At 46.5% G+C, this 1,055,551-nt stretch overlaps 7 protein-coding genes and 2 pseudogenes across 23 annotated transcripts in view; 4 read left to right on the top strand and 5 right to left on the bottom strand.

The window, feature by feature from the left end:
- Window positions 1–38,822, bottom strand: part of CDC42BPA (CDC42 binding protein kinase alpha) — a 203,235-nt gene extending 164,413 nt beyond the window's left edge. For 10 of the 11 annotated variants that reach the window (XM_080651309.1, XM_080651299.1, XM_080651303.1 and 7 more), the window contains exons 1-2: window positions 37,454–38,822; window positions 1,303–1,394 (exon numbers count right to left, since the gene is read on the bottom strand). In XM_080651309.1, the coding sequence (XP_080507435.1) occupies window positions 1,303–1,394; window positions 37,454–37,631 (270 nt within the window). In that variant the 5' untranslated portion in view covers window positions 37,632–38,822. The remainder of the gene's footprint in view (window positions 1–1,302; window positions 1,395–37,453) is intronic. The other variant, XM_080651302.1, reaches the window with a different exon arrangement.
- Window positions 21,705–22,147, top strand: LOC308238884 (large ribosomal subunit protein uL24-like; annotated as a pseudogene). The gene has a single exon. The product of its transcript is annotated as a large ribosomal subunit protein uL24-like (transcript).
- Window positions 38,823–51,218: 12,396 nt separating the features above from the next.
- Window positions 51,219–51,686, bottom strand: LOC308238793 (large ribosomal subunit protein uL24-like; annotated as a pseudogene). The gene has a single exon. The product of its transcript is annotated as a large ribosomal subunit protein uL24-like (transcript).
- Window positions 51,687–162,045: 110,359 nt separating this feature from the next.
- AHCTF1 (AT-hook containing transcription factor 1) lies at window positions 162,046–238,179 on the top strand. The gene is made up of 36 exons (XM_080651298.1): window positions 162,046–162,338; window positions 171,543–171,670; window positions 174,188–174,441; window positions 177,906–178,086; window positions 185,071–185,278; window positions 186,706–186,822; window positions 188,742–188,826; window positions 190,030–190,183; window positions 190,705–190,837; window positions 190,915–191,096; window positions 191,509–191,570; window positions 192,331–192,459; window positions 193,085–193,175; window positions 194,437–194,526; window positions 196,341–196,481; window positions 197,382–197,486; window positions 198,498–198,591; window positions 199,153–199,276; window positions 199,585–199,641; window positions 200,450–200,596; window positions 201,561–201,748; window positions 205,861–206,005; window positions 206,083–206,214; window positions 206,914–207,064; window positions 207,491–207,641; window positions 208,960–209,067; window positions 209,883–210,075; window positions 214,866–215,069; window positions 215,659–216,052; window positions 217,798–217,921; window positions 220,895–220,974; window positions 223,906–224,114; window positions 225,582–227,391; window positions 234,062–234,195; window positions 235,466–235,533; window positions 236,472–238,179. Exons 2-36 carry the CDS (start codon window positions 171,550–171,552, stop codon window positions 236,662–236,664), a joined length of 6,759 nt encoding a protein of 2,252 aa, XP_080507424.1. The 5' UTR covers window positions 162,046–162,338; window positions 171,543–171,549; the 3' UTR covers window positions 236,665–238,179.
- A 38,470-nt stretch (window positions 238,180–276,649) lies between these two features.
- On the bottom strand, window positions 276,650–296,994 carry SCCPDH (saccharopine dehydrogenase (putative)). The gene is made up of 12 exons (XM_080651201.1): window positions 296,646–296,994; window positions 294,902–295,014; window positions 292,613–292,693; window positions 289,552–289,681; window positions 286,920–286,969; window positions 283,900–284,030; window positions 282,669–282,786; window positions 281,798–281,917; window positions 281,651–281,707; window positions 279,944–280,055; window positions 278,208–278,289; window positions 276,650–277,287 (listed from the first exon to the last, which is right to left on the bottom strand). The coding sequence occupies exons 1-12, from the start codon at window positions 296,833–296,835 to the stop codon at window positions 277,182–277,184; spliced, it is 1,290 nt and encodes a 429-aa protein (XP_080507327.1). The 5' UTR covers window positions 296,836–296,994; the 3' UTR covers window positions 276,650–277,181.
- Window positions 296,995–336,422: 39,428 nt separating this feature from the next.
- On the bottom strand, window positions 336,423–417,068 carry CNST (consortin, connexin sorting protein). The gene is made up of 11 exons (XM_080651089.1): window positions 416,883–417,068; window positions 385,656–386,084; window positions 372,234–372,439; window positions 362,851–362,881; window positions 360,316–360,402; window positions 359,743–359,857; window positions 358,649–358,670; window positions 358,388–358,484; window positions 351,150–352,024; window positions 343,448–343,583; window positions 336,423–339,189 (listed from the first exon to the last, which is right to left on the bottom strand). Exons 2-11 carry the CDS (start codon window positions 386,032–386,034, stop codon window positions 338,984–338,986), a joined length of 2,154 nt encoding a protein of 717 aa, XP_080507215.1. The 5' UTR covers window positions 386,035–386,084; window positions 416,883–417,068; the 3' UTR covers window positions 336,423–338,983.
- A 124-nt stretch (window positions 417,069–417,192) lies between these two features.
- On the top strand, window positions 417,193–436,785 carry TFB2M (transcription factor B2, mitochondrial). 2 transcript variants are annotated; one of them, XM_080650845.1, is made up of 9 exons: window positions 417,193–417,680; window positions 418,362–418,450; window positions 423,988–424,138; window positions 424,739–424,887; window positions 427,518–427,607; window positions 430,614–430,676; window positions 432,996–433,159; window positions 435,924–435,998; window positions 436,743–436,785. In XM_080650845.1, the coding sequence occupies exons 1-9, from the start codon at window positions 417,374–417,376 to the stop codon at window positions 436,768–436,770; spliced, it is 1,116 nt and encodes a 371-aa protein (XP_080506971.1). In that variant the 5' UTR covers window positions 417,193–417,373; the 3' UTR covers window positions 436,771–436,785. The 2 variants fall into 2 exon arrangements, with proteins under 2 accessions (XP_080506971.1, XP_080506970.1); XM_080650844.1 differs by lacking the exon at window positions 436,743–436,785 and having other exon boundaries at window positions 435,924–436,557.
- Window positions 436,786–442,541: 5,756 nt separating this feature from the next.
- SMYD3 (SET and MYND domain containing 3) lies at window positions 442,542–974,369 on the top strand. Of its 3 annotated transcripts, XM_080651290.1 has the most exons (12): window positions 442,542–442,797; window positions 572,476–572,539; window positions 585,425–585,532; window positions 587,912–587,969; window positions 590,088–590,224; window positions 865,827–865,894; window positions 867,644–867,746; window positions 878,339–878,449; window positions 901,830–901,917; window positions 907,222–907,396; window positions 956,650–956,758; window positions 974,007–974,369. In XM_080651290.1, exons 1-12 carry the CDS (start codon window positions 442,634–442,636, stop codon window positions 974,106–974,108), a joined length of 1,287 nt encoding a protein of 428 aa, XP_080507416.1. In that variant the 5' UTR covers window positions 442,542–442,633; the 3' UTR covers window positions 974,109–974,369. The 3 variants fall into 3 exon arrangements, with proteins under 3 accessions (XP_080507416.1, XP_080507417.1, XP_080507418.1); XM_080651291.1 differs by lacking the exons at window positions 442,542–442,797; window positions 572,476–572,539; window positions 585,425–585,532; window positions 587,912–587,969; window positions 590,088–590,224 and adding an exon at window positions 700,910–700,944 and having other exon boundaries at window positions 974,007–974,368; XM_080651292.1 differs by lacking the exons at window positions 442,542–442,797; window positions 572,476–572,539; window positions 585,425–585,532; window positions 587,912–587,969; window positions 590,088–590,224 and adding an exon at window positions 701,189–701,207 and having other exon boundaries at window positions 974,007–974,368.
- A 22,760-nt stretch (window positions 974,370–997,129) lies between these two features.
- Window positions 997,130–1,055,551, bottom strand: part of KIF26B (kinesin family member 26B) — a 387,325-nt gene continuing 328,903 nt past the window's right edge. For both annotated transcript variants that reach the window (XM_080651288.1, XM_080651289.1), the window contains 7 exons: window positions 1,054,932–1,055,115; window positions 1,044,946–1,045,105; window positions 1,014,686–1,014,848; window positions 1,010,194–1,013,479; window positions 1,005,176–1,005,378; window positions 1,003,716–1,003,866; window positions 997,130–1,002,620 (listed from right to left, as the gene is read on the bottom strand). In XM_080651288.1, coding sequence (XP_080507414.1) covers window positions 1,002,472–1,002,620; window positions 1,003,716–1,003,866; window positions 1,005,176–1,005,378; window positions 1,010,194–1,013,479; window positions 1,014,686–1,014,848; window positions 1,044,946–1,045,105; window positions 1,054,932–1,055,115 — 4,296 coding nt within the window. In that variant the 3' untranslated portion in view covers window positions 997,130–1,002,471. The remainder of the gene's footprint in view (window positions 1,002,621–1,003,715; window positions 1,003,867–1,005,175; window positions 1,005,379–1,010,193; window positions 1,013,480–1,014,685; window positions 1,014,849–1,044,945; window positions 1,045,106–1,054,931; window positions 1,055,116–1,055,551) is intronic.

Genomic DNA, 1,055,551 nt, shown 5'->3' with positions numbered 1-1,055,551 from the left:
GATCCCCAGTGGGGGCGTGCAGGAGGCAGCCGATCCATGATTCTCTCTCATTGATGTTTCTATCTCTCTCTCCCTCTCCCTTCCTCTCTGAAATCAATAAAAATATATCTTAAAAAATTTTAAAGAGTAGTAGAGCCCTGGCCAGTGTGCTCAGTTGGTTGATCATCATCCCATGCACCAAAAAGTCACCAGTTCGATTTGCGATCAGAGCACATACCCAGGTTGTGGGTTTCATCCCAAGTCAGGGTGCATACAGGAGGCAACCAATCAGTGTTTCTCCCTCTCTCTTTCCTCCTTCTCCCTTCCTCTCTCTCTAAAATCAATTAAAAAAATATGTATTTTTAAAAGAGTAAGTAGAAACTGAAACACTGAGTCTAAAATTATCTATCTATCCTATATAATAAAAGGCTAATATGCAAATGGACCGAACAGCAGAACGACCGGTTTGCTATGACACGAACTGACCACCAGGGGGCAGATGCTCAATGCAGGAGCTTGTCACCTGGTGGTCAGTGTGCTCCCACAGGGGGAGTGCCGCTCAGCCAGAAGCCAGGCTCATGGCTGGCTAGCGCAGCAGCATGGTGGGAGCCTCTCCCACCTCTGCAACACTAAGCCATCAGTGAGACATCCCCTGAGGGCTCCCGGACTGCGAGAGGGTGCAGTCCGGGCTGAGGGACCCCCCCCACTGCCCCGAGTGCACAAATTTCGTGCACCGGGCCTCTAGTCTATATATAAAAGCCTATTATGCAAATTGTCCCCACTGGAATTCGACCAGGAGACTAATTGCTTGCTATGATATGCGCTGACCACCAGGGGGCAGTACAGAATAAAGAAAGGCCCCAGCGGCAGTTGGAAGGAAGGCCCTGGCCAGCAGCCGAGAGGCCCCAATCAGCCCTGATCGCCAGCCAGGCCTAGGGACCCTACCCTTGCACGAATTTCATGCACTGGGCCTCTAGCAAAAATATAAAGAGCCAAGAATAGAGGAGTAGAGGGAAGAAGTCAGAGTACATACACTACCAGATATCAAGACAAAGTAGAATAATTTAAGACAATGTCATATTGGCACAAGGGGATACAAACAGACCAGCGAAACAGAGTCCAGAAACATACCCAATCTCACAAAGACACACGAAGAATAGAAATATTTAGGGGAAAATTCCACGTGTAAGTATTTCACTCAAAACTTTAATAGATTTTCTGATTAATCGTATCACAACAGAGTAAAAAGTATTTCAGTTAAATTTTTTCATACTGTATAAAATAGCTTCCAAAACAATTAGCAGACCTGCTATAAATTCTTACCTCTCCAAAAGCTCCTCGACCAATCACCTTTAATATTTCAAAGTCTTCTCTATGTAATCGCATCTGTTTCACTTTAGAAGTAAATGGTTTAGCTGAAATAAAAAGCAACATCAATTACTTTCTTAATGAAATGTGATGTAAACTAATACAAATAATGGTATTTCTTACTTAAACAATAAGAATTCAAGTTATGATTAAGAATTAAGCCAAAATATTTAATAATTTCATCAAACTATATAGATAATAGATTTAATTTCCATGAGAAAATTATATATTTCCTTTATTTCTTATATATGAATTACATTTTGGTGAAGAAAATTATCTTTAAACACCAAATAACGTATGAAATAATGCAAAATAACAAATGAGGCCAGTTTATTCTCATGATAAACATTCTGTGTACTCTAACTCTCAATGCTAGATACGTATTTTAACACAAAGGTCCAAGAAGCAAAAGCAAATTTCATGTCACCAGAGAGAACTTCAGCAATTCCTACCAAATCAATTAATAATTACTTCACATTCATTTATCCTTCTAACATTCCTTTAGCAAGAATCCAAACTATATAAAGCATGGTGGCAATCACCGGAGTTTAAAACAAGTATAGTACCTTCCTTCAGAAGTTCTGTCTTCAGGAAAGACAGACAGTATGCTGCACGCATAGTAACAATGTGATTAAGTTTCTAATACAGGGGTCAGTGAAAGTGAAGCATCTATTATATTATGTGCATGTTAATACTTCACAGAAGTAACGTATGAACTGGAACATGAGGACTAAGTAAATTTTGCTACTTTGATTGGTTTGAAGGGTAGACATTGAATACTATGTGAGGAATTTAGACATTATTCTATTAATTATAGGGAATAAATTGACATTTGTTTTTGTTGTTAATCCTCACCCAAGGATATTTTTCCCATTGATTTTTAGAGAGAGTGGAAGGGAGAAGGAGAGACACAGAGAAACATCAATGTGAGAGACACACATCCACTGGCTGCGAGCCTACACCCGGTATGTGCCCTTGACCAGATGAAAGCGGGGACCCCTCAGTCTGTGGGCCAACCCTCCATCCCCTGAGCAAACCGGCTCGAGCAACCACAGCTATTTTAACCAACAAGAATGAATTTCAAAACATACCTGGAAGAGAAGTCACAGAAAATATAGTGATTTCATTACACATAGTTTAAAAACAAGCAAAAATAAACATATTGTATAGGAATACTGAGAAAACTATAAAGCAAATTTCATGGTGATGATTTATTCTTGAGGGAAAAGAGACACACAGGGTTTCCTAAGATCCTGTTAATTTCTTAAGCTGGATCAATGGTACAGGAATGTTAATTTTATTATCATCTTTTGAACTGAACGAAAAGTTTTATGCACTCTTTTATACATTTAAGTTCTCAAGGAAATTTTTTAAACTTGTATATGTGAATAGATCTATATTCAATTTAATGAAAATGGTTAGTTCAAAATTTTGCTTATTGGCCAGAATCTTTTTACAATTTACTTAATATTCTTTCAAATCTGAGAAACTATGGATATTCTTAACATTTTTATTAAACCTAACAATATAACTTTAATTTCAGTGATCAAGTTAGATAAAAACAACTGAACTGTGAACAACTATAGAAATATGAGAAACCATTACCAGTATTATTATTCACACACACAAAAAGTTCTTTGACGGCATGGTCCTAAGAAAAATCCTATATAATAAAAGGCTAATATGCAAACCGACCAAAGGGCAGAACCACCAGTCGCTATGACGCGCACTGACCACCAGAGGGCAGACGCTCAACGCAGGAGCTGCCCCTGGTGGTCAGTGTGCTCGCACAGGGGGAGTGGTGCTCAGCCAGAAGCCCGGAAGCCAGGCTCACGGCTGGCGAACGCAGCAGCGGTGGCAGGAGCCTCTCCCGTCTCTGCAGCAGTGCTAAGCAGAGAGCAGGCCTAAGCTGTCAGTCCGACATCCCCTGAGGGCTCCCGGGCTGAGGGAACCACTGAGTGCACGAATCTCGTGCACCAGGCTTCTAGTCTATAATAAAAGTGTAATATGCTAATTAGACTGGACAACTGAACAACCTTCCGGACGTTATTCCGGATGTCCTTCCAGACTAAGCCGTGGCGGCAGGGGCCAAAGCAGAGGCAGTTAGGGGCAATCAGGCAGGCAGCCAGAGGTAGTTAGGGGCGATCAGGCAGGTGGGCGAGTAGTTAGGGGTGATCAGGCAGGCAGGCAAGTGGTTAGGGGTGATCAGGCAGGCAGGCAGAAAGTTAGGGGCAATGATACAGGCGGGCAGAGTGGTTAGGGGTGATGAGGCAGGTAGGCGAGTGGTTAGGGAAGATGAGGCAGGCAGGCAGGTGAGCAGTTAGGAACCAGTGGTCCCGGATTGCGAGAGGGATGTCCAACTGCCAGTTTAGGCCTGAGCCCACAGGGATCCTGCAGGGATTGGGCCTAAACTGGCAGTTGAACATCCCCCGAGGGGTCCCGGATTGCAAGAGGGTGCAGGCTGGGCTGAGGGACCCCCCCACACACACACACACCCGTGCATGAATTTCATGCACCGGGCCTCTAGTAAATAATAAATGACTGGTTGATTATAGTTCCTTCAACCTACTACATGAAACAAGCAACTTGATCCTTCAAGTAAGATGATAATCTTATTATAACTACATAGTTCAAAACCATTTTCCATTCACATCTTTAAGAAGCACTGCTCAAGAGTTTTTCACTACTCTACTTGTCCTCGTGACCCTACCTCTGCTTCAAGAGGACATACCTGGTGCCTCTCACTCTTAGTTCTGATTGCAACTAATCTAATCTAACATCACAATAAACTCAGAGCTATCCACCACCTCCAACAAAGAATCTAAAACAGGCCAAAGGATGTAACTGAAGCAGATCTCATTAAGTGTCTCTATCAACTTAACTTGATCTTTGCCTCCCTTATCTTCAAGACAACCACAAAATGTGTCTGATTCCTTGGATTAGTTACTCATTATCTGCTCAAAGATTACTGAGATATTGAAATTAGCAGAAGTGAGCAGGCAAAAACCTTAAAACAACTATTACAGACTAGAGGTCCGTGCACCAGTGGGGTCCCTCGGCCTGCCCTGTGGGGATTGGGCCGAAATCAGCTCTCCAACATCCCTGGCAGGGTCCCGGATTGCAAGAGGGCGCAGACTAGGCTGAGGGACCCGGCCAGGCCGAGGGACCCCACCAGTGCATGATGAGGGCAGGGCCAGGGAGTGAGTGCAGGAGGGCTCCAGGGCATGTCCAGCCTGTCCCACCCAGCCTGATTGGCCAGACCCTAGCAGCAAGCTAACCAACCAGTCCGAGCATTTGCCCCCTGGTGGTCAGTGCACGTCATAGCGACTGGTTGAACTTAGCATATTAGGCTTTTATTATATAGGATTATATAGGATATGCTCAAAGAAAAAGCATCAATCAATAGTCTGTCTTTTTTAAAAAGAACCAAATGGAAATTATAGAATTGGATGTGCTTCAAAATAAAATGAAAATAATGAGAAAAGAGCCCATGAACTTGAAAATATATCCATAGAAATGAACAACCTAAAGTAAAAAGACCTTAAGAATGAACAGCCTCGCCCTAACCAGTTTGGCTCAGTGGATAGAGCATTGGCCTGTGGACTCAAGGGTCCCAGGTTCGATTCCGGTCAAGGGCATGTACCTTGGTTGTGGGCACATACCCAGTAGGGAGTGTGCAGGAGGCAGCTGATGGATGTTTCTCTCTCATCGATGTTTCTAACTCTCTAACCCTCTCCCTTCCTCTCTGTAAAAAATCAATAAAATATATTTAAAAAAAAAAAGAAGAAGAAGAATGGACAGCCTCAGGCAACTATGAGACAACATCCAATGGTAATTAGAATCTCAGAAGAGGAGGATAGAGAAAAACTGATTATACGTTACCTCCAGAAGTTCATTGGCAATATTTAACAAAAATGCTTCATACAAAGATACCTAAGTAAAAAGTCGGAGAATCCAAGATGGCGGCGTAGGTAAACACCTAAACTGCTGCCTCGCACAACAATTTCAAAATTACAACTAAAAGACAAAACGTCTATCACCCAGAACCATGGGAAAGCTGGCTGAGTGGAAGTTCTACAACTAGAAGGAAAGAGCAAACAGCATTGAGGGGTGCACAAGCGCTGAAAAGCTGAGATACAGAGGCGTGCGAATCGGGCTGGCGACGGGCGACTGGGAGCGCTGCTTTTTCAGCCCGAAGGGAGACAAGCTCCCGATTACTCCAAACTCCAGTTTCTGGGGAGACGCGGGGGACCCAAACTCCTACGGGGAGAAGCTGGACTGTCTGCCATCGGGTCGGAAAGTGAGGGTGGCTTGCTTGCAGGGCTGTGGGCAGGAATAATTGTTTACTGTGCTGGGGCCCCGGACACTGGGACGCGGGTCGGAGACGCAGAGCCGGCTTACTGGCAGCCATTGCAGTTTGCCATGCCCTAGCCTAGTGACGCCCTGAGACCCCGCCCCGCACAACCTACAAACCCACCCAAGCTCCAAGCAGCGGCTTTAGCATATGAATGGCCTGCCCTATCGCAGCTTAACATAGCAAACTTGCAGCCCGGGTCAGAGAGCTCCAAAACCTCCAAACCCCAAGCAAAGAGGAGAAAACTGTAGTTCTCGCTGTAGCTCCTGCTGGGTGGCCTCAGACAGTAGCTGACCTGCACCCCATTAGAGATCCAGAAGCCAGTGTACCTAGTGGTCAGTGTGAGACACCAGATTTCAACTCCTCACATCCATAAGTGACACATTCAAGAGGCAGACTCAGTGAGCACCAAAGCCCCACTGAAACAAGTCCTGCACCATAAGCGTGTCTCCAGCGCAGCAGTTCTTCCATTATAGACACAGCGGGTCCTCACAGCCAATTGGCCTGGAGGTCAATTCCTCCCAGTCTACCAACAGCAATCAAAGTTTAACTACACCAAGACTTTGCACTCAGCCCATAAAGAGGTGTACCAAAGGCGTCCACCTCAGGTGATTGGGGAGGCTGAGCTACTGGCCCCTATAGGTCACCTACCACACAAAGCCACTCCATCAACACAAGGAAGCAGCAAAATGCGGAGACAAAGAAACATGTCACAAAGGAGAGAAATGGAGGAAAGCAAACTATTGGACGACATAGAGTTCAGAACCACATTTATAAGGTTACTCAAGAATCTTCTAAAAACCGCTGAGGAACTTAATGAGACCTTTAAGGATCTTAATGAGAATGCCAAAAAAATGGAAAAGGACCAGTCAGAAATTAAGCATACACTGTCTGAAATAAAGAATATATAGAAGCTCAACTGTAGATCAATGTACCCCAAGAATCAAACCAAAGATCTGAAACATGAGGAAACAAAAAACACCCAACCAGAAAAACTAAAAGAAAAAAGAATCCAAAAATATGAACATAGTGTAAGGAGCCTCTGGGACAACTTTAAGCGTACCAACATCCGAATTTTTAGGGTGCCAGAAGAAGAGAGAGCGCAAAATATTGAAAACCTATTAGAAGAAATAATGACAGAAAACTTTCCCTACCTGGTGAAAGAAATAGACTTACTAGTCCAAGAAGCACACAGAACCCCATACAAGAGGAATCCAAAGAGAACCACACCAAGACACATCATAATTAAAATGCCAAGGGCAAAAGACAAAGAGAGGATCTTGAAAGCAGCAAGAGAAAAACGGTTAGTTACCTACAAGGGAGCACCCATACGACTGTCAGCTGATTTCTCGGCAGAAACTATGCAGGCCAGAAGGGAGTGGCAAGAAATATTCAAAGTGATGAACAGCAAGAACCTACAACCAAGATTACTCTACCCAGCAAAGCTATCATTCAGAGTTGAAGGTCAGATAAAGAGCTTCACAGACAAGAAAAAGCTAAAGGAGTTCATCACCACCAAACCAGGATTACATGAAATGCTGAAGGGTATTCTTTAAGAAGAGGAAGAAGAAGAAAAAGGTAAAGATAAAAATTATGAACAACAAAATGACATCAAATACATACCTACCAACAAGTGAATCTAAAAATCAAGTGAATAAAAAATCTGAAGAACAGAATGGACTGGTGAATATAATAGAATCAGGGATATAGAAAGGGAGTGGACTGACAATTCTCAGGGGGAAGGGGGTGTGAGGAGTGCGGGAAGAGATTGGACAAAAATCATACACCTATGGATGAAGACAGTGGCGGGGGGTAAGGGCATGGGGTGGGGTGGGGAATCAGGTGGAGGGGAGCTATGGGGGGGAAAAGAGGAACAACTGTAATAATCTGAACAATAAAGATTTATTAAAAAAGAAAAAAAAGAAAAAAGTCATGAATTCTATCCACCAAAAGGCCATGTCAGTCACTTGGTGTGACTGAAATAATTTTGGATGTATGAGACAAATTGCAGAAAATCTTTATACTCGTTACAATAACTGAAAAAGACTTAATGATCACTACACTACTGCCCCTGACAAAAATCAAAACCATATAAGGGACCAATTGGGTCTGTTGTCCTGCCAGGAACGGCTATATCTGAGGGCCTTTCACAGGTACTGTATACACCATCTAACGATAACATCACCTTGCCTTTCTTCAGTGCTGCACAGTTCAGTGTTCACTGTGGCACATATTTTCTGAGGTATCTGCCACCCCATTTCCCTACGTTTCTCTGAAAACCTCCCTCTGATTGGAGGTCAAGTGTAATTATGGGGCCTCACTTCACTAGCCAGAATAAAGTGAACTAGTGTAAAAAACTAACCAAAGCTGTGGAAAAAAAGACTGTAAAACTGAACTCAGAAGCGTTAGTCTCTGCAGTAAGTCACAATACCACTCTGACACAGCTGGCTCACCAATCCAGAAGTCATCATTTTATGTAAATTCTGACAACCGGTCCCAATTTCTCTCACTCTCACATTCACTACAGTATTATTATTCCTGTTTCAAAAAAAGAAAAGACCGGTTCAGAATGGTAAAATAAAGTGAAGATTACATTGCCAACAAGTGGCACAAATAGGATTTAAACTCTAATCTGTCAGGCTCCAAAGCCTTTCCAATATAGTAATATGCTGCCTGTTTCTCCCCAAAAGTTTTTTGGGGAAAATAAACTAAAAAACAGATACTAAACTTAACAGAATTAAATATAAAACAACTCTAAGTTTTAAAAAACGATCTCTTGAAACTTGAAAGAAGAAAGCAAGTTCCCATCTGAGCCCCTAGCACACTGCCTGGTTCACTACACACTATCAAATGAATGGCTAAGTGAATGAATGGATAAGGGAATGAATGGGTAAGTGAATGAATGATTCTAAAAATAAAAGAATTCTGAGTTCCAATATGAAAGGCCAGGAATACCTTGCAAGGTATACCCTTTTCCCTACTGAATGTAACCCAAGATCTAAACATGGAGTCTCCTTCCATCCACTCCGACTCCCACAACTACTGCCCAGATCCAGTAGGAACATAGACTTCTGGCTGCAAGCCACTGACGGCTTGAGAAAGGGCCTCGTTCGAGATTCCAACAGACAAAGAGTGTGGATGGAGGAGACACGGTGGGAGTCGGGAAGAAGCCTCCACGCATAGCGAGGCGGCAGAGAACAGGGAGCCCTGCAGCCAGAGGTGTAACCTCCCTCCATTCCCGCTTCTCTCCCCGCTTCCTCTCAAACGTCTCCAGGGGTGTGCCTCCTCCAGTTTTGTCCCCCTCAGCCTTTCCCCTGCAAGTCCTTCTACTATAGATGCTGACGCTCATCTTCAGGGGAGTAGCATGAGAATCAAGGACCATTGCTAAGGCAGGGAGAGTGGGGGGAGAAATATGAGGGAGCACTGACAAGAGTAATAACTAAAATCACGTTAAAACTTGCATTAGTCTTATCAGGTTCTGTTTATATGTTCAAATAAAATATATTGTGCACTTTTAAATTAGTATGTAATAAGGAATTATGAAATATACTGTGACTATACACTAAACACTTGTAATGTACAAAGAATAAAATTACAAGTGGTATGTTTCTGAGATTTATGTTGACAACATATACTTGAGCACGAGTATAAGATTGTCTTATTCACTTTTTTGTTGTTGTTGTTAAACCTCACCAGAGGATATTTTTCCATTGATTTTTAGAGTATAAAAGGGAGAGGGAAAGACAGAGAAACATCAATGTGAGAGAGACACATTGACTGGTTGCCTCCTGCATGCGCCCCGACGAGGGCCAGGGATCAAGCCTGCAACCAAGGTATGTGCCTGGGAACCTTCAGTCCAAGGGATGAAGCTCTATCCACTGAGCCAAACTAACTAGGACTTACTCACTTTTAAACACCTAAAATTGTATCTTTTGACAGAGTAGGTATTTTTATATTTTTAATAACTGAGTTATTATGGAAAAGTTTCAAAGCAGTCTATATGTATATATGGTTTTGGCAACTTCATAAGCAAAGGTAACAGAGCCACAAACACAGAACATATTAGATATATGATCTCTAAGTTACTATATATATCATTCTTTTTATCCATTCACTAATTAATGAACACTTGGGTTGTTTCTACTTTTTAGCTAACTATATATATGAAAACCTAAGCGACTGAACGACCAGTCGACCGATCGCTATGACGCACCCTGACCACCAGGGGGCAGATGCTCAAGGCAGGAGCTGCCCCTTGGTGGTCAGTGTGCCCCCACAGTGGGAGTGCCGCTCAGCTGACCGGCCCGTCCTGGCAGCCCACCAGCCCGGTGGCAGCCTCTCACTCCCTCAGTAGTCCTGCAGGTCCAATCTCCGGAGAACGGGCCAGGCACTGACGAACCAGCGCTGCCCGCACAATCCCGACAGCACTGCAGGCCTCCTGGAAGTCAGCCTTAGGCACCAAGGCCGCTTCCTCTCCCTAGATGCTCCACAAGGAAGAACCGATATAAAAGTGGCTGCCAGGTGGCTCCCAACAACCAGCGAGAACTTTAGCAGGACGGATCCAGATCCTGGACCGGCAAGGGTGTCTCACTGCCCACCTGGAGGGCTGATCGCGTCCTGGCCCCCTCAACCCTCCTCAGAATGGGTGCCAGACCCAAGTGCCACTATGGCGGTGCGAACCTCTCCCAATCAGGACTGACTGGGCACGAGCCCACAGCAGGCGCAGCAGGGCCGGGATGGGCGGGAGCGGCAGGCAGGAGCGGCTGGTGGTGTTGGACTGCTGGTTTTGGCCCAATCCCTGCAGGCCATGCCGAGGGACCTCACCCAGGCACGAATTCATGCACCAGGCCTCTAGTTGTTAATAAAGCTGCTATGAACATTCGTGTACAACAAGCATGTCAAACTTGCGGCTGGCAGGCCACGTGCCTCATTTATTTAAACAAGGTGTGTAAGTATCTGTTTGAGTCCTTCAATGGGCTGTTTTATAGTTAAACTAGAGGCCCGATGCATGAAATTTGTGCAAGGGGCTCGGCCCTCACAGCCCCGGCTGCCTCAGCCCTTGCAGCCCCTGCTTCATCCGGAAGGTCATCTGGAAGGTCGTCCAGACGGTCGTTCTGCTGTACTGTCTAATTAGCATATTAGCTCTTTATTACATAAGCTCAGAAAAAAATAACTGATATGAAATCTAGCATAAAGGCTCAGAATGTTAACGATATTTCTGTATTGTTCGAATGCGTTAAGTAAACGTGTTCAGATACAACACGTAAATTTTAACTCGTTGTACACCAGAAGCGTCTGTAGATGCAAGTGTTGGACCTTTCCCACACGCCACGCACGTCTATTAAAAACACGTTTCCCCTAAGTGGCAGCCTGACCAACTTAAACTCATTTTTTGTGAGAATTTTCAGCTGAAAATATTCAAGAACACCCCAATTGTGAGTAACATATTTATTTTTATAATATTCATTGCAAATTCATAATACCATGGGGATGGTTTCCGTTTTGGACGTGTGGCAGCTAACTGATTAAAAAAATAATTAATTCTAATACAGAGCAAGATTTGATGGTAAAATCATCATATAGCTAAAGAAACAACGCGTCCGGAAGGAAGACACTGAGCACATTTGTGAGTGAGAAACCCAGGTAGGAGTCTTCATGCACAAGAGACGGGGGTGCTGACAATTGAACAAATTGTCAATCCACGTGACATGTCACTCCTGTCAGGGACTATCAGAACTTTAAGTCCATTAGAGTAACTACCCTTACTCCAATGCCATTCTCCAATTCCAAACTTCCAATAAAATTTTTCCTGCAGGGAAAAATTTTAAAAAGCACTGGTGGGACTGACACAAATGACTCCAATGCTTAACAGATATATTCTTTATTGCAAATTGCTAAACTTACATTCTAGTTCATCTACCTTGTCTCTCATAAATGAAATTAATGACTATATTAGCATTCCCAATTTGATCAATTCTATAAGGTTGAGACTCATAAATTCACAAAGATAATGTCTTCATTAACTATTTAACACTACATTTAATTATTTACTGAGTACCTATCCAGTACCAGCCACTGTGCGAGAAATGGGAAACAGACTAGGTAGCTAACTAGTCAGTCTTCCCACAGCAACAATTTAATCTCATCACATACCTTCTTTCAAATATTTTGTTGTCACCACTATTAATACTACTACATAGGAATTTTTACATAATAGTTTTATGGAAAATAAACCTCAAAGAAAGAGAAAATACATATAGATACTACATAAATTTATTTCCACTCAGCAGCTGGTGAGAACACCATTATAAAATGGTATTTATAAACTATTCCACGTTTAAGATATTTAAAAAGTGAAAAAATAGTTCAGCCACTTAGTCTAGATATAATATTGGCTTGTGTTTTTTAAAGGAAGCACTTCTTCTCAATTAGATTTGGGGGAGGAAAAGAAAATTTAACAAAATGATTCTAAGGTCATCTGCAAGAATAAATGTAGAAGAATAGGCAAGGAAACATTTAAAATGAAATATAAAGTGTCTTGCCTTACAAGCTAGTAAATGTGTTTTAAAAGTATCAGTTCAGCCCTAGCCGGTTTGGCTCAGTGGCTAGAGCGTCAGCCTGAGGACTGAAGTGTCTCAGGTTTGATTCTGGTCAAGGGCACAGGCCTGGGTTGTGGGCTTGATTCCCAGTAGAAGGCGTGCAGGAGGCAGCCAATCAATGATTCTCACTCTCCCTCTCCCTTCCTCTCTAAAATCAATAAAAACATATATTTTTTAGAAGTATCAGTTCAAATATAGGTAGATTATCTAAAAAACAAATTATGTATACCATAAGTGTAATAGAATACAATATTTTTATGTTCTTGGGATGAGGAAAAACTTCCCTATCAGGATGCCAAAAGCAAAAGCCCAAAAGAAAAAGAACGATTTAACAAAATTTGAAAGTTATATTTTTTAAATACTGTATTAAAGTTTAAAATAAGAATAAGTTACAAACAGGGAAAATATTTGTAAACTATGATGGTCAAAGGGTTGCAATTCAAAAAGTTCTTGCAATGTATTAAGAAAAAAAGAGCACTATAATAGAAAGTGGAGCAGATGTGTAAATAATTTTATTTATTTTTATTTTTTTAATATATTTTATTGATTTTTACAGAGAGGAAGGGAGAGGGATAGAGAGTTAGAAACATCGATCAGCTGCCTCCTGCACACCCCCTCCTGGGGATGTGCCTGCAACCAAGGTACATGCCCTTGACCGGAATCGAATCTGGGACCCTTGAGTCCACAGGCCGACGCTCTATCCACTGAGCCAAACCGGGCCTCTAGTGTAGGATAAGTTTCTTAGCCTATCTAATTCTCAATTTCTTTAAGGAGACAAAACTATTTATTACCTCAAAGGTACTGGTAAGGTAAGTACTTAAAAAGATGAGATGAAAACTTCCTAAAGGCAAGACCTGGCTATAAGTTGATGGAGAAAAATGAGGAGTTCGACTTAAAATGAAAAGAACAACAAACACTGGAGGCTTCAGAAGAATGTCTTAGCTGGCTAAATGTTTGGGTGTGAGACAGACAGGTGGCACACAAACATCTGTCCGTGGTCCTGAACCTCCATTAATGCTTAGGGCATAGTTCACTCTAATTGTGGAACACTGAAAAGACAGTCACAGTTTCCAAGTTCTCAAGGAGATAAGCACAATGGAGAACCAGGAAAAGAGCATAAACGACCCAACGCTTTGGAAACCACATAGCCATAGGGAGATGACCAGTTGGGATGGGGGAACTTGCTTTGACAGGTTTCAAATATACACCTATACAAAAACAGGAGGCGGGGAAGGAAGAGAATAAGGAGGTGAAGGCAGAGGAAGAGAAGGAAAAGATTTCAGATGTGAATTTGTGACAAAAAGTGTTATAGAAAGCCTATGGAATTAGATACACTTGAGTTTGTAACAATTCTGCTTTTCTGATAAGAGTCATTAATATATAGTGATAAAAGTTCATAATATATGGTGCAGAAAGGCTATAAGGAGTTAGAGAGAGGAACCCAATGGCCAAGTATCTACTAAAATTCTCCTCCCCTCCAAAAAATAATAATAAATAAATGAAATTCCCCCCCTCCCCACACCTTACAATAGCTATGATCCAGAAGGAGATATCTGATCCAAGCTATCCCAAACAGATTCTCTCCCTCCCAATTAAAAGAAATAGAGACTAGGGACCACAAAAGAGGATTCTGAGGAGAAGCATAAACGACTTTACACTTTGATAACTTACATGTAGAAGTTGCAATCAGATAGCCTCCAAAGGAAGAGAAATAGAGTGTATGTCATCCAAACAAGTACAGAGGAAAATTGGTTCAGAAAAATACACTGAATTAACCCAAAAGATAGTGAAAACATATGGAAAAATAAATATTTTAAGAGGTAAAAAAAAAAAATGGACCCCAGATGGTTTGGCTCACTGGATAGAACATCAGCCTGCGGACTGAAGGGTCCTGGGTTTGATTCCAGCCAAGGGCACATGCCCGGGTTGCGGGCTTGATCCCCAGTGGGGGGCATACAGGAGGCACTCAATCAATGATTCTCTCTCATCATTGATGTTTCTATCTCTCTCTCCCTCTCCCTTCCTCTCTGAAATCAATAAAAAATATTTTTTAATGGTAGAAGTAAATCCAAGTAAATTACTATTTACAATAAATGTAAATAGCTGGCACACTACAGTTAAAATACAAAGATTTCACAATGAGAGGAGGAAAATCCAGTTACGTGCTTCTCCAAAAAAAAATCCAAACACAAAAATTTAGAAAGAATGAAAATAAAAAAAATGCAAAGATAAACCAGACAAATAAAATAAAGTTACATTTTTTATGTTAATAAGAGAAAAAGGAGGGAACTCTAAGGCAAAAATCCTCACTAGAAATAATGACTGTGATTACATAAAAGGAGCAATTCATCAGGAAAATATAGTAATTCTACACTCTATATACTTAATCTAGCCTCAAAGTATGTAAATGGCAAAAACTGATACTATTACATAGAAAAATTGGCAAATACCCCATCAAGATAGGTAACTTTAATACACATTCTGAGTAATTGATAGGTGAAGCAGATAAAAATCTGAACAATATAAATAACAAGCTTGGTCTAGTCACAGATACAACTGCAAAAGAAACATTAGAAATTAAAACACACCTGTAAACAATTTGCAGTTCAAAAATAAAATAGAAATAGGAAATTAGAAAGCATTTAAAAAAGAATGGTAGAATAAAAATAGAAAAAATCAACATTACAAAAAAATTGATTCTTTCACAAGACTGACACATCTCTAAAAACATCAAGAAAAGAGAAGACATAAATAAGCAGTATTAAAAAAATGTATGCAATAACTGATGATAAGAGATTAAACAGGATTATTTTGACAAATTTATGCCAATAAATTTTAAAATTAAGTGAGCAAATTCCTATAAAAACTCAACTTGTCAAATGAAACAAAGACTAATAGAAAACTTAAATAATCCTATATTTAATAAAAAATTGATATAAAAAAATGATATAGATTTGTTGTTGAATTCTTCAAACTTTCAAATATCTAAGGTAGAAATGATAACAGCATTATATGAGAGGATACTTTCCAACCTGTTTTATGAGGCCAGCATATACTTGATATCAAATCCTTCCACAGACAATATAAGAAAACTATAGGCTAATCTTCCTTGTACACACAATGCAAAAGATCATAATCAAATTCAGTAATATGTTACATTACAACTAACGTGGATTTAATCCAGGAGTGCAAGATGCATTCAACATTCAAACTTCATTGTTAATCACTAGATTAATGGAATAAAGATGCAAAATCATATGTTTATCTCAACAAATGCAAATAAATGATAAAATTCAATATTCACTTATAATAAAATAACAAAAAACTTAAAACCTCTTAGGAAACTAGGAATAGAGATATACTAGTAAAAACTGTTAAGTGGTTTTTAAATAACTGTTTAAAGAACTTCCTGTAGGTTAATATATTTTTACTAGAGGTCCAGTGCACGGATTCATGCACATTGAAATTAAGTAGAAGGTGGCCACCAGGGCGGGGCTGGGCGAGCTGGGCTGGACACGCCCTAGAGCCAATATCCCAAGGTACCTCCCCGGCTGGCCGCACCTGGGGCAGTGCCAGGGGTCCAAGGGCATCTGCAGAGTGAGCAGGGTCCCTCTGGCAGATGGGGTCTTTACGCCTGGCCTGCAGAGACTGGGCCAAAACTAGCAGTCCAACATCCCCCGAGGGGTCCTGGAGTGCAAGAGGGCACTCTGCAAAGTTGCTGTCGCTCGGCAGCTCTGCCCCCTGGTGGTCAGTGTGTGTCATAGCTACTGGTCAAACAGTTGGGCAGTCGCTTAGGCTTTTATATACATAGATTGAAGATTGATTTTTAGAGAGAGAGGGAGAGGGATAGAGAGATAGGAACATTGATGTGAGAGAAACATCATCGATAGTCTGCCTCCTGCACGCCTCTTCCCCCCGCCCGCCCCAACTGGGGATCGAGCCAGAAATCCAGGCATGTGTCCTGACCAGGAATTGAACCATGACCTCTTGATTCCTAGGTCGACATGCAACCATTGAACCAAGTTACCTTCTAAAGTCAATATTGCCAGGGACAAGATTCAACGCTGGGCCACTCAGATTGAGTCCACAACCCAGCCTTTTTCTACAAACACGCTAGCAGTGGTCATGAAATATTTTTGTTCATATACTGTCTCTACAAAGATTTCGGAAAAACAACGTACTCCCTTAAACAGTTTTAAATTATAACTCAAATATTTAAGTATAGGTTTAATAGTTGTAAATGATGTAATTTCCAACATATTTCATATTGCATATGTGCTTTAAATAGAACTCCATCAAAACCTGAAATTTATAAAAATTTATGGGAAATGTCCTCCATATAATCTAATGGCAAAGCCAGTCCTCACTGGCAAGCCACTAAGCAAAAATAAGACTTATTTTGTTAGAAAAAGTCTGACTTTAGGGGAGTGGGGTGGGGGGGTCAATGAGGGAAAAGGGAGGACATATGTAATACTTTCAAAAATAAAGAATTATTTTTTTTAAAAAGTCTGACTTTAATTTTTAATTCAAATGAATGTGTTATTACATAGCCCAGTATCAACTGTTTTGCTTCAGTTTTCAGAAAGATAGATGCTAGAGCTTTGCCACCAGTTTGTAAGCTAGTGAAATATAACACCTACTTCAATACTTTTTATAGAAGCTCTTTTTGTTTTGCCCTCCCCTGGGGAGATGCATTCTCAAATAGTCCCTTTTGTTTTGGGCTCAGGAGATTTTCACAGCCCAAAGCAATGCACCAGAGCAAGAAGTATGCCTTTACTTTATAAAGTGAGAGGTGGGCAACTGTGAAATGGGAGTGGAAAGTAAAGTTAACAGGTTTCAGAGTGTTCTCAAATAGTTGGTTTTCAGAAAAGAATACTTGGTGAAGTTGAGAATCTGGAATTTGATTCCCATAAAACGACATCTACCCTCACACCCCTGGGAAGTCTTCATGCACTGTACAGATAACTAAATTTGAAGACTGCTGCACTAGATTATCATAATCCTGAGCTTTAGCAGACATTTAAAAAAGTGAAATTGACAATTTATATTTTAACAAAAAATGTTTAATCTGATTCTAGTTAACTGACTCTCAGGCATAAATGAATGATACCTTAAAAATGGACTCCAGCCCTGACCGGTGTGGCTCAGTGGATAGAGCATCGGCCTGCGGACTGAAAGGTCCCAGGTTCGATTCCGGTCATGGGCATGTACCTTGGTTGCAGGCACATCCCCAGTGGGAGGTGTGCAGGAGGCAGCTGATCGATGTTTCTCTCTCATCTGTGTTTCTGACTCTCTATCCCTCTCCCTTCCTCTCTGTAAAAAATCAATAAAATGTATCTTTTTTTAAAAATGGACTCCATCCTGCCCTGGCTGGTGTTGCTCAGTTGGTTGCGGGTCCTCCCATGAACCAAAGGTTGCTGGTTTGAACCTGGTCACATGCCCTGCCCACCCCATCCTCACCCTCCTCATCCCCGTACAGGAGACAGCCATAGATGTTTCTCTTTCGCCCTCTCCCTGTCTCTCTAAAACAATCAATAAAAAATTTTTTAAATGGATTCCATTCTGGAAGCTTTTTCTTTTTCTTTTTTTTTTTCCCATTGATTTCCGAGAGGAAGGGAGAGGGAGAGAGAGATAGAAACATCAATGATGAAAGAGAATCATTGATTGGCTGCCTTCTGCACACCCCACTGGGGATCAAGCCCGCAACGGAGCATGTGTCCTTGACTGGAATCGAACGCAGGACCCTTCAGCCTGCAGGCCGACGCTCTATCCACTGAGCCAAACCAGCCAGGGCCTGGAAGCTGTTTGTAAACAGAGATCATCTGCATTATGTGAGGACGACTCTTGGCTGGGGATCACTGTCTTGGCCCTCCCTCACTCTAAGCTAAGGTTGCTGACAGTGCCTATCAGCACAGCAATTCGGGAGGTCAGAGCTGTCTCTCCGGGCCGGGCTGCCTCCGCGATTCCCCGGGACAGACTGGCTGCTATTGGCGGCCAAGGTTCCGTCAGTAGCTGTCCAGTGCCAGTTCCATAGTCCTGACACAGCGCCAGGCCTGCTGCTGCCCCTCACCACATCCTCCCAAATTCTAGTACTCTGTACCCCAAAACAAAATGGCCCCTGTGAGCATGGAGAATCCAGGCCAGACCAAACTAGGAAAACCAATCAGGTGCCCTATCAAAACCCCTTTAATGCTGCAGAAAAAAAAAAAAAAAAAAATTGTTTTTCAGAAATCCTTTTAATCCTTAAAACTCTTTTTCCGAATTGGCTGCTTTGGTTTTTACCCAGAACCAGGTGGAGGTCAGTAGGTTCAGAGCCCCAGCACCTCGGCCTCCCTTTTTTCCATACTCCCCATCCCAGACACGCCCGGGAACTCCAGGGACATCACAGAACACAGCTCTTAGGGTACCACCAGGCCAAGTAGCTCCCCACCCTTGGAGCAGAGGCAGTCCACCTGCCAACGGCCACCAGCCTCGTTCCAGCCCTTGTGATCTGGACAAGGCTCCTGTCCTGGACCCCAAAGCCAGCCAGCCCAGGCCCCCCAGAAGCAGCCCAGAGCTCACAGGCTTGTCCACCTCCAGCTGGTGAGCCTCCCGTGGCAGATGCCCGGTGCCTGTACGGAGCCAGGGCGAGTGAGACTCCAGGCCCTGCCCTGAGCACCAGGCAGCAACTGTCTGAGCACCCTCCACCTCCGCCCAGAGTCAGAGCTTTGGCTACCCAGCGTTCCAACTCCACATCTGAGAGTTTGACAACAAAGCCGGGGCAGATAAGAGGAATGGGACAGAGACGTCCAGAGACTCAGGAGACCTGAACTTGGCTCTCACCCTGCCAAAATAACCCTGGGCTAGGCACACCCTCACACAAAAAGAGGGGGGGAGGGGCCGGGAACTCACTGGCTCTGGGTAAAAGCCACTCAGCCTCCTAGACTGGGGGTGGTCTTGGGGATCCTGACACACTTAGCTCCTCTCGTTCAATTTCTACAATCTCAATACCTCCCAATGCTCTCAGCTGATTCCTTTGTCTTAAACATTATTGAAATCATAGAAGCAATTGGAAGTGAACTGCTTTATCTTCCCACCACAGAATCTACCAACTTAACCTGTATCTAAACCTTGTCCTCTGACTATAAAACCAACAAAACCAAGAAAATCAAGTGCCCTGCTCCAATGGAAGCCCAATCCCTGTCTGCACATTCCCTAAATTTCTCTCTCCTGTGGGATCATTTTATCAACCACCATTTCCCCTCACGCTTAAAAGCCGCATGTTCCCTCTAACTATCCCCAACTGCTTGGCCCCTCATCACTGAAACCCCTTCAAGAGCCACCCATGTGACTCCCACTTTACTTTCACTTGCTCCTCATCGGACTCCACTTGGACGCCTGCCTGCATGTGAGCCACATTCACGACATGTGACATTCCTTTCCTCTGAAACGTATTTTGCTCCCTGACAATCTTCTAATTTTCTTCCACATCACTGGCCACTCTCCATTTCTGGCTCCTCTTCCACTGCCCAAGCTCTAAATTTTGCATGCCTCAAGAGTCAATTCTTGGCCACTTTATCTTTCCTATTGACATATTTTCTTTAAGAAATCTCTAACCCATGGCTTTACCTATAAGCTGATGAATGAATCTAAAATTTATATCTCCAGTCCTACCCTTCCCAATAACTAATATACTGGCTACTGTCCCAAACTCAACATGGCCAAAACAGAATTCTTAATTCTCACCCCATCCATAGCCCTCCCCATCATATATGCTATCTCAGTGTGGCAGTACAAATGAGTAATTGCAACTAAGAGTGTGTGTTCTAAAATCAAATGATTTGAATCTTGACATCACCATTTATTAGCTACTAGAAGCCCATTGCATGAAATTCATGCACGGGCAGGGTCCCTAGACCTGCCTGGCGATCAGGGCCGGTCAGGTTCCCCACCTCCCGGCCTCCTCCTTCCCTCACCACCCGTGCACTCCACCCCCCCCCACGTCCTCCTTCCCTCGCTCCCTCAGTGCCCCGCCACTGCCGCTGGTCACCCACCATGTTCCAGCCCACCCCCTGGTCAGTGCACATCATAGCAAGCAATCGAACTCCTGTTCTCCCAGTCAAACTCGGAGGGGACACTTTGCTATTAGCCTTATATATATATATATATATATATACTAGTGGCCCGGTGCACAAAATTCATGCATGGGTGCGGGGGGGGGGGGGGGGAGTGTCCTTTAGCCCGACCTGCACCCTCTCCAATCTGTGATCCCTCTCGCAATCCGGGACCGCTGGCTCCTAACCACTCACCTGCCTGCCTGCCTGATCACCCCTAACCACTCTGCCCGCCAGCCTGCTCGCCCCCAACGGCCCCCCACTGCCTTCCCCTGCCGGCCTGATCACCCCCAACTGCCCTCCCCTGCTGGCCTGTTCGCCCCCAACTGACTTTCCCTGACAGCCTGATCACCCACAATTGCCCTCCCCTGCCAGCCATCATGTGGTGACCATCTTGTGGCAGCCATCTTGTCATGGCCATGTTATGGTGGCCATCTTGTGACAACCATGCGGCGGCCATCTTGTGACAACATCGCATGAGGGTGTTGTGCAATGCCACCTAGGCTTTTATTATATAGGATAGATGAGACTACAGACCTGTGCCTCAGTTTCCTCATCTGTGAAATAGGGATAATGCTCCCTTCTTTAGATGATGATTAAGTGAGACAATCCATGAAAACTGCTTCATGGTCCCTGACACACAGTAAATAATAAATATGAGCCCTAGCTGGTTTGGCTCAGTGGACAGAGTGTCGGCCTGCAGAATGAAAGGTTCCAGGTTCGATTCCAGTCAAGGGCACATGCCCAGGTTGCGGGCTCGATCCCCAGTAGGGGGCGTGCAGGAGGCAGCCAATCAATGATTCTCTCTCATCACTGATGTTTCTATCTCTTTCTCCCTCTCCTTTCCTCTATGAAATCAATTAAAAAATATTTTTAAAAAAGAAAAAATAATAATAATAATAAATACGAGCTGTTATTCATCTGGTTCCTCGGGCCAAAAACATGGACTTCATCCTGTGACCAACCAGTCTAAATTACCACTCCAAACACTGTCATATGCTTATTTTCCTTATAACTGTTACCAATATCTGAAATAATCCTACTTATTTACATGTTTATTTTCTGACTCTCCTAAATTATGAGGTAAGCTCCATGATAGCAGACACCCTGACTGTCTTATTCACTGTTGTATCTCCAGAAACTGGTACCTACCACAGAGAAAGTATGAAATAAATATTTGTTAAAATGAATTAATGAATATATTAACCAAACATTCTATCATAACAAAAGACTACAAATCTTAAGAGTACTTATTCTTTGATAGAAAACAGTTTCCAAGTCTTGTTTTAAAAACAAATACATATCGTAGGAGTACCAGTGGTCAAAATGAAGTTCAATCCCTTTGTGACTTCTGACCGGAGCAAGAACCGTAAAAGGCATTTCAGTGCACCTTCCCACATTCAAAGGAAGATTATGTCTTCTCTTTCCAAAGAGCTGAGACAGAAGTACAATGTTCGATCCATGCCCATCCGAAAGGATGATGAAGCTCAGGTTGTTCGAGGGCATTACAAAGGGCAGCAAGTGGGCAAAGTAGCCCCTGTTCACAGAAAGAGATAGGCCAGGTACACAGAACGAGTGCAACGGGAGAAAGCTAACGGTGCCACTGCTCATGCGGGCATTCACCCCAGCAAGGTGGTGATCACTGGACTAAAGCTGGACAGAGACCGCAAAGAGATCCTTGATTGTAAAGCCAAATCTCACCAAGTAGGAAAGGAAAATACAAGGAAAACACAATTGAGAAGATGCAGGAATAAAGTACTCTTATACACAACTTCCATTACAAACTTAAAATGGAAAAAAAAGAAACATATTCAGTGGCTCCCAATGCCTAAAGAATCAGATTCAAATTATGTAATAAGCCAACTGAACTGCTGCAACTCACCATTCCAACCATGTGTCCCACTATTCCCTCCCTCTGCTGCCTTTGAGCTTGCTGCCTCCACACTCTGCCTCCCACTGTTTCCTTCCATCTAAAATGCACAAAAAATGCTCATCTCAGGATCAGCTCAAATGTCTCCAGGATTAACTCTCGTCCATCCCTCACTCTCCCTGTCAATAGTAATCTCTCTCCTGGGCCTCTTTTCATACCCTTACAGTCTGCTTAATTTCTTGAGGGCAGGAACCACATGTTGTTCATCTTTATTGTTCCCACACTCCACTGTACACATAATTAATTCCTGCACCTCCATTATACACATATTTATCGTGCACACTAAATATTTATTAAATTGACTTTAAACAGACCTTCTCCTAACCACACCTCTGCAGATATCACTAACAAAAAAGTTACACTGGAATTTGCATTAGACATAGAATGAGAGGTGATCCTTGATGTGACATATAGACAATTAATAATCCAAAATAAGTGAATTGGTTGTCAAATGAATACCATAAACAAGTTTTATAGGCATTCAGAGAGGAATAAACCAACAAAAGATGGCATGGATGAGAAAAGCATTATTTTAATGACCATGTGCAATTTTAAAATTAAAATTTAATTAGTGACATCTATAATGCATCCTTTTCTCTCTTCCACACAATAATGCTGGCTCAGAATCCTTAAATCAAAACCACATGAGCCCTAGCTGGTTTGGCTCAGTGGCTAGAGCGACGGCTTGCAGACTGAAGGATCCCAGGTTCGATTCCAGTAAAGGGTACATAGCCAGGCTGCGGGCTCGATCCCCAGTAGGGGGCTTGCAGGAGGCAGCCGATCAATGATTCTCTCTCTCATCATTGATGTTTCTATCTCTCTCTCCCTCTCCCTTCCTCTCTGAAGTCAATCCTATATAATAAAACCCTAATATGCAAATAGAACAGTGGAACGACTGGTCGCTAGGATGCGTACTGACCACCAGGGGAAGACGCTCAACACAGGAGCTGCCCCCTGGTGGTCAGTGCGCTCCCACAGGGGTAGTGCTGCTCAGCCAGAAGCCGGGCTCACGGCTGGCGAGTGCAGTGGTGGGGGTGTCCGCCTGCCGGCTTAGGCCCACTCATGCACCAGACCTCTAATAAAAATATATTTTAAAAAAACAACAACACCCACATGAGAAGGTATTACTTAAAGGTGTTAGGGAAAAGAAAAGAACACCATAACACTTTACTACAGCACTAATAATTCCTAAAGAAAGGCTATAAATAAATTGTAGCCCTGACCAGTTTGGCTCAGTGGATAGAGCGTCGGCCTGTGGACTGAAGGGTTCCAGGTTCGATTCCGGTCAAGGGCATGTGCCTTGGTTGCGGGCACATCCCCAGTAGGGAGTGTGCAGGAGGTGGCTGATCGATGTTTCTCTCTCATCAATGTTTCCAATGCTCTATCCCTCTCCCTTCCTCTCTGCAAAAAATCAATAAAATATATATTTTTTTAAATAAAAATAAAAAATAAATTGTAAAACTCAATGCCAACTGTAGTGGAGACCATTTTTAATTTACCCAGAATCCATTCCCTCTTCTTAAAATCCTAACATTAAGTTATCTACTCTTTCCTTACACAGCTCATGTACCAATGCAATGACTGGTTCAGGAACAGACATGAGACCTAATGTGGACATTAAGACTGGAGAAGGGATGTTCTGAGTGCTTCCTTTCCTTCCTCCTCTTAAGAGGGCTGTCGGAAGCCACTTCCTCTCCCCGACCTGGACAAAGAATCCTGCTCTTCCCATGCCATCCTATAACCTTGGGGGTAGGGGGGCGGGGGGGCGGGATGGTGTTAAGAAAAGCCTCGACTACAGCAGCAGTGAGACTGAAAGAATCTGGATGTTTGACAACACTGTTGAGCCATCAAACCTATGAGTTTACCCTTCCTTTGCTCTTATAGGTTAGCTAGTAAAACTCTCATTATTTAAACCACTTTGCATTAGATTTTCAATGAGAGCCAAAAGTCTGCTATCAACCCTCCATTTTTATTATTAATCAACAACCTTTTCTTATTACCCACTATCATGTAAATTGTTTCTTTTTCCCCAACCATTGAAGTCAGAACTTATACCATCAGAAATTTGACCTGTTTCTGCCACAGAATCATAAATTCAAGAAATAAAATGCAAATGTTCACAAAATTCCTTTCAAGTTCATTTTAAAGAAAAGCTCAGTTAAAACTTAACAAAAAGGCCTGAGGTCTTAACAGACCTATTATAATAACTTTTAAAGTATCATTATTGAAAAGAAGAAATATAAAGTCTAAGATAATCTTTTACATTTCAGATAAAAACTGCATTTCACTAAATTCAGCGTGGGGCAAAAGTTGGTTTAAAGTTGTTCATATGGAAAATAATACAATAAGTAACAAGAATAAACTCTGTTCCATGTACTCACAACTGAAAACTTACTTTTACCCTACCCTGTATATATCTAAAGACACAAGCGTTTCCATACTTTTATCCTGAGAGATAACAGATGTCATAATTATTATGAAAAAGATCCTGTTCTAATTATTTCCAGAGAGAATGGAAATAAAACAAGTATTTTTGAAAATATTTTTATTAATAAACGTCATCAATAAAGTTCTTCGAATTAAAATCCTCTTTCTCACCCTGACCAGTTTGGCTCAGTGGATAGAGCGTCGGCCTGCGGACTGAAGGGTCCCGGGTTCGATTCCAGTCAAGGGCATGCACCTGGGTTGCGGGCACATCCCCAGTAGGAGGTGTGCTGGAGGCAGCTGATTGATGTTTCTCTCTTGTCGATGTTTCTAACTTTCTATCCCACTCCCTTCCTCTCTGTAAAAAATCAATAAAATATGTTTTTTTTAATCCTCTTTCTCTATTACTTAGAAGTAATACTAAAATTCAATAGGTTAATGTAAGATAATTTGGCCAGAATCTTATTACTTCCCACTGAATTCTAAAATCAAAACTCTGACTTTTTAAAAACTTCATTTGGGCCCAGCTGGTGTGGTTCAGTGGTTGAGCATCACACTTGAACCAGGAGGTCACCATTCAATTCCTGGTCAGGGCATATGCCCGGGTTTCAGGCTCGATCCCCAGTAAGGGTCATGCATGAGGCATTGATGTTTCTGTCTCTCTCTCCCTCTCCCTTCCTCTCTCTGAAATCAATAAAAACATATTTTTTTTAAAAAAAATTATTTGGGCCCCGACTGGCATAGCTCAGTGGTTGAACATTGAGCTATAAACCTGGAGATCACGGTTCAATTCCCAGTCAGGGTACATGGCCGGGTTGCTGGCTCCATACCCAGTGTGGGGAGTACAGGAGGCAGCCGATCAATGATTCTCATCACTGATGTCTGTCTCTCTCTCTCTCTCTCCCCCCCGCCCATCTCCAAAATCAATAAAAATATATTTTTAAAAGAAATATATAGAGAAAATATATATAGTATATGTGGAAATAAATATCTGTGTGTATGAGTTTAAGTGGGCAGATAGCTAGATAGGATAGGTGGTTCAATCCACTAATGGAGTTAGAAAAACAGCAGCACCAAACAGCAAGGAGTCCACAAAGAGCCTGGATCCTGGCTTCTCCATCATCCTCCCCTGAAAGGAACCAGGACGCCTTAGAGCAGCCGTGGGCAAACTACCGGCTATTCTATCCGGTTCTCTTGCTCTCCCCTCCACTCCTTTACTTTGAATTTATATTAGTTCACACAAACACTCCATCCATGCTTTTGTTCCGGCCCTCCGGTCCAGTTTAAGAACCCATTGTGGCCCTCGAGTCAAAAAGTTTGCCCACCCCTGCCTTAGAGAAATGGCCGATTCCAGGGCTGGAGAAGGGAAACGACAAGATAAGCTTAAACCATCGTCTTGTGCCAGAAAGCAAGGAGCCATGTCAAACCCAGAAGCCAACTTGAAAGGGCTCCTACTAGCCACATCTGGGTCAATTTGAGCCTCAAAATAAACAATGGCAGTAAAGGATTATACTCTATGAATAAACTAAGCAATCATGAACTCAAACTGATATATGAGTTTAATGAGAAACGGATATGTAAATAACTTCAAAGTTCTTCCTCACAAAATACTTATTAATTACCAAGGAGAAAAAAGTAACTTTACAGTAGAGAGGCCTGGCAGAGACCACCCGAATAAAATAAATAAAATGAACACTGGTATTTGCCAATTATACCTCAATGAGACTAGGGGGGAGTGAATAAGATGAATACTGATAGCATTTGGAGCAATATAAAATCATGCATTTGCTCAGGCCAGTGTGGCTCAGTTGGTTGAGCATCGTCCCATGCATCCGGGTATTGTTGCTTCAATTCCTGGTCAGGGCACATGACTAGTTTGGGGCTCAATCCCCAACTGGGGGCATGCAGGAGGCAGCCAATCAATGTTACCCTCTCACACAGATTCCTCACTCTCCCTCTCTCTCTCTCTCTCTCTCTCTGTCACCCCCTCTTCTCCCTTCCTCTCTCTCTAAAATCAATAATAAAAACGTCTTTTTAAAAAATCATGCAGCACTTGATAGGATGCAATGAGTGGAACACAGCATCACTTCTAGGAGATTCTTGCCAAAGATGTATTATCAGAAGGAAACAAGCCCTAAATGAGGGTTACTACAAATGCTGCAGAATAACTAGCTGCAATCTTCCAAAGTGTCAGCGTCATGCCCTGGGAGGTGTGGCTCAGTTGGTCGGAGCATCGTCCTGAACACCAAAAGGTGGTGGGTTCGATCCCCGGTAGGGGATCATGTTTCTCACATCAATATCGATGTCTCTCTCTCCCTAAAGTCAATAATAAAATCAATCAATAAATAAAAAGGTGTCAAAGTCATGAAAGTTGAGAAAAATCTGAACACCTAGTCCAGAATGATTGACACTATAAGGCATGCCATCCAAATGCAACATGTGACTCTGAAATGAATCCTTCTGAATCCTTTTGCTATAAAGATATTATCAGGACAACTGACAAACTTGAATGAGTTCTAAAGATTAGAAGATAGTAATACATCAGTATTAATTTCTTGATTTTAATAGTTGCATGTGGTTATCAAAAGAATGTAGGAAATACATTCAAACATATAGGGCATCAAGTTGGCACTTCACTGTTAAATGGTTCAGAGGGGAAAACATTGTACTGTACTTGCAATTTTTCTGTATGTTTTAGATTGTTTCAAAGCTTCTAAAAATTATTTCTTAAAAGTAAAGAAAAAGATTAGGGAAATAGATAAGGACCATATCATTAAAAATTCTGTATGCCATGCTATGGAGTTCAAATGTCATTCTGAAAGCTATCAGTAGTCGTCATAGGATATCAATCAGGACGCTGAAATAATCAAGGATCATGTTGTATGTTTTTGTTGTTGATCCTCACCGGAGGACTGCTTCCCCCCAATGATTTTTAGAGAGTAGAAGCGAGGGGGGTGGGAGAGAGAGAGAAATTGAAACATTGATGAGAAACATCATTCAGCTGCCACTGGGGACTGAGCCAGAAACCCAGGCATGTGCCCTGACCGGGAATCGAACCGTGACCTCTTGATGCATGGGTCAACACTCAACCACTGAGCCACACCAGCTCAGGTTGTATTTTTTAAAAGCCCTTCTCCTAAACAAAGTCCTGGATGTGTAGGATTCACAATATTTTCAGTTGAGGGGCACATGTAATAATGAGGCTGCAGATTACTTAGCACTGAGGGGGGAAGCATGATTAATAAGATCAGGAATGTAATCCATTTAGAAACATTTAATACAGACAAATCAATTGAGCCAGATGCACCAAGAGGTTGAATAAAAGCAGGATTGCCCAAGAGCTGCTGTACTTAATTGGGATTACCACAGGAGGACAAGCAAAAAAGCAAATATGATCACTTAATCACAACCTCAAGCAACGTAACACAGCAATGGACTCCGGAAAGAACAGGCAGCTTAGCATGCATCAGTCCGACGTGGGATGGCGCATTCCAAAGGTATGCAGCTAAAAGGCAGAAACAGAAATCACACTTCACCTGCAAATATTACTGTATGTTTAACCATAAAGGTGAGCAAAGTATTTGTAAGTATGGAACAGGGAAGAGCTTTATGATAACCATATCTATAGTTTAGCTTTATCACATACCTGAGCTTTTAGTCTCACTTAAAATGTTTCTTATTTATGATTTTTGGCCATAGTTGGCAATACAATCTCAAAATGGGACTTCAGCCATTGTGGGCTTTTCTTAATCTCTTTTCAAGCAAGTATTTTTTAAACCTTAGGACAGGAATCTAAGTAAATGCTTGATGGCTTTTAATAATATCTGAGTCGCCGAAACCGGTTTGGCTCAGTGGATAGAGCGTCGGCCTGCGGACTGAAGGGTCCCGGGTTCGATTCCGGTCAGGGGCATGTACCTTGGTTGCGGGCACATCCCCAGTGGGGGGTGTGCAGGAGGCAGCTGATCGATGTTTCTCTCTCATCGATGTTTCTAGCTCTCTATCCCTCTCCTTTCCTCTCTGTAAAATACCAATAAAATATATTTTAAAAAAATAATAATAATAATATCTGAGTCAAGTTGGGGCGCTGCACGCCCAGTAAATCAGATACTTAAGGATGGGATTCCTGTTGCAGCAGGACAACTACGCTGCTTTCACAAAGCCCTCATAAAATCTAATTAGCTGTGTTCCATCCACAGCCATGGCAGTCTCTCTCTCAAATTCTGTGCGAATTCTGTAGGAGAGGTAACTGCGTTAAAACGATCAAGCCCTCCCAAAGGGGGGGGGGGGGGGGGAATCACTAGGTGAGCAGGAGCATCTTTGCAAACCAGCTGTTCCTCTTTAAAAGGGTTCCAAAGTCAAATGACTTAGGCAAATTATAGGTAAAACAAAGTTAAAGAGCTTCTCTACTGCAGAACTTCAAAAACTTTTACCATGGTAACGTGCTTTGTAATATCCAGAGGGATGTGCAATGAACCCTATTTCCCGATCTTACTTATCCAGTGAACTCTTAATTTTCACAATATTCACTTTTATCTCTTGAAATATAGTTTAGGAAACACCAGTATACAATAATTATTTTCTTCATACTTACTGTCAAACCACACAACATGCATTTACGGATGCTGTATAATCTTTAGTCCATAAAGTCCAAAGTTACACACATCACTAAGTTTTCATTATTAATTTAAGTTTATCCTGAGTTGAGGTCCAGAAGGCTACCACTGAGTTGCATATTGGACTTACTTAAATCTAAAAATAAAACACAACTAGCCACTTCATAATATTTGCTGTTGGTGATAGAAAGAATGGGCATTGGCTTAATATTTACTGAAAAATAGTTCAGCTAAGAACAACAAAATGTTCCAATGCAAATATCTTATCCTAGAAGAAGGAATGAGACACTGTTTGCACAGTCACACAGGGAAAGCCATCGCCAATGCCAATAAAATATTATCAGAAAGATGTGAATATGTTTAATGCTAAAATGCAGTTCTTTATATCTTTGAATTAGTACATTTCAATTAAACTTTACCAAAAAAAAAATAGCATTTTAGTTCTTACTTTATCAAAGACTAGACAGAAACTTAAAAACCAGAATGGGCCGAAACCGGTTTGGCTCAGTGCATAGAGCGTCGGCCTGCGGACTCAAGGGTCCCGGGTTCGATTCCGGTCAAGGGCATGTACCTTGGTTGCGGGCACATCCCCAGTGGGAGGTGTGCAGGAGGCAGCTTATCGATGTTTCTCTCTCATCGATGTTTCTAGCTCTCTATCCCTCTCCCTTCCTCTCTGTAACAAATCAATAAAATATATTTAAAAAAAAAAAAAACAAAAAAAAAAAAACAAACCAGAATGGGAGGGAGAGGCTGACAAAATACAAGAATAAATCACCAGGAAAGAAAAAATACTAAACCAACTTTCAACCTTTTGGCAAAATAAGCTACTACTATTATGCCCATTTTTTACAAATGATAAGAGAGAGGTTAAATAACTTGCTTAAGCCGAAACCGGTTTGGTCGAGCCCACAACCCAGGCATGTGCCCATGACTGGGGGTCGAGCCCACAACCCAGGCATGTGCCCATGACTGGGATCGACCTGGGACCCTTCAGTCCTCAGGCTGACGCTCTATCCACTGAGCCAAACCAGCTAGGGCGGCCACATACATTTTTAAAAGATTGCTTTCATCACATAAGCAGCAGTACTTTTAGTGCAGTTAGACTGGGGTAAGAGAAATGGTGGTAATGGGGAAGAATTAATGAGAAAAATAAATGTGTATCAGAAGAGAGAAAAAAAGACTAACTTATCCCGCTATAAGGTATTTGTCTTTAAACAATCAAGCTGAATTACCTCTATTATTATTATCTGCCACCCTAATACCCAGAAGTTTATAGTGTCACAGAGTCCTACCTGTTCACATAGTGCTGAAGTAGCACCAATTATATATGGTTTTTCTCTTTAATAAAAGGATTGGATCTTCTGGTTCCTGTATACAACAAATAATAACTGCTGGCACTTAAAACCCATAGCTTCACAGATACAATGTTACAATAATAGCAAAGTTCCACATTAGTCCAAACGTCTGAAAATAACAGATTAGCTAAAAGTTGTAATCTCTTAGACCCGTGGTCGGCAAACAGCGGCTCGCGAGCCACATGCGGCTCTTTGGCCCCTTGAGTGTGGCTCTTCCACAAAATACCACGGCCTGGGCGAGTCTATTTTGAAGAAGTGGTGTTAGAAGAAGTTTTAAAAATTTGGCTCTCAAAAGAAATTTCAATTGTTGTACTGTTGATATTTGGCTCTGTTGACTAATGAGTTTGCTGACCACTGTCTTAGACAAAATAATACTGAACACTATAATGAATTCTAAAGTTGCATAAGTCCATGATCTCTTCTCCCAAATATCACAAAGTAATGAATAAAATTGTTTCAGATAAATAATAGTTTTGCAACATGTTACAATTATAGTAACTAAAGCTATAAAGTGAGAATTTCTGTACTTATTGTGAATGCCTATACTTGAAAAACAAGTTTAATTAGAGCAAGAGGAGGTCATAAACAGAAACTTCTCAGTAATTTCAAGGATTTCATAGGTTAACAGCACTGGTTCATTATTATATCTAATTTCACTCTACTATACGGGATGCTTTTCCTAAATGTAATTTTCACCAGCATCACTCTTGTGCTACCATGATGGTTTCTTTTTCAATTCACATGACTATCACACAGAAGACAATTAAAAGTCTACAACTGCCCATCCAGTGTAGCTCAGTGGTTGAGCACTGACCTATGAAGCAGGAGGTCACAGTTCGATTCTGGTCAGGCACATGCCTAGGCTGCAGGCTTGGTCCCTGGGAGGGGACGTGCAGGAGGCAGCTGATCAATGATTCTCTCTCATGGATGTTTCTATCTCTCTCCCCTCTCCCTTCCTCTCTGAAATCAATAAAAATATATTTTTAAAAAATAAAAGTAAAAGTCTACAACCACTAAGTAAAATATAACTTACTGAGATTTGGATTCTCTCTACAAACCACGCAGTATCCCAGTTGCCCTCAAGATTTTCTCTTAGAACCCTGATACAAAGAACAGCATGACCTCATACCGAAAGAACATTTCTCAAAGGGTGTTCCATGGAACACTTGCCATCTACCTTCCAGATACTCTGCAAAAAAAATGATTCCATAATCATATGAAATTATAATTCTAGGATAACCTGCAGTATTTTTAATGTTTACTTTTGTTTAAAACAGTTTTCCAAATTTATCTATGTAAACCTTTTCCTCCCCAACCACCTCCCTAAAGCACTTAATACCTCATGGACTTCCAGAACACATTTTGAAACTAAGGAGGGGTCTAGAGCAGCCGTGGGCAAACGACGGCCCGCGGGCCGGATCCGGCTGTTCTATCCGGTTCTCTTGCTCTCCCCTCCGCTCCTTTACTTTGAATTTATATTAGTTCACACAAACACTCCATCCATGCTTTTGTTCCGGCCCTCCGGTCCAGTTTAAGAACCCATTGTGGCCCTCGAGTCAAAAAGTTTGCCCACCCCTGGAGTGAAGAAGACTCGATTCCAAAATAGAAGCAAACAGTTCATAGGAGGAAGGATTAAGGGGTACATATTGAGACTGGGAAGTGGGGGAGCCAGGTCTTTCTGCCTCCTGTTACCATGAAAGCCCAAGAGGGGCTCCTTTATAGCAGCAGAGAAAGCAGCAGCAGAATGGGGCAGGGGCGTCAGACAACAGAGGGCCGTTAAGTGGGAAAAGAAGTGGACACAGCAGAGAAGAGTGTGGAGCACCGAGCTGGGAAGAGCAATCCTGAGCTCAAATCAGCATCGGAGGGAAGAAAAGGAAATCCCCCAGATCTGGAAAACAGTGACAACAAAAGACATAGAATTACCAAGTAGTTCCCACCTATTATCTACTCTAGCGTTCCGTGCAGTAACTAGAAGATAGAACCAAAAAATGGGCAACTTGTATAGACCTATAGAGACCTATGGTTATTCCTCACGGTCAAGCTTACAAAACTCTGACAATCAATGGAAGTCAACATGGAGAGCCCAAAGGCAGAAAAGGGAAATGACAAAGGAATAGGAAATGAACCATCAAATACAAAGGAGTGAAGTTAATTTCTCTCTCCATTCAGTTCTTCTAAATTAAAAATACCCAACCATTCCCAGGCAGACCAAAGTAGCAAGCCAAGAAACCAGCATATTCATGCTCATGTTCCTGTTCTCCCTCTCTTCCGCACTCCCTCTCTCTCTCCAGGTATCTTGTCCCTCCCTAACCTTCTTCTCTTCATTAATTCATCAGACTGTGCTTTTTAAAAAAAGGACCTATGTCTATCATCTCTTCGCTGTTAAACAATCAACATATTTTAGCTTCATCTACACTAACGAGTTTCAAACTCTTTGTATCCCAATCTACAGCAAGAAATACAAGAAAACACAAGAGTTTGTGCACAGCAATACTTATTCTTTCTACACGTGATATACTGGGTATTTTCTATTCTGGTCTATTTAATGTCTTAAATGTTGGTTGGACTTTCAAACGAATCAAAACCAAGAGGATGAAAAACAATGAGCTACATAGTCAATGTACTGTCAGTAAGTGTACCAACAGAGAAAATGTTTTGGAAGAAATTTTTTGACTGCCATAGGATAGTACAATAAAATATTAATTTGTACCAAGTTCAATTATTTTACCATAAAATAACTGGGGCTTACAATGTAATATTAATCAAGTCCTAGGAATTATGGGAAATTTCATAAAATTTACAACACATTATGCTATTTGTTTTTTGTTTTTACACTGCTATGCTAATGTATGCCTTGTAATTCCACATGAAATTCCTAAAATTCTCGAAGTGCTAATCGTGGCATCCCTGTTCTCACTCATAAAGCAATAGATCCTTAAAAACAGAAAAGAAATGGAAAAATAATAGCCACCACTTAAAGAACATGCTTCTACCATGTGCCAGCATTGTGTTAAATCAAATCACTGTACTTATTCACTATTCTTCTTAGACTAGACTATTAGGTGGCTAGTATAAAGGAAATAAATGCCCAACCTATATTTCTGAGACACTTATAAAGATCCTAATTGAGAATTTAAATAAAAATAATTTTAATTCTCTGTATTAAATGAACATGTTGACAATTTGTTATTATTAATAAACTCTACTCAGGAAAAGCTAATGATGAGTAACAGCTGAAGTGAAGGACAAAATACCCTCGAAAAGATTCAGATCCTTCTAATCAAGTCATCATCACCTCACTTAACTGACCCATGCATGAAAAAAATGTGAATAATCCTTAAGACTATGCTAGTGAAAGGAAAAGTTAAAACCACAGTACCTGCTGATGTACTCTAGTAACAAGTTTATCCATTGTTCAAATTAGTGTGTGTTTGTGTATCGCTGAACAAGCCGTAAAATTACTGTTATTTAAAGTTAATTTAAATGAAATGTTACCAAGTCCAAGATTCGGGAAGTATCAAAAACCAGTTATCCACATATAAATAGCTAGGATGTTTCTTTTGTACTGAGTAATACCATCTTACATCTATTTTTTAAGTAAATTAGTAAAGAATTACCTAAAACTCCAATTTCCCATTTCAAAGTAGAGGGTAGCCAATTCAATGAATAATAAATTTAGTTTTTACTAGGGAGTTATTTTTACTTCTACAACTCTACTGTAACTTATTCTAAAATTATACTACTGACATCAAAACTCTAATTTTATGAACATAGAAATCATAATTATTTCAACAACTTAAAAAACAAAGGAGACAAAACATAGTCTTTCAAGTCTTATTGGATATAAGTGGAAAATATATATTATTAGCTGGGAAAGTGACCTATGGCCTTACGGAAGTCTCATCCCCTTGCTCTATTGCTTATGGGCTTAATCCCCTCTTCCTCTCTGGAGCGCTACTTATTTTCTCCCTCCAGCCATCAGCACTCAGAGCAAGGAATGCTGCCAAGTATATACATATCTCACCCTGAATCGTCATTTTCTTATTGCCATGATACTGTGATGAACAAAACATTAACTGTACTAATATACATGTGAAATGGGCCATAATTAGAAATAAAGTGAAAATGATGGAAACAAAGCAAGGTGGAATCTTGGCTGACTCCTTTTTTAAAAGTAGCCTGTCATAAGCATAAAATAAGGAATATCTAGATGACACTTTGATTAATATAAATAGCCAAACAAAAATATACAGCATATATTACCAAGAATTTAACTATTACTGCTCTCCTGTTGCAAATATTAAATCTTTTAAAACTCAAACTAAAAACTGTATCACTTTAAGGCAAATCTAAATTGACAAATTTAACCCCAACAAATATTCTCTGTAAATTTCCATTATAGACCCCAAAAAAAGTTTAAAAAATTGAATTGAGGTCCAGTCACTAGCTAGAAACTTTCTTAATCTAATTGTTTTTATATAATGTTAGGCAATGAGAAAAAAAAATAGGACATTTCCCCAAAATGTAGTAATCAATTCATACATGGAGAACCACTGACCTATTTCAATACTTAAATTAATTGAAGGGACTGGCATTCTTAAATAACCTAAATTCTCAAATAACTTAAAGATAGTAAGTACTATACTTACGGCACATCTCAACAGCTTCTCCACTCTTACATTCTTTTTCTTACTCCTTCTCCTTCAAACTTCTGTGGTTGGTAATTCCCACTTTCAAGACCTCATACTCCCAACTTAAAAATGACTGAGACTTAACAGACACTACCTGACCCAAAGGTGCAAAAAGTCAGTCCTTAAAAATTCCAGTCTCTGGTTCTCCATCCCTGATAAACACAACAGACGTTTACCTAAAGACTGTACATTTTTGTTATGTCATATCAGATTTCCACAAAACATGAAGCATATTACTAAAACTGAATTTGTTTTAAATTGTGAAAAGCCCCTGGTTTTATATACTTTTAAAATATATTCATAAAAATAGAGTGTATTTGGCCAAATACTTATTTGACTTTTGGCTTGTTTCACTTAAATATGTATAACGAGTTTTTAAAATATATATATAAGAAACAAAGCCCAAGGAAACATATTTAATGGAAAACATACATGAATTATCCTAATAATATTGTACAGCAAAATATCTCAGAACATGAAACTACTATGTAAACTCTCAATACAAAAGGCAACGGAACATACGGTTTTCTCTTCTTGTCATAATTTTAAAATTGTAATTACTACTGGGACATAAAAAGAGTTCTGCCACTATTCTGAAGATGAGAAAGGATAGATAATAGCAATCGTAATCAGACTAGGATGAGTTCTTGAACCAAAATTCAAGAACTGAAACTCTAAAAGTACCAAAAACTTTTCTTTAAATCTCAAATAAAAACACTTTAAAATAGTTCTAAAATTTATAAAACATGGGATGTAACACTACATGTAATTAAATATTTTACTCTGCACATAAAAAACCGATACCAGTACCAGTACATACAAAACCAGTACCAAAGTCAAAATTGTCTCACTCTTAACAGAGAAGTCACTTGAAAGACGGTTTAGAATTCTTCCATTCCCAGTGAAAGTCTGGTATTCTGTTTTAAAAAACCATCCTATTCACTTACCTGTAAGCAATCTCAAATGAGTGATTTACCTGACAAGCTAACTTTTAATAAATTTCAAATTAAAAGACAAAACAAAATAATCACTCATTGACTTTTACTCCAGGAAAATAAAGCTTGCTTGGGAACAAAGACATTCTAGTAGCAAACTTTCCAACAAACTAGAATTACTGGTGTTACACAGGTAACACGGTACTACTTTGGCTGAGCCTTCAAGAGCCAGCGCTCCAACACAGGTGTGGGCGATGAGAACAGCTGGACGTGTGAATGGACTTGTATGTGACACTGGATACAGCCTCAAGGTCACCTGGGAGCGTCTGCTCTCGTCACTGACCTTTTGCACACAGTGGGTCTCCTAAATCACATCTGTACTCAGGAGCATGAAGACAAAACACTAACCATTTCAGATATGGATTAAATGTAGAGTAAATCAAACTCCCAGGAGGGAGCTGCTCCCACATTCTCTCCCGACTACTCCCACAAATTTCTAAACCTGTCTGTCACTTTATCTTACAAACACGGCAATTTATGGAAAGTCCATGTTTAGTTGTTCCTTTGCTTGTACTAAACGGGGATGAAATAAAACCTACTGATAACCACCTTCAAGTTCCTGTTGACGTCAGCTATTTTAATATCTCCTCCCATTTTCCAGAGCCATTTCCAAAGACTGGGAAGGAATGTTTCCACTAATACATACCTTTGCATTGAATGTGCTACACCACCGGGAGTCATCCAGTTCTGCCATCACAGAATTACTCAAAAGCTCTTACTGCTGACCTCAAAACATAGGCTCTTTCTCGAAAATTCCACATTAATTCGTGGCAACAACTGAGCAGCCTGGTTATACTCCTGGGAGAATATTCACCAAAAACTAGAAAAACTTCTGGAATGATTGGTGTCTATTCTCTTCTTGTATATATATTTAAATATTATTTATATATTGCATATTATGCATTATGGTAATATATGTTGTATATACTATGTTACATAATTTATACCGTATATTACATGTATGTTTATATACTCAGAGTAACTATAACCATTAAATGATAACGACAAGCTAAAGAGTTGTGGTTTGTTGTTGTTTTTAAATACAAACTTACCCCATTCTAGGTATTCAAGAATGTTCTTCTCTCTTCTCAGCGGAGAATTATTGCATTCGTCGTAAAGGCAGATGAGTATATCCAGTAAGGTTTCCACGCTGAAGCACTGCCCATTGGTCTGAGCCGGCCCATCCAAAATAAACTGCTCCAACTGCCGCAAACGCACTTCTCCAGACATGTTGGCTTCGGTTTCTGCTGGTTTTCCTTCGAATTGTTAACTTCTACTATGATTCTTTGAACCTAAATTTTAAAAGGTGTGGTTTTAAAAACAAACCACTTGTTATTCAAACAACTGTCGTGCAGTGCCGGTGCTGAATTAAACATCCAACACGCCGGTACCCTCACTTGACTGAAGCGTCTTCAATCTCGCACATATACATATATTTTGAGGGATAGTTACCATAAAATATATATTTGATACATTTTTAAAGAATACAATTAAGTCGTATATTTAAATAAAATAATAATTAAAAGTACAACGAACCAAAGAGTCCACACTTCTTTAAGGGGGGAAAAATAAACAGCTCTTCTCCTTCATTCAAAATTCAACTCGTGCAACATAATCCTGAAACGAATCCCGTTGCATCATTAATTAAGTCCGATGTGCATCAGCAATTCACTTCCCAGGAAGAAGGAAAACAGAAAAGGGAGGAAAAGGCCAGGACGTATGTAAGGGGGAGGGAAAACCAAAAATTCGGCTGCAAATCCTCGCAACCACCGCTTGGACGGTGCATCCGCGGCGATCTCTCCGGCGGCGGGAGGAGGGGGCGACCTGCAGCCGCCGCGGCCGAGCACGCCAAGCCTTGCCCGGAGGAGGCTTCCTTCCCCCGCGCTCCAGCTGGCTTAAGGCTTTGCACTGAGTCCCCTTCCCAGCGGATTCGGAGGAAACTTCATTTTTCTCCCGGCTTCTCCCAGGGGCCTGGCGGGCGGCGCGGCCGGGGCTGCGAACGCGGGCTGCGGGCGGCACTGGGCGCCGGGCCGGAACGGCGGCTACTCGGCCGCCCGAGCCCGCTCCATGGCGGTGGTCGCCGCTCGGCCGCTGGGCCGCGCCGGGCAGGGCGCCGATCTCCCCACACCCGCACCCGGCCGCCGCCGAGGCTCCCGACGCCCTGGAGAGGGGGTGCTTTTCGGGATTCAAAGGGCACGGACGGCGGCTGCTGCGGCGGCGGTGCGGGCGGCTCCGGCAGCCCCTTCTCCCCCCGGCTCACACCCCCGGGTGAAGGGCATCTTTCCGCGGCGAGGAGGGAGCGGCCGAGGCGCCGGGGGAGGGACTGGTGCGGTGGCGAGGAGAGCGGAGGCTGCCGCAACCCGGCTCGCGGCCACTCCCTTCCTCTCCCGCCCCCGCCCCCGCCTTCCCGGCCTCGCGCCCGCGCCCTGGGCTCCGCGAGGCTCCCGTCCCCGTCCCGGCCGCGCGCAGGATCCAATATGGCGGCCGCGCCCCCCGCGCGCACGCGCCCCGCCCACTCCGCCCCGCACGCCCCGCCCCCGCCCCCGCCGAGCCTGCGGGCCGAGCCGCGTCCGTCTGCGGCCGCGCCGAGCGGAGCCTAGGCCCTGGCAGGGCGCGGGCGGCCGTGCCGCCCTGGAGGAGGGTGGGGACCGTCTCGGCACCGCGGAATGCAGGGATGCGGGAGGACCGGGCGGCGGGAGGACCGGGCGAGCGGCGGAGGACCGGCGCGGGCTGGGAGCTGCGCCGCCGCCTCGCGCTCTCCCCGTCCCCGAGCTTCTCGTGTGGGTCGCGAAGCGAGGCTTCCTCCCGGTCCTCGGAGACCCCACCTGCCCGGCACGTTTGCTAAGGGGGCCCCGCGGCCTTAGGGTCCCGACAGGTCTGTACAAGAGGGTGCCGCTCGCCGCCCCTCCCCTGTTCGTCCCCGGCCCCCCAAATTCAGTTCTCGGGGTCGCCGAGCAACCATTTCCTGGGTGTCTAATTACAGCATTTCTTGTGTCAATTCCCAGGGCAAATACAATGACAGGCTTGTGCGGCCATCCAAGTCGTGAGTGTGTGAGCGCAGAGGACAGAATTCCCCGTGTCGATTCCCAAAGTTCCCCTACGTGGAGCACAGTGTTCCCCCTCCGGAGCTATCCAGCTGCCGCCTGCTGGTTCCCAGCCAGGGTGCCGCCTGCAGGGGTCCCGCTGCGGGAGTCGGGCGGCTCACCTCCAGGAGCAAGCCCGCACCCCGTTTGCGCGCGCACACACGCACGCACACACACGGTAACCCAATGGCACTGCAGAAACGGCAGCAAAGGCAGGTCATGTGTAGCTGCCGCCCTAGGCAGCTGAGGCCTCCCAGGTGGTTCCAGGCTGGGTCTGAGGCGAACACTCAGTTCTCTGGAAGGCCCATACTTAAATATACTTCTAAATGGGGTCACTGCGTTTCTGTCTTTTACTCTCAAAATTGTCATCTCCTTTCAAACCTTTCTGCAAAATACAGGGTTGTGGGCACGATCCCCAATAGGGGCCGTGCAGGAGACAGCCAATCAATGATTCTTTCTCATCATTGATGTTTCTATCTCTCTCTCCCTCTCCCTTCCTCTCTGAAATCAATAAAAATATATTTTAATTTATCTGCAAAATACAATTATTTTCTAGTCCTTTCCAACACCCATTGGGCAGTTATGTTTTCTATGTTAATGTCCACAATTGCATCGTTTTACATCTGAATAATATGAAAGCTGAGGAAAAATGAGCAATGAAAGTCTAGAAAGGAAGTCTAAAAATGAAGGCTAACAAATTATTCAAATTGCTATGATTCACAGAATAGTGTGAATCTTTTGCGAACGTTGGACAGCACTATTTCCAAAGTGCTCCTGACACATGATTGATAGACAAAGGTTTCTAGCCATGACATCTTTATCTGTGGGCTAATTGGAAAAGCAAAAGGGGAAAAAACGCAAAAATCCTAACACAGATAATCATTAATATTTTGGTGTTCATTATTCATCTTTTTTTATGCATTTTAACAAAATGATACATAATAACAGTTTTATAGCCTCCTGTTTTCACTTAGCAATATATTGTAAACATCTTCTCAAGTCAACAAATATTCTTCAATAACATGGTTTCTATAGTGAAGCCAAGACATTTTAACTTTCATTTGACCATGAGTTAGGGTAGCAAAGAAAGAAGCAATTTCTTTTGCTTTTACACCACAGAACTGGCTGTACGCTACCTACGTATCTAACTTGCAAGTAACTTTAGAAAAGAATTTAAAAGAGAAAACCTAAAACATGTTAGGTCTCCATAAATGGAAGTACAGTATGAGCTAACAATATATTTCTTAATAAAAGAAGCTACCAGTCCTTTCTCTGCCTATTCTGTTAGCACTTGGGTACCACCCACAGGCCAGAGTATTTATATTTGCATAATAACCTTTACCACGTTGTTTAGCGAGTACAGGGGAGAACATATTTATATTTAAAAGACAAAACACACACACAAAGAGAAGGAATTAGGCTGAACCCAATCAATTTTGCTTGAATAATTCAAGCCCAGAGACTTAATAATTAACTAGACACTAAACACATTGTGCGGGTGTTATTTTAAATGTTCCGGTTGAAGTGTGAACACGCTTGTTAATGAAACTGGTATGAAGCCAAAGGAAGGCGCAGCCCGGTCGCCCCACAGGGCTGTGTGGCAGGGTGTTCCTCGGGAAAAGAGCCTGGAGGAGGTTTTCTCTGGGAGACTCAGCGTGGGGACCTGGAGAGTAGATTATACCCCTGCAAACACAATTTGTTCGAAGCCATCAGAGAAACGGTTTATGAGGGTGCTGGGAGTTAGTCTGACCTTCCAGAAAAGAAAGGGCAGGAGAGGATGTAAAGATGCGAGAGCGGAAAGAATCGGGTTGGACAGGAGTCCTTAAGGTGAGTTCCAATGCAAGCTCTCTTCATCTAACCCCCCTCTTCTGACCTAATTAATAGCAGGAGGACGGGCCCATCAATTAGTACTTATAACAACCAGCTCCGTTCTTACCTTGGGGTGTCTTAGTCCAGATTAGCTACAGGCTCCGTGATGGAGAACAGGGCCAGAGGCAGGGTGAATGCACGCAGGGCTTCCTGTGCGGTACCAGCACAGTTTACCACTGCCCCTTTCAGCCCGCTAACGCGCCCCGAAGCTATGCATGCAGGGCTTGGTTCAGTGCCCTCTGAGGATGGAACACCAGCAAAGGCTTGTCCTCACTTCAAGTCTGGCTTCTGACATGAGTAATAGCAACTGCAAAGGTGTATTTATGGAGAAAGGAGGCTTTGTAATTAATAATGGCTTTCCTCACAGAACACTTACAGTGAGTGCATACTGTCCAGAGTACTTTAAACACGGTATTCTATTCAATTGTCATAACCATGTGAAATAGAAAAGTTATCGTCTCCATGTCATAGATGAGGAAACTGAGGTTTAGAAGGCTTAGAGACCTGCGAACGACCACAAAAATAGCAAGGGCCACACCACGCTGTCTCTCTCAGGCACCATGCGAGGTCTGAAAGGTCTCTGGAACCCCGTAAACCACCTCTCCCTCCTGGTGTGACTTGTTAATTCACATATTTGGGCTTTAGAAATTGCTATTGGGCAGAAGAGGAAACCCCATATATGAAGTATCAGGATCCAGCCAGAAAAACAGAAATACCTGTGTATTTAAATCAGCGGAACCCTAATTCTGGAAAACGGCTACACCGGTGATAGAGAAGCAGCGGGATCAAACAAGGGAGAGTGAGGTGGTCAGCAGCAGCCGCTGCCTCCAGCCCCTGACCAGGCTGGTGGGAGCTGGAGCCGCAGAGACACAAGGGCTACCAGGGAGCTGCCCCAGGCCTGCGAGGGGAGGAGAGTCCTCTGGCCTCCATTCTCCCCGCATTTGCCTGTAACACAGAGCGTGTGAGACCTGCATGCATTGTCCCCCAAGTTACACAGCCGAGCAGGCTATGGGGGAGGAGTGGCTGTCAAGGCAAACAGGCCAAGGATTGGCTACATATGATCAACCCAGTTTCCATTTCACTCAAAGGAGATAAATCAATAAAACAAATGTTTTCTCTCTGAACAACCATGCAGTGGATTTTGAAGTGGCAGGGTTTTAACATAGGGAGACTTTCACTCCTCCCTCTTCATATTTATTCTGCCTTTTGTTTTAACCCCTCCCAAAGGAAAAGAAACCATCCAAACAAGCCCTTTTCACCTAGGACACGTTTACTTAGGCAAACAGACAGGTTCATAGACTCATACGTGTCACCTGCTTATCAGTGGATCTTGCCCCACTTGTCCTGTCTTTAAACCTCTCATTTAAAATTCTCATTAAAGACCTAACCAGTTTGGCTCAGTGGATAGAGCATTGGCCTGTGGCCTGAAGGGTCCCAGGTTCAATTCCGGTCAAGGGCATGTACCTTGGTTGCGGGCACATCCCCAGTGCGGGGTGTGCAGGAGGCAGCTGATTGATGTTTCTCTCTCATCGATGTTTCTAACTCTCTCTCCCTCTCCCTTTCCTCTCTGTAAAAAAAAAAAAAAATTAATAAAATATTTAAAATAAATAAATAAAATTCTCATTAAAGCTCTACATACACAAGCTCTACTACATGTGAAATTTTAAAACACATGTTTGGGTCAAATATTATAATAGAGATATTGTTCTTTACTACTTCTAGTTAGTAAACTTGAACAATAAAAAGAAAAGTGTCATTCTGTTATACATTCCATCAGCGTTGAAACATTTGGCAAAAGACTCCTTGGCCGCGTGTGGTTAAGCCAATGTGTTCCTCTCAGCCCTGATGTGGGGCTGCAGGTGACCGAGGGGCTGGCGGCCAAGCTGAGAGGTAGAGAATCCAGTTACCACACTCTGGAAACCTCTCCGGCCAAGGTTACCGGAGACTTCCGCATGACCAAAGCCAGCCGGCACTGCTCAGTCCCCGTCCATTTGACCTTTAGCGGTATTTGAGAGCACCGATCAGCCCTCTTCACTGAAACACTTCTTCGCTTGGCTTCTGCACGCTCCCCATCGTCAGCTGCCTCACTGGCCACGCCTCTCAGGCTTCTTTGCGAGGCCCTCCTTTCTCATAGATCTCCAAAAACGGGAGTGCCCAGGGTTCAGACATTGAACCTCTTGTAGCTGATTTCAATTAGTCTTCAGGATTCAAATGCCACATATGATGACTTGGAAAACGTCACAAATTCTACAACACTCCGCTCATTGAGAAGCGGGTCTTTCTTCCCTCACCGGGAACATAGGCCGATCTTAGTGACTCACTGGTAACGGATAAAATGCAGCAAAAGTGACTGTTTAACTTCCCTGGCTAGGCTATTAAGGCCATGCAACCTCACCTGGTCCGCTGGAAAACTATCCCGAGAACCCTGCACCGCCATGTAAGAAGTTCAGTTGTTGTAAAAAGTCCAATGGTCTTAAGGCTGCCCTGCGAGGCGGGAGCCCCGGGCACACAAAGGAGCCACGTGTGGACAGTCAGCCTCCCTGAGCAGCACCCGCCGCACACAGATGACTGAAGATGCCTCCAGCCCCAGCTGGCAGGTCACCCGCCAAGAAGGCCTCCCAGCCGAGGCCCCAGCCGCATGGAGCAGACAAGCTCTCATCACAACACCTTTTCCAAATTTCTGGTGCACTGCATCCATGCACCTAATAAAACGATTGCATTAAGCTGCTAGATTTTGCAGAAGTAGTAGCTAGAATAATATATAAATGTTAACAACTTCCAAATTTATGTTATCTGAACCTTTCCCCCAAATTCCAGACTTATCTTTCTAACTGCCTACTTGGTTAAAGGCAATGTGTTCAAAATAGAAGTCTTTAGCCCAACCCTCCAAAACAAAAGAATCCATGAGCCTTGTCCAGAGTTCTCCATCCCAGTCACTGGCACCTTCATTTTCCTACCTCCTTGGCATTAACCCAAACTCGTCCCTTTCTCTATTAGCAAACACTGCCCACTCTATCTTAAAAGCAGGGGTAAAATTCAAACTAGTTAATAACTATAATGGCAGGGGTTCCAACCAATCAAAACCGATGTGACCACCCACTGCTGCCTTTACACTCCGGCTCAGAACCCTCCAATTGCTTCCCATATACTTGGAATAAAAAACAAAATCCTGCAATAGCCATAAACTGGTCCCTGACTACCTACCTTTCTGATTTCATCTCCTACCCACACTCTCCCCTGTGCCCTTTTTCAAACACTACACACTCCTGCTCAGTCTTTGCAATTTGCCATTCCTTCTGTCTGGAACATTCTGCCACCATATATTCACAGAGCACATCCCCCACCCCATTCAAGTCTCGGCATCAGAGAGTCACTTCATCAGAGAGGCATTTCCTGGACAAGCTATTATAAACGGCAGCCCTCCATCCTGCCATTCTCTGTCCATTTATCCTGCTTTTACATAGCATGGACTATATGGCTTTAGGTTTTTTGTTCCCTTGAATGTTTGTTTATTGCCTGAATCTCTCCACTGAAATGTAAGCTCCATGAAAGTAGAAATGCCGTAGTGTTCACACGGCGTTTATTAAGAGACCAGGCTCTACCTGCTCTGGGAATTTGTCTCCATCATGGACATTCCCTCAGAGAATTAGGAGCGGACACTGCCTCTCTCCCTAACCAAGTGGGGAACAAGGGGCTTTTTCCTGTTGAGCTGCCTAATAAGATCTTTGTTCCTAAGGAGACGGTAATGCTACCAGCTCTCCAGGAACTCAGTGATGACAGTTACATCAAGTGCCCCCAGAAGGTGGTCTCCAGAACCCTATTATCCTAACAGAACAACCCCACCAATTCCTAAAGCATAAAGTAACAAAGACATTTTTCTCCAAGGAAGGTGGATGGTTTGTCTGCCAAATTTAAACATATGAGAGAAGAAACTTCAGATAAATTATTTAGTTTGGGAAAATGGGGCATGATAGCAATGTCCTTTGCACTCAATGGCCATCAAGTAGCAGACAACAGCTAACATTAACTGAGCAAACTTTTAAGTCAAGCACCAAACTAAGTACTAAGAGGATTCACTGAATCTTCTTAACAACCCTGCAACGAGGAGGCTGGAATTATTTCCTGTCTTCTTCAGTTCAGCTGCTGGAGCCAATTACCACAGACGTACTTGGTGGCCTAAACAGCAAACATTTACTTCTCACCGTTATGAAGGTTGGGGAGGTCTAGATCAAGGTGCTGGCTGATCTGGTTCCTGGTCAGGGCTCCCTTCCTAGTTTGCAGATGGCCTTTCTTCTCATAGTGTCTTCACGTGGCAGAAAGCAGAGGGAGAGGAAGCAAGCCCTCTCATCTCTTCTCACAAGGGCACTAATCCCATTCGTGAGGGCTCCACCCTCACAATGCAATCACCTCCCACAGGTCCCACCTCCTAACACCATCACATTGGGATTTAGAAGTCCACCATATGAATTTTGGGAGGATACAAACACTTGGTTTGTAACATTGTCATGTAGAAAAACTGAGGAGTAGAGAGATCAAGTAACTTCACCAAGATTATGAAGCTGATATTCCAACCCAGGTGAGACGCCTTCTGAAGCCTGCGTGCTGAAATCCTTTGCTAACCTAGCTCATAGCAAACTAAAAGAAACTAATGTCAGTTAACTGGTTAATAATTAGATTGAGCCCTATTGTCTAACAAAAGAAGGGAAAACTAAAATGACTTCATTATAACCTTTAAGCATAGAAGACAGGAGTGTTGGTCAATTGTTTTCCAGATAAAGAGCAAAACCGGAGAGAACAGTTTTATTAAAATGGGATTTATTTCATGTAGACAAAAAGAGAAAGTCTTAATGAGCAGGTTGGTAAATCAGACACTAAGAGATATTGTGTAGTTTTAACCTCTTTAGATCTTAAAAATGAACATTTCAATTCAAGTTCAACAGCCATCTCTCCTGAATAGTTTGGAATCCACGTGCCAGAAGGTAAGGGGACCAGAACAGATGCACTCGCCAGGCGCCACTCAGCAATAAGAGTCAGTGCTTCCACACCAGTGCGGGGCAGTAATTAAACCACAGTCAGATGGCGGAGCCAGCGATTATGTTTGCGAACAGACTGTGACCTCTCGGTGACCCAGAGGATAGCAGCATCAGCACTGAGAGGCCAAATGAAATAAGGCACTGTCAGCAATGTTCCTTACTGTAAAAAAATATAACAATAATAATGGTAATAGAAAGTATCAAGACATAAATCCACAAGTAGGATGGTTTCTGGAGCACCCCAGGCATTCATGAGAATAAGGGAAATGAAAATTCAGAAAAACTAAATCTGAGCTATCAGAAGCGCTTTCCTCAAATAAGAAAGGCCCCAACATTATAAACTACAAGCAAAAAATCATGCAGAAGAAACCATATAAAGCTGTAAGTACTAGAACTCGGGACTCATTCCAACCACTTCTTCACATGATAGAATGGCACAGGTCAGGATAAAAAGCCAAAGAGTGATACTACAGAGTGATGTTAGAAGAGACAAATTAAGTACTTTTTCTTTTCTGTCACATTAGACATGCCTGTTCTTTGAATCCTTGTTTCTCCTAATGATAACATGGTTCCCTGTGTGAACAATTGGCCGCTAGTGGACTATTTTCACAGCAATGGCGCTGTTTTCTGAGAACCACCATGTCCTTTTGCTCCCCCCTGCCTTAGGAGAAGGGCATGACTATTTAATGACTAACCACAGGGCAAGGTACCAGGTATGACTGGAAAAGTACGTTCTCTTAAAAATGAATTGTGTAGGTGGTGATAAAACTACCACTTTGTCCTTACTAATACTTTGTACTGAAAGTGGGGTTAACCATCTCACAAAAGTATTAGCTGATCATTCACAAGTACTAGCAACCATCCCTAATTTTCAAACCATTACTAAGTTGTTTTCATTCATTCACGCAATAGTCATTAACCAAACCCACAGTCTATATCAGAAACAGCGTAAAAAGTATAAGTGGATGATGTTCGATTTTCATTGTATTAATCCCCAAAGATATACTTATGAATTGTAAGCAATACCATTGCAAGCAATATTGGTTGTGGGTTTTTAAAAAAATCTGTTTTATTGATTTTTTACAGAGAGGAGGGGAGAAGGATAGAGAGTCAGAAACATTGATGAGAGAGAAACATCAATCAGCCGCCTCCTGCACACCCCCTACTGGGGATGTGCCCGCAACCAAGGTACATGCCCTTGACCGGAATCGAACCTGGGACCTTTCAGTCCGCAGGCCGACGCTCTATCCACTGAGCCAAACCGGTCAGGGCGGTTGTGGGTTTTTTTGTTTTGTTTTTATAGTTTATTGATTTCAGAGAGGAAGGGAGAGGGAGATAGAAACATCAATGATGTGAGAGAATCATTGATTGGCTGCCTCCTGCACGCCCCTACCCCTGCATTGGGGATCGAGCCCACAACCCAGGCACGTGCCCTTGACCGGAATCGAACCTGATACTTTTCAGTCTGCAGGCCAATACTCTATCTACTGAGCCAAACCAGCTAGGGCAATATTGTTAATGTCCTTTGAATTGGAAGAGGAAGGTTGGCTGGTAGGAGGAGACAAAGCAGAGAAATTCCCCTGAAAAGCTGACTCAGAGTATGCCTTTTGGTACACTTTGGATTACTCACAGAACAGAGCAGACCGAGGGAATTTTTCCAAACAGGGAGAAACAAAAAGGCTCACTCTCAGTGCTGTGGGAGAAGCAAGCCAGGCCAGAAAAACCAGGCCCCTCTGGGAAGGGACAGAGATTCAGACAAGCAAATCCAAGCATGACTAAATGACACTGAGGAGGGCGACTCACACTCAAGTGGCCGATTCCACGAGGACAGGGGTGGGCGGAGCCACTGCTGGGAGGAGGCAGTGATGGGTGTCCCGTGGGTGCCAGGAGTATAGATGATGGTCCTTCTAGGTTCGGGTGGCACTGGTTCCCAAGAGATGTGGGAAGAGGAGGCAAAGGCAGGATCCGTGAGAGGCTCCAGCTCTCAGCCAGCAAAGGAGGAACTCGAGCTTCAGCAGGGAATTGGAACAGAAACCCAAATCAAGATGTGAAGCCTGACATCCAAGGGGAGCAGGTAGAATAGGGGTCAGGTAGAAGCTCTCCAAGGTGTCTGGAAGCTAAATGCTACTCTGGGCCCATGAGACCCAAGGTGTGGAAACAAGGGCCTAGTTCAAAATCTTGGTACCTAGTGGTCAGAGCTGTCAGGGTGCAAGGACGGCCAGGCTTGGCCTGCTCAGGGCCTCTATGGAGGGGAGTCTGAGGGTCATCGCAGCTGGCATCTGGTTAGGACTAAAACAGCCATGGACTGATGCCACTGCCTAAACCACCTCCCTCGCCACCCTACCTTGATGCCTAACACCTTCAACAGTTGGACCATTGCTTGGGTTAAGGTCAAGTTGGGGGCCATCTTTCACAGGCTGGATACAGTCTAAAGCTTGGCTTGACCCGGCCACTGGTGCATGGACACTTCGTGCTTTGAGCTCTGGAGCTAAAATGCAAATAATGCTTCTCCCTTAGTTGGCTGCTGTGGGATCCCGTTCAGAGGGAACCTCTGAAGGTTAAGTAATAAGCTGTGGTGCTATGAGCCATGGTTTAAAAGCAACTTAGAAGAGATGGCCAAGGTATAGCATCCTCAGCCCGAAGAACAACCAGGTGGGATAGGCCGAGGCGCCTGCTAACTGTCTCTCTCCACATTCTCATTCCGCTTACATACTGAGCACTCCCAGGCTCTGTGACATTAGAGAATACAGGCAACCCTCTCCCCAACTTCCTCTCACTATCAGCCTCTGTTTCTACCTCAGCCTCAGTCCAGTCTGTGCTAATGTATCTTTCCAGAGCCATTTCTGCTCATCTTCCTCCTCCTTGTCCTCTGCCTACCTTCCTTCCCCCCTTAGCATCCTTTCTCCTTTCTAGCCTTCTTCCATTTCTCTGTCCCCTTTTTTCTCCCTTACCTTTCTGCTGCCTCTTTCTCCTGAACTTCTCATAATAATAAGTGAGATTAAAGTATTTATTAGCGATAAAGTCTCAATTGCGGGTGGTGGTGGTGGTGAGGGTCCTTTCAAGGAAGCAAGCTCCTGTTGAGGGCATTACTTGAGACAAGTAACGGAGTTAGACTTGTTCACACGTTCATCTAGATCTAGATGAACTATCTCACCGAGAGGAGCCAGGGCTGAAGGAAGAGAGTGCCAGGTACGTACTTCTTTCTGACCATCGGTGACAGGTAGAAGGATGAAGTAAAGGTCTGTGCACGGGACACTCCATAAGGGCAGTGAGAATGGAAACATCAAAGCCAACTTTCAGTGGGGAGTCTGTCCTGATCATTCTTCTTGCGTCATTCTTTGATCCTCACAACACCCCTGTGACTTAGGCAGCGTTACTGTCCCTGATGAGGAAACAGGTGGAGAAAGGAAGTGACAGCTGGAACCGGGACCCAGTCTGTCGGATACCAAAGTCCATGGTGGCAGAACAAAGAGAACCCTGCCCAGCTTAACAGTTCTGTCTGCCAGAAGGAAGCCAGGTTGTAAAAGGGAGCCCCTGACGGTAAGATACTCTGAGGCCTCCTGGTCCCATTGGACGCTCTGATTCAACGTCACACTGGTGGTCCCTCGCAGTGTGCTGGCCGGACTGGGAGCTGAATAAGTAATTATGGAACGCATGAACAGGATTCAAAGCAGCAGCACTGGGGTTTCTGAACTGGAAAAATCATTATCTTACCCAATTCAGGAGCCACCTAGCCTGTGCGTAAACATTCCCAGGGACAGCCCTCCTACAAAATAAGAGTCACAGCTTGGCCACATGTTGACCCAGCAACCCATGAACGCACCCAGAGGCTTTACCATGTTTTCCCAATATTCCTGCTTTTGTAAAATTTCATCTGTCATTAAATCTTTAAAAATCACCAGAATGTCCCGTGAATATACTCACTGCTACTGAACTGCGCACTTCAAAATGGTTAAGAGAGTAAATTTTATTTTGTGGTTTTCATAATTAAATATGTTTTGAATATCAGAATATAAATATTTATATATGAAGTACACATATGTCATGAAATAGACATCATGAAATTTGGTGGGATGGACAAATCATTCATTTTATTTCAGAAAAAAAAAGTTGCTATCTAATGGGTGACTAAGCAAGTCTACCTGTCTAGAAGCCTGACTCACAGCTATTAGCCATGCTGGGGACCCTGTCAGTGTCCCTCTCTTACATCCATTCTTTCGTAAGTTTTAGTAACTCATATTCCTCTTCAGGCTTCTGTGTAAACATAAGTTTACATTTTTCACCACAGTTAATATCTTACCATTGATTCAGTGTGATCATTTGTGTTCTCACCTGATTATTTCTTTAATAATACTTTTATTGGGGGATATTTATGCCTTAGGTGATATATTTACTAAGCTATTCTCCTTATGGACAGTACTTTGTGGGTACCTTTAATCTACCCCATGTTCTCAGCTCTTTAGAAGGGATTTGTGATTAGCTTATACCAAGTCTCGAATGGACAAGGAATATTGTGCCTGTTTTGCTAATTATAAATCTCAAAGTCAAAAGCATAAGGAATTTACTTTATATCATCCCATTCTAGCAGCAAAAGTGGGACGGTATAAAGCCATGACCATGACTTAGAAGTCGATGCTCATGTTTCAGAATCTATCACTTCTATTCTACTCTCATTACATGACCTGTTGGCTTTCTTGAGTCTATACTCAACAGATATCTGATTAAATTGGGATATTGTAATGCTAATGTACAAAAGTTTTATTTATGGGAAAAGAACAACACACCTTTTTTTCCATTTTAAGTTTGTAATGGAAGTTGTGTATAAGATTACTTTATTCCTGCATCTTCTCAATTGTGTCTTCCTTGTATTTTCCCTCTTCCTTTCCTACTTGGTGAGATTTGGCTTTACAATCAAGGATCTCTTTGCGGTCTCTGTCCAGCTTTTGTCCAGTGATCACCACCTTGCTGGGGTGAATGCCCGCATGACCAGTGGCACCGTTAGCTTTCTCCCATTGCACTCATTCTGTGTACCTGGCATAGGTCTTCCTGTGAACCGGGGCTACTTTGCCCACTTGCTGCCCTTTGTAATGCCCTCGAACAACCTGAGCTTCATCATCCTTTCGGATGGGCATGGATCGAACATTGTACTTCTGTCTCAGCTCTTTGGAAAGAGAAGACATAATCTTCCTTTGAATGTGGGAAGGTGCACTGAAATGCCTTTTACAGTTCTTGCTCCAGTCAGAAGTCACAAAGGGACTGAACTTCATTTTGACGGCTGGCACTTCTATGGTGGCCGCAAAAGGGAAGAACAGAACAACACGTCTTTAAATGTGTTTCTCTGCATTTGAAACGACAGAGGAATAAAACTATCATAACGCAGTATCTGCAGGGGGTGAAACTGAAAATTCTCCTCAGGATCATTTCAGAGGCCCAGCTCAGGACCCACAGGCCTCTGCTTAGAGATCGCAGCGATAAGGATGCTGATGCTTTTCACGGTATCTTTATTGCTTGGTAAGTCTACTTTTATTGTGATAACAAATTATATAATGTACCAGTTAGCAATTGCTGTTGTTGTATAACAAACCACTTCAAAATCATGGCCCTGGCCAGCCTAGCTCAGTGGTTAGAGCGTTAGCCCGAGAACCGAAGGGTTCGATTCCAGTCAAAGGCACGTACCTGGATTGCAGCTCCCCGCCCTTAGGGGCCAATTGATGGAGCTCTCTCCCATCAATGTTTCTCTCTCTCTCTCTCTCTCTCTTCTTTCCCTCTTCCCTTACCCCTTTTCTCCCCTCTGTTCCACTCTCTCTAAAATCAATGGGAATAATATCATCCAGTGAGGATTAACAAAAATAACAATCGTAATAAATAAATAAAAATACATAATATCTAAAAAAAAATGTGGCTTAGCACAAACATTTCTATAGCGCACGATACCAGAACTAGCAGTTCAGGCTCCGCTTTGCAGTTCTGCTAGGGCCTTCGTGCGTCTGCGGCTACAGATCAGCTTTGTCCATCCTGGGTGGGCGTTCACACGTCCAGGGCCTCAGCTGGGACAACTGGGCTGACTCAGCTCTGGGCCACAGAGCCTCACGTGCTCCAGTAGGCTAGCCTGGACTCGTCCACATGGCAAAGGCAGGAGTCCCAGCAGGGCAGAAGCACACCAGGTCTCCTAAAGCCTACGGCTGGAATTGGCTCACCATCACTTCTGCCACATTATATTGGCCAAAGCGAAATCACCAGCCCAGCCTAGAGTCAGAGAGTGGGAAAGTGGCCTTCACTTCTGCAGGGAGGAAGACACATTATGGAGTGTAGAGCCCAGTCAGGGTGGCTCAGTGGTTGAGCGTCGACTTATGAGCCAGGAAGGAGGTCACAGTTCAATTCCTGGTCAGGGCACGTATCCTGGTTATGGGCTCTATCCCCAGTGTGGGGTGTGCAGGAGGCAGCCAATCAATGATTCTCTCTCATCATTGATGTTTCTGTCTCTCTCTCCCTCTCCCTTCCTTTCTGAAATCAACAAAAAAAATATTTTTAAAAAAGAGTGCAGAACAGGGAAATATGAACAATTGTGACCGTTTTTTGCCACCTATTCTATATAATAAAGAGGTAATATGCAAATTGACCCTCACACCATCACAAGATGGCAGCACACACAGCGGAGGCTGGGTTCCCATAACACAAGATGCTGCGCCCACAGCAGAGGTGGGGCTCCCGTAATGAGCTGTAATGAGCGATCAGCAGGGACGTGAAGCTGTGTGCTGCCAGGCCAGGGCGGGGGACCTGAGGCTGCGTCCCCTGCCCACCCAGCAAGGCTTGACGGGGGACCTCAGGCCGTGCCCCCCAGCAGAGGGGCTTGATGGGGGACCTGAGGCTGCGCCCCCCTCCCAGCGGGGCTTGACGGGGTTGGGCCACCTGGGTCTGGATCTTGCCCAACGGGGGTGGGGCCGGCCAGGTCTGGGTCTCGCGTGATTTCGAGGCGCACATGGGTGGGCGGGGACTTGACTCTGGGTCCCACAGCGTGCCCCAGACTCTGATAAAAGAAGGATTTTCATATACATTTTACTAATTTTCTTTCATCTCTGGCACTTCTATTATAGAGAAAAGGCAAATAGCAAATTAAAATATTTCCTCTAATTAATTCCCTTTTAATGTGCACGAATTCTGTGCACTGGACCACTAGCCATATATGAACATCGTGTTTAAGAGGCATGGGGTATGGTATTAAGGACATAAGCTATGATATTCAAAGTATCAAAAGTACAACCAGTACGGCACAGACACCACCCACCTAGATGAATGAATGATGGCTGAAATAGGCACATCAGTGTGTGCTGACAGAACTGAAGGCTGTGATGGTAACAATGATATCTGGCTAGAAAGCCAGGAATACCCTAATCCTATACTTATTCATGAGATTCAAAAGATAGAGCAAGGTACCTTATCACTGGTTGGTGCTCTGGTCCCAACTTCTAGCAAAGTCCTCAAGTTACATCTGAACAGCCTCAACCCTGAGTGGGCCCAAAGGCTTACTTCGTGTTTTCCACTGGAAGCCCGAACTTGAGTCTCCGATGTTTTCTTTTCTTTTTAAAATATATTTTATTGATTTTTTACAGGGAGGAAGGGAGAGGGATAGAGATTAGAAACATTGATGAGAGAGAAACATCGATCAGCCGCCTCCTGCACACTTCCTACTGGGGATGTGCCCGTAACCAAGGTACAACATACTCTTGACCGGAATCAAACCTGGGACCCTTCAGTCCGCAGGCCGATGCTCTATCCACTGAGCCAAATAGGTTAGGGCGAGTTTCCGATGCTTTCCCTCCTCTGCATGGGCAGGCCACATCCACCAGATGTGAGGCAACAGATCCGAAGGGACAGACAGAGTTGGTGGTGAGGGAAAGAAGCAGAGAGTGTTCCTGGACGCCAGCTGCCTCACCCTCCAGTGAGACGAGAGCCCTGGCTGAGCCTCTACTCAGGAAGGGGACTCGGGCTTTATCTCGCTCTCTAGCTTCCTAGAGGGAAGGGTCCACAGGGAGCCCACCCTTGTATCCCAAATGCTCTAGCTCAGCACCCTGATTCCATCCCCTGAAGTACAGAGTGCCCAACAAGTTCTCCTTAAACCTGAATGTACATCAAAGCCTGGCCTGTGGTGTAAACTTAAAGGGTGGGGTGAAGAGGACCAGAGCGAAGACTAGAAGCCCATTCTATGTACCAGTAAACGCTGAACAGAATGCTTTCACGCACAACTCTCTTAGCACATCCTGAACGTTCAGGGATCCCGGTGCACTTATGTGAACAGTCGAGTTTGCATAAAGTATCACTACACACTGTATTCCCAAGTATGGGTTGGGATTTTGTGGTTGCAAGCTCCAAAACCAACTCTAATTTAAGGACTTTGCTGGAAGCTTATGAGATAGCTGACAAAATCAAAGGAAAGACAGAACCACAGGGACAGCTGTAAAATCTAGGCAGTAAGAATTAATGGCCGCTTCTTCCAGGTGCCAATGACAGGATAAATCAGCTCCCATGTTTTTTTTGTATTATTGATTTCAGAGAGGAAGGGAGAGGGAGAGAGAGATAGAAACAGCAACGATGAGAGAGAATCATAGATTGGCTGCCTCCTGCATGCCACACACTGGGGATCGAGCTGGCAACCTGGGCATGCGCCCTGATCAGGAATCGAACCGTGACCTCCTGGTTCATAGGTCAACGCTCAACCACTGAGCCACGCCAACCAGGCAGCTCAAACATTTTTGATCCTTGTGTAAGACGATGCAAGAACCACATTTCAGGGAAACTGGCCAGCTCACCTGGTTTCATTGCATGCTCATCCATTGGACAGAGAAAAGCATGGCACCTAACCAAGGACTAATTTGGGGAGGGAGAACTAATTTCTCATATTTCGAAGGAATAGGAAAGGTTGCTGGGCCATCCAAAACAGTCCACTGTAGTACGGTAGGCACTGCATCACTAAAGCTCTAAGTGAAGACAAGCAGCCAGGATGAGGAGGGCTGAGGGTTGTAGAGGCCTGGGGAGTAAGGTTTGCATATCAAAGGTTTGCTGGCAGGCAAGTTATTTGTTATCTCTAGGAATTAGTTAACCCTGGAAGGGGCAGTTCCCCAGATGAAAATAGCCTCTCTCTCTCTCTCTCTCTCTCTCTCTCTCTCTCTCTCTCTCTCTCTCCAGCATACCCACACCTTTCCCCCTCTTCTTCCTTCAAGGTGTGTCCCTTTGCTCTCTCCCCTAAGCTCCAAGGGCCCTCTGGAACTTGTTTTCCGAGCCCACACAGCCCAGCTGGCTCACTTTTTCTACCTCTGTGATTTCCAAAAATAAACTTTGCTTGTTAAAAAAAAAAAAAAAAAAGATACAGAAAATAAAACACAGTTAATACAACTATATTCTTTGGGCAGACGTAAAGATAATAGATTTAAGTGCTATCAAGTGTGGAAAGAAGCCTACAGAGCCCCATTCCAATTTCCATTTTACTGACCATCCAATATGCTACAGGCACGGTCTGTTGACACTCCTTCAGCTTGTCCAGTCCCTTTCCTTTCCTCGAGCCTTGCTTGTCATTCTCAAACTCCAGGGTTTCTTGAAACAGTGTCTACACCCACAATCATTGCATTGCTCTGTTTCTAAATATATATCCAAGCACATTGTAATAATCTATGTTAAGATATACAAGACTCTTGGTTATAGTATAGATTTATGGATGTATGATCTTCCAAATTAATACCAACATATAATTAATTCCCAGTTGCTTAAAATGTTTAGTATGTGAAACTACTGCTTTTTTTTTCTACTTTGATGGTCCTCTGTCCCCACATTTGCTTCAATTTCTCTACTACAATCATATTCTTATTTATTTTCTCTCTGTGCATTCTTGGGATATTTCTGCTCAGTAGACATGTAATATCAAGCTTCACTATTTTATTAAATATATCAAACATCAGACTCTGGATGGTGAGCCAGAAGATGCCAAAGGATGTGTTTCCTTTGTCTGCTGTGGAGTATGCCAGCAGGCTCAACAGAGTGATAGACTGTGTTTTTATTATGAACTGAATATGTGAGAACTGATCCTTGCAAGGACTGGATTGTCCTGTAGCTTTATGCCATCATCAAGGGAAATTTAAGCATTTTTTATTTTATCCACAGATGAAGTGTATGTTTTCTTTGGCTTTTCTTCTATTGAGTTTGGTTAATCCCATTCAAACCAGCAAATTCTGACTTAATATATAGAGATTCTCCTTTGCACAAAATCTTTAATATCTTCTATTTACTGACACACAGTCTATCCCTCATTTTAATTGTGTTCACACAAACTGTGCTGATTCATAGCAAATGGAATCAACTTCCATTTGCGATTCGAGTTTTGTTTTTTGATTTTCAACAGCAGTCGAAGTGAGTTGGCTTTTGTGGTTATATAGATGTTTCCCAACACTTATGACCATTAAAGTTATTTCGTGTTCATGTTTATAGAAAAAGGAAATGGCTAATATTCACTCTCTACACTCTAATTCTACAGTATGCTCATATGATTAGAAGTCTCCCCCTAAATTTCAACTTTTTAAAATCTGATTTAAACCTGGAAAAATTACTTTCTCCTTTGATTTCCCTTTACCCACATGTAAAAGTTAATTAATGAAGCTACCACAGGGCACAGTGTGGAATTCACTGAGAAATTACAGCGACAGGCTGCTTTGGGGGAGGAGAGAAGGCCCGTGAGTAATGGGTTGAATCAGCCTTCCTTCTTACACTTCTCCCACGTGCCCACAATCCTGACACACTAAAAAGTCTTCTCTTTTTATGAAGTAGCCTTTCCCTGTGAAATCCAGTCATACGCTGCTCACTTCCTCGGTGTCTCTGTTTCCTAAATAAAGGCATGGAATGATTCAGCTCCTCAATGATTCGACTCCTCAGTAAACTGCGATGCGTTGAAAGGAAACTCTAAGTGAGTCACCATGCTCTCCACAACCATAAGGCTTGAGAATGTTATCTCTGAAAATAATGTCGAGAACATCCAGTCCAGTCTCTGCATTTCACAGACGAGAATGCTGAGCTTTTAGGAGCCTGAGGATTCTGAGCTTTTCCCAAAGTCTCACAAGGGCAGATCTATAGAGTATATATTTATTTGTACAATTTCCAAAACATGCAATATTGATATTTATTTCATTGTCATTCGTTTTTTTTACAGTGTCTTAACACTAATAGAGCATGGCTACTGGTACATTTTCGAAGTCTCAAAACACGACTAACATAACCTGTATTGTCTCATTTCTTTCTCAAAGGATTACTGCCGAGGCTTGTGCCTTTAAGAAAGATTTCTAAAAAAATGGTTACTCAGAGGTGACAGGTAATGTGTAACAATAGTACATTATAGGCGTCGCAGAACTGGTGTGTCTGCCCTCGCTCTGCCAGCTGCAGATGCGTGTGGGTGTGTTACTCAGAAACAGACAGTGTCCTGTGCTCCCAACGAACAGAGTCCTGGGAGGTGTTGCCACACAATGCAAATACTGCAATGCCCAGGAGAGCTATAACATTTTCATCATCACATTTGTTCAACGCAATTTGTTCTTTTTCAAAAATTAAAAGAGAAAAGAAAGGATTTCCCCCCCGCCCCCCCCCCCCCCCCACACACACACAATGTATTTCTAGTGGACTAACCACTAGACTTAGCTACTTGGCAATAGCCTCAGAACTGAAATCCTAGCGCTGGTAAAATTGATTGCCTCCCCAAGTTAAACTTTCAGTACATTATAAACCCTGGCTTTGGTTATACATGTATATAATTTATAGATTTGTTACATTGTGTTTAGGGAGCGAGGACATAATACAATGCTTTATTAGCAACCTGGACTAGGGGCTGAGTTCATGTTTACTGATTTACTACAGACTTCATAAACAATGCCATGGATGCTTCTCAGTCGGCGTGGAAATGCACTGCGGGCTTGCTTTGCGGAGCGGGCCTGACTTTGTGTCAGGAACACAGTTTCCTCTGCTCACCCCTTATTTGGAAGAACCAGATGGAGCGTTCCTTTGTTCTCCTGCTCCTACCTAGAATAAATTTAAAAGAATCATAAGCCCTGGCAAGTTTGCTCAGTGGTTAGAGTGTTGGCCTGCACACTGAAGGGTCATAGGTTCGATTCCCGGTCAAGGGCACATACCTGGGTTACAGGTTCGATCCGTGGGGCACGTGCAAGAGGCAACTAATCAATGTATCTCACCTCTCTCTCTCTCTCTCTCCCTCTTTCTCTCTCTCCTTTCCTCCCTCCCTCTTGCCCTTCCACTCTCTCTAAAAATCAATAGAAAAAATATCCTCGGGTGAGGATTAACAATAAAAATAAAATAAAAAAGAAACCTAACTATAAAGTCAGCTTTAGCATGGAAAGGAATATCCTAGTTCAGGAGGCTCAGGACAATGAGGTACCTCATAGGGTCAGAGGGATTGACCTGGACCTACCAGACCTGCGCTCCTGGGGCTGGGAGGAAGACTAGGCATGCCTCCTCCTTCATGCTCACCCTGGCCCCATCCATCACCCTCAGCCCGCATGCTGTTCACTTCCCTCTGGTTCTGCTTGATTTTACCCTCTCCTACTGCGCTAGGATTTCAGCTCTGCTCCGGGTGGAGAAGGTGGCCGCCCCCGCCCTCCCACTCACACATACACCTTCCTCTCCGTCACACCTGACCTCAGGGCACGGCTGTTCCACCCCAGGCTCCAAATCAACAAATCCCGGGGAAGATCTCCGAGGGCAGGACACGTTAACCGAAGAAAAGCATCGGGAAGTCTTGCTGGGCAGACAGATAAGGCCCTTGGTCGACCTCATACACTACTGTCAGCTTTACTTTGGGGAAAGGAAGTTTAGTCACCTTGACCAAGTCACCCAAGTGAAGCCAAAAAAAGTTATTGTATTTAAGTAATGACATCAAGGGTACTATTTAAGACTATACTACAGTCACTCATTTACTGAAGACCTTCCTAGAGAAATTTACTTTGGCTTTTAAGTCAACATATTTGGACTGAACTTCCCCCCCACATGAAAAAAAATAGAGGTTTATAAAAATAGCTTCATGAGCCTGCAGTAAAACGACGGAGAAAGAAATATAATTTTTCCTATTGCAGACAGACGGTTGAGATTTTTTGGCATTTATGTCATTCAGAAAAATGATTGTTAGGAACTTCCAACTTGGCAGGAATGTACTCCCAGTGGAGGAAGGGGGAAATCAAGCCAATCTAAAGTCATGAAGATTTAAAGAATGTATTTAAGAAGAAGCACTAAATTGAACATTTTATGGGTTTTTGCAAGAACGTTGACTGAAGGCTTCCTGATTCAAAAAACTGTAATTTAGGGATTTGACTTCAGCAAAATGATCATTTTTTCTTTTCATACACCTTCTACCTAACCCAGAAAAAATATACAGTGATGAAGCATATGTCATCAAAGCCTAAGGATTTTCATAGCAATATTCATTTGAACTTTTCAGCCATAAGTTGGTTCTTTCTGTTTTCCCTTTGGATGTTTTACAATATCATATCACATCACGGTTTGTGTTTTTAGGACATATAGCAAACATATTAAATGTGCTATAGAGCTGAATCAACATAAGAACCTTAGCTCTGGAATTTCCTGAGTCTTGAATGTCTAAATTCATAACACTGCTGTGTTACACCGTGTATGGACAGTGTTATAAAAACAAGCACCATCCTAGGTGTTGTCTTTTCAACGTTATGTTCCTTCCACCAATTGGGACATGGTGGCTCTCCAAGACAGCCTGGGAGAAGGGCTTACATCAGCCAAACTTGAGTCGAGTTGATGTGGCACCAAGTGAGTTCTGAGACTGAGGCTCGTATTAATATTTGAAGAGATCCTACATGAAGTAATTCTACATGCTGTTAGTTCTTCAAATCATTATTGCCTCTTCCCACAAACTTCTGTCAAACAATGAAGCAGGACAGAAGGCTGTTATAAAAGCAAAGAAACATTAGTGGCTCTTATGTAAAGGTCAAGTCTTGGTGAAACATGAACTCTCGATTTTTCCATGACCTTTCCCAATGCATATTAAATTTGAAGCTTGGTAGAACAGAGGGATTAGACTTGGTCTAGCCTTACTACAGTGCCATTGTAGTAGATAATTGGCAAAAATAAAATCAGAAGAGTCTCCTTCTTTTCTCCATTTGAACACCGCATAAGGCCACCAGCACCATTTTGCCATAAATAGAAACAGTCAATGCATATCCAGAGGGATGGCCCCAAAGCCACCTGATTCTACTCTCACGTGTTACTATCACCTGGAACTCCAACCACCAACATCCTGGAACCAGCTCTTGTTTTTGCAGGAGCTCACGCAAGCCCTGGGCTGGGTAGAATCTTGCTTTAGGTTGGTTCTCCTTGTGATCTGATGTGTGCCGGTTCTGTTCGTTAACTTTCTGCTCTATTCGGAAGTTCTGAGCAGGGAGGATTAGCACATGTGACGAGCATTTTGGCGATGAGTATGATCATAGTGATGGAGATGACTTCCTAATCATTCAAGAGTGTTTACCACGAGCCAGCCACCGTATGAGGCACAGTCTGTTTTGCTCCAGAGTCTATGTATGCAATGCAAATTACTTCATACACGGATAGTAAGTAGGGGGATATCAATATAATCAAGATCACTTTGATTCATGTGATTTCCCCCAACACGTCTGTATTTTGCAGCTCAGTGCACACTTACTACGTCACAGGTCAATGCACACTATTTAATAAGCTTAAAAGACCAAGCGATCGTGAAGTAACCCAGTCCTCGACATGGTGCCCGTTCACCCCCTCTCTTCCTCTTGGAAGTGCTCACTGGGAAGTTTTTCTGGTCGTGGTGCATTTTGCCCTCATCTCCTTCACTGGGCAGCATCCCCTTGACCCCTCCTTTCTTCCATCAAGCAGCCACCACCTTTTCCTAAAGGCAAGACTTACATTTACTAAATATTTCTTTTTATAGGAGACTGGTAGCCCTGTGCACCAATCCATGTGCCAGTAGCTCGCTGCCGCCCTCCTGTTGCTCTCTGCCTGCTGCCCCGCCCTCTTGTAGCTCCTTCTGCCTCCCTCTCCCCTTCCCCCCTCATAGCTTGCTGCTCTGGCCCCTCCTGTAACTCTCCGCCACCTGCTTGTAGTTCGCTGCCCCACCCTCCTGCAGATCCATGATCCGGTCGTTATGCGGTCGGTTGATCATTATGCCTCACAGCGTAATGGGTAATTAGTATATTCACCTTATTATATAGGATGTGTTTAACTGTGATAGTATTTTATTAGGAGGGTATTGGTATTGTCAGTGCTTTAGTTATAAGGTTGCATACGTTTTGAGCAACCTAACCCAACCCTGTTGTCACCATAAGCGCTCTCACTTTTAGCGTGCAAGTCTACACGAGGAGTCATTTCTGCACGGATTACAGAAACTCCTGTTCTTTACCCATTTGGCCTTAGTCAGTCTTGCCACTATTTTCTGGCAGAGGTATTAGCTGTTGAAAGGAGACCGAGGCTCAGAGAATGTAAGTAACTTGCCCCAAATCTCATGGTTCGTGAGAAGGCAAGATGACTTGGGGTCACTATGTATACACCATTTATTACCTGGCCTCATAGATGTCTATTCAAGTCCTCTTTCCAGGCTCACAGAGGACCAGAGTTGAAGGCACAGGCAGTAAACACAGGCCCCCGTGGCAGACCATGGGAGGTGAGGCGGTGTCTGCCCTGCCATTCTCCAGCCTGAAAGCGCTTCCTTTTCTTGTGGGCCACGTCCCAGAACATTTTTTTTTTTGTTCCAGAAAAAGGCTCCATAAAAATAAGTTAGATATGTGGGTCAGCTGGAGCAGCTACTGATAACATCACGAGAGGGCGGCTGTGGGGCTGTGCAGAGGGAAATGGAAGCCAGGCTGAGCGCCCTGGCCCTGGCTTCATCCAGTGATAGAGCACATTCCAGACGAAGAAAATAGGATGGGGACTCACATTAAAAAATAATCCCGGAAGAGATGTTCTGTCGTTCATTGCGTTCCTTTTAGAAATTGAATGTGACTTGAGGTGAGCACATTGTTCTTCTCACAGATGAAAAGAACGCATTTTTAGAAGAAATTGTCTTACTTAGCTTGATCCTATTTTTATTAAAATAAAATATATGCTCACAAAACCTCTGGATAATAAACATCAAAATAGGAACGGTATTAATCTCTGAGTAGTAGAGTTATGGGTGTGTTTTATTTTACTATTTTATATTTTACAAAATGTCTAAAATGAACAAGCTTAATTTTTCTAAAAAGAAGTGATAAAAGTTACTCTCTTTTGTTATTGTTGTTAATCATCACCCAAGAATATTTTTTCCATTGATTCATAACAGAGTGGAAGGGACGCGGAGAGACAGAGAGAGAGAGAGAGACAAACATTGATGTGAGAGAGACACATTGATTGGTTGCCTCCCACACGCGTCCAGACCGAGGCCAGGGATCAAGCCTGCAAATGAGGTACATGCCCTTGACCGGAATCAACCCCAAGACCCTTCAGTCCATGGGCTGGTGGCGCTCTAACCACTGAGCACCTGCTAGAGCAAAAGTTACTTTCGACAACAATTTTTAGGAGAACTTCGTAATTTTCTTCCCTAAACACAATTGATTTTGTATTGGGAAAAGGCACTGATAGTTTTTTTAATTAGATCAGTCTTTTCTATCACTCAGCTTTGCCACCTACTCATTGATTCCCCTCACCCACCCCACCCACCCCACCCACCCCACCCACCCCACCCACCCCACCCACCCCACTCCTGCATTTCAGCTTTTCAGGACTCGGCCGCTCCCTCCTTCCCATGCCTGCCGTCTCACCCACGCCTGCTGGCTGCAGCCCACCTGCACTGCTTCACTTTGAGCTGCTGTCTCCCCCACTGCCTCCCTCGGCACCCGCACCGCTGCTTCCCTGGCCCCCGCTCCCAGGGCTGCCTCCGGGCTCCTCCTCCATCCCACGATGCCCGTGTTCACACCCGCTTGTGCTCCCATCACGGTTTTATGCATCTTTTTTTTTTTTTTTTTGCATGTTTCTCCCAACAATAGCATTGGCTATTCGTCTCCTTCTAAGGAACCCATACCATTTGGGTTTCCTGCGGGTGCCAACAAGAAGACAGATTCCTTCTAGAAAATTATGCACAGAACAACAACAAGCCTCATGTCTAAGGTTTTTCTGCTGCCTCTCCTCTCGGTCCTTAGTTGTAGCAGCAATGTGGTCCTACCTGAGACCCAGGAGTCCCCGGGAACACGCAGAGCTTATTCCAGACTGCTCTCTCACAACCTCTTGCTTTTCCTCTGAATGTCTGTTCTGAGTGGATTACAACAATGTCAGGACCTAATAGATTGCTGTCAATGGCCAGGCCTCGCATCTGTGAGTCCATGTGGTGTTTATCTCCCATCCCTTGGCACGAGGGCGCCCAGAGTTCGCATCGACTCCTGCTTTCCGGATCAAAGGGAGCGTGATGCCATTGTTTCAGCCATCAGCCTGATGTTCTGCTTCCACAGATGATGCAAATGGTGGGCTATGGTGTCAGAGAAAGAAGAGTTAACGCAGCCTCGTGGCAAAGCAGGGACGGTGTGTATCCCGCGGCCTTGTAAATGCAAGCGGGAGTGTTCTTTTCTTTCCTGGTGGCCATAAGCAAGTTCACACTCAACACATCCTAGTTCCAGAGACGATGCTAATGCCCTCCAGCAAAGACGCGGCGCCTGGCACAACAGCTGCACCTGGTAGCCCCAGCCACCAGCCGCCTTGACCCACCTGGTTTTCACAAGGCCACAGGGGTGCTGGGGATGCCGTGGAGGTCGCTGCCCCTGCATGCCGGTGCCCATCTCCACGGCGCTCCTGGAGCTGCGTTATTGCTGCTCATTTACTCTCTTGGCTGGAGGAGGGGGTTTGAAGAACCTCCACTGGGCTCCTCCGACCTTAACAGCTCTTACTCCACAGACCAGGCACCCAGTGTCAGGGTTCAGCTTGCAGGTACGTACACTCATCCCCATTGGGCACGTGGGGACTGAGACAACAGCCCCAGGGGGTGTGCAGACTCACTGGACCCCCCTCAGATGGACTTGGGCAGGAATCCATTGATCACCTGGCCTCAGAGGTTTCTACTGTCACTGGGGGATGGCGGGTGTTTTGAGTCCCCTATATCCAGTCCCCCTGAAAGGCTGGTCTTCCCCTTTTCCCTCTATTTACTTCTTTAGCTCACGACCACAGGCCCTCTAGAGGAGGAATGGGGCCATGAGAACCGCACAGCCCTGTCGTGGCACTGCAGGGTCCGTTCTCCAGGGGACCTTGCCTGTCCTCCCATCGTGATGGCCTTTGGAGGTGAGAACCGCCTCCGACTTGGAAACTGGGTGAGAGGTCACCGTTTTCCGCTTCTGCAGTTGATACTCGCCTCGTGCTCACCAAGCTGCCGAGTTTCTCTGGTGACGTAAGTGAAGTAACATCTGAGTTAGCTGCCCATCTACCCTGCCTCCCTCGGATCACTGTGGACTATTTATTTGCCATAAATGGTCCAAAGTTTTGTCACAAAACTTTGCAAAAGGAGACATTCCATTTGAGAGCCTGACCCTGCTGCCCGTGTCTCTCACGTCCACGCTGCCCCTGCATGTGAAGTGCTACCACCTGGCTCTGCCTTCCAGAATGCTCTCACCCCCCCCCCCCCCCCCGACACCGGAGAGCCCCGTGCCAGGGCGGAACCTCCCAGGGGACTCTGCTCCTGGAGGATGACCAGCACTGGGCTTCTCCATGCTGGTGTCCCACCCTCAGCACGTGCTCATTGCTTCCCAGGAGGCCATGCTCCTTAGACCTCAAGGTCAGGAGTGGGTTCTCTGTGTCACATAAGCCCATTCTTATAGCATCATCTCCTCAGCCTCCTAACCGCCTGCAGTGCTCCGCAGGACAGTGCCAGCATCGCTGCCGCATTCGCTCAGTCATCATCCTGTTCCCTTCCCATGCAGCAACCCCAGCCCGTAGGACTGAGATGGCTGTCCTTGCCGGGAATGGAACTCTCATTTACAGGACATTGTCCTGTCGGTGAACTCTTACCCGGCCAGCCTCAGGTCCTGCCCTCCTCAGCCCAACCCCCTTAAGATCCGCCCCTCGAGAAGCCCTCCCATTTCCTGCGGGGTCATATGAGCCCCACGGAGGGAGTGAAGGGACATCACCCATGAGACAGCTGCCTCACGTGAGATCTCGGAGGGGCCTCGGGAGAGAAGAGGCTTCTTCCTCAGGGGGGTCTGGGGTTCAAGATGCTCTAGCCAGCCCTGGCCGGTGTGGTCGAGTGTGTCCCATGCAGAGAGAGGTCGCCGGTTCGATTTCCAGTCAGAGCACAGGCCCAGGTTGTGGGCTCGACCCCCAGGAAAGGCGTGCAGGAGGCAGCCGACCAACGATTCTCTTCATTGCTGTTTCTCTCTCTCTCCCTCCCTCTCCCTTCCTCTCTGAAATCAATACAAAAATACTTTAAAAAAGGGGTGCCCCAGAAGCCAAAGGGGAAAAAGTGCTTCAAGAAAGTGGGTGTCAGAGGAGAAACCAAGATGGCGGCATAGGTAAACACCTAAACTGCTGCCTCGCACAACAATTTCAAAACTACAACTAAAAGACAGAACGGACACCATCCAGAACCACAGGAAAGCTGGCTGAGTGAAATTTCTACAACTAGAAGGAAAGAGAAAAGCTCACAGAGAATTGGAGGTACGGCAAAGGGGCTTTGTGCGTGCAGAGAGGAAGGGCGGCTGAGAGCCTGGCTGACTTTCTCTGGCGGAAGGGGGAAGGAAGCCTCCGACCGCACTGAACCCCAGTTCTGACTGCACTGAACCCCAGTTCCGGGCAAACCCCTGGGGGACCCACGCTCTTACGGGGGGAGTCTGGACTCTCGGGCAGAGACTCGAGCTGGGAAAGGCAGAAGTCTGAAGGCGCACACGGGCCAGTGCGCACAAAGGCTGCGGAGGTTGCCACAGGCTTTCCCTAGTGGAAGGCAGTCAGAGGATCCTGACTGCACTGAGCCCCAGTTCTGACTGCACTGAACCCCAGTTCCAGGCGAGCCCCTGGGGACCCACGCTCTTATGGGGGGAGTCTGGACTCTCGGGCAGAGACTCGGGAGCCAGGGAAGGCGGAGGACTGAAAGTGCGCACGCGCGCGTGCCAGTGCGCACAAAGGCTGCGGAGGTTGCCACAGGCTTTCCCTAGTGGAAGGGAGTCAGAGGCTCCTGACGGCATTGAGCCCCAGTTCTGACTGCAGTGAACCCCAGTTCCAGGCGAGCCCCTGGGGACCCACGCTCTTGTGGGGGAAGTCTGGACTCTCAGGCGGAGACTCGAGCTGGGGAAGGCGGAGGACTGAAAGCGCACATGCGCGCAAGGGCAAGGCTGACAGGAAGCCAAGACTGAGACTCCACCCCATCCAAGCTGAGCACAGAGGCTATTGCAATTTGGCAAGTCTAATCCTATAAGGCTGTCTCCAGCACCGAACTTCTCCCAGCATAGACACAGCTGATCCTTACAGCCAACTGGCCCGGAGGTCAATTCTTCCCAGTGATACCAACAACAATAAAGACTTAATTACAACAAGGCTGTACACACAGTCCACAAAGGGGTGCACCAAGAGTGTCCACCTCAGGTTAACTGGGGAAGCAGACCCACTGGGCCATATTGGAAACCTAGCACAAATATCTACCTTACCAACTCAGGGAATCAGTGAAAATGCGGGGTCAAAGAATCAGATCACAAACGAAAGAAATGGAGGAAAACAAACGACTGGATATAGAATTCAAAACCACGGTTATAAGACTTTTTAAGAATATCCTAGAAAAGGCCGATAAATATAACGAGACCCTCGAAGATATGAAAAAGGACCAACTAGAAATTAAACATACACTGACTGAAATAAAAAATATTATACAGAGACCCAGAAACAGAATAGAGGAACACAAGAATCAAGTCAAAGAATTGAAATACAAAGAAGCAAAAAACACTCAACCGAAAAAGCAAAAAGCAAAAAAAAAAATCCAAAAAGTTGAAGATAATGTAAGAAGACTCTGGGACGACTTCAAGCGTACCAACATCAGAATTATGGGGGTGCCAGAAGAAGAGAGAGAGCAAGATACTGAAAACCTATTTGAAGAAATAATGACCGAAAACTTCCCCACCTGGTGAAAGAAATAGACTTACAAGTCCAGGAAGCCCACAGAACCCCAAACAAAAGGAGTCCAAAGAGGACCACACCAAGACACATCATAATTAAAATGCCAAGAGCAAAAGACAAAGAGAGAATATTAAAAGCAGCAAGAGAAAAACAGTTAGTTACCTACAAGGGAGCACCCATACGACTGTCAGCTGATTTCTCAACAGAAACTATGCAGGCCAGACGGGAGTGGCAAGAAATTTTCAATGTGATGAATAGCAATAACCTACAACCAAGATTACTCTACCCAGCAAAGCTATCATTCAGAATTGAAGGGCAGATAAAGAGCTTCACAGATAAGAAAAAGCTGAAGGAGTTCATCACCACCAAACCAGTATTATATGAAATGCTGAAAGGTATTCTTAAAGAAGAGGAAGAAGAAAAAAGTAAAGAGAAAAATTATGAACAACAAATACATATCTATCAACAAGCGAACCTAAAAATCAAGTGAATTAAAAACCTGAGGAACAGAATAATCTGGTGAATATAATAGAATCAGGGGCATAGAAAGGGAGTGGACTGATAATTCTCAGGGGGAAAGGGGTATGGGGGGTTCATGAAGAGAATGGACAAAAATCATACACCTATGGATGAGGACAGTGGGGGGGAGGTAAGGGCAGAAGGTGGGGTGGGAAAGGGGTGGAGGGGAGCTATGGGGGGAAAAAGGAGAAATAATTGTAATAATCTGAATAAAGATTTATTAAAAAAAAAAAAAAGAAAGTGGGTGTGATCATTGTGTCACGTGCTTCCGAGCGGGGAGGTGAGAGGGGCTTACCCCTTGGGCTTAGCCACCTGGGATCATGGCTCCACAATAAGCGCTATTTCAGCGGACGGCGGGAAGACAGCGCTACTGGAGTAGGTTCGGGAGAGGACGGAGCAGAGGAAGCAGACACAGACCATGCTCTCAGGGAGCTGTGCCATAGCACAGGGGTGAGCCAAACACCCAAGGGAAAGTAATGACCTTGAGATGAGGGGAACACTGTCACGTCCTGGAGCCGGGGGGAGAGGTGGGAACTGGAACTACAGGGAGAAGCTGGCTTGAGACAGGAACACAGACAGCCACCCAGAGCCACCCCAGAGCGAAAGCCGGTGTGGGGGTAGAAAGGCGGGAAGAGGGGGAGGGGAACACGGCTGTCCTCCTCAACCCAGAGCAAGGCGCCTGAAGGGGAGGCCAGGCTGCTGGCTGGGCGAGGGGAGGTGTGCGTGCAGCGTGGACTAGGGATGCGGAGCGGACTAAGCCTGCAGCTCTGGGCGCCTTGAGTTTAAATGAAGACCAGCAGCGAGGTTCGTGTTTTACTTCAGGCGCGTTCAGTTGTCCAAGCCAGGCAGGCAGTCGGGTACAAACAGGCGTTGGGGTTGGCGAGCAGATGGGACTGAGTCAAAGACCGTGTCAGAGTGAGCGAGTGGCCGGAGAGTCCGGAGTGTGGGCCAGGGATGCTCATTGAGTTCGGAGGGGAACAAGGACATCGGGGGAGAGGATGGTGGTCGGGGGACTGAGGCGCCGTGGGGCTGAAAGATGACTGGAATCCGGATGAATTCTAGAGAGAGCGCCGGGGAAATGGGAAGTGGTGGTCAGTCTTGAAAGTGAACGTTCTAGAGGGCTTGCAATTGTTAGTGCTAGTAAGTCTAGGCTGTGACAAGGGAGCGGGTGACGGAAGTAGTCAGAGGTCGCTGAAGGGAAGAACAACGCGGAGGGCGAGGCCGGGTGGCTGGGTGCTATGCGTGTGCACTGCAAGCACAGACGCCTGTGCTGGAGAGAGCGGCCGTGAACCAGGGCATCTTTCCCTGTTGCTGCTGTAACCAATTACCACAAACTTCGTGGCTTCAAACAAACCTCAAATCAGTCCTATTAGGCTGTCGGAAGGTGTCGGCAGGGCTGGTCATTTCTGGAGGCTCCAAGGCAGGACCCACCCCCTCGCCTTTCTCCCATCCTCGGAGGCGGCCTGCATCCCTTGGCTGTGGCTCCTTCCTCACAGTTGCATCCCTCCCACCTCTGTCTCTTTCTCATTCTGATCTGCCTGCCTCCCTCTCGTAAGGACCCATGGGTAATCTCATCTCAAGGTCTTTCACTCAACCCCATCTGCAGAGTCCCTTTGGGCACTTACACAGTTCACATGTTTGGGGGATGGGGACATAGACATCTTGGGCGGGGCCGTATCCCCCAGCATTCCACAGTAGCAATATACCGCCCCCCCCCCCCCCCGCCCCGTGAAGACTCCCAATTCTGGCCTTTCCACCCCACCCCAAGCTGCGCTGATAAATATCCCTTCGGGTCACCATTGTGCCTTCTAAGAACGTTCCTGCATTAGAGGATGTGCCTTCTTCATGTGAGTGTGGACTCTGAGGTCCTGGGTTACTCGCCGTTAACACAAACAGGATACAATGTCTTAAAGGTTCTCACCCCAGTTGCCAAGGTTTGCTTAGATGCCTGTCGCCCAGGTGGACTGTGGCTCACACCAGGGCAGGGACTGCTGGCCTCACGTCATCTCTGTGTCCTTGGTGCCAGCCAGGCCACTGGACATAATGTGTGCTCAGTGGACCTTTTAAAATGATGGACTCGGGGTGCACTTAGTAACAGAAGCAGCTTTTCTAAGTGACCATACACACAGAAAGAAATTGTCTTCATGGTCCCAACAACGCTGAATTAATATGCCCTTAAACATAGCCACATATTTTACTAATCTGCACGCTGATCCCTCGGATGTCTGGAACCAACTGCTGGGCTTCTGAATGTTATGTGTTTTTAAATATCCGCCAGCAAAGATCTTAATTTAGGGGCACTTGGACATAAAAGTTTGCGGACTTCTGCCAAGGCTGCAGGTTTTTTTTAGAAATTATTTAGGGAATTTAGATTGGGTCATATCTCCAGGGAAACTGGCTGAATTTAAAACGAACCTACCCTCTATCTCTTGTTCAATCACAATTAGAGGCTGATAAAAAACACACCAACAATCATACAAAAAACTGAATGTCTCAAAAGCAAGCTGGCAAAGTAACAAATAATATCATATACAAAAATCAACTATAGACACATTAAATTTATATGCTTATACTAACTATTACCTCAAAGAATCAGATGAAAACGGACTCCAATGAAGATTTTGATGCCTACAGTCAGATGACGGTGAATTAGCTCCTGGGACACGGAGTCCATTGCTAATCTTTGTCAATAGAATTATCAAAGCATGAGTCATGTGTTAACTAGACGAGCTGCTGTCGTCAGCGGTGCAGTCCTGCGGCTGGGGGTGCATCGTAAGTCTATCCCGAGAGCTGGTCAGCTACCCAACGGGAAAGTCCCAGAGGAGTTCTGTCCTCAGAATGGATCAGATGCTACCTTGACTCATGAATCCCAGTCCTTGACAAATTACTCTCCCTAATCAACAGGCGGGGTATTTCCCCTCAGAATGTAGACAGAGGTTTGTCCATCCCATTTTTCTCGTCACAAACTAGTACACTGGAGACTTCTTCAAAACTCCAAGCCTATTTCTTCTCAACAAACAACAGGGCCACGGTTTCTAAATTTCAATTTTATGTAATGAACAAATAAACTTCAGGCCTGGGAAAAGCCCCGAACACAGTGTTTCTGTTTTAGTTCGACAAGAAAACAATGCAAAACAACCTAAGGCTATTAGCAGCATTTATCAATCATTCATCAGTCTTAGACAGGAGCCATTCCAAGAGCAAATTGCGCTGTCCTAATATAGACACAAAGCACTCGTGTATCTATGGGGTACCATTCTACCATTAACATCAGAATGGCACCCTGGCCAGTGTAGCTCAGTGGATAGATAGAGCATGAGCCTGCAGACTGAAGGGTCCCAGGTTCAATTCCAGCCAACGGCACATACCCAGGTTGTGGGCTCCATCCCCAGTGTGGGGAGTGCAGGAGGCAGCTGATCAATGATTCTCTCCCATCATTGATGTTTCTATCTCTCTCTCCCTCTCCCTTCCTTTCTGAAGTCAATAAAGATATGTTAAATGGGTCCCTCCTGTGTGGTTCAGTGGCCGAGTCTTGACCTATGAAGCAGGAGGAGGTCACTGTTGGATTCTTGGTCAGGGCACATGCCTGGGTTTCAGGCTCGAGCCCCAATGTGAGGCAGGCAAAGGCAGCTGATCAATGACTCTCTCTCATCATTGAGGTTTCTGTCTCTCTCTTCCACTCCCTTCCTCTCTGAAATCAACAAAAATATATTTTTAAAAAATCAGAATGGGGCTCGGTATCTGCCTAGAGAGATACATGTGCACATGAGTGAGGGGCACGTACCAGTGTGTCCATTGGGGTGTGGTAGGCGACAGCTAGAGAAAGAGGTCAGATTCCTTCCGGGGAAGCAGTGACTGGGTGGGCATGAGGAGGTCCCGATGAGGAGGCTCCTGGGGTGCTTGGCAGCGTTCTCATTTTTGATCCTGAGGCCGATTCCACAAATGTGTTCACTTTTTGGAAATATATTGAACGGTGGTGATTTGTCCTCCCTTCTGCATGTATGTCGCACTTCCACAGGAATTTTTAAAAGGTGCAAAGACCCTTTCCCGGCCATGGCAGTTGATAGGTAGCGCGTCCCAGAGGACAGCGCACTGCCTTCTCCCAGGAGCCGTCCAGAAGCAGGCTCTCGGCCCCTCCCCAAGCCTCCTGAACCGGAATCTGGATTTTAGCAGGGTTCCCAGGTGACCTGATGCACACTGAAACTTGGGAATCCCTGACCTGCAGCATAAGCTCACCCAGAGGAAAGCACACTAGGAGAGTGTCAGGGGGTGTGGTGGGAGGAAGCCCGGGCCCTGTGGACGCCAGAAGAGGCAGCCCTCACCCCGACCAGCGCAGCTGCCCACGGAGCTCAAACTCTGTGGTCCTGGAAGCACCCACTTGTCAGAAATAGTGGCGAGAACCTCAGCTCTCCTACCTACCTACCTTATTTATAGCTTAGCATTTTCGTGAAGAGCCGTAATTGGCTGGAATCACGGCAAAAGAAGCCTGAGTTTCAGGCCAAGAAAGTGCTGTTGTGATGCTGCAGTCGTTTAAAAAGATAAATGGTCTCCCCGGCCAGGGACAAAGGAAAGTAGGGCAACTCGGGGAGCACCTGGGAGAGCAGTGCTTCGCAAATAATTAGTGGCTAATTTTAGCCCAGCAGCTTACCTATTTTTTTTCCATTATTCAGTAAAACTGAGTTCCAAAGTTGTAAAATTTGGCCCTGCGGACGAGACCCCGAAATAGCATTGAAGATCCCATGATGCCATCCCATGTACCAGACACAGAGCGGGGCCTGAGCACATCTCAAGTGGGAAGCAAGTGCCTCTTCCTTCTGCTTGTCATCCCTGTCACCCCATTATTGTACTCCTCGAGAATGTCTGCTCTTTTAAAAGTGGCATCGTAAAAAAATGAACTCCGGTGCCAATAATCCGACACACCATGGGGAGATGATGTCTTGCCCCTTAAATTTATCCTTGAGTCACAAAAACTGTTTTAACTTATTATTTTTAAATGTTTTTATTGATTTTTTTAGAGAGATAGGAAGGGAGAGGGATAGAAAGATAGAAACATCGATGAGAGAGAAACATTGATCAGCTGCCCCCTGCACAACCCCAATGGAGATCAAGCTCACCACCCGGGCATGTGCCCTGACGGGGAATGGAACCGGCGACCTGTTGGTTCATGGGTCGACGCTCAACCACGGAGCCACACAGGCTGGGCTAAACTGTTTTAACTATAAGACTCCATCGCTAACTCCTTTGCTTTGTGGTCCACTCGGACATGGAAGCACTTCTCCTCCTGGGTTTGTGACTCTTTAGTCTTATGGCCCCTTGAGTCTGTACTTCTGACTCCTAAGGATTTCTACATGCATCTGCCTCCGCTGAGAGGGAAAGCCCATTTTGTTTTTCATAGACACTTTTTCTGATTTTTCAAAGTCATGTTGCATTCCTATTCCTAATATTGAAGGTGATAGCACCCCCTCCCTGAAAATGGGGGCCCTCTTCAAATTTACCGACCACTTGTCTTCATGTAAATGACTGATAAAGAGCTAAGCCCCGAGGGTGTCCTTGAGTTGATAAGGAATCACTGATAAGCACTGTTTGGGAATTTTGATGGCATTACCAGTGTCTGGCTTAGAATGTCACGTGACACAGACTCAAAGGCTTTATTCACGTGGGCGGCTTCCCTGTGCCCCACCCTCCACCCTCCACCCTCCTCCCAGCACCGTACATCCTGCAGCTTCAGCACAGAAGGAAATAACATTGGGCCGCATAACCCTTCTACCAACCCAAGCCCTGGCATTAAAAATGTAAGGAAATAAGACCGTTTTCCCTGCGCCAGAGCCAAGGCCCCTGCAGCAAACCCGGTGTGGCTTCTGAGCAGCACGCAGTAAGGGGACCACAGAGCAGGCTGAGCGCTGGCTGCCCGGAAGCGCCAGGCATTCCCAGGAAAAGGGGCAGGAGTGGTGCTCAATCTGAGCTCCCCAGGGTCTAAGGACAACAGATCCGGAGGACAGGCGGCCGCCTGGTTAAATCCGACCTCCGCCCACAATGCCACTCAGCAGTCAGTTGCCTCTGAACAGGCTGCAGCAGGGAAGCTCCCGATTTTATATCTAAAACAGAAATGCAGACAATCATCCAGCAAAGACAAGCAGATACCCTGCAACAAGAAAACATACAGTCGGTCTGTGTTAAATTATGCGTTAGCCATGCACAGGCAGGCCCCCGAGAGGCTCCACAATTCCTCTAGCCTGCTTCCACTTGTCCCGATAATTTGCTTTTTGGATAAAGTCCCTGCCATTATCGGAGGGCTCCCTTCAGCATTAGCATCGAGCACTGGGACCACCTCCTTCTCAGCAAGTGAGCCTCCCTCCTCCATCTCTGGTTTTGACTTGACCAGAACGTATTCAGTTTGTTCCAGGGTCAAATATTTGCTCTTTGCCTATTGGGTGGCTTGTTAGTGTCAGAATCATGGTTTCAGCTGTAAGCAGCCTGATGGCAGAGACTGTGTGTGTGTGTGTGTGTGTGTGTGTGTAGAGTCTATTCTTTTTTTTTTTATTAAATAAATCTTTATTCAGATTATTACAATTATTTCTCCTTTTTCCCCCCATAGCTCCCCTCCACCCATTTCCCACCCCACCTTCTGCCCTTACCTCCCCCCCACTGTCCTCATCCATAGGTGTATGATTTTTGTCCATTCTCTTCATGAACCCCCCATACCCCTTTCCCCCTGAGAATTATCAGTCCACTCCCTTTCTATGCCCCTGATTCTATTATATTCACCAGATTATTCTGCTCCTCAGGTTTTTAATTCACTTGATTTTTAGGTTCGCTTGTTGATAGATATGTATTTGTTGTTCATAATTTTTCTCTTTACTTTTTTCTTCTTCCTCTTCTTTAAGAATACCTTTCAGCATTTCATATAATACTGGTTTGGTGGTGATGAACTCCTTCAGCTTTTTCTTATCTGTGAAGCTCTTTATCTGCCCTTCAATTTTGAATGATAGCTTTGCTGGGTAGAGTAATCTTGGTTGTAGGTTCTTGCTATTCATCACATTGAAAATTTCTTGCCACTCCCGTCTGGCCTGCATAGTTTCTGTTGAGAAGTCAGCTGACAGTCGTATGGGTGCTCCCTTGTAGGTAATTAACTGTTTTTCTCTTGCTGCTTTTAATATTCTCTCTTTGTCTTTTGCTCTTGGCATTTTAATTATGATGTGTCTTGGTGTGGTCCTCTTTGGATTCCTTTTGTTTGGGGTTCTGTGGGCTTCCTGGACTTGTAAGTCTATTTCTTTCACCAGGTGGGGGAAGTTTTCGGTCATTATTTCTTCAAATAGGTTTTCAGAATCTTGCTCTCTCTCTTCTTCTGGCACCCCCATAATTCTGATGTTGGTACGCTTGAAGTTGTCCCAGAGTCTTCTTACATTATCTTCAACTTTTTGGATTTTTTTTTTTTGCTTTTTGCTTTTTCTGTTGAGTGTTTTTTGCTTCTTTGTATTTCAATTCTTTGACTTGATTCTTGTGTTCCTCTATTCTGTTTCTGGGTCTCTGTATAATATTTTTTATTTCAGTCAGTGTATGTTTAATTTCTAGTTGGTCCTTTTTCATATCTTCGAGGGTCTCGTTATATTTATCGGCCTTTTCTAGGATATTCTTAAAAAGCCTTATAACCGTGGTTTTGAATTCTATATCCAGTCGTTTGTTTTCCTCCATTTCTTTCGTTTGTGATCTGATTCTTTGACCCCGCATTTTCACTGATTCCCTGAGTTGGTAAGGTAGATATTTGTGCTAGGTTTCCAATATGGCCCAGTGGGTCTGCTTCCCCAGTTAACCTGAGGTGGACACTCTTGGTGCACCCCTTTGTGGACTGTGTGTACAGCCTTGTTGTAATTAAGTCTTTATTGTTGTTGGTATCACTGGGAAGAATTGACCTCCGGGCCAGTTGGCTGTAAGGATCAGCTGTGTCTATGCTGGGAGAAGTTCGGTGCTGGAGACAGCCTTATAGGATTAGACTTGCCAAATTGCAATAGCCTCTGTGCTCAGCTTGGATGGGGTGGAGTCTCAGTCTTGGCTTCCTGTCAGCCTTGCCCTTGCGCGCATGTGCGCTTTCAGTCCTCCGCCTTCCCCAGCTCGAGTCTCCGCCTGAGAGTCCAGACTCCCCCCACAAGAGCGTGGGTCCCCAGGGGCTCGCCTGGAACTGGGGTTCACTGCAGTCAGAACTGGGGCTCAGTGCCTTCATGAGCCTCTGACTCCCTTCCACTAGGGAAAGCCTGTGGCAACCTCCGCAGCCTTTGTGCACACTGGCGCGCGCGCGCTTTCAGTCCTCCGCCTTCCCCGGCTCCCGAGTCTCCGCCCGAGAGTCCAGACTCCCCCCACAAGAGCGTGGGTCCCCAGGGGCTCGCCTGGAACCGGGGTTCACTGCAGTCAGAACTGGGGCTCAGTGCAGTCAGAATCCTCTGACTCCCTTCCACTAGGGAAAGCCTGTGGCAACCTCCGCAGCCTTTGTGCACACTGGCCCGCGTGCGCCTTCAGACTTCTGCCTTTCCCAGCTCGAGTCTCCGCCCGAGAGTCCAGACTCCCCCCACAAGAGCGTGGGTCCCCAGGGGCTTGCCAGGAACTGGGGTTCAGTGCAGTCAGAACTGGGGTTCAGTGAGGTCGGAGGCTTCCTTCCCCCTTCCGCCAGAGAAAGTCAGCCAGGCTCTCAGCCGCCCTTCCTCTCTGCGCGCACAAAGACCCTTTGCCGTACCTCCAATTCTCTGTGAGCTTTTCTCTTTCCTTCTAGTTGTAGAATTTTCACTCAGCCAGCTTTCCTGTGGTTCTGGATGGTGTCCGTTCTGTCTTTTAGTTGTAGTTTTGAAATTGTTGTGCGAGGCAGCAGTTTAGGTGTTTACCTATGCCGCCATCTTGGTTCTCGATTCTATTCTTTTTTTTAAATATATATTTTTAAATTGATTTCAGAGAGGAAGGAAGAGGGAGAGAGAGATAGAAACATCCACGATGAGAGAGAATCATGGATCGGCTGCCTCCTGCAAGTCCCCAACTGGGGATCGAGCCCACAATCCGGGCATGTGCCCCTGACGGGAATCGAACCCGGGACCTTTCAGTCCGCAGGCCGATGCTCTATCCACTGAGCCAAACCGGCTAGGGCTAGATTCCATTCTTAATACAAGCATTCCTCATCCTGTGGCAAAAGGAAACAGTTTGCCAAATTTCAGCAGGGAATTCAATCCCTAATAACTGCTGCTGGAGATTCAATCTCAGGCTCAGAATTTCCTCTTCCTTCAGTTCAGTGGATGGAAACTGCTCCGCTCACTGTGGCAGGTGATGAGGGGCCCGTGTCCCGCCCTGGCCCGAGGGCGGCAAGTGGGCATGACCAGTTGCAGCTGTGACAGTCCCACGGCACCAGCACAAGCCTTCTAGCCCAGTGCAGAGGTCCCAGCCCTTAACCCCTTACTTATCTTCCAATGACCTAGCAAGCGCCTGGGAACCAAGAGCTCCTGCTCCAGAAGGCTCCCCAACTCCCAGACCCTTGCCTCTCCCTTAGAACCTCCAACTGCTCCCCCAGACCTCAGCCCCAGCCTCAACCCCACTGGGCAAAGGGAGACCCCCAACGTGCTCCCTGCTCTGCCGGACCCCTTCTGTTTGACTCTGTGTCCTAACCTGTCTTCCCTTCACTCTACCTTCTCCAGAACTCATCGCGGCCAAATAGGACTCCTGACACAGAATCTCACTTCATAACCAACCTAGCTGGTATGTCTGGTTTTCAAATTGAGCACCACATGCAATATGGGATCTAAATCACTTTTCACACCCACAGCTAATAACTGGTTGCCTCCAGAGAGGGCTTTTTTTAGCACCACAACAGAACCACTAAATTCCCCTGTGCCTGATGATCTATTTAACCTTGCATAATTCATTCATTCACTCATTCATGTATCCAAGTATTTAATAATTTATTTTATTTTATTTTATTTTATTTTATTTTATTTTATTTTATTTTATTTTATTTTATTTTATTTTATTTTATTTAAAAAAAATATGGCCCTAACTGGTTTGGCTCAGTGGATAGAGCGTCGGCCTGTGGACTGAAAGGTCCCAGGTTCGATTCCGGTCAAGGGCATATATCTTGGTTGCGGGCACATCCCCAGTAGGGGGTGTGCAGGAGGCAGCTGATCGATGTTTCTCTCTCATTGATGTTTTTAACTCTCTATCCCTCTCCCTTCCTCTCTGTAAAAAATCAATAAAATATATTTTTTTAAATATGTTTTTATTGATTTGAGAGAGAGGTAGAAAGAGGGAGAGAGAGAGAGCAATGTCAATGATGAGACCGAACCATTGATCGGCTGCCTCCTGCACGACCCCCACTGGGGATGGAGCTGGCAACCTGGGAATGTTCCCTGACTAGGAATTGAACCCGTGACCTCCTAGTTCATGGGCCGATTCTCAACCACTGAGCCACACCAGCTGAGCTAATCACTTATTTAAAAAGCATTTGTTAAACATCTGCCATGTGCCAAGCAAGGAAGAGATAAACAATATAGTCCTGCTGTCCTCCAGAAGCTCATACCTGGTAGAGGACTCAGAGGAATAAAGATATTTACGGTTATAAAACAATAAGGAAAAAGCAGGAAGAGTGAAAAGCAAAGGGTATATGGGAGATCCGGAAAGTAATATCTTCCCCACCTTGGATGGGTTAGGAGGGACTTTGGACAAGGCTGGGGTAAGACCCAGCTTATTGCCTGCTGTGAGGCTAATCCAGAATTAAGGCAGAAATGAAACCAAATTACATTTCAGGAAATCAAAGTATAAGCCCATAAAGGTTCAGCCAACATAGGAAAAATGCATATTATGCCCGCGACCAGCTGCACCCAATCTCCAGTAGGCAGCTTCTTGCCGTGAGCACAGGAGATGGCATCAGGATGCTGGCTCGGGCAGCTGTCAGGCCCTTGGGGATGTTCTGAGGATTGCAGGCCCCTTTCCCTGCCCTGGGCTCATTAACTGTTTTCACAGCAGCTCTTCCAGCAGCCAATGGGCGGGCGTCTCAGCTGTTACCGGATGACCTCTTCAGCCAGAGAAGTTGAACACAGTCAGAGGGCAGGTTTGCATTTGTCGCTTCCGCAGAACTGCATCCAGAACCTTCCGCATCCAAACATGCCTTCAGGAGAAACATCAGCTCTCCATATGGATTCAAGCCACAGGGCTGATCCACTTAGGCCTGCTGCTTCCCACAAATAGAAACAGAAGGAAAAAACCAGCTTCGAGTCAAAATGAGATCAACTCATCTGACCCACAAAAAAAATCTAATTAATTTACAACAAGACAATTATGGCAATCCCCATGGAATCAGCCAGGCTGGGCTTTGAACTGGTCCTGGGCAAAACCTGGAGGCCACGCTGATTTTAAACAGTAGCATAAACATTGCAGGCTTAGTTGGAGTTGGGTTTTTTCAAATGCATAACATTTTCTTATGAAAAGTTCTTGCATTTTCCCAATTTTTTTTTTGTCATTGCCAAGCCCCCCCAAGGCAGGAAGGTGGCTTCATTTCCGTAGCCCCAGTGTGTAACGCCTAGAAAAAAGGAGAAATTTAGTAAATGCTGATGAATACATTTAAAATCCCAAATTTGGAGACAGGGTGAAGGGCTGGGGTGGAAATATCCAGTCTGGGTTGGCATGGGGCAGTGAGTCCTGTACCCCACGACTGGCTCCACCCCCTCCACCCAGAACGTAAGAGCAAGTGCTAACTCCTGTTCAGAAGGTCGGTATTTCCAGGCGTGTTAATTGGCTGGGCAGGGCCCCTGGTTCTCATTCTCCTGACCGTGTGCAGCTGTTTGCCGGCCCTTTGACATGTTTGTCCGCCCCGATGGAAAGCTCAGACGGAGTGGAAATGACGCCCATTTTAACGGCTGCATGGCACTCGAGTGGGTACTCAAAGCCGCTCTTCTGAATGGGGCCTTTGGGGACCCCAATGAGTGACACCTTCTGAATGGACTGAAACGCCAGAAACACAGCCTGTCTCCCTGGGAGAGACTGAATGACATCGCTGCTTTCAAAGCACAACACCATCCTGTAGAACACAGTCCTCATCACCTTAGAAGTCCTCCCTCCGGCCGCAGCCAGCTCCCACTTCCCCTAAGGGGGCGCGTCTGAGGTTGCAGCGGGAGAGGAGGTGGAAATGAGGAGCTAGGCTGAGGTGCCCTACATACATGTAAAAGGCCGGCATGTGTCTGCCCGCCACCTCCAGGAACACTCGCAGCAGTGATACTTGGGTGGGGCTTAAGGGCCAATGCACTCAGGCCTCTCCCTGATGTAACCAGCATCAGAAAAAGGTGGAATCAGAGCTGCGAGGGGCTTGAGAGAGCAATTAAACACCCAGGCTTCGACCTAGCTGGTTTGGCTCAGTAGAAAGAGCCTCAGCCAGAGGACAGAAGGGTCCCGGGTTCGATTCCAGACAAGGGCATGTACCTCCTTGGCCCCAGGCGAACCCCAGCCCCAGGTGATCCCCAAGGCAACCAACCAATCCATGTGTCTCTCTCACATGGATGTTTCTCTCTCTGTCTTTCCTCCTCCCTTACACTCTCTCTAAAAATCAGTAGGAAGCCCTAACTGGTTTGGCTCAGTGGATAGAGCGTCGGCCTGTGGACTCAAGGGTCCCAGGTTCCATTCCGGTCAAGGGCATGTACCTTGGTTGCGGGCACATCCCCAGTGGGGAGTGTGCAGGAGGCAGCTGATCGATGTATCTCTCTCATCGATGTTTCTGGCTCTCTATCCCTCTCCCTTCCTCTCTGTAAAAAATCAATAAAATATTTAAAAAAATAAAATAATAAAAAATAAAAATCAGTAGGAAGCCCTGGCCGGTTTGGTTCCGTGGATAAAGGGCCCTGGGTTTGATTCCCAGTCAAGGGCACACATATCAGTTGCAGGCTCCTCCCCGGCCCGTGCCTGGTCTGGTCCAGTGCAGGAGGTAACCAATCTATGTGTTTCTCTCACATCAATGTTTCTCTCTTGTCTTTCCCTCTCTCTTCCATTCTCTCTAAAAACCAATGGAAAAATATCCTCGGATGAGAATTAACAAAAACAAACAAAAACCTACACAGCTTCCTGGGCTCTGAGCCCAGAGACTCTGATCCATTGGGCCTGGGGTGGGGCCTGGAATTTATATATTTAACAAGAACCCAGGAGATGCTTGTCATCAGGAAAGTTCCAGACACACTGATTCTTATCTAACCACTGAATTTGATAGATAATGAGATTGAGGCTAGAAAGTTACAATGACTTGGACAGGGTTACGCAGGAGATTTGTGTTTAATCTAAGCAAAGCCACAAAGAGCCACTTCTTTTATTTCAGCCCCAAACGATGCTATATTGATCCTGTAATTAATCAGTCTCCTGGAAATGAAGCTTTTCCCTAAGCTGGTTGGCACTTTTGTCTTCAGGAAGCACGTGAAGCCGCGTTGCCACGTGTCATCTGGTGCGGTTGAGCCCACGTGTGTGGCCGCCTAAGCCAGAACACCTCCCGGGCAGCATCTTCCTCCGGCTGTGCATAATTACAGGCAATAAAAGCCAGCCCCACCGGTGCAGGGGGTTTGCAGGAAGAAAAGGGCAACATGAGATGAACATTAACAACAACAAAAAAGGTACTTTAACGTATTTCAATGTCTATGTTATAATTCTTTTTCTAAGTGAATTTTTTTAAAGTCGGAGAGGTTCTGTAACTTTCCATGGCATTTTTATTCCCTACAGCATTCTTAAAAACTTAAAAAGCCCAGCCTTAGGTTTGGCTCAATGGATAGAGCATCAGCCTGCAGACTGAAGGGTCCCAGGTTTGATTCCCGTCAAGGGCACATGTCCAGATTGCAGCCTCGATCCCCAGTAGGTGGCATGCAGGAGGCAGCCAAACAATGATTCTCTCTCATCATTGATGTTTCTATTTCTCCCTCTCCCTTCCTCTCTGAAATCAATAAAAATATATATTTAAAAACTTAAATTCTTTAAAAAGATTTTTAATTGATTTTTAGAGAAAGGAAGGGAGAGGAAGAGAGAAACATCGATCCACTGCCTCCTGTACCAGGATCGAACCCGAAACCCGCTCATGTGCCCTGACCCGGAATCTAACCAGCAACCCTTTGGTGCACAGGACAACCCCCCACCAACCGAGACACACCGACCAGGGCTTAGACCAGCCGTGGGCAAACTACGGTCCGCGGGCCGGATCCGGCTCTTGCTCTCCCCTCCGCTCCTTTACTTTGAATTTATATTAGTTCACACAAACACTCCATCCATGCTTTTGTTCCGGCCCTCTGGTCCAGTTTAAGAACCCATTGTGGTCCTCGAGTCAAAAAGTTTGCCCACCCCTGGCTTAGACACTTCTTAAAAGACAACTGCTTGTTTATTATTGAAGATTCTTACAACAAAAATTTCAAAACGGGACTTTAAAAAGACCCAAACTAGGCAAGGTTATAGAGACAGCAAATGTGCTCTGACTTCCCCACTCTGCTTCACCCTTGTTATCTCATGCTTGATCCCCGTGACCTTCTGGATCATACGTTGACGCTCAGCCGCTGGCCACACCGGCGGCTGCCTCACCCTTTTTAGACCACAGCAGCCAGGGCTCACCCCACTATAGCTAGTGCCCTCCTGCTCTCAGTGCCCGAACCTGACCGATTCCACACCCACTTTTATGCATGTTTTCAGCTTCCTGACTCTTACTTTCTCCCTCCGTTCTCTCCTTAGGGATGGCTCCAAGCCCTCCTTCATCACCTTTCCCTCCTGTCTCAGACGGTTCCTCCTCTGTCTCTTTCACCAGCTCTTCTTATCCACCCGCATCTTAACTGGGTCGCACACGTAGGCCCCTCTTGCTTTGACTTTATATACAAAGGTGGACAAACGTAGGTTTACCGTTGTTTGTATGGAAAAAATGTGCAGGTAATGATTAGTTCAATGGCTTTACCAACTCGAAAGAATAGCACATGCAACCATAAACCTACATTTGCCCACCCCTGCACTTTCCCTGGGTGATTCCTCTCCTTCGAGGCTTCCGTTTCCATCTGTAGGCTTAAGACTCCAGGTCTGTGTCTCAGGCCCAGAAATCTCTCTTGAGCTCCAGACACAGATTTCCAACCACCTGCACACTCTGCCCGGATGTCCTGCAGGCGCCTGAAGCATTGCACGTTCAACACGGAACATCTTGTGTCCTCCGGCCAAACCTGCTCTCCCACCTACACGCATCACTGTCCTTGAGAATTGTTTCTCCAGCCATTGTGCCTCTAGGGTTAAACTCCAGGGTCATCTTGGACTTCTTCTCCTTCCTCTCCCTCCTCCTCCTCCTCTTCTTCTTCTTCTTCCTCTTCTTCTTCTTCTTCTTCTCTCACTCTCTCTCTCCCCACCTCTCTCATTTGTTTAATATTTTTATTGATTTCAGAGAAGAAGGAAGAGGGAGACAGAGAGAAACATCAATGATGAGAGAGAATCATTGATCGGTTGTCTCCTGCATGCCCCACACTGGGGATTGAACCCACAACCTGGGCATGTGCTCTGATCAGGAATTGAACCATGACCTCCTGGTTCATAGGTCGATGCTCAACACCTGAGCCATGCCAGCCGGGCTTCCACTCTCTCTCTCATTGAATAAATCCACTCCACAATCCTGTTAATCCAGCTCAAAGCAATTCTTGAGAGCAAACGAGCCACCATGCCTTGTCATCTCAGAGGCAGGTCCCTGAACCATTTCCCTGCCCCCGCCTCGGCCTGCTCAGCTCCATCCTGCTCTGTGTGAAGAGTCACCTTCCCTCCGAGAAGCTGGCGGTCTCTCTTGTTTGGCTCCCCTTTGTCTGTAAGGTGACGCTGGGGTTTCTTAAAGTGGCATACAGCTTTGCTTATCGTTTGCCTACTCTCTCACCACTCCCAACCTATGCATCTCTTGCCAAATGAATTTGCTATTCCTCCAACACTCCAGGGCCTCCTGTGATTTTGTGTCTTCACATACCCTGTTCTCTGAGCCTGGAATCCCCTTGTCACCCCATGCTTCTTTCATTGTCTAGGAAACACCTACTTGTCCACCAGATCTCAGTTCAGGCATCATCCCCTCTGAAAGCCTTCTCTGAGACCTTGGCCAGGGAGCCTGTTCTGCCCCCGGGGGCCCTTTGCTTGAGTTTCAGGTTCTCGGAGTCCCTGTTGGAATTCTTCTCACAGTGAGTTAAGATGCTCAAGGCCAGTGCTGGCTTTTATCTGCTTTGACAGCTGCAGCCCATAGCTCACCGAGGCTGGTCGCAAGGTGGGGGGTGACAATAAACCAGGTATTTCTAATTAAAACACTTTTAGCAGCTCTGCCGACATCTACATCACATACCATATGATTCATTCACGTACAGTATATCATTTAATGGCTTTTAGTAAGTTCATGCGGTTGTGCAATCACCACCACAACCTAATTTTAGACATTTTTGTCACCTCAGAAATAAACCTCATACACTTTAGCTGGCCCCTCCCCAACTAAGACCCTCCTTTTAACACCCCCCCCAGCCCTAGGCAATAACTGATCCACCCCCCAGCCCTAGGCAATAACTGATCTACCCCCCCAGCCCTAGGCAATAACTGATCTACCCCCCCCCCCCCCCGAGCCCTAGGCAATAACTGATCTACCCCCCCAGCCCTAGGCAATAACTGATCTACCCCCCCAGCCCTAGGCAATAACTGATCTACCCCCCCCAGCCCTAGGCAATAACTGATCTACCCCCCCAGCCCTAGGCAATAACTGATCTACCCACCCCCCAGCCCTAGGCAATAACTGATCTACCCACCCCCCAGCCCTAGGCAATAACTGATCTACCCCCCAGCCCTAGGCAATAACTGATCTACCCCCCCAGCCCTAGGCAATAACTGATCTACCCCCCAGCCCTAGGCAATAACTGATCTACCCACCCCCCAGCCCTAGGCAATAACTGATCTACCCCCCTGCCCTAGGCAATAACTGATCTACCCCCCCGCCCAGCCCTAGGCAATAACTGATCTACCCACCCCCCAGCCCTAGGCAATAACTGATCTACCCCCCCAGCCCTAGGCAATAACTGATCTACCCCCCAGCCCTAGGCAATAACTGATCTACTTTCTATATAATGTGCCTATCTATCCTAGACATTTCCTATAAGTGGAATGATATATGGTCTTTAGTGACTGTTTCATTCACTTAGCATAATGTTTTCAAGACTCATCCATGTGTGTATCAATATTTCATTCCTTTTTTTTATGGCTGAATAATGTTCCATTGTATGGATATACCACATTTGTTTATTCAGTCACCAGCTGATGACCATTTGAGTTATTTCCACACTTCGGCTATTATGAAAAATGGTACTTTAAATATTCACATACAAGTTTTTGTGTGGGCCTGTGTTTTAATTTCTCTTGGGTGATTACCCTGGGGGTGGAATTGCTGGGTCATATAGTAACTATATGTTTAACCTTTGAAAGGAACTGCCAAAGTGTTTTTCAAAGTATCTGCACTATTTTACATTCCCACCAGCAATATATGAGTGTTCTAATTCCTTTACATCCTCACTGACAAGTGTTATTGTCCTTCTTTCTGCTTATAGCCATCTTCATGGTGTGAAGTGATATCTCACTGTGGTTTTGATTTGTATTTCTCTAATAACTAATCATTTTTAGCATCTTTTCCTGTGCTTGTTGGCCTTCGTATATCTTTTTGGGACAAGTGTCTATTCAAATCCTTTGCCCATTTTAAAACTGCATTATTTATCTTTTTATTGCTGGGTTGTAAGAGTTCTTTATGTTTTCTGAATATTTTTCTTATCAGACATATAATTTACAAAAATTTTCTCCCACTCTGTGGATTTTTTTTTCACTTTCTTGATGGTATTCTTTGAGGCACAAGGGTTTTTAATTTTTATGAAGTTTGATTTATATGTATTTTTCCTTTGTCACTGTGCTTCAGTATCATATTGAAAAATCCAAGGTCATGAAGATTTACCGCTACATTTTCTTCTAAGAGTTGTACATTGTTAGATCTTACGTTTAATTCCATGATCCATTTTCAGTTCATTTTTGTGAATGGTTTGAGGGAGGGTCCAACTTCATTCTTTTCCATGTGAATATCCAGTTGTCCCAGCACAATCTGTGAAGAAAGCGATTCCTTCTTCATTAAATTGTCTTGGTATTCTTGCAAAACCCATTGTCCATAAATGTAAGAGTTCATTTGTGGAATCTCTGTTGAGTTAAATGTCTATTCTTATGCCAATACTATTTTAAACTTTTTATCTTAATTATGGACTGAAGGATGTTGTTCCTGTTAATAATTAAATTGGAGGCAAAAAGATTTGAAGCTCAGGTCTCCCAAAATGACACGAAGGTCAAGTTCCTGAGAGAAATCTTGCCCTAGAAGGCAATGGGCTTCGCTGCTGAAAATCTACTCTGGACTCTTTCTGGCGATGGAGTCATGCACGGGTCACCATTCTTTGGAACTAGCTACAGCCTTGCTCAGCAGGCGTCCTCTCTGCAAACAGTCCCACCGAAACCTTCCATTCTTCTCTTGCTTCCAAACAAGCCCCACCCTGTCCCAATCGTACTCCCTCCCTTACCCTAAGATTCCTAGTGTGAGCTTCCCGGTACGTAGGTGTCGTTTATAGCAATGTGTAATTTATTTTTTCAATATATATTTATTGAGCAACTTGGGGAATACAGTAGTAAACAAAACAGAAAACCCCTTGCTCTCGAAGAACTTAAATTTTAAGGTGCAAATAAGAAAAAACACACACACAAGTGATAAATTCCAGATAATAATAAATGTTATGAAGAAATGAAGAGAGCCCTGGCCAGTGTGGCTCCATTGGTTGGGCATAATCCCACCCACCAAATGGTGGCTGGTTTGATTCCTGGTCAGGACACCTGCCCTGTTCCAGGCTCGATCCCCAGCGGGAGGTGTGCGGTGCAGGAGGCAGCCAATCGATGTCTCTCTCTCTCTCTCTCTCTCTCTCTCCTCCTTCTCTCTCCCTTCTTCTCTCTCTCTAAAGTCAATTTTTAAAAACTATTTTTATTGATTTCATTGATTTCAGAGAGGAAGGAAGAGGGAGAGAGAGATAGAAACATCAATGATAAGAGAGAATCATTGATGGGCTGCCTCCTGCATGTCTCCCACTGGGGATCGAGCCTGCAACCCGGGCATGTGTCCTTGACCAGAATTGAACCTGGGACCCTTCAGTCCGCAGGCCAATGCTCTATCCACTGAGCCAAACCGGCTAGGGCTAAAGTCAGTTTATAAAACACATTAAAAATAAAATGAAGAGAGATAACAGGATCACAAGTGCAAGAGGGTCCTATTGTCGATAGCCTGGTCCAGTGGAGCCTCCCTAGGAGGTAGCATCGAGCAGACTCCCCAGGGCTGAGGAGTGAGTCGTGGTCTGTGAGGGGAGTAATCCGGGCAGAGGTGACAGCAAGGACAAGGCTTCCAAAGAAGGTAAAGGGAACAGCAAGAAACAGCAGACTGACCAGGGAGAGAGGGACACAAGATTGCGATCAGAGAAGCAGCCGAAAGTGAGATGACGCAGGGCTTAGTAAACCAGGGTTAGGAGTTTAGATTTTATCTAAATGTGAGGGAAACCCTGGGATTGGTTTAAGCAAGGGGGTGATATAAAAAGATCACTTTCCTTGAAGAAAGGAGATGAATATCCGTGTGACCTTGAATTAGACGAAGATTACTTACATACAATATACAAAAGCTTGACACTTAAGAGAATATGTTGAAACACTGGACTTTGCCCTGGTCGGTGTGGCTCGGATGGTTGAGCATCGAGTCACAAGTTTGATTCCCAATCAAGGCACATACCCAGGTGCAGGCTCAATTCCCAGTAGGGCATGTGCAGGAGGCAGCCCATCGATGTTTCTCTCTCATTGGTATTTCAGTCTCTCTCCCTTCCTTTCTCTCTAAAATCAATAAAAACATATATTTAAAAAAAAGAAAAATTGGACTTCATAAAAATTAATGAAGTCTGTTCTGTGAGGAACACTGTTTAGAGAATGAAAAGACAGTTCCGCATGGAAGGAGCATGAAAAGTCGCCACTCCATCCGAACAACAAGTAGAAAGCTAAACACACTGAAAAATTAACCCCTCTTCTTAGATCCCTAAGGAAAGTAAGGTCACAGGGCAAACTGCTTCCCACAAAATTGGAGAGACCGACAGATGAATGCAGAGAATCACAACTTACTGGCCCAGGAACCCCTGAGCCAAACCTCCCTGGGAGCCAGTGCCAGATGGAGCAACCTGAACTGTCATGTGAACAAGTCTGAGAGATAAGAACTCCAGGAAGACCCAATCATAGGGAGGACCCCACATTTTTGTGAGCTTTGCCTCCAGGAGCTGAACCAGGTGCTCCGTGAATATCAGAGAAAAATCTCCTTGTGCTTCTGGCAGGGGAGGAAAAAGACATTTTGAAATAACACAGAGCAATCTGTTCTCCTTAACAAGGTCTAACTCAGGATCCTCCGCAGAAGTTGCAAGGAGAGCCTAAACTGCTGGGGTACTATCCCAGCCTACCTGACCACGGAGAAGGGAAATACCTAACTCCACCCCCTCTGGCCATCTTGTCTCTCCTAAGGGGGAGGGAGGGAAATGACAAGCCCTTGTGAAGTTCAAGAAGCACAACTTCACTAAAGGCCTAAGAACTAGCCCACCACCAGCGTGGCTCAGTGGTTGAGCATCGACCTGTGAACCAGGAGGTCACGGTTAGAGTCCCAGTCAGGGCACATGCCTGGGTTGCAGGCTCAAACCCCAGTGTGGGGCATGCAGGAGGCAGCCAATCAATGATTCTCTTTATCATTGGTGTTTCTCTCTCTCTCTCTCTCCCTTCCTCTCTGAAATAAATAAAAATATTTTTTAAAGAAACAAATAGCCCTAACCGGTTTGGTTCAGTGGATAGAGCATTGGCCTGCAAACTGACGGGTCCCAGGTTCGATTCCAGTCAAGGGCATGTACCTTGGTTACGGGCACATCCCAGTGGGGAGTGTGCAGGAGGCAGCTGATGGATGTTTCTCTCTCATCGATGTTTCTAACTCTCTCTCCCTCTCCCTTCCTCTCTGTAAAAAATCAATAAAATGTATTTTAAAAAATAGATCTATATTTTTAAAAGAACTTGAGTCAATAATTAATAACTTTCCAAAAACAGAAAGCACCAGGCCCAGATTGGTTCACTGGTGAATTCTACTAAACATTTAAGGAATAAATTATTCCAATTCCCTATAATCTCTTTCAGAAGAAAGAGACAGAGGGAATACCTACTAACTCATTCTGATGAGGCCAGCATTTCCCTAATACTAAAATCATTATAAAAACACTAGAAGCCTGAGAAGAAACCAAGATGGCGGCGTAGGTAAACACCTAAACTGCTGCCTCGCACAACCATTTCAAAAACTACAACTAAAAGACAAAATGACATCATCCAGAATCACAGGAAGGCTGGCTGAGTGGAAATTCTACAACGAGAAGGAAAGGGAAAAGCACACTGAGACTCAGGAGCTGCAGAAGGCAGAGGTACGGAGGTGCGCACAGAGGGCGGGCAACTGAGTATGCGGCTGGCTTTCTCAACCAGGAGGGAGACAGAAGCTCCCGACTGCACTGAACTCCAGTTCCGGGCGAGACTCTGGGGACCCAGACTCATTCGGGGAGAAACTGGACCGTCTGGCAGCAGGCAAAACTCAAGGGCGGCTTTCTCTCAGAGGTGCTTGCAGTGATTACCGCAGGACACTGAGACCCAGGGGCCTATTAGGGCAGGGCTGACGGGAAGCCATTGCTGCTTGCTCCGCCCTGAGACTCCGCCCCATCCAAGCTGAGTACAGAGGTTTTTGCAAGTCTTGTCTCATAAGGGTGTCTCCAGCACAGGAGTTCTCCCATAGTAGACACAGCTGATCCTCACAGCCAATTGGCCTGGAGGTCAATTCCTCCCAGTGATACCAAAAACAATCAAGGCTTAACTACAACAAGACTGTACACACAGCCTACAAAGGGGTGCACCAAGAGTGTCCACCTCAGGTAACTGGGGAGGCTGAGCCACTGGGCCCCATAGGACACCTAGCACACAAAGCCATTCTATCAACTCAGGGAAGCAGCCAAAATGCGGAGACAAAGAAACAGGTCACAAATGAAAGAAATGGAGGAAAACAAATGACTGGATATAGAATTCAAAACCACGGTTATAAGGTTTTTCAAGAATATCCTAGAAAAGACCAATAAATTTAGTGAGACCCTCGAGGATATGAAGAAGGACCAACTAGAAATTAAGCATACACTGACTGAAATAAAAAATAATATACAAAGATCCAACAGCAGACTAGAGGATTGAAAGAATCAAGTCAAAGATTTGAAATACAAAGAAGCAAAAAACACCCAACCGGAAAAGAAAAAAGAATCCAAAGATATGAAGATAGTGTAAGGAGCCTCTGGGCCAACCTCAAGCATACCAACATCCGAATTATGGGGGTGCCAGAAGAAGAGAGAGAGCAAGATATTGAAAACCTATTTGAAGAAATAATGATAGAAAACTTCCCCCACCTGGTGAAAGAAATAGACTTACAAGTCCAGGAAGCACACAGAACCCCAAACGAAAGGAATCCAAAGAGGACCACACCAAGACACATCATAATTAAAATGCCAAGGGCAAAAGACAAAGAGAGAATATTAAAAGCAACAAGAGAAAAACAGTTGGTTACCTACAAGGGAGCACCCATACGATTGTCAGCTGATTTCTCAACAGAAACTATGCAGGCCAGACGGGAGTGGCAAGAAATATTCAAAGTGATGAGTAGCAAGAACCTACAACCAAGATTATTCTACCCAGCAAAGCTATCATTCAGAATTGAAGGTCAGATAAAGAGCTTCACAGATAAGAAAAAGCTAAAGGAGTTCATCACCACCAAACCAGTATTATATGAAATGCTTAAAGGTATTCTTTAAGAAGAGGAATAAGAAGAAAAAAGTAAAGATAAAAATTATGAACAACAAATACATATCTATCAACAAGTGAATCTAAAAATCAAGTGAATAAAAAATCTGATGAACAGAAAAAACTGGTGAATATAATAGAATCAGGGGCATGGAAAGGGAGTGGACTGACAATTCTCGGGGGGAAAGGGGTGTGGGGGGTGTGGGAAGAGACTGGACAAAATCGTACACCTATGCATGAGGACAGTGTGGGGGGAGGTAAGGGCAGAGGGTGGGGTGGAAACTGGGTGAAGGGGAGCTATGGGGGAAAAAAAGAGGAACAATTGTAATAATCTGAACAATAAAGATTTATTTAAAAAAAACAAACTAGAGGCCCAGTGCACAAATTCGTGCAAGGGTGGGGTCCTCCCAGCCAATCAGGCTGGGTCTCCCTGGGGGAGGAGCCATGGGTGGTCCTGATGGGAGGGAGGGGTGGTCAGGGGTGGGGCCAGCTGGAGGGAGGGGCCTTGGGCGATTGGCCAGCCGGCCCCGCCTCCTGGTTGAACTCCCGGTCAAGGGGACAATTTGTATATTAGTCTTTTATTATAAAAGATTATAAGAAAACTACAGACAAATATCTCTCATGAACATAGATGTAAAAAATCCTTAACAAAATATTAGCAAATTAAATTTAACTATACATAAGAAAATTGGATACCACAAGTGAGATTTACCCAGGTGTGCAAGGCTGGTTCTACATTTGAAAATCAATTATGTAATCTATTATAGCAACAGGCTAAAGAGGAAAAATCACATAATCATATCAATAAATGCAGAAAAAGCATTTGACAAAATATAACACCCATTCATATAAAAACTCTCAGTAATAGCTAAGATTTGGAAACAGCCTAAGTGCCCGTCAGCAGATGAGTGGATTAAAAAACTGTGGTACATCTACACAATGGAATACAGTAAAAAAGGAGTTCTTACCATTTGCAACAGCATGGATGGAACTGGAGAACATTATGCTAAGTGAAATAAGCCAGTCAGAGAAAGATAAATATCACATGATCTCACTCATTTATGGAATATAATGAACAACATAAGCTGATGAACAAAAACAGATCCAGAGACAGAGAAACATTGATCAGACCATCAAACTTCAGAGGGAAGGTAGGGGAGGGTGGGGTTAAGGGGGAGAGATCAACCAAAGGACTTGTATGCATGCATATGGGCCTAACCAATGGACACAGACAACAGGGGGTAAGGGCATGAGTGGGGGTATAGGAGGGTAATGGGGGAATAAGGACACATATGTAACACCTTAATCAATAAAGAAATTTTTTTAAAAAATCTCAGTAAACTAGGAATAGAGGGGAACTTCCTCAACTTGATAAAAAAAAATCTACAAAAAAAACCCTACAGATAAAAAATACTTAACGGTGAGAAAGTCAAAGTTTTTCCATTAAGATCAGGAACGAGACAAGGATGTCATTATACATTTGTCCAAAATCATAGGATGTACAGCACCAAGAGTGAACCCTAAGGTAGACTATGGACTTTGGGTGACATGATGTCCATGTAGGTTCATTAATTGTAACAAATATTCCCCTCTGGTGCGGGATGTTGATATAGGGGAGCCTATGCATGTGTTAGGGCTGTGAGTATATGGGAAATCTCTGATTCTTCTGCTCAATTTTGCTATGAATCTAAAACTGCTTTAAAGATAGTTTTGCTTTGTTTTGTTTTAAAGGCAAGGCATAGATGGAGAGAAAATATTTTCAACTTACATATCCAACAGAAGACTTACACTCAGACTAGTAAAAAACCGTTCTAAATTCAACAGTTAGAAAACACACAATCCAAGTAGAAAACAGCAAAAGACTTGAACTCTTCACTAAAGAGGGTATATGGATATTTAACATCTGTGGCCATTAGGGAAAAGCAAATTAAAACCACAATAGATCTCATTACACACCTACTACAACACCAGCTAAAACTAAAAAATGTCAGTACAAATGCTAGCCAGATTGGGAAGAAACTGATCTCTCATACATTGCTGGTGAGAATGTAAAGTAGTACAACAGTAGTACAAATTGGAAAACAGTTTGGCAGATCCTTATGAAATTTAACATAGACTTACCCTACAACTCAGCCATGCCGCTGCTGAGTATTTACCCAAAGAGAAAGGAAAATCTGTAGTCACTCAAAAATACCTATTTGAATGTTTATAGCAGCTCTATTTATAATCACCCCAAACTGGAAACCACCTAAACGCCCTTTAGTGGGTGACTGGATCCACAGAAGGTGGTACATCCATCCATACCATGGAATATTACCAAGCAATAAAAAGAATGAACTCTCGCGCTAGCGGGTTTGGCTCAGTGGATAGAGCATCAGCCTGTGGACCAAAGAGTCCGGGTTTGATTCCTGTCAAGGGCACATACCTTGGTTGCAGGCTCCTCCCCAGCAACCAATCGATGTGTTTCTCTCACATCGATGTTTCTCTCTGTCTTTCCCTCTCTCTTCCATTCTCTCCAAAAAATTAATGGAAAAATATCCTCGGGTGAGGATTAACAAAAACAAACAAAAAATAAATAAAAATGATTAAATGTTTGGTGTTTTTGTTTTTTTTAAAGAATGAACTCTTGAAACACACTGCAACATGAATGAATCTCAAATAAACGATGGTAAGTGAAAGGACCAGAAAGGCTACCCTCTGTGAGATTTTGTTTATATAACATGCTGGAAAAGGCCAAACTACAGGGACAGAAAGTAGATCAGTTATTGCTAGGGGCTGGAGGTAGGAGGAAGGATTGACGACTAAGTAGTACAAGGGTATGTTTTAGGGCAATGGAGCTGTTCTATACCTTCATTGTGCTGGTGTTTACAGGACTATATCCATTTGTCAAAACTCACAGAAGGACCAACCAGGTGAATGATGATGCTGTTAACAGAAAAAGGAATGACTGGGGTCAGAACAAGTGTCGGGTCTGGAGTCAAGAGTGAAGTTTGAGAAGACTATTAGACACTCAAGTAGAAATGATATGTAAGACCTTGGAGTTCAGAAGAGAAGTCAGACATGGAAGTAGAATGTCCGATTCATCGGCACTAAGGTGGTATTTTTATATCATCACCACACCACCACCAAACACCCGATCAATGCACCTCTGTTGTTTCTACACTGGGCAGTGCAGGTACAGACTACCAAGTGCATATTTTTGTTAGTCCTGAAATAAATGGGGATGAGACAAAAGCTGTTTTCTCCATGGTTCTCAGTCTAAGTCTAGATGTATCTGGTCAAAGGCCTGTACACGGAACCTTGGTCCTTGGACCCACCTCGTTTGTGAGCATCAAGTTGCAGCTCAAAACTGGGCTAAGGCCTTGAAAATGTGAGCCCTGCTGCGAGCTACGAAAGAATGCCAGATTTGATTGGTCCCATAAAAGTGATTCATTGTATATATGCATGTGTGCATATGATTCATAAGTATTTCCTGCAAATTGAAAACATATTTTGGGCATATGGAAATTAGCAGAAATAAAAATGAACAATAGATAGTGAGGGGAATAACATACTAGACTTGTAGCTTGATGGAAGTAAAAAAAAAAAATTGCTTAAACAAATCCATCCTATGTGAATAAGAAGTTAAAAGGAAAAGTCAGATCTCATTTGCTCTCGGTTTGCCCTTTGGGAGTCAGAAGCCTTTTATTTTTTGTTTTGTCTTGGAATTGGGTCCCTTATGTAACACATGTCGGAATAGCTGGAAAAGATGTGAGTAACCATTGCCGGCTGAAATTCTTGTTCCACAAGGACAACGCCCTCTGGCTCCTTGTTTTCTTTTCATAATGTGGGCACCGTGCGCTAGTGGTCGGAGCCTGGGCAGGCAGGCAGCGCTAGGCTCTGCAGGACAGAGAATTCCAGGGTTGGGCCTTTAAGCTTTGCAACCATCATTCACTTACTAAGTCCTCTTGCCAAAGCCCCTTAAAGACTCACTGTGGTCTCACACAGGGTGTGGTCAGCAGGAATTTTGCCAGAAGCTAGACTCCTGCAGGAGCCCAATCTTGCTAAAGTGTAATTTGGGTGCTTCAGGAAGAGGGGGAGGGGAGCCCAAGTTCTTTCATAGACTTGGACACAACACCAGGGCCTTTGCCTTGGTTTCCTGATCCACCAAAGAAGGACTGCATTGTACACGTGCAAGAGCCTCCCTTCCAGGTGTGGTTTGGAACAAACATACAGCCAAATCCTAATCCTGGTGCCGCCAAAAGTGTTGCTTTGGGCATCTAACAACTTCTCAATTTCGCCGTAAACTCTCTACAGTGAAACTCATAAATGTCATTAGAAAGTTCCTTAGCTAGAAGACTCTATCAGGAAGGAGTATATTCAAAATGGATGACATACACTGAGTGGCAAGATTATTATGATCTCTGAACACATAATAATCTGGCCACTCAGTATATATCCTATATAATAAAAGGCTAATATGCAAATTGTCCCCTCAATCAGGAGTTCAACCAGCAAGCAGGCTGGCCAACTGCCCATGTCCCCTCCCCCCGGCCAGGCTGGCCAGACCCCACCCATGCATGAATTCATGCACCAGGCCTCTAATACACACACACACACACACACACACACACACACACACACACACACACTGAGTGGCCAGATTATTATGGGTTCAGAGATCATAATAATCTGGCCACTCAGTGTAGTTTTTGCCACATAGGTACTCAGTAAAAAGGTTTTGAATTGAGTTCCCTAGATGACTGGAAATATTCCTAAGGGGCATTTGCAAAGACATGATGGGAAATAAGAGAAATAATTTCTAAACGTCCTTTAGTTTGTAAGGTGCTAAGTAAATCTTAAGATATCAACATGCTCCCTCCCTTACGTCTCAGATACTGTCCTTTTTGCTCATACTAGATTCCTTTTCTCTACCTTCAATCAACCAATTGACTGATATTTATGGAACATTGCAATATAATTGGAACCATGATAGGTACCAGAAGATCTGGAATGCATGGTCCTTGCACTGAAGCAGTTCATAATCTGCTTAGGAAATACTAAGATTCAAAACAGCAGCAAACAACATAACATACCATCTACCAGTAAGTATTATCCTATATAATAAAACCCTAATATGCAAATATACTGAATGGTGGGATGACCAAGTCGCTGTGACACGCACTGGCCCCCAGGGGGCAGGTGCTCAATGCAGGAGCTGCCCCTGGGTGGTCAGTGCGCTCCCACAGGGGGAGTGCCGCTCAGCCAGAAACCGGGCTCACGGCTGGTGAGCATAGCAGCGGTGGCAAGAGCCTCTCCCGACTCTAAGGCAGTGCTAAGGAGCAGCGAGCCCAGCTTCTGGCTGAGCAACACTCAGCCAGAAGCCGGCTCATGGCTGGCGAGTGCAGTGGTGGCAGCGCTAAGGACCCCTCAGGGGATGTCTGACTGCCGGCTTAGGCCCACTCCATGGGGAGCAAGCCTAAGCCAGCAGTCGGACATCCCCTAAGGGGTCCCGGACTGCGAGAGGACGCAGGCCAGGCTGAGGGGACCCCCCACCCAGTGCACGAATGCCATGCACCGGGCCTCTAGTAACTTATTCTTCACAGACAGTTAGAATCTGAGGCAAGCCAGGTCAGTGGAGACTGGAGTGTTTAGGAAAAGCTTTATGTGTTTTATTTTTTCCTGGGAGGGGATGTGAGGAAGGAGGAAGGTCAAGTGTGGAAACCAGAAGCTTGGAGCCTGGAGGACAACAGTACCATTTCCCACTAAGCCAGCAATTGTATAATCAAGTTCAAAGGGGCAAGACAAGCAGATTTATAAAAACGGAGATAATCTAGAACTGTGTTGTTCAATATGGTAGCCACTAACTACACTTGGCTATATAAATTAATTAAAATTAAATAAAATTAAAAATTTAGATATTCAGTCTCACCACATTCAAATGCTCAATGGCCAGATGTGGCTAGTGGGCCATGTTGGGCAGTGCAGCTATGACACGTGCCCATCATTACAGAAAGTTGTCCTGGACAGTGCAGGTCTGGAACCACGGAAGCGTAAAGAAAGAGTCAGGAGAACCCAGCAGGAAAGAATTCTTAAGCCCACTGGTCTCTCTAGTCTTCCTGTGGCCTCCAGAGTCCAAAACCCAAAAGGGGTTTAATTAACTTGAAAAGTGCATTGGGCACCTAAGGCGAGGTGATAGGAAAGACACCAACGTGAATGCAGCAGATTCCAGTCCTCAGCGAACTTACCACCTGGAGTGGGGAATATGTACACAAATAGCCACAATACAAACTGAGTGATATGCACCCTAACAGGGGTGCGATTACAGCAGTTTAAACAAGGGACGATGGTTTCTATTGGAAGGTTTCAAGAATGCTTCTGAAATAAGGCATTATTGGAGCGGAACCTTGCAAGGACACTGGGGTTGTGGTAGAAAAATCCCTGAGAATGAACTGTGTGACCCGGGTAAGTCATATTCCAGGCCTCGCTTTCTTTATCAATTGAGTAAGAGAAGCCAAGGAGAAATCAATTTCCAGGAGGAGTGACCAATGCCAGCAAAGGCACAGCGATAGAAGGGTGTGCGCAGGGAATGGAACTGCTAATTAAAACTCTAGCACACTTCCTGCGGCTGTGAAGCTGGGGAGGTCCGGCGAGCGAGGCTGTCAGATCTCATTGTCCTCCCAGCGCTTCCCTGAAGGCCCTCAATAAAATGGATTGATCCTTGAAAACAACACCAAAAACTTCAAGTACAGCCGCAATACACCGAGTGGCCAGATTATTATGATCTCTGAATGCATAATTATCTGGCCACTCAGTGTATCTATAATAATAAAAGCATAATATGCTAATTAGACCGAACGTCCTTCCGGACGACTTCCCAGATGAAGCCACCAAGACGGGGCCGAGGCAGAGGCGGCAGAGGTCCGGGCCACCGCGGCGGCGGGGGCCAAGCCCCTTGCATGAATTTCGTGCATCGGGCCTCTAATACACACACACACACACACACATACACACACACACACTAGAGGCCTGGTGCATGAATTCGTGCATGGATGGGGTCCGGCCAGCCTGGCCAGGGGTGGCTGACAGGCCTGCCTGCTGGTTGAACTCCTAGTTGAGGGGACAATTTGCATATTAGCCTTTTATTATATAGGATATTCACTGAGTGGCCAGATTATTATGCATTCAGAGATCATAATAATCTGGCCACTCAGTGTAAACCTATTTTATAACTTGTTCCTGGACATTACATAATTTTTAGACAACCCCCAAAATTTTGTTTTCCAAAATGAAAGGCACCATCACAAAAACAAAAGCTAGGTTTTAGTAATCTTTCCCCACCCAGCTTATCGACATACACCATTGTGTGAGTGGAGGATGCACATACAATGTGTTGGTTGATGTGCTTAGGTATTGCAAAATGATTACTACCACAGCTGTAGCTAACACCTTCACGTCACATGATTACCTTTTTTTCTTTTTGCAGTGAGAACTCTTAAAATCTACTCTCTTAGCAACTGTCAAGTACACGATACAGTATTACTAGCTATAACCATGCTGACAATAGATCCCCAGAACCTATTCGTCTTATAACTGTAAGTTCATACCCATTCCCAACTCCCCAGCCCTGGTAATTACCATTCCACTCTCTGCTTCTGCTTCATGGCTGATATATATATATATGCACACACACACACACACACACACATATTTGGTATCTTTATCCATTCATCTGTTGACAGACACTTAGGTTGTTTCCACGTCCTAGTTATTGTGAATAATGCTACAATGAACATGGGGTGCAGATATTTCTTTGAGATCCTGTTTTCATTTCCTTTGGATACACATCCAGAAGTGGAAAGTACTGGATCATATGGTACTTCTATTTTTAAAAATATATATATTTATTGATTTTAGAGAGGAAGGAAGAGGGAGAGATAGAAACATCAATGATGAGAGAGAATCATTGATTGCCTGCCTCCTACATGCCCCCTATTGAGGATAGAGCCTGCAACCCCGGGCATGTGCCCTGACTAGGAATCGAACTGTGAACTCCTGGTTCATAGGTCAACGCTTAACCACTGAGCCACGCTGGTTGGGCATCATACTTCTACTTTTAATTATTTGAGAAAACTCCACAGTTTTCCATAGTGGCTGCACCCTTTACATTCCTACCAGCAGTCCACATTCTTTCCAACACAAGTTATCGCTCATCTTTCTAAGGATAGCCATTCTAACAGGCACGAAGTGATACCTCATTGTGGTTTTGATTTGCATTTCCCTGATGATTAGTGATGTCAAACAACATTTCATGTACCTATTGGCCATCTGTAGGTATTCTTTGGAAAAACATCTATTCCTTTCCTCTGCCCATTTAATATGATTTTTTTTGGGGGGGGGGGCTATTGAGTTATATGAGTTTTTCATAAATTTTGGATATCAAGCCCTTGTTAGATGTATAATTTGTAAATATTTTCTCCTATTCCATGAAATGCCTTTTCATTTTGTTGCTTGCTTCTTTTGCTCTGCAAAGCTTTTGAGTTTGATGTAGTCCCACTTGCTCACTTTTGCTTTCGATGCTTTTGCTGTCATACTAAAAGAAATCCTTGCCAAGACCAATGTTAAGGAGCTTTTTCCCTATACTTTCTTCTAGGAGTTTTATGGTTTCAGGTCTTATGTTTAAGTCTTTAGTCTATTTTGAGTTAATCTTTGTCCATGGGATAAGCTAGGGGTTTAATTTCATTCTTTTCATGTGGTTAACCAGTTTTCCAACACCATTCCCTGAAGAGACTATCCCTTCCCATTGAGTATCCTCGGCTCCCTTGTCAAAATATTAATTGATCACACATGCAAGGATTTATTTCTGGGCTTTCAATTGTGTCCCATTGATCTATGTACTGTTTTTATGCCAATGCCATACTGTTTTGATTACTATAGTTTTGTAGTGTCATTTGAAACCAGGAAGCATGATGCCCCTGCTTTGTTCTTTCTTAGGATTGCTTTGGCCATTCAGAGTCTTTTGTGGTTTCATTTAGTAAGGTCTTGATAGTTTAGATCAAATATGAGAAGTAAACCGGAAAGAATGGGAGCAGTTATGTTCGCATTTAAATATGGTTTTTAAGTAGAACTGGAGAATGACTGTGCTAGTTTGGTCTCCTTTGGCGAAAGTCTGTCATTTGTGGAAAATAGGAATGAGAGCCACACTTGGGAAACAATAAATAAAATTATAGGTCACTTCTGAAAGGGGAAGAAAGGCAAGCCAGCATCTTTCGTTGAGAAAGCACTATTGAACAGGCTGCTAACGCGTCAAGCTGACAAGAAAAGAGCAAAGCCAAGAACATAGGAGTTAAAATAAAATGTAGATCAGATGTGGGATGTGGAGTCTCTTGTGAAGAAGCAGACAGAAAATAGTGCGTAACTGGAATCCCAGCTCAGCAGGTTTGTCGATTTCTATCTCTAGAGTGAATATGAATATACAGAGAGAAATATTTCCGTTTCCAGCTGTACCAAAGCATCTATCAATAGTTCCATGATCACTTCTTGCATATACATATTTATACCCACCCAGAAAGTGTAGAGCAGGTGAAAACATGTGCTCTGTGTAGACAAATATATGAAAATATTTATTTCATGGTTAAAATGAAAAGTTCCTAGAAATTGTTTTTCTAACCCCAGGGCTCCCTACTAATGACACATTTCTCAGCCTGTTACTCTTCATCTAAAAACCTGAAAATAGGGTCCAATATAAGCCAAAGGAAGAGACATAGCTATTATAAACAGGGATATTATGTGATCATCCACCCATCCAAGTTTTAAAAATAGATTGAAGTGCTACTCTCTCCAAGGTTTATAGAACTTGCTATAAAAAAATAAATGTGAAAAAATAAATGTATCATAAATACATGGCTAAAATCCATGCCCATATTTGTGAGAGAGCCCTTCAATCCAGACTGTCACTTTTTCTACGCTGATCTATGGCCATAGATCTATTGTATGAAATTCAACAGCGGAGGTGAATTATTAGGTACAAAATTGAGTGAGTGGAACTAGCTTTGCTTGAAAAGCTCTATGATTCAATTGCATGTTCTTTTCTTCTTTTGTTTTATTTTTCTAAAACACGAACTCTAGAAGATAGAATTTAACATCTAGTCAAGATCAATTCAAAGAGAAAGACTAGCCCTAGCCAGTTTGACTCAGTGGACAGAGCCTGGGGACCAAGGGGCCTTGGTCAGGGCATGTGCAGGAGGCAACCAACAGATGTGTTTCACGTTGATGTTTCTCTCCGACTTTCCCTCTCTCTTCCACTCTTCCTAAAAAATCAATGGGAAAATATCCTTGGGGGAGGATTAAAAAACACACACACAAAACAAAACAAGAAAAACCAAAGTGAAAGACTGCTATAAGAACTCACATATCAAATGGTGCCTTCAACTTTTCCATTAAATTACTAATACATATTTTAAAGAAAATTATCCACGTAATCTAAGTTTTCAAATTGGTTGGTATAAAGTTATTCATAGCACTTTCAAATGGCGCAATGATGTGATTTTGTAAATCTGCTCTGTATTGTGGCTGTGTCCTCTACATGATTCCAAATATTGTTTATTTGTGCCTTTTTGTTTCTTTTTTTTTTTAAATTGGGAAACCAATGTAACAAACATAAGCTTTTTGAATGAAATCAGTAACTAAGACTCTGAAGCAATGTGCCTTTTAGTTTTTGTGTTTTTTAAAAAATATATTTTTATTGATTTCAGAGAAGAAAAGAGAGGGAGAGATAGAAACATAAATGATGAGAGAGAATCATTGATCGGCTGCCTCCTGCACACCCCACACTGGGGATGGAGCCTGCAACCTGGGCATGTACCCTAACCGGGAATTGAACCTGGTCCATAGGCTGATGCCGAACCACTGAGCAACACAGTCAGGCCACATTTTCTTTTAATCTCTTGTCTCTCCGTCCTGTTTCCTCAGTGAAATCCTTAATATCCTTTTCAATTCACTAATTTTTTCTTTTCTTTGTTTTAAAGTAAGTCTCAATAACTTTTATTTTATTTTTTTAATAGATTTTTATTGATTTCAGAGAGGAAGAGAAAGGGAGAAATAGGAACATTAATGATGAGAGAGAATCACTGATCAGCTGCCTCCTGCATGCCCCACACTGGGGATTGAACCCGAAACCCGGGTACATGCCCTTGACCAGAATCAAACCCGGGACCCTTCAGTCTGCAGGCCGACGCTCTATCCACTGATCCAAACCAGCTAAGGCAGTGGTCGGCAAACTGCGGCTCGCGAGCCACATGTGGCTCACGAGCTGCGGTTTGCCGCTCTGTTGACTGAGTTTGCCGACCACTGAGCTACGGCAACGACTCAATTTTTCATTTCCAATATTTCTGTTTATTCTTTTCAGTATCCATACCTTCTGATTTTATTTATGCTATGTTGACATTTTTTCCTCATAATGTCTTACTCTTTTTATTTTTTTTCATGGAAGCTATTCCTTTCTTTATCTCTTTGAGCATTCTGAACATAGTAGAGCTTTTCTTGTTCTCTTTTATTGTTGGCACTATTACAGATGTCCCCCATTTCCCCACGCTTTCCCCACCCCCCACCCCCCTACCCCCCACCCCCGGCCATCACCACTCTGTTTGTTGTCTGTGTCCATGGGCTCTGCATCTACTAGTACGTTATTTGGATAATCTCTTCACCTTCTTTCATCTAGTGCCCCGCCCTCCCTCCCCTCTGACCTCTGTCAATCTGTTCCATAAGCTAGTAGACCTTTTTTCCAAGATGGTTCCATAAAATTAATTTCAAGTCGACAGGAATAAACGTATGTTCTTATGTTTTTGTTTTGTTGGCTGTCTTTCCAGCGTTGGATTTTGGTTGAGGGACTCATTTTGAGAGTAGGCTTCCCTTCCCTCCGCTCTGTCTCTCTCTTCTTCCTGCTTCTCCCCGCCCCGTTTAGTGGTTTTGTGATGGCTTTCATCCTGCACTTGGCTTCCTGGGCCCACAGAGCGTCAGAGATCCAGCCACAGTGATAATGGGGACAACACAGATCCAGACACCAACCCAGGCAACGGACTGCTCCCTTTCCCAGTCCCAAGTTTATCTCCTCCACCTCCCTGAGTCCGCAGTTTGCTGAAGCTTCCCCAGGCGGGAATCGCATCTATTTCAGCCTCCTTTCGGGGGTAGGAGGAGCCTGCCTCTGCCTCTGGCTGCAAGCTGGGAGTCTGGCTTCAGTCTCCCATCTCGGCATGGAACGCTTTTATTTTTTATTTTCATTTTCCCTGGAAGAGTCAAGCTCCAGAGAATATCGCCTGGCTCCAGACCCAGAGCCCAGCAAGCCTGTGGCTTCCACTGAGCTCATAGCTTTGCATTTCTGTCCCAATTCTGGGCCACGAAGTGTTTACTTCGTTTTTAAGCTTGATAAATTTCACTTGTTATTGCTGTATAGAGTGAAGATGTGTCAAAGAACCAACTCTCAGAGCTGTGTGAACCAGGTTTGTATGCTAATTTCTTTAGTAAACTGAAGACTGCAATGCATTCAGTTAAATCTTTAGTTCACTTTTAGACAAGAACAGGAATTAGTCTGTGAATATTCGTCTCAACTAAAATAACATCAAAAGCATAGTTCTTTAAATTATTTTATACTAGGGGCCTGGTGCATGAAATTTGTGCACTGGGGAGGGGTCCCTCAGCCCAGCCTGCCCCTTCTCACATACTGGGAGCCCTCTGGGGATGTCCTACTGATGGCTTAGGCCCGCTCCCTAAGCTGCAGTCTGGCCTCCCTTTGCGGGAGGCGACCGGACTGATCAGGGGAAGGCGCCAGCCCCATCACCCCACTGCTGCAGCCACTGCCAGTCACCGCAGCCACCAAGGTATTTTCATCAACACAGACTCCAGTCCCTTTACCATGAAAAAATGACAACTTTCTTTAGGCATTTTCTTTTTTCTTTTTTTTTTTTTTAAATATATTTTATTGATTTTTTACAGAGAGGAAGGGAGAGGGATAGAGAGTTAGAAACATCGATGAGAGAGAAACATCGATCAGCTGCCTCCTGCACACCCCCTACTGGGGACGTGCCCGCAACCAAGGTACATGCCCTTGACCGGAATCGAACCTGGGACTGCTTTCAGTCTGCAGGCTGACGCTCTATCCACTGAGCCAAACCGGTTTCAGCTAGGCATTTTCAAGATGTGTCTTTCATAGGATATGATATTTCTTTTTTAATTTTTCTTTTTGTCCTCACCTGAGGATATGTTTCCATTGATTTTTTTCCCCTTCCCTCTGATCGCAGGCTTGGCCCCTCCCCCCCCCCCCCCCCCCCCGCCCCTCCGATCGCCAGCTGGGAGTGACCTGGGTGCCGAGGAGGTTCCGGGACCCAGGTATGTATGCAAATTAACCACCATCTTTGTTGGGTTAATTTGCATACTCACTCTGATTGGCTGTGGGCGTAGCGGAGGTACAGTCAATTTACATGTTTCTCTATTATTAGGTAAGATTAACACCTGATTACCTAATTATTAGCTTGATTACCAAATGACCTCATTCAGTTAACATGAGATTGAAAATTTCAAACGTGCTACTTCCCAGTTAATTTTGTAGTCTACATTTTCATAAAAATAGCCAGAATTTGTTTTTTAAATAAAAAGTCAAAATGAGGACATGTCATTTCTTAGTCCCTGAATTCTGGAATCTTCTAATGATTTTTTTTTTTTTTTTACCAAGTAAATAAACCCAGAAGTAAATGAAATGTGGTTTACTGCTTATGCTTCCTGGAATTTCTTGCCGCCAACTCAGAATTATAGCATCTTAGAGTTGGAAGAAATTATTCATATGACCACACTGAATATTTTTCCTGTTGGTCTGCATTAAATTGGGGAAGGTTAGTGACTAAAAGGCTAAGACTTTAGAGAGTCCTGTGGCAAAGGTAGAAGCCCACTTCAAAGGAAATTCAGATACTCAGCTGGTTTCTTTGAAGAGAATTCATTTTCATGAAAAATGTTCTAAAGACTTTCTGATGGAACCAGAGAGAGCAAAGAAGCCCATTTCCCCCTTCGTTTTATTACAAATGGAGTCACATTGCCAACGACATGCATGTTTAACAACCAGTGCTCCAGGAAAAGAAAAACCAATTTGTAGTGTTTGCCAACTTCCATGGTGTAAATACTCCCACTGTGGCTGATTTCACACTATTAATGTGTCAATCACTAAACATAGAATTGGGAGGAGATGCCCATAATAGGTTTTTTGGGTGGGTAAGAGCAAGCTTCAGCACACTGTTATGATAATGCCAAATCCAATAGATACTTTCCAGACTCAGCTTGGGCTCTCAGCAGCGTTCAGCACAGTTGCTCGCACCATTATTGACATTCTCTCTCTCTCTCTCTCTCTCTCTCTCTCTCTCTCTCTCTCTCTCTCTCTCTCTCTGCCTTCCCATCAGCCATGCCGTCCCCGCCCCCTCCTCTGCTCAGGCTCATGTAAGCCTCCCCGCCAGCTCCCCTCCTCTCTGCCGCTTCTGTGATGAGACACTGTCCGCTCTCCTGGAGCCTGTTGCTCGTTCTCTCTACATCCCCCCTGGGTGACCTCATCCAGGCCCTTAGCTTTCAATATCACAAAACACTGTCAACTCCCATAATTTTATCTCCAGCACAGACCTTCATGCTGGGCTCCAGGCTTGTATGTACAACTGCCTACTCAGATATCTCAGAGGCAACTCAAACGTAACTTGTCTAAAACCGAACTCTCCATCCTCCTCCTCCATCTTCCTTATCTGAATAAATGGAACTGCCATCTGTTCATTTGCTAAAGCCACAGACCCAGGAGTCATCTTGCAAACCCTCATCCCTTTGCTCATAAGAGACAACCCATTACCTAATACCGTCCTATTGATGCCACTTTCAAAATATTTCTCAGATCTGTCTTCATCTCTGCATCTCCAAGGCCCCATCATCTCTTGAACGGACCCCTGCACTTGAATCCTAAGCACATCCCATCCTCTTCTCTTGCCCCTTCCTCTTGTGCTCCCCACAGTGGCCCCAAGAGATCTTTCAAACACTCTTGAAACCCTCCGTTGGTTTCCCATTACATTTAAGAGAAAACAAAACATCCTCACATGGCCTGCATGATCAGATTTCGGTTTAATTCTCCAATCTCATTTTTTACCGCTTTCCTCCTCATTTACTATACTCTGGCCACACACGTTGTTTTAGGTTCTTCACACACACATTCTTTCTCGTTTCGGATCCTTGTAATCTTAAGCATCAATCTGCTTGTTTCATGTCCATCTTTCCCTGGTGCCAGGACCATGACCGTGCTCATTGAATAACCAAGGCCGAGCCCACACTAAGTGCTCAGTGAATATTTGTTGGAAGAAGTAATAAATAAATGAATGAATGAAGCATCAGATTTTTCAGATAAACCTTTTTAGGTTATACATTTTGGATGTGTATAAAGGGAAGATAGGAGTGGCTGTTGACATTAAAGCTTTTAGAATGCTGTGTCTGAATAGAAATGTTCATATTTCTTTTGGTGACTACACTCTTATAGCAGTATAAAGTTGGGATGACTTATCCTCAAAAGGAAGCTGAGAAAACCAAGGGAAAGGATGAACTTTCATTCTATTAAGGTGTTTAATATTAAGTTGTTAATAAGTAGGATTAAAATTCAAAACAAATGATCCAATACTACTACCACCAGGTAAATGTATTTTTATGCAGACAACTGTTAAAGGAGGAAGGAAGTTCAGCCTCGAGGTTAGCCCTGGAGTTAAGAGCTGATTCTGCCATTTAACTTGCTGTGTGAACTTGAGCAAATTTCTTTGCCTCATTTTCATCAACTGTAAAGCGGGGACACTAATATCAAGTACTTCTCAGGGTATTTGTGAGATGGCACTCTGAAAACACGTTCTCCCACTGAATTTACTCCACCCTTAATTTACTCAACTCCTTTGAGCCTCTCAGTGTTTTTATTTGTGAAACAGTGGGTTTGTACTTAACTTCTTTTAAGACTCTGCTGGTGCAAAGATCCTGATATATTGCCGAAACCGGTTTGGCTCAGTGGATAGAGCGTCAGCCTGCGGACTGAAGGGTTCCGGGTTCGATTCCGGTCAAGGGCATGTACCTTGGTTGCGGGCACATCCCCAGTGGGAGGTGTGCAGGAGGCAGCTGATCGATGTTTCTCTCTCATCGATGTTTCTAGCTCTCTATCCCTCTCCCTTCCTCTCTGTAAAATATCAATAAAATATATTTAAAAAAAAAAAAAAGATCCTGATATATATATCCCACCCCTACTCTCACTTGAATTGTGGATGAAGCCACTGCACTGTGAGGGCCCTGCATGGTACACCTGGGCAGAGACAGGCTGCATCTATTTATTTATTTATTTATTACTAGAGGCCTGGTGCACGGAATTTGTGCACGGGGCTGGGGGGTCTGTGTCCCTCAATCCAGCCTGCACCCTCTCCAATCTGGGACCCCTCAAGGGATGTCTGACTGCCTGTTTAGGCCCAAGATCAGGCCTAAATGGGCAGTCGGACATCCTCTTACAATCCAGGACTGCTGGCTACCAACCACTCACCGGCCTGCCTGCCTGATTGCCCCTAACTGCTTCTGCCTGCCAGCCTGATCACCTCCTAACAACTCCCCTGCCAGCCTGATCGATGCCTAACTGTCCTCCCCTGCAGGCCTGGTTGCCCCCAACTGCCCTTCCTTACTGGCCTGGAAACCCCTAACTGCCCTCCCCTGCCAGCCTGGTTGCCCCCAACTGCCCTCCCCTGCCAGCCCAATTGCCCCTAACTGCCCTCCCCTGCAGGCCTGGTCACCCCCAACTGCCCTCCCCTGCAGGCCTGATCACCCCCAACTGCCCTCCCTTGAAGGCCTGATTGCCCACAATTGTCCTCCCTTGCTGGCTATCTTGTGGTGGCCATTTGTGTGTTGGAATGATGATCAATTTGCATATTACTCTTTTATTGGATAGGATTATTTTATTAATCCTGACTGGAGGATATTTTCCCATTGATTTTAGAGAGAGTAGAAGGGACAGGGGCTGGGTGGGGGAGGAGAGAGAGAAACATTGATGTGAGAGAGCCACATCAATTGGTTGTCTTCTGCCTGTGTCCCAACCGGGGCGGGGCACCTGCAACCCAGGTACCTGCCCTTGACCTGAATCAAACCCGAGACCCTTCAGTTTGAAGGCAGATGCTCTAACCACTGAGCCACTGGCCAGGGCAAGACAGGCTGCATTTAGGCACTGTTCATAAGGAGACTCCCTGTCTGATCTTCCCAAGTTTTAGAATCAACTTTTTAACAAATGTTTTAAAAGTGCTTATGAATTCTTTTTAAGAGCAATACATGCTGGTAAATATGCTCCATTAGGCAGGGGTTTTATCCATCTCTTTTCTTTTTTATTTATTTTTTAAATGGACTTTATTTTATATATATATTGATTGATTGATTTTAGAGAGGAAGGGAGAGGGAGAGAGAGAGACATCAATGATGAGAGAGAATCATCGATCGGCTGCCTCCTGCATGCCCCCTACTGGGGATTGAGCCTGCAACCCAGGCATGTGCCCTTGACCAGAATTGAACCAGGGACCCTTCAGTCCACAGGCCAACGCTCTATTCACTGAGCCAAACCAGCCAGGGCTGGACTTTATTTTTTAGATCAGTTATAGGGCCTTAGCAAAACTGAGCAGAAAGTACAAAGATTTCCCATAAACCCCAGAGTCTACACATGCACAGTCTCCCCCATTATCAACATGCCCACCTCAGTGGAACATACATTACAGTTTATGAACCTACAATGACACCTCATTATCATTCAAAGTCCATAGTTTACATTAGAGTTTACTCTGAATGTTGAACGTTCTTTGGGTTTGACAAATGTGTAATGACACGTATCCACCACTATAGCATCACGTTGACTAATTTCACTGCCCTGGGCATCCTCTGCTCTGCCGAGTCACTCTCCCTCCCCGCAACCTCTGGCCACCGCTGACCGTTTTTCCTGTCTCCATAGTTATGCCTTTCCCAGAATGCCATGTAACGGGTACCGTAGGTAGCCTTTTCAGATTGGCTTCTTCCACTTAGTAATATGTAATTAATGCTCCTCCATGCCTTTCCATGGCTTGGTAGCTCATTTCCTTTTAGTGCTGAAGAATATGCCACTGTCCGGCTGTCCCACAGTTTATGCTGATTAATATTAAGTTATTAAATACTAGAGGCCCGGTGCATGAAAATTCATGCACTGGAGGGGGGGTCCCTCAGCCCAGCCTGCCCCCTCTCGCAGTCCGGGAGCCCTCAGGGATGGGAGGTGATCCAGTGATCAGAGGAAGGCGATGCCCCATCACACCTCTGCTGCTGCCACTGCCGGCAATGCAAGCCTTGGGCGGCCCTGGTTACCTGAGCCTCGGGCAGCCCTGGGCGGCTGGGGGGCTGAGGGGAATAGGAGACTCCGAAGGCAGGTGCGCAGGGTGGCTGGGCCTGCCTGGGGGCACGTCTGGCCTTGCCGCGTGTCTGCTGCCCCAGCAGCGCCAAGGGGACTGGGTGCCGCCATCTTGTGGCTGTGGGTGCTGCCATCTTTGAGGGCGGGGCATTCAATTAGCATATTCCCTCCTTATTGGCTGTGGGCACCGCCATCTTTGCGATGGTGTGAGGGTCAATTAGCATATTCCCTCTTTATTAGCTAGGATGATTAAAAGTCCTCCCTTCTAAAGGACATCTTGGTTGCTCCCAAGTTTCAACAGTTATGAGTAAAGGGGCTCTCAACCTCTGTGGGCAGGATTTTGTGTACCGTAAGTTTTCAGCTCCTTTGGGTAAATGCCAAGGAGTAGGATGGCTGGATCTTACGGTAAGAGATGCCGTAAGGAGCCGTCAAACTGCCTTGCAGGGTGGCTGTCCCACTTCACATTCTCAGCAGCCATGAATGGGAGTTGTCAGTGTTCTGGACTTGGCTATTCCAATAGGTGTGCAGTGGTGTGTCACTGATGCCTAATTTGCATTCCCTGAGGAAATACGATGCGAAGCACCTCTTCCTGTGCCTGTCTCCCACCTGCATCACTTCTTGGGCGAGGTGTCTGTTAAAATAATTGGCCCAGCCCTGGCTGGTTTGGCTCAGTGGATAGAGCGTCGGCCTGCAGACTGAAAGGTCCCAGGTTCAATTCCAGTCAAGGGCATGTACCTTGGTTGCGAGCACATCCCCAGTGGAGGGTGTGCAGGAGGCAGCTGATCGATGTTTCTCTCTCATCGATGTTTCTAGCTCTCTATCCCTCTCCCTTCCTCTCTGTAAAAAAATCAATAAAATATATTTAAAAAATAATAATAATAATTGGCCCATTTTTTAATCTAGTTGTTGTGTCCCCGGTTCTTTGTCATCTACTGATCCTTTTCTGTGTCCCATATCCCATGTCCTCCTCTATCAATAAACCTTCCTGGTATCAGGAAGCATTTTGCACTGACTTCAGAGAACCCTCAGCCTCTCGGCTCCATTGCTCCTGCAAGTCACTCTTCAGGATGCTCTCTGGGTCTAGCGATGCACATTCCCGATTTCCTCCTGAGTGGTTCTGTGTGTCACTGACACATAGGAGACCTGCTTACCTCCGGGGTCCAGTGAAAACAACCTCTGCATGTGCCCTTTTTAGGGGGTCAGCTTTTTCATTTGCAGCAGCTGCTGTGTAATATGTGGGTTACACACACTACCTATGTCTCTACTATGAGACTACTACCATGTGTCATTTATATATTACTAGAGGCCCAGTGCATGACATTGGTGAAGTGGGGGGTGGTCCCTCAGCCCGGTCTGTGCCCTCTCACAGTCCAGGACCCCTTGGGGGATGTCTGACTTCCGGCTTAGGCCCACTCCCCTAAGCCGGCAGGCGGACATCCTTAGCACTGCTGTGGAGGCGGGATAGGCTCCTGCCACTGCCACTGTGCTTGTCAGCCATGTGCCCAGCTTCTGGCTGAGTGGCGCACCCCCGTGGGAGCGCACTGACCACCAGGGGACAGCTCCTGCATTGAGCGTCTGCCCCCTGGTGGCCAGTGCACATCATAGCGACTGGCCATTCAGCCATTTGGTTGATTTGCATATTAGCCTTTTATTATATAGGATATGTCACATACTTAAGAACAAGGCCTAGGAAATAACAAGAGTCCATGATTTTTGTATAGTAGTGTTCCCATGATACAAAAATCATGGACCCTATTTTTCCCTGGACCTTGTTCTTAAGTATGTGACAATTGATATATGACATGAAACATAGTCCCTTTAAAAAATTTTCTATTTGTTGCTTGTTTAGCAAAACTTTTCATAGATGGGACTAGGTTGACTATTACCCTTGTTCTATCTGAATTACGCGTTATACATTAGAATAGGCGCTGGTAAAACTATTTTACATGGTAACTCTGCCCAGCAGGTGGTAAATATTCCAGCTCTGGTCACTGCACACTGCTGCCTCCCAGGCTGAAGTCTGGCCTTGCGGATCAGCATCACCGTGGGCATCAGTGTCTTAGAAAAACTTAGCTTCGTGGGCCAGGTTTACAGACAGGGGAGGACATGGAAATTCCAAGTTCCAACCCAGGATCCAACTTCCTGTGTGGCCTTCACACGTCATTTCACACTCACTCAGCCATTTCTTCCTTTCCACAGGAAACAGTGCCTATCAGCTTCCCCAGGGCCTGGTGAGAAAGGGGAGCGTGAACTGATAACATCAAGGTGCACTCAATAGTTCTGCCCTGTAGCAAGAAAAGAAAACAGGCCTGGCCCGGCTGGTGTTGCTCAGTGGTTGAGCGTCAGCCTATGAACCGGGAGGTCACAGTTTGATCCCCGGTCAGGGCACATGCCCGGTTACAGGCTCCATCCTTAGTGTAGAACGTGCCGGAGGCAGCCGATCAATGACTCTCTCATCATTGATGTTTCTATCTCCTTCTCCCCTTCCTTTTCCCTTCCTCTCTGAAATCAATAAAAATATATTTTTTAAAAAAGAGAGAGAGAAGGCAGGACTGGAAAACCTAGCACGTGTCTAGCCGAAACCAAAGACTTGTTGTTGTTGTAAAGAAAAGGGAACAATGTCTGATTTTAACATTCACACATTCCAACCACAGTCCTCCAAGCCTTTCTCCTGCAGCCAACTCTGCTGGTGGGAGCCAGGTCTAGAGGGAAGTTTCCAGAAAGCAGATTTTGGCAAAGTATGCCTTTAAACCTGCAAAGAATAAAGCTCAGGGTGTTGGTGTTTTTTTTAAAGAACATTTTCATTCCTTTTTGCCACAGAATTTCAAGCACTATGTTTATTTTTCCTTTTCAGGTTATAGTATGTGGGTTTTTCATAGTCAGATATGAGGAACGGACACATTTCTTTCCTTTCGTTTCTTTCTTTCTTTCATTACAAAATTCTTTCAACTTGTTGGTGGCCAAAGTCTAAGATTATATTTTAGAAAATTGATTTTCTTATATTATCACTAAATTATTTCTGAGAAAGAACGGAGTGCTAAAGTCCGTTTTCTGACTGCTTTGAGAAGAGGCTAATAGGTGCCAAGTAAAAAGAATGATTATTGTCCAGCCCGTGTGGCTCAGTGGTTGAGCGTCGACCTATGAACCAGGAGGTCATGATTTGATTCCCGGTGAAGGGCACATGCCTGGGTTGCGGGCTCAATACCCAGGAGAGGCATGCAGGAGGCAGACAATCAATGATTCTCTCGCATCATTGATGTTTCTGTCTCTCCCTCTCCCTTCCTCTCTGAAATCAATAAAATATATATATATATATTTTTTTTTTTTTTAAAAGAATGATTATTGATTTTAATTCTAGTCCTTGGATAAATGGCTTATGTGGCCCCGCGTCCTGGCACACAAAGAGGGCAGTGGGCCCTGGGTCTGTTTCGGATAGTTTTTTTTTTTTCTTTAAATATATTTTATTGCTTTTTTACAGAGAGGAAGGGAGAGGGATAGAGAGTTAGAAACATCAATGAGAGAGAAACATCGATCTGCTGCCTCCTGCACACCTCCTACTGGGGATGTGCCCGCAACCAAGGTACATGCCCTTGACCAGAATTGAACCTGGGACCCTTCAGTCCGCAGGCCGACGCTCTATCCACTGAGCCAAACCAGTTAGGGCGAGTTTCGGATAGTTTTTTAAACCAAAACCGACCACTGCAAGTGCACTGGTGTTGGAGGGATAGCCAAGACACTGCCCTCGCCCTCTCAGCGTGTCATTACAGAGAAAAAGAAGCCCGTACATTCCGATCTGATTTCCATTGACCTCTGCAAGCCTGTAAACTTTGCATGAGGGAAGGGGCTGATTCAGAGCCCCAGAATCCCGTTGGTACCACAGACGCTATTTAAAATGGATATTCCTTTGGGTGTCTCGGTATTATTTTTCTAGGGTCATGGAATGAACGGGGCTCTGCCTCAGGAGCACTCCCTGTCCTAGTGAACAAGAACGGGATGCCTGGTGGCCAACGTAGCTGGCTTGTGTTCTAAAGGTTAGGAGTTCAAATCTTGTGGGTTTGCGCTTGGGTTATAGTATGCACGTATCTTGGTTGGAGAAGCAATAACATTGCCAGATGGAATCTGGCCTACCCACAGCTAAGTTCTGGCTACAATTAATTTTAAAAAATACTTCCGATGGAATTCTTTACCTCATAGACCTGAACAAAGGGTCCACATTCCAGAAGGCATAAGGAGGCTTTATTTTCCAAGCTTCCTGCCCCCTACAGTGTGTATGTACTTGAATTCCACCACGTAGACTAGCGTTCATACTTGACACATTCTTTAAATTTTGATATACCTGTAGCCCCAGGCCTTCTTTCCTCTCTTCACTTTCTTTTCTCTTGATTTTTCAGGGAGATAATATTTCACAGATTTGAAGCATGCTCTTGCATGGATGACCCACTGCAAATAGATCCCATTGGAAGAAAATATAATCTGTATTAGGGCCTATGACTTTAGTGGTTTGACCTTTATAATAGCTTGTTTTTCTATAGCATTTTACTGTGTATAAAGCACTTCACATGTATGATCTCCTTTTAGCCATATAGCTATAGGTCAATGTAAATATTGTGCCCAATTTTCAGACAAAAAGAGAGAATGAGAGAGAGAGAGAGACCCAGAGGTGTTAAGAGAGTTACTCAAAAATCACTCAGCAACCAGTACTCCAGCCAGACCTTTACAGCTCTAAATATCTTCATCACTATAATATAATTATCTCCTATAGCAAAAAATTGCTATAGAGTCACATTTGTGTTCCAGATTTTGTTTCTGGCCCTACTTTATGGAGCTGTGTCTGTGATGCCACTGCCATCATGGAAAGAACATATATGTGAAGCTCATGGTAGATGCTGAACACTTAAAAGCACCACACCAGTTGAATTGTTTTACTTGAAGTATCTGCTACCCTCTTTCCTCCTATATACCCACAAATAAAGGGAAATAACCCTGCATGCCCTGTGCTCCAAGAATGTCTGAAATTAGAAATATCCCAGCATTGTGACCTGAAGTTGCCTCAACAGGAAGTTCTGTTTTTTAAATTATGACTCCTGTCACTTTCTTTCCAGTTACTCCTATTGCCAACCGGGCTTTGGACAAATAACTCCCAGAGAAGCTGTCTACGTACTCACTAGATGGGGGGAATAATGTACCTGACGAAGCATTGGGGGAAACAACCAAATACTGTCTGCCGTGTGCTTTGAGTGCCTAGAAAAAGAAAGATAAGATTTACACGAAAGGGTGTAATTATATCGAGTCAGCAGTGATATCATCGTCTATATTTTACGTGTGGCTGTTGCCTAAGACACTGCTGGTTATAATTTGGCTCTCATGTCTGATGCTTTAAGGACATGATGATGTCACCGCAAAAGAGCCTAAGTTGGGAAGGTAAGGGGTCCTCTTCTTTTAAAAATTCCTGTACGACCGAAATTTATTTTAAACTCTCTTCTCCAGCTGGTCCTGCAACTCAGGATGCCCGCAGGGTTCACAAAGCACTCCTATTTCTGTGTCAGTCCAGTGAGTCCTTCTCTAGAATGGGTCTGGTTATAGACACCACCTTTTCACACACCTGAGAAACAAGAAGTTCACGGTGTGTCTAAACTCATTTCCTGAGCCCAAGCGAGAGGTACACGTGTTACGCAGAGCACCTCGAGCCTCCCTGGTCTACATCAGTTTTGCCATATCCAGCTCTTCCTTGAGATCTTATGCTCACTGTTCGTTGTCCAGTCACCCAAGGACATATCCAAAGGTGAAATTACACTGCCCCTACTTCATCCTGGCAATTCCAATCTACTCTACCTACCACCTCTTCCCTCAGCCGCTGCAGTGAGAAGTAGAACCTCCCCTCCACTCTGATCCCTCAGTCTACCCTTTTGTAACCTTTTCCTTCAAAGATTCCCCTGGGAAAATGCGGGGGTGATGGAATGGGCATCATGAGGCTTAGCTCCACATTCCCAGGAATGGATGGACCTCCAATGTCAAGAGAGCCCTTGAGTTCTTATTCATGTCTTCAGTTTTCATGACCCATTAGACGTCCGTGCATGCTGACGAGTGAATCTTAAGTATATCAGTGAAACTCAGTTCCAGGTGGGGATTCAGTCCAGGTGACTGACTTCCTGCACGTAGCTACACTGTCTAAGGTGTAGCACGCCCTCACATTCCTAGAGATCTGCTCTCCCAGGATGCATTCCTAGGAATAGCAAAATAGTTAAATGTGCAAGAATGCATTCTACCCAACGAAATGTATGGGCTTGTGCCCAGCTGCTGTTGCTCAGTGATTGAGCATTGATGGACCCATGAACCAAGAGGTCACCAGTTCGATTCCCAGTCAGGGCACATGCCCTGGTTGTGGGCTCGATCCCCAGTAGGGGGCATGCAGAAGGCAGATGCTCCTATCTCTCTATCCCTCTCTCTAAAATGAATAAAAACATATTTTTTAAAAATGCATGAACTTGTTTGTTTTCTTGTTTGCACTTCTGAGGTATATTCCTGGTTCCTGTCAGAATGACGAGTCTGGTTATCTGAGCTTGGCAGCTGCTTCCCTATGGAAATATTGACAATCTCCAAAAGATCCAGTTAACAATGGAAGCTGTTCAAGTATCCTGACAATTTAGAAGCAAAAGAGAAGCAACTCACTATAAAAATTATAATAATATACTGTAGATATTACATAAAGTCAACTTCTTGAGGTTCTCAAATTACAGCCCACTTACTTTGAGGCCAACATATCCATATTAGTTCCAAAACAGAGGGACTTTTCTCATTTTTTAATCACTGATTTTCATTTTCACTCCTAAGACTCCGCACTCTCAGTGCCCACCCCACCAGGCTCTCCTGCACAGGCCAGCTGTGGGTCTGTGTCTGGCGTCGAAGAATCTGCCAGCAGCCATGGCAGCCCTGCCTCTCTCCTTGGACCTCGTCTTTTGGTCTCTGGACTCAACCCCTGACATTTGGACATTTGCAAGCAGAAAGCTATGCTCCCGAATAAGGAAGTCAATAAAAGACCCGTGTTTATACTTCCCACTCCTTCCCCATTCCCTGCACTTACAGGGCCTTTCTCTGAGGCAATACCAATCTATTTAATAGGTTTCCCTAAACTGTAAGTTCTTGAGAGAGAAAAAAACATCTTTCTAATGCTTTCTTATTCCTTCATTTTTCTGGGCCAGTGCCCTACAGACAACCCGTGGGGCTGACAGACACAGTAAGCCACAAACTAGCCGGGCAGGCAGATGGGATTCTATAGGTGCCTCCTAATTCCTCTGAAAAATGGCAATCCTGTTTTATTATTAGGGGGGTTCCGGTGAGGAGAGGTCAGTTATTCTGAGGAGCAGATATTCTACCACCGATCCAGAAGCCTGGTGGAAGCTCTCTCATCTCAGGAGCCCAGGTGGAAAGCACACCACGCTCTACGCAGCCCCGCGAGGGCGAGCTCACGTCTGCACTGGGCTGGCCCCTTTTGCCCCTGCCTCTCTGACACCCTCGCGCCCGCCAACAGAACACCGAAATGTTGTGCATCTTTGTTCTTCTAGCTTCTTACGCAGCCTTTAAACATCCTCTCCATTTGGGTGGAACCCCAGAGTAGAGGGAAGGCAGGACTCCACGTCCTACTTAGAAGCCAAAGAGGGTAGAGGGGTCCTACCGTTGCCCCGGCAACTAGGAAACGAGCGCATCCCCTTGGCCCAGCCTCTCAGAGGTCCCCTCCGGGACACGAGGTCTGAGACGAGGCAGGGGTCGTCTGCAGCGGCTGTGGTGGATCTGAGTGGCCAGCAGCGTGGGTGTCAGGGGTGGCAGAGCCAGCAGCCTATGACAGTGTCTAGCGGCAATGGCACCGGTGGCAGCATCCTCAGAAGACCATCCCTGTGGCTTCCTCCCTTGGTTTGTATTCATTTCCAACACCTGGTCTCTAGTCTTCCCCTGTGAGCTTCCAATACGTCCATCTCCACTCAAGCCGACTAGAAGAGATCTTTGTTGCTTACAACCAAGAATTCCGACTGGTATGCCAACCTTCCCTTTGTGGACACGTGGTCCAGGAACAGCCAGGCAGGTTTGATGGGGTCATTTAACTTCCCACAGGTTGACCCTCCCACCACGTGTGAAGTGCTTTCCTTTCTCTTAAATCTGAGGGAGCTGTGCACACTCCAAGGACAGACATGGAGGACCTAAGAAGACAAGTGCCATCGAACCCCCGGCAAATAGGAGAAATGGCCTGAAGTGGGAGGAGGCATCGGCCCTTTCTGCAGGGAGTTGGATATGTTCGCTTAAGAACCTATGAAGAGAACCTTGCATATCAATTCTTTTTTTAAAATAAAGTTTGTGGTGTGTTTTTTTTCCACCCCAAATGTAGAAATAATTCCTGTTCATTGTGGAAAATATGAGGGGAAACAAAAATAGAAAAAAGAAGAAAAATCATCTCTCATTCTACCAGCCACCGACAGCCACAACTGAAATTTTGGTGTGCCTGATAGTTTTCTATGAAAATGTTTTCATAGTATGATCATCCTAGTCTAATGCTTATTAAAATTCTGAAGAGAGCAGAAACATTTCTGTTACACTAGATCAAAATAGATAGATACAGAAATATATATAGATAGGTAGAGCTATATCCCTAGATGCTAAACATAGGATGGTGAACTCTTTTTCCTTTTCTAAAAAGAGCATTTCCTAAAATGCTTACCCCTTCATTTTACTTTTATTTTTATTATTATTACTAGAGGCCCAGTGCACTAAAATTTGTGCACTCTGGGGGGCCCCTCAGCCCGGCCTGCGCCCTCTCGCAGTCTGGGACCCCTTGGGGGAAGTCCACCTGCCGGCTTAGGCCTGCTCCCCAGGGGATAGCACCTAAACTGGCAGTCAGACATCCTTCTGGCAGCCTGGGAACACTCGGGGGATGTCCGACTGAGAGCTTAGGCCCACTCCCCACAGTTGGACATCCTTAGTGCTGCCGAGGAGGCAGGAGAGGCTTCCGCCACTGCTGCTGTGCTCCCAGCTGTCAGCCCGGCTTGTGGTTGAGCGAGCTACCCCTGTGGGAGTGCACTGACCACTAGGGGGCAGCTCCTGTATTGAACGTCTGCCCCCTGGTGGTCAGTGCGAATCATAGCGACTGATCGTTCCTGGTCATTCTGCCGTTAGGGTCAATTTGCATATTACCCTTTTATTATATAGGATTTTGTAGTTAATCTTCACCCAAGGATTTTTTTTCCATTGATTTTTTTTTTAGCAAGAGAATGGAAGGGCGAGACAGAGAGAGAGAGAGAAACATCAATGCGAGAGAAACACATTAACTGGTTGCCTCCTACAAGCACCCTGACTGGGGCTGGGCATCAAGCCTGCAACTGAGGTACATGCCCTTGACCGGAGTCGAACCCGGGACCCTTCAGTCCTCAGGCCGACACTCTAACCATTGAGCCAAACCTGTTAGGGCACCCCTTCATTTATTAACAGCTGCTAGAGATAGAATGAAAAAAGAGATTTTCTTGATCATATAAGGTTGGGAAATGCTGAGTTAAAGTTGAACACGTTTTGGGGTGTTTTTTTTTTCTTAACATTTTCAGAGCTTTTAACAGATTAGAGTGCAATGTGACTCTCAAAGAGAATAGCATTTTCCGAACGTATCTGACTACAGAGCTCCGCGGTGAACACATTCCCAGGACCCCGTTCTAAGGAGCGCTGACCCGAGAGTTAGAACGTCATAGTCTTCACGTTCACACTTCATTCTTGATGAATCCGTCCAGGATCAGTAGACGAAAGAAGAGAGTGTATTTCAGATCTACAAAAGCAAGATTTGGAGGAGAATGGGACCTTGCAAGTAATTTTTCCCTTGCTGATTCATTTATGTGCAAGAACGTGTTCGAGGGAGTGAAATGTGTACACAAACATCACAATGTGTACCTGGGAGAACTGAGAATGGAGCAAAGCTGGCGTCGAAGGGAGCAATCTGGTCTTGAGAAATGCTGCTGCATGAACGGCGTACCCACATTCAAGTGGAAAATCAAGTTCACCGACGAGGACACTGCATGCCCAGACGAGCGAGATTAACTTCATGTTACTCAGCATCACTGCAGTACTTCCCCTAACCAGGATAGTCCCAGATGACAGCAACAACAAAAAAGCCCTGGCTGGTTTGGCTCACTGGATAGAGCATCAGCCTGCAGACTCAAGGGTCCTGGGTTCGATTCCAGTCAAGGGCACATGCCCGGGAAGTGGGCTCGATCCCCAGTAGGGGGCGTGCAGGAGGCAGCCGACCAATGATTCTCTCTCAGCATTGATGTTGCTATCTGTCTCTCCCTCTCCCTTCCTCTCTGAAATCAATAAAAAAATATATTTTTTTAAAAAGAAAAGCAAACATAAAGGCCCTGTAGCTCTTAAAATAAAATTAATAAAGCCAACAAGGACAAAGGCGAAAATAGGAGAACACAGGAAGGGTAGTTTCAGACAATGAGAATGTCCTCAGTGGAACAGCACATGGTTGACACAAGAAATCCTGTTCTTTCTCCTCCGTGTCCCCAGCTAACCTGATGTCCGTTCAACTCCCAGTGGGATCAGCCACAGAAGTATAAGAACATGGCTCCTTACATTCAACCAACACGTCTGAATGTCCATTTGACGCCCCAGAAACTGCGAGGGACAGGAAGTGGAAAAGGACCTGACGTGGGGGACGTCGCCTGACACACACCTTACCCACCACCTCGGGGTTGGCGCTGCGAACTTGCTCTGTGCCAAGGCGCAACCACGAGGCTCCCGCAACCTCCCGAGCTTGGCTCTGTCCTTTTTGGAATAAACTACGTGTTTAGGAAAGTCTGGGAATTACCAGATTTCAAAAGTGCCCTCTTTCTGTGAAGGAGCCTAAAAGATTTTCTAGGGCAACTTCCTGTTTTTGCCTGAGACATTCATCCTGCGACAGTTTGCTGGGCTGTCCGGCTGACCCCATTGCTGAGCTGACAGCTCAGGCCCCAGGGCACCCTGCGGAGGGGAGCAGACTCCAAGAGAGTCAGAGTGGAGGGACCTTAGTGATGGTCTCCTCTCCCCCAGCCCCCTCTGTTTACAGACCCAAAACCGTGACGCCCAACACCCACCCCAAATCCGGAGAGGGAATGTGCTCTCCTCCCACTTCTATTTTTGTGTAGCTTTCCCAGGGCATCCGGCCAGAGCATCTACATCAGGCATGTAGAGGATTTATGAGGCCAAGCGAGCCTTTGGGTTTCTCCACAGACCTAAACAGGAAACCCACACAAGGAAATGCCCTTTCTGTTTGCAGGCCGAATTCCCAGGATGCTTTCACCAGAGGGCCCTGGCTGGAACAGAACCAAGGCCTGGCACAGCCAATGCCCTCAGATCCGGAGGTAGAGGTGCCCTCCCCGCCCTCGCCACCCACTCCCCAGTCCTGTGCTCAGTTACTGAGACTTGCTTCTCTCGGGCCGAATGCACGTTGCTCCTTTGGTCCAGAGGCTGACTAGGGGCTGGCCCAGAGACACCACTTCTCGAACCTCAGGTTGAGTTCAAGGCTTTGCTTCTTCCCACCTGTGTGACATCAATTATCCTGGGAAAGCTAGGCACTCCCCTCCCCCGACCCCCCTTCTGTCCTTTCTGTATTTTGCTTTCTTGGGGCTGGGAAAAAATCCATGCATCTCCCAGCCGAGGAGCAGCCAGATGCCACCGCCTCCTGGGAACCAGCCTTCCCCGTGGTGGAAGCCGCTGAGCTGACAGCTCTTCTCGCCTCTGCTCCTCATCAACACCCCCAGCTCTGCCAAATCCCTTCTCCCCAGTCACCAGCCCATCTGCCCTAGTGTCAAGCCATGCCGGCCCATGAGGGCATTTCAAAATCCTTCCAGCTCTCTGTGGAAGATTTGAAACTTCGGACACAGCCTGTGGCTCAGGGCCGGGCAGGAAGGAAGCGCGTTCTCAGCTCCCAGAGCAGAACAGCTTGCTGGTGACCCTGCTCCCCCTCCTCGAGGCGTCCCCTTGGGCCGACACCAAAAATAGACTCTGTCCTCCTCTGTTCGCCCCCTCCCCCGGGAAAGAAGACATGCTTCTAGAAAGCCACCAGCATCACCAGGGCCCGGCTCTTTAGGGAACTGCCAGATGCTGGGAAGAGGATAATGTGTCACTTCCTCCAACAAATAGCTGGACATCTGGGCTTTTCCTTTGGAGCCAGCTCTTCAGGAGAATGTGACGCGGTGACAGCGAAGGACAAATTGCTCTGGCATCCACGCTCACGAGGCCCGGGGCCTCGTCCAACACGGTGATTCCAGCACTTCAGTAGGGAAACATGCCTGTCCTCTGCAGCCACGCCGCCAGGGGACATGGCAGGTGCAAAGCGAGGCATTGGAGACAAGGTGAGGGCCCCAAGGGAGCAGCCCAAGGAGCCAAGGCCTGTTGGAGAGAGTGTGGCGTCACCATGGTGCTCACCCCCCTCACGCCAGCGGTCTCCTAGTGCATCCACACAGGGCACGGCCCCGGGAGCCTGCCCACCCCACTGAATCTGAACCCCTGGGTGCGGATGGAGCCCAGCACCCTCTTTTTTTTTAATTTTTTAATTTATTTCAGAGAGGAAGGGAGAGGGAGAGAAAGATAGAAACATCAATGATGAGAGAGAATCATGGATCAGCTGCTTCCTGCACGCCCCCACTGGGGACCGAGCCCGCCACCTGACCTGAATCAAACCTGAGACCCTTCAGTCTACAGGCCAATGCCCTATCCACTGAACCAAACCAGCTAGGGCCCCAGCACCCTCTTTGAGCCTTCCAGGTAGTTCTGATGAGCCCGCAAGTTTAAGAACCCCTGGCCCAGGTGAATGCACTAAGGGCTCTCAAAAGGCAGAAGAAGAAGAGGTGGCGGGGATGCTCACCTGAGGAAATGCTGTGAAGACCTTGCAGAAGGGGAGGAGGGGCGGGTCCTATGCGTGAAGCCACCTTGGCGAGAGAAATGTCCTAGAAATAGAAATAAAGTGACAGCAACTAAAATACAGATACAGCCTTAGCTCTTCACTCATACCACACTAACGGCAGCAAGTACAGAACATGACTTAATGACATCAGAGTATACATTCACAGAACATTTCTCTGTTAAACAGAATGTACACTGTGGGTTCAGTTATGTGAAATGTATGTGCCTATCAGCTGATATATAAGAACATGTTGGAAAATTATGCATCACGATGTTAATAGTGCTCATTCCTGGATTATGGGTCATTTTTCTTTTTTCCTTTATATTTTTCTACCCCCCCCCTCCCCATTCTTCCATGATAAATATAGATATATTTATAACCAAGATAATTTTTTCCCAATAAAGTGATAAGCTTTTTGGGTCAAAATAGTCATTGAAACACATTTGTAAGGCACTCTCCAAAAACTGATGTCACGCAGTAATTAGCAGCACCTGTTACGCTGGCTACCAGGGGCATGAAGAACAGGGTTTGCAGAGGGTTATAAAGAGATTGTGAAACTCATCGGCTCCAGCTCAAACCAGCCCAGCAGGGAGAGCTGCAGGAAAGGGAGCTGGAGCCCGCCCTGCCCTGAGGCCCCCGGCCCCCTCCCCGCGCTGGGGCCCCTCCCCTCAGGAGTCTGGGTGCCCGGCACGCTCAGCAGCCAGCGGACCACGCTGTCCCTCTGGAGGGCTTTGTCCAGAAGCCCCAGCGCCTCTTGGCTTTTACACCCCTGCTTCCTACAGGGAGAGGCCCACATGCAAAACAACAACACAGCAGACACAATGGAAGAGCCCTCACAGCCTCCGAAGGAAGAAAGGACAATGGAGGGTGATGTAAGGGCCACTGCACAGCCAGTGACTCAGCGCTTCTGCGCCATCAACACCAGCTGCAGCCGGTGGCGGCGGTGGTGGCAGCGCACAGACAGCCACACACACACACACACACACACACACGCACACGCACGCACACACACACATGCACACACGCACATGTGCTGTGCAAACATCCCACTGCCTGGAGAGTGGCAAGAATTCTGGCTCTTGGACTAACTATGCTGCAGACATGACACCGAAGCAAAGCTCTCTGTGGCTGTGAGCCTGGCAGGATGAGTGAGGCTGCCGCATATTCCTTCCGCTTCCCGGTCACATCTTCTATCCAGACTCTCCCCCTGAAGGTGCCGGACACGGATCCCTGGGGTCCAATTTCCCAAACGGAACCAGAGCCCACCTGCAAGCACAGCTATGTCGCACCCTGACTCTCTGGGAGGTCACACGATGCGATCTGGTCGGGTGGTACATTTCAGTGTTGGCTCCTCGGGGAGACTGGGCGGGGTGGGGGTGGGCAGGGGGAGGGCGGGGGGGTCATGGGAGAGGCTGGGAAGGTTTTGCACAGACTACACATGGGAGTGGAATCTGTCCCATGGAATTTTGACTCGGGCAATCACTCTGTCTGCAAATGCTCCGTCCTATGAAGAGATGCATTTTTAAATTCAGTCTTAACCACAATTTGAGTCCTTGAAGTAGCCCTGCCCCTGAGAACCCTGCAAGTCAGGCTGGTCCCACAGGCCACCGTCAACCACCAAATCCACACATCACACCAGCTCCACTCACGCGAAGTTACCCAAAAGCCACTTAATTTTTAAAAATGTTTCTTACTGATTTCAGAGAGGAAGGGACAGGGAGAGAGATATAAAAACATCATTGATGAGAGAGAATCACTGATCCGCGGCCTCCTGCACGCCCCCTACTGGGGATCGAGCCTGCAACCCCTGCATGTGCCCTGACCAAGAATCAAACAGTGACCTCCGGTTCATAGGTCGGTGCTCAACCACCGAGCCACACCGGCTGGGCTGGGTCTGTTATTTTTTGTTTCAGTCTCGTTTAGGCACCTGATGCCATCCTCCGTGGCTGCTCCCCAGCACAGATTCCCCCTCTATGATCCCTTCATCCCCACCTTCTCAGGCCAACCTCGCACAGATTCAGTGTCTCCTGGCCCGCTCTCTGTCACAAGGCCCTCCCTGCTTGGCCCCTGCTCCCTGTGGGAGGGCAGTTCTCTCCGGAAGGAGTCCCACTTCCTCTTTCTCCACCTACTCCCACTGCCGGGCTGCTGTGGCTTTCTCAGGTGTTCCCCCAGCGAGACTTCTTCTCTTGCAAGACTTGATGCAAAAGAGGACTGCCCTCCACCCCCAGCCCCCCCCCCTCTTATGGAGGGCAGGCCAACGATAACTTTCCTCACAAATTCCCCTCTGTTTCCTGATCGTCCCCTACCCCTTCCTGGGTGAGAGCTTTTAAGGGCTGTGAAAAACAACTTTCAGATATTTCCTTTGAAATTCTGCACATGGCCTGTGTTACAACACACATGCCTCAGATAAATATACAGTGAGCCCTCACTTAACGTTGATGGGTTCCGTGACTTTAAGAGAAACAACATATAAGGAAAACCAATTTCAGTTTGTAAGGCATCTCATCAACATTTTAGGAAAAGGACATGGACCGAACCAACTGCTGAGACAAAGACCGTAATTCCGGGGACCTGACTGTGCTGTACTGTCGAACCCAGCACCCATGGGGGCACACAGCGTTGTCATCTACAAAACGAAAATAACAATGTCTGCCCCTCTCACCACAGAAGCAGTGGTGGGATGTGGACAAGACGGGCTCGTGACTGCGTGGGAAAGCTGTGCGCATCGTTTCCCGACGCCCAAGTTCCGTGACATCCCATCAGGAGCTTGAAGTCAGCCCTGGTGAGAGTGTTTACACCATGGGAATGAACAGACGCCACCAGCCGGAGCCTTCTCTCCCTTCCCCACCCGAAGCTGGTTATCACACGTTTACCAGCATACCAACCGCCGCGTGCAATTGTAAATGCAATAAATCTTGCTGCTGTGTATTTTCTCCATCTGGAGCTTTCACTTCACGTAGAAATATTCCTGGGAGTGGCCAGCCAAGATGTGCCGAGGGAAGGACAATAGAGTTAGTTCTCAGGGCCTGAGGAAGCACCTGTTTTCTGGAGAAAGTACTTTACCAAAACATGGGGGAGAGGAGTGGCCTGGATTCCTCAGAGAGGGACACAGCGGGGAGGGCTGGCGTGGTCCCCGCAGGCGGCTTCCTCTTTGCAGGCCTAGACGGGTCTCAGCTCTTGCTGGTGCCCAGAAGCAAAGAACATGCACTGCAGCCCCACAAGCAGGGTGGCCTCCATGGCCCCATGGCTGGGCTCAATCCTCTGGCCTATGAAGGCAGCAGAACCTAGGCCAGTGAAGCCACTGCACAAGGAGGAAACAGGGGGGCTTCAGTGGCCACGGGGATGGGGGACACCTTCCTGGGAGCTGGCCAGACCAGGAGGACCAGGTCGCCTGCCCCCACCCTCACCCCCCTCCTCCCGCCCCAGGCATGCAGCAGTCTAGGTTATGGCTCATCTGGTTTGACATCTCAATGCAAGGATGGGTCAGACTCGGAGGACAAGGCTCAGGGTGTGAAGGGCCAGTTCCTGCCTGTGGCAATTAGGATATTCCCGGAGAGGGTAGGGGAACAGAGAGAGCCTGTAACCCATCAGCACAACAGCCCAAGGCAATGACCCCGTGTGTCCAGGCTCCTGGAGGAGCATTGAGGAGCTGGGGGCGGGGGGGGGGGGGGGGGGGAGGCGGGGACAGAGCCCCGCCCCTCCCTGCACAGGTGAACTGCGCCAGCACATCTCCGACCCCTGGGACCCACTTGAGAACACATCACCTTGACTCGTGAGGTAGGACAGCTTTTACAAGTCACTTCCACTCCGTTCTTCGTTTCTCCAGGTGTGTTTTCTTCGTGAACTCATTACCTTCCCTGAAATTAGGTCTAATTGGATTTGTTCTTTTTCTACTAGCCTGTATAGCCCCATTAACGTTCTAATACTGTTAGGGAGTCTTTCAATTATGTTAGAAATGAAGTCAGATTTGCAATTCTTAAAAATGTTCATTTAAATTTCCAGGCAAGTCCCCTTGACCTGGTTTCCTTTTGTCCTCTTGGGGCACAGAATCCCTGATGACACCCCCAGACTCACTGCGGACGGAAGGACACCCATGTCAAAGGGTGGGGGGCTCTGGAAACTGTGGAGGGACAGAACCCGAGAAGAGCCGTTTCTTTCCCAGGTCACAAATGACGTGGGGGAGAAGCTGCCAAACACGAGCCTTGCTTATTGTTTAAACTAGAGGCCCATTGCACAAAGAGATTCATGCAATAGGCCTTCCTTCCCTTGGCTTCCAGCACCGGTTTTCCTCCCGCACCCGGGACCCAAGCCTTTGCTCCGGCCACAGTCTGCCTTCTTCGTCTTCGCTGCCGCCAGAGTGCTGCTCCTGTAGATCCCTTTGCCCCCGAGCACCCCCTCCCCCTCTCACAGCAGGCATCCTGCCCCACCCAGCCACTCAGCACCTGGAACAGCTGGGTGCCCACCATCTTTGTCCTTCTAATTTGCATATTCCCTTCTGATTGGCTGGTGGGCGTAGCAGAGTGATGGTTAATTTGCATGTTTCTCTTTTATTAGTGTAGATGTCAACTTAGGAGAGTAAAGGCATGAGGAAGGGGGAATTAAATTCTCATTTAAAGAAATGCATTTGATTTGAATGTTGGGTAAACAGCCGCTCTATTAGAGAGTAGTGATAACATATATTTCAACATCCAAATTTAGAAAAGTGAAACTTAGTGAAGCCAAAAACTTATACGAAGGAGGCTCAGAACACCACCTCCAACCCCTCCCCCCCTTCCCCCTCCCCCCCCCCCCCCCCCCCCCCACCGCAAGCATTCCTAGGCTTAAATGGTAACTTTCCCGGTAAGGAATATACCTGTCAAGAAAGACTCCTTGTGGTTAATTGGGCCCCTATTCATAATCAGAGTCTAGGAGCTGCCGTCTACATGGGACTTCGCATGCACATTAAATTTCAGGAACAGGCCACAGACTGGGCTGCCCAGCCTCCTGCACTGTGCTCCTGTCCACTGAGTCAGCCCTTGTAAGAGAGCTCCTAGGATGGAAATCCGAGAAATAGGACTGAGATTTCCCCCATCCAATCAGAACTGCACAGCTATAGCCTCATTTGCATTGGACTGACCAATCACAGGGCTCCTTTCTGACTAATCCGGACAGTGCTCTTTGGACCAATCTGTGAGGACTTAGAGTTCTTATTTGCATAGAAATGAACCAATCAGGAACTGGGGGCAGGCATTCTTCTCTATAAGCCAGCTTCACCCCTGCCTCAAAGGTGCATACTTTTGGTTTTCTCCACAGGCTGTGTTTCCTTGACTTGCAAACTGTTTGCCTGAATAAAGTCTCTCCTTTTACTGCACCCAAATTGGCATAGGATTGGTGGCAGCCGCCTTTTGTGGGCAATAATGATGCCAGGTCTGGTGGTAACAGGGCTTCCTACAACCAAAAGCATTTGGTTTACAGCCTTGGCCCCCAGGCTGACTTCCATGAACTCTCACAGCAGAGATCCCAGGCTCAAAACTACCTTGTTGGGGCTGACAAGAACCGGATGGTTCTGCTAGACCAAGTTAAACCTTCTGGGCTTAAGTGGGTGAAGAAAGGCTGTGCCTCTGCCCCCATTTGTTATGTGTGTTACTATACCACCATCTAATGGCAAGGGGCATTAAAACATAAATGTAAGCTACTCCAGGGACCTCTGCCTACTCTTAACTTTTTTCCATAGCCAATAGTTACAATGTCTCTCTCTAGCCCTCCTGATAAGTCACCACGTGGTCCCATGGTTCAAAAACAATAGCCCCAGCTCTAAGTTCCTGGTAGAGAGGAAGTCATGAAGTCTAACTGGACTACCTGGAAGAAGAGTGTATCAGCATCAGGAAGGACAGAAGGATTTCTGAAAGACCCCAGAAGTGAGAGCGAAGAGAAACCATTATTTAAGATAGATGTTTAAACTTTCCTATAAATGAGAACTGAGTAACAACAGAAGGATTTGTAGAATACAGAGAAGAGGCTAAAAAATTTAAACCATAACCCTACGCAGAGACTATCCACTGTTCTAAAAATAAAGTCCCATGAAGAGAAAATGAAGGTTTTTGCTATATAAGAAAACAATAGCATATTACCAACCCTTTGATCTCTGTTCCTGCTAGTCGAGATTTTAGATTATTAAAATTTACTTGGGGATTTTCCTCCCCATGTTAAATGTTGGAAGTGAAGATTGTTTAAGGAAATTTACTGAGCAATGAAAATAGACTGCCCCTCCCTAATCCCCGCCCCCCCCCATGCTCTCCCCTTTCTCCAAACACACAGGACACACATATCAGGGATTTTTCCACTTCCTGAGCAGGTCCGCGTCACCAATAACTCAACTCTAATCACATCAGAAGACAGCCAGAACCCCAAGAATTCTGGGGGCACAGCTAGTTGGTCCACAGTGCATCCAGGTTTGCTGCAGATCCCCCAGAGAGGGGTCCTCCCTGGGGCTGGGTGGCTGGCACCAACAGATGACAACCAGATATCCAACCAGCTTGTGTGGGCCAAAGTGCCAGGGGAACCATAAGCAGGCTGGACCGTTAGAATCAGGATCCCCTGAAACATGGCTTCAAATACCGGTCATGTTGTGAAATTTTGAGAAACATCATTAGTAAACTTACAACCTAGAAATGCATATTGCAAGTTGATTCCGATGGGGGAAGAGGCAGGGGTCACCATGAGACCAGAGAAAACGCTTTCTGGGTTGAGACCCACGTGGATGCATCCCTTCCCAATCAGCGCCCCTTCCCAACTTTTGGAGCCCGGAGGAGCCCAGATGGTGTGCTGCTCAGTTAGAACCACACCTACAAGCACAGAACTGAACCTCTCTCCTCTCCTGACCTTTATGTCGCCCAGCACCCAGATCAGAGGAAACCAACGGCCACATCTTCCACCTTAGTCCTTCCCTAAGTGCTGTCAGCAAGTACTCTAAAGGGGAAGTTGCAAAGAACTTTAAAGAACTCAGTAGCATCAGCATCCCCGAAGGACTTGTGAGAAATGCACATTCTTGGGCCCCACCCCAATCCCACTGAATGGAAACTCCGGGGTGGGGACAGAAATCTGTGCTTCCACAACTTCTCGGTGGTTCTGACGCACACGTGAGCTTGAGGACCACTGTTGTAAGGGAACACCGAAGAACCACGAGGGACGCAGTTTGATGGCTAACAGATAGCACAGGGGGGGTGACCAAGTCCAACTAAAACCTGAAGCTCGGAATCATCACTTTGTGGTCCTTCCTACACCTGAGCTCCCTCAAGGCTCAGGTGATGTCATCTTGGTCCGGACCCCGGGCAGCGTCAGCAGGTCTGCCCACCTCCTCGGCCTGGTGATTCTCCCTGGGAAGGAACGGGAGCAAAGCTGCTGATCCACAATAGAGCCGTCCCTGGGGACACTGTAGCTCCCTGTTTTGTGTTTTAATCTTGAGGATCAGTGGTTCCCTTCCAGGTCCAGCAAGAATGGCTGGCAGGCAGCGGTTGTTAGGTGGGAACCACAGGCTGGGACATTGAGATCGCAGGCTCAGAGGAAGCGGCGAGGCCTGCTAGCAGGCTGCGGGCTGAGATAGCAGCAGAGCCACAGCAGAGCCACAGGAAAGAGCACACAAAGCATGTATTTCAGGGGCTTTCTTTTTCTGACCAATAGAAAGGTTGCAGAAAAGTCTAAATAATACTTGAACTAAAACCCATATTCCCACCACCTCAAATTAGTGACTAACACTGTGTCAAAATTAAGGCAGGTTTTTTTCAATGCTGTAAAAGAATTGCATATAGCAGTGAGCTAGGAGCGGGGGGAGAACAGAGGGAGCAGTTAGAACAAGGAGAAAAAAAGCTAAGTATTTCTGAAAGTTTTTTTTAACAAATAATATCCTCACTCTTTGATCGGAAAACAATTGTGACTCTGAGGCTTCCACGTAGCTGCTAACAACAACGTGTACGCTGGCCTCGCCGGAGGCTGCAGAGTTGGAATTTACAAATACTGAACGGCAGAAAACTAGCTGAGGAGGAAGCCAGCTCTTTTCCTTGGGAATAAACACGACATGCTTTTGGACACCCTCCCCCTGAAGCCAGCAGGACAGAAATCAGGCTAGCCCAAGAGGAGGCGGGCTAAAGATCGTGAAAACATAGGCTTTCCCGTCTCTGGCGATGGAATTGGAGCCGAAGGCCCTAGCAGAGAGCCGTCGCCAAGGGCACGCCCCTCCCTGGCTCACCCGGACTGAACCTGGTGTCACCCACAGAGCCAGGAGGTGTAAGAACAGGTGCTGAAGGAAGGTTCCTGGGCCACTGGTGCTTGTGCCCGGTTGGGGAGAGGATGGAAGCGTCAAGGTTGGAGGGCTGACCCTAGCTAGTTTGGCTCAGTGGATAGAGCGTCAGCCTGCGGACTGAAAGGTCCCGGGTTCGATTCCAGTCAAGGGCACATGCCTGGGTTGTGGGCTCAATCTCCAATCTGGGGTGTGCAGGAGGCAGCTGATCAATGATTCTCTCTCATCACTGATGTTTCTATCTCTCTCTCCCTCTCCCTTCCTCTCTGAAATCAATAAAAATATATTTACTAGGTAAGGTTGGAGGGCTTGTCACCAAAGAGGTCAACGTCGCGTGCTGCCGAGCTGGCCAGGGAGCAAGCAGGAGGGACCGTCCTCTTTGCTCCAGTCCAGCCAGTTCTGCAGCCCCTGGCAGGCCCTGTGGCACATGTAGAACCTCCACGATGGCATCGCCTGTGGCACCGAAGGCTGCCCTCTGGTCTTTGGAAGTTCCTTCCATCCGTGAAGGAAAAATACGAATTAAAATACTCACCCTCCCCTCGCACCCCACCTGAGGACCTCGTCCTTGCTTTAGTTTAGACAAACCATTGCCCCTGCAGGCGGGACAACGCTGGAGGGGGCAGGGGGTTCTTGTGGCTGCACAGGAGGACCAGAGCAGGGGACATCCAGACTTGGCATCCACTGGGCGCCTGTTGGTCAATTGAACGTCTTTGTTGGAGAATTTTATAAAGTTAATCATGCAGCCCAGCTGGCAGCCTCAGCTTACCTCCCTGCACCCCCACCTCCAGGTGCACAGGGCTGTCCCGCACCCAGAGAAATGCTACATGCCGTCACAGCTCAATGAGGACCAGGCTCACCCACTCCCCACCCACCACACACACACACACACACGCACACGCACACGCACACGCACACGCACACGCACACGCACACGTGGTGTTTCTTCCCACATCCTTCAGAACCTCATCAACGCCATGGAAGCCCGTCGGCTGCGGCCAGAGCCCACTGCCGAGGAAGGCTGCAGAAGCATCCGGGCTAATTAAAAACCAATGACAAGAAATGGGTTTTCCACCTGGTTTCCTGTGGGAAAATAGACCTGGGGGCGGGGAGAGCAGCACACAGAATACCTGTGCGTGGGGGGGTGCCTTGTGCATACTCAATTAGAAATGTATTCGTTCAGTCAATCAATTCTTTGACTCCTGCTCTGGGCAACGCTCTGTGCTAGATTCCGTTAACAAACACGGTGGGACCCAGTCCCTGACTGCCGGGAGCTCACAACCTACCAGTAGAGGAGAAAATCACACATAAAAACAGAAAATCGTATTATAAGCTCAATAATAAAGGCGCATTCATCTACTCGACAAAGATTTATTGTGCACAATGTGCCTGCTTCAAGTATGAGCAAATAATTTGAGAGCACCGAGGCCAAATGTGACCACCATTCCTCTTTCAGACACGGAGGATGTGCCCCGAGGCCCCGTCACACCTCTTTAAGGACAAGGTTTGTGTCTGCTTGTCCACCCAGCACAGCAGGTGCCGGCCCAGCAAACATCCCATAAACACTACTTTCTACGAATGGGTTTCCTGTCCTGTTACTCACCAGGCAATTTTGACCTAATCTTCCTCTGCCACTTATTCGTTGATTCTATGAGCACTTACTGAGCACCTACAGTATACTGGAACAGGACTACGAAAGCCAGGTGCTCTCTGGTTCTGCTGGGCGGCAGGGGAGACAAGGAAATCAGCACCATTCACCGGGGCAACAGTCTTTGACAAGCATGGGATCCCTGTGAAGGGTGTGCAGAGGAGGGGCCAGAGGGGAAGGGTCTGGGAAGGCTTTCTGGGGAGTGAAACCCAACCGAGTCTCATAGGAGCCTGCGTGGGACTAGAAGGAAGTTGTGTGTGTGTCAGAGGGACCTCCGATCAGGCAGAGGGGCAGCGTTGGAAAGGCCTGGAGGGCGATGCAGCGCGGATATGTGGGGACCTCCAAGCAGGTCCATCTCCTGAGCCGCACCCTTCCAAACCCTGGATCTTGTCAGAGTTGTTTTGGTTTCTAGCAAGTGTCCTTCAGCTAACGAAATTCTTGAGAGGAGGGTGTAGTAACTAGGGTGCCAATTTCTTTTGTAAAAAAAAATATTTTTATTGATTTCAAAGAGAGAGAAACATCAACGATGGGAGAGAATCATGGATCAGCTGCCTCCTGCACGCCTCCTACTGGGGATCGAGTTCGCAACCCGGGCATGTGCCCTGACCGGGAATTGAACCGGGACCTCCTGGTTCATAGGTCGATGCTCAACCACTGAGCCACGCCGGCCGGGCAAGGGTGCCAATTTCTTAAGTCAGAGTGATCTGGCTGGTGGGCCAGATGTTCATGTGGCAGCGAAACCTGGATACTCGCAAGGGGATGCTGACTGAGCATGAAATTAGAGCAAGCTGCAAAGCCGATGATCTTATCATCAATGATGACAGCCACCGTGTGTCTCCAGAGCACCCCCATCCCCTCCCTCTGCAGCTGGGCTTCCAGGACACGCTCCCCTCTTCCCTCCCCGCTCCCCCCCACTCCCCCTGGGGCCTGGTTCTACCCCCACTTCTCCCCTGAAGCCGCCTTCACCTGGGTCACCAACGCTCTCTTTGCTGCTGAATTCAGGATTCCTTTGAGACCTCCCACTCATGGTGGCTCTGCAGCCTCTGACCCCAACACCTTCTCTCCTCCCTCCACATCCACATCCCTCTCCTTCCTGTTGTCCTTCCTGTGCTTCCGGCTGCTGCTTCTCGGGCCCCTTCGCATCTTGCTTTTTCCTGCCAAGCCTGCAGTGATGGTTTCCCTCCTCATTCTCCCGCAGGTGGGGGGCACAGCTTCGGCTGCCGTCTATACGCATTGTCTAAAGATGCCCACATCGCTATCTGTGGCTCAAATGGCTTTTTAAAAAATTCTGATGAAATACACAAAACATAAGTGTACCATCATAACCACTCTTGGGTTCTTTTTTTTTTTTTTTTATCACAACAATGTCTTTTAAAGGAGACTTTTATTTTCTCTTTTTTTCAATTACAGTTTATATTCAATATTATTTTATTTTGTATTCCTGTCAGATGTACAGCATAATGGTTAGACAATCATGTACATTGCAAAGTATCACAACAATTTTCATTTTATTTTAAATACTATATATTTTATTGATTTTTAGAAAGAGAGGAAGGGAGAGGGAGAGAGAGATAGAAACATCAGTGAGAAAGGGATCACTGATCGGCTGCCTCCTGCACGGGGATGGAGCCTGCAACCGGGCCTGTGCCCTGACCAAGAATCAAACAGTGACCTCCTGGTTCATAGGTCAGTGCTCAACCACTGAGCCACATCGCCTGGGCTGGGTCTGTTCCTAGGTCGATGCTCAACTGCCGAGCCACTCCGGATGGTTCACAACCATATTTAGTGTACAGTTTAGTGACACTACATACATTCACATTGTTATGCAACCATCGCCACCGCCCATCTCCAGAACTCCTTTCATCTTGTAAAACTGACACATCTATTAGGCAGTAACTCCTCCCGCCCCCAGCCCCTGGCAGCCACCATTCTCCTTCCTGTCTCTGAGTCTAGGTACCTCCTATAAGTGGAATCATATAGTAATTGTCTTTTTTTTTTCATCTTAATTTTTTTTTTAATTTCTTTATTGATTACGGTGTTACATATGTGTCCTTATTCCCCCATTACCCCTCCTATCCCCCCTCATACCCTCACCCTCCTGTTGTCTGTGACCATTGGTTAGGCCCATATGCATGCATACAAGTCCTTTGGTTGATCTCTCCCCCTTACCTCCACCCTCCCCTACCTTCCCTCTGAGGTTTAATGGTCTGATCGATGTTTTTCTGACTCTGAATCTGTTTTTGTTCATCCGTTTATGTTGTTCATTATATTCCATAAATGAGTGAGATCATGTGATATTTATCTTTCTCTGACTGACTTATTTCACTTAGCATAATGCTCTCCGGTTCCATCCATGCTGTTGCAAAAGGAAAGAACTCCTTCTTTTTTACCACAGCGTAGTATTCCATTGTGTAGTTGTACCACCATTTTTTAATCCACTCATCTGCTGATGGGCACTTAGGCTGTTTCCAAATCTTAGCAATGGTGAATTGTGCTGCTATGAACATGGTGCATATGTCCTTTCTAATTGGTGTTTCTAGTTTCTTGGTATATATTCCTAGAAGTGGGATCACTGGGTCAAATGGGAGTTCCATTTTTAGTTTTTTGAGGAAACTCCATACTGTTCGCACAGCGGCTGCAGCAGTCTGCATCCCACCAGCAGTGCACAAGGGTTCCTTTTTCTCCCCATCCTCGCCAGCACTTGTCGTTTGTTGATTTGTTGATGATAGCCATTCTGACAGGTGTGAGGTGGTACCTCGTTGTCATTTTGATTTGTATCTCTCTGGTGATTAGTGACTTTGAGAATGTTTTCATATGCCTCTTGGCCTTCTTTCTGTCTTCTTTCAAAAAGTGTCTATTTAGGTCCGTTGCCCATTTTTTGATTGGGTTGTTTATCTTCCTTTTGTTAAGTTGCATGAGTTCCCTGTAAATGTTGGAGATTAAACCTTTATCAGTGATAACATTTGCAAATATGTTCTCCCATGCAGTGGGCTTTCTTGTTGTTTTATTGATGGTTTCTTTTGCTGTGAAAAAGCTTTTTATTTTGATGTAGTCCCATTTGTTTATTTTCTCTTTAGTTTCCATTGCCCTAGGAGCAGAATCAGTGAAGAAATTGCTTCGGCATATGTCTGAGATTTTTCTGCCTGTGGATTCCTCTAGTATTTTTATGGTTTCCAGTCTTATGTTTAAGTCCTTGATCCATTTTGAGTTTATTTTTGTGTATGGTGTAAATTGGTGGTCTAGTTTCATTTTTTTGCATCTATCTGCCCAATTTTCCCAGCACCATTTATTGAAGAGACTGTCTTGACTCTATTTTATGTTCATGCCTCCTTTGTGGAATATTAATTGAGCACAGTGGCTTGGGTGGATTTCTGGGAGTAATTGTCTTTTTGTTACTGACTTATATCACTTAACATCATGTCCTCAAGGTTCATCCATGATGTAGCATGTGCCAGAATTCCCTGCCTTTTGAAGGCTGAATTATATTCCACTGCATACACACAGCTCGTTTTCTTTATCCACTCACCCACCAGTGGGTGCTCGTATTGCTCCCACCGGTTGGCTGTTGTGGATAATGCTGCTATGAACATGGGCAGCTAACAAGACCCTGCTTTCCGTTCTTTGGACCCAGAAGTGGGATTGCTGGATTGCATTACAGTTGCATTTTTTTAATTTATTTTATTTTTATTTTTTTGTTATTCCTCACCTGAGGCTATTTTTCCATTGATTTTTAAAGAGTGGAAGGGAGGGGGAGAAACAGAGAGAAACATCGATGTGAGAGTGATATATCCATTGGTTGCCTCCCACATGCACCCCAACCGGGGTCAAGGGTCAAGCCTGCAACCGAGGTACATGCCCTTGACCAGAATCAACCCCAAGACCCTTGGTCTGCAGGGCGAGGCTCCATCCACTGAGTCAAACCAGCTAGGACTACCGTTCTATTTTTAATATTTGGAGGAACGGTCATACTGTTTGCCACAGTAGCTACATAATTTTATATTCCTACCAACAGTACATAAGGGTCCCAATTTCCTTACATCTTCGCCAACACTTGTTGTTTTCTATTTTGTTTTGTTTTAATTAGCCATCTTAATGGGTGTGAGATTCAGGTGGCTTTTATCAACTCTGGTCTTGCATAGCCAACTGCCTACTGGACTTCTTCGTCTGAATATCCCAGGGAACCTTGAACTCAACTTGCCCAAAAGGAATCTTTCCCCCCAAACCTGATGCCCCTGATGTTCCCTATCTTGGCAAACACCACCACCATCCCCAAGGACCAAAGCTGGAGACCTTGCATCTCGTCAATTCTGGTTTGATGATTCCCGCTCCTTCCCCTGTTTAAAACCCTCGGGGGCCTCCCCAGTGTTCTCAGAAGAAATCCCAAGTCCTGAGAGTGGCAAGTTCTAAGGCCTGGCCCTTTAAGATCTGGTTATGCTGGTAAAACCTTCTGGTTCAAGCCTCATGCCTTACTGCTTCCTGACTTTGTCATGTGAGCTCACACTGAGTGACTAATTATTCTTCATTATGCTCAAATGAGTTATAATGACAACTCCTCTCACCAGGAATTCTAGATCTGGTGCATCCTCCCCTCTCCAGCTTCCTCTCTTGCCCAACTTTGTCAAAGTGTCACCTTCTCTGGGTCCCTTCCCTCCCTGAACTGGGCTGGGTGCTCCTCCCATTGCTCCCATAGCTCCCCGGGCTGACTCCGCCGTCGCACTCACCACACTGCCCTCTCCCCCGACTGTGGGCACTTTTAGCCTCTGGATTGTAATCTATTCATCTTTGGATCCCTAGTGTCTAGCACTGAGTTTGGCACATATTCAGTGCCTGTCTGGGTGGTCAAGGGAGGCTTCTTGGAGGAGATGACCACCTGAGTCCTACTTAACGGCCAACAATTGGTCAGATGAAAACAGCTCGAGAACTACCTTAAGCAAGGGAGGCAACACACAGAGGTGTCGGTGTGTGGCACAGAGCGATGCACCAGAGAAGTTGCTCAAGGTTATTCAAGGTGGCCAGAGCACATGGCATCCAGGTGACCAGAGGCAAGCCTGGGGCACATTTGCCAACAGACTCAGAGGAGAGGCTGTTGGGCAGCTCCGTCCAAGGCACCGAAGTCTAGAACTATTCTATAAGACCAGTGATGGGTGACACACGAGCACTAGCGTTCAAAGTTAAAAACAGGGAGCAAATGATCGAGGATAGATAAATGTGTTATCCCCCCAGAGTATATATGTTAGAATTAAGTGACGGATGAGCCATTCGCGTGGAAATCCTCATCACATATTGTTGAGTTGAACTGATTAAAGCATTAAGATAAAATAATATTAATAATAATCAAATACATAATATACATTAACACATAATAAAATAATATCAATAAAGCTCTGAAATCAATCTGTGACCCTTCGGGGAATCGGTCAGAGGTTGAGGAGACGTGATGAGCTCAGGAGAGACTGAGGTCCTGAGACAGGGAACCACCAGTTCTGATTACGCTCTGAAGGTCGAGAAGTCGGGGGGAGGAAGGAGCAGGAACAGGAGGGTGGGGGACAAGAGAGAGGGGCTCAGAGTGGGCAGAGGAGAGTACTAATGGGGAGGGGGTGCTTGGGATTCGTCCTGCAGAGTAAAGCCTCGCACAGTGGTCTGTCGGTGACCAAAACTCTGAACAGTGGGAGGTGAAGCCTAGGACGTGCTGTCACATGTGGCCACGGGCCTTACACCGGCCACGGGCCTTACACCAACCACGGGCCTTACACCGGCCACGGGCCTTACACCGGCCACGGGCCTTACACCAACCACGGGCCTTACACTGGCCACGGACCTTACACCGGCCACAGACCTTACGCTAACCACAGACCTTACACCAACCACGGGCCTTACACCGGCCACCGGTCTTACACTGGCCACCGGCTTTACACCGGCCACCGGCCTTACACCGGCCACCGGCCTTACACCGGCCACGGGCCTTACACCGGGCTCTGGGCCTTACACCGGCCACGGGCCTTACACCGGCCACAGAGCCAGACCCCAGCATGGGGTGAGATGTTTCTGGATTCCAGCTTGTGCTCCTCCCGGCAATGTCTCCCCTAAATTGACCTTGAACGTACTGTGTCCCTCACTGGGTCTTTGTTCTTGTCATCTGCCTCCACCCCCTTTTGCACCCTGCCACTCAGCCTCCATCTTTCTCTTTTCTTACCCAAAGAGTTATAAAGGGGGTCCCCCCAAAATGTATACACACCTTAACAGCTGAGAGCTCCATTTTGAAAGTGAAATGTATTTTAATAAACACTGCCTTTATAATCATTCAAAGTGTGGGCATACATGTTGGGGTTCGGCCTGGATTGACTTGATAAATCCGTCCTTTCACTTACATCATCAGGGGCATTTTGGTCTGTTCCCACCAGCTTTCAGAACCGTCTGCCCCTCTCTGGTCCCGCTCATTCTGCCCCATTCCCTGGACCCACACCCACCCAGTCTGACTGTGGGGGAGACGGTCCCTGGCTTTCCCCGTCTCCCCGACATAACGGAGAAGGCCTCTGCTGACCTGAGTCTTTGCGCCCAGACTGGAGCCAGCGGAAGGGAGAAGAAATGTCCTGCCTGGCCCTGTCAGCGCCCTGAGAGCTCTGGGGAAGGCGGGCCATGGAGACAACAGAAGCTGTCACCGTGTCACCACCACAGCTGGAAACAGAGGCCACAGAATGACAGCCAGTGCAGGCGCTGGCCCCACATGAAAAGCTCCCTGGTTCAGCCACACCCTCCACGGGGGCAGCTCGGAAAGGCTGGGAGAGGACTCTTTCCTGGGAATTTGGAATGTGGAAAAACGCCACAGGGAGGCAAAATCCCAGGCTGCAGGAGAAACCAAGCTCAGGTCCCAGACACAGCGACGGGCCGGCTTTCCCATGCCGCCACCTCCTGGGGGCTTTGGGAACTGCAGGCCTTCCCCTCGTGGAGAGCTTATTCATGGGAGGCCGGAGACAACACCCCGTCCTTGAGGAGGTTATGGTTTAGGATGGAAGACGAACGTAATGGGTGATTTTCTGTAGATGCAAGAGAGAGAGAAGTGTGCAAGCCAGAACCCCGAAGTACTCCCCACCTTCCATGCATCACCAAGTTCTCCCAATTCCAACCCCAAAACACTCCTTAGATCTACCCACTTCTCTATTTCCACATTCTCGTCGCCTGATCCAAACCACCCTCTCGCCTGGCCCCTCCCTACATATGTTTTCTTTCCCTTAACTCAAAGCAGCCCGCTTAGAATCAGGTGGGGTTCAGACCAAGCTCCCCCACTCTACCTGTGCCCTCTCCCCTCACTCTCACGCCCTCACACAAATCTTCTTTCTTTTTCTTTGTTAATCCTCACCCGAGGATATTTTTTCTTTTTTTGTTGTTGAAAGTATTACATATGTTCCCCCTTTTCCCCCCATTGACCCTCTCCAGCCCGCCCCGTCCTCCCCCCTCCCCACCCCAGGCCCGCACCACCCTATTGTCTGTGTCCATGGGTTATACATTCAAGGTCTTTGGTTGATCACCTGCCACCCACCCACCCTCCCCCGCCTTCCCTCTGAGATTCCTCATTCTGTTCCATGCTTCTATGTCTCTGGGTCCACTCCACCCATCAGTTCATTGTTTCATTAGATTCCACATATGAGTGTGATCATGGGATACTTGTCTTTCTCGGACTGGCTATGTCACTTAGCATGATACCCTCCAGGTCCCTCCCTGCTGTCTCAAAGGGTAAGAGATTCTTCTTTTTTACTGCTGCATAGTATTCCACAATATACATGTACCACAGCTTTTTTTATCCACTCATCTGCTAATGGGCACTTGGGCTGTTTCCAGATCTTAGCTATTGTAAATTGTGCTGCTGTGAACATTCTTTCTGATTGGTGCTTCAGGTTTCTTAGGATATAGTCCTAGAAGTGGGGTCACTGGGTCAAATGGCAGATCCATATTTAATTTTTTGAGGAAACTCCATACTGTTTTCCACGGTGGCTGCACCACACAAATCTTTCAACCCTCATATGAGACAAGCTCTTTCTTGCCTTCAGAACTTTGCTTCTCTGCCCTTCTGTTGGGCATAGTCTCCCTGATCAGTGCCCTCAATCTAGCTAACCCCAGGCCCCTGCAGATGGCCACTCAGATGCCACTTCTTCAGGGAAGCCTTCCTGGACTGCAGGTCACAGGTCCTTCTGCTCTAAAATTGCTCATGCTTTTCCCTCATGGCAAACATCACAGTTTAATTGCTTATGTGTGCATCAGTTCATTAATGCCTCCTCCCCCCTGAGCCCATAAACTCAACATTGCATCACCAATGCCTAGCATGGTAACCGGCACAGAGTGAAGGCTGAATAAATGTTTGTGGGATGAATTGGAGGGGCCTGTGGACCCCTCATGTGGAAGAAGGGAACACGTTGGTTGTCAGTAAAACAGGGCCAGGGTCCCTGCCACTTGGTGAGATGCTTTGACCACAGTGGCATCTCCGCCTCAGTGGCATTGTTCCATCCTGGGTGCACAGACCCCGAGTGGGTCACTGGGACGGGGAGAGGAGGCTAATGGCCCAGGGGGCGAATGGAGCAGAGAACAGGGAAAGATAGTAGAGAGACACCATTAAAGTTAAGCCACTGGTCCGATGACCTCTAAAATCTTGAAGTGCTTGCTCCAGGATTTAGAGTGAATGATGTTGTGTATATACTGCAGGGAGAGAGGGAGAACATAGTCACCCACTTCCATTTCCTGGGGCTTTGGCTGGAGGTTATACCTGTCCTTGACCTCCAGAGGGCACCCAGGGTCAGTGGAACCCAATGGGAACGCTGCGGCGGTCAAAGCCACGGCTTCTGGAGAAGGCCTGCAGGGGAGGGGAGGAGCATGTCCCTGGTGGCTCCGCAGCACCCAGTGGATTGCTGGGCCACGTGGTTGGTAGAACACACAGCAACAGGGATGCGAGTAGTGGCCAATTGCTTTTTTAATTGCCCAGCAATAGGGAGGGGGTGGCCATGATGGGGGTTGGAATTTAAAGGGATTCGCGATAGGAAGGTAGAATATTATTCACTTGTTTAAAGAGCTTTTATTAGGTACCTCCATGCAGTGCAACCTTGCCATATGAATGGAACAGACAGATTACAGGCTGCTGCAGCTGGAGGTGGCTTCTAACACATAAAACTTCTAATGAAGTGTTATGCCTAATTAGAAGAATGACACGGGTCTAATTTCTTCTTTAAGGATAATGCCAAAGATGGCAATTTTAAGTTAAGTATATACTCTGACGTGTTTTACCCTATGGTTTTGAAGTAGATCATTTTCTTGGCCACAAACTGACCCTACTATGAGATTCAATCAGCGAACCAAGTCAGCGCCATCACATTCAAGATGAACATTTAGGAAATGATAAATGGAATAAAAACATTTGAGCTCAAAGATCTTCATGGATCTCTTTTCTTTTGTAATTACGTGCACTGTTCTTTGGAAGAGAGATCGCCTTCTTGAGCTGTTTGAGAACTGACCTGAATTAGTGGACAGGCATGAAGGAAAGAACTTGTCTTGCATGGCCAAGCAGATCTTGTATAGCCTTATCACTCTGAATGGAAATAAATTGTTCTCTGGGGCCTGTATATATGCATATGAGACATGGGGCATATTCTATGCTACTGCACAGTACAAACCTATCTTTTCAAATATGCAAAGCATTGGAGAAAGCAGCAGGCCACTGCAAAAAACTCTGGGTAGATAGATAGATCATCTTTTACAAATCAGCAGTCATAGCACCCTACATGGGTTTAGCAAAATTCGCTGGATCGCTGAGGAATGTTAGGGTGTCAATGTTGTTCAGTCTCTAACTATGTTAGTGTTTCAGATGAAACTGTGGTTCCCTTTTTACTGATATGTTTACAATTTCTTTGTCTGAACAGAGAAGAGGAAGTGCTACATATGATTACGCTTCCTTCAATGATGACACGACAAGATGGAAAAGAAAACAATTACACGCTTTTCATGCAACTTCTTGTAGAAAGACGTCTGGAAGGAAGGCGACGAGCTTTCAAAGCTGGGCTTTCGATGCAATCTGGGTGGTTTCAGAGGACAGTTGTGAACTATATGAACGGATATATCAACAGGGACCGACTTGAGTTGAAATTGCTTATTTCACGAGGACAACAACAATATCTAAGCATTGCTAGGAAAACTGATACCGTTGCCGTAGAGATAATGAATCAGAAACGCTGGGATGTTTTTTTCTGCCCAGGGAAGTGGTCCACCCTGCTGGACTTCAGCAGGTCCTTGAAGGGAGAACCAGCATCTTGCCTCCACCTGCCTTGGTTGTTGGCACAGAGATGTGTCCTGTTGCAGGCACAAAGGGCAACCTCGGTATTCCAAGTTCTAGATGCCTCTTCTGGCTTCTCTGCAGTGACCAGATGTTCATGTGAACATCTAAACGCTTCTTTCTGAAGAGGGGCTGTGTCTGATTAGCTGATGACCGGGGAGATTAACAATAATTTACAAAGCATTTCGATTCTTCTCCCCCGTGATTGACACTCAGTGTTCTAAATCAGTAACAAACAGGCTTCCCACCTCGGAGGACTTCGCCGTCCCGTCTCTTACTGTGGTTGCATAACAAATTACCCTTAAACATGGTGGCTCGAAGCACCATAATCCTACATTACATCATGTGCTATTGCCCGTGGTTTCTGTGGTCAAAACTGAGAACAGGCCCGGAGGGATGGCTGGGCCCTGACCCACAATGCCCGGGGCATCAGCTGCGAGACTCAAGGCCGGGGCGGGAGTCCTCTAAGGACCATCTCCTCGCTCGCTGCCATCGTCGTTGGGCTTGTGCCTGGCTGCGGCCAGACGCCACCAGGTGGGCAGGGTTTCCTGACAAGGTGGCAGCTGCGTGCCAAGGCCAAGGGTCCCGAGAGAGGGGGGGAAGAGGAAGCTTGTATCCTTTTGATGACGCGGCCCCAGAGTCACATATGTTGTGGCTTACTCCCACGCACCTCTGCCCAGAGGCCGAGGGAAGGATCCCTGCTCTGGGGGAGAAGTGTCCGTCTCATTGTCAGAAAAGCAGGAGGACGGGGTAAATATGTGGGTGCAGTCATCTTGGGGAAACACCACCCGCCACACTGTGCTTCTGAATGGCACTGGAGAGTCACCTCGTGGTTTGGATTTTCATATATTTTACTAGAAATATCATATCTGCTCATGTGGAAAATGTAGAAAAATATGAAAATAGTGCAATATAGTCCTACCACCCAAACTGACCACAGTTAAAGAGGATTAACATTTCCATGGAGTGTACAGCTATCACTAGTATATTCCCCTGTGGCTTCTTCCATTGCCTTTTCTCTCCAACTTTTCATGAAAAATCTGAAAGAGTAGTTCAAAGAACACCCAGTCGCTCTCCATGTAGATTCGGTTAATTGGGAGCTTCACATTCATTCATTCTTTTATATACATACATATTTTTTATTATTGATTTCAGGGAGGAAGGGAGAGGGAGGGAGAGAGAGAGAAACATCAATGATGAGAGAGAATCATGGATCAGCTGCCTCCCGCACAGCCCACACTGGGGATTGAGCCCGCAACCCAGGCATGTGCCCTGATCAGGAATCAAACCGTGACTTCCTGGTTCATAGGTAGACACTCAACCACTGAGCCACACCAGCTGGGTACTTTCATTCATTTCAACTGATATTTATTGGATACCTACTGTGTGCTGGACACTGTTCAGGAGACACAGTCGTGTTCTAGACAGGTGACAGAGAAGAGCAGGCTTTGGAAGTTGACTGTGCTGTGTAAATACAGGAGCAAGGACTGAAGCAAATCTTGAAAAAATACTCCTCTATACAACATAAAGTGGGTTTGGGTTAAAACAAAACCATTTCTGTTCTGCGTAAGTGGCAAACGCAAAGGAAGAAGTTAGCAGTGCTGAGCGAAATGACCATTTGGGAGTGTAGCGTATATGAAAACACTGTACGAAGAGGATCTTCTACTTCTAATTAAATAAAGTTATGTGTGTGCATTCTGTCACATAATGCGGGTTCAGGTCCAAACCACCACAATAAAGCAAGTTATAATCATTTTGGAGGGTCTTGCCTTCCATTTGTACAAAATGCAACGTCTGTGAAGCTCCATCAAAACAAATTATGCTGCCCTAGCCAGTTTGGCTCAGTGGAAAGAGCGTTGGCCTGTGGACTGAAGGGTCCCAGGTTCGATTCTGGTCAAGGGCACATGCCCGGGTTGCAGGCTCAATCCCCAGTGTGAGGTGTGCGGAAGGCAGCTGATCAATGATTCTCTCTCATCGTTGATGTTTCTATCTTTCTCTCCTTCTCCCTTCCTCTCGGAAATCAATAAAAATATATTTTAAACAAACAAAAAACAAGGTATGCTTGTGTTTGCTCATTGTGACTCTCGGTTACTATTTTTCTATCTTCCTAACTGAGCAAGAAGCCCATGTTAGGATACAGAGGTGGTGAGACTCGCAGAGCCTAGCGCCAGAGGGGCCTTAGGCCACCTCATCCAGTTCCATGTCACAGATGACCTCTTGTCGTCAGTGATCATCTCAGAGGCATGTTCATGAAACCTAAGGCTCTGGACACACGTGGTCCCACATGTAGAAGCCCAACTTTGAAACCCTGCACGTTAGATAAGAGGCTGGAACGCGTGTTATCCTCATGTCTATTCCTCACCGGGACGTTCTTGACTTGACTGCCTTGGCAGGCCTGCGAGGGCGGAAGCAGTGAGAAGGCCATTGTGTCGCGGACACTGTCAGCCTGGAGACCACTGTCAGGCGCGGGGAAGGTAGTGAGTCTCCTCCAGCAGCGTGGGCCGCACCGAGCGAGGCTAACACTCAGGTCAGGCTGGAGGCTTTCCCTGCACGGCTGACAGGCATCGCCGCTTCCGGCCTTGGCTTTGAGCTGCTGGGCAACGTGGTGGAGGAGTGTGGCCAACACTCGGGGATTTTATTCTCCCCGTTGAACCGTTCTGAGTGCTGTTGGCTCTCAGGGAAGGAGGACAAGCTCCTCCTGTTACTGTAGGGCTAGCCTGGCTGCAAGGGGCCTGTCCAGCTGCGGATAAATCGCAGTCATTTGCTCATTCACAGGCGAGGGTCCGTGTGCGCAGGGTCAGCTGTTCTAAGGAAGGCAAAACCGAGGAGGGCTTCGCGGTTTATGCTAGCACCGAATGGCCAGCCTCTCGGGACTTCTTAGGGTCTTAGCAGCGTCCCATGTGCTACACTTGCCCTGAGCTTTAGGTTTCTTTGTTTTTATTACTGAGGATGTTCTGTAGGTTTTCTTAAAATAAACAATTGGCATCGCCTGGCCAGTGTGGCTCAGTGGTTGAGCATCGAGCTGTGAACCAGGAGGTCATGGTTCGATTCCTGGTCAGGGCACACGCCCGGGTTGCAGGCTTGACCCCAGGGGTGGCATGCAGAAGGCAGCCGATCAATGGTCCTCTCTCATCATTGATGTTTCTATCTTTCTCTCCCTCTCCCTTCCTCTCTGAAATCAATAAAAAATATATTAAAAAACAACAGTAACGATCAGCATCTATGCACAAACTTACAATTTTGATGACCTAGAACATATCTATATATATAAAAGGCTAATATGCTAAGTGTCTGTCAGGATAATGATGTCACATAGCAACGCCCGGCTTCCTCTCCCTAGCGACTATCCCCCTTACAGTTTCTTCAGCCCAGGAACACAGGTGTAAACACTTTACACTGTAACCAAATGTCTGTGAAGCGTTTTCCCATGCCTCATCTCATTTGATCCTGACAGAAGTCCTGGAGTAGGTAGATAGGAGACTCGGTGGAATCATATTTTCTTTTCATTAGCCAGAAAATGGAGATTTAGAAAGCTTAGAAACTTGACCCGACTGAAAAGAAGTAAGAAATGGTGGACCTTGAAAATGACTTCAGGTTTTCTCACTGAGCAGAATATAGTTAAACACTGCTGCAGTTAAATATTTTACCCTTTGTTCTCCCTGCGTGATCTACAATAATAATCTGCTTCGTGTTGATATTTACTGCTGTGTTGCTGACAATTACCTGAAAGAGAAGTTGAGGTGCTTCACTGGGCTGGAAAAAGTTTAGCTAAATCAGAAAGCAGGTCTACTTAGCAAGTTTATTCTCTATAAAAGGCTAAATTGATTCACACATGCGCAATACATATAAAGCTCTCACTGGTGCCAATCGCAAGTATGTGTTTTGATCTGTCATTGTCGATTGTGAATTCGGTTGACACTTCTATTATAGAGAAAGGGCGAATAGCGATATTAAAATATTTCTTCTAATTAATTTCCTTTCAATGTGCACGAATTCGTGCCCTGGGCCGCTAGTCAATAAATAAAACTACAGCTAGCAATGTCACATTAATCCATTTAAAAATACCGGAATCTGCCATTGTCCTCTTATGCCGCTCTCCAAAGGAGGCTGGGATCTGAGCACATGATAAGGAAACGTTTAGTGCAGTCGAGTAAACCCAGTGTTGAACCCCAACTCCAGGAATGTGCTAGAACCCAGCTACTGAGAACCGTGGAGAATGGTGGTCGGGCACCCCCTTCTGAAGTGTGGCCCAGGCCTGGCAACATCCTTCCCCGGACTTTCTCCAGCATGGCTGAGAAGTAATAATTTCCAAAAAGAAGTTACAGAACGCTGTGGAAAGAAAAAGATGAATGAGACATAGAGAAGAAAAGAAACATAATATCACTTAGCCATTCATTCAGCAAATATTCATTGAGTATCTAGAATATGCCAGGGACTCAAACAGTAAACAAAACTTTAGAGAAAATGTGTTGCTTTTAATACCCTCTGACTGATCAAAAAGGCAAAACCGACTGGTGATGTACAGGGTGATGCAAAAGAAGATTTTTTAGAATCACCCTTATAATGTGCAGAGGCCCCAAGGGAAATTGTGTATAATTGTACCCGTGGTCCTAGTTCTCACGGAGCTTCCATTCTAGAGGTGAAGGTGGTACTTGGGACGCCAGACAGTAAACAGATAAACTAGGTTAGCCGATGCCAGGAATAAAATTGGCAGGGTGAGAGGATAGAGTGAGGGGGTGCACTTTAAGTGGGGTTGCCAAGGAAACCCCTCTGAGGAGGCCTGGCGACCTCCTTCCATCCCTTTCTAGTCCCCAGGGGCTGGCTCACCTTTGCAAGCACCTGGCTCACCAGCGCCCAGCAGTCCCCACAGGAAGGATCCTCTGTGTGGAACCAGTTTCCTGACAGCTCGGATCCTGTAGGTAAGGACCAGTGCTTCTCGGTGGCAGGCCTGAGAGCTGCCTCTCGGTTCTGTTTCTGACCTAGAAGGCCGTTGAGTTCCCAGGGCGGCTGAAACAAACAGCCACGAACGGTGCCTTAATGAACCAGAAACAGTTTCTCTCGTGCTGGAGGCTGGAAGTGTGAAATCAAGGTGTTGGCAGGACATGCTTCCTCCAAGGCCTCTAAGACGAGCATGTCAAACTCGCGCCGCGCATGCGGCCCACCGTGAATATTTTTGCGGCCCAGCCAATATAACGGTATGTAAGAAACGTTTTAATAAAAATTTCGTAACTTAATTTTTACAATATCCTGTTATCCATAACTAGAGGCCCGAGGGGTCCTTAGCACGGCCGTGGAGGCGGGAGAGGCTCCCACCACCGCTGCTGCGCTCCCAGCCGTGAGCCTGGCTTCCGGCTGAGCGGCGCTTCCCCTGTGGGAGCGCACTGACCACCAAGGGGCAGCTCCTGCATCGAGCGTCTGCCCCCTGGTGGTCAGTGCGCATCATAGCGACCGGTCATTCTGCATCAATTTGCATATTAGCTTTTTGTTATATAGGATTATTAACAACGAACTACAACGTTCGCTAATGACTGCTAACTATAGTCATGTTGCATTCCTTTTCCTTACACGCCTTACGCGCAGGCGCACCATTTCTCTCCACTAATACCAGCAGCGAATATTTTAGCGGCCGATGGCCACGTCATTAGTCTTGGACTGACTTGTTTGGTGTGTGCAACAGGAAATATTTCACTTTCAGAGAACAAGAAAAATAGGTTTATTTGCTTTACACTTATTAATTTGTGCAGTTATTCAGTGTCTGGTAAGTTAATGTTCAAGAAAAAATATTAGTTTTCATTAAAAGGTTCTATTATTTTGTTAATGATGACTCATTTAGTTCAGCCCTTTGTATTCAGCATGTCTCTATCGAAATAAACCTGCGTTCCTGTGAAAATGGAAGCTTTTGTGTTTTCCGGCCCATGTACACTTAGACCTTGCTTACTTGGCCGTCAGCCTTTGCGTTGGACATGCTTGCTCTGGGAGAAGATCCTTCCTTGCCTCACAGCTCCTGGTGCTCCTTGGCTGGCGGAAGCATAACTCCAGCCTCTGCCTCTGTCTTCACGTGGGTATCTCCCCTCTCTGTCTTTGTCTCTTTTCTTCTTACAAGGATGTCCGTCAGACTGAATTACGGGCCCAGCCCAGTACAGAATGAACATTTCATTACATCTGCAATGACCCTATTTCCATATAAGGTCGTGTTCTGAGGCACTGGGCTTACAACGTCAACATATTCTTTAGGGAGGACACAATCCAACCCATAACAGAGGCCAGGAGTCCAGCCAGTTGTTTCCAACACAAGTGACTGGGCTGGAGTGACTGACAGCATGACTGAAGGAGCCACGGCTGAGCGAGGCTGTCTGAGCGCCTCCGCGGAAGGCCCGCTGTATGATGACACCTTGACTGTGTGAAGAGCACAATATTCCTGCAATGGGAATTGCACCCACTCTGTAACAGGGGGAAGAGTAGGTCAAACTCTTGGTTTAGGACTAACTATATATGGTTTAGGACTAACTACATATGGTTTGGTAGTAAACAGGGGGATGTGGATTTGGGAAAACGAGGGTATCATCTTAAATGTGAAGCGGTCATAACAACTAGCACTTGCTAGGTGCCACGCACTGTGCTAGAGCATTTTACACACGTTAAGTCATTTAATCTTTGCAAAACCCTACAGGATAACACTATTATCTTTCTGTGTTTTGAGAGTGCAAACCGAGACGTGGAGCAGTTAAGTAACTTACCCAGAGCTACTCGACTGGGAAGGGACAGAGCCACTTGAGCAATACGATGTTGATAACCTTTGCACGTCCCTGCAACTTAGCTGTTTCTGTTTGGGAAGCATCACTTTTAAAGGACTGTGTGTAATCACAGAGGTAGCAGGTCTGGGTCTCTTGAGTAATTATTAACCCATTCAAGAATCCATCTTAGTTACAGATTCAAACAGTGTCCTTGATGATAAGCAAACGCCAATGTTGTTTTTCTCCTAAAAGATCACAAATAAGAAAATAGTGCAAAAGCAGGAAGTGGCTGGGGAGAGTGGTGAGTCACACTGTCCTCCGAATGCAAACAGCCTTTCCTGCAGTTAGTCAACAGCTCATTCACTCATTCGGCTTCTAGTGGCCGAAATGTGGTCTAGGACTTTGGTACAAAAAGATGTTTATTTTTCTGTAAAATGGGGGATACAGGCACTTAAACAATAAAACACGCCCTAACCTGTTTGGCTCAGTGGATAGAGCATCGGCCTGTGGACTGAAGGGTCCCAGGTTCAATTCCGGTCAAGGGCATGTACCTTGGTCGAGGGCACATCCCCAGTAGGGGGTGTGCAAGAGGCAGCTGATCAAGGTTTCTCTCTCATCAATGTTTTTAACTCTCTATCCCTCTCCCTTCCTCTCTGTAAAAAAATCAACAAAATATATATTTTTAAAAAAACACACAAAAAAACCCCAAAGGCCATTTCTCCTTGTGACATGATTTAAAGAAATATTACTTGAGCAATACATTCCAAAGCTGAATTGTTTAGATTGCCTATACATTGAACTGTTATGAAATGTACCTTTCTTGCATTTACATTAACAGACATATACACAATTGTTAGCATGTAATTGATGGTTGTATTATATAATCGAGTCATGATTAGTGTTTTCCATTTGTTTGCAATGTGGAAACGATATGAACAGTCACTCTGACCACAAACTCAATAGCAAGAAGGCAGGGGGAGGTGAGGGACCTTTGAGGAAGTGGGAAGGGTCAGTCACTTTGGGGAACATTCAGAATAAGAGCATGCAGATCAGGAAGGAAGGAAAGAATATGGTTCAAGAGAGAGAACTCTAATATGTGTTATGTGCTTTTTAAATTTTTTTTTCTTGATTTCAGAGAGTGGAAGGGAGAGGGAGAGAGAGGAACATCAATGATGAGAGAGAATCATGGATCAGCGGCCTCCTGCACGCCCCCCGCTGGGGATTGAGCCTGAGACTTGGGCATGTGCTCTGACTGGGAATTGAACCTTGACCTTCTGGTCCATGGATGGATGCTCAACCTCTGAGCCACACCTGCCAGGTAAGAGAGAGAGCCTCTAAGATACACTACTTCCTAATGAATGGATTGAGCCAGAGCTCAAATTTACTTGCTTCTCACAGAATTAATAAAAAAAAAAAAATACCATCAGATGGTATTCCTATTTTAATTTTTACCAGCAGGGGTTCTTCTCTTCATTACTCTCATCTTTACTTATTTCCTGGAGTTTTGGAGTTGCTGTTACCTTTAGAAACCTTTGCATTTGGTTACTGTTTCCCTGAATATTATGCTAATACTAGTAGCCCTGCCCACGAATCCATGCACCAGTAGCTCGCCAGTAGCTTGCTGCTGCCTTCCAGTAGCTCTCCGCCCTCCCCCTCCCCCCCCCTCATAGCCTGCTGCCCTGCCCACTCCTGTAGCTCTCCACTGCCCGCTTGTAGCTCGCTGCCCCACCCTCCTGCTGATCCATGATCCGGCCGTTACGTTGTCGGTCGTTACGCTTCATGGCATAACAACCATTTGCATATTACATCTTTATTATATAGGATTCTGAAAAGTGTCCTCAAAGCTGGTGAAAATGAAGAGAGAAAATGGATATTTTATTGAACACCGACTATTACGTTTGGTACTGTTGTATTTTACGTAGGGTATGCATTGTGGTTCTCAAAAACAACTCTATGAGGCCAGCACTATTATCCCAATTTACAGATGAGTAAACAGAGGCTCAGAGAGGCAAGGCTGGGAGCCTTCCGAGGGATTGAGTGGCAGGTATAACACCCTTGGCCGCTTGCCTCCTCTGTCTTCTGTGAGACTGTTGGTTTTATACTTGCTGGAAAAGTGTGCTGTTCGTGCTACATTGTGCAATTCAGACAGACAGCAACAATGAGAAATCACACCTGGAGAAGCACGGGCTTAGCAAGGTCAAGTAGGTTGCGTGTGGTCTCACAGGCAATGAGTGGTGGAGATGGGTTCCAGCCCAGGCCGGACTGCTGCACTTTCCCAATACCAAACTGTATAGGTACCCAGTATTTCTAACTGATAATAAAGGGAGAGTCCTGTTTATTTGTTTTTATTGACAGACTAGAGGCCCGTTGCATGAAGATTTGTGCAATAGGCCTTCCTTCCTCTGGCTGCCAGCACCGGTTTTCCTCCGGCCCGGGACCCAGGCCTTTGCTCTGGCCGCTGCCTTCTGTCTTCGCTCTGGCCAGAGCCTTTAGTCTTCTCTGCTCTGGCCAGAGTACCGCTCCTATAGCTCCCTCCACCCCCCGCCTCCCCCCATATAGCAGGTGTCCCGCCCTGCCTGGCCGCTCCAAGCCTGTGTATGCAAATTAACCTTCCATCTTTGTTGGGTTAATTTGCATACTCACTCCTGATTGTCTGGTGGGTGTCGCTGAGGTATGGTCAATTTGCATATTTCTCTTTTATTAGTGTAGATACCTCTTTCTCATTTTTTCTGTCTTGTTCCCCAAGTCCACGAATAGAAGAAAAAGTGAATTCATTCATAGATTCATTTTTTAAAAAGTGAAGACCTACTAGATGCTAGATACTTTGCTGAGCAGTTGTGGGAAAAAGATGACAAAGGCATTGTTTGTTTGTGTTTTTATATATTTTTACTGATTCCAGAGAGGAAGGGAGAGATGGTAACATCAATGATGAGAGATAATCATTGATTGGTTGCCCCCTGCACGCCCCCCACTGGGGATCAAGCCCACAACCTGGGCATGTGCCCTGACTGACATCAAACCTAGGACCCTGGAGTCTGTAGGGCAACGCTCCATCCACTGAGCCAAACCAGGTAGGGCCAGAGACATTGTTTTTGCCTTAACAAAGCTCACAATGTAGTCAGGGAGATAACATAAAAGGTCATCAGAATACAGTGCAGCAGATGCTGTAATGGAGCCTTGAGCCCTTCCCTATTGAAGAAGCAGGCTCCTCAGCCTGTGCACAGGGCAACATTGTTCATTTAAGGCCCTTGTCTGCAGTGCCTTCTATTAACTGCTGCCAGCACTGCAGGTGATAGCAGTGACTATGGCGTAAAAAATTTTTTTCTGGTTCATTAAGCTGTAAATGTTCTCTTTCACAGCTCAACTCTGTTTTGTTTCCTAATTACCCATGTTGCTGTTTTAAAGTGAGAAGGAGAATAGGTTTTATTTACTAGTACTTTGTTTATAGATGTGTCAAAAAGGGTAATTTGCTTTCTTCTAGTTGAAGAAAATGAGAGACAGGGACTTAAGAACCCTGGGGGCTGTTTATCTAGGTTTGCCAAAACAAAATATGACTTTGAGCAAAAATCTTATTGCAGCAAACTGATTAGGTCATTTCTAAGGGACCTCTAACTGTGACCATCTATGATTTAGACATGAAATTATATATTAGGTGATTTTTAACATTAAAAATCAATGACCAGCAATTTAAAAGAAAAATCTTAAAACAGTGATGAAAGATAGCCTGATATTTAAAAATATATTTTTATTGATTTCAGAGAGGGAAGGAGAGGGAGATAAGAACATCAATGATGAGAGAGAATCATTGATCAATAGCCTGATATTTATGAAGAACAATCCACCCAAAACAGTGGGGAAATATGTACCATACTCACACATATTGTTCTTATTTACGCAGTGCAAACAGCCGTCTGATGTTCAACAGCGTATTTGGCAAGGGCACATATTTGGTAGAAGTTTAAGTTTCCTCCATGCGTTCACACACATATTTGTCACAACAAACGAGGAACCTGAGGCTTGCAGAGTTTTGAGTCCTTGTCCATGGGTGCAGGGACAGCACGGGGTAGCTGCTGAGATCAGGACTCACCGCCACATCTTCTTCCAGTGAATTCAGTGTTACACTTCAAAGGATGCTGTCCAAAGTGAGGAATCTGCTTTGAACCACATGCTGGTGTGTGTGTGTGTGTGTGTGTGTGTGTGTGTGTGTGTGTGTGACTCTACGGCATGTGTTGAAGCTGGTTTAGGATGGATGTGGCTCGCTCAGGCTGTTCCTGACTGTGGCGAGGGTCTGGGGGGAGTTGAAGGCTGACTGGAGCTGGGAGCTACTGTTTCAGATCTGCTCTCCTCCAGGAGTTTGACCGTAGGCAGTGTGACGTGTGCCAGCAAAAATAGCAAAGGAAAGAAATTATTCTAATTACATAACATTAACAAAAGCACGTGGTCCTTAGGGACTCTGCCTGCAACTGTCACTGGCTTATTGCAATTTCTTCCCTGTAACAAATGGTTTTCAAATCAGCTGGAATTATACCCTAGTCTGCCAAATTGTTTCTAACACATCACTTTGTTCTTCAATGTTTCTGCAACACCACTCCATCTAAGTCTCATAGTGTCAGAGGGATTGCATTTTACTCTTTGAAGTCTTCATGATCTTCCAACGGAAAGAGTCTGGACCTTCTTTTCCAATCTTTGAACACTGTAACCCAAAAGACAATCAACCTTGCTCTGCTGTGCCCCTCCCCACCCTCCTTTTGGAGCTTGAGGTTTTCACTGTCCGCCTGCAGAGGAGATATCCGCCTTACTTGAACGGCGCTCAGCACGGCCAGGGGTGAACCTGAGGAGGGGCGGGGAAGGATTAAAGAAGACAGACAAGAGAATACAGCTGGGGCTAGGTGGGACACTGTTCTCGGATGGAGAGACAGTGCCACAGCCTGCAAGCCGAGTCTTTATTTTATAGTGAGATCCTAGGAGGCAAAGCAAGGGCGTGGTCAATGTTCTCGAGAGTTTTGAATCTCCTTAGTTACATGCACCTGAGAACTCTATCAAGCTTTGTTTTGGCAGCACTTGCCGCACCTCCTGCAGCCCACATCACTCAGCTGCCTGGGACCACAGGTTCGGACCATGAGGTCAAGCTTACAACCTTTGCCTTTGGCTATAATTGTGCTGGGAGGGCTTTGCCCTCCAAGCTGGGGCCTTCACGTGGCTTTGCCACGAGAGGACTGTGCCCTCTCATTAGTCCGAGGCTTGAGCCTGTCCAAACGCTGTAGCCACTCTCCACACTTACTTACTAAAGATTTAAGTGTCTATTTTCCAAAAACTGCTTCATCAATGAGGCAATGTATGTTTGTCTGATATAAGATTAAAAGATTGAATAACTGATTAGTGTGTTCAAAGACACACAAAAAAAGTGTTGTGGGAACACATGTAGCAAGGGTATGTTTTGTTATTCATTCTTTTGTTTTGTTTTGTTTTGTTTTGTTAATCTTCAACAGAGGCTATTTTTTCCATTGACTTTTAGAAAGAGTGGAAAGGAGGGAGGGGGAGAGAGAAAGACAGACACAGAGGGAAACATCGATGTGACTGGGAATCAAACCAGAGACCCTTCAGAGCACAGGCCAATGCTCTACCATTGAGCCACACTGGCCAGGGCTGTTATTCACAATTTTAACCAAAGCACTGTATCATATTTAATATCTTAAATTTGCAGAGTGTATTAAATGTTCAGGTCCATAATCTGTGACAAAGGTAGTTACCTAACTTTAAAATTAGACCCTTTAAAATAAGAGCATGTAGAATCATAAGAACAAAGAAATCTGAGAGATTATAGAGCTTTCATTCAAAACCACTCCAAACATAAAAGTGACAGGCCACCCTTAAAGGTGCCTTTTGTCCAACTGGTGGGAACTGACTCTCTGACCCAACCAATTGTGGTAAATAAATGTCTTGATCCAAACCAGAATGTGAAACTAGAATATTCTATGACTGGCTAGGACACTGAGTGTTATTGTAATTACCAGTAAGATATTGAAGAAAGAGTTGTAGCTTTCTTTGATTTTAAAGAAGTTTTTATTTAAAAAATCTCAAACAAAAAAGTAATTTTAATGTAACTTAAATGTGCAAGAGGCAGCTTATTGATATTTCTAACTCTCTATCCCTCTCCCTTCCTCTCTGTAAAAAAAAAAAAAAAAAAAAAAAATCAATAAAAAATATTTTTTAAAAAAATGCAGAATTTCAAGATCCATCTCATTAATGGTGTTCTTTGGGGTTAAGCAATAGTGAAATCATAACCAGGATAGTTTCAGTTAAAATACACAGATTTTTAAAGTAATTTTGGTGCCCTGGCTGGCACCAATGTGGCAAGGTTGCTGGTTCCATCTTCAACCAGGGCACCTACAAGAAGCAACCGATGAATGCATGAATAGGTGGGACAACAAATAGTTGTTTCTTTCTCTCTTCCTTTCTCTCTCTCTCTCTCTCTCTCTCTCTCTCTCTCTCTCTTAAACTCAATAAATAAAATATTTTTAAAAATTTAAAAATTAACTTTGGAAGAGGAAGATGTAAAAGAAAGGGACAGGTAGTAAGGAAAATGATTTTGAAGAAGAGAGCAACTGTGGTACTATGTTTACGACAAATATTACCTTCAGAGAAAGAAAGAAAAAATCTGTGGCTTTTGGGGGTACCATTCACAGAAAAACAATTTTCAATGAATAAAAACTATAATTTAATGACAGAAAAATATTTATATTACTTTTTTAAAAATATATAGAGGAAGAGAGAGGGAGAGAGAAACATCAATGATGAGAGAGAATCATTGATCGGCTGTCTCCCACAGGCTCCCCACCGGGGACCGAGCCCACAACCTGGGCATGTGCCCTGACTGGAATCGAACCCGGGACCCTTTAGACCAGAGGCCAATACTCTATCTACTGAGCCAAACTGGCCAGGGCTGTAACTATGGTGTTTTGATTGCATTGCTGAGGGACACAGATATTGGTCTTATCAAGTTTGTATCCCCAAGGCCTTGAATAATGAATAGCTAATTAAAACCATTTAATAAATATGTAATGAATGAACAAATAAATTAATAGGGAACAAAAACAAAGTAAACTATACTGAAAAGTACTCTCTACCTGAGAATTATTAGAATCTCAAGGATGTAATTTTGGTTTCATTCAAGTTCTGTATTGTTTTCTTCACTAAACAGAAATTATGTGGCCTGCTAACAAATAATTCACATCTAAACCCTAAACACCTACATTTAAACTTATTTTCAGAAGAATGCTCTAGGCTAGGGTATGCTGAATTTCATTTTGGACATTCCACTTAGGACATCCTACTTAACATCTTGCTTCAGTTTTCAGACATTTCTTGGTAAAAATTAATGCCACATCACCTCCATTTTTTTCTATTCAAATCCAATGAATCTACCTGAAGTTTATTAAAATCCATTCCAGAGACCAAAGAAAAAGTTAAGTTCAGAAACAGGCAAAAATCCCGTTTATAATCTTAACCATGCAGCGATATGGTTTTGACTAATAACTTGAAACGCTTTGAAAACTTAAAGTACCATGCAAACGTCACAGTTACTACAGATCATGCAGGCTCCATGGGGTTAAAATATATTCACAAGAAAAAATAAGCCTGAGAACCCATCTAATGAACGAGGCACAAACACTGTTCCTATGAGCGACCTGTTCCCTCCCTGGAACATCGGATTTAACGTTTCCATCTCTATCTCTCCACCTCTGAGGGCCAGCTTTCCTTACCTGGTTTCCTTGGAGGCAGAGAGTGTCGGGCAAGTGAGAGAGCAATATCCTTCCAACTCCAATCGCGAAAGGAAACATGTAATTACTACTCTGGAATCCAGTTTAACAAAGCTCTAAGGCAAGCATGCGTCTTGAGTAACTAAAGCTTCAAAATTTAAAAAATGCAGAATTTTACCCTAACCGGTTTGGCTCAGTGGATAGAGCGTCAGCCTTCGGACTGAAGGGCCCCAGGTTCGATTCAGGTCAAGGGCATGTACCTTGGTTGCGGGCACATCCCCAGTAGGGGGTGTGCAAGAGGCAGCTTATTGATATTTCTAACTCTCTATCCCTCTCCCTTCCTCTCTGTAAAAAAAAAAAAAAAAAAAAAAAAAATATCAATAAAAAATATTTTTTAAAAAAATGCAGAATTTCAAGATCCATCTCATTAATGGTGTTCTTTGGGGTTAAGCAATAGTGAAATCATAACCAGGATAGTTTCAGTTAAAATACACAGATTTTTAAAGTAATTTTGGTGCCCTGGCTGGCACCAATGTGGCAAGGTTGCTGGTTCCATCTTCAACCAGGGCACCTACAAGAAGCAACCGATGAATGCATGAATAGGTGGGACAACAAATAGTTGTTTCTTTCTCTCTTCCTTTCTCTCTCTCTCTCTCTCTCTCTCTCTCTCTTAAACTCAATAAATAAAATATTTTTAAAAATTTAAAAATTAACTTTGGAAGAGGAAGATGTAAAAGAAAGGGACAGGTAGTAAGGAAAATGATTTTGAAGAAGAGAGCAACTGTGGTACTATGTTTACGACAAATATTACCTTCAGAGAAAGAAAGAAAAAATCTGTGGCTTTTGGGGGTACCATTCACAGAAAAACAATTTTCAATGAATAAAAACTATAATTTAATGACAGAAAAATATTTATATTACTTTTTTAAAAAAACTATAGGTTTGATTTACTATTTATTTATTGGTTAATCCTTACCTGAGGATATTTTTTCCACTGATTTTCAGAGAGGAAGGGAGAGTGAGAGTGAGATAGAATCATCGATGATGAGAGAGAACCATTGATCCGCAGCCTCCTGCACGCCCCACACTGGGGATCGAGCCCGACACCTGGGCCTGTGCCCTGACTGGGAATGGAACCATGACTTCCTGGTTCACAGGTTGACGCTCAACCACTGAGCCACAGTGGCTAGGCTGTTTATTTTTTTAAATCAAAACAAATAAAATCCATCCCAAAATATTTTTGGCAAGTCATTTGACAAGCTGTTTATCCATCTATAAAGTGAGGTGTTTGGCCTAGACCAGGGGTGGGCAAACTTTTTGACTCTAGGGCCACAATGGGTTCTTAAACTGGACCGGAGGGCCGGAACAAAAGCATGGATGGAGTGTTTGTGTGAACTAATATAAATTCAAAGTAAACATCATTACATAAAAGGGTACGGTCTTTTTTTTTTTTATTTCAATAGTTTTATTCATTTCAAACATTTTAACAAGAAGAATGTAAACACTAATTATTATAATTTGAAACTTCAAAAAATGGAGGAATCATAGCACAATAACATACCTTCTATTGAAGATGGCAAAGGCAAAATAAAATTGCCTAACAAAGGAAAGGTACAAAAGCCTTTCAAATTAAACTTAAATATAATAAAACAATTTAAAACTAAAACAAATAGAAAAGAACAAAATGTGTAAACAGTAAATTAAACATTTTCTTTAGTGCCACTTCCAAATTATGCCCGGGACGTAGATGTAGATGGCAAGGTAGACTGGGTTGAAAGGTTTTTGGTCTTTAAAACATCAGCTTCAGTGGGAACAGTGTTGTTGGTCTCCTTTTTAGCTAATGCTCTGATACTGTGCTCTCCAGGGGCGTGTCTCCCTACATCACCACGATAACGTGTCTCCGCATTCCCAGGGTGATGTCGGGGGACGCGTCCGCGGGCATTACAAGGAGCCTCTGGAAGATTGAGAGGTTGTTCCTTCTACTGAATGGGCGGATTTATATCACTCAGAAGAAGGAGCTTCGGCTGTGTTTCCCGAGGTTGCCATGTTAACACTGCTGCTGGTGAAGGAGCGGAGGGGAGAGCGAGAGAACACTCCGCTCTTTCGGCTCCGCGGGCCGGATAGAACAGCTGACCCGGGCCGTAGTTTGCCCACAGCTGGCCTAGACTATCTCTAGAGTCCCTTTTAATCTAATATTGTACATTTTGATTTGAGTGATAAAATCAATAAATATATAGTCACCCGCTAAACAATGATTTTAGCCCTTATTCACATCCTGGCCACTGTGCCATCACTGGAAATGTAGTGGGGAACAAGAAAGATATGACTGTTCACTCACCAAGCTAATGCCAACTGGAGAAATCAAGGTTGGGCGCCGCTTGCCATAACCAGTCACCTACACAACAATGACGAAAATGCAGCCATTAGGACAGAGGCATTGCTTCTCTTAGAGACAGATAAGCTCCCTTTTGTTGTTGCTGTTAAAATATCAAGTCCCCCCCCCCCCAACCCCATTACTCTGCAAAACAAATGAGATCGAATTGAAACACTTCGATGAGGCTCTAAGTTTTCTGAAACCAGATGGCTATCCTCACTACCAGGATGCAGGATTGGTATTGAAATGCTGCCTCTAGAATAAACAACCCCGACAGAAGCCTGAGGGTCCACACTAGTCATTATCATTTTGTGGGCCTTTTACCAAAACCTAACCATCATACAGGTAGGCAGGGAATGAAGGCCTGCGCCGGGCACGTCCCTTTAATCTTTGCAACGGCTCTGCCAGGGAAGTAAGGAGTGGCGTCCTTTCGTTCTCAGCGAGAACACAGGCACAGAGAGTGAAGTAATTTGATGAAAGTCACGTTGCTAGAACATAATGAAAACCCACGTTTGTGTGGCTCCGGAAGACCATACCCTTGTCCGCCACAGCATTCCTCCAGAAAAGGAAAGCGCTGAAGCATGTTCACCAAAGGTCGTTCTGTGGAACAGCCATGAGGCAAGGTGCACAAGCCTAAATGGGGTCACACCACAGTCACGAGACTGGGAAATGCCACGCACGCTCAAGGCAGTGAAGTAGGACATAAAGGAGATGTTTAACTTTATTTAATCAGCTCTTCCCCAAACTCTTTTGACATCAAGCCCAGATGTCTTTTCCACTTAACATTATTAGCATCTCTTGAAATTAACGAAAATAATTTGGCATATGCTTAAATGACTGAAAAGGGGAGAGAGGGTTGAATGAGAGCTTCAAAGTGGAAATTCAGTTTACATAGCAATTAAAGCGAAAAACCAGCAGTTATGAGGAAAGCATTCTAAAAAGCGTAAGATGCAGCCTGTGCTCTCAGTGTAGCTGCGAGATGGGGGGTGGGGGGTGGATGCAGGGAGTCGGAGGCAAAAAGGGAAACAGACATAAAATAACAGCATATTATCAGTGTGAGTTCGTAGTGATGAATGTGGGCTGAAGTTGAAGGGAAGATATGGGAGAGAAGAGGCTTGGGCTGGATCCTGAGGCATATTAAGAGTTAGATCGGGGGAGAGGATGCTGGGAGACACCGAAAGGCAAAAACATGTTTGGAGGAGAATGAAGACACGATTTTCAGGAACTATGTAGGGAAATTAAATAGGAAAGGTAGGGTTGATCCAGATTACAGACAATCATACAGAAACCAATCCATTGGTAATGTTGAAAGGAATGATTAAAATCTGGAAGATAAAAAAATAAGTAAAATCTGGAAGATCATTTAGAAAGTCGATGAATCTGGATATTAAATATGATGAGACAGATTTTTGCATTTTACAACTGGCAGGTCCCTTAGAGCAAAGTTAACAAAACCTGTCCAATGAATCAGTAGATCCTCTAATCCAGTTACTTATGCACTACTGATCTGATAACTTTAGCCCAGAGAGGTCACTTAATTTTTCTAATGTCACACAGCTCACCAGCAACATACTTGAGAGTCTTTGGACTAACAAGAAGGACAGTGCTCATGGATGGAGCACACAATGGTGCAAAGAAAGAAAGTGCAGATTGGGGAGCAAGGCAAGGACATAAGTCAGCACATTTGACGGAGGGGTGGTCTCTGTTGAAGAGGTCCACTTAGAATCAAGGCAAACACCCCAAACCTCTTTCACCTCCTTCTCTGGTACAACTTAGTCCAGTACCTTTTGCAAACAAATATGGTACGTTTAGAGATTGCTGCCAATAAACAAAAATTTAGAAAAAAATAAATTACATTTCTAAAAGGCAGCCTTATTTTATTTTTTTAAGTATATGTATTTTTTTATTTCAGAGAGGAAGGGAGAGGGAGAGAGAAATAAAAACATCAATGAGAATCATTGATCGGCTGCTTCCTGCACGCCCCCTACTGGGGGGCAAAAAAGATTAGGCTTCGTGAGCACCTGCGGCCAAGAAAGCGCACTCGGATGTTCAGATATATATATAGGAGGGAGGAAAAAGCGTCCCCCCGTTAGTCTGGTGCTCATTTTTAGCACCGAAAGTAGGAGCAGAAAGAACGAAAAACACCGAGGGCAAACGGGGTGTCCAGGAGGTCAAAGATTATCTCTTGTCCGCCAGCAAGCGTGGCCGAACGATAATGCAGCGAAGCTCCCGCCACAGACGGCACCCCGCGGGACCTCAGATGAAGACTACCATTCCCGACTCTGCGCCGGGCCCGCGAGTCCAACCGCCCCAGCAATTTGGCGCGCAAGGCATTGTGGGAATCGTAGTCTTTCTTCCCCTCAGCTCATTAAAGGCGAGGCGATCGTATTTTATGTAAACGACGGCCTTTCCTGACGCTGCCGCTTCCCTTCCCTTGCTTTTCTTACCCCACCTTCTTTCACGCGGAGTTTAAAAATTCCCGCGGTGCCGGCGCGCGAGGCCGAACACTCGCGAGAACTCCGGTCCCCGCGCCGCGATCTCCTTCCCCTCTCCCCTCCCTCTCGGCCCTCCCCCTTCCCTCCCCTCCCGGGCGTGTGGGACTCGGTCTGCCTGCCCCGGGTAATGCGCAAAGCGGGGCTGGCGCTGTCGGAGCGGAGGAGGCAGAGTCGCGTGGGGGAGGACCCCGAACCGCGTCGGCGTTCCGGTCGCTGAGCACTCGGCGGCCCGCGCCGGGGCAGGCAGTGTCGGTGTGCGCTCCGAGGCGGTCAGAGGCCCGCGCGAGCGGCGGAGGTGTGCGCCTCCAGCCTGTGGCGACCGTGTCTCCCGGGAGATGCTGTGACGGACCGCGCGGGAGGAGCTCGCGCCTCGCCTCGCGCCCCACCGGACCTGCGGCCGCGGCGGCGGGGCCACCCGCCCTCAGGTAGGGAGGGGCGGGGAGGGAGGCTGTGGGCTCCCGTGGCGGAGGGCGGGTCTGCGCGGCCTGGGCCCGTGCGGCCGCCCGGCTTCTCCCGCCTCGCGGCGCCCGCGGGGCCCCCGCGTGCCGGGCCTAGGCCTGGCATTGACCCGCCCAATGAGCGGCCGCGACCCGGCTCGCGGGCCGGGCCGAGGGGGAACGTTGGCGGTTGCGGCGCGCACCGGGGCGGGTTATATAACCGAGGCATGGCGGCGCGGTGGCACATGGCGGCGGAGAAGCCCTTTGGGGTGTACTCGGCGTTGGCGTGGCTCACGGTCTCCGGGCTGTTCGGCTCCTCCCGAGCGCTCTCCCGTGCGGCTGAGAGCATGGCGGGCCTCCCCCGGGGACCGCCGCAGCGCGGTGTGAGCGGCTGTTACACGGACGCCTGCTGCTCGGGCTGCTCGGCGTGGCTCCGGTGAGTCCGGGCGGGGAGCGGGACTCGAGATTTAAAAGGCGCGGCGAATCGGCCCGGGAACGGGGACCAAGGTGCCCGCACCTCTCCCAGGGCCCGCTTGGTGTGCGTCCCACCTGCAGAGGAGAGCGCACACCTTGGGCAGGGTCACACGTACCTCAGTCGTCCCAGCTGGAAAGTCAGTTACTTCTGTTACTGGTTGTCGGTGGTTTTTGTGGGTTTTTTGGCGGGGGGCGGGTTAGGGGGAAAGCAAGTTAATTTGCTCTCAAAGCCAACGAAATTTATTCATACTAGGTAGCTGTTCTTTTTTTTCTTCTTAATAGTCATTTGGAGAACTATTTGGAAGAACCTGTGTCCTTTAGGATAAAATATGTCTCTATGTTATTCACAAATTATACTAAGGAGCCAGGAGATTTTAAGAACCTTCTTTGATGAACTTTCATTGGTTGGATCTGTGAGGAGGGAAGAATTAGGGTGCGTTTGAGGTTATTTTGGAGGCTTTAAACAGGAATGACAAGCCCAGCTCCAGTCAATGCTTGAGAGACGCTCTGAGTTGTGCTATAGTTTTTAATGCTAATTCTTTCCGGACTGTAGTTTTTAACGCGCATTTTTCAATAACCTAGTACCAAAGTGTCACCAATTCGCAAAACAGCTATGATTATTTTTCAAAAACTGTTTTTTAAAGGTTTTTATACAGCAATTTTGCAACAGACACATGAGGACTTAAAAGGAACTCAATATTGTTTCTTTCTCTCCTGACCATGAAGTCTAACTGCCCTTGAGGTAGATCATTGGTCTCTACAATAGGGCTGCTCTGTTTAGCCTCCGTATTCACGGATCTTAGGCTTCAGCTACTCCAGAATCATCCCCAGTCCTGGGCCCATTTTCTTAAAGATGCACTTTGATGTTCCTTTGCTCATGTCTTCAGCCTGGAGTGCATCTCTGCCTTTTTCAAGTTCTCAAATTTCAAATCCTTGTTAGTGTAAATGCCACCTTTTCTATGCCCTCTTTCACTTCCCTTCATCCCCCCTCTCCCTGGGATCTCACAGCACATACACCTCCATTGTAGCCTTGACGTGTGTCCGGTATTTTAATGGGTATGTATCTACTCTTAGCATGTAACTCCTTGAGGTCAGGAAGTAGGTGATCTTTTTGCCCCTGCATTCTTTTCCAATACAATGTGTTAAAAGTAGTTGGTGATTAATAATAAATGTTTGAGTTGTTTGAAAGATCAAATGCTGAAACGTTTTTGGGTTTACATTTAAGTCATAATTGTCTTTTTGAGTCAAAAAGAAACATATGTGTACCAAATGCTTTATAGACATGTTTGCTCAGTATATATTGCAGCATTGAACAACTAGTTTTATTTTTTGCAGTGGAATTCGGCTGCTTTTAATGGTGTGTATTTCACAGAGATGACATGGTATTCTGTATTACTATTTTTCCTAGTAATTTTTGCAAATTGTGTTTAGCTTAATACTGAAACAATGTAGTGTACTTAAAAATAAGTTGGACCCAATATTGGATTATTTATTTATTTTTATTGATTTCAGAGAGTAAGGAAGAGGGAAAGAGAGAAACATCAGTTATGAGAGAGAATCATCAATTGGCTGCCTCCTGCATGCCCCCCACTAGGGATGGAGTCTGCAACCCGGGCCCGGGCCCTGACTTGGAATTAAACCGTGGCCTCCTGATTCATAGGTTGATGCTCAACCACTGAGTCATGCCAGTCAGGCCCAATATTGAGTTTTTTAAGAGCAGTTTTAGGTTCACAGCAAAATTGAGTGGAAGGTACAGAGATTTCCACTCATGCATAGCTTTCCCCACCATCAGCATCCCCCACCAGTCAGAACAACTGGTGAACCTACATGGATGCATCATTATCATCCAAAGTCTGTGGTTTGCATTAGGTTGTACTCTTGGTGGTGTATGTTCTGTGGGCTTGGACAAATGTATAATGTCATGTATCCACCTTTACAGTATCAAAGTAGTTTCACTGCCCTAGCAATCCTGTGTTCTGCCTATTCATCCCTCCCTCCTGCTAACCCCTGGCAGCTACTGGTCATTTTACTGCTTGCACAGTTTTGCCTTTTTCGTAATGTCATATAGTTGGAATCATGCTCTATGTAGCCTTTTCAGATGGGCTTCTTTCACTTAGTAATATGCATTTAAATATCCTCCGTGTCTGTTCATGGCTTGGCAGCTTTTTGTTGTAAGCACTGAACAGTTATTGTATGGATTACACCACTCTTTATCCAGTCACTTACTGAAGGACGTGTGGGTTGTTTCCAGGTTTTAATAATTATGAGTGAAGCTGTTATATATACCCGTGTTCAGGTTATTGTGTAGACATGTTTTCAGTTCCTTTGGATAAGTACCAACGAGTGTGATTGTTGGATTATGTGTTAAGAATATGTTTAATTTTTTAAGAAACTGCCAAACTGTCTTCCACAGTGGAGGTACCATTTTGTATTCCCACTAGCAACGAATGAGAATTCCTATGGCTCCACATCTTCACAGCCTTTGCTGTTATCAGTTTTCGGTATTTTGGCCAAAATAATAGGTGAAATCAGGTATGTAGTGTTTTTTTACATTGACTTAAGAATTCCACTCAATATGTTTTCTAGTCTGGGCACCTGTTTTATACAAAAGAACATACACATATTAATTTCCTTCAATTTATAATCACTAAATCTAACCAGTACAGGAATAATACCCAGATCACCTAAGCTGTGGTGTTCTGAATATTCTTAGTTATACCCTAATTTCACTAACTGCCCAAGATTTTCTGGGATAAACTCACTGCCACTTGAATTAATTGGGTACTTTTGGAGATAAAGTTCAAAGAACTCTGAATGAGTCTTCTTTGGGGGATTACTGCCAGGGGTCCTCAGACTTTTTAAACAGGGGGCCAGTTCACTGTCCCTCAGACCGTTGGAGGGCCGGACTATAGTTAAAAAAAACACTATGAACAAATTCCTATGCGCACTGCGGGCCCGGGACGAGTTGGCTGCTAAAGCAGGACAGGCAGCGGCACCCGGCGGGCCGGATAAATGTCCTCGGCGGGCCGCAGTTTGAGGACCCCTGTTAGACATTAGTTAGCAATTAGCAATAGAGGCCGTGCTGATCCTTCTGGCACCACTGGGAGAGCACAAACTACAGGAGTGGAATCGTTATACTTGCTTGAGGCAAAGCAGTTCAGTTCTGTGTCTCACACGCAGATATGTGAGAAATACCCACTGCAGGTCTGGGGCAGCGGGCAGTGCTACCACGGGAAGTGCCTTCTTCTGAGGGTCCCTTTCAGCCTCAGAGACCAGGCTTTGACTTCCCACTTACAGAAATTTTATCACGAAGATCTTACACTCAACGTCTTAAGATGATGGTTTTCATGTGAGTGTTTTCTAAGTCCACTGTTAGCACCTTTAATTTATTTCAGGGCTTTATTCATTACTTTTAAGCTTCAACCTGCAGGTGTGCTTCTATTTCTACATATGCTAAAGACAGGCCATTGCCCAAGGCCTGAGGCTGCTCGCCAAGCTGGACCTGGACAGTAGCATCTGTGACTTCTTAATGTTTTAATTTGTGTTTCCCTCATGACATATGATGTGCAACATCTTTTCATGTGTTTATTTGCTGTCTATATGTCTTCTTTATTGAGGTGCCTGTTTAAGGTCTTTGGCCATTTTTAAATTGGTTGTTTCTTGCTGGGTTTTAAGAATATTGAGTGTGTGTGTGTGTGTGTGTGTGTTTTAAATAAATTGAAATTTATTGTTTTAACATGTTTATTCCTGTCCCTGCTAGTATCTTGCTATTCTAATTTACTACATATGTAGGACCTATTAGTTGCAAGTCGTTGTGACCCTCTGGAATTCACAGGAATAAGATACAATTTTTGCCTTTTTTTAAAAAAATATTTTTATTGATTTCAAAGAAGAAGGGAGAGGGAGAGAGAGATAGAAACATCAATGATGAGAGAGAATCACGGATTGGCCACCTCCTGCACGCCCCCTACTGGGGATCGAGCCTGCAACCTGGGCATATGCCCTTGATTAGAATCGAACCTGGGACCCTTCAGTTCACAGGCCAATGCTCTATCCATTGAGCCAAACCAGCTAGAGCTGATTTTTGCCTTTTAGAAAATCAGTATAGTGGAGAAGACAGGCAAGCACAAGGAATGAATTTTTAAAAATTATATTTAGCATTTCTAACACAAAGGTGAAAGGGGTGATCTTAGAGATGAAAGGGTGGATCTACCCAGACCTTATTGGGGAATCTAGTCTGTGAATGATGGGCTTTGATAGATGGAGGTGAAAGGAGAGACAGCAGAAATAAAAGAATGAAAGTGCTAGGCAGTGGCAAACTCATGAAGGAAGTTAGGTGGTTTGAGGAGACGATGCTGCAAAATAGTCTGGGACTTGCAGGTTGTGGAGAGCCTTGATTGCCTGTGGCTGAAGTGTTAACTGTAATATGCAATAGGGAGTCATTGAAGAGTTTGAGAAGGGGAGTGACATGATCCATGTGCTTTGTGAAGAAAACAAACAGTATTTACATGTGACAGCCAGCACAGCGTTGGGGCTGTGCCTAGCTAGGTCTTGAGGAGGAGTGGAAACTTTGTAAGTTACCTTTTAGAGGTTGCCAATGCTGGCATGTCATAAAAGCTTTTTCTTTTGGAAGTAATGTTGTTTCACTGTCATATTGCTTACATTGTTTTCAGTAAGTCTCCTGTCATTATCTTTGTTTCTTTGTGTGAGGTGCTACTTTTCTCCCTGTATTTTGGTGGAGTTTTTTCATGTTTCTTGTGCTTATGAGGTTTACTGACCTTTTTGGATTTGTGGGATTATAGTTGTCATCAAATTAGGGGAAAATTTGGCCATTTGTTTTTCAAATATTTCTGTCCTCTCCTTTTGGAGATCTCTCTTACAAATATTAGGGCACTTGAGGTTGTGCCATCGCTCTGTCCTTTCCCTCCTGGCCCCAGCCTTCTTTCTCTCTCTGCTTCATTTTAGACAGTTATTTACTGTGGGTGTTTACATTTACTACTACTTCCTATGTCTAATCTATTAATACCATTCGATGTATTTGTCATCTCTAGATATTTGATTTAGTTTTACATCTTCCAGATCTCTCATTAACATGCTCATCCTTCCTCTATCATCTTGGACTACTAAAGGCTAGAATAACTGATTTAATTTCCTCATCTACTCATTCTAACTTAAGTCATTTTTAGGTCTGTTTCTATTTCTGTTAGCTGTTTTTCCCTGCTTACTATGAGTCCTTTTCCTGCAGCTTTGCTTGCCTGACGATATATATATATATATATATATATATATATATATATTTAAATGTATCTATTGATTTCAGAGAGGAAGGGAGAGGGAGAGAGAGAGAGAGAAACATCAATGATGAGAGTGATTGGCTTCCTCCTGCACGCCCCCTACTGGGGATCGAGCCCACTAGGGCGCCTGATGATATTTTTAATAATTTTCTTGTTGTTGTTTAGTTGATTTTAGAGAGAGAGAGAGAAAAAGAGAGGGGGAGAGAGAGAAACATCAATTTATAGTTCCTCCACTTATTCATGCCTTCATTGGTTGATTGTATGTGCCCTGACTGAGAATGGAACCCGAAACCTTGGCATATCAGGACGATGCTCTAATCAACTAAGCTACCAGGCCAGGTGTCTGATGATTTTAGATTGGATTGCAAACATTGTAAATTTTGCTTTCTTAAGTACTGAATATTTTTGCATTCCTTTATATAGTCTTGAGCTTAGTTCCAAATAAGTTAGTTGGAAAGACTTTGATTCTTTTGAGGCTTGCTTTATTGAGCCTTTCTAGACAAGGGCTAATTTTTCTCCCTACTACTGAAGAAATCAATGCCTTTCTGAGTACTCTACTGTGTGCCCCATGTATTACGAGGTTTTTCCACTATGGAGCTATTTCTGGCCGTGTGTAAGCTCTAGGGGTTGTTTCTCCTTTAGTTTTACAGTGATTCACTCCTTGGCCTCTGGTAGTTTCCTTACATGCTTACGTTGATCACATGAAGACTCAGGGGAAACCACTGCAGAATTCTGGAGCTCTTTGTATGGCCAGTTGCACTGCAGTACTCTGCCTGGGAATTCTAGCTGCCTTTGGCTTCCTGGCATTCTCAACTCTCTCTTCTCAACTTAGCTTAACCCTTGGGCTCTCTTTGGGTTCCCCACTGTGCTCTGTGTCCTGGGCATTCTGTACACAGCCGGAGAGGTCATCTTGTTGGTTTTACTTCCCTAAGGGCCCACTATCCTGTGCTACCTTTTGTCCATTGTCTGAACTCCTTGTTTTCATATATTCTGCCCTGTTTTTTAAAGTGTGAGGGTATGTCTGGAGTGGAAATTACAATTTAAAAATACACTGTGACTCAGCCAGTACTTCCACGTTATAATCTTTGTTTTATATTAAAAACAATATAACAGTAACAGACAACACATCCAGCCTCAGAAAGAAAATGTTTTATTTTCAAATAATTGATCATTGTGCATTACTCATTCAGATGACCTTTGGAATCACCTTGTGAAAGTCTTAAAAATTATGTTGGGATGAGCCTGATTGAATTGCATTGATTATAAAACTTTTTTGCTGAATGCCCATGAACACACCACTGAATACATTTTGAGGAGAGCTACCACATGGAATTCTGAAGGTTTTAGCTCTGGATAAATGACTTTGGTTTTAAGTTTATTTTCTTTTGTTTTGTTTTATTTGTTAATCCTCACCCGAGGATATTTTTCCATTGATTTTTTAGAGAATGGAAGGGAGGGGAGAGACAGAGAGAGAGAAACATCAATGTGAGAGAGGCACATCGATTGGTTGCCTCCAGCATGCGCCCCGACCAGGGCTGGGGATCCAGCCTGCAACGGAGGTATGTGCCCTTCACCAGAGTCAAACCTGGGACCCTTCAGTCCGCAGGCCCATGCTCTGTCCACTGAGACAAACAGGCTAGGGCTGGTTTTAAGTTTAATAGGAAAATACATGAACTACCTTCAGTTTGCCATTACACTGGTTTTATCAAGGCTAGGGAAGGCCATCAGAGGAGGAAACGTGATATCAATTATGGTGGCCTTTCCTAAAGTTTTCCTCCGTACTAAGATACTTAGGAGAGAGGAATGTGATCAATTTGTGAAAAAATAATGCTTTCAGCAATTAAGGCTTGAGTCTAGGATCCTCCTATAAATATGAGATGTACTTGAAGCTAATGGCCACTATTTTCCATTTACTATATTGTAGTAATTATAACCTAATTAATTTATATTAAATTATACTTCAGGATCTGTTTTGGGTAATAAAAAGGCTTCCACTTTTTGTTGTTGTTAATCCTCACCTGAGGATATTTTTCCATTGATTTTTAGAGAGAGGGGAAGAGGGAGAGAGTGAGGGAAGTGAGAAAGAAACATTGATTGGTTAACTCCTCCTGCAGAGGCCCCAGTCAGAGATCAAACCGCAATCTGAGTATGTGCCCTGACGGAATCAAACCGGAAGCACGATGCTCCAACTGCGCCACCTGGCCAGGGCTCTTCTTAATTTTTAAAGTTTCTTCCTCACTAGCAAGCTAAATCTCTGGTTTCTTTAAGCATATTAAACATACTTGTTTTCTGATTATTTCACTATCTGAAGTCTTTGCAGACTTATTTTGCCAGCTGTTGATCATGATATCATTATTCTGTTTTGTTATTTTAACTGTGAGCCCCTTTTCGTTGGAATTTTGAGAACTCTGAAGATTCCAGAGAAAATTTGGTGGTTTTTGAACGTTGCTTGGAACGTTACCAACCTGAGAATACTTTATAAAAAATTCTTACAACGTAGCTTAAATTCTGGCCACTGATTTGTGTGAAGGGAAATTTTATGAGTAGAGACTTGTTGCCAAGGTCAAAACAGGCAACTTTATTGCTCCTTGTCCTGCACAATGGATGTTTCTCTGGCTAATCTTTATGCTGATGATATAGTGCTGTGGAGTGTGATGTAGAGTGGTGGGGTGGGGAGGCTCTCCTTAGCTTATTGGCTTTGGCTCTGTGGCCCAAAGCTTTATCTTCCCCCCGTCTGGATCTCAGAGTGCTGAAAACGACGTCAGGATCTCCAGGACGGGTCATCCTCAAAGCCCAAGCCAGCTTACTTGCCTTACAGAATGCCTACGGTCTCTTCCCTTTTGGCTTTGCCAACGCAGTAATCATTGAAAAAGATACTTTTATATTTTAACTATTATTTTTGATTGTTTACAGTGGAAGGATCATTCAGGGAATCTAGTCTTCTATATATATGGAAATGAAAGATAATTTTAGAATTTTTTCTATCTAGTTAAAGTTGTGCCAAACTCCGTTTCTTAAGTTACTGTGGATTTGGACATTTTTTTTCTTGGACTTTTCCCCCTTTTACCGTAGCAGTAATTTTTCTAAAATGAATATTACTATTTTTTTTTTTTATGTGTGAAGTATTCTTTGAGAGTCAGGCAATAAGATTAATTGCATTGAACCAGTTTTCAAAGAATCTAGGGACTCATATGTCCTTGGGACATATGGCTTAATGAAGCTTTACATATTCTGCTAAGTCTGTTGGGAAATATTTTCTTAGGAGAGAATACCTCAGATCCAGAAGCACATTAATATGTATTTTATAATCATACTTCGGTTAGGGTTTTTATTTTTGATGGTTTTTCTTTTCTTTTTCTCCTGGTTAGAGATAAGTGTATTGTGATAGAAATATCATGGAGATACCTTTTTTAAACATTTGCAGTGAAAGTATGCAAGACTTAACAGCACAAGTGACGAGCGGTCTTGTGCAGTTCCCAGAAGTGACTATTGAAGCCCTGGGAGAAGATGAAATCACATTAGAATCTGTACTTCGTGGAAAGTTTGCTGCAGGTAAAGTAATGTTGCTGAAAATTTACAAATTTGATGGATTTGTAAGATAAGTAATAAGTATCTATTGCAATTTCTTTAATATGGATGAGGAAAAAAAGCATATCCTGGTTAGAGTGGTCTTAAGTAAATATATAACATCTATGACTACATATATAGTAGTATCTACGTACTCTGGAACACATTTTCAGTGACTCTTGGGAGGGAGTAGAGCTTATTTTTCTTCATTAAAAATACCGTATATTTAATACCTTTTAGTATTGAGTATCTACATTTGGAAAGTAGAAATAATACACAGCTGGTTTTTCTTTATAATTAGTAAGTTTTTTTGGTGAGCTTGGATTAGAACCAACAGTCTTATGAATAAAGTAATTCTGAATTTTAGGGCCCTTTGTGAGACAAAATATTAGTTTTGTAATTCCATTAATCTGAACAAGATCTCAGTATATATGGTTTGGATTATATAATACAGAAAACCACACCAAAGAAGCCATTATATGATGAATTTCAGCTTAGTAAAAGACACTGCAGAATACTTTTTTAAAAAGATGTTTTTATTGATTTTAGAGACGGGAAGGGAGAGAGAGAAACATCTATTGGCTGCCTCCTGCCGGGAATCAAGCCCACAACCTGAGCATGTGCCCTGACCGGGAATGGAACTGGTGACTTTCAGTGCATGGGACAACGCTCAACCAGCTGAGCCACACTGGCCAGGGCTGCAGAAGGCTTTTCTGAAAGTGACTATCACAACCCTCCTTCCTAGGAGAAAGGAGCGAGACATTTGTATGGTCATTTAGATATGTACAGTGCTATTCTCTTGAACAGTATTTACTGTAACAACTTTTCATTGAGGTAAATACTAGGTTTTTCTAAGTAATCACTCCTCTGTGTAGCTGAGAATCAAATAGGTGAAGTAACCTGATCTAAGTTACTTAGATAGCAGGTGGCAAATATGAGCTTTGAACCCATGCCTTCTATGTCCCCACTGTGCCATACTACTTCCTTAAACTATTTAGCCTCCCCTCAGCTATAATCTAGTATATCCAACTATCTATCTACTTAGATGCATGAGACATCAGAAATTTAGTAATGCCCTAACCGGTTCGGCTCAGTGGATAGAGCGTCGGCCTGCGGACTCAAGGGTCCCAGGTTCGATTCCGGTCAAGGGCATGTACCTTGGTTGCAGGCACATCCCCAATAGGGGGTGTGCAGGAGGCAGCTGATCGATGTTTCTCTCTCATCGATGTTTCTAACTCTCTATCCCTCTCCCTTCCTCTGTATAAAAAATCAATAAAATAAATATATATTTTTAAAGTTTTATAAAAAAATATTTAGCAATAAAAGTTACCACCGTCAATCTAGCAGCTCAAGGGAAAATTCAGGGTCTGTTTTTTCTTCTTCTGTTTTTCTTACCTCCCATATCTTATTCATCAGCAAGCAGGTCCTTTTAGTTCTGCCTCTAAGATGAATCTTCAATCAACTTTTCCCTATTGATCACCAACCAAGCATAGGTATCATTTCCCCACTTCTTTATGCTTGCGCCTTATTGTCCATTCTCTGCTTAACAGCTAGAGTAACATTTTTTTAAATTTTATTTACTTTTAAATTTTTTATTGATTTCAGAGAGGAAGGGGAGGGGGAGGGGGAGAGAGATAGAAACATCAATGATGAGAATCATTGATCGACTGCCTCCTGCACAAGGTTCAATTCCCAGTCAGGACACATGCCTGGGTTACGGGCTTGATCAAGCATGTGTCCTGACTGGGAATTGAACCTTGACCTCCTGGTTCATTTCAATGCTCAACCACTGTGCCACGCCAGCCGGGCTGGAGTAACATTTAAAAACATAAATCAGGTTGTCACTGTCCTGCTTAATACCCTCTAGTTACTTTAAATTGCATGAAGATTAAAATTCATACACGACTAGTAAGGGGACAAGACGGGCTTCTGATAGATGCTTCCTTTTGTTATGCTATTTAGGTCTTGTCTTCTCAGTTAGATTTTGAATTCTTCTGGGATAGAGTCACATGTTGTATTTTAGAACACCTAGTTTAACTCTTAAGGTATAATGTAGTTAAAATAATGGGCTTTGGACTTAATTGGGATCTACTTCTGCTCTGGTATTTAGCTGTTCCTCTTTGGGCAAGTTATTTAACTATGAAAGTTTAGTTACCTTTTCTCTGTATTGAGGTTCAACAAGGAGTCAATGAAATAATGCATTTAATCACATAGCATGGTGCCTTTACTGGTACTAGAGGCCCAGTGCACGAAATTCATGCTTGGGTAGGGTTTCTAGGCCTGGCTGGCGATCAGGGCCAATCGGGGCCTTCCTTTGTTCCACACCACCTCCTGGTGGTCAGCGCACATCATGGCAAGCGATCGGTCTCCTGGTCGAACTCCCATGGGGTAATTTGCATATTAGGCTTTTATATATAGAGAGATTATGTATACAATTTTTTAGTTTTGTTGTGCACATACAATATTAAAATAAGCAACATTTTTGTTTTTTTTTTCTTCTAGCGAAAAATGGGCTTGCTTACTTGACTTGTGGCCCACAACTTGAGGTAGTGCACTCCATAACAGGAGAGCGGTTGTCTGCATATAGATTCAGTGGACTGAGTGACGAGTCACCTATAATCCTCGCTGTGAAAGAGTTCTCTTGGCAGAAGAGAAGTGGATTGTTGATTGGACTGGAAGATGCAGAAGGGAGTGTCCTCTGTCTCTACGACCTGGGCATATCACGAGTGGTTAAAGCAGTCGTTCTTCCTGGAAGGGTAGGTACTGTGTAAGACGTGTGGACATCTTGTTTCAGAACTGAGCCCCTGCTGATGACAGTGTCAATGGTGCGTGTACTCAGTGTACTTCCAATTGGTTTACTTTCATGGAAGTGTGCTATTTTTCATTTAAAAGTTCAAAATAAAAAAGTTTATAAAAATATTTATCACTTTGGCTTTTCCCCCCGTTTTGTTTGAGGCTACAGTTGGCCCTTGAACAATGCAGGGGTTAGACGCACTGATCCTTCCCGCCCCCTCGCACAGGTGAAAATCTGTGCATAACTTTTTTTTTTTTTTTTTTTTTTTTTTTATTGATTTTTTACAGAGAGGAAGGAAGAGGGATAGAGAGTTAGAAACATCGATGAGAGAAACATCGATCAGCTGCCTCTTGCACGCCCCCTGTTGGGGATGTGCCCGCAACCAGGGTACATGCCCTTGACCGGAATCGAACCTGGGACCCTTGAGTCCGCAGGCCGACGCTCTATCCACTGAGCCAAACCGGTTTTGGCTGTGCATAACTTTTGACTCCCCAAAACTTAATAGCCTACCGTTGACTAGAAGCCTTACTGATACAATTAACACATACTTTGTATATTATGTTTTATATACTGTATTCTTACAATAGTGTAAGCTAGAGAAAAAAAAAAGAAAATCAAAAGGAAGAGAAAATACATTTATAGTACTGAATATACTATGAAAAGAAATCCACGTGTAAGTGGATCTGTGTAGTTCAAACCTGTGTTGTTCAAGAATCAACTACATAGTCTTGGAGCAATATGGAAAACATGTCTTTGTTATTATTTAAGATTTGAGGAATGTATTTAAATAGTGGACTCATTTCTAATCACCATTTCTTAACTGTAGTCTATATATGCCCTCCACATGCCAGACATTTCACCAGGTAGTAATTATAGACGTACTTTGAATTTGGTTTGTTCAGGTTTCATACATGAAGAGAACCTGTATACACTTAACGAATGCACACACATCCACAAATATAAAGTTATGGAATAATAGAGTTCTTCCTATACCTGGCGTGGAAAAGTATATACTGAGATATACATAAAAATGTGTGTATGTATATAGTGGTAGAATAGAGTTTTTAAAGTTAAAAGGGAACTTAATGACAAAATAGTTGAGGAAACTGACCTTGTAGGCCAATGTGTGCAGGGTCTGCAGTAATTGATAGTGTTATATATGTACTTGCCAGTGGTGATAATTCTAAGGCAGAATTTCATTGAGTGCTTACTATAAATCAAGCTATTTGCTAGATTTTGAGGACAAATAGATGAATTGAACTTGGTTCATGCTATCTAAAATCTTGTAGTCTAATAGAAGGCTGATGATAAGATTACAGCATAAATATAGTAAGTATTTTCATAAATTCAACCATTTAGAGCATGGAGAACACCTGAATAATTTCTACTCAAAAAGGTTGGACATTTCAGGCAAAGGGACCAGAATGTAAAAAGTCATAGTATATGGTACATTTGGAAAAGAGACTTATTTAGAACTAGAAGCCCGGTGCATGAAATTCGTACACGGCTAGGGTACCTATGCCTGGCTGGTGATCAGGGCCGATTGGGGCCTTCCAGCTGCCAGCCAGGGCCTCCCTTCATTTCACGCCACCCCCGGTGGTCAGTGCACATCATAGCAAGCGATTGAACTCCTGGTCGAACTCCCAAGGGGCACTTTGCATATTAGCCTTTTATATATATAGATAGCTGCAGGGAGCGGGGAAGTAGGAAGCGGGAGCTAGTAATGGTGAAGATGGAGATGTGAATGACCTTGTTTGCAATTAGGGCTTCCTCCCAAAGTCTGTGGTGGAGTTATTTTAAGTTTAAAGCAGAACTCCAGTGTAAAAAGCTCTTTGGACTGGAATAGTTCAGGTAAATAATGGCTGATGAACTGAATCACGGAAATGACAGGAGAAACAGAGAGGGAGGGACAGCTTTAGTATACACTCAGAGGTAACATGGACAGGACTTGTTGATTATTTGGATACGAGTAATTGAGAAGGAACTTACCTAAGTTCCTGATACTCAGTTGGGTGGATGGCTGCTATCACCCCTTCTTCCCTCTCTCTAAAATCAATATATTAAAAACCCCAAAAGTTTAAAATTAAATAAGGTAGCATTACTGATTACTTATATAGCATTTATATGAGGAAAATAAGCTGTGACAGATTCCTCACCCCTCGCTGAGGAAATGGAAGAAAATACGCTTCCTGATATAGAAAAGGAAGATAGTCCATGAAATTACGGCTTTTAGAATTAGAAACACTACGGAATATTTTGTGTGCTAATGAAATATAGATAGAACCAGGCTTTTATCTCTGGTAAAAAATTGTAGACTTAACTTTGATTTTACATTAATGCATTATATCATTAACAAATTTTCTCTCTTTTTTCTAGTAATTTTAGTCAGTATTATAGTAGAAATCACCAAATACTTAACACTATGTCATATATCATGCCTAATTAATATTTGAATTAATAGGAAACAGAAGGAAAGCTAAGTAGAAAATAAAATATGGACTATTAGGTACAGATATTTAAGATTTAACTCATGAATGAAGGGGGGTATAATTCTGTAATGTAGCTACAGTATGATTTTAAGTAATTTCATTCCTTGTTAAATGCCAGTGATTCAGTCACTGCTAAAACTTTATGTGAAGTCCATTATAATACAGCCCTTTTATTTTTTTAAATATATTTTTATTGATTTCAGAGAGGAAGGGAGAGGGAAAGAAACATCAATGATGACTCATTGATCACCTGGCTCTTGAATGCCCCCTACTGGGGATCGTGCCTGTAACCTGGGCATGTGCCCTGACCAGGAACCTAACCGTGACCTCGCTTCATAGGTTGATGCTCTACTAGCCAGGCATAATATAACCCCTTTAAAGACCATTACACGTCATACTGTGTAAAGCCTTAAATAGGACTTTTTATTTTTTAAGAGTAAACAGTAAAATTTTCTGGAATGATTTATTTTTACTCTTAAGAAAAGAAGCTATATAATCATAGAGTAGCTGGTTAACAGCTTTAAAGTGAGAAAAATTTAGATTTGAATTTTCTATTTAATGAATGTGTGACTAGAATAATTCAACTGACCTTTCCAAGCATCTTTAAACAGGTAAAATTATATACAATATCAAAGGGTTATCCTGAACATTAAATGAACCAATTTGCACAATGTATGGCTTATATTAAATTCTCAATAAACATCAGTTATTTCAACTGCATGATTTTTTATATATTGAAATAATGGTATAATTACTATTATATTGAAAGATTTAATTATGTTATTCAGATTCACAAGTATCAGATGCAGATTTATGATTTTATGTTTGAAAATGTCTGTTATACCTAATAACCTGCCTTAACCTCAAAATTTATTATGTTTTAATTGCATTTTCTCACCTTGTATAAGAAAAGCAAGTCATGTATTCTCCTTTCTAGGTAATAGCTATTGAACCTATAATTAATCATGGAGGAGCCAGTGCAAGCACTCAGCATTTGCACCCAAGTTTGCGATGGCTTTTTGGGGTGGCAGCTGTGGCAACTAATGTTGGACAGATCCTTCTTATTGACCTATGTCTTGATGACTTAACATGCAGTCAGAATGAAGTGGAGGCATCAGGTAATTTCTTTGCTTAAAACCAAAAATTGAGCACCAGAATATTCTGATATAAGGGATTGGGTTTTTCCAAGTAAAAAAATTTTATATAGAGACTTCTTTATGTATCTTTGTTTCTTTCATTGTTTGGACCTATTGTTTTAATGTTTTGGGCACTGTTGATACCTTTTGCATGTTAGTCTATTTTGTTGATGAACTATTTATATACTAAAGTAGGTATTGAAAGAGAAGGTCCAGCCCATGTGGTTCAGTGATTGAGCGTTAATCTGTGAACCAGGATGTCATGGTTCGATTCCAAGGGCACATGCCCAGGTGTGGGCTCCATCCCCAGTGGCGGGTGTGGAGGAGGCAGCCAATCATTGAGTCTCTCTCATCATTGATGTTTCCATCTTTCCCTCTCCCTTCCTCTCTGAAATCAATAAAAATATATTTTTTTAAAAAGTGAAAGATAGGGATATTGATCTATTTATTTTCAGATATATACTGTAATAATACCAAGTAAATGCCAGACAAGGACTAAAGGTATAAAATGTTGAACTTTATCAAGATTTTATTTTTATCCAGGTAGGATCTAACAGTGTTTTGGCATGCTGTTTATGTTCCTGTGGTAAGACAAGACACAAATAATTCACTAGGAAATAACAGAGTGATTGAAAGTTATACCTTACATCCCAAAATAGAACTAATGCTACTCAAATAAAAATTAAAAAGTGAAGAGAGGCAGTTTTTTCTATTTAATATTAATGCTTATATTAATAAATTTACACTTTATCAATTGCTTTTAGGTTTTTGGCATATTTTTCATCTTTTAAATTTATGGGACTCCTAATTGGTTTATGTAGGGAGGGGAAGTAACTTAAAAACTTTTAATAATGTGTGGCCCTGCCCTCCCTGGTGTGTTCAGTGGTTAGAGCTTCGGCCTTCACACCAGAAGGTAGTAGGTTCAATTTCCAGTCAAGGGCACATACCTGAGTTCGATTTCTGGCCTTGGTTGGGGCATGTTCAGGAGGCAACCAATGTGTTTGTCTCACGTTGTTTCTCTTTCTCTATTTCTTTCTCCCCCTCCCTCCTTCCTTCTCCCTCTCTTTTCCTGCCTTCCTTCTACCATCTAGAAATCAGTGGAAAAATACTCTAGGTTGAGGATTAACAATAACAAAAATAACAGAAAAACAAACACCTGTGGCTCTGGCCAGGTGGCTCAATTGGTTAGAGTGCTGTCCTGTATGCTACACCAAAAGGTTGCTGGTTCAATTCCTGTCCTGGTCAGGGCACATACATAGATTGGGGTTCCATCCCTTGTCAGGGGTGCATACTGGAGGCAACCTATCAATGTTTCTCCCAAAAGGACCATTTGACCTTTGAGGACCTTGAATTTTATTTTATTTTTTATTGATTTCAGAGAGAGAGATAGAAACATTAGTGATCAAAGAGAATCATTGATTGGCTGCCTCCTGCATTCCCCCTATTGGGGATTGAGCCTGCAACCTGCACATGTGTCCTGACTAAGAATCAATTGTGCGTGACCTCCTGGTTCATAGGTCAACACGCAACCACTGAGCCACAACAGCTGGGCACCGTCTTGATTTTTAAAACATGCTGTAATATTGCAGATCTGTTCTTTTTTAAAAAATATATTTTTATTGATTTCAGAGAGGAAGGGAGAGGGAGAGAGATAGAAACTTGAATGATGAGAGGGAATCATTGATCGGCTGCCTCCTGCACGCCCCCTACTGGGCATATGCCCTCATCTGGAATTGAACCGGGACCCTTCAGTCCTCACTGTCTACTGAGCCAAACTGGCTAGGGCCACATCTGTTCTTTTATGGACCAGCTAAGAAATAGAAATAGAATAACTATTTTATCACTATTTTATCCCAGTTTATGAGCATAACTAATAAAAATTGTCAGTATGTAATAAAACTGCAAGTGGCAAAAATTTGACCAGAAATTGACTGAGGAACTTAACCATTTGAACTAAATTTAAATCTGTAAAATAAGTTTAAGTGAAAAGAATTGATTAGCAAAAAGAATAGTAAGTAAAAATGAGTTTGTAGAATATTAGAAATGGTTTAACTGTTCTTCATAGAAAATTGATAAAGGAATTAAATAGTCTTAAAGTTTTGTTCTGGAGTATGTTTTGTATATGATATAGCTGTAAGGCTAATTAAAATGCTTGTATCATAATTAAAACTTTAGATCAAAATAGAGTTAAAATACCTTTTTTAAAAAAATATTTGTTTATTAATTTCACTGAGGAAGGGAGAGAGAGAAAGAGATACATCATTGTTGCGAATCATTGGTTGGTTGCCTCCTACATGGTCCCCCACTGAGAATATAGCCAGCAACCCAGGCATATGCCCTGACTGGGAATTGAACCGTTACCTCCTGGTTCATAGGTCAACACTCAACCACTGAGCCACGCCTGGCTGGGCAGAGTTAAAACATCTTTTATTTCAGAAAGCAACAATCAGTAGTTGAATTTAGCACAAGGATAATTTTATAATTGAACTGCATTGTGATCAGAGGTCAGAAACATATCTCATTTATGAGAATTACTAAGCCATTGAATTTTTTAAAAATATTTTAATTGATTTTTTACAGAGGAAGGGAGAGGAATAGAGAGTTAGAAACATCAATGAGAGAGAAACATCGATCAGCTGCCTTCTGCACAACCCCTACTGGGGATGTGCCTGCAACCAAGGTACATGCCCTTAACCAGAATTGAACCTGGGACCTTTCAGTCTGCAGGCCGATGCTCTATCCACTGAGCCAAACCAGTTAGGGCAAGCCATTGAATTTTTTTTTCTTAATATATTTTTATTTTTATTTATTTTTTTAATCTTTATTGGTCAGATTATTACAGTTATTCCTCTTTTTCTCCCCCATAGTTCCCCTCCACCCGGTTCCCACCCCACCCCATTACCCCTCCCCCCCCATCCTCATCCATAGGTGTACGACTTTAGTCCAGTCTCTTCCCGCACCCCTCACACCCCTTTCCCCCCGAGAATTGTCAGTCCACTCCCTTTCTATGCCCCTGATTCTATTATATTCACCAGTTTATTCTGTTCATCAGATTTTTTATTCACTTGATTTTTAGATTCACTTGTTGATAGATATGTATTTGTTGTTCATAATTTTTATCTTTACCTTTTTCTTCTTCTTCCTCTTCTTAAAGAATACCTTTCAGCATTTCATATAATCCTGGTTTGGTGGTGATGAACTCCTTTAGCTTTTTCTTATCTGTGAAGCTCTTTATCTGCCCTTCAATTCTGAATGATAGCTTTGCTGGGTAGAGTAATCTTGGTTGTAGGTTATTGCTTTTCATCACTTTGAATATTTCTTGCCATGCCCGTCTGGCCTGCATAGTTTCTGTTGAGAAATCAGCTGACAGTCGTATGGGTGCTCCCTTGTAGGTAATCAACTGTTTTTCTCTTGCTGCTTTTAATATTCTCTCTTTGTCTTTTGCTCTTGGCATTTTAATTATGATGTGTCTTGGTGTGGTCCTCTTTGGATTCATTTTGTTTAAGGTTCTCTGTGCTTCCTGGACTTGTAAGTCTATTTCTTTCATTATTTCTTCAAATAGGTTTTCAGTATCTTGCTCGCTCTCTTCTTCTGGCACCCTGAAAATTCGGATGTTGGTACGCTTAAAGTTGTCCCAGAGGCTCCTTACACTATCTTCATATTTTAGGATTCTTTTTTCTTTTTGCTTTTCCAGCTGAGTGTTTTTTGCTTTTTTGTATTTCAAATCTTTGGCTTGATTCTTGCGATCCTCTAGTCTGCTGTTGGATCTCTGTATATTATTTTTTATTTCAGTCAGTTTATGCTTAATTTCTAGTTGGTCCTTTTTCATATCCTCGAGGGTCTCACTAAATTTATCGGCAGTTTCTAGAAAATTCTTGAAAAACCTTATAACCGTGGTTTTGAACTCTATATTCAGTCGTTTGCTTTTCTCCATTTCTTTCATTTGTGACCTCTTTCTTTGTCTCTGCATTTTGGTTGCTTCCCTGAGTTGATAAGAGTGGCCTTGTGTGCTAGGTGTCCTCTAGGGCCCAGTGGCTCAGCCTCCCCAGTTACCTGAGGTGGACACTCTTGGTGCACCCCTTTGTGGGCTGTGTGCACAGTCTTGTTGTAGTTAAGCCTTGATTGTTGTTGGTATCACTGGGAGGAATTGACCTCTAGGCCAGCTGTGAGGATCAGCTGTGTCTACGCTGGGAGAACTTCTGTGCTGGAGACACCCTTATGAGACAAGACTTGCTTCAGTGGGGCTTTGGTGCTCACTGAGTCTGCCCCCTGAGTGTGTCCCTTATGGATCTGAGCAGTTGTAATCTGGATGGTCCTACTCTGACCCCTGGGTACACTGACTCTTGGATCTCCAAGGAGGTGCTAATTTAGCCTCTGCCTGAGGCCACCTAGCAGGAGCTACAGAGAGATCTGCAGATTCCTCTTCTTTGTTTGGGTTTTGGAGGTGCCCAGATGAGGCCCAGCTGTGAAGCAAAGCAAGCTGCTGCGGGGCCTTGGGCCTTCTTCTGGATGTTCTGGGTCTCTCTGACCCAGCTGCAGTTTGTTAGGTAATTTTAGATTGCAAAGGGCCAGGGCATTCATATGCAAAAGCCTCTGCACTCAGCTTGGATGGGGCGGAGTCTCAGGGCAGAGCAGACAGCAGTGGCTTCCCATCAGCCCTACCCTAAGAGGCCCCTTTGTCTCAGTGTCTCTTAGTAATCGCTGCAAGCACCTCTGAGAGAAAGCCGCCCTCGAGTTTTGCCCGCTGCCAGACAGTCCAGTTTCTCCCTGAATGAGTCTGGGTCCCCAGAGTCTCGCCCAGAACTGGAGTTCAGAGCAGTCAGGAGCTTTTGTCTCCCTCCCAATTGAGAAAGACAGCCGTGCACTCAGTTGCTAGCCCTCTCTGCGTGCACGCCTCCGTACCTCTGCCTTCTGCGGCTCCTGTGAGTCTCAGTGTGCTTTTCTCTTCCTGTCTAGTTGTAGAATTTCCACTCAGCCAGCCTTCCTGTGGTTCTGGATGATGTCCGTTTTGTCTTTTACTTGTAGTTTTGAAATTGTTGTGTGAGGCAGCAGTTCAGGTGTTTACCTATGCCGCCATCGTGGTTTCGCTCCAAACCATTGAATTTTATAGCACACAAAAAATTGAGTTTTGGAGTTTAATGCAAAATTGATTTTTTTATTTAAAAATGTAGCTTATGGTTACAACTATTTAGACTTTATTGAAATACATATAAAGAAAATGAAGTTCCTAACATTTATCATACCATAAATACTGTTCTGCAATTCTTCCAAACCTAACAGCATTTCTTACATATTCTGTCACATCAGTACATGTAGAGTCTACCTTATTTTCTTGAATACTAGTGGCCCAGTGCACGAAATTCGTGCATGGGGGGGGGGGTGTCCCTCATCTTGGCCTGTACCCTCTCCAATCTGGGACCCCTCGGGGGATGTCCGACTGCTGGTTTAGGCAGGGATTGGGCCTAATCTGGCAGTCAGACATCCCTCTCACAATCTGGGACCGCTGGCTCATAACTGCTCACCTGCCTGCTCGCCCCCAACTGCCTCCCTCCGTCCCCTGCCAGCCTGATCGCCCCTAACCTGCCTCAGCCCTGCCACCATGGCTTTGTCTGGAAGGTCTCCAGGTCTAATTAGCATATTACCCTTTTATTAGTATAGATGTTTACAGTGTTTTATTATATGAAACATTATATTTTGGCAATATTTAATCACTATTCTCTGAAAAAATAATCAGAAACAGTAGGGATCCGGAGGGTAACTTCAAGAACAGTGGGATATGAATTTTTTTTTAATGTGGAACGCTTCACGAATTTGCGTGTCATTCTTGCTCAGGGTCATGCTAATCTCTGTGTCGTTCCAATTTTAGTATATGTGCTGCTGAAGTGAGCACAATGGAATATGATTTTATAACCCCTTCATAATAGCATTGAGGGAATTTGCCCTTGTATAATAGTTAGATCAATATACAGGCCTGAATATTTTTGTTTTGTTAAAGATTACCATCATCTTCAAGTAAGCAACAGAATATAAGAATTCACACATATCCATCTCCTAAATTCAAGTTAGTTTTCAAAATTTACTGTATGTGCATCCATTTTCTTTCACTCCCCTTTCTCTCATTTCCTCTGCATTAATTCAAAGCAAGTAATGGTTATGTTACTGCATAATCATGATGTCATTACCACTCATAACAACATATCAATTAACTCCTTGGTATAGTTTAGTGATTTTCACTGGTGTGCTGTAAGGATTTTTCAAACATGCACTACCTGACTAGTCACGGGCACTGACCTTTCTCCCCTTAGATTATCAAATAAAAAACAGCCAACAGGACAGTAGCCATCCAGTGTGAGTGGATCAAATTATGCCTTTTATTTCCAGATCACCAAAAAACATGTTTTTTGGTGTGCTGCAGAATTTTAGTGGTTAATTTATGTGTGCTATGAGATGAAAAAGGTTGAAATTGCTGGTATATAGTCGAATAATCAGATTCCTGTGATTGTCTCTAAAGCACCTTTTTGCATTTAGATTGAGTCAGGATACAGACAAGGTCCACACATTTCACTTGACATCTCTCATGTTTCCTTGACGGTAGAGCAGTCCTCTCTCTCTCCAGTCACTTGCTGAAGAAGTTGCGTGGTGTAATGCTCCACATTTGAAATTATCTGTTTGTTTCATGTGGTATCATTTACATTTTATATTTTCCGCAAATCTAAGCTCTCTCTGATTAGATTCAGACTTAACATTTGACAAGGCTGCATCATAAATGCTGGGTACTTCATACTGTATCCCATCCGGAGGCACATGGCCTCTTGTTTCACATTTAGTGACCAGGGGGGTCAGATGATGACCGCATGATCCTTCCTCTTCCTATTTACCCCAGTAGTCTTCAATTTCTGCTTGAATAATGGGTGACACATTTGTTTTACGCTGTTCATAGTTTGTTAATCTCACTTTTTTTTTTAGACCTTGAAGTTCTCGCTGGTATTCCAGCCGAAGTACCTCACATCAGAGAACGTGCAATTGGAGAAGGACGCCATCTGTGTTTCCAATTAGTAAGCCCATCAGGAACAGCAGTTTCAACTCTTAGTTACATAAACAGGACCAATCAGCTTGCTGTAGGGTTTTCTGATGGCTACCTAGCACTCTGGAATATGAAAAGCATGAAAAGAGAGTAAGGATAACTTTTCTCTGATTTGATTTTTGGCAGTTTCTTTCTTAGTATAACTTGTACCCTATTAATATGTGAAAATTAGCTTATGGGGAAAATAGTAGGACAAATTAATAATAGAGTGACTATGAATAATTTTTCATTGTATTAATTCATGACGATAAAGGAATGGCTTAGCACATGAATTTGGGTTGATTCGGTGTATATTTTAAAAGGCATTTCAAAAAAGGTGTTAAATTTGCTAATAAAGCATGACTCTAAAGATATTTATATCGTATGAATTCTTTCAGAAGTACTTTTCTTTATAACCATATGTATAAATATTTGTAAAGTAGTTGTTCCCAGTAGACAGAAAAGCAAAGACTTTTTAAAAATCTGTTCTAAAATGCTGTGTTTTAAAATTGCATGCTGTGAAAAACTTTGTCCAAATATAATTCCAGTACTCACTGATTCCAGTACTTTCTCTTTATGTTGATACTTTTATGATGTTAAAATTGCCGAGGAATTAACTAACCCTTTATTGAGGGAAGTACTCCTTTATTGAGGGGAGGTAGCAAACATAGTGGATCTGATGCTTAAATCCATGCAGCTGAAGAAATGGAGTGTTGTGGCAGTATTTCATCTCTCGAGAGAGTACCTCTTATTGGGGAGCAGTACATAGTGGCATATATTTATATGTACTGGGAGGACTAGTTGACCCATACATGTATTCTATGCTTTATTAATTTTAACCCTTCCCAGTTCTACCTGGGGTTGGATGCCATGCTCGTTGTCTTTTTTTTTTTTTCATGCTCATTGTCTTGATGTCTTGTACCCTGTGTATTTTTTGTTGTTAATCCTCACCTGAGGATATTTTTCCATTGATTTTTTTTTTTTTTTTTTTGAGTGAGTGGAAAGGAGAGGAGAGAGAGATAGACATCAATGTGAGAAAGACGCACTGATTGATTGCCTCCCGCACCTGACCCAATGGGCTGGGGATCAAACCTGTAACCCAGGTACATGCCCTTAATGGGGAATCAAACCTGCAACTCTTTGGTGCACAGATGGATCCTCTAAACCCTGAGCACAACACTGGCCAGGGCTACGCTGTGTACTTTTTTTTTTTTAAATATACATTTATTGATTTCAGAGAGAGAGAGAGAAACATCAATGATGAGAGAGAATCATTGATCGGCTGCCTCCTGCATGCCCACCACTAGGGATCGCCCACAACCTGGGCATGTGCCTCCAACCGGAATCAAACCTGGGACCCTTTGGTCTGCAGGCCGACGCTCTAACCACTGAGCCAAACCAGCCTGGGCTCCTGTGTACTTTTGAAGATGGTTGTATGAACAGTAGATGCTCTAACTCAAATTCTTACATCGAGGCACCTTCTTTAACATAGTTATAATTTAAAGTATGAAGTATACTAATTTTTGTGCCTCTTACAGATACTACACACAATTGGAAGGTGGAAGGGTTCCCGTATATGCTGTTACTTTTCAAGAACCTGAGAATGATCCTCGTAATTGCTGTTACTTGTGGGCTGTTCAGTCTACACAAGATAGGTCAGTGTGATACATGTGTTTTTAAAAATATTTGTCAAAAATGGAGCAGCAATTAATTTCTTTGGACAGCTTTTACTTTGTACTATGTTGTCTCTTTTTAGTGAAAGCAACATAATTCATGAATTAGTGATAGTTGAAATGATTAAAAAAGTTAAATGATTATTTCTACAAGTTTAAATAATTCTCATATATCATTGAGAAGAAATGGTGCTTGCTTGGTTGTTTCAATGTTATTTCAAAGTGTAAGCCAGTTCAGCTGAGCAGGCAACCTATTATTACTATAGGCAATTTTTATGGCTTTCTGTGTCCTCTCGTAAGACATCTTTTCTCTTCATAATCTCATTCCTTTTTCCTCATTGTTTTGTATGCCTCTCTCATTTTTATTTATCCCTACTGTTTTCTAGTCCTATTTGCCTTTTGCAGTATATTTTTAGGATTGACTTTTCCCTGTCATAAGCTCTAATGTTCTAAGTACAGCTATGGACAGATCTTTCTTTTCAATTTAATTTCTAACTGGTTCATTTCCAGTGCTAGAACAGTTATTCAGTACTGATTTTTAAATGTTTTTCTTAGGTATTTAGTTCTTTCTTTGATGATCTGTGAAATTAAAGTTTGTGGTATAAATGCCTTGATCTTGATAACTTACTGATTCCAGTACTTTCTCTTCCCAAGTTCTATTCTATCTTAGATTTTATGTACCTGCATTGTGGACCATTTGGGTTTTTGTTTTCGATGTCCCCACGTTTGAGGTTTTGTCTTAACCTTACACTGTAGTAATAAGGCAATGAATGAAAAAATGATTTGCCATTTTTGAAATTTGTCAATCCTGGAGAAAATACAGAGATATCTATTGAGATGCCCCTCATTTGGATCAAATTCATATTTCCATTCATCTGAGTGTAATGTGGGCGAACAGCATTGAGAAATGTGCCTTGTGAAGGCTTTGTGTGGTAAGGAATGAGAGGGCATTATGTTTATTTTGATCGTTGACAATATTACAGATGTCTCCCATTCCTCCCCCTTTGCCCCTCTCTACTCAGCCTCTGCCCCACAACAGGCCTTCCCACACTATTGTCTGTGTCCATGGGCTGTGCATATATGCATATATGTTCTTTGGTTCATCTCTTCCCGTCCTCTCCATACCCTTCCCCTCTGAGATATGTCATTCTGTTCCATGGACCCATGCCTCTGGACCTGTTTTGTTCATCAGTTTATTTTGTTCATTAAATTCCACATATAACCGAGAGCATGTATTTGTCTTTCTCTGACTGGCTTATTTCACTTAGCATAATACTCTCCAGGTCCATCCATGCTGTTACAAAGGGTAAGAGTTCCTTCTTTTGTATAGCCACATAATATTCCACTGTGTAAATGTATCGCAGCTTTTTTGTTCCACTCATCTACTAATGGGCACTTAGGCTGTTTCCAGATCTTAGCTATTGTAAATAATGCTGCTATGAACATAGAGGTGCAAATATTCTTTCTGATTGGTGTTTCAGAATTCATAGGATATGTTCCTAGAAGTGGGATCGTTGGGTCAAACGGCAGTTCCTTTCTTTTTTTTTTTTTTTAATATATTTTCATTGATTCAGAGAGGAAGGGAGATAGAGATAGAAACATCCACGATGAGAGAGAATCATTTATCAGCTACCTTCTGCATGCCCTCTACTGGGGATTAAGCCCGCAACCTGGGCATGTGCCCTGACCAGAACTCAGACTGTGATCTCCTGGTTCATAGGTTGACGTTCAACCACTAAGCCACACTGGCCAGGCACAGTGACCTTAGTTTTATCATATGCACTCAATATTGTATTCAAACTAACCTGATGTGGACAGTAAGAGATGCTTAGTGTAATTAATATGATTGTTAGTATTTCTTAGGAGAAACACTAAAGAAAAAGCTGATCTCTCTCTTTCAGTGAAGGGGATGTTCTGAGTTTGCATCTGCTTCAGCTGGCCTTTGGGGATAGAAAGTGTTTGGCATCAGGACAAATCTTATATGAGGTAAATGTAATGGTAATATGGCTTCTTATTACCATTTTGTTCACTGATCACGTATTTTAAGTCTTTCTTTTAAGACAATAAGATATTAAAAAGTTACTCTTATATGTGAGTTAATACTGTATTCACAATATAATGGGAGAAGTATTACATTAGGGATCAGGACACCAGCTGTTTTACCAAGGTAGCTCTCTTAGCACTCCAGGTATCACTTTGCTCTAAAAGGAGGGAATTGGACAGAACTAAAGCTTGTAGCCTAAATGGTACCCAGGAAAAATAATCCCACATTGATGCTCTTAACACAGGGGTGGGAAACCTTTTTCCTGCCCAGGGCCATTTGGATATTTATAACATCATTCGAGGGCCATACAAAATTATCAGCTTAAAAACTGGCCTGCTATATTTGGTCAAACATTTAATTAACTCATCCCTAAGGCCTTGGCAGAGCCAGACCAAATGATTTTGGGGGACTTACATGACGCCGGGCCAGACGTTTCCCACCCCTGCTCTAACATATCAAGCAGTAAACCATGGGGTGACTTTAAAACAGTCTTGTCACTGACAATTGTATAAGAGCATGAATGCATCTAGCCTTTCATATGACTTTTTGTGGCTGAATTCTTGAGGAAAGAGTGGGGTGCTGCTAATAGCCATATTTGGTCAACCCTCACATTCCATTCTCCAGAGCAGGCTTTCTAAACCTAGTGTTTGCAGGGATGGGGATGGGCCCCTGAATGATGTGTGGCATTCTACTGATTATGCATTTTGGGGGGAAAGTTTCACAGCTTTTTTCAGATTCTTAAAGGGATTGATGAGCAAAAACCTATTCTAGAGCAAGATTTTCATTGAGAATACAAGAGTAAGTTTGCTGGCCCAGAGTATGTGTATATATAATTTCAGTGGTTAGTCCAATTTACACTCCAACCAGTAGTACATGAAGGTTCTCATGTTTGATAACAGCTTCAAAAAATGTATTGGTAATTACTTTTGAGAGACTAAAATTAGCCTTTTATTTGATAAATATCTTTGTGCTATATAAAATTTTAGAGCTCCTTTCCATAATACTTTCTCTTCAGAGTTTAACTTTTTTTGGTTTGTTTGTTTTCTTTGTGAAAAATCTTTAAATTTAGAAAACATTTAATTTTAGAATGTCTTTTTGCTTAGAATCCTATTAAGATAAGGATTTTTGTACACTTTATTTTTCAGGGGTTGGAGTACTGTGAAGAAAGATATACACTGGACCTCACATGTGGCATGTTTCCTTTGAGGGGACAGACTAGTAATACCAAACTGTTGGGATGCCAGAGTATAGAGAAATTTCGATCTCATGGTGACAGAGAGGAAGGCATGAGTAGTGAAGGTTAGTTAAAAGTTCTCTTATATGACATGTGAATGCTTGACTTAAGATTTATCTTTTTTTTTTTTTAATCGATTTTAGAGAGAAAGTAATATCGATTTGTTGTTTGACTTATGCATTTACTAGATCAGTCCTTCTCAACCAAAATTCCTGTAAGAATTAAGCTCTAAGACCTAAAGGCATCCACTTTGGGTGTTGATATTCTCTGGTACCAGCTATGCACCATTCTTGGGAGATACTCATTCAGATCATTTTCTGTTTTCTACCTCTGATACCTCAAAGTTGCCAAGGTGATAACTGAAAATAAGTCAGAATATAACTTTCCTGATCAGTTTTTAATAAGGTGTTCTTAAAATATAAAAACAGTTAAGATAAAGGTGAGTAAATCTCTACTTATAAAATGCATGATAGAAGTATGTTTTGGCAAATTAAATCAAATACAGATTTATCAGAAAAATCTCAGTATTATTTGGGAGATTTTACTTTGAGTTATTCTGTTTTTTAAAATTATCTTTTCCTTTTAGCTCTGTCTCCTGACACTAGTGTTTCAGTCTTCACCTGGCAAGTGAATATATATGGACAAGGAAAGCCTTCTATATATTTGGGGATTTTTGACATAAATCGTTGGTATCATGCACAAATGCCAGATTCATTAAGGTATGCTTCTCTCTCTCTCTTGGTATTTGTATCTGTAGCAGTTCAGTGACTTAATAATTTGTAAAATTTTCTTTTAGATCAGGAGAATCTCTACATACTTGCTCTTATTTTGCATTGTGGTCACTGGATTCTGTTGTAAATATGGCTTCTCCACATTACATCTTGGATATATTAGTCCACGAGAGAAGTTTAAGTCGAGGACTTGCTCCTTCATACTCGCCTCCTGAGCAGTTTTTTAACCCAAGTTCCTATAACTTTGGTATGTATTTCCTTAACATTACCCTTTGAGAAAAATAACATGCAAGAGTATGTGTGTGTGTGTTTATGTTTAACATATGTGCATAGTATTATCTATTCATATATAATTGTCAGCTAATATATGGATAACTTAGAAAATAAATATACATGTATATGAGAAACGTAATACATAGTTTAAAGAAATCACAGTTTTGAATTTGCTAGAAAATATTAAATATTTCACGCTTACTGCATTTGTGATAGTTTGGTATCATTTTTGATAAAGTTTGGAAATACTTGGAAAAATATTTTAAAATTTATTGTGTATAATAATTTGATACTTTGGCTAGCAGTCTGTTAAGAGAAATTCTGTTGTATCAATGCCATCTCAAATATAATACTTAAGTGGTTTTTTAAAATCTTTTTTTTTTTAGATGCCACTTGTTTGTTAAACTCAGGAGTTGTTCATATAACTTGTACTGGCTTTCAGAAGGAGGTAGGTAACAGCTGACAATGTGGACAGTGTTTCTTACTGAACTCAAGTCAGATCATGGATTTAAACTTGATGGTAGATTCTGCTAGGTTAATGAGACGTATTGGGATGTTTTTAGCAGCTTTCTGTGGATGTTAGCTACTTGAATCCCAAGGAAAAGCTCAAAGAAGGTCATTGTCTTACCATGTCCCTTTTTATCCTTTCTGAATTCTCCTTTCTCCAGAAAGCTTTTGAATAAATAAAGTAATGCAAAGAGGTACCTAGCACAGTGGTACAGTGCCTAGCACAGAGCGGATGATGACTATCTGTTGAAAAATACTTTTCTAGGAAAACAACAAATGACAAACCTTTTAACTCATAATCACATAGATGTAGATGAATGCCATATTTATACTTCATTTCAGGTCTTTTGTATGTTAGACCAAGGGAATAAACTGCAGGGTATTGTGTGTGTGTTTGTGTTCATAAAGAGCTGTCATCGAGTCTATCAGCTTTAGAGAAGGTGATGGGTATCTTTCATAAAAACATATAAGCTGCAATATTATTTATAATTACAAAGCATTGATTTAGCTCAAGAACCTACAAAAACCCTTTTCCTTGAAAGAAGTACAAAAATGTAGTCTTCCACAATTTCCATTTCAGTGTTTTTAGTTTTATTCAAAATGTTAAGTCTGAAAGTGGGATAATGAGTTTATTACGTATTCTTAAATTTGGTTATTTGAATTGAGTATTAATTGATATATTATTGATCAATCTGTTTCAGACTTTGACCTTTTTAAAGAAATCAGGACCATTTATCAATGAAGTTATTTCTGATGGTTATAATCGATGTCTTATGGCTGGCCTTCTCTCACCAAGACTTATTGACATGCAGCCTTCCAGTTTAAGTCAGGTGAGATGATTTTTTTTTTTAATCCTCACCCGAGGATATGTTTTTATTGATTTTTGAGAGGAGAGAAACATCAATCATTGCCTCCTATATGTGCCCTACTGGGGTTCAAGCCTGCAACCCGGGCATGTGCCCTGACCAGGAATTAAATCATGACCTGGTCCATAGGTTGACACTCAACCACTGAGCCACACCGGCTGTTCTATAAATTGAATCTTAATAATACGGCATTTTGTGACTGGCTTCTTTAACTGAGCACAGTATTTTCAAGGTTCATCTATCCTGTAGCCTGTATCAGTACTTCATTCCATTTTATGGCTGGCTAATATTTCACTGTACTGCGTATACCTCATTTTTGAAATTATTTTCTTCAGGTGATGGACAGTTTTTGGCTATCAGGAATAACGTTGCTTCCTATAGAGTTCTTATGTAGTCACGTGTTTTCATTTCTCTTGCGTGTGTACGTAGGTGTGGAATTGCTGGGTCATATGGTAATTTTGATTGTGAGGAACTACCAGATTGTTTTCCAAAGTGGGCTTTATCATTTTATATTCCCACCAGCAGTGTGTGATCACATAGCCTTTCTTATCATTTAATTTCTTCCTACTTTTTTTAATGCATGGTGTAGGAAGAACAATTAAAAGCTGTATTGTCAGCAGCAATCCACACAAGTTCCCTGGGACTTTTGACTGGATATATCAGGAGGTGGATACTGGATGGTAAGATTATTATTTTTAATGGAAAATTACTTTTTTATTTTTAAAATTATCAACTCGCTTTTTGTGGGGGTGGTTAGTTAAACTTCATTTGGAGCTATTTGTAGATACACATATAGTTACACGATTATAAGACATAGTATAGAGAGAGCCTGTGTACTCTGCCCCCACCCGCCACTGCCACCCCAATGATAAAATCTGGCAAACCTCTACTACAACTTCAAATTAGGATCCCCCATGTTGCCCTTTTATAGCCACATCCCTAACCCCTGACAATCACTAATCCATTCTTTATAATTTTGTCATTTAAAAAATGCTCATAAATGGAATCATACAGTATGCAACCTTCTGGGATTGACTCTTTCTCACTCAGCAAATTCTTTGGAGACTTATCCAAGTTGTGTGTATCACTCTCACTCTTAAAACATTTGAGAATAAGTTGAAGACATGGTGCTTCTTTACCCACAAATAATTCAATATTATTTCCTTCTAAGAACAAGGACACTCACTTAAAAAAACCACTTTGCAACTATAAAAATCATGAAAATTAACATTGATAATATGCCATTATCTAATCTACAGACATTGGAATCTCAGTAATTGTCCCAATAAGATCCTTTGTAGCACTTTTGGGCAGGGGAAATCCAGAATTTGTATATATTTATTTAATTTTCATGTATTTTTATTTATTTTTTTATTTAAGAAATGCAGGTTTTGTGTGTGTGTGTGTGTGTTTTAATCCTCACCTGAGGACATGTTTTTTTAATTGACTATTTTTTTTTTTTTTTAAGAGAGGAGGGGGAGAGAGAGAAACATAGATGTGAAAGAGAACATCAGTCAGTTGCCTCCTGTACATGCCTGACTGGGAATCGAGCCCCAACCTTTTGATGTACAGGAGGACACTCCAACTACCTAAGCCACCAGCTAGGGCAATTTTCATGTCTTTTTAATCTCTAAAGTTGGTATAAGCCGTTCTCTTTCCAAAAATTGGTATTTTTAAAAAATATAACCCTGTTGTTTTGTAGATTGCTTTTCAGTTTGTGTTTATTGATCTTTCCTCATGATTAGATTCAGATTTTACAATTTCACATAACAGATGTACTGCACGCAGAAGGATACATGATACTAGTTTCTCTATTGTTGATACTTACCTTGCTCACTTGGTAAGGGCGGTTTTCTGTCAGGTTTCTCCACTAAAAAGTTACTCCTTTTTGTTTCTAATTAATAATCATACTTTATTTTTTCTTTTATATTTACAAATTAGAACAACCAAATTCTGCTGCTAATTTGCGCTTTGTTCTTGAATGGACATGGAATAAAGTGGTTCTCACAAAAGAGGAATTTGACAGACTATGTAAGTACTATACTGAAAAATTAATCATTTATTTTTTAAGTATGTAACAACAGTTTAATCATCTTGAAGTTATAAGTTCTTAAAGAAGGCCCAGAAGAAAACTTCCTTTTTAGTTTAGAGTGACAGTTATTTTTTGACAAAGATTTTGCAACAGATTTTTAAACTGGCAACATGTTATTATGTCCATATTGGCAAGTTTAAAAATTATATCTTGTGCATCTTTTGATCTTCAGAGTTTAATTTACAAAATTGCTTATGATTAAAGAGAATATGCGAGCTAACCTCAGAAGCTCCTCTACTTATTCCTTTTCTGTTTAAAGTATTTGTGAGCATAAAGAAACTAAATAGGGTAAAAGCTCATTATTTGTTTTCTAACAGATGTCATTATCAGGCATGCCAGGTCATTTTCCTTCTTGATAGTTGTACACTTTGAGTTTTTAGGTATCTGTGAATATTAAAAACCCATTATGCCCAATTAATGCAGAAATGATTGCTCTGTACGTGAAAGTAAAATTAAAGTTTATTTAGAAGTATATGTTTTTATTTCTATTACGATGAGTGAACAAGTGGATTTTTAAAAATTCTTAATAAAATTTTAAAATCAAAGTTGTACAGGAAGACATGGGGTTCTATTGTATTTTAGGGCATACTCATAAAACTATAAACATGGAGTAAAAAATTTTAAATATTTCAGTAATAATCTGATAATTCAGATTAAGGGTAAAAATATACTTTTTTTCAGGAGAAAATGTTTTCAGGATTGATAATGTAAGTTATGTAAAAAAAAAATTCAACTCAGTTTATAAAATTCTGTGTCTTTATTATTCTTGTAGCATCATGTGGTGTTTCAGGGTTGAACTTGGTAATAACTCAGCCATTTTTACTGCCTTGGGCTTCATTAATGGTTAATGAAGATTTACTTTTTTAGATAAAATAATAATTAAAATAAAAAATAAGTATACTAAATGTATTAGAGGTAAAGCAAGTATATTTTTTCCAAGTTTTTAAAATTGATTTTTAGAGCTGGGAGGGAGAGAGATTGATTTGTTGTTCCATTTATTTATGCATTCATTGGTTGATTCTTCTACATGCCTGGAATGGGGATCAAAACCAAAAATTTGGCATATTGCAACAATGCTTAACCAACAACAATTGAGCTACCCAGTCAGGGCGTAAAGCAAATAATTTGATTTAAGGAAGGAAGGTTTTAGAATTCAGATATTTGTTTTAAATGATATATCAAATATTACACATTTTATAGTAAAATGCGATTATATGTAAATGTTAATGCAATTAAATCTTATCTAAAGATGTAACAAATAGCAACTAAGACACTCCCCCCAAAGGATTTGTAAATTCAACCTTTAATTCAAAATGAAAGGACAACTGAGTCTGCAATGAATTATAACATGCCTGCAATTTTATTGTAATAAGTCTTTATCTGAGTCTTAATTTTAATGTCTAACTTTTGAAGACTAAAGGTGGAAGTTCTTAATAATTGCAAAACAATATGGTACATAACATTTCTGACATGAAAGATTTATTTGAAGGAGAATAATGAATATACTGATTTTTATTGAATCTGTAACCTTTTCCACATTCTGCTTACCTCATTTTACATTTTAAAAAAAGTTATTGTGTCTATCCCTTCTAGGTTTCTTGAGGGCGTTTGCCATTTCAAGCTCGTCTTTGTAAATCTCATAATGTATAGAATAATTCTGTGGTCAGTAGGAATTTGAGAAAGTTTTCAGTTGTGAGTTTAATTATTTCAGATTTATTGTGTCGAAACTGATTGTATATTTTATCCTTGAAAGGTACACCATTATTTGATGGTTCCTGTCGTTTCATTGATCCGCAGACTATACAGTCTATTCAACAATGCCATTTGCTTCTTAGCAATCTTAATACAGTCTTAAGCTGTTTTGCAACAGAGGCACAAGAGATCACAGAAAGAGGTATGCTGTTTATCTTATATAAATGAACGTTTTGTTATATTTTACTTACAGACTTCTTAAAAGAATAAATTTCCTGTCTTAGATGGATCATTGTGCAAAAAGGCCATTATTTCTCAAATGCTATTTGTTTTGTTTTTTATGAAAAGCTACATAATGCTATTATTAGGTGTATCATGAGCCCATGCTTAAATAAGTGTGGGAAATTTTGGATTTAAACCTAATGACTATTAAGGTATTATATTTACAGTAGAATTTCACATTTTTAAATTATTCATAAGTTTTATTCACAGAGGTCATTATAATGTTTTCTTTTTTGCCATTTAAACAAAACAGTCAGGTTTTTGGTGTGGGTTTTTTTTCCATTTTTTTTTAATAAAGTAGCTACTACTACTATTCCCATTTTTTTAAATATATTTTCTTGATTTTCCACAAAGAGGAAGGGAGAAGGATAGAGAGTTAGAAATATCAATGAGAGAGAAACATCAGTCAGCTGCCTTCTGCACACCTCCCACTGGGGATGTGCCCGCAACCAAGGTACATGCCCTTGACTGGAATCGAACCCGGGACCCTTCAGTCCGCAGGCCGACGCTCTATCCGCTGAGCCAAACCGGTCAGGGCAAAACAGTCAGTTTTATTTAAAGGCCTGATGTGAACCACCTATATTAATGATACTGTATAGTTTGTACCAGTGTATAAACTTGACTTCTGAAATTAGGTAAATGGAAGTGTAGCTGAGATAGAAGCATACCTAAAAGTCTACTTTAGTGAGTTATTTGTTCATGCTAATTTTTAACTTAGCGTTAAAAATTACCAAAGAATTCATTTTTAAATCTTCTGAGTGTCTTGATTTTTCATTTGTGGTTGAAGTTGAAACAACTGATGTTTAACTCTTCTTTACAGGTCGTATGAACCTAACCAATAAGTGTATGGTTTCGCAACTCATCTGTCAGTATGCACAAATGGTTCTTTGGTTCTCTCATTCTGGGCTTTTACCAGAGGGCATAGGTAAAATATTTACTTAATCTATAAATATTAATTGAAACATTCTGAAATCTTTATAATTTTGTGGTTGTGTCCTAATGTTTTGCATTTTCTTTCTTCTACCACCTCACTTATGTTTCTTTTATTCTTACCTTCTTTTCTTACATTCTTTCTGTTTATCTTCAGTACGTCACCCCATGCCTGATACACAGGTTTTCCATACATGTTTATTGGGTTAAAGAACATTTTGAAGGAAAGAATATTTGAAAGAATATGGCTTCTGAAAGTTGATTCAATATCATCAGCTATAATTTAGGTCCATAGAACTTAGCATCTTACAATCTAATTTGTCAGTCTTTTTTATTTTAAGGGTTCTTTTAATATGTTTATCAGCGAATATTTACCATCATTTAAATACCTCCTTTTATCTCAGGGGTGGGGAACCTTTTTCTGCCAAGGGCTATGTGGATATTTATAACATCATTCATGGGCCATACAAAATTATCAACTTAAAACTTAACCTGCTATATTTGGTCAAACATTTAATTAACTCATCCCTAATGCCCTGGCAGGGCCAGACCAAATGATTTCCCAGGTCTTATACAGCCTGCAGGCCGGACGTTCCCCGCCCCTGTTTTATCTAATGATTGATGCCAATATCAAGAATTAGAGAATTTGATTTTTGCTGTATTTGTTTAAAATACACTTCTAAAGCTTATTAACTTTTTGCATTTCCAGGATTCGCATTAGATTTTATTTAAGCTTGCTTCTCTCACTGTCCATGATTGCTGTTGATCTGTTCTTTCATAATTCTCTTAGCATCCTTGTTGTTACAGGTGTTTATGAGAGACTTGGTTTTCTCATTTGTGCATCTGTTAATAAAGGGATGGGTAGTATTACTGAAATTTAGGAAGCCTACAAATTAAACAACAATATAAAATTACAGTAAAATATCAATGTGAGTAATCTAAGTATTGTTGGGATATTTTGGAAATATTACTAGCTTTTTCTCCAACTCTTAAAAAAAAAATCTAGATGATGCTGTGCAGTTGTCAAGGTTATGCTACAACTACCCTGTAATTCAGAACTACTACACCAGTCGTCGGCAGAAGTGTGAGCTTTTATCAAGGTATAGTACATCCAGAACCTTCAAACAACATTTTAGAAATTTCTTCTGTAAGAAGTCAAAAAGCCTTCTGAAATAGAACAGAATTCACCATGTTATAAAATGATTAAATGGGTGGAATTCTCAGAATTTGTTACCAACATTACTATTTTCTTTGTAATGTTTGCCTTGACCTGATGGTCACACTTTTACTTGAGAAGTTGAGTATAGCTATTTATTATTTCCTAAAGAAAGCTATTTACCACCATTCACTATTAGAGGAGAGTCTATAATTTTAAACATGTGTTTTTTCTGAGAATTCTTATTCAGAAAAAAAACTGGAAGCTGCTACTCATCAAAAAAGCATTAAAATAGGTCACCAGTTATTTTACATTCTTTCCATTAACAGTTGCATTTCAGCACTTGGACGACTTTGTTTTTTTCCCCTTATTTCCTCTCCCCCCTCCCGCTTCCCAACTCTCTCCCTTTGATAAATGGGATCATTGCTTTTAAGAATTTAATGCTATTGTTTTGATAATAATTACCACTAATATTAAATAATCTTTAATGTTGCCCTTATTGCAGTGGGAAATGGAACTCTGATTACTTGATGATCGATGGAATGGTTTCTCAGTTAGGAGATCGAGTTGAGAAGTTGTGGAAACGAGATGAAGGAGGCACAGGAAAATATCCTCCTCCTAGTCTACATGTAGGTTTGCAATAACATGGTATCACTTAAGAGTTCCCAAAGTTGTGGGGAGGGAGGTATGCGTAACTGAGTTTCACACCTGGCACAGTCTGGGGAAAAACAAGGAGTGTGAATAAGTCTATAATAATAAAAGCGTAATATGCTAATTAGACCAGATGTCCTCCTGGGCGAGGGAAGCCCAGGTCTTGAGTGCCAGAGGGAAGCCGGTGCTGGCAGCGGGGGAAGGAAGGCCTACTCTTGCACGAATTTCGTGCATCGGGCCTCTAGTGGGTATATAAAATGCACTGAATTTTTTATCTCTTTTATAGGCACTACTTGACATATACTTACTAGACAACGTTACTGAAACAAGCAAACATTTTATTGTATCCTTTAAAATTTTTATTAAACCATTCATGTATTACTAAATTACAAAATTTCAGAATAGTAGGAACTAATACACAATCTAATCCAATCTCAATTTCACATTTGAATATTTTTAAAAGGAAGGTTTCTTAACCCAGGATCTGCGGGTTGGGTTCAGATGGTCTGTGGTTAACCTGAAATTATGCAAATTTGTTTTATGTTTATTTTTGTGGGGATAGGGTCCAGTGTTTTTATCAGATTCTCAAATGTGTTGTCTGAGATACTACCAAAGTTAAGAGCTGCAGTTCTAAAACATGACTGGCAAGTAGTCATTCTCAAATAGGTTAACTTATATACTGAATATGAATACATTTAAGGTAGCTTAATTATTACCTTAGACATTGTGTTGAGCCCTGTGGTTGTTGCAGTAAGGTTTTTGACCTAATGTCAGTTATTAATCCGAAAACGTGCAGTTCTATTCGTAGTTTATAAGACACTTGATGCATTTGCTTAAGCTGCCAAGTTTTGCTGGCTAACTGGAATTTGTTTATAACTTTGTTTCTTAAATACTCTAAGCTACTGACTTCATGAAGCAAGTATGCTTCAGTTCTTCCTTTCTGTGGTGGTACTTCCTGTTGAGAATGAAGGAAGTTGGTGTGTGATTACTTATACCCACATACAATAAAACTACTTCCCCTAGCTGGGTATTCATAATGGTTTTCTAAAAACTAAAGTCTTTCAAGAATCATTCCTGCTATATTCTGTTGCTACCTATTATAAATATAGGTAGAAGTTTTTGTTTGTTGTCCTTAACCCTCTTTTTAAAAGACCATTTATTTGCTGCTTGATATTATGTATTCATTTCCAAACAAAACAGATACTTCAATTGAATCATTTCCAACTGCCTTTGCCATTTCTTGGGACCAGGTTAAACTTATTCAAGGATTTTGGCTGATCGATCATAATGACTATGAGGTGAGTCTGTTAGTTCACTTAGAATTAAAGCTTTTGTAAACTATTAAAATAATAATTAAAATTTATATTAAAGATATGATTGAATCTATTTCTAGAGGTAATTTAAGAAGTCAGTTCAAATAATGCCTTCACTACCTTAGGCAGTAAGAATCCTGTCTAATAAAGAGGCCATTATGCTAATTGACCGTCACACCCTCACAAAATGACACCCACAGCCAATAAGAAGAGAATATGCTAATTGACCATCACACCCTCATAAAGAGGGCGGTACCCACAGCCACAAGATATTGGCTCCCAGTCTCCTCAGCCCCACCGGGGTGCCTGCCCCAGGAGTCCTCCAGTCCCCTCAGCCCCCAGCCACCCAGGGCTGCCCAGCCGCCCAAGGCCGCCCGAGGCTCAGGTAACCAGGGCCGGCCGAGGCTTGTGCTGCTGGCAGTGGCAGCAGCAGAGGTGTGATAGGGGCATTGCCTTCCCCTGATTGCCAGTTCGCCTCCTGTCCCTGAGGGCCCCTGGACTGTGAGAGGGGGCAGGCCGGGCTGAGGGACCACCCCCTCCAGTGCATGAATTTTCATGCACCGGGCCTCTAGTACAAAGATAAAACTCCAGGTTTCTCACTCCTTAGAGAAGGAAACAAATAGATAACAGTTACTAATAGTGCAGATAGAGTGATTGTTATGTTAGAAATATGTTTAGTAGAGCGGGGGGACCACAGAAGGCAGGATTTAGTATTGTATATGAAGTTGGTGATGGAAAAATTTTGTATAATTGTATAATGAGGTCTCAAAAGCATGAGGTTTTTGATAAGGCTTTTATTTAAAATAAAGTATACCGTAAGTTGACATTTACACTGGTTTTATCTTGATTTTTGTGGCTTTAGTATTGCCTGTCTTGTTAAAGGTGTGCTACTTTGTATAAATGCAAAGCATATATTTGTATTTACCAGTTTTCATGTCATTTTTTGCAGAATGGTTTGGATCTTCTGTTTCATCCAGCTACTGCAAAACCTTTCTCATGGCAGCATTCAAAGATTATTCAAGCCTTTATGAGTCAGGGTGAGCACAGACAAGCCCTCAGATATATTCAGACAATGAAGCCAACAGTGTCCAGTGATAGTGATATTATCCTTCACATCACTGTTTTGCTTTTTAATAGGTAAGTACATACTTTGAAAGTATAATCAAACTCTTGATCATATCTGTTAATATAATGATATTGTTGAAATATGTAGTAGCAATATATATATTGCTTTTATTGTATTACATAGTATTCTTACAGTTCTTCATCTTTCAACCTTAAGAAAAATGTAAAACATCTTTTATCTAGAATAACATAAATAAGAAGTACCTTGAATAAAAGAGGAAACCAAACTGAGGTTTAAAATTATTATATCTGTTGCTAATTGATAATATTGGTAGTCTCCTGCATGTCTAAGTATACTGAAAAGGAGCCAGAAGTACCGAGGAAGAATAAAATCATCTTGAGTTGATTACTGTGTGTGTGTGTGTGTGTGTGTGTGTGTTTTGAGAGAGAGGAAGTGGGAGAGAGAAACATCGCTTTGTTGTTCCATTTATGCATTCATTGGTTGATTCCTGCATGTGCCCTGACAGGGGATAGCACCCACAACCTTGGCATATGGGGACGATGCTCTAGTTAACTGCCCAGCCAGGGTAATAATTCTATTCTTTGAGGTATATCCCAGTGATGGTACTCCAGTATTTGGGTAATATTGGTGGTTGGGTATTGCAGTTCTTTGCATTTGATACTTGCCATTGCATTGTTATAGAAAGGAAGTCTTGAAGTATCTGTTTAAATAATTTAAGAAAGTTTCAGGTTTCACATCTTAATACTTTAACAAGACTTGAGCAGTTTGATATCTTTATATTCTTTTTTTCTTCTCTTGGCAGTGTTTTAATGTTCTCTCGTGTTTAATATATCAGCATGATACATTTATCGTATATATTAATGGTGACAGGTTAAATGGCATGGTTGAAAATATGATGGTCTGGTTATTGGGTTTTCTTATTAACTAAATTAGTTGGGGAAATTGCTTGAAACTGAAATTTCTTACCAAATTGTAACTTTATTTTATACAACTCATATTGTGTGTTTTGTTTCAATCTTTTTGGTTGGTCTGTTGTTTTTTGTTTTTTTCCCCCCAAGGACAATGCTTAGAAAGAGAGAGAGAGAAACATTGATGTGAGAGAGAAACATCAACTGGTTGCCTTTCATATGTGCCCCAATTGCAGCCCAGGTATGTGCCCGGCCGGAATCAGACCATCAACTTTTAAGTGCACGGGATGATGCTCAACCACTGAGTCACTCCAGCTAGGAGTTTGGTTATTTTTATGTGTTTATAAATTGGTCATTTCATTCACCCCCACGCATCATTTGTGAACCAAACAGCATGTTAGTGTCACCACTCGGAAAGTTAAGTTTTCTTTGTTCCATTTGGTTAAACAGAATGTATTTCTGAGGGGTGAGGGTTGAATCGGAAGAAAACTTCTGTAGTTTAATAATAGGTTGGCTAGACATGTAGAAACTTAATAGTGTCCTCAAAATAATGAATTAGGAAGTATTTGTGGAAATAATTTAAGTGAGCAAAAGTGTTTGACTAGGCCCTGGCTGGGTTGCTCAGTTGGTGTCATACCTATACGCCAGAGTTGTGGGTTCAATCCCCAGTCAGGGCGCATACAAGAAACAATCAATGAGTGCTCACTTTGGCAGCAAATATACTAAAATTGGAACGGCACAGAGAAGATTAGCATGGCTCCTGCACAAGGAAAAAAAAAAATCAATGAATGAACAAATAGATGTTTCTCTAAAAATCAATTTTTTTAAAGTTGTTTGGCTAGCTAACAAATTGTCTAGAGCAAATATAAGAAGCTAAAAGTGACAAATATTTAATAACGAGTAGCCTGGCTGGTATTACTCCGTCGTTGAGCATCAACCCATGAACCAAGAGGTCACTGGTTCGATTCCTGGTCAGGGCACATACCAGGGCTGCAGGCTTGGTTCCCCAGCAGCGGACGTGCAGGAGGCAGTCGATAGATGATGTTTCTCTCTCATCAAGGTTTCTTTATCTCCCTCTCCCTTCCCTCTCTCTAAAAATCAATAATATACACTGAGTAGCCAGATTATTATGATCTCTGAAAGCATAATAATCTGGCCACTCAGTGTATATCCTATATAATCCTATATAATAAAAGGCTAATATGCAAATTGTCCCCTCGACCAGGAGTTCAACCAGCAGGTAGGCCGGCCAACCGCCCATGTCCCCTCCCCTGGCCAGGCTGGCCAGACCCCACCCATGCACAAATTCATGCACCGGGCCTCATACACACATATATATATATATATATACACACACACATATATATACATACATACATATATATGTATATATATACACACACACATATATATACATACGTATATATATATACACATACATATATATGTGTGTGTGTGTGTGTATATATATACACACACATATACATACATACACACACACATGCACGCCAGATTATTATGCGTTCAGAGATCATAATAATCTGACCACTCAGTGCATATACATAACGTGTGTGTGTGTGTGTGTGTGTGTGTGTGTGTGTGTGTATTTAAAAATAAATGGGTAAAGAATTCTAACACTGGGTTGGCAAGCAGCATGTAAATTTTTCTCAGTTTCATGTAAACTTCTCACACTTTAGTGACTTTAAAGAGGTGGTACTTGATCACTAATTCTTACATCAAAGTGCAGATGTTGGAAAGTTAGAAAAAAACACCTTTGAAAGGCTGCTGGTTTTTCTCTTTTATTCCATTGTCCTTTGATTCAGTCATAGCATGTTTCTCTGAGTTGCTAAGATCCTCATTTTCTCTTTTTTAGCCATAGCAAACATTATATCATTTTAAAACTTATTTCTCTTAAGTGTGGTAAAGCTTCCATTATCCAGTATCTAGAAATCTAGCAAAATTGTGTCCTATACAGTAACATTCAGAAATAAAAACAAAGGACCACTCAAAATTTCCTCAGATTTATTTCATTATGAACATTAATTGCCTTAACTTGGTTCACATATTCTATATTTCTTATTTATGTCATTCATTTACTAGTCTTTATTTCAGTATTTATTATTTTTTTAATAAAAACTATGGCTAAATCTTTTTTTTTTAATATATTTTATTGATTTTTTACAGAGAGGAAGGAAGAGGGATAGAGAGTTAGAAACATCGATGAGAGAGAAAAATCGATCAGCTGCCTCTTGCACACCCCCTACTGGGGATGTGCCCGCAGCCAAGTTACGTGCCCTTGACCGGAATCGAACCTGGGACCTTTCAGTCCACAGGCTGACGCTCTATCCACTGAGCCAAACCGGTTTTGGCTATGGCTAAATCTTTTTAATTAAGATACCCACTACCGTAAAAATTACCTATTGACTTAGAATTCAAAATGATGTTGTGGGTTTTTAAGATAATCATTTCTTGATATTCCTATTTGCCATTTTTTATTTATCCCTCTTTTGCCTTGAAAGTTATCAGTCCCTCAAAAATTCTACATGCCAGATTGATCATTCTCAGTTTTGGTGTATATCTTTCAAGACATGTTATTATCTAATCTAATAAATATATAAACATTTGTTGGCTTTGTTTATTGATTAATTTAACATTGTAATCACTGCACTGTTTTAAGCTTTTTTTTTTCTTAACAGAGTGTAATGAGAAACACTGCTTCATTTAATGACCCTTTGCCCACAGCTCAGTGTCCCTCATGCTGTCTTAAATGTCTGATTTAGTCCAAGTCCTCTAGTCAGATCTTGCTACAGATCAGCCCAAATCTTATGTTACTATGCTAAACCCTTCAGCTCCCCATAAACACAATCTTCTTGTTTCCATCTTTGCTTATTTTCTTTTCTACTCTTCTTTCTCATGCAAACAGTCACTTCCTTAAGAGCCTGGCTTTTCTCTATCACATCATGCTAATTTTTCAGTTCTGTTTAGATCACATTAGTTTTTTATCCTCTTGACCTGTGTACTTACTTTGCTTTCCTATTACACTTATATAATGATACAGAACAGCATAAAATTGAGTCTTTAAAGATGCCTGTTGACATAAGCCACCTTTTTAATGCAGTGATTAGTATTCAGTAAAATTAAGTTACCTTCAATTACATGTGTGGAGTATCTTTGAGAATCTTTAGGTGGATTACTTGTTTTGAACACTTTAAATAGCTTTTCTAAAACGAAACTTCGATAAATACTGATTTCAGGTGCATGATTGAGGCCTGGAGTTTACTGCGACACCATTCTAGTAGATCGAATACAGAGGAGTTACTAGAGCACATGTATAAAGGCTGTCAGGAAATGGGCTTAATGGAGGATTTACTGAAGCTACCGTTTACAGACACTGAGCAGGTAATGACTTACCAGTAAAACCGTGTCAGAAATTCAGGATATGTTAGTAGCTTACACATTTATTATATTCTTCCTAGGAGTGTTTGGTGAGATTTTTGCAGTCCAGCACCAGTGTTCAGAATCACGAATTACTTTTAGTTCACCATTTACAGCGTGCCAATTATATCCCCGCTTTGAAGCTGAACCAAACTCTGAAGATTAATCTTACGGTATAGTTAAACTTGTTTTGTTATGGGGGATAAGGAAAGAAGAAAAACTGTGACTTTGTTATCTAAGAGTTTGTAGTATGGTAACCAACCACTGAGATTTATATAAATTTGAGTTTGGAGATTCCTCGTCTTACTTTCTATAGCAGAATTAGGAATAGGGTATTATTATTTACCCAATTCTCTTTTATATTCCATTTCTGTTTAATATCTGTGATCTTGCCAGACTAATCTTTTCACTTAGGGAGAAGGAGAGGATGAGTTAGAGGTTAGTAATAGAGATTATATAGTGCACAGAGCCTGGACTTCAGGAGTCAGACCAATTCTTAATTTTCATTGTGTGCTGGGAACATACTCTCTGTGCCTTGGGTTCCTCATATGTAAAATGATAATATCTCTTTGTGAGGGTGTACAGAGGTGTGTGTGAAGTAACAAGTACATGTTACTGATACAGGTAGAAACTTAGTAATTGATAACTGGTGTTCTTTAGTTGAGAAGAAATCAAGACTGGATAGGAGAGACTTTTGATGGGTAAGGTTTGATAAAGTAATTAGGTGTGTATATGAGGTCCCTTGGTTTGGAAGAAGGGAGGAGGAAGATACTCTTGGATATTTATTGTTATATTTTAAAAGGTAAATGTATAAACATAGCACCTAACATGTTTGAAGATTAAATTTTTACTAGTTATGATATGTTCAATAGAATGATCGTGATCCTCACTTGCGGGAGAGATCTGTGGCTCGAAATTCTATATTAGATCAATATGGAAAAGTTCTTCCGAGAGTCCATCGAAAATTAGCCATGGAACGAGCTAAACCTTACCGTGTGTCAACATTATCAGTTATTCGAAAAGGTAAAATTTCATTGAAAAATGTCATAAAGCATTGAGTTAGAGAAGATACTGAGTGATTGCCTTCTGCAACCATCTCTATCTTATATTTTGCTTTGAATCATCATAGTGGTGCCTTTTTATTATTGGTCATTCTATCCCAAGAAGTTTAAAGCTTTCTTGGACATTTTTATAACTTATTTAGTAATGTAGTAAAGGATGAAATAACTTTTTTATTTCCTTTGAAGGCTGTTGTCCAACTTTTAGAAAACATGTAACTTTCACCATCTTCTAAAAGCCCAAATAAATTTCTACATAGATGTTATTAAACCAAATGCAGTTTTAACCAAACTCTTGTGATCTGTTTTCTAGTCGCTCTTTTATATTAGTCTTCTATTAAAAGTCCTGGTGTTAGAGATTAAATTGAATTCTGCAATTTTCATTTTACAGTTTCTCGGCCCAAACCACTATCAGCAGTTCCAAAGCGAGCTGTAATAGGGACTGTGTTAACAAGATCTACTTTCATTCATAACGTGTTGTCTAAAGTTGGAGAGGTTTGGAAAAGTGATGAACCTAAAAATAGCACCTTAGCCTACAATAGGTATGTTTTTACTTTTTATAGTCATGTTACTTGTTAATCTTTCCTGGATATCAACAGCATTCATAAACAGTTAACCTTAGAGTTTATTATTGTATGTAAAAAGGAAAAACTCTTTCTATTGGTTACTTTGTTACAAGAAAAATGTATGTTCGTTGGTATCTATATGTATATACTTATTTGTCTATATATATATAAAAGCCTAAGTGTCCGACTGGTAGTTGTGATGCACACTGACCAACAGGGGGCAGACACTCAATGCAGGAGCTGCCATGACATGCACTGGCCATTTAAAAATAAACAGCACTGCGACCCTGGTGCCGACAAAATAACACTCGGCTTCCCCCTGTGGAACACAGCCCACCAAATCGCAGCCGTTGCTGCCAAGACCCCATGGCGCAAAATGCAGCCCACAGCCCAGCCCAGCCTGGAAATGGTCGCTGTGGGCACTCGGCAATGATGTCACATTGCAACGCCCAGCTTCCTCTCCCTAGCGACTCATTGGAGTTTCTTCAGGCCAGGAACAGGACTTGCTTTATAGTCAGGTGCAAACATTTTACACTTTAACCAAATGTTTGTGAAGCGTTTTCCAGTGCCTCATCTCATTTGATCCTCACAGAAGTCCTGGAATAGGTAGGTAGGAGACTTGGTAGAATCCTTTTTTCTTTTTTTTTTTTTCCATTAGCCGGAAAACGGAGATTTAGAAAGCTTAGAAACTTGACCCGACTGAAAAGAAGTAAGAAATGGTGGACCTTGAAAATGACTTCAGGTTTTCTCACTGAGCAGAATATAGTCAAAAACTGATGCAGTTCAATATTTTACCCTTTGTTCTCCCTGCATGATCTACAATGATAATCTGCTTCATGTTGATATTTACCACTGTGTTGCTGACAATTACCTGAAAGAGAAGTTGGGGTGCTTCACTGGGCTGGAAAAAGTTTAGCTACATCAGAGAGCAGGTCTAATTAAGCAAGTTTATTCTATATCTATAAAAGGCTAAGTTGGCTCGCACATGCGCAATACATAAAGCTCTCGCTGGTGCCAATCGCACATGTGTGTTTTGATCTGTCATTGTCGATCATGAATTTGGTTGACACTTCTATTATAGAGAAAGGGCGAATAGCGATATTAAAATATTTCTTCTAATTACTTTCCTTTCAATGTGCACGAATCCGTGCACTGGGACACTAGTTTGTAAATAAGTGTACAGAGTAAAAAACAAAAGCTGTGCGCTCTCATCTAATCCTACCTTCTTACAGCATTTTTAATTTAATGTTCCTTGTGATACATAATCAAAACTACATTTTTATTTTCTTTGTAGTCCTAGAATAGAAGGACCATCTCCTGTAGTGTGTTCTCTCCCAGATCCAGAGCTGCCTGGGGCATTTGTTGGAACACCTGTTTTAAAGGCATCACAAAAAGTTTCTAGGTAAGAATTTATTAAATCTTTTTTATTCCCCCTTTTGTTAATCCTCACCCAAAGATACTTTTCCATTGATTTTTAGAGAGAGTTGGGGGGGGGGGGGGGCGAGAGACAGAGATTGGTTGCTAAGTGTTATTTTATGTAATTTATATTTTGTGTATAACCTAAAATGCATTACTTATTTGGATCATGGTCAAAAAGTTGTTGAGGAAATCCTAAGACCTAATGCAATAATTAACATTTTCTTTAGAAAATTTAATTAAAAAACAGTTTTTTTATAGTGTTTTAGTATAACTCAAGCGCATTTTTTTCGTATAACTCTTGGTAGTATAAGAATTTGGCTTTTACTTAGGTAGGCGCTGGTGTCATTTGTTGCATGGGCCCTGCTTTTGAGAAGCAGTCATTCCTAAATAGACACCTAAAACAGAAATGTTAGCACAGTGCAAAGCATTTTATAAAATATCTATTTGGGCCCTGTCCATTGTGCCAATGGTTAGAGCATCGGCCTATGCACCATAGGGTCGTTGGTTCAATTCCCAGTCAAGAGCACATACCTTCATTGCAGGTTCTTTCCTCACCCCGGTTGGGGGTGTGTGGGACACAACCAATCGATGTTTCTCCCTCTCCCTCCATCCCTCCCTTCCACTCTCCAAAAAAACAATGGAAAAAATATCCTCGGGTGAGAATTAACAAAAAAATCTATTTGGGGTAGCTCAATGTAAAAGTGAGTAAATAGTTTACTAAATTCTGTCATTTCCTTAGTATAACTCAATAAACAATTTACCAGGGATTTTCTACTCATGTGTGTACTCTGATTACAGACTGCTGGATTTGGTTGTGCATCCTGTTCCCCAGCTTTCTCAGGGTTTTGGGTTTATTCAGCAAACCCCCACCAGATATCCTTTGTACCTAACACCTAGTTCATTGCCAGTAAGTTCACCAATAAAAGGATCACATCAAAATACCTCCAGGTCTTCAGAACTACATTTACTTGAAACTCCTGTTGTAGTTAAGGTGAGTATTACATACCTAGCATTCATAGTGAAGCTTGGAAGTTGTTATTTTTTAAGTAGCAGGGAGAAATAGCTATTTTGATATCTCTGGATAATGGATGATTTAAGCTTTTATTTCTCTCTTTTTCTTTTTGTGGGTATCTTTCCAAAATGCTTTCTGTATTTTTACATCTCCTTAATAGAATTTGGTGAACTTACCCTTTGTGTTTAAATGGCATTATACTCAAGGTTAACAGTTACTCTGTTGTCCTGAAAGGCTCTTTGTGATAGTTATAAATTGGCCTGTATTCTTTGAAAAATGCCTTCACATTCTTGGGTTTACTTTTTTAGTTTTTAAATTCTATTTCTTATTCCTTTTTGCTGTTATTCTATTAAATGCTTTTTAGTTCTTAGATTTATTAATTTTAATTCTCTGGCTCCTTCAATGCAACTATAAATGTTACTTTTCTCTACTAATAGATATCTGTCTTTAAATTGCCTCCACCCTCTCTGATAAATTACTAGCTGAGAAACCACAAAACTAAGCGCATGATGACTGATAACAGTGATCTTTTACCTTCATATTGTCAAAATGTTTTTACATATATTATCCCCTAGCTCAGCCTTGGGCAAACTACGGCCCGCGGGCCGGATCCGGCTGTTCATCCGGTTCTCTTGCTCTCCCCTCCGCTCCTTTACTTTGGATTTATATTAGTTCACACAAACACTCCATCCATGCTTTTGTTCCGGCCCTCCGGTCCAGTTTAAGAACCCATTGTGGCCCTCGAGTCAAAAAGTTTGCCCACCCCTGCCTAGCTCCTTGTCCAGTATTCTAGATCTAATCCTAGGATCTTTTTTCTTTTCCTTTCTTTCCCTTTTCTTTTCTTCTCTTTTCTCTTCTCTTCTCTTCTCTTCTCTTCTCTTCTCTTCTCTTCTCTTCTCTTCTCTTCTCTTCTCTTCTCTTCTCTTCTGTCCTCTTCTCTTCTCTTCTCTTCTCTCATCTCTTTTCTCTTCTATTGTTTCTTGGTATCTAGCATTTTTCTCTTCTCTTTTCTCTTCTATTGTTTCTTGGTATCTAGCATTTGTAATGAACCAAGGAATTTATTTTTCAAATTGAGTAAAAGATACTTCAGTAAATGCTTATCCGAAAATAAGTTGAAAAAGATTACTAAGACTGTTAAATTCCTGATATTTAATATCCAGTACAGTATTTCTAACATTTTCAAAAAAACAATCAAACTTTATATTGCCTGCAGCTAGGTTTAAATTAAATTAAATCAAGATAATTTTGTCCCTGCTGCCAAAAACAGTCTAGGGAAAAAAAATCAGTATAATCTTGTAAAAGATTTAATTATCTATGGGATAATTTGTTCACTAGTCCTTTAGAGAAGTTAACTGAAGGGATTATTTCTATTAAATATTTTCTATACTAATTATTTTTATTCATTATAATCTTCAGAATTTTTATAAATAATTAAGGTGCTGTTGGATTCTTTTTTTTTTTTGTATTGTTTTATTTTATTACCATATTTTTTCATTCCTAGGCCAACGCAGTCAAAAAACGTCTTGTAACACATATAATGCAACTGAGGCTTAGGAAGTTTTTCCCTATGGTTTCATTGTAAGAGGAAAATTATGCACTATTATCTTTATTTATTTATTTTTTTAATAAATCTTTATTGTTCAGATTATTACAGGTTTTCCTCTTCCCCCCCCCCCCAATAGCTCCCCTCTCCACCTGATTCCCCACCCCACCCCATGCCCTTACCCCGCCATAGGTGTAAGATTTTTGTCCAATCTCTTCCCGCACCCCTCACACTCCTAACCCCTGAGAATTGTCAGTCCACTCCCTTTCTATGTCCCTGATTCTATTATATTCACCAGTCCATTCTGTTCTTCAGATTTTTTATTCACTTGATTGTTAGATTCACTTGTTGGTAGGTATGTATTTGATGTCATTTTGTTGTTCATAATTTTTATCTTTACCTTTTTCTTCTTCTTCCTCTTCTTAAAGAATACCCTTCAGCATTTCATGTAATCCTGGTCTGGTGGTGATGAACTCCTTTAGCTTTTTCTTGTCTGTGAAGCTCTTTATCTGACCTTCAACTCTGAATGATAGCTTTGCTGGGTAGAGTAATCTTGGTTGTAGGTTCTTGCTGTTCATCACTTTGAATATTTCTTGCCACTCTCTTCTGGCCTGCATCGTTTCTGCCGAGAAATCAGCTGACAGTCGTATGGATACTCCCTTGTAGGTAACTAACTTTTTCTCTTGCTGCTTTCAAGATTCTCTCTTTGTCTTTTGCCCTTGGCATTTTAATTATGATGTGTCTTGGTGTGGTCCTCTTTGGATTCCTCTTGTATGGGGTTCTGTGCGCTTCCTGAACTTGTAAGTCTATTTCTTTCACCAGGTAGGGAAAGTTTTCTGTCATTATTTCTTCTAATAGGTTTTCAATATTTTGCTCTCTCTCTTCTTCTGGCACCCCAAAAATTCGGATGTTGGTACACTTAAAGTTGTCCCAGAGGCTCCTTACACTATCTTCATATTTTTGGATTCTTTTTTCTTTTTGTTTTTCTGGTTGAGTGTTTTTTGTTTCCTCATATTTCAGATCTTTGGTTTGATTCTTGGGGTCCTTTGATCTACAGTTGAGTTTCTGTATATTCTTTATTTTAGAAAGTGTATGCTTAATTTCTGACTGGTCCTTTTCCATTTTTTTGGCATTCTCATTAAGATCCTTTAAAGGTCTCACTAAGTTCCTCAGTGGTTTTTAGAAGATTCTTGAGTAACCTTATAAATGTGGTTCTGAACTCTATGTCGCCCAGTAGTTTGCTTTCCTCCATTTCATTCGTGACATGTTTCTTTGTCTACGCATTTTGGCTGCTTCCCTGTGTTGATGGAGTGGCTTTGTGTGGTAGGTGACCTATACGGGCCAGTAGCTCAGCCTCCCCAATCACCTGAGGTGGACGCTCTTGGTACACCCCTTTGTGGGCCGAGTGCAAAGTCTTGGTGTAGTTAAGCCTTGATTGCTGTTGGTACACTGGGAGGAATTGACCTCCAGGCCAATTGGCTGTGAGGACCCGCTGTGTCTATAATGAAGAACTGCTGCGCTGGAGACACTCTTATGGTGCAGGACTTGTTTCAGTGGGGCTTTGGTGCTCACTGAGTCTGCCTCTTGAATGTATGTCACTTATGGATGTGAGGAGTTGAAATCTGGTGTCTCACACTGACCACTAGGTATACTGGCTTCTGGATCTCCAATGGGGTGCAGGTCAGCTACTGTCTGAGGCCACCCAGCAGGAGCTACAGCGAGAACTACAGTTTTCTCCTCTTTGCTTGGGATTTGGAGGTTTTGGAGCTGTCTGACCCGGGCTGCAAGTTTGCTAGGTTAAGCTGCGATAGGGCAGGTCATTCATATGCTAAAGCTGCTGCTTAGAGCTTGGGTGGGTTTGTAGGTTGTGCGGGGCGGGGTCTAAGGGCGACACTAGGCTAGGGCGTGGCAAACAGCAATGGCTGCCTGTTAGCCGGCTCTGCATCTCCAACCGCGTCCCAGCGCAGTAAACAATTATTCCTGCGCGCAGCCCTGCAAGCAAACCACCCTCACTTTCCGACCCAATGGCAGACAGTCCAGCTTCTCCCTGTAGGAGTTTGGGTCCCCCGCGTCTCCCCAGAAACTGGAGTTCGGAGTAATCGGGAGCTTGTCTCCCTTCGGGTTGAAAAAAGCGCTCCCAGTCACCCGCCGCCAGCCCGATTCGCACGCCTCCATACCTCAGCTTTTCAGCGCTTGTGCACGTCTCAATGCTCTTTTCTCTTTCCTCCTAGTTGTAGAACTTCCACTCAGCCAGCTTTCCCGTGGTTCTAGGTGATAGACGTTTTGTCTTTTAGTTGTAGTTTTGAAATTGTTGTGCGAGGCAGCAGTTTAGGTGTTTACCTATGCCACCATCTTGGATCCTCCTCTCTGGATTCTTAAAGTCAATCTCATTAATTTAGATTAGATTGCTATAATTAAGCTAGGTTCTGTTCACTGACACTGTCTCTTTTATCTGAAGTTTTCTAAACAGCCTTGCCGGTTTGGCTCAGTGAATAGAGCATCAGACTGCAGACTAAAAGGTCCCCGGTTTGATTCCTGTCAAGGGCACCTACCCAGGTTTTGGGCTCGATCCCCAGAAGGGGGCGTACAGGAGGCAGCCAATCAATGATTAGCTCTCATCATTGATGTTTCTATCTCCCTCTCCATCTCTGAAATAAATAAAAATATATTTTAAAATATAAAGTGTTCTGCCAAAACCGGTTTGGCTCAGTGGATAGAGCGTCGGACTGCGGACTGAGGAGTCCCAGGTTCGATTCCGGTCAAGGGCATGTACCTTGGTTGCGGGCACATCCCCAGTGGGAGGTGTGCAGGAGGCAGCTGATCGATGTTTCTCTCTCATCGATGTTTCTAACTCTCTATCCCTCTTCCTTCCTCTCTGTAAAAAATCAATAAAATATATTTTAAAAATATATATATATAAAGTGTTCTAAGGAATAGTAAAATAATTTATCTTGTCTATGCACTTTATTTTAAGTTGACTTTATACTTGGAACAACCAAAGCCTTTAGAATGATTTTGGATGCACTTTTATGTTTTGTAGTCTTACATATAGAATGCTCTGAATAGAATTTTACATTTTGTTTCCAGTAATCTATAATAAAACTTCTTATTATGGGTTATTTGAGATGAGAATTTGGCACCATTGTGATTCAGTTGACCCTGTCTGTCCTTATGTATTGCCTGTTATAGACACTAATGGTCGCTTTCCATTCACTCTTTGTCACAGAAAGCTAAAACCTTGGCCATGTCAGTTACTTCCTCTGGATTTGCAGAGTTCACTCCTCAATCCATCCTAAGGTCTGGTCTTCGGTCAACACCTTTAGGGTCTCCCTCTCAGTCACCAGGAAGGTCTCTTACTCCTCCTTTACGACTTAAAGAAACTAGAATTTCATTCATGGAAGAAGGCATGACCAAAAAATGGACTTCTGGAGTAAGTTTGATAATATTTGGAACAAAAAGACAGTTCCCACAAGTAAAAAGTTAGATGTATCATACAATCTTGCAGATAGTCATGAAATCAGAAATATTAGTTCAGAAAGAAACTGGGATATTGCCTAAGCCAAACCCATCATTTACAGGCGGAAAAAATAGGGATTAAGAAGCATCAAGTAAATTGCCAACAAATAGCTATTTGGTGTCAGAAAGGGGACTAGAACCAAGACCTAATTTTTAGCCCATGTTCGTTTGTTTTTTAACCTGTATTGGTTTGCTTCTCTTACTAAGTTCCTAATTGATTGTCTATTTAGGAGGGTATATCTTCAGAGTTCCACTGTGGGTTGTTAATAGGAACCCAATTGATGATTATTGTCATCTTGCCTATTAAAGTCTTGGAAATAACTGATTTTTAATTAGAGAAACATTAACAATCATTAAACTTTAATCATGTATCTGAAGAGAATGGATTTAGAATACATGAATTTTGATTAAGATGGAAAGGGTGGGCAATGATTGGCATTAATAGCTTTGACTTGACTGATTTTTACTAGTAAAATTATTTTTTAAAACCTTTCACTTAACAGGCTGCAGATGATAGCAAAACAAAAGTTTTTGTTACCATACCTTTCTATAAATGTGGAATTCCAGGAGAAACAGAGTGGCTGAAGAACAAAGATAAGACATCTTTTTTCCTGAATAGCCCTGAAATGGGCCATCAAGAAATGGATGTGAGGTCAGAAAATACACCTTCCCAGAGTTTGGAGAAACTGGATGTGAGCAAAGAAAACAGCAATGTTTCCACCGAGTCACTGGAGTACCAAGATGCCCCGTCACCAGGAGAGTTTGAACATGTCACGGCTGCGAAGCCAGCCAGCGCTTCCACTGGACTAATGACTAATCCAGCTGAAAAGACTCAGAAGGACAACGAGAAAGATGTGTTTGAATCAGTAACTTCTCTAGACCTGGAGAAACCAACGGGTAAGAACTCATTTCCAAATATTCAAAATGGCTATTGATGTCCCTCATTTGTAATAGAATTTTTTCCACAATAAAAAAGCATTGGGGTTAAGTAATGACATGACACAATACAGCACATCTTATTCTTTCCACTTACAAGTAGGTATGAGGTGTGAGGGCAGAGGTACTTGTGTTCCTTTCAGCGGGGGGTGGGGGAGAGAACAGTAATGTTTAAGGAAGAAATGTTAACTCTCAGTCTGACTTAAGGCCTTATAGTTATGAGAAATAATACTAACTTTAGATGAGATTGCTATTAATAGTTTTTAACTTATCCAGCTGATCCAGAAAGCTGCTCTAGAACCAGGACACTCATTCTACTCTTCCTCCATCCGTACCTCCAAAATAATCACTGGACGATCAAAATAAATATACAACAGCCCGTGAACTTACTGTCTTTACTAGAGGCCCGATGCATGAAATTCGTGCAAGAGTAGGCCTTCCTTCCCCCAGCTGCCAGCACCTGCTTCCCTCTGGCACCTGGGACCCGGGCTTCCCTCGCACCGGCTTCGTCTGGAAGGGCGTCCGGTCTAACTAGCATATTACACTTTTATTATTATAGATATTCATCTATCAAAAAAAAAATTTAAGCCCCTAATGTATGTGCAACAAGTGTGTGTGTGCTAAGTGTTGTTGAGGTGAGTAGAGTGGACATAGGCGTCTGCTCGGGTGTAATTTAGAGCCTAGTGGGCTGTGAAAACCAACAAGCACTTGTAGTTTGATAGTGATATGCTAGGGGACCACCGGCAAAGGGGAAGAGTAGATTTAGTGGACAAGAAAACTGGTTTTCTTCTTGTTTCTGAACGCTGCACAGTTTTAACAAACTTCTTTAAAGGTAACTCCTAATTTTAAATCTGTAAAACCAGGTACTTTTATGAAAATCTGGGTCATAGTGATTTCTTTTGGGAAATATTTCCTGCCTTAGCTTAACTAAGGTTTCTGAGTCCAGTGAAGTTTGGGCTATGATGTTCTTTTTTTCCAGGATGTGTTTATTGATTTCAGAGAGAGGAAGTGGGAGAGAGATAGAAACATCAGTGATCAGAGGGAATCATTGATTGACTGCCTCCTGCATGCCTCCTATTGGGGATTGAGCCCACAACCCTGGCATGTGCCCTGATTGGGAATTGAACCGTTCATGGGTTGACGCTCAACCACTGTGCCACACTGGCCAGGCTGTGATATCTTTACTTTATAAACAAGCCTTTATTAGTTGCTCTCAGGATTTAGTACTGTTTTTTCATAAACAGCTTATGACTGGAAGTTCACATTACTCTTTTCATATACTGTATTCCACTAAAATAATTTGAAAGGTAAGTATTAAGTTAGTATCTTAGTTCAGTTACTTAACTAGGTTTGTGATCTGGGATAAGCAGTATAACTGTATGCTTGTTTTTTTTTCATCTTTAAAATGGGTATAATAGTACTGCTACTTTGAATACTGAGGATTTAATGAATTGCATCTAAAACACTTGTAGCAGTGGCTGTTAAGACAAAAGTGAGAAGTGGTAGATTAAAGTGGGTGAGGCAACTCTTGGGCTAGACGCAGAATTAGAAGGAACTGTTGTTGGCAGTCTAATGTCAAAGGAGCAAGCTACACATACAGCGAGCAGACCTGACAACTTGTTAAAAAGTATGAGTCCCAGACCATGAGTAATTGCTGAGCATTTAACACAGGTAATTGTAAATATTCTTAACTGTATGGTTTACAGGCACTTTAGAAGATGGAGAAACAAAGGATCTCTTAGTTGCAGAAGAAGCACTGTCAGTATTAAATCACTCAAGCCCTATTCAAGGGGTTGAAGCTTCTCTTTATGTACCATTAACCCATGAAAGGTAAGTGTTTAGGGAAAAATTTCACATATTAATGCTAAATGAAACTGAACCAGTAAAATAGTCTATGCATAGGTCAGCTCTTATTTACATTTTTGACATTTCCATATTTGGTAATGTTTTCTGTTATGAAAGTTCATTTGTACAATTGTGTTTTACTTAGTAGTTTCATGAAATCTTAGAACGAAACGAAACATTTCCTGAATATATAGAGTCATACCTGATGGGTTGAGGTAGAACTCATACTCTTTGGTGGTCCTATTGTTGAAGACCAAGAGTTTTCATTCCCAGTCCTGCATTCTTCCAGGCCCTTCCGTTTTCAGTGGTTTCCAGATGGTCAGGGGCACATTTCCCATGGCACCAAGGTGAGCAGAGGGAGATGGCGCAGAGGCAGTTTGGTTTCCTACCATTGGGTGGATACAAAACTCGAGCCAAGTTTTGTTTTTTAATGACATGAAGTGTTATGCTCCCACTTAGTTTCGTTTAGCACTTGCACATTTAGGAGATGTGCTAGATGATGTAGGGCAGTGCTGTTCAAGTGTGGTCTGATTGATGCCAATTTCCACACAGTTTATGGCCCACAACAAGATAAGCAATCAGTACAGCCTTCACCGGGTAGCTTAGTTGGTTGGAGCGTTGTCCCACGCACCAAAAGGTTGCGGGTTCGATCCTCCATTGGGGCATGTATGGGAGGCAACCGATCAATGTTTCTCTCTCTTTCTCTCTAAAATCAATAAACATACCATTTAGGTGAAGATTAATATACATATATATACATATATATATACATAATTTGCATATGCAGGCACAGAGTGAAGACTAAAGACAGCATAGAAGGAAGAGGGAGGGAAAGCGGGAAGTGGGGCGGCGGCAGGAGGGAAAGCGGGAAGTGGGGCTCCGGCAGTGGCGGAAGGGAAAGCGCTGGGTGGCTGCGGCGGGAGGGAAAGCGCTGGGTGGCGGCGGCGGCAGCAGGAGGGAAGCCCGCCTAGGCGGGCTCTGCTCCCTTCTCTGCTTCGCTCAGGCCGCAGGAAGCCCTATTGTAGGAATCTTCCTGCAACGGGCCTCTTGTATATTAGAGGCCCGGTGCATGAAAATCCATGCACTGGAGGGGGTTCCCTCAGCCCGGCCTGCCTCCTCTCACAGTCTGGGAGCCCTCAGGGGCGGGAGGTGATCTGGCAATCGGGAAGGCGATGCCCCATCACACCTCCGCTGCTGCCACTGCTGGCAGCACAAGCCTCGACCGACCCTGGGCGGCTGGGGGGCTGAGGGGACTGGGGGACTCGGGAGGCAGGCACGTGGCAAGGCTGAGGGGACTGGGCGCCTCCATCTTTGAGGGCATGGCAGTCAATTAGCACATTCCCTCCTTATTGGCTGTGGGCACTGCCATCTTTGCCACAGCATGAGGGTCAATTAGCATATTCCCTCTCTATTAGATAGGATATGTCAGTACACTTTCTTTGTTGAAAGTTAGCTGAACTAATCAGTGAATTGGTTCAGCTTATGACACAGCTCCTTATTTCATGGGAAGACTGGGCACATTGCACATCAGCACTAATAACAACAGTGACACCATTGCACAGGATTCCAAAAATGTTGCAGTTTCAATAACTAAGAAGTGTGAAGCCCTTGCCTAGTAGCTCATTTGGTAAGAGCCTCATATCGATACGCAAAGTTGCAGATTCGAGCTCCGGTCAGGGCATATACAAGAATCAACCAATGAATGCATGAATAAGTAGAATAACAAATAGATGTTTTCTCTCTCAAAATCAGTGTTATTGTTTTTTTTTTTAAGAAAATGGGGGGAAAGGATAGTAAAATTTACTAAGCTTAACCACATAAGACATAACTTACAACACTGTAAATGGCTTTGTAAGTCCTGAGAGTGGCTTCATAAAGCACTCACAGAGATCAGCATCATAACAGTGACCTCTCACACATTCAGCTCGGTCATGTGCTGCTTTTCTGAAAGGAGAAACCCTGATCTGCTGGGATCTTTGCCACGCCTTCATGCAAAAAGTGGGAGAAACCAATATGAAAGGATTATCCAGATTGTTTAATTAATTCAAGTATTTTTTAATTTAATGAAAACTAATATTTCTTGCAAATGGGTTTGATGGATAACAATCACAAAGCAAAGAGCATTCACATGATAAGAAACTTTAGTCTTAGCAGGGGTGAGGGCATGAGTGGGTGGGATGGGGGAAGTGGACACATACATAATACCTTAATAAAGAAAAAAAAAGTTTAAAAAAAAAGAAACTAGTCTTCAGTGAGCTAGGTGAATATTCTCCATCTTGGCAAGCTAGTTCCTTTTTAAACAAACTAGTTGTTGGTTCTTATTCTTACTATAAACATTGTGATTGAGGTAAGTTTACAAATGTAACTATAAGTAAATGTGTGATTTACTTTAATAATTGTGTCATTCCCCTTTTTAAAAATCAGCATGGTTTAATTGGGTTTGGGGGAAGGCCAGCTCGGAATAGGAAGGATCACTGTCAGCATATTTCCAAAACTTAATTTCATGAAGTGGATTAATTAATGCAGATACCATTAGTTTTCCATTCTGAGTTATTCTTTAATCTTAGCATTAAGATACTGAACCTCCTGCTGAGTGTAGAGGAAATATCCCATAATATTTGACAGATTTATTTGGAAAACGTGGCCACCAGTAATTAAAAATTGGTATAAGTGCAGCTTGTTCCGAGCAACATTTTAAAATCATTTTACTTGTAATTTAAGGCCATGTCGTTATTCCCAATAAAGTGAAATAATGGAAAGTGGAAGAAACAAATATAGCATTATTTGTTTCTAAAGTCACTGGTAAATTTTATAGAAGTTCAGAGTGAACTTATTAATTTCTCTGAACCTTGGTTTTTAATCAACAATATGACAAGTAGGAGAGGGAGTAGGATTTAAAGCATATTAGAGCAGATGGGATCTTCTCACAGTGTCAAATATTTATTTCTATTTCTAAAGGAAAATCCTCACCCCGAAGTCCAAGGTACCACTTTCAGACGAAGTATCAGTTGAAACCTGCACCTCTACAATTAGAGCAGGTAATGATAAATGTATTATTTTGACTTAGAATTATTTCAATTTGGTGTTTTGATAAAGAGTTCTATTCTTAGAACCAATTAATCTATTATCCAGATTTGTTTATCTCAGTTTTTTTTTATCTCTGGTGTGTATGGTGTCTGAAGGTGTATCAGCTATGAAAACAGTGGGTTGCTTGTAATGCACTCTATGATTCCCACAGTGGAAATCTTAGAATGCTTCTTGTGGACTATTTTCCTTCAATCCACACCCAGCCAGACTGCATACCTGCTTCTTAATCTTCTGGGACTCATGTCTACATAGGGCAACTTCCTTTTTCCTCAAGTTTTTTCCCATATGCATATTTCCCCCCACATGTTGAAAAAGGAAGGGGAGATAAATATGATAGCTAAAGAGTACAGAGGCTTGAACCAGATTGCTTGGGTTCATAACTCAGTTCTGCACTTACAGTGTGTAAGACTGGGCTATACATTGTCTGTCTGTCTGTAAAATATTAATAGCTTTAAATGTTAATGAAAGCTCAATAAATGGTAGCTGTTATAATTACCAATTATTTTTTAAAGCAAATTTTTTCCCCACTTAATATGTTTAAGACAATTTTCTTTGTCATTAGTTTAGATTAATCCTGTCTTTTTTAATGGTTATAATAGTATGTGGTAATATGGATGTTCTCTGGTATGCTTAACTAATTACTTATTGTTAAACATTTGAGCTGGTCACCGTTTTTGTTTTGTTGTTTCAGTTCTGCAATGAATATTCTTGTGTATATATATTTACACATTATATATCAGTGTTTGTGTTGGGTAGATTCCTAAACATGGATTTGCCAAGTCAAGGAGTAGGCACAGATTTTTAATATTTGGTTGTTTATGCTTTCAGACACTGATGATTAGAAGGTAGCATACAATGTATTTTCCCATTCCTCTTTGACAAACTGGTGAAAAACTTTTTTTCCCTTTTTTATAAGCAGTCTTTGTATATTAGTCCATTATCTGTGAAATGTGTAAAAATGCTTTTTCCTGGTTGGTTGTTTTTTTGTTTTTTTTGTTTTTTTTAATGTTGTTTATCCTTACCCAAGGATATTTTTCCATTGCTTTTCAGAGAGAGTGGGTGGAAGGGAGAGAGAGAAAAATCGATGTGAGAGAGACACATCAAATGGTTGCCTCCCACACCTGACCAAGGTGGGGAATGAACCTGCAACCCAGGCACATGCCCTTGACTGAGAATCGAACCCGAGACCCTTCAGTGCAAGGCTGGACAGATACCACTGAGCCACACCGGGCAGGGCCCTCGTTGGTCTTTTCTTTTTTTCTTTAAATATATTTTTACTGGCCTCAGAGAGAGAAAGGGAGAGGAGAGACAGACAGACACATCAATAATGAGAGAGAATCATCAATTGGCTGCCTCTTGCACACCCCCTTGTGGGGATCGAGCCTGCAGTCTGGGCATGTGCTCTGACTTGGAATAGACCCATGACCTCCTGGTTCATAAGTTGACACTCAACCACTGAGCCATGCTGGCCGGGCCCTAGTTGGTCTTTGATTTTTGCTAAACACTAAAGGATTTTTTATTTTTATTTTTGTTAATCCTCACCCAAGGATAGTTTTTTCCATTGCTTTTGAGAAAGAGTGGAAGGGATTGAGGGGAAAGAGAGAGACACATCGATTGGTTGCCTCCCTTACCTGCCCCAACTGGGGCCAGGGATCAAACCTGCAACCCAGGTACATGCCCTTGACCGGGAATTGAACCCAAGACCCTTCATTGCGTAGGGCAGCACTCTAACCACTGAGAAACACTGGCCAGGGCTACACTAACAGATTTTTTAATTTAGAATTTGGTATCATTCACAAACTCTAAATCCAAATATGGCTTGCATGCACTAATGACAAAATTTTGGCAAGGAGGAAGGTGAAAGAATAAGGAAGAATTTATTTTTAATGAGCTGCCCACCCCCAAGTTATTTTTTAAATGGTGAAGTATATTTGTGGCCATTTGGGTGCTTTCTGCTAAAAGAAAGATATCTATGTAGTCCTTTTCACACCTTGATTAAAGCCCAGATTTCATATCCCTCAATTAATTATATAATTGCTCAACAAGGATAGCTGGTTATCTAAACTGGTGAGTATAATTTTCAGATTAATTTAGTAAGAAACATCTGAGCTCCTCAAAGCATTTATCATATTGATGTTTTACAATAAGTACAAAAATTATATTCTAGGTGAGAAAAAAAATGTCATTTTTAAATGTAAAATTTATCTAATGTGTTTTATCCTGGTGAAAAACACATGTTTTTTTTTTTTAAATATATTTTAATTGATTTCAGAGAGGAAGGGAGAGGGAGAGATAGAAACATCAATGAAGAGAATCAATCATTGATCAGCTGCCTCCTGCACGCCCCACACTGGGGATCGAGCCTGCAACCTGGGCATATGCCCTGACCAGGAATTGAACGGTGACCTCCTAGCTCAGTGGTTGGCAAACTCATTAGTCAACCGAGCCAAATATCAACAGTACAACGATTGAAATTTCTTTTGAGAGCCGAAAACTGACTTCTGCGCATGGGCCACGATGTTTCAATTTTACTGTATGTGCCCGCCCGCACATGGTATTTTGTAGAAGAGCCACACTCAAGGGGCCAAAGAGCCGCATGTGGCTCGCGAGCCGCAGTTTGCCGACCACTGTCCTAATTCATAGGTCAACGCTCAACCACCGAGCCACACCAGCCAGGCCACACATGTATTGTTTAAATTGGATACTAAAGAAACAGGATTAACGTGTAAATCCTTGTATATCAGTTTTGGCAGTATAAAAGTTTTTCAAGGAAATATTCTCAAGTGCACGGTAGCCTTTTCCCTCTGTGTGCTTCCCAAATGGTGTATATGTTATTTTTTTCAGCTTAAAACATGGAAGGTGAACTCTTGTCTTTCTTTCAGCTATGGCCGATGTCCTTGGTGATGGTGGAAGCTCTGGGCTCGTTACCTCTGAAAGTCCTGTTATCTCTGAACATAGGCTTGACCGGGAAATTGCAGTGAATTCAGAAGAAGATCATGAAATAGAAGTTGATGCACTAAAAGAAAGTGTTGACTTACCAGAAGAAAAGCCTCCAATTTCTGACGATTCTCCTGATACTCAAGAAGTTCATGTAAAAAAATTTAATTTTTTAATTCTCTGTCGGTCTTTCTGTTTTGAGTTAGCTTTCAAGCCATAGTTCAAACCTAATGTATTCATTTATTTGGTTATATAAAAACCTCTTTATAAAGATACATGTTTCAAAATATTTTGTGGCCTATAAAAGAATACATCCTTTAAGAAATTATTTTTCTAAACCAAAACCAAAAGGCTGTGTTAAAAAAGTCACAATTTTAACAGTTTAATTTTTGCTTAGTTTCTGATTCAAATGAAAGTTTTTTTAGCCATAAGAAAGCACATACTGGCTACTCCAAAGACAAGTATGACATTGAAACTCTTCAGAGCATATATTTGAAAATAATTGAATGTAGTTAAATAGAATTTTTTCCCATGCATACTTATGGAAGAATTGATATATACACTCCAGGAAGAATTTTTTTTTTTCTTGGTACTTAATATGACCTTTGGTTTCTAAAAATTCCACCAATTCTCTCCTATTATTGACAGGAAACTTTTATATGATAATTAAATTTAAGAAGGGGAAAAGCAACTATTTTAATTAATTATAGAAATTTGGTTGTATAGTATTTGGAAAGTTTCTTAACTCACAAAATGTCGTGGTTGTCCATATTCACTATGAAATAGATGGACAAAGTCCCTATTCCTTTAGCTGGGAGGCTTAAAATCTTGTGGGTATGGTGTTAGTGGGAATCCTCATTTCTGCGTATTTCCAGTCTGTCATCTCATTGAATGTTTGGGGAGTGGGGAAATGTCATTGTCTAGGTGGGTGGTAATGTTCTACCTTCTTGGTCAGGAGATCTCTCTGTTACTTTCTACCTCCTCCTTTTTCTCCCCTTCCCTTACCAAAAGGTAAATGCAAGGACCATTCCTTCTTCCACCAAACCCTTGCAGGAGAGGTACTGAACTTGAAAGCCTTAGGAATTTCATGGTTTATGCAGCCCCAGCAAAGGGAAGAGGATTGAGTCTAGCCCAAGGGAGCTTATGTAGGTGAATTCTTCTTCAACCTTATGGGGATCATGCTGTTTAGAAAAGTGTGGATAGTTAGGTAATTTGGGAATTATCATTAAAACACAGTTTGGGGGTTATTTCTTTTTCTCCAATTAATTTTTTCTTGGGTGAGAATAGAGTTAAGTCCTTAATTCTTCTCACAATTGTTAGCATCATAATAATTTCAAGATTTTGTTAATTAAAACTGTCTTTTAGCCAGGGAAATGTGGGTGTCTACTTTAATTCCTTTCAGAACCTCAAAATCTTACTGTCTAGATATTTTGACTAAGAAAGTCTGATTGCTTAAGTGGGTATTTTATAACGTAAACCCATAAGTAGATGCCATTTCAAAGGTAGTTTATTTAAAATTCATACATCAAGGGTGAGGTGGTCATTTAAAAACATTGTTTTAAGTTAAAATAAATATATATATATAAATTCTTTAACCAGTCTCATCTTTAATTCATTTTAGGTAATTGAAAATGAAAAGCTTGAAGTTCAAGACTCAAGACAAGAGGCTAAGAATCTTTCATTTAATGAGTATCCCTCAGGAACTCTTAAGCTTCAATATAATTTTGAGACCATAGAGCAACAGTTCTGTGACTTGCCTGATAATAAAGACTCTGCTGAGTGCAGTGACATTGCTGAAGTAGATGGGGAACTTTTTGTGGCTCAGAGCAACTTCACCTTGATATTGGAAGGTGAAGAAGAAATTGAGACAGGTGATTCTGCAGCATCTAATGTGCTAGCTAAAGCAGCTAACACAGTAACTGATTCAAAGCATGTATACACTGGGGAAAATGATAATCATGGACATGTTGCAAATTTGCCATCTGTCATAACTAATGAACAGGAGTCCCAAAAGACAGAGGCGTTACCGTATGTGCCTGAACCAATTAAAGCAGCAGTAGCAGAAAATTTAATAGATGTAATTAAAGACACAAGAAGTAAAGAAATTACTTCAGATACGATGGAACAGTCCATTCATGAAAACATACCTTTAATAAGCCAAAAGGTAATGAGTTCCACCAAGTTAGTCAAATCTACATTTAAGACTGTTCAGGAAACAAGTATAGTGACAATGAATGTTAACCAAGTTAATGACATGATTCCATCCAGAACTCGAACAAGAAGACAACGGACCCAAAGCCTGGATGTTAAATCAGTGCAACAGGAAGAGTCAGCAGATGCTGCTACTCCTGAGATGCTAGGACTTCCAGTTAGAAAGAAAACTAGGAAAACAAAAGAAACGTCTGAGGCTTCTGAAAGTGCCTTTCTTAATGTCAAAGAAATATCTCAAACCCCGCAAATACCTCAAAATTCTAGTACTCCTAAGAGAGGAAGGAGAAAGAAAGACACAGAGAGTCTTAATTCTGTGGAACAAGAATTACAGGTTACTCCAGGTAGGGTATTAAGAAGTTCAAGATCATCTCAATTGTTGGAACCAGCAACCACAGAAACTTCTCTTAGAAAAGAAGTTAAGCTTTCATCTGTTACAAAAAAGACTCCTAAAAGAATGAAAAAATCTGTAGAAAATCAGGAAAGTGTTGAAATTTTAAATGATCTAAAAACCAATAAAGTAGCAAGTCCTAGCATAAGTAGCAAAAGATTGAGACCTACTAATTTAGAAACTTCTGAAAATACAGGACATGAACAAGATGGGAAATTCAGTGAACAGCAGCTGCCTGTTCAAGGTAGTAAAAGGGTTAAAAAGAGAGACATTAAGGCATCAGATGTTAGAGAAGACTCTAAACTTGATTCATCTCCTTTGACTCTTCAAGCAGTAGGTGATATACCCGCTACACCTAGGAAACGTGGTAGACCAAGAAAAATCAATCCATCGCTAGATGTAGGATCCGAGGCTGTTAAGGAAGAGAAAAGTCCTAAGAAGAGCAAAGTTCAAAAGAGATCTGCAAGAAACACCCCAGCTAAGAGTGAAAATATTGATGTTGGAAAACCAACTTTAGAAAAATCCGTTTTAGTGCCAAATGAGGAACTTGTTACAGTGATGAGTTCTAAGAAAAAGATTACAAAAAGGATTGAAAATCAAAGCCAAAAACGTTCATTACGCTCAATACCAGAAAAATACATAGATGAAGACATGGCACAGAAGGAACCCAAGGACCGAGAAGAAAAATTACTTGCCAAAACTCCTTTGACTCAGTTTTCCCGTAGCACAAGAACTAGATCTAGCAAGGCCATTTTACTGCCAGACTTTTCTGCACCAGAAAATGAGTCTTTATTTTCTCCTCCTGTGTCAAAGGTTTCAAGGAAAGATAAAGGTATGTTTATTTCTATTCAAAGCATAATTTTCATTTTATTCAGTCTTCAGCTTCAAATGTTTTAAGCATGATTTGAGTTGATATAGACTGTAATAGATTACTCTCTTTTGTTTTGTTTTGTTTTGTTTTGTTAATCCTCACCTGAGGATATTTTTCCATTGATTTTCAGGGAGAGTGGTAGAGAGGGGGAAAGATAGAAACATCACTGTGAGAGAAACATACCAATTGGTTGCCTCCAGCCCAGGCTGGGGAGGAGCCTGCAACCAAAGTACATGCCCTTGACCGGAACTGAACCTGGGACCCCCTTTGGTCCACAGGCTGACTCTCTATCCACTTAGCCAAACCAGCTAGGGTTGATTATTTCTTCTCAAGATGATTTGTGGTTACAGGGAATCTCCTCTCCCTCCAAAATAACAATTTTGATCTTTTAATACTAAAATTTAAAGGTTTTCTATTTTAAAGTTTATTTTCCAATTCAAGAATTTTCTGGTTCATCATGACCTTTTAAATCCTATAGTTCACTTGACTTGGGTTTAATTTTTTAGAACAAAATCATTTTTCTTTATTCTGCTCTTATAAGCTAAGTAACTTAATTTTAGTTTCTTGTTTTATTAAACTTTTTTAAACAGCTGCATGTATTTTTAAACATCAGCGAACACCCTATTATGGTTTCCTGATGCTGTGAGGAAGGCCAAGAGGAAGATAAGCCATTTAGAAATCTGCAAACTCATCTTCAGCATTCAGTATGCAAAAACCGCTTTAAATACTTGAATTTTTGAGATACGAGACTGCTAAAAAAATTGTATTTATGCACTCATTCGTTATATTTCTATAGCCCGAGTCCAGGAATTGGCCCTTTGCCATAGAATTGCTTATTAGTTCTAAAAATGATTTGTAGTTGTAGCGGGCCCCCCTCCCCAAATTTTTTTAATTTTTTATTTTGGTAGTACTATATATAATTTAGTTTCTTCATGGTATTATGAAAATGTGGTTATGCATATATTTTGCATGGAGGAGAATGAAAGGACAAAATGTGAGATTTTAGCTAACTTATCAAGGCCGCTATGTTCAAGTTAAAATGTGCACAAGGAGGCGCCCCGCGGGCCGCCGGGACCCACGCCTGACTTCCGCCCCAACCCCCCCCTCCTCCCCCCCATTCCCCTGCCTGTGTCCGCTCCGGGGCCACGGGGGGGCCGAGACCCGCACCTGACTCACAGAGTTCCGCCCCCCCCCCCCCGCCCCCCTGCCTCTGTCTCCATCTCCACTCCAGGCCTCACCTGCACGCGTAACCTCCTCTTGTCTGGTTGTGACCTGTTATGGCGTCCTGGCCTAATTTGCATATTACTTCTTTATATGTTAAGATTCTTTCAAACTTTCCTCGTGACTTAGAGAAGTGCAGCAAACAAAAATTACAAGTTATTTTGGTATAGTGTGGCAAATATATTAATAACTCTGGTCTTTTGTTATCTTTACATAGTCATCTTCTATCATTTTCTGTAATAAAAATAATACATGCCTGCCATAGGAAATTAGAATTTAAAAGTAGATACTCTAGCCATCTAAAGTACCACTAACCACTGCTCACATTTTCTTACATATACTTTCTGTCACTGGTGTGTGTGTGTGTATTTGTTGTTTCTTTTTAAAAGAAAAAAACCAACAAACTGTGGTTTATGTGTATGTTTTGTTCCTTTCCCACTTGTTAAATGAGCCTTTTCAGATACTCTTATTTTCTAAACCCTGAGTGAGCATGGTTTTTGTATTTTTGTTTTGTTTCATACACATTGATAGAGTCCATATGTGGCATTTCATCTCACTAATGTGCCACAGACTGCTTAACCATTCTCCTGTTAGGTGTTCTGAGTTTTCTGGTTTTCTACTAGTCCAGGCGCCTTTAGGACGAGATGATTCAATGACAGAGGAGGAATTTGGGGCTGGGATCTCCCATTCTGCCACTTACTAGCTAGGCAGAAAGTTACTGACCTTCTGAGTCTTGTTTCCTCGTCATTGCAGCGGAGCTGGGAACGCCTACCTTACAGGGCGCGGGTGAGGACTCAGACTTTAAGCAGTTACACCCTTGGGTGCAGTCAGGTTCCTCTCTTCTTGGACCTGAGAGGATAGTTTCTAGACTCTTAAGAACATCTCTCCCCTGTGCCTGTTTAAATTACATTTTTAAAGTTCCTTTAGGGAGGGATAGGAGGTTCACAGAAGAGTGAATACAGAAATATTAGGTGAGAAATTAATTTAGGTTACAGTTGAAAGCTGGAGGCTGGTACTCCAGTCAAAGAATTTTGTTTAGATGTGTTTTGTAGCTAAAACAGTGTGAAGCTTGACATTTCAATACATTTTCTCCAATTTTCATTACTCATCAGATACTTAAGAAGGATCTGTTATGTGCCTGAGGCTATACTAGGGTATACATTTATCAATTTGATTCTCACTAAAACCCATTTAAGTGTTTAGGAAATTGAAGTTCAGTAAGACTGAGCACCCATATCTCCCAGGTAGTAAGTAGTGGTGTCTTGGAGCCGACTCCTGGCTGGTGAGAGCCAATTGTTAAAATGTTCTGGAATTGCCTGGCTGGCGTAGCTTAGTGGTTGAGCGTCCTACCTATGAACCAAGAGGTTCAATTCCTGGTCAGGGCACATGCCCAGGGTCGGACTCGGTCCCCAGGAGGCAGCCAATCAGTGATTCTCTCTCATTGTTGATGTTTCTACCTCTCTCTCCCTTTCTTTTTTGAAATCAATAAAAATATATTTTACACACGACTGGCATGGCTCAGTGGTTGAGCATCAACCTATGAACCAGGAGGTCTCAGTTCAATTCCCGATCAGGGCACATGCCTAGGTTTCGGGCTCAATCCCCAAGAGTTGGGCGTTCAGGAGGCAGCTGGTCAATGATTCTCTCTCATCGTTGATGTTTCTGTCTCTTTCTCCCTCTCCCCTCCTCTCTCAAATTAATAAAAATATATTTTAAAAAAATAAAAGTATATTTTACAAATTATTTTTTTTCAAAGTTCTGGAATTATCTGAGCCAGCCTTGGTGGGAACATTTATACTACAGAAAGCAGAATTTGACATCTTTTTTTTTTTTTTGATAAATCTTTATTCAGATTATTACAATTGTTTCTCCTTTTTCCCCCCATAGCTCCCCTCCACCCGGTTCCCACCCCACCTTCTGCCCTTACCTCCCCCCCACTGTCCTCATCCATGGGTGTATGATTTTTGTCCAGTCTCTTCCTGAACCCTCCCATACCCCTTTCCCCCTGAGAATTATCAGTCCACTCCCTTTCTATGCCCCTGATTCTATTATATTCACCAGATTATTCTGTTCATCAGGTTTTTAATTCACTTGATTTTTAGGTTCACTTGATAGATATGTATTTGTTGTTCATAATTTTTCTCTTTACTTTTTTCTTCTTCCTCTTCTTTAAGAATACCTTTCAGCATTTCATATAATACTGGTTTGGTGGTGATGAACTCCTTTAGCTTTTTCTTATCTGTGAAGCTCTTTATCTGCCCTTCAATTCTGAATGATAGCTTTGCTGGGTAGAGTAATCTTGGTTGTAGGTTCTTGCTATTCATCACTTTGAAAATTTCTTGCCACTCCCGTCTGGCCTGCATAGTTTCTGTTGAGAAATCAGCTGACAGTCGTATGGGTGCTCCCTTGTAGGTAATTAACTGTTTTTCTCTTGCTGCTTTTAATATTTTCTCTTTGTATTTTGCTCTTGGCATTTTAATTATGATGTGTCTTGGTGTGGTCCTCTTTGGATTCCTTTTGTTTGGGGTTCTGTGCGCTTCCTGGACTTGTAAGTCTATTTCTTTCACCAGGTGGGGGAAGTTTTCTGTCATTATTTCTTCAAATAGGTTTTCAATATCTTGCTCTCTCTCTTCTTCTGGCACCCCCATAATTCTGATGTTGGTACGCTTGAAGTTGTTCCAGAGTCTTCTTACACTATCTTCAACTTTTTGGATTTTTTTTTTCTTTTTGCTTTTTTGGTTGAGTGTTTTTTGCTTCTTTGTATTTCAATTCTTTGACTTGATTCTTGTGTTCCTCTAGTCTGTTGTTGGGTCTCTGTATAATATTTTTTTATTTCAGTCAATGTATGTTTAATTTCTAGTTGGTCCTTTTTCATATCTTCGAGGGTCTCGTTATATTTATCGGCCTTTTCTAGGATATTCTTGAAAAGCCTTATAACCGTGGTTTTGAATTCTATATCCAGTCGTTTGTTTTCTTACATTTCTTTCGTTTGTGATCTGTTTCTTTGACACCGCATTTTCACTACTTCCCTGAGTTGGTAGGGTAGATTTGTGTGCTAGGTTTCCAATATGGCCCAGTGGTTCGGCCTCCCTAGTTAACCTGAGGTGGACACTCTTGGTTCATCCCTTTGTGGACTGTGTGTACAGCCTTGTTGTAGTTAAGTCTTGATTGTTGTTGGTATCACTGGGAGGAATTGACCTCCAGGCCAGTTGGCTGTAAGGATCAGCTGTGTCTACACTGGGAGAAGTTCGGTGCTGGAGACAGCCTTATAGGATTAGACTTGCCAAATTGCAATAGCCTTTGTGCTCAGCTTGGATGGGGTGGAGTCTCAGGGCGGAGCAGACAGTCTTGGCTTCCAGTCAGCCTTGCCCTTGCGCGTGTGCGCGCCTGCAGACCTCTGCCTTCCCCGGCTCCCGAGTCTCCGCCCGAGAGTCCAGATTCCCCCCACAAGAGCGTGGGTCCCCAGGGGCTCGCCTGGAACTGGGGTTCAGTGCAGTCAGAACTGGGGCTCAGTGCAGTCAGGAGCTTCTGGCTCCCTTCCACTAGGGAAAGCCTGTGGCAACCTCCGCAGCCTTTGTGCGCACTGGCATGCGCGCGCCTACAGACCTCTGCCTTCCCCGGCTCCCGAGTCTCTGCCCGAGAGTCCAGATTCCCCCCCGTAAGAGCGCGGGTCCCCAGGGGCTCACCTGGAACTGGGGTTCAGTGCAGTCAGAATTGGGGTTCAGTGCAGTCAGGAGCTTCGGACTCCCTTCTGCTAGGGAAAGCCTGTGGCAACCTCCGCAGCCTTTGTGCACACTGGCGCGCGCGCCCCCAGAACCCTGCCTGCCAGGGCTCCCCCGGGTCTCCCCCGGGTCTCTCGAGTCTCCGGGTGCCTTTCTCTCTACCTGACAGTCCAGACTCCCCCTGTATGAGCCTGGGTCCACGGGTTTCGCCCGGGACTGGGGTTCAGTGCAGTCAGAACTGGGGTTCAGTGCGGTCAGGGGCTTCCTTCCCCCTTCCGCCAGAGAAAGTCAGCCAGGCTCTCAGCCACCCTTCCCTCTGCGCGCACAAAGACCCTTTGCCGTACCTCCAATTCTCTGTGAGCTTTTCTCTTTCCTTCTAGTTGTAGAATTTTCACTCAGCCAGCTTTCCTGTGGTTCTGGATGGTGTCCATTCTGTCTTTTAGTTGTAGTTTTGAAATGGTTGTGCGAGGCAGCAGTTTAGGTGCTTACCTATGCCGCCATCTTGGTTTCTCCAGAATTTGACATCTTATAGAACTCTTGATTATCCCAGTAAGTAAAGTAACATTGAAGTATAATTTGATAATTTTATTTCAAAGATTTGTTAATTATATTCTTAATTATAACAAAAGCAAACATCTATAAAGCACTTACCATGTGCCACACATTGTTTTTTAATCTGCACAATAACTTTACAGAAACTGAGCACAGGAAAGTCTCAGTAACTTACCTTTGGCCCCACAGCTACTTAGTCCAAAAGCTGGGCTTTCATCTGTGGCGGACTGGTGAAGCAGCACCATGCCACTTGCACAGTTACATTGCTAGTTGCCATTACTATGGAAACCCTGTGGTTAAAAAACAAAGTCTGAGATTAAGTCTGATAGATGTTTTTAATTACATACTCTAAACCAGCTGTGGGCAAACTGCGGCCCGCGGGCCGGATCCGGCTGTTCTATCCGGTTCTCTTGCTCTCCCCTCCGCTCCTTTACTTTGAATTTATATTAGTTCACACAAACACTCCATCCATGCTTTTGTTCCGGCCCTCCGGTCCAGTTTAAGAACCCATTGTGGCCCTCGAGTCAAAAAGTTTGCCCACCCGTGCTCTAAACCAATTCTTAAATCATTTTTATTTATCCGTGGAATAGCTTCCTATTGGCTTTTTAAAATGTCTTCTCTCTGCTTGCCTTTTCCTTTTATGATGTGGACTTTTCTGTTGTTCCCCTTGTCTAGAACAATTAACTGAGAATGAGCTGGAAGGAAAGGTTTGCATTCTTCTTTGTAAATATTATAATTACTTTTGTAAATAAAAACCTTGTGTCTGGAACAGTAGGAATTAATGAAGCAAACTAGCCCAGGTTATATATATAAGAATGATGTTTTCCTCCTCGGAATGTCTGAGGAGCAGTAAAGATTGAAGCTAGTAGAATACTGTTTTGTATCTGCTTTACGGCCTATTTTCATATTATGTCATTTAGTTTGCAGCATTAACTATTCCTGAACACTTAATTACCCAAATGATGTTGGGATTTTTACTGTCATTTCTCTCGTGGGTACTAAGTTATGATACTAGTGTTTTTCTGTTTGTCGATGTTTATATCTTTCTAATGCCCATACTTCAAGTTTTTACAAAAAAAGTATATGTTTATATAAAGTGACATAGTTACAGTGTTGTTTTTTCTACCTTTCTTTAGCTATAAAAGTAGAAGCTCCTGAACAGCTGAAAGAATTAATCTCAGACTTATCTTCTCCATTTGTCCTCTCACCTCCTGCTCTGAGGACCAGGCGGAAGAACATGTCTAAGACACCCCAACTTGTGCAGGAACTGGTAAGAAATGCATGATTTTATCTGTATGCTTGTTTAAGCCTCCTTTTTTTTTTTTTTTCAAAGCAATGTTCCCAAATAAACTTTTTTTAAAAAAAGAGCATACATTTTTATTAACATCCCGAAATTGCCTGTGTACACTTTGAGACCCTACATTTAAGAAAGATTTGTGGTATATCAATGGCAGCTGCAGTTTGAATTACCAATTAGGGGAAAGGTTTTAAATTTTAGTATCTCGTCAGAATTATCTTGATGTGTTTATTTAAAAAGTCTAAGTCCCTGAACCCCTGGAATGTCACAGACCACACTTGGAGATAGTGTTTCAGAGTTGATTCCTCACCTAATTACACATAATCCTAAAACACGCATATTTCAGGGATTTGAGTATGAGACCCTTACATTTGCCTTCATAAGCATTTTTTAAATTTTCTGCCATTACCCAGCTACTGTGCAAGAACAGTGACTTTAACAGAAATAATTCAGGCAAATTCCTGAAGGAGCTCAGTTTAATTGAAGAGGCAAAAGCACAGTTACTGTATTATAGCATGATGAGCATCACTTCTGCCCACATACCCAGTAGACAGAAGGAAAGGAGACGAGCGTTCTTGGCAGAAAAAACAGCAGGTGCCCCAGGCACGAAGCATGACGGGCCTGGGGGCTCCGTTTGCACATTAGCCAGTGGCTGTGGGGGGTTTGTTCATGTGCATTTTAGAAAATACATTTTTATTGATTTCAGAGAGGACGGGAGAGAGACAGACACATCATTGATGAGGAGAATCATCAATGGGCTGCCTCTTGCATGCCCCACACTGGGGATCGAACCTGCAACTCGGGCATGTGCCCTGACTGGGAATCAAACCATGACCTTCTGCTTCATAGGTCCACACTCAACCACTGAGCCACGCCGGCTGGGCTAGCCCTGTGCATGGTTTAAGTTGTTTCTATGAAAAATTAATTCTGGTGAGGAAAAAATGGTCTCCAGTTCTTATGAGATGATGAGAGCCTGGGTTTGGGAACAAAAGGGCAGTGAACAGTGGAAACACTCAAAACATGAAACTGGGGAGGCAGATAATTGAATGTGTGAGGATGGAGGGATAAGAAGCATTCTTAGATGACAGTTTTCTACTAAAAAATGAGTTCATATGAGACTTGCTGAGTTTGAATTCATCAGCACTGTTTGACTATATTCCTTGATTTAGTAAAGAACTTTTTAAATTTAGATTCCAAATGTTTAACTACCAAAGATTTATCTTTTTAAAATTTCAACTCTTAGGAAGATGATGCTGTGGGACAGCGAAGAGTGAAAAGAGTGAGGACTGAAAAAACAAAACAAGCAAGCAGGTACGGCCTGTTCTATGCTCTGGTTTTCTGTTTTGTTTCTTAATATTGGATGTGAGAAGAGTCGGTTTAAAATGGGAAATCAAGCTCGTTAGAAAAGGGTCATTCTTAGGGTCATTTACAAGCATTGGCCCCTTGCAGTTGTTAGACTTCACGGTGGTTTTCTTTATAGTGTGAAAGCCACTCGTCCTTCTTAAAGCAGCAGTGTAATACCCAGTGAATCTTTGATTTTGCATAGGAGTGAGATGTTTTACATTTTCTTTAGTAAAAATAGATGGCTATTAGTAAAAAGTAAATAAACTTAAAAATCCTGTGATTATTTCACTAATAGCTATATAACTTTATCCCTGGGGAAATTAACTCCATTTCAGATATATTTGCTGCACGGTATTTTATTTATGCTGTGCTTTGACATCATTGAATTCTAGAAAAGTAAAGTAACCCATTTTACCTTACTTTAAAATGAATTTAATGAGTCTTTTGACTATAACTAGTAACAACACTACTTACACGTAAATTGGCTTTGTATGTATGTGGAAAACTACTTCATACTAATACGAAACTATATACATAATTGCTAATTGCTGCTGTTTGAGAATCGCTTTCTTCTACTTTCATGGGCCTGCTGGGCTTTATTCCATGGACTGACTACTGGGACTTGGTCAGTCTCTAGAACCCAGCAGTATTTATTAGGACATAGGCAACATTAAAGAACATTCCGTAGTGATGTTTTTGAATATTTAAATTAAAAGGGAAATTTCTGTCACGTGACACTTTAACTCTGCCTCTAATTAGCTTATATGACTTAAAGCTTCACTTCTCTTGTGAAATGAAAGCACTAGGAACAGGTAATCCTAAGGTTTCTTTTCATGTATTGAGAAGCCAGTTATAGTTTACATTATGATGTGTTTATTCTCACTTGAATTACATCTTTTTTTCAGAACCACAGAAAAAGAAAGCTGTTGGTCACCTCCTCCGGTAGAGATTAAGCTGATTTCTCCCTTGGCAACCCCAGCTGACAGAGTGAAAAGCAAGCCGAGGAGAACGAGAGAGGAAACGGGAAAAGCTCTTGGAAGGAGCAGGAAGAAACCATCTTCCTTCCCAAAGCAGATTGTCCGCAGAAAAATGCTGTGACTCTTCTCCAGTTCTATTGTACACCCGTTTGTAAAGTCACCAGAATTATGTGGGCTATTAAAAACCATCTAATTTGGAAGACAGTAATTTATATAAATTGTAAATTTTTGTAAACAGAATGTCTTCCATAAGTAAAATCACTCCATATGGAGTATGATTCTTTTAGTGGAGGCATTTTTTCCCCTATTTTATATTAAGACTTCAGACATTTATATAATATGTAAATATGGCTTATATTAGAATATTAAATAAAGTATACACTTCAGAGTAGTTTGTGTCGGTTAGATTTTTGAAAGGAATTTCTGTTTTAGTGATGATTTTATATGCTAGCAGGCATTGGGCCCATTGTCCTTCTCTACAGTTAAAAGTATGAGATCAATCTTAAAATGAGGACTGAACTGCTAAGTTTTTAAGTTGCTGTTTTATAATTTATGCACTTTTGCTTCTGTGATTAAGATTTCTAATAAAGTGTTTTCGGGGGGGTGTTTTGTGGTTGCTATGTTCAAGTTGAATTATGGGCATGTAATTTTGCCACTTTTTTGTAGTTTAACAAATTTTATGTATTCTACCTCAGATGAGTAACTTTCTAAGTAATGCATTTGGTTAAATGTAATGTTGGTATTTCTTGTTCAGCAGGCTTAAAGGCTTTTATCTTTAAAGTCTCTAAATTATTCGGAGACTAATTATCCAGGTTAGATTGACCGGTTCACTGCTCACTAGCAACTTCTTAAAAACTCGGAGAAGCCAGCGGGACGTGAGAGCTCCCGTGGGTGGTCACTGTACCTTGTGTGCACCTGATGCTGGTAGAACGAGGAGTCTGCAGAAACCTTCCTACTGCTTTGAAGGCGCTTGCTACTGAATCACAGAAACCTCTTCACATTCAGGTTTTTAAACGGGCAAATTCTCACAGGACCTCAGGCACAGACCATTGAGGGTGGGGAAAGTGTGTGAGTAGATGCGGAAAAAGGAAAACAACAACATTGTCCTCTGTAGTATGACTGTGCAATTACGTGGCGATACTTGGTGTAGGCTATAAAATTCATCAATAAATAAGTGTTGTGAATAATTTATAAGAGGTAATGGATAGTGTGTAATGAATGGACCATTAATAATTGATTGTCTAGAAGCACACTGCTTTTGTTGGCTAAACTTTTAATGTTAAGTGCAAGGAGTGTGCTTTCTATATTATTTTTCTACCAAATGGCAATACGAATAATGAGAGGATGATGCAGGCGCCTACACCAAGTCCTGACAGTGTGGGAGTCGTGGTGCGAGTGCGGCCTTTTAGTCACGTTAGTGATCGATGTTCCCTGGCCTTGTCGGAAATTTGACTATGACTTACATTTTATTTTTAAAATTTTAGTTATCAAACTTGTATTTAAGCTGCTTGTCATTTATGGAATATTAAACTTATTTAAATGAACTTGTTAAATGAGTAATTTAAAGATCTAAATAATTCAGTAAACACTTAATTTCATCCTTTGCACAAGTAGCACAATAAAAAAAATTGACGAGAAATGTACTGTCAAGTTAATAATTTTTAAAGCCAGTGCAGTTTGGTGAATATAGACATGTGGTGTCTATTGGTAATAAATGTACTTTTTACCCCCTCAACAGTAGACCATAAGCAAACAAATTGCCAAATCGGAATGAACTGTTTTATAAGTGCACTTACGGATAAATATATTTTTATAACTTTTTGCAAAAACACTGGTCATAAAACTGTGTTGCTACATTTTAGGATAAACTATGGATTAGACTCATTCTAAGACCTTATAGCAGTAGTTTGCCTTTGATTACCAATGCATCCGTTATTTAAAGTAATTCTGAACCGGCAGCCCATTTAGCAAGCTTGACAGTCTGCTGTGGGTGAATCACTGTCCTAGGGATGGGATTCGGGGAAACCCTCTGTTCCCACTAGCCGACAGCTTTGTCAGTGGTGCTGAGGTCGATCGTCTTGGCACCCAGAGGAAGGTCAGGTGGAATTGTGCCTCGACAGATCTTAATTTCCTAGAGCCAGAGCATGTGAGATGAGCACAGGGGAATAAGATTTGGGTGAGGGTTTGCTATATATCCACCCCCCCCCCCAGGTTTGACAGGAATGGGTCCTGAACGGGATACAATGTAATGACCTTACAGAGGTCTTTCCACTTGTACAACCTGCTGCTTTCCCCTCATCCAGAGGGCCATTACATGCCACATCTGCACAATCTCAGCTGGTACCAGTCCTGCCCTTGGCATTCATCAATGTCGCAGAAAATAACTCAGCAACCAGGCAGGTGTGTAAAAACGTCAAAGAATTGACTTGTGGTCCGTGAATTAAATGCTCCCCCCACCCCCCACCCCAAAAAAAAATGGTTTTACATCCTAACCAACACACTGAAAGTAGCTATTTCGGGGCTTATTTCTCATGGCTTTTAGTATTACTAGAGTAATGGCAAGTGTTAAACCAAAGGACAGTTACACATTTCCAGCCTTTAAGAGCCTCTTCAAGAAGATCGCACCTCGTTCAAGTCCACCGCCCAAGGGATTAGCGCATATTAGAACAGCAGCAAGGCGCAACGAGGAGGAACGAGGTGATTGGAGGGTAGATGGTTATCAATCACCCCTTGACAACTTCTGAGGCGACCTGGACTCTGCCCACTTCCTCCCTTCATACACAGTCTATCTTCATTGTGGGATCAGGAAACCAACTGTTTGAGACTTTGTTATAAGAGGCAATACATTCTCAGCTTTGGAAGTCAGAGGAACATGAATTCAAAACCTGACTTTTTCCCTTACCCACCTTGTAGCCTTGAGCAAGGTTTTAAGATCTCTGAACTTATGTTTCCTTAAGTGCAAAATGGATACTTAACTGTTGTTATAAAAATGAGATGAAATAGTGCATAAATCAGTGAGCACAGTGCTTGACAAGTACTCTTAATATCGGCTGTTTAAGGTGGTTTTTTTCATCGTATCTCTTAAAGGGTTTAAGATATAACTCGCATTTTATGCAAATCCCTCACCTAAAGTGTAATGTTTACTAGTATGTTCATGGACATATGTAACAACAGTACGTTGGAGGACATTTTATCGCCTCAAAAAAGGGGTGCCCTTTAGCTATCGTCCTTATTCCCCCAGCCCTAAGCAACCATTGGTCTGTCTCTATGCCAAGGTATTTTGGTGTTTTTTTTGATGCTGTTAGAATAGTTTTCTGGGTTTTCGTTTCCAATTGTTCATTTTGAATGTAATTACAGTTGGTTTTTGTATATCAATCTTGTATCCTGCAACCCCACTGAACTCATTTATTCTGATGGTGTGTAGGGGGTCCCCTGGGACTTTCCTTATTCAAGATGATATCTGCAAGTAGAGGTCATTTTACTTCCTTTTCTCTCTGCATGCCAAGTGCCCTGGCTAGACCTCCAATACAATATTGAATAGAAGTGTCAAGAGTAGGAATCTTTGCCCTTGGGGTCATATTCAGTCTTGACCATTAAGTATGATACTAGTTAAGAGTTTTTCTATAGATGGCCTTTATCAGATTAAGTTTCATCCGAGTGCTAATTTGTTGACTATCATGAAAAGTGTTGTATTTTGTCAAATGTGTTTTCTGCAACTGTTGAGATGAGAGGTGGCTTTTGGGTTTCAGTCTTGATACGATGTATTACATTCAATCATTTTAAGGATACCCAAGATTGGTTAGGTGTAGGGAGGTGTCAAAGAGACAACAGCCTCACATTTCCCAAGAGACTGGAACTTGCCACACAGCCACATGGGACAGCATCAAGGTCAGTGCAGGAATGAGGCTCAAAGAGCACGGCCCAGCATCTTCGTTTCTGTAGAAAGGAATGGGCAGGCACAGGCAGTTCGGAGCAATTTCAGGATTGGCTAGTTGGCGGAATTTCAGGGGCTCGAGGCTATGGGGGTGGTCTCTAGCTGTCAGGCACCTCCTGGGGTGATGTAGGGAGAGGAAATACTGGCTGGTGTGCTGGTGGGCGTTAGGTGTCTGGGACATGGATGCTGCTTTTGTTGGTTTGCATGAAAGGCAAGTGATTTTCTATCTAGGAATTCATTGGTCCTTGCGGGGCCGTCTGTCTAGGCTCGGGATGTCAAAAGATCATCAAATCAGAAAATAAAAAACATGATTAATACAGTCACTTTCGCACGTTAGGCCCAACTTGCATCTCTAGGGTCAGTCCCATTTGGTCATGGTTACAATTCTCTTTATATGTTGCTGGATTTCGTTTGTTAATTTGCTGAGTATTCCTGCATCCTTATTCATAGGAGAGATTGGTCTGTATTTTCTTATAATGTCTCTGTCTGGATTTGATATCAGGGTAATAGTACTGGCTTCATAAAAATAAGTTGGTTAGTGTTCCCTCTTCTATGTTTTTTGGTAGAGTTTATGAAGAATTAATTTTTTGGTAGAATTCAGTCAAGCCATCTAGGCTTTTCTTTATGAGCATTTTTTTATTTTAACTACTATTATTCAACTTCACTTTAGCTATACGTCTATTCAGATTGTCTATTTTTAAATCAGTTTCAGTAATTTGTGTTTTCTAGAATTTGTCATTTCACCTAAATTGATGTTACTCAGTGTCCACAGTATTCCTTTATCATCAGCCTTCCTTTCCTTCTTTCCTCGTGGTTTCCTCGACTTCTGTGACTGTCTTGTAGGGCTCCTGTCCACTCCTGATCACACCGAGCGGTTCAACTGCTGATGTGTGACCGAAGCTCTTTCTCAATGTCCTGGGAGCATAAAGCACCAATTAATCCAAGTTCTGGTTCCTTTGGGGGAATAGTTTTTGAGATCCACGTTTGACATTTTTTTTCTGACCCCAGTTAGGTTCCTCCCAGCTATCTTATTCCCTTGTCCCAGCCCCGGGCAAACTACAGGGCCTATAATTTAACCTGTGTCCTGAATCTCTTCCCAGTTACTTCCATCACAACCTCTCAGTGTGCTGCAACCAGAGCAGAGGGAACTGGGCGGACGCGACACCCCCTCTTCTCACCCCACTCTCCCCAGGGCTTAGCCTCAGCAGCAGGTGGATGAGGGCAGAAGAGAGACGCTGATGTCCCGCCCCTCCCAGGAAGAGCCCTCCAAGTAGGACGGGGAAAGGGAGCCCTGTGTCCTTGGCTCCCAAGGTCGAGCAGTCTCCACCTGCCCTGGCTGGCAGGGAGGGGAGGCAGGAAGGGCTGCTCCAGCGCCACAGGCTCTGCTTCCTGCGGAATTCTGATCGGCTTTGCCGAGTACTTGCTTCCTCGTGGGCTGTTTGCCTGGGTGATTTCCGGAGACGTAAGTGGTTGCTTTTGCATTAATTTCACCATTTTCACTGGGAGTGGGACAGTGGGAGCGCCGTACGCTGTAATGCTGGAAGAGGGCTTTGTGCTGCTGTAGTTACGGCTCTTGGTATAGCTGGGTGCCGGGCAGGCTGTTCTCAGAAAGTGACCAGAGAAAGCCTTTCAAGAATTCTGAGGGGCAGAAGAGCAACCGCCTGTCCTAACAGCCACCAGCATAACAGAATAAAGTGAGTGGGCGGTAAGTTCCTAGCTTAATTTCCTGCGAGGCATCAGGACTGGCAAAACAGCGTGGGAGACCAGCGCCACGGTGACTGGCTCTGAATTTGCGGTTTAACTGTAGAGAGAGAACACGGGGAGCACATGCGTGATTTCCATGCGTTCCAGGGCCACTACCACTCTCCACGGCCCCCGGATCCCAAACACAGGAAGGCTTTTCCCTTAGACCTGGCACGCTGGCCTCACAATGGCTTCCACGTGGATCCGGATGGTGTGTTGACTTCAGCTGACCCCAATAGCAGATTTGCAGGCCAGGTAAATTGCTTTAAAACACAATTTCAATGGAAGGGTGTGTTTTTTAAATGAAGCGTTAACAGTATAACTACACTAATTTTTGATGCAAGCATGCTACAATATACACTTCCATTTGAGAGTTTGGTTTTAAATTTATTCTTTTTTCGTGCTAAACACAAGGTCCAGGAGTGCAGCTATTGCCTAAAGGACTTTTGGGCACTCAGGCTGTTGATTTCCCAATGTAGTGACGTCAGTCAAGTCCATTCTATTTTGCCTCTCTGAGACAAAATAAGCAAAACTTTATGGTTCTACGCACGGTCCGCCTTACGGGCGCTCACACTCCCATACGGGCGACGGGCAAACAGGCCTTGGGTGCCACAGGTTCTCGGTCAGAGTGCGTACAGGGCGCGGCAGGTGAAGGAGCACGGCACTCATCACGCTCCTTGGACAAGTGGCTTTGTGGTTCCCGTCACATGAGAGAAACTTCAGCAATCGCTTCTTCACGATGTCTTGTCCTGCCTTACTCGTTCTGAGACATGACACTGAGGCTCTCTTCACGTCCCCTCAATCTCTTCTCTGTTCTTTTCTGCCTACTTGTCTTTCAAAACTCAGACCAAAGATTACAGCCTTTATTAAGCCATCCCTAAAACACCCTGTCACATAGTTCTGACTTCACAAACACCGGAAAGATCCGTGGGCCCTGGAATGCACCAAGACCCACCACCCCAGTGCAACCATAAGAAATGCCAAATAGAAGCATAACTAGCAAGTCAGCTGTGGGGAAATTGAATTATGAAATAATCCAAAACATGGCAGAATGGGGAGAGAGATGGACCATGAATAAATAGCAAGATGGTAGGTTTAATGCCAGACATATCAATTATTATAGCAGGTGTAAATAAACATGTCCAGTAAAAGGCAGAGGTTATCAGACGACAGGAAAAGCAGGATCTAACTATATCTGTACAGAAACACCATTTAACGATAAATAAATAGATCCCCATCATGGAAACACTGAGAAAACGACAGAAGCTAAATGTACATCACTCAAAGCAGACTTCAGAACCAGGAACCTTACCTAATAATAGACAAACATGCTAATTGACTGTACCTTCACGACACCCACAGCCAATCAGGAGTGAGTATGCAAATTAACCCAACAAAGATGGTGGTTAATTTGCATATGTGGCCGCCAAGCGCCGACACAGGCCTTCCTGGCCGCTCCGGGCCTCTGAGCAGCGTAGGAAGGTGGAAAGGTGGCCCCGGCCAGAGCGAAAGCAGTGCCGGCAGCCAGGGAAAGGAAGGCCCATTCTGGCACGAATCTTTGCGCATTGGGCTTCTAGTATTTCATAACAAAGTAATCTATTCATGGAGAAGACAGACCATCCTAAAAGGTGTGTATCCAAGAGCAGGACTTCAAACTACATGAAGCAGAAACTGATAGAAACGGAAGGAGAAATAGACCATCTACAATTGTGTTGACGATTTCATCGCTCCCGAGTAGTGGAGAGAACAAATAACAAAATAATCAGTACTATTATAGAAGACCAGACAGCAGCAGCAACCGGACAATGACATTCTAAAACACTTCTGTGGTTGGGTGGGGGCCGCAGTACTGCACATCCTTCTCAAGTGAGCCGGGCACTTTATGATAGCCTGTATCCCAGATCATAAACTAGGCTCAATAAACGTGAAGCCATACAAAGTATGTTCTCTGACCACAATGGAATGAAACTAGAGACCGTGATGGGCCTCCTGGGGCTATGAACTCAGGGGCCTGGACCACTAGAATGACAGGCAGCAAAGCCTATGACAGAGGCTAGGATTCCAGGACAGGCAGTGGCAGGAGAGCGTGTGGTAGTGGGTCCCATAGGGGTGATGACTACAGAGGAGGTGGGACAATTATGAAGACGGGCATGACAGGCATGATGAGCCATGGGCACTAGAGATGGTTACTCTGGGGACAATTATAGGTGTGGGACAGAGGTTCCCCCCAAAGACCCAAGTATATCTGACCTTTAAAGTTCAAAAAGACAGAAAGAAAGAGGAAGGAAGGAAGGAAGGAAGGAAGGAAGGAAGGAAGGAAGGGAGGGAGGGAGGGAGGGAGGGAGGGAGGGAGGGAGGGAGGAAGGGAGGAAGGAAGGAAGGAAAGAAAAGAGAGGAAGAGAGGGAAGGAGAGAGGAAAGGAGGGAGGGAGGGAGGGAGGGAGGGAGGAAGAGAGGAAGGAAGGAAGGAAGGTTTACAGAAATGTCATAGCATAAAATAATTATATTAGAGAAAAAGCTCAAATCAACATTGTAGGTTTCCACCTAAGAATTTAGAAAAAAGAAGAGCAAATTAAGCATAAAATGAGCAGAGATAGAAATATGAAAGATTAGAGCAGTAATTAATGTAAAACAGAAAAATAGAAAAATCAATGAACTCAAAAGTGGTTTGAAAAAAATGAACAAAATTGACAAATCTCTAGCCAAAATGATCAAGAAAAAAAGATTTAAAATACCAAGATGAGAAATGAAAGAGACATTGCAGCTCTTAAATTAAAAAGAAAATATTATGAACAAAATGCCAATAAATTCAACAATACAGATGAAATGGACACAAGCTACTTCAGTTCACACAGAAAGGGATACCCGGGTAGTTCTGTATCTATTAAAGCAGTTGAGTTTATAGTTATAAACTTCTCAAAAGAAAACGCTAGAACCAGGTAGATGCCTTTGCTATGAATTCTACCAAGAGAAGAAATAATGAGAATTCTACAAAAACAAAACAAACAACCTTGCATATGATAGAAGAAGGAACATTCGTTTTCTGAGGCCAGTATTATAGGAAAACCAGACAAAGATATTACAGAAACAATATACACCCATGTTCTTCATGAACATAAACACAGAATTAACTATATTTTAGCAAGTAGAATTCAACAATATTCTTTAATATATTTTATTGATTTTTTTACAGAGAGGAAGGGAGAGGGATAGAGAGTTAGAAACATCGATGGGAGAGAAACATCAATCAGCTGCCTCCTGCACACCTCCTACTGGGGATGTGCCCACAACCAAGGTACATGCCCTTGACTGGAATTGAACCTGGGACCCTTCAGTCTGCAGGCCGAGGCTCTATCCACTGAGCCAAAATGGTCAGGGCTCAACAATATTTTTAAAAGAACAGACTTTTCCTGGGTATGTGAAATTGGGTTACATTTGAATATCAATGTAATTCATTACAAAATAGAATACAGGAGGAAAAAACACATGATCAGGATCCATGTTAAAAAAAAAAATACATGACTGCCCTGGCTGATTTGGCTCAGTGGATAGAGCACCGGCCTGCGGACTGAAAGGTCCTGGGTTCGATTCCAGACAAGGGCACATGCCCGAGTTGTGGGCTTGTTTCCCAGTAGGGGGCGTGCAGGAGGCAGCTGATCAATGATTCTCATCATTGATGTTTCTCTTTCCCTCTCCCTTTCTCTCTGAAATCAATAAAAATATATTTTTAAAAAATACATGATCAGATGCAAAATAAGTATTTGACAAAACTCAACACCCAAACAAAACTCTCAGCATATTTGAAATAGGAGGGAGCTTTCTAGAAAAAGAACTTCCCTGAAATACATAGGTAACATCACATTGGATAGTAAAACACTGAATATTTCCCTTCAGATTGGGGATGAGGCAAGGAGGTACAGTCTCTCTGTAGGTCCTGGCCAGGGCAATAAGGAAATTAATAGGAAACAAATGGTGTGCAGACTGAAAAGAAAGAAGTAAATCTATTTGCATATGACATGATTGTCTATGTAAAAAAAAACAAAACAACAAACCCTAAGGAATTGACAAGACATGCAGAATAGCACTTGGCAAGATTCAACATGCATTTATAACAAAACTTTCAACAAGATGGGATTAGGAAAGTATCTCAACGTAATGAGAGCCATCCATCTACACTAATAAAAGAGAAACATGCAAATTAACCATCACTCCGCTACACACATAAGCCACACCCACCAGCCAATCAGGAGCAAGTATGCAAATTAACCCAACCAAGATGGTGGCCAGCCATGGAGCGGGCAGGAGGCTTGGGTTTCCCCAGCGATGAAGGAAGCCAAGTTTTCCACCTGCTCTGGCTGGCTCTGGCCTCCGCTTAAGGCTACAAAGTTTCAATTATAGAAGATAAATAAATCCCAGATACCAGGGCCTCTGCTTGGGTCGCTGGGGGGCGTGGCTGGCCTGCAAACCACCACAGGCTCCTTGCCCAGGCCCCCCCATGTCCTAAGGGAACCCCCACCATGATCCAGGACACCCTTCAGGGAAAACCAGCTGGCCCCCACCCATGCACCAGACCTCTATCCTATCTAATAAAAGAGTAATATGCAAATTGACTGTCACTCCAACACACAAGATGGCTGCCCCCATGTGGTCAAAGATCCTGCCCCCATGTGGACACAAGATGGCCACCACAAGATGGCCAGCAGGGGAGGGCAGTTGGGAGGGACCAGGCCTGCAAGGGAGGGCAGTTGGGGGCGATCAAGCCTGCAGGGGAAGGTAGTTAGGGTTGACCAAGCCGGCAGAGGAGGGAAGTTGGGGGCGACCGGGCCTGCAGGGAAGGACAGTTGGGGGGAACCCAGGCCTGCAGGGGAGAGCAGTTGGAGGGGACCAGACCTGCAGGGGAGGGCAGTTGAGGGGGACCAGGCCTGCAGGGGAGGGCAGTTAGGGGTGACCAGGCCTGCAGGGGAGGGCAGTTAGGGGCAGTCAGGCTGGCAGGGGAGCAGTTAAGAATCAATCAGGCTGGCAGGGGAGTGGTTAGGGGGTGATCAGGCTGGCAGGCAGAAGTGGCTAGGGGCAATCAGGAAGGCAGGCAGGTGAGCAGTTGGGAGCCAGCAGTCCTGGATTGTGAGAGGGATGTCCAACTGCAAGTTCAGGCCTAAACGGGATCGGGCCTAAATGGGCAGTCGGACATCCCTTGAGGGGTCCCAGATTGGAGAGGATGCAGGCTGGGCTGAGGGACACACACCCCCATGCACGAATTTCGTGCACCAGGCCTCTAGTATATAATAAACCCTCAGCTAGTATCATGGTCAATGGTGAAAAAAATGAAAGCTTTTCCTCTAAAATCATGAATGAGACAAGGATGTCCAATCTTATTCAACAGAGTAGTGGAAGTCTTAGCCAGAGCCATCTAGGCCAGAAAAAGAAATAAAAGGCATCTAAATTATAAAGGAAAAAGTAAAGCTGTAACTAATTATGGATGACATAATTTTATATATAGGAAATCCTAAAAACTCCACCAAAACCTATGAGAAATATTAAACATACGAAAACTGCAGAGTACAAAAGCAGTACACAAATATATGTCGTGATTCTATACACTAAGATGAAAAATTAAAACAATCCTCTTTACAACTGCAACAACAAAAAAGTACTCGGTTAAATTTAACCAAGGAAGTAAAAGACCTGAACACTGAAAACTAGAAGACTTTGTTGAAAGATACTAAAGAAGACACAGAGAAATGGAAAGATATGCAGTGCTCATGGCTTGAAGACTTAACGTTGTTGAAATACCCATGTTACCTAAAGCAACCTACAGATTCAATGCAATCCACGTCAAAATCTCAACTGCACTCTTCGCAGGGATAGAACAAAAGTCCTCAAATGTGTACGGGTCTACAAAGACGCTGGATAGCCAAAGCATCCTAAGGACTAAGCCAGAGGGATCCCATTCCCTGAATTCAAATTATACTACAAAGCGATAGTAACCAAAACAGGATGGTATGGGGAAAAACAAAACAAAACAAAACGAAAAAAACAGAAACGGAAACAGCAAAATGGAGAGCCCAGAAATGAACCGCACACATGGACCAGGAGCCACGCACGTGACACGGAGAAAGGAAGTCTCTTCACTCAGTGGCGCTGGGAAACCGGAGAGCCACGCGCGGAGGAGGACCAGACCTCAATCTTACACCAGACACAAAATTAAGAATGAATTAAAGACCTGAACACAGGACCTGAAACCATAAAAGACATAGAAGAAAATATAGGTGGCTAGCCTCCTTGACGTCATTCTTGGTGATGTTTTTATAGATTCAATGCCAATTCCAAGGGAAACAAAATAAAAAGTAAACAATGGGACTACATCAAACTAAAAAGCTTCTGTACTATCAACAAAGTGAAAAGGCAACCTACTGAATGGGAACAGATATTTGTAAATGATACATTCGATGGGGGGTTGATATCCAAAATATGTAAAGGATGCATACATCTCAATAACAAACAATTGATTACAAAATGGACAGAGGATGTGATAGACATTTTTCCAAAGAAGACATTCAGATGGCCAACAGGCACCTGCGAAGGCGTTTAACATGACTAATTATTAGGGGAATGCATATCAAAACCACAGTGAGATATCACCTCACACCTGTTAGAATGATTATCATTTAAAAAAAAACAAGAAGTGACAGTGTTGGAGAGGATGGGACAGTAATCAAGACATAGGCTATTAGCATAAAGATGGACACATGGATCAATGGAACAGAACAGCGCCCAGAAACAAACCCACACATTCATTTACAACAAAGAAGCCAAAAATATGCCATGGGGCCCTAACCGGTTTGGCTCAGTGGATAGAGCGTCGGCCTGTGGACTGAAGGGTCCCAGGTTCGATTCCGGTCAAGGGCATGTACCTTGGTTGCGGGCACATCCCTAGTGCGGGGTGTGCAGGAGGCAGCTGATCGATGTTTCTCTCTCATTGATGTTTCTAGCTTTCTATTCCTCTCCCTTCCTCTCTGTGAAAAATCAATAAAATATATTTTTAAAAAAAGAAAACTGATATATTAAAAAATATATATATGCCATGGGGATAGTCTTTTCGGTAAATGGTGCTGGGAAAACTGGACGGTCACGTGCAAAAGAATGAAACAGGACCCTACTGTACACCGCTCACAAAAATTACCTGGAAGTGGATTCAAGACTTGGACGTGATACTGAACCCATAGACCCCCGGAGAAGCAGAGGCAGGCAGCTCCTCAACATCGATCTTGACAACGTCACTTGGATTTGACACCAAAAGCAAAAGCAAACCAAGTGGGACAACATCACCTTAAAAACAACTCATGCACATAAAGGAAACTGTCAAGAAAATGAAGGGCAACATGGGGAATGGGAGGGAAATACTTGCAAATCATATCTCTGACAAAGGGTTAATATCCAAAAATATTTAAAAAACCCTCATGCAACTCAGCAGCAAAATATAAAGTTAAAAACTATCAGAGGAACTGTATAGACATTTCCCCCAAGGAAGCATACAAGCAGGAGTATGAAAAGGTGCTCACCATCACCCATAATCAGGAAAATGCAAGTCAAAACCACAGTGAGATGTCACCTCACACCTGTTAGAATGGCTGTCCTCAGAAAGACGAGAAACAAGTTTGGCCAAGATGTGAAGAAAAGGGAGCCCTTGTGCACTGTTGGTGGGAATGTACTTTGGTGCAGCCACTATGGAAAAGAGTATGAAGGTCCTCAAAAAGTTAAAAATAGAACTACCGTATGGTCCTACAATCCAACTTATGATGGCTGTTTATCCAGAAAATAAAATCACCATCTTGAAGAGATATCTGCGCTCCCTCTCATCCCGAGATAATGACCACCTATTTTTAAGATTTATCTTTATTGTTGAAAGTATTACAGATGTCCCCTTTTTTCACCCCATTGACCCTCCAACCTGCTCCCCACTCCCTAGACCTTCACCACACTACTGTCTGTGTCCAGACAACATGCACATGTGCATGTAAGGTCTTTGTCTGTTCCATGCTTCTATGTCTCTGGGTCTATTTTGTTCATCAGTTTATTTTGTTCATTAGATTCCACATATGAGTGAGACCATGTGATACTTGTCTTTCTCTGACTGGGTTATTTTGCTTAGCATGATACTCTCTAGGTCCCTCCATGCTGTCTCAAAGGGTAAGAGATTCTTCTTTTTTACTGCTGCAAAGATGATGACCATCTATTAAGACGCAGCAGAATTGGTGTTTCACGTACTATGGCGAGGCAAAGTGTTTCATATAGTTGATTATGGAATGGCAAGTAGGAAGAAATTAGCAGTGTAGTTCTAAGACTTCTTGGCTTATATTAATATAAGCCAAATATACAAATAGCTGATGTGCAAAAGATATTTAATGGAAAACTATACAGAAAAACTGTACAGCTAACACAATTTATAAATGATTCTATCCTATAAGATTTTAATAAAATTCTGTATTACTTAAAGTTTTAATCCATAGAAATTGTTCATAAAACATTTCCCCAAATCTACATATAGCATAAAGAAAAGACAGCAAACCTAGTGATTTTACTAAGCTTAGTAACCACTCCTTAGTTTTAGCTAGGTAGGTATCCTATCTAATAAAAGAGTAATATGCAAATTAACCATCACTCTGCGACAAAAATGGCAGCCCCATAGCCACAAGATGGCAGCGCCCAGTCCTCTAAGCCCCGCCAGAGTCCCGGCAGAGTAAGCGGCCTGGCAGAATGCTGCCCATAGGTCCTCCTGACCCTTTATAAAAAACAAAAACAAATTCACTCCCCATGGAGCGATCCAGTCCCAGCCCCAGCCTGGGGTCTCAGCCTGGGAGGGGCATGTGGCCCCACAGAGCGATCCCCTCTCGGCCTCAGCCTGGGGTCTCAGCCTGGGAGGGCCACGCGGCCCCACGGAGCGATCCCATCCCAGCCCCAGCCTGGGGTCTCAGCCTGGGAGGGGCACACAGCCCCATGGAGCGATCCCGTCCCAGCCCCGGCCTGGGGTCTCAGCCTGGGAGGGGCGCAGACCCATGGAGCGATCCAGTGCCAGCCCCAGCCTGGGGTCTCAGCCTGGGAGGGGCGCAGACCCATGGAGCGATCCAGTGCCAGCCCCAGCCTGGGGTCTCAGCCTGGGAGGGGCGCAGACCCATGGAGCGATCCAGTGCCAGCCCCAGCCTGGGGTCTCAGCCACTGAGTCACACCAGCCAGGCAGAAATGGAGGAATCTTAAATGTTTCTTTTTTTATATATATTTGATGGATGTTTTACAGAGAGGAAGGGAGAGGGATAGAGAGCTAGAAACATCTATGAGAGAGAAATATCAATCATCTGCCTCCTGCACACTCCCCACTGGGTATGTGCCCCCAACCAAGGTTCATGGCCTTGACCGGAATCGATCCTGGGACCCTTGAGTCTGCAGGCCGTCACTCCATCCACTGAGCCAAACCAGTTAGGGCTGTCCAATATGTTAAAGAAAAAACCCTATCTAATAAAAAGGGAATATGCATGGGAGGGCATTTGGAGGTGACTGGGCTGTCAGGGGAGGGCATTTGGGGATGATCAGGCCGGCAGGGGAGCAGTTAGGCATCAATCAGGCTGGCAGGGGAGTGGTTAGGGGGTGATCATGCTGGCAGGCAGAAGCGGTTAGGGGCAATCAGGCAGGCAGGCGAGCAGTTGGGAGCCAGCAGTCCTGGATTGTGAAGGGATGTCCGACTGCCTGTTTAGGCCTGGCAGTCAGACATCCCCCGAGGGGTCCCAGGTTGGAGAGGGTGCAGGTTGGGCTGAGGGACACACACCCCCGTGCACGAATTCCGTGCACCGGGCCTCTAGTCTGTTATAAAAAGACTTTGTCTTCCTGCTAAGAGTGTGGTTGTCATGTTGGAAAACCACCAGATTCCACATTTTAGGCCTGGAGTCTCCCTAACCCTTTAATAGTCTAGTGATTTTTATTCCTTTCTCACGTGAAATGAATGATGTAAGAAAACTGGTTATTGTCTATTGTCCCCATGTAAGTCATACTATCTTGGTATTTGCTTCTTCCCAGAAACAAGAATTACATAAATTACACAAAGGTCTATATTGTAACAAATGGAGCAAGTGATGCTCGCTGTTCTATTGACGAAGAAAGTAAAGAAGAATGTACTCTTGAAATAGCCTCCAGTCAGAGAATTCCTGCTGGGATTCCAGGTAATAAAAGAGTCAGACCACATCCTCCCTTTCAAGCAATCGTGGGCACCGGCATCTGTGTCCCTGGCCCCCCTTTTTAAAATGCATGTATGTGGTGGAGAAATGCTTTAGAACCAGTAGGTCTTAACAGAGGTCAGCAGCAGTGTAGGAATTTTGTGATGTTATTGTTCGGATTGAAGAATAAAGAGAGTCGGACTGGTGTGGCTCAGTGGTTGAGCATTGACCTATGAACCGGGAGGTCACGGCTCCATTCCCGGTCAGGACACATGCCTGGGTTGCAGGCCTGATCCACAGTAGGGGCCGAGCAGGAGGCAACTGACCAATGAATTCTCTCTCATCACTGATGTTTCTCTCTCTCTCCCCCTCTCCCTTCCTCTCTGAAATCAATAAAAATATATTTAACACAGAAAGAGAGCAAGTAGGAAACTCTTTGGCCGGTCTCTGTCCCTTGGCACCTGAAGTTTCGTAGACTTGCTGAACTTTAAAGAACAGCCCATGCTCAGGAGCGGCTGTAACCGTTGTTATCCGTGGGCACCAGCTAGCTGGAGGTCCCTGGTAGTCCCTGGTGCGTGTTTTCCAAATCGGCAAAAGCCTTCCCGGTTTCCAGCTTCCCTCCACTGGCTCTACGACAGCCTCGGAGCCGTATTTTTTTTTTTTTAAATATATTTTATTGATATTTCACAGAGAGGAAGGGAGAGGGATAGAGAGCCAGAAACATTGATGAGAGAGAAACATCGATCAGCTGCCTCCTGCACACCTCCCACTGAGGATGTGCCCGCAACCAAGGTACATGCCCTTGACCGGAATCGAACCCGGGACCCTTCAGTCCGCAGGCTGACGCTCTATCCACTGAGCCAAACCGGTTTCGGCTCGGAGCCGTATTTCAAGCAGGTTGTGTGCTGCTAGTTAAGGTGGAATCAGCCAAAGCGGAGCCGTGAGTGGGTGTCCCGGGCCCATGGGAAGCCCGCGCTGAGCCTGACCCTGCGGTCTTCCTCCAGAGGACGTGTCCCAGGCCTGGGCAGGGCGTCCTGGCAAAGCAACGCCACGCTCCTGGCCACGGCCAGACCGGCTCCGGGCAAAGCTCCTCCGGGATGGGGTTTGGGCAAACAAGGGCCTCGTTCCCACACGGCCAAGCACTCCTCCAAGCAGCCGGAAGCGGGGAGAAATCAGGACACCAGGTTGTGTCGTCCCAAGACGCCTCCTTTGAGGGACTTCCTGTTTTTTCATTTTGGAAATCCTCCCCCCGCCCCCCACATGGAAGCGATCAGCATCTCTATTTTAGGGTGAGGTTAACTTTTCATGCCCAGGTCCTCTGTGCATGATTACAAAGCGAGCCGCAGCTCAATACAACGCTGGATTTTCTGGTTCTGTGGAGACCAACCCAAGGACATGTCTGCAAAGGGCGTTTAGCGTGTCACAGAAGCAGGCGCTGCAGCGCTGGCTCTGACGGGATTCCTGCCGAGGTTCACGGACCGCCCGAGGAGGCGGGGTTCCTTCGCTCGCCCTTCTACCAAGGCTGGGGTGTTCTCATCTTGACCTATTGAGTTCTTATTCCCAAACACGTCATGTTGTTTTAGCTCTTAACTGTCCAGCACAGCTGCTTACCAGCTCTCGCATAGAAGGCCCAAGGTTGCATTTTGGATGCATTTGAAGGTTGGTGACATTTCCAAGATGCAGAGCGACCATTAGCATAATTAGCTATAAAACGTGGCAGTTAAATGTCAGCAAACACTTGTCAGCACAGTCTATGTTTCTGCTTCCTCTAAATGGCAAAATAAATTAAACCTGTTATGAAAATTCACAAATGCATTATCTTTTCGTCAAGTTCCCCTGATTTTAAAAGTAATGTGTCCAAGTTAGAGGACAGAAATTACTCATAATCTTATCAACTGGACTAACTACTACTAACATTTCAGTGCATTTCTAATTTTTTAATTTAATTGTTTCGAAGTGATACACATGTAGCTTAAAAACTCAAACGCCCAAGAGAAGGAAGGCCAGACGTGGAAACAACCCACACGTCCATCCGTCGGTAAAGGGATGCATCAGATGCGGCACATCCATACAATGGAATGTGACTCAGCGAGGAGAGGGACGTAACATCTGGTGCATGCCACAGCGCGGGGCCCTGGAAACATCGCGCTGAGTGGAAGAAGCCAGACACAGAATCCATTGGATTCCGTTTATATGAAATGGCCAAACAGGAGTCTATAGACACAGACGTAGATTCAGGATGGCCCGGGGGGGGGGGGCAGGGGAGGGGGGAGGTAGAGAACAGGGAGTGGTGGCAGTGAGTAGCTGTGGCACAGGGAGGGACAGGTGTCCTAATGTAGGCTGTGGTGATGGTTGCACAGCTCTGTGAACTCACTAAAGACCCTGGTTACACTCTCTAAATGGGTGCACTGGCCGAAACCGGTGTGGCTCAGTGGATAGAGCGTCGGCCTGCGGACTGAAAGGTCCCAGGTTCGATTCCGGTCAAGGGCATGTACCTTGGTTGCGGGCACATCCCCAGTAGGAGGTGTGCAAGAGGCAGCTGATCGATGTTTCTCTCTCATTGATGTTTCTAACTCTCTATCCTTCTTCCTTCCTCTCTGTAAAAAAATCAATCAATCAATAAATAAATAAATAAATGGGTGCACTGGATGGTGATGTGACTTACATTTCAATAAACCTGTTTTACAGTGGTACTAAAGGCTTATAACGGAAACCATCTGTCACCTGCTGCCCCATCCCTCTTCTCTGTCATTCCCCACAGGTTACCGCCTTCACCTTCTAGCTGTTTGCCCTCGTATCTACCTCCATACTTTAAAATGATGTTTGCTGGTCCTGGCCTGTCTGGCTCAGTGGATAGAGCGTCGGTCTGTGGACTGAAGGGTCCCAGGTTCAATTCTGGTCAAGGCACATGCCCAGGTTGCAGGCTCGATCCCCAGTAGGGGGCGTGCAGGAGGCAGCCAATCTATGATTCTCTCTCATATTGATGTTTCTATCTCCCTCTCCCTCTTCCTTCCTCTCTGAAATAAATAAAAAAATATTTTTTAAAAATGATGTTGGCTTTTTTTCTCTTAGAAAGCAGTTTTAGATATTAACTATCTTCCCATCACAAGAGAAGAGAATTTAACTCAGCACACTAACACCCCTCCCCACCACAATGCTCCCCCACCCCCACCCCATATCTCTGCTTCATTGTAAAATTTGGTTAAATCAACAGTGTTTAACATGTGGAATATCGCTCACTGCTGAACCAGTAATAATGCCCCCTTTCTACACAAGAAGAATAAGTAAAAGGCATCCAAATTGGAAAGGAAGAAGTAAAACTGTCCTTATTTGCAGATGACATGATACTATTTATAGAGAACCCTAAAGATATCCACCAAAAAACTACTAGAACTGATCAGTGAATTCTGTAAAGTAGCAGGACACAAAATAAATATCCAGAAATTGGTTGCATTTTATACACCAATAATGAACTGTCAGAAAGAGAAATAAAAAAGAAAAAAATCCCATTTATAATTGCATTAAAAAATACCTAGCAAGCCCTAGCTAGTTTGGCTCAATGGATAGAGCACCGGCCTGCGGACTGAAGGGTCTTGGGTTCGATTCCTATCAAGAGCACATGCCCGGGTTGCGGGCTTGAATCCCAGTAGGGTACATGCAGGAGGCAGCCAGTCAGTGATTCTCTCTCATCATTGATGTTTTTATCTTTCTCTCTCCCTCTCCCTTCCCCTCTGAAATCAATAAAAAATATATTTTAAAAATACCAGCAATAGATTTAATCAAGGAGGTAAAAGACCTGTACTTGGAAAATTATAAGACACTGAGGAAATAAATTGAAGAATATGTAAATAAGTGGAAGTATATACCATGCTCATGGAGAGGAAGAATTAAAATCATTGAAATGTCCATACTACCCAAAGCAGTTTATAGAGTCAGTGCAATCCCTATCAAAATACCAATGGTGTTCTTCACAGAACTAGAACAAATAACCCATTAATTTAGATGGGCCACAGAAGACCCTAAACTGCCCCAGCAATTCTGAGAATAAAGAACGAAGCTGGAGGGATCACGCTGCCTGATGTCAAACCACAATGTGAAGTTAGAGCAATCGAAACAGCACGCCGCTGGCTTAAAAACAAACACAGGAAAGCGGGACAGAATGGAGAGCTGAGAAATAACCCATCTATACGGTCAATGAACATGTGACAAAGGAGGCAAGAACACACAGTGGGATACAGTCTCTTCGATAAAGGGCGCTGGGAAAACTGGACAGATACACGCAGAAAATGAAATGGGACCACCTTCTTACACCATACACAAGAACAAACTCAGATGGACTAAAGACTTACTAGTAAGTGTAAGACTCAAAACCATAAAACTTCTCAAAGAAAACATAAGCAGTAAAATCTTGGACATTTCTTTTAGTGATTATTTCTTCTGATATATCTCCTCAGTCAAGGAAAACAAAAGAAAAAATAAACAAATGAGATTATAGCAAACTACAAAGGTTTTGCACAGCCAAGAAACCATCAACAAAATGAAAAGACAGCCTGGCCAGCGTGGCTCAGGGGTTGAGCATCGACCTATGAACCCAGAGGTCACGGTTCAATTCCTGGTCAGGGCACATGCCCGGGTTGTGGGCTCGGTTACCAGTGTGGGGCATGCAGGAGGCAGCCGATCAATAATTCTCTCTTCTCATTGATGTTTATCTCTCCCCACCCCCTTTTCTCTCTAAAATTAATAAAAATATATATTGAAAAAAGAATTTTCTCTATATCATTAAAATTATTTGAGAATCTCATATTGCATGTGAAATAGAGTTTTGCTAAAACTCAGTGTTAGCTTTTCCCTTTGTTGGGCATTTATATTGTTTCCATATCACTTTTCCCCCAAAGATGACAGTTTCAAAGAACCTTAATCTGCTTTCCACGCAGGTTCCACTCAGGATGCTGGGAACTGACAACGAGCAGATGACAGCGACACCAGATCGGAGGGCTCTGCAGCCTGACACCCAGGGACCCTCACCTTCCTGCAGAGAACTCCGAGCCCTCTAGTCTGACACCGGCCAGCTTCCTGCATGTCCCTGTCGCCACTCACCCTATGCTCAGCCGCAGAGCTGTCCCCCTTCCAGGCGCGCGCTTCCTCCATCCTTCCTCCCTCGGCCGGCAACAGCCTCCCTGCTCCCTCTGCCCGAGAGGCCACCAGACAGACACCCACCACACTCACCTGCTGCACAAATGGGGGAGAGGCACAGACCCTAAGGCTGCAGGGCGGGGGGGGGGGGGGGGGGGAGGAGGGGGGTGCTGGCGGCTGCAGCAGAGGCACAGATGGGGAGACCCTAAGGCTGCGGGGCGGGGAGTGCTGGCGGCTGCAGCAGAGGCACAGATGGGGAGACCCTAAGGCTGCAGGGTGGGAGGGGGGTGCTGGCGGCTGCAGCAGAGCCGCTAGGCTGGGCCTCTGGCGAGGTGTATGGGTTTGGTGAGGAGGGGGAGGTTGGGCCTACAAACAGGGGCGTTAGGCAGCAGGATTCCTAGGAACAAGTCTAGGACCATCTGAAGGTGCTGGCATTCACGGGAACAGGACTGCCCTGAGCAGCCAGGCCTGGGGGCATGGGGGCGAGGGGAGCGTTAGAAGACAGAGCTGAAGGTCGCCACATGCACGGGCCTTTGTCCAGAGGCAGTGGAGAATCAGTGGAGGATTTTCTATGGGAAAACGACCATCAGATTGGGGGGTTAGAAAAGCTGGGGTTTGGATTTCTCTGGCAGCAGGGAAGCTGGATACAGAGAGTGCCAACAAGAGGCAGGTTCAGAGGTGCTCACAGCAGCCTGGCGAGTGATGGAGGTGTTGTGAGCATCATCCATTTTGATCTCCAGGTACAGCCTGGAGGGTCCTGATGCCAGGAACTGCCCTGTCTCTGGGCCCCTACACTTCATTGCATCCAGATAAACCTTCTTATTTGTATTGATTTCAGAGAGGAAGGGAGAGGGAGAGAGAGAGAAACATCAGCAAGGAGAGGGAGTCATGGATCGGCTGCCTCCTGCACGCCCCACACTGGGGATCGAGCCCACAACCCAGGCCTGTGCCCTGACCGGGAATCCAACCGTGACCTCCTGCTTTATGGGTCAATGTGCAGCCACAGAGCACGCCGGCCAGCGTAACTGGTAACTGGTAACCGGTCTTTTTGTGTGAAACACCGTTAGGGAAAAGCGTGTCAACGTGTGAGCTGGGCTGACCTGGTGGCGCTGCTCCCTCCCAGGTGTGCGGGACAGAGGCCTCACCACACATCCACCTGGCGGACGTGGCAGGAAGCGAGAGCTGGGGTCCTCAGGGTCCGAGGGGACAGACCGAGAGAAGGGTCCGGGTGAACGTGAGTTTGACCAACTTGGGGAATGCCATCTGGTAAGAATCCAGCGGCCAGGCACTGATTTGTGCCATAAAAATGACCTCAGACGTAAAAAGCCGGTTAATCCTAAGGCTTGGACCACGACTCGCTGCCATCGTTGGCCGCCCTCGGTATATTGTATTTTAAACCAGCTCATTGCTCCCCAATAAAGTGAGACTAATACAACCACCGCCCACCCCAGGAGGCAGCTGGTGTCCCCTTCCCTGCACTCCCTGGAGGGAACCCGTCTCTGTCCCTCCGTCCCTCCCGTCTTCCTTTCATCCCTCCGTGTTTATCACATGTGAATATGAATACCATTATTTAGTAGCACTCATTTTTTAGCTTTACCAAAGGAATATAAATTATTATCTCCTGAATCTTGCTTTTTTTTTTTTAAATCCTCACCCGAGGATATTTTTTCCATTGATTATTAGGGAGAGTGGGAGAGAGAGGGAAAGACAGAGAGAAACATCGATGTGAGAGAAACACACCGATTGGTTGCCTCCTGCGTGCGCCTGACCAGGGCCCCGGCCGGGGAGGAGCCTGCAACCCAGGTACATGCCCTTGACCTGAATCAAACTCAGTGGAACCTGGATCGCTTCGTCCGCAGGCCAGCGCTCCATCTGCTGAGCCAAACCGGCTAGGGCTGGATCTTGCTTTTTGAAGTTAATGTATAAATTACATAAAGTGCACAAATGTTAAATGTTCAGCCTAACGAATGTATATGTGTTAATACCTATGTTATTACCACCATATCACGATATAGAGTATTTAACTCAACGAACAAGTGTGGGCAAGGATGTGGAGGAAAGAGAACCCTCGCGCACTGTTGTGGGAATGCAAATGGGTGCAGCCTCTATGGAAAACAGGATAAAGGTTCCTCAGAAAATTAAAATGGAACGGCTTTGTGACCTAGCAATTTCAGTTCCTGGTATTTAACCACAGAAACTGAAAACACTAATTCAAAAACACATGTGCACCCCTGTGTTCACTGCAGTGGCATTACAATAGCCAAGCTACGGAGGCAACCCAAGGGCCATCCGGAGACGAGTGGGTAAAAAAGCCGTGGTCCGTGTATACAACGGGATATTGCTCAGCCATAAAAACAACTGAACCGGGGGGGAGGGCCTGGGTGAGGGGGGATGGGAGGCAATGGGGGAATAAGGACACATATGTAACACCTTAATCAATAAAGAAATTTTTAAAAAAGAAGATCAGTGTAAGCCAATAATGATAAAAAAAATAACTAAATCATTTGGGACGGCATAGATGGACTTAGAGGGTATTTCATGTGAACTGAAATGGCAGACAGGGAAAGACAAATGCCATATGGTTTTACTTATATGTGGAATCTAAAGACAAATATAAATGAACAAACAGAACCGGAAGAGACTCACAGATAGAGAACAATTGATGCCTGCCAGAAGGAGGTGCATGGGGGGCTGGGTGAGAGGGTGAAGGATTGGGAAGTACAGTCACGGGGATGTAAGGTACGGCATAGGGAATAGAGTCAATCATCCTATATAATAAAAGGCTAATATGCAAATTGACCAAACGGCGGAACGACTGGTCGCTCTGACGTGCACGGACCACCAGGTGCCAGACTCCAACGCAGGAGCTGCCCCCTGGGGGTCAGTGCGCTCCCACGGGGGGGGGGCGGCTCAGCCAGAAGCCTGAGCCGGGCTCACGGCTGGCGAGTGCAGAGTGTGGCGGGAGCCTCTTCCGCTTTCGCGGCAGAGCTGAGGGGAGCGGCCCAAGCCGTCAGTCGGACACCCCCCAAGGGCCCCCGGACTGTGAGAGGGCGCAGGCCGGGCTGAGGGGCACCGGGCCTCTAGTAATAAATAAGAAACAAACATGGTGAGAGAGAATAAAAACCAGAAAAAATAAAACTTTCATTCTCTAGGAGGGAGAGATTGAACAAGTAGAGAGTCAGAGATAAAACGTTGCCTTCTTTGAATACATCTTATTTTGTAGATTTCATTTTAGAACCTGGTAAATATGTCAAATAGTTATAGAACAAGAAGAAAACGTAAAAGGACTTTTTATAAATAAAAGCCAAGTAAAAGAAAGGGGGAGGGGGACAAGATTTAGGACATTTTCAACATCCAGAAAGCTCCTTCATACCCGCTCCTAACTTTTACTCCAAAGACACTGACCTTCGTCACCAGATTGGCTCTGCCTAACTCAGTGGTTCTCAACCTTTCTAATGCCGTGACCCACAGGTTGAGAACCGCTAGCAGGGTCGCCTAAGACCGTCGGAAAACACAGATATTTACATTACGATTCATAACAGTAGCAAAATTACAGTTATGAAGTAGCAACGAAAATAATTTTATGGTTGGGGGTCACCACAACGTGAGGAGCTGTATTAAGGGGTCGCGGCATTAGGAAGGCTGAGAACCACTGGCCTAGCTGATGTGATGATTGTGGCGTACGTTTTGCATTTTTTGTGAAAGTTTATGAAAATTAGAGTCAGAAAGGCACCTACTACACACTCCTAAGTTCCCGGCCACCAGGAGCTGGTTTCGGTGTGTGAGGCACACATTCTCTTCCTTAGCTGTTCCTCACAGTTGACCAGTATCCCAGCGACATTAGCTGACTGTCCCTCCTTCCCCTGTGACCTGCTAGGCCACCGCGGCCAACAGCCAAAATTCAACACACGCGGGCCTGTTTCTTGGCTCCGATCAACTGGTCGAAGACCAGCTATAACAAATACTTTGTCCTCTGCCCAGATGATACACACCCTCCTCCGTAGTAGTAACTGTTGGTACGAAATTTAATTCCATTCTACTTTAACCCCAAACGACATTATTACCACTCTGCACAGTATTCATTTACATTTACCCCTCCCCCCGCCCCCGCCCCCGCCCCCGCCCCCGCCCCGTACCTTTTTGGAAGCTGTTCACTTCCTAAACCTCAGAGCTGCTCTCTAAGACCATTTCCTTCTGGCTAACTGAATGCTTTAGCATTTCCTTCCTGGTTTCCTGCCGACGGCAAAGTCCCGTTTTGTTTCTTTTTTTTTTTTTTTTTTTTAAATATATTTTATTGATTTTTTACAGAGAGGAAGGGAGAGGGATAGAGAGTTAGAAACATCGATGAGAGAGAAACATGGATCAGCTGCCTCCTGCACACTCCCCACCGGGTATGTGCCCGCAACCAAGGTACATGCCCTTGACCGGAATCGAACCTGGGACCCTTGAGTCCACAGGCCGACGCTCTATCCACTGAGCCAAACCGGTTAGGGCCCCGTTTTGTTTCTTGTCCGAATCTTCTGTGTTAGTTTCTCAGATTTCCTCCCTCTGTGGTTATTTCTCATACATGGCATGGCCTCCCTCCTCCCCGCCGTCCACGCCAGCCCGGCTTGCTGTGTCGCCCCTGGGCCGGGTGGGGGCTGAGGCCTGTGCTGCTCTTACTCTGGGTGTAGTCTACGGGGTCCTAGCTTCATGGGCTGTCTGACGGCAGGAAAAGGACCTCGCCCCGCTCCCACCCTGCCCACACACTGCCCCCTCTTCCCAGATCCTAACCCTTCTCTCGACCCACATTCACGACAGCCCACAGGCCCATCGGGGTGCTCCTCGGGGTTCAGGGCGTCTGTCCTCAGCTCTGGGCTTCCCTCTGCTCTGCTCTCGGGTTCACCTGGGGAGGGAGCCAGCGGCTGGGCCCCGGCTTCAGCGCCTTCTCAGAAGGTGTCCCCCGACCTGATGTGACTTAGTCATGCCTGGGGTCTGTGGGGTCAGGGAGGGAGGGGACCCCTCTGCTGACGCCCCGGAGGGGGTTCCTCCTGACACACGTTTCGTTTTGTTCGTTCACCTGTACCGCTGGGAGGGTCACAGATGTCCCTGACACGCGTTTCATTTTGTTCGTTCACCTGTACCGCTGGAAGGGTCACACATGTCCCTGACACGCGTTTCATTTTGTTCGTTCACCTGTACCGCTGGAAGGGTCACACATGTCCCTGACATGCGTTTCATTTTGTTCGTTCACCTGTACCGCTGGAAGGGTCACACATGTCCCTGACACGCGTTTCATTTTGTTCGTTCACCTGTACCGCTGGAAGGGTCACACATGTCCCTGACACGCGTTTCATTTTGTTCGTTCACCTGTACCGCTGGAAGGGTCACACATGTCCCTGACACGCGTTTCGTTTTGTTCGTTCACCTGTACCGCTGAAGGGTCACACATGTCCCTGGCACGCGTCCACGTGGTTCACGTTTCCTTTCCTTTCGGCGCTCTGGCCCAGGCGGCCTGGGGAGAAGGCCCTGCAGGTCCCCCACCGAGACTCGTGCTGACCCGGCCGCTGGGAGGGAACAGCAGGACCAGCTGGCAATGCCCTCCGGGCCCTTCCTTCGGCTGATGCTGCCTCTGTCGTTAGCAGCCTGACCCCCTCGCACCAGGGTCCAACACTTGCCTCCTCATAGCGCTTTCCTGCTTCCCCTGTCCCCCCACGCTCTCTCTGCCATGGTGCCCAGAATATGCAAATTGACCGTCATGCCATAACAAGATGGCTGCACCCACAGCGGAGGAGGGGATCCCGTAACTCAAGATGGCTGTGCCCACAGCGGAGGCTGAGTTCCCATAATGAGCCTTAACGAGCAATCAGCAGGGATCTGAGGCTGCGTGGTGCTGGGCTGGGGCAGGGGACCTCACGCCGCCCCCCCCCCTCCCCCCCACCGGTGGGACTTGACAGGGGACCTGAAGCCACACCCCCCACCCCGGCACCAGGCCGGGGGACCTGAGGCTGCACCCCCTGCCATGAAGGGCTTGACGGGGACCTCAAGGAGTGCCCCCTGCCCTGGCCCAGACCAGGGGACCTCAGGCTGTGCCCCCCACCCCGGTACCGGGCCAGGCAACCTGAGGCTGCACCCCCCACCCAGCGGGACTTGACAGGGGACCTCAGGCCATGCCCCCCACCCTGGTACCAGGCCAGGCAACCTGAGGCCGCGCCCCCCACCCAGCAGGGCTTGACGGGGGTGGGGCCGGTTGGGTCTGCATCTAGCCCAGGGGTGGGCGAACTTTTTGACTCGAGGGCCACAATGGGTTCTTAAACTGGACCGGAGGGCCGGAACAAAAGCATGGATGGAGTGTTTGTGTGAACTAATATAAATTCAAAGTAAAGGAGCGGAGGGGAGAGCAAGAGAACCGGATAGAACAGCCGGATCCGGCCCGTGGGCCGTAGTTTGCCCAAGGCTGATCTAGCCAAATGGAGGTGGGGCCGGCCTGGTCTCACACGATTTCGAGGCGCAAGTAGGTGGGCGGGGACTTGACCCTGGTTCCCATGGCGTGCCCCAGACTCTGACAGGAGGAAGATTTTCGTATACATTTTACTAATTTCCTTTCATCTCTGACACTTCTATTATAGAGAAAGGGCAAATAGCAATATTAAATTATTTCCTCTAATTAATCCCCTTTTAATGTGCACAAATTTCGTGCACTGGGCCACTAGTTTAAAATAACTGTGATGTGATGTGGAATCAGCCCTCATTTCATGGCCAGACTGGGAATTGACTGGATTGTTAGTTCACAGGAGAGAGTGGCCACCGGCCGTCTCAGCAAAGACTCCCACCTCTTATCACTGAATGTCGGCCCAGCGGGAGCAAGGGGCATGTGTCCAAATTAGGGTGCAGGGGGTTAGACTGGCAAGCCCTGCCTCCAGCCTGGCCGGGCCCCAGGCTGCTGTCTGGGTAGGAGCGAAGCACTCACTGCGGGACCCGTGACAGGCTTCCCTCCAAAACGCTCAGGAAGCAACCCCAACCCTGTCCTTGAATCTTGCCGAACTATTTTAAAATACACCATTTCAGAGTTTTTCTGGCTGTCAGTGCCTGTGGTCTCCATGGGACACTCCCCAGGAAGCGGGCTCACAGGTGGCCCGTCAGATGCCTTGTGAGTGGTGGACACAGACATGAGCCGACAGGGCAGCAGGCGTGTGCGAAGTCCCCGGAGAGAGGATGCTTCCGACCTGCACACGAGGCCGCGCCTTTCACAAACACGTGGGAGGTCAGGGGCCACCATCTCAGGAGGCAAATAAAAGAGAGGAGCTGCAGAGCCAACATCCCGCTCGAGGACCCCTAGCTCCACCCGAGTCTCAGCTTACTTATCTTCAAGCCTCATTTTTTCATTCCAGTAGAGATAACAACAGCATCCACTTGGAAAGACAGACAGCCCCTGGCTTACACCTTTTCAACTTAACGATGTGCATTGCTACTCACAGACCACAGAAACCATGCTGCGAGCGAGTTTGGGTCTCTCCTGGCTGCGGACACGCAGGCCACTCTCCCTCCGCAGCCGCGCAGTCGCGAGGGCGCAACCAGGCCGTGTCGCAGCATTGTCTGCATGTTGTGTGTTGTGTGTTGTGTTTTCACCTGCCCTCCCGTTTACCAAATGCCCGCCCGTGTCTCCTGCCTCCGGAGAGGAGAGGAGAGGAGGAGGAAGGGAAGGGCTCCCGAGATGAAACTCAGGAGAACCGTCCACTCCAGGCTCGGTCCGGGCCCTGAGCTCGGCAGGCCAGGCTGGGCTGCATGTGCCCGTGCCTGGAGGGCCGGTGCATTGAACACATTTCCGGCCAACAGCGTGTTTACCAGGTGTGACCCGTGCAGGTGGAGGAGCACCTGCCCTGCTGTGGGGATGGAGTGAGGTGCAGCCATGAACAAGCTGCAAAAGCTGCAGAGCTGAATGGTCACTCACAGGCGCCCTGCTCTGGGTCACGGCCTCCAGGTCACAGACTACAGTCCACCTGGGCCGTCACCCTCCCGCCGCTCACCCGCGTGACCCTGCCCACCTCTCGTTCATCAAAAAACTTGTTTCCTCATTTGAATTCTGGAACAATTAATCCAAAGTCAACAGCTAGACTTGAAGCCCTACACGTGGCTACGAGCAACTTTCATGGGTCTCTGTCACTTAAACGCTGGGCAGGTGTGCGGGGACTCGCGGCTGAGGGCAGTGGGGAGGGGTCCCAGCCCAGTTCAGGGTCATCAGGGCTGGCTCAGGTCCCAGCTCTGCCAGTTAGCACCCGGGTGGCCCTGGCCCCTCGCTTTTCTCCAAGCCTTCGTCTCCCCAGCTGCAAAGTCTGAACAACGCTGTAAATGACACAGAACCCTATGCATGCTGCTATGTAAGATCAGCAGTAACAGTGACACTTCCATGAAAACAAACTTCGAAAGGGTGTCCTTTACAGACAGCAGCCTAAGTCCAGCTGACATCTGCCACGAGGAGACGTTGTCAACATTGAAATGTGCTGAAAGGTGGGTTTATGAATGTTTATTACCCAGAGGGCACCAAGTTCTGAATCTGGCAGACGCTTCTAGTGCCCTTGATGGGCTGGCATTTGGGGAAGGGGTGCTAGGGGAGGCAGAGCGAGAAGAGGGGGAGGAAATACAAGAGGAGGTGGAATTGGGGGCTCGGGCCCTCGTGTGCCTGTCACCTGTCACTCCAGTTCGGGGCGGGGGGAGCCCTGGGCTCAGATCCACGGGAAGGTGCGGGATGCCAACTTCCTGCCAAACAGCGTGGCACCTGCCGTGCCGGGGCGGAAAGGCCCCCTGTGACCGGTGAGGGCAGAGGTGCCCGGGGCAGGGGGTGGGGAGCGTGGGTCCTGTCTGCACGGACAAGGCTAACGGGCTAAGACGGTCCGGAACCAAGTCGGGCCCGCGCCGCCTTCCCGTTCCCCGCGCCGCCTTCCCGTTCCCCGCGCCCGCCTTCCCGTTCCCCGCGCCCGCCTTCCCGTTCCCCGCGCCCGCCTCCCCGTTCCCCGCGCGGACGGAGACGCGCAGAAAGGCGAGTGGAAGCGAGTAAAAGCGGTGCGAGCCTCGGCATGGAAACGGCGTGGCCACGAGCCAGGCCACTCCCCGCGGGTCCCGGCTCCAGAGCGACTCCTGGGAGCGACAGTGCCGCGTCCCCAACACGGTCCGGCCCACGGGGCGCCCCGGCCCGTCCCCGGGCAGCCTCTGTGCCCGCACCCCGCATCCCGCCGCTGGGACTTCAGCCCCGACGGGGCACGGACCCCATTCCAGGCGGTGCCGCGGGGCCCAGGCTCCGCGCCCTCCATCTCCGCGCCGTCAGACACCGGGCAGGCGGGGCCTCCGCACAGCACCCACCCGTCGCCCGCCAGCGCCGACGCGGACCCCGAGACGCGCAGGATGCGCCCCTCCTCCCGAACCCCGCGCCTCACACGCCAACGCGCGCGAGAACACGGCACGGACTCCAGGCCTCCCCACAGGGCCTCCGCTTTTCTGAGGAAACGCCCCAGAACTTCGCAGAACTTACCGTGATTTTATCCTCACCGTCTGTGCAGTTGGTCCCTCCACCCCGGCCCAGCCGCACCGTCCCCACTGCGGTTTAAATGCCCCCACCCCCTCCAGCGGGTTTGCCGGGCCCCCACCAGCGGGCCCCCATCAGCTGGCCGGGCCCCCACCAGCGGGGCCCCACCAGCTGGCCCCCACCATCGGGCCCCCACCAGCTGGCCGGGACCCCACCAGCGGGCCCCCACCAGCGGGCCCCCACCAGCTGGCCCCCACCATCGGGCCCCCATCAGCTGGCCGGGACCCCACCAGCGGGCCCCCACCAGCGGGCCCCCACCAGCGGGCCCCCACCAGCTGGCCCCCACCAGCGGGCCCCCACCAGCGGGCCCCCACCAGCGGGCCCCCACCAGCTGGCGCAGGGCACGAGGCTTGGCCGCAGCTCCAGGTGGCCAGGGCCCAGGTCCAGGTGAGCTCCCCGCCGGCACCTGGGGCCCCGCCTCGCCTGTGGCCCGACACGCACGCTGCCTGCGCAGCTGCCGGCCAGGTGGATGGATGATTGGGGCGAGGGTTTCCCGTGAATGTGTGACCTGTGACCTGTGAGTTAATTATTCCCAGCAGCGTGAGGGGAGGGCAGGGCAGGGAGTCGAGGCCTTGCCGGGATGGGCAAGCGAGGCTGAGGACCAAGTCCAAGGTGGCTGAGGACCCGAGTTTGGGGAGAATTTGAGGAAAGTGAGTTAGTTGTCTTCTGGGACCACGTGGTGTGTCCCTGAGCCCTGCTCTCTGTCCTGGCGTTCGCTGCCAGTACCAGATCCTAAACGGGCTGTGATGAGAATTTCCGACATGGGTGGGGTGATACCCTCTCCCTCTATCAACACCCGCCCCCCATGACCTCTCCCCAAAGCCACGGGCTCGGGACAAATCCCACAGTCGTGGGCCAGACCTGGGCCGCTCCGAGTGGTGGGAGGGGACCGTCCGGCTTCCGAAAGGCTCACAGAGCCCAGGGTGAGCCTCTGGGGGTGGGAGTGTAGTGGGGGGAGGGGTGGCATCAGGAGGCCAGGTTAAGTTAGGGTCCAAGGATTCTAGGGGTGTGGGCACGACATGGGGTGCACGCAGCAGCCAGATGCACTATTAAAGCAACAGTCCCTGTTCAGGGTAGCTGGGTTTTCGACTCTGAGCTCTAAGGATCAGCAGGGGTCAGAGTGCAAGAACACAGGATTTCCTGTTCTGCGTGGACTGTAAAATGGGAGGAGCTTCTACTCTCATTACTCTTTTTTAAAAAAATAATTTTTTATTGATTTCAGAGAGGAAGAAAGAGAGAGAGAGAGGAACATCAATGATGAGAGAGAATCATTGACCGGCTGCCTCCTGCACACCCCCTACTGGGGACAGAGCCTGAAACCCAGGCATGTGCCCTGGCTGGGAATTGAATCCTGACCTCCTGGTTCATAGGTTCATGCTCAACCACTGAGCCACGCTGTATTTTTTATCAGAAGTTCAAGGTTCAGAAGCTGTCCTTGTGCCAGACGGTTTATTCCTGTTCTGTTGGACATCCATCAGTCCTGCATTAAAGAAGGGCGTGCTGCAGGTCACCAGCAGAGGGCAGTGCAGCAGCCATACTGCACCTGCTGGGCGCACCCCAGCTGGCTGGACCTGGGGGAAGAGATCCGGGGAGCAGGTCAAGTGGAGACTGGGAAGGATCACCCAGGCTGGGCACGAGAGGGGGGACACCTGGGGACGCCCGGAGCCTGAAGGACGTGGCAGAGGTCTAATCCAAGTGGAGGGGCCAGTGCCAGGGCAGCAGGGAGGGGAGAGAGTAGGAAACTGGCTACGGTACGCTTTGGAACAGCCCCGTCCAGGCCCTGACCCCTGACCCCTGACCCCTGACCTGCGGAGGTCTCACCCTGCCACCAGCGAAGCCCGGCCCACGCAGCTCTTCTCCGCTCGGTTGGCCTCATCAGTGGACCTGATGGGATGCGGGGTGGGTGGCTTGATGAAAAGCGGCAGGAAGGAGGTTGCTCTCGACCCTCCCTTCCTCCCCCAGGAGCGGCAGCTGGGGAGGCCCTCCCTCACCTCCTCAACGTGAACGAGGACCCGCAGCTCACGGGGTCCTCAGGTTCCCCATCCCGGCTGGTGCGCGCCCCGAGCCCAGCCTCCTGCACCCTCCCCCGCTGCTGCTTATTGTGGACAACTACAGAACAGAAACCCACCTGTGAACAGGTCTAGGTGTGCCGCTCAGTGGCAGCAAGTACGTTCGTGGCTGTGCAGCCACCCCCCTCCGTCGCCAGCACTTTCCCATCTTCCCGAACTGACCCCTGACCCCCCCGGTTTCCCACCCAGCCCCTGGGAGCCACCATTCTGCTCCCGGTCTCTATGAATTGGACTGTGCGTGGGACTGCGCAGCATTTGTCCTTTTCCGACTGGCTTACTTCACCGAGCATGATGTCCTCCAGGTCCAAGCATGTTGTAGCATGAGTCAGCATTGCCTGCCTTTCGCTGAGTGATATTCACGTGTGTGTGTGTGTGTGTGCACGCGCCATACTCTGTTATCCACTAACCCACCGGACATGGCACTGGAGTGAAAGTTAGCCTAGCTCCCCCCGCAGCCCTGTGAGCCCGAGTGCAGGTGGGAGGGGGGCTGGGTGGGGGGCCAGCCCCCAGGAGAGGGGGGCAGCGCTTTCAGCTCTGGGCAGGAAAGGGCCTCACAGCTCACCACCTTCCCCGTGGCCAGCACCTACCCGTGGCAGGGCCTTCCTCATGCCCACCACCTACCCGTGGCCAGAACTTTTCTGTGGCCAGCACCTACCCGTGGCCAGCACCTTCCCATGCCCAGCACCTTCCCCGTGGCCAGAACTTTTCTGTGGCCAGCACCTACCCATGGTCAGCACCTTCCCGTGGCCAGCACCTTCCCGTGGCCAGCACCTTCCCGTGGCCAGCACCTTCCCCGTGGCCAGCACCTTCCCGTGGCCAGCACCTTCCCCGTGGCCAGCACCTTCCCGTGGCCAGCACCTTCCCGTGGCCACCACCTTCCTGTGGCCAGCACCTTCCCCGTGGCCAGCACCTTCCCCGTGGCCAGCACCTTCCCCGTGGCCACCACCTTCCTGTGGCCACCACCTTCCCGTGGCCAGCACCTTCCCGTGGCCAGCACCTTCCCGTGGCCAGCACCTTCCCCGTGGCCACCACCTTCCCGTGGCCACCACCTTCCCGTGGCCACCACCTTCCCGTGGCCACCACCTTCCCGTGGCCACCACCTTCCCCGTGGCCAGCACCTTCCTGTGGCCAGCACCTTCCCCGTGGCCAGCACCTTCCCCGTGGCCAGCACCTTCCTGTGGCCAGCACCTTCCCCGTGACCAGGCTTCCTGCGTCTCCTGAGGCCCAGACTCGGCAGCTTCCTCCTCCAGAATCCCTAAGGTGGAACTTTTAAGAAGTCAGGATCTCACACACACACACACACACACACACACACACACACACACAGGCAGAAAGCACAATTGTCCCAAAGCTAGGGTGATGTCCAAGTGCCGTTCTGATTAAAACCCCGTTGGAGAGGACATGGCTCTCCCACACACCAGACCTGCTAACCTGAGGTCACGTCCTGAAGAAAGGCAAGTGAGTGATCCTCGCTCTCCTCAGGCGCGTGTGGTGCGGGTCGGCTGCTCCCGATGCCATTCCCCTGAAGGTCTGGGCAGATACTCAGGCCGGCCTCATCCAGCCTCGGAGAACTGACCACGCAGCCGGGGCTCTCAGGCGCTTTCCAGCATCAGCAGCCGCTCCACCCCTGCCGACCCCGCGGACAGGAGCCACAGCCTCTTGCTCTCCCCGGCTTCCCTCCTGCTGGGTTAGCTTTCTTCCTCAGCTCGGGTCTTGGGAGAGAAGGGGAGTCAGCTGCTAGACTCTGTATAATTCTTTTTTTTAATATACTTTATTGATTTCAGAGAGGAAGGGAGAGGGAGAGAGAAACATCAATCATGAGAGAGAATCATGGATCAGCTGCCCCTGCACACCCCACAATGGGGATCGAGCCCGCACCCGGACATGTGCCTTGACCAGGAATTGAACCATGACCTCCTGGTTCATAGGTCGATGCTCAACCCCTGTGCCACGCCGGTGGGGCAAGACTGTGATTCTTCCAGAACAGCCAATACGGATGTGGCCAGGAAAGAGCAATGGAAGGGCTGCAGGTGTCTCGCGGTCCCCTCTGGTCTCTGCTTCTGTGCTCGCAGCCCTGACCAGCGGGCCAGACACTGAGGGGGTCCCTCCCCAAGGACGCCCTCAGGACCCCGGTGGCCCCCCATGGAGCCCTGGGGCAGGTTCCATCAGCTCAGAGCTGCCTCCCACCTCTGTGGCTCCAAGGCTCCCTCTCCTCCTTTCAAGCTCACTGTGTCCTGGACTGCCCCCCGCCCGCCACCGCCCGCCCCAATTTCTAGCCAACAGAGAGAAGCCTACTGACAATGGCCCACAGACCCCAGCCCTCCTGAGCCAGAGCACATGGCCCTGGGAGTGGGGTCAGTCCTGACCGAGGGGCAGTGGGCACCTGTTCACCCCACAGCGCCAGCCTCCAGCTCCTGATTTCACCGGGGCGCCCTCATCTTTCTTTGCAGACCTCTTCCCAGAAGGACCCCTAGTCCAGCACACAGGCCTGATGGGAGTGGCTGAACGCCCGGCCCACAGGAGCCCTGGGCCCCAAGCAAACAGGGGCTGTGGATGGGCATGCATCTCAACATCCAGAACATTCCATGACAGCCAAGGAGTCCAGGAACATCCCAGAACAGTTAACAGGCTGGCCATTCATGGCACTCGGATGACCTGCGGGGCAGCTAACCTGACCCCCTGATACCCAGCGCCCAGTCTTATAACACAGAAAGTCTGGGTTTGCACAGTGAAGGCTCAGGCACAGAGCTAAACGTCCCGGGACACTGGGCTCCTTCCTGGTCACCTGGCCAGGCGTCTCTTCTGAAACACCCTTGTTCCATGAGGTGTTCCATGGAGGACTCAGCCATGACCCGGGCCTGCCTCCTGGCTCCTCACACCCAGCAGCGCTCAGTGGGATTGGTTCTGTTAACGTGAGAATGGCTTGGTTGTCTCCCGGCTCAGAGCGAGCCCATAGGCCCCTCTGCACCCCTCCTCCGCCTCCACCCACAGGCCTCGGGCCCCTCGGCAGCAGCTGGGATCTTCCTAAGTGCACAAGGTTACAAGAAACGACCTCAACGTCTACTAAAATCGTAATTTCATCGGCCACTTAGACGAACGCTTGTCTTTTAGAATCTCAGGTGAGCACGCCTCCTTCACAAATCTGGGTGGGAAAGTGACAGTCACCCCGCACGGCAAATGCAAGGTGGCTGTTAACGGGGTGCCCGTCACCACCGAGACGAAGCTGCAGCATTTGGTAACTTTCCTCCGGGCCACAGAGAGAGCGCGAGGGTGGGGCTGGGCAGGGCTGGGGCTTGACCCGTGTCCCTCTGTCACGGAAACATGGTAACACGACAAGGCCACGGCCACGCTGTGTAGCTGGGAGATCTGGGAGTAACTCGCTGTGTGCTCTTGGGAAGTCGCTTCACTTCCCTGGGTCTCGCCGATAAAACAGAGAGGGGTGAACTGAATGATCGCCACAACCCACCCCCCACCCTAACATTTTATGACGTTTTAGAGTTTGTAAAGCCTGCCCCGCAGACGCCGGGCTGTCCGTGTCCTCCCCACCAGTCCGCCGAGTCCCCAGTACGTGGGCTCCTCCAGCCCCTGCAGCCGGCCCCGGCCCAGTCCGCTCTCCACACTGGAGCAGAGAGCCTTTTAGACAAGCACATGGATGGGCCACTCCCTCCCGGAAGTCCTGGTCACAGCCCTCCGGCCCCTCGCTGGGCACCAGCTTCTCCTGGTCACACTCTGGGTCGCTCAGAACATCCCAAGCCCTGCTCTGCATCAGCCTTTCTGCCTCCCTGTGGAGAGCGGCTACACTGTTTGGACAGCTTCAAGCCTCGGACTGATGAGGGGGCACAGTCCTCTCCTGGCCACATGCAAGTCCCAGCTTGGAGGGCAGAGCGCACCCAGCACAATTACAGCCAAAAGCTATAGCTGTAACCTTGAACCTATGGTCTGAACACGTGGCCCCACATGTCTGAGTGATTGGGGGCTTGATAGAGCTCAGGTGCGTGTATTGAGTAGATTAGAACATTGTAAACATCTTGACCACGCCCTTACTTTGCCTCGTGGAATCTGGCTGTAAAATAAAGACACGGCTTGTGGTGCTGTCGCTAGCTCTCCATCAGAGAGGACAGTGTCCCACCCAGACCCAGCTTTCCTTCTCTTGTCTGTCTTTTCTCAATCCTTCACCGCCCCCTCGCAGGCTCACCGAACCTGGCTGAGCTGGCGTGGCACATAAGGCGCCCTGGGGCTGAGTATGCCATGGCCGTGACGGCTCGCCAAGCCTCCCCCAAACGCCCGAACCTTGAAGTCTTCCCTTAGGCCGCACATTTAGAAGAGACCGTCCCTAAGCCCCGTGTGACCAGGCCCCCTGCACACTCTGCAGGAGCACCGCCCTTCTCCTCCAGCCTCTTGCTGGGTGTCACATCGTCAGTCTGTACCAGGGGTGGGCAAACTTTTTGACTCGAGGGCCACAATGGGTTCTTAAACTGGACCGGAGGGCCGGAACAAAAGCATGGATGGAGTGTTTGTGTGAACTAATATAAATTCAAAGTAAAGGAGCAGAGGGGAGAGCAAGAGAACCCTCCACTCTTTCGGCTCTGCAGGCCGGATAGAACAGCCGAACGGGCCGGATCCGGCCCGCAGGCCGCTGGTCTATACAGTCCTGGACAGGCGGGGTTGGGTCTGTTTGGTCCCCACTGATTCCCAGTGCCTGATGGAGCGTCAGTGCTCCATGTGGAATAGAGGAAGAAATAAGTGAAAGCATGAACACAACAGCAAAGATGCCACCCTCCCCTCCTCCTTTATGAGTCTCTTCCCACAGCTGGGCTGGTTGCAGGGCCTTGGCCCTCCTGGAGCACCTGACCTCACCCCCTCTGAGGGTTATGTGAGGTCAGCATCCTCCCTCTGAGCTGACCCTCCCCGCCCTAGGACCGCAGCGTTTTGGGATCCAACAGCGCCTACCTCTACATCAGGTTTCCTTCAGAGCAAGGCGGCGAGGACGTGAGCCAGTTTGATTCTGACTTCTTCCAGCTGGAGAGAGCAGCTGCAGAGGGAGCGAATGTGGACAAGCTCGGCGAGCAGCGGGCCCGGCTTCTGGCATTTTCCATGGGCTGATCTGAAAGCAGCTGCAGTCGCTGTGTGCTATCCCGCTTTCCTTAAGAAAACCGTCTTTTATTGTGTCAAACAACGTTTAGAAAGTTATGATTTTTATACAAACATAGAGTGAGCACATGTCAAAGATATAATTCATTAAATTGTTTCTCTCATGAATGGGGGTAAGATGGCTCTGGGAGGAACGGGGGTGGGGGTGGGATGGGGTGTGGTATAGCACATGAAGGGGACGATGGAGATGAGGTTGTTGAGTCCGACAAATGGTATTGACTCACTGGGATAAAGTCACTGTGATTTGCCAATCTTCTACAAGTCAGCATCTAACAGCTGAGTCTGGGCCCCCATCCACAGTAAGTCGTAACTGCAAGGCTACACTCCCTGGGGAATCGAGACTCCTGGCTCAGGGCTCTGCTACGTCCTTGAAAGGACAGCCATCCTTTTGCCTTATTTCCCTGTTTTGGAGGATTTTTCTTGGCATCTCTCTCTGCATCAGAAAGCTTTTCTGCTGTGGCCATCCTTGGCTCTCTCAGGGGCACCTTTCCCAGCGCATCTTGGCCAGGAACTCAGCCTGTCCTCACGCTCAGACGCTCTGCCCTCCTTCCCCGAGCCTCTTGCCTGGTGTGGGAACACTTGTGGGTAATTCTTAACTTTAAAACAATTCTTGAAATGTACAGAAAAGTTTCCAAAGTAATGCACAGAACTCTTACACACACTTCCCTCAGAATTCCCACCTTAACATTTCACTGTATTTGCTGGTGGTAACTTCTGGTCATTTCTAGGGACGTCGTGTGTGTGGGTGGGGGGGCGTGGGTGGGGGTTTAAAGGTTAGAAGACGGGCTGTTGGGGAGCAGCGGGGGCCCAGGTGCAGACAGTGGCCCCTCTGGTGGTGGATTGTGTCAATGTTCACCCTCAGGCCACATGGACGGGCTGCCACAGCAGCTGCTGGGAGTCACACATGGCGGGCAAGTTCAGGAGCAAGCCAGGGCCGTGGGAGGGCTGAGGAGGGTTTTCTGAACCGGAACGCTGCCAGCCTGAAGTTTCCTACCAGCGGCTCTGCCCAGGGGCTGCTAGCTCAGTGAACTGGGCTATCAGAGGTGAACTGTGGAGTCAACACATTCGATCCATTTCCCCATTATTTAACCGATTTCTTCCACCATTTTTAAGCAAAGCTCTCCTCCTTCATTTTGATTTAAAATCACGTAGAAATGAGTCCACAGCAGGGTGAAGGTGAAGTGGGGTAGCTGAAGTGAACTGTTAGCATTCTGAGCTCTGGGATCAGACTGCCTCTGGTTCAATCCATCCTTATGAGCTGTGTAGTTTGAGGCAAATGACTTTACCTCTCTAAGCCTCTTTTCTTACATAGCACAGGAATAACAGCCCTTAGAATAGGCACACAAAGGCTAGTGATAAGCATTTGCCATTAATCTTTTCCTGGTAAAGTTTGAAACTTCAAATAAAGCCCTTTTGATAAATGTCTTGCTGTCAGACAGAGCCAGTGGCTATTCGTGCTGTTTTATATCCTTGCTCTTATTTCTGTCCTCACAGTCTCATCAGTTCACTCAGCAGTGTTAGTGCCTGCACTGAGGGTGCTCCGTACAGGGGTCTTGGGTGGCAGAGATTAAGACTGTTGGTGAGATCTGCCTGAAGCTAACCTGGAAGCAACCTTGTTTTTTTTTTTTAATGGATTCCAGAGAGAGGAAGGGGTTGGGGGAGGGAGAAATATTGATGTGGGAGAGAAACATCGATCTGTTGCTTCCCACACAGAAATCAAACCCGTCACCTTCTGGTGTATGGGACGACGCTCAACCAACGGAGCCACACCAGTCAGGCTCTCCAAGCAATCTTGATTCCACCAAGAACTCACCGAGGGGTCTCAGTGGAGGCCTGACAGGCACCCAGTGGTCTGGGAGAGGCTGTGAAGAACCCTCCCGATACAGCGCGCTTACCCTGTGCCTATAAAACACCTAACAGCTCATTTAACTCTCACCATCATCCCGGGTTCGGCCCTGACTTCCCCCCTCTGAGGCTTTAAAGGTTACACACCTGAGGCGTGTTCAGGCCGCTGAGTAAGCAGGGGCTTGACTTAGGGACTGCATTCCTAATCACGTGACCTGCTACCTTAACATGCAGGTCTGTCCGGAAGAGTTAGACCGATTTGCGTAAGAAACCAGGAAGAAGGAAACAGGTGACAACCCCAACTCTTGCTCTCTAAGATGGAAAGCTAGGGAATCAAATAGGATGACACTGAAACTCTCCCAGGGGTGGGGTCCAGGCTGGTGATGTCTGTTGAATACCAGGGCCCAGGGGCTTATGGGAAAGGGGGTACGTGGGAAGCTCGTTTCTACCACCAAATACCAAACACAAAACCACCATTCAATTGACAATCCTTTATTATGCAACTTGGGTAAGTCCAAAATCAATCTGTGTAGATGGGTGAAAACTAAGCTGAAATAACAAAAGTACAGTTTCACTAGGCAAAGGCCCACATGTGCGCAGAGAAACTCATTGGAAAGTAAGATCCACTCAATATCATGGCAAGGAAATCAGCAGTGAGGCCTTGACCAGCCTGGGTGCCTCATTAAGGGATCTGTCAGCAACACAGATAAAGACACCGCCCACCCTCTGATCTGCCAGCTCACTCATAAAAATTGACCATGAATTCTTCAATGAAAAAGTCAGTCAAATATTAGTTCTCTCTCATAAGCAATAAAATCACAAAATCAGCTAAGACTTGAAATTTAGGGTAAGCTAGTAGAATTCCTGCTTTTAATGTGTACATATTTTAGATTTGGTAATCTTTTCCACATAGAGCCAGACAGGCTTACAGAAGAATTTCAAATATCAAATAAAAAAGCTGTTAATTCATGCGCTTTATGACTTTGGAAAAATCTTCAATTGTTTAGACTTCAGAGCTGCTAATGACACTGAATTCAATGCCTCGTTTGTTGAGTCTGTCAATCAACTTTGTTCTGGAGAAAGCGGCTCCAGGTGTGAAGACCCCGCCCCTGGAAGACAAAAATGAGACAGACAATGCACAAAGCAGCCTCCAGCCCTTTCCTCTGCGGAGCTGAGCGGAGTGATTTGCTGAGGGCTAGCTATCAAATCCCTGCACAGCTCAGGAACACCTGTTCCGGTCTGGGCTCCGGGCTCCTGGGGGTTCATTCCTAAACCCAGCCAATGAGCAAGCAGCTGTTACTCAGGAGGAGGCTGGTGCCCAGCAGGGCGCTGATGCAGCGACCAGTGCCTGTCCCCCCACACTGTGCTCAGGGGCACACCCAGGGCCACCCACCGGGAACCGCCCGTTCACAGACAGCCCGCCCACCAGGAGGATAAATAAAGACCTGAGTGGAATAAATTTAGGTAATCAATGATTAATAAAGCATAAAGAGGACTGAAACCGAATGAAATAAGTTTCTTGAAATGTAATGGCCAAATGTAAATGCTAAATATATTCAAAGCGTATACAAGTATTTGAAAAAATTTAATTAGGTTTCACTTTATATAATTTTTCTGTTTATGACTTAACATAACAGGTTTCAGGTCAAACTTATTTACTTCTGAGCTGAGGGCCTATGTTCCTGTGAAGCTGGCCTACTTTTAGGTAGCAGCTAAGTGCTCCAGCAGACAGACCCCTTGATAATCATCTCGCCAGGACGCCAGGAATCAATCACGCTGGTGTCAGCGCGCCCAGGAACTGAAGCCGCCTTACACGGCTCTCAAACGTCTGTCTCCTCTCCATTACCTCTGCTTTTGTTTCCAGAAGCCCATAAGGAATTTTCCTCCTCACAGTTTTAATTTACCTCTATCTCTGTATCAAAGGAACTGTAAATACTCATGTGCAGACCCAATGCCTGAAATCAAATCAAAATAAGCTAAAACGTAACATGAAAAAGCGATCCTCAAATTAGAAGAAAACCATACTTACACGCTAGGAAGATTAGAGACATCATTTAGAAGGGTCATGGCTGCCTGGACCATGGCTATGGGGGTAGCTATATAGCCAGCCTCTGCAGAAAACAGTTGAACAAAGAAAAAGTTTTCATAAAATATGCATTCAAAACGCCCAAAAATCAAATAGTAGGTTTTAGATCTAACTCTAGGTATACAGAATTATCTCAATAAACACTGTTCACTTAATAACAAAAATAGTAATATTTATATAGTACTTAACGAAGTGTTAGGAACTGTATTAAGTGCTTTAAATTTACTAAACTCATTTAATTCTCCTTAGCAATAGTCCTAAGGATAGCACTATTTTTTAAAAAATATATTTTACTGATTTTTTACAGAGAGGAAGGGAGACGGATAGAGAGTCAAAAACATCGATGAGAGAGAAACATCAATCAGCTGCCTCCTGCACACTCGCTACTGGGTATGTGCCCGAAACCAAGGTACATGCCCTTGACTGGAATCGAACCTGGGACCCTTCAATCCGCAGGCCAACGCTCTATCCACTGAGCCAAGCTGGTTAGGGCAGGTTAGCACTATTTTTATCCCCATTTTACAAATGAGGAAACTGAGGCATAGACAGTTTAAGTGACTAGTCCAGGGGTGGGCAAACTTTTTGACTCGAGGGCCACAATGGGTTCTTAAACTGGACCGGAGGGCTGGAACAAAAGCATGGATGGAGTGTTTGTGTGAACTAATATAAATTCAAAGTAAAGGAGCGGAGGGGAGAGCAAGGGAACCCTCCACTCTTCCGGCTCCGCGGGCCGGATAGAACAGCCGAACGGGCCAAATCCGGCCCGAGGGCCGTAGTTTGCCCACAGCTGGACTAGTCCAAACTCACAAAGATAGGCAGTGGCTGAGCCAGAATTTCACTCAGGTAGCTCTTACCCACTACATTGCACTGCCTCTCGACAATAATCAAAGCCAATGATCCTAGGATTTCTTGTTTCTCTATTAACACACTACACTTCACTTAAAAAAGGACTCAATTTCTTAAAAAACAAACCCTGAGTAACTTTAAGAGAAGTCTCACTTCAAGAAGTCACTGTAAGCAGCTGGGGCATTAGTGTTTACACTCCTGTCAGATAATAAAAACACAGTCAACTTATCTTAGTAACCCAGATGGGAATTTGAAAAAAGGGCAAGATACAAAGCTGTCTTTCCATCTTGCTTGATTAAAACTGCAAAACGAACCTCTTGTAACCTATCAGGGATGACAGTAACTAAACTCACAATTACACTATAACTCCTAAGTGGAACTATCTGTATAGTTACCTAAAACTTACAGAAACAGTTCTAGAACTTTTTTGGATGACACTTACTTTTAACAATCTTACAAAAGTTTTTATCCTCCCCAGAAAAATGCACACGTAAGCAGCCATTTTATAAACAATATCAGGGTAATTACAAAGTCCAAAGAAGCCTTGGACCAAACAGATATCAACCAGCCCCTGCTCTTTTTAATATTAAAACCTGCCATACAGAATTACTGAATCATCCTGAAAAAGAAAAACAGAGGGGGAGATACACTAATAAAATTGGATTATACCAATAATTTTAATCCTTCTTTTGACAGAATCATTTATCAGTAATACTTAAATAATTTGTGCAAATATATTTCTAAAATAATTATGTTTTGAAAAGAATAGCATACCACCTTATATTTAACACAATGTAAAATTCCCCAGTATCCTTAAGTCATATGTGAAATACCTGGTCCTTTCACCTGAGTACAAACTCTGATATTGGGTTTGTTATTATCAGTAGAAAAGCCATGGCTGTATCCTTGACCAAAAAATGTCATTGTAAATGAGGCGGCATCAATCTGAGAAAAAGAAACCACACAAATGTTTATTTAAGAAACTAGAGGCCCGGTGCATGAAATTCGTGTGTGTGGGGGGGTCCCTCAGCCCAGCCTGCACCCTCTCCAATCTGGGACCCCTCGAGGGATGTCCGACTGCCTGTTTAGGCCTGATCCTGTCTCACAATCCAGGACTGCTGGCTGCCAACTGCTTGCCTGCCTGCCTGCCTTCCTGATTGCCCCTACCCGCTTCTGCCTGCCAGCCTGATCACCCCCTAACCACTCCCTTGCCAGCCTGATTGATGTCTAACTGCTCCCCTGCCAGCCTGTTTGCCCCCAACTTCCCTCCTCTGCTGGCCTGGTCACCCCTAACTGCCCTCCCCTGCAGGCTTGATCGCCCCCAACTGCCCTCCCTTGCAGGCCCGGTCCGTCCCAACTGCCCTCCCCTGCTGGCCTGATAGCCCACAACTGCCCTCCCTTGCAGGCCTGGTCCCTCCCAACTGCCCTCCCCTGCTGGCCATCTTGTGGTGGCCATCTTGTGTCCACATGGGGGCAGGATCTTTGACCACATGGGGACAGCCATCTTGTGTGTTGGAGTGATGGTCTATCTGCATATTACTCTTTTATTAGATAGGATAGAGGCCTGGTGCATGAGTGGCGACCAGCTGGATTGCCCTGAAGGGTGTCCCGGATCAGGGTGGGGTTCCCTTGGGGCGTGGGGCGGCCTGGGTGAGGAGCCTGTGGTGGTTTGCAGGCTGGCCACGTCCCCTGGTGATCCAAGCGGAGGCCCTGGTATGTGGGATTTATTTATCTTGTACAATTGAAACTTTGTAGCCTTAAGCAGAGGCCTGGGCTGGCCAGGGTGTGCGGAAAGCTTGGCTTCCTCCATCGCCGGGGAAACCCAAGCCTCCTTCCTGCTCTCTCCGTGGCTGCAGCAATCTTGGTTGGGTTAATTTGCATACTCACTCCTGATTGGCTGGTGGGCATGGCGGAGTGATAGTTAATTTGCATATTACTCTTTTATTAGATAGGATATGTAATTTTCCCCATAGCAAAATCTAACCTATTATTCTGCTTCATATGAGATATTTTCAATAGATAAAAATATCAATTTTCTATCTGTCAGAATATGCTGTTATCCTTTAAGCATGGAGCAAAAATTAATTCTTTGAAGATGAAGTTTTGAAGACTGGTGTGATGCTGGGGGGGGAGGTGACTAGGAACAAGGACAAGATAAAGATGAGTCTTATGTTGTGGCTTACAGGATAGCACCACTAAAATAGGCAGTTTTAGGGCAAATGCTGCAGGTACTTTTTAATTTAGGTTGATAGCATATGATCATCTGGTTTTAGGTATCTGTTTGAGGTGCGAAGATAAAAATAGCCAGCAAGTAATTTATTATTGTTCCATTTAGAGCTGTAATATTGGAGATAATACCCACTTCTAGAGGTGTTTGAGAAGATTAAGTAATCTAATTTATGTGAAGAATGTAAAGGGCATCTGTTGCATAGCAAGTGCTCCATCAGGTCTTAGTTGTTATTGTCACTGCATTGAGGAAAAGTTAAAAAACAAAGAAAAAAACATTATTGTAGAGACATGAACACAAAAGAAAGAGTTACCTGTTTTTGTGTTGGACCTTGTTTTGAAAAATAACCAAAGGAGAAGAGCCATGGAAACTAAAGGGGGGAAAACAACAGCCCTCAGTGAGATATTTTAAAACTCATGGAAAATACTTTGAGATCCAATTTCATGAACACATCACTTACTTTTACGAGAAGCTGCCTTCCAATGCCAAACTTCACAAAGAATAAAAAGAAAAGCCCTGCAAACATCAGCTTCATCACAGAGGCGATGCCTCCCACTGTGACGTAAGCAGCATACTGAACCTGGAGGAGAATGTGTCAGAGGTGACTCTCGTTAGAGGAATGTCAGCTCTTATAACTTGCTCTGACGTCGGAAATACTGAACAAGAGCGGTTTCCACTTTATGACTATGTTATGCTCTCAAAGCTTGTTCAGGAACCAGACATTGGGAGCATATTTTTAAAAGAAATCGTTGCGAATACTAATTAGCTTCCTCTCTTGAACACAAAGGACCACATGGTCCATATAGAAAGTTCAATCACATACGGAACTGAGCAATTAGACATGATAGAACATAGACTAAACTTATCACCTGTTCTATAAGAAAATACTCCGATCTTTTAACCTGAGATAGTGCCTCTTCAAGTCTCAGCAGATGGAGCCATTGCGTGCTTCCCTCAGAAAAAGGAGTAGGGTGATACTCAGAGGCAGCAAGGAGGGAAGAAGAGAACCCAGACATCTGCACAAGCACAGAAGAGGATTCCAGCTGCTGACTGTCGGGTTTACGAACCAGGATTTCCTGTGCTGACCTTGCTGCTGTTGTGTTCCATTAAAGTATTCAGCAGGCCAGATGTGAACTATGGGGGGAGGCTACTACCACCCCATAACATGCAAAATGCTCTACACTACTGACTCTCAACTTCCAGAAACGAAACACACATTCTCTAGCTATTTCTTTTTTGGCTTTATAAACATAAAAATCCTAATTAAACTGTAGGGAAACTATAACAAACATAGAATGCTCTTTATTAAAAAATAAATCATGTACACTTACAGGTAATTGCTCTAAATTTTCATGCAAGTAACGTTGAGTTCGCTTCACAACAGACACATCCGCTCCCAGGAAAGGAATGGAGTAACTGTTGAGCTCTCTGCAGTAAGAGACTGGCCACCTGCAAGACACACACATGCTGCATTTTCTCCAATGGCAGTGACCACAACTTTAGCTGGCACATTTCTGAATAAACGTTTTAACTTTTCTCGAGGCAGTAATAACAATGAAGATGGCAGAGCTGCTCTTAATTAGTATTTCAGCATTTGTCCTTTATTCTCTACACCTGCACCCAAACATGAGGCCAGCGAACAAGGAGTATTCTTCACACCGTGGGCACTTAATACGTGTAGTTTACCTATGTTTCACCCCATTAATCTCACAGGACAATGATAAAAAGAACACTCATTTCAACAGCCAAACTCTGAGGTTAGAGTTCTTACAAATAAATGCTATTCACATGTTGACTGATTAAGCTACATGAAATTATCACACTTTAAGTTGATAGTTTTACTGTACAAAATTAAATTGATGTTTAATTTTGATATCAATACTGAAAAGTCAAAACATTTTTTCCAAGGGTATAAATGTATTATTTTATTTATTTATTAATGAATATTTTTCCCATTGGTTTTTAGAGGCTGGAAGGGAAGGAGGAGGCAGGGGGAGAGAGAGGAACATTGATTGGTTGCCTCCTACATGCGCCCCCAGGGATTGAACCTGCAACACAGGTATTTACCCTTGACCAGGAATCAAACCTGCCATCCTTAGTCCAAGGGCTGACGCTCTAACCACTGCGAGGAACCCGGCCAGGGCCAAATGTGTTATTATATACTAGAGGCCCAGTGCATGAAATTCATGCACAGGTAGGGTCCCTCGCACCTGCCAGCTGCCGGCCAGGGATTCCCTTCCCCAGCTACCTGCTGCCGGCCAGAGCCTCCATCCATTCCGTGCTGCCCCGTGGTGGTCAGCGCACATCACAGCAAGCAACTGACCTCCCGGTTGGTCAAACTCCAGAGGGGACACTTTGCATATTAGGCTTTTATATATGTAGATGACGTACTTAAGCTTAGGGTAAGGTATTAATTATATTTTATTTATCTTTGAGAACAATTCTGGACTTACTACAAACTAGCCTCCAACCTTTTCTTAGTAGCATACTTTATTAATAGCCAGATCAACACAAAACAGTTAGACTAGATATACTAAAAAATAGATTTTTGAACTAATATACCTTCTTTTTAATTTTGCACCAACAATTGGGACAGGTTTCAGATTTGACTGATTTCGTAGGTTTTTCAATTGATTCTGATTTCCAAAACCATAAACTGCTGACTTCCAGGTACCATCATGAATGCACAACCCCTAATAAAATAATTAAAGAGTTAAAGAAACACGTCTTAAGAAATAATTATTAAAATGTAAAACCAAATAAGTTATAATTGGCACAAAGAACAGTTCACCTCTATTTATGCAAGGCATAATCCATTTGATAATTTTGAGATGAATTTCCATGACCCGCTAGGCAGCAATAACACTCATTATTTTGGTCACATTCAATATTTACATAAACAAATGCCCTTTCTTCTTCCCTTCTACCATTATTTATGCTCTTTTCAATAAGCCATTGTATTTCACTTCATAATTTTCACTCAACTGACCATATTCCTTCAAAATTAGCTTCTCTAATCCATATTCTTATGTTGATTCCTTAAAATTTCAACATATAACCTGGCCAATGTGGCTCAGTGGTTGAGTGTCGAACCAGGAGGTAATGGTTCAATTCCCAGTCAGGGCACATGCCCGGGTTGTGGGCTCCATCCCCAGTAGAGGGCATGCAGGAGGCAGCAGATCAATGATTTTTCTCTCATCATTGATGTTTCTATCTCTCTCTTCCTCTCCCTTCCTCTCTAAAATCAATAAAAAAAATTTTTTTTAATTATTAAAAACAGGAGAAATGAGTGGCAGAAAGGAGAGCACAGGTGAAGAAGTAATCCTGGGACTTACTGTCCCAGTGCTGAACCTTCTTTACCCTAACATCTAGGTGGGCCTTTTAATTCTCTATTATGTAAATATTCAGACTTAATTTATAATTTTGATTGTACATAACTGTATCATGTCCTGCCTTATATGTTGTTTAGAAACATTCAAAACCAACTTTGTAACAAGACTTTGAAAGAGGAATATCGGTAAGGCAGATGTGAAGATACTGTTGATTGCTAATAAGCAGAATAAGGGAGACAATAACACCATCAGAAGAGTCAGGTTTTTAATATCTTAGCTTTGATGACAATGAAAGGCAAAGAATCACAATACCAGATATCAAACTATACCACAAAGCCATTATAACCAAAACAGCCTGGTACTGCCACAAGAATAGGCATATAGGCCAATGGATCAGAATAGCGACCACAGAAATTGACTCACACCATTACCGTCAAATAATATTTGACAAAGGAGGCAAGAACATACAATGGAGGAAAGACAGCCTCTTCAACAAATGGTGTTGGGAAAACTGGACAGAAACATGCAAAAAGATGAAACTGGACCACCAACTTATACTATACACAAGAATAAACTCAAAATGGAAAAAAGACTTAAATGTAAGGCATGAAACCATAAAATCTTAAAAGAAAACATAGGCAGTAAAATCTCAGACATCTCATGTAGTAGAGTTTTTGCCAATATATCGCCTAGGGCAAAGGAAACTTAGAAGAAAATAAACAAATGAGACTACATCAAAATAAAATGCTTTTGCACAACAAGAGAAACCACCATCAAAACAAAAAGGGAACCCACTGTATGGGAGAACATATTTACCAACAATACAGCTGATAAGGGATTAACATAAAAAAAATATGAGGTACTCATACAACTCAACAAAAGGAAGACAAACAATCCAATTAAAAAATGGGCAGAAGACCTGAATAGACAAGTCTCCAAAGAGGACACACAAATGGCCAAGAGACATATGAAAAAAAGTCCAAAGTCACTAATCATCCGAGAAATGCAAATTAAAACCACAAAAAGAAACCACCTCACACCTGTCAGAATGGCTACTATCAACAACTCAACAGATGACATATGCTGGCGAGGATGTGGAGAAAAAGGAACCCTCGTACACTGCTGGGGGAACGCAGACTGGTGCAGCCATCATGGAAAACAGTATGAAATTTCCTCAAATAATTAAAAATGGAACTTCCATTTGAGCCAGCAATCCTGCTTCTGAGAATATATCCTAAAGCCCTAAAACACCAATCAGAAAGAACATATGCACCCCTATGTTCATAGCAGTGTTATTTACAATAGCTAAGATTTGGAAACAGCCCAAGTGCCCATCAGTATCCTCTACAATAAAAGGCTAATATGCAAATAGACCGAACTGTGGAACCGAACAGGTTGCTATGACGTGCACTGACCACCAGGGGGTATGCGCGGAACATAGCGGGTATTGACAACAGGCAGCAGAGCGTGGAACATGGCAGGCATCGGCCACAGCGGGATGGTGGAGCAGGTGAGCAGGGGCGCCAGACCAAGGTGGGGTGCTGGTCGTGGTCATTGGGGCAAGCATCTAGTGGTTATTGAAAATTCTTTGCTCCCGCGTGCCGCAGTCCCACCCAGCACTCGCACCCACTGTCGGTGCCAAGCGCTGGCCCCGATTGCTCGGTGCAGTCAGCGGGCCCATAGTCTATATATATAAAAGCCTGCAACCTTGGTGTATCTAACCAACTGAGCCACATGGTCAGGGCTGAATGAACAAATACTTAGGAAGCCTAACGTCAGACACCACTGGCCATAAAGTACTATCACAAACATGGTCTCTTCCCAGAAAGGCAACTATCTTATGTTCCCAAATAGACTGTAAATGTATTTATATCATACATTTCTTGTTTGGTCACGAAAGCACCTAACCCCAAGTTAGGCACATAACAAAACGCACCGACTCTGTACTAAGGAGGTAACTGTCTTGGCTGACAACATTTACTGTAGAACAACCATAGAAACTTCAGTTAGGATCATGGGAATTCATTCTAATATACCAAATTGTGCAGTTGTTTTAAAAATAAATTCTATTCTTAGGTCAAAGGAATTCTCAGCAATCTAGTATCTTTATTTTTTTTTTAAATTAAACACAGGGACTTTCATACACTAAAAAGTACAAATATATGTATAATTTAATTAATTTAAATATTTTCTTAAGAAGCATGTTTTTAGTATTAACTTAGAAAGCACTTGACAAACAGGAAAACTAACCTCAGGTCCTGAATTTATAGTCAGGAAACTTTCCACCGCAGTCAAAGTACCTACAAAGAGTAGGAAAATGGTCAACGTAAATCAAATAAAATCTATTTGCCAGGGCAGTAACAATGAACGATTCCTAGTCATTCAGGGACTGCTTTTACTAAGCCTACAGCTGATATAGTCAGAAAATCAATACTGGAAACAGTTTTATTATGTTTGTGTAAACAGAGTTAAAAGGCAGCTGAACCAGGTAAATTGTCAAAGAGTAGTTTAGCATAAACTCTATCTGCGTGTACTGACAAAGTATTTGTTAGTATTCAAACCGACGCTAAAAATCTCCCAATAAGGCAACAATTCAGCTCACTCATTCTGGAAGGTCAGCAGGACATAGTTCTGAAAAGTACTTCTATGGGAATTATTTGGTTTTCCAATATGACAGCTTTTAAGAATACTTATTAATAGTGACATACAATTAATGTACAGAAAACCTATCAAAATGGCCTTTGTGATGACTTGTAAAATATTGCAGTAAGACGTTTCAAATGGAATAAAAATATAATAAGTATAAAGTAAAAATAGAAAACCAAAACCAGGAAAAAGGGGAGAAATCAATTATATTAACCATGAGAACTAATATATAGGCATAGTGATCAAGTATTTAATTAATCTTTGAAATTCTCCAGAGCAGTAAGACAAGAGAAAAACATAGGGCTGTATCTCAAAATCTGATAAAAATATCAGTTTCATAAGAGACAGTGTTCCTAAGTTTAATTCCAAGAAAAAATTAAAACATGGTACTCAGAAAAGTTGACACTGGGAAAAATAATGAACCATGTCATCAACGATGATGCTACAGCAGGAGAGAACTATAGCCCCATAAATGTCAGTAGTCTGACCTCTGACAAGAACCAAGAACAGATCATTAAGGTGTATCACAATAGAGATGATTGGAAGGGCTGTTAGGAGAATGTAGCCTGAATATGTGGCTCTGTGATCTAACCCCTCTTAAGAAGGAACATGGACCACTAAAGCTGTATGCCATAAAATGTGGACCACCTGCATAAAAAATCAGCTAGGATAATTGTTAAAATTCTGACTCCTAGGTTTTAGTATCTGAAAAAAAGTTTTTAAACAGTTTAAAGTATTAGTTCTCCCTTAAAAAGAAAAGAAAAAGACCTATTTAAAGTAACAAAAACTTTTAAATATTTGGGAATAACTTCAATAAGATATATGTAGGATTATCATGAAGAAAACGTCTAAACTTTACAGACTTAAAGGACAACAGAGACATATCTGGTCTATGGATTGAAAGACTAAATATTTTAAAGATGCTCAATTCATGTTTTTCTTTTTATTGGGTATGATTCCAGTGTTGTATCATTAAGTATGATGTTGGCTATTGCTCTCTGACATTTATTAAGAAATTATTCTATTCTTCAATTTCTAAAACTGTAATCAGCACATGACATGAACTTTCAAATCAGTTATCAAGATGGATGTATAGCTTTCACCTCTGATATTCTGATGTTATAATTACATAACTTCCTAATAAATCTTTACCTTGATATATTCTTCTAAAACGTCACTCGATATTTATTAAAATTTTATTTAGCATTTTCTTTTTACAACCTCTTTCACAAGCAAGACTGACTTTAGCCTTCTTTCTTTTTTTTTAATGTGTGCTATCTTGGTTGGGCTTCAGTTTCAGAGTTAACTTTTAAATATAAACTGGAACACTTTCCATCTTTCTAAGCTCTAGAATAGTTTGTGTGGTACTGGAATTCTCTTTTTAGGTCATTTTCTAAATGAATACTTTCAAAATATGCATGATATTAGTAATTTCCATGTTTTACCAAACTCTTAATGATGTTTTCTATTCTTAAATTATTGCCTCCAGTTTATAAATGGGGTAAAAAAGATATCAAAAACTTTGTTCAATGCTTTCTAGCTTTGTTGGTTAAAAAATTAAAACCTTTGACTATAATACCTATATAAATCATAATTTAAAATGTGTTAATTCATAAACAAAGCAAATTTGAATTTATAATGGCTCCCAAATTTTTTTCCTAGAAATTTTACAGCTGTAACCATAAAGGAATTGAGACAACGGATACTTCTTCACTTTAGAACACTTACACTACTATCCGTATCTCAGAAAAACCAACAGTGTCAACAGCATCCTATCCAATGAAAGGCCAGGGACCAGAAGCACAACCACCGGAACGACCGCTCGAGCAGTCGCCATGAGGTGCGTTAACCACCTCTTGGTCCCTCCTTCCCCTCCTCCCACCCCCGCCGCCCAGAGAGCAGCAGCTCATGGCGGCGAGCAGACGGGGCAGGGCTACTCGTGGCTCCCTGTGGCAGCGAGCAGGCGGGGCAGGGCGGCTTGTGGCTCGCGGTGGCGGGCGGCGGGCGGGGCAGCGAGCAGCAGCAAGCAGAGGTGAGCTACACGTGCACGAAATCGTGTGCTGGGCCTCTAGTTTTATAATAAGCTTAGCTCTACTAAAAACAAAGCATGTGTTTTAACATTACCCATTTATAGATGTTTCTTTTCTCTATCAACCAGATTTTAATTCACCATTAATTGCAAACATGAAGGCTTTCTACTGTTAAATTCAACTATTGTGAATTGATTAATAATTACCATTAATTTTACTGCTGGTATATATTACTCCCATATCTGCTGGAATGGAGTCAAAGCCACTGCTTCCAATGATATAAACCCCTTTTTCTGCAGCTTTCTCATGATACTTCCAATACATTAGTTCCAGAAACTAAAAATTCAGGACAAAAGATCTGAGTCAGAGCTATATAGAAACATCTCAACCAGTATTAAGTGATTACCTTTAAAGACAAAAGAACTAACCTTTGAAAATGCTAACCAATATGGCTCTGTGGAGAAATATTAACTGTCAACACGTTTTTCATTTATTTAGCCAACATTTACCACATGTGCAGATGCTGATCTGATTACTGACACTATTACTTTTTCAGAATGACTTCTAAATGCAAAAGTAATACCTCTATAAAAATAACTATTAACACAGAAAAAATATAAAGAAAGCAAAAAAAGTTACACCAAATCAATTACCGAGATGAATGTCATTACAGATCTATATCTATGCATGCATACTTATAAAAAGAAAAATGGAGTGGCAGGAAAGGAGGGAATGTGAGAAGAAAACAATGTCTATTCAAACCCTTTGCCTATTTTTAAAAATTACTTGAACCCTGGCCGGTGTAGCTGAGTGGATAGAGCGTCGGCCTGCGGACTGAAAGGTCCCGGGTTTGATTCCAGTGAAGGGCACATGCCCAGGTTGCGGCTCGATCCCCAGCAGGGGGTGTGCAGGAGGCAGCCGATCCATGATTCTCTCCCATTGTTGATGTTTCTATCTCTCTCTTCCTCTCCCTTCTCTGAAATTGATAAAAATATATTTTAAAAATAAATAAAATAAAAATTACTTGTTTTTTTTAGAACAGTTTTAGATTTACAGAAACCTTCAGTAGTAGAGTTCCCAAGTACCACCCACCCAGTTTCTATCAGTACATCTTTTACATTATTTGTTACAATCAATAAAGCAAAATTGATACATTATCATTAGCCAAAGTCCACACTTTATTCAGATTCTTTAGCTTTTACCTAAAGTTGTTTTTCTGTTCCAGGACTCCAGCCAGGACAGTATTACATTTACTGTCATGCCCACTTAAGATCCTTTTGACTATGACAGACTCTCCTTGTTTTGTATGAACTGGACAGTTTTGAGGAGTATTGATCAGGTACTTTGTAGAATGCCCCTCTATTGGAATTTATTGCAAGTTTTCTCATGACGACGCTGGAGTTATAGGTTTTTGAAAGGAAGATCATGGGGGTATAGGGTGCCATGTCATGACACCATATCAAAAGTACATACTATCAACAGTTTATCACTGTTGATGTTGACTTTTAATACCTGGCTGAGAAAGTGTTTTTCAGGTTTTTCCATTGTAATGTTATTCACTTTTCCCCCTCCTTTCCATACTGTATTCTTTGGAAGGAAGTGACTATGAGAGGCCCACACTTAGGAGTAAGGAATTATAACCCCATAATCCCCCGAGGGCAGAGTAGCTACATAACTAATTTGGAATTTAAAAAAATGTACTGTTTTTATTGATTTCAGAGAGAGAGAAAGGGAGAGGGAGAGAGAAACATCAATGATGAGAATCATGGATCAGCTGCCTCCTGCACGCCCCCTACTGGAGATTGAGCCTGCAACCTGGCATGTGCCCCATCTAGGAATCGAACCATGACCTCCTGGTTCATATCGATGCTCAACCACTGAGCCACGCTATTTGGAATTCTGCACAAATTTGTCTCTTCTCATCCTTTTGCCCATTTTATTTTATTTTATTTATTTTTAAAATATATTTTATATTGATTTTTTACAAAGAGGAAGGGAGAGGGATAGAGAGTTAGAAACATCGATGAGAGAGAAACATCGACCAGCTGCCTCCTGCAACTCCCTACTGGGTACATGCCCTTGACTAGAATCGAACCTGTGACCCTTGAGTCCGCAGGCCGACGCTCTATCCACTGAGCCCAACCAGTTAGGGCCTTTTGCCCATTTTAATTGGTGTCTCTCAATTTGTATTATGACTTAAGAGTTCTTTATATATCTGGATCGTTATTAGGTTTTTATATTACTTTTATGGTAGCTTATAAGTTTTTCACCATTTTCTCTGCTCTGGAATATTTTTAAATAATATAGGAGTCCCAAATGGTTTGGCTCAGTGGATAGAGCGTCGGCCTGCAGACTGAAGGGTCCCAGGTTTGATTCCGGTCAAAGACACATGCCTGGGTTGCGGGCTTGATCCCCAGTAGGGGGCATGCAGGAGGCAGCCAATCAATGATTCTCTCTCATCACTGATGTTTCTATCTCTCCCTCTCCCTCTCTGAAATCAATAAAAACTATTTTAAAAAAAATAATAATATAGGAATTGGTTTTGTTTCGTTCATGTTTCCTACCTCTTCATGAATAAACTTTGGTAATTTATACTTTCCTGGTATTTTCCAATATACATTAACAATCAATAAACTCTAAGTAGGTACTATATCGGCACACTGATGGTAGCAACCAGTAGACTAGCGGTTACAGCTTTAAAGTAGCTTAGTGCTATGAACACATCGCTCCCTGCAGTCAGGCAAACCTCAATTCAAGTTCTAGTTTTTCTGCTTACTAGTTGCATGACTCTGAACAAGTTACTTAACCTTTTTAAGGTTCAATTTTCTCGTCTATAAAACAGGGAAAAGATGGTACTTACTTTCTAGGAATGGTGAAAGGTTACAGATGATGTTTATTTAGCACATTGTCTGGCATGTGGCCAGCATTCAATGAATATGAACATTTAAACTTTTTATGTTGAGGGGATTTTACTTTTTTTTCTGTAATGTTGTAAAGGTATCTGATTTTAAAAAGGGAATTTATAATGAAAGATACCAAATAAGATTCCAAGAATTACTCAGAGCACACTGTTTTAATTAATTCAGATTGTAGGGAAGGAAAAATGCCCAGCTTAGTGTACTCCTGGGAGTGCAATGGAGTACCCGCCCTAAACACCAAGGAGGAGTCACCCCTTCTAGAATGTCTGCAAAATGGCATTGAATATTTCCCACTTTCACAGAAAATTAGGCTATTAATTCTGGTGGGTTTTTTTCTCAGTTTACATACCTGAGGTTCTCCAGAGATGTCAATGCAGCTAGTTCCATTTTCAATACATGCTTTTACTACAGGTTCTCCATAAAATCGATACTGGGGGAATAGAGAAGACCAACAATTTACTCTTACTTAGGAAATGTAAATGAATGAAATACCATTCTGTTTGGAAGTACACTCTTGGTTATGAAGAAATCAAATATTAATAAAGTAGCCTAAAGATATGCAAAGGTGTAAGCAAGGGGCTCCCCAGGATACCTGAAGCACAGGGTAGTCAAGGGGAATGTAAGTGATGAGTCTAGAAACACTTGGGCCATATCAGGAAGGACCCTCGTTGCCATGCTATTGACACTGAACTTCATCTGTTCTGACAGCTTCCATTTTCATAGTAAGAATCAACAACAAACCTCCAAACTCATAGACACAGACAATACGGTGATTACCATTGGGAAAGGGAGGGTGGAGGAGGCAGAAGCGGGAAAAGGGGGGAATAAATGGTGACGGAAGGAGGCCTGACTTTAGGTGGTGAACACAATAAAATACAGATGATGTTTTATAGCATTGTACACTTAAAACACATGATTTTATTAAGCAATGTCACCCCAATAAATTCAACAAAATAGTTTTTAAAATCACCAGATAACAGTGAGGAAAAAGAGACAGGATGCTAAAAGTGTGAGGAAAAAGTTGTAAAACTGCTGCTTCGGCCCTAGCAGATTTGGCTCAATGGATAGAGCATCAGGCCCTCAGACTGAAGGGTCCTGGGTTCGATTCCAGTCGAGGGCACATACTTCAGGTGCAGGCTCAATCTCCAGCCTGCGGGAGGCAACCAATCGATGTTTCTCTCTCTGTCCCTCCCACTTTCTTCCACTCTCTCTAAGAATCAATGGGAAATACCCTTGGGTGTGGATTAACAAAAACCAAAACAAGAAACGGTGCTTCAAAGAGCAGGAGGAAGAATACCCGCCTAGGAATGGGGCAGAATCGCTGGAGGTGCTGAGGTGTAGGTCACATATTTCAAGGGACCTGTTGGCATGGAGATGCATTTTTCCCAGCCATGCTGGGTTACTCAGGTAAAGAGTAAGCAGAGATCCGGAATACCAGGACTGGGTTTTTTCCAGGGCACTGGGAGGAAAGGGCAAAGGCGCTGGCTGAAGGTGTATATAAGAGTAATTCAAGCAAAGGACCAGAGAACCTAAGATAGTTAAGAATGAGATAAATCTAAATAAACAACTTAGGTACATTTTTATGTGATAACAAAACTTCCTGCTTCCATTTTTTAAATTACCAACAATTTTCTAGATGCGTGGTGTTCCAGTGTTTTGTTAACTGTGATGGCTTCCTCAGATCAGCCAAGGTCACCAACACCCACCGTTCCACATGCCAAGTGCTTCTTTCACCTCCAGTTAGTGCAAGAGCAAAAGCTGGTGGTTCCTCTCTCAATACACTCTGAACTCGCCGCCTCTAACACTCCTACCCTGTGCTTGGCTTGCTCGGACGCCCTTCCCTCAAACACTCACAGGGTTTACTTCCTCACTTCCTGTCTCCAGGCCAATGTCAATTCCTCACAGAGCTCTTCCCTGACCATCCACAGACACTGATGTTTATTCTCCTTCAAAGCCTCTACCAACTACCTACTATTATAACCTTATTTTCCTGTCTCTCCCCCTGGACTGCAAGCTCTGTGAGAGATTCTGTTTGTTCACCATTATGTTGCAGGTACCTTGACTAATGCATTTACATTCAGGAGTAGGCAATAGCAGGTTTATAGTTGTGAGAACATTAAACATAGAGTTTACTCTTGCATTGTTAATTTGTAAACCTACTTTATTAGTTACCATAAACCTACTTTTGCCCACCCCTGTATAAAAAGCATTCAATAAATACTGAACAAATGAATGAGTCTTTTTCAATCTCTAGTTTTATACATTTTTTTTAACAAATATATTTGTATAGTAATGCAGAAAAATAATTTGTAATAAATAAGAAGTATATTAGGAGAACATGCTCCAACATTTTTTACTTAAAGGAGCATACAGTAAAGGGAGGAAAAAAAAGATTGCCAACTATAGCTGTAAATAATCAACAAACAAAACAACCCAGCACACATTCCTTGAGTGTGGATTCACAGAGGTCTGACCCGTCTTGGAGATTTTGGTCCTATCTGTTTGCTGACCACAAAAAGTGAAAACGCCCCATAAAGGGTGAAGGCCCTGCCCTCAGGATCCTCGGGAATAGAAAGCAGAAGCCTGTGCTGGAGGTGAATAGTTCTTTGTTCTAACCAAAGGAGGGCTGATTACTTACTGGTCCTACACAGTTGAGGACAATGGTTGCCTGTTTGGCCATTTCATCCAGTGAGGCCGGATTGGTGATATCACAAATTATTATCCCAACTTCAGATGGGAGTGTTGGTCTTCCTGAAATAAGAAATAAATCACTTTAAGTGAATCCCAAGCAGTATTAGATCTCCCAGATCTTCTTTTTATAGGAATCACTGACAGCAAAATCCTGAAAGCTAACTCTCAGTCAAACAAAAGATAAAGCTGTTTTTAGCCAGGTAATAAAAAAAAAAAAAAAAAAAAAAAGGAAAAGGCTATAGGAGCCCTAACCGGTTTGGCTCATTAGATAGAGCATTGGCCTGCGGACTGAAAGGTCCCAGGTTCGATTCCGGTCAGGGGCATTTATCTTGGTTGCGGGCACATCCCCAGTAGGAGGTGTGCAGGCGGCAGCTGATCGATGTTTCTAACTCTCTATCCCTCTCCATTCCTCTGTAAAAAATCAATAAAATATATTTTTTAAAAAAGGCTATGAGAAAAATGGAGTTAATGCTAACGGTGACTAAAAACATGACTAACCTTAAAAAAACAAATTTAACACAAGTAATGTGTAAATGACAATCTTGTGTAAAATGATAATTTTATGATCATCCATATACTGAATATTGTTCTGACATCCTCTCTGCTAATAATTTATTATAACAAAAATTTCTCAACAACTATTTTTTTTTATTATTGATTTCAGAGAGGAAGGGAGAAGGAGAGGGAGAGAAACATCAATGATGACGGTCCACACTCAACCACACCAGCCGGGCAGGTCCTCCATTGGGTAGAGGCAGCAGGAAGGGCTGTGGGCGAGTGGCAAGATGGTATCATCTGTCAGTGACCACAAACAACTCCATGCTACATTCCCACCACAACCAGGGCTCTGTGTGGGATGAGGAGGAAGTGAGATGGGGTGGCTCAGTGGTTGAGCATGGACCATGAACCAGGAGGTCAGGGTCCAGTTCCCAGTCGGGGCACGTGCCCGGTTTGTGGGCTGGGGGGAGGGGGGAGGGGCGGGGGACGGGCAGGAGGCAGCAGATGGATGTTTCTCTCCCTCTCCCTTCCTCTCTCTGAAGTCAGTAACACATACAAAAGCGGGATGAAAACTGAACAGAAGAATACAGCACACCGAGAACTCTAACAGGGGCTGAGTCTGCGGAAGGGGAGACAAGGGTGGAAGAAGCCTAATTGAAAGGCTCCCCCGAGTCCTAAATTAATGTCTCCCCGACCTGGGGCCTGTCGGGGCCTGGGGGCCCGTCGCTCTCTCCCCCGGCCCTCACAACAGGGCCTGGCAGGAGAGACCACGCAGGACCGGCGCGGGGTGGATGCCCGGAGCGCACACACGGTGGGCGGCGTGGAACAGTGAGCCTGCGGGAGGATCTTAGGAGCAAAATAAACAAACAAGAGCCACAACCACGTCACCAGCGGAACTCCGGCTTCCTCTCCCACCTCCGACCCCAGGCGAGGACACCCTTGAAGAAACCAAACCCCCGGGCCTCCCGCTCTAGGGTGGACCGGGCGGGAAAGAAAAAACTCAAGTTCTGACTCCTCCGCCAGGGGGGCTCCCAAACCGAAGGAACAATTCAAAATGTGGAAAGAAACGGGCTCCTTTTAACGAGGGGAGAACGAAGCCGCCGCTGGCGGGGCGGGAAGGACAACGCCCCTGCTGGCGGCGGGAGCCCCGGGCCGGGAGAAGGGGTCGCCGGCCGCGTCGCCCGCCCCTTTACCCAGTTTCTGGGCCGCCCTCTCCAGCACTCGCTGCAGCTTCTCCCGGGAGCGGCCCGCCACAGCCCAGGCCAAGCGGGAGCTCCCCTCCGGGTCCATCTGCTCCCGGGCCACCTCCTCGGTCACGAACTGGCCGGTGAAGCCAGAGGCACCGAACACCACCAGGTGGAAAGGCCTCTGCCTGGTCGCCATGACGAGCGCACAGCGAGCCGCGGCCCGAGGCGGGCTGAGTCCGCGGCGCCTGCGCCTCAGGCAGCGACGCGAGTCCCGCGCGCAGCAACCGCCTCCCCGGGCCACCGCCGCCGCCGCCGCCTCTGCTTGCACGCCGCGCTCCCGATGCCCCTCGCGCGCCGCCGCGCAGAGGCCCCGCCCCCGCCGCGCAGAGGCCCCGCCCCACCCACCCTTCCCCACCAATCCGCTTCCAGGACTGGCAGGAGCGGACAGCGGCCCTTCCTCCGTCGCGTCCCCTCGGTGGCCCCCGCTCTGCTCAGACCGCCGGGGGCTCGCACCCGAGGCGGCGGCTTTGGCAGCAGCCCGTTATGTTTGTTGCAAGAAGGGGTGCGCAAAGAAGAGTTTGTGCCCCCCAGCATCGACCTATGGGCCAGGCGGTCACGCTTCGATTCTGGTCGGAGCACATGCGGGTGTTGCGGGCTCCATCCCCAGCGTGGGGCCTGCAGGAGGCAGCGGATCATGGATTCTCTCTCATTGATGTTTCTCTCTTCCTCCCTCTCCCTTCCTCTCTGAAATCAATAAATACATATATCTTTTAAAAGAGTTGGAGAAAACCTGATGATTGGAGGGGGCTGCCCACACCAAGACACCGTTCTGGTTTCGAAGCACGTTGGACAAGTGATGTCTGGATGTGGGGTCTCCACGGAGCGTCTCAGCCCTGCCCAGGGCCTGACTGCGGCGGCGCAGGGCAGCAAGCCCCGTGGTCAGACCCTCGGAGACCCCTCTTCAAGGTTGGTGGGGAGATAATTCCCGGAAGTATCCTGCCATTTGAGCTGCAAAGTAAAATGAATGGTGGTTCAGGAAATCCTCAAAATGCACTCTGGGATCCATTAGGCGGACAGCAGGTGTGGGCATGACCTGCCCTGGGAAATGGTATGGCAGTTATGGCTAATGTGAGGGGAAGACGTAATGGGAAACGCACAAGGAAAGCAGCTGACACAAATCAGAAATTCCCTCCTGCTACAAAATTTTATTTATTTATTTATTTATTTATTTTTAAAAACTTTTTTTTAATATATTTTATTGATATTTTACAGAGAGGAAGGGAGAAGGATAGAGAGCTAGAAACATCGATGAGAGAGAAACATCGATCAGCTGCCTCCTGCACACCTCCCACTGGGGATGTGCCCGCAACCACAGTACATGCCCTTGACCGGAATCGAACCTGGGACCCTTGAGTCCGCAGGCCGACGCTCTATCCACTGAGCCAAACCGGTTTTGGCCTGCTACAAAATTTTAGAACACGCGGTCTTAGCACAATGAATGTTGCAAAATACTCAAACATGGGCCCATCTCCCCATACCCAGTCCTTTACCAATCTCTGTGCGTCATGCCTCAACGTGGTGGTTCTGGGGGATCTTCACAAGGTAGTTTCTGTAAAATAGAGGAAGCCAAAATCATATAGAGTCAGCTCAAGCAGTTTTAGTATAAAGGGGAAAAAGAGAAAAAGGGCAAAAGTTGGAAGAAGAAAGGACATCAAGAGAAATTTGTTTGTTTTTTGGTGCTTGTTTACTGATGCAAATTATCCAGGAGGGAGGGGGAAAGAGAGATAGAGAGAGGGAGAGAGAGAGAGAGAGAGAAATTGATGATTAGGGAGAAAAAGGGAAAGTGCTGGGGGATATCCTCCTATCTAATAGAAGAGTAATATGCAAATTAGCCATCACTCTGCTACACCCACAAGCCATGCCCACCAGCCACGCCCACCAGTTAATCAGGAGTGAGTATGCAAATTAACCCAGCCAAGATGGCTGCAGCGGGAGAGAGGAGGAGGGAGGCTTGGGTTTCCCCTGCGATGGAGGAAGCCAAGCTTTCTGCACACCCTGGCCATTCCAGGCCTGCACTCCAGGCTACAAAGTTTCAATTACAGAAGATAAATAAATCCCAACAAAAATGGCAGCAGCCACAGAGCTGGAGAGAGCAGGAGGCTAGGGTTGCCCCTGGCGATGGAGGAAGCCAAGCTTCTGAAGCCCTGGCCTGCCTTGGCCTCCGCTTAAGGCTACAAAGTTTCAATTATAGAAGATAAATAAATCCCAGATACCAGGGCCTCCCCTTGAGTCGCCGGGGGACGTGGCTGGCCTGAAAACCACCACAGGCCCCTCGCCCAGGCTGCCCCACGCCCCAAGGGAACCCCCACCCTGACCCGGGACACCCTTCAGGGCAATCCAGCTGGTCGCCACCCATGCACCAGGCCTCTATCCTATCTAATAAAAGAGTAATATGCAAATTGACCATCACTCCAACACACAAGATTGCTGCCCCCATGTGGTCAAAGATGGCTGCCCCCATGTGGACTCAAGATGGCCACCACAGGATGGCCAGCAGAGGAGGGCAGTTGGGAGGAACCGGGCTTGCAGGGGAGGGCAGTTAGGGGTGACCAGGCCTGCAGGGGAGGGCAGTTAGGGGTGACCAAGCCTGCAGGAGAGGGCAGTTAGGGGCAAACAGGCTGGCAGGGGAGCAGTTAGGCATCAATCAGGCTGGCAGGGAAGTGGTTAGGGGGTGATCAGGCTGGCAGGCAGAAGCGGTTAGGGGCAATCAGGATGGCAGGCAGGCGAGCAGTTGGGAGCCAGCAGTCCTGGATTATGAGAGGGATGTCCGACTGCCCGTTTAGGCCCGATCCCACCAGGGACATCCCTCAAGGGGTCCCAGATTGGAGAGGGTATAGGCTGGGCTGAGGGACACCACCCCACCCCCCGACCCCCGTGCACAAATTTCGTGCACCAGGCCTCTAGTCCTTAAATAAAAGACAGGGTAGGACAGTGCACACATGGATCCTGAACAGCGTGTCAATGATATTAGGGAGAAGTTAGAGCATTTGGGCATCAGTGCAGGGAGACGCATAGGTGTAGCCGTGAGAACTTGGGCAAGTTCTCTTCTGATTGTGTAACTTTCTGTAGTGCAGTAGAAAGCCACGCCTCTATGCCAGCGTGAGGCTTGAGGAAATAGAATCAAGAATGAAGGGGTCAGTTAGGAGGGTGGGAGGACTAATGATGGTCCAGGGAAAGACGTGCCCCCTCTCCTGAGATGAGCAATTATAGATTTAAAGCAAGACTGGCTGGCCATGGGTGTTTTCTCAGCCGTGCTCAGCTGTGAAGGTGTTCAGTAAGCAGAGAGTTGGAGTCAAACAAAATTATGGCCCAAGCCAAGCAATGTGATGAAGCAAGAAGTGATGTCTCAGGCTTCTGATCACAATCATGTGTTTGGGCTTGTCTTCTACTTAACAGAAATGGGATCTCTCTCTCTCTCTCTCTCTCTCTCTCTCTCTCTCTCTCCCTCTCTCTCTCTCTCCCTCTCTCTCTTTGCCACTTCCTTCCAGCTGTCTCTTCAAACAGTAGGTGCAGAGAAATTTTATTCTTGCTTAGTTGGGAACTTGGCAAACAACAAAATTTGCTCAGATTCAAAATAACCCTTAAACGGGCATATATTGATATCATGTGTTTGGAGAGAGAAATGTATATGCAAATAAAATAATTAAGGAGGTTAGAGCTCCAGCTCTTCACTTTGCTTATTAAGTTTCTACTTTGCCCTTAAGTCTATATCAGGGTTTCTCAATCTTGGCTCCATTGATACTTAGGGCCAGAAAATTGTTTGTTGGCCGGAGGCTGTCCTGAATTGGAGGATATTTGCCCAATAGATGCAAATAGCAGCGCCCTGCCCTCTTTTCCTCCCCCCCCCCCCGCCAACTAAAATTGTCCCCAGGTGTGGGAATGGGAGCAAAATCACCTCAGCTGAGAATCACTGTGACCGCCCAAGCCTGGCTAATGCTCAGCAAGACAGAGTGGTGAGGTGTTGGCAGACCCACACGTTTAGCATCTTCATTGTAAGCGTCCACACTCTGGTTTCAGCCCAGTGGGGAAGAGGGTCAGGCTCATGGGAGCTTCTCAGGCTGGCATATCTCTGAGCCAGAACGTGTTCCTGGCTGCATGACAACGCAGGCAAACCTTAGGCATGTTCAGAGTGGAGAAACCGGTGTGGGAAACCTAGGTCTCCCATAGTTTGGTGGTGTGGTGGTTAACTTTACATGTCAGCTGACTAGGCTATGGTATCCGGATTTGGCCAAACACACATGTTGAAGTTTCTGTGAAAAAAAAACACCAAACTTTTTTTTTGGTAAATCCAACATATTTTTAATTCTAGAAAAATCCCTAGATTTTTCTGTACCATTTTATTTTTTTTTAATATGCTTTTATTGATTTCAGAGAGGAAGGGAGAGGGAGAGAGAGATAGAAACATCAATGATGAGAGACAATCATTGATCGGCTGCCTCCTGCATGCCCCACACTGGGGATTGAGCCCACAACCAGGGCATGTGCACTTGACTGGAATCGAACCCAGAACCTTTCAATCCACAGGCCAATGCTCTATCCACTCAGCCAAACCGCCTAGGGCTGAAATTACTTTCTGGAAAATATTTAACCCAGCAGAGTTTAAGTAAAGCAAATTTCCCTCCATCATGTGGGTGAGCCTCATCTAATCTGTTGAAGGCCTTCGGAGAAAAGACCGAAGTCCTGGGGGAGGGGTTCTGCCTCCAGACTGCCTTTGGGCTCAAGACTGCAGCATCAACTCTTCCCTGGGTCTCCAGCCCCCTGGCCCGCCCTGCAGATTCTCTCTCTCTCTCTCTCTCTCTCTCTCTCTCTCTCTCTCTCTCTCTCTCTCTCTCCCCCCACCCCCATCCACAGACCCTATTGGTTCTGGTTCTCTGGAACCCTGACTAATAGAGTTGGTTTCACTCAAAAGGAGCATGTTTGAACCAAATCAATTACATTTCCTAGGAAGCAGCCTCTGGAAACCTGGGTACCCTCACGATGCCCAGCCACAGCGTCACTTAGGAGAGCTGTGCTGTCATCTGGGCACTGGCTTTCCCCTGGGGTGCTGGTCATGAATAGGAAAGATGAGCAAACAGAGTTCTGCAAAGATAGATGAGCAAATCAGCAAACAGGGAAGACTGGACCTGTCCTCATTAACAATCCTATACAGTAAGAGAGGAATATGCTAATTATCCATTATGCCGTGAGGCGTGACGACTGGACCACGGATCTGCAGGCGGCAGAGAGCTACAGGATGGGGCAGGGCAGCAAGCTATGGGGGGCGGGGGCAGGGGGAGCTACAGGAGGGCAGCAGCAACCTACTAGCTCATGGATTCATGCTCGGGGCTACTAGTCATCATATAAAACCATGATTAAAAATCTCAGGACAGTTTGCTTGCTGGTGCCGAAAAGCCTAATGATTCTCAATAGAAAATATCCGGATACCCGTTTAAAAAGTCTCCAGGTGGGCATGCATGGGGCTACTTAAGTGGACATACTTATAGACCATGATCCTCAAACTTCATCCTGTATCAGGACCCCCTGACGGTGTTGCTGAAACACAGATTGGGGGGCCCACCCCCAGAGTTTCTGTTTCGATGGGTTTGGGGTGGGGTTGGAGAGTCTGCATTTCTACCAAAGCCCCAGGCAATGCTGCCGTTCTGGTCCAAGACCACACTCTGAGAACCCACCGTCACAGGAGAGCGACTCCAGGGAAAAGCGAGAGGACAGGATGAACACTGTGCACTTGGTAGGTCTCTTTAGCACCCACTAGGACCCTCCTCTGACAGTGCCACAGTATTTCCATACAGAGGCCATTTATTGAGCATTTGCAAGCACCGAGCCAGGTGCTGGGTGCATTAAAAATGTCAACACAACCTTGCCTTCTTCCTGGCATGACTCCTAGTCACTTGACAAGGGACTCTAGGCTGTGTTAGTATCCCTATTGGGTGTACACCAGTGTCCCCGATCTGGCCGGCCCCTGTACACAATGCCAGCTCTCTGCCCTTCCCCTTCCTCCCCCATACTTTATTATTTAACTAGAGGCCCGTTGCATGAAGATTCGTGCAATAGGCCTTCCTTCCCCTGGCTGCTGGCACCCATTTTCCTCCGGCACCCGGGACCCAGGTCTTCGCTCTGGCTGGAGCCTTCAGTCTTCTCCACTCTGGCCGGAGTGCTGCTCCTGTAGCTCCCGCTGCGCCCCCCCAGCCCACCCCCTCAGAGCAGGCGTCCCGCCCTGCCTGGCCGCTTCAAGCCTGCGTATGCAAATTAACCCACCATATTTGTTGGGTTAATTTGCATACTCACTCCTGATTGTGGGTGTCATGGAGATACAGTCAATTTGCATATTTCTCTTTTATTAGTGTAGATTACACCAAAAGGCTTGCAGGTCCCCACCTCACAATGCGATTCCATGCCTGCGTGCTTATGCCCATATTCCTCCATCTGAGCAAAATGCCCTTTCTGTCTCTTCTTGCCTGAATAGATCTGACCTCAATACTTAACTAGGGCCCGGCCAGCATGTCTCAGTGGTTGAGCATTGACCCATGAACCAGGAGGTCACAGTTGGATGCCAGGTCGGGGCATATGCCCAGGTTGCTGGCTCAATCTCCCAGTGTGGGGTGTGTAGGAGGCAGCCGATCAATGATTCTCTTTCATCATTGATGTTTCTATCTCTCTCTCCCACTTCCTTCCTCTCTGAAATCAATAAAAATCTATTTTTTATAAAAGTATTGTGTACATACTGTATGCCAAAGCTCTGCTTTAAAATTTCAAAAGTATTTTAATATTTACTTTTTATATTTATTTACATAAAATTTTATATACTCATTTCATTTTTTTCAAAATGTATTGAGCACCTACTATATGCCAAGCACTGTATTAGGCACTGAGGGAGAACTGAACACAGCAGCCCCAGCTGGTGTGGCTCAGTGGATAGAGCGTCAGCCTGTGGACAGAAGGGTCCCAGGTTCAATTCCCTTCAAGGGCATATGCATGGGTTGTGGGCTGCATTCCCCAGTAAGGGATTTTTTTTTTTTAAATATATTTTATTGATATTTTACAGAGAGGAAGGGAGAGGGATAGAGAGCTAGAAACATCGATGAGAGAGAAACATCGATCAGCTGCCTCCTGCACACCTCCCACTGGGGATGTGCCCGCAACCAAGGTACATGCCCTTGACCGGAATCGAACCCGGGACCCTTCAGTCCGCAGGCCGACGCTCTATCCACTGAGCCAAACCGGTTTCGGCCCCCAGTAAGGGATTTGCAAAAGGCAGCCAATCAATGATTCTCTCCCATCATTAAAAGTTTCTATATCTCTCTTCCTCTCCCTTCCTCTCTGAAATCAATAAAAATATATTTAAAAAAAAAAAACTGAACACAACAGACAACAATCTGTGTCCTAGTGAAGTTTTGATTTAGGCAGAAATGGGGTTCGGGGGGAAAACAAAGTGGGCTGGGGACAGAGTGCCAGGATGCGGAGGGGCAAGGCTTATTCGTTAAATAGGGTGGTGCAAGGAGGGGCTCACGGACAGGGTGACATTTGAGCAGGAAGCTAAGAGAATGAAGCCAAGAGTGTGGGAGGCAAGGCTGCGATGGTGTCTGAGAAAAGCAAGGAGGCCGGTGTGGAGGGGGGAGGTGGCCTGGAGGAGAGGAAGAAATGAGGGCGGAGCGAGGTGGTGGGAGACCCTGAGCCTTTGGAGGGAGTGTTTGCCTGTGAAGAACAAACGATCAGCAAGCCTTCGGTGCACAGGCTCAACCAGCTACTGGGCCGCAGGAAGAACTGTTTTTTAACTAAATGTTTAGCAAGAGGGAAAAATCACATCACTGCAATATTTTTTGTATTATATTCTCCCCCCCCACCCCCCACCCCCGCCGCCCCAATGTTTATTTCTGGAAAATTTTAAACCTACTGAAAAACAGTAATGCAATGAACACCCATATACCTTCTTCAATAACAAATTATTACATTCTCTCACTTTTTCTCTCTAGCATATATATATATATATATATATATATATATATATATATAGTAGAGGCCTGGTGCACGACATTCATGCACGGGGGTGGGGGGTCCCTCAGCCCGGCCTGTGCCCTCTTGCAGTCCAGGACCCCTTGGGGGATGTCCACCTGCCGGCTTAGGCCCGATTCCCCTCTCACAGTCCAGGGCTCTCACAGTCCGGGACCCCTTGCTCCTTACCGCCTGCCTGAAGCGGAGGTGAGAGAGGCTCCTGCCACTGCCACTGCGCTCGCCAGCCGTGAGCCTGGCTTCTGGCTGAGTATCGCTCCCCTGTGGGAGTGCACTGACCACCAGAAGGAAGCTCCTGCATTGAGCGTCTGCCCCTGGTGGTCAGTGCACATCATAGCGGCCGGTCGTTGCAACGTTTGGTTGATTTGCATATTAGGGTTTTATTATATAGGATATTTGCTGACTCATTTGAAAGTTGCAGGCACAGCGACATTCACCCCAACTGTTCTAGCACTTATATATATATATTGAAATTTTATTAAAAATGTGACACTTGAAATAATTGATAATCCAATTAGGGAAATTTGAGCACTAAATATCTGGTGCAATTAAAGTGTTATTTTTCTTAGGTGTGACAATGGTATTGTGGTTAAATTTTTTTTTAAAATAAATCTTTATTGTTCAGATTATTACAGGTGTTCCTCTTTTTTTCCCCCATAGCTCCCCTCTACCTGATTCCCCACCCCACCCCATGCCCTTGGTGTGGCCACTGTCTTCATCCATAGGTGTAAGATTTTTGTCCAATCTCTTCCCACACCCCGCACACCCCCTCCACCCTGAGAATTGTCAGTCCACTCCCTTTCTATGTCCCTGATTCTATTATATTCCCCAGTCCATTCTGTTCTTCAGATTTTTTATTCACTTGATTGTTAGATTCACTTGTTGGTAGGTATGTATTTGATGTCATTTTGTTGTTCATAATTTTTATCTTTACCTTTTTCTTCTTCTTCCTCTTCTTAAAGAATACCCTTCAGCATTTCATGTAATCCTGGTTTGGTGGTGATGAACTCCTTTAGCTTTTTCTTGTCTGTGAAGCTCTTTATCTGACCTTCAACTCTGAATGATAGCTTTGCTGGGTAGAGTAATCTTGGTTGTAGGTTCTTGCTGTTCATCACTTTGAATATTTCTTGCCACTCCCTTCTGGCCTGCATAGTTTCTGCCGAGAAATCAGCTGACAGTCGTATGGGTGCTCCCTTGTAGGTAACTAACCGTTTTTCTCTTGCTGCTTTCAAGATCCTCTCTTTGTCTTTTGCCCTTGGCATTTTAATTATGATGTGTCTTGGTGTGGTCCTCTTTGGATTCCTCTTATATGGGGTTCTGTGTGCTTCCTGGACTTGTAAGTCTATTTCTTTCACCAGGTAGGGAAAGTTTTCTGTCATTATTTCTTCTAGTAGGTTTTCAATATTTTGCTCTCTCTCTTCTTCTGGCACCCCAAAAATTCGGATGTTGGTACGCTTAAAGTTGTCCCAGAGGCTCCTTACACTATCTTTATATTTTTGGATTTTTTCTTTTTGTTTTTCTGGTTGGGTGTTTTTTGTTTCCTCATATTTCAGATCTTTGGTTTGATTCTTGGGGTACGTTGATCTACAGTTGAGTTTCTGTATATTCTTTATTTCAGACAGTGTATGCTTAATTTCTGACTGGTCCTTTTCCATTTTTTTGGCATTCTCATTAAGGTCCTTGAAGGTCTCACTAAGCTCCTCGGAGGTCTCATCAAGTTTCTCGGCGGTTTTTAGAAGATTCTTGAGTAACCTTATAAATGTGGTTCTGAACTCTATGTCGTCCATTAGTTTGCTTTCCTCCATTTCTCTCCTTTGTGACATGTTTCTTTGTCTCCTCATTTTGCTGCTTCCTTGTGTTGATGGAGTGGCTTTGTGTGGTAGGTGACCTATAGGGGCCAGTAGCTCAGCCTCCCCAATCACCTGAGGTGGATGCCTTTGGTACACCCCTTTGTGGGCTGAGTGCAAAGTCTTGGTGTAGTTAAGCCTTGATTGCTGTTGGTACACTGGGAGGAATTGACCTCCAGGCCAATTGGCTGTGAGGACCCGCTGTGTCTATAATGGAAGAACTGCTGTGCTGGAGACACGCTTATGGTGCAGGACTTGTTTCAGTGGGGCTTTGGTGCTCACTGAGTCTGCCTCTTGAATGTGTCACTTATGGATGTGAGGAGTTGAAATCTGGTGTCTCACACTGACCACTAGGTACACTGGCTTCTGGATCTCCAATGGGGTGCAGGTCAGCTACTGTCTGAGGCCACCCAGCAGGAGCTACAGTGAGAACTTCAGTTTTCTCCTCTTTGCTTGGGGTTTGGAGGTTTTGGAGCTCTCTGACCCGGGCTGCAAGTTTGCTAGGTTAAGCTTCGATAGGGCAGGCCATTCATATGCTAAAGCTGCTGCTTGGAGCTTGGGTGGGTTTGTAGGTTGTGCGGGGTGGGGTCTCAGGGCGTGACCAGGCTAGGGCGTGGCAAACAGCGATGGCTGCCAGTAAGCCGGCTCTGCGTCTCCCACCGTGTCCCCGCTTCCCGCGCCCCAGCACAATAAACAATTGTTCCTGGGGGCAGCCCTGCAAGCAAGCCACCCTCACTTTCCGACCCCACGGCAGACAGTCCAGCTTCTCCCCGTAGGAGTTTGGGTCCCCCGTGTCTCCCCAGAAATGAGTTCGGAGTAATCGGGAGCTTGTCTCCCTTCGGGTTGAAAACAGCAGCGCTCCCAGTCGCCCGTCGCCAGCCCGATATGCACGTCTCTGTACCTCAGCTTTTCAGCGCTTGTGCACCCCTCAATGCTGTTTGCTCTTTCCTTCTAGTTGTAGAACTTCCACTCAGCCAGCTTTTCCGTGGTTCTGGGTGATAGACGTTTTGTCTTTTAGTTGTAGTTTTGAAATTGTTGTGCGAGGCAGCAGTTTAGGTGTTTACCTACGCCGCCATCTTGGATTTCTCTGTGGTTAAATTTTTAAAATTCTTATCTGTTAGAGATACGTAGTGAATTTTTACAGGTAAAATGATATGATGTCTGCAGGTGATACCGTTGTCATTAACCTGGTTATAAAGGACAGGAGCAAAGGGAAGCTGAATATTCAGGCATGTCAATGGGGCGGCCTCGCCGGGAAGCTAAAGCCTATTCCCCCCGATGGCCGGGGAAAGGACTGGACAGGGGGAGAGTAGGTGCATGCCCAGAAAACTGGGGTGACAAGCGGAGATGCTTGCTGTCAGTCAGTCAGACCCGGGAACAGGCCGCTGGCAGGACGGGCCTGGGCACCGCAGATGCGGGAAGGTTTGGCGTACTTACCTCCCGAACAAAGGAAATGGCTCTCCTGGCCCTTTGAGCTTCTCTTTTGCTCTTGGTTGACTCCTGGCTGGGGGCTCTCATGCTCCGGCTCCCCGGCATCCACCCCCACACACGATGGGCTAATGGGCTGCAACTAGCCTGAAGCTGAGCTGGAGCCGGCTGCAACGTGGACCGGAGCCTGGACAAGGCTCTGCGTTTATTTTTATTTTTATTTTTTAATGTATTTTATTGATTTTTTACAGAGAGGAAGGGAGAGGGATAGAGAGTTAGAAACATCGATGAGAAACACCAATCAGCTGCCTCCTGCACACCCCCTCCTGGGGATGTGTCCACAACCAAGGTACATGCCCTTGACCGGAATCGAACCTGGGACCCTTCAGTCTATCCGCTGAGCCAAACCGGTTAGGGCCGGCTCTGCCTTTAGCCCTACTGAAAGCCCAGTTGCACTTCTTCCAGGACTGGATTAAGGGGAGCGGGGCTTTGGAAACCCAGGCATGTAATTCCACACAAATAAAAACCACTCATCTTCCCAGGAGAGGCTCCGAAAATCCTTTTTCTCGAGATAGCGTCAGGACCCACCCCCAGCACTCTGTGGGGAAAGGGCTACCCAGGTTTCCCCATAACAGGATGACTTCAAAATAATCCAGGACACATATTGGCATCAAAAGCTAAACATCTTGCCCTGGCCGGTTTGGATCAGTGGATAGAGCGTCGGCCTGCGGACTGAAGGGCCCCAGGTTCAATTCCGGTCAAGGGCATGTACCTTGGTTGCGGGCACATCCCCAGTGGGGAGTGTGCAGGAGGCAGCTGATAGATGTTTCTCTCTCATCGATGTTTCTGGCTCTCTATCCCTCTCCCTTCCTCTCTGTAAAAAAATCAATAAAATACATTTAAAAAAAAAAAAGTTAAACATCTTTGCACCCCAACTCTAGTAGTTATTTCTCCTAATCTGGTTAATATGTTATGAAAATTAAAATATTCTCAAAATGAGTCAGGAGGCCCTAGTTGGTTTGGCTCAGTGGATAGAGCATCGGCCTGCGGACTGAAGGGCCCCAGGTTCAATCCCGGTCAAGGGCATGTACCTTGGTTGCGGGCACATCCCCAGTGGGGGGTGTGCAGGAGACAGCTGATGGATGTTTCTCTCTCATCGATGTTTCTAGCTCTCTATCCCTTTCCCTTCCTCTCTGTGAAAATATCAATAAAATATATATTAAAAATAAAATAAAATAAAATAAAATATTCTCAAAATGAGTCAGGAGGCCCTAGTTGGTTTGGCTCAGTGGATAGAGCATCAGCCTGTGGACTGAAGGGTCCCAGGTTTGATTCCGGCCAAGGGCACGTGCCTGGGATTGCCAGCTCGATCCCCAATGTGGGGCGTGCAGGAGGCAGCCAATCCATGATTCTCTCTCATCATTGATGTTTCTATCTCTCTCTCCCCTCTCCCTTCCTCTCTGAAATCAATAAACTGTATATTTTTTAAAAAATGAGTCAGGAGGATTAATATGTTACATAGTTAGCCACGTTGCCTCCTGCTGGTTACACCACCATGTGTGGCTGTCAGACACACTCCTCTGGTTTTGCCATCTGTTTCCTGCACGTGTGCGCCGCCCCTCCACGCAGGAGGTGACAGGCATCCTTGGGGAGCTGTGTCTGGGTTGCTGACGGTGACTCTCATTTCCGCCCTCCAAGAATGTAACAGACACACACGGAACCCCGCTCTGGTCTCCTCCAGCCCGGGTTTGCCACGGCCCCACGGGACATCCCTTCAGACTGTCTGCATCCATGTCTGAACATTCCAGGAAATGCTGGGTTTTGCTGACTTGTCTTCTCTCTCTCTCTCTCTCTCTCTCTCTCTCTCTCTCTCTCTCTCTCTCTCTCTCTCTCTCTCTCTCTCCGTCATTTGTGCACATACACAAATGCAAACTTCATTTCCAAAATAGTTTTCATTAACTTTTTCTACATTTTCTCTGAATCCAATAACATTGTTTTCTCCAAGATCTTTCCTAACCTTTTCATTAAGGAAAAACCCCACCATCACTGCAAACTGGGACATTTCAAATAACAAAGATCCACAATCGCAAATAAAGATTTGTGGCTCAGTGGTTGAGCATGGACCTATGAGCCAGGAGGTCACGATTCCATTCCCGGTCAGGGCACGTGCCCAGGTTGCAGGCTCCATCCCCAGTGGGGGGCGTGCAGGAGGCAGCCAGTCAATGATTCTCTCTCACCATTGATGTTTCTCTCCCTCTCCCTCTCTCTCTGAAATCAATAAAAATATAAAACAAAACAAAACAACAAATAAAGATGATACAACTTATCAAACGAAGTGATAAATACATTGGTAGGTAACATGTCCCATAATAAAGGCGGGATTCCTAAATTGATGACAATGACTTAGTTGCCACTTTTTTTAAATTTCTTTATTGATTAAGGTATCACATATTTGTCCTCATCCCCCCATTCCCATCCCAAACCCCTCCCCACGCATGCCCACCCACCCTGTTGTCCGTGACCACTGGTTAGGCTTATATGCATGCATACAAGTCCTTTGGTTGATCTTTCCCCCTTCCCCCCACCCTCCCCTACCTTCCCTCTGAGGTTTGACAGTCTGATCGATGCTTCCCTATCTCCGGGTCTGTTTTTGTTCATCAGTTTATGTTGTTCATTATTTCCCCTAGATGAGTGAGATCATGTGATACTAGAAATACACTTATAAGAACCGAAAATGAGACAAACAATAATGGTTATGCTGAAAGGCAAATGAATCAGTCTGTAGTGAGTTTCTTTCTGGGCTAACAGTTCTTTTGAGTCCCAATTTCAATGTCAAACAGTTCCTTATGTGTACATGTCAGCAATGATATTTCAGTTCTGGATGGTGGACAAATGGTGGTAATGCAGGTCTGACCCTCTCTGGTTTGGTCCTGGGCAACCTGCCGCGAAGCACAGCTGCTGACTGCTAGTATGGCAAGGCATCGTCAGCGTCTTCCATCTCTGGACTGTTTCTCTTCTGTCTTCATGGCTGGAGCAGTCCTGTCAATTCCTCTCTGTTGCAGGAATCCACATGGTCTTGGAGTTGTTTTCTGAAAATATACAAACATATTCTCGACCAAAAGTTAATAAAGGAATCTTTTCTATAAATTTGACTTGGGGTCCTTTTTCATTTTTTGCCCAAACGATTTTCCTTTGGCTTGTTTTGACACCATGTGTGTTTTTCATGGGTGTCTTGCTATTAGCATTACCAATGAAAGTTAATTTTCTAAAGTAAAAATTTTCTAGATGTAATTTACTTACAGGATATTTTTCCTTACATGATATTCTTCTACTATCCCCCCCTTTTTTATTTAAATATTAGGAGGCTTTTGGAAATTTTATAATGTAGTCTTGATAGCTTTTAAATTTTAATTTTTTGCACTAAAATATGACTGCTTTAGGTTCATTACATGTTATGCAATTTTACCATGAGATGAACTACCAATAAAAATTTTAGTTAACACTTTAGAAACAGCTTTTTGTCCAGTACCATTAATTTTTCTAGAATATTCGCTTACTTCACTTAGCCAATTTAAATTAGTCTGAGAACTTGACTACTATTTTACTGTCAAATTTAATACTCTAACAACAATCTTATTTTACCCTGTAAATATTAGTGGAAAGGATTATTTGCCTTCTTGAGTAGGCCCTGAGCGTTCCTGGTGCTAGGCTGGATTTAGATATCAAAAACCCACTTCCCTACACCATGGGTACAAGACAACTCAAACAAGTCGTGTTGCAGTGAGAGGGCAGCTGCTGTCGGCCAAGTCTCTCTCTGTTACCTGGGTCCCGATTTGAGCTGGGCATGGGAAGCGAAGCAGCCATGGGGGCAGGAGGCCTCCCTCAGAAGGGGTGAGGGTTCAGGCCCCTGCAAAGTTGGGGCGGTGAGGGTCTGTGCCCCACCTCTGTTGACTCCCAAGTTCTCTCCTGATGGCCCCTCTGCGACTGTGCCTATCTTAGGTTGTTCCTTCCCTGAGGAATCCCATCTCTGGGTAACCAGCCATCCTCTGGGGCCAAGCAGGGTGATGTGAGGTTCAGTTCTGTCTCCTTGGTAGCCTATGCCCCCGTGGCCTCCACGCCCAGCACCTGCCTTGGGATCCCCTCACCTGCAGGCGGGGCCCGGGCACTGATCACATATCTTGGGGAACCCAGGTTTCTTGTCCAGGGAGGGCCCAGCTCACCCCACTGGGCGAGAGACAGATCCATGGTACCAGCCACCACGAGGCTTCAACCTCAGCATGAACAGAAAGCACAGGCAACAGCTGTGGGCAATTGGATTGTGAGAAGAGGGTCCCTCTTGGCCAAAAGGGCAAGAGGGGCCAATATAGAATGCTCAGGTGCCTTCCCAGGGGGCCCTCTACACAGTGGAAGGGATTAAATCCTTTCATGTCCTTTTTAAATTGCTGCCAGACATTCAAAGAATTAGTTTGTAAGTTTGTTTGGGATAATTGTATAATATGCTGTTGTAATTCTAAAATATCAAGAGATGTGTTACCTTTGTTTCCAAGCACCAAAAAGATGATTTTTTATTGATTCCCAAGGGTGCGAGGTACTATTATAGGTAATGGGGGTAGCCACTTTTGTTTTATGAACAGAAAGCTCTTCAATAAAAAGGAAATATCTCACTGCAGCCCGTTTGGCTCAGTGGCTGGAGCATTGGCCTGCGGACTGAAGGGTCCCATGTTCGATTTTGGTCAAGGGCACATGCTCAGGTTCGGACTCCATCCCCAGTAGAGAATGTGCAAGAGGCAGCCAAGCAATGATTCCCTCTCATCATTGATGTTCCTATCTCCCTCTCCCTATCTCTGAAATCCATAAAAAAAATATATTTTTTAAAAAGGAAATATCTCCTTTAATGATCAAATGACCTTGTGGTATGGATACTCTGACCTCTGTTTACACACGTCTAAGCTTGCACACCGTCCCTTAGCGCTCTGAGTTTTATTTCCAGGCTTCAGTCTCTGTGGCTCCCGCCTTCTGGGAGAAATGGGCCTTGATTTCCCATGACTGCAGACCAGGGAGGGCCGCTAGGGGGCGCGCTTGGGTTCCTTTTGCTCAAGGCTGCCTGTTTGGTTTTTTAAAAAAATATATTTTATTGATATTTTTACAGAGAGGAAGGGAGAAGGATAGAGAGTGAGAAACATCAGTGAGAGAGAAACATCGATCAGCTGCCTCCTGCACACCCCCTAGTGACTAGGGCAGCCATGGGCAAACTACGGCCCGCGGAGCCGAAAGAGGGGAGTGTTCTCTTCCTCTCCCCTCGGCTCCTTTACTTTGAATTTATATTAGCTCACACAAACACTCCATCCATGCTTTTGTTCCGGTCCTCCCGTCCAGTTTAAGAACCCATTGTGGCCCTCGAGTCAAAAAGTTTGCCCACCCCTGGACTATGGCCTAGTTGGTATGTGCCTGCAACCAAGGTACATGCCCTTGACTGGAATCGAACCTGGGACCCTTGAGTCCACAGGCCGATGCTCTAGCCACTGAGCCAAACCGGTTAGGACAAGACTGCCTGTTTTGATTGGCGCGTGTGCCCCCAGGATGAAAGCACCCGGCTTCTCCTAATGACGCCTCCCACTGTTCTGGCTGTAAGACGTGGTGTCAGGCACACCGCAGCCTCAGGCACACTGCCTTGCAACCCCATGGGAGTCACTCAGGAGACACACCGGCTGTGTCTCCCTCCCTTCCCCCCGAGAGCATTCTCACACACATAAAAACCAGCACTTTTATTAGGTGTACCGGTTAATAATGCGGATTTTTTTCAATAGATGGAATTACACACATGTTGATATATATGCGGTTTGATATGTATGCTATTTTGTTGTATTGACAACAAGCTTCAAAACTTTATATGTCAAATTTTCTGAGGGTGTTAACATCATAGACATTTTTTTCATGCCAAAAAAAGAGCATTTGCAGGAAGTTTTAATTCATTACTTTATTTTGAAGAAAAGTGCTTGTGAATACTTCGGGAAGCTTATGGTGAACATGCTCCATTTCAAGATACTTGTGAATGCTGGTTTAAATGCTTTAAAAGTGATGATTTCTATGTGAAAGACAAAGAACGTCCAGGTCAACCAAAAAAGTTTGAAGAGCAACAATTACAAGCATTATTGCATGAAGAGGGGTGTCAAACTCAAAAACAATTTGCAGAAAGATTAAACGTTGCTCAGCAAACAATTTCCGATTGTTTACAAGCAATGGGAAAGATTTTAAAGGAAGGAAAATGGGTGCCACATCAACTGAACGAAAGACAAATGGAAAACCGAAAAGTTATCAGTAAAATGTTGCTTCAACGGCACGAAAGAAAGTCTTTTTTGCATCGAATTGTGACTGGCGATAAAAAGTGGATTTATTTTGAGAATCCCAAATGCACAAAATCATGGGTTGATCCAGGTCAACTATCAACATCGACTGCAAGGTCAAATCACTTCGGAAAGAAGACCATGTTCTGTGTTTGGTGGGATCAGGAAGGTGTGGTGTATTATGAGCTTCTAAAACCAGGTGAAACCGTTAATACTGATTGCTACCGACAATAAATAATCAATTTGAACCACACTTTGATCGTGAAATGACCAGAATGTGCCAGAAAACACGGCAAATTAATTTTGCTTCATGATGACGCACCATCACACACTTCAAAACCAGTTAAAGACACGTTAAAGATCTTGCCTGGGAAGTGTTAACCCACACGCTGTATTCACCAGACCTTGCTCCTTCAGATGACCACTTGTTCCGATCGATGGCACACGCACTTTCTGAGCAGCACTTCAAAACGTACGAAGAAATGGAAAATTGGGTCTCTGAATGGTTTGACTCAAAACAAGAAAAGTTCTTTTGGGACGGTATCCACAAATTACCTGAAAGATGGGGGAAATGTGTAGCTAGCGATGGACATTACTTTGAAGCACTTTTCTAATATATATATTTTATTGATTTTTTACAGAGATGAAAGGAGAGGGATAGAGAGTTAGAAACATTGATTAGCTGCCTCCTGCACACCCCTTACTGGGAATGTGCCCACAACCAAGGTACATGCCCTTGACCGAATCAAACCTGGGACCCTTCAATCCACAGGCTGACGCTCTACCCACTGAGCCAAACCTGTTAGGGCTTGAATAAAGCACTTTTGATGTTTCTCTTGAAATTATCGTGTTTTCTTTGATTATTAACTGGTCCACCTAGTAGACCAGCAGAAACATTTACTGGCGCAGGGTGGCCTGCCCTGTCCAAACTGCCCGGGGGGTGGAGTCTCCTAGCGCGTGAAACCCGGTAAAAGCGCTCACTAATACCTAGCAATCACTAGCATCACGGGAGAGGTTTGTCTTCTCGATGCCATGCCGGTGCCGAGGGTCAGGGCCAGCGGGAGTGCTGGCATGCAGGAGGCGTGGGCGTGACGCTGGGGGGTGTGGAGAGGAGAGAGGAGGGGAGAAGGGCTTTCCGGTGGCCCCCACGAGTGGCCTGAGCAGCGGGGAAGGCTACCTAAAGGGAACAGTAGAGAAATTTTTGCACCATGAGCCCGCCCAGAGGTGGGGGACCTTTCTTCTGCCAAGGGCCGTTTGGATCTTTATAACATCATTCGCGGACTATAATTCACTTAATATAAATGTACGTTGCTATGAAAAAAGCTCCTAGGTTTATTGAACTTTGAGTCCCCCCTGTGGTTGCCTTGGCAGGGCCAGCCCAATGATTTCTCGGGCCTTATACGGCCCGAGGGCCCCACGTTCCCCACCCCTGGTCTAACCCTTGAGTGTGTCCTTGGTCATGAGTGGGTAAGAATGAGTTCTAAGTGCCTGGCCAGGAGTACATGGGCTTAATAACAATAAGGGCCATTATCCTCGGTGGACACTTGTACCAGACCAGTGTCCCACAGACTGTCCGTCCGTCCAGCCCTGCTCCTCAGAATCAAGGCAGGGAAACATGTTATGGGCCAGATGTAGGCATGACACCATCAAGCACACGCTTACTGATTACTTAGAGACCCAAACACCCAAATTAGACTAAAACACCCATTTATTAATATGAAGTAAGTAAGGGTAAGACTAAAAATGAGGAGGAGAAATGCCAGCAAGACGGGGACACGGGTTGGGCACCACTTCTGCTCCCCACACAAGTACAGCTAGCAGCTGTGCCATTTTCCAAGACACCGTTGTGAAATCCCAGAACCCGGGAGTGAGGCGGAGGCCCCCTGGACCACAGAGCCCCAGAAGGACCCATTAGAAGGGAAAGGGGGGCAGCCACACTCTGACCACATCCCCCCTCCTCCCCCAGCCAGCACAGCGCAGACGGAGGGCCCCTCTGGGCCTACGGTTTCTCAAGTGGGGAAAGCAGAGCCCAAGGTGGACATCACTGCCCGGTGCTGTGGGCAGTTCCCTGGGCTCCCTCAGTCTCACTCATGGGGATCAGGGAGGCTCAGATGGAGCTGGAGAAGGAGGCGGGGCTTACAGTGTCTGCTCTCAAGGTGCCGGGTGCTGGGTGCCCCAGCAGACGTCCCAGCCAGCAGCCCTGCCCCCCTGCTGAGCCGCACCAGTGGCCCCTCTGGGCAGGGAGCTCGGTGGGAAGTTCTGCTTCATGTGAGGCCACACAGCTCTGGAGCTTGTTCCAGGGCCTCACTCAGGCAGGGAAGCAAACACACAGCCCCTCTTGTTACAGAAAACCGGAGAAGAACCAGCAATGCTTAGAGAGATGGAGTTACATTTACTATTATTATTACGTGCGGGCCCAGAGAAAAATGTCTCTAGAATTCTGGGCGAAGTCACACAGGAAGTTTCCTGTATTTATACCTTTTTACCCTCTTTATCTCCCAAATATGGGGTTTTCCGGTCCCCTTTGCAAGTTCTTAAAGAGCCCCTATGTGCTGGGGCTTTGAGACTTCGACCAAAGGCTTGGCCTGGTGCCAGCACTGATAACTTCGTCTGGGGAAGGTTTAATGGCCTCTCTGAAGTGGGAGTAGTCTTATTTTCCTTATTATTTAAGCAAGCAAGCATTTACAGAAGCCAAAATAGCAGGGTTAAAATTTCAAACAGCAGTTTTTATGTAAGATGGATGCTGCACTCTGACCCTCTGCAGAGTCCCCTCCCCTGTCTCGCCCTGGGGGAAGCAAGGCCACAGACACCCCGGAGCCACAGAGCACAGCCTAAGGCCCACCAGGCAGCATGCAAGCCAGCAGCCCTGACCAACTGCCCAGCACAACCTCTGGCCCCACTGAGCAGGGAGCCCAGACAGTGACCCTGCCTGACCTCTGAGCCCTGTCTCCAGCCCCACCCACCTGCGGGGTACAGGAGGAGCCCCCCACCCCCAGAGTCGGGCCAGCAGTCTTGCCCCACGTGGAGCCCATGGCCTGCCTGATTGAGAAGCCCCGCCTGCGCCCCGCCCAACTTTGGGGCGCAGCCTGTGACCCCAGGGAAACTGAACTGCAGTACAGCCAGCAGCGTCACCACGTGGGGGCAGAGTCTGAGGCCCCACCGTTCAGGAGCCCAGGAGCGACTGCAGAGCTTGGCCCACAGCCCAGCGGGGTGGAGTCCAAGCAGAGCCATGCTGCAGCTGACCAAGGGCGGGGCTCCACGTGACCCCAGAGCCCCAGTCAGGGAGCCCACCCCGTGTCCCCACCAGCGGCACCCCCAGCCTCAGGCACAGCCAGGGGCCCCCCAGCCTCAGGGGCCTTGTCCAACTAGAGACCTGCCTCCTCCTATTTCCCGAAGGAGATGAGGCAGGGGAGGGGCATCATTGGGTATGGGGCCATCACTGAGTGTCTGCATCACCTTTCCTCACCTCAGAGGACGCATGTGGGGGTGTCTGTCCTAATCAGCTGATGCAAACAGGTCCCCAGAGCTCCTCTGTTTCTCTAACGACAGTAAAATGTCCTGATTGTAGGGTTTCCACCCGGTTTTTCACAGGATTCTCAGCATTCCCTGTAGGCAGGGGTGAGGCTGGGCACCTTCATAAAGTAGACAAGACCCTGGCAGGGCTTTGCACAGCAGCACCCCACCCCGTCGCGCCAGGACAAGCACCCTGAGCCCAGCTGATGAAGTTCCATTTGGAACCACCAGGTGGCGCTGCTGAGAGGCTCCCCACCTTGCCTAAGTGCCCCGCACGCACATCCTACCGGCTGTCCATCAGTGTCCCGGCTTAATCATCGTTTTTCCCCGGCTCTTCAAACAAACATTTGCTGAGCGCGACCAGGAGCCAAGAAATGGAAACTGATGATAAGGTGTGATTGATAATATGCCCTGGCCACTCACAATGCGTTCCCAGGAGCTACCAGGCCCACAGGTGGAGCTGGAAGCGGGGAGGGAGGCGCTGGGGGGCCTTGGGGAGAGCGCAGGTGGGCATGCGGAGGGGCTTGCAGGGCAGGGCCGCTGAGCCACCGCACAGGGCGGGGCTGACGGCGACCAGAGTGGCCTGGGGGCCTGGCTCTCCTTAGGAGGCCAGTGGGTGCCTCTGTGTAGCCCCCACAACCTTCACCGAATGAGGGCTGCAGCCAGGACGCCGCTTCCTCTGATGCCTCACGCGCGTCTGCCCTCCTGTGGTGCAGCGAAAGGTGCCCAGGTCTGCTGGAAGGTGGGAAGGGAATGCTGAGATCAGCAGATGGACAGACCCGCCTTTATTTATTTATTTATTTATTTATTTTAATCCTCACCCGAGGGTATTTTCCCATTGATTTTTTATAGGGAGTGGAAGAGAGAGGGGAAGACAGAGAGAAATATCAATGTGAGAGAAACACATCCATTTATTGCCTCCTGCACGGGCCCCAACCAGGGCCCGGGTGAGGAGAAGCCTGCAACCGAGGTAAATGCCCTGGACTGGAATCGACCCCTGGGACCCTTCGGTCCACAGGCCAGCACTCTATCCACTGAGCCAAACTAGCTAGGGCTACTTTTAAAAAATATATTTTTATTGATTTCAGAGAGGAAGGAAGAGGGAGACAGAAACTTCAGTGATGAGAGAGAATCATTGATCAGCTGCCTCCTGCACGCCCCCTACTGGGGATCCAGCCTGCAACCCAGGCATGTGCCCAGACCAGAATCAAACCGTGACCTCCTGATTCCTAGGTCAATGCGCAACCACTGAGCCACACCGGCCAGGCCAGACCGGCCTTTAAATCCAGCTCAGCAGACTGCTTTTTGGACAAGTGACTTACTATCTCCGAATGCCCGTTTCCTCTTCTACAAGATGGTGAGGATGTTTGCTTCAACTTGGGAGGAGATCGTCTGCCAGGTTTGAGAGCCAGGAGACCTGGGCCCCAGTTCCGGCTCAGCCGGGAGACCTGGGCCCAAGTTCCGGCTCAGCCGGGAGACCTGGGCCCAAGTTCCGGCTCAGCCGGGAGACCTGGGCCCAAGTTCCGGCTCAGCCGGGAGACCTGGGCCCCAGTTCCGGCTCAGCCGGGAGACCTGGGCCCAAGTTCCGGCTCAGCCGGGAGACCTGGGCCCCAGTTCCGGCTCAGCCGGGAGACCTGGGCCCAAGTTCCGGCTCAGCCGGGAGACCTGGGCCCCAGTTCCGGCTCAGCCGGGAGACCTGGGCCCCAGTTCCGGCTCAGCCGGGAGACCTGGGCCCAAGTTCCGGCTCAGCCACTCACTCATTGTGTGTCCGCGGGAGTCAGGACTCTCCCTGAGCCAGAGTTTCCTTCTCTCGAACATGGGATATAAGACCTCCCTCCCAGGATGGACGAACACTTAACTAACACGACGTTTTACACCGTGGGCCCAGGACCCAGTGGGTGCTCGTTACTGTCAATGTAGCCAGCCCTCTGCCAGCAACGCAGCCTAAGAGCTCCCGCGTGCATGGCTCCCACGCGCTGTTTGTCGGCCTCGTCTCCACAACAACGTCCTAAGGTCCTGGGTCGTGTTGCCTAGCGCGGTGCCCAGCGCTCGGAAAGCACCGAATAAACAAATCTCCGGGCCAAGTAGCAGGGATTCTCAGACGCTGGCACGCTCATGGATCCGGCCAGTATCTGAGGAGCCACTATGTTCAGGCTTAGGAATTCTGGGACTTTTTTCAGAACTTGAACTTTCTCTGTAATGATGTCCTATCATAGGAGATGCTCCTGGGGTCACAGTGATGCTGTGGCTACTCCTGCTAACAACAACAGCAGCAGCAACAATAACAGTACCCTTGCCCTGGCCAGTGTGGCTCCATTGGTGGGAGGGTTGCAGGTTCGATTCCCAGTCAGGGCATATACCCAGGTTGGAGATTTGGTCCCGATCGGGGCACATACAGGAGGAAACCGAATGTTTCTCTTTCACATTGATGTTTCTCTCTCTCTCCCTCTCTCTCCCTCTCCTTCCCTCTCTCTCTCTAAAATCAATAAAAAGAAATAATAGTGAACCTTTAGTCAATGTCCCCTGAATACCAGCAGTGGGCTTTATATGTATGACCTTAGTTCATCGTCATAACAGCTTCAGGAGGTACTTTATTATTACTCCCATCCTACAGGTAAGGAAACAGGCTCAGAGAGGTTAAGCAACAAGCTGAGTGTCACACAGCTAATAAGAGAGAGAAATAGGATTTAACTCCAGGCCTCTCTGATACGCGGGCCCTTGCTCATGGCTCTTCTGCTGTCCTGCCTCCCAAGTAATTTGACATGCACGCAAGCACCTCCCGGAGTGCCTGACACATCATAGGCCCTCAGTACAGGTTGGCTGTCCCCCTTCAATCAAGAAGTGTCCATCGAGTCCGGGATGAAACAGGCCCTGTGGTGGACCGGGTGGTGTGAAGCCTCCCTCCCGCCCTTGGCGACACGCTCTCCTGTCGTCAGTTCCACGGAAAACCCTCAGCTCCGGGGCTTTCCAGCTGAGCATCTGACAAAGGCTTGTTTCGGGCATGAAGCGAGAAGGAGGACATCCAAGCGCGCAGAGCCTTGAGTGATGAGGCCATCATCGGGTGCAGCGTTCCCAGGGGGTCTCCTTCCCAGGGGAGCAGAGGGAAAAACAAGCCCACGGTAAAAGGGTCAGTCAAGGATTGCGGAGCTAAGCTTGGGTTTCCTGAGAGACAGATGCCCCTGTGTCCTCTGTCCCAACCCCGAGACCCACAGCCTGTGACCCAGATGCTGGTCTTAGGAATCTCTTCTTCCGGAAAAAAAAAGTGAGCCTGCCACAGAGCTTACTTATGAAGCACACACAGCGACTTCGAGCCACTGTCCTCAGGAATCTCTACAGCCCAACTTGTGTCACCGTGAGAAGGAACGCGTCTGGAGGGCGACCCCAAACTCAGGAGGGGGCAGGGGACCGCTCCCGTGCCTCTCGTCAATCCACCACCTTCTAGGGAAAACGGACGGTGGGAGAGACAGCAGTGAAAGGGAGCATTTCCTGTTAAAATCGGGGATGATCTGACCACAACATAACGGTAAATCGCCAAGTCCCCTGGTTTTGGTTTGGGATTAACCTAGCTGCGAGGGTCGTCATGGAAACCAGCAGAGGTGCCGCATCTTAGCTCCCAGCGTGGAGAACAGGGCTGGAAGGTTCTCTGACGTGAGCCTTTTATAAATAGGAACTGTTCTGAACCTGGGTGAGCAGGCACCAAGCCCTGCCTTTGCCTGGTTGGAAATGCTCCTGCTTCTCTTCTCGGCTGCACAGGGTCTAATGACGCATCCAGAACTGGTTCTGGAGAAGTCTAGAAAATGCTAGATTTGGGGTCTGCAGTTGCCAGAGACAGAAACCGAAGTCAACCGAGGTTGGATATGAACGAAAGGGAGGTGGGGCGGGGGTTATTCGTTACCTTATATGGGGGAAAGGACTAACGCTGTCCCGAAACATTCAAGGTGGCATTAGGGTCTGGTGGCGTGGCTCAGCGGTGGAGCTCAACCCATGAACCAGGAGGTCACGGTTCAGTTCCTGTCAGTGCCCATGCCCAAGTTGCGGGCTCAATCCCCCGTGTGGGGCGTGCAGGAGGCAGCTGATCCATGATTCTCTCATCATTGATGTTTCCATCTCCCTCTCCCTCTCCTTTCCTGTCTCAGAAATCAATAAAAACATATTAAAAAAAACATGCCAAGGTAGATATTTAAAAAAAAAAAAGATGGCATCAGGAGTCTCTCTGTTTTGTCACCTCTCATCTTGGTGACATCTGTGGACAGACCTCGCATTCTAAGCCCCCTCCTGGAGCAGCTGAGGGTGTGGGAGCCTGGTACTCCCAGCAGTCCCCAAGTCACCCTCCACCTTCTTTCCATTTCAGCTCCCGAGAGACGTTGCTTTAGGGTGAAAATTTCCCAGCTGAGTCTGACTGGCTCAGCCCGGGGTCACCTGCTCCTGGGCCACCTGCCTCCAGGGATGCGTGTGAGGAGGCCCCGCTGGAGTCCTCGGATGATGAGAAGCAGCAGCCCACAGACCATGCTCTCGGCTCATCAACGACTTCGCCAACTTTGCCCTCATGCCCGCTGTCATAGCTCAGTGGTCGATGCCGACCTATGAACCAGGAGGTCACAGTTCAATTCCTGGTCAGGGCACATGCCGGGGTTGTGGGCTCGATCTCCAGTGGGGCAAAAAAAACGGGCTGGGGCAAAAAAATATATATTTAAAAAAAATTTAGCCCTAGCTGGTTTGGCTCAGTGGATAGAGCATCAGCCCATGGGGGTCTCAGGTTCGATTCCGGTCAAGGGCACATGCCTGGGTTGCAGGCTCAATCCCTAGTGTGGGGCATGCAGGAGGCAGCCAATCAATGATTCTCTCATCATTGATGTTTCCATCTCCCTCTCCCTTCCTCTCTGAAATCAATAAAAATATATTTTTAAAAAATTGCTCTCAGGTCGCCAGGTATTATAAGGATCAATGAATTCTGTTGAAAGGGGGGCATATGGGTGACAGTAAATATGTGTTCCTTCTAGGAGGGCAGACTTGTACCCATCTGGGTCCAACCAGGAGAGAGCACAGTTACCTAAGGTGGAGGCTGTGTGTAACATAAAGAGTCCTTAACTGTAACGGGATTGGCTAGTAAGAAACAAAGAGAACTGGGAGGAATATGGAAATCGCAGAGGAAGGACCCACCACGCCCCATAGGAAGAGAGAGCCCCTAAGCAAGAGCCCTCACCCCTACCCGGCAGAGATCCAGACCTGTGCGGGGGTGACTCAATGAATACAGAGAGCCATGCCGTGGAAGTTTCTGGAAATTTGCCCTCTGAAATGTGGAGGAAACTCTTCACAGGGAGTTGTCTTGGTCACTAGAGGCACCTGCATGGAGTTTTATGTAACACTAGAGGCCCGGTGCACAACATTTGTGCACTGCGGGGGGGGGGTCCCCCCAGTCCGGCCTGTGCCCTTTAGCAGTCCAGGAGCCCTCAGGGGATGTCCGACTGATGGCTTAGGCCTGCTCCCCGGGGGGTGGGCCTAAGCAGCAGTCAGACATCCTTGCGCTGCCTCGGAGCTGGGAGAGGCTCCCGACACTCCCGCTGCGCTCGCCAGCTGTCAGCCGGCTTCTGGCTGAGCAGCGCTCCCCCTGTGGGAGCGCACTGACCACCAGGGGGCAGTGCCTGCATTAAGTGTCTGCCCCCTGGTGGTCAGTGCACGTCATAGCGACTGGTGGTTCCACCGTTCGGTCGATTTGCATATTACCCTTTTATTATATAGGATTCCAGGGCAGGGAGATGCTGCCTGCTGGTGCTGCAGGGCGCATGGCAGGAGCTGGGCTCCAGAGAAGCTGTGAGGGGTAGGAGCCTGGTACCAGGATGCCCCAGGCTGTAGGCACCTAGCAGCCAGCGGGCTGGAACCAGGAAGCAAATGTCCGTCTGGTGCCCTCTTTCTACAAAAGGTCAGTGCAGCCCCACAGCAAAGCTAGAGGCCCACATCCATTTTCACACAGTCGTTCAAATGGGGGAATCATTGGAGCTGAAGGCCAATAGACCCACAGGGGGCACAGTACCTAAGATCGAGACTCTGCTGGAGAAATATTTCGAGGTTTAGGTGTAGAAGCCATAAAGCCACCGAAGCTCTTGAGCATCTATCATGTGCTGTGTTTCGATTAGAATCAGATGGGAATGGAGCTCGGGAGGTCAATATGAGCAGCTGTGTGACGTGTACCCCGTGAAGACAGTTCTCAGTCACTTAGGACCACTGTGTGGGGCCTTCGCGTCCTCCCTCGTCGTTAAAGAAATGAAATGATCATCACTTCGTTGTTTAATTTTACACCTGCTGGCAAAAATGAATAAGACGATGAAACCCAGTCAGATATGGAACAGACATATGCAAACATTGCTGATGTCTTCAGCTTCCTGCCCAGGTTCAGTTGCTCAACCACTGAGCCCCACTGGCCGGGCCATAAAGTAAATCTTTTTTTTTTTTTTAAATATATTTTATTGATTTTTTTACAGAGAGGAAGGGAGAGGGATAGAGAATTGGAAACACTGGTCAGCTGCCTCCTACACACTCCCTACTGGGTATGTGTCCACAACCAAGGTACATGCCCTGGACCGGAATCGAACCCGGAACCCTTGAGTCCACAGGCCGACACTCTATCCACTGAGCCAAACCGGTTAGGACAAGTAAATCTTTATGAATGCAGCCGGAAGCATTACTTGCTTCTGATGACCATCCACTAAGCCACTTAATTCTTCACATAGGCAGCTATCTGCCTGGGCAGAGGTTCTGGGAGCCCTACCAGCGATAAGACTGATTTTCTTAGAATAAAAATGAAGTATTTTTCATCTGTGTAACCTGTACACGGTTCTCCCCTTGTCCTCGTCCAGCTCCCCCAAATGACACTCCATGTGCACGAGAATATTATTAGACAAAGCTGTGGCGCCTCTGAGTGGGGGCCTGCACTAGGGTGGCTTTGTAAAAGAAGAGATCTGTATTTCAGAGGGAAGTCGATCCCACTCGCTGAATGGGATTCAGAAGACTCAGAAGACTTTTCTTTTCCTGAAGTGTCAGGAGTCCTCTGAACACCCGAGTTAAAATGGCTTTGTTTCTACTTGTTTCCGTGATGCTCTAGAACCTGATGACTGGGGAGTGGCCAGCTGTGTGGAGGCCCTCCGTCACCCTGGCTTTATGGGAGCGAAGGGGATTGTTCCCATAGAAGTAGGATCGGAGCCAGACCAAACACTCCCAGCAGCACCGCGCCAAAGGGCTGGAGGAGGAAACAGGAATCTGGTGGTGGAGGCTGTGGCCCCGGGTGCGGACCATCCTGGGAGGCAAAGCCGGGGCAGCTGGGCCTTCTGATAAGTGTGCTGAAGCCACATCCGCAGGAGGGGGTGTGGGGGGTGGCTCCCACCTGCTTCTCATCTATTGGGCACTGTCTTCAAGACACACAGGGACCTTTAAAAACAAAACAACCCTATCAAACTTAAACCCTAAAGATTGCCTGCCTGGCCCGGCCCTGCCCTCTGCTCTCCTCCTCCTCTTGCTTCTAAACAATAGGTACCTAGTAACAAAGCCCTGGAGGCCATCTTTCCAAGAAGAGACTTACCATCCAGCGAAGATGAAATGAATCATGTAGGCGTGGATGACATCACTCTTTTTTTTTAAAAAAATATATTTTATTGATATTTTACAGAGAGGAAGGGAGAGGGATAGAGAGTTAGAAACATCGATGAGAGAGAAACATCGATCAGCTGCCTCCTGCACACCTCCCACTGGGGATGTGCCTGCAACCAAGGTATATGCCCTTGACCGGAATCGAACCCGGGACCCTTCAGTCCACAAGCCGACGCTCTACCCACTAAGCCAAACCGGTTTCGGCAATATCACTCTTTCTTATCTGCAGCCCTGATTGGTGGATAGGTGTGGGATTGGCAGGGGAATTGGGGTGTGTGTGCATGCAAACCTGATTGGTGGAGAAAAGAGGGCAGTCAGGCTCTGATTGGCAGTGAGTTCTTCTAGTGCAGTCCAGGCCCACCTCTGTGCCTCAATGTGAGAATTCTCATTGCCAGTTCCAAGCCTCTTCTCTCTGCTCTCCCTCCCTCCAGCATGGGGTCCACCTTGGAAGCTGTCTAGGGTGTCTCCACCCTGGAGGGGCACTGCCAGACTCTTGCCAGCCATGGGATCAGCCCTCATGGGTTCGTTAATGAAAGGAAGGCGGGGAGAAACCAAGATGGCGGCATAGGTAAACACCTAAACTGCTGCCTCACACAACAATTTCAAAACTAAAGCTAAAAGACAAAACGGATATCATCCAGAACCACAGGAAGGCTGACTGAGTGGAAATTCTACAACTAGAAGGAAAGAGAAAAGCATACTGAGACTCAGAGGAGCTGTAGAAGGCAGAGGTACGGAGGCGCGTGCGTGGAGTGGGCTGGCAACTGAGTGCACAGCTGGCTTTCTCAATCAGGAGGGAGACAAAAGCTCCCGACTGTACTGAACTCCAGTTCCGGGCAGGACTCTGGGGACCCAGACTCATTTGGGGAGAAACTGGACTGTCTGGCAGTGGGCGAAACTCGAGGGCGGCTTTCTCTCAGAGGTGCTTGCAGTGATTACCGTGGGACACTGAGACCCAGGGGCCTCTTAGGGCAGGGCTGATGGGAAGCCATTGCTGTCTGCTCCACCCTGAGACCCCGCCCCATCCAAGCTGAGCACAGAGGCTTTTGCAAGTACTGTCTCATAAGGGTGTCTCCAGCACAGAAGTTCTCCCAGCATAGACACAGCTGATCCTCACAGCCAGTTGGCCTGTAGGTCAATTCCTCCCAGTGATACCAACAACAATCAAGGCTTAATTACAACAAAGGGGTGCACCAAGAGTGTCCACCTCAGGTAACTGGGGAGGCTGAGCCACTGGGCCCTATAGGACACCTAGCACACAAAGCCACTCTGTCAACTCAGGGAAGCAGCCAAAATGCGCAGACAAAGAAACAGGTCACAAATGAAAGAAATGGAGGAAAGCAAATGACTGGATATAGAGTTCAAAACCACGGTTATAAGGCTTTTCAAGAATATCCTAGAAAAGGCCGAGAAATTTAGCGAGACCCTCGAGGATATGAAAAAGGACCAACTAGAAATTAAGCATACACTGACTGAAATAAAAAATATTATACAGAGATCTAACAGCAGTATAGAGGAATGCAAGAATCAAGTCAAAGATTTGAAATACAAAGAAGTAAAAAACACCCAACCGGAAAAGCAAAAAAGAAAAAAGAATCCAAAAATATGAAGATAGTGTAAGGAGCCTCTGGGACAACTTCAAGTGTACCAACATCAGAATTACGGGGGTGCCAGAAGAAGAGAGAGAGCAAGATACTGAAAACCTATTTGAAGAAATAATGACAGAAAACTTCCCCCACCTGGTGAAAGAAATAGACTTACACCTCCAGGAAGCACAGAGAATCCCAAACAAGAGGAACCCAAAGAGGACCACACCAAGACACATCATAATTAAAATGCCAAGAGCAAAAGACAAAGAGAGAATATTAAAAGCAGCAAGAGAAAAACAGTTACCTACAAGGGAGCACCCATACGACTGTCATCTGATTTCTCAACAGAAACTATGCAGGCCAGACGGGAGTGGCAAGAAATATTCAAAGTGATGAAGAGCAAGAACCTACAACCAAGATTACTCTACCCAGCAAAGCTATCATTCAGAATTGAAGGTCAGATAAAGAGCTTCACAGATAAGAAAAAGCTAAAGGAGTTCATCACCGCCAAACCAGTATTATATGAAATGCTGAAAGGTATCCTTTAAGAAGAGGAAGAAGAAGAAAAAGGTAAAGATAAAAATTATGAACAACAAATACATATCTATCAACAAGTGAATCTAAAAATCAAGTGAATGAAAAATCTGATGAACAGAATAAACTGGTGAATATAATAGAATCAGGGGCATAGAAAGGGAGTGGACTGATAATTCTCAGGGGGAAAGGGGTATAGAGGGTGCAGGAAGAGACTGGACAAAAGTCGTACACCTATGGATGAGGACAGTGGGGGGGGGTAAGGGCAGAGGGTGAGGTGGGAACCGGGTGGAGGGGAGCTATGGGGGGAAAAAAGAGGAACAATTGTAATAATCTGAACAATAAAGATTTATTTAAAAAGAAAAAAAGGAAGGAAGGAAGGAAGGTGGGCTCCGGACACCAGCCCTACCCTTTGCTCAAGGGTGAGGGCCCGTCCTTTGGTTCACCTGACTTTTGGGAAATGCAGCAGTAACTGTTCAAGACAGGCTCTGTCCCCTCTCTCGCCCCTGCTCCCAGCCCCGCCTCCATCCGGCCATGCACTTCCAATGGTCTTTGGCTCAGACTGATGTACGCAAAAAGCATCCTTCTTTGTAAGTATGGAGGCAAGAGCTGGAGGCTCAGAAAGGCACCCAGGCATTGCAGACTGGGGTTCTTTCTTATTGAGGCCTTCTGACTTGTCCTTATTGGGATAGGAAACGGTTCCATTTTTAGCAGAGTATTCCACAGAACTGAAGCATCCTCTCTCTCTATATAAAAGGCTAAGATGCAACGTGTCCCCTTGGGAGTTCGACTGGGAAAACAGGAGTTCGATCACTTGCTATGATGTGTGCTGACCACCAGTGGTGGCCTGGAGCATGGTGGGTGACTAGCAGTGGTGGCGGCGGGGTGCTGAGGGAGTGAGAGAAGGAGGCGGCGGGGAGGCAGGGAGGTGGGGAACCTGATTGGCCCTGGTCACTGGCCAGGCCTAGGGACCCTACCCGTGCACAGATTTCATGCACCGGGCCTCTAGTTGAAATACCACGGGGGAAAGGCAATCCCATTAGAAATGGGAGCTGAAGTGTTGAGGGAAGAGCCGGAAGGGTCTGCTTCCATGGCAAGCCCAGAGCGAAGGCAGTGGCTGCCTGCACACTCCGCTTTTGTAGCTAAGACACCACTCACACTGTGAGGTCACAGAAAGGCTGCGGGGAAGGTTCCCCAGGGAACGCCTCTGGGCCGCTGGGGAAGGGAAATGCGGGTGCCTCTCGCCTCCCACAGACCCTCCCCTCTCTCAGGCCTGAATTTTGTGCTTTTGTTTTTTCACCATTTCAATGTTTTCCGCTAGTATTTATTGTGACTTACATTATTGATCCCTGTAGTATTTATGCCTTGCTAGAGTGAGTAGCAACTAGCTAGATGGGAAAAGAACTTATATGCACACACTCATCAATATGCATGATCTAAGACTCTATGATGCTTTATTGCTTTTTCCTCTGACACATCCAGGATGCTCTGCAGCCGTGCGGGCAAACATGCCATTTCCCGTGTGCCGTGTCAGAGGGTGCGGTGGCCAGGGAGGCGGGGGCGGGATGTCCCGGGACACGCAGCTCCGTGTGCAGAAGGCGCCTGGCACCTGCCCACCCGCTATGGCCCGCCGCTCCGACCCGCCGCCTCCCGCCCTTGGCCAGTTTCTCACTCTGCGCAGACAGGAGGGGACCAGAGGGACTGGGCCACGCTAATGCGAATGCACTTCTGTTGACGATGAATCATTCTTAGCAGAAGATGCGGCTGCTGCGCTGAAGGTCAGACGGAGAAGGCGGAGCTCTCAGCAGAGCAGCTGGTCCCGGTGGAGAACAAAACGGCAGAGGGGAACGGTTGCTGGGGAGAAGCAGTGGCCGCGAAAGCCTTGCCCACGGACATACACCAACTGAAAAGCCATTTTGTATCACAAGAGGAGGAAATGAGTCATTCAGGGTCAGCGAGGTCCAGCCAGCAGGCTCACGCCTGGAGCAAGGCCTGGGTACAAGCAAGCCGGCCTCAGCGCTGACGGAGAAGCGGCATCGAGGCCCTAGCTCGAGCCGGTGCCCTTGGCTGGTGCCCTCTGACACCCGGGAGCAAAGCACACGTTCGTGCCCCTGGATCTTGAGTGCGATGGACACGCAGCACACGGGGAAGCGCAGAATTCGTTTTTTTGTTACATTCTAAGCTCTGATTACATCCTCACTTTGGTGAAAGATTAAAAACATTTTAAATTCTACAGACAGAGTTTTTATTTTATTTTTTTAAATTCCTCACCTGCCCGGCCAGTGTGGCTCCGTGGTTGAGCATCAATCTGTGAACCAGGAAATCACCAGTTCGATTCCCGGTCAGGGCACATGTCCGGGTTGTGGGCTCAATCCCCAGTGTGGGGTGTGCAGGAGGCAGCCAATCAATGATTCTCTCTCATCATTGATGTCTCTCTCTCTCTCTCTTCCTCTCTCTGAAATCAATAAAAATATATTTCAAAAATAAAAAAATTGGCCCTAACCGGTTTGGCTCAGTGGATAGAGTGTCGGCCTGCAGACTGAAGGGGTCCCAGGTTCGATTCTGGTCAAGGGCATGTAGTTGGTTGCGGGCACATCCCCAGTAGGAGGTGTGCAGGAGGCAGCTGATCGATGTTTCTCTCTCATCGATGTTTCTAACTCTCAATCCCTCTTCCTTCCTCTCTGTAAAAAAAATCAATAAGATATATTTTTTAAAAATAAAAATTAAAAAATCCTCACTGGAGGATATGTTTTCATTGATTGTAAGAGAGGGGGGGAGAGGGAGGAGGAGAGAAACACTGATGTGAGAAACATCAATCTGTTGCTTCCTGGGTCTGTGCCCTGACAGGAATAGAACCCGTGACACTGGCCAGGGTGAGACTCCGAGGGTTGAGTACACGGATGCCAACCATTCCGGCCGCAGGCTGCCCCTTTGCCGCCGCCCTGACCTCGAGCAGTGCTGATGCTGACAACCGGTTACAGACGCCAGGCAGTGTGGCTGCTTGGAAACGCAGAGGGGGCTGAACTGCTCCCCAGAGTTCCCGGAGTCTAACCCCTCAGCTTCTCCCCCCCCGCCCCCGATCCACACCCGCCCCGTCTCCAGGGGCTGTGCCACCCGACTGCCGATTTAGCAAGAAAAGTATAGGCTATCCAGTTACACGTGAACTTCAGATAAACAAGCTTTCTTTAGTATAAGTATGTCTCACGCAGTGACAGGGCCTGCTGTCATTTATCTGGGTCCCAGGCATCCTGTGTGTACACGGGGTCCGCCAGGGAACCCTACTGGATCCTCCCGAGCCCTGGCACAAGCACAGGCCGGCTCCTCACCGCTGCCCCAGCGCCTGGGGCTGGCAGGTGTGAGCCGTTGTTCCCTGGGTGAACAGTAGCAGTGGTCCGGGTCCAGGTCCAGGGTTGCAGGCACCAACAGAGCAGTCAGAGGGGCGGCGGCAGCCCCAGGGGGGAGAGCCTAACGCTGTTCCCAGCTTCTTGTTTAGAAGTGAAACCGTTCACAGCTCTGTTGATCTTGACCTTAAGGAAGTCACTGAACCCCCCGGTCCCAGCTTCATTTCTGACACAGCAAACTGGACATGTCTACACTGACCTAATAAGTCTGAAAGAACAGGATTCCAACGTTTTAAAAATATGTTTTTTTTTTTTTAAAAATTTTAAAGACAGAGGCAGGAAGAGAGAGAGAGAGAATATCAATCAATGAGAGAGCAACATTGATTGGCTACCTTCTGCACGCCCCCTCCTGGGCATGGAGCCCACAGCCTGGCGGGTGCCCTGACTGGGTATTGAAATGGTGATCTCTTGGTTCATGGGCCGACACCTAACCACTGAGCAACACCGGCCGGGCTCAGAAAACAGGCTTTTAAACAGCCAATGTCTACACGAGGTCTGCCGTGGAGCTGGTCCCTCCTGATGTGCAGGGACCAGGCCCGCCCCAAGTCACCTTGCACTGGGAACCGGGGGGCAGCCGCTTCCTCTGAAGGGGCGTTGGGCACAGTGGGCACGAGAGTCTATGGATCAGCTAGCATCTCCCCGCTTACCTCCACGTACAGCTTCAGAGAACTGCCACCCGGCCCGTCCAAGATGGCCGCGACCCACCAAACTGGCCTCCAAGCTGCCTTTTCTCAACGATGGCAAGCAGAGCGCGTTTGGGTAGTCAAAGCAGCAGCGGACTGTGACGTTCAAAGTTTCCTTAGAAATGACACAGGTGGGAAACGGAAGCCTCAGGAGAGAGCCGAGCGGCTGGCTCACGCTCTCATCATCGTCGGCTTCCCACTCCAGGGACCCCTCTCTTTGGCTCTGTGTGCCCCCAAACAGTCCTATATCGGAGTCTTCTCTCCAGGGTCCACCCAACTACTATTCCTGCCCCAATAATTTCATTTTTCCAATCAAGAAAAAATGAAATTGGAGGGGAAAAAAGCAAATTGTCTATATGTACAGTCACTTTTGGACCAAATTCCTACCCAGACCAGAAGCTTAGGCAAGGATTTTCTTCCTCTTTGTTTGGTTGGTTCAGATCTTCTCCACCCCCAGCCTGAACTTGGGAAACAAGAACCAGCCATTTATGGGCTGTCGTCATTCCAGGGAAAGATGTGGGCCGCCTCTGCTCCCGGCGCGCCATCTCTTTCCTGACCCTCCATCCAAGGCAATCAGGAAAAGCAATAAAACAAAACCTCACTTTTAATAAATGCGTTCCTGCCAGAGGGAGATCAGGTGGTCCTTCCGGAATACCTATAATTAGATTGGCTTTGGAATTTGGACCGCTGCATTGAGTGAAAAGAAAGGAAGAAAGAAAGAAAGGAAGGAAGGAAGAAAGAAAGAAAGAAAGAAAGAAAGAAAGAAAGAAAGAAAGAAAGAAAGAAAGAAAGAAAGAAAGAAAGGTTTTAAATCACCATTTCAACATTTCAGAAGGATCTGGAGGGATGAAAAAGCTGTGAACAGAATTAGAGCTGAAATCAAGGGTTTTGAACCAGGTTACGTTATGGCAACACCCTGTTCAGTAGCTAGATGAGCAGTTAGGTCCTGTACAAAGGAGGGTGGTAGTTGGAGGTCACCGGGCCATTTTTTCTAGCCCGATTAAGCAACAACAGTGAAAGGGAATAAGGTGTCCTGATACACATTAGGGACTCCCTGGCCCCTCACAACACCTTGAGATGCTATGAAGTTACAAGCTGAACTTACTTTTTAAAAGTAATGATTTTATTGAGGTATCGTTTATGTATACAACTGCATCTATATAAAGTGTACAACTCAATGCATTTTGAAAGATGTGTCTACCCATGAAATATGGCTGCATTCAAGATACATTTCTATCAATCCCAAAAGTTGCCCATGACCATCTTCCCACCATCGTTTGCTGCTCAGGGAACCACGGATCTGTTTCTGTCACTATGAATGGGTTTACATTTTCTAACATTTTTTATAAATGGAAACATACATTATGTACTCTTTTTTCCTGGTTTCTTTCACTCAGAATGATTGTTTTGAGATTTATTTATGTCACTTGTGTATCTATAGTTTGTTCTTTTCTAATGTTAAATAGGCTTCTATTGTGATAAGGAAGGGAGTGGGGTGTTTCCATTTTTTGGCTACGATGGATAAAGCGGGGTGTGGGATTGCTGGGTCACGCAGTAGGTGGGCACTGAAATTTATAAGAAACGGACAAGCTATTTTCCAAAGTGCTTGTCTCATTTCATAGTCTCACTAGTTGCCTATGATTATTTGGTCGTTCCACAGCCTCACCAACACTTGGGAGTGCCAGTTTTTTGTATGTATGTAGATGTATGTGGTAAAATATGTATAACATAAAAGTTGCCACTTTAACCATTTTTAAGTGTACAATTCAGTGGCATTAAGTACATTCACCACCATATTATATTTTCAAAACGTTGCGTATCTTCCTTGGAGATATGTATATTCAAGGACTCTGCACATTTTTACATTGGGTTGTTTTTCTTTTTATTGAATTCTAGAAGTTCTTTATATATTCTGGATATTAAAGCCTTACCAGATGTTTAATTTGAAAAACTTTCTCCCATTCTATTAGTTGTCTTTTCATTTTCCTGATAATTTCCTTTGACACACAATTTTTAAAAAAGTTTTGATGAACCCAATTTACTTATTTTTTTCTTTTGTTGCTTGTGTTTTTGGTGTCCTATCTAAGAATCCAGTGCCAAATGCATAGTCATGAAGATTTACCCTTACATTTTCTAAGAGTTTTATGGATTTACTATAGTTCATATTTAGGTCATCAATCCATTTTTAAATTATTTTTTTCATTAATCCTCACCTGAGGATATTTTTTTCCCATTGCTTCTTCAGAAGGAGTGGGAGGGATGGAGGGCGGGGGAGAGTTAGAGACAGAAACATCGATGTGAGAGAGACATCGACTGGTTGCCCCATGTGCTCCAACTGGGACTGGGGAGCAAATGAAAACCCAGGTACATAACATAGCCTTGACTGGGAATCTAACTCAGACCCTGTAGTGCACAGACCGATGCGCTAACCACTGAGCACACCAGCCAGGGCAGTCACTCATCCATTAAAAAAATATATATTTTTTATTGATTTCAGAGAGGAAGGGAGGAGAGATAGAAACATCAACGATGAGTGAGAATCATTGATTGGCTGCTCCCTGCATGCCCCCTACTGGGAACTGAACCCTGGCTTCCTGATTCATAGGTCGATGCTCAACCAGTAGGCCACACCAGCCAGGCTCATCCATCCATTTTGCATTACTTTTTGTATATGGTATGAGGCAGGGGTCCAATTTCATTCTTTTGCATATGGACCTGACATCCTCATCAAAAAACCAACCAAAGACATATGAGCTTAACTGTGGACTCTCAGTTCCATTCCATTGGTCTATATGCCTATCTTTATGTTAGTGTCCTACTGTTTTGATTACTGCAGCTTTGTAGGAAGATTTGAGATGGAGAAATGTAAGTCCTCCAAATATGGCTTTCTTTTTTCAAGACTTTTGGCTATTTGGGTCCCCTTGCAATGTCATATAAATTGGATAATCAGTTTTTTCATTTCTGCAGAAAGAAAAAAAAAGGGTGTTGGGATTTTGATAGGGACTGCTGGAATCTCTGTAGGTCTCCGAGGAGTAGTGACATTTTAACAATACAGGGTGAGACAAAAGTAGGTTTACAATTGTTCACATAGAAAATAAGACAATAACTAATGAAAAATATGAGAACAAAGTCTTGTGTTTTGAGTACTCATAACTGTAAACCTACTTTTGCCCCACCATGTATTGTCTTCCTATCCATCAGCACAGGACAGATTCCCATTCATTTAGATATTCTTTAATGTCTCTCAGCAATTTTTGTAGTTTTCAGTGTACAAGTCTTCTCCTTGGTTACATTTATTCTTTGAGATTCTGTTGTGAATGGAATTGCCTTAATTTCCTTCTCAGAATGTTAGTTGCTATTTAGAAACACAACTGATTTCTGTGTGTTGACCTTGTACCCTACAACCTTGCTGAATTCACTTATTAGCTTTGGGAGCTTTCCTGTAATTCTTTGGTATTATATATACAGATGGTCCTCGACTTACGATGGTTAGATTCAGTGTTTTTGACTTTATGATGGTGTGAAAGTGACACCCATTCAGGAGAAACTGTACTTCAGATTGTGAATTTGATCTTTTCTCGGGTTAGTGATATAGCCGATGATACTCCCTGCCGGTGCAGGGCAGTGGAGCCAGCCACAGCTCCGTCGGCCTCGGGTCCCCAGGGTGAACAGCTGATACCCGAGTGCAGCGCTTTTCAATCAGGAGCCAGTTTTTAACACACGCAATGCTTTACTCTTTAGCCAGGGTACTGACTCTTTTCCATTAGATTGTCAAACAAAAAAATGACAGCAGCCAGCAGGTGTTGATGAATAGCTGTCCAGGTGTGAATGCACTGCATTGGACCATAAATATATAGATCATTGAATAAGGGTTGAATCTTATTGGACACATTGTATAATAAGGCTGTGTCTGATTGGTTCATTCTTGGTACCAGAAATCCTTACATACAAGTAGAGGCACCAGATTTTTTAAAAAGTCACTTTGGAGCAAAAAGGGTAGGTAATTACTATTATTATATGTATTTTTGTAAATCAATAAAAATTATACCTTTTTGGTGTCAGATGTCAAGAAATGTATTTTTTGGTGTGCTTCAGAGTTTTAGTAATTACTGTGTGTGCCATGAGGTGAACAAGGTTGAAAACCGCTGCTTGAGTGCAGAGTCACATGCGTTTTCCACATTCGATCGGTTTCCTGCCATGTGACCCCGCCGGGAGTCAGGGCGTAGCCCTTCTCAGAGCCCAGGGAGATGCCCCTGGGTTCCCACACCTCTTCTCCCAGTGCCTGAAGTCAGGAGTGTCTACCTTTCACTAGAGTCCCTCAGGGAAGCTCTCCGCTCTGTGGCTAGAACAGGAGGCTCAATGATCATTGTCTTTGAAGTTGTTAAAACAGCAGACAGTACCAGACAGACCCAGGTCACTAGTTCCTTCTGAGGATGAGGCAACGTGACAGAATGGACCGCGTCCTGGACTTCGGAGTTACAAGACCTGGACTTGAGGAACGTGTGCTCACTGATCTGAGCATCAGACGAATGAATGTGAAAACTATCACGCTGCAGAAAGAAGGACACAAGGGTGGGTTAATAGCTAAAGGGCCTTTTCTGGCCCACGTTCTTCCTTTACCGCTCAGTTCCTACCCCTTTCCCACCCTGCTATGCCCACCCCATCCTCCCTCAAGGCCTCTCAGCATAATACACACATTCACAGCTTCAAGCAAACCTCCTGAAGACTCGGATTTTTAAATCTAAAGGAATGGATTATTTATTTATTTGAAAAGGAACGGATTCCTAGAGCAAATTCCAGCTACCATGCCAGGCAGACCGGGAGGTCCTTTGAGAGCAGAGAGCCCTCAGGTAGGGACCTACTTGACTTCCGGGAACAGACCGCTATCTCCTTGTGGGGCCAGACCAACTTCTGCAGTATTTTACTTTAAAGCAGTGTTTCTCAGCACCCCAGGATCCAAAGAAACGCTCTGAGACACTTTGTTGGTGAAGATTTTAAATTACAAGTTTGACCGGTTACCCTCCAATACAGTTCTTAAGGAAGAGTAGTTACAAGCAGTTGTCCGAACTTTCACATGGCAGAAAAAATCACATCAGAGTAAAGCTGGATGAATTTCTTACGTGTGCGAGAATTACCAGATGGAATTACTCAGATTCATGCAATACACGACGATTACATTTTAAGCGGCGCCCTACTTTTCCCGTTGCGATTTTCGTGCCTGTCTTAAGCCCAGACACCACCATACTCCTGAGCGCACCTCCCCCTCCCTGGGAAGCGCGAGGACACACCTGGTTCCTCTGAGACCCAGCTGGACCCCGAGGACCCAGGTGTCGCCTCAGTGGAGCCTTTGGAGTGGAGAAGTAGAGGCCCTGGCGGCCTCCAGGCAAAGGAGACCCCGGGGTACTCAGGACTGCCATAGCGACTCCAAGGGGAGAACAGCAGGAAGTTTTGATTTATCTTCACATAAAACCGTCAGAAATCAGACTCATCAGATTCTCATAACTAGGAACCAAGAGGGTGACACGGAAGAGGGTTGTCTATGACGGGGGTGCCCCTCGTGGCAGACCTGGTGAATGTCTTTTGTAGAACCATCTAAGATAGTACCGTTGACATTTACATATTTTACATACAGTTTGAATACAAATTCTTAAAATTTATAATAGAACATTAAAATAACCTTCTAATAAAATCAGCCTTAAGTATAAGGAATCTAAATTTCAGTATCTTGTATACTTCTAAATAAATATCTTTGATCTATAATCCTTGAAAATATTACAGTTTATGGTGACATGAGACAAGTCAAACAGTATTATGAGTGAAAATCTAACATCAATTTAAAAATAAACAAGCCTAAAAACATGAGAAATTGAATTTATAGGAAATCAAAATACTAAGTACACAGTAATCAAATATCTACATTGGGAAAACCGAATGCATGCTCAAAAACACACTTTCAACACATATAAAAAGCCCTTCAAAATTCACATAATCTAAATAAATAAGCAGAACATGAAGGGGTACTGTACCAGCCAGTAACAACTAGGAAGTGACTTCTCCCTTTTTCTTTCACGTGATTCTGACAGAAAAATATGAAGCAATGATCACTCGCTAAAAAACTATAATTCATGTTCTGTTTCTTTTAAAATGCTGTCTATGTTACAAAAAGCCACAGCAAGGCTTCGTAAATGATAGACCTTAGAAAAGGAAATTCCATGTGACTGACAGATTAAAACAAAATTCAGACATTTGCTTATTTAAGACATGATGGAATTTTTGCTTAATGACCCCATAAAAGGACTAAATCGAGCCTGTGACATGAATGTACATTCAAACCTCTGAATGCATGACCTGTTAACACTGAGTTATGTGGTATTTAATTTCATTTGCCAAAGTATTTTTTTTTTTTTAACGTAAGGCCAGAATGAAAACATCTAGAGCAGGAACTGGTATCTCATTATCTTTGTATTTTAGTTCTTAAGACTCAGAACATAATAGTGCTCAGTAAGTGTTTGCTGGATTGAGTCCCGCCTTCATCCTACTCCACGAGGCGTCGAATCCATGATGAAACTGCTTGCCGGCGACTCAGAGGGAGCTCTTTAATTTTACCTCCAGGTCTGTAATTAATTCCCGGCTGGTTAATCAAGTTAATTGTCGCAGATCTGTCACCGTTTCTCATTTCAGGGCCAAGATCTCGACAACTGCTCTGTCCCACAGTTAAGCCTGCTCTAAAGAGTTGTGCCTGCACATCTATAGTCCAGTTAGAAGAATAAAGGTCATTTTTGTTGTTGTGCGTTGGGTATTCGCTTATGATGAACTGAAACACATGCACGCACCCCTGCCAACAGGCACGTACACACAACCGCTTCACAAAGGAGAACAGAGTGTAAGTGACGCACAAACCCCCAGCACTGCAGGCGAACTGAAGACAGGACACGGAAGGTAACTCCTTTTGATCACACCCACAGTATTGCGTGATGGCTGGAAGCAAGGTCTTTGGACCAACTAGTGGGCCCTCCCCGTTTACCTCGGCTCCGGGCAGCCCGCTGCGGAGGAGGCCAGAGGAGGGCCTGGCACGCTCCCCGCAGGCATTCCTCGCACCCACTGCGCGGTCCACCTCTGCTTCCTGCGCGGACGGTTCTGAGGCCCCCCCACCACCCCATCGCCTTTTGACGCTGCTGTTGCTGCCGACCGCGGCTCCTCGCCGGGGGAAGCGGGCGCCGTTCCACAACTCCCCAAATAAAAGCCGTCGAGAAAGCTTCCCTCTGGTCCTCGCCGCCCAGCGCGTCCCGCTGGTGCGCTAGGAGAGGTAGACCCAGTGCTTCAGCTCCGCCATCCCCTGCAGCAACTTAGTGTAATAGAAGTCCACGTTGTGGGCGAAGTCCGTGCACACGGGGGACTCCAGGTCCCCAAAAGCGCAGTACAGCGCAGTCCCTCCAACACTGAGGAGAACCGTTGCTATGCACAGCAAGACCAGCAAAAGGCAGGAGCCACTTGCAGCCTCATCTGCAAACGGGAGAACAGAGGGAGGTTAAGTTGCACAAACGGGAAATCCGAGCGCCCACTGTCTTGACCGATGAAGATAACCAGGTGTTTCTAAGAGTCCTCTCGGGACAGACAGACGCATGGACGAAAGCCGGGGCACTTCCGCTCTGCAAGGACCTGCTGATTAGCTGCCATACAGGATACGCCCCTCAGCCCGGCAACGCTCCATTTAAAGGTTAACTCCTCTGCACAATGCCCATGATCACTTCCATAAAAAAAGAAGGAAAGAGAAAGGCAGTACCTCTTTGATGTGCTCACAGCATTACTTAGAACACAAATGATAACCTCACTGTGACAGTATCTTGGCGTTCACATTATGGGACCACCTTAAAGCAAAGTCAATCTGGTATTAAACAATAAAAAAAGACTTGGGGTGGGATCCCTCTCGCATCTTAATACTCAATGTCATTCTTAGTTATTGAAATAGTGAAGTTCTAGCTAATACAGTGATTTCCTTGTATTTTGCTTAATAACTCTGGCAGTTTAAAAAATAGATTTATTGCTTTCAGAGAGGGACAGGGAGAGAGAGAAAGAAACATCAATGATGAGAATCATTGATTGGTTGCCTCCTGCACGCTTCTACTGACGGAAATCAAACAGTGACCTCCTGGTTCCTGGGTCCACGCTCAACCAGAGCCACACAGACCACGCTGGCAGGTTTGATTTTAATGAAAATGCCCACATCAGTCTTTCTATATTGAGGAAATATAGGCCATCTTAATGATCGTTCATAATTAAAGGAAAATTTAAAAATATTTGGAAAGACTAAAAAGTTTTATAATCAGCATGATGGTGTATCATTGATGAGAGTATCATTGATCGACTGCCTTCTGTATGCCCCCTACTGGGAATCGAGCCCCCAACCGGGGCATGTGACCTTGACTGGAATAGAACCCGGGACCCTTCAGTCCACAGGTTGATGTTCTATCCACTGAGCCAAACCAGCTAGGGCCATATTGGGACACTTTTGAGAGTGAAAAAGAGTGTTAACTGAAGACAATGCTGGGACAACAGGTGTAGACCAGGCTGCCTCAGGCCAACGAGGCCCTCTCATTTAGCCCAGCCCATCACTTCCAGGAATTAGCCGACACAACACACTGTATCTCTACAGGCATGTTCACTCAACAAAGTTTGTTACAACAAAAAGTTGAGGAGAACTTAATCATTTCATTTACAATGGAACAGTTAAAGTGTGCAACATTCATGTAATGGAATACTATGCAATTGTATGAAGTAAGTTAATATATTCTTTCATAGGAAGATGTCCAAGATCGATAAATTAAGTGACAAAATAGTACATAATAGTACATACTTGTGTTAACAAAAAAGACGCAAAAATAAAAAGACATGTTTGTCAGTGGTATATTGTACGCACATATGCAGATGCATATACAGAATGTGTCTCAAAAGGATAAGAAACTTCAATCAATACTCGGGGGAAACCAATGAAAAAAGAACTTACATCCTTTTCATTACTGTCTGAGTTTTCTCATCATTAGCATATTACTTTGAGAGAACTTTATAGTCATATGTGAATATATATTCCTGTGAAAATTCAAACACCTAAGTTTAAGGGACCCTCCCTTTCTCTCTTACCAAATCACACCCTCCCAGCCCCCATCCCAGATGCAAACATTGGTGATTTTGGTGTGTATCCTTCCAGATCAAACACAGAGGGTTTCAGGATTTTTACATAAATATGATTATGTTATCATATTGTTCTGAGATTTACAAATTTATAGTTTAACTAGAGGCCTGGTGCCCGAAATTCGTGCATGGAGGGGGGGTGTCCCTCAGCCCAGCCTGCACGCTCTCCAATTTGGGACCCCTCTCACAATCCAGGACTGCTGGCTCCCAACCGCTCGCCTGCCTGCCTGCCTGATTGCCCCTAACTGCTTCTGCCTGCCAGCCTGATCACCCCCTAACCACTCCCCTGCCAGCCTGATCGATGCCTAACTGCTCCCTTGCCAGCCTGGTCACCCCTAACTGCTCCCCTGCTGGCCTGGTCACCCCTAACTGCCCTCCCATGATAACCTGGTCACCCCTAACTGCCTTCCCTTGCCAACCTGGTCGCCCCTAACTGCCCTCCCCTGCTGGCCTGGTCGCCCCTAAACTGCCCTCCCCTGCCGGCCTGGTCACCGCTAACTGCTCTTCCCAGCTGGCCTGGTCACCCCCAACTGCCCTCCCCTGCAGGCCTGGTCCCCTCCAAATGCCCTCCCCTGCAGGCCTGGGTACCCCCCAACTGCCCTCCCCTGCTGGCCATCTTGTGGTGGCCATCTTGTGTCCACACGGGGGCGGCACCTTGTGTGTTGGAGTGATGGTCAATTTGCATATTACCTCTTTATTAGATAGGATAGATTTTAATAGTTAAATAGATTTAATAGTTTATATGTATACTAGAGGCCTGGTGCATGAAATTCGTGCAAGGGTAGGGTCCCTAGGCCTGGCTGGCGATCAGGGCCAATCTGTGGGGTGACTGGCGGGATGATTGGGGCCCCCCACTTGCACCCGCCTTGCCTTGGCGCTGCCTGCTCGCTGCCCCCCCCCTCACCGGATACCTCCCTCTGCTCGCACCCACCTTGGCCTGGTGCTGCCCACTCACCGGCCCCGCCCCCCACAACTGCTGAGGGTCAGGGCCTGCGGGCTGGGGGCAGCTCCTGCGTTGAGCGTCTGCCCCCTGTTGGTCAGTGTGCGTCATAGTGACCGGTCGTTCTGCCGTTTGGTCGATATGCATATTAGGGTTTTATATAGATAGATATGCAAATACATTTTATACAAATACAGATCATATAGTCTTGTGTGTGTTTTGTCAGTTCAGTATTTTCACCATCTTCTTTTGGCATGAATCCCTACCATCACCTCATCTATGTTAATAATCTATGTATCTTTCCATATTTTTCTTCATATTCATGTAAACTAGGGGCCCGGTGCACAAATTTGTGCACGGGTGGGGTCCAGCCGGCCTGCCCCAATGGGGGGAGGGGCCGTGGGAAGTTGTTCTGGTCGTTCCATCGTTCCGGTCGCTTGGCTTTTATATGTATAGTTTACTTATAAACATGTATTTGTTTTATCTACACGTGTGGAAACTCTGTGTGGAGGCCCCCGTGGCTGCTGAGCACAGGCGAAGTGACCTAGTCTAAGATGAGAGGGCCATTAAGTGAAGCGGGACTGTCAGCTCTGAACCCAGGGTTCCTCTGGTGAGTGGGACCATTCAGGGCCTATTAGAGCACACAAGAATTACGCATTTTATCTGGAGAAGAAAGTGAGAGTTATAAGCAAGGTGCAGAGCTAAAACGAGGGGCGGGAACAGATTATTTCCAAGGCCTGATTGTATAAATCTAGAAACCTCCCTCACTTTATGCCATACTTAGCAAGTATAGGTACATGCTCACACTGTTATTTTATGAACAGAAGCATACACACAGGTTTTTGGCTCTATTCCCACTCACTCTTACCTGCCTTAGGGAAACCTAGCATCTTCATAGCGGCCCAGGAGGAAAGTCCAACAACAGCAACCGTGTTAAATTGCTACCCATAAGAGACACTTCCTTCTATGGAGTCAAGAAATCACTGAAGAGTCCTAACTGGTTTGGCTCAGTGCATAGAGCGTCGGCCTGCGGACTCAAAGGTCCCAGATTCGATTCCGGTCAAGGGCATGTACCTTGGTTGCGGGCACATACCCAGTACAGAGTGTGCAGGTGGCAGCTGAGCGATGTTTCTCTCTCATCGATGTTTCTAACTCTCTATCCCTCTCCCTTCCTCTCTGCAAAAAAATCAATAATATATATATATATATATATATATATATATATATATATATATGTAAAGAAATCACTGAAGAGAATAAACTTGTAATCCATAAATGTTTCCCACACATATGAAACAGAATTAACTGCTGCTGAAAAGAAGACAGAAGTAGCAGACTCACTAAAAAACCCAACAACACACTAAACAAGTTAATAGAAATGAGCTCTGAACACCGAGCACTGCCTGTGGGGTTGGAAGGCCAGGAGTTGAATTTTGCAACTTGTTCACTCATTTGAGCAAACACAATGCTTAGGAATCATTTAAGAACCGATGACAGTTCCGTTCTCCGCTTCTTTCTAGAAGATAAAACAATTGCGCCCACATATTCTGTTACCTTTCATCGTGCACCGCCTCATTCTCAGCAAACACTGGGAGTGAACCTGTGTCAGACACAGTGCTGAGCGGTACCCACCCTGGTCCAAGTTATCGTCTATTTCCTGGAACCTCACTCTCCGCTTGGACGGTTTCTGCTGCATCTGGGCAGGGTGGTCTCCTACAGCGTCATTCCTCTTCTTTAATATGGAGACCAGTCCTGCAGCAGGAACAACCTGCAGGGGTGACAGAACCACTTGTTAACTCAGGGTGGGAAATACCCATGGCATTTCTACATGTAACAGGAACCAGGCTAATCCAATTCAATGGGCATTTGAATTTCTATTATGGATTTAAAATCACAGTTAATCATCAAAATGGGACAGAATATGTTCAGTTCTACGCTGACGACGGCCAAGCCTGTCTGAATCGGCTTTTCTGAAGCTCCGAACTGGCTCAGGGCCAGGCAGCGGGCTGAGGCCAGGCCAGGCCCCTTAACCGGCTGGCCTCGCAGCTCCCTTTCCCTGCTAAGCACCCTGTAGAATGATCCTTGCTTAGTCATTAGTGCTGGGTTTTGCTTTGTAACAGAGGCTGGTAATCTACCACTGCGTTTTTCATTCATCGGTAATTTCAAAGAAATAAACACGTGAGACTCAAAATGTATTTGATACCCACTTTCCACATCACCACGAGTGCTGCCCTCAGTTCCTCGGGGAATGACGCATTTGCTAAGGAATGCTTGATGCTCAGAGTATCCCAAGGATTCTCTTCCAGATTCTCAGAGCCAGTTGCTCCGGGCTAGTTACTTGGTAGTGTGCACAGGCTGGCAAACCATGGCCGGTCGGCCAAAGGCCCTCTGCCTATTTGAATGTAATAATTCATTTGGGACACAGCCCATTCATCTACAGCTGCTTCTGGGCCACAATGGCAGAACTGAGCATTTGCAACAGACCCCAAAGTCTAAAATGTTTACTCTTTGACCCTTCAAAAAAAAGTATGCTTGTCTAGTAACTCTTCAGCACCCTCCCCCCCAGTCCCTTCCCCTGTTTCCTCTGGTTTGCACTTGGGATCCCTCTCTCCTGCCTCCCCCCACCCCTTACTTAGGAGCAAAGACAAAAACAAAAACCTGAGCCATTTAGGAGTGAAAAGGCTCTGAAGTACAGGGAGAAGGAGGAAGGGGCCTTGGTGGAGCCAGGCTGGGAAGCAGGAGGCCTTGTCCAGGTCCCCCAGCAGCAGGCTGGTCCACAGGTTAGCCTGCGAGCCGCCTGCCTGGACAGCTGTGGGTGATGGCATAGGTGGGCATTGTGGGCCTAACACTGCAGAGGTCAGCGGCTCACTGGCATCAGATCACTGTGAGCGAGGACTGCAAGCTTGTAACCTCATGTAGCTGATCAAAGGCATCAAATACTAACATGAGCTCCAGTTCCAGCCTGATAATGTGCTCTGCATAAATATTACAGATTCTATCAGTTCTTTTTATAACTCATGGCTTTTAGGGCCAAACAACTCAATATAGTCTTCTCCGGGGCTTTCCTGAACATGGGCCTATAGAATCCATTATCTCAAAAAAAAAAAAAAAATCGATGTTAGCAATTTATTCTTTTTATAGGAAACATGTATTTCAGATGATGTCTTTGTGAGAAAACGAAAGGACTTTGGTGACATTAACATGGTAAGTACAAATATATAAGGAGCAGCTTTTCCAATCTCGCCTTAGACAGCAACGTTCAAGAGCCCCTTCAAACAACACAGAAAAATGGTTTGACAAGCTCCCGCTGAGACGGAGAGGGAAATAAGTCCTAATGGCTTCCTTAAGAGCAAGAGAAGGAGAACTGAAATTAACTTAATGAGTGCATTACTACTACAGATGATATTTCTGCTTTTAGTAAATGTGAAAAGAATGAGGTTTTCAAAGACTATTTTCTCCATAAAATAAAGCCATACATTTACCAGCAGTGAATTCACATTCCACAGGCGTTTGCAAGTTGCTTTAATTTCTCAGAGTAAACAATCCCAGATGAGCCCCAGCATGGCATTATGCTAACTGGATACCTTTGTGATAGGAGCTTTGGGTCTGTAAATTCAAGCCATAAATCAAAAGACATTGGAAATATGAGTGGAGGAATGTCGAAAGAACGGGGAGAACTTTGGAAATCATCTGGAAAGACATAGAATGTGCTTCCAAGACAAACCAGCCAGTCCCAGAGCAGCAGCTGCTGGGTCCTGCTGGGCCTCATCTGGGGCGTCTGACTCTGAATGTCATGCCCAAGTGGCCCCACCTTATTTACTACGGGTGGCAATGAACTTTGGCAACATTTTTAAAGAGGGAAGAAGTCAAATATGAGAAATTACAGTTGGGTGGGATGGGCCAATATTTTGACACTCTCCCCCAGCAACCCTTAATTCTTGATTAAAAATCTAACACACCCTATTTTTTTTTATTTTTTAAATATACTTTTATTGATTACAGAGAGGAAGGGAGAGGGAGAGAGAGATAGAAACATCAATGAAGAGAGAGAACCATTGATTGGCTGCCTCCTGCACACCCCACACTGGAGATCAACCCCGCAAACTGGCATGTGCCCTGACTGGGAATCGAACTGTGTCCTTCTGGTTCATAGGTCGACGCTCAACCACTGAGCCACGCCGGCCGGGCACCTACATTTTCTTTCCCACCAAAGCCTGCTGTCTACAGTACAGTGTGTTCTTTCCCATTACTGCCTTCCCGTGTTGCTCAGGGATCTTCTCCAGGGTTCTCGCTGTGTCATTTCTAACTGCCCTCTGGCTATGGATGGAGAACAGGGAGGGTGCAGCCAAGCTTAGGCATCGGAGATGCTAGCCAAGGAGGAAACTCTTAGGAGACAGGTAGGGGTGGGCCTTTCTGTTCTGGCGAGAGTTTTAGGCCGAGGTCTTAGAACCTACGCCAAGGACAGAAATTCCTACCTACCACACCAAGGCAGTCAAACACAGAGTTTAAGACCTGACTTTGGTAGATTTTTCCTTAATTCTCTGGTAGCAGGGAAGTCAAAACAAGGTCTCAATATTAGTTTGGGGTCTCATTCAAAGGACTGCCACGCATTTCTGTAAGCAGGATGCAAGTTGATTTAGGCACATAGAAATGTGTCTCCTCCAAACTACTCTAAAAAAACCCCACAAACATTTCTATGCCCCCTTTTACCATAATGTTGATATAAAAGATTAAGAATTTTTAAATCTAAAAAAAAAAATAAACCTTTATAAACTAAATTTGGATTTCCACTTGAATCACCAAATTTCTTTGCTACCCAAACAAAATATACCAAGTCCTTCCTTCCATTATGAACTAAAAGCATGTGTAAGCTGTAATTAATGAAACTGTCACTGGTGGTACTTACTCTACGAATAAGTGCAGAATTCAACCACAACACATCCTTCTGGCCGTGTCCTTTACATTTGCTAATAAACAGCTCTTCTGCACTTCCCCTCAAACATCAATGATGATCTTAAATAGCATTTTTAAAAAAATAGATTTTATTGGTTTTTTACAGAGAGGAAGGGAGAGGGATAGAGAGTTAGAAACATCGATGAGAGAGAAACATCGATCAGCTGCCTCCTGCACACCCCCTACTGGGGATGTGCCCGCAACCAAGGTACATGCCCTTGACGGGAATCGAATCCGGGACCCTTCAGTCCGCAGGCCAATGCTCTATCCACTGAGCCACACCGGTTAGGGCTTAAATAGCATTTTAAGAATGAAATGGTTGTGAAAACAAAATTATCTCGCCTTTCTATGGGTACAGTAAATCCTATTGTGACAAAGTAAGCATTCAGAGGTCTTGGGGTTAGAACCGCCTCCTCACAAAATTGAAGAAAGTAGATGCCAAATAACATCCTTTTAATGAGCTAGGCTTTACTCAATCCAGCACCTCAAGGCTGGTAAATTTTGAACACGAACACGTTTGGCTTCTGACTAACTCGAGAATTAACATTCATAAGTCATATTAGCCCGTTACGAACAGCTCCGTGCCGGTCATCTCACTGCCGGAGCCATGTGAAGTTTACCACTATTATTCTGCACCGAAGGAACCCAGGATGCTCTCTGCCTGCTCCTTTAGATACGGGCTCTCGCCCTAGCCGGTTTGGCTCAGTGGATAGAGCGTCGGCCTGTGGACTGAAGGGTCCCAGTTTCGATTCCGGTCAAGGGCACATGACCAGGTTGCTGGCTCGATCCCCAGTGTGGAGTGTGCAGGAGGCAGTCAATCAATGATTCTCTCTCATCATTGATGTTTCTAACTCTCCCTCCCTCTCCCTTTCTCTGTAAAATCAATAAAAAAAATTAAAAAAAAAGATATGGGCTCTACAATAATATCTACAATTCAGTGAACATAAACTTTATGTAAAGACATTTACATAATGTGTCACACTGAACTCTAACTCAGCAGTAGCAGCCCCCTTGCAGGTGAAGAAGCCAAGCTTAGGGAGCCCAGAGGACAACCTTCAAACTTGTCGCAGCAGCTACTGGCAGAGTTTCAACCAAACTCAAGATTAAACCTCTTGCCATCTTCCTGATGTGAAAAAGGTCTTATCTTCAATGACTATTAGAACTTTGCTTATTCTGTCGGACTTATTGCTCAGCATGACACATACTCTCAAGATGCATCCATGTTGTCACAAATGGCAGTATTTCTTTTGTGACATAAAAGGCCAAGAGTCATATTATTTAGCTCATATGTGGGTTATACACAGAAAGCAACAAGGGAACAAACAGCACAAACACGAACTCATTGAAGGAGAAAACAGTATGGTGGTTACCAAAGGGGAAGAGGACTAGGCAGAGGTAGGAGGTGCTCAATAAATGGGCCAACGAGTAAATGAATACACAGGTAAGCAATTTACAGATAGACAGCCCCCACCTGTATTTATTTGGATAACGTGTGTCCTATAACAAGAAAAGGTTATAGCTGGACAGGACTTGAGGAGGAATGGTGCTGAAGCCACTCCCTCTTTTGAAGTTCAGAGGCATAGTTTGAGGAGAATAAACATTATGGACTTCAATGATCAGGGAATGAGGGCAGCAGTTGGCATTTACTGAGTATTGATCATGACCCAGGCACTGCACTTGGCCCTCTACATGCTGAAAAGGCAGGACCTAGATCCTGAGCGTTGGGAGGAAGTAAATGTAAGAAAGGAGTTCACCATCCCAAAACAGAGCAACACGGAAGGTAAAGGTCAGAGGTGACAGCACGCTAGGTGCACCTGGGAGGCTGCGAGGAGGCCCATCTGACGCCTGTCCGGCTGAGAACGAAGGAGCAGTAGAAGACGATGCTGGGAAGGCAGAGTGGTCCAGAGGACCACGTCCTGAATACCAAGCCGTGCAGTACAGCCTTTATCCTGCAGCCGGACCGTGTGGTGGGAAGGGACTGACAAGGCAAACAGTATTGTACAGCAGAGGTTTACACTGACAGTGTGTGTGCCACCGCGGCCCTCAGGGGCGCTGTTTCCCCTGCAGTGTTTTATGAAGCTGGATACCTCTAGACAAGGGTGGGAACCTTCTCCTTATCACTCTACCACTAAGTCGGTTCATTCGCTTCTTAAAAAATATATATATTTTATTGATTTTTTACAGAGAGGAAGGGAGAGGGAGAGAGAGAGTTAGAATCATCAATCAGCTGCCTCCTGCACACCCCCTACTGGGGATGTGCCCGCAACCAAGATATATGCCCTTGACCAGAATCGGACCTGGGACCTTTCAGTCCGCAGGCCGACGCTCTACCCACAGAGCCAACCGGTCAGGGCTCATTCACTTTTATTACCTGACTGGCCCCGGGGCATCAGTTGGAGACTCCAGGTCTATACCATGCTAACGTAAGACCATTTGGAGGGGGAGAAGATGACATGAGGTATGGGAAACTTCAGGCAGCTGCTGCCAAAGTCCAGGAAGCGGCAGGAAAGATGTAAAGGAACAGAAGATTTCGGGGAAGAAAAGGAGCTGGGTGCAGGAGAATGCCAACGCTGAGGAGCAGTCGCTAACCAGGACAGTTGGAGGGCGGGCTAAGAAAGAAAGGCCAAGAGGAGGCCATCTGGCACCAGGACAAGACAGGCAATCTGTGGGTTATACCTGGGGCTCTGTGGACACTGACCTAAGTCCCGGGTCAACTATCGCCCCTGAACCCTCCCTGTTATTGGAAGACCGACCGCCTTTCCTATTGCCAGGGGCCCGACTCCCTCCCTCGAAAGGGCCGTTCTGGGCAGCACAGCCAGGAGGACTGTTCCCAAGACCTTCCTTTGTCCGAGATCCATAGAACAGCCACCCACACGATCTCATAAAATCCACTGCTTAGTCCCAGCCCCCCACCTGCAGGGTATCTCATGGTGACTAGTCTTAATGTCACTTGACCTCCCTGACCCCAGAGATCTACACTCCACAGAAGTGACCCTATTTAGATGGCTTCCGTAAGACAAACTAACAGCAGCTTTGGGCTGTCATCTCTCTCCCCAAAAGAAAGTTTCAGGTTATGTCTTCCCCTACTTTGTGTTCTGTGAAACAGGGAGACTTGAGATATCTAAATAAATGTTGTCAATTTAGACGGGAGGTGGGGAACATATTTTGCCCTCTTTCAGATTAAAAGCTGTCTGTCCTAGGCGGTTTGCCTCCTCCCCCACTGCCCCCAGCACCTGCCCCCAGCACCTGCCCTCAGCACCTCCCCCCAATGCGCCCAGCACCTGCCCCTATTGCCCCCAGCACCTATCCCCACTGCCCCCAGCACCTCCCCCACTGCCCCCAGCACCTGCCCCACTGCCCCCAGCACCTGCCCCACTGCCCCCAGCACCTGCCCCACTGCCCCCAGCACCTGCCCTCAGCACCTCCCCCCAATGCGCCCAGCACCTGCCCCTATTGCCCCCAGCACCTATCCCCACTGCCCCCAGCACCTCCCCCACTGCCCCCAGCACCTGCCCCCACTGGCCCCAGCACCTCCCCCCAATGAGCCCAGCACTTGCCCCTATAGCCCCCAGCACTTGCCCCCACGGCCCCCAGCACCTCCCCTACTGCCCCCAGCACCTCCCCTACTGCCCCCAGCACCTCCCCTACTGCCCCCAGCACCTGCCCCCACGGCCCCCAGCACCTCCCCTACTGCCCACAGCACCTGCCACATGAAGAGCCTTCAGGAAGGATCTTTTCTTTTTCCTGAATTTTAAAATGGAAAAAGGAGAATGGCCATCTTGATCCTCATCCTCTCTTTCTTTCCTCTTTCTTTTTTTGGTTTCGATTAGACTCATTAATGATTAGAGAAAGCTTAAAACTTTCAATTATTTATAATAATTGTCTTTGTCAAGTACCAGTGTGGTTTGTGCAAATCTTGAACTTTAAATTAATACTGTGCGAACGAGAACACTCACAGCATCCAATTCAAGTCCACCCAGCACCTCCTAGTCTTACTGTATTTTAGACTGTGTCCTTCCTTCTGTTACACTGTTTCAGAGAATTAAAAAATGCATTAGTAAGAGGAAGGGACAGAGTGCATTCCATTTTACCCTCTAGATGGATGAGAAGAAAAATGAGGTTTCCTTACAAGGAAGTGACTCATCTCATCTTCACCGCCGCTCCTAGGCCTGCGGGATGAGCCTCTGGAACCCAACAGGGTGCTCCCGAGGCGCATACCCGGGGGCATCACTGTGAGCTCCGGAGCGGAAGCCAGGATGAAAACGAGTGAAACTCCTCAGAGTTAACAGCCCGCGTGTCTGAGACCAGGGGAGCTGTAAACGCGGGGCAACAGCGAGCACATTGTGCTGTAGAATTCCACTTGACGTTGGGAAGCGCTCACCTCCGCGATCTCGATCCTTTTCGCCAGGTCATCGGGAGACAGGCTGCCGTCGGAGGGCAGGTCGTCCTGGAGACTGTAGGAGGCCTCGTCGGGAGACAGGTCTGGGAGGTCCGGATCGTCCTCCTCCTCGCAGGAGAGAGAGTCCTCTGTGCCCCGGAGGCACCCCTCCAAAAGGCTGCTCAGGTAGTCCTCCGCCTCCTTGCTGACGCGGTGGTCCTGATCGCCCCGCCCCTCGGGGGCCATGCACCCCTCCGGAAGCCCTGCACTTAGGTCAGCCGCGTGGGCATTCTCGCCAGGGCCCCTGGCAGGGCGCTGGGGGGCAGCCCGCCCCCGCGGTGACCCCCCATCCCTGCCCGCGGGGTCGGGCTGCTGCGGCTCCTTCAGGTCCTGGGGCTCAGGTGGGTCTGTGGGCCACGCCTCGGAAGCATCTGCAAGCGGCAACTGGAGCTCCTTTCTGGGAGCGGGCGCGGAGTGAGCCTCCGAAGCAGGGGGTGTCTGCTCGGAGCCTGCTGACGCCGGTGGCTCTGTCACTGCCCCGCTGGAAGGGGACACCTCGGGGTCTTCAGCGGGGCCCTCGACCTGGGCCACAGCTCCGCGGGCCTCCGGGGGAGCCGGCTGCGGGCGGCTGCCATCCTCCCCGGCGCTCTGGGGAGAGAGTGGCCCTGGCGTGCCGGCGGCCTGGGAGGGCTGGGCGGGGAGCTCCGGGGCGGCGGCGCTGCCCAGCGGCTCCTCGGTGCGGTCCTGGCCCGCAGCTGCAGGAGGGCGCGGGGGAGCCGCCCGCCGGGCCGTCTGGCCGCAGCAGGGCCTGCTCCCCGGGGTCTCCTCCCTCTGCTGGCTCTCTCCACTTGGCTCCATGCCAGGACCAGTTCCACTCTCTGAAGATGAAGAAAAACAAGTTGTTTTAACATTCAAAGCACTTTGTACAGGAGGAAGAGAAAGGACATATGAATAACGCGCGACACAACAATACTGCAGCCCTCCGAATGGAGGTGTTTCCCTCCTCTGGCTCCCCTGACAGTTCCACACACTTCGGGGCAATTCAGTGTTCAAACGTTCACCGTACACGGCTTTGTCAATATTACGCGCACTGACCCGCACTGTGTACCATGAGGCCTTTTTCTTTCTCATTTCCACTGGACTTTCCTTGGGGTTGATAATTGACCCATTACTTCATTTAAAAAAATCGCTCCTTAGTGTCTCTCAGCTCTGACCCATGTACAACTATGGCTACAGGGAGTCTACGTTTCCAAACCTCCTGAGCCCTGACCTGGGCTGCGCTCCAGGAGTGCCACGCAGGTGCCGCCCTGACCCCCCCTGATAGAAACATCAATGAGAGAGAATCCAACCCCCTACCCCCCCACCCCCCCACCCCCCCCCAACCCCCGTCCTGGGATTCCCGGAGGCGCTATGCTGGAAACCTTAGTTTCTGGGTCCCAGGTCTCCTCTTCGTTTATTCTCTCCTGGGGAACATTTCCTAAGAAAAGGTTCTCACATCTGAAAGCCTTTATTCCTTTGCCCCTAAAACGTGGCTCAAGTTTCCTCGGTCAGACATCATTTGTCTCCCGACTCTGAAGGAAGGCACTGCTGTACTGTGTCTGCCTTCCAGAAGGAATGTCGTTTCTTAACCATTCTGAATACCAACCCTTTGACCTGCATTTTCTTCCTGGAAGATTTAGATACTTTTTCTTTTCATCTGATGTCCTGAAACTTCATAAAGTTTTTTGTTGTGTTGGGTACTTGGTGGGACTTTCTTTTTTAATTTTTATTTACACACACACACACACACACACACACACATATTGATTTCAGAGAAGAAGGGAGAGGAAGAGAGAGATAGAAACATCAATGAGAATCAAGGATCGGCTGCCTCCTGCACGCCCCCTAATGTGGATCGAGCTGTGCCCTTGACCGGAATCAAACCCGGGACCCTTTGGTCTGCAGGCTGATGCTCTAGCCACTGAGCCACACAGGCTAGGGCAGTGGTAGGACTTTCCATCGGAAACTCATGACCTCAATTCAGGGAAATGTCCTTGTATTATTTCTTTGATGGCGGTCCCTGCCCTTTCCATTCTCCCTTTGGAATGCCCGGAGTAGGATCTGGGCCCCATGGACTGATCACCTCAGCCTTTTCTGCCATACTCTTTGTTTTGGATCAGCTTTTTGGGACACTGCCTCAATTTCACCCTTTAATTCTTCTAATTAACTTTTTATATTGGCTATCATATTTCTAAATTTCTATAAATGTTTAATTCTCTGCATGTGTCTTTAAAAAACAAAAACAAAACAGCATCTTTCCCTAGCCAGTTTGGCTCAGTGGATAGAGCATCGGCCTGAAGGGTCCCAGGTCCCAGGTTTGTTTTCGGTCAAGGGCACATGCCCGGGATTGTGGGCTTGATACCCAGTGTGGGGCATGTAGGAGGCAGCCGACTGATGATTCTCTCTCATCATTGATGTTTCTTTCTCTCCCTCTCCCTTCCTCTCTGAAGTCAATAAAAATTAAGACAACAACAACAGAACAGCATCCTGTCCTGGCTGGTGTGGCTCAGTTGGTTGAGCATCTTCCGGTGCACCAAATGGTCACCAGTTGGATTCCAGGTCAGGGCACCTGCCCAGCTTGTGGGCTTGCTTCCCAGGAGGGGGCGGGCAGGAGGCAGCTGAGGGATGTTTCACTCTCTCTCCCTCTCCCTTTCTCTCTAAAATAAATAAAATATTTTAAAAAAAACATGTTCTTTTTGCTTTCATTTATACAATATTTCCTCTAATCTCTGTGATAATATTCATTTAAAAAAGAGTTTTTGTCTGTTCTCTGCATTTTGTTTCCTCTGAGTTTCTCTTGGCTTGTCTACCCGACCTTGAGGTTTTCTTAAACGAGACAACAAGCAGCCCCTGGTTCAAGGCAAGCCTTCCCCAGGAGTCGGCCTCAATGTGGGGCAAAGTGGGTGGGGCCATTCACTGGGAGGCCCTTAACGTGGTTTCTGGAGGTTTTACCTCCTAGACTGGTAGCTCATTTCCCAGAGAGGGAAAAAAGAGATTTGCTGCCACACGTTTAAATGCTAAACACAGAAAGTAGGCTAAAGGTCTCACCACTCCGTCTATAAGATTTTCATTCAATCCTCGTTTTCTACATAATAGCCCTTCCTTGAGCTGTGCCTGACCCTGCGCCCACAACTCCTCTCTGTCATGTTCTCCAACAAGTAACCCTGCAGCCTCTGCTTAGCCGAGGGAACACCAAGGTCTCGGTGCTCCTTGACTCGCCTTTCAGCCCAACCTCCTGTTTCCAGTCCAACCCTACGGCCTTGACTTCATTTTTTATGTATTTTTATTGATTTCAGAGAAGAAGGGAGAGGGATAGCGAGATAGAAACATCAATGATGAGAGAGAATCACTGACTGGCTGCCTCCTGCACATTCTCTACTGGGGATCGAGCCCACACCCCCGGCATGTGCCCTTGGCTGGAATAGAACCTGGGACCCTTCAGTCCGCAGGCCGCTGCTCTATCCACTGAGCCAGACTCTAGCGCCTTATATCCTTGACTTCAGCGGTACCCTCAGTGCTTCCAATCCCAACCTCCCCAGACAGGAACCAGCATTTTTGCTGCAGACACAGCTTTCTCTGGTGCTTAGCCAGTTGCCACCCATCCATCTACTTTCCAGCTTCCCAGTTTCCTGGATGTCTCATCTGCTGCTGGGTCCTGCCAGTTTGTCCTGAGGGTTTCTCTTTTAGGAATCCCTGTGTGATGCTTTAATGGTGTCCCAGGTAAAGTGGGGGGGATGTTTTATTCACATGTTTGACACAAAATATTTTCTGCAAGTATGTTATAAAACTTACCCTTGCTGATGCTTCTGTTAACACTGACATGCATTTCTGTTAATTGGCTCTTCTGAACCCACAAATCTAGTGAGCTCAGTTTGCTGCCCCCATTGCACTGACTTCACATTCACTAAAAACCAACCACAAACAAAAAGCCTACTCTGACGAATAAAATGGAGGAAGAGCTGAGTGCACAGCAGATACTTCCTCAACAATGATTTAAAGAGGTAGCTCTAAAATGAGAAGTCAGACTTAACCTAAGTTCCTGCACATGCTCTAGCGAAGTGCACATGCCTTTAAGTCAGTCTTTCACAGCCTATGCCCCCGTGTTCTCTTTAGGGACCCTTCCTCCAATATCTCAGGGTGTGGGACCTTTCTGAGGACCTCATTAGTTAACACTGTACAGGAACATCTGAGTGGTATCAGACTTGAAAAAAAGAGTTTTCACAGTAAATATTTTAGAGTAAAACACATACTTAAACTAAGTCTGAAATGTTGATAATAGTATAAATTACTATACCTTCTGCAGAAGTTAATTAAAAATTAAAAATGTACATACCAAGTCGTCAGGGGAAAGAAAGTTAAAACCACAGTGACATAATTTCATATCTGCTAACATGACTAAAATATAAAAGACTGACAACATTAAATGTCAGCAAGGACATGAAGCAGCTGAAATTCTCATATAATGCTTGTGGGGTACAAAATGGCGCAACCACTCTAAAACACTGGTTGGCAATTTCTTATAAAATTAAGCAGGTTCCTTCCCTATGACCCAGCCATTTCAGCCTCAATTATTTACCTAGAGAAAGAAAAGCATACATCCACAAAGTGACATCCTAGCAGTTTTATTCACAATATCCCCAAACTGGAAAGAACCCGAATGTCTATCCACAAGCGAGTGGATAAACAAGCCGTGGTGCAGCAGAAAAAGAGAAAAATGCTGCTCCGCACTGAAAAGGAATGAACTAGTGATACATACGATAACATGGGTGACTACCCAAACATACGCTGAGCACCCTATTTACATTCCATTCCAAAACAGGGAAACTCATCTGTGACAGAGCAGTACTGGCTGCCTGGCACCGGAGGTGGGAGGGACCGGCTATAGAGGGGACATGCATGTTCTTATCTTCCCTGGGGCAGTGGTCACATGAGCACATACATTTGTCAAAACTCATCAAATTACACACTTAAAACAGGTACATTTACAGCATGAAAACTGTATGTCAATAAAGTTGATAAAAAAAATGGGAAGGGAATGATAAATCTAAAATTCAGGATTTCACCCAACCCTCAGAGTTGACAATAATTTAGTCCTTATTTGGGTATTAGGTTCATAGGCCTTCACTTTGTTATCATTTTTTACAATGTAGGTAACATTGTTTCTACATATAAAATATTACTAAAAATCAATAAAAATACAAATTAATAAAAAGGATGGACCACAGGGCCAGAAAACTGTTTTGGCTTTGAGTTCTAATTAGTTCTGTTCCTGCATAAGTCACTTCACTTCGAGTCTCTTCAAATGATTCAGCAGGCCTTATATTGGTTGTTAAGAGGAACAGATGATATAAAATACATAAAAGTATTTTGAAAATATAAAATACTATGCAAATTACTTGAAGACTTTAATACGGGGAGATTAGCTAGAAAAGCGGCAGTGAGTGATACGCAGAGAACACTGAGAGAACTGGTATGGGGTAGTGACGGCATGTGGAGCAGGAAGAGAAGTATGAGAGAGTGAGAACATGCTGACTTCTCACTGTGGCCTGGTACTGGTTCTAAACGCTTCACCCTACGTTAGTCAACGTAAGAGGGGAGAGAAACTGGCTGTAGAAACAGCCTTTAACCAGACACAAAAAAACAGCAAGTCACCTATCACAGAAGAAGGAATGTAGACAGAAAGAAAAGGGAAAAGGAAAGTCTAGATTGTACGACATGTCTTTCATTGTTAGAAACGAGGAATATGAAGTAAAACAAGAATAATGTATTATATTCAAATCATTTAAAGCAGCATTTTCATATTTTTTTTCTCATATTCTTACATTTCTATGTATGTATTCACAGAATAACCAGACGAGACTAATTCTGGGAGACTTGACGTTTTTCTTTAAAAGACATTGTCTTAGCAGACCTGGCCAGATTTTTTGCCGTGGATTTAGTGCACGCCCTCCCCGAAGGATCTCACTGGTGAGAGTCTGTGGTAATCCAGGCACTGACTTGGCAGAGCGCGCTGCCCTTTAATGAGAAAGCAGAGGACCCAGGGCCTGGGAGTGAGTCAAAGGATCAAGCAAGTGCCTTCCACGTGGTGCCTGAGCTTCCCATCGGGAACAGCCCCACAGCTGAGGCCACGCTGTAAGGGCCCAGCTAGAGCTGGCCACGCAGCCAGTCCCCAGGGCCACCCTTAGCTTCTCAGCCTGAGGGCACTCTCCCAGTGTGCGCCACACGGAGACAGCCACGCCTGACCAGGTGGCCATGTTGCGACTTTCTCCCTCTTTGAGACTGAAGCTCATTTTACTCTGGTTTCCAATATAAAAATGACTGGAACCGAAGAGACAGAAGAACAGAATGCAGTAGGATTGACCTAAGGCACTATCTTTAATTTGCCTCATAAAAATAAAGGAGATAAATTAGGGGACAAAAAAGGACTTTATAAAAAGAAAAAGGAGAACTGAATTGCAAGCAGCATCATCATCATCTTATCTCTCAGGCAACTCAGTCCAAACACCTGATGCTGTTGTTTAATATCAGGGCTCAGGAATATAAATTAGTACTAAAAATCATACATCAGGAAAAATAAACACCCTAAAATGTATTCATTTATCTTTATTTTCTAACGTTTTTATAATTAACATACATTACTAATATAAAAAACAGTTTCTAAAAATCTTTAACTTTTGACATAGGACACAAAGGGACACAAAATATATCACAAATGCTTTTGAAATATATATGCAAATTTAAAGTACACCTTGTTAGTCAACATAAAAGGGAAGGGAATCAATGCTATGGATAAATTATCAATACTTTTAAATAGTTAGATATACAGAACAAATGGCTGGCTAAGTCCATGTAATAATTGTTGGTTTTTAAACAGAAAAGAATGTCTGAATACACCCAAACCAACTCTGTTTCAGAGCATTTTTGTACAATCTTGTCATACTGTGTTAGACACAGACAGCCATGTGCTGAAAAACATGGAAATAACTGTTTTTATAAGAACTTAGATTTTATAATTTCGACTACTAGATATCTAGAAAATAGACTTTCATAATACAAAAAAATCTCACTTTGCTATTTGTCTAGAAAAAGTATGTGCAAAAAAAAGTCAGCACAGCATCTCAGATGTGACAGCAATTCGGACGCAGCACCTGTAAAACAGTGTCAGGGGCGGCAGGTGTCGGTCCTCTCCCTTCAACACATACCCGGCGCCTGGGCTGCTGCTCCGCTTCCCTGGGGACCCGCAGACACCGCTGACTCCGCCAAGCTCTCCCTCCCCTGGGCCGTCTCCGCAGCTGCTGTCTACGGTGAAACAGGACGAGACAAAGACGCTGTTGGGGGAACTAGCGCAGTAACATGGAAAGGGGTAAGACACTTGAGGAAGGTTCATTTTCTACGAGAGTCATGCTATAGACGTATGACACAACATTTTCCCTGTAAATACTTCCAAAGAAACAATACCTTACCTTGTGTGTGGATGAAAGAGGGCTGTAGGGAAAAAAGAGAGAAAAGAAAGAGTTAAAAAAAATTACAGCGGTAATATGCTTCCAAACAAATGTCACTGAAATGCTGTAGAAAAGTTACAGCTCCTCAGGGTCCTGACATTAGCACGGAACATTCCCACTGCGGACAGCAGCGCTGGCTCCCAAATAAACTACAAATGCTGAGATGCAGAAAAAACAACAACTAGCTCCATGCGAAGGACAGGGAAAGTGTACTGAATATTTTGAAGCAAATCTCTTATTTGCCTTTAAAAATTCCATTATTTTGAAACTGTGAAGTTGAAAGGTAACATATTTAACAGGCTAAGAAATTAGGTTACAGTGCAAAATACCAAAATATTTGGTTTCAAAGGTTCAAAATGACCAACATAAGAAAACTGTCACCATGAGAGTTGAATAAGTTATCACTTCTGAATCTAGACTCATTCTGCACCAGTTTAATCATTACCATGCCCCTCAGCTTCCGAATTCTAAGTCTTGAAATACGAATTAAAAATATATTTAAGTGCTTTATTATTACTGTAATTTAGCTTTAAAGATCCAATTCTTCGATAAAAATCAAGCAATTAAAAATTATCTGGTAAATGTAATTTCCCTTCTGCATTATTTTGGTTAAATACTGTATTTGTTTCCATTATTAGACTACTCTTTAAAAAATATGTTTTTTACTATAATTTACAAATATTGGCCAACAGTCCTAATACACAATTTTTCCATCTGAATTGCCTAATCTCTTAACCAATCAGATATAAAAAGTAGAAGTTATATTTAAAAATTTCTAATTAAAAAAAAGGGGACACATGCAATACTTTCAATAATAATAAAAAAAATTTTTTAATTAAAAAGTACTTTGAACCTCTGTGAAGTTGACCTTTCACTGAGCTTGGTATAAGAAACAGATAAAAGCTGAAAAAGAAACCTAATCATTTTATTTTATCCAGTTGAAAACATTAACAAAACAAATAAAGAAATGGATCTTGTATTTCAAATATCAATGCTACAATGGCTCTTCAATATTCTAATCCAAGCTCACTCTAACCAAACACTGAAATACTTACTCTTGATGTGTTGCGCAAAATTTGGTAAGCCGTTCAAAATCTTCACCATTAAATCCCTTTTCTGAATTCCTTGGAGACGTGACTGCACGTGGCTGTACAGTTTTCCATTTTGTTTCTAAATTTAAAATATTTGTTAGTCACTGACTATTACAAATCATATCTAGGAGGGAAAATAGTTAATTGGCACACTTATAAAGATTAGCATGCAAAATTATCTTCTCAAATAACCCATAAGTCAATATAGTTAGAAACAGCTACGTGATTACTCTTCAGGGTAAGTAAATGTTATCTCAGAGACTGAATTAGCCAGCAGGGCATACAAAGGGATCAGAAGAAATGCAAGTAGTGGCGGGAGTTCTCTACGCAGCATCATCGATATGAAGAACAAAACACAAAGAGAGGTTTTCTCACAGTGACATTGCTTGTGGTGAAAATGGAACTTTCTTTGCAACAGTAACGTGAGAGTAGAAACATTTCTTTCCTGATTTACAAAGCCCAGTCAAATGTGTTAACTTTCTAGATAGCAACTTGTTAAATTGCTGATAATTCCACATTCTGTTAGTCTGTACTCACCCCATTGTTCTTGAATAGCAGAAAGATTTGCAAGCAATTGCTCATGATACAATCGTTCAAGCTGAATGAATTTCATTGCTTTCTCATCTGAATAGAAAACTTGAGGAAAATAGAAATCCAGGCTATTTACACTTAGCCACATAGTTGAAGACTAATGTCCTATATAAAGTGCGAAACTTGAAACTTACAAAAAAAATAAGAGGACTCTAAATATTTTTTAGTTTAAACATGTCTTAAGTTAGGTTTCTTGGTTTTGAAGTAGGTACATTTTAATGCAGCATATTATGCGATAGCTACTTGGGCTCCATTCTATCAGCAAACAGTAGAAACGAAAATTTCAATGCTCAGGAAAGCCTGTTTGCTAATCTCTCTCTAGCCGTCAATTAAGTGTAATTTAATTGGAAACGGGACTCCCACGGAATCCTGGAATCTGTGTTTCCCTCTTTCCTCTCCTTAAATTACTTTCTGTCAAGCACCTGCTACCCTCTCTCCTGTCAAGCTGTTTCTGATTTCACTCACCTTAATCCCTCACTTACTTCTCACTGAAAGCTCTTCTCTCATAAAACCTAAGGGTTACATGCCTAAGCGAGGACGGAGCCAAACACAGGACTCTTCCATAAAAATGTAACTAACCTGCCACAGTAATTTTCATAAGTATGTGAAACTCTGCAGATTTTCTTATAAACGCCTGCCATCTCCATTTGCATCACATATTTAGCATCATATGAGGTCGTGGTAGGCTGCCCAACTGTCTGCCTTCCTTTGGGCCATGTCCTAGATGCTGAGCCAGGAGGAAGGACGGGAACACTCACTGTCTAGCTTTTTGTCCTTCTCAAGATCACTCAGAGGTTTGCTTCTTATTTGTAGCCTTAAAAATATGCCAGGGGTCATAAACTAGGCCAGGGAGAAGCTGGGACATGTAACTCAGTTTTCCTCTGCCCATGACTTATGGATGTTTTTTACTTAACTGAACATAATCTGAAAAATTTGCTGAAATACAGATTCATGGGTCTGATCACCAGAAGTTCTGATTCTAAGGCCCATGAACTTGCATTTCTAAGAAACTCCCAGAGATGTTGATGCTGGTCAGCCCTGCACTACACCATACATTTCTTTAGTTAAAGAAAAAAAAAAAGTGTTGTGTTCTAGCTTCATTTCCACCACAGTTGGATTTTCTACAGACTTTGTGGTAAACTGTCACTGTCTGAAAGTGTTACCAGCTTGCTTGATAGAGTTCAGGGGGCAACTGCCTATCCCTCAATCTGCTCAGAGGTGTGGTGGAAGTCAGTAAGGTTAGGAGGAAAAAATCACACAAATGGGGAAAACAGATGTTTCTGATACAGCCTTTCCAGAGAGTACGTATTGGGCCATCCCTCATAAAGAAGAGTAGTTTTTAAAAAGGGAAATTGGAAGACTGAGGGAGAATCTTTCCCATATAAAATTTAACATACAATCTCACTTGACAACATTTATTGTTTATTATGAATGAAAAATGAAATCTTTACTTTGCAGATATATGTGTGACAGTTGTGAGATCTACTATGTGCAATATGCTTGCAGGCTCTATTATATCAATACTAGAGGCCTGGTGCACGAATTCGTGCATGGGTGGGGTCCGGCTGGCCCCGCCCCTGATCGGGGTGTTGGGGGACCATCGGGGGCTGGATCAGGCTGGTTGGCTGCCGCAGTGGGTGTCATAGCCATCAGTTGTTCCAGTCCTTCTGCCGTTCCGGTTGCTGGGCTTTTATATATATAGATTAGTTGACTTGTAACTCTGCTTAATTCAAAGGAAGAAAATCCAATGGATTTTTAAATTATATTTTTCAGCAATGTGCTGCCCCTCCTTCCCCTCCCCCGCCCCACCCCCCCAAACACACAAATATTTAGATTCTGGTAAAATTAGAGCTGCCTGGCCGGTGTGATTGAGCATCGGCCTATGAACCAGGAGGTCACGGTTCGATTCCCAATCAGGGCACATGCCCAGGTTGCAGGCTCGGTCCCCAGTGTGGGGCATGTAGGAGGTAGCTTATCAAAGATTCTCTCTCATCATTGATGTTTCTATCTCTCTCCCCCTCTCCCTCTCTGAAATCAATAAAAAATATACTTAAAAAAATTAGGGCTCATTTATTGAGTTAGTCCTAGAGAATTTTCAGGAGTGACAGAGTCCCTACATCTTGCTTTCTGAGGTGATTACATGGGTGCATGCAACTATTAAAACTTATTAAAAATAACATAGCTATACATTTTCTTGTATGTAAATCTCAAGTTTTAAAAATGTACAGTTTTTCTAATTACAGCGGTAAGGTTAGGGAGAGGTGGGGGAAATAAGAGATCAACTGAAGGACTTGTATGCATGCATATAAGAGTAAGCAACAGATGCAAAACATTGGGGGGTGAGGGCATGTATGGGAGTGGGGTGGGGGGGCAATGGTAAGATATGTACACATATAATACCTTAATAAAAATTTGAAAACAAAAAATGTACAGTTTTCTAAGAGTTTGATGAATTTCTTCCTGTAATTAAGAAAAGGATACAGTCCTCCTCCTGGAAATAGGACTCTGCTATCTGTTAAAAGTAAAAAACAAGACATTAAATTAATATTCGGATGAAATGATGAATTTGAAGAAATCAAGACCTTGAAACTGTGAAAGCCTTTAATAATATCAAACTAAGAAAACGACTTCAGTACACTGACCGGTTCAGAAGAAATCTGACTGCAGGCACAGGACACACTGCTGAAGTCACTTATCAAGCAAAGCAAACAGGACATTCTTTGGTCTTCATACAAACTCATTCTTCCTATCCTGTTTCCAGTCAAAGCAAACCTCACTGATTCATTAGAGTTTAGAAGCAAGAACTCTAAAGAATGAGGGAAATACTACAGAGGCTTAAAAAGATATGATGTGAGAATGATTTTGTTTACTGTCAATTAAAAAGTTGGCATATGTCACATCACAGGAGACCTCACAACCCCATTCCTCCCATTTCTATTTCACAAACCACCTCGGGGGCAGGACACCCACTTTTGGTTGCTCCGATCACAGAAAAGGCGGGCGGGCCCCGTGCTCAGAGCTGAGCAATGATGCCTGGAAGCCACTCAGTGCTGCCCAGTGTAAAGGGCACGGGATGGAGTGTCCGGAGCGTCAGGGTCTGGTCCCTGTGAGGCCCATCAGTTACCATATTAATCCTAAGGCGCCTTTAGGTTTAAACATTCTTTGGTTCTAAAAACTTGGATCTTTTATTTAGACCTTTACTTACAAACCAAACCATAAGACAGTATTTTGTGAGAAATACCTGCCTAAACTGTTGTCGCATTTGGAATGTTTCCTATAAGCACTGTACGCTTCTAGAACAATGTCTCCTTCAGCTCCGCACCTCCGTGCTCCAGGGAGCTGCCAGTGTATTTGTCAGACCTATACACCGACAGTGAAAAGGAGTGGTTTCTCCAAATCCCACCGTGGAAGCACCGTGCTTTTAAAGGAAAATATTTACCTAACTTAAAATGTATTCCATACACATAACACTTTCCCAGGAGCAAGAGAGAGTCACCTTTCTGTGACTATTCGGTTCAACCTGAAGTCTGATTCCACACTTATTTTCTACTCTTAGGACTTTACAAAGCAACCATGGATTTTCTAGATCCTGCATGTCTTTGATCAGCTCATTGTTCTAATAGTAAGCTATCACAGTGCTAGTATGAACCAAATCAAATTGTCAATATTCAACCATTTTTCCCCTACAAAATGAGAATTCCAGAGACTGCAACCAAACGTTTACTAATCGGCTGCAGAGTGTTGGGGAGAGCCCTGGTGGGCAGTGTTTGCTGATTTTTGTGATGTCAATCCTACCATCATGGTCGACTTCAAGCTGCCAACATGATGGATGCCACTGCATACAGTTCCCCTGAGCTGGCGTGTTAGCAGGTCCCACACATCCCTGCGTTACACCCAATAGAGATCAGTGACCACATATCATCCACAAACTCCCAGTGAAAAATCTATGGCATGGCACAGATTTCCCCGCCATACGTGACATGAGACATGGCTGCCCATCAGGAAGGACTGCTGTCCGCTCTTCAAAGCGACTCTCCTGGCCTTTGTGTGCTTGTGCATCACAGGCGTAGTTATGGATAAATGCTCTCGTTTAAGTAGTATTGATGGGCCCTAACTGGTTTGGCTCAGTGGATAGAGCGTCAGCCTGCGGACTCAAGGGTCCCAGGTTCGATTCCGGTCAAGGGCATGTACCTAGGTTGCAGGCACATCCCCAGTAGGAGATGTGCAGGAGGCAACTGATTGATATTGCTCTCTCATCAATGTTTCTAACTCTCTATCCCTCTCCCTTCCTCTCTGTAAAAAAAATCAATAAAATATATTTTTTAAAGAAAGGAGTATTGATGGAGCCCATACCCATTCTGACCCACATTTCCTGGCACTAGAGAAACACAAATTTCAGTTAGCTTTCAGGTTTCTGGTAGTTCCGATACCACAAAAGCAACCATGAAGACAGAATCATGAAAACCAATGCCTCTAAAGCAAGAGGCATTTCCGGGTGAAAGGACGGCTTGAAAAACAAGCACACAGGGTGCTCCCCTGTGAAAGCCCACCCTGCCACGCCGAGCAGGGCAAGAGAAGGTGTGACCTTTCCTGGAGGTCCCATGTGTCTAAACCTGGAAGAATGTGAGGATCGGAGGGGGACAACGTGACTGCACTGTCGTCCAGCTCTGTCATTACCAGCTGTGACCTGGGACGTGTCATTTCATGTCTCAAATATGACAATAATATCGACAACTCTATGAGCAGAGTTGCTGCAGGACTGCGAATGCGTAGTTAGCACAATGCCTAGCACATGCCAGCAAGTGCTTAGGGTGGTGTTTGAATGTGAGTCTGAACCTGGAGTGCAAGAGGCAGAGCATCACGTGAAGAGGGAAGCTGAAGGACACTTGGGGAGGGTAAACGTTTTAAGGTGTCCTGGTTCCAGGCCTCCACCTGCCAGGAACAAGGAGGGACCTGGGAAGGTGTACCTTTGGGGCACAGCCTCACAGAGGGGCTGCAAGGGTCCCAGGGAGGCACTTCCTGCCGAGTCCGATGCTTTTCAGTGAAAGCTCACTGGACAGAGACCACAGCACTGGGTGTCCTTCCTCTCCCTTCCAGGCTCAGACTTCAGCCGCCCAGTAAAGCTAACTTGCAGTCATGTTAACTGAGTCGGTGTATGAAACATTACTCACACCCAAGAACGAGAATTTTTAAATGAGTCTTTAAGAGTTCCCAGAGTTAAAAGTAATATCTAAAGTAACTGCAGTCATATTTCCAATGACCTTTAGGAATATGCCACATAATATAACTTTAAAAATAATCATCGTCCCCAAGTTAGCTCTCCCTCTTTAATCCCCAACTTATACTAATGGTACATACCGTTCCTCCAAACTGTACCTCCTAGCGTTGCCTCTGACTTCTCTCTCACGCCTTTTTGCTATCTGCACAAGCCCTAGTGATTCTTCCTTAGAAGATTTCAAAGTCATCCCTCTGTTTCCACTGTCACTACCTTAACGCAGAGGCTCTTCTCACCTTATGCTTAAATTACAAATGTTACCTCTTAGTTCTTATTTTTATCGAAATTATGACTGTACATGGTTCAAGGAGCCAATAGCTCTCGCAGGTGTGTTCAGAAAGCCCCACCCCCCTTCTTGCTCTATACTCCTTTCTTCCTTCAGGAGCAAGCATTTAGAGTTCTTTTACCTGTGTGTTTTTTTTTTTTAAACTTCTATGTCTCTAAACATTATGCTTAATTTGCTGTCTCATGATTTTTCAGTTTTAGTGGAAGGCGAATATTGACTCTTGATTCTCCTCTATCTCAATCCCACAAATACATAAACTTTTTTTCTCATACATATTCAGCAACCCATATTGTTATATTGTAGCAATGGATAGACAAATACTTAATGCTTACCTTATTATGGGCCAAACTATTATTATTTTTCCTTTCCTAAACACTTTTCCTGGAGCTACTTTTTATTTTTTATTTTATTTTTTTATTTTTATTTTTATTTTTTTTAAATAAATCTTTATTCAGATTATTACAATTATTTCTCCTTTTTCCCCCCATAGCTCCCCTCCACCCATTTCCCACCCCACCTTCTGCCCTTACCTCCCCCCCCACTGTCCTTACCCATAGGTGTATGATTTTTGTCCAGTCTCTTCATGAACCCCCCATACCCCTTTCCCCCTGAGAATTATCAGTCCACTCCCTTTCTATGCCCCTGATTCTATTATATTCACCAGATTATTCTGTCCCTCAGGTTTTTAATTCACTTGATTTTTAGGTTCACTTGTTGATAGATATGTATTTGTTGTTCATAATTTTTCTCTTTACTTTTTTCTTCTTCCTCTTCTTTAAGAATACCTTTCAGCATTTCATATAATACTGGTTTGGTGGTGATGAACTCCTTTAGCTTTTTCTTGTCTGTGAAACTCTTTATCTGCCCTTCAATTCTGAATGATAGCTTTGCTGGGTAGAGTAATCTTGGTTGTAGGTTCTTGCTATTCATCACATTGAAAATTTCTTGCCACTCCCGTCTGGCCTGCATAGTTTCTGTTGAAAAGTCAGCTGACAGTCGTATGGGTGCTCCCTTGTAGGTAACTAACTGTTTTTCTCTTGCTGCTTTTAATATTCTCTCTTTGTCTTTTGCTCTTGGCATTTTAATTATGATGTGTCTTGGTGTGGTCCTCTTTGGATTCCTTTTGTTTGGGGTTCTGTGGGCTTCCTGGACTTGTAAGTCTATTTCTTTCACCAGGTGGGGGAAGTTTTCGGTCATTATTTCTTCAAATAGGTTTTCAGTATCTTGCTCTCTCTCTTCTTCTGGCACCCCCATAATTCTGATGTTGGTACGCTTGAAGTTGTCCCAGAGTCTTCTTACATTATCTTCAACTTTTTGGATTTTTTTTTTTGCTTTTTGCTTTTTCGGTTGAGTGTTTTTTGCTTCTTTGTAATTCAATTCTTTGACTTGATTTTTGTGTTCCTCTTGTCTGTTTTTGGGTCTCTGTATAATATTTTTTATTTCAGTCAGTGTATGTTTAATTTCTAGTTGGTCCTTTTTCATATCCTTGAGGGTCTTGCTAAATTTCTCGGCCTTTTCTAGGATATTCTTGAAAAGCCTTATAACCGTGGTTTTGAATTCTATATCCAGTTGTTTGTTTTCCTCGATTTCTTTCGTTTGTGATCTGATTCTTTGACGCCGCATTTTCATTGCTTCCCTGAGTTGGTAAGGTAGATTTGTGTGCTAAGTTTCCAATATGGCCCAGTGGGTCTGCCTCCCCAGTTAACCTGAGGTGGACACTCTTGGTGCACCCCTTTGTGGACTGTGTGTACAGCCTTGTTGTAATTAAGTCTTGATTGTTGTTGGTATCACTGGGAAGAATTGACCTCCAGGCCAGTTGGCTGTAAGGATCAGCTGTGTCTATGCTGGGAGAAGTTCGGTGCTGGAGACAGCCTTATAGGATTAGACTTGCCAAATTGCAATAGCCTCTGTGCTCAGCTTGGATGGGGTGGAGTCTCAGTCTTGGCTTCCTGTCAGCCTTGCCCTTGCGCGCACGTGCGTGCCTTCAGACCTCTGCCTTCCCGTCTCCCGAGTCTCCGCCCGAGAGTCCAGACTCCCCCCGTAAGAGCGTGGGTCCCCAGGGGCTCGCCCAGAACTGGGGTTCAGTGCAGTCAGAACTGGGGTTCAGTGCGGTTGGGGGCTTCCTTCCCCCTTCCACCAGAGAAAGTCAGCCAGGCTTTCAGCTGCCCTTCCTCTCTGCGCGCACAAAGACCCTTTGCCGTACCTCCAATTCTCTGTGAGCTTTTCTCTTTCCTTCTAGTTGTAGAATTTTCACTCAGCCAGCTTTCCTGTGGTTCTGGATGGTGTCCGTTCTGTCTTTTAGTTGTAGTTTTGAAATTGTTGTGCGAGGCAGCAGTTTAGGTGTTTACCTATGCCGCCATCTTGGTTTCTCCCTCCCTGGAGCTACTTTTTAAAATACATATATATATTTTATTAATTTTTTACTGAGAGAAAGGGAGAGGGATAGAGAGTCAGAAACATCGATGAGAGAGAAACACCCATCAGCTGCCTCCTGCACACCCCCTACTGGGAATGTGCCTGCAACCAAGGTACATGCCCTTGACCGGAATCGAACCTGGAACCTTTGAGTCCGCAGGCCGATGCTCTATCCACTGAGCCAAACCGGTTATGGCTTCTGGAGCTACTTTTTTCTTTTCCTTTCCTTTTTTCTGGGCATAGTTTTCCATGTATTTCTCACATGAATAACTCCAAATACTCTACTAAGAGCCTAAATCTTCTCAGTATATTCAGACACATCAAGCATTCTGAAATAGGAAAATGGGATAAAAGTCTCTCTTCAGATTCTGCTGATCTGCTCCACACAGGACTGACTAATTACCCTCTCCTTGGTGGATAGCTGTCATCTTAGAGTCTCTGTTCACTGGAGATTCCCTCCACCTCTCTCCTGGGAAGGAGTGAATGAGGAGGAGAGTTGTAGGGATGAAGGTCGAAGAGGAACGAGCCTGATCCTGTAGGGTCGTGTGGGCCATGGTAAGAATTCGGGCTTCTTCTCTAAATGAGAAGCGAGGACTGGAGGGCTTAGAGCAGAGGGGTAACATGGTCTGACTTACATTTCACCTGGGTCACAGTGACTGCTGTACGAGGGGAAAAAACGAAACGGAAGAGTGGAAGCAGAGAGGTCTCCACGGGGAGGCGTGCACTGCAAGAATCCAGGTGAGATTCGACAGTGTCTTGTGCTGAGATGTAGCGATGAGGGAGGCAAGAGGAGCTCAGATTGTGGACATTTTTGAAGCAGATCTGCAGGACTTGCCGACCGGGTTTGGATGTGGGGAAAAGTGCTTCCATGGAAAATATGTGGGGGGAGAGGGCAACAATGTGGTAAAATGTCAACAACTGGTGAGTCCAGGCGAAAGGCACAGGGCGAGGCGCTGGGCAAGACTGAAATGAGTAACGTCACCTCGTCTCGCCCTGATTTGTGTCTCCCTTGGGAGGGAGGAGGACTTTCTGTCCTCTGGGGCTGCGGGCCGTCAGCTGCTTCTGCTGCCCTGATGGCTCAGCTGCTGCATCTTCAGCATGGCTTTGCTGATCCCAGCCGTCATTTCTAACAGCAATCTTGGAATTTGTGACAGCGAGAATAGAGTGATGCTTAATGTTTATTTGACTTTTACTGTGTTCCAAGCACTGTATTAAGTGCTTCTACATGCATTATCTCACTTGCTCTACAACTTCCCAGAAGAAACTAAAGCCACTTAGCATGTCAGAGGCAGAGCCAAAGCCCATCCTTCCAACGCGCACTGTACGCGCCCAGCTCTTTGCCAGGAGAGAAGAGGCTGAGACACTGAAGAAGCGTAACCTGCAGGGTTCAGCACTGGTATGATCCTGGGGAACGAGGGCACAGTTTTCCTTTGAGATATTAAAAACTAAATTATCTTCAGGTGTGATCATGATCATTACCATCTTCCTGTCGAAAATGTGATTTTCTACTAGATCTGCTTTCAGCTGTAGGATCGCCTGCCAATTGATAAGTGCATTTTTCTCTCCTTTAATGTAACAGCACCCCAGTGACATAAACTTCTTGAAAGGATCTGACTACATTTGTTATTTCCACCTACTCCAGATGCCCTTTCCCCTCTTTTTTATTGAAACTCTACAGAAGAGTTCAAAGAATAGGAAAATCAACAGCCATATACCTTTTACCTAGATTTGCTGATTGTTGACATTTTGCCAAATTTGCTTTCTCTCGTACGTATTTTTTTTCTAATGGAAAAATCTTGAGTAAGTTGCTGGCATTATTCAAGGCCATTCCTAAATATATCACTCCTAAACACTTGCACGTGTATTTCCCAAGAACTAGGACACTCTCTTCCCTAACCTACAATTATATTGTCAACCTCAAGAAATTAGATGTAATTAAACAATGTAACTTAATAAATAGCCCAGATTCAAATTTCACCCAAGTTGTTACAAAAACAGATGCAATGAATGGAATAAACCCATTCCAGCTCCAGAATGATAAGAAACTTGCTTTGTAAAGGAGCCTGCTTTCCCATTTGTAAACAGATGATGCTAATAGTTACCTCTATGGTTGTTTGGAGGATGAAGTGACAGTAAGTGTGACTACCCTTTGCAAAGTCTCTACTGTACCAATAGAAGGAAGGCTGAAGGCTGAGAAAGCTGCCTTGGTGTTGGCGCTGCTCAACTAGGGCAAGCTAGAAGGTTTCAAACATGATTTTATGGATTTTTAGAGAGGAAGGGAGAGTGATAGATAGAACATCAATGAGAGAGGAACATCATTGATCGGCTGCCTCCCGTATGCCCCCTACTGGAGACCGTGCCCACAATCCGACCTTGTGCCCTGATGGGGAATCGAACCTGTGACCTCAATTCCTGGGTTGACACTCAACCGCTGAGCCCCACTGGACAGGCAAGTTAGAAGGTTTTAGAGGTCAAAAAGCAGCACCCATTTTCTCACAGGCATTCAAGTCCACAAAGGAGGCAATATACATTTATAAGAATACTAGTGGCCCAGTGCATGAAATTCGTGCACACTGAAAGGGAAGAGACCCAGACCCGGCCGGCCCCACCCCTGTCAAGCCCCACTGGCAGGGGACACAGCATCACATCCCCGGCTGGCGCCGGGAGGGGACACAGTGTCAAGTCCCCACCCACCCGCGTGCGCCTCACCATGCACGCAGCCCCGCCCACCCCGCCTGCTGCGCATGCAGCCTCCTGCTGATTGGTCATTACAGAATGAGGGTGTCATGACCATTAGCATATTAGCTCTTTATTATATAGGATACATTTTCCTGCCTTGGGACAAAAGCTATTTTATATTTTACTTTTTAAAAATTAAAAAAATTACTACTCATTGCGAAAGTTAAAATGCAACAGAAGTAAATGAAGAAAAAGGCCAAGCTTTTTCCATTCCCCTATACCAGTTATTTTCATTTTAAGGGAAAATAAAACATAGCTCATAAATAGGTTTTGTTTTCTGAATTAGCTCTTGTGTAAGAAAGAAAGCTCCCTCATCGCTGTCCTAAAGGCCTCCCGATCTCCGGGCTCTCCATCTCCTACCTTACTCTCCTGGTCATCAGAAGAGTTATATTTAAAATTCAAATTTATCCTGGCACTCCCATAATTAAACACCCCCAGTCCCTAAAGCCTCAATGCCACCAGCTACCCATTTCATTTCCCATCTCTTTTCATGTTAATCTCCAGCGATATACCCCACTGTGACCTCTCTCCCTGTACCACCTCACTTTGTTCCCCCAGTAAGTGCCTACATCAGGCATGTCAAACTCGCAGCCCGCGGACCACACGCCTCGTTTATTTGGCCTGTGTTAGCCTTTGGGTTTGACATGCTTGGCATACATACCCTGCAAGTTCCTAATACCTACGGGACAAAATTCACCACGCACTTTAGGCTTGCTGAACCTTAAACATCTGTCTACTCCAACACTGAATTCAGACTCCCACAATTATTTACCCACAAGCGGCTTCTCCTCTCCCACAGGGGCTCTCTTAAGGCTACACCTGGTAGTAACCTTGTTTCCCCAGTCTCTGGCATTGCTTCCGGCACCTATCTGGTGCTCACTAAGTGCTCGCTACATGGACTCTAACTTGCAAACAGCTTCTTCCCTAAATAAAAGAAGCTAGCAGTTATCGGAACTATTGATTGAATATCCATGTCCATTGAGTGGCCACTGTTCAGTAATATTCAAATTTCCCACCACCCACGTGCCCAGGTCCCTTCTGGTGGGCTCACCAAGGACAGGTGGGGTGGAATCAACTACAGGGCTGGATTCAGGTCGTTACTAACATTGGCCCCAGAATTTTAGGGAGACGAAGGGTTTAGTGCAGTACCTGATGAAGGCAAAGGGGAAGTGCTCTCGAGTCCAACTGCTCCACTTCACCTCGGATCAGTGAGAACAGAGACTGCAAGGCTAGTGTCGGGGCTTCTGGTTGGTCGTCAGCGTTTCCTTCGGCTGACTCTTCCTCACCAACAGCACGTGTGGCTGCACTTAGCACGTCTTCTTGCATTAAAGGTGCGGCATCTCCTGAGCAAAGTCCTTGAAGAAGTAAATAAAGTACCTATGTTAGGGTAAGTAATTTTTAACTTTTAAAAAGTGAAATATAAAATAGCTTATGGTGAAACACCTTAAAACAATGATGCCTGCTAACGATACAATTTTCAAATAAAACTAAATACGTGAAAACCCTCAGAAAACACAGTTACTGGCCTGATTAAGATTGTGCTGACATTTGACTGCTTCTATCAGCACACACATCATTTTTGCAGAATTATAATCAAAAGTATAAATAAAAATAGATCTAAATAGAAGTATAAAGGTTTATGCAGGTTGAAACCTGACCAAAACTTGATTCTCCCAAAGAAAAAAATGGAATAACTGTGTGTAATTTGAAGTCCTAGCTGGCCCAAAATAAAACAGAACTGAACAGGAAGATAAATGTGTTTATCATATGAAATTGCTGGCTAAAGGGTTAAGCTTTCCTCTTCAAACTCTGGCCTGATAACTTTGGAACTACTTCTGGATCCCAGAAGAGCAGTAGCAATTCAGATGCCAGAGCTAATGGCCACAGAAACATTTTTCCTAGTAAAAAGAAGTTAAGTAATACAAACTTCTAAAAATAAAAACATCACCAATAAATTAAATGCTTGGCCCACAGCTCCTGAAATGATGCACAAAATTTTAAAAATTTAATCATTATACATTATAATGTCAACCTTCACTAAATTCCCAGTATCAGTTACAATTTTCATATTCAAACTGAGAAACTATCTGACTGTCCAGACCTTCAGCTGGTCTGCCTCATACAGGATCGTTCCCAGCAATTTAGTGTGTTCACCCCGACTGAGGATACAAGCCCCAGCCTTCTAGATTGTGTCCAGAACCCTGTCTTCTACTGCCTTCTATTTTTGTGTTGTTGTTAATCTTCACCGGAGGATATTTTTCCACTGATTTTTAGAGAGAGGAAGTGAGAGGGAGAGACACAGAGAGAGAGAAAAAAATGGATGTGAGAGAGACATATCGGTTGGTTGCCTCCCGCATGTGCCCCGACCAGGGCCAGGGATTGAGCCTGCAACCAAGATCCATGCCCTTGACCGGAATCGAACCTGGGAACCTTCAGTCCACAGGCCGAGGCTCTATCCACTGAGCCAAATCGGCTAGGGTTTCTACTGCTTTCTAAATAAACCCACGGTTGTGACCAGACCGATCAATTCTTCATCTCCCTAATAAAGCACTTAGAGCACTTAGAGATTCCATCAGTTGGAACATTTTCCTCTCATCCACGCCTACTTATGTTCTCCCCTAACAAAATCGATGCATTGCCCTATAACAGGAGTCTGAAGTAAACTGATTTCCTTCGGAGTCCTCTCTCTGGCCCTACATGACACTGGGCTGCATTACAGTAACCGGTGGACGGCCTCGTCTCCCTTGGGTCACTGCTCCGGCAGCACGGGATTAGTTATGTACCACATTATCCCCCTTGTATCCAGCAGTGGCTCGGCACCAAAATTCCAAACACAAAATTACCTGTAGTGATTTCTTATATTGTTGTAACTTCTCTTTTATAAATTTATGTCACTTGGCTTCTGGAAGTCCAGGTGCAGTGATGGCCTGCCATTTTGCAGGGACAGTATTCATGAAAACATGAGTGATTCTTCTGCTTGCTAATTTTTAAACCACAATGGTTGTTACAAGAAGCTTTCCACAGAAAACTACAAAGATGTTAAGAGAACTACTGTTTTATTTCCCTCTTCCCTTGCCATACAACTACGTCTAAAATATTTAATCTCACATAGACTGCAATAAGGCTAGCCTGCTATATTCTACACTTCTCTTAAGTTCTTCCCATAGTTATCAATACTACTTCATGTTTCTTCTTTGAAAAAATGTTGAAATTTTATAATACTCATATTTAGTAACATAGAGTTAAAGACTATTACTAAAGAAAGATAGGCTTTTCCAAGTTTTTAAAAAAGGAACAGTGAACAACATAAAGTGATGAACAAAAACAGATCCAGAGACAGAGAAACATCTATCAGAATGTCAAACTTCAGAAAAGGTAGGGAAGGGTGGGGGTAAGGGGGAGAGATCAACCAAAGGACTTATATGCATGCAAATAAGCCTAATCAATGGACATAGACAACGAGGGGGGGGTAAGGGCATGAATGGGGGGGTTGGGGAGGAATGGGGGAATAAGGACACATATGTAATACCATTATCAATAAAGAAATTAAAAAAAAAAGGAACAGAATTTATTAGTACTTTATCTAAAGGAGGTAAAAAAAGGGTTCTGAATAATGAAAATGAATGATCTCAGTTATTTAGACAGTATCCTATATAATAAAAGCCTAGGTGGCATCATGCCCTCACGTGACGCCCTCGCACAACGTCATCACAAGATGGCCACAACAAGATGGCCGCCATCATAAGGTGGCCGCCATCACAAGGTGGCCACCACAAAATTGCTGACAAGGGAGGGCAGTTGGGGGCAAACAGGCCAGCAGGGGAGGGCAGTTGTAGGTGATTAGCCCGGCAGGGGAGGGCAGTTGGGGGCAATTGGGCCGGCAGGGGAGGGCAGTTGGGGACCAGGCCGGCAGGGGAGGGCAGTTGGGGGCGAGATCAGGCCAGCAGGGGAGGGCAGTTGGTTGGAGGCTATCAGGGGAGGGCGAAATCAGGCCGGCAGGGGAGGGCATTTGGGGGCGATCAGGCTGTCAGGGGAGCAGTTAGGGTGTGATCAGGCTGGCAGGCAGAAACGATTAGGGGCAATAAGGCAGGCAGGTGAGTGGTTATGAGCCAGCAGTCCTGGATTATGAGAGGGATGTCCGACTGCCGGTTTAGGTCTGATCCCACAGGGCAGTCTGACATCCCCCAAGGAGTCCCAGATTGGATAGGGTTACAGGCTGGGCTGAGGGGCACCCCCTCTTGTGCACAAATTTTGTGCACCGGGCCTTTAGTCTCTCTATATAAAAGCCTAAATGTCCATCTGACTGTCCGACCGGTACCTATGATGTTCACTGACCACCAGGGGGCAGACGCTCAACACAGGAGCTGCCATGACGCGCATTGGCCATTTAAAAAGAAACATCACCGCAGACCTGGTGCTGACAAACCAATACTCGGCTTCCCTCAAGTGGGACACAGGCCCCACCACCACCCTGGAGCGACACCCCACCAAATCGTAGCCAACGCTGCCAAGACCCCATGACACAAAATGCGGCCCATGCCCAGCCCAGCCCGGAAACAGTCACTGTGGACGCCAGGTAATGACATCATGTTAGCAACGCTCGGCTTCCTCTCCCTAGTGACTTACCTCCTTGGAGTTTCTTCAGGCCAGGAACAGGACTTACTTTATAGCCAGGTGCAAAGATTTTACACTTTAACCAAATGTCTGTGAAGCATTTTCCCATGCCTCATCTCATTTGATCCTCACAGAAGTCCTGGAATAGGTAGATAGGAGACTTGGTGGAATCCTATTTTTTTTTTTTTTCATTAGCCATAAAACGAAGATTTAGAAAGCTTAGAAACTTGACCCGACTGAAAAGAAGTAAGAAATGGTGGACCTTGAAAATGACTTCAGGTTTTCTCACTGAGCAGAATATAGTCAAACACTGCTGCAGTTCAATATTTTACCCTTTGTTCTCCCTGCGTGATCTACAATAATAATCTGCTTCATGTTGATATTTACTGCTGTGTTGCAGACAATTACCTGAAAGAGAAGTTGGGGTGCTTCACTGGGCTGGAAAAAGTTTAGCTAAATCAGAAAGCAGGTCTAATTAAGCAAGTTTATTCTATATCTATAAAAGGCTAAGTTGATTCGTGCATGTGCGATACATATAAAGCTCTCGCTGGCGCCAATCGCACGTGTGTGTTTCGATCTGTTATTGTCAATCGTGAATTTGGTTGACGTTTCTATTATAGAGAAAGGGCAAATAGTGGTATTAAAATATTTCTTCTAATTACTTTCAATGTGCACAAATCTGTGCTCTGAACCCTAGTAGATTCATAATGGTCATGATTCCTGCTAAATCTATTTTGTCTGTAAGTTATTTTAATATTTACTGTTGCACATAAGTACAATTTATAAACAAGCAATGTATCAGTAAATGAAATTATGTAGTGCCCGGCTGGAGTGGCTCAATGGTTTGAACCAGGAGGTCACAGTTTGATTCCCGGTCAGGGCACATGCCTGGGTTGTGGGCTCCATCCCCAGTAGGGGGGTGTGCAGGAGGCAGCCGATCCATGATTCTCTCTCATCATTGATGTTTATATCTCTCTCTCCCTCTCCCTTCCTCTCTGAAATCAATAAAAATATAAAATTATGTACCAACAAAAGAAATTTTAAGAGGAATAACCGACAGAAATCTAAGGATTCCAAGAGCAACAGAGGCTAATGTGAACAATTAGAAAGAATATAAGACTTAAATCATTAAGTATAGGGAGGGGATGAAAAATATGAGCTAAGCTCAGATGGGTCATTCCAGATGGGTTAACAGGTCAGGGAAACTTGCAAGACTCAGACCACAGAAGAATTACCTATGAGGGCTTGACGATCATGAGCGTAAGAGATGACTTAAATAAAATCACCCTATCTCTTGAGATAACATTCCTTGCTGGTACAGAGCAGGGTAGATCAAACAGCACTGGAATTGGAGCGAGAGACTTCAGTCTGTCACTATTTTCTAAGTGACCTTGGAGTAGACCTTTTATTCTCTACTAGTGTCCCGGTGCACAGATTCACACACACTGAAAGGGAATTAATTAGAAGAAATATTTTAATATCGTTATTTACGTCTTGCTAATGAAAAGAAAATAGGATTCTACCGAGTCTCCTATCTACCTACTCCAGGACTTCTGTGAGGATCAAATGAGATGAGGCATGGGAAAGCTTCACAGACATTTGGTTAAAGTGTGAAATGTTTGCACCTGGCTATAAAGCAAGTCAGGTTCCTGGGCTGAAGAAACTCCAAGGATGCTAGTTGCTAGGGAGAGGAAGCTGGGTGTTGCTAAGTGATGTTATTAACAGCGCTCACAGTGACTGTTTCCGGGCTGGGCTGGGCTGGGGGCCACATTTTGCACCATGGGGTCTTGGCAGTGTTGGCTGCAATTTGGTGGGGTGTCGCTCTGGGGTGGTGGCGGGGCCTGTGTCCCACTTGGGGAAAGCCCAGTATTGGCTTGTCGGCACCAGGTCTGTGGTGCTGTTTATTTTTAAGTGGCCAGTGTGTATCACAGCAGCTCCTTGGTTGAGCATCTGCCCCCTGGTGGTCAGTGCACGTCATAGCTACTAGTCGGATGGTCAGACAGACACTTAGGCTTTTATATATATAAACAGTATAGTTTCCTATTCTTTAAGATAAAGGGATTGCCTAGATGTGCTCTCAGGTCCCTCCTAGATCTGAGCATCTCAAACACTCAAAATCTCCATAGTGATTCCGGTATTTAAGAAATGTAGACAGATGACCCCCATGGCCCCAACCTCCAGGAGAGTTCTGACAGTCTGGCTCCTGGCCTTACTCTGGGCCAGACCAAGCCCTGCAGCATCCAGGCCAGTGATCATGGCCCCATGCTCGAAGCTCACTCCAGCTCCAGGCTGAACCTCATGGACCAATTCATCAGGCCCATCCCAGTGGTCCCCAAAACCTAGTTGGCCATCAAGGACCCAGGATCCAGGCTCTCCCACACAGACCCAAGTCCCAATGTAGGATCAGGCACTGGGCCTGCCCCGACAGACCTAGGCGCCAGGCTGGCCACTGTGGACCAAAGCACCAAGCCTGCCCACCTACGGACCCAGGCACCAGACTTGCCACCAACGGCCCACCCGGAATCTCTGGGCAGGCTGACTGGTGAAAGGCTTTCCCTGCTGAAGCCATTCTGTAAACACTGCTTCTTTAAATGTACAGACACCAGTGCAAGGCCACAAATTAAGGCTGTGGAGAAGATTAAACATGATATTCCATAGAAAACAGGCATCACAGAGGCCGGTATACAGAAAGTGCCCAATTAATGCGCAGGAACTTCTGTTTTAAAACTCAGTAAGCTATAATCAACTTAGCTCTCTGTGTCCTTATCACTGAGTTTGAAACTCTTACCAATTTTTTATGATGATTTTTCAAAACACAACGTAAAAGTTAACCATTTCAATCATTTTGAAGTGTACAATTCAGTGACGTTAACTACACTCACGATGTTGTGCCGTCCTCACCACTATCCATTTCCAGGCTCTTTCTCACTCCAAACAGAAACTCTGTACCCACTGAGCACTCACTCCCATTCCTCTCCTCTTCCAGTGCGATGTTACGTTACTGCATTGACTCAGCAACTCCATTACATACACAGAACAGGTATATCTCTAGGTATACACACAAACAGATACACGTATGCCAATATTCACAGCAGCACTATTCACATTTAGCCAAAAGGTGGAAACAACCTGAATATCCATCAACAGATGACTGGGCATACAGAAGGTGGCATGTTCATACAATGGAATGCATGCTGCAACACGGATGGTCCTGAAGGCATTACGCTAAGTGAAAAAGCCAGTCACCAAAGGACGCGTCTCATATGCTTCCACTTACATGAAAGATCTAGAACAGGCACATTCACAGAGACGGAAAATAGAACAGAGGTTACTGGGTGCAAGGGGCAGAAGGATGGGGATTGCTTAATGCTGACAGAGTCTGTTTAGGGTGATAAAAATTCAGGAAATAGATGGTGGTGATGGTTATATAACATGTAATTAATACCACTGAACTGGACACTTAAACTGGCAAATTTATGTATATATTTTACTGAAATAAAAAACAGAACAAAATGCCTTTCTGTCTGTGATTTCAGGTTATGATTCCTTGAGCCATGGCATCCTGAATCCCTCAGTCTCTCTTCCTCGCTCATGCGGATGCACAGCTTGCCCATACTTTTGGAGGAGGGAGCAGAAATAAATGTTGATACATGGTTCATGCAGTTCCTCTGCGGCTTACTCCTCTGTCCCCCACATGTCACCACCTAAGCTCCTACTTAGTCTCATGAAAATAGAGGAGTGCTCACCATTTAAGTATCTGCAATCCGTGGCTAAATGCATTTAAGTGGTTAAAAGGAAATATTCCCTCCTTTCCCTGAACTAGTATTATGAGTGAGATAAATCTGAAAATTAGCCAACTTCCTTGGGACCTGACTTGGGGTCAAAGGGCATCTTATGTAATCATAATCACCACTGCTCCACGTGGCACCTGTGGCACGCTATCCTCCTGTGCCCTCGGGCGGTGGCCTCAGCCTTCAGCGCAGCAGCATAGGCCTGTGGTTGGAGCGCCGGCTGCAGGCAAACGGCCCTGTGACCTAAGGAAAGTGACCTGACTGCTCTCAACCTGGCTCCTCATAAATTAATGGCTGAGCATTAGGCTTTGTCATACACACGGCACGCCTGCCTGTAAGCCGGCCTTAGTATGAAGGACTCTGCCTCCAGCCTCACTGTCTTGAACTCAAAGACCATTATTCATTGTCTCCTCTCACATGAAAGGCTCACTTAGCTGGGACACACTAAGTCTGAGAATCCTATACTCAGTATTTAGATTGTGTAAATACACAGTGCATCTGAGAAAGTACTTCTAGAATATGCTCCAGGCTCTTTTCAATTCATATTAAAGGCACAATTAGTACATATTAATATTGCTGGGATTTAGACTCTAAATTTTATAAAATACTAGTGGCCCAGTGTACTAAATTTATGCAGTCGGGGCAGGGGGGTGTTCCCCAGCCTGGCCTGCACCCTGTCACAGTGCAGGAGCCCCGGGATCCATTGCCCCAAAGAGGTAGGCCCCGCCCACCCATCTGGGGCTCCTCGATGGATTGCCCCAAGAGGTTGGCTGAAGCGGGAGGAGGCCTGCGGACAGAGGGGCAGAGGGGCCTTTCCATGCGCCTGCGGACCCCCAGCACAGGCACCCGGAGGCCTCTCTGCCGCGGCCCCACCCCTGTCCCCGACGCTGCAAGTCCCCGCCCACCCGCACCTGCTGCACATGCAGCCTGCTGATCAGGTCTATGATACTCAAGTATCAAAGTTTCAAATGCAACTAATACATTGTTTCCCATTAGATGGTCACGAACAGCTTTGCTAATATCAAAATGGCTACATTTTTTCCCCCAGTTCATTCCAAGCACACTGAATTCATCAGCTATCACATGAAAAATATTCCTTGGTTCTCCAGCATAAATAAATAGAATTCTCAAATTTTATGTGACTTTATATAAATTTTATGATCTTCTTGTAAGTCTGAAAATATAAAAATTTGTTTCTCTAACAAATATAAAGGCACATATTTAAGGCCAGATAAAAGGTTCTATGGTCAAAGCAAGCTATATAAAAAGCAAATGTGTCTTGAAGATCCATGCCAGGAGGCATGATGAGGAAGGTACTGAACATATGTTTTTAGGAACACACATAGGGGAGAGAGGGGCAGGGATAGGTGAATCTAGAAAGAGAGTGTTACTAAGATCCCAGAAGAAACTTACTGACAAAAGCGGTGAGATGGATTTAGAGCAGGGGTGGGCAAACTTTTTGACTCGAGGGCCACAATGGGTTCTTAAACTGGACCGGAGGGCCAGAACAAAAGCATGGATGGAGTGTTTGTGTGAACTAATATAAATTCAAAGTAAAGGAGCGGAGGGGAGAGCAAGAGACCCCTCCGCTCTTTCGGCTCCGCGGGCCGGATAGAACAGCCGAACGGGCCGGATCCGGCCTGCGGGCCGTAGTTTGCCCACGGCTGGGTTAGAGTCAAATTAAACAAATGTCTGAATTTTGCTGAATGCTGCTCCTACTCATGCCCCTTAAAACTCCCCGGGTGACACAGACAAAGACAACTGCCAGTTAGGAGCACCTGTTTCACGCTGGGGACTGTTCAGATACTTCACATTCAGGATTGCTCTAAGGACAAGACAGGATCAGCCCTGCCGCAGATAAGGAAGGAGGCTCAGGGAACGGAGGTACTGCTTTTCTGGGGTCACATAGCAACAGGCAGAGCCAACATTCAAAACCAAAGTCTTTGTTCTCACGACACAGCCGGACTGCAGGACACAGACCATTCCCAAGAGTTGTTTTCCCAGCTCCCGGGCCTCTCTGTCACCCCCCAGCGGCCATGCTGTGAAGGCCTCCGGTGGAACCGGTCTGGGCACTGAAGGGTGGCCAAGTCCGTCTGGAGGGTCTTTCTCAATGTGCATCTGCTGCGTACTCTGGCTTCCTGCCAGATGCTGAACTGTTTTGTCAAATGTTTAGAAACTATGGTGACCGACTGAGTAAATAACTGAAGTTGTTATGGCAACCATCAGAAACTTAATCTAAACTTGTATCTCACCACTATTCAAAATTTATGCCCCAGTTGTTCACAGGGGAAAATGGGGAGTTTCTTTTTTGGGGGAATAAAATGTTCTAGAATTAGGTGGTTGTACACCTTTGTGAATGTACTGAAACCACTTTATAAAAAGGTGAATTTATGGCATGTGAATTACATCTAAGTAAAAACAACTCTGGCTATAATAAAAAGAGTCAGATATTACTAAGTCCTGGAGAAATGTGGAGGAACTATAACCCTCATATATTGCTGGCGAGAGCGTGAAATGGTGTAGCCACTTTAGGAAATAGTTTGACAGATCCTCAAAAAAGTTAAACAGTTACTTTATGATCCAGTAATTCCACTCCTATGCACATAAAACCCTTCAAAAGGAACACACATGTCCACACAAAAACCTGTATGCAAATGTTCACAGGAGCATTATTCATAACAGCTAAAAAGTAGAAACAGCCCGAATACCCAGCAGCTGACACACCGGTAAGGAAATGTGAGATACCCATGCAATGGAGGATTATCTGACCTCAGGAGGAACAAAGTACTGACACATGCTACAACATGGGTGAATCCCGAAGATATTGTGCCAAGTGAAAGAAGCCAGTCATAGAGGACCATCCATTGTATGGTTCCATTTATGTGAAATGTCCAGAACAGGCAAGTCTATGGAGAAAGAAAGTGTGTGAGTGGTTGCCTAGAGCTGGGACAGCTAGGGGGAACGGGAGAGCAACTCTAATAGGCATGGGGTTTCTGTGGGCAATGAAAATGTTCTAAAACTGACTGTGGTAATGGTTGCACAGCTATTGAATATGCTAAACGTCATGGACTTTTAGCATTTTAAGTGGGAATTGTATCTCAATAAGGCTGTTAAATATTTATAGGCTCATTTCCATTAATTGTTGGAATATTATTTAGCTAAAACGATGCCAGCGAAACTTGTTGTAACGCAGCCTGTAACCCTGCTTAGTTGACTAATCAAGGGGATTAAATTCTCTTAAGGAAAAAATAAGCCCGCGCCATAATGACAACTGGACTTAGATGAGGCCAAGTTCAAGGTCTTAGCAGGTTTATGGAAATGCTGCCTCCAAGAAATCGATAAATAATCATGTATCGTAATACTATTGCTCTATTTTTTTAACAGTACTAGCTTTGGGGTGCATAAAAAAGTACTATCAGTTAAGCTAGGTAAGGGAGCATAGGAGTGAATTTACCTGAATGTATGTTTTTAAAAAAGTACTGAAAGAGCACTTGCCGACAAGCAGCTTATTCCTGGTTTGGGACTGAAAGTCGAGTTTTAGATATCATTTTACATTTCAGACACTATTCTGTTATTAGGAAAATGCTCATCTGTAAAATCCTGAAACTGTGCTTGTTTGGGATGCTGACATTTCCCGGTGAAGAGGAGAGTGCAGAGCCCGCGCCCAGCATGAGTGTCTGCAGTGTTAGTTCCGCCAGAGGAGGCTTATGGAGAGGCAAGGCGGGAGGCACACGTAGGGGTCTTGGGCAGGACTCCAGCTAAAGCTGCGGGACCGGGACCGGGACCGGGACCGTGTGGTGGAGACGGGGAAGAACAGGCTACCGAGAGAGTCGTAGGGACAAACAGTCACGGAGACTGTGACTGGACACGGACTGAGAGGACGGGCTTCAGGGACCTCAAGGTAAAGAGGAAAGCGCCAGGTGGTCCCAACGCGTCCCATCTTAGGCCCCTTCTGAGTTAGAAAGGGATAATTCTACCCTCAGAAATACCTTTTCATTCAGTTTAAGATTCTTTTGCCCACCTAGACTTACCTTCTTTTAACAAAACTACAAATGAAAATGTACTCTCTACATGTAAAATCTCTACAGATATGCCAGAGGTAAATCACCAAACTTTAACCGAGTGTAGACATACTATTTCTATTCAGAAATCTACTCACTGCTCAGAAAGGCATTTTGTAGATACACGTATATGAACATCATCATTATACAAATGAGAAAACTGAAGTGCAGAATAACTAGGTCTCACCAAGTGACCCAGAACCAGAAGTAAGATCTGAATTTAGGTTTTACAACTCTTAATTCGGTTTCTTACACTCTTACACTCATTTATATTAGATACAAAAAATAGGCTTAAAATAATCTGTATAAAGACTATACCCAGGTTTTATAAACACATTATTTCAAGTGCATTAGGGGGTAGTAATTCTACACATATCTTCTCACTAGTAGTAAGTACTAAACAACTTCATACAATCCCACCTAGGAAAACTGGGATAAGGCCATGGGAGGGAGGGAGGAATACCGTAAAAGGAGCCATAATCATGACACTAGATCTCAGTTCTTAAAAATATCCCCAGATTGGATTAGAGAGGCACAGTCAAGCTTCCCTTGAATTATGAAGAATAAAACAATTTATACATAAATAGTACTGTATATATCATAGCTAATATAGGTCTTTTAAGAAAATGCTTTCCTACTGCTTGTAAAAATTATTTTAATTTGCTTTAAGTCTACTAAGGAAAAGCAAAGACAAAGGGATCAATTAACTGGAAAGTCAAATTATGAGCTGCATTAAAAAGTTATCAAGTTACCTTCTAGGATAAATACAGATTGATCTGTAGAAATTGGAAAATGTCATTTTTTACTCCAAATGAAAAACAGACTATGGACAGAGAGATGGCAAATCAGCCAAAGACGCAGAAGAGAGCAGCAGGTGAGAGGAGGCGTGCACTTCGCGCACCAGAGCCGGGCGCAGGAGTTGGGTGGCGCTGACCACGGGGTCCCAGTGTGGGATGCGCCGGATCCTCCGGCCGCACTGCCGATGGAAAATAGCCAGAAGCTGCCTTTTCCCAGGGCTGCCCTGCCATTCCAGCAAAACAGTCTGTACTTCCACCAAACCACATTCTCAGTACGTTATGCTCTGAATTACTTTGTAACCAAAGTGATTACAGATAATTAAAGCTTGATGTCTTATTCAACATTATATGTTAACTAGAGGCCCAGTGCACAAAATTCGTGCACAGGGGCAGGGGGAGGGGGTCCCTCAGCCCGGCCTCGCCAATATGAGACATCCCTCTCGCAATCCGGGACTGCTGGTTCCTAACTGCTCGCCTGCCTGCCTGCCTGCCTGATCGTCTCTAACTGCCTCTGCCTGCAGGCCTGATTGCCACTAACTGCCTCTGCTTACCAGCCTGGTCGCCCCCTAACTGCTCTCCCCTGCCAGCCTGATTGCCCCTAACCACCTCTGCCTCAGCCCCCACCATCGTGGCTTCATCCGGAAGATGTCCGGTCTAATTAGCATATTACCCTTTTACTAGTATAGATGTATAAATTCATCCACTGAGTGAGATGGGAAGATTTTATAAAGAGGGTAAGACTATACAAGCACATAAACTCACAGGTTAGAGATCAAAGCCATAGTGATGACAGAAGGAAATTTGTGAGGCTAATTTTAGTAATAAATGGTCAAATGGTCTAATTTATAAAGGAAGAGGACTCTATATTCAGGGCATCTCCTCCCGGCCCCCCAAATGTATACACACTTTAACATTTTTAGATCAATTGATGTTTCTTGCTTTTCAGATTTAACCCACTGGGATTAATTATTCCAAGTGTGTATACAGTTTTTGGGGATACCCTGTATTTAAAGGATCTAGTGTGAAACCATGTATAAAGAATGCCAATTTCAGCACATTTATTGTAGAACACACAGGGAGTAGCCATTAAGAAACGGTGAAATAAATGATGGTACACGCACACAGTGGGACGCTGCAGAGACACGGCATACGCCTGGCATACCGCGCGGCTGGATCTGTTTGTGCGCCGGTGGAACTAGCTCCGGACTCTACCGGGAGAAGGAAAACGAGATGCAGGACCGGTACACAGTGTGGGCGGGAAGAAGAGGTATTTCCAGGGAGCAGTATAAAGAGTAATTAAGGAAATACCTGGTGGTATCTTCCTTGCTGGGCCTGTCTTGGTTCTGGAGCTTCTCCTTCCGGGTATTTTTCTGTCCTTTCCCAGGGAGTCCTGTCCATCTTCGGGGCCTTCCCAAGCAGTGCTTCCTGAGGTCTCACTTGTGGCCGCCTCACAGCTGGGTGTGCAGCCCGCGTTGTTGTTGAGGCTGTCCTGCTCGGTCGCTGCCGGTTTGCCCATGGCACCGTCACTGCTGGTCAGGCGGTCCTGCCCACAGCCGTCAAGCTGGTTCTCATTTTCGTCTGATGCAGAAGGCAGGCGTGACCCTACACTTTCCACGCTGCCACCAGGATGACACCCATCTTGTGGTTCTATCTGAAGTTTACCTGCAGGCAGCTCACTGTCATCCATTAGAGCATCTTTTGTGGAGTCATGTAAGTTTCATCAAAGTCCTTCCATGTCTGCAATGACAAAAAGAGAAAAGCTACTTTATTTTCTAAATTCTGGATCTACCAGTGAGCCTCATTTTCCTCTTCTCTGGGGCTGCTTGACCGAAACAGGGAGGAGGAGGAAATGCCTGGCGCTCATTCCCGCCCCCTCGCAGCCCCACCCCAGCCCCCCTCGCCCTGTTCTCCTTTGGACACAGTGGTTCTCAACCCCGGCTGGTGTTTATTACAAATACACACGCGAGTCAAAGTCTATCGTAAATCTATCAAAGCAGAGTCTCTGTGGACCGAGCCCAGAGATGGTGTATTTTTAGTTCTCTAGGACAGTGGTCGGCAAACTCATTAGCCAATAGAGCCAAATATCAACAGTACAACGATTGAAATTTCTTTTGAGAGCCACATTTTTTAAACTTAAACTTCTTCTAACGCCACTTCTTCAAAATAGACTTGCCCAGGCCGTGGTATTTTGTGGACGAGCCACACTCAAGGGGTCAAAGAGCCTCATGTGGTTTGCGAGCCGCAGTTTGCCGACCACTGCTCTAGGACATTCTAACATGCATCATGTTGGAACCATTGCCTCTACAAAAGAAATTGCTGGTTGAATGAGGTGTCGACTAAAATCGACCTCTCATGCTTAACTGGACACGTAACTGGACAAGTGAAAGTTAGGAGTGTAAGTCTTGGTCTTGGCCAAACACCAGCAATATTGCAAATGAAAACATTTCTATCTATTTTAAAATAAATTGAAAAGGTATGTGGGGAAAAATTCAGGTAGCATATGTTTATACTATTCTCATTACAGCTTTCACATTCTGAAAATAAGCCTTAGAAAATACCTTACAACAGTTAGCAAACTCTTTTTGTACAATTAAGAGGAATAAAAAAGAGAGCACCATGATTAACTCTAGCCTATCTAGTTTAAATTATCTGTTCCAAGGATCCTGCTCACATTTTGAAGATCTACAAAATGGATTACAAGCCCCTGATCAGTCATGTTTTATCCACTCTTATCAAAAGTACATTACATTTTAAGGGAAATGGTGTCAACCAAATTCAATTTTATTTCATGCCAAATATAATTTTGGGTTTGAATAAAATATAATATTTCAGTAATTCTGGAAAAAACACACACACCACCCTTCAATAATAGAACTTGTTAAATTCTTCTAATTAATAAACAGAAATGCTTATTAGCTTTTAGACATGTAAAGTACAATTCTTTAAAAACATGTAAAGGAAGTATAAACTATATCATCAACTCTACCCTAATTGTATCATATGCTTTCAACTGGAATACTTTGATTCAGACATAAAAGTACTGCTTGGCAAACGTGAAAATATCCCAATCTGGCTGGTATCATCTTCCTCAAAACATATACTGCTTATCTTCAACTGATAGGTATGTGATGTAAAAAGTAAGATGATTTGACTAGAATAACTTAGTGTAGAACGAAAAGAAATTCTAAATAGTGGGGGTTACTGTTAAATAGTTATAGAGGCTTTGCTCAGGGTGATGGAAAGACCTGGAAACAGAGAATGGTGATGGCTGCATGACAGTATATAATGGATGACACTGACTTGTAGACTTAGAAATTGTTAAGCCCTAACCGGTTTGGCTCAGTGGATAGAGCGTCGACCTGCGGATTGAAGGGTCCCAGGTTCGATTCTGGTCAAGGGCATGTACCTTGGTTGCGGGCACATCCCCAGTAGGGGGTGTGCAGGAGGCAGCTGATGGATGTTTCTCTCTCATCAATGTTTCTAACTCTCTCTTCCTCTCCCTTCCTCTCTGTAAAAAATCAATAAAATATATTTTAAAAAATTGCTAAGATGGCATGTTTTATGTTATTTACATTTTATCACGATAAAAATAGTGACATTTATATGGCATGTAGGACAAATGTCAGACCTTAAAACTGGTAATAGCCTCGATTCTTTTCTAATTTAAATAAGCAAGCCGTATTCTACATGTATTTGCCGGGGAAAAGTATAAAGGTTTTACTTTTACCTGCAAGTGACACGAAGTCACAGGCTAAGGGGGACAGTGGGGAGCAGAAACCTGCCTGGAGAGCCCCAAATAGTAACCATCATGTCGTGTCGAGTCACTTCCGGGCGTTAGAAACTGTGCCGGGGACTTCACGTGCCTTCCTTCCAATCCTCCGAACATGCCCATTACATGGGCCGTATTCATTCTGGGTTTTAGATGAAGACTCTGCGGTTCAGAGAGGCTAAAACCCCTTGCTTAAGATGGTGTTCCTGGAGAGAAGTGGAACTGGATCTGAAACCAGGACTTCCTGGTTTGACCCTTGTGTGCTGCAGCGTGATGGCTGACAGCAGTGGCAAGTGGCAGACTGAGGCTCAAATTCTGGCTCTGCCATTAACAACTGTGTGACCTCAGCTACCTAGCACCTCCAAGCTTCGCTTTCCTCATTAAGAGAGGAGAATTTCAATACCTGCCCGGCAGTGTCGTCTTTGAGGCTTACACAACAGGGCAGGTAGAGCGCTTAGCAGGCTGCTTGGCCCACAGTGAATGCTGAGTGAAAGTTGGCCATCATTACGTCCACAGACTCTCCAGGTTGGCATTCAACACTGGCAGGTCACTCACGCAGGCCTGCAGCCTCTGCCTCACGGCGGGTTCAGAAACAGCGCTTTCGCGACCTCCCAGGAACGATTAGGTTCTTGATGACGGACTAAGGCTACCAGCACCATTTGAGAATGCTGGGAAGCACTGCTTTGTGATGGGGTATCTGATTTCCTTCCCGGAATGCTTACGCATCTGATCTGCACATCCTGTTTGAGAAGATTCAGTACCGAGAAATTAGTGATTAAGGTTCTCGGTGGGTTTAAGATTACAGAGCATATTCACAGCTTCGCTGAGTGCCATGTGCTAGGCCCTGAGTGAAACTCTGCAGACCAGTGCTTGTATTCAAGCCTCCCGGTTACTTAGCAGCCATCCTTTTACCCCCATTATGCTAATGCAGAGACAAGAATCGTGTCTTGTCAAGAGTCATCCAGCTAGCAAGTTTAGGCGTGGAACTTGAACAAGTTCTGATCCTGAGGCCATACTCTTGTCATTATGCCCTATGGACAATGGGGAGAAATTCTGTAACTGAAAGAGCATCTCACTCCAGCTGAGGTATACCCCAATGAAGAATCTCCACCCTACAGCAGAGTACACATGTCTAATGACCAAGAAGTTCAAGTTCCTGGAAGTCTTCTCTTTCCCTGGAAAGTGCTGGATCCACACAACACACCATTTCCTACCTGGCCTCCCTTCTCCTGTTGAGAACTATTTAAAACTATATACAGGGTGTCCCCCCCAAATGCATACACACTATGTCTGCAGATTCTATTACATTTTGAAAATGAAAAGTATTTCAATAAACACTGCCTTTATAATTATTCAAAGTGTGTACATTTTTGGGGGACACCCTGATATACTATTTAAGTAACTATTACCAGTAACGTAGGTGTTCCTTCCTTTGGGCCTGAAGACATTTTGCCTATTATTTTGTAATGACAATTAGTTTAATTCTCAAAAGGTAACTTTATAAACTACTTTTTAATACCGACTCTTATGGTCTTTCCATGGCATGAATGTCTTATAATTATTCTTACAAGACACCTACCAGTTCTTCAAGTTCTGGCTGAAAAGTCACTCCAATCCGCTTACTCTGACCTCTCCATTCTGAAAGGCCCATACATAACATACCCTCTAGAGCAGCGGTCGCCAACCGGTGGTTCGCAGACCACCAGGGGTCCGCGAGATCCGAAAGGTTGGCAACCGCTGCTCTATAGCAGTCTGTACCACCACGTAGAGTTCTTCCCAAATACTGCCCGACACTGTATATTTCTATTACGTGTCCTACTAGATGTAAGCATCTGGATACCACAGCCCAGCCACGGGCAATTTTTATTCCTCACAATGTCTAGTCTTGGGCCTTGTTCCTACAGATACATAAAGGAGTAAGGGAACCGATTTTCTACCATTTCTCTCTTGAAAAGGAAAAAGTCAGGACAGGGATTCCCGTCCACTTCCTCTGAGAGGGAAAGAGACCTACCATACAATATTTGGCTTCTGTCTACATTGCTGACACACTTCAATTGGAATATTTTAATTAAACAGTAGGATAACTTTCTTAATCACTATAGTCCTACTGCTTTTGGAAACAGTTATGTTATTTTTGTCTCTTCTTTTCCTCTTTTCCTCTCCCTCAACGCTAGACCAACACTATTTTTATCAGCCTTTAAAAAAATATATAAAATACTATGAAAACACATGGAAAATGAAAAAGACGATAAAGTCACAGTGTTGATGTTTTTGCACCTGTATCTCACCATAAGAAAGCACTCAGGCAAGGGGAGATCTCCAGGAGAAAGAGACCCAGCTGACACACAGGGTTTAAAAGACGCTAGCACTGCACGGGACCCGGAGTCAGGCACGGGTGAAGCAGCATTCAAGGTACTTCGCCGTGTCTACACTGCATGTCTGTTCTATGAGGATCTCTATGTCGATAACCAATCCTCAGGAAAGAAGCAGCAACACGCAGTCACCGCACTGATTCCGGCCCATTTTGCCTTTTGAAAGCACGGCAGTGAGCGCGGCTCACGCTTCCAGCTCCTGCGGCAGAATCGCATTCCAAATACGCCCACTGCATACCGTTGTTTGACATGTGGACTCTGTACCGCTGAGGAATGTCAGGCAAACATGCTGAAGTGAGGTCTATAAAAACTTGAAAAACCACAACACTTCAAAGAAGCTTTAGATAAACAACACAATGTGCAGAAAGAAATCTACATTTTGTTAGAAACATAACCTCAACCGCAAGTTGATTGGACTTCATTTTTGAGATATCTGGTGAGAGTACAAACATCAGGTGTTACTAAAATTTAAAAAGGTAGGAATAGTTAAATATATACCATTACTCAATTACTTTATTAAAATGCTTTAAGGAGATATGTGTGGCATGTTTCTGTAATTCATAGAAATTAGGCCTAAATACTATATTTTTACTTTTGAAAGAAGCCAAAGTTCTTACGCATTAAGATGGGACCCCAAGATTAAATTTGATAATTTCTAGTCAAAACAAATAAATTTAGAGGAAGACAGTAACCAGATCAATTAGGTATTCCACTAAACCTAAATTCAAAAATTAAAAAAATATATATTTTTGTTGATTGCAGAGAGGAAGGGAGAGGGGGAAAGAGATAGAAGCATCAATGATGAGAGAGAGTCATTGATCGACTGCCACATGCATGCCCCCCCACTGGGGATCAAGCCCGTGAACTGTGAGCCACACAGGTTGGGCAACCCTAAATTCAAATTTGGCTACTCACAGTCAACTCAGAATCGAGGAAGAAAGTCACCACACCCATATGTTATTTGGTTTATATTTATTAATATTGTTTACCATAGTGATTTCCCATCTTACTAACCAGACATGTTTGATACTACTCACATCTCATTGCTAGCTTTGTGATTAAAGTTTTCTTTAGACATATGTACCATGTGCATGAATATTCAATAATCAGTAGACCAGCAACCAAAAGTATGCCTCAGAGGAATGATTATCAAAAATTTTGCAACCACTAGTGAGAAATTCATTTTTCATGATCTCCTGCACACACACACACTGTGTGCAACGGATGGAAACAAAGGGATCTGGAAACATGACCACAGAAGCACTCTGACACACTCTCTATGCTACTCAATACTGTTTCATACTTTTAAAAAATGCTGATTAAAATCTACTCTGGTGATTGCATACCCTGGCTGACCACAGCACAGTGACAAGGCAGTTTCTAGGAATTAGCAGTATCTCCACCCGAGGACCACCATCTGAAGACCAGAGAAGTTTGCAATCATCTCCAAATTGTTTTCTGAAAATGATGCAGACCATAAGAAATTCAGACATAAACTTACTTAAAATGTTGCCCACATAATTTCAACAAAATAATTATTGCTAATTTAGATCATTCCTCTCACATTAAAATTTAGCTAAATTATTAACCTTTATTCAAGGTCTCTTACTTGATATCCTATCTAATAAAAGAGTGATACGCAAATTGACTGTCACTCCAACACACAAGATGGCCGCCACATGTGGACACAAGATGGACACCACAAGATGGCCGGCAGGGGAGGGCAGTTGGGAGGGACCAGGCCTGCAGGGGAGGACAGTTGGGAGGAACTAGGCCAGCAGGGGAGAGCAGTTAGGGGCAACCATGCCGGCAGGGGAGGGCAGTTAGGGGTGACCGGGCCGGCAGGGGAGGGCAGTTGGAGGAAACCAGGCCTGCAGGGGAGGGCAGTTGGGGGGAAACAGGCCAGCAGAGGAGGGAAGTTAGGGGTGGCCAGGCCTACAGGGGAGGGCAGTTGGGGGGGGGGGGGGACCAGGCCTGCAGGGGAGGGCAGTTGGGGGTTATCGGGCCAGCAGGGGAGGGCAGTTGGGTGTGACCAGGCCTTCAGGGGAGGGCAGTTGGGGGGGGGGGAACAGGCCTGCAGGGGAGGGCAGTTGGGGGCAACCAGGCCTGCAGGGGAGAGCAGTTAGGGATGACCTGGCTGGCAAGGGAGGGCAGTTAGGGGTGACTGGGCCAGCAGGGGAGGGCAGTTAGGGGCAATCGGGCCGGCAGGGGAGCAGTTAGGCCTCGAGTAAGCTGGCAGGGGAGTGGTTAGGGGGCAATCAGGCAGGCAGGCAGGTGAGCGGTTGGGAACCAGCAGTCCTGGATTGTGAGAGGGATGGCCGACTGCCCGTCTAGGCCCGATCCCACTAGGATCGAGCCTAAATGGGCAGTCGGCCATCCCTTGAGGGGTCCCAGATTGGAGAGGGTGCAAGCTGGGCTGAGGGACACACACACACACACACACACACACACACACACACACCCTTGCACGAATTTTGTGCACCGGGCCTTTAGTATTCTATGTCTATGCTATCCATTATGGTAGCCACTAACCATGTATGCTTCTGAGTACTTAAAATATGAACAGAAGAACTGAATTTTTACTTTTATTACACTTTAAATTTAAACACAGATATACACTCACATAAATAAAAACATGTATATTTGGAACAAATTTGGTATATAATTCTGCTCTTTCACCTATACATTTTAGGAAATCTAAGTACAGATCAAGCATTTCCAATAAAAAATGAATCCAAGGAAGGTCAATGGGGAAAAAAAGGAGACATATGTACTACTATTTGTAATAGTTTAAACAATAAAATAAAATAAAATAAAATGAATCCAAATTGAGATGTACTATATTTGTAAAATATACACATTTCGGATACTTACTATGAATACAAAGAATGTAAAATAGGTTATCTACAAATTTAAATATTGATTACATATTGAAACGATGTTGATCTATTTAAATACACCCTATCATTAAAATGAATTTCACTTTTTATACATATATTTTTTATTGATTTCAGAGAGTAAAGGAGGAGAGATAGAAACATCAATGATGAGAGAGAATCGATCGGCTGCCTCCTGCACGCCCCCCAGTGGAGACTGAGCCTGCAACCCAGGCATGTGCCCTTGACTGGAATCAAACCCAAGAGCCTTCATCCACAGCCTGCCGCTCTATCCACTGAACCAAACTGGCTGGGACTGAATTTCACTTTTTATTTATTTATTTAATCAACTTATAAGAGAAAGTTTATTTATAGAGTTACAGAAGTAGAAGAAGTGAGCCAGCTGGGCTGCGTGGGCTCAGGAAACAAGTCACAGAGGCAGAAGAAGGGCCCCTGGAGCTTAGCAGAGAGAAAAGCAAAGGTAAGGAGCTGGGGGTGGGGGTGGGAGTGGGGAAGAGGAAGAGGGGGAAAGGAAGGGTGGGGGCGTGCTCTCCAGAGGGAAAACGTGCGTAATTTCACCTTTTAAAAACGTTTAAAACATGGTTACTAGAAAACAAAATTCCCCATGAGGCTCACATTCCATTCCACTGGAAAATTCTGCTTCCCAGGACATTGCCTCGCCTGTGCCACCTGAGCCACAGTTGTGGCTTACAGTGATTCACTCCAGTCCGGTTCTCTCTTGCTAATGTAAGTTGTGCGGTAGGCATTTCCTGGCTACAGACATTAATGTTACTATAATTAAACAAGGTCAATACTGAAGGAAACAGCACTATATGCTTCAAGTTAAGTTTTTAAATACGTCTTCACATCCTATTTTCAGGATGGAAACGGCAGGATCATGCATTCCCATTTTCGGTACTTCTCCATACTCAAAATATTCCTGGCATTTCATGATACAGCATAGAAATTAGAATTAGAAAAACAGTCAGACACTGGTCTTTCTGTGATGGTGCAGTACAGAGGTAAACCAGATTGCTTTAATATTTCCTTATTAAGAATAAAAGTTTGGCCGAAACCGGTTTGGCTCAGTGGATAGAGCGTCGGCCTGCGGATTGAAGGGTTCCGGGTTCGATTCCGGTCAAGGGCATGTACCTTGGTTGCGGGCACATCCCCAGTAGGGGGTGTGCAGGAGGCAGCTGATCGATGTTTCTCTCTCATCGATGTTTCTAGCTCTCTATCCCTCTCCCTTCCTCTCTGTAAAATATCAATAAAATATATTAAAAAAAAAAAAAAGAATAAAAGTTTGGCCCTAACCGGTTTGGCTCAGTGGATAAAGCGTTGACCTGTGGACTGAAGGGTCCCAGGTTCGATTCCGGTCAAGGGCATGTACCTTGGTTGCGGGCACATCCCCAGTAGGGGGTGTGCAGGAGGCAGCTGATCGATGTTTCTCTCTCATCGATATTTCTAGCTCTCTATCCCTCTCCCTTCCTCTCTGTAAAAAATCAATAAAATATATTAAAAAAAAAGAATAAAAGTTTGGTAATAAGGAATTCATTCTTCATATAGAAAAAAGAAAGGTTATAGAAAAGTTATGCCATAAGACTAGAAAGAGGGTAGAAATGTGAAGAAATATATAACAAAACTACAGGAACATAAAAGGAAAAACAAAAATAAATAATTATAGTCAAATATTTATCTTCAAATATGAAAAAAATAACTGAGGCTATGTGACTCATCAGCGCCAAACAACCTTGGGGCAGACAGACTGAGAGAAAGAAGGCATAACTTGTTTCATGTTCCTCAGTCCTCCCTGTCAAAATGGGGCTCAGTCAAGACAGCTTACTCATCCACAGAGCCCGGAAATAAGAAGTCCATTGCACACATCGAAATGACGGTCAAAAGCCTCACCGTGGGGTCCACGCGGTGCAAGGACAGGCATCCCTCCTCGCCTCCCTCTCTCACACAGACATCCACCCATTTTATTTAACGATACAAACAGAAGCCAACCTTCAGAACAGTATGAGTCAAGGACATCCTCGGACCTGCAGAAAAGCCTTCTTAGCAGTGACTTCTAACTCTTTCCGCTCAGTCATTAGGTGGAAAGTTTGCCTACTTCAGGGTGACTGCATTCATGGTTTACAATGTTCCTAGAAACTGACTTCTGTGTAACTTGAAGATAAAGGATGGGCAAATCATAACACATGAAATTACCAGTTAGCCTTTCCTTTAGTCTCACAGAGGTAATACTACACACAAAAGTGTAATCACACATACGTTGTGTTTATTTGGTTTTAAATGCTTCTTTGTAATAAAACCCATTACACCCATACTTAGAAGCCACCAGCAGAATCCAAGAACTTGAAAATATTTTTTTTTGCTTCAGCCCAAAACCCACCCCTTTTAAAACAAAAATTATGTTTCCTGCTACATATCTGCTACTTCATGGAAACTGTCTTACTAATTTTTAAACTTTGAGCACTTTGCTACACAACTAGTGATATAAAGCAATCTATCTATACTTTAATAATTAAATATACACATAAAACTATACATTGTGTTTTGAAATAATTTTTGCTAACATAATGACAAGAGAAACCTAAGTTTATTAGACAGTTATTGAATACTTACTATTTATATATAAAATTTAATCTTTACACAGGTCATACAAAGTAGTTCTATAATTTTATCCACATTACAGGGAAGGAACAGAAAGATTAAATAAATAGGCCAAGGTCACAGAGCTAGTACATAGCAGAGTCAGAATACAAATTCAAAGAACCTCTCTCTTGAGCCTAGATCAGGGGTGGGCAAACTTTTTAACTCGAGGGCCACAATGGGTTCTTAAACTGGACCGGAGGGCCGGAACAAAAGCATGGATGGAGTATTTGTGTGAACTAATATAAATTCAAAGTCAAGGAGCGGAGGGGAGAGCAAGAGAACCAGATAGAACAGCCGAATCCTGCCCGTGGGCCGTAGTTTGCCCAAGGCTGGCCTAGATCCTAAACCACTATAATCATTTTTATAATAATTTAAAAAAATCAACTATTCTTAGATGTATATTTTGTAAACACCAAATTGCTAGCTTTAAGGAGACAGCAACACAATTTCTAGTATTCTGAAATGTTTTCCGGATACACAGAATTTAGAAAATATGTTGAGACAAAAATACAATAAAACCCACCAATAAGACTACTTATTTGCTGTACTCCTTACCTATGAAGAACTAATTTTTTAGGTTTATACATTAATCCACATACCCTCCCTATTAGAAATCATCATTGGATATTGAACATGGCCCCTTGTCCACAAATAATAATTGCTAGCAGGCCGATCACAGGTATTTGCAGAACAGACATCACAGCTAAAGCAGGGGAAAGACAGTGCAAGTCTCCAAACCTTGACAGTGTGCCCTAAAGCGCAGAGTGACTGATCCCATGAATCCCCACTGCATGTGTATTTGTTCATAAATTATAGGCACACCTACTGTACTAATACAGGTGCATATTCGTTTACACGTGTAGAAATGAATATGAAAGGCAGGATGAAAGAGTTCTACTTCTGGCAAGGGCAGACTAGCTCATTCCAGACAAACCCCCCTGAGGGTAACGACTAGAAAAGCTGGAAGAAAGCTTCAATGTGGAGGTCAGACAGGCTGAGTAGAGCTTTCTCTTACAGAGCGGCGGGAAAGTGATTCGGCGCCTGCTGAGCAAGGGAAGCCTCAGCTTTCAAGTGGGACCTGAAAGGCCTCCCCCCCCTCCCCGCAAGGCCAGGTGAGCCTGGAACAGACCAGCCCTCCAGGACTAATCCAGGCGGATCATCTCCCGCTCCGGCTGAATTAAGGCGATCTGCACTAACGTGGTTGCCTGCTGGCAACATAAACTCTCTCTGGAAGAAGTTATCCAGTGGCTCAAATCATCTCAGTGTACAAGATAACCAGGCATACAGGGGATCGAGTGTGACAAAAATCTGGGAGGGAAAGTAGTTAACAGGAAGAGAGGCACAGGAGATCCATATATTGGAAAGCTTTAAAGTAACTATTATTAAAATGTTCAAGGGCGTAAATGAATCTGAGAGAAAATTTCTGAAGAGAACTAAATTGATAATATAGTAGCAAAAGCAAATAGTTTATTTTGCTTTTTCATCTAATCACTAGATGTGTCTTAAAAAACTCAAATGGATATTCTAGATCTAAAAATACAATAATTGAAAATATCCCAGATATGGAACTCAAGGGTAACATTTATTAATTTCCTCAAGATTTTAGAACAACAAAGAAATGAGTGTAAGATAATTTTTGAAATCATTCAAAACACTAATAACTCTTTAATCAATTTAAGAAAACTTGATTTGAATGAGTTGCAAAAAGAGAAACTTGCCTAAACGCTCTTCTATTTTTTAAATCCAGTAACTGATATACACTGGGCCTGGCTAAGCACACTTCACTGTCATGAACAAATCTTCACCTGCAAGATCCGCTTCTTGTCTTACACTGACGTATGTTTTCCCTGTGGTAGTGTTAGAACAAATACTAGCCTGAATGAGACCTTACAACCCTAAACGTTATAACTGACTTAATGCCCATGTAAGATAACAATCCAGTGCTGCCTTTCACACAGCGCACACCTATGTCTGTGCTGCCATCAACAGTCTTGGGTAACTTAAGAGCTGATACATTACTAAGGGCGCAGCTGTTTACACCTTGTTTGTTTGTTTATTCCAAACATCTTAGATGTTTAATAAATAAGTGCTATCCTTTTGTCCCCATGGTTTATGCACAGTTACTAAGGAAAAAAAAAAAGAACATTGAATTCATCAATAGCAATGGACAACATGAATTACATTCAAAATAACTGAGAAAAAATATTTCCCTGCATTTAACTTCTAACAAATGAATCAACATGGTGCTATATTTTGCAGGGAGAGACAGCAAGACTAAAAGAGGTTGGCCATGGCTGCAATGAAACTACAGCTCCAAACCATGGGTCGGTGGGAATCATGCAATGTACCAGTAGGGATGCCCTGAACGGTTTTTTTTGTTTTTGTTTTTGTTTTTAATTTTTATTGCGTTTTTTACAGAGAGGAAGAGAGAGGGATAGAGAGTTAGAAACATCAATGAGAGAGAAACATCGATCAGCTGCCTCTTGCACACCCCCTACTGGGGATGTGCCTGCAACCAAGGTACATGCCCTTGACCGGAATCGAACCTGGGACCCTTCAATCCGCAGGTCGACGCTCTATCCACTGAGCCAAACCGGTTAGGGCCCCTGAAAGGTTTTTAATTAGTGACGTGATCAGGGTTACACATTAGAAAGAGCACTTGTGTTGACCTTTAGCAATATGAGGTTTCTCTCTTTTCCAGGAGGAGACGGAGGATGCCAAGAGGAGAGGGAAGGGCAGTCGGGAGGGAGAAGTTGAGGATGAGAGGGGAGAAAGCACTAAACAAATGATGGTGCAAAGACTGAGGAGGTGGGACGGCATCCAAGACACAGGCAGAGGGACAAGCCTTAACCAAGAGAAGGGATGTGCTTTGCGTTGTGACGAAAGGACTGGGGGGAAGGTCACTGAATTGGGGTGAAGTTGGAGGCATTTCCATTTCATGATATGCCTTTCAGGGAAGCAGGGAGCAGGGTACCTGCTGAAGGCTGGCGGGTTACGAGAAGGAGTGGCCTGGGAAGCACAGAGAAGGTTCAGCCAGTGGAATATGGGAGGCTGCTGCTGAGGGCCCCCTGAAATGAGCTCCACTCTGAATCCATAGTCTGACTCTACTTGGTTACCTACACTGCCTTCCAGTTATCCCACGGTGCACCCCGTCCCCAGTAGCAGCGAAAAGGAGGCCCTTGTACTCTTCTCCATGAGTACAAAGCATCAACAGAAATGCTGAAATCTTCTCACCACAACGGAAAGAGATTTCTTCAGTCGATCTCACTACCAATTTTCACTTATTTGTTCTCCTGCTCTTTATTCTACACCGCTCTGACATTCTTCTTACTCCCGGCTTTATGTGGGCAACTGAATGCCGTCTGTAAAATCCTTGCCTCTCGTTTATTTCATTTAAGGAAAATGAATTCTTAAAATCCTGATCTATGTTGTAACTGTCCTCAAATGTATACCAGAATTTTATTTAAAAAGTGATAGCACTGCATTTTAAATATCTGTATTTTAAATTTATTTCAGAGAGGAAGGGAGAGGGAGAGATAGAAACAGCAATGATGAGAGAGAATCATGGATCAGCTGCCTCCTGCATGCCCCCTACTGTGGGGATTGAGCCCACAACCCGGGCATGTGCCCTGACCAGGCATGGAACTGTGACCTCCTGGTTCATAGGTTGATGCTCAACCACTGAGCAGTAACGGTCGGGCAGCACTGCATTTTAAATCAGAAAACTTGTGTTCTCTTATTATCTCACTTCCTAGGACCTAAGTTCCTGCTAGGATTCCTCCCTAACATTAACATTCGATGATTCTTGGTATTTGTTCCCAAGTTCTCTGTTGTCTTTCACTAAAATAAAACAAATTTATCACTTCCTAGTCCCGTGTTATGTGAGCTGCAACACTTGTTATCTGTTTAAAAAGCATAGCTCCAGGCAAACTCATGCTTTTTCTCCTGCCACCTCTCCCTGTCCACCTTCCCTCATCGTGAAAAACAAAGACATAAGGTTGCCCTGTGAATGGGAACAGGATGCTCCTGCCCCACATCCAGAATACTGCTTTTGACTATTTACACAGTACAGGTGCTAACGCTTTGTTTCCCCCAGGGCTCTGTGAAATCAAAAGCACACATTTGGCCAACATCAAAGGGTGTTTGAGGAGAGGAAACAAAGCAAATAAATCTCCATGTGGAGCCTGAACTCTGACCTCAGAATTCCGTCTGAGCTAACCAGTCAATCACAGCTGTCTACTCTGAATAAGATAGACTTACTGCATAAGGGGGGGGGGGGGAGGGGGAGACAGATGAGACAACCTGTCCTGAGGAGTCCATCCTCTAATAGGAAATGGCGAAAGACCCTGTCCTACCTTCCTTCTCCCCAAAAACACTTTCAACAGAGAAAAGTGTGATTTGAGATTTCAAAAGAAAATACCTTTTATTTATAGGGAGGGTGTGATGTGTACATACTTAAGAATATTCAATTCTATTACAGAAAACAGTAGAAACGAATAAAGAGGAGCGATGAAACTGAGAACAGACTCAAACAGCTTGACATCTATACTAATAAAAGCTTTGGGGGTGATCAGGCCAGCAGGGGAGGGTAGTTGGGGGTGATCAGGCCGGCAGAGGAGCAGTTAGGTGTCACTCAGGCCGGCAAGGGAGCAGTTAGGGGGCAACAGGCAGGCAGGTGAGCAGTTAGGAGCCAGCGGTCCCGGATTGTGAGAGGGATGTCCGACTGCAGGTTTAGGCCCGATCCCTGTGGGGCGGCTCCAGGGCGAGTGAGATTTCCTCCCGCACCTCCTCTGTGTCACAGGGATCAGGCCTAAACCTGCAGTTGGACATCCCCCGAGGGGTCCCAGATTGGAGAGGGCTGGGCTGGGCTGAGGGACAACCTCCCCAGTGCACGAATTTCATGCACCGGGCCTCTAGTGTTAGCTATAACAGAGGATACAGGTGCTAACCATAGGTGGGGAGGAATGAAGGGACCCAAGATCACCAACTATTTGTTACCATATATGAGAAACCAAATATTCATTAAGGTATTTCTTTTGATATATTTTTACTAGTGGCCGGTGCACGAAATTCGTGCACGTTAAAAGGGGATTAATTAGAGGAAATAATTTAATATTGCTATTTGCCCTTTCTCTATAATAGAAGTGTCAGAGATGAAAGAAAATTAGTAAAATGTATATGAAAACCTACCTCCTGTCAGAGTCTGGGGCGCACCACGGGACCCAGAGTCAAGTCCCCGCCCACCCACATGCACCTCAAAATTGCGTGAGACCCAGACCCGGCCGCCCCCCCGCCTCATTGGGATAGATCCAGACCTGGCTAGTCCCACCCTTGTCAAGCCCTGCCAGGCAGGGAACGAAGCCTCAGGTCCCCTGGCCCTGTGCCTGGAATGGGGGCGTGGCCTGAGGTCCCCCAGCCCAGACCAGGGTTGGGGGGGAGTGCCTTGAGGTTCCCCGTCAAGCCCAACCAGGTGTGGGACATGGCCTGAGATTCCCTGTCAAGCCCTGCTAGGTGGGGGGCATGGCCTGAGGTCCCCCGTCAAGCCCTGCCAGGCGGGAGGGGGCGCAGCCTCAGGTCCCCCGGCCCAGCACCGGGAGGGGGAAACAGCCTCAGGTCCCTTGTCAAGCCCCATCAACAGGGGGGTGCAGCCTCAGGTCCCCCCTGGGCGGGGGGCATAGCCTGAGTTCCCCCGACCTGGTGCTGGGGTGCAGGGCATGGCCTGATGTCCCCTGTCAAGCCCCACCTGGTGGGGGCATGGCCTGAGGTCCTCAGGCCTGGCGCTGGGGCCAGGGGAGCAGCCTGAGGTCCCCTAGCCCAGCACCAGGACGGGAAGCGCACTTTGAGGTCCCCCATCAAGCCCCGCTGGGTGGAGGGTGTGGCCTGAGGTCCCCTGTGAAGCCCTACCGGTTGGGGGGCGCGGCCTGAGGTCCCCTAGCCCAGCACCAGGACGGGAAGTGCACCTTGAGGTCCCCTGTCAAGCTCGGTGAAGGCGGCCTGAGATCCCGTCAAGCCCTGCTGGGTGGGGGGCATGGCCTGAGGTCCCCTGTCAAGCCCCCTGGGGGCAGGGGAGGGCATAGCCTCAGGTCCCTACTGATTGCTTGTTAAGGCTCCTTATGGGAACTTGGCCTCAGCTGTGGGTGCAGCCATCTTTGTGACGGAGTGATGGTTAATTAGCATGTTTCCTCTTTATTAGATAGGATTGATTTCAGAGAGAAAGAGAGAGGGAGAGAGAGAAACATCAATGATGAAAGAGAATCACTGATTGGCTGCCTCCGGGATGCCCCCTACTGGGAATGGAGCCTGCCATACGGGCATGTGCTGAAGGGTCCCAGACTGACCCCGGGACCCTCCAGTCTTCAGGCCGACGCTCTATCCACCGAGCCAAACTGGCTAGTACGTCATGAAGGTATTGATATTCATGAGTTATTAAGTCAGCCACTCACTGATGTTGCCCATTCTAGAGCTATCCACCCTTTCCCAGGAAACAGGGATGAAACGGATAGCTGCTCATCACACCAGCTGGGGGGACGACTGTGCCAGTCAGGGGAGCCTGTCCCTGCATTTCTCACATAAGCAGCGAGGGCCGGCTCCAGGCACCTTCAGTCTGCTGAGCTGCCTTGTTCATCCTCAACTCTGTCCACACTGTCACCTGGGAGGGCTGACACAGCACAGAGAGGACAGGATGCGGGAGCATCATGTAACCCAGCCCTTGAGTGGTGTGGTCCTTCCCTCTTCTTGCACTTTCAAGAGAAGAAACAAACATGAGCAAAATAACAGGGTGAGCAAACACAGGGTGTGTTTTCAGAACAGCAAGTGGCTGGACTTTGGAAAGAAAGTGCTGTTGGAAAGTAGTGAGTGGAGAGATTGACAGCTTGTGGAATTCAACCCAGTGACCCTCACATGACCTGCTGTGGAGGACCAACGTTTTTCTTCCCCTGGACGTGAATCTTTTACTAGAAAAAAAGGAGAGGAGGGCAAAGGCATATAAAACACACACCCGATTTTTTGAATTATTATATTCAAATAAATGTCATGGGAGTTTCTGAACACCCTCAATTCTGTGATTTCGGTTTGTTACCTGCAGACGGGTAAGCTATCTGGTGGCCTGTCACTGGACCGAAGACAGTGATCTGAGCAGCACTGGTCTAGACTGGGATGGGACTGAGAAGCCACTGAGGGCTTCTGAATAAGGGGCCAGGTTATCAGAACTGTGCTCTCCGCAGTAACCCTTGGTGATGCACATGATGGGCCAGAGAGGGAGCAGCAGGCTCAGAAGAGATGAGAGATGGGATCCTGACTCAGGTGACAGTGGTGGGAATAGAAACGAGAAAGACTCTGGAGGGAGAATGAACAATCTGGACGACTGCCTCGATGTGGAAGGTAAGAGACTTTGACCCATGGGGCCTGGGAGTCAGCAGTGTGCTGAGGAGAGAACACGGCGGGGCGGGGGGGGGGGGGGGGGGCAGGGGAGGAGGGAGGAACCATTCTAGTTCCATGGTACCTTCTTCCCAGTCAGCTTCCCTAGCTGCCTATCCCATCACCTCCGGATGCTTTCCTCCAGTTGTCAGTAGTTGGTGAGAGAGAGATCAGAGGAGGAGGAGGAAAGGAAATTGCAAGGCTTTATTCTCTGGCCTGAGAAGTGTCTCCAAGTTCGAGGCAATAGCTAACACAGAATCTGCACGGAATCATTTCAAAGACGTAAGTGTTAGACTGAAATAAGCACTGCAGTTTCCAGAGTATCCGGTGGACACGGTCCCACTGGGCCCATTTATTGCTCTAGTCCCGTAGTCGGCAAACTGCGGCTTGCGAGCCACATGCGGCTCTTTGGCCCCTTGAGTGTGGCTCTTCCACAAAATACCACGGCCTGGGCGAGTCTATTTTGAAGAAGTGGCATTAGAAGAAGTTTAAGTTTAAAAAATTTGGCTCTCAAAAGAAATTTCAATCGATGTCCTGTTGATATTTGGCTCTGTTGGCTAACGAGTTTGCCGACCACTCTCCAGCGTTTCCCACAAGTACTTCAGGCGCGCACATCACTTGTCCCGTAGAATCCAAGCGCCTGAGCCAGAGTGGCCTTGCTTCTTTTGCAACCCTCTCCACACAGAGCGCTGGGCACACACCAGCACTTCTAAGTGCTTGTTCCATCAAACCAAAGGCTCTTTTCCACGACCTTTTGTCTGAGGAAATCTATTTAGAAAAAATGGTTACATGACTTAAGATGACATTTAAAATGCACTTAACAACAAAAACCCACAAGTTTTATCTGGTAGGAAACAGAAATAGAGCGGAAACGCCAAAGCAGAGAGTATTTTTGTCACTGAAAGATTAAATATAACCAGTCAACAAATTCCAAAAAAAGAAGCATGAGTTAGTAAAACAGACCCAGAGAAGAGTCGGTGGGCTCAGAGAACTGGAACAAGGGGGTAAAGGAGGACAGGGAAGAGGCCATCAGGGGTAACGTGGGTGTACTGAGGCTGGGATGAAAACCGTCTAATGAGCACAACAGGATTTTGTCGTCTTGTTTACATGTTTATTTCAGAACAATTATCAATTTTGATGATGTTTTAACCACATAAACATTTGCACCTGAAGGATTGCCTTAGTGCATGTTCTTTTACTAAAAGAAAGATGATCTAGTACCTTTATTTCTGAAGATTTATGCTGAATAAGAAGTATTCTTTAAAAAATATTTTTTTTTATTGATTCTTTTAGAGAGAAGAAGGGAGAGGGAGAAGGAGGAGAAGGAGAAAGAGAGAGAGAGAGTGAGAGAAAGAGAGAGAGAGAGAAACATCAATGTGAGAGAGAAATAGCGATCAGCTGCTTCTTGCATGCTCCCAACCGGGCCTCCAGCCCACAACCTGGGCATATGCCCCGACTGGAAATCCAACTGGCAGCCCTCCGTGTACGGGAGGCCGCCCAGACACCTGGGCCGCGCTGGTCGGGACGGAAAAGAAAAGGGAAGCCCTCTATGCACAAAGATGAGCACGGAGGCATTCCTTCAAAGGCTTATTTTATCCTTGGGACTGCTCTGCTTATTCTGCATACGTTATCTCAGTTAACTCCAGTAACTCCTAAGAAGTATCACTCCCCCCTTTTATAAATGAGAAACCTAAATAGTTTGTCCAAGTCACGGTGGCAGTGAGTGAAAAACTGGTAACAATTCAAATGCTCAATAACAGGGTAATGATAAGTAAGTTAGTTCGTGTGTCAAATGTCACAAAACCACAAAATATGTACATTGTGAATCTATAATAAAAGGAGGGAAGCAGACTCTACAATCAATTATAAATATGGTCTCAACTCTGTTCACACACACTCTGAAGAGCCTGAAAGTAAATACCCAACACCGTTCATCATTTTTGCTCTTGGATGATGGGAGTACAAGGGATTTTCTCTTTTGCACTTTTCTGTATTTTGCATATTTAAACATCATATGTTTCTACTCAAATAACTTTTTAAAAAGCATTTAATCAGGGACACAGAGAGTTTCCTTAAAAATCACTAGGAATGCTAAGAGTTAATGTAAATATTAATATTATTTACCTTTTTAAAAAAGAAAATAGCCGAAACCGGTTTGGCTCAGTGGATAGAGCGTCAGCCTGTGGACTGAAGGGTCCCAGGTTTGATTCCGGTCAAGGGCATGTACCTTGGTTGCGGGCACATCCCCAGTGGGGCATGTGCAGGAGGCAGCTGATCGATGTTTCTCTCTCATCAATGTTTCTAACTCTCTATCCCTCTCCCTTCCTCTCTGTAAAAACTCAATAAAATATAAGAAAAAAAAAATAAAAAAGAAAATAATTCAAATAAATAGGTTACAAAGGTTTAGCAAATTAAAACCAAAACACACCATTTACTAAGTGCCTTCTGTGTGCCAAACACTGTGGCAGGCAATCATTCTGACATGTATTATTTCATGCAATAGATGTGTAGGGTTTTTTCTTTTAGAGAGTGTGTTTATCCATCATTTCAGTGGATATCCATTGCCTTAGAACCCTAACTATTTTATTTTTTTCATTATCATTTTTTATTTATTTTTACTGAATTTATTGGGGTGACATTGGCTAATAACATTATAAAGGTTTTAGGTGTACAATTCTGTAACATATCATCTGTATATTATATTGTGTGTTCACCACCCCCGTGATCCTAATTATTTTAGAACATCAAAGAGTCACCTGCTATCTCTGCCAATAACCTACTGCCGCTATATTCAACCGGTGAGCGACGAGGATTTTTAACACACGCACTACCTGACTATTTAGTCAGGGCACTGACCTCTTTCCTCCGAGACTGTCAAATGAAAACATGACCAACAGCCAACACAACAACAGTTGTCCGACGTAAATACATCAAAATCATATCTACTTTTTTTGTCAGATCGGCCAAAATTTTTGGTGTGCCGCAGAATTTTAGTAATTAGTTTATGTGCCATGCGATGACAAAGTCTGAAAATGGCTGACCTCCAGAAATAGAAATTCCTATAAAGCCACTTCTCCAGGGCACAAAGCCTCCCTAGGGCGGAACTAACTCCAAATCCTAGAAACGAACCCGTCGGAAGTGTTTCACAACCTTTCCCTACATGATTACCAAATCCTAAATCAAAAAGGTCAGAGGAAGAAATAAAATTCTACATGACAGACTGAGTTAACTATAAATTATACTGAGAGACGTTTTCCATGCATATTTCCTTTCCTTTAAAAAAATAGAACAAAACTACATAAAGCCATTTGTGACATTAAGAGATAAAATTATCCTATCTAATAAAAGAGTAATATGCAAATTAACCATCACTCCACTATACCCACAAGCCACGCCCACCAGCCAATCAAGAGCAAATATGCAAATAAACCCAACCAAGATGGCTACGGCCACAGAGAGCAGGAGGGAGGCTTGGGTTTCCCCGGCAATGGAGGAAGCCAAGCTTTCCACATGCCCTTGCCGGCCTAGGCCTCCACTCAAGGCTACAAAGTTTCAATGACAGAAGATACATAAATTAAAACAGAAATGGCGGCAGCCACGGAGCTGGAAAGAGCAGGAGGCTAGGGTTGCCCCCAGTGATGGAGGAAGTCAAGCTTTCCGCACACCCTGGCCGGCCCAGGCCTTGCTTAAGGCTACAAAGTTTCAATTATAGAAGATACATAAATCCCAACAGAAATGGCTGCTGCCTTGGAGCAAGCAGAAGGCTTGGCTCCGCTCCAGGCTACAAAGTTTCAATTGTAGAAGATAAATAAACCCAAGATACCAGGGCCTCCACTTGAGTCACCAGGCAGCATGGCCGACCTGCAAACCACCACAGGCCCCTCACCCAGGCCGCACCACGCCCCAAGGGAACCCCCACCCTGATCCGGAACACCCTTCAGGGCAAACCAGCTGGCCCCCACCCATGCACCAGGCCTCTATCCTATCTAATAAAAGAGTAATATGCAGATTGACCATCACTCCAACACACAAGATGGCTGCCCCCATGTGGTTAAAGATCCTGCCCCCATGTGGACACAAGATGGCCGCCACAAGATGGCCAGCAGGGGAGGGCAGTTGGGAGGGACCAGGCCTGCAAGGGAGGGCAGTTTTGGGCGATCAGGCCAGCAGGGGACGGCAGTTGGGAGGGACCAGGCCTGCAAGGGAAGGTAGTTGGGGGTGATCAAGCCTGCAGGGGAGGGCAGTTAGGGGTGACCAAGCTGGCAGAGGAGGGAAGTTGGGGGCGACCAGGCCTGCAGGGAAAAGCAGTTGGGAGGGACCCAGTCCTGCAGGGGAGAGCAGTCGGGGGGGACCAGGCCTGTAGGGGAGGGCAGTTAGGGGTGACCAGGCCTGCAGGGGAGGGCAGTTAGGGGCAAATAGGCTGGCAGGGGAGCAGTTAGGCATCAATCAGGCTGGCAGGGGAGTGGTTAGGGGATGATCAGGCTGGCAGGCAGAAGCAGTTAGGGGCAATCAGGAAGGCAGGCAGGCGAGCAGTTGGGAGCCAGTAGTCCTGGATTGTGAGAGGGATGTCCGACTGCCCGTTTAGGCCCGATCCCACCAGGATCGGGCTTAAAGGGGCAGTCGGACATCCCTCGAGGGGTCCCAGATTGGAGAGGGTGCAGGCTGGGCTGAGGGACACCCCCTCCCCTGTGCATGAATTTTGTGCACCAGGCCTCTAGTGTATACATATTTGGGGCCTGGCCAGTGTGGCTCAGTGATTGAGCATCGACCCATGAACCAGGAAGTCAAGGTTCGATTCCCATCATGGCACATGCCCAGGTTGCGGGCTCAGTTCCCCGTGTGGGGTATGATGCGGGAGGTAGCGGATTCATGATTCTCATCATTGATGTTTCTATCTCTCCCTTTCCCTTCCTCTCTGAAATAAAAATATAGTTAAAAAATATATATTTGGGACTTGTATTTTTCATCAAATGTTTTGATGAAAGGGCTCATTCCCCCTGCATTTCCCACAGTATTAGCCATGCTGATCACTTCTGGGCTCAACTATTAACCAGGAAGCTGACAGAAACTAATGCTAGGTTCAGAGTCACTCACAAACCACCATTATTTCAAAATTTTTGCTAAAATGTATATGGATGTTGTAATATGTACATACATATGTGCATTGTAATGTACAGATTTATATGAATTATCAGTAAATTAAAATTAACTTATGAATTCAACCAGAATAAAGAACATAATAATCCATATGGCATTAAACAATGTTTACACTATTTTTAAGTTATAAAAATTTAACCCAGGAGTTAACTTACTCTCTATTCTTCCTTTGAACAAGGAGTAAAAACAATTAATTCTATCATTTCAGAAGTTATGAAATTTCAAAAAGAGTTTTGGTGATGTTTACTTTTAATTAAGGCTCTCATCCCCTCCCTTAGCCCTTTTAATCCATCCTGCATATCAGAGGCAGATTACTCTCCAGAAAACACTACCTTTGTGTTTTACATAATAAAAGTAGTGACTTGATATATTTGTGGAATGAGTATTTCCTGTTGCAAAGATCTGTAATGACTTCTTACAGTCTTGTTGATTTAGCTAGTGTCACCACAATCTTATCTTTCTTCTGAGCATAGAAACAATCTATTCATCTCAGATGAGTACCAATATTTCCAACATTCCACAACCACTATCCCATTACCTAAACCCCTATTCTTTTCACTCTCAATTCCTTACCTTCATTTCCCCTCCTGCCACCCAGTTCAACCACATCAAGAACTCCAGACTCGCGTTTTTCTTTTTTTCTTTCATTAGCCTCCTCCTGGTATTACGTTCTTTCCTATCTGGCACTGAATCCGGGCATCATCTCCAGCTACTTGCTTAGTCCTTTTATATTTCTACTAGAGGCCCGGTGCACAAAATTTGTGCACGGGGGGTGGGAGGGGAGGGTCCCCTCAGCCCAGCCTGCACCCTTGCCAATCCGGGACCCCTCGGGGGATGTCCAACTGCTGGTTTAGGCCCGATCTCGGGGATCAGGCCTAAACCAGCAGTCGGACATCCCTCTCACAATCCTGGACCGCTGGCTCCTAACCGCTCACCTGCCTGATCGCCCCTAACTGCCCCCCCTGCCAGCCTGTTCACCCCTAACCGCCTCTGCCTGCCGGTCTGATCGCCCCCACCTGCCCCCCTCACCCCCCGCTGGCCTGGTTGCCCCACACAGCCTGTTTGGTTGTCCGTTTGGTTGCGATGGTCGCTTAGGCTTTTATATAGATAGATTGCACCTACTCCGGTGCACATCAACCTAACCGCTTTCTCTGCTTAAGAGAACGACAGCTACACAGATTGGTGACTCCATAAACGCAGTGCCCATCCAACCTCAGAGGAGCCTCAGTGCTGGCCAGATACCATTCCTCCTGGAGCCCCCAGACCACAGCCTCCAAAGCTATACTAAACCGTTATCAGTGGCCCCCAGCCCCCATCCCATCCCTAGCTCAGCAGTCTCACCTGGACCACAGGTAAACAGCGGTTACCAGATGTTAGTTGGACAACAGTATTTCCCCTTCATATCTCAGTAGAAGCATGTCTCTATCTGCTGTTCAAGGGTAGTCTTTTTTCCTGCACCCACTTGCTCGCCCTCTTCCATCTCACCAGGGAGCATGTCTATCTAATCAAGCTGTCTATGGACCCATTCCTCTCATTGAGTAGGGCATCCCTACAAACAGAGGTCTCCTTTACCCTAATCCCAAGTGACCGACTTTTTGGACTTCCAGGAAAAATCCAACCGCAAGAATTAATTCTCTACCTGTAAAATGCACAGAGGGCAAACAAATGATAAAAACAAAAACAAACCAAAGTATCCTACAAGGTACTAAAGAAGTATAAAGAGTAAATGCTAGCCTGGCCACTGTGGCTCAGTCGACCTATGAACCAGGAGGTCACAGTTTGATTCCCAGTTGAGGGCTTGAGCCGCAGTGTGGGGCGTGCAGGAGGCAGCCAATCAATGATTCTCTCATCATTGATGTTCCTATCTCTCTTTCCCTTCCTCTATGAAATAAAAAAAAAAAAAAGAGAGAGAGAGTAAATGCTAAACCTATGAAAAATACAGGGTAAGATATTTGAGGAAGATTTGTTTGTGTTTTTTTTTTAAAGAATCACTAAGCCTTTTCTCATCAAATAATCTATTAAATTATCTTTAAGTAAAAAAACTACTAAAAATGAAGCTTATATCAAGGGATCTTTACAAACCTACAGTTGCTTATAAGAGTTGGAGATTTATTACTAATTAAATTCAAATTAATTCTGCAGTTCCTATCTTTTTTGGGGGGGAAGGTTTTTGAAGAATCTAATGAAAGCTAGGAGTCCCCTCCTCAGAAAAATACCCAGATACCACCACTAAGTTATAAATGTCATTTCAGGGGGCTTACAGGTCCCTTACACCCTGTTTTGGGGCCCCAATTAAAAACTCGGCTAATCCCATAAACTGTATTTTATTCTTGTCAAATAGGTAGCTACTGGTTTCCATTCCTACAATAAAACATCTCAACATTTATGCCATTAATCCTTACACTGATAGCTGACATAACGGTGACATACTGTTTTGAATATCTAGTACACAAAGTTAACAGACATACAGGAAGGGAGATAGGTGTACAATTCTGCGAATATGCTTTCTTGTACTTAGTCATTCCAGAGACATATTTTGATGGGGTTTGGGGAAAAGAAAAATATTCCGGAGAAGGCAGTTTATGTTAGCTTAGAAATTCTAAGAAAAAGATAAACCTGTATAAAAAATAGTGATCCCAGAGGAGGGTAAATTCCAATGCTTTGAAAGATGGCTGGTAGAACACGATTTTCCCCCAAAGATGTTTTATTTCAGTGGAGGAGAGGCCCTAGAGCAGTGGTCGGCAAACTGCGACTCACGAGCCACATGCGAGCCGCGGTTTGCCGCTTTGTTGACTAATGAGTTTGCCGACCACTGCCCTAGAGAAAACATATATGAGAGAAAGAGACACTATTAAATACAGCCTAGTGGAGTCTAGGATCTTTTCTTTTTTAACTTTAGGTTAATATGAGATAGATCTTCCTCCGGTGACAATATGAGCTTTGGTGGATATAGGACCTATTGATCAATTTCAAATGTAAGACTATTAAGACAAATGATCTTTTCTCTCCTTAGTCACAAAACATTTATAATATGATTAAAACAAGGCAGTCACATGACATTGCTTCTAATTTTGGATCTTTGCAGTGCTGACCCAATGCTAGATGTGTAGCTCTAATTGGCCTGGCAAAGAACCCCACACCAAAACTGTAATGAACTGTTGAGAATTGTTGAAGGAAATAAAGCCAGATGACGGAATTTGGATCTAGAAGTCACAAATGGATATAAATAAAGTCTTTTCCAGGAAATTAAATTTCATAATTTCCTAATTAGCATAGTTTCTACAAACTTCCACTCCTCTTTTCATCTGAGTTGAACTTGAGGGAAGAAATATTTTCATTTACTTGGTATGAATCCTTTCAAGACCCGATTTAAATAAAGTTTTCATTCTCAACAAATGAAAAAAAAAAACACACACACAAAACTAAGGTACTCTTTGGTGTTTCTAGGCTTCAATAAATTGAATGCATTTTCACAAATATAAGTCCTCATTGAAAAATCTTAAGCAATGTCTTACAGTTCATCTAAAAATTCTTTTTTTTAAAGATTTGGTTGTAAAGTGGTAATACCCATAGAAGAGAAAATAGTGAACAAGAAAAACAATGAATGCATTAAATCAAAAATAAGTGATATGCTCTCAAATATTCAAGAACAGCATTCTTTACCTTACCACAGAGTCCACATGTTTTAAGTAAATTAGTTAAGATCTATAATATAAAAATTATTTTTAAAATGTTAGTTTACCATCACTAACTTAGAAAACCACAGTCAAGTAGTTCACTGGGCTTTCTAAATGCAGCTCACACAGCAAAACCGTGTAATTATTTAATCTGCTGTTACTTTTCCAGGAAAAACAGTCTAAGTATTCCCATAAGAGAAGTTAATAGATATGACAATTACAAAATATCGTTAATTACTAAAATCTTCTAGGTATTGTCAATTAAAATGTCAAATGCCCAAATGTCAACAAAGGTGATTACATCTGTCATTTACTGCTTCAGGATTCTTCTTAAAAGGAAAAAGTAATCATGATCCGTCAGTATTTTCACACACACACACACACACACACACACACACACACACACACACACACACACCGTCCTTCCTATATGGCTACTGAGGCTGAAAACAGAAGTCCTCAGGGATGGCAGGGACGAGTGGTCTAATGGCAAAAAGTTTCCATATCCAAACATGTTCAAGAGAAGAATCTCAAAAGTGTGTCAAAATTTAAGCACTCTCAAGCTATTAAAAGATTCAGAATTTTAAATGATGTATTTCTTTTGTTCAAGATGGTTCAGACATGATTTTTATTATTTATGGAGGTATAGTTGAGTAATGATGTAGTTCTTAAAAGAATATTATAAGTGGATTATTTCAAATGCATAACCCCCCAAAGTATTCTCTGGTTAAAGGGAGTATAATTTCCCCTAAGGGAATGATTCCTAAATAAAGGAAAGCCTGTGTTCATGTGAATCGTAAAGGCCCCAAACTGGAGAGAATGCTCCATAACAGTATCAAGACACAGACATATTCAGTGTACAATTACACAATAAAAACATCATCCTTGTAGAGGACGTTTAAATCATATTAGAGCTTTAACATACAACTCAAAACTGAAAATTGCCAGACTATCATTTATTCTTCCTCAAATAACTAAAAAAATTGCAGACTAATTTGTAGGATTAAAACAATGTATTCTCTTATCCAACTACAATGGAATCAATGGATAGCCATTTGGATTCAAATACAACACTATATTCTCCTCATAATACACCTGTATTTCTCAAGGAACAAGCAACATTCAGTAACTACACCGTCCATTCTGCCTTTGATCCTTTAATACTCCACACACTGCCAATTCTCTCATGACTAGATTTTACCGAGGGAGTCTTGTTGGCTGACCAGGTAATATAAAATTTCTTTATACCTAATTTCTCTAAAAAGGTTGGGGAGAGGGCATGTTTTTTTTGTATTAAATTACAATGAATTTAATTAGGCCTTCAGATAAGATTTGACATTAAATGTAGATGTAAGACAGTGCAGCTGAAGTAAGATTTAGGAAAGTTTATTAGAGTACAGAGATCAAGATAAGACCCATGACTGGTCCCTGCTGATCCCCATTGAGGTCAGCGAGGTGCTGGGTTACCTTCCCGACAGTGTTATCTTTCCGTTATGACAGCTTTGAAAAAAGAGAAGGTTCCATGCAAATCAGCACTTTGGTTGCAAAAACAACATAAAGCACATACCTTGCCAATATGTCAGTAGGTTTCTATAAAAACCGCTGGATTTCCTTTTAAACTTACCTAAACCACCATACGCACGTGTTACTCTTTTGCTACTACTCAGATTCCCAGAGTTTTCTAGCCAAAAACCTATCCTCTTCCTTTCTACATTTTGCTAAAAATATTCTCTCTTTTCCTTGGTAAGAAACACCATCATTTGGAGAAGCACATTCACAAAACTCTTAGCCATCCCTGAAACAGATGCAGAATATGTCTACAATAGTACATACTCCACCTGTTTAAAACGAATTCCATCTTCCTGGAGGTCCTTAACTTCTCCTACTTAATACCGATAGATACAGTAGCCAGACTGGGAGAGGGAGCGCCCTGACACATTGTTGACAGGCAGGTGTAAATAAATGTGACAAGATCACCCCAGGAAATGACTGAGTGCTCCATCATCTGGCCCTCACTGAACAGGCACCTGGCACCTGTTTATCCTCCTCTTTGTTAACACAGTCAACACCAAAGAGGAAGAGACTTCTTGGAACCTTCTCTCCTGCACAGAAGCTTCTGTTTGAATATGGCAGCCCTTTCGGAAAAGGGTTTTCAATGTACTCCAGACGCACACAGTAACCCTGGAGACAGTGCTGCCCAGGGAGGTCCCAGCTATGGAGCACCTGAAATGTCGCTAGTCTGAACTCAGATGGACTGTGAGTTAAAATACACAGCAGACTTTGTAGATTTAGTGTGAAAGAATGTAAAATGATCTCATTAGTAACTTTTAAAATCTGATATTAAAATAATATACACATAGGATTAAATAAAATGCTAGTAAAAATTAATTTCACTTGTTTCCTTTTTACTTTGCTATTCTGACTAGGAAACTTTAAATTGCTTATGTGGCTTTCCAAAGGACAGAACTACTGCAGACCTACAGCCTTGATTATAACAGCAAACAAGATAATTTGGTATTTCCCAATTAAAAATGCCATTTAAAAACCGAAAGAAAAAGCAGTATTTCCCCTTGTCTACCAATTACATTGAGATAGTAATAAAAATAACTTAAGAAGACTGTAAGAATAATCAGCAGAATCACTTTGCACTGATACCTTTTTAAAGAAAGATTACCTCAAAAAGGCAGAAATAGCACAGGATGTAAAAACCACACCTCTTAAGGAAGTAAGATGTAAATACACAAACCAAGTTTTCCTAATAAAGTAGGTTTGAAAGCTGATTACCAGGTCGTCTTTAAAGTGAAAAGGATATTTGCAGCACCTGGGGACTCAGAAACAACACACACGATTCTATCTCTTTATTATTCAAAGACCTTCAATCACCAACAAGCCATTAACACTATAAAAATGGAAATAATTATCATAACCTAATTCTCTTTTTCAAAACCTAAAGAAAATAACTACAATAGTTTCCCTACGGTCGAGTAGGCTACCTTCAGTCTACACATTATATTAAAAAAGCATGTTTTAAAATAAGTATTTTTAACACACAGTTTTTTAAAAGTATGTTTTAAAAATACATGTTTATTGATTTCAGAGAGGAAGGGAGAGGGGGAGAGAGAAACATCCATGATGAGCGAGAATCATGGATCGGCTGCCTCCTGCACACCCCACACTGGGGATTGAACCCGAAACCCGGGCTGATGCCCTGACCAGGAATCGAACCGTGACCTCCTGGTTCATAGGTCGACACTTACCACTGAGCCACGCCAGCCTGGCTCAAAGTATTTGTGAAGTGAGAAATTCAACAACACATTCCTATGCGTGAACTATTTCTTCTCTACTATAAAACATCACTCTGCTTTGATTTAAAAATATTTAGGCCTCCAGGGCTCAGATAAACGGAGGGGGGGGGATAGATAGGAATGTGTTTCTGAATCTATGAAAATATGTTTTAAGGGGAGAAAGAAATACAGCTCAGTAAAGGGTGGTATTCCGGTATTTCGAGGATGCCAAAGTTACTTCTAGAAAATTGTCACTGGGAATACAGTACAAAAAAAAAAAAAAAAATTCAGGGAATTAAGATGGATGAGTCCCCAGGGCTTCCACACCAGTTGATTAGATGACAGTTTCCATGGTGTCCTAACAAATTCATAGTCCAAAAAGGTCATAGTTGACTGTCAACTATTTATCCATTGGATACTCATCAGCTGAATATAATCTTCAGGCTTCTATTTATGAGATGATACATTCCTTAGATACCTTTTCCTTGTGCATTTAAATGCCAAGCTCAATCACACTCCCCATGCAGTAAGCAGAAAGGATTGCACATATTTTAAAACAAGGAGTAGCTAGCGTGGCTGCAGGATCCTTCCCGGGTGGAAAGGGGAGTGGGTAAAGCCCCGAGGACAATCCTTCCACACTGAAGTCACTCGCAAAGAATCGCGTCCTCTAACATTAGCCAGTAGGTACAGCGCCGGCCAGCGTTTCCATTAGCATCCTATTTTTAGAGTGTTTGGAACTGGTCTTTTAAATTGCATTCCGCGATATGACTAACTTTACACAGGGAACAAAATAAGCATCCTAAAGTCTTAATCTTTTTAAGCTTAGAAAGGAATTTTAAGCCTTTAAGTCTTATATTTTTCAATCTGAACTTTAAATCTGTCCAACACGCAAATTTAAAAAGAAAGGTAATATCGCGGGAGGAAGGGAGGGGAGACACCAGGTGGTTCTTGACAACCCAAGTGCTGGGGGGCGGGGGGCAGGTACGAAGTGGAAACCGTGCCCGGGTGGCGGGCAGGGGCCGCGGCAGCAGATGGGAAGGAACAGGCGTCCGCAGCGCAGGCTCGGGGGGACCCGGGAGGAACCACGTCCGCCGCCGGTCCCCTCGGGAGGGAGAAATTGGCGCGATGCGCAGGGGCGGACCGCACCGGCGCGAGGAAAACAGGGGAGCAGGGAGGGGGCGGAAGGGGGGAACCGGGCTACACCTCACCCGGAGGGCAAGGGCGGCTCAGCCCGAGGAGCACAGCGCCGGGAGGAGCCAGGGGTTCCAGGAGGCTTTGCACCCCGAGAGCCGCGGGTTCCCTGCATCCCGCTCGCCCTCTCCTCACCTGGGAATTAGAGGCGAAAGGGGGTCTACCGCTGGACGCCGGGGCTGTTTCCAGCCCCTCTCGCTGACATGGCGGCCGACGAGCTGTCACCGGGCTTGCTCGGGTCTCCCGCCGCTCGGGTGGAGGAGACACCTCAGCCTTCCAGCCCCGCCTCCCCCTGCTCACCCCTCCCGGCCGGGCGGCCCGCGACCGCGGAGCATAGAGCGCGAGCGGCTAGAGAGGACGCGCGGATTGCGGACAACCATAGAGTGCACAGCCTGAAGGTCCGTCTCCTCGTCAGTCCACTCACAGTCCTCCAGCGTCAGCACCTGGCCGGAAGCGGAAGTGAGGGAAGAGCAAGGAGAGGTTGTGCGCTTGCGTGGTTTGTAGTGTTTGCTGCAGCCCGGCCTAGTCAGGTGGTGGGGTGAACCTGCACGTGGGGCTCCCGGAGAGGAGGTGGCTGCTGTTGTAATGACTCTGGGTGACATTGGGACGGACCCTAGAGTTTAAGGATGTGGGCCCCAATGGCGGGGCTCTCTCCTCGGCTGACGCTGTCAGCCTTTTCCGGTGCTGCTCGCCTTTGCCTTTGGAGGTCCGGAGCGGTGAGATGGAAGGACGTCCCGGCGAGGAACCGCCGTGGTTTGTCCGATTTTCGGCCGAAGCTGGCGCCCAGTGAGGGCTTCAAAGATCTGCCCCCCGGGGTATCCAGGAGCCGCTTAGAGTCCAAACGTTACATACTCAGTCCGAACCTGGCCGAGACCATGGTGCCGTTTCTGCTGGAAAACGACGGCTGCGACCTAATCCTGGAAATCAATCCAGGTGAGTCCGTCGTGGACTGTCTTCCCGGATGTTCATCACTTTTGCAAACTTACACTGACCAGCCGCGGGCTGCTGGGTAACACATGGCCCCTTCCATGGGGTCAGTATTAACCATGCTACGGAATGTTTCTGTAGCAATTTGCACGTTCCAAAATGGTTTGATAGAACATGCTCGTCGATTCCACCGTTTCCCCAAGATAGTTGCAATCCCCTTCCCCCCAAAACTTTTATTTTACCCTTCCGTGAATCTAGAGACCATAAGCAGGATGCTGAGAACACTAGACTTATAGACTTCTTAAAAAGTAACTTTTTAAAGCTCCATTTCCTATCATGAGGAATCAATTCCATTTAGGATAGTAAATGGTAGGCTTGAGGCAACCTTTTTGTTTGGCGCCCCCCCCCCCCCACCTTTTTTCTTGAGTGAAACATTGTGATTAGAACGCAGGTTTTGCAGCCTTTGACAGAATGGATTCAAAGCCAAGTCGCACCACTTGCCAATGGTGAGGTTTGGAGCCCAGTGACTGCCTCTGACCCCCAGTCCCCTTACATGTAAGTAAGGAGTGTAACTTTGGGAATGACGTAAGAATTAAACTTAGGTAATACCTGTAAAACGACTACTTTCTTTGATATTGGAAGAAATTGGTTTTTGTAAATAATATTTTCGTTCTGTTAATATTCTAGGTCCTGGAATCCTGACTAGAGCATTACTTCAAAGAGGTGCCAGAGTGATTGCCCTTGAAAGTGACAAAGCTTTTATTCCACATTTGGAGGTAGATTTTTAGTTTCTAAAAATAACATTGTTCAAGCCACTGCCCTTGCAGTAGTTTAGGGAAGTAAACTTAGGCACACAGCTTATTGCTGTAGACTGACTTTTAGGGGCCAGGCCTTACATATGCTGTCATCCCCAGTGACTGGGACCTAGTAAGAGTGATTGTTGAAGAGCTAAAGGGGGCTCTGAGATTGTGTTCTGCTTCTTGCTATGCTGTAGACTGGTTTGGTGACTTTGAACAGAGTGTGTAACTGGTATTTCTAGGCTTGTTTCCTCGTCTTAGACTACACCGTGCTCCTGCTTTCTGTGAGCTTAGAATCTAATTGGAGCGCTAGGATCCAATGAATAGGGCTGTATTAACTCTGGATTTAGAGGTTCAGGGGCAGGACAGACTTGGTATGGTCAGATACAGTTCATGGACTGAAGGCATTACTCAAATGGATTTTCCAGTGAATTCTGTTATGTAGTAGACAGGATTACATAACAGTAACGTGGAAATTTCTTGCATCATTGTCAGCCTGTTTTTTTTTTTTCTTTCTCCCCCTCCTTTACAAATCACTACATTCAGTTTAGAAAACTTACACTTTTCTATGCCAACTTCCTGAAACCATGTAAAATCTAAAAGTGGTAGGATGAAAACAAAAGATTGTGAAATGGCTATCAAATCCAGTTGCTTTATTTATTAATAAAACTATGTGCATTAGATGTTTGTTATTCTACAACATATGGCTTTGAAAATAATTAAGGGTTTTAGCTCGGCTATTTAATTGATTAAAAATCAGAAACACGAAGAGAAAATATGAGTTGTTCAAAGATTCAAGATCATGAAATCTGATTTAGTACACATAGCCATCTGTAATTTCAATTTGAAAATTAAAAATAGGGTAGCTTTATCTTGATTGTTTATAAAAGGCTTACCAGTTTTTGCTCCAGTAAAGGTTTTTACTTTTTTTAAAAAATCGCCAGTTTCTTCTCTCAGCACTAACTTGAGCTCAGCCCCTAACTTATTAACCATCGTTAGGAAGTGAAAAGCCATTCAAATAAAGTTTTGTTCGAGTTTATGTATTTAAATAGAACCTTTGCACAGATGTTAAAGTGGTGCCCTTCGCAGAGAATACTTCTAGGCTCCCAAAGGCTCTCCAGTGTGTTCCTAAAACCTGAAAGGATTTTAAAGGATGATGCTTGCCCTGGCCAGTGTCTCAGTGGTTAGAGTGCCAGTCCCCACACCAAAGGGTTGAGGGTTCGCTTCCCAGTCTAGGGCACATGAGGAGGTAACCAGGCGATGTTGGAGGAAGAAAGGAGGGAGGGAGAGAGGAAAGGAAGGAAGGAAGATGCTTGACTGGAGTTTTATCTAACTTTAAGCTCCTCCCCTTCCCATTTCCCTGATAAAATTCTTGGGACTCCACATTAACAGTGTTTCATATAGGAACAGTTTGCTTTCCTATCTGGATGTCTAGAGACACACATGATACAGATTGTGTGCTATAATAATAAATCATGATATATCGCAGTGGTTCCCAATGTGGGGCACACACCCCACACGGGGGCAATTTGATATTTAAGGTGGGCAATTCTAGAATGAGCTATTATCTGAATTTTTTGCATTTCTTACGGTTCTAGGGGCCTCATCTACAGTATATAAATATATATTGCGACATTTATGCATTTCAGTTCTCTATTATGTTTTGAAACTTTTCTTGCTATTTTTTCATATCACTTCACATTATTATTATTATTTTTAACAATTTCTTAGTGATTTCTTCCTCAGCACTTCAACTGTCCTTTCGTTCTTTTATTTTTCTCTTTCATGGGTGCCTTGTTCTTTGGAAGCTGGTTTAGACCAAGTTCATGGCCTTTTAGGCTTCCTTCATGGGAATAGTTCACCGTTTGAATCATAAGAATTACATGTCACAGGTGGGGCATCAGGATTTTAGAGATGCTTAGGTGGGGTGTGGCCAAAAAAGGGTGGGAACCACTGATATGTCCTGTTTGAATTGTGGAAACTTGGGCTGAAGAGACGTCAGCTTTAGTGGTAAACTGTCTAATTTCAGCAGGGGTAGAGGACAGCCTTTTCAACCAGGTTGAGTCTCACTGCTGCCTTTAAGACCTTTGGGCAAGGAAGGAATTTAAACTGTTTGAACCTTAGTTTTTCCATATACAAATAGAGACATTAATTCCCACCTGGAAAGGATCTTGATGCAGTTTAAATAAGATAAACTAAAGTGCCTAATGGAATGAGCAGTAGAAACTCAAAGGTTATTGGTTTCCCTGTCCTTTTTACTTCCTGTTTTTGAATTCTAAATGCAATCAAGTAGAGTTCTAAGATGTGATTTCACTATTATACACAGTGAAATTATTCTGGAGTTTTGGCTATTTGTGTCTGAATTATTGAATGGTAAATGACAGGTGCTAAACCAAAAATGTATAAAGTTCTAAAGTATATATTATTTTTACATTACCATCAAACCAAAATTTATTAGCTTTCCTTAATTAGATTAAAATATGACTTGTGTAATTTGTGAGATTATTTTATTGTTATATTTAGGATAATTTGTCAGTTTAATTAGGTTTTAAGGTATTCATTATATAAATGCTCTTTTTCATAACACCACACACTTCTGGTTTTCTTCCTTCCCTTTTGGCTTAGTCTCAGCTTCTTTTCCTGTGTACTTGACCCTGGAGATCTCATCGGCATTCCTGGCTTTAATTACCTTCAACAAGCCAAATACAAATTTACATCTTCAATCTGGACCACATCACTGACCTCCCCATTTAGGTCTGCAACTTCCTCACATCTTCACTTGGATCACCTAATAGGCATCTCAAAATTCCGCCCCCCCCCCCCCAAGTTTATTCCTTTCACTAGTCTTTTCCAGGGACCCCCTGAAAATAATCACTGAAATGTACTAGATTTAGAAATTGAATAATACTTATAGGTTGAACTCAAATGCTTAAGAAAAATTAGGTTTTTAATTCATCACTTTAAGTTGCAAATTTATTGAAATCGTGATAAATACCAATAGAAGTTTCTGTGCCTGAGAACCTAAATGGATATCAAAGCACATTGCCCTCTTCTAATTTATTTCTTGTAACTTCAAATTAAGTTTATGGAGTCCTTGCTCTCACGACTAAGTTCTCCAGGCTACTGCAAGGTGAGCAGATCAGGGCAGTCAAAAGATTGAAGTGTGTTGGCTCTCTCCCGGTAGACAAGGAGCTTTCCTTCTAGAGTTGCCTCTGTCTAGAAAAAGTAAATGAAGAATTAAGTGGAAAATGGACAGTGACCTCCACAATGAGCTAAGTTCATTTGGTGAAGGACTAATTAAACTCTTCAAGAAAAAAAGGAATAATACTCTCTTGAATAATCTGCCTTTCACTTTAATATTTTTATTGTTTTTCTCGACTGTGAACATCTTTGCATGACTAGCAGGTGGATCACAGCTCCATGAGGACAGCTGTGGTCTCAGAGTCTTTGCCCTTGTGCTCAAGGCTGCCACTACTAAGGAATTAGCAATTAGTGTGAAGGGGCTTTTCAAAAACTAAGGATGCTATTAAAGTAAAGTAAGAATAAGTAAGAATTTGTTGAAGGTGTTTTTTATTTTATTTGTACTTTCATTATTTTTCAGGCATTAATTCATTTGTATTAACTCTGTTAAATGTTAGGGTATAGTAGTACTGTTTTCTTTACATCTTTATTGAGGTGGTAATATTTCTTATAAGAATTGTTTTTTGAGCCCTGGCTGGTTTGGCTCTGTGGTTAGAGCGTCAGCCCTCGTACTAAAGGGTCCTGGGTTTGATTACGCCAAGGGCACGCACCTCTGTTGCGGGCTCAAAATCCTGGCCCTAGTTGGGGCGTGTGCGGAAGGCAACCAATCAATGTGTCTCACATCAATGTTTCTCTTTCTCTCTGTCTCTCCCCATTTCTTCCACTCTCTAAAAATCAATGGAAAAATATCCTAGAGTGGGAATTAAAAAAAAAAAAAGAAAAGAATTGCTTTTTCAAGTAGGTCTGCATTATTATAAAAATTCATGCACGGGTGCGGTCCCGAGGCCTGGCCGGCAATTGAAGTGTGAGCGTCTGGTGTGGAAGGACAGGTCCCAGCTGACCTCTGGGCCCTGGGCAGCACCTGGGCCCCGGGTCCCTGCGCACCCCCCTTTGCCTGAGTCATTGGCCCCCGCCCAGCTCCCTCAGTACCTGGGAGCCGGGTGGCAGCCCCGCGCCCCCCTGCAGTCGCTGGGGCTGGCAGCACCTCCACTGCCACCTGCTGCCAGCACCACATCGCCAACACCTGCCTTGTTCCGGGCCGCCCCTTGGTGGTCAGCACATGTCATAGTGAGTGGTCAAACTCCTGGTTGGGGGGGCAATTTGCATATTAGGCTTTTATTATATATGATAACTAGAGGCCCGGTGCATGAAATTCGTGCACTTGGAGGGGGGGTCCCCTCAGCCTGGCCTGTACCCTCTCGCAGTCCGGGAGCCCTTGGGGGATGTCTGACTGATGGCTTAGGCCCGCTCCCCAGGGGGAGCGGGCTTAAGCCAGCAGGTGAACATCCTTAGCACTGCCACAGAGGCGGGAGAGGCTCCCGCCACTGCCACTGCGATCGCCAGCCATGAGTCCGGCTCAGGGCTTCTGGCTGAGCGGTGCTCCCCCTGTGGGAGTGCACTGACCACCAGGGGGCAGCTCCTGCATTGAGTGTTTGTCCCCAGTGGTCAGTGCACGTCATAGTGACTGGTAGTTTCATCGTTGGGTCAATTTGCATATTAGCCTTTTATTATCTATACCAATAAAAGGGTGATATGCTAATTAGACTGGGTTGACCAGCCATCTTCCGGATGTCCGAATTCTGGACAAAGCCATGGTGATGGGGGCAGAGGCAGAGGCAGTTAGGGGCGATCAGGCCAGCAGGGGAGAGTAGTTAGGGGCGAGATCAGGCTGGCAGAGGGTTAGGGGTGACCAGGCTGGCAGGGGAGGGCAGATGGGGGCGACCAGGCTGGCAGGGGAGGGCAGTTGTGGGCAACCAGGCCAGCAGGGGAGGGCAGTTGGGGGCGACCAGGCTGGCAGGGGAGGGCAGTTGGGGGTGACCAGGCTGGCAGAGGAGCACAGTTGGGGGCGACCAGGCCAGCAGGGGAGGGCAGTTGGGGGCGACCAGGCTGGCAGGGGCAGGCAGTTGGGGGCAAACTGGCCTGCAGGGGAGGGTAGTTGGGGATGACCAGGCCGGCAGGAGAGGGCAGTTGGGGGCGATTGGGTTGGCAGGGGAGGGCAATTTGGGCAACCAGGCCAGCAGGGGAAGGCAGTTGGGGACATTAGGCAGGCAGGCAGGTGAGTGGTTAGGAGCCAGTGGTCCTGGATTGCGAGAGGGATGTCTGACTGCTGGTTTCGGACATCCCCCGAGGGGTCCCGGAGTGGAGAGGGTGCAGGCTGGGCTGAAGGACACTCCCCCACCTTTCCCCTGTGCATGAATTTCATGCACTGGGCCTCTAGTATAGGATAATATTGCATAACACTGAAATATTAACATTTTATCTCCGTTTCTCCCTAGTCCCTAGGAAAAAAGCTGGGTGGGAAACTACATGTGCTCCACTGTGACTTCTTCAAACTGGATCCTAGGAGTTTTGGAGTAATAAAACCTGTTGTGAATTCAAAGTTGCTTTTTCAAAAATTTGGAATAGAAACACTTCCTTGGTCAGAAGGTAATTGTTATAATTTACTAAAACAAATACCTTATAATTGGCCAGCTATCTCTAGCAGTGCACCTGCTTTGTTGATGAGATTTATATGCAATATGTACTGTACAATTTATGCTCAGATGCTCTTAAGCTGAGTTTTAAAAAATCCTCATCTGAAGACATTTTTCTATTGATTTTTTTTTTTTAGAGAGAGTGGAAGAGAGAGGGAAAGACGAGAGAAATATCAATGTGAGAAACATATCGATTAGTTGCCTCCTGCATGCACCCTGACCAGGGCCCGGGCCTGGGAGCAGCCTGCAACTGAGGTACATGCCCTTGACTGGAATCGAACCTGGGACCTTTGGGTTTGCAGGCTGACGCTCTAACACTGAGCCAAACAGGCTAAGACTCTTAAGTTGACTATTGCTTTCCCATCACCTAGACGCAAGTAATCTGAGCAGTTGTGCCAAGGCCAAGTTCCATATCATGGAAACATGTTGAGGCTTAGTTTTAATTGAAATAAAATTTATATAGTTTGTTAACTTGGTTTGACTCAATAAATTATAGTCACAGGAAAAAAGTGTTAAGAATTTATTCAAATATTTTTGCTTGTATACTTAACAGGTATCCCTTTGAAAGTCGTTGGAATCTTCCCAACTAAAAATGAGAAAAAGATGATTTGGAAAGTTTTACATGACATATATTCCTGTACTTCTATATATAGATATGGACGAGTACAACTATTTTTTTTTTTTAATGAACTGGAATCCCGGGTAGGTTTCTAACAAGTACTTGACTAGTATTTTATTTTAAAAGAGTTCTGTAATTTTTCTCTAGTCTTAATCTGTGTGATTTTATTTGGGGCTCATGACAAATTTTACCATTTTAACTATTTTTTAAGTGTGCAGTTCAGTGGCATTAAGTACATTTACATTGTGGTACACCTGTTACCGCCACCTATGTCTTCTCAGAACTTGTTCATCATTCCATATTGGAACTCTGTGTCATTAAACGCCAGCTCCACATTTTCCCCTCCTGTGAGCCCCAGCCATCATTCTACATTGTCTCTATGAATTTGACTATTCTAGTTACCTCATATAGTTGGGATTATACAATATTTCACTTTTTGTCTGAATTATTTCACTTAGTAATGTCTTTAAGGTTCATTCAAGTTGTAGCATGTGTTGGAATTTCATTCATTTTTAAGACTGAAAAATATTCCATTGTGTGTGTGTATATAAACATCTTTTGTTTATCCATTCATCTATCAGTGGACACTTGGGTTGCTTCCACTTTTTGGATACTGTGAATAATGCTGCAGTGAACATCGGTGTGCAAATATCTCTGAGTCCCTGCTTTCGATTATTTTGGCTATATATTGAGAAGTGAAATTGCTGAATCATATGCTAATTCTATTTTTAATTTTTTGAGGAGCCACCATACTGTTTGTCATAGTGGCTGCCCTATTTTATACACCATCAGCAATGCACAGGTGTTCTAATTTCTCCATATTTCAGCCCTTGTTGTTTTCTAGGTTTTTTTTTTTGTGTGTGTGTTTTTTTAATAATACCCATCGTAATGATTTAAAGTGGTATTTCATTGATGTTTTGAATTTCCATTTTCCTAAATGATTAGTGATGATGAGCATCTTTTTTTTGTGGTTACAGATAATTTGTATTTGGAGGAATTATCAGGTTGTCTATTTTTTGGTTATTGAGTTTCAGGGGTACTTATATACTCTTGATATTAATCCCTTCTACGGTATGTGATTTGCAAATATTTTCTCCTGTTTTATGGGATGCCTTTTTACATTGTTATGGTATCTTTTGATTGAGTGCCAAAGTTTATAATTTTGATGATGTCCAATTTGTCTTTTATTGTTGTTGTTGCCTTTGCCTTGGTGTCATATCTTGTTGCCAAATCTAATGTCATGAAGCTTTCCCCTATGTTTTCTTCTAAGAGTTTTATAGTTTTAGCTCTTATGTTCAGGTCTTTGATCTATTTTGAATTACCCTTTTTATATGATTTTAGGTAAGGGTCCAGCTTCATTCTTTTTCATAAGAAAATGCAATTTTCTCAGCACCTTTGTTGAAAGACTGACCTTTGCCCATTGGTACCCTTGTCGAAAATCACTTGACCATATGCATGAGTCTATTTCTGGTCTATTTTATTCCATTGTTCTATATGTTGGTCTTTATGCCAGTACCACACTGTTTTGATTACTGTAACTTTGTAGTAAGTTTTGAAATCAGGAATTGTGAGTCCTCTCGGTTTTTTCTTTTTAGAGATTGTTTAGGCCATTTGGGGTCTCAAGAGATTCCATATAAATTTTAGGGTGAATTTTTAATTTCTGCAAAAACACATCTTTGGGATTTTGATAGGGATTGCATTCAGTCTGTTGATTACTTTTGTGGTATTGCTATCTTAAGAATATCGTCTTTCAAGCCATTAACACAGGATGTCTTTTTATTTGTGTGTGTTTTTTAAAATGTTTTCAGCAATGTTTTGTAGTTTTCAGTGTAAGTGGAATTGTTTTCTTAATTTCCTTTTCAAATTGTTCATTGTTAGTGTATTGTATATTGCTGATTTTTGTGTGTTGATTTTGTATCCTGCAACTTTGCCAAATTCCTTTATTCTAACAGTTTTTGTGTGTGGAATTTTTACGGTTGTAGACTCTACTTTTAATTCACTGATACAGAAGGTCCTCTGAAGTCCTTGATGTTGCCTTGATAATAATGTTTTTCTGCCCAGAATGCCTCCTATTATTAATCTTTTAATCCACTGTAACGGGTGATATTTATTTGTATGGAACAGAGCTGTGGTTAGGATAGTGGGGCAAGAAATGAAGGGATGATTTATTGACCACTGACTATCTGTGGAGGAGAGTAGGGATCAGGGAGAGCAGGGGGTCTCAGGACCTTGAAGCTGTACATATAGTGTACAGGAAAGGATGAAAGGAGGAGAAATAGGAAATGCCTTTTCAGTTTCCATTTTGTGGCTATAATGTCCTAATGCTTCTTTTACCATGGATCTTTTCACAGAAGGTTTCCTCTCTGAGGTATCTTTCAAATGTCAATCTAAACAATCTTGACTCAAAATTTAATAGTCCACCTGGCACATATTTCTAACATACCTGTCCTTCTCCACAAAACATTTTTGTTTATTTTTTCTTTAATGAGATTTTGCAATCTCCATTGTGTTCTATTTTAAGTGTCCAAGATGACATAGTTCAATATGAAAATTCAAAAGGCCTTTCTCTTCTTTGAAATGGTTACAGTTAAGATTTTATGTTCTATTTTTCTTTAATTTCTAGAAACTATCAAGGTATTACTGTTAATACAACATTTGGTTTTGATTGATTGTAGTTTTGTATAACAAATACCTTCTATTTCCCTCCTCCTAGAGGATGATGGCGAACCCCCTGAACCCTAACCTGTACTACGCATTAAGTGTGCTCTGGCAAGTAGCTTATGATGTGAAGCTTCTGCATATGGTGAGTAGAGCCCTTGTAAATTTCAACAGGCGGGAAAACAACAGGACACTAATAAAAAAATTTCAACAGGGAGCTTGATTGTTTTCAGAGAGCTTACATGTTAGTGAACAGTGAATGGAGAAAAATTCAAGATTACTTTTATTATTTTTTCCAACTGTGGAATATATATTTCTCTTTTTTAGTATGTTTTTATTGATTTTTAGAAAGAGAGGAAGGGAGAGGGATAGAAACATTGATCAGAGAAACATCATTGATTGGCTGCCTCTTGCATGCCCCCTACTGGGGATCGAACCCGCAACCCAGGCATGTGCCCTGACCGGGAATTGAACCAGTGACTTTTTAGTTCATAGGTTGATGCTCAAGCACTGATGCTTAACCGGCCGGGCTGTGGAAGATACTTTGTCCTGTTGTTTTTGTCAAAAATATTTTTCTTTGATTATAAAAATAATGTATGTTCATTTTAAGACTGTAAGACATGTAAAAGAACAAAAGAGAAGAATAAAACAAAATCACAGTTCTACCATCCAGGGGTCACTATTGTTGACATTTGTGGCATATTTTTACTCTCTTATTTTTTCTATGATTTGTTTTCTTTATATAATGAAGATTATATTATTTTGTATCTTGTTTTTTTTCCACTTAGTAGCAAATACTTAATTATAAGTTTTTTCCCTTGTCACTGAACTTTTTAAGTTTTTAATGGCTACTGTGACACTTCATAGAGCATCCCTGCCCACCTTGTTTTTTTAGTTTATTTCCTTAGGCAAAATCAGAGTTGTATAATGTGAGCCACACATGCAATTTTACATTTTTTAGTTGCCACATTATAACAAGTAAAAAAGAAACAGGTAAATAATTTAAATATTTTATTTAACCTCAATTCAAAATATCATTTTAGTGTGTAATCAATATTTTAGAATTTTTATTACATAATCTACATTGTGTGTGTGTGTGTGTGTGTGTGTGTGTGTGTGTGTATGTGCGTGCGTGCGCGTGTGTATTAGGCCTTTGAAATCCAGTGTGTATTTTATAGCATCTCAATTCAAACTGGACTCATTCTAAGTGTTCAATGGCCCTTGTGGCTAGTGGCTACCATATTTAATAGTTGGAGCCTAGAGTGTAAGAAAAATTAATAAATGCTATTTCTTTCACACCATAATGTGCACGTTTTTTATGTTAGTAGATAGGGTGTAGAACCAGACATTTTATATGGTAGGTGTTTACATATTTTATGAGCCCTCGTTCTTCCAAGGACTTAGTGGTTTAACCTTTACATTTTGCAGCGTGTCTTGGTGGAGTCCCTTCATTGATTTTGCCCAGGAAGACATGAAGCCCTTTAATGTGCACACTTAGTTGTTAGAAGGTTATTTCGTTTGATTTTAGCTTTGGTTCCAATTCTGTTTTTTTCCTCCAAAGCATCTGGGATTCTTAGGTTGCATCTCTGTTCCTTGTCTTTTGTGTCGGTCATGCTCTCACCGTTTTTCTATATTTCCAGAAACCTCTTCACGTTTAGCCTCCACTGCACTGACCCTGCTTTCTACCTGCACTGTATGTTGTCATCTTGGTATGGAGTTCTTGGTTTCTCTAAAGTCTTTCTTACCCCGAGTGTCTCCTTTCATTCTGTGGGCTTTTCCTCGCAGCCGCTTCTGTCCTTGTGGCTTTCCACTAGTTTCTTCATCAAGGCTCCCTGAAGACGTTAGCGTTCAGGATATTTTCTTTTCTTGTTCTGCAGTATCTGTTTTCAGAGGCCCTAGGGAGAGTTTTGCCATTTAGTAACCTCCAGGAAAAGAGGTCTTTGTGAACCCAGCACTTCAAACATTTGTCCATTGTATATCGACAACTGGAGGGCCAGTTGTGGAACTCAGTTCCCAGGCTCTTTCAGGTTTCCTCTCCTGTGGCTTGGTAGATGGGGGTGCGGTCTTCTCTGTACCCAGTGCTATGAATAAGCCTGAGTGGGGGGAACTGCGGGACCCACTGCACGCTGCGGCTGCTCTGCCTTCCTCCACTTAGTGACATTCCTGGAACTACTAGAATTTTACAGATGAGCAACAATTGAATTTTCGTTCCACTTGAGTTGCCACTTTTTAGACAACACCCTTTCAAATCAGTATTGTAAGTTTTAGTCTTTAAGTCTTTGTCAGATCCTGTTTTAAACCACTCTTATTTTGGAATTTAATCTGTGTGTATATATATCTTTTTATAATAAATTTTTGGTTGGGTCATCTTTTAAAATTATTTCACATACAAATTTGTACATACAAAAGTTAGATACAAAAAAGTAATGATCTTTTTTCAATTGACGGAAGTATCTTGTGTATTTCCTAACATGTTCCAACATATTCAGATGGGTTTGAATAAGGGGCTTCTCCACTAAGGTAGAACAAAAATATCCTTAATATGACCTGATAACACCTAAACTGATTGTAACTCTAATATCGAAATGTTGGTTATTAAAAATTATAAGTTGAGAACCTATTTATGTAATAATATTAAGGGTAATTTTCTTTTGTCTAAATAAGTTATAGAGTTACCAATGTTGGGAATGACCTTTGATTTTCCTTTTTCTTTTTTTAAAATATCTTTATTTTATTATGCTTTTTTTCTTATTGATTTTAGAGAGAGGGAGGATGGGAGAGAGAAAGAGAAACATTGATATGAGAGAGAAACATTAATCGGTTGCCTCTGGCACATGCCCCAACTGGGGATCAAACCTGCAACCTGGGATATGTGCCCTGGGGAATGGAACGTGCCACCTTGTCATGTACAGTGTGGACCACACTCTGACCAACCAAGCCACATCAGCCAGGACTGATTCTCCTTTTCTTTATCCAAAAAAAGGGAGAGAGGCATGTGAATTAACTGTTACATGTTTTTCTTTAAACCAATTAGTTTGGTGATTAGGGTTTATTCTGTTGTTTAGGAAAAACATTTCCAAAGGCAGCAATAATTTGAGGCACTTTGACCAAAGAGCACTAAAAGAAATGTTTTCGTTTAACTTCCCTCCAGGAACCTTGGTCATCATTTGACATATGCAGTCAAAGTGGGCAGCGGGAAAAGCCACAGTGTAAGGTAAGAATAAATGAATACCTTTCCCCCTTCCCTCTAAGTGGAACATCCTTGGTTTTCGTTAAGATTATCTGGTACTCTGTATTTATTTAAGTTTTAGAATATCTAGAAATGTTCTTTACACATATCTTGTTGCTTTTAATAAGTTTAAATTACTTTGGAAGAGATTTGCATTTCTCAGCTATTTATACAAAGGATGCTAGCATGGTAATAGACTTACGCAGAATCTGACTTCCACTTTCATCTCTTTTGAAATGAAGATACATCTCAAATTTGGAAAATGTAATCATTTTACTATTCATCTAATTTGGTAAACTAAAAACAAAATTTTATACTTTATTAATTAATCAGAAATTTGTAATATTGCTCCTTGTAATGGTTGCATTAACCAACAGGTACATCTGTTTCTTACCCAGGAGGTGGCCTTTTATTATATTAGTTTTTTCCCCTTTCTAAAGAACCAAAGTGATGATGTTATAAAGCGATCTTCCATTTACTTTATATCAAGACGAGAGGCCTGGTGCATGAAATTCGTGCATGGGGGGTGCGGAAGGGGGATGTCCCTCAGCCCAGACTTCACCCTCTCCAATCTGGGACCCCTTGAGGGATGTCCGACTGCCCGTTTAGGCCCGATCCCAGTCGGACATCCCTCTCACAATCCAGGCCCGCTGGCTCCCAACCGCTCGCCTGTCTGATTGCCCCTAACCTCTTTTGCCTGCCAGCCTAATCACCCCTAACCACTCCCCTGCCAACCTGATCGATGCCTAAGTGCTCCCCTGCCAGCCCGATTGCCCCTAACTGCCCTCCCCTGCAGGCCTGGTTGCTCCCAACTGCCCTCCCTTGCCAGTCTGGTCGCCCCTAATTGCCCTCCATTTCAGGCCTGGTCCCCCTAACTGTTCTCCCCTGCAGGCCTGGTTGCCCCCAACTGCCCTCCCTTGCCAGTCTGGTCGCCCCTAACTGCCCTCCATTTCAGGCCTGGTCCCCCTAACTGTTCTCCCCTGCAGGCCTGGTCGCCCCCAACTGCCCTCCCCTGCAGGCCTGGTTGCCCCCAACTGCCCTTTCCTGCCATCCTGGTCGCCCCCAACTGCCCTCCTCTGCAGGCCTGGTCGCCGCTAACTGTCCTCCCCTGCAGCCTCATGGCCCCCAACTGCCCTCCCCTGCAGGCCTGGTCTCCCCTAACTGCCTTCCCCTACCGGCCTGGTTGCCCCTAACTGCTCTCCCCTGCAGGCTTGATAGCCCCCAACTGCCCTCCCTTGCAGGCCTGGTCCCTCCCGACTGCCCTCCCCTGCTGGCCTGATCACTCACAACTGCCCTCTCCTGCTGGCCATCTTGTGTCCACATTGGGGCGGCCATGTTGTGTGTTGGAGTGTTGGTCAATTTGCATATTACCTCTTTATTATATAGGATATATAAAATAAATAAGTGTTCACTACCTAATATATAATGGATTTCCTAAAGAAATACAAGGCTCCTTCTGAGGTATAATCTTAGGGGGAAAAATGTGTCTTAAACCTACATTAAGTCATATATCGTTTTCATTTTAATCAGTGTAATATTGTATACTGGGGCAGGTTGGCAAACTTTTCCTGTAAAGGGCCAGTTGGTAAAATTTTATGCTTTTAAGCCACATATAATCTCTGTCATGTGTTCTTTGTTTTTTGCCTTTTAAAAAAAATACACCATCCTTTGCAAATGTGAAAGCCATTTTTAGCTCCAGATTATACAAAAAGAGGCAGGCTGTGGACCACAGTTTGCTAATCCCATATTTTAAAAAAGTATCCAATTAAAAATTATATGTCAGTATTGTTTTATTCTTAGGATCTGGTGTTGTGCTTCAAATACAGAAGAGACTCACTACATGTTTGGGATTGATTTTACCCTATTTACAAGTTAATAATCTATTACTCTTTATGAATGGTGGCCAAAGACACAGACTCCTGGATTAGACAAAGGATTTCATTTGCTCCCAGTCCCACGGGGGGTGTGAGGTGGCATGGTTGGATGGTGTGCATGCAGAGGGTTTGTATTGCAGCTGAGGAACAACATAGAGCTGAGGGAACCCACCTGTTTTGTGGCAAACATTAAGCAAGCCTGCTTTTGTCCCGGAGAGAGCTGTTCCTCATCCCTCACAGTGACTCACTGCAGACAACCTTGAGAACTGGCCCAGGGAAAGAGCGCTTCGGGCCTTGCCTTCTTGGCAAAGCTGCTAAGAATTGTTCAAGTGGGACATTTAGGGTCTGTGGCAATTGAATGAGTAAGTGAACAATGTCTTGCTCTGGCAATATTTTATAACTAACACAATTTATTTTGCCTCCTTTCCAGGAATCATCAGAACAGCAAATACAACAAAACCTGTGTCTTATTCAATTGACTCCTCATAAAGATTTATTTTCACAACATTTAACATCTGTTAACTATGATGTATTTTTTCACATGACAAAGCAGTGTTTTTTGAAGCGCCATGGCAAGCTAATCGACCACTTAACGTAAGTAAGAAGAATAAAAGCAAGTGTGAAAGTAGCAATTTAATGTGAGAATTATACTTTCATGCTAGAGGTCCAATTTTTATATTTTGTGTATCTTGATTAACAGTGAGGTACCATGTTTTCACTCATCTGTTTCTCCAAAATACTTCCTCCTGCCTGGCACACATTTTGAGAAAAGTATAATTATATTTTTCATGAAATCTCCTGAGTTAATTTTTTCCTTCTAGGATTAACCTTCATGAAGAAGTAGCTGCTTGCCACTGGCTGGGATGGAGAAAGTTGGCATGATTGATGGCACACCCACCATCTTCCTTGGCATTGCCTTTTTTTTTTTTAATATACTTTTATTGATTTCAGAGAAGAAGGGAGAAGGAGATAGAGATAGAAACATCAATGATGAGAAAGATCATTGATTGGCTGCCTTCTGCATGCCCCCTACTGGGGATCGAGCGCACAACCTGGGCATGTGCCCTTGACTGGAATCGAACCTGGGACCCTTCAGTCCACAGTCTGATGCTCTGTCCACTGAGCCAAACCAGCTGGGGCTACATTGCCTGTTCTTACTGGTCCTGTTTCCTAACCAGAATAGGGATGGAACATTGTACCACCCTGATTTCTCTGCCCTGAACCAAAATTTTTGTTTCTACATAAAGCTTGGTAAAAAGTTATCTCATTTGTATCCACATTAAGTATAATTTTTATATAGGGCTGAAGTGTACAGTTTTGTGAGTTATGCATTACATTTTGTAACTAGCAGCCCATATTCATTTCAGAGTATTGTCAGGATGAGCAAATGTTAATAATCGTTTAAATTAATTTGATCACAAATACAAAAACAATTAATTTGATCATCATTAAATATGTAACTGAATAAGCTGTTAGTTGAACAAAATTTATGTAAAAATAAACATTAAAAATGGCAATTCACCAGTGAAAATAATCCACTATTTTTTTATCTTGACCTCTTCTGGTAATGGTTGTTTGGGGGGGATGGAGGGATAGGATGGAAGGGGATCAATGGGGAACAAATGGGGGACAACTATAATACTTTCAACAATAAAGATAAAAATTAATAAAGTCAATCATTTAGCCACACTCACCAAATATATATACTAGAGGCCCAATGCACGAGTTTCATGCAAGGAGCTTGGCCCTCGCAGCCGTGGCGGCTTGCCTCAGCCCTCGCAGCCCTGGCTTCGTCCGGAAGGTTATCCGGCTGTCCGGTCTAATTAGCATATTATGCTTTTATTTTATATATATATATATATATATATATATATATATATATATATGCACATATATATATATTTACATATATATATATACATTTACATATATATATATATATATATATGAAATTAAGGAACAAATATGGTAAACTGTGGTGCTAAATGTTCAAAATTCCCTTTGAGGTCTCTGTGAATTGAAAGCATATTTCCATCTGTGATGAGGATTCCATTCAAAATGAAAAAGTATTGAAAATATTTTCTGCCAAAATATTTTATTGCAGTTGGTTACCTCTTATTGTCAGAGATTCATTGATGGTTTCTTGATAGGCTACTACATAAGGCAGTTTTCTGCTTTGTATTCACCAGTAATCTATATATATATAAAAGGCTAATATGCTAATTTTCCATCTGTGTAATGATGTCACGTACCAACACCTGGCTTCCTCTCCATAGCAACGACTAGCCTCCCTGCATTTTTCTTCAGCCCAGGAACCCAACTTGCTTTATAGCCAGGTGGAAACATTTCACACTTTAACCACATGTCTGTGAAGTGTTTTCCCATGCCTCATCTCACTTGATCCTCACAGAATTCCTGGAGTAGGTAGATAGGAGACTCGGTGGAATCCTATTTTCTTTTCATTAGCTGGAAAACGGAGATTTAGAAAGTTGAGAAACTTGACCCGACTGAAAAGAAGTAAGAAATGGTGGACCTTGAAAAGGACTTCAGGTTTTCGCAGTGCACAGAATATAGTCAAACACTGCTGCAGTTCAATATTTTACCCTTTGTTCTCCCTGCGTGATCTACAATAATAATCTGCTTTGTGTTGATGTTTACTGCTGTGTTGCTGACAATTACCTGAAAGAGAAGTTGGGGTGCTTCACTGCCTCACCCAGCTGGAAAAAGTTTAGCTAAATCAGAAAGCACGTCTAATTAAGCAAGTTTATTCTATATCTATAAAAGACTACGTTGACTTGCGTATGCCTGATACATATAAAGCTCTTGCTGGTGCCAATCACAGACGTGTTTCCATCTGTCATTGTTGATTGTGAATTTGGTTGACACTTCTATAGAGAAAGGGCAAATAGCGATATTAAAATATTTCTTCTAATTCTAGTTAATTTTCTTTCAATGTGCATGAATTCGTGCACCAGGCCACTAGTTGTTACATAAAAATGTGAAAGGTTATTCCCTTTGAAACTGCCAGACAGCAGAGTTTTTACATGAAGCTAAATGGAGTTGAAAATATTTTTGCAAAGCAAGTTAAAGGATAAAAGAGGTAGAAAAGGATTTTTTAAATGTTAAACTAGAATTTTGTGTAGGAATTGATTAGAACAGGTTAACACCCATATCTGCCATGAAACTTTAGGAATAAACATAGTTAAAGCTATATATTATATGCAAGCTCTTAAACTAAATAAGATTAATTACATACAATAAGATAGACATTTTAAATTGGGCTTGGAAGCCACTTCTGTATTAACTGACAGTTGTTATGAGAAAGATTTAACAATTTACTTTGAATTTTTTTTTGCAGTTCATTGAGTCCAATTGATGCAATGGACATATTGAAGGAAATAAGACAAGATAAAAGAATAAAAATAATAGACATGTATCCTTCAGACTTTAAATGCCTTTTTGAAACTATAGAATGTTCCAAAGATCACACCTGTAAGTGGCTATATGATGACTTCATGGAAGATGTAATCGTATAGGAAACTGGACTGCCAAGACAGTAGCGGAGCCGTTTATTTTATTTGGAAATTATAAAACAATTGAAAAAGAACTAAGTTTTTAAAGCTCACAGTGTTTCAACAGAAGGTAACTATTGCTTTTCACAAACAAGGCAGATAATTTCTTCTGAAGTTGATACCATTAGTACATTGGATAAAACAATGGCTGCTATTTTATTTACAACTGAATAAAATGAAAACTTCACTCAATTGTGGATTTGATCAGCTTAGATTTGTTTTAAATTCCTATCTACTGTCAACATACTGGTAGTTGTATGGAATTACCAGATGAAATTTACTTTTAAAAATCCTGTTAGTCAAATACTTACATTGCATTACTTTAAATATTCCACTTTCACTGTTGATTTTTGCATCCTCCGGGGGGGCAAAGTGTTCATTTTTAAAATGAGAAAGTAAATTAAACTGATTTAAATAGTTTGTTTTACTTTTCAGTTTGTTGAGAGGATTAACAAATACTGTGCAATTACATTAATTTTAAAATGGCTTACAGTTTTTAGAAATTAAAATATTTTAAATAAGATTTTGTGTTTTTTTTTTTTTTTTTTTTTTTGGTTGTTTCAAATGAAACAAAGTTGACCCTAACTTATTCACTTTAAATTCAGTCATGTATGGTCAATGTACATTCAATAAATAATTCAGAATGTTATTAAACGTCTCTTGCATTTTTGTTCCTTCAAGAAAGTTTATCTGAACTTAGACCTTCGCTACTTGAACCTAAATGAAATTAAGAATATTTTCTTGCCCTAACCGGTTTGGCTCAGTGGATAGAGCGCCGGTCTGTGGACTCAAGGGTCCCAGGTTCGATTCCGATCAAGGGCATGTACCTTAGTTGCAGGCACATACCCAGTAGGGAGTGTGCAGGAGGCAGCTGATCGATGTTTCTCTCTCATCGATGTTTCTAACTCTCTCTCCCTCTCCCTCTCTGTAAAAAATCATTAAAATATATTTTAAAAAAAAGAATATTTTCTTATCCTAGCTGGTTTGGCTCAGTGGATAGAGCTTGGGCCTCCAAACTGAAAGGTCCTGGGTTTGATTCCGGTCAAGGGCACATGCCTGGGTTGTGGGCTCAATCCCCAGTGGGGAGCGTGCAGGAGGCAGCTAATCCATGATTCTCTCTCATCATTGATGTTTCGATCTCTCCCTCGCCCTTTTCCTCTCTAAAATCAATAAAAAATATATTTAAAAAAATATTTTCTTAGGTCATTGAAGTAGCTACTTTGTTTTAGCTGAGACATATAATCTAAATTAGAGTTGTTTGCTATTATAACACTTCCTAATAATTAAGGCATATTACTAAGTAACTCTTTGTAGGGTATATTCTTAACACTTAGCCAAACCAGTTCTTCCCAACTTCTCTACTATTTTCATTGGTTTACAAATCAATCTGGCTGGAAACCAAATCCTCTTTTTTCTTTTCAAATTCCTGCTGTTACATAATCTGCCTAATCTTCATAATGTCATTCAGTCTTCCTCCTCACTGTTTCTTTCCTAGTCCTATGCTTTAAGCCTAAATTTGTTACTAGGTTAGAACAGTGGTCGGCAAACCGCGGCTCGCGAGCCACATGCGGTTCGCGAGCCACATGCGGTTCGCGAGCCACATGCGGTTCGCGAGCCGCGGTTTGCCGCTCTGTTGACTAATGAGTTTGCCGACCACTGGATTAGAAGAATGTCAGCTGAGAAACATTTTAAATGTATTGCAGAGGTATTAACTGATGGCTTTTAGGAAACTGAATTGGGTCCTAAAACCAGAGAAGCGCATTTTGCTCTCAGCCTACGTAAAAGGAATTGAGTATAGGTTCTAACATAAATATATGCTGGGGTCAAAACAGGAATTAATGCTTTACCAGTGGTACATGCTCTGAGAGATATCAGGCAGTGTCACTTCAGACAAATGGAAGAGGGCACTTAAGAATGACAGATTTGCTAACTGCTGTGGGAGATAAGGAAGAAAGGGAGTTAAGGAGGGACAATACAGAGGCTCTAGCTAAGGATGGAAACCGAATTTATAGTGGCATTCTGTACTAGTGTGTCATTTTAGGACTGGAGCAATGGAGCATGTGGATGAGTAGATGAATGAAAGTTGTGTATTAAGATTAGCCTGCAGGTCTGTGCACATGAGAAATTAGTCTGATAGTGTCTTTCAGGTATGACGGAAGTAGGGCGTGGCCAAGTCTGTTGGTCGGAAACTAGTTGACTGATGTCTCCAGCTTCTTCCCCCACTGAGTCCACCACTGTGCTTGTGCCAAAGGCTGCACCTCCTACAGGCTGTGCCCAGGCAACGATTCAGCATGGCGAAGGCCGGCCACTAACTGGCATGTAAGAAAAGGTGTTCATCTTGAAGTCGTGGACCTAATTCCAAGTTTCTTGCCAAACAGCAAACAGTTTCTAGCAGTCTGGTGACACAAAGAACTTGGCTCAAGGACTCCCTCCCTCTTGTACTGGCTAAACCTTTCTTGGAATTTGGCTGTGGTCCAGAACTTCCTACCCAGTCTTTCTTCCCTCTCTCCTCCCATAGAGTCCTGCAGTCACAGCCTGAAGTACCTCATGCCTTCTGCTCCCTTCTTTGAAAACCTTTTACATGTCTAATCTTGTCTTAGCATCCGATTCTTTGCAGACCCAAACGAACACAGGAGTCATGGCATGTGAAAGTAACAAGAAGAACATGGTTGAAATGAAAGTGTTAGACAGCCAGTTTTAAGTCATTAAGACTCTGGTATTAAGATACCAGAGGTAGCTCAGCTGTGTGGCTCACTGGTTGAGCATCGACCCATGAACCAAGATATCACCATTTGATTCCCAGGTTTCAGGCTCCATCCCCAGTAGGGGGCGTGCAGGAAGCAGCCAGTTGATTCTCTCATCATTGATGTTTCAATTTCTTCCTCTCTGTGAAATCAATAAATACATTAAAAAATAGATATCGTGGGGGGATAAGGACACATATGTAATACCTTAATAAAGAAAAAAAAAAAGATATCAGAGGTGGAATGATTCCTGGTGATGACAAGTTCCAGGTCTAGTACCAAGCAATTCAAAGGTAAGCAATTAAAAAGATTTTGCCAAAGGGCCTTGTATTTTTGCTGATGGCTGAGAATAAAAGATGCTCATGGTCTTTTTGAACCTCCCAGAACCTGAAGAGCTTGGCAGAATGTTGAAATGGAATATTGGGAACATTGTTGACTATCTCTGAACAGAAAGTTTTCACTAGGAGAGTGAAATAGCTGCCCATACAATTAGCTGTAGGTAAGATCCTGGTGACCAAAGATGCTAGGAGAGTGAAGACCTTGCATTATTACAACAGGAGACTCAGTGGTATTTAAGGTTCTTTTTGCGTCTTTGTTTTTGGAATACTAATAACTTTGCAATAAGAAAATACTGTTGATGTTTTTCTCTAGAATTTATAATACAGTATGTGAATTCAGGAGGTGATTGGTACCAAAACAGGAATGCTGTGTATCAGTAGGGTAAACAAAAAAAGTTCTGTATTACGGGATACTAGTGGCCTAGTGCACAAAACTCATGCATGAAGGGGGGCGGTTCCCTCAGCCCAGCCTGCACCCTCTCCAATTGGGCACCCCTTGGGGCATGTCTGACTGCCGGTTTAGGTCTGATCCCTGTGGGTCTTTTTTTGTTGTTCTTTATACCCCATCAGTGTATTATTTATACCATTCTAAGGCTTGAAATAGCAATTCTAGTTATATGATGAGACATGATAGACTTTTGTTGTTAATCCTCACCCGAGGCTATTTTTCCATTGATTTTTAGGGAGATTGGAAGAGAGAGGGAAAGACAGAGAGAAACATCGATGTCAGAGAAACATATCGATTGGTTGCCTCCTGCACAATCCCTGACCAGGGCCTGGGCCGGGGAGGAGCCTGCAACTGAGGTACGTGCCCTTGACTCGAATCGAACCCGGGACCCTTTGGTCTGCAGGCCGACACTCTATCCATTGAGCCAAACTGGGTAGGGCGAGACATGATAGACTTCTAAAATAATCCAGTAAGTCTTGATTACATTTCATTTGGTTTATTACTAGAACTGCTGGGTAATTCTGTATTAAACATTTATAGCTACTGCTTAATTTACTTCTTGATAATAAAATAGTGTGTTAAACTTTCAATTAGAGTTTATGGGGAATTGAGCACAATATTCTATGTTCTTCATGGTTTTAATCTGCTCATTAAAAGCAAGGGTATAAAAATAATGGAACAAATAGGGTGAGAAAGAATTGATTTTTCTGTATTTTTAAAATTCAATTTAGATTTTTGATGAAAGCTAACTGTAAAGCCAGTTAGTAAGGATTTTCACTGGAAACATCAAATCTTCACCAAGACTTGGAGATAGTTTCAGAATCCTAGCTAGGATTTCCATATGATTTATGGTATAGAAATCTCTACTCCATATATCATGAATCATAACATCATCCAGTTCTCTTTAAATTTCTTCCCCTGGCTGGTGTGGCTCAATGTTGAACGTGGACCCATGAACCCAGAGGTCTCAGGTTCCATTCTGAGTCAGGGCACATGCCCAGGGTGCAGGCTCAATCCCCAATAGGAGGCGTGCAGGAGGCAGCCAATCGATGGTTTCTCATCGAAGTTTCTCTATCTTTCTTCCTTACCCACTCTAAAAATCAATAAAAACAAGTCTCCAGACTCTTAACATTTACAGGAAATACAGGGAATAGAGGGACAAGTTAAATAACACCATGAGAAAACAACCAGACAAATACAGACTGTAGAACATTGTACTAGAATCCTAACTTGGGCTCTTTAAGAGTCAATGTAAAAAAAAGTCAATGTCATGAAAGAGAAAATGTAACTTTGATTGGATCCTGGTTTTTAAAGAAAAGTTACAAAAGCTAATCTTAAAGTGAATATGGTTTTTGCTTGCTAGTTCAGAATATGTGATAATGATTTTGTAGTTTTATAGGATATTGTTCTTATTCTGAGGAAACGCATGTTACAGTATTTATGAAATATTATACAAAACAAATGTCACCAACAAGTGAATGAAGAAACAAATTACAGAACAGTGGCACAAAGGAACAAATTTCTGAGATATGCAACAACACTCCATACACCTCTTTCACTAGAAACTCCTTGAGATCAGGATCTGTTTCCTCTTTTTCATCATATTCCCAGTGCCTTGCAGAGAGCCTGACATACAGTAAGTGCCCAGTAACTATTTGTTGAATAAAGGAATGTTACTACTTTTTACACACACACACACACACACACACACACACGAAATATTATGATGTAAAGTATTAGTTATGAAAAGTTATGTCTGCAACTTACATTTATTTATTTATCTATACTAATAAAAGGGTAATATGCTAATTAGTACTGGTGACTGGACATCTTCCAAAAGTCCAACTTCCTTCCGGACAAAGCCACGGTGGTGGGAGCCAAGGCAGAGGCAGTTAAGTGCAATCAGGCTGGCAGGGGAGGGCAGTTGGGGGTGATCAGGCCGCAGGGGAGCAGGGGACCAGTTAGGGGGCGACCAGGCTGGCAGGCAGAGGCGGTTAGGGGCAATCAGGCAGGCAGGCAGGTGAGCAGTTAGGAGCCTGTGGTCCCGGATTGTGAGAGGGATGTCCGACTGCCCCCGAGGGGTCCCAGATTGGAGAGGGTACAGGCCAGGCTGAGGGACATCCCCCTCCCCCTGCATGAATTTCGTGCACCAGGCCTTCCTCTAGTCTGTTTATAATGTGTGACTCCTTGCAAAGCTCTTTGGAGACCTGTGCTTAGTGCTTTAATGCTCAGTGAAGGGTTCTAGAAGGAGTCATCAGTCTTTTTTTAAAAAAAACATATTTTTATTGACTTCAGAGAGGAAGGGAGAGGGAGAGAGAGATAGAAACATCAACAATGAGAGAGAATCATTGATCCACTGCCTCCTGCACCCCCACACTGGGGATCCAGCCCGCAACCTGGTGTGTGAATCTTAACAGTTATCTCCTGGTTCAGAGGTCAATGCTCAACCACTGAGCCATGCCAGCCTGGCTGCAACTTTTAAGTGATGCAAAAACACAGCTTTCAAGTGGTTCAACAAGAATACACACATATACATACATATCTGCATACACATGGAGAATGTGCTGCAATGGCAAAATACCAAGAATTGTTTGGTCTAGGTGGAGGGTACAATGCTATTCATTTCGTTGATTGCTCTACTTTCCGTCTGCATTAAAACCGTCTGCAAGAAAATACTGCTGGTAGAAAAAACAGAGAAAAAAGAAAATACTGCTGGGAAAAACACCGCCTCTCCTCACAGAATTGCCTGGGACTCCTGCAGCCCCGCCAGCTGGGATGGCACGCTGGGTCCGCTCGCTCCGCCGCTGCCCGTGCGCCTCCGGACCCCTCTGCGCATGCTCCGAGGCCCCTCCCGCCCCGCCCCGCGGCGTACGCGTGCGCGCAGGGCGCAGGCGCGCGGCTCCCGACAGCCCGCGAGGAACCAGCTGCCGGACGCGCTGCCGTGTGAGGTGCGGAGCTGCCGAAGGATGGAGCCGCCGAAGGTGGAAAAGTTCAGCACCGCCGACAGGGGAAACGGGCTGCGCGCTCTGGCGCCGCTGCGCCCGGGAGAGCTGCTCTTCCGCTCGGACCCCTTGGCGTACACCGTGAGCAAGGGGAGTCGTGGAGTCGTCTGCGACCGCTGCCTCCTCGGGTACGTACGGGGCGCCCTCGCCCACCCAGTCCCGTCGGTGCAGTCCAGGCACGGCGGTGCCGCCGAGGTGCCCAGCCCGAACTTATCTGGTGCGGTTCCCGGGAGCGCGTGTGGCTGACTGACTTGGCCGGCCACACTTGGGGCTGCCTTGCGGGAGGTGGGGGGCATCCCAGGCTCCGTCCCAGCAGCTCTGCAGGGCGGAGCTGGACCCGCTGACACCCGCCCGCCTTGGGCTGCGGTAGGAATTGGGGGAGCAGGGGGAGCCGACTTAAGGGGAAGCTTTGGGTCGGGGGTGATCTCGTTGGGGAACAAAAAGTCTGTGTCCTGTGCGACAAGCGTCTTGAGCGTGGCTGTGGAAAGCACAGTCGGCGGGGGACGGGGTGCGGGGGAGCAGCGATGGTAAAATCAGGCTCCGCTGATGCTCGGAGAGGACCTGGGCGCAGGAGGCGGAAGCGTGTTGGTGTTTAGGGGACACTTTCTGGGGTCCAGCCTCTGTTTTGCCTGCAGATGAGTGGGGCATTCTTAGGAATGCTCAAGGAGCAAATAGGCAAGAGACGTCATTAATTTCAATGTATCATAAGTGCTGACACAGACATGCAACCCTATGTGTGGGAGCCTAAGTCACCGAGGTTTCTGCGTGTGCTTTGCGTTTCAAGGCCGTGCCCACGAGTCTAAGTAGATGCGAAAATTCATGCGAAAGTGTTTCATAAGCCTGGAAGCGCTGGGCCGACGCAGAGAGTTATGCGAAAGCAATTTATGGAAATATGCAATATATATGCACAGTCATAGGCACTGTGTTTAAGCAACAACTGTTATTGAGCTCCTACTAGATGCTCAGGGAAGGACTCCGTCACTTCTCTTTCCCATCACTGCTCTTTCAGACCCATTAGCCTGGGATCTGGGTGAATGGAGCTGAGACGGTAAGTGCAAAGCTGAAAGCAGCTGCTTGACCAGTAATCTCTTTATTTATTTTTAAAGCAGCGTTTTAAAATTTTATTTGTTTATTTTTTAATCCTCACCCGGGGATACTTTCCCATCGATTTTTAGAGAGACTGGAAGGGAGGGGGAGAGACACAGAGAGAGAAACACATTGATTGGTAGAGGTAGAGGTACATTCCCTGGACCAGAATCGAACCTGAGACCCTTCAGTCTGCCGGCAGAGGCTCTATCCACTGAGCAAAAACGGCTAGGGCTTGGCCATTGCTCTTACTATGTCCTTATTGGTTTCATAATTGAGGAATTTAATTTTGTATTTTAAAATTACCAAATAATAATTTTATCTGTTGTTTCCTGAAATAGCCACAACAGCAGCAGCAGCAACAACAAAAAATCTGTTGAGAGAACGATTTAAAATTTTGTAAACTGTGGATTGAAAACCATTCATTTCTTCCAAGACTTGCCTTTTTGCTGAAGTTCCTCACATTGACAGCCAAGCAAATTAGAGAAAGCTGGGCTCTTCATCCTCTTAAATCCTTTGGGGTTGTACCTACAGTTCGAATGTAGTCCGAAGTAGAGAACTTACTGTTTCTTAAATCCTCTGATATTACTTGATGACGAAGATGTGGGTCATCTTGGAGATAATAGTTGGAATAGAAAAGTTTTGGAAAGAATACTTGATGACAAATTGCTCAATAAATTATCAGAGCTCGACTTGAGTCATAAAACACATGGCATTGTCCATTTTCCAAAACTGACCACAAATCCAACCATTTGTGGGTGGGATGCTTCTTGATTTATCATATTCACTATTGCTGTCTATCACTCATTTTTCTTATTAGCAAGAATTGTAATGATTTAAGCCAAAAAAAAAAAAAAAAAGGAATTTTATGGAAAAATACTGAGGCGTTCTCAGCATTGCTTTAAAGCCTGTAAACGGGCAGGAACCAAGGAAAGTTCCAGTCAGAACTGCGCTTGAGAAGTGGTTGAGGTTGGGGCCTGGGGAGTACATTGCTGATGCTGTGGGGTAATACTGGGCTCTGCAGCATGTCTCCAACACCATGGCCCTGGACCTGCTGCTGCTGCTCTTGCTGCCCCTGCCTCTGCTGCTGCTTGGGAACTAGTTATTGCTGCAAAGGTGCGTTCTCAGCCATGCTCTTTGTGATACTAGCTTCTGATTCAGAGTCCTCAGTGGGTGTCTTAGCCTGGTTGAGCGTCTCGTCGGTCACTGCCTGAACCCTGGCTGCAAGGGAAGTCGAGAAGGTGAGTATCCAGGCTTTTTGGCTTTAAGAAAGGAGACAGGCTCTGCTTCCCACCGATATTCACATGGTGGGAAAATCATCAAACCTACATGTAGGAGAAGGGATATAAGTAAATGCTGAGCATCCAAACAAAACAAACTGAAACAAACAAATGTCTTTTTTTACACTGACTAGCAAACACCTGTTTATCGGTACTGTACACACGCAGATTATATTTGTGCCTTTTTTGCACTCTTTTGGATTGCTAGGCTGTAATTCACCTGTGCTAAAAAGGAATTGAGCATACCTGCTGTGGCAGGAGGGGTTCTGCTGAACACTTCCTCTTCAGTGGTGGTGTTTCTGAAGTGCCTAGTGGGGAATCACTGCAGCCTGAAATTTCTGTTAGAGAAATCAAAGCTTACTGCATTGGTGTGTGCAGTTCTAATAACCTTAGTAACAGTCTGTCATTATAAGGTGTGCTCCTTATCACCTTATATGTAAAATTTGTTTCTTTATCCATCATCAGCTATGAAATTCTTGGGAGCAGAGATTGCATCTTGCGGTGTTTGTAGCCCCGATGCCTGGCACTTAGTAAGCTCTTAGTTTGTAGTGTGCAAGTCTAGCAGAATTGCTCTCGGCTGTCCTTGCCCTTCTGTGGCCTTCCTTTTGAATTAAGAAATGGATGAGAAGATTAGCTTGTAACAATTACCAATAGTTCCATGGTGAGGGGGAGGGGGAAATAAAATACATAATATAAAAGAATAGGTATTTATTATAATCACTTCATTAGTCTCCCAATGATTTATTGCTATTAGATTCTATCTGATTTTCTTTGACCTTGGGGTGTTTTGATTTGTGCGTTGGTTCTTGCATATTTCTTTTATTTCTATTTTTTTTTATTGAATTTATTGGGGTGACACTGGTTACTGAAATATAGGTCTCAGGGGTACAATTCTATAATACATCATCTGTATATTGTATTGTGTGTTCACCACCCCAAGTCACATCTCCTTCTACCTCCCCCACCTCCCTTCCCCTCTGGTAGTCACCATACTGTTGTCTGTGTCTATGAGTCTTGCATATTTATTTTTATTGAAAAGAAATTTGAACCTGCTTCATGGCTTTTTTTGCTCTTTTTCCCTGTCACTAAGGATTAGCTTATTGTTTTCCATATGAGTGGAAAAGAAAATGAAATATGAAAATTAGAAGATTAAATGACAATGAAATTGTTACCAGTATAATTTATGTTATCATTTTTCTGCTGTGGTATCCATTTTTACTTTGAAGGAGCTCAAAAGGTTGACAGCGGGGTTGTGTTATCTGCTTGTTTTGGTAAATGTAGCACATAAAATTTCATTGTAATTATTTTGTATGTAAGTCTCCCCACTCCCCAAGGGAGTGACCTGAGTCTGGTATATCCCTGCCTGAGGCCTAGCACACAGGAGACTAGCTGTTGAAGTTGTGAAGGGGTAATGTTTTGGGGAATTTTAAGTCACTGTATGTTTGTTTTGGCTTTTCTAAACTTTCAAATTGCATGTAGTTTCCATATCAAGAGCTTCCTCTGGCAAACTCTAATGATAGTTTGTTCTGTAAGATACAGAGGATATCTCTTCCATTATTAAGGCCCAACTTGAGGCTTAGTGCCTCCAGGAGGAAGGAGGATGAAAAGGAAGTGGAAAATCCATTTTTCAACCCTAGTGGGTTGGAGGAAGAAGGGGGAACAGAGGTAGAGAAGGCAGACTGTGAGAAGTTTATGTTCTGACCTACTCAGGCCAAAGTTCTGGGGTTGAGGTGAGCATGGTAAATGCATTGAGGAGACAGTAGAAGCAGAAGGCCTTTGGTGCTGCCCCTTATTTGGAGTCTTGAGAGGAGGTACCTGTGTAGGTGAGTGCTGTGCCAACACTGGGGGTTGTAGCAGAGCAGGGTAGAAGGAAGTGATAGATAGATGTCTGAGGTAGTGGGGGATTCTGAAATGCTTTCATACCACTGTGAGGGATGTGGAGTCGCTTGGAGGTCTGTGGAACAGCAGGCATCATGACAAAGGACTGCGTGACTCTAAGGTCAGGATCATGGATATCAGAGACGGGAGCCAGCATGACATCCCTGAAGGTGGGCTGACACCAGTCCAATCCTCCTTACAGCAGAGACCAGTGTTGATCCACAGAGACGCCAAGGTCTAAGGTCTTCTTCCCACCATAATGATGTCCCAAAAGCCCCATTTGGAGAGAAATTTACCTGAAGGCAGCGATTTAAACCAGCTCTGATAAAGAGTTAAACTTAACTGACTGAATATTAACTAGAAGAGACTGAGATATTATCGGGCAAATTTTAAGTTTTTGGCTATTTACTAGGGCGAGTGTTCATGATGAAGATTAATTATAGAAAAACTACCATGTTCATGAGATAGGTTAGACCAATTATTTTGTATAATAAAAGGCCAATATGCAAATAGACCGAACGGCAGAACAGCTGGAACAACCAAACAACCGAACAACCGGTTGCTATGACGTGCGCTGATCACCAGGGGGCGTGTGTGGAACATGGCGGGTGTTGGCCCCGGCAGGATGGTGGAGCAGGTGAGGGGGGGGCACCAGACCAAGGCGGGGCGCTGGTCGCTGTCATTGGGACGAGCCTCTGGTGGTTACTGAAAATTCTTTGCTCCTGTGCACCGTGGTCCCGCTTGGCACTCGCACCTACTGCTGGCGCCTGCCCCACTGCACCTGCTACCGGAGTCCCCACTCACACCCACTGCTAGTGCCAGCCCCCCTCGCACCTGCTGCCGGTGCCTGGCGCCGGTCCTGATTGCTCAGCGCCATCAAAGGGTGCGAGTGGAGGCTGCCGGCCCTCATCACCCCCGAGGGGTTCTCCACCTCCCCCTGCTCCTGAGGGGCGATCGGGGCAGCAGCCGCTGCTTGCACCTGCTGCTGGAGCTGGGCCCAATTGCTCTGTGCCATCAGTGGGTGCCAGTGGGGCTGGCGCCATCAGCACGTGGGAGTGGCAGCAGCGGGAGCGGGGGGCTGCCGGCCGACAGGGGATCAGGGCCATGGTGGGAGAGGCTGGTGGGAGTGCAGAGGATGGTCCAAGACTCGCCCCTGTGCCTACTGCAGCCTGTGGCCCACAGTTCCTTTCAAGGTGCACGAATTCGTGCACTGGGTCCCTAGTAGGAAATAAAGCAGCTGCATTTAAGTTACAATGTAGGCAAATACGACCAGGCAATAAAGGACAGAAAAGAACGCTGGTGAGGTGATGTGATCCATCCTGACCAAGGACTGAACCTGGGGTGGAGGCAGGAGGGAACACCTGTTGGGGTCAGAGAAGACAGCAGCAGTGATTGAGAGGTTTGGGGACAACTTGGGCAGTGGTTGCTGAGTGACTCAGTCTTAGAGAAGAGAAGGTTTGAAGTATTCTTCTCGGAGAGAAGCGTGAATTGCCTAGTGAAACGTAGCAGGATTGCTGGGAAGTGCCAGGGGTCCACTTAAAGGCTGTGTAGCAGAGACCTGATCTTGAAAACTTACTGGGAATAGTGGTGTTGATTTATTTAAAGTGAGAGCAGTCAGCAGGCTGGTGCTTTTTCGTCTCCCAGTGGTTTGCTGCTTGACTGTGAGAATTGGGTTTACCAGGTTAACATAATGGGTAGAGAAAGGGAGAAGGAAGTTGACATTGTAGGCAAGAGAGGGTGTAATCATGGACCATGATTTCTAAGCTAGGACTGAGGTTATGATGTGGGTGATGGACTGTGAAATGTGTAGAATCAATGAATTAGAGGCCCTCATGCCATCAGTGAAGTGGCGGAGTGATCGAGAATGGGATGTCTCGACATATTTGCTCTAGAAGCAGTGCATGGGCTGGTACAACAAGTTTGGGGGTATGACAGAAAGCAGCTGAAATAGGGAATAAGAAAGATTGCTGAAATGATCAGGAAACTGGGAGGCTTAGATGTTAGATGACTTTACTAAATAAGTGAAGCTACCAAGAATGTTAGGCATTGGAATGAATTGTTTTAACAAAGGCAGGATTCTCACATTGGCTTCCTAACCCAGGGTGTTAGGGCTATGTAGAAAGAGCCAAGTGGGAACAGGGGCACTCACCTCTGTTCAAAGAATGGGTAAAGGTCCTTCTATTGTTTTACAGATGATTCTGTGACATATGTGAGCACCAGGTGCAAATAAACTGCTGCTGTGTTAGACTCTCCTGGGCGGGGGGAGGGGTGTGTGCTGAAGATGGAAGGACTAGGAAAACCCTCTCAAAGGCTAGATTTGTAGATTCTTTAGCAACAGCTAACGGGTTTACCTGAGGGTCAAGGACTTGGAATAAAATAATGGGAAGGATGGATGAGAACGTGGATTGAGAAAGGATATGATTTCCACTTTTCTTTTTAAGTGGGAGTTATAATCATGTTTCTTTTGCTGCTTCCTTTTCTTCTGCAAAGAGGTTTGGGAAGGGGCTGTAAGAGAGAGACCTGAGCCTGAAAATGTTTGGTGGCTGCCACAGCAGAGGACGTTCTTAATCAGAGGGGCTGCCCTGCTTTGTATGGATAGCAGTAAGTTGTTCTTCTTCAGAAACCTGGTGCTTGTTCAGAGGGCTGCATGGGGACTGGGTTGGAGGCTGGTGCCTGGAACTCAACAGTGTAGACTTCCCCTCACCATGGCCATTGTGGCTTCTACTGGGACAGAGTGCCACCAGTAATGAGGGATCCTAAGTTCCCCAAATGGCGACACACCTTTGGGACCAGCCAGCCAACTGGTATCGTTTTAATTTTAGACTCTTCTGTAATGGAGGGATCATTGATTTATTCTCATTGGAACACTAATCGCTCCCCCACCCCCCATCCCCTGTACTTGGATTTGTTTTCTCCACCTGTACCACCATCTCTGAGACCTACTGAAAATCTTCTACAGGGCCGAGATTTTCCTTACAGGGTTGCCTCTGACCTTCACAGAAAGAGACGAAACAATGGGCTAATGCCTGTGGTTTGACTGCTCTTAACATACACTGTCATTTGAGGCAGCTGATTTTAAACTTTTCAGTCTCAGAACCCCCGTACATTCTTAAAAATTATTGAAAAGTATTTCATAGGAGGGGTTTTAAAAAAAGAGCTATATAGGACTCTAAAGAGTTTTTACTTATGTGGTTATATCTATTGATTTCACTGCATAAAAATTTAAAACTGATTAAGTTTTGAAAATTTGTATTGAAATATAATAAACTATTGGCCCAGTGCATGAATTCGTGCACATTGAAAGAAAATTAATTAGAAGAAATATTTTAATGTCTCTATTTGCCCCTTCTCTATAATAAAAGTGTCAACTAAATTCATGATCGACAATGACAGATGGAAACACACGTGTGCAATTGGCGCCAGCGAGAGCTTTATATGTATCGTGCATGCGTGAGTCAGCTTAGCCTTTTATAGATATAGAATAAACATGCTTAATTAGACCTGATTTCTGATTTAGCTAAACTTTTTCCAGCCCAGTGAAGCACCCCAACTTCTCTTTCAGGTAATTGTCTGCAACAGAGCAGTAAATATCAACACGAAGCAGATTATTATTGTAGATCATGCGGGGAGAACAAAGGGCAAAATATTGAACTGCGGCCTGAAGTCCCCTGGCCTGGCGCTGGGGCAGGGGGAGCAGCCTGAGGTCCCCTGGCCCATCACCAGGACGGGAAGCACACCTTGAGGTCCCCCATCAAGCCCCGCTGGGCGGGGGTGTGTGGCCTCAGGTCCCCTGGCCTGGCGCTGGGGTGGGGGTCACGGCCTGAGGTCCCCATCAAGCCCCACTGGGTGGGGGTCGTGGCCTGAGGTCCCCCAGCCTGGTGCCAAGGTGGGAGGCGTGGCCTGAGGTCCCCTATCAAGTCCTGCCGGGCGGGGGGTGCAGTCTGAGGTCCCCTAGCCCAGCACCGGGACAGGAAGCGCACCTTGAGGTCCCCTGTCAGGCCCTGCCGGGTGGGGGACATGACCTGAAGTCCCCTGTCAAGGCCCACGGGGGTTGGGGGAGGGCATAGCCTCAGGTCCTTGCTGATTGCTTGTTAAGGCTCCTTATGGGAACTTGGCCTCAGCTGTGGGTGTAGCCATCTTTGTGACGGAGTGATGGTTAATTAGCATATTCCCTGTTTATTAGATAGGATAGGATATCTATATATCTATATATCCATATTTATCTCATGGACACAGACAATAGTGTGGTGAAGGTTGGGGTGAAGTGGAGGGGAATTAATGAGGAGGGAAGGGAGACATCTTTCAACAATAAAGATAAAAAAATAATTAATTTCAGTTCAGCACCAATGTCCAGTAATTCCCCCAACGTTTGGTTATGTCCTCGTGCTGAGAGCAGTCATTTTTGTAAATGGCTATAGCTCTCCGTTGGAAAGCCAAGGCGGGAGAGTGACTGTATCCATGTTTGGCTCTGTGGCAGAGCTGCTCCTCAGGGGACCTGATTACGCCTGTGAAGTGACCCAAATCGGAGAATTGGTAGCGGGGCCACAACTCTTTCTTTCTGGTGATTGAAGTCATACTTCTGTTTACCAGTCCTAGAGCTTTTTCACTGTTACTAATCACGTAAGACTTTAGTAGACTGCTCACCTGTTCAGTTCTAGGACACTGCGATTCAGTAGCCACCGTCAGAGATCTCTGCGGTTCAGTCCTTTGTAGTTACTGTCTCGGCTGCCATGTCCACTCCCACCTTGTCTATGGTGGCTAAGAGCTGCCACTTGGTTGGTCCCTGCCACCAGGGGACCCCATCAGCCCCAGTTTGATGGTAGGAGTTACCACTGTATTTCTGGTCTGTGGAGAATAGCCCACACAGAGCTCTTAAAGGAGGCCAGGGCTCCTCTCCTGCGTGTCTTTCTCTCAGCTTGGTGAATGGAATGTTTTCTGGATCTTCCCAGGGACATGGGTAAGGAGTGGGTTAGGTAGTCTTACATATTCAATTCACTCAGTATTCTAATCTCACTAGTCCATCAGCTATCTTCTTCCTCAGAATACCCAAGAGGTTCTGACATTTCAGCCTCATTTAATGTTGGTCACCTTTAGGTCCAGTTTTCAATCAACCCAGCAAGCAAAGTGTTAAAGCCATTCCCAGCTGCTTGAGCCAAGCTGTTGACTCCTCAATCTCTGCTTAGTGCAGTAACTTCAGCTTAATCCAGCCTTATCTTCCACCCTAACCCAGCATCCAGCACTTTCGGTATCCTTTCCCCTATGTGTTCCCCAAGTTTTTGTTGAAATAAAGTGGCAAAATCTTGTTGTTCCTTTGGTGGGTAATGCACCTCCTCAAGGGTTGCACTTTTTAGCTTTGTCCTTTGGGGCCTGCCAGGACTTGAGTCTGATCACAGGTTTGGAAACACTGAGAGGTGGTGAGGGTGATTCCTGAAAAGGGTCAGTGGTCCCCTGCAAGGCACTTGTCATCGGGTGGCCATTGCAGGTTCTTCAGGCAAAGGGAGACCAACCTCTTCTGAGTGCTTTTCCTGGTAAAGGCAATTCATCAGAATTTAGGAGTTCAAGTTTGAGGGTCTTTCTCCTTACCACTCAATCCCCTGATTTTATGTAAGAGTTAAACATGTAAGCTTGGAAATTTAGTCAAGCAAGTGTGGTCTGTGAATTAGCAGCATCATTATCAACTGGGGGCTTGTTATCAATGCAGACTTACTGAGTCAGAGCATACATTTTTTTCTGTATATGATTTCAGAGATATCTGCAGAATTTGTATTTACATTACACTAATTTCTGTAAGTCCTTTTAAACTTAAAATACTCAGCAGCCCAGTTATTTTTAAAAAAATGTTTTTAGTGATTTTAGAGAGAGGAAGGGAGAGCGAAAGGGAGAGAGATAGAAACCTCATTGATGAGAATCATTGATTGGCTGCCTCCTGCATGCCCCTTACTGGGTCTTGAGCCCACAACCTGGGCATGTGCCCTGCCTGGGAACCATGACCTCCTGAGCCACACTGGCTGGGCCTGCACAGTTATTTGATGATAATTCCTTTGAGATTTTGTTGGGGAACCTGTAATTTGATTTTACATTTAATTCTGTATATACTATATCTAAAATTTTTGCAAATCCAGTTTTACATGATTTCCCATTTCCATGTCAGAGTTCCCCATGAAGTCTTAATTGGATATGATGCTCCCTCTCGTGGACAATGGGGTGAAAAGCATGCTGACATTTTTCAGAATAGTGACTTGCTTTAAAAGCTATTAAAATTTAATATCTCAGAGTGAACCTCCTTTCCAAACTGTTCTCAACCTCTGATATTTATCATAACTTTTGTTTTGAATTCTATAAAAATGCAAACAAGTCAAATTTTGTCACAAATATCTCTATAAAACTCACCATAATGAAAGAGCTCTGATCAAATTGACATCAGTGCCTTATTAATAATGACGATGTTATTGGGATCCTTCAGTCCGCAGTCCGACGCTCCATCCACTGAGCAACACCAGCCAGAGGTGCATGCCGGGGTTGAGGGCTTGGTCCCTCGGTGGGGGCTTGCAGGGGGCAGCTGATCAATGATTCTCTCTCATCATTGTTTCTGTCTCTCTCTCTCCCTTCCTCTCTGAAATCAATAAAAATATATTTTAAAAAGTAGATAAAACTCACAATAATGAAAGAGCACTGGTCAAATTCATACCAGTGCCTTACTAATTATGACCATGTTATTCACATTAAGAGTCAAAACTCATGTCTGCAACTGGTGGTCACATTTGAATTTGTGACCAGCTAGGGGAAAACTTGAGCCTATTCATCTACTTATAATGGGATTTATTACTGTGAAAGATTTTGTGCAAATGATTTTATCCCTCTAATTTTTGCTATAGTAATTACTTGGTAGGATGAAAATACTAAATGTCATTGTGTGGGATAATCTTATTTATTATATCTCATTCTAATCTTAGAATGGTTGCTCTTCAGAAACACAATTATATTTATAAACAGTTCTGAAAAGGCACATAACCCATGTGATAAGCACCATAAGACATTTTCTTTTATTTTATTTCATTTCATTTATTTTTGTTAATCCTCATCTGAGGATATTTTTTCCAATTGATTTTTATTAAATTATTTTATTGTTATTATTTTTTAAAAATATATTTTTATTAATTTCAGAGAGTAAGGGAGAGGGAGACAGAGACAGAAACATCAATGATGAGAATCGCCGATCAGCTGCCTTTTGCACATCCCCCACTGGGGATTGAGCCCGCAACCCAGGCAGGTGCCCTTGACCGGAATCGAACCCGGGACTCTTCAGTCTGCAGGCCGACGCTCCATCCACTGAGCCAAACCAGCTAGGGCTAATTTATTTTTAAATATATTTTTATTTATTTCAGAGAGGAAGGGAGAGGGAGAGAGAGAGAGAAACATCAATGATGAAAGAGGATTATTGATCCACTGCCTCCTGCATGCCCCTCCTGGGGGATCACGCCCCCTACTGGGGATCAAGCCCCCAACCCGGTTGAGCCTGAAATCTGGGCATGTGCCCTTGACTGGAATCAAACCCGGGACCCTTCAGTCTGCAGGCTGAAACTCTATCCACTGAGCAACACTGGCTAGAGCTTTCCATTGATTTTTAGAAAGAGCGGAAGGGAGGGGAAGAGACAGAGAGAGGGAAACATCCATGTGAGAGAGACACATCATTGCTTGCCTCCTGCTGGGCCCCTGCTGGGGCCAGAATTGAACCTACAAATGAGGTACAACATGCCCTTGACTGGAATCAAACGCCTGGCACTCTAACCACTGAGCCAAACCAGCTATAATGACATTTTATTTTTAAAGTAAAAATTGACAACTAAAGCCATTCTTTTACTTTTTTATATATTGTAAAATCAGGAAAGTTTCCTTTTTAATGTTAACTTGTTGCCAGTTTACTATTTTACGTATGATCTATTCATGATTAATTTTGAACAATTAAGACATTCATAATTCTACTTTCTTAATTCATGACCTTGGTTGAGAATCATGCCAAGAAGTCCTCTGTTGTTGTGAGCCTTTGAGGCAAAAATAAAAAGAGAAACCACACAAGGAGGAAAAGATGGATTGATAAATGGACAGATTTAACTTCATAAACATTAAAAACATCTGTGTGTCAAAGTTTCATTGTCTTACAATGAAAAAGCTGTGAAATTGAGGAAAACATTTACAACATAAAAGCACATATTCTGGAGAGAAACCAAGATGGCGGCATAGGTAAACACCTAAACTGCTGCCTCGCACAACAATATCAAAACTACAACTAAAAGACAAAACAGACACCATCCAGAACTACAGGAAAGCTGGCTGAGTGAAAATTCTACAACTAGAAGGAAAGAGGAAAGCACATTGAGAATCAGAGGAGCTGCAAAAGGCTGATGTATGGAGACGCGCGGGCAGCTAAGTGCACAGGTGGCTGAGTGCGCGGCTGGCTTTCTAAAGCAGGAGAGAGACGGAAGCTCCCGACTGCACTGAACTCCAGTTCCGGGCAAGTTTCTGGGAACCCAGATTCATTCAGGGAGAAACTGGACTGTCAGGAAAAGAGAAAGCACACTGAGACTCAGGGGAGCTGCGGAGGCAGAGGTACGGAGGCACGTGCGCGCAGAGAGGACAGGAGGCTGAGTGCACAGGTGGCTGAGTGCGCAGCTGGCTTTCTAAAGTGGGAGGGAGACGGAAGCTCCCGACTGCGCTGAACTCCAGTTCTGGACGAGTTACCGGGAACCCAGACTCATTCGGGGAGAAACTGGACTGTCTGGCAGCTGGTGAAACTCAAGGGCGGCTTTCTCTCAGAGGTGCTTACAGCGATTACCGAGGGACACTGGACCCAGGGGCCTCATAGGGCAGGGCTGATGGGAAGCCAAGGTTGTCTGCTCCACCCTGAGACTCCGCCCCATCCAAGCTGAGCACAGAGGCTTTTGCAATTTTGCAAGTCTTGTCCCATAAGGCTGTCTCCAGCACAGAAGTTCTCCCGGCATAGACACAGCTGATCCTCACAGCCAATTGGCCTGGAGGTCAATTCCTCCCAGTGATACCAAAAACAATCAAGACTTAACTACAACAAGGCTGTACACACAGTCCACAAAGGGGTGCACCAAGAGTGTCCACCTCAGGTAACTGGGGAGGCTGAGCCACTGGGCCATATAGGACACCTAGCACACAAAGCTACTCTACCAACTCAGGGAAGCAACGAAAATGCGGAGACAAAGAAATAGATCACAAACGAAAGAAATGGAGGAAAGCAAATGACTGGATATAGAATTCAAAACCACAGTTACAAGGTTTTTCAAGAATTTCCTAGAAAAGGCCGATAAATTTAGCAAGACCCTCGAGGATATGAAAAAGGACCAACTAGAAATTAAACATACACTGACTGAAATAAAAAATATTATACAGAGACCCAACAGCAGACTAGAGGAATGCAAGAATCAAGTCAAAGATTTGAAATACAAAGAAGCAAAAAACACTGAACCAGAAAACAAAAAGAAAAAAGAATCCCAAAATTTGAAGATAGTGTAAGGAGCCTCTGGGACAACCTCAAGCATACCAATGTAGAGGTGTTCTCTCTTTTCTGCATCAGCATGGAAAAGGAACGGGTCAGATTCTGAGTGGAGGAGCTAGGGATTAAGAAATCAAAGAAAGAGACCAGATAGAAAGATAGAAACAAAGCTGGGAACCAGGTGGGACACCATCCTCTCTGATGGAGAGGCAGGGACCTCGAGCCTAAGCAGCACATTTATTTTATACCCCCAAATACCAGGAAGTAACACCAAAACTTAGGATCAAAGGAGCTTATTTGCATTCTTGAGTAGGCCCTAGCATTCCTGGTGCTTGCCTGGATTTACATATCAAAGTCCTCTAGGCAGACACCTGGACAAAGGTAAAAAGTCAGTACTGATAACGCCCCCCCCCCCCCCCCCCCCGCCTTCTTGGGGAGGGCGTAACCAAGACGCGGCTCTGCCAGTCGCCTCGGGCTCAGCTGACAACAATTTAAAGAAATGCCCATGTGCCTTACCAGGTGGCCCTCTACATACCAACATCCGAATTATGGGGGTGCCAGAAGAAGAGAGAGAGCAAGATACTGAAAACCTATTTGAAGAAATAATGACTGAAAACTTCCCCCACCTGGTGAAAGAAATAGACTTACAACTCCAGGAAGCGCACAGAACCCCAAACAAAAGGAATCCAAAGAGGACCACACCAAGACACAGCATAATTAAAATGCCAAGAGCAAAAGACAAAGAGAATATTAAAAGCAGCAAGACAAAAACAGGTAATTACCTACAAGGGAGCATCCATACGACTGTCAACAGAAACTATGCAGGCCAGACGGGAGTGGCAAGAAATATTCAAAGGGATGAATAGCAAGAACCCACAACCAAGATTACTCTACCCAGCAAAGCTATCATTCAGAATTGAAGGTCAGATAAAGAGCTTCACAGATAAGAAAAAGCTAAAGGAGTTCATCACCACCAAACCAGTATTATATGAAATGCTGAAAGGTATTCTTTAAAAAGAGGAAGAAGAAAAAGGTAAAGATAAAAATTATGAACAACAAAACCATATCTATCAACAAGTGAATCTAAAAATCAAGTGAATTAAAAATCTGATGAACAGAATAAACTGGTGAATATAATAGAATCAGGGGCATAGAAAGGGAGTGGACTGACAATTCTCGGGGGGAAAGGGGTGTGGAGGGTGCAGGAAGAGACTGGACAAAAATTGTACACCTATGGATGAGGACAGTGCGGGGGGGAGGTAAGGGCAGAGGGTGGGGTGGGAACTGGGTGGAGGGGAGCTATGGGGGGGAAAAGAGGTACAATTGTAATAATCTGAACAATAAAGATTTATTAAATTAAAAAATATATATATATTAGAGATCCTTCCCTAAGACCTCACCTAAATGCCTTCCTTTAAAACTCCTCAAAACTAAGGCCCCAGCCCAGCCGGGGTGGCTCAATCGTTGAGTGCTAACCCATGAACCCCCTAAACTTGTCCCCAAGACCCCCTTTTCTCTGACATCTTAGCCAAAGCAGCCCAGCCTAGGCTCATTTCCCCACCTAGTCCCTCTCAGATTATCCTTGCTACACTGTCCTCAGCTTTAATAAATGTCTTCTAATATTCACCTGTAAAAAAAAAAAAGCACATATCCTTAATATACAAAAATCACTCACAAATTAATAGGAGACAGCAACTTACCTTCTTTCTGGGGTGTTTTCTTTGTCTCTGCTTCTGAATAGTTCTGATCTTTATATTTCTCTGTGAGAGGTTCTCTTTTGATTCATTGGTTCTCAACATTGGCAGCACCCGCAGAACTTTAAAAAATATTCATGGGTGCCTGGCTGGTGTTGCTCAATGGTTGAGTGTCAGGGCACATGCCTGGGTTTCGGGCTTGATCCCCAGTCTGGGGCATGTAGGAGGCAGTTGATTGATGATTCTCTCTCATCATTGATGTTTCTGTCTCTCTCTCCCTCTCCCTAAAATTAATAAAAAATATTAAAAAAAAATTAAAAACTACTTGGGGGTCCTACCCCGGAGGTTTTGATTTAATTGGAGTGTGGCTTGAGAATGGAAATTTTAAAAGCTCTCCAGGTTATTATAATGTGTAGTTTGGGTGGACAACTATTATCTTGCTTTTTTATCTTAACTGACTCTCAGTTCTGCATCTTTATGTTCAAGGGCTAAGATGACATTGCCATCGCTGGGTTCATTCAAGCTTCTTATGATACCCATAAATAATTCTGCAAGTTGGGTTTCAAACTGGGCATTTATATTCGCATGCTCTGTTCATATTTACCTGATTGTCACATATAGGACAAGCATGTATTAGATTTAACTTTTAATTTGAATGATTGTGATGTTTTTCACAAATGAATTTGATGAGTATATTAAAATTTAATTGTTAGCATTTTTCAACTCCTGTGTTTACCTCCTATTAGAAAGTAGATTCTAATTAGAAAGATTTATGTTGTGCAGTTGATCAAAAAAGAGTGCTTGGATATTTAAGTAAAATTTTTTCTGGGCGGTTTAAATTTTTATTTTTTTGACTGTATAGTATTAGGTGCTCAGTTAAGGTGCTAAAAACTTAAGCATTTTATAAAAGATTTTATTAAAGTGTATGAATCATTGGTTTTTACCCCTTTTACAAATTTGCCTATAGAATTTTGAAGATATCCAGATGTCTGGGCCACATCCTTAAAGATCCTTTTAAAGCTCCACAGGTAATGATGATACATACCCTGAGTTGAGAACCTTTGGGAAAGAAAAAAAAAAAAAAAAAAAAAGACAAAGGCATAATAGTAGAAGTAAGTGCCATAGATAGTAATACCTATGGGGGAATAACTAACAGGGAAATGAATATAGAATCTATAGTGGATCATTTTGACTACATCGGAGTGAATTTGTGTGGAAGCTTATAGGAGTTGGAATAGATTCTGGAATACAGAAGCCCTTGATGGTCAGGCTAAAGATTTGAACTCGTTATAGGTATTGAGGAGACCATAAGATGATTTTTTAGTAGCAGTATGAAATGTACAGAATTATAGAAGATTAGTGCAAGGATACTAATTCATCACAGATTTGGATGAATTCTGTGATAAGAGAGAGATGTGGAAAGACTGGAGATGAGGATTCCAGTGGAGAGATTTGGTTTACTCTGGTTGTAAAGTAGTGAAGATCTGAGTTAGGAGGTGGAAGAGGGCCTGGAATATAAAACAAGTCCTTTTGAGAGAAGAGTCAACCCAATTTGTTGACGTGATTATAGGGCGAGGAGGAGTAAAGGATGAATGCAGGGTTTTGAGCTCGAATTATTGGAATAACAGTGATATGACTGCTAGTTGAAATCATTGGTGTGGCTGAGATCACCAGGTAATAAATTGGGCAGCAAAAGATAGTGCTGCTAAGCAACAAGCTTAAGGAAAATCACTTCTCAAGATTGGGAGACAAGAGGCTTAATAAGTTAATAGTTCCCTTTTTTGGCCTAGGTTTCACTGTCTAGGTCAGTGTTCGGCAAACTGTGGCTCGCGAGCCGCGGTTTGCTGCTCTGTTGACTAATGCGTTTGCTGACCACTGCTGTAAGGCATTATCCTTACCCAGAAGTTTTGACTTCAGGTTAAAGACATTAGTACATTATTAAAATGCTTTTTAAGTGTTTTTCCCTAAGGCAGTGGTCTAGGTGAAGAGGGCAAGTAATTTAATTCTCTGAGCCTCAATTTTACCTTTTTTGAAATGAAGGGGGCTTGAAATGAGATTGAATGATTTATGACATCCTTTTTTAAACTTTCCATAGTTCTTGAGATCAGATCGGTATTTGCTGCCACTGTCTCCTTATTTATGAAATATAACCTTATCTAATAAAGAGGGAATATGCCAATTGACCACTGATACGTCACAAAGATGGCTGCACCCACAGCTGAGGCCAAGTTCCCATAAGGAGCCTTAACAAGCAATCAGCAGGGACCTGAGGCTACTTCCCCCCCCCCCCCCCCGCCGTGGGGCTTGACAGGGGACCTCAAGGTGCACCCCCAGTGCTGGGTCGGGGGAACTCAGGCCATGCCCCCGCCCATCGGGGCTTGACAGGGGTCTTGAGGCTGCAGCCCCTGCTGGTGGGGCTTGACGAGAAACCTGAGGCTGTGCCCCTATCCCAGTGCCGGGCTGGGGGACCTGAGGCTGCGCCCCCCTGCCTGGCTTGATGGGGGACCTCTGGCCATGACCCCCACCCAGTGGGGCTTGACAGGGGATCTCAGGCCATGTCCCCCACCTGGTGGGGCTTGACGGGGGACCTCAAGGCATGCCCCCCGCCCCGGACTGGGCTGGGGGACCTCAGGCCACGCCCCCCGCCACAGCACTGGGCCAAGGTACCTGAGGCTACCTCCCCTGCCCGGTGGGGCTTGACAAGGGTGGGACTGGCTGGGTCTTGGGGGGGGGCCAGGTCTGGGTCTCATGCGATTTTGAGGTGCATGTGGGTGGGTGGGGACTTGACTCTGGGTCCCGTGGTGTGCCCCAGACTCTGACAGGAGGAAGGTTTTCATATACATTTCACTAATTTTCTTTCATCTCTGACACTTCTATTATAGAGAAAGGGTAAATAGCAATATTAAATTATTTCCTCTAATTAATCCCCTTATAATGTGCATGAATTTCGTGCACCGGGCCACTAGTTCATAAATAATCACATACCACATAATGACATTTTGGTCAAGGACTCACCACACCCACAATAGTGGTCATAGCCTATCTAATAAAATAGAAACATGCAAATTGACCATACCTCCGCCACACCCACAAGCCACGCCCACCAGCCAATCAGGAGCGAGTATGCAAATTAACTTAACAAATATGGCAGCAGCCACGGAGCTGGAGCAAGCAGGAGGCTTGGGTTGCCCCCAGGAATGGGGAAAGCCAAGCTTCCCGCCCCCGCTGTCTGGCCCTGGCCTCCGCTCAAGGCTACAAAGTTTCAATTATAGAAGATAAATAAATCCCAACAAAAATGGCGGTAGCCATGGAGCTGGAGAGAACAGAAGTCTTGGGTTTCCCCTGGCAATGGAGGAAGCCAAGCTTCCCGACTGCCCTGGCCGGCCCTGGCCTCTGCTCAAGGCTACGAAGTTTCAATTATAGAAGATAAATAAATCCCAGATATCAGGGCCTCCGCTTGGGTCGCCAGGGGGCGTGGCCAGCCTGCAAACCACCACAGGCCCCTCGCCCAGGCTGCCCCCCGCCCCAAGGAAACCCCCACCCTGATCCGGGACACCCTTCAAGGCAAACTAGCTGGCCCCGACCTGTGCACCAGGCCTCTATCCTATCTAATAAAAGAGTAATATGCAGATTGACCATCACTCCAACACACAAGATGGCTGCCCCCATGTGGACACAAGATGGCCACCACAAGATGGCCAGCAGGGGAGGGCAGTTGGGAGGGACCAGGCCTGCAAGGGAGGGCCGTTGGGGGTGATCAAGCCTGCATGGGAGGGCAGTTAGGGCTTACTAGGCTGGCAGAGGAGGGAAGTTGGGGGCGACCGGGCCTGCCAGGAAGGGCAATTGGGGGGGGAACCAGGCCTGCAGGGGAGAGCAGTTGGGGGGGACCAGGTCTGCAGTGGAGGGCAGTTGGGGGGGACTAGGCCTGCAGGGGAGGACAGTCAGGGGTGACCAGGCCTGCAGGGGAGGGCAGTTAGGGGCAATCAGGCCGCCAGAGGAGGGAAGTTGGGGGCGACTGGGCCTGCAGGGAAGGGCAGTTGGGGGGGACCCAGGCCTGCAGGGGAGAGCAGATGGGGGGTACCAGGCTTGCAGGGGAGGGTAGTTGGGGGGGACCAGGGCTGCAGGGGAGGGCAGTTAGGGGTGACCAGGCCTGCAGGGGAGGGCAGTTAGGGGCAATCAGGCTGGCAGGGGAGCAGTTAGGCATCAATCAGGCTGGCAGGGAAGTGGTTAGGGGTGATCAGGCTGGCAGGCAGAAATGGTTAAGGGCAATCAGGAAGGCAGGCAGGCGAGCAGTTGGGAGCCAGCAGTCCTGGATTGTGAGAGGGATGTCCGACTGCCCGTTTAGGCCTGATCCCTTGAGGGGTGCCAGATTGGAGAGGGTGCAGGCTGTGCACGAATTTCATGCACCAGGCCTCTAGTAATATTGTAATGGAGCTGAAAAATTCCTACTGCTTAGTTATGTTATAGCCATTCTAATATAATGCATTTTTTACGTGTTTGTGGTGATGGAAGTGTAAACAATTCTACCGGTCTGCCAGTCGTATTAAAGTATAGCAAATGCAATTATGTGCAATAAATCACATTTGATAATGATAATAAACAATTTATGTTGCTGGTTTATGTATTTACTATACCATACTTTATTGTCATTTTAGTGTACTCAGTCTATGTATAAAAAATAGTTTGCTGTAAAACAGAACACCCTTTTAGGCCTGCAGCAGCCTCACGTATCTCCTGTTTACTTCTCCTGATTGCACCATTTTCTCTTGTGCTGATTTAATTTCATGTTCTTTTGTACAGTCACATGCTGTACAGGCTTGTAGCCTCGTAGCAATAGGCTGTACCAAACAGCCTAGGTGTGTAGTAGGCTGTACCATCTAAGTTTGTGTAAGTGCACTCTGATGCTTGCACGTCAACAACATTGCCTGATGATGCATTTCTCAGAACTTATCCCTGTCATTAAGTGGCACATGACAGTACAATACCATTCACCCTTTTAAAGTGACAGAAAGTAACAAAATTTACCATTTTATCCATTTTTAAGTGTTCAATTCAATGTCATTAAGTACATTCCAAATGTTATGCATCACAACTACCAATTTTAGAACAGTTTCATCACCCCCATAAGATGACCTGTACAGTCAGCCTGACTTCTACTCTAACTAATAGGAAAACGTAAGAATCAAGCCCTTGAATTTAGGCCAGGGGTGGGCAAACTTTTTGACTCGAGGGCCACAATGGGTTCTTAAACTGGACCGGAGGGCCGGAACAAAAGCATGGATGGAGTGTTTGTGTGAACTAATATAAATTCAAAGTAAACATCATTACATAAAAGGGTACGGTCTTTTTTTTTTTTATTTCAATAGTTTTATTCATTTCAAACATTTTAACAAGAAGAATGTAAACACTAATTATTATAATTTGAAACTTCAAAAAATGGAGTAATCATAGCACAATAACATACCTTATATTGAAGATGGCAAAGGCAAAATAAAATTGCCTAACAAAGGAAAGGTACAAAAGCCTTTCAAATTAAACTTAAATATAATAAAATAATTTAAAACTAAAACAAATAGAAAAGAGCAAAATGTGTAAACAGTAAATTAAACATTTTCTTTAGTGCATCTTCCAAATTATGCCCGGGATGTAGATGTAGATGGCAATGTAGACTGGGTTGAAAGGTTTTTGGTCTTTAAAACATCAACTTCAGTGGGAACAGTGTTGTTGGTCTCCTTTTTTAGCTAATGCATCAAAGTCGGGAGTTAGTTTTGTTGTGGCTATTCTCAGGATAGATCTGAGGTGTTCGTCAGTTAAGCTGGATCTGTGAGGGGCTTTGTTGATGTTCATGACGCTAAATGTCTGCTCACAAACATAGGTGGACCCAAACAGCACCAGTATCTTCTGTGCCATCCTCCGGATGTTTGGAAAAGTGGCTTCATTAAATGAAGCATAAAAGTCTCTTAGTTCAAGAGAGCTGAATTTCTCCTTTAGGACAAAGTCAGACTGAAGATCGATGAGTTCCAGTTGCACCTCTTCTGGTGCTGTTTCAGGGTTTTGTGACAAAGGACAGGCCACCAGTTGAAGTGACTGGTCAATTTTTTCAACATCAGAAAACCGATGACAGAATTCTGCATGCAGGTCATCCAGTGGTTTGCTGTATTTCTTCACGTTTTGGATGGTCTCCTTCTGTGTGGCTAGTGTGGCAAAATGAGTGAAGACTTTGTCTGAAATTTGTCTGGAAAAGAAAATCAGCTTTCATTTAAAGGCTTTCACATTAGTGTACATGTCATGTACATACTGATGTTTTCCCTGTAGCTTCACATTTAGCTCATTCAAATGTGAAAATATATCTACAGCAAATGCAAAGTCACACAGCCAATTCTTGTCACTCAGCTCAGTAAATTTGTCAGACTTCCCCTTTAATTTCAAAAATGCACCAATCTCTTCTTTGAGCTCCCACACTCGTTGGAAAACTTTGCCCAAACTCAACCAGCGGACACGAGAGTGGTAAAGTAAGTCGTGGTGATCCGCATCAGTTTCCTCCAGAAACTTAATAAACTGACGGTGCTGAAGTCCCTTTGCTTGAATGAAATTAACAAGCTTTACGACTGGATTAACAACATGATTAAGTTGTAATATAGACTTGCACAATGATTCCTGGTGAATAATGCAGTGAAGAAAAATTACATCTTGGTTAGGGTTCTCCTCTTTCACTTTATCCTGAATTCTTTTTAGCAGTCCAACATTTTTTCCAGTTAAATTTGGAGATCCATCTGTCGTGACATTAGCAAGTTTACTCCATGGTAGCTTCATTTTCTCGATGACAGTAGACACCTGGTCATACAAGTCCTCTCCCCGTGTTTTTCCTTTCAGTGGCTCCATGGCTAAAAACTCCTCCGTAATTTCAAAATTGTCACTAATCCCTCGGATAAAAATTAAGAGCTGAGCAGTGTCCCTTACGTCTTACTTTCATCCAATGCTAGTGAATAAAACTTAAAGAACTCTGCCTTACTATTTTACTTGCTGGCCAAGTCTTCATCAGTCAGTTCCACTCGACGAGTCACTGTCCTGCCCGATAAGCTGAGTTTTTCAAACTTGCCTTTGCTCTCTGGACACAAGAGACCTGATGTCTCTATCATACATTCTTTCAAAAACTCGCCTTCAGAGAGAGGTTTGCTAGCTTTTGCTAATTTGAATGATAGCATAAAACTTGCTTTGGTAGTTGTCTCTTGAATTGCAGTGTCTGTGAAAGATATTTTGCTGAGCCTGTAATTTAGCCATCAACCTCTGAGCAGTAGCCTCCCGTTCTTGAGGTGACTGCTTGCTAGCATAGTTGCCATGCTTTGTGGCAAAGTGTCGGCTGAGATTGTACTCTTTGAAGACTGCAAGTGTTTCCTGGCATATCAGACATACCGGCATTGATCGGACTTCGGTGAAAATATATTTTGTTGTCCACTCCCTCTTAAACACTTGGCATTCACTGTCCACTTTCCATGTTTAATATTGGGCTAAAACCAACAGTACCGTTCTCTTATTAAATTCTTTACTAAAATAAGACAGTAAAGTATAAAAACAAGTGATTAAATTTGCTCTACTATAACATTTTTGGTCTTCTAAAAAATATATATATAACAAAATCTTCTGAAAAAGTTCAGACATGGGACAGAGGCACACCCTGACCATAGAGAACAACCCCTTTCCTCCATAGGAAACCTGTGTATCTTTCACACAGGCCCTTGTTTATGGTAACGCACATAGCTGCACATTGCTGTGTCTTCCAGACACACTTGTATGGGAGGTGCTAGGGCAGTGCAAAACATGGGTAACTAGTAGTTACCACTAGCACTTCCGTTACTGGTAAAAAACAGCCGCAGTGCACATAGTGTGAAAGAGCCCATTATCAATGTCAGATTGCATCCACTGGACTCTATAAAAACAACCAAGTGCCACTTTTAAATGCCCATTGCAACAGTTTTTCTTATTAAAAGCTGGAAATGGCAGGATATTTATATATATACCCCTACTGTGACAGCCTGGCAGAGCATTACAAAGGAGAAAACCCAGCATCTGGTGATGTCCATAAGTACAAGACTTCAGGCTGTCATTACCAGGAAAGGGTTTCATCCAAGTATTAGATATGAACATTTGATTTTCAGTTTTTCATTTGTCCAATTACTTCTGAAACCCTGAAATTAAGCGATTTTGTAATAAAATCTTTAGTTCATCACATTTTCTATACAATCTTTTTGTTCAACCCACTGAATTAGGGTTCGTTCACACTAGCGGTGCTGCCGTTGCAGTGTGGTGCAGTACTGCAATGCAGCGCAGCTAGGGTTAATGCAGGGTACACAGGTTTCCATCATGTTTGCGTTGATGCTAATGTGCAGTGGTGCATGTTAACACAAATGCCCTGTAGCACTCATTTTTACAGGTGCAAGGGGGAGAAGCAAACACAGCACAAAATGCATTTGTTTTGCCGCTAACACATGCGGTTAGTGGCCACGGTAGCGTTACTGATACCGCATCCGTATCAGCAAAAAAAATGCAGCCGCAGCATGGCTAGTGTGACATGTCCTCTGTGTGTCTTTTTCCTTGCTGCGCACATCCGCAGTGGGAAAAAAATCTGCAGTGGATACAAGCCCTAAAAGCTGAAAGTCTTTGTTGTTTTATTAACAAGTCATTGTGATGTACAGAATGTGGGAACAGGAAAAAATTGTGTTTGAGTAGAGCTCTTAATCTTACCTCAGAAAGGCTCTGATACTGTGCTCTCCAGGGGCGTGTCTCCCTACATCACCACGATAACGTGTCTACGCATTCCCAGGGTGATGTCGGGGGACGGGTCCTTGGGCATTACAAGGAGCCTCTGGAAGATTGAGAGGTTGTTCCTTCTACTGAATGGGGGATATAAATCCGGATATAAATCCGCCCACTCAGAAGAAGGAGCTGCGGCCGTGTTTCCCCACGTTGCCATGTTAACACTGCTGCTGGTGAAGGAGTGGAGGGGAGAGCAAGAGAACCCTCCGCTCTTTCGGCTGGCCGTAGTTTGCCCACGGCTGATTTAGGCTGTTTATCTGCCCTGTAACCAAATGAGTTCAGACCTCGGATTCACTTCCAGTTCAAATCGGCTCCTGGCCATCCTGACCCACTAGATGGCAGTGTGGGAACACCAGGTAGGAAAAGCGGCTTGGCTGACTCCACCTCTATTTGCACAGGATTAAACAGGCTTGCACAGTTAGGTCCCCTGGCAGGGGTGGGTTAGTTGTTGTGGAGGCAGCCTCAGAGGACTGGAAGTCTCCTACTTGAAGGTTTTGCTAATGCAGAATATTGTCTTTACCAGCTGACCATGTTTCCCTGTCATCTACCCATCTTACCAGTCCTGTCTGGGTTCTGTCTACCACTTGTTAACTGCACTGACTCCTTAATCATTTCCATTACTTTCACTATATCTGGGAATCCTGTTTGGTCTTCAGGCCAGCTCTTTCATTGTAGCTTTTTGCCCCAGGAGTCTGTTGGGCGTTCTCGAAGATAGTGATTTCCAACGTTGGCTGCACATTGGAATCACCTGAGGAGCTTTTAAAAATCTTGATACCCAGGTTGCACTCAAGATCTATTAAATGAGAGTCGTTGGAGCTGGGCCCCAGACATCATTATTTTTCAGTCTCTAAATTGCCTACTAAATATTTTGTGTCTTCCGTTATCTTTTATGCAGTTCATAAAGAGGAGCTAATTTAACCATATCCACTCTAAGTTTATATATTTCAGTCATCCGCTTTCAAAGTGGTATTATGATTCTCAACTTTTTCCCCCTCTTTAATTGTCTGTTGCTAGTTTTTTGTTTGTTTGTTTTTTTAACCCGGAACTGTCTCTTTTTGCCTCCATTCCTACTACCAGCCTAGTACAGGCTCTCATTTCTGTCCGTGACCTCCAGCCAAAGACACACTTGTAGTTGAACAAAGTTGGGTTTATTACCTCATTGCAATGTGAAAACACACACACAGCAAGGGGAATTGGGGGGTGTCGTAGAGGATGTGAGAAGGGATTTATTATAGGATTTGGCTTGTGTAAGGTGATTTAAGGAGGGTTCCAGGAAGTAGGGCTTGGCTCTAGGTTGCTTGGTGTCAAGAGGTGGGGGTGATTCTATGATTGAGTGTCTTAATTACAGAGAGGTCTTGTTTTTGTCTTGACTCATCCTGGCCAGAGTGGCTTTGTCTGTCATTGTTCTGTGAAATTGCTCATGTACAACAGGAAGGCACCACTGCCTCGCTGTGTCAGCCAGCTCCTGGTAGTGCCAGAGAGGCTCCTTCTAGGGCTGTTTCTTAGCTGATGGATTATATCTTTTTATAGATCTAATCTACTTCAGTCTATGAGGTGCTGCCATATTAGTCTCCATTAAGTATCCCTTAAGGACTGGCTCCTCTCTCTCAAAACATAAAATAATAGTGCTTTCTAATCTGGCCCACATTATTTCCCCCTGTACTCATTGATAAAATGTGATTAATAATAATAATAGTAATAAAAATAATACACCCACCTTCCAGAGTTGCAGAAATGAATACATGAGAAAATATGATAAAGTATCTGGCATCCAGTGCAATGTGTGGGATATTGTTTGTTTTTGATAAGTACGTAATGATGATAATAGTATTATCAGTCTGGAGGATGGCAATAGTTTATGCTTCTGGGATATTTGCTACCAGGTGTACCGATTAATAATGCAGATTTTGTAATCAAAGAAAACACGATAATTTCAAGAGAAACATCAAAAGTGCTTTATTCAAAGTAATGTCCATTGCTAGCTACACATTTCCCCATCTTTCAGGTAATTTGTGTATACCAACCCAATAGAACTTGTCTTGTTTTGAGGCAAACCATCCAGAGATCCAATTTTCCATTTCTTCATACATTTTGAAGTGCTGCTCAGAAAGTGCGTGTGCCATATATTGGAACAAGTGGTAATTTGAAGGAGCAAGTTCTGGTGAATGCGGCAGGTGGGTTAATACTTCCCAGGCAAGATCTTTTAATGTGTCTTTAACTGGTTTTGAAGTGTGTGATGGTGCACCATCATGAAGCAAAATTACTTTGCCGTGTCTTCTGGCCCATTCTGGTCATTTCACGATCAAAGCGTGGTTCCAGTTGATTATTTGTTGTCAGTAGCGATCAGTATTAATGGTTTCACCTGGTTTTAGAAGCTCATACTACACCACACCTTCCTGATCCCACCAAATGCAGAGCATTGTCTTCTTTCCGAAGCGATTTGGCCTTGCAGTCGATGTTGATAGTTGACCTGGATCAACCCATGATTTTGTGCATTTGGGATTCTCAAAATAAATCCACTTTTTATCGCCAGTCACAATTCGATGCAAAAAAGACTTTCTTTCGTGCCGTTGAAGCAACATTTTACTGATGACTTTTTGGTTTTCCATTTGTCTTTCGTTCACTTGATGTAGCACCCATTTTCCTTCCGTTAAAATCTTTCCCATTGCTTATAAATGATCGGAAATAGTTTGCTGGGCAATGTTTAATCTTTCTGCAAGTTGTTTTTGAGTTTGACATGCACTTCCATCCAATAATGCTTGTAATTGTTGGTCTTCATACTTTTTTGGTTGACTTGGACATTCTTTGTCTTTCACATCGAAATCATCACTTTTAAAGCGTTTAAGCCAGCGTTCACAAGTATCTTGAAATGGAGCATGTTCACCAGAAGCTTCCCGAAGTATACGCTAACTTGCAGAAGCACTTTTCTTCAAAATAAAGTAATGAATTAAAACTTCCCGCAAATACTCTTTTTTTGGCACAAAATTTGACATTTTTAAGTGTAAAAATATCTATGATGTTAACACTTTCAGCAAATTTGACATATGAAGTTTTGAAGCTTGCTGTCAATGCAACAAAATAGCATACATATCAAATCGCATATATATCAACATGTGTGTAATTCCATCTATTGAAAAAAATCCGCATTATTAACCGGTACACCTGGTATGTCTCAGGAACAAAGCCAAGGGCTCTAATGTGCATTACCTCATATAATCTTTTTTTTTTTTTAAATATATTTTATTGATTTTTTTACAGAGAGGAAAGGAGAGGGATAGAGAGTTAGAAACATCGATGAGAGAGAAACATCGATCAGCTGCCTCCTGCACACCTCCTACTGGGGATGTGCCCGCAACCAAGGTACGTGCCCTTGACCGGAATCGAACCCTGGACCTTTCAGTCCGCAGGCTGACGCTCTATCCACTGAGCCAAACCGGTTTCGGCTACCTCATATAATCTTGCAAAATCTCTCAAGGACTCTATAAGCATTCTTCATATTCCCATTTTATAGATAGACTAGAGGCCCGGTGCACAAAATTCGTGCATGGTAGGGTCCCTAGTCCTGGCCGGCGATCAGGGCTGATCGGGTCCTTCTGGTTGCCAATCGGGGCCTTCCTTTGTTCCATGATGCCCCCTGGTAGTCAGAGCACATCATAGTCAGCTATCGAACTCCCGGTCTCCTGGTCAAACTCCCTAGGGGACAATTTGCATATTAGGCTTTTATATATATATAGATAAAGAAACTGAAATTCAGATTATAACTTGCCCAAGCTATATAGCTGATTCTACCTGAATTCCAGAACCACAATCTTTATTACTAACTAGAGACCCAGTGAATGGATTCTTGCACCATTACGGACCCTCAGCCTGGCCTGTACCCTCTCTCAATCTGGGACCCCTCGGGGGATGTCGGAGAGCTGGTTTCGGCCTGATTCCTGCAGGCCAGGCCGAGGGACCCCACCAGTGCACGAATCTGTGCACCGGGCCTCTAGTATGCATGTAAGATCTTTTGATTAATCTCTCCCCACCCTCTCCCATCCCCCTTTCCCTCTGAGATTCATCAGTCTGTTCCATGTTTCCATGCCTGTGCATTGAACATCTGCTCCCTGGTGGTCATTGTATGTCATAACTACCAGCCGGTCGGTCAGTCGCTTAGGCTTTTATATATATAGATTAACTTTTCATTTCTATTGGAAACTTGTCAGATGTTAACAGTAATTGTACATTCTGTGATACAGTAAAGGCTGTAATAAAATAACATGTCTTTCAGATTAGAAAAAATGTTGATTTAATATAAAACCCTGTTTGCTAATGTGCAGCTAGTCCAGTAATTTAGGGATTTAAGTTAAAGTTATGTATATTTTTGTTCTCTGGTATCTTTAAATTTTTTTGTGAATGGCATCTGTTAAAGTTGTTAAAAAAACAATGGTAGACTTAATAAAATATAAAACATGATGTGGAGTTAGCCATAAATATACTTTGACTGCATTGAAATGTTCTTTTCTTTAATCAGAAAAGCCCCAAACAGTAGAGTAGATGAAAGGGTGGGGGGAAAGAGAAAGAAAGAGGTACCAATTACAGTGTTTTTTTGTGACTGTTCATTGAATATTTTTCCTATGTTGTGCCATCTTAATTGCTCCTTGCTCTTTCTTGTAAGAAAGCTGATGTGAGGGTCACAGTCATCTGAGAGAACATAATTACATAACCCCCTTTCCCCGTGATGCCTTGAGCCTTTAGGTCAGCAATAGCGATAACTTAGTGGCTGTTCTTCCAAAGAAGTCCTTCAGTTTCATTTTAGAGAAGGAAGTCTCTATTTGCATACAGCAGTGCTTTGGTAAGTGTTAGGTATTTCAGGGGAGGAACAGGGTGCCTGTGGGGGCTCAGGTAGGTAGTTTGATGTTAGTCTTAAAACATTTCAGGCTGGGAGTGGTGATAACTTGTGATCCACTGGTGCTCTGGGAGTCTTAATGGTTGTTCTTTTCATTGCCAGTTCAGTATGACTCATTAGGTAATGCTCTTTAATGTTTTGCTTGAATTAATGTGAATGTTTTGTAAGAATGCAAGACTTCAATGACTTATCAGCAGTTTAATGTTAAAGCACATCAACTAGGGTACATATCATCACCGGCGAAATCCTCCCTTGCTTACCTTAACTTTGGTAACTTAAAAAGGAACATAAAAAAAAAAGTCACCTGGGTGCAGTAGACAATCAGTTTGTTGCTGTGAACACTAAGTCCTTTCCGAAGGGGGGAACTGGGCTTTGTTTAGGTTCAAGAGAAGGGCATTGGGATGAACGTGGTAGTATAGGAACATAGGTCTCAGTTAGAAAAACCCTGTAATTGGGATAGCTAGTTTATCCCTTTGGGAAAACTACTTATAACCACAGACTCTTGGGAATCTTAAAGGTTTCCTGGTCCATCCTTGCTTGTGGTGCAATGTTTTCTTCTCTTTTTTCCTGACGGGCAGTTTTCCGGAATCGTATTGTATGTTACCCCTACTGAGAAGTAGACGGCTTTGATGTTCCTGCACCTGAATTTGGATCAATACTTGTTTCTCACTGTGTCCTAAGTTATTGTGTTTACAAAACATATGGAACTTGTTAACTATCACATTGCGGACCCGTAGTTTTATTCCTAGCTTGACCCGGTGGCCAGATAAGTTTCTATTGAATGAGTACAAAAAACGTTTTACATAAGTGTTAAAGGCATGCTTTAAGATTAAATAAATACCCATTGCATTTTGAAGTTATTTATCACATTTTCTTACAAGCTAATATCTTTTTAAAGAATTCTCGTGATTGGCCACAAGCCTTAGAACAGAAAACACGAGAATTCTTGTGATCTGTCTGCAATGTATTACTTTATTGGCTCTCTTTTTTGTTCAAGAGTTGGATGCATCTTTAGGGAAAAGTGCTGTACTGAGATTGAGTAGCTGTTTATCGCCTGATGGGTGCAGATGGGCACTTGTGCGTCTGAGTGAGGGGAAGGCTTGTACTTGGCCTGCTCTGGGCCAGTGTAGCTTAGAAAGTAATCTGAGGGATAAAATACCAGCTGGTACCAAATGGATGGTTATGTATAAGATGGATATAGTTACTGGGTGAATCAATTTATCTATATACTAGTGGTCCGGTGCACGAAATTCATGCACATTAAAAGGGGATTAATTAGAGGAAATAATTTAATATTGCTATTTGCCCTTTCTCTATAATGGAAGTGTCAGCGATGAAAGAAAATTAGTAAAATGTATATGAAAACCTTCCTCCTGTCAGAGTCTGAGGCGCACCACGGGACCCAGAGTGAAGTCCCTGCCCACTCACATGTGCCTCAAAATTGCGTGAGACCCAGACCTGGATGCCCCCCTCCCCACTGAGCTAGATCCAGACCCGGCCAGTCCCACCCTTGTCAAGCCCCGCCGGGCAGGGGACGTATCCTCAGGTCCCCTGGCCAGTGCCAGGATGGGGGGTGTGGCCTGAGGTCCCCCAGCCCAGTCCGGGGCGGCGGGCATTCCTTGAGGTCCCCATCAAGCCCCGCCAGGTGGGGGACATGGCCTGAGGTCCCCTGTCAAGCCCCGCCAGGCGGGGGGTGCGGTCTGAGGTCCCCAGGCCTGGTGCCGGGGCTGGGGGAGCAGCCTGAGGTCCCCTAGCCCAGCACCAGGATGGGAAACGCACCTTGAGGTCCCCCGTCAAGCCCCGCTGGGTGGGAGGCATGGCCTGAGTTCCCCTGTCAAGGCCTGCCGGGTGGGGGTCATGGCCTGAGGTTCCCTGTCAAGCCCCATGGGGGTGGGGGAGGGTGTAGCTTCAGGTCCCTGCTGATTGCTCGTTAAGGTTCCTTATGGGAACTTGGCCTCAGCTGTGGGTACAGCCATCTTTGTGATGGAGTGATGGTCAATTAGCATATTCCCTCTTTATTAGATAGGATATGAAAACCTAAGCAACTGGTTGACCGCTCAACTGGTCAACTGGTAGCTGTGATGTGCACTGACCAGCAGGGGGCAGAAGCTCAATGCAGGAGCTGCCCCCTGGTGGTCAGTGTGCTCCCACAGTGGGATCACCGCTCAGCCAGAAGCTGGGCTCACGGCTGGCCAGTGCCGCTGTGGCGGCGTGAGCTGCTCCCGCCTTCACGGCAGCGCTAATCAGGACCGGGATGAGCGGAAGCAGCACGGCGCCCAGCCTGGGCTCCTCCCCGGCTGCCGGCCACTTTGAGCACTGCTACATCCCTCGGGCGATGTCGGACTGCTGATTTTGGCCCTACTGCGGGGATCCTGCCGAAACCGGCAGTCCGACATCCCCCAAAGGGTCCCGGATTGTGAGAGGGTGCAGGCCAGGCTGAAGACCCCATGTACCGGGCCTCTAGTAGAGTGATAAGAAGCATCTGTATAGAATTATAAGATGCAGATCTGCAACACTGAGGATCAGATCAGTGAGGAGGTCTGCCATTGGCTTTACATACAACACCCTTAAGTGAGACCATTGGTGTAAAGATTAAATGCCCCGGCCTGACCCAGAATGCCATGTCACCTCGCACGGCAAACTGAGAATCACTTTGAGGATAGAAGTTTTGACCTCCTCAAAAGGAAGATAGCATATTGACCTGAAGGTATTTGAGAAGGTTTATTACATCCATAATTTATGTGTAGCACTCTTTTCCTGTTGGCTACTTAGAAAATGAGATCCAAAGAGATCTTTTGACAAAAGGTTACATGAATTGTATTTAGAGACGCTTTCATTTTATCAGAAAGGCACAAAATAGCAGAGTAGAAGGGAGCAGGGGAGGACTGATTACTGTTTTCTCTGAATGCTCATTGCTAATAAAGTTGATTTTTGCTGTGCAATGTCATCTCATAAGAGAGCTGATGCGAGAACCACAATTATGTCAGAGAATTTCAATATTCCTTCCCCTTCTCTTACACCAGTGGTCAGCAAACTCATTAGTCAACAGAGCGGCAAACCGTGGCTCGCAAGCCACCCTGCAGTTTGCCGACCACTGTTTTAGACTAGCAGCTAGTAGGTATGTGTGAATAGATAGGTGTTTATTTGTCTTAATTTGCTAAGGTTTGGGAAACATTTTTTAATACAGCAAAAATTGGTTATTATTGAAGCTGGCTGATGAGTACATGAAGGTGCATTATACTTTAATTCTGTATATGCTTAATGTTTTATTGTACAAAATGTTCAATTAAAGGTACTTTAAACATGTGTGACAGAAAATCTCATATGGGGTCCCAGGAGTTACACTTGTAACTCTTATTAAAAATAAGGGACTTGAGCCCTTATGGGTTTGGCTCAGTAGATAGAACATCGGCCTGCGGACTAAAGGGTCCCAGGCTCAATTCTGGCCAGGGGCTCATGCCCAGATTGTGGGCTCGATCCCCCCAATGGGGGGGCATGCTGGAGGCAGCAGTTGATGGTTCTCTCTCATCATTGATGTTTCTATCTCTCTCTCTCTCTCCCTTCCTCTCTGAAATCAATTGGAAAAGAAAAAAGAGACTTGAACTTTTAGCGGTGTTTACAAATGTATATGTGCAAGAAGGCTGGATGCAAACAAGGGTTGGGGGGAGGGGATAGTTTCTGACCCACCTGACACCGAACACTTATTCAGTATTTATTGTAAGCCTCCTACATGCTAGTCACTGTTCTAAATACTGAGCTTGGAACAGGGCACAAAACAGACAAAATCCCTGCTTTGTTCTTAACACATGCGAAGCACTGCGTTTTTACATGTAATTCACAGTGCTTAGCACAATGCCAGATAGCAAGGTGTACCTTCAGTAAAAGTGAGCTAAATGAATAGCGTTTTAAAGGAAGTGCTATTTTTATCCCCATTTAACAATTGAGGTGACTGAGTCTTGAAGAGGTTTCTGGACCACAGTCACACAGCTTTAAATGGCAGTGCCAGCTATTGAACTCAGGTCTCTGTGTTATCAAGCCCAGGCTATGAACTGTGACCCTGGACTGCCTCTGGGGTGGAGGACAGGTATGCACTTGCATGCGCACATACACACTGACACTTAAGCAGAGCATCCTTCGTATTTAGCTATACTTTTAGGTGCCTGTCCTGAGATGCAATTAAATCAAGTCTCCGGTCATTTAAAGCATCAGTTATTAGATACTGTCCTTGTGGCTTAGGTTAGTTTATTTTTCTTGTTTTAAGTTGCCCTAACCTGTAGAAAAGAACTGAGTACCTAGCACCATGTTCTCATAGTAGGTCTTCAGTGGGTATTTTTTATAATGAAAAACTGATTTTTTTTTTTTTTTTCCATCTTTGCCCTTAGCTGCATGTGCATGTACTGGGTTACTTGAGTTGACTTTTACCGAGATTGTTTTTTCTGCAGCTAGTTGATACTTAATAATTGGTTGTCTTAGATGTAGGTTGCTTTGTGTTAGAGTGCCAGTATAGGCTTTTTAAAATTAAAGAAAGAGCCATTCTTAGTGTGCGAGAAACACTTTTCTCAGTTAAGCAGTCAATAGCTTCACATTAGAAATGGCAGTGCTATGTAGGTCAGAGGAGACACTCTGGGCTTTACAGTCAGATAGAACTGGAGTTATTCTAGGTTTTTTAGTTATTTTTGTCACCTTCAGCAGTTGTGTAAATTTCATGACCTTTAATTTTCTTTTATAAAAAAGGGTTCTCTAGTATCTATTGCAATAATAACTATGTAACTGAGTGTTTGCTACATGCAAAGCAAAGGGTTATGACACAGTAAGTTAAAGTAAACTTGCCCATTGGTTACATAGTCACTAGGGTGACTGTAGCCAGGTCTGCCTAATTAGCAAGCCTGTGACTACTTTCAGGAAGGTGTGGCCATGAATAATAGTTCCCTTCTTTTTCTTCAGGTAGTTCCTCCTGGTTTCAAAAAGAACATTAGAATATATTCATATTAAGAGATGATTTTAAAATATGGGACTTGTAAAAGAATGGTACCTGTTGAATAAAGCTTTATAGTTAATTTTGTCAATAAGACTAAATTTTAATTTAAAAATCTATACATTTCTTGATTGTATTTATTCAGGTATCACAAAAAGAGGAAAAATAGAATGCACAAAGAAAACTGAATAGTCAAAAGAGACAGTACAAGATTATTTTTAGAAACAGATTGATTTTGAGAACGAGAAATGAGGTTGAAGTATATTAGCAATTAACCATATTTTAAGATTGGTCTAGATTCAGACAAACAAATCGGTTTCAATTCACATCAGAGATGTCTTTAAATGTAAGGGCCTAAAGCATGTTGTTTTTAATAGAGAAGTATGACTAGTTGGAACAATTTCTTTATGTAATCCCTCCTTTAAAAAGTTGCTGAGCTGGAGTAATCCAGAGACAAGCTGTCTTTTGTAGCTTTTTGTGGCATATTTGAGAATTGAATAGTCAAAGAGTTTTGAGTCTTAATGACGTGTCTGTTTTTACATGTAATTTTCAGTCAAATGCCAAGTTGAAAAGCTTGTCTACTCCCCCCACCCTAACCCCAAGAAAAATAGAGTTGTTTTTCTTCTGTATATTTGCATGGGAATAAGGAGAAATAGGTTTTTGTCCTGAGAGTAGAAAAAAGGACATTGCACAAGTCAAGTTTATTTTAGGTGGGTCTTGAACTTGATTGTAGTTGGAAACTTCACATAGCTTGAAAACAGCACCTTAGTTCAGTACTTGAATTTAGGTATAAATGCATTTTTGCTTAGGGCTCTAGGTCCTTAGATATTACCCTCTTCTTAGTGCTTACCTGGGCAGCAGAGCAAAGCAGTTCAGAATCTTGTTACTAAGTGTTCTGTGGGCATTGGTGTAACGTCATGGATTTTAGAAATATGTAATCTTAGGCCCAGCCACATTAGGTTAAAAGTAAGTCTTTGGTAACTTCTGGTAGGCCTGAGGTTTAGTGAGTTTGAGTGGCCATATAGATTTGTTTTGTTTTGCTTTGAAGATGAAAGCTTCAGCTTGGTTAGTGATTGAGCATTTGGAAAACCTGGCTTTGGTATCTGACAACAGTTGGCTTCCACAGGATTAGGCAACAAAAGCAAACTTAGTTCTTGCCAATGCTGGACCATCAGAGGCTCCCTGAAGGGCAGAACCCACCTCTCTAAAACGTAGGACATGGAGTTGTCCCAAAAAGATCTCGAAAGGGATTGAGCCGTGTGTGTCCAGCTTCCTGAAGTCACAGTCATAAAAGTCATAAATGGCTTTTGGACTGCCAAAGCATAGTGTCTGTCTGCTGTGGGAGGGGGGCGATTGAGTACATAAAGATGTTTTTCAAACCCTATAAGGCCCATTAGGAAGTCAGTAATATTCCTAGCTTGGAACAACTGAACTTGTAAGACAGTGTTTTTAGAAAATGGTTCTGAAATAAGCCTAGAGCGGTAATTTATAGAGCTAGTCATAAAAGACTTTTCTCCTCTGAGATCAACAGAATACCCATCAGCAAAAGTAATAAGGAGTCAAGGTACTTTTCCAAGTTAAAAAAATGTAATAAAACCATAATAAATCAGATTTACTCTAAATATATTCTGAACCCAAACTGCTAAATTATTATTTATCTCCAAGATATAAAACAAGTTAGACTTAGTTTAGTGGTTTTCCTTATTGCCAGAATCTAAGCCGTGAAAAATGATCAACTAAAAAGTTAAGATGCCTACTAAATGAGGGAATGAAAGGATTCATCAGAGAAGACCAGATCGACCAGAAAGTCTCATATGAATCTTTAACAATAATCCAGCTGTTGAAAACAGGGTAAATCTTTAAAGAGAACTGTTTCTCTACCTTCAGTTAAACATCAAGTCCTGTCTGCTATTTCTTCAGCTGTAACTTGAATTTGTATATTTCTGTTTTCACTGCAGCCAACCTCATCCAAGCAGATGCACATGTACACACACACACACGCACACACACACACACGTATATAGCCATATATACATACATACACACATGAATGTATCCATGTACATACATGTATGTGTGTTTAGTGTGTATGTGCGCAAGTATCTCTGCTTGGATGAGGTTAGTGTGTGTGCGCGCGCGTGCGTGTGTGTATTTTAAGAGAAGAAATGGACCAACAAAACTACGTGCACTGTACTTGGGAACTTGTTAGAAATGTCAAGTCTCAGGCCACACCCAGACGTACTGAATCAGAAACTCCCTGGGTGAGGCCCCTCCGTCTGTGTTTTTACAAGTTCTCCAGGCGATGATTCTGATGCACATTGCAGTTTAAAAACCATTGCTACAGACAATGCATGCAAGACTTATTTAATTATGGCTACATAATGGAATGTGAATCTTAAGTCTTGACAGTGGGGGAAAAGCACAGCTGACAGCAGTTGGGAGGAGAAGTAGAAGAACTGGTATAGGTTCTGATAACCTCATTTTGTGAAGGAGGAGTCAAGATATTTTGCAGTTGATAGAACAAAAATAAAATTGGAAGTATGTCTTAAAAGTAGCCAACAGGACTACTAAAATTGCTACCTACTGAGAGGAAGGGAGGGGGGTGTTCAGGGGAAGTATAAGTTGACTAAAGCATCGTGTCTTGACAGGTCATGTCTTATAGGTATTTAAAGGTGGTAAGTGAACTAGTGGAAAAAGTATATTAGAAAATTGGGAATAATTGCCAGAAGTTCCCCAAAATGCAATGGTTACATATGATTGCTTTGTGGGGAGCCATTTTGTACTCTTTGACTTTTTAACCATCCTATCTAATAAAAGCCAAATATGCTAAATGTCTGGTCGTCCGGTCAGCCATTCAACCAAACAAAGCGTAATATTCTAATGATATGCTATGGCTGCTCAACCGCTCGCTATGACATGCACTGACCACCAGGGGCAGATGCTTCGACGGTAGGTTAGCTTGCTGCTGGGGTCCGGCCAATCGGGACTGAGCGAGACAGGCCGGACACACCCTGGAGACCTCCCGCGGTCACTCCCTGGCCCCGATCGTGCACCTGCACCAGTGGGGTCCCATGGCCTGGCCTGTGCCCTCTTGCAATTCGGACTGAGGGACCCCCCCACCTCCGAGTGCATGGATTTTGTGCACGGGGCCTCTAGTATGCTATATATTACTTTAACATTTTTTTAAAAAGTGCTTCAGTATATTGTAAAGGAATATATACTTACTAAATTACAGAAAGGGCTGCCTGTCACTTTTCTGGGTTCTTCTTCCCACGGGTGAAAGCCTCTGATTATTGTAATGGCATGTGGCACTTTCTGTATGGGCTCGAGGGGAGTGGAGTTGTAAAATGTGGCGTGTGCTTTTCTGAGGCTCTTGTGGTTTGTGCTGAGTAATTAACCTTTAGTTTGTATTCTTCCCATATTTTTATTTCCTCAAAAAACACAAGGAATCATTGGAGAACGAAAATAAAGTATTGGTTGAATGCTTACATATTTTTCATAGAATCATTCACAGGTTAAGACATCCTAAGTAGCACCTTCGGTAGGTTTTTGTTTCTGGAGATTGGTCTGAATGCCATACATGTTCTGTGTTTGAATTGTGCTTCCTGCTAATGAGCTTTCAAAGACGAATGAGAGTAGGAGCCAATTTGGTACCTGTGCAGTTCTTCACCCAGGTGACTAGGAGCAGTCTTCCTATATTTTTGTGGAACTTTGTTTCATTCAAAGGTAATAATCTATTTATAGATAAGAGATAAAGTGTTTTAATCTTGCTCAGGGGATCCTTGATGAGCCCAAAATGAAATCCAAGTGGAAAAATAAGCTGAGCACCAGCCCATAATTGCTGTGCTAGCTGATGCTTTAATCTTCTCATAAAATATTTATCTATGTTGATTTTTAGATATTTTCTATTGGAAAGTATATTTTAGCTTTCTAATTAGCATTGAAATTAAAGATAAAGTATAACTGCATTCTTATTTTTAAATATGTTTTAAAATTGGTCAGACCACTTAAAAACATTATATACAGGGTGTCTCAAAAAACGTATACACTTTTTTCTGATAGCTCAATTGATGTTTCTTTTCAGATTTAACTCATTGCAATGAATAATTATTAAAAGTATGTATACCTTTTTTTGGGGACACCTTATATAGAAAAAATTTCAGAATTATAGAAAGTTGAGGGAATAGTACAGAGAATTCTCATATGCCTTTTACCCAAATTCAGTAAATTTTAGCATTTTGCAACATTTGATTTATCATACTTATTTTTTATCTCTATCTACACACACACTTTATTGTTTTCTAAGCCATTTGAGAGTAGACTACACACGTGTCCCTCTCCTTACTACTTTAGTATGTGTTTCCTAAGAACAAGGGTATTCTCTTACATCATCACTTCACACTTATTTAAATCTAGGAAATTTAACATTCACACAATACTTGTATCTATAGTCCCTATTTCCAATTTTGTCAATTATTCCAGTAATGACCTTTGTTGCATTTTTTTTCAGTCCAAGATCAGTATAGGATCACATGTTACATGTAGTTGTCATGACTTTTTAGTCTTCTTTAATCTGGAATAGTTCCTCATCCTTTATTAGTCTTTCATGACATTAATACTTTTTTGAAGAATTCAAGCTGGGGCCCTAACCGGTTTGGCTCAGTGGATAGAGCGTTGGCCTGCGGACTCAAGGGTCCCAGGTTCGATTCCGGTCACGGGCATGTACCTTGGTTGCGGGCACATCCCCAGTAGGGGGTGTGCAGGAGGCAGCTGATCGATATTTCTCTCCCATCGATGTTTCTAGCTCTCTATCCCTTTCCCTTCCTCTCTGTAAAAAATCAATAAAATATATTAAAAAATATATATATATATTTAAAAAAAAAAAAAAGAATTCAAGCTGGGTATTTTATAGGATGTCCCTAATAGAGGTTTTTCTGATATTTCCTCATGATGAGAGTTGGATTATTCATCCCCAGCTCCAGTACTACATAAGTGATGGTGTATCCTTAGGACTTCATGTATGTTGTTCTTAACCTTTAATTACATACTTTTTCCTAATAGAATGAAAAAATAAGCAGCAAATACATGTTTTTGAAAAAAACATAGAAATTGACTGCCATGCTTTGTACAATAGATTTTTTCTATAGAAACATGCTTGTGATGTGATCATTTTCTGCCACTAACCTGTTCTAAGTTTTTATGATGGATTTTGACAATTAGTATTTCATGACATCTCACATTATTTACGGTGTTCTGTAATGCCAGGGGTCTTGTCCAGCATCTGGAAGGGTTCGGGAATCTGGAAAAGGGCTGCGGTAAATTATTAAAGAGTCTACAGATGAAACATAATTTTGGAAGGCAGAGGAGCTTAGCTATAGGAACCAAGTTCTCCTGAATCTCCAGACCCCTTGCTCTTTATTAACACAATTTGTCCTAAGGCAAAGTAGATATACATATCAAAGGTAAGTTTGGTATACAGGAGGCATTGTTGGATTGGGGGAACTGCCTTTGGCTGTTCAGGTATTTGGCCAGCAGGAGGCAATAACATGTAGATTGAAATGCCCTCAGCTGTCTGGCAGCAAGCAATCATCTATGCAAATCTTTAGGTGTGGGGAAATGCCCTTAGCCATTTCCAGCAGCAGATTATGTATTCAGCCCTGCTGAATCCCCAAGTTCCATCAACCTTTTGATGAAACTTCTTGCATTTATGACATGCTGGAATTAGCTTCCGGCATATCTTCCTTTTAGATTTTATAAATTTAACAAGAATGTAAGATTTTTAAATTAAATGGAAAGGATAGAGTTCTATCATGTCCCTTTAAATTGCTGCCAGGCATTAAAGGGATTAGTCTGCAATGAATTTCTTTCTGGGCCAACAGTTCTTTGAGTCCCAATTTCATTGTCCAACAGTTTTTTTATGTGTACATGCCAGCAATGATATTTCAGTTCTGGATGGTGGACAAATGGTGGCAATGCAGGTCTGACCTTCTCTGGCTTGGTCCTGGGCAACCTGCAGCGACGCACAGCTGCTGACTGCTAGTATGGCAAGGTGCCTTCAGCGTCTTCCATCTCTGGACTGTTTCTCCTCTTGTCTCATCAGCGTGTTTCTTGGAGCCGCTCCTATTCTGTGGCTGGAGCAGTCTGGTCAGTTCCTCTCTGGGATTCATTGTTGCAGGAATCCACACGGGCTTGGAGGAGTTTTCTGGAAATATATAAACATACTAGTGACCTGGTGCACGAAATTCGTGCACATTAAAAGGGGATTAATTAGAGGAAATAATTTATTTTTTTTCTTTTTCTTTTTTTTTAAATTTAATAAATCTTTATTGTTCAGATTATTATAATTGTTTCTCCTCCCCCCCCCCATAGCTCCCCTCCACCTGGTTCCCACCCCACCCTCTGCCCTTACCTCCTCCTCCACTGTCCTCATCCATAGGTGTACAATTTTTGTCCAGTCTCATCCTGCACCTCCGATACCTCCTTCCCCCTGAGAATTATCAGTCCACTCCCTTTCTATGCCCCTGATTTTATTATATTCACCAGTTTATTCTGTTCCTTAGATTTTTAATTCACTTGATTTTTAGGTTCACTTGTTGATAGATATGTATTTGTCATGCATAATTTTTTCCTTTACTTTTTCCTTTTTCCTCTTCTTAAAGAATACCTTTCAGCATTTCATATAATACTGGTTTGGTGTTGATGAACTCCTTTAGCTTTTTCTTATCTGTGAAGCTCTTTATCTGACCTTCAATTCTGAATGATAACTTTGCTGGGTAGAGTAATCTTGGTTGTAGGTTCTTGCTCTTCATCACTTTGAATATTTCTTGCCACTCCCGTCTGGCCTGCATAGTTTCTGTTGAGAAATCAGCTGACAATCGTATGGGTGCTCCCTTGTAGGTAATTAACTATTTTTCTCTTGCTGCTTTTAATATTCTCTCTTTGTCTTTTGCTCTTGGCATTTTAATTAGAAGGGTTCAGGAAACCCTCCTTGGTGTGTCTTGGTGTGGTCCTCTTTGGATTCCTTTTGTTTGGGGTTCTGTGCGCTTCCTGGAGGTGTAAGTCTATTTCTTTCACCAGGTGGGGGAAGTTTTCAATCATTATTTCTTCAAATAGGTTTTCAGTATCTTGCTCTCTCTCTTCTTCTGGCACCCCCATAATTCTGATGTTGGTAAGCTTGAAGTTGTCCCAGAGGCTTCTTACACTATCTTCAACTTTCTGGATTCTTTTTTCTTTTTGCTTTTCCGGTTGAGTGTTTTTTGCTTCTTTGTATTTCAAATCTTTGACTTGATTCTTGCATTCCTCTAGTCTGCTTTGGGTCTCTGTATAATATTTTTTATTTCAGTCAGTGTATGTTTAATTTCTAGTTGGTCCTTTTTCATATCCTCGAGGGTCTTGCTAAATTTATTGGCCTTTTCTAGGAAATTCTTGAGAAACCTTATAACCGTGGTTTTGAACTCTATATCCAGCCGTTTGCTTTCCTCCATTTCTTTCATTTGTGATCTGTTTCTTTGTCTCCGCATTTTGGCTGCTTCCCTGAGTTGGTAAAGTAGCTTTGTGTGCTAGGTGTCCTCTAGGGCACAGTGGCTCAGTCTCCCCAGTTACCTGAGGTGGACACTCTTGGTGCACCCCTTTGTGGGCTATGTTCACAGTCTTGTTGTAGTTAAGTCTTGATTGTTGTTGGTATCACTGGGAGGAATTGTCCTCTAGGCCAGTTGGCTGTGAGGATCAGCTGTGTCTATGCTGGAGAACTTCTGTGTTGGAGACACTCTTATGAGACAAGACTTGCAAAATTGCAAAAGTCTCTGTGCTCAGCTTGGATGGGGTGGAGTTTCAGGCAGAGCAGACAGCCTTAGTTTCCCGTCAGCCCTGCCCTATGAGGCCCCTGGGTCTCAGTGTCCCTTGGTAATTGCTGCAAGCACCTCTGAGAGAAAGCTGCCCTCGAGTTTCGCCCGATGCCAGACAGTCTTGTTTCTCCCCAAATGAGTTGGGGTTCCCAGAAACTTGCCTGGAACTGGAGTTCAGCGCAGTCGGGAGCTTCTGTCTCCCTCCCACTTTAGAAAGCCAGCTGTGCACTCAGCCGCCCGTGCACTCAGCAGTCAGTCCTCTGTTCATGTGCGCCTCCGGACCTCTGCCTTCTGCAGCTCCCAAGTCTCAGTGTGCTTTCTCTTTTCCTAACAGTCCAGATTCACCCTGACTGAGTCTGGTTTCCCAGCGTCTCACCCGCGACTGGAGTTCAGTGCAGTCGGGAACTTCTGTCTCCCTCCTGCTTTAAAAAGCCAGCCGCACACTCAGCCGCCCGTGCACACAGCCGCCCATCCTCTCCGCGTGCGAGACTCCGTACCTCAGCCTTTTGCAGCTCCTCTGAGTCTCAATGTGCTTTCCTCTTTTCTTCTAGTTGTAGAATTTCCACTCAGCCAGCTTTCCTGTGGTTCTGGATGGTGTCCGTTTTGTCTTTTAGTTGTAGTTTTGATATTGTTGTGTGAGGCAGCAGTTTAGGTGTTTACCTATGCCGCCATCTTGGTTTCCTCTCTAATTCTCTTTTTTAATTAGACCATATAAGCAACATATTTTAGGTTGACATTTTATCACATGGACTATAATTACTAATTTTTCTAGAGAAAATACAAGAATTATTTTCTCAAAAAAATAAAAATTTTATGGTTTATGCATTTTGTTACCACAACTATATGATTTCTCCAAATTTAATTTGAATTTTAAACTCTTAGAAGTCTTAAATTTTTAGCTGGTAAGTTAAATATTTAGCATTTCTCAGATTAGTAATACCTTTATATTTTTAAGAATATGTTTCAAAAATACAAGACATATTTAATTAATAGACTTAATTCTGGCTTGTAGATTTTTCATGCAAGGCAATTTCAGATTAACATTTTAGCATTTTGTTATTTCAAAATATGTAGATATTTAATTTTATTTTCTTATTTATTTAATTCAGCAAACTCCAAAGTTTCTAAGTTGCCAAATGTCTGGAGAGGCAAGCCTGTAGCCATTTAAATGCAAATTGCCACACTCATCCTTAGAAGTTGTTGCCAGTGGGAAAAAGCTTGATTTAAAATGACTACATTTTTTATTTTTTCTGCTGGGTCGCTGCCACGGGAAAAACTTTGTCCTTGGCTGGTGAAACAGTTTTGACCTAGCCTGTTCTATTTAAATGTTTAAGAGTGAATCTAGTTTCCCTGTGCTACTGGACCTTCATATTCATTATATTATTTATGTATGTTTCAACAATTTTGAGAGTCTAAAATTAATTATCACTATCTAAGGCATTTATTTTGGCAAATTCTGTAACAGAGATGATTTACTGCCTTTTTTAGCAGTTTTAATGTTAACTTTTGAACACAGTCCAATATTATTTAAAAACTACCTTTTATTATGGAAACATCAATCTTATTCCTTAGAACCTGTTTGTATCTTTCTTTTGTGTCCTTTCTGCCATCTTTCTCTTGAGAAAAAACACTTTGGGTTTGATTCTGCACCATTGCAAAGAGAGTTAAATTTAGCTCAAAACCTATCTAATATCTGAAATCGGACGGTTGCGCACATTCGTTTTTAAGCTAGCTTCTCTCCTTACGAGCACAGAAATCCCAGACGCATTTCTAAATTTTGTAAAACTTTTCATGGCGAGAAGGAGACTTTTCCTAGCACACTTGGGAGGGGGCGTTCATGTTACAGGATCACCACGTGTCTCCCTTCCCCCACCTCCTGCTTGCTTTTGGGGAAAATTCAGTAAGTGATTCGGCCGCGTTTCTTTTCCCTATTAAATTAAAGGCATGCTTAATAGACAGCAATAAGCACATTAAACCAAATAAAATGACAGATTCTGAATTTTTTCCTATTTCGCTTTACAAAGTAATGACTAGCTCTTAGAGTATTTTCACCATTTGTTTATCCCAACGTGTTCTTTGGTAATTTGTAAACAAAGCATTAAAGAACCTCCTGGGGAGAGAGCTGACAGCTTTGATCTCTCTAGCTGCCCAGCCTTTCCTCTCTAGGGGCAGAGGATTGAGCAGCTTTTTAGAAATTATAGACTTTCGATCCCAAATATGAATTAGGATTTTAATTTGAACAAGAAACGCCGTTTTTAAATATGATAACGGCACTCTTTCCTGAGCCTGATTCAAAAAAGTACCTTTTGAAATTCCAATTTCTCTATAATTTGCCTTTTAATCACATTCTTCCTCATAATAGTCTGGCTTAAACAAAAAGAATCACGCATTTACGGATCTGCCGACTTCCGAAGCTGACATGGGCTTTATGCACAGTTGATCTTACCACCAGTTACCGGTGCTGTTTTTCGCTCTGGCGAATTCTTCTCCAGAGGTCCCTGAGTTTGGGCGCCATTAATGCCAGGGGTCTTGTCCAGCATCTAGAAGGGTTCAGGAATCTGGAGAAGGGTGCGGTAAATTATTAAAGAGTCTAGAGACAAAACATAATTTTGGAATGCAGTTTTGGGGAGTCAGAGGAGCTTAGCTGTAGGAACCAGGTTCTCCTGAATCTCCAGACCCCTTGTTCTTTATTAACACAATTTGTCCTAAGGCAAAATAGATATACATATAAAAGGTAAGTTTTGTATACAGGAGGCATTGTTGGATTGGGGGAACTGTCTTAGGCTGTTCAGGTGTTTGGCCAGCAGGAGGCAATAACATGTAGAATGAAATGCCTCAGCTGTCTGGTAGCAAGCAATCATCTATGCAGATCTTTAGGTGTGGGGAAATGCCCTTAGCCATTTCCAGCAGCAGATTATGTATTCAGCCCTGCTGAATCCCCAAGTTCCATCAACCTTTTGATGAAACTTCTTGCATTTATGACATGCTGGAATTAGCTTCCGGCAGTTCTGCATAATATCCTGGCATTCAGTAAATATTCTTGCTGACTAGTCAAGAGTATCATAACTTCCACTATCTGATGGAGATTGACAATCTTTACATTGGAGAATAATTATGTTTTAATTCAGTTTTTTTTTTTTGTAGCGAAATAAGATTCTTAGACTCTAGACACTTGGAAAATGTAAGAAATACCAGATAATGCCCAAGGCTTACTTGATGTATTCTTTTACATTCTCTTTAATTAATGTTTTTTGGAATTTACCTTAAACAATTTAGAGTTATCATATGCCTTTGACATTTTTGCACACAGCTATATTTTGTTGCATGGTCTTCTTTTCTGCAGGCTAACTTGTCATCTCTTATAGGTAGATAGTTGGGGTTTTGACTGGTCAGCATTCATTGTTAGTATGATAGGAATTTACTAAATTTATACTTAGCTAATTAAGAGTTTATAATAATTCTGACCGCTGATTTGAACTTTCTTTGTTGAAGGCAAAGAGAAAAAGATTTGCTTAGCAAATTAAATCTAAACAAGAAGGAATGTTTAATCTACTTGAGGCAAACAACTGTTAACAAGAGTTTGTAAAATCAACACAAACTGAGGATATGCCAATTAAAATGATTATTTTTATTAATTAAAGCACTAATGGATTCTCTAAGGCACAACTTTTGACCATCCTTTTCTTTCTCATTTGTTGCGATTATTAGGAAATAGGGACCCACTGGTATTTTTCGAACTCTGTTCATGACTCAGAGTAAGAAATACATAGTAGCCCTGGCCAGTGTTGCTAAGTGGTTAGAGTGTTAGCCCGCAGACTGAAGGGTCTCAGGTTAGATTCCCGTCAAGGGCATGTACCTGGGTTGCAGGTTCAATCTCCAGTCCCAGTCGGGGTGGAGGGGTTGGCATGTTGGAGGCAACCAATCAATGTTTCTCTCTCACATTGATGTTTCTCTCTGTCTCTCCCCATCCCTTCCACTCTCTCTAAAAATCAATGAAAAAAGTATCCTCAGGTGAGGATTAACAAACAAAAGAAATACATACTATATTGCTTTCCAACACACTCGTGTAACTGAAACAAAAGTTACAGAAAACAACATTTAACTTGCCTCTTGTGATGCACTCTAGTTTTATTCTCTTACTAGAGGCCTGGTGCACGGAATTCGTGCATTGGGGTCGGGGGGGGAGTTCCCTCAGCCTGGCCTGTGCCCTCTCACAGTCCGGGACCCCTCGCTCCTTACCACCCGCCTGCTTGCTGCTTCTTAGTGCTGCCTCGCAGTTGGGAGAGGCTCCTGTCACTGCCGCTGTGCTCGTCAGCCATGAACCTGGCTTCTGGGAGAGCAGTGCTCCCCCTGTGGGAGTGCACTGACCACCAGGGGGCAGTTCCTGCATTGAGTGTCTGCCCCCTGGTGATCAGTGCGCATCATAGCAACTGGTCATTCTGGTCGTTCCACCGTAACGGTTGCTTAGGCTTTTATTATATAGATGTCTTAAATTTTAGAAAGTGCTTTTTGGGACTGACTACATTGATTTTACAAATTGATCAAGATTCACATTTTGAAAAAGTGCTGCAATAGATTTTGACCTGGAGTACAGAGACCATGGCTTCATCATCTTCATCATGCTGGCAGCACCTGGCATGAAGGAGGTGCTCCTGGATGTTATTGAATGAGCTGTGGTTGGAAAGAGGAGTAAGAAATGAAATAGTTATCAAGGGAGTAGTTATCTTGGATGTAGGCATGGCAGCAGAGGCCAGGTATTTCTGGTATTTATGTTTGGTGTTAGATTTTTGTTTTGGGGTAACATAAACCAGCTTGAGCTAGCTTAAGCTAAGAAGAATATATTAAAAGGATTCAGAGCATCTCAGAACTGATGGGCAGGACTGTATCTTGCAACTTGGGAAGGGATTGAAACTAGGAACTGGAAAGCCTTCAAGAGCCCAGGCATCTTATCTGCTTCTCTCTGCCTGGATGTCCCCCTCGCCCCCCGCCCCAATGCAGAATGGTTTCCTCGGTTGTAGTCCACATGACAATTTATGTCCAACTTTCAGTCCATCCTTTAGTTTTGCCTGTAACTTGTATATGGTAGACTTAGTCTTTGGTAGGTATTGTATGCAAGGTGTTATCTCATCTCCCTGGTTTTAGATTAGATCTCTGATATCCTTTGCTAAAATTTAGTATTTCAATGGCTCTGTTTTACCTTGTGGGTCATATGAATACACATTGTGCACATGAGTGCATGTGTAATAATTGCTTGCAAAAATGTTAATTAATTCAGCACACTTTCGCAGCATGCATTCTTAGTGCTAGGTTAGGCTGTAGGGTTGTTATGAAGACGAATATAATGCATTTAGAATGGTTTTATCTCTCGAAGGTTATGGCCCTGGTCCAGAAAAGTGTACCAAGTCTGTGTTCATGGTGTTAGTTCAAAATTAGTCTTCAGTTTTTCCATACTTCAGTTTCATCTCTGCCTTCTTTATTTGTTACTTTTACCTCTAGCCTTCTCATCTGGGATGAAGGCTTGCTTTGACCCTTCTTTACTTCGGTTCATTGTTTGTATTCTACATGTAGACTCAGGCCTTTATTCTAATAGCAATCCTTGTAGCCTGACCCAGGGGCCTCCAAGGGAGTCTTTACTAGACATTGCCTGGCATCCTGGGTCCCTCTTGGACCCAAGTGAGAACAAGACTGCTGGACCAGAATATATGCCTGTTATCTTTATAGACGGATGGAGAAGATAAACTCACAAGTGTTTTTAAATACAACATTTTAACTGTCATAACTCACATTTTAATGAAGTACTATAGGAATGTTTATGCCAGTGCCTGTCACATAGTAGGACCCCCCCCAAAATCTTTTGAAAAGAATTAATAAATGAATGGGGTAGTGTTGGAACTGGTTTTTATGGGATCTCTAAAATTGGGCTAATGGGTGGGCAGTGGATTGGGTATTTTCACTGTAAGAACAGCCTGTGTATAGGACCCAAGTTGTGAACTGATGGAGAGCTGTTGACTGTGAATGTATTGATTAAGGTGGGGGAATAGCTCAAGGGATTGGGTAGGGCCTGGTTGAGAGGCCTGATAGGCCATGGTAGAGAATTTAGACTTCATTCTCTAAGAGCTACGGGAGAATTTCCAGTGCAGGGGTAAGGGGAAGAGATTTGTTCTTTTAAAGGCAACTGTGGTCTGTTCTAGCCTGGAGTGGCAAGAAATGAGCAGTATGGGCATGAATCAAGATGCTGTTTTAAAAGTCTAGGCAAAAGATGATGAAGGCTGAAAGGTATAGTAACAGTAAGGGCGAAAAAACTTAAATTTGATGTACTTTGGGGAGATAGACTTGTCAGGAGTGTTTATTCCAACGCAGGGTCAGATTTAATCAGTCTGGTTTAATCAGTGTACAGGGAGAAGGCAAATGAACTGAGCTGCAGGTACATTACCCCTTCTCCCGTGTCCTCCTCCGTGACTCTGATCCTGTGTCTACCTGGTTAATCATCCTTAGCCTTGTCTCCAGTTTTCCAATCTTGAAGTTACTTCTTAGACCCGACTATAGAAATCTGGTTAGTCTCTTTGGCTTTTGGCTGTTACTCACACTCTGGTGCTACCCATTGGGGATGCTTCAGACACTAAAATGTAAAAAACAAAACAAAACACCCCTGTCTTATGGGGGAGATAGATATATACATAATCAGTTAAAATAAATGGTGGTAAATGCTTTAATGGAGCAGGGACAGAAGAGTGTAGAAGCCAGGAAGAAGGACCACTGATGCTCCTGGAGTCAGTTAAGGAAGAGGGAAAATGCTCTAGCTCAGAGCTGGTAAGTGAATGTCTCAGATAGGAGAGACGTTTGAGGTGCCTGTGGGTTCAGGAGGAGATGACCAGGAGAGGGCTGGAATGATAGATCTACAAGAGCAGCAGGTCTGGACCGTGACTGTTCTTTAGGGAAACTCAGAGACTCTGATGTAATTAGCCTGGGCTTGATTGGGATGTTTTAACAGCAACTGAGGTGATGCTGATATGCAGCCAGGGTTGACAATCACTGGTCCAGGAGAGACGTTTTCCTGGAGAGAGTGGAGGGTAGGTGATAGCTGACCCCTTAGGTGCAGATCAGTTTGGGCACATGGAGAATTGGAAGGAAATAGAACCAGACAAAAGCCCTAATTAGGAAACACCAACATTGTGGCGCGGCAAGGAGGTGCCAGCCAAGGAAAACCTGCAAACATAACCCCTAAATCTTAATTGCGCCCTGTTTAATTTAGGCTTTTGATGTATATTTGGCACAATCCTTCCCTCTTATGACCTAGAGTGGATTATGTATCAGGATATACCTCAGATCAGCGGTCGCCAACCTTTCGGACCTCACGGACCACCAGTTGGTGACCGCTGCCTTAGATGCCTAATTCACCTGTGTATTGTTGATTGACAGGCTTATGCAACTGGCCAACATTAATCCATTTATCATTGATGTGGAAATCATGACCTTTACTTCTTATCAGCAGCAAGTACCTATATCTGCCTCCAAGTTTATTTAAAAGAAGAATGCATGAAAGTAACAGTTTCCAAGAATCCATTTTATTTTCTGAATTCAAAGTCACCTGTCATTTTTGTCATAGATTCTTTGAGGCATGAAATAGCCTGCCAGTTGTCTATTGCTCTCAGAGTTAATGAATGATTATCAATTTATCATGGGTGATAACCTAGCTGCAAATTGTAAAGAGGCATCCTCTCACTTCTTAGCATTTTGCCTCATGGCTGTACCTGCCTTTCTACATTGGTCTTCTGCACAGGATTTGAAAGCCACTGTCCCTAACGCTTTTAATAGAGCACATTTCTTACGTGGAAACCTCTTTGCACTTGTAATAGCACAGTGAATATGAGTTGGTTATATTTTGCTTTGTGTAATAGATTTTGTACAAATAAAATTTCTCGATGTAGGACATTACAGCTTTACACTGGACCAGTACCGCATTATAGTTTTAGTGATATTTAATTTTTATTTCCAATTTATATTCCATTCACTTCTTGCAAGTAAAGTATAGCAGTTTTCCAGCTCTCTAGCCTCTTGGTTAGGTAGTTAATGATTAGAGAAATAGGACTGTTTCAAGGAATCTTACTTTTTAAAGGCATACCACTCCCACCCTCACCCCCAACTAAGAGAAGAACTCTGTAACATGCTCTTTCACTTCAAGGTCTTGGACTTGACTTTATCTGTATTTAAAACAAAAAACTGGGCCCACGTCTTACTTATCTTCACATTCCTGACACTGAGCATAGTATTATAACTCAGTAAATATTTACTGAATTGAATTGTGAACTGTCACCTGCACTTCCTCAGTTATAAGTTTGTGGTTCTGAGAAGTGGGTTATCTTAGGGCTGTGGTTTTTATTTTAGCAATATGAACAGAGGTGACTACGTAGCTCAATGTGATTACTTTAAGTTCCAAACTGAATACTTTCAGTCCCAGTTTTTTCTTTTTTAAAATATATTTTTATTGATTTCAAAGAGAAAGAGAGAGGGCAAGAGAGGTAGAAACATCAGTGAGAGAGAATCATTGATTGGCTGCCTTCTGCATGCCCTCCACTGGGGATTGAGCCTGCAACCCAGTCATATGCACTGACAGGGAGGGGAACGGTGATCTCCGGGTTCATAGGTCGACGCTCAATCACCTAGCTACAATGGCAGGGACAGTTCTTTCATTGTTGAACACCTGCCCTCAGAACTTGCTTCCAGTCCTGTTGTACCGTATAGAATTCTTCGAGTATTTTCACCTGTTTCACTTTGGCTCATTCAGTAGAAGCCTAGCACAGTGGTGTGTGTATAGTAGTGGTTGAATTAATTAGTAAATATGCTTTAATGAAGTAGGAGTATAAACAGTGCTGAGTTTTCTTTGAGATTTTAGGTGTTTTTTAGTAACCTCGGATTAGTTATTACCATTGCTTTAGATGATTTACCTGTGTATATTTAACAAGCTTCAAATCCTTTCAGCTTCTAAAACTTGGAGGAAATAAAATTTTGTTCTGATTGACTACTTCTGCTTCTTGTATTCTTATTCCTAGAACATACATTGGAGAGCAGAGAGAGAAATCCTTCCATTAGTGGTTTGCCTGATTCATGTCATACATTGCTTTGGGTTTTCTTCATGTGTTTATTTTACCTCCCCAACCATGTCATACATATTTCTCCTGCTGGAGCCATAGCGTACACTTCATTATAGCTGCTGCAGAGCTGTGCACATAGTTAAGAACTTTATAAACTGTTGATTGGTTTCTTGGCTGGCTGATGAGTTATGGGGCTGACCTTCACAGTGAAAGCATTTGCCCCATCTCAATGCATAACAGTTTCTTGAGGGATGCATATCTGACTTATAAAAATATTTCCTGCAGAGAATCCCACTTTCCCTTCTTAACTCATTTCAGAGTTGAATGATCCTTACTTTTTATGGAAGCGTATCTCTATTTTTTTTAGGATTTCTCTTTTTTCCATGTGAACAATTTTCTCATGAGAAATAGAGTGAAGAAATAAAAGAGTCACTGTAGACAAGCTGCTGAGTTACTATAGACAAGTAGATTGAGGTCTGAGGAAACGATTCTATTCTTGTTTGAACTAGCCTGGGAATTTAAACTTTTGAACTTTCTAGACCTGTATTAATGCCCAGATAGATATACATCAAATCTCAAGAGAACCTTCTGATTACTCCCTGAAGGACAAACAAAAGTATGTTCTTGTATCTAGACCACCTGACATCCATTACCAGTCATCTAGAGCAGTGGTCGGCAAACTGCGGCTTGCGAGCCGAGCCGCGGTTTGCCGCTCTGTTGACTAATGAGTTTGCCGACCACTGACCTAGACTCTCGATTCCAATAATTACAGGCTGTTGTTGTTCCTTGTGATTAAGCCCCTAGATCAGTGGTCGGCAAACTCAGTCAACAGAGCCACAGTTTGCCGACCACTGCCCTAGCGGATCACCATCTTGGATCAATCCAGAGGCTAAGAATTCAGTACTGATTTTTCTCAAAAATGTACTTTTTACTATAAAATCTCTTAGCTTTTCTTTCTTCTTTGGAACACTCTGGGTATTGCCTAGTTGTGTTTCCAGTTTGCAAACCCTAAGGCCCATGCATAAATCTTACGCTTTGTAATCTAGATTCATATTAAAAAATAATGGCAAGCTTTCTTTATTCCTCCTAGACTTCCACAGAAATGTTTCTAAAATACTTCTAATGTTTCATTGTTTTAGTGTTTCAAGCAAAACATTAGAAAGTTATGGACTGATACAAATTTTGCATTTTTTCAATTATATTAAAATTATATTAGCAATCATCTATTGCTATTTTGATAAGGATTAAAGATCAAGAATGGTTTAAAATTTTGTCATATGCTTTTTTGGCATAGATGATCATTAACTTTTCTTTTTTGATCTGTTTATATGGTTATTTATATTAGTGAACTTCCTAAATTAGAATGAACAGTTTGTGCTCATAGCTTATCTTTCATTTATAGCACTTATGAGTTCTTTTTGGTATTACTTGTAAAGTTTTTACATTAATATTTGTAAGTGAAATCTGACAGTAATTTTTAATGTGTTTTTTGGTGTTTGTGATACTGTAAATATCTGAGTTTTCCTTCTTTCTCTGTACCATAGAAAAGTTTAAATTCTATTATTTCTTCTTTTAAAATTAAAAGAATGTTAAATTAGGAAGGGAACTAACAATGTTAATCTAGCTATCTTAATTTTATAGGTGGAACAGTGGCTTGTTTATAGCTACTTAATGGTAGCTACTTGGTTTGGGGAAATAACATTTATTGAGCATTTACTCAGGTGTTTAGAAACAGTATCACACAAAATGAACAATATCATATTTTCATGTACTCATTAGATGTGACTTTGCTTATTTGAATATCTAAAGTCAGAATAAAAAATTATGATAAAAAAGACTTTTTTGTAAGAGCAGTTTTAGATTCATAACAAAATTGAGTGGAAAGTACAGAATTCCCATATGCCCATGCACATGAACAGCCTCACCACTATCTACCTGCCCCACCAGACTGGTACGTTTGTCATAAATGGTGAACCTGCATTGACACCTCATTATCACCCAAAGTCTGTATTTTACATTAGGGTTCATTCATGGTATTGGGTTTTGACAAATGTGTACTGACATTTATCCACCAATATGGTATCATACAGAAGAGTTTCACTGCCCTAAAAATTCTCTCCCTTCCCAAAACCGTCTCCACAATTTTGCCTTTTCCAGAATGCCTTACAGTTGGAATCGTATAGTATGCAGTCTTTGCAGATTTGCTTCTCTCACTTTGTAACATGCATTTAAAATTTCTCCAAGTCTTTTCATGGCTTGGTAGCTCATTTTTAAAGTTCTGAACAATAATCCATTGTCAGGATAAAATTCTATTGGCTTTGGATGGCTGACTGTCTTTCCTGAAGATCTTATCTCAGTCTCCTTTTAATCCCAGAGTCTAGTCCATCAGCTAATGCATTTTTATTGAATGCCAACAAAATGCTTTGTCACTCTGGTGCTAAGGCAGTGATCAAAACAAACACGAGCAATGCCTGTCCTCGTGGAACCTGGCACAATTTCTAGAACCTAACAGGTGCCTGGTGAATGTGTTTGCTCATGCAGGTCCTTTGGAGATTCTTTGTCTTCTTTAGTTTCCGAACATGCTAATATGCATTTATTTCCACTAGGTGGTGGTAGAGTCATGTCCCCAGAACAGTTTGCACCATAATTAAGACACTAATTGTTTGCTTATAAATGTAGTTCTCTTTATAATATGTAAAATTTAAATATCTTTATGTTAACTCACTAGAATGTTGTCACTAATTAAAATGAAAACTTTTAACACATTTTTCAGAATGAATCTTAATGAGTAAAATTTCTCACATTCTTAACTTTGTCTTCCTTTGTTTAAGAATGAAACATTATTGAGATTGGGCTACGTGTGAGTTGAGTATTCAGCGATGACTATGATTCCCTTTTTGTCCTTTATATGTCACAATTCAATGAGGGAGACAAACATGAAGAGAAGTCTAAAACGCACAGTGATTTATATGTGTCTTAAGTGTACCATTACATGAGTTTTGACAAATGCATACACTTATGTAACCCAAATCCCCATCAAATATAGATCATTATCATCTTGGGGTGGCTATTTTTAAGGGCTGTGAGCAGGCTGAGTAAACAGAGGAAGCCAGTTGAGAGAAAAATGGAGATGATCAAGCCAAGCATTTCCTGAGATAGTATCCTGGTTTCTGGAGTTGTTATTTATCAGTTCAAATTTAGTCTATGTGAGTCCTGGATGCACCTTGGTTTTGTCCAGGAGGTTTTACATGAACTGGTTTTGGTGGTTTTCTGTCACTAGTAGTCAGAACAGTACATCCTTTAATTTCTAAGATGAGGGACTTGACTCTGTACTCCTGATAACATAACTTAAAAACATGCAGAACATAAAATCCCTTCCAAACCTAATAGTAATAGGTTATTGACTAGCAGGATCAGATGCTTCAGTGCTAAAAGCCATAGCCTAGTCACAGCAGTCAGCTTCATTGCACACTCACTTTGTGCCAGGCACTGGGCCTCTTTGTGGCCATCACCTCCTTCAGGGCAGCCCTAAGGTGTAGGTGGCTGTTGTTCCCTCGGCCAAGAACTTCACTGGGAAACTGGTGTTCAAGGAGGTTATCGAACTTTTCTAGGATCATACCCAGAGGAGTCAGAATTTGATACCCAGGTTTCTCTGGTTCCAAAGTAGGGTCTCCCTGCCCTCTTCCCCCCAAGCTCTATGCATTGGCTCTCAAAGTGTGGTCTCAGGAGCAGCAGCATGTTAGCAATGCAAATTGTCAGGCTTCACCCCAGACCCAGTGATTCAGAAACTCTGGGAGTGGGACCCAGCAATTGATGTTTTCACAAGCCCTATAGGTAGCTCTGATGCATGCCAAAGTGGAGAACCACTGCTTTATATCAAGGAATCCTAATGATCACAGGGCCACGTAGACTATATTCCCATTTTATAGGTCAGAAAATGAGGTTCAGATTGGCAACTTGCTCTGGTAGGTACAGGAAGTGGAAGATACCGGAGTGGAATCCAGGCCAGTCTGACCATAAAACCCATGATCAGGTGAACTTTATGTTAGGTGAATTTTAACTCAGTAAAAACCAACCTAACCTTCACTACCAACAAAAAACCTGTATTGGTTCCCCAGGGCTGTCTTAACAAATTAAAATTTGGTGGCTTAAAAGAGAAATTCTTCTCCCACAGCTCCAGAGGCTGGAAGTCTGAGGTCAAAGTGTTGGCAGACTTTCTGTAAAGGCTGGAGTGGAGAATTCTTCCTCGACTCTTTTGAACTTCTGGTGACTCCTGTCAGTCCTTGTCATTTCTTGCCTTGTAATTGCATGACTCCAGTCTCCGCCTTGGTTGTCACAGGACTTTCTCTCTGTGTGTCGGTGTCTCTGTGTGTCCTCTCTGTGTTCTTTTCTTATAAGGACACCAATCATTGTGTTTAGGGCCCACCTAATCCGGTATGACTTCATCTTAACTAATGACATCTCAACTAATGACCTTGACCTATTTCCAGATAAGGTCACATTCTGAGTTCTGGGTGGACATGATTTTTGTGCTATGGTATGAACAGTTCATACTGTTCATACCATAGTACATTTGTAGAAAACCAACTGACAATATACGAGAGTCTGTTTTTGGACACTGTATTCCACTCCACTGATGTATGTATCAGTCTTTATGTCAGATTTCTGGAAACAAACGATAGACAGAGGATTAATTAGGAAAGTTATTAGATGGTGGTAAGTGCTCAGAAGAAAAAGAAAGCAGTGGAGAGGATGTAGAACAATAGAGAGTTGGTATTTTAGACAGGGTAGAGAGGGCCGTCCGATATGATGACATTGGGCAGAGACCCAAATGAATTTGAGGGAGAGCTTGTAGCATCAGGAGGGTGAGACCCAGGCAGTGGGAAGAGGGCCATACTATATATGTCAGTACTATACCGTTTTGATCACTTAGCTTTATAGTAAGTCTTGACATCAGGTAATGTGAGTCCCCAACTTAGTTCCTTGTAAAAATCACTTTACCAATTTTAGGTCCTTTGCTTTTTCATATCAATTTTATAATCAGCTTGCCAATTGCTGTAAAACTAACTGCTGGGATTTTGATTTGGATTGTTTTGAATCTGTTGATCAATTTTATTTCTTACTATTGAGTTTTCTGATTCGTTTATATAGATCTGTCTTTTGCTAATGTTTTGTAAGGGGCTTGAGGTGTTCCTTGGCCTATGGTTGTACAGCTCCAATCTCTATCTCCATCTTCCCCTGGCCTTCTCTTCTCTCTGCATCTTCGCCTCTTCTTTTAAGGACAGCTGTCACTAGATTTAGGGCCCACTCAGGTAATCCAGAGTGATCTCATTTTGAGGTCCTTAACTTAATTACATCTGCAAATATTCTTTTTCAAATAAGGTCACATTTATAAGTTCCTGGGATGAGGGCATGTTCATATCTTTTTTTTATTTTTTTATTTTTTTTAATTTTTATTTTTTCAAATTTTTTATTAAGGTATTATATGTGTACATATCTTACCATTGCCCCCCCCCCCACCCCACTCCCATACCTGCCCTCACCCCCCAATTATTGCATCCGTTGGTTACTCTTATATGCATGCATACAAGTCCTTCAGTTGATCTCTTATTTCCCCCACCTCTCCCTAACCTTACCGCTATAATTAGACACTCTGTTTGATGCTTTACTGCCTCTGTAACTATCTTTTGGTTCATCAGTTTATAATGTTTTTCATTATCCCTAAATGAGTGAGATCATGTGGTATTTTTCTTTCATTGACTGGCTTATTTCACTTAGCATAATGTTCTCTAATTCCATCCAGGTGTCTACAAATGGTAGTAATTCCTTCTTTTTTATGGCAGCATAGTATTCCATTGTGTAGATGTACCATAGTTTTCTGATCCAGTCATCTGCTGACGGGCACCTAGGCTGTTTCCAAATCTTAGCTATTGTAAATTGTGCTGCTATGAACATAGGGGTGCATATATCCTTTCTGATTGGTGTTTCTGGTTTCTTAGGATATATTCCTAGGAGTGGGATTACTGGGTCAAATGGGAGTTCCATTTTCAGTTTTTTGAGGAAACTCCATACTGTTCTCCACAGTGGCTGCACCAGTCTGCATTCCCACCAGCAGTGCACGAGGGTTCCTTTTTCTCCGCATCCTCGCCAACACTTGTCGTTTGTTGATTTATTGATGATAGCCATTCTGACAGGTGTGAGATGGTATCGCATTGTCGTTTTGATTTGCATCTCTCGGATAATAAGTGACTTTGAGCATGTTTTCATGTGTCTCTTGGCCTTCCTTCTGTCTTCTTTCGAAAAGATTCTATTTAGGTCCGTTGCCCATTTTTTTATTGGATCATTTATCTTCCTTTTATTAAGTTGTATAAGCTGCCTGTAGATGTTGGAAATTAAACCTTTATCAGTGATACCATTTGCAAATATGTTCTCCCATACAGTGGGGTTTCTTGTTGTTTTGTTGATGGTTTCTTTTGCTGTGCAAAAGCTTTTTATTTTGATGTAGTCCCATTGGTTTATTTTCTCTTTGGCTTCCATTGCCCTAGGGGCAGTATCAGTGAAAAAGTTCTTTTGGCATATGTCTGAGATTTTGCTGCCTGTGGATTCCTCTAGTATTTTTATGGTTTCCTGTCTTATATTTAAGTCCTGTATCCATTTTGAGTTTATTTTTGTGTATGGTGTAAGTTGGTGATCTAGTTTCATTTTTTTGCATGTATCTGTCCAATTTTCCCAACACCATTTATTGAAGAGACTGTCTTGACTCCATTGTATTCTCATGCCTCCTTTGTCAAATATTAATTGCGCATATTGGTTTGGGTCAATATCTGGATTCTCTATTCTATTCCATTGATCTATATGTCTGTTCTTGTGCCAGTACCAGGCTGTTTTGAGGACAGTGGCTTTGTAATACAGCTTGAAATCTGGTATTGAGATCCCTCCTACTTTATTCTTCTTTCTCAGGATTGCTGTGGCTATTCTGGGTCTTTTTTTATTCCAGATGAATTTTTGGAGAGTTCTTTCTAGGTCTGTGAAATATGCTGTTGGTATTTTAATGGGGAGTGCATTGAATCTATAGATTGCTTTGGGTAGTATGGACATTTTGATGATGTTGATTCTACCAATCCATGAACATGGTATGTTCTTCCATCTGTTTACATCTTCCTCTATCTCTTTTCTCAGTGTCCTGTAGTTTTCCGCATATAGGTCTTTTACCTCCTTGGTTAGGTTTATTCCTAAGTATCTTAATTTTTTTGGTGCGATGGAAAATGGGATTGCTTTTTTAGTCTCTCTTTCTGTAAGTTCACTGTTGGTATATAGAAATGCCATAGATTTCTTGGCGTTAATTTTGTATCCTGCTACCTTGCCGAATTCATTTATTAAGTCTGTTAGTTTTTTGATAGAGTCTTTCGGGTTTTTTATGTACAATATCATGTCATCTGCAAATAAGGACAGGTTTACTTCTTCTTTTCCAATTTGGATGCCTTTTATTTCTTCTTCTTGTCTAATTGCAATGGCTAATACTTCCAGTACTATGTCAAACAGGAGTAGTGAGAGTGGGCATCCTTGTCTTGTTCCTGTTCTTAGGGGAAATGGTTTTAGTTTTTGCCCATTGAGTATGATGTTAGCTGTGGGTTTATCATATATAGCTTTTATTATGTTGAGGTATGATCCTTCTATTCCCACCTTGTTGAGAGTTTTTATCAAGAAAGGGTGTTGGATTTTGTCAAATGCTTTTTCTGCATCAATTGATATGACTATGTGATTTTTATCTTTCAATTTGTTTATGTGATGTATCACATTTATTGATTTTCGGATATTGAACCATCCTTGCATTCCTGGGATAAACCCTACTTGGTCATGGTGTATGATCTTTCTGATGTACTGCTGGATCCGATTTGCTAGAATTTTGTTGAGGATTTTGGCATCTACATTCATGAGGGATATTGGCCTGTAATTCTCTTTCATTGTGTTGTCTTTATCTGGTTTTGGTATTAGGGTGATGCTGGCTTCATAGAAGGAGCTTGGAAGTGTTCCTTCCTCTTGAATTTTTTGGAATAGTCTGAGGAGGATAGGTTTTAGTTCTTCCTTGAATGTTTGGTAAAACTCTCCTGTGAAGCCGTCTGGCCCCGGGCTTTTGTTTGCCGGAAGCTCTTTGATGACTGCTTCAATTTCTTCCATAGTTACTGGCATATTGAGCTGTTTAGATTCTTCCTGATTGAGTTTTGGAAGGTTATATTTTTCTAGGAATATGTCCATTTCCTCCAGGTTGTCCAGTTTGTTGGAATAGAGTTGTTCGTAGTATTTTTTAACAATCCTTTGTATTTCGGCGGGATCTGTTGTTATTTCACCTCTTTCATTTCTGATTTTGTTTATTTGGGTCCTCTCTCTTTGCTTCTTGGTGAGCCTGGCTAGAGGTTCATCAATCTTGTTTATCCTTTCAAAGAACCAGCTCTTGGTTTTGTTGATCTTTTGTATTGTTTCTTTGGTCTCTATGTCGTTTATCTGCGCTCTGATCTTTATTATTTCCTTCCTTCTGCTTACACTGGGCTTTTCTTGTTGCTCTTTTTCTAACTCCTTGAGTTGTTGGGTTAGGTAATTTATTACCCCTGTTTCTTGTTTTTTGCAGTAGGCTTGTAGAGCTATGAACTTCCCTCTCAAGACTGCTTTCGCTGTGTCCCATAGATTTTGGATTGTAGTGTTTTCATTGTCATTTGTTGTCATGATGTTTTTTATTTCTTCTTTGATCTCTCTGGTAACCCAGTCATGGTTTAATAGCATGCTGTTTAGTCTCCATGTGTTTGATTTCTTTGGGTTGTTTTTATTGTAGTTGATTTCCAGTTTTATGCCACTGTGGTCTGAGAAGATGCTTGATATGATTTCTATCTTCTTGAATTTGAAGAGACTTTGCCTATGTCCCAACATATGGTCTATCTTTGAAAATGACCCATGTGCACTTGAGAAGAATGTATATTTTGTGGCTTTGGGGTGAAATGTTCTGAAGATGTCAATTAATTCCATCTGGTCTAGTGAGTCATTTAGGATTGATGTTTCTTTGCTGATTTTTTGTTTAGAGGATTTGTCCAATGGTGATAGTGGGGTATTGAAGTCTCCTACTATGATTGTATTGCTGTCAATCTCTCCCTTGATATCCTCCAGGAGTTTTTTTATGTATTTGGGTGCTCCTGTATTGGGTGCATATATGTTTACCAGAGTTATTTCTTCTTGTTGGATTGCTCCCTTTAGTATTATGAAGTGGCCTTCCTTATCTCTTGTTATGTCCTTCAGTTTGAGATCTAATTTGTCAGATATAAGTATTGCTACCCCAGCTTTTTTTTCAGTTCCATTTGCCTGGAAAACCTTTTTCCATCCCTTCACCCTCAGTTTGTGTGCGTCTTTTTTTCTGAGGTGGGTTTCTTGTAGACAGCAGATATATGGGTCATGTTTTCTTATCCAATCCATTACCCTATGTCTTTTGATTGGGGCATTTAATCCGTTTACATTTAAAGTTATTATTGATAGGTACTTATTTGTCGCCATTCCTATTCTTTACACCTGTGTTCTTTCTTCGCTTCCTATTTCTTTTTTTTTTTTTTTTTTACAGCAGACCCTTTAGCATTTCTTGCATTGCTGGTTTGGTGGTAATAAATTCCCTTAGTCCTTTTTTGTCTGTGAAGCTTCTGATTTCACCTTCAATTTTGATTGACAGCCTTGCTGGGTACAGTATTCTTGGGTTCAGACCCTTCCTTTGCATGACTTTGTATATTTCATTCCATTCCCTTCTGGCCTGATGAGTTTCTGTTGAGAAATCAGTTGCTAGTCTGATGGGGGTTCCTTTGTATGTAACTTTCTGTCTCTCTCTGGCCGCTTTTAAGATTCTTACTTTGTCATTGGTGTTTGCCAATTTAATTATAATGTGCCTTGGCGTCGGTCTTTTGGGGTTCATTTTGCTTGGGACTCTGTGAGCTTCTTGGATTTGTGTGGGTTTTTTCTTCTCTATATCAGGGAAATTTTCTGTCATTATTTCTTCAAATAGGTTTTCTATTCCTTGCTCAGCTTCCTTTCCTTCTGGAAGCCCTATTATGCGGATGTTGTTTTGTTTCGTGTTGTCCCAAAGTTCCCTTAGGCTCTCCTCCTGCCTTTTAATTTTTTTTTCTAGAAGTTGCTCTACTTGGGTATTTTTTCCCATCTTGTCTTCTAGCTCACTGATGCGGTCCTCTGCTTCTTCTAGTCTACTCTTGATGCTTTCTATTGAGTTCTTTACAGCAGCGATGTCATTTTTCATTTCTTCTTGGTTCTTCTTCATTTCCTCTTGGTTCTTGCTCATATTGTCGAATTTGTCTTCCATTCTTTTCAGCCACCTTATGACCATTTCTCTGAATTCTTTTTCTGGAAGGTTGCTTGCTTCCATTTCGTTTACTTCCTTTTCTGGTGATGCCTGCTTTTCTTTCATATGCGGGCTGTGTCTTTGTCTCCCCATGGTCTCTCTTCTCTGGGTGTCTGGTTATGTAGTTCTCTCTCTCCTGCGTCGATTTAAAGGCACAAAATACAGCACTACCAGGTACAACACACAAGGCACTGTACAGAAATGTATTCACGATATTAACAACCTCCAATAAAGGTGACCACCAGAGAAAGGCAAATCAGGGGATAGTAGAGAAAGAAGAAGAGGAAAAAGAAAGAAAGAAGAAGAAAAAAAATAGGGGGTGTCAAAATGAAATTGGGAAAAGGGAAAAAAAGAAGAAAAAAAAGTAAGAGAGACAAGAAAGAGACTAAGAGAGAAAGGGAAACAGACTATATATATTGGGGATAAAACTCCAATAGAACAATCACTTATCCCAGCAAATGCCAGCAACAAGTATCTGGGGATTAATACAAACTACAACACCAACTAATATTGAGTGAGGCAAGGAAAAACAGAAGCACTAAACAAACAAAAAAATAAACAAAAGAAGAATAAGCAAAACAATCTCACAAAAAAGCATAAAAATTCGATATAATCTACATTCAAACGAACAACAACAAAAGGACAGAGAGAAGAACAATTTTTTGGATAGTTAAGACAGCGAAGAGAGAGGTGTGTATGGACTTGGAGCAGGGGATTGGAGATTAGATATATAAGTAGGGTGAAATTTTAAAAAGGGGGTAAACAGAAAGAATAGGGAAAATCTAAAGCAGGAAAGGGGTAAGATAAACAGGACACTGAAAAGGGAAAAGTGAGGAAGAGAGTGATGGCATAAAGGTAGATTTGAGATAGAGTAAAATGATGCTAAAGGAAAGATAAAAATAGATTGTAGAACATTAATCCCAAAACAAAAAGAAAGAGAAAATAAAATGACACTTAAAAAAAAAAAAGATAAAATAGCAGTAGTAATAATACGGATTGAAAATAAAAATGTAATAATTAAAAAGGTAAAATCAAGTGAGGAAAAAAATTAGTTTCTTGAGTAAAAGATGCAAAAAATGAAAATAAAAAAATAAAAAATAAAAATAAAATGTGGAGTAGTGAAGGTCATTCACTTCCTCTGTTGTTCTGTTTGGCACGCCTGTTTCTCAGTCCGGACAGTATTGCAGTTCCCTGCGTTCCACTGCTCTTCAGTGATGTAAGCCAGTCCTGATTTTAAGCAGGCGGTGTGTCTTAATTCGTATTCCTTTATTTTTGATTACACAAGAGTCAATTTGTGATTCAGCCCCTGGGTGGCAGTGTTTCTGGATTGACTTCCGGGTTTATCTATGGCCTCTCTAGGGAGTGTTAGAGCCTTCTTTCCCTGTGGCACTCACTACAGGTTTGTGGGAGTGGGCTGCCTCAGAGCTGGCTCTCGGATGGTCACTCCCCGCTCCGATCCCCAGGTTCCAGAAAAACAACTTTCCCCTGCAGTCTCCCAGGGTGTCCCCAACTGGGTGAACCTATGAATTGGGCTTAGTAATCAGAAGCAAGAATTTCAAGAGGAAAAAGCCCAAGTGTGCGCACTCCGTGTCTGCGTGTAAGTCTAGCACACCCCTGAAATTCTTAGGGTGTCCCTGCACTTCAGATCAAAATGGGTTGCTTTTTAGAGAGCCCTTCTGTTAGCAGCTCTGAGGACCCCCTTCCACATTCACAGATCACGCCAGCCCCAGCAGCCACCGATTTTTCTAGGCACAGACTTCCCTGGTCCTCCAGCTCCCGCAAAACGCGCGTTCCTCTCTCGCGCTGGGACCAGAGACCTCACCTTATCCTAGGCGAAATCTGACCTTTCCATGGTGGAGTGTAGAGCTCCTCTGAACCCGTGTGTTTGCGCCAATTGGGGAGCGTTGTTCTGGGGCTCGCAGCTGTTCCGTGGGTGCCGCAGTTGTGGATTCTCAGGCTTCCGATAAGCTCCACTTTCCGGTTCCAGATGGCGGCGACTCCGCGTCCAAGCCCGCAGCTCCGGGAGGGGACCCAGCCGCAGTGGGAGCTGCCAGGTCAGGGGAACCCCGTCTAGCAGTCTCCCACCTTCTTCTGGAGTTCAGCTGTCCCCCAACTTGCCAACAAACACTCCTAGTGCGATCCTCAGCTATTCTTTCTTTCTGCTCCGGGACAAGGCTCGGAACATGTCTGTCTATTCCGCCGCCATTTTTCTCCCCCATGTTCATATCTTTTTGAGAGCCATTCAACCTGCTAGAAAAATTGTTACTTTATGGTAAAAATAGGAAACAGAAGCAAGCCATATTTACATACTGAGTATCTGAGTATGTTAGCATCCCTTCTTCTCTGATCTCATCTCCTACAACTGTCTTCACCTCACTGGACTCCAGACATAGCTTTGTTGCTGTTTATTAAACACTCCAAGCAGTCTTGGCCCTCTTCCCATTGCCTGGGTCTCACCCTCCTGATGCTACAAGCTCTCCCTCAAATTCATTTGGGTCTCTGCCCAATCATCATATCGGACGGCTCTCTCTACCCTGTCTAAAATACCAACTCTCTATTGTTCTACATCCTCTCCACTGCTTTCTTTTTCTTCTGACACTTACCACCATCTAATATCTTTCCTAATTAATCCTCTGTCCATTGTTTGTTTCCAGAAATTGTAATGTAAGCCCCATAATAGTAGGGACTCTGTTGTTTATTAATATATTCCCAACACCTAAAAAAGCACCTGACACATGGTAAATACTTAGCACATTTTTTTGAATTTATTAAATGAATGAGTGGGTGATTTTCTTTAGTAGAGAAGTACCCCTTAACAAAGGAGAGGACTTTAAAAAACGACTTTTTAAAGAAGGTACTAATTATTAGATTTGGGACAATTTGAGTATTAAGAAAGAATAATAACTCTAATCGATTGAACCATTTTGAATAAGTAAAAATCCATTAGTCCATAGTAAAGGGTAGTGGGGCAGGGGAGGGGGGAGCACAGAGAAAAACAGCAAAGCTCTGCCTTATAGAACTAGTGGCCCGGTGCATGAATTTGTGCACATTGAAAGGAAATTAATTAGAGGGAATATTTTAATATCGCTGTTCACCCTTTCTCTATAATAGAAGTGTCAACCAAATTCACGATCAACAATGACAGATGGAAACACGCGTGTGATTGGTGCCAGTGAGAGCTTTATATGTAGCACGCATGCGCGAGTCAGCTTAGCCTTTTATAGATATAGAACAAACTTGCTTAATTAGACCTGCTTTCTTTTAAAAAAAATGTATTTTATTGATTTTTTACAGAGAGGAAGGGAGAAGGATAGAGAGTTAGAAACATCGATCAGCTGCCTCCTGCACACCCCCTACTGGGGATGTGCCCGCAACCAGGGTACATGCCCTTGACCGGAATCAAACCTGGGACCCTTCAGTCCGCAGGCCAATGCTCTATTCACTGAGCCAAACTGGTTAGGGCTAGACCTGCTTTCTGATGTAGCTAAACTTTTTCCAGCCCAGTGAAGCACCCCAACTTCCCAGGTAATTGTCAGCAACACAGCAGTAAATATCAACACGAAATAGATTATTATTGTAGATCACACAGGGAGAACAAAGGATAAAATATTTAACTGCAGCAGTGTTTGACTATATTCTGTGCAGTGAGAAAACCTGAAGTCATTTTCAAGGTCCACCATTTCTTCTTTTCAGTTGGGTCAGGTTTCTAAACTTTCTAAATTTTTGTTTTCTGGCTAATGAAAAGAAAATATGATTCCACCGAGTCTCCTATCTACCTACTCCAGGACTTCTGTGAGGATCAAATGTGATGAGGTACGGGAAAACACTTCACATTTGGTTAAAGTTTAAAGTGTTTCCACCTGGCTATGAAGCAAGTTGTATTCCTGGGCTGCAGAAACTCCAAGGAGGGTAGTCGCTAGGGAGAGGAAGCCGGGCGTTGCTACGTGACGTCATTACCTGGCACCCACAGCGACCGTTTCCGGGCTGGGCTGGGCTGTGGGCTGCATTTTGCGCCATGGGGTGTCAGCAGCGTCAGCTGCCATTTGGTGGGCTGTGGCTCCGAGGTGGTGGCGGGGCCTGTGTCCTGCCTGGGGGAAACCAAGTGTTGCTTTTTGGGCGCCAGGTCCATGGTGCCATTTCTCTGTGTGCATCACAGCAGCTCGTGCGTCTGTCCCCGGTGGTCAGTGCACGTCATAGCGACCAGTTGGAAGGTGGGAAGAACACTTAGCATATTAGCCTTTTATATAGATAGACTAGAGGCCCGGTGCACGAAATTTGTGCATGGATTCGGTCCCTAGGTCTGGCCGGCGATTGAAGCGTGAGCTTCTGGCATGGAAGGGCAGGTCCCAGGTGACCTCCAGGCCCTGAGCAGCACCTGGGCCCCTGTGCCCCTGTGCGCCCCACTCCGCTTGAGTCATCAGGCCCCTGCCCGCCTCCCTCAGCGCCTGGGAGCTGGGCGGCGGCCCTGCCCCCCGCCACCACCGCTTGGTGCTTTCTGCAGGGCGATTGGGCCCCACACGCACCCGCCTTGGCCTAGTGCTGCCCGCTCACTTGCTCCACCATCTTGCTGCAGTCCTGCTCTCGTCAGGGCCCATTGGGGCTGGCAGCGCCTCCACTGCTGCTCGCTGCCAGTGCTGTGTTGCTGATACCTTCCATGTTCCACACTGCCCCCTGGTGGTCAGCACACGTCATAGCGAGCGGTCAAACTGGTTGAACTCCTGGTCGAACTCCTGGTGGAATTCCCGGTCGAGGGGACACTTCGCATATTAGGCTTTTATTATATAGGACTAGACGCCTGGTGCACAAAATTCGTGCACAGGGGTGTGTGTCCCTCAGCCCAGCCTGCACCCTCTCCATCTGGGACCCCTCGAGGGATGTCCGACTGCTTGTTTAGGCCCGATCCAGGTAGTATTGGGCCTAAACGGGCAGTCGGACATCCCTCTCACAATCCAGGACTGCTGGCTCCCAACTGCTCACCTGCCTGCCTTCCTGATTGCCCCTAACCGCTTCTGCCTGCCAGCCTGAGCACCCCCTAACCACTCCCCTGCCAGCCTGATTGATGCCTAACTGCTCCCCTGCCAGCGTTTTTGCCCCTAACTGCCCTCCCCTGCAGGCCTGGTCACCCCTAACTGCCCTCCCCTGCAGGCCTGGTCACCCCTAACTGCTCTCCCCTGCAGGCCTGGGTCCCCCCCAACTGCCCTTCCCTGCAGGCCCAGTCGCCCCCAACTTTCCTCCTTTGCCAGCCTGGTCAACCCTAACTGCCCTCCCCTGCAGGCTTGATCGCCCCCAACTGCCCTCCCTTGCAGGCCTGGTCCCTCCCAACTGCCCTCCCCTGCTGGCCTGATCACCCACAACTGCCCTCCCTTGCAGACCTGGTCCCTCCTAACTGCCCTCCCCTGCTGACCATCTTGTGGTGGCCATCTTGTGTCCACATGGAGTCAGTCATCTTTGACCACATGGGGGAAGCCATCTTGTGTGTTAGAGTGATGGCCAATTTGCATATTATTCTTTTATTAGATAGGAGTATTAGATAGGATAGAGGACAGGTGCATGGGTGGGGGCCGGCTGGTTTGCCCTGAAGGTTGTCCCGGATCAGGGTGGGGGTTCCCTTGGGGCGGTGGGCGGCCTGGGCGAGGGGCCTGTGGTGGTTTGCAGGCCGGCCATGCCCCCCAGCTACCCAAGTGGAGGCCCTAGTATCTGGGATTTATTTATCTTCTATAATTGAAACTTTGTAGCCTTAAGCGGAGGCCAAGGCAGGCCAGGGCTGCCGAAACTTGGTTTCCTCCATCGCTGGGGAAACCCAATCCTCCTGCTCTCTCTGTGGCTGCAGCGATCTTGGTTGGGTTAATTTCCATACTCGCTCCTAACTGGCTGGTGGGCGTGGCTTGAGGGTGCAGCGGAGGTATAGTCAATTTGCATATTACTCTTTTATTAGATAGGATGCCTTCTAATAGGTATAGACCAGCGATTTTCAACCGGTGTGCTACAAGAATTTTTAAACCAAACAATACCTGACTGTTTAGTTAGTAGTACTGGCCTCTCTTCCCTTAGATTGTCAAATGAAAAATGACAACAGCCAACTATAGTTGTCCAATGTGACTGAATAATAAAATTATACCTATTTTTTCTCAGATCGGCAAAAATCATATTTTTTGGTGTGCCACAGAATTTTACTAATTAATTTGTGTGCTGTGTGATGAAAAAGATTGGAAATTGCTGGTATAGATGAATGATAGAAAATCACCATTTTGAGGTATTCTTGCAAAAATGTTTAACTTGAATGTAACTGAGCCTGTTCCAAACTTCAAGGTTTTAGGAAACACGGCAGGTAGAGAAACAAGGTAAATGGCCCCTAGAAGTAAACAGTCACAGAAGTTCAAAATGCATGATATTTAATCAGGCAATTTTCTGGGGCTTCTCAAAAAGGCATTGTTGTACAAAGGGGAGAGGAAGAAAGGGAGGGGGCGTTGCACTATTCTCTAGTCTGGAGGAAACTAAGGAGATTTAATTACCAGTTGTGATGTATGAATTTAGATTGGATTCAGGTTGAAGGGAGAAGTTATAACAAATGTTCTTTCACCAACTGTAGATAGTTGAACACAGACCGAATCCTAGAGGATAGTATGTAACTATTGTTTATTTTATTGGGTGGGGTAATAGTGTGATCAGATGAGAGATGTTATTCTTAGGAATCACATGCTGAAGGCTTTAGGGATGAATTATGGTTTTTGCAACTTTCGAATGAATGGGAAAAAGAACGTACATGTTTATGCATATGTAGAGAGGTGAAGCAGACAGAGCTAGTGGTTAACAAATGTTGAATCTGGGGGGAAGGCTATATTCATGATCACTGTATTTCCCCGCTCACCTTTCCTATTTGAAAAAAGTGGGATGAAAACAGTTTTCTTAAAAAGCTGGATGTGAAAGAGTAGATCAATAATCCAAGTGATGATTACATGGCAATTAATTCCAAGAGGAGACGAGGCTGCCTTGAACTGGGAAAGGATATTGAATGAAGAACTGACTAAGCATGAAGCTGACCTGTCCACTGTGATTTATGATGTGGACGTGTCCTTCTAGCTCTTCTTTGGTGGTGGGTATCTCTGTAAACGATAAGGTTGAAAAGAAATATTGGAACGAATCATCCTTGTATTGGGAGAATCCATCTTAAAAGACAGGTGAAAACTTTAGGTATATGGCCTGTGCGTTGGTCAGGCGCACGTGTAGTTTCTCTCTCTCTCTCTCTCTCTCTCTCTCTCTCTCTCTCTCTCTCTCTCTCTCTCTCTCTCTCTCTTGTATTATGGGAAAAGCTATATGGAGGGGGGCAGTTAGGTTTGTTTTCAAATAGCACACATTTCCAGTATTTCCCTCTTGTCATAAGACTGAAAATTTCCTCTGGCTTTTATAGCCAATAATCAATTTTTCTGTTTTGATGCAATCAATATTTGTGTTATGGTATTGATTTTACAAATATTCTTTTTTCATACTGCATTTTGTTAGTTGACATTAAGAAAGTTAATAGGACCAAAAAAGTGTAGTGCACACTCTAATTTATTTAATCACCCACCCAATTTTTCAGAAAAAGGCAAAACATCACACATTATCTGACAAATCTGGTTTCCAAAGTATATGTTATCATGATAATGCATTTAACACTTTAATTTTCATTTATAGGATTTGGAATTGCTTCTTGAAAGCTATTTAGCTTAAAGTATAGAACTTGCTCTAAGTTATGATAAAATTAGCTAGGATGCCATTTCTAAATTACTGGGTTACTGCAGAAATAGAATGTTCCTTTTAATAATGCAGTGTGATCAGATGCCTCAACTTACAGAGGTTCATAAAATTTATCCCCATATGGTACCAATATAAATCATAGATAAGCTATAATTGAAGTTTTAGAAATGGAACTTCTCATAGCCAGCGCTCCTATTACACGCTCAAAGAGCCAGCTTCATTGGGTTTAGAAAAACAGTGCCTCTTAGATAATATCTCTAATGTGAAAGTTCCATTTACTAAAGATTAGTACATTTTTTCTCCCAGATAAAAGAATTTATTAGATAATACAGCTATTTAATTTTTGACAATCTTTGAAGGATTATGTTGTTTGTATATGATCAGTTGTCACACCTTTTATTATTATATAGATAGAATTATTCCTCGAGTTTTCTCTTGGACAAATGAGGTAACACATCATCTTATGGGTGTAGCAGTGTTGTGATGCCTTGAGTCTCTGCTTACTGCTATTTGCTACGTGTAGTGGGCGATGCACTGTGTTTCATAGTTTGTCCAGTAGAAAAATAGGCCATGATTTTGGGCTCTGCCTCCACAAAAGCATTGGGAGAATATAGTATCCTCTTCAGTATCTCAGTATTTGGTCTTTGTTTTTCAGAAGCAGTTGGTATAATTATATCCTGAATCTTATGATTTACCTTAGTAAATGGGTAGCTAAAGATAAATCAGACCAGTTCTAGCAAAACTTAAAAGTATGAAATGGAATTAACTGCTCATGATCTTTAATGAACTTGATCTGTGGGACAATTCGTTGGTTATTTGTTCATATATTGTTCAATTTTAGCACGTCTAGTAATGCCTTTTAAAAATATGTTTTTATTGATTTTATATAGAGAGATAGAAACATTGATGAGAGGGAATCATTGATTGGCTGCCTCCTGCGCCTCCCCCTCCCCTGCCACTAGTGATGGAGCCTGAAACCCAGGCATGTGCCCTGACCAGGAACCGAACCGGAGACCTCTTGGTGCATGGAACAGTGCTAAACCAACTGAGCCACACTGGCCAGGCATGCCTTACACTTCTCTGAGTCATTAATTCCTGCATTTCCAGGATTTTTTTTTTTTTTTTTTTTTTTTTTTTGATATCCACTTAAAGGCAAAGCTCCAGGCCCATTTTAGAAGTGAGAATGTTTGCAGAATGAAGTCTAGGTCATTCAGGCAAATTAGGTTCTTATCTGCACTAAGCTCTCCCAGACAAATGACTGGAAGTCCCCCCATACTTGCACAAATTAAATTCCTAATCTCTGGGTTTGCAAAAGACTACGTTTTAACACCTGTAGGGGTTTTCTAACTCAGCTCTCTCTTCAGTTCATTTTCTTTGTTGGTAACTCTGTCATATGCTGTTAGACTCTGAGTACCTTAAACACAATTTGAAATTCAGATAAAGATTTGAGAGTGGCTTTAAAAATAGCAGAATCTTATTGGTGCTGTTTATCCCTTAGGGTAATAGTAAGAAGGGAACCTTTTTATGTTTTCCCTAAACTGTTCTCTGATTGGAGTTAGATTCATGGAAGGCAGTTTCAGAGACATGGGACAGGCCTGTAATTGAAAATAATGTCTCCATTTTGTCTGACTTGACTTGTTGCTGTTAACAATCCTCTTCTTACTCACAGCTCAAACTGCTGGCTGTTAGCATTTATTGAATGTTAACTGCATGCTAGGTTTTGTGCTAAGCGCCTCATGTTATCTTATGTATAATCAGTGAAGCACAGTTCCTTATAACATTATTTTTATATCATCATCGTCATCACCATCATCGTCATCATCACATCCACTCCTGCTTTGTAGATGAGGACACTGAGCCTTAAAGAGGAAAAGGACGTGTCATATAAGGCTTTTTTTTTTTTTTTTTTTTTTAATGTTTAGGAACATTCCTTCCTTACCCAATTTGTTGAACATTTTTTATCATGAGTGGATGTTCAGTCTTGTCAAATGCATTTTCTGCACCTATTATTTTCCATTTAATATGATGTATCACATTTATTGATATGTGTAGGTTGAGCTCAATGATGAAAGGTTGAAAGCTTTTCCTCTAAGATCAGGAACAAGAAAATGCCCAGTCTTACCAGTTCTATTACATAGTATTGTAAGTCCTAGCCAGAGCAGTCAGGCAAGAGAAAAATAAAGGCATATGAACCACAGAGGAGGAAGTTAAAATTGTCCCTGTTTGCAGATGAATGATCTTAATTCTATATAGAAAATACTGAAGACTCTACTAAAAAACTGTTAGAATAAACAAATTCAGTAAGGTTGCAGGGCACAAAATCTAATCCAATGTGTAGCATGGTGACTATAGTTAACAGTACTATATCGTATATTTGAAAGTTACTAGGAGAGTAAACTATTGTTGTAACAGTTATTTTTAGGGAGAGAGGGAGGGAGAGGAAGAGAGTGAGAGAAATATTGATGTGAGAGTGAAACATTGATCGCTGCCTCCTGCATGCCCCCTACCGGGGACTGAGCCTGAAACCCTGGCATATGCCCTGACCAGGAATGGCGTCTGCAACCTTTCAGTGCAAGGGATGACGCCCAGCCAACTGAGCACACAGGCCAGGGCCCGAGAGAGTAGGTCTTAAAAGTAACACATCATGGTGATGGATGTGTCAACTCGCCTTGTTGTGGTAATCATTTCCCAGCATATACACATGTTACGTCCTTGTGGTGTATACCTTAAACTTATACAGTGTTATATGTCAATTGCATCTCAATAAAAATGACAACAAGGAGATAAAGGACTTTTTTCAGGGTCACACGATTCCTAAGTGGTAGAGCTAGAATCCAAACCCTGGGCTTCTTGGCTCCAGAGCCCCTGCCCCGCATGCCCAGGTTGAACTTCCTATCCCAGAGCGTTCCCAGGCTGCCCTCTGTCCCGATTCTGTTTCTACGCTTAGGACATTAGGATTGACAGGTTTTGCAGAGGGTGCCTGGCTTTCAGTTTTGACTTCAGCTCTGGAGCTCTTCCTTAGATTGGTAGTCTTCATACTGGAACATGTGCCTGCCTGAGGTTTCATGCAAATTTTCCAGGGATTTTGCGTGCAGAGATGGTCTTAATGGTATTCAGATGGTCAGTGTACATATTTACTTTCCTGAAATTGGTTGCCTGAGAGCACTTGAGGCTGGTTCTCCTTTCCTACCTTCTCATTCACAAATTGCTTTTCTCCCCTTTGGCAGACGGTCAGTCCTGGTTCTCACCTCGCATGAATCTTTCAATCTTTGCCTCAGGGAGTAAAACCTCTGTCAGTTTTACCCTATAAAGGAATCATTTAAGAATTCTTAGCTCCTGAGTGAGAATTTGTAAACACCAAAACAAAGAAAGCTTTGGTCAGGATCATAGATGGGGCAGAGCCTTACTTCATGTTGGTAACAAATCGAATTGGACTGGATTGTTGGGTGTGTAGGGAGGCTTATAGGGAAGGCAGATTAGCACATTTATTTGAATTGAAAAATGAAGTCAGGCTTTTTTGACAGAAAGTAAGTTTGATTTGGTTTATTGATTTGACAATGAGGACAGGCTAGGAATTAGATTGTTTGGTGCACATATTTCATTACATAAATGAATGAAGTCTACAGCTTCCAGGGTTGCAGCAATAATATATTTAAAATGCATATAAAATGTGGCATTTATTTGTGTGTGTGTGTGAATACACTAAAATAGTATTTAGCATGAAAAAGAAGGAAATTCTGCCATTTGAGCCTACATTGAACCTGGAGGTAATTATGCTAAATCAAATAAGCCAGACAGAGAGAGACAAATACTGTATGGTATCATTCATGTGTGAAATATAAGTCCATAAACTCATAGCGGTAGAATGGTAGTTGCCAGGGGCTGAGGGGTGGAGGAAATGGGGAGATGTTGGTTAACATTTTCAGTTATAAGAAGAACTAGTGGCCCGGTGCATGGATTTGTGCACATTGAAAGGAAATTAATTAGAATAAATATTTTAATATCTCTATTCGTCCTCTCTCTATAATAGAAATGTCAGAGATGAAAGAAAATTAGTAAAATGTATATGAAAATAACATAACAATTGATTAATAAACAATAACAACATGATATAACAACAAAGACATGATATAAAAACAACAAAAACATGATATAAAAACAACATTGATAAAACAATGACTGATAAATTGATTAAACTTATTCTAATATCTCCCAGTATACCATGATTTACACATTAAGAGTAAAAACAATTTCAGAGTGCTTGACTAATTTCCCTTGTGATGAAGTATTTAAAACTTTAACTTTAATGTCACACACTCTTCAAACTTGAGAGAAAGCAATATATATCTGACTATGTCCGGAAACGGGTTCAGATAGGAATATTCCTACTCTATCTAGATTGGCACCAGCGAGAGGTTTATGTGTATTGCGCATGCTTATTTTTAAATTGCCAGTGCGCGTTATATGTACCAGCCAACTGGTTGGTTGGATGGTCAGATGGACGTACGGTAGGTCACTTAGCCTTTTATATATATATGGTAGATAAGTTTTGAGGTGACTATAGTTACTAATACTGTATTGTAGAGAGTAGATCTTAAATGTTCTCATCACAAAAAAGCAGATAACTGTGAGGAAATGGATGTGCTTAATTAGCTTTGTTGAGGTAATCATTTCACAATGTAAAAATATATTAAATTATCTTGTTGTAGGGCCCAAACATACAGTTTTATTTGTGAATTATGCTTTAATAAAGTTGGAAAAGCAAAATACATAAATATTATGCTGAAAATCATATCCTCTGACTCCACTAAATTTATGATAAAAATTTAAGATGTCAACCTAAAATGTCAGAAGAGTACAAGATTGTTTTAGGAGGTGCAGAGACAAATTGAAGTACATGGTGTTGGATCATTGTGCCCATCTTACCCCACCCTCGCCTAACCCTCCCTTGCCTGAAGCTGCCTAGAATTCCTGTTTGAGAAAGGAGTTAGGACTTATTTCTTTCAAGTGTTTTAAAATTAGATTATCTACTTGAAACACTACCTCTTAAGGTTACATGTGTCCTGATGCTATAGGAGACTATTGCTGTTCGTGAGCCACAGTTTGCCGCTCTGCTGACAAATGAGTTTGCCGACCACTGTTCTAGAGCTTTGGAAGTAGATTCAGGATCAACTAATGTTTATTGATGTCTGAATGTGTATTAAGTTCCATTGGAGAAGTTGGTGAATATTATACTAATAGAGGCCCGGTGCAGGAAATTCATGCATGGTTGCGGTCCCTAGGCCTGGCCGGTGATCAGGGGTGGTTGGGGCCTTCCAGCTGCCGGCTGGGGCCTTCCTGCCTGCCAGCTGCCGGCTGCTGGCTGGGGCCTGCCTGATGGGGGGAAGGACCAGGGAAGGTTGGCCCGCCATGGGAGGTTGGCCATGGGAGTGCACTGACCACCAGGAGGCAGCTCCTGCATTGAGTGTCTGCCCCCTAGTGGTCAGTGTGACTGGTTGTTCCAGCGTTCCGGCTGCTTAGGCTTTTATATATATATGAGAAGCCTGGTGCACGAAATTCGTGCACATGGGGGGGGGGTGTCCCTCAGCCTGGCCTGCGCCCTATCACAATCCAGGACCCTTCTGGTAGGGTCCCTAGGCCTGGCTGGCGATCAGGGCCTATTGGGGCTTTCCTTCCCCTGGCTGCTGGCAGCAGGTCCCACCCCTGCCGCTGCCACTGCTTACCATCTGTAGGGTGTGATTGCTTGGCTGGCCTGGGCCTCCCTCTGCAGGGTGATCGCTGGCTGGCCCTGCACACATGCCACAGCGTCACTGGCCGGTGGCCTGGGCCTCCCTCTGTGGGGCGATCGATCGCGGGGCCCCCAGATTGATTGCCCTGCAGAGGGAGTCCCCGTTCACCCACCGCAGCGCTGCTGGCCTGGTAGCCTAGGCCTCCCTCTTTGGGGCATTTGATGAGGGTGTCCTGGACCTCCCTCTTTGGGGTGATTGCGGAGTCTCCCCTCCATCGATCGCCCCACTGGCTGGTGGTCTTGGCCTCCCTCTTTGGGGTGATTGCGGAGTCTCCCCTCCATCGATTGCCCCACTGGCTGTTGGTCTTGGCCTCCCTCTTTGGGGTGATTGCGGAGTCTCCCCTCCATCGATCGCCCCGCTGGCTGGTGGTCTTGGCCTCCCTCTTTGGGGTGATTGCGGAGTCTCCCCTCCATCGATCGCCCCACTGGCTGGTGGTCTTGGCCTCCCTCTTTGGGGTGATTGCGGAGTCTCCCCTCCATCGATCGCCCCACTGGCTGGTGGTCTTGGCCTCCCTCTTTGGGGTGATTGCGGAGTCTCCCCTCCATCGATCGCCCCGCTGGCTGTTGGTCTTGGCCTCCCTCTTTGGGGTGATTGTGGAGTCTCCCCTCCATCGATCGCTCCGATGGCTGGTGGTCTTGGCCTCCCTCTTTGGGGCAATTGGTCGCGGAGCCCCCCCATCGATCATCTTGCAGAGGGTGGCCTGGGCTTCCCTCTGCAGGGCAGTGGCGGGGCAACCCGACCAATCGCATTGCACCCGCCTTGGCTGGCCTGACGCCAGTGCGTGTCATAGTGTGGTCGTCCGGAAGGTCTTCCAGACAGTCGTTCTGCTGTTAGATCGTTTGGTCGATTTGCATATTACACTTTTATTATTACAGATAGATACTTTTGTAGATGGAGAAATGTCCAATTGGAGGACAAATACTCAAAGGTATTAGTGATGCTCAAAGGTATTAAAGAATTAGCATTTATTATAATCTTATTCCTCAGTGAAACCAGTGGAATTGATTGGTAGATAAGAGGAAGCTGAGCAGATTAGAGGAAGTTATGCCAAAATACGTGTATGTCAACCACAATTTTAATGCAAGAAGTAAGAGAGTAAAAAACCAAAAACAACTGTAGGGAATACACAAAACCCAAAAGAGAGCTGTCACAAGTTTTTCATTTAAATAAGAAGCACATTTTAAGCACAGTAGAGTTTCAGTTCTGAAGCCAGCTCCCTGGAGCACTTTGTATGGCAAGAATCCTGGGAGGTAGAGAAGGCATCTGAGGTTAGTTAGATGGGTGTAACGGTCAGTTGTAGGGAGTCAGGAAATGAGCGTTCCTTCCCAAGGCATTAGATTCCTGCCTGGGTTTATCTCCCATGATCATCTGTCCATACCTGCTTCATCTCACAAAAGCTTTGAGTTGGCCTTAATGGTTCTGCTTCACCAGTGAGCTTTTGCATGTATTCATTGGGAAGCTATGAACCTCTGGCCTTGTTCAATCCCCAGTTCAAAAACATTGTGTTTAACTTAACCTCCAACTGATCTTCAGTTCCATATCCGTACATTTCTTTATCATAGATTTTCCTTTTCTCATTTTCTGTGACCACTTTTACTCTTTTTACTTCTTTTCACTAAACCATTTCAATAGTCTCACTGAAACATTTTCCTCAAGGGCCCATTATTCTTGTCACCTGTGCTCTATCTCTAATGGATTAGTAGATTACCCTCCTTGCCTGAGGAAAGGGCACTTCACTGCATGACACAAATATCACCTCCCCTGTGTTCCCCAGCACTTACTTATTATGGCACTTACCATCTAACGGAGTACATGGTGTGTGTGCATTGGATTCCTCAGCTAGGTTTTGGGAGCCTGGGACTCTTCAGTGCTTTCCATGGAGCCTATCACATGGAGCCTATCACGCTGGTTAACTGCATGAGGGCCATCCGAACATCAAAGACACTAAAGAGAAAGAAGTGAAAAAACACCTAGTAACAGTATCAGCTAACATTTATAGTGTTTATTATGTACTGTGATAAGTGCTTGTGTGTACTAACTCATGGGGTCCTCACCCCAAGCTATGACTTACTTCTCAGATTTTATTCCATAGCTTCAAGTCAAGTGAGAGTGGCTTGGAAACTCTTAAGTGAAAATACAGTTAGCTTCTGTGGTCTGTGTGACCCCCCTAGGTGGCATTACAGCATAAGGGTTAAGCCTCTGGGTGGACCATGACTTTGCCCTGCAAGTGAAATGACCTTGAAACAGATATTTTGGTACTTTAATAAAGTAACAGTCCATGAATGAGATTTAAGGAAGAACCACTTAGAACGAACTTTACCTCTAGTGATTACTCTCTACAAGTCTCTCTAGTGAACTCTTGCAGTGTCTTGGGGGAAATTTATCTAGACTCTGTATGTGCTTATGAATGGCAGGTCAAGGGGAGAGACACAAGACAGAGATTAAGGGTTACCTGTAATTTGCTTCTGCATAATCTGACCAGAGTGGAGGACCAGGTTTCCCTCCAGGGACAGGTGTGCATAATTACCAAAGGCCTTCAGCCAGGCAACAGGCATAGATAGCCTCACACCCCGGGCAGCGGGGTATTGTTCCACTCACAGAGGGACGTCTCCCTCTCTCAGGAAAGCACAAAGGAAGGGGATGCCAGCACATTCAGCAGGATGGTCACCGATGGAAGCTCCAGCCCTGTAATTGTGAAAGGGGGTTTGTGAACGGTTTCTCTGAAAGCTGCAGCTTGTTTGAATTGCCCCTCTGCTCCTCTATAGCAGAAAAAAATGGGACTGTCCCTTTAGTCACATCAAAGTCAAGATTTTCGACTTGTATATGTTTGTATACTTCTTTTAATTTAGTTTTGCTCCCCCCAAACGCTTTTTTTCATAGACATGTACTTGTTGATTTGAGGAGAGAGTTCCTACATCATTAGGTTCTGCCTGAAAAAGGCTTCTATAAATCTGACTTTGTAATTAAAAAAAGTACTACCGTGATTATTTGGCAGTGACCCTAAGTATCTTTAAACTAGGCCTGATGCACGAAAATCGTGCAAGAGTAGGCCTTCCTTCCCCCGGCTGCTGGCACTGGCTTCCCTCCGGCACCCGGGACCCGGGCTGCTTCCTTCCTCCGGCCGCCCACAGGCACCCGGGACCTGCTGCCTTCCCTCCGGCCCCTGGTTTATCAGGAAGGATGTCCAGAATACATCTGGTCTAATTAGCATATTACCCTTTTATTATTATAGATATTAACACTAGTCTGTTCATTAGTATGAGTGTGAGGATGAAAGAATTTATGGAAAGTGCTAAGTCTAGTGTTTGTGGTAGATATGTGGTAGGTATTTGTTACTGTTTATTTTTAATGCAATTTAGTGATATGGGGGCAAATAATCCTATTGAGTGATAAAAGTCAATTACAAAATGGTATCCCAGGTCTTGAAAAATAAAATTGCATATATATTTTGTGTGTGTATCGATTTAACAAAGTTTTTTTTTTTGATGGTATCATTTTCTTGACTCCCCCCGTTCCCGTTCTTTTACAATTTAAAAAATCCTCTCAAACGTGACTGTTTTCTGAGTGAAACCTTATTTATTTATTTTTTCTTACAGCATGCTGTTGAAAACTGTCATAATTGTCTGGAGAAATAATGTTTAAGATTTTTCACCCAGAGGGTGAATTGAGGATCCTCTCCCAGCCTCCAGTTGCTTTGGGATAGGATCTGTTTGCTTTGCAGGGTAAATGTGGGTGACATTGTGTTTGGCGCACTGATAGTACTGGTGGAAAAATGCAGAATTATAGGATGACTGATCATCATAAACCTCTCTAAAAAAACTATTTTGATTTTTTGAAAAAAATTAGGTTTTTACATGTCTGAGATAATATTAAATGATCTGTCAATCAAATTTTTATTTCTTCTGTATTATATTTGGGTTAAAAGAAGATAAAACCCTGACTGATCTTATGGTGGTAAAATTTCTATCAAAGTTTAATATAAAAAGCAGAAAGTAGTAATCACTGTTTTCATGTAAAGATATTAAACATTTTAGAATATATAACATAGCCGCTTCATTTCCAGCATTTGTTAGTGTATCTTCGATAGAATACAAACTGGACTCAGTAGTAACAGTGGGAAAATATGCATTGGTGCTAGAATAACTTAAAAAGAAAGTGTATGGAGATACTCAATTTAAGGTAAAAGTTAACCTTTTTTTGGTAATCCTCGCCCGAGAATATGTTCCTCATTGATTTCTAGAGAGAGTGGAAGGGAGGAAGAAAGCGGGGGGGGGGGGGGGGAGAGAGAGAGAGAGAGAGAGAGAGAGAGACATTGCCCAGGCATGTGCCCTTGACCGGGAATCGAACCAGCGACCCCTCAGAACCTGGTAGGGTTAACATTTTCTTTTTATTTCCATAATATGATTCAAGAAATGGTAGTTGTGGACTCTGAGACTATAAACATGATAAATATGCTGGAAGTACTAAAGAAGTTTGATTTCTTAAGCAGGTTACATATATTTTGTATATCAATAAACACTTTCTTCATAATTAGATCATTTGGGTGAACTGAAGTTTTTCCTTGGGTATTATAAATTCCAAATTAGCAGAACTAGAGAAGTGACATGTTCTTAGACCTAGGATATGCCGGACCTGTGACTTCCTATTCAGACCATACCTAGCTGGCTGTCTATCTTGAGAGGCAAGGTGTGGTGGTAATGACGGTGGCCTGGAAGTCACAAGGCTCTAGGCTGCCTTGTAGCACTAATCTCTTCTATGTAACCAGACAATCCTGATTTCTTTTTAAAGTTATGGTAAAATACATATAACCTCAAATTTATCATCTTAACAAATTTTAAGTATATAGTTCAGTGGCATTTAGTACATTCACATTGTGCAACTATCACCACTATCCATTTGAGTTGTTTTCATTTTGCAAAGCTGAAACTTTGTATTCGTTAAAAATAACTGCACACCCTTTTCTGTCTTTGTCTCTGTGAATTTGACTACCCTGGGTGCCTCTTGTAAATGGAATCATGTAGAATTTTGTGTGTGATTGTCTTTTCCCTTAAGGGTGAAGTCTCAAGGTTCATCCCTGTGGTAGCATGTGTCATAATTTCCTTCCTTTTTAATGAATAATATTATATATACACACATTTTGTTTATCCACTCATTTGTAGATGGACACTTGGATTGCCTTCACCTTTTGGGTATCATATATAATAAAAGGCTAATATGCAAATTGTCCCCTAGACCAGGAGTTCAACCGGGAGTTCAACCAGGGTGCAGGGCTGTCCAGGAGGAGGGGCCGCAGGTGATTGGGGTGGGGAGCCAATCGGGGGTGGGGCTGGCTGGTCAACCTTCTGTGCTCCCTCCCCCTGGCTAGCTGACCTGATCAGCCCCAATCAGGCGGGCCAACTGGACCCCACCCATGCACGAATTCGTGCACTGGGCCTCTAGTTGTGTATAATACAGCTATGAACATGGATGTACCAATATCTGTTTAAGATGCTGCTTTAAATTACTTTGTTATTAATATGTTCAGAAATGTAATTGCTGGAGCATATGGTAGTTCTGTTTTTAAGTTTTTGAAGAACTGCCCTACTGTTTTCCAAAGTGTCTGTACCAATTGACTCTCCCACCAACAGTCCGTAAGGGTTCCAGTTTCTCCACATCTTGTCAATGCTTGTTATTTTCTGTTGTTTTTTTTCAACAAACAAACAGAAAATGGTTGCATGTATGTGTGATGGTCCGTGTACGTTTTTATGTGTATGTGTTGTTTCAGATGTTTTGGGGTCCTCTGAATGAACTAGTTTAGTGTTCCCTAAACTTGCTCTGAACCCTTAGGCTTCCCTGTGGAAAGACTCCTTGCTCCAGACCTATTGAATCAGAGTCACCAGGCCTGGAGACCCATGCATTCGACAAGCACTTGAATGCATGTGCTGATTTGATCCTCATAACCAGGCAGATTTCAGAAATACTGATTAGACCTTTGTTTTCCACCATTATTGGTCAGGTCGGTTTCATAAAGTTTCCATACTCTCCCTCTTGGAGATTCACAAAGAACATTAGCTTATTAAAAAATATGTAAAATCTTCCCAAGACATTTTGTTTTTGGTTAGCTCAGCATTTTCCCCAGCTTAACCATGAGCACTCGTGGCAGCTTGCTTAACTTCTCCTACTGTGCTATTATTCCTTAAAACATACTTTGGCAAGTACTGATTTAGCCAACTGTTTCTTAACTCTCATTCCATGGGAAAACTACCATTCTGAAAATTTTACTGCAGAATGATCTTATTAGAGGCAGTGATTTAGAGCCATACTTAACATAGTCAGGCCTTAGCTATCAGTTAATCCCCATGTGAAAGAGGTCTTTTGTTTTCTATGTACATACCACAGCCTGTCTGCTTGTAATTAGTGGGAGCTGTTGTTTTAGCGGATTCTCTAGGGGGTTTTAATTATTTTAGTCTTAGACTTACAGACTTGTTTATTTTAGTCTTTTGATACTAATGAAACAGAAGATGGTTTTCAAATGTGAGGGAGAGATATCCAGAGATGCTTGCTGCTTGTGGCTGTCGTAGTCACAGTGAGCCAGCCACCTCTGACTAACAAAATGGAAGCACAGCTTGAGGTCTGCAAAGCAGGAAAATGTTAGGAGTTACCTAGAGCAGCCACCCTGTCCAGTATAACAGTTCCTAACCACGAGTGGGTATTTCATTTAAGTTAATTGAAATAAAAAAATTAGCACTTAACCACACATCTACATTTTACATGTTCAGTAGCCACATATGGCTCGTGCCACTGCACTGGGCAGTGTAGATATAGAACGTTTCCCGTGTTGCAGAAAGTTCACCGGGCAGTGCTCATGTGGAGGGTCTAAGACATCAGGATGTTTTTGTGTGTGACCTACATGAAGTATGTCAAAACTGCCATGTGTCATTTGTGGAGGTGATTTGCTGAATAAAGCTATGGGGCCAGAAAAGGTGTTTTTTTTATGTCTGAAGATAAAAATTTAGAATAAGAAAAGAAGCCCATCCAACAAAACAACAGCAATAGACTCTTCAAAAAACTCAACCAATGCTAGCAAGGATGTAGAGAAAAGGGAACCCCAGTGCACTGTTTGTGGGAGTGAAGATTGGTGCAGCCACTATGGAAAGCAGTGTAGGGGTTCCTTAAAAGTTAAAAATGGACGCCTGGCTAGTGTGGCTCAGTGGTTGAGCATCAACCCAGGAACCAAGAGGTCACTGTTTCGATTCCCAGTCAGGGGACATGCCCAGGTTGCTGGCATGATCCCCTTATAGGGGGTGTGTAGGAGGCAGCCAATTAATGTTTTGCTCTCACATTGATATTTCTCTCTTTCCCTCTAAAAAAAAATCAATAAAAAACAATGGAAGTGCCTTATGACCCAGCAATTCCACTTCTGGGTATATATCTGAAGAAACCCAAAACACTAATTTGAAGCATATATGCACCCCTTTGTTCACTGCATTATTTACAACTAGAGGCCTGGTGCACGAAATTCATGCACGGGGGAAATTCCCTCAGCCCGGTCTGCACCCTCTCCAATCTGGGACCCCTTGGGAAATGTCCGAAACTGGCAGACATCCCTCTCGCAATCCGGGACCACTGGCTCCTAACAGCTCGCTTGCCTGCCTGCCTGATTGCCCCTAACCGCATCTGCCTGCTGGCCTGATTGCCCCCTAACTGCTTCCCCCTGCAGGCCTGCTTGCCCCTAACTGCCTCTGCCTTGACCCCGCCACCGTGGCTTTGTCCGGAAGGATGTCTGGAAGATGTCTGGTCTAATTAGCGTATTACCCTTTTATTAGTATAGATAGCCAAGACATGGAAGGAATGCAAGCACCCATCAATATACAAGTGGATAAAAAGGCTGTGGTACATATATACAATGAAATATTTTTCAGCCTTAAAAAAGAATGAAATCTTGCTATTTATGGCAGCTTGGGTGGGCCTAGAGCAGGGTGGGCAAACTTTTTGACTCGAGGGCCACAATGGGTTCTTAAACTGGACCGGAGGGCCGGAACAAAAGCATGGATGGAGTGTTTGTGTGAACTAATATAAATTCAAAGTAAAGGAGCGGAGGGGAGAGCAAGAGAACCCTTGGCTCTTTCGGCTCCGCGGGCCGGATAGAACAGCCGAACCGGCCAGATCCGGCCCGTGGGCCGTAGTTTGCCCACGGCTGGCCTAGAGGGTATTATGTGAAGTGAAATAAGCCAGGCAGAGAAAGACAAACACCATATGATTTCACTTACATGTGGAATTTAAAGAACAAAATAAACAAAATCAAAACAGATTCATAGATATAGAGAATAGACTAAGGCAGTGGTCGGCAAACTGCGGCTCGCGAGCCACATGCGGCTTGCGAGCCGCCGTTTGCCGCTCTGTTGACTAATGAGTTTGCCGACCACTGGACTAAGGGATGCCAGAAATGAAGTAGGTTGGGGGGCTGGGTGAAAAAGGTGAAGGCATTAGAAATAGTAATTGTTAATTATAAAATAGTCACAGGGATGTAAAGCACAAGGGAATATTGTCGACAATATTATAAAAACTCTGTATGGTGCCAGATGGTATCTGAAATATTGGGGAGAGGGCACTTCGTAAAGTAGATGATTGTTTAACCACTGTGCTGTACATCTGAAATTAATAGAAGATCATATTGAATACAAACTGAAATTTAAAAAACCTCAAACACAAAGGATTTGTGACTGACTTCTTTCACTTAGCATAATATTTCAAGGTTCATCCATGTTGTAGCATGTATTAGTACTTCATTCCTTTTTTTAAAAAATTGAGGTATAGTAGATACATATTAGTTTCAGGTGTATAACAATGATTCTATATTAGTATACATTGTGAATTCACTCCTTTTATGGCTGAATAATATTCCATTGTATGAATATACCACCACATTTTGTTTATCTATTCATCAGTTGGTGGACATTTCTATATTTTCCACTTTCTGACCATTATGAATAATGTTTCTGTGAACATGAATCAACAATTTCTTGCATGGACATATGCTTTTATTTACCTTTTATCTATCTATCTATCTATCTATCTATCTATCTATCTATCTATCTATCATCTATCTTCTGTCTATCTAGGAGTGGAATTGCTGGGTCATATAGTAACTATCTTTTTAAGAACTGCCAAATTGTTTTCCACAGTGGCTGCAATATTTTATACCAGTAATGATGAGGGTTCCAATTTGTCTACATCCTCAACCAAACTTGTTTCTATTTTTTTAAAAAATATTGTAGCCATACTAGTAGGTGCTTTGATTTGCATTTCCTTATTGATAAATGATGTTGAGCACCTTTTTAATGTGCTTGTTGGCCACTTTATCTCTTGTTTGGAGAATTGCTCAAATACTTTGTTTTTTATTGGGTAGTTTGTCTCTATTGTTGAATTGTAAAAGTTTTTTATATAGTGTGGAAATTAGACTTTTATCAGATATATGGTTTTTCAAATATTCTCTCCCATTTTGTGGGTTGTCTTTTTTCACTTTCTTGATAGCATTCTTTGATGTCCAAAAGCTTTTAATTTTGATGAAGTCCAACTTACCTATTTTTTTGTTGTTATTTGTGTGTTTGGTATCATATTTAAGAAACTTTTGTCTAATGCAAGGCCACTAATATTTATATCTCTGCTCCTTTTAAGAGTTTTAGCTCTTCCATTTAGTTCTTTGATCCATTTTGAGTTAATTTTCATATTTGGGATGAGTTAGGGGGGGTTCAGATTCATTCTTCTGCACGTGTATATCCATTGTCCCACTGCCATTTGTTTAAAAGACTGATTCCACCCACATTGTTTTTGAGACCTATCTGTACGTTGTATGTGGAAAAGGGAATGGGAATTATTTGTAGACTCATTGATTCAACATAAGATCCAATAATGTTTTTCTTTTTTCTTCATTAAAAAATTTATATCATGAAATTCACCCATTTTAGGGTGTATAGTTCAATAATTGTGAGAGGAGAGAGAAGGTAAAGGCACATCAAGGAAAGAACCAGACCTCATTCTAGAATACTTGGATGGATACTAAAGGCCATACTTGTTGGTAGGCCTATGAACATTTGTCTCAGGAGATAAGAAGTGCTTCCTCTGTTCTAAAAAATGTGCCATATCACTTGTCTTCTGGGAGTTCCTTGATTGTTTCCAAGGTGAAGGTAGACAGGGCTCCTAGGTTTTCACATGAAGGAAAGTCCAGGGAAACTGTAAATGCGCCAGGAAAGGAATGTCTCTAGGTCTGAGTTCACTGCAGTTCCCACTGACTTGCTGCAGCTGTCTTGCCTCATTCACCCACAAGCTTGTGCTTATAAAGTTATCTTGATGGTTAAAAATTTGTTTACTGTGTGGTTTTATAATAGAAATCTGATCATGTGATATATTTATAGGAAGAAAGATATAAATAAAAGACAGTACTTTACTGACTTGATTTTATTTTTCTATTGTTGACATTGTTTATATTTTTGCAAAAGGGACTTGGATTTCATATAGAAAAATTCCTTCTGGATATGTGCCAGAATCAGTTTACTACCATTTTTAGTTAAAAGGTTTTCTCTTTTCAAATTCAACATACACCTCCTTTTTGCATAGCAGATGGAAAAGATCAAGAGCTGCTCTAGCGAATTATAGGATCCCCCCCCCCCCCCCGTTTGATCTTTGATCTTAAGACAACTTTTAACCCTGTGGTAATCGCTCAAGAGATTTAAGGAAATATTTTGTAAAACAAAATTATGGGGGCTATGAACATGAAATTGGTGTTCTCAAAGCATTCTGTCAAATGTAAACTAAATACTTTTAAGAAATCATTATCAGCTGTTACTTGTTTTTATTAGGCTGAATTCTCGGTGTAGTTTATGTCTAAGTGCATTATTTCAATTTAGTTTTGAATTCATTTTATTGTTAGAAAATGAGACTTTTCTTGATATATCAACAGCTGGAAAAAATCACATTCATGAACAGCCAAAAACTCTCTAATTAGGTTTTAAGACTAAAAGTTATATTAGAGTATTTTAATTTGGAATGTCGCTTTTAAGTTGACTTTTCAGTAAGCTTTGCATTTGTTTCATAGTTTTATCTTTTAGCAGACAAGTTCAGGCATTAATAAAAACAAAATTGTGGTGCAGAAAGAGCATTGTTTCTACCCTTAAAACAAGACAAAGCAAACAAATAAAAGCTGGAAAGCTGCAAGTTTATGACTGTTTTTTGAACCCATCAGAGCTTAGGTTACAGGGCACCTGGAGGACTAAGGAGAATCAGGTGCTTGTAGAGAGAGCCACGAGCACTTGCTTACCTGGGGCAGGCACCCTGGGCATGGGTAAGAATTTAGCTGGCATAGTTGAAGAGATTGATGGATGCTGAACGTGGCTAGCAAGAGAATAGGATGTCCAAGGCGGCTGCACATGTAATGGGAGTTTAATATCCACTTGCAGGCTTTTCTCTGCAGACTCTACTATCTGTTCCCAAAAAAGACAGCGAGATTCCGGAGAAAGCATCCTTTGGTTGAGGGCTTGAGGAGAAGAGCGGCTGCTACCAATGGAGCAAGAAATTCTGCCAGGACCCTTCTCCCTGTCACCCCTCTGTCCTCTACTGACTGGAAGCAGGACGAAGGGTGGAAAAAAGCACTGTTGCCTTCAGGGCACTGGTAAAGACCCTTCGCACCTGGGGGATAGAATCAAACCCACCCTGGGGGTACATGTTGGGTCCAGAACCACAGCTGGGTAAGGGGCAGGAGCATTGAGAAGGCACATCCCTGAGACCCAGGGACTGTCTAAGGTTGATGCTTAATCAACAACAGAAAACCCCAGTTCTTGCCTCCTGTCCCCAGAGTGGTAAACATCAGGTAACAGGGAACAGTGGAGTACTGCTGGGCGAGGGGACACCATGCCAACAGAGCCTCTCTGAGGTGCAGCACAAAGGAAAGACCTAGAGCTGAGCATGTGGTAGACTGAGAAGAAACCTCGGCAAATAGGCTCCACTCTAACCACAAGTTACCTGAAGAGGAGATTGGAGGCTGCTGCAGGGAAGGTAACATACTCATCATGAACGTCAGCTCAGCTTGGCTTCTGACTAGATTAATTTAAACCCACCCTAACGGCCTAGCAAAAGAAGATATCTCAGTCCTTGCTTCTCCACAAGGTGTTCAGCGTTCTACAGCAAAAATGGGAGGCATACAAAAGGCAACAAAAAGTCCAGCACATGGCCAGCAGACAAAGCAATCAACAGATCAGATTCAGACGTGACACTGATGGTGGAACTGTCTGGTAGAGAATTTAAAATAACTGTGATTACTGCATTAAAAGCTGGAATGAAAAAGCTTGACAGCATGATGAATTAGATGGGTAGTTTTAACAGAAGGATAGGAACTACAAAAAATAGTTAAATAGAATGCTAAAAGTGAGAAAAAATGGCAGAAATGGAGAATGCCTTTGGTGGGCTTATCGATAGTTCTGACACAAGGAAAGAATCACTGAACTTGAGAATTGGTTAATAGAAATTACTGAAAACGATAAAAAATGTGAAAAGAGAAAAAAGTGTAGGGGAAAAACACAGCATCTAACAGCTATGAGCAATATCAGTAGATCTAACATAAGCACAATTGGAATTCTGTAAACTGGAAAAGGCAAAACTGTAGGGGTGAATGCAGATTAGGGGTTACCAAGATTGGGGATGGGGGAGAAGTTGATTCCAAGGGACAACCTGAGGGGATTTGGGGGATAATGTAGCTACATGAGTCTCCATTTATTAAAACCCTCAGAACTATATACCGCAGAGTGAATTTTCCTCTATGTAAATTACACACCCAACAACCAGGATGTAAGGAGAAGACACATTTACTTAAGAACCTAACTATATTACCAAAAAATGACATAACTTCATTGAAGGGAGTGGGAATGAATAGAATGAGTGTTAGAAAATAGTATTTTGACTGAAAACTGTTAATCTGAGGACAGAAAAGAGCTGCGCACAAGTACTGTACTCTAGTCACTAAATTTTCATGGAAGATGGGTTCTGAAACTAAATTTACTAGGGTTGGAAAAATAGGTACAGTTGGTAACAAGAGCCGGGTTTCTGACTGCCAGAGAAATTACCAGGGGAATTCTTGTAGAGAAAGGTGACAGGTTAGAATGAACCCTGTGGCGTTGCGCTGCACTTAGAAATACCGGTACGAATTCATTCTGAGTATTTTAGCAATATATGTAAATAGATTCAAAAATAGAAACAGATATATGTGGATGCATGGGTTAGTGTATATGCATATGTTTCCTACTTCTGGCTGCTGAGAGGGTCTGGAAGGAAGGGTATCCCAGTGGCAATGAGCACACTCGGCTCCTAGGTCCTGTTTTCTAAGTATCATTCTCCAGTGAAAGAAAGCGGGTTCCTTGGAGAAGTGGGTGGTTCTAGGACTGGGTCAGAGAAATAGAAGCTGAACCTGGAACATCTTGTGGTGCCAGGACAAAGGAAGTTGTTAAAAAGACCTGGGGCATGTTGAGAGGCACAGGAGCAACCTGAAAGGGCTCTCGGTGGCCAAAGCTAGGACAGTCTGAGCAATAAAATACCATGGTGGTTCTGGATTGTAACTCGCAGAATAAGATAAATATCTACAAGCCCTTACTGATATAAGTACATAATGAAAGGAATGAATAAATGGAGAGGTAGCACTGGAAGACTTTGAATTATAAATGTCGGAGGCACGAGGGCAATGGAAAATCAGAGCCAGAGCCCCACAGTAATAGTTACTGCAGGCAAGATCCAGGGATGGATGCCAAAATCAGTGGATGGAGAGGAGAAGAAACAGGATATATGCAGAATCTCGGAGTAGCTCTTCCAAGGTATTAGTTACTAGGGAAACGAGTAACTTTACAGTGAATAAACCGGCAGATACCACCTTCACTAAGAGAACACATCTTCTCCTGATAACCTTGCCAAAATGCATAACCTCAGTGTCAGTGTGAGAAACCATCAGATGAACCCAAAATACGTTATCATTCCTCTTCAAAAATATCAAGTTGCAAAGACAAGGAAGGATTTAGGGATTGCCACAGATAGGAAGAGACTAAGGAGACAGGAGACCTAAATATATTGTAGAATCATGGACAGAACAAAGGTGTTAGTGGGAAAATTCACTTGGGTGACATCTGAGTCAAGTCTGTGGTTTTGTTGATAATATTGCATCAGTGTTTGTTAGCTCTGATAATTATGGTGTGGTTAAGTAAGATGCTAATATTAAGGGAGCTGGGTGAAGAGTATGTGGGAATTCTCTGTACTATTACTGAAACTTTGCTGTAAGTTTAAAATTATTTAAAAATAAAAAGCTAAAGGGAAAGAAAGGATTTTAAAAAAACACTGTTGCCTGATTCCTGAGATAGTCTGTGAAAACAAGCTCCTACCCCATTTCCTGGATATTTAAATCTGTGACTAAGTTCACTTTAGGAAGATCAGGGTCTTTTTCATCCCCTACTCTTGTGATACAGTTTTATTAAAACAAGGGAGAAGGTTTCATAAACACACTTTCTCCCATAATATTGTAGGGCCTTTACATTTTTTCTCTCAAGTAGGTATGAAGGAAATTTGAACATGTGGATATTACTAAAAGCTTCAGAATCAAAAATTTTAGACTTGGCACTTAATTCCTACTGCTCTTTGCATTAGTGATTCACAAAATGTTGAGTAACAGCTATGTGACAGGTGCTGGGATCCATGGTACAGAGGCTATGAAGGGAAGTCTCTCTCTGATGAACTTGCATTTATTTGGAGATAATGGAAAACTGCAGTGAAAGCCGGTGTCGTGGGGACATTTAATCATGTGGTCTTAGTGGGCATGTTTCCTCTTCTTTCCGTACCTTCTGCTGGGAATTCTCCTGTTCCTTAGAATCTGAGCACTATCGCTCTTCCGCTGCCTGCACCCCCACTCCATTAAAGCCGTTTTGGAATTCTCCACAGTCCCTGATGGTTTTCCTAACTTAGGGAAGAGCGGCCATCGGTAAGTCTTGTCCTGGATGTACATTAGCTAGTATTACCGTTATTCAGAATAGCATACCTCTTGGCTTAACACACTACTGTTACCAAAGAAATTTTGGAATATAAATAAAATACCCTCACTTAAATTCTGCTGCTTTGTTTTATTTATTCCCTGGTCTATTTATGGAATAAGAAAATAATGTAGGAAGCCTGTGGACTCTGTGTGTGTGTGTGTGTGTGTGTGTGTGTGTGTGTGTGTGTATAGCAATAATTTCAGGTAACCAGATTTCATCAAAGCTTATACATTTGACCTAGGTAAAGAGTGATGTTTTGGGGCAAAAATGAAGCATCAATTTACCTTGATACCAGAGGCCCAGTGCACAAAATTCGTGCACTGGTAGGGTCCTGAGCGGCTGCCAGCTGCAGGCTGGGTACTCCCTCCCTTCCCCTAGCTGGCCTCGCCCCCTGTTCAGATTCCCGGACTAACTCCCAGTCAAGGGGACAATTTGCATACTATGCTTATATAGGATTTGGTTTGAGTCTTATCACATTAGTAAATATATATTGGGGATAATTATGACAACACAAACAGTGAAAAGTTACATAAAAAAAATGACTGTGGAATGTTTTGTGATGAAGTCCATGAAGGCATACAGCAGGAATCCTCCTATCTAATAAAAGAATAATATGCAAATTAACCATCACTCCGCTACACCCACAAGCCATGCCCACAAGCCACGCCCACCAGCCAATCAGGAGCGAATGTGCAAATAAACCCAACCAAGATGGCTACGGCCACAGTGAGCAGGAGGGAGGCTTGGGTTTCCCGGGTGATGGAGGAAGCCAAGCTTTCCGCCTGCCCTTGCTGGCCCAGGCCTCCACTCAAGGCTACAAAGTTTCAATGATAGAAGATACATAAACCCAAACAGAAATGGCGGCAGCCACGGAGCTGGAAAGAGCAGGAGGCTAGGGTTGCCCCTGGTGATGGAGGAAGCCACGCTTTCCACACACCCTGGCTGGCCCAGGCCTCCGCTTAAGACTACAAAGTTTCAATTATAGAAGATACATAAATCCCAATAGAAATGGCTGCCACCATGGAGCAAGCAGAAGGCTTGGCTCCGCTCCAGGCTACAAAGTTTTAATTGTAGAAGATAAATAAACCCCAGATACCAGGGCCTCCACTTGGGTCGCCAGGGGGTGTGGCCGGCCTGCAAACCACCACAGGCCCCTCGCCAGGCCATCCCACGCCCCAAGGGAACCCCCACCCTGATCTGGGGCACCCTTCAGGGGCAAACCAGCTGGCCCCCACCCATGCACCAGGCCTCTATCCTATCTAATAAAAGAGTAATATGCAGATTGACCATCACTCCAACACACAAGATGGCTGCCCCCATGTGGTCAAAGATCCTGCCCCATGTGGACACAAGATGGGCACCACAAGATGGCCGGCAGGGGAGGGCAGTTGGGAGGGACCAGGCCTGCAAGGGAGGGCAGTTGGGGGCGATCAAGCCTGCAGGGGAGGGCAGTTAGGGGTGACCAAGCTGGCAGAGGAGGGAAATTGGGGGCGACCAGGCCTGCAGGGAAAGGCAGTTGGGAGGGACCCAGGCCTGCAGGGGATGGCAGTTAGGGGTGACCAGGCCTGCAGGGGAGGGCAGTTAGGGGCAAATAGGCTGGCAGGGGAGCAGTTAGGCATCAATCAGGTTGGCAGGGGAGTGGTTAGGGGGTGATCAGGCTGGCAGGCAGAAGCAGTTAGGGGCAATCAGGAAGGCAGGCAGGCAAGCAGTTGGGAACCAGCAGTCCTGGATTGTGAGAGGTATGTCCAACTGCCTGTTTAGGCCCAATCCCACCAGGATCGGGCTTAAACGGGCAATTGGACATCCCTCAAGGGGTTCCAGATTGGAGATGGTGCAGGCTGGGCTGAGGGACACCCCCCTCCCCCGTGCACGAATTTTGTGCACCGGGCCTCTAGTGTTGTAAATTAGAAGGCCGCCCTCAAAGTAGGAATACAATGTAGAAAATAGTCTACCATCAATTAGGCAGCGACACCAAGCAAGTGAGTGCCCTTCTCTTTTTCCTGCAGCGGAAGGAGCAAGGTATACAGCTGAAGGATGGTAGACCTGGGGATCTTTACGTTACTCTAGTTTCACCTGCAATTATGCAGTGAGGTCAAATTTTTTTACTCCTTCCCACTCTCCTTTCTTAATGTGTTCCATTTGCCCTTATGCTATTGCCTTGACATTGGTCTAATTTGATTTTAAATGTGAAACTTCTAGTTCTGAATGTTTTGGTGTGCTGATTTCAGATTCCAAGTCTTTATTAAATGTCTCCTGTTGGCAGACTGCAAAATCCACTTTTATATGCCTTATTTCATTTCATCTTACTTAATGAGGTTGTGAAATATAGCTGAGGCACAATACCATTTTATTGTGTGGGCTGAGTTGTCTTGAGAGACGTGTGTGGGAAACTTAAATTGGTCTTCTAAGTGTTACTCAGGATTATGGAAGGTAGTGGAAGAATGGCATACAGTTTGAATAAAGTGACATACAGGAAGGCCAGTAAGATAGTGGAAGATGGGGTTGTGTGTATGTTTTGAAAGTCACTTCTAATACTAAATGCTAGTGATGACACATTTGCCTACATAAAACCATAATGAGTTTACATTTGAAGATGGAGTACTCATTCATAGACATAAATTGCTTTATTATTCATGCATTTAGGAGGAGGGAAATGTATTTTTATTATGGTTGTAGCTCGTGAGTTATTGCTGATTGGTAATCTCATGGGTTCCATTATGTGAAACTTTCTTACTTATAGTTTAATTTGTAACATATTTGAGCTAATTTTGAGCTTTGTTAGTCATACATTATGATTTTGTTTGCCTTTTGTCTCTGAAATAGTATAAGAAAAATTCTAGAGTAGTCATTTTATCATATTGTGAGGTCTCACAGCATTCTGAAAATTGCACCTCACACAGTGAAGAGACATTTTTCTTCTTAAGTGAACATGAATAAACTCATTAAAGAGACTCTCTTGCTGTTTTTTACTTTACACAGTTTACATATTTTGAGTTTTTTGATAAACTTTATTTTTTGGATGATCTCTTACTCAGTGCCCTCTAATTAACTTTTCAGAATCACCAACCATTGCCATCTCCCCACCTCCTTTAAGATCTCTTTGTGAGAACAAGGAGAGTGATTAACTTTCTAATTGATGTGTGGTGGGATAGCTATCTACAATACTTTCATTAAAGCAACTTAATTTTTTAAAGACTGCCCACTTAGCTATGTAATCATTCTCCAGAGCAATTAAAATGAATGAATGGATATAATTGGAAATTGTGTCTGTTTTTATAGGGTGTCACATAACTGATAGTTCTTCTATATACATGCAGTTGATAATAACTGGTTCTGATATTTTCCTTGGAGAAAGTGCTAGAAGAGATAGTAGTACTTTTATACTTTAGTCCAATCTGAGATTGACATAATTTTTGTATTATTCTTGTGTTGCATTTGCAGTGAGGGCAAAAACATACAGGTATATTGTGCTGTCTGTTTTTCTTCTCCCACAGTGTAGCCAGAGATGCGCGTTTTAAGGTACTGACTGATTTTCTCAATTCCAATAAGTATAGGAAATTTTGAAAATTTTAACTGCGCCTTCTATCATAAAATATTCCTTTTTAAGAAAAGAAGAACTGAGCAAAAATGAAGTTTAAGATTGAAGTTTGGTTGCCTGAAGTCAGAATTAGAAAGTAATTTATGTAGCAGATTTACATAAATTTGCTATTTTAGGAAGCGGTCACACAAAAGGATGGCCCCATTGACATAACCTCTTCATCAAATTTTGCTGAGCAGCATATTTTGCAGATTTTTAATTGATTGGTTTTTCTCAAAAACGTACCATTGTAATTAAAATAAAAGATTAGTTTGCTCAAAGTAACAAGTTAGTTATACTTGTAAAATTTGAAAGTTTTATGTGTGCTTTACAGCTTTTTTTTTGTTCAGAGTTAACATCTTGGAATTGGATCCTGCAGGTACTGTTTCCTTTCCTTCCACCCGATGACTCCCTGTCCATCTGGTGACCAGCTCAGCTCAAGGGCGGTCATTTCTGCCCTCCCTGTGTGTACTCCACCCCTGTTCCCCTGTCACTCCCCTTACACCGCTTTCAGCCATGTCAGCAACAACCTAAAATCTCAGGGGCTATGTTTTGGTTCTTATCTTATTCCATACTGCTGTGAAATTTGTCAGTACCAGCTTCTCTGTTTCCTCAAACATTGTTTTCCTACCTCCTGATTTTCTTTCCACCTGTGTGGTTCTGCTGCTTATTCTTTGTGAGCTCCTTTTCTGTGTATCCCACTAACGGTGTTGGTCCTTGGGTTATTTCTCTACGTTCCTTTTTTTTTTTTTTTTTTAAATCTGTCAAACCCTCTCGCTGAAATGTCTCTTATTTTCGTAGCTTCAAGTATCATCTGGTTTGACGACTCCCAGATAACCAGCCCAAATTTCCCCTCTGGATTCCTGACTCAGACCTAGCTGGCTTCTGGTGGTTCCAATAAGTGAGAAAAATCACTAAGAGGGCCATAAACCCTTTAAACCCAGTGTCTGCAAACAGCTCTTTAGGGGTTCTCCCCTCCTTCCCCTTTTCTGGCATTTGGTGCCTCTTCCTGCCTACCAAATGCTCTGACCTACAGCTATATTTCTAGCTGCATTTTTCATTGTGCCACATAAATTTATACCTTTGCTTTAGTGAAACTAAAATACTTGGCTTTCTACCAGTATGCCCTGGACCCGCACATATCCTGTGTATTCTCCTTTAAAAGCCTTTTGCTTGGTTCAAGGGCTGGATGACAGCACTATAAGGTTGTAATCAAGGACTTGAGTGTGAGTAGTTTATGTGGGAGATGACCCCAGGGAGAACCTAAGGGGGACGGGAGTGGGGAAGGAAACGGGGTGCAATGAAACCTGTTCAGGTGTGTAATGAATGGGCTCCCACTTTGGGCAGCTGCAGCTCCATCCTGTTGGGACTGTTGTGACGTTAACCTCAGAGTTATGTGACCGGAGGGCAAAGAAGTTGGAGTATTTATTCCACAGCTTCGGTCCAGCTCTAGTGGCTGGTTTCTCCCTGACATTGTGGCCTTCAGTAGGGTGCTTTTCCAGGTCTGTGCTGTTGACACGTAGAAAATATTCCAGTTTCAAATTAAACGGGGGAGGGGATGAGCTCGAGGTCTTGTCTAGTGGCCGCCGTAGCTCTGTACTCGGAGAGCTATGGTCTGCTCTGCGTGGGACCGTTCGAGCCAGGGAGGCTGCTCCTCCACAGGCGCTCGGGCCAGGCGCTCGGAAGTCTGGACTGGCTCTTGGAGAGGGAGCTGAGCTGTTTGTGTGGTGACTCGTTTTACATTGAGCCTCAGGTTTTTGGCGATTGAATTTAATCAAATAGGATAAATTGTAATAGTAACAAGGCAATTATTTATTTAAAAAATAAAAAAATATGTTTTTATTGATTTCAGAGAGAGGAAGGGAGAGGGAGGAGAGATAGAAACATCAATGGTGAGAGAGAATCATCGATTGGCTGCCTTCTGCATGCCCCCTATTGGGGATTGAGCCAGCAACCCCCGGCACGTGCCCCGACCGAGAATCGAACCCTTATCTCCTGGTTCATGGGTTGATGCTCAACCACTGAACCACACCAGCTGGGTGGCAATTATTTATTTTAAAAAAAGCAAACAAAGATTTTTTTACTTCTTTATCCTCTGCCTATGAATTCTAATATATTTGTGATCCTATTATCACAATATGAAATAAGGAAGCATAATTGTATTTTTTTTGCAAACATATGTTAATGTGAAAACTTTTTTAATGTTGATCAAGAAACTCTATTGTGTATAAGATATATAGTGGTTCTATGAACCACAGTTTCAGGATTTTACAAGTAACTGTTTCAGTTTGGTAATTTACTTGATTTTCTTTTTATAAATCCTCAACTGCTATTTTTATTTGATGATGCCTAGTATTTAAAAAAGCTTATTTGAATGAGAAGATCTCAGCTGGCTAATTACAAAACACCTCTTGTTGAAATATTCTTACTGTGCACAGGTATTTTGTGACAGGTTGAAAGAAGCAGTGCAGAATGACTATATTACAGTAAGTCATGTGTAAAACCTGCAGGCAGACATTTATATCCATTAGTAAGGATGTTAGTTTTCAGTTTTATTCCCAACAGACACACTAACGCAGACTAAATATAGTGCTTGGTAGGCATTTTCTTGCCAAGTTTTATTACATATACTTACTTTCTGTTTTTTGTTGTTCCAGTCCTTCCTTTTTCTACTTTCCTTGGAATTGAGCATTTTTAAATGTTCCATTTTATCTCTTCTGTTGGCCTGTTAGTTAGGTTTTATTTTTGGTTGTTGCTAGTGGTTTTAAAGTATTTATCTCTAACGTACTATAATCTACTTTTAAATAATATTATAAACTTAACATATAATGTAAGGACCTTGTCATAGTATACTTCCATTTTCCTCCTCCCATTTTTTGCTATTTCATAATTTTACTTGTACATGTTATAAACACCACAGTATATTGTCATTTAAAAAAATAGTAAATTATCTTTTGAGTAAAATTTTAAAATGTGAAAAAAATTATTTTTATTTGCCCACATACTTAACATTTCTAGTGCTCTTCACATCTTTGTGTTTATCTGAAAATTTATCTGTTATTCGTTTCCTTTTAGCTTCCTTGAAAATTTTTTGTTTCAGGTCTACTTGTATCAAATTCCCTTTTGCAGTTGTCTGAAATGATGTTTTTGCTAGCTATGGAATTTTGACTTAATTTTTTTCTTCTTTGGCCTTTTAGCACTTTAAAGATGTAACATTGTCTTCTGGTTTGCATTGTTTCTGAGGGAATTTCAGTGGATAAGTCTTTACAGCGGCCTGTAAGGTCTGCCTGGTCTGAAGCTTTGACTCTTTGACCTCATTTCCTCTTCCTTCCCCCTCATTCAAACAGGCTAAGTGTTTGCCTGACAGAAAGGTACTTGAGGAGTTTAGAGTTTATTTCAACCTAAGATGCCATGCTTTTATAAGAATGTCTTGACAAGTAGTAACTGGACTGCCTGAAAAGCTCTATCATATAAAAATGGGCATACTTCAGAACCTGGACCAGAAAAAAAATGATCAAGTTCATTAATTTTTTTATTCCCATCAAATATGCCTGGTTGTCCTTCCAGTTAACCATTTTTTGCTGTTCTCCATGATAGCTTTTCTTCCCAACTTATGCTAAAATTTTAATGGGAATTGCCCTTCTTATTAACATTTCCACGCACGATTTCTCAGAAGCTCTTCACTTTTATTTTATTTTGTGCGTGTGCCCTGATTGGGAATCAAACAGGCTACCTTTTTGGTGCATGGGACGATATTCAACCAACTAAGCCATGCTGGCCAGGGCAGAAGTTCTTCATGTGTATTCCTGACCACTTGACCCACCTCACAGGTCTCCAACATCATGCAAACCCTGAGACATGCCCTGCAAGGCTCACTCATGGCCAAGAGTAAGCCTGGGCTAGCCACATCACCAGGTCCACTGTTGTGAAATTAGTTACTTTCTTAATTCAAACGTTGAATGAAAAGTTTAAAAATTCCTATCAATAATTTTACGTTTTTTACTAGAGGCCCAGTGCACAAATTCGTGCATGGGTGGGGTCCAGCAGGCCTGGACCCCAATCAGGGGATTGGGGCTGGGCCTGTCAGGAGAAGAAGACGGTGGGAGGTTGGCCAGCTGGCCCACCCCAATCTGGGCCTGATCAGGGCCAGGCCGGCTGTGGGGAGGGGCTGCGGGTGATTGGCTAGTGGGCCCTGCCCCTGATTGGGGTGATGCAGCTGATTGGGGGTGGGGTTGGCCATGGGGAAGGGCTGTGGGCAGTGGGCCAGCTGGCCCTGCCCCCGAATGGTGCTGGAGGAGGGGCCGTGGGAGGTTGCCTGGCCAGCCCCAACCCCAATTGGTTTGGGGGGGCCGATTGGGGGTGGACCTGGCTGGGGGGAGGGGCCGTGGGCCAATCAGGGTGGTGGGGGCTGATTGGGTGTGGGGCCGGCCGTGGGGAGGGGCTGTGGATGGGGGGCTTGCCGGCCCCACCCCCGAATGGGGTGGGAGGGGCTGATCGGCAGCCAGCAGCCTGGGGGAGGAGCCATGGGTGGTTGGTTGGCCGGCCCTGCCCCTGATTGGAGTGGGGGCGCTGATCAGGGGTGGAGCTGGCTGGAGCGAGGGGCTGTAGGAGGTTGGCCAGCCGGCCCTGCCCCTGATAGGGATGGTGTGGCCCATTGGGGGTGAGGCTGGCTAAGGGGAAGGGCCATGAGGGGGTTTGGGGGTGCCCTCGATTAGGCTGGTCCGCTGATCACAGTGGGCGTCATTGCAATCAGTCTTTTCAGTTATAGCATTCTGGTCGCTGGCTTTTTATATATATAGATAATTGAGGTAAAATACATATAACATAAAACTTCCCACTACAGCCATTTTAAATACAATTAATTCAGTGTCCTTAATTAATTTACAATGTTGTACAGTCATTACCACTGTCAATTTCTAAAAATTTTTCATCATCCCAAACAAAAGTTCTGTAACCATTAAGCAGTGCATCCCCGTTTCCTCCTCCACTCAGCCCCTGGTAACCTGTAATCTACTTTCTGTCACTCTGAATTTGCCTGTTTTGAGATATTTCATATAAGTGGAATCATACCATATTGTCATTTCATGTGTGGGTTACTTCATTTAGCCTAAAATTTTCAAGGTTCATCCAAGTTATAATAAATATCAGAACTTTACGTCTTGGTTTTTGATCTTGGATAGTGATACTAATTTTCTCTTGAAACATTTGTATGGTTTTTAATGCAGAAAAGAATTCTTTATTTTCCTCCTTTTTCTTTCATATTATGTGACCTTAGTAACAGCTTTTTGTTACTTTTCCCAGTGGATACTGTTATAATTGTGAGCTTGTTGATTCATGCTGATGAATAGTAATTTATTGCAAGTTTTCCTGGTACGTGGGGCTTATTTTTCATGTGATCTGCATAAAAATAATGGTGGTGTATATTAATCAAGTGAGAATGCAAATTTGAATGCTATGTCAAAACAAACTTAATTATAACACACAAGTCACATTAGCGGTCCCTCTGCAGGGAACATATGTTCTCCTTGTTTTGTAGCTTAAAACTTTTTTCTTTGATAGGTGTCACTGTATGGATAAGAAATTTGGGGCAGGATGGGGCAGAACTGCTGCCCATATCAAGTTTTCAAGATTGTTCATTATTGTCAGTAGCATGTTTTATACCAAAGTTTTCCCCCAGAACAAAAAATATGGGTTTATTCAGTTAAGCCAAGTTGACTTGTTGAAAAATTTATATGTGAAGGGTGCCACATAGGAGACAGAAAGCAATAGAAGGAACTTCCAGCCTAGTAAACTTACTTGTGGGGAGTTTATACCTGAATGGATGCATTTCAAGACATAAATAGGTTTATCACAAGCATGCGGAAAGTTGAACAGCAACATAGAATTGAATAATGTATCAATAATGCAATAAAAGTGATATCAAAGGATAAATAATAATAATTAAAGGAAGTAGGTAGACTATTGGTGTTCAATATTTTTATTTAAAATAGTGGGACCCCCCACACCCCCCAAATGTAATCTTAAACTAAACCCAAATATGTAAAAATAAAAGTGAGCGAAGACTTTTTTTTTTACTGCTAGAAGCCAGGATTCCAGCCAGATATGACCAGAGACTCTACGTAAACCCTAGATCAATTTTCTTATTAGCAAATGGGATTAATAGTGGGGTTGTTGTGAGGACTGAAAATTATCGAGTATGTAAAGCATTACAACCATCTGGAATACTCTGAGATCTAAAGACGTCATCTATTAATATTGCTGTTCCATTAGAAGGGAAGGGGTGGACCCACAGCACCAGCCTTTCTCCTCCCGTCTGTGGAGTTGGAATCCTGAGCCTAGAGACGATACATGCTGAGTTTAGAGAAGGAAGGATCACTTAAAAACTGCCAGGGAACTTTTGTGCCAAACATTACTAAGAACATATCTGTGTCAACAGTTCCAAGGGTTTATTAGTTTTATTATCCTCTTTTGGGTAGTGTCCTCATCAGTGTAATATGAAATACACCTAAACCTAAATAGTCAGCCGTAAATTAAGACAGCATTTTGTAATGGGATTTGCCCATTGTGGATGTCAGAATCCTGGCTCCAATATTCAGGTATGGTTTACCTGATCCAGATATGTATTTTCATTTACATATTTGTATATATGTGAGAATATATATGCATGTATTTTTCTACATAGATATTATGCAGATGAAATATATACATTAAAAACATTCAGCCTGCCCTAGCTGGTTTGGCTCAGTGGATAGAGCATCGGCCTGCGGACTGAAGGGTCCCAGGTTTGATTCCAGTCAAGGGCATGTATCTTGGTTGTGGGCACATCCCCAGTGGGAGGTGTGCGGGAGGCAGCTGATCGATGTTTCTCTCCCATCGATGTTTCTAACTCTCTATCCCTTTCCCTTCCTCTCTGTAAAAAATCAATAAAATGTATTTAAAAAACAAAACAAAAAAACAACAACCTTCAGACTGGTGGCAATGGGAACTATGTACATGAAACACACGTTTTGGGTCTTCTCCTCGCAAACCATGCTGAACCTGAACCTGTGCGGAAAGAGAATGGTTCTCTTCTTGTCCGGATTCTTCTGGGTCCCGCTTGACTGAGTTGGGATATCTGATCCTTGCATAAGGGTTTAATTTATCAGAAAAAGTTCTTAGTTATTTTCCAAGAACAAGCTTTAAATCCATTAAAAATCAATTTACTTAGAACTTTTGCTTTCTTCCTCTGATATGTTAATAATCCTTTACACATCTCACTGCTGGTTTCCTTTATAAATCAGAGTGGTATAACCGAGCTTGGTATTCTTTCTCTCTCTTTTGCATTTGGGGGCCACTTCTCTATGCGTATTTCTACAGATAGTGGTGCCTGGAGTCCAAGTACAAAAATGGATTTCCAATTGGGCAGATATAAGGAGACATTTTTTTGTTGTTGCACCATTAAATATCCCCTCTCCCTTTGCACCCGTAAATAGCAGTTATAGAAAATTATTCTTTAATAGCTTAGTGTTCAGTATTTACATTAGCATATCAAAGGATATTTAGTCCTTAAGGTTAATGGTTATGGTTTTTATGAGTTTTAATAATTTGGTGACTAAAAAAATCTCACTTTGATTTGCTAATGCATCTTTATGAAGATAGCCTCTGTTAAAATAAATAAACCATTCTGTTGGGAATAGAACTATTGTAATTTCATCAGTAACCTTTACTGATGAAAACTAGCTATTTACTCAGTTTTGCCTAGTGAGTGTTAGTCCTGGCAGAGAGTGTAGCCTAGTGGGTAGGAGCATGGGTCTGGAGTGTGACTGCCTGGGTTTGCTTCTAAGCTGCACTGTTTACTCAGTGACTTTGGGCAACCTAACTGTTTTTCTCTAGTTTTCTTATGTGTAAAACTAGAGGCCTGATGCACGAAATTTTCGTGCAAGGGCCTTGGCCCCGGCCCCCGCCCACAGCCACCGCGGCTGGGGGCCTCTGCCGCCTCTGCCTTGGCCCCTGCCTGCTGCGGCTTTGTCCGGAAGGAAGGACGTCTGGAAGGACATCCAGTCTAATTAGCATATTACCCTCTTATTATTATAGACTAGAGGCCTGGTGCACGAAATTTGTGCACGGGGGTGTGTGTCCCTCAGCCCAGCCTGCACCCTCTCCAATCTGGGACTCCTCGAGGGATGTCCGACTGCCCGTTTAGGCCGGACATCCCTCTCACAATCCAGGACTGCTGGCTCCCAACTGCTCACCTGCCTGCCTTCCTGATTGCCCCTAACCGCTTCTGCCTGCCAGCCTGATCACCCCTTAACCACTCCCCTGCTAGCCTGATTGATGCCTAACTGCTCCCCTGCCAGCCTGATTGCCCCTAACTGCCCTCCCCTGCAGGCCTGGTCACCCCTAATTGCCCTTCCCTACAGGCCTGGTCACCCCTAACTGCCCTCCCCTGCAGGCCTGGTCACCCCTAACTGCCCTCCCCTGCAGGCCTGATTCCCATCCACATTAGCCAGGGGCTCCAGAAAACAGGCAATAAAGGCACTCCCGAATCCCAGGAGACTTCCCCTGCCCTGACATTGCCTCACACATTGCATAAACTCTCTAATACTGTTACTTAACAAATAGCGTGGGAGTATTGGTTTTGGAAGGGAGATGCCAGCATATAGAGACTGCATTCATTGCGTATGTCTATGAGAGGGCACTCTGTATCCATGCTGCCTGCATTCCAGTCAGTCCCTGCCACTTACATGAGTTTCTTAACCACTCAGGCCTCAGTTTTCTCATCTGAAAATGGATCAGTACATTGAGTTACCCACCATGTGGGCTTGTTGTGAAGATTCTTGACACGTAGCACTGTGCCCACTGTGCGGAAGAGAGAGTGTGAGAATAGTGAACAGGCAAGAATAGGCTTTCTAAAGGAGAGAAGGGGCATTATTACATTATAAACATACAGTGCAGGAAATTGAAAAGATTATGTATTTTTATTTTCTCTCAGAGGGAATCTTTACCAGAGTTCTAAATAGATTTTAATGGATAAAATTCATCATCATTCTTTTCTTTACCTTGCTTTTTGCAGGGATAATAATGATTAATAGGTAATAATTACAAAGCTCTTAATATGTGCCAAGCAGGATGCTAATAGCTTCACAAGTGTTGTATTATTTAATTTTTAAACAAACCTATGAAGTTGTTACTGTTATTATCCCCACTTTTACATATGGAATAATGAGACAGGTTGAGGAATTAACTCACATTGTCACAGTTTAGAGTCAGACTCAAATCATCTAACTCGAGTCCATTCTTTTAATCCCTGGGCAACACCAAACAAGGAAATGGGCAAATAAAGAAACGGCTGCGGCTGGAGCGAAGCCTGAGCCGTCCCAGCCTGGGGACCGTTTTAGATCAAACGTGCTGGGTGACGTATCCTTGCCATTTCTGGTCGGCTCTAGGATTGTATGTTCCGCACCCTGCTGGGGGTTTGGGTTCTGCTTCAGAAGTGGGTTGGTGTCCAGATCAGGATTGTCCAAAAGTGCTTCATGTAATAATGATGGAAATATTACATATTTGCTCTGTTCAATATGGTAACCAGCACCTACTCCTGTGTTGCTGTTGAGCACTTGAAATGTGGTTAGTGTGACTGCAGAAGTTAATTTTACTAGTAAATGTTCCTGAATGTTACCGTAGTTTAAATCTAAAGAGCCACGTGTGGTTAGTATTGGACAGCACAGGTCCAGGTAAGTAAAGGGATGCAAAAAGGAAGTGCGTGCAGGGGCATCTAACTGCTGCCTTTTTGTTGCCTTTTCTGGCTCCTGGATTTGCAGAGCTGCCCCTCTGCATTCGAACAGGAGCCAGAGCCTTCTGAAAGGTGTAGAAATAACACACATAGGACACGGGACTGCTTCTGCTGTTCTGGACACGGAGGCTTGAGCGCCGTGTCTTCAGGAGCTTCTTTGTCTCGCAGGTGGGTGCCCCTTGTGAAGTCCCTGGGAGCGCTCCGAGGTCACCGGCTTCGGCACGCCTGGGCCCGCGGCACTAGCTCAGGACACCTTTAATTACCGCGCATATGTTTCCGTTTCCGGGCGGGAGGAAATTTATTCCCTCAGCCTCGAGTCAGCACAGATGGGATCTTGAGCTGAGGCCTCAACACGAAAGAACTAAATGCTGCTGACCTCAACAGCTGTGGTTGCCATGGTGCGTGGAGAACTTTTATAATAAAAAACAAAATTTCCATCCATAGCCATCATCGTGACTTGAATTTAAGGTAGAGATAAATGAAGGGTAGCATATGTTGTTGGCTTTATTTAGTTTTTAAAAAAATCAGCAGCTTATAACAGAGGTGGATTGTTTGTGTTTGGTGTGTCCATGTATGTAACAGTTTACATTCCCATTCAGGTGTGTATCCAAACATGAATGAATTGATGTGAAAAGGTTGACCTTGAATCAGGGCATCTGAGCTTTTTTAGTGCTTAGTGTATCTATGCTTACACATCATTTATTTCTTCCTCCTTCTGAGCCTTATAAAAGGGTGTTATTGCTGAATATAGTCTGGTGGGATTTTTTACTCAACATTACATTTTTAAGATGCATCTGTGTAATTGCATGTGCCTATATAATCCATTTATTTCCACTGCTTTATGATTTTCCACTGTATAGAACAGACCCCACCTTACTTATTCAGCCTCCTGTCAGTGGGCTTCTGGATGGTTTCCTAGTTAATTGTTCTTTCAGTCGATTATACTTTCTATTGCATTATTATTTGAAGGGAGCAAGGATAGGGCATTGGTTATCCACATCTCAGAAGGAGGGACCAGTAGGAAGAGGGGCCAGGAATATAGGATGCATTTAAAATAGGGGGAAGGGAAGGAACGGGATGCCTGAACTGTCACATATGCCGTCTCACTTAATTCTCATAACAGTCACGTGGAGCTTTTATTATCTCCCTTTGAAGTGAAGAAGTGGACATATGGAGAGGAAAAGGAACTTTCCCAAAATCTTGTCATCGTAAGAGATGGAGCAAAATATTCAGCCTGAGTTTTTCTGGCCTAAGTCCCTTATGCTGTCTATACAAGGGACTGACCAGACAGTCAGTGTTCCGTGACCTTAAGGAGAGGAGAAGTACCAGTGGGAAGAGGGTACAGTCACGCTCCGCCACGTAAAAGAACAAGGTAAACAGCACCGGGGAAATGTGAACTCAAGGCAGACAGTGAAGGAAACGGAACAAAGGGAACTTTGTAAAGTTCGAGGCTCCTGCATGTTGCTCTTCAACACAAGTCATTCTGACCGCACATTCGGACTTGGGCTGGGACTTACCTAACTAGCTCTGTCCTGCTGACCCTTCTGGTAATTTCCTTCTGTCCGGGATGAGCTGGAAAGCCATGTAGTCCCAGGATCACTCTGAATCAGCCGTAAATAGAATAAGATGACCCTGATTTATCAGCAGTTTGCAGTATAAGGTTTTTTCTTTAATGAGAATTAGGATAGAATGGGTGCCAGCCTAGCCAATGAGAGAACTTGGTTTTTCAGTCTGTAACATTTTAAAAAAAAAATATATTTTATTGATATTTTACAGAGAGGAAGGGAGAGGGATAGAGAGCTAGAAACATCGATGAGAGAGAAACATTGATCAGCCGCCTCCTGTACACCTCCTACTGGGGATGTGCCCGCAACCAAGGTACATGCCCTTGACCGGAATCAAACCCGGGACCCTTCAGTCCGCAGGCCGACGCTCCATCCACTGAGCCAAACCGGTTTCGGCTGAGACATTTTTGACTGCTGCGAGTACAACCCATAATAGAATGTACGTTCATATTCAGAATTTATTTCTGTGACTTTGAGTTATTGACTGCTACTGCTAGCCCAGAGCTCATAAAGCCCGAGTTGTGCAGCTGAAGAGAAAAACCTCTTTGGTGAACAGAGGCGGGGAGTTGGCTTTGCTCTTTGTAGCGGCTGTGGTGCGTGTTCCTGTTTTATTTAGGTGGTTAGCAGTGCCATTTGAGTTTCTAATTAAAGTCGTGCCTGCACTTTAATTGTTTATGAAGCCTCGCGTAGATTTGCTTGAGGGGGATTTCAAAGGTAAGCTTTATTGCTTCACACAGTGGCTTCTGTCCTCTCTCTTGAGTGTGAAGGCAGCATTGATTCATAAGAACATTACACGAAACTCAATGGCCATTGGAGTCTATTGAGTAGGGAATGAAATGCAGAGTCTATTACAGATACTCTGTCTCTATTAACCTCTCTAACCCTTCCATTTAGTTTGATGGATAGAGGGCTTTGTGCCCTGAAATCACAGAGCTATCACGTGCTCAGATGTGGGATTATCTTTAAGATGCTGTTGTTAATCATTTTAGCAGATCAAGACTCAGTTTAACTGGTTTTGCTTCACATTTTATTATGGTATTTAATAAATTTGGAAAATATGCAATCAGCAAATCTTATCTTGAATTTACTCATTAAGATGAATAAGCCAGATCTGTAGTTCAATATGTATTATATTTTGGTATGTTAACCCCATAGATATTGAATTAATGTTCTTCTGATTACCATAAAAATATTGCAATTCATTTTTTTGCCATTCTGTTGGAAAAAGAAATGATGACGGTACTATGTACTGTTTAAAGAGGTTATTCTTATACTAGGCCAGTGGTCGGCAAATTCATTAGTCAGCAGAGCCAAATACCAACAGTACAACGATTGAAATTTCTTTTGAGAGTCAAATTTTTTAAACTTAAACTTCTTCTAATGCCACTTCTTCAAAATAGACTCGCCCAGGCTGTGGTATTTTGTGGAAGAGCCACACTTAAGGGGCCAAAGAGCTGCATGTGGCCGCAGTTTGCCGACCACGGTACTAGGCTATTATCCTATATAATAAAAGCCTAATATGCAAATTGTCCCCTCGGGCGGTCGTTTGACCAGGAGACTGGGAGTTAGACCGCTCACTATGACATGCTCTGACCCCCAGGGGGCGGTGCGGAACATGGCAGGTGTTGGTGATGCTGCAGGATGGTGGAGCAGGTGAGCAGGCGGCGCCATGCCAAGATGGGTGCGAGTGGGGCCCAATTGCCCCGCAGACGGCGACCGGTGGGGGGCGAGGCCACCACCCAGCTCCCAGGTGCTGAGGGAGCCAGGTGGGGAGTCCGGTCCTGATTGATCCTCTCACAGATGGTGAACAGTGGCAGTGGCGGCAGGGGGGGGTGTGTGGGGGTGGGTGGGGGGTGGGGCGGGGCTGCCGCCCGCCTCCCAGGCACTGAGGGAGTTGGGCGGGAGGCCTGGCCCAGATCGATCACCCTGCAAGTGGGATGGTGGAGCAGGTGAGGGGGTGGCACCAGGCCAAGGCAGGGTGCCAGGTGGGGCTGTGGGGCTGTGAGGCTGGGGGCGCGAGCTGGGGCCCGATCTCCGCAGGCCACCCTGAGGGACCCCACCTGTGCACGAATTCATGCACCGGCCCTCTAGCACATTGTAATAGTAATCTCAAATGGCATTTGAGTTACTGGGCTTTAAAAACATTCTTACTGGGAAGTCCTAAAACTTTATATGATTATTAAACCCCCTTTTTAAAGGTTAATAGTCTCAATGTTTTCCATTTTAATGATTCTCTTTGGTTACTTTAAAATAATTCTTTTAGCCCTAGCGGGTTTGGCTCAATGGATAGAGCATCGGCCCTTGGACTGAAGGATCATGGGTTCGAGTCAGGTTAAGGGCATGTACATCGGTTGTAGGCTTGATCTCTGGCCCTGGTGAGGGTGTGTGTACAAGGCAGCCAATCAATGTGTCTCTCCAACATCAATGTTTCTCTCTCTGTGTCTCTCTTCTTCACTTCCACTCTCTCTAAAAATCAACAGAAAAATATCCTTGGGTGAGGATTAACAACAACAACAAAAATAAATAAATAAAATAAAAATAAAATAATTCTTATAGTATTCCAAGCAAGCTTTGTTTTGAAAATGATCATTAAATTAATCTAAAGAAATATGAGTTTTAACATGCTCAGATACCATGTAAGTCATAATCTTTAGTCCTTTTTAAAATTCATTTTTAAAATAGATTTTTAGGGAGAGGAAGGTTGGGAGTGAGAAAGAAAGAGAAAGAGAGAGAAAAGACATTGATGTGTGAGAGAGAAAACATTGGTCCCTTTCCCCCTGCAGGAGCCCCACCTTGGAACCTAACCTGAGACTTTCTGGTGTAAGGGATGAGGCTCCAGTCAGCTGAGCCACCCGGTCAGGACATGGTCCTTTTTGTGTGCCTGGGATCCTATATAATCCTATATAATAATAGGGTAATATGCAAATCGACCGAACGGCAGAACGACTGGTTGCTATGACATGCACTGACCACCAGGGGGCTCAATGCAGGAGCTGCCCCCCGCTGGCAGACTCCAATTGCTGGATGGTGAGAGGGGGGTGGTGGTGGCGGAGGGTGGGACTGGCAAGCAGGTGGGAACGGCCAATCTCTTGGTTTGGTCCCTCTGCCAGGCCGGCTGCCATTTTACCCCCCAATATCGAGACACAGGCCTGCCCACAGCTTTAGACAGTTGCTCCTCACACATCCCCACCTGCTCCTTGAGGGGGTGGGAGAAGCCATCAGCAAGGTAGCAGGCATTGGTTAGGTGGGTTGTTGAGAAACCTGTCTCCTGATGCTGCTGAATTCTAACCCTGTTCAGAATTCCATGTTCTCTGCTTAAAGCACCTGATCTTACCTTACCCTCCTCAGTGGTGATGTGACCTGAAATCTAATGGGACCTTTTTGTGGGATGGGTTGTTGCACCCCAGGACCCTGCAAGTAGAATCCTTCAGCAAGTAAACACAGTGAACGTTCAGGTGTGACCAGAATGACCCTGATAGCGCCACCAGCCCCCTGCAACCCTCTTGGGCATTGAGTCTACACCCCCTTCCTTACCTGAAAGAAATCCCACACAAAAGCACCTCCAGATCACAGCCTCCTACATGGGTTCGAAGTACTAGTATATCCTGGGCCGGGCCCACCTTGTGTGCAAGATGGCGAATGTGGAACCAGGGGTGGGTGGTGGTGGGGGGCGGGCCGGCTGCCTGGCAGCTGGGGAAGATGGCTCTGATCGCAGGCCAGGCCTAGGGACTGTACCCGTGCATGAGTTTTGTGCACCGGGCCTCTAGTCTTAAGGCTAACATGCAAATTGTTTCCTTGGGAATTCGACTGGGAGACTGGGAGTTCGATTGCTCGCTATGACATGCACTGACCACCAGGGGGCGGGGAGGAACATAGCGGGTGACCAGCAGCAGTGGTGGGGTGCTGAGGGAGCAAAGAAAGGAGGAGGTGGGGAGGCGGGGAACCTGATCGGCCCTGATCGGCGGCCAGGCCTAGGGACCCTACCCGTGCACGAATTTTGTGCACTGGGCCTCTAGTAATTAAATAAAGTGCATTGGGTCTTTTATCATGTGGCTGATACTTTATTCCATAGATGTTTATTTTTTAAACTCTTAAGTTTTCTTTTTCTTTTAAAATATATTTTTTAATTGATTTGAGAATCATTTATTGGTTGCCTCCTGCACGCCCCACACTGAGGATTGAGTCTGCAACTTGGGCACTGGAATCAAACCGCAACCTCCTCGTTCATAGGTTGACGCTCAATCACTGAGCCACGTCAGCCTGGGCTAAAGTATCTTAAGTTTTCTATTTCAACTGCAATAGCCGGAAAGGGGCAAAAGTAACTTTTTGGAAATGGCTAGGAAACGGTAGTGTATCAAACTGTTAGAAGTTATAAGCTATCACAATTAATGACTGATGTCAACCATGGTATTGTTTCTTAAAATTGTCTGAGTAGCTCAAGTAGTTGAAATGAAATGTTGAAATGCAAGTGGTTGCTGGTGTAACTACAAGGATTGTTTGTAAATCGCACTTAATACATTACGTTTTAGTTTCTTATTAAATTACTAGAGGCCTGGTGCACGAATTCGTGAATGGGTGGGGTCCCTCTGGGTGGCCTGCAGGGATCGGCCCAAAACCCACAGTCCAATGCTGCCTGCAGCTCCTACCTGCTTCCCTGCGCATCCAGGCCCCACTGTGCCTGCCCCGGGCTCACGCCCAATTAGTCCCCGATCGGTAGAGGCTCACGCTGCTGCAGCCGTGCTCGCCAGCCATGAGCTCTGTGTCTGTCACCCTCCCAAGGGGAGTGGCCTGTGGGATCGGGCTGAAATCAGCTCTCCAACATCCCCCAAGGGGTCCCGGATTGCGAGAGGGTGCAGGTCAGGCTGAGGGACCCCACTGGTGCACGATCAGGCCGGAGAGGGACTGTGGGAGGGCTCCAGGGTATGTCTGGCCCATCTTGCTCAGTCCCGATTGGCCAGACCCCAGCAGCAAGCTAACCTACTGGTCGGGCATTTGCCCCCTGGTGGTCAGTGCACATCATAGCGAGCAGTTGAGCATCTTTAGCATATCATTAGCATATTACGCTTTGATTGGTTGTTCGGTGGTTTTGATATTTGGTCTATTTGCATATTACCCTTTTATTATATAGGATTTTCCTGTAGACTAAGTGTTGTGAGGTCAAGTGCTGTTTCTGTCTGATTCTGTGCTTATTCCCTATCTCCTGTCATGGTATCTGGCTTAATAAATAATTGTTAAATGAATAAATGGATGAATGCCTTCTTAAACTGAGAACAGTGTCTTAAAATTAGTCACCTAGCTATTGAACTTGTTTTTGTGATTATGTATCTTAAATATATAGTTTTTGGCCTAACACATGAGATATTAACCAATGTCACTACAATAAACTTAGTAAAAAAAATAACAATTGGAAAAAATATATATAGCTTTTGATTTTTTGATCTTTGAGGGGTTTCTTTGCCTTTTATTTCTTTTGAAAAGCAGTCTAAGAAAAAAGATGAAGATGAAAATTTGTAGCTTAAAAATGACTGTAATTTTAGTGTTCTTGTTGAGTGGCTTATTAATGTCAGATTTTGAATTCTTGGATACCACAAGAGCATACATAAATTCATAAATACAATGGATTGATATTTAGATAAAAATAATTAATTTCAATGCTTGACTTTTATGTTTGTTTGTACAAATAGTTTTAAAGTTGATGTTAATGTATCTTATTTATAGACATTGAATGTTTCATATATAGTCTATGTAATAAAGTTTACAGGATGACATGTTACTACAAATCCATAAATTACTTTAACCTGCTAGGATATGAGGTCCTTAGGAGGAAGCATGTGTGTTTCTCTGTCACAGTTCCCCTCCCTCCCTCCCTCCCTCCCTCCCTCCCTCCCTCCCTGTTAATCCTCACCTGAGGATATTTCCCCCATAATAGCTTATTCTTTGTTTTTATGAAACTTACCCTGAATTAGTCTAATATGCAGAAAGTGGAGTGCCTGTATTTGTTGATGACATTCATCCAGTTCTGATTTAGAAGTTCTCTGATGATCCAAATAAGGAGAAGCAGAAGCTCAGAGAGCTTTATGGTTCGAGATGTAATTGGGAAGTGAGCCTGTGGGAAGAATCCCTTTGAATAATAAATAATTACTGGAGAAGGTAAATCTAAAATTCCTGGAAAGTATAGGGTCAAGAAAAATGGACACATATCATAGCACTGAGATGTAGATGTAAAAATCCCTATAAAGCCTGATTTGCAGAAGCCAATATATCTGTATCAGTTAGCTATATTTTGATCCCAATCTTTTTTTATATATATTTTATTGATTTTTTACAGATAGGAAGAGAGAGGCATAGAAAGTTAGAAACATTGATGGGAGAGAAACATTGATCAGCTGCCTCCTGCACACCTCCTACTGGGGATGTGCCCGCAACCAAAGTACATGCCCTTGACCAGAATCGAACCTGGGACCCTTCAGTCCGCAGGCCGACGCTCTATCCACTGAGCCAAACCGGTTAGGGCGATCCCAATCTTAAAGAGTATTTTCCCAAAGGATCTCATATTTTGGGATGTGTTCCTTTGGCCCCTCCGTGAAGAGCTGCGGTAATCATCACACGCAGACTCTTCACCAAGCTCTTACTGCTCCTGACGTCTTCTTTTTCCTGGTAGACCCCCTCCTACATGTTACTTACTTTGTGTTGTTAGAATCACATTTTGAAAGCTACTTCTACCCTATTGTGTCTCTGACATACGTGTCTTGACATCTGAAGGCTCTTGGCGTTTGACACTTGCTCATGTTCTATAGGTGGTGGCAGAGGGTAGAGCCAGGGATTGGGGTCCCCTTCTCTTTCTCACACGGGTGGTCCCCATGAGGTAATGATGCACAGAGTCCATTGTGAAAGTGGGGGAACTTTTCAAAGGCACACGGACATCCTGTGATTGGTCCTGTCTACTTTTAGAGGATCCCTCAGGGCAATCCAGGCAATGCTTTGAAAAGAGTCAGTTTGTCTCAGGCTGAAGGGAAATAGAAAAAATATTTCCCCATAAGACTGCATGAGTGATGTTGGTATGGAGGTGGCTGTTTGGCCAACGTAAAGGTTGGGATGAAGCAGATTGGCCTATTTCTGGTATAGTTTGCCTGTATGTATGGATTTGGGTGTTAAAAGGGTTAAATCGGCCTCATTCAGAAGTCACGTTTTAAGATCCATGCCACTCGGGGACAGTGGTAGAAGGGTAGTCTTCTGTTTTGTTTTAGAGGGGAGGGAGTTTGAGCTCCTGTCTTGGTGTTAAGACTGGTGGTTCCAGACGTTTCTACCTAACAAGTGACCGAATTGTCACTCTTACTAGCAAAGCCGTGCTACGTTTGTGACTGCACTGCCTCTGTTTCTTGTCCGGTCTCTTGGACAGCACTAGGGTCCAGGCTGACATGGGTGGTTCTGGCGTTGATGAATTCTGACCTCTGTTTCAAAGCCTGTGACCAGTCAGGTTCCGAGCAGGATCTCAGAGGCTGGTGGAATGGTCACAACTCCGCCTCTGCCACAGGCCTTGCTGCGTGTTTAGTGTCAGGCCGCCAGCTCGGTTCTGACATCAGGGCCCGGCTCTGCAGTCAGGTTTGTGTACAGTGGGGCTAAACTTCCTCTCCTGTGGGGAGGAGGTGCGTGGCAGGTCTCCCTCAGTATTTATTGGCCAGAACTAACTGTTTGCATTCCCTTCTTTAAGGAAATTAGTACTTAACTCAGTTTCAGATGTGTAGATTGTTGGTTTTGTCATTTACACACCTATGTTATGTGAGTTACCTAATACTTTAGGTAAATACTAATAAGAGCAATAAAAAAATATATCACTTGCCTACTAGAGTAACCCTCTCCCTGAACAACAATGGATAACATTTATTAGGATGTTATGCTGGGGAGGAATAATATAACTGATTAGGATTTTCTTGCTTTCTGTTTCTCTGAAATAAATAAAAATAAAGGCAAAAAACAGAATCCATGTGGAAAAATTATATGCTTTCCTAGAAGACAACCTAGAAGTAAACCTACAACACTGTAGGCACAATTAATGAAATATATACTTGATAAGCTGGACTTCATTAAAATGGAAAACTTGTGCTCTGCAAAAAACGGTGTCAGGAGAATAAGAAGACAAACCAGATACTGGGAGAAAATATTTCCAAAAGACACACGTGATAAAGGACTGTTATTCAAAATAAACAAAGAACTTTTAAAAATCAACAATAAGAAACCAACTGATTAAAAACAGGCTAAAGATTTTAACAGGCATCTCAGCGAAGAAGATACAATGTTGGCAAATGAGAATATTTTCCTTGAGTATTTCCATATTAGAATGTTTTCAAAATAGTATATTTTATTTTCCACTTTTCCCAGAAGAAAATACTTGATATGAAATACTTGTGTAGTGAAAGCAAGCCACACATTTTCCATTCTCCCTCATCTCGTTGTGATTCCACCTTTATCAGGCTTTCCTGTTAAATGCCTGCAGACTCCTCAAGATGTTCACTTTCAGACAGTCAGCACATCCACTTTCCAGATAATTTGCTTAATGTTTTTATCTTCTTGTTAACCTAGATGTTTTTCTGCTGTACCTCTCACCTGTCTCGTTGTGCGTTGTAGCTATCAAGAGCAGAATAGAAGGTAACGTGCTTGTGAGGTGCAGGGCAGAGTAGTAGGAACAGAGGCGGTGGGATTTGCTGTGGCCTCAGAGGAGGACCAGGGTTTTGCTGACCGGAGTTACTTGTCAGTTAACCAAGCAGGATTCCTGGGCAGAGGGCCAGGAAGAAAGGTGAGACGCTTACCCATGATGGGGGTCGGCCAGCCACTGGTGTGCCTGTGCATCTGGGGAACTCTTCTTGGATCGAATTGGAAGGTGCCCTCTCACGTACCCTTTCCACTTGAAGGCTTTGTCATTTAGGAGGAAAGATGCATTGTGACAGTGCTGGTTTATGTATTAAGATGATAATACTGTGCCCAAAGTTTTGCCACTTTTCCTTATGGTCGCTTCCCTCTATGACTAGGGATACATATGTGAAAGGTGTACTCGGTGCTGAATGAGGGTTGGCTGTGGTTTAGCAATTATTTCGCTGAACAGGGGTCTTCTTGTAAACGTTACCATTAGACTACACTGTCAGATTCATTCACCCATGCACTAAATATTTACTGAGCACCTGCTTATATGCTTGGCCCTGTACCACATGGTGACGAAATAAACACAGGAGCGGGGCGGGGTACAGAACGCAGGAGTAAGCCACTAAATAGAACTCAGTGAACTAGTCACCCAGCGAGTGGCGGACTCCATTAGGATCTCCCTGGTGTCCTGTAAAATTAAACATTGAGGGATGCCAGACTTCATGGCAGTTGTGTCTTGGGAAAGACAGATGTACTTCAGAAAGTTCATTTCAAAACACCTTTAAAAGTGCTTTCTCTTTTTACTTGTCACTTTCATTTCCAACCTGCTCCACTGGGTGGCAAATGCGGCCTTAGGAAGCATTTGAAGGTTCTGGGAGCAGCGTCGTTGGGAAAGCATCACCATGTGCACGCCGTGGACTTCTGGCAGCTCTGTTTCCACTCCTGAGCTTTCCGGGTTCGTGGTTACACACGTGGACGATAACATTGGTCATTTCGCATTAAGGATATTTTTGGAGCAGCATTAGGTGAATGAGCATGGCCTCTGAAATCCAATATTATCCGAAGTTATCTGTTGTTTTTAAAAAATATATTTTATTGATTTTTTTACAGAGAGGAAGGGAGAGGATTAGAGAGTTAGAAACATTTATGAGAGAGAAACATCAATCAGCTGCCTCCTGCACACCTCCTACTGGGGATGTGCCCACAACCAAGGTACATGCCCTTGACCAGAATCGAACCTGGGACCCTTCAGTCTGCAGGCTGACGCTCTATCCACTGAGCCAAACCAGTTAGGGCCCAAAGTTATCTTTTAATACCAGACTCTTAGCTCCATATGGCTCTGTGTCTATTCTAATCTGACTTATTTCTTCACCCCCTTTTAACACTGCCAGCCCCATCCTTTCTTCTGTATCACCTGGACCATGCATCATGTTTAAAACCTCTATATCCTGCCTTAGCTGGTTTGGCTCAATGGATAGAGTGTTGGCCTGCGGACTGAAGGGTCCCGGGTTCGATTTCGGTCAAGGGCACATGCCCGGATTGCGGACTCAAACCCCAGTAGGGGGTGTGCAGGAGGCAGCTGATCAATGATTCTCTCTCATCGCCTATGTTTCTATCTCTCTCTCCCTCTCCCTTCCTCTCTGAAATCAATAAAAATATATTTAAAAACAAACAACCTCTGTATCCTGAAGATCTCTGGATGTTTCTTTACTCTTCTTGCTCCAACTGAAACCTGACTGCCCCTGAGGGCAGTGCTCCATAGCCTCCCAAGTATTGGCTGGTCTTCCTCATCTCCCAAGTCCCGCAAGAGGACAGAGCAAATGTATCTTTGTTGCTCCACTTGCTGTTTTTATACCATTTCTCCTCTCTCAGAATTGCCAGTTCCTTTGAAGCCTTTGCTATTGTACCCCCGTTACCTTACTTTCTGATCACCCCTTTAGATTCATGGCTCACTTTTTCTTTCTTCATCATTACTCCTGGCATCATTCTTGGTGATGTGAACATCCATCCACCCAGCACCTGGCCTCTGAATTCCCACTTCTACTAGTAAATACCTTTGTCTTTATTCCGATTTAGCTGCCTTTTCCCAGGCTGTACCCTAGAACCTGTGATGAACAGTAACTATTACTTGTGATTTCTCAATTTTAGGGTTTCCAGTCTCCATCTGCTCCTATCATACAAGTATCTAGCACTGTCCTGACAACACAGACTAGGTGCTGGCTAAGCGATACTGCTATTGCTGCTACTCTCTTTCGGTTGTAGCATCAACAATCCTTGAAAGCAAGAACTGTCTTATTGATCCTATTCCTCCAGAACCTATCACAGTTCATGGGACAAAAGGGTCTTTAGTGATTTTATGGGCCCAATAATATAAAGAGCAGCAATAGGAAGGATATGGCATTCAAAAGATCTTTTTATTAGAAAAAAGATAATTACAATTTACCATTTAAACTATCGCATCATTTTAAAAACATTTGATTAATGACATTTTATAAACTGGTTTCTCATTTTCTCTGGTGGAAAATAGATGTTATAATTTATTGCCATTGGGATTCTTTTAGTTTAGCCAAATTACAAATTTCCATTTTCTAAAGATTATTACTGTGATGAGCTATAAACAGGGAGATTGCTTTTTAGTAAAATGGGTTAGCTTACCTGGAAAGAGTTAATTTTCTTTCTCTCCTGTGTTGAAGGACTTTTCACCACTGGCCTGAGGAGTGGAGGGAAGGTAGAAGTTTAGGATTAAGATGTTCTCAGCCTTTCCTGTGATCTATGTAGGAAAATAAAAGTATTCAATACCACTGCACTCTCTCTGGCTCTTTTTTTCTTCATAGATAAGGTAGAGATATACTGAGTTTTCTGTTTATTTGGCTGGGAGTATTACCTTGCTAAGAACATTTAAAGCTCATGTTGACTAAGCAACAGTTTTTCCAAAAGCACTAGTTTCATTGTTATTGCATTCATTAGAGGCCCAGTGCACGAAATTTGTGCATGGGGGGTGGGGTACATATCCCTCAGCCCAGCCTGCACCCTCTCCAACCTGGGACATCCCTCTCACAATCCAGGACTGCTGGCTCCCAACTGCTCGCCTGCCTGCCTGATTGCCCCTAACCGCTTCTGCCTGCCAGCCTGATCACCCCTAACCATTCCCCTGCCAGCCTGATTGATGCTTAACTGCTCCCCTGCTGGCCTGATTGCCCTTAACTGCTTTCCCCTGCCGGCCTGATCACCCCTGCCCCCCCCAACTGCTCTCCCCTGCAGGCCATGGTCCCCCCCAACTGCCCTCTCCTGCAGGCCTGGTCCCCCCAACTGCCCTCCCCTGCAGGCGTGGTCACCCCCAACTGCCCTCCCTTGCAGGCCTTGTCCCTCCTAACTGTCCTCCCCTGCTGGTCTGATCACCCACAACTGCCCTTCCCTGCTGGTCATCTTGTGTCCACATGGGGGCGGCCATCTTTGACCACATGGGGGTGGCCATCTTGTGTGTTGGAATAGTACTGAAACACGGGTAGTACTATTACTATTTTCACTTCCATTCAGTGGCTTTGAGAGATTAAGTTGCTTTGTATCGCATAGCTACTAAATGGTAAACTAGAATTCACTTCCAGGGTATATGGCTCCAGTGTTGATGGTTTAATACTGTATAATGTTCTCTTATAGTGAGTAGTTAAGGAATAAATATAGACATTCTGTGAGAAATTAATTTACAAAGCATGCTGCCAACAAGAAATTTAGCTCAATAAGTTTAATCTCTTTAAAAAAAGACACCTCAGTAGAAAATGGGCAAATGATATGAATAGGTAATTCATATAGGAGAAACCATGGTGAATGAACTTGAAAAGATGCTCAAACTCTGACTACTCATTAGGAGAATGCCCAATAAAAGTTCAGTGAGAGAGCATTTCACACATACCAGCATGGCAGAAAAGTAAATGACCAACAAAATCAAGGGTTCACAACATACGATTTGAGGGGATTCTCATTACACTGCTGTGGGAGTGTAATTCCCATTTTTTAGCCTCTTTGGAGAGCCATTTGTCATTATGTAAAATAGTCAAGGTGCACGTTCCTACAGCTCGGCACTGTCACTTACAGAAATTTGTTCTCTAAAGCAGCAGAAGTCAAAGTGGGATCCCCAGGGTCCTTGCAGGGGCTTTGTAAAGTGGAAACTTCCACAGTAATCATATGAAGACATTATTTGCCTTTTAAAACCTCATTCCCTCACTAGTATACAGTGGACTTTCCCAGAAGCTACTTGACATCGATTATTCAGCAGATTGAAATAGAAAACATAAATGAGAATCCAGCTGCCTTCTATTAAGCCAGAAATATTACAGAGATTTTGTGATAATGTAAAACAGTGCCACTCTCCTCACTAACATTTTTGTTTTGGAAAATATAATTATTTTCCATAAAAATATATTATGTCAACTTGTAATAGATTATGATTTTAAGTGAATTAATATTTACAATTTATTGGTTTTAATCTCTATTACAGTAAATATTGATAGATATAATCAACCTAAATAGAACCTCAAAATTACTGAATTCAGAAACTTCTTAAAAAATTCTTTATTTTAATGTAATAAATCTTTATTGTTCAGATTATTACAATTGTTCCTCTTTTTTCCCCCCATAGCTCCCCTCCACCCGGTTCCCATCCCACCCTCTGCCCTTACCTTCCCCCTCCCCCCTGTCCTCATCCACAGGTGTACGATTTTGTCCAGTCTCTTCCCGCACCCTCCACACCCCTTTCCCCTGAGAATTGTCAGTTCACTCCCTTTCTATGCCCCTGATTCTATTATATTCACCAGTTTATTCTGTTCCTCAGGTTTTTAATTCACTTGATTTTTAGATTCACTTGTTGATAGATATGTATTTGTTGTTCATAATTTTTATCTTTACCTTTTTCTTTTTCTTCCTCTTCTTAAAGAATACCTTTCAGCATTTCATATAATACTGGTTTGGTGTTGATGAACTCCTTTAGCTTTTTCTTATCTCTGAAGCTCTTTATCTGACCTTCAATTCTGAATGATAGCTTTGCTGGGTAGTGTAATCTTGGTTGTAGGTTCTTGCTATTCATCACTTTGAATATTTCTTGCCACTCCCATCTGGCCTGCATAGTTTCTGTTGAGAAATCAGCTGACAATCGTATGGGTGCTCCCTTGTAGGTAATTAACTGTTTTTCTCTTGCTGCTTTTAATATTCTCTCTTTGTCTTTTGCTCTTGGCATTTTAATTTTGATGTGTCTTGGTGTGGTCCTCTTTGGATTCCTTTTGTTTGGGGTTCTGTGCGCTTCATGGACTTGTAAGTTTATTTCTTTCACCAGGTGGGGGAACTTTTTGGTCATTATTTCTTCAAATAGGTTTTCAGTATCTTGCCCTCTCTCTTCTTCTGGCACCGCCATAATTTGGATGTTGGTACGCTTGAAGTTGTCCCAGAGGTTTCTTACACTATCTTCAAATTTTTGGATTCTTTTTTCTTTTTGCTTTTCCGGCTGAGTGTTTTTTGCTTCTTTGTATTTCAAATATTTGACTTGATTCTTGCGTTCCTCTAGTCTGCTGTTGGGTCTCTGTATAATATTTTTTATTTCAGTCAGTGTATGTTTAATTTCTAGTTGGTCCTTTTTCTTATCATTGAGGGTCTCGCTAAATTTATCGGCCTTTTCTAGGAAATTCTTGAGAAACCTTATAACCGTGGTTTTGAATTCTATATCCAGTTGTTTGTTTTCCTCCATTTCTTTCGTTTGTGATCTGTTTCTTTGTCTCCGCATTTTCGCTGCTTCCATGAGTTGATAGAGTGGCTTTGTGTGGTAGGTGTCCTATAGGGCCCAGTGGCTCAGCCTCCCCAGTTACCTGAGGTGGACACTCTTGGTGCACCCCTTTGTGGGCTGTGTGCACAGTCTTGTTGTAGTTAAGCCTTGATTGTTGTTGGTATCACTGGGAGGAATTGTCCTCCAGGTTAATTGGCTGTGAGGATCAGCTGTTTCTACGCTGGAGAACTGTGTTGGAGACACTCTTATGAGACAAGACTTGCAAAATTGCAAAAGCCTCTGTGCTCAACTTGGATGGGGTGGAGTTTCAGGGCAGAGCAGACAGCCTTGGCTTTCTGTCAGCCCTGCCCTATGAGGCCCCTGGGTCTCAGTGTCCCTCGGTAATCGCTGTAAGCACTTCTGAGAGAAAGCTGCCTTCGAGTTTCACCTGCTGCCAGACAGTCCAGTTTCTCCCCAATGAGTCTGGGTTCCCAGTAACTGGTCCGGAACTGGAGTTCAGCACAGTCGGGAGCTTCCGTCTCCCTCCCACTTTAGAAAGCCAGCCGTGCACTCAGCTGCCCGTGCACTCAGCTGCCTGTCCTCTCTGCGCATGCGTGCCACTGGACCTCTGCCTCCGCAGCTCCCCTGAGTCTCAGTGTGCTTTCTCTTTTCCTGACAGTCCAGTTTCTCCCCGAATGAGTTTGGGTTCCCAGAAACTCGCCCGGAACTGGAGTTCAGCGCAGTCAGGAGCTTCTGTCTCCCTCCCACTTTAGAAAGCCAGCCGCACACTCAGCCGCCCATCCTCTCCACGGGCTCGTGCATCTCCGTACCTCAGCCTTTTGCAGTTCCTCTGAGTCTCAATGTGCTTTCCTCTTTCCTTCTAGTTGTAGAATTTCCACTCAGCCAGCTTTCCTGTGGTTCTGGATGGTGTCCGTTTTGTCTTTCAGCTGTAGTTTTGATATTGTTGTGCGAGGCAGCAGTTTAGGTGTTTACCTATGCCGCCATTTTGGTTTCTCCTAAAAAAAAATTCTTTATTTAAAATATTGCATAAGTCTCCTTTCCCCCCCATTGAACTCTTTCCAGCCGCTCCCATTCCCCAGCACATGCCCTCACCCCTCTTCTGTCTGTGTCCATTGGTTATGTCTGTATACATGCATACAGGTTCTTTGGTTGATCTCTTACCTCCTCCCTCCCCTGCCTTCCCTTTTAGGTTGGATGGTATGTTCTCTGCATCTATAACTCTGGCTCTATTTTTGTTTATTAGTTTATATTCATTATATTCCACAAATGAGTGAGGTCATGTGGTATGTATATTTCTCCGACTGGCTTATTTTGCTTAGCATAATGCTCTCCAGGTCCATCCATGCTGTTGCAAATGGCGAAAGTTCCTTCTTTTTTACTCCAGCGTAGTATTCCATTGTATAGATGTACCACCATTTTTTAATCTACTCACCTGCTGATGGTCACTTAGGCTGTTTCCAAATCTTAGCTATTGTAAATTGTGCTGCTATGAACATGTGGATGCATATATCCTTTTAGATTAGTGTTTCTGATTTCTTGGGATATATTCCTAGAAGTGGGATCACTGGGTCAAATGGGAGTTTCATTTTATTTTTTTGAGGAAACTCCATACTGTTCTCCACAGTGGCTGCACGAGTCTGCAATACAATCAGCAGTGCAGGAGGGTTCCTTTTTCTCCGCATCCTCGCCAGCACTTGTCATTTATTGATTTGTTGATGATAGCCATTCTGACAGGTGTGAGATGGTACCGCATTGTTGTTTTGATTTGCATCTCTCGGATGATTAGTGACTTTGAGCATGTTTTCATATGTCTCTTGGCCTTCTGTATGTCCTCTTTTGAAAAGTGTCTATTTAGGTCTTTTGCCCATTTTTTGATTGGATTGTTTATCTTCCTTTTGTTAAGTTGTATGAGTTCCCTATAAATTTTTGAGATTAAACCCTTATTGGAGATAACATTGGCAAATATGTTCTCCCATGCAGTGGGCTTTCTTGTTGTTTTGTTGATGGTTTCTTTTGCTGTGCAGAGCTTTTTATTTTGATGTAGTTGCATTTGTTTATTTTCTCCTTAGTTTCCATTGCCCTAGGAGCTGTATCGATAAAGATATTACTATGGCAAATGTCTGCTATTTGTTGCCTATAGCTTCTTCTAAGATTTTTAGGTTTCCTGTCTTACGTTTAAGTCCTTTATCCATTTTGAGTGTATTTTTGTGTATGGTGTAAGTTGGTGGTCTAGTTTCATGTTTTTTTGCATGTATCTGTCCAATTTTCCCAACACCATTTATTGAAGAGACTGTCTTGACTCCGTTGTGTGCACTTGTCTCCTTTGTCAAATATTATTTGAGCATAATGGCGTGGGTTGATTTCTGGGTTTTCTGTTCTATTCCAATAGTCTATATGTCTGTTCTTGTGCCAATACCAGGCAGTTCTGAGAACAGTGGCTTTGTGGTATAGCTTGATATCTGGTATTGTGATCCCTCCAACTCTGTTCTTCTTTCTCAGGATTGCTGCAGCTATTTAGGGTATTTTTTTTTTTATTCCAGATGAATTGTTGGAGAGTTCGTTCTAGGTCTGTGAAATATACCATTGGTATTTTAATGGGGATTGCATTGAATCTATATATTGCTTTGGGTAGTACGGTCATTTTAATGATGTTGATTCTACCAATCCATGAACACGGTATATTCTTCCATTTGTTTATGTCTTCCTCTATCTCTTTTTTCAGCATCCTGTAATTTTCTGAGTACAGGGCCTTTACCTCCTTGGTTAAATTTATTCCTAGGTATCTTAATTTTTTGTTGCAATGGTAAATGGGATTGTTTTTTTAGTTTCTCTTTCTGTGAGTTCATTATTGGTGTATAAAAATGCCAGATTTCTGGGTGTTAATTTTGCATACCACTACATTGCCAAATCTTTAATGATTTTCAAAATTATTTGGTTTCAGTTTGAACTTAAAAATTACTGAAGGACCCCAAAGAGGTTTTATATATGTGGGTATATTGGCAAATGGCTCTCCATTTAAATTTTGTTTAAATAAGACATGTATTTGTGTTTACTATTCCAAACATTGGGATAAATTATAATTAACACTGATCTTTCTGTTTGTCTGTAGGTGTCTCTCTTGTGCTCTGCCTTAGACCAAAAACAATTTAAGGCTTAAATAATCTATATTGCCTTTTTGTTCAAGTTTATGTTTACTTGAATATAGAAGTAAAGTAATGTTATTGGTCAAGAGAAGAAAAAGGGGGGAGGGAATCAACCAAAGAAAAATTCATATCACTCTAAGAAAAATTTCAACATTTTTCTTTTCAGTCTTTTTTCCACCCATTGAAAAAACTTAATTTTACCAAATACATTTCTAACCTCCATTTTGGTGCATTGTCATAATATCTCCTATTTTCCCCCTGTAGGCCTTTAAATATTTAACACCCTGGTAATAATTGCCCCTTTCTATATCTACTCGAAACAAAATTTTGTTCCTAAAATCTCAACTAAGTATTTGGGGAAAAGCAACATGATTACCTCATTAAAGTCATTCATGCTATGTTACAAATGACTGGCAGTCATAAAATGTTTTTTTTGGGGGGGATGTTTACATTTTATCACAATATATTCTCAAACTCAGATGGTTGTTTGATGAATAGAATGTGTGAGGTTGATATTCGGGGTGTGAGCGAGCCTTGTATTGGCCATATCACCTGTTTCTGTAGAACCACACTGGCGTGAACACCTTGTCCTCATCCCTGTTAACTTTCATTTAATGGCTGTTAGCCAATGATCATCCTATCTAATAAAGAGGGAATATGCTAATTGACCATCACATCCTCACAAAGATGGTGGCATCCACAGGGGCGGCAGGCGCACGCCACGGCCTCGCCAGCCCCCAGTGGATCCGGCTGCTCCGCATGCCTGCCTCTGGAGTCCCCCTGGCCCCTTAGCCCCCCAGCTGCCCAGGGCCAGCCGGAGGCACAGGCAAGCTTCGGATGTCAGCTTCCCAGACGCCCAGGGCTGGCCTGAGGTGCAGGCAAGCCTCGGAAGGCTCAGGTAACCAGGGCTGGCCGAGGCTTGCACTGTTGGCAGTGGCAGCAGCAGAGGTATGATGGGGTGTCGCCTTCCCCTGATCGCCGGGTCGCCTCCCACCCCTGAGGGCTCCTGGACTGTGAGAGGGGGCAGGCAGGGCTGAGGGACCCTCCCTCCAGTGTGTGAATTTTCATGCACCAGACCTCTAGGACTCTTTATAAAAATTGTTAAGAACTTATAATTAATTATGGTGCATTGGCAGGTTTAACATTTAATTCTATGTCTTTTAAGCTTTCTTTATTTTGGGAATAAATCAGCACATTTCTTTATAAACAGTGTCATTTTGTTCTCCAAAAGAGAGAATGAGTTATTTGAGATTTTATTATTGCTTACTTTCAAAAGGACTTGAGGAAATTTATAGCTAAAGGTTAAACAAAGTAATATACTTAATTATAAAAGAGAAAAATTTTAAAACAGGCAGGAAAAGATTCTTCCAGGCTTCTGAAATGAACAGATTATTATAATAAGTGAATTTGGCTTTGGTTTTCTCACTGTTAAAACTAAAATAGAAACACGGTGCTGTTAAGTTTCATTTTCTAGCTAGAAAAAGCATGATAGATGATTCATGAATAGTGACATAGTATTTTCTGGAACTGAAATCAAGGTGAGCATTCTCTGTTATTTTGAGGGCTTAGGTTATAGTACATTAATGAAAATGTTGATGAAATATTCTTATACCTTCTTTGAAATATGACCCTTGGTACCTTTATTTTTTTATATATGCTGTGTGATTTGTATATTAGCAATACTTACATGTTTGAAGGGTATCTGATTTCAGTCTTTGGGAAGAAATCAGTTATTTTCTTCTTTCTGATATCTGTTTTTAAAAGTTTTGGATTTCAAGAAGACGTAGGGAAGTTGTGTATGTCTCTTAGACTTACCAGAATTTAATTACTAGACGAGGCTGAAGAGGTTTCCTACTGAGAAACACAGATGTTGTTGCTAGAACAAATCCCTCTTCAGCAGGTCATTTTGGTCACAGCTTTCTTCAGTCCACTCAGGTGCTCTGCCTAAAAAGCTCCTGTAAGTCCCTCGTTTTCAATCATTAGAGCGACCTGCAGCACACAATGTCCAATTTTGTACAGAATCATTACATAATGGAGAAGGTTTCAATGTGTGCTCTTATAAAAATGTCAATTTTCTCTTTAATTTATAATAGATATTATCTCACATAAAAGCAAACAAAATGTTAGAAGTTATAATTGCGTTTTAATATTATTGAAGATGTAACAGTCTTCTCTGATTTTAATTTCCACATTTGAAACTTTCATGAATGTTTTTAGATTCTTGAATCAGACCATTTTAAAGTTAAATATTCTGATCAAATTAAAAATAGCAGTAATAGAAATTTCAGAGAATGTAGATTGAGCAGGAAAAACACTTACGATGCTAGTCAAAATTTGAAATTAGAGCCAAGTAGTACATGTGGGTCTTAAAAAACAGCCTGGATGGAGGTGACCAGGCTTGTGGCCCATGTGGGTTTTGCTTTTTTAGCAACCATGGAATAGGTACATAAGACACTCTTTCGAGATATGACATAAAAATAGAATTATCTTGAGCACTTTGAAAATGTACTCAGCAGATTCAGTTTCAAGTCTTTGTTTGGCACCGTTAGCAGGAGTGTTACATAGATTATCTCATATTAGAGGCCCAGTGCATGAAATTTGTGAAGGGGGGCGGGAGAGGTCCCTCAGCCCGGCCTGCGCCCTCTCGCAGTCTGGGAGCTTTGGGGCATGACTGACGGATGGCCTAAGCTGGCAGTCGGACAGCCTTAGTGCTGCCGTGGGGGCGGGAGAGGCTCCTGCCACCCAACGGTTTTATGAGTAGTCACTTTATTCCCGTTTTACAAAGGAGAAAATTGAGGCTAAGATCTGTTCTAAGGTTGCTAGAGGCCCGGTGCATGACATTCGTGCACTGGGGGGAGGGTGTCCCTCAGCCCAGCCTGCGCCCTCTAGCAGTCCGGGACCCCTTGGGGGATGTGTTTAGCGCTGCCATGGAGGCAGAAGAGGCTCCCGCCACTGCCACTGTGCTCACCAGCCGTGAGTCCGGCTTCTGGCTGAGTGGCGCTCCCCCTGTGGGAGCACACTGGCCACCAGGGGGCAGCTCCTGCGTCAAGTGCCTGCCCCCTGGTGGTCAGTGCGTGTCATAGCGACCGGTCTTTCCCCTGTTTGATTTGCATATTAGCCTTTTATTACATAGGATACTGCTGGTAGGCATTAGTAGCCTTGATGTTTCAGTCCATTGGGGCTGCTGTAACAAAATACCATAGACTGAGTAACTTATTGAACAAAAGGAGTCTATGTCTCACAGTTTTGGAAGCTGAGAAGTCCATGATCACGGGGCCAGCATGGTCACATGCTGGTGATGGCCTTCTTCCTGCTTCATAGCAGGAGTCTTCTCGTTGTGTCCCCATGTGGAAGGAATCAGGGAGCTCTGTGGGGTCTCTTTGATAAGAACTCTAATCATTCGCGAAGGTTCCACCCTCATGACCTAAGTGCCCCCCACCAAAGGCCTCTCCTCCTAATACTATTACTTTTGGGGGTTAGGATTCAATATGTGAATTTTGGGGGACACATTCAGACTATAGCAGTTGGGCTGCAGATTTTGAACTCTAAACTGCTAAACCATTTTTTCTCCTTAGGTATGGGGACATCCTTTGTCCCCAGAACAGCCTTATATCCTCTCCCATTCACTCTTGATCAGAAAGTGACTTTTCCTCCTTCTGTACTCGGGCCCCACAGTCTGTGCCATTTCTCTAAACCTTTGGTTTCGGATGGTCGCTCATTCTGCGTGTGATGGGTGATGGTCTGTCCTCTCTATCATGGAGCAGTGACTGTGGTGCCTTCCTGCCAGCCACCTACCCAGGACCTTGCAGGGTGATGTCCCCCAGGTGGCCAATCACTGAACATTTGTCGAATTAACCCCCGGAGTTAGTGTTCATCAGGTAGCACCGTCTCCACAGGACAACAGCTTTCATTCAGGGGACTGCGGACAGTGGGAAGGGAAGTGCCTAAATAAGATGGTCTGCCTCGCTTGGTTAACTTGGCTCAAATACGTGGCTGTGCTTTTCCTCTAAGTGCTAATGTGGGTTTAAATTGCCGGTGTTTATCCCAGGAAGGAAGGCATGGTGCCTGTGAATTATAGGTTCTTTTTCCCTGAAATATTAACCATTGCATTTTCTTGTTTTGTACTTTCAATGTTAGAAATGTGAAATAAAGCTATAGGGAACGTAGAAAAATGAATCCACACCCATTCTACTTTCCTGTGTTATGAATCTGTTTTATTTTGCCCGCATGTGCTGCTTTGTATTAAAAACAATTCGATAGTTAGGTGGATGGTGGATGTGAATCTCTTTAATTTAAAAAGGAAGCCTTTGGGCCCACACCAACATAATTATCATCTCCAAACAAAAATGGAAGATCCCTTTACTGTATTACCATGAATATTTATGCCGAAGGGAGTACTTTATGGTTAGCATTTCCCAGAACATTTTATTTGGTTGGAGTAAAAGTAATTGCACTACTATTGGACAGAATAACATGACTTTTTGGAGGATAATCTCTTTCTCATAGCGCAAAATTTCATTTGCTTCAGAAATTTTTATGGGAACAGCCAAGTACTCGGTTACATGTCTAATGAATCAGGATTCTGAAATGTCAAAGGTATTTACATACATAAAATTTCTTTAAAGAAGTATTTTTGCGGTCTCCTTGTTTTAAAAATTGTATTTACATTTCATTCAGTTATTTTGGCTTTTCTCATTAAAAAATGGAGCTCTTTATTCTTAAGAGTTTGCCCATCATGACATTCAGTATTCCTCATACACCATAGTGCATCTGATGTATTAATTGTGTGAAAAATATGTTTATAGAAATTCTATTCAGAGAATCTTCCTTAAAATGTATATTAAGAAGTGGGGTTCTAAATCACACACCACACAAGCCAACACTTCCTTTAGCACCTGTAAGTGGTGTAGACTGCCTAATGTACTCTGGTCTTTTTTTTTAAAGCTCAGATTTCTTTCGAAAGGGCACAAGGATCAGCCACAAACTAAATTTCAGGCCTTGAGAAAGCATAAAAGTGTGCAAAAGATTGGAGGGCAGGGGTCTTCAGCTGAAAGAGGGGTTGCTTCTGGTTGGATAGCGCAGTGCTCCGTTCCGAAGAGTGCGCTTCAGAGGGCAGGAGGGCGGCCAGGCTGCCATGTGCAGTCTGAGCCTTTCCTGGCCCTCATGGGAGCAGTGAGTGAGTGGATCCTGGGAGACTTCCAGGGGATCAAGACACTTTACTAGGAAAGAGGCCTGTGTAATAAATATACTGTATGTGAATGTGTTGTAGATGCATTTTTTATGGGAAATTTAAAATGGATTCTGCAGGTGCCAGATCTGGGGGAAATGGGAGAGTCATGAGGATTTGTTCATTTTCTATATCCTCTCCAGGAAGCTCCTTTCCCTCTGCCTGGCCACTGGCCATCTTGTCTTAGGGCAGAGTGTCCAGCAGTGGGCTTCTCCCCCTGATTACAAGGACAGAGAGAGACTCCCTTTGATAGCACCCCTGTTGCTGGGATTTGAGGCAGCCAGTGAATCTCTTTCCTCTTCGAGTTTGTGGAGGCACTGGTTCCCTCTGGGGCCGCGTAGAGCCTGAATTTGTACCCTGGAAGAGAGCGGAGTTTTGCTGTTTCTGTTTCCTTTCCACATGTCAGCTGCCTCGGCTGTTGGAGAAGCTAATTGTGTCCCAGGCCTGGAAGAGAGGGCTTGTTTTGCTCTGTGAACCGCTGTGCCTGGGGCACTGAGCAGCCTGAATTAGCAGAGCAGCGTCTGTATGACCAACTGATAAAGGATCCTTTTTGTTTTTTAAGGGGGAGAACTAAAGATCCCATTTATTCTGGTATAAAATAATTTTAATATATTATCCAAGTTGGAGGTGGAATACTACTATTTATCGCGTAAGTGGAGGGAGAAAAAAGAAGTAATTTTTTTTCACTTTTCTCTTACTGATAACATTCCTAACCTACTTTTCCAGATTGTTTTCATTCAGTGATTCCAGACTCTTACTGCGCTCACTTTGCAAACAGGATGTTTCTGCAGTCTGTGGAAATTGTACATTCATCACTTCCCTGCCTCTCTGGGACTGCCGTGTGCCTTGTAATGTGCAAAACCTCCTCCTCTTCAGGTTCAGTGTGTGTGTCGGCTGCACCGGGGAAACAGCGCCACGTGGTTTTGGAATTGGCAGGAAGCTCACCTCCTGCCCCTCCGCATACGGGCACTGCATGCCTAGCAATGTGCCTGGTCCTCTCCTTGAACGTGGAAAGTGACTGGGGCCGGCACCCTTCTCAGGGCTCCCACTGACTTTTGGGTTGTTGCTGCCGCCAGAAAGATCTTCACCTTCAGACACAATCTACGCCTCCCTAATTCCATTTACCGTCTCCCGGTTCAGCCTTTGGGGCTACCTGAAATACATGGTCCTTTGTTTGTAGGCCTATGATTAATTCTGACTTTTATTTGACCTGTACATTTCTGATTGCTTTTTTTTTTTTTTTTTTTTTAAAGAAAAGTGGGTTTGTCTTTCGTTTGGAATTGATGAGTTGATTTTTTTAAAATTTTAAAGGAAGAGTGTTTTCAGGGACTGTCTGGTGCTCTATTTCTGCTACTTCCTTTCCTCTCTGCTGCCCGAGTTTTTCCTCTGCACGGAAACCTTACAAGATGCTATTGCCCCAAAGAGAAAAGTGGTAATTGCTCAAAGGCTCATGGTTGGTCTAATCTGGGAGTGGGGCACCTTTTTTCTGCCAAGGGCCATTTGGATATTTATAACATCATTTGCAGGCCACACCTAATTATCAGCTTAAAAATTAGCCTGCGATATTGGATCAAACATTTAATTAACTCACCCCTAGTGCCTTGGCAGGACCAAATGATTTCTCAGGCCTTATACAGCCCTCAGGCCAGACGTTCCCTACCCCTGATCTAAGCAATGGCAGGGTTTATCAGGAAGATTACCAACTTTTGCTGCTCTGAAGGTCCCTAACTGGTTAAAGATTCCATTTCTGGGAGAGCTGAAACTGTAATTAACTTAAGTCTCCATTTGATGTGGGGCCTAGCTTAACTCCATTTTGGCCCTTGAATTATCTTTTTAACACACTGAAGTATATATTAAAAAATGGTTAAAGTGGTAAATTTTATGTTATACATATTCTATCACAATACAGAAAGAACATTCTTATGTACATGTCTCACACTGAAGGTGAAAGATGTTCATCAACGCAAAAATCTAAATCTTAAGGGACCATCCAGATGGAGTGAGCCGAACACGCTGGCGTCCATATGTTGCTTTATGTTTTCTTCCTTCAACCAGGTATGGTTCTCATTTTCTAATGTGAAATTTATTTATTTTAACAGGAAGGAAAAGTTGATGCGATGCTCTCAATGCCGAGTTGCCAAATACTGTGGTGCTAAGTGTCAGGTAAGGATGTCCAGCTATAAGTGAGACCCTTCAAGTTCTCGAACTTCAGTCTGTCCTCCGTTATGCCTGTTGACCTATTTCTGCTTCTGCACAATCTTTGCCTTATTTTAACTTATTTTCTTTTAGTTTAAAATACCATATGTATATGGTAAAAAGTTACATAGGTTACACACACACACACACACAAACATACGCACATATATACATACTAGTAGACAGAAAATTAAATTTTTACTCCTCTCCATCTTCTTGTCCTCCTGACCTCAATCCTGTTTCCCAGAGATGACTACTGTTAAGTGTCTTTGTAGCAGTTTCTGTGTAAACATAGTCATATATCTATATCCTTTATTTAAAAAAAAACAGATACAGGTTATTTGGCACAAATTCTTGTATACCTTGATTTTGTTTTTCATTTAATAATCTATCTAGAGGAACTCTTGGTATCATCCCACTTTTTCCATTATGAATACACCACAATCATAATTTTCCCATTAATGAATGCTTAAGTATTTCCCAGTGTTCCCTAATGCCATTAATGTACTGGGCATCCTTTTGTGCACAGTTTTGCACACTTGCACAAATTAATTTGTAGGATAACTTCTCAGTTGTATTGATTAGTAAAAGGATATATGCATTTTGAATTTTTAAAGATCATGGCAAATTGCTTTCCAAGAGTTTGAGTTAATTTATTACAACTGACAGTCTATGAAAGTACTGCTGCTAACATATTTGAAATTCTTTAAAGGATGTGTAATTAACATTCAACATGACCTTTACTTCTAACCTTCTGATTAATTATGTAATAAATGTAATTAAGCTCTAATGAATTGTGTCATAATAAAAAGTCTAATTGGAAGTTTTCTGTCTCTGTCACTTGCTCCCACCCTCCACCCATCCTTTTTGCTTCTTATTTTGGTGTGTGGTGTGTGTATGTGTGTGTGTGTGTGTGTGTGTGTGTGTGTGTGTGTGTGTGTCTGTTCTGTGTATGCACATGTACCTCCCCCTCAAGCTTCTTCTGTGTATGCACATGTACCTCCCCCTCAAGCTTCTTTTCCTTTAAAATCTAGGCCATGCTTATCTGAGGGACTTTCTGTTATCTCACTTTCTCTCTTGAAAGTGATTCTCCAGAGTGGTCTTAATGGAAAAGAAACTAAAATGTACAAAAAACTCAGAGGACCCACATTTCTATGACAATTCTGCCATTAGCTAGTGAAATTATCCTGGAGAAAACACTTAAACTTCTGGGCCTCAGCTTCCTAATCTGTATTATTAGACATCTATTATGTACCTGGCACAGTTTTATTTTATTTACTTTTATAGGAATATTGAGAGGGTTGGGCATTATATGAGCATAATATTATGCTCATATTATTAATAAGGAAACTTATTAGCTATAGGCTAGCAAGCAGCTTACTAAATGTCCTATAGCTAGTAGGCTCTGGAGTTTGGGAGATGAACCGAGGCAGTTAGAATTTAGACTTTTAATTTCTCTAATAATCCTAAATTTTATTATTCCTCTAACATTCTAATTAGGTATTATTTCCCTTTTTCTTTTGTATTTTCCAGATTTTTGTCTTATTTTATTTTATAATAAGGATGCACTCTATCCCTAAGGAACACAAAGCAAAATATATAAAAATAAAAGGTTAGAAATAACATCTTTCTAATAAAAATAGGGAATTTGAAAAAAATTGAATTATTTTTACCTCATTTTGTAAACCAAAAATTCTGTCAAAGTTAGAAAGATACCAGGTTTAGGTGAGACCATTAGCAATAGCAATAACAAAAAGAGAACATGAAAACAAACCCAGGCTTTTTCTACAACCTAAATTCTAGAAAGACTGTTTTATGGTGATCTTTTGGCTGTTGTATTCATGTGAAGCAGAGCTGCACGTGTCAGCGGACTTCAGGTTAAGAAGATGACAGAGAATTGATGAATTCACATTTTACTTCACACAAATCTTTTAGATGAACATCCTTTCTGTTCTTAATTGCCTGAATGTTTACTTTGATTTTCCTCTATTTTCATGAGTGTTTTTCCCCAAGTTACCTTCTCCTTTTGCAGTATGAAGAAAAACCCGCTATCTGATTAGAATGAGTAAAGGGAGTGTGGTGGGTGGATATGTCATTTTGATTCATGATAGTACATGTATTTTTATCGCATATATTAGCTATTTACTGTAGCATCAATAATAATGTCGCCATCAGATATACTGTAGGACAGTGGTCGGCAACTGCGGCTCACGAGCCACATTTGGCTCTTTGGCCCTTTGAGTGTGGCTCTTCCACAAAATACCACGTGCGGGCGCACACGTGCAGTGCGATGGAAACTTCGTGGCCCATGCACAGAAATCGGTTTTCGGCTCCCAAAGAAATTTCAGTCATTGTACTGTTGATATTTGGCTCTGTTGACTAATGAGTTTGCTGACCACTGCTGTAGGAGGTAATGGGAAATAACCTAGTATGATGAAAGATACCTGATATAACACCAGTGAGTGTGTGTGGGGGTGGAGGAGTGTGCAGAGGTGGGATGGGAGTCAAAGATTGGCCAGAACATATGCATTTAAACTGCTCTGTTTAGCTCAACCTTAGGGAACAGCATTAAATATTGTAATTATTGTAGATACCTACAAAGCAGCCCAAAATTAAACTGACAAACTGAACTATGAACAGTAATGAACAGGAGGCACAAGCACTTGGAGTGGAAATTGATAGAGAGGAGGTGAGTTTGTAGCATAAAACCTATAATAGGTTCACCCCAGGGGGACATAACTTCACTTCACTAGCTGAGCGTGTGATGTGTGGGGCGATGCCATCAACGAGTTCTTTATGAGAGGCTATTGAGGTATTACGGGATGTAATGTCCCTTGTGCCCATAGGATGGAATCAGTACCTTTTGTTTTTAAACATAAGCAATATAAGAATAAATTTTCAGTATAAAAACCAACACAACATAAAATAATGCAGAGTTAAAAGGAAAACTCTCCCCCCAGCTTCTTGCCACTATTTCTACTTCTGCTTCCAGAGGTGATCTCTGTGTGCATGTTGGGAGTGGCGGATATACACCGGTCTGTTAAGACTGTGCCTCAGATATAGTGTACACATGTAGAGATACGTTTACTGCTGTGTACAGCACTGTTTCTGATATTGGCCGAAGTGTTTTCTAATCAGTGCCTTTGTACTACTCTGTATGCCTTTGTATGAGGCATCATGTGTATAGAGGGGTTAGGTATGGGAGCCAGTCTTATTTCTGTATGAGCATGATCAGAGCATAAAGATGATTATGACACCAAAGGGGAGGAGCAGGTCAAGTTTTCCTATAAAACAGCATTTTTAAAAAAATATATATATTTTATTGATTTTTTACAGAGAGGAAGGGAGAGGGATAGAGAGATAGAAACATCAATGAGAGAGAAACATTGATCAGCTGCCTCCTGCACACCTCCTACTGGGGATGTGCCCGCAACTAAGGTACATGCCCTTGACTAGAATCGAACCTGGGACAGTTCAGTCCGCAGGCTGACGCTCTATCCACTAAGCCAAACCGGTTAGAGCTAAAACAGCATTCTTAAAATTTGAAATATTGATAGCAAGTAAATCAATTTTAAATAAATTTGCAAATTATTATTTCATCTTAGTTGGATTTAATATGATTCATAATATGCACATTTTTAATTGAATTAATTGCTGAGCAAAATAAGCAGCTGGGTATTCCATCAAATTGCAATTTATACGCTTTTAAAAAGTACTGTATTAGCAGAGGGAGGCTCTTTATGTTGATAATTATAGGCCTCTTTCAGAATGTGAGTCATATTTTTGGGTTTGTATTTTATGCTTAGTTGTAGACTGATTTGATTCATTTTTGATGAATCCCATACTAATAAGCACTGAATAGAGTGATTTAATAACGATTTCTAGAATATCATACCAAAGTGGGGCCAATGAAGAAAGACAAGCCCTTTGTTTACTTCAGTAACACCTCTATGCCAGGCTTTAGATGGTTAGGATGTGCGGACGGCTCTGTGGGAGAAGTTGGCTTCATATCTAATACTGTATAAAGGTTAAAATTACTTTATCATATTTACATTTTTTACTTTTAAAAATGTTTGGGGATTGCCTGGCCAGCGTGGCTCATTGGTTGAGCGTCGACCTATGACCCAGGAGGTCACGGTTCCGTTCCTGGTCAGGGCATATGCCCAGGTTGCAGGCTTGATCCCCGGTGGGGAGCGTGCAGGAGGCAGCCGATCAGTGATTCTTTCTCATTATTGATGTTTCTATCTCTCTATCCCTCTCCCTTCCACTCCAAAGTCAACAAAAAAATATTTTTAAAAGATGTCTGGGGATCTGAGATTTTCTTTTCTCATTTTCCACTTTCTGGTGAGTGACCCCAATACTCCTGTGACTGCAGTTGGCATCTGTATATTAATTCCTTGAGACGCCATCTGCAGCCCCTCCTTCCTCCTGAGCACCAGACTTTGAAGGCAACTGCCCTCTGAAGTGGCCTCTTCTGTCCTCTGTCCTGTCTCTGCAGTCTGTCCTCTTGCCCCCACGTTCTGACTTACAGAAACTGGTTAACACTCTCAGCCATGAGGGCCCTTCTGGTTCACTTTGGGAGTTAAACCCTGGATAGTTACTTGTGTTGGGGAGATAAAATGCTTGCGCCTCACCTGCCATGTTCAACTAGAACCCAGCATGGACATTAATCTGGCACGGAAGTTTTTCAAAGAAGATTAGAAGTCCATAGACGTGAGGGATTTATTTTGCCCTTCCAGATAAAACATATCAACGAGCTCATTCCATCTTGATATGGTCTCTCACCAGATCAGAGTGGTTGGCAAACTTTCTGTCGAAGGGCTGGATAATAAATATTTTAGTCTTTGTGGGCCATAAGATTTTTTGTCTTAAGTACTCAATTCTGTTGTCACAGTCGGAAATGAGTGAGTGAAACAGTGTGGCTCTGTTTCAGGAAAACGTGATGAAAACAACTGGCAGAATGGATTGGGCCTGCACCCCGCACTAGATGATGATTGGCTTAGTTTGGAGCACTGAAGTTCTTCCTGTCCATTTCCTTCTCAATTAACCGTTTTCCTAAGAAGTTATAGCTGATTCTTGTTTCTCCTCTTCCATCAACTTCGTGCCCGGTGACCATCCTGCCGCCTCACCCCTTTCTATTTGGCCCGACCTGTCTGATTTGAGTCAGGCTAGTGGGAAGGTGCTCTGGCTCTACATTTGACACAGCTTCTGTAGCTTTTAAAGCGATACGTCTCATGTCTGTCACCAGTCCCCAGCATGCTCGAAGGAGATTTCATGTAAGATTTTAATCAATGCCTGTCAGTCAGCGCAGCTTGTTCGACAGCCTGCTTAGCTTTCCCGTTTCCGTTTCCCAGATTCCAGCTTTTCAGGTCTTTATCTGTCAACTTGTAATTCAATGTTGGATTACATTTGCGGCATAAAGAAAGAGATATTATTTACTTGCTATTAAGTGGTCTGTAAGCGAATGAAAAACTGTTGGTCCTTTTTCCCTGTAAGATGCATGGCAACTCACCTCTCCTAAGTTTCGCCCATAGGAAACCTCTGTAGCTGGTTGCTTGTGAACAGAGTGATTCTTGCAGATGTGGTGAAAAAATCTCGGCACGTTTTTACATAGGTGTTCAGTTATTAATTGGTAATTATTAATCACAGAGGGAATTGTTGAATAAGCTGGCATAAAATAATGTGTAATGTATTTTAAGCCAATTTATTCATCCTTAGTGACCCAGCATCTGAGGAAAATACCATTACACATTTTCACTCTATGTAAACCTAACATGGGCAGGTTTCTTACCTCTTTTGACACAATTCAGATATTTGTTGGGAATGGATATTACAAAATTATAGATTTTAATTATTGAGAGGCTGCCTTACAGATTATCGGGTCTATTCCTCTTACTGAATAAATGTCTACTGTGCCCAGGTCATGAATTAGATGTTCTTTTTTACCCCAAACAGATTCAGTATGTACTGACCTTTCTCATTTTTCACCCACCACAATAATAAGCTGCTCAAAATTGAGTTTTTATTTTAATCAAAACCTAATGTTTAACAGTATTTAAATGAGCTCTATCCAAGGAGGGAGGGAAATGTTATGTTAATAGTGCAAAGGTTATTTTGAGTAAGAATGAAAAAGTAAATTAATTTTCTGTTTCTATTGTAACATTACATCAGTTCTCTTCCTTTGTAATCAAGCAATCAAGATCAAGACACATTGTTTAAAAATAATTGTTAAAAAGTTTACTGTCCTTTTACTTTTGGATGGCCTTAATTTCAAATAATTGATAATAAGTATACAGAAAATTATACCTCCTAAATGGTACTAGTTTTAGAATAAATTATGAGATATCTATTGAACACCTGCTACATGCAAAATGCATGTAATTGGTAGTACACTTATTTAAGGAAACCAAACATAAACAAAGCTAAATTGTTAAAACAGTTTACTGAGTCTTTACATTACAAAAGATTTCATTGGTGTCACCAAAAGAATTCACTGAAGTGTTTTTTAAATATTAATACATGTAAACCATTCTTTGAATTATAGGTTTTCCAAAATAATCATTAAAAAGTTGTGTTTATGAAACATTAATTTTGCTTTTCCTTTCATATAAAAATGCTTCTCCCTAAATCACAGTTACTAGATATAGGATAATTTGCTTTTATTTATAAATATGATACTTGATATTTGTATAAATTCAAACAGTATTGGGAAAGTATAAGGAGAAAAGCAGAAACAGCCTTTTTTTTTTTTTTTTTTTTTTTTAGGAAAAGTTGGAAAAATTATTACCAGTTTTTCAGTATGTTAAACAAATTTACCATGAGTATTCTTAAAATTATGACTTGGGGTGGTGAACATACCATATGGTGTACAGATGATGTGTTGAAGAATTGTGCACCTGAAACCTGCATACTTTGGTTAACCAGTGTCACCCCAATAAATTTAATAAAAAGGAAAAAATATCTTAGGATTATTGCATTATAAATGTTACTTCTGTGCCAACAATATGCATACTAAAAATTTTGATATTCATTACCAAAAACCCATCATAAATTAGGAGAAACTTACAGTTCTACCAATAAGGTTATAGTCCCCACTTCCCCATACATTCTAGTCGTCAGCAAACTCATTAGTCAACAGAGCCAAATATCAACAGTGCAACGATTGAAATTTCTTTTGAGAGCCAAATTTTTTAAACTTAAACTTCTTCTAACGCCACTTCTTCAAAATAGACTCGCTCAGGCCGTGGTATTTTGTGGAAGAGCCACACTCAAGGGGCCAAAGAGCCGCATGTGGCTCGCGAGCCACAGTTTGCCGACCACGGGCCTAGACATTTCTAAATATTGTCAGTTTCATTCAACTTTGCTAAATCAATGGGTCACCCATGTTATCTAATTTCTGCTAGCATTTCTTTGGTCATTGGTGTGGTTTCTGTTTTTTGTTCGTTTTTTCTTTCCTAGGCATGCTTTTCTTAATCATGCCCTATACCTCTCTTTGTCTTTTTAAAACTGAAATATTCATCCTTTTCTTAGTTATTTTGTAAGACCTTGCATTTTAGATACCTTTAGCATTGTATACATATATGTTTTAGATTTTGTTTTTCTTATTTGTACTGTATCTTTTAATCTTTTGTATGGTATTAGATTTTCTCCTGATGTACAAGAGTGAATTATTTTTATGTAGTTTAATATGTACATCTTTTCTTTTATGGTTTCTGGGTTTTATGTCCTGCTTAGAAACATCGCTCTCACCTCAATATTATAAAATGTTAATGCCATAGTGTGATAGTTCAATGATAAGTCTAGATAGTGTTTTGTTGTTTCATCAATTTAACATATAGAATGACCTCCTTTTTAGTTTAGTCTAGCTCAATGGTTTTTCAGCTTTAGCTACAGATAGAATCCCCACAGTGATTGAAAGTGATTCAGAACCTGCTCCTATCTCATCCGTCAGAATTTCTGGGGTTGGTCTTAGGCCTGGTATTTAAAAAATATTTTTTATATATGTGTGTGTTGTGTGTAACTGTGTAGCATTGTTCTAGATCTAGGATTTTCTGCTCTCTCAGACCCAACTCCACTTTTCTATGATAATTTTTATTATACTCTCTACTATCTTGAAATGAAATTTCATAGGTAATATAATCTACTAGTTACCTATTTTCAGAATTCAGTATCAGTATAATTCCATAAGTGGAACATAAAGGAGAGAGAGAATGAAAATAACTTATAATCAAACAATGTGTATTTTAGTATGTAAATGCTCAGGTGTTACTGGACTAGAAGACAACTAAGAAGTCATGTACTGCACATGTACAGATCGCTGTGAAAAGGGGAGTACAAAATGCAGATCAGAAACTGTGTTTTATTAGTAATGCAAATACTATGAATGATGGTGCCTTTGTGGTATGCTTCTATGAAATATTGAATAACTTTAGCTAAAGTTCTTAAAACAGTCTTCCCTTGATTTACCTAGAAAATTCAGCGCTATTAAGACATGTCTAGGCATAAATGTCTGATTGGACATCTAAAAGTCATGTTGGATTTGGAACAGTTCTTCATTGTATGGAACTGCCCTGCACAGGATGCCCCTCATCTCTGGTTCCTGGCCACTAAGTACCCAAGGTACTCCTCAAGCACCATTATAAAAAGTGCCCTATACATTTCCCAAAGAACCCCAGGATTATCCCTGTCGGGAAGCACTGGTTTAGTTAATTAGTTTATGTTCTGAATCAATATAAATATGGTAACACATATGAAAATACAGGGTGGGACAAAAGTAGGTTTACAGTTGTTAGTATAGAAAATAATACAATAATCTGTAATAATAAAAGTATAATATGCTAATTAGACGGGATAGCCAAACAACCTTCCGGATGTCCTTCCAGACGACCTTCCAGATGAAGCCGTGGGACGAGGCAGAGCCGGCCGCTGCGGTGGGCAGGGGGCTGAGGCAGAGGCGGTTAGGGGTGATCAGGCAGGCAGGCAAGCAGTTAGGGGCAATCAGGCAGGCAGGCAGAGTGGCTAGGGGTGATTAAGCAGGCAGGTGAGCAGTTAGGGGCGATGAGGCAGGCAGGCGAGCAGTTGGGGCAATGAGGCAGGTAGGTGAGTGGTTAGGGGCAATCAGGTAGGCAGGCAGGCAGGCGAGTGGTTAGGAGCCAGTGAACCCAGATTGCGAGAGGGATGTCCGACTACCAGTTGGACATCGCTCAAGGGGTCCTGGATTGCGAGAGGGTGCAGGCCAGGCTGAGGGACCCCTGACCCTCCCCCCCTTGTGCACAAATTTCATGCACTGGGCCTCTAGTTAATAAATAATAATACAAAAATAAGCTTTGTGTTTTACATACTCACAGCTGTAAACCTACTTTTGCCCCACCCTGTATAGAGAGTCTGAAGTTGTTTTTGTCATGCATGTACTGAAAAATGGAATTGAGTCATAGATGTCTTTCATTTCCTTCTTTTCCATCTAAACTCTTGTCTCCCAATGTCTTTGTTTCTTAACACAATATTTTAATTTCCTTTATCTTTCATGCTAACTTGTGCTTTTTGTACATCATTGTTAATTTTGAACTACGAGAACAGAAATCATTACAGCTGTATTGTGAACAAAATCTTAATTACATCCTGTATTTGTAGTAATGGAAGAAAACAGAAAAAAGTAAATCAAGAAGGTTGTTTGAGAAACTGGCAGATTTCATGTTCTGTTATAATGTGCCGTTGAGTTCTAGACCCAGGTTAAAGTTTGTAGAGTGAAGATAATGCCTGATGTTTTTGTGTGATTGTGGGGTTTTGATTCAAAGTCAAATGCAGTAACTTCAAAGATTTTGTTGTAAGCCTTTCCTTGGTATGCTTCTGTTAGTAAGCCTTATTAAGAAGTGATGGTGAGCAATAAGTCCTAACAGTGTTGTAAAAACATGGATTTTAATATCATGGTAAGAAATGGAGTAGGCTGTAAAACTGATACTATATTACCGACCATTTTCAAGTGATGTGATCATTTATAATATAATATTTATGTAGATCTGATTTGGCTTTTAGATGAAAAGAATGAGTATCTTTTTTGCCAAAGTGAGTGGGAAGAAAAATATGTTGTCTGATGTTTTCATGCAATAATCTAGGAATAGCCTTGAGAAACATAATGTCTAGTTTCTTATTATTGTTGAGAAATGAAAGCTCGATATTAATTATGCTCAAGTCCTAAATTGTTTTTGATAAGAATTCTCTAACATTTGGATGTTTAAAAATGCCGTCTAACAGATCAGTTGGTTCGTTCCTAGGGGTACAGTCTGTATTACTTCACTCTGAGCTGAGCTGCTCAAAGCTGGGGTCTCACCAAAGGAGTAACGAGGGCGCCTTGGCAGTTGGGTGTTGACTAGAAGCTGTAGCTCAGCCTCACTCTAGGAGGTGCAGCCCTTTTTCAGCCGACAGTTCCTCCGGCTTGGAACAGAGCCCAGGAGCTCCCTCTGTCAGAGACCCCGGGCCCGCGCGGCTCATTCCTGCCCACACAGCCAGTCCATGAGGGCACCTGTCGGGCTTCTTGACCTCTAACTCAAATGCAAACTTTCCCACCACAGTTAGGATCCTCTCTTCAGTCGGCAGTCAGAAACATCAGCACCCTGGTTTTCTCTCATTGTGAGTGAGATTTGATTTGACTGCTGAACCCACTCTCATTCCAAGACCAGATGAAGGAAAGAAAGCACATAGGTTTATCTGAGTCGGTCTCGACCCGCCGAACTTCCACCGGCTGGCAGTCACAGTCATGGGAAACGGTGTTAACTAATACACACAAGTGTCTTTAGTGCAGAGCTGTTTAGAACTTCCAGTAAGCTAAACAGTCTTTTTAACTCCCGGCAGGGTCTTATTATGTTGTGGTTTTCAATCTTATTTGACAATGGAGCCATTTTTTTTAGGGATCTTACACATGTTGGCAATTGCTAATTGCTATTCCAGGACTAGCCCCCTGAACCATAGAAACATTTCCCCCACTGAGTTATGTTTTAGTAGGATGCCTGATAGTGAGTACCGACGCGAGAAGTGGCTGTATGAAGGGCGTTGTAGTTGTAAACTGTTGTTGAAGACGTTGTCCAGTGTGTTGATTAGCGCTCAGAATAATTCCTCCTGTGATGTGCTACTTGGTAGAGCTGTGCGTTTTTCTTTTCTGTCAAGTGAGAATTAGATAAGCTATTATGCTTTTTTTTTTTTTTTTTTTTTTGCCTTGCCTGTAAGGCAGCTCAAATAAATGTAGCTCACAGCACAGTAATTATTTAGTTCTCATGCTTAGCATACTAAGGCTTTTTACTCTCCCCTTTCATGTTTATGTAGCTTATTAGTTAGATCCCTGCTGTCTAGCTTTACTTTCTTCATCTATAAAGGTAAGGATCTACCTTTTGGATTATTGTGAAAGTAAAATCTTTTTTTAATTGCCTGGTCATGTGTGTGGCACACTGTAGAATATGAAGTAAATGCTATAATATTTTTTTCATAATTTTGACATTTTTTGTTTCCAGTTTCACAGCCTTATTTCACATACATCTTTACTTTGAAGCAGCTCAGTCTTGTTTAGAAGTGAGAAGTATGCACACTAAGAAAAAAGATGACAAGCATCCCATTCAGAGCATTGCTCCAGTGGGTATGAAGGGTGAGGTGAGGTAAGGTCTCCAGGGTTGGGGTTATTAGGAAATAGCAGCGGACAACCAACCACGCCTTCCCCCAACAACTTGGCAGGGGCAGCCTTTCTGAGCAAAATGCTGGCTGGAACGTGGATCCGAGTCAGTTTCAAAGTAGCTGCAGCTCATGTGAAATTTTTGGTTGTGCTGCCTGTTTGTGCTGCAAGCGGAAAAGAGAGAGTTCCTTCTAGGGAGATTTTTAGGCCCAGAAGCTGGGAAGCAGACTTACAATTTCTGAAATGAGAAGTGTTGTGAGCATCGGGCATTTCAGTGATGGGATTTCCAACGCCTGTTGGGAAAATAGAACATACTGGACATTTGGTCCAGCTATCTCTCCTCCACCAGGGCTACATATTAGATAGCCTGGCATTTCTTTTCATGTGGATGTAACCCACATGAGGGGAGCCGGGGCATTTCTGACCCAAGACTCAGAGAGGATGTCCTTCCCTTTAGCCCTCTCATCCCGAGTTGCAAGATTGGTGACTGGCTCACTCGTCTCGTCTCTTCTCTTCAGTCACACCAGCACATGGCTGGGATCATGGGTTAAGTGACCTTCTAATTTATCACCCACACTACATTTTCTGAATGAAAAGGGGCACTATTAATAAGGACAACATAAATAAGACATTCCTGGGCAAACAGGGCATTTGATCATTTTAGCTCCTAACCCCTTTTCTATGTTAGCTTAAAGAACACAGAGGTTTTGTATTTTTGGTGATGTTAGCTCTCCTGATATGTCTGCCCACTATAGTAGCAGAAAATGCAGAAGGCTATCTGCTCTGTTTTGATTTTCCTGAACCATGTGTTTTGCTTTCTAATTTGGAGTGTTTTTTCTTTTCATATTCAAAGTCACTGTCCATTATCCCATCCTATTTAATCTGTAAAAGACCATCTTATGAATTATTAAGTAAGTCATAATGATTCTTTGCTTGGACTCCACCAGCCAGGTAATAATGGGGGGGTGGGGGGAGGAACGTGGGCAAATGAAAGGACAGAGGTGAAGCAGAAGCTCTTAGTGCCCAAGCCGGGTAACTGCGTACTTGGTAAAGACTGAATCCTGGAGCATCAGTGGTTTTAAAACACGGCTTTCATTTTCTATCTTGAAGGTATATGTAGGCGGTTGAGATCAAACCAGCGTGAATGGAAGTAAGTTTTTATGTCTCGTGTGCTCTCCCCACTCTTGTCTTCACAGAAGAAGGCGTGGCCAGACCACAAACGGGAATGCAAGTGCCTTAAAAGCTGCAAACCCAGATACCCTCCCGATTCCGTCCGCCTTCTGGGCAGAGTTGTTGTCAGACTTGTGAGTAGAGAACTTGTGAAATGTTCTTGGTTTTTAATGTAACAAAAGCACTCACATTTGCATATATTATTTAAAAAAATACGTTTTTATTGATTTGAGAGAGGGAGAGAAACTTCGACTGGCTGCCTCCTGCACGCCCCCTATTTGGGATGGAGCCCGCAACCAGGGCATGTGTCTTGACGAGGAATTGAACCCAGGGACCTCTCTCTGCATGGGATGAGAGGACACATGCATTATTCTTATTTAAGGCTGAATTTAAATCCGTATTAAAGTAGAGGGTGGATTATTACGGGGAGTGTCTTAAGTCAACAGCTTGCTATTTCCCGATCAATCACAGCATCAGTGGTAATATGACGTGCACGGCCCCTCTTTGAAGGCCCTGGGTGTGATCTCCTGGGATCGGAGACAGGAGGTCCTGTATTTGTCACATGACATGTTAGTAGAATCTGTTACACTGCCTTTATTACTTTTCTACTGTGAACTAATGCACAGGGTCTATATATAATTCTTGTTGTTGTCTCTTCAACTGAGATTTTAATTTTATGACAATCTTACCTGGAAGAGTACTTATTTTTTTTTTATTTACAGTCAAGATTCGGTGAAATTGTGTCTTCAGTTCTTTTCCTTGCTCTGCCAAAGCAGCTGGTGGATTCTGTGACATCCCCTGCTGGTGACACCTTCCAGATTTTTGGGTCAGGCTTTAGCATGAGTACCTCTCAATTATTGCAAGCTCAGCTCTGTTCTCTCCTGTTTTGTATGGACCTTTTTTTTGGCTATGAAATTTTATGTGGCATTTAAGAACATAAAAGTATGATTATATACATAAAACTAACACAATGTTATATTTTAGTTCCATCTTAATTTTAAAAAAGTATTTGCAATACCAAATGGGTATTGTCTTTGGACTGAATATGCAACATACATATTTACTACTATGTGTACATTGTGTTAAAACGTAAAAATTTATTTCCAAGCATTAATAAATTCAGAGCAATTTTCATCCTTATGCATTTCTTTAACCACTGGATATTAAAAGTTTAATCACTATTATATTTGAGTGTGAACTTTTTTCTACTTTATTAATATTAAACAGATAGACAACCACTGTTAGAGCAGAAATGGGTTGCTTCAGAATCACCAAAGGTCTAGTTCTCAGTCACCACCCCTGATCTACTGAATCAAAATCTAAAGGAAGCAATCCTATATAATAAAAGCATAATATGCTAAGTGTCTTGTCGTCTGGTCTTCCATTCAACCAATCAAAGAGTAATATGCTAATGATATGCTAAGGCTGCTCAGCCGTTCACTATGATATGCACTGACCACCATGGGGCAGACAGTCGACCAGTCGCTATGACATGTACTGACCACCAGGGGGCAGATACTCCAACCAGTAGGTTAGCTTGCTGCTGGGGTCCAGCCGATGACTGAGCAAGATAGGCCGGACACGCCCTGGAGCCCTCCTGCAGTCCCTCCCTGGCTGGCCAACCTCCCTTGTCCCTCCCCAGCCCCGAACGTGCACAGGTAGGGTCCTTCAGCCTGGCCTGCACCCTCTTGCAATCAGGGACCTCTCGGGGGATGTCAGAGAGCTGGTTTTGACTCAACGGCAGAACGACTGGTAGCTATGATGCGCACTGACCACCAGGGGGCAGACACTCAATGCAGAAGCCAGCTCATGGCTGGAGAGCACAGTGGCGGTGGCGGGAGCCTCTCCCGCATCCATGGCAATGCAGTCAGACAGCCCCTAAGAGCTCCTGGACTGTGCGAGGGTCCAGGCCGGGCTGAGGGACACCCTCTGCCCCCTAAGTGCACGGATTTCATGCACTGGGCTTCTAGTTGTGAATAGTTACTTTCCATAGAGCACTTTCTATCTATCTCCAGGCCCTGTGGTAATGGCTTTCCCTGATACACCTCATTTCGCCCCATAACAGTCCTGTGAATCAGCTGCTGTTATTACTCTTACGTTCCAGATAACAACATTGATTCCTCTTGACTCAAGGTTAAGTAACTTGCCCAAGGTTGTACAGTTTGTAATAAATTTTTATTGCTCCATCTTTGCTTTTTTATAATTTGTAATAAAATTCTTACAGTGATACAAATTGTATGGATAGAGCTGTGGAAAAAAATAAAAGAATGAAATCTTAAAAAAGAGTTTTGCATTTGGAAATTAAGCTGGTGGTTAAGTCACAACTTTTATTTTAAAGTTGTTCCTGATTAAATAATTGAACTCTTAAGAAAGTGGTGAAGAGAAGGAATATACTGGGTAAAAATTTACGTTTTGAATAGACTTTCATTAAATGTCTAAAGATACTCAAACATATTTATTTATATATTGGAAAACTTGAAATTGTTTTGGTGTTTTCCGCCTTTACTTCTTAGATGGAAGAAACCCCCTCTGAATCCGAGAAACTTTACTCATTTTATGATCTGGAATCAAGTAAGTGATTATCTATCAGTATAAAAAAAATCCTGTCATTTATTTGCTGAGCTGATGAATTGCTTTGTTTTTTGTCTCTCTGTTATGTGAGGGAAATCTAACATGAGCGTATTTAATTTATTCTGGGGTAACTTTGGCCATATAGGAGTCTGTAAAGTGCTAGGTTAGGCAGTGAGGGGAATGTAACCCCTAGTCCAGTTGACAAATTAATTTTTCTTGTTTCTCCTTCCCTTCCTCTCTTCTTCCCACTCTTGATTTCGTTTTGAGGTCAGGAAACAGTGATGTGAACAGGGTGGGGTTGTAGTGTCCAGGGAACATTTAGGTTCACTGGTCGAAACACAGATGACTTAGGCTCTCTAACAGCATTGAGCGTTGTTCTTCTCCTGATGGCCACGCTACTTGGGAACAGTGACGGGCTTTCCAAATCCGAATGTTAAGTAAATGCAAGGTTTGTTTTTCTTTCGTATTGGCACAGACACTCTTCATTGAGGTTGTGGATGACTTCAATGCAAAAGTAGCCAGAGCTCATAGAGTAAATTAGCTACACAGTTTAAGTTTATGTTGGAGATGAATCTAGTACAGATTTATGGTGATGGGATCCCACTTGCCAATGATAATACATTATTATTTAAGTATCACCAATCATTAGAGAGATGCAAATCAAAATTACAGCGAGATAATCATCTCACCCCATTAGGATGGCAGCGATAGGAAAAAAAGAGAAAACAAGTGTTGGCGAGGATGTGGAGGAATTGGAACCCTTGTGCACTGTCGGTAGGAATGAAGGATGGGATGGCTGCTATGGCAAACTGTATGGAGGTGCCTCAAAAAATTAAAACTATAATGACATTACATCCCTGGATTCTGGTTATACACTCAAAATAATTGAAAGCAAATATTTATTCATCCATATTTATAGCAGTATTAGTCATAATAGCTAAAACATGGAAGCAACCAATTGTCTATCAATGGATGAATAGATAAGCAGAATGTGTTATGGTTCGCTGGGGCTGTGGGAAGGGATGAGTGGGAATCATTGTTTAATGGGTATAGAGTTTCAGTTTTACAAGGTGAAAAGTATTATGGAGATGGATAGTGGTGATTTTGCATAACAATATGAATGTATTTGATACTACTGAACTGTACAGTTAAAAATGGTTAAGATGGTAAATTTTATGTTATATATGTTTTCCTACAGTTTTGAAAAGAAAAAACTGGGTTAATTGTTCTGTTGAACAAGTAATTTAAAGAAAATATGTAGACCTGACATGAGCAACAGAGTTATGCTCTAGTTCAACTGATGTATCTTTTCAAGTTTTAATAGAGAACTAATTAGTCATTTTTTGATATGTTATTGCTAAGTAATTAACATCTCTTGGAATGAGTTTCACTATTAGCATTAGCCTTGCTCAGTAGCAGTGTTGCACACACTGCCTTAAGTGAAATGCTCTCGAACTTTATTGATTGAATTGTGCATTCTTAATCTTAACACTCCTTTGTGATGTACATGAACTGATATTGGCTGTAGAACTTTATTCTGTTTCAGTTGAAGTAGCACCATATCTTCTATATTCATTCAACTGAGAAATGATTTGAAGTTGAGATTTCTTCGGATGATCCATACTTTCTTGTTCATGTGCTTTCTAATGACAAATTTTACCACTTTGAACTTCAGCTGAACTTTTTAGTTTTTACTTTCTGTCTCCCGCCCCTCGGGAGATGACCTTTTTGTAAATTGTTTCACAGAAAAGTCTTGCTTAAATTCACTGATTTAATAAGTATTTATCATGTTTGAACATGTGTACAGGATGATGTAGAAAATGTGGTAATACATCTTTACTGATTTTGTTTCTAATATTTTTTCATCTGTATGTGTATTTATTTTGTCTTGATAAGTGTTTGATCTTACAGTATAGATGAACATTGGCAGAATTTAGTTGCTAATGTATGTATCATGATTTGTAGTTGGCAAAAAATAAAAAAGATATGTGTTTGCTCTCTCTCAGAATGGAATCTAGGGCAGGAAATATCTTGTTTAACAGTTATCTTTGAACACCTGAAAATTATCCATTAAAAGTTCATTGTGTGATTGTGCTATTTATTTTCTCTTTAAAAAAGATATTAACAAACTGACTGAAGAAAAGAAAGAGGGCCTCAGGCAACTTGCAATGACATTTCAACTTTATATCAGAGAAGAAATACAAGATGCTTCTCAACTGCCACCTTCCTTTGACATCTTTGAAGGCTTTGCAAAAGTAAGTATGGAGTTTGGTACTTTTGCTAATGCCCTTCACTCTTTATTTTGTTGTTGATCCGTGAAAATCCAGGACCCGTCATGTCTTATATCACTCTCCCACCTTAATGAGTAGAAAATGAAAGAATGTATTACTTGTATTAAAAAGGGTACTTATTTTTAATGTTTTATTTAGTATTCTTACTAATGATACAAATATGTTCATTGTCAGCTCTCAGGACGTACTCTGCCATTGCATTCATTTAGTTTTGTCATGGTGTTTTAGTAATAGAGCCTGCTTCTAAGTTAAATTTATTGGGGTGACGATTTATAAATTTATTTCGGGTGTACGATTCTATGGTACATCATCTGTATTGTGTGCCACCACCTAAAGTCAAATTTTCTTTTGTCACCATATATTTGACCCTTCCATCTGGTCCACCCCCTTCCATCTGGTCCACCATACTGTTGTCTGTGTCTATGAGTTTTTTGTTTGTTTGTTCATTTGTTGCTTTTAGTTTTATATCTCACATATGAGTGAAATCATTTGGCTCTTAACTTTTTTTTTGTCTGATTCAAATGAAAATTTTATTGAATCCATTTCTTAAATGAATTCTAAATATCAGGGAAATAAAAAAGATTATCTAAATATATAAAAGGCTAAGTGACCGACTGACTATCTGTCTGACCATTCGACCGATACATATGATGTGCACTGGCAATTTAAAAATAAACATTACTTGCGCATACTTGATACATATAAAGCTCTCACTGGCGCCAATTGCACACGTGTGTTTCAATCTGTCATTGTCGACCGTGAATTTGGTTGTTTTTTTGACATTCTGAAGCTAAAAGAAAGCGGAGTCATTAACAGAATATGTATGAGGACCAACTATTGGCACAACTGTCCTCGTCTGACACTGGCTTCCCATTTAAATTAATTCGAAGACAGTTTCCCATGATGCCAGCATTTGCAATGACTATTAATAAATCATAAGGACAAACTCTAGACAGAGTAGGAATATTCCTACCTGAACCGTTTTTGGACATAGTCAGTTATATTAGTTGCTTTTTCTCGAGTTTGAAGAGCATGTGATGTTAAACTTAAAGTTATAAATACTTCATCACAAGGGAAATTAGTCAAGCACTCTGAAAGTGTTTTTACTCTTAATGTGATGTATAGGGAGATATTAGAATAAGTTTAATCAATTTATCAGTCATTGTTTTTATCAATGTTGTTTTTAGATCATGTTTTTGTTGTTTTTATATCATGTTTTCTTTGTTTTTATATCATGTCTTTGTTGTTATATCATGTTATTGTTTATTAATCAATTTATATATTATTTTCATATATATTTTACTAATTTTCTTTCACCTCTGACACTTCCATTATAGAGAAAGGGCGAATAGCGATATTAAAATATTTCTTCCAATTAATTTCCTTTCAATGTGCATGAATCGGTGTACTGGGCCACTAGTTTTAAAATAATTGCCTAAAAATCTGTTTAAATATTTCAGGTCATTAAAATCTTGGATTAGGGAGAGAACAGAAGTTTAATTTAATATTTGATCTGTGGTCTCTTGGTAGCAGCTACCTGAAGTGCGCTTTTAGGAAATGATTCTGAGGGGTTTTGGGTCCAGGTAAAGAAGACACTGATTGAGTCTTGACATGTATCCAGGGACAAAGGGTCAGATACACCCGATACTGCTGTATCTGGTGCTGGGAAACAGTTATAGACAGTGGTCTAGAAAAGTGGCTGGGACAGGGGAACGGAGGAAAAGATCGATCTCCTCTGCAGATCTGAAAGGTTGCTGCTACCTGTGGAACATAGCAGTTATACTTAGAACGTTGGAATAAAAGCTTGATGTTTAAAATGCTGGTTTTGCATTTTGGCAATCGAAAATGTGTGAGGGTAATAGTACCTCCAGAATTCCTCTGGAGTGGCTGCTGTGGGGTGATGATCTGTTGGATAGACAGACGGAAGTGATTTGCTTGAAGGCTTCTTTGCAGTGCAGTGTTTATTTTTAGATTGTGTTGCGTGAGGGGAGGGCACGGTGCGCCTGAATGGAAGTAAAGGTGTGAGGTAGGAGCAGCGTGATGGTTGCCACTGACACGGATGAAGGTGGACAAAGGATAGGAGGTGCATTGCAGATGCTTGTCAGTGAGAGCGCAGGAGACATGCAGTTACTTACATGTTCATGAAAAAGAGAGGCCGAATTCATCTGGGCCGACTCTGCTAGCTTGTTAGGGAAGAGAACTATGTGTCTCCATCTCTGCAATCCCCTCCTTCTCATCCCATATTTCCCCCCTCTACTTCTATTTTTAAACACAATTTCCTGATATATTTCAAAACGGGTTTATCTTGGCATGACAATTACAGTGGTTCAGTCTACTGATTGAGTTCTAAACATCTACTACAAATATAGAAAATGTATATATGAATAATAATATAAACCTTAAAAGTGGAGAAAAGAACAGATAGGATACATTTGAATGGGGCACTGGGCTGCACTCAGCACGGCCAGGGGTGAACCTGAGGGGGGTGGGCAGTGACGGATTAAGGAAGACAGACAAGAGAATAAAGCTGGGGCTGGGTGGGATGCTGCTCTCAGATAGAGAGACAGTGCCACAGCCTGCAAGCCGAGTCTTTTATTTTTATAGCCAGATCCCATGAGGCAAAGCAAGGGCATGGTCAAGAATCAGGGGTCCTCAAACTTGTGAAACAGTGGGCCAGTTCACTGTCCCTCAGACCGTTGGAGGGCCGGACTATAGTTTAAAAAAAAACAACTATGAACAAATTCCTATGTGCACTGCGGGCCCGGGACGCGTCGGCTGCTAAGCAGGACAGGCAGCGGCACCCGGCGGGCCGGATAAATGTCCTCGGCGGGCCGCATGTGGCCTGCGGGCCGTAGTTTGAGGACCCCTGGAAGATGTTTACAATGTTCTCGTGGGTTTTGAATCTACTCAAGTACATGCACCTGAACTCTGTCAAGCTTTGTTTGGCAGCACTTGCTGCACCTCCTGCAGCCTGTATCACTCAGCCACCTGGGACCACAGGGTCGGACCATAAGGTCAAGCTTACACCATAGCCTCTGGCTATCATTGTGCTGGGCGGGCTTTGCCCTCCAAGCTGGGCTTTCACGTGGCTTTGCCACAAGCAGACCGTGCCCTCTCATTAGTCTGAGGCTTGAGCCTGTCCCAGCACTGTGGCCGCTCTCCACAGGGCACTGAATAATATATGGTTAAATCGCTTTCTCAGGCAAGTGATTGAATTGCCCTCAACCTCAATCTCCCCACCTGTAAATGGGAATAATAATAAAATCAACTTCACAGATAAAAGTACTTGGAGGCCTCGCACTACTCCTGCCCTCTGCTGCCGGCTTTATTCATATTCTGCTGTGAGACTGCAGTGTCCTCTGTCTCCCTGTGCGGTCATCTAGAGCAGCGGTTGCCAACCGTTCGGACCACGGGGTGGGACCGCTGATCTAGAGGGCCACCTGTGACTGACTGTAAACCAGTCTCTGGTGGTTGCTCACAGTTTTGCCCAGTGCTGGCTTCTCGTGAGATGCTGAGAATTACTATCTCGTTTGAGAAGAAATTTTGCAAACAGGATAAAGTACCTTTCCCTTAGTAACTGACTTGGTTTCAGCCGATAGCTATTGTGGACAGAAATCATATACCGTGTCCTGCACTCATAACAACTCCATGATTTCAGCGTAGTTCCTTGGGATATCATGTAGGAAATGTAAAAACAAGCTTTCTCCGATGAACAAAGTGTTTCTCACACATGCATCTTAAAAAGATGGAGTTAAATATAAAAGTTATTTAGTTATCCTGCCATAATTCACCAAAATGGCATGGAATGTATAGTATTTCTCTATTCCATCCCTCAGAATGTACATTGATAATTATTATATCGATAATTGGTAGTGGTTATTAATAACTTAATGTCAGTAGGCCTAGTTTTTTTTTTTAATATTTTATTGATTTTTTGCAGAGAGGAAGGGAGAGGGATAGAGAGTTAGAAACATCGATGAGAGAGAAACATCGATCAGCTGCCTCCGGCACATCCCCCACTGGGGATGTGCCCGCAACCAAGGTACGTGCCCTTGACCGGAATCGAACTTGGGACCTTTCAGTCCCAAGGCTGACGCTCTATCCACTGAGCCAAACCGGTTAGGGCAGTAGGCCTAGTTTTGAGCTTATTTTCTATGCACAGGATATAGGTTGTAGAAAAATGTACTTAATTATTTTTTTCTGAACTTATAACTTCCCTTCCTAAAAATACATTTGGTAGACACGAAATGTGATGAGATCTGAAAAATAAAGCAGAAAATAAGCCAGTTGCATAAAATGTTTCAAAAACAGACCGTAAATTGGAAGCAGCCAGAGTAGAAGTGACCTCCTAATCACAGAACATGTCATCGTTGGTGTTTCCAGAGCCCAGCAAAGTACTTGTCAACTTCATAACATGGCACGACTGCCAGGGGATTTTTTGATTAGAAATTCCACATCTATTTGGGAAGATGTTCCCTCCCTTTTCCTTTCAAACAAAACAACAATTCTCCTGGTAGCATGTTATTTTTATTCTTTAGGGCACATATGTGACCTCCAGAACTTGCCTTTCCAGACTCTTAATTTTTAATGCTATGAGTTGCAGCTGGTTTCGCGATGTACACTGTGATTGTATAGCTTTGAAAGTGAGGTTTTAGAAGGTGTTTTATTCTGGTACTGTGATACTTACATTTTACATTCAGTTTTATTAGTGGCACATTCTTTTTTATTGGAGACTTTTTCATTAGAGTAACAATGGAGGATATGTTAAATCAGGAATCTTGCTAATTCATAATATGAAAAGAAAGAGTAACAATATTTTTGATTGAGATACATACTTGCATTTGGGTGGTATATGCCATTAGACATAGAGTGATAATAACTAATCTATATGATGTTTTGCCATAACCTCATAATTTTAGTAGAGCATCTATATCAACATGGAGGAAAAATTACTAAATAACTTTTTTTGTTCTTTTTATTTGCTGAAGAATGGTATACATCAGTAAAAAGCAAGAACAAGTTGTTCATGGTATGTTCAGTTATTAATCTTAAAATTTCAGTTCTGTTGGCTCTCTCATTCTGGATATGCTGGTGTTTTATTACTCACGTGTTGTGGTAGGCTAATGTGTGGGAAGAATATTACCTTCATTGTTTTGAAAGGTCAGGGGTGTGTGTGTGTATTTGCCACTTGAGGGCTTCAGCGGTTTCATATAGGACCCAATTTTAGAGCGTTTTGTGGATCAGCTCAGTTGGGTTTCACCCCTGTAGCATGCTATAAAGTAGTAAGGAAAGCAATCTTTTGAATTAATAAAGTGATGAATTATCTAATTACAAACTTGATGGGAAAAGGCAGTCTGATAACTTTCACTGCATTACTGCATGATCCCAGTGACTGATCAGATGTGCTGGGTTCTGTTAAGGAGAAATATGCCATTAAATATTTAGAACTAAAGAGAGCAGACACCCAGGACTGCTGGCCTCCCATCACTGGGAGCGTGCATCTGTGTACGTGGAGGTCGCTGCTGCGTGAGCGTCTCTCCTGTCTGCTCACAGCAGCTGCGGGAAGACTTAGTGATTCGGGTTGCACCTCTCCTCTGGTTTTACGTGAAGCAGGCAAACAGCCAAGATACTGAACTGCACACGGACCCTCGCATTCTAATTATGAAATGCTGATGCAGTTATGATTTATATGTTTTTCCTTCATTACAGTAGATTGAAACTCTGAGTAGATTCAAGAGACAATTATTCTCACAAATGGTCTTCTAAGTTACGTGACAATTGTAGGACACTTGGGCTTTCCAAACAAAACAAGTCATGTGTTTTTAATGATTATGTTTGTTTATCATGTTCTTCATCTTTCGCCATTCAGTTAGTATTTCTCTTCATTTATGTGTAAATAACCTATGATGAGTTGGTGTATGTTTGTCATAGTTAAAGACCAGATGCCAGCTAACTTCTGCAGTTGGGAGGATAATTAGTAAATTCTTAATCAGCATTTTTATTTATTCCTGTGTTGGTCAAGGTTAATTACCTATATAAGGCTAATGCTTTGATTAAAACTACTGATGGATAAATGTGTTTGCTAAGCCTTGTTGCCTTATCTATTTGAGTGTGTAACTTGCCATTAATTCAGATGGAGGTGATGTTTTTAAACGACAGTGTGTCATTGTGAAAAGGGAGAGGTTCCTTTCATGGCTTTGACCTTCCCTGTAGTGGCAGAAACCTCTATTCCAGTCCTGCGTCTCCCTCCTGGAATGTGACCTCCTTAGAGCCAGGAATGACAGATTGTTTATTTTGAATTCCTAGCAATCTTCATTGTATGCAGTATATGCTTAATTGTTAACTGAATGAAGGAATGCATGAAAACTGTCCCTTTGCAGTCTTATGGCGTACACTTTATTTTTTTTTAAAAATATATTTTATTGATTTTTTACAGAGAGGAAAGGAGAGGGATAGAGAGTCAGAAACATCGATGAGAGAGAAACATCGATCAGCTGCCTCCTGCACACCTCCTACTGGGGATGTGCCCGCAACCAAGGTACGTGCCCTTGACCGGAATCGAACCCGGGACCTTTCAGTCTGCAGGCCAATGCTCCATCCACTGAGCCAAACCGGTTTCGGCTTATGGCGTACACTTTATTAAATACTTTTAAAAATTAATACATTTCTGTAAGTATACAAGACTTTGTAAAAAGAAATCTTTATCATGATAAAATTGACGAAGTTTAGTAAGTTAGTTGATAGCTCAGAATCACAGAGGGTGCCATTTTTCTAAATTCTTCGGGAAATGATGGATGATTATATTGTTCCGAGTTAGCAAACCTTTTCTGTAAAAGTTCATATATAGTCAATATTTTAGGCTTTGTAGGCCAAGAGGAAAAAGTCAGTTACTACTTCATCATGGTGCTTTATAATGCACAGTGAGAGGACTATTTATGGTCTCCGTGGCAACTCCTTAACTCTGCCATGATAGTCCAAAGCTTCCAAGGATAATATATAAGTGAATGGGTATGGCTGTATTCCAATAAAACTTGGTTTATAGACACTGAACATTGATTTTTTAATATATAATTTTCACTTATGCTTAAATATCCTTCTTTTATTTTTCTCCCAGCCGTTTACAAATGTAAGAAAGCATTCTTAGCCCGCAGGCTGTGCAGAAAGAGGTGGTGTGTCAGATGCAGCTGATGGGCCGTTGTTTGCCAACCCTTAAATTATTATTTGTAAGCCAGAGGCTTTTTTTGTGTTCAGTAGGAAATAGAATATGCTATCAGAAGATCTTCTAACTTAAAAAAAAGGATAGGAAACATTTTATCCATTACCTTCTAACAAACCATTAGTGCTACAGTTTTATGTTGCCAATCACATTTATAATAAGCACACTATGTGCACAATGATTATTTATTGAGTTTTCTTTTTTAATCCAAGAAAATTTAATTCAAGAACTTTAAAATGTCTTAATCCATTGATATAGTAAAAGACATGTAGTATTTCACTAATTATTAGGAAGAAATAAATAGAAGAAAATATATACCTTACTAATATTTTACATACAAGATCATTTTTAGTTTTTGTGGTTTTTTATTTAACTACAGGTATTATATGTTATTTTGCCTTGAAGTGAAATGTAATGATACAATTTTCTAGTAGAATTATTTTGGCTTTATAACTCAGGTTCAGAAAGTTTTTGCTTGATTTTTAGATTGTGTTCTTAGATAATGGATATTGCCCTCAGACTTTACATTGTGGCTTGACTATTTCTGTTATGAATGAGAACCTCTCATGAGGCAAAAAAATGTTTAAAGGCTATAATATTAATAGTAGTAAAATACTGTGATTAGATGCTTTGTTAAATTTTGTAATGGGCAGAGAGTGATTTTTTTGACAGCAGAAATTAGACATTGTTATTTGATGTGGAAAATAAGGAGGTTTGGTATATTATAAAGGCAAGCAGGTGAGTTTGGAGCTTGGCTTCTGTAGGCCAGATAAAGAAAGGCGTGTCCTCATTGGAGAGAAAGACTCGGTTTTTATGGACATTCGGTGCCCAGTGTTATGTGTCTAAAGAGATAGTTTAGGTAAGGGCTCATTTACAAAGTTTGATGAAGGAAGGACAGAAGCCTTGTCATACCAGCAAGTTGATCATGGCTCAGTATTTGGAAGAACTTCATCATCAGTGGTCCAGTGATTTGTCAGGCTGCTCAGGCACAAATTGGAGCTATCTGTTCCTGGAAGAATTTCATTCAGGACTAAACTCCATGAGAAGAGGAGTTGTCGCCATGAGTATAAGGTAGGACCACATGATATCAAGTGTAGTTTGAGCTTGTGGATTCTTGGTAGTTATAATGTGGAAGTCTGTAATATATCTTTCCCCATTCTCTATCCAAGTTCTGTTTATTCTTAAAGTTTCAACTCAAATCTTTGGTGAAATCCACCTAACTGGGATTGACCTTTTCCTGCTGTAAAATCAGTAGTCACTGGTGTTTTCTAGACCAATCACTTGGGAACTGTGAGTATTCTTTATCAGTTATTTGTCTTTATTTCCTTTGGCCCCACTGACTAGTAGATTGGAAACTGTGAGGAGCCCTGGTATCCAATTCTTTCCTTAAGCAGAGCAGAACCATATAATTTTAGGCTGAAAAGATCACAGAAACGAATCTGTTCCCCACTCCTCCTCTTCCCATGATGTTTCAGTTGTGGCTCAGAGATGGTTATGTAGTCACAAGAAAAATGCTAAAATTGCTCAAAATCTTTTGAGCTCATTCTGATGCTCTTTCTGTTAGCTGATGCCCAAGTATTCAAGAACTAGCTTCTAAGTTGAAGTAAAAATGTGATAAGCAGACAGAACTTAATATTACAAACAACTTTTGGCACTATCCCATATATACTCTTCCAGCTTTATTGAGATGTAATTGACACATAATATTGTATAAGTTTAAGGTATAAAATATATTTAATTTTTTACTCACAAAATACTTTAACAAATATAACATTTATTTCCTACAATAGCCCTTTGAGTTATTATTATTTTCTTCTGCAGATGAAGAGATGCTGAAGGTCACACAGTTTTTAAATAAGGAGCCAGAGTTTCAACTTGGCTCTCTTGATTTCAGATTCCCCCCTCCTTCCAAACTGCATTCTGAATTCTGTTAGTTTATATTGGAGCTCTAATTATGAGCTATTATAAGCCTTCGGAGCAAAATTCAGAGTATGAGAAATGAGAATATTTGATAAGATTTCTATCACTAATACAAAACTTTAGTATAGGCAAGGCTTTGCATTCCTTAATTAGGATCCCAGTTACCCTTCATATAGGAGGTGTGTCATGGTTTACACACCTCTCTCCTGCATGTATGCAAATCTAAAGCACTGGTAGGGTAGATGGAGGAGGGTAGGTTTTCCATATCAAATAATTCTGAACTGATGCTGCCACAGTTGTGTGTGAAAATAATGACACTTGAAATGGAATTTGAATGGAGCCAACTGCTTTTTGAAATCTGGATTCCACAACCTTGCAGTATTGAATGTTAAGTCATTATGTATTCAGGAGCCTTCAGTTTGGGCCTGTCTTGTTTTCCAGCTATTGTTGGATCTGTTTTTCCCCCATGATTCTATAAAGACGTTTTATAATGGAATAGAATGTATATGCAATGTAGAAGAAAATTCTTTATAGGTATTTATTTGACCTTAAATTTTATACCTGCTGTTAATGGCATAGGCAGATAATTTAGAAATATATTGTTAAGTAGTAGAAAAGTATTGGAACTTTGTGTGATTAGACTTGGCAATTGTGGGCCCTATTTCAAGTTTTATTTAGTATTTAGTTTTTGTTTTGATGCTTATATGAAGCATTTATCAAGGCGCTGTTAATGCAGAGTTGTTCCATTAGGATCAGTTGAATTAGAATTGGGATTAGTATATATATATATATATATGTGTGTGTGTGTGTGTGTGTGTGTGTGTGTGTGTGTGTGTGTGTGTGTATATATATATATATTTACTTTGCTTACATTTGCCATTTTTTATTTTTATTTATTTATTTAGTTTTTTTCTTTATTGATTAAGGTATTACACATGTGTCCTTATCCCCTCCTTTGCCCCCCCTACCCCCCATTCATGCCCTCACCCCCCTGGTGTCTGTGTCCATTGGTTAGGCTTATATGCATGCATACAAGTCCTTTGGTTGATCTCTAACCCTTACCCCCACCCTCCCCTACCTTCCATCTCAGGTTTTATGGCCTGATCGATGCTTCTCTGTCTCTGGATCTGTTTTTGTTCATCAGTTTATGTTGTTCATTATATTCCACAAATGAGTGAGATCATGTGATACTTATCTTTCTCTGACTGTCTTATTTCGCTTAGCATAATGCTCTCCAGGTCCATCCATGCTGCTGCAAACGGTAAGAACTCCTTCTTTTTTACAGCAGCGTAGTATTTTATTGTGTAGATGTACCTCAGTTTTTTAATCCACTCATCTGCTGATGGGCACTTAGGCTGTTTCCAAATCTTAGCAATGGTGAATTGTGCTGCTATGAACATAGGGGTGCATATATCCTTTCTGATTGGTGTTTCTAGTTTCTTGGGATATATTCCTAGAAGTGGGATCACTGGGTCAAATGGAAGTTCCATTTTTAGTTTTTTGAGGAAACTCCATACTGTTCTCTCCAGTGGCTGCACCAGTCTGCATCCCCACCAGCAGTGCACAAGGGTTCCTTTTCTCTGCATCCTCGCCAGCATTTATCGTTGGTTGATTTGTTGATGATAGCCATTCTGACAGGTGTGAGATGGTACCGCATTGTTGTTTTGATTTGCATCTCTCTGATGATTAGTGACTTTGAGTCTGTTTTCATATGTCTCTTGACCTTCCTTATGTCCTCTTTCGAAAAGTATCTATTTAGGTCCATTGCCCATTTTTTGATTGGATTGTTTATCTTCCTTTTGTTAAGTTGTATGAGTTCCCTGTAAATGTTGGAGATTAAACCCTTACCAGTGATAACATTGGCAAATGAATATTCCTTATAGCACTTTCTTTCCTATCCTCTGTACCCTGATGGGGGCAGAATTTTGTTGAAATGACAGAGCCAACACAGCATCTGTGGCGTCCCCTGTGACTTGCTGGTTGATGTCCTGAGACCTGTTTTGTCGTCCACAGCCTTCCAGAGGCTCGTGGTGTTTCCGGGTTACAGCAGAAGTGGGGACGATATGTTGTTTCGATGCCTCAGCGATCTTCTGTTATAGTGGGGACTGTGTTTCCTTGTTTCCCCTTGTCCAGGCTTCCTTCGGACAGTGCCTAGTTCAGCCTCAACTAGACAGATGTTACGGTGTTCAGCCTTCAGAAATTTTTTAGTTTTAATGGGCTCTGTGGCATGACCTGCCCCTGATTCTCTTTCTGCCTGTCTTACCATTTTGTTTAACAATTGTCATTTACTGGTTCTTGTTTCTTAACCTGTTGAATGACAGTAGGCTGCTATGGCTTGACTTGCCTGCCTGTTTGCTGACAATACTCAAAGCTTCATCTCCAGCCTTGCTCTCTCTTCTCTTCTCTAACCCATATTTTCTACTTACTCATACAAATTGCCGTTGGCAGATTCCTCATGAACAGTGCTCAAACTCTGCCTTCCCCTCAATAAGGCATGCTGCTTCTCCGCCTTTTCTCTCTTTTCTGTTGGCATCGCAGTCTCTGGACTCAGCCACACAGAACCTCAGGGTCTCTTATTCTTCCCTCTCGCCTTCCTTCCCTGCCCTACTTATGCTGTTTTGGAAATATCACTTAACTCTGTTCTTTTTTCTTTATATCTTTTGCCTCTGATCTAATTCAGGCCCTTTTAATTTTGCCTAATCTCGTTGCCTCTCACTCTTTCCTTGGACTTTAACCCATTTTTATATGCTACCACCAGAGATACCTGTATTTAAAAAAGCAGATCTGATCATTTGAATCTCCTGTGCAAAAACGTCTTGATTCCCACTGCCTATTGTTTAAAACCAAGGCTTTAAAATATGACATTTGAGGACTGGCAAGCTCATCCCTGGGACTCCCCTGGGGCTGGGTGATTGCTTGGGTGGACTGTGTACCCGGAAGGTGGAATCGTTTCCCCAGCATCCAGTTGCAGGGTTTCCATCACTGAATGCTTTTACTCCTTCACATCGTTGCATTGTCACTTCTATCATGTTTTCTCTCCTTCACATTATTCCATTGCCAATGTGTTTCTTCAAACTTGAAAATATTGGCGCATTGTTGCTATGGTAGTAGTACTAAATGTAGACAGGGCAAGTACCTGCACTGGGTAGGAATTTTGACAGGGTAAGGAATTTTTTAGCCAATTTGTAAAGCTGCCCATGTATTTGAGAGCACACACGGAGAGTATCAGAGTAGCAAGACCTGTTGTTGGTGCGCACGTGCGCATGTGTGTGTGTGTGTGTGTGTGTGTGTGTGTGTGTAAGTAAGTGTATAAGCAAGGAGGTGGAAATCATTGTGTGCCTTTGACTCATCCTAACGTGATGTGCTTCTGTGTATGTCATCCTGATTTGACAGAGGAAGTTGAGCTTCAAGTAATAATCATCAGCAGTAATTGAGTGGGCTTCTGCTTTATCAGTAGTGCTGGGTTTGATAATCAAACAATTACAAGGATGTGATCAGTTCTGGAAATCCATTCCGGGAAGATAGCCATGTCTGTTTGCTGATGGTTTGCCAGGCAGGTGTCTAGCCTTTCTTCAGAGCAGTGATGATTGCTACAGAGATACTTGTTTTGTGCTGACAGTATTTTCCTCATATCAGTGAGGTTTGGATGCTCTTTGTCACTTCTTACCTCCTCAAAGTCAGCAAAAAGAAGCCCGCACATCCTCTGTGTTTTGTGGAAGTAAGGCATTATGCTCTATAGTTAAAAATTATCTTTCAGTTTATTGGAGTAGAAGAGTATTTCCACATGACAAAGAATGTTTAGACTTGGATGATTTTGGTATTTACAAGTTCTTTTGAAAACGACTTCATGATTCAGTTATCCTATATAATAAAAGCCTAATATGCTAAGTGTCAGGTTGTCCGGTTGGCCATTCAGCCAATCAAAGCGTAATATGCTAATGATATGCCAAGGCTGCTCAGCCGCTTGCTATGATGTGCACTGATCACCTGGGGACAGACGCTCAGATCGGTAGGTTAGCTTGCTGCTGGGGTCCAGCTGATCGGGACTGAGCGAGACGGGCAGGACATGTCCTGGAGCCCTCCCGCGGTCTCTCCCCGGCTGGCCAACCTCCTGCGTCCTCCCCAGCCCCGATTGTGCACCAGTGGGGTCCCTCAGCCTGGCCTGCATTTTCTCACAATCCAGGACCCCTCGGGGGATGTTGGAGAGCCGGTTTTGGCTCGATCCTGCAGGCCAGGCCGAGGGACCCCACTGGTGCACCGATTTGTGCACCAGGCCTCTAGTAATATCTAATGACTCAGGGAGTGAGCATTCACACATTTAGTCTCAGTTATCAGCCTTAGTTGAGTAGGATTTCAAGTGCCCTAAAGCCTTGTCACTTGTCACTTCCTAAAAGGTCACGATTCCTTCCCCGATTCCAACCTTGGCAGACACAGTTCCTTCCGGCGTTCCTGGCAAATTCTGTTTAATTTTCAAGATTCACTTCAAATGCCGCCTTTTCTAGGAAGCCTTTCTCAGCTCCCGTAGGCATGTCCCATTGTGGCCGGAATGGAGAGCAGAGCTATAAACTTCATGCAGTAAAACTATGGGATTGGGCACGCCTCTTATTCTGTCCCTCCAGCCAGGTGCTGGTGTCCTGAGCGCCAGTTTATCACCAAAGGGAGTGGCCCAGAGCTCCAGCCCATCAGACTCCAACAGCTGCCGGGGATGATTGGCAGCTTCTCGCTTCCAGACATTTGGAAGTCTTTCCTCCAGTCCATTCGTGTCGTCCTCTCTTTTTAGGTAGTTTTGTCTCTGATCATCCTGCTCCTCTGTGAAGAATGAAAGGGTTCATGGTTTTTGAACAAGCAGATCTGAAAAAGCTGCCAAGTTACTAATTACTGCTACTGCTCTTTATAGCAAAATAACGAACATAGGGATTAAATGGCGTTTTATACCGTATGCCTTTTCCTAAAAGTCTTGCTAGTGAATTTAATTTCCATAAGTAATAGGTAGGTATGTGAACTAGGAAAATTTGGAGATCAGCAAGGTCCAATTATGAACCTTTTTCTAGGGAAGATTTATTTGGTACGCTCAGGGCTCTGCTTTAAAACCTGCATTTCCACATATTGGGTCCCAGTTATGACGGGCTAAGCTGCACCCCCTCCCATTTGCAGGGCCAGTTATTTCTTTAATACACTTCACTGAATTCTTGGGGCCCATTTCTAGAATGGGGTGGAATCCTCTTTGCTACATTGTAATTCACAGGAAGAGGGTTAGGTATTGGCTTTTTAAAGTCCTTTGGCTACGAAGCCCCTTCGCAAATGGCTTCCTCTTTTCCAAAACCTAGTTAGTACCCCTGGGACCATTTCTACTTGAAATTCCTATTCCACAGTCCAGCTTGGTCTTTTCTAAGGAAATTTCAAAGCCCAGTCATGTCAGCGGGTTTTTAGTTTGCCCTCAGCAGACGCAGATCGTGACAAACACAATGGAGTGCTGGACATGCCTCCCTGGCAAGGTGAGGAAGAAGGAGTTCACACTGCTCTTTAGCTCCAGGAAGGGTTCGGTTCGGTTCTGCTGTGTTTGTCATGGCGGAGCGTGGGCTGTTTTCTTTTCTTTTGGGATAAACTGGCCCGTTCACTGTACTGATGCCTGAGTTGAGCAGTGGGATGGTCCAGGTGCCTGTGCTTATGTTTTTATCTGCATTTATTTTATACTTTGTCTTCCCGTTCATGTTGTAACGTGACCGCATGTTTCGGTGAGTACATTGTTTTACTAGAATTGGAGCTTCCCCAGGGAAATGGGAAGACTAGATGTAGAGTTCAGTCCAGTGTACTGTTAGCATTAAAGAGTTTTGAACAATTTATAAATATTTACTGATTTTAGAAACAACTTTGGTATTCTATTGATTCTATTAGCTAGTTAATGCCTTAAAAAACCTTTTGGTGTAACTAAGCTTTTAAATCTTAGGCAAATAAGTAATTTACATTTTTCTAGGTCATTAATAGTTTGGGTGCTTATTTTTCTGTTGCTTTTTAGAATGTTGACATATCCTTTTCATTCTTATTTTCAAGTGGCAGCAGAATTCCAAGTATAAGAAAGTCTGATTAATTCTCTCACATTGAAGTCATCTAATCGTCCTTTGCCTAACAGCTGCTTTCTGTTCAGGACATTGAACATGAGATTCTAGAGTGCCTTTGTGCTCGCATAGATTTTAAATGTGAACCGTTCTTCCTTGTAAGTATCAGACGCTATTGCTGTTTTGAATGTGTCAGTCTGCTGGGCAGTTTCTCTGGACGTTGCTGTTATATCAGCCAGGGGGCATTCTCCCCACCCCTGCACGCTGGCGTCACTGTGGTATTTAGTATTACGTACTGGCAATAGAGATGTTGGGGGGGGGGGGGGTTGGTTTGAGTTGTCACCCCTAAGCTCCCTTTATTCCAGAGCCTACCGGAGAGGTGGGGAAGTAGGGTCAGAACAAGCAGTGGGACTCTTACTTAGGTGTTTCAGGGGAGAAACAGCCAGCTCAGTGAACTTCCTCGGCACGGATGTGTATTGACCGTCCACAGCACGATGTGGAAAAAGGGTATTTTCTGTTCTGTCTGGTAGGAGACGTAAAACAGACATAAATAACTTAAACATAATTATATTGAATGTTCCTTGAAAGCAACACCGTGCCTTATTCTTTTCTTTCTTTTTTAAAATTGTGCATGCCAAACGCAGTACGTCGTAGGTGCTCAGGATATTCTACAGCAGAGTCTGGTAACTACGGTAAACAGTCTTGTGACGGAGATTTGGTGCAGGGACATCATTTGATGAGGGCCTTTAGTGAAAGCCAGTGCTGACTTCCTAGAATTTAGGAGTCACTCTTCCAAATAGGCCCCTGGGGACCCTAGAACTAAGCATTAGGTTCCCATGACTCTGGATGCCAAAGGAGGAAGCAATCCAAGGGTTTTGGTTCTGGTTTATGGTTAATGAGTGTGACCATTTCTTGGTAGGAGCAACTGACTTAATGAGGTGAACATACAGTATACAGATGATGTATTACAGAATTACACACCTGAAACCTATGGAATTTTATTAACCAGTATCACCCCCATCATTCAATGAAAAAACCCACCATGGGGAAAAAAAGATTCTCCTTGACACAGGGGTCCTCAAACTACGGCCCGCAGGCCACATGCGGCCCGCCGAGGACATGTATCCGGCCCGCCGGGTGCTGCTGCCTGTCCTGCTTAGCAGCCGACTCGTCCCGGGCCCGCAGTGCGCATAGGAATTTGTTCATAGTTTTTTTTTTAAACTATAGTCCGGCCCTCCAACGGTCTGAGGGACAGTGAACTGGCCCCCCGTTTAAAAAGTTTGAGGACCCCTACGTCTAGTCCCTGAGGCTCATCCAGTGAGTCTCACTTCCTTATCTAGGCGTCCACATGCTATTTGCTCTTCCTGATCCTGGGGGCAACCCTCAGGAGGACATTTTCAAGTGGGAAGTTCAGCACTAGGCTTTCATTTGTTTATTTTGCTTTTTGTTTTCTATTTTCCAAAATAAACTGAGGAGGATCTACAAAAAGACACGCAGAGAAACAGTAGGAGCTGTGGTCTCAGGTTGTTTGGGATCCATGAAGGGAGAGTTTCAGAAAGGAGATGGCCAGCACGTAAAAGTTCAGAGACGTTGAAGCACTTCACCTGCTTATTTAAAGCCGTTAGTACTGAAAGGTGTCTAGCAGTGAATTTCAGCAACTGGGAATTGACTGGCGCCATTTTTACTTTTCATGTGGCCTGAAAGTATGAAGACTTTTTGCCCCTGCTTTAGAATGGAAGTTGAGTGATTAGGCTTTTGGTATTTTTACCAAAATGATAAGTTGTTTCTCAGAATGTATTGCTCCTAATGAAAAGCTGAGCTATTCTTTTTCATTCTTAGGGAATAAAATCACCCCACCCCCCAACCCATATTTGAACTCGGAATTACTTCTGTCTGATTTGGTGTTCGTGCATTGGTCTGAGAGGAGCTACACAGTCTCGGTGATTTAGGATTTGGCAAAGTTGGTGACTGTGTGGTGTTCTATAGTGAAAACAGTAGGAATGAGGAAGATGAGTCAGAATGGTCTCATCTGAGCAATCATTTGCTTTAGTTAATCCTTTGTACAGCATAGTTTTACAATATTAACATTAAAAGTGGTGTACACATGTAATACTGGGATTCCTTTATACCTTAGTAAATTGGAAGTGTAGGTTTATTTTTATGTTATGATGTGTGATCTCTTAAGCATTGTACTAAGGCACTAACTCAAGTGATTATCCAATGAGAAGACCTACCTGTTAGGGGCTCCATCACGCTGTTAAAGTAGTCACTCACCAGCAGGTGAGGTGTAGGAGATGGAAACCAGCTTCTGCTGTTTCCAATAGAGTGCTGTTTGAGTTCCCTGGTGTAGAGGGAATACAGTTTTATTCATGAGCATTAAAACAGTAAAATGTATCTGTCTCAATTTCAGTTTTTAAAAAATATTTTGAAGGAAAATAATGGCACAGGTCAAGTAAAGCTTGAAGGTGCATTTTTTGTTTACTTAACGCAGAAATTTGTATAAACCTTCAGTTTTGCTCTGTAATGCAGTTAGGAGCAGAAATGTATTTGCAGTGCCACTGAGTGGGTTCCCCAAGTCACTGGTTTGAGTACCTGCTCGCCTTCCAACTCTGGCTCTTTACAAGCTTGCAGGGAATGAGAACTCTAGTAATTTGGTTTGTCCTGGTTGAATGCTGCCATTGGGTATCAGGAGCATTTTAAAGAAGAGAGTTGGGCAGTTAGATGTCATATTCATTTATTAAAAGAAGAGAAGAGAATGAAGATGTTTCTTGACTTATGATGGGGCTACGTCCTGATAAACCCATCATAAGTTGAAAATATGGGAAGTCTACAATGCATTCAATACACCTGACCTACTGAACATCATACTTTAGTCTAGCCTACCTTAAATGTGCTCAGAAAACCTACATTAGCCTACAGTTGGGCAAAATCATCTTGCTGCCCAGGAAAAGATCAAAATTCAAAATGTGCTTTCTACTGAATGCATATCAATTTCCCACCACTGGAGAGTCTAAATAATTAAAAGCTGAGCATTGTAAGTTTGGGGGGGGGGGGCGGAAGTCATAAGACACACTAATTTTGTTTACTTTTTAAAGAAAGAGACCTTAAAGTATTTTTATGATTCCTCATGTCAGATTTTCTAATTAAAAATTCTGTGGTAATTAATAAAAAGTCAAACTTCAGTTAGGATTTTCTTTTTAAATATGGCTATGGAAGCTTATCTGTTGTTTCAAATTATCTTCTTCAAATAGCTCTATTTTCTTTATCATCCTCCTTAATATTAATTTCTTAACATATTTATGAGAAAGTGGGCCTTATCTGAATATTATAAAATGGAAGCTTTCTGATTTGACCATTAACATTTTTTTTCTAATGTAATAAAACTGTGAAATTACTACAACTCATAATATTTTATGTTAAAAGTACAGTTTGTGTTCCATTGAAGATAACAGGAAGCCCTTATGCTGAGACTTGGGTAGAAATGAAGTTTCCTATAATTCCATTAATAGGTTGTTTGAGTTTAACATTTTTCTTGAGGCATTTTTGTATCTTGTAAGATTTTAGAGTCAAATGTGAAACAGAATCCTTCGTCATTGTTTCACTAAATGAAGTCTGTGCTCTGCAGAACTTGAGCTCTGAACCCGCTTGGACTCAGCAGCTATTGTGAGATGTAAGAGACCTTCTCACATAAGCTGAGGCAACCTCAGGAAAAGAGAGCTATGCTAGGCAGTAGATGTGTCTGTGAAGTTACACATGTTCTTTACCCCAAAGAACTGTGTCACAAGTCACCCCACATCATATGTGCCTGTTGTAGGAATTCAAGCTCAGGCACCTGCTTGCCAGTGGTTCTGGGTGAGCTGTAACAAGGCTGCTCTGAGTGCTGGAGCCAGGAAAATAAAAATGTCAACTAAGGTGAAAGTGCCATATCTCATGTATGTATGTATGTATTTATTTATTTATTTATTTATTATTTTTCTTTATTGATTAAGGTATTACATATGTGTCTTTATCCCCTCATAGCCCCTCATCCCCCCACTCATGCCCTCACCCCCCAGGTGTCTGTGTCCACTGGTTAGGCTTATATGCATGCATACAAGTCCTTTGGTTGATCTCTCCCCCTTACCCCCACCCTCTCCTACCTTCCCTCTGAGGTGTGACGGTCTGATCGATGCTTCTCTGTCTCTGAATCTGTTTTTGTTCATCAGTTTATGTTGTTCATTATACTACCTCAAGCCACAGAGATGTATCACAAGGCTGTTCACTTATAATTTCAGATCTACATTTATTAATTTGTAGCTGATGGCCAAAAGCAGCAGAGGCATTGGCAGAAAAGGAAATGTAGCTTATTGTCACAGATTTCTAGTGACCACGCTCTAAAGTAGTACACGTTTCCCACTTTCCCAAAGTTTGCATTTCACTACTTTGCTTTTATGAAAGACCAACATTAGCACCTGTTTTCGCTACTGGAAGAAATTCAAAGAGGATTTTCGCTTTTAATGGAAACAGGCAAAAAGCAAAAATAGTCTTCAGCATTCATTTTGCAGCTTGCACCCCTTGCAGCGAGAATGGTCCCGCCAAGCTCCTTCCGCGGAACTACACCCTGCATCTCAGCATCACGCTGCCATAACTTTAACTGTCTGGGAGCATCTGTGCTTTATCTCCATGCTTTTGTGCATCCGTTGGCAAGATGTGTCCTGTGGTATCAGCTAAGAGGCTTGTAAGGTTGTTATGCTTAGCGTAAAACTGGACGTAATTAAGTGTTTTGATCATGGTGAATGAAATAAAGACCTTGTGCATGCATTGAATTTTGGGTCTGAGAACACAAAAAAATTTCCACATAAGTGAGTGGAAATTGCTTTTTTGCGTTATGTCATTTCAGCTTATGAAAGTTTTCCTAGGGATGCTCTGTTTTCGGCTGGCGGGGTAAACCTGTGTTTTCAGGAGAGCCACGACTGACTGCTGTGGTTGAATGCTGGGGACCAAGAGTCGTCCCAGTTCAGCAGTGATATTGGTCGGTGGTTCTTCAGGCTTTGAACCGTGACTGACTTGGTTTTGAGGGTGAAGATAAAACATCTTTATGATACTTGTTTTTCACTATTTTTTCACATGTGTGTTCATTGAAGTCTGTTTTTATTATATTTTCAGGTGCTTGTCAATACTAATATTCAGGAAAATATATGCTTTTTATGGCATGCTATGCATGTTACAGTGGCATTTTTTCAAATTGATTCTTTTTCTGTATGCTTTGATCTAGTTTTTAAAATACTGAAATATATTTCTACATGTGTTATGGTTACCTCTATAGGAATTTTTTCAAATTTATTATATTTTGCTGTCTGCTTTGTACAGATTTTTACTACAGTTTTTTTTTGTATATTCTCTTTAGGAATTCATTCAAATATATTTTATATTATGTTTTGTTACTAGTATCATCTGAAACATATTAGTACCATTACTGAAGACTATGTGTGTGATATGGGATTTTGTCCACCAGTAAAATTATTATGCTTTGTTCCATGTCAAGTATGTGTTGGTTCAGTATGCTTTAAACAATAACCGTGATGTTATATTTTTTTAGTTAGTAGACTGTCATTGCGTATCCTGAACTTATTTCCAACTGTATTCCAGTCTGTAATATATGAACACAATAATTAGTTTTCTTTTACAAAAATCACTCTCAATACATGTATTATAAAAAGTATTTTTATAAATTGTCTGCCTTAGTTCCTTATATCAATGGGGTTCTGTAAAGAAAACATACATATATATGAAAAGAGGTTTATTATAAGAATTACCTTATGCATTTATGGAGGCTGAGAGTTCTCACAATCTGCTTCTATAAGCTGGACCAGGAAAGCCAGTGGTGTAATTCAGTCTGAGTCTGAAGGCCTGAGAAACGGGGGAGCTGATGGCCTGAGAATAGGGGTGCCAGTGGTATAAGTCCTTGTCTGAGTCCGAAGACCCATGAGCCAGGAGCACAGATGTCCAAGGGCGGAAAAGGTGGATGTCTCCACTCCAGCGGAGAGAGCACATTCCCCGCCTCTGCCTTTTCGCTCTAGTCAAGGCCCCTGCGGGCTGGATGGCCCATCAGCATTGGTGCAGGTGATGTCTGTACTCAGTGTACAGGGTCCAGTGAGAATTTCTTCTGGAGACACCTCCTAGACACACCCAGAAATGAAGTGTTACTGGCTGTTGGGAAATCCCTTAGCCCAGTGGTCGGCCAACTCATTAGTCAACAGAGCGGCAAACTGCGGCTCGTGAGCCGCATGTGGCTTGCGAGCCGCAGTTTGCCGACCACTGCCTTTGCCAGTCAGGTTGACATTCCAGATGCACCTTATATACCTGTATATCTTCTGTAGCAGCAAATGTGGTATGAGCAAATGGAATTTTTATATCTAAATCCTATTTTAAATGCATCAGAATGTTTAGTTTAATAGAATCCTGTAATATTAATAGCTAATATTTATTGAGGACTTCCTATGTGTTAGGCTGTGTTCTAAGTATATTAGTTTTCTACTGTTTTAACAAATTACTATAAACTTAGTGGCTTAAAACAGCACATCTTTATTTTATACAAGTGTGTACACCAGGCGGCAGGAATCTTGTGAGCCACCTTAGAATTCTGCTAATCATAGTAAGTATCACAACTCATTTACTCCTCCCAACAACCCTACAGCGTGGGCACTGTTGTTAGTGGCATTGTACAGATGAGGGGACACTTGGTCACAGACATAGAAGATCCCGAGAGCATAGATTCTCATTATTTTCATGGATTCAACCACTATTTCTGTGTTAGGAACTCTTTGTCATAGCCATTCATTCACTCACATCTACTGTGTATCTGTAATTCTCTCCACCATTTTTTTTCAATTAGTGTTTCTTAGAGGATACACGTACTCGTGTTGTTTGGAAAAGCTTTACTTGCGTTCAACCTTTTGATGTGAATTTACTTTCGTGGGCATTAGAGTAACCTCTGAGTCACAAACCCAGCTATCTGCTGGATCCTGTCTGCAGACTTGTTTATTCGGTCTGTACATTGCTATCTATTTTTTATATTAATTCTTTCCAACATTTTTTAAAGTCTAAATTTAACTCCTTTTGCTGAAAAATTAGGAGATGTGGCTCCCCTGGGTTACGTCCCACACGGCAACCATCGGCTTGAGCTGGGCAGCCGCTACTCCTTTTAGTGTGGTGTGAGCAGTCCACTGGCCGTACCCAGCCCCCTGGGCTACCCCCACCTAATCTCAGGCTCAATCTAAGCTTGAACTTGAGCTACAGATTTTTTTTTTTTTTATCATTGTAACTGGGGTAGTCGTCTCTTTACTCCACCTTAATGTTATGCACTTCTTTCCACCTGGAATCTCCTCCCTATTGAAAACCTGCCACATTCTTCAGTGATGAATTCTAGTTTCATCTTTGCATGAAAACTGAGGAGTTTCACATGACAGGAAACCTAGTCTGATGGTGAATGAAGCAAAAAACCAACCAAACAACAGCAACAACAGCAAGGAGAGGGGATTTGTTGGCTATGAACTGAAAATGCTTCCTTTTTGCGTTGCTGAATCCAGAAGGACAAGCAATGGCAGCAGGTCCTGAACTTCCTCCCTCGCTGGACTCTGTCCAGGGGATGCCTTCAATCCCAGACAGGCTCCCCCTTGTGGTGGCAGAACACCAGGCAGTAGTCAGAGTGTGCGTTTTTATCCTCTCAGCTGCAAATGGAGCAGGAAAAGGAGCGGTCTTCTTGGTTACTTAAGCAAAATCCCAAGGTTAGCTGTGACCGTCCAACAGATAATTAGCCGGGTTGGGTCAGGCATGCATGTGTGAACCATTGCCTTCACCACGGGCTGTGGTATTTCTATTTGCTCAGCCTAGGTCACCTGCCCACCCTCGGCGTTAGCTCCAAGAGAGCAGGGAGACACCAATAATGGGGAAGAGATGGTTACCAGACGAATATGGGGAATGAATACTGAATGACAAAAATAGTATATGCCTTCATCTTCCTGCTTACCCTGTTGGAAATGCTGTTAAACTTTGCCGAACTTCTTTAATACTGTTACCAGTTGGCCATCTATTATTCTGATTTGTATTATAGTCATTTGTTTATTCACCTATTTGCCAGACATTTATTTAGTGCCAGTGGTGTTGCAGGCATTGTGCAAGGGGGTGGGAATACAAAGATAAAAATCAGTTGTCCTTGGGGAATTCTCAACACAATATGTATGAGTTGCTCTCCAGCTGGATGGTAAAGCTTAGGAGATGTCGGAATACTATTGTGTTCCCTTATAACACGTAACATAGTATTTTCCACAACATAGGCTCTTGATAGATAGTATAAAGTTTGTGCATGCAGCTTATTAAAGTATAGTTTCATCACCCCAACTTGCTAGATGAATGAATCTCAATTTGTGACCATCTTGTTTGTATTCACACCTGAAAAGCAGGAAGTATACCATCCCTTTGTCAGGCTTCTGGGGAGCTTGTTGGTTTATGTTGGCTCCTGTAGTAAAATGGGATGTTCTTGAGGATAATGAATTGCTTAATACATGTTTGTTGATTGGAATCTGTGGAATGGTGGAAATGGATGTGCTGTGATCATGGGGAACAGTTTCTGTTCTTTTTTCACTAACTCTTTATAGTTTATTTGTTCATAAGATTTTTCAAGTTCTCATTCATGTTTAATATGCAGGTATGGGTTTTGTTCTTCATTAAGCTTCCTTGTATACATTTTGGAACTGGTGTTATTTTAATACTGTAGCGACATGATAATCAGAGAGGACTTAGGTCTCTGGAAAGCTAAAACCATCCTTAGGATGGATAGCATTATTACTGAATGAAAATGAACTCCACTGACAGGTCGAGTGTTTTCTATTATCCAACCTGAAGTTAATTCCCCTTGTTTTTATTTGTTTGCAGTAACATTCAGGCTTTGATTTCCTGAGGTCTTTGTAATCCCTAATGAAAAAAACAACTTGGTGTGCTTTGAGAATAAGAGCCAACATCGCATAATGGCCATATGCCAGGCAGGCACGGTGCTTTGCATATATTATCTTGTAAATCTTCACAACAATTCTATGGGCAAGTACTATTATTATCCCCCTATTGCAGGAGGTAAACTGAGGCTTGGAAAGGTGAAGCAACCTGCCCAAGTCACAGAACTCGTCAGTGGCAGACTTGGACCAGGTATCTTTGACTTCAGAACTCACGGTCTTAACACATAAAAAACAGAGACATTAAAAAGATCCCAAATTCATACCTTGCCATTTATACCCCACCTCGCCACCCCTCCATCTTCATTGTGATAATTCATTAAACAATTGCTGGACTGATTTCCTCACCTAGGGTTCCAAGAAGATGCTTAGTGTAATTTTCATTTCTGTAATAACAATAGTAGGCTATTGTTACTAATGCGATAGCCATCACATTAACTTTCATATCTCTGAGAACCTTGAATCCTTCAACACAAACAAAAACCATTGTCTAAAATATATGCAAATATGTATTTTTAAACTGTGCTATTACGTTTCATCATTTATTTTAAACAATTATTCAGGTGTTTTGAAAACATATGTGCATTATAAAAAAATTGAAGCAATGAAAGTACAGAGCAGAAATCCAAGTACCCCTGAAACTCCACCACTATTAACATTTGTGGCCACATCTGTATCTATATTTAATATATACACTCCCACATACACACCACAGGCATAGCACATGTAACTTTTAATGGTTGTGTACTATTCCATTGTGTGAAACATTAAAAATTAATTAACCAGTACTCTATTGAGTTACTTCCAATATTTTTCCACTACAGGGAACATTAGTATACATATATCTTTATATAATAAAGCAGTTGTTTGCATTGGATAAGTTAATAGAAATGAAATTGCTGAGGCAGATTTTGCTTTTTTATATATGTTGCCAAATAGAATGGAGAAGTCATTTTACAGTTGTTCATATGAAAAATAATACAGTAATTAATAAATAATAATACAAAAATGACCACTGTTTCATGCGCTCACAACTGTAAACTACTTTGCCCCACCCTGTGTATGCATTTACACTCCACCACCACCGTATGAGTGTGTGTTTTCTTAGAACCTTGTTAGCATGAGATATTATTATTTTAAATTCTTGTCAGTCTTGTAAGTGCTGTAAGTAATATGTCTTTGTAATTTTAACTTCCTTAGTTATTAGTTTCTGTTGGGTTTTAAGTCTTGACATTTTGCATGATTAAACCTCGAGCCTGGCTCTTTTCCCTGTGAAATTTTCGAGGCCATGACAATGCTAAGCAAACCTAGATATTTCCTCTGGCTTTTAAAAGTAAAGTGTTTCTTTTTCCTTTATGCAGTAGAGAATGATGTACACGGAATGTTGTATACCCTTGATGGTCCAGTCATCATCAGTACATAATGGTAACTTTTTGTACAGGGTTATTTTTAAAGTCATTAGGTCTAGAAAGTTGTTGTAACCTGGTGGAGGTATAGCTTTTGTTTTTAGAACAAACTCATGAAGGAATACTTGGAACCGAATGTGGCAACGCCTATGGGTCTGAAATTGTGTTGCAAACACAGGAGTGCCTCTTATACTGGAAACAGCTTTTTTTTTGTTTTCCATTCAAGTACTTTGAATTTAAATCAACTTATTAGGCATTAGTTGAGTTTGTTAGATTTACTATCCTTTTTGGTTATAGAAAAAAGATTAATAGTCAATATTTAGATTTTTTTCAGTGCCTTGTAAATGCTTGATAGTACTCTTCAGTTATATATTACTAGAGGCCCAGTGCATGAATTTGTGCACCAGTGGGGTCCCTTGGCCTGACCTGTGGGATCGGGCTGAAACCGGCTCTCCAACATTCCCCAAGGGGTCCCGAATTGGGAGAGGGCACAGGCCAGGCCGAAGGACCCCACTGGTGCACAGTTGGGTCTGGGGAGGGACCGTGGGAGGACTCCAGGATGTGTCCAGCCTGTCTCCCTCAGTCCCGATCGGCTGTACCCCAGCAGCAAGCTAACTTACTGGTTGGAGCATCTGCCCCCTGGTGGTCAGTGCATGTCATAGTGAGCGGCCTTAGCATATCATTAGCATATTATGCTTTGATTGGTTGAACGGCTGACCAGTCGACCAGATACTTAGCATATTAGGCTTTTATTATATAGGATTTCCCCTCTTTTTTTTTTTTTCCTGCTGTCACATGCTTTACCGCAAGAAGCATATTCTGAACTTTTATGAATCCTTGCCATTCTAGAAGTGCCTTCTTATCTCTCTTTGGCTGTTGACAAAATTGTCTCTGAACCTGCAGGTTCAAATAGACAAAAGAAAAGCCTATATTGCTGATTGTCTTTCCAAAAGAGGGAAAAGAACGACTGTACTGTCCTTCCCTCTTCATATTAAGCATCTCTTAAAAATGAAAGATGATGGAGTATTCGTCATACTGAAAATCTCTCCTACAGTTGTATTTTATAAATAATAGAGGCAATTAAATTCAAGATGTTCTGTTAACAGGAACCAACAAGTAAAACTGTCTGCTTCTAAAATATGGAGATCAGTGTCCTGTGAGACAAGGATGAATGGAAATAACACATACTTAGGCCTGAAATGGAAGTCTTGGAAGAAAAATATTTTAACTTAATTAAGAACATTATTAATTCCACATACATTTATAGCACCTTCCTATTGATGCAGTGGATCTCTGGTATTTATACACCAGAAAAAATAAATGAATTTTTGACATTTGATGCATGAGAAAATATTTTTGCCGAGAAATTTGTTTATACTGCTGGGATAACAAAAGAAAAGATGGGCTACTGCTTCCCAGTACAAGTCAGTAATTTCAAATTCTTGACTTTAAAAACAAATGCTGCTATTGTTTATTTCACATAAGAAGGGGTTTTATGGGGCCTTAGATTTACAATATTTGATTTTATGAGGTTTACTATAATCTTAACTATGATTTAAAAAATATCTTCAGCCAGTTCTTTCAGGGGGGTGGAGAACAGTTCTATAATTTTATATTGAAAGTAGAAGGAAAGCTTGACTTGTTACATAAAATATTTGATTACACATCGTTTTCAGGAAAGTACTTCAGAAAATTAGGTAATTTTATATATAAATACATATATTTGTAGAAATATATATTATAATATAACATAAATATATATTTGGTATATAAGTACATATTATTAAAGTTATTTGTGTATAAATCTGCACTGACAGTATATGTTAAGGAAATAATTGGCCAGTGTGGAAAAAATTTCTTCTCTCATGAATGTTGATCTTTTCTTACAAAGCCAATTTATTGTTGAGGTAGAGGGAGTGCAATTTTTATTCTGGTTGTCTTTGAGGACATAAAGCACGCATATGCTGTTCTGTAAAATCATTACAGATAGAAATGATTTCTTCACAGCTAAATTTGTGAGGAAAACGTTGCCATTTCTTAGATAGTTGTAGAACCATATACTAGAAAAGCTTAACAAGAAAGTCTGTATGATTTTCTTAGTGATGATTGAGGCTTATTGTGTAGAAATAGTTCCTGTCCACATAAGTACTCTGCGTGTCCAGACTTGAGAATAGTTGAATTAATAACACTAAATTCCTTCCTTTTTTGTTTATAATCAATTTAATGTGCCCTTCTAACATTTTCCAGGTAAAACAAGAAGGTTAACTCGTCCAAGGATGCCCTAGCATTCCATCCCCTCCCCCTACACACACACACACACACACACACACACACACACACACACAAAACAAAACCCTGAAATAAAAGCTTTCTGTGAGTCTTTATATTCATACTTCCTTTGAGGATTGATTTGTTCTCCTTTTGATGAATTCTGACTTTCTTGTTCCATGGTTCTCATCTCAGTTGTTCAGCGATTTATTTTTCTTGCTCAGGGAATTGAGTTTTCCCGATCATATGGCTCTGCCTTGTATTGGTGTCAAGGTCAGACTCTTTTAATTTTATTGATGGAACTGGTATCATAACCTGAGGGTCTTCTGCTGTATATTTAAATCCCTTCATATTGTCTGAAAACGCTCATATCTTGGCTTTGGTCAAGCAGATACCTTTATTAAATTCCTGGGGTACATCTAGTTTACTTTTCCTTGAGAGAAATACAACACAATACCACCCGCATCATGATTGCAAATAGATTGTTACCCTGGCAACCCAACAGTTTTTAATACTAGAATTTCTTGTTCAAGCAAAACTTATGACATTGGGAATCTTTCCCAGACTATGGAAACTTTATGCTGATGCTTGTAGTTGGCATTACCCTTTGCCCACTAAGTGAAGAGAATCGCAGTCTTGTATTTGACACCAAAGAAATTTGTGACCCACCAGCTGCATGAGTAGTCTTGGGAAAATTGCTTAGGTTCCCTGGGACTGGTTTTAAAAATTGTACGTTGGAGTATCAGTTCCTGTCTTATTTGTCTCATGGGCTTGTTTTAATAAATATCACATAAAGTATCTATTACTGGTTTTATTCACAGTAGATAACAGGAATAAATAATATGTATGCACTCTATAGGGCAGAGCAAAATTAGGGTTACAGTTGTGAGTATATGAAATATAGCATTTAGTCCTGTATTATTCTTTATTAACTAGAGGCCCGGTGCACGAAATTCGTGCAAGCGGAGGCCTTCCTTCCCCTGGCTGCCAGCACCAGCTTCCCTCCGGGACCCGGGACCCGGAACTGGGACCCGGGCTTCCCTCTGGCCGCTGGCAGGCACCTGGAACCCGGGCTTCCCTCTGGCTGCTGGCAGGCACCGGGGACACGGCCTTCCCTCACAGCCCCGGCTTCATCCAGAAGGTTGTCTGGTCTTATTAGTATATTATGCTTTTATTATTATAGATTATTGTATTATTTTCTATATGAACAACTATAAACCTACTTTTGCCCCACCCTGTATTAAGATTATGTATTATCTCATTTAACCCTAACAATAACCCTGAGAAATAAATATATTGTTCTTTTATATGAAGACATTTATAAGCAGAGAACATTCAATTGGTTTGCTCCGATCACACAACTATTAATTGTCTACATGGACTTGGAACCAGAGTTGTCTATATCTATTGCTAGTGCTTACCCCACTAATTCTTGCACCTACCATCTAGCTGGCATATAGTAGGCACTGGATTTTTGTTGAATAAATGAATACTAAACTGAATACTTCCAGGAAATGGTAGTCTGCCCTTAGTAAGACTCACCATTTATAGATAACCTGAATCTGGATTAGTCAAGAAATTAGAAATCACTAATTCTGCAACAGGGTAGGCTGTGGTGGTTTCTGTAATTTTCTTTATAATTATTCATTCATTAGACTGTACTGAGTGAATACTGTGTGTCAGTGAGTTGGGCATGCAAAGGTGAGTAAGATGGCTGGTTGACACCTTGGATAGTCAGAAGGTACATGAATCTCTGCAAGTGTATATAATATTTTATTAAACATTTACTTCATCAAGATAATATTATTATTTTTAAAATATATATATATTTTTATTGATTTCCGAGAGGAAGGGAGAGGGAAAGAGAGATACAAATATCAATGATGAGAGAGAATCCTTGATTGGCTGCCTCCTGCACGCCCCCTACTGGGGACTGAGCCTGCAACCCAGGCATGTGCCCTTGACCAGAATCGAGCCCGGGACCCTTTATTTCGCAGGCCGACACTCTATCCACTGAGCCAAACCGGCTAGGGCAGTGGTCGGCAAACTGCGGCTCGCGAGCCACATGCTGCTCTTTGGCCCCTTCAGTGTGGCTCTTCCACAAAATACCATGACCTGGGCGAGTCTATTTTGAAGAAGTGGCATTAGAAGAAGTTTAAGTTTAAAAAATTTGGCTCTCAAAAGAAATTTCAATCGTTGTACTGTTGATATTTGGCTCTGTTGACTAATGAGTTTGCCAACCACTGGGATAGGGGCTTAATCACAAGGAACAACAACAGCCTGTAATTATTGGAATCCAGAGTCTAGGTCAGTGGTCGGCAAACTCATTAGTCAACAGAGCGGCAAACCACGGCTCGCAAGCCGTAGTTTGCCGACTACTGCTTATGCCATATGTAAACTTCAAGCCAAATTATTACTTGTTCATCTTATATTCTTTGAATGCAAGTTACGGAGAGCCCTTTATGCTAGCCATTCATACTATATTTGGTTGTAATTTTTGTATAGAAATTATTAACTGTTGGTTCATTTTTAAAGATGTGATAATCATGGTACCATTAGCCATAGTGGGGGTCCTGTGTTTAGAGCACACGGAAGGCATTACACCCAGTCTGTGGGTGTCTGGGAAGCCTTTGGGAAGATAGGACCTCTTAGCCGAGTCTCAGAGTCTTTGCAGCAAGACTGAGTTGGGCGAAGAGTTGTCAGTAAGAGGAAGCAACACATGGGAAGGCACAGATAGAAAGGTGTTGCTTCGGGGAAAGTGCTAAGCAGATCAGTGTGGCCCGAACATTTCCAGGAAGCAGGAAATTGGTCAGAAATAAGACTTAAAGCTAGGCAGGAATTGGACCTTCTCTTGAAGGAGACCGATGTTTAATTTGACAAGAGGCATAGGATTTGGCGAGTGAGATGTGCACTTTAGAAACCCCTTTTGCAAGAGGTTTGGAGGATAGTTGGGAGGAGAGTAACACAGGGTAGCAGACTCCTGCAGTGATCAGATCAGGAGGTAGGTGCCATGGTCCTAACTAAGGCAGTGGTATCAGTGGCGGTGAGAAGGGAGGGAGGAGGGAATGAGAACATTTTGAGAAGGTCGGCTTGGAGACTGCCCACTGTAGGGGTGGTAGAGAGAAAGGAGTCAAAGAGGATGCCCATGTTTGTAACTTGGCAAACTTGTGGAGTGATTGATAAGAGAGACAGTGAATACAGCAAGAGGCGTTGACAATAGGGGGATGAGAGAAAGAGGAGAGCTGCATGTGTAGATCATGGATTCCGTTTTGTTGAGATCTTGTGGGACATCCAAGTGGATGTATTGAGAATGGGGCTGGATGTATGGGACTGAATCTCAAATGAGATTTAGGTTGGAAATTGAGGTTTTAAAATTCAAAAGTGTATAGATGACAGCTGATGCAGTGGAAATAGAAATGATCCAGGGAGTGGGTGGAAACGAAGAAGACAATAGGAGCATGTATGTAACTTTGTGGAATAGGAATGTGTAAGAGGCTAGCTGGGAGGGAGGAAGAGAGAGAGAGAGAGAGAGAGAGAGAGAGAGAGAGAGAGAGAGAGAGAGAGAGAGAGAGACCAGCAAGGGTGATTGAGAGTGAGAGAAGTCAGGAAATTCTGTAGAGAAAGATGTCATAGAAACCAAGGGAGAAAAAAATTTCAGAAGGACTTCAGCAGTTTCAAACTAGAGGTCAATTAAGATGAGGCCTGAAAAGTGTTAATAAATAATACATCCTTTAGCGAGCCTTGCTGGAGCGCCTGAGTGCTGAGTGCTGGATCTTCTTCAGAAATTTGCCCACGAATAAGAAGAGGTGAGTAGGTGGCAGTTAGAAGGGGAATGCTGTTTTTTGGTTGGTTGGTTGGTTGTTTTAAAGGGATTTGAGCTTGGGGGCCAGTAAGGATGTCAATTTAAAGGTAAGTGGTGGGGGGAGAGGGTTATTAGTAATGAGGTGAGATTTCTGACAAGGTGAGAGCAAAGGAATTAGCCTTGAGTCCTGGCATAGACACTTTCCCTCTGCCACTATTGCTGCATTGCGCAGGCTACAAAATTTCCTGGTAGGAGGCCCTCAAGGTGTCCAGGTCTCAAAAATGGAAGCATGTGTGTAAGTCCTCAGGTGTACATTATACTACTTTGAGGTCACAGTTTCCTAATTTTAAACTCACCTTCTGATAATGACTTAAAAAATAAATCACAGTTCAGTAAAATGTTGACATTGACCACACTTGCATTAGGTGAGATTTATGAAGCCCGGGGGCTCTAGAGAGAGCACATGCAGATGAGGCAGAAGGAGGGAGTGACTGGTGGTGCAACTGCACAAGCAGCCAGCTCAGAAGAGGCTGCCAGTGAGGGTCCTTCTGCTGAGGTTGTCCGTTGGTCAGGAGCCATCCTCTTCTCTCAGGGCGAGAGGATTAGTTTAGGGATTCGCACCCCTGCCCGGTGAGGACCTGCCAGCCGGCCTGGCAGTTCCCACCAGGCATCAACAGCGCCAGCCACGACCAGCTTGTCGTTAGTCCTTTCATGGTCCAGGTGCAGGAAGCGAGACGGGCGTCCTCCCAGCGCGCGCAGCGGTTCGGGCCTGTTGTTCTTTGTGGTCCTTGGTGTCAGCTGCAGATTTTCAGTCCTAACACTTACTATCAACTAGAATTATTTTCTTGAAAATGGTTTTCTATTGACCTTTTTCCTTAGGTTTTTCAACATCCTGGGAACTCCCTGCCGAAACGCCTTCTGCCATTTGCTCAGCAACTGAAGTTGCTTTCTGTCACAAAGACTTCTATTTCCGCATGACCTTTTTACCCCGGGATTCTGTCAAGCAATAGGTTGACAGTACCTGCTTGCAGTACTTTGCTTGAAGCTTGTAATATATCATGCCTTTTACTGTGTCACATGGCTTACTGCAGTTTATGCCTACAAAAATTATACTGTGCTGTGCTAGAGTGCCTGGTATGTTGGAGTGGATTTTTATTAGCAATATATTTGCCCATACAGCGATCATATCTGTTTTAATACGTGACACTTATAATAAGTTTAAGATCCAGACATACTGGATTGGTTGTGGGAGGTAGAAATGACTCCTTGTCTGCCTACCTGTATGATAATCAAATTCATTTTTCCCAAGACCAATATTTTCTCCTTTCTGTTGTAATTAGGTTTCTCATTCTGCAAGTTAACTGTGATCGTAAATACTGAATAGTTGGCATGTTTTCTCAAGTATGAAAGTAAAAGCCTATACTTGATGTGCAAATTACAGCTGAACATAGGTCCAGACATATGGTTATTAGTGCTGTTTAAATCACGAGGGCTTCTTGTCACCACTGTTACAAATGTTCTCAGAGGGACTTTAAGTTGCTTCCTTTTCGTCTTCTGATCTTAAAAAAATTTTTTAAATGCCTAAGTTTCCCATTTATTTGGCCCTTTATTGGAGGTCCACATGAAACAGCGGCAACTGGAATTGAAAAGTCCAGATGCACTGGCCTTGCTTAGATGCTCCCTGGTCTCTAAACTTTTGGCCTCGTGTTTCTGGCTGAAAGCCAGCGGCAAATTGTACTTTCCATGCAACTGTTAGCTCACTCTCCCCTTCTCAGAGCGTGATCTGCAGAATGTACTCTTAAGACAATCGAATTTGAATTGCAAATCTGTGTGAATATTATTTTATAAGTAGTCAGAAAAGAAACCAAAGGGGAACGTTTCCCTAATTTGTTAGCAAGCTGTACACATAATTTGTAGCTGATGCTCATCTTGACCATGTAGTTATCAGTTTTCTTTAGGATACAGAAATGCCAATATTCTTCAAACTTTTTCTTTTTCAATGTTATCAACCTGTATATTTTCTGTTGTATTTAAAGTAAAATCTTATTTAATTGTACCATCACAAGGTGTAAGAAATAGTCTTAATTTTTAATCAGGGGAAGTTACATATTATTTTAATGTGTAGAAAATTGTCTGTTTTAAGTGGCCTGATAAAAGTACTCTGAAATTTATTTATTAATTATTACCTGTTTTTCAACTGCTTTGAATTTGGTGATCTAGTAGTTGATGATGATGTCAGGGTGGTGAATTATGAAAATTGTATGTATAGTTATGTGTGTTTAAGAGTAAAGCTAGATTTTTTCCCTTGCCTGGCCAGGGAAAAGGAAATCAAGTGAGAAAGAGGAATATAGAGTTTTTCTCTTCATTTTCTGACGCTCATGTACTTTTAGTCCTTCTGTCCTGCCAGTCATGGTATTGTTATTGGTATTAGAAAAATTAAACTCTAGACACTAGAAAGAAAAGCAGTGAGATGAGGGGTCACCAAATGGCTGTGACCTTGACAGTGTTGATGTGTCCGAGACTCGCCCTCTAAGAGAGCTGGGAACCTCTTTCCTGCCAAGGGCCATTTGGATATTCATAACATCATTCGCTGATATACTTCAGTTAATATAAATTTATGTTGCTATGAAAAAAGCTCGTAGACTTTTTGAATTTTGAGTCCTGCCTGCGGTTGCCTCACCCAGTGATTTCTTGAGCCGTTTATGATTTTCTGTAGGAAAATGCCAATATTCTCGAATTTTCCTTTTTTAACTTTATCAACCAAATATTTTCTGTTGTATTTAAAATTAGAGTCAACCTTTGAAGTTTTTATTATGGGCCCAATTTTTTTAAGGTTGGACAAGTTACTGTTTTTGCACGTGCACTTCATCTGTGAAGAAGCTTCCTATAGAGAAATCATGCCCTCAGTTTATAATTTAAGAAGTTAACCATATGTTTATTCTCTTTCTTGAAAGCTTTGGCTCCTTTCCTTGACTAGTTTCCTCGCTGTACACATGCTGATCTAGTTAACTTCACCGTGTTGCTTTTTCTCCTGTCGCCAGGATCAGTCACCTGAGTGCTGAGTATTATTCAAACACCCCTTTAAAGTCCAGGGAGCACACTTTTGGTCACCAAGGAGATGGCTTCTTTTATCCATTTTATTTTATTTTATTTTTTCCCAACACCATTTATCCCCTCTATGCCCTCTTCCACTTTCATCTACCAGCCCCCAAGCCCCCGCCAGGAGATGGCTTCTTTTAGATCATTGTACTTGACTTTGCTAAGTTATGATTAGGTTCAAATATTTTCTAAAGGTACTCAACTCTACTTTTATAATGAAATTCAATGGGAGAAAATTTTTCCATTTGAATTTAGAATTTAAGAAGTCAGATTATCAAACATTTGAGAGGCAGCAAATCTCTCCTTAGTCAACAAATATTGAGTGTCTGGTATGTGCCAGGCCCTGTACTGAATATATAGAGATGAACAAAAACAATGCCTCTTGTATTCAGTTATATTTGTAAATTGTTACTATATACGAATTTCTAAAATAAAGATTGTTTTCAGACATCAGGGGAGTAGGTAGAAAAGTACTCATATTCTCAGGATGTGAGTATAATACTTTTGTTGTTTTTTTTTTGTCGTACCCAAAAGTTTACATTGAGCAAAAACTTGGGGAAATAATTTGTATGGCAAGTTTTAAATAAATTTGGACTTCCCGAGACTGTGGAAAATACCTGCTTATAAGAGGCATTTTTGATTGTCAGATTTAGAAAAAAAGTGCTGATCATTGTTCCCCAAAAGCTTTTTGTAGGTTGAAGGCTTTGCTTTAGAGTAAAAACCACGAAGATGGAAATGTTGCTCGAGTTTCATGATATGGGGAGAGTTCACCTTGTAGCCCAGGTGAGGCTGGGAAGGTAACGGAGCAAGTGCTGCAGAGACAGTAAAGGAAGGGAAGACTTCTCAGTTGGCTGCGTTCTTTGTTCTGCGTTTGCGGCACCAGACCAGATGCTGATGCAGAACTGCCACGGTGCTTGTCTGCAGGGAAATCTTAACCTAACAGCGGGAGACGCAGCACCTGCAGCCTTGCCTCAGCTTCCACTCCCGTGGTGCTCCCAGGAAGGGCCTGAGGCTGCAGGTGACATGGGACGCACCTGTCCAGCAAGACTTCATTTCTAGGAAACACTATTTGGAGTCTGTTTCCCAGAGCCCTTTACAGTGTTTAATTTTTCTACCCCCGGTTTGCTATTTTACTTTAATATTGATGCATAACATGTAAACATTCAAAATTAATCTGATGTAGGCATCTTCTTTTCTTATTTCTTAATTATGTACTGCAAGCTGGGCTGTTATGAATGGTGTATCTGAAGGTCGTGTGTAGGTCGCAGCTGTCATGGGGTCTGAAATCTGGAATGTGCTGCAGTCTTTGTTTATGACCGGGTAGTGTGAAGAGTGGGAGATATAAATTCTAAAGACACAGCAAGCAGGGGTCCTGGTGGATTTCTGTGAGTGTGTACGTTCTGTGCACAAATGACCTTGGTGCCTTTGATGTTATAGGTATGGAGATTATAATTTTTCTGATCCCACAGAAGCAAGTATCATTAAGGGGGGGTAGATGGAGCAGGATATTTGACATTTTGGCCACATTGGTTAATTTGAGGCCTTTGGTTACCAAAATAAGACATACACAAGTGTTCAAGTACATATGAATGGGAGCTTCATTCTGTGCGAGCAAAGGCAGCTTTCCCGTGGTGCCCGTATTGGCAGGAAAGGGGAAGGGAGGAGAGAGGTAAGATGGACTCGTTGAGCAATTTGAAACCCAGCTTAGCTACAGTTAGGAGTCTGAGGCTTTCTCTTCAGATTGAGAATCGAGGGCAGGACTTTAGGAGGGAAGTCACATAGGGGTTGTAATAACGGGAGTAGCTTATGCTTATGGAACACTTATGCTCCAGGTAGTATACAAGGCTCTTTGCATATGACAGCTCGGTTTTTAATGGAGACAGTTTTACTGTATTTGATTTAGAAAGGTGGGTGACGTGCCCAAGACGACAGCTGTATAACTTCAGTCTGAACCCAGCAGTCTGAATGCAGAACCAAGAAGCTTGACCGCTACTTAGCTCTCTATGGGGCTACATGCTCCTTAGTAAGCTTTAGATTTTTTTAAAAAAATGCTTTTATTGATTTCAGAGAGGAAGGGAAAGGGAGAGAGAGAGAGAGAAACGTCAGTGATGATGGGGAAAAAAAGGAACATCAATGATCATTGATTGGCTGCCTCCTGCAAGCCCCACACTGGGGACCGAGCCTGCAACTTGGGCATGTGCCCTGACCGGGAATAAACTGTGACCTCCTGGTTCATAGGTCAATGTTCAGCCACTGAGCCGTGCTGGGCAGGCAGTAGCTTTAGATTTTAAGGGGACCAGTGTTGAGCAGAAGAACCCCATTTCTCTTGTTGCATGTTCTTACTATACCTGGGAAGGTACGGGAAAGAAGATTAAATTTCAATCCCTCTGAAAGGATGATTTTACAGCAGTGGTTTGGTGTAGATTGGGACAACATAACAATCCTGAGAATCTGGGTTATTAATTTCTCTTCGGGGAGAGAAATCAGATAACCAGTTTCACCTTAGGTAGTTATCAGCCACAGCAAACCGGATTCATTTACAATCTTTGCTAGGCGGTTTTTGTTGACTGTTTAGTTATTTTAATCACGAGTACATTTTTCTCATTTTTTTCCATACCATATGTTGAAGCAGAAGTCTCATCGGCTAGAAGCAATATTAAAAGTGCTTACATAACAATAATGTTGATACAAAAGATCATTTGTATCCAAACATAGAAGTTTAACTACTGTTCTTCATTTATCTTCATGTGTATGAAGTGACAAGAAAAGAGATGGTGAAAAATAAGGGGAAGTAGGAAAAGGAAAATACATTAGCTTTTGGGGAACATAACAGAAATTATGGGTCTCTACATTGTATTTGTTTTCATGATTTTCTTGTTTTCATGATTCACCTTCTTTTCATGACTTCCTTCTTTTCTTCCCTCTTCTTACTAGGTTTCTGGTTCAGTATTGTCCAACACCTGTGTGTGGCATTATCCTCTGATAGGTAGGAGTCCTTTTTTATTTGGTTTTCAACCGACTGGTGTTAAGCTGTATTTGCATAGCATTCTGTTTTTTCATGTCTTGGGACTCCTTTTCTTGCCATGGTTTAGTGTGGGTGTCTACTGTATGTCTGGAACATTAGAGTGACTTCAATGGCTAGGCCTTTGAAATATAATTATTGAAGCTTGTAGGATGGAAGACGTTTTTCCACTTGCAGTGGACTGAGCATTTTTCTCCCAAGTCGTGGTCTTGCCATGGCAGACTGATCAAATGCAGGTTCAACTATAAAATGCAATTGGGTGTTGTAGCATCTGATAAATGCAGACACAGTAAAGATGAGGCCAGCAGGGGTCAGTTGAATACCAGCTTAAGTTTTAAGACAATATGTTGTTGTTTTTTTTGCTTCTCCTTAAAGTGGAATGATAATAGAAACTGAAATATAGTATCACCCAAATATAAGCTTTTTTATTTCAAGCTACAGCAGAGAATTGCCTGAAATTTAGGTAGAAATCTGTAACCATTTCCAATGGATGATAAAGGCTATTCATGACGGAGATAAACTGTGGCAAGTAGGTGGCTTGGTTCTCTGTTCTCTGACATGACAGCAAAGGACTTTAAGCCAAACTTCATTTCCTCACTGACCGTTTTTGCATTGACATAGGCTAGAAGAAGCCTGGAAGGATGATGCACATTTATTTGATTTTATTTACTTAGTAATTGATACTTTAATTTATGACTGTCTTTCTGCTAGCTGGCTCTATAGATAAAGTAACGCTCATCATAGCTTGAATAGGAAATGTCAATATTATATTTATAATAAGAAAATGGACATGAAATGATTACTTCTAGGCAGTAAATTTCAAGTAAAATAACAAAGAAATCCTATCTAATAAAAGAGTAATATGCAAATTAACCACCACTCCACCACACCCACAAGCCACACCCACCAGCCACGCCCCACCAGCCAGTCAGGAGCGAATATGCAAATAAACCCAATCAAGATGGCTACGGCCACAGACAGCAGGAGGGAGGCTTGAGTTTCCCCGGCGATGGAGGAAGCCAAGCTTTCCGCCTGCCCTTGCTGGCCTAGGCCTCCACTCAAGGCTACAAAGTTTCAATGATAGAAGATACATAAACCCAAACAGAAATGGCTGCAGCCACGGAGCTGGAAAGAGCAGGAGGCTAGGGTTGCCCACGGCGATGGAGGAAGCCAAGCTTTCCGCACACCCTGGCAGGCCCAGGCCTCGCTTAAGGCTACAAAGTTTCAATTATAGAAGATATATAAATCCCAATAGAAATGGCTGCCACCACGGAGCAAGCAGAAGGCTTGGCTCCACTCCAGGCTACAAAGTTTCAATTGTAGAAGATAAACAAACCCCAGATACCAGGGCCTCTGCTTGGGTCGCCAGGGGGCGTGGCCGGCCTGAAAACCACCACAGGTCCCTTGCCCAGGCCACCCCACGCCCCAAGGGAACCCCCACCCTGATCCGGGACACCCTTCAGGGCAAACCAGCTGGCCCCCACCCATGCACCAGACCTCTGTCCTATCTAATAAAAGAGTAATATGCAGATTGACCATCACTCCAACACACAAGATGGCTGCCCCCATGTGGTTAAAGATCCTGCCCCATGTGGACACAAGATGGCCACCACAAGATGGCCAGCAGGGGAGGGCAGTTGGGAGGGACCAGGCCTGCAAGGGAGGGCAGTTGTGGGCGACCAGGCCAGCAGGGGAGGGTAGTTGGGAGGGACCAGGCCGGCAAGGGAGGGCAGTTGGGGGTGATCAAGCCTGCAGGGGAGGGCAGTTAGGGGTGACCAAGCCGGCAGAGGAGGGAAGTTGGGGGCAACCAGGCCTGCAGGGAAAGGCAGTTGAGAGGGACCCAGGCCTGCAGGGGAGAGCAGTTGGGGGGGACCAGGCCTGCAGGGGAGGGCAGTTAGGGGTGACCAGGCCTGCAGGGGAGGGCAGTTAGGAGAAAACAGGCTGGCAGGGGAGCAGTTAGGCATCAATCAGGCTGGAAGGGGAGTGGTTAGGGGTGATCAGGCTGGCAGGCAGAAGCGGTTAGGGGCAATCAGGAAGGCAGGCAGGCGAGCAGTTGGGAGCCAGCAGTCCTGGATTGTGAGAGGGATGTCCGACTGCCCGTTTAGGCCCCATCCTATCGGGATCCTACCGGGATCCTACCAGGATCCTACCGGGATTGGGCGTAAACGGGCATTCGGACATCCCTCGAGGGGTCCCTGATTGGAGAGGGTGCAGGCTGGGCTGAGGGACACACATCCCTGTGCACAAATTTCGTGCACCGGGCCTCTAGTATGTATATGATAGCTGGAGGTTATCTTAGAGGATTGAATGGCTTTTGCAACCTAGATGTGTAGGGTTGACATTTATAAGACTAGGCTCCCAAATGCTAAGAATCCAGTGTGTGCCAAAAGGCGGGGTCCTGCAATTGAACCTAGGTCACGGAGAGTACGTACTCTTAGTGGATGGAGTAGTTGTTTCCAATGCTTTAGTTTACTTTTCCCCCAAGGTAGTAGCTCCTTGTTACTGACTATAATTACGGAATGGAAGGATCACATGGTAAGATTGGAGAATGGTAGAGTATTAGATCTGGAAGACACCCTAAGGGTTATAAGTCCCTCATTTAATAGGCTTCTGTGCGACGTGTCATGGGCAGGGTTGTTGTTGGCAGAGCACTTCACACTTCCTATGTTGTTCTTTTTCCAAGATGTCACACTGTCTTTTCTCTCTCCATACTATGTATTTGCCTTTTCACTATTCTGCAAATTCTACTGTCTCAACCTTGCTCCCCTGTCTCCTGCTTATATCAAATTCAATTTTATAGGCAATGAATGTACTAGAAACAGTAAGCCAACACTATTAGAAATGTTGACAGAATAAATTCAAGAGTCATCTTGTAGTATAGAAGAAGAAATAAGAATTTATAAATTAGACAGATCTGGATTCTAATTCTGCTCCATCACTTCCCAGCAATTAGCTAACAACTGAGCCTTAGTTTCCTGATCTAGAAAGTAACAATATAATATCAACATCAGAACTTTAAGAGGATTAGATTAAATGTTATAGTGGATAATATAAAAGTAATTTAATTTCATATTTATTGAGTTATTACAAGTGTTATTCTATTATCAAGTATAAATGCATTACAGAAGTGGAGAACCGGTCTTTGTCTTGCACCTGAATTCTTTAGTTGTAGAATAGACTCCATGCTCCTAAGAACTGGTTACAGTCACCTCCCATCCTGATGTTAGTGGCTCTTTGGGGTTGTTGTGAGCCATGTCCACTGGGGCCACTTGGAGCCAGGAGAGTGCATGTCCCCAGAAGGAAGGAGCGCATTTGCTGGAAAGGACGGTAGGTAACATGCTCCCTGCAGTGCTCTGCGGGGCTGCTGGGGCCTCTGCGGTCCAGGTGTGTAACACTGTGGGGCCTGGAGGGGCTGGACTGTCGGGTGGTGTCAGGAAGGGGCACAGGGCAGCGTTACTTGTTGAAACAAGAAGGGGCTAAACTGTCTGGACAGCAGGTAGGCAGCTCTGCCTGGTACTTGTGTTCTGAAAAAGCCTGCATGATTGGGTACATTAAGTTTTTTCTTTTTAACCACTTAAGAATTTCCTTCTCTGTCTATATTAGTTTTCTATTGTAACAAAGTGCCACAAACTTTGTGGCTTAAAACAATACATATTTATTTTTTCTTACCGTTTCTGTGATTCCAATAGTTACTTCTATATTATCTAAATTTTACAAACCTCGGATATATTCTTCCTTTTGTTTTATTATTCTAACTTTTACACCTGGGCTTCTTACAATGTCTGACTTTTCTAGAAAGAACATGGTCATATAATAAAAAACTGATAGGAGCACATCGACGTTTGGCCTATGTTGTCACCCGGGCTCTTGCTTCCAGCCACTGCTGCTGGATGCTTTTGACTCCATTCTCCAAACGTGCATGTTTACTTCCAGCTTTTTAAAAAAATAGATTTTATTGATTTTTTACAGAGGAAGGGAGAGGGAGAGAGAGTTAGAAACATTGGTGAGAGAGAAACATCAATCAGCTGCCTCCTGCACACCCCCTACTGGGGATATGCCCGCAACCAAGGTACATGCCCTTGACCGGAATCGAACCTGGGACCCTTGAGTCCGCAGGCCGACGCTCTATCCACTGAGCCAAACCAGTTAGGGCACTTCCAGCTTTAAAATAGCTAAATTATTATATATAATTGAAAGCAATATAGTGACTTTTAAAAAATAACTCTGGGTTTTCACTAATTCAGACCTAGGGTTCTTTTATCCAGTCCAAATTCAATCAAATTTTATTGACTAGCCCATAAACCCTGTGAAATAAAATGCTCCCCACAGATATAGGCAGTCTGTGAGTTAGGCAGAGCCCATGGGAACACAGCACGAAGCGTCTCTCTCTATCTGACCACACAAAGAGCCAGTAACGGCCATCTCAACCTTGCTCCCCTGCCCCCTGCTTATGTCAGAATTCAATTTTATAGGCAGTTATGTACTAGAAGCATTAAGCCAACACTATTAGAAATGTCATTCAAGAATAATACTTGACAGAATAAATTCAAGAGTCATCCTGTATATGGGAGAAAGAATATGAATTCATAAATTAGATCTGGATTCTAATTCTGGTTCCATCACTTACCAGCAATTAGTTAACACCTGAGCCTCAGTTTCCTGATCTAGAATGTAAGAAAATAATATCAGCATCACAATGTTAAATTAATTCTTATAGTGGATAATATAGAAGTCATTTATTGAGTTATTAATATAGGCTATAACATTATTAAGTATATCTAATAAGTATAGTGGCACATCCAGTCAAAGAATAAACAGAAGAAACTGTGAGGCTTCATGAAGGAGATAGGACTTAGCCCTGGGCCTTGAAGCGTATGCTTCAGAGTGGTCAGTAGGATACAGGGGATTTAGTGCGATGGACAAAGAGAAAATTGTATTTATTAATTCAGTTCAGACACATATACTTGTTGGTCTTTATCAATCCTGATTTAATAAAGAATTCGTAAATTTTTATTCTTCAGCTAGTTCAGATTAACCAAGTTATCAGGTTCATGGTGATCTTAATTCAGGTTTGGACCATTTTATTGACAGTGATATGATGCCCAAATTTACCATTGATACCTTGATAACTATGTGAGCAACGAGAGAATCAGAAGCTTCCAAAAGCCAGAAGCTATCTGGAGAGAACCTGAGTGTGTGACATGTTACACATCCCCACCCCTGGAAATGGGGAAATATGTGAGGCTTGCCCTCCCTTATGCTCATAGGAAAAGACAGAAAGGACCTTGCTTCTTTAGGGACAGACAGAACAAAGATGAAGGACCTTCAGCTTGGTCTGGGAATAGAAGTCTGTCAAAATGAGGACCTGGAATTGTTGTTGACTAAAAGCCTACTTTTAATTCGGCAGTTATTGCTGAGCATGCAACTTGATGCTCAGATATGCCAACCTCCCGTACCCTGGTCCTCCCCCCGGCTGGCAGGCCCCGATCGGCCCACTGCCCGCCTGCCACGGTGGTGGCACAGCAGCAAGGGAAGGAAAAGGGGGGAGGTGAAGGGAACCGCGTGGTGGCGGGACACTGATGATGGTGGTGTCGGCTTCCGGCATCCCTTCCTTCCGCACCTGGCCCAGCGACCATTGCCTCCCATCAGCCCTGGTCACCAGCCAGGCCTAGGGACCTCACCAGTGCACGAATTTCGTGCACCGGGCCTCTAGTAAGCAAATAACATTAACCATATTTTTGTATTTTTTGAAGTAGATCCAGAATATACATGTATTTTGTCAACTGAAAAAGCTGTAATTCATATGTTAACATGTGGTTTTTAGCTTTGTAGATCATCTAGTAGTCCATATTCATAATTATGGTCCATCTTCTCTCTTTGACCAAACATGTACTCAGCAATCTCTAGGCTGTTGTTTATATAGCTATGCAGATTTATTTTAATATTTGCTCTATTCTGTATTTATAAGGCAGACAAATATTCTGATAAAAAGTTGCAAAGTGAATTTTGTATTATTTAGTACTAAGTACATTTTCTGTAACTTGGGGAAAATACATTTGTCAGATTCTTAAAACTACATATTTCTATTCATTAAAAAATTGCCTGAAGTGCCATTTAAAGGAAAAGAATTAACCATGGAAAATCAATGAGAAAAAGAAAATATTATTTTCTTTGCAATTTATATTTTTTACTTGGGATTATGCTGCATTTTGAGTTTCTCCTTAAAAATATATTTTCTTTTTCTCATTACTGTTTCAAAAGCTAATAATATACTTGCCCTAAATAAAGTAAAATTATTACTTAAGATTTTGGGTTACATTAAAAAATTATCCAACAAAAACTTATTTAATAACTAATCTGTCAGTTTTTTTTGACATATAAAGATAAATAAATGTTATTTTTTGTCTTCATAGACTTCGTTATTTAACATATAAACAGTTTACTGTAGTAGATGTGTTAGTACTCTAATAGTAGTGTTAACAAAATCGCTTGGGAATGCAGAAGAAGGAACTGATAATTCTGTCAGGATGGTTGGGAAAACACATTTGAACTGGTCCTTGCAGGATGACTATAACGTTGCCTGATGGAGAAAGAAGATGGCATGGGAAGGGAAAGGCATGGCATTCCTGGTAGAGTTCTCTCCCTTTCCTTTGAAAAAGTGCTGAGCTTTTTAGGGATCATAAGCTTTAATATATGGTTAGCAAAAAGGCAATTAGATGCCTATTAAGGATGGGCTACATGGAAGAGTTGTTAAGGGAATTTGTGTGATTCCCTTTGGAAATCAGATTTTCAGCACACAGAACTGACAGAGTTAGTGGTGTCTTGAGGAACAAGCCCCAAATTCTAAGAGGTGAGTCAGTTGCATCTGCTTTTTTTATAAATAGCAAATATGTGGACCTTGTGTATTGGAAACATTTGTGAAAGATTAGCTAATGAAGAACAGAAAATTCTCAAACCCAATACCTTGGGGGGAAAGTTCATTTTTTCATTAACTGGAAGATTGTCAGTGTAAAGGGATGGGAGTAATTCTCACATACTTTCACATAATCCTGCTTTAAAAAGCAAGCTCTGTGGGAGTATTTTCTGTTGATCCATTGGCTCATCAAAATGCCCCACAGGAGAAGGCTTATGCAAGCTGGACAATGAGCTCATTTATTAAGCTGCGGTGCTCACGGAATGCCACCATGTTTCTGACATGTTTATTCCTCCTGCTGATTTGCTGGCTTTTCATTGTTGTTTCATGTTTATATTGAGACTTGCTGACATGCAAATATTCCAAGAGCTATCATCTTTGAAAGATGTGTTCTTTAAGAATGAGGACTGCAGGCTCTGTTGAGTCTATCCCTTGTTTCTTTCTGCTGGTTATGTTCATGAAACAAGAATTTATTTTATACACACACACACACACACACACACACACACACACACACACACATACACACATTTACATATAAATCCGAAATATATGGTGACTGGAGGACTCCGTCTGAGTCATTGCCAGCAAAGAACTATGCGGAAGCAATTAACTATGCGGAAGCAATTTTGTTTCACAAAATCAGGAGAAACCAAAGCTAGCAGGACCATTTCTTACGTATATTTCTCGTCACAGGCACCTTTGATTAAAACGTCGCTCTCCTCTGGGTTTTTATTTCTTCCAAATTGTCAGTTAGGAACTGACTTTCTTCATCTAGTGATAGGATTGCTGGTCCTATATTCATGCATCATGGAATTGTGAGTTTTAAGCAGTAGAATCCAAATGGCTATTTAAATATTTATTTTGTGGGGGCAGATAACTTAACTAGATAATTCCACGGACCTTCATTGAGAACCTGAGATGGTCTAGGCACTGTGTTGGGGCCGGGGACTGGCTCTGTGGGGCAGTGAAAGAGAAACGACGTGCAGGGTAGAGACAGTGCTGAGGTAGGGCCTGCTACATGCCGACTTACTTAAGAAACACTCAAAGGCAGGCCAAAGTTGAAATTGTGGTCTATCTGGACTGGGCTCACTAATGTCTCTTAGTTTGTTTCTTCATCTGAAATAAAGGGTAATAAAATCCATGCCAGAGGGATTGTTGTCAAGATTAAATGAGTTAAAATATGAGAATAAGCCCAGGATCGTGTCTGGCACATACTAGGTGGTTAATAATTGTCAGTCACATAGAGAAAAACCTATATATATAAAAGGCTAAGTGACCTGCTGACGGGCCGGTAGCTATGAGCACACTGACTACCAGGGGGCAGATGCTCAACACAGGAGCTGCCAAGCAACAGAAACTTTGCAGGGTGCCCTCTTGCACTCCAGGACCCCTCCGGGCATGTCTGACTGCTGTTTTCGGCCGATCCCCGCAGGCCAGGCCAAGGGACCCCACCTGCCAGAGGGACCCCACTCACTCCACACACCCCCTTCAAGCCCCCAGGTGCGGCCGGCGGGGACGGACAGCGAGAGGTTGGCTCCAGGGCGTGTTGGGCCCGTCTTGCCCAGTCCTGCCCACTGGACACCTTCTAATTGATTTCCTTTGAATGTGCATGAATCTGTGCACCGGGCCTCTAGTAAATGACATATTACCCCTATTATCACAGTTTAGAGCAGGGGATTCTCATGCACTGTGAAGTTGGACTTCACTTGTCAGATCTCTGTATTTGCTTTAAAATTGTCTGAGCTTCACTAATAATTCAAAGGGCTTTTAAGTCTGAGAAGAAAACACATATACACAAACATACCCACACACTCCCCTGCTTCTGCACTCATATTTAGTTCTCTTCTTGTTTTATGAGAAGAAAATCTCCACAAACTTATTGTCTAATACTATCAAATAGTCTTACATTTAGATGCCCTTGTATAGTAACGAGATCACAGGAAGGGAGCAGAAGCATCTGAATGATCTTACTGGATAAAGCTTGTGACACAGGAAGAAATCTGTCGGCATTGAAGTTTCAGCAGCTCATTTTTCACTCATTTTCACACACTACAAGGCTCTCATCAACAGATTTATTGCATCTTTTCCTCCTAATTGAAAACTGACTCCTCTTCAGAAATAAAGCTGAGCAATCCCCAAGGGGCGTGAGGTGTGTGCCCAAGGCTGCCGTTTGCCCGTTTGTACACACGGGCACTCGTTCCAAAGGGCTTGTTCTTTCTGACTTACCAGGAAGACGGATGGTGGTTTCTCCTTCCAGACGCCAGTGAGCTGGTCTGTGTGGTGTTTTTGTGGAAAATGGCTGGTGTGAAGTATCTTAGATGCAGGGCTGTGTTTTCACCTTTTAACGTTAATCCATCTTTTAATAATGTGCTTTGTGCTTTGTCTATCTTCAGAGTTAACCATTTTATGAAAAATGTGAGCTCTAAACTGATTAATTTGTATAAAATCATCTAAATCCCACCGGTCACATGATGACCTTTCTATATTTTTGAATGTTTGTTTGAAGATTGTCATATCTTCAATGGTAAAACCCCATTTTGTGAAATTGGATTTGAATCATCATTAAAGGGTAAAATGCTATCACTATCGGGTGGCATTAAAAAGCCAGAAACATTTATTAAATTTAAACTACTACTTCTCAGGCACACATTTCAACCCTTTTAGAAATACTTTTGAGTTAAAATTGAAATGTCAGCTAACATAAAATTTAAAATACACATTAGGTTTAGTCTTGCCATCACACAGTATTAAATATTAAACATTAATTTATTCCATGCTTCTGACAGGTCACAGTGATTCAGTGTTTAATGGGGAAAATACTGTCTGCTTGATGACTTCCCTGTGTAGTAACAGAACTCTGTGTGTTTATTTGCTATAGATTAATAGGCTTTGTTCTGCTAGTGCATACTTAAATATGATGTATGTCATGTGTGAATATGCCTATTTCAGACACAATCCATAACTGAAACCCACAAGTTCTTGGGAAAAATGTCTTTGTTTCTTCTGTGAAGGAAATATTTATGAAAAGATGTCTGTATCTCAGATGCTGCATTCTTTACAGTAACCAAGGCAGGTGTCATTAGAACCAGGTGCTTTGCACCCAGTGATGAGTTCGGCATATTAGTAAAATCTTACTATAATTGATTCTGAAAAGAAAGCTGCTTTAGGTAAAGGGAATTAATCTAAAATAAAAGCATGTACTACTTAGAGCAGAATTAAAGCAAACTCTGTAATAGAGAATAAATTTACTGGTATTTTATATTTTAGAGTTGATGCAGTTATATGTACGGTTTGATTATACCACTAGCTGTGTGACCTTGGGCAAGTTATTAATCTCTCTGTGTTTCAGTTTCTCTATCTGAAAAATGTGTATATAGTACCTTGAATTGTGCCGGGCACTTTGCAAACAATTCATAAGGGTTATCTTCCATTATCATTGTGCATGCTATGTGTGATCAGTCCTACTGGTTAACTCTGAAGATAGAGTTAACTCTGTAGTGCAGAACAACAGATGGAGGATGAACCATTCAGAATCCACTGGAATGGCATGCTGTGGGAGGGGCCTGCAAGGGATGCAAGGGGGATGTTGTTGCACTTGAGATGAGCCCCGTCACAAAATGACAGCCTTTTGTGGAAGGTGTTACCTATAAATATCCCAAGGATGATGCTACCATTTGAAGTCAGCTCCGTTACCTCCCATTATCAGCAACGATTGTTCCCAGGCAAACCCTACCCCAGACCAGATCTAGCGCACAGTCCCCGCCTCCAACTCAAGTAGACTACCCAGCTGTCCCCTCCCCTCAAATTTCTGGTGTTCCACCTGCCAGTTTTCTGTGTATTAGGAAATCACACCTGAAACAAATTTCCAAACCTGTATGTAGTGTATTTGATTTTTAGAAGAGCTTAGGTGGCTGGCTTTCAGGTTTTCATTAGTTTATTGATCTCTTAAAGCTATTAGCTATTATTGAACAATGGCTGCTTTAAAAAAATTGAGGTATAACTGACATATAATGTTGTATTAATTTCTAGTGTATTAATTTCAAGTGTAACGATTCAATATTGCTATATATGGTGAAATGACCACCATAATAAGTCTAGGTCACATCCATCACCACACGTAGTTTTAATTTTTTTTCTTATGAGAACTTTTAAGATTTATTCTCTTAGCAACTTTCAAATATGCAACACAGTATTATTAACTACTGGTCCATGCTGCACATTACAGCCCTGGACTTATTGTGTAACTGGTTGTTTATACCTTTGACTTCCCTCACCTATGCCCCATTCTTCCCCTGCTATCTGCTTCTGGCAGCCATCAATCTGTTCTTCTTATCTATGAGCTTGGTTTTATTTTTTAAAGATGTGAGTGAGATTGCATAGTATTTATTTTTCTCTGTCTGACTTATTTTGCTTAACATAATGCCCTAAAGCCCATCCATCCATGTTGATGCAAATGGCAAGATTTTCTTCTTTCTTATAGCAGAATAATATTCCATTTTATGAGCACAAGGCCTGGTGCATACAGAAAATACTTAAGAAACAGTTGTAATACTTTCAACAATAAAGATAACATAAGGGAAAAAAAGCAACAGCTATTAATGGAAGGGAAGGCCAAAGTTGGAGTTGTGGTCTATCTAACCTGGGCAGATTGCTTAATGTCCCTACCATGTTTTTGTTACCCAGTGACCTATCCGTGGGCACCTGGAGAGCTCCCCCATCCCGGCTGTTGTAAATCATGCTGCATGGCCATGAGGTGCACGTGTCTTTTCCAGTTGGTGTTTTATTGATGTCAAATAAAAGCCTGGAAGTGGCAGTGCGGCATTGCACGGTAGTTTCATCACTTGTTTTTGGAAACCTGCCTACTGTTTCCGTAGTGGCTGCCCCCGGGGTCCTCCCCCCACTTTCTCACCAGCACATACTTCTTGTCTTTTTGATAATGGCCATTTTTAACAGGTGTGGAGTGAGATTTCCTTGTGGTTTTGATTTGCATTTCCCTGATTGCTGGTGTTGAATATCTTCTTATGTATCTGTCAGCCATTTGTATGTTTTCTAGGGCAGAAAGTCTATTCAGGTCCTCTGGCCACGTTTTTTCATAGGATTGTTTATTGCTATTGAGTTGTATGAGTGTTTTATGTAGTATCTTGGATATTAACTCCTTAAAAGATACATGATTTGCTTATATACCCTCCCATCCCGCAGGTTGCATTTCCATGTTGTTGGTAGTTTCCGTCACGGTGCTGAAGCTTTCAGGTTTGGTGTAGTCCCACTTGTGTATTTTCGCTTTTAGTGCCTTTGCTTTTGGTGTCAGATGGCTGCAGTTTAAAGTTTGGCTCAGGGGAATTGTGTTTTTCAGCCCAAAGTTTTATGGTCATCTTTAAAAATGTACATCAAACTTACTTTTAACTTGTTTTGTTTGGTAGAATTCTAAATGCATGAAAATAGCATTAAGAGGTGGAACTTCAATCGTAATTTAATTTCTGACTAGTAGACACATGATGCTTTGCTCCGGTTTCAGCAGCATTATAAGCTGATTGACTGCTTCTGATGTTGTCAGGGGGCTGCTTGGGGATTACTCGAGGTGCGATATAAATGCAATGATGTCTTACTAGCTCCCTGTAAACTTATGTGTTTGGTCTGGTGGAAATTTCTTTTTCAAAATAAAACATTCTCTTATGAACTGGAATATTATCTGTCTTCACACCTAGCTTGTGTGAAAAATTGTCTGCATTGGGCGCTACGGTTCTGCAGTCACTGAAAATAGTGTGCTGAGGTTGGTTGCTTTTCTTTAAGTAGATATACCATGGCAACCAAATTTGTCAGGAAACTGGAAGATGTGAGTATTGTACTATGAAAATGAGATTTCAAAGGAGTCCCAGTAGACATAGGGTGAGAAAGGATTAGATGGTGTTGTCAAGTATGTAGAGAAGAGAGTGTTAGGCTAGAGAACGAGGAGGAAGTAACATTTGACTATTGAGAAGTCCACTTTTTAATTTTAGATTTCAAAATAAGATTTGAGATGATTTTGCAGGTCTGCATTAAGAGGAAAAGAGAAGGGGAAAGTGGAGTCTGTGGATGATGCAGAAAAAGAGGAGGGAAAGGATTCCATTTGAATCAGCACTGCAAGCACTTGAGCGGATTCACAGGCTCCATAATAGTATCATGCCAAAGGTGACTCGACTTGAAAGCAGGCTAGCATAGAACCGACTTGACTGCTTGGGGGAATTGCTCTGAAAGAGACAAAGATTAGTTTAAAAAGGGGAAGATCACTTATCTGAGGGAGAACTAACTGGAGAGCTAATGAACATCGTATCTAGGAAACAGTTGCCAAAGCAGATACTGCCGTGAAAGGTAAGGGCAGTGGACTTAATGTGACCTTATCTTATTAACTGATAAGGAAAACTAGTTTTAGAAATACATAAACACTCACACATGTAATTTTTTTAAAGGGGAAAGGGAAGCTGTGTTTTGTTTTTGCTTTAGGTAAAAACTGTTTTATCATGCTGCAATATGATTTTTAAATGTGACTTTCAATGCAGATTTTTATAGAACCAATTTTTTTTTTTCAGAAATATTCTTTCTAGGGGGCACTTTTTCATAAATTAAAATCTGGAAAATTTTTGTTAATTTTAGGTGTTTTCTACATTTGATGTGGAATTTAACAGTGCCATTAGCATCTTATGTTTTTATTGCACTCCACAATTTTCACATCTTGTTCATGAGTCAGGTGGATGGTTCCTCATTCTTCAGATGAGGACGTGGCGGCCACATTGCCCACATGGCTTGCTCACAGGAAGTGGATGGCAGGTCTGCTGTCCTGGCTGCAAAGGGTGAGAACATGAGCACCAGGATGCTCGGGAGCAGGTTTGATTTAGGAAAAGAAGTGTTTAAGTTCTGATCAATAATTGCTGGTGGAACACACGATGCAGCCTAAGCTTTTTTTAAAAAAAATATTTTTATTGATTTCAGAGAGGAAGGGAGAGGGAGAGAGAATCATTGATTGGCTGCGCTTGCATGCCTCCTACTGGGGATCGAGCCTGAACCTGGGCATGTGCCCTGACCAGGAATCGAACCTGGGACCCATCAGTTCGCAGTCCGATGCTGTATCCACTGAGCCAAACCATCCAGGGCCAGGCTAAACTTTATCAGAAAAACTGTGCAGAAAAGGCAGTCTGGCCCTGCAGGCATGGCTCAGTGGTTGGCATGGACCTATGAACCAGGAGGTCATGGTTTGATTCCTGGTCAGGGCACATGCCTGGGTTGTGGGTTTGATCCCCAATGTGGATGCAGGAGACTGCCGATCAATGATTCTCTCTCATCATTGATGTTTCTATCTCTCTCTTCCTTTCCCTTCATCTCTGAAATCAATAAAAAAAATCTATATATATAAAAGGCTAAGTGTCTGTCCGTTTAACTGGCAGCTATGACACGCACTGACCACCAGGGGGCAGACTCTCAATGCAGGAGCTGCCATGATGCGCACTGGCCATCCTATATAATAAAAGGCGAATATGCAAATAGACCAAACTGCAGAACAACTGGAACAACTGAACAACCGAACAATTGGTTGCTGTGACGTGCGCTGACAACCGGGGGGTGTGTGCAGAACATGGCGGGCATTGGCCACAGCGGGATGGTGGAGTAGGTGAGTGGGGGTGCCAGACCAAGGCGGGGCGCTGGTCGCTGTCATTGGGGTGAGCCTCTGGTGGTTACTGAAAATTTTTTGCCCCTGTGCGTCCTGATCCCGCCCGGCACTCGCATCTGCAGCTGGCACCAGAGCCACCGTTCGCACCCGCTGCCGGTGCCTGGTGCCAGTCCTGATCACTCCGCACCATCAGGGGGTGTGAGTGGCGGCTGCCGGCCCTGATCGCCCCTGAGGGCTTCTCCACATCCCCCTGCTCCTGAGGGGTGACCGGGGCAGCAGCCGCTGCTCGCACCCGCTGCTGGCGCTGGCCTCAATCGCTCTGCACCATCAGTGGGTGCTAGTGGGGCCGGCGCCATCAGCGTGTGGGGGCAGTGGTGGCAGGAGCGAGGCTGCTGGCAGACAGGGGACCAGGGACCGTGGTGGGAGGGGCCGGGCGAGGTCGCTGAGGACGGGCTGCAACCCGCCCCTGTGCCTACCGCAGCCTCGCGGCCCACAGTTCCTTTCAAGGTGCACGGATTTGTGCACTGGCCCCTAGTTTAAAAATAAATGGCACCTCAGATCTGGTGCCAACAAACCAACACTCGGCTTCCCCCAAATGGGACACAGGCCCCACCACCACCCCGACGTGACACCCCACCAAATCGCAGCCACTGCTGCCAAGACCCCATGGCACAAAATGCGGCCCACCGCCCAGCCCAGCCTGGAAACGGTATCTGTGGGCGCCGGGTAATGATGTCACATAGCAATGCTCAGCTTCCTCTCCCTAGCGACTAGTCTCCTTGGAGTTTCTTCAGCCCAGGAACCCGACTTGTTTTATAGCGAGGTGCAAAGATTTCACACTTTAACCACATGTCTGTGAAGCATTTTCCTGTGCCTCATCTCATTTGATCCTCACAGAAGTCCTGGAGTAGGTAGATAGGAGACTCGGTAGAATCCTGTTTTCTTTTTATTAGCAAGACACGAATAGTGATATTAAAATACTTCTTCTAATTTATTTCCTTTCATTATGCACAATCTCGTGCACCGGGCCTCTAGTGTATATATAAAAAAAGAGGCAGTCTTTGTGAACTAGCGGATGAATTGAAGTTAAATTTACAGACCTAGATAAATTAGTTTACGTGTACTGATTTGTTCAAAGTTATTTTCCAATAAAATATTGTGTCTGTGTTAGGAGAAGTTTCAACTTGAAAAGAAGAGCAGCTTTTTGTTTGAGACCAGAGGATTTTAAATTCTGTGAAATTTTTTTAAGTCCAAACATCAGTATGTTGGAGCCAGCATCTGTTCTGTGACCAGACTTTCCTGTGTGTATTGGTTAGAGGGCATGCTTTGATTATGTGGGCAGAAAGGCGGGGTAGAGCTGTTAAGTCATCAGTTTTTGTCTTACTGACCCCAGCCTCACATTCTTGTGGTTATTTTCCAGCTCAGTAAAACAATTTACTCCCAAACACCTCACCAGTGACTCAGTGTCTTAATATTTTACTTCAAAATCTGTTCTCAAAAGAGATACCCTGGCTCCCCATTAACTATTTCGATTGAGACCCAAACCCTTATGTGAACTGAATGACTGTCTTGCCAGAGTTTCAGCAGGTTGGTGGGAGGTATTTTGGTGATGAGGGACAGTGAAGCAGGAAGGGTACTTTCCCGTTACTCATGGAAACGCATGTAGCTCTCAGGCCGCGCTTACCCACAGCGCCGCCCAACCCGGCGTAAGACCTAGATTCTAATGCTACCTGCACACTTGCAGGAGCACCGCCCATTTTCAAAGCAAACGTCGTAACCCACGAGGGAAACTTCTTTTTGTGAAGAAAATAGGTGATGCTTCGCTGGAAAATTTAAAAAAGTGTCTTTGTTTTGCTAAGAAGCATTTTGTTAAACAAAAGGTCCCATGTTTAATCAAAAGAAATGAAACTTGAGTTTTTAACATGGTGCTTGTAAGACATCAAGTTTGAGATCTGGGGCCCAAGATATTTCCTCCCAGGCTGCGCGTGTACCTTGAAATGCCATCACCTGCTTGAATCGCTGCCTGGCAATTTGTTATTCTGAGGGGCTAATTTTTCAATGCGGTTCCCGGGGGCTTAGTGCAAAGTGATACAACACAGCTGACCCAGGGGAGTAACAACGGGTTCACATCGGGTGCCAAGTGAGTGTACAGCTCCGTAGCCTTCAGGCCTGACAAAGAAATTGTTTACAACTTAGCATTCGGTCTGTGAATCCATTTAATGAGTATTTTAGTATCTGTAACTAACCAACAAATATGCTGAATGTTATTTTCTACTTAAAAACATTTTTATTAGTATCTGAAGAGTTGGAATTTAGATGTCTTCGCCCCTATTTGAGATAATATAATCATATTCAACAGTCTGAATGTTGGATTCAGGCAAGTTCAGTTTGAATTTTGGCAGAAACACTGTGCCATTTGGGCATCTTCCCTGTGCCTCAGTTTCCACATCTGTAAAACGAAGACGCTAAAAATAGTAACTTTATAAAGCTGTTGTGGGGATTAAATAAAATCCTAGATGTACTGTTAATGCACATTATAAAGTACTTAATAGATGGCTACTCTTACTGCATTTAATATAATTCATTTATGAATATGAACCTTCAAGCTTTTTTCGTAATAGCAAATGCATACATAACACAAAGTATAAGCAGTTCAGCTACATAAGTTATGCTTGCTCTGAAATAATACTGAGTTTCTATTGGACCCTCCACTTATGATGACTCCTCTTTGGAAACTTTATACTTGGGATTGTTGCCTTTCCCACTATGACAGGAACCCTGGCTACTCAAAGAGACTTCAATGGATGTCCAGGAGAAAAATGTGTACTCATACTCCAGGTAGAGTCACATTTGAAAACTAGGGCAGTGTCCAGTTTTAATATCATAAGCACATTTCCATGGCTATTGCTTATATTAACAAGCTTTATTCAGTATAAAGAATACTATTAAACAAGAATCTCTAGAGCAGTGGTTGCCACCCTTTTGGACCTCACGGACCACCAGTGGTCTGAGGACCACCGGTTGGCAACCACTGCTCCAGAGAATATACTGAAGATTCTCTATTGTCCTTTATTGGTACACTAGGGGCCCAGTGCACGAATTCGTGCACCTTGAAAGGAACTGTGAGTCATGAGGCTGCGGTGGGCACAGGGGCGGGTCTTGGCCCATCTTCCGCACCCCCGCCCGGCACCTCCTGCCGTGGCCCCCAGTCCCCTGTCTGCTGGCAGCCCCGCTCCCACTGCCACTGCTCCCTTGCACCTGCTGACGGCGCGGAGCGATTGGGGCCAGCGCTGACAGTGGGTGAGTGGCGGCTCTGGTGCTGGCTATGGGTGCGAGCGGGGCTGGTGCCATCAGCGGTTGCGAGAGGTGGCTGCCGGCCCCAATAGCCCCTCAGGAGCAGGGGGAAGTAGAGAAGCCAAGAAGGGCAATCGGGGCCGGCAGCTGTTGCTCGAACTCACTGATGGCGCCGAGTGATCGGGGCCGGTGCTAGGTGCCGACTGTGGGTGCAAGTGGCTACTCCAGCTCTGGCAGCAGTGCAAGCACCGGGTGGGACCCTGGTGCATGGGAGCAAAGAATTTTCAATAACCACTCACCTGCTCCATCATCCCGCCACCATGTTCCATGTTCTGCTGCCTGCTGCTGATGCCAACCATGCTGGGAGACAATTTCAGCATGTCATAATTACAAGAGTTTCATCAAAAGGTTGATGAAACTTGGGGGCTCAACAAGGGCTGTGTCACATATGTAATCACCTGTTGGAATGGCTGAAAGGCACTTCCCCAAACCTGAATAGGATGATTGTTTGCTGCCAGACAGCTCAGGGCATCTCAGTCTACATGTTATTGCCTCCTGTTGGCCAAACACCTGAACAGCTGTAGGCTATTCCCCAATCTGACAATGCTTCTGTACCCTACCCTTTGAAGTGTATTATCTCCACCTTGCATTAGGACAAATCCTATCTAATAAATAGGTAATATGCAAATTGACCATCACTCCAACACACAAGATGGCCGCCCCCATGTGGACACAAGATGGCCACCACAAGATGGCCAGCAGGGGAGGGCAGTTGTGAGTGATCCGGCCTGCAGGGGAGGGCAGTTGGGAGAGATCAGGCCTGCAAGGGAGGGCAGTTGCAGCAGACCAGGCCTGCAGGGGAGGGCAGTTGGGGGTGACCAGGCCAGCAGGGGAGGGCAGTTGGGGATGATTGGGCAGGCAGGGGAGGGCAGTTTGGGGCAACCAGGCCTTTAGGAAAGGGCAGTTGGGAGCCACTAGGCCTGCAGGGGAGGGCAGTTGGGAATAAAGCCTGCAGGGAAGGGCAGTCGGACTGGCAGAGGAGGGCAGTTGGGGGGCACCAGGCTGGCAGGGGAGAGCAGTTGGGGGGGGGGGACCCAAGCCTGTAGATGAGGGCAGTTGGGAGGGACAAGTCCTGCAGGGGAGGGCAGTTGGGGGTGACCAGGCCTGCAGGGGAAGGCAGTTGGGGGTGACCGGGCAGGCAGGGCAGGGCAGTTTGGGGCAACCAGGCCTGCAGAAAAGGACAGTTGGGGGGGACCAGGCCTGCAGGGGAAGATAGTTGGGGGGACCAGGCCTGCAGGGGAGGGCAGTTGGGGGGGATAAGGCCAGCAGGGGAGAGCATTTGGGGGGAACCCAGGCCTGCAGGGGAGGGCAGTTGGGGGGACCAGACTGGCAGGGGAGGGCAGTTGGGGCAGGGACAAGGCCTGCAGGGGAGGGCAGTTGGGGGGGACCCGGCATGCAGGGGAGGGCAGTTGGGGGTGACCCAGCCTGCAGGGGAGGGCAGTTGGGGGCAGTTGGACTGGCAGGGGAGGGCAGTTAGGGGCAATCAGGCTGACTGGAGGGCAGTTAGCGGTGACCAGGCCTGCAGGGGAGGACAGTTAGGGGTGACCAGGCTGACGGGATGGCAGTTAAGGGTGACCAGGCCTATAGGGGAGGACAGTTAGGGGTGATCAGGCCAACAGAGGAGGACAGTTAGGGCCAATCGGGCCGGTAGAGGAGCAGTTAGGCATTGATCAGGCTGGCAGGGGTGTGGTTAGGGGGTGATCAGGCTGGCAGGCAGAAGCTGTTAGGGGTAATCAGGCAGGCAGGCAGGCGAGCAGTTCGGAGCCAGTAATTCTGGATTGTGAGAGGGATGTCCGACTACCCGTTTAGGCCCGATCCCGGTTAATGGGCAGTCAGACATCGCTTGAGGGGTCCCAGATTGGAGAGGGTGCAGGAGAGGGTGCAGGCTGTGTTGAGGGACAACCTCCCCCCATGCACGAATTTTGTGCACTGGGCCTCTAGTTGTGTTAATAAAAAGCAAGGGTCCTGAGACAGGGAAAACTTTAGCTCCTTTAGCTGAGGCTCCTCTGACCCCCAATGCCTTTCAAAATAATCTTTCGTCTTTGGACTCTTATTTAATCTATGCAAAGCCTTTCTCCAGATTGCTGAACCCTTTGTAATGCTGGAACCATGTTCCATGCACACCCCCTGGTGGTCAGTACACTTCATAGCAACCGGTTGTTCAGTTGTTCGATTGTTCCCCCGTTCAGTCTACTAGTGTTTGCATATTAAGGTTTTATATACATAGTATATGTAGATTATATATGGTAAGTACTGTTGCTTTTTGAACAGTATAGCTTTCAGCTGCATGAGTCCACTTCTACAAGACTTCTTTTTCAGAAAGCGTGTTGTCAGCCCTCTGTGTCCATCAGCTGATCCAACCAACAGCATATGGAAACAATATTTTCAATCCATTTTTACAGAGGGCTGACTCAAGTTATGCGTGGATTTTCACCTGCGTAGGAGTTGGCGCCCCTAACCCCTATATTGTTCAAAGGTTAACTGTATGATCGAATATCTTTCCGATGTTAAATATGTTTTGTATAAAAAGGGTAGACAGTCATAATTGTAGGCCAGGGCATGTCAGCTGACAGTGTATGTTTTTGGACCAAGTGCCATGTTATCAGGGAGTCAGCATCTTTTCACTGAACCAGTGGGGCTCCTTCAAGTGCACATCTTAGCTGATTGGAGTGTTCACCTTGGTCTTGGTTGCATCTCCTTCTTCGCTGGTGGCTGCCTGGTTCTTGGAATGTAATTTTATCAGAAAGAATTAAAAATACCGATTTACCCTGTCTAGTTCCCACCTAACTCCAGCTCAGGTGAGTGCTACACCCTGATTTGTTGTCTTTTTAAAATTAATATTTTTAAGCTGTTGGGAAATAAATTACGTTGGTTTCAGGTCACAATTCTCTCTTGGGACAGGATATCTCATTAATATTAATGCTCCAACTTGATGAGAACACTATGCTAGTGTGTAACTCACACTGGCCACAGGTGCTGACCTGATTTTAAGGAGGTGAAGGCCCTAAGTCCCTTAGGTTATTAAACAGAAACCCTCCCATTCTCTAATAATTTAGCTGTTTGTTACCTGCATACTAAAAAAGGTGGTTCTTCAATTCAGTCTGGTCCCTCACATTTGCTCAAAAGCTTATCACCAAGTTATCTTGTCATGGATGAAACGGGACCTTTGACTCGTTCCTCATTTGGGTATAAATTGGCAAGTGAACATAGTAACTTGGCTGTCACCTCCCTTCAGTTTCATTATCTTTTGTTTTGTTTGGTTTGGTCACCCCTCAGGCTTTATCAGCTCTAGAATTGCTTGCTCCTTTTCACATGCTGTACCGTGGTTGGTTCCCAGGTGGCTTGGGTCAGCCATGCTTCATGGCCACAGACTTCCCTGGAGTAAACCTTCGTTACAAATGATAGATTTTGTGATAACCAAACATAATCAGAGGGAGAGATGGCCATTATTTCTCTCTTTCTACAGCATGGTCCCCATAACGAGTTCATTACATAGGACCTTGGTGTGTATAAATTTCCAAATGTATGTCTGGCTGGAGAAAATTCTTACTTATAAAAATCCTTGACATAGAAAATAAATTAAGGAAGTGATATAGGAGGATGCAACATCATATTCCTTTAAATTTGAAACCTTACTGAAGCTTAGAAGATATTTCAACCCATGAAGGGCAGGAAAGAAGAGTAAAGGTAAAAGAAGGGAAATGGAAAGGGGAGATGAATGGGAAAGGAATGTTGAACATACCTCCCCTAGCTGTGCAGTATGACGAGGATTATTCCAGAATTGCACTGCTCTAGTCTGGCACTCTTGAATTTCAATTAAAAAGAGATACAAGATTTATTTATTTAATTATATTTTTTATGTAGTCAAAATAGATACTTTAGATTTAATGAAATCAAATGGCTTGTGTTTGTGGATGCATCTTACATTAAAACAGCTCAGAAAACCAGCACTTAGTCCTGGCCTTTAGACTGTAATGGCCCCTCTTGATCCCACATTCAAGGCCTGAAGCATTTCCCACCACATGACTTCACTCCCTTATAATCCAGCCACAAACATTTCCCCAAAGTAGCATGTTAGTTAACAGACGTTGTGTTGAAATAAGAGAAACCACCTCTGGTTAGGTTAAGTGAAAGGAGAACTGGTTGATCAGACCCTGAATTATTTTATAAGATCAAAGGAATTCCTTGGTAGCCAAACCAGAAGAACTCCTTCTTTAGAATGCTACCTTAGATGTGACTACTCCGCCCGTTTCCTGTGTCTGAGTGTCTCTGTTTCAAATCCTTGTGCCGGAGAATGGGAATCTCGTTGGCCCAGTTTGGGTTTGGCATGTCAGCAGGGCTGTGCATGTCAGAAGTGAGCACTGGCAGACATTTCCAGGAAAGGGGCATTTGATAAAGGGGCATCTTACGACCTGACTGCTCCTCGTGCGAGGTGCTGTTCATCGCCACCCCTGTATTTATGGGGCTCCTGCTGTTGTCCTTTCTGACAGTCGACATCTTCTCCACGCAGCCTGTATCTCCCTCCTCCGTGACGCCTTTCCTGATCTCGAGTGAGAATCACAGCCGTCTCCTGGTACCACAGCGCATCACGCGTCTTTAACCGGGCACTCTTTATTCTGCCTTACGTGCTCAGCTTTGTGCATCTGTGTCTTCTCTTCCCTCCAACCTACCCCGTCGGACCTGTATTGTGCATTGCTCTGCAGAGGTAACAGTGAACAGAGGGTGGAACTGAGAATGGAATTAGTCTGACAATGACCACTTATTGATTTGGTTGTGCCCTAGAATTCTAAGGCACATTCCAGGTCTAACAAGTAAACTGCTCATATGCGAGCTGCAAGAAAACACTCAGGGGACTTTAAGACTGCGATGTTTGTAAAGTCCAAAGTCAAAAGCGTAATGCCAGCTGCGGGGCATTTGCATCACTTATTTCAGGAAAAGGGAGCTATGAAGAAAAGGGGCCCTGGAAGGGGGTTGGGGTGAAGGCATTGGCACCCGGACTTAGGACCTTTTTACATGTCTCAACGCCTGCCTCAACGCCTGCCAGCCTCCCTGTCAATCACTGAACATCTCCTATCAGACTGTGTTCTGGAGTTACAGCAGCTCACAGCCTTGGTGTGACCTTGGAATAGGGGAGTGCTGTGTTCAGATTCCTCTTTCTAACTTACAGGGAAACTGCAGGTACAGTGAAATCAAGGGTCATACCACAAGGACAAAGACAAAAGGGAAAGGGAAAGTTCGGTTAAACACTGCTTTTTGGACAAAGGAAAGTCATAATAATTGAATGTAGGCCTTCGCCTTGAGTTTCCCAGCGGCTGGAAAGGAGGTGGAATCATTGTCTGGTAGCAGGCACCATCTCAGTTTATCAGAACGACGTACTTGATGAATTAAGATCCTATGTCTTTGAACTTTGGAATTTCTTATAGTTTTGGTTTTCTAATTATATTATCCTTGTCCTGGATATTTTTAATGCATCATATATGGTTTTACATATGTAAGTTTTCTAAAATCCTTCATGGGAAAAACTGGAGCATAAATATGATTAAGTAAGCAAATGAAAAACAATAAATGAATAAATTAAAAAAATTATCATCACCATCACCCAAAGCTAATGAATGTCCTGGAAAACATGGCAAAGTTAGCAATTGACTGAGACCTTGGCCTTCTATATTATATATGATTGCATTCTTGTTAGACTTGCACTTAGAGAGTTGAATAAAAAATGTAGGAGTAACTTTGCATACAGTTTGGAGTATTCATAGCAAAAATTGAGCATGAAAAAAATCACCTTTGCAATCCTGAGGAATCAGGCCCTCAGTGGTTCTTGGTGTGCAATGAATGTTAATTCAGGGAAGTAGGTCCTTTGCCAAGAATGATACTGAGTGTTGTAGGCTTATTCAGAATCACAGAATTTTTCACACATTTGCTACTTTAAATCTAGTGATTTAATTTGTTAGATAAAAGTCTCCATTATTTAGGTGGGGTATTTTAGCTTTTGTTTTTATTCGTAAAATATCTATTTCACTTCTCTCTCCCTTTTGGGGGTGGGGATTATCCTGAGCATACTGAGTGTCTGCTTCTTTCTTAATATAGTAGAAACTATATATTCCAGCATGTTCCAAATATTGTTGTTCTCAATTTTTATTCTTTTTTAAAAATTTATTTTATTTTATTGTGGTAAGAACACTTTTAAAAAATATATTTTTATTGACTTCAGAGAGGAAAGGAGAGGGAGAGAGAGATAGAAACATCAATGATGAGAGAGAATCGTTGATTGGCTGCCTCTTGCATGCCTCCTACTGGGGACTGAGCCCGCAATCCGGGCATGTGCCCTTGGCTGTAATTGCACCCGGGACCCTTCAGTCTGCAGGCTCTGTCACTGAGCAGACTGGCCAGGGCTCGGTTTTTATTCTTTATGCTTCGCTTTGTTTGGAGATGAAAGTGAAAGGAAAAGGAAAGGTAGTAGCTGCTTGATTCCGTCAGGACTTCACAGAGTTCTAGTCCTTGGCCTGTTTGGTCAAAGCAGAATTTATGAAAATCTAAAACATTAATGATGCCTGAAAGGCAGGCTGCTGAAAAGAGATGAATGCATTGCCTGGCCTGATAGTAAAATTATAGCGATTTGAAACTCAGCATTTTGAAGATCAGTGAGATGCCATTTTTGTACGTGTCTGGAATATTTCATGAATAGTGTTTAGATGGAGTCCATATAAACCCACTTCGTATTAGAACTGAAATATATTTTTCTCTGCAGAAAGCTATTGTCATTAGACAGTAAAAGTAGACTTATAGTAGGTAACAGGAAATACTGTGGAAAATCCAGTAAAAGCAGTATTAGAAGTGCTTTCTGTCCCTTTTTATAGTACCAAAGCTATGAAGATGAAAAAATTTGATTATATATACAGAAGATCTACTCTTATGGTGTATATTTTATACCTGCCATTACCGAGCAAGATAGCATCTTTCAATGTCAAATTGAGTTAGCTGTGGTTTATATCATGGACGACTTTAAAGCTATTTGCCATTAATAATAAGGCATTTAAAACTGTGAAAAAAATGGTTATTGCATATACCACTGCTGCTTTCAATTTGTTGTTTTGCATGAATTAAATCCTATTTATAAGGTGTCATTATCCAAAATGAATGGGGGAGAAATGATCTAAAAAGTCAGGACTTTTTCACATTTCTAGGTAGAAGCTTCATTCTCTCTAATGAAGTGAGTCAGCACCTCAGAATTTAAAATTCTAATATGTACATAAATAGTCCCAAGATGCATTTCAAAATGAGGTCACTCAAGAAAGTGAAAAGTGCAGTGACTTTGCATGTAAGTGTCCTTGGACTCTTAGGAGTGGAGGAGAAGTGATGAGTACTGATTCAGCAGCTAACGCCTGTTACAGTGCATTTTAGAGTCCAGTAAAAAGTGAGAAAGTTATTTTGTGTTAGTGTTTCTCATGTGTAAGAGATGACAATGAAATACGATATTTTTTAAACATGGAAATAAAATTAGCAGGGACTCCTTTCATATATATCTATCTTCCTCTCCCTCCCTCCCTCCCCCCCCCCCCCACCCTTCTTCCCTCTCCTCTCTATTCTTCTCCTAAACCACAGGGCTAGGCATAATTTGTCACAGTGGCTGGTTGAATCTGTGGTTGCCTGGACACACGTTTTAAATTTGCCAACCCCAAAGTCTGCGTGTATGGAGTACGAAGTTTTTTATTGATGATAGATCACATTTTAGGTTATATTTCACATTAGATTGGGAGATCCCCTAAAGTATTATTTCTCAATCTGTTGTGTTCATTTTCCATGAACTAAGAATTCTTTCTTCACCAGTTTTCCAAGTAGAAATCAAAACCATATTGAAACAGTTACAAAATTTCCCAAGAATTGCAGTGTGATTTAAAAAACAAAAAACAAAATTAGTATATGGACCAACTAATGCAATAAATATAGCCAAAAACTGATTTTCAAAGTAAAGTTCAGGAAAACTCCCAGAATGTGTAGTGGAAAAAAAGACTAAGTAATGAACAGTTTGGGAAATAAAAGGTTAATAAAAAGATAGGAAGATCAATATCTTTAGGATTTTCAGAAGCAGATAATGTCAAAAACAGGGAAGGAAATAATCAATGAAATAGAATTCTTCGAGAAGCCACACCAGCTTCAGATAGAAAAGACTATGTGTTGAGTCAGCTAAAAAAATCTAATACTCAGCTTTTCCAATTCTCACAACTCCGTGGATTAAAAATACATACATACCTAATACTTCTGAGAGAAAAATAAGTTACAAAAGATATAAGACTAGACTAAAACTACATTTCTCACAAGCCACATTGGATTCTAGTAGATAATGAAGCATTACTTTCAATGTTGGGAGAGAAAATAACTTGGAATCAAAAATCTCCTGCAGCCTAAATTATTTGTTAAGTAAGAAGGCAACAATAAAATAAAAATATACTCCAATATGCATGGATAAAAGGTACTTTTCCCCAAGCTTCCTATGTGGAAAAGAAATATCTGGGAAGTTACCTCAATGAAATGATAAAGGAATTCAAGAAAAAAGAGCACTTGAGCTGTAAGAAAGAGTTGTAGGTAAAGTGACACAAAGCAACAGCAGTAAAAAATGGAACCCTTTTGACTTTGACTCTTGGGATCAAACAGGAGAGACTTAAAGACACAGGATTGCATTTCCTCTGTGGTGGGTCTATCCATAGTTCTGTGGTTCTTGGTTAATAATATTTATTTAATTATAATATTATAAATGCTGTCTACTGGTTTTTAGTCTCCTAAAATCAACTATTGAGGAAGCAGAGGACTGAGATCAAATTATGAAGATGAATTTAATGGTTTATAAATAAACCCTGACAATATAAAATAATGCTTTATCAAATATCAAGAAATATAGGAATACATTATTTGAAACTATAATGATATCCATCAGATAAATGAAAAAATACTTTTTAAAAGTATTTTATTTTTTGCCCTGACTGGTTTGGCTCAGTGGATAGAGCATTGGCCTACAGACTGAAGGGTCCCGGGTTTGATTCCGGTCAAGGGCACATGTCCAGGTTGTGGGCTTGGTCCCCAGTGGGGGGCGTGCAGAAGGTAGCTGATCAATGATTCTCTCTCATTGATATTTCTATCTCTCTCTCTGAAATCAATAAAAGAATATATTTAAAAAATATTTTGTTTTTTAGAAAGAGTGCTATTGGAGAAAGGAAATTTTTCATTGTATACTTAAAAATATGTGCTATATTACTTTTATAGTTTTAAGAAAATCTTAAAAATTTGATAGGGCACTTTCATAAATGAGGAATATTTATATGCGTACAGAAATCAAGATTTTAAGTGAGCAAATTAAATTTTTGTACGATATGGATGGCATAATATAATTTAGGTTAAAATGGTTTTATGTTTGTATATTAATGTAAAAAATGTAAAAGCCTATATAACTACTCTCAGTTCTTTTTTTCAGTTCTGTACTTTGTAAAGGTTTATAGGTGCTTTTTTAAAATCACTTTTGCAATTACCATATTTTCCTGTGTATAAGACACCCCCCACTTTTCCAACCCAAAGTTAAGAAATCAATATTTTAAACATTTTGCTGGTTTTCCTCTGAAGGCCTTCTTCTTTTTTGGCATCTTCAGGAGTTGTTCTTCCTGTTTTCTCCACTGTCCGGTCATACACTCAGTGGCAGGAGGTCTAAATTGTCTCTCTGCAGCTGCATTTCCATGCTCTTTTGCACAGCTGATTACATTCAGTTTGAATTTTGCAGAGTAAGACCATCGCTTACCGGTATTTATCTTTTTATTTTTTGACATCTTTATGGGCTCAGCATGCTCAGCTCCCTGTTGCATCTGCGCACTCTCCACCTCCACCTCCAATTACAGCAACAGCTGACGTCAGTAACAATAAGGCTTGTGATTGGAGGAAGCCTGTTTGACAAGGTATGGGCAGCTATGCACCCGTGCGGCTCCCTCCTCGGCTAACTTCCATGTATAAGACGCCCCTTGATTTTCAGTCTAACGATTTTAGAAAAATATAGCGTTTTATACACGGAAAAATACGCTGTGACACTCAATAAAGATAATTTGAAGAATGAGATTGTTTGAAGCCCAGAGAAGGGCAAGACTTGCTCAAGATCAGCCATGAAGCAAGTGGCAGAGTCAGGACTGAAATCCAGGTCGTAGGCATGTTACCAAAGCTTGGGGCATTTTAGCGCCCTTCTCCAAATTTCTATCAGCCCTCCTAAGCGACCCCTAATGATAATAGTAACAACCTTAACAACGACGACGATGTGTTAAACTTTACGTAAAGTGTGAATACAAGCACCTTCAGGAGGAAACGAGTCTGTGCCCTTGACATCCCGGTGGTGGTGGAGGTGACGGAGAAAGGCTTTAAGAACGGAGGTGGCAAGTGAGCAAAGCCTGACCAGTGGGCGTGGTTTTTGACAGACCCCCCACCCCACCCACTCCTGAGCTGGCGCTGGCCAGTTTATTCTGGTCCTGCAAGGGCACCCAGAACCATCTTGTGTGACAAATGCAGTCTGTTCTGTTCCTGTGCCTGTTTCTATCACAAGAATGGATTACACTTGATAAACAGGGGATGACGTAGAGTTGAATGAACAGTCTCTTTGGCTTGTAAGTGACTTTTCTTGCCATGTTAATGGTGTTTGTCACCAACTAACAGCAGCTGAACCCCAATCGCCGTCGCCTGGGATCAGAGCCCAGCAAGTGAGGAGGAACGCGGCCATGAGCCCGAGGCCCATCACCTGCTGTTCTGCGCTGGTTTTGGTGCATTTCAACACGTAAAAGCCTTTCTTATAAGCGCCCTTCTTTCAGGCTGCCTTTACTGAAAAAGCTCTATTGTATGTTTCCTGCAGTATTTTTTATTAAGAAGTCAATATCTTGTTTTAATGATGCTAGTATTTTTTTTTCCTCTGTTAAGGGCTCTGGTTACAATATCGTATAGGTTGTGAGTGTTCTGCCTTATAATCCCTCACAGTGCAAGATCTTACCCACTCGGAGATTTTTCAGGAATGCATCCATCCGGTCAGTTATCATAAACCTCTACTTTCGCTTACAGAGTGGGAGTGCCCAATAAACCTCTCTGATGGGGGAAATGTCTTATAACTTGCATCTAATATTGTAGCCACTAGCCGCACGTGGCTATTTAACTTTAATCTCATCGAGTGAGATACACAGGTCAGTTTCTCGGTTGTACTAGGAAACTTCAAGTGCGCGGTAGCCGCTCAGTGGCCCACGGCTCCCATGAGAGGCAAGCAGATGGAGCGCAGAGAGAGGCTGGAGCTCATAGGATTGTGACCGCTTGCAGTGACCACACAGTCTCCTGGGCATGGCCTGCCTAGGCGTTCGGAATTTGCTCTGGAAGGGAAGTCCAAGCACAGGCTCTAGGTCAGTGTGAGACTCCGGAGCCCCACAGAGGGGAGGCCCTGATGGCGGGTGGCATTGCCAGGAGCCCAGCTGCCCTAGGCTGGACATGGCTCACTCTAGACGTGAATTTCCCCCAGAGCCTGAGATCGCTCTGCATTTACTAGTCATTCACCGAAGAGTTGTGTGTGGTTGTGTATCCCCAGCTAGACTGTGAGTAACTTGAGAGCAGGGATTGTATTTTTTAATTCTGCGTCCTCCTCAGTGAGTAACACTTTTTAGTAACGTGTATAGGAATAGAATTATTATCACGCTTGAGGACGATGGGTTATTCATATTCCAGTAGAAATGGAGAATAATTCTTCAACTTTAGTGAACTGGAAAGGATTAAATATAGGATGATTAGAAACTAGTGAAGAGCTTATGGTACTTTCCAAGTACAGTGGATAAAAATCAGTGTGGATTTTCTCTCTCTCTCTCTCTCTCTCTCTCTCTTTCCCTATCATCACACACTTTCTGCCTCAGCCTTACACGGAGGAGCTGGTTTGTTAATGACATGTTTGACTTAATTTTTTTCCCCAGTTAGTAGTTCAAAAGACCCACTATTTTTAAAACTAGGAAAATAGGGACCTAATGCAAACTGAAATACATCTGTGTTGCAAGATCAGATTCAATGTCACGTTTCACTTTGCAGTACTCCATGCATCTCTGCACCCCTTTCTCTTTTTGAACCTAAATAGTCGCATAGGCAATAACCGGATTTTCTGCCCATTGTTGGGTTTTAGTCATTCTTTATGTTACTTTTGCATTTGTTTAAATAGACACATAATTTAAACAATTCTAACTCCAAATTGTGTAGTTACAAAGGTTTCTTGCATGTTTTAACAGATTTATAGAATTCTGTATTTTTAAATTTACATTTACAATGCAGCATGGTTCACTATTTAGCACGTATTAGCGTGCAAAGTTAAATGCAGTATGCTGTTACCATGAGCTATTTTAAAGTGTTAAAATCTAAAACCCACAGTGGTGTGATCGGCCCATAAGGTCCCAGTGCGAGTTGAAGGGGTGCTTCCCTCTGGGTAGTGTCTGTGCTTGAAGGGAGCAGCATTGCTGTGTCCCTCATTGTAATTCACACCGCATCCAGTGCTACTGGAAAACTAATGAAAATGCGGGGACTACCAGGCTTTGTTTTACTGCTGAGGAGTCTCAGCGGTTACCGTACTATGTAGTGCCGAATTCTCCTGGTGCAGCACTTTTTAACAGTGATTTTATTTTCAGTCCAGTGATCCATTTCGTTCATTAACCCCCTAACCACTGAGTCAGCTTCATGTCGCAGAATAGCTTCCAAAGGAAAAGGCATACATCGGATGTATTATACATGTAAATGTTCTAATCATTCCTAAATCTAAAGATATATATATATGTATATGTGTGTGTGTGTATATATATATATATATATGTGTGTGTGTGTGTGTGTGTGTGTGTGTATATATATATATGTGTGTGTGTGTATGTTGCATTAAAAACTATGAAGTATGGGGAGATCAAAGGGCTAGGAGAAGAGAGGAAATGCTGTTTTTCTCTAGAGTACGATCTCAAGTGATACAACTGTTGCCACAGCAAAATTAAGTTAAATTTGTTAAAATCCGCTTATTTCTTCCAAGGAAAAACTAAACTGGGACATCAGGATGCTAATGTCACTGTCCCTCTTTCATTTGATTTTCCATTCTTAACCCAAAATAAACACTGAGCGTACCGTACCCTTCATTTTGAAAAATGGATTTGCTATGGGAAGTGAACTGGTATTGGGTTTTGTGTGTGATCTGTGCAGATTTGTACCCAAAACAGTAATTGTCATTCATGCCATGCTTTTGCGTGGCAAGGGCTGTATCTGATGAACAACTGGCGCCCCAAATGACGAAGGCGGTTTTGAAATGTAAGGGATATTATCCCTTGGGTATTTTAAAATGTCTTATGATCTTATTTTGGTGTTTTCTCCCCCCTCTTTAAAGCAGTGCTTTCTTAAAGCAGTACTGAATATCAATGTGAGTGTGTGCGTGTGTGTGCATTTTATGACTATCAAAAACCAGTTTTAAATGTGGAGTTCAGAATTACTATGCTGGTGCTTGTCTGAGCACTGGAAAAATATCACAGCTGCACTCCATGTTACGCTGTCCCCTGGAGTAGGATATGTATTTAAATAAACCCATGTATTGCTGATGCTGATGTCACCTGCCCCGTGACTCCGGAAGCGGTGCTCTGGATGGCTCATTCAGTACACTCTGCATGTGTCCACAGCCATGTCAAAGAGGCAGAAAACAGGGTGAAAACATACCTTTTTGAACATGGAATGTCAGCTGGAGTGAGAGAAGGGTAAGAATGATTGATAGTGAAGAGAATGAAAGACAGCTTTCAGGAATGAATGACAATCAGAGTCGGGTACATCAAATAGTGTGCTTAGCAACACCCAGGGAACTCACTGGGCCAAAGAATACTGAATCCATCATTTGAAACATTCTCTTGAATAAAATGTATTAGTTAGAAACGCAAAGTATTTAGGTGAAAATATACCTAATATTAAAAACTAGAGGTCCGGTGTACAAATTCATGCACCAGTGGGGTCCCTCGGCCTGGCCTGCAGAATCAGGCTGAAACAGGCTCTCCAAAATTCCCCAAGGGGTCCCAGATTGTGAGAGGGCGCAGGCCAGGCTGAGGGACTCCACTGGTGCATGATCGGGGCAGGGAGAGGGGGGGACGTGGGAGGTTGGCCAGCCGGGGAGGGATTGAGGGAGGGCTCCAGGGTGTGTCCGGCCCATCTTGCTCAGTCCCGATTGGCCAGACCCCAGCAGCAAGCTAACCTACCGGTCAGAGCGTCTGCCCCCTGGTGGTCAGTGCACATCATAGCGAGTGGCTGAGCGGCCTTAGCATATCATTAGCATATTATGCTTTGATTGGCTGAATGGCTGACTAGACGACCATACATTTAGCATATTAGGCTTTCATTATATAGGACTAGAGGCCCAGCGTGTGAAATCGTGTGATGTGCCGGTGGGACCCCAGACCCGCCGTGTGTAACTTGCCATGTGAGCCCTGCTGCGCGAGTCCCACCACGCAAGCCCCACCGTGCGATCCCTGAGCCTTGTCAAGCCCCTCCGCACCGTGAGAGCTGTGAGCCCCGCTGTGCCGCGTGAGCCGTGAGCGCTGCCCCGCCGCTGCAGGAGACTTGCGGGCCAGGGGTAGGGACCGAGAGATGCTCCATGCACCTCCTGGTGACAGGTCGTTTGGTCATTACAGCATTATGGTCACTGACCTTTTATAACATAGATAGTTTTGTCTGAATTAGAGAGCTGAGTAACTGAGAAAGATAATATCATGAGAAATTTATAGATATACACCCATGAATTAGAACTACTTCAGTTTAAATTAATTAAAATTCAGTGATTATTATGAGATACTTTGTGTTTTTCATATAAAATATAATTAATCTTGTTGCTCTTTTGTAGTATTTGCACGTCTGCAGTTTATTAAAAGGTTAGCTTGATATTCTGATAACAGAGTTTCTACTTTTAATTCCAAATATAGATTTAAAAAATCAGAACAGTGAAGTTGTTCAGGGACTAGAAATCACTGTTTCCCAATTCCACTCTAAATAGCTCATAATTGAAATAAATTGGGCACGTCAGAGGTTGGTAATGTGTAAGTATCAGTGGTAACACAAATGGTGACTGGGGCTATAGTCCATGACTGGAATGAAAAACTTCTCATAGGTTAGTGACATGTGTAATCAGCATCAAATGGTGGAATCTAAGCAAACCATACTACTACTCACTGAAGGTTTTGTTTTCATATAATTTATAATTATCCTTGCAGCAGTCATTGATGAAAATACACCCTAAGTCCTATGTAGACTAAATAAATCTATAGTACATGGCGTCCTCGCTAACTTGTCTTCATGTAAAAATTTACGTCAAGTATGCTTAGTGGAAAAGAAGGTCCTCTGAGAAGTTAATGGAAAGGCATGTAATTGCATTTACAGTACATTTAGGAGTGAGTATGAGGCAAGTGACAGGGACTTTCACAGTCATTTAGTCCTACTTTGAGGACAGTGTCCAAACCATTTATGGATATAGGAATGCTACACGTTCAGTTCAGTTTAACAGAACAAATGCATGGGAGTTTATTTCAGGTAAGAGGAGACTTCCTAGAACAAAATGAGATAGATCTGGAGAATGTAAGAAGGAGCAAATCAATCTGTTATGGATACTTACCTTGTGAAAGGTGGCTGGAACATAGATTGGCTTTCATTATTGGAAACAGACAATCCCACTCATGATGAGAGTTCTCCCATTTTCAGGAACAAGAGAATGTGAAAACTCTTTAATTGTATCCTGTGAGGGAGGCCTGTCCTTGCAATCTTTTAATACAAAATGCTGCTGATTTGCACTTGTTTATAAAAATGAAAAATGTCATTGATCCTAATCCATCCTCAAAGCTTCAGATTTGATTTGGAAGAAAATTAGATTTGGAAAATAGAAAAATATTAGATTCGGAAGAAAAATGTTTTAGGTAGAGAGGCTGAATAAAAGAGATACTGGGCCGAAGAGGTATCAGTGTTGTGGGTGCATGTAATTTACTCATGAAAGATGTTTTTTAGAATTAGGTTTACTTGAGTAGGAAACAATGGGAAAGGATTAAATATGTTCTGTTTCTTCCAGTAACTTCTGTTTTCACCTGTTTTGAGCGCGCGCGCACACACACACACACACACACACACACACACTCACACACCCACCCTCCCACCCACCCCTGTTGACTTAGGTTCTTTGTAGCTGCTGCTGTGTTTTCATGTGACTGAAAAAGATGTGTGTTTTTTTCTGAGGTGGTTAGGGTTTTTCGCGTGGCCTGCATCAGCCCCTCTCTTCTAGCTCCCGGGAGAAGACGTGTTTCAGGAGACAAAAGCGGTCGTTATTGGTTAAATCACTCTGAAGAATAAATAATTCAAACAATATCTAGTTTTTAAAAGGCACTAATATTTACTTTGCGTCTGGTTGGAATTCTCTGCTTTGGCCCTATTTTGGCCCATGCTTTCAGTGGAGAATGCCCCAATTTTGAAATAGCACATGAATCGCTTATTGCTCCTAACAAGGAAACAAAGAACCGTGTCTGAAAGGTGGTGAGAAAGCCTTCTCCTCCCACTGATGTCAGAGCAAAGAAAGGTGCATTTTGCTGCAAGAGATCTCGCCTTTTAAAAAAGCCACAGATGCCTTCATTTCGTCATTTCTGCTGCTTTCCTGATATTCTGAGCATCGACCTCTCTTTCTCTTTGCCTTCCTGTCAGAAGCATGAAGTGAAGATTCATGGAGCCCTAGATCCAACTCTTTCGTTTTCAGGTAACTCTGATGGGTAAACTTTGGGTGGATAAATTCAAATAACTCAACCACTTACTTAGAGAGCGAGCTGCTTTGAGCCTGGTCTGAAGTGAACAATGTTTGGGGCCAAAATAGTGAAATTTTTAAAAACCCTTTTTTTTAATCATCGCTTTCTTCTCACCTTTTCTTCCTTGCCTCCCATACCCTTAGCCCATGCTGATGGGGTTTTCATCCGCATAATCCACTGAAACTGTACTGTAAGGCATCAAAGACCTTTACTCTTGCCAGATTCAGTGTCTTCTCTCTGTCCTCTTGCCTTTCCAGCGGCCTTCCACACAACTGACTGCTCCCCTTTCTTTAACAGACTCTCACATCTTGGCTCCGAGCACCCCACACTCTCCTCGATTTTCTGTCACTGGACAGCCATTTCTTCCCAACATCTTTTGATGGCTTTTGCTTCTCTTATTAACCTTTAAATATTGGAATTCCCAAAGGCTCTGTCCTAGGCATTCTTCTCTTTTCTTTCTAATTAAACTCTCTCCTTAAAGGATTCTCATGTAATTCTGTTGCTTTAAATGCCCTATTGTATTATGCCTGTATATTTCAACATTCTTATCTCCAGGCCTGACCTCCACACTGAGCTCTAGATTGGGGTATCCAGCTTCCTACTGGACATTCCACCTGGAAATCTGAAAAACTCAAACTCAGCATCGGCAGAGAGGAACTCCTGATTCTCCCACCTCCTCTCACCTATCCTTACCTTTACCTTTCTCACCTCAGTAATTAGAGTTACCCTCTGTTCAGTAGCTCAGGACAGAAATCTCATCATCATTTTTGATTAAGTTTTTCTATCACTACCCTCCATCTCCAATGCATCAGTAAGTCTTGTTAACACTTCCTCCAAAATGTCTAAGATCTGTTTCCCCCCCTCCCTTTGCTACCTCTGTAGTCAGAGCAGCATCATGCCTTGCCTGAACTATATGGTGGTCTTCCTCCTTCCTTTCCTGCTCCTCAGTAGTCTTTGCAGGTAGCAACCAGAGTGACCTTTTAAAATGCAAATAGCTGCCCTCCCCACCTTTTATTGATTCCTACCACAATTTGAATAAAATGTGAATTCCTTGTGCTACTTCAGTGCTAACATACTTCATTTTTTCCGTGTATAAGACACTATATTTTTCTAAAATCGTTAGACTAAAAATTGAGGGGCGTCTTATACATGGAAGTCAGCCGAGAAGGGAGCCAAACGGGTGCATAGCTGCCCATACCTTGTCAAGCAGGCTTCCTCCAATCATGAGCCTTATTGTTACTGACATCAGCTGATGCCGTAATTGGAGGTGGAGTTGGAGAGTGTGCAGATGCAACAGGGACCTGAGCATGCTGAGCCCATAAAGATGTCAAAAAATAAAAAGATAAATACCAGCAAGCGATGGTCTTACTCTGCAAAATTCAAACTGAATGTAATCAGCTGTGCAAAAGAGCATGGAAATGCAGCTGCAGAGAGACCTCCTGCCACTGAGTGTATGACCAGACAGCGGAGAAAACAGGAACAACAACTCCTGAAGATGTAAAAAAAGAGGAAGGCCTTCAGAGGAAGACCAGCAACATGTTTAAAATACTACTTAATTTGGGGTTGGAAAAGTGGGGGGCGTCTTATACATGGGGGTGTATTATACACAGGAAAATATGGTGTCCGCTCCTTGCGGTTGCTCGTTTTTCTGCTCGGAACGGTCTTTGGGCTCGGGGCTCTTTGTTGAGCCATCAGTGTAAAGGAGCACCCAGTTAGATCTGTTCTATTCTGTTCTCTCTGGAGCGTTTAGCATTGTCTTAAATTTGTTGTTCACTTATGTGTTTACTTGTTCATCGTCTCTTTACTGCATGAGGACAGTTTTGCCAGTCCTGTTCACTGTGGTAGCAGCACGCGGAAAACCCTGGCGTGTTACGTGAAAGAGGCTTGAATGAATGCTCTTGGAAATAAAAGGATTAAACTGCTCTTACAAATGAGAGGTGTTTACAGCCAAAAAAAAAATGTTAGTTCTATTCAGGTTGTAATCAAAATTAAACTGGAAACAAGTCAAACCCAATGTTATGATGTGATTAAGTTCATATGAGTGAAATGATAGAATTTAACAGCTCCAGTATAATTACTGAAGTCTTCTTTATCCTAACGGGACATTCAACATGCACAGTTCCAATCAGCTGTGCTTGTAAGGTAAGAGGAAACGATAGATGTACGGAGGAGAAGGGCGCCGTAGAACGGGCTGTCATACTGAAGCGACACTGTTAAGTCACATCTTTCAGTGCCTTCCAACGCTCTGGCATAATGATAAGCAGGGGCTACAGCGTCCTCTCTAGTGACTGTGACTCCATTTTCAGTATTTGAATCAATACTTTGTGAGGTGCTATATGTCACCCTCAAGCAGGAAATAGGGGACAAGAAGCTAGAGTCCCGCAGCGTGGAAGGTTTCTGAGATTTTTACGGGAAACCAGTCTGTGTGGTTGACTTGGGAACAGCCCCCACTGTCACTGCCTGCCAGCACTTCTGTCCTCTTTGCCTGATGAGTCACTTGTGGGTGGGTCGATGTCTGCAGCCCTTGGCTTCCCTGTGCCCACCTTCCTCCTCTTCCCTGGCTGCAAGAGACTCTTCCCTTGTCAGGAACCAGAGGAGGTGGGCAGAGAGGCGTTTGCTTCAAGTTCCAGGGAGAAGCTCTAAGTCAGCAGCATCGGAAGCAGGGAATCTGTGAATGGATGTCCAGGGCCATCGCTGTGTGACATGGAGTGAACTACTTAACTGTGTGGAAAATACCTGCACGCACTAGATGTCACAGAGCAACATTAGAGCATACTATATGCTTTGGGATCAAATGAGTCATGATTATGATGACAGGGTGGCTCTGTCCCTTAAACTTTTATTACCTGCGCATTAGGATGTGTTTGAGAAGCCACTGAATGTGCTGGTAGAATGTTGAGTTCAAGGCAACCTGCAGTTTATATGGATAGGTCAGGTGTAAACTTTTGCTCTAAACCTCAGTCACTTCTGAGGCCTTTTGAAAAGACTAAACATGAATACTTGACTTTTCTCTTGTCAACTGAGACTTCATTAACTAGGGAAGGATATATTCATTAACCTACTTTCTGATAGGTACTCTTGTTAGGAACTTCTTAAAATTTTATGTAATTCTCAGAGGAACATCAGGAACTAAGTATTATTATTTTTAAAGTTAATCTTTATTGTTGAGATTATTAAAGATGTCCCTCTTCCCCTCCTCCCCATAGTTCCCCTCCACCTGGTTTCCACCCCGCCCCAGTCCCTCACCTCCCTATTGTCTGTGTCCATAGGTAATGCATACATGCATATAATATCTTTGTCTAACCTCTTTCCCCAGCCCCCTGAACCCCCTTCTCTCTGAGAATAGTATTCCATTTCCATGCCCCTGATTCTATTCCATTCACCAGTTTATTCTGTTCATCAGATTTTTTATTCGTTTGATTTTTAGATTCAATTGTTGACAGTTATGTATTTGTTGCCACTTTGTTGTCTATATTTATCTTTTTCTTCTTCTTCCTCTTCTTAAGGAATACCCTTCAGCATTTCATATAATCCTGGTTTGGTGGTGATGAACTCCTTTAGCTTTTTCTTGTCTGTGAAACTCTTTATCTGACCTTCAATTCTAAATGATAGCTTTGCTGGGTAGAGTAATCTTGGTTGTAGGTTCTTGATATCCATCACTTTGAATATTTATTGCCATTCCCTTCTGGCCTGCATAGTTTCTGTTGAAAAATCAGCTGACAGTCATATGGGCACTCCCTTGTAGGTAACTAACTGCTTTTCTCTCTCTCTCTCTCTCTCTCTCTCTCTCTCTCTCTCTCTCTCTCTCTTTTAGTTATATATATATATATTTAAATAAATCTTTATTGTTCAGATTATTACAGATGTTCCTCTTTTTTTCCCCCCATAGCTCCCCTCCACCTGATTCCCCACCCCACCCCATGCCCTTACCCCCCGCCACTGTCTTCATCCATAGGTGTAAGATTTTTGTCCAATCTCTTCCCGCACCCCTCACACTCCCTTCCCCCCGAGAATTGTCAGTCCACTCCCTTTCTATGCCCCTGATTCTATTATACTCATCAGTTTATTCTGTTCATCAGATTTTTTTTATTTACTTGATTTTTAGATTCACTTGTTGATAGGCATGCATTTTTTGTCATTTTGTTGTTCATAATTTTTATCTTTACCTTTTTCTTCTTCATCATCTTCTTAAAAAATACCCTTCAGCATTTCATGTAATCCTGGTTTGGTGGTGATGAACTCCTTTAGCTTTTTCTTGTCTGTGAAGCTCTTTATCTGACCTTCAATTCTAAATGATAGCTTTGCTGGGTAGAGTAATCTTGGTTGTAGGTTCTTGCTGTTCATCACTTTGAATATTTCTTGCCACTCCCGTCTGGCCTGCATAGTTTCTGTTGAGAAATCAGCTGACAGTCGTATGGGTACTCCATTGTAGGTAACTAACTGTTTTTCTCTTGCTGCTTTCTTGATTCTCTCTTTGTCTTTAGCCCTTGGCATTTTAATTATGATGTGTCTTGGTGTGGTCCTCTTTGGATTCCTCTTGTTAGGGATTCTCAGCGCTTCCTGGACTTGTAAGTCTATTTCTTTCACCAGGTAGGGAAAATTTTCTGTCATTATTTCTTCTAATAGGTTTTCAGTATCTTGCTCTCTCTCTTCTTCTGGCACCTCAATAATTCGGATGTTGGTACGCTTGAAGTTGTCCCAGAGGCTCCTTACACTATCTTCATATTTTTGGATTCTTTTTTCTTTTTGTTTTTTTTGGTTGGGTGTTTTTTGTTTCCTCATATTTCAAATCTTTGGCTTGATTATTGGGGTCCTTTGGTCTACTGTTGAATTTCTGTATATTCTTTATTTCAGACAGTGTGTGCTTAATTTCTGACTGGTCCTTTTCCATTTTTTTTTGGCATTCTCATTAAGATCCTTAAAGGTCTCACTAAGTTCCTCAGAGGTTTTTAGAAGATTCTTGAGTAACCTTATAAATGTGGGTTTGAACTCTTATGTCCAGTAGTTTGCTTTCCTCCATTTCTTTCATTCGTGACATGTTTCTTTGTCTCCGCATTTTGGCTGCTTCCCTGTGTTGATGGGGTGGTTTTCTGTGGTAGGTACCTATAGGGCCTAGTGGTTCAGCCTCCCCTGACACCTGAGGAGGACACTCTTGGTGCACCCCTTTGTGGGCTGAGTGCAAAGTCTTGTTGTAGTTAAGCCTTGATTGCTGTTGGTACACTGGGAGGAATTGACCTCCAGGTCAATTAGCTGTGAGGACCCGCTGTGTCTATAATGGAAGAACTGCTGTGCAGGAGACACCCTTATGGGGCAGGACTTGTTTCAGTGGGGCTTTGGTGCTCACTGAGTCTGCCTCTTGAATGTGTCACTTATGGATGTGAGGAGTTGACGTCTGGGGTCATCTCACACTGACCACTAGGTACTCTGGCTTCTGGATCTCCAGTGGGGTGCAGGTCAGCTACTGTCTGAGGTCACCCAGCAGGAGCTACAGCGAGATCTGCAGATTTCTCCTCTTTGCTTGGCGTTCGGAGGTTTTGGAACTGTCTGACCAGAGCTGCAGTTTGTTAGGTTAAGCTGCCATAGGGCAGGCCATTTTTTGTGCAAAAGCCGCTGTGCAGAGCTTGGGTGGGTTTGTAAATCGGGCAGGGCGGGGTCTCAGGGAATCACTAGGCTAGGGTGTGGAAAACAGCGATGGCTGCCAGTCAGCTGTCTCTGCGACTCCAAGTTTCCGCGTCCCCCGCGTCCCGCGCCCCAGCATAGTAAACAATGATTCCTGCGCGCAGGCCTGCAAGCAAGGCACCCTCACTTTCCGACCTGATGGCAGACAGTCTAGCTTCTCCCCATAGGAGTCTGGGTCCCCAGAGTCTCGCCGGAAACTGGAGTTCAGAGTAATCAGGAGCTTGTGTCTCCCTTCGGGTTGAAAAAAACAGCGCACCCCATTGCCAGCCCAATTCGCGCGCCTCCATACCTCAGCTTTTCAGCACTTGTGCACATCTCAATGCTCTTTTCTCTTTCCTTCTAGTTGTAGAACTTCGACTCAGCCAGCTTTCCCATGGTTCTGGGTGATAGACGTTTTGTCTTTTAGTTGTAGTTTTGGTGTGGTTGTGAGAGGCAGCACGTACAGGTGTATACCTTATGCCGCCACCTTGGTTTTCCCTAACTGCTTTTCTCTTGCTGCTTTTAAGATTCTCTCTTTGTCTTTTGCCCTTGGCATTTTAATTATGATATGTCTTGGTGTGGTCCTCTTTGGGTTCCTCTTGTTTGGGGTTCTCTGTGCTTCCTGGACTTGTAAATCTATTTCTTTCACCAGGTAGGTGAAGTTTTCTGTAATTATTTCTTCAAATAGGTTTTCAATATCTTGCTCTCTCTCTTCTTCTGGCACCCCCATAATTTGGATGTTGGTACGCTTGAAGTTGTCCCAGAGGCTCCTTACACTATCTTCACATTTTTGGATGCTTTTTTCATTTTGCTCTTTGGGTTGGGTGTTTTTTGCTTCCTCATATTTCAAATCATTGATTTGATTCTCAGGATCCTCTAGTCTACTATTGAATCCCTGTATATTCTTCATTTCAGTCATGTATGCTTAATTTCTGACTGGTCCTTTTCCACTACTTTGGCATTCTCACTAAGATCCTTGAAGGTCTCACTAAGTCCCTTGGAGGTTTCTAGAAGATTCTTGAGTAACCTTCTAACTGTAGTTTTGAACTCTATATCCAGTAGTTTGCTTTTCCATTTCTTTCATTTGTGATATGTTTCTTTGTCTCCACATTTTGGCTCCTTCCCTGTGTTTGTTTCTATGTATTGGGTAGAGCTGCTAAGTCTCTTTGAGTTGGTAGAGTGGCCTTGTGTAGTAGGTGTTCTGTAGGGCCCAGTGGCTCAGCCTCCCCAGACTCCTGAGGTGGACACTCTTGGTGCACCCCTTTGTGGGCTGTGTGCACAGTCTTGTTGTAGTTGAGCCTTGAATGCTTTTGTTGTCACTGGGAGAAATTGACCTCCAGGCCAATGGGCTGTGGGTACCAGCTGCGACTACCGTGGAAGAGCTGCTGTGCAGGAGATACCCTTATGGAGCAGGACTTGCTTCAGTGGGGCTTTGGTGCTCATTGAGTCTGCCCTTTGAGTGTGTCACTCATGGATGTGAAGAGTTGTAATGTGGTATGGTCTGACACTGACTACTGTGTACACTGGCTCTTGGGTCTCCAGGGAATGTAAAGTCAGCCACTGCCTTGGGCCACCCAGCAGGAGCTACAAAGGGATCTACAGATTCCTCCTCTTTGTATCAGGTTTGGAAGTGCCCACACGAAGGCCCAGCTGTGAAGCAAGACAGGCTGGTGCTGGTGCTGGGTCTTGGGAATTTTATTGATAGAGTTGGGGCTCCCTGATCCAGCTGCAGCTTGTTTGACAGGTTTTTAGCCTGAGAAAGGACAGGCCATTCATATGCAAAAGCTGCTGGGCACAACTTGGGTGGGGTTGTAAATTGGGTGGGTGGGGTTTCAGGGAATCAACAGGGCAGAGAAAACAGAAATGGCTGCCAGTCAGCCCTGCAACCCGGGAGGTCCCAGCACAGGAACAATGACCTCTGCGAGCATCTCGGTCTGGAAGAAAGCCACCCCCGAGTTCCTGCCCTGATGCCAGAGAGTCCAGTTTCACCTCATATGTGTCTGGGTCCTCCAGAGCCAGGCCTGGCACTGGAGCTCAGAGGAAGCGGCTGCTTGTAATTCAGTTTGTGGTGGCGGTCTTTTAAGAGGACAGCTGGGTCTCTAGCAGCCTGTGTGTCATTCTGCCCCAATCCGCACTGGCTTTTACAGCCCATATTATTTACTGCTCGTAGGGACTTCTTTCCCCAGCTCTGGGACCCTGGGCTGGGCATCTGGTGTGGGGCTGGGACCCCTTGCTCCTCCGGGGCAGCTTCTGCAGAGGTGCTCTCCCTCCCTATCAATAAAGCGGCTCACGCGAGTGCAGGACCAGCCCCTTCCGCGCCCCCACACCTCCTACCAGTCTCAGTGTGCTTTCTTCTTTACTTCTCCAGTTGTAGGACTTCCATTCATCCAGCCTTCTGGCGGTTCTGGGTGATGGTGGTTCTGTATTTTAGTAGTAATTTTGATGGGGTTGTGGGAGGCGGCAAGTACAGGCATTTGTCTACACTTCCATCTTGGTTCTCCTTCACCACTGCTTGGTTACTAAGTAGTGTTGTTCCTGTTTATAAATGAGGAGATGGAGGCTCTGAAAAAATTCCATTATTTGCTCAAAGTTTTTGCAGCTGAGACATGGAAGAGTTCAAATTCCAGGTCTGTCTTCTGAGATCAGTCCATTTTTTATGGTAACGTGGTGTCTCATTATCCTTAGTCTTTGTTATAAAGTCAGCATAATAATGCCTCAATATTTTTCTTGTAGAACTATGAGAACCAGATGAATGTGCACACAATACCTATACAAATTCCAGGCTCTATTATGATTATTAGTAGCATTAATTTAACATTGCCAATGTAGTCTTTTAATTAACTGTCATTTTATTCCAAGATTTCTAAATATATGTTGTGATCTGTGAAGACTTATATCTGCAACAGTGGATATTTTAATTGTTTGTTAGACGCCTTGTGATAATGTTTGGGTTTCTTTGAGAATGAGTTTTACACCCTCCTGATTGTTGGCAAATATTCCTACTGAAGAAAACCTATCCATCTGTTCAGCCGGTAGCCAAAACATCACAGTCAAAATAGCAGATTCATCTCTAACATGAATTATGATGAGACAATATAACACAGAATATGTCATGTCCCAGTCAGTAGATGTGGGAAGAGGTAGCATCATTCTGGGAAAACTCAAGATTTTTATCATATATAATTAAGAGTGGGTTTAGGACAGTAAAGAAATGCTAAAAATTGTGCCTACAGATATCATTAGAGTTGCAATTGAATGAACAGAATAGTAGGAGGAAAAAAAAATCACTAATTAGTCTCACCCTAGCCTTTGTTGCATAGAGGCTGACAACTCCTAGGCACTCGAGGAAGGCTGCTGGCATTCTAGAGGAAGTGGGTTCACGTGAGAAGATGGCCAGTTACCCACCACTGTATATTCCTGTAGCACATGGATGTTTCGCTGTGGTCATACGAGCGTTGCTAGTTTTCTTTTTTCTAAAGCATGTTTGTTGCTTGTAGAATTAGTAAACCTTTATGCTTTTGGCTAGGATATTTACACATATTACTGTGTTTTATTTTGCTAAAAAATCTGTATCATTGAACAAATAGGAAAAATGTTTATAACATGAGTATAAGGCACATATAATACTAAACAAAACTTTGAATAGCAGTCAAACAGCCTAAGAGATAGAATATTGCCACTACTTCTGAAGGTCCCTCACTGCTCCATTATCTCCCTGTCTACCCCATGAGGCAAACACTACCTCACATTTTGTGTTATCTTTCACTGGCTTTTCTTTATACTTCAGCACATACATATTGCAATAAATATTTGGTTTAGTTTTATTTTAAAATTTTATTGAATTTATTGGGGTGATACCCTATATAATAAAAGGCAAATATGCAAATTGACCAAACAGCAGAATGGCTGGTTGATATGACATGCACTGACCACCAGGGGGCAGATGCTCAATGCAGGAGCTGCCCCTGGTGGTCAGTACTCTCCCACAGGGGGAGTGCCACTCAGCCAGAAGCCCTGAGCTGGGCTCACAGTTGGCGAGTGCAGTGGCGGCAGTGCTAAGGATGTCCGACTGATGGCTTATGCAGGGAGCAGGCCTAAGCCGTCAGTTGGACATCCACCAAGGGCTCCCAGACTGTGAGAGGGTGCAGGCCAGGCTGAGGGACCCTGCCCCACCAGTGCATGAATTTCGTGCACTGGACCTCTAGTTGTTTAATAAAATTATATACGTTTCAAGTATACATCTATAATTCATCATGTGTATACTGCGTTGTGTGTTCACCACTCAAAGTCAAGTCTCCTTCCGTCACCATTTATTCCCCCTTTGACCTCTTCTACCTCCCTCCATCCACCTTTCCCTCTGGTAATCGCCATACTGTTGTCTATGTCTATGAGGGTGCTTTTTGTTCGTTTGTTTTTTTGGCTTATTCCCTTCACCTTTTTACCCAGCCTTCCAAACCCTCTCCCCTCTAACAGCTCTCAGTCTGTTTTCTGTATCTATGGGTCTGTTTCTATCTTGGTTGTTTATTTATTTTCTCATTAGATTACACATAACAGTGGAATCATATGGTATTTGTCTTTCTCTAACTGGCTTATTTCACTTAGCATAATACTCTCTAGATCTGTCTGTCACAAAAGGTAAGATTAGTTTTATTATTTTTAACTTTATTTAAATGAAGTCAGATTATGCTTCTTTTTAATACTTTTATTGATTTCAGAGAGAAAGGGAGAGGGAGAGAGATAGAAACATCAATGATGAGAAAGAATCATTGAACCGTTGCTTCCTGCACACCCCTCACTGGGGATCAAGCCTGCAACCCAGTATTTGCCCTGACTGGGAATCGAACCTGTAACCTCTCGGTTCATGAGTCTGTGCTCAAACACTGAGCCATGTTGGCCAGGCTGCTTATTTTTTCCAGTTCCATTTTGACCCGGTATTTTAAGATTTATATATAATGATGTATCTCATTCAGTTTCACTGCTGCATAGTTTTCTATTATGTGAATATATCATAGTTTATTTGCTTTCGTTTTTACCTATTACACACTTCACTGCCAGGAACATTCATGAAATTATCTCCTGTTGAATGTGTGCAGTTTTTCTAGGGTATATAACTAGTAATGGAATTGTTGGGCCATGACTATGCTTATCTCAGCTTCACTAGATAATGTCAAATTGTTTTCGAAGGCGACTGTGTATTTATACTGAACCATTTGTGCATCAGAGTTTGCATTGTTTCCAATCTTTGCCAACATTTGACATGGTAGGATTTAAGGAATATTGCTGAATATTTCATTATAATCGTATTTTGCAGTTCTAGGTTTAATTTGGCTTAGGCATTACAATTTCCCCCTCATATTTCCAATCTCTTACTTCTTTAAACATTTACTTTAAATTCTGACAATTGAAATTTTGAAATCTGTGTAAGTTTGATTCAGCTAGAGGATATTTCTGTTGAGTTTTGCTCACTATTCTTTGTTTCCTTGTTGTATTATGATTTTTAAAAAACTGTAAGCTTATGCTCTTTTGAAATTCTTTGGGGGAAGGACTGAATTTGCCTTTTGCTCTGGTGGCTAACTAGGGAATTAACAGCCCCGGGTCCCTTCAGGTTAATTTCTGTGTTTGAGGCTTCTTGGACCAGAAATACAGTGTGAATTTAAGTAGCAAGTTGGTCAATTGCCAAGTTATGCTCATGAGTTCTCTGGAAAAAGTTATCTCTTCCTATCCAGTGCTAAGGTCTAGGTTGGCAACGTTTTTGCTGTCCCTTCTGTGGAATAGGTTTACTCTAATTCACTCTAAGGGTCTCCAGGCGTCCTCAAACTACGGCCCGAGGGCCACATGCGGCCCGTTGAGGACATTTATCCGGCCCGCCGGGTGCTGCTGCCTGTCCTGCTTAGCAGCCGACGCGTCCCGGGCCCGCAGTGCACATAGGAATTTGCTCATAGTTTTTTTTTAAAACTATAGTCCGGCCCTCCAACGGTCTGAGGGACAGTGAACTGGCCCCCTGTTTAAAAAGTCTGAGGAATCCTTTGGAATCCGCGTCTGTTCTGGAGTTCGGTTTTAGAGTCTCGGCCTGCGCGTGGCCCAAGCACAGGCTCTGTGGAGCTTTGTGCCCGGTGGCTGTCAGAGGGGGAGCTCAGGGCCCCCGACTGGCTAAATGTCTCCAGGGACGAGCTAGCGCGAGTGTTTCCTCTCCTCTCCGGGTTACTGCTTTTGCTCCAATGTAATTACCTGAGCATATTTTTCTCTCTCTTCATCTGAATGATAACTTTTATTTATTTTTCAATTTTCTCTTTTAATAGAACTGATATGCTTTCGTTTTCTTAATATTTTAAAATTATAAATATTTGCATGCAGGAAAGAGGAAGGATAGGATATGAAGTTTACCATGTAGATTCCTTAATTGTTAGTATTTTCCTCTGTGTGTGTGTGTCTGTGTGTGTGTGTGTGTGTGTGTACGTACCATTTGGAAGCCATTTGCAGATATGATGACACTGGACCCTGGGTGTTTTTCTGTGAGTCTTCTAAAAATAAGAAAATTCTCCTTTATAACCATAGTCTGTAACACGCTGTAGACAACGAATAAAAATGCTCTAATATTTTATCTAACACCTAGACAATTTTCAAATTTCCCACTTCTTCTCTCTCCCTTGCTCCCCAAATAAGAATACAAGTAATGCATTTTAAAAGGCGAAAGATTTATACGATCTGAAGAGAAACCAGAGTATAAGTAATGCATTTTAAAAGGTGTTTGTTAGCAGGGCTGTTGGGATAATTTGCGTCTCCACTCTCAGCCAATACATTGTTTGGCCTTTGCCGAAGTCTGCTCTTGACGTTGTTCTTCTGAGTAGCCAGCACGGCTCTGTCTTTTGCTCTCTGTTCACTTTCCTTGCGAGTTGCTGTCATTTGGGTGTGCAGTGAAAGGACTATGCAGCAGGTCCTTGAGTAATGTTATAATGTTGATGAGATACCGCAGGAACTTAACTCTTACTGATGTCAACTAGCCTGTGGTAAAATTTCTTTCATTATATGCCATTTCACGTAAATTCACAGAACCTGTCAATCACGTTAAGTGAAGATTTACTGTAATGTAATTGAAAAACTATTTTTATATCCCTTTTAAAGAATGATACCTCTCAAATGAAAGACACAGAGGTGCTTAGTTCATTGATAGTAACACGTTTTAATTTTTGCCAGGTAAGTGTGCTGACCTCGCCCAGGATTCCACCTGTGGGCATCCTTTAAGACAGTTGGCTTTCTAGGAAAAACCAGTTTGTGTTTGGGCTTGACTTTGGCCAGCTGAATTCTGCTGACCCCTATTGTGTGCTGCTGTTGGTCAACCCAGCTCATGAACATAGTACAGAGAATGACGAAGCCTGAGAGGGGCCCACGTTGCTTCATGGGGAGAAGACAGACATGTAAGGATTTCTTCTTAAACACAGAGCTAACCCAATATTGCTGCTCAGTACTAATCAATTTCTTTAGAGCTTAAGACTTGATGAATTTAGTGTTGCTTGACATATTTTTAAGATGGCTCATATTTTTAAGATGACAAAAATCTACTGCTGTTGAATAATAATAAGCATCAAGTAAGAAATACGGATGTACTTCTTTTTTTTGATGATTTCACTGTTATTTATATGCTTAGCTACACACATGAAGCTCCATGTTTGTATTTTTCTTTGTCACTGACTTAATAGCAGCTCAGTAGGATTTTAAATATTTATATTTTATATTTTCCTGCACCTGCCCCCTGACAATACACATCGACCGTGTAAACAAAGGTGTATTTCATGATGGGATTGGGAAACTGTTTTATTACTGTCCTGATCTCCATCAGAAATGACGTGCTTTTTCAAACACTGTTTAGGCAGGCGATCTAGAGTCAGTAATTGTGCAGATTATAATCATGAGCTTCTCCTCAACATGTGTGTGGCTATTGTCATAATAACTGGTGAATCATTGCATTTTAATTTCAATGAATAAGAAATAAGAAATAGAAGCTCAGCAGAAGCATTCTTTAGAGAGGTAAAGGTGTGGGAAAGATAAAGAAAATAAGGTATATTTATGAATTTTGACTTACTAGATAGTGGGAAAATGACTTTGATAATAGAATCTATGTCCGTATCTACTATATATCTATATCTATATCTATATCTATATCTATATCTATATCTATATCTATATCTATACCTATATCTATACCTATATCTATCTATCTATATATCTATATCTATATCTATATCTATATCTATATCTATATCTGTATATCTATATATCTATATCCATGCCTATACCTATATCTATCTATCTATCTATCTATCTATCTATCATCTATCTACTTTTGTAGTGCCGCTAACATCAGCATAGGCATGTAATTTTGGGAGTTCAGCTAGTTTAGCTGCAAAATGACTTTTCTCCATCCCTTTGCTCTTTTATTTCATTCCTCAGTAATCAGAAGGTTCTGCTTCTTGATTTTTAAACCTAAATATCCCAGTAGCTGTCTTTGGAAGGTTTTAAAAACGTTTTCAGTGACCATTATGGAAAGTGTTGGCTAGAATGGAACCATCTCTTTGCAGGACCCAATGGTCTAGAACAGTTTCCTTCTCAGCCCTACTTACTGGGGGCATGTTGATTGTGTGTTTCTTTATTTACTACAGCATGCTAATTTGTTGACTTCTTGGATGGTCCTTAAACATAAATTACTATATTAAAATTTTAAACGTGCATATTTTTGTTACATATTGCCAGTGTCTTCATAAAGGCTGATCTAGTTTACCCGCCTGATGTAATGCATGATGCCATTTTTCTCTCACTACTGCATCCTCATCAACACTGCATGCAGTCATGACAAGTAAAGGCTTTGGACTCTGACTTGACCCGTATGCACTGTGACGTTGGCTGTAACTAAACAGATACCTGAGGTTGTATCTATATTCTTCTGCATTACTTATTGATGAGACAGATTCTACCACAAGATTGTACACGGATCACATTTTACTCATTTTTATGCAGCCCACAGAGGTTTGTATATAGTAGGTGCTCAATAAAAGTGGGAAATAATTATAATGCAGTAGCCACCTAGATGGATTCCACCCCTTACTAACATATCTGTACATATGCTTTAAGAAGACATCAACTTTTTTATCGGAAAGTGCCACATAAAGTTCCTGGCTCTCAATCTCGTTTTTGTGTGAAGATTCCATTCATTTGTAAGACATATCGGTGTATTAGAATTTTTATCCCCTCCTCCCAAATGTTGTCACTGTATGTACTTCAGCTTGTAAATTATACCAGAAGTACTAAGTAATTTAGCTGGTAAGCACTGCCCATCAGAACGAACCCTATCTTGTACTATCAATGGAGAGACACTGGCAAATGTTGCTAATGGTTAGCAGGAATGTAACCAAGACATGAGCTTTAACAGAGATGTGAGATGTGTATTAAACCAGTTCTGGAGATCATTTGCTTTTTGTGTTTTATAACAGTACCTTGTGGATTTGCATTTGGAATGATAATTCATGCTAATGGCTTTCATCTCCCATGAGGTAGCAGAAATCAATTCTAAAATGGCAGAATGAAAGGGTATAGCAAATAAAGTCAATGAGCTGTCAAAGAATTTTTTTTTTTTCATCAAACGAGTCCCAAAGCACCCTGCTCTACTGACCTTTTCTCGCTCTTCCTTCTTGGATTCTTATGCTGATTTGGTTCTTGGTTGTTTTTTTCATAATTGAAAAATAACAAGCATGTTTGAGCAGTGAAACAGAAGGTATTTAAAAATAATACATCGGAGCAGTGTCTCAATCTTTAGGAAAATGGTAAAGAGGAAATACAGCATTGATTGCTGTTGCTAAGCAACGGCTTTCCCAGCAGATGTGCAAGGGACAGTGGTGGTATGAGCCAGCACACTGTGCAGGGTAGGAGCAGTGCAGCTCAGATGTTTCCAGAAATCAGAATCAGAGCCCTGCATTTCTTTCCTCACGATTTTCTTTTAAAATATTTTTATTGATGTCAGAGAGGATGGGAGAGGGAGAGAGATGTAGAAACATCAGTGATGGGAGAGAATCATGGATCGGCTGCTTCCTGCATACTGGGATCAAAGCCCGCAACCCAAGCGTGTGCCCTGACCGGGAATCGAACCGTGACCTCCTGGTTCATAGGTTGATGGTCAAGCACTGAGCCACACCGGCCTGGCAGCCTCACCATTTTCTGTGATCAGTCTTCGAGAAGTTAAGATTATAATTTCAAATATATAGACTGAAAAATTTGGAGCACTTTGGGGGTTTTTAGAGAGCCTGGATGGATTTATAGAGCCAACTCAAAAGGAACCAGAATTCCTTTTTCTCTTTCAGAAATACTATTAATTTCCCATTCATGCATTTATCCATTAATTCAGGCCTACCTTCACATGGTTATTTAGCCAATACCCAAGGCCCTGTGCTGCCCTTAAGAGTCTGGTGTCTCTGGCATTGCTGGCACGTGCACTGGAGGTGACGGTGGGAACTCGGAGGTGCCACTGCAGCCGTGTGGAGGTGGCCAGGACTCCTCCGCGCTCGCGCTCAAGCTTTAGGGCACCTGGTAACCTCCCGGGCCGCTTGTTAAAAGACCTCTCAGCCCCATTCCTGGAGACCCTATTCCCAGAGGCCCGGAAGGTAGTTTAGGAATGTGCATTTTAAACAAGTGCCCAGGGTGGCTGTGATGCTGGTGCAGGAGGACCACTCTGAGAAGCTGAAGTAGACGGATGATGAGGATGTTATCATGAGCTAGTTTTCATTCAGCAATGGGGGACCACTTGCTGTGGTGTATTTGTTCAGCCTGTGCCTCTTCCTGCTTGATTCCTAATGATTCTTACGTCTCTCCCTGTTCGCACTGCCTTGGGTTCAGTGGAGTTACACTAGCTTGGGTTCCCTTCAGCACTTGCTCTGTGAATGTCCCTACGGAGGATGTTGAGGGACAGTCCCTCACTGCTTGTGACTCACCCAAGAGTGAGAAATGGGTGTACATACATAAAGTACACAGCCTTGTCCCAAATAATCTGCAGTGCAGACCTCAAAGACTAAATTTTCAAACTGCCTTTCACTGAAAGCTAAAAACAAATGAACAAGCAAATGCTTGAACTCACTGGTCACCTTTGTTTTACCCTAAAGCTGCTAACCTTTCAGTGGTTGGTCAATTGTGAATCTGGCTAATCCTATATAATAAAAGCCTAATGTGCAAATCAACCAAACAGTGCAATGACCGGTCGCTATGACACACACTGACCACCAGGGGGCAGACACTCAATGCAGGAGCTGCCCCCAGCCCGCAGGCCCCAGGCCAGTCAAGGCAGGTGCCTGCGGGCCTCCCCACCCCGCCTCCCGATCGCCCTGCCGATTGGCCCTGATCGCCAACCAGGCCTAGGGTCCCTACACATGCACAAATTTCATGCACCGGGCCTCTAATCCTTTAATAAAACCTGTGTGCTTATAAATTGTTTGCATAAAGTAACGAGTAATTATTGCTTATGTAGTCTTTTAATAAGATAATTCTTTCTTCTTTCTTCAGTTGTATATGCTCCAAATCCCAATTTTGGTCTTAATTAGACCATGTTTAAGATCTTGCCCTCGTACCTTGTAGTAGTATAGACTAACACATGGTTCTTTTTTAAAAATATATTTTTATTTGAGAGCGGGAGAGAGAGATAGAAACATCAATGAATAGAGAGCTCATTGATCGGCTGCCTCCTGCATGCCCCACACTGGGGATTGAGCCTGCAACCCAGGCATGTGCCCTGACCAGGAATCGAACAGTGACCTCCTGGTTCATAGGTCGCCGCTCAACCCCTGAGCCATGCCGGCTGGGCTAACACATGATACTTATTAATTTATGTAGTTCGTTAATCATTCGTTTATCAAGCTAAATGACTTATAGATAACTTGTACATTTAAAACTGTTCAAAGTTAATAAGGCCTGCAATTTATCATCACTAACATTTCTGACCTTGTTTTTGGTCCCTCACCAGAATGATACTCATTGAATGGGTAGAGCACAATAGGAAGAAAATTAACTTGCACTAAAGGCATTACCAGTACAAGTGGGGAGGTTGAAAACGGTGACAGTAATCAATAGTAGAACTTAATTTATATGCTTTATAATGAAGACATTTTTCATTACATTTATATTTTCCAAATTGCTTCCATTTTTAAATTAGTTGCCCTCATTTTCAGACCATACTCAGCAGTGAAATAATATATTTCCTGAATCTAAACCATCGTATATGGCTTGACCTTTAGCTGAATCAAGTAGTAAAGATCAAAGTGAATTATGCTTGAGTGGAAAGGGATTTTAATGTTGCTCTGCACTGTGCGTCCCCTCATCCCACATGCTGTGTAATATTATTAATGCAGCTTGAATGATGATGAGTCAAAAAACGGCTTTCGTTGGTTTTGGCTAATGCATTCTTGGATGTTATAGAAGTGCCTGTAACACCTGAGTGGTTCCACATAAATAGCAATGCATTTTTATTTTGTCCGCAAGAGCAAATGCAGCGTGAGAGCCTGCAAGAGGCAGAGAGCAGGTTTCGAGACGCAGACCCTTTCCTTGGTGCAGATATCCTCTTCATTCGCTCCAGTCGGGCCTGAGTATTTGCATCCAGGAACTCAGTGTTTAGAAATGACAAGTGGCGGATATTTGAGGAGTTATTAGTGAACCTTTCAGATAAGTTGAAAGACATAAATGACTGAGGACCAGGGAAGTGTGCAGTAATCCCTTGGAAATGAGCCATTCAGAATGTTGAGCTCTGTTATCAATGAAGTGTTAGGCAAAAGGGAACTAGCCACAGGTTCAGGTTCCGATTCATTTGAGCTTAATGGATTCTGTGTGCATTTGACCGTCAGAGCCGCTCCCTGGTAACACAGCTGACCACACAAAGTCCACGCAGGAGTCTCCACCCTGTTCACAGGGCCTGGGCCTCTCAACCCCCCGTTTAACTTGCTGGTGTCACAATGGCTCTTGAAACGGTTCTTTGCAGATACAAAAAGTGAACATAGGGGGAGGGCTGTGCTTTCCATCAGCCTATGAGGTAGAGGTGACTGGCATTCGAGCATTATTTCATGTCAGAGGGACACAACACAAAAATGTAGACTAGCTGCTTGTTAAAATCCCTTGTCAACAGCATTTTTGTGTGCTGAATTGATTTTTCTTTATATTTTCTTGCTAGAGAGATATTCATCTAGATAAAAAGCCATTACACCAAGGTATTGGCAATATTACATTTAAGAATGCTTGGAGTCTCTTGAGACTTTAGAAGTCACAGCTGTATAGGGAAATAATAATTTTTCTAATGAGACACGACAGCTCCCCAATAGCGGGGCTTATTGTTGCAGCCGGCCTCCTGGAGGAAAGGTGGCTCAGTGAGCTGCGCTGGAGGTCACCTGGGAAGCCCGGACTGCGCTCTTTGTGAGCCAGGGTCATGGAGGGACGCACAGCTGCAGCTGGATTTACGTGAGACGGGGGTTTTGACTTAACAAATAGGAGCAGGGCAATTATTGATCGCTCATCTCAGAAAACTGGAAAATCACGTTTCTTAGTCTGTAAATTATTCAAGCTCAGTTTTCTGGTTTTAATGCGATGCTTATGTAGTTTAAAAAACGCCTTGCTCTAGCCGGTGTGGCTCAGTGGTTGGGCGTCATCTCGTGCACCGGGCGGGGGCAGGCTCCTGCTGGTCAGGCACACTCCGGACATTGCGGACTCGGCCTCTGGTCGGTGCATGTGGGAGGCGGCGGCTCATCAATGTTTCTCTCTTGCATCGAGGTTTCTCTCTCTCTCTCTCTCTCTCTCTCTCTCTCTCTCTCTTTTTTTCTCTCCCTGTCTAAAATCAATAGAAAAAAGGAAAAAAAGATAAAAATGCCTCAAAATTTCCCTAAATGTACAAGCATAATTAATAGCACTTAAAACAGGAATTTGTACTTAAATAGATTAACATGAAAGATGACAGCTGCATAGATACAGAGAGCAGGTTGGTGGTTGCCAGAGGTGGGTTTGAATTTGGGTGAAATGGGTGAAGGGGGGTCAAATGCTGTAAGTTTCCGGTTATAAAGTACGTCAGTGAAAGAAGGTGCAATGGAATAAGAAAAGGGCCGTCCAGATAAAAGGTAAGGAGAACCTCATGGTGGTGAAGAGTAATTTAAAAGGGAGGAGAAACGTATGAATGGCTTATACCCAGAAACTCATATTTTGTGATGTTTCCTGTGAACGTTTATTCATCCAGCCTGGGTATGGCAACCATTTTAAATCTAATTCTGATGCCCGGTGCCCGTTATCTGTGTATGTCCACTGTTGTGTGCTCGTTCGAGGTAATCCGATGTCCTAACTGGCCTCTGGTCTGTGGCCTTGAAGCGCGTTCCCTGCTAACGACCAGGATGAAATGTTGGGGCAACTCAATCTGGTTTCTTCAGAAAGCTTCTGTGTCTGCCAGCACTTTTGGTACATTGCTATTTTTGAAAATTGAATTGAAAAATTAATATGGATTATATTATGCTAAATTTGGCTTTTATGGTTGTTAAGTCAGTTGAATGATATAGTTTCTAAAACTATATTAAAATATTATATGGTTTTTCTAAAGCAGCTAAGGTTTTAGGTTTCCCAACCTTTTCTGGGTTTATTAAAGCGTTAAACGTGAAGTGCTGTCTTTGCCACTCTGAATAGCTATGTGCTGGTCAGAATGGCAGGTTCCCTTGTCTGAGGAGACGCTGCGTTCGGGTTCTGGGCAGGCGGTCCCCAAGTTGCCTTTATGCCCCACAGGGATGAAAACCTAGAAATGAAATCGGTTATTGATTGTGCTTGCTTTGCATGTGTAGCCAGCGAGGAATGGCACTTCCGTCTCTCAAGCATGTGAGCTGCGTGCCGTGTTCCCTGTTGGGTTTGTGTGGCGTTTGTTCGCTGGCACTCTCCATGCAATGCGAACTCGATTTACTTCTGGTATGTGGTGGTCAGGATGCCCAGATACCGTTCCATTTCTTCAGCTGCTCTGTGTACCCGCAGGATTCATGTGCTTTTACAAAAATAGACAGAGACATGGAAACATGGAACAGACTGTCCAACCTCAGAGGGAAGGCAGGGGGCGGGGAGGGGGAGATCAGCTAATGAACTCCACTGCGTTTATGCATCACCCATGGCACAGACAGCAGGGTGGTGAGGGCCTGTGCGGGTGGGGGTGGGGAGGCCAGTGGGGAAAAGGGGACACACTTCCCACGATAAAGATTAAAAAAAGAATCTTAAAAACAAAATGATAATTTAGAACTTTTTTTATTTACTTCTTACAAGAAAGTTTCATGTTGGTTTATGGTAGAATATTGACTTCAATTTAGATTCTACTTCCCACCCCCATTTTGATGTTTGGTTATGTATCATCTGGACTGATTTTTTGTTTTTCAATTTATGATAATTATTTTCTAGTAGTTTTGGTCAATGACAGTTTTCTGATTTTTAAAAAGATGTAGCTAAACATTAGAGGAGACATAATTCAGATTCCTAGAAAGGCCCAACATTAAAAAGGCGGGGGGGGGGGGCAGTAAAATTAGGGATGTGTTGTTGTTATTTTGCCGTTAAATTTTTCTTTTTATTCATTTTGGTTTTAAATTGTTTCCAGTTTTTTAGAAAACGTTTTCGGAGTTTTCTGTTTTTCCTATTACTTCTGCATGTAATTGAAATTGTCCTAAGAATAGTTAAAGATGATTATTTCCTACAAGATTTTCAATAGCAAATCTGATTATTACCTTGAATATCACACCAGGGCAATTTTCTGAGTCTGATATGAAAACTTTAGCTGAAACTATAATTCTAATATGTGGGAGCTTTGGTTTTTCTTTTGAAATTAAAGTGAAGATAGGATGGGATATTAGGAGCTCATCACATTGCTTAAATGGAATGTTGTTTAAATGTTGTAGGTTTTAATTTAACACGATCCCTATTTTCCTTAGTTGAGGAAACTGAGACCGAAAAGTGAAGTAACTCGGCTTACCACAGCAGGGGAGCTGGGGGTGTGTTAGTCCATTTATCTGATTCCTGTTGTGCAGGAGTGAACAGTGGCAGAGCTTTGTGAGGGGACTCAGTGTCACCTCCCACTTTCCGGGGGGAGATGTGCTGAGGATGGACATTGGGGCTGGATGTCTGCTGATGTCACCGCCTCCTTGTAAGTACAGGTGCTCTCTGTTGTAATTTTCACAGGTCCTACCCTACTGGAGACTTAGATCATTCACAACAAAGTGGCACGTGAGAGGGCGGGGAGGGTGATTCAGTCTAGTCCCGAGTGTGCTCAGAAGTAACACACTGATATCCTAGGGCAGTGGTTTTCAACCGGGTTGCCACAAGAATTTTTAAAACATGCAATAGCTCACTATTTAGTCCTGGACACTGACCTCTTTTCCCTTAGATTGTCAAATAAAAAAACAAACCAACAGCTAACACAGTAATCATCATCTGGTGTGAATTAATCAAGCTTATACCTATTCTTTTTGGTCAAATTGGCACAAAATATACTTTGGGTCTGCCAAAGAGTTTTAGTAATTAGCTTCTGTGCCATGAGGAGAATCGCTGGCTCCCAGGCTAATGCAGGGAAAGATAGTTCTGGCCAGATACACTTCCCCTCCAAGTAAAATTATCCTTGAAAAGTAAAAGCCAGTTAATTCGGAATGAAGGCCTGCAGGGTTCACTTATGAGTGAAATGAATGAACATTACCCATCTATTTTGATGCTCATAGAATTTTTAACTCCTGATGCTTGACTATGTTTCAAAATGTTAAGCATGTGGATAAATGACCTTTTGAATAAATGAGAGAGAATTATATCAGAATTTTCCTTTCAAGAAGCGAAATGTTGCCATTTGGAAGAATGGTGAGGATTTAAGCTCTTGTTCCACGTGGGAACGTACACATGACATGATAGTCAGGCATGTCGCTAACACTGAGAAGCAGCTAGATCGGTAAGTGGTGAGCCTTTACAAAGTCATTCACGGAGGATGCTTTGATTTACAGTTCCTTCAGTGCATTTGGGTCACTCTAAAGAGAGGAGCCAGTAGTTTATTCGACAGTCATTTATTGAGCCCAATCTGTACGCTGGACACAGGGCTAAGCATTTGAAACAGAGATAAAATGCACGCTATTTGTCTTCAAGGAGCTGCTATTCAAGATGTGAGGCCGACAGGTGAGCCCTGGGGACTTCAGTAACAGCGTTTCCCTGGCGGGTGGGGCAAGGCATTGGTGCAGAGAAGCCTGGCTTCAGAAAGTGAGGAATGAATGACAGGTGGGAAAGGGGAGAGTGAGAGATTGCAGGAAAAGAGCTAGAAAAAAAGCAGGAAGATGGAGATTGTGGGCCCATTTTACTTGGCCCACCTAGGATGTTTTGTTTTCGTCACTGTCATATAAAGCATGGGACATTTCACATTAGTTTGTTCTGGAAAGTCGGAGCAGTTTTCACATCTGACTGAAGTTAGCCGGCCCTGGGCCGAGGGGTCACCGTGCGAGGGGACTGGTGGCCTCCCCTCTGATTTGGGCCAGAGACTCTGAGTTCGGGGCGTTTTCACATCTTGGCGGTGAAGGGAAGCAGCCAGATGAACGGGAAGATGTGGGCTGGGGCAGCTTGTTGGGGTTTGGATGCGAAAAGGGTTTGAGGATGTAACTTTCCGAAGGAGGAGGGCCAAGGCCAAGGAGAGCCTGCAGCGGGGGTGCGGGGTGCGGGGTTGGGTGGGGGAGAGCCAGATTGTGTTCTTCCAGAGTTTATATTTTGAAGTCTCAACCCCCAGTTACCTCGCAGTGTGAACTTGGAGGTGAGGCCTTTAAGAGGTGATGAGTAAAAATGAGACCTTTAGAGTCAAGTCCTAATCCAGTATGACTGGTGTCCTTCTGTGAAAGAGGGAGCAGGGCAGGGCAGGCCAGGGCAGGCGCAGAGGGACGGCCGGGTGAGGCCCCCGCAAGAAGACGGCCGCCGGCCGGCCAAGCAGAGGCCTCAGGAAACCAAGCCTGGCAAACACCTTGGCCTCAGAGTGCCAGCCTGCAGAGCTGAGAGGAAATAGTGTTTAACGCGTTCCGTCCATGGTCCTTCGTTATGGCAGTCCCCGGAGGAGGACGGAGTGGCAGCGGCTGTGGGCTCTGTGAGGGCAGGGGCCTCTGGCGGTTGTCTAGAGAAGTCCGCAGTGCTTGGTCCACCGCTGGCCCAGAGCTCGCTGAATGTGTATGGAATTAAGGTAACTGAATCGTCCGGAAGCGGGAGGTAGCCCAGGCTCGGAGCCTGGCTCTGGAAACGCGAAGGGCAACAGGGAGTCGTCGGTCCCCATTGCCTTTGTGAAGAGATTGAGGAGCCGTTGGGTGGCATTTGTTGCCTTGGTAGCAACATGTGTGTCACTGGCCGTGGAGACAGGTTTCTGTGTAAGCAAGTCTCATGCATCTATTGGGTGGAAGAGGCGGCGGCCTGTATTTTGTTAGGTGCGTGAGGGCAAGGAGTTCTTGTATCAACTGCTGTTTTCAAGGAGGACCTGCCTTTCTGAGGCTGTGAGTGAATTCAGTGCTTCACATCCTGGTAGTCTGATTGAAGAGAGGTCACAGTTAGAGGGAAGGGGGCGTCTCTGGAAGGGCCTTTGAGGAGGAGGGAAAGGAGTGGGTTTGGTGGAGACAGGCAGGATCTCGGTGCAGCCTGGGCGTGGCCACAGCAGGCGCCTGAGGACTGGCTGGAGGAGCTGAGACATTAGAAGCGGTCATAGGCCTGTCGGGTGGGTCGCATATGAAAGATGAAAAATTGCTTAAATTCAAAAGGATAGAGTTCCTTATTTGTAAGAAAAATGGATTTCTATGGCAGTGTTTCAGGAACTCAGATACTGTATACAAAGACTTATACAAGTCATTAGTTTTTTAACTCAAAATACTTGAATTCATGAAAGAACATTGTAGAAAATACTGGTAAGAAATAGAAAATAAAATTCATCCATAAGCTCACTGTCTAGAATAACAATCATTACTATTTTGAAGTACACATTTCCAGAACTTTTACTGCGTAAGTGTTACAGAATTTACCAGGCAACCAAAGAACACACAGGAGCACTTGGAGACACAGGAAAAACCCATTGATTTTCAGGTGTTTCTCATGTACCAGTACAGGACTCAGGGGAGACTGTTTCTCTCCAAATCCTGAGCCCCCAATATGGAGGAAGCTTTCCCTTTATACCCTTTGGTTTCCTTGTCCCCCAGATATGGATGGACTTCCGGACCTTTCGCGGGCTTTGCAAAAAGCCCCAGGTGTCGGGATGGGGCTGTGAGAGCACATCTAAAGGCCTGGCCTGGCGCCAGTGCTGATAACCCCGTCTGGGCATTGCTCATGGTTTGTGGTCGCTGTAAAATGGGAGTAGTACTTAGGTAAACTGGTCTTGCAAGACCAGACAATTAAAGAAGGGGCAGTGACTAGACCAGGGGTGGGCAAACTTTTTGACTCGAGGGCCATAATGGGTTCTTAAACTGGACCGGAGGGCTGGAACAAAAGCATGGATGGAGTGTTTGTGTGAACTAATATAAATTCAAAGTAAAGGAGCGGAGGGGAGAGCAAGAGAACCGGATAGAACAGCCGGATCCGGCCCGCGGGCCGTAGTTTGCCCACGGCTGGACTAGACTATAGGCTAATAAGAATGTGCATTAGGTTACTGGCACAGATTCAGATTGCTAGCCCCCTCAAAATGTCTTATTTTCTCCATCATTGTATTAGAAATCACTTAAGAATAATTGTTAATAAACCCAAATGCCTGAGGTGAGTGATAAGAGGCAGATTGCGGTGCTGAGTCTGACATTTCTCAGCCTGCAGTGTGGCAGTGAGAGCTGCTGATGTTTTCATGAGCAGTCTCCATTTCTGGGCCTCATCTGAGCGCTGTCATCATTTTGCTGCTATCTCTTCCTCCAGGTCAGCGGGCCGAGCAGCTGGTACCACCACGTTCCTGATGGCCTAATTAAATATTTCACATAAAGTGCGTATATCATCTGCTCAGGTTACAGACATAGGGTCCCAAATAATAGGCAGAATTGCATGTGTGTGCTGGGGGCTGATCTGGAGATGAACCCACATGTTCTCTGTGGTGGAAAACGCTGGGCTTGCACTGGTTTAAACAATGCGATTTGCCATTAGGGCTTAGTGGCTTCTGTGACATGTTTACATTCTTACCTGGTGTCCCTTGTCCCAGTGCCACATATAATGCCTGTGACAGTAGTTGGAGGAGCATTCTGAAATTGTCGAGATGAGCAAATTCATTAACTCGTTTCTAAGAATTGTATTTGTTACCTTGGTATTGCCATATTCTGTCGTTAGCCATGGACACTGCAGGCTTATAAATAAGCAAATAACATGTTTTTATTGATCGAATAGGATTCTGTGTATATTATGTGAAAATATTTGGGTAATATGAGGCCAAGAAGTCCTTATCATCAAGATTGTTGTTTTCAAGAAAGACTTGCATTTCTGAAACAATAAATGAATTTGTTTCACATCTTGACACTTCTGTTTCACTGCTATTTCCATTGGGAGGTAAAAGAGAACAGAAAAACCGAGGCTTGATTCTATGTGACTTCAGCAAAGTAATTTAAACTCTGTGAACTTCAGTTTGAACTCTAGTAAAACGGGGCCGATGATGCCTACCTCACAAGGTTGTTTGGAGAAGTGAGTCAGGTGTATGGAAAAGCACAATGCCCACCACATCCAGGAGCTGACTCGGTTGTTCCCATCCCCTGTTCTTCCACATCGTAGTGGGCATCCGTGCTCATGCCTGCCCAGTATCCACACCTTGTATCCCACCTTTGGATAAAGACTTGGTGTAATTGTCAATCAAGATCCCCTGGTGAACATACAACCCACGCCAGCTGTCAGAGTGCTCTTCTGACTCTTGAACTGAGTGACATGATGCTTCAGGTGTGTGGAATCCTGTTCTGAGGGAAGGACTGTCCAGTAGTTGCTGCTCTTTAGAGCCTTGCAATTGCTGTGGTCCCTTAGAGTACACACTTACAACAATAATAACTACAATACCAGCAACCACCAGCCACCACCATCACCAACCACCATCTACCACCACCATCACCACCACCACCACCACCACCATCACCACCATCATCACCACCCCTACCACCGCCACCACCACCATCACTATCACCACGCCTACTACCACCACCACCACCAACCACCACCATCACCACTACCACCACCACCACCACCACCACCACCACCCACCATCATCACCACCACCACTACCACCATCACCACCACCACCCCTACCACCACTATCACCATCACACCACCACCACCCACCATCACCACCACCACCACCATCATCACCACCACCACCACCACCACCACCCACCACCACCACCACCACCACCACCATCACCACTACCACCATCACCACTACCACCACCACCACCATCACCACCACCACCCCCCCCCACCGGAAATGAGCGGGGTTGTTTGTGTTGCTTACACCCACAGTCCCCTGACTCGCACACTTGATTGGAGTAATTGCACAAGCAGGTACAGTCACTTGCTTACTGATAACCTTTTCTTTGCACGTCTAGTGCTCAGCGCATTCACAGAAGAGAGCGCACAGGTTTCCTCTGGGCTCTGCAGTCAGTAGCTTCACAGAGGGTTTGCGGTCCCGGCGGGGCAGCTCCTGGGCACACAGCCCGGCGTAATCCCAAGTTAAACTTGGTGGTAGGCACCGGGACAGTCAGTGCAACTTGAAAACCTCCTCTGCCCGTTAGCTGCTTACAGTGTATCTAAAGAGTAGCTGCTACTCTCAGTCTTTTCATTTATGTCACTTCCTGCCATCTTTTTATTCATTCAGTGTGGTCAAGAAAAATGTCTTAATAGTTTTATATTAAAAAGTAGGTGACACTAGAAAGTTTTGAGCTTTGGCTGAAAATTGTGACCTTTGATTATTCATACTGGTAATTTATTTCTCTGTTTTATGTTTCTATTATAGCATTTCAAAGCTGTAGACTAAGATTTAATAATTTAGAAGTGCCAGAGGCATTGTTGGACCAAGATGACAAGCCTTTAATGACCACCTTAGATGGTAAAAGCCACGGCAATTGTGCATGAATATTCATTTGAGAAGCATTTATTGGTAGGGAAGAAGTTGTAAATCTTATAAGCTTTACATGTAAGCTTTAAAAACACACAACAAATAATTCTGTAACCCTGGCTATTTTGTTATTAAAAACATCTTCAGATATTTTCAACAAATTTATTTTGCACCTTTTTCTTATACTCTTTGCTCCTGGAAAGAAAATAGGTTTGAGTAGCCTCATCTGAATATTAGCAATGTACTGGCAGGGTTCACATCACGGGAAACTGCTGACAGCTCCGAAAATCAGCCCTGCTCTTCACAGAGGCATTAATCACGTCGCGGCTACATCTGTTCTTGGGACAGAGAGCCTGCCTTCCCTGGGAATGGGGGCCACGCTGCCGAAGGCTTACCCAGTGCCTTTCAGAGCAGCACATTGGCCTGGTCCTACCAGATAGCACATGGGCCTGTGATAGTGGCATTGCTGATTGGGCCTTATTTGTCTCGTTTGTCCTTGGGAAAAGTGGAGATTGTGCTGACGGTAACTGACATCACGTTGGGCCCTGGTAGCTGTATTCTGTGCGCAGGCCAAGCACATAGCCACTAAAAATCGATGTACGTAGACAGTTGAACTGGATTCAAATCCAGCAGTTTGATCCCAGCCCACACCCCTCACCACAATCACAACGTCAAACAAGCAAATGAACATTTTACAACAAACCAAAACTGGTATGTGATAGGATTTAGTATTGGAAAGATTTTATAAATTTTAAAAAGAAACATTTAATTTTAGAACAGCTTAGATTGACAGTAAAATTGTGAAGACAGTTCAGAGTTCCCTACATGTCCCTCTCGCAGTTTTTCCTGTTATTAACACCTTACGTTAGCAGGCTGCATTTGGTACAATCATTGAACCAATGCTGAGGCCCCATTTTTAACTAACGCCCATACTTTATTCAGATTCCTGTCTTTGTGCCACTGCCTTTTCTGTATCAGGATCCCACCCAGGCACCATGTTACCCTCAGTCTCCTGTGGCCTCAGGCTCCTCTCTGCCAGTTCCCCAGACCTGGTGTTTGAGGATATTGGCAGTTTTTCGGAGAATGGTCAGGTGTTTCATAGAATGTCCCGTAGGTAGAAAGAAACTAAGGTTTGTCTGAAGTTCTCTCGTGACTAGGGTGGGATGTGGGGTTTTGAAGAGGAAGACCATAGAGGTCACATGCCATTTTCATCGCATCATGTGATGGGCATGCATTGTCAACATGGCATTGTTGGTGTGGCCCTGATCCCCTGGCTGAGCAGTGTCTGTGAAGTTTCTCCACTGCATACTCATTCTCCCCCCCTTCCATCCTGTCCTCTTTACAAGGAAGTGGCTCTGTGCCACCCACACTGAAGCAGTGAGGAGCTCTGACCCCCTCCTTGAAGAAATAGTATTTACATAAATTGTTTGTGATTCTAATGCATAGATTTGTCTCCTCTCCCTAAGATCCACTCACTAACTAGTTAATGAATTGACTAGGTCATCTATTTATATCCATAGGGACTCTCGGATGTTTGTTTATTTTGCACGTTGGGTGCTAACCTGATGCTGCTCTGTTTGTGTTGTTGCTGGAAGCTTCTCACTTTGACCCCTGGGAGCTCATTCAGCTAGCTCAGCTGGCCCTTTGTCTTCCTTCTTTGTGGGGTTTTTGTTTGTTCTCAGCACTACCTCCTGCCACTGCAGGATGCTCCGGGTGCATCTTGTATATTTCCTGGTCTCATCCTAGAACCGGCCTTTGTGCCAGGAGCCCGGTTCTTCTGCTGGAGGATGGAAACAGAGCTGGATGCTGGTTCAGCTTGTTGTTCCTGGGGCGTCTTTGCTGCTCCGCTCTCTATACGAGTTTTCACTAACTTTTTAAGTTGCTTGAGCGTCTTACTGAGCAGTACTATTGCTTTTCAATGTTGGTAACCAAAGTATGATACGAATGGTTTTTAATTGTTTTTTTTCTTTCAAGGAGAATGTTCTGTTGTAGCTACGGTTAAGAATTGCCAAAAATACATTTAAAAAGAACACATACTTTGTACGAACTTGCACTCTTGCCTTAGAATATTTGTCTCCGCAATCTGCCTCTGTGATTTTCCAAGGTCACTCTGATGACTTGAACAAAGGCTTGGTTTCCTGGCTGTGCTGGGAGAGCGCCGGTGTGCTTTTCCTTAGGGGCCTTTCCAGTAGTGGAATCTGGATTAGAGTTGCAGATGCAGACAGGCCAGCAAGCGAGAGGTCGGAAGCTGGGCATTTACTGTGTTTGTTACACAATGAAAACTAAAAGACACACTTCAGTGTCTGAGCCAGAACTCGGTGGCTGAGACAGCCAGGAGGTCATGTCGCTTCGTCCAGGACGGGCGTCACCCCTCCCAGGGCACCCCTCCCAGGCTTACGGAGCTGCTAGGCCTGCGATCTCTTGGCTTGTAAATAATAGGAAGTAAATGTCTTAAATACCAGTGATCTTTCAGGGAAGCTTTTTAAAATACAGGAGTGACAATAAACTTTATTTTCTCTAGCTTTTCAGACAGTGTTGTCCTCTGTATGATAGTAAATTACTCCGAGAAACCTTCCTCATTCTTTCCGGGTAAAAGATAGCAGATTATCACAGGCAGCCAACCACCGCAACAGCTGACATCAACAAGGCTCCGAGTCCTTAGGTGGAAAAGGCAGCTCAGGGTTTTTATAAGCTTCCCAACCTGCTGTGGAGTCCTGGGGAGAGTCCTTCACCATGGTAACCCTCCGGGCAGGTGGGATGTGTCAGTGACCCGCGGAGTGAGGCCTAGTGGGAGGTGTCCTGTGCCAGTGCCGGGGCGGCTGCACCACAGAGGGTACAGTTCCGAGGAAGCCGAGCTATTAGAGCCTTGTCTTAGCTTTTGTTTTCCTCTCTGTGTTTTCTCTTGAGCTCCATGTCACATGGTCTGGGGCCTTCTGGGCCATTTTGGGTTTCAGAGGCAGGAGGTGAGTATGCCTGAGCCACTGACAGCATGATGTGCCTGGCAGGGCACTGGAATCGAGTCCAGGTGCGCTTAAGCATTTACGAAAATGTACCTATTGCCACAGAGCCCCCGTGGCCACTGCGTGCTGTGATTGGACCGGAAAGGAAATTTAACTCTAAAATGGAACTCTATTTCAAGTAGAGGCCCCCTCCTTTTTGTTTTGTTTGATAATGATATTGCACTCATTTAAATATATTTTACATTCCCGTTAAAATGTTTTTGAAAACATGAAGTTATTAGCGGTTGCTTACTTCGTAGTCACAACTGTCCTTCCTGTCTCCTGGGCTGAAGCAAAACCTCAGTAACATCAGCTCTACCCTGCCCCTGCCCTGGGAGTTGCACCTCATGAGGCAATGAGCTTCCAGGAAACGGCAGTATTATTTCACAGGTGCAACCATTTTATGCCTTTTTTTATCCAAACCTTTGCCAGACATTCAGGAGAGGTCAGCACACAGTCAGAGGTGCTAATTTCAAATTTATCTTTTAATTTACTAATAACTGGGTTTAAATCAATGTAGCCCAATATTTACTTTTAAAGAACATGTAATGGTTATTAATTTGATTTCTTTTCCCCCAGTCCTTTTGAAGTTATGACTAAATAATAGTACATTTTAACATTGACAGGTGCTGTAAGTACGGGTATTTTATTTTATTTTATAGTAACATTCACCAAAGAAACAGATGGACTGTAAATCTGGGCATAAAACATATACGCAGGCTTATCTATATTCAATGATGTGCAAGTGAAAGTTCTTAGAATCTTCAAATAAATGTAACATTCTTAATTTTTCCATAACAACAACTTTCTATTTAGCATCTTAAGATTTTAAAAATTGTTTTTACATATGTTTGTGCAGTGGCTCTCAAACTTCAGGGTGCAGCGGAGTTACAGATTGTTGGAGTTTCTGATTTCGTAGTTCTGGGTGGGGCTTGAGACGGTGCTCTTGGAAGTTTCCAGGCTGCTGATGCTGCTGGTAGGAGGGCCACAGTTTACTAACAAGACTGGCTGCGCTGTTAGATTTGATCCTCACAAGAGCGCAGTGGGCTCTTGGGCAGATGCAGAGGAGGAAGCGGAGGCTTGAGGACATTCATGAGTTAGTGGTCGCACAGAGACAGGACCGTGAAGACCTTCCAGGCCTCCTCTTGCTCAGGGCAATATTTCAGTTTCCCCCCGTTCTCTTGGTTTTAAACGATTAATATTGTCTCATTCTTTTCAGAGCCGTTTTTTTATATTTAGATACACCTTCCACCATTATTTACATTTAATAAGTATGGTTTAAATTTTATTCTCTTTTAAACATGTAACTGATTTTTGTGCCTCAAGATGTTGTAAACATGCATCCTCCCTCTGTAGAAACCAAAAGGCTTACATAATCAGTTAGAGCCACCCGAGGTTCATCATGAGGGAAGATGTTGATTTTTTTTACCCACTAGCCTAGGGTTCTGGCATGTTTTCACTCTAACTTGTGGGGATGGTTTTAGGCAGAACTGTTATTTGTGGGTCCAGCCAATGAGGATGGATCATGAATGATCCAGGACAAGGAGTCTGAAAACCACAACACCAGACCGTGGCAGATGGAGAACTGGTGGATTGTCTTTCTCTAGTTGGTAACAAGCCACGTAAACTCTCGTGTGCAAAACAGTGGTATCCAGAATGAACTGGAGGAGGGCTTCCCCCCTCCACAGCTTCTCTGTCCTCGGCAGGGCACTCAGTGTGTGGGGTGCGGGGGTTGATACCTCAGACAGGGTCGCCCGTATTGAGAGCTGACCTGTGGAGTATCGCATGGTGATCTGTGCTGCCTTATGTGGAAGGCCGTTCTGCACTTCTCTGAGATGGTTCGTTCTAGCTCCTACCTCTGTTTTCCCTTGCCTTCCCCCTCCTGTTCTACTTTGACCTTGGACCCTTGAAACACCATAATCCTTCCAAAAAGTTGTCAGAGACAAATAATAGCTGAAGAACACGTTGGAAGCTATGACCATGGCTATCTTCTCTTATTGTTTATTATTATTACTTTTGGTAGGCGGGAGAAACTTCGGTATGTTTCACTTGGTCTTGTTGAGTGTTAATTTAAATGAATGCATTTCACGCGGAAACCCATTCTGTGCTTCAGCTGCTCCTCCCCTCTCTCTCCTCTTTTAAAAGTTTATGTGGAGCTTTTAAGATCGTGTCCTGCGTTGTGTGCACTATTTTACTGAGTCCTCACATCAGCCGTATGAGGTATGACTTTGAGGAAACCCGCTCAGAGAGGCTGTGTTACTTGTTCAAGGCCTCACACTCGGCCCACGTGAGCTGGGGCTTGAATCGGGTCTTTTGGTCTCCAAAGCTGTGCATTTATTTAAGGGTCAGTCTATCTTACCTGTCCTTTGAGACCATTGCTCAGGTGGGAGTTGTGTTTAATGTAGGTTTCTTAAGTAAATCAGGCTCCACAAAGAACCTGATCCTGACTTTAAACTTGGCTCCACATTTCCCCTTGCTTGTTACCTTGTCAGTTCTGTTCTAAAAAATCCTGTAAAGAGAAGGAAAGAAGGAAAGAATTACCCTGCTTTCGGAGATCCATTTTCTCCTAAGCACCCACGATGGGCTGCGTCCTGCCTTGGCTGGGCCTGGGAGTTTTATTCTGGCCAGTAGGTCTTTCAAAGCAGCACGTGATGGAGTTTCATTTTGTCTTAAAACCACAGAGTGCTGCCCCGATACAAATGCCAATAAACTGAGGGTGTGTGTCAGCCCCTTCTCTGCTTGCTACTCTGGAGAGATGGGCAGCATTAGGTGATTGAGGCCCGTCACAGGGCGGCTTGGAGATGATCCCCAGAGCAGATCCACTTAAAGTCACTCCCTTTAAAGTAGTTTTATCCTTCCTGTTCTTCCTGTGTCTCTTTCTGTTATATGAATGTATATTTTAATAGCATGTTCAATGGAGTATTTTGAGATTCATTTTACTTGCAAAGAAATTATTCGTAACATCACAGGAGAACAGCGCCATTCTGGGAATTAAGGGTCTGTTTATGTTGTCTTGAGTAAGGCGCTCATATTACTGAGCTTAAATTTCCTCATTTAAGGAAAAAAGTGAGGTTGACCTTAATGAGCCCTCATCTGTGCTTCTATGATTTGTGATTCTGTGACTATGACTTAATATTCTCTGAGCCCGGTGTGAACGGTCCAACGTTTGTTAATATTTAGGTGAATTGGCACATCATCATGGAACTGAAGTATCTTATTTATATAAAAATTGCAACAGAAATTCTTTGTAGTATTTTCAGCACACTGTGTATATAAACTAGCATTGCAGGAGATATTTCATTTATTGTGTTTCTGTTTCTCAAAAAGGAGTGATAGTGCTTGAATTGCTATTGACAATTTTTAGTAATGCGTGAAGAAATGGTGAACATTCTACAGTCTGCTTTTTAATAAGGAAAAAAAATTGTTACCCTGTAAAAATTATATCTGAGCTTGTATTGCTATTTGTGCTTATAGAAAATGGTGGGTATTATGGTCAATGTTGTTTTTAAACCATTATTATATTCATAATGTATTTCAAAGCACCCAGACTCACAGAGCATTAGACAAAATTCTCATTCCTGCCACTGTTAAACATTGATAGAGCAGGTGTTCTTAGCTCAGACTGCTCTAACAAAATGCCCCGGACGCCTGACTTAAACAGCAGACATTTATTTTCTCAGAGTTCTGGGGTCTACAAGTCCAAGATGAAGGTTCCAGCCAATTTGATTTTTGTTGAGGACTTTCTTTTTTACTCCTATGGGGCTGCTGTTTTGCTATGTCCTCACGAGGTCTGTCCTCCGATGTACTCCTGAGAGAGAGAACACGCTCTCCGGTGTCTCTTATAAGGACACTAATCCTATTGGACCAGGGTATGGCCTCACTAAGTCTTAATTACTTCCTTTGAGGCACCGTTTCTAAATAGATTCACATTGGGAGGTAAGGCTTTAACATATGAATTTTGTGGGTGGCACAAACATTCGGTCCCTAACAAGAATCAATCTTTTGAGAAGTAGAAATCCTACATGTAAGGGATTTAGGATTTGAGGGATGATAGGAGTGCTATCCCCGGAGGAGGCCAGGTCAGTGTTGAGGACATCAGCCACGCCTATGTGCGTGTTAGTGCTAACCTGGAAGGTGCTGGCTATCTTTCCGCATATGTAACTATCTCAGAAAGGACAAGTGTTGCCCTGTCCAATGTGGCTCAGTTGGCTGGGCATTGTCTCGTGAACCGAAAGATTGTTGGTTCGATTCTCGTTCAGTGCACATGGCAGGGCTGTGGGCTAGAAAACAGGGGGCATGTAGGAGGCAGCTGATTGATGTTTCTCTCTCACATTGGTGTTTCTTTCCCTCTCCCTTCCTCTCTCTCTGAAAATCAGCTTAAAGAAGAAAAAGAAAGGACACGTGTTTTATATTCATCTCACTATTAGTTGCCTTACTGGTCGGATGCAGTGGGAATTCTGCCCGCTGGGGAATAATAAAACATGATTGTTCATGGGTCTGGGGTAGCTTACCTGGTTTAAAATCCACTCTGTGCACAGATGGAGCTTTCAGGTCTTCTGGCTTCACTTCCAGGCCTAATGCCTTTCTCATCATTTTTTAAAGCTAGCCTTTCTGACTTTGATATATGTCCTGTTAGCACCTTGTAAATCCTGCTTGTAATACCTTTCTGTTTCTAAGGTGTAAACACTATTGTTTCTACCCCATTTGCTTTTCTCTCTGTCATTTTTATGGAGCTCTTTAACCTGCTAATGTTCCAGGGTATTAATTTAAAACAGCGAGCCAAATAATAGAAGCTCCCTCCTTGCCTGTGAGGAGCTGACCTCTTTTTACCTGTTTCCTTTTCAAATTCACTTTGGAAAGCTCAATTTTCATAATCTTTTGAGCGAGTACTCCACTACCCCGATGCTTGCAATTTAATAGCCTTATTATTTTCAAGACTCTATACCTAGAGCACACACCCAACTACTATTTTTTTTTTCTAAACACACTCTCCTAGCTCAGTCAGGATTTTTATTTAATTTTCTTTCTTTCCATTGTAGAAAATGGAATTCCTATTTATATTTTCCATAACCCACCCACCTTTCTTCTTTTTAAGTTTGTTCTACCAGTATTCAAGGGATTTAGCTGGGACATCCCTGGCTTTTAGCTCTTAGGCCAACCTCCTCCTGTTCAGTGACGTGGTCAGAGCTGCCGAATTAAATGATGTCTAACGGACTGTGCTTGGGTTTGTTCTGGAAACTCTTTTTAAGGCTCACTTGATGTTTTCTCCTTGGTTTCTGGTTATTCCTCAAGTCTACAAGTTAGTCTATCTGAAAAATATTATTGTGTTGAATATTGCTTCTTTTGCACAGATGCTTTGTTGATTTCCATGGGCTTATACAGATTCTCTAATACTTTGATTGATGGGATTTCTCTTATATTAAGGACTTCATCTACTGTCCTTGTTTCTGGACTCCAGCTTTCAAAAAAGCAGCACGGACCATTTGAAGGAGCCTTACACAAAAGCCAAAAATATCATTGATAGGGTTAAAGGGCTGAGATTATTTAACTTGCTAAAGGTGAGGCTGTGGACAAACTCAGCCATGTGCGTTATAAAAGTACCCAGCATTCTCTGTGTCCATCCTGCCCCCTGCCCTTAGGCAGTTGCGTTGCGCCTTTTCAGCTGGAGCTGGAAAGTGATTGCGCTTCAGTCACGATTAAGAATCAGGAGCTGTTTCTGGCATAGAGGCCTAAGCTTGACCCTGGGCGACTCCTCCGGTGGCGTGAACGACTGCGAGAGCGTCCCTGTGTAGTTGCCTCTCGAATCCCACTCCCTGGATGTGCGGGGTTAACCATGAAGAACTTTGGAGGTATCTTCCACGTACAGGATCCCAGTCTGATTTCTGTGGTCAGTTTTATCTTGTTTTTTAAATGTGACTCACAGCCCTCCATGGAGTGGGAAAATAATGAGATGTATTGACTAGTCCCTCAGTCCATTTCTTGGGTCAGAGTGGTGAACAGGCCCAGGGAGGAGGTAGTGTGGTGCAGTGGGAAGAGCTTCAGGTGTCTGGATGGGGACCCAGCTCTGCAAGTGCTGTGATTGGCCACGTGACCTGAGCTTGTTTCTGCACCACAGGCTTCAGCTCTCCCTGTTACTGTGCAGGAGCCCGGTGAGGAGAATTGTGAGGCCGCCGTCAGCGCATGCAGTGGCCGTGGGAGGGAGGTTGCAGTTCAGAGGGGAGAGGCTGCAGCAGGGGGGCAAAGGTGACCAAGGAGCCAGGAGGTTGGAGGAGAACCCGGGAAGCTAAGGAGGTGGGAGGAGGGAGATGTCAAGGAGGGGTAAGGAGGCTTTAATTTCCATGAGAAATTGGTAAGAAAGACAGTGTTGGTGGCATTGATAATGGATGCTCCCCTGTCTTAGAGGGAAGTTGATCACTCTCTCTCTTTTTAAAATTGGATTAATTGGGCAGGATTTCACACAGCTTGCTCAAGTTTCTCCTTCTGTTGTCTTCATAATTAGGTTAAAATCTTGCTGTTTCTTTGAAGATTTCAAAGAATTCTTGTTGTCATTCAAAGTGCCCCTGCCAAAGAAGCAGAGGTAATGAGAGGCAATTGTCTCTATAAAGTGAAGCTAGGAAGATGCAAGGTGCATGAGCATTTCTTCAGGAAAGCAGCATTTCAGCCCTGGCTGTGAGGCTCCCGCTCCGGGTGTGCGGGCAGCTGGCGGGTGCATTAGTTAGATCACTGGTGTGGGGCACGCAGGTAGCAGGAGTGATATTATGTCTCAGGGTTACGTGTCTTCCATCCTCCTGAATTCATATTGGGCACTGGATCCCAGAGCAGATGACCCTGCTCTGTTTCTTAACTCAGTAACTTGAATTCTGTCTCTCATAAATAACATTATACAAATTAAGGAAATATCTATACCCCTGGGAACAGAAATTCTCAGCTTTCCTTTGTTTGTGTGTAGAGCCTGCCCAGAGTGCCATTCTTGCAATGAGATAACTCATAACATTGTCACTGAATGTCCTGACAAATAGGAAGTCAGTTCATTGCTATTGCTGAGCAGTCTAAGCTTTGGGAGGAGGAGAGCATGTCCGTTGATAGTCTGAAATACGTTTTATTAATTTTGTAAGGAGACCGATTTCTCCCATCGCAGCTGCCTGTGATTGCAAGGACACCTCTCCTTTCCACTGAAGTGGAGGTGGGATGCAGGGAGAGTGCAGGGGGATGTCTTCCTCCATCGCACTGTTCCATCATCTCTCCTAGCGCACTGCAGGCGGGACGGGGTGCTGCTCTGCTCGCTGCTGCGTTTCTCTCAGTGGAATTAAACCGGAAGGAACTAGATTCCCTCTGTTCACAGGAGCATTTGTTTGCGCACCATGTTGGCTCTTAGTTCCTCCCACTTCTCCAGGATGGGAACGCATGCGGAGAGATGGATAATAGTAATTTTCATGGCGTAAGTGATCATTTTATCTCTAGGAGCAAATGGAGCCGCATGATGTACATGCTGCCGTGGAAGATGTTCCCTGCGTGGATTTTGGTTGCTTTTAAAGCCCATCGTGTCTCGGTAGGGCTTCTGGCCGCTCCTGCTCTGTTCATGTCGCCGTTGGGAGTGCCGAGGCAGGCCCTGTGCTGGACAGCAGCTGCAGTGGTCGCTGCCCCTTCTCCTCTGCCCTTCAGGTGGCACGGATCACGACTTGGAGGGAAGGTGTTAGACAGGTGGTATTCTTAAATAGAATCACAGAGTTGTTGGTTTATTAAAATGTTCTTATTTGGGGATATTCAAATTCAGAAAAAGTGTTTGCTTGCTGAAGATGCACTAAGGAGAAGGAAGGGCTGACTCTAATATAATCCCATATTATATCTTTCCTCACCGCTAAGCCCATCATACTTAGATGATGGGCAGTTTTGGATTTCTGACACAGATGTGGGGAATTTTCCTCTCAAGGAAATTTCAGAGTTAAAAATAAAACCCTCATTGGTCATCTTTTTAGATGATATTAGGGAATCAGCTCATTATTTTGAATACTGGTAAACAAAGGGAAAGAATCAAGTATTTTCCTGGCTTCCCTTTATAAATTGTATCTCAGGTTAGCTGAGTAGTTGATGATAGAGTCTCTCTTTAGAGAAATAATCTAGCTAATGAATGAGGAAAATTTCAGACAGTCAGAATTCATTATTTTGCAACTCCCGATGAGTTCATGGATCTGAGCAGTGAGCCTCACTGGCTGCCAACACTACACAGAGACAACCTGGGATGTGTGTCTCCTGGCGAAGAAGCCAGCCTCTGCGATAATCTTGCCAAAATTTCAAACTGTAACCTGATCTGGCCTCGTTCTCTGTCTACCAGTTAACAGAAAGTACAGAGGCCAAGGGAACAGTGTGAATTACACATTATGGAGATACAATTTTAAAAATCTATTGTTGACTGGGCAACTGTACAGGACAAATCACTTCATTTCGATCACAAAAAGAAAAAACTGAAGAAAAAAGAGGTTGGGAGGGAAATCTATAAATTAAAAGGATTTAAGAGATCTATCAACTAACCCTAATGCCTGGTCCTTTTTTGTATTGTGGTTACTTTGAATGTGTAATCTGTAAACTCTTACAGATTATAATACAGTTAGAGGAAAGATTTACTACCTGAATATTTGATGACATTAATGAATCCTTGTTAATATGTTTAAGGAATTATAACATTTTTTAAAATAAAAATGAGCCCTGTAAGTATTGGCAGATGAAATGATATGATGTCTGGGGTTAGCTTCAACATAATTGGGAAGGTGAATAATACGGGGTGTAAGGGAAGAAGATTGGCCCTCAGTACTAGAGCTGGAAGGTGGGCACATGAAGGTATTCTCTCTACTTACGTATATGTTTGAAATAACCTGTCGCAGCATGTTTTCCAAAGAGGGTTTTAGGTAAAGATGTACTAAGGCTCTGGGTACAATGAAGAGGAACTGGGAGAGGAGGAAAAGCACTGTCAAGTCCTTAGTACCATACCGCATGTGTTCTATATTGAGTGCTTATTGACTATTTCCAAGTCCTGCATGCACCCACTCGTTTGTCTACGCCAGTGGTCGGCAAACTCGTTAGTCAACAGAGCCGCAAACCGCTGTGGATCATTTGTTTGCTTATTTTAGTGAATATTTATGGGTACTTATGATGTGGCAAGCACCAGCTGCTTCCATAAATCAAGTAACACAAGCAGAGCCCATCACGCCCAGAGATATTTTTGGCCTGTACTCCTCTATGGCGTCTCTGAACTGTATGCAAATATTTGCAAGACCAGGGGGCTTACAGTGGTCCTGCGTGGTCTCATTCCTGGATTCATTCGAGTTTAGTCTTTAATATTCTTCTCAGGGTAGCTCTAACCATCTGCTGGGGCTTCGCCTTCCGTTCCAATCATCCAGCTCTTAAAGGTCGCAGGTGCCACCTGCTTGGTTCCAGAAGGACCATCTCTGTCCCTGGTATGGGCCGTCCACGTGACTGCCAGTTGAACAGGGAGCCACAGCTTCCTGGTTGAGATCCTGTGGGGAAGCTCCCCCCTCTGCCATCTCACCTTCCGAACTGTTGTTACACTCTGGAAGATTTTCCAATTACGACATCTAATTACAAGGAAGAATAAATTACTGAAGCAAGTTAAATTATCTTGTGTGTCATAACAGTAATTAACATTCAAATAGGAAACTGCTGCCATTTTTATAAACATCACTAAGTGAGGCAGCTTCCCCCTTGACAGCAGGCGGCAGGGGGCGCTCTCCCTGAAGCCTGCCCTGGGCGGGTCTGCGTGTTTAGAAAATCGGGATGAGACTGAAGTCATTGGAGAGACTGACTTTTGAATTGCCTCATTGTCATCTAAGTCTTTAGAAATATCACAGCGTTTCTCTCCATTTACACCATCATCCACTTTCTCCTCATGGCCCTACATGTTTTAAATTTTCTTCCATATTTAAGAAGGTTGGGCACCAGTCTGGTCACAAAACATTTTGTGGACTCGGCTGTACTCGGAAAGCAGCTCACAGCCTTTTCAGAGCCCAGTTTTCAAGAATCCCATGTCATTCCTGCCCTCCCGTGCTCTTCTGCCAGGAACGTTTCCTCTCCTCCGTGGTATTGATTTCGCGTTGTGCTTTTGAGCTCCTTTATAGAGTGAACACACCTGCCTTTCTCAATGCTAGTTGCTGGCCTAGAATTACCATGTATAGTGTTTAGTAGTTTTTTAAAAGCATATTTTTATTGATTTCAGAGAGGAAGGGAGAGGGAGACAGAGATAGAAACACCAATGATGAGAGAGAATCACTGATCTGCTGCCTCCTGCACGCCCCCTACTGGGGATCAAGCCTGCAACCTGGGCATGTGCCCTGACCTGGAATCAAACTGTGACCTCCTGGTTCATAGGTCGATGCTTAACCACTGAGCCACGCTGGCTGGGCATAGTATTTGGTAGTTTTTAATGGCAGTGCTGGAGTGATAAACTCAAAGAAGATAGCAGGAAAACCTTAAAATTATACAGTAATTGCATACAGGACTAATGGGAAAAGGCATGCAGCTACTTTTGTCCTCCAGTGAGTAGTGTGTGCAGTTAAAACTCAACAAGGTTTGGCAAGATGCTTCTACTCTGCCATTAGCAGTGGGATGATGAATTGTTTTTATTTTTTTGGTAGACTACTACTAAGTCTAGAATTTATTTAGACAATTGACATGGCAACTCTGGATACAAGTCTGCCTTTGGTAATAATGAGTTGTTATGATTTTTGTTCTTGTTCTTTTTACATTACAGACTCTTAAGTGTGAGTGTTGTGAGTGAGAGGATCTCATTTGAGAGAGCCGTGAAGTCATACATTTGCTCAGACCCAGCAGGTGGCCTTAATACACCCCCACCCTTTCCTGCTGAAGAGAATAGCACATTAGCAGAGTGTGTGAGGATTTACTAGGCGTACCAGTTAATAAGGCGGATTTTTTTTCAATAGGAGTTATACATATGTTGATATATATATATGTGATTTGATATCTATGCTATTTTGTTGTATTGACAGCAAGCTTCAAAACTTCATATGTTAAATTTGCTGAAGGTGTTAACATCATAGATATTTTTACGCTTAAAAATGTCGAATTTCGTGCCAAAAAAAGAGCATTTGCAGGAAGTTTTAATTCATCACTTTATTTTGAAGAAAAGTGCTGCTGAATACTTCGGGAAGCTTATGGTGAACATGCTCCATCTCACGATACTTGTGAATGCTGGTTTAAACACTTTAAAAGTGATGATTTTGATGTGAAAGACAAAGAATGTCCAGGTCAACCGAAAAAGTTTGAAGACCAACAATTACAAGCATTATTGGATGAAGATGCGTGTCAAACTCAAAAACAACTTGCAGAAAGACTAAACGTTGCTCAGCAAACAATTTCCGATTATTTACAAGCAATAGGAATTTCCCAAGAATGGGAAAGATTTTAAAGGAAGGAAAATGGGTGCCACATCAACCGAACGAAAGACAAATGGAAAACCGAAAAGCCATCAGTAAAATGTTGCTTCAGCGGCACAAAAGAAAGTCTTTTTTGCATCGAATTGTGACTGGCGATGAAAAGTGGGTTTATTTTGAGAATCCCAAATGCACAAAATCATGGGTTGATCCAGGTCAACTATCAACATCAACTGCAAGGCCAAATTGCTTCAGAAAGAAGACAATGCTCTGCGTTTAGTGGGATCAGGAAGGTGTGGTGTATTATGAGCTTCTAAAATCAGGTGAAACAGTTAATACTGATTGCTATTGACAACAAATAATCAATTGGAACCACGCTTTGATCGTGAAACTACCAGAATCTGCCAGAAGACACGGCAAAGTAATTTTGCTTCATAATGATGCACCATCACACACTTCAAAACCCGTTAAAGACACGTTAAAAGATCTTGCCTGGGAAGTATTAACCCACCCGCCACATTCACCAGACCTTGCTCCTTTAGTTTACCACTTGTTCTGATCTATGGCACACGCACTTTCTGAGCAGCACTTCAAAACATACAAAGAAGTGGAAAATTGGGTCTCTGAATGGTTCACCTCAAAACAAGGGAAGTTCTATTGGGAGGGTATCCACAAATTACCTGAAAGATGGGGGAAATTCAAAGCGATGGACCTTACTTTGAATAAAGCATTTTTGATGTTTCTCTTGAAATTATAGTGTTTTCTTTGATTACAAAATCCGCCATTACTAACCGGTACACCTAGTAATCACACTTCTTCCTAACAACACACATAGGTGGCTCTGGTGTTAGGGAAAGATCTGACTAGGTCAGGAATGTAAACATAGATGTTTATACCCTCATGCCAGGTGTAGATAATAATGGTTCCTATAATATTTAATTTGCAAGCCTAAAAAGAAACTCAAAAATTCTTTCTTTACATTTAGATAGAAATATATTTCCACCAACTTTGGTTAAACTGGGGGATTTACACATTGTGTTTGTCCCTTACACTTGTGTTTCTTTAGCTCAAGTGGCTGACCTCGCCACCTACAGGGAGGAGCCTGCATTTACCAGCATCCTATATAATAAAAGGCTAATGTCCCCCACGGCCCCTCCCCCAGCCGGTCCCACCCCTGATCGCCCCACCTCCCACCCCACCCATGCACGAATTTGTGCACTGGGCCTCTAGTCTTTAATAAAAAGCCAATAAAAGTGTTATCCTCATTGCTAGACATGCATGTTATTTTTGTTCTAAAGAACAAAATACTACTTTTTAGTGACAGTATCAGCTCAATTTAAACAGTGCTTTTTAAAAAAGTTTTCTCTTTCTGCCAAGGGCTGTGAAGAGCCAGTATGGCCCCAAACTGTGGTCCCTTTTTGGATCTGGACAGCGATGGGAGGAACTAAGAATGGCCTTTATACAATGTACTCAGTGTAGTTGAGGGAGGCTGATTGCTCATCTCTAATTTTGCAATTTCATGCTTTGTGTCATGTGAGCAGTAAGAATTATATTGTGGTTTCTAGTGAGGGGGTTGTGTTGGGGTTTAGAGGAAGCAATGAATAGGGAAGGAGGCTACTGGAATGGACTGAAAAAATCACATCCTTAGTGATTTTGAATAAGATCTTAGACTACCAGACTTGCTTCCCATTACTTGCTGCTTTTGCATAAATATCTATTCTGGAAGGATGGTGCCATATGTAGTCACTTGGATCAATACAAAATTGCTTTTCATAGAGAACATATTTAAGACAGGAAACTCCTTTGAAATAATTACATATTTTGAAAAAGGGTTTTATTCTGGCTAATTTGCCTGTTTCATTTGCAGTGTGTTTAAAAATCCTCCTTAGTGAAAAGTTGGTAATTAGATGATTGACATATTCTCCCACTTGACAATCACACACGTCATTAAATTGCCCTCTATTTTCCAGAAGTATCTCCAACAAATGTTGTTCAGCAAGATTGTAAGGGGCTAAAGATAGTTTATTTCCACAAACTGAGTGAGTGCTCACCCTGGAATGCCCGTCTCCCTGGATGGCTCATAGAGCGCCTCCAGATCTGTGGTGGGAAGCGAGGTTCACCTCAGTAGCTGGAGTGGCTGTCTAAAGCGTTTTAGCCCCAGGTCGTGAAAGAATGTTAAAGTTTAGGGTGCCTCTATCCTACTGCAGAGATTGCTCATTTAAAAGCATGACCCTTTTTGTTTGTTTAATATGTGGGTAATTGTTGTTCTAAATCTCAAAGACCAAAGCAGTTATTTTACCTGAAAGGTACACTTCTGGAGGGTTACATATTGTTTGTTTTATCTCATTTTGCAGCAAGAACATTCTAAGTTTATTACCATAACTTATGGAAACATCATGTTGAAACCTAACTTCAATTTTTTTTTGGTACAATAAAGGAATAGTTGTCATGTCACAAAATACAATAATATATCATTTTGTAAAAAAATTTTATAAATAAAATCATATTTATGTCTATCACTAATATAAATATGATGTGAATAAAATCATATTTATGTCTATATCACTAATGGAATATAGGTTAAGTTACTTCTTGAACCACACTTACATTTTTTCCCTGTAATACTCTTTTTAAAAAATTGAGTTATAATTTATAAATAATAAAATATATAGACTTAGGTATAATTTGATGAGGTTTGAGAATTCATATTCATGTAACGCACACTCCCACACTATATAAAATATTTTCATGACCTTAGAGAGTACTATAGTATTTTAAATATTTCTAATTTCAAAAGTAGCAGAGATCCATGGAGTGGTGTCAGAGAAAACATATACTTAACAAATGCTGTCCACATATGTTCAGAGCAGTCCTATGCACACTAGTCAGAAGTTAGAAACAGCCCACATGTTCATTAATAGATGAACAGGTAAACTAATTGTTATAGGCAATGAAGTATTATTCAGCCATAAAAGGGAATGAGGGACTGATATATGCCACAACGTGGAGGAATCTTAAAAACATGCTAAATAAAAGAAGCCAGACACAAAAGATGTTGAATGTTTTATGATTCTATTCATATGAAACTAGAGGCCCAGTGCATGAATTTGTGCACAGGTGGGGTTCCTCGGCCTGGCTGGCGATCAGGGCCCATCTGGGCTGTCTTGCTAGTCCCCATCAGGGCCATTGGGGCCGGCCGGCTGGGGGGAGGGACCATGGGAGGTTGGCTGTGGGAGCACACTGACCACCAGGGGGCAGCTCCTGCATTGAGCGTCTGCCCCCTGGTGGTCAATGTGTTATCATAGTGACCAGTTGTAATGGTCACTTAGGTCTTTATATATACTGATATTCAAAGTAGATAAATCCATAGAGACAGAACTCAGATTGGTGGTTGCCAGGGGTTGTGGGAAGGGAGAATGGGCAGTGACAGCTTAATGAGCAGAGGGTTCCTTCTGAGGCGAAGAAAATGTTTTGGAACAAGATAGAGAGGGTGATTTTATAACGTTGTAAATGCTACTGAATTGTTCATTTTTAAGTGGTTAATTTATTGTGTCAATTTCACCTCAACAAAGAAGAAAATAATAAGAGATCTCATGTCACAGATCCCATGTCACAGAGCCCACAGTTACTGCCTCCCTGGCAGCACAACATGGTCACATGCTCTGTGGCAAGCAGCCAGTTAGACAAGCGCCACCATGGACAGACATTCTGGCGAGCACTTATCATCGAGTCTAGCCTCCAGGCACCCTCCACCTCCAGGAATTGATAGAGGGACAGACAAAACATCAAGGAGACACTCAGTAAATAAAAGGCTTATGTGACGGGTAAGCAGAGGGATGATACGCCTTTCACCCAGGGCGGGGGCCTTACCACACACACACAAGTTCGGGCAGCGTGAGGCTGTTTGTCCCGATTTGGATGGGTTTCAGTCATGCATACCGGACAGATGGATGCCTCGGGTAGGAGCAGTGCTGTGGAGGAACCTAGACAGCCCTGAGCCTTTGCCTTCATGGAGGTGCGGGGAGCCCAGTGGGCGGCCTGTGAGGCCCAGGCTGAGAAGGCTCTTCCCGGTCAGTGTCGCCTTTGGTGTTCTCAGGGTCTTTTCTCATTGGCCAGGAGCTTTAGACACACCTTGCAGTCATCGCCGTGGTGTCCCTGAGGAGTGGACAGAAAAGTTTATTTCTTTTAAAAAAATAAAAGAGCCCTAGCTGGTTTGGCTCAGTGGATAGAGCGTTGGCCTGCGGAGTGAAGGGTCCCGGGTTCAATTCCGGTCAGGGCGCATTCCCGGATTGCGGGCTGGATCCCCAGTGTGGGGCGTGCAGGAGGCAGCCGATCAGTGATTCTTATCATTGATGTCTATCTCTCTCTCCCTCTCCTTTCCTCTGTGTGTCCCTCAGTACCCAGTGGAAAGGAGGTCTCCTCATGCTTTCCAGATCCCATTCGTGTGTTTTTTTATGTAGTCTCCATTATTTAGTCTTTCTTGCCTTTAAATGTGGTTAAGTCTTGTCATTTTAGAAAGGGAGGAAAAGAGGAAGAAAGGAAAGAAGGGACGGAGGGAGGAAGGGAGGGAGGGAAGGAGGGAGGGAGGGAGGGAGGGAGGAAGGAAGGAAGGAAGGAAGGAAGGAAGGAAGGAAGGAAGGAAGGAAGGAAGGAAAAAAATAAAAAAAACCTCTTCTATTTATGTTTGAATACATTTCATCTTTCACAGTAAAAACTACAATATTGTCTACATTCCTAGTTTGCCCTCCTTCCTTCTCATTGGCGCACCTGGTGTTCAGGTGCTTAAGTCAGTGGAGACTGCTCACATTGCTAAACGCAGCGAGGACTCGGTCCTTTGACTGCGGACTGCTTGTGTGCTGTGGGTGGCCACTGGCCTCAGTGACACATCCTCTCCTTGTCTTCCTCCTACACCACCACCTGCCTATTTACGGGCTCCTCCCCTCTCCCTTTGTTCTCTCCACATGCTCCGAGTGACCGCATTCACTCCTGCAGGCTCATTACTAACTCCTGTGGCTGATTCCCAGATGTAGCCCGTGTTTTAATTTCCATCGTATCCTCCCAGCAGCCAGCACAGAGCCTGGGGCACAGCATGTACTGTCTTTGTTGAGTGAACGGATGGCCTGATGGATAGATATTTCCCATAAGCCCTGGATCACTCCCCAACGAGCTGTAAAAATTATTATTAATATCTTTGTTATTCACCCATCACAAGACTATAACGTCATGTGAGCGGGGAGAGTGTCTCTTTCCCTGCAGGCTCAGTGTGGCTGGCGCATGGTAGGCATCATTCAGTGAACAGGGAAGGAGTGGGTCCCCAGGACCATCCTGCTGCCAAGGTCAGGTCCTCGGAGAGCCTGGCTCCTCAGGTACTTTTCCCCGTCCGTGTGCGCGCCTCATGCACTTCCTGAGAACCACGGTTTTGAGCTCAATTTTCACCCAGTCCCAGTGCTGCTCCTGCCTGTGTTAAGTAGAAAGTTAGACTCTTTTAAGTAGCCTCCCTTCTCCCTCCCTCCCTCCCTCCCTCCCTCCCTCCCTCCCTCCCTCCCTCCCTCCACCTTCCTTTTTAGCACAGAAAGAAGAAAGGATTAAAGCATAAAGAATTGGGTTCCCTGAGGCCAGGCTTGATGGAGCTTGGAAATGCCAGGTCCCTAGAGCATTCCTCACTTCATGAGAGCAGCCTTATTTTTATACCATCCTCCCTCAAGCCCTTCCAAAGGCACCTGCCGGAGAAACCAGCTGTTGAGCTTTGTGCACATTGAAACTTTGTGATCTGAGTGGACTCTGGTCGGGTGGGCATAGAAGAGGAGACACCGCAGAGAATTCAAACTGAAGTCCCATTGGCCTTCTCCCCTGCGTGTGCCTTTTATGAGGAGGACCTCGGCCTGAGGTCTCTGAACACGTGGTCTTCATTGTGGAGGTCCCGAGTTTCCTAGGACCTTCTGCCAGCACTCCTCCTCCCCAGCTCTAAGGTGTGTCTGAGTGTCCCGGCCCGAGCCCTTTGCAGCACTGTGGGCAGGCAGCGCACTCGCTGTGCCCCGCGGGCCTGGGAGCATCCAGGTGTCACAAGTACGTTCTTTCCATCCCCTGGTCTATTTTTTACGTGACATTTGTTCCTTCTATAAAGTGACAGCAGCTACATTTATTTATCAGGATGCTTACATGTTCCCTTTTCAAGTGCATCTAAATGAATAATCGCTGAGCAGAGAGAGCTAATCTGAATTCGTGTTTTTACTGAGAGCACTCTAATTAAACACGGCCAAGAAAACTGTCAGCCAGACGGTCCTTACGCCTCGTGCGAAGTCCGATCTTTTTCTCTGTCTGGTGGGCTGAGACCTGCTCGCCTTTATTTCCAAGTTCAGAGGGATACAGGTAAAGGAGATTACAATGACCTTATAGTGATACACGTAAGCCTATAAAATACAAATGTAAATTGATTAAAGATCAATAAACTGTTTCTATTTCATGAAGCTTAGCAGCGTTATAAAGACACAGTACATATTGCTGTATTTCAGTGAGCTGTAGCCTTACCACGATATACTCAATTATTTTCAAGGTCATTGCTTTTATAAAATCAGGGCAAGCTGGAAAATGTCAAGCAGCCTGCAAGTATAGCATGAACTCCTATGTTCAATGTCATTTTACAGTTGTGGTTTTGAGTTTCCAAGCTCATTGAGTATAAAAGTCACAGCAATTTATAATATTCGGAACATGGCATCCATTATGTCTCCAACCGTTAATGTTCCAAGGATCTTCCCAAATGAAAGAATGGCAAAAAGTAATGAATGTGCTCAGGGAGTAGGAATATGTAACGCCTCAGCTTAACACTGCAGATGAAGGTGATTAGCTGAGCAATAGGCAGCTACCACAGATAAACGTAATGGAGGCATAACTGAAGGGTTATGCACTCGGCCCCTAAGCCACTTGGGATATATTTTGACTAAGCTGCTTGCACCTACCATTTAAGCTGAAAATAATTTTTCTTGCAGAAAGCAAATATCTAGTAACGTAAGATCTTCAGTGTAGGTGTAAAAGTTGTAATTATGCACTTAAATAGTTAGTCTAAGTTGCTCATTATGGAGGTATATGGTATAGTTTATACCCTTTTATGGGAATACTCACACACCAGTAATCTGTGCATCTGGAATAACCCTCACATTTTATTGTGCTTGAAAGTTGGTGGAGATTCTTAGCATCTTAACCAAGAAATCTGATCTCAAGATTCAGATTTTTGCTGCCACCAGCTGTTAAGAAGTGCTAGCTATTTTTAGCCTTAGCCAGCTTGGCCCAGTGGATAGAGCATAGGCCTGGGAACTGAAAGGTCCCAGGTTCGATTCCGGTCAAGGGCACATGCCCGGGTTGTGGGCTTGATCCCCAGTGGGGGCCTTGCAGGAGGCAGCTGATCAATGATTCTCTTTCATCATTGATGTTTCTATCTCTCTCTCCCTCTCCCTTCCTCTCTGAAATCAATAAAAATATATTTAAAAGAAGAAGTGCTAGTTATTTTTAAATGATGCCTGAAAACCATGGACTTCTTGCATTATATAAATTTGGATTTAGAGGTAATGCAAGCACAACTTGCACATCCTTATAAACATGAGATAATAATTAAAAATGACCCAGCAGCATCCATGCACGTTCTCTTTGTTTGGAAAGAATGAATGTGCCGTGAGTGGCAGTGGGTTCAGATCCGTTGACTGCACTCTTCAGGAGTGCTTCCCTGTGGCTTTGCCCGGCTGTCTCCGAGGCAGATTCCAGCTGTCGCTCGTGCCCGGATCTGACAGACTTCTTTGACCAGAACCTCCCCCACCATATGTTTATTAGCTTACCCTTGTTCTGGACTGCTCTCCTGGATTCTTTCTTCAGTGAGCCAACGTGGCGATGCTGTCTCTCCAGCTGATGATCCTTTCCGTCCAGGGTTATTTACTATGACGCTTCCTCGCTTAGAAACATTGCTTCCACAGATGTAGTCTGTACAGTCCGTCAGTCCTTCTCTGACAGGCTCACCGAGGAAAACTAAGGTAGCTTGGCCAGCCGGATCACATGCAGCCCCGTTCACCCTCACTCGCTTGTGCTGGCCTCTTCTCTGTTCCTGAAACTCCCCAGCTCCTTCAGGCCAAACACAGGCTTTTCTCTGTTCGTAATACTAATTTTTCACACTCCCCTATCCAACACGCACATAGGCATGCACACACATACATGTGCATGCAGGCACACACACACTCATGCATGCACACACACATGCACACACACACACACACACACACACGCACGCACACACGCACTGTTGCTGGCAAACTCCTACTTCCAAAAGGAATCTACACTCCTACTGGCAAACCTCCCATCCTCAACCTGGAGGTGAGGTCCTCCAGTTAGACTGCTGTACTCTCCATAATACCCAGTCACTTCTCCATCCTAAAGCACAGGACACATTTAATGTCTTATTTACTCATTGGTTTACTCCCTCTAGGGTAGCAGTTTTGCTCACTAGTGTATCCCAGAGCCTAGCACCATGCTTCATGCATGAAGCGCATGGTGCATACCTGCTGAGTTTAAGGAATATTCGCATTTCACAATTAGCGTTTATATTTTTGTTTTGCACGCTGCCATTGGCTTAACTGGGAAAGAATAACATGAGCTCTGATGGGGCCAGAAGAGTCATGGCCACGTGTTGAAGGAAAAAAATCAGGATTTGTGAGAACATATTCCTGCCTGACAGTCATTTGAAATATACTCTTTTGGGCAAATCTGTATTTGATGATCTTTTTAGGCTTTGGAAGAAAAGTTTTTAGGTCATACATTTATTGTAAAGAATTTATTAAACAACTAGAGTCCCGGTGCATGAATTCGTGCCTGGGTGGGGTCCGTCCAGCCTGCCCTAATTGGGCTGATCAGGACCAGTCCAGCTGCGGGGAGGGGACGTGAGAGGTTGGGCGGTCAGCCCCGCGCCTGATCAGGCCGGTTGGCCAGCTGCAGTGCACGTCATAGCGACCGGTCTTTCTGGTCATTCCGGTCGTTTGGCTTTTATATATATAGATTACTATGTTGTAGGCACAGTGCTAGGCTCTGTGGGTGCATCTACGTATTGGGAAGACGTGGAAGTGAATTAATGATTACAGTAGCATATGATACTCAGGGGGATAGGGGACGTAAGGAAGCCATGCGAATCAGATGCGGAGGCGGGGGGAGGCCTTCTGGAGGCGGTGATGCCTGAACTGCTTTGAAGTCCTCATGGAAGATAGTTTTATCGTAGCAGGTGCAGCGCAGAGGAGAGGAGAGTGGCATGGAGGAACAGTGTGTGTGAAGGTGGGGAGAATCTAATCAGCATGGCACCTAGAGGAAGCAGAGTATCTCTGTCTCATTGGTGCTCAGGGCGCCTGTAGGGAGAGGTCAAGGCGAGATGGAGCACAGGCAGGGCCAATCGGCACTTCAATGCCCAGAAGTGAGTTTGAAGTTGACACTGAAAGCCTCTGTGGCCGGCCTGGGGAAGAGGCCTCCTGGGGAGAGCAGGCCTTTTTCACTGCAGAGAGAGCAGTCGGTCCTGCTTGGCAGCCTGCAGGTGAACTTCACCAGGTGTGCCCTGCCACCTGCACTTGCATTCGCAGGTGACTCTGCTTTGAGGTGCTGAGGGCTGCTGAGGAGTGAGCGGAGGGAATGAGGCTCCCTGCATCAGCGGCTGGAACACGGGGCTTGTCTGATGCCATTGTCCTGGTCCCGGTATGCCTGGCAGTGCCTTTCGGGAGAGCAGTAAGCAAACAGCCCCACCTCAGGCTGCCTCTGCCCAGGAGAGCACCAGCCCAGCCCTGCCAGGCCTCGGGATTCTTTCAGACTCACCATCTCCCTTTAATCGTCCTGGATTTCTAAGTTCTGCCTGTCCTGGGCGTCAGCACCTCCCCACCGCCTGCCCACAAGTCACCTTCAGCGCCCTCCTCCCTCCTGGGAACTTGGACTGGCTGGAATCGGGCAGATGGACTGTGAGGTTGGACAGCAGCTGCTTCACAGCTCCCTGCTTTCCCCATTTCCTAGACCAGTGGTCGGCAAACTGCGGCTCGCGAGCCACATGCGGCTCGTGAGCCGCGGTTTGCCGCTATGTTGACTAATGAGTTTGCCGACCAATGACCTATACTCTCGATTCCAATAATTATAGGCTGTTGTTGTTCCTTGTGATTAAGCCCCTATCCCAGCCGTGGGCAAACTACGGCCCGCGGGCCGGATCCGGCTGTTCTATCCGGTTCTCTTGCTCTCCCCTCCGCTCCTTTACTTTGAATTTATATTAGTTCACACAAACACTCCATCCATGCTTTTGTTCTGGCCCTCCGGTCCAGTTTAAGAACCCATTGTGGCCCTCGAGTCAAAAAGTTTGCCCACCCCTGCCCTATCCCAATGGTCGGCAAACTCATTAGTCAACAGAGTGGCAAACCGCGGCTCGCGAGCCACAGTTTGCCAACCACTGGCTAAACCATTTTATTTGATGTTCTGTTGTAAGCAGCTGAATTTAATTCTCACTGTTACGTACGTTCTTCCTCCATCGCTTAAAATTCAAAAAATAAATCTGTCTGGCTGGCTCCTTCTCATCATTGACATTACCCAAACTGCTCTGTTTCCTTGTTTGCTTCTTGGTACCGTGCATCTCACTTTCTGTTGAATTAAACTCCATTAGAATAAGGACCTGGTGTACTTTATTCACTGTTGTATCTGCACAGAGCATTGTGTCTGATACAAAGTACCGAGATGCTCAGTCAGTATTTCTTAAATGAATATAAAATGTGTTATTTGGATTACAAACGTTTTTGATTTAGTCAATGGTTTATTGGAGAGATGAAAAACAAATTCAAGTGAAATTAATGGCATTAGACTGATTATATCTGTATGTGTTCTGTGCTTGTGATATATTTATGTATTCAGACCAGTAAAGTGAGCACTTTGTGCTAGGAATTCTAAGCATCTTCTAGCTTTTCCTATTTTTCAATAAATAGTTTGTATTAAAAAAGAAAATACAAAATTTTACACGTTACTCTTCTAAAAAACAAAAGTAAGCCCCGTTTCCTCTTTTAACCATTATATTTGTGTATCCTAAAGTGTTTGCTCAGCGTGAAGTTTGCGTGTGCGGTGAGCTTGCTGTCCGAGGAGCAATGCTCTTGCACACCCGTCTCAGCGTCTTCCTGGGGAATGTTCTGCTTTGTGCGTCAGGACATTCTTCTTCAGCCGGAGCATTTCAAAGCACCGTGCGCGGTACCTGGTGCGGTTTCAGTGTCGATGCCTCACTTACAAACCCACGGAGCTTTCATTCTTCACCAATGATGGGGAGTAATGAGTCTGTTTTTACCGTTAAAGTGGCAGCATTCAGGATAAGATGTCTTCACTTAGAAAGCTGTCAGACCCGCGCCTGGGCCAGGGCCGGCTTTAGTAATTCATCCTGAAACCTGTGCTTCCCGGCTGGGGCGCCCGGCTTTTTTAGAGGTCTGTCTCCATTCGCACCTGCAACTGTCCACCAGTCTGCGCGCATCGCCGGGAGAGTGAGCCGCTGACTGGAGTGATTGGAGCATCTCGGTGTCCTGCAGACTTCAGCCTATTGGGATCTCACTGGCAGCATATTTCCTCATAAAATTCGTCTCCCATCTGCCCCACGGGGATCAGGAGCATGTGCACTTGAGAATGTAGAAGCCCCATGATAGGTGGCCTGGTTTGCAGATTCTCAAAGCAGTTTCACTGGGGTGGACAGGGTGAAGCTAGTCTCTTGTATAACTAACCAGGAAAACAGATTGTCCCAGAATACAAAAAAGGAAGCCGGCTGTGGGAAGAAGGCACAGCTTACTGTTGTGGCAAGGAGATTCTCTATCCCATCAGCAAGGGCTAAGGCGGAAGCCTGGGATATAGACGGAGGCCTTCTCCCTGTGACAGAGAGCACGGTGAGAGGGCACAGCTTGAGAAGGAATGCCAGTTAGCATCCGTTTCCTGGATGATCAGCACATGCTGTTTCAATGACTGAGGCTGAGAGCCTGTCTCTGGAAGCGTGCTTTTGCAAGAAAAGGAATTGCTGCTGTTTCTTTTTAAAATATGTTTTTATTGATTTCAGAGAAGAAGGAGGTAGAGAGAGAAACATCAATGATGAGAGAGAATCATTGATCGGCTGCCTCCTGCACGCCCCCTACCGGGGATCGAGCCTGCAACCCTGGCATGTACCCTGACTATGAATCGAACTCTGACCTCCTGGCTCATAGGTCAACACTCCACCACTGAGCCACACCAGCCGGACTTGCTGCGTTTTCTTAAACCAGTATCATGAAGAGCATGGTCCTGCGGCAAAGGGCCATTTGCCTGTTGTCTGCCCTCAGGCAGGTTACTCACTGCTCTCTCAGCTTTCTCACCTGTACACGGTGGCTCGCCAGCGCTTCCTGAGCACACTTCACTGCTGGGGCTGAAGCGCAAGCTGCAAACAGAGGCAACACGTGGAGACAGGGACTCTGTAGGGTGGGGGAGGGGGGTGGACACTGCAGGTAACCCCTGCCTACTGGGACTGCAGAGGTCCCTGGCAGCATTGTCCTTGGTCTCACCCATGTGACTCCTCAGGTTCACTGGCGAAGAAGTAGAAATCCCCTGCTATTCCAAACAGATGTGAGGCAAATGTTTAAGCTGTGCGTGGTCTGCATGTGGACATTTCATCTTCGCTCTCAATTCACCTCTGATTCCTTCCTCCCTGAATCACTTACCCGAACAGGCACCTGAGCTGTTCTAGGCTCCTGTATGTCATCCACCGCCGTCATCCAATCAGCCATCAAATCTCTTTCTCCTACCTTTTTCGAGGAGCTATTTTTTACTGGCCCTCCAAATTCAGCTCACACATGACCCCAATAGGGCAGTGTTCTATGACTCTCCCTTTCTAGGTCTGATTCTAGTGCCCCTTTCCTTTGCTCCCTCAAACATCTCATCAATGTTCTAGAAAACACTTAGAGCACTACCTTGTAAACATTAATTCTGCTTTCTTCACTAGACTCTAAGCTCCTTTGGGTAGAATTAGGTCTTACTTGGCTTTATATACTAACTCTTGGCATAGTGCCTCAGAGGTGTGTAATGTTTATTGAAGGAATCAAATAGGTCTTTGTGAGTTCACCTTGAGTCACAACCATCATATAGAACTTATTTACATGGGAAAATATGTTCTCAACTTTCAAATAACTTAGAGTTATAGCCTTTAGAGAATTAGCAAATGGAATTCTAAAAGTTCCTTTGTTAAGTTCAGAATCTAAACTTTAAAAAAATGCAGTTTCATCGAGTGGCGAATTGCCTGTCTTGTGCCTCGACAGCATCCGGGTGATGAGATTTTTCCACGCCCTTTTCATGTTGTTGTTTATTTATTTTTTACTGTTTTGTTACCCATTTCTCAGATTTCTGGGTCAAGGGGTCGTCAGTAGACTATTTCTACTGGGTTGTTTGTTGTTAAACAAGAAAACTGTGGAATGAAAGGGATGAAAATTTTGTGCTTTTTTTATGTCCTCAAAGAATTAGAATTTACAGTGAAGAAAAAGCTAAACATCAAGTCATAATCTTTTTTTTTAAAGCAATACCAGACTGATTGCCAGAAGTATTACTATTATTGTCGTTATTATTATTCTATTAAATTTCTGGTTTCTTTCAACCTCTTCGTCAGATGTGTGGCTCATCTGGTGAAAAATAGTTCTGGAGTGAAGAAAAAGAACTCATTAAGTCCTCACTGTCTTACATCAATGTGTGAAAAAGCGGTAAAGCAAGAGCTTTCTTTGTGTTGTTTTCCTTGTTGCACAGTTTGTGGCGCTTTCAGGTTGGAAAACCTTCCTGCTTTGATAATTACGCAATGTTAAGGACTTTTCTGTTTTGATTAAAAAGAAAGGAAAGGAGCAAACATTGGGTCTGAGACTGTGTTAAAAGAAAGATTAGCTAGGAGGACGATTGGCTTTAGCTTTTAAGATCACTGTGGTACCACTGAGGCAGCCATCTAGCCTTGAGGTGTGTCCTGAGCATCCCTCTGAACACTTGAGACCTGAATCACTTCACTAGCGTTAACAGATTTCCCACTGGAGCAAAACCTGGAGCTGAACGGAGTTGCTCAGGTAGAACCTTGGTTCCTTGACATCACACTTTGCCGAAGTTGTTCACTGAATAACTTTTCAAGTTGGTGGAGATGGAATAGAGTGGAAAGCATAGGCAAGGCTTGGGAGCCAGCAGAACCGTTCAGACAAAGGACGGGGCAGGATACAGGCATTAACAGGGAGGGGTGCTGGCGCTGCTGGCTCTCTGTGGGGAAGTACAGACTGTAAGCGATGCCTTGGCTCATGTAGTCTGTTGCACAGTGGACTGTGGGGAGAGTTTATTCAAACTTTTTGGCTTGTAGACCCCCCACGGTGAAAGTTCATTGGCCGACTTCTTCAGCCACAGGTTTAACAGGGAAGGCCTACTGGGGACAAATGAACAGTGACTTATATGGGTTGTGGGGGCATATCAGTACAGAATGATGTAGGCCAATTAAAAAAAATATTTTATTTCAGAGGGGAAAGGAGAGGGAGAGAGAGATAGAACATCAGTGGTGAGAGAGAATCATCATTTGGCTGCCTCCTGCATGCCCCACACTGGGGAGCGAGCCCACAACCTGGGCATGTGCCCTGACCGGAAATCAACTGTGACCTCCTGGTTAATAGGTCAACGCTCAACCACTGAGCCATGCCAGCGGGGCAGGGCAATTTTTAAAGTCACCTCACCTATGAAGGGACTTGTCAACTATCAGAGTCAAGATGTCACTCCAGAGCAATTGAGGAAATAGAAGGATCTTTAAAACTGATTTCATTAATATTGTCAGTGAGATTCAGGGGAATATTCTATCTGTAGAACAAGGTGGGACTGGTTGGAATAGGGAATATTTAGGAGTTCATTTGTTCTTTTACATGGTCACAAAATTATTATAAAAATTTATCTAGCATTAAGCAAAATGAAAAATCTCACTATTTATAGTGCAACACACACACACACACACACACACACACACACACACACACCCCAGAAGTTAACAGCAAATCTATAGTTCCTCCAACCCCTCTAACTACTTGTTCATTTTAAGAATGCTTTTTACATAACTTAGAGAGAAATACAAGAAGGGACTGTGTTCCCTGATCTTTGTAGAAAATTGGATTTCCCATCATCCCAGGCAATGTCACCATGGCTTGGGGTGGAGCTCATAACGTCTTGATATCCTTCCTGTAGTGAGGACCGGGAGGACACAGATGAACTATGGAATATACAAATGATTCCCAAATGTTTTGGTGTCAGGATTCCTTTATTCTTCAAAATCATTTAGGACCCCAAAGGTACATTTTTAGGTAGGTAATATTTATTAATCTTTACCATGTCACCATTAAAACTGAGAAATTTGAAGTAGTTATTAACTAATGAATTAAAATATATCCACTAAATTTCAATATAAATATTTTTATGAAAAATAACTGTTTACAAAAACAATAAAAATTAGTGAGAAAAGTGGAATTTTTATAGCTTAGCAAAACCCTTTAATGTTGGCTTAATAGATGACAACTGAGTTCTCTACTTTTGCCTTCAGTCTCTTGTGATATCAAGTCACTAGTAGCCTCTGGAAAATTCTTTGTCCACTGATGAGATAATGGGAGTGAGAAAGACAAAAAAATATTTGTGTTATTATGAAAATTATGACTTCTCAGTTCCTCTGAGGGGTCTTTGAGAGCTGCTTTGAGAACTGCTGGTATGCACAGTAATGTTTTCCAAAAATCAATAGGAGTACTTGATGTGTGTTCAGGGTAATTTATCTCTTTGGTGAAACACTCAAAGAATATAGCCTGATCATCAAAATTAACTCTGCTTTCATTCAGCAGCCTTTATTGAGGACGTATATCTAATCAAATAAAATGGTTAATCTGTTCTTTAGAATGAAATTTCAAGGAATTAAATGAAAAAAAAGCCTCAATCGCTGCCTAAAACATAGTAAGTGGGTGGAAATATTGGTTCTCTTCATCATCTCCCTACTTTTCTCATAATAAGCATCTAAGTCTCAAGTTAGACATTAGTTGAAAGGCACATAACTCTTGCTTTACTAGATTACACGATTTTAGTGTGAAAATAGTAACAAAATGGTACTCCCCATGTTCTGTCTGCACAAACCCAATGGAAGTTCCTCTGAGTCAGTTCTAAGCCATCACAGCTGTCCTGTCAAATGCCCTGCTGCCTCCAGGACATGCTCACACTCTTCCCTCCACTTCTCTAGCAGCAAAGCACCCTCAGCTGCCCGTGCTCCATTCGCCAGGTGGGCTTCACCCAGGCAGCCTCTCCTGTTCCCCCTCCCTGGCTCTCTCATTTTGTTTTCTGCTCCAGCAGCCACTAGGCTGATCCTTCCCCTCAGGTGGGTATGTTTTGCTTTGTACGTTTCAGAGGAAGTAGTGCTGTCTTGTGCTCCCAGAAACAGCGATTTTAGTAAACACAGCACTTCTTCATTAGTTGTTTCACCCTCCCCTCCCAACACGAGCTGGGAGTTAGGGTGATCAAGTTGAAACTTCCTTCTCCTCTTTACTCCTCCACTGCCCCTTGACTAACTTTGCAAGCATCTATTTCTCCCCTTAGGATGATTGCTTTCTCTAGAAGATTCCACAGCAAGATCGTTGAGGTCACATCCACTAGAATGCCAGACGTGCCTAGCTGTGTCTCAGTCCCTGGGTAGACACAGTATAGTTTCACACAGTGCCTCTGTGTGGTATTGCAAGTGCTTCCAGGGTTGAAATGGACCTTCGCAATAATTCTTATTAACTAACCAAGTATTTGCTTATCTAATTACGTGATGTTTGAACCCATTTACAAGTAGAATGGGAATTGGAGGGAAAAGATGAACAACTGATTATTTATTGAGTGTCTACAGAATGCCAGGCCGTAGGCTAGGTCCTTTTTAAGTCTTATTTTATATTTTCATTCTTCCAGTAGTCATTCAAGGTGGGTTTATTATATCCATTTCACAGATGGGAAAACTGGAGGTCAGAGGCTAAAGTTACTTGTTCATTGCACTATTCTATATAATAAAAGGCTAATATGCAAATTGTCCCGTAGACCAGGAGTTCCACCATGAGTCCGACCAGGGGGAGGGGCTGCAGGCGGTTGGGGTGGAGGGCCGATCAGGGGCAGGGCCGGCCAGCCAACCTTCTGCATCCCCTTCCACTGGCCAGTGGACCTGATCAGCCCTGATTGGGTGGGCCAACCAAATCCCACCCATGCACAAATTCGTGCACCGGGCCTCTAGTATTTAATAAGGAGCAGAGCCAGGAGTTTCACCTGCTTGACCTCAAGCCCCATACTTTTCCTGCTTTGTTAGAAAGGCTCACTACCTAGTAGAAACTCCATTCTGCATGTAGGAAGACATATGGAATGTGGGGGCTCTGGGGCTATTTTTTGTCCTCAAAGTATATTTAATGAATAATAACTTCTGTAGACTATCATTTCATCCTTGAGCCATGCTTCTAAACAAGTCTTCTCCCTCCAATGTCCTCCAGTATGCTAAACTGGGTGGGGGGGTGGATTTTTCTTATTAATCTTTGTTTACTTGGCAGGGCACTAGATGGGGTATAACACCGTGCTAGCGTGGACAGGGTGTTTGGTTCTGTCTGTCTGTGGCCTCTTCCCTGTGTCTCCACCTCTGTTGTCTTTCGCAGTTGGGTCAGGCCTTTACTTTCTTGGACAAAAAGTCAGCCTGTCCCTTCCATGGCTGCAAAGGAGAAATCATTGGTCTGGGTCTCAGTGTTTCCAAATGGTTTATTCTTGTATTTTTGCAGACAAAAACATTAGTGTGTCCAGAATTAGCAATATAGCAATACATCATAAATCATTTTAACCAGTAGATGTAAAGAAGGCTTCATCATCCCTTCTTACTAGACCTACTTACGAGACAGGGATGGTCTGTTTCCCTTATTCCAGCGGACACACAGAACAACAGCATTAGCGGTTTGTGGACAATAAGATGATAATGGAAGGACCTAGGGTATTTGTTCCCTAATTACCCATTCACTCATTCATTTAACACTCAGATTCATTTAGAAATTTATGCTATAATCTGTTACAAACTTTTAGTAGAAAAGGTTTTGACTAATTGATGTGCTATATTCTAGACTGCATTCTTAGTGAGGTTGTAGGGGTTGTCAGACATGGCATAATCATTTATGATAGCTGGGGCAAGATTTTGGAATAATTGGGAATGAGAGGACTTAATCACAGATCTGGAAAAAGATGAATTGAGCTCTCTCCCAAGTTTAATTATAACTAGTGCTGTGCTCTTGCTGAAATTAAAGCCACACCTGAGATTGCTGACTTCCTCTTTTTGTTGAAATAATGTGTTCAGCATGAGTGAGTTATAGTAAAAAAACCCCTGAAAACAGGTGAAATGCAATTAACTTTGCTTTATCGAAGCCATTAGTACTAATGTATAAGCCTGATGTGTCAAGGCTGTGAGAACCTAATAGCCAAGAAATGTGATATATTTTGAGAAGACGGGAATATTATTATAGGTGTTCTATCTGTTATACTTTACTTTGGGTAACATTTATTTCTTTGGGCATTCAGTTGTTGGAGAAAGAAAAGATTTTGATGTTTTCTTCTGAGACTTAGAAGATATGACATTTATGTTGCAAACTTATGTTTATGCTAGAAGTTACTATGGTGTTTTCTTCTTTAGAATCAACCCTGGTGAAGGGAGTCAAAAACTGAGTTTCTTTTTCTATAGCTGTGAATGCAAAAGATTGGACAGGTTAAATGGCATTCCTTAGACCAAGAAATAAATGACTAATTCAGATAAAAAATACAGAGAATCATCCATTTCTTAGGGCCTGGGTTAAATGGTAGGTGGATGAATCTTTGGGTGAAATCGCAGACAGAAGGATTATCTTTGCTTTACCAGAATTTCACGTCTTTTAGGTGATACTTTCAGAGACGGTCTTTGCAATACTGGTCTCTTTTTGAAGGCACTCAGGATTGACGTTAATTTTACTGTTTTGTCTACTTGGCACATTGTGGGTTTTGTCTGATGTGGAAGAATTGCTAAGCAGAATAATTTTTAGAACGTGATTACATCGGATTAGACAGTAAACACATTGCTTATCTCAATATGCTCCCAGCTTTCCCTTGAATTTATTAAAATAATAAAAGCTTTTCTCTCTCAGCCTCATTATTTTTAATGCAGTTCTGTCATAGAACAGATTTAATCCCTTTGTTGGTGAAAGTAGTTGAAATTTCCCTTCTGAAAGGCAAAAAAAAAATAAAATAAAATAAAATTCCCTTTTTCTAGTTAATCTGATACCTTATCTTTAAGGTCTGTCTTAGCAAACACAGGACCAAATCTGAAATGGCCTCAGTCACAGGAGAGCGAGGGGCGGGCCTGCTTTGGTGGTGGGTGGAGCAGTTCACTGATGCTGTCAGGACTCCTGAATTCTAACCCAGCCCTGTCCTTCCTTCACTCTGTGGTTTGGACAAGAAGTCACCTCACATCTCTAGGCGTGTACCTGTCAGATTTTCCTCCATCTTCTTCCCTCCATCGTTCCTGCGCCCTTTAGTCTCGGCCTCTAAGTCATAGCACGGAATTGTCACCTCAGAGCGCGTCCCCATTCCCGCTGCTTTCAGCACGTGGTAGAGGTACATCCTCCAGGAGGGTGCTTTCGGCTCTTCTCTCCCGTCTCTCACTAAACGCGAGCTGCTCCGCTGGCGGTACCTGCGGCTCCTGACGTGAATCCTCCGAGGCGCGGGCCTTTCTCCAGCGATAAACCACCGGAGCGGCTGCTGTTCCTGAAGGCGCCCTCCTCAGCCTGGGAATTAAGAGCAGGATCCCGCCTTCCCCGAGGGTTTGCCGAGCAGTTTGTTTACAGCAGACGGTGCCATGCACTCCAGCTTCAGCTGATCAGCGAACAGATGGACTCGGGTGGAAGCAAATGGGATGTTGCAAACACATGGGCGCTTCTGCCACTGAGGAGGAAGCAAGGGGGAATCTAGAATGATCTTGAGCAGATGGTCCTCTGCCAAGGACCGTCATCCCAGGGTGCAGGCTAACCAGAAAACGGCCCGAGTCTAGCTCCAGAAGCCACCAGAGCCGTTGGTGGGCTCCGTGCCCATGGGCTCCCGTGAGTGGGTGGAAGCCCTGCCAGCCTTCCTTCCCTCGGTTAGGAGCAGGGAGGCCTGTCCATCATCCGTGCCTCCTCCTGCCGCGAGCCCACGTGCTGCCGTCCTGAGAAAGCCGTTTGCGTTTCAAGTCTCTGCCGTAGCTGCAGAGCCGCTGAGCCCTGTGTACGGCGGTTGGCACTCGGTGGGAAGACCAGGGTTTGTTTGGACCGGGCCCTTCCTTACGCGCTTACCATTCCCCTGCATGGACGTGCTCCACCGCGGTCAGCCCAGAGCACCGTCTCTGTGACGTGATCCTCCCGCAGCTTGAATCCCAGAGGCTCAGATGTCCTGAGCTGCTGATGTCTCTGGAAGGTTTTGTTGTAAGAAAAGGTCAAGCGCTGGCCAGTGTGGCTCAGGTGGTTGGAGCATCGTCCCACACACTAAAAGGCGGCGGGTTGGATTCCCGGTCAGGGCTCATGCGGGTTCAGATTGAGACTCAGATCTGATTCCCACGCCCATGTTCTTCCCACTGCACACGTTAATCAATAGGACCGTGACTGGAGAGCGCAGGCAGTTCAACTGTGTTTGATGCTTTCTCAATGACACCCATCATACTGGTGTCCCATAAAGCAACCGGACCTGCTGCTTGGAGGGTAACTCCGCTCTAACTTCGTCCAGTTCCTAGGAAGTGTGTGGATGGAAATGCGGTGGCTTGAGAATGGAATCACTTTCAAATAGTTATTTCATTGACATTTCTCTTTCAAACTTTTACTTCCATGGAGCCTGAAATTTTATAAAGGAGTGAACCCCCTAAACTATTTTGTACATTTGCAGATTCATGGGCTGTGTTTCCTAAAAGAGAAAACGCGACCACTCTCGGGCGTCACACATCCACCACCCACCCTCTGCGGGCTGCAGTCTCCGGAATAGTAACTGTGCTCTCGAGACTGACTCCAGCTCTTTTCAGGAAGATGAAGTATCCGTGTGTATCTTACGGCCTTGACAATAATGTGGGGCTAGCACCCCATTTCCATCTCGATTTTATGAAGCACTTGCCCCCTCTTGGAATGGACTTGCGGGGTTGCTGCAAGTCGTTGGCAATGCTTTCTGTGACCACACAGCCACGGGCACCGCTACGTGACGCTTATGTGAGGTGGTGGCCTCGCTGCTGCTTGGGCAGTGTTGTGCTCCCGGTGCCTGCTTCATGCTCTCAGAGTTAGCCCTGTGTGTACACGGCAGGGGGAGAGTGTCCCCAGGCCTCAGCGAAGTGGGGACAGCGCAGCGACTCTGTCCACTTGTTTTCATCTCTAAGTTTCCGTATCTGTGAAGGTTACTAGTTAGGCCAAGTCTGCCTCTGTGGGTGGTTCTGTGAAATGGCTCCCAGGAAAAGGAGTGGATCCATTGCCAGTCAGCGTGACACGTTCCTGTCATTAACAACGACTCTGACTGGAGAAAAGGCAGAAAAAGATAAAGGCAGATTCTTGAGGTTCGTTGTTAGGGAGGGAATAGCACCTGTCCGTTCTTACATGACTGGCAGAATAAAGCAGCAGCTTCCCAGTATGTATTTGAAAAAGGAAGTGTGTTATTCCTTCCTTCTAGGTTATAATTAACCCAATTTTAGAAGCAGGGCTTTGGATGGAATGGTGAAAGTGATTTTATTAAAAACTGTAGTTTAATAATAATGGCTTAATCAAACTGACCCTATTGCAAACCTAAAAATGAGCTTCCCATATGAAAAACCCATTATTTTTTTAATGATGGCCAGAGAGCATTGCATTGAGAAGGAGCTAGGGTAGAATTTAAGGCTGGTTTCTCAGGGAGAGCCTCGCAGTCCCCAGGCTTGCAGGGAACAATGCCAGGGATGTGGCAGCCGCAGCCCCTCAGGTCTTCAGGGATGCTCTGCGGGTGCCGCCACCCCAGTCAGCTGCAGGGAGGCTGTGGGCAGGGATCGCCGGGGTGAGCCTTGCTGGGCTGCAGGAGTGGCTTAGGAGTACAGCCAGTGACCGGAAAAGAAAACCTCAGCTTTTCTTCCAGCTAAAGTTATAAATCTTTTAGGAGCGTCTAGAAGCAGTTTTCAGCTGTGCTGCTGCTCTGTGAGGAAGAAAATGCCTGACTGGAAAGTGCAAAAACATTGCCAGAGTTATCTTTTCAGCATTAAATCCACATTTCACTCCTCAGTCAGCGCCCTGCTGTGGGGTCAGGTAGTTAGATTTCCTCTGGATGCGAAGATCAGTGACGCTGACTTCCTGGCTGGGGGACCCGGGCCTGTGAAGTACAGTGGCTGGGGTCGCAATCATTAGACTTGACTAATTTGACATTTCTGACGATTCACATAGGGCGGCTTTGACGTTTTTTCTTTAAAAATGTCTTATAAAGGGATCTTATTTGGAATGCTATTATGTAACCAACACTACAAGGAGATGTCTAAGCATACTAATAAAGGCAACTGTTTTAAGCCCTTTGGGAGATGTAGTTCATGCAGTAATATATGAGTTATACACAGTCCCCATCCTCTACACTATTAGTCTAATTTAAGAATGTGTGTATATCAAATGCACTACAACTATACACTGAGTGGCCAGATTATTATGATCTCTGAACACATAATAATCTGGCCACTCAGTGTGTGTGTGTGTGTGTGTGTGTGTGTGTGTGTGTGTGTGTGTATGTGTGTGTGTATGTATGTATATATATATATATATATATATATATATATATATATATATATATATATATATATATTAGAGGCCCGGTGCATGAATTCGTGCATGGGTGGGTCCGGCCAGCCTGGCCATGGGGAGGGAACATGGGCGGTTGGCCGGCCTGCCTACTGGTTGAACTCCTGGTTGAGCGGACAATTTGCATATTAGCCTTTTATTACATAGGATATACACTGAGTGGCCAGATTATTATGTGTTCAGAGATCATAATAATCTGGCCACTCAGTGTATTTCCTTTAATCAATAGCTATAACAGGCTTACGTTTTTGCCTGTTAACACACGTTAGCGAGAGTTTTTGTACTTCTAGGTGGTGGTTACTCCTTTTCTGATGACTCCATGTGGGTTCTGTACAGTTAAGAGAGCTGGCTGCACAGACGTGTAAGCTGCACAGCGCTTCCTGTCCTCTGTTTACCTCCACGAAGAACCCATCAAAGGTCAGAATGAAGATCAGCGAGCCCCTCATGCTGTCCTTAGTTTTTAACTGTCTTCATGATGTTCTGGCCACCGTGTGTTTGTAGATGTTGAGAAAAGAACAAAATACAGGGACTCGCTGCTGAGAGTGGGTTTCTACCGAATGCTCCCTGAAACCCGGGCATGGGGTTCTTGACAGAACCCGTGAACCCCAGACATGGGTTCCAGTCACCATCCCTCCTGTATTAGCTACGTGTGAACCTAGGAGATAGTTTCCTCTGAATCTTTCTGAGATTTTGTTTTCCCAAAAGAGTCGTCAGCTTCAGGAAAAGCCTAGCAGTGGTATGGACAGGCCACCCCAAGTCCTCCTGCGAGGTGCCTGGAGGCCCTCTGTACACTCTACCCAGTAACTCCAGGCACCAGTATACGCATTTGAAAAGCCTGTGTGTGTTTTTAAGCGCTTGGATTTTCTTTTAAAGATGCTTAAAAGCACCACTTTAGATAACAGTAAAATAATCCATGGTGGAGCAGTTTACTGAGGATGCCAGATCAGGCGGCATTATCATCACCAGGTCTCTGTTCTCTGTCTCACGCTTAAGGTAGGCGCTCGTGGTACAATGACAGGTACAGTAGTCATAATGGCTAACATTTATTGAGCTTACATTGTTTGCTGGAAAATGTGGTAAGTTTCTTCCATGGGTTATATTCTTTCTTAGCTTCACAGAAAATTGAACAAGATGTGGACCATTCAAAAGTTTCCAGATGAGGTAACTGAGGCTGAGAAAAGTTTCTTGCACAAGATGAGACGCATCAAAAGCAGTGGAGCTGGGGTTTCTGGTCCAGGCCCTCCATCCCCAGAGCCCACCCAAGCATTTCAGGAAGAATCTGATACCTCACTGGCCGTTGTTGGCATGTCTCCTTCTTTTGTACCTAAGTTTATTCTTCACTCATCCTCTTTAAAAGAGGTCTTGGCTTTAAGTATATTTTATCCTTATGTAATTACAGAATGATTTATCCGCCCTTATGTTTTACTCATGTTCTGATCAACCAATAAGTAACGAAAAGCGAGCAGGGCTTCATGAGAGGGGAGCGCTTCACTGAGGAATGAAGCCTCCGTGTCTGTGGTGTCGGGGGGGTGTGGGGGGGCGTTCTCCACCGCATGGTTAAAGCCTGGCATTCCGGCGCCCCTCCCCTCAGGGTGTGCTGAAAAGTCAGTTCCTTTAAGCGTCAGCTGGGATAAAACACATCTGGGGAGACGAGCCTACATTTACGGTCCTCTGTAATCCCCCATTGCTGGCCTTTTCAGATGGTCTGTGCCGCACTGGTACATAATAAGAATTTCGAATTGAAAGGCATAGATGGGTAAATATAAAATCAGAATTTATTATTTTTGTTTAACAAATCTGTTTCAGTTCAGCCGCTCTAATGCATGTGGCCTGCAGTTTGATTGTTTTGCTGCTAATGGACAAGGGGAATTATTCGAGAGGAGGAATGGGCGCAGGCACTGCATACTCCCTTTCTCACATGTACATGGCATTGCAGCTGAATTTTAAGAGCGTGTTTTAAAGCCTCTATGTACAGTCTTGAAAATACTCATGGAAGTCATGACAATAATATAAGAATGTTGTAGGTGAGTGTGAGGTACAATAATCTAATTAAGAATGTTGTGAGTGTGACGTATGCTGAGTTCTGGTTCTGTTTTGTGTGTGATCTCGGGCCAGGCTCCTCGGTATTGAAATACCACTCATTTTAGCCTCCTGCTTTCATTAAATGTGGTCTTTAAATGTTTTTTGTTCCCTTGGGAAAGACCCTTTATAAACATAAGGTTAAAGGTTAATTTTAGGTCTGTGGTCTATGAAAAATTAAATTTTCCCTGAAAGTTTAATCAGATATTAATATAGCACCCAATCAGCCCTCTTGAACCTGCTGTGAGTTTTGACATTCCTCTTTATTGATTGCAGCGTGTTCTGCTGCTCATGAATTATTGATGGCAGATCCCCTGGGGCTCAGGCTTTGTGACGGGAGAAGATGGACCCTTCTCCTCTGAATGGCGCAGGCTGGGGCCCGGGGGCTGCTGGGCCAGTGAGGCCACCGCCCCCCCGCCTCGTTGTCTCAGCCACCCGCAGCCCTGCCACATCGGGGCTGGGAGAGGAGATGTAAAGGGGATTATTAGATTGTGCCCAGCAAGCTGGACCACTGTAGGAAGGATCTTTTTCACGTGTTGGTGGAGAACAGTTCAAAGCGATTCAGGCACTCGAGGAAACTTTTAACTTTTAAAAAAGAAAACAGATTTAAAAAAATAGTTGCTAGGACAGGGTGGACTGCCCAAAATGTATTCTTTATGTGTTGTGCTTTGGGCTGAATATCATTAAAACCATTGCTTCACTGCTGGCGGCATCTTCTGTAAGCGGCGTGTGGAGATGTGTGGAGGTGTGTGGAGGTGTGTGGGGGTGTGCGGGGGTGTGCGGGGGTGTGCGGAGGTGTGCGGAGGTGTGGGGAGGTGTGTGGAGTGTGTGGAGGTGTGTGGAGGTGTGTGGAGGTGTGTGGAGTGTGTGGAGTGTGTGGAGATGTGCGGAGGTGTGCGGAGGTGTGTGGAGGTGTGCGGAGGTGTGCGGAGGTGTGCGGAGGTGTGCGGAGGTGTGCGGAGGTGTGCGGAGATGTGGAGGTGTGTGGAGTGTGTGGAGGTGTGTGGAGGTGTGTGGAGGTGTGTGGAGGTGTGTGGAGTGTGTGGAGGTGTGCGGAGATGTGCGGAGGTGTGCGGAGGTGTGCGGAGGTGTGTGGAGTGTGTGGAGGTGTGCGGAAGTGTGTGGAGGTGTGTGGAGGTGTGCGGAGTGTGCGGAGGTGTGCGGAGGTGTGTGGAACTGTGTGGAGGTGTGTGGAGTGTGTGGAGGTGTGTGGAGGTGTGCGGAGGTGTGTGGAGGTGTGCGGAGGTGTGTGGAGGTGTGTGGAGTGTGTGGAGGTGTGTGGAGTGTGTGGAGGTGTGTGGAGGTGTGCGGAGGTGTGTGGAGGTGTGTGGAGGTGTGCGGAGGTGTGCGGAGGTGTGCGGAGGTGTGTGGAGGTGTGTGGAGGTGTGTGGAGATGTATAAAGATGTGCTGGTCCTGGGGGTGCGGCGAGACTGTACAGCATCTGTCCTGTTTGTAAACTCCGTCTCTTGGTCCGGATTCGTAGAGGGGGAAACAGGAGTGCAGCTCATATGTCATCGTTGTTTAGCTTTATTGCATTCATTTGAGGAATATCTTTTAAAATAAAGCTACTTTGCATTTTAAAAAGAATACAGAGAGGAAAAGAAGATACATATGTGTGTGGGATGGGTGAGGTAAACATATAAAACCACATGAGATTTTCCCCAAAATTCAGGATAATAATAAACCATGATAACAATACATTTGGAGATTTACTTACTTTAAAATATGCTGCCAGATACCACGTAACAATCACCAAGCCCCAAAGCAGAATTACATACAGAATTTAATGAACCACATTCTTAGTGGACCTTAAAATGGAAGAAAAGTCAACCAAACGTACACTCCACTGTTTCCGTCTGTCAGGGCCTGCGGAGAAATCCCTGTGCTTCGTGGGCAGAGCTGCAGCTCCGCTCCGGGGCTTGGAGGGAAAATCAATTACGTGCCAAGGCTGTGGCTGTGGAGGCCCGTTGGTTGTGCCCCATCCACTTTGACCGTCCTTTGCTCTGGCCACAACTTTTAGGGGAGAAAAATCCTTAAACTTTTGTAATTGGGAAACCAAGTGATACTTCAAAAAACTTAATGAACCCTGAAAATTGCTACTTACCAAGTGAAAGTGAAAATGCTACATCAAGTAGGTTGACAAATTGTCTTCCAGGATACTCCCTGAGTTTGGCAGTATTTCTGTAGTAAGTTTCCATCTAGGCACTTTGGGGAGACACAGAAAAGCAGAAATACATGTTAAGATTAAAGCTTGTTAATTTCAAGGGCTGGAGGGAGGGGGATGAGGCGTGACTATGAATAGGGGCAAGAGTTTCTTTTTTTAGGTGATGAAATGTTCTGGATTTAAGTAGTGGCGATGGTAACACAACGCTGTGTATACTAAAAATCACTGAATCACATACCTTATAAGCGTGAGTAACATGGATGTGCATTATATCTCCTTCCATTAATTCCAGAGTTTCTGTTATCGTGTGCTTATCTCTATGTGTGTGGTCTAGTCAGAAACAGTGGCTAAGCGTGTCACACTGCTGTAAGGCTTCCATTGCTTCTGTTTTACCTGCTGCTCCCCAGTTAGTCTCCTTAGTCCCTGATTTCAGTGGGAGGGAACCCTTCAGTGGCTCTCCTTGCCGCGGGCGGGTCTGTGCATACAGTTGGGCAGACGGTGCTTGGACAAGGCCAAGGGCTGCCTTTTCCCTCCCGCTTTTCAGGATGGACGCCAGCTCACTGCTTGGCACTTAGGGCCATCTGCATGTGAGTTCCAGCCTGCTTCCGTCAGCTCATTCCTTCACACGCTCATTCCATCACAGACTTCATTTTTCATTTGGTCATTGGTTCATTCATTCATTCGCGCACTTACTCAGTAAACTGCATGCCTTATCTTCACATTGCCCCGCATGGTATGTTCACTCTGCCCAGTGTGCAACGACTATGCTCCTCACCCCGCCTTCTCCCCCCATCGTCTTCCTCTGGCTCCTAGGCGTTCTCAAGGTCCTGCTTACCTCCCACCCCTTCCTGCAACGTCTCTTGGCCATCGCAGAGCCAGTGTTTCCTCTCTGCAAGCGCTGAGTGAATAACGCAGGCAGCATTTACTCAGAGCGGAAGTGGAGGCAACGGGACCTCCATGTGTCCTGACTCCCTGGACTCCTCCAGGAGGTGTCTAAAGCCTGCCTTTCAGCTCCAGACCTGAGCTGAGGGACCTCTGCTTTGGGAATTGATAATAGATGTAAAACTGAAAATGAAGACCTGCTCTTCACGCGGATCACTGGTTTTCATGCTGTTGCGGGATCGTAGCTACAAACCGAGGAATGTCTACAGACTAGTGTTGATGAGTTGGCCTGAGCTTTAAGCTTTATGCATATGGTTGTTACCTCCAGTCTACTGGAACTATGTGAGAGGGTAATTTTGGAACAAGTGAAACTCCTCCCGTATTTCAGAGGATTCGGGACACGAATGATGGAGAAACCAGGCCCAGTGACTCTTGTCGAACTTCCCTCAAGTGCTGCTGTCAGTGGGCACTGCTCCATTTGAGAACCCTTTTCTTTTCGCTCATCTAGTTCTCTTTCCTATGTGCATAAGTGAACAAAGTGATTTGGAAAGCTTCCTATTTAATAATGCATTATGTAATCTAGAGGTGATGTAATGTGAGGTTATATAATGAAAATATTTTCTAATAAAGGCTATTCCTCTTGAAATGTCAGTCATATGCCCCTTCTAGAAGGAAAGGCGAGGAAATAAAAACATCTTTCTTAATGTTACGCAGCCAGTGACCAAGCGTGCCGACGTGCTTATGAAACTAGGTGGGCGATGGGGTTTGTAAAGGAAGATTAAAATGTCATTTTATCTGAAGATTTTCGTGATTCTCCAGGCTGTCTTTGGCTATGTATGGAAATGGGTTCTTCTGGTCCAGATATCATGCCTTTTCAAATAGTTTATCATAAAAATAATATGTTCCTTCTGAAGTACTTTTATAGCCTGTGGATGGCAATGGTTTAATTATGGAGTTTAAAATGAAAACTGAAGTTAGGGTATAATTTTAATTATAATAATTATAGCCACAGCAGTGTCAATTGCTAATTTAGCTGTAGCTGTTATTAAACTAGTCAACTATTTCAAGTGTTATTTTAATAGCAGTTAAAGGTTTTTGTGCTCGCTCTCTTTGCTGTGTTTTTTTTTTTAATGTTCATGAAAGAGAAAGTTTTAATTTATTTAGGAAGGTTTTTTCTCCTGCTGCTCCCTGTATACTAGTAGACACTTCTCCGCCCATCATTAGTTGACAGTAATGACGAACCAAGAATCATGGTTTCAGATGAAGTAAGCCATTGTAACAGGCCCTTCTTTTCATATAAATTCTCAACTAATAAAACAAAATTAAAACTGTTGAAAGGAGAGTGAGCTATTATAATTAGGTAGCAGGTTCAATGACATTCAGGCGTTTGAAGATCTGTATTTTGCTCTTTTGTTAAAAACAACCACCACCAAAACAAGCTCTTTCTAGCTCCTCCCTTTAGAGAAGAACAGTCGTTCTCCCTTTTCTGCAGTTTTTCTACACAGGCTTCCGTTGCCCTGGTCCAGAAATATTAAATGGAAAACCCCAGGAATAAACCACTGAAAGTTTTAAATTGTGTGCTGTTCTGAGTAGCGTGATAGCATTTCATGCCATCCTGCCTAAGACATGAATCGTCCCTTTGTCCAGCGTCTCCCAGCGCCACGTAGCTGTCTTGGTTACCACCAGATCGACTGCCGTGGTATCTCAGTGCTGGTGTTCCCATCACCCTTACTTGACTTATGAGTGGCCCCAAAGCTCAAGAGTAGTGATGCTGGCAACACAGATATGCCACCGAGAAGCTGTAAAGTGCTGAGTGAAAGGCTATGTTATGTATAGGAAAAGACATAGTATGTACTAGTACAGTGTTTGGTACCATTAAAGGCTTTAGGTCCCACAGGTAAAGGGGAGCTACTGCATGGAACTTGGCTATGGAAAGCATTCTCTCCCTTTCCACACAGTGGGAATTGGACCCATTGACATTCTCAGTAGGAGCAGAATGGTCAGATGTTCTGCTTCTCCCTCAGTCATGTCCTATACACTGATTTAAATGACATGTTTTGGGAAAGTTACCTATTTGGTATTAAATCAATGTTCAATTGTTCAGACTGTTGTGTTTTGAGAGTCCTTTATACATTCTAAATTCTATTCCTTCATCAGATATATGGTTTGAAAATAGTTTCTCCTAATCTGTAATTTGTATTTTCATCCTCTTAAGTTTTTTGAAGAGCAAAATTTTTTAATCTGATGAAGTTCAGTTTATCAGTAGGTGCTTTTGGGTGTTGAGCCTAAGAGCCCTTTGCCTGGTCCTAGATCCCAAAGATTTTATTATTACTGAACTCTATAGTCTCTTTCATTGATCTATATGTCCGCCCTCGGCCAGCGTCACACAGATTGGGTCACTGTAACTATGTAACGTCTTAAATCTGGTGGAACAACACTTCTCCCTTCATTCTTCTTCATGGTTGCGTTAGCCATTCTAGTTCCGTGGTCTTTCCAAATAAATTTTAATCAATCTTGTGTACATCTACAAAAATTCTTGCTGGGAATTGGATGGTAATTACATTAATCTGTATGTCAATATGAGGAGTATTTATATTTTTACTATGTTGAGTCTTCCAATTCAAAAACATTATTTTAGATCTTCTATGATTTCTTTCATCAGCATTTTGTAGTTTTCATTGTATAAGTCCTATATATGGTTTGTTAGATTTGTAACTAAGTATTTCATTTTTGAGAAATTATAAATGATATTTAAAAATTGTGTATGTCTATATGTTCTTGCATACAAACATACACATTCATACATTTACTTAATTTTGGCATGTTTATCTTGTATCCTGAAAAACCTATGGTGATGGTGTGTGTAAGTGCAGGTGCTCAAAGCCCTGTCTTTGACTTACAGCTTTATCTTTCCTCCTCCTTACTGATGGGTCGATTGCATGACGCATTCCTTCTTTTAGTCAGCAAACATTAATGCACAACCACCATATACAGAGTTGTTTGTTAGGTATTTCTGGTAATCTGGAGTTAAAGAAAATAGGATCTCATTTCACAGGAAAGAGGGCAGTATAGGCTACCATCTGTAATACTGATCATGATAAAACCATCTGGAATACGAATGGAGACAAAACCTCTATGGTGGGCAAGCAAAGGAAGGAACAAGTAATTATGACTATGAGGATCCAGAACATCATCATGAAGAAAGTAGAATACATGTGGAATCAGGTTGATGTTAAGTTCCAGTGGCAGACATGGGGAGGGACTGAGGAAGTCCTGTGAGTAACATCCCAAATGCATGGAAAGGTTGGGTGTACTCTCAGTTGGAGCCTACGGTGTGCTGAGCTTTGTTGTGATACAGGGGACTGGAAAGGTGAAACCAGTTTTGGTTTGGGGTTTCTTGAGTGCTCTGGTATGAAGTTTGAACTTCAATCTGTAGTAAATAGGGAGCTATTTAAAGATTCGAAACAGGAGAATAACACGATTATGATGATTTAGGAAGATGATTCTGCTGATAGTGCCAAAGGCAGATTGGAAAGTCAAGGGACCGGAGGGAAGGAACCCAACTGTCAATCCCTCGCCATAGTTCAGGCAGGAGATATGGAAATGCCAACCTGGTCTCTTTCAAAAAGGCCAGGACACCTGAACTGCAGTGGGTGGCGCTAACTATCGCTGTCAATCCAACCAGCTTTTCTTTTTGTGATCAGGAGGAGGTGGAAATCCTGTTATGTGGGAGAATAAAACTGCATTTTTTGGGGGGAAAAAAGCACTGTTTTTACTTAAGGTTTCTAGCCTCTTTTTAAGCAGTAATTATGGGGTGTAATTTTCCTTGAGTGATGCAGTTTTGAATTTTAAAAAGGCAATCACTCTATAAGAATCAGTAGTTTTTAGCATGAATTGGTCTTCTACAGGAGGCAGTCACTCTGGGTTATCTGTTTTGTAATGTAAAATTTGCGTTTTTCTGCGGTATTGCATGGGGATAGTATTTGTGAATAGGAGCTCAATTTCAGAAAATTCTACCTCCGTTCATAACACTGAAGGTATGGAGATCTGGGACCTGACCCCATGAAAGGGTGGACAGCCAGGTCCTGCTGGTGATAATGTACCTGTGTTAAGCATTAAAGCCTTAGTCCTAAATTGTAGCTTCTCAAAGTGATGAGCTCCACCCACTCACAGTATGATGGAAAACACAAACACACAGGCCACTCTGCGGGGACTTTCTGTTTCACCTGCTTCTGGAGAACCTATGTTCTTGGGGACAGTACTTTTTTTCCCCCTCTTTCTGGAATTCCAGAAACTCACCCTGGAATTATGGCATCACTTAATGCTCTTAATCACTCTATTCTCTGTGCTTTTACATGGGAAGTAGACAGAGATAAAATTATGTTTTTGACTTACCAGAACTTTGCTTTAAGAACACTTGAGATAATTCAGTGATGGGTGTACCAAAGAAGCATTTTTCTGCTCTGGATCATGGTTGTTTCTATGTCAAGAATTTAGTTAGTACAGTTAACACGTGCTGTGAAGTTATCTCCATTTCAGTCTACAAAAGGGAAAGAAATGTGTGCAGAACTTCCTCAGCTCCATGCAGAAATTGCTGTGTGAAGAGCTGCGTCCTCCCCCGTAACCTCTAGTGAGACCCAGGACACAGCTCCCTTTCTCACGTGCACAAGCTCTTCATTCAGGTTTGATTAAACAGCGAAGTCGTAGCTGCAAACTGGCGTTGTGCGCTTTGGTCTAGTTTGAATAGTGACCTTGAAGCAGATCATGCTGCGAGCTGAAAGGTAATAGCACCGAATGTCAAAAGGTTAGTCCCGCAAAGATAGTGCCCCCGAATGAGAAAACATAAAATGTCACTCTTGGACATTGAGATCAACCATGCTCTGCTTATTCCTAATTTTCATTTTTACTGCATTCAGTGTATAAGTTTCTTTTTGTCTCAATGAATGTTTATGTGCAATCTTTGTTTTAAAAGTGATAATTCAACAATTACCTATTAAAGCTTTCATGACTGCAGAAGTGAGATGTTAGACATACAGGTGCATTATAACAGTATTTTTCATCTTGCATATTTTACGAAGGGCTCCGGTGAACAAAAATGGGATCAATGTTGGGGCTGACTAATCTAGAGACTCTCACCCCCTGAAGGCAGAGGGCAGTGTCTACGCTGTGCTCACGTCCACTGTGCTGATCATGGGATATGCCTCCAGCTGCCTGGGCTGGACTGGGATGCTGGCTCCACCACTCACCACACCATATTGAACAACTTCCTTAACTTCTCTAAATTCCAGTTTGCTTATCTGTAAAAGGGAGAGGAATGATCTTTGCCTCCCAGGCTTCTTTAGTAAGGAGTACATCAGGTCTTTCAGGGAAAGCACTTAACAATGTTTCTGGCACATAAACATTCAGTCCATGGTATGGTAGGTACTATTATTCATTCTTTCCACAAATAGGTATTGGTCACCTACTCTGCTCCAGGATCTGTTCTAGATGCTGGAATATAAAGCAAACAAAACAGGCAAAGGTTCCTAGTAATAGGGGAACAATAACAAATAGGTTATTTGGCATTCTAGAAATAGATCAGAGCTGTGGGGCCAAATTAACCATCATTATAAGGATTGTGCGTGCAGGATTCCGGAGTAAATGCAGTTTTAATTAGGGAGTCACTTCAGGCCTTATTGGGAAGAGGACATGTGAACAGACTTGAAGGCATTTGATTGTTAAAATTATTAATTATACTGAGAAGGGTTGTGCTTTGTGTTTACGTTTCTGCCCTTACCACATGTAGTGCAACTTAATAATAATAACAATAAATTAATACTTAGTAATAATAACATTTAACCCTAATAATCTATACTAATAAAAGGGTAACATGCTAATTAGACTGGACGTCTTCCAGAAGTCCTTCCAGACAAAGCCACCATGGTGGGGGCTGAGGCAGAGGCAGTTGGGGCGATCAGGCCAGCAGGGGAGCAGTTAGGGGCGATCAGGCAGGCAGGCAGGCAGAATGGTTACGGGCAATCAGACAGCAGTCAGGTGAGCGGTTAGGAGCCAGTGGTCCCAGATTGGAGAGGGTGCAGGCTGGGTAGAGAACTGTCCTGCAGATTCAGAATTTCCCAACTGTCTTGTGTCAAAGCTTTCCGAAGGAGTAAGATGACACCGAAGCAGCAGGATTTCTGAAATCCCGGGACTCATCGCGGTGGCAGTTGTTGATGGAAAAGCTAATGCCTTTCCTGGGAATGGGAGCAGCGGGCTCTATGCAGTCAGTTGCATGGCCCTATATTGACATTGGTCACCACTTCGGTCATGGCCAGCGTCTCTTTCTCATCTGCTGCTCTTTCTTTTATTCCTCTTAGCTTTTCCACCAGGTCTTTCCCGCTATATTACCACTCCATGAGGGCATTTCTTTCCTTCTGACTCTTCCGTTGTGTTGTATACTCAGTGCTAGCTCCCTTAATATTAGTTCTTTAAAGATTTGCTTTATTTTTTTTTTGTTGTTACTCCTTTTTTGGTCTGTCTATACCAGAAGCAAGTGATATCTGAAAGATTTGATTCTAGAAAGCCCTCGTTTCTTTGTCATAGAAGCTTGTCAGATGCAGTGTGATGATCACATTTTCCACGTGGGTACGGTGGGGCCCTGTCTCTAATGTGATGTGAAGGGTCGGTATATATCTCTAAGATAAGAGTAAAATGGTGAAAATTGTATTCTAGGAACTTAAATTATATTTATTGTACAGGCTTTTTTTAGTGAGAGGAATTGGATGCTCATTCTACTTCAATATATGGAGCACTAACGAAAAATATTCAAGGCTTCAACTATGCTGTCACCAACATCTTACCCACTGGAATAAAGTTCCATAATTGTTGACACGTCAGAAATCTGTGCAGGGAAATAGGATCAGATTTTGTTTTAAGTAGAAGATCATGCTCCGTTGCAGGCTCTTGGGTGGCCTGGGGTGAGGCCTGTCTAGGACCCTGTGTGTGCCCGAGGATATAATCTAGCCTGCACCATCAGTTCCTTTGTTTTCCCTTTAGCGCACGCTACTGTTGTCTCTCTCCAGCACTTATGTCATCTGCCTTATATTATACTTAGTCTTTTTTCTTTAATATATATTTTATTGATTTTTTACAGAGAAGAAGGGAGAGGGATAGAGAGTTAGAAACATATATGAGAGAGAAACATCGATCAGCTGCCTCCTCCACACCTCCTACTGGGGATGTGCCCGCAACCAAGGTACATGCCCTTGACCGGAATCGAACCTGGGACCCTTCAGTCCGCAGGCTGATGCTCTATCCACTGAGCCAAACCAGTTAGGGCTCAACAACTATTTATTAACTGTTATACCAAAGTAAGCTATTAAGCCTCAGCAGTGAGGTATATACAGAGACAAATAAAAATTTCATCCTGAAAAGGGTCTTAAGTGGGGAGAATTGAAAATGAAGGAAATAGAATGTACTTGCAGATGAACAGGGCGACAGGAGGTGACACGGATGGCAAGGTGGCAAGCAGGAAGTGTGGGCGGGAGAGCTGACTGAACGAGAACGGTTCCGGCCTCGGGTGCTGGGGGCGCTGCCACTTTGGTAGCTGCTTTGGTACCTGACGGTTCCTCTGTGAAATCAAGCGCTTCTCAGGAAAATCATTGGAAAATTTGAAAGCATGCATTTCTGCGTGATGCTTTAATTTGGTCTTTTGGACTACTATACTATCTATATAAAACAATAAAAGCATGTAATGCAATTTTCAGTAGTTTCCATTTTTTAAAACCAGCTGCATTTGCTTTATTTTCCTGTATAAGTTACCCAGCTTCAGTTCTAGGAAATGCAGCATTTCACAGCACAGAGCCACTGCGGCTGCCGCCTCCGCTGGCCCTTCTTCTCTTTGGGCTGGAGGGCCTGCCTCATGAAGTTCTTTTCTTCTGCATCGCTTCAAACACCTCCAGCCCAGGGGTCACTGGCAGGGGTCTGGTCCTTAGAATGTCAGGTTTCTGTGGTTTGGAACGCCATCGTTGACGGAGTTACTCAGCTTTTGGTGAGAGCACAGGGTGGCGGGGGAGAAAGGAGAAGTCCTTGTCAAGGACAGTCTCTTATCTCCCCTTTAATCTTTCTCTTTCATTGAGCTTCAGGGTGTTAGAGAGATGATGTCCCTGGAAATCAAAGTAAAAGTCCCTAATGTAAATACATCCCATGACCTGTAGATTTAAAAGTATGCTTCCTTTGGGAGCCATGGGATTTGCCGGGAGCTAATAATGGCTGTACCCCACATTGTGCTTTGTGGGACAGATAAAAGATAGTCCTGGATAGGAGGGGGCACGGTCGCCTGATGCCCTTGGTAGGCCATCAGCTGAGTGGGCCTGGTCCCCACACATAACTGCCTGAGCCCCAGCTGTGCTCTGGAGGGATGAGAAGAACTCCGAGGGCTCCGTGCAAACAGCTAGCAGTTCAGGGAGACAGGCCCTTTAGGCAGGTGTGTGGTTGTTTTCTTTAATGAGTTGGTACATTTTGGAAAATTACTTGACAGTTGGTGATATTTTATTAACATGCAACAGGATTAATATTTAGTGAATCCTTTTTGAAACATATGACAGGTGTTTGGAGCCTTAGCAATGTATCATTTGGCAGAAAGGAGTAGTTTTTAAAATTCTTAGTACCGTCATATATGGATACCCTCCATAAGTATGTGTGGGTGCATGTGGTGGAGATAAACATGGATATAGTCTTCATACTGTGTCTACTTGACTCAGTAAAATAGTGAGAATCATCTTTCTTTTCTTTTGTTCTGTGGTATTAATTTTCCCAAAACATTCTACAGAGTAGGTTTGCTTTTGAATTTGAGATAATAAAAGGGGATTTTCACTTGAAATTGGAAATGTTTTTAAATATCACTACAGCTCACTGGAAGTGGAAACATTACTGTAAAAGAGGGCACAGGTGTTTATTAACTGGAGGTTTATTCTGAACACGGAACGTCTTAATGAGTGGGTCGTGTTTAGTGTCACGAGAACTCTGTTGGTGGCTCTCCTTGCTGAGTTGTTATGCTCCTATGGTGGGTGCTGTCCCCAGATGCCATTGTTAACGGGGTGCTCTCGATCCAGAATGACATCACTGGTCACTCATGTGGGGGTCGAGTCCAGAGTGCAGGCTCCCTGCTTTCTGCAGCAGTCACGTGGCAGTTCCTGCCCTCCGGGGCCAGTCTTCATTCTTCTTTAAGGTCTGGCATTGGCTGCTGGTAATTTTAAGACATGAAAGAAAAATGACCAACGAAGTTGCTTGTCTGGGAATAAACTGAAAATTCAATTTTGAGATGCAAAAGTACATTGTATCTCAGGTCAGCGTCTATTGATTTTAACAGATGTCTTTAGATGAACTTCGTATTGTTTCATTTTTAAAAGATTGCAGTTAATATGAACAATAATTAGGAAAGCAGTTGTCCTTGGCAAAATGGGAGTGGTTTCAAATTCATGGTAACCTGCCATCCGGGGTCTCCCAGGCTAGCAGGGGCGGCCCAGGGGCGAACAGCTCACCTAGTACGTTGTTTAGTGGAATGCCCACGGGAGGGCGAGGTTGGGTTGAGGATAATGACTTCACAGAACAAGTCCCATTCGAGCTTGGCTGGCCTGTGACCCATTATTTATCAATCAGAATATTGGCCATTCAGTTCAGGACAGGAAGCAGGCACTGTGCCAAATGCCGAGGAAGTGGAGGTGAGCATGACACGCTCCCTGCTCTCAAGAGCACAGGTCTGGAAGACAGGCACATGAACAGGTGATGGAAGTCCAGCAACGGGAGCTGTGAATGGGATGCTGGTGGAGGGAGCGGAGAGACAGACCCTCTGCCTGGGGAAGGGAGGCCAGAGGACCACACAGTTTGGACAGGGAACTTGTGAGCCGGTAGTGGGTGGGTGGGCAGAGGACCTGGCCTATGGAAATCAGGGCACGATGGGGAATAGCATCCCCAGGAAACGCGGTGTCATGTGTGACAGGAGCTGGAGCTGGAGAGGCAGCAGGGTTTGGCACGTCTGGTGGGCGACAGAGTCATTGCAGAGTGAGTGTTAGTGAGAACTGGCGTTTGGCTGCAAGAAGCAGCCCCGGCGCAGCGGTGCACGCACAGGAGTTTGTCCGTTCACATAAAGCGGCCTGGAGGCAGGGGTTCTGGGCTGGGACGAGCCCTTTGAAAAGCCCTCCAGGGTTGGCTCCTTGTCTTCTGGCCACGCTGCCCCTGGCTTTTATCACGAAGGTCCTGCTGGTTCAGAGTGGCTGTTGCAGCCTCCCTCGGCCATTATTTCTGGGTTGAGGAAGAAGGCAGAGGGCACCTACCTCGTGCCTGGGAGTAAGTTCCCCTGACGTTTCACACAAGACTTCTATTTAATAACCTTTTTTTTTTAAAAAAAGTAAAGGTCTCTTGTTAAGGAAAAAGAACGGGTGTTGAGAGTAACTGGTTCTCTCTGTCACCAGAGGGATGTCATTGGATTTGGGTTATAGGGATTTCCCTGGAGGAGGATGGAGGGTTTGCAGGGTGGGGTGGGGGCAGTGGGTTTGGGTTATAGGGAGTTCCCTGGAGGAGGATGGAGGGTTTGCAGGGTGGGGTGGGGGCAGTGGGTTTGGGCTATAGGGAGTTCCCCGGAGGAAGATGGAGGGTTTGCAGGGCGGCGTGGGGGCAGTGGGTTTGGGTTATAGGGATTTCCCTGGAGGAGGATGGAGGGGTTGCAGGGCGGGGTGCGGGCAGTGGGTTTGGGTTATAGGGATTTCCCCGGAGGAGGATGGAGGGTTTGCAGGGCGGGGTGGGGGCAGGTGGGTTTGGGTTATAGGGATTTCCCTGGAGGAGGATGGAGGGGTTGCAGGGTGGGGTGGGGGCAGGTGGGTTTGGGTTATAGGGATTTCCCCGGAGGAGGATGGAGGGTTTGCAGGGCGGGGTGGGGGCAGTGGGTTTGGGTTATAGGGATTTCCCCGGAGGAGGATGGAGGGTTTGCAGGGCGGGGTGGGGGCAGTGGGTTTGGGTTATAGGGATTTCCCTGGAGGAGGATGGAGGGTTTGCAGGGCGGGGTGGGGGCAGTGGGTTTGAAACCAGCATGAAATTAACAGACAGGTACTCTCATTTGTTTCTGTGGTGTTTCCCGTCACTGACATTCTTCAGGAGGCCGAAGTCAGAGCTCCGGCCTGACTCAGGTGACCATTGGCTACAGTGGGCCATGTCCACATGATGTCTGCACCAATAGCTCCAGATGGGATGTAACGGGCTCCCAGGGTGTCTCCGTGGGTCATCAGTGTATTTGAGATGCAGGATGGAGCTGAATTATACTTCCTGTGACTTAATTTAGTGGAGGACCCTCTACTTGGAAAAAAATCTCATCATCAGCTCTGACGATAATTGTTGCCCTTTGCATGGCCTTCTGGGTAGCTCTTACGATGTCTTCTGCCTCTGTTTTTATTTTTTGTCTAACATTTGAATTTTGGAAAAATAAACTAGAAGGCAGAGTTCCATTCAGCTTTCCCCCTTAAATTTCTCCTCTATTTTATATTTAAAATAATTATTTGTAAAGTTTCACAGTGCTTTGGGTTTATGTACTTGGTTACTGATAATAACAGGCATTTTCAGAACCACGTACTGTTCACGTACTCCCTTTCTTTAAGAGTTCCTATCGGTATTACAGCTACTGTTATTCACCTCCCAGGAACTTATATTGTTGGTCCTACATTGTGATGACAGTGACATAGAAAAGTACATCAATGATCATGGCATTATAACTGTTAGCTTACAGTTCTTAGCAGAAAGAAGTCTTGTCATAGAGAGAATGTGCACATTTTTTGACAGGCGCTGAGAAACAATATTATTTCATTGTTTTTTAGGAATAAAGGACCCCACGTTTTAAAGCAGAAATGTTTTCACTGTAAATGTGCATGGAGTTGTGGCTGCATGCACGACCACAGGCTTCCTACTTAGCAGAATAAGTAGGGGGCGGGGGGGGGGGGGCTTCCCCACCATCACTGGGTTTGCATAACCTGACGCAGGGGCCAGATTTCAGGTGCACATGAAATGATTTCTGTTGCAAAATGAAAAACTCCTTTAAAAAAATGAGATAATCAAGTCTGGATGCCAGTCTGGATTTTGCCTTCTGTTCACCTGGCTGTGAGATAGTTTTGGCATCTGGGAACCTGCTGTCTATGGCCTGTTTAAGCAGAAGGGGGCAGCAGAGAATCCACTTGGAAAGCCAGCATCCTGGTTTGTTTCCTTCTGATAGCAGGGCTTGCACAATTTAAATATGTTAAAAGGAAATGAAAATTGGAAGTAATATCTTTTATTTATTTAAACCTAAGGATTATTAGGAAAAAAATTAAAATAGCATGGTTTGGATTTCTACTTGTCAGCGTTAGCTCGCTTTTACAGATGCTGCAAAGATGTTGAGCTATAATATTTGTGGGTTTTGTTGTTCCTCTAAGATCTGAAAAGCAAATGCGGAGTGGATTACTTCATGCAGTTCAGCTTTCGATGGGGCTATTCTTCCTACGATGTCATCTGTGTGTTTATAGAAAAGCAGATGTTCCAATGAGTTTCTAAGTAAAACCATTTCCTTTCTTGTTAAAACAAAGGAATTTGAAGGCCTTCTGACTGAATTTTGGCTTTGGAGTCAGTTAGTGGTCTAATTTTTGTTGTTTGATTTTAAAATATTGCCCATGTAAGTTTCTCTCTCTCCCTCTTTGTTGCAAGAATGAGGTCCAGGCAGGCTGGTGGTTTTATGCCCTTCAGCGTGGAAAACGAGTTACCTAATTAGCTGAAGCAGTAGTGTTTTGCTGTACAGGATGGCTTAAGTCATGCTGATGTGCCTGGCTAACTAGTTTTATTTCCTGTATTTGAAAGCTATTTTATTTCTCATTAACGTTCTATATTTCTTTCTCTGTGATCAAGGACAGTAAAACAACATAGCTAAGGGCTCCCTGAAAGCCATTGGGCTATTTTTATGTATTCTGTGTTTAAGGTGAAAAGCTATGTTGAGTGCTGGACAGGTCGCTGGTGCTGCTTTTCACTGGTTTACACGTGAGAACTGGCATCATAAAGTTATATGGCGTTTCCTCTGCCAGGGAGCCGGTGAAGACAAAGCTGCCGTCTGTGCTGAAGCCCTAGGTGTGTTGTTTATATTGTGGCAAATGTAACCTATGGACTTCCCTCTTATAGGCCTGTTTCATAAGCAGTGAAATACAGGTCCTTCTTCACAAAGTGAGAAGTTAAGTGTTAGCTTAGCTAAGAAGCGATGGCTTTCCTATTAAAAGACTTTTAGGAGCCAGAGATTTCCTCTCTCACTCCTCGGATCACTTTAACAGAAGCAGAACAATACCATTCTAGGGCTGTGTTGTCCTTCGAATTTCTTGGTGAAAACAGAGTTATGTATTTTCTCATCTGTCAACAAACCATCGAAGGACAAGAGAAAAATACTGCAAACATTTCTTTTTACTAAGACTATCTCCTCAATGATACTTTTATTAATTCTTTTAGTTTGTCGCCACCTGAATAGAATTTGCTGTTTGTTTATATAAATTTTCAGATTGGCGAGAGGTTTTATTCTGTTTAACACATGGAGAGCATTTCTAAGTCTTGAATTGTAAGATACATATTCCCTTGAGCAACAATTCCAATGGAAAAATAGGATTGTTTTTTTTTTCTTCATTAAATTTCTCCTATTAGTAAACAACTGTGGAAAAGTTTGGTCTTCATTAGTGCTTCTTCCTGGGTTTTAAGAAGTAGAATTATTTTTGTAAAAATGTAATATTGAAGCATTGCTGTTCTCTAAGATAGCATCAAATAAAAGGCTTCTTTTGCAAGTATATTTGAAAAAGTACATTAGTACATCTAGCCTTTAATGTCCTTTGTTTTGTCTTTTGATACCAAAAGAAACAAAACATTACTTCTCAAAGCTTGAGAGGTCAGAGCACACATAACTCATGGCATAAACTCCTCAGGAGCCCTGTCTCACGTAGCACGGGAGGGAAGGAAGGAAAACTACGCACCCGGCTCTGCTTCCACTTTCGGTAACAATCACTGTATATTGTCAGTTACTTCTCTCAAAGAAACCTAATTATTAAGCTAACTTAGGAGACTTTAGTAAAGAATTAATTTGGGGGAAAATCAAAGTAATCCAAGTATTATCATAATAGAACAAAAAATTTAACATAATTTTGTTAGAAGATTTGGCCACTTTCACATTTCTTTCCAAATAGACAAATACTGAAAAATTCTTACAACATTCAGTAGAAACCCTAGAGAAAACAGCTCACATTTTGGCAACAACAAGAACGTAGGGATTGGCTCCTTTTTCTGCCTGGTAATTTACCTTATCTTTTGAGGAATTAACTTTTAAGTGTAAATTTGGGGCTGTTTATAACATATGATGAAAACTCAATCCCAGAATGACCTAGCAGTTAGTGATTTTAAAGTGCGTAGAGAGTATGCCCCCCATTTGGTCCAGGGTAAACACCCCTCACCGAGAACAACAGAGTCCTTTGCAAGGGATAGTGTAACTCAAGTAACATTTCTCCAAAACTAATTTTTGTGCTGTTTGTATAAATTAACTGATCATTAAGCAGCTCTTGAAGGTCTGTCATAAGCAGTTTTTTGTATTAGCCATTAACTGAGCAGTCCTATTGCTAACTATGCTTTCCTCCCACTGGGTGATGTGGGTGAAGGACCTGTCATTGGTCCGCTCCAGAGAGATGGCTGTGGTGGTGAGAGGCATGCGCTGGCTGGGGGATGCAGTCGGGGACCAGAGAGAGGGCCACTGTTTTGGTGACTCTTGGGCACTCATCCTTGTCAAGAGGAGCCCAGAAGCAAGCATAGCACAGCTCAGTCATGAGCTCTGAAGAGACGCAACGGCATGAGGAAGATCAGCCCTCTCAATGTGGAGGAGCCTGGAGAGAGGAACGACAGCCATGCGAACTTTGTGAGCAAAGACATCCAGAAGAAGAGTGTCCGGGCAAAGCAAAGGGTCTCCAGGCTGCACCGATTTCTGTCCCTGAGGCATTTCCTGGTTCTGTGGCATGGACAGCACCCCTGCTTGTCCTGTTGTGGCTCTTTTCAGCCACTTTGGCCCACACGGGTTGACTTCAGCATCATTGGCTTCTCAGTCAAAACAAAAGTGCATTGAACTTAGTAGACCTTCCGTGGGTGTAACACAAGGAGAACTGGTTCCTGTGAGATCCCTTACAGAGCGTCCAGGGGGATGCTAGCTGGGTTCTCTGCACCAAGAAAACATAAGTACGTGAGTTGTCTTCTTTTGAGGATGAAACTTCGTAATGAGCTATGAAGGGGAAGAGGAAGGCCCAGGCATTTATTCGAATGCCATGCTATGCTCAAATACTGTGGGTGGGTTGGGGTCTTTGGTAGGGCTTAATGTCACGTCTGTTGTATTTTATATTTGTTTCTTTTTGTGAAAGGACTTAGTGATTTATTTCATGGGAAATGAAAAAGGAAACATCTTGATGAAGGGTTCTTAAATTTGTATTTGAAAAATAGCTAAAATTCTAACATTTTAATTTCCACAAGTTAGAACCTTTACATGGAATTCAAGGAGTTTGGAACTAGAAGGGACCTAAGAGTTATCTGATGGGACTCTTAATTTACAGAGAAGAGACCGAGTTCCCCAATGGCCACCTGACTTGCCCCCGCCCCCACATCTGGCTGGAGAGTAAGCCAGCACGGACCTGACTGGGTCCTTGTAGACCCATGACCCTTACTCTCTGGCATGTCATTTGCATTTCCACTCACTCTTAGCCGAGGTCTGCCACTTCCGAGAGTTTGTCACCCTGGAGTGGGTGAACGTCGCTGAGTGAGAAATAGTGTGGTATGTGGCCTGTTATGGCTGCAGCTAGTGCTCCAACTGTGTCAGCAGCTCCTACTCTTCATGCTGACATCTGCCTTCCTGAAGCAGATGATGGGGCGGGGGTGAGGAGGGGGTCCAGGGAGCCTGCGAGAAGAGCACTGGCTCCTGGACCCTTGCTCGTCCCTGCTGCTTCCTCTGCGCGTCCAGCAGGCAAATTGGCGTCCTCAGCGAGGCTGGGCCTCTGCTGCCCCTGGAGCAGCCCCTGTGTGCCCCTGGAGCAGCCCCTGTGTGCACCTGCAGCCCCAGGCAGAATTCGCTCAGTGAGCAAACAGACTCGGAGACCGGGATAGTAAGTGAAAATGCAGAGGCTTCTGTTCATTTTCTGGTGAGCTGGGTGTTTGAGGCTTTGGGTGAAACCTGAATTTTTAAATACATACAGGTTAATGTCTTCCCTGGAAACAAACAGGCGATGAAGGATTTCTTGACCATACAGAGATTTCTGCTGCAGAGAGAGATTAAAAAAAAATTTTTTTTCTGATTCTTAGGACATACTGGATTTATTTTTTAAAAAATAAAATCTGACCTTAAGGTTAAAAATAAGTTTGTCAGATACCAACGTTGTTTTCCCTTGAGCTGACTTGGAACCTCAACGAATTGCCAGCTGCTGAGTGCCCGCTGTGGGGCCTCCCCGCCCCCTTAGTAGCCGGTACAGTTGAATGATAAGAAATCATTTATAAAAATCCTTCCACTCAGGCTGTTTCTAGGGCTGTAGCAATACTTCTTTACCGGGCTCAGAATAATTTTCTCTTTGTAGCATGGTACAGTACCAGCCTCAAAGGCAATAATTTCCTTTATTACACTTGTATTTAGGATGGATTAGTAATTCTCCTAGTTCATTCATCAGATTTTTATCAGTTATGTTCTTTGTGTCATGCACTATGCTGGGTTCTGGGAGATGATTAAGAAATGGTCTTTTTCCAGGAAGAGAAAAGATAAATAAAATTACACCAATATACTGAAGACAGTTTTTGACACGGACAGAGTCTAACAGCTGCACAGGGCCAAGAGGTATATCTGCTTGGAGCCAAGGAAGCGTACACAGAAGACAGCACATTAGAAGAACGAGAAAGAATTGCCTGGGCTGAGAGGAAAGGGCCTTCTAAGAGAGGGAAGCCAGGGCATGAGCAGAGCAGTGATGCTGAGAACGCATGGGCGGTCAGTCTGCTGGTGTCGGGTTCAGAGCGATCGCCCCTCGCAGCCACAGCTTGCAGGGGAGGAAGCGAGCATCGGCTTTGCTGGTTGGCTGAGTGCACTGGGTAGTTTGACCTTCATCTTGTACCCACAGGAACTCGTGGAGTTTTTAAAAAAACGGAGTGAAATCAGATTCTTGTTTGTCAAAATTATTTTATTTATTTCTATTTCATCATTTTTTAAAATTATTGTTGAAAGCATGACAGATGCCCCCTGTGGAGCATTACAGAGGACCCTCTCCACCCTGCACCCACCCCCCAGGCCCTCACCACACTGTTGCCTGTGTCCACAGCCTATGCATCTATGCCTGTGAGTGCCCTGGTTAATTCCTCCCCACCTCCCCCATCTCCCACCCCACCTTCCCTCTGACATTCCAGAATGTTCCATGCTGTCACATGTATTTTAGTATCTGAGTGGTAACTAACCAAGGGCGACAGGGGAGCTCATTGGGAAGCAGGCCTGACTGATGTCAGAATCACTGTGGATGGCATTTAGGAGGTGGGTCTGGGGCTCAGTAAAGCCAGGGTTTTACAGGAGGGTCAGCACTGGATGCGGCAAGTGTTCATAGCATTAACCATGGGCGGGCATAATCCCGCTGCCGAGGTTGTAGCTCAGGTTACTTCCTGGGACACCTGCATGTCCAGCCCGTGGCCCTCTGTCTTGCTCCCATGCCTCTGGGGTGGGACTTAAGCTGCTTCCCTGGACTCTGAAATCGTTTGAGATCAAGGACTAGTTGACTTGGTTGTTGGTTTTCTCGCACTTGGCACGGCGTTTGGTCTGTAGGTGGTTGGTAAATACTTAGATGGATGAATACATAAGGGTTTTCTCCATTCTTCCTTTACTGAAGAAGATTTTTGTTTCTCATCAGAAGCCAGACGAGCTAGTTCTGAAAGTCACTTATAACTTCTATTTGTATAAGTAAGCTACTCTGGGCTTCCCTTTTCCTGAATCTAGCCAGGTTTGGGTTTGATTGTTTCCTTGGTGACAACTCTTTAAAGTTTTCATTGTTTAGAGATTACACAGTGAAGTGGATATATACACATATATTTTTCTTCTTTAACTTTGGCTCTTTGAATCTAGGGCTTTGTGATATAAACAATAATTCACTCCTAGATTTATTTATTTGTGAGATTTTAAAAAATACTCTTAGGTTTCTGATTTTGAGTAAATGCACTGAAGATGGCCCTTGTGGGTCCTGTGGCAGGGCCACAGCTGGAGGGCTGGCGGGCTTTGTAAATGGTATTTGGAAGAATGACTGGTTTGCCAAAGCATCAACCATCTTTTGTATTGTTTCCATCTGCTTTTTGTCTAAAGAGACAAGTGTTGGGATTTTGTTTATTTAATGGACTTTGTTTGAATTAGCTAATTTTCCCACTGGCCTGTCCAGAATTACTGAGGGAAGAGTGAATGTTTATTGTAAGGACTTACTCTATCCATTTCTTACGTGGTGGGGCAGGGACAGGGGGGTCGGTTTTGTAGCTGTCAAACACCTGATACTCTGACCTTTTCTGAGAGTGAGTTATAAAGACTCTTAGTGAACTTACTTGGTTTGGGTACAAAGCCATATGTTTAGAGAGCACGCGGCAGTCTGATATGTGGCTCTGTGTTTTGGTTCGGTTTCTAAATAAGGAAAAGATAGATGCAGTATTTACACTTCAAACGTTTTTTGATCGAGAGACTGTGTGTCTACTCTTGCATTACTGTCTCTTATTTCGCACCCACACCTCCTGCCTGAGCACTGGCTTTCTGTGGCCAGCACTGTTCCAGGGATCGGTGTTTATGAAACCTGCAGAGCTCCCTCCGAGGTTGGTGTCAGCGGGTGTTTCAGCCCCAGGTCTTCCGAGGTAGTGCTCTGCCCCACAGCTCCGGACGGGCTACAGGCACCCACATGCTGATAGACGGATGGACCGGAAGCTGATAGACGTGACCTCGGTTGGAAGGGTGATAGTTGCCCTATGAAAACCAACCAGAGAGGGGACATTTCAGTTCTTCCTGGTAACCATGGAGATCACAAATGAATTATGGCACCTCAGTATATTAGGACTTCTCATTTTGTGGAAATAACAGTCTTTTGTCTTCTCTCTGTGAGTGTGATGCAGGGACATGTAACCATGATTAGGTGACTCACTCAGTACAATTGGCAGACGTGGGAACAACCAGACTTACTCTCCTCGCTGTTTCACAATCATGATAGTTTGCTCTCTCCTGGTGAAATGGATGCGTTCAGGAAACAGTGTTGGGAATACCTGTATTAAACCAAAGCATACTCGATTTCACCTTTAATACATTTAGTTCCTGGCGTCGGCTGTGGGCCATAGAAACCTTAAATGAGGTATTTTGTTGCATGCTAATACCTCAGGGATTTCACCTGCTGCTGCTGTGGTCTTTTGAGGAGGGTTCGCCCGTTGCAAAGGGTGTCTAAACACAGTGAGTGGCAAGCAGCGCCAGGATGAGTTCTGAGTGCTTAAGCCCATATGTGGGTTATTAATTTTCTGGACTCGGTGACCATGGTCCCATGAACAGGCACAAGGCTGGGAGCTGGATTAGGACTGTTTCCAGGGGCCCTGGACTCATGTCAGGCAAACGGGGCTCTAGGCAGCTCAGCCACAGAGCAGGGAAAGGGCTCTGGAAGCAGTGCATCTCACGGCATAATGTTTGTAAATTTTATTCAATTAATTTACAGCTGCAGGGCTCATGAGGCTGAAATTAAAGGTTTTGTAAAGTTTCGATAGGGAGGCAGCCAAGCAAGTTTGATTAGCAGTGATGCTTGGGAAATGAGTTGGCAGTAATGCCAAAATAGGGGCTTTGAATTTCAGGAGGCATGTTGGCATCACGGTGCCCATTTGATTAATGCCCATCCTTTCCACCTGTGATTGGAGACATTTCTTCTCTCTCTGTCCTCTCCCAGGCAACCTCTAACATTGGAATGAGCATTTTGTATAGTTAAGTCTCATCAGCCATGTTCTTAGAAGGCCGGGCTGACTAGTGGAAGTCGGTGGGAATCTTTTTCTTCATGCGCCCTTACAACATGCTCTTTCCCTTTAGTTTTCGGGTCATGGGCACTTTAAGAAGGTCTTTCTTCTTCTAAAGGGTGAGGTAGCAGATGTCCCTTTACTCAGAGTTCAGGTCTGATAGTCGTGGCTGAAGGGTCACAGATAAGGGACACAACACGGGTTTTCACGTAATATTAAATAGGCAGGAGTCTTCAAAATAATCTCATACTCATCACAGTTAAATATTAGTGTCTTTCGGTGAAGGAAGCATTGCACCAAACCTCCGCAGGAAAACTCACGCTACCGAGCAGGGTGTAGTGGCCTGTTTGTCACACTGGAGGCCGTCTCCGCGGAGGGCGGGAGGGCGGGAGGGCACGGGATGCCGAAGGACACAGGTGGCTTCACTGTATCTGTAACGTTTCATGTCATGGAGAGGAACGTGTCAAGCAAATATGGAAGGAAAATATGGAGAAATTGCTTTTGCACCTGGGGGTTGGTTATATTATTCTTGCTAGTGTTTTTCAGATTGTCTCTGGTGAAAGACTCATTTCCCTTTTTCTTTTTTAATCCACCATGGGCTGCTATGTGGTCCTACTGAGCCCCAACTAGCCTGCAGCTGTGTGGTCCTACTGAGTCCCAACTACTAGCCTGCAGCTGTGTGGTCCTACTGAGCCCCAACTAGCCTGCAGCTGTGTGGTCCTACTGAGCCCCAACTACTAGCCTGCAGCTGTGTGGTCCTACTGAGCCCCAACTACTAGCCTGCAGCTGTGTGGTCCTACTGAGCCCCAACTACTAGCCTGCAGCTGTGTGGTCCTACTGAGCCCCAACTACTAGCCCGCAGCTGTGTGGTCCTACTGAACCCCAACTACTAGCCTGCAGCTGTGTGGTCCTACTGAGCCCCAGCTAGCCTGCAGCTGTGTGGTCCTACTGAGCCCCAGCTAGCCTGTAGCTGTGTGGTCCTACTGAGCCCCAACTACTAGCCTGCAGCTGTGTGGTCCTACTGAGCCCCAACTACTAGCCTGCAGCTGTGTGGTCCTACTGAGCCCCAACTACTAGCCTGCAGCTGTGTGGTCCTACTGAGCCCCAGCTAGCCTGCAGCTGTGTGGTCCTACTGAGCCCCAACTACTAGCCTGCAGCTGTGTGGTCCTACTGAGCCACAGCTACTAGCCTGCAGCTGTGTGGTCCTACTGAGCCCCAACTACTAGCCTGCAGCTGTGTGGTCCTACTGAGCCCCAATTACTAGCCTGCAGCTGTGTGGTCCTACTGAGCCCCAACTACTAGCCTGCAGCTGTGTGGTCCTACTGAGCCCCAACTACTAGCCTGCAGCTGTGTGGTCCTACTGAGCCCCAGCTAGCCTGCAGCTCTGGCCGCATGTGCCACTTGTCACATAGGCTCATCAAGACCCCAGCCAGCCAGACCTTTCAGTGAGACAAGCCCATTGGTGGTGCATTTGGACGTCTGAGCTTGTCACGTTTATGAAGTCTTTCTCCCCCGCCCCCTTTATTTTAGTTCTTACCTCACTGTGGACCCACGGTAGAGTTCCTGGCCAATGGCATACTCTGAGTAGCTGTGCTTTAGCCTTTGCCAGAAATAATTCATAATGCAAGTGCTTAAGTCATTTTGGAAATATTTATGTTTTCAAAACTTTTCCCATTAGCTCATTTACCTATTCTGCATCTTTGTCCCCAAATGGGTCATTGTTTTATTTCCATCATGTCTTGATCTTGGAGCTGTGCTGTGTGCTCCAAGAAACAGAGGCATGACTACTAGTAAACTATTGTTCCAGCCTGGGAGAGTTTACTTTGCAATGAGGACAGCCTAATCCAGCACACGTTTCCTGTTTTAGAGCACTTGCTTTGCCTTAGGCTTTATCTTGGTTAGGGAATATTCCAAGATGTATAATTCACAGGCTTTTTCGAGGAGTTTCTATTTTAAAGGGGACAGAGCTAATGGTTCTGTGTGCCAGACCAGGTGTGAGTAGTCATGAATTGTGATTGGCAGGCGGAAGGGTTTATGGAGAAGCTGGTTTGGACTGGCACCTCTTGAAGGGTGAGTGAGGACTTTTCAAATGGACAAGATGATAAAGTCAAAGGAACAGCATGGGCAAGATTGGGGAGCTGTGGCAGACCGGAGGATAAGGAGTGATCATCGATCGGCAGTGATCGGTGTGATTCTAGAATGCACCAAGGAGGGGAGGTTAGGAAGGTGTAGGGCGGGGCAGAATTGTAGGGCCTTCGAACTGCTTCTTGTTCACATGAGAAGATGTTAAGACATGATCAGCTTTGTGGTTGGGGCTCAGATAGTATAAAGAGTGGATGATTAAGGAGAGAGCTAAAGGAAGAGAGGTTGTTAAAATAGTTGACATGAGACATGATAAAGATCTGCTTTGGGATTTAGGAGGCGGTATTAAATCTAAGGACCATTACTGAGGTGAGTGAAAGAGTGAGTGGAATGGGGACGGGAGAGGCTACGTGAGGGTCAGGAGCTCATTAACATGGAGAACCTAAATCACAGAGGGACACATTTTCCCGTGGATGAAGATACAAATAATTTTGATATCAAAGAGGACAGAGAATAGAAGGATGAATTTCAATGGCCTTGATATTTTTAAAATAATGCAAGTTATTTCAGGAATGTGAGAAATACATTCAGAGTAAAAACTGAAATTGAGGACAATTAAAAAATCATAAATCTGCCTTGGGGAATGTAAAAGGGACTTTTTTATTATAGCATCTAGAACCTTAGGCTTACCATTTTATCATTCAGATCTGTAGCTCTCACATTTGAACTTCACATATTCATTCATTCTTCAGTATTTGTTGAAGGCTGACCATGTGAGAAGCATTGGATTATGAGCTGGGGCAGAGGGCCTGCATGCAGGAGCTCACAGGCTAACTGTGGAGGACAGGCTGTTTGACGTGGCAGCAGGTCTGGGCAGGCGTGCTCACAGGACAGATGGCTAAGCTTGCTGATAAGGCTGTGGGGCCATGAAAGATAGCGGAGGAAACGAATTTTGAGAGTAGTTTTAAGAGATGAGTACATGTTGAGTAAAAGAAGTAAGAGGGACATTCCAAGAAGTGGGGAATGTAGAGGTTAGAGGGGAGAGGTAAGCTGGGGCCAGATTATTATTTTTGTAAATACATTTTTATTGATTTTTATAGAGAGAGAGTAAGGAGAGGGAGATAAAAACATCAATTAGAAACAGCAACATCCATCTGCTGCCTCCTGCTCGCCCCCTGCTGGGGATCAAGCCCCCAACCTGGGCATGTGCCCTGACCAGGAATTGAACCAGCAACCTCCGGTGCAGGGTTAACGCTCAACCACTGAACCACACTGCCCGGGCTGGGGCCCGATTCTTGAAGGTCCAGGATTACTTGGTTGGGTGAAAGATTTAAGTCAAGGAGTTAACTAAGCAAATTTAGGTTCTAGTAGATCTTGCTGGTCACCATTAGAGATGTGTATAAGTTCTACCCTGAAAGGGCAGACTTGGGGGGACACCGCAGTGGTTCGCCCAAGAAGTGATTTGGATCTGAACTAGATAAGCAATATCAGGGTAGTCTAAGGAGTTAATATTAGAGCTAATTAGGAGGAAAATGGATGAGACAGAGATTGGCCCAGGTCAGAAAGTGAGAGAGAAGGAAGGAGTGGGCGATGATACCAGGTCAAGCTTGAGCTTTGTAACTGGTGGGACCACCACTCCTAAGAGCCTGGACAGCCATGTCGGGAAGATAGGTGATGAGTTCAGCTTTAGACACAATGCGAGACACTTGGAGATGCTGGCGGGAAGCTAGTGCTCATGCGCAGAGGGAAGTGGAGAAGTTGAAGCCAGGGAGGACAGCTAGGAGTTCCCAACAGGTAGGACTAGATGGTTTGAACTGATCATGGAGGAGTCTTCACAGGCTGGACTACGAGCATTTCAAGCACATCCATCCTGTTTCATTCTTTAGGTAAAGTTTACTAGCAGCCATAAAAGACAGGAAGTAGGCCTCATTTAGGGAATTAGCCTCCAAGGACAAAGGAAGTCAGTTTTAGTGTAACTGGCTGGTTGGTGTTTCTCATTTGCTTCTCTATGAGGCAGAGAGTCAAGTGTAAAGGAGAAAACGGGGGAACTATGTCTTTCTTTGAGTTTTTTACTCGAAGAAATATTTTTTAAAAATGTAAACATTCAATAATTTGAGAATAGGAACAAGATAACATAATTGACACATAAAATACCATTTTAAGTGTACAATTAAATAAATTTATGCAAGCTATATTTTTAAAGTATGAAAATATAGTTATAAACGAGGAATTTAGGTACTGTGTGATGATTTAGAGAAAGATAAAAGTACTATAAGCAGCATTTAATCAGAGAAATTCCCTGCTACTTTGAAGGCTGGGAGGATGGGAGTGGCAGAGCGGTAAGGAGTGCCATTTTGTGCCGCTTGCTGTGCCGGAAGAGGCGGGTATATAGGCAGCTGGTAACGTTTTAAAGTTTGTAAAGGATAACACCCTGTCTTCGCTAAGCCACCGATACAACAAGGACGCGGTCATATTTGTTCCAGGTGCTGACTTCAGCATTTGACTGGAAGATGGAGCGTTATACCAGCATTGCAGTTCTTTCTGTTTCAGAGTCAAACATATTGTATTTGGCTGCCTGTGAGTAGAAGTATAATTCTAATCAGAACCAACCCTAGCATCTCAAGCAACAGTTGACGGAACTTCACATACTATATGAACGTCATTAGGGACTGACACTTTTTAGCTTCTTTGCTTCAGCATAAGGGCCTGACCTGTAAGTTAAATGGTAGTTTTTCTTGGTCTTGTTTTATTTTATTTTGTTTTTTTACCCCCAAAGCTTGTTTCTCCCCATGATAATGTCTGTAAGACTCAGGAAAGAGCAGGCGCACGGAGACTAGACACTCACAGGGGCTGAGCCATCCTAAGGAAAGGCGGTGTCGGGTGCATGTGGGTCTTCCTCAGAGGGTTCCCATTCCCTGTCGCAGAGGGTCCCTGTCTGAGGATACTCACACCTGCAAGAAATAAAACCCAGCGAAGGATGTGGTGTAGCCAGCCTGTTCGTAGCCCACTGGGCGGGGTCCTCTCCCACGGGGGGTGGGGACAACCTCGAACGTGGAACCAGACCCCTGGGTGTGCTTACTGTCCCCTGGGCCAGGCTGCCCAGTCCTCGGGAGCAGCAGCGGTGTGGGAGGCGGGGACGCGAAGGGCGGGTGGATCTGCGAGAGCACTGGGTGTTGATGGGACTGACGTGGGTGTGCTGCACGCAGTGCTGAGAAGGCCACAGACCCCTGAGTGACTCAGGAACGCCGTGATCTAACTCGTCACACTGGCACAGAGGGAGCTCACAGTTGGCACGTGCTTCCCGATGTTTTCAGTAGCAACCTGGCCTTTTCATGTAAATGAAATCTCTCAACATTTCTGCCCTTTCTACTGAGGTTAGGCTGATCTAAACATTAGCCCCAGTTAAACCATTAGGAAGGGTGATGTGTCAGGTCAACGTGACCTAATGCGCCGCACAGATGGATAGATTTCATTGTTACTGTTAATTACCACTCCGATTTTCTCTCCTACTGGCCTGGAGAACCTCGAGCTGCTTATCTGTGCCGGCCTGTCCAGAAATACTTACCAAGCAGCGTGCTGTTAACAGGTACTTAATGATTTAATCAGAAAGGGCCGGCTTCAGATTTCTGATGAGGTAATGAGACTTGGCATTGAACAAGTTAATTAGAATTGGAAAGAGCTATTAAAAGGCCACGAGAAGGTCTTTCATGAAACTCTTGAATATGCTTCAGACTGAAGATCTTATTAAATTATGCTAAGGGTGTTTTTTTCCTTTCACTTTAAATTACCCATTAGGATCATCTAATCAACTTCCCGAATGTTGCTGCAGATGAAATGATTATGAACATCATAATTGTTGGAATTTATCTTTTCCCCTCCAATTGTCAGTGAATCGGTGTTCAATAGACAGTAGTTTTTCTTAGCCCTCCTGAGACCAAACCAGAATCCGTTTTAGATTTTCTTTCCGTTTTTTTGAGTTTAAAACTTTAGTATTCTGGATATTGGGCATGGTGTTTAGTGCCCAGCTTCAGTAATTGCTCTGTGGCCTCCTGGTGGCATGACGTGTTGCATGTGAATCGGTTTGTTGCCACAGAGAAGCAGAAGGGGAGGTGAGTTGGTCGAATTTTGCTGTCCCTTTACTTCTAACTGAGAGAAAGCCGCTGTTTTTCCGCAGCCAGCCATGGGTCAGAATAACTGTGTCAAAACACATATGAAATGGAGTATTTTTGAGGCACTAACTTGCATATTAGTTCCAAGTTTATCAAGTATAAGAACTGCTTCTTGTTGAAGTCTTAAGTACTTGTTTCAAAATCCAAGGCTCCCATCAACACTTTTTCAAAGCAATGAATACTTTACAAAGCAATGAAAATTCACATGGATTCTTTTTCATATCAATGAAGAGTTTGAACGCGGCCTTTTTGAGAAGCATAGCCTCGGTGCCACCTTGTTTGCTCCAGGCTGTTGGCCGAATGAAGGGCTGACAGAAGTTTCCACCAGCATTGCAGCATGTGAATGACTTGTTCTCAGCTCACAAGTCCCACACCAAACAGACTAAATCTGTTAGTTGGACATATTTGTAGATCTCTCGTATTATTTAAACATTGAGACTGGTTGGAAGAGGTTGGCTGAAATTCCACTTTTCTTTGTTCAGAGATGGTCTGAAAATAGTTTGTGAAAATGGTATTTTAATTATTTTTGGAACTTCTCAATATTTTAACATGTTTATGTGTATGGGTTTATGTTTTGATCAAATGATTAAAACGTGTGTGCCCACCCATATAGACACACCTGTCTTCATATAATAATGTTTCTGGAAGCTTGAATATAATAAAAATTTTGCAATTTAAAAATCATTTTACTAGGACAAGGGCACCCGACAGCCTATGGTTGGTGCTTCTGGAATGTGCTGACTATGTGGAAAAACTCCAGTCATTTATACATACATGGCTTTTAACCCAGGACTCTCTTAGGTTGACATTGGCCAAACATTTGACATATACTTTGGCATGCAGGAGGCAGATGGATGAGAACTAATCATACCCTCTTCCTGTTCTTGATTTACACCTTTGTACTGAATTATACTATCTGTTTGTGTGCATGTTCTAATATAGTTTCCCCCCAATTGCTTATTATTTTGAGGACATGTGTTTGTATCTTATTCATATTTTGGATGGCAATAAAATATGAAAAAAGCCTAATGGAAACTTAGAAATAAGTAGACATAGGAAGGAAAAACAAGATTGCAACAAAAAGAAACAAATGCTACAACAAAATCTTAAGGATGATGGACAAGTAGGTAAAATTTAATGCCAACTGGTGTCTATAAAATGTAATAGAAACTAAATGTCTGACTCCACCAAATTTCAATTCTTGAGGAATGCCACCTAGAGTTAGCTTGTCACTAAGGAAGGTCAATGCAGGTACCTAACAAGATGGTTGAGGTCTCGGACACCACATATTTCTCTTCTCATATTGACGTGATAGGTCAGGAGGTGGATGGTCACTGCCGGGGTTCTTGATCCAGCATCTAGAAGGGTTCAGGAATATGGAGAAGCGCTGTGTGTAAAATAAGAGTCCAGAGACTAAACATAATTTTGAAAGGCATTTGGGGGCCAGAGGAGCTTGGCTAAAGAAACCAAGTTCTTCCTTGTCTCAGGACCCCCTGCTTTTTATTAACACAAATTGTCCTAAGGCAAGGTAGATATACACTTCAAAGGCTGGGGTTTGGTACACAGAATCCATTGTCAGATTGGAAGAATTATCTCCGGTTGTTCAGGTGTTTGGCCAGGAGGAGGCAATAACATGTAGATTAAGATGCCTTTAGCTGTCTGGCAGCAAGCAATCAATTTAAGCATCCTTTGCAGGTTTGGGGAAATGCCCTCAGCCATCTCCAGATGATTCAGCCCTGCTGACATGCTGGAATTGGCTTCTGGCAGGTCAGATCTGATTTGGGCAGGAAGTAGGAGGGATACTCCCAGTAGGACTGCTGGGAGAGTGGTACAGCCCTCCCAGTGGGAAGTCATGTTTGGGAACCTGGATGGGATTGGGGTGGAGATAAGGACTTAGAATTAACCAGTTAACTGCCACGCGTCCAAAATGGAAACCATCCCCACCACCATGATATTTTGAATTTAATTTAAAAAATTATTTTGCGCCCTGATCGGTTTGGCTCAGTGGATAGCGCAGCCGTGGGCAAACTATGGCCCGCGGGCCGGATCCGGCCCGTTCGGCTGTTCTATCCGGCCCGCGGAGCTGAAAGAGCGGAGGGTTCTCTTGCTCTCCCCTCCGCTCCTTTACTTTGAATTTATATTAGTTCACACAAACACTCCATCCATGCTTTTGTTCCGGCCCTCCGGTCCAGTGTAAGAACCCATTGTGGCCCTCGAGTCAAAAAGTTTGCCCACCCCTGGGATAGAGCGTCGGACTGCAGGCTAAAGGGTCCCAGGTTCGATTCCAGTCAAGGGCATGTACCTTGGTTGTGGGTACATCCTCAGTAGGGGGTGTGCAGGAGGCAGCTAATCGATGTTTCTCATCGATGTTTCTAACTGTCTATTCCTCTCCCTTCCTCTCTGTAAAAAAATCAATAAAATATATTAAAAAATTATTTTGCAATGAATATTTAAAAAATAAATATATTGCTCACAATTCGGGTGTTCTTGAATATTTTCAGTTGGAAATTCTCACGAAAAATGATTTTTTAAAGCATCTATAGACGCTTACAGCGTACAAAGGGTCTAAGGTTGGAACAAAGGAATGAGGATTTGGGGACATATCTGAGAACTCAGAAGACCTGTTGCTGTTCCCATTACCACTGGTCAGGCTAGTACAGTTTGCATATGCGCATTGGCAACCTGCGGGGGGCGGGGGGGGGCTTTGGAGAGAACCATGGTCCTGAGAGAGTGGGAAGTTTCCTGGGCCCCTGTGAGCTGGTACCAGGAGGCAGCCTGCTGCTCGCCTTGCACTTTCTGTCTTTGCTGTCCCCTCAGAGGATGGGCTCACCCTGAGTGAGGCTGCAGCCGGGAATCAGCATAGTTTATCACACACACACACACACACACACACACACACACACTTCCACTCAGTGCTTTGCACAAATTAGGAAAACAGTAAATTCAAAGGGAAAGGCTTGCAGTGAGTCCTGTTCCTGGGGAGAAAATATAGGAAGATCTGAGTGATGATTCCTTTTTTGAAAAACTATCCTTTTCACACATTTTATACACTTTCCCAATATTTAAGAACTTAAGAAATGAATCCTTTGTAATAGGAGGACATTTAACTGGCCCTCATGCCAACTTTAACTTGTATATCTCTGCCTAGAACTTATGAAACTTTTTAGATTCCTGGATTTTGTGTGAGGAAATGGGTGGAACCCGTACAAAGCGAACACTTGGATAAACAGTGCTCATGCCTCAGCGGACAGCGTTGTGGTCTTGCCTTTGATAGAATGGGAGATCGTTTGGCAGTTAGTGTAAGCGTCTCATCTCAGAAACTTCTCTTGTTGTCATGCAATTGAAGTAGAATTAAGTTGATAAACACTTGCAAGAGCCGTGAATACTTTTGTTCCACAAAAGCTGGTTCTAGCATCTTTTTTATATACACTGTTTTCTTAAGCCAGGCGGCTCTTGCTAGCTCCTTTGGAGACCGGGGCTCAGGACTGTGGTGTATTCCAGTTGGGCCTTTGTGGTCCTGCGTGGAGTACTCATATTAATCAAAGCACCTGGAAAATATCCCCGTACATACAGTGGAGCGAGGTTCCGGGTTTCTTCAGTGGAGCAGAGGTCGTTGCCGTTGAGAGGGTTTACGCCGCAGACCCTCACTGTCCCCGCCGTCACGTTCTCTCAGTGCTGCGGCCTCACCGAGCTCGTCTCTGTGTTGACGCAGCGCTGCCTTTCCCAGCAAACAGGCCTGACTGTCTGCACTGAGCTGCCGCTGGGCTGGGCCGCCCTGGCAGGGACGGGGAAGGGCTTGGTGTTTCCCAGCGTCTGTTCTGCCTGCTCCGAGTTTGGTGATGAGGAAAGCAAGCTCTAGACAAGCTAAGAGGAATAAGCATGAGTAGCATATCCTATACAATAAAAGGCTAATGTGCAAATAGACCAAACGGTGGGACAACCGAACAACTGGTCGCTCTGATGTGCGCTGACCACCAGGGGGCATGTGTGTAACATGGCGGGCATTGGCCGCGGCGGGATGGCGGAGCAGGTGAACAGGGCGGGGCACCAGACCAAGGTGGGGCGCTGGTCGCTGTCATTGGGGCGAACCTCTGGTGGTTACTAAAAGTTCTTTGCTCCTGCATGCTGTGGTCCTGCCCGGTGCTCGCACCTGCTGCCAGCGTCGGCTCCACTCGCCCCCACTGCCAGCGCCGGAGCTGCCGCTCGCACCCGCTGCTGGTGCCTGGAGCCAGTCATGATCACTTGGCGCCATCAGCAGGTACGAGCAGCAGCTGCTGGCCCTGATCACCCCTGAGGGCTTCTCCATCTCGCCCTGCTTCTGAGGGGCAATTGGGGTAGCAGCTGCCGCCGCTCATACCTGCTGCTGGCACTGGCCCCAATTGCTTTGAGTCCTCAGCGCGTGGGAGAGGCGGCAACAGGAGCCGGGCTGCAGGCAGACAGGGAACCGGGTCCGTGGTGGGAGGGGCCAGGCAGGGGCATGGAGGATGGGCTGAGACCTGTCCCTGTGCCTACCGCAGCCTCGCAGCCCACAGTTCCTTTCATGGTGCACGAATTCGTGCACTGGACTTCTAGTGCAGATATAATCAGTGCTCAGCTATTCCACATTCTCTCTTACAGTTTTTCCATGTTTGTTAAACAAAAGATGCTTCTGCTTCTCAATTATAGGGAAGATGCTATTTGATATTCACAAGTTTTTCTTAATCCTCACAGAATTGGCTTTCCTTATTCATATGGAAAATATGTTACATAATTTCCACTAACTTTTGTGGAAATTCTATTGTAATCATGGTCTGGTAGAAGGTATCTTTGTATTATAGCTTATTTAAAAGGCGTGTTAATGATCGTCCTGATGTATGAGAATAATAATGGGATTGAAGGGGTGGTTCCAGGTCATTTCTCCTTCAGAGCTGGGTCATCGGGGCTTCGTTATTGGCTTGGTTGGTTAGACCGGTCACTTTGGTGTCATGCACTGCCCTTCCCTTGTGTCTTCTGCTGGTGAGGTCCTGCCGATGCAACAGTCTTCAGCTCAGGCATCTGGGTTTGTGCGGGGAAGTGAATGTGCAAGGGGAGCATGTGAGACACAGTGAGTGCTGATCAGACATGAAAAATAGGAACCATGGCCCTGGCTGGTTTGACTCAGTGGACAGAGTGCCAGCCTGTGGGCTGAAGGGTCCTGGGTTCCATTCCAGTCAAGGGCACCTGCTTTGGTTGCAGGGTCCTCCCCGGCCCGGGCCCTGGTCTGGGCACATGCAGGAGGCAACCAATCAACGTGTCTCTCTCTCACATCAATATTTCTCTCTGTCTTTCCCCCTCTCTGCTACTCTCTCTAAAAATCCATGGAAAATTATCCCCGGGTAAGGGTTTAAGAAAAAAATAGAAACCATGACCTGCAGTAGGTTTGTTTTGATATAAATTTCTGGTGTTTCTGGAGGGTTACTTAGACTTGGAGAAATGAAGCTCATGTGGTGAATAACTTTAACTCCCTGAGGGGCAGCCAGAAATAGCCCAAGAAGGTTTGTTTTGGGAAAAAAATGTAGTTTGGACCTTTGTGTATCTAGTTGCCCCTTGAAGGGTGACTGTTTGAACTCGTACAACCCACAGTTCTTTGGCGTATGGAAGGTTCGGGGCTGTGGGAGGGAAAACTCTCCAGAGGAGCATGTTTTGGAGGGAAGCCCTACTTTTTACAGACTGAGGCATGTAAACGTAAACGCTATAGAGTTTTGTAGTGAGCAGACATGCAAGGACAGGCCTGTGTTCCAATCCTCAGTGTCCTTTCTTACCATGTAAGCTCAGGAGAGTTACGTAACCCCTTGACAGCTACCCAGGACAGCTCACGCCAACTCCCTCGCGGGCTTGGTGTGGGATTGAAGGACGCAGTGTGTGGACGCGGCCTGGCGTGCGAGGTCCCTCTCTCTTTCTCCGTTGGTTGCAGTAGAAGATGATCACCAGCCTTCGTGATAGTATTTCCCTGTGATCAGAAATAACATGGATGTTAAACTACTGCATGATCCTATTGGTTCTCCTAAGCCAGGGGTGGGAACCTTTTTTCTGACAAGGGCCATTTGAATGTTCATAACATCATTCTCGGGTGATGCAAAATTATCACCTTAAAAATTAGCCTGCTATATTTGGACAAACATTTAGTGAATTCACCCCAATGCCTTGGCAGGGCCAAACGATTTTGCAGCCTTACACGTCCCACCCAGCAGACATTCCCAAACCCCTTTACTAAGCCAGTGGTCGGCAAACTCATTAGTCAACAGAGCCAAATATCAACAGTACAACGATTGAAATTTCTTTGGAGAGCCAAATTTTTTAAACTTAAACTTCTTCTAACGCCACTTCTTCAAAATAGACTCGTCCAGGCCGTGGTATTTTGTGGAAGAGCCACACTCAAGGGGCCAAAGAGCCGCATGTGGCTTGCGAGCCGCAGTTTGCCGACCACGGTGACCTAAGCAGTTGCCCCTGTGGGAGGAGCTAGAGAGGTCTCCACGTAAGAGCGCAGCTCTTTCCTCATGGGAATCAACAAGGGGGGCCCTCCCTTCCGAATGGGGACGTGGTTCTGGTGTTTATCACAGTTGGCCTCTGTCCTGCTGCCAGAGCACACGGCACACGTGTGCTAAGTAATCCAGAAGCTTCTACAGATGATGTATTTCTCCTTTAAACATCTTTTTGGAGGGAAGGGGAGGAGCCAATAAATGTATTTCCATTTTAAGATACCCAAATAATCACAGAGTCCTTTGGTAACATCTTAGAGTTTATCTTCATGCTAATACCATTTCTGTTGGAATTTGAAACATAAACTGGAAAGTTATTGCTCAGAGATATTATTTTCTAGTGCTGGAAAGTTTAATGGACAGGATTGTTTTTTCAAGAAGTGGAAATGTGTTTATTCCAGGTTGTTCACTTTTGGTTTCTTTGAGCTGATAGGTCGTAGGTAATTTTAAACAGCAGTTTAAGTTTGCACTGTTCCATACAAGAATTTCGAAACTATTTCAGCATTTTCTTTTTTGGGGAAAAATAAACATTAAAAAGGAACCCAACCCTGTAAAACTAAGATTTATCCCACAGTTATGCATTTTAATTAATCACATTTTATTGTAAGTATGGTACCACATACATGGCCTGTAATCTAAATAGACTTTTTACCCTTAAAGTAAGATTTGAATGAATAACATGCATAATTAGCACAGAATTTCCTATAACACAGATGAGTAAAAGACGTGTGTGCTTTTAAAACATGTTTAATTAAATCATTAGAGGAAGTATCCAGATTTCTCTGCTTCTGTATCATTACCAACATTGCTGGTGAATAGCAGTGAGAAGTTGGTTAAGACACCATTTTCTTCTGGATTTGTCTTCCGTGCCCAATAGGAAGGTTACAGGAGTTATGAAGGGTCATGTTTATGCAAAGACTAGAGGCCTGATGCATGAAATTCGTGCAAGCGGCTTGGCCCTCGCAGCCATGGCGGCTGCCCCGGCTTCGTCCGGAAGGTCGTCCAGCTGTCCGGTCTAATTAGCACGTTACGCTTTTATTATTATAGATCCTTGGAGACTGAAGATGAAAGTAACATTTGAAGCCGCAAATTGATGTTCCTGATGCAGTTCGCACGGAGCTCATTACTCATGCCTGTTGGCACTAAATTTAACTCAGCGAGCGCAAGCTTTGCCACGAACTCTTGGACTCCTAGCGAAGCTGCAGGCACACACAGAACTTTGTCTAAACCACTCGAGTGTGTGCTTCAGAGGAGCTGCCCGTCACTGTGCAATGGAAATGCCAGAGCACAATCAGCAGCGTATTCTCCCTGGCCCCCGGGGAGACAAGTGCAGAGCACATTTCCAGGGGGAGCCAGAGCGGAGTTTAGTCCTTGGCTGACACCAGGGTTTTGTTTAGAAGGAGCACGCCATTCTCTCTTTCTCCAGTACCCACTAAAGACCAACTGCAAACTGTCAAGGGAAAGGAAGCAGAGAGCTCTTGCATTTTTATTATATTAGCGTATTTTCCTGGAACCGGTTTTTCTCTCTTTAAAACATTGAGTGTCCATGCAAAAGCTTGTATGTGCTCAGTTTTGCCATTCATATACATCTTTGTAGAATTGTTCTACTTTTTATTAACTTCAATGTTTTATTGATCTGCAGTTTAAGCCTGGATTTGAGGACATGTCACCTTTTCTTGGATGGGAAAATAATTTACCCAGTGAGTGTTGGCAAACTGAACACTGGACTCTCTGAAGTCAGCTCCTGCGGGACCAAGGGAGAAAACGAGCAGGAAAACGGGTTAGATTTTTCGAGTCTCAGCCCCTGGGAATTGGGCATTTCCTCCCAGACCACACTTCCCCCAGGGTCCTGTACAAACACTCTCTCCCCGCTAAAGTGCCGATTCCAGAGAAGACGGCATCCTGGGACAGAGCAGTTTGAGGACGAGACGATGCTGTGTGTGTGGCTGCAGTGTGTGTGGCTGCAGTGGGTGGGTGGGCGGGGGCGGGGGGGCGGGGCACGTGGTGGAGGTCTCTCTCTGTCCACTCAGCTTCTCACTCAGACCTCTGGTGGGTGCGGGGCAGCTTCCTCCCGAAGGCTTTGGTTGAACAGTCAGAAACCTGTTTGCTTGGGTGCATGAAAGGTATAAATGAAAGCCCTTTATACATCTCCATTTTCACTCAGTTTATTCTGGCAAATATGCTGAATATTCATTTCTTTGTTAAAAACATTTGCATCATAAGAAATTTTCAAGAGCTCTTATGATCAGGCTAGTTGGCAAAAATGGTCAAAATGGACATTGTGTGCAGTATACTGGTAGAAAGCACCGATTGTTAAGAAAAAAATGTTCCTAGCTTTCCCAGAAGTATTGGTAATGATCCCTTCTTTAAGCTGGAGGTTTTCTGCCTGTCTGAGGAAGAAGTTACAAAGCCAGCTAATTTAAAAGGAGAATAAATGAAAGAAGACATTTTAAAGATGCTTCATAATTGCACATGCTCAGTACAATTTTCCTTCTTCCCTTACTTTATCTTTCTTGATCTCTCTTTCCTGCTCACATGCTGTGCAGACACATGAGGTGTTTCATAAAGTGTGTTAGCTTAAGTTGTGCATTTTACGGTGAACAGGTCTTTCTCAGAAAGAGCTTGAAAATGTTCCACTTTTCTTTTCAGTTTGTAGGAACCATTTTGCCACTGAGGATCGCACGCATGCCCTCCCCCCCTTAGCCTTGGTTTTAGTGCCCTGTGATTTGTGAGCTTCGTCTGGGTGCCAGGCCTCTCTCCCAGGTGCTGACCCCGGCTCCGCCGGCTGGCCTGGGGGCTGCCTGGGCCCTGGCCTGAGCAGCTTGTCAGAAGCTGTCGGTCTTGTCGTCACTGCCAGGCCTCTGAGGGACGCACGCCGGGCTCACCCAGAGGTGCAGGTCGAAGTGAATTCTCAGTTGTGTCTGGTTGTTCCCAGGGAACAAAATCTACTTGAAAGGAAATCCATGATAACGCCTCTGCGGCTCCACCTGGTATCTACGGTGACCTCTATTTTTTTAGGGAACGCTACACTTATGTCATTCCTCTTTTTATGTTCTGCAACACCCATACTGATTTTACCCAAACTGACCACATACAGCTCGGCCACGCCGGAGCTTCAGACCCTGTTCCCAGACCCTCTGAGCTTGGTTCTCCTTTTCGTTTATACCTTTTATGCCTTTTCATTTATACCTTTCATGCACACACACTCACATTTATTTATGTAAAATTAAACCTTGCGTCAGCACACAGATTAATGTACTTGTCATAACAAACTATGATTGAAAGTTGATGAAACTGAGGAATTTTGGGTTCTCTGTGTATTGCTTCAAAGGTATAAAAGTACTGAATTACCTTTCCCTCTAAAACACGTCCATACAAATTGCCTCATGCTTATAGGTAATAACCATCAAGAATAAAGAGAAAGGAGCAAAGGGTGCTGTTGGCACTGCCGCCCCGTGCTCCTCGGCGAATGTGGGAGGGAGAAAGGCCCCCTCAGGGCGTCGGTGGGAACCCCACCTCCTTGAGGAGCTGCTACACACGGTCTGGTGGTTCTGCTGTATTTCACTCCTGCTCCCAGTCTGTAATTACCCGGCTCCGTTTCCACTGCGGCAGTTGATTTGCTTCCAGAGCTGGAGGTTTTGAAGGCACCCCCTTCATCGTGTTTGTCCTCGTCACACAGGTGTCTGCGACAGACACCTCGCTGCCTCCCACTGCGCTCTGCTGTGGGTGCGCAGCCCCGTGTCCGTTTGCTGTGCAGCTTGCTTTCCATGTTCTTGGACGTATCTGTGTAGTGGCAAGCTTCATGTTGCAGACTGACCTAACAAAACTTGTCACCGATTATTTGGAAATGCGCCCGTAGCCTCCGGTAGTTGGAGGTGAACGAGGGTCTTGTCGGGTGCAGTTGGTAGACAAAAATCCATATGGGTTCCATCATACTTTCAAATCTAGGGCCTTTAAGAAGAGTATGCTACTGGAGGGTGTCCACCTAATTTACTATTTAAACAAGTATACTTCTGAGAACAAAAGGGGGAGCCAGGATAAGTGGTGCAAACTGGGACCATACCAAGGACTTTGAACGCTATGGCTCTTCCAGCCTGGGGCACGCCGGAGCTTCAGACCCTGTTCCCAGACCCTCTGAGCTTTGTAAGTCCGTATCTTAAACACCCATCGTCCCACCAAGGAAAAGTCATTTCTATCACCCATAATGCAAATTAACCAACCTTTTCAGGTTGACCAAAGACAAAGATATTTGAAGCTACTTCTAGCTTCTTGGCAACGATTAGGGCGTGTCAGATAATAACTAAGCATTCCTGGAATAATCCCTCATGAGGGCACTTGAAATATTACCCAACGCCATTGGGATGTGCATGGAACTCACCAAAACACATAAATCACCCTGTAGGAACTCTGTATTGAAGTACTTAAAAGTTACTACACACACCACCACAGTGCCTCTGCTGGAGGCTAAAATCCAGTGGTTTTTTAAAGAGGAAAATGCAGTTATTCTGTAGTAAGTGCAGGCTCAAAGCTGCATTAAAAGTAAAACCCAGGTAGATGCAGCATTTAGCAATAGTTTGAACTTTTATGTATTCTTCTGAGTACTCTAATCATAAAATGTTAATGTGTATTGTTAGGGGTAAAATAGTGTGCTCTAAAGAATATGGATAGTCACTGGTAATTTGTAATTATTTACTAGACTTTTAAGGTAAATAATTCAACAGTAGCACCATGGGATCAATAGTCAGCCTGCTGAAGAATGAAGAATGCAATCGATTAACATTCTTTGTTGCCACTGATAGAGCAGTAACAATTTACCTTTCCTATATTCTGTAGGCTTCTATGGAGAAAGTATACCTTTCTTAAGGCATCAAACTATATTTTTCAAAAAATATATACAAATGTCTGATTGTCATACAAATGCAAAGTGAGCACACATCATACGTTCATTTGCCTAGTCAGCGTCCAAATCCACAGGATGGGAAAGCTGGTTCCCCCAAATTCCAGGAGGACGTGTCTGTAGGCACAGTGCTGGAGTAAGGTTGTAAGATTAGTAAGTTGGGTGTGATATTATCGGACAAAACCCTTTATCTCTACACATTTAACTGCCACACTAGACTGTAGTCTTCTTGGGGTGGTACTTGGTGGGGCTCAGTTTTGTATTTCTACTTGTTAGCACAGACTTGGGCACAAAATATATTCTCAAACAATATTGTCAGCAAACGATGAAGCTTTCTAACCCAGAGTTCAACACAATCTCCAGTGCAGCTCACCGCCTATCAGGTAAGGCCCAAGTTCTCTAGCTGAGCGCCAAGACCCAAACTTACATATGGAGAATTTTCTCCCACGGCTTTCACCTATGCTACCTGGGTGTTCCTGCCGTACCGAGCCACACACCTCCCCCCGAATGTGCTACGCTTCCCTGGTCTCCTGTGTCTGATTTGGTTCCCACCCTCCTCTCACCTCTGAAATACTCTCCAAGGACCAACTCCTCCTGACTCTCCAGCTGGAAAAATGTTTCCTCCTTTGTGCTTCCCTATGACATCACCTGTGTTCTATCTATTTGCCTGTGTAGCTTACACATTTTACTTAAGTCTTAAAGGATAAGGGCCATCTTATTCATCCTTATATTCAGCTATATCTGCCAAAAAATAGTCCTTCAATAAATACTGTGCTGCAATAAATGACTTATAATAGACTTGTTATGCAGCAAAGCTTTTGTGTGTATGTATGTGTGTTTACCCCAACCAAAGGGAAGACGATTGAATAATTTATCCTAGCTTGACCATGAAAATAGGATGCTGGTGGAAGCAGCTCAAAAAAATAATCCAAAAAGGGGAAATGACTGACATAACTTTGACTTATTTTTTAATATTTTGACCAATACCATTATGTTCTTACTAGAGACCCGGTGCACGAAATTTGTGCAGTGTGTGTGTGTGTGTGTGTGTGTGTGTGTGTGTCCCTCAGCCCAGCCTGTACCCTCTCCAATCTGGGATCCCTCTCACAATCCAGGACTGCTGGCTCCCAACCGCTTGCCTGCCTGCCTGCGTGATTGCCCCTAACTGCTTCTGCCTGCCAGCCTGATCACCCCCTAACCACTCCCCTGCCAGCCTGACTGACTCCTAGCTGCTCCCGTGCCAGCCCGATTGCCCCTGCAGGCCTGGTCACCCTGAACTGCTGTCCTCTGCTGGCCCGGTCACCCCTAATTGTCCTCCCTTGCCAGCCTGGTCGCCCCCAACTGCCCTCCCCTGCTGGCCTGGTCACCCCCAACTGCCCTCCCCTGCTGGCCTGGTCGCCCCCAACTGCCCTCCCCTGCAGTCCTGGTTGCCCCCAACTACCCTCCCCCTGCAGGCCTGGTCTCCCCCAACTGCCCTCCCCTGCAGGCCTGGTTGCCCCCAACTACCCTCCCCTGCAGGCCTGGTCTCCCCCAACTGCCCTCCCTTGCAAGCCTGGTCCCTCCCAACTGCCCTCCCTGCTGGCCATCTTGTGGCGACCATCTTTTGTCCACATGGGGTGGCCATCTTTGACCACATGTGTTGGAGTGATGGTCAATTTGCATATCACCTCTTTATTATATAGGATATTATTAGTTTCTATATTAATCAGCCATACAGTGAAGTATAATATTTTGAACTTTTTTAAAAGCCCAGTGAGTTACATCAAAGTAGACGTGATTCAGCCAAAACCGGTTTGGCTCAGTGGATAGAGCGTCAGCCTGCGGACTGAAAGGTCCCAGGTTCGATTCCGGTCAGGGGCATGTAACGTGGTTGCGGGCACGTCCCCAGTGGGAGGTGTGCAGGAGGCGGCTGGTCGATGTTTCTCTCTCATCGATGTTTCTGACTATCCCTCTTCCTTCCTCTCTGTAAAAAAGCAATAAAATATATTAAAAAAAAAAAAAAAAAAGTAGACGTGATTCTGCCCTGGATGGAGTGGGTGCGTTAGAAAGACACTGAAGCCCACCTAAGCCTAACACCCTGAAGACTTACTTCCCTGTGCGTTGGGGGTTTCCATTGGCAACTGTTTCCGTGAGTGGGTGAGTGGGTGGCCCCGAAGAGTCCTTGCTGAGCTCAGCGATTTTCAACTGGTGTGCCGCAGAATTTTAGGAATTAGTTTGTGTGCGGGAGATGGAAAAGGTTGCCAGTCGCTGGCTGAGCTGAATGGGTAGCAAAGGAAGCCCCACTGTGTGGGTTCTTCTCTTTGCTTCGCTTCTCTTTCCTCACTGGGAATTGTGAATGGAGCAGACAGCCAGCCTAGAGATGGACTTGGACTTTGGGTTTTTGCCTTTTGGTGTCTTCTTTCTATGCTTTCATTCTTCTCTAATTGAATGAAACATAGAAAAGTAAAACATCGTAATTGACTTATGTGTTTTGTACATGTTGAAATCTGTCCATGTATTTCACACCACTTATGCACATGAACACATTGGCAAGGAAATGACGAGATAATTGCTGGCTGAGACTATAATAGCATTTCCAAAAGTATTTTCCCTGAGAAACTGTACCCTGTGATGAGACCCAGGTAAAGGGCTTGGGAAATGTACTGTGCAGGCCCTGGGGTCCCAGTGTGCGTTGTGTATTGAAGGATGCGAAGTTCTGCTCTAAAATGTGTTTAACTCTGCTTATTCCAGTGCTTCCCAACTTCCATGATGGCAGCACACGTTTTTCAAATAACACGTCTTATGTCCAGTCAACTGGGGCTACTCTAAGGAACTACACTGGACGGGGCGGCTCACACACAAATGTTCCTCTTTCCTGAGTCTGGAGTCCGAGAAGCCCCACATCTCGGCGCTAATAGGTTCAGTGTCTGGTGAGGGCCATGCCTGGGCTGCATGTTGCTGCCTCTCGCTGTGTCCTCACACGGCAGAGAAAGAGATCATGGTCTCTTCTTTCGCTAAAAATTTTTAATGGTATTTATTGGGGTGACATTGGTTTGTACGATTATGTAGGTTTCCAGCGTCCATCTCTGTGACATATGATCTGTATGTTGCATTGCGTGCCCACCACCCAAAGGCACATCATCTTCCGTCACCACGTATTGGCCCCTTACCCTGTACTTCCCCCTCTTCCCCCCGTCACTGCCATACCACCCTGAACTCGCCCCATCTCTTCTCGTAACCCTTCTTATAAAGAAACGAGCCCCATCTGGGACCTGATTTCCTCCCCAAAGCCTCACTTCCAGGTACCATCACAGTGGGGGTCAGGGATGTGGCTGATGCATTTTGTAGAGACACAAACATTGAGTCCATAGCAAGCTATTTGGGAAATGCTGCTTTATTTGCTGTGATTATTTTAGTTTTTAGCTCTACCATTTTACTATCTACTTCCTGTTTGTCCTGTCTTGTTCTTTTGTTCTCATGTTTCTCCTTTTTTGCCTTCCTTGGGCTAGTTGAAAAAAAAAATTATTGGATATTATCTCTTGGCTCTCTGGCTATACCTGTATGTATTCTTTTTTGTGGTTTTTCTAGGGGTTACAATACACATACTTCAGTTTTTACAGTTTACTTAGAGATAATATTTCACTATTTCATGTAAAATGTAGAATGCATGTGTCTTTATAGTGTTATATGTATTATATTTGCATACCTTAAAAAATCTCACAATTCAGTGTTTTACTTTTTTTGTTTAAATAGTCATGTATTTTGAGGAAATGCAGAGGAGAAACAAGTCTTTTAGGTTTACCCACACATGTACCATTTCCAGTGGCCCGTCTTCTTCCGTGAAATCCCACGTCTCCCTCTGGCGTCATTGCCCTTCAGCCTGGAGAGCTTCCTGCGGCCCTCACTCTTGGAGGCTACAGGTCTGCAGGCAGTGAGTCCTCTGTTTTCGTTTATAGAAAATGTCTTTATTTTGCTTTCATTCTTGGAGAGTATTTTGCTAGATACAGAGTCGTGGGTTGACAGGCTTTTTTCTCCTCTCAGTTTTATTTTTCTGTTGTTGCTGTACCAGATTACCTAAAGCTCCGTGGCGCACACAGAACGAGTTCCCATCTGACAGTTCTGGAAGCCACAGTCCACGGCTCCCATCACAGAGCTGCAGGGCTCTTCCTCCCAGGGCTCTGCGGGCGAACCTGCTCTCTGGCTTCTCCAGCTTCTAGAGGCGCCTGCCTTCCTCCCTCCCTCCCTCCCTCCCTCCCTCCCTCCCTCCCTCTCTCCCTCCCTCCCTCCCTCCCTCCCTCCCTCCTTTCTAAAATATATTTTTATTGATTTCAGAGAGGAAGGGAGAGGGAGAGAGAGAGAGAAACATCAGTGATGAGAGAGAATCATTGATTGGCTGCCTCCTGCACACCCCTCCACTGGGGATCGAGCCTGCATGACCGGAATCGAGCCCAGGACCCTTCAGTCCACAGACCGATGCTCTATCCACTGAGCCAAACCGGCCAGGGCTGCTTGCCTTTCCGACTTCATGGCCCCATCATCAAGGCCAGCAGTGCCCAGCTGAGCCACTTCTCTTGTTTCTGTAGCATCCCATTGTCTATACATCTATAACATCTTTGCTTTCGCTTACTAATATGTCTTATATATCTTTTCATGTTTACATCATACAGATCATACATTTCATTGTCTGTACTCCATTATTTCTGCAGTTACAGTTCATTTATCCTGTGGTAATCTCCTAGGAAACCCTTCCACTGGTATTCTTAATTTAAGCTGTAAAGCCTCATTGTTTTGGAGACTACTTACTTGAAATTTGTGATAATTGGGCCAAGAATAGAATTAAAATTTATGGTTGCCAATTAAAAACTTAAAAGAAAATTTTTTCTAATTAAGAGACAAATAGCTTTCAAACACTAGTTTAAAATGTAGCAATTACACATAAATTTTTATCTATTTTTCATTATCTAACAGTAGCTTGTTCTGCTTACGATATGCATTTGAAGGCAATAAAAAGTACACGCCATTAAACTGATTCCACAGTCAGATTTGTCACCAATTAGGAGCCTGCCTTTGTGAATTTATACACAATCATTACCGTCCCATTTTTCCCTACCACTTCACTTGGTTCTGGAAGAACTCTGCTTTCTGAGTTCTTATCCCAGTGCTATTATTTTCACCGTGGGCATGAAAATAATACATGCATTTAGGGACTTGTCTTATATTTCATTTCTGGCATCACTCAAAACATGGGTCCTCCCTCGGAGCACAGATTCAGGCCTCAGGAGTGGCCCCACACTGTGGGCATGCTTCACCGAAGGAGGGCGTGTGGACACTGTGATCGCCTTCTCTTCACAGTGGAGGCCACCTGTAGTGAGGATTGGTGGTATCTGAGGCAGGACCATAGCCCACAGCCCACCTGAGCATCCCTGGGAAGAGTTAGACCGTTCCTGCCCAGTGCTAACCCAGTGGAATTCAGCCTTCCAGTGGCTGGAGTAGTGAGAGAATACTGCATGTGAGTCAGTCTGCAGAGAATGCTGAGTTCTTTTATATATATACTATAGGCCCGATGCACAAAGATTCATGCAAGAATAGGCTGCTTTCCCTGGCTGCCAGCACTGCCTCCGCTCCGGCCCAGAACTGCCTTCCGCCTCTCACCTTGTTGCATCAATTTGCATATTCCCTCCTTATTGGCTGTGGGCACCACCATATTTGTTGCAGAGTTACGGTCAATTTGCATAATCCGGCTTTATTAGATAGAGGCCCAATGCACAAAATTCATGCAAGGGCCTTGGCCCCAGCCCCTGCCTGCTGTGGCCATGGCCAGGGCCCTCTGCTGCATCTGCCTCAGCCCCCACCCACTGTGGCTTTGTCCAGAAGAAAGGGCATCCAGTAGGACCTTGCGGTTCATAGGTCGATGCTCGACCACTGAGCCATGCCCGCCAGGCAAGAATGCTGAGGTCTGGTTCAGAAGCCACAGAGCAGCTCTACATACATTGGAATTGGACAGCGATGAGTTTGAAAGCAGCGTGATGGAAAGTGTGAGGTGCTGTCTTTTGGGATTAAAATGCCATCTTTTTCTTTTATGTTGGCTTTGTTTCTTGATTTGAGATTGTGTTTATTTGTTTGGCTTATAATGATTATGAAAATAATGCATGCATTTAGGGACTTGTCTTATATTTCATTTCTGGCAACATTTTTGTTCTTAAATGCTTTGCATGGTTTATTTGCAAAAACAAATAACCCATCATTGTAGGTTAGCAGATTAACATCTGCAGACACACCTGCTTTCCAGGTTTTTATCTAATTTTAGGAGCATAATTACCATGGCAGCATTCTTTTGTCGTATGTGAAAGGTGGTGGATTTTAGTGTTGAGTTGAAGGTATCTGGCATGAAGCTTTCCTTAAACAGAAGACAATTTGCACAACTAGAGCAAATCCTCATAGTTTGTTGTCTTTTCTTAGAAATGAAAACATTTTGACTTCGGTGTTTCTGTTTCAAAACTTTTCTTTTTGTGGCAAAACAAGATGAGGCAGCAACAATGTCGTGATGAGGAACACAAGGTCCAGAGCCAGGCTGACTTGCTGTGTGCCTTTGGAAGTTAATGACCATCTCTGGGCCTCAGTGGCAGTGTCTGAACAATGGGGATAACAAATCCCCATTGTGGGGATAACAAATCCCCTGTGTGGGTGATCACCACCACTTTATTTTCAGATGGGAGCTACCTTGTTCTGTGTGCGAATGTACCTTGCTGCTGGGTGATTCTTCTGCTTCCCACGTGGTTTTGGTGGTTTATTTTTTGTGAGGAGATCACCTTTGCAGTCAGAGACAGTGGGTGCACCTTGTGTGTAAGGCATTGACCCTTTCCCTGCTGGGGCCCCGTGTGGTCTTTCTGGATGGTGACTGCAAATGCCTGGCTTTCTGCCAGCAAAACTGGCTCCCTCCCCAGAGCCATATACTGACTGATTCCATATAAGCATTTGTTTGACTTGTTACTATAAGAGTGGTATTTGTTATTTTGTTTTATTAGTATATCAGGAACAAATGCCTGTGTAGTTCATTACTGTTGACAGTATACTTATGTACATTATTGCAATTTTGGTGGACGAGGAACCTGTGGCTTGGGATTTGACTGACTGATAGTACTCGGGTAGCAAGTGGGTGGCACGCCGGCTCTCTCTCTTAGCTCTGCTCGTCCACATCCTTGCAAGCTCCCTTCCCAGTCATCTCCTCCTCCTGAGCATTGCATGATTAGCAAATACTTAGTTTTGTTTTATTCTTACTTTTGATTTTTATTTTTCAATTGTTTATGTAATCAGAATAGAATTTTTTATGCAAAAGGAATGAATAAAACGTAGATTTGAAGGCAGCAAATTGTATTCATTTAATAAAGGCAAAATGACATGTCAGCGTTTCACTGCTTGGGTGTTCTTTTTTTGCTGACCTATAGTTTCATTTCCAGTGTCTAGACTTCATAGTCTGCATTTAAACACAGGACATAGAAACAAAATCATCTGGAACTGATTTTTTCGCACTAAACACTTATTTGTGATCCTGGGTCTCAGTAGGCTCTCCCCTCCAACCACACCTCCAGATGAAAATCACTTAATTCACCAAGAAACGCTGAACTGGCCTTAATGGGTTTTCTAAGCAGTCACCCATTTTGGATTCACTTAAGCTGAAAATTGACTGGCCAGTTGCAATCCACAAATTCCTTCTCGTAGACCCTCCACAGTCCCCGTCGCCCACGCCCGGCAGCTCCGGCTAAGGACCAGGGCCCTCTTCCAGCAGCACTGCTTGGCGGGCACTGGAGTGCGAGGCCGTGGTCACTGTGGGCTTGCTGCTCCTGTGATGCGGATGGAGCTGCATCTCTCCTGGCCCCGGCATGCGCACAGCAGCATCGCCTAAAGCTCCGGCTGTCCTATGCATTTGCTTTTCACTCCAATGAAATTAGAGAATAGAATTAAGTCAGATTATTTGTCATTTTATGTGTCTAGTGAAAATGAGGTCGCTTGCTAGACTCATGTCCAGAAGCAGTTTGTCCTTCGTTATGGAATTGAGCTCAGCTTTCTTTGGGCCACGGGAGGGCGTTGGCGATGGGGGAGGGTGGACTGTTTGTACCAGGAGGCTTGAGTCTGCAGAACAATATTAAGATTTAGAATCTGAAGAGCCTTTTCAAATCCTGACACACCAGGTGATAAAACCCAGATGCCCTCCCCAGCCCCCACGCTGCTAGATGTTTCTCTGTGGTCACAGAGCTAGGGGAAGGGGAGAGGATAGAGGGAGGGCGTGGGGTGGAGGAATGGGGTGAGTAAGTGCTTGGCTTACTTGCCAATCAGATAGTTCAGCTCAGAATAGTGCGCTAATTAAGAACACAACTGTTCTCCCCCACTGGCTGTCTGGTATGTAGACAAATGTGGAGCTATGTGAAACCGTTGCTCTATTGGAGCCGACTGTGTTTAGGGCTGATGCTAGGGTGTAGTTTATTTTGTTGCTGATGATCATCATGATCTTGTGGCACACTCAGTTCGCCTCATTCTTCTGGCTCAATGGGCATCGAACTGCGCTGTCCAAATGGCTGGCATAGTGACCTCCAAAGGCCTCTACCAACTCTTACTCACCAGAACTTGTGTTATTATCGACTCTCTCTCCAAAGGTGCTAATTCAAAGAAAGATATTCTTGCTAAAGAAAAGTACAAAACTCTGTCATTCTGCTCTCCCATCCCAGACTTCAATTATAGAAGCACTATCACACCAGGTAGTAAACCTTAAATGTTTAACGTTTTGCCCAGCAGGGAGACAGCAGCACTTAAAGCAACATGCAATTATACTAGAAGATTTACTTGTCTCTGACCCAGGAAGCTATGCATTGGTGCTTTAAGATGATAAAGTCTGCCCTGCCCACCCTGTGGGAGCTAATGAATTAGCATAAATACCTGTGAGTAGGTTAAACACATACAGTGTGACAGATAACAGCATAAGGACAACTTTAAACATTTAACAAGGATTTTACAGCCTTGATCCATCAGATGTTCTAGAAAATATTTCCTTGTAAATTTACAGCCCAACCCAAGTTTTACAGAGCAGCTTAAACTGCACTGTCTCCTCCCAGTCAGGGCTCATTGTCAGGGTCATTTGCAACAGGGTTTCAAACTGGTCCTACTTTTAAGACGCGGTGGAAATGTCGGACTTCAGTGAGCCAAAACTTACCTTTTGACTGTTTGTGAAAAATGATTTGGAAAATAATAGTAATGTAAAAAACATTGCACAACTGATTCTTAACCTACATGAAATACATTTTCAGATGCTTTCTAAAGTGTCTTGTTTATATTCCAATTGTTGAGAAGCAAATTACAAATCTATTAATTCATTAAAATTAAGTCTCTAGGATGTCCACTAAGCAATCATTAATTAACCCAGTTTGCCTTACTGTTTTGTTGAGATAAATTCAACCGAATTGCTTTTAAATTTCAGATCTTTAATTCAGTTTTCATCCTGAAAGTCAAATTAATAATATTTATTACTAAATTTAGATATTTATATGGTAATGAGCTTTAAATCTTCTTCGGGATTTTTGGCATCTCTGCATGTACCTTCCTCTATGTTCCCTTTTCTTTGAGGTTATTTGTTAGGAATTTTATAAAGTAAATTAATGAAAATTGTCTCCTGTCCAGAAGTTTCTAAAACAAAAACAGATATAAAGGAGAAAAATATAAAATAAAAACTTGGGTTAAAGAAGAAATAACGGATGTCCGTAAGAGGTAGACATTCTTGTGATGATGGAGAAAGGGCTGGGAACAGAATGAGGCACACAGTAGGCATGAAGTTCCGTGAGGGCAAGAACTGCACTGACTTACACTGAATCCCTTCTAACACTCACCCTTAGGAGGCCTCAGGAACCTGTCAAAAGTGGGGGCAGGGCTTTGCGAACATTCTCACACCTGAGGTGCTAATCATTTCTGGTGCGAATTCAGGGATAACCTGTTTCAGTAAATGTGACTTTTCTGCCTGGTTTTGCACTTGAATTCCATAAGGTGATGAAGCGGATGCAGTCTCCTGTGTTTAGTTAGAACCTGAGGAGGGTCTCTAATAGTGCACTCTTCAGTAGCCTCAGGGTATCCACCTGGGATTACAGAGCAGGTAAATTTGGGGTTGATTACCCCCTTCACCTCTAAACTACTTTATTGCTTTGACACAGAGTCTTTAAGTAGTGAGCCTCTCAAGTAAATTTAAATCTTAATTCTGTTTATCCAGCTCCTTTTACACGTAGCCTTTCCATAGCACATGGATGGAATAAAGCATGGGGCACATCTGGACTCACTTCTTTGAGCTCTGTTCCCGCATCCTGTGAGGACAGTACGGCACACCTGTGCATGCTTTTCATTAGGCTGACGGAGTGCACGTGGCTGAGCTGGGGGCCAGAAGGAAAGGTTTCCTCCTGTAAACTGTGCTCCGTGGCCCTTCGGATTCAGCCAGAAACGGGTGAGGGGGAAACACCGAGGGCTGACCGTCTGTAGGGAAAAATGGGATGGTGTTCCCACATCTCGGGGTCTGTATACATATTTATTTATTCTGCCTCGTTCCAGAAAGAATTCAGGTTAAAAAGAAAAGGTGAAAATATTGTAAGTGAAATCATCAGGGCCAGAGGTTAAGGAAAGAGGATTGACAGCAGAAGTGGGATTGGTATACCAGTTGCAGGCGGTGAGGACCCTCTCCGTCAAAGAGGTAGGAAGGCCCCGTTTGCTGTTCGCTTCTGAACAGAGCAATGCAGCGAGGATGATGATGCAGCCGCCCGTGTCTGTGGCAGAACTGAGTCCGTCCTCTCCGAAGGCGAGGGTCTGACTCAGGAGACCCCTGCTATCACTGTGCCTTTCTGTCAGCCAGCCAATAACTATTTGTTGAACTTGATCAGTTTGTCAGTTACCACGCCAGACACTGCGAGACCCTGGGGGTGCGCAGACCATATCCTCAAGGAGTGCGCAGTTAATACGGGGGACAAATCAATGAGATAGACTGGGCACGCAATGCAGTGTAATAATTCCACGGAGGGGAGGTGGCTCAGGTCTCTTGACACTTAATGCAGTGGGAGAAGGAGCTGCCCTGGGGGGTTTCTGGAGGAGTCGATGCCTCAGCTAAGTTCGGAGGCCGTGGACTTCAACTCTGGCTGAAGTAGAAAATGCTGCGGAGGGCAGGTCGGCTGTGCAGAATGGCAAAGGCAAGGAAGGGTGTGCCGCCTGAGGATGTATGTGACTGACCGAGAACACAAAGGGGAAGTGCGGCAGGGAGGTGGCCTGGGCATGAGGAAAGGCTGGCCGGTGCTGTGCTCAGATGGTTGAGAGCAACAAGCTTAAGAATTAAGGTCTTGCCTGGCCAGTGTTGCTCAGTGGTTGAGCATCAACCTATGAACCAGGAGGTCAGAGTTCGATTCCCAGTCAGGGCACATGCCCGGATTGCAGGCTTGATCCCTAGCAGCGGGCATGCAGGGGGCAGCCGATCAATGATTAGCTCATCATTAATGCTTCTATCTCTCCCCTTCTCCCAATCAATAAAAACATGTTTTTAAAAAGAATTAAAGTCCTGTGTTGAATGGAGCAGAGCAGAGGCAGGGAGACCCGATGGGGGCTACTGTAGCGATTTAAGTAAGAGATGGCAGAGGCCCCGACAAAGGTAGGATGGAGAGAGGGGGACAGAGGCCAGACTTACAAGGAACAAAATGACGGTTTGGCCTTGAATGGACGAGGGACAGTGAGGAAGGAGGAGGGGCTAGCGTGCTCTTTGGTTTCGGCATGGTCGCTGCGCAGCAGAGAACAGCAGCCTGCCTGTCCTGGAAAGGAAGGGCCTGGCCTGCTTGCAAGGCTGGTCCTCTGCTGACGCCTGGAATTTGGGGTTGGGAGGGTTTCCCCTTTCCTAATAGGAGGGGCTCGCTGTGCCCCAGCTGCTTGCGCAGACACTGTGGTTTGCGCTGAGCACTGCTGTCCTCCTGGAGTCTGAAAAGACAGAGGCTGCCTGTGTGACCAGCCCCAGTGACAACCTGGCACTGACTCTCCACGCTTCCCTGGTTGATGACGTGTCACCCGTATTCAGAACTCCTGGTGACTCCGCTGGCAGAGGACCGTTGATAGCTGTTACGTAGTCTCCCCAGACTTCACCCATGAGCCTTTCCCTTGCTGATTTGTTTGGATTCATTTCACTGTAATCAGTCATAGATAGCCCTGAGCGTGACTCTGTGCTGAGGCCTCTGAGTCCCTTCTGCGAATTGTCAAAACTGGGGTGGTCTTGGGCCCCTCCTAACAGTTATCTCTTGATATAGTGGTACCCCACACAGAGATAAAGAGTAGCAAGTGTGGGGACAGGAGCAGTGATGTTATTCTGTAAGTTTTGCAACTTAATTCTTGTATTGTTTTATTAGAGTTATTTTGAGCTAGCACTCAATTATTCACTATACATTGCCTATTTTAAAATTAACAGTACAATCGAAAATTTCCAACATATGTTCATTCGGCACATACTTGTTAAAAACCTTATTGAATGTTTAGAACTGGTTATATCTTTTCTCTGTGCTTAAGAATAAGGGTCCGTGTTCAAAGAGGTTATCATTCCCTGGGAATATAAGACATTTGCCTTGGAAAAATAAAATAGCATTCATTTCAGAAATGACATATTTCCATGTCCAGTATTTTTGTCATCGAGGCAAACGAAACCCTGAGTGTTCTTGCCTAGTTCACAGGCACGAGGACCAGCACATGCAACTGGGAAAGTTGTGCTTCATTCAAAAAGGACCCCACACCCTGGGTTCACCGTCCCTTGGGCAGCCTTTCCCCTGCTGGTGTCACGTGTGCTTACACCGGAGACTCGGAGCCTTTCGCGGGCTGAGTTACATCCTGGTAGCCACTTTGGAGACGCGCCCTAAATTCTGTGCAGCATTTTCAAGATACTCAAATATTGGTTTAGTTCTAAGAACAATGAACTTAACGACTTCTAATTTAAAAGGCTTTCTGTTATGGTAGGATATTTACAATTATTCAGTTTGTTTAGTCTTTCTCTCCCCTCCCCCCGCCCCCCCAAGTGACTCTCTTAGTGTCCCCGACTCTGCTAGTTTGGAAACCTAGTAACCACCTAGCTTGACTATGACATCATACCCAAAGGATCTCTTCCCTTTCTCGTTTGCTTTTACCACTAGTGGTTTGGAGTCCATTAGAGATGTGGATTTGAGCAGCCAAATGGGTACCTTTGTTAAGTATACTAGTAAGAAACATTATAAAAATACATTATTTTTATGATACTTGAAGTCCTTTTCTATACCATATGATTTTGAAAATTTCCAATAGTTTTTTATTGTTTTCCTATAGAACAGCAAAATGTTTTTACGTGGCCCTTCAGACAATTAGCTGTTATCCTTGGCTATCAAAAGACTTCCTCAAGTGTCCTCCTACTGGCTTTTCAAAAGTAATCTTCTAAGTTTTTGAGAAAGAGTAAAATTTTTATTTCCCTAGAAAGAAAAAGGCAGGTAAAGACCCAGTTTTGCCAAAGAGAAATGAATCGTTTATTCTTTAATAAGATAATGTGCTACTTTGGGTTACTGATTGAGATTTGCTTCTATCATTCGTTACTTCCATCGTACATTTTTCATGTGGAAACTCTTAGAAGAACCGTAGAGTATCAGAAGGGAGTGAGGGAAGGAGGAAAGGAGGACAGAAGGGAGGAAAGAGGGAAGGAAGGAGGGAAGGAAGGAAGGAGAACCCAAACCACTCCCTAAGAAGCTACCTTTTCCTTTTTGCCTGTAACTTCATACTTTCTGTACCTAGGTAGTACAGGTGGAATTTATGGAGAGTTTACGATGTCCTCAGCGTTATATTAAGTGTGTCACATCCATTGTTTCATTTCATCCTCACAAGGCCTGGTGGGGTGTCATCTCCGTTTTGCAGTTGAAAATTTTGCGGCAAGAAGAGATGCCGTCAGGTCCCAGCCCAGGATTGGGACCTGGGAAGCGAGTCTGGGCTCGTGCCCTTGGCCTTGATGTGTAGCTGTTGAGCTCAGAACGAAGGCATTCCAAAGACAAAGCTTCGAACTCTCTGATAAGAGGTCCTCACGTGTGAGCAGAAGAACCTGCTTGCCACACAGTTGGTTTTGATTGATAACACACGGTGGCTGAGGCTTTGCACCCTATCCCTTCCACTCATGTATGTAGACCTGGTGAGGCCACAGGAGAGAGAAGGTGTTTGCAATGCACATCTGTGAAGACTGCGACCCGCAGACATGCGTTGCAAGTTGAGCTCTATGGGTTACTCTCGGTGTAACCTAGGTAAGATACGTCATGCCAGTCCTTACTGTCCTCACCCATAACCGGCAGTACTCAGCGTGACTGCGGTAACAGATGAATGGGTGCTCCCAACATATTTGTTGAATAAATGAATGGCTCCTTTTTCCTCCTGCTTCCCAGCGCAGGGCGCACCCTGGCAGGCCTGCAGGATGAAGCAGAGGACGGCAGGGAGGAGAGGCATAAATTAGAGTCTTGGTCATTTGCTGGTGCCTTTTGTTCTCTTATCAACTTTATTGAGCAATAATTTTTTACAGTTAAGGTAATCTGTTTAATTGGATGAGTTCTGACGGTTTCATTCACCCATGAAACCACAGAATATTCCATTGCTCTCTAAAGATTCCCTGTGTCACACTTTTCTTTATACAACATGGGTTTGAACTGCACAGTCCACTTACATGCTGACTTGGGTGTGTGTGTTAATCCTCACCTAAGGAGATTTTTTCCATTGCTTTTCAGAGAGAGTGGAAGGGAGGGAGGGAGAGAGAGAAGAGAGAGAAACATTCATGTGAGAGAGAGACACACATCAACTAGTTGCCTCCCACATGCACCCCAATTGGGGGCAGGATGCAAACCCGCAACCCAGGTACAAGGCCTTGACCAGGAACTGAACTGGTGACCCTTCGGTGGGCAGATGCTCTAACCATTGAGATCACCAGCCACGGCCACTGACTTTTTTTTTTTTTTTTTTTAAACAATAAATGCCTATGCTGTTTTCGATCCAAGGTTGGAAGACCATGGATGCAGAGGGCCGGCCGACTGCATGCATCGATCTGCACCATTTTATGTAGATGACTTGAGCATTCATGGATTTTGGGATCTGCAGGGTCCTGGAACCAATGCCCTGCAGATACTGAGGGACAACTTAAGTTTTGGGGAGTCAAATCTTATAGGTGGCTTTTTATACTGCATAGGGAATTGGTACCCCAAGTGCACTATTTTTGTTGCAGTAAAATATACGTAACATGAAATTTGCCATTTTAATCATTTTTAAATATACAATTCAGTTGCATTCATAACATTCCCAATGTTGTGCCAACATCACCACTTGCAGCAGTTTTCCTCACCGCAAACAGAAACTCGGCACCCGTAAAGCAGTGACTTGTCATTCTCTCTGTCCCCCCAGCCTCTGGTAAGCTCTGTGAATTTCCCCATTTCACATCCTTCATGTAAGTGGAATCCTTTTGTGTCTGACGTTTCACTCAGCATGATGTTTTCCAGGCTTTTCCATGTGGTAGGGATACTTTTAATAACCTGGTTATGATTAACGGGAAAGGAGGACAGGGGAGACCGGATAATACAGGCATGCCCTTTAGACAGCTCAGTTTTTAAAATGAAATGATTTTAATAAACCTGCCTTTATAATTATTCGAAGCGTTTGTGTATGTTTTGGGAGGACACCCTATATATGAACTAAATGGATAGATATATCCATGGATAGATAAAGCTTCAGTCCTCCATCTCAGATTCACAGTGGACTTGCTCATCATTAGAGAGTCATGTCAGGGTTATTTCTGAAATGCATTTTAATTAACTTAGATTTTTCTCTCTCTTGTCTATGTCATCTAGACACCACCAAGCAGAAAATATGCCTTTACTATCGGCATCACGTAGGAAGCCCGCAGAATTCCCCAGAGTTGTCCCGTTGATATGTTGTTGGTCACCTGACACCATTACAATACCCTGCATGTGTGGTCCTAGGACATGGCAGACTTGGCTTCCACTTGTTAAAAGTTGTCTGGAACTTTAGTTGTCCCTAATGGTGCTTTCTTCCTCCCTGTAAAGGACAAGAGAATGAATGGGCTGTTTTATAACCCTCTTCAACCCTCTGATCTTCGGAGAGGAGAATGTTGAAAGGCATGGTGCAGCTGTTTTATGTTGCAGTTTATAATCTAATTAAATGTATTTTATCCAGATCATTATGGACTTCATTAGAGCTGGGCTTCTCATAAAAAAGATGATGAGTTAGATTTATGCAGATTCATTTGGGTCTTTTAAATTTTGTGATCCAGCAGTGCCGGATGAAAAAAAAAAAATTCAGTCTGCCCATCTGATTTAGTTGGGTCATTTATTTTTGGAAAGTTCTTGCTTCCAATTTTGCTCACTTTTTGTGAGCATATAGTTTTCAGAATGATTAATAAGTGAAGTGTGTGGTTTCAGAGAGAGTACCAGTTGGGAATGATGCTCAGTCTTGTTAGAAGCCTATGTATCATTTGAACATACTGTACATATGGGGAATGAAATATCTAAAGTAATTGGCATAATCTAGGTCAAATGAGATGAAATTTTGCTTGCTGTGATTTTTGTACTGGAGAATGAATTAGCTTTATGGTTTTCAGTTTAATTGCTAATTTTTTCTAAGGTCAGGAAGTATCTAAACCCGACATTGATTTGAAAAGGGAAAGTGACTCATGTTTGCCTTAGTTCCTTACTTTTTACATAAAGATTTTGAGAGTGTTTTTACTCTCACTTTGTTTTAGATATGATGACCAACTTCTGGGAGACTGCCTTGTCTGTCTCATGAAAAGGAAATTGATATTAAGGTGTCCTTAAGAAAATCTCATCTTCCCAAGGAATTGTGATTGGGGTGTCTTCACAATTTTATATTTTCTGCATCAAGGTGTGTCTGTGGCCTTGAATTTGCTTATCCTTTTCACTCTAATCATGTGATTCTAATATCATTCATAGCTTTTCCCCACCTGGATAATTTACAGTTTAACTGTGGTTGGTCCTAAGCTATCCTGAATTGTTATTCAGTAAGGCACAATATTAAAATATAATTAGATGGTTAATATTCATTGGAATGTTGACCTTCCCGATGTCTTTAAGCCATGAAACCAGCACTTCCGTCACTCTCTCCCAGTGTGGTTGTCTGCACAGTCACACAGACGCTCCATGCGATTGGCACAATATGACAGAAATCCTCCAGCACCCTCTCAGTAGTCACAGTTTTAGTTCGGAACTGCTTACACAAAGACTCAGCTCATTTTCTCCACACGCTTTCACTCCTGCTCTTCTTCTTCATGTCTGGCCCAGGAGTTCCTTTTGATTTTTATGGCATCATCATGTACATTGGACTTGACCCTAGAGCCACTTATTCATTTCTGCGCTTTTGCTTCCTTCCTCAAGAGTGGGTGAGATTGCTCCTCCGGGTAGAGTGTCTTTGGTTATTCTAGATCAGGGGTGGGGAACGTCTGGCCCGCGGGCCATAGAAGGCCCAAGAAGTCATTTGGTCTGGCCCTGCCAAGGCATTAGGGGTGAGCTAATTAAATGTTTGACCAAATAGAGCAGGCTAATTTTTAAGTTGATTATTTTGTATGGCCTGCGAATGATGTGATCAATATCCAAATGGCCCTTGACAGGACAAAGGTTCCCCGGCCGTGGTGTAGATGAACAGCAGACCCAATCTGGCCTGGCCTTGAGACCCTCCCTGTTTGCTAAGCCTCCTGCACACACTGTCTCCGCTTAGTTTATCTAGAAGCCTTCACTTAATTATATTGTACATGGAGGTTCTTTGACTTCATAGTTGGCTGAGATTATATCTGTGATTTTTTGTGTGTGTTGGACTGGGCCTCCGTGGCTGGAGACCAGCATGGGACTCGGACTTTTTTTTTTTTATATAATATATTTTTATTGACTTCAGAGAGGAAGGGCGAGAAGGAGAGAGATAGAAACATGAATGATGAGAGAGAATCATTGATCGGCTGCCTCCTGCATGCCCCGCACTGGGAATCAAGCCTGCAACCTGGGCATGTGCACTTGACCAGAATCGAACCTGGGATCCTTCATTCTGCAGGCCAACACTCTATCCACTGAGCCATGCTGGCTGGGGTGGGACTTGGACTTTCCGATGATCCTCTTAATTGGACAAAGTTATAAATATTCTAGACATAACAATGGGTCTGATGAAGGCCTACAGCGAGCCTCTCATCTTTCATTTTGAAGTGAAAAGAGTGCTGGCTTGTTTATGGCCCTGATCTCCATGCATTTTGTACAGTGCTGCCCATTGGTTGGATTAATGCATTCACTACTTGCTCTCTAGCTAATACTAAGTTGTATTCCTTGTTGCTATTTCTCTATATAGATCTTACTTTTTGTTGTTAAATTTATCCTTGCATCATATGATATGGAGTGCTACTTTTTGTTAATATTTTTATTGAATATCTAGCTATTTATTTCTAGTGTAGTGAAAGTTCATGATTTTTTGGTATATTTATCTTGCATCTGTGCATGTTAGTAAATAATTTTATTAGTTGAAGTGTTTTTATTAGAGTTGGGTTTTTACAGTATGCAGTCATCATCTGCGCATGGAGACCGTTTGCTTCATCATCATCCAGAATCTTCAAAGCAACATTTCAGGATTTAGTGACAGCCATGCTTGTCAGGGTTCTCATTCAGTAAAACGGCTTAAACCTTTCACCATTTAGCATTGTTTGCTGTTGAATTTTGCTAAATGTTCTTTATCGTGTTTAGGGACTTTTCATCTTTCCTGTTGGAGCGTTTTTAACACACTCATTTATGGACCTCACTTGTGCGCATGCTATTCTCCATCAGAGGCCTCATGGCCTGTTGGGCAGCCTTGGTTAGAACAGAGAATTCTTCATCATAAAACCGTGTGCCTGGTGAAGAGGCTGGAAATCTGTTTCCTTGACTTTTCGGTGACTCCTGACCTCTTGCTTCTCGGCTAAACAAGATTAGAGCCTGCGGTATCTCTGCATTAGTTCTCTCTTCATGTACCTATGTAATGTCTACCCCAAGCCATTTGTTCGTGTGCGAATCTTTATACTGGCACAGTCATGGACAGGCTATGCACACTTCTCTGAAGGTAAAATGGACATCTTCTTGGGGGCCAGGGGCGTACCTTTGAACTTAGGATGTCATGCTAGGTGCCTGTTTTAGAATTGATTCATTGATCATGTTAAATCTTTTAATATGAAAATAGCCATAAAAAGCTGACTCCTGCCATTGAACATCTGCTGTGTGGAGTGTGCACTACTGGAAGCTGCCATGCTCCTCATGGCTGACTTTGCAATTAGGAATTTATAGACGATCTGAACATGTGCTTCTTGAATTAATATTATTTTTATATAAATATTCTATGAATCCCCCCCCAAACATTTTACATGAAGTTCTGATTTTTACTGTGGGATGAATACTTATGTATTCACTCAGAACATGATATTTTTGTATGTATGGGCATGGACTTATTTAAGCTGTTTCCTATAAATTGAGCCATAAATCATTATAATTTGCACCAAGAACTGAACCCAAGTAATGAATTTTTATTGCACAATGAACTCCCCCTAATTTAGAAAAATATACCATGAATCAAATTCAAGTTAGATCTGTGTTTAATTATTTAGAAAATTCTTGAATTAGAAAATTAGAATGCATATTATAGTGATTTATTTCCTTTTAAATACAAGTGTTGGATGAAAGAGGCTGCAGAAGGACTTCATTGAAATCTGGGGGGAAGCCACATCAGGAGAGTCTGCCCTTCCTCACCCATTTTCACGAACCCTGCGTATTCCTAAACCGAGCATTCTCCAGGTTGTCCCTGAAATCGGTGGTGAGCATCCTTATTCAGTTCACTCCCGGAGTTCAGGACTTTCCCTGGCAGAACTCTAGCCCCGTGTTTCTGAAAAAGGGTAAAACACTGTACCAGCTTTGGGAAATGGCCAGGGAAAACCTGTCCCCGCCGACAATTATTTTATGTTATCCTTTACTGCACATAGGATACATTATCCATTATTTTAAGCATGCTTGGTATAAATGCTGTTTAATCACATTCTAAAGGTAAACAGCGTTGATCAAATTATCATCGGATATTCCACTCCAAGTCAGCACTGATGTTTCTCCACAGACTATGCCCTGCAGGCGAACATGTGTGTTTATTTTTGTCCCATTATCTGTCAGGCTGTGAGCCATCCCACGGCCCATTGAGTTGGTCCTTGGGTTTCAGAGCGCCCCCCATATTAAACTGATCATCTTGTTTTGGGAGTGTGTGTCTCATCCCAAGGTCTGTTTTCATTATGTGCACTAGCTACTTTGGCCTTTGTGGACCTTTGCTTTTCTGGGCGGGATGTTGTTCAAGCATTTTGTGTTCAGAAGATGTGCGTGCCCTCATTCATTTGCTATTGGTGCTTTACAAAGTAGAATGTGCTCAGTGAGTCTTTGTTTAGTTTAATCCCACAATGCATGGTGGGACTTTGGTGGATTATACAATTTTGTGGGGGTTATCAGAAATTCTTAGATTTCTTGATCCCTTTTTGCCTGTTTTATTTTGATGTTAATAGTTGTGGGTGAGACAGTGTTAGTACAGGAGAAGACAGAATGGATGACAACGATGATGAGGACTATGTGTTCGATTGTCTGAATGTCTGTATACTTATGTATATATGTTGCCATGTATTTATTTGTATGTAGGCAAGAATGAGGATAAAGTAGTAGTGAGGATGGCTGAAAAGACAGACAGAAAAAAATTTCCATCATGTTCTGGAAATTGTTTTAGGCCATTCAGGCCATTTGATTTTTTTTTTTTTTTTAATTCTCTTCTGAGGGTATTTTTCCATTGATTTTTTAGGGAGAGTGTAAGAGAGAGAGAAAGATTGATGTGAGAGAAACATCGATTGGTTGCCTCCTGCGTGCGCCCCTACCAGGGCCCAGGACAGGGAGAAGCCTGCAATCAAGGTACGTGCCCTTGACCAGAATCAAACCCGGGACCCTTCAGTCCGCAGGCCAACGCTCTATCTGCTGAGCCAAACCGGCTAGGAGCTGATTTTTTAATTTATCCCTCAGGATACATTTATGAAGCATCTACTAAGAGCAGGCCCTGTGCCGAGCCCTGCAGATCGCCAGAGCTTAGTCTAATAGAAGAGGTGACAGGGAACTATGTGGTCAAGGCGTTGATAAGGTAAGTGAGGGGCTCCAGGGGAGGACAAGATAGGGCTCAGTGCTAGAGTGCAGTTCTGGAAGGCTTTCAGAAAGTGAGTCTTGGGCTTATTCCTAAAGATTAAGAAGGCGGTAACTTGCTAGAGGAGAGAGAAAGAAGGGCTCTAAGCAAAGGACGCAGCAGATGCCAGTGAAGAAACAGCTTTAATTTCTTCCTTGGGGGTAACGAGGGCACCTTTGAACTTAAGGTGCCATGCTAGGTGCCTGTTTTAGAATTGATTCATTAATCATGTTAAATCTTTTAATATGAAAACAGCCATAAAAAGCCAACTCCTGCCATTGAACGTTCTGCTGTGTGGAGTGTGCATATGCTCCTCATGGCTGACTTTGCAATGAAGAATTTATAGGCAATCTGGATATGTGCTTCTTGAATTGTGATGATTTTTCTATAAATATTCCATGACCCCCCCCCCCACATTTTCTTGCCATATTGATGTTTCTAATCTTATTTTTCTCTGTTTTTACAATGTATAATATATACCTGTGACTCCAGAGGAACATCATCTATATATTGATTAGCTTGAAGACTATCAGAGAGTTAAAGGCTGACCGGCGTGAGGATAGAGCTTGGAGGGAAACGCTGGCTGTCCCTTGTCTTTGTAGCTGTGCATCCAGGACATGCAGAGCGTCTGTCTCCACAGCCTGTTGTAGTTGGAAGAACATGGGTGTTGAGATCAGCTAAACCTGGGGTCACATCTTCAAAGTGTCACTTCTCAGTCATCTGGTCTGTGACACATTCCTTAATCTCTCTGATCCTCAGTTTCCTCACCATGCGATGAACACACACTACACTGAGCTTTGTGGGGAGGGTGTTAGGGAAGTGTTACAAAGTACCTCCTAAGGGCTGCAGAAATAGGAGCTGTTGTTATCGGTAGTTTTTATCTAGGAATGTAATTCATCATTAAAGTATATGTGATGCCATCATATTTCTGATAAAAATGTTAAAGCTTCTAAATTGAGCTAGGTTTAACTCCATATGAATCAGTTGAAAAGGAGGTCATGACACCTCTAATTGTATTCCAGAACCAGAATTATGGTTTTTCTAATATATCCAGTTTATTTGATCACTCTGGCTATGTATATTTTGCTTTCTCTATCTTTAAGGTTACTTTTTTTGTAGAGAATAATTATTGCTGAATTACCCGCCTGGCAGATTTTCGGCTTATTATGTTCATGCTTAGGCGACAGCAACGCTGACACACACACACACACACACACACACACACACACTTTGCTCTCACACAAACATTCAACTCTGAACAAGTAAACTAGAAATTCACAATTAGAAACGCTAGGTCTGTGTTACATTAATTTGGCATGTGCCACATTCTGGCCTTTGATGGTTAGTATTATTTCCATTTTGCAGTTCCCACTGCGGGAGAGGATGAGGAACACCAGATCTTTTTACCCTCAGGATGGTAGGTGTACCTTAATCAGAAGGTAGCTCCTAGCAATTATGTCAGAGACGGGAAGGCACAGCCATCTGTCTTCCAGTTATTTGCCAGTTGCGCAATATTTAACATGATTCTCAGACAAAATTCTAAGCAGCAAATGTCAGGATGCAGTAGAATCAGTGATGTGAGGAGCACACAATATTCGCGCTCTGGAGAAATCTAGGAATCAGCTCGGAGAGACGTTGTCAGAATATTTTAATACATGGAAAAGGACGCATGAGCTCACCCTGCCATGTGGATACAGTTGTGTGGATGCTTGCTGAGGGGGTGGGGGTAGTGGGGAGCCCCCGGAGCCTGGGCCTCTTCCTGGATTGCCCCCCACTCAGCCTGTTGGGCCTGAGGAGGGCCTGAGAAGCAGAGTTTGTAACTGCTGGTTTCATACAAGCCCAGCTGAGAACCTTGACAAACATATCGTTCTTGTCTTTGGGAGCTGCGTGGTTTTTTGTTTGTTTGTTTGTTTTTGTTGGGGGGGGGGTGGTGAACTGCATTTTCAGTTCATTTGGCAAATTCCTATCATGAAGCCATGTTCAGAGGGCAGTACTGGGTTTACCGGGGTTTCTATCTGAGAGAAACAAAACATTGTGTCTGAGCCAGTCCAGAGCCAAGTTCATGTTTGTGTGAGAGACAAGACAGCCACAGCCTTCCTTGGCTCTGTGACCGTGAAGCGCGGGGGGCTGGCTTCCGCATAAGCGCGTTGTGGGCTCTCGGTACCAGGAAGTCTTCCTCCTGGTGGCCTTTCCACCGGAACTAAATAGATCTCTTCCATTTAATCTCTGCCTGCGCATCGTATTTAGCTTGTGTGAGATGCAGCAGTATCCAAAACAGCACAAAACCATCGTATACCCAAATACTAGCGTATTCTCTGTATTGGTCTCCTCTGAATTAATGTAAGTTAGATTCCTAGTACTGGAATGAGTTTGGGCTCAGCCACTCTCTTTCTTCCCAAATCTCTTTTGATGTTGTGGTAAGATGTTGGGAACTCCCAGACCTGGTTTACGTCTTTGAGATACAGTAAAGGTAATTGGCAAAGAAAGGGCTGATCCCTTGACCTTGCCTCCACTCCTAATGACCAAGCAATTGAGAAAACTCCTACCTACGGCTTTTCTTTTGAGGTTGTCCTCTGCTTGTCGTCACATAACTGATGCGCGTCATCTTGTGACTCAACTGAACGGCCACCAGTTACTCTTAGCATTTTAACCCCTCATGGTTTTCTGGCACGTTGGGTGCTCAGTAAAATTTATTGGTCAGTTCGTAAATGGAGACATGGATTGCTAACCGGTTTCTAAGCTTCCCCGAGTGAGGAGAACAACGCAGATGTCACCATATTACCACCGAGGAGAAGGCGTTGCGTGGGCAGGTCAGTCGGGCTCTCTACCTGATGGATGGAAAATCCTTGCAATTTTTATGTGGATGCGACTTGCAAAAGCCTTTTCTGCTTTCTGGAGGTTTTAGAATCCGTGGATAGAAGTGGTGTTGAAGGTCTAGAACCCAGTGGCCTGGGAGGTACCTCGGGCCCTTGGGGGAAGGTCCTGTGGCCTCAGCCAGGGTGTTCGCTCTATCTTATGTTTCCACCTGCCGTGGAGGGTTTTACTTGAAAAACTGGTTCCCTAATTAAGACATGTTGGTGGTAGTAAGGTACGGTTTTTCTGTCTTGAGTTTAAGAAGTCTCGAACCTGAAGCCATAAATAGCAGATACATTCCATTCCACTATGTGAAAATACGATTTTTAAAAATTCTGCACGGTGAAACCCCAATGAGAAAAGCAAAAAAGCCAAACTGGAGAGAGGTTGAGCTCACATCACAGAGAAGGTACAATTTCCCTACTGCCTGGGTCAGCAACCGCAGCCCCCAGGCCACATCCGCCAGCTGCCTGTTCTTGTAAATCACGTTTTCTTAGCACAGTGGTCGGCAAACTCATTAGTCAACAGAGCCAAATATCAACAGTACAACGATTGAAATTTCTTTGGAGAGCCAAATTTTTAAAACTTTAACTCCTTCTAACGCCACTTCTTCAAAATAGACTTGCCCAGGCCGTGGTATTTTGTGAAAGAGCCACACTCAAGGGGCCAAGAGCCGCATGTGGCTCGCGAGCCACAGTTTGCCGACCACTGTCTTAGCACACAGCCACCCTCGCTCATTTGCATGTTGTTCCCGGCTGCTTTCACCTGCTGGTGGCAGAATTAAGTAGTTGCGAGGAGACCATATGGCTCGCAAAGCCGGAAAGACCTCCTGTCTGGCCCTCTACTGAAAAGGTTTGCTAACCCTTGCTCTAACGGATAAGGAGCTTCTGCAGCCACAAATAAATAGGGAAGAGCCGGCCCCCATTAGAAAATTAGGTAGGAGGTGTGCATGTTAGTGTCTCAGCAAAACAAAACAGCAGCAAACAGATTCCTTCCACCTGGTCCAAAGAAGAGGCATAAAGGAAGGGGGCGGGTTAAGGGGACTGACGGGGATGGGACACGCAGACACCAGCAAGAGCAGGAAGCCATCACCATCCGGGGACAAGGCACAGAGCCAGAAAACTGGAATAGCTCGGAGTTGGAGTCACCATCAGGGAGGGATGGAGCCTCTGTGACCACATGGCCCTGGAACGAGACAGAATTGGAAAGAAATGCCCTGACGTCCCTCTTCTCCCACCTTCCAGCCTCCTGCTGGCACCTCCCCCTTACTGCCCCGAGCCAGAGGCCACCAGGCAAGGGAGCCCGCTGCTGCTGCCCTCGGGCCAGCCTCCGAGGACACAGGTGGAGCGCTCCTCGAGCTCACTGAGGATACGAGCAGCGCACATGGACACCAACTGAATGCCACTTTTTACCAATCACTTGGCAAAAGAACAAGACGTTTGGTAGCACCTGTGTTAGCAAGGGTCTCACAGGCTGTGAGTGTGTGTGCACGCATTTTCTCTCAAAATTACAAATGCATGTATCCTTTACCTCAGCAGTCCCACGTCTACTGCTTTATCCTACAGATATTTTAGTAAATGCACGAAGTGACATATGAGTAAGGCTACCCACTGCAGTCTTATTAGAAATATGAAAGGAATAGCAATAACCTACTAGTAAATGTCCGTCAGTTGGGGGCCAGTTAGATAAATTAGGCTACATCCATTCAATGGAATGCCAAAGTCATAGAATGAGGAAGCTCTTTATGTCCTCATAGGAAATTAACTTAAGTTACGTTAAGTGTACAGAGAAAATGAAAATAATGAGTATAGCATACAGCCATTTGTGACAAAGAAGTACTAGAGATAAGAATGCATAAACATATTTTCTTGTATATGCATAAAATAGAAAACCCATGAAATGATAATATTAGACATCTCTGGAGAAGGGCTGGGGCAGCGAGAATTTTTCATCTTGAACATTTTAAATTTCAATTTATGTCAGTGTATTGCCTATGTAAAAACAAAGAAAATGAAGAATAATCTGTGGACCAGTTAGTTGTAGTTGTAAGCAGATAGCTTTCATCTGAGAATTTAGTGAGGCGAAGCTTAAGGTTTTTTTTTTTTTTTTTAAATATATTTTATTATTTTTTACAGAGAGGAAGGGAGAGGGATAGTTAGAAACATCGATGAGAGAGAAACATCGAGCAGCTGCCTCCTGCACACCTCCTGCTGGGGATGTGCTCGCAACCAAGGTACATGCCCTTGACCGGAATCGAACCTGGGACCTTTCCGTCTGCAGGCCAACGCTCTATCCACTGAGCCAAACCGGTTAGGGCAAAGCTTAAGGTTTTAGTCCCTTGTGACTCCTACTAATTTCCTAATAAGATCCGAGAGGCGGTGGGCAGACCCAGGTGTGATGCGGTGGCTCTAATGGCTCCAGGGACGAAGCTCCGTCTCCTCCTCAGTCCGCTCCCAGCGGGGCAGTCTTGTTGGCCCAGGGCCCGCCTCACCTTCTTGTCTGAGCTCTGACCAGGGCTTCAACCCGCAACCTTGGCTATTGGGCTGACACTGCAACCAACTGACGACCCGGCCGGGGCCCACACCTTCTTTTTCCGTGTTCTCTATCACTTGGGTTTTCAGCTAATTCAGCCTGAAACTTCTCTCTGCCTGTGTCTGCCCGCCTTCCTATTTAAGATGCATGCGTTTGTTATTAGGAGCTGTCTTTTGAATATTTATTTTGACATGGATCAAGTGGTGGATTATCAACAAATAAACAATGGGATAATCAGAGGATCAAAATATAGGAACAAATCTGGATTTCTCAAATCTGTCTCCTTTTATTTTTTGTTTTTTTTTCTGGGCAATATTTGCCCAAAGTGGAAAGGACTGAATATGGATGAGCGCATGTTGCAAACTGATGTTCGACCGTAATTGCTTTGCAGCAGGAACATAGGCAGCGAGAGTGGGTTGGGAATATAGGCAATCAGAGGCGATTTTTACACCTGCCAGATTCCATGCAAAACACACACGTCCGCAGAGAAATGGAAATGCTGCTGCCCTGTGACAAGACGTTCCAGTTAATGTGCTCCGAGCGCATCTGCCGCCAGTCGCTCACCTCGTGCAATGGCAGGCCCGTCCTCATGTCGGAGTCCCTCCAAAGGCTGACTTGGCGAACGGTTCGGGAGTCGCCCCGGAACATCGCGGGGCAGGGACCTCATCCCTCCCACTCACTTCAGCTCAGGATGCAGTACAGGGAGCGCTTCCGTTGGAGGGCTTGTGACAAGATGGCATGTAGATGCCATTCTGAGAGCATGTGTTAACGTATGACATAGCCAGTGGCCAGGTTCTGGTCACGGAGGTAAAGACACATTTACCCTCTTAATTTTGGCATGAAAAAGATTAGGGCAGCCCTAATTTACCAAGAGTTTGAACAGGGCCACCTGAGACAGTGATAGAAGGGAAAGGGAGGATGTTGTTTACTCTGCCAAAGACTTTACTCCTATTTTTATTTTATTTAAAAATGTTTTCTTTATTTTATTCTCTATCACCATTTATCCCTGATACTTTCTTCCACCTGCACCCCCTCTTCCTCTGGCTCCTGATTTCATTTCTGAGGACAGAAGACTAGATGCCTCATCCTCTGTGCATGTGTGGGCGCGTGCATGTGTGTGTGTTTTCTCTTCCGTGGCTGGTATTTAACCAGGAGTTTCATGAACGCTAACTTGTGCAGCAAGGATCAGGCAGCAGGGACAGAGGCTTCTGGGAAAGGCGGAGTTATTTGCAGCATCAGCAGAGTATAGGATTGTTGGTCCTCCAGTTCAAGGTCATGTACCGGGCAGCATGTGGGACTATGTGGAGTCAGCATCTGTGAAGACATATCCCCTCTCTCCCGCCCCCGCCCCCCCTCCCCCCCAGCCCACATCCCGGCCCATGCTCACCTCCTCCTTGTCTCAGGTTAGTTGCACTGGTGTTCTGCGCTCACTTACCTGCTCTCTGGCTCTTCACATATGAGACTTCCTTTCGTAACGAGGTCTGAACCATTGAGCCCATGACTCCAGGTTTTATCCTTTTCATTGTCTTTCCTCAGTGTCCGTAACAGAACATGCTAATTCATCTTTGGCCCTGGCTTTTCTCTTTTGACTGTGGCTCTTGGCCAACTGAATCGCAGCCCCTACAGCAGGGGTGGGCAAACTTTTTGACTCGAGGGCCACAATGGGTTCTTAAACTGGACCGGAGGGCCGGAACAAAAGCATGGATTGAGTGTTTGTGTGAACTAATATAAATTCAAAGTAAAGGAGCGGAGGGGAGAGCAAGAGAACCGGATAGAACAGCCGGATCCGGCCCGCGGGCCGTAGTTTGCCCAAGGCTGCCCTACAGCCTGCCCCGCTGTTCACGTTTTTGATGAAAGAATGGGTGGTATCTGAATCGCATAGTTTGCCATGGCAAGTGCACTGGTGCTGTTTCATAGGAAAGAATACTAATTCCCCCCAAATCCAGATTTATGAAAAAAACCTAAGTTGGCTAAGAAGTGTTTGTGTCATCATCAACCCCTTTTCATGGAGTTACATTCTCATTTGATCCACAAACAGAAACCCCCTGGAACACATTCTGTCTACATACAACTTCCTAGAGGAAAGAACGGAACATTTCCTCAGCCTCTGTTGCCAGGCGCTGACTTGCTAGGTGGTTTCCCATATCATTTTTAATAACTTTTGTACTCAATTCCATAAATTATTTAATTCTTACAGTAATCTGAAATGTTATTAATTTTTTATTTCTTTTAATTAAACCTTTACTTTGAGGTAATTATAGATTCACTTGCAGTTGGAATAAATAATGCATGGAGATCTCTGTGCCCTTTGCCTGGCGTCCTCCCGTGTAACACCTTGCTAAACGCAGGGATGGGAAAGGTAGGTTTACAGTCATGAGTACGTGAAACACGGAGTTTAGTCCCCTCTTATTATTTGTTACTGTGTTATCTGTGTGTATTACAACTGTGGACCTACTGCTGCCCACCCTCTATAGTACAGCACCATGGCCAGAACGCTGACCTTGACAGGGTCGAGAAACCAAGCATTTCCATCACCACACGAACCCCTCAGTTGCCCTTTTATAGCTCCATCCACTTCCTTTCCACACCAGCTGCTCCTGAGCCCAGACAGCCCCCAATCTGTACTCCATTGTACACTTCTCTCATTTCAAGAATGTTGTATAAATAGAAACATACAGTGTGGAACCTTCCACGTTGGCTTTTTTCACTTAGCGTCATTTTCTGGCTCTGCTTCCTGGTAGTCATTGTTTCCGCGTTTATTACTAAGTACCATCCTTCACCCCGGAAGGACACCCGGGCTGCTGCCAGTGTGGAGTTGGGACAAATGAAGTTGCTTTGAACATTCATGTCCAAGCTTTTATGGGAACATACGTTTCCATTCCTCAGGAGGGCATTGCTGGGTTGGGTGGTGGTTGCATACAACTTGTGGTGACCTAAGTATTTTTTATTATTATTATTATTATTATTATTATTATTATTATTATAGGAGACTGAAGCTCAGAGTAGTCTGTTGACTTGCCCGAGATTACATATCTAGTAATGGAGCTATGACTTGAAGTCAGTCTGTCTGACTCCCCGAATCCATGCCTTCTCCAGCCAGGGCTCTATGACAGCGTGCAGCCTTCCCGGTGGCGTGTTTGGAATGCGAGACAGGCCGCTCTTCCACCTGCCCTTGGGTCACTGACACTGAGGCAGCGCTTTCATGGCCATCTGTGGTACGTGTTTTTATCTCAAAGAGCAAAAACAAATATCATAGAAGGCACCAGAGTCCCTGATAGATGTGATCGAATGAAGACTCCTGGCATTTAATACGACAGCAGCAAGTTTTAGGAGCCATCTTTGCTGAGAGATTGAAGGGCTAGAACTGCTTGCCCAGTGAATCAAGGGCACAGCCAGGATGCGGTGGATATAGGTCTCCATCCTTCCTCCAACTGGTTGTCATTCATCCTGCAGCCTGGACAGCCTTCAGTGCTAGGCAGGCAGCTGCGGACCGGCGATCCCTAGGAAGGCAGGTCCCATCAATTATTGCTGTGTTGGTGGGAAAGATGGGGGAGGAAGGGCGGGGGCGGGGGAGAGGGGGGCAGCCAGCACATAGTGAGACAGTCCCAGGTGTGGGCTGATCCGATCATGGCAGGTCCTGAAGGTCCGCGGGTGGTTATGGTTATTAGACGCACTGCGGGGAACAGCAGCCCCTTCCTGCAACCGAAGGGTCGTTTCTGGTGACATCTTGACAGGATGCTGTCCTGTGGGAGGAGACCGCTCATCTGTGTGCCTGGCCCACAGTTCATTATTAACACTTCATGACGCGAGAGGGATGCTACCTGGATGGCTACTAGGGGGCCGTTGGTGGTTTTTTCCCTCAATAGAAAGGAAGGGTTTTATAAGCAGTTTGAGAAAATTGCACCTACAAATTGTGCATTGCTGCAGGAGTGAGAGGGTCTTTCCACATAACTTAGAGGCTGGGTAATTTATGCCATTACAGGAAATATCCCTCCTATTTCGGGGATTTTCAACCAAGGCAGGGTGGTTATCACTGCTTTCTGCAGCCTAAATGTTGTTTCTGAATTAAAATGGCTGATTTTGGTTCGGTCCCTGCAGACTATGGAAAAGCTGGAATGAAAATGACCTAATTTTATGCTCATAGCAGTAAAGCTTTTGAAATCAGCTTCTTCCATAACTTAACACCTTTTTAACCTGAAATCATGCTTATTTCCAGTTAATACTTCATGCAGTTTCTGCTCTAAATATTTAATATAAAATAAATACATAATAAGTAAGATTCCGGAAGTTAGTGTGATGAAGCTCTCTTTCTTGGCAGATGGGTAATTTCTACCAGGATTGTTTAGGATGGTCTGTTGTAATGATGACCATGCCAATCAGCCTTTCTTTGTCTATGTGACCCTATATATGTGTGGTCGTGTATATGAGGGCTCTGGTAATAGAGTCACAAAATACGGGCTGTGAGAAAAGTAGAGTGGTATACGTTATTGCTGCTTTAAAATTCAGGCTAACAAGCGACTTCATTCTTCCTAAATTATATCCTACTATCCTGATGTGAAAAAGGGAAACAGGAAGTTACTTACAGAATGAAAGTTTAGATGAGAAAATTTTGAAAGAAGGTTATTCTTCTTCTTCACTATGTGATGTGGGTGGCCCTGACAGCAAGGGGATCCCCTGGAACAATTTGATATGCACCCATGCAGACCTTCCTCAGGCGTGCACACATACATTCACAGGGGTGTGCACACATGCAGAGTCACATCACTTATGCTCATTCACAGCTGCAACTTACATTTTCCCCTCAGCAATGACTCAAGGTCATCGTGTGTGCTAACAGATAAAGATCAATCTCATCTTTTTTAAATGGTCAAATACACAGCATAATTGGGATGTAGCATAATAATAACTGGTCACATTTAGTGAATTCTTCTGTGTCAGGCATTGTAGAAATGCTTAGCTACATATGAGGAAACCAAGGCTCAGAGGTAAGTAACTGGCCGAAGGTCACACAGCCAGTCTGTAGCAGAGCCCAGCTTTAAACCAGGGCTGAGGGCACCCAAGCCCATGTGCACTGCAGCCCATGCAGCCGATCCCTCCAAATGCACATTGGCCTCTCGTTCTCCATCAGAACAAATATTTCTGTAATGAACATCTTGTACAGATGCTTGAAAAGAGTCTCTTCAATATGTACCTTTTAACATTTGAAGCTGAGATGGCTTTTCATCAATAGAGTGATTCATTGCTACAGCAGAGAGTGTGGAGGCTGATCAATAATGCAATGATTGGTAGTGAGTTTTCTGTCTTCCAAGAAGCATCTCTAATGCCTCTTTCCTCTTACCTACATGGAGAGCCTTATGCTGGCTGGGTGGCTGGGTGGCCTGGCAGGTGCTTTAGGAACCCGGCCCCCTGGGCTTCAGTTCGGAGTGTGGAACTGGCTCACACTCTCCCATCTCTGACCAGACTGCCCTTGGGGCAGGGCGGCTGGGACAGGAACCAGAACACAGCGTGCGCACCAGACTGGACAAGATGAACGTAGCGTTTCTCATCAGAGAAACACAGTGGCCTTCGGCACTGTCTCCCCTGGAGGGCTCCCTGGCCTCCACCTGGCGACCAGAGGAGGTGGTGGAGATGAGCTTCCATCAGGGGTGGAGGGAAGCCCTCCAGGTTTTCTTTTTCTCCCGATAGTCACACGTTTCTTTTCTGCCATTGGCATTGAGAATGGTTGCTCATCATCTTAACAGAGCCAGTGACATTCTCTTTAGCTTTTCTTTTCGAAGTCAAATTTGCCATTGACATAAACAAGCCTATGAAGATTGGCACTGACAGCTATTTAATGTGGGGCGGGCACCTGCTCCTGCAGAGAGGCCTGGCAAAGGGGGCTATGGGTTTCAGACGGTGATGAATGGTGGCGTTTGCTCCAATCAATATAAAAGTTGAAACAAGTGTCCCCTCCCCCCATTAAAATGTAGCATTTATTTTAGCACATACTTTAAAGAACCTGAAAGAGAAACCATACTGCTTTGAGGAGGGTGGGAATAAGAGAGGCAAAAAAAAAAAAAAAAAAAAAAAATGGTTAGGACCATGGGTTTTATAATCAGGCTTTTTGATTTCAGTCACGGTTCTGACCTAGAAGAAGCGGGCCTCAGTTACTTATCTCTAAAGTGGGACTAATTACAATGGTAATTATTATTATAATGTATTAAATTATAACTATAACATAAAATTACAATTAATTATAATAACAGTATATGCTTTGTATGTTGACGTAGCATTGAGTTAACATACATAAAGCATTTAGAATAGTATCTAGCACAGAGTAAGCCCTCAATTCAATAAATGCTACTGTCATGATGATTATTATAAATGTTGTTATTATTCAATAATTATTATTTTGTCGGTCTGCTTTCTTGTGATGTGTCAGGAAAGATACAAAAGCATTTAAGGGGGCGTGGTTGGAAGCTTGAACGCGAGGCTAGGCTTGTGCCTGGGGGGAGGAACCCAGGACTTACAGAGTCGGACCTTCTGAAACCTGGGCAGCCCCAGCAGAGTCCTCTTCGTTAGGGACAGGCCGCAGCTCATTAGGGAGCGAAAACCAAGCACCTCGGTTTCTGGAATCCGTTTCTGAGCTACCCTTTGCCTGCGGCACCTGTCAGAGCTGTGAGCTGAGGAGGAGCGCGGAGAGCGGCCTGTGTCGGGCTCTTAGCCGGCAGAGAAGTCTTTCTTACTGGATTCAGCGCTCGCTGGATTCCTGTGCCGAGGCGGCCAGGGTAGATGTCACATCTGACAGAAGTATAGGATTATGTTCATATGGGCCTGGGACAGAGACATTGCTCAGACTGGGCAGCGGAACCGGTGAAATCCCTTGGTTCTGAGAATTTGTAAAAATGATGGTGAACTATTCTGGCAGGCCAGGAACGATTCTCTAAGGGAGCAGCTGCAAGCTGTGAGTGTGAAGAGAGCGGTGTTTTTAAGTCTTTTTTTTCTTTCTAGTATATCTTAGATATCTTGTTAAATTTATTTTCCCCCAGCTTTACTGACGTATCATGGACTCTTGTTGTATTTCTTCATGTTATTCTGCTATATAATATTTTCTTTCAAAGATCTGAATTTCAAAAAAACAAATTATTTTTAATACTGTTCTTTATTTTTAAAATATTTATTTCTTAGTATGTTAGTACTGAAGTATATATCAGTATTGTTAGTACCAGTATATATTTAAAATCAGTACACTTCACCGCACAAAGATCTTTAACTTACCAATAAGAAATTGGCCAAGATCCCTATAGATAAATAGGCAAAACATGCGAACACAATTTTCCCACAGAAATGTAATGGTGGACGTGAAATGTTCAAACTCATCTATAAAGTCGGTACTGTCTCCTTTCTTACTGTTTCTTACAGTTCAGTCCGGAAGTCATTAGATGAGGCAGAGCCATCAGTGTCTTGGTTGGGAAGGGGCTCTGGGAGGGAGAGAGCCGAGAAGTCCACAGCAGTGTCAGACTCAGGGGAGGCCAGGAGACAGCCCCAGGTTCATGATGGGGGGGTGTGGGGGGGCGGGAGGGGGGCAGCGGAGACTGGCGTGTTGTTTGGGCTAGGGAGGAAGCTGCATGAGCTGTTGGTTGGAGACAGGGGTGTGAACTTGTGATACTCAACAGAGAGAGGAGTAGAATCAAACATAGATGTGCATTTTGTGTACGTGTGTGATGCATACACATTTCCTGGCTCTGTCCACGGGGAGAGTCTGGGAACAGTGATACCTACATACTGGCATCTAGGGTTGGGCATTGGTTTCTCAAGACTCTCTCCTCTTAAACGTGCTCCTTGGAGAAATGGCTGATTCGAGGGCTGGGTCAGAGAAAGATGAACCTGGAATATCTCTTATTGTTCCGTAAAGTAAGTAAGTGCTCAAAGAAACATGGGGGTGTACCAAAGGGTATAGGAGCCAAGTTGAATGTGGGGCAATGGAGCAACAGAATAACAGCATCAGTTGTAAAAGATTATAACTGATGGAATAAAATAGAAATTCATGAGTCCATATTGATCTGAATAAGTCACCGCTTAAAGTCTGAATTTGATGAGGAATGGGAGATTTGCGTAGTGTCAGAGTAACTCCCCCCACCTCCAACTACTTGTTAATTACAAAGGGAGAGTGAGTAACTTCACAGTGGAGAAGCCTGGCACACATCCCCTTCACCAAGTGATCAAAGTTAATAGCATCAGTAATAAGACTGATTGAAATTATGTACCACCTGATAGGATGTAATGAGACGAACACGGCATCATTACTGTGGTATTTCTGCCAAAGATGCATAACCTGAATCTAATTACCAGGAAACATCAAGCAAACCCAAATTGAGGGACATTATACAGAATAACTGGCCTCGCATCTTCAAAAGTGTCACCGTCTTGGAAGTTAAGGAAACATGAGCTTTGAACTGCATCCATTTGCTAGGAAGTCATTATGAAATGATTGGCAAACCTTAAGTAGGCTCTCAGGACAGCATGGCAGTGTGTGCCAGTCTTCATTGCCTAACTCGCATGCTGGTATTGTAGGAGGCAGTGTCGCTGAGGGTAGGAAATACACAATTTGGAGATTTGGAAATACACAATTTGAGCTAACTCTCAAATGGTTCAGAAAAAGATAAATTGTGCTGTTCTTTCAACCCTCAACTTTTCTCTGAGATTAAAAATAAAAATAAAGGAATAAACAGTTAATGGTGCAAGTGCTGGTAGTCTTATACCTTGCTGATGCACCCTTTGGATAGCAAATTGAAGATGTGTATCAAAAGCCTTTAAAATGTTCATATCTTACAAAGTGCGGAATCTTGAAGGGAAGGCAGGGGAGAGTGGAGGGTGGGAGGTAATCAACCAAAGAACTTGTATGCATATATGCATGACCCATGGACACAGATAGTAGGGCGGTGAGGGCCTGGGGTGGGGGCAGGGGTGGGCTGGAGGTGGTCAGTGGGGGAAAAGAGGGGACATCTGTAATACTTTCAACAATAAAATTAAAAAATGGTTCACATCCTGACTTACACCTGGTATTCTATATAAACAAAGACAAAAGCTTTGGGGAGATACTTGGATTGTTAAGTGGACAAGTCACATTGGAAAACTGTATATGTAGTGGGTTTTTAATTATTTACAAAAATATGACAAGACTAGGCATCCCCCTCCCCCACCATTTGTGGTGTTAGCCCGTCAAGGCAGGATGGCCCTGAATGGCCTCACATTGGCTAACCTGAGTTCCCATGGTTTCTTTTCAGGATGTAGTTTATGTTTGTGAAGGTAATTTCAGTTTCCTTGTCTTTTTTCCCCCCTTTGACCTTAGCCAGCTAGCGGTGCCCCTCCTTCCTCCTCCTCCTCAGCCAGCCAGGCCCCTGCCCCTCCCACAGAGCCTCCGTCTTCTTGCATCTCACAAGGACAGGATGTCTTGTGTCCTGTATCAAAGGTTCTCGAACACGTGCTTGACTCTGTGGCTTTAGACTTAGGTTTCTTTCCCTCGTATGGCACAGAGCCCACGTTAATGCTTTTCTGTTTCTAAGCCATGTCTGCCAGGTGTGCCGAGCCAGCACGGCCATGGTGAACCTGAGGGGGCAGTGAAGGATTTAGAAAAGACAGACAAGATAATAAAGCTGGGTCTAGGTGGGACACTGCCCTCTCTGATGGAGAGACAGCGCTATGGCCTGCAAGCTGAGTCTTTATTTTGTAGCCAGATTTCACCAGGCCTGTGGTTGGCAAACTGTGGCTCGCGAGCCACGGTTTGCCGCTCTGTTGACTAATGAGTTTGCAGACCAGTGCACCAGGCAAAGTAAGAGCGTGGTCAAGATGTTTACAACGTTCTGGTGGGTTTCAAATCTACTCAGTTACATGCACCTGATCAAGCTTTGTTTACTTGCTGCACCTCCCACAGCCTGTATCACTCAGCCACGTGGGACCACAGGTTTGGACCATAAGGTCAAGCTGACACCATAGCCTTTGGCTATAATTGTGCTGGGACTTGCACGTGGCTTTGCCACGAGAGGATCGTGCCCTCTTATTAGTCCGAGGCTTGAACCTGTCCAAACGCTGTGGCCACTCTCCATAGGCAGGCAGACCAGCCTGGCTGTGAGGAGCACAGGATGCCCGCTGCCTGGTGAGCAGGTGGTTGCTTGGGTGGCTGGGTCTTCCATGCAGACACTGGCCTGGAGTGCGGGGTCGGACGCTGGCCATGAGTGCGGGGTCGGACGCTGGCCAGGAGTGCGGGGTCGGACGCTGGCCATGAGTGCGGGGTCGGACGCTGGCCATGAGTGCGGGGTCGGACGCTGGCCATGAGTGCGGGGTCGGACGCTGGCCATGAGTGCGGGGTCGGACGCTGGCCAGGAGTGCGGGGTCGGACGCTGGCCAGGAGTGCGGGGTCGGACGCTGGCCAGGAGTGCGGGGTCGGACGCTGGCCAGGAGTGCGGGGTCGGACGCTGGCCAGGAGTGCGGGGTCGGACGCTGGCCAGGAGTGCGGGGTCGGACGCTGGCCAGGAGTGCGGGGTCGGACGCTGGCCAGGAGTGCGGGGTCGGACGCTGGCCAGGAGTGCGGGGTCGGACGCTGGCCAGGAGTGCGGGGTCGGACGCTGGCCTGGAGTGAGGGGTCGGACGCTGGCCATGAGTGCGGGGTCGGACGCTGGCCAGAAGTGAGGGGTCGGACGCTGGCCAGGAGTGCGGGGTCGGACGCTGGCCAGGAGTGCGGGGTCGGACGCTGGCCATGAGTGCGGGGTCGGACGCTGGCCATGAGTGCGGGGTCGGACGCTGGCCAGGAGTGAAGGCTGGAACGCTCACTCATTGGTGCTGCACCTAAAGGACATTGTGGGATCTTTTCTGATCCTTAGTTTTTAGTAACGTGGCTGGATTCTCTATATCTTCCTGGGGATTTTAGTGGGAAATGAGATGGTAGCTACTGAAGGTGACAAGGCCTGAAAGTAGCTTTGACTAAATATCTTCTATAAAGAAACAATCCTCTTAAAATATTCACAAAGCATTTGTTATATTTTCATGTAACACACTAGGAAAGCGGGGTTTCGAGAGGCTAGTGATGGAACTGGCTCCCCAGCTAGTCAGTTTCATGCTGCTCCATGAGACCCCCGGCCCCCAGGAAGCGCAGGCGCAGTGTCTCCTGCTCACCAGGAGCCGTGGGGCTACGCGCCACGATGTCTTGCTTAGGACACACACTTTCTCTCACCTGTAACATTGCTAATGGAAGCCACATTCTCCAATGTCTTGGAAGTCTAGGTATTGTGTTTTGAATTTTTCTGTATTTCTCTTTATTTTCTATTTATGAGCGAATATTAAAAAGCTGGCTGCTGGGCAGAGCTTCCATCTCTCTGTCCTCAGAAAGCCAGCATGTGGGCATCTGAGGCGGCACCGCCGAGACAGGCCAAGGAAGCGCGCCATGACTGTGGTCCAGCCGGGGGCTTCATTGCAGGCCCCACACCGCACCACTGCCACCCAGGTCTGCCCGCGAGTCCTTCGGCAAACACGCCGGCTCTCAGGCCTGGCACGCCCTCTCGGTTGTGGCTTGCCAATCAGTCATTTTGCCCTCAGCCTCGCCGCACTGGTAGGATTTCATTGTTAAATCGTCCTAGTAAATAAAGAAGCACCCACAAATTCAAAATTAAATTAATATCAAACCAATAACTTATGCTAGTTTAGCAATCGTATAGTAACTGCTGGGACATAATAAAAATGTGTGCGTAAAACATGGAGCTCTAGGTGCTGAATGAGAGATGGGTGACATGACAGTTTTCTGGCACTTAAAGCACGAAGGCCTGGGAGAGGTAACCTGTCTCCTGGCGCATTTGAAAGCGTCCTGAATCCGTGTTTTCCTGTGGAAACGTAATTCCTGTGTATCTTCGTTTCTTCCAAATAGTAAACATGCTCTTTTGGTGCAGAAGAGTGCTTCCAAAAAATGGATGGTAGAGGGTTTTTTCTTGATGAGAATTAAAAAACATGACAGATTTCTCAGGTCCTAGATTTCTCCGTCGCATCCCTAATGCCCAGGACCCTCCGATGCTGCCCTTTCCGTGCCCGCATGCTGGGTGGGTGGGGTTGGATGTGTGCATAGTAATCAAGATCCGAACAAATGTGACGACCTGTTTTCCTGCAGGTCTCCCCTGCTGGGCCGCCTCCTTAGGAACTAAGGCCTGTGTGGATGGTGGTGTGGGGAGGGCACGGGCACGGGAGGTGGCGATGGTAAGGCTGCCCTTCACAGACTCTGGTTCCCTCCGCGGGTCTGCAGTTCCCACACAGGAGCATATGGACATGCTGTTGATGGAGGTGCTTAGCCAAACTGTGAATGCCTCCTGGAAGGTGAAATGACAAACTGCAATGGTCTCTTGCCAGGAAAACGTGGGCCCATCCGCGCCTGTTGTCAAACCCGAGGATAGCTTCACGGTCCCTTGCACAAATCCAGGCGCAGACGCGAGGAGGAAATAGAGGCTGAGCTTCCTCCTGTCCCTGGGGGACGCTCCAGCTCTTATTCATCGTCCCCTGCATTTGTTACGGGGGGGAGGGGGGGGCGGCTGTCAGAGGTGCTTTCCCAGCCGAGAGGAAGGCCAGGCCTGTCGTTGGGGTTAAAAACATACACTGGCTCCTATTTTCAAGTTTCTTACACACCGTGGAGCTCAGGGCTTTCCATTTCCACGGCTTCTCCCCCTCCCCACCCCCCCCCCCCCACAAGGAAACAAAACACAAACAAAAGAGGAGTTTCTCTTCCTTACGATGAACAAGTAGGAAAGTGCTTGAGACCCGCTGCTGTCCCCGTCCCGTTCTGTCAGCCAGCAGCCACTCGCCCACGGTCGGGGCGGCCAGGGCCAGCTTGTACTGCTGCCTGTGTGCGGACTCGTTTGGGTATCAGACAAGCCGCTCTGTTACTGGGTGGTCAGTCCTCCTGCAGGGAGAGGAGAGCCCTGGGGGCGTCAGAGCTGGTGTCAGCCAGTTAACTGCCACGGTATTGAATTTAATTATAAAGGTCCGCTGCTTGCGTCCATAGATGCTTCTGGCGCACAAATGGCCAAGCTTCGGAGTAGAGTGGATGTGAACCGGCAGGAGGAGGCATTCCTGACGGGTGGTATGTGACCAGGGAGGTTTCATGGAGTCTTGTGAGCCACCAAACCACCGTACCGGCTAGAGACCAGGGCCCCTGACTAGTTTCCGGTGTGATCCAGTGGCTTCCATGTTGAGAGACGGGGAGCTGTGTCAGAGGCAACACAGGTCACCTGAGGGCACAGCATCATTGGAGTCCAGTCTCAGCGGCTGTGGCTGTGTTCTCTTAAAAATATATTTTTATTGATTTCAGTGAGGAAGGGATAGGGAGAAAGAGAGAGAAACATCAGTGATGAGAGAGAATCTTTGATCGGCTGCCTCCTGCACTCCCCTCACTGGGGATCGAGCCCACAACCCAGGCATGTGCCCTGATGAGGAATCGAACCATGACCTCCTGGTTCATAGGTGACGCTCAGCCACCGAGCCACGCCAGCCAAACCTGTGGCTGCTTTTTAGACCATTTATTAATATTCTAAATTCGCAGGAGCTTGCACCAGGGCCTTGGCGAGTAGGGCTTCCCACCCAGAGCATTAGCCATGGCTGCGTGGCTTCCACCCCCTTCCTCCCATCCCTTTTCTGACGTTCCCTTCCACCTGGGCCCAGCCGTGGTGCTTCCTGACCCGCCTGAACCATGGCCAGTGAGCTTTACGTTGTCTACTGAAGACTGACCCACCCCCGGGCGTTCGTTGGCATACGTTCAAGAAAGCCAGAGCTCAGGCAGGGGGTAAAAGAAAACGTAAAACAGGGTGAAGTAGTAGATGGGGCAGAAGACATCTGAGGGCCGCTTGTCAACCTTGGGCAAGTACGTAAGCCCCTGGGGCCTTGATTTCCCCCCCTGTAACATGGGAAATTCGGGTCAGACCAGGTCAGAAGGTCTTGCGGCTCCTCGGACCTCTAATTATGTGTTCGCATCTGGACTTTTCCCTGTTCAGGCGTTATTAGGTATCTACATTTAAAATGCCACGCACAAGGCGGATGTCTAGTCCAAATGCAGTGCCGGACTGTTCTTCCCCGGGATCGTCTGTGGTGACACGAAGGCCTCTCCGGTCCTCCTCTAGTCTCCCGATTCTGGGGAAAGGCGCGTGTTTCCCTAGGAGACTCGCAGATAAACTGGGATAAACACAGCTTTTGCGGGGGAAGCACCCATATTCCCGTAACCCTCTTCAGCCCAATGTTTTTTATCTTTAATAATATCTAAATAGATGACACAGAGTTCTACCCATAAAGCACCTGCCAGTTAACATATGATGCCTTCCAGTGGCCATGCTTCGGAACAGCTATCGTAGCCCTCCACAGCTCAGCATGGATAAGCTCCTGTTCAATCCAAGAAAACTTCACGATGGGTTTTAAAGGTGGGGGATGGGCTCTTCACCCCCTTTCTCTTTCCTATTTGAATTTCCTTCATCATGACTGTTCATGCTATGAATCGCAAAAGTAACTCAGTTGAGTGCCAAAAATGCCCTCAGATTTCTCCTGCAAGAACTCGTTTTTGAGCAAAATAATAGGAAATGAAGAAACAAGAAAGGGAGTTGATGAAACCACGTTTAGGTGGCTCTTCCTGTCGGCGCTGGGCTCTGTGATCTGGCTGCTGCTTCGGTGGGCGTTTCTGTCCAGGGACAAAGCTAAGCAAGCGCTCAAGGTGAGCACCCCAGGCTGGAGCTGTAGGTCTTACTCCTCGACGGGGACAGGGGCGCTTCAGCACTGCTGTGAGGTCTGGCCGCACCTGGGGGTGGGAGGGGGGAACAGGGGGTGATGAAATAGGACAATGCTGACCTCATCCCGATTATCCATCTGCAGAATTGAGGCATGCAGCCAATTTATAAAAGACAGATTCTCCAATTTGACAGTTTCAACCTTGGAGTTAGAGCCTAAGCTAAGTGGCAGGAATTTATTTATTCATTTACAAAGAGTTTTTTTCTTGGGAAGAATCTTGGTTTCATGATGTATTTGTGAATTAGGGAATAGGTGTTAACCATTATTAGTGTCTAGTTAAGTAATTTGTATGTGACTAGTTACAAATAAAACTAGAGGTCAGTTCTTAAAAGTCCATTTTTTTATGTATTTTATGCATTTTTACTACAACCGAAGTGTTGATCCAAATGGGAAACACGGTTCTGTATCCCTTTCCCATCAGAAACCCAGAGAAAGCAGAGAAGCACCGTAAGTACCCACAAATACCACTTCCATTGTTATTTTAAAAATTCTCCTCATTTTTATTTCAAGCTCTTATTTTTATTGCGGATAACACCAAGGGAGCTTTATAACGAAGTTGATAATATACCTGGTCTTCAGTGAGACAGCATCACTTCTCCGTAGCTTCTTCCCCTTCAGTCTATTTATCCCTTTGGGGTCACATCAATATTTCGAATGTATTTTTAATGTTTATTTTTTTAAACCATGTAAATACTAAGAGCTGTCAGATTGAGACTCCTGCCATCGTCAGGAGTGGAAATAGTGGTCTCACTTGGATTAATATTTTATCCTCTGTGTTATATATACAAACCAGTATTATCTCCTGCTTGTTACCCTTTCATGTGGATATCTCTATATATATGATATCCACAGATGCATGTTACAGAGTTATCCAGGTCCCAAGTAAAAATATATATTCATAAATACTTTTATGACTTCAAAATGTGTGAAAACTGCAAGTTTAGATGAGAATGCTTTAAAGTTAAGGTCACAAAATCTTCCAAGAAAGGGGACAGACAGGACAGACACTTAAGAGTGGGCAACTAAGTCCTCCAGCTTCGGCTGTCCTGCACCCAAAGCCACGCAGCCCCATCCGAGACGCCCGGGAGGTTGTTCCCTGTCACAGGGATCCGCAGTGTTGACAGCGTGGCCTCTGCAGCCCGAGATTGTGGGCATCATGTCAGCGTTTTACTCGGGTGCTTTGCATGTAATATCGCGTTGCAGCCCAAGGTCCCACGCGGATTTCTTACTGGTTCTGCCGTTGTTTATACAGCTAACATTGACTGAGAGCTGACCGAGGAGGCATCGGCATCCCACGGCGACCCTGCTTTCCCTGGGTCAGCTAAGGAGGAGAATCGGACGGAGTGATTTGCCCAGGGTGACACTGCCTGCAGGTGGCGTGGTCGGACTTGAACCCGGGCCTCTCTGACTTGGGTCTGCTCTTCTCCCAGTGCTCCGCCAGGCGAGCTGGGGAAGGTGCGGTGGCTCAGGGCTTTCCCAGCTCTGCAGGCCTCAGCAGATCCATCCTGCGGTTTCGTTTCCTAACAGGGATGCTGAGGGCAAAGGAGAGGCTCTGGTTTTCCAGACAAATGACTTTGGCATTCGCCAGGAAGCAACCTAGAGACTTGGCAGCACCTCCTGTGTGTGCAGACACTGCCGCTTTGTCTCCGTGTGGCGGCTCCTCCTCGCACAGCGCCCTCCCCGCGATGCTGGAGGAGGGACGGGAAACTTGAGAGGGACAGCGACTCCCAAGGCACTGTTGCTACCATAGCTGCTAGCGTTTACTTTCAAAATGTGAAAAATAGTGGCGGCATTCATACGAGTCACACAGCCGCTCACCCTCCAGGATCCCAGTGGACTTCTGAGCTCAGAAATGTTAAAGGGCCGGGGAGGGGCGAGGGGAGCGGGGCGCAAAGGGCAGCCTTCTCAGAAACTCCGGCCAGTCCTCAGCTCCCAGGAGCGTGGGCATCGCTGAGGCCGCGTCTGTTTCTTACGTACACAGCTGTAGATGCTCCAGAGCCTGAACATCAGGCAGCAAAGGCAGTGCCGTGTGCCCAGCACCGCCCAGCACGTGGCGAGGGATGGCTTCCACGCTTGCTCTGGACACGCGGGGACAGGCTGCTAAGCAGAGCCTGTGGCTCATCAGTACCAGCCAGGTTTAGGAGCCCGTGTTTCTACCTCCCTCTCCTGCCCTGTCTGCACGTGAGGGAAGGCTCAGAAGCCAGGGCTTCCTTATGCCTCAGCCGCCGCAGACCCCGCCTCCTAGGACCGCATCTCTCCGCGCCACCACTTGTCCTGGCTCCTGTTGTCACCTTGTTATATGTCACAGAACGAACCATGACTACTTCTTTTTTTTTTTTTTGGTATAAAATCACACCTCACATGGGGAATAAATAACTTGTTAACTGACTGATTACTGTCATTTTTCAAAATTTCAATTTGGTTCCTTTCTAATGAGCTTAATCCTGTTTTTCTTCTCTGAGTACAAATTGCCCTGGAGTGTATATCTTGTATCGACTTTCTGCCTTTTCTCCCATCCTTTAATTTTTAAAAAGAAGTTATTGTGCTAAGAACACTTATCATAAGATTTACTTAGGAACAGATTTTTAAATCACGATACAAGATTGTTATCTCGGCCACTGATCCACAGCAGATCTCTAGAACACACTCATCCTCCACGACTGAAATTCTGCATCCGTTGATCAGCAAGTGCCCTTTGCCCAGCCCCTGACACCACCATCCTATCCTTTGCTTTTATGACTTTACTAGAGGCCCGGTGCATGGGTTCGTGCACATTGAAAGGAAATTAATTAGAAATATTTTGGAGGCTGGGTAGGGACTGCGGGAGATTGGCTGGCCAGGGAGGGACCGCGAGAAGGCTCCAGGGTATTTCCAGCCCATCTTGCCCAGTCCTGATTAGCCAGACCCCAGCAGCAAGCTAACCTACCCATTGGAGCATCTGCCCCCTGGTGGTCAGTGCATGTCATAGCGACTGGTTGAACGGTCAAATGAATGGTTGGACACTTAGCATATTAGGCTTTAATTATATAGGATTATATAGAATATTTCATGTGATATTTCATGTAACTGGAGTCTTACAGAACTTGTCCTACTGTGACTGGCTTATTTCACTTAGCATGTCTTCAAAGTTCACACATGTTGTCACATATTGCAGGATTTCCTTCTTTTTCTAAGGCCAAATAATACTCCATTGTATGACCATACCATATATTTTTAAAATATATCTTTGTTGATTTCAGAGAGGAAGGGAGAGGGAAAGAGAGATAGAAACATCAATGATGAGAGAGAATCACTGATTGGCTGCCTCCTGCATGTCCCCCACTGGGGATCAAGCCTGCAACCCAGGCATGTGCCCTTGACTGGAATCGAACCTGGGACCCTTCAGTGTGCAGGCTGAGCCATACCAGCTAGGGCCATACCATATTTTTTAACCCCTTCATCCTTCATTGGACATGGATATTGTTTGCACACCTTGGCTACCGTGAACAATGCCACAGTGAACACAGGAGTGCTAATATCTCTTCGATATTCTGATCTCAGTTATTTTGGATAAATACCCAGAATTAGCGTCTTCCAATTTTTCTTCTTTTCTTCCTCTAACTCAGTGGTCGGCAAACTCATTAGTCAACAGAGCCAAATATCAGCAGTATAACGATTGAAATTTCTTTTGAGAGCCGAAAACCGACTCTGCGCATGGGCCACGAAGTTTCAGTCGCACTGCACGTGCGCGCCCACGCGTGGTATTTTGTGGAAGAGCCACACTCAAGGGGCCTAAGAGCCACATGTGGCTCGCGAGCTGCAGTTTGCCGACCACTGCTCTAACTCTTCCATCTCTCCTCCTAGACACATGAACCTGTTTTATTAAGCAGCTTCAGTTCCTTGGGGTATTGACTTTATTTAGGTATTTACTGCTACCAAGTGTTCTGTGTTGAATCCCCCTTATTTGCAGTCTTCCAAGGTCAGATGCTAGTTGGTTGAGGAACCTGGATCCAATCCCAGTTCCAAGTGGACGGTTCTCTGCGCCATGTGGGAAGCGTCCCAGCTGTCAGCATTTGCTTTGCTGCTCTGAGAAAGATTCAGCTTCACCTAGAGTCTAGGGAACGGGATTCCAGGCCTGTCCTCTCGGCTAATTAGGAAATGAACAGACAGGAAGTGTCCACATTTGTGTGTTTCCTCCATTTAAATGTTTTATCCCCCCCCCCCTTTCTTTTTCTGGAACATCTGTCATCCCATGGGTCTCCCCAGGGAACAGTATTTCCTTGGTCCTCACCCTGACTCAGCTCTGCTGCACCCTGGCCCAGGCCCCCAACCCCCCGTGACCCTGCGTGTGCGCATGCACCTTTGGGCTCGCAAGGAGAGCCTCCCGCGTGAGGGAGCTGGACGAGAGCCTGGAAAGGCTGTTTTGTTTGAATTCTTTCCTTGAAGTTCCTTTGGTGGAGGAGCCAGGCTGGAAATCATACAAGCACAGTTGTGTTTCATAGTTACCGTGTAATCAGGGGCTGTAATTCATGGCCATCAAATTGCTTCCTTTGAAGTATAAGAAAAACCAGAACCACTTTTATGGCCCCTTCGCCCACAGGATTATGGTAGACAGGAATGCAAGTCGCGTGTGCTGTGACCTCTCCCAGGTACAGGCTGGGGAGCGCCATCCGCTCGCTCGGGCTCACTGATTGGTTGACTTTCAGCTGGAACCTGGGGTGGGGGTATCAGAATCTGGGGAGGCTTCTTTCATGTTTGCATTTTTAGAAAACAAATCACAGATGAGGGGGCTTACTCTGGTGGCCCGACTGAAAATGGGAATTGTTCTTTTTCTTCTTGATCTCTTTCGGGAAAGGGTTAATATGTGCTCAACACTTCCTAAATGTCAACACTGTGCTGGCCATTTTGCATGCCTACTTAAAAAAAATACACACACACACACACACACACACACATACATACATATATGTATTGATTTCAGAGAAGGACGAGGGGGAGAGAGAGAGAGAAACATCAATGATGAGAGAGAATCATTGATTGGCTGCCTCCTACACGCCTTCCACTGGGGATCGAGCCCGCAACCCAGGCATGAGCCCTGACCGGAATCGAACTGTGACCTCCTGGTTCATAGGTCGAAACTCAACCACAGAGCCACACTGGTCAGGCCTGCATACCTACTTTTATTGAAACCTCACAACAATCCAGTGTAGTTAATACTAGCGTTCCCATTTTACAGATGGGAATGCACAGGCTGGAGAAATTCAGTAAGTTCCAGGTCACTCGGGAGGTGGTAGCACCTGCATTTCAGTGGAGATCTGAGCCAAAGCAGGTGCTTCTGCCCCCACCGTATGTTGCCTCCCAGAGCTCATACCAAGGCCACAGGAATCCGTGATGCTGCGGGAGCCCCCGCCCTGGACCCCGAGGTCCCCAGGATAGTCCGTTTCACAGCAAGTCACTGAGATTTACACTCTTGTAGCTGTTCTTACAGAATTTCATGAGGAAACCGTGGAGAAAGAAAAGCATCAGAAATATACATTAGTGTTTAATAACTATACATGTGATATTTACATTATATACTATAATAAACATAAATGTTTCACAACATCTTTTTACATAATGTTAAGAGATACTTAAAATATATAGCTTTAGGAAAATAGGAAAGTTTTATATTTCTAGAAAAGGAACATTTCTTAAAGGGCCATGGTTTTTTTCATTAAACATTTTAATAGCTGAGCTGATTTAAAAAGTAGAAGGGGTATATCTTTCAGGATGTGGAGTATAAAGTTATGCTCTGCTTGTTCTGAGGGGAGGTAACCCATAGGAAATAAAAATCTGTGAGCGTATGTTGGGCATATGTCTTACTAATACATTTTGTCACCGGTCTTTATTGCCTGGAATAGTTTCAATATGGACTTAGCCCTGGACAGTACTGGGTAGGCCATTACAGGGCCCACCACTCCACTAGGTGGCGCTGTGGTAGCATGTATGGGCCTGATGCCCCACCATGGATTTGGGAAGCTGATAAGAATTTTGTGTTTTGTTGGGATACCCCAGGGCCTAGGAAGTGTGTATGAGAGCCCCAGGGTATAACTGAATTGTTTCACATTTCTGGTCTGGACCCATTCTGTGTGTCTGCACATCCTCGCTTGGTATTTGCTTCTTCTAGCGTATCTCCAACGGAGGCCTGCCCACCAGCCCTGCTCCCTGTAATCTCCAACGGAGGCCTGCCCACCAGCCCTGCTCCCTGTAATGCCGCTCCTCTCTCCCCTGCTCTTCTCGCATCGTTTCTCTTTGATGGGTGTACAGCACGCTGGCAGCATGCGTGGTAAACTGAGGTGTTTGTGTCTGAGCTGTGCAGTGGGACCAGCTGCGGGGTTGGTCTCAGTGGGCTCACCTTGCTGCTTTCCATGAAAAGCGTTTAGAATACTTTCAGTCTTTCCCAGAAAGTGGGGTCAGTGCTTTGTGGCATTATTACACATTGTTCCCCTCTTCCAGCCACCTTTCCAACCAGGCATGTTTCTCAGATTTTGACAAGAGTGGCTAATGTAAAAAGTCCCCAACTGCAAAACATGAGCTCCTCATATCCTGTGGTTTCTAGAAGGAGCTAGGCATGGTCCCTTCAGAGTCCTAGAGCAAGTAGGAACTTTGAAGACCTCTCTCCCGATGCGGCTGGCGATGGGTCGGCTCGAGGAGAAAGGGCTCGTGGGAACCAGACCCGTGGGGAGCAGGCACGTTTGGACTCGCCTGGCAGATCTTTCTCTTTGGAGCAAGTCATCACCTATGGAAGTGAAACTTCCTCACTGGTCGGGTGTCCTTCCATCACACCAGCACTTTCCAGTGAGGTCAGGGCGGTGGGCTGCGAGGCGCGGTTCTGACCCAGCCAGATGCGATCCTGCACAGGGTCCTGCCTGGTGTGCACACGCTCAGGAGTGTCACTTGCATCAACCTTGCTCCCTCTGTCAGAGGTGCAGGACGGTGGCCCGTTCCCCAAGGAGGGGTGAGGGGTGTCCTCGTGTTGTTTACGGGTGAGCTTTGCCGTGCTGCACAGGACTCCAGAGTAAAGTCTCACGCGGGTGACATACGCTAGTCTCTGTTTAAGTTAGCTAGACATTCACTATGTGTAGAATATTTTTTCAAAGGAATGTAATCTTTCTGTTTTCCAACATTCTAGGAAATTAACCAGGTAGGAAATGAACAAATACTCACTGATCCTGTTATATCAGATATGTTCTCTGCCTTCTGCAATCTCCCAGCTTACTGGACAGGACGAACCCAGAGCAACCAATGATCAGTGTAAGACGTGTAGGCTTTGTTATCTTGATCGGTGAATACTCTAGAAATGAAACGCCTTAATTGCTTTGTCCATGCTGCAGACTAAGGGATTGTCATTCAATTGTGTGTATGGTGGTGGCCAGGGGAGGGGCACAGGGGGGAGTCCTTTGGACCCGGGCCTGGGACTCAGGGGTCTGGAGAAGTTTCCCGTCATCTTTAGTTCTGAAGTGGGGTTGGTGCGATGGGACATTCTAGAGCAGGAGTGGGGACCTTTTCCTGCCAGGGCCATGTGGATATTTAGAGCATCAGTCTCGGGCCATACAGAATGATCAGCTTAAACACTGGCCTGCTCTCTTTGGTCAAACATGTATTTAACTCACCCGTCATGCCTTGGCAGGCCCAGACGTTCCCCATCCCTTTCTAGAGAGAATTAGAAGCCCATACAGACCACAGCTCTCCTGCCCCAGTGGAGGGAAGGGAAAGAAGTCCTATCTCATCTCCATCTTCACATCCTGGTTCCTTTTCTTCTGCCTCCTCTGTTCTTCCCACCTCTTCTGGGAAGAATAGGAAAGAACTGACACTTACCCATGTCCCACCCTGTGTCACCGTCTGTCTGGCTTGAGGGTAGGAAACAGGGAGGGGCAGGAGAAACCAGGAGCTGTCTGTGCACATCTGCCCACAGCCTGGCAGGCACCGGGCCTTCACTAGAAAAACAAGCCCGAGATGCAGGTATCCGATCGCTATCGAGAATCTTTATTCTGAGGAATGAAGCAAGAGACAGTGTCTTCAGTCAACTAGTACCCAGTGTATGTGGGAGCCAGAACAGCCCAGCGTGTGATTTCCATGTGATGGCAGATGCAGAACAGTTCAGTGGACCAGCCGGCCCGTTGCCTGGGCGGGGCAGAGGGTCGGTAAATACTGGGTAAATGAATAAGTAAGTTCAGTCCGTGAAAGAGCAGGATTTAAAGCCTGACTTCATGGCCTCAGGTCCAGCACTCTTTCCACTTTATGGTTGCTGGTCTCCTTGGAGGGAAGTGGGGGAGCCCGAGAGACCAGGGCATCTCTGTAATGTTTGGTTTTGGAAAGGAGAGGACATTAGCCATTAGCCATTATCTGTCTCTTACTTTCGTTAGCCTATCATTCTTTATACATCCCTACCCTTAAGCTCCTTTTTTGAAAAACTCACCCATATGTCTCTTATACAGCAAGCGACTTAGTTGTTAAAAATATAGATTCTCGGTGCAGACTTCCTGAGCTTAAATCCAGGCTCTGCCTCTTATTAGCTGTGTGACCTTGGGCCAGTTGTTTAACCTGTACGTGTCTCAGAATCATTAACTTTAAAAATGGGGACAATAATAGAACCTACATCAAAGGGTGACTGTGAAGATCATGAGTTAATAACGTGCAGCACTGAGACCCGCTCCTGGTACATGTGCATGTAGTTGATGCAGCCCTGCTGTGAATATTATCATTATCCCGTGTTTCTTCCCTTTTAGAAATAAACCTTATTTTAAGAAAATATTTTTTAAATCCTCACCCGAGGATATTTTTCCATTGATTTTTAGAGAGAGTGGAAGAGAGCGGGAAAGACAGAGAGAAACATCGATGTGAGAGAAACACATCAATTGGTTGCCTCCTGCACGAGCTCTGACCAGGGCCCAGGCTGGGGAGGAGCCTGCAACCGAGGTACGTGCCCTTGACCGGAATCGAACCCGGGACCCTTCGGTCCGCAGGCTGACACTCTACCCACTGAGCCAAACTGGCCAGGGCTAGAAATAAACTTTATGACAACAGAGTGTGACATTATCACAGTCTCTTTTTCAGATTTCTTGAGTATGCTCTTTATAGCATTATTTTTTAATTTTTTATGTTTTCTCCCTTTCCTTTTGGTTTTATGCTTGGTTGCTTGTTTTTATTGTGGTAAACTAGAAATAATACAAAATTTACCATCTTAACTATTGTTGAATGTACAGTGTAGTGGCATTAGTTACATTCATAATGCTGTGCTCCATCAGCACCACTTACTCCCTAAATGTTTTCTTTCCCCATAGAACCTCCTCCCTCCCTCCCCCCTCCCTCCCCCCACCCATTAAGCAGCAAGGCTCCACGCCCCATCCGCCAGCCCCTAGTAACCGCCCATGCACTTTCTGTCTCTATGAGTTAGCTACTCTAAGTATCTCTCTCATCGAGTGGAATCATAAGAGTATTTATTCTCTTGTGTCTGGCTTCTTCACTTAGCATAATGTCCTCAAGGCTCATCCATGTTGTAGCATGTGTCCGCACTTCATTTCTTTTTATGGCTGAATAATGGTCCATTGTATGCATATGTCGCATTGTGTGTTTCCTGGGCACATGGGCTGTTCCCACCCCTTGGCCGTTGGAATAATGCTGCTGTGGATATTGGACCAAGTGCCTCTTTGTACCAGATATCTATTTGCACAAGGAACTGTTTTAGGTCCTGATTCTCATTCCTTTAGGTATATACCAAGAAGTGGACTTGTTGGTTCAGATGATAATTCTGTGTTTAGTTATTTGAGGAACCACCAAACTGTTTTCTACCGCAGTTACATTATTTTACCTCCCATCTGCAATGTGGAAGGATCCTAGTTTCTCCACATTCTCACCAACTGTTGCTATTTTTCAGTTTTTTGATAACAGCTATCCTAATGGGTACAAAGCGGTATCTTACTGTGGTTGTCACGTAATGTATATATTTCTATATCTGTATGTAGGTATAGGTATTAAATAAAGTGAAACGTTTATAATAAAACTTGGAGACATGAACCTGTGTGGAACATGAGTGTGTAGCTAGGTCACTGACTTAGAATCATTCATTCAACCATAACCATGTTTTGATAGGAGCGATCAGGTTTCAAAACCCTGGGAGCTCAGAGAATGAAGTTTCACGGTAGTTTTTACGGAAGATGAATGATCCCGTGCCCTCCCCCCCAAAGGCGACTGGGAGAGGGGTGGGCTGTGGCCTCAGCAGGCTGCTGGCGGGAAGGTGCCCCTGGTCTTGGCCTCTCCGTGGGTGAGGGGTGGGGAGCCGAGGCTGAGGAGCCAGCGTGTGACTGCACATTCTGGAATCCACTTGCTCTCAGGTGTTGGCAGCCCTGGCCCGGGCCCAGCGCAGCGTTTTCCCTGGAGGAACGCCACGCCCTGCATTTCCTTGTCTACACACTGTGTTACTGTCACACCTCTCAGCCGGGATCAGAGCGAGGGCGGGTGTCTGGGCATGGCCGCCGCAGCGCCTACGCGTGACCCCGCCGCCGGAGCGCCTGCCAGAGAAAGCCGTTCTCCTGCAGGGCAGTCTAGGGCTGGGGGAGGCACCTGATGGTGGTGGTGCCGCTCCCTGCAGTGCGGGCCCCTCCCTCACCTGCAAGGCCTCCATCCTCACCCTTACCTTGTGCTCCCTCCTCTGTCCTCACATCCTCCCTGGAGCGGCCTTGTCTCCCTGGTGCTGCTGGGTGATCTGGGGGCTGGGAGGGCTGGGAGTCACGACTGTGGGTCGCACTCCTTGTACCTGCAATGCCACTCCCATAGCTGAGCAACCTGGACAGGGGCCCTCACCAGCAGCACGCCTGGCCAGCCACGTCGCTTCTTTCTCAGGGAAAGTGATCTCTCTCCCTGCTGATTCACAGCTCAGGTTACGTGCGACCACGTGAGAGGGAAGTGCAGTGCTAACCAAACGTGCTGGTTGTTACTGTCCAGCAAAAGCTTCTTGAAGAGAGAAGGGGTCTTCTGGGTCTCACAGCATGGTATGCCCAGAGGAGAAGCTCAGTAGATTCCAGCGAAAGAAAGATGCTGCATTGCCGGTGTGGCTCAGTGGTTGAGCGCCGACCTATGAACCAGAAAGTCATGGCTCAGTTCTGGGTCAGGGCACATGCCCGGGTTTCAGGCTTGATCCCTAGTAGGGGGCGTGCAGGAAGCAGCTGATGAGGGATTCTCTCTCATCATTGACATTTCTCCCTCTCCCTCTCTCTTACTCTCTGAAATCTATATATATATATATATATATATATATATATATATATATATATATGTATATATATATATATATATGTATATATATAAAAGATGCTGACATCCCTGATTTCACAATGAAATCAGCTCTCTAGGGACCCATACCCAAGGCATAGCCCCAGTTGCCTTTAATACTTGGTGACTGAGTCGCTTCGTGATGTCTTTTAACAATCCAGTCTGGCTTCCTCCTTTTGTTCCTTTTGTTTCTCCATATTTGGCATTGTTAAACAAATTCATTCCATGTTTTATCCTGTAGGCCAATGTGTCATTTCTTTGATTTAAGTCCATGCCCTGAGCCGAGCTCAGAAGCCCTCAGAGAGCCATCGCTGGCGGTGACGCACGCGTGGAAAAACAGTCTGCGTGCACATCCCCAGAACAGACTCAGATGTCGTCTCGGCCCATTCATAAATCAGAACTGTGCTGGAATGTAGGTCACGTCAGGGCCTCAGAATCCGGGACAGACTCCTTCATCCGAAGACAGAGGCATCATGCTAAGCAATAGGAGGGAGTGGGAGTAAGTTCAAACCTGGGGCTGATCAGCGGCTCTCTCCTCTCCACACGGCCCGCCTCCCACAGGCTTTGAGCTTTGTGGCTCTGGAGGTGTCCCCAGTTGGATGGGAACACTGGAAGGCCAGCCAGCCCTCGCACAGCACTCTCCTTGACGTGGCTGGGCCCCGGAATCCTGGGCTTGGCTGTGTTTGTGGAAGCTACCCTGCTTTGTATTTGTACTTAATGGTCGAGGTCGTGTGTCGTCTGACCGTCAACATACGTCAGATATGCATTACATTCCTACTGTGTGCCTAGCACTAGGTAGACAAGGCCCTGTCCCATCTGTGTGTTCCATTTTCAAGTGTTTAAAGTGGTGCCGTATCGTGAGATTCTGTTCTCTGCAAACCTGTGAGCATCGCAGGGAGAAAAGCTCCATTCATCACAACATACTCCACCCCGATCCTAGCCAACTGGTGGCAGGGGTGGGCCACGATGGCGAGGGTGTGGGGGCGCTGGGAGCTGCTCTGAAGACTTGGTCATCAATCAGCCAGCGGGTTTCCCCCAGCATCCTCTGCGCCCAGCAGCCTGTGGAAAACCTCTCTGGAATTCAGACCCTGCCAGTGGCCCTTCTGTTAGAGCCCCACCGAGCATGTGTATGTTCTTTTCGGTCAGAAGAGATGGCTTATGTGGGTATATTTGTAAAGTAAAACAAGAAAATTTATTAACATGCACTGCATTAAGCATTGTTAACTGCCAGGAAAATATTAGGTGTTGGAGAGTGAGGCATTGTAATAGGTATAAATCTCAGTCCAAAAGCTACAGTGTGCAAGAAATAACACTTAGAATGGATCCCATAAAGCTGCCCAGTTCCTGGCTCTGGTCCCTCTTTCCACCCGGGTGGCGGAAACTTAATCTCCCCCTGGAGGTGCTGAGGTCAGCCCGGGGCCGGCAGTGTGGGGCTTGGGGTCTCAGCCAGCCCTCCGCAGGCCTCGCGGCTCGGATGCTCCCTCCACGCTCAGGACCCAGGAGCCTCCTGTGACGCTGCGCGTGCCGTCTGCCCAGCTCCTCCCCTGGAAGCTGTACAGCCAGGGTGGCAGTGCTATCAGGAATCGGGGCGCAGGCTCTACTCCTTCGGACCCCCAGGCCTCCCCAACTTCCCCACCACTCCCCTCCCCGAGAAACATGAGCAGAGTCTACTCCATGGGAGGAAAAAGGCAGTGCCAGAAGAGAATACCAACTGATCTCTCCAAATGTCACCCAGCCCCTCAGTCCACGTTTGTATCCTCTGTAAATCTTTACCACTCATATTGGCGTAAATGGTCTACTTAATCCTCATCACAGCCACGAGATTACTTTTCTCTCCACTTTCAAACAAAATTTTTTTTTCTTGATTTCAGAGAGGAAGGGAGAGGGACATAGAAATATTAATGATGAGAGAGAATCATTGATCGGCTGCCTCCTGCACGCCCCACACTGGGATCGAGCCTGCAACCTGGACATGTGCCCTGACCAGGAATTGAACCGTGGCCTCCTGGTTCACAGGTCGACGCTCAACCACTGAGCCACGCCGGCCGGGGTGTTCTCTCCACTTCTCAGGTGCATAAACAGGTTTGTGTGAAAGGCTTGTCCTAGGGGCTGAAGTCATCGGACAGCAGATGACTGCATGGTGGATCCAGAGCTTGGACCTGTTTTTGCTCCTTCCCGGTGATCGCAGCTGCTCAGGTTGCCTGGGGTTACCAGGCTGCCTCCGAGACGTTGGATTACCTAGCAGGCATGACGTTTGTTAAGTGAGCCTTAGCAACGTCCAGGTAAATGCTGTGTTTTGTTTTATTTATTTGTACTGTAAAAGAATTTAATTTTTATGAAGGTTAGGTTTTATCCATGTCCTTTTTACCATACCTTTTTCTTTATAAAAATATTCTGGCCCTGGCCATTGTGGTTCAGTGGGTTGGGCATCGTCCCATACACCAAAAGGTTGCGGGTTCAATCCCTGGTAATGATAGAAAATAATTCTGCATCTTTTCTTCTCTCTCACTCCACGTGACCTAGTGTGGCGATCTGCTTACGGATAAAGGGAAGTGGTCGGTGTATTAAACAATGTGTTCTTACTTAAGGGCATAAAACCTCATTGTATGACTAGGGCCTTTCCTGTTTCTGAAATGAGGCCAGAAACGCCTCATGGAAATAGAACTCCAAATGGGAAGATGGCATTGTGGTGAGGGAGGAGCTCAAGCCATGGCCATGAGCCCCTGGCCCCTCAATGACCATGACCAAGTGCCTGGCCCAGAGGACGGGGGCGGGAGGGAGCTGACCTTCCCACATCCCTCCGGGCAGCCAGCGCATCACCCAGCACTCGAATAAGAGCCCACCTGCCAGGCGCCCGTTCGCTCTGCTGCCCCTTTACCCCCGGTCCCAGCCCCTCTCCCCGACTCCACCGCTTTCCATTTGTGGGCCCCCATCTCTGACCTCTGAGCATGCAGAGCCGTCGGGGAGGTGTCGGGAATGACATCGCAGAGCCGTCTGAGGTTTAGGCCGTGAAGCACCGAATCGTGGGCCAGCTTTCCCCTGGCTTAGGATTGGACAGCAGCTGCCACTTAAAAATTGCTGCTTACGTAACTCGGGAGGTAAAGTGCGAAGAAAATAATTCTATTTGTTTTCGTAACGACAAGAGCAGCCGGGGAAGACAAGAGCAGCCAGCCAGAACGGACCCGGTCTCCTGGGCGCCTTTCCATGGTCGAGAGCTGAACTAGTTTCTAAGGCTCCAACGGGATTCCATACGTGGGTTTTGCATTTTGAACCTCTGGATGGGCTATCGGATCCTGAACTTACTGTCTGTTTTTCTTATTGTGGTAAAACATACATGACCTAGAACTTCCCATTTTAACCATGTGAAGCATGCAGCCCTGTGGCATTAAGTACTTTCACATACATTGCTGTGCAGCCATCACCACCATCCAGCCCCAGAACTCTATCAGCTTCCCAAATGGAAACCCCGTTCCCATTACACACCACCACCCCCTGCCCCCCTGCCCTGACACCCACCCTTCTACCTTCTGTCTGTGAGTTTGACACTCTAGGTCCCTCATATAAAGGGAATCATCCTGTTTTTGAACCAACTTTTAAAATGTGGTTTCTTCTTTTAACTTTTAGGGTTGCTCATGCTTATACAAGTACTTTCTTCACTTGCGTTATTTCTAGACTCTAATTTGAGTGAGCCAGTGGAGCAGAGAGACTGAGAACGTGGGTTCAGGGCCCAGCCACCTGGGTCCAGTCCTGACGCCTCTCTTAGCGATGCAGCCTGGGGCCGGTGGACAGACCGCTGTGCTTTGGTCTGCCAGCTGCCGCGGGGTGGGGACTGCACGCAGGGCATAGGGTGCGTGGGAAGTGATGAGTGGTAGAGTGCAATGCTTCCACCAGGGGCTGGCCCCGTGGTGCTCAGTCAGTAGATGTTAAGTAGCAGGAGCAGCACCACCCGTTGTGACTAACAACTGGGACCTCCATTCTCAGCGACAGTTCAGGGAACTGAGGCCTTGTAGGCCCTACAGGCAACAGTGTCCAGGAGCTATGGCCAGCCGCCTCCTGCCCCCGAGGAGTCCCACCTCCAGATGCTCACATCCCTGTGTGCTCCTCTCCCACCTGGGACCAGACTTGGTCTGCGTGGCCAGGAGAACATGGCCGAAGCGATGGCACGTCGTTTTTGAGCTTGGATCGTAGGAGACAGGGGCTTCTGTTGGGTGGTTCGCTGTCTCCCTCTTGGTTCACGCACGTGGAGGGAAGCCCCTGCCTTCACGTGGAGCCCATGGAGAGGCCCCCGGGGGAGCAACTGAAGTCCCACAGTCACATGGGGGAGCTTGGGCACGGATCCTCCAGCCTCCGTCCGTCCTTGACCTGACTGTGGCCCCTGCTGACAGCTGGGCAACCTCAGGAGGCGCCTGAGCCAGAACCAGCCAGCCAAACAGGTCCAGACCGGCCCCAGAGCTGTGTGAAACAACACCGGTCGCCCTCGGCTCCTGTTACGCAACAAGCGGCAGCAAACAGGCGGGCTTAGCCCTTCATCCCTGTGTCTGTCTGAGACGCTCCGCGTGTGGTTCTAGCCCGGTTCTCTTTCAGCGGCGTGCTTGCCCTGGCTCACACGGATGGTCAGTGTCTGGAAGGTGGGACCTGCCCCAGAACTCTTTCCAGCGCCTGCCGCATGCGAGGGGCTGTGTAAAACGTGGGATGAACACGTTTTATCCACATGAAGGAAAAAAGGCATTTTGTTTGGGCATCTGCTTACTTAGGTGTGTTGTATGAGAGGAAAGTTGGATACTCATCTGAGTAATTAAATGTTTTCCTTGTTTGGATCCTTGACAAATTTTAACATTTTATTCTTTCTAACTTGGCCTTGACTTATAACATGACTTCACGTTCAGTCAACTTAACGATTTCCCTTAACCAGCCCCGTCCCGTTGGGAAAGGGCTGCTGTGTAGACCGTAGCGTTAGCAGCCACCTGTCAGGGAAGCCAGCGCACTCGTTTCCTGTTACCATTGGAGCAAATGGCTGCAAACTCAGTGGCTTCAAACACGACAGGCCTGTTTTCTTGTGGTTCTGCAGGTCGGTCTCATGCGCGTCCCCCTGGGCGGCCGGCAGCCAAAGTGTTGGCCAGCAGCGTTGTTCTCGGGGCCTTTGGGGAAGAATCTGCTCGCCTCTCCCGCTTCTAGAGGCCCCGCGCCCCTCGCTTTAGGCCCCGCACCCCTTGGTTTAGGCCCCGCACTCCTTGGTTTAGGCCCTCTCACCCCGTGGTTTAGGCCTCCGCACCCCTTGGTTTAGGCCCCGCGCCCCTTGGTTTAGGCCCTCTCACCCCGTGGTTTAGGCCCCGCACTCCTTGGTTTAGGCCCCCGCACCCCTTGGTTTAGGCCCCGCACTCCTTGGTTTAGGCCCCCGCACCCCTTGGTTTAGGCCCCGCACTCCTTGGTTTAGGCCCCCGCATCCCTTGGTTTAGGCCCCGCACTCCTTGGTTTAGGCCCCCGCATCTCTTGGTTTAGGCCCCGCACTCCTTGGTTTAGGCCCCGCACTCCTTGGTTTAGGCCCCGCACTCCTTGGTTTAGGCCCTCTCACCCCGTGGTTTAGGCCCTCTCACCCCGTGGTTTAGGCCCTCTCACCCCGTGGTTTAGGCCTCCGCACCCCTTGGTTTAGGCCCTCTCACCCCGTGGTTTAGGCCCTCTCACCCCGTGGTTTAGGCCTCCGCACCCCTTGGTTTAGGCCCTCTCACCCCGTGGTTTAGGCCCCCGCACCCCTTGGTTTAGGCCCTCTCACCCTGTGGTTTAGGCCCCCGCACCCCTTGCCGTAGGCCCCATCCCTGTAGACCCAGGTGGTCCCTGTCACAGAGAATGAGCCGCAGGAGGTGTCCTGGTTACTGAGAGTGCATAGACAGGGTTGGAATGTGCCTAACAAACCTCCCAGTTTGTGTTGCGTGTTTCCTTCAACCGTGAAAGGTCCGGAAATTTTATTTAAAGTCCAGATACCTGGACGACCAAATAGAATTAGGACCAGGGCGGAATTCTTTCTTACTACTTTTCTTACTTAAAAACTGGGGGCTGGGGGACAAAATAGAACAAATGTGGGTGAAACACCTCTCAGCGTAGGTGCGATGGCTTAGAATTCGGAGTCGTGTGTGACAGGCAAGGTGGCGGTTTCTTATCTCTTCTCAGGGGACACTGACTGGCTGTCTTTTATTTAGCATGCATGATGTTTTTAAAAATGGAGTCTGTTTACCTCAACCCGAGTATCTTAAGGTAGCACTTGAGTTTCCTACCTGTATTGTACATGCTGCGCTCTGAGTAAGTTTAATAAGGCTGGCGAGGACTACACACCATCTCCATCATGGCAGAGCCTGCCTGTCACACCTGCATTGACCTGCAGGCCTCCGGGGTGGGGAGCGGGAGGCACTTGTCATTGGAAACCAGCCATCCAAGATGGAGAAGTTTCTCTTTGAGTCCTTGAGGCACAGCAAGGCATCCAGGCGGCTAGGGCAGTGGTCGGCAAACTCATTAGTCAACAGAGCCAAATACCAACAGGACAACGATCGAAATTTCTTTTCAGAGCCAAATGTTTTAAACTTAAACTTCTTCTAACGCCACTTCTTCAAAATAGACTCACCCAGGCCGTGGTATTTTGTGGAAGAGCCACACTCAAGGGACCAAAGAGCCGCATGTGGCTCGCGAGCCGCGGTTTGCCGACCACTGTGTTAGCACAAAACTCTAGATGTGTGACCACATCAGCAGACAGTAGGACTGGAACTCCCTGTGGTCTGTGCGAAGCCTCTGCGTGCGCTCTCTGGACAGTGAACATGTTGGAATTTCCCATCGTGTTGAAGTTCTGTTCTCTTGGGAAATGCCCCGTGGATGATCGCACGAACATCTGGACCCTTCAGGGTTTTGTTGGACATCCTTCATCTGGCGTCAGGCCTAACCTATGTTGTGAGGCTGGTTGCATCATTGTTGTGGGTTGTTTCCAAGACTGCGATGATCCGTTTTATCTCGTAGAGATCTGTCGGCATTTTCCCATTCAGCTGCGAGTGACGACTAACTTGAAATGAGGTCTACATTCCAGCGGAGAGGCAACTTGCCCCAAACATGTGCACTGGCATTTCCGTAAGATGCAGACATGTCCAATTGGTTGTATTCATTTTGTTTCTTGACCCCCACATACATGTGTATTGGCTGTGTCCACCTGGACCGTTTCCGGTAAAGCACGTGAGGCGGGGCTCTGGGCGCTGGCGGAGGTGTGCCCAGCCCGGGGCAGGCCCGGAGCGCGTTCCTTTTGCTGAAGCTGCTTTACTGCGGCCTTGCTGTTGGGTGTGGGCGGGTCGCCTCTGTTCTGGCGGAACGGAGAGCGGAGAAGTGAGAGAGTCTCTCCTTGAGGCTGTGAGGGCGGGCGGCTCAGGGGCAGCACATGCCCAGTGCAGCTCGTCCCCTCAGGCATTGAGCCATTTCCTACTCGCCTGAGAATGTCATCTAAATGTGCCTGTGGTGTCATCCTAGGCGAAGAGCAGTGGGGCCGCTCAGGGGCTGCTGTGTAAGTGATCTATGAAACGTGGCCCAGCTACAGGAACACCAGTACAGTTTCATAGAGCAGGAATGCATTTGGAGGTCTCCGTCTTTGTTTAAAATGCCAGAAAACAAACTCAGGTGTTTACCGAAAATGGAAAATTCCCAAGTACCAGCTTCCTTCAGACCCCCTAATTCTTCTAATGACTGGAGGGGGAAACCTGATGAAATAAGACATTTTCTTCAAAACATCTCGAACAGACTCCTAACCATCCCCAAATCCAAATTCAACGTCTCCTTCCCCAGTTCGTTGAAAAAATGTAGTGACAAGAGATTTAATATGCTCAAGTTAAGGTGAAATAAATACCTACATTGGCTGCCGAAAATTTACTATTTCAGGGGACCCTGCCAGCAGTGTGTTTCCTTGTTTTTAGGGTCACTGATATGTTATTTAAAAATTCGTTTTAGCTGGCTGGTGTGTCTCAGTGGTTGAGCATCGACCTATGAACCAGGAGGTCATGGTTCTATTCCTGGTCAGGGCACATGCCCAGGTTGCAGGCTCCATCCCCAGTGAGGGTGTGTGCAGGAGGCAGCCAATCCATGATTCTCTCTCATCACTGATGTTTCTCTCTCTCCCTCTCCTTTCCTCTCTGAAATCAATAAAAATATATTTTAAAAAAGTTCATTTTAGTAGGGCTCATACTTGGAGCCAGGTGTTCTCAGCATTCAGAGATTTATTTCTGAGGACCTCACAGTCTAGTACTGGGATAGGCTTGAGAACAGATCATTGCGTTAATGAGGCAGGTTCCAGGTGGAATGGGAGCGGGAAAGAACCCCAAGCCTATGAGTGCCAGGGAAGGTTTTAGAAGAGAATACTTGTGCCCGGGTTTTCAGGATAGTTTTTCAGGCAGAGGGGATTGAATATACACAAGTTGTTAGATGTGAGAGAACACTCCATGTTCAAAAATGCAATTAAATAGTTCACTAACGCTAGAGCTCAAAATATGTGGAGGGATGACTAGAAATGAGGTCATTGAAAGCTCTGAATGTCATGCAAAAGAGTTGACAACTTCATTTCAGTGGTAATGAGGCATTGAATAGTTCTGCAGGGAGGATTGCCAGGTGTGATGGAAAGATCACTGTGTCTGCAATGTGGAGATGAGAGGGGGAGAGCTTTGAAGTGAGGAGACCCATGGTGGTCATCACACTGGGCCAGGTGAGATGTTGGTGACTTAAGTTGGGACAGGGCCATGGAGATGTGAACAATGGGACAGATTTGAGATACACCTAGCAGGTGGATTGGGCAGACTTGGGATATGATTGGGCATGAGATATAGGGACTTAAGGACTGGTTTGCATGGCTGAGTAATTGGCGGCGTCATTTTGTTAGACAATAACAGAAGGGGAACAGGAACGAGGTGGAAGGTAATGGGTTCACTTTTAGACAGTGATATCTTGGAGGTGCCTATTGGGCAAATAGAAAGAATTATCTAATTGGTGACTGTCATATGTATTTGAAGTTTGGGAGTGAGGTCTAGATTTGAGAGCCATGAGGATATAGATGTTAGTTTAACTATCGGGATAGATGGGAAGAAGAGCACCAAAGACAGGGCCCAACGGATTACCAACACTTAAGGGGGCGGTGAAAAGTAGGCATTATATAAAGGAGACCAAGAGGGACAGCGAGAGAGCTGGTGGGAGGCCCCGGGTAGAGAGATGTTACAGAATCCGAGGGAGTGGGGCTGCTGTTGGGCAGGTGAACATTGCTGGTTTCAGCAGAAAGATGAAGACGGGGACTTAAGAAGTATCCATGGACCCGGAAGCCCTAGTTCATGCAGGACCAGGTGGGCAGATGTCAAGTTGAGAGCAGCAAGGAGGAAGAAAGTTGTGGATGGAGAACGTTCTCATAAGAATTTGGATGTGTGAGGAAGGAGAGAGAAATGCGCCATGCCCATTCTCAAGGGAGATGTGTATTTGTATTTTAAGATGAAAGAAATCTGAATGTGCTTCTGTGCGTAGGGAAGGAAGCAATATGGAGGGAGAGGCTCAAGGATCTGGAATAAGAGGGGGAATCAACATAGCAGGTCCTGGAATAGTTCCTCAAAGTCTGGTGTGGGACCAGCAGTTTCAGCACCACCTAGAAATGTGTTAGGAAAGGTAATTATCAGGCCTCACCTCAGATCCACGGAGTCAGAAACTCTGGGTTTGGGCCCGCCGGCTGCGTTCCTCCAGGTGTGAGAACTCCTGTCCAGGAGGGAGCGGAGCGGTGGGACCCAGAGCCCAGGTGGGTGTACACGCCTGGCACAGGGGGAGGGCACTTCCGCAGGGTTCCGGTGCAAATAGGCTCGTGGTGGATGGTCCTGAGGTTGATGGAGTTTGCTCCGGCTGCATAATTCGTCTTTTAGAGCAGGAAGCAGTTGTCTACTGATAGATCGTGGGGTAAGAGAAGGGCTGACCGAGTCCATTCAAACATTTAGGTTTTGGAAATGTTACCTTCTACTTGGACTAAAGTAGAATTAGTTTTAGGCTGAAATAGACCCACATTCCTTCTCTCATTCCACCCTTCTTTTCTCCTGCCTCTTTCTCACAGGGGCAGCTGTTGTACTGACTGGTTCCTGGTTGCTTGGAACCACTCAGTCTTTGGCTGCTTGGGGCTTTTGGTGTGTGTTTTCAGTGGGGCTTTGGCATCATTGTCCTCGTCTCTGGGTACTTTGGGGTTTGCTAAGGTCACTCCTTCGGAAACAGAACAAAAGAAAATTGGAGCAAGGATCCACCATACCAGTGGTCAGCAAATCGTGGCTCGCGAGCTGCATGTGGCTCGCAAGCCACGGTTTGCCAACCACTGCACCATACCAACATGAAAGATTTACAGCTGGGATTTTACTAACACTCCCACATAGAAGGTCTGAAACGAGTAAGAGAAGAGCAGCATGCACTTTAAGAAGAAAAATTAAACAATTTAGAAGTCTGCTGTGGGCATCTGGTCAGGGTCCCAGGGGCCGCTCTTGCTGGCCTTTGACCTCCTCAGATGTGTTTCTTAGCCGGTCATGACGGGGTGGTGTCCATTTCACTTTATGATGTCAGTTTCCTGAAGGGCTTTGACAGAGGGGCAGCATGTGGGTTTGGCTGCTTCTTACAGAAAAATAATGAATCTGCTGTAATTAGCCATGAATTTTCTTTCCTTTTGGTGAAAATGCATTTATAGATAATTCCAGTAATTATCTATAAATCCCCCAAGGGAGAAAGAGACTGAAAAGTTACAACTTAGAGCAGTGTCTTGTGGGCTGTGGCAAAATGAGATGAGGCAAGGGAAAGGATGTGTAAGGAAGGAGAAACACTCCACCCCATTCTCGAGGGGGTGTACGTGTGTTAGACCTTCAGATCGGGTGTTCTCCACTCGTAGCAGGAAGAGTGAGGCCGTGCCGGGACCTGTGCCATTGCATGCTTTAAAGATTCTTCTAAGCCCTAACCGGTTTGGCTCAGTGGATAGAGTGTCGGACTGCAGACTGAAGGGTCCCAGGTTCGATTCTGGTCAAAGGCATGTACCTTGGTTGCGGGCACATCCCCAGTAGGAGGTGTGCAGGAGGCAGCTGATCGATGTTTCTCTCCCATCGATGTTTCTAATTCTCTATCCCTCTCCCTTTCTCTCTCTAAAAAATCAATGAAATATATTAAAAAAAATAAAGATTCTTCTAAGAAATGCTTGACTGCATCTCTCATGGTGTGACTACAAAAACAACCTTCCTCTAAAATCCTGTAACACTCCTCAAAGCAGTCCAGTGAGCCCATTCTTGTTTGATTTTTTTGCTCATCCTTTGGAATAAATAAATATTCTTAATAATGTAAAAACATTTATATGGACCATACTCATTTTCTGCAGTACCTGGATTTTTTTGTTATGGGAGATAGGAATTACATATGAATTAAGTGGGCTTAGGGGGGAATTAATTTAAAAACTGGTTATATTGAGGTTTCTTTGATAATGTATTTCATTTATAAATAATCCTTTCACTGTTATCTTGGGTCAGCCTCAGACTGACATTTTGATTGTTTCATATTTGATCAGAAACTGGGACAGTAAATACTTTTATTTAAATCTAAATGTGCTCTTATCATAACTATAATTAAAACCCCCACTGCCTTTAAAGATGGTCCTTTGGTATTTCCCCCAAAATGTTAATGAGCAATATGCCTGGATCATGTAGGGGCGGCACAGCTCTGCAGACCTCCGTAAGGAGGACACCGTAGTGCCCAGGTCCCAGCTACAATTTTTGTGCCCAAAGCCAGACTTGAGGGAGGACTCGGGGAGTCTCCTACCGAACCCGCCTTGACCTGCATGGAAGCAATCGTCCTTTGACCGAGAGGGGAAAATAGAAGGAAAACTAATATCGAATTCTTTCTTCATGCAGCAAGTTCTATGTGATCATTTTCCAAGTTGAAGGCCCCTTTTTTACTTTAAATCTGACCATAAACAATTCTGTTGGAGGCAGAATGTGCACATGCTTTCAATATTCGCGCTGAAGGATCTTTCTCAGAAATGCCTGGCTTTCCTGTTTCTCGCTTTGCTTTTGTTATGGCAGGATGGATGGTTTTTTCTCTCAGATCTGAAGATCTTTGCTCAGTACCTTGAGCATTTGTGTTTAGAAATGTTTGGCTTGTGACAGCTGTTTTGGGTTCAGCTGTGTAAAGGAACCCTTACATTGGAACATCTCTGTGTTTATTCCCCTAAAACATTTCTGACGTAAACGTACATACATCGACAAAGGATGTAGAAAGGGTCTTCTTCGCTGGGTTTAATCTGTCCTGACAGCCCAGCATTACCGAATTCTTGTACTGATTATGTCCTGGTTGTTTGTCCAGCCTGGTGCCCACACAGGGCCCCTGGGGAGTTAGTCAACCAGGGACATCCAGTGGCAGCACCAGTGTGTTCATGGGTTGGCCTCTCGGGGGGGCGGAGCTTCTGGACACCGGCCTGGCCCCGTGGGCGTCCCACTAGCATGTGTGTGCTTTGGTCCCGCCCGAAATAGAACCTGGACAGTTACTCGGCTGCATCGCCCTTCTGTCCCCAAAGGTCTATGGAGTGCCTGCTGCCAACCAGGTGTTCTAGGTGTCAGAGACAGGGGTCTGGGCCAGCCAGGCGAGGCTTTTTCCTCTCCGAGCTTCCGTGTTAGTGCCGTCACAGTGCGATGGTTCCAGGGAAGGGCTGGCCAGCTTTCCTGTGAAGGACCAGATGGTAAGTGTTCTGGGCTTGCTGGGCTTTGCTGTAACTATTCTACCCTGCCCTTGAGCACAAAGCAGTCACAGACAATATGTAATTGAATGGGCAGGGCTGAGTATCAATAAAACTTTATTTACAAAACGGGGGGCTAATGGAGCATGGGCTGTAGTTTGACCGTAATATGTCAGGGATCACGTCGGGCAGCAGCGATGGCTCGCGGTCTGGACTGGGATTGTTTCCAGGTTGAGAGGTGCCCTCTGGTCCACGCCGGGCGGCCGCGAAGAGCAAGTGCATTGCCCATGTTTGCTGGTTGGAGCAGAATCACGGGCCGCTGTGCTTGCCATGTTCTTGGCGTGGTTTTCCCTCCTTGGGTTGAATGGATTTTCCCAGAATCCTCAGCAGGGCTACAAACCCAGGCAGTGACTAGAACCCATTTCTAACTGTATCACCCTGATTTGTTCTACATGTTGTGTGTGTGTGTGTGTGTGTGTGTGAGAGAGAGAGAGAGAGAGAGAGAGAGAGAGAGAGAGAGAGAAGCAGAAAGGAAACAGGCAAACTCAGGCCTGACCCCTGAACTTGGAATGAAGCCTGCTGCCCTTCCCGCTCGGCCGAGTGGATCAGCTCAGCGCAGGGTCCCCCCTCGGCAGAGAGACTTCCATTGACTCTGTGCGGCCTTCTGCTCATGCCAGACGCTGTGTGTCATGCCCCTAGGAGTTCCCAGTCACAGGAGCAAACAGACGCAGTCCATTCCTGCCTGTCTGACTACCCGTCACAAATCTGCAGTAAGGGGAGAGCAGCCACGCCCAGGCCCTGTCCTGCAGGGGCCCACAGTAGAGCAAATAGAAGTGACATCCAGTCAGATACAATCACATGATACAGCCTAGGGTGGCGACCTCATTGCCCGGTGGCCGAGTTCTTCCTCCTCTAATTCAGAAGGCTTCCCGGCATGCCCTGTAGACTCACCTGAGAGGCAAGTCACAGCATCATTCCCCTTTACAGATGGGGAAACCGAGGCACAGTGAGCCCAGCCCACAGCTGGTGAGCAAACCCCGCAGCCTGCCCGTGGACCGGCCTCCAGCTGCCCGGCTCTGGGAGGTAGCTCTGCTCTTAGAAGTGCATGCGCTGACGTGGGATATCCAGGAGGTCACATTTGTTTTTTTGGTCCAAATATTAAAATCAGAAGTCGTATAACAGGATTTTTTATTTCCAACAAACACGTGACTATCCCTGAGTAGTGAGCAGAGAAATGAGCGGCAGACTGGCTGCCGGGCCTGGGTCCAGCCCACAGATGTATTGTTTGGCAACACAGGTTCTTTCAGAAAAGGGAGTTTGGACTCTGTTAGTTCCTGGCGTTGTTGTCACGAAGCACCTCTAAATGGGGCTGAAAGCAACCGCTGTGTTCCTTCACGGCCCGGAGGAGGGAAGGCTGAGTCGGGGTGTCTGCAGGTAGCTCCTCCTGAGGGGCTGCCCCACCCTCTCTTGCTCCTGGTGACAGCCGGCCCTTGGCGGTCCTTGGCTCGTAGATGCATCACTCTGCCTCCACCTCTGCATCCTTCTTGGGAGGGTCACCAGTCCTGTGGGTTAGGGCCCCACCCTACTCCAGCGTGACCTCATCTCATCTAATCACATCGGCAAGGACCTGTTTCCAGGTAGGTCACATTCTGAGGTACCGGGGGGCCGGGCGGTGGTGTTGGGACTTCACTTAGTTTTTTTGATGACCTCAATGAGCCCATAACAGGCACCCTTCGACAGGGCAGAGCCTCCCTGGCCCCCTCCGCCCAGCCCCCCGTTTTACCTCTAGCGGATGCACAGGTCTCTGTGGAGCGGGCCTTGCTGGCCCAGCAGGAGCCCACTGCTCCTGCCGCAAGGTGGTTCTGCTTGGCGTGTGATGGTGCTCTCCTGTTTGGTAAAAGACCAGATACTTAATACTCTAGGCCAGTGGTCGGCACACTCATTAGTCAACAGAGCCAAATATCAATAGTACAACCATTGAAATTTCTTTTGAGAGCCAAATTTTTTAAACTTAAACTTCTTCTAACGCCACTTCTTCAAAATAGACTCGCCCAGGCCGTGCTATTTTGTGGAAGAGCCACACTCAAGGGGCCAAAGAGCCGCATGTGGCTCGCAAGCCGCAGTTTGCCGACCACTGCTCTAGGCTTTCTGGGCCTTTTTGGTCTTTGAATCTGTCCTTGAGCACAAAAGCAGCCATAGACAACATATAATTGAGTGGCAGGGCTGAGTGGCAGTAAACGTTATTTACACAACAGATGCCTGATGTGCCGGGTTCCCGGGGCAGCAGAGAGACGGGGAGTGACAGGTCTCCCGTCACCTGGGTTTCCTTCAGTAGGAAGCTGAGTCCGTTCTTGCCACTAGAGACGTTGCTGCCTTCTCATGGAGCAGAAGCCCACAGTCCATAAAGGACCGCTCCAGTTATTACAGTCGTCACGTGCTTCAAATGCTACCTGTGGGGAGAGGATGGATGCTCAGACGAGGCTGTCCTGTACACAATGCTAGGCCTCTCCCAGGTGTTTCCCAGGACAGGCGTGGGAGGTCTTCAGGGATGCGGCGGGAAGGACTTTCAGCCCTGAGCACTGTAATGTGGTTTAGCAGAGGTGGAGGTGACGAGGAGAGGGGAGAGGAGACTGGAAGTGTGGGCAGAGGGGCAGTCAGAAATAAGACTCTTAGAGAATAAGGCCGTTGCGACTTGCCGCACAGTGGCTCTCAGTGGACCAGCCAAGGTCGGCAATGTTAGACTTGACACTCCCTGCCTACGCGGAGGGTTTCAGACAGACAGGGAAGGAGCTTCTGAAATAGCTGTGCCGCCCCTCCCTCCACTTCATCTTCCCCAATAAAGAGGCTCTACTCACTCGTGGAGCAGAAAGCTACACTCCATGAGATGCCAGCGTTGGGAAACACAGAGTCCCTGCAGGATTAAACCAGCTCCGGAAGGGATTAAAATGATACATGGGGACCCTTGTACTTACTTTTTTATTGGACCGCTTAGTGGACTTTTAACTTATTGCCAGCTTCAATGCCAGCACACAATAGGCAGCGTTTTGAGCACCTACCGTTACGTTGGATACCACGAGGACATGAACATGAAGGTGGGTAAGACGTGGTTCTTGCCCTGGAGGAGCTCATAGGTTAGTACCGGAGAGGAAACGCACCGCGGGGTGAGGAGTAGAACCAGGAAGGCAAGGGAACGTGGAAGGGACTGATTTCTCTGATGCTCAGATTTCTAAGCGTTCACTCCGCTGCTCACTGAGCCAGCTTTTGCTGAGCACGGCTGTGTGCTGGGCATGAATGGTTGGTAATGAGGAGCCCGAACTCGGGGGCAAGACAGCTGGCTTGGGCTGGGCTCTGCTCCTAAAGGCTGTGTGACGGGAGGGAGGTGCCGCCTCAGATTGCTGTGCTGTAAACCAGGGGTGACATTGGGATGTCCTCCCAGGGCTTGGGGAGGGTTAGTGAGAGCGAGAGCCGTCTCGCCTTCCTGGGGCTTCCTGGATGACAAGTCGACAAAGGACAGGGTCCTTGCTGCCCTCTCCCTCTCCCCTTCAGATGTACACACTCGCTTCTTATTTCCACCTGATTTTACTGGGAGGAAATGGGGGAGAGTAGGGGAGAGGCTGACGTCTGTATCTATTAGTGGACCTGCTCCTAATCCCATGATGGTATGTCATGGAAGTGCTGTGCCTTCTCTCCCACTGATGGAAGTTGCCCTTGTCCCCCATCCCCACCCCACCCCCATCTCATCAGTTGCCTTCATGTCGTTAAGGGCAGCAGTGGGGTCTGGAGCAGAGCCCCCGGCCTGCGTGGCAGGGAGGTGCTTGCGTGAGCATGGCGTCGTCGTGTAGTTACTGATGTCTCCTTTGTGCCAGCTCTTGTGATGAGTGGGAATGGACTCTGTTGGTTAAGGCCAGGCAGGCTCCTAGAACCAATGGACGCACCCATAGTTCAGAGGCTCAGAGGAGCTGAAGGTTTCTCTCTTTCTCACCAGTAGTCCTGAGAGCATCATCGAGAGACCGGGAACCTAGGCCAGGAGCCTGTGAGCCCAGGAGGCCACTTGGGAGGGAAAGTTGAAGCGCCCAGAGCTGCTTTCTGAGATTGCGCTGACAGCAGCGTGTAGCGGGGGCAGTGTGAGGTAAACTGAGGGACAAATAGCATCGGCGGGATGCCTGTTCGGCAGCTAGAGAAATCTGGGTTTTCATTTATTTGCTTCAGGAACCATTAACTTTGTCCAGCTCTTCCTCAGAGCTGTAAGTGCTGCACTATACTGGTCAAGGAGGCAAGGTTTGGGGAAGTTAAGGAATGCTCTTAAGCCACTAAGTAATTGCTCTGAAATTAAATATTCCCCAGAAGTAGGGAGTCAGCAGTGGAACCATGAAAACATGAGTTCATGCCACTCCTGCCTGTTGCTTTATCCCAGCCCTTCCATCGAAACCAGGTTTCTCCCAGGGCTGTTTGGGCAAATGAGTCACAAATGGAATTTTTCAAGGAATGATGCATTTACTTTGCATTTAATGCTCTGCCATTACCCCTCTGTTTAGGTCTTTGATCTCTGTTGCTTTAATTAAGAAGAAATCTTGAGTCATGCCTGCCCCGCGCCGAGGGCCCCAGGAAGTCTGTGTAGCACTAAGCAGGCCAGCCAGGAGCCCTCCGGATGAACTGGCCTGTGTTACAGATGCTTCATTTTTTATGGCCTAATACACGTCACATGAGGTACAGGCCCCAGATGTGGGCCCAGACCGCTTCCTCGCTTCTCAGACAACAGATTTCCAGGGTCAGCTCCGGCTCCTCGGTGCCCCCTGCTGTGGGCTCTCCCAGCCGCGTGTTCCTAATCCCTCGCAGGCACTGATCACCAGCTCCGCGCCTGGCTTTGTCGGGAGTTGATAGAGGGATTCCGCATGTGAAAATGGTGTTTGGAATCCCCAACTTCTTTCCATTTCATTTTATCTAATAACTTGCTCATAATATGAAAACCAGACAGAAAAGATTTTCAGAAACTGTCGTATTTGAAATGTGTATATTCCTAGACAGTGCAAGACATGAAAAGCTCTAATGATACAGATAATACAGTCCTGGAATACCGTGGAAGATAACAGTTACAGGGGGTAGAGACCTCTCAGCCTCTTTCTTTCTCATAGATCGCCCATCACTCTACAATGACAGGGAGAATGAGAAATAGAGACACGGATTCTACTTTTTAAAAAAAAAAATATTTTTATTGATTTCAGAGAGGAAGGGAGAAGGAGAGGGAGAAAGAGAGAAACATCAATGATGAGAGAAAAAATCATTGCTTGGTTGCTTCCTGCAAACCCCCCCCCCCCCCCCGGGGATTGAACCTGACCAGGAATCGAACCTTGACCTCCTGGTTCACAGGTGGACGATCAACCACTGGATCAGCCACTGAGCCACTCAGCCGGGCCACATTCTACTTTTGCTGAGGCCAGGAGACATCTGTGTTTAACACTGGTGCACCAGTAACGAGGGTGGAGTCGTCGGCGTTCTGAGGCTCATGGACAGGGCAGAGCTAAGTGCAAACCAAGTGCCCAGGCAGTGGCTGTTAATGAGAAGCAAGCTCATTTCCTGTGGAACTGTGGGAAGGCTCAGCAATGAAGGAAGCCAGGTACTGAGGGGATGGGTTGATGTGGGGAGCTTGAAGAGAGGAGTGTTTGAAAGGCTGCACAAGATCCTCCCCTCCACGCCCTACAACCAGATGGTGCTCCCGCCTCTTCAGTTATGGGTTCTGGAGCGAGGCCCCTGACCTCAGGCACAGCAGAGGTTGAGGGTGGGGAGATAAAGGGGCACGAGATTTTCTGAAAGTCTCTCTCTCCAAGGGCCAGATCTTTACCAGCCAGGTTTATACTCTCTATTGATTAGAATGGACTTTAAAAAGAAATCTGTGCCTAAAAAAAACACTGGAAGGAAATCCTATATAATAAAAGGCTAATATGCAAATCAACCAAACAGCAGAAACAACCAGCCACTATGACATGCACTGACCACCAGGGGGCGGATCTCAACGCAAGAGCTACCCCCTGGTGGTCAGTGTGCTCTGACAGGGGGAGCGCTGCTCAGCCAGAAGCTGGGCTCACGGCTGGTGAGCACAGAGGCAGCAGCACTAAGGATGTCCGACTGATGGTGTAGGCCCATTCCCTACGTAGAGTGGGCCTAAGCCAGCAGTCAGACATCCCCCGGGGGCTCCCGGTCTGTGAGAGGGTGCAGGCCAGGCTGAGGGACCTGCCCGCCCCCCCTGAGTGCATGAATTTTGTGCACTGGGTATCTAGTACATTATAATTTTAATCCCTGTTGGAGAACTCTTGGTGATTTATTTCTCTTTTTTCCCTCTGTTTTTCACACTTGATTTAAAATGTATATGTTATTTTCATGCTAGAAATAGCAAAATAATGCAGAAAAATAATCATGATGAAGAAGATAGAAAAGGGATTATCAAGGTCTGGTTTAATATGGTCCTGAAAATCATCTTTGTTTAAAATTAATAAACTTTATTTTCTTAGAGCAGTTTTAGGTTCACAGCAAAATTGTATGGAAAGCACCGAGAGTTCCCACATACCTCGTCCCCACAGAGCACAGCCTCCCCAGTATAGACATCCACACCACAGTCGTCCTTTTGTTACATCAGCGAACCTGCACTGACTTATCACTAGGGTCCCCCGTTGGCTGTGTGCATTCTGTGGGTGTGGACAGATGTATGATGACTCGTGTCCTCTACCACTCTGCATCGTACAGAGTAGTTTCACTGGCTGAACATCCCCTGTGCTCTGCCTAGTCAGCCTTCCCTCCCTGCTAACCCCTCGCAATCACCGAGGTTCTACTGTCTCCATCATTTTGCCTTTCCTAGAATGTGCTGGAATCATACAGTAGGTAGCCTTTCCCATTGGCCTCTTCACGTGGTAAATAATATGCATTTAAACTTCCACCATGTCTGTTCACGGCTTAATAGTAGCTCATTTGTGTTTAGCACTGAATACTTGTTGTCTGGATGTACCACAGCTCATGTATCCATCCGCCTACTGAGGGGCATCTTGGTTGTTTCCAGGTTTGGACAGCTATGAATAAAGCTGCATTTCATGTGATTCCATTTTCTTAGCATATTAATTACACTTTTTAAAACTCTGTTTTGTGTGGGTACCCTAGACTTTGCAATATATACTGACAACTAATTCAAGTCCACTTCCAAATAGTTCTATACCACTACATTGGTAGTGTGAGGACTTTATCCTATATAATAAAAGCCTAATATGCAAATTGTTCAACTGGAAGTTCGACCGCTCGCTTTGATGTGCGCTGACCACCAGGGGGTGGCACAGATCATGGTGGGCATCAGTGATGTGGCACTGGTAGCGGGTGGCAGTGGAGGCGCTGCCAGCCCCGATGGGCCCCGACGAGAGCGGAACTACAGTGGGATGGTGGAGTAGGTGAGCGGGCAGCATCAGGCCCAGGCGGGGTGCCAGGTGGGGGTGCAAGCCTGGGGGTGTGAGCTGGGGCCTGATCCTGGGGCCTGATCCCCACAGGCCACCCTGAGAGACCCCACCCATGCACAAATTCATGCACCAGGCCTCTAGTAGTAACATAATAATCCTAATTTCTCCATCCTGTCCATTGTGTAATTGCTTATTCATTTCACTTATATATAAGCATTTATTATTTCATAAAAACTTTTGTTTGTTAGATGAAATAAAATAAGAAAAATAAGTTTTTCTATCTTCACTTGTTCCTTCTCCGATGTTCATTCTTCGTGTTGATACAAGTTTCTGACTTATATAATTTTCCTTTTCTCCAAGGAACTTTTTTTTTACAAGTCTCCTGGCAACAAATTCACCCATTTTTTTTTTCGTTTTTCTGGAAAAAATTTATTTCTCCTTCACTTCTGAAGAACAGTTTCACAGGGTATAGAGTTCTAGATTGGTACTTTCTCTCCACATTTACAATATTTTCTTTCTTTCTTTCTGTTTGCATGGTCTAGGAGGAGAAGGTGGATGTAATTCTTATCCTTGCTCTGTAGGTAAGGTGGGATCCCCCACTCTCCTGGCTTTGATCAAGATTTTAATTTTATCTTTGATTTTCTGAAGTTCGTATCAGATATTTCTAGCTATAGTTTTTGGTGGTGGTGAGGGGTTCTTTTGGGCATTTATCCTGTTTAATGTTCTCTGAGTTCCCTAGAGCTGTGGTTTGATGTCTGATATTAATTTTGGGGAAATTCTCAGTTATTATTACTTCAAATATTGTTTCTGTTTCTTTCATTTCCTCTTGATATTCCAGTTACACGTATGATACACCTTTTACAGTTGTCCCACAGTTCTTGAATATTCTGGTCTGTATTTTTTTAAAATATGTTACTGATTTTTTTTTACAGAGAGGAAGGGAGAGGGATAGAGAGTTAGAAACATTGATGAGAAAGGAACATCGATCACCTGTTTCCTGCACACCCCCTACTGGGGATGTGCCTGCAACCAAGGTACATGCCCTGGACCAGAATCGAACCTGGGACCCTTCAGTCCGCAGGCCGACGCTCTATCCACTGAGCCAAACCTGTTAGGGCTGTTCTGTTTTTTTAAAAAAACTGTTTTTTTCTTTATGTTTTTCCATCTTGGAAGTTTCAGTTGCCATATCCTCGGGGTCAGATAATTTTTCTTTCCTTAATTGTGCCAAGTCTACTAATGAGCCATCAAAGGCATTCTTCAGATCCGTTACATTGCTTTTTTATCTGTATCATTTCTGTTTGATTCTTTCTTAAAATTTTTAGCTCTCGGCTTACATTATACATCTGTTCCTTATGTTGTCTATATTTTTCATTAAAGCCCTTAGTATATTAATTGGTATTTTTAAATTCCTTGTCTGATAACTTCAACACTGCTGCCATGTCTGCCTCTCATTGGTTTTGTTCAATCTGTTCAAACTGTCTCTTTCGCCTTTTAGTCTGCCTTGTCACGTGTTGTTGAAAGGTGAACGTGATGCCGTGGGGAAAGGAACTGCTGTAAACAGGCTTTTGATGACACACTGGTGAGGCCTGAGGGCTGGAGGGCGCTCTGGAGTCCCACCATGAGGCTCAGTCTTTTGGTGAGCAGGTGCCCGGCTGCGGCCTTCGGAGTGCGCTTAGTCCACTCCCTGTCTCACGGGGACAGGGCGGCTGCAGCGGGCTGGGCTGGGTGTTCCCTTCCCTCCGGCCAGTTAGGCTCCGCTAAACCCCAGCAGGGCCCTCTGTGAAATGGTTTCTCCTGGGCCCGGCCTTGTGAGGAAGAAGAGAGTTCGGGGGCATTTTTTGAAATGGCTCCTGCTGGGAGCACCGAGGATTTCTCTCTTTTGACTGTGAGGGTCTGGTAGAGCTCTTGGAGGTAAAGCTCACAGAAGTGTGGGGCCCCCTATGACCGGGTCCCCTGGGATTTTTAACTCTCAGACTTATCCACACGGAGTCTCCAACAAGGCATCAATGGCAGTCTCCAACAACGCATCAATTTCCTCCCCCGGCACTGCTTCCCGGGGAGGTGTCTGCTGGTGGGGTCTGCTTCCCGGGGAGGTGTCTGCTGGTGGGGTCTGCTTCCCGGGGAGGTGTGTGCTGGTGGGGTCTGCTTCCCGGGGAGGGGTCTGCTGGTGGGGTCTGCTTCCCGGGGAGGTGTCTGCTGGTGGGGTCTGCTTGTGGGGTCTGCTTCCCGGGGAGGGGTCTGCTGGTGGGGTCTGCTTCCCGGGGAGGGGTCTGCTGGTGGGGTCTGCTTCCCGGGGAGGGGTCTGCTGGTGAGGTCTGCTTCCGGGGAGGTGTCCGCTGGTGGGGTCTGCTTCCCGGGGAGGTGTCCGCTGGTGGGGTCCGCTTCCCGGGGAGGTGTCCGCTGGTGGGGTCCGCTTCCCGGGGAGGGGTCCGCTGGTGGGGTCCGCTTCCCGGGGAGGGGTCCGCTGGTGGGGTCCGCTTCCCGGGGAGGGGTCCGCTGGTGGGGTCCGCTTCCCGGGGAGGGGTCCGCTGGTGGGGTCCGCTTCCCGGGGAGGGGTCTGCTGGTGGGGTCCGCTTCCCGGGGAGGGGTCTGCTGGTGGGGTCCGCTTCCCGGGGAGGTGTCCGCTGGTGGGGTCCGCTTCCCGGGGAGGTGTCCGCTGGTGGGGTCCGCTTCCCGGGGAGGTGTCTGCTGGTGGGGTCTGCTTCCCGGGGAGGGGTCTGCTGGTGGGGTCTGCTTCCCGGGGAGGGGTCTGCTGGTGGGGTCTGCTTCCCGGGGAGGGGTCTGCTGGTGGGGTCTGCTTCCCGGGGAGGTGTGTGCTGGTGATGTCTGCTTCCCGGGGAGGTGTGTGCTGGTGGGGTCTGCTTCCCGGGGAGGTGTGTGCTGGTAGGGTCTGCTGCCGGGCTGTGAGTCTGTGTGTTCCTCTCCGAGCCTCGGCACAGTCTGCTCTGTGACCTCACTTCTCGGGTGGCTCTAAGAAGAACTGTTGCTTTTCCCGTGTGTTCAGCTTCTTACTGGTTGGAAGGATACAGTGGCCACTTCTAAACTCCTGACATGCTGGCCTGGCAGCCAGGAGTTGAATCTGTTTTTACAACAGGGCTTTGGACATTTTTATTTGCCTGAACATGATGCCAGCAGCAGCCATGGCGATCGGTGGTTTTGGGGTCCCTCAGACCTCACAAAGGGGGCCCTCAGCTCTTACCTGAGAAACTCCCCTTGGCTCTTTCATGCTTCAAGTAAAGTCCCAACTTCTGACAAGACCTGAAACTGTAGCTGTTGGGTTTTGTCACATATTTATTATACCACTGGTAAGGCCATGAGAGGCATTATCATATACTAAGGGCTCTTGTGATTTTTCCTCTGTGGATGTTTCTAGAAACAATGAAACACAGGGGTGATGGGTTTTGCAGCTGTTGAGGTCAAACCTTGGCCCGAGATTCTGTGTCCCTGTTTTCTCCTCACTGCTCAGCACAACCAACGTGCAGGCTCTGCTTCCCCTTCCCTCCACCTCATCTGCTTGACATGTTGATAGGAGCTTGGCCAGGCCGCCTGGCAGCTGAGCTGGAAGCCATATGGCTGGTTCCATCGCAAAGTCTGCTCAGGAATGACATCACCATGTGGACAGCCCCGCACAAGGGCTGCAGGCGCAGAGGCATGGCGCGTTCGGAGCGGAGTGATCACCTAGCCTTGCGCCCCGTTCCACAGCTCTGGGCTCGGCACTGGCCAGACTGCCTCTCTGACAGCATCAGGGTTCTCTAATCGTCCCACGTGTACAGTCATCTTGTTAGATGAGTGGTAAAGTGAGGCGGAGAACCTGAAGCAGGGAGAAATTAAGCCGCTTGCTGGAAGACCAAGGCCCGTGGTAAACACGGAGCAAGACGTGAGATTTGTTAGTTGGAGCTCACCATGAAGTCAGTGGTTTTTAGCCACATTCTTTCTCTACCAGCAACACTTCCTTAGTCAAGTGCTGGGCAATCAGTCTCACGTGTAGAGCAGATGAGCAAGAGCTGCTGGCCGTGTGGGATGGGAGGCTGTGTCCTGGGATGCGGTGTTTAGGAGTGAGCCTCAGAAGCCAGCTGCTCGGTGGCATCCTCTGTCAAGTGAGGATAACCATTGTCCCACCCCCAGGAGGATGCTGGGAAGGTCAGCTAGAGCAGCCCTGAGCCGTAGTAAACATGCAGTTCACCCGCTCTTCTGTTCCGTCATTCAGACAGTTTTTACTAAGCACCTTACCTACTCCATGTCCTGCTTTAAGCCTGGGGTTATATCTGTGAACAAAACAGAAATCCTTGCTTTTCTCATAAGTATTATTCTAGGACAATGGGTTTAGGCCTCTCCTCAGGATACCCCCTCACGCTCCTTGGCTCTGAGGGTTCCTGAGAGCACAATGTGAGAACCCTGCAGTGGGCCATGCATCCTAACATCCGGGGCACTGTTCAGAGATGGAGGGGGAAATTGGAATTATATGGGAGCATTGGAATTTCCCATTACGGACACAAACTCTTCCAGAAATACAGGTAGGAGAGAAGGATGGTTCCCGTGTTTGAGGGTCCAGTGTGGGAGCTCATTAGAGACATGTCTGCTTGTCCTTCCTTAGCCATCTTGAACGCCTGCCTACAGCTGTGTGTCTAATTTTGTGTCTTATGCAAGCTGATACTGTCCAGTGAGAGGGTGAGAAGGAAATTTAGGTCCAAAATATAAACTGCATTGTCTAAAGGCTCATTTCTTTTAAAATTGAAGTTACAACCCAGATAGCTTCTCTTAGCCAGCGAATGTGGGGAAAGTGGGAAACTTAAAATTGTCTGGTTGAAAGTATGTTCCTAGATGAGGGTTGATTCGGGGGTGTCATCAGCAGAATGAGCATGTACTGCTCTGTGGAGAGGGTAATGAGAGAAGTATCGTTGTTGTAGTGCCTAAGCGACTCAGGAGGCGATGAACCCTGTTTTGTGATTCTCTTCAATTATTTTCAGACTAGAGGCCCGGTGCATGAAATTTTTGCATGGGTAGGGTCCCTAGGCCTGGCCGGCAATCAGGGCCAATCAGGGCCTTCCTTCATTCCTTGCCGCCCCCTGGTGGTCAGCACACATCATAATAAGTGATCGAACTCTCGATCTCCTGGTCAGACTCGCGAGGGGACACTTTGCATAATAGGGTTTTATATATATAGATACCTACAGACATTTCAACCTTATCTTATTCTGCCTTCCCTCAGTGATTTTCAAAGATATCTGATAGAATTTCAACAGACTGAGTTGATTTTGGAGGGGGGGTGTATTTTCTTAATTTTGCCATTTTAAAGAGCTAAGTACCACACAGGAGGGTCTTTGGCATTGTGAGGGGTGTCTCCCAAGATAGTTACACATTTCCAAATGTAAAAATGCCATGTAACATATAATTACCCCTTTCTCTCTCACTCTGAGAAATATAAAATACAGTTTAAAAAGCCAAGTATTCCAGGTTTGTAATGATTCTATAAATTAAGGATCAAATTAATTGATAAAGCAAATTTCTGGCTCTTCTTTACACTGATTCACTTCTATCACCAACACTTTTAGTTGGTTTTCATGTCAGGATCATTTTCAAGCAGAAAAGCATATTTTGCTACTTGACCCAAGTTTCTGCTCTCATTGCAAAAAGCCAAGAATAACAAAGCCTGTGAATCATAGCCATTACTTTAATGGGCCTTTTCCTGTGGACATCATCCTTACATCAGGAGGATTCCAATGTCTTCTCAATAAAAGTACATCTGATTGCACATCATCTGCCATTAGCATCAAGCATAGTCCAATATGCAAGCGCTAAATCCATGAGCACCAAGTGTCCAGCACAGTGTGGCTGATTGAATTCCCTAAGGCTATACCGGTTTCCCTTTGGACTCAGATTTTACCTGCATTCATTTGTTTTAACTTTTTCAAAAGGTATCCTGTCCAGTACACTCAGATGTGTCGATTTTACTCACTTCTTTTCCTGGGCACACTGTTGTTTAGAAAAAGGAGCCACCGGATAGAGAAGAGGTCTTGATATGATTCAGACAAGCAGAGAACTTTAGGTGTCTGTGTGTTGTATAAGAACACTAGAGGCCCGATGCATGAAGATTTGTGCAAGAATGGGCCTGCCTTCTCCTGGCTGCCGGCACCACCTTTGCTCCGGCCCGTGGCCGCCTTTTGGCCTTCCCACACTGCCCAGAGGCCTGAGCGGCTGGGGTGGTGCGGAACGCCTGCATTGTCGCCATGGTGACGACGCAAGCATCCTGCCCTGGCCCCTCGGCACCTGCATATGCAAATTAACCTGTTTTTTTTGTGTGTGTGTGTGGGTTAATTTGCATACTCACTCCTGATTGGCTGGTGGGTGTCACAAAGGCATGGTCAATTGCATCTTACTCTTTTATTAGTGTAGATAGTAAATGCTGGGAAAGCTAACAAGAAACCTTTCTTAGATGTAGAGTGGTGAGCCTGTTAGAGGCCGTCTGGGTGTGTGAGGTAAAGCCCATCGAGGGAACATAGCCCCTGAGGAAAGATCCAGAGTGGAATAAAGAGGTGAAGTATTTGCAGTGAGATGGTAGCTCAAATTAGACAGGAGAGGGCATGTGCAGAGGAGTGGTGGAGTTAGGCAGAGAGGACTGGCCATTTCTGGATCCCTTCCAAGAATATTTACCAAGAAAAATGTAGGAGAGGGAGTGAGTCTAGTGCAGGGGTTGGCAAACTCATTAGTCAACAGAGCGGCAAACCGCGGCTCGTGAGCCGTGGTTAGCCGACCACTGGTCTAGTGGAGCAATGGGAAAGGGAGAGGGGGGAGATGGAATTATGGGAACAGAAATGAACAGAAGGGTGATATGTAGGCCTATTGTGTCAGAATAATGGCTTCTTTCCTTCCTCCCCTCCTTCCTTCTATCTTTCCTTCTTTTCCTCCCTCCTCACCTCCCTCTTTCATTCCTTCTTTCCTCCCCCCCTTTTTTGAGGGGGGGGGTCTAAATAGTTTGGTCTAAATTATGACCATGCTAAAACAATGAGGTTAAGTCAAAGTGAGATGAACTTTTGTGAATAATACTCAATTTCATGGAAAAACTTGTGTGTAGTTGACAGACTTTTCTTTACCTTTGAATTTAGTTCTTTTTCATTATTTCCTACACCAGTTCCTTTGAGAGTAATTGGCTAGCCCTGCAATAAACACATACCCATTTGGTTTGGGGTAATTTGTCTTCCCCTGCACCTTCACTCACAGAGTTATCTCGAGGACGCCTTTCTATGTCAGTAAAACGAGAAATAGACGAATGGCATGCCAGGATGGTGGTCAGTTTTCTAGGGGCTGGTTCTGCTGAAGTGCTGACATCAACTATGTGAGAAAGGCAATAAGCGGGTAGCTGTACTGCCTGAGAGTGGATGCGCAGCGTTCAGGTGGCGACAGAGTGAGATGCAAAGCATCGCTCAGCAGAACGTTGTTATCATCGGCCGAGCGTGAGACGGGGAGGCGGAGAAGGGAATCAGAATGTCAGTTCCTGACACCATCTGTGAAGCCTTCCCGGCCTCCCAGAGCAGACTCATAGCTGGAAGAGGGGGAGCAGCAAAGAAAAGATAGAGGAGGAGGAGGGGGGAGGGGGGGTATGGGGAGAGAGTGTGGATACTTGTGATCCCCTCCCCCCCGTGGTTTGGAGGGACCCAGAAGTAAGCAGGCGGAGTGAATATCATCAAAAACAACACTCTGCCTGCCTGACTGTGGCCCCGCATCAGTTTCCACTTTGTTCCCTCACTTGTCTGAACTCAGCTCATCTGAGTTGCCAGTGGATCTGAGGATCCGTCCGCTGCTGGCCTAGGGGGCTGCATGGGTTGGCGGATAGATGTCTCCGATGTTTGCTGAGATCTGTGCGTGTGCGGGGCTCGGGGGAGGCGGCAGTGGTGAGCCAGTTACAGTTTTTCCTTGTTCACTTACCTATTTTAAAAATATCGATGGAAGGCCTACTGTGTGTCAGATACACTAGTAGGTGCAAGCACAGAGCCTAGCATGGCGGTGGACATGGGGGTCCTTCGCAGTTGTTTGCGTTCAGGGCGGTGTCGTACAGACACATTCTCCTCTGTGCCTCACGGGGCTCATTCCCTCAGGTGGTGGAAATGAGTGGCGAGGAGCTACATGTATCAACATATGTGACTCTTAGGAACAGAATGTCGAGCCAGAAGACAAAATAAACACCAGCAATTTGCAAAATAGTAAATAGTTTGATTGCATTTGTAAGAAAGGGAAAGCACACAAGACTAAACAGTATGCCGTTTAGGAATACGTGCATATGGGATACGACGAGCATAACAACAGGGAGCAAGAAACAAAGTGAAGGTGGCCGTCACGCTGGCAGATGGGGAGGGAGCGAGATGGCGGGAGCACAGGGTGTGTGCTGCGCGCCTGAGCCTCGGAGGTGCAGGTGGTTTCTGTGAATGCCGCGGGTGGAAGGAAGCGGAACCGTGACATACATTGTGAACATGGTGGTGTGGAATACCGTTACACTAAGTATGTTTATGTTTAATTTCTCACAAAGTGGTTTGAAAGGGAGCTGTGGATCGTGACCTCAAGGAACTTACGCTTTTTTGAAGAAGAAATGACCTGTAAGCAAGTAAGAGCCACCGAGAGCTGCAGAGATGTGACTCAGTGATGTCGGAATTAGTCTAACGGTGGAGATTGGTTTCCACATAATGAGCTTTAGTTCCAAGGAGAGGGTGGGGGGAGGCGGTGCGTGTAGGCAAAGTGCGAGGAGAGCACAGAGAACTAAGGTTATCGGCACAGCTCTTCGAAGGAGGTGGCGTGGTAGCTGGATCTTGAAGACTGAATGAAGTTGTGAGCCACATACATAGTGACCAGAGTGCTTCCGGAAGAGGAAGCCCTGTGGACAGATCTAACACCCTGAGTCCCAGGGGGGTGAGGGGAGAGAAACGGTGAAGGGAAAATTAAAGTGCTTTAAAAGAGGGAAAAGCCTCCCCGCCCCAAGTGGCCACTAATCCACTCTCTGTCGCTGTAGATGTCCCTCTTCTGCACATTTCACATGAGTAAAACTAGGAACATGTGGTAAATGAAAACCACACGAATCCAGGACGTGGCCCAAGAACGACAGAAGCCAGAGTAACCGAAACGCACAGCGCCTGCTCGGGGCGCTGGGGCGGTGGTGAGTTCAGACACTCCTGAATATCAGGGGAAAGGGCTGTGTCTTCAGCAACCACCGGGTAAATCTCATCTTTCTCCTGTGGGTATTGAAAGGATTGATTGGAAAGGGTTGGGGGAGGGTAGCAGAACTTACCTTGGAAAGTTGCAAATGAGACCCTGAAGGTCTGTCACAGGTGGCAGTGGTGGAAATGGGGGAAAGGGAAGAATGTGAGAGGTGTCAGAGATGTGGCCCGATGGGTAATTGAATTTGGAATGATCTGCCACTTACCTTAGCTTACCTTTCGCTGGGGCTCAACATTGACTCCTGTATCTGTCTCATCTTGATATACATCCTTGATTTATTATTGCCACATAGAAAGCAACTTAGTAAAGGCGTTGCCAGCCGCATTTTAGCTAGCATCTTTAAAACACTTACGTGGGAAAGATGAGCAATATTTGACCACTACAAACATTTAACCCTGGGGCAAATTAGGTAAGGACGAAGGATGAATATACTTTTTCTAATTACAGTGTTGATTCATTTGGATTTGACCACTAACCTGGGATTTGATTACATCAGTGAGTTAATATGCAAAGGTAGTACGTGTTAGTTTCTCTTCACTTAAAATATTGCATCTATTAGCTATTTTGTTTTTAATTCTTCAGGATAAAGAGGATTATTGTGTTCAGAAAGAGGTAAAGAGAAACCCTTTGTTTATTCCAAGCAGAACCATTGTGGGAAATCTGAAGTTCTGCTGTGCGTTAGTAGGGACAGTTACTAAGCACATTTCATCTGGTGTTGCGCTCCGGTCTCCCTTGGTGATCGGCAGCACCGAGAACAGGCGGAAACTCACCGGCGAACATACCCTGCGAAGTCTGGGCAGTAGTTTGTTCTTGCTGCTGTTCATTTTTAAAAATTGGATCCTACTCGTCAGCTACTTTTTTTGAGGTTTGCTTTCCTCACCTTCTCTCCTTAGAGTAACATCCTGAAGAATATCTTCGTTAATTTAAAGACTTTGTGTAGTTGGAGTCCAATATATCAATGTGCAGGCAGGTTTCCCTACCTGGTCAGTGTAATTACGGGAGAAAAAAGGGACATCTCATCTTGCTTCGTTCCTTTTCTCTGATACACTGATGATAGTTTATGTTACGATGGAAGATGTCTAACTGTCTTGAATGCCTTCCTCTTTGAGGCAATAACAACACTTTGCCTAAAGGTGTTTGGGGATTTCGCGATTACATGCCTACCAAGGTCCTTTGTTTCAGATTCTTAGGGCCTCCTGCTCAGCCTCTAATTGCTACCTGCTCCAGCTGATAACTGCCTTTCTGTTAGGAATGCAGAGCCTTCCTGAAGCTGGAGGTGCGTAGCCTTCGCTTTGATGTGGCATGAAGGTGTGCACCCACCCCTGCGTGAGTCCAGGGGCAGAGACATTCAAAGGCTCTTGTGGGGACACACTCTATGCATTGAGGGCCTTGGGGAGGTTCGGCCCATTGCCTTAGGAGGCGTGCGGTGTATGTCCCGGGCTGTATCTGCCTTAGCTTAGGGAAAGCTGGTCTGTCTGCACGGTGCTGTAGAACATGTTAGTACATGTCAGCTGGCAGGGGTGAAAGGGGCACCTTTCATCGATCATCGGCAGCGCATCTGGGAGCTGGTATCACAATCTTCTCAAGCTAGTTTGCCAATGGGGTCCATTGTCCATGCTCTCCCCGCTTACCCGCCAGCTCCCTCTTCATTCATTTGCTTCTGAAGATGGTCTTTCTGACTCAGTAGACTGAATTATCACCAGGAAGCTATCTAAAACAATTATGTCTTCTTTCTATTCTTTTCAATCTTTTATTGTTCTTCACAGCGATCCAAATACATGTTGACATTCAGTAATTCTCAAACTTCTCTTTCCTGTGGGACTCGGTAACGTTTTTGTTGTCAACTCATTGTTCCCTTAATCCTCTTCTTTTTATGCCTTGTTTCCGTCTATTTCATTTTTGCTCCATTTCCCAGCGTGACCCTTGTATTTCAGTGCTTTAGACATATCTGTGATGGACAATGCTTTGGTTTATTTTTCCCCTTCAGCTAGGCTTTACAATAATAACCTTTACTTAGGCGTAGTTCCGTGTTATTTTCTTTGAGACCAAGATTCTTTTACTGATACTGAGAACATACAGTTATTTTTTTCAGAAACAGCAGATTCATTCTTATTTGAACTGTTATGCTTTTCATTGTTCCTGAGTTTAAAGTTGGAAACCCCACATGTGCAAATTCAGTTATGCTGCTGTAATTATCAAAACCCGATTCCTTCAGCCAGTATGTTCTGCTTTGCATTTAGATGTTGGGGGGATTGAGGACAGAGGATGAGCAAAACAAGGCTGGAGGCAAAGAGAATCATTTGGGATTTTATTTTTTATTACAAATACCTAATTAAACCTGTGTGTAACCCACAGAAAGGAAAGCTCGACTGTGATAGTTAGCAGAAGGGTGACTGTAGAGTTTCACAATTTAGGAGGTTCCGATGCTTGCTGTGCGTGGAGGCACTGAGGGTGATCATTATAAAGAACAATGCAAAGGAGGGAGGGAGTTTTAATGGCCAGACCACAGGCAGCATGTCTGACTTTTAATTGTTAGGATTTATCTATAGTCATGAAAAATAGTTTTAAAAAGATGTCTGGCCCTAGCCGGTTTGGCTGAGTGGGTAGCGCATCGGCCTGTGGACCAAAGGGTCCTGGGTTTGATTCCGATCAAGGGCTCGTACCTCGCTTGCAGGCTCGATCCCAGCCCAGGTGAGGGCACATGTAGGAGGCATCCAATCGATGTGTCTGTCACATGGTTTCTCTCTCAGTCTCTCCCCTTCCTCCCTTCCACTCTCTGAAAATCAATGGGAAAATGCCCGCAATCTGGAGAGTCCGTGTGCATCATGATAAACGGCCATGGAGTGGCTAATTCACTGTCGGGTGTTGGCCTGACAAGGCATGCAGGGGCGCTTGGCCACCCAGACTGGGCTGGGTGCAGTTCGCCCCCTCTGGCATTGCAGGTTATAAGTGTGATGCAGAAACAGTGGGACCCCTGTTTTTCTTCAGTTCCCGCATTGTTTCTGAGTATGTTTTTAAACCTTTCTTTAGTTTCCTCATATGTTCAGTAGCCTTGACGGCCAGTGCTCTCAATGAAAAATATGCAGCTGACATCCCAGAGCATTGCGTACCTATCTGCATGATTGTCAAGTTCATAGCAAATGACATGATTCCATCCGCAGCTTTTCCATCCTGACTGCTCCTACCGGGGCTCTCGCTTGGTGATTGGGAGACGCCGTGCGGTCGGTGGAGAAAATAACGTGAACGTGGGCTTTAAAGTAACTTAAATTCCATTCCAAGGGGATTAACGCTGCTCAGCTCAGCACTGAAAGGAGATGCTGGGGACATTCATGTGCTCTACGTCACCCCCAGAGGACAGCCACGTGCGGCAAGGCCATTGCTTTGGCCCAGTGATGCATTTCCCATTCAGTCAGGTTGTATTTTGGGTTCTGAGTGCCTTATGATAGTCTGTTCCCATGACAGCTGATCAGAGCTCCATGAAAACAAAGAACGTAGGGTGGTGTGCACGCCAGGCGTCCCGGAGGAGACAGGCTGGTCCGAGCTCTGGGCCCGGGGGGCGGTGGTGACCGTGTCCTGAGCGCGGACACGGTTTCTGGAGATGGTGATTTATGTCCTTGCAGGAGCCCCGAGGGATCCCTAGTGATGTTGTGTTTCAGTAACTTCAAGGTGCGCATCTTTTCAGCTTTACGTCTGAGATGAGAATGCGTTTTACAACTGGTAGCCTAACCCAGTTCGTTAATGACTTTCCTTTTTTTAAAAAAATATTTTTATTGATTTCAGAGAGGAAGGGAGAGGGAGAGAAAGATGGAAACATCAATGAGAGAGAACCACTGATCGGCTGCCTCCTGCACGCCCCACACTGGGGATCAAGCCCACAACCCGGGCATGCGCCCTGACCAGGAATCGAACCGTCACCTCCTGGTTCATAGGTCAATGCTCAACCACTGAGCCATGCTGGCCGGGCTCATTAATGACGTTTCTTAGTGGCACCTCAGCTCCCGGTGCACCTCACTGTGTCCCGGGTGTCCTTGCACTTGTGCACCGGTCACGTGGTGATTCTGCTATTTACCAAGCTGTGCCAGGAGCCATTCCCAGGCCTCCGTGTATCATCATTGAATAGTCACAATTCCGATGGTTTCTAGCTTTCTGGGCAATCCTCGCCCCTTATTTCTTCCTAATCAAAACTAATTGGCTTACGGTGTAGAAACTGAGGCACATGCCTCGTGTCGTACATTTCACTCACAGAAATTCTAATTCCCTGGTGTTTGTAAATGTGGTCAGGTGGGAACAGAAGGCATGCACGGAACCAGAGAAAACAGTCACATGTATGTGGGGGAGATGGGAGGAGGGCTGGGGTGGGAGGAAAGGTTCCTTTTTTTAAAATATATTTTTTATTGATTTTAGGGAAGAAGGGAGAGGGGGGAGAGAGAGAGAGAGAGAAACATCAATGATGAGAGAGAATCATTGATCGGCTGCCTCCTGCATGCCCTCCTCCCCCCCCACCCCCCCCACTGAGGATGGAGCCCACAACCCGGGCATGTGCCCTGACCAGGAATCGAACCATGACCTCATGGTTCATAGCTCGATGCTCAACCATTGAGCCAGCTGGCTGGGCCAAAGGTTCTTTCCACTGCTGTCTCAGATGGGGCCCTGTTGAGCGCCTGCAAATACTGTGCCATTCACATGACAAAGCAACAGTGTTTCATTCTCCCCCCTTCCTTAGCCACTTGCTTTCCTGTAGCGGATCGATCTTCCCAGCCGGCACTGGGAGAGGACACCCGCTCCTCGCGGCACTGATTTGGTGATGCTGGCTGCCTGCAGTTAGACAAGGAGCGTGGGAAACCACAGGCCGCCTGCACCTCCCAGGCGGTCCGCGGTCATCCCCACCGCCCTCCCTGCGGGCGATGAGAGTCCGGGTGGGGTGGGCAGCGCGCCCCAGGGCTGGAGCAGCCGCAGACTCATGCGGCTCTCAGCTGACCTGACAGATGAGAGCCGGCCTGCACTCTCGCAACCTGGATCCTGACAGCGACTTACAGAGAAATACGGTTGATAGTCAGGAAAATCATTTGGCTAAAATTGGTCAGAATTAGAAATGTGACATTTTTTACTTTCTTATCTCACGTAGATCAGTAGGCAAAATGGTAAGGGTCCGTTTTCCCTCCTTCCTTCCTAGTGCCTAGCACTGTGCCTGGAATATAATAGACCGAGCATGTCAAACTCAAAGGCTAACATGGGCCAAATAAACGAGGCCTGTGGGCCGCGAGTTTGACATGCTTGTAATGGACCCTCAGTGAATGAAGGAATGACTGTTTCTGAAGGCCCGGAGCACATCGCTGTGTTCCTGACCTTGCCTTTCACTTGACACTCTCTGCGCCCCCCTACCCCCCGCCCCGTCTCCCAATCTGTCCTGGGTCTCACTCCTTCAGGACCAAACTTTCTTGGTTATTTTGACAAACTAAATGCCGTTGATTGGGGGGGCAGGTGAACATGTAGTCGAGGAATCGAGTACTGATTTCTCCAACCTTCCTGTCCTCGTCCTCAAAATGCCCCACGGTACTGCCAGCTCCCTTGTGGGGGGCGGCGGGACCGAACAAGAACATGGATGAGAAGCACTTCAAAATGGGGCTCCTTAGACATGGAGGGCCCCTCCCTGCAGGACCTTCGGGGTTCAGGGAGGGCGTGGCTCTGCGGGGAGACAGTGGGTTTGTGGTGTGGCCCCAGCGCGTGGCGGGAGAGCTCTGCGGGCAGGTGGGCTCCCAGCGCCCGGCCCCCCTGGCCCCCGGCGGCTCCTCAGGCTCACCACCGCCGCAGGGGGCCGTCCTGGGTCTCCTTCCTGGTCCTTCGGAGAAAACAATTACATTGCGGTATTTTCGTCTTCACTGTTGCCCCCTTTCCCCCTCCTCTCCACTCCCAGCGATGTGGACTGAGAACAGGACACGTTTTTGAGGTTGGGAGCCTTTCTCTAAGCCGAGGAAGCAGTGCGGCGGGGGTTGTGTTCCACCTGCCGTGGGCAAACCCTGTGTCCCGTCCCCTCTCCCTCCCAGTGTTCGGTTCGGTGATGTCACCTCCTCAACTCCTGAAAGTCAGAGTGGTGTGTACAGGTATCCGTCTATGCCGGTCTTCTGCAGCCTAAGGACCCGCATTTTCAGAGTCTATAATCCGGTGGGTATTTTCCCACGATGTCACAGAAGGAATGAGAAGTGAGAGTTAAACTTGGGATTCCAGACTCCAGGTACCCCATTGGCATCCCCCTCCGGGGCTGCCCTGACTGGCCCCCGCCGAGCGGGGACCCTCCGGCCACTGGGTTCGCGGGGGGTGTAGTGGCTGACACCGCTCTCGCCGGCTGGTCTCGGTCACTGAGGGCGGTTTCCACCTCACGCTTGTCTTGCTCCGGAGCCTGGTCAGTGTGGGGCACTGAATGAGAGTCGGCTGTAGGAGGAATGGAGAGGAGACAGAGAAAGGAGGGGGAGAGAAGACCATTAGGAGAGCTCTTATTTTTATTTTTATTTTTCCTGCATAATGACAATAGCCTTTATTAGCAATTCTATGTGGAAGGCAAAGTCCCTGATATTAACATACTCGGCCCCTGTTCGTTCATTCAGCAAACAGTTTCCAGCACACTCCTGTGTCAGGCCCGTTGGAGCCAGGGCGGGAGAAAGAATAAAGTAGAATTTCTACCCTCTTGGAACTAATACACAGAAATGCCTGAACATGGGAGGGTGTGTGACAGTATCCCGGGGCGCCAGCCGGAGTCTCCCTCGCCGGCTGGGAGAGTCCAGGGCCCCCACAGAGCTGGCCCACTGGCCCAGGGCAGGGCAGGCGCTGGCAAAGGAGGGGCACTGGGGGCAGGGCCTGGCCCCTGCAGAGACGTGAGGGTGTGAGCAGGGACCCCAGAGACAGCGGGAGAGGGCAGGCCCTGAGACCGCACTGGAGAGCTCAGATTCTGGCGGGACCAGATCCAAACTCGGCCACCAGCCTCCCTCCCCGGGCCAGGCCTGTCTGTCTTCTAAAATCACGCTCCTGCATCGCTGTCTTCCTCAGGGTCCCCCTAGCTCGCCAAAGAGCATCTGTCGGCCTTTACGTTCAGCGGGTCCCGTTGCAAAAGAAAAGAGAGATTTAATCCGCTTTTACAGAGTCCTCTCTCCCCACATCCATGAGCTCTGAACCAGGTGCAGGGCCACGCAGTGTGTGATGTCACGCACACCTGCCTGCTAGCATGTGACAGGCAGGCGATGGGTTTCTCTCCCGGAGATGTCAGGTGTGAGCAGTGACAGGCCCTGGCAGGCCAGAACGTCCCCGGGAGCGAGTACGCCCTGAATGTCCACATAGTGGCCCTGACCTCGGCTCGCACTGGAATGTCTCTCTCCTTTGCGGGTCACAGGAAGCGGTTGGTTAGTGTTCTGTTTTCTCTTTCACCAGAAACATTTTTCCGTAGTTTTCTTTCCTCCATTAGCTCGATGGAAGAGCACAGAGGACTGGAGCCACGCTCTGCCGTGTCCAGGTCAGCCTCAGTGAGGGACACACACCAGCCAGCAAAGTCCGTTTAGGAATGGAGTGCTGGAACTGGGAGCCGACGAGGGAGGGGACCGCATGGCCCGGGGCGGGCACTGGCTCTGGTTACATGGCGCGAGAATAATGAAACGGGATGATCACCTAAGACAGTGGTCGGCAAACCGCGGCTTGCGAGCCACATGCAGCTTGCGAGCCGCCGTTTGCCGCTGTGTTGACTAATGAGTTTGCTGACCACTGACCTAAGAGAACGCTTTTGGAGAGTCAAGCTGAAAGAAAGAACCTCTAAGTGTGACCCATGGGGTACAGTTCAGTTCCTTGCGATGATAAACTTTTGAATGGGAGCATGACTAGATGAAAGGAAAGGCTATGGCAGAGCTGGAGACCTGGACAAGACCCTGTAAGGAATTACTTAGGACTCGCCCAGGGGCTCAGCCTCGGGCGTGGGAGGAAAGGAACAATGGGCCTGTTGGACAGGCATCGGCAGCAAGTCCCCTTTTCCTCAGGTGACTTGTCAGGAGGCGGAATGGCAGGCCGAGTCCTCAGGGAGAGAACAGTGGGCGGATTTGCCACTGTCGTTGCTGTTTTGCTTCCTATTCTCAAGGAAGATTGCGTAAGCTCAGCGGTGGGCAGAGCCCTTAGAGAAATGGGAATGTGGGTGGCTTTCGGAACGCAAGCATGTCACCTCACAGGGCCTCGTTCTGCGGGTCCTCCTTGGCTAACATTCCGTCGTTTGACCGTGGGAAGGACAGGAAACAAGAAGCACCTTTTTATGGTGGCTCTTCCCTCACTTAGGAAGTTGGCCCTGATATTGAGGGAGCTTGGGCAGGTGATCGTTGAGCATTCATGTCTGGTGTGCCCTGTTTGTGACCACAGCGTGAAATATGACCGGCAGCGTGCAGCTCTGGAAACAGACATGGGGCGGGGGGTGCCAGGGTCTAGAGCAGTGGTGGGCAAACTGCGGCTCGCGAGCCACATGTGGCTCTGGCCCCTTGAGTGTGGCTCTTCCACAAAATACCACGGCCTGGGCGAGTCTATTTTGAAGAAGTGGCGTTAGAAGAAGTTTAAGTTTAAAAAATTTGGCTCTCAAAAGAAATTTCAATCGCTGTACTGTTGATATTTGGCTCTGTTGACTAATGAGTTTGCCGACCACTGGTCTAGAGGATGCATTCCTGAGTATGTTGTTAATGGGACGGCAAAAAAGTCTTCTTACGGAAGATTACTTCGTTTTTATTTAGTTTGTATTATAAATGACATTTGCAAAAACTTAGATAATAGTCGTATAAGATAGAGATTTTAAATGTTCCCATTTAACAAGTTGTGTACATGGTTCGGTTTGGTTTAAATTAGTTGTGTACCCCCCCCCCCCCACCCAAGAAAGCATTATTTGTAAATGAATATTCTGGTTGGGGCCTCGGAGCACAACGGCTCTCGTGACCTGATGTTTACCGTTGACTCTGAGAAGCAGGCCATCCCAGGTGTCATGACTTCCTCCTCCTGATTCTCAGGGCGAGGCGCAAGCACATCCAAGTAATACAGTGGAGACGTGTACAGTTCCATGCCATCTGCTGAAAATAAGACTACATGCTCACCATGTGTTCACTTTCTAACGTTTCCTAAATACCGGGGACATTTTGAGGTGCTAAGCAAGAATTTCAACCAGATAAAAGTCATTACAGGGAGCATCTTGAGTCAAAGTTAGAGAATTATCATTTTTATGTTCCTCCTTAACCTTATTTTCCAACATCCTTGCTTACTGCCTTTAACCAGTGGCCCATTCAGTTTGCAAAAGAAATAGCATTTGACTGAGCCACACTGGGAAGTCTCCGTCAGACCCCGGGGTCTGGGCGGGGAGCTCTGTCGGCTCCCTGCCGCCTCAGGCCGCTCATGGTGCCCACAGAGGCTCTCCTGCTACTCCTGGGAGAAGGAAAACACGTGACAGGAATTGCTTTATCTATTGATTTTTAAAAATTGAAACGCTGGTGCGAATCCTGGGACTGGTGGTTTGTCATTTCGGAAATGCTGCTCTTCAGTCCTGAGCTCCCATCCTCCCGTTGTTCTCTGGGTTGGAGATGGCAAAACCTTTGTCTTAGGGCCGGCAAGACGGTAAATGAGCGAGCAGAGGAGAGGGGGGTTGGGGCAGGCCCAACTCGAGCCATAGAAGGTGGATGAACATGAGCCAGGCACACAGGAGAGACAGGAGTAAGGTTTGGAATCTCTTACGGTTTAGGAGAAGGTGCTGGGAAATGATTCTGTGTTGGATACAGTGCCATACTCCAGAGAGGAGACAGACAGACCCTGACCGAAATGCTCACTGTGAGTTCTGGGAGTCAGGGGAGGGGCAGTTACCCATAATAATAAAAAACGTAGTATGCTAATTAGACCAGACGTCATTCCATCGGAAGCCAGGGCAGCTGCTGCGGCTGCGAAGGCCTACTCCAGTTTTGAATGAAAACCTCTCCCTTCGGTGTTCATACCTGCCAACCCTCCCTGCGCCCTTTCCTTCTACGCACAGAGCTTAATGAGCCTAAAGGCAGCGCGTTCCCGTTTGAAAATGGGCCTTCAGTCCCTGTGGTTGATAAGCTACACGTCCGAGGTGCTGTGTCCCAACAGTCACTCCGCTTATGCTTTAAGGAGAGAAGTTGTAAGGGAGATGCAGGTGGTCTTTGAGGAAACTTTATGTTCAGAAACTGAGTTCCCTTCTTTATGGTTTAAAGTTTCTATATATATTTGAAATACAAAGCAATCTTCGAAGTAGGCTAGAAGCCAGCTAAAGCTACATGCTCACAGAGCAGGCTCTTTGTAAACACCAGTGACGGGGGGAGGGGCTGAAGGGGACGGTGTTCTGTGGGTGTCCACTCGCCCTGTTCTGAATGGGCTGTAAGCATCTGAGGGCTGCTTAGCGTTGCCATTCAAGGTAACGGGGTGGAGGTGACCTTCCTGTCTCAGTTTACCTACTGCTACAACAAAAGGCTTCTGATTCAGAAAATTTGAGGAGCACGTGAAATTTAAACACGAATATAAAACAAGTTTCTGAAATATTCCCCTTGAGCGTTGGTATTAATTATTACAGGAGAATTTTAACCTCAGAACACAAGCCTCAGCTTCTGGACCTTGAATCTGAACCAAATAATGAAAAAAATTATTCATAGAATATTTTAAATTTCACTTTAGTTGTTTTCACAAAATACAGAGGCTCAGTGGCCTTGTACTAGCCTACTAGGTTTTTATCATCTAGAGAGGCTGCAGAGTTACAAAGGCTTTTGATGATCTCAAAGGAAAAATTATGAAGAGTCAACATGACTTTTTATTACCCTGGCAGGGGAAATACTTTAAAGGTAATGCTCAAGCTTACTTTTTAGAAAGAACTGCTTTTTTATTTAAATATTAGAGGCCAGGTGCACGAAATTTGTGCACGGGGTGGGGGATGGGGGTGGGAGGGGTCCCTCAGCCCGGCCTGCACCCTCTCGCAATCTGGGACCCCTCAGGGGATGTCCGACTGCTGGTTTAGGCCTGATCCCTGTGGGACATCCCTTTCGCAATCTGGGATCATTGGCTCCTAACTGCTCACCTGCCTGCCTGCCTGATTGCCCCTAACTGCTCACCTGCCTGCCTGCCTGCCTGATCACCCTTAACTACTTTGCCTGCCTGCCTGATTGCCCCTAACTGCCTCTGCCTTGACCCCTGCTGCCGTGGCTTAGTCCAGAAGGACGTCCAGAATGACATCCGGAAGGTCTTTTGGCTGTCCGGTCTAATTAACATATTACGCTTTTATTATTATAGACAATAGTCCCCCCCTGGGTAGGTTCCAAGACGCCCAGTGGATGCCTGAAACCACGGACAGTATCGATCCTATTATACTAGGTTTTGTTTTCCCTACACAAACATACCTATGATAAAGTTTAATGCCTTTTCCATCTTAACTAAGAATTATCACACACTGTGGCCACAATTTTTGCAGTTTGAGTTGCGACAGCAAAGCTAGCACATATTTCTTTAGCCTTTTCACAATTTAATGGATAGAAGAATCGGTCTTACTGTCGCGACCCACAGGTTGAGAACCGCTAGCAGGGTTGCCTAAGACCATCAGAAAACACAGATATTTACATTACGATTCATAACAGTAGCAAAATTACAGTTATGAAGTAGCAACGAAAATAATTTTATGGTTGGGGGTCACCACAACATGAGGAGCTGTATTAAAGGGTCGCGGCATTAGGAAGGTTGAGAAGCACTGCTCTAAAAGGTGAGGGCCTGGGGAGGGGCGGGAGGCGGGGAAGACTCAATGGGGGGAGGGGACATCTGTAATACTTCCAACAAGAAAGATAATTTTTTTTAAAAGTCAGCTACATCTGGGGGTCAGGTGAGGTTCCTGGAGAAAGAGACAGCCAAGTTGACATGGTAGCCCTTTAAAAAAAAAATTCCATTAGAATAAACCTATTTTGTAAAAACCTTGAATTTGCTTCACAGTTCAGAAAAAAATTCAATTTTCATTTGATTTGAAAGTTTGCACATTAGATCTCTTTGATCTGGTTTTTCATTGGTGGATTGCCTCAGTTAAATTCCTGATTACACTTTTAAAATATGTATTGGCCCGGCCAGTTTCGCTAAAAATCAATGGGAAAAATGTCCTCGGGTGAGGCTTAACAAAAAAAAAAAAAAAAAAAAAAAGGGTATTCATATCCCACCCCCAAAATGATCATACCCATTTTTAAAAGTTTAAAGTTTCAAAAAGAAAACATAGGATTTTTTGTTCTGTATTTTTACCATCTATTTTATATATAAAAAAGTATAGGCAGTACACTGTTTCAACTTAATGTAAAACAGATGCCTTTAAAGCAGTTTAGCCAGGGTGTGTTTAAAATACGCGTATGTACACCGATGTAGTTCCCGCTTAGAAGCTGCAGCTTTGTCAGACTTTTGGAGGAAAATGCCGAATGGTGTCGATGGCGCTGGGTTTCACAGGAAAGCTCTTCGGAGCAGGGAGTCTGCGAGGACTCGCGCTTTCGTCTACTTTGCGTCCTTTCACAGGAACCTGCCTCCAGCCCTGCCTGTGCCCGCCGTCCAGCGGGGCAGGCTCAGTGTCGCTCGCATGTCTGTGAGGCCTTCTCGAATTTAACGGGACCGAGGCCTTCCCCCAGCTCCCTAAGCATCTGTGCCTTTCAGTCTTCTTTAATTTTTTTAATTTGTACACAAGCTCCACACGTAATTTCCTTGGGCGAATGCAAGGAAGACACGGCGCGCGGCCCGTGTTCTGGTTCGGGGTTGCTGTCCGCTGGGGCGCCGGGAGCCGCGGCCCTGGGCGGTCCGACCTTGGCCAGGGCATCCGCTTCTGGTGTTGACCCCCAGGAACCAGCGGATGTGCACGTCTGGCCGTGTCCTCCGAAATCAATCTAAGAAAACATATTTAACTTGACAGTAGAGGGCACACGGAGACCCCAGGCCCGGTGCTGGCTGAAGCCTGGCTTTACAGGACGGTGGTATGTCTGTGCTTACCCACCGATATGTTCTTCACGTGCTTCCTAGGTTTGTTCTTTTGCAGATGAAAGAGCATCCGGGTTTGGCTTGGACCTTTTCAAAGCTGCTCTCAAAGGCCCCTGCGTTTTACGTTGAGAAGTTTGTTCTCTTGCCTGCGAAGTTTCTTGGGTGACTCTGCTAACCCTGACTGTCCCCCTTGTTTCTGCAGTTGATCTGCAATTCTTTCACCATCTGCAATGCGGAGATGCAGGAAGTCGGTGTCGGCCTGTACCCCAGGTATGGCATTTCACTCCTGGGAGAAGCAACTTTAATTCTCCCCGCCCCGCCCCCGGCCCCCAGCCTTTGGGGCCAGTAGAAAGGCTAGTGCAGCAGCTAGTTGGAGAGCCAGGCTTAAAACCAATAATTTACAAGAAAATGAAAAATGTTAAGTTTAAAGAAAACAATTTTATAACCGCACGTTATATACTGTGGCAGTGATTTTCGACCGCTGTGCCTCACGGATTTTTAAAACATGCAATACCTGACTAGTCAGGGCCACCGACCTCTTTTCCCTTAGATTGTCAAATTAAAGAAAATGACAACAGCTTACACCACAATAGCCGTCTAGTGTGGCTGAATCAAAACTATATATTTTTTTTGACAGATTGGCAAAAAATACATTTTTTGGCGGGCTGCAGAATTTTAGTAATCGGTTTATGTGTGCCGTGGGTGACAGAAGGTTGACAGTCACCGTGGTGTTAGCAACGAGGCAGCCCTCAGACCTGAATTCCTGTTCCCGGGAACTTGGGTTAGAAGGTGGGGCTGTGGGTGCCGATACACCGTCAGGATGAGGTTGGTTAGTCCCCTCGCCCGCCCTGATCCCGCTCCCCAGCCCTCTGGCTGAAGCGCTGGGTCATTTCACCAGGCCCCGGCTGCACCACCGGTTCATTCAGTCCTTTGGCTCAGCTCACTTGAGCCCAGTGCTCCAGGCGGCCGGACGCTGGACATCACTGAAGTGGCCTTTATCACTGAGCCACTAGCCTGTCCCCCATACACGCTCTCCGTCACTCCTAGTTTCATGCCATGAGGGTCCAAATACAAACCCAGTCACTTTATAATTAATTGTGAACCTGAGAATTCCGCCTCTTCTCTTACATCTCACAAGTGTCAGACCACAGGCCATTGGCGCTGGCCTTGGAGAGCAGAGGGGTGCAGCCAGGTGCCGAGTTCAGACTCCTGGCTCAAGTTCAGTCCCACTTACTAGCTGTGTGTCCTGGGGCAGTCACACGTGTCGTTTCTTTATCTGCGAGTGCCCCTCGAAAGAATGACCACGTGATCAAATTTGATAAACGTGCTCAGCTGCTCAGAAAGTGCTTTCCACATAGTAAAGGCTCACGGCCAGGTATTCTCATTGTTGTCAAATATGGAGGCAGCTTTAATCCACTCCCTTCCCTGGTGGTAAAAAAGCCACCTGCAAGGAGATGAAATCACTGGCTGGGCCCAGAGTGCCCCGGGTGCGGTCAGCAAGGTAACCGGAGCTGCTGCCGAAGAGGAAGGACGCCTGTTACTCATGGCAGCTGCGGACGCCCCAGCAGAGGTGGCCGCTCCTTCCAGGCTGAACAGATGAGGGTCCCGGTGGGAGGGGCAGCTGTGCTGGCTGCAGGGACACTGCTGCGTCCCATTACGTGTCTCGGGGAGGACTGCTTGCACATCTGTCTTCTCTCTTTATTTCATGTTGTCTTACTGCCTGGTGTCTAATAGACAACCACTTCCTCCCCAGCCCCCCCCCCCAAAGAGGACTCAGAAAATGTGTTCATTAACCATCTCCCCACTTAGCCTCCACCCTGGCAGAATGGAGGCTTCACTTCCGAGGCAGTGGCCAGTGGCCTTGCTGCGAGTGCCCCGAGGCTCCCTCCCTGGGGCGCTGAGCCTCACCTGCGCCCCTCCCCCAAGTGAAGGGCCTCTGCTCATTGTATTCGTTACATGTAGATGTTCGACTCTGCTGAGCTGTGATGGTCTCCCCTTTTTTCTTGTTCTTTCCTCCAGTATGTCTTTGCTCAATCACAGCTGTGACCCCAACTGTTCGATCGTGTTCAACGGGCCCCACCTCCTGCTACGCGCCGTGCGGGACATCCAGGCCGGAGAGGAGGTAAGGAGCCCTGGTTCTCACTCCCTTTCCACCCAGTCCTCTCCCAGTCTGGTCCTTCCCGAACACTGGTGCCCGGGGACAGCTTCTCGTTGTCCTGCCAGGAGAACATACCGCTCCTCAGCCCGCCCGCTTCCCCATCGCTACTCTCCAGGTGGTAGCCCGGCTGACTTCCTTAGTCACCGTTTTTCTGGATGGCGATGGCTCCTAGTGCATGTGTGTGAGAGGCGTGTGTGAGACAGTGCATGTGTGTGAGAGGTGTGTGTGCGGCAGTGCATGTGTGTGAGAGGTGTGTGTGTGGCAGTGCATGTGTGTGTGCGGCAGTGCATGTGTGTGAGGTGTGTGTGCGACAGTGTATGTGTGCGACAGTGTATGTGAGAGGCGTGTGTGCGACAGTGCATGTGTGTGAGAGGCGTGTGCGGCAGTGCATGTGTGTGAGAGGCGTGTGTGCGACAGTGCATGTGTGTGAGAGGCGTGTGTGCGGCAGTGCATGTGTGTGAGAGGCGTGTGTGCGGCAGTGCATGTGTGTGAGGCGTGTGTGCGGCAGTGCATGTGTGTGAGAGGCGTGTGTGCGGCAGTGCATGTGTGTGAGAGGTGTGTGTGCGGCAGTGCATGTGTCCTGCACACATGACAGTTCAGTGCTCTCACGTTTCTGCAGCTGGTCCTCATCCTTCCGTGGGATGAGCTCCCCAGGGCTTGCTTATCTCAAGGCCACTCATCACATCTCGATGGTGACTCCCTTCCACTTGTGCTAAGAAAGCAAATCAGCTTTAATCTTTGAGGTTGTCATTGGGCCTTTACAAACCTATCGGCGTGTCTGGTGATTGTTCAAGCAAAGATGCGGAGGGAAGCAGGGCTGGAAGGTGACCTCCGGCAGCGACCTGGCCTTGACCCTCCCGTGTGCGGCTGGCCAGGCAGCCCCTGCTGATGAGGAACGGCTCAGAAGCCAGGGGGGATGGGCTGATCCGGGCTGCTGCCCGCGCCTGCACTGGGCTTGCGCAGGTACCACCTGAACTCTGGGTTACGGATGTCGGCACTGCGTAGAACCCAGTCTCCTTCTACCCTTCCATCTGCTAAAGTGGATGTTTATTGCAAGGAAGACAGAGTGTCTTAAGATTTTACTGCATCTCTACAGCACTCAGCCAGTAAAGCCTAAACTCAGAGGCGCCATATTTGAGGTAGACGAGCATTTGGCCCGATAGGACTCCCCCCGAAACTGAACTTCCAGTGAATAAGCTGCTGCTTACAAAGCCCTTAGTGAGTTTCCCCATCTGGACCAGGCCCTCAGGAGATCTACTGCGGGGGTGGGGGGTCCCCGAGATTTGTTTCTGGGGCCGTACATGACTTCAAGGCGGCTGAGAAAGGGAACCACTGTCCATTGTCAGCAACTTAGTTTGGGACTGGGATGGCCGCTGCCGTTGATAATCATGATTGTGGTGCCGATGCTGCTGATGGTGGTGTTTTGCTAAATATAAAACGGAATTCTATTTGCTTGTCAAGGTGAGAAGTGATGGGCGTTTCCAGAAATAGCGGAAGTTTCTGACATCTTGTTTTCTGGGCTTGCCTGCCAGGCTTTCTCCTCGGTTGGTTTTCATTTCGTTGCGAACTCACCTTGTCTTTGGTGTTGATTTTACTTTTCATGCCCTTCTCCTTCCGTCTCTGAGACAAGCAGACCAACCCTTCCTCTCGCCTGACACAAGGGGGCTCTGCCCGGCATCAGGCCCTGCAGGCACGGATGTTCTCCACACAGTACTTGTCCAAGCAGCTTCTCCACAGGGCGAGGTGCTCCCTCAGCCCTCCCGGACAAGCTGTGCTCCTCCTGGGGGCCCGGTGGGCCTCCCAGGGGCTACCTGTGGACTGCAGGACTGTGTGTCACTGAAGAAGGCTGGCGTCCTGCTCAGGCCTGAGGCCGCCCCTCCCCTAAATGCATCCTGCACATTAAAGCTGACCCCTGGGGCAGAGGTAGGGGAGAAGGAGAACCGTGCGGCCAGGCATGCCGAGGGTGGTGAAGAGGGGTCATTCCTTTTCATTGTGCTAATGTTTGTTATAGTTGAATTGGGTAACAAGTAAATTTAGAAATTTTGGTAATTTCAGCATCAAATTTGCTTTGTAGCTTTCGTGCTCATCAGGGCCCCTCCGGTTTCCTATGTGCTATGGGATGTGAGTACCAACCTGAGGCCATGAGGGAGGCGTGCACCGTGTCGGTGGCAGGGAAGCTCCCCGGCCTGGACTTGCTGGGTAACGGGAGAGGCTTGCTAAAGGCACAGCCAGAGGTGAGCAGACTCCGCCTCCGGTGTGAAGCTACCAGCACCCTCGGGCGTGTCCTATGGGCCCTGGAAAGAAAGTGACACGGAAGCCAGCCCTTTCGCCAGAGTGAGAGGGAACCTTTAAACTCGGACAAGGGCTGGGAAGGGGCCCGGAAGTCACTGTGGAGGCTTCTCACCCTTTGTTTCTCTCCATGGAAAACCACCTTTGGCGACTTTGGGGCCATTTCCCGTTAGACCAGCACCTAAATGAACACTTTTCTATAAAGACTTTCACTGTAATGCTGAGTTGGCTGTGTTGTGGGTTTGTTTTGTTTAAGACTCACAAGTTGGATGGCTGATGGCTGCCTCTCCAGGGTTTTGCCGGGTTATGAAACACATATTATCGTCTGCCAGTCTTCTAGAACACGCGTTAGGGAAGAAAGGTGGACAGTCCAGGCCACCGTCAAGAGACTTTCTGGTTAGAGGAGGTTGTCGCTGTTGCCAACAATGCCATTGGCTGCCAGCATTCTCAGGAGCCTAGAACGGAGAGAACTGTGCTTTGCATGAATTGAGCGAGTTAGTGTCCCTGACGTCAGTTCAGTCTAAGTGCTGGGGCCAGGACCCTCCGGTTCCTCACCAGCCAGCTCTACTTATGTGCTGAGTCATCTGACACAACCCCTGTGTGCTCACGGGTCGCGCACCCAGGAGGCATCGGGACCACGAGGATGAGTAGGGCCCACCCTTGCCTTCAGCACGTCAAGGCACAATTGAGGACACGGACGCAGAACAGAAAACGGGTAGAACATGTGAAGTACAGTCGTGTCAATGTGCACAGGGCTATCCGGAAGTTCAGAGCAGGGCACCTAGGTGGCGTGAGGGGCAGGGGCGGGCGTGGTCAAGGAAGGCTTCCAGAGAAGCGAGTCCTGGCCCCTTAAGGCTCCACAGAGTTAAAGTTGGCGAAGCTGGGGAAGGTGTTCTAGACAGACACGCAGACCCGGGACAGAACGCGCTCAGGAGCAGGAAGCAGGTCAGGTCAGTGGGCTGGAGCTGCAGCTGTGCCCAGAGACGAGGGAACATGCGGGGCCCGGGCCAGGGAACCCAGGGGAGCCTTGGCCAGGAGCTCGGTGCATCTGAAGTTTCCCTCACGGTGCCTGGTGGACAGGAGGCCCTCAGTGAATGACTGTGGGAGGGAGGGACAGTGATGGAGCGTCACTGAAGGGGCAGGCAAAGCAGCTGCGTGATGAGATTGTCTGTGTGGGCGAGGTTGCGAGAATGAGGGTCAGGATGCTGCAGTCCTCCAGGCGCGAGGCGATGGTGGTGGCCCACGATGGACCAGCAGAATGAATATATCGAGGCTAAAATGAGCAGGATTGGTCCTTGACGGGTACGAGGGTGTACAGAGAGGAGAGGCAAGAGTAACTCAGCTTTGACTTAAACAAAAACAACCTGAGATTGTTGCGTCTTTTTTCAGTTCAGAGCCAGTGTTAGCATAAAAACGAGTAACCAGCAGTGTCATTCCAGAAACGACAGCAGTCTCTCTCTAATGTGGTCGCCAGTCCCCACGCTGCACATCCTGGGAAGCTGGCTTCATGGGGAAGGGGCTCCTGTTGCCTGGACGTCCTCGGGAAGCACTGCCTTCGGTGTCCAGCCAGTGCCTCCTGCTGCCCCTCCGCTGGGGGTGTCACTGCGCTTCCCACGGGAGCTGCGCGGCAGCGGGAGGCGTGGTCAGTGGCATCACAGCCGAGCGAGATTCTGCTCTGTCCCGTTAAACGTCTGCTGAGCAAGGCGAAGCCGGACACATACGTTCCTGCTAACGAGCCCCACATTCAGGGAGCAGAGTCTCCAGTAACACTGTGCGGCAGGGAGTCCTGGGAAAGGTTTTCATCTTTGGCTGACACAGCGACTCGGCTGTCATTGCCAGTTAGTCCCTGGCTGCGTATTCCCCCAAATACGGGTCACGGAGCTCCTGCCTTGGAGGCCTTCGGCGTTGGCGCAGCGGGTTTGTGAACTTCAGTGCCGCGAAGGAGGAACAGCGGGCAGCGGGCAGCCTTCCGGAGAGGTGCCTTGGAGCCCAGCCTGAGGGACGAGCGTGCTGAGCGGGCGGGGAGGAGGCCTGGCGGCTGAGGCAGGGCTGCCAGGTGCTCACTGCGGGCACCGTGCGCACGGTTCTGGGGTGGCAGCCAGTGCCCCTGACTGTGACCGACTCCGGGTGGACGAGGAGCGCTGAGACCAAAAGGCAGAGCCTTTATCCCGGAGGCAGGAGGGGCCCTCGAAAGCTCCCGGGGAGGATGACGAATCAGGTACGAGCGCCGGGGAGGTCTCTCTCAGAGCAGCTTAGAGGCAAAAGGGCGGCTGAGGCGGCAGGGAGCCGGTTAGAAAGCCACTGCACAGTCTGGTAATGGTCCGGGCGGTTCCGGATAGTGGGTGTGGGTGTGGGTGGTGGGTGGTGAGGGAGGCTGCAGGAGTCTGCTTCCTGGGCTTAAATGAAGTAAATAACTAGCCTCCTGTTGCCCAGCCACTGCCTGGCACCACCACACATGAGCTCCGGCCCTGTGGCAAAGTCTTGGGTGGGTCAGCATATTCTCTAGCGAGGCAAGTCCCAGATTCGTCGGTTTCGCACTGGGCACATTGTAATCACCCACTGAGCCCTGCCATTGGTCTGATCTGAGGCCGGGGCTGATGCCCGAGGGCCATGGGCTGGGTTGAGAATCGGGGCTCTCCAGTAAAGCTGGGGGGAAGCAGAGATCAGCTCATGTACCTCCTCACCTCATCGCAGGAAGGCAGACGGGTGTGCAGCCGCCCCAGCCGTACTGACAGGCTGCTTCTAAGTTACTGAGACCGTGCGTATGTGGAACTGGGATGCAGTTCTCTGTGAGCGCGAGGGGCTTGCCTGGCTCGCCTTCGCTCCTCAGAGGCAGCCCTGGCTTCGGGTCACGAAGCAGAAGGAAGATTTGGGGAATTCGCATGTGGCCGTGGGCTGGGCCAGAGGAGCCCAGGGGTCTCAGACAGAGCTTAGCAGGGGCTTCGCGGTCCGGGCTGGGCGGTGCCGGCAGCCCCCGAGCAGCAGGGCCCAGCACACAGAGGCTCTCAGGCCAATGTCTGCATTACCTAAGGGCGGGCCCTCTTGCTTCTGTGTATGGGGCAGCGAGTTCCAGGCGCCCAGCACGTGAGGAGCCACAGCCAGCCACGCAGCCGGAGGAGGCCCAGCTTCTGCCCCCTGGCAGGGCCCTGGGGGATTGACAGCTTGGACCGGTCACCAAGCCTCCTCCCTCTGACTGCTTCAATGGGGCCCGTAGCTGCGTTTCTGTTCGAGAGGATATCCCACCCCCCCCTGCAACCCTCCCCTCTTGCTGCCAACAAGCCCCATGGCGCTCCTGGCCCTGAGATGCTTCCTGGGGCCTGAGACAGCCTCACGGAGTGTTTGCTCCAGGGAGTGTGTGTCATCTCCTCAGTGGCAGTCCCGCCTTCTTCCTCCCCCCCCCTTCCCCTCTCCCCCGCCATGCAGCCCCCACAATTACCTTCTGCCTGTGAAAGCAAATAAGGGGTCATTTATCATTTATACAGCATGTCACAAGCTGATATATGTTAGAGTAAGAGAAACCTGGGAAGGGGCGGGGGGAGCGTGGTAGGAGTTCCAGGGTGCGCAGGAACGGGTTGCTATTCTAATAGGGGCTCAGGTCAGGCCTCAGGGAGAAAGTGAGGTTTGAAACTCAAAACAGATGAGGGAAGCCCCTGTAGTAGATGGGGGAGGTCCCTGTAGTAGATGGGGGAGGGCCTGTAGTAGATGGGGGAGGTCCCTGTAGTAGATGGGGGAGGGCCTGTAGTAGATGTGGGGGAGGGCCTGTAGTAGATGGGCGAGGGCCTGTAGTAGATGGGGGAGGGCATGTAGTAGATGGGGGAGGTCCCTGTAGTAGATGGGGGGAGGGCCTGTAGTAGATGGGGGAGGGCCTGTAGTAGATGGGGGAGGGCATGTAGTAGATGGGGGAGGGCATGTAGTAGATGGGGGAGGGCCCTGTAGTAAATGGGAGAGGCCCCTGTAGTAGATGGGGGAGGGCCCTGTAGTAGATGGGGGAGGTCCCTGTAGTAGATGGGGGAGGCCCCTGTAGTAGATGTGGGGGAGGACCCCGAAGTGGGTGGGAAGGGCCCGTAGTAGATGGGGGAGGGCCCTGTAGTAGATGGGGGAGGCCCCTGTAGTAGATGGGGGGAGGCCCTGTAGTAGATGGGGGAGGGCCTGTAGTAGATGGGGGAGGGCATGTAGTAGATGGGGGAGGGCATGTAGTAGATGGGGGAGGGCCCTGTAGTAAATGGGAGAGGCCCCTGTAGTAGATGGGGGAGGGCCCTGTAGTAGATGGGGGAGGTCCCTGTAGTAGATGGGGGAGGGCCCTGTAGTAGATGGGGGAGACCCCTGTAGTAGATGGGGGAGGGCCTGTAGTAGATGGGGGAGGGCATGTAGTAGATGGGGGAGGCCCCTGTAGTAGATGGGGGAGGGCCTGTAGTAGATGGGGGAGGCCCCTGTAGTAGATGGGGGAGGGCCTGTAGTAGATGGGGGAGGCCCCTGTAGTAGATGGGGGAGGTCCCTGTAGTAGATGGGGGAGGTCCCTGTAGTAGATGGGGGAGGGCCCTGTAGTAGATGGGGGAGGGCCCTGTAGTAGATGGGGGAGGTCCCTGTAGTAGATGGGGGAGGGCATGTGTAGATGGGGGAGGTCCCTGTAGTAGATGGCGGAGGGCCTGTAGTAGATGGGGGAGGTCCCTGTAGTAGATGGGGGAGGCCCCTGTAGTAGATGGGGGAGGCCCCTGTAGTAGATGGGGGAGGCCCCTGTAGTAGATGGGGGAGGTCCCTGTAGTAGATGGGGGAGGCCCCTGTAGTAGATGGGGGAGGTCCCTGTAGTAGATGGGGGAGGTCCCTGTAGTAGATGGGGGAGGGCCTGTAGTAGATGGGGGAGGGCCTGTAGTAGATGGGGGAGGGCCTGTAGTAGATGGGGGAGGGCCTGTAGTAGATGGGGGAGGCCCCTGTAGTAGATGGGGGAGGGCATGTAGTAGATGGGGGAGGCCCCTGTAGTAGATGGGGGAGGCCCCTGTAGTAGATGGGGGAGGTCCCTGTAGTAGATGGGGGAGGCCCCTGTAGTAGATGGGGGAGGTCCCTGTAGTAGATGGGGGAGGTCCCTGTAGTAGATGGGGGAGGGCCTGTAGTAGATGGGGGAGACCCCTGTAGTAGATGGGGGAGGGCCTGTAGTAGATGGGGGAGGTCCCTGTAGTAGATGGGGGAGGCCCCTGTAGTAGATGGGGGAGGTCCCTGTAGTAGATGGGGGAGGCCCCTGTAGTAGATGGGGGAGGTCCCTGTAGTAGATGGGGGAGGCCCCTGTAGTAGATGGGGGAGGTCCCTGTAGTAGATGGGGGAGGGCCTGTAGTAGATGGGGGAGGCCCCTGTAGTAGATGGGGGAGGGCATGTAGTAGATGGGGGAGGCCCCTGTAGTAGATGGGGGAGACCCCTGTAGTAGATGGGGGAGACCCCTGTAGTAGATGGGGGAGGGCCTGTAGTAGATGGGAGAGGCCCTGTAGTAGATGGGGGAGGCCCCTGTAGTAGATGGGGGAGGGCATGTAGTAGATGGGGGAGGCCCCTGTAGTAGATGGGGGAGACCCCTGTAGTAGATGGGGGAGGGCCTGTAGTAGATGGGAGAGGCCCTGTAGTAAATGGGGGAGGCCCCTGTAGTAGATGGGGGAGGCCCCTGTAGTAGATGGGGGAGGGCCCTGTAGTGGATGGGAAGGTCCCGTAGTAGATGGGGGGGAGGCCCCGTAGTAGATGGGGGGAAGGCCCCTAGTGTTTGGGAAGGGCCCGTAGTGGATGGCGGGGAGGCCCCGTAGTAGATGGGGGGAGTGCAGAGGAGCAGCCCGCACAGGCCTGGAGTGGCGGACCTGGCTGGTGAGGGGGGCTGTAGGAGATGGAGGAGTCCAGGCTGCATGGGGAGGCGAGAGGCGCTCAGACAGGGACCAGGCTGGACTGAGGCCTCCGCTCCCCTCGCTACCTGTTCTGAAGGACAGTGTTTTCCCTAATTCATTGCAGACTAATATTTTTGTGCAATTCCAGGGAAATGAATTACTCAAAAAAAAATTTAAAATAAACATAGAAAGAAAAAGCCCAATGTGTGGTTATGAGAGGCACAGCCATTTCTCTTACCGAATGGCTGTGAAGTTTGTAAATGTCAGCTTTGCTTAGGCCAGTGGTCGGCAAACTCATTAGTCAACAGAGCCAAATATCAACAGTACAACGATTGAAATTTCTTTTGAGAGCTGAAAACCGACTTCTGCGCATGGGCCACGAAGTTTCGATCGCACTGTATGTGCGCGCCCGCACGTGGTATTTTGTGGAAGAGCCACACTCAAGGGGCCAAAGAGCCGCATGTGGCTCGTGAGCCGCAGTTTGCCGACCACTGGCTTAGGCCATGGCAGACCAGTGCGGCATGGGCCAGTGGCCGGCCAGGAAGCGCACTGCAGTTGTAGGGTTGCATTGCGAGGACTTGACCTTTGCTCTAAGCAAAGGGGGAACCGTGGAGCAGAGGACTCCCGTTTCAGAGGATGGGGTGCAGGGGCCCAGGGGACGCAAGGAGACCAGCTTCACAGGCAGCAGGGATAGAGGCTCAGACTGGCATGGTGGCAGCACTGGCAAAGGCAGAAGGTGTTCCGGATAGATGTTGAGTGGAGCCCACAGAATTTCCTGGCGGGCTGGATGGGGCATGAAGGAAAGAGAAGTCTGTGGTGACGCCGAGGTTTCAGGTGGATAACACCGAAGATGAATTGCCGTCAGCGGCGGTTGGGAAGGCGCCAGCTGAGATGCACAGGTGGGGGTGGGGGTGGGGGTCAGGAGTTGGATTCTGTATATACTGAGTGGCCAGATTATTATGATCTCTGAACGCATAATAATCTGGCCACTCAGTGTGTGTGTGTGTGTGTGTGTGTGTGTGTGTGTGTATATATATGTGTGTGTGTGTGTATTTATATATATGTGTGTGTGTGTGTGTGTGTGTGTGTGTGTGTGTGTGTGTGTGTATTAGAGGCCCGGTGCATGAATTCGTGCATGGGTGGGGTCCGGCCAGCCTGGCCAGGGGGAGGGGACATGGGCGGTTGGCCGGCCTGCCTGCTGGTCGAACTTCTGGTTGAGGGGACAATTTGCATATTAGCCTTTTATTATATAGGATATACACTGAGTGGTCAGATTATTGTGCGTCCAGAGATCGTCATACTCTGGCCACTCAGTGTATTTTGAATTAGACTTGCAGCACCTAGGAGATCTGTCAGGTGAGAAATGTCTCAGCATCATGATGTTACCTGAAGGCCTGTGTCTTGAAGTGGACTCTGGGGCTTCACAGAAACCCGAGAAGCCCCTAGAGTGTGCCTTCTCACCTATGACCTTTCACCTTCCAAGACAGGGCACAGTTACTGTAGTTGGAAGGGTCACAGGAAGTCAGTTTAAGAGCCTGCAGCCGTGGTTGCATCTTGATATGAAGTTCTCCCCATGCTTTAGTCCACTTAGCTTTTGAATCTAGTCACAAGTGAGAAAACAGCCTCCTAATTGCAAAGATACCGAGTCTGGCCGCCCCTGAGTTCCGCACGGCAGCTGTGCCGCTGGCGGGGACGCAGGAGCAATCTGGCCACGTCATCTGCCGCCCTTTTGGTTGCCAGGGTGTTCTGGCCTCTCTGGTTTCAGTGATGGTAGAACTTTTTAAACACAGCTTAGCGAAACCGAACACGTGACAGCTCTTCACACTCTACTGTCCGGGGTAAGAGGTGAACGTCTCTAGAGTTAATGAGCCCAGTTCTTTAAAATAAATATATGTGCTCACCACGTAAGATTGGAAGGTATTGCAAGAAAATTTTACACATGATTATTTCAGTGGGGACACGGAGTGGTATCTTATCTCGTACACCTTTTGGTGTGTAATAAAAATATGTTTGACCCCCCTGGGCCCCCTCCAGCCTGCCCCACCCCCCGCCAGGCCTTCACCACCCTATGGTCTGTGCACATGGGTTATGCATATGTGCATACAAGGTCTTCGGTTGATCACCTCCCACCCGCCCACGCTCCCCCGCCTTGCCTCTGAGATTCCTCAGCATGTTCTATGCTTCCATGTCTCTGGATCCAGTTGGTTCATCAGTTTGTTTTGTTCATTAGATTCCACATATGAGGGAGATCATGTGACATATGTAATACTTTCAACAATAAGGATTTTTAAAAAGTAAAAATAAAATAAAAATAAGAGTACGTTTTACTTTAATAATTAGCAATAACAATGGCCATTTGTTAAAGGAAATGAGCACAGCAGCCACGTGGTCCCTTTTCTCTCTGGCCCGCAGCTCACCATCTGCTACCTGGACATGCTGATGACCAGTGTGGAGCGCCGGGAGCAGCTGAGGGACCAGTACTGCTTCGACTGTGACTGCGCCCGGTGCCTGACGCAGGACAAGGTATGAGAGTGGACCAGCCTGGAGCCCCTCCCAGGTGGTACCCAGGGATCTTGCCGAGAACTCCGCTTTTAAGTCATTAGTCCACCCCTAAGTGACCGTCACTGCGTCGGAGGAGACGGGAGTAGATACAGGGATGCACAGGGCTGCCCATGGCTCATGCACTGGAACTGTTATCACCAGCAATAGGAGGTTTAACCTCAGCACGGAGCCATGGCGCTCAGAGTCTAGAGGGAACGTAGGCACTAAACGTGTCTCACACTCAGACCTTTTGACGAAATCCAGGGTATGTTCTTCTATATCACAACTTCCTGTGGCCTCTGGTGCCAACGTTCTTGGAGAGAAAGTGTTGGTTTCACTGCACGAGAAAGCCCATGAGCTCATTCTGATGATGTGAACATGACCCGTGAACATGATCAGTGAACATGATCCGTTTCTTATTAAAAAGAACTTTTAGAAATAAGTGAGTCAAATGGGAAAAGGTGGACGCACTGCTAATAGTTTCCCAGGATTCTGCTCCTTAGCGTCAGCCTTTTCCCTTGAAGGCACAGCGGGCTGCCCTAGGTTTCTCCCCAGACTCACCTGGAACGTCGGGCAGTAAGCTCGCTTACACCCACAGCCTTGGTTGGGAATGGGAAGGCCTCCGGATTCAGTGCCTCTTACGTGACATCTGTATGGCAGACCCTCAAAAATGTCTCAATTATGTGCTTGTATTCTATTAAAATTGGGGTCATGTTCACTTTGGCTTATTGTTATAGTTGAAATCTGGCTAGAATGGTATGTTAGGAGAGGGCTTGGCTACAAAAAAACAGATAACTGACTTTACCGGTAGCAGGTGTATTTGTCTTAAGAATTCTGGAGAATGCCCTAACTGGTTTGGCTCAGTGGGTAGAGTATCGGCCTGCGGACTCAAGGGTCCCAGGTTCGATTCCGGTCAAGGGCATGTACCTTGGTTGCGGGCACATCCCCAGTGGGGAGTGTGCAGGAGGCAGCTGATCGATGTTTCTCTCCCATTGATGTTTCTGACTCTCTATCCCTCTCCCTTCCTCTCTATAAAAAATCAATAAAATATATTAAAACAAAAAAAGAATTCTGGAGAATCTACCGCCCAAGACAGGAGCAACTCCTTAGCGAGCTCATCACGGCCCAGCATCCTCTGGTCTTGCTCCTCAGCCATCCCTAGCATGAGCCTTTTGTCAAAATACAAGGCAGTAGAAGCAGGACAGACCCAATGGATTTGAGTGTTTCCGTAAGTTGTGGGTAATACATTGCGTGCTTTCTGGGTGTCACATGTTTTGTTGCAGAAAAAATCCCCAAAAACCCATCCTTCCTTGCCATGACACTTTTTCTTCCTAAAGTCTGGCACAGTGTCTTTTAAAACGGTGTCTTTTAATTTAGCCACAGCCCTGTTGCCTCCCTCCTCGATGGAGTTGCCCCTAATTGATCACCGGGCCCCCAGTTTCTTCCTTTCATCCATATTGTGCTCTTACGTTTTCTTAAATGCCACTGTCTCCGTGCCAGACGTCTGCAGGGTTGAGCAGTATCGCTAGTCGTCAGGGTCAGCGTCAGGCTCTTCCCTTGGCATCCACTGTCCTCCACAGTCACAACCCCGTGACCCAGCTGCCTGAGTTTCTTGTCTCTTGACTTCCTTTTTCTCTTCTCCTTGCTCTTCTCTTCCTTTATGTAACCTTTTCATCTAATTACTAGAGGCCCATTGCATGATATTCATGCAAGAATAGGCCTTCCTTCCCCTGGCTTTGCTCCCGGCCGCCCGGGAGCCTGCAAGTCCTCGCTCCCGGCCAGAGCACTGCTCCTGTAGCTCCCTCCGCCGCCTCCCCTCCCCCTTATAGCAGGCGTCCTGCCCCTCCCAGCTGCTCCGTGCCTGCATATGCAAATTAATCCACCATTGGCAGGTTAATTTGCATACGCACTCCTGATTGGCTGTGGGCGTAGCGGAGGTACGGTCAATTTACATGTTTGTCTATTATTAGGTAAGATACCCGTTTCCCCACCCCAAAGATTCTAAAGTGGTCTACAGGCACACACGCATCCATAGTCACACACACGTAGTAAAACAGCAACACAGTTTGTAATGATTTGTGAAATAAGAGTGACCGTAAATAAGATAAAAGCAGGTTAGTACCCAGAATACACGCCATATGATTTTATATACAAGACGTGAATCACAAATGTGCTCCACCTTTCCCAGCAGCCAAAGCTAAGAGACCAATTTCACAACTTGCACGGCTGCTCCTGGCACCAAGGCCTGCGGCTCACAGCGTCCCCTGAGGTTGATGGCCAACATTCTTATCAGAACTCCAGCAATTTAAATGGCTGATTTTCATAATATTCCTCGATGTGGCTGCTTGGCATAATTTCAAATTATAACGTAACAAAAGAAGTAATAGAAAGGGTGAAGAAATATGTCATCTAAGTTCTTATCTCACTGAGGGTTTGCTTCATTCCAAGAATATAGATATCTAGAAAGGGGTGAGGAACGTCCGGCCCGCAGGCCATATAAGGCCCGCAAAATCCCTCGGTCTGGCCCTGCCAAGGCATTAGGGGTGAGTTCGTTAAAAGTTTGACCCAATGTAGCAGGCTGACGTTTAAGTTGATACTGTTGTATGGCCCTCGAATGATGTTGTAAATATCCAAATGGCCCTTGGCAGAAAAGTTTCCCCACATTCACGTTATTTGTTGTGGTCTTTTAAGTGTTTTATTTTAATTGTTACTAAAGTGATACACGTGTGCAGTTTGAAAAGTCAGAGTACTGGACCCAGATGAATCATAATTAGCAGCCTTGCTCTGCTTCCACCCACGTCCTGTCCCCGTGGTCAGCACGTGGCTTCTGGCGTTTATTCCGTGTTTCCCAGAAATAATGCTCCCTTAAACCATGTCCCAGGGAAGGTTTTGCTATTGAGTTTGTTTAATGACTGTTTTTTAATTTCCCAGATTTCAGGTTCACTTTTTACCTGTTTCTCTTTCATAACGTTGTGCTCACTCCAACACGTGCCTCTCTGTTGTTTATTTTCTGCGCATCCTAATTACACATGTTTTAAGCCTTGGTCAGTCTGCGCCGGAGTTGGTTTTACTGGACTCAGACCATGTTCTGATGGTTGATTTTTGCTGGTTATCTTCCTTAGCACTGCATTTCACCGAGTGTGTGAGAGTCTGGAAAGCAGGCTCGTGTTTAGCTCGTTGGAGTTTTGTTTTGTTCCTTTCTCTCTCCATGGGCTCATCCCTCCAGCTGGGAGCTTTGCTCTTGCCTCTCCCAGGCCCATTGGTCCCAGCTCAGAACCCGGACTCAGTGGCATTGGCACCTGCTGCACCCGGTGCTGTGGAGGCTGCGCCAGGTCCGGTTACTAGGTGCCGGGCATCCTGGCTCTGCCTCCTCCTTCAGCCTCCCCAGGCCCACAGCTTCCTGTGACTGTTTAGCTCAGGGCACAGGTGTCTTCAGCCTCTGATTTATAACAGGAGCTCCCCACCCCGGCTTCAGGCTTTAGCTCGCCCTCCTCCCCTTTCTCCTGCGGAGCATTTCAGTCCCTGGTAACCCTTGAAACAGAACTGAAACTGCGACTCTGCTCCCAGGCCTAAGGCCCCGCACGCTCAGCTCACTGCTTCCCACTGCTGCTCCGTGTCTGGTCCGGGGAGAGGCGTATCTTGTATGTTGGCCTTGTCAAGCTACTGCTACTTTGGTTCCTCTTTATAGTTCACGTCTCGTGCTCTGGGTCCGAGCCGGGGGAGCACTCCAAAGCCTGAGCTGACAGCATCTTGGCTGGAAGTCTGTGGTGCTTGCAGGCTGCACAGGAGAGAATTCAGGTGTTTGGAGCCAAAGGAACATGTGCGGATAAGCAGCGACCCGATTCTCCGAGCGCTCCCAGCGCGTGTGCCCCTCCCCCGGGCCCGGCCTGTCTGAGCGCAGGAATCTGCGTCTTCTTTTCTCCCAGGACCTGCTGTGGGAGAGCTGGGCCAAAAGCCACGAGCCACTCAGAAAACTGTGGTCAGTGGCTCTGGCGGGGGAGCCCCAGTAAGTTCTCATTCCCTGACGCTGTGATTCTGAGCCCACTGCCACAAGCAGGCTCATTATTGTCTTTGGCAGTTATTTCAGTTTCTTTTCCCAGACCCTCCGGTGTAGCATGGAATTCCCTTTCTTGGATCCTGCTGAGGCCTTGTACTCTGTGAGCGAGGGGCCCCAGGGTGGCCAGCGTCCTGCCGAGAGAGGACGGAGCCCTGGAGTAGCCAGCATCCTGCTGAGAGAGGGCGGGGCCCTGGAGTAGCCAGCATCCTGCTGAGAGAGGGCGGGGCCCTGGAGTAGCCAGCATCCTGCCCCAGCGTCCTGCCGAGAGAGGACGGAGCCCCTGGGTAGCCAGTGTCCTGCCGAGAGGACGGGGCCCCGGGGTAGCCAGCGTCCTGCCGAGAGAGGATGGGGCCCCGGGGTAGCCAGCGTCCTGCCGAGAGAGGACGGAGCCCCTGGGTAGCCAGTGTCCTGCCGAGAGGATGGGGCCCCGGGGTAGCCAGCGTCCTGCCGAGAGAGGATGGGGCCCCGGGGTAGCCAGTGTCCTGCCGAGAGAGAACGGAGCCCCTGGGTAGCCAGTGTCCTGCCGAGAGGATGGGGCCCCGGAGTAGCCAGCGTCCTGCTGAGAGGACGGAGCCCCGGGGTAGCCAGCATCCTGCTGAGAGAGGACAGTAGCCAGCGTCCTGCCGAGAGAGAGGGCGGGCCAGCACTGGGGGAGCTGCCTCAGTTCCCCTCATTCCCACACGCACTGCCCCTCAGCCAGGCTGTGTCTGTCAGCTGTGAACTTGGGGACAGGAGGCAGGATTGAGCCAAAGGAAGGAACAGTGATTTAGGAAGAAGGAATAAAAGCACACCGAGTTAAAGCCGTAGTCCCAGGAATGAGCGTTCTCTGCCCAAGAACAGGCTATGGTAACTCGAGTCGACGTGAAATACAAGCAATTGCTTACTACAAGCAAGTAGGAAGCCAGGAGTGCGTCTGCCTCTTCCTCGGTTTTGTTGAATTAATTGTATGCAGAAACCCCTGCTGGTGGGTGGGAGCCCAGGCGCTCTGGGCTGTTGTCTGGATCAGGTTTTAGCCGTCTAGGCAGAATGCGTTTCCTGCTCCCGGACTTTTCATCAAAACCCAATTCCCTTATCTTCAGGGAGATTAGGGCGATTTGGCTGGGGATTGAAGAACCCTCCTCCTCTTCGAGATAGAGAGGGAGAGAGAGAGAGAGAGAGAGAGAGAGAAGGAAAGAGAGACAGACAGAGAGACAAAGAGAGGAGTTTTTAATAGTCAGAATGTCACTGAGTGTTCCCCATGTCTTGCTTTTCCAATAACCGGAAGAGTGGGTCTCCCTGGGGAGAGCGCAGTGCTGACCATCATTCATGTCAAAGCAAGAAAGGAAGTTACTGACTTCATAGTCACCCCCTCCCCTCCATGGGCGGCGGCATTGCCGTGAAACCCTGAGAGGCTCCTGGGCTGGGACGCGCCACGAAGATGGCTGGGACAGGAACAGTGAAGCCTTGTGTCGCCCGCGGCCCTGCGTGCACATCCCGGGATGTGGGCTTCCGTGCTGCCTTCTCCCGGGACAGGCCGCCCGCTCCCACACTCTTCATGGAGCTCTGGTTGGCCCACAGGTCCCCCCAGGGTCAGAAGAGGGTCTTTGCACGCTGCGTGGAGACATGGCTTCCATCTCACCACCTTTGCACGCTGCGTGGAGACATGGCTTCCATCTCACCACCTTTCCGTTCTTGCACAAAATGCTTCCTCTGGCTTTTGGTCTACAAGAAGCTCTGGCTGGGACAGATGCAGTGAGGCGGCCGCTGGGGCGCTGAGTGTGTTTCCCATGTCCCAGGCACAGCCCCCAGCCAGCGCATGGCGTAGTGTGCACGAAGGGCGGCTGACAGAGGTGACCTTCCTCTGGGAAAGAGGTTACATACAGCACCTGCTAATGCTTGGGGTCCTTGTGTGATCTCTGCTGGTTCACACCCCTCCTCTCGTTTCATCTCCCTCTGAGGGTGTGGAGTAAGGTCACAGGGCTTTCAGCTTCACATCTATGTTCTTAACTCCTCCATTACGCTGTCTCTATCCTCCTATTTAATAAAAGGCTAATATGCAGATTGACTGAACAGCGGAACGACCGGTCACTGTGACGCAATTTAATAGCATTCCGAGCAGGAATGAATGAGAGTTCCAATTACTCCATGTCCTTGATTTTGTCGGTTTTGCTCAACGCTCAATGCAGGTGCTTCCCCCTGGTGGTCAATATGCTCTCACGGGGGAGCACCGCTCAGCCAGAAGCCCAGCTCAAGGCTGGTGAGTGCAGTGGCAGTGGCGGGAGCCTCTCCTGCCTCCCTGGCAGCGCTAATGTGGGAGCGGGCCTACACCGGCAGTCAGATATCCCCTGAGGGCTCCCAGACTGTGAGAGGGTGCAGGCTGGGCTGAGGGACCCTGCCCACTGCCCGAGTGCATGAATTTCATGAACTGGGCCTCTAGTAATTTTATAAATAAGACTAGAGGCCTGGTGCACAAAATTCATGCATAGGCAGGGGTGTGTGTCCCTCAGCCCAGCCTGTACCCTCTCCAATCTGAGACCCCTTGAGAGATGTTCGACTGCCCGTTTAGGCCCGATCCTGCTGGGATTGGGCCTAAACGGGCAGTTGGACATCCCTCTCACAATCCAGGACTGCTGGCTCCCAACCACTCGCCTGCCTGCCTACCTGATTGCCCTTAACTACTTCTGCCTACCAGCCTGATCACCCCCTAACAACTCCTCTGCCAGCCTGGTCAACACCTAACTGCTCCCCTGCCGGCCTGATTGCTCCTAACTGCCCTCCCCTGCTGGCCTGGTCACCCTAACTGCCCTCCCCTGCTGACCTGGTCACCCCCAACTGTCCTCCCCTGCAGGCCTGGTTCCCCCCAACTGCCCTCCCTTGCAAGCCTGGTTTCCCCCAACTGCCTCCCCTGCAGGCCTGGTCCCCCCCAACTTCTCTCCCCTTCAGGCCTGGTCACCCCGAACTGCCCTCCCCTGCTGGCCTGGTCATTCCCAACTGCCCTCCCATGCAGGCTTGGTCCTCCCCAACTGTCCTCCCCTGCAGGCCTGGTTGCCCCCAACTGCCCTCCTCTGCCGGCCTGGTCACCCATAACTGTCCTCTCCTGAAGGCCTGATTGCCCCCAACTGCCCTCCTTTGCAGGCCTGGTCCCTCCTAACTGCCCTCCCCTGCCAGCCCAGTCACCCCTAACTGCCCTCCCCTGTCAGTCTGATCGCCCCTACTGCCTTCCCCTGCAGGCCTAGTTGCCCCCAACTCCCCTCCCCTCAGGCCTGGGTCCCCCCCAACTGCCCTCCCTTGCAGGCCTGATCGCCCACAACTGCCCTCCCCTGCCGGCCATCTTGTGGTGGCTATCTTGTGTCCACATGGAGGCAGCCATCTTTGACCACATGGGGGCAGCCATCTTGTATCTTGGAGTGATGGTCAATTTGCATATTACTCTTTTATTAGATAGGATACGCTTTTCCCGTCTTACTATTTAAATGTTGACATATAATTTGCATTTAGTAAAATTTACTCTCTTGAGTGTACAGGTCTGTGAGCTTTGACAAATGCATGCCGTCGGCAACCACCACCACCCCAAGACACAGAATCATCCATCACCCCCAAGTTCCTTCCCACTGCTATGTAGTCATGCCCTACCCCCAGCTTCCAGCCCTACTAACCCTGATCTGCTTTCTGTCCCTGTAGCTTTACCTTTTCCAGAATGCTATGGAAATTGTTCCAAACTCACTTGATTCTGTCTTCCTTCACTTGGCGTGCTGCAAGCTCTTTTTTCCATGGATTTATGAATATGTAATCTCGGTGTTTGGTTCCTTTTTGTTGCCAGGCAGTGTTCTATATCCCCAGTTTATTTATCCATTCACCAATTGAGGGCATTTAGTTCCTTTTCAGTTTTTGGTGGTTATCCATATTCATTTACATACAGATTTTTGTGTGAAGATAAATTTTCATTTCACCTAAGAGTCAGAGAATTGCTGGGTTGTATGGCAAATCTATGTTTGACTTTATGAGAAATTAGCACTGTTTTCCTAAGTGGTTGTACCATTTTGAATTCCTAACAGGAATGAATGAGAGTTCCAATTACTCCATGTCCTTGATTTCGTCAGTTTTGCTTTTGTTTTTTTATCATTCCAATAGATATGTGGTGATATCACATTGTGGCTTAATTTGCATTTGCTAATGAATATTGATGTATTTCTTTCATGGGCTTAATGTACCATCTGTATATCTTATTTGGTGATATAGTTGTTCAAATCGTTTGCCTATTTTAAAAATTAGGTATTTTCTTCATTTTGAGTTTTGAGGGTTCTTTATTCTTATGCGTACAAGTCTTTCATCAGATATGTGTCTACACATTATTTTCTCTGTGGCTTGTCTTTATTCTCTTGACAGAGTCTTTTAAGAGCAGAAGTTTTAACTTTTGATGTAATACAATTTTTAATATTTCTTATGGATCAATCTTTGGATGCCACGTGTAAGAAATATTTGTCAAATCCAAGAGAATAAAGATTTTCCTTTCATGTTTTCTATCATTATAGTTTTAGGCTTTACATTTAGATCTTTGATCCATTTGGAGTTTCTTGGATTTGGTACAGGTTAGTTTTTTGCCTGTGACCGCCCCATTACCGGAGCGCCATTGGTGGAATCAGTATCTTCTCTGCGGCAGAAGGAGATGATAGAAAGGGCAGAATTAGACATGGAGGCCGGTCCTCTTCCTGAGCATCTGCTGTAATGGGTGACTCTAGCAGAGACCAGGTCTGAGGGGGCCGCGGGGCCGCGGGTACCGTGGGAGAGCGCACGCGTGGGTCCGACAGTCCGGCACTGTTGCTCACTAACCATCCCACACTGGCAGTTCCCTCCCTCAGCCGGGGTTCCTCCTGTGAAATGAGAATATTCTGACCTGGCCAGGCTGCTCCGAGGGGCGGTTAGCTACGGGAGTGCAGGTCGGGAGGTGGCAGAGCACAGGCCCTGTAGGAAAGCCCCAGGAGGCCCAGCGCCCCCATTCCGGGCCCTCGCTGGCCAGGCCCCTGAGATGCTCACATCATCTTCCTGCGCCAGCGCTCAGTCACCTCTGCCTCCCGCCCCTCTCTTGTCCTCGGGCCTTCTGTGTGCTCCCAGCGATCACCGTGTTGGGGTGGTGGGTGCTTTTCACCCGGTTTCCTCCAGGGTGTCCCCCTCTTTCAGCCTGGCTCTGCCCCCCGAGAAGTGAGCTCACCATGGTCGAGACTTTGGGGTGTGTGACTGCCCATTGTCACTGCGCATGCTGCTGTTCGCTCCTGCCGTTCCTGATGTTGCTGTACTGAGGGGGTGGGGGCGCTCCCTGTAGGGGTGTGGGGTGGGGGCTGTGCTAGGAGGGGCTTCAAGCTGCGGAGACAGCAAAGGCAGCGTGCCTGGCACTGCTCAGCGTGGCATGCAGGTGTTCCTCCCTCCCCCGATCCGGGCCGAGTGGAGGCCCCCCGGACTCCCTCTCCTCACGCTCTCTCCACAGGAGCTGCTGCTCCTGTAGGGTTGGCCACGCAGGGATCGTTCCGCTCTGCCAGCAAGACCACACGCCGATTCTTGCTCACAGTGAAGCAGAAACAGTGAGATGCATGGACCACACCAACAAGTTCCCTCACCGTTGTTCTTCATTCATGGCGGGGCAGGGACGGCCCCCACTCCCAGCCCTAAGCCTGGACACAGGCCGCTGGGAGGCCACAGCAGCTTCAGGGCTCCCGGCGGGTCGGGGCCAGCTCCGTGCGAGTGGGAGTGCGAGTGCGAGTGGCAGCACAGGGCTCCGCCTCTCCTGTAGCTGGCCCTGCAGTGGCAGCAGGAAGGATGTCCTCAAAGTCAGGAGGAGGATGGGTGGGGACAGACACAGATACAGTCAGTTCAGTGTGACAGTTACCTCATGGGCACCTGCTTGGAGGGCAGTGGGAGCAGAGGAGGGAAATACCTCTCTAGTCAGTCAGGGAAGACTTCTCAGCGGAGGAGGCACTGACCTGAGATGGAGAGGCTGCATGTGCAGGCGTGTCAGTGAGCTGGGCTCGGAGGGAGCGCTTTCGCCTGGGCCGCTGTGAAGCTCTGGGGTTTGGAGAGTGTAGTGCTGAGGGCACGGTATATGGTTCCGTGTTCCTGGAGGACACGGGCGGTGGGGCTTGTGATGGGAACAGGGGTTGGTCTGCTGGGCAGAGTCTGGATTTTCGCCAGGGAGGGAAGGGAAGCCGCTGAAGGAAGTGAAGGTGGGCTTTTGACCAGCAACAGCCAGAAAAATAAACTGGCAAGGGCAGAAACAAGTCAGAAACTATTACTCCACAAGGAAGGAGAACCCAAAATTCCAAAACAGCCGGCCAGTGTGGCTCAGTGGCTGAGTGTCGGCCTATGAACCAGGAGATCCCTGTTCTGTCCTGGGTTGCAGGCTGGATCCCCAGTAGGGGGCGTGCAGGAGGCGGCTGATCAGTGACTCTCTCTCATCAGCGATGTTTCTATCTCTCCCTCTCCCTACTCTCTGACATCAATTTTTAAAAAATTCTGGAAACAAGCCGCGAACCAGCGTGGTTCTCACACGTTCGCCTCTGAAGAAGAGCTTGGTGAGAGCTGCTTCTGCGTGTCCATGGCGGCCTCCCTCCCGCCCCCCTTAGGATGGGTGCTGTTAGGTCCAGTTAATACCTGGGGTGTGGCAAATGGTTTGCTTCAAACACTCCTCGGCTTGCAGCTGGCTTCTGGGTGCGCCAATGAAAGCTGAGGCATTTGCCATTCGTGCTGATAGCCATGGCGAGGAGAGGCGTGGCTGTCCTCCGAATCACTGTCCTCCCTGAGCGACTGGGACCAGCATTCAGGACGGGGGTTACTTCATTGGCAGATCCAGCAACTCTTCTCTTGCTTTCCATTATTGCCAATCATTTCAGACCCCGAGAACCATACAAAGTAAGGAGCGATGTGGCTTTCTCTGTGGCTTGTTTAGATAGTAAATTGAACCCTAGAATTATTAAAGCATTGATAATGCTTTCCTGTCTATAAAATTAAAATTCAAAAGCTGCAGCTAACGTCCCATAAAAACAGTTGTCTATGCCTTTGTCATTAAGCCCCTCTATGCAATAAATTTACTTATCCTTAACTGAGAATCATCTTGGTAGTTTCAGAATGTAGTCAATTTTTGGCATTTTCCAATGCCTTCTTATGCTAATTTCCTTATTTATTGTATATCTTAAAATGGAACACATAAAGTAGCAGCCAATTAATTAAGTTTTCTATAACTGAAGTAAAAACATGTTCATCATTTCTAAACAACTAGGCGGCATCCAGCATGGGGGCGCTCCTCAGTGGGGATGACAAAACAGCCTCCTTTGACATAAAAAATGCATATCTACTTTTTACAACTGCTTCCTGTTACGAATGAGGCCAATTAAAATAATTGTAAAAGTCATGAATACGAAGCTCCTCAATTTCATACCATTGTCTTTCAGCTCAACAGAGACCCAGAGCAATGCTCTCCTGGGTCTTTAAAAAAGTATTGACTCTAGAGAGAGGAAGGGGGAGAGAGAGAGAAGCATAGATTTGTTGTCCCACTTATTTACGCCTTCACTGGTTGATTCTTGTATGCGCCCTGAGGGGTGGAGCTGCATCCTTGGCGTATCGGGACGATTGATGCTCTAACCCAGTGGTCGGCAAACTCATTAGTCAACAGAGCCAAATATCAACAGTACGACGATTGAAATTTCTTTTGAGAGCCGAAAACCAACTTCTGTACATGGGCCACGAAGTTTCAATCACACTGTACGTGCGCGCCCGCATGTGGTATTTTGTGGAAGAGCCACACTCAAGGGGCCAAAGAGCCGCATGTGGCTTGCGAGCCACAGTTTGCCGACCACTGCCCTAACCATCTGAGCTCCACTGAGCTACCCGGCCAGGGCCATGCCTGAGCTCTATTTCTGAAGCCGTAGTTCACTCAGTCCAGCAGGCCTGTGACTTTAAAAGGGCCAAGGAGAACCTCTGAGTGCAGGAGAAGCACCATGGAAAATAGGCTCCTCAGTAAGGGAGACTCGGAGGGCACAGGCCTCAGCCCGGAAGCGCACCCAGGCTGGGGCGTGCGCTTCTGAGTCTCCACTCAGCTCCGTAGTCTTCACCGCAGGCTGTGGGGTAGGTGTCCTGACCTCTGAACTTCTCCTGTGAAAGGCTTGGTGGCGTTTCCTCTGGGGCGTCATATAAGAACAGGATCATTCCCCTCTGTCTGATCTCTGCCTTCCCAAGAGCCTCCTTGTCCTCGGTCCTCAAGTTCTGGAACCCTTGGACTTAGATAAATCCCTAGACTAAGTTCCATACTTTGGGGTTAAAGAAATTCACACGTTTTACCACTAAAAAATGCTTTTTTTCTGTAAAAATAGATTTTTTGAAAAATCACCCACTCTGGGTTTGGGCCATTTTTACCTTTTTCTGTTGGTTCCTGTGGCAGACATTTGCTGGCTCCCTGAAAACTGAAGCTCCCTGAAAAGCAAGCAAAATCAGGCAAAAATGAGAAAAGGCTAAACTACTAGGTTTGTGCTTAAATTCTTACAGTATTGGCCCATCTATGTGTTGTGGGATTCTCAGTGTCCATGGATAAAGGCTGCTTTGGGGCAGCGAGGCACAGGGTGTGGAGTGGTCAGAAGGAAGTAACTTCTCCCCAGGCCGTTTAGCATGAGCACCCCAAGAAGAAACACCACCCCCCCAACACACACCTCATCAATGCCTCACTCTACTGTACATCTGGGGAATGTTGGCAGGTGTTGACCTGAAGACGTCTAAGGGCACATTGTTACTCATAGCTGTGGACTGGGTCTCTTGTGTCCGTTATAAATCAAAAGCAGAGAACGGGCGGTGCCATTGTAGACGCAGCAGACAAGGGAGAAGGCCTCGCCCGTTAGGAACTTGTCGCAGATCTTAACAGTGCAGCATGGAAAGTGACAGTGTGATCACAGAGATGGGAGGCGATGACGGGGGCAGCGGAGGCCAGGGCTTCGGTCCGGCCTGTGCATTAGAACAGCTGGGCCGATTGTGAAGAATGCAGACACCTGCTCGCCCGCGAGAGCCTCTGCCGTCGCTTGCCCAGGTGGGACCTGTATTTAGTCAGCTGTCAGGTGACTAAGTATATACCCACTGCGCGAGGCCCTGCCAGCGGGGAAGAGAAGCTGGAGGAACAGCAAGGCGGGGTTTGAAGGAGAGTTGGAGACTTCAGTTTCCCTAAAGCACGGATGGGGTGTGGGGCGGGTGTGGGCGTGTCTGGGGTACCTGTGTGTGTGTGCATTATTGCTAGGGTGAGGAGGAAGTTGCATGCTGTAGCCTCCCAGAGTGAATTAAAGCCTCTGATGTATTTTTTAAAATAGGCGTATCCCCAATAGTTCAGCTCCCACTGGGGATAAGGACAGGTTTTCTCATGTTAAAGAAATCTCTGAAGTCCTTCCTACTGCTGTGCAGAGTAAGAAAGAGTTCCACGTTGTTTACTTGCAGAAAGGAAATCCGTGCCCAGTCTAATGGATGCTGCACATTTACTAGTACTGGAATCTTACTTCTAAGCACTCCAGAAAGTCAGATCGTGAAATGCATGTTACAGGACAGTGTTTAAGGTTCGGGGATTAGGTTGTGATCGGGGAGAGTGTACCTTTGTCCCCCGAATGTGATGTAAGAAGCAGATGGAAGCTGATCAGGAGGTAGTGGCTTTATGAGTCCTTGGCGGCTGGCATCATGGCATTTCCGGGGGCAAGAAGCATGAGGAGAAGGGGCGGGGCCATCTTGCAGGCCCTGGTGCCATTTTGGAACCCGGGGTTGAAAGGGCCCATCGGACAGCGCACAGAGTCCGTACCTGAGCTGTTGGGGGCAGATTTGAGATTCGGTGCTGCCACCATGCCAGGTCCTCACACAAGATGCCCGCGGTCCAGCGGCTCAGTGAGCAGCCCCCACCAGCGGGAGCCTTCTGAATGTACACTGGGCGCTCATTTCCAGTTCTCCCCGTGGTTTCCGTGAGCTTGCCTGCCCTCCCTGTACACCCCTCTCCTCCTGCCCAGTGGGGACACCTCGGACCATCATCTGGAAGTGTTTATGCGGCTCCACCAGACCTCCGTCTGGAGGGCTGTAACAGCGATGCATATTTGGTTTATGAGATGGATACACGAGGATGGAGGCGGGGCGGCCTGCCAGACGTGGCCAGGTCTTTATCTCTGACATGAGAAAGTGGCCCCTGGCTGCGGGCCAGGTCCAGGGCACTGGAATACGAAGTGCAGACGTGGGCTTGCTGGCGGTGGGCGTGGGGAGCTCGCCCTGCGTTCAGCCGGCACCGCTGCCATGGGCAGAGTTGCCAAGCAGAGTGTCTGAGTTCTGAGCTTTTGTGCGGGGTCCCTCTGGGGTGTGAAGTGGAGCAAAAAGAGCTGAACTATGGAATCTGGTCCCCTCCCCTCCAGCCCCTCCCAGCCCTTAGAAGCCGCCCGCAGCCAGGCCCTCAGCCCCCCAGCGATCGCCCTCTGGGGTGAGTGACCCAGCCCCCAGCTTCCAGGACTGGCGCTCGGCCTGGATTGATTCACCGCCGGGGGATGGTTTTCGAGTAGTTGGAGGAATGCTGGCTTTTCTCCACGGGGAGACCAATGCGATTCCCGGCTCTTTCTTTTTGAAAACATGACTGAGCCATTAAAAGTCAGCCTCCTCCTCAAGCCGGGACGTGCGCCTTGGACCGCTCTGCTTGTTTGGCCTGTGGTCGGAGCATCTCGGAGCCGCTTGGCCAGGCGGCAGTGGGAACCCGTGAGCTGGACTGACCAGCCCTGCAAAGGTGGGGGAGCTAGAGGAGGGCATCTAGGTGCAGGCACAGGTTCTGACGTCACGGTAAATAGCTTCCTTATTGATCGCCCTGTGAAAGCGCGTCTAGACTGCTGTCCAGGACTCGTTACCTAAAGGACCCCAACCCAGCCGACCCCCTGGTTTGGGGCCGCCGATGAGAGAACCTGATGCGCTTGTGGTGACAGATAAGCGGACACCACGCTTGCTGAGCTTGGAGCGTTGCCCACTAGTCGTACATACACGTGGGAGCGGGAGCGGGTGAGTTAAATAATCATTATCCGCTTCCCGGGCTGGCCGAGAGCTGCGCCAGGCTGGGCAGTCTTCTGCATGCTCTCGGCTCTGACGGAGCATTTTGTACGCGAGGAAACTCGGCTTAAGGAGAACGAAGGCAGTTGCACACCCACAAATTTCAAAGTCTCCTATCAGAATTTCAGGTCCCTGTTCATGCACAACAGACACCATATACACAGGTGACTGATGGTGTGGAATGATTAGTTTCCATCTCCATGGCAACCTTGCTCAAGTTCTCACCTGGGGAAGCTGAGCCAGGAGGCAGTTAGCATTCAGGAGTCCCCACTGGCCAGTGGCAGAGCTGGCGGGGGTGGGGAGGCTGCAGCCCCCCACTTCTACACACTCCCCCACGCCAGGAGCACAGAGCCCCGCTCATGCTGGGTTCATCCTATTTTTCAATGTCTCTGCCGAAATCACGTCTAGATTATCCTGACCTTCACTATTGCCCCTTAGACCCGACTTCATCTGTTTCTCTGCGGCTACAGCATCTTCCCGCTGTGTGCGGAGGAGAGCGGGAGCGGCTCTTCCTGGGGAAGGAAGCAGGAGATATGGAGTTTTGGCCGGTCAGTGGCAAGGGCTGCGGTTCGGGTCTCCATGAAAACAAAACCTGCCCTGAAACTTGGGGGTGCTTTATCCTAGCGCCTGTTGCCATGAGGACGGGTTTTCCTGTGGAGTCTTTGCATTTTTCCCAGGCTCAAACCTCCCACCTTGTGGTGTTGACACAAAGAGATTGGCGGGCCTCTGCTCGGAGTTGGGAACACAGGGCCAGAGCCGCGCCGACCAGCCATGCCATAGTCTGAGCACAGTGGGAAAAGAATGTGCAAGCTGAGCCAGCGGCCTCCTGCTCCGTAGTCCCCATCATGCTTCTGGGAAACTTATCTCTCCAGTGGGGAGGAGGGCAAGGGAGTGTCTCCTCCCTAAATGTCCTGGCACGTTGACTGCCTTTGTCTATCAGCCGGTCCTGCTAGTTCCCCCACATGTTGCAGGAGAGGCAGGGTTTCCGCGCGCACCTCTGACGTGGGCGGCTCTCCAGGGCCCCATGTGTGTGGATGCCGACCTGAAGATGTCCTTGAAATGTACCTGACTTGACCTAAGCAAATGCGCTTCTTCCTTTGAGCAGTGAGCCACTGGGCGGGGAGTGCCCGGCACAGAGGGAGGGGAGGAGGGGAGGTTGCAGCTGGAAGCGGCTTTGGCTTTGGCGGTTCTAGATGCCCCAGCCACACCCACCGAGGCTGTGGTCACTTTCCACGCAGCTGAAGAGCACATTCCCGCACCTCCCGCATGCTGTGGACCCGGAGCCAACCTGAACCTGCAGTTGGTCCCGTGTGTGGCTTCGTGCAAATTGGTAGTTGCCATAGAGTCCTGCGTTTGCCTGCAAAGCAAAGCTCATGGGCATTGGCAAATGCTGGCAGCGACTGACAGTGGGAACATCAGTTCAATGGCAATTAAACAGCAGCGCTGCTGGAGGCTCCGCGGGGCATCCTGTGCAGCCACGGCACTTGCTTGGACTGGACATGGTGCTCCTGGTTGCCCGGATGCTCCTCGGTTGCGTTGGCATGACCGGCTGGCTGAGAGGGCTGCCACCTGAGAAGGGGACCTCTCTTCTGGGGTCAGCCAGCTCAGGGGCCAGGGAGGGGGTGGCTGGAGCCCCAGGCTCTTGAGAGGACGAGTTGAGACCCCTGCCGCACCCTCCCGTGCACAGCCCTGTGGCACTGAGGCCACACGCTCTGTGAAGCAGAGGAAAGGCATCAGGTTGCAGCAGTGAGCTGTGCGCTGGTAACCGCACCTGCATGGCATCCTTTCCGTCCTCGTCACAGTCTGCTCCTCGCTGCCGTCATCGTGGACCCCACTGGCAAGTGCACGGACGACGGTGCCTGCGGAAGTTGGTGGCCATTTGGTCTGGTTCTTCGTGGATGGAGAGTCATTGTCTGGAGGACTAAATGGAGAACGGGCCTTCCAGGCAGCGGGGATGGGAATGCAGAGATGGGGTGTGGCACAGCTGGTCCTCTGTTACACTGTCACCTGCGCTCCCTCCATTAGGGTTAGACTAGTCAGGCCCCTGGTGGCCCCTGATCCCTAGGGCGAGGAAGGAACACTCAGGCCGCTGTGCCTTGTACAGTAGTACTTCTAGAAGGTGACAGGAAGGGGCTAGAATAGGTGTCTACTCAGAGAATTATCCTCCCTGAGGAAGCTTAGCCTCAGGGAGGGGCCATCCCTTGCCAGGCCACGCAGCTATGGAGCAGGAATTCACACCCACACGGTATGACTCTCACTCTAGTGTTCCTTTTCCTGAGTTCTAAGGATTGTGTTCAGCAGCTTGTTAATTTCTAATTAGATCGTTCAAGCTGAGCCACTTGGAGTCGAGAACATTCCTTCTTTTCCCATCTTCAGTGTCCATCAGCTCCTGCACTGCCTCGCGGTTGATAAGATAATAGTGAATGCTCTATTTTTAACCGCTCTTTTTCCACTTCATGGACGAGCCTCTTTCTCCTCAAGTTACATCTGAGCTGCTTTCTGTTGTTTTTGCCAAAGGAGGTGGAAATTGGTTCCAGCGGAGGTGTTTCCTGTGGATCTGAAGATTTCAGATGCTGTTGTGTGTAATCTATTAGTCCCAGTACATTATCCATGAACCAGAGCCCCTCCGTCAGGGCGCTGCAATTAAACTCCATTTCCCTTGGGATTTTGAATTTCAGAGATTCTTAATCTCTCTCCTAAGTGCACACATTGTATTTGAACCTCATTCTGCTTTAAAAACAAAACAGGAAGAAAAAAAAACTCTTCTTTTAAAACACAAGGATTATTGAATTACTGGGAAAGTTTTAAGTATTTCATAATTTTATTTCCCGTCCTATGCTCCTCTCCCTCCAGTCCAATCTAATTAGAGTTTGCGTGAGGCTTGGATAACAGGAAGCCTGCAAAGCACATTGCCATCCCCCTTTCCTCTAATGTGAACCATCTGAAGTCAGCCCAGCGCAGGAGTTTCAACATCAAACACTTGCGAGCCAAGTGCACACATCTGTCTGAGCGTTCCAGATGCAGAGTGATGGCTGCGTCTCCTGTCTGACCCGATGGAGCCAGTGGTCACTGTTTGACCCGATGGAACATGTCCCCCAGACACGCTCAGCCAGTCTTGCCGGACTCCAACCTTATTCTATTGAAGCAACACAGGTTTCTAATGCATTGCAGCCACTGGCACCTGGCAGTGTGCTTCCTGCCCTCAAACCCAAAGGAAGCGCTTCTGGCCAATTGGATGTAATTGTGTTGAGTGGCACCCTTTTATGTAGTGGTGAGATGATCTCATATCATCTGGTACCTATTTTTCACAGTTAAGGGAATGATGCTAGAGAACTGATTTATCAGCTGTGTCTACGGGAACATAGATGGCCTCACTGACTCATCCCAGGGTAGATGGGGCAGGGATGTGTGGGGCAGGGATGTGTGGGGCAGGGATGTGTGGGGCAGGGATGTGTGGGCCAGGTGAGCAGCAGGAGGCTCAGGATGATGTTGGAGGTAGGAGCCAGGAGAGTCAGCAGAACCCGCTCCCAAATAGCCTCGATGCTACTCTCAGAGACTGAGCTGAGGTGGTATTTCTCATGCTGGGGAGAGTCCCAGTTGGGTCCCCCACCAATGTCTGGGCCTTCGGCATGCTGACAGCGACAGTAGGGACACACCCTTTTCTCACATGATCACGATGTAGCAGTCAATAGTAGAAACAAGGCGAGATGAAGTGTGGTGTGAGAAGAACCACCTGTTTCCTTGATTGGAGTTCTCCTCCTTGTTGTGGAATTAAGGTATCTTATTCTTAGAATACTGCTCCCCAGGATTGTCGATGATCACCCCTCTCTCTCCATTCATTCGCTCTGTCACAAACATTTGCTGAGAATGTTGTCCCCTGCACCAGAATGGGAATACAGAGACTGAGGTCATGGTCCCTCCAGGAGCTCTGCAGCAAGCTGGGGCGATGGGAAAGTGGATCATTAATGACACTTGATGTACAAGACGGGTAGCAGATGGCCGTGGCCCAGAGGGCAAATGAGAGTGGGTTTCCTGATAGGGTCCATTTGAGGCTGGGTCCTAAAGGGACTCATGGGAAGGAAGCCAAAGGAGTGAATGGAAGTGGGGACCCAGTGGAGCAGAGCAGGTCAGAGGTGGGAGTGCGTGAGGGAACTGGGAACTGAGAGTTGACTTTCACCACGTGGAGCCCTCCGGGGAGTCGGTAGCTAGCTCTCAGGGAAGGGAGCTTTGTCCAGCTCCCATATGAAGAGCTCTCGAGAGCTCTTGTTGCTGGATGTTTGGAAGCACTGTCAAAGCTTGCCTGCTCTTTTGATAAGTAAATAAAGTCTTTGGCACAACCCAAAGGACAGCTGACCCGATTCTGTGGGGATTGTTGGGGATACGAAGGTAGTTTAGCTGCTCTGCCTGGACCTGTAGTCTCACCCTGCTTGGTGGAAGAATTCAAGAACCCCATGTGAGCTCCATACTGGAGGATTTGACTGCCCTTTTCCAAGTGCGAGTGCTAGGAATACGGTAGGACCCACGGGTTGAAGATATTTTGAAGTTACTATCTCCCAGACATGAGTTTCATCTTTAAGCAAGCCCAGGAGAAAAACAGATCCAAATCAAACATGAAGGTATTGGGAAGAGCATAGGCCCTGGAGTGAGAGAGACGTGGATTTGAATCTTACACGTGGCAATTGGGGACAGAAGGCTCTTTTTCCCCGCAGTTACTTATGACTTAGGACTGTCTGTGCCACAGTTGTAAGTTGTAGGTATTGATTACCAGGCGGCTGTGAGGAATCATTGAAAGACATACAGGAGACATCCAGATCATTACCAAATAAATTTCTGTTTCCTTCTTCAGGTCCATTCTACAGACCTTATCTGAGCATTTGCTACCTAAAAGATTCTATGCGAGGTATTTGGGAGAGGAGGGATCAAAGAAGAAGAACAAGACCTTCCTTTAGCTCTGAAATGGGCAAGATGTGCCCTGGCCGGGCTGGCTCGGTTGGCTGGGTGTCTCCCCTGCACCAGGAGGTTGCCAGTTCAATTCCCAGTCAAGGACACGTGCCCGGTTGCAGGCTCCATCCGGGGGGAGGGGGGGAGTGCAGGAGGCGACTGATCGATATTGCCCTCTCACGTTGATGTTTCTCTCTTTCCCTCTCCCTTCTTCTCTCTCTAAAAATCAATCAATAAACTATTAAAAATATAAAACAAATAATAAAATGGGGAACATGGTTCATGCACAACCCAGGAACTCGGGGAACTCGATCGCACTGGCCTCCTTGTATTCCTGGAGCAGCTGGGCACCTCCTGCCTCCGCACTGTGGCACCTGCTGTCCCCTCTCCCTAGACTCGTATCTCCTCCTCCCTCAGATCTTTACTCATCTGTCACCTTCTCCGTGAGGCCTTTCCTGGCTGCTTCCTTACCATGGACCTCCCTGAGGCCAGGACTCCCCACCCAGGGAGTCCCCTCTTCCTGTTTATTTGTTTTGCCCATGACAGATACATACTTTCCATGCGTGTGTCTCCTGCCATCCCTACCTCTCCTACCTCTTCAGTGTAAACACTGCCTGTCTGATTTCCTCACTGCTCTATTCTCAGTGCCTAGAGCGGTGCCTCCTAGGAACTCCTAAGTGTTCGATGAATAGATGAGTGATCAGATTGATTAATTTCAGATAAAGGGAGGGGCATGTGCCAGGTTCCAGTGGCCAGAAAAACCGAAAGGGATGTTAGGACTGTACTGGTTTCTTCTGGCTGTGGTAACAAATTATCACAAACAGTGGCTTAAAACAACATAAGTCAATTATCCTCCAGTTCTGCAGGCCAGGAGCCTGACGTGGGTCTCCCGGGGCTGAAATAGGTCCTGGAGGAATCCGAGTCCTGACCTTCTCCAGCCTCTGAAGGCTGCCAGTCCTCCTCAGTCTATGGGTCCCTTGCTCCCTCTTCAAAGCCAGCGATGCAGATTGGGCCCTTCTCACATCACACCACCTGGTCTCCTCCCTCTCCCCTCTCTCTCCCCTCCCCTCCCACCCTCAGGGACCCTTGCGATTCCCTTGGGGCCACCTGGGTAGTCTGGGACCATCCATCTCCTTCTCTTAAGGTCAGTTGATGAGCAGCCTTAACCCACTTGCAACTTGATTCCTTGGCCATGTCACCTGACACAGTCACAGGTTCTGGGCGTCACAGGGTCAGGACCTGCACATCTGGGGGCTCCATTATTCTGCTTCACAGAGTCAAACAAGTGAGACGCTTGCCCAAAGACTAAGACTTGAGCTGCCAGTCATGACCTATAAAATGGGAAAGTTGGTCGTGAGTGGCTCTGACTGTCCGATGTAAGATGTGGACCTCATCTGGGAGGTGCCAGGAGGCTGCTAAGGGCTTTGGAGGGAGGCGATGGAACAGAGGCTTTTGGAGATGAACATGGACTTGGAGCCGGTATTTGAAGGGAGATTGGTATTTGGCTTTTTAAAAAGAACTTGTTTTATTTCCCTCTTCTATTTTATTTTGAATTTTCTGAAAGATGTAGCCTGCACTTCCGGAGCCTTTTAAAAACCACCCTATTGTACTACGCATATGCACAACATATACACATAGAGACCCAAAAGCCTGTTGCAGAGACACACTATCCTCATATGCACGCCCACTGCCTCACCCTGTCCTGGGGCCTCTTTTCTGCGCTTCTCTGTGGTCCCGCATTTTTCCTGCCCTGGCGCACCTGAGAGATGCATTTTTTCCACCAGGAACAGACGCTTGCTCTGACGGGTTCTCACGGGGTCATTTTACAGCCAGCCCTCGTGGCACTGAGAGTCTCCAGGGAGAGGCGTGCAGGTTACAGGCTGCCCTCCTCACCTCTGCCATCGCCCCCCTGTTGTGATTTGGTGTAACTTCCTAGGAAGCTCTTCTCGCTGACACCCACTGAGGAGCGCGTGGACCTCGAACACCTCGTTTCCAGTGGGGCCTGAGAGAGCGCCTTCCCCTTCGATCGGCTTCTCTCTGCGTCTGTCCAACAACTGGCTATGATGACAGAACCAACGCTGCCCGTGTGGTTGCCGCAGCCACATGTGGCTGGGACTCTGGGGACATACAGAAGAAACGGGTCTGCTTGCTAAGCAGGAGGACAGACCTTTAGCAAACGTAACTCACACTTTTGTCTTGAATTGCTTTGTAAATTGTTGTTGTTTTTTATTGATGGATTTTTAGTTTTCACAAAAGTCAAAACTGGTTCACATGCATGGGTGTGAATGTACTCCCTTCCCTAGCCTCATGTTGAGTGATACTCCGTATTGATTAAAGTGTTCTCTCTAGGTCTCCCAACAAGTGGTTCTTCCTCTTCTCCCTCTTCCCCGTCGGGTCTTTTAGATATAGAGATAGAGAGATGTTTACATTTATGTGTCATACTATACAATTCGGACATTTAAGTGTACAGTTTAATAGCTTTCAGTGCATTAGTTGCGGAACTATTATCACAATGAATTTTAGAACGTTACCATTACCCCCAAATAAACCCCATTCTCATCAGCAGTCACGCCCCAGTTCTCTCCATGCTCTCCCACCAGCCTTAGCCAATTACTCATCCACGTTCTGTCTGTGGATTTGCCTACTGTGAACATTTTATGGAAGCGGAACCATGGACTAGGTAGGCCTTTGTGACTGGCTTCTTTCATGTAGAAGCGTGTTTTCAAGGTTCAGCCATGTTTCAGCATCTACCAGTACTACTTTATTGCCAACTAGTATTCCATTGTATGGATGTGCCACATTTTATCCATTCATTAGTGGAGGAACATTTGGCTTGTAACAACCTTTTTGCTCTTATGAATAATGCTGCTATGAACACGTATGCACAAGTTTGTGTGTGAGCATATATTATCATTTCCCTTGGGTATATGCGTAAGGAGTGGAATTGTTAAATGATATGGCAAGTCTGTGCTTAATCTTCTGAGAAACTGCCCGACTGTTCTTGAAAGTGATTGCCCCATTTTCCATTCCTTTCAGCAGCGTATGGGAGTTGCAGTTTTCCGTATCCTCGCCAACACTTGTTATTTTCTGTATTTTTCACTGTAGCCATGCTACCGGGTGTAAAGTGACACCTCATTGTGGTTTTGATTTGCATTTCCCTAATGGCTAATGATTTGAGGATGTTTTCATGTGCTTATTGGCCATTTGAATATCTTCTTTGGAGAAGTGTCTAGTTAGATCCTTTGCCCATTTCTCAATTGAGTAATTTGTCTTCCTTTCTCTTCTCTTAATTGGCCTGCGCAGGATGCTGATATGCTGACTGGTGATGAGAAAGTGTGGAAGGAAGTTCAAGAATCCTTGAAAAAAATCGAAGAACTGAAGGCACAGTGGAGTATCCTTTTTGCCTGTGGGCTGAGGTGTGCTGTTGGGATTGCTTCCTTCTTGGCTGGAGCCTGGCATTGAGGAAGCCAAGCCAGGGTTTGCCTTCTCAGTGGGCTTTCTCCTATTCCGTGGTCCAGGAATGGCAGGTGAGTAGGTAGTAGTCTCTTTATATGTAAAAGGTAACTAACTCCGGGGTTCCCTTCCTCTCATAACCTACACCTCTAGGAAAGAATAGCTTAACATTCTTACATTCCAGTGCCCTTGACCCTCAGATCTGGAAGCTTCATATCAAATCAGCCAAGACTCCCATGGCGGTGGGAGCTGCTGTACAGTAAACACTCCTGGCATCAATAGGAAGGACCAGGAGGGAGGGGGTCAAAGTTTAGTGTAAGGACAGATCCCTTTTGGAGGGCTCCGGGAAGGCTCCACTGAGGTCAGACTGCACAGGAGATGTCCTGAATCGGGCAGGAGTGATAGAGGCCGAGGCCGAGAGAGGTCACTTCCAGCGGAGGAGTTTACTCGAGCAAAAACGTGACAAAGGGAAATCACAGGGTAAGAAGAAAGAGACCAAGGCTGATGGGAAAGATTGCCAGTGGTCTGTCAGATGCTTCGCATAAATGCTGTCCCAGGCACCAAGAAAACCTGCCGCTGAGGGTCCTGCTCTACAGACCGCGCTCTCTAAAGGATTGTGAATGACAGGGGAGGGTGTTAGACAGAGGTTCCTGTTTTTAAATTACTTACTAAGAAATAAGTAATTTCTGAAATCTAGAGCCCAGTGAAGTTTTTGTGTGTGCTTGATGTGTATGTCTGTGTGTGTGTCTGTGTGTGTGTGTGTGTGTGTGTGTCTGTCTGTGTGGTTTCGGAAAAGAATCTAGAACTGGGTACTAAAGGAATGGAAAAGGAAGCTGCGATCACCAGGATGCTGCTTGGTTCATTAAGAGCAAGTGAGTCCATAGAACAGCCGTGGGCAAACTACGGCCCGCGGGCCGGATCCGGCCCTTCGGCTGTTCTATCCGGCCCACGGAGCCGAAAAAGCAGAGGATTCTCTTGCTCTCCCCTCCGCTCCTTTACTTTGAATTTATATTAGTTCACACAAACACTCCATCCATGCTTTTGTTCCGGCCCTCTGGTCCAGTTTAAGAACCCATTGTGGCCCTCGAGTCAAAAAGTTTGCCCACCCCTGCCATAGAATCATGGTTTTCTTTGGTAAAGTTTGTAGATTTTGATAAGAGTTTAGATTGGGAAAGAAAGAAAAAGGCCAAGAAATGTATGCTAGATGCTAGCATGAGCAGACGTCTTACAAATGGTTGACTAACTAGCTACACTGAAAAAACGATGCTAATTGGACCACTGTCACTCCGGGGGCCTTGTTCCACCTCAGCCCTCTCCCACCTCCGATTCTGTTCCTTGAGTGAAGACTCCGAGCACAGGCTCCTCACATCCCCACCGGGTGTAGAAGGGGCGGCTGGCGGAGGCTGGAGACAGAATCAGGTGTTCAAAAAGGCTTGAAATAGTCCTGAGTCTAAACAGATTAAATTCAACAAGAGTGGATATAAAATCTATTTGGGCCAAAAAGTTCAAGTGTATAAATATACACAAAGATTAGCAGCAAAACAGAGGAAAGAATTTTAGGGTTTTAGTCAACAACAAAATATAATAAAATTTAAGAGTACAATTTAACTTCCCGAAAGACCGTTGCAACCTTGGGCTACATTAGTCGCCATAAAGACCAGAAAATGAGAAAGGTGACCGTGGTAGTCTGATCGTATCGGGAATTTTTTTATTTGGTTTTGGCGAGGTCATATTAAGAGGGATATAGAAAAACTGAAATAAGTTTTGAGGAGTGGAACCAAGATATTGGGAAAACAGTCAGATGTAGGAGCAAGAGAGCCATTCTTGGGCTCAAAGAGCTGTTACACTGCAGAGGAACAGACTTATTCTGTGGGGCCCGGCAGCGGCATTGGGGCCCATTTATTACCCAGCAGCCCTCAGTCCGACTGGACAAGGCTTTACTGCACTGGGACTCTGCCGGGGCCTTGCCAGCTATCACCCACCTTACAGCTCAGGCAGGAGGAAGACACAACCCTGGAATCACCACTCGCACACATTGGGGGTCAGTAAATCCGTAAATTCGTACGTATTTTGGTAAAATGTAGGTGTCACTCATTTTATTGTACTTTGCTTTATGAGCTTCCCAAGTGTTGTATTGTTGTTGTTGTTGTTGTCAACCCTCCCCTGAGGATACGTTTCCATTGATTTTTAGAGAGAGTGGAAGGGAGGGGCGAGACAGAGAGAGAGACACGTGGATTGGTTGCCTCCCGCACACGCGGATCGAGCCTGCAACCCAGGCACATGCCCTTGACTGGAATCAAACTCACAACCCTTCAGGCCATGGGCCATGCTCTGTTCACTGAGCCAAACCAGCTAGGGCGACAGGTGGTGTATTTTTTACAAACTGAAGGCAAGACCCTCTGCCAGCAAAAGGATTATAGCTTGCTCTATTGCAGGGGTCTGGGCCCAAACCGCGGTCTCCCTGAGGTCTGCCTGCATATGGCCTAGGGGCATCCGAGGGTTAGTCAGTGAGGGAGGTCACAGCAGGGGTCACAGAGGAGGCCTCACTGAACTGTGCTGGGAGGGTTAGGAGTCCCTTGGAGCCCACAGTGCAGGGCGCCCACCAGAGGGAGGGGCCTGTGTCAGGAAACAGCCCGTTGTTCAGGATGAGGAGGGGACATGGCGAGGCTTTAAGTGCCACGTGCAGCAGGTGGGCTTTGTAGGTGAGGGGACGGGGGGGCGGTCGGGGGGAGAGCTTTAAGCAGTAGAGTAAGATGAGCAGGCGAGCGGAAGCCCTGTGGTCCACGTCTTTGTCTCAAGGAGCCGATTAATTCCCAGGTGGATGCACTTTGTCCCCCTCCCTCTTTCTCCCTAACCCTCCGATGGTGATTTAAAAGTGTTCACGGGCAACGGAGTCTGCTCTGTCCATCGAGGGTCTGCTGTCGGGCGGGCTCACCAGCCTGTGTGGACCCAGGGCGCCTCTGCGGAGCAGCGGCAGCGGAAGCAAACACCAAGCCAACGCCGGTGACTTGAGCAAATACACATCGGCATTGGCTTGGGGGAAAAGCCTCCGAGTTAAAATTATTCCATTTTTTTGCTCACTGGGGTGTTTTACGGGGAAGATTGGCCTGTTTGCCGGGAGACGGTTGCCAGGGCTGCAAAGGGAAATTGGCACGTGGTTCTTCCCGCTTGCCGGGGATAAGGCGGGTGTGTTCCTATCAGGGGCTGCAGCACATCTCCTCTGGCTTTTGCTTCTGAGGCTTGTCACCTTCAAACTGCTCTAAAATGAGCTGGAGCCTATAGAACAGAAAGGCAAACAACAGAGGTCAGACATCACGATGTTCAAATCAGGGCAGCGCCTTGCCACAGAGATGTCTAGCAACGTGTAAGAGGCAGGCATGTCCCCCGACAGTGCGTCAGATGTCTGCTCCTGGAATGGAAAGCCAGAGGTCAGCCCAGCAGTCTGTTACAGAATCACGCGCTGCCTCGGAGGCTCCCCAGCCTCGGGAGACTCGCTCAGCAAACCTGAAACACACACAGGTGAACACAAAAGACAGTCAACCTGCTTTTCTTCAATAAACGCACCTCTTCCGAGACCAGGGTCAGCCCCCCCGAGACAGGACTCATCCTAAAACAGAGTGCGATGTACAGAAGGGTGATCTGTGCCAGCCTCAGCGTCGCCCCAATCCTCGGGGCGAGGTGTTATGCCTCTGGGAGGCCCCCCCTGGGAGAAGCATGTGTGTCCTGTGAGGGTTAGCGGAGATATCCATGCCCCCCTCGCAGCGGCTGGTTGGTTTATTGCAAGTGCTGGCCAGTGGTTGGTGAAGCCGTGCCCTGGACTCTGGATGCCAGGGGAGGTCGATGTTGCTGGAAGGGGGGAGGAAGGAGCCTGGAAGCCCGCCTTCCATCCCGGGCGGGGCTTGCTGGGTCGGACCCAGGGAAGAGGCTTAGAGTTGGGGGTGGGGGGACAGGGGAGCACTGGATGGTGAAGAGACTGATACCGTGGGGTGGGAGGGGCGGGGGCGAGGACATTCTATCAGACTCCATCCACCGACCCATTTCCTTCAGCCTCGTCACTCTCAGAGGTCATGACCCGGTAAAGGGAGGGAGAGCCGTGATGTGGGTGCCCTGTGTATTGGGTGCCTCCCACTGAATACTCTCCCGCTGTGGGTGCCACCCAGAGCTCGCTGTTCTCAGTGGAACACAAGGATTTTTTAAATGTTCACATACAGCATTTCACTTTTCACAGTGACATTGGGCATTTTTATTTCTGGCCTACCTCAGAGCGCTTAGATTGGATGTGCTGAACCTCAAACCAGGCAAATGGCAAAACCAACTTGGATCTAAATACGGCTTTAGCCACAGTCAGAGGCTCTGCCACTTCGGCAGCATCTGAAATCTGCTAACCTTTCACCCTAGGAGTTCCAGCATGAAAGCGGGTGAATTGGGAGCTGCACACATTGAAGGTGGGGGAGGGGAGGAGGGCCTGCCCCCTCCCAGCACCTTCCTCGGCCTCCCGCTCACCTCACGCGTGGGAAAGAAACCCTGTGGGGCCTGGCGGGCGGCTCGGTTGGTGGGAGCGCCACATCGCACTCCAAAAGGCTGCAGGCTCTGTTCCCGGTTGGGGTGCTTACGGGAGGCAACGGATCTAAGTTTCCCACATCGATGTTTCTCTCTCCCTTCCTCTTTCTCTAAAACCAATTCTTTTAAAACCAGTGTATTTCCAGGTGAGGATTAAAGAAGAATAGTGAGGTCCCCCGGTGCCAGCACTCCCACTTCCGCTCTGCTGGTGGGGTGCTTCCTCTCAAAGGGATTCAAGGCGGGTCTCTCACACCACGTCCTCAGTCCTCTGCCCACAGCTGTGAGAGGGCCAAGCACAGGGTCTCAGAAAGCGGGTCACACTAAGCTCACAGTAGATAATTGTAAACTGAACTAAGTCTTTAGTTCCATTGGATAAACAGCGCCTTCATTTCGTGATGGAGTTTAGAGCGAACACAGTGAGGGACATGAAGAAAGGACGGTTCTTGGGGAATCTTAGTCCCCAGGGCACCGCGGCTGGAGGAGGGTCGTTGGTGCAGCAGAATGCTCTTCTCCGAGGGGCACCTGCGTGCTCTGTGCCTTGGGTGCTCTCTGCCAGCTGCTCTGTGCAAAGTAATGGGTCCTCCCCCCAACCCCCGCGCCGGAGCTCTCCAGCCTGTGGAGCCTCATTTGACACTTGTTTTCCTGGTGAGGACGATGCCTCCTTGACGAAGGCCAATCACAGAGTGGGAGCAGGTGCTGGCCCTGTGCCAGGCCATCATCAGCAGCAACTCGGAGCGGCTCCCCGACATCAACATCTACCAGCTGAAGGTGCTGGACTGCGCCATGGACGCCTGCATCAGCCTGGGGCTGCTGGAGGAGGCGCTGTTCTACGGCATCCGGACCATGGAGCCTTACAGGTGAGCCTGGCGGCGGAGGGGGGGGCCGCAGCAGCGCTGCTCGGCCGGAGGATTGACGTCCTGAAGCCATTCGATGACTCCTTTCCACTGAGGGCTGCATCTGCATCTCAGTCGGTGTGTGAAACCAGGCCTTGTTTTTTCGTTCCTTTGTCCTTCCTTCGCCATTTGTGAAGGCCCTTCCACGTGGCGAGCATTGTGGGTGCGCAGAAACGAATGAGGTGCCGTCTGGATGCGGGGCCGGTGATGACGGGGTGCTGCTCACAGGGACAAGCAAGCAGTGCCCCGGGGGAGCCAGAGAGGAGCACAGGCCCAGGCCTGGCTGGGAGGCGGTGGCATTAGCCTCCGCTGACGAGGCGAGCGAGATCCCCAGTCTGGTGGGCGGTCATGATGCGTCTCCCCCTCGTCAGGGCTCTGTGGTTCCCAGGGCGCCTTCACGCTAATCATTGACCTCATGACCTCCCTAGATGCAAGGGGAGAGCAAGGCGACAGCTGCAGCGGGGCGCTGCGTCAGGGAAGGCTCTGTTGGTAGCTGTGTCCTGTCGGGCCTCCACTGCTCCCGCCTGTGGGTGCTCTGTCCCAGGTGCCCTGTAACTCACAGGCGCTTGGGGTGCAGTCTGGGCTGAGAGTGCGCTGCTGGCGGCGTGGGCCCTGGCGTGCAGCGAGCTGAGAGCGTGTTTGGAAGCCGAGACAGCAGCCCAGGGGAAGGGCGCAGAGACCTGCGTACGCCATGAGAGGCTGGCTGGGGAGCAGGGCACCATTCTGGGGAGCTCTGGAGACCATGCAAGTGTGATGTCAGTGCTGGGGTTCGCAGTGGAGGATCGGGTCTAAGTCTGTGCACAGGGCACACAGGCCGGGAGTGTTTGCAGGTGAAGGAGGGGCGGGAGGCGGAGCCAGGCTGCAGGAAGAGCCTCAGGAGACCTGAGCAGATGTTCCCAGGACCAACAGGATAAGGACAGAGGCAGGTCTGGAGCCCAGGGTGTCAGTTCAGGCAAAGTGCGTGGGAAGCCAGGCAGCCCAGGAGCGGTCCAGGCAGAGAGGAATGAGAAGGTGGCGGGGAGCCAGCCGCCAGGTGGATGGCAGAGGCCCTAGGCCAGCCGTGACCCCAGGGTGACCCTGCGGTGTTTCCTCACTCCTTGCGGTGGAACAGCTTTGGAATCCAGACTGTGAGTCAGCTTTAATCAGACTCGTGAGAGAGCGCCTGAGGCCGAGCCTGCGCCTTCCCAGGCCCGAAGTGCGCAGTCAATACTTGAATCTTGTGGGTTTCAGAAAATATGAACTGAATGCAGAGATAAGCCTTCCTCCTCGGCCTCAGTGTCGCAATGAGAGGCAGGTGCGGGCGGTTGGCGTTTCCTCTCTGAACTCGGGGCTTGGTCTCCGAGCCACACTGTAGGCTGCTGGGTGAGGGATGGGTTCCAGCCAGGAGGTGCAGACTGAGAAAAGCCTCCTGTCTCCAGGCCTTCTGACCCCCCTATCCCATCCCCCCACCTCCACCCCCTGCAGCTGCCCCATCCCCCTGTGCCTGCCCCATCCCCCCCCACTGTCCCATCCCCCTGTGCCTGCCCCATCCCCCCGCCTGCCCATCCCCCTGTGCCTGCCCCATCCCCCCGACTGCCCCATCCCCCTGTGCCTGCCCCATCCCCCCCGACTGCCCATCCCCCTGTGCCTGCCCCATCCCCCCGACTGCCCCATCCCCCTGTGCCTGCCCCATCCCCCCGCCTGCCCCATCTTCCTGCCCCATCCCCGTCCTCTGAGGCCCAGGCCGCCTCTGGCGCAGGCTGTGTGGGTCCCCCTCCATGGAGAAGGCACCGCCTTTGAGGTCGCTTCTCTTGCACACGTTGCTGAATCGTCGTTTCCTCCTCTACCAAGGAAGACTCCTTTGAAGAGCTAATGTCTCCCTTCACTAAATGGATGTTTTACTGACTTAACCTTGAGGCAAACAAAAAGGCTCTTCTTGTGAGCAAGGCCAAGTCCGCCAGAACAGAGTCCGTATTGTTTGCATCCGCGGGTCCCATTGCCCTGGTGTGTGGCGGGTCACCACGTCCCTGTAATGAGCGCTCTCCTCTGACCCTGGGTGACAGGTCTCCAGGCTGCCGGTCCCTCTCCCCTGGCGCTTGTAGGAGCTGCTCCACATGCTCTGGGTTTCAGGAACGCCGTCTGCATTGCCCACCTCACGAGAGCGGCGCTGAGCCGTGTGCTTGCCAGGGGCAGTGGAGGCAAGGGCCCCGGAAATCCTGAACCAGCCACGTTACGAGAAACGAGAGGGTGGGTGCTGTCACACGCTGCACCTTTTCCCTTTATCTCCAGCACAGGCGATGATAAGGAACAATGGCTTCGACGCTCCGAAAGCCCTTCAACAGACTTAGAATGTGAGGCGAATCTGGGAGGGGGCCGTGGTCTTCCCCCCACGGGTGCACGAGGGGATTGGCACCGCGGACCTTCTGCGTGGCCCCCCTGCAAGTGCTCGGGGCGGGCCTCTGAGCCCCCGTTAGCCAAGGACGTGGGCAGTTACGTGGGCGTGAGTTCCCCGGAGGTGACGGCATTGCCCCCTGCACTAGCAGGTTTGCAATGTAAACGTACCGTTCGAGCAACCAGAGTGAGGTCAAGTGTCTAGCGATGACTTTATCACTCTTGACCTTGGCCACACTGTAACCGCTGACCTCGGAGGAGATGTCCACGTGCCAGTTTTATCCAAATCCCCATGCTGCCTCCAGCTCCCTTGCTCCCCCGTCACTTACTTTTACTCAGTAAAGTTCTTTTATGACTCCACAAGTTCATATGTTTTATATCAAGTCCTTTGTTTCATAAAGCAAGTGGAAATTCATTCACATACAACAAAATGTGTCATTTTTAGCTCATAATATTTCTTCTGTGTGTATATCTGTGGTTATGTATGCATAGTCTTCTGCCCCTTAGCATTATAAAAGTTAAGCGGAGTGGAAGTAATTTTAAAATATTTCATATATTTATTTCAAGTTTATATTCAGTCAGGTCTTACCCACAGGATGAAGTGAGTCCCACGTTGGTTTGCCCGTCGGTGGTTTAGAACTTGGACAGCATGTTTCTGCTCAGGCAGGAGGGACAGATGGTGGGAGGTCGCCTGTGGCCCGTGATGTCACAGAGGCAGGCTATACATTTAGAAAGGGAAGGAAATACATACATAAAAAGGAATGTAGTTTTAAAATTGACGTAAATTATGTTGAATTCAAATTAAACTTGCTTTTCTTTAGGAGACTCTTTTAGGCTTTCAGGGGGACTTTCAGTATATTCATGACGTCCTGTTAGCTTAATTCTTGTAAGAATAGTATACGCTTCTAGGAAGGAATATTTATGCCTGGCTGGTATGGTTGTGGTTGAGCGTTGACCTATGAACCAGCAGGTAACAGTTCTATTCCCAGTTAAGGGCACATGCCCAGGTTGCGGGCTCGATCCCCAGTGTGGGGCATGCAGGAGGCAGCCGATCAATGATTCTCTCTCATCATTGATGTTTCTATCTCTAGCTCCCTCTCCCTCCCTCTCTTTGAAATCAATGAAAACATATTTTCTTAAAAAAGGACATTTTCACAAAGAACACGAAGGTAAAAACCACCCACATCTTTCAAGCTCCTGTCCCACTCCCTAAAGCTAGGCATGGTAAGTTTCTTTCCTGGAGATTTCAGTGTCTATCACACACTTCCATCCAAAATACATTCCCATAGTCCTTTAACGTCTCTGTTCTTTTTTACTGTTTTCCCAGCTACCCTCACCCCTTCAGAGGCTCACCTTCCCTCACTCTCAACTCTTTATGCTCAAAACTGTTCACATGGGCTCTCCCACTTCCTCCCTCCTCCTTTCCTTTTCCCTGCTGTCTCCCTTCTTGTCTGTCCTGGGGAGGCACTCAGTCCCAGTCCTCATCTGTTAAATATGCCTAGTGAGTGGGGCTGGGGGGACGATGGGAGGAGACGAGACTTCTCCTTAGTGGGCGGAGAGAAAAAGCAGGGACACTCCCTGTCCCTCTTCACCTGACAGCAAAGTGTGGACGTCTGTCCAAAGCAGGTCCTGAGCACCCGCCTCATTCTGTGTAAGAGACGCACGGTGTTTCATCTCACGACGACTCCATGGTGGTAGGCCTGCCTTGTATTTCCCTTCGTGTTCAGTGTGAAACAGCCCTCTGGTTAGCATCCACGCACCGTGTGTGCTGGAGCTGGCGACCCTTCGGTGGCTCAAGTGCTTGTATCTCCTGGCGTTCACGGATGAGCTAAGATTCCATTCTTTAATCGACTGCCCTAAAGCCCCATGGAGGCGCTGCTGCCTGGTGTCCTGAAGTTCCCTTCGTAAAGCTGCAATCTCCAGGCGGCTCTAGGCGTCATGCTCTGGCCGTGGTCTGTTTCCTCCCGTTCTGGAGGCTGGGAACCTGGACCAAGAGGCCGGCACATTGGTTCCTTTGAGGCCCGTCTCCTGGGCTTGCGAGCCACCACGGCCTGGCTGCGAGGTCAGAGGCTGCATCGTGGGAAGTGCTGCCGAGGGGTGCACTCGGCTTCCGCAGGGGACTGACCCTGCCGCCTGGTGTGTTTCCTCCTGAGGGAGATGGATGCCAGGCTGGTGAGGCTCATTGTACCCTAAACGGCTCCTTCTAGCCCTGGGCGTTAACGGAGTGGTGGCCTCCTTCGGGGAAGTATAGAAGGTCTGATGACACAGAGTTCTGTTTTTTGAGTTCTAAGTCAGCATTTTTATCAAAGACTTAATGAGGTAAATCATGGAAGTTACGTACTAGTATTTCAAATTTTCAAGGAATGCAAACCTGAGAGGACTCATACTTTGGGGGACTACATCAAACTGCAAAGTTACCTCCTTAATTGGAAACATTTGGTTGATATCAACAAGAGGGTCGCTCCATTCGCGTTGATCCCTCCATTGTCTTTCTTAAAAGAACCTCAGGTGTCCTGGCCCTGAGTTTGTCTGGGATGGACCACAGGGTGGTCCTTGGTTAGCTCAAGCTAGAGAATCGCGTTTTCCTGGCCACCTGAGCCAACTCAGACCAGTGGGGCCAGCGATGGTCGCCTCTTGGACTTGCATTTGAGACACTGAGAAAGCGGACTTCCCTTCTCCTTTCCTGTGGCTCATGACTGAGACTGTTTGGTCCACAAAGAGAGAGAAGAGAGACCAGAACGGGAAAGCAGAGGTGAGGAATGGGGAGATTCTGGCCACATTCAAGCATCGCTTGAATCCAAGCTTACCGTGTGCTGTTGAGTTACATAAACACTCAGGCTGATAAATGTCTCGTTTTGTCAGCCAATTCAAATGAGATTTCTTGGCTCATACAACATAAAGAATCCTAACTGACACATTTTGGGGGGTCGAGGGAGATGAGTGCTATGTGGTGGCCAAGAAATCTAACACAGCTTGCATTGTTTTAAGTATAGTGTCCACATCAAGGGGTTGGGTACATGTGTCCATCACACGATGTCTAGAGAGTTTCTAGCTGAGAGTGGCCAACCAGGAGGAGTGAAATCTGGTAGCCACGTTACATGAGAAGTGGCTGGTGACGAGTGGAAAAGACTGTGAAGGGAAAGGGAACCTGCAGTACATTTCCCAGCCTTGGGGCTGTGGTGTTGGATGGGAGTAGACCCCTCCTCGTGGCTAGAGGAGGAGGAAAGGGAGGTAAGCCTTGGAATAAGAAGGAAGACACAGTCCAGGCCAGGATTTTAGGAAGAGACGTTATAACAAATCAAGTACCTGGGTTTGCGATAATGGACCATTCCGCTTTGAAGAGGAGTGAATTCCCTGTCTTTGAAAGTATTTACGCAGTACGTGACCCTTTATTGGATTTCATAGAAGTTATTATTTTATTGGGTGGGAGGAGTGTCCACATGAGGCTTACTGTTCCTTCTGGCTGAGATTCTGGGTTTCAAACCTCTAAAGCCTCTTTCCTTTCAACCACAAAGTACAAAAACAAACCCACTCCACCCTAATTCTCTGTTCCCTCTCTGTCCTTAAGTTATGGATGACACACACCCTTTCCTCCCTCTGCCTGGTCCTGAGGAATGAGCACAGCTTTCATAGCTGGTGATTTTTTTTCTATAACTTAGTAGGCAGTGGAGTAAGATAATATATACATTTGATTTCCACCTTTTTTTTTTAATTTAATCACTTGAATGTTCTTTCACCAATTCCTAACTAGCTTATTAGCCTTAATTTTGAATTTAAATTAATTTAAAATTTTGATATCTTTGGGATGCTTTTGAATTTACATTTCATTTAAATATTTAATTGCTAGAAATACTAAATTAATGCTGATGGGCCACTGGAGGAATTATGGAAAGGAAAAACCTAAATTTCGGTATTTTAAGTGAGGGTTAAAAAGAACATTCAGAAGCACCCAACAGGAACAGGGGCGGCCTAAACAGCCTCACGCGTGGCCAGCCATCCACTTAGGTTTCGCCGGCTTTTTGCACGTTTGGTGTTTTCTGCCACCTGCACGTTCCTGTTAGACTCGCAAACGTTCCCATCACGAGTAACAAGTCTTGAAGGAAAAAAAGGTGGTAAATGTATTAAAATCAGCAAATAATTTATCAAATTGATCTTTCAATGAATCGACTTGCTTTCCAACGAAATTAAACTGGTTTCTTTTCTGCCAAACTTTTCAGAGTTTCCAGTAAATTAATGTACATTTTGAGTCTCCGAAGGAGACATTTCCCAAACAGGTGTCAGTGCCGCCACCTAGGAGGAGTGAGCTCAGTCCCTCTGGGAGCACTGCTGGGTGTTGGGGGGGCTCTCTCGGCTTCTGTCCTATTGAGAAGCCCCATTCATCACGTTTTTCCTGCTGTGTGATCCTTTCATTATCTTTTACATTTTATCTTTATTGTTGAAAGTATTACAGATGTCTTGAATATTACAGATGTCTCCCCCCTCCCCATAATCCCCACCTCAGCCCCGCTCCCCAGGCCTTGACCACACTGTTGTTTTTAAAACTTTACAAAACCCCGCGTCTCATTCTTAAAATAAAAAGCACTCTCCCCACTTTCAGGCCTGCTTCTGAGCAGCAACTTTTAAAAACCATTTCTGTTTTCAGTACTTCCAATAGTTATTTTTATATCTCTAAGTATTACTTTTAGATATGTGTTTCTTCTATAGCACCTAATAAAATGACCTACTCCTAACTATAAAACATATATTTAGCTCATCTATCCTCTTTTCTCTCTCTCTCGTCTCCCTTTCCATTAAAAAATAATACTGATTGTTTAATTCTTTGAATGGCTTCCTGTGTAACTTCAAACAGTATGCTGAAATTTATGTTCCTTCCAACATCAGCTGCAGACAGATGATGCTCCACTTTATCAGATGGAGATTTAGTTCGCTCATTCTTGATGGAGAATTAGGGTATAAAAGTCGCGATTCAAAATCATTTCCAATGACGAATTAAAAGCCTGTGACACTGTCTTCTAAGGCCCATCGCTGCTGATGCCAGTGGGACTGGGGTTTCTTTGTCGATCCTCCATCTTATCTTTTGTGGTCAGGCTCTGCTCCTCGCTTTGATATTCTGAGAGTTCACAGCAATGTGTCTGGACATAGGTGCTTTTTATTCATGCCAGACCCTTTCATTATAAAGGCTCTTGACTTCTTTCATCTCGGGGGGATTTTTCTTTATTTCTCCCCTTTTAATTTTATTTTCTCTGTTCTTTGATTCTGAAAGTTCAGGTAGTCAGATGTTAAACATCTCTTTCCAATGTCTTGGGCCTTTAGCTCTAAGTTCTGAGCGTATCCTTGACTTTATCTTCTAGATCTTTAATCGAATTTTTATATTTCAGCAAATTTTTGGTTTTTAAATTTATAAGAACTCCTTCTTGAATGATGCCTTTTTTTTTTCTTCCTAGTCTTATTTTGGACACATCTCAAATCTATCTATGGGTAATTGGTCTTTAAAAAAATTCTCTTCCATTTTGTGAATGAACTGGGTTTCCTTCAAGTTCATTTTTTCAGTTTATTGATTCTAGTATTTTTCTTGCTATAAATTTCTCTTGAAGTTTACATGCTTTTTGGTTGTCCACATTATCTAACTTTATTCAGATATAATTCACATACCACATAATTTACCCTTTTAAAGTTTGCAATTCAGTGGCTTTAGTATATTCAAAGTAGTACAGCTATCATTTCAGAGCCTCTTTATCATCTTCCCCTCAGAGAGCAGTCCCTTAGCTGTTACCCCCTAATCTTTTCATCCATCCCCACCCCACCCCCGCTCTAGGCAGCCACTGTCCGTTCATATTTGAAAAGGAGTGATTAGAAAGGCTGGCTGGCCCTGGCCGGGTTGGCTCAGTGGATAGAGCGTCGGCCTGTGGACCGAAGGATCCCAGGTTCGATTCTGGTCAAGAGCATGCACCTCAGTTGCAGGCTCCTCCGCGCCTGGGTCCTGGCCAGGGCTTGTACAGGAGGCAACCAATCCATGTGTTTCTCTCACATCGATGATTCTCTGTCTTTCCTTCTCTCTTCCACTCTCTCTCAAAGTCAACGGAAAAATATCCTCAGGTGAGGATTAAAAAAAAAAAAAAAAGGCTGGCCTGTGGCTCTGGGGGTTTCAGAATGGAGTTAGTAAGAAGACAGCGGGTGGGAAGGAGGAGCGGCAGAGGGGGGACTGGATGGCACTCAAGTCCTGAGAGCCAGGGCTGGGATCAGGACCTTGGAGAGCCCTGAGGGGGGCGGGGGACCATCCCTGAGGGTGAGCTCCCCTGCATCAGGACTCGGGGCACACTCCTCCAGAGATGGCGGCTGGCGGGCCGGAGAGTGAGAGGAGAACATGTCCTGTTCACAGCTGCACCTGGGAAATTCGGGGCACACAGTAGGTGCTATCTATGTATGCGGTTCAGTGCCATAGGGTTGTATAATGCCTTACAATTTACAAAGCACTTGTGTATACTTGCCTCTGATCTCATTTGACATAGGCAGGTGTGCAAAGGTGGATTTCCTATGGCGCTGATGAGGCTCACTCTGTCGGACACTCCACCTGCTTGAGTCCCGTCCACAATCTCGTTCCTGATTCCGTATTTATCAGCTTTGCTTTTTTTTTTTTTTTTAATATATTTTATTGATTTTTTACAGAGAGGAAGGGAGAGGGATAGAGCATTAGAAACATCGATGAGAGAGAGACATCAATCAGCTGCCTCCTGCACACCCCCTACTGGGGATGTGCCCGCAACCAAGGTACATGCCATTGACCAGAATCGAACCTGGGACCTTTCAGTCGGCAGGCCCACGCTCTATCCACTGAGCCAAACCGGTTAGGGCTTTTTTTTTTTTTTTTCTTCTTAAAGAAGGCCTACCAAATTGTGTTTTGATACGTCAGGCATCAGAGCACCTGAGCTCAGCTCGCCCCTTCTGCATGAGAGCCGAGCTGTGGCCTCCTGTGGAACTGCCAGTGCGTGCCCTGCCCAAGGTCACCTTCTAGGTGGCAGCACGTTTCCTGCCTCAGTGATTTCTCCCCTGCTTGTCCTCCCCTCCCCCGAGGGCTTTGTGGCTTCTGCTTCTGACCCAGGTCTGTGCCCAGCTCTCCAGCCAGGGAAGCGGGGCAGGACCTGGGTGTCTGCAAGGCTGGGCCCAGGGCGACCCTGCTGGTGACCGGAAGTGGGGGGTTTCTGTCCCCTCCAGCTCTCCGGCTGCCCTCTGTCCAACACAAACCAAGCAAGGAAAGCCACACTCTTGCCCAGCCGTGCATTTGCATTCAGTTATGAAAAGCCTTTGATAAGTATGTTCTCCGAGCAAAGAAACTCCGGAACCCTCCTCTCCACTTCTGTTTCCGAGTGAGACTTCTAATCTCATGTTGTTTCGTGGCCTTACAATGAGATGTAAGATGTGAGGGGAAGGGAGGAAAAGCCAGAGATCATGTTTTCCACTGCCAGCTAATTTGGTGGTTCTCCCCGTGGGAAAATCAGTGTCTGCTCCGCAGAGGCCAGTCCGCACTCCGCCGTGCTGGGCCGCCGGCTTTCTTCTCCGAAAATTAACCTGCCCTCCGTGCTTTCCAGCTCCTAGTGAAGTACATTCCATGCTTGCTGTCCCCAGACGCAGGGCGTGTGTTCTGAGTAGAAATCTGAGCCAGCGTGGCCTGGAGGAGAGGGTCTCAGGCGGCCGTGGGAGGGTTGCGCTGATGCCCCGGAGGTAGACCAGAAACCTGTGAGCCTCTCAGGTCTGTGTGGCTGGCCTGCCAGCCCCAGGCTCGGGAAGAGCTCGGCGTGGGGAGGAGTTTTGTTCTTTTTTGTTTTGTTTCGTTTTGTTAATCCTCACCCGAGGATATTTTTCCATTGATTTTTAGGAAGAGTGGAAGAGAGAGGGAGAGACAGAGAGAAACATGGATGTGAGAGAAACACATCAATTGGTTGCCTCCTTCACAAGTCCTGACCAGGGCGCAGGCTGGGGAGGAGCCTGCAACCCAGGTCCATGCTCTTGACCAGAATCGAACCCAGGACCCTTTGGTCTGCAGGCCAACGCTCTATCCACTGAGCCAAATCGGCCAGGGTGAGTTTTGTTCTTATTAGGACTTCTTTGTTCTGAACTTACTGATCCAGTAGCAGTACCGGGCCAAACTCTCTTGGATATTAACACGGTCTGGTCAAAAAGGCCAGGGGCACAGCCTGGCTGGTGCAGCTCAGTTGGTTGGGCGTCCTCCCATGCGTTGAAAGGTCGCCGGTTCGATTCCCAGTCAGGGCACATGTCCGGTTTGTGGGCTCAGTCCCTGTTAGAGGTTATGCATGAGGCAGCCGATCAGTGTTCCACTCTCACATCAATGTTCCTCTCTCCCTCTCTTTCTAAAAATCAATAAAAAATATCTTTTAAAAAATGCTTAAAAAAGGCAAAGGTTACAGAGGCTCCCATCTTCTGTGCTTCCTCCCCTCCCCCATGCCCCATGCCCGACCTTCACCCTGACCCCCAGCAGGACTGAGAGTCCCCCAGGGACCCTGCCCATGGCTGTGGCTGCGTCCCTTCTGGTTGCTCAGTGACCATGCCGCACTGCAGGCTATTAATACAAATGCATACAAATCACACTTACTCCTAACAAAGTCTGATCGCTGGGGGGAGTGGAAATGGATAACAGCCTCCTGCTGGGCGCCCCAGCCCCTTGCCCACCGGAAGCAAAGTGTGCATTTCAGGGTGAGTTCACTGGGCTCTCTCAGGGCACGAGTCTTCTGGCTTTGCCTTGAGCTCTCACCAACACGGGTGACAGTAAAGACGCAGAGCGAAAGAGTGGAGCCCTCCCTGAGGCTAGCTGGAGCATCCTGTGAGCTCAGTACCAGGCGCCCGCACCCCCCCTCCCCCCGGCTCACACACACACACACACACACACACACACCACACACACCCGCTGGAAGTGAGCGAATGCTGCTGAGTCCACTTCCTTATAAGAACATGCGCACACACCGAGGCATGGGAGTCCCGGCAAGGCCAGCCCTCATCTGTCAGCAGCTCAGAATGTCTAGGCTGGTCCGCCGACGGCAATGCGCCCCATGCTCAGCAGCAGGTGGAACGTGTAAAACCCCCTGCTCCGTGTTTGTGCCTTCAGCGGCTGCTGCTGGGCCTGGAATTGGCCTCATAAACACAGGCTTCTTCCCCTCCCGCGGCCGGCCCCTAGCACTGTAGCATGTGCGTGGCCAGTCCAGAGCGGGCAGGGGAAGCTTAGGCATACAGAGTTAGCCTTGGTCCCCCCACCACTCCCAACCCCCGCCTCCACGTAAGCCGGGCTCTCCTGGCCTGAATCCTGGCTCTGGCTCCATCACCTCATCCTCTTAAATCTCCTGCTTTTGCTTATATCTAACCCACATAGCACCATCCTGGCCACAGCAGGATCTAAAGGTAACCACACTGGCCAGGTTTGCTTCTGCCGGTGGGCGTTCTCCCAGTGCTGTGGAGACCCCTGTGCTGGCCACCTGCAGGGGGCAGCCGCCTGACCGAGGGGGGACTCCTGGTTCATGAGGGAGGAGCCTGGCCGGGGCTCAGGTGTGCTGCAACCCACGTGGCGGGTCCAGCCATTGGAAACAGCGATCTGTGCCCAACAAGAGTCCACGTGCAGCCGTGGTCAGGGAGAGAGAAGAATGGACAAGGACGCCACTTCCCCAGAAGTTAGTGTAGGAGTTAGTGTCATTGATCTCAGTGTGGGGCCAGCCGGTGACGCAAACCTCCCCCCATCCCGTGCCATTGCTCTCGTACCCCTTCCCTGCCCCCCATCCTGTGCCATTGCTCTCGAACCCCTTCCCTGCCCCCCCCATCCCGTGCCATTGCTCTCGAACCCCTTCCCTGCCCTCCCATCCCGTGCCATTGCTCTCGAACCCCTTCCCTGCCCCCCCATCCCATGCCATTGCTCTCGAACCCCTTCCCTGCCCCCCCATCCCATGCCATTGCTCTCGAACCCCTTCCCTGCCCCCCCATCCCATGCCATTGCTCTCGAACCCCTTCCCTGCCCCCCCATCCCATGCCATTGCTCTCGTACCCCCTCCCTGCCCCCCTATCCCGTGCCATTGCTCTCGTACCCCTTCCCTGCCCCCCATCCCGTGCCATTGCTCTCGAACCCCTTCCCTGCCCCCATCCTGTGCCATTGCTCTCGAACCCCTTCCCTGCCCCCATCCCGTGCCATTGCTCTCGTACCCCTTCCATGCCCCCCATCCCGTGCCATTGCTCTCGAACCCCTTCCCTGCCCCCATCCTGTGCCATTGCTCTCGAACCCCTTCCCTGCCCCCATCCCGTGCCATTGCTCTCGAACCCCTTCCCTGCCCCCCCATCCCGTGCCATTGCTCTCGAACCCCTTCCCTGCCCCCCCATCCCATGCCATTGCTCTCGTACCCCTTCCCTGCCCCCCCATCCCGTGCCATTGCTCTCGTACCCCTTCCCTGCCCCCCCATCCCGTGCCATTGCTCTCGAACCCCTTCCCTGCCCCCCATCCCGTGCCATTGCTCTCGAACCCCTTCCCTGCCCCCCCATCCCATGCCATTGCTCTCATACCCCTTCCCTGCCCCCCCATCCCGTGCCATTGCTCTCGTACCCCTTCCCTGCCCCCCATCCCGTGCCATTGCTCTCGAACCCCTTCCCTGCCCCCCCATCCCGTGCCATTGCTCTCAAACCCCTTCCCTGCCCCCCCATCCCATGCCATTGCTCTCGTACCCCTTCCCTGCCCCCCCATCCCGTGCCATTGCTCTCGTACCCCCTCCCTGCCCCCCTATCCCATGCCATTGCTCTCGTACCCCTTCCCTGCCCCCCATCCCGTGCCATTGCTCTCGAACCCCTTCCCTGCCCCCATCCCGTGCCATTGCTCTCGTACCCCTTCCCTGCCCCCCATCCCGTGCCATTGCTCTCGAACCCCTTCCCTGCCCCCATCCTGTGCCATTGCTCTCGAACCCCTTCCCTGCCCCCCCATCCCGTGCCATTGCTTTCGTACCCCCTCCCTGCCCCCCTATCCCGTGCCATTGCTCTCGAACCCCTTCCCTGCGTCCACCAGTGTCGGCTCCTCTAGCCCCTCGGGCTCAAGGTCTTGCTCTTCTCTCCCTAGAGCCTTGTAACCCATTCCCAGGTCTCTGTGTCCCATCGGCACAAAGGACTCTCAACAGGCAAGCTGGCTTCCCCAGGGATGTGTGTTCTAACAGGAAGCAAAGCCCTGAACTGGAGTGCCAGGGCCCTGATGACCACGTGCAGCCACCAGGCGCCACGCAGACAGTGACCGTGACCCGTGGGCCGTCTCAGGCCTCGAGCGCTCTGCCTGTTAACTGCCCACCTGTTCTACACCCACCTGGGTTTTGACTTCTTTGCTCCCACACCCTCAGTCTGGACACGCCTCCAGTGGCAAAGCACGTTGTAGCTGCTCCCTTGGTTCCTGCCCGCAGCAGCATACACGCTGACAAGCAACCGGGCAAAGAGAGGACAGGGTCAGGAGGGAGAAAGTCCGTCCTGATTAAGTCAAGAGAGAGCGAGACACCTGAGCCTCCTGGTGACGTTGGTGGTTCAGATGGACTCCCTTCGGCACTGAAGGCCCGTGTTCCTAATGGCGCCGGGCCTTTCCAGGGACGGCTTTGAAAGGCCTCTGCCTCTCCAGATGGCTCGATGTCGGACTATTACGCTGGTGCCAGCCATACGGTGTCTGCCATGAGACTGTCCACAGGGAAAAGGAAGCTCGCGGGGAAAGGGAATCCCGTGTGGATTGGCCACTTCTCCGGGCCAGGCACGGGCTGGAAGGCTGTAGACACGTGATTGCATTTGGTTCTGACGCTGTCCTTGTCGATCGATGGGGACTAGGCTTATCAGGGTGACGCTTCATAGGAATGTATAGTAAATGTCTCGCCACTGTGTTGGGCATCTGAAACTACTATGATATTGTAGGTCAACTGCATCGGAAATAAAACTGTAAAAGTAGGTGCTTTATCCCTATTTTACTGGTGAGAAAAGGGAAGCTCAGAGAAGGTAAGAAACTTGCCCCCGGAGCCAGGATGTGCACCCTCGACTCACCAACTCGGAGTCTCGTTGGTTTTCTGCTGGGCCACTCCTGTTGATGAAAGATGACAGATTTTTAAAAGTTAAATGAGTTGCGTCCTCACTGATCTGAGTTCACCTTGTCATGCCTTGGGAAGGCCCCCAGGACTCCCCGTGGAGTTGTTCACTTGACGAGTGGCTCCCCGCACCTGTGTCTGCCTGTTACCCACAGTGCTCCTGTCAGTTAGTAGGAAAATATAACCCCGTGTTGTCAGTAGCCGAGGCAGAGCCTCAGTCTGAGTGACATCGGATGCCCCTTGCTGTCCTGTGTGTGGGCTGACATGGTGATGCTCAGCATGTTGTGTGACCTCCTGACCTGGAGGCTGCTCCATGGGGAGCTCACCGTGAAGGGCGGGTGGCGAGGGCGTCTGTCGTCATTTCTTCCTAAATCCGTGGCATGCCAGCCTGCCGTGCGGTGTTCTCAGAGGACTTAGAGGTCCTGTACCAGAGAGCAGGCCCGTTCTGTTAAGGTCGTGTGTGAGTCCTGGCAGTGAGGGGACAGGGAGGTTAGCGGGGGCTGGGACGCAGGGGCAGGGCATGGCTGCAGCCTGTCCTCCACTGTGGTCCAGGGAGCAGTTCTGTTCTGATTCCAACAGGGGGCACTGTCTGGGTCGGTCACTCCCAGAGATCTGTCAGCACGTCGTCCGGGGGTGGGAGAGGCCAGGGAAATCCATTTAGGTGCATCAGAGCCGGCTGAGGCACAGGCGCTGAAGGGCACGCCTTTGTAAGGAACTCAGCCACGGTCGCCGGCTGGACGAGGGGCAGATTCAGGGCCAGGCCCGATTGCTGGACCCAATCTACGGCCTGGCCCTCTGCTCATTTCCCAAAGAGAATTAGCAAGTTTAGGTGAAGGGAGGGCTCTTCCGTGAGAGAAGGGCGCTGTGATCAAATTAACTCGAGAGGCAGGGGCCACAGAAGGCACTCGGTCATCCCAGCGTCTCTGTGGTGCACCCTGTTCTACAATTGGGAGCCCATCTCGTTACCTTTCGTGTTTCTGAAATGGAGGGAGTCTTAAGATCAGAGTCAGAAGCAGGTCTGAGACTGGGGTGCAGCATGGAAAGTACAAGCTTTAAGGAGGCCTCACGCTAAGGGTCACGCAGATAGGACCCTGAGAAGGAGTGTGCCTGGTGCCTCCCTGCCTCCCCCTCCTCCCTGCCTCCCCCTCCTCCCTGCCTCCCCCTCTCCCTGCCTCCCCCTCTCCCTGCCTCCCCCTCCTCCCTGCCTCCCCCTCCTCCCTGCCTCCCCCTCCTCCCTGCCTCCCCCTCCTCCCTGCCTCCCCCTCCTTCCTGCCTCCCCCTCCTCCCTACCCTGCTCAGAATGACCTGCCTGGCCCCTGGCAGCGGATGTAGATGTGCCAAGGCGGCCCCTCCACACACACACAAGAGGTGGCCCCGCCCGCTCAAGGTGGGGACTTGGACAGTCCTCATAGACACCTTTCATCCCATGGCCCCTCGGTGAGTTCTTCACATAGAGGACCACCAAGATTAAATTTAGTTTGATTATTTCTTTGTCTCTCAAAATGCCTTTTAAAAGATTAGGTTAAAAAAAGATGATTAATTGCAGTGAGTGCAGAGGCTGATGAACACCACTTTAACCCAGCAGTCAGGTAGCACCCTCAGGAACGTCACGTGCTGCTCGAAACCTGCAACCCCCGCTTAGTCTCTCACACACACACACTCACACACGCACTCACACACACACTCACACTATCACATACACACTCTCTCTAGCACATACACGCTCACACACACACTATATCACACACGCACTCACACACACACACACTGTAGCTCATACACTCTCACACACACTCTCTCTAGCACATACACGCTCACACACACACTATATCACACACGCACTCACACACACACTCACACACACACTGTAGCTCATACACTCTCACACACTCTCTCTAGCACATACACGCTCACACACACACTATATCACACACGCACTCACACACACACACACTGTAGCTCATACACTCTCACACACACACTCTCTCTCTAGCACATACACTCTCACACACACACACACACTATATCACACACACTCACTCACACTATCACATACACACTCTCTAGCACATACACTCTCACACACACACATATCACACACACACACTCACTCACACTATCACATACACACTCTCTAGCACATACACTCACACACACACTATATCACACACGCACTCACACACACACTCACACACACACTGTAGCTCATACACTCTCACACACTCTCTCTAGCACATACACGCTCACACACACACTATATCACACACGCACTCACACACACACACACACACTGTAGCTCATACACTCTCACACACACACTCTCTCTCTAGCACATACACTCTCACACACACACACACACTGTATCACACACACTCACTCACACTATCACATACACACTCTCTAGCACATACACTCTCACACACACACATATCACACACACACACTCACTCACACTATCACATACACACTCTCTAGCACATACACTCTCACACACACACTATATCACACACGCACTCACACACACACACACACACTCTAGCTCATACACTCTCACACACACACTATATCACACACGCACTCACACACACACACACTCACACACACTCTAGCTCATACACTCTCACACACACACACTCTCTCTAGCACATACACTCTCACACACACACACACTATATCACACACACTCACACTATTACACACTCTCTCTAGCACATACACTCTCACACACACACACTCACACTATAACATACACACTCTCTCTAGCACGTACACTCTCACACACACACTATATCACACTCACACACACACTATATCACACACACACACACACACACACGGGGGAAGCCTGGGCTGGGTCTGTCCTGCAGAACGCTTGACCATGCTCACAAGCCCGTCAGGGAGGGTTGAGAAGCTGCAGGGACCGGAGGCGACTGGGAGCCAGGCAGCTGAGGGCAGTGTTGTCCTGAGTGGGGTTCTGGGGCGCGAAGCAAACATGATGGAGACAGTGGTGAAATCCACGTGCCGTCTGCAGTTTCATTAAGAGGAATAGGCCAGCACCGGTTCCTTAGGTTTGACAAACTTTCCCTTAACAACGGGAGCTGGGACGGGGCCCTGGGAACCCTCTGTGTTATCTCCCCAAACACTCCGTGTCTTTAAAAAGATGGTTATGAAGTAGCATTGTGAGAGCACATCTCCCGTCACCTCCAGGTGACAAACGGCCGCATCCAGCATGCCTGGAAGGGGTCGCTAGGAAGCGAGAAGATGGGCGGCATCTTAGAGAGACGGCCCTTCACCATGAGCCGCGCTCTGGCTCCAGCCGCTGTCTAGGCTCCCGGCTGCCAGCGGAGGCAAAGCTGGAACCTCAGCGACGGGCTAGTCAGATAAGACACTCACTACTCTAATCAGAGAAAGCACGTGGGGTTCTGATATCCCTTTACAGGATTCTAAATTCTGTTGTTTATCCTAAAGGTGCCAGAGGGATCAAGATCGTGAAAAGTGTACAAACGGCAGCTTATCACTGTGACATTTAACACACCTTCCCAAGGTCAGCGTGGCTCAGAAAAACACCCTCTGTGCCCATACAGGCAGATGTGGGCTCTTACTCCAAACAGAACTGTGTCCTTGTAGTCGGGTGTCTGTTCCCGTCTCACCCCAAAGCTGTAGCTAAATCAGTGGGGAACGTAGCATCGGCGATGTCTCAGGATCCCAGGATAAAGCAGGGTGGGCTATGTTTCTACAAACTTAACTGCCCTGGAACCCTGGGGTTCCCTGGGGCACACTGAGGTGAAAGTGCTCCAGCCTGCCCACTGCCTGTCCCCTGGGCACAGGGTGAACCCAGGCACGACGACGTCAGGATTGAAGCTGTCACAGGGGGTGAGTGTGCCGCGCACACACGTTCTGCTGACAGTTTCTGAGCCCCGAAGTGCTGTCCGCAGCAGTGAGCCCCGACGAGGCCGGTTATGGAGCCAGCATCGGGTCGCCTGGGACATAGATCCTTTGCACAGTCTTCGTGGGAAGGATGCCCCAGAACTGCTCATTCAATAGGGAATGAGCCCCAAGTGTGGGGTGCACCGCCTCCATCCTGCCAGGAAAGCGGGGGGCCCAGGAAGCACGTCATCACTGAGAGAGGTCTCCAGTCCAGAGCTCCCCGCTTGTGAGCTCAGAGCCAGCTCCTCACAGGCACGCGAGCCATGCACCGTGACTGTCTCCAGCCAGCACCGCGTTGCCCAGGCCCAGGGTGAGGCGGTGCCCACAGAGTCCTGCTGGCAGCGTCTCTGTTCCCCGGTCAGTGAGGGGCCCAGGGTGAGGCGGTGCCCACGGGGTCCTGCTGGCAGCGTCTCTGTTCCCCGGTCAGTGAGGGGGGCAGGGTGAGGCGGTGCCCACGGGGTCCTGCTGGCAGCGTCTCTGTTCCCCGGTCAGTGAGGGGCCCAGGGTGAGGCGGTGCCCACGGGGTCCTGATGGCAGCGTCTCTGTTCCCCGGTCAGCGAGGGTTAAAGTGTCATTTCAGCCGTTCCCCTCCCCGGAGCTCTATTAATCCCACCCCCGGCCCCAGACTTGACCTTCAATCCCTGGGAAACAGGAAAACAGCCTCGACCGAGTGAGAAACTCTCTGTCGGACTCAGTCCAAGCGCAGGCTGCCTTGTGGGGTCGCAGGTACCTCCAGTTGGCGGAAGGTCAGGTTGTCAGCGGCCCCCCTGGGAGGAGGCTGTGGGCAGAGCTGGCCCCTGCTGAGGCGGAGTAAGAAATGGGCAAGGAAGTTACTGAGGCGCAGGCTTCGCCCCAAAACAGCCTTGGCTGGAGGGTCTGCGAGGAGCCAGGGCACTGACGAGATAGATGCTCCGCGACACTGGCTGCTCCCCAGGGGACCCCGGGGCAGGAGGGCAGCACTTCGCGCCTCGCCCTGCACGGTCCTGGTGGGAGTGCCCTCGCTGTGCGCAGAGAGCCGCCCTCGCCAGTGGGTCGCTGGTGGGCCTGTGAGCAGCTCTGCTGGGAAGGACAATCAGGTACCAGCCCCACGAGGGAGAGAGCCGGCAGCAGGGGAAGCAGTGGCCCAGGGCGGCCCCCCTGGAAAATGGAGGGGTGTGTCCTTCACACAAACGTGGACCCAGCCTCGTGAAGTTCAAGTGTGTTTACTCGGGATCAGCTCACGTGTGGTTAAGACAAGTGTGGAATTCGGACGGGTGGGGAGCCGGCTGTCCGTGCTGAGGAAAACCAGTCCCAGGCCGGGGAGGGAGGCAGGGGCGGTGCTGGCAGGCCACCCACCGAGAGCGCAAGCTAACGCCACAGGCCAAGCCTGGGCTCAGTGCAGGCATTGAGGGCGCGGGCGTTCGGAGAGGAGGGAGAAAGCCCTCTGTCTCATCCAGGGTAAAGACAGGCACGGCCTGTGTCAGATGCGGGATGGGTGAGCCCGCACACGTGGGGCCCCTGTCGTGAGCCGTGACTCTGCCAGTGGCCGGATGTTGCCAGAAAGCCAGTCGTCTGCGATCTTCCTGTTTCCATGGTAGTCTGGGCAATATTTGCTGTTTTCTCTCTGCCACAACCTTTTGGTTCAGAAAGTTCCCCAGAGGAGTGTTCTCTGTAGGTTTACAGAAGCTAAAAGACAAGCTCGTGCCCAGGCTGAAGGCCGGCTCACTGACGCACGGAGCGAGTGTGGTCCTCGCTCCTTAGCTCGCAGCATGTCTCCAAATGAGGTTCTGCAGCAGCTTCCAACAGGTCCACTGAGGTGTCATCCACACACCACACATTTCACCATCGAAAGTGTACAACTCGGTAGCTTTCACTGTATTTACAGGATTATGCAACCATCTTTTTGTGCAGTAAATTTTAGAACACTTTCATCACCCTAAGAGAATCCCCTTACCCGTTAGTAGTCACACCCCAACAGCCTCAGCCCACCCCTAGGCAACTAGTCATCTGCTCGCTGGCTTTCCAGCATAGCCTGTCTGGGCACTTTATGTAAAGGGATCTACACTCTGTGGCCTTTTGTGAGTGCTCCTTTTTCCTAGCCTAGTTTCAAGGCTCGCCATGTGGTAGCATGCATCAGTCCTCCACTTCTTTTCATTGGAAAATAATATTCCATTATAAGGATACTAGAGGCCCAGTGCATGAAAATTCATGCACTGGAGGGGGGGTCCCTCAACCCGGCCTGCCCCCTCTCACAGTTCGGGAGCCCTCAGGGGCTGGAGGTGATGCCCCATCACACCTCTGCTGCTGCCACTGCCAGCAGCGCAAGCCTCGGCCAGCCCTGGTTACCTGAGCCTCGGGGTGCCCTGGGAAGCTGGGCAGCCGCCATCTGAGGCTTGCCTGTGCTTTGGGCCGGCCCTGGGTGGCTGGGGGGCTGAGGGGACTGGGCACCGCCATCTCTGAGGGCAGGGCATATTCCCTCCTTATTGGCTGTGGGCACCACCATCTTTGTGACAGTGTGAGGGTCAATTAGCATATTTCCTCTTCATTAGATAGGATACTAAATGTATGTATCCATTCATACATTTGGTTGATGGACATTTGAGCTCTTGGCTTTTTGACTAAGAATAACACTGTGCACGTGTTTTTATGTAAACATATGTTTTCATTTCTCTCAAGTGTAGACCTAGGGTTGGAATTGCTAGAGCACGTGGGAACTCTATGTTTAACATCTGAGGAGCTGCCAGACTCTTCTCCAACATGGGTGCGGAAGGTCACATTCCCATCGGTCATACGTGAGGGCTCCGATTTCCCCACATCCTCGCCACCACTATTATATTCTAGTCATCCTGTGAGTGTGGAGTGGTATCTCGCTGGGGTTTTGATTTACCTTATTGCTATTTGTATTTCTTCTTTAGAGCAATCTCTGTTCAATCCTTCACCCATAGTTTAATTGAGCCATTTGTCTTTACATTATTGAGCTGTAGTAGTTCTTTATTTAATCTAGAGACAAGTCCCTTATCACATATATGATTAGTATTTCTTCCAGTCTGTGGGTTATCTTTTTTTTTGTAGCACAAAAGTTTTTCATTTTAGTGATGTCCAATTTATTTGTGGTTTTTGTTGCTTGTGCTTTTATGCCATCTAAGAAACCATTGCCTAATACAGAGCTATGAGGATTTATGCGGACATTTTCTTCTAAGAGTTTAATAGTTTTAGCTCTTACATTTAGGTCTTCAACTGATTTGGATTAATTTTTCTATGTGGAATGAGGTAGGGGTCCAACCCTACCCCATGTGGATATCCAGTTCTTGCCTGTCATCTTTTAAGAGGAAAAAACGGATGCCTTTTCTGGACAGGCACTCTGGTTGTGTTAGGGGCCAGTACTCTGCAGGGCTGTGTCCCGCCGTGGAGGGACAGGTGTCGAATGTGGACACTCTGGGCTTCAGAGGAAACCCCTGCTCACGGAAGCTGGATGGGAGGAGCTGCAGCTGGCAGCGTGAGCCCCGGCCCGAGCCCCAGCCCCTTGCTCACCCCCAGGCAGCCTGGGCAACCCTGAAGCCCCAGTCTCAGGGGCTGTCCCACCTGTGCAAAGGGCGCTGACTGGACCTAAACTCAGAGGAGCAGGGACTTCCTCTGCTGTGTTTACTCTCGTGTCTCTAGGGCCGACAATAGTGCCAGCACACAGTAGGCCCTCCATCCACACTTGCTGATTGAATAAATAATACCTCCATTGTACAATCTCCCAGGATTATTATAAGGATAGGCATCTTTTAAAAAACATCTTCAAGCATGCCATAAACGATGAAATGCTCCAGGAATGTCCGATTTCCTTTCTCTGTGGTGGAAAGAGACACGTGGGAAGCTGTAAATGCAGCAAACCTGCAAATTAGGTGAATGTATTTTTTTTCTGGAAGGTGCAATTTCATTTCAAGGTACTGAAGACCCAGCAGCCCTTTAATAAAGTTAATTTATAAGCGAATTTTGAGGTTATAAATGTTAATGCCCCTCTAGATTTTCACACTTCACCTGGAGAGAATTGCATTCTCCCTGGCCTGCCTTAAGAACAGCAACGTTGGGGTGTGGGGGGCAGAGGAAGAGGGACCTAGAGACTGTCTTGCCTTCCCGCTCTTTAATACCTGGATGAGGACTGGGGGTGCACTGCCCTTTCTTCATGTCTTTCTGTTCAGTGTCCCCTTTCATCTGTTTTTCCTGTAGAAATAAAAAAGTGGTGCGCTCATATCCCCTTACCACGACTGAATGTGGGGTTTAGCCTGTCCTTCCTGTGTCTGCCCACGTAAGGCCTCAGGGCGCATGCGAGGCCTGCACTTCTCAAGTGCCTGGTTAGATGGGCCTGGTGCCACAGCAGCGGGCGGGCCGAGGACCAGCCAGGAGCCAGGAGACTGGCTCCTCCCCTCCTGGCGCGCCCCCCCCACCCCCCCACCCCCGCCCACCACCTCTCGTCTTCACTGATAAGCTCGGAAATCACACAAGTCGCTGCCCATCTCTGGGCCCCACTTTCTCATCTGGAAAACGGGTGCTGGGGCCCATGCTCCCTCAAGGCCCGCCCAGCTCATGGATTGCATGGTTCTGAGGTGGGTCAGTGAAAAGCCTTATCCAGTGTTGGCCACGCCCCCGGGACGCGCTCAGGTGTGGAGGGAAGGGCAGCGTCCACCCCTCCTGGAGGACCGTAGGTCAGGCCGCCTGTGAGAGTGTGCACCCGCCTGGATTCCGCCGCGCAGGGCACAGAGCACAGCACGCAGTGTGTCAGCGGAGCGGGCACTGATCGGGAAGAAGTGAGTCTCGATCTGGACCTGGAGGGAAGCGAGGCGTTGGGCTGAGTGAGAGTCACACGCTCACGTCACCCCGACGGGGCTGGCTGGTGAGACAGAGGGCAGGTGAGCGGGCAGAGGCCTCGGTCCGTCGTGTGCTTCCGGCCTCCAGAACGTGAGCAGCGCCTGGCGCCTGTGCTGCCCGGGTTAGGCCGTGTGGTCGCGGCAGCCTGAGCAGACCAGTGCGGCCACTGGCAGGTCTCCTCCGGGACTCAGCAGCAGTCCCGTCTCCTCCCAGATCGGGGCCAGGGGAGCAGGACGTCTGGAAGGTGTGGAGCCTTTTGGAGGCGTCGCCAGGACTGCTGTGGGCGTGCAGGCCTCAGAGGAACAGGGAAATGGACGCGGCTTCCCACGTCCCGGCCAGCCGCGCCGGCGCAGGTGCCGGGGGTGGCAGTTTCTCTCTGAAGGCAAATCTGTGTTTCCACGTCTCGGTGGCTTTTCTGGGCTCTCCCTCAGGTGCCATGTCCATGTCCCTGCTGACCATCTGGTGGGTCTTTATCTTCAGAGATGCTCAGGAGGCCTGGCCAGTGTGGCTCAGTGGCTGACCTGTGAACCAGGAGGTCACGGCTCGATTTCCGGTCAGAGCTGAGTTCGGGTTCAGTCCCCATTGAGGGGCATACAGGGGGCAGCCGATCAATGATTCTCTCTCACCATTGTTTCTATCTCTTCCCTTCCTCTCTGAAATCAATAAAAAGGTACACATTTTAAAAATTCTCAGTTAATGCTCGCCGTGCTTGAGAAAGCAGCGCCTTCGTTCTGTCTGTCCCTTCGTTCGTCCATCTTCCCATTTATTCTTACAACAGCCTTTCGTGGCGCCAGCACGGGCGAGGGATTCTGCCGCGGGGAGCTCCTCTCCTGCCACGTGCCAATGTGGTGCCTGGTGCTCTGCCTGCCTGCCGGCTGTGCGCGGCGCAAGGTGGCGGTGAGGAGACCCTCGTGCCACGCCTGGCGGGCAGCGCCGTCCTCACCCGCGTTGGGAGCCCTGCCAGCTGCCTGGCCTGTGCCGCCAGACGCTGCTCCCAGGGGGCTGTGATTAAGGGGGAGCCTGCCGCCCCTGCGGTCCCGAGAGGGAGAGGGAGCTGCCGTGTAACGAAGAATGTGCCCTGGCCTTCGGGACCCTGAGTGCTGACCGCCGACGTCCTGCCGTCCTTTCCGGAGCACTGCCCGCCCGCGCAGGCGGCTGCGAGAGCGGAGGCTGGGACGCCGGCCCCGCAGCACTGGGCCCGGCCAGAGGCTCGGGTGCCCCGGAGTGTCCTGCAGCAAGACTGGCACTTCTCCTGGTGGGGGTCCCCCCCTCTCCTGGTAGGGGTCCCCTCCTCTCCTGGTAGGGGTCCCCTCCTCTCCTGGTAGGGGTCCCCTCCTCTCCTGGTAGGGATCCCCCCCTCTCCTGGTAGGGGTCCCCTCCTCTCCTGGTAGGGGTCCCCTCCTCTCCTGGTAGGGGTCCCCTCCTCTCCTGGTAGGGGTCCCCTCCTCTCCTGGTAGGGATCCCCCCCTCTCCTGGTAGGGGTCCCCTCCTCTCCTGGTAGGGGTCCCCTCCTCTCCTGGTAGGGGTCCCCTCCTCTCCTGGTAGGGGTCCCCTCCTCTCCTGGTAGGGGTCCCCTCCTCTCCTGGTAGGGGTCCCCTCCTCTCCTGGTAGGGATCCCCTCCTCTCCTGGCAGGGATCCCCCCCTCTCCTGGTAGGGGTCCCCTCCTCTCCTGGTAGGGGTCCCCTCCTCTCCTGGTAGGGGTCCCCTCCTCTCCTGGTAGGGATCCCCTCCTCTCCTGGCAGGGATCCCCCCCTCTCCTGGTAGGGATCCCCTCCTCTCCTGGTGGGGGTCCCCTCCTCTCCTGGTAGGGGTCCCCTCCGCTCCTGGTAGGGGTCCCCTCCTCTCCTGGTAGGGGTCCACCCCTCTCCTGGTAGGGGTCCCCTCCTCTCCTGGTAGGGGTCCCCTTTTCTCCTGGTGGGGGTCCCCTCCGCTCCTGGTGGGGATCCCCTCCGCTCCTGGTAGGGGTCCCCTCCGCTCCTGGTGGGGGTCCCCCCCTCTCCTGGTAGGGGTCCCCTCCTCTCCTGGTAGGGGTCCCCTCTGCTCCTGGTAGGGGTCCCCCCCTCTCCTGGTAGGGGTCCCCTCCTCTCCTAGTAGGGGTCCCCTCCTCTCCTGGCGGGGGTCCCCCCCTCTCCTGGTAGGGATCCCCTCCTCTCCTGGTAGGGATCCCCTCCTCTCCTGGTAGGGGTCCCCCCCTCTCCTGGTAGGGGTCCCCTCCTCTCCTGGTAGGGATCCCCTCCTCTCCTGGTAGGGGTCCCCTCCTCTCCTGGTAGGGGTCCACCCCTCTCCTGGTAGGGGTCCCCTCCTCTCCTGGTGGGGGTCCCCTCCGCTCCTGGTGGGGGTCCCCTCCGCTCCTGGTATGGGTCCCCTCCGCTCCTGGTGGGGGTCCCCTCCGCTCCTGGTGGGGGTCCCCTCCGCTCCTGGTGGGGGTCCCCTCCGCTCCTGGTAGGGGTCCCCTCCTCTCCTGATAGAGGTCACAGAGGTCCCCTCCGCTCCTGGTGGGGGTCCCCTCCGCTCCTGGTAGGGGTCCCCCCCTCTCCTGGTAGGGGTCCCCTCCTCTCCTGGTAGGGGTCCCTTCTGCTCCTGGTAGGGGTCCCCCCCTCTCCTGGTAGGGGTCCCCCCCTCTCCTGGTAGGGGTCCCCTCCTCTCCTGGTAGGGGTCCCCTTTTCTCCTGGTGGGGGTCCCCTCCTCTCCTGATAGAGGTCGCAGAGGTCGCCTCCGCTCCGGGTCGCCTTGGGTAGGGTTCCCTCCTCGCAGTGGCTCCGCTGAAGACTGAGTTGCCCCGGCTTCCGTCGCGAACATGTGTGAGGATCCTGTGTCACGAGCTCCGTGGCAGCCGGCCCTGCACATCCCACTCCCCGGGTCTGCCCCCAGGGAGGGCCCGTGCCGTGTCCCCGAGGAGCGCCCTGCGCTCTCTGCACCGAAGCAGACGCTGTTCTCTTCTTCCGAGTAGCTCAGCTGTCAGCCCCTTGGAGGAAACTCGTCTCCTGGACCGGCATTGCAGAAAGGCTGGCTCTAGGCTGGAGATCCTGGGTCTAGACTTCGTCCCTGCCGAGCTCCAGTGGACACGCTGGCCCCTCTCCGCTCCCCAGGCGTGGGCCAGGACATCCATGAGGGGCTCGGGCCGCCTTCCTCCACGGAGGTGCGCTGTGCTTTGTAAGGAATCGTGGGCTGCAATGTACCACATGCCCCGAGGGTGACCATTGTGGGCCGCTGCCATGGACACGTGGGGGGCAGTTCCCGTGAGCGGGAGAGTCACAGGATTGGGAGTCACCACGCCCCGCCCAGGGCCTCCACAGTGACCAGCAGGCTGGGCGGCGTTCTTAGGGCACCTCATCTCTCGATTCGTGAGAAGAGGGGTTCTGGTTTCTACCGCAGCGGCCCTGGCCTAGCCCATGACGTGCTAAAGGGGCTGCCGTTGGTCACCATCCTTCTCTACGAAGGACGTTCCACCACCACCGCGTGGATGGTACGGCGCCACGGGAGGAGGGGCTGCAGGGACAGAGTGGCTCCTGCCACCATCAGGCCGACTTGGGGGCGATGCTCAAACCTTATGTGCATCAGGATCACTAGGGGTTCAACACAGACTCCCTAGGTCTCGCCCTCTAACATCTCCTCGGTGGGTCTAGCATCCACGAGTAACTGGCCCCCCACTATTCTGATGCAGTTATCCCCAAGCTCCACCTCGAGAAAAAGCGTGCGCTGCTGGGGCTGGTGACCTGGAGAAGGGGTGCTGGGGGGCAGCAGTAAAGCCCACACGCACCCTGGGTGGGGCGGGAGGCGTCCTGCCGCGCCAGCAGCAGCCTCTGGCTCGGCCCCGGGTGCCATCGGCTAACAATGGTGCCCTCTGTGTGTGCTGCTTTCTGGGGGGATGTGGCTGCTTGCAGCTGGGGGTGAGGAGCCGCGCTGGGCTCCCAGGTTTCTGCGGCCAAGTTCTGAGGCTATTTATAACTTGAGGGGCGGCTGGAGCACATCCCAGACCGGGGCTCGAGCGCCTGGCAGGCCGTGGGGTGCACAGTGGGCGCCCTGTGCAGCGTGGAGGCGGGCGGGGGAAGGGTGTGAGCGCCGCTCTGTGTCTCACACTGAAGACCCCGCTGTCCGGCACCCACAGTTGTCTGGCTTGCCTTCAAGTCCCATTCCCTGGGGACTGTGCCTGAAAATGTAGGGGGACCAAGGCCATGGTCCAGCCTGGCCCTCCCAGCCTGGCGATTTCTGGGAGCTGTTTGCCCTGCGTCCTCCCCAGCACTCACCAAGGCCATTGCCAGGAGAGGCCTCGGGAGCCGCGGTGAGGAGCGTGATGGAATCACGGACACACACATTCCGGGGCCCGGGAGCCGCGGTGAGGAGAGTGATGGAATCACGGTCACGCTCATTCCCGGGCCCGGGAGCCGCGGTGAGGAGAGAGATGGAATCACGGACACACACATTCCCGGGGCCCGGGAGCCGCGGTGAGGAGAGTGATGGAATCACGGACACACACATTCCCGGGGCCCGGGAGCCGCGGTGAGGAGAGTGATGGAATCACGGACACGCTCATTCCCGGGTCTGGGAGCCGCAGTGAGGAGAGTGATGGAATCACAGACACGCTCATTCCCGGGTCTGGGAGCCGCGGTGAGGAGAGAGATGGAATCACGGACACACACATTCCCGGGGCCCGGGAGCCGCGGTGAGGAGAGTGATGGAATCACAGACACGCTCATTCCAGGGCCTGGAGCCGAGGAGAACATACGTGCTGAGAATCCCAAATTCTGTCCGTGGCTTCCCCTCTGGAGCTCCTGGCGGAGCCAGCACAGGCTCGGGGACCTCCGCAAGGCCAGGCACGTGGCGCAGGGTCAGGCCTGGCAGGGAAGTGAGATGCTGCAGCATCCGCTCACCGGGCCCTGGTGCACGCGCTCAGTGCACGGACATGGCTTGACAGCACGCGCCGGTTACCCGAGTGCTCTCCACCTCCAGGAGCTGAGCGGAGGGGAAAGAAGAGCCTCTTTTGAAAAGAGACTTGGGTCTGTCCTTGCACTTGCTGCTGCCCCAGTTCCCACCTTCATTTTCTGACATTTCTGTGGAGACGGTGGCCGGATGGTTGGCGCAGCTGTGAGTGGCATGAAACTGTTTCTGTTCGAGCAGGAGGGCCCTAGGGGTGCGGGTCTTTCCCTCGGAACGGCCATGCCAGCCCTAGGTGAGGCCTGAGGAAGTGTGCGAGCAGTGACAGGTTCCTGTGGCAGCGCCTGCAATATGTAAGGAATCCAGTTGGCCTTCTGTCTAATTCCCCTTTTCCCTGATTGCAAGTCACGCTGTCATACTGTTTTTAAAACACGTTCGACCAGGTCAAGCCATGTGGACACCCACAAACCTAAAGGCAGCTGCAGCTACCGTCTCGGCTCCTGTCACACCAGCGCATCACACCCTCAGATGCGGCCCATGGAGTAGCCCCGATACAGGCGCACTTGGGGCGCACTCTGCCGGCATCTCAGCTCTGAGTGCCTTTCTCCAGGGGCAGCTTCCCCACCGGCCCGCGTCTCTGGTGGCAGAGCCTTGCCCGGCTTCCTGGTCTCGCAGGGAGGCCCGCGGAGCCGCTGGAAACCACAGTGAACGAGGCCTTTGCTGGGTTAGCCGTGGGCCGGCCCTTCCACCTCAGGGCTGCACTCCTTTCAGGCAGTCGCTGTCCATCCTGTGCTCCCCCAAAGCCCTGGGCCAGGCGTGGCTTCCGCTCCTGCTCTGTCAGGTGAGCTCCCCGCCCGCGGCAGCCTCCCCATTCACTCTGACCCGAGGCCAGCGTCACAGAGGAGGGAGGTGGCCCCTCAGTTGTGTGCTGACCCTTGCCCTTTCCCTTTCAAAGGAAAGCAGCAGTCGTGTGCCTCTCACCCTCCTGCGCACCCTCCTCCTCCTCCTCCCCTCTCTATTCCGGCTCAATCACACTCTCTTCTGGCGAGACCACTGACAGTCACTCATTCAGGTGGTTTTCACCAAAAGAGAAAAAGGGGTAGTGATTATTATATCCCGGTAAATGATGCAGTGCTGTTACCGGAATGAAGGGGTTCGTTTGCCTGCGCACCTCAAAGCCCAGTGAGGCACGAAGAGAATCTTGCAGCGAAGCGAGGGCTTGTTTTCAGGAAGGGGTCCATGCCCGGAGGCCTAGGGGAGCCAGCGCTCACAGGCCTGGCCCTGACGGGTGGTAGGGATGGGTGGAGGGGACATGGCTGATCATGGTGAGTCAGGGAGTCAGGGAGTCAGGTCGAGGTCGTGGTCTCCTGATTGGCCGGCGCCGGGTAGAGGTAGCTGTCAGTGCCGCTGCTCCTGAGGTCAGCCCGCATCGCGGTGTCCGCTCTCGCTGCTTGTCTGCATCTGCAGCTGAGCCACAGCCGAGGCCGAGATGCTGCCTCTAGTTTGCTGCCACCCTGTGCCTGGGTCCACAGGCTTTCCTCCTAAGGTTATTGGATGCTGATAGAACCTCCTTGTCCCACGGGCCCAAGGCGTGAGAGAGTGGGCCTGCCGGGGAGAAGGTGGCCGAGTCAGGTGCTGCGTGTGGCCAGTGTGAGCCACGTGGAAGGAAGGGAGAAAGGCCGTATTAGAGATGAGCTTACAGCGCTTCTCTCTCCCCGCCCTGGGGGTGAGCTTCTCTTTCTCTCTCTCCTATGGTTGGGTGAGTTTCCCATTCATGTCTGTGAGTGGGAGTGCTCTCTGCCGGGTTCCTCGGTCCCAGCCCTGACCCCAGCTTGTTTTCCCAGAAAGCACACCTCCCTCACTCGGGGTTGCATTGGGCTGCAGGTGTTGTCGACATAAGAACATCCACACCTGTGGAGAATTTCTGTACTAGTTTGTTTGGGCCAAATAGAGGGTACACTCAGAAGCAGGACCGCAGTAGACAGAAGGGTGTTCCTGGAAGGGGGCGTCGGAGCGTCCATTGTGCACTGGGAGTCGAGGGAGGGACCGGGAAGGTTCCATGTGGTGGGGGAGCAAAGCGGGGGAACTGTAGGGCAGTGAAGACTGTGCCCTCCTGAGGGTGGCCATGCTGTAAGGGGGGGGGCTCTGAAAAAAGGCATCTCCAGTGTGTGAACCTAGATGCACAGAAACAGCGGGGGGCTTGCTGAAGGCACAGTAGGCTTTTACTAAGGCAGTTGCAGGCCGGGGGCGTGGCTGCCCGCCACCTGTCCAGGTGGGAACTTAGGATCAGGTCTCCCTGTGCGGTCACTTTCCGAGGAGCCCCTGTCCTGGCCACAGTGCTGTGCTGCCATAAAGGACAGGGAGGGTGCGGCACAGCCTCCCACCAGCAGTACCGTGTCCACTGGTTGCCTCGTCCACCCATCAAACAGCGCCCGGCGCCTGCCGGAGGGGTGGGTGTCCCCTGCCTGGCGGGAATGAGACAGGGCACGCCCTCTGAGCTCAGGCCTGGCCTCACCCTCGCAGAGGGAAGCAGTCACGGGCCCAGAGGTATGCAGACATCTGGAATTAAAAGGACCTTGTAAAAGTCCTCTAATCCATCCTTAGGGTTTTCTGGAGGAGAATGACCTGCCCACACACGTGTTGGACTGTGTGGCCTGCAGCCACATCCTGTCCATGGGCTGACTCGTGTCCCAGAGGTCACGTCAATCTCCAGCCCCCCAAAGTAGTTATCAGCTGCCTCCGGGGTGGCATTCCATTTCTCTGTAAATGGAAAATCCATTTCGAGGCAACCTGTGCAAAGAAGGGCATTTTCTAGCCTCGGAGAGTGGACTAGAAAGAGCTGGGGCTTTGGAGCCAGGCCACCCACATTCCAAGTTCTTCCATTGACCAGCTGGCGATCTCAGGCAGTTAGTTAACCTCTCAATGGACTTAACCTTTAAAAGAATCTTTTTTATTGATTTCAGAGCGGGGGTGGCGGGGAGAGAGAAATATCAACGATGAGAAAGAATCATTGATTGGCTGCCTCCTGTGTTCCCCCCACTTGGAATCGAGCCCACACCCAGGCATGTGCCCTGACCAGGAATCGAACCGTGACCTCCTGGTTCATAGGTCAGCGCTCAACCACTGAGCAACACTTAACCTTGATTTTTAAAATGAAGATAACATTGACCTTCAAGAGTTCATCGGAAGTTATCAATGCAGTAATATCCACAGAGCAACTGTGCCGCATGTCACCTGACCTTAACCTTCAGGAAATGATGGAGATCCGTTGCTTGTGGTTGGAGTGGGGCTCGCGCTTCGCTGGTTTACGTTTAGGAAGACAGCTTTCTCCAAACATGGTTTGCTCTGTACCTGGAAGGGGAGGGGCTGGACTTAGAACTGTGGTTGAAAAGGCAAAATGACAGGAACCGCCAAATTGTGTCACTAACTCTTCCTAAAACCTCCGAGGAGATGGGCTTCCCAATCTGACGACCCTAAGCCCCAGCCCTTTAAAGAAGTAATGTTAAAAGTATAGTGTTAAGAAACCTCCGACTTTCAACATCTCAGATGTGTCTGGGAGGACAGATACTAAAAGCATAACCGATATTTAATGGAATCTGTCTTTTTGATGATAATTATAGCGTTCTGAAGGAGGCTTTAAACACATCTGTCTACATGAACTTCTGCTTCCAAATTATTTGCTTCAAGGGGCACTCAGTCTCTTGCTCCACTTTCAAGTCAGATAACTACTGTTTAAACGGCTGGCAGGTGTCTGATCTGTAATGAGAGCTGTGCGCGCACGTTAGCGCCCTGCTTACCTGCCACACGGTGCTCATTTGCATCCCACCAGGAAGTCGGAAAAGCCACGGAGTGTGCACCAGGGACGGGCCCCAGTGTGACAGCTGAGATGCAGCCTTCACACATCTGGCTGCTGAGGGGGAGGGACCCCTTCTCTTTCCAGAGGCAGGAGGCCCTGGCGCACTGGAGGGCGCACCCGGGGCCTGTCGGGAGGTGAGAAATAAGCCGCGGGGTGAGGAGCACTGGGGACTTGGGCCGGACGTGTGATAACCTGGTCTCTGCTGAGACTCCGCCCAGTTGTCTTGTTTTCTGCCTCCATGGCACCTGCGTTTCCTCACGCTCCCGGTCGCCTGGCTTCCTTCCGCAGCAGCATCTGCCTTGGTCCAGGCATCCGTTGCGGAGTTCTTTGGAAACGGGTCCTTTCTCCAGTTCCCCATCCATTCAGTCATTTAAATGGCAGCCTTGTGATGCTGGTCCCAGGCCCCTCCAGGCTGGACACTCAGCTGGGAGTACTCTCCCTCTTCGACCTCCTCAAACCCCAAACGGCGGCTCCGGCTCAGGCCCAGGCCCCGGCCCCTCCGTGCTCCTGGAGACGCGCCGTCAGCAGCGCCGTGCAATGACTCGGCCTCCTGGCCGAGGAGGCGGCGCTGAGGTGGAGACACCTTTGGGTGCATAACAGGGAGGTGGTCCTGTGGACGGGCTTCCCGACTCTTGGAGATCCTAGTCTCCTGTGTCCCAGTCCCATCTGCACGAGGACCGTGACGGTTCTGGAAGGGGAAGGAGGACGGCAGACCCAGTGGATGCCTGCGTGGCGAGGGCCATTTCCGGGACAGGTGCTATGCAGTGAGCGTGTCTCAGCGGAGGAGTCCGGCTGGGCTTCTAGACACGCGGTGCCGTGTTCTCTGAACACAAGTGCGCCATCCGCGCAGCCTCTGCAGCCTGTCGGTGAGGATGCTCCACGCGGCCCCGGCCGGGGAGCTGTGCTGTCCCGGCTGAACCCGGGCCGTGGACCCAGCGAGGCGGTGCCTCTCCCAGCAGCAGGGAGACTTGTCACACTCGGGGAATGGACTCCGCTGGGCGAGGGCGGCGCCCAGAGGTTGCTCACCTGGGTCCCTCTGATGCCTGAGCCTCTTTACCCTGGGGCTCTGCGGAGCGGCCGTGAGCGCACATCTGTAATGACGCAGGGCTTATGCCCCCACGTGCTCTGATGGGAGTCACCGAGGAGTAGAGGGCTCGTGCGGAGCCGTCCCTTCTCCTGAGGGGCTGTCCCTTCTGCTGCGGGGCTGTCCCTTCTGCTGCGGGGCCGTCCCGCACCCGAGGCTCTGGAGCAGCCTCTGTGAGTCTGGCTGGCTCCTCTGCTGCGTCCCAGGCTGGATGTCTGCTCTGCTCGCTTCCTAACCTCACTGTCTTCACTTGGGCATCGAAGAGTGGAATCCTGGGGGGTCCCCTCTTCCTCCGTAACCCGAGTACACTGTGTCTGCGGGACTAGCGCCACTCCATGGAGTCAGCAGCAGGCACCCCAAGAAGGGGCACCTCTCAGTACTGGTGCCCAAAGTTGAACCCTCTTCCTTCTCCTCGGCACCCACGGGCTCAGCAGGGAAGGGCCTGGCTGCTTCCTCTGTGGGCCGGGCCCCACGGGGCTGCGACGGGGCCACTGACCAGCCACTGGGCCCCTGAGGAGACACGTGAGTCTCCCCAAGCCCAGCCCGGCGCTGTGTGGGTGCGGGTGTGCTCCAGAGGACGGGGAGGAGGAAGTGGCAGATGCTCAGCACAATGTTTCTTCCTTCTCATATTGTCATCATCATCATTATTAGTTTTGTTAATCCTCACCCAGGGATGTTTTTCCATTGATTTTTTTTTTTAAGAGAGAGAGTGGAAGGGAGGGGGGGATACGGACAGAGAGAAACATTGATGTGAGAGAGACACATCATTTGGATGCCTCCTTCACGCAGCCCGAACGGGGCCGGGGATCAAGCCTTAACCGAGCTGTGTGCCCTTGACCAGAATTGAACACAGGACCCTTCTGTCCAAGGACCTACGCTGTCCGCTGAGCCACACCAGCCAGGGCTTCCTTCTCTCATTTGCCTGGCAGACGAGGTCGTCGTCCAGTTACCACCTGATCGCTCAGGCCCGGTGAGCGCTGAGACCCGGTGATCGCTGAGACCCGGTGATCGCTCAGACCCGGTGATCGCTCAGGCCCGGTGATCGCTCAGGCCCGGTGATCGCTCAGGCCCGGTGATGGCTCAGGCCCGGTGATCGCTCAGGCCCGGTGATGGCTCAGGCCCGGTGAGCGCTCAGACCCGGTGAGCACTCAGACCCGGTGAGCGCTCAGACCCGGTGATCCCACAGACCCGGTGATCCCTCAGACCCGGTGATCGCTCAGACCCGGTGATCCCACAGGCCCAGTGATCGCTCAGGCCCATTGATTGCTCAGGCCCAGTGATCCCACAGGCCCGGTGATCCCTCAGGCCCGGTGATCGCTCAGGCCCGGTGATCGCTCAGGCCCGGTGAGCGCTCAGGCCCGGTGATTGCTCAGGCCCAGTGAGCGCTCAGACCGCTCAGGCCCGGTGATCCCTCAGACCCGGTGATCGCTCAGACCCGGTGAGTGCTCAGACCCGGTGATCGCTCAGGCCCGGTGATCGCTCAGGCCCGGTGATGGCTCAGGCCCGGTGATGGCTCAGGCCCGGTGATCGCTCAGACCCGGTGATCGCTCAGGCCCGGTGATCGCTCAGGCCCGGTGATCGCTCAGGCCCGGTGATGGCTCAGGCCCGGTGAGCGCTCAGACCCGGTGTTCGCTCAGGCCCGGTGAGCGCTCAGGCCTGGTGATTGCTCAGGCCCAGTGAGCGCTCAGACCACTCAGGCCCGGTGATCCCTCAGACCCGGTGATCGCTCAGACCCGGTGAGTGCTCAGACCTGGTGATCGCTCAGGCCCGGTGATTGCTCAGACCCCATGAGTGTTCAGACCCGGTGAGCGCTCAGACCCAGTGATCGCTCAGGCCCGGTGAGCACTCAGGCCCAGTGATGGCTCAGACCCAGTGCACACATGGCGAGTGTGGTCGTGGTGAGCAGTAGGGCAGGGCCGTCCAGAGCTCCCCGCTGTGTGGGGACCCCAGGAAAGGTCTTGTCTTGACCCCATCCTGTGCTGGGGTGCGACAGAATCCGCAAGAGGAGGCTGAGGCCTGATGGATGGAGAGAGAGAGAGGGAAAGAGACACACACACACACACACACACACACACACACACACACACATACACACACACCTACCTCTACCCCTCAAGAAGCTTGGGAAGCTTAGGAGGCCAATGTGTGCTTGAAGGAGGGGGAGAAGGGGTCAGTTCCCCTCCCCCGCCCCAGCTCTTGCGGGGACTGCTCCTGCCTGAGTCAGCCGGTTCTCTGATCACGTGACAGTGTCTGGAGGCTACACTTGATGTTCCTTCTGAATTCTCCCAAGACCTCTCGTGGCCATCCTTGCGGACACTTGTGAGATCGTTCCCGTGTTCCGTCTGCAGCGACGCTTTATAGCATCATGGAAACAGGCAGGGCCCTAGCGGGTTTGTCTCAGCGGATAGAGCATTGGCCTGCGGACTGAAGGTTCCTGGGTTTGATTCCAGGCAAGGGCACATGCCTGGGTTGTGGGCTCACTCCCCAATAGGGGGCATGCAGGAGGCAGCCAATCAATGATTCTCTCCCATCATTGATATTTAAAACAAAAAGAAACAGGCAGGGGATGTGTGTGTATCTGTGCATGTGTGAGCGTCTGTGCATATGTGTTTGGGGGACGCGTGTCTATCCTGGTGCCCAGTGCTGAGAAACAAAGAAACAAGTATGGCATCTTTGGATCTGATTCTAGGAAAGAAAGCACCCCGGCCAAGAGCCTTTATCTGTTTAATGTACCAGAACTCAACTGCGGGAAACCTGTTTGTATTAGCATATCTCGCGAACGTGCCGCACAGCGGCCGGGCTCGGCCGCCACACTGCTGGGGCCGGCCTGGGTTACGATGTGGGAGAACCGGAGTCGCCCTGTACATTTTGTTCTGTTTTCATCCTGATTTGGGCACTAGTGGGAGAGGAGGACACTCCCAGGAGACTCAATTATCCCCCTTCCACATTCTCTGGGAATCCTAATGACTATTAAAAGTTGAAGGCACCCATATCTCATGCTATTCAGCCTAACTGGTAATTAAACTGCAATTAAATTGTTCACAGTGTAGATCGGGTCTGTTTTTGCAGGGAAATAACGAACTCCGGGCCCTTGAGAGCTGTGGGATTCGTCTATAGACATTTAATCACTCGGCTTTGATCTGATGCAGCCCCCGGTGGGTCTCCGAGAGGGAGGGGAGATGTAAAGCGTTGTTCTGTTACTCACGGTGCATTTCAGTTTTATTTGGTTTCTTCGAGAACAGGCAACAACTGGCCGTTTCTGAGCTGCCTGTGATTGCTCTCACGGCTGTGTGCAGCCCCTGTACCTGCTGCTGGGCTTGCTCCCCTCGAGCACCGATTCAGGGTGCGTGCCTGAGCTGTCACCAGCGAACCAGAGAGCAGCATCTGGTGAGAAATCAGGAGGCTTCATTGGTTGGTCCCCTTGGCCTTTGCCAAATGCTGTCTCTTCCTCTTCCTTCCTCTCCTACCTTTCCCCCCCTTGTTGGTAAGAATGTCTGCATTTTAGGGCTGTGCTGGTAAGTAATTTCTTGACTTGGATCTCAGGCCAGTGTCCCCTCAGAGACCTGGTCAGCTCCCGCGTCTCTGTGCTCAGTGGCCCTGGCCGGACGCGGCGGCGGCGCCCGCTGCCCACTGCCCACTGCGGTGCCCGTGGAGCAGAGCGCGTCCCACTTCCCCGCAGCCCTGCCGCCTGCCCACCAGGCCTCGGGCGCCAGTGGGAGGGGCCCAACTCCGGCAGAACAGCCCGACCACATTCCCTCCTGGTTGGTAGCGGAGGCCCTGTCACCTATCAGATCCATTTCTAACGGTTGCCTTTGTTTTCTTTTTCTTTTTCTTTTTTTTAACACATTTTGAAAATTCATCTCGAGAAATACCACATGTCCCACATTGGAGGGCGTACGTTTAGGGCCATATTAACGCAAGGTCTGTGCTGCAGCTCCATCGCTCTGAGGTCTCTTGTTCTAGACACGAGATTTTTAATTCCTCTGAGCCTCCATTTTCCCATCTCTGAAGTGGGTTGATTAGCAGTGCCTGTCTCATAGGATTGTAATAAGGATCAAAGGAGATAAGTCTTAGCAAGATGCCTGGCACAAAGCAATCACTCAACAAGCATTAGCTGCTGATGTTTAGAGTACTGATCCATGGACAGAGCACAGCATTCTCTGTTTTGCTAGATTTTACATTCCCACTCGGAGTACCTCCTGGACTAGGATTCCTCCTCTTCTCTTTCCCTTCCTGTGATCTGTTCTGTGACGAGCAAAGACGTAGAACAACTTGAAAGACTGTCTTGTTCCCCACCATCGCCCTCGCAGCTCGCTGTTCCAGGGCACGTGGTAGGCACTCAGGCTCTGATAGGTGGCTGCCGGGGGGAAGGAATGCCCAGAACCAGTGCAGCGAGGGGCAGGGAAGAAGATGATCCTCTGGTTCTTGATCCTTCTGTCCGGAGCGCTGTGCTGCATACACAGGCGGGAAATTAGGTTACAATCCCAGCTGCAGGTTCCTAAGCCTGTGCCAGCGCCTGGGTTCTGAAGACATTCGTCAGGTGAGACGGCGGCTACTCAATCTCACGTTAACTCCCCGGATAATGCGCGACGCATCGTCACTGAGTCGGGAGCAGCACACGCTGTTCCTTCGGTTGTCTGCAGCCACGGATGCGGTGAACACTGAATATTGATTTTCAGATAAAAACATGGAAAAAGCAACATATTGTTTGGTTACAATTTCTCCTTCGTCCACGCCACAAATTTTGGCAGGAAATTAAAATCAATCTCTGTTTGCCCCAAACAGATCCATTATAAGAGCAGAATGTAGGCAGGAGGCTCGAGCCACAGCTGAGCAGATGGCCATTGCTTTGTGCCTTGCCCTCCAGCAACTGTCCAGCCAGCTCGGAAAACAGGCAGCGCCGATTTGAAACACGGAATCTGCGGCTAAGCTTTCAGTTATTGAAATAGTAGGAGAAGATTCTCATCATCTTAGTCTGACGACGGTGTGGTCATTTCAGTTCAGCCTTGGCTCTCGGTTGTGCAGTTGTACGGGCTCGCCTGGCCTCCGGCTTCTTGCCTGTGGCGAGGGCTGGAAAGCTCCCGCTGGCTCACACCCTGAGGACGTGGTTCTGAACTGGCTGAGTCCTCGCTCCTCAGCTCTGCTGGGCACCAGCACGCTGGGCAGACCTGTGGAAACGGGGAGCTTCTTTCTTATCCCTCCTCTTTGGATAGGAAACACGTTCTTCCCCCCGGAATCTTAGATACACAGCTCATCTCTGTAGCGACCTGGACCTCGACCCCTTGGATTTGGGAATCAGCCTAGAAACCTAGGCTTTTGGGGATTTTCCATAGGAAATGGGTCCGGCCTCCCAGGCTTCAGCTAAGCATTTGAAGACAGTTTGTCCAGCGTCGTAGGCTTGTTCGTGTAGCGTACCTGTCACCGTGTGTGTGCGAGCGAGAGCGTGTTGTAATAGGAAGAAATCTATGGGCTCATGTAACTGGAAGGTCCTGGAGTTCCAGCTTCAGGCACAGCTGGATCCAGGACTCGGAGGGCACAACGGGACATCGTCTCCCTCCACCTCTTCCCCTGCTTCTCCTGTGTTGGCTTCACGTCAGGCACGTCAAACTTTTGAAAACCTCTTAGACTGATGGGTTTGTGTGAGTTTGTCATCTTTCCTCTTTGTTAGCTCTAGAAGAAATGAGTCAGTTCTTTAGAACCCTCACCAAATCCTAGTACTTCCAGGAGGTTCCCTCGTTGTCCTCTGGTTGTAGAAGGACACTTAGCCTGCACGTGTCCAGGCGTGGTGTTTGGGGTGCCTTCTGTGTGCTGTCCCCGCACTCGGAGGAAGACCTGTAGAGCCACCCCCAGCCGCCAGGGACCTTCTGCAGATGCCACCACAGGACCCGAGTGATACCGACCACTTGACCTTTAGGTTGGCAAGTTCGCATGGTGAGCCTGAGCAGCGGGCTGGGAGCGGCCGGGGTTTGGCAGCAGCCCCCCGGCAGCTGGGTCTGAAAACCTCGCATGAGCTGGGACTGTTTTGCCGGCGATGCTTTGTCCCTGGCATCGCTTCCCTGCTCAGCGCGACGCACAAGCAGCCGCAGGCGCGTGACAGAGCGCTCGAGCATATGGCGAGCCATTCATAGCGGAGCTGTGCCCGGATGACCATCCTTCATGTCGCAGCTGGAGGTTCTGGCATGCCGTTCCGGAATTTCACCATTAAATTAGGGTCCGTGGATCAGATAACGAGGAGAGAGGAGTCGTTTTTATAAGCCATACAGCTTCCCTGCCAGCTCCGGGAGCCCTGAGCATTCAGGCCTTTAACTCATGTCTGCCACTGCTGGGAGGGCCGGGGCGGTAGAGGGGCCACAAGTCCCCAAAGGCCAGCCTGCCTGTGTGCCAAGCAGGTGCAAATCACAGCGCTTTGAGCTAGGGGGGCCTCAGGGGTGATCTGGCTGCAGCCCCTCAATGCGGGTGAGGCTGTCCGGCCCCAGTGGGTTAACAACTTTGTCCAGAGTCACAAGGAGGACAGGGTTCAGGCTCCTGTTTCCTGGCCCCGCCTTCATCCTTGTCCCACCCTTTCAGAGGGCAGCGCTCGCCTTCCAGAGCTTTCCAGGGCCTTCCAGGCTGGGGCAGGTGTGTTCCCTGCCCTCCACGTAGCTTGACTTGTGTTCTCAAAGCACTCCCAGAATTTTAGGTTGCAGGTGGACCAAGAGGGAGTGTTGGAAGCTGGAACCACTTTAGACGGCAGAGATCTGCACCCAGAGCCAGGCCCAGGAGCTGACAGTGATTGACTCCACCTCTAGGCAGCGTCCTCCTGCTTAGGGGAGGCATAAGCAGTGAGAGAGAGAGAGAGAGAGAGAGAGAGAGAGAGAGAGAGAGAGAGAGCCCTTAACAACTACTAACCATTTTTTAACAGATTAAGTAAATGAAATAAAATTTGTTTATATCTTAATATCAAGCAGCTACTTTCATAGTTTATAGCAAGAGAAGGAGAGGCGTGGCCTTGTGATGTGGGAGAAGGAGGTTAGCGCCGCGCCGACCCGGGCTTCTGCGGGCTCAGGGCTGCTCGGCCCGGCAGCCGCTGCCCGCTGGGCTGGTGGCCGGGGCAGCCCTCTGGCACCCCCTCTCAGAACACCGTCCACAGCCCGCTGCGAGGCTTCAGCAGCGTTTTGCTCAGATGCAGGCTTACTCTGAAAATACATCGCATCGTTTTCAATAAATCAAAGAGCTGTAAGGCATGACACCGTAGAACACATTCGCCGCCACATGTACGCGTTCCCAGCGTCCGTTCACCACGAAGCGCTGCGCTAACGTCAGAGAGCACGCGGCTCTCCTGTGACCTGTGGGACTGCTGGACGGTGAGGCAGAGCCGTACTGAGCTTCTGCAAAGGGTGTGATGTTTTGGAAGAACCTGCTTTGGGGACATTGTTCCACGGTTTTTCCCGTTTTTATGCTTTGCTTTTGTCACTCGTTTATTTTCTTCATGTGTCATTGGTTTTGTGTGGATTCTTTTCTAGAGCCTTTTAGTCTTTTTTACTAAATGCTGGATTCCCTTTTCATTTTAGTATCATTGTTAGCTTCAGCCCCATTTTTCAGACTTTAAGAACCCTGCTTCCGTCACGCTGTGTGAAGGAGGATGACAAGCGTCCCTGGTCCCTTTGCATAGCAGGCTTGTTGATTCTTCCCCACAGCCCTGGAAGGTGGGAATCGCCGTCCCCACGTACAGAGGAGGAAGTGCGGGGCCCAGTGGACTAAGTCGCAGGCCAGGGTCACAGGGGAGGACGCATTGCAACTCCTCACGTCCCGATGTTGGCCGCACGCTGGGAGCTGGCCGCGCTGGGAGCTGACCGTGTGGCGCCGGGAGCTGGCCGCACGCTGGGAGCTGGCCGTGCCGGGAGCTGACCCTGTGGCGCCGGGAGCTGGCTGGAGGAAGGGCTCCCTGCACTCGCGGAGACCTGCTGCGCTGGAGAGTGAGGGCTCTGCTCCCTGCTGAGTTCAGACGCGGGAATCCTGTGGGTATCAAATCCATGGACCTGGCCTCCCTGGTTTTGAGTTTCTGGTAACGTAGAGAGGACCTGCAGAAGGGGAAATGCTTCCCAGGCAAGGGATGAGCACGCAGGAAATTGCAGGGGAAATGCTAACCCATCCGTGCTGCCTTTGCGGCGTGCTCTCCCAAGTAACCGTTATTAATCACAGACAGTTGCTCCCTGTGTGTTAAGGAAGCTCCTGGCAGGATCTCTGTTCACCAGCGTTCTGTGAGCCATCACTCCGTGTGTTTACAGGCTTATAAAGCACCAGTCTCTATTTTGCTGAAAGAATCCAGAATTTCCATTAAATGAGACATTTCACCAGCCCAATTAGTCCTAACTAAAAGCTTTTACTATATTTTCTTTCTGATAAAATGTTGAAACGCCAGAATCTTTGCTTCTTGGACATAATACCAACTTCCACAGAGTGAGTCCGTCAGCTAAGTTTTTAAAAGAAAATCAGAATTTCCAACCCAAGAAGTCCGCTTCCTTCCACAGGGAGCCATTCCCGGGTGCTCCCGGCCTGTGTGTGTGCGGGCAGCGCTGTGTCAGTGTGAGCCATGGAGGTAAGCTTTGCCGGAAAGACAGCTGTGGCCCGTGGCTGCTGCTTCGGTGATGCCGTGACTGTTGGCCACGTGGCTCTGAAGACAGTGAACTGGGCGCCATAATGAATGCTCGGGGTGGAGCTGCTGAGACGGTGGTCAGGACAGGACTCTGAGTGGAGCCGAAGTGTGCCGGCTGGGAATGAGGGGCTGGGAATGAGGGCCGAGAGGGCGTTCGGGAAGAGCGGAGGCACGGAGGGCTCGGTGCTTGGCCACTCCTCCGGGCGTGTCTGGCCCGGAGGTGGGAGAAGTTGTGGTTGGCAGACAACTGAGGAGATGCCACCGTAGGTGCCGGGCACATGGGCCGGTGGCACCTGATGAGCTTAAAGGTAGTCGGGGAATTTCTCGGTGAGATGGCCTTGTTGGATTATGCTCTGAGCCACAGAGAAAATATAACTGAAAAATTAACAAGGGAGAGCGAGGATGAGAGCAAGATGAGCCCGTCTGTGGGTCTGAAAAAGAAGTGCAGGGACAGCCGCCCAGAGCCGGAGCCACGCTGCCCGGCTCCGGGACACGCAGGCAGAAGGGCAGGTCTGGCTCTTGCCCACGGCTCGTCCCAGATGTGTGCTCCGGAGGCAGCCGTGGACCAGGCTTGCTGCTTACATCCAGGGCGGTTATAAGTGAGAGAGGCTGCCCTGACTTATGACAGGGCCTGATAGAAGTGACTGCTGAGCAGTGCCTGGAAGGATGGCTTCTGTGAAGCCCGTATGGAGGTATAGGCCGCAGACACAGGTCCTGACCCGGACCTCAGCCACACCACCTGCTGGCTCCGTGACCACATGCACATTATCCCTGTCACTGAGGCAGGACCCCTGAGCCACCATCTAAGATTGTATACAAGACGGGGCCCAGGCACTGGCGGGACAGGATGCAAACAGAGGCAGGGACAGAGAAGAGACAGATGAGAGAGGACATTCCACTGAAAATGAGCTTGCAAACCACAATTCTAAACACACAAGGAAATGTAACATCCAGAAAAAGAACCACTGGAACTATGGTCAGAAGATGAATCCACTCCATGGAAATAAAGCTATAGGATAAAAGTGTTCTATGTATTTTATGTCCTTAAAGAGAACAATAGCACCTGCCATCGGGGGGTGCGGGGGACAGGAATGAAGCAGGATAGGCGCCGAGGCACAGAACCAGTTAGAAAACCAGGAAGTGAAAGCTACAGCCGTGGAAGAGAGAACCAATACAGAGGTACTGAATTCGAAGACAGTCGTTAGGAAATCGCTCAGAATGCAGCTCAGAGAGAAAAGAAATGTTTAAAAATACGGAAAAGCAGCTAAGAGGCACGAAGGATCACTTGAGACTCTCCATCCAATGAACTTCTAATAAGAGTCTCTATACAAAAGAATAGGGCAAATGGCCGGCAAAATGGTAACTTGCCAGAACTTTACAAAGACTTGGGTCCTCAAATTCGAAGCCTACTCCCCAGAACTGAGGAGGACCAAGCACAGAAGTCCAGACACCCAGGACCCGGGGTCTGGGAGCCAGGTTCCAGGTGGGCCGACAGAACCCCTCAGCAGCCCCTGAGGCCAGAGCACGTGCAGTGATCGCTCCAATGGGCAGAAGAGCATCGTTGTCAAGCAGGAGTTCTGTCTGCAGCTAAACTGCCCTCCCCGCGGAGGAACAGAATCAGGTCGGATCGCGGCAGTGCGAGGAGCTCGCTGGAGACTAGCTTGCCATAGACAATGTACGTCTCAGAAGGAAAGGACTCTCCCGTGCGCCCTTTCTTACGACAAAGACCACGTTACCCAAGCCTGCCTGTAGGTCCTTTTGATGGCCTCACTCTGTTTCCTCATCAGCCCGGTACCCACGAGGAAAAGCAAATGAAATGTCAAAATTCCACGCTTACTGAGACATGGAGATAGGAATTCCTTCTTTGACTCTTCCCCAAAGAGATCAGGATCTTGCCTGTTGGTCATTATTAATAAGCCGATTTTCAGAGTCTGCTCTGGAGTGAAGAATTGGCCATCTTCATTTACCAGGTCTGATTACAGAGAGAGCTCCTGGCTGCTAACGGCCAACGGCCGTAAGAGAGGTGTTGAGCTAAAGACAGCCAGCCTTGCACTGAGCTAGTTGTGTGACGTAGGACATATATTTAACTTGCATGGGCTGCAGTTTTCTCATATAAAATGGGGGTAATAATGTTTACCTCGCACTGTTCTAAGGATTAACTGAGGTAACACTTGCCTGGAGCAGCCCCCAGCGCCTGGAACAGCTTGGCTAGTTGTAGGTGCTCAACAAATATTCCCGGGAGAGAGGGAGGAGGAGGGGAGAACGCTGGGAGGGATAAGGAGGGTTGTGACGCCCTATGCACATAGCACTCTTCCATCAGTATTTGAGAGCAAGCCAAGAACAGTGACATAAACAGAATTCCGTAGAACAGCCTTTGGGGGAAAATGTACACATACCACACACACACACACACACATACACACACGGGTGTTTAAGATTAGAATGTTTAAACAGCATCTAATCAGATGCTTCTGCGTCATGGGTCCTGACAGTGAGCACTGATCCGAAAGAATGAGGAGAGCTGATGATGGGAGGAGGGTGTGGCTCAGAGAAGGGAGGCAGGCGGGGATCTGGAGAGAGATGAGAAGGAAGAGAAGGGGGGGAGGCAGGGGCAGAGGGCTGGAGGGCACTGCTGTCCTGCGCAAGCTGCTCCGTGTCACTTCAGCAGCTTGCGAGCACGCGTGACCTCCGGTATCGGAATCAGTCTGGCTGGAGGCTGGAAAAGACCAGCATTTCTGTTTAATTGAATTTCTACAGTGCAAATCCCACTGTGAGCCACTCATGTCCTGTTTCCCTCCCTCCGTCTCCTCCTCTCCGTGTCTTTCCTAAAAGACAGATGAACTCATTAGCGATAGAAAATGGTAATCCAAGTGGGGCTGGTGGTTGGGTGGAAAGGGAGCCAGCAGAGTCTTGGATTCGAATCCAGCCCTGTCACTGAGTCTCACCCGTGGGCTGATCCATGAAGATGCTCAGCTGCCTTTCCCCACATAAGCTGTCACGTCATCGCGCACACTCATCTCCATCGGGGCAGCAGTGCCGCGTCAGACGTGTGGCTTCCGGTCTGCCTGCAGCGACGCTTTAATGCCATGTTTGCAGCTCTGCCTCCCTTTCCGAAAGCGCTCACATCTGTGCTGGCTGGTTTGGAACTGGTGTGAAGGGTCATCGCACTAAGTCCTGGGCCTGCCCTTGGAGTGCTCTGCTGACCCTGACCAGTTGCTTCTTGGGCCTGACATGCGGATAGTGGGCGACGTGTGGATCGTGGGCGACGTGCGGATAATGGGTGACGTGCGGATCGTGGGTGACGTGTGGATTGTGGGTGATGTGCAGATCATGGGTGATGTGTGGATAATGGGTGATGTGTGGATAATGGGTGACATGTGGATCGTGGGTGACGTGTGAATAATGGGGTGGGGTGGCTTCAGCCAATCTGGAGGGTGGGGCGGTGCATCCATCCTTCCTCACTGCACATCAGTCATAACCCCCATTCCATCCAGGACATGCTGGCTGTGCTCCGTGCTTGAACCCTTCCTGTTGTTTTGTGCCCCGGGACCTTTGCACCTACGTCCCTTCTGCCCAGAATGTCAGGTTTTACTCACCTGTCAGCCCCCAGCTAAAATGCCTCCTCTTCTGGGACGTGTTTCCTGACCCTGCAGGTAGAGTAGGCCCCGCGATGGACCCCCACGGGCCCTAGGAAGCGCCCCATATGCTCCAGACTTGTTCATGCTTTTCCGCGTCCGGCACGTGCACAGCGATGTGAGCGGCACCAGGACAGGAGCCGTTCGTTGTTGGCTTACTCCCCACTTTATCCCCGTGGTGTTTGGCACACACTGGTAACTGGTAAGGGGCTCGGTAAATGCTGAATGTCTATGTGGGTGAATGAATGGAAGGATGAATGAGCGAATGAATGAACAAATTAGCATGTAAATGGATTCTCCTCCTATGTGTTCCCCAAGAGTGAATGTCACATTTCATTAAAATATATAAGGAACTTTGCTTTCCAGCTAGGAAATTTGAACCCCGGAGCAGGGAAATCCTGTGCCGGCCATATTTTGAGAACAGCTAAGAGAAGTCAGTTATCGATGTTGAATGGGGTTGGAACTGGGGAAACAGGTAAAATGGAGAGCTGTATTTTTATTGGAATTCTCGCTTGCCCATGTCTTGCATGTTGCAAACTACGGATAGTTCCAGTTCTGTGCTAACTTGTTCCGTTTGGACGGCGAGGCCTCGTCCCCTCTGCGTGCGCAGCATGTTCTGTTCATAAGGGAGTGCTGATGGGCGTTTGCCTCAGTCGGGAGCTGCCTGTGAACACATCTCTAGGGGGAGCCATGCTTTAACAGGCGTTCGGTTCCCGAAACCTAGCACCCTGTGTGAAGGAGGATGAGCAGCATGGCCTCCAGGGCCTCCCAGAGCGTGCCCCATGGCGTAGGCCCGTCCGTGGCCGAGAGCACCTTTTCTGGGCTGTTCTGTCGTCTGTACCTGGGAGGGGCTGCGGCGGGCGGTCTGTGACCGTCTGCCCACACAGCCTGTTATCCGTTGTGACAGTTGCAAGCGGAGCACCTCCTACCCCTTGACTCTCCCAGGCAGGGACCAGCAATGTCACGGGCGCTTGATCGTGTCAAGGACTGGTGGGAGGAGAGGATGCAGACACAGGGCCCGCGGTATCACATCCCCTCACATTCCCGCCGCTTAGCAGGAAGCACCTGCCGGGCGCCGGCACACCTCCCCTCTGGCTGGCCGCTGTGCTGGAGTCTGGTCAGGGGGTTTCGGGCCCTTCCGGACAGCCTGCGTTTGCTGCCAGGACGGAGCAATGTGACGGGCATTTCAGAGCCGGCTGGGGGCGTGGCGAGCGCTGGCTCACCGTGGTGGCTGCCCCGCACTCGGCTGTCAGCTCCCACACACGCCCCTCAGCCCACCATTCCATCCAGGACATGCTGGCTGTGCACTGTGCTTGAATCCTGGTGTTTTAAAACCGGGCGGTACTTGTGCCCCACAGTTTTCCTCGCCACTGACGAAAACTCATCACTTAGTTACATTGTTTTGAATTTTATCCATTAGAAATTCTTGTGAATTAATAAGAACTTCTTCTGCAACATGCGAACGCCTCCTTGAAATTACCAGCCGCTCGTAACTACAATTTAATCGCATACAGTTGCTTCCTTTTAACACCTTGATGAGATGGGGCTTTTTCTAAGGGAGCGTGGGCATTTTGATTGGACGAAGCAGGATCCTTGGGGGAACCGCACTGGGGGGCCGCAGCTGGGAGGCACCCCTGGGAAAACCGCTGGTGAGGCCCTCAGCCCGGAGGAGCGGACACAGGACAGAAGGACAGCGAGAGGAGACAAATGGCACTGCCTTGAACACTTTGCCGCGAGCCGGTGCAGCACGGGCCTGGGCTGGGTGAATCCCTGCAAGGAGATTGCCCCCCAGGAACTGGGACCCACAGTCAGGGCAGCTGCATGTAGACTACGGCCACAGGGCCTCTGAGAATCCCCTGCTCCCCCCGCAGATGAATGAGCCTCTCTGGCCGAGCAGCTGTGATCTGCAGGTGTTAACAGCACACTTCCACCTGCAAAGCACTGAGCTGTCCAGCACGTAGCAAGGTGGCCGCTGTGCCCTGGGACCCGGCGTGCCATCCGGAGAAGTAATGGAATGAGGCTCCGTGCAGGCCACCGTGCTGTTTGCCGGCCTGCCTCCTGCTGGCAAATTGTATTCCTTTATCGCGTGGGGGAGCGTCAGTCATGTCTTTGGGGACAGCCGTGGGAGCGGGCGTACTCGGTGACAGGATTTTGGAAGACAGTGTGATTTGGCGCATCTCAGTTTTCCGTGATTTTGCACAGAGAGGATGGAAGCCTGTGAAAGTATTTCCCACACGTGGCTCTCAAGTGAAACCCAGCTGGTGGCGAGGCTGCTGCTGTGTGTGGAGCCTGGAGCCCGGGTTTTCTGTGAGACACCACCTGGAGAGGCATTGGTTTCACGAGTTTCTAACACTTGTTCCCTCCGCACGGTGATGAGCCTGGGTCACCTGTCAGCGTCTGGTGGGGCGGGGGCTGCAGGCTGCTGGCATGCCGTGCCCAGCGGAAGGGGCAGCATATCGGGCGATGGAGACGGGGCTGGTGAACGTGCTGCGGTTGCGCTAAAGGAGCGGACATGCGCGATGGAGACGGGGCTGGTGAAAGTGCTGCGGTTGCGCTGTAGGAGCGGACATGCGCGATGGAGACGGGGCTGGTGAACGTGCTGCGGTTGCGCTGTAGGAGCGGACATGCGCGATGGAGACGGGGCTGGTGAAAGTGCTGCGGTTGCGCTGTAGGAGCGGACAGTGCGCAGAGCTAATCGAAGGCAAAGTTGTTAGGTGGGTGCAGCCCGCGAGGCAGCGAGAGGGCTGAGGAGAGTTCAGCTCCAGGGGCAGCTGCTGGTTCTGAACTGGCTGGGCCGCTTCTGGCCGGACCACTCTGGGCAGACGGCGTGGCCTCTTAGAACCTGGGGCCAGCTGGGGCCTGTGTCCCTCTCCCGGGAACCTGTTCTGGCCCCCCAGCTGCCAGGCACCCCGCTCCCTGCATAGCACCTGTGTCATTTTCTCAGTTCAGTTCAACCTCCTTGAGGTGAGCATGGCCATGTACTGATGGGAGGCCCCATCGGAGCACTAAGTCCTATTCTGTTCTGTAATATTTTTAAACCATAGTACGAATGCCTGGCGTCTGGTGGGTGATTGGGCCTTGATGTGTATATGCTGCCGTGTGTCCCCAGCCCCAGACGGCCTTGCACCTGTGGCGGAAGCACCGTCCCTAAGAATGGTGGGGGCGGGGGTGGAGGTGGGGGTGGGGGTGGGGAGGGCAGAAGAGCCCGAACTGGGCACTTCTGTTGAATCTATTAGAAAAATGCTTTTGAATCAGATTGAAATAGTGTCGGGTCTGAGACACAGCCCTGCATCTTCATTCCTTGCCGCACGGCCACACCCTCTCTGTTCGTTATGGGTGAAACAGGTCACACATGTCTCGAGTTCCCCTACATGCAGGACATCATGGCACACACAGACGGGGGCCTGAGTCACAGACTCTGCAATCCAGGGAGGCAGTAAAATCCGCACCCCCGGGCCTGCAAGAACGGTGGGTGGCAAGGAGCGCTACGCCTGGCATTCAAGGGCTGTCAGCAAAAACGAGGGTGTGGGGCGTCCAGATGGGGACCCGTGGACGCTTCCATTCATTCACTGAACAGATCCATACAGAGGCCCCGCGGGTCCACGCTGCCTGGGTGCGGGCTTCAGAGGCGTGGAGGGTGCGAGGGGCATGCGGTGCTCTTGGAGCGGCGCCGGCACAGGCCTTTTGCTCTGAATGCACAGCGTCCTGGGAGCAGGAGGCCGCCCTGCGCCTGTGCCCTCAGGGCTGCTCATTTCCTCTGGGGGCTCGTGAGCAGCCACAGCTGGTGTGGCTCCCACTCGCGTGGGCTCCTGCTCATGTGGCTTCGAGTCACGTGGCTCCCACTCGCGTGGGCTCCTGTGCAATGCTGGCCACAGAGGAGGAGCCGCTGACCGTGTGCCCTGTGGTTTCTTCCAGGATCTTCTTCCCGGGCTGCCACCCCGTCAGAGGCGTGCAGGTAATGAAAGTTGGCAAGTTGCAGTTGCATCAAGGCATGTTTCCGCAGGCGATGAAGAACCTGAGGCTGGTGAGTGCCCGCTGCGCGTCCCCTGCCTGGATACCCTGTGCTGGCTGTGGCTAGGCCATGGGAATTTCAGCAGCCCTCCATCCATGTGTCTGCATGCACACACTCACACATGTGCACGCACCCGTGCCCATACATGTCTAGCAACCAGCTCTGACAACTGATTTGTGATGTTTGCTGATGTCTGTGCTGTGAACATGCCCGTCGTGGTTGAGTTTAAGCTGCTGATATAAAATCAACCAGCTCCCACTTTCAACGACACGCCTCAGCACTAGTGACCGATCAGAGGGGCCTGATTAAATTACACTTTCTCTCTTCCTACCACCTTTTCTAGTCAAACCACGTCTAGTAGAAGGGACGCCGATCTTGGACTCGCTGATAGATTTGTGAGTGGCTATGGTGGACAACAGCAGTTGGGAAATACCCAAGAAGATTGGAAAATTTGAATGTGGTTGAAGGATAATTGAATTTTAGGTTTTGTCTTGTGATGTTGCGTTCAAAGACCATAATAAACCGCTGCCTGTCAGGCCAGCCCTTGACCATCCGTTTGTCTGCAGCCCCCTCTGCAGCCTCCCCTCCAGGCCTCCCTCCAGGCCTCCCTGCCTCCACAGCCAGTGTGCACTGGGCTGCCTGGCGCTGCCACACCATGAACTGCCCACATGAGGTCTTTGTAAAGCTACTTCCGCTGCCTTAAGTGACTGTGCCCACCCCCTGCCCCCAGGCCAGGCAGAGCGCTACTGTTCCTTTAAGGCCCAGCTCAAATGTTGTTTTGTCCCTGTGGTCCCACCGCTCTGTTCACTCTCCCCGTAGAGTACGTATCCATGGGAGGGGGAGTGCCTGATGCCCACCTCCCCCAGGACGTGGAGGGCCTTGCGGGCATCATGGTAACCAGCTCCATGCCACGCAAGGAGCCGGGAGCTCAGGGAGTGGTCGTTGTGGAGGAGGCAGGGAGGAGGGAGTTCAGTCAATACAGCGCCAGCAACGAGGCCCAGAAATGGCAGGGGAGCCAGGTCAGGGTGGGATACCTTGTTAGAGAGACATTGCTCGTTGCCTCCCAGGGCGTCTCCTCTGCCCAGGCCCAGGACTCGGCAGTGCCGGCCTTCCCACCAGGCAGAGCCCCTCCCACCCAAACCACAGCCTCCACGGCAGAGGCCGGGCTCAGCTTGTTGTGCGGCAAACTGGCGTCTGGGTTCCACAGGGAGCACCGGACACTGGAGTGGGGTCCTCGGGGCCAGCGGGCCCTTGTCTGCAGGGAGTGGTCCCGGCTCTGCATTAACCTCTCGGAGTGTCCGGGGGTGGCCGGTCCTGTCACAGGGGCAGGTACCACATTTAGATGAGAAAAGTGACAAACACCCAAGGGACTCTTAGAAATGAGATTCCCCAGCACCTGTCGCTGTTGACTGCCCGCCTGATCCCCAAGGAAGTCAGCCGTGATCAGCAGGAAGAAGGTGATTCCTGAGGGCACACGCTCCCTCCTGCTCACTGTCGGCCCTTCTTATCCCGCTCTCCCGCCGTCTCAGGGAAAACGTCCCTTTCTGGTCTGGCAGACACTTACCAGCCAGTCATCTCAGGCAGAAATACTTCTGAAGGGTCTTTTTGCCAAGTTTGGGCAGAAAAATAACGTGGAGGGCGTTTCCCAGGCATGTGATGTGCCAGCCCAGCAAGTGGTGTTTGTAAGTGGCCACATGCTCCTTCATGTTTGCGGGGGGCGGGGAGGCACTGCTGCGCAGACACGCGATCGGCCCGGTCCCCGTGACCGCTGGCGGCAGGGAGGTGAGCGGCCAGGCAGCTCCACTCCCGCTGGGGATGGGGGCTGCGGCTGGAGACCTTCAGGAAGCCGTCCAAAGTCAGACGGAGGCAGAGCCGGTCTCGTTTGTTCCATTTGATGCAACTTGTGTTGGTGAAATGCTCCTGTCAGTGGAGAAAGAGCGGTGTTCTCCTTACAGTTCAGTGGGGACAGACACGCGAGCCAGTCAGGGACTCCAGGCGGGAGCCCCGGCTCCGCGCTAGCCTCGCCCATGAGACGGGGAGCTCTGCGGTGGGACTCGGTGTGCGGGTGCCCTTGGCTCCTGAGCTCCCGATGCCACCCCAGAGGCCTCCGAAGGTGTTCGCGTCTCCCCTTCCCATGAGGCTCCAGGCAGCCGTGTGTGCACAGCTGGTGAAGGAGGCACCCAGCAGCCTCGGCGCAGATGTAACCTAAAGGAGCCCCGCCCGTCCAGATGCTGACTGTGGGGGACGTGGCTGGCCGGGGTGCTGGCATCCCAGCCTGCCTGGGCACTCTCCCTGGCCTTCACACACACACCTCCTCCCCCCCCCCCCCCCCCCCGTGCCCAGTGCCGCCCTGTCTTCCTCACGGCCTGGTGAGGCTGCCTCCCTCCCTGGGCACCCCTGGGTGACAGCTGAGCAGCTCCTGCTCCTGGCTCCAGGACAAGCCCGCGTGCACCTGCTGGCTGCCCGGGGGAAGGTCTTGGGCAGCAGCAGGAAGCCGGCCGTGAGGACGGGGCTGGCCTCGCCCCAGACGTCCTGTTCGCCTCTGAAAAGTCCCTGATCATCAGCCAAAAGGCCAACGCGCATCCCCGTGCTGCGTGGTGGAGAGAGCACTCGCTCACTGGTTTGCTGACTTGAGGCAAGTCTTTTCATCCCTTTGAACATAATCTCCTTATTTGAAACAAGAGAATGACAGCCCTGGCCAGTTCGGCTCAGTGGATAGAGCATGAGCCTGCAGACTGAAGGGTCCCAGGTTCGATTCCCGTCGAGGGCACGTACCTCCGTTGCAAGCTCAGTCCCCATGTGCGAGGTAACCAATACATGTGTTTCTCTCACATCGATGTTTCTCTCTCTCTCTCTCTCTCTCTCTCTCTCTCTCTCTCTCTCTCTCTCTCTCTCTCCTCCCCCCCACCTCCATTCTCTCCAAAGTCAATGGAAAAATATCCTCGGGTGAAGATTAACCAAAAAAAAAGAGAGAGAGAATAAAACCACGCCATAGAGTTGCGTTGAGAAGTCCATGCCGTTGTGAGCGTTCTGATAGGCTAACGGGTTACTGTCCTACAGGTACTCTCACTCTGATGATCCCAGCGCCTGGCCCCTTCCGCACTGCGTGGTTTGCTTAGCCCCGTGGTCGGCAAACGCGTTAGTCAACAGAGCCAAATACCAACAGTACAACGACTGAAATTTCCTTTGAGAGCTGAAAACCGACTTCTGCGCATGGGCCACGAAGTTTCAATCGCACTGTACGTGTGCGCCCGCACATGGTATTTTGTGCAAGAGCCACACTCAAGGGGCCAAAGAGCCACATGTGGCTCGCGAGCCGCAGTTTGCTGACCACTGGGTTATACGGTAGTTCCCCTTCTAAACCGCGAGGCTGTGTGCCCACTCCCTAGCGGCTCACGGCACGACTGCTTCCCCAAGGTGAGAGGGAGTTGCTCCCGAGACCCCTGTGTACCGTGCTCGCCTGGTGCCGCCAGCAGGCACACCTGCCCGGTGCAGCAGGTCCAGCACAGCTGGGTGTGCAGAGCGGACTTGGATAAACGGAGGCCTTTGTGCCCCCCGTCAGCCCGTGTTTCAGCCGTACTTGGTTAGCGGGCCAGATCCGCCCAGGACCTTTGGTCCCCTTGCTGGCAGGGGCTTGGCCCGAACACGTCCCTCTCTTCACAAGCTCGTACGCCCCGAAGCCCAGCGGCAGTCAGTGTGTCCTGCGCAGCCGCCTGCCGAGCCGTCTCGGAGCTCCGGTCAGCGGGGAGGAGAAGGGAAGGTAATTTGCCTTTTGACATGATGTTCTCTAGGCTGCACCCGTAGATGCTCTCTCGTCTCCGAAACTCTGGAAATAATGGGACGAACCAGCTTGAATCGGGGTTCCAAAGGCTGGGTTGAAGGTGGAACAGGATCAGAAAAGCTGCAGAGTCAGAGATGTATTGCAAATTCACTTAGGCCCAGCCTCCGCCAGGGAGGACCCCGCCCCGCCTGGCCTCCACTGTCCAGCCTCAGAAAGCCTGACTGCGCCCCAGGCTGTCCTGGGCCCCCCGCAGGGCCCCCTCCCGCTTTCTCCTGTCTCTGCTCTGCCTCCCCTTCTTTCCGTTTATTTCTGGGAGAATTTTATCTGACTTCTTGGGCCTCCAGGGCAGGCGTGCCCATCCTGCTGTCTCCTGGTGAGCCTGTTTCCTGAGCGCTCTGCCCGCTGCCCATCCCCACCCCCACCCCCGCCCCCGCCCCCGGGCCAGGCTGGGGCTTTGTTAGAGTCCTGTTAGCGCAGGTCAGGTTGGGGAAAGTCCCACTTCTTCCCCTTTTATAACCGCTTGTCCGCTCCTTACTGCGCTGTCATGGTTTTTCCATTCGCATTGCATTTTGCCGGAGCATCTTACACGTGGAGGATCGTTGATCTCTGTCCTGGGCCTGACCAGGGAGCACAGGCCGCAGTCCTGGGCACTGGCCCTCTCGCTCCTGCAGTCAGCAGCGAGCCCCGCGCATGAGGGAGCTCAGAGCAGCGTGCTGGGCGCTGTGGCTCGCGGCACCCGACGGCAGCCCCTCGGAGCGGCCTCGAGCAGGCAGTTTGTTCCCGGTCCTAACCTGCTGCCGTGATGCTTGCCTCTGCGGTCATGTTCTTGTCTAGGAATCTGACGAGAACCACTGACTCATTTGGTGAATCGGGTCGGGGAGGGGCTTTGGGGAGCACCTGAGGCCTCTCCATGGACTCCTCCGTGCCCACAGCCTGCAGGTGTCTGACATCACACTTAGGGGGCTGCTGGGGGGCGGGGGGAGGACAGGGGGCAGGCAGATGACCTGCCTGTTGTCAATGCTCCTTCTAAGAGTCGTTCGCAAGTCCCCGGCTCTGATACTGATGAGTGTTGCCTGCTGACCTCCACACAGAACCTTGTTTCCAGAGTCCGTCTCTGCACTAAGGAAAGGAGATGCGGAAGAGACTGGTCAGCAGAGGGGAGCTAGTGATTCAGTCCTATCGCCAGAAACAAGCAGAGGTGTTCCGACCAGGAAGTGTAGCCCCGCAGGAACTGGGAGCCAGTGGGGACCCCTGCACCCAGAGAAACGAGGTGGCACCCCTCCTCCTGCGGGAGCAGGACCAGAGGAAGCTGTGAAAACGGGGTCAAAGCAAAACTCAGCGCCTCAGCGGGATGCTCAGCACGTGCAGGTTGCCGCTGAACATCATCCTCAGACCGGGAACCGGGAAGATCGCAGTTTTAATGAAAAAATGAAAAAGAAGAAGAATTGATATGTGCCAACTCCCAGATAACAGACATGGAAGGACCTGACAGAGACCTGAGGGCGGCCACCCAAAAGGCCTCAGAACGGATGGAAAGGTAACGGGCTCACCGAAGAAACAGGTGTTCACGGATGGACGGTGGGTAAGCGAGATGTGAGACACAGTCCATGGCATGTCCTCCAGCCTTAGAAAGGAAGGGAATCCTGACACACGCGACAGCGTGGGTGAGCGTGTGCTCAGTGCGGTAGTGAGCCAGACACGTAAGGACCCACGCTGATGATTCCGCTTCCATGAATTCCTGGCCAAGCACAGAGAGACAGGGAGTGGGAGCGTGGTTACGGGCTGGAGGCAGAGGCGGGCGGGTGACTGTCCAGTGAACACAGCTTCCGTGGGAGGTTGCAGAAGTCCCGGATGTGCGCCGTGTGTATTTCACTGCAGTGAGACGTTCTTATGAAGGGAGAATGGCAGAAAACTCCCAGCATTTGGCAAAAGACACACACTGCCGATTCAGGAAGCTGAGCGAATCCCAAACAAGGAAAACCAAAGAATCCACACTGCACCGCATCACGGCCCAACTTCTGAACACGGGAGACAAAGGCAGTGGCTTAAAGCAGCCACAGGAAAACGGGGTCTTGCCTGTAGGGAAAACAGTTTGAATGGCAGTGGTGTTCTCTCAGAGCCCTGGAGGCCAGGCAAGACAGCACATGTTACAAGGACTGCAAGAAAAGCACTGCTAACCCCACACCTGCACTCAGCACATGTGTCCTGCGGGACTGAAGGGAAAGGCGGCATTGTCAGAGCAGGGACAGGAAGGGACCGGCAGCCAGAATCCTGGGGCATTAGGGAGGAGGGAAGAACGTGGGTGCAGAGATCCAGGGAAGCGAATGGGCCGTCTTCTCCTCTGGAGTTTCCTGGATTATGTGTGATACATGCAGCAGGAGTCACGGCGCTCTCTGCTGTGGGTTTAGCCGGACACAGTGGACGTATTTAGGGTGACTCTGTTCCAAACAGCAGGTGCAGGACAGGCGGGAAGGAGGTCTCTTGAACTGGTACAACGATGACACCATGGAGTGTGGTACGTCATGCATGTACAGTGGGAGACCTAGAGCAGCTCCTAAAACAAGCTGAACAAAGGGATACCTTCAAACGCACTGTGAGATGGAAGTCAAAAAACAACAAAATAAACAAAAAGATATAAGTAACCCACAGGAAAATGCACGGAAAAGAAAAACGTAGAATGAACAAAAAGCAAAATGGCAAACTTAAACCCTAATATATTAATAACGACATATTTGTGAATGATGTAAGTGGCCTTTATAAAAAGAGTGAATTGTCTAATGCACCAATTGAAAGAGATTAGAATGGATTTTTTAATGCCTTAACTCTATGCTGTCTATAGGCAAGACACTTTAAATATAAATGATATAGGCACGTTGGAAGGATGGAAAAGGATATGAACAATGTAATCAAAAGAAAGCTGGGGTGGCTGCATTAATATCAGATAACGTCAGTGCAGAGCAAAGAAAATTTTACTAGCGACAGAGAGGGATGTTATGCCATGAAAACAGGGTCAGCCTACCCAGAAGACACAGCAGTCTTCCATGTGTCCGCACCAAACAGAGGGAAAAAACCCTCACAGAATCAGACAATGGACTGGCAGTGCAGCTATAGCAGGGACATATGCACCCCTCTGTCCGCGATGGACAGACCTGGACAGGAAATGAGCAGATGTCAGAGAGCTCACACCACCATCAGCCACAGGACCTCGCTGACGGGTGTAGGCGCCGCCCACCGCAGCAGCACGCACCTTCTTCTCAGGGGCCCCGAACGCAGACCCCGACAGGCCACCTTCTGGGCCAGAAAGCAGGTCTCCGGGCACATGCACAGATCAAGTCACTCACAGGGATTTCCTGACCACAGTCTAATTAAACCCGAAATCGGAAACAGTATTGGAAACAAGCCACGTGGACGCCTCCCAGCTCTGTGTCTGGGACCTGTTGGCTCCTAGAATTTCTTGAGTCTAATTTTCATTATTCAGTTGAGGAAACTGAGTCTCAGGGAGGAGACAGGGCTTCCTTGGGGCCCCTCAGGGGCTCATTACATATTCATTGGATCCATTGATGAGTTAAACACAGCAACACAGCACAGCCCCCACCCCCCACCCCCCAATCCGGAGAAGACATAGATGGGCCTGTAGCCCCTTTTTGGGGTCCCCTGACACCCCAGCCCACATCTCCCTGTCACACAGGGTCCTGCTGGGATTCTGTCCCCCGTGTCCCAGAGCTCTCCCTGAGGGCCCAGCCCTGTGCATCAAAGGCTCTAGAGCAGTGGTCTCAACCTTCCTAATGCCGTGACCCTTTCAATACAGTTCCTCATGTTGTGGTGACCCCCAACCATAAAATTATTTTTGTTGCTACTTCATAACTGTAATTTTGCTATTGTTAATGAATCGTAATGTAAATATCTGATATGCAGGATGTATTTTCATTGTTACAAATTGAACATAATTAAAGCATAGTGATTAATCACAAAAACAATATGTAATTATATATTGTGAAATATTTATTTCTAATTACAAATAAATGAAATTTTGTCTTGAAGCATGGTGTAGCATAGGTAACAGTCTTAATATAACAACAGTAAACTACATTGCTACATTTTTCGACAGTATGCATAAAAAGCCAACGTCAGTGCGAAGGTTGAGATTGCTTCTTTCTCACCACATCAGAAATTCTCGGGGCAATCTTTGCAAGAGCACAACGAAGATCATCTTCCACAACAAGTCTACTTCTGTATTTAGACTTGATAACCAACAAGCTGGAAAACCCTGTTTCACAAAGATATGTTGTTAGAAATGGAAGAAGAAGGCGCAACACAGTCTCAGACAGAACAGGATATGACTGCAAACACTTGATCCAGAATTTTGTAACTGGCATTGTAGAGAAATCAGTTCTCACTGCATCGTTGTTAATAAGTTCAATGAACTCCTCTTGTGCTGTCTCAGGAACATCTTCAACTTTGACTGTGAATGGGCTTCTGGCAAGTGCAAATGGGGTGTCAGATAGATTTGGAAAGTACGATGAAATTTCGTCTGCAAGAATGTGCAAGTGTTTTTTCACAGAAATTATCATCGTAATCCTTTTGTCTGGTTCAATGTCATGTTCCTCAAAGAAAGCAGATAAGGTAGGCAACATGTAAGTTTTATTTTCACCCAATTTTTTTTGCCAAAGCTGAAGTTTCATTTGCAATGATCGGATCTTTTCAGACAAATTGAGGCATGTTGTATTTGGTCCTTGAAGTGATAAATTTAACTCATTCAAGATGGCAAAGATGTCAACCAAGTAAGCTATTTTCTGCAGTTCACTTTTATTGCTGAAAAGTGCTTCGAACTGCGGTCTTGCTTTCTTATTAAAAAATGTTTTGAGTTCATCACGAAGCTCAAAAACACATTTTAAAAATTTTCCTCTCAACAACCATCTCACTTCAGTGTGAAATAGCAGAGCATTGTTCGGCGCATCCAACTTGTTGCACAGTTGTGAAAACAGTCGACTGTTTAAAGTGCTCACCTTTACAAAATTGACAGGACTTATGACGCTTTTCATTACTTCTTGTAACTCTTGTGGCAGCGTCTTCATTGCTGATATTTGCCAATGACTCATACAGTGAGTTCCGATGACTTTTGGTGACTCATTCAGTACCAAATGTTGAAATCCAGATCGATATCCTAGCATAGCTGGAGCACCATCTGTGCAAACACCACAAACCTTTTCCCAAGAGATCTTATGCTCTTTCAGAAATGAACCAACTATGCCAAAACCGGTTTGGCTCAGTGGATAGAGTGTCAGCCTGCGGACTGAAGGGTCCCAGGTTCGATTCCGGTCAAGGGCACGTACCTTGGTTGCAGGCATATCCCCAGTGGGAGGTGTGCAGGAGGCAGCTGATCGATGTTTCTCTCTCATCGATGTTTCTAACTCTCTATCTCTCTCCCTTCCTCTCTGTAAAATATCAATAAAATATATTAAAAAACAAAAACAAAAAACTAGAGTATATAAAAAAAAAAGAAATGAACCAACTGTGTCAAATACATCATGTGCAGTAGTTGTCGTTTCAAGAGGTTTGCAAAAAAGAAACTCATCTTTAAAGTCACCGTCGTTGATATACCTCACGTAAACCAGTAACAGTGAACAGTTTGCAACGTCTGTAGATTCATCAAGCTGGATACTAAATATTGGAAGTGGAGCAGATTTAATTTCCTGGATTACCTGATCAAGAATATCAGCAGACATGTCATCTATTCTTTCGCCGACAGTGTCGTTAGATAAGGAAATTGCACTCAATTTCGCAACATATTTGTCTCTGATCATAACTCGAACAATGTCTTTGGCCGCTGGCAACAGTAAATCCTCAGCAATGGTGTGAGGTTTCATAGCTCTGGCGATTCTGAGTGCCACCAAATATGAAGCTTCAACAGCTGCTACGTTTTGTTTGTGGTACTTGCTACCAGTGTCAAGTCTGGCTTTCCTGAGTCCATCAGCTTTGCTTCTAAAATAGTTGGTATCCTTGCCGGCAAAGCTTGGATACTTGCTGTCAAAATGGCGTTTTAGTTTGTTCGGCTTCATAGATTTGGCTGATAGAACTTCACAACAAATAACACATTGCAGTTTCTCTATTCCTGCTGTAATTATTGAGGTAAAACCATACTGTAAAAAATCCTCACTATATTTTCTTTTCTTAACGTTCTTCTCTACACGATCCATTGTCCTGGGATGGTTTGCTAATGAAAATAATATATAACAATAGCTTTAATAATACAAAAGATGATACATGGCATAGTTCAGTCAGTACAGTTCATTAAAGTTTCCTATGATTTACCATTCTCTGTGTTGTTTTTTTTACATACCTGTTACTATCAAAAGGGGGCAGTATTCACATCAACCGCAGCTAAATATAAAAAGACCGATCAGCATCCAGATTAGGTTCCCATGGTACAGATTTTTTTTTTGCAGTAGTTGATGCTTTTACATTTACCCAGTAATTATAATTCATGAAGTGTCGTTTTACCTCTAATACTGCTGCTTTCAACACAGTAGCTGCTTTTAACAGAGTAGCTGCTTTCAGCACAGCAGCTGCTCTCTACATGTGTGTGACTGGTCCCATAAGTACATTATGGTGCCAACCCTGTCACATACACCTGTATTTGTATGGGGTGTATGTGATGGGGTTGGCGTGATGATGTCATTACGCCGGGTACTCGTATGTGGGCATATCTGCATGTGGGCGGACCCACCTGGAGATGGATAGAGGAATGGTGTCTCGGTTCCTAAGATCATCAGAAATATGTGTTTTCCAATGGTCTTAGGCGACCCCTGTGAAAGGGTCGTTCGACCCCCAAAGGGGTCTCGACCCACGCATTGAGAACCACTGCTCTAGAAGGTTCTGCCACCCAGTGTAATGGGCTGGTTGTGGCCTGGAGCTGCTCAGTGGCTGTGGGGCTGTGGGATGCCCCTGACCTCCCTCCATCCCCACCCTAACCCCCTCTGCCACCCCCCCACCCCGCTCATCCTGAGACGGGCAGAATGAGAAAGCGTGCTTGTATCTGTCCCCCTTGTGATCTGACTCCAGAGGCTCTCATTGCGTGTGCATTTCTTCCCTCGGACTTCACATCCGTATTTAAATCGGGCTCGAGGAAGGCATTTATTGGCCCCTCAGGCTCCCGGTGGAGAGCATATGAGATCCTGGATAAGCTTAATATATTTGTATTAAAAATTAATAAGAAAGCTATATTGTTTGCAACTTTAAATCATAATTTGATTTAATTCATTTTACTTAATATACAGCCATAATTCTAAAATTAATTTTTAAAGAAGAAGATGAGATTGGAATCAGTTCTGGGGCCTCTGTGTCCCTGCGTGCGCCCTGCCCATCACACACAGTCGATCGCGGCTGCCATTTCCCAGGGGGACGTTGGAGTCAGCGCCCCTCCGAGTCCTCGGATGCATCCTCTGTGGCTGATTGCATGCAGGCTCTTTCTAAATGCTCCCGTTGAAGATAACTTAATGGAAAGAGATAGCTTTTCCCAGCACAAGCGGCTCCGACTGTATATTTCCTCATCTGTTTTGTTTATGACTGCAGGAAATTAAGCCACCATTGTCCTCTCTGCAGGGCGCCTGTGCAGCAGGTGGGAGGCCGCGAGCAGGACACGGAGCCCCAGGGGACAGTGCTGGGCGGTCCGAGGCTTCTTGTAAACCTCTTCATTTGGGGGGAGATAAGCCCCTCGTTGTCTCTGGGGTGAAGATCTGGGGCCTCATTGAGAGCCACCCAGGCTGGCGGCCACGTCAGGCTCTCTCCTTACCTCACTGAGAACTGTGGTCCCAGGACGGCCATGCCCAGGGCCGAGGTCCTCCATCAGCAGTGGGTTCCAGCTCACTGTGTACTCCGCCACGTGGCCTCACACTCAGAAGACAGTCGTATTTTGCACATGACTAAACCCTACCTCCTTCTCTCCTTTCCTCCTGCCCGCCCCGACTCGGAGGGAAGGACGGTGTTTGCCTGTTCATTGCACCTGCATTCAGGTTTACCTTCCACCAGTGGGGACTTCTCGTTAGTCCTCTGGCCCAGCTGCACTCACTTCCCTGCTCCTAGCCACCCTGTGGGTCGATCTTGTAGTCTTAACACCTCAAGCCTGACACCCTCATCCAGGGCTTGCGTCCTGGCCCGTCCTTGCTTCCGGGACCATATTCACCACCAAACGGGAGAAGGCAGGACACACAGCAGCATCGTTACTAGAAGCCCATGGCCTCTCGGGGCGTCTCAGAGGCACACCCAGGGGACCCACAGCCCCGCCCCTTGGTCACGGTGGACAGTGGGAAGGTGGAGGCTGACAGCAGTCACGGGGGAGCACGGGATGAGTCCTGAGAGCCGGTGCTCGCCTCCTTGACCTCTCGGGCAAACATGAGGACGGTGGACCAGAGGGTCGTCCTGGCCCTTCCTGGGGAGGAGGCCTGGGAGGCGGCAGCTCCCGCTCCGGCCTGGCCTGCAGCTCCAGGCTGGCTGCGGTGAGCCTCCTGCTGACCTCAGGCGCCGCGCTGCTGGGTGACAGGTCTGCGCCTTTGATGCTGGAAGGCCGGGAGCCACAGTTAGCTTGGCGCTTGGGGAGTGGAACGTGACTGGGAGGAAGACGAGAGCCTGTAATGTTGAAAACACAGACCAGCCTGACGGTCAGCGAGCGAAGAGGACTGTCACTAGCTGCGGGGGCGGCGCACTCCGAGGGCCCAGGTGAGGAGCCGCACAAGCACAACCGCAGGCCGCGGCAGCTGGCGGCTCCTGGGAACGAGGCCCGGCCTCCAGGGGCATCGCCAGGGCAGGAGGGCGGGGCCATGGCAGGTCAGCTGGCTCTTCCCCAGGCTGCCTGTGGGCCGGTGGACCTGCCTGTGGAGGGGGTGGACCTGCCTGTGGAGGGGGTGGACCTGCCTGTGGGCGGGTGGACCAGCCTGTGGGCGGGTGGACCTGCCTGTGGGCGGGTGGACCTGCCTGTGGGCGGGTGGACCAGCCTGTGGGCGGGTGGACCAGCCTGTGGGCGGGTGGACCTGCCTGTGGGCGGGTGGACCAGCCTGTGGGCGGGTGGACCAGCCTGTGGGCGGGTGGACCTGCCTGTGGAGGGGGTGGACCTGCCTGTGGAGGGGGTGGACCTGCCTGTGGAGGGGGTGGACCAGCCTGTGGGCGGGTGGACCTGCCTGTGGGCGGGTGGACCTGCCTGTGGAGGGGGTGGACCTGCCTGTGGGCGGGTGGACCTGCCTGTGGAGGGGGTGGACCTGCCTGTGGAGGGGGTGGACCTGCCTGTGGGCGGGTGGACCTGCCTGTGGAGGGGGTGGACCTGCCTGTGGAGGGGGTGGACCTGCCTGTGGAGGGGGTGGACCTGCCTGTGGGCGGGTGGACCTGCCTGTGGAGGGGGTGGACCTGCCTGTGGAGGGGGTGGACCTGCCTGTGGGCGGGTGGACCTGCCTGTGGGCGGGTGGACCTGCCTGTGGAGGGGGTGGACCAGCCTGTGGGCGGGTGGACCTGCCTGTGGAGGGGGTGGACCTGCCTGTGGAGGGGGTGGACCAGCCTGTGGAGGGGGTGGACCAGCCTGTGGAGGGGGTGGATCTGCCTGTGGGCGGGTGGACCAGCCTGTGGGCGGGTGGACCAGCCTGTGGAGGGGGTGGATCTGCCTGTGGGCGGGTGGACCTGCCTGTGGAGGGGGTGGACCAGCCTGTGGGCGGGTGGACCTGCCTGTGGGCGGGTGGACCAGCCTGTGGAGGGGGTGGACCTGCCTGTGGGCGGGTGGACCTGCCTGTGGAGGGGGTGGACCAGCCTGTGGGCGGGTGGACCTGCCTGTGGGCGGGTGGACCAGCCTGTGGAGGGGGTGGACCAGCCTGTGGGCGGGTGGACCTGCCTGTGGGCGGGTGGACCTGCCTGTGGGCGGGTGGACCAGCCTGTGGAGGGGGTGGACCTGCCTGTGGGCGGGTGGACCTGCCTGTGGAGGGGGTGGATCTGCCTGTGGAGGGGGTGGACCTGCCTGTGGGCGGGTGGACCTGCCTGTGGAGGGGGTGGACCTGCCTGTGGGCGGGTGGACCTGCCTGTGGGCGGGTGGACCTGCCTGTGGGCGGGTGGACCTGCCTGTGGAGGGGGTGGACCTGCCTGTGGGCGGGTGGACCTGCCTGTGGAGGGGGTGGACCTGCCTGTGGGCGGGTGGACCTGCCTGTGGAGGGGGTGGACCTGCCTGTGGGCGGGTGGACCTGCCTGTGGGCGGGTGGACCAGCCTGTGGAGGGGGTGGACCTGCCTGTGGAGGGGGTGGACCTGCCTGTGGAGGGGGTGGACCTGCCTGTGGGCGGGTGGACCAGCCTGTGGGCGGGTGGACCTGCCTGTGGGTGGGTGGACCAGCCTGTGGAGGGGGTGGACCTGCCTGTGGGCGGGTGGACCTGCCTGTGGGCGGGTGGACCTGCCTGTGGGCGGGTGGACCTGCCTGTGGGCGGGTGGACCAGCCTGTGGAGGGGGTGGACCTGCCTGTGGGCGGGTGGACCAGCCTGTGGGCAGGTGGATCTGCCTGTGCGTGTATGTGCGTGTGCATGTGTGTGTGTGTTGGGGGTGAGCGGCGGTTCTTGCTCTTTGTACGGAGAGGTTTGCAGGCAGTGCCCGTAGCTTGAGCATCTTTCCCGCCAGGTCACGAGTCCCCCGGCTTCTGCAGGGTGGAAGGCGGGACACTAGGGCGACACCAAGTGAGAGACCTTCCCACAGAGGGTTCTCTGGCCTCCGTGTCGTGTTCATGCACGTCTCTGCCTTGGACCTTCCGTGTCCGGGCCATGGAAGGGCCCGCGGTGCCGGGGGAGGGGCAGGGAGGGTAACACGTAAGACTCTTGTCCCCCAAGTGGGACCCCCATCTGTTTGTATCTGAGGCCCAGAGGGTCTCACAGAGCTTGGCTGCCTGCAGAGTGGGCGCTGCCCCAGCTCCTCCTCTCCATGGCCAGACACCCCTCCCGGCTTTGCTCACCGATACGGTGCCCCCCAGGCAGCCCGCGGGAGTTAGCAGTGCACATCCCCACCACCAGGGTCGGTCCCCCACCTGCGGGCTTTCCAGCCGACGTCAGGGTGCGGCCTGATGGTCCCGTGGGGTTGCAGCCAGGTTCCCGGAGCAGGCCTCTCCAGACCGGGCCAGGGCCTGGGGAGGCGGGCCTTCCTCCCCCCCTTTTTCCTCCCGCTCCTCCCCCTCCTCTTCCCTGTTTCCCCTCCCCTCCCCTCCCCTCCCTGAGCTGAATCTAAATGCAGGCTGCCTGCCTGTCTTCCTTCAGCCCAAAGGGCACATTTTAGAGGCAGCAAAGCAGCAGGAGCACAGGCTGAAGGCGCCTGTGGGCACGCTTGGCTCTCGGCTCCAAGCTTCTCCCTGTAGAGTCGGGTCTGAGCACATGACGTGCTTTCCTGCCTGAGGTCTCCACGGCTTAAAGGTGTCCGTACCCCGAGTTCTGCCCCCAGGACTGTGCCTCCTCAGACACTAGCACAGGCAAGAAGTCCTGTGCTGGGAATCATCCTATATAATAAAGAAGTAATATGCAAATTGACACTCACGCCATAACGCCATCACAAGATGGTGGCATGCACAGCGGGGGCGGCGTTGGCTGCTCTGTGCACCTGCCACCAGGGTTCCCTCAGCCCCGCCGGGGGGCGGCTCCCCACTGCTGCTCTGCGCAGCTTCTGCTGGAGTTTCCTCAGCCCCGCTGGGGGGCAGGTCCCAGCTGCTATTCTGTGCGGCTTCCACCAGGGTGACCAGGCCGGCAGGGGAGGGCAGTTGGGGGTGATTGGGCCTGCAGGGGAGGGCAGTTAGGGGTGACCGACCAGTCCTGCAGGGGAGGACAGTTAGGGTTGACCAGGCCTGCAGGGGCGGGCAGTTAGGGGCAATCAGGCTGGCAGGGGAGCATTTAGGCACATCAATCAGGCTGGCAGGGGAGTAGTTAGGGGGTGATCAAGCTGGCATGCAGAAGCGCTTAGGGGCAATCTGGCAGGCAGGCAGGCAGGCAGGCAAGTAGTTAGGAGCCAGTAGTCCTGAATTGTGAGAGGGATGTCCGACTGCCAGTTTGCAGTCGGACATCCCCCGAGGGATCCCAGATTGGAGAGGGTGCAGGCTGAGCTGAGGGACACCCCCTCCAGTGCATGAATTTTGTGCACCAGGCCTCTCATTAGTCATAACAGGGAACATATTAAAGGCTCGGAAATTTCCAGGAATAGCTGAGCGAATGGGGCTGCAAGCAAGAGGGCATGAATCGCAGGCCAGTAAAGGGGCAGTTATGCTGCCTTGGATCAGCTGAAAACAAGCAGCTGCTGCTGCTGGCGGAGGCTCAGTGTCAGCTGCTCCCAGCCCTGAGGGCACCGGAGCCCAGGCCTCACCCAGAGAGCAGGATTAGCGGATCACGAGTGGGGTCTGGGCATCGGTGCCTCTCAAAGCTCCGGGTTGATGCCACTTCCAGCAGAGGCTGAGCCGGTGCTGCATGCCAGGGGCCGCTCTCCGCCTCCTGGAGGCACGTGCGCACGCGGCCCAGTGGGTCTGGTGTCCCTTTGGCCCCCTCCCCCATTTGGGCGGGTTAGGGTGCTACTTTTGTCTCAGTTTATTTCTCGCAAAACAGTTTTGAGGGCATTGTGGTTCCTACTGCTTAATAGCAAACCATCCCCAACGTGGCAGAGCTCACTGCCAGGTGAGCGCACAGGCTGTGGGGCAGGAGTATGAACGGGTCACCGTGGGAGCGACTCGCTTGGCGTGGCCGTGGGGCCGACCGGGGTCTGGCTGCTCTCTGGTGGCTGTGGCTTCTCTGTGTGCATCTCTGGTGCCTGGGCCAGGCTGGCCGGACAGATGGTCACGCTGGGCTGTCCCCCGGAGCCCTGCCGTGGCCTGCCCGTGGCCCGTCCTCACAGCGCCAGGTGGAGGCTGCAGGGCCTTGGCCCGGCCTTGGAACACAGCGCCATCGCCTCCCTTGGACTCGCACTGACGTGGGAACAAGCCCACCCAGGTTCCAGAACTGTGTGGCAGGTAGAATTGACAGGACTCAGCGATGGACTGAGCAGACAGTAAAGGAAGGGATTGTTACAATGCCAATGCTACGCGTCATGTGACATAAAAGAAAACAAAAAAATGCCATGTACGTCATTGTCACCGTGCATGTAGATGAGGGCTCAATGCAGCGTGCACACGTGAAACTTCACGTTCAAGTGTGGGAGCCTGGCATTTCATCCTTAATCTGAATACCTGGTCATTGAACTCACCCCTCTTAAACCCCCGCATGCTCACGCAGCCTGCGCACTGGCATCCCCGGAGCGTGGCTGGAGAGCGGCCCTGCTGCCCCGGTTAGCGGGTTTGCCTTCCAAGCACCCTGGTCCCTGCCTTCTGGCTTGGAGAACCCAGCGCCGCGCCCGCCGTGGACCTGCGGGGTCCCCAGGCCCTGGCACCCTGGGGATACGATGAGGAGTGGGCGGGGGCCTCCTGCTCCGGCATCTAATCTTCTTCCTCTTCCCTTCAGGCGTTCGATATCATGAGGGTGACGCACGGCCGGGAGCACAAGCTGATGGAAGATCTGATTCTGCTCCTGGAGGAGTGTGACGCCAACATCCGCGCGTCCTGAGGACCAGCAGGAAGGACGCTCCTACCCCCACGCCTCCCCGGCCGCACGCTCCGCTCGCCTGCTGTGTGCCCCCCGGCCGGCAATGCGCTCCGTGTGTTTGTAGGTAAAAAGGCAGACACGCGGTGTGCGGGCCACAAGCCTCACTCGTCGTAGAGAAGCACGATTATAATAAACATAAGAAATTTGGTTGAAAATGCCACCTGGTCATTGTTTCCTTCGCTTCCTCGCTGGTCATTGAGACATTTACGATCTCGGCATTAATGACGGAAAAGCATGTGGAAAGCAGAGCAGGGTGAGTGATGGCATGCTCCTGGGACACCCTGAGGGATAATTAGTAAAAGCCAGCGTTTTCCCATGTGCTCCCCGCGGGCCGTCCCTCGGCCGGAGCAGAGTTTCAGGTGCTGTCTTTCCCGTGTGTGTTAAAGGCTCTGTGTCCATCACTCACTTCCGAAGGCGACTCCAACACAGGACATCCATCCCGAGTCCCAGACAGAGTCCTGTTAGTTATTGGAAAGGACAGGGGAGTCTCGGTGCAGAGAAAACAGGGTGTTCCTCATGTCTGTGTCTCAGCCCTTTGTAAGCCTGTGTGTGTCACGCCTGTTCTCATGGGCTTCCCCAGTTCTGGGCCTGTGGTCCCAGCAGGTGACCTGCTCAGCACAAAGTGCCCTTGGCCCGCAGGGAGCAGGGTCCCAGCATTCCGGCTCAAATCCGCGGGCCTCCTCCCTGTCCCTCCCGCCTTCCTTATTCCGTGGCCCGCTTCCCCGCCTTTCGGCTGTAGACAAATACAGAAAGCTTTTCTCCGCCTGCACTGGGAACAAGAGGTGAATTCTTCTCTGGGCCTGTGATTGCACGAGCACTTAGTCCCTCTGCTCAGACGGATGCCGTGACTGCAGCCACAGCCCTCCCTCTCCAGCCGCGTGGCTGCCGCTTAGCAGCACCTGGGCGTCGGGTCGGCCAAGGGACAGCCTCGTTCCGCCGCCGAGGGAGCGGCAGTCTCCTCGCTGCCCACCTGGCGGTCACTCTGGCCGATACATGTGCGATGCGCTCCGCAGCCTTCTCGCGCCTTGCTTCTGCTCCAGCCACGCCCAGCGGGCGCCAGGCACCTTCCAGGCATGCCGTTCTCAGAACCAGGAGCACAGCGAGGGCGGAACGTAGAAGCCCATTTGGTAACTAAGGACAGGCCTGGAGCCCGGTGCTGGGGATTCCTCCTGATGCGCCAGGGGACCTTGATTGACAGACAGGCTCCCCCAGTTCTGCACAGGTTACGAAGGTGACTGTGTTTTTAGGACAAAGGAGCCAAAGGCTGAATAAGACCTGCCCCTCGTCCTCCAACGCTCACTGTGGGGCGGAGCATTGGTGCCCGTGGCTTTCAGCGCGCAGCCCGCGACACCAACACGGCACGAAGGAGCTCCGTTCACGGCGCAGGCTGCCAGCGGTCGGCGGGAGAGTCTGGTTTGGCGCAGGCTCTGCCAGCCACGCCTTCGCACAGTCCCCTGACAAGAGTGTGGGCCTGCGGGAGGAGGGATCGTGGCCATCAGCAGCCCGCCACAGCAGCTCTGAAGCGATGCTGGCGTCAGGAACATTAGGGAATTGGGTGGAATCCATAGACCTTTCTAGAACAGCATCTCCAGACGAGCAGTGTGCCTCCAGCGTCGGGGGTCCTTGAGCTCCCATCAGTGGCTCCCTGGGTCCTTCACCGGACGGAAAACAGACCTGCTGCCTCTCGGACACACGGTGGCAGCTCCTCATTTAAAGCCACTAGGAAATGAGAAGTCCTGGCAGGACGCGGGGCAGCCCCAGCTGCCGGGTGTGCTGCCCCGGACGGAGCCCGTGCCGGCCCGTTTCCTGGATGAAATCTAGCCGTCGGGTGAACCTGGGCCATGAGATCTGCCTCCGTGCCTCCTGGAGAAGGTGTGGCAGGCTTTTAAACCCTCTCGGTGCCTCCCGCCTTCAGAGAAGGGCCCTTCTGAGGGAAGGGCCTGCGTGCACCATGGCCAACAGGAAGCAAACGTTTCAGCAGCATAAACACGTCCCGCCGCTCGGCAGCAGGGTCGTCCTGGAGGAGAGGGACGGGGAGGAGAACGTGATTTAACATGGTGTCACCGCGGCGGGCGATTTATTGCGCCCCAGCCTCCGCAACAGCCGTCTCATTAATCCAGAGTCATCGCAGCGGCTGGCTCTTCGCACATCAGTGACCGGCGCCATTAGTGCTCCTGGGGGACGAGAGCCCATTTAAACGGAAAATGAACACGCTGGGCGTAACGCATAGCCGTCCGGAGGCTGAGTGCCGGAGGGAGGCGCCCGGGAGACCGCTCACCGGGCGGGCAGCGCCGGCCTCCCCGATGGGCCAGCCGCGCCCCGCAGCGCCCAGTCAGGCCGCACTGCGGGCCCAAGAGGGATGCCCACCGGGCGCCCCCCCTCAGTTCTGACCTGACATCGTTCTGGCCCAATCAGGAGTGATGTTCCACGCACCCGGGCCGCCCACAGGCTCCGTGGGAGGGAGGGGGTCCTGGCATTGTGTGTGGAGCGTGTGGAGCATGCGGTCACTGCTGGGAGCTCAGGGAAATGGCCTCCTGGGCCTGCGCTCTGGAAGCGCTCCGAGTGGCGGACGGACCAGCCACACCAGCCGGCGGGAGCTGCCGGTGACCCGGGTGAGACCTGGAAGCGCCAGGACCCTGGGTGCACAGACAACTGTTCACACCAACGCGGCCTCGTGTGTCGCTCACCCTCCACGCTCCCCTGCAGCACAGAACTGCCGCCCTGACGCCCCTTCCCCTTTATCAGCGAATGAGCTCTGTCTTCCTCCTCTGCAGTGTTTTTAACCGTTTCAGCCCTTTTTATTCCGTCGATTCCCAGGCTCTCCGCAGGCCCCCAGCACCTCACTCCTCAGCCACGGCCAAGACCGCCTCACCCATCTTGCTGTGGCCCCTCTCCTCCCTGCCCCTCATCAGAGCTGCCAGTCCGGTCCCCAAACCCCTACTGCGTCACTTCCTCTTACCACCCCCGTCTCCCTGCTCAAAAACGTGCGGTGGCTCCCCATGGCCACTGCCCACGGTCCATCTTTAGACTGGCACTGACCGTCTTGAACTACTGAGTCGTATGCTCAGCTGACCCCCACGTGAGCCCCCCACTCCAGCTCACCAGCAGCTCTGCGCCCCGCCCACCCCTGACCCCTCATCTCCTGATTCACGGCCTCTTCTTTATGGGCTCCTTCTTTCGTCCGCGATGACCAAATTCCTTCTGCACCTCGGTAAATCTTCCTCCATTCGCAAAGCCTAGCACTAGCCTCTCTCTCCTTCCTTTAAAACAGTCAGATATGCTCGTAGCCATAACAATTACCATTATTACTTTGGCTGTTAGGATCTTTTCAAGTTGGGTCCTGTGTCCCATGTGATCCTGTCCGTTTGGAAACACTTTTTCACTGCGGGCACCTTACGTGGGAACAGCCACGGTCCCCGGAGCCTGGGCGGACCCTGATCTGGGCACCGTGTTTGATTGTTGCCACGAGGGGGTCGTTGCTTTTTAAAGTCAGCAGTGCACACCGATGCCACCGACTAAAACGCAACGTCCACGTTGTTTCTCATCTTCCTGCTTCCATAGTTGTCCTTCCCTCAGACACAAAATAGTTTTGAAGTTACTGCTGTAACCACTGCCCACTCCGTACGATTTACGCTTCTTTTCCAGAGCCTTTGGTCCTTAGGCAGAAAAAGGTTGTATTGTCAGAATACTCTGTTTAAAAGTTACTTACCTGTGTTGTCCTTTTCTGTGTGACTGCATGTGTCCGTTTGATATCCAATTAGGTTTCTGTTTTTATTCAGCTTTAGACTTGGCCCCATCATTGATCTACTAGTAGCCCTGCGCACGAACCCGTGCACCAGTAGCTCGCCAATAGCTGGCTGCCGCCCTCCAGTAGCTCTCCGCCCGCTGCCCTGCCCTCCTGTAGCTTCCCCCTCCCCCCACAGCTTGCTGCCCTGCCCCCTCCTGTAGCTCTCTGCTACCTGCTTGTAGCTCACTGCCCCACCCTCCTGCTGATCCATGACCCGGTCCTTACGCTTCATGGCATAACGACCATTTGCATATCACATCTTTATTACATAGGATGCTGCTGTGCAAACTCCAGCATAAATTTTGCTGTTGCAGCAATGGCGTAGCGACGACCCTGTGCATGTGGTCTCTGGTTGTTGGCTGTTCCCGTGGCGCTGGAGCTGTGTCTTCAGGGTAACTTCCTGGAAGTGGGATGGCTGAGCCCCAGGGCAAGTGTGCATGTAACTGTATCAGGTGTGACAAAGGTGACCTGGAGGCCTTGTCAACACAGTGGGCTGTGTAACTTCTGGATTTTTTGCTGCGTTAATTGATAAAAATCAGTATCGCAATCTAGTTTAAATTTGCATTTTTCCTATGAGTGAAGCTGGATGTCTTCAAATATGGACAAGCCCTCGTCTGTCTTTTCGTGGACTATCTTTACAGGACCCCTGTCCATTTTCCTATGGGTCTTTTTACAGCTTTCTTTGTCTTTGTGTTTTATGTATTAGGAAGATTTTCCATTTGTCATATTTAATCTCTCAGTTTGTCTTTTTTTGTTTTTTTTTTTTTGCTTTGCTTTCATCTGTTGCCCTGGGTTCCTTTGAATGACATTTTAGAAACATTTCATCCTCCGCCGGCCCCTGGCCTGGGTGAGGCTTTTCCCTGGTGGAAGGGTTCCGACTTTAATCTTGAACTGTCTGCGTCCCGAGTGACTTGCCTTTTCGGGCCGCGTCATTACACTAGCCATGCAGCTGCTAAGGGCACTTCCGGGGATGCCGTGGACTCAGTTAGGGTCCTGCCCCCAGTAACGGCGACAGTCTGATATTGGGACAGTCAGCCAGCCCCAGCAGCACTGCTTCCTCTCCGGCTCCTTCCGAGGCGGGAAGAGCCAGGCGGCTGTGTGCAGGTCTCGCTGTGGTTTCCGAGGAGCCTGCAGACGCTTCACACAGGGGCCGCCGGCCTGCACCCCCGAGCAGCGCACACGCTTCCCTGCTCTCCACATTCTCGCCGACCCTGGTTGTCTGTTGACCTTGTGATACTAGCCATGCTGCCTGGTGTGAGGTGGGGGCTCACTGTAATCTTGATTTGTATTCTCGTGATCAGCCAAACTACCTTTTGTCTGATCAGACTTGACATCGAAACGGTCTTTACTGTCTGGAATCAGAATAAAACTCCTTCGCTGGGACACACATGGATTTGGGGTCAAAAAGGAAAGTCCCATCAAAATCACTCTGAGGTTGCGCCGGGCTGAGCCGTGTGAGTGGGACTGCAGGAGGGGGCATTCCTGGGGCAGAGCACGGTGTCTTCACCGCTTTGTCCCCGAGGCACAGCCACACGCACTTCAGACTCAGTGACGGGTTCCTTTGTACTGCGGGGACAATTTGACAGTAATTTCCGAGAGGTGCCATCTTTGAGCTCCATGTGCATCACGGGTCATATGATCTCCGATTACTAAGGTGACACTTAGGACAATTTTATGGCAAATTGAGTCCCAAATGACAGCCCCTGAAGGGTCCACGTTAATAACGGTCTGCAACCACGCAGCAGGGGCCTGGGCGCAATCAAATGCGGTTACTGACGTGCCGTTTCAGTCAGACCGAGAGGAAGGCGCGATGAAGACACACGCCCTGACGGTCTCCTTTCAAAGGCAGGACGCCCCTTCACCAGGACACCCTGGGCTGCGGAATAATGAACACGGACTGACTTCGGCAGGAGGCGGGACTTCCTGTAGCTGAGTTAAGACGCAGGACCTGCTAAGAGGGCATTGGGGTTACTCCCCCTGCCCCTTTTTTTTCTTCCAGAGCATCAGCCCCTGAGTGTTTCCTCTCTCCTGAAGGCATTTTCCTTCTTAGCTGTGAGAAACCAGTCCTCTGGGGTCACAGAGTCTGGGGAGGCGTGGCTGCTGACTCCAAGCACAGCCTGGAAAGGGAGCAAGCACCTGGGTGGAATGCTGGCCTGCGAGGCCGGCAGGGTCCGGGGCACCTGGGCGTGGCAGTGCGCCGAGTGTTGTGCGACGCCAGCTGGTGAGGCCCGTCGTGGGTTCCTACCTTTTGAGAATCCCCTGCAGAGACCAGATATTGACATCCATGTTCACGTGGCTGAACATGCATTTGCAATCATGCATGTGAAATAAAAATAAGGATTAGACAAGAAATTGATTTGCCTGTTAAGAAATATTAGTTGGAGATTTGGGTAGTTTTCTCCTACATTAAACATTGGACAGTTACTGGATTCTTAGGAGATTGGTGATAAGTCAGTCACATTTCAAAGACATGGGAAACCCTGCTCTGGGGCTTCCCTCTGTGGTGTGTACTTCCTATACGTAAAGTATACGTGTCTAACTCACCTAAAGGACTGTTATCCACTTCTTTGCTCCTCGGCTCTTCTTTAAAGACTTCAGATTCCCTGGTGTGTGACTGCTGAGCCCACTCACCATTGACAATATGTCTGTCCTCTGCAGAGCCCTGTGCTCGGTGCTGCAGGAAACAGCCAAGGACTCACTAATAGTGACGACTCATCTGAGCATGAGAACAATAATGGGCGACCCAGTGCCCGTCCCCTGGTGCTCAAGACAAGGGATGGGCCTTGAGAGACTCTCTGTCGCTAACCCCCAGGAGATGGAGAGCATTGACTTGCAAGAGAGAGGAGATGGGAAAATGAGGAAATTTACTGTATGGGCGGAATTGTGTCCCCTCTCCCAGCTTCATATGTTGAAGTCCTAAGCCCCTCCAGTACCTCAGAATATGACTCTGGTTTGGAAAGAGCCTTTACAGAGGTGATTGACTTAGGGTGGGCCCTAATGTGATGTGACTGGTGTACTGGTAAAAAGAGGAAATTTAGACACACAGGAAACACCAGGGACACCGTCCACAGAGAAAAGACCATTTAAAGAGGCAGCAAGAAGGTGGCCGTCTGCAAACCAAGGAGAGAGGCCTCGGGGAAACCAACCCCGCCCACACCCTGACCTTGGACTTCCAGCCTCTGGAACTGTGAGAACATACATTTCTGTTGTGTGAGACACCCAGTCTGTGGTATTTTGTTATTGCATCCCTAGCAAACGAATACGTTAATCTTACTCCTATTGGGGTTTTTTGGAAACAATCTCAGTATTCCAGAAAAGTTCCAGGTACAGGACAAAATATTATTTCTCTGAACTATTTGAGATTAAGTGGCTGACATGCCAGAAAGTTCCTGAGAGGTTTTTTTTCTTTTTTTAATTTAATCTAATTTTATTTTTCCATCACCATTTATCCCTCTATGTCCTCTTCCACCTCTACCCACGTCTCTCCGCCACCCCCCCCAGTCACCACACTGTTGTCCATGTCCATGAGTTCTCTTTATTTTTTGCTCAATCCCCCCCTTTACCCTCCACCACCAGAGCTGTCTGCCTGCTTTCTATCTATGAGTCTGTCTCTGTTTTGTTGGTAGTTCAGTTCATGAAATTCCACGAATGAATGAAACCATGTGGCACTTGTCTTCCTCTGATAGGCTATGTAACACAGCATAAAGTTCTCCAGGTCCAGCCATGCTGCTGCAAAGGTGAGATTTCCTCCCTTTTCACGGCCGAGTAGTATTCCACTGTATAGATGGACCATAGCTGTTTTATCCACTCATGTACTGATGGACATTTGGCTGCTTCCAGATCTTGGCTATTGTACATAACGACGCAATGAACATAGGAGTACACGTATTCTTCCAAATTCGTGTTCTGGGTTTCTTCAGGTAAATTCCCCGAAACGGAACTGCTGGGTCATTCGGCAGCTCCACGCTTAGTGCTTTGAGACGGCTCCCTGCCGCTTGCCACAGTGGCTGCACGCCAGGATTCCCGCCAGCAGAGCATGCGGGCTTCCTTTCCTCCACATTCTCGCCAGCACCTGCTGTTTGTTGAGTTATTGACGATGGCCACTCTGATCAGCGTGAGCCAATATCTCATGGTGGCTTTAGCACAGTGGTTCCCAGCGGTTTTTCGGCCATGCCCCACCTAAGCATCTCTAAAATCCTGTGACATCTAATTCTTATGATTCAAGAAGTGAACTCCTGTTCATGTGGAGGAAACCTAAAAGGCCATGAACTTGGTCTAAACCAGCTTCCACAGAACATGGCATCCATGAAAGAGAAAAATGAAAGAACGAAAGGACAGTTGAAGTCCTGAGGAAGAAATCACTAAGAAATTGTTAAAAAAAAAATAATAATAATAATGTGAAGTAATATGAGAAAATAGCAAATAAAATTTCAAAACATAATAGAGAACTGAAATGTATAAATATGTCAATATATGTTTATATACTGTGTATGAGACCCATAGGACCATAAGAAGTGCAAAAAATTTACTGTTAATAACTCCTTCTTGAATTGCCCCCCCCCTTAAACATCAGATTGCCCCCCTGTGGGGCGTGTGCCCCACATTGGGAACCACGGCTTTAGCATTTCTCTGATGATTAGTGATGTTGAGCATCTTTTCATATGTCTATTGGCCATCCATATGTCCTCTCTGGACAAGTGTCTATTCAGGTCTTTTGCCCATTTTTAAATTGATTGTTTGTTGTTTTGGTGTTGAGTTTTATAAAATCTTTATAAATTTTGGATATTAACCCCTTATCAGATGTATCATTGGCAAATATGTCCTCCCATTCAGTGGGCTGTCTTTTCATTTTGTGATGGTTTCCTTTGCTGTGCAAAACCTGTAGGTGGATATAGTCCCATTTGTTTATTTTTCTTTTGTTTCCCTTGCCTGAAGAGATATATCAAAAAGAAAATATTGCTACAAGAAATGTCTGAGATTTTACTGCCTATGTTTTCGTCTAGGCCAGTGGTTGGCAAACCGCGGCTCACGAGCCCCATGCGGCTCTTTGGCCCCTTGAGTGTGGCTCTTCCACAAAATACCACGTGTGGGCGCGCACGTACAGTGCGATTGAAACTTCGTGGCCCATGCGCAGAAGTCGGTTTTCGGCCTGGGCGAGTCTATTTTGAAGAAGTGGCGTTAGAAGAAGTGGGGGTGTCGGTCGGGCGACGGGAGACGCGGCACAGGCGGGCCACGGGATACGCAGCGCAGGGGAGGCACGCGCGATTCATGCACAAGTTGAGTGAACCCGTCGGTCAGCAGCTCATGGTGCAGTGGTTAGTGCTAGTCGCATCCGCAAATCGTGCGCGGGTGACAAAAGTACCTACTCAAAGCATGAAGTTACCTGTATTTTTCCAACCAGCCACAAATCCTACAGGTATTTTTGTCATCAATTTAAGAATTGTGATTATTTTGTGTTGGTGGCTTTATTATTATAAAATGAAACTTTTTTTAGGTGCCCTGTTTGACATGGCTACAAAGAAGAAGCAAAGAAAAACGCAAGACGAAAACCGTGAATTTAAAGTTAAATGGACCAAGACTTTCATGTTTATTCAAAACTTAAATGGCCTTCCGACCTGTCTTATTTGTCAGGAAAAATTGGGGCATAACAAGAAATCAAATTTGGAGAGACACTTTACAACTAAACACGTGTCATTTAGTACTAAATATCCTGTCGGTGATGCAAGGAAGAAAGCAGTTGAGGAACTTCCGAAGAGTCAAGAAAAATCAAGTTCTGTATTTAATTACTGGATGCAATCTTCCAACAATGTTAATATTGCAAGTTTTGTGGTTAGTCTAGAGATCGCTAAGAGAGAAAAACCATATACAGACGGCGAATACATAAAAAGTTGTTTTATAAATGCATCCGAAGAGCTATTTCCGGATTTTAAGAACAAAGCAGATATTCTAAAAAAAAAGAGTTAACCATTGTCTGCTAAAACAGTGAAAGATAGAACAGTCAAAATGTCTTCGAATATAACCGACCAGCAAGTCTAAGATCTTAAATTGGTTTCAGCTTTATCAATAGCGGTTGACGAGTCTTGTGACATAAATGATACAGCGCAAGCTTCACTGTTTGTACGATTTATTTCACCTACAGGTCCTAAAGAAGAACTTTTAGGATTATTGCCACTCAAAGGTCAAACACGTGGAGAGGATATAGCAAATGCTGTAATTGAGTGCATTGAAAAACATCACATTCCACTCGATAAAATTGTCTCAATTTCAACAGACGGGGCGAAAAGTATGACCGGCGTAAGAAACGCGTTTGTTGCTATTTTGAAAGAAAAGATTAATCACGAGATACTTACTTACCATCGCAGCATTCATCAAGAAGCGCTTTGTGCGCAGACATTTCCAGAAGAAATTTGCAAAGTTATGGAATTGGTGATTAACATGATCAACTCCATTATAGCTAAAGCTATTTCATCGCCAATTTAAAGAATTTTTAGTTGAAATGGAGAGTGAGTACGCAGATCTTCTGCTGCAGAACAAGGTACGTTGGTTATCAAGAGGAAACGTTTTGAAACGATTCACTTCCTTATTAACAGAAATTAAAGCATTTCTCCTTGAGAAGGGTGTTCACTATCCAGAACTAACGAATGATCAGGGGATCCAAAAATTTTATTTCATGGTAGACGTTACGTCTCATCTAAATCAGCTTAATCGTAAACTACAGGGGAGAGCAAACACAATTTTTTCGATGTTAGAAGAAGTTATTTCATTCGAAAACAAATTATCTCTTTTTGCTCAAGATTTTGAAAGAGAAACTTGGATTCACTTTCCAGCCTGTTGAAACATCGCCAAGAACATAATTCTGATATTGACATTTGCTATTTCACAACAACACTTTTAAATATGAGGGAAGCTTTTCTCAACAGGTTTCAGGAATTCAGAAACAGCAAAGCGACGTTAGCCTTTGTTAAAAAACCTCTTAATGCTATTGTAACAGAATTAATTTTCTTCCTTTAATATTGACATTGGCTACTTGGAAACGCAATTGCTGGATTTAAAAAACAAAGAATTGTGGAGCTCGAAATTTGAATGTGTTTGTGCTGATATAGAAATATTGGAGAAAAACAAATGTGAACTTAGTTCACAGCACAAGTGGTCCGCCTTGAAAGACCTGGAGAAGGAAGATATGTTGATTTTTAACACCTGGAATAGTATTCCTGACTCATATAATCAACTGAAAAAACTAGCGTTTGCTGTTCTTTCCTTATTCGGGTCTACATATTTATGCGAACAATCATTTCCAAGCATGAACCTTAAAGAGTAAATTGAGAAGTCGTCTTATTGATGAGAACCTGAAATTGTGCCTAAAATTAAAAACAACAACATACAAACCTGACTTACCCAAACTTTCCAAGGAGATGCAAGGCCATTGTTCACATTAGTGTTTGTCAGTCATTGTCATGATTTAACTTTATGGATATTGTAAGGTAAATTGTAAGGAATTTAATTTTATCAATAAATAATATCGTTATTAAGTATGATATCAAGTTTTATTCAACATACCTACAGTTTAACTAAGACTTAAAACCTTAAGTAAAGTTTATTAAGTTAATTTTAGGGAACGGTGTGGAGTGAAAGAGGATGTAGGGTCGAGGACTGAGAAAGGTATGTTGAGATGGTTTGGACATACAGAGAGGATGAACGGAAGGAGATAGATGAAACCAGTATACAAGACGAGTGTGGATGGAGAGTTGGAAGGGGTCGACCTCAGCGAACGTACCTCAGTCAGATTGAGGACGTTTTTAGCAAAGGCCAGCTTAGGAGTACCCTAACTAAGTTAATAACAATGTACCTACCTGTATAGTTTAAGTTTAAAAAATTGGGCTCTCAAAAGAAATTTCAATCGTTGTACTGTCGATATTTGGCTCTGTTGACTAATGAGTTTGCCGACCACTGGTCTAGGAATTTTATGGTTTCCACTCAAACGTTTTAAGTCTTTAATCCATTTCGAGTTTATTCTTTTGCGTGGTGTAAGAAGGTGATCTAGTTCAATTTCTTTGCATGTATCGGTCCAGTTTCCCCAACACCGCTTATTGAATAGACAGTCTTTGTATGTTTTCGCCTCCTTTGTCAAATACTAATTGACTGTAAAGGCGTGGCTGTATTTCTGGGCTCTCGATTCTGTTCCATTGATCTCTATGTCTGTTTTATGCCAGTACCAAGCTGTTCTGATTACCAGGGTCATGTGCACGAAGGCCTGGGAGTTGTCTGTGAAGGAGGCAAAGATTGTAAGTGAGTTGGAGTGATTAGCATCTTAGGAAAACAAAGGGTTATTGAAAGCTCTTCCTGAAAAGATGAAAATGCAGGCGTCCCTGGGGACGTGTGATGTAGGGAGAAACACACTTGTGTCCCGTCCTCCCGGAAGCCTTGCGACCTCGGAGAAATCACCTCCATGCACACTGACAACAGGACTAACTGGGGAACCTCTGCGTGGGCGTCCACACAGCACTTGTCCTTTTACGTCCGAGCGGCATTTTTCCACCATGAGATGCAGGGCCAAAGCTCTCCGGTCCTGCCCACCAGTGCCGAACGCCTCGCCAGCCGCTGCCCCTGTGCTTGCCGGCGAGGCCTTCAACCGGGCGTCCAGCCCCAGCTCCTCCTGTCGACCTCCTGCCCTCCGGCCAAGCCACACCCGGGCCCCTTCTCCCGTGCCCCTTGCTCACGCTGCTTCTGTGTCAATGCCCTTCGCCCTTCTCCTCGATGCCCCGGGAACACTGCTCCTTGGTTCATCTCTCTCCACAAATCTCCAGATCCGATCTCTTCCTCTGTGTGGCCTCGGCAGCTGACTCCATCCCTGGCTCACGGTAGGTCCTCGTTGGCTAAATGTGCCCTAAGAACGTGGCAGACGCTGTGGAGGGCGGAGGTCCCAGGCGAACGGGAAGAGAGAACACGGCCTCGCCGCCTCAGGGAGATAATCAATGCTGTGACGGGTGAGCTTGGGGGACCGGGAAGCTCACAGGAGGGCATCTTTCTAAGCTGCAAGCCTGCCCTCCAGCGGGGCTGCCGTGCCTGGGGCTTGCCTGTGTGCCTGGCAGGGGCCCGCCTGGCAGACGGGTTTGCTGGGCTGTGAGCGCCATAAGGCCTGGACCGTGTCCGCGTCACTCACCGCGGTCTCCCCAGGAAATGTGTGCAGTGACGGGTGGCAGCCACCAGGCCGCCTTCCCGGTCTCGTCAGATGCCTCCTCGCCTGCCCCTCGCTGGGTAGCTCCTCCTGTCCCAGGTGTGAGCTCACCCGGACCTCACGGGGCGGTGCTGAGGGTCAAAGGCAGCCCTCGATGGGCACCCGGTGACCGCCCTGACCCTGCGCTGTCGCTCGCTGCCCCCGAGGGCATGCTGGGTGGACGCGGCCGACTTGGCAGGTGCGGGTGCCCTGGCACCTACTTATGCTCCTGTCGGCGCCCCGGTTGCTGTGTGTGGAAGTCCTGGGGGTTAGTAAGGACCTTGGAGATCCTTCCTTTGCAACCGGAGGAGACGGACTCGGGCGCAGACCTGAGGGTTCCCGGCGCTGCTCCTGTGCGTGATCCCTAACGAGGGCTTTTCTCTTCCCAATGGGCTCCCCCCGAGGGGCTCTCCTTAGCGGGGGGCCATCCGCAGTCAGGGCGGGGGTGGCGGTTCAGCCGAGGAACCAGGGGATGTGTGTGTGGAGAGGATGCTGATTCCATGCACGGGACCTGGGTCACGCGTGTGGAGCGCTGGTCCGGGCTTGACCCGTGGGGTGACGGCAGGCTCTGCCCTGCAGCAGAGGGGGGTGGGGTGGGGGAGAGGCGGGGGGCTCGGGGGGCTGCACAGAGGACCTCCTGCAGCAAGTCCCGTGTCTTGTCTGTGTCGAGTGACATGGTGCGTTCCTTCAGGGACAGGCAGCCGCTCCTCCGCGTGCGGGCCCTGAGCTGGAACGTTCTCCGGCATTTCCGTGGCGTCAGCTCAGCTGGCTGGAGGCGGGAGGGAGGGGGTGACATGGGGTGCCGAGCGGGTTTGAGCTCGTCCGCCCGCCTCGGGCCGGTGCAGCCCGATGACCTCAGGTGCTTGTTCAGGCCCTGGCTGCGCCTCGCCCGCTGTTAACCACGGCGCCGGGGCCACTGGGAGAAGGCGGCGGGGTGAGGAGCCTCCTCCCGGCTCCCCAGACGCGTCCCGGGAGAAGGGCCCGTTGGGAATTGGGGTGTTGGTGGCGTCAGTTCGGGTTTTCCAGGGGCTGAGCGCGATGGTGAGGAGGGTGGACGCGTCTCCTCTCACCTCTGACCTTTCCCACCCCTCCCGGCTCCTCCTGCTTCTCAGAAACCCAGGCCCCGGCCCCCTCGAGGCTGGGCTAGAACCAGACACATTTCCTCTCCCCAGAGCGGGCACGTCCTCCGGACCGGCAGCCGGCGTGTCCCCCGCGGGGGCAGGTGCTGGACCGGCGATGCGGGGGGCGGCCGGTGCGGACAGAGGGCCGGGCCCTGCGTGAGGCGCGCCTGGGCCGTGGGCTCAGGACGGGGCTTGTTGCACTTCTGTCCCCGCAGGCCCCGCCCCGCAGGCCCCGGGACACCGCAGGCCCCGGGACACCGCAGGCCCCGGGACACCGCAGGCCCCGGGACACCGCAGGCCCCGGGACACCGCAGGCCCCGGGACACCGCAGGCCCCGGGACACCGCAGGCCCCGGGACACCGCAGGCCCCGGGACACCGCAGGCCCCGCCCCGCAGGCCCCGCCCCGCAGGCCCCGCCCCGCAGGCCCCGCCCCGCAGGCCCCGCCGCTGGACCGTGCCCTCCCCCTTCCTGTTTCACGCGAGGAAAGCTCGGGCCGAGGGGCCTGGGGCGTGTCCCCACTTCCCCTGGGAGTCCTGCTGTCTCTCAGGCCGCCCGCCCGCAGGGCCCTGGGGCAGGTGGGAGCGCAGACGTGGGCTCAACCCACACGCCACCATTTCCCGGAGAAACGCCGTTAGCGAAGGCCACCATCTTCCCTCCTCTCCCAGGAAACCACGGCTGCTGCGGGTGTGCGGCCGCAGCTCACCCCCACCCCACCCCACCCCCACCCCCACCCCACTCCTTACTCCCACCCCACCCCACCCCCACCCCTACCCTCACCCCCACCCCCACCCCACCCCACCCCTCACTCCCACCCCACTCCTCACTCCCACCCCACCCCACCCCTACCCTCACTCCCACCCCACCCCCACCCCTACCCACACCCCCACCCCCACCCCACTCCTTACTCCCACCCCACCCCACCCTCACCCCACTCCTCACTCCCACCCCTACCCTCACCCCCACCCTCACCCCACTCCTCACCCCCACCCCTACCCTCACCCCCACCCCCACCCCACCCCACCCCCACCCTCACCCCACTCCTCACTCCCACCCCACCCCACCCCACCCTCACCCCACTCCTCACCCCCACCCCACCCCCACCCCACCCCCACCCCCACCCCACTCCTCACTCCCACCCCCACCCCACCCCCACCCCACCCCCACCTTCACCCCCACCCTCACCCCCACCCCACCCCTACCCCACCCTACCCCACCCCCACCCTCCCACCCACCCCCACCCCACCTCCACCCTTTCACCCACCCCTACCCTCACCCCACCCCCACCCCACCCTCACCCCCACCCCCACCCTCACCCTCACCCCACCCCCACCCTCACCCCCACCCCCACCCTCACCCCCACCTTCACCCCCACCCTCACCCTCACCCCCACCTTCACCCTCACCCTCACCCCCACCCTCACCCCCACCCCCACCCTCACCCTCACCCTCACCCCCACCCCCACCCTCACCCTCACCCTCACCCCCACCCCCACCCCCACCCTCACCCTCACTCCCACCCACCCCCACCCCGGCTCGGGGGTGACGGGTGTGCTGAGCAGCGGCTCCCGTGCTGCTTTAGGGCTGGGGGAGGGGGGCGTGTCCGCACAGCCTCAGAGGGGACGGGGTGAGGGTGTGAGGGGAGCGTCTGCCTTAGGGGGCCGGTCAGTCAGGTCGGGGCAGGCGTCCCGGGGTGGGGGGGGCGGGTGCGCGGCCTCGTGGGCTCCGGGCTTCGCAGGACGGGCGTCCAGGGCCGAGCGCAGGGCAGCGTCCTTGGTGCGGCGGGCGTGGCTCCGGGCGCAGCAGCTCCAGGGGATTCGCTGCCTTCACTGAGCCCACTGGGGGCCATAGGGAGGGGTGTCCGGGCGCCCTGGGGGGGAGATTTCTGGGAGAGCTCCACTGGCCATTGTGTTTACCTGGCTCTCCGTTCCCCATGGGGGGGGGGGTTCCTTAGGGTGCTCACGTGGGGAGCGCGGCCAGGGTCACCGGCGGTGAGATCAGTGCCGGGGCCGGAGGAGCTGGTCTCTGCGGGCTTCACGCCGTCAGCCCGTGTGAGTGGGGGCCCTCCGTCCTCACTGACGCCCCGCAGCTCCCCGTGCCCCGCACGCTTCCGCAGGGAGAGGCTGGCCGCCCCCAGGAGCACCAGCCCGTAGGGACCCCGCTCCCAGCCCGCAGCCCAGTCCCTGCAGCGAGCGCTGCTCCTCACGGGCCAGTTCTCCCCGAGGGCTCAGGGGTGAGCGCTGGGGGCGGTTAGACCTCCTTCTACCAGGAGCGCCCCGCATCGCCCCTGGAGGGAGGCAGGTCTGCCTCCTCCGCCTCCGGAGGCCTAGCGCCCCGGGACCACACGCCTCCGACATGCTGACACACGGGACTGGTGCTCAGAACACGAGAGTCCGGGACCACACACCTCCGACATGCTGACACAGGACCGGTGCTCAGAACACGAGAGTCCGGGACCACACACCTCCAACATGAAGACACACAGGACTGGTGCTCAGAACACGGAGTGTCCCAGGACCACACGCCTCCGACATGCTGACACACGGGACCGGTGCTCAGAACACGAGAGTCCCGGGACCACACGCCTCCGACATGCTGACACACGGGACTGGTGCTCAGAACATGAGAGTCCCGGGACCACACGCCTCCGACATGCTGACACACGGGACCGGTGCTCAGAACATGAGAGTCCCGGGACCACACGCCTCCGACATGCTGACACACGGGACCGGTGCTCAGAACACGAGAGTCCCGGGACCACACGCCTCCGACATGCTGACACACGGGACTGGTGCTCAGAACATGAGAGTCCCGGGACCACATGCCTCCGACATGCTGACACACAGGACTGGTGCTCAGAACACGAGAGTCCCGGGACCACATGCCTCCGACATGCTGACACAGGACCGGTGCTCAGAACACGAGAGTCCGGGACCACACACCTCCAACATGAAGACACACAGGACTGGTGCTCAGAACACGGAGTGTCCCAGGACCACACGCCTCCGACATGCTGACACACAGGACCGGTGCTCAGAACACGAGAGTCCCGGGACCACACGCCTCCGACATGCTGACACACGGGACTGGTGCTCAGAACACGAGAGTCCCGGGACCACACGCCTCCGACATGCTGACACACAGGACCGGTGCTCAGAACACGAGAGTCCCGGGACCACACGCCTCCGACATGCTGACACACGGGACTGGTGCTCAGAACGCGAGCGTCCGTCGGGAGCTCCCCAGCCTCTGCGGGGCCAATGGCCTCAGTCGGGAAGAGAGGGCCCCCGGGGCCAGCAGGGAGGCCCCGTCACTCAGGTGGGCAGTGTGAACGGGGCCGGCGGGGAGGCCCTGTCACTCAGGTGGGCAGTGTGAATGGGGCCGGCGGGGAGGCCCTGTCACTCAGGTGGGCGGTGTGAATGGGGCTGGCGGGGAGGCCCGTCACTCAGGTGGGCAGTGTGAACGGGGACGGCGGGGGGGGGGGGGCCCGTCACTCAGGTGGGCAGTGTGAAGGGGGCCGGCGGGGAGGCCCTGTCACTCAGGTGGGCGGTGTGAATGGGGCCGGCGGGGAGGCCCTGTCACTCAGGTGGGCGGTGTGAATGGGGCCGGCGGGGAGGCCCGTCACTCAGGTGGGCAGTGTGAACGGGGACAGCGGGGGGGGGGGGGCCGTCACTCAGGTGGGCAGTGTGAAGGGGGCCGGCGGGGAGGCCCTGTCACTCAGGTGGGCGGTGTGAATGGGGCCGGCGGGGAGGCCCGTCACTCAGGTGGGCGGTGTGAACGGGGACGGCGGGGGGGGGGGGGGGCCGTCACTCAGGTGGGCAGTGTGAAGGGGGCCGGCGGGGAGGCCCTGTCACTCAGGTGGGCGGTGTGAATGGGGCCGGCGGGGAGGCCCCGTCACTCAGGTGGGCAGTGTGAACGGGGACGGCCGGGAGGCCCCGTCACGCAGGTGGGCAGTGTGAACAGGGCCGGCGGGAAGGCCCTGTCACTCAGGTGGGCGGTGTGAATGGGGCCGGCGGGGAGGCCCGTCACTCAGGTGGGCAGTGTGAACGGGGCCGGCGGGGAGGCCCTGTCACTCAGGTGGGCGGTGTGAACGGGGCCGGCGGGGGGGGGGGGGGCGTCACTCAGGTGGGCGGTGTGAACGGGCCTCGCTCGGCAGGGAAGCGGCTCCCAGGCCTCGTTCCCCTGTGACAGCTCCTCCTGCCAGGACTCTCGGGGGCTTGTCGGGGAGGAAAAGAGGAGGCTGGTGTGCAGCGTGTATTTCAGGGCCACCGACGGCAGCAGGAAAGTGGGGGCCATGTGAAGGCCCCGGACAGGGGGTGAGTAGTGTCTCCACGGCGGCCTGTCTCCCCGTGAATGTCCGCAGCGGGAGAGGCAGCGGGCTGCGTGACGGGCGGGGAGGGGTGCGCTCGGGTGGCTAAGGGGGAGCAGGTGCCACAGGGCTTGTCGGGGGCCGGGATTTGTAGGGCACGTGCGTGTGCGTGTGCGTGTGCGTGTCTGTAAAATAACAAGAGGGGTTCTCCCTGGAGTGAGATTTAAAGGGCACTTTCTTTCCTACTCCCAGCTTTTCAAAGTCTGGTTGAAAAGGGGGACAGGCCTTTTTCTCACCAGGGCTTCGGGGCCCGGGGGTGGGCGGGGGGTGGGGGGGGCGGAAAGCCTTTATTTTGAGTTTTCTCCTGAGCGCAGGCAGCTGAGGCCACGCTTGTGGCTGGGCCGACGCGGGGAGGATGGCGGCTGAGCGAGGGCGCTGGGGTGGTTGTGGGGGGAGGGGGGGCAGCAGCGCTGTGCCCAGCACCTAGGTGCCCAGGGCAGCAGCTGCGTCCCCCGCGGCATCTGGGTCCCCTCCCTCCCGAAGCCTCGCCGCCTGCATTATCCTCCAGTTCTGGGCAGAGGCGGGGAGAGCCCCGGGTCAGGGCTGGGAGGCCCTGCGGAGGGCGCGGGGGAGGGGGCCTGGGCTCCATGGGGGAGTTTCCTTGGGGGTGAGGCTTGCAGGCCCCTCCCCGTCCTCGCCCTCCAGCCTCAGGGGGACTGTTCTGCAGGTGAGGCCTGGCCAGGCCCCTGAGAGGGAAGGGGCACCGGTTGGGGGTTGCGGGGAGCAGCCGTCACCCCACACGGAGGGGAGTTGTTTGCCTGTTCTCACGGGTTTCCGTGTGCCAGTCTTGCCAGCGTCCCTGGGTTCTTGAGGCCCAGAGTCTGTCTCCTCGTCCCCGGCCGGCAGGGTCTGGGGCAGAGCGAGGGCTCACCGCAGCTCGTGCGGCGATGGCTTTAGGAAGTTGGCGAGGAATCCAGGGGCTCGGACACGGCTCTGTCTGTCTCTTGGACAGAGAAACGCTTCCGGAGGCAGAAGGCCAAGGCTGGCCCGTGGCTGTGTGTGGTAAGCCAAGGCCTCCCCTGTGCGCTGGGACTCCACCCCGCTGGGCATCGGCAGGCGCGGAGCCGCAGCCCTCCCCACCCCTCCGTGACGGGACCTGCAGTCCTTCCTGTTCCCGTTCTCCTCCCACCGTCAGTCAGTCAGTCAGTCAGTCAGGCGTTCATTCAGCTGACGGTCCAGGCTCTGTTCCCGAGGCTGGCGATCTAGAGGGACAAGGCACCGGGGGTGCCGGGGGCACCCAGCACCGACAGGCGGGCACTGAGCCCAGTCTCTGCATGCGCACACGCGTGTCCTGGCGCAGCCCGCGAGTGCAAGCGTGGGCTCTGCCGGCCGCGGGAGGCTGGCGCACCTCCTCACCAGGAGCGGGACGGTCGGCCACGCGGGGCAGCGGCGTCACTGGCTGAGTCTCTGTCCTCTGCATGCCCAGGGGCCGCGGGAGAGAGTGCCCGTGGGCGGTGCCCATGTCCTCCCGGAGGCAACAGACAGGATTGAAAGGGTGAAAGACTAAAAATAATACTAATGGCCATTTCGAGAGCTTGGTGGCTTAAGGGACAAGTCCCGTGCGGGTCACATATGTGCCCACTTTTCCCAAAGGGAAGAGCGGGGCTGGAACCCCTTCCAGCGGCCGCCTGGATGTCCCCCCCCCCCCCGGGGTGTGGCCAGGGCAGGCGGGGCCTCCACTGCTCTTCTTCGCAGGAATTGTTTCTAGAAAACCCTATGCTTCTGCTGCGGTGGCTCAAAGGGGGGCTGGGAGGGTCCTGTCTAGGATTTGGGGGACGGAAGGAGGGGAGCCCGAGGCACGCGTGTCCAGCCCAGCTCAGCAGAGGGAGGGGGAGGGCGGGCAGGCCAGGCCAGGAGGAAGGCGTGTTGCTCTGAGGCCGCTGCGCTCTCCTGGGGCTGTGAGCTCAGTGGGTGGACGTGGTGCCAGCTCCTTGGGAAGTGCCTCGTGCCGTGGGGACAGGAAGTGGGGGCGGGAGGAGCGTGCCCAGGAGGCAGCGAGGAGACCTCTCTCCCCTCTCTGATCTGCTTTCGCTCTCCCACCTGCACCAGTCGCAGCTGAGACCAGCGCCGAGGTGACAGGGCCATGTGCCCGGGCCCCAGAGCGCTGCCTCTGCTCCTGGGGCCCCTGAGACAGTGGATGAGGATGTGTCGCGAGGCCAACAAGAATGTCACCACAGTGAGGCCCTGGCCAGTGGCTCAGCTGGTTGGAGTGTCGTCCTGTGCACCAAAAAGGTTGCGGGTTTGATTCCTGGTCACAACACACCCCTAGGTTGTGGTTCGACCCCCAGTCGGGGCATGTACAGGAGGCAACTGATCAATGTTTCTCACATCCATGTTTCTCTCTCTCTCCCCACCCCTCTCTCCCTGCCCCTCCCCCCCAAATCAATAAACATTTCCTGGGGTAAGGAGATATATATACTAGAGGCCCGGTGCATGAAATTCGTGCACGGGGGGCGGGGAGGGGGGTCCCCTCAGCCCAGCCTGGACCCTCTCCAATCCGGGACCCCTCGGGGGATGTCCAACTGCCGATTTCGGCCCGATCCCTGAGATCCCTTGGACACCCCTCTCACAATCCGGACCGCTGGCTCCTAACTACTCACCTGCCTGGTCGCCCTAACTGACCCCCCTGCCAGCCTGGTTGCCCCAAACTGCCCTCCTCTGCCAGACTGGTCATCCCTCACTGCCCCCCTCTGCCGGCCTGGTCACCCCATGCAGCCTGCTGGTCAGTCATTTGGTCATCCCTCGCTAACCCCTCTGCCAGCCTTGTCGCCCCCACACAGCCTGCTATTCGGTTGTTACTGTGAGGGCGTCATCACCAATTTGCATAATACCCTTTTATTAGTATAGGTTCTCACCACATTGACACCAATCTTCTTGACAATTTCCCTGTGTGACCACAGCCCAGCACCGGACTCTCAGGGACACAGAACAGCCACCCACCCCCACGTGAGCTCCTGAATGTGCTGGAGGCCAGCCCCATCGGGGACCAGACAGGCCTCTTGTAGAAAGTCCTGGGGCCTGGAGGCATTGCTCCTGAGATCACCTGTTCCCCGGTGTTGACGTGCCTCCCCCGCCACCCCCTCCCCCCCCACATACGCACAGAAAGAGACATCAGATAAGGAGGAGTTCGTGACTCGGCAGAATAAAAGTGAACATTTAATGCCACCATCGTTTGATCTTTTTAAACACCAGGATCTCTTTTGACAACACTGTGCACCTCCTGTGCCGCAGACAACGTCTCCACACAGAAATGGCAGCAGCTCGTGGCTCGTGGCCCCGGCCTCGCGTGCCAGGCGGTCCTCCGGTCGCCTGCCGTCCGGGCCCGGGGGGACGGCTGACTGGCCGAGCTGTGCCCAGGCCCAGGCCCAGGCCAGCCCCCTTCTAACCGGCTGCCGGGACCTGCCCATGGACAGAGTCGCTGCATTTCTGACTTTAACAAATGAACTTTATTAAAAATTTTTAACAGCAAACACTCGTAAGCTAAGAACTCAATGTTCAAAACGGCACCAATCTTTGATCCAGTTAAACAGTGAATTTCAAACAATGACATTAAATACAACCATTGACTTTGCCAACAGGATTTCATGAACTTGGTGGATTTTCTGTTGCAGACACGATAAATGCACTTGGGCAGGCCTTGCCGCCAATGTCCGACGGCCCGTTGCTACGCGAAGCACGTTTATATACACACACACACGTGACAGAGCTGGAGGGGCCACAGAGTCCCTTTAGCACAACGTCCCCGTTTTACAGACTAGAAAGTTCCAGGGAAGCCAGGCCATCCCCCAAAGCCACAGGACAATTGTCAGAACCGGGTCAGAACCGGGTTCCTGTCCTGCGCTCCTCACCACGCCGCAGACCTTCTGCACACATGCACCCGCCCGCCCCATGCACACGCCGGTGCCTCCGTGCGGTGCGTCACCACGCACACACCTGGTGCAGCAGCACCTCGTGGAGGAGCCCGAGACGCAGGGCTGAGCCGGTCTGCCGGGAGCCCCTGTGCCGGGCCCCTGCCGACCTCACGCTTCGTCCCTAACCGGTTCCCCGGCTCCCGCCGCAGCTCTCGCTTCTTCAAAGCCGTTCCCCATCCGTTACCCCTTCTCTCCACACGACCCCAGAGGGCAGCTCTCGTGACCCCGACCCTGCCTGGGCAGCCCGAGGCCCCGCACAGTCCCGCGACCTGTCAGGCTGCACAGCGGCGTCCTCACCCCAGCGCGAGGCTCCCTCCTGCGCCCCTGCCTCTGCAGCCACCACGGCCCAGCCCGCCCGCTCCAGCCGGGGAGCGGCCCAGACCCCTCACGCACTTCGGTTGTAAGACTCGCTCAGCGCTGTGGTTTCTCCAGGAACAGGCGGTGCCGGAAGGTGAGGAGCTCTCGTTGCTTTCCCAGCCCCCTCGGAGACGCAGGAGCCTAACTGTCTGCCACTGTTTTTCAGATCTCAGCCTCGAACCAGCCGGTCCTCTCCCCCCAGGCCCACGGAGGCAGATTTCCAAGCCGCTTAGCATCAAACTCAGAATGAAGGTACCTCTTCCCCTGAGCTACTCACATAGAAACAGCTCAGGCCTTGGGCTGAGCCCTGTGCTGGCAGGACTGGGCCCTAACCCCTGTTCCCCTGGCTTATTTATTTCTCTTTCCTCCCCTGGCCCCCGACTCGCCAGAGGGCGGGGAACAGCCCCAGCAGACCCACCAAACGCACGCGGATGCGGATGCGGAGGCAGAGACAGCAGTTCCCACGGTGACGCACAAATAAGGGATAAAACACAGCGATGCTCCAGAGCAACATCCTGACTTAAAGTACAGCTTCCTTAATCAGAGGTGACGATGGGGGTGTCGCTTAGCAGAATGGGGGATGCAGAAAACGAGCCTTTTTCACTGCGAAGGTCATTTCTATGCCCACGCGAGAGCGGGGCGCATGCCGGGGCCTCCGCGCTCACCCCTCCACATGGGCATGGACGGCTCTTCGTGGGGGATGTCGGCTACGTGCAAGGAAGGCTTGACCGCCTCCAGCTGCACTGTGCCCCCCACCGTGACACCATCCGGTTCTGAGTCTGGCCACCCAAAGGCAGCGTGTGTTTGTTTAGAGGTGGATTAAACCAGCTTCTAAGAATTTTCAAAAAACGTTTTTTTTTTTTTGGAGAATGTGAGTTTGAATGGTGAGCACGTCTCCTGGGTTGGAGCCGTGTTTTTATCTGGAAGTGATAAGCAGTTTATAATAGAAAAAATACGTGTTTGTCAGGAAGACTGCTGTGTGATGCCGTTATGGGTTTTTACGGATGTTGACAGATTTGCTGGAGGAGGAGGAAGAGAGATGACAATGCAAAGAACCTGCTTCCACCTCCTGTGCGCTGCCCACCCCCATGCCAGACCCTTCCCTGCCCTGGCAGCGCGGCCTCCTGTGCTCCACCCGCTCAGAGGAGAGCGGGCAGGGCCGGCCCTCGGCAGACGGGGCTCCGGGGGGCAGGGCCGGGCTCTCTCAGGCAGACGGGGCTCCGGGGGGCAGGGCCGGGCTCTCTCAGGCAGACGGGGCTCCGTGCGGCTTGTTGAGATGCACCCTCCGCTGTGGGCAGCTCCAGGGACAGGGGCGTAGACAGTTTATCCAGCATCGGCTGGTCGTGGACAGAATTTTCCACGCGTTTCTTCCTGGCCCGGTTTCGGGACTGAAGCACGTGGCCTTTCACAGTGAGGAAACCCCTCCGGACGTGCTTGAGGGTGGGCCAGGGTCCAGCAGGAAGAGCGGCCAGCAGATCCATGAACCGTCTGGTCTCAGCGGGAAGAGAGCTCATCTTCAGTCATGTCTCTCACGGGCTAAGATCCCTTTTAGAACAAGGAACCTAAGAACATTCACTACCTCGGAATTTGGGAAGCGAGGGGTCAGGGGGCCCACAGCAGACAGCGGCCCAGGCCGACGGCCGCTTCACATCGAACCCCGGAGAAAGTGATGGGTGGACCAGCCCAGGTTGGCGTGAGAACCGAAGCCCAGAGGAGGGCTTCTCGCTCAGCGTGACGGGAGCCAGAACCAGCACAGGTGCCTGCGTGTCCGACGCCTGAGCCGCCGCCCTGCGTGGTGTGGGCACGTGAGGCAGGGCCACCTGCCAGGAGCACACCCTTTCGGCTCCAGCTGACATGACAACGGCCCGATTCCTGCCTCCGGTCCCCACACTGGGCTGCGGCCTGGTCACCTCCCAGCCTGTCAACATGGGGCCGACCTCGGCCTTCACACATCAAGGCCTGCGCTCGGAACAGCAGCCGGAGATGAACGACAGCCGGGCCGTGTCCAGCCTGGAGGGGACCTAAGTGAGCGGCAGCTTCCCCGGGCCTGGGGGGAATTCTGGGGCCAGACCACACACGCAGCTCGCAGGCGGGGACAGACTTCCGGGAGAAAGCGACATCACCCACCGCACGAAACACCACCGCAAAACGCATGGCCTCCCTCCCTCCCGGGCGACAGCATCGCTCCGCTCTGCGATCCCAGCTTGTTCTGCGGCTAATGCTTCTTCTTCACCCTAAACCAGTGGTCGGCAAACTGCGGCTCTGTTGACTAATGAGTTTGCCCACCACTGCCCTAAACCATGGGGGGGGGGGGGGGGGGGGCGGGCAGATTTCAGGCAGGAATCCAGGCTCTGCCTCTGAGTGCTCATTCAAGTCCATGTCTCTGGTCCTGTCACGCGCCGGTGATGACACCCCCCTGCCTTCGCGGTTCTCTGTCGCTAAGACCGAGAGGAGGCAGGGCCGCCTCGCGCTGGTCACTGCAGCCCCGCAGAGCAGCCCCAGCCCCTGCCCCAGCCCTGCTCCTCGGCCTGAGGACCGACCGGCTTCTGTGTGGCCCGTGCACAGGTGGGGCCGGGGACACCATCGCAGCCCAGAGTCCGTGTTCCGTCCGTGTTCACAGGACCCTCCTAAGGCGGTCGCGTGCCCTGAGGTGTAGCAGCGCGGATGACGGCCTCTGCCCGCTGCTCCTGCTCCCGCTGTGGCCGGTGTCCTGAGGGTCGGCCCACGTGCAGTGTTGGGGGACAGCGAGGCCCATGGGAGGCAGCTCCTGGCGTCACGCAACCCTTCTGACCTCGTGGAGGCCACAGCTGGGCCCGGTCAGGTGTGGCAGGAGGCAGCTCGGCCACGCCCATGGATGAGCGAAGTCTGTGCCGTTTCTACCGGGTGACCCTGCAGGCGAGGCGCCAGGCCCCTGAGGCGTCTGCCCAGCGAGGGATCCGGGATGTGCCCGGGGCAAGGCCAGGGACACCGACTGCTGATCAGGCTTTGTTCCCAGCAAAGACCAGGCTCCTTGCCGCCGTCGGCACCCCCACACAGGCTTTCCTTTCCCACCGCCACCAATGGGGTGCCACGTGGAAGCTCAAACCCAGATCGGGGTCCCCGGGGCCCAGACGCTTCCACGATGTTGCTGTCGAACAGGCTGGTTCACAACAGTGCGAGACCAGGCGGGCAGAGCCTGTGGGTGGGAGGCCAGGGGGCGCCTGGGAAACGAGGGGAAGGGGCCGTTTGGAGTAACCTTCTACCGACAGAGCTCACAGCCGCTGTCCTGTCCGTCCCAGCAGGCAGAGGGGGGACTGAGAACTCAGATCCCGGCTCCTACGGCCGCGCTGGGCTGAGCTGCTGGGCACCTGTACCCAGACGCACACGGACGAGGGGCGCACAGGCCCTTGTTCCCGGGGCGGGGCTGCGGGGCGGTGAGGGGACTGCGGAGCAGGGAGCAGGCTCCTGGATATGCTGAGCTGGAGGGCACACATTTCTGTAAAACCCGGGCACCTCCCTGGGGTGAGGGCAGGGGCGGGGGGAGGGGGGCAGAAGGCAGGGGGTGCCCTGCTCCCTGCTGGTATTCGTGGGACAGTCCCCCACGCTCTGGGCCTCGGTTTCCTTCACTGTAATGGGTCCAATAATGACCTCGGGGCGTGTGGCAGAGTGAGCACCTTCATCCGAGAACATGGCTCAGCGTTCCCGGAGCCAAGCCCTGTCTGTCCGTCGACACGAAGGGCTGTGCTCACAGGTGTGACGGGCACCGCTCGGGCGCCCAGGCGGGGGCAGGCCTGGGCCTTCCGGGGCGGGGCTGTGGGCCCCAGGGAGCCGGGGCCGTCTGTGACTGAGCAGCACTCTGGACAGAACGTGTGTGCAGCCCCCAGTCCCTCTTGCTCTCAGGCAGGGGCGCGGAACCGTTTTTCGACCATTTGGACACTGAGCACATCCTCTGTGGGCCATACGAAAGTACCAACTTAAAAATCTGCTCTGCTTGGTCAGATGTTTACTAACTCACCCTCATGCCTTGGCAGGGCCAGACCACATGACCCACATGGCCCGCGGGCCGGACGCTCCCCACCCCTGTGAGTCTGAAGTGGCTCGGCTGGCACCCCGAGCGCATCCGCGCCTGGGAGGCCCCGGAGCTCGTCAGACCCCTGCTCTAATCCACGCACGAACCTCGAGCACAGAAGCGATGGCTCCGGTGTTGGCTCAGGCTTCCAGTCCAGAGTCTTTGGGATGAAAATGCAAAGTGTCGCAGGGCCCTGCACACCTGGGTGACCGGGTAAAGGAGCCTGAGTGCGCAGGAGGCCTTGGAGGGACCCTGCGAACAAGCACCCGCCCACAGGACAGGCGGGCCTGGCGGCAGGGCCCCGCCCCTGAGACAGCCGTGTCGCCTCACCCTCTCAGCTCAGGCGCCCGCCCGGACCACCTGCCGCTGCCGCCTCCTGGGGCCTCCACGTGCGGCTGGGGCGGCCTCAGCAGAAGAGCCGGGAGAGACGGTTAACATTTATTCATAAGCAACACCAACCAGGAAACAGCTCTACACACACGACTACTCAGAAACACAGTCAGGATCGGTGCAACGCCCGGAGAGCGAGCGGGGAGCAGTCTGGGACGGCTCGCTTCGGCTCCGTTGTTTGCGTCTTGACCAGCGCTGTCTGGGCACACGAAGGAGACGGAAACGTTTGGGTGACAGTGAAGATTTGCAAGGCACTTAATCAGTCGTCTGGGTAACCATCTGGCGGCGTCTCGGCTTTCCAACAGCAACCACGTCCACCCGCCTTCCTCGCCAAACCAGGGCACGAGGGAGGTCTCTTTTACCAGCGGTTCTTATGGACAAACAAGTTCTAGAAAGTTCCTCAAAGTGCTTTTTCAGTCTCACGGGGCTTCCACTTCCCTTGGCCTCCCACCGTTCTCTCCTCGCACGTGTGTCCGGTGTTTGCACCTCTCCTACTGAAACAGCACTGCTCAGCGTCATGCAGACTTGCCACCAACCTTCATCCTCATTCCGTGGTCTCAGCGCCGCCTGCACGGGGCCTGGAGTGTGGGCCTGGCTGTGGGTCCCAGGAGCCTGGAGTGTGGGCCTGGGGCCTGGAGTGTGGGCCTGGGGCCTGGAGCGTGGGCCTGGCTGCGGGTCCCAGGAGCCTGGAGCGTGGGCCTGGCTGTGGGTCCCGGGAGCCTGGAGCGTGGGCCTGGCTGTGGGTCCCGGGAGCCTAGAGCGTGGGCCTGGCTGCGGGTCCCGGGAGCCTGAAGCGTTGGCCTGGCTGCGGGTCCCGGGGGCCTGGAGTGTTGGCCTGGCTGCGGGTCCCGGGAGCCTGGAGCGTGGGCCTGGCTGTGGGTCCCGGGAGCCTGGAGCGTGGGCCTGGGGCCTGGAGCGTGGGCCTGGGGCCTGGAGCGTGGGCCTGGGGCCTGGAGCGTGGGCCTGGCTGTGGGTCCCGGGAGCCTGGAGTGTGGGCCTGGCTGCGGGTCCCGGGAGCCTGGAGTGTGGGCCTGGGAGCCTGGAGCATGGGACTGGCTACGGGCCCCGGGAGCCTGGAGTGTGGGCCTGGCTGCGGGCCCCAGGGGCCGGGGTCAGGGGCGGTGTTGGCTTCACCGGCGCCGGGAGGTGATGTCGAAGCAGGTGATCATCATGAGGTGGGCCTTGCAGAAGTTGACGCGGCTCTCCAGGCGCTCGGTCACGCACTCGAGTGCCTCCAGGTACTCCAGGGAATCCAGCTCCCACACCTGCTCCAGGTCAACTGCCAAGAGAGAGGCTGGTGGGACAGGCGCCCTGCACGGCCTGGCCGGAGCACTGCACCCGTCACCGTGGGAAGCTCGGCCCCTCCCATGGGCCCTGCCTCACGTGCAGCTGCCCCCCCAGCAGGTGAGGAAGGCCCTCGCTGCTTCCCCCCCCCCCCCACCGTTCTACCCCATCCTCCCTCAGCCTCGGGGCCACCCTCCGGCCGCTGTGCTTCCCCCACCGGGCAGGGCGAGCGGGTGGCATGTGCCGGGGGGGGGGGGGGGGGGGCGCGGGGCTGAGGGCTGGGGCGGAGCTGGGAGGCCACGGGAAAGGAGCTGTAGGGCAGATGCTTTTGCACCACACGCTGTCTTCCCGCATCGGGTCCCCAATCAGTGCAGCCGTTCGGGACCAGATTTGGGCTTTATTTGGGGCGGGGGCAGCGGGAGGGGTGTGAGCATTGCTCTTGCAAGGGAAACGGTAAAGGGAACGGTTAGGAACAAAGACATAAGAGACCAAGGAATCCCGTCTCTCAAAGACAGACTTGCTATAGGGGGCCCCATCCTGGGCTTCCTGCCGAGTGGAAATATCGCTGCATGTTACTGTTCTCGCTCAGAATGCCTGTCTTGCTTCTGCACAGCCTGCAGGCTCCCCTAGGACCGGGTTCTACCTGCGCAGAGCCTGTGAATCCTTGTCGGTTTCAGGCTAGACGCCGCGAGCTTCCGTGGCCGGGAGCAGGCGTGCCATGCAGCCCGCAAGGGGGCGACCTTCCAGCAGGGAAACCTCATTGCAGGGGCTCTGGACTGAGACCCACAGCAGTCATCTTGCAAGAGCAATGCTCACACCCCTCCCGCTGCCCCGCCCCAGGCCCCCACCCCCCGCGAGTGGCCATGTGCGCTCGGCGTGACCGTCTCCATGTGATGGGCACCGAGGCCCTGGGATTCGGACACAGCTACCGGCTCACCCCGCTCACGGGCCAGGCTGTTCGGCAGCGACCCCGGCTACAGTGAGGTCACACAGGCTCGTTCTAGGGGTCAGAGGCCTGGTGCCTGGAGTAACAGGAGGCCCAGAACACTCTGCTGATGATGATGATCCCATCAGCGGCCCCGGGCCTTACACTCGCTGAGCCACTGGTCAGGGTCCAGCATCAGGTGCTGCTTGGTCGCCTCCAGCTCCTGCATCAGCCACTCGTACTTGGCCCGGACCTCGGCGATCCTCTGCTGGCGGCGCTCCAGGGTCCTCAGCTTTGCGTTGAAGCCCACGCCCTCCTGGGCAGGTGGGGGAGAGGCAGGAGGTGAGGGGAGAGGCGGGAGGTGGGGGGAGAGGAGAGAGGTGGGGGGAGAGGTAGGAGGTGGGGGGAGAGGAGGGAGGGTGGGGGGAGAAGCGGGAGGTGGGGGGAGAGGAGAGAGGTGGGGGGAGAGGCAGGAGGTGGGAGAGGCGGGAGGTGGGGGGAGAGGCGGGAGGTGGGGGGAGAGGAGGGAGGTGGGGAGAAAGGAGGGAGGTGGGGGGAGAGGCAGGAGGTGGAGAGGTGGGAGGTGGGGCAGAGAGGCGGGAGGTGGGGGGAGAGGTGGGAGGTGGGGGGAGAGGCGGGAGGTGGAGAGGTGGGAGGTGGGGCGGAGAGGCGGGAGGTGTGGGGGAGAGGCAGGAGGTGAGGGGAGAGGCGGGAGGTGGGGGGAGAGGCGGGAGGTGGGGGGAGAGGAGAGAGGTGGGGGGAGAGGTGGGAGGTGGGGGGAGAGGAGGGAGGGTGGGGGGAGAAGCGGGAGGTGGGGGGAGAGGAGAGAGGTGGGGGGAGAGGCGGGAGGTGGGAGAGGCGGGAGGTGGGGGGAGAGGCGGGAGGTGGGGGGAGAGGAGGGAGGTGGGGAGAAAGGAGGGAGGTGGGGGGAGAGGCAGGAGGTGGAGAGGTGGGAGGTGGGGCAGAGAGGCGGGAGGTGGGGGGAGAGGTGGGAGGTGGGGGGAGAGGCGGGAGGTGGAGAGGTGGGAGGTGGGGCGGAGAGGCGGGAGGTGTGGGGGAGAGGCAGGAGGTGAGGGGAGAGGCGGGAGGTGGGGGGAGAGGCGGGAGGTGGGGGGAGAGGCGGGAGGGATGTGGGGGGAGAGGTGGGAGGTGGGGGGAGAGGTGGGAGGTGGAGAGGTGGGAGGTGGAGAGGTGGGAGGTAGAGAGGTGGGAGGTGGAGAGGCGGGAGGTGGGGGGAGAGGCAGGCAGGTGTGGGGAGAGGGGGGAGGTGGGGGGAGAAGCAGGTGGTGGGAAGAAGTGAGTGGGGACAAGGAAAGGACTGGTCACGGGGACTGTGGGGCACCGGGGTCACCCCAGCCCACTCTCAGCTCAGACACCCCACCCCAGGCAAGGCCACCACAGGTCCTATTACATTTAAAGCAGCTGCATTGTGAGCTGGAGCCTTGAAGAGGTTTAGACGGGAAATGTGGAACCCTCCTGGGTCCTGTGTTCTGGCCGAGCCCCACCCACTGGGAAGCCGGCTGGGGAGTCTCCCTGGGCCTGAGCCCCCCTCGGGGTGCTGCCCCATCCCTGCCCCAGGGACCTGCCCGGGGGACACCCCACCCCATGTGGGAGGAGGCACTCACCTTGCCACTGCCCCCCCGTCGCCGCTGCAGCCGCTCCACGTCGTCGATCTCGTAGACTTTAATCTCGAAAGGCTCCCCGAGGCCCCTCTGGGCGCTGCGCAGGGGCCCGTCCACCCAGCGGAGCCCTGCTCCGGGAGCCGGCTTCCTTGCGGGCGAGGGTGTGTCCAGGGACAGCGCGGGGATGAGCCTCCGTCTCTGGGAACCTGACGGGGTTGAGCCCAAAGTTCATCTTTTTTAATTTCCATCTTTTAAGCAGATTTTCTGTGATGCACGCGGTAGGGCCGTGCCAGGGCCCGGAGTCTGCGGCAGAGGTGAGTCTGAGACACCCCAGCGCCCCTCATGGAGCGCCTCAGCGGTGACCCCTTAAACGGGCTGGGCTTTGCCTCCCGAGGCTTGCGGAGCCCTGCCTCACCGTAGCATCACCTCCAGTCCCGCCTGAGAGGCGCACACACCCACATTCGCCTCGGCACAGCCCGCTGGGCTCCCGGCGGGACGGGCTACAGTGAGGTCACACAGGGTCGTCCTCGGGGTCAGAGGCCTGGCGCCAGGTCATGGAGGAACAGGAGGCCCAGCAACACTCCGCTGCTGATGACGATCACATCGGGGCGAGTGAGCAAGGCAGAGGAGCTAGGAGTGCACGTGAGTGACACAGCAGCCCATAGAGGCCAGGTACAGTGGGGAGCAGTCACTCACACGCAATCAGCTGCAAGAACCGTGTGTGCTGCAGGCGGCCCTGGAATGTCGGGGTTCTACTTCGTAAATTATGTAAGTGTCTAACCACCTGGAACTAATCCTCTCTTCTACCTGATAAAAGAGTAACATGCTAATTGACCATACCTTTGCGACACCCACCAGCCAATCAGGAGTGAGTATGCAAATTAACCCAACCAAGATGGTGGGTTAATTTGCATACGCAGGCGCTAAGCGGCCGGGGGTGGGGGTGGGACACCTGCGTTGTTGCCATGGTGACGATGCAGGCATTCCGCCCCTCCCCCGGCCGCTCCAGGCCTCTGGGCAGCGTGGGAAGGCAGAAAGGCAGCTCCAGCCAGAGCGAAGGTGGTGCCGGCAGCCAGGGGAAGGAAGGCCCATTCTGGCACGAGTCTTCGTGCATCGGGCTTCTGGTCCTATGTAATAAAAGGCTAATATGCAAACTGACTGAATGGTGGAACGACCGGTCGCTATGACGCACACTGACCACCAGGGGGCAGATGCTCAACACAGGAGCCGCCTCCGGTGGTCAGTGCGCTCCCACAGGGGGAGCGCCGCTCAGCCAGAAGCCAGGCAGTGCCGCCGCTGCAGCGCTAAGGATGCCCGAGGGCTCCTGGACTGGGAGAGGGCACAGGCGGCTGAGAGACCCCCCCCCCGAGATTCGTGCACCGGGCCTCTAGCACCAAACAACATCGAACATAAGGGCACTGGTGAGCGGTGTCTTGGACTTGCCGAGCGTTTGGATCTGGTTACCAGCAAACCCATTCCGACAATGAACTGGCGTCACCCGCCAACCACTGCGGGGCCTCCTGCCCTCTCGCCTCCCCCACAGGTACTGAGAGTCTAGTGTAGGGTGTGTGTGTGGGGGGGGGGCAGGGACCCTGCTCAGACCCCAGGAAATGCAAGTGCCAGAGGGTGTGACGGGACCCACAGGCTGCGCCCTCCCAGGAGAGCACTGACCACAGGCCTGGGCCTGGGTCCCGCACGGATGTGACTTCTCGGGCTTACTGCACGCGCCACCCCCGCTACAGATCTCAGCCTCTGCCAACGACCACTTCCTTCCAGTTGCCGGGAGGTCAGGGGGAAGCAGCTCAGCCGCCAGTGGTGTGGGGCCCCCAGCCGCAGCCTGAACCAGCCTCCTGCTCCGGTCCCTCCTTCGTCACTCCCTGCTCGTCAGCCCAGCGCGCGTCCAGGACAGAGGGCAGGTAGGGAGAGGCGTGCAGGCTGGTCACTAACAGCCCGCGAGCTGTTGCTGCCTGAAATGGCCCAGATTTGACCTGAGAAAGCCCACCCCCAACAGGGACTGAGCCCCTGCAGCCTTGGCCGCTGACCACACGCCCCGAGGGGCCCCGACCACGCCCAGCCGCTGTCTCCTCCGCAGCACGGCGGCCCCGGGAAGTCTGACATGTTCAACATCAGAGCGCAGGCAGAGGGGCCACACGGAGTCTGAAAACATGGCCTCTTACTCAGATGTCGGGAACACGGCGCCCGAGCCCAAGGCCTGGCCCGAGAGCCCCCAGCTCCCCGCCCTGTCTCCCCTCTGACTCAGGCGCGGGGCTAGGAAGACACGAACCAAAAGCATGAAGCCCCAGCGATGGCAGGAACCACAGACGTCAGAGCTGAGAGGACGGAAGGCGTCCGTCTGGTCGCACTGCCCGCAAGCCAGCCCCACGGCCGCCCCGGGGCTGCGTCCTGCTGCGGGGGGGCGTTCCCACGTGGGAGGTGAGGCAGGGCCGCGCCGGGGCCACCGTCTCCTCGGGGAGACAACAACGGTGGCGCTGAAAACGCCCAGTGATGCCGCACATGGCAGTGAACGCATCCTCACGCGTGTGGAGACGCTGGTGTGCACAGCCTACGTGCTGCCTGTCACAGCACATGCACTCACATGCAGAACGTCACACGCCAGGCTCCTGCGAACGTGCTCACTATCTGTGCTTTCCCGCGTGTCCGAGTGGACTCTCACTCTCCTCAAGCACGCAGCAGCCTCACACATTGTGTGTTCACGTTTCGCGTGTTCACGTCTCGCATGTTCACGTCTCGCGTGTTCCCGTCTCGCGTGTTCCCGTCTCGCGTGTTCCCGTCTCGCGTGTTCCCGTCTCGCGTGTTCCCGTCTCGCGTGTTCACGTCTCGCGTGTTCCCGTCTCGCGTGTTCACGTCTCGCGTGTTCACGTCTCCCGGCGGCACCACTGGCTCCTGTGCGGGTGGAACCTGGTGTTCCTGCACCATGCGCGGCGCAGGCTTATGGCCCGGGAGCCACAGGCTTGGAAGTGCACGCGCCCCGTGATGCTCGCACGACAGAACCCCTGACAGCGCGTTCTCGGGTGCATCCCTTCGCCAAGGGCCGTGACGACGTGGTTCTTAGAGCTGCTGTGTTCAGGGCACTCCCCGACGTGGTTTACGTCTTATTTCCGTCCTTCTCCCCTAAGAAGCCGCTGCTTTCATCTCACTCTGGTCCACAGGCCACGCTCCGGCTGCCCGACCTTGCGCTCCGCTCCCCTCGCCGCCTTGGCCTCCAGGGTCCAGGGCTCCCCCCGCCCCCCCTCTCTGCCTGCATAGCCTCAGGCCCAGCTCAGCCCTGTGGCTTCTGCTGGGGCTCTGGACCCTCCCTTCCCCTAACACCCCTCCCCTTCCCCTCTGCACTCGGCAGGGCACCCGGTTCACGGCTCCGTCCCTTCTCTCCAGGTAGATGGCAGGCTGCTCACAGTGGCGTCCCCTGCGCTGCCCCCCCCACACACACACACGCCTGGAACTTCCCGTCACCACACTCTCAAAACGCAGAGGCCTGGGCACTCCCTAACCACTGACCCAACCCCACGGGTGACAGGTCGTCTTAGGGAAGGAAGTCACGCCGCACCAGCGGGCTTCACCTCATGCCGTGGCCTCAGAGACCTGGCTGTGCCCACGCCCCTCGCTCTACTTCTTACCTGAGAACATGGGAGCCAGAGAGGAACGCTGCACCCTGAGGTCACACCGTGCAAGACCCCAGCCTCCTGCTTGTGGGCTCCGTGTCCTCGTGGCTCCGCCCCCGGCCAGCAGGACCAGCCCCGGCCCGCACTCCCCTCCACGCGTCTGCAGGACACTGAGCCGTGAGGGGCACACTGGCCCTACTCCGCGTGCACAGCTCGGAGCTCAGCTCTCGCCCAGCGTTGCCTTCTAGCTCCCTTCCCTCGGTCGCCAGCCTTTCGGACCTCACGGACCTCGCGGACCACAGCAGCCGCAGACCACCGGCTGGCGACCCCGTTCTAGCTCCCTTCCCTCGGTCGCCAGAGCATGAACATTCTCCAGACCCAGAGCCGGCTCCAAGAGGGCGCCTGCGTCTCCTCGCGGCCCCCACCTCGGACTGTAACACCCAGCCAGCTGGCCAGGCGCTGCCTTTGAGGAGGGTCATGGCTTCCCTTAAGGAAGCTGCTTTGGATTCCTGCTGGTCGTGTCGGACGCTGGCATTTCTCTGAAAAATGATGATGAATAAGCGAGACGAGGTCACCTCGGCCAAGGGAGGCCTCGCCGCTGCCACACCCATTAGAGGGGGAGCTGCGGCAGCTGCCCCACCTCTGGGGCCCAGGCTACTCGCTAGCGATTTATTTCTCAGTTTCCTTTACGGCCCAGCCTCAGCAGACCCTCCGAGACCGCGTCCGAGCAGAATGGCGCAGAGCCAGGCCGCGGCACAGCCGTCACCACACAGCTTTCCTCTGGCTTCCGCACAGCCCAAACCACAATGCACGTCTCGGAAACAAGTAGAAGGCGTTGGAAGAACGCAGTGCATTGGTGGACTCGAGCCACTACACCAGGCAGGTGAGAGCACAAAGCACTCTGCCACACTCAGGACCCACGGCCACGTGGCAGCGCCACACGGTGATCTGACCACCGGGACAGTGACACAGTGATCACCCCAGTCCCAGAGCCTCGGGGCCACCGGCCCCACCTCGGCTTCGGCAGCCACCAGGCCAGAGGGCAGCTGCTCTGACTGCTCCCTGGGCGCTGGGTGGGGGAGCCGAGGAGGGACAGGCAGCTTTGTGCCCACAGGGGTAAGTGTGGGGGGCACCGCTGGTTGCCCCAGGTGGTGCCTTTCACCAGGCTGCTGACCAAGGGCAGTCACAGCCTTGAGGCCTCCTCACGCCCCAACAGTAGGTCTGAGTCACAGTGAACCCTCCATGCTGTCCTGGGCGTGGCCGGCAGGGGACAGGCTGAAGGACGGAGAGACCGGGTGTCGGTGCCACCGGCCTGGGCGCCCTCACCACCCGCAGGGCAGGCAGCATGGGGTTCGGCCCTGCGTCCCCCTGTGCCCCCTGCGCACTGGGCCCGGTGCCTACCTGAATTGGAGCGTTTCTTTGGGGTCTTGAGGCTCCGGCACCTCCCGCCCACGGAGCTGCTGTTCTCGCTCATGGAGTCCTGGGCGGAGGACGCGCTGCCCGTGGCCTCGCTGTCGCGCATCATGCTCTCGTAGCCGCTGCTGCCCCCGCTGTGGTAGAACAGCGCCGTCTTGCCCATGGCGGGTGGCAGCTCCCCGCTCAGCACGCTGCTGTTGTCGCTGCCGTGGCCGCTGCTGCAGCGGTGCGGCTTCCTGGGCGGCGTGACCTTGCTGTAGGGCGAGGGCAGCAGGGGCACGGCCGCCAGCTTGTCCTCGGGGACCCCGGCGCGCTCCTCCTCGAGCCCGGCTCGCGATGGTACGGCCCTGGACCCCGTGCCGCCCTGGAGCAGCTCCGAGATGCGCCCGTTCACCGCCCGCAGCGGCAGCTTGGCGGCCAGGCCCGCGCCCCGGCTGCGGCTCAGCGACTGCGTGGACCAGGACATGTGCCTCCCGCCCACGGCCGGGGCGCAGCTCTGGCCCACGGACTGCGGCAGGGACTTGGTGGAGAAGCTGAGCGTCTTGGTGGGGGGCGTGGACAGGCTGCGTGCTTTGGGGCTGGCCAGCAGCAGCTTGCTCACGGCCGAGATCTTGGACTGGCTGGCCTTGGGCGAGGCCCCGGCCGAGGGCGGGGGGCCGGGGTTGGTGGGCGAGGCCCCGGCGCTGCGGCCCAGGCTCCGGCCCGCGCGGGGCATGGTGCTGTCCTTGCCCGCCTGCAGCCGCGCGCTCATGGAGGCCAGGCTCTCGGCCCGCTCCAGCGAGAGGCATTCGTAGTGGCTGGTGGTCGCGCGGCCCAGAGAGTTGGTCCTGCTGGCCAGCTGCTCGAGCTTGGCGCTGAAGAGCTTGCTGCTGCTGCTGGCGCTCAGCCTGCCGCCCGGCTCGTCGGGGAAGCTGGCCAGGAAGGGCGTGGGCGGGTTCGAGGGGCTGCTGGTGCCGCTGCTGCAGGCGCTGTGCTGGGGGCTGGCCCGGTTCTTCTGGTCCAAGCTGGACTTGCGGACGGGGGGCAGCGGCGGGGTGCCTTTGGGCCGAGCCAGGACGCTGTGCTTGGGCGACGCCACCTTCCGCTCCAGGGCCGCCCGGGAGGCCTGGCCGCCCAGAGCGACGCCGTTGGTCTCGGGGGCGCAGCGGTAGCAGAGGCCGTGGAGCTCCTGCCGGCTGCCTTTCTGGAAAGCCCTGGGCAGGCTGCTGGACTTGAGGCTCTTGCTGGGGTGCACAGGGCTCGGGGCAGCCCCGCTGGGCTGGGCCGTCTCACAGCCGTCCACGACCCTCCTGACGCAGTCGGTCCCGGGGGAGGCAGCCACCTCGCCGCTCAGCCTGGGGCCGGGGCTGGTCTGCCTGGGCTGGTCCCGCTCGGCTCCCGCCTCGGGCTGTGCGGGGCCGGTGGCCACCTCGGACCGCACGCCGTCCTCCCTGGGATGCGCAGTCTCCCTCTTGGCCTCCTCCTCTCGTCTCAGCCACGGGTCCTCAAACGTCACCTCCTTCTTCCCGCTGGCCTCCTTGCTCTCCTGGGGCGGGGCTGCTTTGGGAACGGTGGCGCCGGCCGCCTCAGGCTCCGGGCCGTGCCGGGGGCTCAGGGCGATGCAGGGGTAGACCGTGATGTTGGTCTTCATGGGGACGCACCCTCCGCCACCGCCCAGGTGTGCCGTGTTGGAGATGGTGACCATGGCCTTGCCCAGGGCGGAGACCTTGCAGCCTTGGGGGGCGGTGGCTTTGGGGAGAGAGTCCTCCCCCAGCTCGGGCAGGATGAGCACGCTGTCGGGGCCCGCCCTGGGCTTCTCTCGGCACACGGCGGTGTTCTGGACGCTGCCCACGAGCTCTGAGGCCAGAGGGTCCGCCAGCGCCTCCCCGTGCCCGAAGCAGGTCTGCACGACGAAGCTGTGGCAGGACTGCTCCCCGTCGCTGCCCACGCTGGTCTCGCTCAGCCAGGAGCTGATGGAGGACCGCCGGCTGCCCGCCTCCCGGCCCTTCTCCTCCAGGCCCAGCATCGGGAGGGGCAGGAACTGTGTGATGCTGACCTCGGAGACGGGGGCCGCGCCCGGGCAGCGCTCCAGGTCCTCGCTGACACTGCCGATGATGCTAACGGGCCGGGAGCCTGAGGCCAGTGCCTGCACCGAGCAGTCGCTGTTGAAGCTGATGATGCTGGCGGGGCGGCCGCCCAGGGCCCCGCTGATGGTCAGCTCCTCCACCAGCGTGAACACCAGCTCGTCCTCGCCGTTCAGCTCCAGCGGCTGCTGCACCGTCACCCTGGTGGTGCTCACGACCCCCTTGGAGCCCGGACAGGCCGCCGCCTGGCGCGTGTCATCGGAGGGGCTGTGGGGGGCCCCCTGGCTCCCGGCAGACAGCGACTTCTTCAGGACCTGGGGGCTCATGCCCACCGGGGGGGTGCGCACCTCGGGCGGCCGGGCCTCCCCGGACACCACGCCCGAGTCTGTGCTCAGGGGGGGCAGGGGCGTGGGGCCCGGCAGGACGCCCTTCTGGGTGTGGACTTTGCAGCGCTGTGAGGGCGAGCTGGCCGGCCGGTACTCGGCCGTCTTGGACAGGCTGGTGACGCCCAGCCGCGGGGAGCCCAGGGGCCGGGGCTTGCCCTCCACGAACCCGCAGGAGGTCAGGCTTTCTCGGCTGCTCTGCAGGCTGGGGCTGCGCACGAGCTGGGAGGCGCCCTGCTGGCTGCTGCCACCGGGGATGCTCCGGGGCGAGGCGGGGGTGGCGGCCGGGACGGGCGAGTGACCCCCGGGCATCCCGGAGGCCGGAGCGTGGGCGCCGCCTCTGTCGGTCAGCTGGCCCTCTGACCCCACGTCTTCCTTGTCGGACTCACAGAGGCTGGGGCCCTTGCCCGCCTGCTCCGCCCCGCCCTGGGCAGGCAGCTCCTGGAACAGGAAGGGGCCGGGCTCCTCGCGGCCGTCGATGCAGTCCAGCCGCTCCTGCAGCTCCGCGAACGTGTTGCACTTGAGGCAGTCCCTCTCAGGCTTGCGGGCCGGCTTCTGCAGGGCCGGCACGATGGGCACGAAGTCGGGGGGGCCCTCGTTGTCCGTGAGCTCCTTGTCAGAGAGCGCCGTGCCGCTGGGCCCGATGTAGATGACGGTGTCGCAGGACTGCTCGCTGCTGGACGAGTAGTCGGGGTCGCTGGACAGCTGCGGGACGGGGAAGTCGGGGTCCACGGCGGCCCGGGCCTGGAAGGGCCGCAGCTGCGTGGGCCTGCGCATCCTGCCTTCCTCACAGGAGCTCTCTCCCCCCGACGAGCTCGACGTGTACTGTGGGCGAGAGGACAGTCAGCGGGGCTGCCCCAGGGACCCCCAGGGACCCCCAGGAAGCCACCCAGGGACCCCCAGGAAGCCACCCAGGGACCCCCAGGAAGCCACCCAGGGACCCCCAGGAAGCCACCCAGGAAGCCACCCAGGGACCCCCCAGGAAGCCACCCAGGGACCCCCAGGGACCCCCAGGAAGCCGCCCAGGGACCCCCCAGGAAGCCACCCAGGGACCCCCCAGGAAGCCACCCAGGGACCCCCCAGGAAGCCACCCAGGGACCCCCAGGAAGCCACCCAGGGACCCCCAGGAAGCCACCCAGGGACCCCCAGGAAGCTGCTCAAGGAGCCCCCAAGGATCCAGTTGGCTATAGGCTCCCGGGCTGCTGGCTGGCTGCCCTGCATGTGGGCAGTTGCTCGGCTGTGCCAGGCCAGTGCACCTCATGTGCCAAGGGCAGCCCCTGCGTGGCGCACGGGACAGAGTCCGCTCCTGAAGGGGTGACCAGCCGGGCCGGGCCGAGCTCCTCAGGGCGGAGGGGTCACTGACTTGGCCCCCAGGTCACTGTGGCACCTTGTCCCACGGAACGCTGGTTGGAAGGACTTGCTTTTTATTATTTATGAAAAGTTACAGAAAGGACGGGAAAGCCCACGTCACCAGCTGGCCCTGGATCAGAGCGACCACCATCGGTTACTTCCCCACACGGTCATCTCATGCCCCCGCTGGCCTGGCGTGGCCTCTGCTCGCCAGGGGAGCCCAGTGGGGTGCAGTGGACTCTGAGCACCAACCAGCCACCCCTGACCTCACGGGGCAGAGCCCAGCCGCCTGCAAAGGCCTCCTGGACACGCAGGGGGAGGGCCACCCGAGTGAGGGGGGAACAGTCCTTGGGGCCAGCCACTGAGGGACACGAGACACGGTCTTGGTCTCCGTGGGACCAAGGCCGGTGGGAGCGTGAGCCCTTCCGTCCCTCCCATGTGGACGTGCAAAGGGGACAGCACTCCGGTCAGGGGTCCAGGCTGGATGACCCCAAAAGGCACCGACTGTGGGGCCCGGAAGTGACGGACACTCCTGCCCCAGGTGGACACTCCTGCCCCAGGTGGAGGCTGAGCCCGCCCCGCCCCCGCCCCCCCCCCCCCCACCTTGGGGATGGGGAGACTGCCGATCTGGCTTTTCTGAGCGGCTCCCGCCCCCCTCACCCCACCCCCCAAGCTCCCTACCTTCGTTTTCTTCTTCTTCATCCTCAGGACTCGGGAGGCGATCTGGATGGTGGACAGGGTCTCGGCGTAGCTGCCGGCGGCGGCCGAGATGTGCGCGATCATGGTGGTGCGGCAGTTGACGTTCCCCAGGGACTCGCGCAGCAGCATGGTGAGCTTGCTGTCCCTGCGGGCACGGGGCTGTGTGAGCGGGCACTGCCCGGGGCTCGGCCTCCGCAGGCCGCGGCTGCGGGCAGTGGGTTTTCATGGCGGACCCATCAGCTCACTCTAGCACGAGGCTCTTCGCACTTGGCAGCCGAGCAAGGTTCTCACCCCCAGCACAGAGCTCAGGCAAGCGCCTCCCCTGGCCCCGGCACCCGGCCGTGACGGCACCCTGTCTGTGCCCAGATGGCACTGCACACAGAGGCCTGGGGACAGAGCGGGAGGACGGCTGTGACCAGTGATGCCACTGCCGGCCGCACACACGGCCCTTTCCCGCGAGTTTCTGCTCACGGGCCACCCCTGCTCACGGGACACCCCTCCCTGCCCACGGGACACCCCTCCCTGCTCACGGGACACCCCTCCCTGCTCACGGGACACCCCTGCCCACAGGCCACCCCTCCCTGCTCACGGGACACCCCTCCCTGCTCACGGGACACCCCTCCCTGCTCACGGGACACCCCTGCCCATGGGACACCCCTGCCCATGGGACACCCCTGCCACAAAGGCAGCCCCCCAGCTGGGAACTTGCGTTGAAGATCGGGTGTTTATAAAACACGCAAAGGCCCTTTTGCCAAGGAGTCGCACCCAGTTTCTTGCTATTGTCGTGTAACTCATATTTGCAGAGTGTAAGACAGGAATTCCTGTTCCTAAAAGTGGTGAAACACAGACACAGCCCCAGCACTCAGTCAGCAACGGAACACGGACGTCCCAGAAAGACCTCCTCTGGGGACTCCGTGGGGGCTGAGGGGGCCAGGGCCCTGAGCGTGAGGGGGAGGCCCAGGCGTTTACCGTTTCCAGGATCTTTAAACATGGACCTGGAGGAGGCTCTGGTTCCATCCCTGTTCTTGTCCCAGCTCCTCCCTGCCTGGCTTCTAGAGGGCGGCTCACACCTCCAGCCACACGTCTGCTCAGCTGCCGCCACCTTATCTCACCTCGGGAGGCAGCCCACTTCCCAGGCGCCCTGTGCACACTCAGCTCACACCCCCGTGCGCTCAGCTCACACCCCTGTGCGCACTCAGCTCACACCCATGTGTGCTCACACCCGTGCATGCTCATCTCACACCCTGTGCATGCTCAGCTCACACCCATGTGTGCTCAGCTCATACCCCTGTGCACACTCAGCTCACACCCCCATGCGCTCAGCTCACACCCATGTGTGCTCACACCCATGCACACTCATTTCACACCCCTGTGCACGCTCATCTCACACTCCCGTGTGCTCAGCTCACACCCTGTGCACGCTCAGCTCACACTCCCGTGTGCTCATCTCACACCCGTGCATGCTCAGCTCACACCCTGTGCACGCTCAGCTCACACTCCCGTGTGCTCAGCTCACACCCTGTGCACGCTCAGCTCACACTCCCGTGTGTGCTCATCTCACACCCTGTGCATGCTCAGCTCACACTCCCGTGTGTGCTCAGCTCACACCCTGTGCACGCTCAGCTCACATTCCCGTGTGTGCTCAGCTCACACCCTGTGCATGCTCAGCTCACACTCCCGTGTGCTCATCTCACACCCGTGTACGCTCAGCTCACACCCTGTGCACGCTCAGCTCACACCCGTGTGTGCTTACACCCCTGTGTGTGTTCACAACGTCAGGTGATGGGTTTGTCCTCCCCTCTGTGCCCGTCAGCCCGCTGCACAGCTCCCTGAGGGGGGCGGGCCCGCTGGGCTGACTCAGTGTGACACACAGGCCACCGTCCTCAGAGACCAGACCTGGGAAATGGGGAGACATTTCTCACGTGACCTGCATCGGCCTTCGGGGAGGACAGACGGGTGAGGAGCATCGTTTTTCCTTTCCATCTGGGACCAATTCAGGTGCCCGTTTGGGGCTGCTAGGCTCACTCGGGCTCAGTTCCAGGGCAATTTAAAAAGATGCCAGGGTTTCCTTTCAAGCGAAACACCCAGCAACAGAGTGGGGAAGGAGAGGAGCTGAATGTGTGTCCTCCCCAAATTCATGTGATCGTGTTAGGAGGTGGGCCTTTGGAGGTGATTAGGTCAGGAGGGTGGGGCCCCCATGAACGGGTTAGTGCCCTTGTGAACGAGGCCCAGAAGCCCCCTCACCCCCCTCCACCACGTGAGGTTATGGCAACAAGACGCCGTCCAGGAACCACGAGGTGGGACCTCTCCAGACCCCGAATCTGCGTGGCCTTGATCTAGGACCCAAACCCCCGACTGCAAAATAAACTCCTGTGGTTGAAGCCACCCCGTCTGTGGTGGTTGTCGCAGCAGCCCAGACGCAGCGAATGCACGGGGCGTGGAGGAGGAGCGGGCCTGCCTGCAAACATCGAACGCCTTTCTCAACGCATCCAGAAGGGACGCCACAGCCACCAGCAGCGCCGACGACCGAGGGGAAGTCACGTCTGCTCCGCCCGGGCAGACAGGCTCCGCGCAGGCCGAGCCGTGGCGGGTCCTCGGGGCGGGGGGAGGGGAGTGGAGACGGCGCCCATGGGGTTCAGCTGTGCGCACATACAGCCAGTTCTTAGTTCTCGTGACAGCAGTTCTGTTAACACGGAATCAGTGCACACGGCAGGGCTGCTCCTGGGAAACACACGGGTGAGGTCCCGGAGGCCTGGGTCACGGGGTCAGGAGGTCAATACGTAACCTGGTTGCATATGTGTTTCTGTTTCAAGACACCGTATTGAATGGGTAATTCTTACAAAGAATGAATTATAAGCACTAATTTCCTTATAATAAAGCACTAATTTCCTTATAGCAGCAGCCCTCCTGACCCTGGGCAGCAGGGCCGTACCTTCCTGTGGCCTTCCCTCACAGCGATCCTGCCCACTGCACTTACTTATTTAATCAGCCCTCGTCTTGTGAGCCGACAGGTACCGCCAGCCACTTTCCCATAGCTTCATCATGCACTTTATTTTTTAAGTTTATTATGTTTTAACCCTCACCTGGGGATTATATTTTTATTGATGTGAGAAAGAAACATCGATCGATTGCCTCCCGCACGTATCCAGACCGGGGATTGAACCCACAACCTATTGGTGTACAGGACGACGCTCCAACCAACCGAGCCATGGCCGGGACCATCATGCACTTTGATGTAACGTTAAGACTTTCCCGACCAGCCTGACCACAGATCCGTGAATCCTCTTCCTCTTCCTGGAGGCACCACATTGTTGGTTCGTGAACATTAAATTCACGCCAACAGCGAACGGAGGAGCCCGTGTCACCACGACTTCCTCTGGAAGGCACGCCCAGCCTTCTTGCACGAGGGAACTCTGGACGGCACCGCAGGCCACGCTGGGGCGGGGTGGGGGCAATTTAAACAGTGAAATCGCCAACGGAAAGCTCACAAATGCAGAACGCGGGCCCCACTGCACAGACTGTAAGAGACGCGTGTTCCCAGGCCGAGGGGGTGAGAGGGCAGAGCGAGGCCTGCTTCAGCCCGGCCGGGAACACGCCCACCGGCAGCTCAGCCTCAGTGCCGCGCACGTCGGCAAGAGACAGGAAGCGACACGCGTGGCGATTCGGGGTTACAAATGCATCTTAGTGAGTCAGCAGATTTGCCGTCATGAGCTCTGCGAGTGACAAGACGTGGCCGTCCCATGAAGCTTCTCGTGACGAGCCCTGTCCACGTGACCCCGTACGTGCTCAGGAAGAGACACCGAGGACAGAAAAGAATGGGGTGATGTTGTCAGAGCAAACCCTTTGCCCTGTGTATCCCACGTGATCCCCATTCATGAGCCATCAGGACGTTTTTTAAGTCCACATTGTGGGAAGAAGCCAGGGATGTGCGTTGCTTGGCAACCAGCAGCTCAGCTCTCCTTACGGGAAGCCAGAGAAACCGCCACAGATGCGTGCGCCTGGGCCTCGGACTCGAGACACATCTTCACGCGAGTGAAAGATGGTGGCAATAAAGCTGTGGTTTCCCCCTCATCACACCGATCCTTTAACTCCGACGACGACATGGGGGACGGGGTGAAAGACGGGGCAGGGGATGGAAGGCTGCAAGCGGCAGGTTGAACTCGGCGTCTTTGTGGGAAAATAAAAAGGTTTAAAGAGCTTCCAGGGCAACAATCTGCACAAACTCAGTCTGCACCTTTGCACCAAGAGTGAGGCCAGAGGAGGGGAACTGGGGCGCAGGGCTGCCTTTTCCCAGCCCCAGGGCCGGGCGGGGGAGGGGCTTGGAGACTCCGGGGCTGGGGGAGCGTCCTGGCTGGGCAGGACAGGCTGGGCAGGACAGGAGTGGACGGAGCAGTGACACTGGGGGCAGAAGGACAGTGCCGCTCTTTCAAACAGCCACGTTTTATCCGCACACACTCCTCCTCCCTCTCACCCTAACCACGCAGTTTTTCAGAATGACTTTGTGTTGTGCTGGTTAATCCTCACCTGAGGATATATCTTCCCATTGATTTGTAGAGAGAGTGGGAGGGAGGGGGAGAGACACAGAGAGAGAAACATTGGTGTGAGAGACACATCGATTGGTTGCCTCCTGCACACACCCCAGCTGGGGCTGGGGATCAAGCCTGCATCTAAGGTATGTGCCCTTGACCGGAATGGAACCTGCGACCCTTCAGTCCGAGGGCTGGCGTGCTAACCACTGAGCAATCCAGCCAGGGCTCAAACCGAAGGAAAGACACCTTGAGGCTGGAGGTGTCCCACGGCCACTGTCCCTCCCTGTTGGAGAACACCCAGGCCTCAAGGCTACGTTACCGGGAAGTCCTGTCTCCTGCCCGTGGGGGTCTCCCGCACGCAGGACCCAAGGCAGGAGAGAGACCCTTTATCTGCTAGAGCTCCCTACAACACCCAACCGGACTTACCTCCTTTCTAGGGGCAGTCGCGGAGCTGTGCAGGCTGCCTTGATGTAAGCGGTCAGGCTGCCGTGGGGGTCAGGTACTCTCACAAGAAAAAGGCTATTCCTCTCGTGACCGTGCTGAGTCCGCTTCCCCAGAAAGGAGGGAGGGGCTTGGAGGGGGGGGGCAGGTGTTCGCCATGGCCTCCCGCAGACTGAACCAGTGCTGGGCCCGGAGCCACCAGGGCGGCCCCTGCTTCAGCACCACGGACAGCCCCTCCGCCCGGCCCTGCTTCTCCCTGGAGGAGCGCGTCTCTGTGGAGGTCGCCAAGGTCACAAGGAAGGAACCACTTTGCCTTCCAGGAACCGTCCCAGTTTCCGGCCCCTCTACCTGTCAGCTGCCAGGGTGTGTGGTGGGGCGTCTCAGAGACGAGATGCTGGGCAGCAGTTCCCAGCCCAGGCCCCTGCCCCCACCCGCTGGCCATCAGGAGGGACAGGAGGGCGGGAGGGAGAAAGGATGGAAAGGAAAAGCAGACAGACGGGAGGTGGGATGAAGTCACGAACTTGACATCATTTCTGGCTCCCCGAGTGGCACTCAGCACCCTCCTCCTACCTCCTTCCCATCCACTTCCTGTTGGTCTGTGAGCATCCTTTTGTACTGGCACCTGAAGGACCACCAGTGACCTGCTGAAGCCCAGGGTACCTGCGACCAGGCTGCTGAGACACCAGCACCCGGGCCCAGTGCTCTGGCCACGGTGGGCACCCTCTACTGGTCCTTTACCCACTAGAGAGGGCACGTGGCGTCACCGTCCATGGATGAGGACGAGTCCTGAGCCTGCTTACTTCTGGGTCCCAAACAAGCACCTTTATCTGTGACGCTGCTGAGTTACGACAGACTGAGAGCCATGGCTCCACAGGGGAAAGCCGCTTCCCTTGGGTTTATGTGTTTGAAGGGACTTGGTGAGCCCGCTCACGACGGCTTCGTGGGCAGGCACGTCTCTGGGAGAAGACTTCATACACCTTCCCGCCGGGGAAGTCCTCTGAGGGGCAGGAGTGGCCTTTCTAGCAATTCCCTGCAAGGAGGCCAACACGTGAAGGCACAAGCGATCTGGTTTCTGGTACTAGAGAGGTACCGAGCGCTTGGCACAGGCCCAGCCATCCCACTGGCATTTCCCGGGAGTCACCTGCACGAAAAGAGCTTGCTGCCCAGTGTCAGCTCCTGCTCCACTTGCCCTGCAGGAGCACAGGCAGGCCCTCTGGGTGCTGGGGAGGAGAGGGCCCGATGCTGGCAACCTCGATGGATAGCACAGACTCTGCCCTGAGGAGTAAAGCCCGGGAAACAGCCATTTCCTGGGCCCGGCGCGGGGGCCGGGGTGCCCCTGCAGACCGGGCATTCACAGTGTGAGACACTGAGCTCGCCCTCAGACGAGAGCTGAGAAGAGGACCTGCAGAGAGCACCCACTCCGGCTGAAGGACCAGGCTTGGTGGCCGGCCATCACGTCACCTGGCGTGAGTTCATGCCCTGCTCCACCTAAGACAGGTTGTTGGTGAGGTCCTGAAACCATCGCCACTCAGCGTGACAAGGTGTGCCTACTGTTCTCCAACAATAACAAGGACGAACAGTAACATTCTCTCACTGTAGACCCCCAAGGAGCAAACGGCCTCCCTTTGGATTTGGGGGTGCCCCTGACACCGCTGCGATCTTCCTCGCGCGTGGTTGTCTAGAACTGGTACCTCCGTGACCCTGAACTTGGGGGCAGTGCCGGTGAGAAGCAGGAGCGAGCGGAGGTGCCCAGCCGCTTACTCTTCCAACACGATCCTACGCACCTGAGGCAGGAGCTGTGCTTCTTGATCTTTCCTTTAATGTTGACCTTTCTTTACTGTAACTTTGAAAAAGTTTCTGACTTACTAGTTCTAGGGAAGAAGGGAAGGGACCCTGTTCTTATTTCTACTTAGTTTCACATCATCGGGAGCTAGGAATGTCATCACTTTGCTGAAAAACAAAACTAAAAACCCCCAATAACTTAGAAGGCAAATTCTGACCGTGCAGACAAACAGAAAAGGATAAGACCATAGGCTTCCCCTGAATGAACAGAATGCTAAAAATCACATATGCTAAGGCCGTCTGAGATGCTCTAAGGGTGTTTAATGACTTCATAGCAAACCCTCTGTGCTTACTGAGCACGCAGGCAGGTCTGTAACAGACGCAGGCCCGTTGGTTAGCTCGTTCATTAACCCACCTGGCAGGACCAGATGAGCAGTAAGAACAACTTTGAACATGATGCAATTGACAATGTAAATCCTGCCCTTTCGTTTTTCACATTATCTGAAATCTCACTTCCTTCTCCCAATTTACGTGGCCCCAGCCATTGCCATTACTTACGGACGCTTTGCAATAGACACCCGCCTGGCCCTGCGGCTTGGCTTTGCGTGGAGCCTCCCTGGTGGTTCTGACAGCTCTGCTGGGGGAGGGTAAGGAAGCCTCGATTACGGTGTGCTATCGCCATGACGCATATCTGAGTAAGGATGAGCTCATTGTGCTGTTTAGAAACTTAGCTTATCCTCAGGGTTAAGAGCTTGTTTCAGTTCCACTGTCGGAGATCCCCGCAGGCACCCAAAAGGGAGCTGGGCCCCGGTGGGGGACACAGATGGACTCCAGAGTCATGTTGTCATGGTAACCAGGGCCGCTCCCCTGATTTCTGCTGTCCTTCTCTGTGAGGTTTTGAAGAATTCTCCAGATGAAAGAAAATGAAGATCATAAGCGAATTCTTGATATAATGAAACCCTCTTGCTTGCCTAGTGCCTTCTCTCCGATCTCATCCACCCCGCACCCCCTACCCCGTGTCCGAATTGTAGTTTTAGAGCATTCCTGTGCTTTCCATGAGTTTCACGTTTGTTCCAGGTGACGCTCAGGCCTGATGTGGCATTTTGATGGTGCCTCTTCCATAGCTCAGTCTGTGATCCCCTTGGGGTGACATGCCTCTGTGGAGTCTGCAAGCATGTCAAATTCTTTCTAAAAAAATGCATTTACAGAAAAGGGGGGGGGCAGGAAAATATCTGGAAGGGCCTCATCTACGTTTTCACCGTCTCTAAGCAAAGCCCCAGGATGACAGAGCAGTGTGGGTGTCGGGTGTACGAGGGGCGTTTCTCCTCCCGCTCCGGACACCCGGCCAGCCGCCTGGCACCACGTCCCATGGACAGGCTAACAAGGGATTGAGGCATCGATGCTCATGCTGGATTCCAATCGGGGCTATTCCAGTCTCCAAGGTCCACTTAGCCAATCCCAGGCTTTCTCTCTTTCAAAATAAAATAGAGAAAATGCAGGTATGAGCCCGAGCAGCCCCTTCCTGGGCATCCACGTGACCGTGTCCTGTCTTGTGCGCAGAAGGCAGGGGGTCTGATCTCTGCTCAGCTGGCCTGCGTGTCCGGGGCACCCTCGTGTGTAGGACAACCCCCTGAGAGAAGACATCGCTGGCGTGTTAGGCGAGGCCGGCGGGATCGTCGGGAGGACGGAGGAGATGACTAAACGTGTCCCGTCCTGTGATCCCGAGCTCCTCTCTCCCTGCGCGGTGGCTTTTCTCTGAAGTCAGCCGTGTGGAGCTTAACATGGGATCTGACTGTCAAGGTCAGGATGAGCCACTCATGCTCTCCCCTTCCAGCCGTGGCCCTGCCTCCAGCCGGTGTCCTTCTCAAGGCCCCTGGGTTAATGACCGTGGTCCTAGGAGGCCCGGTGACGCACCATCGCCACCCAGTCTGTTCTTCACCGCGACGGCGCCCTTGGTGCCGCCTGATGGCTGCCAACCAGCACGCCCACGGCTCTGACCCCCTTGTTACTTCACTGACAGGGTCTGGGAGGCCTCCTCCCTGCACATTGGTGACAGTAAAGATGAGTTAGTGGCTTTGGACCGGGGCCGGGCAGCCCGGGGCAGGGGGGTGGTGGGAACGGGGGGCAGGGGGGGGAGGGGGAGAGAAGCCGCAGAATATCCTGAGGTCGCTCTGGGCACCGGGGACTCTGGCTGCACCTCCACTCGCGCTCCTTGATCGAGGCGGCCGCGTGCCTCTCCTGCTTGTGTTCACCCCGGCGTTCAGCACCGAAGGCCCTTCACTGTGATGTCTGTCTGTGGGAGCTCGCCCACATCCAGCACAATCCACGGACCCAGGAAAAACGGGGGGAAACTAAGTCCTAGCCACTCCTAGGGACCCAGGTGCCTGGAAATCACCCGCCTCTCCTCCTCTTCCTTTATTATAGGAAAACAGGCACAACATACACGCACTGTTTTAACACTGATCCCGTGTGCACGGTTCCTCTGCGTGCCATTCCAGGGACGGACACACCACCTTGTCTTCGTTCACCTGCCCGCGGGCACGGCACTGTGTCTGCCGTTCCGGTTCTGGGGCAGCCGCTGTGCGCGTGCGTGTGCGCATCCCTGGTCGAGGTGCTGCCTCCCGTTGTTCTGAGTGGGGACCCAGGAGGGCGCTGCTGGAGTGGGGACCCAGGAGGGAGCTGCTGGAGTGGGGACCCAGGAGGGCGCTGCTGGGGTGGGGACCCAGGAGGGAGGGAGCTGCTGGAGTGGGGACCCAGGAGGGAGGGAGCTGCTGGAGTGGGGACCCAGGAGGGAGCTGCTGGAGTGGGGACCCAGGAGGGAGCTGCTGGAGTGGGGACCCAGGAGGGAGCTGCTGGAGTGGGGACCCAGGAGGGAGCTGCTGGAGTGGGGAGCCAGGAGGGAGGGAGCTGCTGGAGTGGGGACCCAGGAGGGCGCTGCTGGAGTGGGGACCCAGGAGGGAGCTGCTGGAGTGGGGACCCAGGAGGGAGCTGCTGGAGTGGGGACCCGGGAGGGAGGGAGCTGCTGGAGTGGGGACCCAGGAGGGAGCTGCTGGAGTGGGGACCCAGGAGGGCGCTGCTGGTAACACGGCGATTCTAGTCTAACGCGTTGAGGCACTGCCACGTGATTGGACGTCGCAGCGGAGCCTCTGACATTCTCAGCCGCAAAGCACAGGGTGCCATGTCCCACCTCCTTGCCGACACGTCCTCTCTCTCCACAACCGTCTTCCGAACGGATGGGGCGTGGTTTTATTGGTACTTCTCTCCTGACGGTGCCTCTTTTCACGTGATTATTACCCATTTGTACATCTTCTTTGGAGAAATGTCTATTCAAGGCCTTTGTCCGTTTTCTGTTGTTATCCTCACCCGAGGATATGTTTCCATCGATTTTAGAGGAGTGGAAGAGAGAGGGAAAGACAGAGAGAAACATCGATGTGAGAGAAACACATCGATTGGTTGCCTCCTGCATGAGCCCTGCCCAGGGCCCAGGCCAGGGAGGAGCCTGCAAGCAAGGTACGTGCCTTTAACCAGAATCGAACCCGGGACCCTTTGGTCCGCAGGCCAATGCTCTATCCACTGAGCCAAACCGGCTAGGGCCTTTGTCCATTTTTTAACTGAATTGAATTGGGTGGTTGTGAACCGTAGGAATTCTTCGTATATTCTGGAGATGAATCGTATGTTCAGTATGTGACTTGCAAAGACTCTCACAGTCTGAGGGTTGGTTTTCAATCTCCTGATCGTTCCTTTGATGCCATGCGTGCCATTTCACCTCTTGGTCGCACTGTCAGCGTTGTGGGTTTTAACTAGCATTTTGAGCACTCGTGGCTCACAGGCCTTCCCGCTTGCTCTCCGGCGGCGAGCTCGTCCCTGGGGCGGCCACAGATTGCCGATGCTCGTGCTGAAGATGCTTGTCCAACGTGGTCCTTGTTACTCGCTGACCACTAACCAGTCCCCAGCTGGGAAAACGTAGACTCTTGTTAAGCACTTGAGCCCTGTACTGCCCGGGAATAAACTTCTTCTGAAATCAAGTATAACCAATCCAAGGAGGGCAATGACGGCACCTCTGTCAGAGTGCCTTCTGGGCATCACATGTGGTTTCACCGTCTTCAAAAAAGGCACCCATTGCATTGGCTTTGGGCATGAAGACCAGTGTTGAGTGACTGGAAAGAATGAAAGGCAGTGAAGTTAAAGAATGGTTTCCGTTACTCGTACAAGTCTGCAGACAGATGTTACAGAGGCCACGTTTCGTTCACTTAATAACGTAAAAAGGAGCCCATGACATTCTAACAGGCAGGGACACGAAGGAATCATGCATTTCTCGAAAAGAAGGAAGGAAGACTTGCTTCCCAGTGATGTTTACTTTGTTTGAGGAAAAGCTAGGCCTGGGGGCACCGTTGTTCGCCTCGTTCACGGTGGTGAGTTCAATCACAAACTCACTTCTCACCCGGGGTGACTGGTTTGGTTTGAGAGCCTCATGACTGTTTGCCCGGCAGGTACTTAGCTGGGCAATTTCTCAAAATCCTGCCAGTGGCCAGGCACACCCATGAGGACTGGGAGTGTCCTTCTGTGAATATTTAAATCCACACCGAATGGGTGTGCATTCAAGTCTTTCCCAGCTTCCTGGCTCCGGAGCTTCCCAAACATCATCCTTTCTTCGTCCTCATCGCGGCTGTTGTTAGAACGAGACCAAGGCTGACGCACCGCCTTGGGGAGAAGGAGCGCCAGCGCCCGGCTCGGTCTCCCCTACATACAGGCACCCCTTCAGCCTCCCTGAGTGTCCGGAGGGTGCACAGCCCACAACCTTCAAGGACAGGTGACAGGGGACACTCACGCCGAGCTACCGCCAGGCCCCCATCAGGCATGTGTGCCACCACGGTCCCCAAAGAAGAGGAAGTAGAACCGTCGATATGTGAGTCAACGCTGGCCATGTCAGTCAGGGCCGTCTGCGGTGACCGGCGTTCCTCACCCTGAGACCACGTCGGTCTCAGAGCAAACCGTTGGGTTCCAGCGGGGTGTGTGGGTCCCGAGGGCTGTTGGCCGGTTTGTGGGGTCCAGCTGAGTCCCTTTGGCGTGAAGAAAAGATGGTCCGAAAGGCAACAGGTCCAAGCAGAGGAAACTGCGCCCTGCGAGGTGGGGCCTGGGAGGGTCTCACGACAAAACCAGAAGGCGCCCAGCCTGGCCTTCGCACTAGCACGCATGCCATGCGGGGCGGCCACCCAACAGGCGTGTGAGGGACCCAGGCGACAGGCGGGCCCGCTGCGACCCGGGATTACAAGCACAAAGGAGACGTGGCCTGGGCTGCGGGGGGCTTGCAGTTAGTCTAGGCACGGGTCCTGTCTGCCCCACAAAGTCTCAGGTTATGCCGGTTACACTGCATCCTGTCTGATGGATTTCGTCCTGAATTTTCCATTTTAAAAATAATGTGTTATTACGAAGACTCAAACAAATAAGATGGGAGATGCAGGCAGACCCTCACTGTATCTCTCACGGTCTCAGTTAGCCGCACGTGCAGATGAGCAGAGGAACGTTCACACTTTAGGACACAGTGTCCCCACAGAACGGAGGAACTGAGCTGAAACGCCCTTGGAGTTGGTTCCCGCACACGCGATCTGTAACTGCTGAAACGCAGCTCTGTTTCTGCCCCGAGAAATACCAGCTGTCGTCAAAACCTGCACCAGTTACACGCAGTCGGAGAAACCGAGCTACAGAAGTTCCGTGGTGAAGCTTATGTGGCACAGAAACCACGCCACTCGGGGAGTGAGCAGGTCTCTTGCTGTCTGTCACCAGTTGGATATGAGAAATATTTGAGACTTTAAAACCAGTTTAAATGATATAAAATTAAAAACCGACAGATGACTTAACTTTTTTTTTAGTTTTTTCACAGAGAAGGAAGCCGTCAACAAAGCCAGACAGCTTTAACTTTAGGACATATTTTATGAATCTGTCTGCGTGTCCTACAGAAAAGTACTGGAGTGTTGGAAACCAGCTAAATTTTGATTCCATTTCGTTCCAAATAAGTTGCAAATCCGTAATGAAGTCAAACACAAACACGTCCGCCTCCGATGCTTGTACTGAGCTGCAGTGATTAAATGGAACAGAACTGCCAACGGGGAGAACGACCCCACACCCTGCAGAGGCAGGAGGCAATGAGCGAGGGGCAGACACAAACCCAGCAGCAGGAAAGGGTTCCTTCTGAAATTCTACTGTGCTCCTGGAATTGACTTGGGGGAAGATCTTCGAATTTTTTAAAAATATATTTTTATTGATTTCAGAGAGGAAGGGAGAGATAGAAACTTCAATGATGAGAGAGAATCATCGACCAGCTGCCTCCTGCATGCACATGACCGGGAATCGAACCGTGACCTCCTGGTTCATAGGTCGATGCTCGGCCACTGAGCCACGCCAGTCGGGAAACTTGAACGCATAACAGTCTCATGAACTGGGAAACTTGTTCCACTGAAATGAACTTCGGTTGGTTGTGGCGCACATAAATTCTAAATCATTTTCAACCAGACTACGCTAATTCTATCAGGAGAAACAGATCATTTCATATGCTAACACACATGCACATACATGTACACAAATACCCAGGTAGGCAGTTAGGTAAACAGAACAATGCTGAGGCTCTAAGACAACACTAGAAAAAACTCTTCTTAAGGAAAGTATCATTAACATGCACTGGGTACAGGCATGGCGAAAACAATGAGCACACACAAAGGCGCCTCAAGAAAAATTATTCTACTTACTTGGTTTTGATGTTCTAACAAACAATACAAAGGAATTTTTAATTGTTTTGCTTCGATGCACATGGATTTTTCTGTAAGAGGTTATTTTACTGCCCAGCCAATTTGCTCAGTGAATAGAGCGTCGGCCTGCGGACCAAAGGGTCTGGGTTTGATTCTGGTCAAGGGCATGTACCTCGGGTGCAGGCTCAGTCCCTGGCCACAGTTTAGGGTGCATGCAGGAGGCAACCAATGATGTGTCTCTCTCACATTGATGTTTCTCTCTCTGTCTCCCTCCCTTCCACTCTAAAAGTCAATGGAAAAATATCCTCAGGTGAGGATTAACCAAAAAAAAAAAAAAAAAAGAAATTATTTTATTTTTGAAGGTAATTTCTGAACAGAACTATTTTATAAGTCCACTAATATAAATGAATTTGTCAGAAAATATCTCAGAAAATTAATAATACTGATGACCACTTTTCACTCTCAAAAGTATCCAGGTTTGGATAGTAAATTCTGTGGTTCTCTTAGTTATAACTTGGAATAGGGATGAGTACAGAAAAATAGCAAAAAGCAATAAATACAGTAGCCTCCTTAGCTAAGAAGTCCTTTAAGCACCAAGTACGATTAAACATTGTGGGTAAAATCTTCTCACAAATCTTATTAAATGCATTGCTGGGCTTGTAAAAGAGTAAGGAATTTCATGGCCAAAAAATAAATGACTTGGCAACTCAGAGAAGCCAGCAGAACATGGAGGCTTGCTCTGACCCTGAAGACATTTGCCAAACCAGGTAATATTCGGCTTAATGTCATGGAGCCTTAAAGGGCATGGAAAACAGAAGACAGCCCAAAGCCTGCCCAACGTGAGCATTTTAAGAGAAAATTCCCCTTCACAACCACTCCCCCGCTCACATCTACAAGACACAACTGTCTGGGAATTCAGCCCTGAGCAAAAAAGAAAGAAATTATCGAGAGAGCAGGAACCACAGGCCAGATTAATGCGAGTCCGCAGCTTTAATTCTCAATACCTGGGTGGTCCTGAGTATTTCAGGCTGAGAACATAACGTAGATTATCCTCAGCTGCTGGAGATGCCAGGCAGAGGGAGAAGCAAATGGGAAGACGAAGATAAACCCTGTTCACCAGGTCCCAGAACCCACACACGTACAAGGCCAGGGAGGAGTGAAATAAACACACAGAGACACAGGCACTTTGACAAAGACCCAGCCGAGCCACAGCGGCAGCACAAGACGCCCACACAGATTACGGGAAACAGCGGGAAGCTGACGGGCATGTTTAAGTAAGTTAAGATGTCTAAAGAAATAAAATACATTAAACAAAAAATATCACCAGGAATGACCAATTTCTGCTGCTGGCCATGCTGGAAACACAGAACGTAGATTTGCTTTCCAGACCAAATAACTAGCAAACCAGAGAGACTGTGAGGAGGAACGGGTGTGGACCCCGGCAGCCGCAGCAGAGAAAAGCCATCCCTGACCGAAGGGAACAGAGAGCGCTGAGCCGCCCTGCCCGCTCCCTGCCGAGGAGGGAGGCCACACCCAGCAAGGCCCTCACCTCACACAGTGGCTGCTTTGTGACTCTGGCTGCGTCTGAATACTGCTCTGGCCCCAAGACCTGTGAAGTGGGTCCCTGAGCAGAGGACTGAATGCCACAGGGAGGTGCCGACTCCATCGGAAAGGCTTTTGGAGGAACAATCACGTGGCTCTTTTTATTTACAAGCTAGTGGCCCGGTGCACGAAATTCATGCGGTGGGGGGTGGGGGGTGTTCCCTTCAGCCCAGCCTGCACCCTCTCCAATCAGACATCCCTCTCGCAATCTGGGACCGCTGGCTCCTAACCACTCACCTGCCTGCCTGCCTGATCACCCCTAACTGCCCTCCCCTGCCGGCCTGGTTGCCCCCAACTGCGCTCCTCTGCCGGCCTGATCTCACCCCCAACTCCCCTCCCCTGCCGGCCTGATCTCACCCCCAACTCCCCTCCCCTGCCAGCCTGATCTCACCCCCAACTCCCCTCCCCTGCCGGCCTGATCTCACCCCCAACTCCCCTCCCCTGCCAGCCTGATCTCACCCCCAACTGCCCTCCCCTGCCGGCCTGATCTCACCCCCAACTGCGCTCCCCTGCCGGCCTGATCTCACCCCCAACTGCCCTCCCCTGCCGGCCTGATCTCACCCCCAACTGCCCTCCCCTGCCGGCCTGATCTCACCCCCAACTGCCCTCCCCTGCCGGCCTGATCTCACCCCCAACTGCCCTCCCCTGCCGGCCTGATCACCCCTAATTGCCCTCCCCTGCCGGCCTGATCTCACCCCCAACTGCCTCTGCCTGCCTGATCACCCCTAACTGCCCTCCCCTGCCGGCCTGGTTGCCCCCAACTGCGCTCCCCTGCCGGCCTGATCTCACCCCCAACTGCCCTCCCCTGCCGGCCTGGTTGCCCCCAACTGCGCTCCCCTGCCGGCCTGATCTCGCCCAGTCTCTGTCTCTCTTTGTTTTTCTCAGCAGTCCTCCAGGCCTCCCTGCCTCCCTGTGTCCCTCTCCCTCTATCCCGGCTGGGAGGGGGTGGAGCCAGTGGGGGCCGCCCCACCCTCTGTCCGCCCTCCCTTCCATCCGGGCCTCTTCAGGCCCAGTCTGTTTTGTTTCCTCATTCTGAGAGAGGCTCCGAGAGCGATCTGGGAGGGAGGGAAAGGAAGGGAGAAAAGGCTGTGAGCTGGTGGGCACTGTGTGTCTGTGCGTGAGTGCGATTGTGAGAGAGTGTGAGTGCCGGCCCCGCCTCCCCCAACCCCGTCTCCGCTGCCACACGTCCCCACGCACCAGAGCCGGCTGCACGCAGCCTGGGCGTTAGGTTGAGTCTCCGGTCGTTGTGGATGTGACGGACCCAGGGTTTTTATATATCAGGATTACAGGTCACATGAGTGACTTTGGTGAAGAAAAGAATTTTGGTTTGGGGAAGTCAGACTGCATGATTTCTAAAAGTGGCCATTTGCCCTTTCCAAAGGAAACTGTCAAGCAGGGGCCCAGATGAAACCAGGCAGGGAGATTTCCCTTTTCAGAATCCGACCGTCACGGTGGGGAGGGCGCTGGGGAGGTCCTGGGAACCAGGGTGCGTGGCCGTGCAGGTGCTGCTCAGAATGGGTGGTCTTGTGAGAGGTGGGCTGCCACCCACATCTGGGGACAGGAGTCAGGGCAGCCTCGCCTCAGAGCTCACGCGCCCCGGGGCCTCCCCCCACCCGTCCTCAGGCACCAGCTCGAGCCTGCCGCCGTGTGTCACCACGAGGGGGTCTGAGTGACTAAACTTCTGCAATGAGCGTGGGGCCATACTGTTCCGAACAGATCCTAGACCCCTGGAGGGCCGCGGCGGTGAACACGGACCCACAGCGCGTGTTCATCGGCATTTACCGCCGTAGGACGCTCCTTCACAGATGACTCCTCACACTCGTAGCTCTCCCTGGAACGTGCCTTACAATGGGCCTCGCACCCGCACGTTGGTGATTCGTACCTCACAGCGGCTGGAGGGACTGCCCTAACCACCCGGCAGAGTGAAGGCCTTCTGCCACTGGATTCAGGAAGTACGGCTCCAACCTCGGAGCCTCGCCCGCCACACCGAGATGGGCACGTGGCGAAATGGCTGCAACTGATGAAAGCCACAGACGGCCAACCAGGAAGGAGCCCCCCGCGCCCCACGAACGTATGGCTTAAAACTGGCAGAGACCAGCTCGATCCGACATGGTGACTGACTTCGCCTCAGGCAACCCCAGCCTCACTGTACACGCACTGTAGCACCTTAGCATGCCACAGGCCATGCCCCGCCACCATAGTCAGCAATGGAAGGCCACAGGAGGACACAAAACGGCCAACGGAGCTCTTGTGAGAAATCTCCGCCCCTTTCCCGGAAAGATTCTGAATGCCCCCCCCCATGGAATGTCCTGGCCCCTCCCTCAGTTACGTGAGCCTCAATACAGGAAGCACACCCCGCTGAAGGGGCTGCCCGCCTGTGGGCCCGCTCCCCGTCTCAGTCAACTCACTGCACTTGCTCTCCGCCGCCTCACGTGGGAATTCCCTCCTGCGCGAAGCCCAGAACCACAGCGCTCGCACCCCCTCCGGCCCCCGGGCCCCCGGAACGCCTGCACCTCACACCACGAAAGGATGCCCTTTGCACTTGTTGGGAAGGGGGTTCTGACAGCCACAGAGCAGGTCTCGTGGCCCCAAGGTTCCTCCGGGTCTGAGGCCGCCATCACAAAGCTGATCCCCACCCGCTGCTAAGGAAGGCGCGTTCAGGGCAGGTTGGTTCAAGTGAAATCAGTGCAGATGGTAGGACCCGAGGAAACGCCTCTGTGTCATCCCGAGGAGCTCGTATTGCAGGAGAGAAAGTGGATGAACAAGTAAATAAAACACGCCATCAGAGGCGACAATAAACCACAGAACGACACGGGGAGAACCGGAAATGACTTTCCCAGAGCGGAAAATCAGCAGGGAGACCAGGTCCGGCTTCGAAGAGGAGGCGATGCTTGAAAGAAGCCATGGAAAATGCTAGTAAGCAGGCAGGAATGCGAGGGCTTCTAATATCAGAAAACCGATTAATGCAATTCGCCGCATTAAAGGATTGAAGGAGAAACCACGTGACCATCTCGTTAGATGCAGAAATGGGCTCGACAAAATTCAACGATCAATTCTTAAAATCTCTTAGCAGTTCGTCAACAGGACAAGTGCCTTGTGACAACCTTCCTCCAGTGGGAAGTGACGCATCAGTGAGAATTAATAAACATCACTCTGGGTGTCCAAAATGAAATACTGGTTTTAAAACGCAAGTTACAGGAGGGCCGGGAAGAGAGTGATTCCTTTGACATAAAGGCCAAAAACAGACAAAACTAAACACTGTATTTTAGGGGCATGAATTTAGGTGGTAAAACTGGAAAGCCAGCGAGGGGACGGTACACGCACCATCAGCAGGAGCCCGCGGGAAGGCGGGGCCGCAGGCCTCCAGGGCTCTGAAGTGTCCCAGACGCTCACCTGGGGGTGGGCACGCAGGCAGGCGATCTGTTATCTTTGCAGGGGGCAGCGATGTGTCCATATCGGTACCTATGACACATTTCACAGCTAACACGTGTGAGAGAAGTGGGAGGATGCTCACTCACGGGGAATCAGGGCCACCTGGGGGAGCGTGTTCTTGGTAGCTGTCACAGGACACGGGTGAGCAGACCATGGCAATCAGAGCGAGCGGCATCTCCTTCAAGCACGAGGGTGTGAGAGGGCGGGGTCCGGAGGCTGGCACCCTCTCTGTGGTCAGACGGTGGGTGTGGCCTAAATCCTGAAGCGCTTCACGGGCCCTGAAAGGGTTGGACCCCTGTCCTGTGGCCGACACCACACCCTGAGGGTGTAAGGAAGGGGCCATGGATTTGCACTTTGAAGGGCATCCTGGGGCCTGTGGAGGGCGCGAAACCACAATATTCCCTGCTTCGCCCAAAAGAAAAAGCAACAGACGTGGCCACGGGGCTCCCCGCTCTCCCGCAGGGCAGAGAGCAGGCATCTCGCTTTGAAACGCTGGCAATGCTCAGGACAACCGCAGGGAGTCCGCGCAGGGATTCGCGCAGGGGAGGGCGGGGTTCCTGGGAGAAATGAGCCCCGGACAGGGCTCTGAAGGGAAGGGCCGGCCCTGGGCCTCAGGACAGGCCTGTTCGACACCCATGTCAGGGCGCAGCCAGGAGACACATGCGTGTAACAGGGCCTCTGACCCCTTCCTTCACCCCAACCGGGAAACCCCGACAATTCTGGCCGACTTCACTGGCAGGATGAGAAAGAGCGGTAAGGACAAACAAAAGTAGCGATGGTTGGGGTTGTCGCCCCAAAGGAGTGGCCATCGTAAAGTCTCTTACAGCCCCTGCTCTTCTAACTGCTACCCGTTCACCAGCAGCGTCTCCATTTCCTCAGGCCTCTGCAGTCAAACAAAATCCAGCTCGGCTCCCGTGCGCGGACTACGAGGTACCCCAGCGCAGCTGCTGCACGAGTAGGACTGTGAAAACTGTGCAGCGGCACACGGAATGAATTGGCACCTCATTTGCATGGCCCCCAAATCTATGAATGCTCAATTGAGCCCGACCCCGTTGTGAAGCAGGTGAGTTTATGGCTGGATGCTCCCACTAACGCTCTATTAACGTTCGAGGCAGTTTTTTAATGAATTCAGCCCCGACTCATTTGTACGCGGCATCCCCTCGGAGGCATCGCTGTGCCTAAGCAGGCTCTCCTGGAGCAGCCGGAGCTGTGCGGGCCCAGACCCCGGCCTCCTGCACTGCCCTCCCTCCTCCCCCCTGGCTGTTCTCGTCTGGTAGCAACACGACTTGTGATACGATGATTCGTTATCGTCAAAGACAACACGTAGCCACGGACTCGGACTTGCACTTGGCCTAGTAGCTACATCATCCTAGCCAATGGCAGACCAGCTGTGAAGGGCTCAGTGGTTAAAGGATGGACTGTGGGCATTTAGAAAACACCACAAGCGAGGATGGAGCAGGAGTGAGGATGGAGGAGTGAGGATGGAGCAGGAGTGAGGATGGAGGAGTGAGGATAGAGGAGCGAGGATGGATGAGTGAGGATGGAGGAGTGAGGATGGAGGAGTGAGGATGGAGCAGGAATGAGGATGGAGCAGGAGTGAGGATGGAGCAGGAATGAGGATGGAGCAGGAATGAGGATGGATGAGTGAGGATGGAGGAGTGAGGATGGAGCAGGAGCGAGGATGGAGGAGCGAGGATGGAGCAGGAGTGAGGATGGAGGAGCGAGGATGGAGGAGCGAGGATGGAGGAGCGAGGATGTAGCAGGAGCGAGGATGGAACAGGAGCGAGGATGGAACAGGAGCGAGGATGGAGGAGCGAGGATGGAGGAGTGAGGATGGAGGAGGAGGATGGAGGAGCGAGGATGGAGCAGGAGTGAGGATGGAGGAGCGAGGATGGAGGAGTGAGGATGGAGGAGGAGGATGGAGGAGCGAGGATGGAGCAGGAGTGAGGATGGAGCAGGAGTGAGGATGGAGGAGTGAGGATGGAGGAGTGAGGATGGAGGAGCGAGGATGGAGCAGGAGTGAGGATGGAGGAGTAAGGATGGAGGAGTGAGGATGGAGGAGTGAGGATGGAGGAGCGAGGATGGAGGAGCGAGGATGGAGGAGTGAGGATGGAGCAGGAGTGAGGATGGAGCAGGAGCGAGGATGGAGCAGGAGCGAGGATGGAGAAGGAGTGAGGATGGAGGAGTGAGGATGGAGGAGTGAGGATGGAGCAGGAGTGAGGATGGAGGAGCAAGGATGGAGCAGGAGCGGAGGGGAGGAGGGGAGAAGAGAGGGGTCAGAATCAGGCCGGCCGTGGCTGTCACCGCTGACTCCATCAGCCTTCCCTGGCCCCTCTGTCCTTGGGGTGGGCAGCCCTGGTGCTCACCGTCACCAGGCTTCGGACTTGGTTGTCATGACTGCATCTCCGCGAGAGGGCAAGTCCTCTGAGTGGAACAGACTGCGTCACTCCGTCCCACCCCCAGGGCCTTGAACACCCGGCAAGCGTCCGAGCAGTATTTCTGAGCGAATGAATTACCAAATGGGTGAACGAACACAGGCATTCTGCTGTGTGTCTCACATTATTTCCCGATACGTTTGCTATCCCGTCAGACTTGTAACCAAGCAGCCGCTGACACTCCCAGCCAGGCCGCTGGCTGATCGGACCGGCACCGCGCCCCACGAATAGTGGAGTTAAACCCCTGGGTCACATGGGGCTGAAGCACAAGGTGAAATGTATCCTCAAGGTTGTCAGCCTTGAAAATCAGCCGGAAAGAGAGCCCTTCCCCCACGCCCAGCTCGGCCCAGCGTCAGAGCGGGACTGGCCTGCTGGCTGAGCCCGGGGTGCTTGGTTAGCACTTAAAGGCCAAATCACGGTGACGTCGTATCTGCAAATACTTGAGCGCTAGTCCGCGGAGTATGCAGATACGACTGGGGGTGCAGCAGCGTCTGCCCCCCGTTGCTCACTCTGCCCCATGGGCGGCCTCGCTGGGGGAGGCTGTGGACGGCCACTCACATCCTGGAAACCCGTGACTTCTCTGTTCAGTCACGGAACTTAGGGGGATCCTGTTCCATTGGTGTCTGCCCACCAGGCACACAGTCCCCGGTGAGAACCGCCTGGACCTCCAGCTCCAGGACAGGACCCCCGTCCACTTGGCCGAGGAGACGGCGCTCGGGGAGTCCAGGCGCAGAGAAAGACAGGGCGCGCGGGCCAGCCTGGGTCGCCTGCTTGAGATCCAGTGAAACCCAGCATTTGTGTCTCGGAGGCTCGTGGCTTTAAGGGGCTGCCACGCACACTGTCCCCACGGTGTTCCTGAGGGAGAGGAGGTCGGACGGTCACTCTGACTCAGCTGGTGGGGACGGGGAAAGCCGGGAAGCGTGTCTGGTGACGAGGGTCGCAGCGGGACCCCGTCTCGGCTCAGGGTCAGCGCCTCCGTCCGGCTGCCATCGCCTCTTTTAGGAGCTAATCCTACCTCCCCTCAGTCCTTTCCCACTGACTTTCAGAGAGAGTGGCGGGGAGCGGGGAGAGACCGAGAGGAACATCCACGTGAGAGAGACATCGATTGGTTGCCTCGCACACGAGCCCCGACCAGGGCCGAGGATCAAGCCTGCAACGGAGGTCCGTGCCCTTGACTGGAATCGAACCCGAGACCCTTCAGTCGAGGGCTGACACTCTAACCACTGAGCACCGCCGGCCAGGCCAAGCCACCAGCTGCACGTTTTCTGTGGGAGCCCGGCCTGGAGACCTCCTCGCTTCCCAGCGACAGACAGACGGCTGTCTTCTCTGCCACGCAGAAGCCCGGCTCCTGGGGCGGCCGATGTTCCGGAAGCTGCTATCTCACCTCTGACAGCCCTGCCACCTCGCGCACCTCCCGCCCATCCCTCCCTAACGTCCTTGTTCTCGGCCAAACGTCAAGACACAGACCAGGCGATAACCCTGCTCTCCTGGAAGTCTCTTCCCTCGGGAATGCCTCCAGGGCCTGCTGCACAGGGAGGGGGCTCTGAACCCCGTCTTATCAGGAGGCGGTGGGAACGGCCAGCCTTCCGGCCGAGCCCACCCAGCGAGGCAGGCCCGGGGGAGCCCAGAGAGCCCTGCACTTTTTCCCACCAACCGGGGTGGGGGGTGGGGGGGGCTGGAAGGTCCCCACAGACTCCCAGGCTCTGAGGTGAGAAAGAGGAGAGAGATTAAGAAAGAAGAAGAGACTCGGGAACTAGCTGAGTGGCTGAGATCGGCCCTGGGGGTGCCCAGAAGGTGAGGTTCAGCCTGTTGGGCCCCCCTGAGAGCCCCCAAACACGGGAGCCCACGTCCTGCCTCCCACCTGCTCCAGGCCCTGCACACAGGCTCTGAGCAGAGAGAACCCCAGCGATTTTAATTTTCTCATTTAGCATCTCTTTTTATATGTTTCTACTGATGTCAGAGAGGAAGGGAGAGGGAGAGGGAGAGAGAAACATCACTGATCGGCTGCCTCCTGCTCCCCCCACACGGGATCGAGCCCGCAGCCTGGCATGTGCCCTGACCGGGAATCGCACCGCCACCTCCTGGTTCAGAGGTCGCTGCTCAACCCCTGAGCCACGTGGCCCGGCCTTATTGGTTTTTCCGATTCAGCCCCGGTAAGTGGCTTAGGTTCTGAAAGGAGGTTTTTCCCTCCTCCTTTGTCTTCTGTTCCCCTTTCCTCGCTGCCGGTGCCCAGCAACCGCCAGCTCAGCCATCACAGAAGATGGGAGATGGGGAGACAACCCTGGACGTCCACCAGGCCACAGCCGGCCCCACCCCGTGGCCTCCGCCTTCACCCACAGCCAGCGAACACACACCGAAGGTCTGGAGATACTTGTGACCCTGGTCTTGCCTCGTGTATGTCAGCAAACGCTGTCTGCACACCACGGCACGGCAGACGCCACGTGAGGACGCGGAGACACACGGGGGACAGCAAAGCGCTGTCACTTCCTGGCTGTGTCCCTGTGGACAAGCCTCACCCCTGCCTCCGCTTCCCCATCTGTAACACGAGGATGAGCATCACAGGACCCACGTTGTTAAGTAAATTAAAGGCCCATCAAGAACGCAGAACAGCTCCTGCGCCGGGAGAGCCACGACCGTGAGCGCTTCCGGTGATGCTCACTCACGTCAGCGTGGCACAGCGCCGTCCCAGCTCCTCGGTGCACCGTGCGAACTGCCTGGAGCCAGGTGAACGCCGGGCGGGAGTGTCGGGGTGATGTTCTCCTCCCTACGACCCAGCGAGTCTATAAACCAGGAATCTCTCCCCTGGACAGCACGAGAAAAAGGTCCCCTCTTCCTCCTGCCCTTTAGTCTCTTCTCCCCGTGGGAGGAGAGGGTCTGGCTGGGGGCTGGGAAGGTGACCCTGGGCATGGACAGCCTGGGGGTGTCAATCTGTCTGTCTCCCTGCCGGTCACACACATTCCTCCACTTGCGCCCCGAGACTCTCCGGGTGAGTGACTGCTCTGCCGACACACCCTGTCCATCCCTGAGTCCTGGGGTCCTCGCTGCGGAGGGACAGGCGGGGACCCCCATTCCCCTGCCAGGACTAAGCAGACGGGGTCCGCGTCCCAGTCAGACTCCTGTCTCTGTTTGCTGATTGGTTCAGAACCTGCAGAGAAGCGTTTGGTAATGTCAGAGACTGAACATCAAAGGAGAAAACCTTGAAAAGCTAAAGGCCAGTGAGGAGTCTTCTGTCCCCAAAACGATGGCCCATGAGCCACGAGGGACCCGCCGCAGCAAAGAGCAGTGCACACTGCGGTTGCTGCCGAGGTGGTGAGCGGGCCCAGCAACCGGCTCCCAATTCAGAGGCCAGAGCGTGGCTCTCGGAACAAAAAGGATGGCGTGCGGAGTCTGCCTGTCCACCCAGCAGCCAAGGACCCGGGTCGTGACCCCAGCGGGGTCCCGGCGGCCCCTCCCCCGGGGACTTGGTACTCTGTGAGAACCTGGCAGGCTTCATGCCCCGGAGTTCAGTCGCGGCCTCAGCTCTCAGGAAAGCAAGACCAGCTCTGGGATTTCCGTGATTAAGTGTGGAGATGCCAGTGGACAGGAAGCGCGTGGAGGCAGAGCGTGAAGGGAGGGGCGGATGCTAAACCTCCTGCAAAGGATTTCTGTGTCCTGACGATGGCCCGGACCCCCTTCTCCGCAGCCTTACAGCCTTAGAATGATGAAGATGAGTATGTCTGAAGCAGCGACACTGAGCATTAGCACTGCGGCCGTTGCTTGGCAACAGGAGACTTTGGTTGTTTTATTTCTAAACGGAATGCTACAAACCGGGACCCGGAGTTTGTGCGAATAGTTCCAAACTGTTGTTCTCCCTGTAAATGGGGAGATAATACAGCATTCGTGTGCATGTGAAGGCTGCTAAATACACCTATGTGTGTGGGTGTGTGTCTCACATCACACGCACACGCACACGCACACACACACACACACTCACGCCTTACACAGAGCTCTCTCCATTACCCGCCGTCTTATGTAAATCAGAAGCACCAATATTCCTTTGCATTTTTCCTGGAAAATATCTATTTGGTTCCGTGTTAAGCATAAATGACACACATTCGGGTCCCGAGGCACACATCTTCACGCCACGGGAGCTGGGAGCTGGGAGCCGCACAGGGAGGCTGGCACCAACCAGCTCCTCTCTCTCCCTCCCTCACTGGCTGCGAGGACCCTGGCCGGTGGCTCCGTGGGTTAGAGCGTTGTCCCCATACGCCAAGGTTTCGGGTTCGATCCCCAGTCAGGGCACATACCAGAGGCAACCAATGAATGCACAGCCTGGCCAGTGTGGCTCAGTGGTTGAGTGTCGACCTATGAACCAGAAAGGCACAATTTGAATCCCGGTCAGGACACATGCCTGGGTTGCGGGCTCCATCCCCAGTAGGGGGGGTGCAAGAGGCAGCCGATCAAGATTCTCTCCCATCATTGATGTTTCTATTTCTCTCACCCTCTTCCTTCCTCTCTAAAATCAATAAAAATATTTAAAAAAATAAATGGCCCAACAAATCGGTGTTTTTCTCTCCCTTCCTCTCGCTCTCTAAAAATCAATAAATAAAAATTGTAAAAACGATAATAACTGGCCGCGGGAGAAAGCACCTCTCCGAGCGAGGACGGGGATGTGTGCTTCCTCAGAGCTGCACGCTCTGTAGCCCCCAGACCCTCCCGGTCCTGCCTGCACTGCACACACGGAGAGGCGAGCGGTAACATTTAAAAAGCCGCCTCTATTTTAACACGGTCATTTCTCCACAATCGCTGCCTTGAATTTGAGTCTCCAGGCTGCTGGCTGGTGTGGATGAACGGCTGGGCTCCGAGGCGGCTACGTTCCCAGAAATGACCTTGGTTCCTCACCTTGGCTCCCGACCTTGACTCCCAACCGCTCACCAGGGCTGACAGCGAAGCCCCGGGCTCCACCGGCTCCTCCCGGGAGGCTGGCCCCAGCAGGAAGTCAGCGACTGACTCCAACCAACAGGACCAGCTCTGGGTCTCAACCACAGGCCACGCCGTGCAGGAGGCACTGAGCGCCCCCTTAGGGGCTGCGTGCCCAGCCGTGACTCGGGGGGTGGAGCCCCTGGGGCCAACGCAGCACTCAGGGTCACGGAGGATGGAGCCTCCATGACCTCCTGCTACACGCAGGCGGACATGTGAAACGCCTGTTGCTCAGAATCGGAGTGTGAGCATCCGGCCGGCAGGTGAGCACACAGATTGTTTGCCATGAACCCGCCCCTGGAGCGGCAGTCGCCAATGGAGGGGCTGCTTCAGGTGCTTCCTCGGGGTCTGCCCCCGAAGACAACCTCCCCAAGGGACCAAATCCCTATTGTGAGAGACCGGGTGGTGGTGAAAACGTCCCAGTGTGTGCCCTGGCCGGTGTGGCTCAGTGGATAGAGCCTCAGCCCACAAACTGAAGGGTCCGGGTCTGGGTTGGATTCCGGGCAAGGGCACGTACTTCGGTGGTACTCGATTCCCGCCCTGGTCAGGGCGCGTGCATGAAGCAACCAATCGATGTCTCTCTCTCACCGATGTTTCTCTCTGTGTCTCCCCCTCCCTCCACTCTCTCTAAAACTCAACGGAAAAATATCCTCGGGTGAGGATTAAACAACCAAGATTCCGAGTCTGTGAAGACGGCAGGGATAGGACGTGAGCCACAGCTGGTTTGGCAGGGACAGCTCTGTGGGTGGCCCCGTGGGGACCGGCTCCGGTGCTGGCCTTGGGGATGGGAATTCCTATTATGGCCTCTGCTTAGTTTTTCTAACCTAATGGGGAGACTCCTGTGACCTTGGTGCCCAAGAGACGGGAGGAACAGCAAATGGCGGTAATGAGCGAAGGAGGGAACTTGCAAATGCACCCCAAGCCGCTCAGGACTATAGCAGATTTCCCCAGACAGGGGTCCCCCAAGTTCAGGTCACCTGTGCAGCCTGTCGGTGCAGGACCGACTGGGAGGTGGGAGCCCTGGGTGGTCTCCTGCCCCCCGAATGCTCTTCTGAAGGGTCTCACCATGCAGGGCTGATTCACGGTGCTCGGACTGGCCAGCAGGCCTGGGAGGTGCGATGGCTGAGCTGGGAACCCGTATGTGCCTGCGTCTGTCATCTACAAAGGCCGGGTCATCTGCAAAGTCAACACCACCCAGGACACCCAAGGTGCCGGGGGAGGGTGGAGGGGATCAGGACGGCTAAGGCATCCACCTCGCGTCCCGTCCTGCTCCCAGGACAGAGTCCGGTCCCGAGATGAAGAGAAGGGACAGGCTATGTGCCCTCTGGGTGCATTCCCGTTAATGTCCCAGAAGCAAGAACATAACACGGTTCCGAAGCACAGAGCTGCAGGGGGACAGGTGGAGAGGGAGTGGGTCTTCCTGTGTGTGGTGGAGGGTGGGGGCGGGTCACACACGTGGAGACTGGCTTTCTGCTCTTCTCCTGCGAGGCAGCAGCAGCAGCTGACAGGAAACTCCCCTCCAAGAGCTGCTTGCACCTCGAAGGTGTTCAGGATGCTGCAGAACGTGGCTGTAGAGCCCACCAGAACAGACGGAAGAAAACCCCTCGGCCTGAGCGCCCCCTCCCACGCTGGGCAGAGCACAGTCCTCAGAGCGGGCTGGCCCAGCAGACGGCAGCCTGGGCTCGGAACCGCCAGTCTCTGCGGCTCCGGGAAGCGGAGCCCTGTGACCCGCCACGGACGGGCTGGGGTTGAGTAAATCCCTGCCTTGTCTTCCTGTGCCTTGGAAGAGGGCAGTTCCTCACTGACTGATCCCGTGCACGCACCCGGACTGGCTCTGGCCACGGCGGAGCATCTGGCCCCTGGCGCAGCCGGGCAGCCCGCGAGGTCCCCAGGAGGGCCCGGTGGCCAGGACAGCGCGGTGGCCGTGTCCGCTCAACACTGCAGTCAGGCCAAGCCTGTGCCTGCTTCAGGCGTGGGAACACTGTGATCCCCGCTCCCTCAGAGGCAGAGCGCAGGCGCGAGCCAGACAGACGGCTGCCGAGAACGCCCTCCCGCGGGACGGGGCTGGTCGCTGAGGCTGGCTGGTGCGAAATGTGTTTAAGTGAACCAGAAACCTTGAACTACTTGAACTAGCTAGAAAGCAACTCATATATGATTGACTTCAGAGAGGAAGGGAGAGGGAGCGAGAGATAGAAACATCAATGATGAGAGAGAATCATCGATCGGCTGTTTCCTGCACGCCCCCCACTGGGGATCGAGCCCACAACCTGGGCATGTACCCTGACCAGGAATCGAACCATGACCTCCTGGTTCAAAGGTCGAGGCTCAACTACCGAGCCATGCCAGCCGGGCTAAAGACAGTTCTTCATGTTTCCCTATATGTTTATAATAAAGCCCAACTCTAAACAAAGGGAAGTTCCTTCATCTAAAGCAAAAGTGATGGCATAGGCTCATACCCATCCATCCTTCCCAGCATCGAGTCAACAAATACTTATTGAAATCATAAAAGCATGCCACTCTGCAGAAACAATGGGGGAAAGAAGTAAAACACTTAATCAGTGACCTCATTGGGTGGTATTTTGAATTTTATCTGCATTATTATCATTTAAGTTACCACAGTAATAGACACATTCCCATTTTTATGGAAAGGGAAACCAACTAGAGTCAATAACTCTCTTTCTACAGTCTCTACCCTTACAGTACCAAAACAGCCCTTCCTTTTCCTCCCTTTCTCCCTCCCTCCCTCCCTCCTTCCTCCCTTCCTCCTTTCCTTCCTTCCTCCTTCCTACCTTCCTTCCTCCCTTCCTCCCTCCTTCCTCTCTTCCTCCTTTCCTTCCTTCCTTCCTTCCCTCCTCCCTCCTTCCTTCATTCCCTCCCTCCTTCCCTCCTTCCTTTCCTCCCTCCCTCCCTCGTTCCTTCCTCCCTTCCTTACCTCCCTCCTTCCTTCCCTCCCCCCTCCCTCCCTCCCTCCCTCCTCTCTCTCTCTCTTTATTACACGTTGAGCATATTCAACTGTAGAAATGATATTGGATGAAACTTCATAAACCTTCAACTTGAATTTTTTCCCATAGAAAAGGGCTGGGGAAACCATTTCTAGCTTTATCCAAGTAGAACTCCAAATTTAAGAATCGAAATTGCCGGTTAAGCTCCTACCGCCAGTCCACGCGATCCTGGTGGAGAATGAGACTGCTGGCATCCCCTTAGGGCAGAGGAGCGAGAGGACTCGAGGACAGGCCCGCGACTCAGTCCCTGTGGCATACGCTGCCTGGCTGACCTTTCCCTCCCACACATCAGTAACTCACAGTCTGAGGGCTTTACAGATTGAAACCACGATCCCATGTATATTTGCTTAACCCTCATGGCAACCACGTCAGGCAGGTGTAATTTCCGTTTAAACAGACGAGGACGGCGCACCCCGATTAGTCTTGCTGGTTACTGGTCACAGTGTTCCAAATCTTACAGAAACCTTTCCCACGCACTACATCATCCCGAGACACATCCGTGCTGTAGGTCAGAGGTGCAGCTGCAACCCCGTTTGCGCTCAGAAAGAGGGAAGGAACCCTGACAGAGGGAAACGCATTTGCACGAGACGAAGGGTGGTAACCCAAGCTTTATAAGCCCTGCTCCGGGGGCTTTTCACATAAAACACAGGGTTCCCACATACTCATGCAATTCGGGGCGGCATAATTACACCAAAAATGATTTGCCGTTTATCTGAAATTTAACTTGGCAGCCAGCAGTGTCATTGGTTAAATCTGGCAGCCCTCGTCCTAAGGCAGTGGTCGGCAAACTCATTCGTCCACAGAGCCAAATACCAACAGGACAACGATTGAAATTCCTTTTGAGAGCCACATTTTTTAAACTTAAACTTCTTCTAACGCCACTTCTTCAAAATAGACTCGCCCAGGCCGTGGTATTTTTTGGAAGGGCCACACTCAAGGGGCCAAAGAGCCGCATGTGGCTCACGAGCCGCAGTTTGCCGACCACGGTCCTAAGGGATGGGCCAGCCCATGGTCAGCCCCTTGCTCTCGTCACCATGAAGTGGGTATGTCCCATCCGTACAATGGGCACAGTCCCCCAAGGGCAGTTGTGACTGGAGACCTCAACTGAGATGATTCCCTGTTTCCTCTGCCCGGGGCAGCCTAAAGCCAGGGCGGGGTAGATGTCAGCATTTCCGTCGTTTCTGACTTTGGAGGGTCACCCATCACACGTCTGTCAGTGAAGACTGGTTTCTGGCACGGAACTAACATGCGGTCCCGACCGTCCACACCACGCCGACACCACGCCTCCCGCCCCACCCTCCGCAGAGCGTCGCTTACTTGTAGGGGATGTGCTTGCTGCCATTGACGAGGGCCAGGATGACGTTGCCCAGCGCGGACAGGGACAGGCACAGCCCCGCGCCGCCGTCCCGGTTCTTGCTGAGCGCTTTCACGCAGCTGCCCAGGTCGATGAGGTGCAGGCGGCTGCGGCCCCCGGACACTGTCGGGGAGAGAGGACAGGGAAGGGGTTAGGGTCTGGCAGACACTCACCTGTCCATCAGGTGGCTCCCCAGGGAGTCTGAGGGGAAAAGGAGAGGAGAAAGCGAAAGGCTGACGTTCATGGTTCAGTGGGAAACCCAACAAAATCACGCCGGGTGACAAACGCCATGGTTCCCTTAAATTCCGTCCGGCACACGTCGCCAACCCTCTAACATCTACCGATCCGTCCTATGCACGAACGAGGAACGCCTGTGGGCGGGACTGGATGGGACTGTGGGAAGGAAATGCCTAGAAAAGGAGCACAGGAGTGTCCTTGGGCAGCCGGGTCCTGAAACTGACCGAGCTGGAACCTGAATGACCCAGGCGGGACCACCCGCTTTGGTTGCTCATCACAGGGACCCCGACCAGAGCTCGGGATCACCGGGTTATAACTCAGGGTCACACCAGGCAGCGGCAGAGCCGGTGCTGAGAAGGAAGAGCCCGCGTGTTAGCTGAGCGTCCGCCACGCGCCAGGCACGACACAGACAGCCTCATGCGGTTCCCGCGGTAAAACCAGAAGCCAGTACCCTCATCCCCTTTGTAGATGAGAACACAGACGCTGAGGAGAGTTAAGAAACTTGCCCGTGAGCACTTCCGCTCAGGCCCAGGTGAAGTGACAGGGACTGGACACCTCCTCTCTGAGCCAACGAGTGAAACAGAGCAAATGTCCATCAGCAGGTGGACAGGCAAACGGTGGCCCATCCGCCCAGACCATGGGCTGCCCCTCAGAGACATACATGAACGAACCAGGGACACACGCCACAAAATGACCGCATCTCCGAGTAAGGGTGCGAAGTGACGAAACACACCGAGGACAGACTAGATGAGATCCCACTTGTGCAGGATCCTGGGAATGCAAACGAACGTAGAGGAACCAAAGCCAGTCAAGTGGTGCCTGCGGGTGGGAGGGAGAAGGGCGGGGAGCTGGAGGGAGTGATCGCAAAGGTCCCGGAACTTTTGGGGTGATGGGCATGTGCCCTCTCTGGACGGTGGTGCTGGTTTCTGGGTGCACACGTATAATCACCAGATTATACACCCGCCCTTCCCCCTCTCGCTCCCCAGGCCTCTGCATCCCACCTGTCCAGGTGCCCAGCTCACACCTTGCACCTCGCCCACCCCCGCAGCTTCCTGTTTCCCCCGCCTTCCCCTCTTCTGTGTGGAGGGGACACGGCAGAGGGGGCCACGGAAGCTTTCTGTGGGCACCCGGCGGGTGGGGGCACGGCGGGCCGGGGTCGGGAGAGAAAGCCGACGCAGGGGATGTGCCGGGCACGGGGCCGTGTCTGGGCATCCGTGGAGCTGCAGGCGGGGCCACATGACGGCGCTGACTTGGAGCGCGAGGGTTCATGCTGAGGGCGAGAACATTGGGAACCTGGGTCCTAGCCCTAACCTCCGCTCCCCCCGTCCCCCGCCCACCACCCTCAGTTTCCACCTCTCGTGCCGAGAAGGCGAAGGAGGTGAATGCTGGCCGCAGGCACGCTCCTCCCCGGCTCTCGTTACCTGGCGCGTCTACGGCACAGAAGGACTCACAGTCAGGACGGATGTTTGCCTCCCAGCATGTCCAGCAAAAATCCTTAAAAGGGAGGATGTCCTGTGCTCCTCCTCTTTTATCCCGTTTCCTATCCTGCAAGGTCAGGTCGCGGCACCGTGTAAGGAAAATAGTTATTTTTAAAGCAAAATAGCATCTGTTTTGCAGCGTAATTACTAGTCTACAGACAGCAGAACTTGGATATTCCACGTGCACCGCAGATTAAAGGGCGAAGACGGGCCAATTTGGACTTTCAGGCCGTCTGAGGTAATGCGACCGAGTGCATGACGTGCAGGTCGTAAAGCAGCAGAGAACAAAGGCGCCGTGTGGGCTGTGCTGCAGGGCGTTACGAAATGCCCATAATTACACCTGAGAGGCCGGGCAGGCGGAGGGAAGCGGCGCTGCTCCGCCCGCTGGAGGGTCCTGGTCGCAGAATTCTGAATCTCACACGCGCCTTTCAGCCGGAAAGGGACGAGGTGAGCGAGCACGGCCCTCGGCTGTGAGCAGGACCACGTCACCATAGGTGGCCCAGAGGGCGCTCTGGGACCCGTGAATCAAACAGGTGACGCCTCACAGCAGGTTCCTCAGAGACTTTTGCGATTTGGGGGTCACAGGTGCAGGGCTGAAGGAACACAGCTCAGTCTGCCCTGAGGAATCCTTTGTCTATCGTCCAACACGGGTGTTTTAGGTCGACTTTGGCCGAACCAAATTCCTCACAGGTGTGCTTGCCCCACAGAGCAGCAACCGGGACTGCCAGAACCAGCCCCAGTGCACAGATGAGGAAGGCGAGGAGCACAGCTGTTACGTAAATGGCCTGAGGTCGGGTGAAGGTGAGCGTTGAGTGTGAGACGGAAGCCCGAGCTATCTGTATGCACGGAGTGCTTCACCTCCCTCCCCCTGACCCCGTGGTTTCAGCCTCTGCTGCCCATGGCATCCCCTTGGAACCTTTAAGAATAACACACATGGCCCGGCCGGCGGGCTCTGTTCATAAGCTGCGACTTATGAACCAGGAGGTCACGGTTCGATTCCCGGTCAGGGCACATGCCCGGGTTGTGGGCTCAATCCCTAGTGTGGGGCGTGCAGGAGGCAGCCGAACAATGATTCTCATCATTGATGTTTCTCTCTCTCTCTCTGCCTCTCCTTTCCTCTCTGCCTCTCCCTTCCTCTCTGAAATCAATAAAAATATATTTTTAAAAGAAGTGCTATTATAATTAGACATGGAGTCTTGGCCTCTTTATTAAAAAAAAAAAAAAAAAAAAGAGCCGAAACCGGTTTGGCTCAGTGGATAGAGAGTCGGCCTGCGGACTGAGGGGTCCCAGGTTCGATTCCAGTCAAGGGCATGTACCTTGGTTGCGGGCACATCCCCAGTAGGAGGTGTGCAGGAGGCAGCTGATCGATGTTTCTCTCTCATCGATGTTTCTAGCTCTCTATCCCTCTCCCTTCCTCTCTGTAAAATATTAATAAAATATATTTTTAAAAAAAAATAACCCGGATGCCTAGCCCCCACTCCATGCCTTCCAATGTGACTGATGGAGTGTGACTGGGCACTGGGAGTCACTGAACAGCCCTGCATGCGATTCTCATGGCAGCAAATTTGGGAACCACCACCTTGTCACCTGGCCAGGTGCACCAGCACTCTCCATGGCAACCACGCACGCTAAGGCTGTGTCCCCTACTGAGCATGTGCACCTTTTCTCCCCACAAATGAGCTCTAGGTCAGCTGGGCTTCTCCCTCAATCTAATCATGCCTCTTTCACTTGGCATTAGAGATCCTATGTAATAAAAGCCTAATATGCTAAGTGTCCGGTCAGCCATTCAACCAATCAACGCATAATATGCTAATGATATGCTAAGGCTGCTCAACCGCTCACTATGACGTGCACTGATCACCTGGGGGCAGACAATCAACTGGTTCACCAGATGCTATGACGTGCACTGACCACCTGGGGGCAGACAATCAACTGGTTCACCAGATGCTATCACGTGCACTGACCACCAGGGAGTAGACACTCCGACCAGTAGGTGAGCTTGCTGCTGGGGTCCGGCCGATCAGGACTGAGCAAGATGGGCCAGACATGCCCTGGAGCCCTCCCACAGTCCCTCCCTGGCTGGCCAACCTCCCGTGTCCCTCCCTACCCCGACTGTGCACTGGTGGGGTCCCTCAGCCTGGCCCGCATCCTCTTGCAATCCAGGACCCCTTGGGGGATGTCAGAGGGCCGGTTTCAGCTCGACGGTGGAACAACCGGTTGCTATGATGCACACTGACCACCAGGGGGCAGACGCTCAATGCAGGAGCGGCCCCCTGGTGGTCAGTGCACTCCCACAGGGGAGCACCGCTCAGCCAGAAGCCGGGCTCACAGCTGGCGAGCACAGCAGCGGTGGTAGGAGCCTCTCCCGCCTCCGTGGCAGTGCTGAGGATGTCTGACTGCTGGCTTAGGCCCGCTGCCCACGGACATCAGTTGGACATCCTCTGAGGACTCCCAGACTGCGAGAGGGTGCAAGCCAGGCTGAGGGACCCTCCCGAGTGCACGAATGTCATGCACCGGGCCTCTAGTAAAATATAATCATGTATTATGTAAAGCAATAACAAGATTATGTAAAGACTAATGTTTCTAAGCTAAATCCAGTGCTTTGGAAAGATGTGATAAAAATGAGTGTTGTTTTTTTTTTAGGAAAAGATGCTAAATAGTTGTGAATGGAAAATTACTGAGTGGAAAACATGTTAGGTATCTAGAGCAAGTCTCTCCAGCTGGCTGCACAGGGCACTGGAAGCTCCTGAGTCACCTGGAAGAAATGTAAAGCACAGACCGATGAGGAACATAATGTGGTTTCCGAGAGGCAGAACCTCGATCTGGAGGCCCCGCCCGGGATCGGAAGACCGCCGACTGAGGCGCGTGCGTGGCTGTAAGTTGAAATAACATGTTGATGGCATGCACGGACCATTTTATACGATTTCCCTTTTTAAACTAAGTCCCTCAATTACCGACGGACTCCTGACTGCACTGCAGACGGGTGTGTCTCTGAATCACAGGTGACAGGTTGGTCTTTCTCAGAAACGCAGCTAAACTAGACGATGGAGAAAGTCCCTCATTGTTCGCAACACAGCACACGCTCCTGAGACTGAACATATGGGCCGAGCGCTGACGTACAGGCACACAGGAGGCCCTGCAGGACGGGCAGGCAGGCAAAGGTACTGTCCTCAGGGGACGTGGAGTCTCCCGAGACTTAGACGTGCCCACAAACAACTGAATTTCAAGGTGGACGAAGGCTCCGGCCCCCACCCAGCCCGGCCCGGGACCAGAGGAGAACGATGGTGCACAGCGGGGAGTCTCCCGGGCTTCATGGAGGAGGCAGCTCAGGGGGAAGTGAGATACAGACAAGGGGCTTGTTTTTACTGTTGATGTCATGTCCCTTCCCTTCTTTCCAAAAGGAGGCAGCCCTGACCTTGCTGGTAGGGGAATGACCTTCCCATTCACCCCGTCTCACTGGAAGATAAAAGCATGAAGCGATGGTTGATGGGGTCCCCACTGGCAGGTCCCAGAGAGGCGAAGGGGCAGGATCAGGTCCAGGGAGGGGCAGGCTGGCCTGCAGGAAAGGCGCAGGGACCGGGGGCAGGGAGGAGGGGATTCTGAGTCCGAGGAGAGCAGCCGAGACGACAGCGGATGAGCTCTCCTCCCCTCGCACGGACGCGGGCTCTGTGCTGGGTGCCGGGGCCGCGAGGTCCCAGGAGGTCTGCCGCTCTGATGAGGGTGGTGGGAGACCATGCGGACCAGCGTGGGACTTCCGGGCTGCAGTGTCTGCAATACTATCTCCTGGCCGAGGGATGTGAAAAGCACATCACAAAAATCTACAAATACAGAACTGACATTTCACCGGCCGGCGAGGCTCAGGGGTTGAGCGTTGGCCTAGGAACCAGGAGGTCACAGTTCGATTCCCGGTCAGGGCACATGCCCGCGTTTCAGGCTCGATCCCCAGTGTGGGGCGTTCAGGAGGCGCGGATCGTGATTCTCTCTCCTCATTGATGTTTCTCTCTCTCTCTCTCCCTCTCTCTCCCTCTCTCTCGCCCTTCCTCTCTGTAATCAATAAAAATACATATTTTTTAAAAACTGACATTTCCTTACTGACCGAGGGGCTGTGGGAGCCCCGTCGCGAACCTGCACGTGTGGCGTCCCTCCGCACGGGCCTTGCTGGCCAGACAGCAGGGTTCCCTGTTTCTCCCACGGAAGCCACAGTCCTTCCTGGATCTCGTCCCACATCCACAGCCACCCCCCGAACGACGAGTCCTTGGACCGCCCAGCCCGGACAGGGCACGCGTGATAGCCATTCCCGCCACGTGAAGAAAGAGTGGCTGGCATCAAGAGAGCTGAGATTTGGGAAAGCGTCCGATCAGACTTGTCAACGGCTGGGTGCCACGTGCACACACCCTCGTCCGAGGCACAGCCAGCCCCGCCCACACTGCCTGGAGGCTTCCCGGGGGGCAATGAGGAGAACGAACGGGTCAGAGACACAGTGTCACCCGTGACCCTGGACCACACGCCTGCAAGCTGCGGTCACCCATCCAAGCGAGGCTTTCAAACACCACCTCTGCATCGGACTCTGAGTTTCTGGACCACGGACATACTCCCAGGAAGCGGGCCTAGCACCATCTTGCTTTAGACTCCGAGGGCAGCTGCTTAGGGTCCCTTCTCCAGACCTGGACTTCCCAGGGGGTCCGCAGCCTGGACAGATTAGCAAAGCGGGGTGGGGGGTCTCCGTGTCGGGCGAAGAGTCGGTCCCACTAATGCGCCACAGACTTTGTGAACCAGGGAAATATTCTAAGCGTAACCTAGTGCATCTGCAGAGCGGTGACACGCACACACGGAACTTCCCTTCCCATCCTGACTGGACACGTTTAACACACGTCAGTCTGTCTACTTCAGTGTGGATCTGTGTGTGTATAACACCCACGCGTGTGTATAAGACTCAGGTGCGTGCTCACGGGTGCTGAGCTCTAGCCCCGGAGACCTCTTTGAACCCGTCATCTCCGCTCCCATGGCCAGCGGACAGCGGCCCGCTGCTCTCTGCCTCCAGGCACGTGGCGAATTAATAAACGCCCCCGTCATTGAGTCTGAATGCCAGGTCCCCAGGGGTTATTCCCTACACATAAGTAAACAACATTTCCAGTTTGAACAACACTCCAAACCCCCTCATTACATGTTAAACAGATTTAAATGCACAGGCGTCAAGCGAGCCGTGGGCTGGGGGCGTGCATTCTGGCCTGACCCCTTCCCTACAGCCAGGTGCGTGGCCGGCAGGGGCACCTCCAGGGGCTCGGGGCTCACCCCACGTGCGCCTGGCCCCCACCCCTCCTTGCTCTCATCTGCAGATGGTTAGGAACACCGAAGAAGTGTGGGAAGCCATTAATGGCACGTGCCTTTCTCTTTACCCTGAATTTATGATTTAAGAGCAATTTGTGTCCACAGCTTTTCAATAGGAAGAAGATGAGGGAGAGGTTAAACATTTAGCCAGCACCCAGGGTCGTTAAGTACTGACGGGTGGACTGTCGGGTTAGGGAATGTCCTAGCCGGCACTTCTGTGGAGGCCGAGTTTTAAGTTCTTACAGCTGAAATAATCTCATTAACGGCTTCTCTGCTTTCAAGAGTCCTCCCTACTTTCCGATCCCGAACCGAGAGCAGAACCAGGAAGCACAAAGCGAGGAGCCAGAAGCAGAGCTGCCGCAGCAAGGTCTGCTGCCCCCGGGGGGGCCGCCTCCCAAGCGCTCCCCTCGGCGCCTGTGGCAGCCACTGGCCCGAGATTCAGGCCTCTGGCGAGGCACCCTGTGCTGAGAGGACCCGGGTTCGCTGCAGGCCCTGCCTATTATTATTATTATTATTATTATTATTATTATTATTATTGTTATTACTACTACTACTAACAGCTTAAAAGAGTAAATAACAACTTTTCAGACTCCCACGTGCACGCAGCTGAGACACCGGCCAGAAACGCCATGGAGGGCAGGACTTCCAGCAGCTCCCGATTGTCAGGGAAACTCTGTCCTGGTGTGAAGGTCTGGACCCTCTCACCTCTCTCCTAATCCTAGTCGTTTCCTTCTTTAAGAAATTATTCTAGCCCTAGCCGGGTTGGCTCAATGGATAGAGGGTCGGCCTGCGGACTGACGGGTCCCCGGTTCAATGCCTGGGTTGTGGGCTTGATCCCCAGTGTGGGGCGAGCAGGAGGCAGCCAATCAATGATTCTCTCTCATAACAGATGTTTCTCTCTCTGTCTCCCTCTCTCTTCCTCTCTGAAATCAATAAAATATATATAAAAAAAAGTTGCTGTGCATCGGGAGTGGGGAACATCGGGCCTGTGGGCCACATAAGGCTGCAAACTCACTTGGCCTGGCCCTGCCAAGGCATTAGGGGTGAGTGAATTCAATGTCTGACTAAACACAGCAGGCTCCTTTTTAAGCTGATAATGTTGTGTGGCCCGCGAATAATATTATAAATACCCACATGGCCCTGGGCAGGGAAGGTTCCCCACCCCTGGTGTACGTGGTATGAGCTCCTTGAGGGCCCATTTCCCTGAAAGACTCCTGTCCACCCCATCTAACACCTACCCCCCTCACCCCCCTCCCACGCTGGTTGCCAAGAGAGACCCTGATGGCCCGCCTCCCTGGCGCCCAGGGCATGAAAGGGAGGGCCAGCGCAGGGGGCCGCGGCTGCCGGTCGGAGCCGTGAAGCCAGCCTCAGGGAACCGGACTCCAGCCCAGGTCAGGGCCACGCTGAGACTTCAGTCCCAGGGACAGGGGTCCGGGACATGACTTCAGGCCCCGTCAAAGCTGAGTGAGTGGGCAGCAAGAAGAATAAGCGGACTAGCACAGGCAACAACGTGGATGGATCTCAAAAGCTACATGAAAGGACCAGACCCCAAGACCACCCGTGGGCCACGGGATTCCATTTGTCTGATCTTCTGGATCGAGGCAAAGCTATCAGATCCGCGTTGCCCGGGGCCGCACAGGGGGAGGACTACAGGGACCCCAGGGAACTGGATGTGGGGGGCTTCGCTCTAGATCTCAATAGCGGTGCTGGTCACACCACCGCACAGATTTCCCGAAACTCACCCAAGGGTGTTACTGAGTGTAAACTATGCCTCATTAAAGCGGAATTAAAACAACAGCCAAGGAGCAGGAATGAAGGAGGAACGACTAGGTCAACGGAGGCGCTGAGATGGGAGAAGGAAGAGCTTCCATGTGGGGGCAGCCGGCTCCCCCTAGAGCTACCTCCAGATCCTGGCCTGCAAGACTCCGGGCAACAAGGAGACTTGGGGGAAGTTGGGGAGCCCATCCCCAGATCCCAAGGGGCTGTCTTAATTCCAGGCTCCACCTCCAACCAGGCTAGTTGACGGCCTCCATGTCAGTCAGTTAGCTCACCATTTCCAGCCCCCAGGGTTCCTCCCCTCACAGAGGACCACTGGCATCAAGCATCCTTGAGACAATCATTCCGAAAGCACTGGGCCCCGCTGCCCGTGGTGTGCAAGCCCTACAGAGGCGCCTGGACACAGAGACGGGCAGAGCCGCTGCCCAGCCAGCCCCGCCGGGCCCACACCTGCCGTGAGGCAGCGGGCCTCCCTGCCCTGGTCCCGGGTCCCAGCTGAGGAACTCGGCGAAGGGCTGGCCCCAGCCGCAGAGCCTGGGCAGATATGGCTGGCAGTAAAGGCCAGAGCGCGGCCCACGGTCAGCGCGCGCTGCAGACAGCCCAGAGGGCCTGAGCCACCACCCGGGGGCGGGGGGGGGGGTCCTGGCCCTGCAGCTGCCACAGGGACTGCGGCTGGGCTGTCAGGGAACCCCTGCCAATGGGGGAGCCTGGGGAGGGGACAGCCGGAGTCCACTCAGCCACTCCACCGCCTGATCCACAGGCCACTTAAAAAGCAGAACCTGCTTCCTTTCGGGCCCACACAGCGGACTCAAGCTAACAACTAATCACACTGCCAGGTGCCCCGGTGGATAAAAGCTGGTCTTTTACGGTGAGCGCCTGCAAGGTTTGGGAACAAAACGAGGCCACGAAGCAGCTGTTTGGCCTTTTTATCTCTGTTCTCCCCCACGCCCACGGCAGTGACACTCATCAATTATCTTCACCAGAGCACCCTTTCCCCTCGGCCAGGTCAAAGGTAAACGTCAGCCCGGACTCGACAGCGCTCTTGAATCACACTGGGGGCGGGGGGGCCCGGCGGGGGAACCCGCCAGGTCACGTGGACCAGGCCGGCGGGGGCTCGGGGTGGGACTTACTGCCGCCCTTGCCGCTCTTCTCCATGCGGTACTGGTAGATGTGCAGCGTGAAGAGCATGTGCGAGTTGCGCAGGTCGTCCTCGTCACAGTCCTGCCGGTGGCCCCGGCGTGCGGCCAGGGCGGCGTCCAGGAAGAAGGCGGCCTTCTCGGCCGTGGGCGCCCGCAGCTCGCTCTGGTTCTGCAGCTGGAAGACACAAGGAGAGCTGACGCCCGTCTGGGGGGCTGGCCTGCCCTCCCACGGCTGTCTGCTCAGCATAGCAAAGCTCCGTGCCCCCCAGGGCCCCAAGTCCTTCCAGAACACGGCCCTGCACGCACGTGCAGTTCTCAGCTTCACTCATTCATTGCTGACGACTCACTTACTGCATGGCATGCATTTTCCCCATTTTACAATTTAAGTCGTATCTGTAACAGCAGGTGTGCAAAGCAAGTGGATGGCCCAGCCGTCGACCTGTGAACCCGGAGGTCACCGTTCGATTCCCGTTCAGGGCACATGCCCAGGTTGCAGGCTCGATCCCAGTGGGGGGCGTGCAGGAGGCAGACCATCAATGGTTCTCTCTCTGTCCCTCTCCTTCCTTTCTAAAATCAATATATATGTGTGTGTGTGTGTGTGTGTGTATATA

The sequence above is a fragment of the Plecotus auritus genome (genome assembly GCF_963455305.1).
Source record: "Plecotus auritus genome assembly, chromosome: 14".
In the NCBI taxonomy this organism is placed as follows: Eukaryota; Metazoa; Chordata; class Mammalia; order Chiroptera; family Vespertilionidae; genus Plecotus; species Plecotus auritus.
This window is presented reverse-complemented; position numbering and strand designations above follow the sequence as displayed.

Coding starts and splice junctions, on each gene's coding strand:
- SCCPDH (XM_080651201.1), bottom strand. CDS start 296,835: ATGGCGACCAGGCAGAGGCCTTTCCACCTGGTGGTGTTCGGTGCCTCT. Junction 289,682..292,612: donor ACATCTCTGGAGAACCTCAG/GTATGTAAACTG, acceptor CTGAATTTTTAG/TTTCTGGAACTAATGTATTG. Junction 284,031..286,919: donor CTATAAATTCAGGACCTGAG/GTTAGTTTTCCT, acceptor TTATTTTATTAG/GGGTTGTGCATTCATGATGG.
- CNST (XM_080651089.1), bottom strand. CDS start 386,034: ATGGATGACAGTGAGCTGCCTGCAGGTAAACTTCAGATAGAACCACAA. Junction 343,584..351,149: donor AAAGGATCGAGATCGCGGAG/GTGAGCGCTTCC, acceptor TCACCCCTGCAG/GTTGTTCCTGCTGCAGGACT. Junction 339,190..343,447: donor AGACGATAACTTGGACCAGG/GTGGGTACCGCT, acceptor TCCCGTTTGCAG/ATGAGGCTGCAAGTGGCTCC.
- AHCTF1 (XM_080651298.1), top strand. CDS start 171,550: ATGCAAGACTTAACAGCACAAGTGACGAGCGGTCTTGTGCAGTTCCCA. Junction 188,827..190,029: donor CAGGACAAATCTTATATGAG/GTAAATGTAATG, acceptor TTTATTTTTCAG/GGGTTGGAGTACTGTGAAGA. Junction 193,176..194,436: donor CAGGAGGTGGATACTGGATG/GTAAGATTATTA, acceptor TTTACAAATTAG/AACAACCAAATTCTGCTGCT.
- SMYD3 (XM_080651290.1), top strand. CDS start 442,634: ATGGAGCCGCCGAAGGTGGAAAAGTTCAGCACCGCCGACAGGGGAAAC. Junction 590,225..865,826: donor TCTTTGAAGGCTTTGCAAAA/GTAAGTATGGAG, acceptor TTGTTTCTGCAG/TTGATCTGCAATTCTTTCAC. Junction 867,747..878,338: donor ACATCCAGGCCGGAGAGGAG/GTAAGGAGCCCT, acceptor TCTGGCCCGCAG/CTCACCATCTGCTACCTGGA.
- TFB2M (XM_080650844.1), top strand. CDS start 417,374: ATGTGGGCCCCAATGGCGGGGCTCTCTCCTCGGCTGACGCTGTCAGCC. Junction 424,888..427,517: donor TTAATGAACTGGAATCCCGG/GTAGGTTTCTAA, acceptor CCCTCCTCCTAG/AGGATGATGGCGAACCCCCT. Junction 430,677..432,995: donor GGGAAAAGCCACAGTGTAAG/GTAAGAATAAAT, acceptor CCTCCTTTCCAG/GAATCATCAGAACAGCAAAT.